The sequence below is a fragment of the Pleurodeles waltl genome, chromosome 4_1 (assembly GCF_031143425.1).
Source record: "Pleurodeles waltl isolate 20211129_DDA chromosome 4_1, aPleWal1.hap1.20221129, whole genome shotgun sequence".
Lineage (NCBI taxonomy): Eukaryota > Metazoa > Chordata > Amphibia > Caudata > Salamandridae > Pleurodeles > Pleurodeles waltl.
The window spans coordinates 606,873,130-608,026,562 of NC_090442.1; the positions used below are offsets into that span (position 1 = coordinate 606,873,130).

At 46.3% G+C, this 1,153,433-nt stretch overlaps 1 protein-coding gene across 1 annotated transcript; it reads right to left on the minus strand.

The window, feature by feature from the left end:
* Positions 1–5,856: 5,856 nt before the first annotated feature.
* On the minus strand, positions 5,857–972,091 carry UTP20 (UTP20 small subunit processome component). Its single transcript, XM_069229033.1, has 62 exons — positions 971,902–972,091; positions 965,383–965,463; positions 943,660–943,726; positions 929,860–929,992; positions 905,246–905,434; positions 895,172–895,253; positions 888,064–888,201; positions 884,065–884,220; positions 862,852–862,998; positions 852,790–852,924; positions 850,481–850,558; positions 840,615–840,793; positions 838,283–838,438; positions 833,714–833,802; positions 812,584–812,689; positions 812,060–812,210; positions 809,814–809,876; positions 807,945–808,103; positions 772,769–772,845; positions 771,343–771,422; positions 769,499–769,742; positions 737,552–737,755; positions 670,809–670,899; positions 622,424–622,509; positions 621,947–622,072; positions 620,936–621,102; positions 616,854–617,062; positions 563,321–563,464; positions 535,545–535,624; positions 533,630–533,856; positions 504,545–504,689; positions 477,817–477,904; positions 466,400–466,543; positions 465,579–465,632; positions 455,534–455,686; positions 425,403–425,558; positions 424,980–425,120; positions 396,806–396,943; positions 361,122–361,261; positions 360,043–360,125; positions 352,903–353,201; positions 350,002–350,141; positions 335,723–335,879; positions 305,008–305,106; positions 290,452–290,619; positions 271,087–271,253; positions 227,203–227,350; positions 219,586–219,702; positions 205,141–205,311; positions 168,587–168,718; positions 155,046–155,156; positions 143,100–143,179; positions 111,868–111,937; positions 95,250–95,432; positions 79,873–80,004; positions 77,932–78,064; positions 65,318–65,514; positions 40,483–40,554; positions 38,332–38,604; positions 30,686–30,812; positions 10,843–10,988; positions 5,857–6,222 (listed from the first exon to the last, which is right to left on the minus strand). Exons 1-62 carry the CDS (start codon positions 971,944–971,946, stop codon positions 6,067–6,069), a joined length of 8,409 nt encoding a protein of 2,802 aa, XP_069085134.1. The 5' UTR covers positions 971,947–972,091; the 3' UTR covers positions 5,857–6,066.
* Between the last annotated feature and the right edge of the window lie 181,342 nt (positions 972,092–1,153,433).

Consider the following 1,153,433-nt stretch of genomic DNA (forward strand, 5'->3'; position numbering starts at 1 on the left):
AATGCAGCACCTGCTCCTTCTTACCAGCACGCCAGGGATTTTCAACGCATTGTCCCTGGGCATCAAAATATCCCTGCATTGCAGGGAGGAACCATGGCTGCGCTCCTGAAAAGCAATGCATCTCCATGCAGCGTGGAAATAAACGATGCATCGTCTGTGCTGCACCGGAAAATCTGTCGCAGTGCCTTTTTTTTTTTAAATGTATCTCCTCCTCTGGAACCCTGTGCATCGTTATTTTTAACGCATCCCAGGCACTCTGTGTTAAAAGGATACAACCACTGATTCATAAGGATTGAGACTCATTTAAACCTTTTAAAAGTGATATCTTGACTTGTGCATATTGAATTTTTGTCGTTTTGGTCTTATTTTATTCAGATAAATATCTATTTTCCTAAACTGGTGTTGAGTGTTTTTCGTAGTGTTTTCACTGTGTTACTGTATGAGTTATTGCACAAATACTTTACATATTGCCTTCTAAATTAAGCCGGCCTGCTCTGTGCCAAGCTACCAGAGGGTGAGCACAGGATAAACTGAATTGTGTTGTGACTTACCCTGACTAGGACTGTGGTCCCTACTTGGACAGGGTATATACCTCTGCCAACTAGAGATCCAATTTCTAACAAAAGGCATCTGCTTTCTCGCGAGGGGGCACCTATAACAAAGTTTTCAGTATTAGGATTTACATATGCAGAGTACAAATGCAATATCTGTGCTGAAAAGGCTTCCCTGAATTAAGTAAGAGCTTGTTGAGCCCTTTGACCTGTACATCCACGTGAAATCTGGTACATTTAGCTATATCTGCCATTTCATCACCTGACTATGGCACATAAAGTGGAAACCTGTGTCCTGCCCTCCTTGTACTGAAGGAGGCTACTCCGAGACCAGGTTCAGGAATGACTCATGGTGTGCAAAGTACCACTGTGTTTGGCTCTGCTATCAAACCCATTGATTTAAGCAGTAGGACCTTGCCCTTCTTTTGAAGGGACTCATCTATTGACTGAGGGAGAAATGCTGCCACCTGCTTGAAAAATAGGAAATCTCTTTGTTCAACCTCTGCCTGCATAGAAGGTCTGAACTCCTCAGAGATCCCCTCATACGTGACATGTGGGTCACTGAGTCCTCTGAAGGGGAGTGACAAGGAGGAATTGGTGCCTCAATGTGAATCCAACTTATTGAAGAACACTTCTGGAACTTGTCATCATAATTACCTTTTTCAGAGAAATATTCCTTATAGCATACAAGTGTTGCATTCTAGGTTCTAATCACCCTCTTGCCATGGCTCCTCTAAATACTTTTAACTTGGAGGGTTTACCTGCTGGTGTGGGAGGGACTACAATGCTAGGGAGGCCACAGCAGTTTCAGCACCTTCTTTATTTCCTGCTCCTTGAAAACTATCTTAGAAGAGTCAATACTTACCTTTGGCGTATGAAGGGCATCCTATGGCAGTTTAGCTCTCATTTGTCTCTCTAAAGCCTCCTTGCAATGGATACTGGAGGGTACTGAACTCTGGAGAGTGGGTATCCTTATAAGTAATGAAAAGATTCACCTGAGGTGTGCCCCACAGGTCAAGGATGTTCTGTAGCATCGCCCGGGAAAGACGTAATTTGTGGTCAACATGATGACACCAACTGCAACTGGTGGCGCTGACGTTCAATAAGCCAGCCAGATGGTTCTTAACTAGCCATATTTTACATTGGTGTACCCACGCCCACACCCTCAAAGAGAAGATGATACCCTACTCCCTGTTTGTTGATATATCACATTGCGACCGTACTGTCCCTCAAGAATTGGATGGACTGACCACGAAGGGAAGCAAGGAAGGCTTTCAGGGCTAGGTGAATTCCCCACAGTATATGCAGAATGATGTAAAAAAAATCTGCTTCTCTGGAGACCAAAGGCCACTAATCTTCAGTTCCTCCAGGTGTGCACCTACTTGACAGTGGAGGTATGCGTCATCCCTGTGGTCACCGCTGGAGAAGGGTGAAAGAACATCCCTTGAGTAAGGTGCTTCTCTACCGACCACCAGCCCAGGACCATCTCAGCGTTCTGAGAGATCATGGTGGTGTCTGCCAGATGTCCCTTATGCTGGTACCATGAGAGAGACCTTGTGCCAACATACTTTCCTAACCAGGAGGCTGCAGGAAACCTGCAGATCTAGCAGGCAAAGAACCATTAGAACTGGATATGAGCTCCCTCCCAAAACATCAAAATCATATCTCGAATGTCCCGGATCCTCTGAGAAGGAGAGAAGGCATGCAGAGATGTTATGTCTAGTACTGCCTCTATAAACATGAGCCATTGAGCAGGCTATGGATCACTCTTGGGCACGTTGATGGAAAAGAAGTGCAGGAAAGCTGTGGCCTGAAGATAATGAGACATTATGTGTGGTGAGCGGGCCTCGACAGCCAGTCATCTACGAAGATAAGTATGGAAATCTTTGACATTCTCAGATGAGCAGCAACCATCGCCATCACCTTAGGGAAGAGTTGAGCTGCTGATATGAGCCTGAACAGGTAGACTGCAAACTGGTAATGAGTTGATCCGATCATGAAACTCAGGTAACCCCTTTGCTACTGAAGGATCAGTATGTGAAAATATGCATCCTACAAGTGAAGGGGCACCTTCAGTCTGCCTCTTCAAGTGCCAGAAGAACCCGAGCAAGGAACAGCATCTTCAGCCTTTCCTTTTAAAGGTAAAAGTTCAAGAGCTTGAGGTTTGTCATACTTTTTGGAAACTAGGAAGTGGCAAGGGTAGCACCCTCGTTCAATCTCCTGCTCAAGGACCGACTCAACTACTCCTTTCTGCAGCAGTGCTGTCACCTCCTGCTGCAGGAGATGCAGGATATCTTCTAATTAACCCCTCCAAGGCCAAATCAGCGTTGTCCCCAAACAGGCAAGGCTCATTGAATGGCATGTCCATGAGGTTCCCTTGCACATCACTGAAGAAATCTGTGGATCGGAGCCAAGCTTACCTCAGGGCTGCCAATGGCCCCATTGCCCTGGCCACAGAGTTTACTGTTTCCAGGACTACCTGGATGATCTGGAACAAAGCGTCTTGGCCATTACCCACTATCAAACCAAAGTTCATGTTTGGGTGAGCAAACGTAATGCTAATAATAAGCAGTTTAAAGCCCTGTGCGGCATGCCAGCATATTAATGAGTCAAGATCAGTTTGCCTGTGGGAGATTAGTGAGTCAACTTCTTTTTGTCAGGGCTCAGAATATAGTTGGGGTTGTCAAACAGTCATTCACACGAAGAAAAATAAGGGTAGGTCACGACGTCTGATTGTAATGGCTGGGGTTGAAACACAACTCTGTCATGCAACAAATGTGGACTCCTTCCCCACCAGAACCATCAAAGAGCGCAAGACTAAATCTTTTATGGCCAGTTCTTGACAGCTCAATGCCTGTCATGCTCAATGTCTGGTATCCTGTGAAGTCACACTCCTTTCCCTTGTCAGTGTCATCCAGCAAAAAGAATATTAAACACAACAAAAACCTGCCTAAACGCAGGTCCAAGTCAAAAGGTATAGCATATGCCCCAGTACTCATTCCAGACCCTTTACCACTCTCAGTGTTGATGCAGAGTTCCAGGCACCAGGACCTGATCCGACTCAGTTTCTCAGCACTACTATGACACTTTGCAGGCTGCCTGCATTCCTATCTAGTGTGCTTTAGACTCCATAGGTCTGTTTGGCACGTCATATGGATTTTCACCAGTGGGTTCACCTTTCCCACCATACGCCATTAAGGTTTCCCCTACAGGGCCCTCTAGGGATGTATCCACAGGCTCTGGTGCCAGTGCCTGCCCCAGTGCCAATACTAGCACCACTATTGAGACGACACCGCCTTTAGGGTCTTTTGCAATGGCTCCATTATAGGACCTGCCTAAAACCAAGGCCATCCTTCTTAGTTCGAGGAGGGAAGCCCAGAGGCTAGCAGAGAAGTCCAGCCTGAGCTTCTGTAACACCAACACTAATAAAAAATTATGGAAGTGTTGTTAAGGTCAGACTCTGTCTTCATACTGAGGCAGACCCTATAGCATATTACTAGGACGACAGCAGTGATGTGGCAAACTTGCTACACCTATCATCTACGGACACTGATGAATATCTGGCTCTTCAAAATAGCAGCAGGTAGGACATGTCACCAGAGACTGAAATAGAGTGCCCTGTTGGCCCATCTCCTTCAGAGATCACATCATTTCATGCAGTGTTGAGAGAGGGAACCAAGGTTTTAGAGCTTCCACTGCGCACAGTGGTAGCATAGGCAAATCTTAACAAAGGTCCTTCAGCCAGCCTCCACAACATCAGAGCCTTTGCTGCCACTCAATGACGCCTTGAGCCTCCACAATATCAGAGCCTTTGCTGCCACTCAGTGACGCCTTGTTTAAGCCCTTCAAGGCTGCATAGGACAAGCTCTTGTCGACTCTGCCAGTGAATAGGCTGATTACTGAAAGGTACCGGCCCATACCAGGATAACTTGTTTTACTTTAATTCCACCCCTTCCCAGAGAACCTGGTGGTGTAGCCTTCATCCTGCAAAAAGCAGAATCCAGGCACGTTCTCTATGGTTCTTCCAAATAGGGAATCCTAAAAACTGGAGGCAGTCAGTAAAAGGTATTTTTGCCCAGTAGCTTGTCGCTTAGGTCTATCAATGCAACTTTTGTGTTCTCACCAGGTATACTCACACATTGTGGGAAATGACTTGTGGATGATTGGGGACTGTCAGGAACAGAACTCACCCTGATACTCAGACAAAAAGTAAAACATGCAAAAATAAGATTAGTAAATGGTCTGGGCTAGAAAAAAAGTCGGAATCACCAATCACTACTTCAGTGCTCAAATCAGAAGCAGTAGAGAAGTGGTGAAGTGCAATTCTACGTATGTGGATTGATTGGTACGACCATGCTAGTGATTATGCAAAAATTAAAAATGCCTACAGCACGCACTTCCCTCTAGAGTGCAACATGTTCAAAGGATGAAAACCTTAATGACTGCATGTTGTGTCGGGAAGGTTTCCAGAGATCAGGGGAGAAAGTAATATTTCAAGACAAAAAAACTCCTCAACATTATAGTATTTGTGAGAAATGGAGAACTAAGGTGAGTTGCAGCAGTTATACTGAGGACACCAACACTGAAGAATAAGCAGCAGTTATACTGAGGACGGCAGCACAGAAGAATAAATTGTCAATGGTCGCTGCAAGGATAATCCAACTCTCGGGAGAACAGTCCCCTCATGCATGTCCAGAAAACCTAACAACCAATCATCACTGATACTTACATTAGCTAAAAACATACCCAATATGCTGCCAATATATTACAAATCTTGAGTGGGATAAAACACCACAACTTTTCAGGCTGCTAAAAGATCTTCCAGGCATGCTTGATTATTACGCACCAACATAAAAATAGCAAACAATGTAGCTCTCCATAAAATCTTAGTAAATTATTTTAACAGCACCGTCAACTAAACCTCCAACGCAATGCTCAGTGGGCCACTGTCCATCTGCATGAAGCCACATTCGGTAATCCCTGTAAACTCTGTTAAGTGTGAACATCATGGAAGATATGTTCCCCCATTAGTTAATATATAGACCACAGAAATCGCTGAGAGCTGACAATTAACGTCATGTCTAGCACTATAAAAGCCCAAATAAACTATTAAATAAAACAAATGTCTAGGGCTGTAACAATGGACCTGCCCAAAGACATGGCTTCAAAAATAGAAGCAGTTAAAAGGTGGAAATGTGAAGCAAATTTCTAAGTTGGCTGGCCAAGGCTGATAACTCTTGTCTCGGTCTGCTATCTTTTAAAAACAATTGGAGCAAAAGTCACAAACAAACAAAACACACACCGATGGCTGTGTAAAGATGTTCTTTATGCATAATTAATTTAAAAAATACATATTGGTACTATAAACTGTACAATAATTAATACGTTCGAACTATTCTTCCACAGGTCGAAGGCTGAACACTAAAAATCCACATTTTTGAAGTCCAGTATTTACAGAAGCTTGTTGATTTATCCATCATTTCAGTGAGGAAACGCACGTTTCAACAGAAACCCTTCATTCAACCATTGCTAGATCCTTAAGTGTATTACTCCGTGATTTCTTGGCCTTGTAGCCTGGTCGCAAAAACTCAATTTTCCTCTTTTTAGCCTCCAATTTATTCTTGTGTTTCTTTAACTTCCTCTTTGCAGCAATGTCAGGATTTGCCACGGCCTGCAGGAAGAAATGCTAAGTTAATTTCCAGTGGTAACATTTTTTTCTCATAGGTGGTTTACGGGCGAATTCCTAATTTTGACTTTTTCTCTAGGAAGCACATTTGATCCAAACATTTTAAAACAGATGTGTAGTTAGTGCTGCAGTGATGCCATTCAGCATAATAAGGTGGTAGGTGATTTTGAACAGCAATGGGGTGTCATTGATTTAATTTTTCCCAAATTTTCAATACCCAGAAAGACTAAGACAAAAAAAGTCAATAGACAACAACTTGATGAACAGGAGACATAACATACCCTTCAATGAGAGGAGGTGGAAGGTGAGGGTGACTGTGGGGGACAATAGCGCATCTACCATAACTAATGTTTCTGTAGAAAAGTAACTAGCTCTTCTAATTGATACTCCCTCCCCCATCTTCCTCATCTTGAAAGGTTGCCATAGACACAACAATCATAAAAAGGGGAGGGTCTGCCAGGTACACGTTTGTTCCTTATGTAGACTAAAATAGACCGCAAAACTGTTCTTTCAAACAGAACATAGCCCCAAATCAAGAATATAATGTTTGCTGAACAAATGTGGTGGACATCCAAGTTGCAGTAAGACACATTTCTGTGCTATCTCTTATAGAGCAGGCCTGATCTTTTTAAGCCAAAGTGCTGCATAACTTATTACACAGCAAAAGATATCTAGAAATTAAATTGTCTGGTTAGTCACTGTTTTGTCCTTCTTAGCAAAGCATACACTATGAATAATTGGTCACAAGTTCAGATTTCTTTTGAGCTCCATTTATGGAAAGAAAAACTATTTTTTGTGTCAGGTTGATAAAAATAGTCTTCCCCATTACTAAAAGCTGGCAGTGGATAAAACTCAGATGGAGTGAACTGATCAACCTAGAAATTACCTTTGGAAGCGTTCAGAGTAGTATACATTGAAACACATTTTGAGTTATTTGCCCCTAATTCCAAAGCTTCGACAGCAGGTACTAACTGTGAAGTTTCCAAAGCACCTGCACATGTTCCAGCCAAAGCTTCATTAAATGGCAAGAGAGGTTTGAATTTTTCGGATAATTCTGGTGAACAAACTGGATATGATCACTATAAACGGTAAGGGTGACTACAATGACTTTGGTGCTAATCAAGCCACTGATGTAGTAGTAGTAGTTGACCTTGTTGGCATTCAGCAAATCGAAGAGAAGAACAATTGTAAGGTGGCTCTGGTGGCAGAAGATTATCAGCAATACTTATCCTCATGCTTATCAGATCAAGGTCACAAAAAAACAAGGCATCAAAGTCTGATTCGAGAATGACATATCTAGTCAAAGTCTCTAGACAAATAACCTTTTCAACTGGGTTATGCTCACCTGAAAAGGGCGCAAAAAACTTGCTTCACTTTAAAAAAAAAAATTACATCTGTGCGAGAGAAAGGAGTTACATCTAACATGGGATCCTTTAGCGCTGCTCTCAAACCCGCCAGCACTGAACCCAACAGCACTGTTATCGAATATGATGTTGTTGTCCTTCTGAATGAACCAGAGAGTGGCATAAATTTGTCACCTTGAAGGTAGCAGCTCTGCCACCATTGTCGGCACAGTATGGGCAGGCGAAAGCCAAGGACAAACCCACTACTGAAACTGCTAGAATGATAACAGTTCCTGATAGTAACTTAGGAGTTCATGGCATTGCCTGTAGGTCAAAAAGTTACTTCATTGGCTGATTAAAGCCACTGTTTGTTTGGTCTTTGTTTCTGAGGAAGGCTTAAGTATCTGCTGAGATTGGATCTTCAGAAGAATTGAAAAATAGAGAATGGATCGAGATGGCCCACTTCTCTTCTGGTTTATAATGATGCTATCCCTGTGTGATCACCAATACGTGCAGGAATAGGAACATTTTGTGTTTAGGGTCACAATGACAGCAACTATTCTCTGAAAAGGAGTACAGCCCTGAGGGGGTGAAGGCCAACCCCAGAAATGAGGAGAGATTTTGACCCCCTTCATGTTTGTGAGAAACCATAAAGAGCTTCACCTTCCCTCTCCCTGACAGCTGCCAGATTCATGAGTGTGACAAGACTACAAGGGTTTGCATCATGCTTAGTATCCAGATACCAAATAAACCTAGATGAGAAAAAGCCTTTAACTCCCACACTCAGAGCACAATTTAAAAGCTGATGATTTAGGAACAGACACGGATGGTTTAATTTTCAATACTTGAAAAAAGGAGTAAAAAGTACATCAATCTATTAATGGCCAGCACATGTTCTGAATCCAGACACGTATAGTACCCAACAAAACAAACTTGTATAGCCACAGCTGAAGTTTTTTAAGGCCCTCTGCACTTATTTGTGTGGAGATGCCTCAACAATACTTTAGGGGTGAATTGCTTTACAATTTCATGATCCATTCTGCTGCCTGGAGAGCCTCCACAAATCAAGATGAACAATCTACAGGAAGAAGTATCCACGATAAACCGAAATATGAGTGTAAAATGAGTGTCAAACTAACACCATCTATTAATCATAGATGAAAAAAGTACAGAGCCTAGGCTGTGAGGAAAGAGTGAGAGAACAATAAAACAAACCAACTAGGGAGCAAGAACAGAAAAAACAACTTATAGGTTAGGTGACTTAACAGGTGAGAGTTAAGTGTGAGTTAAGAGGATTGTTGGTAAGTGCGAGAGTTTAAGTTGGCAAGGTGTATATAATGTATACATATATGATATATATAATGATACCGAACGGCTCTGCGGACCGGACTATCCAGGCAGTAACATTTAGTGAATGTATGCAAGGATGCCCACGTCGCTGCCTGGCAGATATCCAGGGCTAGAACACCAAGTGCTAAAGCTATGGTTGCAGCAGTTGCTCTGGCAGAATGAACATGCAAATCCTCAGGGGGTTGCTTTTTCGCCAAAGCGTAGCACATTTTGATGCAGAGGACAATCCATCGCAAGATGGTCCTTTTCTGCACTGCCCTTCCTTTCTTTGGACCCACATAACTCACAAAGAGTTGATCGTCTACCAGGTAACCTCTGGTACGATTTAGGTAGAAAGCCAACACTCTTTGGATCCAAGCGGTGGAGTCTCTCCTCCTCATGAGAGGGATGTGAGGGTGCATAAAAAGTAGGCAAGGTGCTTGATTGACCTACATGAAAAGGTGTCACCACTTTGGGAAGGAAGGAAGCCCTGGTACGAAGCACCACCTCTACAGGATGGATAGCAAGAAATGGTGACTTCGTAGAAAGAGCCTGGAGCTCACTCAATCTTCGAGCAGAGGTTATGGCAATCAAGAAGGCAGTTTTAAGAGTCAAGAGTCACAGGGGACAGTTGTGGAGCTGCTCGGAAGGAGCACACCTGAGATATGAGGACCAAGTTCAAATCTTATAGGGGCATTATGAACGGGGTTGGAGGGAACATATGGATGAATTCTTTAAGAAACCTCCCAACAATGGGAGATTTGAACAGAAAAGGTTTGTCTGGCGGCCTTAGAAAGGCAGAGGTGGCAGACAACCCTTAAGGGTGCCCATAGCAGAACCCTGCTGGGCAAGAGAAAGAATGAAGAGGAGAACCTTCAAGAGAGGTGCAGAAAGGGGATCAACAAACCTGTTGATACACCATGCCACAAATCTGTTCCAACTACAGGCGTACACCGCTTTGGTGGACGGCTGCCGGGCTGCCAAGATAACGTCACTCTCTTGAAGAATTGAGTGATGGAGAAGAGTGAAAGTGTGACCACGATTTGGACGAAGAACACTGTCAAGTCCAACTGTGGCCATCTCAGGAGTGGTCCATAACAGCATGTTTCACACTCCTTAAGAAGCATCATGCCTGGAGCACAGGCACAATAGACACTATTCATGTGAGTCTGTGATGGACATTTGTTTGTTGGTGGTCCAACAGTAGTGGTGGGGAGACATCACTGCATTAGAGATTCATAACAAAACTCTTTAAAAAAACTATCAGAAGAAACCTCTAACAAGAGCTCCGAATCCCCATCAAACAGCACAGAAAAAAAGTAAGTGATGCCAGGGTGTTAAGGTTGGCATTATATGCCCACAACCCCGATTTCAGCATCATGATGAAGCTGGCACTACCTACAATAAATATGGAAACACTACACTGTGTTTTGTTAGCAGAAGTCTGCTTCATTGCTTGTTAGAGAAGTGTTAAAAAGTGGTGGTAAAGGTACATAGTGGTGTTAGCAGTGCTGTGTTACGTAGTAGAAGCACAGTGGAGGATGGCAGTACATACATGGGATATGATATTACAGTGGTGGGGTTGAGATCATTCTAATATAAAAACCACAATTAATAAACCCCCCTGAAGCCCCTGTGCCTGACACTAACAGGACTGTGATGGATGAACTTATGGTGCAATAATCTACTCAATAAGTCAGAAAAAAACGAGTCATGGATCACTGAAATGCCTTCTACACTTCCATTTAACAAGCTGAATGTTCCAGTTCACTACAGTGGAGAAGAAAAAGAACGATTGGTGCTATAAGTAGTTAATACGTCAATTGGTGGGGAGATGGGTATGTGAAGGTGAAAACAAGGAGTAATAGAGCTCAGGATATGCAGAGTTAGGTAATATCCCTCCACAAACAGAACTTTATCAGATCATGCTTACCTGCAGGGCCTTTTCTTTTTTTCTAGTAACTCTTTTCTGATTAGCCTGTTTCTGAACTGCAGCAAAAGCGATAGAGAAAGTCTCCAGCCCAACTAATCTCTTTAGCAGCTCAATAACCTCCTGAGAAAGGTTCTTTAAGGTTGAATCTAACAAATTGAAAACAGAATACATGCATTACTTCACAAAAATGTAACAAATAAGTAAATAGTCATAATGCTAAAGAGAGAAATTTAAGCAAAACAATTCAAAATAATATTTATTTCACTAGGGGATCACAAAATCACCACCATTATTATACAGCTGGTAAAAAAGCTATAAGGATCACCAAGATTGTCTTAATCCTAATTGTCTGAAAATGCCTAATTTCTTAGAAGTGGGATTGCGGAAAAAAATCTGTATCCGAGCCTCAGCCATGTTTTTTTTTAAATGTATTCAATACAATACCTATTTTGGCAGTGTTCAGCTCAGCCTCTAATACCTTTATTTTCAAAATGGCAAAGTCCATTCTAACTTATGCATTCACATGGTCCAACAGGCAATCCCATCACAACTTTTTGCTGCCCCACTGGATTCTGATTCCAGAGACTTCAGAAATCCTCTACTAAGCAAAACTAAAAAAAAGAGAAATCCTGTGAGGCTTCAAAAAGTTATATGTCAGATCAGTACTCACTAATTATCTGTAATCGGCAAATAACTTAACTGTTGGGAAAATTGTTTCTATTGTCTCTTTCACCACCATCCTTCATATTTTCCATGCATAGGTTCTTCACATACTAATTATTTTCCATTTCCTTTAATCTTAGAACTATTATTTTAACATCATTAACAATATAAATCGAAGGATAGAAAGAGAGTCACTGCATCTCCATTCTACCCTAGAGGAATAGTGAAAACTGAAGTGATTCGCAAGGGTATGGAATTAATTCCATATTGATGGCCTTCAGAGCTCTGTTACTGGAAACCCTCAAAGGTGAACAGCCACGGTCGTGGAAAACCTAATTCTACAACAAAGGGGAACTGAGAATTCACTGCAGTGTGCACCTTCATTTTGAAAACACCACAACAGCCAACACTGAGTTAACAACCTGTCCATCTTGGTAACGGCAAAGGGTCCTTTTGGACTCAAGGTGATGCAACCATTCATTTGCCTTATACAACGGACGTTAAAAATTATTTTAACGTTTATAAATATTTTTAATCCAGCACAACCTTGAGTTGAAAGTATGGTTTAATTCGGGCAACACTATTCTAATATAAAACTTTGCTTGTCAAGTAAGCCACAAAAGCATTTTTTCTAATTCCATCACAAAATGTATCGTCTACAAAAAAAACTGTTTTGAAGAAAGACAGTTCAATTCCCATCCACGCATGGGCTTGTATATTGTTGCCACCAGCAGACTGAGGTTACTGGAGGCTGAAGTGTAATTTTTTATAGCTGTTTTATTCTTCAGTTATTGTGAAAAAAACAACTATGAATTAATGTTAAAAAAAAATTAACCATCACATTGAGTTGACGATTGAAGCTTGACAACTTTTTTCTGTGTTTTTGCTGAGCTTCAGCTTTCAAATTATAAACCAAGTATGGGGTAAAATCAACAAACAAGACAAAAGCATTAAATCTAGTGGTAGAGTCCGGCCCAGCCTACTGCAGCAAGGACAAACCACACAGATATAATACTTCAGAACATCGCAAAAATCTTCCACCTGCTGATTCACAAACAGATTCTGACTGCCTAAAGCAGGCAGTTAATACACCGCTTGTGACAACTGACAAGGAGGCCTGGCCCAGCTATATGTCAATCTATAACCTTTATCATAAATGCACAATCCTCAAAAAGAAAGTTGGAAGACAATTAGAAACAGAGTCAGCACACAGTATCACTGTGCATCAAGTTTCAGACCCATGATCGGATTAGAAATCAAACTAACAAATGTCACTATTTACTTCATTGTCATTCTAAATTGAAATTATTCAGCCCTGATTTTTAGAGATTTATCATTCCTCTCTAATCAACGTCATAGGAAAATAAAACCTTCTAGTGAATCCTTAGAAGGTAGAATAGGTCCAACACACCACAGTGGTCAGCCCCATCACTGATGCTTTCGAAGTGAAACATGACCACAAACCAAGGTTAATGAAAAACAACTACAGGTAGATAGAGTCTGTCCCAGAAAGAGCATTACCGAAGGTAAGTAACATTCTTTCGATAGAGACTTCTAACCACAGATTCCTCACCTTGGAATAGATATCGAAGCAGTACCTCCCAAGTCCTGTGGGACCGAGCTGGCAACATGCCCATCTAGATGGACCTGGCTATCCAGACAGTGGTGCTTCATGAAAGTATGAAAAGATGCTCACTTAGTTACGGGGCAAATGTACAGGACAGGCACTAAATATGCCAATGCAGTGAGTGATAGCAGCCTTGGCTCGGGTGAAATGAGCCTGCAAACCTTCTGAAGGCTGCTTCTAAGCCGGTGCTTAGCCGACCTTAATGCAGAACACAATGCCATGGGGGTGGTCTTTTTCTGCATTGCCTTGCCTTTCTGTGCTACTGTGAAACCAATAAACTGCAGATCGTCCACTAGGTGCTCTCTGGTATGATTAATGTAAAAGCTGAGAGCTCTTTTAGGATCCAGGTAATGTAATCTTTCCTCCTCCTTAGAGGGATGATGTAGCAAAAAATATCGGGAGGGTGATAGTTTGCCCAGAGGAAAAAAGGTGTAACTACCTTTGGCAAAAAGCAGGCATGTGTCCGGAGAAGAAATCTGTTAGTTATTTGAAACTCTAGTTCTCCAAAATTATCTTTTAAATATTCACATGCTTGAATCATTCAGAGTCGTCAGGCTGGGAATCCCTAGTACATTAAAAAAGCAGCATACAGTGCAAACATACAGTAAACAACTGAATAAAGGTAATAGGTCTGAAACAATAATGCACATTTTGTAGTACATCCACTTCATTTGAAAGCACCCAAACATCAGCAAATGAGGTGGAATCTTGAGCTCTCTTCCTCCTGATAGGACCACCATAGCTCAGATTTTAAAGCACAAGTGTGGAAATAATAACATATGGGCCTCTGACCGAGGAGGAGGGAGAGTCATATGTGAATATATTAAATATATAAATGATAATATTGTCGACTTTGTCACTCTGTATTGCATATTATATTAATATATGTTTCAACAATGGTTGGTCTTTGTATCTCTTTACAGACTGCCAATAAAGATATTTAAAAAAAAAAAGTTATGGTCTTTGATATTGTCCTATGTCAGCCCCCACATTTTGGTAGAGATGCATAATTTTTTGGAACAGTGTCTTAATGTGTTTTAAGCAAAAACAAAACTAAGTGTTTCTTTTCATGTTTAAAGTAAAAAGAATGTAACTATTTTCTCCAGTAAAAAAAAGATAAATAAAAGATATCAATGTTGGAGAACTGGAGTTACAGGTTACTCATTTCTTCTACAACATTGTATTTTTATATATTCACATGCTTGAATCAGAAATTGCAAGCAGTATACATTATAAACATAATAAAAGTACAGAAACAGGTTTCTCAGGATTGCCTGACCCACTGTTGCATCAGCCTCTGCGCCCGCGTGTAGGCACTTTGTAATCGTGTGCTGGCTATTCCAGATAGCTGCAAGGCATGTGTTAATGCCATGCTCCTGGTAGTATGTGCCCTCAGTCTTCTGTGGAGTGGGCTCTTGGCCCTGGCATGACAGAAGGAAATAAAGGCTGAAAGACAGCAAGATAAGCTATCCCCTGCTCAGATGGCTGTCAAAAAGACACAACCAACTGGTCTGACGTATGTCTGTTCTTCGTTTTGTCCATGCAGAAGCTGAGGCATCTATGCAAATCCAGTAAATGTAACAACCTTTCTGTTGCTATTGATGGATTTGGGAGGAAAAAACGAAGAATGACAGGTTAATTCAAAAGAAAGCCAGTAGTAACCTTAGGCGTAAACTTAGGATTGGTTCTTTATATTACTTTGTCCTTTGCAAACTAAAGGAAAGGTTTCTTGATGGTGAATGCATTAATCTCTCCCACGCTTCTTGCAGATGACAAAAATAGAAGAAGCACTTTTTTCTATGAACCAAATATCAAACGTGCCTTATGTATTGGTTCGAAAGGAGGCAGTATCAACTGACTGAGGACAGTATTAAGCTCCAATGGATGACGAAGTGGTGGAAATGCTCTACAGAGCCTTTTCAACTGTTTTATGACTCTTTAGGGGCAATACAGAAGATGAGGATTCCTAAATCTGGAAATTGCAGCCAAAGTGGACCCTGACTGAAAAATATTTAAGCCAAGAGTTTGCTAGTCTCAACAAATACGGAAGGATTTGATGAGGTTTTATTCGTCATAGATGATGATCATTATCCCTGCACCTTAAACAGACACACTTTCACTTGGCATTGTAGGTGTTTGTGGTCACTGGAGCTCGGGCTGTGCCAAAATATTTCTACATTCTTGTGGAAGATCCAAAAGACCAAACTCTAGGTGGTCAGGTACCATGCTGTCAAATTCAGTGATTTGAGATTGTATCAGAGAATAGCTCCATGATGTCTGGAAATAATCCTAGTATGTACTTTCAGAGGGATGGCTGGACATATTGATAACTGCAGTAGCTCGCTGTACCAATATTGGCGCTGCCACGGTAGAGCTATGAGGCTCAGAGTACAGTGATCTCTCTTCACCTTCTTCAACACCCTAGGAGTTACTGGAAAAGGAGGAAAAATGTCAGTAAAGATATTGAACCAAGTGATCGAAAGGGAATTGCTAATCGTTCCTGGATGCCAAAACCTGCTGCTGAAAAACTTGCATTTGCTGTTGTCCAGAGTGGTGAACAGATCAATTGTGGGGTGACACCACTGACTGAATTTGTTCATCCACCTGGTCATGGGCTAGTTCCCACTCATGACAATTCGAAAGCTGATGACCGAGTGCATCTGTCTGGCTGTTTTGGCAGCCTGGTAGATGTTCCACGGCTATGCTGATTTGTGAGAAATGGCCCAATTCCACTAGAGGGATCGGGCCGTATTCATCCTTGTTTGACAATGTAAAACATAGACTTTGTGTGGTCCGCTGTAGAACCCCTTCTCTCTTTCTCTGATGGTGTTTGAATAGCGATTTCTTTTCTCCTTCAGTCATTGTGACAATTGACTGTCAAATATAAAAATCTCCCTGGCCCAGATATAAAAATCTCCATGGCCCAGTAATTAATTCAATATTAGAGGCATTCTTTTTGTGGGGACAGGTAAGGTTTCCAGTTTGGTGTCCAAGAGCCTTTGCTGTCATGACACCAAGCATTTTTGGAATCCTGGTTTTTACCTTTGTGCCCACCCATGGATTGGGAAGAGTCTCTGGCCCACCCTCCTGAGAAGATTTTTGGGGGCCTTTAGAAGATTCTTTGTTTTTATCCTTTGCCTGGTCACGATCTTTCCCTTGTGAGGGCTTTTTGGCTTATTTCTGATAAACCCCCCCCCCCCCACCCCCATAGTGTTAGTTTTGACCAAGTGGTCTGCCTTTTTCCCCCAACTCTTGAGGTGAAAGTGGACCTAGGGCTACCAGCTAATGAATTAACTTCTCTTGAACACAATTACTTAACAGATGCACTTTCACAATTAAATTATAAATTCCTTTGTTAGAAATGGGGTCCCTAGTCAGGGTAAATCACACACAATCTAAATTATCCTGTGCCCACCCTCTGGTAGCTTGGTATTAAGCACTCAGGCTTATTTTAGAAAACAATGTGTAAAGTATTTGTGTAATAAACCATGTAATAACTCAGTGAAAACACCACAAAAATACACCACACAGGTTTAGAAAAATATGAGATTTAAATTAAGGTCAAAATGATAAAGATTCAATAAGCACAGGTTGAAATATCACTTTTGCAATGTTAAGAAAAGTCTTAAATCTTAAAAATCAACAGTTATCTTTTGTGTGCACAAAGTACCTGGTTTGCGTCAAAATTACATGCACAGAGACCGCAGAGGAGATGCGTGGAAAAAAAAGTTGTGCGTCAGATTTTTCGATGCGGCACAGACGATGCGCTGTTTCTTTCCACGCTGCAGGAGGCTTTGTATCGATTTCCGGCATGCAGTCTTGGGTCCTCAGTGCGATGCAGGGTTCTGTGGGCCCCCAGGGACGACGCATGGAAATCCTGGGCATGCAGAACGAAGTCACAGGCGTTGCATCGATCCAGTAGATGGTGTGTCGAATTTTCTGTCACACGGCACGCTCTGCGTCGATACTTCACTTCATTCTTTTCTCGTCGCAAGGCAGGCTGTGCATCGATTTTCAGCGCATAAGGAGTTTCCTTGAAGAGATGGAAGTCTTTTTGGCCCTGAGACTTCAGAAAATAGGAGGCAAGTGCAATTCAAGTCCTTGGAGAGCACTTATCAGCAAAGTCAGAGGGCAGCAAGGCAGCAGGACAACAGCAGGGCAGCAGTCCTTCTCAGCAAAGCAGTCTAGATGAGTCCTTTAGGGCAGCCAGGCAGTTCCTCTTGACAGGCTGCAGGTTAGGGTCCAGAAGTGTGTGAATTGGTGGGGTCTGAGACCCAGTTCATATACCCAAAATGCCTCTGAAGTGGGGGAGCCTTCAGAGAGTGGTTTTGAAGTGGACAAGGTCCCCTTTCAGTACAGGTCTGTCTGCCTGGGTCCCAGTACGGGGTGTGGCAGTCCATTGTGTGAGGGCAGCCACTATCCTTTGAAATGTAAGTGTTAGGCCCCTCCACCCTTCCAGCCCAGGAAGCCCCATTAAGCATGCATATGAGTGCAGGTGTGACTGAGTATCCTGTGTTTGTGGTTGTCTGGGTGAAATGCACAAGAAAGCTGTCAACCGGCCCAGCCCAGACGTTGACTGGAGACAGGCTTTAAGGCACAGATGGATTTTAAGTGCGGAGAAATGCTCACTTTCTAAAAGTGGCAATGCTAAAATAGTAATATAAAAACTAACCTCACCAATAAGCAGGATTTCCTATTACCAATCTGGCCATACTAAACATGACCTGTTTACCCCTTTCTGATCAGAATCTACCACTCAAACAGTATATGAGGACAGCCCTACTGCTAGGCCATGAAAGGAGCAGGCCTCACAGTAGTGGAAAACAAATTTGGGAGTTTTCCATGGCCAGGACATATAAAACACACAGGTATATGTCCTGCCGTTTATCTACATAGCACTCTGCCCTATGAGTTACCTAGGGTCTACCGTAGGGGTGACTTAAATGTACATAAAGGGGAGTTTAAGGCATAGCGAGTACTTTTAAATGCCAAGTGGAAGGGACAGTGAAACTGCACACACAGGCCTTGCAACGACAGGCCTAAGACATGGTATGGGGCTACTTATGTGGGTGGCACAATCAGTGCTGCAAGCACACTAGCACTTAATTTACAGGCACTGGGCATATATATAGTGCACTTTACTAGGGACTAACAAGGAAATTAAATATGCCAATCGAGTATGAGCCAATGTTACCATGTTTAAGGGAGAGAGTGTAAGGAAATGCCTCCTTGGCATGGTTACCCCCTGACTTTTTGCCTTTGCTGATGCTATGTTTTGAATTGAAAGTGTGCTGAGGCCTGCTAACCAGGCCCCAGCACCAGTGTTCTTTCCCTAACCTGTACTTTTGATTCCAAAATTGGCACACCCTGGCATCCAGGTAAGTCCCTTGTAACTGGTAGCCCTGGTACCAAGGGCCCTGATGCCGGGGAAGGTCTCTAAGGGCTGCAGCATATCTTATGCCACCCTGGGGACCCCTCACTCAGCACAGACACACTGCTTGTCAGCTTGTGTGTGCTGGTGAGAACAAAAACGAGTAAGTCGACATGGCACTCCCCTCAGGGTGCCATGCCAACCTCACACTGCCTATGCAGTATAGATAAGTCACCCCTCTAGTAGGCCTTGCAGCCCTAAGGCAGGGTGCACTATACCATAGGTGAGGGCATCAGTACATGAGTACTGTGCCCCTACAGTGTCTAAGCCAAACCTTAGACATTGTAAGTGCAGGGTAGCCATAAGAGTATATGGTCTGGGAGTCTGTCAAACACGGACTCCACAGCACCATAATGGCTACACTGAAAACTGGGAAGTTTGGTATCAAACTTCTCAGCACAATAAATGCACACTGATGCCAGTGTACATTTTATTGTGAAATACACCCCAGAGGGCACCTTAGAGGTGCCCCCTGAAACCTTAACCGACTATCTGTGTAGGCTGACTGGTTCCAGCAGCCTGCCACAACCGAGACATGTTGCTGGCCCCATGGGGAGAGTGCCTTTGTCACTCTGAGGCCAGTAACAAAGCCTGCACTGGGTGGAGATGCTAACACCTCCCCCAGGCAGGAGCTGTCACACCTGGCGGTGAGCCTCAAAGGCTCACCCCTTTGTGCCAGCACCGCAGGACACTCCAGCTAGTGGAGTTGCCCGCCCCCTCCGGCCACGGCCCCCACTTTTGGCGGCAAGGCCGGAGGAAATAATGAGAAAAACAAGGAGGAGTCACTGGCCAGTCAGGACAGCCCCTAAGGTGTCCTGAGCTGAAGTAACTCTAACTTTTAGAAATCCTCCATCTTGCAGATGGAGGATTCCCCAATAGGATTAGGGATGTGACCCCCTCCCCTTGGGAGGAGGCACAAAGAGGGTGTACCCACCCTCAGGGCTAGTAGCCATTGGCTACTAACCCCCCAGACCTAAACACGCCCTTAAATTTAGTATTTAAGGGCTCCCCTGAACCTAAGAATTTAGATTCCTGAAACCTACAAGAAGAAGAAGACTGCTGAGCTGAAAAACCCCTGCAGAGGAAGAACAGAAGACACCAACTGCTTTGGCCCCAGTCCTACCGGCCTGTCTCCTGGCCTTCCAAAGAACCCTGCTCCAGCAACGCTTTCCAAGGGACCAGCGACCTCTGAATCCTCTGAGGACTGCCCTGCTTCAAGAAAGACAAGAAACTCCTGAGGATAGCGGCACTGCTCCAAAAGAACTGCAACTTTGTTTCAAGGAGCAGACTTAAAGACCCCTGCAACTCCCCGCAAGAAACGTGAGACTTGCAACACTGCACCCGGCGACCCCGACTCGACTGGTGGAGAACCAACACCGCAGGGAGGACCCTCCGGCGACTCCGAGACCGTGAGTAACCAAAGTTGTCCCCCCTGAGCCCCCACAGCGACGCCTGCAGAGGGAATCCCGAGGCTCCCCCTGACCGCGACTGCCTGAACTCCATTTCCCGACGGCTGGAAAAGACCCTGCACCCGCTGCCCCCAGCACCTAAAGGAACGGAACTCCTGTGCAGGAGTGACCCCCAGGAGGCCCTCTCCCTTGCCTAGGTGGTGGCTACCCCGAGGAGCCCCCCCCCCCTTGCCTGCCTGCGACGCTGAAGAGATCCCTTGATCTCTCATTGAAAACCATTGAAAACCCGACGCGTGTTTGCACACTGCACCCGGCCGCCCCCGCGCTGCTGAGGGTGTACTTTCTGTGTGGACTTGTGTCCCCCCCGGTGCCCTACAAAACCCCCCTGGTCTGCCCTCCGAAGACGCGGGTACTTACCTGCTGGCAGACCGGAACCGGGGCACCCCCTTCTCTTCATTGAAGCCTATGCGTTTTGGGCACCTCTTTGACCTCTGCACCAGACCGGCCCTGTGCTGCTGGTGTGGTAACTTTGGGGTTGCTCTGAACCCCCAACGGTGGGCTACCTTGGACCCAAACCTGAGACTTGTAAGTGATTTACTTACCTGACAAAACTAACAAAAACTTACCTCCCCCAGGAACTGTGAAAATTGCACTGTGTCCACTTTTAAAACAGCTTATTGTGTTTTATGTAAAAAGTATACATGCTAATGTAATGATTTAAAGTTCCCGAAGTACTTACCTGCAATACCTTTCAAATGAGATATTACATGTAGAATTTGAACCTGTGGTTCTTAAAATAAACTAAGAAAAGATATTTTTCTATAACAAAACATATTGGCCTGGATTTGTCTCTGAGTGTGTGTTCCTCATTTATTGCCTGTGTGTATGTACAACAAATGCTTAACACTACTCCTTTGATAAGCATACTGCTCGACCACACTACCACAAAATAGAGCATTAGTATTATCTCTTTTTGCAACTATCATACCTCTAAGGGGAACCCCTGGACTCTGTGCATACTATTCCTTACTTTGAAATAGTGCATACAGAGCCAACTTCCTACATTGGTGGATCAGCGGTGGGGTACAAGACTTTGCATTTGCTGGACTACTCAGCCAATACCTGATCACACGACAAATTCCAAAAATTGTCATTAGAAATTGTTTTTGCAATTTGAAATTTTTCTAAATTCTTAAAAGTCCTGCTAGGGCCTTGTGTTAGTCCCTGTTAGCATTTCCTTTTAGAGTTTAAAAGTTTGGTAAAAGTTTGAATTAGAACCTAGAACTAGTTTTAGATTCTTAAAAAGTATTCCAACTTTTAGAAGCATAATGTCTAGTACAGAGATGAATGTGGTGGAACTCGACACCACACCTTACCTCCATCTTAAGATGAGGGAGCTAAGGTCACTCTGTACACTAAATAAAATAGTAATGGGCCCCAGACCTTCCAAACTACAGCTCCAGGAGCTTTTGGCAGAGTTTGAAAGAGCCAACCCCTCTGAGGATGGCAACACAGAGGATGATGATAGTGACTTGGAGGGTGATTTCCCCCTACCAGTCCTATCTAGGGAAGACAGGGCCTCTCAAGCCCTGACTCCACAAATCATAGTCAGAGATGCTGGTTCCCTCACAGGAGGGACCAACCTCTCTGAAATCACTGAGGATAACTCCAGTGAAGAGGACATCCAGTTAGCCAGGATGGCCAAAAGATTGGCTTTGGAAAGACCGATCCTAGCCATAGAAAGGGAAAGAAAAAAGATGGGCCTAGGACCCATCAATGGTGGCAGCAACATAAATAGGGTCAGAGATTCTCCTGACATGTTGAAAATCCCTAAAGGGATTGTAACTAAATATGAAGATGGTGATGACATCACCAAATGGTTCACAGCTTTTGAGAGGGCTTGTGTAACCAGAAAAGTGAACAAATCTCACTGGGGTGCTCTCCTTTGGGAAATGTTCACAGGAAAGTGTAGGGATAGACTCCTCACACTCTCTGGAAAAGATGCAGAATCTTATGACCTCATGAAAGGTACCCTGATTGAGGGCTTTGGATTCTCCACTGAGGAGTATAGGATTAGATTCAGGGGGGCTCAAAAATCCTCGAGCCAGACCTGGGTTGACTTTGTAGACTACTCAGTAAAAACACTAGATGGTTGGATTCAAGGCAGTGGTGTAAGTAATTATGATGGGCTGTACAATTTATTTGTGAAAGAACACCTATTAAGTAATTGTTTCAATGATAAACTGCATCAGCATCTGGTAGACCTAGGACCAATTTCTCCCCAAGAATTGGGAAAGAAGGCGGACCATTGGGTCAAGACTAGGGTGTCCAAAACTTCCACAGGGGGTGACCCAAAGAAAGGGGTCACAAAACCTCCCCAGGGGAAAGGTGGTGAGACAGCCAAAAACAAAAATAGTAAAGAGTCTTCTACAGGCCCCCAAAAACCTGCACAGGAGGGTGGGCCCAGAGCCTCTTCACAAAACAATTCTGGGTACAAGGGTAAAAACTTTGATCCCAAAAAGGCCTGGTGTCGTAGCTGTAGTCAGTCTGGACACCAAACTGGAGACAAGGCCTGTCCCAAGAAAGATACCACTTCTAACTCCACTCCAGCTAAAACTGGAATGGCCAGTCTCCAAGTGGGATCAACAGTGTGCCCAGAGCAAATCAGGTGTCACACTGAAGCTACATTAGTCTCTGAGGGTGGGGTGGATTTAGCCACACTGGCTGCCTGGCCCCCTCACATGCAAAAATACAGGCAACAGCTCTTAATTAATGGGACAAGTGTAGAGGGCCTGAGGGATACAGGTGCCAGTGTCACTATGGTGACAGAGAAACTGGTTTCCCCTGGCCAATACCTGGCTGGACAAACTTATCCAGTCACCAACGCTGACAATCAGACTAAAGTACATCCCATGGCTATGGTAACTTTAGAGTGGGGAGGGGTCAATGGCCTGAAACAGGTGGTGGTCTCCTCAAATATCCCAGTAGACTGTTTGCTTGGAAATGACCTGGAGTCCTCAGCATGGGCTGAGGTAGAACTGAAAACCCATGCAGCCATGCTGGGTATCCCTGAACTGGTGTGTGTCAAGACAAGGGCACAGTGCAAGGCACAGGGTGAAAAAGTACAGCTGGAGTCTGGAAGAAAGGCCCAGCCTACCAAGAGAAAAGGAAAGTCAGCTGGGAAACCAGCTGCAACACAACAAGAAAAAGAGAGCCTCTCTTCTCAGGAAGAAGTTCTGCCCTCTGAGGGAACTGAGCCTATGGAGCTGGAACCTTATCAGGTTGAGCTCTTGGGCCCAGGGGGACCCTCAAGGGAAGAGTTGTGTAAGGGACAAGAAACCTGTCCCTCTCTTGAAGGCCTTAGGCAGCAAGCTGCTGAAGAGTCCAAAGGCAAGAAAAATGGAACACATAGGGTCTATTGGGAAGATGGACTCCTGTACACTGAGGCAAGAGATCCCAAACCTGGTGCCACTAGGAGAGTGGTAGTGCCTCAGGGGTTCAGAGAGTTTATTCTGACCTTAGCCCATGATATTCCCCTTGCTGGGCATTTGGGACAAACCAAGACGTGGGAGAGGTTAGTCAACCACTTCTACTGGCCCAACATGTCCCAGAAGGTTAAGGAGTTTTGCACCTCCTGTCCCACCTGTCAAGCCAGTGGTAAGACAGGTGGACTTTCAAAGGCCCCCCTCATTCCACTTCCAGTGGTGGGGGTCCCCTTTGAAAGAGTGGGTGTGGACATAGTGGGTCCACTTGAACCTCCCACAGCCTCAGGAAATATGTACATCCTAGTAGTAGTTGATCATGCTACTAGGTATCCTGAAGCTATTCCCCTTAGGTCGACTACTGCCCCTGCAGTAGCCAAGGTCCTCATTGGTATCTTTACCAGAGTGGGCTTCCCTAAGGAGGTGGTGTCTGACAGAGGTACCAACTTCATGTCAGCATACCTAAAACACATGTGGAATGAATGTGGAGTGACTTATAAATTCACTACACCATATCATCCACAAACTAATGGCCTTGTTGAGAGATTCAACAAGACATTAAAGGGCATGATCATGGGGCTCCCAGAAAAACTCAAAAGGAGATGGGATGTCCTCTTGCCATGTCTGCTTTTCGCTTACAGAGAGGTGCCTCAGAAGGGAGTAGGGTTCTCACCCTTTAAACTTCTGTTTGGCCACCCTGTAAGTGGACCACTAGCTCTTGTGAAAGAAGGCTGGGAGAGACCTCTCCATGAGCCTAAGCAAGACATAGTGGACTATGTACTTGGCCTTCGCTCAAGGATGGCAGAGTACATGGAAAAGGCAAACAAAAACCTTGAGGCCAGCCAACAGCTCCAGAAGTGTTGGTATGACCAAAAGGCTGCACTGGTTGAATTTCAACCAGGGCAGAAAGTCTGGGTTTTGGAGCCTGTGGCTCCCAGGGCACTTCAGGACAAATGGAGTGGCCCTTACCCAGTGCTAGAGAGGAAGAGTCAGGTCACCTATCTGGTAGACCTGGGCACAAGCAGGAGCCCCAAGAGGGTGATCCATGTGAACCGCCTTAAGCTCTTCCATGACAGGGCTGATGTAAATCTGTTAATGGTAACAGATGAGGATCAGGAAGCTGAGAGTGAGCCTCTCCCTGATCTTCTGTCATCAGACCCTAAAGATGGCTCAGTAGATGGAGTGATCTATTCAGACACCCTCTCTGGCCAACAGCAAGCTGACTGTAGGAATGTCCTGCAACAATTTGCTGAGCTCTTTTCCCTAACCCCTGGTCAGACACACCTGTGTACCCATGATGTGGACACAGGAGACAGCATGCCTGTCAAAAACAAAATATTCCGACAGTCTGATCAAGTTAAGGAAAGCATCAAGGTGGAAGTCCACAAGATGCTGGAATTGGGAGTAATTGAGTACTCTGACAGCCCCTGGGCTAGCCCAGTGGTCTTAGTCCCCAAACCTCACATCCAAGAAGGAAAGAGAGAGATGAGGTTTTGTGTGGACTACAGAGGACTTAACTCTGTCACCAAGACAGATGCCCATCCCATTCCTAGAGCTGATGAGCTGATTGATAAATTAGGGGCTGCCAAATTCTTAAGTACCTTTGACTTAACAGCAGGGTACTGGCAAATCAAAATGGCCCCTGGAGCAAAAGAAAAGACAGCATTCTCCACACCTGATGGGCATTATCAGTTCACTGTTATGCCCTTTGGTTTAAAGAATGCCCCTGCCACCTTCCAAAGGTTGGTGAATCAAGTCCTTGCTGGCTTGGAGTCCTTCAGTGCAGCTTATCTCGACGATATTGCTGTCTTTAGCTCCAACTGGCAGGATCACCTGGTCCCCCTGAAGAAGGTTTTGAAGGCTCTGCAATCTGCAGGCCTCTCCATCAAGGCATCCAAATGCCAGATAGGGCAGGGAACTGTGGTTTACTTGGGACACCTTGTGAGTGGAGGCCAAGTTCAGCCACTCCAGCCTAAGATCCAGACTATTCTGGACTGGGCAGCTCCAAAAACCCAGACTCAAGTCAGGGCATTCCTTGGCTTGACTGGGTACTATAGGAGGTTTGTGAAGGGATATGGATCCATTGTGACAGCCCTCACAGAACTCACCTCCAAGAAAATGCCCAAGAAAGTAAACTGGACTGTAGAATGCCAACAGGCCTTTGACACCCTGAAACAAGCTATGTGCACAGCACCAGTTCTAAAAGCTCCAGATTACTCCAAGCAGTTCATTGTGCAGACAGATGCCTCTGAACATGGGATAGGGGCAGTTTTGCCCAAACAAATGATGATGGCCTTGACCAGCCTGTTGCTTTCATTAGCAGGAGGTTACTCCCCAGGGAGCAGCGTTGGAGTGCCATTGAGAGGGAGGCCTTTGCTGTGGTTTGGTCCCTGAAGAAGCTGAGACCATACCTCTTTGGTACTCACTTCCTAGTTCAGACTGACCACGGACCTCTCAGATGGCTGATGCAAATGAAAGGTGAAAATCCAAAACTGTTGAGGTGGTCCATCTCCCTACAGGGAATGGACTTTATAGTGGAACACAGACCTGGGACTGCCCATGCCAATGCAGATGGCCTTTCCAGGTTCTTCCACTTAGAAAATGAAGACTCTCTTGGGAAAGGTTAGTCTCATCCTCTTTCGTTTGGGGGGGGGGGGGGGGGGGGGGTTGTGTAAGGAAATGCCTCCTTGGCATGGTTACCCCCTGACTTTTTGCCTTTGCTGATGCTATGTTTTGAATTGAAAGTGTGCTGAGGCCTGCTAACCAGGCCCCAGCACCAGTGTTCTTTCCCTAATCTGTACTTTTGATTCCACAATTGGCACACCCTGGCATCCAGGTAAGTCCCTTGTAACTGGTACCCCTGGTACCAAGGGCCCTGATGCCGGGGAAGGTCTCTAAGGGCTGCAGCATATCTTATGCCACCCTGGGGACCCCTGACTCAGCACAGACACACTGCTTGTCAGCTTGTGTGTGCTGGTGAGAACAAAAACGAGTAAGTCGACATGGCACTCCCCTCAGGGTGCCATGCCAACCTCACACTGCCTATGCAGTATAGATAAGTCACCCCTCTAGTAGGCCTTGCAGCCCTAAGGCAGGGTGCACTATACCATAGGTGAGGGCACCAGTGCATGAGTACTGTGCCCCTACAGTGTCTAAGCCAAACCTTAGACATTGTAAGTGCAGGGTAGCCATAAGAGTATATGGTCTGGGAGTCTGTCAAACACGGACTCCACAGCACCATAATGGCTACACTGAAAACTGGGAAGTTTGGTATCAAACTTCTCAGCACAATAAATGCACACTGATGCCAGTGTACATTTTATTGTGAAATACACCCCAGAGGGCACCTTAGAGGTGCCCCCTGAAACCTTAACCGACTATCTGTGTAGGCTGACTGGTTCCAGCAGCCTGCCACAACCGAGACATGTTGCTGGCCCCATGGGGAGAGTGCCTTTGTCACTCTGAGGCCAGTAACAAAGCCTGCACTGGGTGGAGATGCTAACACCTCCCCCAGGCAGGAGCTGTCACACCTGGCGGTGAGCCTCAAAGGCTCACCCCTTTGTGCCAGCACCGCAGGACACTCCAGCTAGTGGAGTTGCCCGCCCCCTCCGGCCACGGCCCCCACTTTTGGCGGCAAGGCCGGAGGAAATAATGAGAAAAACAAGGAGGAGTCACTGGCCAGTCAGGACAGCCCCTAAGGTGTCCTGAGCTGAAGTAACTCTAACTTTTAGAAATCCTCCATCTTGCAGATGGAGGATTCCCCAATAGGATTAGGGATGTGACCCCCTCCCCTTGGGAGGAGGCACAAAGAGGGTGTACCCACCCTCAGGGCTAGTAGCCATTGGCTACTAACCCCCCAGACCTAAACACGCCCTTAAATTTAGTATTTAAGGGCTCCCCTGAACCTAAGAATTTAGATTCCTGAAACCTACAAGAAGAAGAAGACTGCTGAGCTGAAAACCCCCTGCAGAGGAAGAACAGAAGACACCAACTGCTTTGGCCCCAGTCCTACCGGCCTGTCTCCTGCCTTCCAAAGAACCCTGCTCCAGCGACGCTCCAGAGGAGTTAAGGTGAGTTGTGGGAAAGGTCCAAGGCAACACCAGCTGGACAACACCAGCGGCACAACACCAGCGGCACAGGTGCGGCCGGGTGCAGAGCACAAAATAACGTTGGGTACCCAATGCCTTTCAATGGAGATCAGTCACTGCAGAAAGAGGCTGCAAGCTCTGGCCAGGCCAATCGGGCTGAACCAACAGCAGAGATCAGGTCTCACGATGCTCAGACACAGGTAGGAGGCTCCTCTTCTCCACAGCTCAGGGGCGATGGGTGCAGGGGTGCCCGGTTTTCTTTACCAGAGCAGTCACGGTAGAGGAGGTGCTGCGTGCAGAGCCTGCAGGCATTGGCGTGGAGTCCAGAAGGGGTGAAACCATGAGGGACTTGTGCTCTAAAGGGCTGGGGACCCTTGTCGGGGGTCGGAGATGGTGGGTGCAGTGGTGACTTCAAGTGTCGGGTTTTGGCCGTTCTAGAGGCTTCAGAGTCCCTTCGTTTGAAGTTTGCTAGAGAACAGGCCTGCTGTTCAGGGGAGGTCTTGAGTCTTTATTGAAGGCAGGCAGTCCCCCCGGGTGTCTGGAGTCATAGCTGAAGGACGAGTCGAATTTGATGCAGATTTCGACAATGGATGCAGACAGGCCAGTGTGGTTGGTACCAGGTCAGCTGTTTTTTTCTCCTCTTCTGCTTTCACAGCACTTCTGTGTCCTTGGTCCTCTTCGGTCATCAGGATCTGTTTCTCTGGTGCCAGGGGGTCCCCTAAATACAGAAATTAGAGGCATTAGGGTGTGAAGGGTAGTAGCCAATGGGCTACTGACCATTGGGGGTCACTATGCCCCCTATATGACCACTTCCTGTGGAAAGTGGGCATAACTCTGTCCCAGTATCCTATGTATGCCATCTCGAAGACGGCTATCTCTGAAAATTAATATTCACCTCGGCTTAGCCCACTTTAGGGGTGGCACTAGACTAGAGGTGGCACGCCTACGTTGACTAGCTATTTTTTCTGCCTGCCCAGGTGCCCTTTGGGCTCTGGACAAGGGGGGTGCTTCCTCTCCTGTGAGGGGAGCCAGATTCACATTTCAAAGGAGGGCAGCTCTTTGAGGCTTGCTGCCACAGGAAGGCTAATCAGCAGGTCATTCTATGGGAGGGGGTGTTACACCCTCTTCCTGGACTGACATTTGTTCTGGGCCTCCTGAGAGCAGAAGGCTCTCACCCTAGGGGGCCAGAACCATGTCTCAGGTGGCAGAAACCAGTCAGCAACCACACCAGAGGATGGTAGGGGTTCAGGGGGCACCTCCAAGGTGTCCCCTGGGTGGATGTTTTGGTAAATCCAACATTGGCATCAGTGGGGTTCACAAATACGAGATGTTTGATACCAAATATCCCTATCTTCATTGAAGCCATCATGTAGCTGGGGAACTCGTACTGACCAGTGTCCAGCACATGCATTTAAAATGGAATCCCTGGCCACTTACTATGTCTGAAAATTGACAAAGACATAGCAGGGGAATATCTGCTCTTGCACATATGACCTCATATGTAATATAATGCCCCTGCCTTAGGGCTGTAAGGCCTGGGTAGGGGTGACTTACATGTATTGCATGCAGTGTTAGGGGACATGGAACGAAGGCTGTGTGCCATGTCGTTGTATTTTCACTTTTGTCTGCACCAAGACAGGCAGCCTGCAATGGCAGCCTGTCATGTGCTTTTTGAGGGGTCCCTTAGGGTGGTACAATTCGTGTTTCAGCCCCTGTGGACCCTCTTTAGCACCTCAGGCCCTAGGTACCAGGGGTACAATATAATAGGGACTTACAGAAGGTGCGAAAGAATTTGGCAATTGTGGAAACAAATGAACAGTTTAGGGAAGGAGATTTGGTACTGGAGACTGGTTAGCAGGAACCAAGTGTACTTACAGCCCAAATCACATTAGATACCAGGCAAAAAGTGGGCAGTAACCATGGCAAAAAGAGGCACTTTCCTATACCGGGACAAACAGTGGACCAGCAACGGAGTAAGATTGATGCAAAAGCTGCAACTTCTTCATACAGCTTCGCCTTCCAGTCTAGATTTGCCTTCAGTCGCATGAAGGGGCACTTACCAGATGACTTTCAATAGTGTCCTGATCCCAAGTTTCAAAGGCACCTCTTGCGCAGGACATCTTGCAGTCACGGCATGGCTTGAATCATATAATTTTTGGTGGGGATATCGTTCCCTAGCACACTGAGGAAATGTTTTGGAGTCACTGGAAAACCAACAAAGTTGGAAGCAGAGCTCCGGATCCAGAGTGGAAAGCATCAAAAAGGAAACAAATGACATCAGCGTGTAGAGGGTAGTATTTATGTGTGGCGCTAGTCAGTTACGTCTGGGGCAGTATAGGTCAGCACTGAACTACACAGCACCACTTAGTGGCTCAGAGGAGCACTGCTATGAAAGAAATCTCAGGATTCAGTCTGGTACCTGGAGGTTATTCTAAGGTTAAGAGTCTGCAGTTAGATGTATCCATCAGAAAACAGAGTACAGTTTTTCATCACAGGATATTTGAGTATGGACCTGTGAATGTAACAGAAGAGAGGCGCGTCTTGGGTTATTTCCATCACTTTCAAAAGAAAAGGTCTGACTTGAAGAACAGGCTCCTTCTTATATGCCTCAACTAAGCAAAAAATGATTTCTAAATATTTTCGAAGGGTTGTTTGTATTTTGGAACCAGCCACCTACACCTTGATGGGGACTGACAAAAGTGGAACATGTGTCGTTGGTGTAGACATAGTATGGCAGAAGTGTTAACTGGTACAGGCATTGAAAAAACAGAAACCACTGGGAAGCCCTTAACTTTTTTTAGCTGGTGCTGAAGCAGAACCCAAGTTAGTGTATGGCATGAATACTCATTCTAAGAGGGGACAGAAAACTGTAGTCCTACTCTGTTCGTAGATACCAATGAAAGGTGTGAAGTCAAGAGTGTGAATCCACACATTCAGAGGCGCAGCTATTAATAATGCAGTAGGCAAAGCTGCACCAACACTCAGAGGCTTAAGGGGCCCACAGCACAGTAATTATTACTGTTTTTATTACTAAAATTGGGAAGAAGGGGGGTACATTTTCCACATGCTTGCTACACCACATGCAGTATAAGCGAAAAAGTATTAATATAAACGCACTTTGTAAATACTAGCAGATTATTTACCTTGTTCTGCATATGTGCTGTTGAGTTCTCTGAAGAGGGGTGCAATGATTACTGGAAGATAGGGATTCACTCTATCTTTTCCAAGATCTACAGCAATGGCACCAAGAAACTTGAAAATGCATTTTCTCTGAAAAGATAATCAAATGGCATTAAGTAATAAATCTGAAAATATACATAAACAAGTAAAATAATTATACATGTGGCATATCACACTCATAGGTTCATATGATTTAAATAGAGAAGGTCCATTTTATTTGAATACAGAAAGTAGAACCTGATTAGTTCTTCAAACAATACAAAGCGGAATCATTTTGCAAATGAACATTTTCTGCCTTATGAAATAATCATTATTTTGTTCTTTTTCCATATCTAAGGAAAACGAGCTTAATCTTTTAATCTAGCAGCGCCCGAGCACAGAGTCAGAAATCTTCTCCTCACTTACTCAACTGCTTTTTCTAATTAGTAGGGAAGGAATATGCCAGCACTTCAGCCTGCAAATTTTCCTATACAAATATTATTTTTCTATTTTCTTGCTGAACATACAAATAGAAATACAGTTCCTGATGAAAAGGCACTTGATTCCCATTTCTGCTGGTATTGTTCGAAGTTCCTCTTCTGCTCTCTTTTCCAGGCATGTAAATGAAACAGCCTTGGGCTATGGCTGGGATTCCCTGTGTGATTTAATAAAAATATTTGGAAAACACTTTACATATTTTCAAACCGAACTTACTTACCTTTGGTAACGCTCTTTATGGTGGTAACTCTGTCTAACTGTAAATTCCTCACCTAATGAATACTCCCAGACGCCTGACAGGACACAGCGTTTTTTCTCAACACTGCTCCCATGTACCAGCAGGTGGTATATCAAAACCGCATATAAACGCTACCTCTGCACACTGACATTGGTTTCTTCCTTGACTCTGTCAGCCTTGTCGGTGGCAGAGTCCAATAATTGAACAGATGAAACAGTGTGCAGATCTCTAATTTGAGACCTTTTTAGAAACATGAGAAGGGTGCTGCAGTTATACAGTGTATCCACTAAAAGAACGTTAACAAAGGTAAGTAACATGTTCTTCTAATGGATACTTTTTTTTGGTTTTTTTTTTTGCAATCTTTATTTAACCTTTTTTTCCTAAAACAACCTGTACGCATTCTCAATCTTATACAGCAAACATATACTTAATGAGGAGCGCAACACTCCGTATACCCCAAAGTCGTATACAGTAATGCATTTCCCAGAAAATGTGTCCAGCCAAGCACCAGCCCGTGACACAAAGTACAACAAGCAATGAACGATAATAAACGAGAAACAATCAGGCAACAAATCGTAAGCTAGCCCCTCCCACTTCTATTTCATTCCCATGTTGTAGGTAAAATAACAAGTTTCACCATCCAAACTCACTTTGGTATGCCTGCATTAACAATGCAGACCCCCTTCATTGAATGTTTTTGTGGACTCTGCTAAGGTAATTTTGGCGAGAACTCTGGAGACCAAGCTTCAGCACCTAGAGAGCTCCCTCAAGTCCAGCCGCATCTCTACTGTTTCGACTAAACCCTGGATGAGTCAAGCGGTTCCCAGATCTCACTGTAAAACTCCATCTGTTAACTCATCTTATAAATGATTTTCTCACATTCAACTATAATGGACATCTCTGACAACCAGAGTACCCTATCTGGGGCCACAGGTTTCCTCTGGAACCTCAAGATACCTCCTGCCAATCCTGTCATCACCCACCTTTTCGTATGTTTAGATGGAAACACACTATCTGACATCATGGAGCAGGGCCAATCTAATGGAGAGCAGTAATGTGACGCTGTCCAATTACACGCGACAAATACTTCTAAACGTAGATTCTTCACCTTGTGAACAGATATCAAAGCAGTACCTCTCAAGGTTGTGGATCTGTGGAATGGCTCGTACTAAAATGTCTTGCAGGACCAAACCAGCAATGAGCCCATCCTTCCGGACCAGAATATCAAACAAACGTATAGGAGTAATGCCCAAGTCACACCCTGACAGAGGTCCAGAGTAGGCGCTCCATGTGCAAATGCAGTGGTAACAGCCTTCACGCTGGTGGAAGGAACTCCTAGTTTAATCAAGGCTGCTTCCTGCCCAATGCGTAGCAGATTTAAATTCAAAGGAATATTGAACTTTTTATGGTCCTTTTCTGCTCTGCCTCACCTTTCACTGACCTAGAAAACACCATAAAGCTGATTGTCCACCCAATGGTCCTTGGCACAACTGATGTTAAAGCTCAAGCTCTTCTGGAGTCCAAACAATGCAGTCTCTTCTCTTTCGAGGGGTGAGATGGAGCACATTTCGGTTTTCTGGCATGAAAAGAAGGCACAGCTTTTGGCACAAATGGGGCTCTGATCACCACCAGCAGTTTGACTGGGGAAAACGGTGGTGTATGGAGGTTGAATGGACGGAGTTTGAAGTAGTTTACTCACAGGACAGGCTGAAGATATTACAATAAAAATGACTGTTTTGAGTCAGGAGTTGCAAATATGAGAGGTACACATAAGGATTTCGAGAACCAAATTAAAATCATACTGCGATATCACAAAAGGCTCGGGTGGAAACCTATGAACAAGACCTTTAAGAAAATGGATCACAACACGTGATTTAAACAAGGTCTGTTGGTGAAACAAATTTAAAAAGACCGAAGGGGCCAACGAAAAACCTTTAACAGTGCAAAAAGGGAGTCCTTACGGGGCTAAAGACAGAACAAAAGTACAAAACATCCAACAACTTTGGTTGTACTGGGTCTGTAAGGTGGGAACTAAACCAGGCTACAAATTTATACCAGTGCTCGGAGTAAACAGATTTTGCATCTAGACGCCTGGCTAGAATGATATCCACAACTACGGCAAGGAGGTCAAAAGCAGTCAGCTGTCGCTGTTAATCTCCATGCATGAAGATGTAGGATGTGCAGGCATGGGTGCAGGACCATGCCCTGCTGCTGCGACAGGAGATCCTCTCGAAGTGGCAGTTTGATCAGAGAACAGAAGCTCCAGGTAACACACTATTCCTCCCCAAGCTTGGCTTCTAACATGGTTTGGGCCCAGTCGTTCCTGATCTTCTTCAGAACTCAAGGCAGATGAGGTAGACACGGGCGGCATACAGAAAACTCAAGCTCCACACTAGGTGGAATAAGTCTCCAGTAAAGAGACGTCTTGGGAACTTCCATGCATGAAATTGTTGATATTGCAAGTTCGCATGGGTGGAGAAGAGCTTGAGCCATGGCTCCTCCTACTGCTGGAAGACGTTCTGACCACCCTGGGGTTTAAGTGCTATATATGATCCTCTAGGTGTCGCAAGTTGAGTTCTTGTGCTGTGAATTTAAATGACCCCACCAAGTGGTTTACTACCAGGGAAATGTCCTCATAGTTCAGCCAGTTACAGAGCCTCCTGTCACAGGACCCTGCTCAACCTCTTTGTTGTAGTAAAGCAGGGGGGTAATGTTGTCTGTGACAACCTGAAGCAGCCTGCCCTTTGTTGGTCGGCAGGAAGGCCTTCCACGCCAAGCGAATAGCATGCAGCTCCAACAGGTTGATGTGAAGCCTGGTCTCTGCCGAAAACCAGAGGCCTCTGATCTCTACCTCTCCTATGTGGCCTCTTCACCCCAGCAGTGATGCATCAGTCACCTCTGTCAGCTCCCGGTGGGTTAAGGAGAGGGGTCTACCACTGGGGCTAACTCCAGGTGACCAGCTACAACTGCAGATCCTGTGCAGTCACCTCCAAAACGAGGATGACATCTGACAGGTTCCCTATGGGCTCAGCTCACTGAGACGTCAGATCCCACTGTAGAGCCTGCACATGCCATCTGGTGTAGTCCACTAGCAGGATGCAAGAGGCCAAGAAGTCTCAGTCCCACTCTCAAGGAGAGCCAGGATTGAAGCTGAAACATCAGGATCATAGCCCTAATGCCCTGGATTTGCTGAACCTGAGGTCACGATTCAAAAGTGCACCATATCCAGAATGGCTCAGTTGAATAGTAGCCTCTGTGAAGGAGCTAGGTGTTACTTTGGCACATTGATCAAGAATCCAAACAAACTAAAAGATCATCCATCATCTACAGGTGCTCTAAAACTGACTGGTGAATATGCCTTCAACCGTCAGTCATTGAGATAGGTGAAGACTTGTATGCCAGACCTCTGAAGGAGTGCAGTGCTCACCGCCATCAGTTTAGTGAACACTGGAGGAGCACTGGTGAAGTTTAAGGGGAACAAGGGAAACAGAAATAGATTTTGGGCCACCTTAAACTGCAGGAAACTCCCAACGGGGCATGCAAATAGGCATTCTGCAGGTTCAGTGCTTCCATCCAGTCTCCTGCATCCAGGGCAGAGAGAATCTGGCCCAACAAAAGCATCTTGAATTTGTCCTTTTTAGGAAGCAGTTACCAGGGTGAAGCTCTAAAATAGGACAAAGAACTTCGCCCTTTTTATGCACCAAAATTACAGATGTGACATCCTGTCCCTATTTCAGATGCCGGATCCCGTTCTATGACTCCTTTGACCACAGAATGGGCAAATGGTCTTCCCAAAGCTGCTCTGAGGTGGGTCGGATATGTGCTGGGTTAGGCAGAAGAGAGGTCGTATTCTTTCTGAACTATTTTGAACCCTCATTTGTCAGATGTAATGCTCTGCCATCCACCAAAGTGGCAACTTATCTTGCCTCAAACAGGGAGGCCATATGCAGCCAAGGGCAAACTATAGTGGCTTGGAAGCCACTATAGCGGGATAGGAATGAGCAGTATGTTGCTCCTGAGGGCCTGGTTGCTGACGACTATTTCCAGGACCAAACCTCGAAAGGACTGGGGGATCTGTTGCTGGGGTGGGGGGCCTTGGCATTGTCTAGAGGCAAAGCACTGAAAGAGGCGACATTGCTGAGGATACTGTTGAACAGGCTCAGAGAGGCTGAGGGAGTTCGCTGTGGCCCTGCTTTCATTGACGCACCCTAATACAGAGGTCTGCTTTGTCTCCTAAAAGCTGGGTGCATTTAAACGTCATATCCATTAATGACACTGGGACATCACACAAAAATCCCAAAGATCTCATTCAGGCATGGGACCAAAGCATCACACTGGTACAGACTGCCCTGCCTAAGCAATCCATGTCCAGCCCAGAGTAGATGATGCATTTAGTCCATCTTGGGTGATCTGCGCTAGGCTAGAGAGAAATTTATCAGGGATTGTTGGCAAGTTCTTGCTGACCATGCCCTACGGTGCATATGAGTATCATCCAAGGAGGTAGGAGGCATTGACAATGATAAACCAGGCTAGCTGAGAAGAACCATATGTTTCAAATTCCTATCAGGAGTTGTCATATGGAATGAGTTCAGGTCTAACCTACCTCTGTAAGCCTGGGCCACTATGATCTCAGGAATGAGATGCTGTGTGAGAAAGGCAGGGTCACCAGGTGCAGATCTATAGCATCTACCCACTTGCCTATTTTCCAGCAGGCAAAAACAAGGTTTTTAGTGACTGTATGACAACGTGTCAGTCAGGGGCTCACTCAAAGGAAGACGTGGTTGTGTGAAGTTCTGTCCAGGCTGCAGAACCACAGTCAGCACATTAGTTTGGATCCCTATACATGAAAGCTGCAAAATAAGAACTTCAGCTGCACGTCGGATGACTACAACGAAAGAGGAAGTGTCTTCTGTTGAGGGGCCCTGGGGAGGAGGGGGGGATAGATTGGAGGGAGCTCAATCCAGTGTCAGGCGAGGAGTCCAAACCATTTGTCTTTTGTAGGTCCATGAGACGATTGTTGTCGTCATAGCAGTGGGAAGAGCCATCTCTATTATCTATAATCAGGATCACCTAGACCATGTTACCTATGCTCTGAAACAAAGTCAAAATTATTTTGGAGTTCTTGAGGGGGACTCCTACGCAGTGGTAATCTTCTGTCTAAATCTGAATGAGGCTGGAGCAGTTGTGTCGGAATAGGTATAGGAACAACTTTGTTCGACGTCATAGCATCTCATCTTGCTTCATTTCAAAGTCAGAAAATCAACTGGATCCTCCTCTGGTGTTGGCAACATCAAATCTGGCATTGAAGGGGCAGGAACCAGCGCAGGCTGTGGTACCAGGCATCGGTGCTGTAGTCGAGATGGCCCCCACAGGAGAGTCAAAAGGCACAGGTGGCGTAGAGGACAGATAGGCTGATGGTAACCTGACTGGAGGTCTACTCTGATCCATAGGCCCCAAAGGCACGCCTAAAGGGAGCCGAAAGGCTGCAAAGATCCGCAACATCTTTGAAAGCCTTTGTGGAGTCAGTTCCTCTGTAGGAGACTGAGATCAAGATCGAAAATCACCTTGAATCCCATGCGACGTCTCTGAGTGAGAGTAGCATGATGGAGAAGAATCTCAGTTCATTTTCTTGTGTTTCATTTTGGACTTCAACCTACCTGATGATATCAAATGTGAGGAAGATGTTTTGCAGAAACTACCTCAAGAGTGAGACTTCTCCCTCGACTTCGAGCCTTTCTTCGATGTTTGGTGATGTAGAGTTTGGCTTTGTAAACCAAGATCACCTTGGGGTACCTCCTGGTGCAGTCATCGCAGGTCCTGGAGGCTTTCAACGACCCTAGACACCTGAGACATACCTGGTGCTGGATCTGACACAGATATCAGTCTGTGACATACCCTACAATGCATAAACCCTGTAGTTTATGAGGGTACATGTCCCAAGCAAAGTGGAAAAGGAATTTTGAAACAAAAAGTTCAGAGCAGTGGTAAAAGCTTGGGAGCGAGCTCTGCATCCAAAAGTGCGAAAAAAAGGAACTGATGTTAGCGTGCAGAGGTGGCGCTTACACATGGTTCTAATTTTACTTCCAAGGGGTGGGGCGTGATGAAGCAGACGCAGAGCCGCACACCACCAACTGATGTTGATGTTAGAGAAATGCTGAGAAAAATCTCACGATCCAGTCTGAAGGCTGGGGGTATTAATAGGGAAGGGAATCTGTAATCAGATGTATTTAACTGCCTAAAATATCGTTGTAGCTAAGAATGGATGGAGAGCATGCAGAGGAAACATTTAGAAGGAGAGGGCACAGGAAGTAGGCAGGTTAAGAAATCGCTAAAGATTGCTATGATTAGTGAGCAGAGGGCAGTGCAGTATTATTTTAAATGGCAGAAACAGATGACTTATTTACACTGGCCTGATAACATTTGTGTTCAGTGTAAGTTCACTACACTTAGGTCCTTTAGAACCAACTTATTTTGCTTGCAGAACCTATGCTTATTTATTTGTAAACGACCAAATCATTTTAATCATTTGGTTTCAGTAAATTGCATGTAGCACATTTATTTTTCAATCTATTATACAAAATGTATCACATCATCTCATCTCATATGTTGATAGTGAAATGGACTACCCATTAAAAATAAAACACAAATGGATGACTGCTTGATGAGTACTGAGGCAATTTCCTGTTTTAACTGCAAGTGGGACACAATATATCCAGGACCTCAGGTCCTGTCTACTTTTCTTCATTCCCATCTTTGGACACAATATACACTATGACAAAAAGTCAAAATCCCAAAAGGGCTCAGGACATGAGCAAAAGAAACATGTTTAAAAGTAAATAAAAGTGGTCGGCCTTCGTTCTTTTTAGATGAAGACAAATATGAGATCCGGCTAACCTTTAATGTGCTTTTTGGTGAGTAAGCAGCATCTCTTTTGGCCATAAATGACAGTTTTTTGATTAACCATAATAAAGTGGCTTGTTTTTTGTCCTCCTCCGGTTTTTCGTCATGCTTATTCTCTTCCTGATATCCCCCCAGTTCACTGTCATCTGCTGAGATTTCTTTATGATCTGTTTCAAAGTCGATGTCTTTGTTGTCATCTTGTTTGTCTTCCTCTTCTGCCATCAAAAGATACACTACTTTGGACACAAATAGTAAATTCTTTATAACCTGAAAGAATGAGACAAAAACAATGCAATAATTAACTTTTCCCTTGTGATGACAAAGTAAGACAAGTGTGACTCCTTTTTCTTGAATGTGCATTACTGGGATTTGAGGTAGGGATGCCTGAGGGGCAATGCTGAATTACAAGACCTATTCGCAATATCTCTACCAACATCATCATGAACTTAGGCAAGCCTAATACGTTTGTGTGTGCCAAGGTTTAATATAGTAACAGTCACATTTGTACACTAAGAGTGTGGCACAATACCTACTGAAGCAAAATATTTACTACAACAGAATGCGTCTCTATATCCTTCTGGACAACTTATGCTGGGATTCTCCCCTAATTCTGATGTTCTTGCCACTTGGGACCAAAAAAGTCCAACCTTTTTTTAATCATAAAAACCTGAAACTAGAGTCACATGTTTACAGTTTCTTCAGCAATAGATTTAATGGATCTAGTTATCAGGGCTATTACCTTCGTTATCAAATATTTCTTTGTAGTCTCATTTGTTATTAACTCACAACTTTACAGTGTTATTTCCATCATAAACAGTTATATAATTAAACTGATTGATTCCATTTACTGAGCCACTAAAGAAACATACACCTATGTGGGTGCACATAAAAAAACTACATTAGGTAATAAAGGGGTCACACACACACACACACACCCAATTTATCCAAATTCATGCAAACCTTTATTTTTAATGAGACCCTGATTCTAGGACTTGGCAATTTTGCTAAAAGTTTGAAAAGTTTAAATCTGCTAAACTATTTTTCATATCTTATAGTGTAATGAACTTTGCAGGCTCAGCCAATTGCTAATTCCACTAAAAACATATGGGTATGGTCAGAGAAAGTTTGAAGCCCAGGACAGGCATTGTAGATTCTTTGCCAGGCAGGAGGGATCACTAATCCATCTCCCATGTGTATGTGAGAAGCTGATCCCACTTAAGAGTATTTTGACTTCGACCAATATGGCGAGCTCTACATATTTGTACTTGCAGCGCGGTCGTCGTAGCATGCTTGAAAAGTGAGTGTTCAGAGTTGGCAGCCAGATTTATAAAGTTCCTGAGAACGGCCAGATCCCTATCACTGAATGCATCAGACATTATATCCTGCACCTCTGATTAGAACTTTGCTTGCTCCGGGGATTCTATAGAGGCCTTGAGCTCAGTCTGAGATCAGTTTGACCCCCTACTTAGGGCATTAATACTGCACTTCAGACTTTTCTGTTATTAACTTTAGCTTTTAATTGCTAAGCACTTTTAAAGCCATTTTGTTTACCACAATTAGGTGGCTTAAGTAAGTTTTTTTTTAGTGGGCTCAAAATAAGAAAGTTATTAAGGTATGTTTTATTGTAATGATTTTAAATAATTGCACAATAAAGAACTAAACAAAAAAAACAGGGGAGGCTTCCTGAAACTGTGCCCAGGTGGCATGTGGACTGATTATAACAAAATTAAATATAAATAAATACATTAATGGGGAGAACAGGATTGGGACCACTGTCCACCTGTGAAATAGTGATGCCTGGCAGGGTTCCTGAGCATTATGATAAAGTTCAGACTGAGAGATGCTTAAATAAAACCATGTTATTCCATTCAACATTAGCCAGTTATTCTAATGTACAATATGTTTCTATAAATTTGTTATTATAGTCTTAAATACAGTGCACAGTTAAGGTATCACCTGTTACATATGTACACTTTCGATGAAGTGAAAGTGAGTAGAGTGCTTTTTTTTTTTTTAAGTTTGAAAGTGAGTGATATGATTTATGTCTCATACAAAACATTTTTTGAAAGTTTAGCATTAAATCATCTTCTTTTTTATAAGTGGTGTTATCCAGAACACATCAAGTAGATATTTTAGCACTCTCACCTGCTCTCCAAGTGTCTCATCAAGATATTTAGACTGCAGTTGGTGGCAGAACACCATTGCAAGTTCTTTCATCTGTGAAGATCAAAACAATGAGTTAGAACCAAACCGAATGCAGCAAGGAAGGTTACATACTGCTGATTGCCATTTTTTTTAAAGATCTCTTAGATTGTCAAGAAGACATGTTAACAATAACACCCTGCATGTGAGGTTGTTGGTGAGAATGTAGGGTGCAACCCTTAGTCTAAAATCTCTCCTTCCTTTTTACTGACTAACAAGTTACTTACATTTGGTAACAAATTATCTGATAGAGACTTATTCTAGTTCCAGATTTCTTACCTTAGAATTTCCCCCAGGCATCTATCCGGATCCGGAGATTTTTCTACGAGCAGTACCACTGTGTGCTGTTAGATGGCATTGGTCAACTCCGCGTCTGAAGTTGGCGTCGTAGTTGCTGGATATGATATTGGGGTCATATATGGGCGCCACCCCGGTGTACTGACGTCAGCTTCTTTTCACGATTTTCCACGCCAGAAGCGTGGAGCCATGAAGAACACTGATTCTGGTGTGCCTGAACGAGGTCCCTGAAAGGGAAGACCCTGTCCCCAGAAATTAGTTTGCAGGAGCAGAGAGGACAGGTAGGTCAGTAAGGAGTCTGCAACTAGAACATGTCTCTACCAGAAAATTTGTTAACGAAAGTAAATAACTTGTTACCTGACAGAGACTTCTAGTTGCAGATTCCCTACCTTAGAATAGATTCCTAAGCAATGCCATCTGCAGAGGAGGGTCTGTGAACCACGATCATCCTGGGAAGTCCTGCAGGACCAAACTGGCAAAGTACCCATCCCTTCGGAACTCACTGTCTAGGCATTAGTGTTTGGTAAACGTATGTAAGGACGCCCACGCTGCTGCCTGGCAGATGTCCAGGACTGGAACTCCGCGTGCCAATGCAGTGGTTGCAGCTGTTGCTTTAGTAGAGTGAGCCAATGTGTAGCACATTTTAATGCAAAGAACAAACCATCTAGAGATGGATCTTTTCTGCACAGCCTGATCTTTCTTTGCACCCACATAACCCACAAAGAGTTCATCATCCACCCGGAGCTCTTTGGTACAATCAAGATAGAATGCCAATGCTCTTTTTGGGTCCAGACGGTGGAGTCTCTCCTCTTGCTTAGAAGGATGTGGAGATGTGTAAAAAGTAGGCAAAGTGATAGATTAGCCTACATGAAAGGGCATGACCACCTTAGGTAGAAAGGAGGCCCTGGTTGTAGGAAGCTGGTCTGGTGTGTGATGAGCACCAAAGGTGTTATCACCTTATACCAGGTCCAGGTAACCCTGTTAGTGAAGTGTAGGCAGTGTCTAGGAAACCAGGACATTCTAGAAATAGCTGTGGATGAGCAGCCAAGACTTATCTAGGAGACATGGAAAGCTTATGCAAAACCACTATAGTCACACAGCACTAGCACAGATGAAAGGACCACACAGTGTAACAAAAATCAAGGAACTTTATTAGAGTAACACAAGTACTATAATACTAATAGGCGGTCCCCCAACTGGAGGTAAGTAAACACACTATTATATACGCATTAGCAATCAGTAAAGGGCATAAAAAAACAATAAGCATTGGCAGAAGTAATATGAAACAGTGAAGGTCCTAGGGGAGGACGAAACCTTATAATAAGAAAGTGGAATGCAAGATACAGTCCCCCACCCAAGGTTGTGGAGTCGGTAGAGGGGAGCTGGAGGAACTAGGAACCCCAAGAGGGTAGTACCAGAGTGACCCCCAGCGACTAGGAGGGCAGAGATAAGTACTTAGTTTTTCCCAAACCCACCAGGAGGACATTGGACAAGGATTGAGCAAGACCCAAACAAGACCCAAAGTTGGTTTCCGGAAGAAGAAGACCTGCAAAGGAAGAGGACCAAGTCCAGTTTGTGTTGGAGTGTCCGGTTGTGGCAGGAGTCACTACCCACCCTTCTGAGGATGTAGGACCAGGTCGACGGGGATGAAGAAGACCAGTTGTGCGGCCCAGAAGCTGAAGAGGCGTCCCTGAAGCGATGCAGTTGGTGTCCCACATCCGCTGTCGGGTTGCAGTGGGTCAGTGGTATAGGAAGACCACCAACAAGCATTGGCAAATGCAAAAGAAGGAAAAGAAATGTTGCAAGGCAGAAGAGGACCAGCATGGCCCAGGGGACTCGACCCAGGGAGGGGAATCCGGGGTGACCCTCAGGAGTCGGAAGAGTCACCAGAAGAGGAGGCAGCCCTCACAGGCAACCCACTGACAGCAGGCACAGCAAGTCACAGTGAGGCTCACTCAGCACAGCTGAAGAGGAGTCCCACGTCACTGGAGCAGTAGAGAGGAGGCTGTGCCTGACAGAAAGATGTGCTGGGGGCCGGAGCTACATGAAGCCTGAAGATCCCTGGGAGAAGGAGCCAACAAGGCTTTGTAGCTGCAAGAATCACGGTGCACAGGGGTACTGTCCTTCAGGGAGGGGCAAAGGCTTACCGTGTCCCAAGTCGGACAGCTGGCAGAGAGGACCAAGGGGACACCAGTATGCCAATTTTAGGGTGTGCAAAGCCCTAGGCAAACATATTTAGAGGAAGAGAGCACAATCACTGGGGTCCAGGTTAGCAGGATCCCACTGAAAACAGTCAAAGCAGTGGGGTGTAATCATGTCAAAGAGGGGGTACTTTTTACACAACCCCCCCACCCTGCCAAACGAACGACAATAAGACTAACCTTGGCCAGATGAGTCCTTATTGTCTAAGTGGAATTATCTGGAGAGTCCATCTGCATTGGAGTGGGTTTACACTGTATGGTCCATTCCCAGTGGGGAGAAGGCCCCACCCTATCAGTTTGAGATTTACTCCTATAATATGTGTAAACTGCGGGCCCTTTGGTTCTTGAGTTGCTGATTGTGGATTCAAGTGTATTAGAGCAGGACAGGATTGCTGTCCCTGTGAATCTATAGTAGGGCAGGGTTGCTGGCCTATGGGTGTAGAGCAGGACAGGGTTGCTGTCCTACGTTTTGTGGGGTGGAGCAGTGTTGCTGCCCGAAAGTTTCCATGGAAGGACAGGGTGGCTGTTCAAAGTTTTCTAAAGTAGGACAGGTTTGCTGTTCTACCCTAGGTTCCTTCCAGATGGATTCTTTTACCCCCAGAAGTTCAGTTGCTATAGCCTTAAGTTCCTGTGGTGTAGGTTTCACCCAGGGAATGGGTTCCTCCCTCAGAGGACTGGGATCCTCAGTGGGAGTCTGGATAGGAGGTAACTCTTTATCCTGCCTGTCTCTGTTGTTAGGAGTGTCCTGGGCCATTATTTCAGGCTCCAAGGCTCCTTGCTCTCCTTGTTCCTAAGCCTGTGTTGTGGTTCAGGCAAGGAGGTGTTTATGGATGCCCAGCATGGCTGCATAGGCTTGAAACTCAACTTCAGCCCAAGCTGAGGTCTCTAAGTTGTTACCTAAGAGGCACTCTACAGGTAGGTTAGAGGACGCTACAACCTTTTTGGGGCCAGTAAACCTGCCCCCCCCCCCCCCCCCAGCTAAAGTCTACCATAGCTATGGGGAAGCACTGAGTGGAGTTATTCACTCAGTGACTTGGTACCTGTGACCAAGTAGGTGTTGTTCAGGTGACGCTAGTTTTTCAGTTACTACAGTAACACTGGCACATGTGTCCCTGTAGGCCTCAGCTTCAACACCATTTATCAAGGAATGCTGCTTGTACTTATCCATAGTAAGGGGACAAGCAGCTGGGTGGCAAGGCCACTGCCACCCTTAGAGACGAGAACTGTCTCAGGGGTTTCTATACCTACCCCAGGACCCACTACAGTCCCAAAGGTGAACCCAGCTACACTCTTGGGCTCATTACGCTACCACAACTGTTGCTACTGCTAGGGGTGCTAGGGGTACTAGTGGTAGTAGCAGGCTTGGGGCTACTTTTAGGACAAGTGCTGTCACCTACCCTATGGCCTGGTTGCCTACAGAGGACTTAGATCCACCCCCAGAAGTGTTTTGTGGGCCTGATCAGAAGTCTTATTCTTTGTTTTTGTCCCCACACTTGTCCTGATTCTTACTTCAATCATTCTTCTTGTGCTCCCCCCCTGTGGGAACTTTCCTACCCACCCTGGTGCGGACCCATTTGCCTGCCTTCTTTCCCAATTCTTGGGGTGAGGTCAAATCAGAGTCCACCAGGTACTGATGCAGCTGATCAGAAATGCAGTTATTAAGAAAATGCTCTCTCAGAATCAGATTATACAAGCCCTGGTAATCACCTACTTTGCTCTCATGCAACCAGCCTTCCAGAGCTTTAGCAGAGCAGTCCACAAAATCTATCCAATCCTGGGAGGACTCCTTTTTGGTCTCCCTGAATTTGACCCTATATTGTTCAGTGGTTAGCCCAAATCCATCTAAGAGTACATTCTTGAGTGCTGAGTAATCACCTGCATCTTCTCTGACAGTGAGAGGTTTATCTCTGCCTTTGTCAGAGAAGGAGAGCCACAAGATTGCTGTCCACTGTCTCTGAGGAATTCTTTGTACTTTACAGGCCCTCTCCAAGGCAGTGAACCATTTGTGAATATCATTTCCCACCTTGTAAGGTGAGACTATCTTGCTTAGGTTCCCAGATTCACAGGAGTCCTCCCTGACCCTGGTGTCCCTACAGTAAGATTGCTGCCACCATGGGGTGCTAACCCCAAACCCTGTCTCTCCCCCTCTACTGCCAAGGACTCCCTATCTAGAGCTAGTTGCTGCTGCAGTCCTAGCCTAGCCTCCTCTAGACTCCGCTTCATAAGTTCCCTATCTAAGTAATCTTCCCCTAAGTTGGAGCAGTGGGTCACCTCAGATGCTGAGGAGACATGGGTGTCGACAGAGGAGGACCTATCCCTATACTTGTCTGTTCACCATACCACAAATTTGTTCCACCTACAGGCGTATACTATTTTGGTGGAGGGACACCTGGCTGCCAAGATAACATTGCAGACTTCAGGCGGAAGGTCAAAAGCTGTCAACTGCTGCTGCTCAATCTCCACGCAAAATGGGGGAGACCGGACAGGTTCAGGCGGAGAACTGTACCCCACTGCTGTGACAGAAGATCCTTCCGAAGTGGCAGTTTAATCAGGGGATCAATGACTGTAAGGAAATGCCTCCTTGGCATGGTTACCCGCTGACTTTTTGACCTTTGCTGATTCCAGTTATGATTGAAAGTGTGCTGGGATCCTGCTAACCAGGCCCCAACACCAGTGTTCTTTCCCTAAACTGTACCTTTGCACGGCCCTGGCACTCAGATAAGTCCCTTGTAAATGGTACCCCTGGTACCAAGGGCCCTGATGCCAGGCAGGGTCTCTAAGGGCTGCTGCATGTCTTATGCCACCCTGGGGACCCCTCACTCAGCACATGCGCACTGCCTCAGAGCTTGTGTGTGCTGGTGGGGAGAAAATGACTAAGTCGACAAGGCACTCCCCACAGAGTGCCATGCCAACCTCACACTGCCTGTGGCATAGTTAAGTCACCCCTCTAGCGGGCCTTACAGCCCTAAGGCAGGGTGCATTATACCACAGGTGAGGGCATTTGTGCATGAGCACTATGCCCCTACTGTGACTAAGCAAAACCTCAGACATTGTAAGTGAAGGGTAGCCATAAAGAGTATATGGTCTGGGAGTTTGTCAAACACAAATTCCACAGTTCCATAATGTCTACACGGTATCAAGCTTCTCAGCACAATAAATGCACACTGATGCCAGTGTGTGATTTATTGTAAAATGCACCCAGAGGGCATCTTAGAGATGCCCCCTGAATACCAGTCCGACTCCTAGTGCTAGGCTGACCAGTTTCTGCCAACCTGCCACAACCAGACGAGTTGCTGGCCACATGGGGAGAGTGCCTTTGTCACTCTGTGGCCACGAACAAAGCCTGTACTGGATGGAGGTGCTTCTCACCTCCCCCTGCAGGAACTGTAACACCTGGCGGTGAGCCTCAAAGGCTCATGCCTTTTGTTACAGCACACAAGGGCATTCCAGCTAGTGGAGATATGCCCGCCCCTCTGGCCACTGCTCCCACTTCTGGCGGCAAGGCTAGAGGAGATAATGAGAAAAACAAAGAGGAGTCACCCACCAGTCAGGACAGCCCCTTAGGTGTCCTGAGCTGAGGTGACCCCTGCCTTTAGAAACCCTCCATCTTAAGTTTGGAGGATTACCCGAATAGGATTAGGGATGTGCCCACCTCCACTCAGGGAGGAGACACAAATAGGGTGAAGCCACCCTCTGGGACAGTAGCCATTGGATACTGCCCTCCTGACCTAAACACACCCCTAAATGCAGTATTTAGGGGCACCCCAGAACCCAGGAAAACTGATTCCTGTAACCTGAAACAAGAAGGACTGCTGACCTGAAAGCCCTGCAGAGACGACGGAGACAACAACTGCTTTGGCCCCAGCCCTACCGGCCTGTCTCCTGACTCAAAGAAAACTGCAACAGCGACGCATCCAACAGGGACCATCAACCTCTGAAGCCTCAGAGGACTGCCCTTAAACCCGAAGGACCAAGAAACTCCAGGTAACAGCAGCACTTTGCAACAAAGAAGCAACTTTTAAAGAACTCACTCTTCCTGCCGGAAGCGTGAGACTTCACCATCTGCACTCGACGCCCCCGGCTCGAGCTCCAGAGAACCAACACTACAGGGAGGATTCCCAGGCGACTGCGACCTCGTGAGTAACCCAAGGCGACCCCCCTGAACCCCTACAGCGACGCATGCAGAGAGAATCCAGAGGCTCCCCCTGACCGCGACTGCCTGTAACAAGGAACCCGAAGCCTGGACCAAGCACTATACCCGCAGCCCTCAGGACCAGAAGGAACCGAACTTCAGTGCAGGAGTGACCACCAGGCGACCCTCTGCCAAGCCCAGTCGGTGGCTGACCCGAGAAGCCCCTCTGTGCCCTGCCTGCGCCGCTAAAATGACCCCCAGGTACCTCCATTGATTCCTATACAAAACCTGACGCCTGCTTTGCACATTGCACCCGGCCGCCACTGTGCCGCTGAGGGTGTGTTTTGTGTGCCTACTTATGTCCCCCCCCAGTGCTCTACAAAACCCCCCTGGTCTGCCCTCCGAAGATGCAGGTACTAACCTGTAGGCAGACTGGAACTGGAGCACCCCTGTCCTTCATAGGCGCATATGTGTTTTGGGCCCTCCTTTGACCTCTGCACCTGACCGGCCCTGTGTTGCTGGTGCAGTAACTTTGGGGTTGCCTTGAACCCCCAACGGTGGGCTGCCTTTGCCTAGGAACTTGTAAGTGCTTTACTTACCTGACAAACTAACAATTACATACCTCCCCAAGAAACTGTTGTTTTTGCACAGTGTCCACTTTTAAAATAGCATATTGCCATTTTAACAACAACTGTGTATGTTACTGCTTTAATTCAAAGTTCCTAACTTACCTGTGTGGAGTACCTTCTATTTTATGTATTTACTTCAAATCTTGAACTTGTGGTTCTTAAAACAAACTAAGAAAATGTATTTTTCTATATAAAAACGATTGGCCTGGAGTTGAGTCTTTGAGTGTGTGTTCCTCATTTATTGCCTGTGTGTGTACAACAAATGCTTAACACTACCTTCTGATAAGCCTACTGCTTGACCACACTACCACAAAAAAAGAGCATTAGAATTATCTAATTTTGCCACTATCTTACCTCTAAGGGGAACCCTTGGACTCTGTGCACACTATCTCTTACTTTGAGATAGTATATACAGAGCCATCTTCCGACAATGACCATGCTCGAGATACCATACTCTTCGTGCCCAGTCCGGAGTCACAAGAATGACTTGGGCCCGGTCGTTCTTGATCTTCTTGAGAACTCTGGGCAGAAGTTATATTGGCGGAAAGGCATAAAGGAGGCCTGAGACGAAAAGCATCACCGAGCGAGTGTGGCCTTGGAAAATCCAGCATGAAAAACAGCCGCATAGGCGCTTTCTGCGTAGGCGAACAGATCTAACCAAGGCTCTCCCCACTACTAAAAGAGACCTTGTGCCACCTCTGGATGGAGATGTCATTCGTGATCGACCAGGCATTGACAGCTGAGTTCGTAAGCTCTGGCCATCAGAGAACATGCCAGATGTTGAACCACCAGGATATGCCCTGATGTTCCAGCCTTGCACAGAGCCTCCTGACAAAGGGTCCACGGCTCCATTATGCCATGCTTGTTGCAGTACCACATGGCGGTGATGTTGTCCCCTTGAGAGAGGGAATGGTTTCAACGCCAGACTGATTGCCCTGAGCTCCACAAGACTGACCTGGACACCTCTGATCTCCGTATCTCCCATGTGGCCGCCCCATCCCAGGAGTGACACATCTGTCACTACTGTCAAATCTGGTTGGGGAAGAGAGATGGATCCTCCTCTGACCCAATTGCGGTTCAAAAGCCACCACTGCAGATCTTGTGCAGTCCCCTCTGAGATCTGAACCATGCTGCAGAGATTCCCCTGATGGTGCTCCCACTGGAACTTCAGGTGCCACTGCAGAGCCCGCATATGCCATCTGGCATGCGTCACCAGCAAGATGCAGGAGGCCATGAGGCCCAGCAGCGTCAGAGTCCTTCTCACCCAAATCCAGGATAGAGGCTGAAACATCGGTATCATAGCCTGAATATCCTGGAGTTGCCATTCGGGAGGATAGGCCCGAAACTTCACTGTGTCCAGAACAGCTCAGATGAAAAGGAGAGTCTGAGAGGGAGTCAGATGTGACTTTGAAATGTTTATAGTGAACCCCAGCGAATGCAGGAAGTCCTTAATAGTCCGAAGGTGGAACAGCTAGTTGTCGAGGTAGGGGGAAGACTGAAACCGCTAACCTGTGCAGATGAGCTGTGACAACCTCCATCACTTTTGTGAACACCTGAGGGGCGCATGTAAGGCCAAAGGGGAGCACAGTAAATTAAAAAAGCTTGTGGCCTACCGTGAACAGCAAGTAACGTCTGTAGGCAGGCAGGACGGGAACATGCAAATGTGCGTCCTGCAAGTCCAACGCTGCCATCCAGTCTCCTGGGTCCAGGGCAGATAGGACCTGAGCCAGAGTGAGCATTTATAACTTCTCCTTCCTGAGAAAGAGACTGAGGGACTGAAGGTCTAGTATAGGGCAGAGGCCCTTGTCATTTTTAGGCACCAGAAAGTAACAGGAATAACAACGACAACCTACTACTGACAGAGGGACCCTCTATGGCTGCCATGGCCAAGAGAGCTGTAACCTCCTCGCGGAGAAGGGTCAGGTGATCCTCCGTCATCCGATCTTAGGATGGTGGCATGGATGGAGGGGCAGTCTTGAAGGGGAGGGAGCAGCCCCTTATGACTATTTCCAAAACCCACCTGTCTGACATGATGGTGTTCCAGCAGGCCAGATGATGGTGAATCCTGCCGGCGACTGGTCCCTGATGGCGAAATGTCAGACTATGACGGTTTGGAGGGTGGGGGGGGGAGTGGAAGGGGAGATTGGCTAAACCGATGGCTCACTGATCCACGCAGCTACTGGATCCCACGTCCCTGGCCACGCAGAGGCTGAGCAGCATGACCAGCACGGTGGCTGGTGGGGAAAGGACATGGATGGGAATCCCTTCCGTAGCCACGAAAGGGGCAAAAAGCAGACTGAGGTGGGCGTGTGGCAGCAGCAAGACCAAGGGACTGGGCTGTAGCTTGGACTCCTGAAAAGGCCTTAAGCACCAAGTCCGCTTTTCTCCGAAGAGATGGGTGCCATCAAAGTGCATGTCCATCAGAGTGGATTGGACCTCCCCTGAAACGTCAGATGTCCTTAACCAGGCGTGGCGCCTCAAGGTCACCGTCGAAGCAACCAATCTGCCAAGAGAGTCGGTCACATCCAGCCCACATCTGTTCCTGAGCTTAGGTGCATCTCTCCCATCAGCAATAGCTTTGGAGAGAATGGCCTGGGCCTCCTCCGGGACCTGTGGCAGCATTTGCGTCTTTGTGTCACATAAAGTATGGGTGTAACAGCCCAAAAGGCATGTGGTGTTCACAGACCACAATGCCAGGCTAGAGGAAGAAAACAACTTCTTTCCAAGCTGATCCATCCTTTTGGATTCCCTATCCAGGACAGCGGAAGGAAACGTGCCATAGGATGTTGAGGCTTGGATGACCAAGCTCTCAGGGTGGGGTTTTGGGTCAAGAAAGCTGGGTCATCAGGTGCAGGCCTACGGCCACAGGCAATTGTCCTATTAACAGGAGCCCCTGTGCTGGGTTTGGACCAGGTCCCCAGCAGGACATCAGTGAGGGCTTTGGTTAAAGGGCAAAAGGGGATCGGACGTGGAATCCCCAGGCTGAAGCACCTCAGTCAGGAGATTAGTCTTGACAGCCACCAAAGGGAGCTTGAGGCCGAGACCTTAGCCGCTCTCCGCACCACCATGGATAAAGAAGCCTCATCCTCCGTAGCCACAGTAGAGGGAGAAAGCATTCAGGCATCAGGGGAGGTATTCAGACCGCTGCCTTCACCCAGCTCCTGAGCCCAGTCGATAGGGTCTTCTAGCTGGGAGTCTGAAGGGTCCAGCGACCCCTCCCTACTCTCACCAAACTCGTACCCATAAGAAAAATGGTCTGGAGCCGACCGAGGGACCAAGGCCCTTGCCGAAGCCGGAATCGGCTCTGTGTCAGAGTCGGCAATGCGTATATGATTGATGTCGCCCACGAGCCGCGTCAGGAGAGTCAACGCCAAAACAGTCACCGGGGAAGGTTGTTATGGTATGAACTATGCCGTTTCAGATCCGGAAGCAGATCCTTGGGTGCTCCTCGGAGCCGAGGCCAGAGCCAAAGCCGCCGGTTGGGGAACCCAAAAGGGCCCCTGCAAACCCTGCAGGGATCGAAGGCTCTCCCTCAGGGCCGGACTGCTCAAAGATCAAGTGCATGGCCTCATAAAATTCCTTGAGTTGGGCAGGGGTGGATCTGGTCCCCGGAAAATCCGGGAGAAGCAGAGCTGACCCAGAAGTAGGCTCTGAAGACGGAGGCCTAGACTGAGGATGCTCCTTCTCCTGCGTTGTCATTTGACCGACGGGGTGAAGTCAAAACCTCTTGTGCTTCTTTGACTTCTTGTGCTTACTCAAGTGTGCTGACGATTTCGAAAGGGATAACCACAAGTCGTGGTCGACCGAGAATGGGAATGATGAGGAACCGATTGCCGGGCTTCGAGTAGCTTTAGGGACCACACTCTCAAAGTTTTCGGGTTCATGGCCTGGCAGTCAGAGCCCAACTTCAGAACGTGTTCCTGCTCCAAACATCACAGGCAGACAAGGTGCGTATCCATCACCAACATCATACAGTGACAGGAGCCGCAGGGCTTGAAGCCTGTCTTCCATGACGATATCCTCGACGCACCAAGAAGTCAAAAACTTCAACAAAAAGTCAAAAGGCCATTCAAAAAGCAGCTGTAGGGGTTGCTCTCTTTGGATCTGCGCATAGGCTGGTGTGGAAAGAAAAGAACTGACGTCAGCGTGTCAGGGTAGACGACCCGTGACGTCATATCAGGCAACTACGACACTAACAACAGACACAGAGTCAACTGACCCCACCTAACGATGTGCGGGATACTGCTTGAAGAAAAATCTCCTTATCCACACTGAAACCTGGGGGATATTCTAAGGTAAGGAATCAGCAATTAGGAGTCTCTATCAGATAGAAGTATTTTTCTTATTCACGTCTTGGTAAGATAAAGTACAACTTCTCCAAAGGCAAAAGACATGGTGCTAGAATGCCTCTGATTACGGAACTAAATAAACTGTAACATGAAAAGTAAAAATTGGGGTTGAAAGAATGTATATCACACATAAACCATGTCAAACACTGTTGCTGCTGAAGTCGCTCATGTGAAGGAGTGATACTTTTAAAAGCCATACTTTTTTTGCCCAGAATGATGCGACAGTGAGCAGGGGTTCCTGAATCTTAATCTATAATACTGTAACATTAGCTTTAATACTATTCACACTTGTCAAATAAAACCCACAACTGGTTGTATGGAACTTTGTTAGTCGACGTGAAGAGGAGCCTAGGAGCTAGCATTTAAACAAATATCATAAACAGTGAAACCATTAGACTCCACAGGAAATGATAAGAAGTTAAATACATTCAAAAACAACATTTTAATTAAAGCAATGACATTCAAGCATTATTAGTTATATGTTTAAATGGTCCAAGATCCCATATTTTAGGATAAGGAAACATAGAACTAAAACGAGAATTACATAAAGAATACAGCATATCCAGAAAGTGTGTATCACAAAGGAACTACTTAATCTAAACTAACTAGTATGGTTTGAGGAAAGGGCATCCAGTTTAGGTAAATTAAGTAAGGTGCCAGCCACAGAAAACCGAATAAACGTCACTGAACAAGAGACTAAGAATGCTTACACATACAGCCTTTGCACTCAGAGGTGAGAAGGGTCTTCTCAGTTCGAAGTCAGCAAGTGTTTTTTTCTAGTGTGTGAGAGCCCTAGTCTACGGAACACACAATATTAGATGTCTAACAAAACACTAATTGCAACATTTCAGCTTGTTCCTATTCTCAAGAGCCAACTGCTTCTCTCCACACTCTGGGAACAGGTATACTTCCCACTTTCTCATGTCTAAGCAATGATCCATGCATGGCTATGTCTTTGAAGTTTTGCACCGGACAGACTGTTGCACACACTGACATCTTTAGTGGTAAACTCAGTATCAGTTGTCTTATACATAACAAACAACTATTCACTAAGTAACAAAAGGCATCTAGAAAAAACAGCTTTTGCAATGGAACAACACATAGCGTGCAAAACAAGTATGAAATGTGCAGGCTTTCAGGTGTAGAAGTCGACATGCAAAATGACATTATTATTAGGCTAACTTAAGTTATACAATATGTTAACTCAGGTACTGCTCATAATGGCTAAGTGCAGTCCCCTACTACAGATTATGTGATTAATATGCACACATTGTTTAGCAATGTAAAGTACTATTTTACTTACAAATGCATTAATTATGCAATTGAAAAATTCTCTCTCCCAACAGTGTTACAGTTAGGAAACAATCACAGCGGAACTAGTAAGGTTGGGAAAAATGCTAATTGCACTTACTCTAGACTACAGAGTGGTAAAACATATGCTCCCACAACCCTGTGAGATATGAATAACAGTGAAAGGCTCCACGAGCTACAGAATAGATGTGTGCAGTGAATGTGACAGCAATGGAATACATTGATTATAAGTTGGAATGGACAATCATTGATAATGAACCTTAATAACGTGTGTAAGGAAATGCCTCCTTGGCATGGTTGCCCCCTGACTTTTTGCCTTTGCTGATGCTATGTTTACAATTGAAAGTGTGCTGAGGCCTGCTAACCAGGCCCCAGCACCAGTGTTCTTTCCCTAAACCTGTACTTTTGTATCCACAATTGGCAGACCCTGGCATCCAGATAAGTCCCTTGTAACTGGTACTTCTAGTACCAAGGGCCCTGATGCCAAGGAAGGTCTCTAAGGGCTGCAGCATGTCTTATGCCACCCTGGAGACCTCTCACTCAGCACAGACACACTGCTTGCCAGCTTGTGTGTGCTAGTGAGGACAAAACGAGTAAGTCGACATGGCACTCCCCTCAGGGTGCCATGCCAGTCTCTCACTGCCTATGCAGTATAGGTAAGACACCCCTCTAGCAGGCCTTACAGCCCTAAGGCAGGGTGCACTATACCATAGGTGAGGGTACCAGTGCATGAGCATGGTACCCCTACAGTGTCTAAACAAAACCTTAGACATTGTAAGTGCAGGGTAGCCATAAGAGTATATGGTCTGGGAGTTTGTCAAACACGAACTCCACAGCACCATAAGGGCTACACTGAAAACTGGAAAGTTTGGTATCAAACTTCTCAGCACAATAAATGCACACTGATGCCAGTGTACATTTTATTGCAAAATACACCCCAGAGGGCACCTTAGAGGTGCCCCCTGAAACTTAACCGACTATCTGTGTAGGCTGACTAGTTCCAGCAGCCTGCCACACTAGAGACATGTTGCTGGCCCCATGGGGAGAGTGCCTTTGTCACTCTGAGGCCAGTAACAAAGCCTGCACTGGGTGGAGATGCTAACACCTCCCCCAGGCAGGAGCTGTAACACCTGGCGGTGAGCCTCAAAGGCTCACCCCTTTGTCACAGCACCGCAGGACACTCCAGCTAGTGGAGTTGCCCGCCCCCTCCGGCCCGGCCCCCACTTTTGGCAGCAAGGCCGGAGAAAATAATGAGAATAACAAGGAGGAGTCACTGGCCAGTCAGGACAGCCCCTAAGGTGTCCTGAGCTGAGGTGACTCTAACTTTTAGAAATCCTCCATCTTGCAGATGGAGGATTCCCCCAATAGGGTTAGGATTGTGACCCCCTCCCCTTGGGAGGAGGCACAAAGAGGGTGTACCCACCCTCAGGGCTAGTAGCCATTGGCTACTAACCCCCCAGACCTAAACACGCCCTTAAATTTAGTATTTAAGGGCTACCCTGAACCCTAGAAAATTAGATTCCTGCAACTACAAGAAGAAGGACTGCCTAGCTGAAAACCCCTGCAGAGGAAGACCAGAAGACGACAACTGCCTTGGCTCCAGAAACTCACCGGCCTGTCTCCTGCCTTCCAAAGATCCTGCTCCAGCGACGCCTTCCAAAGGGACCAGCGACCTCGACATCCTCTGAGGACTGCCCCTGCTTCGAAAAGACAAGAAACTCCCGAGGACAGCGGACCTGCTCCAAGAAAGGCTGCAACTTTGTTTCCAGCAGCCTTGAAAGAACCCTGCAAGCTCCCCGCAAGAAGCGTGAGACTTGCAACACTGCACCCGGCGACCCCGACTCGGCTGGTGGAGACCCAACACCTCAGGAGGGACCCCAGGACTACTCTGATACTGTGAGTACCAAAACCTGTCCCCCCTGAGCCCCCACAGCGCCGCCTGAAGAGGGAATCCCGAGGCTTCCCCTGACCGCGACTCTTTGAATCCTAAGTCCCGACGCCTGGGAGAGACCCTGCACCCGCAGCCCCCAGGACCTGAAGGACCGGACTTTCACTGGAGAAGTGACCCCCAGGAGTCCCTCTCCCTTGCCCAAGTGGAGGTTTCCCCGAGGAACCCCCCCCTTGCCTGCCTGCAGCGCTGAAGAGATCCCGAGATCTCTCATAGACTAACATTGCGAACCCGACGCTTGTTTCTACACTGCACCCGGCCGCCCCCGCGCCGCTGAGGGTGAAATTTCTGTGTGGGCTTGTGTCCCCCCCGGTGCCCTACAAAACCCCCCTGGTCTGCCCTCCGAAGACGCGGGTACTTACCTGCAAGCAGACCGGAACCGGGGCACCCCCTTCTCTCCATTCTAGCCTATGTGTTTTGGGCACCACTTTGAACTCTGCACCTGACCGGCCCTGAGCTGCTGGTGTGGTGACTTTGGGGTTGCTCTGAACCTCCAACGGTGGGCTACCTTGGACCAAGAACTGAACCCTGTAAGTGTCTTACTTACCTGGTAAAACTAACAAAAACTTACCTCCCCCAGGAACTGTGAAAATTGCACTAAGTGTCCACTTTTAAAACAGCTATTTGTCAATAACTTGTAAAGTATACATGCAATTCTTATGATTTAAAGTTCCTAAAGTACTTACCTGCAATACCTTTCAAATGAGATATTACATGTAGAATTGGAACCTGTGGTTCTTAAAATAAACTAAGAAAAGATATTTTTCTATAACAAAACCTATTGGCTGGATTTGTCTCTGAGTGTGTGTACCTCATTTATTGTCTATGTGTATGTACAACAAATGCTTAACACTACTCCTTGGATAAGCCTACTGCTCGACCACACTACCACAAAATAGAGCATTAGTATTATCTCTTTTTACCACTATTTTACCTCTAAGGGGAACCCTTGGACTCTGTGCATGCTATTCCTTAATTTGAAATAGCACATACAGAGCCAACTTCCTACATTGGTGGATCAGCGGTGGGGTACAAGACTTTGCATTTGCTGGACTACTCAGCCAATACCTGATCACACGACAAATTCCAAAATTGTCATTAGAAATTGATTTTTGCAATTTGAAAAGTTTTCTAAATTCTTAAAAGACCTGCTAGGGCCTTGTGTTAGATCCTGTTTAGCATTTCTTTTAGAGTTTAAAAGTTTGTAAAAGTTTGAATTAGATTCTAGAACCAGTTGTAGATTCTTAAAAAGTATTCCAACTTTTAGAAGCAAAATGTCTAGCACAGATGTGACTGTGGTGGAACTCGACACCACACCTTACCTCCATCTTAAGATGAGGGAGCTAAGGTCACTCTGTAAAATAAAGAAAATAACAATGGGCCCCAAACCTACCAAAATACAGCTCCAGGAGCTTTTGGCAGAGTTTGAAAAGGCCAACCCCTCTGAGGGTGGCAACTCAGAGGAAGAGGATAGTGACTTGGAGGAAAATTCCCCCCTACCAGTCCTATCTAGGGAGAACAGGGTCCCTCAAACCCTGACTCCAAAAATAATAGTCAGAGATGCTGGTTCCCTCACAGGAGAGACCAACACCTCTGAAATCACTGAGGATAACCCCAGTGAAGAGGAGATCCAGTTAGCCAGGATGGCCAAAAGATTGGCTTTGGAAAGACAGATCCTAGCCATAGAGAGGGAAAGACAAGAGATGGGCCTAGGACCCATCAATGGTGGCAGCAACATAAATAGGGTCAGAGATTCTCCTGACATGTTGAAAATCCCTAAAGGGATTGTAACTAAATATGAAGATGGTGATGACATCACCAAATGGTTCACAGCTTTTGAGAGGGCTTGTGTAACCAGAAAAGTGAACAGATCTCACTGGGGTGCTCTCCTTTGGGAAATGTTCACAGGAAAGTGTAGGGATAGACTCCTCACACTCTCTGGACAAGATGCAGAATCTTATGACCTCATGAAGGGTACCCTGATTGAGGGCTTTGGATTCTCCACTGAGGAGTATAGGATTAGATTCAGGGGGGCTCAAAAATCCTCGAGCCAGACCTGGGTTGACTTTGTAGACTACTCAGTAAAAACACTAGATGGTTGGATTCAAGGCAGTGGTGTAAGTAATTATGATGGGCTGTACAATTTATTTGTGAAAGAACACCTATTGAGTAATTGTTTCAATGATAAACTGCATCAGCATCTGGTAGACCTAGGACCAATTTCTCCCCAAGAATTGGGAAAGAAGGCGGACCATTGGGTCAAGACAAGGGTGTCCAAGACTTCAACAGGGGGTGACCAAAAGAAAGGGGTCACAAAGACTCCCCAGGGGAAGGGTGATGAGACAACCAAAACTAAAAATAGTAAAGAGTCTTCTACAGGCCCCCAAAAACCTGCACAGGAGGGTGGGCCCAGAGCCTCTTCACAAAACAATGGGTACAAGGGTAAAAACTTTGATCCCAAAAAGGCCTGGTGTCATAGCTGTAAACAGCATGGACACCAAACTGGAGACAAGGCCTGTCCCAAGAAAGGTTCCACTCCAAACCCCCATCCAGGTAACACTGGTATGGCTAGTCTCCAAGTGGGATCAACAGTGTGCCCAGAGCAAATCAGGGTCCACACTGAAGCTACTCTAGTTTCTGAGGGTGGGGTGGATTTAGCCACACTAGCTGTCTGGCCGCCTAACATGCAAAAATACAGACAGCAACTCTTAATTAATGGGACTAGAATAGAGGGCCTGAGGGATACAGGTGCCAGTGTCACCATGGTGACAGAGAAACTGGTTTCCCCTGGCCAATACCTGACTGGAAAAACGTACACAGTCACCAACGCTGACAATCAGAGAAAAGTACATCCCATGGCAATGGTTACTTTAGAATGGGGAGGGGTCAATGGCCTGAAACAGGTGGTGGTCTCCTCAAATATCCCAGTGGACTGTCTGCTTGGAAATGACCTGGAGTCCTCAGCATGGGCTGAGGTAGAACTAAAAACCCATGCAGCAATGCTGGGTATCCCTGAACTGGTGTGTGTGAAAACAAGAGCACAGTGCAAGGCACAGGGTGAACAAGTAGAGCTGGAGTCTGGAAGAATGGCCCAGCCTACCAAGAGGAAAGGAAGGTCAGTTGGGAAACCAACTGCAACACAGCAAAAGAAAGGGAACCTCTCTTCTCAGGAAGAAGTTCTGCCCTCTGAGGGAACTGAGCCTTTGGAGCTTGAACCTTATCAGGTTGAGCTCTTAGGCCCAGGGGGACCCTCAAGGGAGGAGCTGTGTAAGGGACAAGAAACCTGTCCCTCTCTTGAAGGCCTTAGGCAGCAAGCTGCTGAAGAGTCCAAGGGCAAGAAAAATGGAACACATAGGGTCTATTGGGAAGATGGACTCCTGTACAATGAGGCCAGAGACCCCAAACCTGGTGCCACTAGGAGAGTGGTAGTGCCTCAGCTGTTCAGAGAGTTCATCCTAACATTGGCCCATGACATTCCCCTTGCTGGACATTTGGGACAAACCAAGACGTGGGAGAGGCTAGTCAACCACTTCTACTGGCCCAATATGTCCAACATGGTTAAGGAGTTTTGCCTCTCCTGCCCCACCTGTCAAGCCAGTGGTAAGACAGGTGGGCACCCAAAGGCCCCCCTCATTCCACTTCCAGTGGTGGGGGTCCCCTTTGAAAGAGTGGGTGTGGACATAGTTGGTCCACTGGAACCTCCCACAGCCTCAGGAAATATGTATATCCTGGTAGTAGTGGATCATGCTACCAGGTATCCTGAAGCTATTCCCCTTAGGTCGACTACTGCCCCTGCAGTAGCCAAGGCCCTCATTGGTATCTTTACCAGAGTGGGTTTCCCTAAGGAGGTGGTGTCTGACAGAGGTACCAACTTCATGTCAGCATACCTAAAACACATGTGGAATGAGTGTGGAGTGACTTACAAATTCACTACACCATACCATCCACAAACTAATGGCTTAGTTGAGAGATTCAACAAGACATTAAAAGGCATGATCATGGGGCTCCCAGAAAAGCTCAAAAGGAGATGGGATGTCCTCTTGCCATGTCTGCTTTTCGCTTACAGAGAGGTGCCACAGAAGGGAGTAGGATTCTCACCCTTTGAACTTCTGTTTGGTCATCCTGTAAGGGGACCACTTGCTCTTGTTAAAGAAGGCTGGGAGAGACCTCTTCATGAGCCTAAACAAGACATAGTGGACTATGTACTTGGCCTTCGCTCTAGAATGGCAGAGTACATGGAAAAGGCAACCAAAAACCTTGAGGCCAGCCAACAGCTCCAGAAGTTTTGGTATGACCAAAAGGCTGCACTGGTTGAGTTCCAACCAGGACAGAAAGTCTGGGTTCTGGAGCCTGTGGCTCCCAGGGCACTCCAGGACAAATGGAGTGGCCCTTACCCAGTGCTAGAAAGGAAGAGTCAGGTCACCTACCTGGTGGACCTGGGCACAAGCAGGAGCCCCAAGAGGGTGATCCATGTGAACCGCCTTAAGCTCTTCCATGACAGGGCTGATGTAAATCTGTTGATGGTAACAGATGAGGATCAGGAGGCAGAGAGTGAACCTCTCCCTGATCTTCTGTCATCAGACCCAAAAGATGGCTCAGTAGATGGAGTGATCTACTCAGACACCCTCTCTGGCCAACAGCAAGCTGATTGTAGGAGAGTCCTACAACAGTTTCCTGAACTCTTCTCCTTAACCCCTGGTCAGACACACCTGTGTACCCATGATGTGGACACAGGAGACAGCATGCCTGTCAAGAACAAAATCTTTAGACAATCTGACCATGTTAAGGAAAGCATCAAGGTGGAAGTCCACAAGATGCTGGAATTGGGAGTAATTGAGCGCTCTGACAGCCCCTGGGCTAGCCCAGTGGTCTTAGTCCCCAAACCTCACACCAAAGATGGAAAGAAAGAGATGAGGTTTTGTGTGGACTACAGGGGGCTCAATTCTGTCACCAAGACAGATGCTCATCCAATTCCTAGAGCTGATGAGCTCATAGATAAATTAGGTGCTGCCAAATTCTTAAGTACCTTTGACTTGACAGCAGGGTACTGGCAAATAAAAATGGCACCTGGAGCAAAAGAGAAAACAGCATTCTCCACACCTGATGGGCATTATCAGTTTACTGTTATGCCCTTTGGTTTAAAGAATGCCCCTGCCACCTTCCAAAGGTTGGTGAATCAAGTCCTTGCTGGCTTGGAGTCCTTTAGCACAGCTTATCTTGATGATATTGCTGTCTTTAGCTCCACCTGGCAGGATCACCTGGTCCACCTGAAGAAGGTTTTGAAGGCTCTGCAATCTGCAGGCCTCTCTATCAAGGCATCCAAATGCCAGATAGGGCAGGGAACTGTGGTTTACTTGGGCCACCTTGTAGGTGGAGGCCAAGTTCAGCCACTCCAACCCAAGATCCAGACTATTCTGGACTGGGTAGCTCCAAAAACCCAGACTCAAGTCATGGCATTCCTTGGCTTGACTGGGTATTACAGGAGGTTTGTGGAGGGATATGGATCCATTGTGACAGCCCTCACTGAACTCACCTCCAAGAAAATGCCCAAGAAAGTGAACTGGACTGTGGAATGCCAACAGGCCTTTGACACCCTGAAACAAGCAATGTGCTCAGCACCAGTTCTAAAAGCTCCAGATTATTCTAAGCAGTTCATTGTGCAGACTGATGCCTCTGAACATGGGATAGGGGCAGTTCTGTCCCAAACAAATGATGATGGCCTTGACCAGCCTGTTGCTTTCATTAGCAGGAGGTTACTCCCCAGGGAGCAGCGTTGGAGTGCCATTGAGAGGGAGGCCTTTGCTGTGGTTTGGTCCCTGAAGAAGCTGAGACCATACCTCTTTGGGACTCACTTCCTAGTTCAAACTGACCACAGACCTCTCAAATGGCTGATGCAAATGAAAGGTGAAAATCCTAAACTGTTGAGGTGGTCCATCTCCCTACAGGGAATGGACTTTATAGTGGAACACAGACCTGGGACTGCCCATATGCCAATGCAGATGGCCTTTCCAGGTTCTTCCACTTAGAAAATGAAGACTCTCTTGGGAAAGGTTAGTCTCATCCTCTTTCGTTTGGGGGGGGGGTTGTGTAAGGAAATGCCTCCTTGGCATGGTTGCCCCCTGACTTTTTGCCTTTGCTGATGCTATGTTTACAATTGAAAGTGTGCTGAGGCCTGCTAACCAGGCCCCAGCACCAGTGTTCTTTCCCTAAACCTGTACTTTTGTATCCACAATTGGCAGACCCTGGCATCCAGATAAGTCCCTTGTAACTGGTACTTCTAGTACCAAGGGCCCTGATGCCAAGGAAGGTCTCTAAGGGCTGCAGCATGTCTTATGCCACCCTGGAGACCTCTCACTCAGCACAGACACACTGCTTGCCAGCTTGTGTGTGCTAGTGAGGACAAAACGAGTAAGTCGACATGGCACTCCCCTCAGGGTGCCATGCCAGTCTCTCACTGCCTATGCAGTATAGGTAAGACACCCCTCTAGCAGGCCTTACAGCCCTAAGGCAGGGTGCACTATACCATAGGTGAGGGTACCAGTGCATGAGCATGGTACCCCTACAGTGTCTAAACAAAACCTTAGACATTGTAAGTGCAGGGTAGCCATAAGAGTATATGGTCTGGGAGTTTGTCAAACACGAACTCCACAGCACCATAAGGGCTACACTGAAAACTGGAAAGTTTGGTATCAAACTTCTCAGCACAATAAATGCACACTGATGCCAGTGTACATTTTATTGCAAAATACACCCCAGAGGGCACCTTAGAGGTGCCCCCTGAAACTTAACCGACTATCTGTGTAGGCTGACTAGTTCCAGCAGCCTGCCACACTAGAGACATGTTGCTGGCCCCATGGGGAGAGTGCCTTTGTCACTCTGAGGCCAGTAACAAAGCCTGCACTGGGTGGAGATGCTAACACCTCCCCCAGGCAGGAGCTGTAACACCTGGCGGTGAGCCTCAAAGGCTCACCCCTTTGTCACAGCACCGCAGGACACTCCAGCTAGTGGAGTTGCCCGCCCCCTCCGGCCCGGCCCCCACTTTTGGCGGCAAGGCCGGAGAAAATAATGAGAATAACAAGGAGGAGTCACTGGCCAGTCAGGACAGCCCCTAAGGTGTCCTGAGCTGAGGTGACTCTAACTTTTAGAAATCCTCCATCTTGCAGATGGAGGATTCCCCCAATAGGGTTAGGATTGTGACCCCCTCCCCTTGGGAGGAGGCACAAAGAGGGTGTACCCACCCTCAGGGCTAGTAGCCATTGGCTACTAACCCCCCAGACCTAAACACGCCCTTAAATTTAGTATTTAAGGGCTACCCTGAACCCTAGAAAATTAGATTCCTGCAACTACAAGAAGAAGGACTGCCTAGCTGAAAACCCCTGCAGAGGAAGACCAGAAGACGACAACTGCCTTGGCTCCAGAAACTCACCGGCCTGTCTCCTGCCTTCCAAAGATCCTGCTCCAGCGACGCCTTCCAAAGGGACCAGCGACCTCGACATCCTCTGAGGACTGCCCCTGCTTCGAAAAGACAAGAAACTCCCGAGGACAGCGGACCTGCTCCAAGAAAGGCTGCAACTTTGTTTCCAGCAGCCTTGAAAGAACCCTGCAAGCTCCCCGCAAGAAGCGTGAGACTTGCAACACTGCACCCGGCGACCCCGACTCGGCTGGTGGAGACCCAACACCTCAGGAGGGACCCCAGGACTACTCTGATACTGTGAGTACCAAAACCTGTCCCCCCTGAGCCCCCACAGCGCCGCCTGAAGAGGGAATCCCGAGGCTTCCCCTGACCGCGACTCTTTGAATCCTAAGTCCCGACGCCTGGGAGAGACCCTGCACCCGCAGCCCCCAGGACCTGAAGGACCGGACTTTCACTGGAGAAGTGACCCCCAGGAGTCCCTCTCCCTTGCCCAAGTGGAGGTTTCCCCGAGGAACCCCCCCCTTGCCTGCCTGCAGCGCTGAAGAGATCCCGAGATCTCTCATAGACTAACATTGCGAACCCGACGCTTGTTTCTACACTGCACCCGGCCGCCCCCGCGCCGCTGAGGGTGAAATTTCTGTGTGGGCTTGTGTCCCCCCCGGTGCCCTACAAAACCCCCCTGGTCTGCCCTCCGAAGACGCGGGTACTTACCTGCAAGCAGACCGGAACCGGGGCACCCCCTTCTCTCCATTCTAGCCTATGTGTTTTGGGCACCACTTTGAACTCTGCACCTGACCGGCCCTGAGCTGCTGGTGTGGTGACTTTGGGGTTGCTCTGAACCTCCAACGGTGGGCTACCTTGGACCAAGAACTGAACCCTGTAAGTGTCTTACTTACCTGGTAAAACTAACAAAAACTTACCTCCCCCAGGAACTGTGAAAATTGCACTAAGTGTCCACTTTTAAAACAGCTATTTGTCAATAACTTGTAAAGTATACATGCAATTCTTATGATTTAAAGTTCCTAAAGTACTTACCTGCAATACCTTTCAAATGAGATATTACATGTAGAATTGGAACCTGTGGTTCTTAAAATAAACTAAGAAAAGATATTTTTCTATAACAAAACCTATTGGCTGGATTTGTCTCTGAGTGTGTGTACCTCATTTATTGTCTATGTGTATGTACAACAAATGCTTAACACTACTCCTTGGATAAGCCTACTGCTCGACCACACTACCACAAAATAGAGCATTAGTATTATCTCTTTTTACCACTATTTTACCTCTAAGGGGAACCCTTGGACTCTGTGCATGCTATTCCTTACTTTGAAATAGCACATACAGAGCCAACTTCCTACAACGTGCAAGTGTAAACTGTCACCTAAAAGAGGGAGGTTCTTTTACAAAAAAATACAAAAAAAAACTTCTGGTGACAAACATCATTGTAAATTCAGTAAACAGGGAGAAAATATAAATTTAATTTGAAGATTTAATCTGAATCTTTTCTCTGATGAGACATGGGACCATTGAACTGGCATACACATACAGACGAAGCACCATACACAAAGACATCAACGCAGTACTGTAATAGCATGCCATAAGGTACTCCTTTAGAGACAAACAACGGACTTAATTTGCTTTATAACTGGAAATCTACTTGGGAACTGAGGAGGGGGCTGAAAACTAAAGCTCTATTTTTTTTAGAAAGCATCCACAGTATAGGCTTAATGAAAGGATACCGCAATCTCGCATTCAGTGCTTTAAATTGAAAAATAGAAGTGTAGGTACTCTGTAATAGAGTACCTGATTGTTTCTGAGAAGTGCCGGTACTCTCCAATTAAATGTATTACGTTTTTCTGGAGATATGCTGGTACTCTCCCTCTCAAAATAAAAAAGTGCCGGTACTCAGTACCGGAGAGTACCGGCTCATTTAAAGCACTGCTCTCATTAATAACAAAAATATTTTATATTACAAACAAAGAAATGATGGCCCCCGTGCATCTTCTTGGCTTAAAAAACACACATATCCTTTATTTTCTGATGGCTACCTTTAACAGTGGTCAAGACATAGGCAGCAGCATAGCCTACTGCATCATAAGCTATTCTGGGAGCAGCAACTCAAAGTCCAAGATGTTTTTTTTTGATTTTTTTAAGTAAACATGAGAGCTGTCGTCACCAACTGTTAATCCAAAATGATTATTTATTATAGACACTGTTGCATGGAATTCGGTGTAGTTGATTGCAGTGCTCAGCACACTCCAATTAGTATTCGGGGCTAATTTTCGGAACAGTCTTAATAGCAAACAAATAATGTAGCATGTATGGGACTAGACTGGAAAAACAGAGGAGCAGTTGAACCAGAACACGTGTTAAAATAGGTCCTATCTTCCCAATTAGCTGAAGTGAAACACCAGTCTAAAACACAAATCTAATACGAACATAAGGGCTGAATTCCAGGAACGGACAAACACAATACGCACAAAAAATTCAATTATACCTTTTTGTCTAGGTTGTCTGCTAAGAATGAAGCTGCAGACGAATCGGACTGCTCTATCTTGATCTTGGAAGCACTTTGGGTTTGCCATTTACAAACAAGCTCTTCTGGTTTCTGACATGCAAACAACAAACCAAATATCTGGGTTGCGGTTAGCCACACCCAGCTGTGAGGATGCCACAAATGGGATTGGACATGACCTGTAATGACGAGAAAAACACTTTATGTGATGATTTTTGTTGAGCTCATCCACTTACAAATCAAACACTTAAACAGCAGTGTATCAACCACATAGCAAGTATATGAAATACTGCAAAAAGTTCCATTTACAGTGCTTGAGATTTAATTAAAAACATACTGCAAGATGCATTATCTCTTCTCGAAGCTACAATAAACAACGATGATCTTATGGCATACACTAGGTTAAAAAAAGGGGTGATATAAATCAGTTGTGGAAATGCGGCTCAACTCATTGGTGACTGAGGGGATTGCATTTATGTAGCATGGAAAAGGAAAGTCACAACCTATTCACGCTTCCTTATCAAATATGGCATAAAGCCCCCTGAAGAATGACAATGAATGCTTTGGTTATTTGTGGCTATCAAAATTGTCCTGGTATTTAAAATTCTGTAGTGAAAGCTGTGTCATGTTCGAATACCATTCGAATTAGTTCTATATTATAAAAAGATAATTTCAATCTCATGTTCCTTTGCCCCAACTATGGAGAAACATGATGGAGTGCTGAAGGTTTTTTTTTTTTTAAATAACCTTTTTCTTTATTAGGTTTTTTAAGATAACAACAATTAAAAATTGTGTACACTTCCTGATTCTATGAAATGCAGATGATGTTTAAATGTGCAACTTTAGGCCTATTATAACAATGAAAACAAATACAACAAATTACATCATCGGTAATAACCGTTAAGGATGAAACAGTTAACAATACTTTTATTTCTTTCACCTCTAGCTTTTTATAGGTCTACCGTGTCCCAAGCGGTTGGGTTTCATCTGGACAAGCTTTATTCCAGGCATTCGTGTTTAATGTGTTGTGTTGGAAACAACCTCTTTCTACTATATAAGGATTAGGATGTGCAAAGTTATTTTTAAGGCATACATTTTCCTGCTTTCCCTTCATCAATGTTACGTTTTTTTGTGCACTTCGAGACCAGAAAAGCTGTGTTTACACAGAATAGGGCTTGTCACGTTGATCAAAAGCCGCCCCTCCAGTTTCACCTTTTTCTTAGTAATAGCAGCGAGGAAATGTCAGCCATAACGACAAAATTTTGCCCCATGTAAAACTCCACGTCTGTCAAACTCTTTAGCTAACGCTTTTCCGGTTAAGAACCATCTTCAGAATTTATTCTCTTCCAGCTACTGAGAACTGCAGCCTAATCGACTTCCCTACTTGTGCAACCACATTCATCAACTTTTTTTTTTTTACTAGTTCTTCCCTTGGGCACCTTAGAGATGTTGGGGGCCCTGTGCCAAACATATTTTGGGGGCTCCTGTTCGTAACAGATCTGAATTTATGATCCAGTTCCTTCTCAATCTAGTTGGCCAGGTCACTGACAATGCACAGGCACACCTGCTCAACTTCTTATTTTGTTTCCATCTAATATTCATGTATAGTGATGTGTGCTTTCAATACTTGTAACACAGCAAATAACCTCTGACACACTCTCCCATTTCTCAATTGTGAGCTACTGTTTTGGTCTTAAAGAACCTTTTTTATGGATGCTGCATGAAACAAACCCAACTTTTCTCTGAAAATGTCAGCAACAGTCACTCACACATCACCCACAATAAAAAATAAATAACAAGAAAATTGTACTAAAACAATATAAGAAATGTTCAAGGTTATCAGGGCAAGACTCTCTGCAGTAAAAGGAAGTGCTTTAATTATATGCAGGGCCACTGGAGTTATGTGGCAGAGATGACCAACTTATGTGGCAAAAAAAAGTCCACTTATGCATTCACAACACTAATACCTCTAACTCAAGCAAATGTGAGGCCTACTGCAAGGAAAATATTTGTTTAGGGTTGAGTGCATAAGCGCTCCGTCCCAGTTGTAATCTCTCTTTGAGTTTTTAACTACGCCCATGTCACTTTCATTGATTTGTGGGCTTGCCTTTTAAAATCCGCTTCATTTAATTAGTGAAAGGCATGCATATGTCAAGCCTTTTCCGGTGTTTAGCCCTCCTTAAGTGCACAGGCCAACTACTGAAAACATACGAGGCTCCATGTTTTCAGCATGGTTTCCGGTCTACTTTTTAATTTTATTTTAACACGCAGTGCGATTGTGCTGGGTTTCACATAGCGCAACCACGCTAGTTTTTTTGGTTTTCAATTTCAGCGCGATCACGCTGCGTTTTACATAGCGCAATCGTGCTTGGTTTTTTTTTCCTTGTGATTTGTATGGCAAGTAAAGTCCAGTTTGGAGTTTACAACGCTAATAGCTCTAACTTCAGCAAATGCGAGACCTGTTGCATTGCAAATGCTTGTTTTTGGTACTGTAATCATTTGCAAATGATGGCATTCCTTCATCAGCTGTACTCTTTGCATTTATGTCCTTTCTCCATGCCTGCTGCCTCCTTCTGAGAGCGAGTAGGTGGTGACAAGTGCTGGTGACTTTGCAGCATGTTTGTCACTGTTCATTTGCACCTGTTGGTGTGGTTACAAAGGCTTATCAACAGACAGACAATGCAGATTACCAATTTTAAATCTTGCTTTTAGTGGCCTAGACACTCTTGAAAATCAGGATATTTCACCAACAGGCTGGTGGTGCTGAAACCGGGACAGTAGCACGTTTGATGCACAGTGCTTCATTGCCAACATATGCCTGTCACTGTTGCCATAAGTTCCTTGTCACTGTACGTGAACATCCATAGTACTGTGCTGGCATGTCGAAGCCACTGTGCTGGAATATCTGTGCATTGTACCTGAATGCCTCTGTGCCCTACTATAGTCGCCATAGTACATTGTTTTCCACCCAGAGTGCCAAAAGGCCAATATTTCTTCTTCACTGTACAGTAATATTCTGCTTTTCTGCTACTATGTACCTACTATGCCAGAATGTTTGCTCTGTGCTGGGATAAGAGAATCACTCTGACCCAATATTAACTTATTGCACAACGATTTACCAGGTGCTTATATTAAGGAGTTGTGTCCTTAAGGAACATCTTTTTTTACATTTACATCTGTGTTTTTCCATATTTATTTTTCCTTGTATTATTCGCAAATAAGCAAATTAACTTTTTGTCCAGTGGAAAAAATGAAGCTCCTATTAGTATATTTCCACATCTAATTAACTTATTAAGGTACACACACACACTTGGAGTCTGTATGGGCTTAGTGCGAGAAGTAACCATGGATAGTACCTTCATCCAAAAACATTAACATCGTAATATAGTCATGTGTATTTCTGCAGCTTTTTAAGATTCAAATGGAAATCACATCCCTTTCTCTTCTCTCCCTGTGCTGTCAGTGTGCACAACTTTTTACCATGGACAGACACTCCAAAGAGGATAAACTTTCTGTTTAAAAAAAATGTAAACAGCCTTTCCTACTACGATCTGCCTAGTCCCTTCCTACAGACTTCTCCCTCCTCCATCTCTCCTATTACTCAACCCATACCTCATCTTAACTCTAGGATCTCCCAATTTAACACTTTCTAGATTCTTTCCTCTTCTACCCATCCATTATTCTATTCAATCCAACTAACAGACTCAAATGTCTGTGTAGGAAGTTGGCTCTGTATGCACTATTTCAAAGTAAGGAATAGTATGCACAGAGTCCAAGGGTTCTTCTTAGAGCTAAGATAGTGGCAAAAAGAGATAATACTAATGCTCTATTTTGTGGTAGTGTGGTCGAGCAGTAGGCTTATTAAAGGAGTAGTGTTAAGCATTTGTTGTACATACACACAGGCAATAAATGAGGAACACACACTCAGAGACAATTCCAGGCCAATAGGTTTTTGTATAGAAAAATATATTTTCTTAGTTTATTTTAAGAACCAAAGGTTCAAATTCTACATGTAATATCTCATTTGAAAGGTATTGCAGGTAAGTACTTTAGGAACTTTGAATAATCACAATAGCATGTATACTTTTTACATAAAACACATATAGCTATTTCAAAAGTGGACACAGTGCAATTTTCAACAGTTCCTGGGGGAGGTAGGTTATTGTTAGTTCTTGCAGGTAAGTAAATCACCTACGGGGTTCAAATTGGGGTCCAAGGTAGCCCACCGTTGGGGGTTCAGAGCAACCCCAAAGTCACCACACCAGCAGCTCAGGGTCGGTCAGGTGCAGAGTTCAAAGTGGTGCCCAAAACACATAGGCTTCAATGGAGAAGGGGGTGCCCCGGTTCCAGTCTGCCAGCAGGTAAGTAGCCGCGTCTGGGCAGACCAGGGGGGTTTTGTAGGGCACCGGGGGGGACACAAGTCAGCACAAAAAGTACACCCTCAGCAGCACGGGGGCGGCCGGGTGCAGTGTGCAAACATACGTCGGGTTTTCAATAGGTTTCAATGAGAGACCAAGGGGTCTCTTCAGCGATGCAGGCAGGCAAGGGGGGGGCTCCTCGGGGTAGCCACCACCTGGGCAAGGAAGAGGGCCTCCTGGGGGTCACTCCTGCACTGGAGTTCCGATCCTTCAGGTCCTGGTGGCTGCGGGTGCAGGGTCTTTTCCAGGCGTCGGGATTTTAGAGTCAGGCAGTCGTGGTCAGGGGGAGCCTCGGGATTCCCTCTGCAGGCGTCGCTGTTGGGGCTCAGGGGGGACAACTCTGGTTACTCACAGTCTCGGAGTCGCCGGGGGGTCCTCCCTGTAGCGTTGTTTCTCCACCAGTCGAGTCGGGGTCGCCGGGTGCAGTGTTGCAAGTCTCACGCTTCTTGCGGGGATTGCAGGGGTCTTTAAATCTGCTCCTCTGGAAACAAAGTTGCAGTCTTTGTTGAACAGGGCCGCTGTTCTCGGGAGTTTCTTGGTCTTTTGGAAGCAGGGCAGTCCTCTGAGGATTCAGAGGTCGCTGGTCCTGGGGAAAGCGTCGCTGGAGCAGTTTTCTTCTGAAGGAGGGAGACAGGCCGGTAGGGCTGGGGCCAAAGCAGTTGGTGTCTCCGTCTTCTCTGCAGGGTTTTTCAGCTCAGCAGTCCTCTTCTTCGTAAGTTGCAGGAATCTGATTTCCTAGGTTCAGGGGAGCCCCTAAATACAGGATTTAGGGGTGTGTTTAGGTCAGGGAGGGCAGTAGCCAATGGCTACTAGCCCTGAGGGTGGCTACACCCTCTTTGTGCCTCCTCCCAAGGGGAGGGGGTCACATTCCTATCCCTATTGGGGGGATCCTCCATCTGCAAGATGGAGGATTCCTAAAAGTCAGAGTCACTTCAGCTCAGGTTGCCTTAGGGGCTGTCCTGACTGGCCAGTGACTCTTCCTTGTTTTTCTCATTATCTCCTCCGGCCTTGCCGCCAAAAGTGGGGCCGTGGCCGGAGGGGGCAGGCAACTCCACTAGCTGGAATGCCCTGTGGTGCTGGAACAAAGGGGGTGAGCCTTTGAGGCTCACCGCCAGGTGTTACAGCTCCTGCCTGGGGGAGGTGATAGCATCTCCACCCAGTGCAGGCTTTGTAACTAGCCACAGAGTGACAAAGGCACTCTCCCCATGTGGCCAGCAACATGTCTCGAGTGTGGCAGGCTGCTAAAACCAGTCAGCCTACACAGGTAGTTGGTTAAGGTTTCAGGGGGCACCTCTAAGGTGCCCTCTGGGGTGTATTTCACAATAAAATGTACACTGGCATCAGTGTGCATTTATTGTGCTGAGAAGTTTGATACCAAACTTCCCGGTTTTCAGTGCAGCCATTATGGTGCTGTGGAGTTCGTGTTTGACAGACTCCCAGACCATATACTCTTATGGCTACCCTGCACTTACAATGTCTAAGGTTTGGCTTAGACACTGTAGGGGCACAGTGCTCATGCACTGGTGCCCTCACCTATGGTATAGTGCACCCTGCCTTAGGGCTGTAAGGCCTGCTAGAGGGGTGACTTATCTATACTGCATAGGCAGTGTGAGGTTGGCATGGCACCCTGAGGGCAGTGCCATGTCGACTTACTCGTTTTGTCCTTACCAGCACACACAAGCTGGCAAGCAGTGTGTCTGTGCTGAGTGAGGGGTCCCCAGGGTGGCATAATATATGCTGCAGCCCTTAGAGACCTTCCCTGGCATCAGGGCCCTTGGTACCAGGGGTACCAGTTACAAGGGACTTACCTGGATGCCAGGGTGTGCCAATTGTGAAAACAAAAGTGCAGGTTAGGGAAAGAACACTGGTGCTGGGGCCTGGTTAGCAGGCCTCAGCACACTTTCAATTCAAAACATAGCATCAGCAAAGGCAAAAAGTCAGGGGGTAACCATGCCAGGGAGGCATTTCCTTACAGTCTGCCATTAAAATTAACTCATATGTCCCTATACTAATACCCCACTAATCCTTTTGGGTTCCGGAGTAGTGTCCTACTCGCCGAAAAGCACTTGGACGCCTCATCAGGAGCGGTAAGCGCTATATAAATACAATTATATTTTATGTATATAGAGAGGCTATTAATTTGAGGATAGTCACAATCCTTCACAAATCTCCACTTTCATAAAGTTCAGTGGCCATTATTGACAGCGGAGAAACACTGTCATTTTTAGTTGAATATATATTGCATTTATCTCAATTTCCTTCAGTACCAGGGAGATTAGATTTTGGTTTCTGAGACTTTCATTTATAAACACACTTCAGTCCTCTGTCAATCACATCTGCTCTGATATCATGAGTTATGATGATTATGATGTCACATCATACAGCAATACCTTCACTGGGTGAATATTCGTCAAATGACTATAAAGATGCATTTAAATTAAATCAGGGAACTGATGGAATATTGGTGAACCAAGTTTGCATTAGGTATTTACATTTCTGCAAAGTACTTTACTGGAGGTTTAAAGAGGCTTTAATTGAAACAGTGTAAGAGGAGATTCATTTCGTAGTAAGACATATTTCAAATGGCTATTGTCCAGGAACTTGGTAACATATTTGTACAACTAAAAACACACCAGTTTTTAGGTCGAGCATAAGCGTATGACCTCTTGTATACTTTTAAGTATACTTCTTCTGTGGACTTCCAGCTATTTCAATTGTTAGTTTCAGTGTCATTTAAAAATCCTTGCTTGCTAGTGGTCAGTCATGCCCCTTCGTTCCTCCTTCTGTGTGGGAGTACGGAGCAACTACTGTATAAATATGCTTTGTCCTGATTATCTGGTCTGTAGGGCAATTATTTTTTTTTTTTTTTAAACTTTGTTTCCTGTCCAGGGAAGCTTCCCTTTTCATTTGCAGAGCATTCTTCCTCTGAGCTTAGCTGTAAATAAGGCTATAAATCAGCTGTTATCTTGGTCACGTTCGGTCTTTGAGGGCTCTGCGCACCCTCTCTCAGCTGCCCGGCTCCCGCCCTTACGTGGTTTGGATTTTCTTTACCGAGTGTGCCTGCCTGTGTGCTGAGAGCAAGGGAGGAGGATTGCTTGTAATTGCTTATAGCCTAGGCACCCAGCTCTACCAGGGGCTCTGCAATCTTTAGAGACAGTGGCCACTTTTGCTCCATACTGGGACCCCACTCACAGCGCCATCAGTGCACCGCAGTTCACACACTCCAAGCTCTCAGCCGTGCCAGTACCAGGAACCCCACACACGCCGTCTGTCAGAGCACCTCAGTTCTTGCAGTCAGTACACTCTGCTGCTCCAGTACTGCGGCCTCGGACACAGCTCCATCACTGCACTGCAGATCACACACTCCAAGCCCTTAGCTGTGCCAGGAACCCCACATAAGCTGCCTGCCACAGCACCTCAGTTCTTGCAATCAGTGCACTCTGCTGCTCCAGTACTGGGACCCCCAGGTGCAGCTCCATCAGTGCACCGCAGTTCACACACTCAAAGGCCTCAGCAGTGCCAGTGCCAGGAACCCTATGCACGCCGTCTGCCAGAGCACCTCAGTTCTTGCAGTCAGTACAATCTTCTGCTCTAGTACTGGGACCTCGGGCGCGGCTCCATCAGTGCACCTCAGTTCTACCATGGAGAGCACCTCAGTCCACATACTCCAAGCCCTCAGCCGTGCCCATGCCAGAACTGCATACACGCTGTCTGCCAGAGCACCTTAGTTCTTACAGTCAGTACACTCTCCTGTTCCAGTACTAGGAACTCGGGTGCAGCTCCATCAGTGCACCTCAGTTCTACCCTGGAGAGGTCACTTCCTTTCTTATACTGGGACCCCACTCACATACAATTCCGTTACAGCAGCTCAATTCTAATAGTTAGTCTCACTGCCAAACCAATACTGGACCCAAAAGAGCAAAAAACAGCTCAGCCAGTGCACCTCATCTAACATTCAACGCCACTGTTGATGGGAACCACCACAGCTCTGCCAGAATCCAGCAATTCTAATATTCAGTGCACATTGCTTCTCAATACTAAGGCTCACACACATGCCCTTCAGGGCACCTCCCTTCTATGGTTGAGGCAAGTCCACTCCCATACTGGGCCCGACTCGCAGCTTCACCAAGGCACCTCCAGGCTAACACTCATCAACGCTGGCACACCAATACTAGGTTCCACATGTAGCTCCATTAACATACCTCACTTCTGACCTTGTGTGCCCATTACTATTCCAGTACTGCAGCCCACATACAACTCTGTCAGTGCACCTCAACCCTAACCTGCAGCGCCCCATTACTGCAATACCAGGAATTACACGGCACTCCGTTTCTTATTCCTCACCTGCTGCCTTTCTGTTATTCCAGCACTGGACCGGGACACAGCTCTGTCTATACTACCAATCCTGATCTGAACCACCCCAATACTGCTGTATTGGGATTCACAAGTAACTCCTCTAATGCACCTCCTTCTGTTCTGCAGTGCCCTCTGCTGTTACGCACTCTGACTTCTGTTTGAGCACGTGGGGGGAGCTTATTAAATTAAATTTTTGCTGCCATCTTTATTTGGGAGGGTCTGTTTCACCTATCTCAGTCCGTTCTTTCCTTTACTCTCAATGTTTTCTTTCTCCCCACTTGTTTCTTTCCAGCTGTTAAAATCCAAACGTTAACAGTTTTGGTCTTTCTTTCAACTGTTTATTTCTACTCCTCTTCCTTTTTTTAATTTCTCTCTTCCTCTTGCTACCTCCTCTTTCAAATTCGCAAAAACTTGGTTATTTATTTCCTTGTTTCGCTCCTCCCTTTTTTCTTCATCAGATGTTGATTCTGTCACTATTTTTTTTCTCTTCCCTTCATTCTTTCTTTGTCTTTTTTGCTGTTTCCCTTGACTCAGTATGCATCCTTTCACTTTTTTTTAATTTTTTTTTATGTCTTTCTTCCTCTCTCTGGCGTTTTTATTATCTTTATTTGTCAATTCACGTTTTACTATAAATCCCTCTTTTCCCCTCTGTATGTGGAAGCCACAAGTTAATTATCGGGACCCGAAGTGTCAAAGTGGTTTTCCAATTCTGTGTCTGTCGGAAATATGTCAGTACATACATGCCCTGGTTCTTCCGCTGCTGGTTTCTCTCACAATCTCTCTTTTTTTCTCTAATGTAAATTTTTCTTGATTTTCACATTTCTTTCATTATTTTTTCCTCTTTATCTTTCGTTTGCTAGCTTCTGTCCCTTTTTTCTTTTGTCTCACACATTTGCTCTATTTCTTCTTAGATGTGTTTTCATTTTCTCATTCTTTCTTTCCCTTCTTTCTTTCATTTCTTTGCAACCCCTTCTATTTCTTCCTTTTGTGTGTTGTACTTCTTTTGCTTCTCTTTTTATGTCCCATCCACTTTCTCTCCTGAGGCCTAGCTATCAATGGAGCAACAGGTGCAGTGGCACCAGGGCCAAGAGACCTATGGACCTCATTCAACTCTAATTACTGCTGTAATTTCCTACCGCAATTGCAGTCAACCATTTTCCTTTCTTACTGCAGGGCCCATGATACTGTTACTTCGCCACTTGTCCTCTCCATCCTTAGTCCCGATTTCCTCTTTCCTTTCACCCTTCAATCCGTCCCAAATGGTATTTTTGTTAAGGTGTTTTGAGCACTACACTCTTTCAAAAGTTTATTTCTGATAAAGGTTTCTATGATAATTGTATATGTTTTAAGAAAGAGGAAGAAGGTAAATGGAAACGGTTTAGGTAAATGCTGGGCCACTGGAATTATATGGCAGGATCTACGAAATTATGAGGCAGGGTTGACCAATTTATGTGGCAAGAAAAGTCCAGTTATTAATATACAATGCCAATAGTTCTAATGAAAGAAAATGCGAGGCCAAATGTACTGCATTATGCTTGTTGTATTTGTTCATTCTCTCTTACTATTTCAAAATGTGTTCTATCATTTTGTTCCCTCTTTTTTTGGAACCCAATACCTATTTTATGAACTTGTCTGAATGTTGAGAATTATTGAACCACACCTTATGTGGCAGCAGTCAGGTGTTTGGGGATTAAAAGGACAAAAATGTTTCTATCACATGACTAAAAGCACCTGATGCTGTAGACAAAGTCATGTTAATGGGACTGTCTAGGAGGAAGGTCACTTAATTCTGCGGAAACATTAGTCAAATAGAGAGCTGGTGCACATTTATATATGCAACAGGGTCACATGCCAGTATACTTTTAAAATACTGTCACCTTAATTTTAAACAATTAAACAGTTGTTTGTTTGTTCATTGTGAATACAGTTTCACATCATTACAGCACCAATCAGGCTTCCTGTTTGTTTTGTCACAAACTCTCCCACTTCCTGTGTCTGGTTCATTGCACCTATGTATTCAGTACATACGATACACATTTTATAAGTTTGCTTATGTTTAAACCACACCTTAGCAGTTCAAATGTCTTTTTCATTTAACAAAATTCTCACCTGATCACGTTGAATATCAACATTCTTTAAAGTGCACTATAAAGTGTGTCACAAAACTCTCTCCTCGTGGTCCTTTCTTTTGAAACATTAAATAGCACAAAGTGTTTTCCCAGGATTCACTTGTATCCAAGTGTCAACTTGTTCATACATATTTACCATATTCACCAAAACTAAAATCACTTATATAAAATAAACACATAATCCTTAGTGGACCTGGAAGGTTCTCACTGCTATGCACCAATGTCTGGCTTCAACAACAAAGTTTTCTTTCGTACTACACCCAGGTAACAGTGTTCAAATTGGATCTAACCGAAGACAAAATTCTGCTCCATGGCAATGAAGCTAGGTTATGCATTTATTCATTTAGGTTTTGGTTGGTCCATTGCTAGCTGAGTTGAAAATGTGTTTCTTTATGCTTCTATCGTGTTAATAGACCAAAAGTACCCATGAACAATAAAGTTGGAGGCATGCGGTTTCAAGTTGGACTGGAGAGCAGTGCTATGCTGAATGTGTTGGGAAAGAGATTGTAGCATATGTACAGCATGTTGATGCATTTTGATTGATGATAGCCAGGTAGAGGACTACATTAATCATCGCACTGTCCAGTAGACAGCATTTCTTCTAATGATGCAAACAGCAATCACATAATTAGATTATGCTTTTGCTGTTTGTAAGACACTGATCAGGGGCCTACCACAATTCTGGACTAGATGAAACCACTCTTTTTGGGCACTGCAAAGGGAATATGCAGACTGCAAAATGATGTTTGTTAATAAGTGAACAGCTGAGGAGCAAATACGACAGGTTTCAGTACAGCTGCTGCAAGAAAGCCTCTTTTAAACAGCAGTGCATTTGGAGTTTACTCCCGAGTCATCAGTGAGTTAGGTGGACAGTCTTTGTCACATCAATAGCAGCCTCTAAATATGAATCCGAGGGGAATTGAAAGGTGCCTTTACTTTCACATGAAGATAGTCATTGTGAGGCTTTACTCTTGATTGTAGGGCCAGAAGCCTTGTTGCTGGGTACCAGGTGTTTAAATAGGGGGCACTGTGCAGCACGAAGTACATCTGACAAATTAAGGGAGATCTGAAGAATAAGTGAAGGAATTATTATATTCTATTGAAGGGCCATAAGGAGTGACTAGTACACGTTATGCCCAGACCTCTGAGCAAACGCAAAATTGAACTTACCAAACATGTCATTTTCACACTGGAACTGGGACACTACAACTTTCTGTGCAGGTAGGCAATGGAGTGGACGGCGCTACGCTGTTTTAAGGTCAATGACCTTCAGCTAAACAAGTAGGGGTCAATGCCATGTCTTTTCGAATGTCTAAAGAGTGCAGTAGGTGAAAATGCAACTATTGCTGCATGCCAATTGACAGTTGTGAAATAAACAACACAGCCAAATTCATGGCACAACTTGGCATCCAAATCTAACCACCGCTGTTGTGATTACACTTTCAATAATGTTTGATTGCCCACTGATTCATTTGTTTTAGAACAGGGGCCTTAACACTTTAATTTCAAGGCCAGAGGTTCAGACTCTACTATATTTGCTTTGTAGAGTAGCAGATCGCTTAAAGTATTTGGTAAATTCTAGCCTTACAAGAATGTCCACAATTCTTTAAAAACACGGACAGGTGTACATTTACACATTTGGATAAAAAACAAAACAAAAAAACTGCACAAAGGAAACATTACAGGTACTTACACCATATCTTTTTCATGACTTCATGATGCTTGGATAATTGAGTAATGTTACAATCCTTTATAAGTTTGGTGATCAAAGTAAGGAAAGTAAAGAGCAGTCTGTCAGCAGCCTTCTCCTTGGTTTCTTTCTTTATCTGGAAATATAACAAGCAGGTAATTTCTGTTTCTACATATTGTGCATAGTTTCCTTTATCTTCACAGATTATCTCTACGTGAGTTCAGCAGTAGATAGCGAGTCTTTGTTGAACCTTAACGTCACAAGTACACAACCTGGCAGAGCTGACTCACCTTCTATCTTTCAATGGTCATAAAAGTGAGTTGGGAAACACTGTATAATACAAGGAATTCTGCAATCACTGTATAAATGCATATTTTAAATTTTCTTATTACAGGCGACTTCTGACATCTGCAGTCACCTTTAATAAAGAAATGACGTAGCTGTTCAACTTTAATAACTTATTACATTTAAGTTCTGATGTCACAATGCCTGCTGCAGTTACAGTTTAAAAAAAGAAATCTGGCTTTTTATTAATCTGCTGGTTTTCTACTTAAGCAGTAATAAGCTGAATTAGGTATTTAAGGCAACATGTTTATTTTTTGCACACTTTAGGAAAACATAGGAACAACTTCCTGATTGTTTCTACACACTCTGAACTACAGTGTTTTTTTTTAAGTCATCACCATTTTTTATGAGTATATTATTCTTTGGAGGGCCTGATCTTTTTTCCTTCCCTCTTCCAGCTCTCATCACATTACCTTTGGCAGGTGAAATGCAGCAACTATTTCCCATCTCAGCTCCCTCAACACTGAATTATAATTAGCACATACTTTGTTGTATTAAAATTGTAGGGCATACTGATAGCTACGATCAACCAGGAAAACCTGAAGTTATTTCTTGGGATCCAGATCTGACCTCTTCTACCTACCATTTCACGTTCAAGCCTAGGTTCACGCAATGAAAGTTTGATTTAAGAAAATACCTTATATGCTGGCCATTTCTATGCTGCCTTCTAACATGTAACTACCGAACAGAATGCAGTAGAACACTTACATTTGTATCAGAAATAAATGTAAGTCTCATGTGAGCTTTAGGTTCTGTATTGGCACCTGATGACAAACAGCATTAAGCTACAAATCTTTACAACACTAAACACCTGCATTCATCTAACACCCCCTTACCCCGACCTATAAAATCTGTGTTCGTGTTCATTTTGGGTCATGCTTTGCCTACCTAAATCTCAATATGTAGTTTTTATGGTCAACTCCCATTGCAGCAGCAAGGAAGGTTATTCCTTCAGTATTTATTAACCTAAGCTCAGGAACTCCCAAAACCTCAATAATATTATATTGCTTTCCTTCTACTATGTACCATCCGGAATCCCAATAACAGCTTAAATGCATCAAGAGACAGCAGACAAACACTGCAACAAGTGCTATAATCTAATTGCTGACTCACAACCAGGTCTATTTAAAACTACTTCACAACAATCAAGCATTAACATAAGTCAAATTCACTATATGCCGTTTCCAGGAGTCAAGTTCAAATGAGAAAAAAAAGCTGCAGGTTGGCACATAGACATCAGCCTGCTCTCTAAAACTGGGCCTCAAAGAGTGGACATGTGTATGCAATACTGTATGCTACAACAGTAAGCTGTTGGAGATTTCTCTCAACGTGCAAGGAGCAATAGAACTCTTAACATGGTAAATCATCCTCTTATTCTGCTGAATGCTAATGATTATACATTTTAATGCTAGTAACATAATGGTTCAAAAGCAAAGTTTAATTATAATGTACCATCATCAAAAAATATTTATAGAATTCCATAAGTTTAGATGTGGCAGCATAAAACTGCACCCATATCACTTTCCCAAATCCTTTGTCCATTCATTTGTGTTCTTCTAGATTACCCCTTAACATAGTTTACATGGAAACACTACTTACATTTTCAAATTTTGACGGATTAATTTCTTTTTCAATAAGTGAAAGAACAGCTCCAAGTCTTCTCTCAAATGCCACTCCTTCAGCTTCAACAAATAAACCACATGTCTGGGCCGCCAATCTTCTATGTGAGGGCTGTTGGTAAACATTATGAACACAATATAATGCTAGTACTTAATGCACAGTGAAATTAACTTTAAAAAGTTGATGATAGTGGTGTCGTTTATTGGTCAGAGCCATGTACTGTTGCTTGAACAGAGCTAAACATGGGCACAATTATGCAGTTCCTTTTGTTAAAGCTAATAGTTGAACAATAGGCCTTAATGTTCTACGGCACCAATGTTAACCGAATACTCTCTAGATCCTCAAACTAACCAATGTGGTTTAAAACAACAGACGGTCAACTTGTCTAAACCCTCAGTGAACCTTTCACACTAAAGAAACTAAACCAAGCTTTTTAGTGGCCGACATAGATCAGACATTCAAAATGGCCTAAAGGATTTATTTTAAAAGCGTGCCCTTTTAGTTACACATTTCTCAGAGTGACCTGTGTGTTTTAAATCTTTTGAGAGCTTCATTATTTAGAATTTCAAATAGACTAAAATGTAAGGCACCCACTGAGTGGCTTACAGGAGGATGTCTTATAAGGTGTTTATGGAGTTTCAAACCTCAGAGTATTTTAGTGCTAGATCTATATAGTAATCTGAGAGCCTTGAAACCTGTTATGTGCTAGTTTTCAAGTAGCCTACATTATCTCAACTCCAACAAGTGCCTTCAGGAGCATACTTACAGATGCACATTTCCATAGGCATTCAAAACACTCCGGAATAAGTGAGTTGCTTACAAGATCTTGCCCCTTAGAGTTGCCTAAGTGATGTTGATCCCTGCAGAACCCTAGACAAGATCTGCCCATCTGTTTATTTTATTTCAGAACAACAGTGCTGAAAATTTAGAAAAATCATTCTAGAAATTCAGTGTTAGAGGAAGGGGAGATGGGCATAGGGGCAGAGCGAACAGTGTTTTGCAGCTCTAATTTTATTTGTAGCTATCTATTTCACGAACCTCTCTCACCAATGCTTTCAGAAATGGCACATCAGAACATATCAGCAGGGTTAATTTGATAGTAATGTACAGTACCAGTAGCTATCTACAAAGGCCTGCCCATAATTTTAAAGGGTCTTTAAAATCACCTCTCTATAGGTATTCCATACGCACACAAAGGCATTGTCAATATGTTTTTGTAGGAAGGAGAAATTTTGTAAATAATTAAGTGCTCTGATTAGGAAAGTGCCCCCTTTTGACATGGTCACCCACACTTTGGTTAGGCAGCAAGCACTTCACAAAACAGCCAGCATCGTCCGAGGAGTGGTTCACCGAACTGCTGACCCCATGCCCCAACAATGCAGCAGCCACCAAGGAGGAGTTGCTCCATGCTCTCAGAAGTCAGCCCCATCTACCCAGCGAGTAACGAGACGCCAGACCCTCCAGGAGCACCACAGTACCAATACCAGGGGTACCGGACCCCTGGCAGCAGTCAACGTGTGTCCAGCCCACAACGGATTGTGAACTTTGCTGCATCTCTCTCATCATTCACAGCTTGGGAGATGATAGCACAGACCTCCTCCAGTATCGGCTGCAGGACTTGCGCAACCTTCTCCTACAAAGAGTGGGTATAGCGGCCCAAAAGACTTGAAGTGTTCACAGACCGCAGCAAGAGACTGGAGGAGGAAAATAACTTATTGCCAAACTGTTCCAGCCTTTTGGATTCCCTGTCCGGGGGTGTGGAAGAGAATGCACTTGAAGAAAATGAAGCCTGGATAACAAGACTCTCAGACGTGGGATGTTGGGACAGGAATTTAGGGCCGTTCAGAGCGGGCCAATGACGGCATGCAATAGTCCTATTCACAGGAGCCCCTGTGTTGGGTTTGGACCAGGTACCCAAAAGGACATCAGTGAGGGCTTCATTAAATGGCAAACGGGGTTCTGAAGTAGAAGCCCCAGGCTGAAGCACCTCCGTCAGGAAATCAGACCTGACCTCAACAGTGGGAAGCTCAAGACCAAGGCCCTTAGCTGCCCTACTGACCACCATACCATAAGTCGCTCCCTCCGCCTTAGCCACGGTAGGAGGAGACAGCATGCCTGCATCAGGTGAAGTATCCAGACCACTGGTGTTGCACAATTCCTGAGCCCAGTCCATGGAAAGGTCCTCCTGATATATAAGGGTCCAGGGACCCCTCCAATCCCTCCCCCTATTCGTACCCATAAGAAAAAGGGTTCAAATCCGACGCCGCTCCGACTCAGAGACGTCGGGGATAACAATTGGGACGACGTCGGTAGTGGCCACTACCGACGTCGGGAGCATCAACAATCAACCCAGCGCTGGGGAAGGTCTCAAGGGTGCCACCGATGACCTTGGTGGCTGGAGCCTAAGTTGCCGGAGCGCAGACTCGAAGGCCCCTCATCCGAACCCCTTGGGCCCGAAGTCGCCGTATCTGGGTCGGACCGCCCAAAGATGAGGCGCATGGCCTCATAAAACTCTTTAAGCTGGGCGGGGGTCGCTTCGGCTCCAGGAAACACGGGGAAGTGCGGAGCCGACCCAGAAGCAGGCTCCGAGGATGGAGGCCTTGTGCGTGGAAGCTCCTCCTGCGTCACGTCAGCCGAGTGACGGGGCGAAGTCGGAGAGCGATGGGATCTCGTCGACTTCTTCTTTTTACCTTGACCCGAGGATTTGGAAGAAGAAGAGTGGTGATGGCTCTGCGACCGGTCACGAGACCTTCCTCTCCAGCGAGACCAGGACCTGCGCAAAGTCGAGTGCCGGGACACCATGAGCTTTAGGGACCCCTCCCTCAAAGCCTTAAGGTGCATGGCCCGGCACTTGGAGCACAACTTCGGGTCGTGGTCGCGCTCGAGACACCGCAGACAAACCCGATGAGGATCCGTCACCGACATCATACGATGACAGTCCTCGCAAGGCTTGAAACTGGTCTTCGGGGACATCCTCGACACACCAAATTTCTCACAAAAACTCGACAAAACGGTCGAAGTCGGTCAAAAATAGACCAGGGTAGCTCTTCTCCAGATCAGCACGTGGCGCGGAAAGAAAATAACTGACGTTACTGCGCGAAGGCGGCGTCTATATACTACTCCCGACGTCATCACAGCGATGACGCCACCTGTAAGGAAATGCCTCCTTGGCATGGTTGCCCCCTGACTTTTTGCCTTTGCTGATGCTATGTTTACAATTGAAAGTGTGCTGAGGCCTGCTAACCAGGCCCCAGCACCAGTGTTCTTTCCCTAACCTGTACTTTTGTATCCACAATTGGCAGACCCTGGCATCCAGATAAGTCCCTTGTAACTGGTACTTCTAGTACCAAGGGCCCTGATGCCAAGGAAGGTCTCTAAGGGCTGCAGCATGTCTTATGCCACCCTGGAGACCTCTCACTCAGCACAGACACACTGCTTGCCAGCTTGTGTGTGCTAGTGAGGACAAAACGAGTAAGTCGACATGGCACTCCCCTCAGGGTGCCATGCCAGCCTCTCACTGCCTATGCCAGTATAGGTCAGTCACCCCTCTAGCAGGCCTTACAGCCCTAAGGCAGGGTGCACTATACCATAGGTGAGGGTACCAGTGCATGAGCACTGTGCCCCTACAGTGTCTAAGCAAAACCTTAGACATTGTAAGTGCAGGGTAGCCATAAGAGTATTTGGTCTGGGAGTCTGTTTTGCACGAACTCCACAGCACCATAATGGCTACACTGAAAACTGGGAAGTTTGGTATCAAACTTCTCAGCACAATAAATGCACACTGATGCCAGTGTACATTTTATTGCAAAATACACCCCAGAGGGCACCTTAGAGGTGCCCCCTGAAACTTAACCGACTGTCTGTGTAGGCTGACTAGTTCCAGCAGCCTGCCACACTAGAGACATGTTGCTGGCCCCATGGGGAGAGTGCCTTTGTCACTCTGAGGCCAGTAACAAAGCCTGCACTGGGTGGAGATGCTAACACCTCCCCCAGGCAGGAGCTGTAACACCTGGCGGTGAGCCTCAAAGGCTCACCCCTTTGTCACAGCACCGCAGGACACTCCCGCTAGTGGAGTTGCCCGCCCCCTCCGGCCCCGGCCCCCACTTTTGGCGGCAAGGCCGGAGAAAATAATGAGAATAACAAGGAGGAGTCACTGGCCAGTCAGGACAGCCCCTAAGGTGTCCTGAGCTGAGGTGACTAACTTTTAGAAATCCTCCATCTTGCAGATGGAGGATTCCCCCAATAGGGTTAGGATTGTGACCCCCTCCCCTTGGGAGGAGGCACAAAGAGGGTGTACCCACCCTCAGGGCTAGTAGCCATTGGCTACTAACCCCCCAGACCTAAACACGCCCTTAAATTTAGTATTTAAGGGCTACCCTGAACCCTAGAAAATTAGATTCCTGCAACAACAAGAAGAAGGACTGCCTAGCTGAAAACCCCTGCAGAGGAAGACCAGAAGACAACTACTGCCTTGGCTCCAGAAACTCACCGGCCTGTCTCCTGCCTTCCAAAGAACTCTGCTCCAGCGACGCCTTCCAAAGGGACCAGCGACCTCTGAATCCTCTGAGGACTGCCCTGCTTCGACGACGACAAGAAACTCCAGAGGACAGCGGACCTGCTCCAAAAAGACTGCAACTTTATCCAAAGGAGCAGCTTCAAAGAACCCTGCAATCTCCCCGCAAGAAGCGTGAGACTTGCAACACTGCACCCGGCGACCCCGACTCGGCTGGTGGAGAACCAACACCTCAGGGAGGACCCCCGGACTACTCTACGACTGTGAGTACCAAAACCTGCCCCCCCTGAGTCCCCACAGCGCCGCCTGCAGAGGGAATCCCGAGGCTTCCCCTGACCGCGACTCTCTGAAACCTAAGTCCCGACGCCTGGAAAAGACCCTGCACCCGCAGCCCCCAGGACCTGAAGGACCGGACTTTCACTGCAGAAGTGACCCCCAGGAGTCCCTCTCCCTTGCCCAAGTGGAGGTTTCCCCGAGGAAGCCCCCCTTGCCTGCCTGCAGCGCTGAAGAGATCCCTTGATCTCTCATTGACTTCCATTGCGAACCCGATGCTTGTTCTAACACTGCACCCGGCCGCCCCCGCGCCGCTGAGGGTGAAATTTCTGTGTGGGCTTGTGTCCCCCCCCGGTGCCCTACAAAACCCCCCTGGTCTGCCCTCCGAAGACGCGGGTACTTACCTGCAAGCAGACCGGAACCGGGGCACCCCCCTCTCTCCATTGAAGCCTATGCGTTTTGGGCACCACTTTGAACTCTGCACCTGACCGGCCCTGAGCTGCTGGTGTGGTAACTTTGGGGTTGCTCTGAACCCCCAACGGTGGGCTACCTTGGACCAAGAACTGAACCCTGTAAGTGTCGTACTTACCTGGTAAAACTAACAAAAACTTACCTCCCCCAGGAACTGTGAAAATTGCACTAAGTGTCCACTTTTGAAATAGCTATTTGTGAATAACTTGAAAAGTATACATGCAATTGAAATGATTCAAAGTTCCTAATGTACTTACCTGCAATACCTTTCAAACAAGATATTACATGTTAAATTTGAACCTGTGGTTCTTAAAATAAACTAAGAAAATATATTTTTCTATACAAAACCTATTGGCTGGATTTGTCTCTGAGTGTGTGTACCTCATTTATTGTCTATGTGTATGTACAACAAATGCTTAACACTACTCCTTGAATAAGCCTACTGCTCGACCACACTACCACAAAATAGAGCATTAGTATTATCTATTTTTACCACTATTTTACCTCTAAGGGGAACCCTTGGACTCTGTGCATGCTATTCCTTACTTTGAAATAGCACATACAGAGCCAACTTCCTACACCACCGCCGCCCGCGGAATCGACTGTTGCAACCTACCGACGCGCAAGGGTATTGCTCGAAGAAAAATCTCCGGATCCAGTCTGACACTTGGGGGAAATTCTAAGGTAAGGAATCTGCAACTAGAAGTCTCTATCAGATAAATAGTTCAATACTGTTTTTTCCCTTACGTCCTTAAGCCCTTTTTTATACACCACTGTGAGCATCTCTTCTATTTGTTCCCGTAACATTTTGTTGTAGTTGGTCTGCTTGCTTCTCTTATTTTCCGCAGCCTCAAATAACCAAATTCTAAGTCTTTGGGAGCCATGCTGTTAAGTTTAAAGCTTCAGGTTCTGGGAAAATTACTTTATCCTTTTCCAATGAAAACATGTTCTGTATCCTTGATAACTTTAGATAGTTTCCATGTGCTAATTCTACTACATCCGAGAACCATGTTTCTTCTGCCCACTGTGAAGCAATTAAGATTAGAGTTATCAGACCCCTTCTGCATTTGCTGATTACTGTATGTAACAGAGGAATATGGGGAAAAGCGTATGCAAATGCCCCTGAACAATCTATCGAAAGTACATTGTCCAAGATTGGCCTTGTGGTTGGCTGGAGGTGAAGCCTTGGCATTTTCCATTCTTTTGAGTCGCAAACAGATCTATTGTCAGCCTTCCCCATTTGTGAAAGATATTTTGTACAACCTTCTGGTTCAGTTCCCATTTGTGAGAGCGTGAGGCTTGTCTGCTCAGTCTGTCCGCTTCGATACTGATCTTCCCTGGGAGATGTATGGCTTGCAAAATTATTTTCCTCTGTATAGCCCATTTTCATATTTGATGAGCTATATTTGGTAAGGGTGGCGACTGAATCCCTCCCTGTTTATGTAAAACATTCCTGTTGTATTGTTTGTTTGAATTAATATTGTTTTCCACACAAGTTTTGTAAGGAAATGCCTCCTTGGCATGGTTACCCCCTGACTTTTTGCCTTTGCTGATGCTAAGTTTTGATTTGAAAGTGTGCTGAGGCCTGCTAACCAGGCCCCAGCACCAGTGTTCTTTCCCTAACCTGTACTTTTGTTTCCACAACTGGCACACCCTGGCATCCAGGTAAGTCCCTTGTAACTGGTACCCCTGGTACCAAGGGCCCTGATGCCAGGGAAGGTCTCTAAGGGATGCAGCATATCTTATGCCACCCTGGGGACCCCTCACTCAGCACAGACACACTGCTTGCCAGCTTGTGTGTGCTGGTGAGGACAAAACGAGTAAGTCGACATGGCACTCCCCTCAGGGTGCCATGCCAACCTCACACTGCCTATGCAGTATAAGTCATCCCTCTAGCAGGCCTTACAGCCCTAAAGCAGGGTGCACTATACTATAGGTGAGGGCACCTGTGCATGAGCACTGTGCCCCTACAGTGTCTAAGCAAAACCTTAGACATTGTAAGTGCAGGGTAGCCATAAGAGTATATGGTCTGGGAGTCTGTCATGCACGAACTCCACAGCACCATAATGGCTACACTGAAAACTGTGAAGTTTGGTATCAAACTTCTCAGCACAATAAATGCACACTGATGCCAGTGTACATTTTATTGTAACATACACCCCAGAGGGCACCTTAGAGGTGCCCCCTGAAACCTTAACCGACTACCGGTGTAGGCTGACTCGTTTTAGCAGCTTGCCACACTCCAGACTTGTTGCTGGCCACATGGGGAGAGTGTCTTTGTCACTCTGTGTCTAGTAACAAAGCCTGTACTGGGTGGATTGGCTTATCAGCTCCCCCTGCAGGAACTGTAACAACTGGCGGAGAGCCTCAAAGGCTCTCCCCCTTTGTTACAGCACCCCAGGGCACTCCAGCTAGTGGAGTTGCCCGCCCCCTCCGGCCACGGCCCCACTTTTGGCAGCAAGGCCGGAGGAGATAATGAGAAAAACAAGGAGGAGTCACTGGCCAGTCAGGACAGCCCCAAAGGTGTCCTGAGCTGAGGTGACTCTGACTTTTAGAAATCCTCCATCTTGCAGATGGAGGATTCCCCCAATAGGGATAGGAATGTGCCCCCCTCCCCTTGGGAGGAGGCACAAATAGGGTGTACTCACCCTCAGGGCTAGTAGCCATTGGCTACTAACCCCCAGACCTAAACACGCCCTTAAATTTAGTATTTAAGGGCTCCCCAGAACCTACGAACTCAGATTCCTGCAACCTAAGAAGAAGAGGACTGCTAAGCTGAGAAACCCTGCAGAGAAGACGGAGACACCAACTGCTTTGGCCCCAGCTCTACCGGCCTGTCTCCCCACTTCTAAAGACACTGCTCCAGCTACGCTCTCCCCAGGGACCAGCGACCTCTGAAGCCTCAGAGGACTGCCCTGCATCTAGAAGGACCACGAACTCCCGAGGACAGCGGCTCTGTTCACCCAAGACTGCAACTTTGTAACAAAGGAGCAACTTTAAAACAACTTGCGTTTCCCGCCGGAAGCGTGAGACATGACACTCTGCACCCGACGCCCCCGGCTCGACTTGTGGAGAACAATCACTTCAGGGAGGACACCCCAGTGACTGCGAGACCGTGAGTAGCCAGAGTTGCCCCCCCTGAGCCCCCACAGCGACGCCTGCAGAGGGAATCCCGAGGCTCCCCCTGACCGTGACTGCCTGCTTCTCAGAACCCGACGCCTGGCAGGGACACTGCACCTGCAGCCCCCAGGACCTGAAGGATCCGAACTCCAGTGCAGGAGTGACCCCCCAGGAGGCCCTCTCCCTTGCCCAGGTGGTGGCTACCCCGAGGAGCCCCCCCCCTTGCCTGCATCGCTGAAGAGACCCCTTGGTCTCCCATTGAAACCTATTGAAAACCCGACGCGTGTTTGCACACTGCACCCGGCTGCCCCCATGCTGCTGAGGGTGTACTTTCTGTGTGGACTTGTGTCCGCCCCGGTGCCCTACTAAACCCCCCTGGTCTGCCCTCCGAAGACACGGGTACTTACCTGCTGGCAGACTGGAACCGGGGCACCCCCTTCTCCATTGAAGCCTATGCGTTTTGGGCACCACTTTCACCTCTGCACCTAACCGGCCCTGAGCTGCTGGTGTGGTAACTTTGGGGTTGCTCTGAACCCCCAACGGTGGGCTACCTTGGACCCAAACTTGAACCCCGTAGGTGGTTTACTTACCTGCAAAAACTAACAAACTCTTACTCCCCCCAGGAACTGTTGAAAATTGCACTGTCTAGTTTTAAAATAGCTATATGTGATTTATGTGACAACTGTATATGCTATTTTGCTAATTCAAAGTTCCTAAGGTACCTACCTGCAATACCTTTCATTTGAAGTATTACATGTAAATCTTGAACCTGTGGTTCTTAAAATAAACTAAGAAAATATTTTTTTCTATACAAAAACCTATAGGCCTGGAATTGTCTCTGAGTGTGTGTTCCTCATTTATTGCTTGTGTGTGTGCAACAAATGCTTAACACTATTCCTTTGATAAGCCTACTGCTCGACCACACTACCACAAAATAGAACATTAGTATGATCTCTTTTTGCCACTATCTTACCTCTAAGGGGAACCCTTGGACTCTGTGCATACTATTCCTTACTTTGAAATAGTGCATACAGAGCCAACTTCCTACAAGTTGTCAATGAAAAGAGTTCAGAGCTAGAAAGACTGTCTTCAGCTCCATTATGTTGATGTGTTGCACTGCATGCTGTTCCTTCCATATCCCTCGAACATTGAGTGAGCCTATGCAAGCTCCACAGCCTATATGTGAGGCGTCTGTGGTTATCGTCACAGCTGGAGATGGCTGTGCAAAAGTTCTTCCATGTGTAATATTTGTTCTGTTCAAACACTATTTCCTATTCTACTCTCTGCGTGACAATCACTAGACATTTTTAACTCCCGGATGCCTGTGACCATTTTGAAGCCATTCCTGGATTGGTCTCAAGTGAAAAGTTGCATATGGAATTAGAGGGATGCATGATGCCATTTTCCCCAGTATTTTCCCTACTGTCCACGCTGTCAGAGCTTGTCCCTTCTGGTAGCAGTGTATTCTGTTAGTAATGATTGAATTCTCTTCTAGCTGGGGTATACCTTGCCCTGCTTGGTGTTGATTCTTGCTCCCAAGGACACTCTCTCTTGTTCTGGTACCGGTGAGGTCTTTTCTATATTAAATGTGAAATCTAGTGTGTAAAGAGTCCCTCCATTACTTCATGGATGTCCTGTTTGAATTTATTGTAAGAGTTTGCTCTTACTAACTGGTCGTCGAGGTATGGGTATATGCGTATACCCCTCTTTCTCAAGTGAGCTGCTAGTGCCGCCAGACATTCTGTAAACATTCTAGGTGCTGATTTTATCCCAAACGCCAGAACTGTGATCTGGTATTGTGTGTTGTTTACCACAAACGTTAGGTATTCTTGTGCTTTCCATTCACTGGAAAATGCAAGTAGGCATCTTTTAGGACTATTGTTGCCTTTTAATCTCTTTGCTGTAGCTGGGGTATGACTTTCAGAAAGGTTGTCATTTTGATTTTTTGAGTTTTTCTAAACTTGTTGATGAACCAAAATTAGACTTAATGTACCGTCCACCTTTCGGATTAAGAAATATGTTGAATAGTTTCCGTTGTTGATTTCTGGCTTTGTGACCTGTTTGATTGCTTGCATGCCCAGTTATTCCTTTTTTTGAGGAAAAGAGTTGCTTTTTCCCTGGAATTGACTTTTGTCCTTGGTCCTTTTGTTGGTGGAAATTTAGTTAGCTCTATGCAATAACCAAATTGGATTCTGCTTAGTATCCATTTTCTGAAGTTATCTTTCTCCACTTGTCAAGAACGTTTTTTTTTTATCCACCCACAGGTGTTTTGTATTGGGATTTGTAGTGTTTGTTAACGAGTCACGAATTTAAGGGGGTAGAACCTCTGTGTTGTTTCACTCTTCCTCTAAAGGGCCGATGTCCTTGCGGCTATTAACAGCCTTGTTGAGACGATGCAGATTGGTTGCTGCTTTGGAAGGTTTGGTGTGAACTTCCCACCTGGAAACTCCCTCTATAAGATTGTTTCCTTGGTGGAAATGTGCGTATTTGCATGGCATCACGGAATTGGAGAGGCCCCATAGACTTTGCTGTTTTATTGTCTTTTTTCAACTGATTAAGACTTTCATTTACGGTGCTCCCAAATAACTGCTCTCAGTTGAAGGAGGTGTTTAGGATGTTTGCCTGGACGTCCTCTTTAAATACCAAACTTCTTAGCCATGACTGAAGTCTTAAGGTTACTCCCATCATCATTTGTCTACTTGATGTATCTGCTGCATCTAAGGCTGGTTTTAAGCATGAGTTCGTGTTGCTTTTATCGCTTTCAGCCATGTGGGCAGCCCTCTTCTTATGCTGCACGGGGAGGTGTTTTATGAGTTCCCCCATTACTTCCCTGTGCTGGTGTGTGTGTCTATAGTAGCGCAATGGAGTTTGCAATCCTCCAATGGTTTGCAGCCCTGCGTTCTACTCTGCAGCCCATGAGCTCCATTCTTTTGCTCTCCTTGTCTGGTGGAGGGCCCAACGTTAAGGGAATGTGTTACATTAGTCCGGAGGCAGTACAGGTTGAAGAGGTATACCAAATTTGTATTTATTAGCTTTAATAAGTTACATCACTGTAGACATCTCAGCCATCCTCTCAACCCAGCACATCCCCTTTGAATACTAACATTCTTAATGGAACTCAGCCGGACCTGAGTTCCACTGTAGAGTTTTAAAATTCCCCAACATGTTTCTATTTAAAGTGTGTTAACATGTATATATAACACAATGTTTGCTCTCTTTCTGGCTGAAGATGTTATTATTGAATCTGCAGGGACCGTTTCCTTGATGTAAGCGGGAACTTTTAATGAGTAAGTATTTGTACTTTTTCCAACTCTTGGAGTGACAGCTCTGCATGTGGCTTGGACTAGGGGGTCATGGTTTCTGCAACAGGTATTTTTTGATAATTCACCTGTGAAACAGGATGTTGGCTGGAAAAAGAGCATACACCTGCTTTTGCTGGCTAAACGTATTGTGGCTGTTGGACAAAAAGTTTGTTGACTGAGAACTGAAAAACAAACAAACTTTCAAACGAGTAACAGGCCAGCCTCCTCAACATGCACAATATGGGAAGCATTTAAAGTGGTGGTTAAGGAGCAGAGCCAATGTCTATCTCCACACAAAAGAGAACAAGGGGAAAAGGTAGTATTGCCAGAGAAAAGAATACTTGAGCTCAACAAAAATGTATATAGTCAGTGGAGGTAACATGACCTTGCAGTAGCTTGGGATGAACAAAACCTTAGGGAACTTGCAGTAGATTGAGCTACAATAACTTGGATGGTATCCTACAGGAGAGTGTACAAACTTGGTTATAAACCTGGTAAGTTCCTAGGACTGGCTAACATGAAGGCCAAACCTAGAACCATGCCAGGCACCCAAAATGACACTAGAACATTTAAAACAGCCAAGTGGGATTGCAGAGGTATTTGTAGGTTATGGTCTCCCTCCAAGGCTTGCTTTCTGCCAGAGAAGGAATGATTGTCCCCACTGGTGAGGGTTCTCCGGTTCCCTCACCAACGCAGATTGCAATAAAGCGTAAAGGAAGGCTCTGCATAGGATTGGTTGGGAAGGCTGGCTGACACAGGAAATATCATTGTGGTATGGTTTATATTTGTTGCACACACCAAGGTTGGAGGAATTCAGGAAGTACGATCTCACAGGGATCACCCACCTAGGCAACATCTGGGAAGGAAATGCCATAAAATCCTTTGCCACATTACAGAAAGAGTATGATCGACACAGAACACAATTTTTGAAATACAATAAGTTGAAGTACGCCTTTGAGACCTACAAACATAAATTGGCAGAATCCCCAGAATTTAGCATTGAAGTTCATTTAACTGCTGCAACTGTGGTCCCGAGTGGCATATCCAGGTTATATCGTTCTCTTATAGCTAATTCCACATATAACGGATTATAATTAAAAGCAAAATGGGAGCAACACTTGGGCTCTTTGGATGAGGCAGACTGGAGGGATGCACTATTGGTGTTCCATGAATTGCAAAGCTCAGCTAGCAGGAGTCAGTTTATATACCTGCATAGAACTTACCTTACACCCCTGTACTCTGGAAGATGGGTCAGGTGCACTTGCCAAGCTGCACTAGATGTGTGGTACACACTGGGGATTTTACTCATATGCTTTGGTAATGCCCACAGACTGAAAATAAAGGGGCAGAGGTATTATTCACACACAATCTACCATTCTAAATAACCTGTGTCATTCTCATATAAAATGATACTGTTTGGAGGGAAGGAGGAAGTGGGAGGGTCAAGGGGTGAGCAGTCCCTGGTGTGCACGGACACACCTCTCGCTAAAAGAGATATTGCGTATTCTGGAGGTCAGAGACAGCCCCAGCACAATCTGCCTGTAAGAGGGAGACTGACTGGTGTTGCAAATTAAAAGAACCAATTTACCAGTACAGAGGATGTCCAAGTAAGTACAAAACAAACGCGAGGCATGGTGGGATCACTTTTAATTGAACATAATTTAATGTATGGCTACAGCTTTAAATTTCTTTGGAGTTATTTGTGTTACAATAACTGTTTAACATTAAAAAATTGTAGTTTTTGTGTAAGATGTTACACTGTGCTTTTGTTTGTTGCTGTTGTCCAAATTTAATCAAACGAATTCAGCAACAAAAAAAATAATCAAGCCACCCCTAGCATAATAATGGCACTCCCTGGTACACAGTTGCCTATTCATGGCATACTGTTGGCTTCATTGCCATTATGGTGCCTAGCAAACAAAATGGGATTGTGGCATAGTAGTAGCCATCCATTGTATACTGTAGGCATCCTTGGTATCATAATGGCTAATTCTGCATGTAATGGTGCTGCATGTGGAAGAGAGATAGACAAAGTCCTTGTGAGGCAGTTGCACATGTAAGTAATTGATACAAATGACAAGCTGATGTATACGGACCAAAATCAAAAGCAAGCTTGGTTTGTGTGAATTTATGGGTATACTTAAAAAAAGCATGTATTTGACAGCAAACCGTGTTTGGTTTTAGAAAAAGATGAGCTGATACTTGTAGAAAAGTCAAATTTCCAATGTATAGTTATTAATGCTGAATGATAATTTTTAAAATGTTGGGGAGACATAGAACATTGTATATTATTGGTTCCAGAGTAACTTGCAGCTATGGCTGTTATTTCTTTACTCAGATTGGAGATTTGCATAGTTCTAAAGTTTCCCTAGCATTACTGATGATAACCCTGGCTGATACACAGGTGTGGTTACTACTGGTAATCTTGCTTAGGCTGGTCATAATGTAATATTCCCAGATGTGCTCACTACTGTAACACAAATAACATTAGTGGATAGTAATACGAGGTGGTTTACATTTATTAGATGTATCATTTTGTGGAGAAAAGGGTGGAGACCCTGCTCTAGATACATTGTTGAGTTTAGTCTAAAATACAGCCATTAAGTGTCTTTATGCCCCAAATGATCTACTGGACAGTATCTGCTTCAGAACAGCGCACTGAAGGGGTCATTTTGATATACTGAATTAGCAAAAGGAGTTGCTGTTGAAGGAGTAGCAGCCCTTTGCAGACACCACTGCATGCCTGCATCTTCCTCATAACGTCTGCACCACGACACTGTCAAGAACATCTGATTTCACTGACCTTACGTCTATGTGCAGGCACAGTATTACTGTTGGAATATGGTCACATTAAACATGCAAAAAGTGATGGGAGGATTCTTGCAGTAAGTCTAACCACTGGCAATTGCTTAGGGTAGCATTCCAACTGATCATTTTTTTGCCAACCATGCCACCTCAGATTAGACCCAGACATCTGCAAATCATTCTTGACCCTGCTCCGAACTGCCAGGCTCTCTCCTAACCAGAACACAAGCAACCCAAGGCCGGTTTTCCCTGATTGGGGCTTCTCAGTCAGGTGTAGCTTGATTCCAGTGGCATAGTAAGCAAGGTACCCACATCTGGATATACCCTTAGGGTGGTAAATAAAACACACAAAAGGTGACCCACAGGTAAGCACTGGCAATCACTCGGGGAAGCATTCTAATGCACCACTCTTTTGCCCACCATGTCACCTCAGATTAGACCCAGCCATATGCAAATTAGTCTGAACTACCAAGCCAGGTCCTCTCCAAACCGGAAGACAGCAACCCAAGACTGGTTTTTCCCTGATTGTGACTCTTCAGTTTTGTGTAGCCTGGTTCTAGTGGCTGGACTGTTCCCATGTGAAGGATAGTCAAGGCTGATTTCCATACGGCTGGGTCCAAACTGAGGTGGCATGATGAGCAACACAATGATGGGTTGGGATGCTACCCAAAGCGATTGCTAGTGGTTAGGCAAAGTGCAAGCATCCCTCTCATCAACATTTGAGTGCTTGAATATGGTCACAGTCAGGTGCCAGCAATGAAAGCCTGAAAATGACTGGAGCAACAAACATAGGTTTATCCAAACAGCAAACTAATTAAAATAGAATTATGCCATCATGCATATCACTTGCTTGATTCCTAGGCATAGTGTACCTTTTTATTACTGAACCAGGTTGTAACTAGAGAGAACATCAAGTCTTGATTTTCTGTGTTGATTTTGCAGAGTAAAGATTTGATTGCCAGGGATGCCATTTTCTTGCACTTAGCAGAGTCATCGTTTATCATCATTAGTGCAAGGGGAACAAAAAACACTCCACAGTACTGGTGAAGAAGATGCTGAAAATAGAAAACAGACAATAGGACTTTAAAAACAACATAACTATACATGGAAAGATAGACAGATAAACTAAGAGTGCTTGTGAAAGCACTACAGATGTATTTTTTTTATGCTCGGAGGTAGCACTAATACATACATTTTACACCTGAAAGTAGATTATAGTTTGAATATACACAAGACAAACCAGGTGAGGTTAGAATATCACCATCATTATAGCAGGAATTTATTAAGGGATATATTTTTTCTTTTATTAATTCCTAGTTAATTGGAGGATAACACTACTAATAAAATTACTAAAAGGGGAAGGTTCACCTAAAATAATAAAAAGGCAACCTGGTGCCAGCCTCAATGCAGTAGCCACATTCCTACCGATGTTGAAGTCTACAGGGGCTCTCAAAGAGGCATATTTTTTTAAACCTGGCAGACTCCACCAACTGTAGCCACATTTTTGTTAAACATGTTTTAAAAATAGGCATAACCATCTACTGTCTTGCATATGCCATACAGTATCCACGTCATACTTAGGAATCCTGTAGATCCTGTTTTTCTTTCCTCCCTCCCTCCCCAACTTTTCTTCCTGTGTCTGGTTCATTGACAATGGCGCTATTTTGTTCTTGTGGTTCTGTCGTGTCCGTGGCTATATTTTGGAGGGTCCCCATCTGAGCCACATTTTCTTCCATTTTTTAGGGCATACCAATTCCTTAGCAGGAATTCACGAGTCCATATCTTTTTTCCAGGCTTCAACCTCCAGCATCCTCCTCATCCCCCAGAGTCGAACAATATTCTGTTTCACTACGCTCTGTTCCAAAACTGTTCATATCTTCTGGTTCTGCAGGGTCTCCATCCTCACCCCATATTCATCGTTTCACTTCTGTAGTTAAGCTGGTCCCTCCCGCTTGATTCATATGGTGTAATTTCTTGTCAGTATCATTAAATTATTGTACAGGCCCATACTATATGACAGAATATACCCTCTTGTCCGCATCCTTGCATACATAGGCTAGAAGAGGCCCTTCCCATTGTTATTAGTGTTATCTTTAGAGTAATTAGAAAAATGTAGTATTCTAAGCTGAAACAGGTGGAAACCAGATTTAATAGCAGCTTCCTTCAGGCCCCCAAGTGCCTATTCCCATTCCTCATCTTCAATGGTCCCTGTGTTGCTTTGCAATTTGGACCTTAGCTCAGAGTTGTTTTTTATTTTTCTATACTTCAAGGACGTGGCTTTCCTGGACATGGGATCTCCCAGTACTCTGTCTTCCAGAGAGGTGGATTCCGCTAGTATTGTATCTCGTGTTATGAGGGCTAGCAAGGCGTGCCAAACCTGTAAGCAAAGGAATGTCTCTCTAGGTGCCATTCAATATGGCGCGGGACTACAATACCACATAGCACACATGGGAATCAGCCCGTTCGATTTGCTAGAATCTGTTTCGATTATCTCTAATGATACTAATCATGGATTCTTGCTGATGATTAGCATTAGCCTTGAAAAAGCCCCAGGTGAACCAACCACTAGAGGGCGAAACACGCGTCGGCTGTCCAGTCATCAACTTATATCTTCAACTTTCAAGGCCTAAAAGAGTACCAATAAATATACCGGGATATATTTTTCTGACTTGGAGCATTAATTTCACATTATAACCAGATTAAAATACTTGAATCTTGACAATTAAGTGGGTTCTCAACCTTTATTACTATATAGTCCTTCTCTAAGTCTGCTAAAGGCACCTCCCCCTTTCCATGGTTCTCCAGGTGTGGAAATACCCACCAAATCCCACGCAATGAATTCCTGCAACCCTTTCAAGGATCCCAAGACTGCAGCATCCCATAGCGGGAGTCATCTGTGTGAGGGTATCTCGCCATCCGAGGTAATGTGTCCCTCTTTCCATAGCTTAATAACCGTGCATGTGTGAGTGGTAGAGTAGGCGGAGTTTGTCTCCCTTATAGTGCAGCCGAATATCCTGTGTGCCCCAGCACAAATCTGTCCATTTGTAACACCGGCCCTCCTGGGCCGCGAAGGCCCAGTTGTTCACTGTCACGAGTTGTGCTGCCCAGTAATATTTCTGGATATCCGACAAGGCAACATTGCCATCCCACCAGCTGATACTTAACTTGGACATAGTGATTCGTGCTGTGCACTGTGCCACAGTAAAGTTCGAATTTCCACCTCTAACTTCACTAATATGTGAGCGTTGCGGATTCCGTCCTTTATTGGAGAGGAGTCAGCCATTTGTTACAGCCTGGCGCATGTCTCTGGTTAACTGCTGCGCTCTTTGGCCGCTCACAAATTAAATATCTTTTTATTATTAAGTCAATCTGTTCTGGACATTCTTTCTTCTCCATATGTGTTTCAAGCTCCTCCTTCCGGTTACTGTATTGCAAGGCTAGATTGGTCTCGGTAAGAGTGTGGGGGGATCGCTGTCATATATAGAGACACCATGAAGGGTACATTTTCTCCCTATGAGGTTGCATATTGAGAAAGCGTTTTTTATGTTGACTCTCACTCATACCTTTCCTTTTTCAGGCATCCTATAGTATAGGGTGCTGGGACCATACACTTAATTTTTTCAGACCTTTCTGGATATGGCTGCTGACTTAGCTGTAAATAGGGCCAATTTTACTATACTTAGGGACATTAATATACATTTTAAAGCAAACAACAATGCAGCCTCTGAGAAGTTGTCATTGGATTTAAAGTCCTTGCAATTAAAGCAATTAGTAAAGGGACCTACCCATAAAAAAAGGCCACACTCTTGACTTAGTGTTCAGTAATACAGACTTCTTCCAGGTGCAGACTCCCATTGCCTTAACCTGGTCAGACCATTTTTTGCTCAGACAGTTGAACCAGCTCTTTTAATCTTGCCTCTGTGTACTAGGTAGGAACGTTGTTGGTCTAAGTTAAATTTTGAAAACTGGTCAGCTGTCTTACAGAATACAAAACCTGATTTAACTGACACAGTCACTTAATGCACTCTTTGTTTTACTGAATGGATCACAATATTATGGGACCAGGTCCTTCCCATTACGAGCTATTAGACCACGGTAGGAAAATGGCCCTTGCTGCAGTTACCCCTCCCCGCCCGCACACACAATTTTTGCCTGATATTGATGCTGACTTGACAGTGTGTGCTGGGACCCTGCTAACCAGGCCCCAGCACCAGTGTTCTTTCACAAAAAATGTACCATTGTTTCCACAATTGGCACACCCCTGGCACACAGATAAGTCCTTTGTAAAAGGTACCAGTGGTACCAAGGGCCCTGTGACCAGGGAAGGTCCCTAAGGGCTGCAGCATGTGTTGTACCACCCAAAGGGACCGCTCAACTATCACATGCACACTTCCATTACAGGTTGTGTGTGTTGGTGGAGAGAAAAAGGCAAAGTCGACATGGCATCAGCCTCAAGATGCCATGCACACAAAACACTGCCTGTAGCATAGGTAAGTCACCCCTCTAGCAGGCCTTAAAGCCCAAAGTCAGGGTGCACTCTAAAAGAGGTGAGGGGTTAGCTGCATGAGCAATATGCCCCTACAGTGTCTAAGTCCATTTGTAGACATTGTAAGTACAGTGTGGCCACATCAGGTATATTGTCTGGGAGTTTGTCAAAACGAACTCCACACTTCCATAATGGCTACACTGAATACTGGGAAGTTTGGTATCATACTTCTCAGAATAATAAACCCACACTGATGCCAGTGTTGGATTTATTTAAAAATGCACACAGAGGGCATCTTAGATATGCCTCCTGTATCTTACCCAACCCTTCAGTGCAGGACTGAAAAGTCTGTGCCAGCCTGCCACTGAGACACGAGTTTCTGACCCCATGGGGTGAGAGCCTTTGTGCTCTCTGGGACCAGAAACAAAGCCTGCACTGGGTGGAGGTGCTTCACACCTCCTCCCTGCAGGAACACCTAGTGTTGAGCATCAAAGGCTCAGGCTTCGTGTTACAATACCCCAGGGCACTCCAGCTAGTGGAGATGCCCAGCCCCTGGACAAAGCCCCACTTTTGTCGGAAAGTCCAAATATAATTAGGAAAAACAAGGAGGAGTCACCACCTCACCCAGGACCGCCGCTAAGGTGTCCAGAGCTGAAGTGACCCAGTAGAGAAGAGAGGGAGACAACAACTGACTCGGTCCCAGCCCTAATGGCCCGTCTCTGGCTTCAAAAAGCTGTAAAAGAAGAAGCAAGGCGTTCTACAGGGCCAGTGACCCCTGAAAAGCCTACAGGGACTGCCTGTATCACAGAGGACCAAGAAACGCCAGTGGACAGCAGACCTGTCCAACAAGAAGAAAAATAAACCATCTTTAAAGGGACTCCCACCTCACTCCAGAAGCGTGAGTCCAAACTACTCTGCACCCAACACCCATGGCTCGTCCCCAGAGGAACCAACCAGCCAGAGAGGGCCCCCAAGCGATTCTGACTATTTGTTGAGCCTGTGAGAGGGAGCTCTTAGGTTTAATTTCTATATGAATAACCACATTTGGGGCTAATTTTGAGACCACGGCTTAATATAGGTTCCATGGCTTTTCTGGCTTGTAAGCTGCAAATTGCCGCCTCTATTTCAGACATGTCTATGTCTGCGTTTAGGTAAATCCTGTCTTCTCTTGAGAGTAGGGGGCAGGTATACATCCCGGAGGAACTCCCCCACCTCTGTGTCCATCGTGGCCACCACAGGCAAATAGACTCAGGCATAACATAAGGCAAATACTTCAGCAATGTTATTGCTCCCTCTAATAAGTTTACCCTCTGCATTTCTGATCTCTAGGACACAAGACTGTGCCTGACCCCGTTTGTCTAACCAAGGCACCAGTTTCCCAGCCTTGTTTACTAACACCCATCAAGTTGCGTTTTTTGGACTGCAATCGCTGCACCTGTTGCAAGATCTTTACGTTTCTGTTGTGTGAGGTGCAACCTATGTAATAGTGTCATCTGCTCCTGTATATAGTTGTAGCTCCATCTCCTGGATCTCTCTCTCTAAATAGTTCATCTTTCTCTGCTCCTCACTTTTTTCTACCGCCACCAAGGATATCGCCCGTCCCCTGATCACCGCTTTATAGGCTTCCCATATTGTGAGCGCAGAGGTTACTGAAAAAAGTCACTATCTGTGAATTATTGATCAGTATATTGCCAGAGTTTCTCTACAATTCTGGGGAATTTAAGGTGCCACGGATTGAAGGGCCACACCCTCTCTTGATTAGCTGACCTCTTGCAGAGTACCAGCGACATTGGTGAGTGATCCAAAATACCCCTAAGCCAAGTGACGTACTTCCTCATAGAAATGGTCCTGTGTGTGTCAGGCAAAGAGGTAGTCTATGAATGAGAAACTTCTGTGAGACCCAGATTAGTAGGTGTATAGCATACTGTGAGGATGCGAGTCCTCCACAGGTCCGCCAATCCACATGTAGTTAAAAATTCCTGAAGAGGGCGAGCGCTGTCCAACTCTCCTTTATTTGGTGGTCCATCCCATTCTGCCAGCAGAGTCAGGATAAAATCACTGCCCAAGATCCAGGTGCCCCCCAGGAGCTGCAGTAACACAGCACTTACGTCCTGTACGACCAGCGCGTGGAATTTAGGTGGATATATACAGAGCAGAGGTTGAGTGTGAGGCCCTCTCAGTGCCACAAACTATGGGGTATCTGCTGAGGAATAATGGAAGCTGTTTTCCCAATAAGTATACATACATCTCTCGATCCAGTTATGTAGCTGGCATCATGTGGAAACCCCCTCTATCCAGTGCTCTACAGTTTTTCCCCATCAGGTGTGTCTCTTGGAGCAGCACCATGTCAGCAGACTGGCATTTCAGGTATTGCAACATCACCCCCTCTTTTAATTTTACTACACAAGCCCATTGACGTTCCAGGTTAGGAACGTCAGTGACTTGCAGTCTGCCATTAGTGGTTGCGGCTGTGCAGTGTATTTCCCCCTCAGCATCCAGCGTGATGATTAGCACAGAACTGGGCCTCTCCTCATGTATGTGGTTCAAGAGAGTGAAAACACCCAACAGTAAAAGTTGAGCAAACAACACAACGTCCCAAAACAAAGCACCAAGCCTGCATCCCTGAACAGTGAGCTGAGTCCCCCCTCCCCTCCCCAAACTTTGCAGAGCGTTTGTCCCCTTAAAACTAGTGCAATCCAAACAAGGTAGCTTGGGCAGTGTTGTTATATTAGCTCAGTACAATTGTCCCCCATTTCAACCACTCTATATAGTACCAATATTCATGGCACGGCAGTCAAAAGCAATAAGAGAGCAGGTTGTCTGTCGTAGGTCCATGTCTGAATGAGTGTGCGGGGGGGGGGGGAAACTGAGGATAGGGAGGGATCAGGTGGGAGGCAGTGCCCGCCTCCCTGCACATCCACGAATATTGCTCTCTGGAGCACTTGGGGCCCCCCTCAGGACAGTTCAACTGGGCTGCTCTGGATGCCCGTCTCTCTATGAGGTCTATCAATGTCCACAGGTTCTTGTTGTTGCCCTGCTTTTGTCAGGGTCTCCCCCCCTCTCTCCCTGGTGGCACTATGGCATGTAATTTGTGTTTCAGTCTGTTGTTACCAGATATCTACCTGAGAGCCAGCCCCACGCCGCAGCGGAGCCATGTTTTCCTGTCTGCTACTACTTTAAGTTTTACGGGGAACAGCATCATATATTTAAGATATTTCTGCATCAGTATCCTTTTCACTTCAGCAAAACTGCACCTTAGCTTCTGCACACGCAGCGTGGACCAGGATAAATGTTTATGGTCGCATTTTCATATTTCAAGGGCAGGCTCTGCCCGGTGGCCTGCAGGATCACATCTTGATCTCAGTAATTAAAGAGATGGGCAGTTATAGTCTGCTAGGCGCCCCATGTTGGGGCGGAGGTCAGGGTAATCAGGACCCTATGTGCCCGCTCCACAGAAAAGAACTTAGAGAGTCCCTTGGGTTTTAGGGTTATCCGGATAAACTTCTCCAAGAATAGATACACACTGGACCCCAACCACCCTGATATTATTCATTGAGCATCCCTCAAAATCTTCCCACTTGACTCCCATTATAATCCTGACCCCCTTATATACCTCCCAAAAAATTGCTGTCCATTTTTGATTTGTGTTTTTGGATTTTTAAAGAAGTAGTTTAGCTTGGGTAGACATTGCTGATCCAGGCAGAATTTTTCTGGACCACATTTTTTAAAAAGGCGGATGTGTTGCAGTGATGATGTAATATTTCAGGAATCATGAGACCTATATACTTAATTTTGGTGTCAAAACATAGGTTTTGGGTGTACCGTAGTCTTATAGAGACAGAAAATAACTCCTCAGAACAACCCTTCCACCATTTACCAAACTGGCGGCTATTATAGGGGAAGAAGAGACATATATAGAAAAGAAACACATAATAATGGTATTTAATCCTTTTATGTATACACCAAACAATGTTTATGATCTGAATATGAAAAAAATAATGTTTATCACTCCTGTTTTAGACTCATTTTCATAGTTCACTTAGTTTATTTCTTTCAGCAATCACTTGTGGTACATTCGCAGAATGTTGAACATTTGAGAAGAGCATATCAACAGGGACATCTTTTTGTAGCACAGGTTTTGCAAGTACATGTATGTACTTGTAAGTTCTGTGGGTCGAGACTTTAGAAATTTCGTAGGTTTTAGCAACCCGTCAATATGTTGCCACCCAGATTCACATGGATCTTTTTCGAAATATGCATGATCCAAACCATTTACACATCTTCTGATCAAGTAGAGCGCTCTTTTAATGTGTCCACACTCAGAATATGATGTCAATGGAAGGTCACTTAACAGGACTGATCTCTTGAACTCACTGTACCGAAGATAGTCAAATGTGTGACAGTCAGAACTCATTTTCCACACGTGCAAAAGGTATTTTTCCAAGTCTTTAAAGTCAAATTCTCCTCTCTCTGAAAATACTTTTAGAAACTTCATAGGTTCAGCAGTTAACGCTCCAAGCTTTGTTCCAAATTTGCTCATAGTTTCATCACCCGTAAGAACATGTGCCTTGAGAAGAACTGATGGCATCACTGGGTGCTGTTTCTTGTACAGAATATGAAGCAGGATTAAGTGTCTTTTCTCACCTGTCCCATAACGTATCCATAACTCAGACAAACCTTGACTTTTGAACATTGCAAGAAATCCAAGTAGCACAATAACAACATCTGTCTCATTTGACAGTACCATGACTCGATTGGAACCATTTCGAAAAGACCACTAAACATGTGGTACAACACCAATATCAGCTTCCACCAATTTGCTGTTAATTTCTTGAACATTATGGCCTGTAGCTTTTGAACAGACCTCTGCAGGTACCAACTCCTCATTGACAATAATTCCACTTGCAATAATTGGAAATTCAATGTTCACTGAAGCATCAGCAATGTTGTGGCGAGTTAACATCTCCAAGTTCATCTTGTTCGATGTTGATGATCAGAATTTATCAAGTTGCACTGATACAGGGGTACATTTTTTGATGCAGACAAGGTCAGTTGTTCCACTTGTAGACATTCGTCTGAGTCTCTCACATTCTTTGGCAGAGAGTTCAAGATAACTGTCAAAGACAATGTGCAGTTCTTGCAAGGTGAACACTGACTTTGATATCTGTAGAACAGTCTGAATGACCTCTGTGAAGTTTTGCACGGATGAAACCTTGACCATTCACAATTGTGCCATATAGTCCACAACAACAGCAGTTTTCAATGAGGACATATTTTCGAATTTAAATTCTTAAGGTGAAAGTTTTTTTTTCCCGAGCTCTTTTATGACTTTGTGCTTCACTGGTTTGGTTGCAACATCTCCATCAAATAAGGCGTTTGTTGGAAGAAGCTCATGCAACAGAATGTCCTTGATAAATTCACCCCTTTCCTTTGCTACATCCATCTCTCTACGTGCTTGCGAAAGTTGTTTTTTTGTAGCCCGTTTTTTAGTGGATGGTTGGACGAAGCTCTTACTAGGGCAATTAAATTGTGGAAGTTTAGCTTTAGTGTTTGTGTCAAACAGCTTTTTCTCTTTCAATACAAATCTCTCCTGCTTCAGTTCTGTGTATAGTTTTGATTCTTGTTCCAGGACATCTAGTAGACAAGTCTTTATGTCGTTATCTCCATACTGCTTGGTCACAAAGCTGTGTAGTTGCACAGGTTCTGCCATTTCAAAGGGGTGAGCTTGCCTCTGCTTGAAATAAAGAAGGCTATCAACATTTTTAGTGAAACGTACCCCTCTTGTTCTCACAAATTCGTGGTGAGGTACAGTTTCACAATGGTCCATTAATTTAGAATTTGTTATCACTCTGAAAACATTGCAAATAGAAAGGACTTCATGGTAAACTATCTGCCATTGAGCAACATATTCACGTTTACGAGTTTGACCAACAATTCCCTTGGAGCTTTTTTGTGATCTCTGGATTGTCTGTTCCAGTTTCATATTTGGAGCTGCAGCATTGAACCTTCCCTCTCTGTCTTTCACCACAAAATCTCTTTGGATGAATCTTCTGTAGAGGTATGGTTTCTCCACCTCTAACTTCTTCTCTCTTTCCAAATACCAGAACCCATATCTCAGGCAGTTTATGCAATCGAATTCGTAGAACACAGTAATTAGTGACCCCACAGTCTTCACGGGCAGCTCCTAATCACCTTCCTGATCACCATGTAGCAAGTTTTTCACAAGAGCTATCATGTGTAAAACATTTCCCCAGCCTTTGCAAAGTTCAGAATTTTTGTCACAATCTTTAACAAAGAATAAAAGCTTGGATTTCTGATTTTGAACTGAGTGTACTGAACATTGCCTGGCTTTGCACTGTCTTTTGAACGGCGTGCACCCTGTGCCTTGTTCACTTTTGAGCTAAGATATGGAAAACCTAATTTGTCATTCCTCTTCCAGAAAGCATTCCAATGCAATGTTTCAATTGCCTCAGATATGATGAGTATACCTTGTAACAAACAAACATAATGAGTTCCGCTCAATACTGACTGGACAGTTTTGCTTCTAAAGAGTTCAGCCTCAGAAGTGCATTATCTATGGCACATCCACTGTGATAGCTTCATGCACAATGCACCACAACTTTTGTCATGTGGAAAACGCCCATCACTTGATAAAGATAATCAAATTCGACTGGATTGGTCATAAAACTGTCAATAGGGAAAACACCTTAGTCTCAGAAAATTAGCAGGATAGGCTGGTCTTCAATCTGAGGATGCACAATTTGGAATTTTTTTAGAGTTGTGTATACTGTTGAGTAGTTTGTGACAGGAGTTGGTATTACTAGTAAAACCCAACATTCTTCAGTGGGACTGTATTTTGGGAGCATGAATTCCAGCCTACAGAGGAACTAGCTCTTCTTCATCCTTCAGTCCGCACAAATATGCAACATGATAAATTCAGTTAAATCACCTTTGCGGACTGCAGCATCAGGCATGATCTATGTCATCAGGCACTTTGAAGCTTTCTGGCAGACTGGGACATGTTGATGGCTTGTACTGAATTTCCACACATTGGCAAGGAAGTTGGGTTATAAGTTTGCAGCTTTGTTTGTTTATGCCTACCGCTGACACAGCTTGTTTTCAAGCAGCTACTTCATTAGTACAGTATTGAAAAAAGCACCATGGCGGTATTATGTGTGCTGGATGTCCCTGTTATCAAAATCAAAATTATAAAGAGAAGCAAATTTAAATCCTTTCCTGGTAAAGTGACTTGGAAGTGGTGTACTGTCAGATTCACAAGATTTTACAGCATGAGGTTCCTGCTCCGTACTTTGTCATCATACCTTGTTGATACACCACTCCTATTCATTGAAGTAATTGGCTCTCTAGTTTTTCACTTGTCTTAGATTCCATGGGCAGTCATCATGTGTAGTGGAGTTTTATTTTTGCCATGATTGTAATTCATAAAACATGATTTGGAAAAGACAGTACATTTGCACAGCATACGCCTGTCGGCTCATGGTATTGTCTTCCACTTATTTGCTTATATTTTCAGAGCTGTCATCAATGTTGTCGGCTTCTGTTCCAAGCTCAAGAACTTTAGTTTGTAACAGTTTTGCTTTGCTGTCTTGGGTTGGACCATGTTTTAATCATCCCACGACTCTCTTATACTGGTATGTCCTTTAGTAGTTTAATGTAGCTGTCCTCCAAGAACCCCTTCAAACCTTGACCCTTGATAAACGCCGTATCAAGACATGCTTTTTTAATCATAGGCATGATAGTAGAATGTGTGCTGAGTTAAGGAAGTCAATTGTGGTCTAATACATGTCAGCTGGCCTAAAGGAGGGTTGTAAATGTTACTTATCCTGTGTGACTAATATTCAGCACAGTTTTGTGCTGTCGAAATTTCGTGCTGGCAGAGCTCATCATCTTGTTGAATTCCCAGCAATGAGGGTACGCCCTCAGGCACAATGCTTTGTCCTTGTTATGGGCGCACAAAGCAAAGCACTCAGCACTTTATGCTTTTCTGTGGTTTCTACAAACATCTGAGGAGATTCAACTTTAAACCAATCTTCCTGGCACAGAGTATTAGAGACCATTAATCTGCATTAAGCTACCTGTTTGCACTTGAACCTGTTTCTGTGCTTAAATGTTGCTCTTTTTATTATGAAGGCAATACAACTTAGGAAAAGGATGGCTTGAGATGAGGTTGTTTTAATTACAGTTTTAATATATTTGTGTATTTTCACCTGCATTCACCTTATTATGAAGGTATTATAACTCAAAAAAGGAGGGTCTGAAATGAGGTTGTTTTAAACAACATTTTAATACGTTTGTGTATTTTTATGTCTACATATTCTTACTTGCTGAAATTATGTTTGCACTTTTATGGCTGTTCTTAGTCTGCTGAGTAAAGTTCTTAACCTGCAAAAACCTGCTATGCTGATATTAACCAATGATGTAAAAATTGTTAAGACAACATCAGGCATTCTTGTTGACTTCCATGATTTGCGGTGGTCTGGGGCATCACAAAATTTGTCGTTAAGTCCAAAATCAAAATCTTTCAGGACGTTTCTTAAAATGGTTCCTGCTGAATTCACTGCATTATTTGATCTTATTTTGGCAGCAAGAACTCCATGAGTCAAATCAGCTGAAAACACCATAAGTGGCTCATTCTTTTTGTTAGACTGACAAAAACGAATTCTGTCATTGTACATTCTCGCCAGAAAAATCTAAATTTCTTTATTATGAATCAATACCGTTTCATCAATATTGACCATTATTTCTCTGATCCCACAGAGTGTGAACCTGTAGCCAGCACGCAAGACTGGCTTTAAAAGTTAATTTGCTTTTCAAACTGAAGGCTGGCAGTTACGTTGCTGCTGGGAGCTCACTGTACATTCATATTTTCGAATGTATGCACGCATAAAGTTGGGTGGGCATACAAATCTGATGCAAATACAATCACATCACTGTTTAAATCAGCTACTCGGCTGAAAACTTCATCTTAGAAGAAACTAGCTGCAGAAAAAAACATGCTTGCCCTCTAAGACTCACATACTCTGTACTTTGTTCTTTTGTCAATCCCTTTGGCCCTGGTTCTGGCTAAACCACTGATAACTCATTGAAGATTCTCTGCTTTCTCATCAGTTGTTCGAGGTGGACGAGCGTTAGTCACAGATCTTCAAAGTGGACAGGCACAGATTTTGGTGGTTATTGCTTTCTCAGAAGGCTCCGATTCTAGTGGTGATTCACTGGTTTGTACTATTTTTAAAGATTTTATTCCAGGTTTTTTAGGGTTGAGTCTGCGTTGCTAGCGAGACACTTTAGGTATTAGAAAAGGGCTCGGAGCCCTGTCGACTTCACGTCAGTGTCTTTCATTGGCAAGTTGGCTTGCCTGTTAGAATCCGCTTCTTTTGATTAGTGGAAGGCATGCATACGTCATGCCTTTTCCGGTGGTTAGCCCTCCTCGAGCGCAGCGACAAAGTACAGAAAACATGCAAGGCTCGCTGGGTTTGTGGACTACTTTTTCTCTATTTTCACAGTGCGATCTCGCTGGGCAGAAGTTGAGCGCTTCGCATACTATCGAACTTGTTACACAGTTAATTGCACTTTTGCCGGTTACGTTCATAATTGCACTTTTGCCGATAGGTATTATTATGTGTGAACTGTAGCAGCGTGATTGCGCTGTTTTTTTCTTTTAATGGAAGAAAAATCCAGTTGGGAGTTTACAACTGTGAACAGCTGTAACTCTGACAAATACGAGACCCTAGTGCATTACAAATGCTTGTTTTCATTGTATACAAAGTGTAGCACTTGTTGTTACAATATCTGATCCTCTTCACCCACTAGTTTCAAACTTTTGTGAACTTTGTCTTGATGTATTTCTGTAGCATCTTGAACTCTATTGTGTGCAGCCGCAGTTGCAAACTTTTCTTTTGGATTGGTCTGGCATATGACACATTTTTGTTGTTGAAGGAATCCTCAGATTTTGTAGTTCGCAACACTCTGTCAGGAGGTAAAGATCCTCTGCTACCACCTGCTTTGTTCATGTTTACGAATTTGAATCAACGGAAATAAAAACAAAATTAAAATAAATTACCAATATGATAGTCAAAACGCATCATTATAAGACTACTTGAGCCCCAAAACCTATGTTTTGACACCAAAAGGAAATATTTAGGTCTCATGCTCCCTGAAATGTTACATCATCACTGCAACGCATCTGCCATTTTAAAAAATGTCGCCCAGAAGAAATCGGCCCAGATTAGCAATGTCTATCCAAGCTAAATTACGTCTCTAATGACACAAAACACAAATCAAAAATCAAAATCTCTGGACACATTTTTTTTTAAGGTAGTATTTCAAAGGCCAGAACATTTATGTCCGCCCTCGTCCATAGTCGATTTACCTGCTCCCTAATAGTTTTAGCTTCAGTACAGAGTGTTGACAGTGCAGCTTCATTATCAGCTATCCTTTTGCCTGTTTTGCAGCTATCAGCTGTGAGTACTGACTTCAGTAGTCCCTGAGTAAATTTTGGGCTCCAGAGCGCCCGCATTTCTTGAGTTACCTCCAATATATAGTTTCAGGCAGGGTTCTGTAATTTATACGTCGTGGTCCTCAGGCAGAGCCTGTCCTTCTGCATGTGTCATGGTGTCCAACGGCAGTTTAGCGCTGGCATTTTTAACTAGTCTGGATTGTTGCGGCCCTTTTGTGTCCTTGCCACCGGTCATAACTGTATGAACTCATGGGCAGAGTTAGGGGGAACCTATACGGAACAAACCACCTCTTGTCAAGGCCTCTCACACTCCGTCCTTTCACTGGCCTTATCTCTTTTCTGTTGTACCACTACATCGTATGGGATTTAAGTTGCTGGCGTGCCGCCCTGTATTGTAGCACCATTCTCCCCAGGGTATACTGGGCCATCACCACCAGAAGTGGTACTCACAGCCTCAGCCGGGGGACTCTGCCCCTGCAGCTTCTCTACCCCTGCAGTTTCTCTGCTTTCCCTTAGAAAGGAAACTCCTCTGCAGCAGGCTGCTGATCTCAATGGCTAGATTTCCACTGGTGTCTGGCAGCCAAAGTCAGGCCAGTCCCTGAAGCCTCACACAGCCCCCTTTGCACATCAGCTGCCTCTCTTCTGTGCGTCGACAGGCAGGGCTCCCTTCCTTCAGTCTGGCCTGGTTCACCTCATGCAGCCACTGGAGGTTAAAGCAGGTGCAGTATTGGGATAACTGTCCAGCCGAGGAGCAACAGGTGACCAACAACTTCCCAGTTATGGTGTACGCCACCGACCGTAAGGGGATATCCCCTGTCAGTTTCCCCAGTGATCTCTCAGGCTGCAGTACAAGGGCTGAGCTGGAACATCTCCACCGCCAGCCATCCGTTCGCTCACACATTCATCCTCTCAACACTCTGCCTCTCAGAGGCTGCCTCACAGTAGACACCCCTCATCTTATTCACCCGCAGCCTGACTCAACTTTGCAAGGCCAGTGCTGCCTCGTGCTCGGAGGCCCCCAGCTCTGCTCTCTCCCTCCATAGCTGTTGCTGCCAGTTGCCACGGTTATACAGCTTTCCTGAACCTTCCCACTACAGAATTAGTTTGGGAGCAGAATGGAGGACGATGCACTGACAGACGATAGGTGGATTATATTGAAGCTCTATTGGAGCAGCTTCAAAAAGCACCCATTTTCCTCAGCAGATGGCCATGTCCCCTTCACAGCCACATATAAATCACACCCTGCTTCTGTTTGACCCAGACTCACTAACGTTGCAAGTACTCATCTGCCTTGACCATTCAAAATATTTTATAAAGGAAGCAAAAAGGGGCGCACAGTCACTGCCACATGAGACCAGTTAGTGGCAGCTTAGAAATGCCATTCAAAACCAACTTAAAAACCATTTATATCTTCACCCACAACCTCAGCTCCAAATGTTACAAAAAAAATGGCCTCACTGAAGACATGGATGGGAACTGACAGGATCTTGTTTATACATGGGTGAGGTCAACTATTTTCTTTGGCTTATTAGATGAGAACATACAAGCACACCATAGGACAAACAAATCCAGCATTTGTGATCATATTCCATATTTTACATGCCACATCAGTCGCATGTCACATCAGTTGAAGCTGAATTCTGACACAACTGAAATTGGGATGATTAAAAACAAACAGCATAGTTGGAAGCCCTCCTTCTGGCCATTGTACATGGGTGCTTCTCCTATTTCTAAAAAAAGTGGTTAAAATTCGTGGGATCCTTCTTGACAAAGACCTTTCTATGAAGCCTCAGATAGGACAAGTGACTTCTTCTTGCTCCTTTCAGCTCCGTAAAATAAAAGAAATCTGGAAATATTTCACCTTTGAGGCTATCATTCAGATTATAATTGCCCTAGACATGTCCCAGATTGATTATGTTAACTCTCTCTATCTGGGACTCTCAAAAGGACTGAGTCAGAGTCTTCAGCTGGTTCAAAATCGGGCAGCTAGGCTGGTGTGGTGGCAGCCCAGACACTGCCACATCAAACCTTTGATGGGAAAACTGCACTGGCTTCCAGTCGCTGAGAGGACCCTTTTTAAAACTGGGTGTACCATCTTCAAATCTTGCAACGGCAAAAGCCCAACTTTTGTGTCCTCTAGAATCCGGAATTATATCACTAAACGTAATCTCAGACCAGCCCATCACAATCTGTTAGAGGTTCCCAAATTTAACAGGAAGAGATTTTCCATGATTGCTTCATATATGTATGGAATTCCTTCCCCCCCAGACATCTCAGCCACAACTTCCTCTGCGCGCTTCAGGACCCTGTTAAAAACTTGGCTCTTCAGACAGGCATATGCCTGTGAGGTTCTTCTCCCTCTGTGCATTTCACACCTTGAAACCATTTTGGTGGATGCTTGATAAATATGGTCTAACATAACATGTCTTCCTATATATTTGCTTATAGCAAAACTTGGTGCTGACAAAATTGGAACCAATTGCTAATTAACATTACATAGTAACATGCAATCAGTAGAAAGGCTCACCTGTGGGAATGTTTGGAAGAGGTAAGCAAACATTTCTAAAGCGGATTGTCTTCCAGTCTCATATTCATAACTGCAACATAAAACAAGCAAAGAATAAAGTACACTCAGACTGATATTAGCTACAGGCTCTACAAAAGGCATTTCTTCAGAACTTCCACTGACTATGCAGCCCTCTACCTGTGTATTCCATATTTACTTTGTTGGCTTGATAACTGAGATCACTTTATTTCCTTATTTAATCCACAAATAATGTTGCTCTTTCCTCAGTTTATAAACAGAATAACATTTTGAACCCTCAACCAATATTTTCATTTTCTCACAGAACAAGTTACTTACTTTCAGAAGCAATCTTTCTGGTGTATACTCTAACCCAAGATTTCTTACCTTGTGAATAATTCCCAGGCGTCAAACTGGATCTGGAAACTTTTAGAGAAATGTCCTGTGTGCTGCTGGGTGGTGGTGTGTGGCTCTGTGCTGACATTGTAATGCTCCAAAAGGGATGAGCACAGTCGCATTTACAAGCTGATATGAGTTGCTTTCTAGGATGTCTGCGCCCTGATACGCAGAGCCCATCAAGCAAATTGGTATGCCCAATGTGCAGATCTCTAGATTGGGATCTTTTTAGATGGAAGAGAATCAATTTCATAAAACGGGGAAGTTCAAGGGTCGGTGAGGAACCTGCGGTTAGATACAGGATTCACCAGAAAGATTTCTTTAACAAAAGTTGTTCTTATGACGAATACTGCTATCTACAGAATCCTTGCCTAGATACCATAGCAGTACCTCCCAAGGTGGCGGGTCTGTGAACTGGCTCAGACCAAAAGGTCCTGTAGGACCAAGTGGGCAAAAGGCCCCTCTTGATGGACCTGACTGTCGAGGCAGTAGTGCTACATTAATGTGTTTACCGGAGCCCACATAGGCACCTGACAGGTGCCCAGGAAAGGCGCACCGTGTACTAATGTAGTGCTAACAGCTTTGGGCAACGTGGAATGAGCCCTCAAACCTTCTGGGGGCTGTTTTTTTTCACAGTGCCTTTGTACATCGCTATGTAGAGAACAATCCATCCAAAGATGATCCGTTTTTGTACAGCTTTATTATTCTTAGCTCCAAAAAAATGCACAAAGAGCTGTATGTCTACTCAATGTTCCTTGGTGCGATCAATATAGAAACTCAATGCTCTTATAAGATCCAAACAATGGAATCTCCCTTCCGCTTTAAAGGAAAGGGGTGCGGGAAAGAATGCCACAAGTGTGATATCCTGACTAACATGAAAAGAAGTGACTACTTTGAGTAGAAAAGAAGTCCAGGTCCTCAGAACAAACTCAGGAAAGAATTTGGTTTACGGTGGATTCACACATACAGCCTAAAGTTTGCTCGCAAGTCTAGACGATTTTAAAGTGTTAAAAAAAGACTCTTTAAGGATAAGTGTCTTAAGGGACAACTGTGCAATGGCTCAAAAGGGCTACACATCAAGAAAAAAGTGACTAAGATCAAGTCCCACTGGGCCACAAGACAAGGTTTCATGGAAACAAATGTTTTAAACTTGTGAAATACCTCATGACAATGGGTGATTTGAATAATGAAGGCTGATAAAATGGCCATAAGAGCCGGTAAGTAGACCTTAACACTTACCAAAGCAAGTCTTTGTTGAGCTACAGACAGAAATAATAAAACTTTAGACAACTTTGTCTCTAAAGAATAATTTACTTGAGTGCCACACCAATCCATACATTTTTCTCAGTGGCTAGCATACACTGATCTGATTTTGTGGAGGGATGCCTTGTTGCCAAGAATACATCAATGTCCTCTGAGTGCAGGTCATAGAGGCCAACTGTTGCTGTTCAATCTTCAAGCATGCAGATGCACAGTGAGCAGATCCGGTTGCAACACCCTGCTTTGTTGCAGCAGCAGTAGTTCTTCAAAGAGCAGCAGCTAGTAAAGAGGATATGCGCTGGTGTCCATGAATTCCAGGTACCACAATCTCCTGGCCCAATCAGGTGTGCCTAAGATGATTTGGGTCTTGTTGTTCCTGATCTTGTTCAATAATCAGGGCAGGAGAAGCAGAGACAGTAAGGCATTCAGGAGTCCTGAGCTTAACTCTAGATGGAAGGTGTCTCAGAGTGAGAGCTGCTTTGAAAACTCCAACATGGAGAAGCGCTGACATTGTATATTCTCTGGAGTGGCGAAAATATTGTGCTAGGGCTCATCTAATTGCTTGAGGGTAGCCTGTACCACCTCTGTGTGAAACTGCCTTTCATAATGAGCTAGGCACCTATGGTTGAGTTAGTCCACCCTGGTGTTTAAAGACACTGCCAGGTGGTTAAACACCAGACAACCACCTCTAGCTTTCCAGCCATTTCCAGAGGTGCACTGCATTTTGATGCAGGACCCCTGACTCCGCTTGATGCAGTACACATGGTGGTGGTGTTGCCCATGAGCATCAGCCTTCCTATGAAGGTGGGCAGAAAGGCCTTGAACACCAAGCAAATTGCCCTCAACTCCAACAAACTTATGTGGAGTTGAGTCACCAGAAACCAGAGACCTCTGATCTACACCTCTACCATATGACCTACTCTACCCAGCATCCATGACCAACATCAGCTCTGGGAGGGGCGGGGAGAGGGTTCTGTCTCTGACCCAATCACACGCTAGTAGCCACCACTGCAGATCTTTTGCAGTCTCCTCCAAAATGGCTCTGATGAAAGTAAGAGTTTGTGAAGCAGTCAGGTGTGACTTCAGCATGTTCATAATGAATCCCGAAGAAGTGAGGAGGTTCACCGTCATCTGGAGGTGGCGGATGACTGCCTTCAGCAGCCTGTCGTCGATACAGGGGAAGATTGCTACTCCCGACCTCTGAATGTATGCTGCCACCACCGTAACGTCTGAACACCAGAAGGGCACTGGAAAGGCAAAAAGGAAGCACTGCACACTCGAAATGCTCTTGGCCTACCATGAACTGCAGGCAGCGCCTGTGGGCCTGCAGGAAGGGGATTTGAAAATAAGCATGTGCTAGGTCCAATACCACCATCAAGTCTCCAGGGTCTGAGACAGGTAGGACCTGGACTAGGGTGAGCACAGTAAACTTGTCCTTCCGCAGGAAGGCAGTGAGAGAGCAAAGATCTAAAATAGGATGTAGGCCTTCATCCTTCGGCACAAGGAATTAATGGGAGTAACACTCAGTTTCGAATTCGGAGGACGGAACCCTCTCTATGGCCATTTTGGCAGAAGTACCTGAGCTTCCTGCCGTAAGACAGAAAGATGGTCCCCTGTCAGCTACCCTGCAGTCGGGGTGGAAAGGAAGGGTATAGCCCTAGTGGACAATTTGGAGCACTCACCTGTCTGTCATGGTGGCCTTCCACACGTGAAGGCAATATCTGATTCTGCCTCTGACAGAGTGACTGTGTGCTGTAAAGGACACACCAAAGCGATTTTGCTTTTGTAGCCTCTGAAGAGGTGGGGGGACTGAGCCGAGCGTTGTCCCTGCTCTGACCACTGGTGAGGGCATAATGACAGCAACAAAGTAACTCTTATTGAAATCAGCATACAAAGAAGCATTAGCAAAGCCAATAGGTTTCACCTCTACGAAATCTATTGGTTTTGTCAATGTTTTTTTAGACATGTCACACAGCAGCGCAAGCAGGTCAGCATGTGCAGCATGTCTTAAAGTTTAAAAAAGAAAACACTATAACGTGGCCAGCACTGACTGCACTAAAGTTTAGTAGTGACCATGTCATAGCGTTTTTTTTAAACTTTAAGACATGGAGCACAGCAGCTTTCGCTGCTGTCACATGTCTACACAAACATTGACAAAACCAATAGATTTTGTAGAGATGAAACATACTGGTTTTGCCAATGCTTGTTTTTGATTGTACTACAGACCATGGCACCCTTGTAATACCACTGTTTCTGTGATGAAGAAGTGAAGGTGTAATATCCACTACCTTCAAAACTGAACTGCTGGGGTCTAACTCAGCCTTGAGAATCACGGAATACATTGTGGAGGTGTGCAAATGTTAATTTATTCCCATCCTTTACCAATTTTCAAATTTTTTTTCTTTCGCCATTCACAAAGTTCGCCACGTTTCTCATTTTAATTTGGCATTCGCCAGTGCAAAGATTTTCTGCATTTTACAAGACATGTTTTTTAAAACTAGGAAAACCAACGGCAGAAAATAAGGCTCGATTCTCTGCAAGACGCAAACTGGAAATATAAAGTTGAAACTCCGAGTGAAGGGCTCAAATTGTTAGAAGTGTTCCTGCGCTGGTTACAGATAAAGTATGTGTGCAGGAGACAGCTCTGCATATAGAGCCCTGGCATAGTCCAAATCCATCAATACAGATATATTACCCTATTCAAATGCACAATAAAAGATGATGAAGTACCGGGAAGCAGAAAATAAAACCTGGTATGAAACAGTGAGATGCGATGTACTGGTCCTTTGGGGAGACGCAGACCTGTAAATGGTGACAGCAACAAACATCGCAGTGCAGACATTCTCACTTATAAGCATTAGCACCAAGGTTAGGGTAGGTCAAGATTAGGCCCCAGGTCCATGACCGTCTCACCTGGAACACGGCTGTAGAGTAGCTTTTGAGTGGAAGCAATGTCATGGTAGTTTTTTTTTTTTTCGTTTTTTTTTTAAAAGCACTTCGTGAGGTTGGCAATCTAAATGTAGGAAAGCATGTTTTAGGGAGAAGTGAGAAAGATCTTAAACCTGTGGTAGCTATCACATGGGATAGAGAGGAAAACAGTTGAAGATGCTAAAATTTAGAGAATACGATCACAAAATGAATGAAGTAGCCTTCAAGTATGGCTAACCGGTGTGAACTCTGGGACCCTGCAATGTAATAAGTGGCCAGCGAAGATAACATATATTTTGGTCCTTTGCTAAGAAGCGCTAACAAATCACAGAAAAAGCCAAATCACAATTCTGGACATCTTCGTGAAAAGATGGAGGACGCCTTCGGTCTCACTAGAAAAGGACAGATGAAAGAGTTAGAAGAGGAAGAGGATTGTTTAGAGACTATTTAAGAGGAAAGAGGAAATGGTGGTTAGAAAGCAGAATAAAACATGGCAATAAAGGTCCACAAAAAAGGTCCAACTGAACAGATAGAGGAACTCTGTGGTTTAGTGACAATTAAACTCAAGGAAGACAGAGAAGAACAACTATGGTGATTCCCATAAAGACACTTTTGAGTGAGAGGCTGAGCGTCTGAAAAGAAACTCAGTTGGACACACAGAGAGACATTCTGGGAAGGATTTTATTTGACGAGGTTGTTTCATGGGGGTTGCAGTCACAGGTTCATTGAAATGAGCAGTCTTTAACATAATGTGAGGCATAGTAGCATTTTTAGATCCAATGAAGAAAAGAAATGGGAAGTTTCTCCTAGTCTTTCTTATCCCACCCAGCCCCAAAGAAGCAAAATAAAGAATAAGACAATGTATGGAATAAAAAACGAATCGTTTTTGCAGATGCATATATGTGAGCAGTTGCGAGAGAAACTGTTGCTGATATTAAGAGAAAATAAATGTGTATTTGTGCTTCTCTGTTTTGAGTGCTGCTTAAAAAACATGATTACATACACAACAAACAAGTTATTTACCTTCCCTAACACCTTTTCTTGGCAGAGATTCTACCTATCTACAGATTTCTCAAATTGTGAATATCTCCAAGCGTCAGACTGCATCTGGAAACATTCATTCAATTACCTCACCTGTCGGTAGGTGACGATGTGCAGCACCACAACAACTCTGTCCCACCCCAGATATGGCATTGGGATCCCTAAATACGTGCCACTTTGACGCAAGTTTCTTTCTGTACTCCGTTCGGACTAAAGGACATGAATAATATAATTTAAGATCTGTCTGTGCAGAAGTCTTTAATAGATGGAACCTTATTAATGGACATTATGAGTCCATTCCATAGAACGGGAAGGAGGGGTATGTCAGTGAGGAATCTGAAGTTAAATAGAGTCTCCACCAGAAAAGGGTAGGTAAGTAACTTGTTCTTCTGCTAGAGACATATAACTACAGATTCCTCACCTTGTGAATGGATCCGAAAGCAGAACCTCTTAGAGGGGAGGGTCTGTGGAATGGCTCAGACCAGGAAATCATGCAGGACAGATCAGGCAAAATGCCCATCCCACACTCTGGATATCCAGGCAGTAATGCATGGTAAATGTGTGGAGGATCACATACGTAGCAGCCTGGAATATGTCCAAGACTTGTACACTGTAGAAGTCTTTGATCTGTTGGAAAAGGGCCTGTAAACCTTCCTGGAGGTTACTTTTTGGCCAGCCCATTGCAGATCTTAATGCACTGAACAATCCACCAGGAGAGGGTTCTCTTATGCACTGTTTTACCTTTCTTAGTTCCACAGAAGCAGACTTGCTGGTATTCCAGTGAATGATCAATTTAAGAGCTAAACACTCTTTTTGGGTCACGAAAGTGAAGCTGTTCTTCTTCCTTGGAGGGATGAGGCTGTGCATAAATAGCCAGCTAAGTGACGTATAGCCCTATGTAAAAGGGTGTGACTACCATGGGCAGGAATGCTGCTATTGTCTGGAGGACCAGTTTGTCTAGGAAGAATGAAGTGTAAGGAGGTACCACAGACAATACCTGCAGTACACTTACTCGCATGGTCAATGTAATGGTGAGAAGGAAAACCGTCTTAATGGTTACAAGACAAAGAGGGTAACTGTGCGTGGGCTTGAAAGAAGTGAATATGAGGTAGGTGAGAACCAAATTAGGGTTCTACTGCAACATCAGAAACGGTGTTCATGAAAATGTGCATCAACCCCTTCAAAAAAGCTAATTAAAACTGAATTTGATCAGATTCAGGTGATCTGTAGAGGAAAGGTTGATACAGTAAATGTAGAAATGCAGACATAACTGATAAATGACCTTTAACTGGGGCCACAGAAAGGCCTTGCTGAGCCAATAAAAAGCAAAAGAATGTCGAATAAACTTGCTTGCTAGGGCTGAACATGACATGAAGAACACACAATAACAAACCTCTCCCAGCATTCAGCATACAGTTTTGTTCCTAGCCTAGCTGCTAGAACACCACTAACCAATTTGGGAGGGAGACTGAAAGCCATCAACTGTTGTTTCTCAATCTCCATGCATGGAGGGATAGGTTGTGCAAGCTTGGGAGGAGGCCCTGGCCTTGCTGATGAGACACAAGGTTCTCCTGAAGAGCAAGCCAGATCAGCAGACAAATGCTCATGCCCAGAAGGTCTGGGTACCACTCTCTTCTTGCCCAGTGTGGGGCCACAAAGATGACATGGTCTGGCTTCTGGATATTCTTCAGTACTTCGGGCAGAAGTGGGTGCTCAGACAGGTGTACAGAAGTCCTGAGGCCTAGTGCAGGCAAAAGGAGTCTCTTGGAGAAGACTTCCTTGGGAACTCCAATGCATTTAAGGTTTGACACGGCACATTCTCTGCAATGGCAAATAGATCGAGCCAGGGTTCACCTCCTCGCTGGAAGACACCATGTCACCTGAGTGTAATTGCCATTCGTGATTTGCTAGGCTGAGCTCATGTGCCTGAGAGTTCAAAGATTCTGCCTGCTCTTGGGCGGTCAGGGGGAATTCCTTGGGCACACAGCAACTTCCAGGCACTTAGCACCTCCTGTCACAGTACCCACAACCCCACACCAACCTGTCTGTTGCAGTACCACATGGAAGTTATCTTGCCTGTAAGCACATATATCCATTCCCCATTGACGGTTGACAGGAAGGCCTTCAGGGCCAAGCAAATTGTTTGCAAATAGATCAAGTTGATGTAGAAGCGGCATTTCACCAGAGACCAGTTTGCTCTTATCTCCAGCTTCACCAGATGGGAACCCCAACTAGACAACAATGCATCCCTCACAACCATTAGTTCGGGGTCGGTAAGCGTGAGAGGGCTCAGCTACTGGTCTATTGCAGTTGAGAAACTTCCACTGCAGCTCTTTTGCAGCCTCTGGACGTACGTCCTTAAGGCATGACATCTTGAGCAGGCTGACACTCCATTGTCTCTATTTTTGCATGATTATTAATATTTCTGTCTCTGACACAGATGTTGTTTTTCGCCTGAACCCATGAAAGTGTCAACTCATTCAAACAATGATGAGACAACTGATGCACAGACAATGAACTTGATAAGACACCTGAACAAATGCCTTCTTAGCTCTATCTTAAGGCCAGATAATAAATAACAACAACAAAAATAGTGTAGTCTGAATTAACTTTTTTTTTTTTAACCCTATTTGTTCATAAGACTGTGTCTAGGACTAGCGTATTGATGCACGCAGGTAATGTCAGACATTCCTAAGGATATGTCAGAAATTCCAAACTCAGATAAGATATACTATAAAAGCCCTCCCAACTGACCAATTGTCAGGAGAGGTCCTTCGCCCCAGATTATCACACAAGGTACTGCCAGAAGATCTTCAGAGAGTTGTGATGCTGCTGCATCTCGTTCTGCACTGAAAGCTGATACTGAACCAAGTCTGAGAGGAGAACAACTGATGCAGATGTGTGTTTTCCTTTCGAGGAACACTTACTTCAAACTGCTGATAACTACAGTGATGTGCAGTGCACTGATTTCCCTAAGAAACTCTAGATGCAAGTTACACTACTTCATGCTCTCATAGTATAGCACACAGAAGTAGGTTTAAGTATGTTAGGATGATAGATTACATCTTAATGGTAGACATGTTCACTGTTTTCTTGTTTGCAGCATGCTTTAGTGCTGTGTTAGTATTTTGTGTGATTATTCTAAGTGTAGTGTGTATTTCGATATTGTAAAGAACGAAACTGTTTTTTTTTTCTCCCTACATTTGTACTGCATTCCTGAATCCTTGTTTAGGGATTGTTAATAACCCATAAGCAGGGACATCGTCTCAACTATGTATTGAATGGGGTTGTTTGGGGCTATACCAACCAGTGAATTTAATTTAATTGCCAGTGAATTGAACTAGGTTCACTCCTGACACCCATGGGTGTGAAGGCAAACCTTGTAGAGATAGGCCGGGAGTTCCAGTTTACGCAACACTACTTCGAAACTTGGATAGGGCTGACAGATTGCTATGGTGCTGAGCCCACTTAGACTTCGAATCCAACAGTTGAACCTGCATGAGCAACCTGGTGTGTTCACAAGCAGAATGTAGGAGGCAAAGAAGCCTCAGTGCTGATCTCGCTAAGACTCAAGCTGAGGTTCCAACATCGGGATCGAAGCCTGAATATCCTGGACTCACTGTGGCACTGGGAAGGGTTGGACAAACACTGTATCCAAGTTGGCTCCAATGAAGAAAACCCATTGTGAAGAAGTCAGGTATTACTTCGGCACATTGACGGAAAAACTCAATAAAGTCAACAGGTCAGCTGTCGCCTGGAGGTGGCTTATAGCTGCCTGAGGCAAGTCGCCTTCAGCAACCAGCTGTCAAGGTATGGGAAGACTGGTATACCTAATCTCCATAGATGAGTTGTGGCCACCGCCATCACTTTTGTGAATACCCAAGGTGCACTCATCAGGACAAAAGGAAACACGGAGAACAGGAAGTTATTGTGGCCTACCTGAAACTGCAGGTACAGTCTTGCAGGACAAGGATGTGCAGGACTGCTGGATGAGAATGTGAAAGTAAGCATCCTGCAAGTCGAGCACTACCATCCAATCTACTGGGTCCATGGCAGAAAGAACTTGGGCCAGGGTGAGCATTCTGAACATTTCCTTCCAAGGAAGTTCAGAGAGCGGAGATGTAGGCTGGGAAGGAGGCCTCCATTATATTTTGGCACCAGAAAATAACGAAAGCAATAACCAGTCCCAATCTGTGATGGTGGTCTCTCTACATCTCCCTTCGCCAAGGGAGCCAGAACCTCTCTTTGGAGTATGCCCAAGTGATCCTCTTCAAGATGTTGCGGTGTGGGTGACATGTCTGATGGAGCAGACAGAAAGGTTAGAGAAGAGCCACATTTTGGAGATCTGAAACATCCATTGGTAGGACATGATGCTCCACAAACCAGGGAGGTGAACAGTGACTTGACCTCCTACTGGGTGATTGTGTGCCACTGAGGGGAAACAAAAGTGGTTTTGTGGCCTCTCGGGGGGTTTGGGTACAGCATTGTCCTGGGGGGGTTGGGGGGAGGGGGGGGGGAGAGTGAGTGCTGATGGCCTGTTCCTCTGCCTGTACTTTGATTGGCAGGCTTGCTGCTGAGGTCCATATTGGTGCATCAGCTGGTAACTGAAACACACAAAAGGTGATGGGAGGGATGCTTGCAATTTGTCTAACCACAAGCAAATACTCCGGTAGCATCTCTTCTAATTGTGTTTTTGCTCACCATGCCACTTCAGTTTGGACCCAGCCACGTACAAATCAGTCTTCATTCTGCTCCTCATGGGAACAGTCCAGCCTGAACTGCCTGGCCTGAAATGGAACAGAAGCAACCCAAGACTGGTATTGCAACAGTTGTGGGCTCATCAACTGGGTACAGCTTGAGTCCAGTGACATAGTGAGCATGGGACCCACGTCGGGGCATATTCATGCCACTTAGAGCAGTACATGAAACACATAAAAGGTGATGGGAGGAATGCTCCATCCAAAGCCTTAAAAGGGGTGAGTGGTGGGGGGAAATTGTGTGCAAGCTGAGCTGGATCTAAAAAGCAGACTGCGATCTTTCTATATTTGAAGCGTTCTAAAGCCGCCCAACTTTTGCCCCAAACAGGTGACTACTGTCGAATGAGGTATTGTTGGACATCTGAAGGTAAGCTTGTGCAGCGTATCCAAGCGTTGTGACTTAGCACCACACTGGTGCCAACTACCCAAGATGAGTCATTGCCATGAGGCTCGTACATCAACCAAGACAGTTGGCAAAACCACTACCACTTTGCCTTGCACTGCATGCGAATATCTGACTAGGAGACATGAGAGATTCAATGTTCTTAGAGCAAGGTTGGCAGACAAAAACATGTGTTTTGCAAATGTTCCAGTTTTTTTTTACTCTCTATCATGGCGAGCTGCTGGAAAGACATTTGTGTTTAGTTGACTGGTGGATGCCTGCACTACTAAACTCTCCAAGTTGGGATGTTGTAGTAAACAATCTGGGTCCCCAGCAGCAGGCCTATGCCTCCTTGCCACTTGCTCACTGAACAGTGGGGCAAGAACCTGGCTTTACCCAGGTTCCCACAATGCCCCATTGACAGACTTAAGAGGTTCCTGACTTGTTTGTGCAGGGGTGAAGACTTAGGCGAGCTTTTGACCTTTGAAAAGATAAATTTTCAAAAATGAAAAATCTTGTGACCTCTGCAGTTGGTAGGATGAGGTCTAAGACTTCCACTGCTCTACTAACCACTGTCAACAATGAGTCTTCTTTTGCCATAGCCAGGTTATGTGAAGACAGGCCAATGTCTGTGGAGGTATCCAGTCCTCTGGTATATTGTAGGTCTTCAAAAATCATGCTTGAAAAGTTCCAATTCCTTGAGACAAATGTACTGCCCTTCCTATTACTATACTCCTTATTAAAACGTGTATGTTCTGTTGCCTGAAATAAAGATCTTTTAACCAGAATAACACTCTGTGCACCATTTCTTCCAGTTTTCCTATGCCTTCCAAACTTCCATCACCATAGCTACTACTGAATACCTTCTGCACAATGATTCTTTTTCTTTTAGCTCTGTTTGGGTTTATGCTATCTCCCTTTGTGACATATACTTCTCTATGCACACAATATCTGGTACTTGCAGTTCTTTTTTTTAAAGGTCACCGTCTTCCAAATGTGGGATATACTCATTACAGATCTTTGAATTTGGCTAAGTTGCTATATCTCACGAGGTACAGCGGTACAGTTCAAACGGACTGCATGCTAAAATAAAAACAGAATTGTTTGTGATTTCACCAAGATAACACGATAAAGACAATTACACAAGCAAAGGCGTGGACTCCTATCGCAAATCATACTCTAAAAGCGTGAGAAATATCACACCCAGTAACTTACAATATCAATGAGTATCTTTTGTGTCATTATGTATTTGCACTGCAACACTGATTGTGGGAAATACTGCATGCATCAAAATGCAATTGTATGTTATTTTCCACATTCACTAAACAGTGAATGCAATAACTGAGAAGCAAGCAAATATCTAAAGGAAGTGGCCATTTTATGACACACTGATCTTAGGAGAGTTGCCCATGATAAGATACATTTTCAAAAATGAAAAATCTTTGATTTGGAGCTGCATTTTTGTTCAAAGGGCTGAACAAATCTAAACTGGACAGAAGACTGTAGAAAGGAGGCAGCAATTATGTTTTCAGCTTAAATAATACTAATGTGGAGTTACAATCCACAGCTGCCCCTCTCCCCTTCCAGGATTCATCAGTTGTTGCCATACAGGACATATATAAACAGAACTGACACCAGCAGGCAAAATAAACTGTCAGATCCAGAACTTAAACGACATGCACATGCTGTTGTGAAGCACCATGATCAAATTGTGGGGCATTTACTGCTAAAACACATCTCAAGACCCACCTGTAACTTGGTGGAAAGGGAACACTGAGCAACTGAATGCAGCATCATCATTTATCCATTAGGAGGAGAAAGTAAAGAAATGTTACCAAGACCTCAAGAAGTAGGTACATGAAATTGTGGCAAGGAAGAAGAACTCCAGAGCAACTAGTAGGGTTCATCCATTACAATACCCTTTAAAGTTTTGGGAGGATAATGTACTTTCAACAATGGAGTTAGAAGGGATAGAAGAACCAGTGGTAGATTAGATGTTGAAGGCTATGCAGATACAACAGTAAAGGTAACGCATTTTAATAATGTTTATCTGCACTGAAAAATGCATGGCAACCATTAGGTACCCAAAGTCTCTTTGTGGATTGTTCACGGTGTAATATTCAGACAATGCAATGTATTCTACTCAATATTTTCTGCACTGTATAGGCCATATGTAAAAAAACAACCAGTAATCATGCAGACAGTTTAACACCTGCCATTTACACTGATACATGAGTATTTTTGATTCCGCAATACTATGAAGTGCACATAATATACAACAACTCTGTTTGCATGTCTTTCAACAAGCCCCCCCCGCTCAGTAACTGAGCCACTGACAATGATCAATGTGAGGAAATGGGGTGCATTATATTGTGTGTTTGTGCAAGCTCACTGTGCAATACACGAACCAACCCCTTTAGGATCAGTAGGTTTTGTTTGTTAAACCCTAGCTCAATCCTTTTTAGGTGTGGCACTAAGCAGCAAGACTTACACAAAGGAACATGTGTAATGCATTTAAACAGCACCAAAATGCTTGAGGAAGAAATGACTAAGTTACTTACCATCCGTAAAGCTTATCTGATAGAGACTATATAGAGCTGCAGCATCCTTACTTTACAATTATCTCCAGGTGTCAGAATGAATACAAAGATTTTTTGTGAGCTATACCCCTTCACGCTGGCAGGTGGCATTGTTCGGCTCTGTGTGGATTCCACGTCCTCCACGCCAGTAGTGATGTTTGTGGTGCCTAATAGGTGCCACCTAGGCATTCTGACATCAGTTACTTTTCATGACTTTCCACACCAGAAGCTCGTAGCCATGAAGAACACTGACCACTGGTGTGGAAAGATAGGGCCCTGAAAGGAAACAGCCCTGTCCCTAGAAATCCGTTGGGAGAGAAGAAAGGGTAGGTGGGCCGTAAGGAATCTGAGGCTAGATCAAGGGTTTCATTTAGATTGTGACAGTATTACAGCCAATTCGCAGCAAAGGCGTGCCAGATTACGCCGTTAAGTAGACAGTGTGCAGATTGCCATATTTAGATGTTTTGCAGATGAGCTGACGACCGCTAGAATGGAGTGCTCTTCCTAGCCGTCAGGCTTGTGGGCTCCTGCCGACCAAATTTAGATGCCAGAGTTCTGCAGGCAGTGTACTGTCGGCGGGAGAACATTGCGGGAGCCACTGGACATTGTACAATAGCAGTGGCTATCGCAAAGAGGTAAGTGACACACACACTACATTAGCCATATGCGTCCACCTGCAAAATACATTGCACACTATCATCCCTTGCCATTCCACCACAACACGACATCTACGTGCTGACCACACATTGCCATACATCTATTACACAACACACACACACACTATTGACACTAGAGCCACATACAAAACGACACATTCATCTACAGAACACAGACAAAACCACTATTGCACACATCACGATGACCACCATACAACACACACCTGAATGTTGCACACAGCACCACAATCCAACATTCACAAAAGACATCAAACCTACAAGCACGGGGCACACATACTGACAAAACCACATCATCCCCTCCAGTTCGACCAGCTAATCCAGTCGCTCATCCACATACTGACTCACATGCAAATGAAGACACAATATGAGAGGTACAGGTTCCCTTGCAATGTGCACACACACAGACATGGAGACAAGTGTGATGCCACTGGTATTGTGATGCCAGCATTCATTCGTCAATGCATACAGACAACACAATAATAACTGTGCATGTGTGCAATATGTGCCTTGTGCTAGTGTGTCCCCATCAATATCTGACACACGTTGTAGGAAGCTGGCTCTGTATATACTATATCAAATTGAGATATAGAGTGCACAGAGTCCAGGGGTTCCCCAAGAGGCTTGACCGAGGCAATAATAGATAATACTAATGCTCTATTTGTGTTAGTGTGGTGGAGCAGTTAGGCTTATCAGAGGGTAGTGTTAAGCATTTGTTGTACACACACAAGCAATAGAAGAAACACACACTCAATGACTTAACTCTAGACCAATTGGATTATATACAGAAAAATATATTTTTGTTACTTTATTACTAGAACCAGAAGACTTAGTTCAGAAGTAAATACAGTTGCAGGTAAGTACTTATCATAGACATCAATGTAACTTTGTTTCACTTTAGTCAAGTAAACAGTTTTTACGAAAACAGAGAATATCTATTTTAAAAGTGGACACAGTGCATTTTCAGAACAGTTCCTGGGTACAGTTTTACAGGTAAGTACACGACTTACAGTTTCAGTCTCCGGGTTATAGTTAGTACACCGTTGGGGGTTCAAGTCAACCCCAAACACCGACCACCAGCAACACGGGCCGGCCAGATGCAGAGGCCAAAGTTGAGCACTTTTAACGTAGGCTCCTACAGAGACGGGGGTACTCGGAATTCAGTCTGCCAGCAGGTAAGTACCCGCAGCTCGGAGGGCAGACAAGAGGGGAATAGAGGAGCACTGGAGGGGCCCCAAGTAGGCACCAGTCCCACACCCTCAGCGGCACTGGGATGACCGGGTGCAGGGTGCAAACAGGGCATCGGGTTTCCAATGACACTCTATGATGGGACCCCGGGGGGTTACCTCGGACACATCACTGGTCGGACAGGGAAGAGGGTCACCTGTTGATCGTCGCTGCACTTGGTGTCGATTTCCCCAAGACCTGGGGGCTGCTGGTGCAATGGGTCCTTTGGCGTCGGTTATCTTCGTCCAGGGCAGTTGCTGTCAGGGGGATCCTTGGGATTCCCTCTGCAGGCGGCATCGTGGAGGGGTGAAGAGGTCAACCCAGGGTGGGCTTTATTGCCGTCGCCTTGGGGTCCTCTGGTCGGTTGGGCCACCTTGTCTCAGACCGTGGGGGTCGGGTGCAGAGTGGTTACGACTCACGCTTCTGGAGAGGTTTCTTCTTCTTTTCTTTCCGCTGTCCATGGCAATTCTCGATCCTCTGTGATACAGGCAGTCCCCTGGAGGTTTATCAGAGGTAGCTGAAACTGCAGGACGTGTCGCTCTTCTTCTGCAGGTTCTGTGAAGCAGGAGACAGACCCGTAGAACTGGGGCCAAGTCAGTTGTCTCCTTTCCTTCTCTGCTGAGGTTTCAGATAAGCAGTCCTTCTTCTTGTGAGGTCGTCAGGAATCTGACTAGCTTGGTTCAGGGACCTCTTAAATACAAGATTTATGGGCATTTTGGGGGTCAGAGGGCAGTAGCCAATGGCTACTGTCCCTGAGGGTGGTTACACCCTCCTGATGCTCCCTCCCTTTGGGGAAGGGAGCACATTCCTATCCCTATTGGCCCTGATCCTCCAAACCAAGATGGAGGATTCTGCAAGGAAGGTTCGCTTCAGCTCTAGACACATTAGAGGTGGTCCTGGCTGAGGTAGTGACTCCTCCTGTTTTTCCTAATTATCCCTCTAGATTTGCTGCCAAAAGTGGGGGCTTTGTCCGTGGGCTGGGCATCTCCACTGGCTGGAGTGCCTTGGGGCATTCTAACACGAAGCCTGAGCCTTTGAGGCTCACCACTCGGTGTTACAGTTCCTGCAGGGGGGGGAGGTGTGAAGCACCTCCAACCAGTGCAGAAATTGTTTCTGGCCTCAGAAAGCACAAAGGCTCTCACCCCATGGGGTCAAAAACTCGTCTCTCAGTGGCAGACTGGCACAGACCAGTCAGTCCTTCACTGAAGGATTAGTTAAAATACAGGGGGCATCTCTAATATACCCTCTGTGTGCATTTTTTAATAAATCCAACACTGGCATCGGTGTGGGTTTATTATTCTGAGAAGTGAGATACCAAACTTCCCAGTATTCAGTGTAGCCATTATGTGACTGTGGGGTTCGTTTTGACAAACTCCCAGACCATATTCTTAATATGGCCACACTGTACTTACAATGTCTTAGACACTGTAGGGGCATATTGCTCATGCAGCTATGCCCTCACCTGTGATATAGTGCATCCTGCCTTAGGGCTTTAAGGCCTGCTAGAGGGGTGACTTATCCATGCCACAGGCAGTGTTTTGTGTGCATAGCTCCCTGAGGGAGATGTCATGTTGACTTTGCCTTTTTCTCCCCACCAACACACACAATCTGCAGTGGGAGTGTGCATCTGTTAGGTGAGGGGTTCCTTAGAATGGCACAACACATGCTGCAGCCCTTTGGGGCCGTTCCCTGGTCTCAGGGCCCTTGGTACCACTGGTATCTTTTACAAGGGACTTACCTGTGTGCCAGAGGTGTGCCAATTTAGGGAAAGAACACTAGTGCTGGGGCCTGGTTAGCAGGTTCCCAGCACACTCTCAATTAAGTCAGCATCAATATCAGGCAAAAAGTGTGTGGGGGGTGGTAACTGCAACAAGGGCCGTTTTCCTACACACGTGTTCCCAACATAGGCATGTCACAGGTATTTTAAGAAAATACCTGTGACATGTATATTGCTACAGAGGTCCCGAGCTCATGTGCAGTGACCACACAATGTAAACAGTACATGCAGTATTCTTACCTTGGAGTCCAGGGATGAGAGGGTGTGTGCCCTCTGTGATGCAGTGGCAGCGACCGCAGTTGATATCCAGTTGGGTCCAGTCCAAAACGGAAGCGGACACGTGGAAAAAGGTAAGCTTTATGCGCCTTCCCTTTTCAATCTGCCAACTTAGGCGTGGAGGTAACACAGCCACAGTCGGCTTAGCAGGAAGGCACGTCCAAATCTGCTCAGCAGGAAAGACGGTTGGAGTCCCGCTGCCAACCCTTATCTCCAATCCCGCTATCAATGTGGCTGGAGATTCCTGGCAGAGTCGGCGGGACTCGGATGGTCTTTCGTCTATGGTCCCGCCAACATTTAAATCAGGTGAGTGGACCACCAAGGTGGGGGGACGGGTTTCTGGAAAGAAAACCGGTGGCAGGACCATTACCGCAACATGTAAATCAGGCCCATAGTCTCTACCAGATTAGGTATTACCAAAGGTGAAGTAGACTTCTAGACGCATATTTCTTACTTCAGAATAGATGCCCAAGCAATACCATCCCTGAAGGTGGGTCTGCAGACCAGTTTCACAATAGGAAATATTGCAGGACCAAACGGGTGCAGTGCCTGTTTCAACAGACCTGACTATTCAGGCAGTAATGCTTTGTCAACCTTTGCAAGGAAGCCCACACTGCTGCTTGGAAGATGTCCAGGACCAGAACTCCACATGCTAACACAGTGGTCGCAGCTTTAGTTCTAGTGGAATGAGCTTGCTAGCCCTCATGAGGCTGGTTTTTGGCCAGTGCGTAGCAGATTTTAATACAGAGTACAACCCATTTGGAGATGGCCCCCTTCTGCAGAGCCAATTTTTTCTTCGCTCCAACATATCCTACGAAGAGTTGGTCATCCACCCGGAATTCTTTTGTTCAATCAAAGTAGAACAACAATGCTCTTTTATTAGGTCCAGGCGGGGGAGTCGCTCCTCTTCTTTGGAGAGATGTGAAGGAGTGTAAAAAGTTGGCAAAGTGATAGATTGGCCTACAGGTAATGGAGTAATCACTTTCAGGAGAAAGAAGGTCCGGGTGCAAAGCACCAGTTTGTCAGGACGGATGGAAAGGTATGGAGGCTTAGATGATAAAGACTGAAGCTCACTTACCCTTCAGGCAGATGAGATGGCCACCAGGAAGGCTGGTTTGATTGTAAGTAGTTTAAGGGGACAATCAGAAAGTGGCCTGAAAGGGGGCACACGTCAAAAAAGTTAAAACAAGATTAAGGCCTCACTGAGGCATGATAAGTGGTGAAGGAGCAAAAAGATAAACCACACCTTTTAGAAACATATGTACGATAGGAGAGTTAAAGAAGGATGGCTGGTCAGGCAACCACAAAAAAGCAGAGATAGCAGAGATATAGCCTTGAAGAGTGCTCAGAGCATAGCCCTGCTGGGCAGGAAAGAAAATGAAAAGCAAAACTTGAGAAAGGGGGGCAGAAAGGGTATCAATTTGTTTTACTGCTTACCATGCCACACGTTTTTCCAATGGCAGGTGTATATCGTCTTGGTGGAGGGACGTCTGGCTGCCAACATGACATCACAGACTTCGGGAGGAAGGTCGAAAGCCATCAACTGTCACCGTCCAATCTTCGCACAAGAAGGCGTAGACTGGACAGGTTTGGGTGGAGAACCCTCCCTTGCTGCTGCGACAGAAGATTCCTCCCGAATGGGCAGCCTGTTTGGAGGATCGATGGCCATGCACAAGAGCTCAGGATACCAGACTCTCTGTGCCTAGACTAAAGCCACAAGGATGACTTGGGCCCAGTCGTTCTTGACCCTTCTTGCAAACTCTGGACAGGAGTAGTGTTGGCAGAAAGGCATCAGGGAGACCTGAGCTCCACTCAAGTTGAAAAGCGTCTCCTAGCGAGAACCACCTTGGAAACTCCAGTGTGCAAAACTGCCAACATTGCGCATTCTCTGCAGTGGTGAACAGAACTAACCAATGCTCTCCCCACTGCTGAACGGGACCTTGTGCCACCTACAGATGCAGGCACCATTTGTGATCCGCAAGGCATCGACAGCTGAGTTTGTCTGCCCTGGCATTCAGAGAGGCTGCCAAGTGTTGAACTACCAGGGATACACCCTGATGTTCCAGCCATGTCCAGGGGCGCAGGGTCTCTTGACAAAGGGTCCAAGCGGGTGATGGTGTCCGTGGACACCTGCATTATCCTTCCCTTATGGACAGTAAAAAGGCTGTCAATGCCAATTGGATCACCTGGAGCACCAAGATGTTGATGTGGAGTGCGGATGCCGGTGGAGACCAGAGTCCTCTTATCTCCACCTCTCCCAAATGGCCGCCCCATCCCAGGAGTGACGCATCTGTCACTTCTGTCGGATCTGGTTGGGGAAGGGAGAGGGGTCTGCTGCAGACCCAATCGTGGTTCTTTAGTCACCACAGCAGACCTGTTAGAGTTCCCTCTAAGAGCTAGACTATATCAGAGATTCCAATGATCTGTGCCCACTGAAACTTCAGGTTCAGCTGCAGAGCCGACATATCCTAACATGCCTGTGTCACCAGCAGGATGCAAGAGGCCATGAGTCCCAACATCTTCAAGGTCTTCCTCACCGAAATTGAGGAAACATTTGTATCAGCCTGAATCTCCTTGACTCGCGGTTCAGGAAGATATGCCCGAAACTGCACGATGTTCAGAACATCTCCTCTGAGATGGAGTCAGGTGTAGTTTTGGGATGTTGACAGTTTACCCCAGCGAATGCAAGAGGTCCTCTATAGTCTGGAGGTGGGAGAAGACTGCCTGGGTCGAGCTTGTCGTCAAGAAAGGGGAAGATTGGCACCGCTCCTCTCCACACAAGCTGCAATCACTGCCATCACCTTTGTGATGCTGTTGGCCTACCATGAACCGGAGGTAACACCTGTGGGCAGGCAGGACGGGAATGTGGAGTTAGCCATCCTGCATGTCCAATGCTACAATCCAATGTCCTGGGTCCAGGGACGGCTAGACCTCAGCTAATGTAAGCATAGTGAACTTCTCCTTGAGGAATTGGTTGAGGTGTCTTAGGTCTAGGATAGGATGAAGGCCCCTATCCTTTTATGGCACCAGAAAGTAGCAGGAATAGCAACTATGGCCCACTTCTGGCACCGGTACCCTCTCAATGGCTCGCTTAGCCAAGAGAGCTAAGAATTCCTGGTGGAGAAGGGATACGTGATCCTTTGTCAGCCTGTCGTAAGATGGTGGCATGGGCAGGGGGGGGGGGGTGGTTACAAAGGGGTGGGAGTAGCCCCTTCGGATGATCTACAAAACCCACCTGTCCATTGTTATGGACTGCCAGTGGGGCAGGGGATGGTGAATCCTGCCGCCAACGGGATGCCCATGATGCTATGAGGGCAAATTAGGAGGGTTTGGAGGACCACAATTGCCAAGGGGTGGGGGTTGGACTGACCCGATGTCTAGCTGCCTGACCCTTGAGGTCTTTGGGTACGGCACCCTCGGGCAAGTAGAGGCTAGGGAGCATGTGTGGCACAGTGGCTAGGAGGGTAAAGGTGTGGCTGGAAGTCCCTTATGTGCCCATAAAAGGAGCCAAAGGCAGATTGAGGGTGACAAGGGGCCATAGAAAGGCCCAAGGACTTGGCAATAGCCAGAATATCTTTAAAGTGATCCAGCGCCGAATCCACTTCATCTCCAAAGATGCGGGAGCCACCAAAGGGTATGTTCATCAGAGATGATTGGACATCCTCAGAAAAGCCAGTCATCCTCAACGAAGTGTGGCGCCTGAAGGCCACTGTCGATGAAATCACTCTGCCCAGTGAGTCGGTCATATCAAGTCCACAATGTATTGTGGATCTTGCTTTATCTCTCCACTTGGAGACAGCTCAATAGAGTCTGGCCCAGGCTTTCTCCGGAACCGTTGGCAGCACCTAAGCAATCATGTCTCACAAGGGGTGGGAGGTAGCAGTCCAAAAAGCATGCAGTGTTCATGGACTGCAATGCCAGACTGGTGGAAGAAAACATCTTCTTCCCCAAAGTGTCCAACTTCTTAGATTCCCTGTCCGGGGTGCGGTACGAAATGCACTAGAGTTTACATGGGATGTAGAAATTCAGTCCACCAAGCTCTCTGGGGTAGGCTACTGGGTTATGAAGTTTGGGTCCCCTGGAGCGCAGCGGTGACAACAGGCAATCATCCTATTCACAGGAGCTACTGTGCTGGGTTTGGATCATGTTACCAGTAGGACGTCAGTGAGGCCTTCGTTGAATGGGACTAGAGGTTCTGAAGGGGAGATTCCCAGCTGCGCCACCTCTGTCAAGACGTTAGCCTTGACTGCCACCGAGGCTAGGCTAAGGTCTAGGACCTCAGCTACCCTCCCCACCACCATCGCAAAAGACGCTCCCTCATCCATAGCCATGGTAAAAGTAGAAAGCATACTAGTATCTGGAGAAGTATCCAGTCCTCGGGCTTCACCTAGCTCCTTGCACCAGTCCATGTTAGGGCTTCTTTCATAGTGCTGGTTTTCTCCAGGGTCCAGCAACCCCTCCCATTCCACCCAGAGTCCTAGCCCATAGGAATATGACTCAGGCTCTGACCTAGAAGGCACGGCTCCTGACGGCGCCGGATATGGTATCCAGCGACACAGTGAGTGAAGCACTGGCAGTGTCTGCATAGGGAGTGGCACTGGGGAAGGTTGGGGAGGTACGACCAGCACCAGTTTGGATTCAGAAACAGATCCTTGGGGCCCTACTGGAGCCAGGGCTAGGGCAGAGCCGGTGGGGAGGGGCTGCCAACCCCATGGGGCCCAAAGACACCCCAGAGGGTTTAGGCCACCCAAAAATGAGGTGCAGGGCCTCATAGAATTCTTTAAGATGGGCAGGGGTCGCTCCGGCTCACAGAAAATCAGGGAGGAGCAAAGACAGCCCAGGATGAGACTCTATTGCAGAGCCAGTCCTTGAATGCGGATGCTCACGCTTCTCATCGGCCGATAAATGTGGATACCTCTTCTACTTTCTCTTCTTCTTGTAGCTGGACTTACCAGAGTGGTAGATGACTTGGATTGCAACAAAGACCTCAGACTCCGCGACCACTCCCCAGACCTTCCCCTCAACTGGGACTTTGATTGTCGGGGTATTGCACGGCGAGCTGCCAGGAGCGTCAGGGATCTCTGCCCTACGGCCTTTGTGTTCATGGTGCAGCTGTCGACACAGGCCCTGGTGTCACACTTGTGCTTGAGGCACCAAAGACATACAAGATGCAGGCGTTGCAGGGCTAGAAGCTGACCCTCTTCGATGACATTCCGGCCACACCAGGAGAAAAACCTCAAAATGAACTTGACAAAACGTCAGAAACGTTAGTCAAATATTGACTAGGGGTGGCTCTTCTTCAGATCTGCACCAGCTGGCGTGGAACGAAAAGAAGAGATGTCAGTGCACATGGGTGGCACTTTCTACAGGGAGTGCAGAATTATTAGGCAAGTTGTATTTTTGAGGATTAATTTTATTATTGAACAACAACCATGTTCTCAATGAAGCCAAAAAACTCATTAATATCAAAGCTGAATATTTTTGGAAGTAGTTTTTAGTTTGTTTTTAGTTTTAGCTATGTTAGGGGGATATCTGTGTGTGCAGGTGACTATTACTGTGCATAATTATTAGGCAACTTAACAAAAAAAAATATATACCCATTTCAATTATTTATTATTACCAGTGAAACCAATATAACATCTCAACATTCACAAATATACATTTCTGACATTCAAAAACAAAACAAAAACAAATCAGTGACCAATATAGCCACCTTTCTTTGCAAGGACACTCAAAAGCCTGCCATCCATGGATTCTGTCAGTGTTTTGATCTGTTCACCATCAACATTGCGTGCAGCAGCAACCACAGCCTCCCAGACACTGTTCAGAGAGGTGTACTGTTTTCCCTCCTTGTAAATCTCACATTTGATGATGGACCACAGGTTCTCAATGGGGTTCAGATCAGGTGAACAAGGAGGCCATGTCATTAGATTTCCTTCTTTTATACCCTTTCTTGCCAGCCACGCTGTGGAGTACTTGGACGCGTGTGATGGAGCATTGTCCTGCATGAAAATCATGTTTTTCTTGAAGGATGCAGACTTCTTCCTGTACCACTGCTTGAAGAAGGTGTCTTCCAGGAACTGGCAGTAGGACTGGGAGTTGAGCTTGACTCCATCCTCAACCCGAAAAGGCCCCACAAGCTCATCTTTGATGATACCAGCCCAAACCAGTACTCCACCTCCACCTTGCTGGCGTCTGAGTCGGACTGGAGCTCTCTGCCCTTTACCAATCCAGTCACGGGCCCATCCAGACTCACTCTCAATTCATCAGTCCATAAAACCTTAGAAAAATCAGTCTTGAGATATTTCTTGGCCCAGTCTTGACGTTTCAGCTTGTGTGTCTTGTTCAGTGGTGGTCGTCTTTCAGCCTTTCTTACCTTGGCCATGTCTCTGAGTATTGCACACCTTGTGCTTTTGGGCACTCCAGTGATGTTGCAGCTCTGAAATATGGCCAAACTGGTGGCAAGTGGCATCGTGGCAGCTGCACGCTTGACTTTTCTCAGTTCATGGGCAGTTATTTTGCGCCTTGGTTTTTCCACACGCTTCTTGCGACCCTGTTGACTATTTTGAATGAAACGCTTGATTGTTCGATGATCACGCTTCAGAAGCTTTGCAATTTTAAGAGTGCTGCATCCCTCTGCAAGATATCTCACTATTTTTTACTTTTCTGAGCCTGTCAAGTCCTTCTTTTGACCCATTTTGCCAAAGGAAAGGAAGTTGCCTAATAATTATGCACACCTGATATAGGGTGTTGATGTCATTAGACCACACCCCTTCTCATTACAGAGATGCACATCACCTAATATGCTTAATTGGTAGTAGGCTTTCGAGCCTATACAGCTTGGAGTAAGACAACATGCATAAAGAGGATGATGTGGTCAAAATACTAATTTGCCTAATAATTCTGCACTCCCTGTATAGGTACTGTGAACGTCACTTTTCCGGCACAGACGATGCCACACACAGACGAACACCACCACCTACCACCAAGCAGGGGAACTGCTCATGAAAAATTTTCCGGATCCAGTGTGAGGCCTGAGGATAATTCTAAGGTAAGTAATCTGTGGCTAGAAGTATCCGATACGCAAGACACTAAAAAACACATTCAGACAAAAAAAATCAGATACAAAAATAGACTGTATTTTTTATGTATTTTTAGACACCAAAATGTAAAGTTCCATCTGAGGGTTACGGAGATACAGCATTCACAAACTACAGCAAATGTGCACTTTCTACTTAACCGTGAACAAGCACTGGCAAATTCAACAAATTTGACACACAGAAACTTTATCAGGAAAAACTAGAGTAAGTAACAATGCAGCTATCTGTAAGTTTTTTCGGGCGATCAGCTCCAGCGGGGAGCCAGTCCGGGGGATCAGTAAGGTCCCCAGAAACATTTACCTCGTAGGAAGAAACCAAATTCAGCAAGTTCCAGGCACTTTCATATCCTTGCCAGAGACTTCTTTGGAAGGATGCTGAAGATGCTCAAGGAAGCTGTGGATGTGATGCAGTCGATGGGGGCTCTTCTTGCGGCTATTCCTCGGTCCACAAGCTTGGTCAGGCGATTGTGGCACCAGGGATCCCTTTATGTCCTCTGAGTTAAGTTGCCCAGTATTGTGGTTAAAGCCAACTCCTTTTTTGGGTGATAACTTGTGTTCTAGCTGACCAAGCTGTACTCTGATGACTCCCCTAGGTCCAGCAGACTTGGTGCAACTTTGAGTATTGGGTCTGGTCTCTGGTACTGCATGGTGATGAGAAAAGGCATATTGAAGATCTGGGCTAGTAAATCACACCAGGAGACTTCTTCAGCTGTTGTGGCCCTCTACTGCGAACAGGAAGTCAGCAAACTGACCATAGGAGTCTCTTGCTCCTGCTGGGATCCCAAGAGTTCCACGAGCAGCACACAGTAGATACAGTCCCTTATTCTTTGCTAGCCACCATGTTCAGAACTGAGGTCTTGATACCAGGGGGATCGAAGGAAATGGGCCACCAAGTTCTCTACCTCCTGATGACCACTTCTGGCCAACCCAGGATGCACCATTCTTCCCACTACCAAAATGGCAGAACCTCCTTCTTGGCGGCCAGAGCGCCCTAGCCCAACCCAGAGGTGTGGCTACCAAGGGGACTACACACACACACACCAGGAAAAGCGATTTGGCATCTGGTTTACACTTTCCTTCTAGAGTGCCAGCCTGTCTGCCTCAACAATAGAGCAGCCTCTCTCCCAAGTGTTTCCCATTTGATTGTCAAATGCGGCTTCACCTTTGAAGTGCACCTTCTGGGACAACGCCTCTCTATGGGGCAGGCTGCTATTGTCTTCTTTCCTGGGAGTCGCTTGCACGTCTCCCCAGGAGGGCAGAAAGCTGTCTTAAGCCGTAACCCCATATGCAGTCTGAGATAGGCACAGGGGATTTAGGGCAACAAAGTGGAAAGCTAAAGACCGCAACAAGTTACATTAATTTCAACTTGGTCATCAAGTCAGGCTCAGTGTAACAAGTTGTTTGCTAACTTACAGCATCAACTTTAGTAGTCCAAGTCAGAAGCTAGAAGGGCTGCTGTGTGAGCCTGCTACTCTGCACTTACCTCAGAGGTGACTTATGTATATTAAAAAAAGGGAAGACTGAAGCAGTGCGGACGCGCAGCAGAAACATGTGAGATGAAAGCTGCTCACATTGTTACTGTTTTATTTTGCACCTTTATTTTGTGCCTAACAGCCTTGACAGCATATACACTTTAGATGCATTTTTAAACCTGTTTCATGTTGTTTTAAAACTGTCCATGTGTTCTAAATTTGTTTGACCTAGCACATGTGGGGGAGGGTGGGCGTGGGGCAATCTGAAAGCTACTTAGTATGTGGGGGGAAACAATCAGAACACTGTCTTGTGATTGTGTGGGCGGAGCTACCAGAGGTCTTGGCCACAAATGACTGAAGCAGCACGGACGTGCAGCGAAAACAAGCTGTTTGCACTGTCACTGCTTTATTTTGCACCTAACAGCCTTGATAGCATATGCACTTTAGAAGTGTTTTTTAAACCCGTTTTATGGTGTTTTAAAACTGTGTGTTCTAAATTTGTACCAGCACCTGGGGGGGAACCAATCAGAAAGCTACATAGTGTCTAGGAGAACCAATCAGGACACTGTCTTGCAACTGTGTCGGAGGAGCTACTAGAGCTCTTGGCCACAAATGACCGAAGCAGCGCAGATGTGCAGCGGAAACAAGTGAGCTGAAAGCTGATCACATTGTTACTGCTTTATTTTGCACCTAACAGCCTTGATAACATATGAACTTTAGAAGCTTTCTGAAAACCCGTTTGCAGTTATTTTAAAACTGTCCATGTATTCTAAATATGTTTGTACTAGCACCTGGGGGGGGGATCCAATCAGAAAGCTACTTGGTGTCTAGGGGGAACCAGGAGGACACTGTCATGCGATTGTGTGGGCGGAACAACTAGAGGTCTCAGCGACAAATTATCAAAGCAGTGTGGATACGCAGTGGACACAAGTCAGGTGAAAGTTGCTTACATTGTTAATGCTTTATTTTGCATCTAACAGCCTTGATAGCATATGCACTTTAGAAGCTTTTTTAAAACCCGTTTTATGTTGTTTTAAAACTGTCTGTGTGTTCTAAAGTTGTTTGTACTAGCCCCTGAGGGGAACAAATCTGAAAGCTACTTAGATGGGAGGGGGAGGTATGGCCAGGGAAGCCAATCAGGAAACTGTTGTGGTAGTGTGAGGACTGAAAGGAATTCTGTGCATGGGACTGATGTCATATCTGATGTCAGATCAGAGTGTTGGGGTGAGAGGATTCTGAGAGTGGAGTAGAGCTGTTGATGGGAGGCTGACTTGCTGTTTCGTGGATAAGGTACTTCAAATAAAGAACCTACTTCTCAAACAACTGGATTACTTCTTTATTACATTTGGCGACAAAGGTGGCCTGTATTGGAGTACCTTAACACCAGGATTGAAGAGGACCCTTCTCTACAAATCCTACTTCAACTACATTATATGGCTTCCTCGTTTTTCATTCTACAAATTGTATTCTGGTTGCTGTCATAGTGGTGAGCTCTACAATTGACATCTATTTCCTGGTTTCCGTTTGGCATCCAAGTAAACATTTTTTTTTTTTTTCCACTTACATGTTTTTTGAGGAACAATCCTAAACTGTACTGTGTACTTTTGAAATTAACATTCCAAACGTGTGCAGCATCACGCGGGCATTCTTTCTCCCAACACGCGCGGCAGCAGGGTGAAGCACTAAGTAAACAAATAGGATTGCGCGCCCGTTCTACCAAATTTCGGTGTCTTGTTAAAGCTGAAAAGAAATCTATATTTAGCGTTGTGCGGAAAGCAAATGAAGACACAGCGTGAAGTACAAAGTAAATAAACAAGATTGCGCATCGACTCTGCCAATTTCCGGCGTCTCACTAAAGAGGAAAGGGAATCTATATTTAGCATTGTGCGCGGAGCAAACCAAGCCTCATCACATATTCGTGTGCGCGTTTTGGATAAGAAAAATCAGCAATAATTTGTTAACTGCATTACAAACAACAAAAGTATGTCTTACCTGTGGTGGCCTTGGTGCTGTTCTATTGCAGGAAACAGAAGAGGGTGTACTCAAACCCATTGTATATTGTTCAAGAACATTATAAGGAGCGGAAATCAACTACTCCACGATTGAGAAGGAAGCTTTGAGTGTTCATTGGGCAATTAACAAACTAAAAAAATTTGTATGGGGAAAGAACTTTCAAATATTTACCGATCATAAACCTCTAGTGGAAGTGTTCACGAACAAGGGTCTTGACACTATTTCCAGCAGGATTAGTAGGTGGGTTGTTGGTTTGCAAGATTTTGCTTTCAAAGTGTGTTATGTTCCGGGTTTGACTAACAGGATGGCTGATTGTCAAGACTCAGTACAGAAACAGAAGAGTGAGGGAAAAGTTCTGGATGATGTTGTGAGCGTATGTAGTATAACTGAAGGAATTGTAGGACGAGAGGAGTGGGTGAAAGCGACTGAAGAGGATTCTGTGTTACAGAGCGTGTGCTGTAGTCTGTGTGATGGTTGGAGCATGAATGTAAAGCGTAAGGGGGAGTTACAAAGTTATTAGAAAATAAAAGAAGAACTTTCGGTTGAGGGAGGAGTGCTGTTGCGTGGCTCAAGATTGGTGATTCCAGCAATTTTGAGGGAGAGAATAATGCAGTTGGGACATGAAGGACACCAAGGAATGAGCAAAACGAAAGCGAGGATTCACCTCAATTATTGGTGGCCAGGGATGGACATCATGATTGAAAGGAAAATCAGAGACTGTGTTGATTGTTGCAACATTGACAAGGTATACAAAGTCAGAGTACCTCCTATGGGTATTAGAGAAGTGTCACACAAACCTTGGGATATTATAGCGGTAGATGTGGTTGGACCCATTCATACGAGAGGTGGGTGTAGTTATATTCTAGTGTTGATAGATCAATTTTCTATGTGGGCTGAAGTGTGTGTCAGTAACAGTATGGAGACCCAGAAAATATTAGACTTTTTGAGTGAGATCTTTGGTTGTGAATGGTATCCTAATGCCACTGTGACTGACAATGGTCCTCAATTTGTGTCAAGAGAAATGGAAAATTATCTTAAGGAAAGGGGAATTGAGCACAAGAAGTGTTCTTTATATCATCCTCATGGAAATGACACAGTGGAGAGGTTTAACAAATGTGTGAAGGAGTGCATACAGTTGGAGGTTGCTGAAAATAGGAATTGGAAGGAAGGTCTTACAATTTTTTTACATGCGTATAGGGTATCTCCCCACACTACCACAGGTAAAGTTCCTTTTGAACTGTTTAGAGGACGGAAAGCTAACACATTATTAGCACCAAGTTGGGGAAAAAATGATGGAGTATCCTGGAGTGACATGAGAGAGAAGGATGAGCAGGAACAGAAATGTGTTCAAAGAAGAAAAGAATACTTTGATAATAAGAAGAACACATGTGTAATTGATGTGATAGTGGGGGATGAAATTTTGGTTAAACAAACTGTGCTGTGTAAAAGTGGAAGCAAATTTTTGGGTACATTTGAAGTTATAAAGTTGTTTAGGAATGCTGTGAAAATCAAAGATGGGAGAGTATGGAATCTCAATCGTGTGGTAGTTTCAAAGAAATGTTCATGAGTTTAAATTGTAGCTTACATTGAGGTTTCTATGCTTATTATTATATTTTCTTTTGTTATGTCTGGTCATATGTAGTAATTTCTTTGTTTTCTTATTCAGTTTTCTTTAGGGGGAAGGTGTGTGGTAGTTTGAGGACTGAAAGGAATACTGTGCATGGGACTGATATCATATCTGATGTCAGATCAGAGTGTTGGGGAGAGAGGATTCTGAGAGTGGAGTAGAGTTGTTGATGGGAGGCTGTCTTGCTGTGTCGTGGATAAGGTACTTCAAATAAAGAACCTACTTCTCAAACAACTGGATTACTTATTTATTACAACTGTCTTGCAATTGTGTGGGTGGAGCTACTAGAGTTCTTGGCCACAAATGACCGAAGTAGCGTAGATGTGATGCTGAGGTGTCAAAGGTAAGCTTGTCTGCACCCATTCACTTACAGCCAGGGCCAATCACTATGCCCAGAGATCAGATCAGCCACGTTACAAAAAAATCAGAAAACTGCTAAAAACCTGGTTATGCAGTCAAGTATACAATTAAATCTTCGCCAACAGTATTTTCACCTCACTGCTCCATTCCAGCGCCAAAAAACTGACTGGTGTACATGCTTTTTATAAGATGCGTTAACATTACAAGACTTGGCTTTGCCATCAGTTTAAATGGCAAAGTTGAATTAACAGTTCAAAACTGTCCTTCCAATCTGCAGTGGCAGACTAAGAGCCATGTTGTACTTCGGTCACACACAGAGTGAAGCAGTCCCTGGGGTGATCCTTCATTCTTAGGTACCATATGCTAGGGACTTAGAAGTAAGCTAGCCTATGTCAACTGGGTATAAGCCAATCAAACAAATGCAGGTTAAGGTCAGGTCACAGGCACTGAGATCTGGTTAGCAGGCCTCAGTGCACCCTCAGAGTCGAAAAAACAGCAGTATTAGTCCAAAACTTTGGGGGTGACCATACAGAAAAAAGGCATTTCATTCCTCTTAGTATCATTATGTTCATCACTTGCAAGTCAGGTACTTAAATACACAGACTCATCATTAAGCATTAAAAGCACATTATATTGACATGTCAGTCCTCAATACCGCTATAAATGTGTTTCAGTATATTTTATTACTAGTGGGACAGTGCTGACACCATAGCAATAATGTGTCAAGTCATAATGGGTATTGCCCTGCTTGAATGCATAATTGGTTTATCAGTTGCAGTGATTAAAGCAATCATTTAACACTCCCCGCCCAATGAGAAATAAATAAGTATCATAGCTGAGAGTGCTCATCTCTCTTTTTAACTTACATCACAGTCCTAAACTAGCATCATTTACCAGGTTACATTAAGGCCACTGCTTAACATGTGGGAATTATATATTACTTGGATTGGACATGTTCCATAAATAATCTGTGAATCAGCATTTCAGCCAATCTGTATGTACGAAACACAAAACCCCAAACGTTTTACATAATGTTTTGGGCCAGCACACTGGTTGAGAAAAACACAAAGAAATGGTCAAGGATCTTATTTTAGCATGGCTATTCGACCAGGTAGAGTAATTGTCCATGTGGCAAAACTCTTCCTGCCCCTATATTCCCCTTCATTTTAGTTCAGTGTGGAGCATTGCGGAGGCAGTTTTCCCGCTTATGATTTGCATCTCATGTCCAAATTTTAATGATTAATATAACTAAACTGGACCATGATATAAAAAGATCAAGACAACTCCTTTCAAACCTTCTCAAAAAGACAGTAATTTAGACTCAACGGAAAACTGTTAAACAGGGATAATTAACTAAAAAGGCTTACTTAAGTTGGGCAATGATGAATTCCAGGTTGCCTTTGAGCTGCGCACCAAGGGGGTAGTCAAGAAGGTATTTCAGGAAAATCTGCAATGTTAATAGTGATTGTGTTATTCTCATCCCCTCAGTTAATAAACTTCAAGGAGAATCATTTACTTACCTTCTGTAATGCTTTTTCTGGTATAGACTAACTAGCTGCAGATTCCCCACCTTTCGAATAGCCCACAAGCGGCAGACTGGGTCAGGAAACTTTTCAGCAATGCTTCTGTGTGCCGGCTCCACACTGACGCCACTCTGCTCCAGAAATGACATGTGGGGCCTAAAAAGGGGCCACTCCTGTATGCTGATGCCAGTTGCTTTCAAGATAGTTTGCGCCCCCAGCTGTGAAACTTCAAAAACGAATTGGTAGACAGTGTGCAGATTCTTAGATTTGAGATCTATTTATTGGCTAGAGTCCAAACACCGAATGGGGAGGATGAGTGTTGGTGAGGAATCTGCAGCTAGATAGTCTCTTCCAAAAAGAACATTACAGAAGATAAGCACAGCCACAGATTCCTCACCTTTTGAATATATACCAAAGCAGTACCTAATGGGAGGACAGCTATGGATAGACTCAAACCAGAAAGTCCTGCAAAACCAAGTGAACAAAATGCCCTCCACAGGGGACATGACTGTCCACCAGACAATAGTGCTTTGTGAAAGTACAAAGGGACGCCCATGTAGCTGCCTGGCAGATATCTAGGACCAGGACTCCGTGTGATAACACAGTGGTAACAGTTCTGGGTCTGATTGAATGGACTTGCAGTCCTTTTGGAGGCAGTTTCTTTGTCAATGCATAGTAGATCTTAATGCAGAGCACAATCCACCGGGGTGGTATACTTCTTAGAAAAATGGTCGTGAAGACCAAAATGCTCAACTGTGTGCAACCTCAAACAGGGAACACATCAAAAGTACTATATTAGGCTCCCACTGAAGCATGATCAAGCCTTGAAAAATCTTAAGAATGTTACCAGACCTGCAGGTATAGTAACTTGAATAATCTACTTGACTTTACTGTAAAGCTATTGACCCATACATTGGTTTGGAATTGTTTGATCCTAAGAAAATATTTTATTTCACTGATCCTCCTTTTTCTTCATTATCACATATGAGAGCACCTTCAAATATGTGAGTTCAGCATGTGTGCTGTACCAAAAATTACTCGTTTGATTTACTAGTCTAAACTTTTGCTCCATGAATCATATAAATCTAGCCCACACACGATTGACTTGCCTCTTAGTTCACTGATAGCATCGTCATCAGGAAGGGGGCTGAAATATTTCTCATCTCACCTTTAATAAATTCTCTCTACGTAGTAATACAACAAATGTGCTGACATGAAACGCATTTGCGTGTTAAAAAACACTTTTCAAAAATGTTTAAAGACACTGTATTATATTCCAACATGATAATTGGTGCCTGATCTACATGCCAAAAATGTTTTAAGACTCGTTCATACAGATGCTCTAAGAGACATAGCCGACTCTTGGCTCAGCGCTCTCTGTCAATTTGTTGGCCCGCCCACCTCCGCAGAGCAGAAGGTGGGTGAGATGAATAAAATACCACAACCAAGGATGCCAGTTTGGGGAGACTTGAAAGAAAAATCTTGCTTATATGAACTCATGGGAACCAAAAACGACTGCATCAAGTTGTTAAGACACACAAAACAGATGTGTAGCATTGTGTCACTGCAAATAACAGATCTTACTTTATCTTATCTAACACAGAGGCATTCATTGTACCCACTTCAGAAAGATTAGTGGCTAAGCAGGCCAACCAATATTAAGACTTGCTACCTGAAGATTTCATACTCGTCTAAAGTCAGCAACCAAGTTCTTAGCTTCAGCTAATGTTACTGATCTATTTTTGTATGGTTCATGATCTTAGTGTTGCACCTGTCTTTTAAATGTGCTCGATGCTGTACCCGATTTTAGAATTAGAACCAATCTCCTGGAAGTGTCCACAGTTAGCAAGATTATTTTTGGATGGCCTGCATAATTGCACTGCCATGCCTGCACTTACCGTCACACTTAACCAGAACATACATCTCCTGTTATCTCAGTGCTGTAAATAATCTAAATTTTGTACCTGGTCTGGGCTCGATGATATATATACATATATACTGCCCTTGTACTTCAGGATATTTTCCTGTCTCTCGTAGACAAGGTCACAGTACAGTATCAGTTTAAGGCATTACGCTTCTGGTTTTCACAATATGCATCACAGCTGGACCTTCTTCACCAACGCATTCTCCTCCTCCTCCCCGCACTCCTTCCCTCCCCCATCCGACCCCAAAATCTGTCACCAGCTATGGAATACCCACTGGTGTCTGTGTTCCTAAGCTGTGGGCAGGGCTGTCAGGGTTTTTGGAGATCCTGAACCGATTCAGTAGGATCCTGGCTTTTGGTCAACACGTGACGTTCAGTTACCTTGAGGGGACACAGATGAAAGGCCACGAGAAAGCTAGGGAGCCATAGCAGGCAAACTATTTGGGAGCTTGAGGAACATTGCAAATTGCACTACTTAAGTTGCATTGTTAGAAAATAAAGCAAAGCGAAACTGCTCAGCTTCCCTGTGCATCTGTTTTACTTGTTACTTCTCAGGAAGCTTATGCTGTCCTCTAGAAGGCATGAATCCAATAAAAGGATGAGAGGCACCCCTAGTATAGGACCCATTAACGACAAAGAATCCACCGGAGGCCTGCAACTGACAATCAGCATGAGGTACCAGGTCAGGAGAGCGAGTGTAGGACGTTGGCTCTGTATATATTGTTTCAAAGTAAGAAATAGTGTGCACAGAGTCCAAGGGTTCCCCTTAGAGGTAAGATGGTGGCAAAAGTAGATAATTCTAATGCTCTATTTTTGTGGTAGTGTGGTCGAGCAGTAGGCTTATCAGAGGGTAGTGTTAAGCAATTGTTGTACACACACAGGCAATAAATGAGGAACACACACTCAAAGACTTACTCCAGGCCAATAGGTTTTTATATAGAAAAATCTTTTCTTAATTTAAGAACCACAGGTTCAAGATTTACATTAAACACTTTAAATGTAAGGTACTTCCCTTAGATACTTTAGGAACTTTGAATAAAAGTAATATCACATACAGTCTTTATAAAAATGGCAATAAGCTATTTTCAAAGTGGACACAATGCAAAAATCAACAGTTCCTGGGGGAGGTAAGTAAAGGTTAGATTAGGAGGTAAGTAAAACACTAACAAGTCTCAGTCCTGGGGCATAGGCAGCCCACCGTTGGGGGTTCAAGGCAACCCCAAAGTTACCACACCAGCAGCTCAGGGCCGGTCAGGTGTAGAGGTCAAAGAGGTGCCCAAAACACATAGGGGTGCTCCGGTTCCAGTCTGCCAGCAGGTAAGTACCTGCGTCCTCAGGGGCAGACCAGGGGGGTTTGTAGAGCACTGGGGGGGGGACAAGTAGGCACACAACACACCCTCAGCGGCACAGGCGCGGCCGGGTGCAGTGTGCAAAGCAGGCATCAGGTTTCAGGTAGGAAACAATGGAGGGACCCGGGGGTCACTCTAGCTGTGCAGGCAGGCACAGGGGGGGCTTCTCGGGACAGCCACCACCTGGGCAAGGTAGAGGGTTGCCTGGGGGTCACTCCTGCGCTGAGGTTCGGTTCCTTCAGGTCCTGGGGGCTGCGGGTGCAGTGTTGGTTCCAGGTGTCGGGTCCCTTGTTACAGGCAGTCGCGGTCAGGGAGAACCTCTGGATTCTCTCTGCAGGCGTCGCTGTGGGGGCTCAGGAGGGTAGTCTTTGGTTACTCACGGGCTCGCAGTCACAGGGGAGTCCTCCCTGAGGTGTTTGTTCTCTGGATCTCGAGCTGGGGGCGTCGGGTGCAGAGTGTGAAGTCTCACGCTTCCGGCAGGAACCGTGCAGTCTTTGAAAGTTGCTTTTTTGTTGCAAAGAAGTAGCTGGTTTTGAACAGGGCCCCTGTTCACGGGAGTTTATTGGTCCTTTAGTCCAGGGCAGTCCTCTGAGGCTTCAGAGGTCGCTGGTCCCTGTCGGATGCGTTGCTGGAGCAGGTTTTCGAAGTTGGAGACAGGCCGGTAGTGCTGGGGCCAAAGCAGTTGTCGTCTTCCTCCTTCTCTGCAGGCTTGTAGGTCAGCAGTCCTTGTTTATTCAGGTTGCAGGATTCTAGTTTCCTAGGTTCTGGGGAGCCCCTAAATACTGAATTTAGGGGTGCGTTTAGGTCAGGGAGGGCAGTAGCCAATGGCTACTGTCCTTGAGGGTGGCTACACCCTGTTTGTGCCTCCTCCCTGTGGGGGAGGGGGGGCACATCCCTAATCCTATTGGGGGAATCCTCCAAACTCAAGATGGAGGATTTCTCAAGGCAGGGGTCACCTCAGCTCAGGACACATTAGGGGCTGTCCTGACTGGTGGGTGACTCCTTGTTTTTCTCATTATCTCCTCCAGCCTTGCCGCCAAAAATGGGGGCAGTGGCCAGAGGGGCGGGCATCTCCAATAGCTGGGATGCCCTGGGGCGCTGTAACAAAAGGGGTGAGCCTTTGAGGCTCACCGCCAGGTGTTACAGTCCCTGCAGGGGGAGGTAAGAACCAGCTCCACCCAGTACAGGCTTTGTTCCTGGCCACAGAGTGACAAAGGCACTCTCCCCATGTGGCAAGCAATATGTCTGGTGTGTGGTAGGCTGGCAGAAACTGGTCAGCCTACACTAGAAGTTGAATTGGTATTCAGGGGGCATCTCTAAGATGCCCTCTGGGTGTATGTTACAATAAATTGCACACTGGCATCAGTGTGTATTTATTGTGCTGAAAAGTTTGATACCAAACTTCCCAGTTTTCAGTGTGGCCATTATGGAACTGTGGAGTTCGTGTTTGACATACTCCCAGACCATATACTCTTATGGCTACCCTGCACTTACAATGTCTAAGGTTTTGCTTAGACACTGTAGGGGCATAGTGCTCCTGCACATATGCCCTCACCTGTGGTATAGTGTACCCTGCATTAGGGCTGTAAGGCCTGCTGGAGGGGTGACTTACCTATGCCACAGGCAGTGTGAGGTTGGCATGGCACTCTGAGGGGAGTGCAATGTCGACTTAGTCATTTTCTAACCCACCAGCCCACACAAGCTGTGAGGCAGTGTGCATGTGCTGAGTGAGGTGTCCCAAGGGTGCCAAAAGACATGCTGCAGCCCTTAGAGACCTTCCCTGGCATCAGGGCCCTTGGTACCAGTTACAAGGGACTTACCTGAGTGCCAGGGTTGTGCCAATTGTGGAGACAAAGGTACAGTTTAGGGAAATAACACTGGTGCTGGGACATGGTTAGCAGGGTCCCAGCACACTTTCAAATCATAGCTTAGCATCAGCAAAGGCAAAAGGTTATGCCAAGGAGCCATTTCCATCTACCAAGAAATTGCAGAACCATCCAGTCTAGAACAAATGCATGAGTGTGAAATTTCTGAATGGCACCCCAGGCATGTGCAGGAGGAAATGTCTTCAAAAGTCACAGCATCCAGGAAAGAGCAATGTAAATGGAATTGTCTGCAAAGGCTTTCAGGAAGCTGGCTCTGTACATACTATATCAAAATGAGATATAGTGTGCACAGAGTCCAGGGGTTCCCCAAGAGGCTTGACAGAGGCAATAACAGATAATACTAAAGCTCTATTTGTGGTAGTGTGGTTGAGCAGTTAGGCTTATCAGAGGGTAGGGTTAAGCATTTGTTTTACACACACAAGCAATAAGAGAAAACACACACTCAATGACTAAACTCCAGGCCAATAGGTTTTTATAATGAAACATATTCTTTTGTTAATTTATTTCTAGAACCACAAGATTCATTTAGCAGGTAAGTACATCAAACGAAAGGTATTTTGCATGGTAATAGTTAGGACTTTGAATAGAATCAATATTGTACACAGTTTTCTTTAAAATGGTAAAAAGCTATTTTAAACAGTTCCTGGGGGAGGTAAGTAAAGTACAGTTCTTGAGGTAAGTACCACATTTACGGGTTCAGTCTCCGGGGCATAAGTAACCCACTGTTGGCGGTTCAAGGTAACCCTAAACACCCAGCCCCAGCAATACAGGGCTGGTCAGGTGATGAGGTAAAAAAGGAGCCAAAATAACGTGGGCGCCTATGGAGACAGGGGGTACACCTGTTCCAGTCTGCTTGCAGGTAAGTACCCGCGTTATCAGAGGGCAGACCAGAGGGGTTTGGAGGAGTACTGGAGGGGCCCCAAGTAGGCACAAAACCCACACCCTCAGCGGCATAGGGATGGCCGGGTGCAGTGTGCAAACAGGGCGTTGGGTTCTCAATAGAATTCTAAGAGGGACCCGGGGTCACTTAGGCGCTGCAGGCAGGGCATAGGGGGGACTCGCGGGCAAGCCACCGACTGGGCAAGGGTGAGGGCTGCCTGCTGGTCATTGCTGCACCGGTGGTCGGTTTCTCTTGGGCCTGGGGGCTGCGGGTGCAGTGCTTCTGCAGGCATCGGATATCTTCGTCCCAGGCAGCCGCGGTCAGGGGGGTCCTCGGGATTACCTCTGCAGGCATCATCACAGGGGTGCAGAGTGGTAAGCCCGGGGTGGACACGTCGTCAAGAGTCACCTGGGGTCCTCTCTGGATAGTTGATTTCTCTGAACATGGGCCGAGGGCGTTGGGTGCAGAGTAGCTAGACTCACGCTTCTGGACTGAGGTGAGAGTCCCTTTAAAGTTGGTTTCTTGATCTTCTTTTTGGGCAGGTCTGCTGTCCACAGGAGTTTCTTCTTTTCTTGCAGCTTTTCGAAGTAGGAGACTGGCCGGTAGGGCTGGGGCCAAGTCAACAGTTGTTTCCTTCTCTTCTCTGTGAGGTTTCCAGCTCAGCAGTCCTCCTCCTTTCTTGAGGTTGTCAAGAAACTGAAGAGCTGGGTTCAGGGTCGCCCCTAAATACTAAATTCAGGGGTGTGTCAGGGCCAGAGGGCTGCAGTCATTGGCTACTGTCCCGGAGGGTGGCTACACCCTCCTTGTGCCCTCTTCCTCTGGGGAGGGGGGCAGATCCCTAACCCTATTTGTCCTAATCCTCCAAAGCAAGATAGAGGATTTCTCAAGGAGGGGGTCACTTGAGCTCTGGACACTTTAGGGGTGGTCCTTGCTGAGGGGGTGACTCCTCCTTGTTTTTCTCATTATTCCTCTGGACTTGCCGCCAAAAGTGGGGGCTCGTGCGGGGGTGGGCATCTCCACTAGCTGGAGTGCCCTGGGGCACTGTAACACCAGGCTTGAGCCTTTGAGGCTCACCACCAGGTGTTACAGTTCCTGCAGGGGGAGGTGTGAAGCACCTCCACCCAGGACAGGCTCTGTTTCTGACCACCGAGGCACTCACCCCATGTGGTCAGAAACTCATCTGGAAGTGTCAAGCTGGCACAGAGTGGTCAGCCTTGCACTAGCAGTTGGACTAACATACAGGGGGCATCTCTAAGATAACCTGTGTGTGCATTTTTCAATAAATCCCACACTGGCATCAGTGTGGGTTTATTGTGCTGAGAGGTTTGATACCAAACTTCCCAGTATTCAGTGTAGCCATTATGGTGCTATGGAGTTCGTAATGACAGACTCCCAGACCATATACTCAGTATAGCTACCCTGCACTTACAATGTCTAAGAATTGACTTAGACACTGTAGGGGCATAGTGGTCATGTAGCTATGCCCTCGCCAGTGGTATAGTGCACCCTACCTTAGTGCTGTAAGGCCTGCTAGAGGGGTGACTTACCTATGCCACAGGCAGTGGTTTGTGGGCATGGCACTCTGAGGGGAGTGCCATGTCAACTTTGTCTTTTCTCCCCACTAGCACACACAAGCTGCTAAGCAGTGTGCATGTACTGAGTGAGGGTTCCTAGAGGGTGGCATAATACATGCTGCATCCCTTAGGGTCCTTCCCTGGCCACAGGGCCCTTGGTACCCAGGGGTACCTTTTACGAGGGACATAATTGTGTGCCAGGGCTCTGCCAATTGTGGAAACAAAGGTACATTCTTAGGGTAAGAACAATGGTGCTGGGGCCTGGTTAGCAGGGTCCCAGCACACTTGCAATCAAAGCTGGCATCAACACTAGGCAAAAAGTGGGGGGTGACCATGCCAACAGTGGCATTTTCCTACAAGGGTGAAAATGTGATTTTAGCCAGGTGATGGAGAAACCCAAGAAGGACAGTAATGAAAATCTGATTTTCAAGTGGATAGAGACCGACATCAAGGTACAGAAATACATGGATTCCCAACTGCAAAGATGAACCGCAACCACTGGCTTCCTTTTGAGAACACCCCGGGGACCAACGTAAGGCTAAAGGGCATGATAGTGTACTGGCGGTACTCCAAACCCACAACAATCTGGAGGAAATGCCTGAGGGATTACAGGATTGGCACATGAAAGTATGTGGTCTGCTGTCCAAGGACACTATCACCAGGATTCAAGGCTGCCAGGATCTTAGTCAACATCATCCTCTTGAATTTGTCCTTCCTAAGGAAGTTGTTCAGAAGGATGAGATCCAACATCGGCCTCAAACTCTATCCTTGAAAGCCAATAAGTGGCGAGATTAACATCACGTGCCTCTCTCTGTTTAGCCACAAATTGATGCAACATGTGGAAGGGTGGCCAAAAAGGGGATGGCCTAACCAATATGAATCATCTGAAGGACCCACTCCTGCTAAGTAACAGCATGCCAGCCAGGTAGGCAAAGTAAGATTCTGCTCCCTATCAGTCCCATATGATCATAGGAGGGGGAATTAAAACTGCTTGGTAGCAGTTGCCACTGATAATGAAGAGAATGAGGACTGCTTAATCTGCTGGTATCTACTACCTCTCTGTCTGGAGCTACAATACCACTGCACAGGCTATGTAAACTCTGCTGTGTAGACACAATAGATGTTCCTACCGAAGCAGTGGCCTGATTGAAAGAATGATACCCAGGTGTTCTGGGTACCATAATTTCTTGACCCAATCTGAAGCCACTGGGGTGACTTGGACCCAGTCGTTCCTGACCTTCAGAATTTGGGGCAGAATAGGCAGAGGCGGAAAGAAGTCCTGTGCTGGAATGTTCTTCCCAGAGAGTTTTTTGGGAACTCCAATGTGCAAATGTTTTGACACTGATACGGTGGCAAAAACATCCAACCAGGGTTCTCTCCACTGTTGAAAGATGCACTATGCCATCTAAGTGCAACCTCCATGTGTAATCCGCTAGATGCCATAGTCTGAGCTCATCCGCTCTGGTGTTTAAAGATCCCACCAAATGGTTCATGATCAAGGAGAAGCCCTGACGACCTAGCCAATGTCAGATACACAGAGCCTCTCGGCACAGTATTGAGGATAAGGCTTGTTGCAGTACCATATGGCAGTGGTGTTGTCCATGAGAACCTGTACCTCCCCTCTACAGATGTTAGGAAGGCATTCAATGCCAGGAGAATGGCTCTTAAATCCAACAGACTGACGTAGAGAAAGGTTTCTGCCAGATACTGGGGACCTGCACTCTCCACCTCTCCCAGATTACCTCATCAACCCAACAGCGACAAACCTGTCACCACATTCAGCTCTCAGCTCTGGGTGGGGCAGGGGGCGGGGTCTGCCGCTGGTTCAATTGCAATTGAGCAGACACGACTGAAGATCTCTTGCAGTCTCCTCCAAAACCTTGGTGGAATTCAACCAGTCTCCTTGATGTTAGGCCCACTAAGACATTGGACTCCACTACAGAGCCTGAACATGTCACCTGGCACAGTTGTCAAGGAGGATGAAGAAAACCAATTGGTCAGGAAGAGTCAAGGCTACTTTTTCGGCAGGGCCAATGATGAAACATTGAGATATTAGTCCAGATGCCCTGGACTCCATGTTACAGAGGGAAGGCCTTGTACTGCACTGTACCATGAAAACTCATATGAAAGGAAGCCTCTGCAAAAGTGTCAAGTGTGTCTTGGGCATGTTGATCGAGGAATCCATCGGTCAGGGGATGTTCATCATCGTCTCAAGGTGGTCCTCGACTTACTGTGGCGAGCACGCGTTCAACAGCCAGCCATTCAGACAAGAAAAACTGGTACCTCTAACCCCCATGGGAGGCGACTACCAACCATCACTTTTGGAAACACCAGAGAGGCACAGGAGAGGCTGAAAGTGAGTAGATAGCAGGCAAAATGCACTCACAGACCTCAATGTCAAGCTGGGTGAATAAAACATTTGTTTTCTGAATGCCTCAATCCTCTTTGTCTACCTGTCCAGATGGATCATGGGAATGAATTTGGGTTTACCTGGAAGCTGGGGACCACCAGACTCAGGAGTTGGAGTCTGTGTCAGAAATTTAGGGTTGACTGGTGTCAGTCTGTGGCATCTGGCCACCTGCTTGCCCACTGGAAGGCAAGTGTAAAATTTAGACCAGGTGCCCAACAGATTATCAATTAGGGCTTAACAGAATGGAAGCAAGTGTGCAGAGGATGCAGGCTCAGGGCTGCAGGACTTCTGCGAGGAGTTTTAAGTCGATGACCTCAGCGGCACGTCAAATTTCCACAGCAAAAGAAACACTTGTGTCTGTTGGAGCACAATGGGGTAGAACAACCTTGTATCAAGGGAAGTATCAAGCTGTCCGGCATTCTGCAGGTCCATTTATAAACTGTCACCATCATAATATTGGGGTAAATTATTCGCAACATTGTCATCTACAGGAGGTAAACTCTTGTCCGAACTGAATCAAAAAGGCAACTGAGGACTGCTCCTGGGAGTGGCTGTATATTGTCAGAATGAGGTAGCACATGAACCAGGTGTGCTACAGTGGATTCAAACCACAACCTCAGTCGGGAATGAGATGGATTTGGTTGGGGTTCATCAGAGTTGGCACTGAATCCCCCTTCGGCACCACTGACGTTTGTATCCACAATGATGAAAGAGGGGCCTGTACAAGTATTTGAGCCCGAATGGAAACCAGCGCCAGAGTCAGGGCAGAACCTGAGATGGGTCTCAGACAATGCAGAGGACAGATTTGCTCTGGTAAAAAATACGGCAGCCCCTGCAGATCCTGAAGATGTGGACAGGGGGAGGCAGAAGAGTGCCAAAAATATGCAGCATGGCCTCCTGAAAGGCCTCTTAAACCTGTTGTGTTGCCAGTGATTGTGGAACATGGGCATATCAGGATCAACTGAGGAATCTGTTCCTTCATCAGGGATGAGAAAAAGGACTGATTGGCACTTTGGTGCCCTCAAGCCTTATCTTTCGAAAGAGAGTGTTTGGATGGGGTCCGATTATCTTACTGTGTTTCCTCCATGATTTGAACTTCGACTTACCTGATGATTTTGACCATGAGGAGGATCCCTCTAGGAACTGTCCAAGAGAGGGGCCAGGTCCGGGACATCAAATTGGAGTGGGACAGTGGCTTACATGAGGTCTGTGACTTACTTTGATGTTCCGTAATGTACAGCTCCACTTCACAGCACATCCATTGCACGACTTAGCACTGTTCCCTGAACCCTGAACCCTGACACCAAATGCATACCTCATGCAGCTCTGAGATCTGTTTAACAGTTAAGTCAAGGTTTGGACCTTATAGTATTAGGTAGGGAAATTATTCTCTTGCACACTGGATTTGTAAAAAAACATTGAAAACTGACGAAATGGGAGCAGAAGTTTGGGCCAACACTCTAAGGCATGGAAAGAAACCAACGTTGGCGCAGACCAGTGACACTTATATGTGGCGCTAATCCATCACACCTCGGGCGGCACACAGCCAACATGGGCTGCACGTCACCACCTGGAGCCTCGCAGGAGCATTTCTCAGAAAATTCCCAGATCCAGTCTGGTACCTGGGGATATTTTAAATGTGAGGAATCTGTGGTCAGAAGTAGCCATCAGAAAACCTTTTACTGTATCTCATTACTATTATAAGTGCATTCATGAAATAATGTGTGAGATTTGATAAGAAAGTAATAGCAAGAAATCTCAACCAACCTGTCTGCATTGGACCCGGACAGGCTCGCTCTGTCCAGTAATGGCAAACTTCGCAACTTTCTGCATCACGGCATCCATTTCAGGAACTATTAGCTTTCTTGATAGGATGGCCTGAAAACAATGATTAAAGACTTGCTTACAATTGTTGCAAATGAATACAACATCAAATTCACTGCAAATTTTATTATTAACTTGGGAACATAAATTCAGAATTACAACTCCAAGCAAGAGGTCTTTCTTTGTAAAACAGGTAGAACACAAACTCAGTGCAATGTCCTGTTAAACTAAGAATACTACAAATAAATTAATTCAAATCATTTAATTTCCAATAAAAAAAATAAAACTACAGACACACAAAAATACATGCTACTTTGTCACAGAACATGAATAAATACTTTAGAATGTAATAATGAAAACAATCTGATTAATGTGCAGCAGTACCAATTTTTACCCTAAAGTCATATTTTAGCTTAGCACTAGTCACTAACAAAGTGCAGGTGAAATGAATATTGTACAATTTGAAGTGAAGAAGACTTGACTGCACCTGCTAAAAGACTTCAGGCTGTCAAAGCTTATCAATATTAGGTTTTAGAATTAAATCTTCCCTTGATCTTCTCTAGGTATTTTCTGTACGGGAACCACCAAATAAGCTGGTTAGACCATTAAGGACGGTCAGGGGACCACCACTGGCAAGATCAAATAAGGGCTTTTTGAAGTAAAGTTGAGTCTATCCAAAGAATCAATCGATCATCCACAAGGCCCTACATCTAAGGACCATTAAACAAATGGTGGACATCTTTTACTTGGTTACCTGGAAAACAAATGGACTCCTCAAAGGCCCATGATTGAAACATAGCTGTGACAACTTTTTACCTTGCCACCGTTTTGTCCTCTCGCCTTGGCATCCGGCTCGAAAGTCCACTGTGGTGGTCATTTCGGGAACCATGTTCAGAGAGACTCTCGTCTATGACTTCTGCCACAGAGGTTTTGAGAGTTCCTTGACAGGAGGTGCTTTTTTGTTCCTGTTTGTTGATGTAGGACAAAACATACCTCAACCTCCCCTTACAGTGAAAGATGAGCGGAAGGGTATTGTGCAGGTGATTTCATGTTTATTATTAAATGCCCGGTCCCCAATCAAGAATTAGTATGAGTTTGCTGACAGCATGCTCTAGACTTCATATTTGTTATAGGGACCGGGGCTGATATTATTTCAGACCTTGACCTTAAAATTGTCATCTCTGTTTTAGTTTGAAAAGAGTGGACCGACAAGGAAAGAGGGGTGGTGGCATTGCAATAGTGTATCGCAAGTTTATAAAGGCAGCCTTTCAGCCTACCACACAGCTCGACTGTAATGCCCTCATCTTTAACTTGACATTTAATAATATGAATTCCTTTCAGGGCCTTTATATATCGTCCACTTGGTCCTAAGGGCAAATCTATTCAGACTGTGCGGGACTTCATGGATTCTTGCACTGATCTCCCTAATTTCACCATTATGGGTGATTTTAATTATCCCTTTAGATTGTCTTTACAATTCAGGTACTGAACATCTTGAAGACAATCTTAATGGTTTTGATCTTACTCAGATCATAAATGTATCTAGCCATTAGGCAAATCATACCCTAGATGGAGTATTCACTAATAACCCGGACCAAAGTCTGGAAAAAGTTCTGTCTCTAGTATGGACAGATCATAAGGCCATTTTTTTCCACACAAAGTTTCCTCTCATAACAGTCCCAGTTCCAACCTTTCCAGTATGTTTATAATCCACTCTTGGAAAAAAAACAATTCTGAGGTGCCGAATGAAACTCTTTCAAACTCTAGTCCTGCCTTAGACAATAACAGTGAAACTGCAGCAGTGACTTATGTAAATTGGATAGACTCAGCAGTATCATTGCTAGTCCCTGAAAAACAGTAACTAATCACAGGAAGAGGCTCTCAACCCCCAGGAATCTACAGGAACTAAAATAATTAAAACAGAATTGTAGATATCAAGAATGCAGGTGGAGGAAAGAATATCTTTCTGAAGAAAGGATTAAGTATAAATAATTTCTTAATGAGTACAAGATGCTAATTATTGTAGCAAAATCTCAGTACTCCACTGAAAAAATAAGCTTGGCCAAAGCCTCCACTAGAGGGCTATGTATAACAGTCAAATCTTTGTCTAACTTTAGTAAAGGCAGCAGCTTTAATCCTGATCAATCCATCTGCAACAAATTGGCAGAGGTTTTTCACGCCAAAGGGAATCTTATTTTTCAGGATGTCACCTCTAATCACCATTTGTGCTGATGGAACATCTCCACATCCACCGCTGTAGACATTCAGGAAACCAGCACTGGTACTGATCAAAATAGGTTTGATAAATTTACTCTTCTTTCCTTGGAGAAAGTAATCAACCTCATTAACTCCACCCCTGCTCTACTGATGTTTTACATGAGGTTTTTAGGACAGAGTCTGTTTATCTTAAGGGACTACAAATAACATTTTGACTGCAGGACAGTTTCCAGTTCTCTGGGGAAAAAAAGCTTTAATATTCCCTTTCATTAAAAAAAGCCCCCTCTGGACCCCCAGGATGTGAAAAACGATAAGCCTATATCGCACCTGCCCTTACTTGCTAAGATATTGGAAAGGACTATGAATGAGAAAACCCTATCTTTCTTGGGCTCATACCATCTTCTTGATTCCTCGCAGTATGGCTTCAGAGCAAATTCAGCTTATGGAGTCAGCCTTATTGGCAGCCACTGAAGAACTAAGAATGGTGGTTGGCAAGGGTGGAAGGCCGTGCTGATATTATTAGATCTTTCTGCACCTTTCGACACTGTCAACCACTCACTTCTAATTAACAGGTTCAAGGCAATAGGTTTTAGGAACTCAGCATTGGCCTTGCTTAGCTCGTTTTTGTGTGATAGGGGAGCAGGTGGTGGTGCTTGGAGTCTTCCTCTCCGATCCATTCTTCCTTCCGTGTAGGGTGCCCCGGGCCCTCCCTTGGCCTCACACATTTTAACATCTATGTCACCACCCTTGCTAATCATATCTGCAGCTATGGTTTTGCAGTAATGTCTTGCTCTGACGACACACAAATTGTGGTGTCCATACCCTTTGAGGCTGAAGAGGTGGCTAAAAACTTTTGTAACTGCATGGCTCACATTGTCACCTGGATGCAAAGAAACGGTCTAAAACTAAACCCAGATAAAACTGAGGTATTACTCTTTGGGAATGACTCCACCTTCTAGAATTCTTTGTGGTGGCCATCTAAACTTGACTCGCAGTCATCTAAACTTGGTTCGCTTTCCTCTTCAGTTCAAAAAGCAAAAAATCTGGGAGTCGTATTTGACACTAAATTATGTTTTCAGACCGAATAAATCAAACCACCTTCTTTCATTTCTTCCTGCTTAGGACTCTAAAGAAGATATTTACCTTCATTCCTTTAGAATTACAAAAACGGTCATTGTGGCACTTGTTATCGCAAGGATCTAATATTGTAATGCCTTGTATATGGGAACCCAGAAGTATTTGGTAAAAAACCTCAAGCTCTTCAAACTGCAGCTGCCAGGCTGCTTTTGAAAGTTCCTAAATTTGTTGCCATTTCTCAATCCTTGCAGATCCTTCACTGGTTACTAGTCAGGGAAAGGATTGATTTCAAAACACTATCTCTGGTGCACAAAGCCCTTCACCAGACAGGACCAGAATACTTTCAAAAAATATATTTTGGCACTCACCTGGCCATTGGCTTAGATAAAGTTCTGCTAGAGTAATGGCTGTCCCCAGAATAAATAAAGCAAGATTGGGTGGCAGGAGTTTTTCCTCTGGTGCTAGCAAACTTTGGACAACTCTGCCGCTGAACTTAAGATCTCAATCAAATTTGCTGCAGTTTAGGAAAATGCTAAAAACCGAACTTTTCTCACAGACTTAGAAATAATATTATTAAGCTCTGATTTAGGCTCTTGTAAGTTCTTTCTTTGGAAACTTAGCGCCAAGACACCCTCGGGTAATCACGTGCTATATAAGTTTATTTACATTACGGAGCATCACTTTCATGATAGATGTCTGAGCTGGCATGGCCTTCATAACATTCGCTCATATTATTCACCTTATGAATCAGCAGCTTTGGCAGTACTTTATCTTTCGTGTGCTGACAATCTCATCCTGTGAAGCCTATTGTCATTTACTGTTTATTTCTGACACTCCTGTAGTGATCTCATTATCAATCTAATACTCTGAAACAGAGAATTGCAGGAAACCACTTTTCCTAGCACTATCTGAATCATCCCAGACTGCCTCTGAGACATAGATGAGCTTTCTGAACCAGGGAAGAAAATGTTTCCTTTGAAAAAACAATTTTAATGCCTCTGATCATGAAGGGGTTTGGGGCATATATTGAACCATACACTGAAAGATCTAAACACTACACTGGGGATGTTACTTGTATGGATTATATTGTTCACTCCAATGTACTTAATTTTATCATCAAACAGCTGACAAAACAACAAACAAAAAAGCCTGGTTTTCTGAGATGGACAGCTGTCATCACTATGCAATTGGAAAACACTCAAGGTTGACTTTACATAGAAGCTTAAGACTTTGAGAGGAAAAGGCAGAATCGCTAGACGAAACCCGAGGCAAGAGGTTTTGGAATGGTATTGTCGCGTAGGCTCTCATTATTCTAATGAGACTACTGGATTTCGAGTTGCAGAATCACCTGCGGTGTGGGAGACTGAGTCTAACCCACTAGAGGTGACACCTGTTGCTCCAAGCCGGGTTCTGCTCCAGCTAACTAGCAGTGCCTCATCTCTACCCCAGGGCAGGGATGATTAGGCAGCCAGTCACCAGAGATGTAGAAAAAACACAAATAGTGATTCTGTGCACATGCAACACTACCACTGCTTAATACTTTGCAAACAACTTTGAAGCGGTTGTGACACCAAATGGTAGTACTTTGAATTGGTATTGTTATCTAATTACCACAAAGCACAGGTATCGGTGGTGGGCTGGGTGTATGGGGGTTTGAAGGAGGCACCCTTGAAGTTGAAGGCCGCCATGAAATCCGCAGTTTGGAGCAAAGAAATGTTTTGCAAGGTGGTCCTGTGGAAGTGCTCCATTAGAATACAGTGATTAAAGGTCCAAGATCCTGGACTGGAAGTAATGCTCTGTTGTATTGGGGATTAAAAAGTACATGGAGCACATTTCCTGACTGCAATAATATGGGTTCACCAGCTCGATGGCAACTTAGGCTAGGAGCACCTGTACTCCCTCCTTCCACAGGCAGAGATGCTCGTAACTGAGGAAAAGGTCACCAAGAGCACCTATTGGCAGAATGCTATCTCTTACCATTGAGGAAAAAATCGTTAGTCTTCCCACATCAAGTGTCGCATGAATAGATGGAATCACAGGAGAGTCACTGTTTTGAGGCAGAGGTGCTCCTGTTTGACCCACCTCTCCTTTTACTTTTGCCACTGCCCCTCTGTCCACCGTTGCAAAAGGATTTAGATGGCTGTGTCCTGAAAGCCTTGCTGCTGTTGCTAACCTCACCCCTTTGGGAACGCTTATGAAAGTTATATCTAGGCATAAAGGTCTGTACAGCACCTCATCCCTTTGGCTTTTTGGTGTCCTCTCTTTTTTCGTCAAGACTGGCACTGACCTAAACGTCGTAGAGATGCTCTCCATTCCAGGGTACGTTTAATAGGTATTTTTGAACTTCTGGCGGAAGCCATAAATTCTCATCCAAGTCTGGCGCAATCGAAGTACACTTGTACTGATTTCCTGGGACGCAGGGTCTGCAGCATCCAACACACATCTAAATATTTGCATTAGAAATTACTTTCACTCGTGGCTACTAGTTCATGGCCCCTCATGGCCCCTCTTCTGATGGGTCTCAGGGAGGTACTTAATTAGCTCTTCCATTTTTACCCAGTGGTGGCTGTTGCGAAGTGACTCCTTTTAGGGTGGTCAACCCAGTTTCACATTTGTGTTTGGACTAACCTGTAACTGATACATAGGAAAAGTCAAATCACAGATTATAACCTTTAATGCACTTTAATCTATATTTTTGTCCTGTACCAACTACAGACACCATTCAAAGACTCATTGTATATTTAATACAAGTACAGTCTAATGATAATGTTGGATGTTTATTAAATATAAGAGACATGTAACTTGTATTACTGACTAAAGATTCTGGAGGCTAATTTGCATTTGCTCGCCAGCAACTTCAAAATCTGTACTTAGCCTGAATCGGGCGTGAAAACCACTCCCAGAGCAGTAACAATGGCCTGGGGTTAGGGCAGCATTTTTCTCCTTTAGCAGGAAGACTAGCTGGGTAAGCCCAGGAACCTAATTTACTTCAAAGATACCTGCCCTGTCACAAGTAAATGCTAGGTGATACCTGGAAAGACCCCAGCTGTTGTTCCCCTAATCAAACCACACTGGCACCAGGAGGAAAAAAGGAGGAGGAGGAAAACTGCCATTAGAAGCAGTTCTGAGCTACCACACGTTATTACCACGGACACACCCCTGGGTGGGCACACAAGCGCTTCACAAAGGGAGACAGATTTCCCAATCTTGAATTTGAGAGCCAGGTGTACTGTTGGACTGCTTGTGGGAAGTCGAAATGACTACCAATGACTTCCTGCAATGTAGAGGTGAAATACCGTTTTGTGAGGTCTAAAGGGGCAGCAGCTGATTGTCTGGACAGGGTTTATTACTACTTGTTAAAAAAACGAATACATTTCACCTATATACAACCTAACATAGCTCACTAGATAACAAGTTATTAACCCCAATCAATATTTGTATCCGTGGTCTTTTTCTACACATTTGTATCTTTGGCCTCTCTTCTTCAATCCAGAATGTTTAGCATCTGTCCAACATTTGTGTCAATCCACAATCTCATGATCTTATAAAGCTGTGAGCTCTGCTAAACCTCTGGAGCTTTAATCTGTTTAACACTAATTGAATATGGGACCTCGATCTGGCACCCACACAGCTCTACTCTGTTTGTATGTTCCTACTTTCCTATCTTGCCCACCAACAGTTTGGGTCAAAGCATACGTGCCAGGAAACATTTAAAAATTATGTCTGTAAAAGATGTGTTCTTGTTGTAATACTAGAAATGTTAACATTTCAAAATATTAACCTTGTGATTTCACCGTATTTTGGATTTTGCATTTATTCAATTCCACTGCTAATTCAAGATGCAAGCTTCCTTTCAATTTCCTCAGCTTTACCACAGCCCTCAAATGAATCACCTTTTTTCTCACCGGAAGAACACAGAAAGCCTACCTCCCACCTTCAACTTCCGAACCCAAAGAATTCATCTGTGGAGTACCCCAAGGCTTTTCTATTAGCCCCACCCTCTTCAACACTTACATGACTGGACAGATAACAGCTCTGTGTTGATTAGCACTGACCTAAAAGGGTAACATACTGATACTGGCTATGTAAAATATGTGTAGGAACTGCAGGGGCCAGGAAGTTCGAGTAGCATTTTATGGAGAGAAGTTGACCATTAGGAAAGGGGTATGTTGCGCAATCAGTGCTGCTGCTGTATTATTGAGCTACTGTGTTTTAGTTTAAAAATCAATAAAACCTTTTCAAAAAACAAAATGACCCCACTGGCCGACATTGTCAGATTAATATGGGTTCAACATCATCTTTTATGCGAATGACACACAGCTCATCCTCTCTCTCTTCGAGGACTCCAACACCACTAGGACCAACTTCCACACATGCATGACCAGCATTGCCAACTGGATGAGGAACAACTGTCTAAAGCTCAACTTGGATTAAACCAAAGTACTGATCTTCAGGAACAACTGCCCCCCCACCCACCCCACCCACTCAACCCTGCCCCCAAACCCCCCCTCAACCACCACCGGTATAGCTTGTGGTGGCCCAAGGAACTGGGCCTAGCACCTCTGACGTTCAATCATGCCAGAAACCTCAGCATCATACTGGACAGCAAGCTAACCTTGTCATCCCAGGTCAACGCTGTATCCTCCTCCTGATTCTTCATTCTACCCCTGCTTTGTAAAATCTTCAAATGTCTTCCACAGAGCTCAAGCTGCACCATCACTCAAGCCCTCATCACCAGCCGACTGGACTATAGCAACACCCTGTACTCCGGAATCGCACAACCACCTCCTCCATAGACCTTAGGTCATATAGAAAGCAGCCACCAGACTTGTCCTCAACCTCCCTTGACAAACGCACATCACGCCTCACCCCAAGGAACTCCACTGGCTTACAATACAAAAGAGGTGCCAGTTCAAGCTACTAACCCACGCATACAAAGCCCTTCACAACTCTGGACCTACCTACATCAACCATCACCTGAACTTCCACCAGCCCACTAGACACCTCCGCTCCACCTCCTTTGTACTAGCTACCACCCCCTGTATTTGATGATGTTGAAGAGGTGGACGCTCCTACTACATCGCAGCAAAGGGTAAGACCCCTCCCAGGTAACAAGCAGCATTCTAGAAATAGAATGATTGCTTCCTCCACTTTATTGGGTTTAGCTTTTTCTTTATTGCTTGGTTGGTTACAAATTAACAACAAAGGAAATTCATATAATGTGTGTATCTGCCGGTCAGTTGTGATTGACAGCACCTAGAAAAGATCAGGTTTGCAAAGTCACTATATAAACTCTCCCAAGTGCTATAACATACCGCAGATTAAACGAAAAGGAAGACAAGCCAGGGGAAATGGTATGTTTTATATCTTAAATTAAAATACTGCAAACCGTTTACATATTAAACACTCCATAGAACTGCAAGAGGCTGAGGTCTGTACATAAAAAATATGCTTGTGCCAGTCTGCATTAATCATGCCTGTTTCGCAGATAGATTCAACTGGAAATAGCTGATATGTGTTTTTCCTTGAATTAGAATACACACTCCCTGCAGTGAGGACAGCACAAAAGGCAGGTACCAAGCCGCCAGGGAGAGGCTTTGGGGGTAGATGGCATCAATCTCTGGAAAATACAGGAATAAAAGCTTGGGTGTCCAACAACAGCCCACAGGGAGGTGTGCAGGGAAGAAAACACCAAATCCTGCAGATGGGAAAAAGTGAAGACCCTCAAGGGGCAGGCACCAGCCTGTGGGAAGATAATGTTGAACACAGAAGACCATCATGTCACCTCTCTTCCCTGAGTGCAAGTGTGGAGGGTAACATCCTCATTAGGAAGTTAAGCCAGCCAAAAGAAAGAGATGTCTTCATGCTTGGGATTGTGGCCAGGCAGAGCAGTAAACTTAACCTGCGTAAAGTCAGAAATACCTAATGTCTGGCTATTTAAAGCAATTATTTTCAAAATCAAGAAAGGTTTGCAAAAAAAAAAAACAAAGGGTGCGCATTATATGAATCGTGCTCCCCGGCTAAAAAAAAGTCCTGCTAGGCAAAAATAAGTGGCAGTACTACTGGAGTAATGTGAGGAAAAAGTTACATAGCCCTCTAAGTTTAAATAATGTGCAAGCAGAAAGATTGCAAAAGCTTTTCTGCAAGACAGCAGAGAGAAGTGGGAGCTGGTATATGAAATATGGAAATGTTGTTTCAGAGTCCGAGGCCTGTATACAAAATGTCTTGTCGTCTAAACTGACATATTGAGACTAAGAATATCAAGTAGGAAAAGGTTAGTGAAGGAGAGGGATCTTGTCGGGCATAGTAAGAGGCCTTCCCCAGAAGATGACAGTAGCCACTAGACATTCAAAGTTCAATAGGTCAACCCTCGTACGTATAGCTCTCTCAACGTAGTTAATGATGTTGCTGGAAAACAGATCTGACGAGGTCTCTCTGAGAGCTCAAAAGACACTACACTTTGAGCTTCTTGTAGTAAGTTTAGTTGGTACTTGGGTATGCCTGTGTAAACAGAGTTGGGATAGTTCATTTGTGACCTTACAACTGTGCTTGTCAGAAGGGTGTTGTAGGAAGTTGGCTCTGTATGCACTATTTCAAAGTAAGGAATAGTATGCACAGAGTCCAAGGGTTCCCCTTAGAGGTAAGATAGTGGCAAAAAGAGATAATACTAATGCTCTATTTTGAGGTAGTGTGGTCGAGCAGTAGGCTTATCAAAGGAGTAGTGTTAAGCATTTGTTGTACATACACACAGGCAATAAATGAGGAACACACACTCAGAGACAAATCCAGGCCAATAGGTTTTGTTATAGAAAAATATCTTTTCTTAGTTTATTTTAAGAACCACAGGTTCAAATTCTACATGTAATATCTCATTTGAAAGGTATTGCAGGTAAGTACTTTAGGAACTTTAAATAATCACAATAGCATATATACTTTTTACATAAAACACATTTAGCTGTTTTAAAAGTGGACACAGTGCAATTTTCACAGTTCCTAGGGGAGGTAAAGTAATGTTAGTTCTTGCAGGTAAGTTAACCACCTACGGGGTTCAAATTGGGGTCCAAGGTAGCCCACCGTTGGGGGTTCAGAGCAACCCCAAAGTCACCACACCAGCAGCTCAGGGCTGGTCAGGTGCAGAGTTCAAAGTGGTGCCCAAAACGCATAGGCTTCAATGGAGAGAAGGGGGTGCCCCGGTTCCAGTCTGCCAGCAGGTAAGTACCCGCGTCTTCGGAGGGCAGACCAGGGGGGTTTTGTAGGGCACCGGGGGGGACACAAGCTCACACAAAAAGTACACCCTCAGCGGCACTGGGGCGGCCGGGTGCAGTGTGCAAACACGCGTCGGGTTTCCAATGTAAATCAATGGGAGACCAAGGGGTCTCTTCAGCGATGCAGGCAGGCAAGGGGGGGGCTCCTCGGGGTAGCCACCACCTGGGCAAGGGAGAGGGCCTCCTGGGGGTCACTCCTGCACTGAAGTTCCGATCCTTCAGGTGCTGGAGGCTGCGGGTGCAGGGTCTTTTCCAGGCGTCGGGATTTTAGAGCCAGACAGTCGCGGTCAGGGGGAGCCTGGGGATTCCCTCTGCAGGCGTCGCTGTGGGGGCTCAGGGGGGACAACTTTGGTTACTCACAGTCTCGGAGTCGCCGGAGGGTCCTCCCTGAGGTGTTAGTTCTCCACCAGTCGAGTCGGGGTCGCCGGGTGCAGTGTTGCAAGTCTCACGCTTCTTGCGGGGATTGCAGGGGTCTTTAAATCTGCTCCTCTGTAACAAAGTTGCAGTCTTTTTGGAGCAGGTCCGCTGTCCTCAGGAGTTTCTTGTTCCTCTTGAAGCAGGGCAGTCCACTGAGGATTCAGAGGTCGCTGGTCCTGGAGAAAGCGTCGCTGGAGCAGGTTTCTTTAGAAGGCAGGAGACAGGCCGGTAGGACTGGGGCCAAAGCAGTTGGTGTCTTCTTTCTTCTTCTGCAGAGGTTTTCAGCTCAGCAGTCTTCTTCTTCGGTAAGTTGCAGGAATCTAAATTCTTAGGTTCAGGGGAGCCCCTAAATACTGAATTTAGGGGTGTGTTTAGGTCTGGGAGGGCAGTAGCCAATGGCTACTGTCCTTGAGGGTGGGTACACCCTCTTTGTGCCTCCTCCCTGAGGGGAGGGGGGCACATCCCTATTCCTATTGGGGGAATCCTCCTTCTACAAGATGGAGGATTTCTAAAAGTCAGAGTCACCTCAGCTCAGGACACCTTAGGGGCTGTCCTGACTGGTCAGTGACTCCTCCTTGTTTTTCTCATTATCTCTCCTGGACTTGCCGCCAAAAGTGGGGTCTGGGTCCAGGGGGCGGGCATCTCCACTAGCTGGAGTGCCCTGGGGCATTGTAACACGAAGCTTGAGCCTTTGAAGCTCACTGCTAGGTGTTACAGTTCCTGCAGGGGGGAGGTGTGAAGCACCTCCACCCAGAGCAGGCTTTGTTTCTGTCCTCAGAGAGCACAAAGGCTCTCACCGCATGGGGTCAGAAACTCGTCTCTCAGCAGCAGGCTGGCACAGACCAGTCAGTCCTGCACTGAACAATTGGGTAAAATACAGGGGGTATCTCTAAGATGCCCTCTGTGTGCATTTTTTAATAAATCCAACACTGGCATCAGTGTGGGTTTATTATTCTGAGATGTTTGATACTAAACTTCCCAGTATTCAGTGTAGCCATTATGGAGCTGTGGAGTTCGTTTTTGACAGACTCCCAGACCATATAGTCTTATGGCTACCCTGCACTTACAATGTCTAAGGTTTTGCTTAGACACTGTAGGGGCATAGTGCTCATGCACCTATGCCCTCACCTGTGGTATAGTGCACCCTGCCTTAGGGCTGTAAGGCCTGCAAGAGGGGTGACATACCTATGCCTCAGGCAGTGTGAGGCTGGAATGGCACCCTGAGGGGAGTGCCATGTCGACTTAGTAATTTTCTCCCCACCAGCACACACAAGCTGGCAAGGAGTGTGTCTGTGCTGAGTGAGGGGTCCCCAGGGTGGCATAAGACATGCTGCAGCCCTTAGAGACCTTCCCTGGCATCAGGGCCCTTGGTACCAGGGGTACCAGTTACAAGGGACTTACCTGGGTGCCAGGGTTGTGCCAATTGTGGAGACAATGGTACATTTTAGGTGAAAGAACACTGGTGCTGGGGCCTGGTTAGCAGGGTCCCAGCACACTTCTCAGTCAAGTCAGCATCAGTATCAGGCAAAAAGTGGGGGGTAACTGCAACAGGGAGCCATTTCTTTACAGGTGTGAAATCCAGCTCAGTGCAATGAATTGTCTAAACCGCTAGAAGGTGCTCCTCAACATATAGCGGACTGATGAGTTGACACTTAGTAGATACCAGGCATGAGATGATTGAATAGAGAATTGTTCTAAGAAATCTTCTCACACAACTCCTGTGTTACCAAAGACAACACTAAGAAAAAGTCATAGCCCTAGACCCAAAGTGTCTTGTGCAATAACTTAAAAGTATGTTTAGGTGTTTGTTATGAGATTGGAATTCCATGAAAAAGTATGAATGGCTACATAATGAAAGGGTTCATGAAAATGTCAGCCTGTGTTCCGCAAAAAAGCCAAAACATCTTGCAGAAATTCCAACACTACACACACTCTATTGCTTGTAATTAATATATCATAAGCAGATGTGTCTTTTAAAACTGCCTTCAAGTAAATGACCAATATCATGGGAGTATAATGTGGGACTAGTGCTGTGATATAACGTGTAATGCACAAGCCTGCCACCACAATAACTTCTTGAAGCTGAAAGATTTTGCTTCTGGCATTCAATTGCACTAGCTTAATTTTCCTTCTCTACCACTCTTAGCTTTACTGGGGCTAGTAATACGTTATCCATCTGGTGGAAACTCAAATGAAGGGTCATCTCTAGGATGGTGAAAAAGGACAAGTACTAAAACTGCACTGCTGGTATGCCTAATGACTGCCATTCATGCAACACTTTGTGGATTCCAATGACTGCCTTCTGCTGTGCAGAATGAAAGAAAATGGTGCAACAAAAAACCTTTACAAATAAGAAAGGTGGACAATGAGAAACAAAACTGCTGTTCATAAAACACAGAGCTTTCAAATGGACTGTAAAGCATTTCATAAAAATTCCTGTGAACCTCGTTGCCTTATCTGCACTTTTCTGTAATGGACAACTTCGCAGGGCACTATACATTTTGTTACCTTCAAAAGGCCAAAGGCCGTCGCTTGTCTTGATGAGTCGTAAATGTCCTCTTCTGCATATCCGAGCAACACCTGTAGCTGTTTGTCTGTTATGGCACAGTTTGTCATGTTCCTCACAAGGATTGTGACTGCCTGAAAATTAAGAACACATTGATTAAAATAGAAACTTAGACTTTATGTATTTGGCCACTCCAACTTGTAACACTTTTTACTTCCTTACAAAGGCTGCATGTTGCAATATTAGGGCAGGAGTAAATTCAGTCATGAGTCAATAACATTTTATGTGACTGACATTTAGTACAAAAGTATAGTGTACCCTTCTTTGTATATTACATCAGAAGAAGTAATCTGTAAGTTGCTGATTTAGTCAATCAAATAAAAGTTATCAAAATATACAAAATACAGAATACTTTTTGAATCCTTTACTGTGGGGTATGTGCACACATGCCAGAGTTTGCATTTATAACCTGGCTGAGGGGTGACAATACTTTGGGACCTTAATGTGGAAGTGAAACCCCTTCTTCTCCTAGAGCAAAATCCACTTGTTGGATATGTAGGTATGACCACAGCACACCAATAGGGTTAAAATGAGAACCAGAGACACACAAATGATATAGAAACCGGCAGCAAATGTTCTGCCAAAGTTCTAAGGTAAGGGGATAACTTTGATGCAATGATGAACTACCCAGTGTTCTGCTGTACACACAAAATCCAATGGGGCAGAAAGAACTGAAGCATTTCAAGAACTGTAGTAATACCAAATTCCCCAAATTCCACATAACTGACTAAGCCATAATGCCACTGCAGATAAATCTTGAGGAACAAATTTACGCCCATTTACTTTGTACGTCATTGTATGCTTTTTTATATCTAATTTTATTGAATTAGCCACTACAAAACCATTGTAACAATAATAAAGAATATATGTGCTTTTCTAATTAGACATATTAGTATACACACAGATATGCATACATAATGATCTTCAGATGGACACTGTTTCATTGCCCACAGCTATGTCATCGAATTCTGCTTTCCATCCTACCGTAAATTCCAAGATGCATGTAGCTTGAAGTATCTGAAAATCCGAGCTTAATGCTGTTTGCTTTGTTGTCATGACTGATGTTAGCAATGATGCAGTTTCACTCAATCATTAATAAAGTGAAGGCTATCCGGTTCCCATCTGTATCATGTGGCTGCTGTCAATGGGGGCCTGGTGGATAGAAGGGTCATGTACGCAGCAACACCTATGTACTTAGTCAAACTAAAGACGTTCCCTTCAAGGAGGTCTGATAAATCTTTTTAAAGATAATTTCAATAAGATCTTTTCCCATGCCATTATTGGGGTTTGGCTACTCCTGGGTTACTCCTCAGGTTATAACTTCCTCTAAGCCTTGGGCAGTCTCACTAGTTCGCTCTGTCTGTTTATCGCTTGTAGCGCCTGTTCGCTCTTCTAACACCTCACTATTTGTCTTTTTGCCAAGAGGAATGAGAGTTCTACAAGCTTGTACGCTGTTTTACTGTTCTTTGTTTTTAGATCTTTTCATGAGTCCAAAAACACAAGATCACGGGGTCACATTTAATTTAGATCTAGTTATCTCTACTGCGTGAGGCAGTACCTCAGTCCAGTACTCATGTATCATAGGGCAATGCCTGAACATGTGCAAGAGAGCAGATCCCTCAGTTCATCATCTCAGGCATGTGCAGTATATGCCTTGTGTTAGGTAGGTGTGATGTGGTATGCAATATTGTATTATGTAGTGTCAGTTTTAACTATGTAAATATAGAGATGGCCTTGGGACACTCCACAACTGCTCTGCAATCTTTGTTTGACAATTCTCTCCCAATGTCCTTTGTATAACCTTGATTGCAAAGCTGTTAATTCTGCCTAAGTCATGTCCACTAGTGCTCTTGTGCATATTAATACTAGCATCAAGTATTAGTAGTGCAGTCATAACCTTGTGAGATGTTGGTAGCTCGTAATCTATGTTTTATGTCCGTTTAAATGTACTGATTAGTCAAATGTATGCAAAGAACTGTCTTTCAGGTTCTGGAATGCTTGTAGTCTTTCACTGGCTACAAGATCCCTAAGTGTTCCTATACTAGTGTGTCCACCGTTCTGTAAATGTTCTCTAAATCTGCATGTCAGGGGAGTAAACCATTGTTATGTCAGTGCATCTCAGAGTTCTGCATCAACAGCATGTAGCTACCTTCAATACTCTTGAAAGGTTTTATCTATTATGTCAAGGCTCAAAGAATGTTGTCAGTATCAATACAGCAGTTGTCCTATTGTCCATGGGCTGAGTTTCTAATGTGTTGTGTCCACTATTCAATAAAGTTTGTCTATAAATTAATGTCGTTCTTGAACGGGGGCATTTAGCCCTCTCTTTAAGGTAGGTGGGCTGTAGTGCAAGTAGGAATGTCTTATGTATATTCTTTGACCCAGATGAGTTCAGCTATCACACTACTGGTTTGTTTGAAAATAATCTCTGGCAGACATAATGGAAGAACAGAGATGTAATAAATCAGGCATGATCTTGATAATCATCTTGGTAAAGGCCATCTTCCCCAGGGCAGAAAATGCTCCCAGTATCCAGAGGACTACCAGATAATTGCTGTTGTTTCACTCAGGTTTACAGACAAGAGGTCTGCTTTTGGGTGGTACATGTTGACACTCAGGTACCTGAATGGCACGGTTTCCATTCTAGGAGGAGTACAGGTTGTCTTGAAGCAGTTTTGGTCTTAACTGGAAGAGAGAGGACTTAAATTTGTTTACTTTCAGATCGAGGCTTCTTCCCTGAACCTCTGCAGAATTTGCATTACCTTATCTAATTCTCTGCTCTGACCACATACTGCAAGTACCACAGAACATCATATGCATATAAAAAAATCTCACATTTGTATTGTTCCTGAGCCAAAGTCCCCAATTATTAGCTTAAAATCGGAATGCTGGCAGTGGATCCATGGCCAGGGCAAATAAAAGTGGACAGAGATGGTGGCACTGCCTCAGGTCATGAATTGACATTTTTCTCCCAGGCTGAGTATAATAATTTGATTCACATGATGATCCCCCTTCTAAATTCCATTTCTTGCACAACAAGAAAGAGGTACTCTTAATCCAAGGTGTCAAAAGACTTCTCTGTGTCAATTGCAATAAACGCTGCATCCCCATGTTTGACAGATACTTTCCTAAAACATGAATGAGACTATCCATAGCTGTATTCCTTGATGGAATGAAAACTATTTGGTCTGTACGAACCAGCTGTGGAAATAGTAAAGGAGGTTCTATTAGCTAGCGTTTTGCCCAAATTTTACAATCCAGATTGACTACATAGAGGAATCGATTTAAGCCAAACAAACTATCTGGGTGTGGCTGGTTATGTCTTCAGTATAGGGAAAACTACTGTCAGTCAATCTGTAAGCAGCTCCCTCAGTGTTCAGGGATGCTTCGACCACTGGCTCTTCTAGATTATTTTTTTTTTCTTTTCCGCACTGTTATGTGTTTCATAGGTGTGGCATGGATCCCATGTGTGGTCGACACTCATATGCCTTGTTAATATCCCGTTATGGTGTTACATTCAAGGAGACAATTGCATGTTTACACCATAATGGCCTCAAAGTATTAAACTGTGTACCTCTGTGGTGTTCACAAATGGTTGATTTCAAAAGTGCACTGTTTGCAGTCTACACAAAAACATCTGCATGCTCCATTTTGGGTGAACCATCATGGGGTACTGATCAGAGAGTGTTGTGCTAAGTATTCAAGGAATGCAGCGTGAATCAATCATAAGTGCAGATATAGAAAGGTGTCAAGTCTGGAATGTAGATTATACCCAGTGGAGTCATGTGTTGGGTTTAATTATACCATGAATCAGCAAGCTGCAACTGTCACGTCCAACCTGCAAATGCAGAGGACGCAGACAAATTGCTAGCCTTAGACAATGGAGGGAATAATCTTTTTTCTGCATTCAACACAGCTGAAACTGTTCACCAAATACATGGAGTCTGTAAGTTTGAAAAACATTTTATGAGAACACAAAGAAGTCAGTTTGGGAGCAAAAATGCAGGATTTCACAAGTGGCTTACAATCTCAACCACAAATCTAATCTGGGGGTCTAATAAATTCAGGTTGCTTCAATGGTGAGCCCAGGTCTTATCTATATCAGTGTACCACTTGCGTTTGCTGAATAGGTGGTTTAGAATAACTGTCCTCTTGTTTGCATAAATGAGTTTCTTGCAGAAATCTGCGTATGTTAAATGACTAGATTTCCAAGTCAAGAACGTACTGCAAGCATGAGGCAAGTGTACTTCAATTCTATGTAGCCAAGAGATACAGCCTGTAACAAGGGGGGTGTTCAGTGTAGCATTTGATGCCTCTGTCGGTGTAAGGTTATGTGATCAGGCTCTGTCTTAAGAACAATCCCACATCAAGTAAGAAAATAACCCCACAACTTTCAAAGACCTCACCCTCCCAGGACATACAGTATCTCACAAAAAACAATGGTAACTAAATCTTCAAACAACTAGAACCTTCAGACCACAAGAGGGACTTTACGTGCATGAGGGGCATCTAATTCTTACAGCAAAGTTCTTACTCCCACCTACAGTTACTTTACCAGCTGCTGGGGAACCAATGACCATATCTGGATCTGTCCACGGTGAAGCAGCCTGTACACAACCAGTTCAAGCAAGGGACAATGAGGCAGGGCTGCCCCCTCACTCGGTTTCACATCCAAACACTGTGATTTACAGTATATATTCGGATGCAATTGGTATGATAACTAGAGCAGCAAGGGTCTTGGAGACTTTTCCCTCTTTGTCAGTAGAGTGGCTTAGTTCCGTTATCCCTGCATCCATGAGTTCTCTCCTGCATCACTTTTCTATTGAGTTCTCCATCGCAACATATTTTTCACCATTCTTGTCTGGTCAACATGGGATTGTTTGTTCCACTGTCAGCCAATGTATAGTCCTTGTCCTTTGCCTTTGCCCTTGTCCTCTCCATGTTTGCTGGGTCTAATTGTGCATAAACCACATCTTGCGCTCTAATCCCCACTTCTCCGCTCACTTCTTTGAAGCCCCAAGGATCAATAAAAATGTGAGATTCATATCTGTTTACATTTTCAGATTTTCTGGAAAAAGCAGAATGAACTCCTAGAGCTCTGTACAAATTTTCCAAATCTCTTGAACTGATGGGAGGGGGGAAGCAATTGTAGATTGAGTTTCCATAAGAGATTACACCACAGAGACCCTTGCAGCACTGCAAGAAGAGGATCATGCCCCTTTCAAAAACACAAGTCTTTTGTCAGGAATTTGTGGTGGCACTATATCTCATACTGGCATGGCCCTTACTGTTTTGTCTCTATGTTGTGTTGGGGCTGTGCTTTTGATAGTGTCATTGCTCACACTGCATCAACCCAGAAATAGTGCTGATTGAGATGCAGCTAATTATTAGATATTTACAAGGAGATGAATATGCTTAAACAATTTGTTTTCTCTTGCAGGGTATCTGTTTGGATCACAGTGCTCAAACCATGCTGGAGCTTTGATAAGAATGCCCTGTTTTCAGCATCAGATTCACAAACTGTTTGAGATTTTTGTCAGAAATGGGCCGTTTCAGAAGCCGTCCCTAGATTGTGGTGCTCTCCCTGTGGGAGCTGACGGGGCCCATGCTGAGCCCTATGCTGCCCCACAGGCCTCTTCACCCCTGCAGTGGAGTGTAACACTGCATTCTTCACTGGTCAGGCCAGACCTGATGTGTATTTTTGTACCTTGGCCATCGGGGCAACGACAGGACAGGGCAGGATGTTGCTTTTTAGCTTGGGAGCCCAGGCAGTGTGCAACTACTCCACCACAGTGCTGCCGTATGCCTCCCTTCTTTTTATGCCTACACGAGAACCCAAAACATTGCATACGCTGAGCGTAATAAAACATTTGTTGTTATGCATGAAAATTAACTCTCCTATAAACAGGAATAGCATACCCAAACACATTTGTAAACTAAGATAAAATAAATTAAGAATCTAACTAATGGTGGTATCTGGAAAGTCTTCTAAACTAGCTGGTAACAAAGGGGGCAATATTAGTGAGGATCAAAACATAATTTGAATTATATATTTAAAATATTGTTAATGTTTTATTCACTTTTTAATTTGCCAGCCTGGGCCATAGTATTGGATCAAATACACAAAGATACAATCCAAAATACCCAAAGTAGTCTGTGAAATAATTTATTGTAGCTTGAAGAAATTCTATATTTCCCCCAATGAAACAGTGAGATCTTCTTGGCATTTTCCAGGCTGTCCAGATAAAGAAAACCCCTGTCTTTTGGAATCAAGAGAGGCCTGTTTTGCAATCAAAGGGTTATGGCCTGTTTATACATTTGAATACCACATTTTCGGATTACAACAATACGTTTTGTACTCTGCAAGGTTTGTGGTAAAAAGACAAAATAAAAAGGTATCTGGTTTTACATTTCTGGTTTTACATTTCTGGTTTGTATGCTACAGTATGTTTTACATATGGCTTTTTTTTTTTTTTTTACCACAGGCAAACATTTTGGTCTCACTTTTGTTGAACGGAAGTCTTTTAGATTTGTTATGTTTTGAAACACACTCCAAAATTGGACACATACAAAATTCTGTTAGTCATAATAATGACATGGTCTTCAAATAGGAGGAGAAATGAATACACTATTCATTCCCAGCGGTATTCAGCTGAGGACAATTCAGTTAATTTAGATATCATTCCGGAAAACAAGTTTAGGACATCAACACAGGTTTTCTTACAAAAGAATGTTTGGAAAATGCATGTGTCTGTTCCCCTCACTTAACAAAACAGAAGCATTTCTATTTATTTGTTGCTATCTATTAAGCAGAACAGGGCCCTTGACCAAAGCTCTATTCCTTACAGACATCCATCAACGGTTATACTCAACTAAGTCAAAGGCCACCTTCAATAAAAAAGGTGATAAAAACATGGCTTTTCACAGAAGTATTTTAGCACAGATAAAATAGAAATAAAACAATGTTGTGGTGCTCAAGCGCCGTCTACATCCATTTTACATCTTGCTTAATATTGGTGTTCGTCAAACTAGGGTTAAATAATAAGTTGTCCCCATACTGCTCTTTTGCATACCCTTTAGAAAGGGGTATTTTTTTGGGGAAATATCTAATTACCTTTCTTACAGCAATGCATCATTTCTGTAATAGCAGCAAGGGCAGTCCAATAGTTGCTTGAGCCTGGGGCACTACAACCAGCAAACATACCATCATGATATGTATAGAGTGCATTTGAAATGCAATCGATGTGACCAGTAATACAAATCAATTTCAAGCTTTAGTATAATCATAAGCCAACCAATTAAACATAGCAATCAGCGTAAAATAATTAATTTAATTTAGTTTCACATAAAGAAATAAAAAGTGCTCAAGTAATCACACATGAAAAAGTTTGAGGACAAGATGTGGTATACAGAACATGGCGATGGCCAATATAGACTCAAAGTATAACCAATATAACTCCAGAAAAATCATGTGTCATGGATCCATTGGCAACTGCATAGGCGGCATTTCGGTCTGTGTTTCTTTAAAGGTGATCATCAGAATAATTGGTTTATTTAGCATAACCCGAGCTCAGTGAATAACGGATAAATGGAATAATTATTAATATTGAAAAAATCTAAATCCTTGGCTAGAATGTCTAGCCAACATTTGTTTCAGATAGTGTGCCAGTCTCCAATCTGGGACTTTATTACAAGTTAAATAGAGACCACTCCATTGAACGGGGATGTAGTACAGCAGTGAAGAATCTGTGGTTAGACAGAGTATTCATCAAAAAGAGTGTTACAGAAGGTAAATAACTGGTTGTTTTGAAGGATGATTCTGACTGCAGATTTATTACCTTGAGAACAGACACCAAAGTAGAGCACTCCAACAGTGGCATGAGCATAGAGTGTACTCAAACCAGAAAGTCCTTCAGAATTGAGCCAATAAAGCTTTCTTTCCACTGGACCTGGCTGTCAAAGCAGTAATGCTTTGTGAACGTATGACCTGATGCCCATGACACCCCCTGATAGATAACAAGAACAGGGATTCCTAGCACCAACGCATTCGTAGCAGACTTGGCCTGGGTGGTATGGCAGGGGCTGTTAAATGGGTAGTATATAGCAAATCTTGATATAGAGGACAATCCACCTCAATAGGCTACCTTTCTGCCAAATCTGGTGTGATTCCGTCCAGCGGCTCGAGCTGTAGTCATGTCTAAATCCCCATGGGAAAATGCATGGGGAAAACTGATTTTGGCACACACTCTTTTTCTCAAGCTGTGTATGACAAATCACCCCGAAACTTTCAAAACAGCAGCCGAAGTGAGTGGTAAACTAGCTTTGAAAACTCTGTAAAGATTCGCCAAAGTTATTGGCACAACAAAAAATGCTATTCCTATGGAAACTTGGTCCTAACTATAACTACCTACTGGCAAGCGCCAGTAGACACAAGACCAAGTTATGGGCATTCTGGGGCCTGAGGCATCACAAACGATTTGGGAAGGAACATGCATGCCATAAATTTAAGGAACAACATCGTAACTTGTGATTTAATCAAGGACAGTTGGTCCAACAAATGTAGAACGGATGAAAAGGTCTACAAATAACTGTTTACAGTGCTCATTGCAAGGCTTTGCTGAGCTTAAGGCTGATCAAACAAAAGGATGTCATATAGTTTCCCAAGCACCAAACCAAGTTACAAACTTGTCCCATAGCCATGCATAGATATTATGGAAAGGTGTCTGGCAGCGAGGATGACACCCCAGACTGCAAGGCAGAAAGAGTCAAATGACGCCCCTAAATCTCCATGCATGGAGGTGTCACTGCAGGAGTTTGGATGAAGGACCCTGGCATGTTGCCGAGACAGGAGGTCCTCTTAAAGTGGTAGCCTGATAGGAGGACAGATACTCATGCTCAGGAGTTCCGGGTTCCACATTATCCTAGCTCAATTTAAAGCAATTAAAATGACTTGGACCTGCTCATTCTTGATCTTCATAACTCTTTACAGGAGAGTTAGCAGAGGGAAGGCATACAAGAGTCCATTGTCACTGCATGTTCAATGGTGAATAGATCTAGCCAAGGCTCTCGCCACTGATCAATAAGCCCTGCGCCACCTAAGGGATGTAGCAGCCACTCCTGGTCTGGCAGGAAAAATCTACTAAAATCGGCAGCTGTGAAACTCAGGGACTCTACAAGGTGCTTCAAGACTAGAAAAATGTTCTACTGTTTGAGGATTAAGTACCCCACTTTCCCCTACTTTTGCAGTAGCAAATGGCAGTATGGGATCCTGCACCAGCTTGCCTTGAGGACATAACAAATGGCCCATTATTATAGTTGGCGGATGTGGAACTGGCTCTCCAATTGAGCCCAGATGTCTCTGATATACACCTCCACTATATAACCCCCCTTCACCAAAACCCATTAGCAATGTATCTGTCAACACCACCAGTCTGCCAAGGACAAATTATGATCAGTCGGCCACCACTGCAAAGCTTGGGCTGTCTTCTTCGAGATCTAGATGGGGCAGAAAGGCAGCCTTGATGCTAGGCCCACTGGGATGCCAGCTTCAATTAAGGGGCAAGCATGTCCCACTTAGTGTACACTGCTCAAAGCAGAGGCCAAAAAGCCTCATAGCAACCCTCACCGGCATCCAGGATCAAGCCAGAAATATTAGGATCAAACCAGAAACATCGGTATCAAAGCCTAAATATCCTGGATTTGCTGTGGTCAAGGAAAAGCCTTCACCTTCACTGTATCTAGGATTGATCAAATGACTAGAAGCAGGAGGGATTTTGGCTCATTTGAGGCTGCCTGGAGGTGGTCTATGACTAATTATGGAGAGCCAGCTTTGAGACGCCATTCGCTGAGGTACAGGAATACTCCCAATCTCTGAAGATGGCATGCAAACAGTACCATCACTTTTGTGAAGATTCAACGGGCAGAGTTGAGGTCGAAGGGAAGCAAAAAAAAATTAAAATGCTTCTGGCCCACCTTGAACCCAGGTTAAAACTTGTGGGACTCGAAGGCGGCTATATGAAAATACACGCCCTGCAAGTCCAAGGACAGCATTCAATCTTCCAGCTCCAGGGCAAAGATGCAATCAAGGGTTGACGACAGAGCTGCGAGGCCCGTCCTACTTCTGGATGTGGAGCAGTGTGAATAAAAAACCTCACTTTTCTCTAAGTCCTGTTCTCATTTGATGGCACCGTTGAGGAGTAGGAGGTACACCTCCTGCCGAAGGACAGACAGATACTCCTCTGAAGTCATTTTATTAGGTTTGCATGTAGGCTGGGGAAGAAATGTAAGGTAGGGCATAGCCCCTTGGATTAACCGGTAAGACCTATCAAATGAAGTGTTGGAAATCAGCTTATTGTCAGCTGTAGCAGGGGGAGAGAAGTTGGGGGACTGGTGCCACAGCTGGACTTTGCAATGTCTACTGGTCTCCAAAAGAACATTTGTCTTGGTCTTAATGGAGGACAGCTGTAAATCTAGAAGCCCACCTGCCCTCTTAACCACAAATGCAAATAAGGTGTTTTCTTCCGTTGGTGCCTCATGTGTTGAGTCATGCACTGCTCAAGTTTCAAGCCCACTGGAGTTTTGTAATTCAAGGTACAATTCATCATCAACATGATAAAGGGGAAGCAACCCACCCCCTCACTATCTTCAGTAGCCTGGAGTACACACTTTTCTATCACAGACTCGAGTCAGAGCCAAAAAACGGAATGGAATGTCTGTTGATAATTGCATCACAGTAGATTCACAGGGTAAAAGTCAGGCTGCATAACAACCAATTGACCTTTAGTTATTTTGTAGCACATTTGTAAACTCGGGGCAACTTTGGGTTGAGGTCCAACATTGGTGTCGGCACCAGGATGTCAATCATGCAGGTGGAGTCAGTATCAGAGACGAGAACAAACAGATCTTGAGGCGGACACAGAAGTCTGCAACGGAGTTGGTGTAGGTGTTGTAACAGGTCCCACAGTGAAAGATAGCATTTGACAGGTTCGCTGGAGGTAACTCGACTAGAGTCCCCTTCAGATTTGTTGGGCTTATTGTCAGCTGTAGCAAGGAAGAGAAGTTGAAGGACTGGTGCCACAGCTGGACTGCAAAATGTCTACTGGTGTGACATCCCCAACAGGACTGGCCTGTCTGCTGAACCACCTGCTGGGATAGTTACCATTGCCTTTAGGCTAACCCCTGATATTGTGTCTAAATTTGCAGAACTGACAGGTAATTGCTTTGAAGAAGCCAAAAACCCCCAGGATCGGGTTGTGGACCTACTATCTTTAAACCTGTCCAACATAGTGTCCACCTTCTCTCTGAAGAGTTGAGACCTATCAAAAGGCATGTACATCAGCGAGGCCTGCACAACGCCTGGAAAATCTGGTTGACCTCATCGAGGCCTGTCTGAGGTGAACATCAATGGTACTAACTGCTCTGCCAGTGAAATGAAAATGTCACTTACCCAGTGTACATCTGTTCGTGGCATTAGTCGCTGCAGATTCACATGTTTAGCACAGTCCGCTGCCTGGTGTTGGGCTCGGAGTATTACAAGTTGTTTTTCTTCGAAGAAGTCTTTTTTGGTCACGGGACCGAAGGACTCCTCCCCCTTCGGCTCCATTGCGCATGGGCGTCGACTCCATCTTAGATTGTTTTCCCCGCAGAGGGTGAGGCTGGAGTTGTTTGCTATAAATAGTGCCCATGCAATGGAGTGAATACGTATGTACATAAAAAGTTTATAATAATTATTTACAAATGTACAAATGTTTAAGATTTACTTCTAAACGGCTACAGGCTTCCCGGGGGGGCGGGAGGGCACATGTGAATCTGCAGCGACTAATGCCACGAACAGATGTACACTGGGTAAGTGACATTTTCAGTTCGATGGCATATGTCGCTGCAGATACACATGTTTAGCATAGACTATAAAGCAGTTACCTCCCCTAAAAGCGGTGGTTTAGCCTGTAGGAGTTGAAGTAGTTTGGAATAATGTTCTTAGTACAGCTTGGCCCACTGTAGCTTGTTGTGCATTTAGTACATCTACACAGTAGTGTTTAGTAAATGTATGAGGCGTAGACCAGGTTGCAGCCTTACATATTTCGCTCATAGGAATGTTTCCTAGAAAGGCCATTGTAGCACCTTTCTTTCTGGTTGAGTGTGCCTTTGGTGTAATAGGCAATTCTCTCTTGGCTTTAAGATAGCATGTTTGAATACATCTGACTATCCATCTAGCAATGCCTTGTTTAGAGATTGGATTTCCTATGTGTGGTTTTTGAAAAGCTATGAACAGTTGTTTTGTTTTCCTGATTAGCTTTGTTCTGTCAATGTAGTACATTAGTGCTCTTTTGATGTCTAATGTATGTAGTGCCCTTTCAGCCACGGAATCTGGCTGTGGGAAGAACACTGGTAATTCTACTGTTTGATTTAAATGGAATGGTGAGATTACTTTTGGTAGAAATTTTGGATTTGTTCTTAGAACTATTTTATTTTTGTGTATTTGAATAAATGGTTCTTGTATGGTAAATGCCTGTATTTCACTTACTCTTCTGAGGGATGTGATTGCAATGAGAAATGCGACTTTCCACGTTAGATATTGCATTTCACAGGAATGCATGGGTTCAAAAGGTGGACCCATGAGTCTTGTTAAGACGATGTTAAGGTTCCATGAAGGAACTGGTGGTGTTCTTGGTGGTATAATTCTTTTTAGCCCTTCCATGAATGCTTTAATAACTGGTATTCTAAATAGAGACGATGAATGAGTAGTTTGTAGGTAAGCAGATATTGCTGCGAGGTGTATTTTTATAGATGAAAAAGCGAGGTTTGCTTTTTGCAAATGTAGTAAGTATCCCACTATGTCCTTTGTAGAGGCATGCAATGGTTGGATTTGATTGGTATGGCAGTAGCAAACAAATCTTTTCCACTTAGATGCATAGCAGTGTCTAGTGGAAGCTTTTCTAGCTTGTTTTATGACCTCCATACATTCTTGTGTGAGGTCTAAGTGTCCGAATTCTAGGATTTCAGGAGCCAAATTGCTAGATTCAATGATGCTGGGTTTGGATGCCTGATCTGTTGTTTGTGTTGTGTTAACAGATCCGGTCTGTTGGGTAGTTTGACATGCGGTACTAGTGAAAGGTCTAGTAGAGTTGTATACCAAGGTTGTCTTGCCCATGTGGGTGCTATCAGTATGAGTTTGAGTTGGTTTTGACTCAATTTGTTTACTAGATATGGAAGGAGAGGGAGAGGGGGAAAAGCGTATGCAAATATCCCTGACCAACTCATCCATAGAGCATTGCCTTGTGATTCGCGGTGTGGGTACCTGGATGCGAAGTTTTGGCATTTTGCGTTTTCTTTTGTTGCGAATAAATCTATCTGGGGTGTTCCCCAAATTTGAAAGTAATTCTTCAGAACTTGGGGGTGAATTTCCCATTCGTGGACTTGTTGGTGATCTCGCGAAAGGTTGTCTGCTAGTTGGTTTTGGATCCCTGGAATAAATTGTGCTATTAGGCGAATGTGGTTGTGAATCGCCCACTGCCATATTTTTTGTGTTAGGAGACACAATTTTGTTGAGTGTGTTCCTCCTTGTTTGTTTAAATAATACATTGTTGTCATGTTGTCTGTTTTGACAAGAATGTATTTGTGTGTTATTATGGGTTGAAAGGCTTTTAACGCTAGAAATACTGCTAACAGTTCTAGGTAATTTATATGAAATTTTGTTTGGTGTACGTCCCATTGTCCTTGAATGCTGTGGTGATTGAGGTGTGCTCCCCACCCTGTCATGGAAGCATCTGTTGTTATAACGTATTGAGGCACTGGGTCCTGAAATGTCCGCCCTTTGTTTAAATTGTTGCTGTTCCACCATAGAAGCGAGAGGTATGTTTGGCGGTCTACCAACACCAGATCTAGAAGATGACCCTGTGCTTGTGACCATTGCGATGCTAGGCACTGTTGTAAGGGTCGCATGTGTAGTCTTGCGTTTGGGACAATGGCTATGCATGATGACATCATGCCTAGAAGTTTTAGCACAAATTTTGCTTGTATCTTTTGGTTTGGAAACATAGCACTTATTACCTTGTGGAATGCTTGAACTCTTTGTGGACTTGGAGTGGCAATTCCTTTTGATGTGTTGATGGTTGCCCCTAGATATTGTTGTGTCTGACAAGGTTCGAGGTGTGACTTTGCATAATTGATGGAGAAACCCAGTTTGTGAAGGGTTTGTATGACATATGTGGTGTTGTTTGTGCACTTTCTTACTGTGTTGGTCTTGATTAGCCAATTGTCTAGGTAAGGAAACACATGTATTTGTTGTCTCCTGATATGTGCTGCTACTACTGCTAGACATTTTGTGAATACTCTTGGTGCAGTTGTTATTCCGAATGGCAACACCTTGAATTGGTAATGTATTCCTTTGAATACGAACCTTAGGTACTTTCTGTGAGAAGGGTGTATCGGTATATGAAAGTACGCATCTTTTAGGTCTAATGTGGTCATGTAATCTTGCTGTTTGAGCAGTGGAATGATGTCTTGTAGTGTGACCATGTGAAAGTGGTCCGATATGATGTAGGTATTTAGTGTCCTGAGATCTAATATTGGTCTTAATGTTTTGTCTTTTTTTGGAATTAGAAAGTACAGGGAGTAAACTCCTGTGTTTTTTTGTTGTACTGGTACTAACTCTATTGCATCCTTTTGCAGTAGTGCTTGAACTTCTAGTCCTAAAAGTTCTAAATGTTGTGGTGACATTTTGCGTGTTTTTGGAGGGATGTTTGGTGGGAATTTGTGGAATTCTATGCAATAGCCATGTTGGATTATTGCTAATACCCAATTGTCTGTTGTAATCTGCTGCCAAGATTGGTAGAATTGGCCTAGTCTTCCCCCCACTGGTGTTGAGTGAAGGGGTTGTGGGACTTGAAAGTCACTGTTTAGGTGGAGGTGTTTTTGGAGTCTGGAATCTTCCCCTACTCCTTGGGAATTGACCCCCTCTATATCCCCTGAAACTTCCCCTTTGGAATGAACCCTGATATGGTGTGGTTCTTGTTTGTTGGCTGGTGGTGTCTGTGGGTTGGCCACGAAACCCCCCTCTAAATGGAGTTTTTCTAAAAGAGCCTCTGCTCTGCGGGGAGTAGAGTGCGCCCATGGCTTTGGCCGTGTCTGTGTCCTTTTTAAGTTTTTCAATGGCTGTGTCCACTTCAGGGCCAAAAAGTTGTTTCTCGTTGAAGGGCATATTAAGGACAGCCTGCTGGATTTCAGGTTTGAACCCTGAAGTGCGGAGCCAAGCGTGTCTCCTTATGGTGACAGCAGTGTTGACTGTTCTCGCTGCAGTATCGGCTGCGTCCAGTGAAGAGCGGATTTGATTGTTTGAGATCGTTTGTCCCTCTTCAACTATTTGCTGCGCCCTTTTTTGGTATTCCTGGGGAAGATGGTCTATGAGAAGTTGCATCTCATCCCAGTCTGCGCGGTCATATCGGGCTAGCAGCGCTTGAGAATTTGCGATGCGCCACTGGTTGGCTGCCTGTGATGCTACTCTTTTTCCTGCCGCATCAAATTTTCGGCTTTCTTTGTCCGGAGGTGGGGCGTCGCCAGATGTATGGGAATTTGCTCTTTTGCGAGCTGCCCCTACTACTACGGAGTCAGGTGGTAACTGCGAGGTAATAAACACTGGGTCTGTGGGTGGTGGTTTGTATTTTTTATCCACCCTTGGGGTGATGGCTCTTGATTTTACGGGCTCTTCAAAAATTTGTTTTGCGTGCCGTAACATCCCTGGTAGCATTGGGAGACATTGATATTGGCTATGTGTAGCCGAGAGGGTGTTAAATAAAAAATCATCCTCTATAGGATCGGAATGCAGTTGGACATTGTGGAATTCTGCTGCCCTAGCCACCAGTTGCGAGTATGAGGTACTGTCCTCTGGCGGTGACGGCTTTGTGGGGTATGAATCGGGATCATTGTCCGGCACTGGGGTGTCGTATAGGTCCCAAGCGTCTTGATCCTGATTATCTTGACTTATAGTAGTTTGCGCTGGTGAGTGCATTTGTGGCGGAGTTTGTGCCGGCGATGCCTGTTGTGGTGGAGAGGGCGGAGGCGTGACTTTTTTAACCACTTTGGCTTGTGGTTGTGCGTCATCCTTGAGAAATCCAATCCTTCTTTTTCTCATTATTGGGGGAAGGGTTGATATCTTCCCTGTGTCTTGTTGGATGTACAGTCTCTTTTGTGTGTAGTCTGATTCTACACTTTGGAGCTCTTGTCCAAATCTGTGCATCTGGCCACTTATTCCTTGTTCCTCTGTGTAGGAAGGAGGTGTGGAACTTTTCGGCGCCGAGAGAGAATCTTTTTTCGGCTTCGGTACCGACTGAATTTTTGTGGCTTTCGGCAGTGTGTCTCGGTGCCGATGTTTTTCAGTGCCGGCATCTTGTTTTTGCTTCTCGGAGCCGCTATCTCGGCTCCGAGGTTGCTCCATGGCGGTTCCTCGACCGGAGTCGGGTGTCTTCGCTATGGGCGTGCCCTTTTTCGGCGCCTTCGATGGCTCGCCGGTTTTATGGGTCGAGCCATGGCCTATTGGCAGTGGCGTCCCCTGGGCTTTTGTTTTTTCGATGGTTTTTGTTTTCGACGTCTTACTCACTGTTTGTTGTTGTTGTTCGACGTCGGAGTCTCCGGATTCTGAGTCCGGAACCGAGAATGTTTCCTCTTCGTCGTCGAAACGTTGTGTTGTCGGCGTGGACGCCATTTGTAGACGCCTGGCTCTTCGGTCCCGGAGTGTTTTTCTGGACCGGAAGGCTCGACAGGCCTCACAGGTATCCTCCTTGTGCTCGGGGGACAAGCACAAGTTACAGACCAAGTGCTGATCTGTATAAGGATACTTACTGTGACATTTTGGGCAGAAACGGAACGGGGTCCGTTCCATCGGCTTCGATGTCGCACGCGGTCGGGCCGACCAGGCCCCGATGGGGGATCGAAGCTACCCCAAAGTCTTCCGATGATCGGTGTCGATGTACCTAACTATCCCGATACCGAACGGAACAATACCGACGCTTTCTTCCGAGATTCTGACTAACTTTCCGAACCGAAACACGGAGCGAAAAGGAATACGTCCGAACCCGACAGCGGAAAAAAACAATCTAAGATGGAGTCGACGCCCATGCGCAATGGAGCCGAAGAGGGAGGAGTCCTTCGGTCCCGTGACCAAAAAAGACTTCTTCGAAGAAAAACAACTTGTAATACTCCGAGCCCAACACCAGGCAGCGGACTGTACTAAACATGTGTATCTGCAGCGACATATGCCATCGAACATCATGTTATCTAAGCCTGCAAGGATGCTGCATTTCGCTCCATCCTGCCCACCCTAGATCATCTGGCCAAGAAGTGCCTAAGGTTTTCCAGGACTGCTGGCAAGGCCTTGCTGGTCAAGCTCCATAAGGCATGTGTAGAGCAACCAGACAGACAGGCTGCAATTATGGACCACAGTGCCAGGCTGGAAGAAGAAAACATTCACTTGCCAAAAGCATCAATCCTTTTGGATTTTCAATCACAAGAGGTGGTCGGGACAGTCTTGCTAGTTGAAACCTGTATAAAGGGACTTTCAAGAGTAAGATGCTTGGTGAAAAAATCTGGATCACAGGGCACAAACGTGTGTCACATGGCCACTTGCCATAAAGGTGTTACTGAATGGAGTAAGGGCACTGATGTCACTTGGTGAAGTTTAAGAATCTCCAAAAGAACATCTGTCTTAGTCTCAATGGAGGACAGCTGTAAATCTTGTACCTCAGCTGCCCTCCTTAACCACTACTGCAAATAAGCTGTTTTCTTCCAGTGATGCCCCATGTGTTGAGTCATGCACTGCTCAAGTTTCAAGCCCAGTGGCGTTTAGTAATTCAAGGTACAATTCATCATCAATATGATAAAGGGGAAGCAGTCCACCCCCTTACTATCATCGGTATCCTGGAGTACACAGGACCTGCAGTACCTTTCTAGCACAGGCTTGAGTCAAGAGTAGAAAAAACGTAATGAAATGTTCTCTGATACTTGCATCACAGTAGATTCACAGGGTAAATATCAGGCTGCATAGCAAACCAATGGGCCTTCAGTTATTTTGTAGCACATTTGAAATCTCAGGGCAACTTTGGGTTAAGGTCCAACATTGGTGTCGGCCGAGGACATCAATCACGCAGGTCGAGTTAGTATCGGCTAAGAGAACAAACACAGATCTTGAGGCTGGCATGAAAGTCTGCACCGGAGTTGGTATAGGTGTCGTAACAGGTCCCACAGTGACAGATTTCATTTGACAGGCTCGCTGCATATAAGTCGACTTGAGTCCCCTTCATATTTTGTGGGCACACCAGAGGAAGACCAGAGCACACTAAAGATTTACAGCATGGTGTGGAGGGATGGACAGAAAGGCGGCTTTGGGTTTTTTTCTGATTGCTTGGTTTTATTGGCACACAAAATACCCCAAATCTGAACAAGAACAAAAACAATATGTTAAGGGAATGTACCCTAAGTTTAGAAAATGTCTATATGTTTTCTACCTCTCCAAATGATGTCCAGAGGGTGTTCACTCTTGGTATTAAATAGTCATTCTCTTCCTTTCAGGTCTACTGGGATGATGGCACCAACGACAGCAGGAGAAAGAAGCCAAAACAAACCCAGGTAAGTATATCTATCTCTTTGGGTAGAAGGCTTTGCTCCTGGCTTTCTCTACAACCTGTCACCACTCGCATGTGGGGAAACCCTGGGGGGGATCATGACCACACTGGTGTAATCTTTTTAAGGGCCTACTCCCCTTTCCATATTTGGAACTTTCCCGATTACTAAGGGGCCTGGTTCTTGGCTGGTTCAATAAGACTTTAAGTGAGGGGTATCTACTTACAAACACAAGAAAAACCGTTTCTCCCTCCCACCCCCTCCTTTCTGTGCCGGGTTAGCAGGCACTCAGTCAGCCACAACTCTCCTGAGCTATGGCGGGCTGCTGCGCTGTTGCTGGTGACATTCACCTGTCTTCTGACCAGCCCTCCACCTCAGTGTCGTCTGTTTCGGCCGTGACCTCTGCCCCTTTGTGATCCTCCATAAATACAAAACTACATTGCCCACTTGGGAACCAAATTAAATAACACATACATCCATAAAAATCACATGCAGCATTGATATATAATCATTTAGAAAACCTCCTTTATTCTACATATATAAAATTAAACATATTTTATTTATAAAAAGTCCTATCTAATATCCCCCTATCAAACCACCAAAGTAGAAGGACATAAAGAAGTGCAAAAAGATCAAGTGCTCGTGATAAAAGGAAAAATGGAAAAAGAGCATGAATCACAAACCTATCAAACCAAAAAAGAAACAATTTTCAACAATTTCCTGCTGGTTGATCCTTTTACGCATTGAATAATTCCTAGTTTATAAAAGTATCAAATCCCCAATAGAGTCCTTCAATCCTATATATATGTAAAAAACACACCCAGGCATAACTATCATCGTCGATGTTTCGACCCCCTCTGGCTCTCGGGCTGATTTCAGGCTCACATATGGGTCTTCTTCAGGACTAGCAATGATAGGGGACCTGCTTAATACACATCTTGCCTCTGATAACAATCTTAATCAAATACCACATCACACCGCCTCCAATCCCAAAGAGTTATGAATCTCCTCCTTCAGACATGGGCTTACATTTAACCAATGCTGTTCCATGATGTATATCTGCAAATGCCACTTTTTCCTTTAGATTGCCATCAGCTGCTTCGTTTGTCTTCCACGGCTTCACTCCCCTCGTAGCATCTCCAGCATCTTGGCGGTCCTATCTCCTGTTCGACTTCCTCTGCTTCCTTAGTGCAGTCTCGGCATCCCTCGCATGGCTGGTGTTTTTAACTCCTTTCCTCGATGTGCCACCCCTGCCTCACCTTCCTTCTTCCCACTTCTTGCGCCTTCTGCTTCTTTTTTATCTAAGGATACACCCTCCTCCTCCAACTGTGAGTCCGTCATTACTTTCCCTTATACACAGCTTTGCAGACAGTCACAAACAGCCTTCCAGTGCACTAAGGTGCATTGTTTGCACAAACTAAAGTTGTAGCAGTGGCAGGCAGCACAGGAACATCTTGCATAGGTTTATGACCAACATCTGGTTCCTGTAGTCTTAGCACAGCTTGAATCCTGTTGTTTTTCTCTAGAATCATAATTTCTTATCACAATGAGAAGAGTATCTGGAGTCGCAGGAAGACGAACAAACTAGGGAGCATAGCTCTGGCTCTGTGTTGGAATCATCGAAAGAAAGGAACCGGTATCAGCATGCACAGGTGGCATGTAATTGCGGCGCTACTCAGTCACGTACAGGGCGGTATGAAGTCAATACCAAGTTGCACGGTGCCACCTACAAGTGCATGTAGGCATTTCTGGAAAACTCTCCAGATTTAGTACGGAACCTGGGGGATAGTCTGAAGGCGAGGAATCTGCAGTTAGAAGTATGTATGCAAAATACACACAACTTTATTCACGTTTGATCACTTGAACACAGACATTTTAGTTTTTTATGTGAAGCAAGGAAATTAAATAAAACATTATTTGTCTCAAATTGATGTGTTTGTATGGCCTAGGATTATATTCCAATTTGAAATTAATTTTATATTATTTGTCACACTGACTGAATTTCCCATGCATTCCATAAGTATCATGGAATTCATAATCTGGAACGGTACTGTACCCAGATCAATGGATCTGCTTAAAAAAAAAAATCAACCATATTCAATCTGGTCCAGGAGCTTCAATCAATTTTTGGTAATTCAGAACTATTTCTGATTCCTCTTCGTAAAAAAAGTAGTAAAGCAAGTAGGTCAGAATTCACTGATTGATAAATATTGCCAGAAAACTAAACAGAGTGACAAACTGGGAAATCCAAGTGTTTGTACTAACACAAGAACCAACTCTAGTGCTAGAGTTGGTGCACATATTAGTATAAACTCAGAGTCTTGTTTTACATTCTCACAGCTAGCTGCTTATAGCTGACCTGCCAGAACCTTTTTGGTAGTACATTTTTTGTATATGAATAGCCAGAGTTTCCAGTCAACACCATGCATTCATCCAAATACTTTTACTTTGTAACAATGTAATGTTAATACAGCCTTCAACCTAGGGAGGATGGCATGCATAATTGTCAGAAATAATGGTGGTGTATCCTGCAGCACTTAAGGCAACCCTCTTTCCTACCCTCTCGAATTGGCTAAGGTTGCGCAATATGAGCGAATAACATACAAAATCAGTCACCAAGTGGGAGTGTTTGAGGCCATATGGAAACCTTTCCTCCGCCCATCCCCACAACTGGACGGAGATTCATAGTACTATGTTAAGGGGCCTAAATGGCAGGCAATGTATCCTATCCCCCTCTCTGGCTATTCAATCCCTGCCACTTAGCAAGAATATTAACCATCCCTCCTGGAAGTGGGAGATGTAAAGTTATCCTCATTGGTATTTGGCTGACAGTCTCGACTATGGCGGAGATGTTCCATCCTTCAGGCACTGTTCAATGAGGTTTCAGGGGGATTTGTTTTCTCAGACAGTACACAGATGGATTGCTGATGTACCCTTGGAGGGATAATTGTTTGTAATGTGCAGGTTGAATAAAGTAATCAGTTCCTTAATGATGATTCAACCACCCCTTATTGGAGGACGTTATTGACCAGTTTTATTATCAATGGTTGTAGGAAGTTGGCTCTGTATGCACTATTTCAAAGTAAGGAATAGTATGCACAGAGTCCAAGGGTTCCCCTTAGAGGTAAGATAGTGGCAAAAAGAGATAATACTAATGCTCTATTTTGTGGTAGTGTGGTCGAGCAGTAGGCTTATCCAAGGAGTAGTGTTAAGCATTTGTTGTACATACACACAGGCAATAAATGAGGAACACACACTCAGAAACAATTCCAGGCCAATAGGTTTTTGTTATAGAAAAATATATTTTCTTAGTTTATTTTAAGAACCACAGGTTCAAATTCCACATGTAATATCTCATTTGAAAGGTATTGCAGGTAAGTACTTTAGGAACTTGGAATAATCACAGTAGCATATATACTTTTTACATAAAACACATTTAGCTGTTTTAAAAGTGGACACAGTGCAATGTTCACAGTTCCTGGGGGAGGTAAAGTAATGTTAGTTCTTGCAGGTAAGTAAACCACCTATGGGGTTCAAATTGGGGTCCAAGGTAGCCCACCGTTGGGGGTTCAGAGCAACCCCAAAGTTACCACACCAGCAGCTCAGGGCCGGTCAGGTGCAGAGTTCAAAGTGGTGCCCAAAACGCATAGGCTTCAATGGAGAGAAGGGGGTGCCCCGGTTCCAGTCTGCCAGCAGGTAAGTACCTGCGTCTTCGGAGGGCAGACCAGGGGGATTTTGTAGGGCACCGGAGGGGACACAAGTCCACACAAAAAGTACACCCTCAGCAGCGCGGGGGCGGCCGGGTGCAGTGTGCAAACAAGCGTCGGGTTCGTAATAGGTTTCAATGGGAGACGAAGGGGTCTCTTCAGCGGTGCAGGCAAGGGGGGGGCTCCTCGGGGTAGCCACCACCTGGGCAAGGGAGAGGGCCTCCTGGGGGTCACTCCTGCACTGGAGTTCCGATCCTTCAGGTCCTGGGGGCTGCGGGTGCAGGGTCTTTTCCAGGCGTCGGGATCTTGGAGTCAGGCAGTCGCGGTCAGGGGGAGCCTCGGGATTCCCTCTGCAGGTGTCGCTGTGGGGGCTCAGGGGGGACAACTTTGGTTACTCACGGTCTCGGAGTCGCCGGAGGGTCCTCCCTGAGGTGATGGTTCTCCACCAGTCGGGTCGGGGTCGCGGGTGCAGTGTTGCAAGTCTCACGCTTCTTGCGGGGATTGCAGGGGTCTTTAAATCTGCTCCTCTGGATACAAAGTTGCAGTCTTTGTTGAACAGGGCCGCTGTTCTCGGGAGTTTCTTGGTCTTTTGGAAGCAGGGCAGTCCTCTTAGGATTCAGAGGTCGCTGGTCCTGGGGAAAGCGTCACTGGATCAGTTTTCTTCTGAAGGAGGGAGACAGGCCGGTAGGGCTGGGGCCAAAGCAGATTGGTGTCTTCTTCTTCTCTGCAGGGTTTTTCAGCTCAGTAGTCCTCTTCTTCTTTAAGTTGCAGGAATCTAAATTCTTAGGTTCAGGGAAGCCCTTAAATACAAAATTTAAGGGCGTGTTTAGGTCTGGGGGGTTAGTAGCCAATGGCTACTAGCCCTGAGGGTGGGTACACCCTCTTTGTGCCTCCTCCCAAGGGGAGGGGGTCACATTCCTATCCCTATTGGGGTAATCCTCCATCTGCAAGATGGAGGATTTCTAAAAGTTAGAGTCACTTCAGCTCAGGACACCTTAGGGGCTGTCCTGACTGGCCAGTGACTCCTCCTTGTTTTTCTCATTATCTCTCCTGGACTTGCCGCCAAAAGTGGGGGCTGTGTCCAGGGGGCGGGCATCTCCACTAGCTGGAGTGCCCTGGGGCATTGTAACACGAAGCTTGAGCCTTTGAAGCTCACTGCTAGGTGTTACAGTTCCTGCAGGGAGGAGGTGGGAAGCACTTCCACCCAGAGCAGGCTTTGTTTCTGTCCTCAGAGAGCACAAAGGCTCTCACCGCATGGGGTCAGAAACTCGTCTCTCAGCAGCAGGCTGGCACAGACCAGTCAGTCCTGCACTGAACAATTGGGTAAAATACAGGGGGCATCTCTAAGATGCCCTCTGTGTGCATTTTTTTATAAATCCAACACTGGCATCAGTGTGGGTTTATTATTCTGAGAAGTTTGATACCAAACTTCCCAGTATTCAGTGTAGCCATTATGGAGCTGTGGAGTTCGTTTTTGACAGACTCCCAGACCATATTCTCTTATGGCTACCCTGCACTTACAATGTCTAAGGTTTTGCTTAGACACTGTAGGGGCATAGTGCTCATGCACCTATGCCATCACCTGTGGTATAGTGCACCCTGCCTTAGGGCTGTAAGGCCTGCTAGAGGGGTGACTTACCTATGCCACAGGCAGTGTGAGGTTGGCATGGCACCCTGAGGGGAGTGCCATGTCGACTTAGTCATTTTCTCCCCACCAGCACACACAAGCTGGCAAGCAGTGTGTCTGTGCTGAGTGAGGGGTCCCTAGGGTGGCATAAGACATGCTGCAGCCCTTAGGGACCTTCCCTGGCATCAGGGCCCTTGGTACCAGGGGTACCAGTTACAAGGGACTTACCTGGTTGCCAGGGTTGTGCCAATTGTGGAGACAATGGTACATTTTAGGTGAAAGAACACTGGTGCTGGGGCCTGGTTAGCAGGGTCCCAGCACACTTCTCAGTCAAGTCAGCATCAGTATCAGGCAAAAAGTGGGGGGTAACTGCAACAGGGAGCCATTTCTTTACAATGGTTCTTTAATATCATCTTTCATGCTTCATGCTGCTGCCTACATCTTCGAGTATGTATGGACCTCATGGTATGGAATGAAAATTTCAATAAAAATACATCCAAAAAATAAATAAGTGTGGCCAATAAATGTGAGACTACTTTCAGAAGTGCAAGTAACTGTGGTAAAGCATGATAGGGCCTGCAAAGAGCTCCCATTTTAGATTGCACATTTTAACCTTTAATTCTGATGGTGGGTTTTTGTTTTTTCACTCGTGATAATGTAATGAGAAAACAGTGCACATGCAGCCTGTTCCTAGTAAGGGGCTTTGCCATGCAGTCTATACACTACGTCCAAGGATATGCACATAGAATGCGATGCCCTCATATGATGATTGTCCACTGGCTCCTTCCATGCAGACATATAATTGCATCAACGCTTTCTGACACAGTGCAATATGAATGGTGCTTTATGATAACTGCCTCTGTGCCACATTCAGCAGAGGAGCACTTCTGCTGGGATCATCCTGGAATCACTTTGACTGAGATGCAGCCCTGCCCTGCTGACTCTGGCCTCCATCCTACACGGGACAGAAGTCTGAACTACACCAGACTTCCCAGTAAATCTTACCCACGTATTTACCCAGGTATGATGTGCTTACAGTAGGAATCTGGCTATCTATGCAGTGTACTGAATATAAGGGCACACTATGCAGATAGTCCAGATGACCTTTATTGGTTTACAGGGGTTAAAATTATAACCCCAAATGCTCTCTTTTGAGGTAGTGTGGGCGATCACTTTAGGCTTATCATAAGGTAGTGCTAAGCATTTGTCACAGAGTCAATAAATGAGATACACACACTCATGAAGAAACTCAAGACCAATGTTTAAAAAAATACAATCACATTTATATAATGTTTCAACAGCAGAAAAATCTTCAAAAGAAGATAAGTACTGTTGCAAAGAATTCTTCACAGTGGGGCAAGTAAATAGAACAATGCGCTTTTAAGCGGAAAGGAACTTTGACAGTATAGGGGTCTTTGCAGATAAATCTTGGGGGTCCCTCTTTAGGTTGAAGAGTCCTAGGGGTGCAAGGTCACAAGAAACACTAGCAGTTCAGGTTTACCGGCCCTGGGGCGTCGGGGTGCAAAGGTGCTGGAGAGGTCAGGTGTCTCGTGCACTGTAGGGTTGGCGAAGAAGGGGGGCACCTAAAAGCAGGCTGCAGACAAGGGACTTGGGAACAAGTATGGGAGCTTCCAACCGTAGGCTCAGTCTGTGGGGGTCCTGGGAGCAGGGGAGCATGGTCGGTTGTAGTGGACCTTGGCCAGGAAGCTCAGGTACAAAGGGTTTTGGTCAGCGGGTGCTCCTGCATCAAAGGAGCCCATGGTTCTCGGGTGTACCTGCAAAAGGTGGACAAAATAGGACAGTTGGGCCACTCTTGGCCACTCTCTGTGCTGGCCTCTGCAATGCTGAAGTCCCTCGTCAGCTGGTCAGTCTTTGCGGCATTGGGTGTGACTCAAACAAGCTTTGGTTGGAGCAAGGGGTCCAGTGCCCCAGTTATCAGTGCAGGACAACTCCGGTGGGTCCTGGCGTCTTCTCACTTGGGTGGGTGAGGGAACGATCTGACCTCCTGGAGCATGGTGACCTCCTCCTGGATAGTTGCTGCATCAATGGACCTGGTGGTCAGCAGAACAGTGATCCTGACACTGCAGTTGGTGCCTGTAGTCAAGTGGTTCCTCCCCTCCAAGGTAGATGCTGATGGCTAGGCAAGTGCTGGAGGCCCTCCGAGGCTTATGGAGGATTCACAGCTGCAGGATGAGTAGGGTTGTCATCATTCTCAGGACTGGAGTAGGTAGGCAGGCAGTGTTTTGCGCCAGAGCCCACCAGTGATCTGCAGTTCTCACTTCTTCAGCTCTTCTTTGTCCTCTTCTTTCTTCAGTCAGTCAAATCTGTTAATCAGGTGTGAGGGGGCCAACTAAATACTCAATTTAGGGGTGTTAAGGGGAGGGCATGGCAGTAGCCAATGAGCTACTTACCCCTGGAGTGACTACATGACAACTTTCTGTAGGGAGTGGACATAAAATATTCCCAGAATTCCAATTCCAACAAAAATAAGATGATGGAACCCTACTGTCGTGGAGCACATCAGGGTGCCCCTCTCAGGGGTGTGACTAACCTGGTAGTGCAACAAGCCTACTTCCATAGCCAATTTCCAGCCTGTCCTGGTGCCAAATGTGCCTCAAGGCAGGAGGTAGCAACTGGGGGGGGGGGGGGTCGAATATTAAAGGCGGCAGGGACTTCAAATTCCCTGGCCTTCTTATGCAGATTTACTAGCCATTCTACTGGAGGAGGTGATAACACACTCATCAAGAGCAGGCATTGTTTCTGGGCTCTGAAAGTGTGGGCTCTCACCTCCAGGGGGTCAGAAACATGTCTGTTGTGGCAGGCTGGTTGATACCAGTCAGCCAGCACACTAGATGACTAGTAGGTTTCACAGGGCACCTCTATGGTCATAGGAAATCCAATACTGGCATCAGTATTGATGTATTAAGGTGAGGTGTTTAGCATCAAACACCATGGGTTTCAGTGAAGCTGTTATGTAGCTGGGTACCTCGGAATGACCAGTGCCCAGTACATACCTTAAAATGGCTTTCCTGTTCACTTGCAATATCTAGTAACCAAACTAGACATCACAGGGGCCTATCTACTCATGCAGATATGTCCTCACATAAAATATAATCTACCGTACCTTCTGGTTGTAAGGCCTGCTGTAGGGGTGACTTACATATTTGAAATGCAGTGTTTTGGGGCATGGCACACAATAAGTGTGCCATGTTGTGTTTCCATTCATGGCTTGAGCCATGACATGCAGTCAGCAGTGGCTAGCTGTGTGCAATTTTTAGGGGGGTCCCCTAGGGTGGCACAATACATGCTGCAGCCCTTATGGCCCTTTCCAGTACCCAGCCCTTACATACTAGGGGTACCATTTACTAGGGTCTTAAAGAGGTACTAGAGCGGGTGCAAACTGTACACTATTAGGCCTTTTACCTTGTTTTAGGTAAAGAGCACTGGGGGACCTGTTTAGCCGAAACCAAGGGCACCTTCAGTCAAAAACCCTCAGTACTAGTTGCAACAAAGTGGAGGCGACCATGTCAAAAGGGGCACTTGCCTACAGTTAGGCTATCCCAATTGATCTGGCTGAGGGTACTCCCACTCTGCTCTCAATGGTATAGGTAGTAACAGATAAGAGTGTGCCAACAAAGTAACATTATGATGGTTGAACTGTTTATCTTTTTCATCATTTTCGTCATGGTGGTTACCATACTTTGTTTTAGCTGCCTAATAATCGCAGTTCATGCTTTTTATACAATAATAAGATTGTGGCAATAAATCTTTGAAAATACATTTTCATGTATATCTTGTGTCTCATCTTGGGTACGCAGAGCGGCAAGGAAAGGGTAGATCTGTTTCCATGATTTCCTTGGGAATTTAAGTAGTCATATTCGGGGGTTCCGATGGGGCACTGTGACCTAGCTAGGAATCGTGTCAGCATTTTCTGATAGTATAAATGGAGTGAGTACCTATATCCTGACATTTATGTTGACCTGATATACAGTCCTACTTAATTCATAGGAACCATATAACATTATTAGCAGGTTCCAAATTAACAGTTGACATAGCGTTACTTCTGCCATAAGAGGGATGGATGTCAAAATGGATAATCAAAAGATAAATTCTGTATAAGGGTGTAAGGCTAAAAAAATCTTGTCTTATATAAGACAAACTCTTTTGTGAAGAATGTTTTAGACATCACTATGTAGTCTCTTCTAATGATATGTCTAGGTCAAAGAATGCTTCAACATTTGATACTTTAGAAAAGAAATCCCATGTGAACATTTAGCTACTGTAATGATCTGCTTAAAAGAATCATTCCTCCTTAACATCTGCACATCTCATCATATAAAGAAGGCATAAGCAAAGTGAATATGTCATTTACTCTATCTTACCACACATTCTTCACCTTTAGAATATTCCCAGACATCAGACTGGATCCAGAAATATTTTCTGAAATATCTCACGTGCTGGTAGGTGGTGCCATAGGGCTCAGTGATTACTTCATACTACCCGAGAGAAGAGATGCATATAGGACCCAACCATTCATTCTGGTATCAGCTTCTTAATCTTTCTCCATCCATACTCTAAGACGTGGAGCACGTCGAATCAAATCAAATCATATCAAATCATTAACATTTATAAAGCGCGCTACTCACCCGTGCGGGTCTCAAGGCGCTAGGGGGGAAAAGGGGGGGTTATCGCTGCTCGAACAGCCAAGTCTTTAGGAGTCTCCGGAAAGCGGAGTGGTCCTGGGTGGTCCTGAGGCTGGTGGGGAGGGAGTTCCAGGTCTTGGCCGCCAGGAAGGAGAAAGATCTCCCACCCGCCGTGGAGCGGCGGGTGCGAGGGACGGCAGCAAGTGCGAGGCCAGCGGAGCGGAGGGGGCGGGTGGGGACGTAGAAGCTGAGGCGTCTGTTGAGGTATTCCGGTCCCTTGTTGTGGAGGGCTTTGTGTGCGTGGGTGAGAAGACGGAAGGTGATCCTTTTGCTGACTGGGAGCCAATGCAGGTGTCTCAGGTGTGCGGAGATGTGGCTGTTGCGGGGTACGTCGAGGATGAGGCGGGCCGAGGCGTTTTGGATGCGTTGCAGGCGGTTTTGGAGTTTGGCTGTGGTCCCGGCGTAGAGGGTGTTGCCGTAGTCCAGGCGGCTCGTGACGAGGGCGTGGGTCACGGTTTTTCTGGTGTCGGCGGGGATCCAGCGGAAGATCTTACGGAGCATGCGGAGAGTGAGGAAGCAGGCGGAGGACACGGCGTTGACTTGCTTGGTCATGGTGAGAAGAGGGTCCAAGATGAAGCCGAGGTTGCGGGCGTGGTCTGCGGGGGTCGGTGCGGTGCCGAGGGCCGTGGGCCACCAGGAGTCGTCCCAGGCGGACGGGGTGTTGCCGAGGATGAGGACTTCCGTTTTTTCAGAGTTCAGCTTTAGGCGGCTGAGCCTCATCCAATCTGCGACGTCCTTCATACCCTCTTGTAGGTTGGTCTTGGCGCTGGCGGGGTCCTTGGTGAGGGAGAGTACAAGTTGGGTGTCGTCGGCGTAGGAAGTGATGATGATGTCGTGCTTGCGTACGATGTCGGCGAGGGGGCTCATGTAGACATTGAAGAGTGTCGGGCTGAGCGATGAGCCTTGAGGTACGCCGCAGATGATCTTGGTGGGTTCTGAGCGAAACGGAGGGAGGTAAACTCTTTGGGAGCGGTTAGCGAGGAAGGAGGCGATCCAGTCCAGGGCCTGGCCTTGGATCCCGGTGGAGCGTAGGCGGGTGATTAGGGTGCGGTGACAGACGGTGTCAAAGGCAGCCGAGAGGTCGAGGAGAATGAGGGCGACTGTTTCACCGTTGTCCATCAGGGTTCTGATGTCGTCTGTGACTGAGATGAGGGCGGTTTCCGTGCTGTGGTTGGTTCGGAATCCGGTTTGTGAAGGGTCGAGCAGGTTGTTGTCTTCCAGGAAGGTGCTCAGCTGTTTGTTGACGGTCTTTTCTATTACCTTGGCTGGGAAAGGTAGAAGAGAGATGGGGCGGAAGTTTTTCAGGTCGCTTGGGTCAGCCGTAGGTTTCTTTAGTAGGGCGTTGACTTCAGCGTGCTTCCAGCATTCGGGGAAGGTAGCAGAAGAAAAAGAAGAGTTGATGACGGTCTGGAGGTGCGGGGCGATGATGTCGTCGGCTTTGTTAAAGATGAAGTGCGGGCAGGGGTCCGAAGGGGCGCCGGAGTGGATAGAGTTCATGATGGATTTGGTTTCTTCCGTGTTGATGTGGGTCCAGTTGTTGAGGGTGATGTCCGGGGAAGCGGGTTCAGTGGTGTATGGTTGGGTCTGGTGTCCGAAGCTGTCGTGGAGGTCGCTGATCTTGCGATGGAAGAAAGTGGCGAGGGATTCGCACAAATCCTGTGAGGGCGTGACGGCGTTGGCGCTGGCGCTGGGGTTGGAGAACTCTTTGACGATGCTGAAGAGTTCTCTGCTGTTGTGGCTGTTTTTGTCTAGTCTGTCGGTGAAAAAGTTCCTTTGGCATGCGCCAGTGCGGCAAAATTAAACTTGGGACCTAATAAGAATGTTCAGGAGTCCACTCCACAGAAAGGGTAGGTAGGAGGGCAGTGAGGAATCTGGGATTAGTTAGAATATCCATTAGAAAGAGTGTTAGTGAAGGTAAGTAACTTGTTTGTCTCATGCACACTTCTAACTGCAGATTCCCCACCTTTACAATAGATACCATACCAGTACCTACCAAAGATGTACTCAAAAAACAGCCCTCACAAGGGACCCAATAGTCAAGGCAGTAGTGTTTTGTGAACAAGTGCAATGGTGTATTCTGGCAGCTGGCAAATGTCCAGAACCACACCTCCCTTGCAAATGTTGTTGTAGCAGCCTTGGCCTTGCTGGAAACAGCCTGCATGCCTTGTGGGGGTTCCTTCTGGGGCAGCGCATAGCAGATGTTAATGCAGAGGCATATACACATCCAGAAAGTCCTGATTCGTGCCACCTTGCTCTTCTTGGTCTCAACAAACTCCACAAAGAGCTGATCATCCAGGAAGAACTGATGTAGGAAGCTGGGTTCTGGTTGTAGTAACCCCCTCCCCCCCAAAACTTTAAGCCTGGTGTTTGATGCAAGGTTGACTGTTCCTTCCCCAAAACAAGACACCTGGTCAGTTGATCCAAAGTGGCCAGGCCCTTTAGCACCTCTGTAAGTTCCTAGTAAATGGTACCGCTAATACCTGGGCATGGGTACTGGAGAAGGCCCCTATGAGCTGCAGCACAACTTGTGCCACGTTCAGGGACCCAGAACCACCATCATGCAGACTGCCATTGCAGACTGTGTGACAAAGTGCTCTTAAAAAAAAAACACAACCTGGCAACAGCCTGTGTGCCATGTCCCCTAAAACACTGCAGGTAATGACTATAAGTCACCCTTACAGCCCTAAGACAGGATGCATTACATTACATGTGTGGACATATCTGCAAAGCAGATATGCCCCTGCTATATCTTTGTCGATTCTTAGACATAGTAAGTCACTGAAACTAGATACTGTTTGGTATCAAAAATATTGTATTAATAAATTCCAATGATACATGTATTAATACATGCACCTAGAGGGCACCTTAGACGTGCCCTCTGAAAACTGACCAACCGCTGGTGGGCTTATGGGATAGTTCTAGCCAGCCTGCCACCAACAGATGAAATTCTGACCCCCAAGGATGAGAGCTTTTGCTCTCTGGAAATGTGGAAGTGAGAGACAAAGCCTGTTTTGGGAGAGGTGTTTAGACACCCCTCCCAACAGGATGACCTGCAAATCTGCATTCCAAGGCAGTATGGAGAACTGGCCTTCCTCAGAGGAGGATACCAACTCCCCTGCCCCAGGACCCATCTGGTACCTGGACAGGCGAAAAAATTAACTATGAAGGAGGTGTGTTGCATTTCCAGGCTGGACACACCCCTAGGGTAAATGAACACAGCCTCAGGAATTCCACCATCTTTTGTGTGGTCGAATTAAGAAATTTTGGACAGGGTAATGCCCACTCCCCATAAGAAATGGTCATCTAGCAGGATGTTTGGACCTCAGGGGTAAATAGTCCAATAACTAATATCCTTCACTCCCCTTAATGCTCTCTAAACTGAGTATTTAGGAAAGTTCAGATCTTCGCTGGACACAAAAGAAGGAATGGACAAGAAGCCTGCTGAACTCAAGAACCGAGGAATACAGCGGACTTGGCGCCACCCCTGCTAGCCTGCCTGCTGAACCCAAACCTAGAGGAGCAACTGACCTGTCCTGCAGCCTCCAAGAAACCAGGACAGCTGCCAGTGCTTCGCAAACAGCCAAAAAGAACTCCCTTGGAGCAAAGGAGCTGCTTCCCTGCATCTGCAGGCAAAAAAAAAAAAAAAAAGAACTGTGAGGACTAGGACTGCCAAAAACCCAACGCCGGACAGCACCACTGCTCCCGAGCCGCCCAGCCTGAGCTGAAGTGGGTGAAAGGAGCCAGCTTGGTCCCTAGGCCCCCCAGAGGAAAAGCCCACTTCAAGCTTGCCTTCTGTGGACTTCCTGACGGCTTATGCAGCCTGATACTGTAGACCCCCCCCTTCACAGCGACCACCTCTGTTGACGAAATGAAGACCCAATGGTCCACTGTACCCAGACACCCCGGACCAAGGAGAACAGGGCCACTTGTGTCCCTATATCCCCCAGGCTTGTTAGACCCGAGCCCACTTGTTGGTTCAGCCAGACTGGCCCCCCAATCCACAACTGCAGCCTATTTCTGTGGGCCCCTCCACCACAACTGCCCCCTGGTGATGGTAAGTCTGATGGTTCAAACCACCTCTACACCCGGACACCCCTGACTGAGGAGAACAGAACCACTGGTGTCCCTGTGTCCCCAAGCACTGCAAGAACTGAACCCCCTCGATGGTTCACCCAGACTGGACTCTCCGTCCCTCCCTGCAGCAACTTTGTGACTGGGAGATCCTCATAGTCTTACACAGGGGGAACCGATGCTGAACTGTACCACTGCACCCAGCCGCCCAAATGCTGCCGGGGGTGACCTGTTAGTGTGGCCTTGGACCTTGCCCCATACTTACCTTAAGTCCAGGAGAGTGGTCCGTACGTTGTTGTACTATACCTGTATAAAGTGCTTGTTCTTCATCGATAGGATAACATTACCCCATCTGAAAAATGTAACTTTTGCAAACTTTAAAAAATCATAACTCGAAAAGTACTCACCTGATTCCAGGAGAGCTTGGTAGCAAAGGTTCATATGAAAGTACATGTTATTTTTGTAACTATGTTTCAGATTTCTTTATTGAGTGTCTCTCCCACTTACTGTATGAGTGTGTGCCTTACATGCTTAGCACTACCCCCTGAAATGCCTAACTACTCAACCACACTACCCCAAAAAAGAACATTTGGAATGTCATTTGTGCCTCTTTGATACCTGTGGGGATTACTTGGACTCTTTGTACAGTGTACATCATTTTCATCCACTATATAAAGCTTCCTACAGATGATCATCCACCTGAAAGTCCCACATGGTCAAAGGGTCAAGCTGATGGCACCTCTTCACCATGGAGGGGTGTAATATAGCGAAAAATGCCAGCAAGATGACTGATTGGCCAAGTAGTAAGTGGTGTAGGGAGGATGCACTCAGAGTGCCTTTAGTTCACACATGTGGTGCACAAAAGTGATGGGAACAAAGACTGTCTTGTTTGTCAGAAACCACAGTCGGCAACTGTTCATTGGCTCTTAGGGCACGCACATAGGAAATATCAGGACCAGATTTAGAACCCACTGATTAAGGACGAATCACGTGACACAGGCCCTTCAGGAAACATATTACAAAAGGTGAATTAAAAAGGGAGGGTTGATCAGGCAAATAAAATAAGGCCGAAAGAGCAGACAAGTAATCTTTAACTGTGCCCACTGCAAGGCCTTGCTGGGTCAATCACAAAACAAACAATACATGCAAATGATTAGTCTGCAGAGGGTCGACATGACAAACCAGACACAAGGCCATAAACGGGGAGGAGAGGTAGCAGTGGGAACATGTAAAGGAGGTCTATGTCCAATCGCAGACAAACTGGTCTCCTAATGACTTTTTTGGAGGAAACTCTAGTATGCAAAGGCTGTGATATTGTACTTTCCCACCAGTGGTAACAGACCAAGTCAGGGCAGGCCCCAATGAACTAAGATGCCCTATGCCAAATCAGTATGGAGATGCCACTTGTGGTCCACCAGCTGACGCATGTTCAACTCATCTGTGCTGCCCATTCAGGGACCTATGTTTTTAGCTACCAGAAAGATCTACCAATGGTCAAGCCACTTCCAGAGGTGAAGAGCTTCCTGAAGCTCTGCTTGTTGCAGTACCATCTAGTGGACATGTTATTTGTAAGGTCCTGCACCAAATTTCCCTTTACAAACCACGGAAACATATCGAGAGAAGCTCCAGAAGGCTGATGGAGAACTGGCTCTCTACTGGAGACCAGGGGCCTTTGGTCTCTACCTCCCAAAACCAGTAATGACGCTTTTGTTGCCACTGTGACATCTGGGTGGGGAACAGAGAGCTGCCTGCAAATTGTCAGGTTGTCAGATTGGTGCACATCTTCCATCACAAGAGGTCCTGAGCCATTCCTAAGTGAGATCTGAAAAAGGTCAGAGAGGATCCTCTAGAGTTGTGTCTACTGAAAACATGGATTCCGTTGTATCTGGCATACAGATGTAGAAGGACACAGAAGGCCAAGAGCCCAAGAAGTCTCAGAGCTAGCTTCACTGAGAGACAGGATTGAGTCTGAAACATAAAGGATCATACCTTGAATGTTACAGACTCGTTGCGTGGCGAAAGGGTCTTCAACACTACCATGTGCATGACAGCTCCTTTGAAAGGAATCCTTGGCTTAGGGTTCAGGTTGACTTCGGCTCATTGATAGAGAACCACAAGGAAATCAAAAGCTTGTCTAAAGGAAGTCTGCGACTGACTGTGGTAAGCCAATCTTGAGCAGCCAGTCACTATGGAATGGAATTAAGGTATCCCCGACCTCCGAAAAGGAGCTGTGACTGCTGCAATCATTATTGTGAACCCAAAAAGGGGTGTAGGTGAGCCCAAAGGACAGCACAGCAAATTGGAAGTGGCCTGGCTTCATTGTGAACCACAGGAATTATCTCAGAACAGCTATATAAAAATACCCTAAGCACACAAAAGGTGATGGAAGGTATGCTTTCAATTTGTCTAATCACTGGCATTCGCTTGAGGTAGCATTTCAACCCATTGTTCTCTTGCTCACAATGCTACATCATATTAGAACCAGCCATATACAAAACAGTATTGGTCCTGCTCCAAAGGAAACAGGCAAGTCGGAACTACAAAGCAAGGTCCTTAAGAGTCTAATGGTATGAATAGATGTGGGTCTCGGCCTCACTGTGTCACTGTAATGAAGTTATTCTCTACAGAAGATCAGGCAAAACCAGTCTTGGGATGCTTGTGTTCTTGTTCAGGGAGGACCTGGTGTGGCAACTGGAAACATGGTGGGCTAAAGAGCGATGGGTTGGAATGCTACCCAAGCAATTGCCAGTGGTTAAACAAATTGCAAGCATTCCTCCCATCACCTTTTGTCTATTTTTTATATGAAAATATGCACCAAGAAAGGCCAGGGATACCATCCAGTGTTCTGAACACAAAGCAGAGAAGACATAAAACAACTTTAGCATTTTGATTTGTCCTTTCTCAGAAAGGATTCAATGGCCGGGTATTCAGTAAAGGCCTGAGACCTGTGTCATCCTTTGGCATCCTTTGGCATGAGTAAATGGCATCACTAGCATCCCTTGCCCGATTCTAAGCCAGGTACCTGTTTTAAGAATGCCTCTGGCCAGCAAGACATTAACTTCTTTCATCAAGATACAGGCGTGGTCTTCCGAAAATCACTCTATGTGTGGGGGGAATAGGGGATAAAAGGAGGGGGACGAAATAAAGGGCAGGGTATAGTCCTTTGGAATAATTTTTAAGATTCATCAGTTTCTCATTATGGATTTCCACCCGGGAGGAAAATGCAGTACTCTGCTTCCTACCGGCAATGCAGAGGGCGACTATGGGCCTGTTGATGTGAATGTCTTTGGCGGCCACAACATCCTCTACCCCAAAACAGTTGAGTTTCAGCTGGACCGCCTGGCAAGGCTGGCGCTACTGTTAAGCTAGACCTCTGGAATAGCCCCTAATCGTTTTTGCATAACTGGTGGATTAGCATGGTTGGGGACAATAACGTCAAAGATCAAACTGCGGCATGACTACCTCTCAATCACTTGTGGGCAGTCTTCCTTTTCTCTGAAAAGTCTAGATCCATCAAAGGGCATGTGCTTAAGTTACAGTTCATTCCCACAGTTCAATTTCCAAATAAACCAAGCACTAGTGTGGGGCTACAAGAAGACAGCAAAGGGCTATAAATACAACAAAGAAAAAAAAGACCCCGGTTGTAAAAGGCAGCATAGATGGTTTGCAGAGTTTGTGACACAGATACATAGGTTGCTAGGAATCACCTATCTTGGGAGGGCCATTCTACAGTTTTGTTTCTGTTGGTGGCACAGTTAAAATAAAAAAAAACTTACTTTGAAACAATTGACAACAAGATGGAAATTCTGCCCTTTTCCTGCTCCAGCCTTCGCATAATCCTTCAGCAGGAGAAAAAGCTGTTTTGTCAACTGCTCTGTATTCTTTTCAACAGACGGCAGAGGAAATTTTAACATCGACACCAGGGACTGTAGAGAACCAGTGATTACCTAGAAAAAAACATAGTATCAGTTTTTTTTTCAAATAAACAATATTGTACATAAATTATGAAACATAAACATATAGTACATTTTAAAAAAAATACAATTAATGGGGATTACCCTTTTCCTAAAAACAAAATGACTGTTATAATCTTTTAGGTTATTTGACTTTGTTTTAATTACAGTTTCTGCTAGCAGTTCATTTTGAAATGTCATGCATGCTGACCCTTCCTCCTATCATTCAAACCATAACCAAGGAATAAATTAAGAGCAGTCTTAACGATAGGTCTACTGGCTGGGCATTGATATTTCAAGAACACCATCACCATTAACTTATTTGGCTCAAGGTGTTTTATGACAATATGACCACACGGATAGTAGAAGAGCTGTGTTTGCAGCTGCTTTCACCCAAGGGGTGATTTGACAGTGGTATGAAACAGCCTCTGCTTTGAAGTTAAGCTACTCACTCAACGCTGGGGCTTTGGCCAAAGCGTGATAATGTTCTAAGACTTTCTAGTGGCTTCTACCTTGGCTTGTGCATTCTCGACGACTTGGAAGGGGCATTTTTGTATTATCCAATGTGAGTTAAAACCAGTTAATTCATTTGCATCTTTAGTTTAGGAGGTGCAAACTAAATAACTTGGTCTTCCGAGAGACAGGACGTTTCAGGCCTTGGAGAAGAAAGACAAAATGGAGGAGTGAACTAATGCCTGTTTTTGAGGTCGATTGTCATTGCTGACTTTAATCATATACCCCTAATCCTAGTTGCTTTTTCAAGAATATAAATTAAGTAGAAAACAGGAAAAGTCACATCCATAAAAAGGAGCCCAAAAGCTGTAAATAGAACACCTACCCATATGGCTTTGTCTGAAAGGCAGTGAGATTGTCGGTGTTCAGTGCTTTTCTTTAGAAGTATTCTTATAAGAGAAAATAGCCCCCTGCTCTCTAGAGCATATCCCATGTTCAAGAAAATGTATAGCTGTCATGAACTACAGTCAGTGGGTGGTTTGCAGAGTGGAAAGAATCGCTCCCCTCAATCACAGGTAAGCATTAAAATAAGTGAGCAACCCAATTGCCGAACCATCAACAAGACTAGAACAAAGTTGGTTTGCCAGTTTGAACAGGCCTGTGTAGTTAAGTACTCAGAAACTCGATTACTTTAGATTTTTTACTTTAGATTATTCAACAATAAAAACAAGTTTCAAACACTACTCATATATTTACAAACAGACAAAGAAGTGGCTTACACTCAAGAAAATGAATAAAAGAGAAACCATATTATTAAATTACGTTACAGGAGGTAGCTACCACAGCACTGAACTGTTGTTATCAAACATGTTGGGTGAGAAATTGGGAATGTGTTGCAACGAGTGTGTAGATCACAGTTTTAAAAAAATGAGAATATCAAGGATGTTCGTATTTATGTAATAACAGTGAGTTCTTTAGAAAGAAGTGTTGTGTCATTGATTTGGTATTGCTTGTTTTAGTTTGATAGTGCTGAAATAGATTCCTAGTATACATGAGCAGTAACAATGTGTTATTTGTTTGACATTAAATAAATTTCACAAAAAGGTTTTAAAATGAAGTGTGTAAAATATTCATACGCATTTCAACCCTGTGGATCAATTTTTTGTTGACCCTTCCTCAGAATCCTAGATCATCCTTCAAGGTATTGATGTATTCTCATTAATATGGTTGAACCTGATTTGTTAACACAGAGGTGATTAGATGGTTACAATGGCAACAGTTTGGAAGTAGTTCTAATACGAAAAGAAACCTGTTCCTCTTGACAGCTTCATAAACCGATCATCACATGATGCATGGTGTGCAGCAGAACAGAAGAGAGCCAACCACCATTGTAGGAAGTTGTCTCTGTATATACTATCTCAAAGTGAGAGATAATGTGCACAGAGTCCAAGGGTTCCCCTTAGAGGTTGATAGTGGCAAAATTAGATAATACTAATGCTCTATTTTGTGGCACTGTGGTTGAGAGGGAGACTTATCAGAGGGTAGTGTTAAGCATTTGTTGTACACACACAGGCAATAAATGAGGACACACACTCAAAGACTTAACTCCAGGACAATAGGTTTTTATATAGAAAACTATATCTTCTTAATTTATTTTTAGAACTACAAGATTCAAATTGTAGGTGAGTACATAAATTGCAAGGTACTTCACACAGGTAAGTATAGAACTTTGATTTAAAACAGTAGTAAACACAGTTTTGGTTAAAATGGCAATAAGCTATTTTGAAAGTGGACACTGCAAAAATCAACAGTTCCTGGAGAAGGTAAGTAATAGTTAGTTTTTCAGGTAAGTAAAGCACTTACACAATCAGTCTCCTGGGCATAGGCAGTCCACCGTTTGGAGTTCAAGGCAACCCCAAAGCCAACGCACCAGCAACAAAGGGATGGTCAGGTGCTGAGGTCAAAGGAGGGCCCAAAACATAGGCACCCATGGAGAACAGGGTTGCTTCGGTTCCAGTATACTAGCAGGTTAAGTACCTGTGTCCTCGGGGAGCAGACCAGGGGGGTTTTGTAGAGCACTGGGGGGATACACAGAAGCACACAAAACACACCCTCAGCAGCCCAGGGGCGGCTCGGTGCAGTGTGCAAAGTAGGCATCGGATTTTGAATTGAAAACAATGGAGGGACCCAGGGGTCACTCTGGCAATGCAGGCAGGGCACAGGGGGGCTTCTCGGGCCAGCCACCAACGAGGCTAGGATGAGGACTGCCTGCTGGTCACTCCTGCACTGGTAGGTGGTTCCTCTCGGTTCTGGGGGCTGCGGGTGAAATGCTTGGTCCAGGCGTCAGGTTCTTTTGTTACCAGGCAGTCGCGGTCAGGGGGAGCCTCTGGATCCTCTCTGCAGACGTCGCTGTGGGGGTGCAGGGAGGTCGACTCAGGGTGTCCACATCGTTGGAGTCGCCTGGGATTCCTCTCTGTAGTGTTTGCTGTCCTGAACTCGAGCCGGGGGAGTCGGGTGCAGTGTGTGAAGACTTGCGCTTCTGGCGGGAAGTTGGAGTCTCTTTAAAGTTGCTTGCTTTGTTGTTGTTTCTGGACAGAGCCGCTGTCTTTGGGAGGTTCTTGGTCCTTTAGGTGCAGGTCAGTCCTCTGAGTCCTCAGAGGTCGCTGGTCCCGCTGGATGCGTCACTGTGCAGGTTCTTCGAGACCTGGAGCCAAGTCAGTTGTCGTCTCCGTCGTCTCTGCTGGGCTTTCAGGTCAGCAGTCCTTCTTCTTGTTGTAGGTTGCAGGAATCTGATTTCCTGGGTTCAGGGTCACCCTAAATACTCAATTTAGGAGTGTGTTTAGGTCTGGGGAACGGTAGCCAATGGCTACTGTCCTGGATGGTGGCTACACCCTCTTTGTTCCTCCTCCCTGAGGGGAGGGGGGCACATCCCTATTCCTATTGGGGGAATCCTCCAAAACCAAGATGGAGGATTTCCTAAGGCAGGGGTCACCTCAGCTCAGGACACCTTAGGGGCTGTCCTGACTGGTGGGTGACTCCTCCTTGTTTTACTCATTATCTCCTCCGGACTTGCCGCCAAAAGTGGGAGCTGAGTCCGGAGGGGCGGGCATCTCCAGTAGCTGGGATGCCCTGGGGCGCTGTAACAACAGGCTTGAGCCTTTGAGGCTCACCGCCAGGTGTTACAGTTCCTGCAGGGGGGAGGTGAGAAGCACCTCCACCAAGTGCAGGCTTTGTTCCTGGCCACAGAGTGACAAAGGCACTCACCCCATGTGGCCAGAAACCCACCTGGTTCTGGCAGGAACTGGTCTGCCTAACACTAGGAATTGGACTGGTATACAGGGGGCATCTCTAAGATGCCCTCTTTGTGCATTTTTCAATAAATCCCACACTTTCATCAGTGTGAAGTTATTGTACTGAAATGTTTGATACCAAACTTCCCAGATTTCAGTGTAGCCATTATGGAACTGTGGAGTTCGTAACTGACAGACTCCCAGACCATATACTCTTATGGCTACCCTGCACTTACAATGTCTAAGATTTGGCTTAGACACTGTAGGGGCATAGTGCTCATGCAACTATGCCCTCACCCGTCGTATAGTGCACCCTGCCTTAGGGCTGTAAGGCCTGCTAGAGGGGTGACTTACCTATGCCACAGGCAGTGGGTTGTGGACATGGCACTCTGGGGGGAGTGCCATGTCGACTTAGTAATTTTCTCCCCACCAGCATACACAAGCTGTGAGGCAGTGTGCATGTGCTGAATGAGGGGTCCCCAGGGTGGCATAATACATGCTGCAGCCCTTAGATACCTTCCCTGCCACAGGGACCGTGGTACCAGGGGTACCAGTTACAAGGGACTTACCTGTGTGCCAGGGCTGTGCCAATTGTGGGAACAAAAGTACAGTTTAGGGAAAGAACACTGGTGCTGGGGCCTGGTTAGCAGGACCCCAGCACACTTTCAATTATAACTAGCATCAACAAAAGGCAAAATGTTGAGCCACCCTCAAGGACAGTAGCCATTGTCTACTGCCCTCCCAGACATAAACACACCCCTAAATTCAGTATTTAGGGGCTCCCCAGACGCCAGTAAATCAGATTCCTGCAACCTGAAGAAAGAAGAGGGACTGCTGACCTACAAGCCTGCACAGAAGGAGGAAGACGACAACTGATTTAGCCCCAGCCCTACCGGCCTGTCTCCAACTTTGAAAACCTGCTCCAGCGACGCATCCGACAGGGACCAGTAACCTCTGAAGCCTCAGTGGACTGCCCTGGACTACAGGACCAAGAAACTCCTGTGAACAGCGGCCCTGTTCAAAACCAGCTACTTCTCTGCAACAAAGAAGCAACTTTCAAAGACTGCACGTTTCTCGCCAGAAGCGTGAGACTTCACACTCTGCACCCGACGCATAACAGCTTATTGCTATTTTTACAAAGACTGTATGTGATATTGCTTTCACTCAATGTTCCTAAAGTATCTAAGTGAAGTACCTCACATTTAAAGTATTAACTCTAAATCTTGAACATTTGGTTCTTAAAATAAACTAAGAAAATATATTTTTCAATATTAAAACCTATTGGCCTGGAGTAAGTCTGAGTGTGTGTTCCTCATTTATTGCCTGTGTGTGTACAACAAATGCTTAACACTACTCTCTGATAAGCCTACTGCTCGACCACACTATCACAGAATAAAGCATTAGAATTATCTACTTTTGCCACTATCTTACCTCTAAGGGGAACCCTTGGACTCTGTGCACACTATTTCCTACTTTGAAATAGTATATACAGAGCCAGCTTCCTACAAACAGCCATTTAGAAACATATCCAGAGAAAAAATAACTTTACCACAAACACCCGGGAAGCATGAAATAACATCACTCACTCAGGTAACAGATGTCCATAAGAAGTCCTCTGCCTCTTTCTTCGCTGCTCAAGCAGCCTCAGATGAGTGCCCTTTGTACAATATTTTGTGCAAATTGCCTGCTGTTACTGTGTTTTTACAGAGTTTCATGTGTCATTAACCTGTTTCTTTGTGTTTGAGTCGCAGGACCGCAATTCGTCCTCTTTACGCAGCCTAGGTAGTTTTCCAGTGTGCTCTGGGCTCTTTCTTTTCTCACGACTTGCATCTTTCAATCAAGAAAGCAAGATTGAAGTTGCATGCCGCTGCATCCTCTGGGGGAATTCTGGCCCACCTACCTGGGGACAGGCGCTCCTTTGTGATGGGTCGGTAATACTCACTGTGCCATTTCAACGAGGGCCTTGGGGTCTATATTCTATCTATATGATGCCCCATCAGGCCTGTGTTTGTTTGAGTGGCTGTGTACGCCTACAGGTGGGACTCGGTCCCAGGCAGTTACCATTCAGATCTATTGGGTGTTGTGTCCCAGGGCCTGGGCAGTCGCGGCTCGTGGGGATTCCTGGGGGCGGGGCGACGAGCAGGGTGGAAGGAGGAGGTTATGGGGGTCGCATAATAATTAAAAATACATAAATTATTTTTTAAAACTTACCTCAGCTGCGCTGCTCTTCGCTCCTCTGAAGGCTGCAGGCACAGGCTCCCAGCCTGCCCTGTGCCCAATCCTGACGCTGCTTTGGCTGGGAGTGCACTGGCTGGGTGCTCCCAGGCAGACTGGGAGCCTGTGCAGGCTCTGAAAACAGCCTACTGCAGAGACGGACGGCTAAACATACATGCGCAGTGAGGGGAGTGCACAGTGCATTCCCCTCTACTTGTCACCCCGAGGCCCCACCCCTTTCACAAGGAAGGGATGATAAACACCGTTTATTATCTCTTCCTTGTGAAAGGATTTGCAGCGGTTGCTGCTGCTGGGGGCGGGGGTGACGCTCCTCCGCCCATATGGAGGAGCCGCTCCTCGGCCTGGTTCATACAAATTGGGATGCCCAGTCTCCCAGTACCAACAGGTCAGCTGAGTGACCCCGGTTTCCCTGAGAAACCGATTATGTCATGCGCTCGGCTGCCCAGTCATCCCTGTCCATAGGTGGAGATGAGGCACTGCTAGTTGGCCGGAGCAAAACCTAGATTGGAGCGACAGGCGTCACCTGCAGTGGGTCAGACTCAGTCTCCCACGCTGCGGGCAATTCTGCCGCTTAGAATCCAGTAGTCTCATTAGAATAATGAGAGCCTACGTGACAATCCCTTCATTAAGGAGTTAAAGAAGTACATGGCAACTCACCTCTCTAGACAAGGCTCAGGCCTCAATTAAGAGGATTTTCACACCTACGTTTTTCCAAGAGGCTGGCTATGGCAGGTGCTGCTTGGCCAGCTGCTTCTCCTCTCAACTCCCCCCATCGATTTGGCACCATCTTCCCCTCGAGACGCCAGAGGTCCCATTGAAGAGGAGGATCCAGGGGTCATGCAGTCCAAGGTTCCTCTAACAGAAAGTCCACTCTTCCCATCAAAAAGAAGGGGGCCATCTGGCGAATTTTTTCCACTCCTTGTTAGAGATCACATTGGACGCATGGGTCCAGCAAATGGTGTTGGGGTTCCAAATAGAATTCTGTGGATTCCCACACCAAGTGAAACGCCCTCAGCGTGTATGCTGATAGATGTGGAGGTGTCAGCCCTCCTGGACAAGCAAAGTCCAATGCCCAACCGTGTTCCATCTCAACAGTTGAATCAGCAACCTATTTCTTGTCAACAAGAGCGATGGCAGGCAACGCCCGATTATCAACCTACAGGGGTTCAACGAGTGATTGGTGTAGTGTCACTTAAAGTGGGAGGGAATACATCTCTTCAGGGATGTCTTACGGCCCTAGGACTAGATGGCATGCCTGGGTCTGAAAGACGCATATCTGAGGGTGCCTATTTTTCCTCTGCATCAGCGGTTCCTACAGTTTGTTTGGCATTTACAGGCCTTCAAATTCACCACACTCCTTGTCTTCCTCGAGGTGTTTCATGAAGATCCTCAAGCCTGTGGTGGAGAACCTACAGGTTTGTCTGGTAATCTTTCTCTCATCTTCCATCCAAACAATCTTTCAGGGAACATTATCAGGTGCTGCAGCACCTACAAGTGCACCACCTCCGCAAGGGATGACCTACACTCAGCTGGTTCCCCTGTCAGATTAAGCAAAGGAAGAAATAATTTGGTAGCTTTTCCATATGGAAGCATGGAACAGCAGACCTATTTTTGGTTCAACCCGAAACTAATCTTCAAATCTGACACCAGCAAGCTAGGCTGGAGTGCCCGTTGTGTAGAACTATCAAACAGGTGGAAAATGGTCCAAATACAAACAAAGATTACACATCAATTGCTTTGAACTCCTCACCGGATCATTTTTAGTTTGATGCTGGACCAGGGACAGAGTTCAATCCTGTGTTCTTTTGAAAATGGCCAACATCTCTGGAGTCCGGTATGTTAAGGGGTACAAGGTCCAAAGCCCTCTCAGATATGGCTCAGACCTTCACGGCGGAATGCCTTCCCAGGCAGGCGAATCAAGTAGCGGATTGGCACTCTTATGATTTCCCAGTCATGTGCTTGTGGAGGCTGGAAAAGCCAGGTATTCACTAGGATCTCAAACAGATGTGGTCTGTTTTCGGTGGACCTGTTTTCCTCATGTTTGGATCATTAATGGACAAGTTCTTCAACAGGAGACCAGATCTGTTGGCAGCAGCAATCAATGCATTTCTTCAGGATTGGATCAGGGAGAGGGGCTATGCTTTTCGCCCGTTCTCTATGATACAAGGGTGTTGGCCCTGGTGAGGAGACAACAAGGGGATGTGGTCATGGTGATAATGCTGTGGAGAAAATGTGGTTTCCAGTTCTGATGGAATTTTCTTGAGATTCTCCAATCATTCAGTCCCTGTCTCCAACTCTTCACCTGGATTCAGCCCAGTCCCCACATCGGATGGTCCTGGACAGCTTGTTACACCTCATAGCATGGCGGATTACATGGAACACTGGAAAAAACGAGGGCTTTTGAGACACACTTAGGTCCTCCTCTCTTAGGCCCAGGCAGAAAGTATGGTCAAGAGGTATAAGTCAGCCTGGGCAAGATGGATGAGTTCGTGCCTGCAACGGTGTGTGAATCCCATGGTCTTAGACAGTTCAGGTTCTCAATTTGTTGTCCAGCCTGGCAGTGGATGGGATGGCTTACAGGTTTGTAAACTCCTTCCATTCAGCTATCTCAGCGAGGCATTCATGGTGCACCGATGGGGGAACACTCCTTTGTGAGAAGGCTACTTTGAGGGATTTGTCCCTCGCTGCCCCTGGAACCCATGAACTCTGCTCTCTAGGATGTTAACCAGGTCCTTAATCTCTTTTTAAATCCCGACAACCCAACAGGTTGTCATGTAAGGAGCTTTCGGCAGAATTGATCATGCTTTTGTGCCTGTTGTCCCGCAGGAGGGTGTCAGACGTGCAAGCTTTCGACATTACAAGTACAGTATTTCCAATGGATTGGGTCGCCTTCACAATGACTAGATGTACTTAATCCAATTCCAGGATAATCTTGAATCCGACCTTAGCCAACTCTCCTTAATGGTGTGTAGTAAAATGTTTGAAGGCATATGAAAACATGATGGAGTATGTACGTCCTCCGGGGCAACATCATCTCCTCATTGCATTACGTAAACTGTACCAAGTGGTCTCCTCTCCCACTATAGCCTGTTGGGTGAGATGGGTGATGCAGGAGGCCGGCAATGACACAAACAGTTTTGGGGCACATTCAACTAGGCGGACAATGGCACGGAAGGCATTCTCCTTAGGTGCCTGTCCAGAAGATATCATTAATGTAGTGGATTGGCCCTCTGACTCAATGTTCAAGAGGTTTTACTTCAAGCCGGTAGTGGATATTATTCAGTTGGTGGGGAACAAGCTTTAAACTAGCGTAATCTTCGTGTCCCGTTCTGAAACAGAATATGAAATTTCCTGGATTTTGTAACGGAAAGATTAAATTCTATTAAGGAGACAGAGGCAAGGATTATCCCACCTGATGAGGTACCTCTGAGTTCCATCCCATTACCAGTAAGTACATTGTTTTTGGTATTAAGGTGAGGAAACTGCTTGTTGCCTTATGTTATTTCTTGAGTTTTGACAAGGTGTGGATGCTTTATACCATGTCCTAGTTCATATGATGTAAATGTATCCATCTTGCTAGTGTGTGACTCACAGATGTGTTCATTTTAGAAGTTAGATTTTGACTCTCTTCCTCAATAGGGTGCCAGGGTTCCAAACAGCAATAAAGACATTTTCCAGGGAATGATTTGTGCACACAAAGAGGGTACATATAAAGAGGCAGAGGTCTTCATATGGACATTTTTTACCTGATTGGATGATGTTATGTTCATACTTTCCAGCTGTTATCTGGGAAAGTTAGTTTTCTGTGATAAGTTTTTAAATGGCTGCTGTTTGGAAAAATGTACTTTATAGAATTGAACTTTGTTAAAGAAAGCTAGAAAATGTTATATTATGCTGAACAGAGTGGCAGATGACGGGCCTGCTCTGAGAATCAACATTTATGACATCTATGTTTCCATTTGTTTTAACAAATGTTTAAAGTTACTTGTTAAAGATGGATGTATTCATTTCATCTTCTTTAACACTGGGGTTTTGTTCACATTAATTTAGTATTACTTACATGCAATATGTTGTTCTTCAGCATGCTCTTTTTTAATCCACCATGTACCAGCACTCCCTTGTCCAAGACAACACTCTACTCTAATCATCCCCAATTTGCCATCACATGATCAAGTCCTGTTTTTTTTTTTTTTAACAACCAAAGAATGTGTGTTTTTGTTGAAATCCACTCACTTTTTTTTAAATGGTTACCATTTATAATTTGAAACTTTATGAATCAATGTGCCTATTTTTTGCTGACTGCTATTTGTCTTATGAAATTTGCAGGTGACCTTGGCTTTGTCCACTCAGAAGATCTTCTTGACAAAATTATATGTTTTCAATTTAGCTAAGAAGAGGGTCACACAAAAATAATGAGGAACACAGTTATCATCCATGATGTTCATGTCATCTCTTTGATTTACTTTATATTTTCTCTCCCTTCTGTCAATTCAAAATTCTTTCTCTGACCTGATCCATTTCATCAACAATATACGGATAATATGCAGAGTATGCCTTCAAGTCTTAAATGTAGCTGCTCAAGGTGTGTGCTTTAGAGGGACAAATAATTTAGCCAGTTCATTACATTTAGAGGCCAATCAATATGTTTCTTTGCCTGCTTCCAATATTCCTAGTCTGTTGTGTGATACTGAAATCTACAGTGCCCATTGAACTTTTGAAATTAAACACTTGCAATCTTTACAAATTATATTCACCTGAATAAGTCAAAGAAAAACAAAACAAATATAAAGTACTCTGTCACATTAGGGTCTGAAAAAAACAGTTTCAGCAACCTACAGAAAACCTTAAAGCTAGCATATACCACTCAAAGAACTAACATTGAAATGAGGAATACCCAACCTTTTAATTTAATAAAGTGTAGCCTGACATTGTTCATTAAGTCCTACGAATAATGCTTGCTAGGTGTTTGATCTATGATATTCAGCAGGCACTGCTCCAAACCCTACAAAATGATGATTTTTAGGATCTGTCTTAAAGTGGCTTACCACATAAAGTGAGCTGCAAAGATTTGTATTTTGAGCCATAACACTCTCAATATTTGCCAACAAATAGATCATGCTGTAAGCTAACAAAGTATCTTTAAATGAAAACAAGTTTGAAAGCCAATGTAAGAAGCTGGGTTATTGATTGAGAGGGGTAAGTACCCAACTCAAGTAGTAATTACAATACTTGTCAGGGTGAACAACTAAAGTCACTAAAATAATTGAGCTCAACCCCATGATAGCTATGGCACAAAGCGACAGGCTTAACTTGGAGCCAATGTGTAAAGTATTTAGTAAGTACTAAAACTGTAATAAAGTCAAAATACAAAACAATAAAAATCCCAAAAGGAAGTAGAAAAATAGAGTAAAATTTATTAAACCACTTAACACCAAAATGACAAAAGTCCAATGAGGGGAACCGGAGATTAAAATATTTAACACTGTAAGCAGGAATGGCATCAAGAAGCACAAATTTCGAATGATAGTCAATGGTCACGGTAGAACATGACCCATGAGCAATTTGATGCTGATGCAATGGAGTGCAGGTTAAGTATACTATCAAGATTCATCTTGGTCCAAGATTTTATCTTCTGACTTTAGCCCTTTAATTCACACATCACCAAACAAGTACACTCCTAAAGCCCCCTAGGATGTCAGGGGAAGCACTTAAGAGACTACAGGGTGGCAGAACAGAAGGATCGTCCAATTTGGGTTCATTTGCCACTGATGGGCAGCTGGGCAGTTGCATGAAAAAGCCTCTTGTAGCTTGTGTGTTACTGTAGCTTTAACAGGAGGTTAGCCTTATGACCCTTGAAGTCCACTTTGTTCCCTTGGGTAGAAGGAGAGCAGGTAGTGTCCTGAAGGGCTCATCTCAGATCTCAGACAGCAGGTTAGGTCCTATGCTGATCTTCCACAGGTCCTGGAGTGTTCTAGTGCCTGGTGGTGCCACTTTTATGCTTCACACACGTTACTGGGTGTTAATGACCCCTGGGGATGCCGTAACCAATGGGGCAAAAGTGTCCGGGGCTAACTCTACCCACTTAGAACATTTTCATGATGACCAAAGTCTTCAGCCACACTAAACTTCGCCTCTTAGGGCTAGAGCTGTGCATATGGAGTGTACTATGGAAATCGAGTTTTAAGCAGTCCATGTACCCCCCAAGGAAATCAGTGACAGAAGTCTGGTAGAACAAAATTGAGCTTTCAGCAATCAGACAATGGATACACAAAAACTGTTTTGCCATTCTGTTTCCTCCTTTGTATGCACTTAAATATTATATCTAAGCTCAGCAGACCCAACAGTCTGTGACATTGTAATGTAAAAAAGCGAGACCAACTGTGATTGGGGCCTGAACAGATGGAGTGTGGGAGAGCAAAAGAATAGCCATGTCTAAGTATCAATCAACATTGCCTATGACAGGGGATACTTATTTCAAGTATGCCCCAAGTGTCATGTGCAATACCACAGCAAACATGTCGAGCAGGTCTTCAGTCAAGTTGGACCTGATACTGTGATGTCAACAAGATGCCCATTGTGATGGAGCCCAATTTGGCTGGTGAAGGGGAGGCTATGAGGAGAGGCAAGGACACAAGAAGGGTGCATGCCTGGGTGTTAGCTATATCTACTTGCAGGGGTAGGCCTCGTAGACGTTAATCAAGTCCTTGGACCCAGTCTACAAGCCATCCCGACAAGGGCATAGCAAAAACTCCCCCACAACCAAGGTCTTTTATCCCAGTCCAGGGAAGAAGTTCACACCTCATTTATGCATACTGAAATGCTAATTATGGGCTTGCAGAGTTGGGAGAAGAGTTGAGAGAACAAATGCAGATTTAGATTCCATGGACTTCAAGCAAGGCAAAGTTAACTTTTTAAAGTCTTCTTTCCAAAATATTTATTACGAATGTGACTTTTCCAGTAAATTGGGCTTGGAATAAATATTTCAAAAAGTCCACAAATTAAATGAATAGCTGTTTCCTAGATGGAGATAACAGTGGCTAAAGTTAATATTACATTCTAACACTTTTCTATGGAACAGTCATCCCAGCTACAATGAAAATAGTTTTAGGGCATTTTCACTGTAAAGACATGTTTAACATTCACATTTGGTATATCCTACTATTAGATACCATAACCCTGCCTTGTGAGCAATAAAACCTACTTATGGGTGACCTAGTAATACTTATAAGTAAGGTGTAAGCCTGTCAAAAAGGGATTATTTTGACAGGTCATATTCCAGTTTTATAACTGTACAGGCTGGCAACAATGGTAGACCTGGAGACATGCTTTACAGGGCCACCGCAGTGGATCGTACAATGAGTGCTGCCATCCACTGGTAGATTTTACCCTGGGTCCACTTGGTACCATAAACTAGAGACTTAGAGGAAAATGAAATAAACCAAACCTGTTTAAAGGGGGAGAATGGGCACTTGGTTTGCAAGAGGTAAAGTGCACAGAGTTCTAAGGCCAACACAAACAGTCAAGGCAAAAATCTTGGGGGGACTACCATGCAAAAAGATGGTCATTTCCAACATCTGGCTTTATCTTTTTGGTTCTATACCATTCAAGTCAATCTCTTATTGACTGCTGTGCAACCTCTGTGAAATGAGGTTAGTGAGCTAGGTCTATCTCCTGAATTATCCACTAAATTCCATATCAGTTCATGTAGGTATGGTGATCAGAGGGGACCAATGTTAGGACTGTCCCAACTTTGCTCGCCTTTAGGAAAGGCACACCTCTTTAAAGAACATTACATCATGATGAAGTAACATCCCACCTCCACTCTCCAAACCTAGGTTCCTCTCAAATCACCCACTGATTATCTTTGCTTATTACACTAAACAGTGTTCAGCAAGCGTTAGGCTAGATTTTCACTATACAAATACAATATACGTACATACATGTTGTCATCAGTATCAGTTCCCATGCTCACACGTGTATCTGGATCGTAATCTAATCTTCCGTGCATTTTCATGTGCCAAAAAACAAAAGCAATGGTTTTCTTAAAAAAAAAAAGAAATCCTTGATCTTAAGTCCAATAAAGTTCCACATTGTATTTCAGAAGAATTGTGGCATATAGGCTAAATTAGGAAAAACTCCAGCTGTTAGGCTAATATATAACTTTAAAACAGATATGACCCAAAAGGAGAAAACAAATACTCAAATAACTAGATTATCTGACATACAAAAGGTAAAGGATGCACAGGGAAAGAGAAGTAAAAGTGAAGAAACATAACTATTCACATCTTACCTTCACATCCATAGATTGCAAGCACTCTATGAGCAGCTGGACAAAGGGATCTAACATTTCCAAAATTTCTTCATCTGAGGAGTTGATTTTGGATTTCTTGAGGCTCATGTGAAGCAGCTGGAAAAATTGAAACATGAGCTTTTCACACTTCAAAACGGCATCGATCAAATTGGTTATATCAGATATGCGAAGAAAGATGGATTAGCTCTGTGTGGCTGGTGAAGGTAAAAATACTTAGAGAGGGAACTAAAATTAAAGGAACCCTTCCATCACTGTGTTGTTTGTTGCAGTAAAAATATAGAAAGCAAACAGGATTGTCCCCACTGAGGCAGAGTCAAGACTGATTTGCATATGGTCTCGGTATGTAATAACACAGTAATCATAACCAATAGAATGTAATGTTCCTCAGAGTAATTGGCAGAAGCTGAGTTAATTTAAGCACCGCATTCGTCACAGTTTTGGTTTTCTTAGACTTTCTCCAAAGTCAGCACTGATCAGATACAGTTCTTAAACACTGAAATGTGCAAACAAGACAACAACTCTCCTTTCATGGAAATTCTAGTGCTAGGACAATCTGCTAACAAGAGCAAAAATCTCAAACAGTAAGTAGAACCCTGAAACGATTAGGCACACAAAATAGTGAAAGAATCAGAGGCACACTAAAAGATACAAGAAAATGTTTTTTAACAATGAATGGAACCAGGCCTTAACTCCCATCCTTACACACATCATATTAAAACATTCTTCAGACAGGAAACAGTGCCTACGGTGATTTGTCCTACCCTCAATCAATAATTGGCAAATGGAACCAATTATGAACCATCATTCACCCCCTATTCTTGCAAACAAATAGAAAAAACTGAAAGAAAATAGAGTGAAGTCACAATTCAAAACCACAACATTTACAGAAGGGTGAAGTTTTAGAATATAAGTACTAGAGGTGTTCAAGAAGCTTCATGGAATTCATTGGTGAATTTGCAAGAATAACCAATGTTCACGGACCAAGAACATTGCTAGACATGTCTGACATCAGCTATATGGATCAGGTGTTGTTTAAAATTTGGCTCTTACACCCCGGGTCCTGGCTTGGAACTGGTATTCACTCTCTGACAGACTAGCCTAAAAAAGTCTAAAATCAGATTTAGCCTTCATGATGCCCTGCAAGACTCAAACCTATCCTCCAGCTGAATTCAAACCCCCAAAACCCCTACCCCCACGCCAAAGGTCATTGTTCAGAGCCATGGATTATTATTTTAAAATATGTATAACCCTAGATTTGGCAAACACCAATAATTCCTAAATTACATAATAGAACACCTTTTCCAGATGCATAGTTAGAGGCTATCAATCAGACTTAGCTTAAAAGCAGACAAACTGCAGGCCCTAATAGTCCTACTCTGTCTTGCCAAAGGTCACTGCACCCAGCCACTCAATGTTCACCATCCCAGAAACCAGTAGAAAATCCATCAACAATGCCATATGCACAGCACTGCTTTTCAAGTCAACACTAAAGTTTTACCCACAAATTAACTCAATCTGCAAAACTCCAACATAAATCCTTCCCACTGAATTCCTCTTACAAAAGATTAGAACATTTTGCTATTTATGTGTTTTAGTACATCTCACTGTTCACCAATTACCTGCCCTTTGGGTGCTTCAAGTAGCAGATTTAGGGCCTGATTTAAAACAAAGGTGACAGATATCTCATCTGCTGAAATCTGAATCCCATTATGTCGTATGGGATTTAGATTTTGGCAGAGAGGATATCCATCAATGTTGTGATGGAGTACGCGGTTCGCCGAGTTCGAAATCAGGCCCTTAGACCTGCAGTTGTGGGTTTACCAACAGATAGCTTCTGTTGTGGGTGGTCAGTCAACCATGCCCTTCCTGAGTATAAGCAGTGCTGTGCATATGGCATTGTTGATGGATTTTCTACTGGTTTCTGGGATGGTGAACATTGAGTGGCTGGGTGCAGTGACCTTTGGCAAGACAGAGTAGGACTATTGGAAGAGCATTATCCTGTGAAAAAAAAAACCTGAAAGAAGCAGAAATGCTTACATCTCACTCTGTTGCGCAGTGGAGGGTGTGGTGCAACCTAAAGACCAACTTCCAAGCAAGGAACCTCAAAGAACAGGAATGTAACTTATTTGGGAATCTCAAAAACATTGAAACAATTTCAAAACAATGCTTCATCTGCTCTAAAATACACATTGAGGTGGGCCCTAAGTATCACTTCATATGCCAGTGTCAGGGCCTTTCACTTCTAATAAAACAAAATGAAGTATCAGCACCGTTAATGCCTGTGGTGGGCCCTCAGATTTACTGTGGAGACAGCCTCAAAATCTGACTAATGAATTGCCCTAGTGGATCAAGACATCCATAACAACAGGAGGTAATTAATAAACTGACATTATTAATTTCTCACATTCAAGGCGTGTAGGTCTCATATTAATAGTCTGGAGTATAACATTTGCACTTCGCTCTTGTAAGTTATCCACCAGAGGCCATGTCAATTGGGGCACAGGGATCAGCAGTAGCCTATCAGCTTACCAGAGATGCCTGGCCCTAATGGAGACAATCATTTTCTGCAGAAGGGCAACTGGATGAGGGCCAGAGTTGATCTGCAGCATCCAATATTAACAGCAGGCATTTCTCAATGATCCCATAAGGGGAAATTCCAGCATATCAAAGACAGGGCAGTACAAATAGATTAATCTCCGGAACTCCCTAGAGCTGAAATATCTGCCACCTTTCACAAACGTTCTGACTTGTAAGACAAAAACAGCCTGCTGTTGAGATCTAACATTGTAGTCTACTTCTTCAACACCTAAGTTGCTAGCATAGCAACTTCTTTGTCTATGACATAGTACAACATCTCCATTGTCTGTATGCAAAGCAGTTTTGATCGCACTTCCACCTGGTGGTTCACTTAAACCACAGTTATGGTACTGGGATCAGGACCTGAACCCATGTGCCTTGCAAGGGCACTCACAAATTACAAAATATAATAAGCTCTTCCACATGGGAACTATAAGATACTGAATGTAAGATCCTGAAGGTGAACTTTACAGCCATGCAGAGATGAATGCAGGACACCATCTGCTGCCACCACGGTGGTTCAACGACTTGCTACTTTTTCTAAAAACATCGCTCAGATGTTGGCTGGTAGTTCCTACGGGCGGAAGGCCTTCTTGCTGGCAGGTGTCTAGAAATCTATGTGGTACGTATATATTTATCTGGTATTTGTGCAGTGTGACCACAGCCAAAGGCAGCTGAACAATGTAGAAGGTAAAAGGCAAATGAACATTTAACTAGGCAACTAGCAATAGAAGCAGCTGGTTTTTGCACAGTTAATACATTGTGATATAGCGCTCTTTAAAGAGGTGCATCTTCAACCCTCTCCTAAAATGAAACAGTGCTGGAGCTGTCCTGATGGATACAAGAACCTTATTGTAGATCTCTGGTTCAAATATGGAAATGGCCTGCTGCCTTACATTTTTCTTTTTTACGCTTCTTAGTCTACAATCTGCTGGTAACCTGACTGCGGAAGTGGCGTGAACCAGCAGAGATGGTGAGCTTGTTTGCAAGCAAACTGGCAGAGCAGTTGTGCACTGCAGCCCGACTTTGCCATTGAAAGCAATGACAAAGCCCCCACTTTCCTGGGACGTGTGTGTAAGTCACCCCTCTGACATGCCTACCGAGCCCTAAAGGCAGGGTGCAACATATGACAGAGCAGGACAAGTAGTTTACTTGTCCTGACAGTAAAACATGCAAAACAACTGTTTCTACTGTGGAAATACCCGATCAGGGTTACACACTAACCCCTCAGCTGTGCCAACTCTTGAACAGTGTGACTAAAGTAGCCACTTCAAGGTATCAAACTACTTGTTACACCAAGCCCGACTTGTATCTCAAGTCAAAATTGATGTAGCTTGTTGCAGTATGTAGCTTTAGCAAATTTGCCACTGTTGAATTTAAATCTCCTGGGCCTTCCTGGGTACACATGGAGCCTGCTCCACAAGACAGCTTTCTGCCCTTCTGGAGAGCCATGAAAACCACTCACAGGAAGGAGAACAATGAGGGATTGCAGGCCGGGGAGATTTTGCCGCCCTCCTGCAGGAAGCCACTTGGTTGTTAGCCCCAAAAGGCAGACTTCAAAAGTGAAGTTGCCTTTGAGGGGCAAGAGTGCAACACCAGGGGAAAGGGCTACCCCAATGTTGAGGCACACCGGCTGACACAGGAGCATGTAAGCCTGATGTAGCCACACCCCTGAGGTGGGCTAAGGAAGTCTGAACACCAAGAGAGGGGTCTTGTCATTTTGGGAGTGGGAAGAATGGTGCGTCCTGTGATAACGAGCAGGAAGTGGTTACCAGGTGTGAGGAAACCTGGTAGCCCATTGGCTACCAACCGCATCCTACCCTAATCCTACCCTAAGGGCGGTTTCCGAGCATAAAAGGGGCATCCCTGGCACCCACATATCAAATCTTGACCAATTTAGAAGAAGGATTGCCCTGCTGCAACGAAGGACCAGCAAAGAGAGATTGCACCAACGAAGGCTGCACCTCGTGGCTAGTGAATAGAGGGACTGTGTCTGCAGTGTCCTGCTTAGGAGGGAGGTGTCTCCAGAGCCCAGTCAAGCCAAGAGAACTCCAAGGGTCAGCTTACTGGCCTCCTGTTTGCAGCACAGGGACACAGAACTGAATTTGTCTGCTGGGACAACTTGGTAACCCCAAAGTCTTAAAGCTGCTACTACCCCCGTCATCAGCACCAAGGACCAAGACTCTGCAGAATTGCTGAGCCCAGGAGTGCTGTCAGAGAGTTGCTGGGATCCTAAGAAAGGAAGTTGTTGACCCAGGAAGGATCAGCCTGTGACCGTGACAATGGGCGACCGGTAGTCTAGTGGCGACTGGACTTCAGCCAGACAGGACTTCGTAGGAGGTCGAACCTGCAACCAGGGCCCCCTCAAAATCTTTGTGGACTGAGGAATCCATGCCCGAATAACTCCATCAACTGCATCGCATCCACAGCATCCTCAGAGCATCTTCAGCATCCTTCATGCCTTTCATCAGGACAACTCCATAGGAATCCATTCCAAAGTGGATAAATGGCTTGGAACTGCTGAAGGATTGATTATTCTGTGAAGGTAGCTTTTTGGGGACCTTGCCGGTCCCCCTGACTAGCTCTCTGTCGGCGCTGGAATTCCCAAGTACTTCTAACCAACAGTATTGACACTTACCTAAGTTTTCTTTGAAAAAGTTTTTAAGTGTCCAATTTGTTGACTTTTCCAAAACTTGTTCGCTATTGAGTGACATAGGTTTGATTTATTACTGCTTGTAAAATCTATATCCGTGGAACCATCCGGGGGACCTTTTTCATTCTAATGTTTAAACCAGTGGTTCCCAAACTGTGCGCCATGGCGCCCAGGTGCGCCATCTAAACAAGACAGGGGCGCCATGAGCTGCATCATTACCGATGGCAGTGAGCTAATTCTGCAGCTGCATTTTAGAACTTAGATAATCCCCTCCATTAAAAAAAGTCAGAAGCCGTTTTCCTTGTTTAGAGTGCACAGCTCGTGATTGTGGAATTTCTAGTGAGAAATTGAAATACAGCAAGGAAGGGCCTTGAAGTTTAATCCTCAAACACCTTCTAGTGGTAGTAATTATAGTACACACTAGTTCTATTCACAAAAACCTGCAGGCTCAAGTTTACTAAGATTTCACACAATGTGATGAAACTTCATATTTTGCTGTGCATTGTTGCATTAAAGAGAAAACAGAGTGCAGCACCATATATGCAAAACTTTGCATGCTGCTGGTGTCACTCCCTGATCTAGCAAACAAATAGGCTGCTTTGTGCGACGCACAGTCAAACACCATAGTGCAGAGGAGAGCATATGCTGTCTAGCATAGGATTAGTACTGGAGACATTCCCCTCAGTACAGATTTCTAAGCATAGTTTATATTGTTTCTGACTTAACCAATTATATATTTTTTTTAATTAAACAACTGTTATATTTTTATGTTGTTACATCTATGATTACAATACCTTCATTGGCTTTATCCCAATTATTTTCAGCGTGAAAAATGTAAGTGCTCTTGAGGCCCGGCTCACATCCCCCCACCAGCCCCCCAAAAACAATAGCATAATGGGGAGCCGTGGCCAATAGGTCAAGGGAGGCGCGGGTCAAAAAAGTTTGGGAACCACTGGTCTAAACGCTTATAAAAATAGTCTATTTTTCTAAACTGGAGACGGATTTCTTCAGTGCCATGTCAATTTCTTCTTCAATTATTTTGGTGCTGTTTAAATGCTTAGCACTTGTTCATCTGTGTAAGCATTGCTGCTCACTGTCACAGCTACCCAGCATAAAGCCGAAGGTTTTACAGACTAAACCTACTGGACCTAAAGAGGGTGGTAATTGTATCACACGGTGAGCTCACACAAGCACAACATATAAAACACACCATTTCCTCACAACTGTGCTGCTGAAATACTGTTAAATCAAATTAGGCACCCTGTTTGTGAATCTGGGGCTTAGGGCACTTCTTTAAAGGTCATCATTTTGAGTTTCTTCTTCTTGAGTAACCTGCAGAAATCATAAGATTGTACCTGGGCAGTTCTTCGTCTATCAGGGGCAATAGGTAGTCCCCGTAGTACCCAGAACAATTTCCCTTCCCTCTATCAGAGGAAAGGAATAGCTCTACTGCTTCCTTGGTCAAGAGCACAATCTCTTTCATCAAGATGTTTCTGTGGGAGAAGCGGAATTGGCTGGGGGGAAGTGGTGGTTGATGGAGGCCTCTTAAAGAAGGGGAGAACACAGAATAAAGACACAATCTTTAGGACCACCTGGTTCGAAGATATTCCCTGTCACCTCTGAAGGAAGGTAACAACAGTCACCACAGCAGTGGGATCTTATTTGCAGAATACGGCAAGTACTCAGAGACCTTTTGCAATTGTTAGGATGAACCAAAATGAAGAAGACTGGTGGTACCGCTACCAGCACACCTGTCATTGTAGGGATCAAAAAGCTTTTTATGAGGAATATGTTGCTTTGCCACTTTCGTCTCTTACACTGGTGATCGTCCCTTTGAATTTGTGATATTGCCGTAGAAAGAATTTAGCATGAAGCCAAATCCAGCAACCTGGGAGCTGCACGGCTCAGTTTGAACCGTTCTAGGGACTCAGCTGGTTTGGTACCAAAAAGGTGTTAGACATCAAATTTTATATTGAGCACTATGTGGATGTCAACAAAGAACTCTCAGTAAAAGATCCCAAAAAATTGGAAAATATTGAAGAAATCTGGAACCAGCATCTGTGGAGTGAAAAACGAACTGTTGTTCCTGATACTGACCCGCTTACATCTGGCGCTAGTAACTCAACACTGCTGTAAAAAAAAATCTAGATTCCATTCGGCACCTGAAAAGGTTTTTTTTGTAAGGAACCTACAGAAGCAAGTATCCATTAAATACAAAAAACAAAGAAAGGAATGTTTGGATGTTTTGTGTCTGCCCTGTCAATTCCACAAGCATTACGACATTTTAGGTACATACAGTGGAGTGAGAAATCAATCAAACAGCCAAAAAAACAAAACCATTTTTAGAAATACAGAATACTACTCACCCGGAGTCCAGACTCAACTAAGATGTACATATTCGTTCTGCTGCTAACAGGGGCTTTTTGACCCCCTCTGACTGGAGCAGGGGGAATGAACAGGCAGCTCTGTGGTCGCAGACGTGGGTCTGGAGGAAGGTGAGCTGACTTTTGACTTCTAAAAATATGAATTGAAAAAGAAATGATTTATGTCAATTGACATACAAAACGTCAAACAATATGAGTTTTTTTCCACTCTGAGCTGGTACTTTTTAAATATGAGATGCTGCTGTACCAGCAGGTCCAGGGGAAAGAAGACCAAACCAGAGCCAGATTTACCATTCGATGGAATAAGGTTTTGTGAAATGGATCTATACTATTAACTAGAGGGAGTTTAAGAGTTAGGAAAGGGGTGCTTTAACAATTGTGTATACAATATCACGTGAAAAACAGAGGATGCCTGCCCAGGTAAGATGACTTTTGTGTGATTGAAGTTTCTTAATGTAAGGTGCTATCGGGTACAATAAAGACAAGAACCAATTAATTACCTTTGGTAACGCTCCTTGTGATGGCTATTCAAAACTCTTTTTGGGTGGTCACCACCAGTTTTTCATTTCTTTGGTACTCAACTGCTGGTAATTCTGAACACTAACACTGCAACACTGCTATCCCGTGTCCAGTGCATGTTGTTTGGCCATTAAAAATGGAAACTGGCTACAAACTGCATTTGGCATATTGTGTGTGTTGTTCAAACGAAATGGAAACTTACCTGTAGGAGTTGTTTTGAGCCTGAAGAGATTTCTGGATTATCAAAAAAAACAACACAGGAGGGGCAAGAAAAATGGGATATTCGGAGAATAACTCCTGGTCCCGTGTGTAAGGTTCCCAATAGATAAGAAATCAAAAAAGGTTACACACGGTTCCACCTAATGCTAAAGGGTTTCTTTCAAGGAAATAGTTCAGCGAGTCATTGAAAGGCGAACTTTATCGAAGCAAAAGCCCTCACTCACCATCCGGTGACATGCTTCATCATAGGGCCAGCTCCTCGTCAGGCCGGCACTGCAATGCCTGACGGGCCCCACAGGGGGGCTCTTTGCCGGAGATCTTTTTTAGAAAACTCGTTTCTGGCCGGTTGAGAAAAGGAATAAAGTGAAGGATTGGTAAATAGGAAAAAAAAAATTAAAAAATATCTAGAGGTAGAATCTAATAATTTTAATGCTCATGACTCAACCTCTGACAAGATTAAAATCAAATAAAGTTGGGAATTGGTGGAGTAATGACCACAATTACCATGAAAGCCAGGTAGGTATAAACCTCAAAAGACAGAGTACACAGGATCCCCTGTGTCACTCTATATGATTGGTCAACATGTTTCTCGCTTGTTATCAAGGAATTACCTTATGCGATTCGTCAGGACCCAATAATATACCTAATCCTTTGAATTGCGAAGTTTATCACATATAAAAGTCAAAAACCTAAGGAAATATAAAAAGCAGAGAACCTCAATTAGCATTAAACACAAAACAATATATATACTGTGCAACCCCAAGATTGAAGTGCAAATTCACTCTAGTGCCAAGTGGTATATGAGTGACTAGGAAAAAATAATAATAAATAAGAGTGCACAAGCCAATTTAGGAATGTAAATATTCACAATAGCTTACCCTCCAAAAATTAATGGTAGGGCCACATCGGGGAAGTCCAGGCTAGAAAAGTCAATTCTGATCTATACATATATAAATAGATAAGGGGACATAAGATATCATTAGCGTGACTCTCATAACACTAATTAGAATAATTCAATTGAGAGCCCATGATGTCATAATAGATCATAGAGCCTGCAAAGGAAAAAAAACTAATTATGATATGGCCATGAGTTAATAGGTGAATGCGCAGTCAAAGGTATGTCAAGACTCTTGCGAAGAAATGCCACCACGGGACCCAGCACGTGTGTTAAAATTATTGAAAAAGAAGATACGTGTCTAGAGATTACACGTGTATCCCTGTACTGCCGAAATGGCAGGGGCATCCATTTCTTACGTGTCGCTCTAGGAATAGCTATACACTCGGGGTAGAGAGACTAATACGGGTCAGGACAGCAAGGTGCATCAAATCGAAGGCGCGCGTTATTATTGGCAAAGATATGCCGAAATACAGGGAACGCGCATGAACATCAAGTCGTTCTTAAATGTGTAAGCGTGCGAGGGCTGAGGAATAGGAATTAATCCCAGAGCCCAGCGTCACGCGTGACTCCGTAGGTAGCTGAATAAATAAAGCGGGCAATAGCAACGCTGAGGCCGCAGTAATGCGTCGAATCAAAAACATACATAGTGGACCTGTTAGTTGCTTACTTTAAAATATGGATGGGCATCGTATAAATGAAAGCGCAAATCACATACGGCAATGATGTGCCGAAATCAATAAAGCGCGCACGGACACCGAGTCAATCCTAAAAGTGTCAGCGTGCGCGAGCCGAGGAAAGGGATTAGCCTCAGAGCTCAGCGTCACGAATAACTACATAAATATGTAAGTTGCTGGGTAAACAAAAAAAGGGCAGTAGCGAAGTTGAGGTCGCGGTGATGCCGTCAAATCAAACACATACCCAGTGAACCTGTAAGACGACACTTACTTTCAGTATGTATGGGCATTGCCAGTAAACCTGCGTCTGGATCTGCAACCCGGGATCACAAAGTTTCTGTAACCATGGAGTTTATAAGCAGACACTGGGAGTAGTGGAAAGTGAAAAGGGACTGGTCTGGAGCTATGGGAAGGAACAATGGCAGCCATTATGGCATCCAAAAACATGTAAATCGAGAGCTAAAAGTGTCGGCCATTTTAGAGTATGTCAAGCACCAGGAAAACTGATCTAGGCTCTCCAGTAAGAGTTCAAGAAAATTTGTTTGAAATAAAAAGAAGAAAAGGAAACATGTCAATATATATATATTTTGGAATATGTATATATATAATCGCGGGCAATATCACAGGTAAGCATGGGAAAGAGAAATTCAGTATGATCAAGAAGGGTCTCCCACGTAATTGAGCATATCCTATTCAATTCAAGGTAAGGTTAGGATATAGAAAAGAAGGGTTTTAGTGAATGAAGTTAACCCATTGAATATCATCGTTTAGGCCAACTATGTGTGTCTTAAGTCTAAAGACCCACCGTTGTTCCTTTTCGAAAAGTTTCTTTGTGATATCAATGTTGTCTCTCATAGTTTCCAAAACAAACCATTTGATATCGTTTGGGGTGTGCTGTTTTTCGATAAAGTGGTTGGTCAATTTTGTGGACGATCTCTTGCACCTAATGGTGCTCCGGTGTTCATTAATACGGATCTTAACCATTCTTGTCGTCATGCCAATGTATTTTAGATCACATGGACAAGTGATCATGTAAATGCAGTTCTTAGTCCGACAATTGGTATGAGATCTTAATTGCCAAGTTTTTTGTTCCCCTATGTCCACTTCTTGGATGTTACGAGTCAGGGGGCACACATTGCAAGAGCCACAGGGATAATGTCCTTTAACTCTAAGCCATTGACTCGGTCCCAGGTGGTCAGGGGGCCGAACTACTGTGGGTCTAGTGTGAACCACCAAATCTTTGATGTTAGGCGTTCTTTTGAAGGCAAATAGAGGACGTTCTAGTGTAGCACCTGCACTGGTGAGAATGGGCCAGAGCCTACGGACAATACCCTTTATTCGATTACTGAGAGGAGTGAATGTGGTAACACAAGTTAATCTGTTCTGTTGTGACCGGGTGTTGTTAATCAATAGCGTGTCTCTGGGGATATTGCCAGCCCTCTTTTTTGCTCGTCGAATATTCAATGGGGGATAGTCCCGGTCATTCAGTTTACGACATAGAGTGTCGGCTTGTGTATGAAAGTCATTCTTGTCAGAGCAGTTACGTCGTATCCTCAAAAATTGGCCAAAAGGTAAATTATCTCGTAGGGCTTTGGGATGATGGCTGCTGTAAAGTAAAAGGCTATTGCGGTCCGTAGGTTTGTGGTATACAGATGAATTAAGGAAACCATCCTTAAGGGTAATTTGTAAGTCCAAAAAGGAAACTTCCTTGTTAGAGACAGTAGAGCTAAAGCGCAGATGGGTATCTAACGTATTGACCCAATGGGTAAAGGCTATTGCATGTTCCATCTCGCCCTTCCAAATTACCAAGATATCATCTATATATCTACGCCATAATTTAATATTGGAAAAGAATGGTTGCTCAGGAGTCAAAATGTGGCGTTGTTCAAAGGTAAACATGTAAAGACATGCCAGACTAGGCGCAAATGTGCTGCCCATCGATGTACCTTGTATCTGATGGAAGAGACTATTCTCAAATTGAAAAAAGTTCTCTTGGAGGGCCACGGCCGCACATTGCATGATGAAGCTCACTGGCGTGTTGTAGGTCCAGTTATCAGTCAGAAGTATTTCCTCTACAGCAGCAAGGGTGGCCTCTTGTGGAATGTTGGTGTAGAGAGCCTCTACATCCAAACATATCAGTATATCAGTTGCACCTGCCTCATTTATGTCGTTCAATAGAACAAGAGTATCTTTCGTGTCATTTAAAAAGGTGGATGTTTTCTGGACGATAGGTTGTAAAAAGAAGTCACAGAATTTGGATAGCGGCTCCAATAGTGAGCCAATGCCGGATACTATGGGACGTCCAGGGGGAGGGAGACCTTTATGGATTTTTGGGAGACAGTAGAAGTATGGAATTCTGGGGTTCTTAGTGTCAAGAAACTCCGCTTCTTGTTGAGTAATCCAACCAGATGCTACTGCTTCCATAATCATGCCGCGAATTTTACGTTGTAAACGTGAGGTGGGATCGGTGGAAATGGGACGGTAGTAAGATGTATCACTAAGTAATCTTCTACATTCCTGTTGGTAATAGGTAGTGTCCATAACCACAATGGCTCCACCTTTGTCTGCAGGTTTCAGGACGATATCTGAGTTGGAAGACAGAGAGTTAATAGCCACCCGTTCCAATTTAGAGATGTTCTGAAAAACTTTAGGGGAGTTAAGCTGTTGAATTTCATGACTAACCGCCTTTTCAAAGGTGAGTACTTCCAGTGGGACCGAGGTGGTTGGAGGCATGAAATTTGAGGGATTCCTTAAATTGGTGTTGCCCCTAGTCTCCACACCTTGACAGTCTTTAAAGAAGAAATGGAGTCTGCTTTTGCGGAACAAGGCTGCCATCTCGCAATTTAATCTGAATTGATCCTCCCTTGGAGTGGGCACAAAGCCTAAGCCTTTTTCTAGGACTGTCAATTCTGATGAGGTCAGGACGGAATTCGAAAGGTTGACCACTAGGGTCTCTTTTGACCCGTCGCACTGCGGCTTCTGGTGATCATCTGGGGCTCTTCTTGAGCCCAATGAACATTTCTGCCTCTCCTTCTGTTTCTTCCTCTGCCTCTGCCCCGGCCTCTTCCTAAAAAAGGATTAAAGTTGTATTGGGGCTGTGGTTGAAAGTATGGCATAGGCATAGGTTGCCAATGTGGTATTGGTTGATTAGGAAAGGGAGAGTTGAACTGGGCAGGTGGAATATAACGGTTCCGATTCGGTCTCTGTCCCTCATCTCCGCTCCAGTCATCCGAGCTGGAGCTGTTCTGTGGAAAGCGGGGTCTCCGTTGCGAGGCGTCTGAATCATCCGAGATCTCAGAAGAACCTTCACATTGATAGTCGTCTTTAGTATAAGGATATATTCTCTCTCTGCTAAATCGTTTGATGTCTTTCTGTAATTTGTTAACTTTCTGGCGTGTAAGATATTCCTTGGATTCATTAAGTTCCAGGTTAATCTCGGCTAAGCGAGATTTAAATTGCGCAAGTTGGACTGTCGTTTTCATGGCTGCTTCAGTAATGGAGATCTGGATGGTAATGGAGTCTGCCAAACGTTTGGAAGTGTTGATGATAAGAATTAACCAATCACGAGTGCATTTCCACGATATCTGTGACCAGTCAAGGCGAAAAGATCTCCGGCAAAGAGCCCCCCTGTGGGGCCCGTCAGGCATTGCAGTGCCGGCCTGACGAGGAGCTGGCCCTATGATGAAGCATGTCACCGGATGGTGAGTGAGGGCTTTTGCTTCGATAAAGTTCGCCTTTCAATGACTCGCTGAACTATTTCCTTGAAAGAAACCCTTTAGCATTAGGTGGAACCGTGTGTAACCTTTTTTGATTTCTTATCTATTGGGAACCTTACACACGGGACCAGGAGTTATTCTCCGAATATCCCATTTTTCTTGCCCCTCCTGTGTTGTTTTTTTTGATGATTTAGAGTAGCCTTTGGCTACGGGGCTTCTTCATTTTTTCCTTTCTTTTTCCTCAACACCCAGATAAACTATATCTGTTGGTGTAATATGGCGGACCTACAGGGTCTTAGCTTTGATGATAGCATGGTCCAGGCTATCCTACAAACCCCCTCTATCCTAGGGGACAACATCAGTGGTCCTAAGAGTGGTAACAAAGAAGACTGGAGCAAATTATCAGCTCTTAAGAAGGAACTCATTAAGACTATTTTACACGGCACCATTATGACTGAATATCTCAGGGCCAACATATCTCCTAATGGCCTTATTGTCACCAATGTGCCTAGGATCTTTCTCCAAGATCTTCAGTTTCGCCTTGACTGGTCACAGATATCGTGGAAATGCACTCGTGATTGGTTAATTCTTATCATCAACACTTCCAAACGTTTGGCAGACTCCATTACCATCCAGATCTCCATTACTGAAGCAGCCATGAAAACGACAGTCCAACTTGCGCAATTTAAATCTCGCTTAGCCGAGATTAACCTGGAACTTAATGAATCCAAGGAATATCTTACACGCCAGAAAGTTAACAAATTACAGAAAGACATCAAACGATTTAGCAGAGAGAGAATATATCCTTATACTAAAGACGACTATCAATGTGAAGGTTCTTCTGAGATCTCGGATGATTCAGACGCCTCGCAACGGAGACCCCGCTTTCCACAGAACAGCTCCAGCTCGGATGACTGGAGCGGAGATGAGGGACAGAGACCGAATCGGAACCGTTATATTCCACCTGCCCAGTTCAACTCTCCCTTTCCTTATCAACCAATACCACATTGGCAACCTATGCCTATGCCATACTTTCAACCACAGCCCCAATACAACTTTAATCCTTTTTTAGGAAGAGGCCGGGGCAGAGGCAGAGGAAGAAACAGAAGGAGAGGCAGAAATGTTCATTGGGCTCAAGAAGAGCCCCAGATGATCACCAGAAGCCGCAGTGCGACGGGTCAAAAGAGACCCTAGTGGTCAACCTTTCGAATTCCGTCCTGACCTCATCAGAATTGACAGTCCTAGAAAAAGGCTTAGGCTTTGTGCCCACTCCAAGGGAGGATCAATTCAGATTAAATTGCGAGATGGCAGCCTTGTTCCGCAAAAGCAGACTCCATTTCTTCTTTAAAGACCGTCAAGGTGTGGAGACTAGGGGCGACACCAATTTAAGGAATCCCTCAAATTTCATGCCTCCAACCACCTCGGTCCCACTGGAAGTACTCACCTTTGAAAAGGCGGTTAGTCATGAAATTCAACAGCTTAACTCCCCTAAAGTTTTTCAGAACATCTCTAAATTGGAACGGGTGGCTATTAACTCTCTGTCTTCCAACCCAGATATCGTCCTGAAACCTGCAGACAAAGGTGGAGCCATTGTGGTTATGGACACTACCTATTACCAACAGGAATGTAGAAGATTACTTAGTGATACATCTTACTACCGTCCCATTTCCACCGATCCCACCTCACGTTTACAACGTAAAATTCGCGGCATGATTATGGAAGCAGTAGCATCTGGTTGGATTACTCAACAAGAAGCGGAGTTTCTTGACACTAAGAACCCCAGAATTCCATACTTCTACTGTCTCCCAAAAATCCATAAAGGTCTCCCTCCCCCTGGACGTCCCATAGTATCCGGCATTGGCTCACTATTGGAGCCGCTATCCAAATTCTGTGACTTCTTTTTACAACCTATCGTCCAGAAAACATCCACCTTTTTAAAGGACACGAAAGATACTCTTGTTCTATTGAACGACATAAATGAGGCAGGTGCAACTGATATACTGATATGTTTGGATGTAGAGGCTCTCTACACCAACATTCCACAAGAGGCCACCCTTGCTGCTGTAGAGGAAATACTTCTGACTGATAACTGGACCTACAACACGCCAGTGAGCTTCATCATGCAATGTGCGGCCGTGGCCCTCCAAGAGAACTTTTTTCAATTTGAGAATAGTCTCTTCCATCAGATACAAGGTACATCGATGGGCAGCACATTTGCGCCTAGTCTGGCATGTCTTTACATGTTTACCTTTGAACAACGCCACATTTTGACTCCTGAGCAACCATTCTTTTCCAATATTAAATTATGGCGTAGATATATAGATGATATCTTGGTAATTTGGAAGGGCGAGATGGAACATGCAATAGCCTTTACCCATTGGGTCAATACGTTAGATACCCATCTGCGCTTTAGCTCTACTGTCTCTAACAAGGAAGTTTCCTTTTTGGACTTACAAATTACCCTTAAGGATGGTTTCCTTAATTCATCTGTATACCACAAACCTACGGACCGCAATAGCCTTTTACTTTACAGCAGCCATCATCCCAAAGCCCTACGAGATAATTTACCTTTTGGCCAATTTTTGAGGATACGACGTAACTGCTCTGACAAGAATGACTTTCATACACAAGCCGACACTCTATGTCGTAAACTGAATGACCGGGACTATCCCCCATTGAATATTCGACGAGCAAAAAAGAGGGCTGGCAATATCCCCAGAGACACGCTATTGATTAACAACACCCGGTCACAACAGAACAGATTAACTTGTGTTACCACATTCACTCCTCTCAGTAATCGAATAAAGGGTATTGTCCGTAGGCTCTGGCCCATTCTCACCAGTGCAGGTGCTACACTAGAACGTCCTCTATTTGCCTTCAAAAGAACGCCTAACATCAAAGATTTGGTGGTTCACACTAGACCCACAGTAGTTCGGCCCCCTGACCACCTGGGACCGAGTCAATGGCTTAGAGTTAAAGGACATTATCCCTGTGGCTCTTGCAATGTGTGCCCCCTGACTCGTAACATCCAAGAAGTGGACATAGGGGAACAAAAAACTTGGCAATTAAGATCTCATACCAATTGTCGGACTAAGAACTGCATTTACATGATCACTTGTCCATGTGATCTAAAATACATTGGCATGACGACAAGAATGGTTAAGATCCGTATTAATGAACACCGGAGCACCATTAGGTGCAAGAGATCGTCCACAAAATTGACCAACCACTTTATCGAAAAACAGCACACCCCAAACGATATCAAATGGTTTGTTTTGGAAACTATGAGAGACAACATTGATATCACAAAGAAACTTTTCGAAAAGGAACAACGGTGGGTCTTTAGACTTAAGACACACATAGTTGGCCTAAACGATGATATTCAATGGGTTAACTTCATTCACTAAAACCCTTCTTTTCTATATCCTAACCTTACCTTGAATTGAATAGGATATGCTCAATTACGTGGGAGACCCTTCTTGATCATACTGAATTTCTCTTTCCCATGCTTACCTGTGATATTGCCCGCGATTATATATATACATATTCCAAAATATATATATATTGACATGTTTCCTTTTCTTCTTTTTATTTCAAACAAATTTTCTTGAACTCTTACTGGAGAGCCTAGATCAGTTTTCCTGGTGCTTGACATACTCTAAAATGGCCGACACTTTTAGCTCTCGATTTACATGTTTTTGGATGCCATAATGGCTGCCATTGTTCCTTCCCATAGCTCCAGACCAGTCCCTTTTCACTTTCCACTACTCCCAGTGTCTGCTTATAAACTCCATGGTTACAGAAACTTTGTGATCCCGGGTTGCAGATCCAGACGCAGGTTTACTGGCAATGCCCATACATACTGAAAGTAAGTGTCGTCTTACAGGTTCACTGGGTATGTGTTTGATTTGACGGCATCACCGCGACCTCAACTTCGCTACTGCCCTTTTTTTGTTTACCCAGCAACTTACATATTTATGTAGTTATTCGTGACGCTGAGCTCTGAGGCTAATCCCTTTCCTCGGCTCGCGCACGCTGACACTTTTAGGATTGACTCGGTGTCCGTGCGCGCTTTATTGATTTCGGCACATCATTGCCGTATGTGATTTGCGCTTTCATTTATACGATGCCCATCCATATTTTAAAGTAAGCAACTAACAGGTCCACTATGTATGTTTTTGATTCGACGCATTACTGCGGCCTCAGCGTTGCTATTGCCCGCTTTATTTATTCAGCTACCTACGGAGTCACGCGTGACGCTGGGCTCTGGGATTAATTCCTATTCCTCAGCCCTCGCACGCTTACACATTTAAGAACGACTTGATGTTCATGCGCGTTCCCTGTATTTCGGCATATCTTTGCCAATAATAACGCACGCCTTCGATTTGATGCACCTTGCTGTCCTGACCCGTATTAGTCTCTCTACCCCGAGTGTATAGCTATTCCTAGAGCGACACGTAAGAAATGGATGCCCCTGCCATTTCGGCAGTACAGGGATACACGTGTAATCTCTAGACACGTATCTTCTTTTTCAATAATTTTAACACACGTGCTGGGTCCCGTGGTGGCATTTCTTCGCAAGAGTCTTGACATACCTTTGACTGCGCATTCACCTATTAACTCATGGCCATATCATAATTAGTTTTTTTTCCTTTGCAGGCTCTATGATCTATTATGACATCATGGGCTCTCAATTGAATTATTCTAATTAGTGTTATGAGAGTCACGCTAATGATATCTTATGTCCCCTTATCTATTTATATATGTATAGATCAGAATTGACTTTTCTAGCCTGGACTTCCCCGATGTGGCCCTACCATTAATTTTTGGAGGGTAAGCTATTGTGAATATTTACATTCCTAAATTGGCTTGTGCACTCTTATTTATTATTATTTTTTCCTAGTCACTCATATACCACTTGGCACTAGAGTGAATTTGCACTTCAATCTTGGGGTTGCACAGTATATATATTGTTTTGTGTTTAATGCTAATTGAGGTTCTCTGCTTTTTATATTTCCTTAGGTTTTTGACTTTTATATGTGATAAACTTCGCAATTCAAAGGATTAGGTATATTATTGGGTCCTGACGAATCGCATAAGGTAATTCCTTGATAACAAGCGAGAAACATGTTGACCAATCATATAGAGTGACACAGGGGATCCTGTGTACTCTGTCTTTTGAGGTTTATACCTACCTGGCTTTCATGGTAATTGTGGTCATTACTCCACCAATTCCCAACTTTATTTGATTTTAATCTTGTCAGAGGTTGAGTCATGAGCATTAAAATTATTAGATTCTACCTCTAGATATTTTTTAATTTTTTTTTTCCTATTTACCAATCCTTCACTTTATTCCTTTTCTCAACCGGCCAGAAACGAGTTTTCTAAAAAAGATCTCCGGCAAAGAGCCCCCCTGTGGGGCCCGTCAGGCATTGCAGTGCCGGCCTGACGAGGAGCTGGCCCTATGATGAAGCATGTCACCGGATGGTGAGTGAGGGCTTTTGCTTCGATAAAGTTCGCCTTTCAATGACTCGCTGAACTATTTCCTTGAAAGAAACCCTTTAGCATTAGGTGGAACCGTGTGTAACCTTTTTTGATTTCTTATCTATTGGGAACCTTACACACGGGACCAGGAGTTATTCTCCGAATATCCCATTTTTCTTGCCCCTCCTGTGTTGTTTTTTTTGATGATTTAGAGTAGCCTTTGGCTACGGGGCTTCTTCATTTTTTCCTTTCTTTTTCCTCAACACCCAGATAAACTATATCTGTTGGTGTAATATGGCGGACCTACAGGGTCTTAGCTTTGATGATAGCATGGTCCAGGCTATCCTACAAACCCCCTCTATCCTAGGGGACAACATCAGTGGTCCTAAGAGTGGTAACAAAGAAGACTGGAGCAAATTATCAGCTCTTAAGAAGGAACTCATTAAGACTATTTTACACGGCACCATTATGACTGAATATCTCAGGGCCAACATATCTCCTAATGGCCTTATTGTCACCAATGTGCCTAGGATCTTTCTCCAAGATCTTCAGTTTCGCCTTGACTGGTCACAGATATCGTGGAAATGCACTCGTGATTGGTTAATTCTTATCATCAACACTTCCAAACGTTTGGCAGACTCCATTACCATCCAGATCTCCATTACTGAAGCAGCCATGAAAACGACAGTCCAACTTGCGCAATTTAAATCTCGCTTAGCCGAGATTAACCTGGAACTTAATGAATCCAAGGAATATCTTACACGCCAGAAAGTTAACAAATTACAGAAAGACATCAAACGATTTAGCAGAGAGAGAATATATCCTTATACTAAAGACGACTATCAATGTGAAGGTTCTTCTGAGATCTCGGATGATTCAGACGCCTCGCAACGGAGACCCCGCTTTCCACAGAACAGCTCCAGCTCGGATGACTGGAGCGGAGATGAGGGACAGAGACCGAATCGGAACCGTTATATTCCACCTGCCCAGTTCAACTCTCCCTTTCCTTATCAACCAATACCACATTGGCAACCTATGCCTATGCCATACTTTCAACCACAGCCCCAATACAACTTTAATCCTTTTTTAGGAAGAGGCCGGGGCAGAGGCAGAGGAAGAAACAGAAGGAGAGGCAGAAATGTTCATTGGGCTCAAGAAGAGCCCCAGATGATCACCAGAAGCCGCAGTGCGACGGGTCAAAAGAGACCCTAGTGGTCAACCTTTCGAATTCCGTCCTGACCTCATCAGAATTGACAGTCCTAGAAAAAGGCTTAGGCTTTGTGCCCACTCCAAGGGAGGATCAATTCAGATTAAATTGCGAGATGGCAGCCTTGTTCCGCAAAAGCAGACTCCATTTCTTCTTTAAAGACCGTCAAGGTGTGGAGACTAGGGGCGACACCAATTTAAGGAATCCCTCAAATTTCATGCCTCCAACCACCTCGGTCCCACTGGAAGTACTCACCTTTGAAAAGGCGGTTAGTCATGAAATTCAACAGCTTAACTCCCCTAAAGTTTTTCAGAACATCTCTAAATTGGAACGGGTGGCTATTAACTCTCTGTCTTCCAACCCAGATATCGTCCTGAAACCTGCAGACAAAGGTGGAGCCATTGTGGTTATGGACACTACCTATTACCAACAGGAATGTAGAAGATTACTTAGTGATACATCTTACTACCGTCCCATTTCCACCGATCCCACCTCACGTTTACAACGTAAAATTCGCGGCATGATTATGGAAGCAGTAGCATCTGGTTGGATTACTCAACAAGAAGCGGAGTTTCTTGACACTAAGAACCCCAGAATTCCATAGTTCTACTGTCTCCCAAAAATCCATAAAGGTCTCCCTCCCCCTGGACGTCCCATAGTATCCGGCATTGGCTCACTATTGGAGCCGCTATCCAAATTCTGTGACTTCTTTTTACAACCTATCGTCCAGAAAACATCCACCTTTTTAAAGGACACGAAAGATACTCTTGTTCTATTGAACGACATAAATGAGGCAGGTGCAACTGATATACTGATATGTTTGGATGTAGAGGCTCTCTACACCAACATTCCACAAGAGGCCACCCTTGCTGCTGTAGAGGAAATACTTCTGACTGATAACTGGACCTACAACACGCCAGTGAGCTTCATCATGCAATGTGCGGCCGTGGCCCTCCAAGAGAACTTTTTTCAATTTGAGAATAGTCTCTTCCATCAGATACAAGGTACATCGATGGGCAGCACATTTGCGCCTAGTCTGGCATGTCTTTACATGTTTACCTTTGAACAACGCCACATTTTGACTCCTGAGCAACCATTCTTTTCCAATATTAAATTATGGCGTAGATATATAGATGATATCTTGGTAATTTGGAAGGGCGAGATGGAACATGCAATAGCCTTTACCCATTGGGTCAATACGTTAGATACCCATCTGCGCTTTAGCTCTACTGTCTCTAACAAGGAAGTTTCCTTTTTGGACTTACAAATTACCCTTAAGGATGGTTTCCTTAATTCATCTGTATACCACAAACCTACGGACCGCAATAGCCTTTTACTTTACAGCAGCCATCATCCCAAAGCCCTACGAGATAATTTACCTTTTGGCCAATTTTTGAGGATACGACGTAACTGCTCTGACAAGAATGACTTTCATACACAAGCCGACACTCTATGTCGTAAACTGAATGACCGGGACTATCCCCCATTGAATATTCGACGAGCAAAAAAGAGGGCTGGCAATATCCCCAGAGACACGCTATTGATTAACAACACCCGGTCACAACAGAACAGATTAACTTGTGTTACCACATTCACTCCTCTCAGTAATCGAATAAAGGGTATTGTCCGTAGGCTCTGGCCCATTCTCACCAGTGCAGGTGCTACACTAGAACGTCCTCTATTTGCCTTCAAAAGAACGCCTAACATCAAAGATTTGGTGGTTCACACTAGACCCACAGTAGTTCGGCCCCCTGACCACCTGGGACCGAGTCAATGGCTTAGAGTTAAAGGACATTATCCCTGTGGCTCTTGCAATGTGTGCCCCCTGACTCGTAACATCCAAGAAGTGGACATAGGGGAACAAAAAACTTGGCAATTAAGATCTCATACCAATTGTCGGACTAAGAACTGCATTTACATGATCACTTGTCCATGTGATCTAAAATACATTGGCATGACGACAAGAATGGTTAAGATCCGTATTAATGAACACCGGAGCACCATTAGGTGCAAGAGATCGTCCACAAAATTGACCAACCACTTTATCGAAAAACAGCACACCCCAAACGATATCAAATGGTTTGTTTTGGAAACTATGAGAGACAACATTGATATCACAAAGAAACTTTTCGAAAAGGAACAACGGTGGGTCTTTAGACTTAAGACACACATAGTTGGCCTAAACGATGATATTCAATGGGTTAACTTCATTCACTAAAACCCTTCTTTTCTATATCCTAACCTTACCTTGAATTGAATAGGATATGCTCAATTACGTGGGAGACCCTTCTTGATCATACTGAATTTCTCTTTCCCATGCTTACCTGTGATATTGCCCGCGATTATATATATACATATTCCAAAATATATATATATTGACATGTTTCCTTTTCTTCTTTTTATTTCAAACAAATTTTCTTGAACTCTTACTGGAGAGCCTAGATCAGTTTTCCTGGTGCTTGACATACTCTAAAATGGCCGACACTTTTAGCTCTCGATTTACATGTTTTTGGATGCCATAATGGCTGCCATTGTTCCTTCCCATAGCTCCAGACCAGTCCCTTTTCACTTTCCACTACTCCCAGTGTCTGCTTATAAACTCCATGGTTACAGAAACTTTGTGATCCCGGGTTGCAGATCCAGACGCAGGTTTACTGGCAATGCCCATACATACTGAAAGTAAGTGTCGTCTTACAGGTTCACTGGGTATGTGTTTGATTTGACGGCATCACCGCGACCTCAACTTCGCTACTGCCCTTTTTTTGTTTACCCAGCAACTTACATATTTATGTAGTTATTCGTGACGCTGAGCTCTGAGGCTAATCCCTTTCCTCGGCTCGCGCACGCTGACACTTTTAGGATTGACTCGGTGTCCGTGCGCGCTTTATTGATTTCGGCACATCATTGCCGTATGTGATTTGCGCTTTCATTTATACGATGCCCATCCATATTTTAAAGTAAGCAACTAACAGGTCCACTATGTATGTTTTTGATTCGACGCATTACTGCGGCCTCAGCGTTGCTATTGCCCGCTTTATTTATTCAGCTACCTACGGAGTCACGCGTGACGCTGGGCTCTGGGATTAATTCCTATTCCTCAGCCCTCGCACGCTTACACATTTAAGAACGACTTGATGTTCATGCGCGTTCCCTGTATTTCGGCATATCTTTGCCAATAATAACGCGCGCCTTCGATTTGATGCACCTTGCTGTCCTGACCCGTATCAGTCTCTCTACCACGAGTGTATAGCTATTCCTAGAGCGACACGTAAGAAATGGATGCCCCTGCCATTTCGGCAGTACAGGGATACACGTGTAATCTCTAGACACGTATCTTCTTTTTCAATAATTTTAACACACGTGCTGGGTCCCGTGGTGGCATTTCTTCGCAAGAGTCTTGACATACCTTTGACTGCGCATTCACCTATTAACTCATGGCCATATCATAATTAGTTTTTTTTCCTTTGCAGGCTCTATGATCTATTATGACATCATGGGCTCTCAATTGAATTATTCTAATTAGTGTTATGAGAGTCACGCTAATGATATCTTATGTCCCCTTATCTATTTATATATGTATAGATCAGAATTGACTTTTCTAGCCTGTACTTCCCCGATGTGGCCCTACCATTAATTTTGGAGGGTAAGCTATTGTGAATATTTACATTCCTAAATTGGCTTGTGCACTCTTATTTATTATTATTTTTTCCTAGTCACTCATATACCACTTGGCACTAGAGTGAATTTGCACTTCAATCTTGGGGTTGCACAGTATATATATTGTTTTGTGTTTAATGCTAATTGAGGTTCTCTGCTTTTTATATTTCCTTAGGTTTTTGACTTTTATATGTGATAAACTTCGCAATTCAAAGGATTAGGTATATTATTGGGTCCTGACGAATCGCATAAGGTAATTCCTTGATAACAAGCGAGAAACATGTTGACCAATCATATAGAGTGACACAGGGGATCCTGTGTACTCTGTCTTTTGAGGTTTATACCTACCTGGCTTTCATGGTAATTGTGGTCATTACTCCACCAATTCCCAACTTTATTTGATTTTAATCTTGTCAGAGGTTGAGTCATGAGCATTAAAATTATTAGATTCTACCTCTAGATATTTTTTAAATTTTTTTTTCCTATTTACCAATCCTTCACTTTATTCCTTTTCTCAACCGGCCAGAAACGAGTTTTCTAAAAAAGATCTCCGGCAAAGAGCCCCCCTGTGGGGCCCGTCAGGCATTGCAGTGCCGGCCTGACGAGGAGCTGGCCCTATGATGAAGCATGTCACCGGATGGTGAGTGAGGGCTTTTGCTTCGATAAAGTTCGCCTTTCAATGACTCGCTGAACTATTTCCTTGAAAGAAACCCTTTAGCATTAGGTGGAACCGTGTGTAACCTTTTTTGATTTCTTGAGATTTCTGGATTCTCATGCTTTGCAATTTTATACCATCTAGTGGTTGGGTCCAGAATAGCCTTTTTTTTATGGGGGTCGTAGACCACCATTTGGTGGTATGCCCATCCCAAGTTCGATGTCAGACGGGGCCTCAGATGTTCCTGTGCTTAGTGGCCATCTTTGGATTCTTTTTCATGTATCTTGGAATCTTCCTTTTCCTCTTTTCCTTTTCGATCATTTTTACCTTCCCCACTTGGTTGCAGCATTATCTCTCATTTCTGGGGAGGTGGGTGGGTTGCATGTCAATATACAAAACTCTTCAGGGTGCAAAACTACTCGTACTGGTAAGTAACCATTTTGTTTTGTAGTATGAATCCTTTTTTGGGTTCACATGTTTTGCTTTAGATTATGTAGCAGTATCCCCTTCCCTTGGGGTGGTTAGGGTGAAATGAGGCAGATTTTGCAAACAGATGCTATAGTACTTTTGACCCGCTTGTGCCTTCTTGGTCATTTGAATGTTCACACAGTAATGTTTTGGGAATTTGTGAGGGCTTTCCCATGTTACTGCTGCACAGATTGTCTCCATGGATGCGTTTGCTAGGAAGGCTAACATTGCACCCTTTTACTTGTTAAGTGTGTCCTTGGGTGTGTGGGTAGCGTTATTTCTGCCCCTGAGTAGCATGTTTGTATTATTTCTACAATCCATCTTGAGATTGTTCAATTTGACGAAAATAACTGGCTTTCCTTATGAAACGCTCTAGTTTCCTGCAGGTAGTAAATTAAGGCTCTTCTTACATCCAATGTGTGTAGAGCTCTTTCCACTTGTGATTGAGGTTTCGGGAAGAACACTGGTAGCTGTATGCTTTGACATGAAAACCGCTGACTATCTTAGGTAGGAATTCAGGATTGGTCCTGAGAACCACTTTGTCCTTCTGTATTTGTAGGTATGGTTCCAGTGTTGTTAAAGCTTGCAGTTCGCTCACTCTCTTCAGTAAAGTGACAGCGATTAAGAATGCAGTTTTGAGTGCGAGTGAGTTAAGCTCTGCCTTTTGCATAGCTTCAAATGGTGTTGTTATTATTTGTGTTAATACTGGCTTAAGGTCCACATTGGTGCAGGAACTGATATTGGTGGAGCAATTCTCTTTTATCCCTCTAAAAACCTCTTCACTACTGGTGATGGGAAGAAACTATCACACGAGGTGCCCATGGTGTATTCTATTGCTGCCAGGTGTACCTTTAATGATTAATAGGTTAAGCCACTGTCCAACAGATGAGTGAGATTTGTTAGTACTGTCTCCAGTTTTGTATTTGTTTCCATTCTCTTGTTGTCTGTGCACCAGTGGATGTTTTTTTTCTACTTTGCTGCGTAACATGCTCTTGTGGTAGGTCTGCTTTTTCCTTAAGGATATCCATTGTTCTGGGAATTAGGGCAAACTTTATGTATTCAGGCACTGTGCTGCGAGGCTGAATGTTGCTGGTTCCAGGTGATACACTTTCTCTTTTGTATTATCATTTGACCCCTGGAGAACTTGAATAGTTCTGAGTGCCAAGACTGTCTGGCTCATTAAGGGGCTATCAGGATAAGATTCATGGCTTTTTCCAAAACCTTGCATATTAAGGGGATGGGCGGAAAAGTATAAGCTACTCTCCCTGACCAGTTTAGTGAGAGGGAACTCCCTTCAGACTGCTGGTACAGAAACCTGGAAGCCAGGTTTGGGCATTTTGTGTTTTCTACTGTCGCAAACAGATCTACTGTCGATCCTTCCCAGACCTATCCTCTCCAATTTCTTTTGCTTCAGCTCCCATTTGTGTGAGCTGTTTTCCTGTCTGCTTAGTCTTTCTGCCTCCGTGTTTCACTTCCCTGATCCATGGACAGGGAAGAGATTCACCCTCTTTGAAATTGCACACTGCCATTTCTCTTGCACTAGTTTGTTCAATCTGTATGACTTTGTGCCTCCCTATTTGTTCAGGTTGTATTATCTGTTTGCATTAGCACTGTTTTACACATGTTGTGCATGAAGGATGTGAGGGCTAGAAAAACTGTCTTCATCTCCAGGAAGTTGATGCGTTTCAACGCATCTGCGTTACTCCATTGTCCCCGTATTTTCACGTTCCACGAGTGTGCACCCCACCTCTTGTGAGATGCATCTGTTATAATGGTTACTGCTGAAGTTTGTGTATTGAATGGTCTAACTAGGGTCACCTGTTTTGATTTCCACCATTGTGCTTCTTTCTGTATCCTTGCTGTGACAACCACTAGATCCTCCCAACTCCTGGTGGCTTGTGACCATTTGTTACAGATCTGTTGTTGGAAAGTTTGCATCTGTAATCTCACATGTGATATGAGTGGTATGCATAATGCAATCAGACCCATTAGCTTCATGACTGCCCTCACTGCCAGACACTGCCCCTTCTGGTATAGGCAAACATATTCTTTCATTGCCTCTATCTTCTGTAGAGCAGTCTTGCTGTCCTTGAGTTTAGGGTCGATCCCAGGAACACCTTTTCCTGTTCCAGTTGAGGCAAGGATTTCTTGTGGTTTATGGAAAACCCCATCTGTTCTAGAGTTGTGATTACTGTTTGAATGTCTCTGATATTTCTGTTTTGTCCTTGCTTTTACTAGCCAGTCGTCTAAGTATAGGTATACATGTATTCCTTCCCTTCTTAGATATGCTACTGCACAGCAAGGCACTTTGTAAAGACACGTGGTGCTGACTTTATGCAGAAAGGTAGCACTGTGAACTGGTAGTGTATTCTAATATGAATCTGAGGTAATTACTGTGTGTCTTCGATTCATAGGGGGGTGTAGGTAGACGTCCCTGAGATCTAGGATGGTCATGTAGTTTACTTGTCGTAGAAGAGGAATGACGTCTTGGAGTGCTGTCATTTGAAATACTGAGTGTGAATGAATTTGTTTAGGAACCTGAGACCAAAGTTTTGGAACCGGAAAGTAAGGAAAATAATTTCCTTTGTTTCTTTCCCTCAAAGGAACTCTCTCAATAGCGTTTGTTTGTACGAGCTCTTTTACTTCCTCTCTTGAGTTCCTCTACTCGAAATGTCTATAGTTTTGACAGTGTTTGAGGTGGTTCCTTGGTTAATTCAATGCAGAATCCATGATGTATCATGTTTATGATCCACTTGTTTAACATAATTTCTTACCACTCTCCTGGGAAATGTCTTATTCTGTTTCCCTGGCCTTGTGCCTGTTGCTGTTGGCCATGTGGAAATGGTGTTCAGACTGTTGGCCTTCTTGTTGTGCTGCCTCCCCTTTGGAACGAGTTCCTGAACTGTAGGGCTCCCATGGCCTTGGCTGTTTCATTGTACTTCTTAATTTGTTATACGGACTCATCAACTGCTTGGCCGAGTAGGGTGTTTGGTGAATGGCATGTTAGTTATGGATGCCTCACCTCTGGTTTAAACCCAGACACTTAGCCAGGAAAGCCTTCTTAGTGTGGTGCTGGTATACATCTGCCTACTGCCAGTACCACTGCATCTAGGACTGACGTCAGGCATGTATTTGCTACATTTCGTCCCTCCTGCATTATTGCTTTGGCTCTCTTCTTGTATCCTTCTGGAAAGTGTTACTTGAGGGACTCCATTTCATCCCACTGCTGATGGCCGTATCGAGTTAGTGGTGCATTTGAGTTCGCAATTCGCCACTGAGTTGTTGTCTCTCTCTCCATCTTCCTACCATGTCGAGTAGTTTGCTCTCCTTTTCGGGTGGAGGCTGAGTTGATGTGGGAGCTTTTGTGTGCTTTCTTGCAGTGGAAACAATCATTGAGTTTGCTGGTGCATTCCCCTGTATAGATTGTGGGTATTGTGTTGAGGGTTTTTGTTTCTCCTCAACTCTTGGCATAACTGCCTTTGCAGTGGCAGGTTCTCTAAATGCCTCCTTACCCTTACTCCTTACCCTGATCCAGGATGATGGGCTGAGTTGGAAGGTACAGGTTCCCCTTGTGAGGGGGCATTACAATTTCCAGAAAGAACCAAGAGTCTCCCTTTTCCTCCTCCAGTTGCACACCATAGTTATCAGCAGCCCAGCTGACAAGGCTATTGTACATGAAGAGGTCAGCGGTGGTGAAAGCCTCGAGGGGGTGGATGTCCACGCCTTCCTCGGGGGGATCTGCTTCCATTTTGTTCCATGACTGTTGTTCAACGCCTCTTGCTCCTTCAGTGTCCTCTGTGTCATAGAACTCCTACTTGGGCTCTTCCTCTTGTGGCTTCGGTGTTTCAGAAGCTAAGGCAGATTGATCCTCTTCAACATCGTAGGTCGTTGAGGGTTTAGTCAGGATTCGAAATTCCCAAGGAGTCATTGAATTATCTTTTTCCTTGCAGGAGTGCCAACATTTCGTCCTGCAGTTTTCTATTTTTCTTGTTGACCCTCTATGCCTTCTTTTCGGCATCAAATGCCCCCGATGGTCTTTTCTTTGGGGTCAACGGGTTGACATTGAGGGTTTTGTGCCCTCCTTCGATCTCTCTCGTGCTGGTGCTTATGTCGAGGGTTTCAACTAAGTCCTGACTGTCTCAATATCCCCTGCACGGAATCCATAAGCCTCTTTGCTGTTTGGCTGACCCCGAGTCGACCTTTTTGACACAAGGCTGCCTTTTACGACTTTTTGTCTGAGAACTTAGAATGTTTGCTTGTGCATTTCAGCGGCTTTGAAACCCTTTGAGCTTTCTTTTCAGTGCCCATCGCTGCTTTCTTGTCCACCTGTTTTCTCTTGGCATTTGTGGCATATGTTTCGATGTCCTAAGTCCTTTAAAGATACCTGTGCTCTTTGGGTGGCCATGGTGTTTTGTTTTAGCCTTTATCTGCGACACACCCTCAAGGTGTTCTGCATGAATGCAGCGCAAGCCTCACAGTCCTCGTCCGGGTCATTCTTCGAGAGACAGAAATTACAGACTTTGTGGGGGTCTCTCTGTGTGAACGTGTGGTAGCAGTTGGGGCAAAATTTAAAGGGGGTATTTTTATGCCCACTCCCTGCCCTCATTCTCCGACCACATGACTGGCTCCGGCGAGATCCAGTGTCGGAAAACACATGGAGAGAAGGGTTCCCCCTTCTCTCTCGTCGTCCTCTTTGCGTTTGTTGGCGAGACTGTAGATTTTCTCGAAAAAACTAAGGCCCTCATTCTGACCTTGGCGGGCGGCGGAGGCCGCCCGCCAAAGTCCCGCCGTCAGGTTACCGTTCCGCGGTCGAAAGACCGCGGCGGTAATTCTGACATTCCCGCTGGGCTGGCGGGCGGCCGCCTTCAGGCCGCCCGCCAGCCCAGCGGGAAAGAGGCTTCCACGATGAAGCCGGCTCGGAATCGAGCCGGCGGAGTGGAAGCTGTGCGACGGGTGCAGTTGCACCCGTCGCGTATTTCACTGTCTGCGCAGTGGCATGGGCACTGCAGGGGCCCCCAGGGGCCCCGCGACCCCCCCTACCGCCATCCAGTTCCCGGCGGGCGGACCGCCGGGAACTGGATGGCGGTAGGGGGGGGGTCGGAATCCCCTCGGCGGCGCAGCTAGCTGCGCCGCCTTGGAGGATTCCAATGGGCGGCGGTACACTGGCGGGAGACCGCCAGTGTTGCCGGTCCGACCGCGGCTTTACCGCCGCGGTCGGAATGCCCATTGGAGCACCGCCGGCCTGTCGGCGGTGCTCCCGCGGTCCTCCAACCCGGCGGTCATGGACCGCCAGGGTTGGAATGACCCCCTATATATTTATCGAACAACTTTGGGAGCTCCTCGGTTGTTTCCAGACCCAATGGTGGGAAAAAGAATCTGAAGATGGCCACTACGCACATGAACATCTGGGGCACTGTCTGACATCATACATGGGATGGGCATACCATCAAATGGTGGTCGATGACGCCCACAAAAAACAAACAAGAAGGAAGAAGGACCATGCCGAACCCAACCACTAGATGGCAGAATAATGCAAAGCATGGGAATCCAAAAAATGATTCATGATGCAAAACTACACATATGGTATATAAAATTAAATGTCACATGTAAACTGAAACACTATACTGTGCCGTCCACTTAGTGAACTTGAAAACATAACACAGGCCTAAACTCAGGTCTAGTCCCCTGTAGCCTGCAATCTCCAATGGTTGCAGACAGACCAGTACAAATAAACTCTTTTACAGGCCTAAATAAATCTCCAAAAGCTATGTTGACTGTACTGAGTTTAGCAGTCCCTATAGTGCCACAGGAAATACTTGTAAAGCAGATTAAATCACTATTCCGCCATTATCCAGTGTGAAACAGCTACATAGAAAGTTAAAGACCTTTTCCTAACTATTTTTTAAACTCAAGTTGATTGGTAAAGTCAGATTAATTCTAATGATGTAGGAAATACAACTTTCAGAAAACACGCCTTTGCAAGTGTAGGCTAATTAGCCTTAGTCTGTAGTTGCTGCCCAGCCTGTAAATGTGTGTGAAATTCCTTCCAGAAGCTACACAACTGACCACTTTGATTGACAAGTCCACCTGAATGGGCTGGTATGACCTATCCGAGCTCAGCTGAATGTTCAGGGTGCGGGCTGCTGCGACTCCTGTTGGAACATACGGCCATATGTACCAACACATTTTCCCATAGACACAGAATGGACAAAACTGCTTGCTACATCTGGCCCATAGTGTCAAATCCTGCACAACAGGCTTGTCAGGGTCACATGTAAAACTTGTGGACTTTTTAAAGGGATCAGACGAGCCAAGATCACAATTCTTGTGTATTCTTGTCTGGATAGTGAAGGACCCTGCTTCGTCTCACTAGACTGCTGTTTCATTTTATGTGGCAAGTCCAGGGTATGCATGGAATTAGATTTTGGTGTTAGCTGAGGGAGAACATTAGGTGTTTCCATAGTACACTCTTCTACAGAATCCCAGCTCTTAGAGCCCAAGTTTAATGTGATTGAAGACTTTGGCAATCTTGGATTTGCCCTGATACATTGAGTTGTGGGCCTGTTTGTAGTAAGGCATACAGGAACTACTGAAAAAGTTTGTAGAAGGTCTAGGTTTGTCTTATGGTGTCCCTACGTACAAGCTGGTTGTAAGGAAATGCCTCCTTGGCATGGTTGCCCCCTGACTTTTTGCCTTTGCTGATGCTATGTTTACAATTGAAAGTGTGCTGAGGCCTGCTAACCAGGCCCCATTACCAGTGTTCTTTCCCTAACCTGTACTTTTGTATCCACAATTGGCAGACCCTGGCATCCAGATAAGTCCCTTGTAACTGGTACTTCTAGTACCAAGGGCCCTGATGCCCAGGAAGGTCTCTAAGGGCTGCAGCATGTCTTATGCCACCCTGGAGACCTCTCACTCAGCACAGACACACTGCTTGCCAGCTTGTGTGTGCTAGTGAGAACAAAACGAGTAAGTCGACATGGCACTCCCCTCAGGGTGCCATGCCAGCCTCTCACTGCCTATGCAGTATAGGTAAGACACCCCTCTAGCACGCCTTACAGCCCTAAGGCAGGGTGCACTATACCATAGGTGAGGGTACCAGTGCATGAGCACTGTACCCCTACAGTGTCTAAGCAAAACCTTAGACATTGTAAGTGCAGGGTAGCCATAAGAGTATATGGTCTGGGAGAACTCTGCTCCAGCGACGCCTTCCAAAGGGACCAGCGACCTCTGAATCCTCTGAGGACTGCCCTGCTTCAACGACGACAAGAAACTCCCGAGGACAGTGGACCTGCTCCAAAAAGACTGCGACTTTGTTTCAAGAAGCAGCTTTAAAGAACCCTGCAACTCCCCGCAAGAAGCGTGAGACTTGCAACACTGCACCCGGCGACCCCGACTCGGCTGGTGGAGAACCAACACCTCAGGGAGGACCCCCGGACTACTCTACGACTGTGAGTACCAAAACCTGTCCCCCCCTGAGCCCCCACAGCGCCGCCTGCAGAGGGAATCCCGAGGCTTCCCCTGACCGCGACTCTCTGAAACCTAAGTCCCGACGCCTGGAAAAGACCCTGCACCCGCAGCCCCCAGGACCTGAAGGACCGGACTTTCACTGCAGAAGTGACCCCCAGGAGTCCCTCTCCCTTGCCCAAGTGGAGGTTTCCCCGAGGAAGCCCCCCCTTGCCTGCCTGCAGCGCTGAAGAGATCCCTTGATCCCTCATTGACTAACATTGCGAACCCGACGCTTGTTTCTACACGGCACCCGGCCGCCCCCGCGCTGCTGAGGGTGAAATTTCTGTGTGGGCTTGTGTCCCCCCCGGTGCCCTACAAAACCCCCCTGGTCTGCCCTCCGAAGACGCGGGTACTTACCTACAAGCAGACCGGAACCGGGGCACCCCCTTCTCTCCATTCTAGCCTATGCGTTTTGGGCACCACTTTGGACTCTGCACCTGACCGGCCCTGAGCTGCTGGTGTGGTGACTTTGGGGTTGCTCTGAACCCCCAACGGTGGGCTACCTTGGACCAAGAACTGAACCCTGTAAGTGTCTTACTTACCTGGTAAAACTAACAAAAACTTACCTCCCCCAGGAACTGTGAAAATTGCACTGTGTCCACTTTTGAAATAGCTATTTGTGAATAACTTGAAAAGTATACATGCAATTGAAATGATTCAAAGTTCCTAATGTACTTACCTGCAATACCTTTCAAACAAGATATTACATGTTAAATTTGAACCTGTGGTTCTTAAAATAAACTAAGAAAAGATATTTTTCTATAACAAAACCTATTGGCTGGATTTGTCTCTGAGTGTGTGTACCTCATTTATTGTCTATGTGTATGTACAACAAATGCTTAACACTACTCCTTGGATAAGCCTACTGCTCGACCACACTACCACAAAATAGAGCATTAGTATTATCTCTTTTTACCACTATTTTACCTCTAAGGGGAACCCTTGGACTCTGTGCATGCTATTCCTTGCTTTGAAATAGCACATACAGAGCCAACTTCCTACATTGGTGGATCAGCGGTGGGGTACAAGACTTTGCATTTGCTGGACTACTCAGCCAATACCTGATCACACGACAAATTCCAAAATTGTCATTAGAAATTGATTTTTGCAATTTGAAAAGTTTTCTAAATTCTTAAAAGACCTGCTAGGGCCTTGTGTTAGATCCTGTTTAGCATTTCTTTTAGAGTTTAAAAGTTTGTAAAAGTTTGAATTAGATTCTAGAACCAGTTTTAGATTCATAAAAAGTATTCCAACTTTTAGAAGCAAAATGTCTAGCACAGATGTGGCTGTGGTGGAACTCGACACCACACCTTACCTCCATCTACAGATGAGAGAGCTAAGGTCACTCTGTAAACTAAAGAAAATAACAATGGGCCCCAAACCTACCAAAATACAGCTCCAGGAGCTCTTGGCAGAGTTTGAAAAGGCCAATCCCTCTGAGGGTGGCAACTCAGAGGAAGATGATAGTGAATTGGAGGAAGATTCCCCCCTACCAGTCCTATCTAGGGAGGACAGGGCCTCTCAAGCCCTGACTCCAAAAATACTAGTCAGAGATGCTGGCTCCCTCACAGGAGGGACCAGCACCTCTGAAATCACTGAGGATAACTCCAGTGAAGAGGACATCCAGTTAGCCAGGATGGCCAAAAGATTGGCTTTGGAAAGACAGATCCTAGCCATAGAGAGGGAAAGACAAGAGATGGGCCTAGGACCCATCAATGGTGGCAGCAACATAAATAGGGTCAGAGATTCTCCTGACATGTTGAAAATCCCTAAAGGGATTGTAACTAAATATGAAGATGGTGATGACATCACCAAATGGTTCACAGCTTTTGAGAGGGCTTGTGAAACCAGAAAAGTGAACAAATCTCACTGGGGTGCTCTCCTTTGGGAAATGTTCACAGGAAAGTGTAGGGATAGACTCCTCACACTCTCTGGAAAAGATGCAGAATCTTATGACCTCATGAAGGGTACCCTGATTGAGGGCTTTGGATTCTCCACTGAGGAGTATAGGATTAGATTCAGGGGGGCTCAAAAATCCTCGAGCCAGACCTGGGTTGACTTTGTAGACTACTCAGTGAAAACACTAGATGGTTGGATTCAAGGCAGTGGTGTAAGTAATTATGATGGGCTGTACAATTTATTTGTGAAAGAACACCTGTTAAGTAATTGTTTCAATGATAAACTGCATCAGCATCTGGTAGACCTAGGACCAATTTCTCCCCAAGAATTGCCACCTTCCAAAGGTTGGTGAATCAAGTCCTTGCTGGCTTGGAGTCCTTTAGCACAGCTTATCTTGATGATATTGCTGTCTTTAGCTCCACCTGGCAGGATCACCTGGTCCACCTGAAGAAGGTTTTGAAGGCTCTGCAATCTGCAGGCCTCTCTATCAAGGCATCCAAATGCCAGATAGGGCAGGGAACTGTGGTTTACTTGGGCCACCTTGTAGGTGGAGGCCAAGTTCAGCCACTCCAACCCAAGATCCAGACTATTCTGGACTGGGTAGCTCCAAAAACCCAGACCCAAGTCAGGGCATTCCTTGGCTTGACTGGGTATTACAGGAGGTTTGTGAAGGGATATGGATCCATTGTGACAGCCCTCACTGAACTCACCTCCAAGAAAATGCCCAAGAAAGTGAACTGGACTGTGGAATGCCAACAGGCCTTTGACACCCTGAAACAAGCAATGTGCTCAGCACCAGTTCTAAAAGCTCCAGATTATTCTAAGCAGTTCATTGTGCAGACAGATGCCTCTGAACATGGGATAGGTGCAGTTTTGTCCCAAACAAATGATGATGGCCTTGACCAGCCTGTTGCTTTCATTAGCAGGAGGTTACTCCCCAGGGAGCAGCGTTGGAGTGCCATTGAGAGGGAGGCCTTTGCTGTGGTTTGGTCCCTGAAGAAGCTGAGACCATACCTCTTTGGGACTCACTTCCTAGTTCAAACTGACCACAGACCTCTCAAATGGCTGATGCAAATGAAAGGTGAAAATCCTAAACTGTTGAGGTGGTCCATCTCCCTACAGGGAATGGACTTTATAGTGGAACACAGACCTGGGACTGCCCATGCCAATGCAGATGGCCTTTCCAGGTTCTTCCACTTAGAAAATGAAGACTCTCTTGGGAAAGGTTAGTCTCATCCTCTTTCGTTTGGGGGGGGGGGGTTGTGTAAGGAAATGCCTCCTTGGCATGGTTGCCCCCTGACTTTTTGCCTTTGCTGATGCTATGTTTACAATTGAAAGTGTGCTGAGGCCTGCTAACCAGGCCCCAGCACCAGTGTTCTTTCCCTAACCTGTACTTTTGTATCCACAATTGGCAGACCCTGGCATCCAGATAAGTCCCTTGTAACTGGTACTTCTAGTACCAAGGGCCCTGATGCCCAGGAAGGTCTCTAAGGGCTGCAGCATGTCTTATGCCACCCTGGAGACCTCTCACTCAGCACAGACACACTGCTTGCCAGCTTGTGTGTGCTAGTGAGAACAAAACGAGTAAGTCGACATGGCACTCCCCTCAGGGTGCCATGCCAGCCTCTCACTGCCTATGCAGTATAGGTAAGACACCCCTCTAGCAGGCCTTACAGCCCTAAGGCAGGGTGCACTATACCATAGGTGAGGGTACCAGTGCATGAGCACTGTACCCCTACAGTGTCTAAGCAAAACCTTAGACATTGTAAGTGCAGGGTAGCCATAAGAGTATATGGTCTGGGAGTTTGTCAAACACGAACTCCACAGCACCATAATGGCTACACTGAAAACTGGGAAGTTTGGTATCAAACTTCTCAGCACAATAAATGCACACTGATGCCAGTGTACATTTTATTGCAAAATACACCCCAGAGGGCACCTTAGAGGTGCCCCCTGAAACTTAACCGACTATCTGTGTAGGCTGACTAGTTCCAGCAGCCTGCCACACTAGAGACATGTTGCTGGCCCCATGGGGAGAGTGCCTTTGTCACTCTGAGGCCAGTAACAAAGCCTGCACTGGGTGGAGATGCTAACACCTCCCCCAGGCAGGAGCTGTAACACCTGGCGGTAAGCCTCAAAGGCTCACCCCTTTGTCACAGCACCGCAGGACACTCCAGCTAGTGGAGTTGCCCGCCCCCTCCGGCCCCGGCCCCCACTTTTGGCGGCAAGGCCGGAGAAAATAATGAGAATAACAAGGAGGAGTCACTGGCCAGTCAGGACAGCCCCTAAGGTGTCCTGAGCTGAGGTGACTCTAACTTTTACAAATCCTCCATCTTGCAGATGGAGGATTCCCCCAATAGGGTTAGGATTGTGACCCCCTCCCCTTGGGAGGAGGCACAAAGAGGGTGTACCCACCCTCAGGGCTAGTAGCCATTGGCTACTAACCCCCCAGACCTAAACACGCCCTTAAATTTAGTATTTAAGGGCTACCCTGAACCCTAGAAAATTAGATTCCTGCAACAACAACAAGAAGGACTGCCCAGCTGAAAACCCCTGCAGAGGAAGACCAGAAGACAACAACTGCCTTGGCTCCAGAAACTCACCGGCCTGTCTCCTGCCTTCCAAAGAACTCTGCTCCAGCGACGCCTTCCAAAGGGACCAGCGACCTCTGAATCCTCTGAGGACTGCCCTGCTTCAACGACGACAAGAAACTCCCGAGGACAGCGGACCTGCTCCAAAAAGACTGCGACTTTGTTTCAAGAAGCAGCTTTAAAGAACCCTGCAACTCCCCGCAAGAAGCGTGAGACTTGCAACACTGCACCCGGCGACCCCGACTCGGCTGGTGGAGAACCAACACCTCAGGGAGGACCCCCGGACTACTCTACGACTGTGAGTACCAAAACCTGTCCCCCCTGAGCCCCCACAGCGCCGCCTGCAGAGGGAATCCCGAGGCTTCCCCTGACCGCGACTCTCTGAAACCTAAGTCCCGACGCCTGGAAAAGACCCTGCACCCGCAGCCCCCAGGACCTGAAGGACCGGACTTTCACTGCAGAAGTGACCCCCAGGAGTCCCTCTCCCTTGCCCAAGTGGAGGTTTCCCCGAGGAAGCCCCCCCTTGCCTGCCTGCAGCGCTGAAGAGATCCCTTGATCCCTCATTGACTAACATTGCGAACCCGACGCTTGTTTCTACACGGCACCCGGCCGCCCCGCGCTGCTGAGGGTGAAATTTCTGTGTGGGCTTGTGTCCCCCCCGGTGCCCTACAAAACCCCCCTGGTCTGCCCTCCGAAGACGCGGGTACTTACCTACAAGCAGACCGGAACCGGGGCACCCCCTTCTCTCCATTCTAGCCTATGCGTTTTGGGCACCACTTTGGACTCTGCACCTGACCGGCCCTGAGCTGCTGGTGTGGTGACTTTGGGGTTGCTCTGAACCCCCAACGGTGGGCTACCTTGGACCAAGAACTGAACCCTGTAAGTGTCTTACTTACCTGGTAAAACTAACAAAAACTTACCTCCCCCAGGAACTGTGAAAATTGCACTAAGTGTCCACTTTTGAAATAGCTATTTGTGAATAACTTGAAAAGTATACATGCAATTGAAATGATTCAAAGTTCCTAATGTACTTACCTGCAATACCTTTCAAACAAGATATTACATGTTAAATTTGAACCTGTGGTTCTTAAAATAAACTAAGAAAAGATATTTTTCTATAACAAAACCTATTGGCTGGATTTGTCTCTGAGTGTGTGTACCTCATTTATTGTCTATGTGTATGTACAACAAATGCTTAACACTACTCCTTGGATAAGCCTACTGCTCGACCACACTACCACAAAATAGAGCATTAGTATTATCTCTTTTTACCACTATTTTACCTCTAAGGGGAACCCTTGGACTCTGTGCATGCTATTCCTTGCTTTGAAATAGCACATACAGAGCCAACTTCCTACACTGGTGCACCGTACAATGCTGGCCCCTCACTACATCTAGATTTAAAAGGATACCACGCAGACTTAAGCAGTTGCACTTGGTACCTAGGAGAAGGAGGTTGGCCTCCATTCACTTGAAAGTTTTTTTGAAAAAAACAACAAAAAAGAGTAAACAAAAAAAAAAAAACTGACCACGATTTCCACAGTGTTCGTTTGGATTTCAATTTCATCCCACGTGTAGCTCTCCGCACCTCCAGAAAACTACCAAGACCCATTCTGAGATGTGACTTAAACCTAAAATGCTTTGGATCGCCGGCAGGACTAACCTACTTGAGATATTTGGTCTTTGGTTCCATGGTGGTTGCTACAGTTTCAGCGGTGTCCGAAGTGGAAAGGTTTTTTTTTCCCCTCAAAAAGCAACATGCCCCTTTCTAAAATGGGACCTAAAAACTATTTTTAAACTTCTTCACTTTAAAACTTTCAACAGGACCAATCCGCTTGGTGTATTTGACATGGGCTCCATTGCAGCAGGCCTGAAATTACACCTTGGCCTGGTCGACCTTTGTTAGCACTGACTTACATTAGGCAATTTATTTTTCTGGTGATTTTTAATTTTAACTCTTTAAAAATTCATATCTCCGAATCTCCTTATTCGATTTTGGTTGTTTTGGTCTTATTTTGCTAATACAATGATTATATTTACTTTAAATTGACTGTGGAGTTTTATTCTTTTGTGTGTAACTTTTTCTACTGTTTATGCACTGCTTAAAAACTTTACACATTCACTTTGATTTAAGCCTGAATGCTGCACATTACCAGGGATTGAGTATCGGTTTACTTAATTTGAGTGACAGCTAGCAGGTGATAGTGCTTTGAGGTGGACAAGTACTACTTACTACGAAATGCAATTAACAAAACCTGAGTGTAAATCTCCACTTCTTCTATCTTTTCTAGTCAGAGATCTTCACACATTTAATTGTACTACTTACTAGTAAACTTTGGAAAGACCTGGGTAAGTGACTTGAAATGGGGCAGGTTAACTACTAAATGGGAGTGGTTGAAGAAGGACTAAAATGAAGTTTAGGGAGCAAAGAAGCCCTCTGCTGTTCACAAACTAAACTTCTAAAGTAACTGCAGCCAAAAAGGACTCAAAGCAATAGTAAATGTACTCCAGCTCAGACTTGGAATAAGTCCATCACCACATATGGCAATCAGTGGTATTCCAAGGAATGTTAAAATAAATTAATATATTTCAACTGAATGCTAAAAAAAAATGAATACAAATTAAACATTTTATGACAAAATAAAAGTAACTTTATAAAAACAATGACCTTCATTTTCATTATTTAATAAACATTTTACTCTATGTGGGATTTTCTAAGGCCAAACTCACACAACAAACCCAACTCTGGCACGGAGCTTGGCTCAGAGAGGTCAGCACACTTCAGGGATTCAAGACATGGGATCTTATCAGCATTTCACATCTGGGAGAGGATCACATATCCACTCCTTCCAAGACCTTCAGGAGGCATATTCTCTTAATCGTACACAATTCTATAAATACTTACAATTAAGGGATGCTTTCTTAGTTCACATCCCCACAACTGAAAAAATCAGCCCTCCTGAGGCACAACTTCTTGTGGGGAGATTAGGCCGAGGTGGCATCTCACAAATATACCACTCATTAGTGAACCACAGGTCAGGGACACTAGATCACGTCAAACTCCTCTGGGAAGGATGGATAGGACCTATAGAGGAGACACCATGATGGCTCCTTGAGAGCTCACGATCTCGTCAAAACTGTGCTTAACCCAAACATATCACTAATACACTGCATACCTTGCACCGACTTGACTGCAGGACTACACACAGATTCCTACTGCCCCCGATGTGAACAAAGATGGGCAGACTATTACCACATAGTGTGAACATGCAAGCCAACTGCGATATATTGGGCCTGAGTGACTAGAGAACTGACAGATGTCCTGGGTTGGGAGGTCCCTTGTTCCCCACTAATGATCCTCCTTGGGGTGACGGAAGGCTTAGAGGGGATGATGACTGAATAAACATTTCTAACTACTACTTTGTTGGTTGCAAAGCGGGATACTGCTAAGTGGTGGATGTCCCCTACCTACCATCATTAACAATATGGCGCCGGGGAGTGGACTGGTGAACCCAAGAAGAACGAGTAGTTTATAAGGCAGGAGGTTGCCCATGTAAACACTGAAGAATATGGCGCAAATGGTTGGATCATGGGGGATGATGTCAACAGCATGTATTGTTTGTGGATCAACTATTCATTGTTGGTTCTATAATGATGTCTTTGTGTCGGAAGATTTTATTCGGCATCTTTTTCTTTATCCCCTCACTATGACAAAATGAAATTGTGTCAAATGTTATCACCAGTTCAAAGTGCAATACAACTTGTTTATAAAAAAATAATAATGTAATTTAATATAGTTAAATTAATTCAATATTAAATGTAAAATTAAGTTAATAGTGCCACAGCTGTTTTATGTTGTTATACATTTGAAATAAATATATACGGTTCATTTACATTAAAATTTGAAATTAATATATATATATATTTTTTAAATGTTCCTTATAGTTTACCATGGGAGATCTCGCTACTCACAAGTGTAAGTTACCTTTGTGAATAGCCCCGTACATGCTCTGCCACTGCAGTGTTTATACTTTGCGAGACAAGCAGGATATGTTCCTTTCATTCCAATTATCATCAAAAACTTTAAGCTCCTGGTCTTACGATAACTAATTGGTGCCACTAGAACACATAGGTTATTTCTGCTGACAGAAGAGAGTTTAAAGGTCACCTCCCTTCTTTGTGGAGGCTGTGCAGAAACACGAACAGGGCCAAGGATGTTCCAGCCCCTGCATGGCTGTCCTGGAGAAGATCAACAGCACTGATCCTTACTCACTAGGCCACTAGACAAACTGTTTGTTAGGAGAGGCGAGAAGGTGAGTTGCTACTTGGCTGCTGAACCAAATTAAGCAACCCAGGGCATGGGCACAGGAAGGATTTAGCTGCAACATGCAGGCATCAGATCTGGATGACTGGTAGCGTAGCTGGTTGTCATTTTGTCCTATTCTCCACTATTGGTTGCAGTATTTAAAACAGCAACACTGCTTCCAACCTTTCCCTACTAGTGCTGCTTCAGGGATAAGGAGTCCAAGGGGAGAATTATTTTAATCTGTTGAAACGGGAAAGCCTAGCAATGATTTCTATTCAAAGTTGTGTTGTTGCTTAGTGGTTAGAGCTGTTGTGAACAACAAGATAACTGCCCAAAAGGCATACCGCTGTTGATAAATCTTTGAAGTGACTTATACCGGACAGTGCCACGATTCCATCTGTGGGGAGTATAGGAAGTTGTCGGACCCTGTTTGGGGAAGAGGAGTTCGTAAGGCAGACAGGGGCTACTGGGCTTCAATTGCGGCAGCTGAGATTGTTTACCACTGGTGTCTTGTTGTCCATCCTACCATAGCTCTGCAAACTGGGACAAGTACAACCCTACAGAGTAGTGTAGGCCTCTAAGAGAGGTACTGCTGGGGGGAGGAAGGGACAAGCTCAGTACTCATCAGCCAACCAAAAGATACAATAACTTTAATGTCCAACACAATACTCACCTTTTGGGGAAAAAAGCACTTCAATTACACAGCAGCATTTAATACCACACAATTCAAATAGAAATAAAATGTGATTCTCTTGTAGGTGTTACACCTTCCCTTCCACCCCATGTTCTCTCCCTCCAACTGTTTCCAGAAAGCTTTGGTAGAAGCACGAGTAAGCATGAGGTGCAAATTACACTTTCTGACAAATCACATACGCAAACAGTTCACTTAGGCCCTCATTCCAACATTGACGGGCGGCGGAGGCCGCCCGTCAATGTTGCGCGTCAGGAATACCGCTCTGCGGTCCAGAGACCGCGGAGGGTATTCCAAGTTTTCCCCTGGGCTGGCGGGCGGCCGCCGAAAGGCCGCCCGCCAGCCCAGGGGAAAACGACCTTCCCACCATGAAGCCGGCTCGTAATCGAGCCGGCGGAGTGGGAAGGTGCGACGGGTGCTACTGCACCCGTCGCGTATTTCACTGTCTGCTATGCAGACAGTGAAATACATTTTGGGGCCCCCAGGGGCCCCGCGACTCCCCCTCCCGCCATCCGGTTCCCGGCGGGAGAACCGCCAGGAACTGGATGGCGGGAGGGGGAGTCGGAATCCCCAAGCCAGCGCGGATTCCTTGGGGGCAGCGGGAAACCGGCGGGAGACCGCCGGTTTCCCTTCTCTGACCGCGGCTAAGCCGCCGCGGTCAGAATGCCCCGCGGGGCACCGCCGGCCTGTCGGCGGTGCCACCGCGTCCCGCGGCCCTGGCGGAAGTAATCCGCCAGGGTCGTAATGACCACCTTAGTCTTTAATCATCATGCTCACCTCATGTTCAGTGCCTCAGTGCTACATCAAGCAGGCGCCTGTAGGTGAGAGTGTTTAAATAAAAAACAGTTGCCTGATAATTACTATGTCTGTGGCCGTCTATAACAACCTAAAAATTATATGACTTGGTATATGTTTTAAAGGGGCAAGAAACCATTCATAGTGCCTTTAGTTAACTTTAATTCTTGCTTCTTTTTTTCAGGGACGGACCAATGATATCTCCATTCAGGTGGCGTCCCCCAGGAAGGACAAAAACCTCAGGTAAACAGACGTATACCCCATATATAAAAAGAAATAAAAATAAAGCTCTTTGCTGGCACCTGGTCTTTATTTCTTTAGGGTTTCTTATCTTTGTAAAGGTATCCTTTCCTTGCCCATGATCTACCTCCACCCTGCGGAAGTGTGGGGAGACAACAACCATAAACAAAGATCACAAAGAAACTCAATATCCTCCTATTCTGGGCAGGAACTGTTATAGGCAGGTTATCGAGGTGCTTCGGTGTAACCACCCCTCAACATTGTATGCATTTATTACTCCTTCTGGGGTATGGCAAGCTCTGTCGCTTCAGTAGACTCTGGAGACCACTACTGTTCTGACCATGTCTAGCTCCTCTTCCAAATCTTTTCCTGCTGGGTCACCCTCTTCTTCCATCTCCTCTATGGACTTCCAGGTGTCACAGTCCTCCATACGGTCTTTTCTCCTCCTGGCTGGCTGTGTTTTTTCTGAATTCGCTCTCCTTCCACGCTCTCCATTGTTCTATGTGTCAGTTTTTCCTTTTTCTTTGAGATCCTTTCTCTACCCCCTTTTATGCCCCTTCCTGTGTAAAGGGTACATTATTTTAGTCTTTCTTCTCTGCACATCTTTTCCTCTTCACCTTTTCCCTTAGCCCATCGTCTCTCCCTACGGGTCTCTGACCATCTGTAGGGAAATGCCTCTTTTTGTATGGTCACCCCCAGGTTTTTGGACTGATGATGCTGGTTTTTCGACTGAGTGCACTGAGGCCTGCTAACCAGACGTCAGTGCCTATGCCCTTAAACTGGTGTGTCGAACTGGCTTTCACCCAATAGGCTAAACTCCCCTGTAAGTCCCTAGTAAATGGTACCCCGGGACTGTAAGTTAGAGGGTCCCCCAGGGATTTCAGCATTGGGTGTACCACCCTAGGGGTGACACGATTAAAACAAGACACCCAGCCTGCTATTTCGCAGGCTGGAAGAGCAGTGTAAACTGTTAGCCCGACTTTGCCATTTAAAGTAATGGTCAAGTCGGATCTCCCCTGATATATGTGAAACTCACCCCTATGGTAGGCCTACTGAGCCCTAAGGCAGGATGCAACATATCCCATCGGCAGAACATGTAATTTTGCATGTTCTGATATTAAAACATGAAGTTGTTATTTTTAATGTGGAAACATTTGGTTGCCTAATGGTTAGTACAGAGTTACATGCTGACACCATCAGCTGTGCTAACTCTGGAATGGTGCAATCAAAGCAGGCCATCTGACGTATCAAATAACTCGCTACTTTAAGCCCGATTTGATTCTCAGGTCGAAATGAATGTAATAAGTTGCAGTGTGCAAATTTAGCAAAATTGCCACTTTGCTGCCTTTGGTCCGCTGTGTACATTCAAGTTGCACATTGGGTCCAGTCGCCTAAACGTTTTTCTACCCTTCTGTGGAGATATGCTAAAGACTCCCAGGAAAGGATACAATAGGGACCTAAGCTGGAAGGAGGTGTCACCTCCCTCTTGCAGGAAGCCAGCAGGTGTTGGCCCAAAATGCGTGCTTCGAAGGAGAAGCCACCATTTAAAGACATATAGGTAACACTTGAGAGAGAGGCTGGATCCACTGTTCAGGCAGACAGGCTGGAACTAGGGACAGGAGACAAGAAAACTAGTTGCCAAATCGGTTTTCCAGGGACATGTAGACCCCTGGGTGGCTACACCGCTGGGTTGGGGTAGAGAGCTCCACATGCCACGAGAGGCATCCTGTCATATTAGAAGTGGGCAGAATGATGTATCCTGGGATGCCGAAATGCCACACTTCGTAGGAAGTGGTCAGGAACCTAGCAGCCCTTCGGACACCGACTGCATCCTGCCCTGAGGGCATTTTCTGAGAATAAGCGGGGCACACCGAATGAAAGAAGGAAAGAAGAAGGACTGCCCTAATGCACTGTGGAACTGGCAAAGAGAGGCTGCACCATTGTGGACTGCACCTGCTGGTTAGCAAATAAGAGGGACTGTACCTGTAGTGTCCCGCTCAGGGGGAAGCTGTCTCCAAAGTCCAGTCACTCCAAGAGAACTCCAAGGGCCAGCTGACTGACCGCATGTACTCAGCACAGAGACACAACAGCTGATGAAGCCTGCTGGAGCAAGTTTGTAGCCCAAAGTCTTCTAACTGTCGCCTTGTGGTACCAAGGACACAGACCAGACGTGCAGTGTTGCAACAGAGTTTGACAAACCCAGGAGTGCTGTTGAAGTGAAGCTGGGATCCCCAGTGGACAATTCATCGACCCAGGAAGGATTTGTCTGCAACCGCAATACTGGGCGACTGGTAGACCAGTGGCAAATGGACTTCTGCCACCACCAAAAGGGCTTTGATGAATGTTGACTCTGAGACCAGGACCACCTCACCCCCTCCATGGACTGAGGAGTCTTATCAGCAAGACCCCTGTCAACTGCATTGCATCCACATCATCCTTTGAACATCTTCAGCCTCCTTCATCATGACCACTTCCATAGGAAAGCCTAGCAAAAGATATGGTATGCATTATTGTTATGCAACCAAATTCCGGTCTCAAAATAGTAATATTTGACCACAAGCTTTAAAGCGGAGGTAACCCCCTTGAAACCCCTTCCTCTTTGAGAATGTTAAAACATTTTTTGAGAGCAGGCAGTGATCCCACAAACCACTGCCTACGCCTGAAAAAATGAAACTTCAAAGATTCTTTTTTTCTTCTTAACACATCCTGTTTTCCTTTAAAGAAACTGGACTGCATTTTTTAAACTGCTTTATTAAAAAGCAATCACAGGTATGTTAGCCTGCTGATCTCATAATTTGCGACCTCTCTCATTAAAGTTCATGAGGTAGGTTGATTTGCGACCAACTAGGAATCACAACTTACTTACAAAAGTACTTCATACATTAGGGATACTGATTTACTAATTGTGATTCGGAGATAATCATAATTAGGAAATCAGTATTCCTAATGTTTGTCCATCTTGTTTAAGTATCAAATTTGGTGAATTTGCCAATGTCTGTTTGTGGTTCAGTAAAATGTTTTGATTTATCATATCTTGCAAATTCTATATCTCCGGAGCCCTTCAGTGGATCCTTTTCATTGTGGGTCCTAAAAATACATAAAATACAGTCTATATTTATAAATTGGTGGTGGGTTTCTTTGGCGTCTTGTCGAAGTCTTATTCAATTGTTTTGTTGCTGTTTAAATCATTCACACTTGTTCCTTTATGTAAGCCCTGCTGCCCAGAGCCACAGCTACACAGGGCTGAGCTGAAGGTTTGACCAAGAAACCTAAGGGTCCTAAAGGGGTTGGTCAGTGTAATACACGGTGAGGCCACACAACCACACCATATTATACACCACATACCCTAACACCATCCATTCTCTCCTCTCATTTTAGGTGTTCACCCCGCCTTGGCTACTGCTCTTGCCTTGGTGGACTCCCTCCTCTTTGTATTTTGCTTTTCTATTCACCTCCTCACAGGGCCTGTGGCAATGTCGTATGGACTCAACAGCAGCCACTGGAGAGGTCAGGTGCAGGTTGTATCTTCTCTAAGCATGGCTGCCCTGAAGTGATGAATGCCACACAAGGGCTTGAGTGAGGGTGTACAGGCACCCTCAGGAGTGGTAGACCACAAACACACAGCCAGGCAGCAACAATCTGAACCAGGCCTATGCACATGACTAAACATTGTCAGGTAGTTGCAGGGTGCCAATGGCCAGAATACATTCAATCACTGGCAACACACCCTAGGCTGATACACAGAATGAGGCAGTTGCAGCCCGCCATGGGCCAATACACGCAATACAGCAGTTGCAGCACTGACCTGGGCCAATACACATGGAAATGCAGATGCAGCCCCAACCCGGGTTGACAAATACTGCGAGGCGAAAGCAGCCCAACCTGCGTGGATACACACTGAAAGTCAGATGCAGCCTGCTTTGGGTCAATAAGGAAGGTATAATATTTTTCTACCCATGACAAGTATGTTATTGGCAGAAAGAGGAATACGTTTACGGTGGCAAGCATCCTGCATTTTGCAGGTGTGTCATGAAGTTTGGGAGGCAAATTGTCCTGCATTCTGGGTGTCACTACATGTACCCTTCTCAAAGGGCAAGCAACTCTCAATCTTTATGAGTTGTCAAAGAGGAACCTGTTGGTGCCTAGGAGGGAGGAGGTCCTGCACAAAGCAGCGTCAGCTATTGAGAATCACATCCAGCCACGTGCCGAGAAACATCCCTAAATGTGTGAATGAAAACCATGCTTCCCACTTTTCCTGGGAGCATCTCCTTGGTGTTTGTTTCTTCCATTAAGTTTGTTTTAAAGTGCTGACACTGTCAGATTAGTTGACTGAAACACAGGGACGGAAAGAGTTTTCCCAGTGTAAAACAGTTTGTGAAATTAGCAAACCTGGGAATGTGGTACACTGCTGTGCACTGCAAAGACTGTAAACTTGCCACAATACTGGATTTTGGTGCATACACTAGTAGACTGAAAAAACTTCACTGCTCCAGGAAATACTGCGTTCTTTTTTAACCACACGCTTACCACCAGATTTTACATTGATTCTAAATTCTCTCTCTTGCAAACAAGGAGGGCGGGGACACAGTTCACAAAGTGGTTGCCCAAGGGCACACAATTTGGCCAAATGGGATGCCAGGATTTAAAAAACACGTCTCCTGGTACAACACTAACAAGTCCACTAGAACACAACTGGGGTGGCAATGATTCTGATGGCAAGGCCAAGAGGCTTTACTTCTCAGGAAAATGTCACAGCGTCATAACCCTAGTAAGGTTTAGAATAGTGTTTATTTCCAGCATATTTAGGTGAAGAGGTGAAAATGAGATAGGATATCAAGTATCCTAGTTCCAAGGATAAAAAACTCTCACAGAATGAGGAACTATAGTAGAAGTGGGTACTGGGCAGTTTGCGTGATAGACGCTAATATTTACCTTTGGGGGTTTCAAAGCTCAAAACTATCTTCTTCCCTTAGGATACCAGAGTTGTCAATTTTTCTAAACTTGTCTTTCAAAAGGTGCAACGGCACATAGTGTAGGAAGTTGGCTCTATATATACTATCTCAAAGTGAGAGATAGTGTGCACAGAGTCCAAGGGTTCCCCTTAGAGGTTGATAGTGGCAAAATAAGATAATACAAATTGCTCTATTTTGTGGTAGTGTGGTCGAGCAGTAGGCTTATTAGAGGGTAGAGTTAAGCATTTGTTGTACACACACAGGCAATAAATGAGAACACATACTCAAAGTCTTAACTCCAGGCCAATAGGTTTTTATATAGAAAAATATTATTTTCTTAATTTATTTTAGAACCACAAGATTCAGAATTCAAGTAAGTACATACATTGTAAGGTACTTGGCACAGGTAAATATGGAACTTTGAATTAAAACAGTAATGTACACAGCGCAAAAATCAACAGTTGCTGGGGGAGGAAAGCATTGGTTTGTTTTTCAAGTAAGTAAAGCACTTACAAGTTCAGTCTCCGGGGCATAGGCAGCCCACCGTTAGGGGTTCAAGGCAACCCCAAACACCCAGCAACACAGGGCTGGTCAGGTGCAGAGGTCAAAGTAGGGACCAAAACACATAGGCACCTATGGAGACAGGGGTGCTCTGCTTCCAGTCTGCTGGCAGGTAAGTACCTGCATCCTCGGGGAGCAGACCAGATGAATTTAGTGGAGCACTGGGGGGGGTTCCAAGTAGGAACACCAAACACTTCCTCAGCGGCACCGGGACGGCTGGGTGCAATGGGCAAACAAGACGTCGGGTTTGTAAGTGAAATCAATGGGGAGACCCGGGGGTCACTCGGGCAATGTAGGCAGGACACAGGGGGCTTCTCGGGCCAGCCACCGACTGGGTACGGATGTGGGCAGCCTGCTGGTTACTCCTGCACCAAAAGTTGGTTTCTCTCGGGCCTGGGGGTGCAGTGCTTCTTCCAGGTGTCGGGTTCCTTTGTTACTGGGCAGTTGCGGTCAGGGGTAGCCTCTAGATCCTCTCTGCAGGCGTCGCTGTGGGGGTGCAGGGAGGTCGTCTCAGGTGTCTATGTTGTTGGAGTCGCCTAGGGGTGTTTTCTGCAATGTTGGTTTTTCTGGACACGAGTCGGGGGCATCGGGTGCAGGGTGTTGGGGACTCACGCTTCCGGAGTGAGGTTGAAGTCCCTTTAAAGATGGTTTCTTTGTTGCTGTCTGGACAGAGCCGCTGTCCACTGGAGTTTCTTAGTCCTTTGGGTGCAGATCAGTCCTCTGAGTCCTCCGAGATCGCTGGTCCCACTGGATGCGTCGCTGTGCAGGTTCTTTAAGTCTGGGGACAGGCCGGTAGGGCTGGGGCCAGGTCAGCTGTCATCTCCGTCGTCTCTGCGGGGCTTTCAGGTCAGCAGTCCTCCTTCTTGTTTCAGGTCATCAGGAATCTGGGTTCAGGGTAACCCCATAATACTCAATTTAGGGGTGTGTTTAGGTCTGGGGGGGCAGTAGCCAATGGCTACTGTCCTTGAGGGTGGCTACACCCTCTTTGTGCCTCCTTCCTGTGGAGAGGGGGGCACATCCCAAATACCTTTGGAGGGAATCCTTCAAAACAAGATGGATGATTTCCTAAGGCAGGGGGTCACCACAGCTCAGGACACCTTAGGGGCTGTCCTGGCTGGAGGGCGACTCCTCCTTGTTCTTCTCATTATCTCCTCAGGACTTGCCGTCAAAAGTGGGGGCTGTGTCCGGGGGGCAGGCATCTCCACTAGCTGGAGTGCCCTGGGGCTCTGTAACACCAGGCTTGAGACTTTGAGGCTCACCACCAAGTGTTACAGTTCCTGCAGGGGGAGGTGTGAAGCACCTCCACCCAGTACAGGCTTTGTTCCTCGTCACAGAGTGACAAAGGCACTCAACCCCATATGGCCAGAAACCCATCTGGATGTGGCAGACTGGCAGAAACTGGTCAGCCTAGCACTAATAGTTTGACTGGTATACAAGGGGCATCTCTAAGATGCCCTCTGTGTGCATTTCTCAATGAATCCGCCACTGGCATCACTGTGGACTTATTGTGCTGGGAAGTTTGATACCAAACTTCCCAGTATTCAGTGTAGCCATTATGGAACTGTGGAGTTCGTGTTTGACAAACTCCCAGACCATATACTCTTTATGGCTACCCTGCACTTTCAATGTCTAAAAATTGGCTTAGACACTGTATGGGTATAGTGCTCATGCACATATGCCCTCACCTGTGGTATAGTGCACCCTGCCTTAGGGCTGTAAGGCCTGCCAGAGGGGTGACTTACCTATGCCACAGGCAGTGTGGGGTTGGCATGGCACTCTGAGGGGAGTGCCATGTCGACTTAGTCTTTTTCTCCCCACCAGCACACAGAAGCTGTAAGGCAGTGTGCATGTGCTGAGTGAAAGGTCCCCAGGGTGGCATAATACATGCTGCAGCCCATAGAGATCTTCCCTGGCCACAGGGCCCTTGGTACCAGGGGTACCAATTACAAGGGACTTATCTGTGTGCCAGGGCTGTGCCCAGCTGGTGCTGAGGCCTGGTTTGCAGGATACCTGCACACTTTCAATCATAACTAGCATCAACAAAAGGCTGGGGGGGGGGGGGTGTGAGGGGGTAACCATGACAAGAGAGGCATTTTCCTACAAGCAGTCAAGGCTTACTGCATGAGCTGGTAATGGGATTCAATTTCAAACATAGAATGAAAAGTATGAAAAGTAATCACACTCGATAAATAATCTCCGGTTGAGTTATATCTTTTAAAATGGCCTGATTTTGTGGAGAGAGATTTAAAATGAAACACCAAAAAACATGCTATGCAACTTTTAGTCCCTGACTAACCAATAAATGTCTTCTGATATCTCCCCAAGAGCACAGTACCTCCATGTGCAGAATGTGTCTCTACATGTGCAAAGTGCCCTGTGAATTGGTAACGGAAAGATAGTCACCCTAGGTAACTTACTACTTTGAAGGTAGAGAGGTCTTTGCATGGGCTCTTTTGGTCTTACTGCAGCTGTTCCCTGGTTGTCTGCCTTGGACTAGGGATTGGAACTTATCTTTCCTTGAAGGACTGCTGCTGCTGAAGGTAGAGCACTGCCATGGGGACTGCAGCTTTTGCTCCTCCTCTTCCCTGCTAGGACCAAAAAGGTGTTCTCTATTGAAAGGAACACTTGGAATGGGAAATCAAAATACAAAGGTTTGAGAAAGCTGCATAGTATTTTTTTTACATCGATTATAATTGTTCCAGCAACATTTGACCTTAAAATATTTTCTGCGTAAAACTTCGAAAAGCGCAACATGTCAGCAAACAACAAGATCAGTTAAGCAATAACATTACAATATCGTAAAAGGTCTGCGATGTGCAACTCACTTTGCTTTCTCTGTGATCAGTGGCAGATTTTCACTAATTAAGCCATGGCTCAGAAGCAGGATAGATTTTGCAGTCATTTCTTTGTTTGCTATCAGTCCAAACATGATGCGACGTAAAGTTTCATGCACCTTACGAGACAGCTTCAGGCTGTTTGTGTTTTCTAGAATCTAGAGATCATGAAAAACAATAATGAGGATGATAATACCAAATTATGAAATTTACCATCTGACCATTTAGCTAGATATTTTTTACTCATTTCAGTTTCTTCATGTCCTTGCTGTATTTAAACACAATAAATTATATTTAAATGGTATATTATGCCACAGACAAAAATGTAGGCGTGTTCCATTTCTTCTGTCACTCTAAACACATTTTCAAATGATACCTATATTACTAACTAATAATATTTCTTCATCGCCATATCATGTAACACCAAGCAATTCCAGATTTTTCAGTATGTTATACGCCTCTCTTTCAATAAATACAGTGCTGTTTTCCAGTAATCCACATTGTAATTGTAGTGTAATAGTTATACAGAGCTTACCACCCCTGACAAGGCATCAAAACGCTTTTCAGCGAGTAGCACGCTACTCCGGAACCCAAAAGGATTAGTGGTGGATTTGCGTAGGGAAATATAAGTATAGTATTAGTTTTAGTATTGGAATAATATGAGTTAATGTGAGTGGTGGACATGTGAGGCTGTTAGTTGGACTGAATAGAATAATGGAGAGATAGAAGAGGGAAGAATCCAGAAAGTTTTAATTGGGAGATTGTTGTAGTAAGGTGAGGTCTGGCATGAGTAAAGTAGAGTTGGGGGATGGAAGGGTCTCTAGACAGGGATTAGGGAGCTCTTGGTAATAAAATGAGATTTGGGATGAGTTAAATGAGAGATACAAGAGGGAAAATTTAGTAGAGCTGTTTGGGAGATCATAGTAGTAAACTGAGTTTGGGGTAAGCCAGGAGGGATAGAGGAGGGAAGAGTGTAGGAGGGATTACTTTGAAGATCATGGTAGTAGAATGAGGTTTGGGATGAGTCAGAGAGTGGAGATAGAGGATATACTGAGAGAGATTTAGGGTGAGACAGAAGTACATTGGAGAGAGTTTTCTTTTATTTTTGACAGTAAGTAGGGCTAAAGTAATAAATATTAGCAACCGGATTACATACAAAGGGAATATATGTATAAAGGAAGATATCTAAAGATAATGTATAAAGCACCGAATTATACAATGTTAAACCTGAAAATAAGGGATCAATCCTGGCATCACCACTCAACCAAACTGTGTGATCCTAAGCAAATATTTGATTTGATTGAGCCTTGCTTTTTTCAGCATCATATCTGAGAGCATCTTTAAATACGCAAATTTAGGATTTGTGCTTTACAAAAGCTTTGTGGTTGTTTTTTTTTTTTTTTTAACATGCCCATCTTTGTGCCCTATCACCACAACTGCTGAACTTACCAGAAGATGACAAAGGAAAAAATACACAGTACCTTGCCAAATGTACAAGTTATATACCTTTGGTAACGAAGTATCTGGTAAAGACATATTCAAGCTGCAGGTTCCTTGCCTCAGAATTTCCCCCAGGCGTCAGACTGGATCAGGAGATTTTTGTTCGAGCAATACCCTTGCATGTTGGTAGCTGGCGTTGGTCGACTCCACAGGCGGCGTCGCTGTGATGACATCGGGAGTAGTACATAGACGCCGCCTCAGTGCAGTGATGTCAGTTTCTTTTAATGACTTTCCACGCCAAAGAGCAGAGCCTCTAAGAACACTGCGATTGGTGCGCCAGAGCTAAGGACCCGAAGGGGGAATCCATGTCCCTAGAAATCAGTTCGCAAACGGGGAGGATGGGTGGGTCAGTAAGAAATCTGCAACTAGAATATGTCTCTACCAGATGTTTTGTTACCGAAGGTAAGTAACTTGTACATCTGATAGAGACTTCTAGTTACAGATTCCTTACCTTAGAATAGACACCCAAGCAATGCCATCCTCGGTGGTGGGCTGTGAACCAAGCTCATACTAGGAAGTCCTGCAGGACCGAACAACCAAAGTAGCCGTCCGTACAGACCTAACTGTCCAGGCAGTAGTGTTTAGCAAATGTGTGCCAGGATGCCCCCCTAGCTGCCTGGCAGATATCCAGGACAGGAACTACGTGTGCCAATGCAGTGGAAGCAGCAGTTGCTCTGGTGGAATGAGCATGCAAGCCCTCAGGGGGTTGCTTCTTGGCCAAAGCATAGCACATCTTGATGCAAAGAAGTACCCATCGAGAGATGGTACGTTTTTGCACCGCCTTCCCTTTTTTCGCACCCACATACCCGACAGAGTTGATCGTCCACCTGGCAACCTTTAGTACGATAAAGATAGAACGAAAATGCTCTTTTTGGGTCCAGACGGTGGAGTATCTCCTCCTCATGGGAAGTATGTGGGGGTGCGTAGAAAGTAGGCAGAGTGATGGACTGGCCTACATGAAAAGGTGTAACCACTTTTGGAAGGAAGGAAGCCTTAGTGCGCAACACCACTTTGTCAGGGTGCACTGACAAGTATGGTGGTTTGGACGAAAGGGCCTGAAGCTCACTTACCCTGCGAGCAGAGGTGATGGCAACAAGAAAGACAGTTTTGAAGGTGAGGAGCCATAAGGGACAATTGTGCATCAGCTCAAAGGGAGTACACATTAAATAAGTAAGGACAAGATTGAGGTCCCACTGAGGCATGATAAATGGAGTGGGAGGAAATAAATGGGTGAGATCTTTTAGGAACCTACTCACAATAGGAGATTTAAAGAGTGAGGGCTAACCAGGTAACCTAAGAAAGGCCGAAATGGCAGATAAATACCCTTTAAGGGTGCACAAAGCAGAGTCCTGGTGGGCCAAAGTAAGAATGAATAAAAGAACCTCAGATAGAGGGGCAGAGAGGGGGATCAACAGTTTTGTTGGTGCACCATGCCACAAATTTTTTTGCCAACGACAGGCATATACAGTTTTGGCCGAGGGATGCCTAGCTGCCAAGATAACATCACAGACTTAGGGTGGAAGATCAAAAGTTGTCAACTGTTGCCGCTCAATCTCCACGCATGAAGACGGAGATTGGACAAGCTCGGGGGGAGAACCGTCCCCTGTTGCTGCGACAGAAGATCCGCCAGAAGAGTCAGTCTGAGTGGAGGATCGATGGCCGTACTCAACAGCTCTGGATACCATACTCTCCGTGCCCAGTCCAGAGCCACCTAGATTACTTGGGCCCAGTCGTTCCTGATCTTCTTGAGAACTCTGGGCATTTGAAGTGGTATAGGCGTAAAGGAGGCTGGAGTTCCACTCAAGATGAAAATCGTCTCCAAGCGAGTGCCGCCTTGGATACTCCAACGCGCAAAACAGCTGACATTGCGTGTTCTCTGCAGTGGCGAACAGATCTAACCAGGGCTCTCCCCACTGCTGAAAGAGACCTTGCACCACCTCCAGATGGAAACACCATTCGTGATCGGCTATGCATCGACAGCTGATTTCGTCCGCTCTGGCGTTGAGAGAACCCGCCAGATGTTGAGCCACCAGGGTAATGCCTTGATGTTCCAGCCATGTCCAGAGACATAGGGCCTCTTGACAAAGGGTCCAGGACCTTACTCCGCCTTGTTTATTGCAGTACCACATGGCGGTAGTATTGTCCGTGAACACTTGCACTACTTTCCCTGAGAGAGTGAAGAAATACTTGATCGCCTGGAGCTCCAGAAGATTGATATGGAGCCCAGACTCTGCTGGAGACCAGAGGTCTCTGATCTCAGCCTCTCCCATGTGGCTGCTCAAACCCAGAAGTGACGCATCTGTCACTATAGATAGATCTGGTTGGGAAAAAGAGAGGGATCTGCTGTGGACCCAATATGGATTTGAAAGCCACTACTGCAGGTCTTTCACAGTCCCTCCGAGATCTGGACAATGTTGGAGAGATTCCCCTGATACTGCACCCACTGGAACTCCAAGTCCCACTGCAGAGCCCGCATATGCCATCTGGCATGTGTCACTAGCAGAATGCAGAAGGCAGTCTCACCGAAACCCAAGACAGAGGCTGAAAGATCAGAATCATAGCCTGAATATCTTGGACTCACTTTTCAGGAGGATAACCCCAAAACTGCACTGTGTCCAGAGCAGCTCCGATGAAAGGAAACGTCTGAGAGGGAGTCATGTGTGACTTTGGCACGTTTATAGTGAACCCCAGCATGTGCAGGAGGTTCACCATAGTCTGAAGGTGGGAGATGACTTTCTGGGGGCAAGTCCGCTATCAGCAGCCAGTTGTTGAGGTAGGGGAAGACTGAGACCCCTAACCTGCACAGATGAGCTTGTTACCTACCACGAATTGTAGTTAATGTAGTTAATGTCTGTGGGCAGGCAGGATGGGGATGTGGAAATAAGCGTCCTGCAACTCCAACTCCAACGCTACCATTCAGTCTCCTGGGTCTAAGGCAGACAGAACCTGAGCCAGGGTGAGCATTTTGAATTTCTTCTTCTTGAGGAAGTAGTTTAGGTCCCAAAGGTCTATGATAGGACGTGAGCCCGTGTCCTTTTTCGGCACCAAAAAGTAGTGGGAATAACAACCACAACCTACTTCGGGCACAGGGACCTTCTCTATAGCTCTCTTGGCCAAGACAGCCACGACTTCCTGGCGAAGAAGTGCCAAATGATCCTCTGGGAGTTGGCTGAGTGATGGAGGAATGGCTGGTGCGGCAAATTCGAAAGGTAGGGAGTAGCCCTTTCGAATGATCTGCAAAACCGACCTGTCCGGAGGGATGGATTCCCAGTGGGGGAGGTGATGGTGAATCCTGCCGCCAACTGGATGGGAGTGAGGGGATGGACTAGGAGGGTTTGGAGGCTTCAGCGGGGGCAGAGGTTGACTGGGTAGACCTCTGGTTCCCTGTCCCACGACCACGTGGAGTTCCACATCCCCGGCCGCGCAGTGGCTGAACAGCATGGGTGGCACAGCGACTGGGCGGGGGACGCGACAGGGAGTCCCTCCGGTAGCCACAGAAGGGGCAAAAAGCAGACTGCGGGGCGAGGGGCAGAGGAAAGACCAAGGGACTGAAAGAGTGGGTATAGCGGCCTAAAAGGCAAGTGGAGTTCACAGACCGCAGCACAAGACTGGAGGAAGAAATCAATTTCTTCCCAAATTGTTCCAGCATTTTTTATTCCCTTTCCGGGGGTGCAGAAGGGACTGCGCCTGAAGAAGGGGAAGCTTGGATGACCAGACTCTCGGGCGTGGGGCGCTGGAACAGGAATTTAGGGTCATTCAGAGTGGGCCGATGGCGGCGTGCGATAGTCCTATTCACAGGAGCCCCTGTGTTGGGTTTGGACCAAGTACCAAAAAAGGACATTGGTGAGGACTTCATTGAACAGTCTAAAGGGGCTCAGATGTGGAAGCCCCTAGCTGAAGCACCTTTGTCAGGAGGTTGGACCTGTCCTCTACAGTAGGACGCTCAAGGCCAAGGACCTCGGCCGCCCTACTGACCACCATACCATAAGTCGTTCCCTCCGCCGTAGCCACGGTAAGAGGAGACAGCATGCCAGCGTCTGGAGAAGTGTCCAGTCCACTGGTGTTGCCCAATTGCTGTGCCCAGTTCACAGCACAGGAGACTCACTGAATGACACTTCAGTTGAAGCATTTAAACTATCGGAATCAACCGTCACGGGACGGTTGTCTTTTAACAAAAAGCAGGGGAACTGCTTTTCGTAAATCAAACAAAAACTGGAGAGGGCCCTTTGCAGAGTACATGGAAGGATCCCCCTCCTCACAAGCCCATCACGGACCTGTTTTGCTGAGGGTGCCCCTTGGAGTTCAGGTGCTGCAGGGGCTTTTGTTATGCAACTGGTCGTGCCCCTCTGATCACGCCTACTTCAATCTCTGAATGTATACCACCCCCTCTATAATCCACAACTAAAGATGGCATCAGGAAAGTGTCATGTTTAACCACTATGACACAGAATAAATGTATCTGAATGCAGCAATTTAATCTGAAGTACTAATGTGACAAGCTTCCGTGTGTTAAAAAAAATAAACTATTGAATTTTGAAATAGTTTTACATGTGGGCTGCATGACTTGAATAGCAAATACTTTCTTGGCTTGTGCTTTTTCAAGGGTCTAGAATTCCTTAGAGAGAGAGACATATTTTTAGGCAATGCATCCATTTTCCAAATCTGTTTACTCAGCCTACCAATCTTCTGTTGCTTAACAGTTCCCTAATATTAAAATATAAACATTTTGGTAAACAAATTGTGCGTAGGTGTGGATGGTGGTGTGGGTGTTAGTGAATAGTTAGGTCAGATTTTCCACAGGAAGAGTGTTTTTTTTTCTAATAACTTTGGCACCGTTTGACAAATCTTCACAAAACTTGTACAAAAAAAGAAGCCCATTTGCTTTGGTTTCTTCCTGGAAAGGTTTAGGGTGATCTCTTAAGAGGGAGATGTGTGTTTTGTGGGATGGGGGCATAATTCATTTTACCCATGCAATTTTCCAGAGGAAATGTAAACAGTGTTTTAGAAAACAAAAAATGCTAAACAGAATGACATTAAATTTACTTAGTCCTAAAAATGAATAGATGAAAAAAATATATATAAGGGGAAACGGTGAGCACACCCCAACCCCAAAGGGCCTTTTTTTTGGAGGGCCAATAGATGCAACCTGCTACCAGGTCGCTCTTTGTTATATAAAACAAGTATTTGCAAAACCAAAAGGTCACAGATCTAACAAATCACAAGAGCACAACCACACCTAAAACGTGCTGTATGTATATTACATATGTTACCTAGTGGTGGTCGCCATTAGGTAGTTATAGTTAGGACCTACTTTCTATAGAAAAAGCCTTTTTTGTTTTGCTAATAACTTTGGCACCGTTTGATGAATCTTCACAAAATATTCCAAGAAAATTTCTGATTTAGGAACAGTGCACTTTCTATATGGCCACTCCTTCAAAATACAATTTCCCAGCTAAGTTTATTTATCATGCTTGCGGTCTTCGCAGCGTTTACTTTAACCATGTTGATAGTGAATGCTGTGGTACACAAAAGATGCTACATCTTCCTGACCTGAAGTTTTTTTTAATGTTAATCTGTGGCACTTAACTCCTGAAAAAAACCTATACAGGTAGCAAGCTATACAGCGTACAAACAAAGCAGTAAATCCCAACATAGTCTTGTAGGAAGCAGGGTTCTGTTTGCAGTGCCCCAATCCCACGTTTTGTCTGGTTTTTGATGCAACTTTGACTGAAGTGCACTGGGTTCCTGCTAACCAGGTCCCCAGTGCTCCTTCCCCAAACCAAGACACCTGGCTAGTTGATTCCCAAAGTGGCAAGGCCCTTTAGCACCCTTGTAAGTCCCTAGTAAATGGTACCTCTGGTACCTAGGGCATAGGTACTAAAGAGCTGTGGCATAACTCTCAGGGACCCAGCACCAACCTCATGCAGACTGCCATTGCAAGCTGCGCAACAAGGTGCTCCTAAAAGTCAAAACTCAACATGGCACACATCCTGCACCCTATGTCCCCTAAAACACTGCAAATAAAATGTGTAAGTCACTCCTACAGCAGGCCTTACAGTCCTAAGGCAATGTCATTATATTACATGTGGAGGCATCTCTGCAAGCCTCACTTATTGTTTGTGTGTGTACAACAAATGCTTAACACTACCCTCTGATAAGCCTAACTGCTCGACCACACTACCACAAATAGAGCATTAGTATGATCTATTATTGCCTCTGCCAAGCCTTCTGGGGCACACATGGACTGTGCACACTATATCTCATATTGATATAGTATATACAGAGCCAGCTTCCTACAGTGTTACACCCTCTTCCCGGACAGGGTTTTGTTCTGACAGCAGAAGGCTCTCACCCTAGGGGGACAGAGCAGTGTCTTGAGTGGCAAGATGGCAGCACACCCGAGGCTGCTAGAGTTTCAGGGGGCACCTTTAAGATGCCTCCTCTGTGCATGCATTGGTAAATCCAACATTGGCATCAGCGTGGGTTCACCAATTTAAGATGCTTGATATCAAACATCCCTATTGAAAAGAAATGGCTCCCTGTTGCAGTTACCCCCCACTTTTTGCCTGATACTGATGCTGACTTGACTGAGAAGAGTGCTGGGACCCTGCTAACCAGGCCCCAGCACCAGTGTTCTTTCACCTAAAATGTACAGTTGTTTCCACAATTGGCACAATCCTGGCACCCAGGTAAGTCCCTTGTAACTGGTACCCCTGGTACCAAAGGCCCTGATGCCAGGGAAGGTCTCTAAGGGCTGCAGCATGTCTTATGCCACCCTAGGGACCCCTCACTCAGCACAGACACACTGCTTGCCAGCTTGTGTGTGCTGGTGAGGACAAAACGAGTAAGTCGACATGGCACTCCCCTCAAGGTGCCATGCCAACCTCACACTGCCTGTGGCATAGGTAAGTCACCCCTCTAGCAGGCCTTACAGCCCTAAGGCAGGGTGCACTATACCACAGGTGAGGGCATAGGTGCATGAGCACTATGCCCCTACAGTGTCTAAGCAAAACCTTAGACATTGTAAGTGCAGGGTAGCCATAAGAATATATGGTCTGGGAGTCTGTCAAAAACGAACTCCACAGCTCCATAATGGCTACACTGAATACTGGGAAGTTTAGTATCAAACTTCTCAGAATAATAAACCCACACTGATGCCAGTGTTGGATTTATTAAAAAATGCACACAGAGGGCATCTTAGAGATGCCCCCTGTATTTTACCCAATTGTTCAGTGTAGGCTGACTTGTTCCAGCAGCCTGCCACAACCGAGACATGTTGCTGGCCCCATGGGGAGAGTGCCTTTGTCACTCTGAGGCCAGTAACAAAGCCTGCACTGGGTGGAGATGCTATCACCTCCCCCAGGCAGGAGCTGTAACACCTGGCGGTGAGCCTCAAAGGCTTACCCCCTTTGTTCCAGCACCGCAGGGCACTCCAGCTAGTGGAGTTGCCCGCCCCCTCCGGCCACGGCCCCACTTTTGGCGGCAAGGCCGGAGGAGATAATGAGAATAACAAGGAGGAGTCACTGGCCAGTCAGGACAGCCCCTAAGGTGTCCTGAGCTGAAGTGACTCTAACTTTTAGAAATCCTCCATCTTGCTGATGGAGGATTCCCCCAATAGGGATAGGAATGTGACCCCCTCCCCTTGGGAGGAGGCACAAAGAGGGTGTACCCACCCTCAGGGCTACTAGTCATTGGCTACTAACCCCCCAGACCTAAACACGCCCTTAAATTTAGTATTTAAGGGCTTCCCTGAACCTAAAGAATTAGATTCCTGAAACTACAAGAAGAAGAAGACTGCTGAGCTGAAAAACCCCTGCAGAGGAAGAACAGAAGACACCAACTGCTTTGGCCCCAGACTTACCGGCCTGTCTCCTGCCTTCCAAAGAAACCTGCTCCAGCGACGCTTTCCAAGGGACCAGCGACCTCTGAATCCTCTGAGGACTGCCCTGCTTCAAGAAAGACAAGAAACTCCAGAGGACAGCGGCACTGCTCCAAAAGAACTGCAACTTTGTTACAGAGGAGCAGATTTAAAGACCCCTGCAACTCCCCGCAAGAAGCGTGAGACTTGCAACACTGCACCCGGCGACCCCGACTCGACTGGTGGAGAACCAACACCTCAGGGAGGACCCTCCGGCGACTCCAAGACCGTGAGTAACCAAAGTTGTCCCCCCTGAGCCCCCACAGCGACGCCTGCAGAGGGAATCCCGAGGCTCCCCCTGACCGCGACTGCCTGAACCTAAAATCCCGACGGCTGGAAAAGACCCTGCACCCGCAGCCCCCAGCACCTGAAGGAACGGAACTTCAGTGCAGGAGTGACCCCCAGGAGGCCCTCTCCCGTGCCCAGGTGGTGGCTACCCCGAGGATCCCCCCCCTTGCCTGCCTGCACCGCTGAAGAGATCCCTTGGTCTCTCATTGAACATCATTGAAAACCTGACGCGTGTTTGCACACTGCACCCGGCCGCCCCCGCGCTGCTGAGGGTGTACTTTTTGTGCTAACTTGTGTCCCCCCCGGTGCCCTACAAAACCCCCCTGGTCTGCCCTCCGAAGACGCGGGTACCTACCTGCTGGCAGACCGGAACTGGGGCACCCCCTTCTCTCCATTGAAGCCTATGTGTTTTGGGCACCTCTTTGACCTCTGCACCTGACCGGCCCTGAGCTGCTGGTGTGGTAACTTTGGGGTTGCTCTGAACCCCCAACGGTGGGCTACCTTGGACCCAAACCTGAGACTTGTAAGTGATTTACTTACCTGCTAAAAATAACAATACTTTACCTCCCCCAGGAACTGTGAAAATTGCACTGTGTCCACTTTTAAAACAGCTTATTGTGTTTTATGTAAAAAGTATATATGCTACTGTGATTATTCAAAGTTCCTAAAGTACTTACCTGCAATACCTTTCAAATGAGATATTACATGTAGAATTTGAACCTGTGGTTCTTAAAATAAACTAAGAAAATATATTTTTCTATAACAAAACCTATTGGCTGGATTTGTCTCTGAGTGTGTGTTCCTCATTTATTGCCTGTGTGTATGTACAACAAATGCTTAACACTACTCCTTTGATAAGCCTACTGATCGACCACACTACCACAAAATAGAGCATTAGTATTATCTCTTTTTGCCACTATCTTACCTCTAAGGGGAACCCTCGGACTCTGTGCATACTATTCCTTACTTTGAAATAGTGCATACAGAGCCAACTTCCTACACCTATCTTCAGTGAAGCCATCATGTAGCGGGGGAACTCATGAGTGTCTAGCTGAAGCATTCACAGTGGCTTCTCTGTCCAATTACTATGTCAGAGAATTGACAAAGACATAGCAGGGGCATACAGAGGGTGCTAAAGGATTTGCCAATTGGGGGAAACAAGTGTGCAGGTTAGGGAAAGAGATCTGGCACTGAGGATCTGGTTAGCAAGAACCCAGTGCACTTTCAGTCAAATCACGTCAGATACCAGGCGAAAATAGTGTGAGTGTGTGTGTGTGTGTGTGAGAGTGTGTGAGTGTGTGTGTGTGTGAGAGTGTGTGTGTGTGTGTGTGTGTGTGTGTGTGTGTGTGTGTGTGTGTGTGAGAGTGTGAGTGTGTGTGTGTGTGAGTGGGTGTGTGTGTGTGTGTGTGAGTGGGTGTGTGTGTGTGTGTGTGTGTGTGTGTGAGTGAGTGGGTGTGTGTGTGAGTGGGTGTGTGTGAGTGGGTGTGTGTGTGAGTGGGTGTGTGTGGGAGTGTGTGTGTGGGAGTGTGTGTGTGTGTGTGGGAGTGTGTGTGTGGGAGTGTGTGTGTGGGAGTGTGTGTGTGTGGGAGTGTGTGGGAGTGTGGGAGAGTGTGTGTGTGTGTGGGAGAGTGTGTGTGTGTGTGGGAGTGTGTGTGTGTGTGGGAGTGTGTGTGTGTGTGTCTCTCTCTCCCCATCCGGTGGGTGGGAGGGGGGCTTTAATCATGTCAAAAAGAGGCACTTTCCTACACTCCCAAAGTGACCTGTTGGTGCTGCTTTGGACTACGTCCCATACTTACCTTAACTCCAAAAGAACAGTCCTGTAGGTAGTTGTTAAGTGCCCGAATGCAAGATATTCATCTTTTTTCACAGGATAACACATTAAGGGACCCAATGTTGAAAGTACCTCTGCCCCCGGACGCCTCAGTGACTCATAAGTGACCTGTTGGTGCTGCCTTGGACCTTGCCTCATACTTCTAACTTCAGAAGATGGGTCCTGTAAGACTCCGTTAAGTACCCATATGCAGCATATTTGTTTACCGCTCCGAAAATTGCACTGTCAACTTTTGAAAACAGTAAAAATTCATAACTCGACAAGTACTCTCCCGATTTTGCTAAAGGTACGTGCTTGTTTTACAAATGCTAAGTTCTGCTTGGAAAGACAACAGTCAGAAACAACCAACACCCATTGGAAATTTATTTAGCAGTTCCTAATAATTTTACTACACAAAAGGTGGAATCAACTTGCTTCACAAAGAACACAGAAAATGCTTGTTGAGAGAGGGAGTTTCAAACATATATGCAGAAAAGTAGCCTCTTTTTAGCATGGTTACCCCCACTTTTTGCCTGTTTGGCAGTGTATTTGACTGTGTTAACTGGGATCCTGCTAACCAGGTCACTACCTATGTCCAGCTACATAATGGTATCTGCGAACCTAGGCATGTTTGGTATGAAACATGTCAGAATAATACCCCAATACTGTTGCCAGTATTGGAAGTATGATTCCATGCACTCTGGGTGCTCCTTAGAGGACCCCCAGCATTACTCCTACCAACCATCTGGAGTTTTCCGGGCAGCCCAAGCTGCTGCCACCCCTCAGACAGGTTTCTGCCCTCCTGCTGCTTGAACAGCTTTAGCCCAGGAAGGCAGAACAAAGAATTTCCCATGGGATAGGGGGTAACACCCTCTCCCTTTGGAAATAGGTGTTACATGGCTTGGGGGAGGGGGGGCAGCCTCCACAAGCCACTGGTATGCTTTGAAGGGCACATTTGATGCCCTCTGTGCATAAACCAGTCTACACTGGTTCAGGGACCCCCAGTCCCTGCTCTGGCATGAAACTGGACAATGGAAAGGGGTGTGACGACTCCCCTCTCCATCACCACCCCAGGGGTGGTGCCCAGAGTTCTTCCAGAGGGTTCCTGGGTTCTGCCATCTTGAATCCAAGGTGGGCAGGGACCTCTGGGAGCATCTGAGTGGCCAGGTCAGGCAGGTGACATCAGAGCCCCTTACTGATAGGTGGTCACCTAGCTCAGTGATCAATCCCCCTTTCAGGGCTATTTAGGGTCTCTTTCTTGGGTGGGTCCTCAGATTTGCCTTGCAAGATTCCAGCCCAGCAGGACTCCTCTGCAACCTCTAATTCGACTTCTAGCCACTGGAACCGTGACTGGACCCTCCAGGAACCAACAATCTGCATCCACGATGAAGACTCTGTTTGCAACATTGTTTCCATTGCTCCTTCCACAACATTTCCCCAGCTGTGCATCCTTTGAGGGTGGCAAGTCTTCAGTCTGCACGAGAAGGAAGAAGGAATCTCTCTTGGAGTGAAGGATTCACTCCCCTGCATCCACAGACACTAACTGCAACGACGCCCGGCTGCGTGGATCTCCTCTCATCCTGAGCTGCATGGATCCTGCATCACAGGTGGTGGTCAAGAGTAGTCCTATTGGTCCACTATGCCAGCTGTCCAACTTTGGTCCCATGCAGGATAGAACCTCTGTGCACCACATCCCTTGCAGCTACCAAGGCTTGTTGGCATCTCCTCCAAGGGATCTTCAGGCTCCGTGTAGCCACAGCCACCTGCACTCCTTCCTGCAATGCACAGCTCTCTGTATGCTTCTCCTGCTTCTCTATTGTGCTGCGTGGCACAATTGTCCTGGTTCCTCGTCCAGTGGGTCTCCTGTGGGGGCTGCCACCTCGTCTTTGGACACTACCTTGCTGAGGGTCCCCCTTGGGCTCCCTCCATGGGCCGAGCCCCCCTGGACCTTGTAGGTCCCTGGCAGCTCCACTTTGCTCCATCGCGACTTCTGACTTTGTCAAGGCTTGTTGGTGGCTTTTCTACACCACTGACCGACTGCAATCATCCATCCGGTGTGGGACGTCGACTGCATCCTCCAGGAACTCTTCACCTGTTCCAGGGCTGCATTCCTGACAGTGTTCGTCCTACCGTCGACCAACTCCTGCAACCACAGCTGGGTGGGTAGTAGCTCCTGCTCCCCCTGGACTTGGTCCCTTCTTACACAGGTCTTTCTCTTCAGGAATCCACTGCTAGTTTCTTGCAGTCTTGTCTGGGTGTTGCATTTTCTTCTTTTCCTTCCTTTTTGGCGGTTTGGGGAAACCAGCAATTTACTCCTTTCTTCCTGGTTGCTAGGGGGCACAGAGGTACTTACCGTTGGGGTTACCTATTATCTCCAGCTACCCTCTATGCATTCCACTTACCTAGGTGGGGGTCCTGTGTTCGCATTCCATTTGTTTAGTACATGGTTTGGGCTCCCCCTAGGGTCACTATTGTCTATTGCAATTTGCACTGCTTTATAACACTTTCTATGCCTATTGCTGATTACTAGTATACATATCTAGTGTGTTACTTACCTTCTATTGAAGGATTGCCTCTAGCACTTTTTGGTAATTGTGTAACTGTAAGGAAATGCCTCCTTGGCATGGTTACCCCCTGACCTTTTGCCTTTGCTGATGCCAAGTTATGATTTGAAAGTGTGCTGAGGCCTGCTAACCAGGCCCCAGCACCAGTGTTCTTTCCCTAAAACTGTACCTTTGTTTCCACAATTGGCACACCCTGGCATCCAGGTAAGTCCCTTGTAACTGGTACCCCTGGTACCAAGGGCCCTGATGCCAGGGAAGGTCTCTAAGGCCACCCTGGGGACCCCTCACTCAGCACAGACACACTGCTTGCCAGCTTGTGTGTGCTGGTGGGGAGAAAATGACTAAGTCGACATGGCACTCCCCTCAGGGTGCCATGCCAACCTCACACTGCCTATGGCATAGATAAGTCACCCCACTAGCAGGCCTTACAGCCCTAAGGCAGGGTGCACTATACCTTAGGTGAGGGCATAGGTGCATGAGCACTATGCCCCTACAGTGTCTAAGCAAAACCTTAGACATTGTAAGTGCAGGGTAGCCATAAGAGTATATGGTCTGGGAGTCTATCATACACGAACTCCACAGCACCATAATGGCTACACTGAAAACCGGGAAGTTTGGTATCAAACTTCTCAGCACAATAAATGCACTGATGCCAGTGTACATTTTATTGTGAAATACACCCCAGAGGGCATCTTAGAGATGCCCCCTGAAAACATACCCGACTTCCAGTGTGGGCTAGTTTTGCCAGACTGCCACACACCAGACATATTGCTGGCCACATGGGGAGAGTGCTTTTATCACTCTTCGGCTAGTAACAAAGCCTGTACTGGGTGGAGGTGCTTCTCACCTCCCCCTGCAGGAACTGTAACACCTGGTGGTGAGCCTCAAAGGCTCAGCCCCTTTGTTACAGCGCCACAGGGCATTCCAGCTAGTGGAAATGCCCGCCTCCTCCGGCCACGGCCCCACTTTTGGCGGCAAGGCCGGAGGAGATAATGAGAAAAACAAGGAGTCACTGGCCAGTCAGGGCAACCCCTAAGGTGTCCTGAGCTGAGGTGACTCTGACTTTTAGAAATCCTCCATCTTGCAGATGGAGGATTCCCCCAATAGGATTAGGGATGTGCTCCCCTCCCCTCAGGGAGGAGGCACAAAGAGGGTGTAGCCACCCTCAGGGCTAGTAGCCATTGGCTACTAACCCCCCAGACCTAAACACACCCCTAAATTGAGTATTTAGGGGCCCCCAGAACCAAGTAAGATAGATTCCTGCAACCTGAAGACGAAGAAGGACTGCTGACCTGAAAGCCCTGCAGAGAAGACGGAGACACCAACTGCTTTGGCCCCAGCCCTACCGACCTGTCTCCCCACTTCAAGAAAAACTGCAACAGCGACGCGCTCCCCAGGGTCTAGCGACCTCTGAAGCCTCAGAGGACTACCCTGCATCTAAAAGGACCAAGAACTCCCGAGGACAGCGGCTCTGCTCCAAAGAAGTAACAACTTTGCAACAAAGAAACAACTTTTAAAGGACTGCACATTTCCCGCCGGAAGCGTGAGACTTTCCACCCGGCACCCGACGCCCCCGGCTCGACCTGCGGAGAACCAACACTACAGGGAGGACTCCCCGGCGACTGCGACCCTGTGAGTAGCCATAGTTGACCCCCCTGAGTCCCCCCAGCGACGCCTGCAGAGGAAATCCAGAGGCTCCCCCTGACTGCGACTGCCTGCTTCTAAGAACCCGACGCCTGGTAAAGACACTGCACCCGCAGCCCCCAGGACCTGAAGGATCCGACCTCCAGTGCAGAAACGACCCCCAGGTGGCCCTCTCCCTTGCCCAGGTGGTGGCTACCCTGAGGAGCACTCCCCTTGCCTGCCACTTTGCTGAAGAGACCCCTGGGTCTCCCATTAAACTCCATTGCAAACCTGACGCCTGTTTGCACTCTGCACCCGGCCGCCCCCGTGCCGCTGAGGGTGTACCTTTTGTGCTAACTTGTGTCCCCCCCGGTGCCCTACAAAACCCCCCTGGTCTGCCCTCTGAAGTCGCGGGTACCTACCTGCTGGCAGACTGGAACCGGGGCACCCCCTTCTCCATTGAAGCCTATGTGTTTTGGGCACCACTTTGACCTCTGCACCTGACCGGCCCTGAGCTGCTGGTGTGGTAACTTTGGGGTTGCCCTGAACCCCCAACGGTGGGCTACCTTGGACCCAACTTTGAACCCTGTAGGTGGTTTACCTGCAAAACTAACAAATACTTACCTCCCCCAGGAACTGTTGAAATTTGCACTGTGTCTAGTTTTAAAATAGCTTATTGCCATGTTTGCCAAAACTGTACATGCTATTTTGCTGATTCAAAGTTCCTATGATACCTAAGTGAAGTACCTTTCATTTGAAGTATTGATTGTAAATCTTGAACCTGTGGTTCTTAAAATAAACTAAGAAAATATTTTTTTCTGTATAAAAACCTATTGGCCTGGAATTGTCTTTGAGTGTGTGTTCCTCATTTATTGCCTGTGTGTGTACAACAAATGCTTAACACTACCCTCTGATAAGCCTACTGATCGACCACACTACCACAAAATAGAGCATTAGAATTATCTCTTTTTGCCACTATCTTACCTCTAAGGTGAACCCTTGGACTCAGTGCATGCTATTTCTTACTTTGAAATAGTACATACAGAGCCAACTTCCTACAGTAACTAAAAATAAAGTACCTTTATTTTTGTAACACTGAGTGTTTTCTTTCATGTGTCTGAGTGTTGCGTGACTACAATGGTATTGCATGAGCTTTGCATGTCTCCTAGAAAAGCCTTAGCTGCTTATCCACAGCTACCTCTAGAGAGCCTGGCTTCTAGGCACTGCCTACACTACACTACTAATAGGGGACACCTGGACCTGGTATAAGGTGTAAATACCTCAGGTACCCACAACATACCAGGACAGGACAGCTTCCTACATCATACCAAACATGAAATTAGATACGGTTGAGGTGAATCGGTCAGATGTTTGTTGCTGGTCCTATTGAAAAAAGGTTCTCTGCTCCGAGGTCAAGCAGGCCACCAGATATATTTGGACATGTACAGCTGCTTCTTTTGATGGGTTGCTTAACATGTGAGGCAGTATGAATTGAATTTACAGATAGCAATCTTGGCAAGCCAGTGCAGTTGATCCGTTATTGTGGAAATATAGTCTTAATTGCTTGTGGATGGATTTAGTATAGCCAGTGAGTGGAGAAAGGTATACTTGGGGCACTCCTACTTCAATGCCTTAATGAAAACTAGCCATTAGATGATTAGCCTATGAACTGCTTATTTAACTTGGGTGGGCGATAACAAAAGTGTGATGTTCTTTAAAGTGTGGAGATCAATATGAATTCTGCCAGATATGCAAACTGAACCCATTGAGAGCTGCCAACCCCAAATACAAAAGTAGAGCTAGAAGGAAAGAAAAAGCATGGGGCCTTTAAAAAAAGTTACTTACCTTCAGTAACACTAATTTTAGTGAATACTCTAACTAGACTTATCTCATTTTAGAATACTCTGCAGGTGCCAGACTGGATCTAGGAATTATTTTCCAGCAATGTACCTGTGTGCCACTAGATGGCGCTGTGAAGCTGTGTGTTAGCTCTGTACCCCAGAAATGATGGAGCGGAGCCATACATCAGCGCAAGCACTGCACGGTGACCTCAGTTTCTCATTTATCCTTTTCTGCGACATCAGATGTGCAGGGTGAACAAATATTGGTATCAGTGAGCTGAATTTTAATTTGGGACTTTTTAAGCTACGAAAAAGAGGCCACTCTAAAAAATCAGGGAGGAGTAGGGCACAGTGCAGAATCTGCAGTTAGATAAAGTATCCACCAGAAAAGGTATTACCAGAGGTAAGTAACTTGTTCATCTGATGGATACTTCTAATTACAGAGTCACCACCATCGAATAGACACCAAAGCAGTACCTTCCAAGATGTCGGGTCTGTGGAGTAGACTCAAAACGAAGTGTCCTGCAGGACCGAACAGTCAAAATTTCCTACCTGCCACAGCTGGCTGTCAAAGGAGAAGTGCTTTGTGAAAGTATGCACTGATGCCTGCTTAGCAGCCTGACAGATATCCAGGACAGACACTACGCAGGCCAACACAGTGGTAGCAGCACTGACCATTGTGAATGGTTTGGGCCAAGGAAGCCCGCAAATCTTCTGGAACTGCGGGTAAAGTCTCACCAGCCATGTCCCAAAGTGCATGGTTGTAACATCAAAGAGGCAGCTGACACACATCTTGTAGGTCTTTATACTAATTGCCTTCATTACAAGGTGAGGCAAACTCTTCCTGCGCCCTCTTTTGTGGTCTCCATATGGCTGGCTCCAGTTGGAGTCTGAATTTAAAAAAATTGTGTAGTGTCTGTGTGCAACTGCAGAGTAATGGGATAGTGTCTGAATCTGAGGGATTAAGCACTGGTTGCACCACATCAGGATCGGGGCTTTGCCTCAGTCGAGGTCTAGAAGGATTTGGCTCAGGGCTGGATACTATGATACATTATGGCTACCCCACTAAAGTAGTCAATGGCAGCATTGACGTCCAAGGGACTTTTGCTGATCGCAGGACCCGAAGTGGGCAAGGATGCCAGTGCAGAACCCCAAGTGTGTTCAAGGAGCACCGATGGCACTGAGGATGGATCCAACATCTGTGCTCCTTGAACCTACTTCAGCAGTTTCCTAAAAGGGAGCAGTGGAAGAATACAAGTCAGTGAATCAAAAAGATGGCAAAGAGGCTATGCTCAAGGGGAGGGACAAATATAAGAAGAGGAAGGGAAGCCATTCAATAGGAAGCATGCAAATGAGAGTGACAATATAGCAGACCAATGGTAAGCAATGAGCTGGCTCTAAGCCCACTAGTTTTGAATTTTTTGGCTAAGTGTAGTTTGGGAATTGCTACATTTCAATAATGTGCACACTTCATTAGAAGGTAATAAGATTATTATTTGTATTCCACCTTTTGAAAAAGAGACAGGTGTAATGAGTAATGATGGTTCACTTACGTACACACACTTATTACTCTGTTGTTCCATGAACAAATCTGTGTCAGACATCAGACAGCTCTCCCAAGCAATAGCAGAGCTCTTTGTATCAATAGCCGATCTCTCTGAAACTTGGTCTTGTCAAATGTGAATGCTGTTTCAAGGTTGATTTCCAATGATTTGACAAATAAATGCTCACAATACTATGTAGCAAATTCATAACCTCGTTATCCAAAACCTCAGAGGGCAGGGGAGAAATGTGATGTTTTATAACACTTACCTCTTTCAGGGGAAGAATGAGTTTTATTACATGCTCCTTCCCCACAAACTGTGCCAGGAGTTCATATGAATCATAACTCTTGCTGGTGCGTGCCTCCATGACTTTGGACACAATTCCTTTAACCTCCTTTTCCTCTGCCACATCTCCAAATAACTCATGATTAAAAATCTTTGAAAACAAAAGAAACATTGTAAAATGTCAACCAAAGTAGAGTTTAAAAAGTGGATACAAGTATGAGTGGCCGAGTGTCTTTAACTATCAGGACGTTGACCGCTGTAAGTATCATAAGGCTGATGCGGTCAGCATAACAGAATACTTTCGGGCAGTATGCTTTAGCCTTGAGGAAGTGAGTAGCCTCATAATGTCAAGTGGCTTCTAAGAATGCATTCTGTACAGTATGAGGGTCTGTTATCACTCCATTACAGGCATGAAAACCCCGAAAGAGATTCTGTACTCCTGAGTCACTGGAAAGTCTATCTCCTACTTGAGAATAAGAGGAAGACATTAAATACACACATGTAGTTGATATAATGGGAACTCTGCAGAAGTGATGTTAGAAGTGTCTGTTGTATTTCATAAAAGTGAATTTAGTTCCATAACTGCTCTTAGTACAACCATTCAAAACACCAGCAATTATTGCTCAATTAACCATTACACTAAAATCTCAATGTGAGAATCAAACATGCTTACCTCAACCTCAAATGTGTCTGCGTTTCTAATATATGTTTCATTACTGCTTTCACTGACAGACTCCTCTTAAAGCATCAGTTTGTATTAGCGGCTGGAATGCTGATGTGTGCTACCAGTTCTTTTTTCAAACTTTGAAATGTTTAAACTATTTCTGGATTGCATTTTCAAGGCTAATACCTAAAACTTATCATTTGATATTCTCACACAGTTCTTGCTCAATGTATGCCTTGGTGATGACTAACTGAGGAGAGTTTATGGTATCAACACAAGAGGCATGTAATGGTAGTGGAGTTTGGTAGGATACACGAGTACCAATGCACGAAAGAAGAAAGCATCTTAGCTGGAAATGGAGTCAATGTACCTATTGAAGTTTATCACCATCTGCCCCTCTTGCGTCACTCCCTCCCAGTGAAATTATGCTTTTGGCTATTAAATATTTTACTGAATTCTCGCCTTTCAATTGCTGCTCATCTAAAACAAAGTTGAACATTTTTTAGTCATGAAGCTGTTGGAAATGTGTCATAAGATTTTGCATTTATTGGATAGTCATGTAACCTTTAAAAGTAACCCTTGGTAGCAAGGCAGTAGTATTGGTTATGCTGATCCTACTCCTTGTAAGTATTTGACTGTGACACCTATTAAATCAACAAAAATACTACAATATTATCATCTGTGACAAGGAAAACGTATAACAGATGATGTAAACAATAACTATGACACAATTAGATGAACTCTCTACAGTCCAGGGAACAAATAAACGAATAAGTTACTTACCTTCAGTAACGATGTATCTGGTAGAGACAGGATATAGATGCAGATTCCTTAATGTAGAATCTTCCCTAGTTGCCAGTCTGGATCCGGAAACCTTTTTCCCCTTAGTACGTCTGGGCGTCGGCAAAGGGCATTGTGTGACTTCATAATGATGATGTCTGCCGGATGTGACGTCAAAGGAGTCCATATAATTCCCCCGCCGACGCAATGGCAGTTCAATCCGTGACTTTTTTTCCGCGCTCAGAACGTGAAGCCACAATATAAACTGGCAATGGAAACAGTGTGCTGACATAAAGACACCTTGTGTCAATTATCACCTAAGTCCTAAGCCCAGGCGTAGACTACTAAAATGAAATCTATGGAGGCCACAGATGAACTTGGCTCACACAGCAGGGAGGAAGGCAGGGTCGCTAATGACTCTGCTGCTAAATCCTGTCTCTACACCACAAGCATTGTCAGCAAAGGTAAGTAACTTGTTCATCGGATAGAGACATACAGCCCCAGAATCCTTAAACTAGAATCAGATACCAAAGCATAAAAACCCTGGAGGAGGGGCTGTAAACTAAGGCCGTCGAAAGTTGCCACGTGCCATTAAACCGGTTGAGAACCAGAGTAAAGACTGAAGAAGAAGAAAAAATAAAAACATATTATATAACATCTCAACCTGTGGAAGTAAGCACAGGTGAATAACACCATAAACAGGAGAGCACAGAAAGAAGCTCATCCATGTTAGAGCAGAGAATAAACTCATCCACGTTAGCATGACAATCGTGTCAGAAGCGACAACCACAATGGAAGGCTTTTATCCAGAAGGAAAGCTGATTTAGTACTACAGAAAAAGACTAAGTACTCAAACAAATTACATATGAGGAAGAACATCCTCATTAGGAAAAGAACTGGTGAAAAGACAGCTGTAGGAAAAGGGATACAAAATCAGGAAGACCATGGGAAAAGCTCATCCATGACCGCACAATAAAAAGTATGTTCGATACACAGAAAATTATGCTCGGAGAAGAGGAGCAGTCCACAAAAAGGAGAAAAGACTGACCTACAAAAGAAGGTATGTGAGCCTTAACATACTGCACCACCAAGCCACAGAGAAACCACTGAATAGGAGTCAGGAACCATAAAGAAAACATGGAATGAAGATGCCATGTGAACATAAGCAATCAGTGGTAAAGGTGAACAGAAGTACCGAAGATAAGCTACATGCGCCTTAGAAGGAATGAAACCCCATGTACTAACAGTTCAGCAAGAGTGCGGAATGACCACATCATCTAGAACAAAAGACAAGAAAATGTGGATAACAAAGACTACCCATGATCGCATGATAGTTGCAGAAAAAGAGTAGAGGACATACATATATCCATTTCTAGATGTAGACTGAAAGTGAAGATCTATGCTGTTGCCAGGCCCCAGCACCAGTGATCTTTCTCTAAACTGTACTTTTATTCCCACAATTGGCACAGCCCTGGCACACAGATAAGTCACTTGTAACTGGTACCCCCTGGTATCAAGGGCCCTGTGGCCAGGGAAGGTTTTTAAGGGCTGCAGCATGTATTATGCCACCCTGGGGACCCCTCACTCAGCACATGGACACTGCCTCACAGCTTCTGTGTGCTGGTGGGGAGAAAATGACTACGTCGACATGGCACTACCCTCAGAGTGCCATGCCCACATCCCACTGCCTGTGGCATAGGTAAGTCACCCCTCTAGCCAGCCTTACAGCCCTAAGGCAGGGTGCACTATACCACAGGTGAGGGCATAAGTGCATGAGCACTATGCCCCTACAGTGTCTAAGCCAAACCTTAGACATTGTAAGTGCAGGGTAGCCATAAAGAGTATATGATCTGGGAGATTGTCAAACACGAACTCCACAGTTCCATAATGGCTACACTGAAATCTGGGAAGTTTTGGTATCAAACTTCTCAGTACAATAAATCCACACTGATGCCAGTATGGGATTTATTGAAAAATACACACAGAGGGCATCTTAGAGATGCCCCTGAATACCAGTTCGACTCCTAGTGCTAGGCTGACCAGTTTCTGGCCACATGGGGTGAGGTTCCTCAAACACAAACTCCACAGTTCCATGATGGCTACTCTGAATACTGGGACGTTTTGAATCAAACTTCTCAGCACAATAAATCCACACTGATGCCAGTGTGGAATTCATTGAGCAATGCACACTGAGGACATCGTAGTAATGCCCCCTGTATACCAGTCCAACTACTAGTGGTAGACTGACCAGTTTCTGCCAGGTTGCCACATCCAGACGGGTTTCTGACCACATGGGGTGAGTGCCTTTGTCACTCTGTGGCCAGGAAAAGGCCTGCACTGGGTGGAGGTGCTTCACACCTCCCAATGCAGGAACTGTAACACCTGGCGGTGAGCCTCAAAGGCTCAAGCCTGGTGTTACAGACCCCATGGCACTCCAGCTAGTGGAGATGCCCGCCCCTCCGGAGAGAGCCCCCACTTTTGGCAGCAAGTCCGGAGGAGATAATGAGAAAAACAAGGAGTCACCCACCAGTCAGGACAGCCCCTAAGGTGTCCCGAGCTGAGGTTACCCCTGCCTTAGGAAATCCTCCATATTGTTTTGGAGGATTCCCCCCAATAGGATTAGGGATGTATCCCCCTCCCCTCAGGGAGGAGGCATAAAGAGGGTGTAGCCACCCTCCAGGACAGTAGCCATTGGCTACTGCCCTCCCAGACCTAAACACCCCCCTAAATTTAGTATTTAGGGGCGACCCAAAACCCAGGAAATCAGATTCCTGCAACCTGGGGAAAGAAGAAGGACTGCTGACTTGAAAGCCCCGCAGAGACGACAACTGATTTGGCCCCTACCCTACCGGCCTGTCTCCAGACTCAGAGGACCTGCACAGCGACGCATCCAGTGGGACCAGTGACCTCTGAGGACTCAGAGGACTGACCTGCACCTAAAGGACCCAGAAACTCCAGAGGACAGCGGCTCTGTCCAAAACTGCATCAAAGAAGCTATCTCCAAAGAAGACTCCAGCCTCACTCCGGAAGCGTGAGTCTTCACACTCTGCACCCAACGCCCCCAGCTCGTGTCGAGTAGAACCAACACCGCAGAAAGGACCCCCAGGTTACTCCAACACAGTGGACACCCTGAGTCGACCTCCCTGCACACCCACAGCGACGCCTGCAGAAAGGATCCAGAGGCTCCCTCTGACCGCGACTGCAGGGTAACAAAGGAACCCGACACCTGGACCAAGCACTGCACCTGCAGCCTCCAGGATCGAAAGGAACCAACCACCGGTGCAGGAGTGACCAGCAGATGGACCTCATCCTGGCCCAGTCGGTGGCTGGCCCAAGAAGCCCCCCATGACCTGCCTGCATCGCCAGAGTGACCCCCGGGTCCCTCCATTGATTTCAACACAAAACCTGATGCCTTGTTCACACACTGCACCCAGCCGCCCCTGTGCCACTGAGGGTCTATTTTGTGTGTCTGTTTGTGACCCTCCCCCCCAGTGCTCTACAAAACCCCCCTTTGGTCTGCTCCCTGAGGACACAGGTACTTATATGCTAGCAGACTGGAACCGGAGCACCCCTGTTCTCCATAGGCGCATATGTTATCTGGGCCCTACTTTGACCTCTGCACCTGAGTTGCTGGTGCTGGGTGTTTGGGGTTGATGTGAACCACCAACAGTGGGCTGCCTATGCCCAGGAGACTGAACTTGTAAGTGCTTTACTTACCTGAGAAACTAACCAATACTTACCTCCCCCAGGAACTGTTGATTTTTGCAATGTGTCCACTTTGAAAAGAGCTTGTTGCCATTTTTGCCAAAACTGTGTACATTACTGTTTTAATTCAAAGTGCCATACTTACCTGTGTGAAGTACCTTACAATTTATGTACTTACCTAAATTCTGAATCTTGTGGTTCTAAAATAAATTAGGAAAATAATATTTTTCTATATAAAAATCTGTTGGTCTGGAGTTAAGTCATTGAGTGTGTGTTTTAACTTATTGCTTGTGTGTGTACAACAAATGCTTAACACTATCCTCTGATAAGCCTACTGCTCGACCACACTACCACAAATAGAGCATTAGTATTATCTATTATTGCCTCTGTCAAGCCGCTAGGGGAACCCCTGGACTCTGTGCACACTATATCTCATTTTGATATAGTATATACAGAGCCAGCTTCCTACACAATGCAAAAGTAAATGATCAATTTAGCTGCATTATGCCCACCCTGAATTATAGGAGTAAAAATACTCCTGACCTCATCTGGAAACGAGGGCAAGTTGTTCGCTAAAGAGTCCCATAAGGAATGAGAGAAACATCCAAGAACAAAAGACGTGTTCACAGAACATAGAGCAGAACCTGTGAAGGAAAAAAGATGCCTGCCACATACATCTAGGGCTCTAAGCTCTCTATCAGGAGGAGCATGGGGAAGGTATTCCATATCAGGAAAATGTAAAGCCGCCAGTGCCACAAAACTGCAAACAGGATGTCCGATCAAACAATGTGGATCACCAGGGGCAGGACAATGTCTGTGGGAGATATCCCGGCTAACCAGAGACCCAGGAGCAGTCTTAGAATAAGCTCCTAACAATTTATGATGTAATGCCTTGCTATAAAGAAGCATCGGCTCAATCCAGGTTTGACTATGGTGGAGTATACCAATTAAAGGATCGGAAGCCAACTTCATTAAGGGAAGGGTAAGATCTAACATGTTCACAATCTTCTTTAACATATCGGCACAGGAAGAATTCGCATCCCTAGCAAGGCCAGGAGGGGACAGATGGCCGGAGAAGTATCCAAGCCGCTAGCGGTAGCCAGATCTGATAACCAGCTGTCCTCTCAAGGGGGCCCAAACTCTAAAACCACCTCACAATCACCCCAGGCAGCAGGAGCAAGAGGAACAGATTCTTGCAGAGGAAGAACTCACACCATACCTGACGTCGCCCGGCTTCAAGAAGGCAAAGCTGTGACGCCATCACTACTGTCAGACGAAGAGGGGGAATCGACTTTGATCGGCACCTCCAGCGAAGTCACCGGAGTCAGCTGGTCGGATGTCGGCACAAAAGGTGGGAACCCAGGAGGGCTGTGCACCAGCACTGCAGTAGGCATGTCAGAGGACTTTGCAGGCCTAACTGAAGCCAAAGGCAAACCCGCCAGCATGGCCACAGTCAAGGCACTGTGCACTTCCTTCGAGCCAACAGGCACTCCACAGGAAGGCAGCTGATCAAATATGGCGTGCAGGGAAGAATAATATGCAACACATCTGGTCTAGAGTCGCCCCATCTCCCGAAAAGGGAGGAAGGTGCAGTGCATACCCTGACCTCGTCTACTCAGGCAAGGAATGATGGGAGGTCGAGTGCAGTGAGGTCAGTAAATGCTGAGACCTCAACCAAACTTACCTGTGGATGTAGAAGGAGATCGGCGTCCATGAAAGTGACTTCTCGAATGGCTCCGGGACTAAACATTAGACCAAGAGGGAGATTTCCTGTGACGGGAAGACCTAGACTCCGCCATCCGCGCCACCACAAGCTTCATCCTATGATTCCGAAGAGCCTTCGGCCGAAGTTGATAACAGGAACCGCAGTCTTTAGCCTTATGGTGCTCACCCAGGCACCACATGCACACCGAACAGGGATCCATAGCAGACATCTGCCATCCACAGGACCCACATCCCGACGACATAGTACACTGTTTCCAAAGACGATGAAAGCGTTGAAGGAGGACGAAACGGCCAGAATAACCATCTCCGGATCCACGCTGCAAGTGCGGGAAAGGAGGAACTGGCATCAACAGGTGAGTTATATAGATTCCGTTGACGGCACATCTGGCAGAGAACATCATTACTGAGTCACACAATGCCTTCTGCCGATGCCCAGAAGCACTAAGAGGAAACAATGTTTCCGGATCAAGGTTGGCGCCTGGGAAAGATTCTTTGTTTAAGGAATCTGTGGCTAGATGTCTCTGTCAGATAATGCCTTCTTAATACTGTATCTTGGATTTATGAATGGTCAACAAGATTTATTTTGGACATGTACATCTATAAACAGAAATTATGACCTCTAGTTTGAAAAAATAATAAAAAGATAATAAGCTAAAATAAAATGCAGACTCTGTTAAGCCAATGAGTGTGTGCTTGATTCAATATTTTATATCCTATTGTTTATGCAATGCATCTCATGGGCATTTTTGTGGTTGTTTTTAATCTAATTCCAGCATCAAGCTTGTAAAATCATGCTTCGGTGTTTATTTTTTATTTTGTTAACAACACAGATCATTATAATGCCCCTTGAGAGGAAAGATCGCCTAATGACAATCAATAGTAATTTCACCTTTGGGATGGCTTTTCACTAACAGAAGGACTAGTCAGAATGAACAAACTACTTACTTTCGGTAACGCTCTTTCTGGTGAAGACTATCTACCCACAGACTCCTTGCCTTTTGAGTATCCCTCAGGTGTCAGACTGGATCTGCCCCAGGTGCTGATTTCTCCCACCACCCTTGAATTATCACAGTCTTGACAATTATTTCTTGCATTCCCTTTTAGAGACTGTGACCCAGGTGATGGGTTTACTCAGCTGTATAAAGATGACTTGGAGGAAGCTAGCGACATTGATCCCTTCATCACAGACAGGACTTTTTACTCCCACCCCTGGTCCAGCCACAGTAGAATCTGCCTCTGATGCCATGGTAATGCATATGGCATCCATAGACCTCCAGCTTCCCCACCATGGAGGTGAAAACTAATGTCTTCATGGAAGTCCTGCAACTGGGTCAAATATCTTCTAAGCCCCTTCTTTACTTTAACAATGCACTGACTGATACCTTTTTTGGGGGTTTGGGCCAAACATTGCTGTTGTCCCCAGTCAGTAGAGATATTGGTAGATGCCACTGTCCTGCTCCTTGTGACACAACCTTTTCTTTTGCAGCACACATTGCCAGAAACCCTAGCAGCTCAACCTTCCACTAACCGCTTTAATCCCAACATATTTCCCCCCACTCCACTGATAGGTAATCTAAGAAAGTGGAGACATTGGGCAGAAGTGTCTTATCTTCTACCTTCTTGGCCCTCTGAGCTGTTTATTGGGACACTACTCACATGCCCTTTGGTATTCGGTGGCACAAGTCCTCCCTGGTGTGCACAAAGACTGCCCACCCTCAAACGATTCAGAATGGTTCTGATGCTATAAAGTTCCCAATTCTTTGTGACTTGGACACAATTGATTCCTTTGGATAGGCCATAGGCACACGCTTTGCCATTCACTGCCATGCATGGCTATGATCGACTGGGCTCTCAGGTTATGTCCAATCTTCCTTGATGGAAATCCCCTTTGATGGGACTCACCTGCTTGGAAGAAAGCTGATGTCGCTTTCGACCACTTTAAGGAGAGCAGGGTCACTGCTCACTCTAGGGGGCTTCTGCCCTGTCTCCTGACCCTCAGCAGTTTCACTGTTCTATTTACAGATTTGGCTCAGCATCCAGCTCCACAGGGAACACAAGAGTTTGCAGTAAAGTCTGTGGTACCCACTGCCCCTGCTAACAAGGTCAGTGCGCCGCAAAGGCTACTGCACCTCCACCCTGGTCCCACCTTTCAAACCTCATTAGCTTGCCCTTGCAGGGGTACACCCACCCGGAATTAGGCAGAATCCACTGATTCTTACCGGGCTGGGAAGCAATCACATCAGAAAGGTGGGTCCTGGGTCCTACAGATTGTTCTTTGCCGCTGCACCTTCCATCATCTCATCTGAGACTGACGGAGGACCACCTCTCCATTTTGCAGCAGGAAGTGCAGGCACTTTTTTACCAAAGAGTCTGTTGCTAGAATTAGGCTGTGGTTGTTATTCTTGTTACTTTCTGTGTCCAAGAAGGACAGAGGTCTTTGGCATTTTATAGATCTGCGTCCTCTCAATGCCTTCCTTTCGAGGATGAAATTCAGAATACCCTTCCTGGCCCAGATCTTGCCTGCCCTCAACCCTGGAGGCTTGATGGTAGCATTGGACCTGCAGACTGCCTATTTTATAATCGAGTCCTGCTGGCCTATCGGCGTTACCTGCAGTTTGTAGGGGGAAAGGGTTGTTTTCAGTTTGCTGTGCTCCTGTTAGGTATCCACGCCCCCCTCGGGTGTTCTTGAAAGTGATAGTGGTGGTGGCAGCACAGCTTCAAAGGTCAGAAGGTGCTAGTCTTCCCTTACCTCGAGGACTGACTGTTGAAGACAGGCTCGCCCTAGGCAGTTGTCAGACACCTCCAGATTACAAAATACCTCCTGTCATCATTGTGGTTCACTCTTGCCATGCTGAAGACACATCTGATTCCTTTTCAGATGCTCCCCTTTATCAGAGCTATTCTGGACACGGTTAGGCTTTGTGCCTTCCCCCGGGAAAGAGTATGCAGGACATTCAAGCTATGGTCTAAATCTTTCAGCCTTGGTCCTAGATTTCAGTGAGGTTGACTTTGAGGCTGCTGGAGCTAGTGGCCTCCTGCATGTCTAGCACACCAAGTGGCTCACGCGGGATCTGCAGTAGAATCTGAATTTCCAGTGGTTCCAATATGAAGGGGACCTCTCTGACCAAGGTCAGATTTTGGAGGAGACTGCAATAGATCTGAAGTGGTGGTAACTAAACACCATTGGGTCAGTGGCAGACCCATCTCCCTTCCCTACCCAGAGTTGACAATGAGTGGTAACCAATGCATCGCTTCTGGGTTAGGGCAGCCATCTGGGAGAGGTGGAGATCAGAGGCCTCTGGTGTCAGACAGACTCCCAGCTCCACTTCAGCTTTCTAAAGATGAGGGCCATCCACTTGGCACTGAAAGCATTCCTGACGTCTTTCAAGAGGTGATAGAGAAAAGAAGGGGGTGCTCTTTATTCACTGCTGCTCTAGGGCTAACATAATAACCATAGAAAATGGGGAACACAGGAACCAAAAATATACTATAAGTCAATCTATGCCAAACAAATATTTGTTTGGACAGCCCAATAATCAGTTGTGGCAAACTGAGTTACAATGACTTAATGGAACCATCATTGTCCTTCACAGAGTAAATATTCCACCGAGAAGTAGCCAGGGGAAACAACAAACAGCTTCTTTTTGGTGCCAAATTATGTGCTTCCTCAAAATTTGTCGTCAGTTGGCTCCTCCAAAGAATAGTTGGTTCCTTGGAGGAGACAACTAAGGTTGAATTTTGACAATCTGTCATGTCTGGCTACCTCTCTGTGGATTATATACGCTTTGAAGGACAATTATAATCACCAAATATTATTGTTTCAAAAGGTGTGGCAGGGACAGGCCAGAAATGGCCACAGGATGTGTTTGTTTTTTGTAATTAGATGAGAGTTTTGTTGTATGTATCTGTTATGTATTTATTTGTATTCAACTGATACACCTTGAACCCAATATAAAGAAAAAAGAAAAATAAATTGCTCCAAAGATTGAGCAAAAAGATGAATGGTTCTTCAAAAGGAACTGGTACAGGTGCTCATGTCAATGTCACCATCATGTGGTACCTCATGTTCTTCCAGAAACAGGGGAGGGTGAGATCACGGATCTGTACTACCAAGGCATTTTTCTGATTCCTGATGGTGAACTATCTGGCAAGATCATGCCAGGGTGGATGATCTCAGCCATTGTCCTCTTCCATGAATCGGGAGAACCTTGGCTCAATCTTTTCACCACCTCCGACAGCTCACAATGTCAGCACTTCTGTGTGCTGGAGGCTGCAAGGCTTCTCTCGCTCAGTGACTGCCTCGAGTGCAACTGTATGCCTTTTTGCTGATGGACCAGGCCCAAGTCATCCTAGTGGCTCCAGATGGGGCATGGATACTATGGTATCCAGAACTCCTGGGTTTGAGCATCTGTTCTCTGATCAGGCTACCCCTCCAAGAGGACCTCCTGTCACAGCAACAGGGCAGGGTTGTGCACCCAGGCCTTCGCACTCTTCACCTTCATGCATGGGGATTGAGCGCTAAAGGTTGAACACCTTTGACCTTTTTCCAGAGGTGGTTGATGTCATCTTGGCAGCTAGGCATCCCTCTACCAAAAGTAATAGTCTGTCGTTCAGACAAGTTTGTGGTTTGGTGAGGCACACGCTAGATTGACCCCCTCCAAGCCAAGTTATCTGACTCTGTTGTTTTTTCCACCTCTTGCCCAACAAGCCCTTGCTTTGGGCATGGTTAAAGTTTTTGTCTGGGTATTTTCGGTCTCTTTGTGGGTGCCAGATCAACCCTCGTAGTTTACATCACTGGTTGAGAGGCGAGTTTTTAAAAGGCTGCCACACATTTCCCCCTTCTTCTTTTGTCAGCCTCCCTTGGGCCCTTAATCTCGTCCTGAATGATCTTATGTGCACTCCGTTTCAGCTGCTTTACAGCTGTCCTTTATGGCTCCTTACTGTCAAAACTGTGTTCCTCATTGTCGTCACCCCGCCATGCTGTGTGGGTGAGCTTCAAGCTCTTTATGACAGGTCAGACCGGTATTGACTTGACAGTGGAGTGGATGCTCTGAGACAGTTTCTTCAGGTGGCAAAGTCTGCATTGGCATTGATGTGCCGGGAGCCAGCATGAGTCGGTCACATGGGCAACAAAGTCAAGGTAAGTGAGGAGGGTCCAGCTGATACCAAGGGCAAACCTGCTAGTGGTAATCCAGTTGGAAGGCCTCTTGGTTCTTGGGGCCAGAATGCAATCAGAAGGAGACGAAACATGGCTACACGGACTATTTCATCTGACAAGACGTGGTGGAGGACTACAGAAACTCAGGCTGTGCGGGGACCAGCTGTGGAATCAGGACTGCTGGCGCTGCCCAGGTGCTTCGTCAGGTGAATGGAAATGATGAGAAGAGGCAGAACCCTGCTTCGACATCTAATGTTTTTTGTGCTTACCGGAGGATGTGAAGTGCAAAGAAGACTGGCACCTATTGACAGGAAAGGGACACAGCCTTGGCCTTGGCCCAGTCCCAGCACAGTGTCTTTTGCCTGGCTATAAAGTTTTGCCTTGCACTTGCTGATGGAATTCAGGTTCATCAACATACAGTCTCAGCAGCTCTTAAGAGTCATGACCCGACCCCAGACACAACTGGCAAACCTGATAGAGATCAGTCGCAGAGATTTGTCAGCTGTTTGCAACAGAGCCTACAGGGCTTGAAACCTTTATTTTAGGAGATGACATCCCTTGCACACTGTAAAAAGTTTGATAAAATATCGAGGTAAGTGTCTCAGAGAGACAAAAGGCCCCAGAAACTTGGGCTGTGCCAGAACCAGCTGCGGGATTGACTTTAAAGTCAGCCAACCTCTGAGCAGGATCAAGAGTGGTGCCGTCCTCATTCTTGCTCAAGTGAACGTGAGCGGCATGAGGGAGTAGAACCCCACTTCAATGTCTTGTGTTTCTTACGCCCATCTAAGGACTTAGAGTGTAACAAAGCCCGACTACTGGAGCAGCTCTGTTGACTCCAGGAATAGTAATGGGACGAGAGCAAGCTTTGGATACCGAGGTGGACTTGGAACAGTTCCAATGCAGAGTCATCTTATTTGTGGCAATGGAAAATTTAGCATCATGTTACCTGATGCTCTTCGGGTTCAGTGACGCGCACGCGCTGCAGGCCTTGCGAGTCGTGGCTCGACCACAGGAACACCAGATATGAATCTATCACAGATATTTGTGTGCAACAATACCTTCAAACCTGTCATTTTAGGGATTGGCATCCCTTGCACGCTGTAGAAATTTGATAAACTATCCAGGAAAGTGACGCAGCTCCAGGTGTGGGGGTGCAGCAGAGAAAGGAACTGGTATCAGCCCACGGATGTGGTGCCTATATAGGACCCACCCATCATTTCTAGAGCAGAACAGCATCAGTACGGAGCTGCAAGGCACCACCTTCCTGCACACAGAGCTACTGCTGAAAAGTTTTCAGATCCAGTCTGATGCCTGGGGAATATTAAGAGGATGAAGCATCTGTGTCTATTGTTTACAATACTAATATAACACATACCACATCAGAACCTTCTTAGCCACTGATGGACTTCACATATGAATTCTTATGAGGCATGGATTTTCAAACAAAATGAGCAAGCATGCATATTTGTTTATTTTCCTACAAATATTGTATTGTGTAGTTATATGAAAATTTACGTGTTCTGTGCTGTTCAGTGCATTTTCCTATACATTTTCTTTCCGTAACCATAAGTGTTCTGGTGCTGAATACTGTTTAGGGCACTTTTTAGAGGATGTTGTGTTTTTGTTTAAAATGGGCTCTAAGACTGGCACAGTTCCTGACAGAGGAACATTAGACTATGGAAGTGACAGAGGAGACAGATGTCCATCACATCTGGTACTGCACATTCTAAAATTCCAAGCTGTGCAAGGTTCCTACTCAATAATAGCCTCTCATGGGTAGAAAAAAAAAAAAATTCACACTTAACATATACTGATTTAAACAATAGCTAGTATGGTTTATCACTGAAAGCAGATAATCCCTATATGATCCCCAACCATTCACTAAACACAGCCAAGGAAAAATACTATGTAACAAAGTTTACTGAGACTCAGACAATTTCTACTCTGTCTGTACAAGCATGGTGCTCTCAGGCATCATTTTAGTGCAATGCAAAAATGAAATAACTAAATAACCAAACATACCCTGACAAGCAAAGGAGAGTTTGCACTATGCTGAATGAACATGACAATTTTGATCCAGCTTTTAAAGCTTCCAGGCACAACGCTGACAGGATTTTGACCTGAATGTCCACCATATGTTATTCTCTTTATCTATTCTTCTGAAGAAGTTTTTTTAAACCTGCAGGTGTTGCTGTAGATTATACTGGTGACATATATGAGAGCACTTTATATGTATTTTCCTTTTGCCAGCTATTGAAAGCATATCTTTTATTGCTGTAAAAGCTTTCTTATCAGTACTGTGAACAATCTTCGAATTGTAAACAAAATATATAGCAAAAGAGTTGACTTCTAACGACTAATGCCCACACACTGCAAAAGAGCACAAGGCTTTATATGGTTACAAGCGGATGTCTGTGATAATGGATGAAATAAAAATCTTTGTACGGAAATCATAGAAAGTACAACCCTGGCTTAATTCATGGTTGTCACCAATAAAATGTAATTACCTCAATCATAATGTCCAAACAAGTATCCAAATCTCCACTCTTTAGTCTACTGCTCAGTCCTTTCATCAGCAAGTTAACAGTGAACGACAGCACATGAACCTAAATAAAAAGGAGAAAAGAAATCATTAATGAGGTACACAATCCAAAAATCAAGCAACTTGCAAAATATTTCCCTTTTGAACACCCCGACAAACTGCAATGTAAAACCTAGGGTGGGAAGGGCTTTGATGAAGGAAGCTGTATCTGAACAGAATTAGTGCTGGGAATTGAGCAGAAAGCACCAAGCCAGTAAGATAAAAAAATAAGGTCATTACGTAAATAAAAACAAGCATTTGCAATGCAATAGGTGTCCCATTTTCTTGAGTTAGAGTTATTGGCATTGTAAATTCAGAACTGGACTTTTCTTGCCATATAAATTGCCCAAACCTGCCTTATAATTTAATCTTTTCCTGCTATGTTTTGGGGGCCACTGGCGGCTATTGTTAACAGAATGAAAAGTCTTGCAAGCATTTTTGCCTCGCATTTCACCAAAGCTCTAATGAAGTTGACAATTTGCAGAGCAGCCTGAGACAATATATGGCCTAAATGTACAAGTTACTTACCTTCGGTAACAAAATACCTGGTAAAGACATATTCTAGTTGCAGATTCCTTACCTTACAATTTTCCCCTAGGCATCACACTGGATACATAGATTTTTTCACAAGCAATACACCTGCGCCTCAGTAGGTGGCGTCAGTCGACTCCGCGGGCGTCGTAGTCACAGTGATGACGTCAGGAGTAGTACATCGACACCACATCAGCACAGTGACGTCAGTTTCTTTTAACAACTTTCTAAGCCAAAGCAGTGGAAGCAGCAGTTGCTCTGGTGGAATGAGCAAGTAAGCCCTCAGGGGTTGCTTCTTGGCCAAAGGGTAGCACATCTTGATGCAAAGAAGTACGCATTGAGAGATGGTATGTTTTTGCACCCCCTTCCCTTTCTTCGCACCCTCATACCCGTCAAAGAGTTGATCGTCCACCCAGAAATCTTTAGTACGATTTAGATAGAACGCCAACACTCTTTATGGGTCCTGACGGAGGAGTCTCTTCTCCTCATGAGAAGGATGTGGGGGTACGACAAAAAGTAGGCAAGGTGATGGACTGGCCTACATGAAAAGTTGTAACAACCTTGGGAAGGAAGGAAGCCTTAGTGCGCAACACCACTTTGCCAGGGTGCCCAGACAAGAATTAAGGCTTTGAAGAAAGAGTTTGAAGCTCGCTCACTCTGCGAGCAGAAGTTATGGCAACAAGAAAGACAGTTTTGAAAGTGACGAGCCGTAAAGGGCAATTGCGCATCGGCTCAAAGGGAGTACACATTAAGTAAGTAAGGACACGATTGAGGTCCCACTGAGGCATGGTAAATGGAGTGGGAGGAAATAAATGAGTGAGACCTATAAGGAATCGACTGACAATAGGAGATTTAAAGAGTGAGGGCTGATCAGGCAGCCTCAGAAAGGCCGATTAATACCCTTTAAGGGTGCCCAATGCAGAGCCCTGCTGGGCCAAAGAAAGAATGAACAAAAGAACCTGGGATAGAGGAGCAGAGAGGGGATCAACAAATTTGTTGGTACAAAATGCCACAAATTTATGACAACGACAGGCGTATACCATTTTGGTAAAGGGACGCTGTAAGGAAATGCCTCCTTGGCATGGTTACCCCCTGACTTTTTGCCTTTGCTGATGCTAAGTTATGACTTGAAAGTGTGCTGGGCCCCTGCTAACCAGGCCCCAGCACCAGTGTTCTTTCCCTAAACTGTACCTTTGTCTCCACAATTGGCACAACCCTGGCACCCAGGTAAGTCCCTTTTAACTGGTACCCCTGGTACCAAGGGCTCTGATGCCAGGGGAGGTCTTAAAGGGCTGCAGCATGTCTTATGCCACCCTAGAGACCCCTCACTCAGCACATGCACACTGCTTCATAGTTTGTGTGTGCTGGTGGGGAGAAAAAGACTAAGTCAACATGGCACTCCCCTCAGAGTGCAATGCCAACCTCACACTGCCTGTGGCATAGGTAAGTCACCCCTCTAGCAGGCCTTACAGCCCTTAGGCAGGGTGCACTATACCACAGGTGAGGGCATATGTGCATGAGCACTATGCCCCTACAGTGTCTAAGCAAAACCTTAGACATTGTAAGTGCAGGGTAGCCATAAGAGTATATGGTCTGGGAGTTTGTCAAACATGATCTCCACAGTTCCATAATGGCTACACTGAAAACTGGGAAGTTTGGTATCAAACGTCTCAGCACAATAAATGCACACTGATGCCAGTGTGCAATTTATTGTAAAATACACCCAGAGGACATCTTAGAGATGCCCCCTGAAAAAATACCCGACTTCCAGTGTAGGCTGACTAGTTTCTGCCAGCCTGCCACACACCAGACATGTTGCTGGCCACATGGGGAGAGTGCCTTTGTCGCTCTGTGGCCAGGAACAAAGCCTGTACTGGGTGGAGGTGCTTCTCACCTCCCCCTGCAGGAACTGTAACACCTGGCGGTGAGCCTCAAAGGCTCACCCCCTATGTTACAGCACCACAGGGCATCCCAGCTAGTGGAGATGCCCGCCCCTCTGGCCACTGCCCCCACTTTTGGCGGTAAGGCTGGAGGAGATAATTAGAAAAACAAGGAGGAGTCACCCACCAGTCAGGAAAGTCCCTAAGGTGTCCCGAGCTGAGGTGACCCTTACTTTTAGAAAACCTCCATCTTGTGGATGGAGGATTCCCCCAATAGGATTAGGGATGTGCCCCCCTCCCCACATGGAGGAGGCACAAAGAGGGTGTAGCCACCCTCAAGGACAGTAGCCATTGGCTACTGCCCTCCCAGACCTAAACACACCCCTAAATTCAGTATTTAGGGCCCCCCAGAACCTAGGAAACTAGATTTCTGCAACCTTAACAAGAAGAAGGACTGCTGACCTGAAGCCCTGCAGAGAAGATGGAGACAACAACTGCTTTGGCCCCAGCCCTACCGGTCTGTCTCCCTAATTCGAAGAAAACTGCAACAGCGACGCATCCAACAGGGACCAGCGACCTCTGAAGCCTCAGAGGACTGCCCTGCAACCAAGGACCAAGAAACCCCTGTGAACAGCGGCCCTGTTCAACAATCTGCAACTTTCTTGCAACAAAGAAACAACTTCAAGGACATCACGTTTCCCGCCGGAAGCGTGAGACTTTCCACTCTGCACCCGACGCCCCCGGCTCGACCTGCGGAAAACCAACACTACAGGGAGGACTACCTGGCCACTGTGAGCCCGTAAGTAGCCAGAGTCGACCCCCCTGAACCCCCACAGCGACGCCTGCAGAGGAAATCCAGAGGCTCCCCTGACCGCGACTGCCTGTAACAAGGGACCCGACGCCTGGAACCAACACTGCACCCGCAGTCCACAGGACCTGAAGGAACCGAACTCCAGTGCAGGAGCGACCCCCAGGCGACCCTCTGCCCAGCCCAGCCCAGCCCAGCCCAGCCCAGGTGATCGCTACCCCGAGGAGCCCCCTCCTGTGCCTGCCTGCATTGTTGAAGAGACTCCCGGGTCTCCCCATTACTTCCTATACAAAACCCGACGCCTGTTTGCACTCTGCACCCGGCCGCCCCTGTGCCGCTGAGGGTGTACTTTCTGTGCCTGCTTGTGTCCCCCCCGGTGCCCTACAAAACCCCCCTGGTCTGCCCCCGAGGACGCGGGCACTTACCTGCTGGCAGACTGGAATCGGGGCACCCCTGTTCTCCATTGAAGCCTATGTGTTTTGGGCACCTCTTTGACCTCTGCACCTGACCGGCCCTAAGCTGCTAGTGTGGTAACTTTGGGGTTACCTTGAACCCCCAACGGTGGGCTACCTTGGACCCAACTTTGAGACTTTTAAGTGTTTTACTTACCTGTGAACTTAACCTTTACTTACCTCCCCCCAGGAACTGTTGATTTTTGCACTGTGTCCACTTTTAAAATAGCTTATTGCCATTTTTGCCAAAACTGTACATGATTTTGTTATTATTCAAAGTTCCTAGAATACCTGAGTGAAATACCTTTCATTTGAAGTATTACTTGTAAATCTTGAACCTGTGGTTCTTAAAATAAACTAAGAAAATATATTTTTCTATATAAAAACCTATTGGCCTGGAGTAAGTATTTGAGTGTGTGTGTTCCTCATGTATTGCCTGTGTGTGTACAGCAAATGCTTAACACTACCTCTGATAAGCCTACTGCTCGACCACGCTACCACAAAATAGAGCATTAGAAATATCTCTTTTTGTCACTGGACTTCCTACAGACGCCTGGCTGCCAAGTTAACATCACAGACTTCGGGTGGAAGATCAAAAGTCGTCAACTGCTGTCGCTCAATCTTCATGCATGAAGGCGGAGGTTGGACAGGTTCGGGTGGCGATCCATCCCCTGTTGCTGCAACAGGAGATCCGCCCGAAGAGGCAGTCTGAGTGGAGGATCAGTGGCTGTGCTCAATAACTCTGGATACCATACTCTCCGTGCCCAGTCCGGAGCCACCAAGATAACTTGGGCCCGGTCGTTCCTGATGATCTTGAGAACTCTAGGCAAAAGTGGTATAGGCTGAAAGGAGGCCGGAGTTCCACTGAAGACAACAAGTGTCTCCAAGCGAGTGCCGTCTTGGAAACTCCAACGTGCAAAACAGTTGACATTGCACGTTCTCTGAGGAGGCAAACAGATCTAACCAAGGCTCTCCGCACTGCTGAAAGAGACTGTAAGGAAATGCCTCCTTGGCATGGTTGCCCCCTGACTTTTTGCCTTTGCTGATGCTATGTTTACCATTGAAAGTGTGCTGAGGCCTGCTAACCAGGCCCCAGCACCAGTGTTCTTTCCCTAACCTGTACTTTTGTATCCACAATTGGCAGACCCTGGCATCCAGATAAGTCCCTTGTAACTGGTACTTCTAGTACCAAGGGCCCTGATGCCAAGGAAGGTCTCTAAGGGCTGCAGCATGTCTTATGCCACCCTGGAGACCTCTCACTCAGCACAGACACACTGCTTGCCAGCTTGTGTGTGCTAGTGAGGACAAAACGAGTAAGTCGACATGGCACTCCCCTCAGGGTGCCATGCCTGCCTCTCACTGCCTATGCAGTATAGGTAAGCCACCCCTCTAGCAGGCCTTACAGCCCTAAGGCAGGGTGCACTATACCATAGGTGAGGGTACCAGTGCATGAGCATGGTACCCCTACAGTGTCTAAACAAAACCTTAGACATTGTAAGTGCAGGGTAGCCATAAGAGTATATGGTCTGGGAGTCTGTCAAACACGAACTCCACAGCACCATAATGGCTACACTGAAAACTGGGAAGTTTGGTATCAAACTTCTCAGCACAATAAATGCACACTGATGCCAGTGTAAATTTTATTGTAAAATACACCACAGAGGGCACCTTAGAGGTGCCCCCTGAAACTTAACCGACTGTCTGTGTAGGCTGACTAGTTCCAGCAGCCTGCCACACCAGAGACATGTTGCTGGCCCCATGGGGAGAGTGCCTTTGTCACTCTGAGGCCAGTAACAAAGCCTGCACTGGGTGGAGATGCTAACACCTCCCCCAGGCAGGAGCTGTAACACCTGGCGGTGAGCCTCAAAGGCTCACCCCTTTGTCACAGCCCAGCAGGGCACTCCAGCTTAGTGGAGTTGCCCGCCCCCTCCGGCCACGGCCCCCACTTTTGGCGGCAAGGCTGGAGGGAACAAAGAAAGCAACAAGGAGGAGTCACTGGCCAGTCAGGACAGCCCCTAAGGTGTCCTGAGCTGAGGTGACTCTGACTTTTAGAAATCCTCCATCTTGCAGATGGAGGATTCCCCCAATAGGGTTAGGATTGTGACCCCCTCCCCTTGGGAGGAGGCACAAAGAGGGTGTACCCACCCTCAGGGCTAGTAGCCATTGGCTACTAACCCCCCAGACCTAAACACGCCCTTAAATTTAGTATTTAAGGGCTACCCTGAACCCTAGAAAATCAGATTCCTGCAACTACAAGAAGAAGGACTGCCTAGCTGAAAACCCCTGCAGAGGAAGACCAGAAGACGACAACTGCCTTGGCTCCAGAAACTCACCGGCCTGTCTCCTGCCTTCCAAAGATCCTGCTCCAGCGACGCCTTCCAAAGGGACCAGCGACCTCGACATCCTCTGAGGACTGCCCCTGCTTCGAAAAGACAAGAAACTCCCGAGGACAGCGGACCTGCTCCAAGAAAAGCTGCAACTTTGTTTCCAGCAGCTTTAAAGAACCCTGCAAGCTCCCCGCAAGAAGCGTGAGACTTGCAACACTGCACCCGGCGACCCCGACTCGGCTGGTGGCGATCCAACACCTCAGGAGGGACCCCAGGATTACTCTAAGACTGTGAGTACAAAAACCTGTCCCCCCTGAGCCCCCACAGCGCCGCCTGCAGAGGGAATCCCGAGGCTTCCCCTGACCGTGACTCTTTGAATCCTAAGTCCCGACACCTGGGAGAGACCCTGCACCCGCAGCCCCCAGGACCTGAAGGACCGGACTTTCACTGGAGGAGTGACCCCCAGGAGTCCCTCTCCCTTGACCAAGTGGAGGTTTCCCCGAGGAACCCCCCCCTTGCCTGCCTGCAGCGCTGAAGAGATCCCTAGATCTCCCATTGACTTCCATTACCAACCCGACGCTTGTTTCTACACTGCACCCGGCCGCCCCCGCGCTGCTGAGGGTGAAATTTCTGTGTGGGCTTGTGTCCCCCCCGGTGCCCTACAAAACCCCCCTGGTCTGCCCTCCGAAGACGCGGGTACTTACCTGCAAGCAGACCGGAACCGGGGCACCCCCTTCTCTCCATTCTAGCCTATGTGTTTTGGGCACCACTTTGAACTCTGCACCTGACCGGCCCTGAGCTGCTGGTGTGGTGACTTTGGGGTTGCTCTGAACCCCCAACGGTGGGCTACCTTGGACCAAGAACTGAACCCTGTAAGTGTCTTACTTACCTGGTAAAACTAACCAAAACTTAACTCCCCTAGGAACTGTGAAAATTGCACTGTGTCCACTTTTAAAACAGCTATTTGTCAATAACTTGAAAAGTATACATGCAATTTTTATGATTTAAAGTTCCTAAAGTACTTACCTGCAATACCTTTCAAATGAGATATTACATGTAGAATTTGAACCTGTGGTTCTTAAAATAAACTAAGAAAAGATATTTTTCTATACAAAAACCTATTGGCTGGATTTGTCTCTGAGTGTGTGTACCTCATTTATTGTCTATGTGTATGTACAACAAATGCTTAACACTACTCCTTGGATAAGCCTACTGCTCGACCACACTACCACAAAATAGAGCATTAGTATTATCTCTTTTTGCCACTATCTTACCTCTAAGGGGAACCCTTGGACTCTGTGCATGCTATTCCTTACTTTGAAATAGTACATACAGAGACAACTTCCTACAGAGACCTTACGCCACCTCCGGATGGAGACACTATTAGTGATCGGCTGTGCATCGATGGCTGAGTTTGTCTGCTCTGGCGTTCAGAGAGTCCACCACATGTTGAACCACCCGGGTAATGCTCTCATGTTCCAGCCATGGCCAGAATCTTAGTGCCTCCGGGCAAAAGGTCCAGGACCCTACCGCATCCTGTTTGTTGCAGTACCACATGGCGGTAGTATTGTCCGTGAACCCCTGCACTACTTTCCCTTTGAGAGAGGGAAGAAATGTTTTTAACGCAAGCCTGATCGCCCGGGGCTCTAGAAGATTGAAATGGAGCCCAGACTCCGCCTGTCCCATGCTGCCGCCCCTACCCAGAAGTGACGCATTTGTCACTATGGATAGATCTGGCTGGGGAAGAGAGAGGGATCTGCCGTGGACCCAATGCAGATCTGAAAGCCATCACTGCAGGTCTTTCGCAGTCCTATCTGAGATCGGGACAATGTCGGAGAGATTTCCCTGATGCTGTGCCCACTGGAACTTCAAATCCTACTGCAGAGTCTGCATATGCCATCTGGCACGTATTACTAGCAGGATGCAGGAGGCAGTCTCACTGAAACCCAAGACAGAGGCTGAAAGATCAGAATCATAGCCCGAATATCTTGGACTCGCTTTTTGGGAGGATAAGCCAGAAACTGCACTGTGTCCAGAACAGCTCCAATGAAAGGGAGAGTCTGAGAGGGAGCCAGGTGTGCCTTTGGCACATTGATAGTGAACCCCAGCATGTGCAGGAGGCTTGCCGTAGCCTGAAGGTGGGAAGACGACTTTCTGGGGCGAGTCCACCTTCAACAGCCAGTCGTCGAGGTAGGGGAAAGACTGAGACCCCTAAACTGCACAGATGAGCTGCAACCACCGCCATCACTTTCATGAACACCCAAGGGGTGCTGGTAAGGCCGAAGGGGAGCACAGTAAACTGATAGTGCTCATGACCTACCACGAATCACAGGTAGCGTCTGTGGGCAGACAGGATGGGAATGTGGAAATAAGCATCCTGCAAGTCCAGCGCTACCATCCAGTCTCCTGGGTCTAAGGCAGACAGGACCTGAGCCAGGGTGAGCATTTTGAATTTCTCCTTCTTGAAGAAGTAATTGAAGATCAAGGATAGGACGTAAGCCTGTGTCCTTTTTCGGCACCAGAAAGTAGTGGGAATAACAACCACAACCTACTCCTGGCACAGGGACCTTCTCTATGGCTCCCTTGGCCAAGACAGCCACGACTTCCTGGCAGAAAAGTGCCAAATGATCCTCCGGAAGATGGCTGACTGATGGAGGCATGGCTGGTGGGGCAGATTCAAAGGGGAGGGAATAGCCCTTTCGAACGATCTGCTGATCCTGCCTGTCCGTAGTGATGGATTCCCAGTGGGGCAGGTGATGGCATATCCTGCCGCCAACTGGATCGGAGTGAGGGGACGGACTAGGAAGGTTTGGAAGCAGGGTTGGACTTGGCAGACCTCTGGCTCCCTGTCCCGCGCCCACGTGGGATTCCGCGTCCCCAGCCACACAGCGGCTGAACATCATGGTTGGCACGGTGGCTGGGTTGGGGACGCGACAGGGAGCCCCTTCCGTGGCCATGAAAGGGGCAAAAGGCTGACTGTTGGGGGCGAGGGGCAGCAGAAAGGCGAAGTGACCGAGCTGTTGCCTGGGAGTCCTTGAATCTCTCCAAGGCCGAGTCCGCCTTGTCTCCAAAGAGATGGGAGCCATCAAAGGGCATGTCCACAAGAGACTGTTGGACATCCACCGAAAAACCAGACGTGGCATCTCAAGGCTACCATCGTAGCAAAAGATCTGCCCAGAGAGTCTGTAGTGTCCAGCCCACATCGGCTTGTGAACTTCACTGCATCTCTCCCATCGGTGACCTCTTGGGAGACGACAGCATGGGCCTCCTCCGGTATCTGCGGTAGAACTTGCGCGACCATATCCTACATAGAGTGGGTATAGTGGCCCAAAAGGCAAGCGGTGTTCACGGACCGCAGTGCGAGACTAGAGGAAGAAAACATCTTCTTCCCAAATTGTTCCAGCCTTTTTGATTCCCTATCCGGGGGTGCGGAAAGGAATGCACCTGAGGAAGAGGAAGCCTGGATGACCAGACTCTCAGGCGTGGGGTGTTGGGACAGGAATTTAGGGTCGCTCTGGCGGGCTGAAGCACCTCCATCAGGAGATTTAACCTGACCTGTACAGTAGGCAGGTCAAGGCCAAGAACCTCAGCCGCCCTACTAACCACTATAGAGTAAGTCACTCCCTCCGCAGTAGCCACGGTAGGAGACAGCATGCCAGCGTCTGGAGAACTGTCCAGGTCACAAGCGTCGCCCAACTCCTGTGCCAAGTGCAAAGTAGGGTCATCCTGGTATTCATAAAGGTCCAGGGACCCCTCCAATCTTTCTCCGAATTCGTACCCATTTGGAAAAAGGTCAAAATCTAACCGGGGGTGAGTTGGCCCTCATGGAACACAGAGGCAGTGTCGGCCGAAGCCGTTCCGACTCAGAGTCGTCGGGATGAGGATCATGTCGACGACAATGGTGGGCACCACCGATGTCAGGAGCGGTGTCAATCGAACTGGCACCGGGGAAGGTCTCAGTGGTACGACCGGCGTTGGTGTGGATCCGGAGGGGACATCGGTGGCTGGAGCCAAAGCCGTGGAACCCGAAGGCCCCCCAACCAAACACTTTGGGCCCAAAGTCACATATCGGGGTCAGCCTGCCCAAAAATGAGGCGTGTGGTCTCATAAAAATCCTTTAATTGTTCTGCGGTGCTCCAGCTCCCCGGAAGTTCAGGGGAGTGCGGAGCGGACCCAGAAGTAGGCTCCGACGACTGAGGCTTTGAGTGTCGACACGTCGCATCAGCCGAGCGACGGGGTGAAGTCAAAGGGTGACAGGACCACTTCGACATATTCTTCTTCTTACCTTTGCCCGAAGACTTTGAGAAAGAAGAATGGTGGTGGCTCCACGAGCAGTCTCAAGACCTTCCCCTCGAGCAAGTCTGGGACCTACACGGAGTCGAGTGCCGGGCCGCCATGAGCTTGAGGGACCGCTCCCTCAAGGCCTTTGGGTGCATAGCCCAGCACTCGGAGCACAACTTCGGGTCGTGGTCGTACTCCAAGCACCACAAACAGACTCGATGCAGACCCGTCACTGACATCATGTGGTGACAGTCCTCACATGGATTGAAACAGGTCTTCGGGAACATCTCGACGCATCAAAAACTCAACAAAAACTCAACAAAACTGATGAACTCGGTCAAAAAGAGACCAAGGTAGCTCTCTCAGGATCAGTGAAAGGCGCAGAAAGAAAAGAACTGACGTCACTGCACTGAGGCAGCGTCTATGTACTACTCCCGACGTCATCACGGCGACTATGACGCCAACGACACCCGCGGAGTTGACCGACTGCCGAGCAAGGGTATTGCTCGTGAAAAAATCTTCGGATCCAGTCTGACGCCTGTGGGAAAATTCTAAGGTAAGGAATCTGCAACTAGAAGTCTCTATCAGATAAAGGAGATAAGCAATGCCCTGTGTGCGGATGTCTCTGAGGGCTGACATGGAGGGGGCTGGAAAGAGACTCCAGATGATGCTCTGCAAGTTTCACATCATTGCTTCTAGGTTCAGCTACATTCTACCAGAAAGGGCATATTGTGGCTTTCGTGAACAGCTGTAGGAAAGTACAATCTTGCCTGGCATGTTACCCCCATTTTTCACTGTATATATGTTGTTTTAGTTGTATGTGTCACTGGGAACCTGCCAGCCAGGGCCCCAGTGCTCATAAGTGTGCCTGAATGTGTTACCTGTGTTATGACTAACTGTCTCACTCAGGCTCTGCTAATCAGAACCTCAGTGGTTATGCTCTCTCATTTCTTTCAAATTGTCACTAACAGGCTAGTGACCAATTTTACCAATTTATATTGGCTTACTGGAACACCCTTATAATTCCCTAGTATATGGTACTGAGGTACCCAGGGTATTGGGGTTCCAGGAGATCCCTATGGGCTGCAGCATTTATTTTGCCACCCATAGGGAGCTCTGACAATTCTTACACAGGCCTGCCACTGCAGCCTGAGTGAAATAACATCCACGTTATTTCACAGCCATTTTACACTGCACTTAAGTAACTTATAAGTCATCTATATGTCTAACCTTTACCTGGTAAAGGTTAGGTGCAAAGTTACTTAGTGTGAGGGCACCCTGGCACTAGCCAAGGTGCCCCCACATTGTTCAGGGCCAATTCCCCAGACTTTGTGAGTGCGGGACACCATTACACGCGTGCACTACATATAGGTCACTACCTATATGTAGCTTCACAATGGTAACTCCTAATATGGCCATGTAACATGTCTATGATCATGGAATTGCCCCCTCTATGCCATCCTGGCATAGTTGGCACAATCCCATGATCCCAGTGGTCTGTAGCACAGACCCTGGTACTGCCTTTCCCGGGGTTTCACTGCAGCTGCTGCTGCTGCCAACCCCTCAGACAGGCTTCTGCCCTCCTGGGGTCCAGCCAGGCCTGTCCCAGGATGGCAGAACAAAGGACTTCCTCTGAGAGAGGGTGTTACACCCTCTCCCTTTGGAAAATGGTGTGAAGGCAGGGGAGGAGTAGCCTCCCCAAGCCTCTGGAAATGCTTTCATGGGCACACATGGTGCCCATTTCTGCATAAACCAGTCTACACCGGTTCAGGGACCCCTTAGCCCTGCTCTGGCGCGAAACTGGACAAAGGAAAGGGGAGTGACCACTCCCCTGACCTGCACCTCCCCTGGGAGGTGCCCAGAGCTCCTCCAGTGTGCTCCAGACCTCTGCCATCTTGGAAACAGAGGTGCTGCTGGCACACTGGACTGCTCTGAGTGGCCAGGGCCAGCAGGTGACGTCAGAGACTCCTTCTGATAGGCTCCTTCAGGTGTTGCTAGCCTATCTTCTCTCCTAAGTAGCCAAACCCTCTTTTCTGGCTATTTAGGGTCTCTGCTTTGGGGATTTCCTTAGATAACGAATGCAAGAGCTCATCCGAGTTCCTCTGCATCTCTCTCTTCACCTTCTGCCAAGGAATCGACTGCTGACCGTGCTGGAAGCCTGCAAAACTGCAACAAAGTAGCGAAGATGACTACTGCAACTCTGTAACGCTGATCCTGCCGCCTTCTCGACTGTTTTCCTGGTGGTGCATGCTGTGGGGGTAGTCTGCCTCCTCTCTGCACTAGAAGCTCCGAAGAAATCTCCCGTGGGTCGACGGAATCGTCCCCCTGCAACCGCAGGCACCAAAGAACTGCATCACCGGTACCCTGGGTCTCCTCTCAGCACGACGAGCGAGGTCCCTTGAATCCAGCAACCCTGTCCAAGTGACTCCCACAGTCCAGTGACTCTTCAGTCCAAGTTTGGTGGAGGTAAGTCCTTGCCTCCCCACGCCAGACTGCATTGTTGGGAACCGCGACTTTTGCAGCTACTCCGGCCTCCGTGCACTTCCGGCGGAAATCCTTTGTGCACAGTCCAGCCTGGGTCCACGGCACTCTAACCTGCATTGCACGACCTCCTAAGTTGTCCTCCGGCGACGTGGGACTCCTTTGTGCGACTTCGGGTGAGCACCGTTTCTTTCCACTTCGTAGTGCCTGTTCTGGCACTTCTGCGGGTGCTGCCTGCTTCTGAGAGGGCTCCTTGTCTTGCTTGACGCCCCCTCTGTCCCCAGATGCAATTGGCGACATCCTAGTCCCTCCTGGGCCACAGCAGCATCCAAAAACCCTAACAGCACGATTTGCAGCTAGCAAGGCTTGTTGGCGGTCTTTCTTCAGGAAAACACTTCTGCACGACTCTCCACGGCGTGGGGGAATCCGTCCTCCAAAGGGGAAGTTCCTAGCCCTTGTCGTTCCTGCAGAATCTTCAGCTTCTACTGTCCAGTAGCAGCTTCTTTGCACCCACAGCTGGCATTTCCTGGGCATCTGCCCATCTCCGACTTGCTTGTGACTTTTGGACTTGGTCCCCTTGTTCCACAGGTACCCTCGACTGGAAATCCATCGTTGTTGCATTGCTGGTTTGTGTCTTTCCTGCAGAATTACCCTATCACGACTTCTATGTCCTTTGGGGAACTTTAGTGCACTTTGCACTCACTTTTCAGGGTCTTGGGGTGGGCTATTTTTCTAACCCTAACTGTTTTCTTACAGTCCCAGCGACCCTCTACAAGGTCACATAGGTTTGGGGTCCATTCGTGGTTCGCATTCCACTTTTGGAGTATATGGTTTGTGTTGCCCCTATCCCTATGTGTCCCCATTGCATCCTATTGTAACTATACATTGTTTGCACTGTTTTCTAGGACTATTACTGCATATTTTGGTATTGTGTACATATATCTTGTGTATATTTGCTATCCTCATACTGAGGGTACTCACTGAGATACTTTTGACATATTGTCATAAAAGGAAAATGTCACTTACCCAGTGTACATTTGTTCGTGGCATTAGTCGCTGCAGATTCACATGCTGTGCACATCCCGCCATCTGGTGTTGGGCTCGGAGTGTTACAAGTTGTTTTTCTTCGAAGAAGTCTTTTCGAGTCACGAGACCGAGGGACTCCTCCCATTTCGACTCCATTGCGCATGGGCGTCGACTCCATCTTAGATTGTTTTCCCCGCAGAGGGTGAGGTAGGAGTTGTGTATGCTAGTAATAGTGCCCATGCAATGGAGTGAATGCGTATGTACATAATAAAGTTTCAAGTAATTTATTTACAAATGTACAAATGTTTAAGATCTACTTCTAAACGGCTACAGGCTCCCGGGGAGGCGGGTGGGCGCATGTGAAGCTTCAGCGACTAATGCCACGAACAGATGTACACTGGGTAAGTGACATTTTCCGTTCGATGGCATGTGTAGCTGCAGATACACATGCTGTGCATAGACTAGTAAGCAGTTATCTCCCCAAAAGCGGTGGTTCAGCCTGTAGGAGTTGAAGTAGTTTGGAATAATGTTCTTAGTACAGCTTGACCTACTGTTGCTTGTTGTGCAGCTAGCACATCTACACAGTAGTGCTTGGTAAATGTATGAGGCGTAGACCATGTCGCTGCCTTACATATTTCGTTCATTGGAATATTTCCTAGAAAGGCCATGGTAGCACCTTTTTTTCTGGTTGAGTGTGCCTTTGGTGTAATAGGCAGTTCTCTATTAGCTTTAAGATAGCAGGTTTGAATGCACCTAACTATCCATCTAGCAATGCCTTGTTTTGAAATTGGATTTCCTGTATGAGGTTTTTGAAAGGCGATAAATAGTTGTTTTGTCTTTCGAATTAGTTTTGTTCTGTCAATGTAGTACATTAGTGCTCTTTTGATGTCTAATATATGTAGTGCTCTTTCAGCTACAGAATCTGGCTGTGGGAAGAACACTGGTAATTCTACCGTTTGATTCAAGTGGAACGGTGAGATTACTTTTGGTAAAAATTTGGGATTTGTTCTTAGAACAACTTTATTTTTGTGTATTTGAATAAATGGTTCTTGAATGGTAAACGCTTGAATTTCACTCACTCTTCTTAGAGATGTGATGGCAATTAAAAATGCAACTTTCCACGTTAAGTATTGCATTTCACAAGAGTGCATGGGCTCAAAAGGTGGGCCCATGAGTCGTGTTAAGACAATGTTGAGGTTCCATGAAGGAACTGGTGGCGTTCTTGGTGGTATAATTCTCTTTAGGCCTTCCATAAACGCTTTTATGACTGGTATCCTAAATAATGAAGTTGAGTGCGTAATTTGCAGGTAAGCTGAAATTGCAGCAAGATGTATTTTTATGGAAGAGAAAGCTAGTTTTGCTTTTTGCAGATGTAGTAAGTATCTCACTACATCTTTTGTAGATGCGTGTAAGGGTTGAATTTGATTATTATGGCAGTAATAGACAAATCTTTTCCATTTATTTGCATAGCAGTGTCTAGAGGTAGGCTTTCTAGCCTGTTTTAGGACCTCCATACATTCTTGTGTGAGGTCTAAATGTCCGAATTCTAGGATTTCAGGAGCCAAATTGTTAGATTCAGCGATGCTGGATTTGGATGCCTGATCTGTTGTTTGTGTTGTGTTAACAGATCTGGTCTGTTTGGTAGTTTGACATGAGGTACTACTGACAGGTCCAGTAGTGTTGTGTACCAAGGTTGCCTTGCCCATGTTGGTGCTATTAGTATGAGTTTGAGTTTGTTTTGACTCAACTTGTTTACTATATATGGAAGGAGAGGGGGGAAAAGCGTAAGCAAATATCCCTGACCAGTTCATCCATAGCGCATTGCCCTGAGACTGATGTTGTGGGTACCTGGATGCAAAGTTTTGGCATTTTGAGTTTTCCTTCGTTGCAAATAGATCTATTTGTGGTGTTCCCCAAATTTGGAAGTAAGTGTTCAGTATTTGGGGGTGAATCTCCCATTCGTGGATCTGTTGGTGATCCCGTGAGAGATTGTCTGCTAACTGATTCTGAATTCCTGGAATAAATTGTGCTATTAGGCGAATGTGGTTGTGAATCGCCCAATGCCATATGTTCTGTGTTAGGAGACACAATTGTGTTGAGTGTGTCCCTCCTTGTTTGTTTAGGTAGTACATTGTTGTCATGTTGTCTGTTTTGACAAGAATGTATTTGTGGGTTATCATGGGTTGAAAGGCTTTCAGCGCTAGAAATACCGCTAACAGTTCTAGGTGATTTATGTGTAACTGTTTTTGCTGTATGTTCCATTGTCCTTGGATGCTGTGTTGATTGAGGTGTGCTCCCCACCCTGTCATGGAAGCATCTGTTGTTATCACGTATTGTGGCACTGGGTCTTGGAAAGGCCGCCCTTGGTTTAAATTTATACTGTTCCACCATTGAAGCGAGATGTATGTTTGGCGGTCTATCAACACCAGATCTAGAAGCTAACCCTGTGCTTGTGACCATTGTGATGCTAGGCACTGTTGTAAGGGCCGCATGTGTAACCTTGCATTTGGGACAATGGCTATGCATGAGGACATCATGCCTAGTAGTTTCAGTATTATTTTTACTTGTACTTTTTGTTTTGGATACAATGTTTGTATTACATTGTGAAATGTTTGTACTCTTTGTGGACTTGGAGTAGCAATCCCTTTTGCTGTGTTGATTGTTGCTCCCAAGTATTGCTGTGTTTGGCACGGCTGCAGGTGTGACTTTGCGTAGTTGATTGAGAAACCTAGTTTGTGTAGGGTTTCTATGACATATTTTGTGTGTTGTGAACACCGTTTTAGCGTATTGGTTTTGATTAACCAATCGTCTAGGTATGGGAACACATGTATTTGCTGCCTTCTGATATGTGCAGCTACTACTGCCAGGCATTTTGTAAAAACCCTTGGCGCAGTTGTTATTCCGAATGGCAACACTTTGAATTGGTAATGTATCCCTTGGAATACAAACCTTAGGTACTTTCTGTGTGAAGGATGTATTGGTATATGGAAATATGCATCCTTTAGGTCTAGTGTTGTCATGTAGTCTTGTTGTTTGAGCAGTGGGGTTACGTCTTGTAGAGTAACCATGTGAAAATGGTCTGATTTGATGTAGGTATTTAATGTTCTGAGATCTAGTATCGGTCTCAGGCTCTTGTCCTTTTTGGGTATCAGGAAGTACAGTGAGTAAACTCTTGTGTTTAATTGATCTTTTGGTACTAATTCTATTGCTTCTTTCTGTAGCAATGACTGAACTTCTAGTCCTAGAAGATCTATATGTTGTTTTGACATATTGTGTGTTTTCGGTGGGACGTTTGGAGGGAATTTGAGAAATTCTATGCAATAACCATGCTGGATAATTGCTAAGACCCAAGTGTCTGTTGTTATTTCCTCCCAATGTGTGTAAAACTTGGTTAGTCTCCCCCCCACAGGTGTTATGTGTTGGGGATTTGTGACCTTGAAGTCACTGTTTGTTTTGAGGAGTTTTGGGACTTTGGAACTTTCCTCTGTTTCTTTGAAACTGTCCTCCTCTATATTGTCCCCGAAAACCTCCCCGCTGATACTGGCTCTGGTAAGTGGGCTTTGTTTGTGAGGTTGTGGCTTCTGTGGTTTGCCCTCGAAACCCCCATCGAAATTGTGTTTTTCGAAATGTGCCTCTGCTCTGCGGGGAGTAGAGCGCACCCATGGCTTTGGCCGTGTCAGTGTCTTTTTTACGTTTTTCAATTGCAGTGTCCACCTCCGGCCCAAACAACTGCTGTCCGTTAATTGGCATATTCAGCACAGCTTGCTGTATCTCTGGTTTAAATCCTGATGTACGCAGCCATGCATGCTTCCTTATCGTTACTGCTGTGTTGACAGTTCTAGCAGCTGTGTCTGCAGCATCCATTGCTGATCGAATTTGATTATTGGAGATATTTTGTCCCTCTTCGACCACTTGCTGCGCTCTTTTTTGAAACTCCTTTGGCAAGTGTTCAATAAGGTGTTGCATCTCGTCCCAATGGGCCCTATCATATCTGGCTAGCAAAGCTTGCGAATTTGCAATACGCCACTGGTTTGCTGCCTGTGCCGCCACCCTTTTGCCTGCCGCGTCGAATTTTCTACTTTCTTTATCTGGAGGTGGTGCGTCTCCTGAAGTATGAGAGTTGGCTCCTTTGCGCGCTGCTCCAACTACAACAGAGTCTGGTGATAGCTGTTGTGTGATGTACACTGGGTCTGTTGGTGGCGGTTTATATTTTTTATCTACTCTTGGAGTAATGGCTCTCCCTTTGACAGGCTCTTCAAACACCTGTTTGGAGTGTTTTAGCATTCCGGGCAACATTGGCAGACTTTGATATTGACTGTGCGTAGACGACAGTGTATTAAAAAGGAAGTCATCTTCAATGGGTTCTGAGTGAAGGCTGACATTGTGAAATGCTGCTGCCCTTGATACCACTTGAATGTAGCCTGTACTATCCTCAGGTGGCGAGGGTCTTGCTGGATAGCATTGAGGACTATTGTCTGACACTGGTGCGTCGTAAAGGTCCCATGCATCAGGGTCATCTTGACTCATCCCCGTATGTGTTGGGGATTGCATCATTGGTGGAGTGGCTACCGGTGATAGTTGTGGAGAGTGATGTGGGGATGGTGGTGGTGTTATTTGTTTAGCCACTTTTGCTTGTGGCTTTTTGTCCTTGTCTTGGAAGGCAAGTTTTCGTTTCATTCTGATTGAGGGAAGAGTGCTGATCTTCCCTGTATCTTTCTGTATAAAGAGCCGCCTTTGCGTGTGATCTGGCTCTATTGTCTGTAATTCCTCTTCAAATCTGTGTGTCTTCATTTGAGAGGACAGTCCTTGTTCCTCTGAATAGGAACTAATTTTCGGTTCGGATGCCGGATGTTTTGGCACCGAAACCTTTTCTGCTGCTTTTTTTGGCTCCGACAAAATCTTTTTGCTTTTCGGCGTAGTGCCCTCTCGGTGCCGACCAATTTCGGTGCCGCTGTCTCGGTGCCGAATCTTTTCGGAGCCACTCTCTCGGGCCTGAGATTGCTGCGTGCCTGTATCTCGACCGGAGTCGGATGACTTCGACACCAGCTCGCCCTTTTTCGGTGCCCATGGACGGTCACCTATTTTTTGGGTTAAGCCATGGCCTGTTGGCGGTGGCGTCCCCTGGGCTTTGGCAGTCTTTTCGTGAGTTTTTTGTTTCAACGTCTTACTCACGGTTTTTTGGGCGTTTCTTCGGGATCGACCTCCTCAGAGTCCGAATCCTGGATGGAGAATGTTTCTTCCTCCTCCTCGAAACACCCTTGTCCTGTCGGCGCCGACGCCATTTGCAGTCTTCTTGCTCTTCGGTCCCTGAGTGTCTTCCTCGACCGAAACGCTCGACAGGCCTCACAAGTATCCTCCCTGTGTTCTGGTGACAAACACAAGTTACAGACCAGGTGTTGATCTGTATATGGATACTTGTTATGGCATTTTGGACAGAAGCGGAATGGGGTCCGTTCCATCAGCCTTGAAGAGACACGTGGCCGGGCCGACCAGGCCCCGACGGGAATCGAAAAACCCCGACGGGCCACCGGAGCTCTTCTCAATTCGGTATCGATCTGTTGTAACTAACCCGATACCGAACGCAAACAATACCGACGATTTTTCCGAGATTCTAACTAACTTTCCGACCCGAAACACGGAGCGAAAAGGAACACGTCCGAACCCGATGGCGGAAAAAAAACAATCTAAGATGGAGTCGACGCCCATGCGCAATGGAGTCGAAATGGGAGGAGTCCCTCGGTCTTGTGACTCGAAAAGACTTCTTCGAAGAAAAACAACTTGTAACACTCCGAGCCCAACACCAGATGGCGGGATGTGCACAGCATGTGTATCTGCAGCTACACATGCCATTGAACATAAAGTACCTTTATTTTTAGTATATCTGTGTATTGTGTTTTCTTATGATATTGTGCATATGACACTAGTGGTACTGTAGGAGCTTCACTCGTCTCCTAGTTCAGCCTAAGCTGCTCTGCTAAGCTACCATTATCTATCAGCCTATGCTGCTAGACACCCTATACACTAATAAGGGATAACTGGGCCTGGTGCAAGGTGTAAGTACCCCTAGGTATTCACTACAAGCCAGTCCAGCCTCCTACAGCAGCGAGCTAAATGTTTAGACACCAGGTGTTTCTTTTGTAAATTAGGCTTATTTTAGGAGTCAGACGTAAACGAGGACTGCACTGGAATAAAGTCAAAACAAATGTTTGTGACATGGGACAAGGTGGGAGGAACGGAATGTTGCAACACAACACAGGCAGCTACCAGCCTAAACACCCACAGTGAAAAGTGAGCAAACAAGAAATTACAAAAGTAGTCTGTCACAGCAACAGATAAAGAAACCAAAGTGGAATAACACAGTAGTTGGTCACTGCCTATGAAACAGAAAAAAGAGGGAGAAAAAGGCAGAACTGGCCACTAGCAAGCAAAGACTTTTTAAAGGACACTGCATCCAACATGCTTTAAGCCATAAGAAGTATATTAAAAGTATCCACGAGGTCAAACGCTTCGGCTCAACCTAACAAGTGGGTCAATTTATCAATCTATGATGGAATCAGAATTCAACCAATCATTCTTGCAAGATGTGATTGCAGATTAACTACTGTAGGAAGTTGTCTCTGTATATACTATTTCAAAGTAAGAAATAGTGTGCACAGAGTCCAAGAGTTCCCCTTAAAGGTAAGATAGTGGCAAAAGTAGATAATTCTAATGCTCTATTTTGTGGTAGTGTGGTCGAGCAATAGGCTTATCAGAGGATAGTGTTAAGCATTTGTTGTACACACACAGGCAATAAATGAGGAACACACACTCAAAGACTTACTCCAGGCCAATAGGTTTTTATATTGAAAAATATCTTTTCTTAGTTTATTTTAAGAACCACAGGCTCAAGATTTACATTAAACACTTTAAATGTAAGGTACTTCACTTAGATACTTTAGGAACTTTGAATGAAAACAATATCATGTACAGTCTTTGTAAAAATGGCAATAAGCTATTTTCAAAGTGGAAACAGTGCAAATATCAACAGTTCCTGGGGGAGGTAAGTAAAGGTTAGATTAGGAGGTAAGTAAAACACTTACAAGTCTCAGTCCTGGGGCATAGGCAGCCCACCGTTGGGTGTTCAGGGCAACCTCAAAGTTACCACACCAGCAGCTCAGGGCCGGTCAGGTGCAGAGGTCAAAGAGGTGCCCAAAACACATAGGCGCCTAAGGAGAACAGGCGTGCTCCGGTTCCAGTCTGACAGCAGGTAAGTACCTGTGTCCTCGGGGGGCAGACCACAGGGGTTTTGTAGAGCACCGGAGGGACAAGAGAAGGCACACAAAGTACACCCTCAGCAGCACAGGGGCGGCCGGGTGCAGTGAGCAAAGCAGGCGTCGGGTTTCAGGTAGGAATCAATGGAGGGACCCGGGGGTCACTCTAGCGGTGCAGGCAAGCACAGGAGGCTTCTCGGGACAGCCACCACCTGGGCTAGGCAGAGGGTCGCCTGGGGGTCACTCCTGCGTTGAAGTTCGGTTCCTTTAGGTCCTGGGGGCTGCGGGTGCAGTGTTGGTTCCAGGCATCGGGTCCCTTGTTACAGGCAGACGCGGTCAGGGGGAGCCTCTGGATTCTCTCCGCAGGAGTGAGCGCTGTGGGGGCTCAGGGGGGTCATCTCTGGTAACTCACGGGCTTGCAGTCGCCGGGGAGTCCTCCCTGAGGTGTTGGTTTTCTGCAGGTCGAGCCGGGGGCGTCGGGTGCAGAGTGTGAAGTCTCACGCTTCCGGCGGGAAACGTGAAGTCCTTGGAAGTTTCTTCTTTGTTGCAAAGAAGTAGCTGGTTTTGAACAGGGCAGCTGTTCACAGGAGTTTCTTGGTCCTGTAGTCCAGGGCAGTCTTCTGAGGCTTCAGAGGTCGCTGGTCCCTGTCAGATGCGTCACAGGAGCAGGTTTTCGAAGTTGGAGACAGGCCGGTAGGGCTGGGGCCAAATCAGTTGTCGTCTTCCTCCTTTTTGCAGGCTTGTAGGTCAGCAGTCCTTCTTTCTTCAGGTTGCAGGAATCTGATTTCCTGGGATCTGGGGAGCCCTAAATACTGAATTTAGGGGTGTTTTTAGGTCTGGGAGGGCAGTAGCCAATGGCTACTGTCCTTAAGGGTGGCTACACCCTCTTTGTGCCTCCTCCCTGTGGGGAGTGGGGCACATCCCTAATCCTATTGAGGGAATCCTCCAAACTCAAGATGGAGGATTTCTCAAGGCATGGGTCACCTCAGCTCAGGACACCTTGGTGGGTGACTCCTCCTTGTTTTTCTCATTATCTCCTCCAGCCTTGCCGCCAAAAGTGGGGGCAGTGGCCGGAGGGGTGGGCATCTCCACTAGCTGGGATGCCCTTGGGCACTGTAACAAAAGGGGTGAGCCTTTGAGGCTCACCGCCAGGTGTTACAGTTCCTGCAGGGGGAGGTGAGAAACACCTCCACCCAGTACAGGCTTTGACAAAGACACTCTCCCCATGTGGCCAGCATCATGTCTGGTGTGTGGCAGGCTGGCAGGAACTGGTCAGCCTACACTAGAAGTCGGGCATGTACTCAGGGGGCATCTCTAAGATGCCCTCTGGGTGTATCTTACAATAAACTGCACACTGGCATCAGTGTGCATTTATTGTGTTGAGAAGTTTGATACCAAACTTCCTAGTTTTCAGTGTAGCCATTATGGAACTGTGGAGTTCGAGTTTAACAAAGTCCCAGCCCATATACTCTTATGGCTACCCTGCACTTACAATGTCTAAGGTTTTGCTTAGGCACTGTAGGGGCATAGTGCTCATGCACTTATGCCCTCACCTGTCAACTTAGTCATTTTCTCCCCACCAGCACACACAAGCTGTGAGGCAGTGTGCATGTACTGAGTGAGGGGTCCCTAGGGTGGCATAAGACTTGCTGCATCCCTTGGAGACCTTCCCTGGCATCAGGGCCCTTGGTACCAGGGGTACCAGTTACAAGGGACTTACCTGAGAGCCAGGCTTGTGCCAATTGTGGAGACAAAGGTACAGTTTAGGGAAAGAACACTGGTGCTGGGGCCCGGTTCGCAATCTTTGGAAGGTGGCAGGGGCATTCTTTAAGCCAAAGGGCATCACAGTAAACTGGTAGTGCCCATCAGGTGTAGAGAATGCTGTTTTCTCTTTTGCTCCTGGTGCCATTCTTATTTGCCAGTACCCTGCTGTCAAGTCAAAGGTACTCAAGTATTTGGCAGCACCCAATTTATCAATCAGCTCATCTGACCTTGGAATGGGGTGAACATCTGTCTTGGTGACAGAATTAAGCCCTCTGTAGTCCACACAGAACCTCATCCCTCTCTTGCCATCTTTTGTGTGAGGTTTGGGGACCAAGCCCACTGGGCTAGCCCGGGGACTGTCAGAGTGCTCAATCACTCCCAACTCCAGCATCTTGTGGACTTCCACTCTGATGCTTTCCTTAACTTAGTCAGACTGTCTGAATATTTTGTTTTTGACAGGCATGCTGTCTCCTGTGTCCACATCATCATCTGACCAGGGGTTAGGGAAAATAGCTCAGCAAACTGCTGGAGGACTTGCCTGCAGTCAGCTTGCTGTTGGCCAGAGAGGGTGTCTGAGTAGATCACTCCATCTACTGTGCCATCTTTAGGGTCAGTGGAGAGGAAATCAGGGAGAGGTTCACGCTCTGCTTCCTGGTCCTCATCTGTAACCATCAACATGTTTACATCTGCCCTGTCATGGAAGAGTTTTAGGCGGTTAACATGGATCACCCTCTTGGGGGTCCTGCTAGTGCCTAGGTCCACCAGGTGGGTGACCTCACTCTTGTTCTCTAGCACTGGGAAAGGGCCACTCCATTGGTCCTGAAAAGCCCTGGGAGCCACGGCTGAAACTCAACCATAGCAGCCTTTTGGTCATACCACATCTTCTGGAGCTGTTGGCTGGCCTCAAGGTTTTTACTTGCCTTTTCCATGTACTCTGCCATCCTGGAACGTAGGCCTAGTACATAGTCCACTATATCTTGCTTATGCTCATGGAGAGGTCTCTCCCAGCCTTCTTTCACAAGAGCTAGTGGTCCCCTAACAGGATGGCCAAACAAAAGTTCAAAGGGGGAAAACCCTACTCCCTTCTGAGGCACCTCTCAGTAGGCGAAAAGCAGTCATGGCGAGAGGACATCCCATCTCCTTTTGAGTTTTTCAGGGAGCCCCATGATCATGCCCTTCAATGTCTTGTTAAATCTCTCAACAAGACCACTGGTTTGTGGATGGTATGGTGTGGTGAATTTGTAAGTCACCCCACACTCATTCCACATGTGTTTTAGGTAAGCTGACATGAAGTTGGTACCTCTGGCAGAAACCACCTCCTTAGGAAATCCCACTCTGGTAAAAATACCAATGAGTGCTTTGGCTACTGAAGGGGCAGTAGTGGACCTAAGGGGAATTGCTTCAGGGTATCTAGTAGCATGATCCACTACTACTAGGATATAATGATTTCCTGATGCTGTGGGAGGTTCAAGTGGGCCCACTATATCAACTCCCACTCTTTCAAAGGGGACCCCCACCACTGGAAGTGGAATGAGGGGGGCCTTTGGATGGCCACTTGTCTTACCACTGGCTTGACAGGTGACACAGGAGGCACAAAACGCCTTTACTTTCTGGGACATGTTGGGCCAATAGAAATGGTTGACTAACCTCTCCCATGTCTTGGTTTGTCCCAAATGCCCAGCAAAGGGAAGGTCATGGGCTAAGGTCAGAAGGAACTCCCTAAACTCCTGAGGCACTACCACTCTCCTAGTGGCACCAGGTCTGAGATCCCTTGCCTCAGTGTAAAGGAGTCCATCTTCCCAATAGACCCTGTGTGTTCCACTGACATATCCTTTTTCTTGGTCAGCAGCTTGCTGCCTTAGGCCTTCAAGAGAGGGACAAGTTTCTTGCCCCTTGCACAGCTGTTGCCTTGAGGGTCCCCCTGGGCCCAAGAGCTCAACCTGATAAGGTTCTAACTCCATAGGCTCAGTTCCCTCAGGGGATAGGACTTCTTCCTGAGAAGAGAGGTTCTGTTTCTTTTTCCGTGCTGAAGCTGGTTCCCCAGTCTTCTTTACTATTCTCTTGGAGGGTTGAGCCATTATTCTAGACTCCAACACCTCTTTTTCACCCTGAGTTCTGCACTGTGCCCTAGTATTGACACACACCAGTTCAGGGATACCCAGCATGGCTGCATGGGTTTTGAGTTCTACCTCAGCCCATGCTGAGGACTTCAGATCATTTCCAAGCAGACATTCAAATGGTATAGCAGAAGAGACTACCACCTGTTTCAGGCCAGTGACCCCCAGTTACCATAGCCATGGGATATACTTTAGTCTGATTGTCAGCATTGGTGAGTGGATAAGTTTGTCCAGTCAGGTATTGTCCTGGGGAAACCAGTTTGTCTGTCACAATAGTGACACTGGCACCTGTTTACCTCAGGACCTCTACTCTAGTCCCATTAATAAAGAGCTGCCGCCTGTATTTTTGCATGTTAGGCGGCCAGGCAGCTAGTGTGGCAAAGTCCACCCCACCCTCAGAGACTAATGTAGCTTCAATGTGAACCCTGATTTGCTCTGGGCACTCTGTTGATCCCACCTGGAGACTGGCTATTCCAGTGCTAACTGGAGTAGTAGTTGAAGTGGAACCTTTCTTGGGACAGGCCTGGTCTCCAGTTTGATGTCCATGCTGACTACAGCTGCGACACCAGGCCTTTTTGGGATCAAAGTTTTAACCTTGTACCCAAAAGAGGATTGTGAAGAGGCTTTGGACCCACCCCCCTGTGCAGGTTTTTGGGGCCCTGTAGAAGAGACTTAACTTTTTCCCTTGGATGCCTCAACACTCTTCCCTTGGGGAGGCTTTGTTACCCCTTTCTTTTGGTCACCCCCGTGGAAGTTTTGGTCACCCTTGTCTTGACCCAGTGGTCTGCCTTCTTTCCCAATTCTTGGGGAGAAATTGGACCTAGATCTACCAGATGCTGATGCAGTTTATCATTGAAACAATTACTTAAAAGGTGTTCCTTCATAAACAAATTATACAGCCCTTCATAATCATTTACACCACTGCCATTAATCCAACCATCTAGTGTTTTGACTGAGAAGTCAACAAAATCAACCCAGGTCTGGCTCAAGGATTTTTTAGCCCCCCTGGACCTAATCCTGTACTCCTCAGTTGAAAATCCAAAGCCCTCAATCAGAGTAGCCTTCATGAGGTCATAGGATTCTGCATCTTTTCCAGAGAGTGTGAGGAGTCTATCCCTACACTTTCCAGTGAACATTTCCCAAAGGAGAGCACCCCAGTGAGATCTGTTTACTTTTCTGGTTGCACAAGCCCTCTCAAACGCTGTGAACCATTTGGTGATGTCATCACCATTTTCATATTTTGTTACAATCCCTTTGGGGATTTTTAGCATGTCAGTATTCTCTCTGACCCTATTTAAGTTGCTGCCACCATTGATGGGAGCTAAACCCATCTCTTGTCTTTCCCTCTCTATGGCTAGGAGCTGTCTCTCCAAAGCCAATCTTTTGGCCATCCTGGCTAACATCTTCATTTAGGCTGCCCTCAATGCTTCCAGAGTTGCTGGACTCCCCTGTGGGAGAAGCAGCATCTCTGACTATCACTTGTGGAGTCAGGGTTTCAAGGACCCTGGTCTCACTAACTAGGACAGGAGGGAGGGAGTTATCCTCCAGGTCACTAGTTTCCCCCTCTGTAAGGTTGTCTTCAGAGGGGTGGTCTCTAGCAAACTCTGCCAACAGCTCCTGGAGCTGTACTTTGGTAGGGTTTGATCAAGTTTTTATATTTTGTATTTTACAGAGAGTCCTTAACTCTGACATCCTTAGATGCAGGAAAGGGGTGAGGTTGAGTTCCACCACCATCTCTTCTGTGCTAGACATTATTTTTCTAAAAGTTGGGATACTATTTAAGAATCTAAAATTATCTCTAGAACGTAATCCAAACTTTTACAAACTTTTAAACGCTAAAAGAAATGCTAACAGGGACTTACACAAGGCCCTAGCAGGACTTTTTAAAAATTTAGAAAAATAGCTCAAATTTCAAAAATCAGTTTCTAATGACAATTTTGGGAATTAAGTTGTGTGATCAGGTATTGGCTGAGTAGTCCAGCAAATGCAAAGTCTTAGACCCCACCGCTGATCCACCAATGTAGGAAGGTGGCTCTGTATATACTATTTCAAAGTAAGAAATAGTGTGCACAGAGTCCAAGAGTTCCCCTTAGAGGTAAGATAGTGGCAAAAGTAGATAATTCTAATGCTCTATTTTGTGGTAGTGTGGTCGAGCAGTAGGCTTATCAGAGGGTAGTGTTAAGCATTTGTAGTACACACACAGGCAATAAATGAGGAACACACACTCAAAGACTTACTCCAGGCCAATAGGTTTTTATATTGAAAAATATATTTTCTTAGTTTATTTTAAGAACCACAGGTTCAAGATTTACATTAAACACTTTAAATGTAAGGTACTTCACTTAGATACTTTAGGAACTTTGAATGAAAACAATATCATGTACAGTCTTTGTAAAAATGGCAATAAGCTATTTTCAAAGTGGAAACTGCAAAAATCAACAGTTCCTGGGGGAGGTAAGTAAAGGTTAGGTTAGGAGGTAAGTAAAACACTTACAAGTCTCAGTCCTGGGGCATAGGCAGCCCACCGTTGGGTGTTCAGGGCAAAACCAAAGTTACCACACCAGCAGCTCAGGGTGCATCAGTGTGCATTTATTGTGATGAGAAGTTTGATACCAAACTTCCCAGTTTTCAGTGTAGCCATTATGGAACTGTGGAGTTTGTGTTTGACAAACTCCCAGACCATATACTCTTATGGCTACCCTGAACTTACAATGTCTAAGGTTTTGCTTAGGCACAGTAGGGGCATAGTGCTCATGCACTTATGCCCTCACCAATGGTATAGTGCACCCTGCCTTAGGGCTGTAAGGCCTGCTAGAGGGGTGACTTACCTATGCCACAGGCAGTGTGGGGTTGGCATGGCACCCTGAGGGGAGTGCCATGTCGACTTAGTCATTTTCTCCTCACCAGCACACACAAGCTGTGAGGCAGTGTGCATGTGTTGAGTGAGGGGTCCCTAGGGTGGCATAAGACATGCTGCATCCCTTAGAGACCTTCCCTGGCATCAGGGCCCTTGGTACCAGGGGTACCAGTTATAAGGGACTTACCTGAGTGCCAGGGTTGTGCCAATTGTGGAGACGAAGGTACACTTTAGGGAAAGAACACTGGTGCTGGGGCCTGGTTAGCTGGGTCCCAGCACACTTTCAATCATAACTTAGCATCAGCAAAGGCAAAACGTTAGGGGGTAACCATGCCAAGGAAGCATTTCCTTACAACTACCAAGTATCCACTTTGAAGATTTCATTTTTTGAAAGTTGCTCTCTATCCATTTTTTGGAGGAAATAATGGAAATGGGACACTGGTCTTTTTATAATAAAACTCAACAAATCATGGCATTCACCTGGAGAAACATTGATTAAATAGAGGTTGCCCTTTAGCAAAATTAGCACAATGATCAATTGCCTCGGAGTGCGACTGACAAAGTGACTCCCTTCTGTGTGCTCCTTGGAGTTGGAGTGGTGGAATGGGCTTATGTCCTGCTTCTCTTTTTTATGCTTGTGTTGGACTTTCAAAAATAATTTTGAAATAGAATGAAATGCTATGGGACCCAAGATGGTGGAAGGAAGCAGGATGAATCAGCTATGATCAGTAAAAGATGATGCATTAATTAACACAGAGAATAGAAACAAATCTTAACACATAGGTTGTGGCCATCTAAACACAAGGACTAAATGACATAAGGAGAGTGCGGTGCACCCAAGGCTTTGTGGAAACGTTTTAGGAGAGAACTTTGGAACCCATGGATCAAGTAGAAAACCCTGAGTTTAAAACTACGGCATGGCACACAGATAATTCCAGATTAGAATTTGAACACATCTTCACTAGTGAAACTACTACAATAAACTCACAAAGATACTGAATATATTACAGTCTATACTACATACTATGTTTAAGGACTATAACTGCTAAAGAGATGGAACTGGAAAATATAAATAGGGTATAGTTGTTCGAAAGCATTTAAGAGTAGCGGGCAGGATACAGAAGTATGAAGTTCATGTTGTAAAGTGTTGAGAAGTGGCAATGGGTATCCACACAACAAAATAAGAGTAAACTACCTGTACTTAAGTATTTTATCATATTAAAGATTGGATTTAGTAGGAAAAATTGTACAATGGATAGGTGTTTGATTATGAAACTCTTTGTGGAAAAGTAACTCATTTTCACAGTAGTCCCCTGAGATGTTGCTTACTTTGATTTGTCCACAGCGTTAGATTTAGCTGATAAAAATATTTTATGGAACAAGAAGCAAGCACCAGGATTATCAAGTCACTGCTAAATTTAATAACTGAGCTGCATAAAGTTTATTTAACTAGAATATAGCTAAGTAAGAATGTGTGTTTGCGGCCAAAAAAATAAATACACCAAATGGGCAACAGGAAAGTTATATGTTAGCCCAGAGAGAATACTTAATATAAATCGCTGACACACTTAAGGCTCTTAAGCATTATGCTTCCTACCTAAATTGCATCAGAAGCTAACTATGTTTTCTTCAGATGACACCATCTTGTTTGATTTGACTCCAATAGGCTTGCAACATGCACTAGACATGTTTGCTCAGTATTGTAAATGGAAATTAACAAAGATAAAAGCAACGTTATGGTATCTGTCAGAAAACAAAACAGAGTGAATTTAAAAAGAAGCTAGATAGTAACTTTGTTTTGAAGAACAAAGTTACTAAGTATTGCTATTTAAGATTACCTTTTTCTAATAATTTATCGTTTTGAAACCACATCAAATTAACTGTAAGTTGAGCTAATATGGTGGCTGATGCTCTGGGAAAGTTTTATAGGGATATGGGGCACAAATCAATTGAGGTCACAACTGATAAAAATATCTATTTTGTAGCTCTGGCTGAGGTTGGCTCAAAGTACACTAGTAAGTGCAATACTATTTGAATTGGATCAGAATATTAGTCAATAGTATGCTTGATTGAACATTCACTAAATACTGCTAGTGAAGTAACAGTTTGGTGTAGGGGAAATTTACAATCAATCTTTCTAAAGCTAACGCTGAATATAGAAGAAGGGGGTACCAAAGGGTGAATAGTGATAGAAAAATATTAAAAATAGTAATTATAGTAATTAGAGAGTCAGATTTATGATCAAAAAGTAATTAAAAAGGGAATAGATATGTGGAGATATGCAATACAACTAGAATGCTGTTTCCACAATCTTATCTAATTAAAAACTAGTCAACTGAAATTAGGAGATGGATGCTAAAATTTAGATTAGGCCAATTTCTAAATAAGGAGGTAAGAGGGTGTTGGGCAAAACACTGTATTAGATACTAAATCTCCACTGTGCAATTTTGGACCACAAACTTTAACCTTTACATTGCTATTTTACGATGCATTAGGATTTTGTTAGAGAAGTCAGAGCCTCAATACCATCACGGGTGACAAAAAGCGCTCTACAAATCTTCTCATTGATTGAGAAGTAGGCTACTATCTATTATTACAAAGAGGACGTTTCAGAAAATAAGACATTTAAATAAATATTTAATGTGTTGAGGGCATGCAAATATGACAAGCTGGAAAAGGTTTCTACGATGTTTGAAAAACTGATGCAAAAAGGTGAATTCTTATAAGATGTCTTTTAACTGAATAATGACTTGTGATTTTATCATGTTTGTATTATGTATTTAGGCAGAAACCAAAATTGAACATGGGGTTGTAATGACCCTCTTCTTAAGAACAGCAAATGTCAAATACAAAAGATGAAATTTTACCTGATATCCTTTAACAAGTACAGTCTGCATCTCTTTTAGAACATACTGCAGGTAGACTGGGCCCAACGTCTCCATTATTTTGATTAGAGTGTTCCTTGCAATGTCACGAATCTCCTGCAGCCTGCTCCTCAGCAGCATGCATACTTTGAGCAAAATACTGGAATTAGTAAAAGAGAAATATACAGTGAGATGACAGCTCCAAAATCAGCAGCTTGCTGCAGCAAACAAAAGGTGCAGATTCCGATCCACAACCTAGCAACCGAGACTATGCAAAACCTCCCATCCAACTCAAAATAAAAGCTACTTAGTAACATGAAAGCAAAGAACAGTTTACTTGCATTCCGTAACATTCGTTTTGGTGGAAACATTACCTAATCACAGATAGCACACCTTATGAACTCCCCCAGAAGCCAGAATGGATACAGATGTTTTTATGCAATAGATCCACATGCTAGTAGGTGGTGCCTTTGAATGGTACAGGACTTTCACACTTCCTCCAAAAAGGATGGTGCAGAGCTGTCGACAAAGGCCATTCCTGCATGCTTATGTCAGTTTTTAAAGGTAACTTCCACGAGTCCATGTGCAGAGCAAAAGATGAGTCAGAAAATAGACAGTGAGTTAAATTTAAAATAAGATCTTATGACTGCCCCTATAAGTCCACTCCACAGAACAGGGAAAAGCGTGATTAGGCAGGTTAGCAGAGGGATAGCTATAGTATGCATCACATAGAGCATTACCAAAGGTAAGTAACTTGTCCTTGTGATGGATACTTTTAAATGCAGATTCTTCACCTTTTGAATAGATACAAATGCAATATTCTCCAAAAGATGGTGAGTTGAGGAGTGGACTTTGTATTAGGGAGCCTTTCAGAACCTAATGAGCAGGATGGCCCTCCCTAATTACATCAGTCTCAATACAATAGTGTCTGGTGAAGATGTGGACAGACATCCATGTAGCAACCTGGCAGTTGTCCCTCACTGAATACTCCTGGCCAAATATGTACTTGTGATCTTGGCACTTGTGGAAATGGGTGGGAGGCTCCTTATTGGCCTTCTTAACTGCCATTCTCTTCTTTGCACTAGTGAATCCAGTAAGTAATCTACTCTGTGCTTCCTAGTTCAATTCATATAGAAACTTTGCAGATATATCTGAGTAAGTATTTTTTCTTCCTTAGATAGAAGTGGCACAGAGAATAAGGGACAAATGTAATGGACTATGCCACATGGAAGGGCAACGCCAATTTCAGGAGAAAGAATGCCCGAGTTCTGAATACTAATCTGTCATGGAAGAAAGTGGTATACGGCAGCTGCAGTGACAGCAACTGCAGGTCACTGATGCAGCATGCAAAAGTGATTGCTATGAGGAAAAAGCCTTAATGGTCTGCTATCTCTAAGAACAATGCTGCATGAGAACAGAGGAAGTGCACATAAAGACTAAGTATAAAACTAAGAAACACTGAGGCACAAGAAAAAGCATTGGAGGAAATATTTAAATAAGATTATTAAAAAAAACATCACAATTGGTGACTTAAGGGGAAGCTAATATGGCAAGTACAAAAAAGGCTGAAATATAATCTTTAATGGTGCCCATGGCAAGGCCTTGCCAGACCAAAAGCAAATAGGAGAAGATCAGAAAGTTTAGCTTGAAGCAAAACGACCTGACAGTTCTCCTGCTAGGTCTCCAGCTTTACCCCGTAGTAAGTGCGGGAAGCCATTGTACCCCTGTACTGGACATAGGTCACTACCTATGTCAAGCTACATAACGGTAACTCCGAACCTGGCATCTTTTGTATCAAACATGTCAGTATCACACCCCAATACTGTTGCCAGTATTGGTTGTATCATTCCATGCACTCTGGGGGCTCCTTAGAGGATCCCCAGCATTGCTCCTACCAGTCTTCTGGGGTTTTCAGACAGCCAGTGCTGCTGCCACCTCTCAGATAGGTTTTTGCATTCTTTCTGCTTGACCAGCTCAGACAGAGGAGGGCACAACAAAGGATTTCCTGAGGGAGAGGGAGGTAATACCCTCTTCCTTGGAAATAGGTGTTGCAGGGGTTGGGAGGGGGTAGCTTCCCCAAGCCAATGGCATACTTTGAAGGAAACATTTAGTGTCCTCCTTCCATAAATCGGTTTGCACCAATCCAGGGACCCCCGGTCCCTGCTCTAGTGCGAAACTGGACATAGGAAAGGGGAGTGACCACTCCACTGTCCTTCACCACCCTAGGGGTGGTACCCAGAGCTCCTCTAGTCGGCCACTTGATTCTGACATCTTGAATCCAAGGTGAGCAGAGGCCCCTGGGAGCATCTGAGTGGCCAGGTCACGTAGGTGACATCACAGCCTCCTTCTGATAGGTGGTCACCCTGCTTGGTGACCAATTCCCCTTCAGGGGCTATTTAGGGACTCCCTCTTGGATGGGTCCTCAGATTCAATGTGAAGATTCCAGCAGGACTCCTCTGCATCGTTTACTTCATCTTCTGGCCACTGGGACAGCAACTGGACCCTCCAGGAACTGGCAATCTGCAACTTCAGCGATGACTCTGCTCTGCAACACTGTTTCTCTGGCTCCTTCCAGCAACTGCAACATTTCCCCCGCTGTGCATCCTCTGAGGGCAGTGAGTCTTTAGCTTGCAAAAGAAGTAAGAAGGAATCTCTCTTGGAGTGAAGGAGTCACTCCCCTGCATCTGCAGGCACCAACTGCAACGACGACCGACTGAGTTGATCTTCTCCTCCAGAGCTGCATGAATCATGCATCACAGGTGGTGGGCTGGAGTGATCCCCTTGATCCTCTCTACCAGCTGTTCAACTTGGTAGACGGTAAGCCCTTGCCTCTCCTTGCAGGACAGTACCCCTGTGCACCACAACTCTTTCAGCTACCAAGGCTTGATTGCTCCTCCTCCAAGGGAACTTCAGACTCTGTGTAGCCCCAGCCCCCAGCACTCCTTCCTGCAAATCACACTCTCCTGCCTGCTGCCCCAGCGATGTGGGACGCCTCTTCAGGTGTGATGCATGGGCCTCAATGCGACTTCTGTGCTTGCTGCCAGTATGTTGCCTGTGGGGACTCCCTCCTCTTCATGTGACTCTCCCAGCTGCTGAGGGTCACCCCGGACTCCCATCCTTGGGTCGAGTCCCCTGTACCTTGCTAATCCTCTTCAGCCTTGCAAACCATCTTTTCTGTCTCTTCCATTTGCCAAGGCTTCTTGGTGGTTGTCCAGCACCACTAACCAACTGCATCTCAACTGCTAACGTGGGACATCACTTGCATTACTCCGGGGACTTCTCTTCATCTCCTGTGTTGCGCTGCTGACCTTCTTCTTCCACCGTGGACGTGGTCCTGCATCCACAGAAGGGTGGGTAGTGGCTCCTGCCACAACCAGAAACTCCATCACAAACTGGACTTGGTCCTCTTCCTTTGCAGGTCCTCTTCCGTCAGGATCCACCTTTGAGTTCTTCCAGTCTTGGTTGGGTCTTGCATAATCCTTTTCCAAAGTCCCCCTGTTGGTTTTAGGGAAAACCAGGTACTTACCTCTGCTCTCCTGGTCCCTGGGGGCCATACTGGTTCTCACTTCTTGGGTTTCCTAGTTCCTCCACCTCCTTTCTACTGCTTCTACTTCCTTGGGTGGGGCACTGCCTTTCACATAACACTTTTTTAGTATATGGCTTGGCCCTTCCCTTGGGCCCTCACTATTTACTTTTGCTTTACAAATGCTTATTGATTCCTATGCTATTTACTGATTGCTAATGTGCATATAATAGTGTGTTTATTTGTAAGTATTTGCGTTACCCAAATAAAGTGCCTTTATTTTTGTAACACTGTTTAGTTATTTAATGTGTTTAAGTGCTGTGTGACTAAAGTGGTATTGCATAAGCTTTGCATGTCTCCTAGATAAGTCTTGGCTGCTCATCCACAGCTATCTCTAGGGATCCGTGGCTTCTTCCTAGACACTTCACTAATAGGGATACCCAGACCTGGTATAAGGTGAATACACCACAGGTGCTCACCACACACCAGGCCAGCTTCCTACAAGCAGCAACACATTGAATGACTCTGACCATCAGACCTAGGACCTGCACCCACTCCCTCCGACCATGCCAGAATCCTCGTAACCATCATTGACAACAAACTCACCATGAAATCACAGATCAACGCTGACTCCTCTGCCAGCTTCTTCACTTTGCGCATGCTACGTAAGATCTTTACACAGCTTCACACGAGATGCACTGTGACACAGGTCCTCATCACCAGCCGCCTCGACTACGGCAACGCCCTCTACGTAGGAATTGCAGCTTACAGAGACTTCAGAACATACAGAACGCCACAGCCAGGCTCATCCTCTGCCTTCCCAGATGAACCCACATCACACCCCACCTCAGGCAAATTGACTGGCTCCCCATACAGAAGAGATGCCAATTCAAGCTGCTGACCCACGCACACAAGGCTCTACACAACCAAGAATCTGTGTAAATTAACCACTGTCTGAACTTCCACCAACCGTTGAGAAGACTACACTCGGCCTTACTTTCACTTGCCCGTACACCCCACATCTACCAAAACAGAAGTGGAGGACGCAGCTCCTCTCACACCACAGGAAAAACATGGAACAGCCTCCCCACGCACCTCCAGGCCATCACCCCACTTCCATAATTCCAAATGGCCCTCAAGACCTGGCTGTTCGAATAAACATCCAGGACCTGCAAACTGCTAGAGTCGTGCATTATATATCCTGACCGATTGATTGAAGGACTCACTAAAGGGCCTCAACATTTCAGAGGTTGAAGAATCTGGTTGCAAAATGTCTGAGAAAATAAATTTGCCTTCAATTCTACAGCTTGGCAGCTGTAATTCTAGCATCTGAGTGCCTCTGTAATCTACCACTGTGAAAACGGCGCTCTCTTATAGGGTGTCAAATGACAAGTTGTAACCAGTCTCAAGGGAAGTGTCATGGGCACTTACATTTTGCAGGCCTTGATACAGATCAGCACTAATGCATTGAGGGGAGAAGAAATATTCCACCTTTTCTTCATCATCATCATCATGAGAAACATACTGAAAAACCTGTAGTGTCAGAATTAGATCCAATGATAGCTTTTTATAATAAAAGCACAGAGGAAAGGGCATTGTGGAGGGGGGTGGTTAATTGCCAAGATCTAGCTGAACTTGGCTGTGGATTCAAAACTGGCATTGGGGTCGGCTCCAGAACGAGGTTGAACAGATGTGGACTTCAGGCAAATGAGTGAAGTGGCCTAGTGCAGACACTGTGCTGGGCAATGACTGGAGCTAGGGCAGGCTGAATCACCAGTAGTCCAACTGTTGGTCATGGCACCTGAGGTTTGGATAATGGAAATAAACTGGTATTTATATGGCTTAATATATATGAAAATGTGAACTCACATTTGGCAAGAACCAAGGGTTGTTCTCATTACCATCCTGTCTCTGAATTTTCAAATGAAGTTCTTGTGCAGTGAGGGCCTTGAGTTTACGCACCTCCTGTAAAGATGTGACTCGATTAAGAAGCCTGTTTTGAGTGTTAAGTACTTGAGTGCTTAAAGGTTAGCATGATGAGCTGGTTTAGCACTAGGTTTAGGTTACACATTGGTGTGGGGGCTGACCGTGGTTTGCCTCATCTAGGAATCTCTTGGTCACTGGTGTTCACAAGAAACTGAGTCCAAGATGCTGGTGTTCACAAGACACTGAGTCCAAGATGCCCCTTGTGTAAGCCACTATGGCTGGCAGGTGCACCTCCAGCATAGAAGAGTCCTTCATTGAGCGAGTGAGGTATTTGAGGGTGGTAGTGTCCTGAGTCCAGTCTCTCCCAGGTCATTTCCTGTTACACCAGTGCCTTTACCTGTTCCATTTTGCGGTGCAGCACTTTCTAGTGTTAGATCCTCTTGCCTCTTTGAGCACCTCCACGGGCATTTTAAGGTAGATTTAGGTGGTTGAACTCTGCCGCTGAGTGTGACTGGTTCAGGTGGTATATTTGACCACACCTGTAATGTTAACAGATCCTGATGTGCTGTCAGTCTCATAACTGTGCCTTGCACAATTTCCAACAGGACAGAGAACCAAGTACGGCTAGACACTGTGGTGCTATCAGGATTATGGTCACAGGTGCTTTCTTGCATCTCTCCAATACCGGTGGTTTGAGTGGGACAGAGGTAAAAGTGTATGCAAATTTCCCTGACCATTCTACTGACAGGGTTTTTACTAGTGTAGGAAAGTGTCTCTTTCTGACCCGGTTACCCCGCACTTTGTGCCTGGTATCTGATGTGATTTTGACTGTAAGTGCATTGAGTTCTTGCTAATCAGGTCCCCAGTGCCAGATCTCTTTCCCAAAACTGCACAGTTGTTTAACAAATTGGCAAAACCTTTAGCACTCTCTGTAAGTCCCAGGTAAATGGCTCCCCTGGTACATAGGGCCTGAGGTACTAGAGAGGGTCCCCAAGGGCTGCAGCATGAATTGTGCCACCCTAAGGGACCTCTCACAAAGCACATGACAGGCTTCCATTGCAAGCTGCATGTCTTGGTGCAGACAAAAGTGAAAATACCCCATGGCACACAGCCTGTGTGCAATGCCCCCTAACACTGCATGCAATATTTGTAAATCACCCCTCTAGCAGGCTTTAAAGCCCTAAGGCAGGGATCATTATATTACACGCAAGGGCATATCTGCACAAGCAGATATGCCCCTGCTATGTCTTTGTCAATTCTCAGACATAGTAAGTGACCAGAAAAGCCATCTTAAATGCATGTGCTGGACATTGGTCAACAAGAGTTCCTCAGCTACATGATGCTTCACTGAAGATAGGGATGTTTGCTATCAAACATCTCATATTGGTGAACCCACATTGCCAGTGTTAGATTTACCAATGAATGCACCCAGAGGGCACCTTAGAGGTACTCCCTGAAGCCCTACCAGCCTCTGGTGTCCTGGCTGACCTGCTCCTGCCACCAGAGACACTGTTCTGGACCCCTAGTTTGAGAGCCTTCTGCTCTTAGGAGGCCCAGGACAAAAAAACTGTCCTGGAAGAGGGTGTAACATCCCCTCCCACACGATGACCTGCTTATTAACCTTCCTAAGGTGGCAAGCCTCAAAAGGCTGCCGCATTTGAAATGCGAATCTGGCTCCCCTCACAGGAGAGGAAGCCACCCCCCCCCCCCCACTCCCCCCCAGTCCAGAGCCCATTTGGCACCTGGACAGGTGGAAAAATTAGCTAGTCAGGTAAGCGTGCCACTCCCAGGCTAGTACCACCCCTAGGGTGGGCTACTGCCAGGTTGACCCGAATTTTCAGAAGTAGTGATCTTTGTGATGGCATACTTAGGAATTCTGGGATAGGGTTATGCCCACTTCTCACAGGAAGTGGTCATATAGGGGACATAGGGTTCCCCAAGGGTCAGTAGTCCATTGGCTACTACCCTACACAGCCCAAACACCTTTAAAGTCAGTATTTAGGGTAGCCCCTGGTACCAGAGAACAAGATCCTGATTACTTAAGAAGACGAAGGACAAAGAACAATGAAAGCAGAAGAGCAGAAAAGAAGCAGCTGACCTGGGACCAACCCCACTGGCCTGTCTGCATCCGTCGTCAAAATCTGCACTAAAAGTTGACTCGTCCTGCAACTGTGACTCCAGAAACCCAGTAGGATTGCCTGCCTTTGAAAAAGACTCAATATCTCCTATGTAAAGCGTACCTGTTCTCCAGCAATTCCAAAAGAAGGGACTCTGAAGCCTCTGGAACCGGCAAAACCCAACACCTTAAGTCACCAATGCACCCTTTGCCTAAAACCCAAGTTGAAGTGGACCACCGGTGCCAACAAAGTTCCCCAGCCCTCCAGAGTCCGAGTCCATCATGGATTCACCATCCAGCCTCTGTGTGCAGCCCCTCTCTACTACGACTGCTCCAATCAAGAAAACCCGAATTCTAAGGACACCTTAGGTTCAGCCTGACCGGCCACCTGATAAAAGCCGGCAGCCTCTTTCTACAGTGACCGATTTCCTTAGAAATGCTTTGGGCACCCTATGCTGTTTTGCACTCTGCACCCGACCGGCCCAGTCCTGCTGAGGGTGTACTCTGGGTGCTGCCTTGCACCTTGCCCACTACTCACTTTAACCGCAAGAGATTGGTCTTCTAAGTTGCTGTACTCTACCTGTTTGCAGAACTTGTTTTTCCTCCCATAGGATATGTAGGAAGTTGGCTCTGTATATACTATCTCAAAGTGAAAGATAGTAGGCACAGAGTCCAAGGGTTCACCTTAGAGGTAGATAGTGGCAACATTAGATAATACTAATGCTCTATTTTGTGGTAGAGTGGTCGAGCAGTAGACTTATTAGAGGGCAGTGTTAAGCATTTGTTGTATACACACAGGCAATAAATGAGGAACACACACTCAAAGACTTAACTCCAGGCCAATAGGTTTCTATATAGAAAAATATTATTTTCTTTATTTTAGAACCACAAGATTCAGAATTTAGGTAAGTACATAAATTGTAAGGTACTTCACACAGGTAAGTATGGAACTTTGCATTAAAACAGTAATGCACACAGTTTTGACAAAAATTGCAATAAGCTTTTTTAAAAGTCGACTGCAAAATTCAACAGTTCCTGGGAGAGGTACGTACAGGTTCATTTTTGAGGTAAGTAACGCACTTACAAGTTCAGTCTCCGGGGCATAGGCAGCCCACCGTTGGGGGTTCAAGTGAACCCCAAACACCTAGCACCAGCAACACAGGTCCGGTCAGGTGCAGAGGTCTAAGTAGGGCCCAAACAACATAGGCGCCTATGGAGAACAGGGGTGCTCCGGTTCCAGTCTGCTAGCAGGTAAGTACCTGCGTCCTCGGGGAGCAGACCAGGGGGATTTTGTAGAGCACTGGGAGGGTCCCAAACAGGCACACCAAATACACCCTCAGCGGCACAGGGGCGGCCAGGAGCAGTGTGTGAACAAGGCATGGGGTTGTAGATAGGAAACAATGGAGGGACCCGGGGGTCACTCTGGTGATGCAGGCAGGGCTCAGGGGCTTCTCGGGCCAGCCAACGACTGGGCTAGGATGAGGGCCGCCTGCTGGTCACTCCTGCACCGGTGGTTGGTTCTTCTTGGTCCTGGAGGCTGTGGGTGCAGTGCTTTGTCCAGGCATCGGGTTCCTTTGTTACCGGGCAGTCGTGGTCACGGGGAGCCTCTGGATACTCTCTGCAGGTGTCACTTTGGGGGTGCAGGGAGGTCGACTCAGGGTGTCCACGTCGTTGAGTCGCCAGAGGGTCCTACCTGCTGTGTTGGGTTCTCTGGACACGGGCAGGGTGCATCGGGTGCAGAGTGTGAAGACCCACTACTATCAGATATTTTGTGAAAACCTTAGATGCAGATTTTATCCAAAGGGGCAGTACTCTGAACTGGAAATGTATCTCATTCACAATGAACCTCAGGACTTGTATTTGCAGGCACATGTAGGTACACGCTTTTCAGGTCTATAATAGCCATACATTCTCTCTTGAGCAGACATGGAATGACCTACTGCACATTGTTATCCTGAACCTTTGCATCTTGATGAATTTATTCAACATATGTAAGTCTAGTATACGTCTGAGTGTCTTGTTCAGTTTCAGTACTAGAAAATAAAACAGTGTAGACCTCCTGTTTCTTCTCTGATGTTTGTACCTCCTCTACGGCATTTCTCTGTAGCAAGTCTGCAACCTACGGTTGAAGACGGGTGGAGTCTTGCTTGCTGCAGGTCTTTACTTTTGGGATGATCGTTGCTTGTTGGGCCCGGTCCGCAAGGAGAGGGTCTTCTTCCTCCAGCCCTCAAGCAAAAAAAGGGTTGTCTAAGGATGCTGGCATGTTGCCACCTTGGAGCTGGCAATTGCGCACAGGCCTGTGTTGTGATGTTGGCTTGAGGGGTGGTAGGATGGCTCCTCCCATTAATGGAATCCTTTTCCAAAGTGCAAAATTGAAGGGTTCCCATGGACTTAGCTGTGTCCTTCTCATTTTTTTATTCTCTGCAGAGAAGTGTCCACTGCGTTAAAAAAAAAGGTTACCTCCATCAATGGCATGTTGACTACTGCAGCCTAGACTTCTTGCTTGAACACAGACACCCTTAGCCAAGCGTGTCTTCTCAAGGTGATGTCTGAGCACAACTGTCTGCTGGCCATGTCAGCTGCAACCAGTGCTGACTTGAGGCATGTGCTGGCAATGGTTTTTCCCTTGTTAATAACTGCCCTTGCCATCTTTTCATAGCTCTCTAAAAGGTGCAGCACGAGGTCTTCCGTACCCTCCTACTGCTGGTGTTCACACCTATTGAAGGGTGCATTAACGTTGGCGATGCCCCTTTGGATGGCCGCTGACATCTGCATCTTCCTTCCAACCAACCCAACTCTTTTGCTCTCCTATGTTGGGGGCACCACTGGGCAGGTGTGTTAGCCCTCTTCCTTGCTGTAGTGACAATGATGGAGTCAGCAGTAACATGCCATTGATGGAGGATGGGTCCTGGGTGGTATGTATGTACTTTTTTTCCATCCTGATGGTGATTGCCTTGGCACCCGCAAGTCCTCTAAGATTTTCTTGTCCTTGATCGAGCACACTGATCAGCATAAGAAACATGTAGGAAAGTGGCCCTTTTGACATGGTCACCCAAACGTATTGCCACTGATAATGATGTTTTTTGATTGAAGGTGCACTGGGTTCCTGCTAACCAGGTCCAGCCAGTGTTCTTTCCCTAAAATGAGGTAACAGTTCTAATTATGTACAATTGGCACACATTTTGGCACCCCTGTAAGTCCCTAGTAAATGGTACCCCTGGTACAGAGGGCATGGGTACTACAGAGACCTAAGGGCTGCAGCAAGTATTTTGCCACCCTAAGTGACATCCTCTACAAACTGCATGCAGCCTGCCATTGCAGACTGCATGTCATGGTGCAAACCGTGAGTGAAAACACGACAGCACGCACACTGTGTGCCATGCCAAAATCACTGGAGATAATATATTTAAGTCAACCATACAGCAGGTCTTAGAGCCCTAAGGCAGGATGCATTATATTTTATGTGAGGGCATATCTCCACGACTAGATATGTCCCTGTGATGTCTAGTTCTATTACTAGACATTGCAAGTGACCATGGAAGCCATCTTAAGGTATGTGCTGGGCACTGGTCATTACAAGTTATCCAGCTACATAATGGCTTCACTGAAACCTTTGGTATTTGTTATCAAACAGCTCATCTTAGCGAAACCGAGGCCTTTATTGGGTTTAATATGACATGCACCCAGAGGGTACCTTAGAGGTGCCCCCTAAAAACCTACTAGTCCTCTTGTGTGCTGGCTGACTGGTATTGACCGACTAAGACCATAGATGAGTTTCTGACCCTCTTGAGGTGAAAGCCTTTGCTCTCAGAGGTCAGAAACAATGCTTGCTCCAGGGTACGGTGTTATCACCTCTGACAGCAGGATGGCTAGTAAATCGGCATATCTGGGTTGGAAGCTTCAAAGCCTCTGCTGCCCTTTGATATGTGACCCTGGCTTCCTCCAGACCTGGGGAATGCCACCTCTTGCCATATGGGCCTCCTGAGCTGTAAAGAGGAAAACAGACTGAGTGCTCAACATGTGAAAGATTCCCCCCAAGTATTTCCTTTTTAGCTAATATTTGTGTGAAGTGCTCATTGGTTGCAAACTGCGTGGCAATCTTTCTCTGTGCCACTTTAATGCCACTTCATTCTCAAACTCACGTGGTTGAATCTTCTAAGGGAAAAAAACTCCTACTTAGGTGTTCTTCAGTAGGTTTGTGGTATTCCTTGAAGTCAGATCATAGCTGTGCGGTCGCCTTCTGAGTTTTTTCAACATTTTCCTAAAGGGATACTTCTTTTTCTTCCTCTTGCACTACAAACGTCTTGGCTGTGCTTCCAGCCCCAACAACTAAACAAGAATTTGAACATGGTGTCCATGCTATGGGATTTCCAGGGCATACGTCTGACATCTTCCAAGGAGGGAAGTAGCACCAAATGGTTAAAGACTCAATGACACCCATCAGAGAAGGAAAACAAAGTACAAAAGACAATTCTGGTCTCAAACACTAGAAAGAACATGCAAAATAAATAGTAAGTGGTCTGTACTAGGATACTTTGTCTAGTGTGCTTGAAAATAATATAGTTTGATTCATATGTAGATCACTCATGTACAAACATCCAGTCTCAATAACCCAAGTATTCTATTTTCAAACACCCCATGAGACTTAGTACCTCGGCAAATTTGCTTCCATAACTGTACGTTATGTATTGTATGTGGTAATACTGTTTTTTATTTTTGAGAACATCTTAGTTTTTGCATCATGATTTTGTCTGTAAATTATAACTACACGATTCACGTGATTTATAATGTTAGATTGTTCAGTCTATCTATATGGGACTAGCATGATTGTTTTGAGTGACCATCTTACTGACATGATTTTGTGATAACATTATTTCCGTTTAGTGATTTCAGACACCGGGTGATGGGTATACATGACACACCGGTGTCAATATTGCCTTTAATAGCTCTCAACTCACTTGTGTAACAATTTAATCACCTGCTGTTTTGTACAAGAAGGGATGGTACTCTTGGGCGACGGGCCTCACACATTCGTGAAATACTGATAATGAGTTTTCTAGTCATGGTTCTCAAAGATATGGTTATTAAAGTCTGGCTATCTAAGTTTCTATCCTCATTTGTGTTGAGTCATTTGTAGACACACTTGGTTGCTTGTGCTACGGCTTGATCCGGCCAGGACATGTTTCACATGGAAATAGGCAAGACTTGCACCATGATTATTTCCCTAATGAGATATTTCTGGGGGTAAGGTATAGTTTACACAGATTTACTATATCTACCAATATGGCGCCCTAATTACAGTACGGGAGTCACCAGTCACTGGTATTATATGTTGTGGATTAATCAGTATCAGTCATAAATAATTTCACGTTAGCACTTAGCTGTAGGAAAATATGGATTTAGCATAAGAAAATATGGAGGAATATAAAATATGGGCAATTTGGACACTAGTATGACACAGTGATTCCACTATCTCTACCGAGATGGTGCCCATAATGAGAGTTTGGTAGTCCTCTCTCACTTTTTACTTATGAAGATACAGTTTTTACCATCTCTTCCAAGATTGCGCCCATTAACAGGGATGTTAGTCCTTTTTCACTTTTCACACCCAACATCTTAAATGCATGTATCAACAGGAGTTTGTGTTCGTTTGCTTTCGCGTACACGCCAGCAATGGAGAGAAGTTAAAACTCCCGTTTGATAGTCTCCGTTTCTTCACGGTAAGTGTTATCTTAGAATTACATGCTATGACCGTTAATAATAGGTTATGTCTGGATGACAGTGATTGTGCTATCATTCTAGACGATCGTAAAGAAATCGCTTGTGAAGATCGGACGGAGTACGTTTATTATTTGGCTCGGACCAATATCGTTCCGGAAGGCTGTTACTTTTTTGACCACTTAATTGGGAACAATCCCATTTAATAACTCATTAAGGTATGCATCAGAGCACGTACACTCTAACTTGATGGGGTCACTTTTCATAATTCTTTTTGGTGATAACTTTGGAGTTTTAGGCATCTAGGTTTTCTGGTGTTTAGGTGGGTTAGTTTTTTCATTTTTCTTGGTATTTCTTTCACGAGTGTGTATTTTGGCAGACTGTCGCACTGAGAATATCCCTCTTCTCTGTTATATTAAGCTAATGGATAGTCACAGCATATATTAAAGAGAATGTTTGTTTCTACTTAAGGGCGATATGTTCCAATATAAGGATGTTTTTTGAATATTTTAGATTTGAGTTCATCCGTAATTATTCCAACACTTTTTGGTGATGGTGAAGGATTAAAACCATCTATCCTGTCAATTGACAGATTGTTTTTAAATTCATGTTTGTAAATACGGAAAATTATATCCTTTACAGCCATGAGGAAGTCGGTGCGATTATCCTCTCGCATGACGAAACACCTGTTGGCTGTTGTTTGTCGATTATTGAAATTGGGAACAATTAAACAATAAACAGAAGTTTGGATTCAAGTTGCTGACTGTTGATTACATGTATGATGTTACAATCCAATGACAAGAAGAAGATGATTTCAGATACAAGACGTGGACACTAATGATTTGTTATTTACACGAGTGCCTTGGATCTCTCTTTTGTACTTCGTCTAGTGTGCTTGAAAATAATATAGTTTGATTCACATGTAGATCACTCATGTACATACACCCAGTCCCAATAACCCAAGTATTCTATTTTCAAACACCCCATGAGACTTAGTACCTTGGCAAATTTGCTTCCATAACTGGCTGAGGAAGAGACTGCATGAGTTTGACTAAAGCAAAAGCTAATGGAACTCTCACTATTTCATCCTCGTTTACAGCCTTGGATTTTGTCAGTTTATGCTCCTCATCCCTCTTTACCTGTAACAGTAACAAAAACAACAACAGGAAAGTCATATCTTTGCAAGGTACAAGTGACATTTGCAGCATGAAATTACAGCAAACACTATAGTTTAACAGTAAAACTATTGGCTAAGTAAAGTAAAATACAAATAAATATCTATAATAAATGTGTTTTAAAGAGCATGTGTAGCCTCTATAGTATTCGCCCCAGTCATACAACATGACAGGAGATATAGATCTCAGATACAACGTGGGCCAAGTAACAACACAAGACAAAGAAACAAAGATAGTTAGAAAAAACAGAAGACTGCAATGATGTCAATGACACTTTAGTGTTCTTTTTTTTTTTTTTTACAGACAAATTGGTCTAAGCTCCAGCTGTGATGCAATTGCCATGCATCTCAAAAACCTGGAGTAAACACAATTCGTCTGAAACAATCTTCATCCAAGAAATGATCATTTCAGGGACTCTATCCAGTAACAAGGCAGTTCATGGTACACATGGGAGATAATGTCTTGCTCGATAACTGTAAAAGAAGACACTGATACTTAAGGCTTGTCACCAAAGAAACCATATAAACAAATCAACAATTCAAATGCCAGGGCTTTGGACATACAACCCAACCATGCAAAACCCCAGTAGGTTTAACTGGATCTACCCACAGTGCTTAACATATAACAAAATCTCAAAATCATACTTCTACATGCAACAGTAACAGCTTACGAACTAGCAGTCAATCTTCAAGTCTCTCAAAGGGAGTAAACCTTCTGTACGATATAACTCAACAGTCTGTGCGTTACTCAAATTAAAAGTCCATAAAATCAAAAAAAATGGTGTATCCAAGAACAGCAACTTTTCTTGACTGCTGACGAAACAGAATAGGAGATGGCCCAATCTTGATAGCACACTATAAATAGTACATTTGTGGGCAATCTGTTCTAGAACTCCTAAAACTTCTACCAAAGTGTTTGAATGATCTAATGTACCGTGCCATATTTATTTGATTTTAAAAGATAACACAAAAATTCTTCAATGGACCTCTATGATAATAAAATACTTATGGCACGTGACAATGATTGTACATTACAAAACTGCCATCTCTATTGTAGTCTCTGCTCTCTTCCTATTACCAATCCATATGAAATACCTAAGGAGGTCAGGCACACCATTGTTTTCGACCAAAAGGTCAATTTTGGTGGCATAGAATATCATAAAAATCCACCTTTAGTATTGGAGGTTGTACTTGTGAAACGAATTAAATGGCAAGCATCAATGTTTTGCCTGTGTTCATACTCTATGGTTATTAATTACAAACCTGAATTATTGTCAGATTCTACTTATATTGCTGATGGTCAATAAGAGATTGTGTCATGTCACATTATAGACACATGGTTCACTTAGAGAGTGTGACAAGATCACCATGTGATATATAAAGATGAGTACAACAAAATGTATAGGCCTTAGGTTTCCTTTACTAAGCACAGTAAGCACTGTGATTACATCTTCATTTAGGTGGTCATGCCCCACAAACCTGCTTTAGAACTTTGGCTGTTCTGAAAATGCTTAAGACCAGTATTACATAAAATCCTTTTTTTCTCAAAATAGGTGGATGTTATGCACTACTTTCTGATAAGTGGGAAACATTTAAATCAAAGTTTCAAGGTTTCGCCATTTTGGACGATATAAACGTTAAGGATGCATTTTCAACAATGTTAGTGATGTTCCACAAGCTTGCAGCTGCGACAGTTAGATTTGACAGAGCAAGATCTGATTGACTCAGAAGCCAGGGGCAGACAAATCTTGGGGTAAAGTTTTTTCGAGTAAATGCTATGCTGTCACAAACTTTGACGTTATACTGGTCTTGAAGCAGTAAAAAGAAGTACAAAGAAAGTGAGGCGTAAAAGCTCTTCTTCAGTAGAACCATGGCAGCTAATAAAACAACTGAAGTATGAGTGAGGCCAGCAAGCAAACTGTCCACGTTTATGCAAAGATTTCCACCAGACCTGGCTTTGAACCATACCTAATGTGGGTAGGGAATCAATTTCACAGGTTCCTGCTGGTTATGCTTAGGCTATGCACAGTGCACTTTCTTGTGGCTTTCCTTGTCCAGAGTTCCAATTTTAAGATTTACCTGTTTGCATCTGTCATGGCTGTTCCACACAAAGCACTTTGGATTTTACGGTTTTTCATAAGTTTTATACACAACCGAGAAAATATTATTGTTTACCCTTTTAAAAAAAAGGCAACCTACGATTTCCCAGAGCAGCCTTTAAGCACCTACAGGGCATTGCCAAACCCGGGGATTTGTCATCTAACCACAGTTTACATTCAACGTGCAATTAGGTGGAGGGCCTTTATGATTATGTAACAATTATGAATGTATGTCTTTCTTACCCCATTCGCACTGCTGTGGTTTGTGAAAAGCTTTTATCATTATGTATAGTTTTTATGTTTTTTTAATGCATGTTTTTAATCATTATCTTTGTTTCTTTTATGATCATGATTCTGGTCAAAGAGTAACAGAATCTGAACTGAAGTGTGCCGGACTTGCAGTGGCTCCTTAAAGCACATCACTACATCAGAACTCAATCAACTGTATAAAAAGATAAAATGAAGCACAAAGTGGAGGACACATAGAGCTACGTTCAAGTGTTTAAAGATCACCGACAATATATGAATTCAAGCTTGCAATGGCAAGCATAATTCTGAGAGAAACAAGAATTATGATAAAGATATCAATAAAACAACATAACCTATAGCCCCTTGGATGGCACCCACCTTAGCAGTGAGACACTTCTGTAACTTTGGTAAGATGTTGCCAGTAACCGTTTCTTGTATGTGTTGAATCAGACACTCCAGCTCCTCTTTATTTCTTGGAAGAAATGGAATCTGTTTTTTAACTTGTGTTCCCTTAGACACCTCCCCAGCTTCATCTTGTTCTGTCTGAGTCACTGTTCTCTCAGTTCTCTCTTCAAGTGGGCTTCCAGGATGTCCACTTTCATCTTCCATTTCCTCATCATGTTCAACTTCTAATTCCATAACTTGGTCCTCAGTATCTTGATTAATTTCCATGACACCTGTAAAAAAGAAATAAATAAAAAAGAAAATAGTGGTAAAACTACAGAGATGTTGTTGTTGCTGCCCGTGGGTGTTTACTCTCACAGATTAACATTTTTAAATGTCAATAATCAAGCTGCTCTTGTAAAAAAAAAAAAAAAAACATCCAGATCTGCCACTAAACATAATATTTAGATACATTAACTGGTGGCAATCTGTCCGTTTTGCAAAGGAATTTAACCAACAAACCAATAAGAAATCTCTAGGAGTGAAATGGAGAGACAATACAATGGTAGAAGCTGTTAAGGTACAAGAACAGTTCGCTGTGAAACTAAATATTGCTTTTGAAGGACTTCATCACATTAAATGAAACTGTCAATTGATTCTCCAAGCAGTTCTTTATTGAACTGGCAATGGATGTCCTTTAAGGGATTTCAGTAAAAGAAGGGAGAGGTAATGCAGACATCAACCATCTGGTTGTGCAATAAGTTATTTTAGGAAAATGGGAAAATGGTAGTAATAGTTTCTACCTAACAAAGAAAGACTCATCAAAAACAACACCATCAATTCTAGAATATAAAATCATAATGGGTCCTTAAGACCTAGGAAATGTAGCATCTACATCTCCTTGGGAAAAACAAGGAAAGAGAGGAGAACAGGGCTAAGACATATTGCATTCTTGATTCACATGAGTAGTAAAACCTTTGTTATGACTAACAGATAACTCAATTTTTAAGAATTACTGAGAAGGAAAGGTCTGCTACTATATTGTGTGACTTATTACATCAGTGTGGTTGCATCACTGCTACAGGGTATCATAACCGTGTAGTCCTCGTGCAATGTCTTATCATGTGAGCTAAAAGCAAGTCAGAATTCAACTCAGTGGGATAAAAGAAGAGAAAGAGCCCTATTGTTGGTTCCCCAAAACGTCCAGTACTATTGGCATAACAGAACACTATTGCTGTTCTCAGTATTTTATGTTTTGCTGGTGAGAAATAATTTCCATTTGTTACAAGGTCTGCATGGGCAGGGAAGAGAGGAGGAAATTAGAATGATAACTGACAGCTTATTCGTGTGGGCTGAGTAGCTCACAGGTCCTGCAGGAGCTAACAGTTAATTTTCCAAAAAGTATGAAGAAATGGTAAGTTGGTGCTAGCCCTCATCACTAAGTCCTGTGTTGTGGCTCTACCCCCAGAGGTATCCTCAGGAACAGAAAGAAGAGTAGGGGGGTGATACTACTCAAACATACTTGTCTGGCATCACAGTATGCTCCCACAGGTGTCTGAATAGTAATGGGAGCGAGAAGAGCAGCAACCAGGTTTGGCGAGCCTGTGCAACCCTATACCATGCATCTTAGTATCTAAAATGAAATATAAAAGGACCTTGGTCTCTACGAAGAATTTGCACAGAGCCCAGTTACTAAACATGATGGTTGTGCAATCAGCTCAGATACATGTTATAGGAACAGACAGGAATTCGACCTAAAGTATATTTCTCGAAGTAGCATTTGGAGTAGACCACCAAAGAACCTAAAAGTCACTAAAGAAAGAAAATAGCAAGAGAGGGGTGGCAAATTATTAGAAACAGAGGCACTGTATAAGTAGAACAGATATGAGCTAGGTATGGTAGAGACTTTAAATGGCACCCACAATAAGTTTTAACAAATGACACACAGCATAGAAATCAATGTGCCCTCAAATGAGTACACGGTGAGGCTAAGTCTACCAAAATAGTGCAATTTGAGAGAAACATTTAGGGGGAAATAAACAAAATGGATGATCTCAACATGAAAATGGGTGTGGCTTTGCTGAAGCTTTGGTTGATTAAATGAGGTTATACAAATGGAGTAAGCACAGAAAACTGTAAAGATCCTGCGAGCCTCCAAATTAAATGAGGGAGGTATCTACGATGTGGTGTTCAATTTCTTTTAAGAACCTAGTATACTCTCTTCCTAAGAAAGAATATTTAGTGCACGTTCCATATCCGACAAGGGCTACACAAGGATGTACCACTTGGGCTTCACTCAAAGTAACAGGCAGGTGGTCATCCATCTCTGGAATTTGTTTCCCTTGATGGTGTTCACAACAAAAACATAACTTGGCAGATACATTATGGTTTCAGGCTTGTTGAGGGACATCCCCGAGCACTGATTACTGTATATATGCCCTCTTTCTGAACAGGGAGCACTCTGAAAACGCTCTCTACAGTATTAGCAAAGTCAGCCATAGGAATGGCATTAAAAAGGGGCGTCTCAAATGCCCTAATGTACTACAACTTGACACAAGCAACCCTACACCTTCGAATACATCCTTGGCCCTCCATTACATGGCCAAATCTCTGAGGCACTGACACATGGCAGAAACATCATGAGGGGTTGAAGTAATTCATATACTAATTTCCACCCCACTGCACCCACTCTCAAATAGACTATCTCTGTGTTGTGGTGACAGAAGCAGCAGGGACCAAGTACACCTGCATCTTACCTTACCAAAGGCAAAGTGGTTGTCGAACTATTCACCAACAGAACTTGTGCTTTGTCGTCTGGCCAAAAACTCAAATGGCATAGAATGATTGAATGCACTGAGGTTAAATGGTGATGATGTGACAGACCCCTTTGGGATAACATTAAGGTATATTTTGAATCTAAAGAACACTCTGCCTCCTCCTGAATACACTCTCCGAAGCCATAATAGTCTGGACATTCTCATTGGTTAAGGTCAAGAGGAAAGACATGGAAAGCGCAATAACAGAACTTGAAGAGCACATTTCCATTCTTTAACAGCAGCTTGTGGCCCTGCCTGAAGATAATACACTCACAGAACTCAATTTAACTAGGGCTGTACTGAAACAAAAATTACTGAATATGGCACAGCACAGTGGGGTTCAGTTCTCAGCACAGGTTGTATTAAATGGATGACAGGCAAGGGAGCTGCTGTATTAGTTCACCAATACCAAAAGGGAAGCCTGATCTGTAACATCTATTGTAAATCAAGATGGAAAACAGATGCCGGCACGAAGATTGCACACACTTTGACCGTTTCGTTAGCACAGCTACATTAAAAAAAAAAAAGAAGCACAGCTGTAGGAAGCTGGGTCTATATAAACTGTATCAAAATGCACAAAGTCCAGGGGTTCCCCAGAGGCTTAAAAGAGGCTAAAGTCGATAATACTAATGCTCTCATTTGTGGTAGTGTGGTCGAGCAGTTAGGCTTATCAGAGGGTAGTGCAAAGCATTTGTTGTACACACACAAGCAATAGAAGTACACTCAATGACTTAACTCCACACCAATAGTTTTTATATAGCAAAAATATATTTTCTTAATTTAATTCTAGAACCACAAGATTCAAGTTGCAGGTAAGTGCTTCAATAGATTTGCATTTCACATATATATTAATAGTACTTTGTTTGAAATTGATAAGTTATGCAGCTTTTGAAATATTGGCAATTATCTGTTTTAAAAGTTGACAGTGCAATTTTCAGAAACAGTTCCTGGGGGGAAAGAAAAGTTAGTACGGTTTACAGGTAAGTACTTGAATTGCAGTTCCACTCTCCGGGGTTTAGGAAGTCCACAGGTTGGGGTTCAAGTTAACCCCAAACACCCACCACCAGCAACACGGGGCCAGCTGGGTGCAGAGGTCAAAGTTGAGACAAAGTTAACGTGGGCTCCTATGGAGAGTGGGGGCATCCGGAATCAGGCCAGCCTGCAGCTAACTACCTGTGGCTTTGGAGGGAAGACTGGGGGGTTAGAGTAGCACTGGGGGTCCACAAGTAGGCACTAAACATACACCCTCAGCGGCACTGGGAAGGCCGGGTGCATGGTGCAAATAAGGCGTTGGGTTTCCAATGCTGGTCTATGAGGGGACCTCGGGGTCACTCAGATGCTGCAGGCGAGGTCCAGGGGGTTGGCTTGGACACACCACTGGCTGGACAGGGAGGAGGGCTGCCTTCTGAATATAGCTGCACTGGAGGTTGGTTTCTCCAAGGCCTGGGGGTTGCGGGTGCAGTGGTCTTTTAGGCATCCGATATCTTCGTAAGGAGTTATCACGGTCAAGGAGGTCCTCGGGATTCCCTCTGCAGGCGTCATTGTAGAGGGTTGGAAAGGTCAACCCAGGGTGGGCCCTTGCTCACAATCGCCTGGGGACTCTCTCTAGCTGGTTGGGCCACTTGGTCACGGGCCAAAGTTGCAGGGTGGTCAGGACTCACGGATCTGGGGAGGCTCTGGAGTCGCTTGGTTGTTGATTGTTTGTGGAGAGGGCTGCTGTCCTCAGGAGTTCTCAAGCCTCTGCAGTGCAGGGCGGTCCTCTGGAGCTTGGCAGAGTTCACTGGTCCCCGCTGGATGCATCGCTTTCCTTGTGCAGGTTCTCTGAAGCAGGAGACAGGCCAGTAGGGCTGGGGCCAAGTCAGTTTGTGTTGTCCTTCTCTGCAGGGGTTTCAGCTATGCAGTCCTTCTTGTGAGGTCGCTAGGAATCTGACGACTTAGGTTCAGGGGAGCCCTTAAATCCTGGATTTAGGGGTGTTACAGGGGTCAGAGGGCAGTAGTCAATGGCTACTGTCCCTGAGGGTGGTTACACCCTTCTTGTGTCCGCTCCCTTTGGGGAGGGGGACACAAACCTAACCCTATTGGTCCTTGTCCTCCAAACCAAGATGGTGGATTCTGCAGGGAGGGGATCATCTCAGCTCTGGACACCTTAGGGGTGGTCCCAGCTGGGGTGGTCACTCCTCCCTGTTTTCCTGCTGATCTTGCCGCCAAAAGTGGGGCTTTTCTCGCTGAACTTGCTGCCAAAAGTGGGGCTTTGTTTGGGGACGGGAAATTCCACCAGCTGGAGTGCCCTGGGGCACTGTAACCTGAGGTTTGAGCCTTTGAGGCTCACCGCCAGGTATTACAGGTCCTGCACAGGGGTGATGTGAAGCAGCTCGACCAAGGACAGGCTTTGTTTCTGGCCACAGAGAGCACAAAAGCTCTCACCCCATGTGGTCAGAAACTTGTCTAAAAGTGGCAGGCTGGCACACACTGGTCAGTCCTGCACTAGCTGTTTGGCTAACATACAGGGGGCACTGGGGACCTGCTTAACAGGAACCAAGTACACTTTCAGTCAAAATTGCATCAATTATAATGCAAAAAGTGGGGGTGGCCATGTCAAAAGGGTGCACTTTGCCAAATGATTATTGCGAATATGAATGTCAGTCTTGACAAACACAATGAGAAGGGATGCTATGCTCATAATGGACGGTCTTGCTGGGGTCAAAATATTAGAGATTTATTTGAATGCAAAGAATAGGTTGCTCTGTATTCAAGATCACAGAACCATACTTCCACAAGTTTTTGGATAGAATCAGAATTTCAAAAGAGCTTGGACGCCAGCAATAATGAGGTATGCCCATATCTTTCCTTCCAAGATAAACCTACCATATCAGTGGGGGGAGGGCTCAGCTCTCCAAAATTATTTGGAAAGATTTCTTTAAATGTTTAGCCTCACACTCAGGGAGTCCTTTAACCTCAAATAATTAATTTACTGATCTGGCTTAGAATGGTGGCAACACTAAATATGAAAAAGGGAATGTTGGCAGGAATGTTAGAACCATGTGTGTTACCTCTGAGAACAATTTAGTTGTTTCTTAACATGTTGATCATTTAGACAGGGAAGAAGTACAGGGTTTAAATAAGTAACACTTTTGATGTAAGATCTACTTTAGAATATCACATTTGCATAAAAATTGCTTTTGTCAGATTGTTTCTAAAACCAGGCCTTGAAGTACCAGGATATTCCTAAAGAATGCAGCGCCAATAACAACCATGATTGGCACTTTAATCTGTAACGGGGGATATTTCATACGGCAATGGTTCAGGTAGAGTGTAAAAGGTTCACTAGTAATTTACATCAATCTTTGCGCAGATCAAGCCTCTCCTTGAATTAATATATACACAAGATGTGGAAATGGACTGGGAGACGTCAACAAACAATCAGGCAATTCTTGAAGCTTGGTGTATATAAGAAGAGTCAAATGTTTCTATTAAACCAATAAAATGAAAAAAATATATGTAGTAAGGACCACAAGTTAGTCACTCCAAAATTGCCAAATATAGAAGTATTCTTTCTGTTAAATGTTTGCAAAAAGTACCATTAGGCAAATAACTAGATATATATGATCATAACATAAGATTCTTATATCCTGCGTTAACTGGAGTAAAAGCAGATAAAGTTTCAATGAGCGCCCTGTGTAGATTCATAGTAGGGATGCATGACCTATAACGCTGAAGTAAATATTTAATTGATTTTGCTAAATTAAGTATTAGAATGGAGTTATATAGGCTGCTATTCTATAACATATATTGAATATTCTTGAGTTCAGAAGAAAACGGCAGGCATCCTAAAAGGTATATTAAAACAGGCCTTATTATATGGACCATAAATAATTATTTCACATTATATGATTTTTACTGTTCCACTGTGTCCACTCCCAGCATGCTTCAGTTAGATGGTTTAAGCCTTGACCCTGTATTTCAGCCACTGCTTTACATTATGTGCTAAACATAGGCTTGCAATAATATAGTAGAGACGATGTTTTTTTAATTCTTTAGTAGTACAGGCTCCCCTGTAGGAAAGAATACTCCATTACAGAGAGTTGAGAATCACCAGCAGTAGTGCAACACTTCCTAAAGGTGCAAAGGGAACTAGTACATGTGGTGGTGAAAGTTGTCGGATAGCTGCAGATCTCGGCTCCCAGTGCCACATAAGTGCATAGTTAAAAAACAGTGAATAAGACGATTAATTCACACAATTGTGCTAAAGCAGCATTGCCAGCCTTTGAACTTCCTGCTAGCAAACCATGTAACAATTTTTGAGACAACATAGACTTACTTTCATTATTTTTAAACACTTCCAGTTGTTGTTCAAGAGTTGTATGGTCAAAATGGAAAGCTTCCAGCACAGTCACCAACAAGCTGTCAGACAAATAAAAGTTTGCTTATATATGACAATTCATGAATTGAGAGGCATTATTTAAGCACACAATATCTATTTTTCCAAGTCACGTTTAGGTCTGTGCATACCTGCTCTATAGGAGGGACGTGCAAAGGATAAGGAATGTCAAGAGGGCATCCTCAGGGAAAACAGACAGATACCTTCAGATGTAGTTTTAGTAAACTTAAGACACAGATGAGGATCACGAGAGAGCGTAGTTTAACAAGAGCATGGGAAAGTGAGTGCCCATAATTACATTACGTTTCAGGTTTTAATGTTTCCTTCTATAAACACCTGCAATGTAATGAAATTAAAATGCTAAGATCCTTAACTTTGCCAAATGCACTGCTCACGATCTTATACGGGTCCTCGGAGACTATGTAACTGCTGCCTACTGTCATGATGCCCTGCAATGGAGTTTGAAGCAGAATGCTCGCTGGAACTGGTCAGTAAGAAGTCCAGTGCTAGAGGGCAGAGAAAAGAAGGATAGCGCTCAGTGTCAAGTGACGTTCCTTTTGGAGAGAGGGAGATTTGCTGCATGGGAGAGATTGTAAAGCTTATTCACAGCTGCAATGACGTGCACCTATCTGCATCAATTTATGGATGTTTTCACAGAATAAGGATACCTGAGAGAAGATCAACAATGCGACCACGGGACCTTCAAAGAAAGTATAGGGGGGAGGAGTGGGAGAGAGAGAGAGCGTGGGAGAGAGAGAGAGATCTAGAAAGGGAAAGGGAAAGGGGGAGAGAGAGGGAGAGAGAGAGAGCGAGAGAGATCGAGCGCGCACTATGTATTCTGGACATTTTGCCTTCGCCCTGCCATACTAAAATATGTTTTCTCTAGGCATGTCTTACTTATGTTACTCACACATCTAGGGTTAAAGCAAGGGCATCATCCATTAAAGAATCCACTCACAAGGATAGAAATCAAGTCTTTGAATACATGCTCAATTAATGATCCAAATAAAATGTCTTACCTGACACCTAATTTCTGGTTGATTTGTCCTGTTTGCAGAACATGGATAAAATGTTTTAAGTGGTACATGTACGCTGACCATGACAGATGTTTACACACCGCTCCCACGATCTCCACTGAGGCACTGATCATATTTTCATACTGAAAAAAAGTAACAGCTTAATTTGCACCAGTAACAGTTTACATTTATGACAGACATAACTGATAGGGCATCAATCAGATTTATCATGAAATGTAATTGTGAAGCATAATAAATACTGTTTTAACTCATGCATTAAGATTAAACAAACTAGCTGTGTACCTTGCCCCAATGTACTGCACCTATCGCTCAGGTTTACCAAATATGGCCAGCGGCCTACACCTGTGGTCTATCTTTAAGATGTGTGATTGGTACACGATGTGTAGCATTCAGATATACCCATGCCAGCTCATTTGCTTCTATTATGCTCCAGTAACCAGTGTGCGAGCATAGGAATGTCTGATTGTGTAAGAGACTGTGGTGTTTAACTTTGGTGACTAATTCTGCCTTGCAAACCTTTCTCAATTTCAATAGAAGTCTTTCAGGAATTTTTAATTTGCTTGGCACGTGTTCTATATTCTCGTTCCAAGTCTATTTGCAGATTCAACTAATTCTTAGCTTAATTCTCAGTCGTTTTTGTGAACCTCCGAAGGATCTGCAACCCCGTTTGTTCTGTATTCTCATTATGCGCGAGTTAGAAGATTTAACTAATTAGATAATGACTTTAGATGGGAGTCACAAATCCAGGCATGAACCACACATGCCACATCTGTAAAAATGAGAAACGAAAAACATTGTCACTTGTTTCCAATGCTCTTTCACACCTTAGGGCCGGAACATGACAACTTTGTTCCCACGATATCGTACATTTATTCATATAATATTAACTGAACCGGTCACAGACAAGGGAATCCAAAATGGGGGACATCACGAAATGCTCAAGCACCTCCAGAAAATCAAATTTTGCACTTGGGTTCAGGATTAAGAATTATATCAGGTAAACGTATTATACCTTGAAGAAAATACCTCTATTGAAAATGATCCCGAACAGTTATGTGTTGGTGGTGGGATAAATGATGGCGGCGTTTGTGTATGCATGTTTTTCACTCTTAACTGATACCAAAGCTCGAGGCCTATGATGCCGGCACTTGAAAGTGTCAGGTAAAAGTGCACAAAGGAGGAAAAAGCAGAGCAAAATGGAGATAGCACTGTCGTGATTTACCGGGTGATGCGATTAAGCCCTACTCACCCTAAAAGAGGGCCTTTCATCCCTCCTTTGCCCATCTTTTAAGCCTTCCATCAATCTATTCATTCATCTATTCATCTTTTCAAACTTCCATCTATCCTTTTTTCACCATTCTATCCATACACCCATTTATCATTAAACTTCATCCATCCTTCCACCCATACTTCCTATCATCCAATTCACACATCCTTTTACCCACCTATACATTCTTTTGCATCCATCCATCCATCTAATATTTTACACTCCTTATATCGGTCCACCCATCCATTCCACCTTTCATCAATCCTTCCATTGTGGCTTTTGCCTCTCTCATCTCTGTCAAGGGTTTCCCTGACTTTGTTTTTTAAGACATGTTTCCTGCAGAGCCGCAGACGGAACAGGTTCATAAATAATTGTTGTTTAACGTGTCAACATTATCTCCCCTTAAACTGCTAAAGAGGGAGGTTCATGACATCACTGAAGGGAGGAATCTAACATAGGTGAACTTCAAGAAATGCTTAGTAAGCTCCAGCAAATCACATTTTGTATTTAGAAGTAAAATTAAAAATTAGATAAGGTAAACGTATTACACCTTGCTGAAAAGGCCTCAATTTGAAAATGAGCCCTGGCAGTTGTGTTGGTTGTGGTGGGAGCAATGGAGGTGGTGAGTGTGCATGTGTGTTTTTTCACACTTTACTGATAACAAAGCCTGAGCCTTTTATGGCAAAGCTTGATGGTGCCAGAAGAGAGGACGTGAGTGGATAAAGCAGAGCAAAATGGAGATGGGACCACTGTGGATTAATGGATGATGATACCTCATGCTTAGGGCAAACGAGCATTATTAGAATGCCAATGTTAGTTCATGCGTGGAATAACTGTGGATTATTGCCACAGAGCGGCAGTCAGACTACTGTCCATGCCCGGAGTGTCTGAATATACTGCAATGCAAATGGTACTTTCAATACTTAGTTCATGTGGATTACTGGCATGGAGGTGATAGTGCATGTTGGTGACAAATGTAAATTACAAGATCAGTGATGGTAATTTATATGCACAGGGATATTGTGGGTACTGGAATTGTGATGGTGCTCTACAAGGTGGACGAGATGTGCATTCCTGCCTTCGCAAACCCACCTTACATGCTGGGGAATCCTCAGACTACCTTCACTTGTACACCAAGCTGGACAAAAAGTTTAATATATATTTATATATGTTAACTGATTGTTTTTTGTCCGTACTTTAAAAAGTGCAAAATATTGCTATAGCATGAGAAAGAGAATGACGTGTATATATATTAACCAACTGTTTTATATAAGTTAAAACAAAATAAACATTTAAGAAATGTGTTAGTGTAGACAACTTTAAGATTTTATACTGCAGAACTTACATTCGTAGGCGGAAACAATAAATACAATTTATAAATGTACAAAATTAACTGAAATGCTGCTTTGCCGTCGGTAGGCTTTACGGATTCCTGGCATGAATGTGCTTTACATTTATTTATTCGTTAATTTACTTAGACAATACACATTCCACAGGGAACCCTCGCACTAAGAAGATTCACAATCACTGCCAGACCCGAGCCTAAGAAGGCACACTGATGTAGAGCTCCCGCCGATAAAGGTGAAACCTCCGATCCTGCCATAATCCTGCTGGAGGGGTAGGCTGATACGTTGGTGTTGGCCACGGATCATTTGCGGTGCCCCAAGTAGGAGCTAAATCTCCTGCAGGCCCACTGCGGGCCCCTACATAGAGATGGGCGGGAGCCGCCTGTGACAGGTGGCGTGACTGGAGGGCGATGCCTGGCAGCGGCCCACGCGTGGGAGGCTGATCCAGGACAGAACTTGCGAACAGGCGGAGGTGAGGACTTGGAGGCCAGTGAAGCCGTAGAGCCGCCGAGGAGCTGAACCATAATGAGAGCCTGACGCCAGCTGTGGAGCAAACGAGCCCCAGAGTGGAGACGAGTGAGGAGGGGCTGGCGAGTTAAGGCGTTGTGGCAGCAAGAGAGCCCCCTGCCTAAGGAACTGGGGGCACTGCCTGAGCTCGCGTGGGGAGCCTGGGCCCTGGGGCTTTACCAGGGCAGGAGGATGACGAGGACAGCCTCTGATTTATGGGGCCTGTTTGGCTGTTTCCCTTCCTGCACTGAGAGCAAATCATACCTGAGACGGGCTGGAGCTGAGTGCCCAAAAGGCTGGACGCTAAGGTTGACTGTTGAGGGCTGAGATGGGCCCGTACTGCAACAGGGAGGAGGGAGGCTGATTGAGGCCGGAGCCCTTGGGTGCGGCCTGGTGGAGAACTCCCATGCAGTGAGCGTAATGCCCTCTGGGACCTTTGGGCATTGCGGAAGTTTGAGCGGAAGACTGTCATGGTTGAAGACAAGGGTTCTAAGCGCCTTCGGCCCAGGGACTCGAAAAATATGACTTCCGCGCGCAGGAGCAGAGAAACGAACAAGGGCCCCAGCCAATCATGAATAATGCACAGGAGCATTCCAATGAAAGAAATCCTGCAAGCTGTGCAAGAGAGTAAAACCGCGCTGGAGCAAAAATTAGACACTGTTGCCCTACACATTAAGCTCCTACGTAAAGACTTTCAAAAAGTCTCGGTCAGAATGGATAGTGCAAAATCCACACTGGAAGAACACAAGAGGACTATTAAACGACTATAAGCTGAGGTCCCCATCTCAGTGATTCTACAACCCACCTACATGCACGGGCAGAGGATGCTGACGGGAGATGCTGGAGGAACAATGTTCATTTAGTGGGCATTCTAGAGAAGCTGGAGGGCAGAAATGGCAAGCAATATGTGGAGAACATGCTCAAATCAATCTTGCAACTGCAGCAGATATATTACATGGTGCCAGGTAGACTTCAAGCACCACACACCCACAAGAGGGACTACAGCTTGCAATCAGTACTGTCAGTAGTTCTAAAGTAGTTTAACAGTTAATGGGGCAAGGGCAACAGGCGCCTTAATTTGGGTGGTGGCAAGTTCAGAACCCATTGCATAAGGCAGTAGGAAGGGAGGAGTTGGGGAGGGAAAAGTGATTATAATGGCATACAGAGGGGATACTGCTGAGAGCTAGACAGGCCTGTGCCCCCATCACCTAGTGACTTTTAGCCTACTTAGCTTGCTCTGTCTTAGCCTATTTAATTGCTTCTTTTAAAATGGCTGCTATGTTTATAGTTAGTGAAATGTTTTGATTTTACATTATCAGTGCCACTCCGTAAAGGTGTCACTATCAGCGTCAAAGTTAACTGAGATACATAGGTATTCACATCATGTCCCTTTCCCACTTACGTATGACAGGAACATAGTGTACATTTGGTGGAATTGTTTATATAATTGCTGCCCCTTATCTACTGTTTAGGAACATATCTAAGTCAGGGGTCCTACAAACTCTGTATAAATACACCTCATGCAGACAAGGTTTTCAGAGGGATTCCTACCAGATGCTACGCATCCTATGCTGTACGTCACCTTGATGTAGATCCAGCCTTCGTGTCACCATGAAGTCTGACCAAGAGACCTCATTCCAAGGTAACAAATGTTGGGGGGCGCTTCTCATGGACCTGGTACTGGCAGATTAGGTTATGCCACCTAGCTCTCTTTAGGTTAGAGAATAGGTTCTCCATGCTAGGGTTTTAGTGCCATTTTACATTTCATGTTTATTGCAAGATGGTGGGTGTCTTTGTATTCACGACTATCATCTTTACAATTCTCTTTCTTGCATGTTTTTTTATTCTAATCATTGCAGCTTATGCATTTTACAGTAGATTTCAGTCTTTTTAATAAACCAATTGAAAACGTTCCTGCATCTCCTTTATTGACCATAGAGTCCTTGCATAAACGCTGCCAGAAATCACCTTTTACTGTTTGGGTTTTTGGTGAGGTACCACTTGTGAGCCGTGAGGGTTGGGCCGACAGTTGTGACTAGTTGTAGGATTGGCCTAGTCACCTACAAAAAAGTGCTGTCATCCTTAAACCTGCAGTATCGCCTAGGAGCAAGAGTCCAACTACGACACTCAACACTCACTTGGTTGTAGCCAAATACAGAGGAGTGCTATGTGGCTCCATTATGGGTTTGGAATCAGGGACCAGGTTTTGATTGTCTCCTTGTTTGTCTCACTGGGACTACAAACATTAGCCCTAGACCATATGGGGAAGCAGCTGACACGAGCCCCGGAGGAAACACTGTTGCTGGGCCGAGACCTTAATCTCACAATGTGCCCAGAATTGGACAAATGGACCCTGATGGGCACTGAAGGAAGGGTGGACCATAGATTGACGGACTCAGTGAGGGGTCTTCATGATTTATGGGGGATAGAAAACTCAGGTAGAAAGTAATTTTCACATGTGTCTTTCTCCATGTAGGCTGGGGCACACTTAGACTACTTGCTGGTGGCATTGACGTCTGGGTATGGATATAGACATATTACCTTCCTTTTATGGGGATCTCCGATCACTCAACTCTTACTGTGGATAAAGAGGCCACAGTGACAGCTGGACCCCTGGAATATTGGGGACTGGGAAAACAATAAACTTCTTAAGCAGGCCACAACGGACTACAAGGTCAGTAGATTCCAAATTAACTATATGGGAGGGCTACAAGGTGGTGTTAAGAGGCGGTCTAATATCCATCATTTCAGGTAAGCGTAACAAAATGGACGAGCTAGAGACACGTCGAATGCAATGGGAAGGTGATTATCTGACTACCCCGACACTGGCACATCGAATAGCTCTGTCAGGGGAAGACTATAAACAACTGATCTTCCATCAGTGGGGGGTGCAGAAAAAACTCAGGACCTCGCAGCACAGGCTATATGAGGTGGGGAATAAGGCAGGGAAACTTATTGTATGGCTGGCCCACCGTGAGGAGGGCTAAAGAGGAGTATGAGAGATTGGAGATGAGAAGGGGAGGATGGTGGATACTACCCTGGAGATGGCATCAGCCTTTGTGACTTATTTAGAAGCACTATACCTGCAGGAGGTGTAGTTAGACCTGCAGGGCTTCCTAAGGGATACCCCCACACAGCTTGATTCTCCCCCTCCCAAACAAAGCTTGACCGCGAGACTGGCAGCTACAGAGTGGTAAGACCCCAGGTCCGAATGGGTACCTTAAGGAGTTTTTAACTTAGGTTGGGGGGTTGGGGGGGGGGGGGGGGATGTAGGGAGCTTGGGAGCAGGGGGCAATTGGTGGGTTGGTTAGTGGTTCCCTGACTTAGGATTTATCAGGGTGATTGGACAGGAGGCTGTCAGCCCAGGGATATCAGAACATCCACTATTGCCCTCATTCATAAACCGGGGAAAGCAACCAGAAATGTGTGTCCCTTAGAGGCTAATCTCACTTCTAAACTTAGAGGCGAAGATACTGGCAAAAGTACTGGTAAACCACTTGTATGATGTGGTGGACAGCCTGACTCAGGCAGACCAATCTGGGTTTATGCGACAAAGGGCATGGAACGAAATATCAGACGCTTGCATGGAATCCTGGCACGCAGTGCATCCCTCCGGGAGCCGGCGGTGATACTTTCCCCAGATGCCAAAAAGGCATTTCATTTGCTTGAATGGCCTTATTTGTGGGCGCAGCTTGACCGGATGGGCTTTAGTCCAGCATTTCTTTCATGGGTTTGACTGTTATGTACGGCTCCCCTGGCCAGAGTATGTGTAAATGGGGCACTGTCTCGAGAATTCGAGCTGGGGAGGGGCACTCAACAGGGATGCCCACTTTCCCATCTGCTGTTCACCCTCCCCATCGTCAAAATGGGTGAGGAAAGACACCTTACAGTGGGGCTTAAGGTAGGATTAGGACTGGGAGGATACAATCTCACTTTACATCAATGATAAACATCTTTATTTAGTAGACTCCTTGTAGGAAGTTGGCTCTGTATGTGCTATTTCAAAGTAAGGAATAGCATGCACAGAGTCCAAGGGTTCCCCTTAGAGGTAAAATAGTGGTAAAAATAGATAATACTAATGCTCTATTTTGTGGTAGTGTGGTCGAGCAATAGGCTTATCCAAGGAGTAGTGTTAAGCATTTGTTGCACATACACATAGACAATAAATGAGGTACACACACTCAGAGACAAATCCAGCCAATAGGTTTTTGTATAGAAAAATATCTTTTCTTAGTTTATTTTAAGAACCACAGGTTCAAATTTAACATGTAATATCTTGTTCGAAAGGTATTGCAGGTAAGTACTTTAGGAACTTCAAATCATAAAAATTGCATGTATACTTTTCAAGTTATTGACAAATAGCTGTTTTAAAAGTGGACACTTAGTGCAATTTTCACAGTTCCTGGGGGAGGTAAGTTTTTGTTAGCTTTACCAGGTAAGTAGGACACTTACAGGGTTCAGTTCTTGGTCCAAGGTAGCCCACCGTTGGGGGTTCAGAGCAACCCCAAAGTCACCACACCAGCAGCTCAGGGCCGGTCAGGTGCAGAGTTCAAAGTGGTGCCCAAAACACATAGGCTAGAACGGAGAGAAGGGGGTGCCCCGGTTCCGGTCTGCTGGCAGGTAAGTACCCGCGTCTTCGGAGGGCAGACCAGAGGGGTTTTGTAGGGCACCGGGGGGGACACAAGCCCACACAGAAATCTCACCCTCAGCAGCACGGGGGCGGCCGGGTGTAGTGTAGAAACAAGCGTCGGGTTCGCAATGTTAGTCTATGAGAGATCTCGGGATCTCTTCAGCGCTGCAGGCAGGCAAGGGGGGGATTCCTCGGGGAAACCTCCACTTGGGCAAGGGAGAGGGACTCCTGGGGGTCACTTCTCCAGTGAAAGTCCGGTCCTTCAGGTCCTGGGGGCTGCGGGTGCAGGGTCTCTCCCAGGCGTCGGGACTTTGGATTCAAAGAGTCGCGGTCAGGGGAAGCCTCGGGATTCCCTCTGCAGGCGGCGCTGTGGGGGCTCAGGGGGGACAGGTTTTGGTACTCACAGTATCAGAGTAGTCCTGGGGTCCCTCCTGAGGTGTTGGATCTCCACCAGCCGAGTCGGGGTCGCCGGGTGCAGTGTTGCAAGTCTCACGCTTCTTGCGGGGAGCTTGCAGGGTTCTTTCAAGGCTGCTGGAAACAAAGTTGCAGCCTTTCTTGGAGCAGGTCCGCTGTCCTCGGGAGTTTCTTGTCTTTTCGAAGCAGGGGCAGTCCTCAGAGGATGTCGAGGTCGCTGGTCCCTTTGGAAGGCGTCGCTGGAGCAGGATCTTTGGAAGGCAGGAGACAGGCCGGTGAGTTTCTGGAGCCAAGGCAGTTGTCGTCTTCTGGTCTTCCTCTGCAGGGGTTTTCAGCTAGGCAGTCCTTCTTCTTGTAGTTGCAGGAATCTAATTTTCTAGGGTTCAGGGTAGCCCTTAAATACTAAATTTAAGGGCGTGTTTAGGTCTGGGGGGTTAGTAGCCAATGGCTACTAGCCCTGAGGGTGGGTACACCCTCTTTGTCCCTCCTCCCAAGGGGAGGGGGTCACAATCCTAACCCTATTGGGGGAATCCTCCATCTGCAAGATGGAGGATTTCTAAAAGTAAGAGTCACTTCAGCTCAGGGCACCTTAGGGGCTGTCCTGACTGGCCAGTGACTCCTCCTTGTTGCTTTCTTTGTTCCCTCCAGCCTTGCCGCCAAAAGTGGGGGCCGTGGCCGGAGGGGGCGGGCAACTCCACTAAGCTGGAGTGCCCTGCTGGGCTGTGACAAAGGGGTGAGCCTTTGAGGCTCACCGCCAGGTGTTACAGCTCCTGCCTTGGGGGAGGTGTTAGCATCTCCACCCAGTGCAGGCTTTGTTACTGGCCTCAGAGTGACAAAGGCACTCTCCCCATGGGGCCAGCAACATGTCTCTAGTGTGGCAGGCTGCTGGAACCAGTCAGCCTACACAGATAGTTGGTTAAGTTTCAGGGGGCACCTCTAAGGTGCCCTCTGTGGTGTATTTTACAATAAAATGTACACTGGCATCAGTGTGCATTTATTGTGCTGAGAAGTTTGATACCAAACTTCCCAGTTTTCAGTGTAGCCATTATGGTGCTGTGGAGTTCGTGTAAAACAGACTCCCAGACCATATACTCTTATGGCTATCCTGCACTTACAATGTCTAAGGTTTTGCTTAGACACTGTAGGGGCACAGTGCTCATGCACTGGTACCCTCACCTATGGTATAGTGCACCCTGCCTTAGGGCTGTAAGGCCTGCTAGAGGGGTGTCTTATCTATACTGCATAGGCAGTGAGAGGCTGGCATGGCACCCTGAGGGGAGTGCCATGTCGACTTACTCATTTTGTTCTCACTAGCACACACAGGCTTGTAAGCAGTGTGGCTGTGCTGAGTGAGGGGTCTCTAGGGTGGCATAATGCATGCTGCAGCCCTTAGAGACCTTCCCTGGCATCAGGGCCCTTGGTACCAGAGGTACCAGTTACAAGGGACTTATCTGGATGCCAGGGTGTGCCAATTGTGGGATCAATGGTACATTTTAGGTGAAAGAACACTGGTGCTGGGGCCTGGTTAGCAGGGTCCCAGCACACTTCTCAGTCAAGTCAGCATCAGTATCAGGCAAAAAGTGGGGGGTAACTGCAACAGGGAGCCATTTCTTTACACAAGCCCCCCCCAGCCCACAGGCCAGGAGACTCAGCCAACGCTGGAAGAGTCTTCCTAGTCTGTCAGGCGAGGAAGAGTAGAGGAAATGGCTGGTTTGTTGCAGGGCCTACTCTGCCTTACATCCTCCTGTTCAGGTCATTCCCTCTGGGGAACTGACCCACTTCCACAGTGATAGGACCTAGTCTGAACTGCCTCTTGTCTGCCTCTTCAATGTCTCCACCCATTCTTTCTATTTTGGTCTTAGAGGTATCCACCTCTGCTAACCTTATCTTGGCCAGGGTTACCCCTAGCTTACCCAAAGAGGTTACCCAGAGCTGGAGTAACCCCACCATGACCAATAGGGTCAGGGGGCCTAACTTGCTATTTGGCATGGGGTCAGACCACCATGCTAAGGATAGTGCAGCCATAAAGGCTAACACCCAGCAGAGGCCACTGACAGCTGTCAGTGCCCAGAACCACACCTTTAGCTCTTCACCTAAAAGGGAAGGGGCTAAGTTACAGGCTTCTTTGGGTTCAGGTTGCCTGTCTGCTGTATTAGAGTGGGGGGTTACCACATCTTGTAGTAAACACCCTTCTTCCACTCTTTCTTCTGTTAGCTGAGGAGCCACCCACTCAGGCTTAACAGTTGCCTGACTAGCCAGGACTTCTTGTGGGTCAGGTTGGACTTTATCAGGGCCATTTTTGGAGTTCTCCCCTACTGGAGCAGAATCTCCTTGGCTTGCTGTAACCTTGGCTAAAGGTTGTCCACCCTTCCTACTCTGTTTTCTTTTCTTCTTCTTCTGGGGCCTGCTTGCATTTACTGCAGAGGCAGGACTTCCAGAATCCTTGGGAGAGAACTGGCACTGGACCAGTTCCTCTCTTGGGCTCTGACTAACCTCTGGGTAGTCATTTCCAAGGAGACAATCAAGGGGGAGGTCTGTACTGACTACTACCCTTCTCCAGCTAAGAGTGCCACCCACTTCTATGGGTACTAAAGCCACAGGCCTCTTAGTGACCCTGTCTAGGCTAACTCTTACCCTGGCAGTCTCACCTGGGATGTACTGGTTTGAGAGCACCAGCCTGTCATGCACAATAGTGTGACTGGCACAAGTGTCTCTCAGGGCAGTGGTTGGGATTCCATTCACCAGGAGGTGGTGGAAGTGTCTACTTCCCTCTGGAATCTCCAACTCACCTGTTGGGCCCTGTTTCCAGTTGAAGGCTATGAAGACCTCCTCATCTGAGGAGTCATCTCCCATGGCTACACTGGTTACCCCTGGAATTTTGTTCTGGGGTTTGTTTTTGGGACAAGAAGTGTCCTTGGTGTGGTGCCCAGACTGTTTACAGTTGTGGCACCATGCCTTAGTGGCATCCCAGTTCTTACCCTGGTACCCACCTTTGTTTTGGGTTGTGTCTTGGAGCCCACCCACCTGTTCTGGTTTTTGGGGGCCTACAGAGGACTCTTTTTCTTTGTTTCTAGTGTCACCCACTTTCTCCTGGGGAGTTTTTGTAACCCCTTTCTTTTGGTCACCCCCAGTGGAAGTTTTGGTTACCCTAGTCTTGACCCAGTGGTCTGCCTTCTTTCCCAATTCTTGGGGAGAAATTGGACCTAGGTCTACCAGATACTGATGCAACTTTTCATTGAAGCAGTTACTTAAAATGTGTTCTTTCATAAACAAATTATAAAGCCCAACATAGTCACACACTTCATTTCCAGTTAACCAACCATCTAGTGTTTTTACTGAGTAGTCTACAAAATCAACCCAGGTCTGGCTCGAGGATTTTTGAGCCCCCCTGAATCTAATTCTATACTCCTCAGTGGAGAATCCAAAGCCCTCAATCAGGGTACCCTTCATGAGGTCATAAGATTCTGCATCTTTTCCAGAGAGTGTGAGGAGTCTATCCCTACACTTTCCAGTGAACATTTCCCAAAGGAGAGCACCCCAGTGAGATCTGTTTACTTTTCTGGTTACACAAGCCCTCTCAAAAGCTGTGAACCATTTGGTGATGTCATCCCCATCTTCATATTTTGTTACAATCCCTTTGGGGATTTTTAGGATGTCAGGAGAATCTCTGACCCTATTTAAGTTGCTGCCACCATCGATGGGACCTAGGCCCATCTCTTTTCTTTCCCTTTCTATGGCTAGGAGCTGCTTTTCCAAAGCCAATCTTTTGACCATCCTGGCTAACAGGGGGTCATCTTCACTGGAGTTATCCTCAGTGATTTCAGAGGTGTTGGTCTCTCCTGTGAGGGAACCAGCATCTCTGACTATTATTTTTGGAGTCAGGGTTTGAGGGACCCTGTTCTCCCTCGATAGGACTGGTAGGGGGGAATTTTCCTCCAAGTCACTATCCTCTTCCTCTGAGTTGCCACCCTCAGAGGGGTTGGCCTTTTCAAACTCTGCCAAAAGCTCCTGGAGCTGTATTTTGGTAGGTTTGGGGCCCATTGTTATTTTCTTTATTTTACAGAGTGACCTTAGCTCCCTCATCTTAAGATGGAGGTAAGGTGTGGTGTCGAGTTCCACCACAGTCACATCTGTGCTAGACATTTTGCTTCTAAAAGTTGGAATACTTTTTAAGAATCTACAACTGGTTCTAGAATCTAATTCAAACTTTTACAAACTTTTAAACTCTAAAAGAAATGCTAAACAGGATCTAACACAAGGCCCTAGCAGGTCTTTTAAGAATTTAGAAAACTTTTCAAATTGCAAAAATCAATTTCTAATGACAATTTTGGAATTTGTCGTGTGATCAGGTATTGGCTGAGTAGTCCAGCAAATGCAAAGTCTTGTACCCCACCGCTGATCCACCAATGTAGGAAGTTGGCTCTGTATGTGCTATTTCAAAGTAAGGAATAGCATGCACAGAGTCCAAGGGTTCCCCTTAGAGGTAAAATAGTGGTAAAAATAGATAATACTAATGCTCTATTTTGTGGTAGTGTGGTCGAGCAATAGGCTTATCCAAGGAGTAGTGTTAAGCATTTGTTGCACATACACATAGACAATAAATGAGGTACACACACTCAGAGACAAATCCAGCCAATAGGTTTTTGTATAGAAAAATATCTTTTCTTAGTTTATTTTAAGAACCACAGGTTCAAATTTAACATGTAATATCTTGTTCGAAAGGTATTGCAGGTAAGTACTTTAGGAACTTGAAATCATAAAAATTGCATGTATACTTTTCAAGTTATTGACAAATAGCTGTTTTAAAAGTGGACACTTAGTGCAATTTTCACAGTTCCTGGGGGAGGTAAGTTTTTGTTAGCTTTACCAGGTAAGTAGGACACTTACAGGGTTCAGTTCTTGGTCCAAGGTAGCCCACCGTTGGGGGTTCAGAGCAACCCCAAAGTCACCACACCAGCAGCTCAGGGCCGGTCAGGTGCAGAGTTCAAAGTGGTGCCCAAAACACATAGGCTAGAACGGAGAGAAGGGGGTGCCCCGGTTCCGGTCTGCTGGCAGGTAAGTACCCGCGTCTTCGGAGGGCAGACCAGAGGGGTTTTGTAGGGCACCGGGGGGGACACAAGCCCACACAGAAATCTCACCCTCAGCAGCACGGGGGCGGCCGGGTGCAGTGTAGAAACAAGCGTCGGGTTCGCAATGTTAGTCTATGAGAGATCTCGGGATCTCTTCAGCGCTGCAGGCAGGCAAGGGGGGGATTCCTCGGGGAAACCTCCACTTGGGCAAGGGAGAGGGACTCCTGGGGGTCACTTCTCCAGTGAAAGTCCGGTCCTTCAGGTCCTGGGGGCTGCGGGTGCAGGGTCTCTCCCAGGCGTCGGGACTTTGGATTCAAAGAGTCGCGGTCAGGGGAAGCCTCGGGATTCCCTCTGCAGGCGGCGCTGTGGGGGCTCAGGGGGGACAGGTTTTGGTACTCACAGTATCAGAGTAGTCCTGGGGTCCCTCCTGAGGTGTTGGATCTCCACCAGCCGAGTCGGGGTCGCCGGGTGCAGTGTTGCAAGTCTCACGCTTCTTGCGGGGAGCTTGCAGGGTTCTTTCAAGGCTGCTGGAAACAAAGTTGCAGCCTTTCTTGGAGCAGGTCCGCTGTCCTCGGGAGTTTCTTGTCTTTTCGAAGCAGGGGCAGTCCTCAGAGGATGTCGAGGTCGCTGGTCCCTTTGGAAGGCGTCGCTGGAGCAGGATCTTTGGAAGGCAGGAGACAGGCCGGTGAGTTTCTGGAGCCAAGGCAGTTGTCGTCTTCTGGTCTTCCTCTGCAGGGGTTTTCAGCTAGGCAGTCCTTCTTCTTGTAGTTGCAGGAATCTAATTTTCTAGGGTTCAGGGTAGCCCTTAAATACTAAATTTAAGGGCGTGTTTAGGTCTGGGGGGTTAGTAGCCAATGGCTACTAGCCCTGAGGGTGGGTACACCCTCTTTGTGCCTCCTCCCAAGGGGAGGGGGTCACAATCCTAACCCTATTGGGGGAATCCTCCATCTGCAAGATGGAGGATTTCTAAAAGTAAGAGTCACTTCAGCTCAGGGCACCTTAGGGGCTGTCCTGACTGGCCAGTGACTCCTCCTTGTTGCTTTCTTTGTTCCCTCCAGCCTTGCCGCCAAAAGTGGGGGCCGTGGCCGGAGGGGGCGGGCAACTCCACTAAGCTGGAGTGCCCTGCTGGGCTGTGACAAAGGGGTGAGCCTTTGAGGCTCACCGCCAGGTGTTACAGCTCCTGCCTTGGGGGAGGTGTTAGCATCTCCACCCAGTGCAGGCTTTGTTACTGGCCTCAGAGTGACAAAGGCACTCTCCCCATGGGGCCAGCAACATGTCTCTAGTGTGGCAGGCTGCTGGAACCAGTCAGCCTACACAGATAGTTGGTTAAGTTTCAGGGGGCACCTCTAAGGTGCCCTCTGTGGTGTATTTTACAATAAAATGTACACTGGCATCAGTGTGCATTTATTGTGCTGAGAAGTTTGATACCAAACTTCCCAGTTTTCAGTGTAGCCATTATGGTGCTGTGGAGTTCGTGTAAAACAGACTCCCAGACCATATACTCTTATGGCTATCCTGCACTTACAATGTCTAAGGTTTTGCTTAGACACTGTAGGGGCACAGTGCTCATGCACTGGTACCCTCACCTATGGTATAGTGCACCCTGCCTTAGGGCTGTAAGGCCTGCTAGAGGGGTGTCTTATCTATACTGCATAGGCAGTGAGAGGCTGGCATGGCACCCTGAGGGGAGTGCCATGTCGACTTACTCATTTTGTTCTCACTAGCACACACAGGCTTGTAAGCAGTGTGGCTGTGCTGAGTGAGGGGTCTCTAGGGTGGCATAATGCATGCTGCAGCCCTTAGAGACCTTCCCTGGCATCAGGGCCCTTGGTACCAGAGGTACCAGTTACAAGGGACTTATCTGGATGCCAGGGTGTGCCAATTGTGGGATCAATGGTACATTTTAGGTGAAAGAACACTGGTGCTGGGGCCTGGTTAGCAGGGTCCCAGCACACTTCTCAGTCAAGTCAGCATCAGTATCAGGCAAAAAGTGGGGGGTAACTGCAACAGGGAGCCATTTCTTTACACTCCTTACATTTGATTCCGAGCATACTGGAGATAATAAATACATTCTCCATTTACTCAGGGATTAGAATAATCTGACATAAATAAATAGTTTACTCATCTACGGGTTAGGATCCTCCGAAGGACTGGGATTGCCCACTAGAAGGATCTAGGTTGGGCTTCCAATACTTGAGTATTGCTATCACCATGACCCCAACAGATGTTATACACAAAAAATTGAAGAGACTCCTCACTCAATATAAAACTGATGTGGCCCTTTGGAGAAAGTTGCAGCTGTCCTTGTTGGGGAGGGCTGAGCTGTATAAAATTATATACTTGCCTAGGTTTCTTTTGTGTTACAAAACACACCACATTCAATCCCAGACTCCTTTTTCAGGGCAGTGACGGAGACAACCTGAGTACTACTGTGGGATGGAAGTATGTCTAGAATTGCTCTCTCTGGTCTAATGCAGAATCAATTTGAGGGGGACTGTGATTCCCAACCTCAAATTGTGCTATTGGGCAGCGCAACTGACAGCGATTAATGACTGGGCCTTTGTTTAACAAGGAGATACTGCTCTGATGGCAAACAGACGAACTCTGCCATGAAGAAGATATCCCGGGGCACTTTATGGGAAAGATGCCCCCAAAGACACCACAGAACCCCACAGCTGCAGTGGTCCAGATGTGGAAGTATGCAACAAAAGAAATTGGCTGGACACGGAAGATTACCAGGGAGACGCCATTGTGGGACACTGGTATGTTGGCAGTCCTGAAAAGCCTACCAGGATTCCATCCCTGGCATATGATAGGCATATCTAAGATAGGAAACCTGTGGGGCCTGACATGATATTAACATCTGAATAGCTATGTGAGCAATTTGGCCTAGAAGACACTCAGAGATTTGGGTATCTCCAGGTGAAACATGCCCTGGCCAAATACACATCACATATGGTGGAGTTTCCCAATGAAACCCTGCTGGAATACAAGATCTTAATGTCCCCTCTGCATAGATGTAAGGAAATGCCCCCTTGGCACGGTTACCCCCTGACTTTTTGCCTTTGCTGAAGCTAAGTTTTGATTTGAAAGTGTGCTGAGGCCTGCTAACCAGGCCCCAGCACCAGTGTTCTTTCCCTAACCTGTACTTTTGTTTCCACAATTGGCACACCCTGGCAGCCAGGTAAGTCCCTTGTAACTCGTACCCCTGGTACCAAGGGCCCTGATGCCAGGGAAGGTCTCTAAGGGCTGCAGCATGTCTTATGCCACCCTGGGGACCCCTCACTCAGTACAGACACACTGCTTGCCAGCTTGTGTGTGCTGGTGAGGACAAAACGAGTATGTCGACATAGGGTGCCCTCAGGGTGCCATGCCAACCTCACACTGCCTATGCAGTATAGATAAGTCACCCTTATAGCAGGCCTTACAGCCCTAAGGCAGGGTGCACTATACCATAGGTGAGGGCATAAGTGCATGAGCACTATGCCCCTACAGTGGCTAAGCAAAACCTTAGACATTGTGAGTGCAGGGTAGCCATAAGAGTATATGGTCTGGGAGTCTGTCATGCACGAACTCCACAGCACCATAATGGCTACACGGCCCCACTTTTGGCGGCAAGACCAGAGGAGATAATGAGAAAAACAAGGAGGAGTCACTGGCCAGTCAGGACAGCCCCTAAGGTGTCCTGAGCTGAGGTGACTCTGACTTTTAGAAATCCTCCATCTTGCAGATGGAGGATTCCCCCAATAGGGATAGGAATGTGCCCCCCTCCCCTCGGGAGGAGGCACAAAGAGGGTGTACCCACCCTCAGGGCTAGTAGCCATTGGCTACTAACCCCCAAGACCTAAACACACCCTTAAATTTAGTATTTAAGGGCTCCCCAGAACCTAGGAACTCAGATTCCTGCAACCTAAGAAGAAGAGGACTGCTAAGCTGAAAAACCCTGCAGAGAAGACGAAGACACCAACTGCTTTGGGCCCCAGCTCTACCGGCCTGTCTCCCCACCCCCCTTCTAAAGACACTGCTCCAGCGACGCTTTCCCCAGGGACCAGCGACCTCTGAATCCTCAGAGGACTGCCCTGCTCTAGAAGGACCAAGAACTCCCGAGGACAGCGGCTCTGTTCACCCAAGACTGCAACTTTGTAACAAAGGAGCAACTTTAAAACAACTTGCGTTTCCGGCCGGAAGCGTGAGACTTGACACACTGCACCCGATGCCCCCGGCTCGACTTGTGGAGAACAATCACTTAAAGGAGGACTCCCCGGCGACTGCGAGACCGTGAGAAGCCAGAGTTGCCCCCCCTGAGCCCCACAGCGACGCCTGCAGAGGGAATCCAGAGGCTCCCCCTGACCGTGACTGCCTGCTCCTCAGATCCCGACGCCTGGTAAAGACTCTGCACCCGTAGCCCCCAGGACCTGAAGGATCCGAACTACAGCGCATGAGTGACCCCCAGGAGGCCCTCTCCCTTGCCCAGGGGGTGGCTACCCCGAGGAGCCCCCCCCCCCCCCCTTGCCTGCCTGCATCGCTGAAGAGACCCCTTGGTCTCCCATTGATTTCAATTACAAACCTGACGCTTGTTGGCACACTGCACCCGGCCGCCCCGTGCCGCTGAGGGTGTACTTTCTGTGTGGACTTGTGTCCCCCCCGGTGCCCTACAAAACCCCCATAGTCTGCCCTCCGAAGACGCAGGTACTTACCTGCTGGCAGACTGGAACCGGGGCACCCCCTTCTCCATTGAAGCCTAAGCGTTTTGGGCACCACTTTGACCTCTGCACCTGACCGGCCCTGAGCTGCTGGTGTGGTAACTTTGGGGTTGCTCTGAACCCCCAACGGTGGGCTACCTTGGACCCAAACTTGAACCCCGTAGGTGGTTTACTCACCTGCAAAAACTAATAAACTCTTACTCCCCCTATGAACTGTTGAAAATTGCACTGTGTCTAGTTTTAAAATAGCTATATGTGATTTATGTGAAAAGTGTATATGCTATTTTGCTAATTCAAAGTTCCTAAAGTACCTACCTGCAATACCTTTCATTTAAAGTATTTCATGTAAATGTGGTTCTTAAAATAAACTAAGAAAATATATTTTTCTATACAAAAACCTATTGGCCTGGAATTGTCTCCGAGTGTGTGTTCCTCATTTATTGCTTGTGTGTGTACAACAAATGCTTAACACTACTCCTTTGATAAGCATACTGCTCGACCACACTACCACAAAATAGAGCATTAGTATTATCTCTTTTTGCCACTATCTTACCTCTATGGGGAACCCTTGGACTCTGCATACTATTCCTTACTTTGAAATAGTGCATACAGAGCCAACTTCCTACATTGGTGGATCAGCGGTGGGGTACAAGACTTTGCATTTGCTGGACTACTCAGCCAATACCTGATCACACAACTAAATTCCAAAAATTGTCATTAGAAACTGATTTTTGCAATTTGAGCTATTTTTCTAAATTTTTAAAAGTCCTGCTAGGGCCTTGTGTTAATCCCTGTTAGCATTTCTTTTAGAGTTTAAAAGTTTTGTGAAAGTTTGAATTAAGTTCTAGAGATAGTTTTAGATTCTTAAAAAGTATTCCAACTTTTAGAAACAATGTCTAATGCAGAAGAGAATGTAAAGGAACTCGACATCACCCCTTACCTCCATCTTAAAATGAGGGAGCTAAGGTCTCTCTGCAAAATAAAGAAAATACAAGTTGGCATAAGCCCTTCCAAAGCACAGCTCCAGGAGCTGCTGGCAGAATTTGACAAAGCCAACCCCTCTGAGGATGACCTCCCAGAGGATGAAGATAGTGACTTGGAGGAGAATTTCCCCCCTCCAGTCCTAGTTAGGGAGAACAGGGTCCCTCAAACCCTGACTCCAGCTGTGATAGTCAGAGATGCTGCTTCCCTCACAGGAGGGTCCAGCACCTCTGTAATCACTGAGGATAGCCTCAGTGAAGATGACCTCCTGCTAGCCAGGATGGCCAAAAGATTGGCTTTAGAGAGACAGCTCCTAGCCATAGAAAGGGAAAGACAAGAGATGGGTTTTGGTCCCATCCATGGTGGCAGCAACATAAATAGGGTCAGAGATTCTCCTGACATGTTGAAAATCCCAAAAGGGATTGTAACTAAATATGAAAATGGTGATGACATCACCAAATGGTTCACAGCTTTTGAGAGGGTGTAGGAAGGTGGCTCTGTATGTGCTATTTCAAAGTAAGGAATAGCATGCACAGAGTCCAAGGGTTCCCCTTAGAGGTAAGATAGTGGCAAAAAGAGATAATACTAATGCTCTATTTTGTGGTAGTGTGGTCGAGCAGTAGGCTTATCAAAGGAGTAGTGTTAAGCATTTGTTGTACATACACACAGGCAATAAATGAGGAACACACACTCAGAGACAATTCCAGCCAATAGGTTTTTGTATAGAAAAATATCTTTTCTTAGTTTATTTTAAGAACCACAGGTTCAAATTCTACATGTAATATCTCATTTGAAAGGTATTGCAGGTAAGTACTTTAGGAACTTTGAATAATTACAGTAGCATATATACTTTTCACATAAACCACAAATAGCTGTTTTAAAAGTGGACAGTGCAATTTTCACAGTTCCTGGGGGAGGTAAAGGATTGTTAGTTTTTGCAGGCAAGTAACCCACCTACAGGGTTCAGTTTTGGGTCCAAGGTAGCCCACCGTTGGGGGTTCAGAGCAACCCCAAAGTTACCACACCAGCAGCTCAGGGCCAGTCAGGTGCAGAGGTCAAAGAGGTGCCCAAAGCACATAGGCTTCAATGGAGAGAAGGGGGTGCCCCGGTTCCAGTCTGCCAGCAGGTAAGTACCCGCGTCTTCGGAGGGCAGACCAGGGGGGTTTTGTAGGGCACCGGGGGGGGGGGGGACACAAGCCCACACAAAAAGTACACCCTCAGCAGCGCGGGGGCGGCCGGGTGCAGTGTGTAAACTGGCGTCGGGTTTCCAATGGGAGTCAATGGGAGACCAAGGGGTCTCTTCAGCGGTGCAGGCAGGCAAGGGGGGGGGGGCTCCTCGGGGTAGCCACCACCTAGGCAAGGGAGAGGGCCTCCTGGGGGTCACTCCTGCACTGAAGTTCCGTTCCTTCAGGTGCTGGGGGCTGCGGGTGCAGGGTCTTTTCCAGCCGTCGGGTTTTTAGAGTCAGGCAGTCGCGGTCAGGGGGAGCCTCGGGATTCCCTCTGCAGGCGTCGCTGTGTGGGCTCAGGGGGGACAACTTTGGTTACTCACGGTCTCGGAGTCGCCGGAGGGTCCTCCCTGAGGTGTTGGTTCTCCACCAGTCGAGTCGGGGTCGCCGGGTGCAGTGTTGCAAGTCTCACGCTTCTTGCGGGGATTTGCAGGGGTCTTTAAATCTGCTCCTCTGTAACAAAGTTGCAGTCTTTTTGGAGCAGTGCCACTGTCCTCAGGAGTTTCTTGTCTTTCTTGAAGCAGGGCAGTCCTCTGAGGATTCAGAGGTCGCTGGTCCTGGTGAAAGCGTCGCTGGAGCAGGTTTCTTTGGAAGGCAGGAGACAGGCTGGTAGGACTGGGGCCAAAGCAGTTGGTGTCTTCTTTCTTCTTCTGAAGGGGTTTTCAGCTCAGCAGTCCTCTTCTTCTTGTAAGTTGCAGGAATCTAAATTCTTAGGTTCAGGGGAGCCCTTAAATACTAAATTTAAGGGCGTGTTTAGGTCTGGGGGTTAGTAGCCAATGGCTACTAGCCCTGAGGGTGGGTACACCCTCTTTGTGCCTCCTCCCTGAGGGGAGGGGGGCACATCCCTATTCCTATTGGGGGAATCCTCCTTCCACAAGATGGGGGATTTCTAAAAGTCAGAGTCACCTCAGCTCAGGACACCTTAGGGGCTGTCCTGACTGGCCAGTGACTCCTCCTTGTTTTTCTCATTATCTCTCCTGGACTTGCCGCCAAAAGTGGGGGCTGGGTCCAGGGGCGGGCATCTCCACTAGCTGGAGTGCCCTGGGGCATTGTAACACGAAGCTTGAGCCTTTGAAGCTCACTGCTAGGTGTTACAGTTCCTGCAGGGGGGAGGTGTGAAGCACCTCCACCCAGAGCAGGCTTTGTTTCTGTCCTCAAAGAGCACAAAGGCTCTCACCGCATGGGGTCAGAAACTCGTCTCTCAGCAGCAGGCTGGCAGAGACCAGTCAGTCCTGCACTGAACAATTGGGTAAAATACGGGGGGGCATCTCTAAGATGCCCTCTGTGTGCATTTTTTAATACATCCACCACTGGCATCAGTGTGGGTTTATTATTCTGAGAAGTTTGATACCAAACTTCCCAGTTTTCAGTGTAGCCATTATGGAGCTGTGGAGTTCGTTTTTGACAGACTCCCAGCCCATATACTCTTATGGCTACCCTGCACTTACAATGTCTAAGGTTTTGCTTAGACACTGTAGGGGCATAGTGCTCATGCACATATGTCCTCACCTGTGGTATAGTGCACCCTGCCTTAGGGCTGTAAGGCCTGCTAGAGGGGTGACTTACCTATGCCACAGGCAGTGTGAGGTTGGCATGGCACCCTGAGGGGAGTGCCATGTCGACTTAGTCATTTTCTCCCCACCAGCACACACAAGCTGGGAAGCAGTGTGTCTGTGCTGAGTGAGGGGTCCCTAGGGTGGCATAAGACATGCTGCAGCCCTTAGAGACCTTCCCTGGCATCAGGGCCCTTGGTACCAAGGGTACCAGTTACAAGGGACTTACCTAGGTGCCAGGGTTGTGCCAATTGTGGAAACAATGGTACATTTTAGGTGAAAGAACACTGGTGCTGGGGCCTGGTTAGCAGGGTCCCAGCACACTTCTCAGTCAAGTCAGCATCAGTATCAGGCAAAAAGTGGGGGGTAACTGCAACAGGGAGCCATTTCTTTACACAAGCCCCCCCCAGCCCACAGGCCAGGAGACTCAGCCAAAGCTGGGAGAGTCTTCCTAGTCTGTCAGGCGAGGAAGAGTAGAGGAAATAGGCTGGTTTGTTGCAGGGCCTACTCTGCCTTACATCCTTCTGTTCAGGTCATTCCCTCTGGGGTACTGACCCACTTCCACAGTGATAGGACCTAGTCTGAATTGCCTCTTGTCTGTATCTTTAATGTCTCCACCCATTCTCTCTATTTTGGGGTTAGAGGTATCCACCTCTGCTAATCTTAACTTAGCCAGGGTCACCCCTAGCTTACCCAAAGAGGTTACCCAGAGCTGGAGTAACCCCACCATGACCAACAGGGTCAGGGGGCCTAACTTGCTATTTGGCATGGGGTCAGACCACCATGCCAAGGATAGTGCAGCCATAAAGGCTAACACCCAGCAGAGGCCACTGACAGCTGTCAGTGCCCAGATCCACACCTTTAGCTCTTCACCTACAAGGGAAGGGGCTAAGTTACAGGCTTCTTTGGGTTCAGGGTGCCTGTCTGCTGTATTAGAGTTGGGGGTTACCACATCTTGTAGTAAACACCCTTCTTACACTCTTTCTTCTGTTAGCTGAGGAGCCACCCACTCAGGCTTAACAGTTGCCTGACTAGCCAGGACTTCTTGTGGGACAGGTTGGACTTTACCAGAGCCACTTTTGGAGTTCTCCCCTACTGGAGCAGAATCTCCTTGGCTGGCTGGAACCTTGGCTAAAGGTTGTTCACCCTTCCTACACTGTTTTCTTTTCTTTTTCTTCTGGGGCCTACTTGCAGTTACTGCAGGGGTAGCACCTCCAGAATCCTTGGGAGAGGACTGGCACTGGACCAGTTCCTCTCTTGGGCTCTGACTAACCTCTGGGTAGTCGTTTCCAAGGAGACAATCAAGGGGGAGGTCTGTACTGACTACCACCCTTCTCCAGCTAAAAGTCCCACCCACTTCTATGGGCACAAATGCCACAGGCCTATCAGTGACCCTGTCTGGGCTAACTCTTACTCTGGCAGTCTAACCTGGGATGTACTGGTTTGAGAACACCAGCCTGTCATGCACAATAGTGTGACTGGCACAAGTGTCTCTCAGGGCAGTGGCTGGGATTCCATTCACCAGTAGGTGGTGGAAGTGTCTGCTTCCCTCTGGAATCTCCAACTCACCTGTTGGGCCCTTTTTCCAGTTGAAGGCTATGAAGACCTCCTCATCTGAGGAGTCATCCCCAATGGCTACACTGGTCACCCCTGGGATTTTGCTAGGGGGTTTGTTTTTGGGACAAGAAGTGTCTTTGGTGTGGTGCCCTGTCTGTTTACAGTTATGGCACCATGCCTTAGTGGCATCCCAGTTCTTACCCACCTTTGTTTTGGGTTGTGTCTTGGGGCCCACCCACCTGTTCTGGTTTTTGGGGGCCTACAGAGGACTCTTTTTCTTTGTTTCTAGTGTCACCCACTTTCTCCTGGGGAGGCTTTGTAACCCCTTTCTTTTGGTCACCCCCAGTGGAAGTTTTGGTTACCCTAGTCTTGACCCAGTGGTCTGCCTTCTTTCCCAATTCTTGGGGAGAAATTGGACCTAGGTCTACCAGATACTGATGCAACTTTTCATTGAAGCAGTTACTTAAAATGTGTTCTTTCATAAACAAATTATAAAGCCCAACATAGTCATGCACTTCATTTCCAGTTACCCAACCATCCAGTGTTTTCACTGAGTAGTCCACAAAATCAACCCAGGTCTGGCTCAAGGATATTTGAGCCCCCCTGAATCTAATTCTATACTCCTCAGTGGAGAATCCAAAGCCCTCAATCAGGGTTCCCTTCATGAGGTCATAAGATTCTGCATCTTTTCCACAGAGTGTGAGGAGTCTATCCCTACACTTTCCAGTGAACATTTCCCAAAGGAGAGCACCCCAGTGAGATCTGCTTACTTTTCTGGTTACACAAGCCCTCTCAAAAGCTGTGAACCATTTGGTGATGTCATCACCATCTTCATATTTAGTTACAATCCCTTTAGGGATTTTCAACATGTCAGGAGAATCTCTGACCCTATTTATGTTGCTGCCACCATTGATGGGACCTAGGCCCATCTCTTGTCTTTCCCTTTCTATGGCTAGGATCTGCTTTTCCAAAGCCAATCTTTTGGCCATCCTGGCTAACTGGATGTCCTCTTCACTGGGATTATCCTCAGTGATTTCAGAGAGGTTGGTCCCTCCTGTGAGGGAAACAGCATCTCTGACTATTATGTTTGGAGACAGGGCTTGAGAGGCCCTGTTCTCCCTAAATAGGACTGGTAGGTGGGAATTTTCCTCCAAGTCACTATCTTCATCCTCTGTGTTGCCATCCTCAGAGGGGTTGGCTCTTTCAAACTCTGCCAAAAGCTCCTGGAGCTGTAGTTTGGAAGGTCTGGGGCCCATTGTTATTTTCTTTAATTTACAGAGTGACCTTAGCTCCCTCATCTTAAGATGGAGGTAAGGGGTGGTGTCGAGTTCCACCACATTCACATCTGTACTAGACATTATGCTTCTAAAAGTTGGAATGCTTTTTAAGAATCTAAAACTAGTTCTAGGTTCTAATTCAAACTTTCACAAACTTTTAAACTCTAAAAGAAATGCTAACAGGGACTAACACAAGGCCCTAGCAGGACTTTTAAAAATTTAGAAAAATAGTTCAAATTGCAAAAATCAATTTCTAATGACAATTTTTGGAATTTGTCGTGTGATCAGGTATTGGCTGAGTAGTCCAGCAAATGCAAAGTCTTGTACCCCACCGCTGATCCACCAATGTAGGAAGTTGGCTCTGTATGTGCTATTTCAAAGTAAGGAATAGCATGCACAGAGTCCAAGGGTTCCCCTTAGAGGTAAGATAGTGGCAAAAAGAGATAATACTAATGCTCTATTTTGTGGTAGTGTGGTCGAGCAGTAGGCTTATCAAAGGAGTAGTGTTAAGCATTTGTTGTACATACACACAGGCAATAAATGAGGAACACACACTCAGAGACAAATCCAGCCAATAGGTTTTTGTATAGAAAAATATATTTTCTTAGTTTATTTTAAGAACCACAGGTTCAAATTCTACACGTAATATCTCATTTGAAAGGTATTGCAGGTAAGTACTTTAGGAACTTTGAATAATTACAGTAGCATATATACTTTTCACATAAACCACAAATAGCTGTTTTAAAAGTGGACACTGCAATTTTCACAGTTCCTGAGGGAGGTAAACGATTGTTAGTTTTTGCAGGCAAGTAACCCACCTACAGGGTTCAGTTTTGGGTCCAAGGTAGCCCACCATTGGGGGTTCAGAGCAACCCCAAAGTTACCACACCAGCAGCTCAGGGCCGGTCAGGTGCAGATGTCAAAGAGGTGCCCAAAACACATAGGCTTCAATGGAGAGAAGGGGGTGCCCCAGTTCCAGTCTGTCAGCAGGTAAGTACCCGCGTCTTCGGAGGGCAGACCAGGGGGGTTTTGTAGGGCACCGGGAGGGACACAAGTCCACACAAAAAGTACACCCTCAGCAGCGCGGGGGCGGCCGGGTGCAGTGTGTAAACTGGCGTCGGGTTTCCAATGGGAGACCAAGGGGTCTCTTCAGCGGTGCAGGCAGGCAAGGGGGGGGGGCTCCTCGGGGTAGCCACCACCTAGGCAAGGGAGAGGGCCTCCTGGGGGTCACTCCTGCACTGAAGTTCCGTTCCTTCAGGTGCTGGGGGCTGCAGGTGCAGGGTCTTTTCCAGCCGTCGGGTTTTTAGAGTCAGGCAGTCGCGGTCAGGGGGAGCCTCGGGATTCCCTCTGCAGGCGTCGCTGTGGGGGCTCAAGGGGGACAACTTTGGTTACTCACGGTCTCGGAGTCGCCGGAGGGTCCTCCCTGAGGTGTTGGTTCTCCACCAGTCGAGTCGGGGTCGCCGGGTGCAGTGTTGCAAGTCTCACGCTTCTTGCGGGGATTTGCAGTGGTCTTTAAATCTGCTCCTCTGTAACAAAGTTGCAGTCTTTTTGGAGCAGTGCCGCTGTCCTCGGGAGTTTCTTGTCTTTCTTGAAGCAGGGCAGTCCTCTGAGGATTCAGAGGTCGCTGGTCCTGGGGAAAGCGTCGCTGGAGCAGGTTTCTTTGGAAGGCAGGAGACAGGCCGGTAGGACTGGGGCCAAAGCAGTTGGTGTCTTCTTTCTTCTTCTGCAGGGGTTTTCAGCTCAGCAGTCCTCTTCTTCTTGTAAGTTGCAGGAATCTAAATTCTTAGGTTCAGGGGAGCCCTTAAATACTAAATTTAAGGGCGTGTTTAGGTCTGGGGGGTTAGTAGCCAATGGCTACTAGCCCTGAGGGTGGGTACACCCTCTTTGTGCCTCCTCCCTGAGGGGAGGGGGGCACATCCCTATTCCTATTGGGGGAATCCTCCTTCCACAAGATGCAGGATTTCTAAAAGTCAGAGTCACCTCAGCTCAGGACACCTTAGGGGCTGTCCTGACTGGCCAGTGACTCCTCCTTGTTTTTCTCATTATCTCTCCTGGACTTGCCGCCAAAAGTGGGGGCTGGGTCCAGGGGGCGGGCATCTCCACTAGCTGGAGTGCCCTGGGGCATTGTAACACGAAGCTTGAGCCTTTGAAGCTCACTGCTAGGTGTTACAGTTCCTGCAGGGGGGAGGTGTGAAGCACCTCCACCCAGAGCAGGCTTTGTTTCTGTCCTCAGAGAGCACAAAGGCTCTCACCGCATGGGGTCAGAAACTCGTCTCTCAGCAGCAGGCTGGCAGAGACCAGTCAGTCCTGCACTGAACAATTGGGTAAAATACAGGGGGCATCTCTAAGATGCCCTCTGTGTGCATTATTGAATAAATACACCACTGGCATCAGTGTGGGTTTATTATTCTGAGAAGTTTGATACCAAACTTCCCAGTTTTCAGTGTAGCCATTATGGAGCTGTGGAGTTCCTTTTTTGACAGACTCCCAGCCCATATACTCTTATGGCTACCCTGCACTTACAATGTCTAAGGTTTTACTTAGACACTGTAGGGGCATAGTGCTCATGCACATATGTCCTCACCTGTGGTATAGTGCACCCTGCCTTAGGGCTGTAAGGCCTGCTAGAGGGGTGACTTACCTATGCCACAGGCAGTGTGAGGTTGGCATGGCACCCTGAGGGGAGTGCCATGTCGATTTAGTCATTTTCTCCCCACCAGCACACACAAGCTGGCAAGCAGTGTGTCTGTGCTGAGTGAGGAGTCCCTAGGGTGGCATAAGACATGCTGCAGCCCTTAGAGACCTTCCCTGGCAACAGGGCCCTTGGTACCAGGGGTACCAGTTACAAGGGACTTACCTAGGTGCCAGGGTTGTGCCAATTGTGGAAACAATGGTACATTTTTGGTGAAAGAACACTGGTGCTGGGGCCTGGTTAGCAGGGTCCCAGCACACTTCTCAGTCAAGTCAGCATCAGTATCAGGCAAAAAGTGGGGGGTAACTGCAACAGGGAGCCATTTCTTGGCTTGTGCAACCAGAAAAGTAAACAGATCTCACTGGGGTGCTCTCCTTTGGGAAATGTTCACTGGAAACTGTAGGGATAGACTCCTCACACTCTCTGGTAAAGATGCAGAATCCTATGACCTCATGAAGGGTACCCTGATTGAGGGCTTTGGATTCTCCACTGAGGAGTATAGAATTAGGTTCAGGGGGGCTCAAAAATCCTCGAGCCAGACCTGGGTTGATTTTGTGGACTACTCAGTGAAAACACTGGATGGCTGGATTCAAGGCAGTTGTGTAAATGATTATGATGGGCTGTACAATTTATTTGTGAAAGAACACCTATTGAGTAATTGCTCAAATGATAAACTGCATCAGCATCTGGTATACCTAGGATCAATTTCTCCCCAAGAATTGGGAAAGAAGGCGGACCATTGGGTCAAGACTAGGGTGACCACGACTTCCACAGGGGTGACCAAAAGAAAGGGGTCACAAAGCCTCCCCAGGGGAAGAGTGTTGAGACATCCAAAGGTAAAAATAGCAAAGAGTCTTCTTCAGGCCCCCAAAACCTGCACAGGAGGGTGGGCCCAGAGCCTCTTCACAAACCAATTTTGGGTACAAGGGTAAAAACTTTGATCCCAAAAAGGCCTGGTGTCGTAGCTGTAATCAGCCTGGACACCAAACTGGAGACAAGGCCTGTCCCAAGAAAAGTACCACTTCTAACTCCACTCCAGCTAACCCTGGAATGGCCAGTCTCCAAGTGGGATCAACAGTGTGCCCAGAGCAAATCAGGTGTCACACTGAAGCTACATTAGTCTCTGAGGGTGGGGTGGATTTAGCCACACTGGCTGCCCGGCCTCCTAACATGCAAAAATACAGGCAGCAGCTCTTAATTAATGGGACAAGTGTAGAAGGCCTGAGGGATAGAGGTGCCAGTGTCACCATGGTGACAGAGAAACTGGTTTTCCCTGGTCAATACCTGGCTGGACAAACTTATCCAGTCACCAACGCTGACAATCAAACTAAAGTACATCCCATGGCTATGGTAACTTTAGAGTGGGGAGGGGTCAATGGCCTGAAACAGGTGGTGGTCTCCTCAAATATCCCAGTAGACTGTTTGCTTGGAAATTACCTGGAGTGCTCAGCATGGGCTGAGGTAGAATTGAAAACCCATGCAGCCATGCTGGGTATACCTGAACTGGTGTGTGTCAAGACAAGGGCACAGTGCAAGGCTCAGGGTGAAAAAGTAGAGTTGGAGCCTGGAAAAAGGGCCCAGCCTACCAAGAGAAAAGGAAAGACAACTGGGAAACCAGCTGAAACACAACAACAAAAAGAGAACTCTCTTTCCAGGAAGAAGGTCTGCCCTCTGAGGGAACTGAGCCTCTGGAGTTAGAACCTTATCAGGTTGAGCTCTTAGGCCCAGGGGGACCCTCAAGGGAGCAGTTGTGTAAGGGGCAAGAAACCTGTCCCTCTCTTGAAGGCCTTAGGCAGCAAGCTGCTGAAGAGTCCAATGGAAAGAAAACAGGAACACATAGGGTCTACTGGGAAGAAGGACTCCTTTACACTGAGGCAAGAGATCCCAAACCTGGTGCCACTAGGAGAGTGGTAGTGCCTCAGGAGTTTAGGGAGTTCATTCTGACCTTAGCCCATGATATTCCTCTTGCTGGGCATTTGGGACAGACCAAGACGGCCCAACATGTCCCAGAAGTTCAAGGAGTTTTGTGTCTCCTGTGCCACCTGTCAAGCCAGTGTTAAGACAGGTGGACACCCAAAGGCCCCCCTCATTCCACTTCCAGTGGTGGGGGTCCCCTTTGAAAGAGTGGGAGTGGACATAGTGGGTCCACTTGAACCTCCCACAGCCTCAGGGAACATGTACATACTAATAGTAGTGGATCATGCTACTAGATACCCTGAAGCAATTCCCCTTAGGTCGACTACTGCCCCTGCAGTAGCCAAAGCACTCATTGGTATTTTTACCAGAGTGGGTTTTCCTAAGGAGGTGGTGTCTGACAGAGGTACCAACTTCATGTCAGCATACCTGAAACACATGTGGAATGAGTGTGGAGTGACTTACAAATTCACTACACCATACCATCCACAAACTAATGGCCTTTTTGAGAGATTCAACAAGACGTTAAAAGGCATGATCATGGGGCTCCCTGAAAAACTCAAAAGGAGATGGGATGTCCTCTTGCCATGTCTGCTTTTCGCTTACAGAGAGGTGCCTCAGAAGGGAGTAGGGTTCTCACCCTTTGAACTTCTGTTTGGCCACCCTGTAAGGGGACCACTAGCTCCTGTGAAAGAAGGCTGGGAGAGACCTCTTCATGAGCCTAAGCAAGATATAGTGGACTATGTACTTGGCCTACGTTCAAGGATGGCAGAGTACATGGAAAAGGCAAGCAAAAACCTTGAGGCCAGCCAACAGCTCCAGAAGTTTTGGTATGACCAAAAGGCTGCAATGGCTGAATTTCAACCAGGGCAGAAAGTCTGGGTTTTGGAGCCTGAGGCTCCCAGGGCACTCCAGGACAGATGGAGTGGCCCTTACCCAGTGCTAGAAAAGAAGAGTCAGGTCACCTACCTGGTGGACCTAGGCACTAGCAGGAGCCCCAAGAGGGTGATCCATGTGAACCGCCTTAAGCTCTTCCATGACAGGGCTGATGTGAATCTGTTGATGGTAACAGATGAGGACCAGGAAGCTGAGAGTGAACCTCTCCCTGATCTCCTTTCCACAAACCCTAAAGATGGCTCAGTTGATGGAGTGATCTACTCAGACACCCTCTCTGGCCAACAGCAATCTGATTGTAGGAAGGTCCTGCAACAGTTTGCTGAGCTCTTTTCCCTAACCCCTGGTCAGACACACCTGTGTACCCATGATGTGGACACAGGAGCATGCCTGTCAAAAACAATTTTTTCAGACAGTCTGACCAAGTTAAGGAAAGCATCAAAGTGGAAGTCCACAAGATGCTGGAATTGGAAGTCATTGAGCACTCTGACAGCCCCTTGGCTAGCCCAGTGGTCTTAGTCCCCAAACCTCACACCAAAGATGGAAAGAGAGAGATGGGGTTTTGTGTGGACTACAGAGGACTTAATTCTGTCACCAAGACAGATGCCCATCCCATTCCAAGGGCTGATGAACTGATTGACAAATTGGGTGCTGCCAAATTCTTAAGTACCTTTGACTTAACAGGAGGGTACTGGCAAATAAAAATGGCACCAGGAGCAAAAGAAAAGACAGCATTCTCCACACATGATGGGCATTATCAGTTTATTGTTATGCCCTTTGGTTTAAAGAATGCCCCTGCCACCAAAGGTTGGTGAATCAAGTCCTTGCTGGCTTGGAGTCCTTTAGTGCAGCTTATCTTGATGATGTTGCTGTCTTTAGCTCCAGCTGGCAGGATCACCTGGTCCACCTGAAGAAGGTTTTGAAGGCTCTGCAATCAGCAGGCCTCTCTATCAATGCATCCAAATGCCAGATAGGGCAGGGAACTGTGGTTTACTTGGGACACCTTGTAGGTGGAGGCCAAGTTCAACCACTCCAGCCTAAGATCCAGACTATTCTGGACTGGGCAGCTCCAAAAACCCAGACTCAAGTCAGGGCATTCCTTGGCTTGACTGGGTACTACAGGAGGTTTGTGAAGGGATATGGATCCATAGTGACAGCCCTCACAGAACTTACCTCCAAGAAAATGCCCAAGAAAGTAAACTGGACTGTAGAATGCCAACAGGCCTTTGACACCCTGAAACAAGCAATGTGCACAGCACCAGGTCTAAAAGCTCCAGATTACTCCAAGCAGTTCATTGTGCAGACAGATGCCTCTAAACATGGGATAGGGGCAGTTTTGTCCCAAACAAATGAAGATGGCCTTGACCAGCCTGTTGCTTTCATTAGCAGGAGGTTACTCCCCAGGGAGCAGCGTTGGAGTGCCACTGAGAGGGAGGCCTTAGGTGTGGTTTGGTCCCTGAAGAAGCTGAGACCATACCTCTTTGGTACTCACTTTGTAGTTCAAACTGACCACAGACCTCTCAGATGGCTGATGCAAATGAAAGATGAAAATCCAAAACTGTTGAGGTGGTCCATCTCCCTACAGGGAATGGACTTTATAGTGGAACACAGACCTGGGACTGCCCATGCCAATGCAGACGGCCTTTCCAGGTTCTTCCACTTAGAAAATGAAGACTCTCTTGGGAAAGGTTAGTCTCATCCTCTTTCGTTTGGGGGGGGGGGGGGGGGGGGGGGGGGTTGTGTAAGGAAATGCCTCCTTGGCATGGTTACCCCCTGACTTTTTGCCTTTGCTGATGCTAAGTTTTGATTTGAAAGTGTGCTGAGGCCTGCTAACCAGGCCCCAGCACCAGTGTTCTTTCCCTAACCTGTACTTTTGTTTCCACAATTGGCACACCCTGGCAGCCATGTAAGTCCCTTGTAACTGGTACCCCTGGTACCAAGGGCCCCGATGCCAGGGAAGGTCTCTAAGGGCTGCAGCATGTCTTATGCCACCCTGGGGACCCCTCACTCAGCACAGACACAGTGCTTGCCAGCTTGTGTGTGCTGGTGAGGACTAAACGAGTACGTCGACATGGCACTCCCCTCAGGGTGCCGTGCCAACCTCACACTGCCTATGCAGTATATTTAAGTCACCCCTCTAGCAGGCCTTACAGCCCTAAGGCTGGGTGCACTATACCATAGGTGAGGGCATAAGTGCATGAGCACTATGCCCCTACAGTGGCTAAGCAAAACCTTAGACATTTTAAGTGCAGGGTAGCCATAAGAGTATATGGTCTGGGAGTCTGTCATGCACGAACTCCATAGCACCATAATGGCTACACTGAAAACTGGGAAGTTTGGTATCAAACTTCTCAGCACAATAAACGCACACTGATGCCAGTTTACATTTTATTGTAACATACACTCCAGAGGGCACCTTAGAGGTGCCCCCTGAAGCCTTAACCGACTATCCGTGTAGGCTGACTAGTTCTAGCAGCCTGCCACACACCAGACATGTTGCTGACCACATGGGGAGAGTGCCTTTGTCACTCTGAGGCTAGTAACAAAGCCTGTACTGGGTGGAGATGCTTATCACCTCCCCCTGCAGGAACTGTAACACCTGGCGGTGAGCCTCAAAGGCTCACCCCCTTTGTTACAGCACCACAGGGCACTCCAGCTAGTGGAGTTGCCTGCCCCCTCCGGCCACGGCCCCACTTTTGGCGGCAAGGCCGGAGGAGATAATGAGAAAAACAAGGAGGAGTCACTGGCCAGTCAGGACAGTCCCTAAGGTGTCCTGAGCTGAGGTGACTCTGACTTTTAGAAATCCTCCATCTTGCAGATGGAGGATTCCCCCAATAGGGATAGGAATGTGCCCCCCTCCCCTCGGGAGGAGGCACAAAGAGGGTGTACCCACCCTCAGGGCTAAACACCATTGGCTACTAAACCCCTAGACCTAAACACGCCCTTAAATTTAGTATTTAAGGGCTCCCCAGAACCTAGGAACTCAGATTCCTGCAACCTAAGAAGAAGAGGACTGCTAAGCTGAAAAACCCTGCAGAGAAGACGGAGACACCAACTGCTTTGGCCCCGGCTCTACTGGCCTGTCTCCCCACTTCTAAAGACACTGCTCCAGCGACGCTTTCCCCAGGGACCAGCGACCTCTGAATCCTCAGAGGACTGCCCTGCTCTAGAAGGACCAAGAACTCCCGAGGACAGCGGCTCTAATCACCCAAGACTGCAACTTTGTAACAAAGGAGCAACTTTAAAACAACTTGCGTTTCCCACCGGAAGCGTGAGACTTGACACACTGCACCAGACGCCCCCGGCTCGACTTGGGGAGAACAATCACTTCAGGGAGGACTCCCCGGCGACTGCGAGACCGTGAGGAGCCAGAGTTGCCCCCCCTGAGCCCCCACAGCGACGCCTGCAGAGGGAATCCCGAGGCTCCCCTTGACTGCGACTGCCTGCTCCTCAGATCCCAACGCCTGGTAAAGACTCTGCACCCGCAGCCCCCAGGACCTGAAGGATCCGAACTCCAGTGCAGGAGTGACCCCTAGAAGGTCCTCTCCCTTGCCCAGGTGGTGGCTACCCCGAGGAGCCCCCCTTGCCTGCCTGCATCGCTGAAGAGACCCCTTGGTCTACCATTGATTTCAATCACAAACCAGACGCTTGTTGGCACACTGCACCCGGCCGCTGAGGGTGTACTTTCTGTGTGGACTTGTGCCCCCCCCCCACCCCCCGGTGCCCTACAAAAAGCCCTGGTCTGCCCTCCGAAGACGCGGGTACTTACCTGCTGGCAGACTGGAACCGGGGCACCCCCTTCTCCATTGAAGCCTATACGTTTTGGGCACCACTTTGACCTCTGCACCTGACCGGCCCTGAGCTGCTGGTGTGGTAACTTTGGGGTTGCTCTGAACCCCCAACTGTGGGCTACCTTGGACTCAAACTTGAACCCCGTAGGTGGTTTACTTACCTGCAAAAACTAACAAACTCTTACTCCCCCTAGGAACTGTTGAAAATTGCACTAAGTATCTAGTTTTAAAATAGCTATATGTGAGTTATGTGAAAAATGTATATGCTATTTTGCTAAAGTTCCTAAAGTACCTACCTGCAATACCTTTCATTTAAAGTATTACATGTAAATCTTGAACCTGTGGTTCTTAAAATAAACTAAGAAAATATATTTTTCTATACAAAAACCTATTGGGGTGGAATTGTCTCTGAGTGTGTGTTCCTCATTTATTGCTTGTGTATGTACAACAAATGCTTAACACTACTCCTTTGATAAGCCTACTGCTCGACCACACTACCACAAAATAGAGCATTAGTATTATCTATTTTGGCCACTATCATACCTCTAAGGGGAACCCTTGGACTCTGTGCATACTATTCCTTACTTTGAAATAGTGCATACTGAGCCAACTTCCTACAATAGACAAGTAATATCTCAGATCTTTGCCAACGTTGCCCAGAACAGTACCCAACCCCTGGACAATTTGAAGGGTAGGTGGGAACATGGCATAAGGGTCACTGAGGATTCAGACTGGGAGGCAGCATGCAGATTCCCAAGACAGTTGGCAACCCAAGCAGGTTTCAGGCTCACTCAGCTTAAAATTTTGCACCAGGCATATTTCATATGAACTACATTATAGAAAATGAGTAAGATCTCTACAGATGGATGCCTTAGAGGTTGCAATCACAGAGGCATGCTAGTCTATACTTTGTGGGAATACCCAAAACTGCAGACTTACTGGCAAGACATGCAAGGCTACATGGAACGGGTTACAGGGCAGCAGGCTGATCTAACTGTGCAAGTAGTGTGTCTGGGTTTGTGGGGAGAACAGAAAATTCCCTCATATTTTGTGATCTAGTGTTGATGGTGGCCAGGAGGGATATTATACAGTTGTGAGGCAATGGGACACTCCCCCATACAGAACAATGGCTCTGCAATATGGACTGTTATTTTGGCTACAGGTTTGACTTAGGCCTGATGCACAATTGTATGCTATCAGTGTGGTATTAACAGACAAACATTAATTTCACTATTGCTACTGGGGTCACACAACAAACTCGGTCTCATGTTTAATGAGCTATCATCATCTCCAAAACACTTATGTAATTTAAAGTAGGTTGCACTAATGTTATAACATGGAGTAAAGTGGTATTAACCATCCACTGAGCTCACTAAAGCACCCCATGTATCTCAAACAGATCCCAAAATACAATTACTTTAGTACTCAGTACCTAAAACAGTACCAAACTCAACCTCCTCTACTCACCTCTACAACTCTGACATCTCTGACATCTACTACTACAAAGACCGACATCACAGAGTATACTGACTTCGCTGATAACATGCAAGCATCTTAGAGTCTAGAAATAGCTTTCATGCAGTGATTAGACAAACTAGAAGATCATACCTGATAGAAAGTTCCTGAGTTGTATTGTGTCAACCAAATAATGCACAAAATGCTCATATTTTAGTGTAAATGATTTTCTTGCATTATTTGGGACCATTTCTGCACGTATCAGCAGAAAGGAATGCTCATCAGTTGTACCAACGGTACAGCCATAACTGTTTTCCAAAAAAAAAAAACACATACTAAATTCATATGAAGAGGATATCCAGACAAGAATCGAAAGCATACATAACATACCTTGTGCATTTTCTCATCAAAGATGGCAGTGGTTGCATATGGCATGATATAATTTTGCAACGATTTAGAGCTCAGGACGAGTTTTTCTTCAACAAGTTGCTTTGCAATTTTCCTCAAGGCACGTGCTCTTCTGTGAATCTGAGGACATTGAAAGGTATGAAAATAAGTATTCCTTTAGGGAATTTGTGTTTTTAGAAACATTTTAATCCCAAGGCAATGGTGCAACTCATACAGTGATAGCCAAAACACAGCAAGCAGAGCATATACGAGTCCAGCAACATTTCATGGCTTCCCAAGAAAATTGTCCTATTTGTGGTTGCCACATGTAAATACAAACACAACATAAAAAAGTCTTGTGAGATATGCATCTATGGGCAGACGCTTTTCCTTTTGAAGTAAATATTCTAAACAAGATTACAAAACGTAAAATGTTTCTGCATACACTCATACACAATGGGTTCCGTTTTCCATGGAGAAAAGAGTGTGTCACTACCTCTTGTATGGTATGTCTCAAATGTAAATATTACTCACTCCTTTTATGATTTTTTTTTTAGCTGAACGTTTCTTGAAACTTTGCATTTTTCCGTTAAGTAGCTTTGGAGGATTAAATATCTTGTCAGAACTTTCAGCGAGCATGGTGGACCCTACAATCTGTTTAGCTGAGGTCGGAACCATGTTTAAAGTTTGCATACGAGGACCACTTTTCTGCACGAAGAGCAACTGTAAGCAAGTTTAAAATGTTTGGTTTTCAAGTGTTTTCTCAACTCCCTGTAGGTTAGCATTCGGGGCATTCCATCATCTGTTGTCCAGCCCTCTCAAACATCTGTCTCTGTGTTCAAATTGTGTAACTGTTTATTAGTTGATAAAATGTGTAAATGCGGATTATAGATTTCTGGGTAGTTCACAATCATGGACCAGTGACCACAAGTGTCTTTTGAGTTTGATCAGACATATAATTTACAATTCAAAGCAACAAATAGGTTCTCCCGTAGTCCCATGTTTTGCCAAAATCTTCATGGCCGTATTCGAACATGGTTACATACTGCACAATCACAGCTGGAAAGAAGGAATATAATTGTGCAAGAGATTTGCTGATGATATAGTCATTATTTGGTTAGGTCTCAAAGAAAGGGCCTGATCAGCAACATCAATGAACTCCAAACAAGAATTTCCAGAATGTAGTTCAGCTCCAATATGAATGAATGACATCGGGAGACCGTCCGCTTTGGTAACTGATTTAAGTTACATATCAACTGGGCTAAGTCGGAACTATTTTCCCTCACCGAGGCGACGGCTCCAATACGCTGTGAGGTTTCCCTAACATGGTGGGCTAACGATGTCACACATCTGGGAATCCATGTTCACTGGGACAGGGAGCAGGTAATCAGATTGCACTACGGCCCCACTACTGACAAACTGAACACTCTGACTGACTGTTGGATATGCCTTCATCTATTCTTGGCAGGCCACAGCGCCATCAATAAGATGGTAGTTCTGCCACGTTTCTTGTATCTCTTCGTAAATATACCGATCCCACTGATCAGCTCATTTTTCAGGACTCTTAGGAGTTCGCTGCTGCGGCTTGTGTGGGTGGGAAAGCTCCCCCATATTTGTTGGGAGGTCTTGACTCTCTCACAGGAGCGTAGTGGGTTCAGTGTCCCTCATTTTCAGCTCTATTATCTGGCGGCACAGTGCTACTCACACTCCGCTGCAAGCTCTACTCCTGGCTGGTCAACCTCTGGACTCGACAGACATACAAACACTTTCCACTACCGTTTACTAACTGGCAGCGTGTTATACTCCCTCGCTATCCCCTCAACAGATAACCTGCCCCTCCCGATTACACGGGAGAAGTTGCTTAAACGCACGCAGACCGCACTGGATTTCCATACTTTCGGAGACCTTTTCCCAGACAGCCATGTGTTTTCCAGAACAGAGGACGAAAGTTACCTAACCGCTAGATGATTATTTTATACTTTTCCAGTGTGCGCTGCGGGTCCTGATCTCCATATATCAGCTGGCAGCGTAGGAATTCCCACCTCTCACCCTGATTATTACTAATGACGTGGGTACTGGGTGGATATCTACATTTTACCACACTTGCCTGGGCCTCTTGCTGGTCCATGATCGGAAAGAGCGAGATGCCTGGGAGTCGGATTTGGGCTACCCTCTCTCAGACAAAGTCTGGAATGCCTGCTGCGCTCAAACATGCTTGGTTCCCCTCAACCCACCATCATAAATTAATACACTATAAATTCATATGCAGAGCTTATATGACATCTGTTGCCATTGCCAAACTCAACACCTCATGAACTGTGACGCTATAGCATTCTATTGGAGGGATGTTTTTTGTCGATTTACCGTGATGTTGGGCACCCCCCTTACACATAATCCCCTAATTACTACTGGGCCATGTGGAAGACACTCCTAAACCGACAAGATGATTCACAGCTACAGCTTTACTGTTGGCTAAATCGGAGACTGCTCTCCATTGGGGCACTAGGACACTACCCACAACAAAAGCCTGGCCAAAAAGTCTCACATACTGTGAGCGTACTAGTAAACTGTAAGCCACCCCTCAATCACCCCATGTCTCGGCCAAAGGATATTTCGCAACCACTGAAAGACTACCTTCTGACCCTGGACTCCCTGGAACTTGATGTATTATCCTAAAGGGCGGTTAGGTAATTGTCTTCTCTACACGTGATGCCTACATGCAATTTTTTCCAGGCTTTTGGTATAAGATCTTTACATTGACATGTAGTTGATTCATGACGTCACCACATTTTGTATTTGTTCATAAGTGCTACACCAAACTGTTTTATGTGTGATACGCTCCTTTCGTACATGCTTCAAGTCGATCCAGAATATTGGGAGTCTGTTGATGTCTATGTATGGGTTGTACAACGATACCTTATAAAAATAATTTGAAAAAGAATGATCTTCCAGTAAACCTACTTATGAGGGTCAAGAGGTTTACAGCAGACAACAGGAATATGGTATAACATTGGGAATGTTGATGGCTACATTTTGCAAAAGAGGGCACCCCGAAGAAATACTCAAGAAGGAGAAACAAGGAGTTGATGACTTCAATAGAGAAACATGACTACACCAACAGAAAACTGAGCAGGATAGTATTTGAATCTAAATTCTCGATGTCTATCTACAGGATAAAAAAAAAACATTAAAAAACATTGGCATCTCTTGAACTCCTGTAAAATCTAAACTAAACAAAAATTAGGATCTTAATGCATAAGAGCGACATTTAGTACAACAAAACAAAATCTTTAGGGGCCAAGAATTTTTCAGAGTATAAACATAATATGTGTCTGTTAAGGTTTCAGGTGATAGAGAAAGTGAAGAAGAATTAGGATGGGGACAGTAAAAAATGTTTACTACAAAGGGTAATATATTGAATTAGATGATTTAACAGTCCATCAGCGAACATGGCAGTGCATTCCGTGACACACCGGTGATTGTGTTTGTGCTACTCGTATGTGGCAGCCTAGCATATGTCCAGCACCAGAGCACCACCAGCCATAGTGGCAGCCTTGCTAAAGTTGGAATTGCCTGAAGGCACTCAGGAAGCTCCTTCTTGGCACATATTGTTATAGGGGATAATCTCTCTCAATAAGGTGTGTGGGAAGCTGGCCTGGTGTTTGGTGGACACCTATGGCGTTGGCACCTTATACCAGGTCCAGGCAACCCCTATTAGTGTAAGTAGGTAGTGTCTAGGAAGCCAGGGCTCTCTAGAGTTAGCTGTGGATGAGCGGCCAAGACTTATCACTATTCACACAGTAACTTATCACATATGAAAGAACCACACCATGTTACAAAAATAAAGGTACTTTACTGTAGTAACACAACATTAGAAGACTCAAAGGTAGTAGGCAAGTACACGCTATATATACATAATAATAATCAGAACTTAGCATAGACGCAACAAGCATTGGCAAGAATTGTAGAAAACAGTGAGGGGCCTAGGAGACGGCCAAACCATATACTAAGAAAGTAGTATGCAAAGTGAAGTCTCCCGCCCAAGGATATGGAGTTGTTAGAGGGGAGATGGAAGAAGTAGGATCCCCAAGAGATGAGTATCCCCCCAGTGACCAGGACAGCAGAGGTAAGTACCTGGTCTTCCCAAGGACTAACAGGAGCACTTTGGAAAAAAAATTGTACAAGAAAAGGATTAGACTAGAAGAAACCAAAGATGGATTCCGGCAGAAGAGGAAAAAGAAGAGGACAGAGTCCTGTCCATGATGGAGTGTCCAGTGTGGGCAGGAGCTACTACCCACCCTTTTGTGGATGAAGATCCGGGTTGACAGGGGAAGAAGTAGACCAGTTGTCGAGCCCAGGAGCTGCAGATGAGTCTTTGGAGTGGTCCAGATGGTGTCCCATGGCGGTCATCAGGACGCAGATGGTCAGTGGTGTAGGAGAACCACCAACAAGCATTGGCAAATGCAAGAGGAACAAATGAAGAGCTGCAAGGCTGAAGAGGACCAGCAAGGTCCAGGGGACTCGACCCTTGGAGGGGAGTCCTGGCTGACCCTCAGCAGTCGGGAGAGCCAACAGAAGCAGTAAAAGCCCCCATCAGCAACCCACTGGCACAGGCACAGTAAGTCGCAGTGAGTCCCAATCAGTACACCTGGAGAGGTCTCCCACAACCCTGGAGCAGCAGAGAGGAGACTGTGCTTAGCAGAAAGAAGTGCTGGGGAACGGGGCTACTCGGAGCCCGAAGATTCCGTGGAGCAGGAGACAACAAGCCTTGGTAGCTGCAAGAGCTGCAGTGCACAGGGATACTGTCCTGCAAGGAGAAGCAAGGGCTCACCATCTCCCAACTTGGATAGCTGGCAGTGAGGACCAAGGGGACTATTCCAGACCACCACCTGTGATGCAGGATCCACGCAGTTCCAGAGGGGGACAGATCCATGCAGCCGGATGTCGCTGCTGTAGGTATCTGCAGATGCAGGGGAGTGACTCCTTTACTCCAAGCGAGATTCTTTCTTGCTTCTTGGTGCAGGCTGAAGTCTCACTGACCCCAGATGATGCCCAGCCGGGAAAATGTGGCAGCTTCTGGAAGGAGCTGGAGAAACAAAGTTGTCGCAGAAGTTGCAGACGTGTTGGTTCCTCAAGAGTCCAGTTGCGGTTCCAGTGGCCAGAAATGGAAGTAAATGATGCAGAAGAGTCCTAGTGGAGTCGAATCTGGGGACCCACCTGCAAGGAAGTCCCTAAATAGCCCATTAAGGGGGTTTGGTCACCTAGCAAGGTGACCACCTATCAGGAGGGGTCTCTGACGTCACCTGCCTGACCTTGCCACTCAGATGCTCCCAGGGGCATCTGCACATCTTGGTTTCAAGATGGCAGAATGAGTGGCCACCTGAAGGAGCTCTGGGCACCACCCCTGGGTGTGGTGATGGACAGGGGAGCAGTCACTCCCCTTTCCTTTGTCCAGTTTTGCGCCAGAGCAGGGACTGGAGGTCCCTGGGCTGGTGCAAACCAGTTTATGCAAGGAGGGCACCAAATGCTGCCTTCAAAGCAAACCGGTGGCTTTGGGAGGCTACCCCTTCTAAGCCCTGTAATACCTATTTCCAAGGGCGAGGGTGTTGCCTCACTGTCCCACAGGAAATCCTTTGTTCTGACTTCCCCTGCTTGAGGTGGTCAAGCACCAGTAGGGCAGAAACCTGTGTGAGAGGAGGCAGCAGTGCTGGCTGCCCTGAAAACCCTAGAAGACTGGTAGGAGCAACACTGGGGGGGTGGTGGTCAAAGAGTGCATGGAATCATAACACCTATCCTGGCAACAGTATTGGGGTATGATTACGACTTGTATGATACCAAACATGCCCAGGTTCGGTGTAACCATTATGTAGCTGGACATAGGTCCAGTTCACAGGTAATATTGCTTCCCCGCCCTTACAAAGTCCTGGTTAATAGAACTGGAGTTCGCAGGTGCAACTCTGCTCATGCAGGGGTGCCATCACACACAGGGACGTGCACCCTGCCCTCTGGGCTAGGAAGGCCTACCATAGGGGTGACTTACAGTGACCTGTAGTGAAAGGGTGCATGCACCGTTTCAGGCAGGCTGCAATAGCAGGCCTGCAGACACATTTTGCATGGGCTTCCATGGGTGGCACAATACATGCTGCAGCCCATGGGGAGCCTCTGGTGCCCTATTCCCTGGGTACCCAAGTAATATGTACTAGGGACTTATAAGGGGGCACCAGTATGCCAACTGTGGAGTGTACAAAAGTCCTAGACAACCAAATTTAGATGGAGAGAGCACAATCACTGGGGTTCTGGTTAGCAGGATCTCACTGAAAACAGTTTAAGCACACTGATAGCAGGCAAAAAGTGGGGGTAACCATGCCAAAAGAGGGAACTTACCTACAAGGTTCATATCAGATCTACTCATAGCTCTAGTCCAAGCTATAAAGAACTTAAGGGCTCTCATCAGATCCAGCAGATGAAAAGCCTCTCCTCACCCTTAGGTGGATGTTGCAGAGAAAAGAAAATGGTGATAGTTAAGGAATGTCCCACATAGAAGGGCTTCAAACAATGGATGCCAGAGTACTAAATACCAACTTTTAAGGAAAGAAGGTAGTTTATGGCAGCTGCACTGACAGCTGGGTCCTGATAACGGACGGCTCATGTGGCTGTGATTGCTATGAGGAAAACAGTCTTAAGGGTCAGTAAATTCAAAGAACTGTGCATGGATTAAAACGAATTGCACAAATATAATTTAATTACCAATGTAAATTCTCACTGCAGAATAAGAAAAGCAGCCTGGAGAAACATAAGCCCTCCGAAAAAATGCATCATGACAGGTGACATAAACAAGAAGGACTTATCAGGCAAACCAACGAAGGCAGAAAATGGCAAGATTGACCTGCCGAACAAGTTATTTACCTTCAATATTGCAGTATATGGTAAAGACAATATCTATATCTTTATCAATATCAATATCTTTAACTTTGAATTTCACAGGGGTCACACTGGATCTGGAAACGTTTGTGTGAGCAGCACCCCTGCACAACATCAGTTGGCTTAGTTCGGTTCCACGCATCGTTGTCGGCGTCGTTGGTGCTGGAAGTGACATTGCGGTCATGTATATAGGCGCCACCCAGGTGTGCGGATGTCAGTTACTTTTCACGAATTTCAACACTGGGAGAGCAGAGCCATTAAGTGAAATGATGGGTGTATTTCCAAAATAGGGCCCTGAAAGGGTAACAACCTTAGCCCTAGAAATTTCTCTGTGGAGCTGGGAGGCATAGGTGGGTCTCTAAGGAATCTGCAGCTAGATATTGTCTCTACCAGATAATGCGTTACCGACGGTATGTAACTTGTTCATCTGATAGAAACTTCTACCTGCAGATTCCTTACCTTAGAATAGATACTCAAGCCATACCATCCTGGTGGTGAACTGTGAACAAATGTAAGTAGACTAAAACAATTCCTGCAGGAACGAACGGGTGAAATGCCTATCCCTGAGAACCAGACTGTCCAGGCACTAGTGTTTGGCAAACGTGAGTAGAGACCCACATTGCTGCTTGGCAGGTGTTCAGGACTGGAACTCTACAAGCTAATGCTGTGGTCGCAGCTTTTCCACTGCTGGAATGGGCCCTTAAGCCCTTAGGAGGCTGCGTTTTTACCAGGGCGTAGCTGATCTTGATACAGAGAATGAGCAAGCGTGAAATGGTTTACTGCCCAACCTTTTTTAGCTCCTATATAGCCCACGAAGAGCTGGTCGTCCACCTGGAACTATTTTGTGTGGTCAAGGTAGAATTACTATACCCTTTTTGTGTCCAGACGGTGGAGTCGCCCCTCTTCTTTAGAGGGATGTGAAGGGAAAGAAAGGCAGGGTGGACAGACTACCCAAATGGAATGGGGTCACCTTTTTCGGGAGGAAAGAGGCCCTGGTGCAAAGCAACACCTTGTCCGGAACACAGTAAGTTAGGTGGCCTTCAATGATAAAGCCTGCAGCTCGCTCACTCACTCTCCGGCGAGAGATTATCGCTACTAAGACAGCTGCCTTGATGGTAAGCAGCCGGAGGGGACAACTGTGTAGTGGCTCAAACAGATCAGGTACATGAGGGCCAGGTTCAGGTCTGACTAAGGCACGATGAAGGGTGCAATTTCAGAAAACTATTTACAACAGTGGACTTAAAAAATAAAAGAGGATTGGTCAGGCAGCCACAGAAAGGCGGACAAAGGAGAAAGATAACCCTTAAGGGTGCCAAGAGCAGGGCCCTCCTAGGCAAGGGTAAGAATGAAGAGAAGAAAATCAGAAAAAGAGGCGATAGACCTTTCTGTACAATATTTTACAAATTTTTGCTACTGACAGGTGTATACCGTTTTGGTGGAGGGCTGCCTGGCTGCCGAGATAACTTTATAGACTTCGGAAGGAAGGTCAAAAGCTATCAACTGCCACCGCACAAGGAGATGGAGAGTTGACAGGTTCGGGTGGAGGACCCTACCCTGCTGCTGCGGCAGAAGATCCTCCTGAAGGGGCAGCGATCCGAGGATTGATACTCATTTTCAAAAGCTCAGGACACCTATCTCTCCGTGCTCAGTCCGGAGCCACAAGAATGACTTAGGATTGGTCCTTCCTGGTCTTCTAGAGAACTCAGGGCAGAAGTGGTATGGGTGGAAAGGCAGTAACGAAAATAAATTGTCCCAAGGACGCCCTGGGTACCACACAGAATCCCAAGGGTCCCTAAGGAGAAGAGATCTCAAGAAGACTAGACACAAACCCAGAAAGGATAAAGAAAACATGTATATAAACAGATACAGTGCAAAATGTATTTCATTATAAACATCATTACAATTATATTATAACGCAATACTTTAAACTGATATATATACATATAACCAATACAGAATGTGCACCCTGGAAAAAACAAGTTATATAAAAAAACTAGAAAGTCTCAATCACACCTCTTCATTCACACAATTTAAAAAAAAGTGAAGTTTCAAATAGATGCCTGTGATGCTATTAATATTGGGTTTGACCAATGACTTTGTGTTTCACCACTGCGCATATTAGTTGCTCAATGTTCACCAGTAGCACATTATATGTTTTGTTCAGCCTAGCCGCCTATTGGCTTTGAAAGGGCATTAGCCATTACCTTCTGTATCCAGTTTAGCCGCCTATTGGCTTTGACATTGCATTAGAGCCATTACATTCTGTATTCTGCCTATTGGCTTTGACATGCTGTATTCAGTTTAGCTGCCTATTGGCTTTGACATGATATTAGACATTACATTTTGTATTCAGCTCAGCTGCCTATTGGCTTTGACATGACACTAGACATTATATTTGATATTTAGGTTAGCTGCCTATTGCCTTTAACCTGGAGTTAGACATTGCAGTTGAGAATCCAAGCTGTATTTTTCCAAGCTGTGTTTTTCCACAAGATGAACCAAGCTGTTTTCTTCACACAGTAGACTAGACCTGATAAGAGAGGGTACATTTGGTGTTTTCCTTCTTGCTCGGGCTTGGGAGGAGGAGGAGTCTAGGAGATCTGGCCAGTCTCCAAAGGCTTGCGTAGTCTTCCCAGGTCTGAGAGGAGGGGGCACACTTTTGTAACGGATGACTCGGGCTTCAGAGAATTAGATCGAATCTGCCTGACTTCAGACTGGAACTTGGTGCCAGTTGCCAGTCTCCCGTGTGGGTAGATAATCTCTTTCTCGCAGTTGACCGGAGTCATCAACTTGCAGACCCCAGAAAGATGAAGCTGTAAATAGTTTCTCACACGGTGAAGTATTTGTTTTGCTTTGCATTCAATATCTTATAAATATAACCTGCTGTGTACATTGCAACTGAAATATATTTTGTTTTAATGCTGTGACTACTTTTGTGCTTGAAATCTATTAATTCGTCTCTCACGAACTTGTGGGTGGGGAAGAATTAACAACAATAAATGTCTTTTTTGAACTCAGAAGTGCAGTCTTGATATGTTCTGTAAGCTCTTATTACGAGATAAGTAGGAAAGCAGAACAATGCCTTGAAACCAATACATAGTCAATGCAGGACTACAAGATGTAATGTACAATCATGGGTGGAAAGACATACATGAGGCATTAACTCCACTTGAGATGAAGAGTATCAGAGCGGTAGCTGCTTCGAAAAATCCAACATGCAAAATGGCGGACATTGCGCGTTCTCTTCAGAGGGGAAGAGATCTAACCAAGGCTCTCCCCACGGCTAAAAGAATCCTTGTGCCACCTCAAAATAGAGACGCCACTCAAGATTTGCTAGGCATCGACAGCGGAGTTTGTCTGCCCTGGTGTTCAGAGAACCTGCCAGGTGCTGAACCACCAGGGTTATGCCCTGCTGTTCCAGCCATGTCCACAGACATCTTGAAGTGTACACGACCCAACCCCACCCCACCCTGCTTTTTGCAGTACCACATGGCAGTGTGTGTTGTTCGTGAACATCAGCACTAACTTCCCCTTGACAAAGGGACAAATGCTTGCAATGTAGCCAGACACACATAAAGCTCCAACAAGTTGATGTGGAGCCTGGATTCCGCTGGAGACAAAAGTCCTCTGACCTCCACCTCTCCCAGATGGCTGCCCCATCCCATGAATGACATCTGTCATTATTGTCAGATCTGTTTGGGGAAGGGAGTCTGCCTTTGACCCAATTGTGATTTGTATGCCACCCCTGCAGGCCCTTTGCAGTTCCCTCCGAGATCTGAACCATGTCACAGAGATTCCCCTGATGCTGCACCCACAGGAGCTTTAGGTCCCACTGCAGAGCCTACATATGTCATCTAGCATGATTCACCATCAGGATGCAGGAGGCTATGAGACACAGCAGTCTCAGAGGAAAGCTCACCAAAATCCAGGAGAGAGGCTGAAAGATCAGTATCATAACCTAATTATCCTGGACTTGTTGCTTAGGAGGATAAACCCAAAACGGCACTGTGTCCAGAACAGCTCTAATGGAAGGGAGCGCCAGAGAAGGAGTCAGGTGTGAATATGGCATGTTTATAGTGAACCCCAGCGAATGCAGGAGGTATGTCGTAGTCTGAAGGTGGAAGGCGACAGTCTGGGGTGACGCCACCTTCAACAGCCAGATGGCAAGGTAGGGGAAGACTAAAACCCCTTACCTGCGCAGATGAGCCATCACCTTGGTGAACACCTGAGGGCTTCTGGTAAGGCCAAATGGTAGCTCGGTGAACGGAAAGTGCTTGTGGCCAACCTTGAACCTGAGGTAACACCTGCGGGCAGGCAGGATGGGGATGTGAAAATATGCATTTCTGCAAGTCCAAAACTACTAGCCAGAGTCCTTGGTCTAGGGCAGGCAAGGCCTCAGACAAATTAAGCATCTTGAATTTCTCCTTTTTAAGGAAGAGATTGATGTTTCAGAGTTCTAGAAGAGGTTGAAGACCCTTGTTTTTTGTGGGTATCAGAAAGAAGCAGCAATAACAACCTCTGCCTACTTCTGATATCAGACCCCTTTCTATTGTCCCTTTGGCCTGGAGAGCCAAAGAGGACAGCTTCCTCTTGGAGCAAGATCAGATGATCCACCGTCAGCCGTTCTTGATGGAGGAAAGGGGAGGGAAAGACTGGAAAAGGAGGGAGTCCCTCTGAATGATCTGCAAAACCCATTAGTCTGATGTAATGGACTTCTAGTGGAGGAGATGATGTTGGATTCTCCCTCCAACTGGGCACCCATGGTCTTGCAGAAGCAAAGTAGGAGGGCTCAAAGGCAGCAGCTTCCAGGGGGTTGGTGGCAGACAACTTCTGGCTACCAGAACCACAGAGTCGGAATGAAAGGCAGACTGGGGCAAGGTGTCATGGGCCCAGGGCTTACCCATAACCCGTGCATGCTTGTAGCGATCCAGCGCAGAGTCTGCCTTCTCTCCAAAGAGATAAGTTCCATAGAAGGGCATGTCCATGAGGCTTGCCTGGACATCCCCTGAAAATCCAGATGTTCTCTGCCAAGTGTGGTGCTGTAAGGCCACCATCAGAAAAACTGCTCTGGCCAGCAAGGTCTGCAGCTAGAAGCCTCTATCAGATATTCAATGCACTCGGCCACAAACCTTGCTCAGTGGCCAGAACAGTCTGAATAGGTGGACACGAGACACATGGCCAAAATCACATCCTCCTCTTCTGCAGGCAGGTCAAAACACCTCAGCCGATTATATTCAATGCATAGAAGTGTAAGTTGTGGAGGTTTGGGCTCAGATCTACGCTCTACTGGGATAGTAGGTCCTCCCAAAAAGGTAGGCACAGTGGTTATCAGATACCACTCCATGGCAATCATGACAAGCCGAGTAAACTCTGATGCCCTCCAGAACTCAGGGAAGCAGTGACACAGAAGGTGGAACTCACCTCCCAAGAAGCCCAGAGAATGGAACTACAGGGCACAAAAGGCATAACACTGACTATTCTCAGCACCAGCAAAAAGATCTACTCAACACACACCACATGTGGTTAATACACCTTGTATCACCTTTGTGTACAAGAGCCATTCGTGGTCATCTAGATAACAAACCATCTGCTTGCCCACAATGGCACTGAGGTAGCTTGCCAGGTGGGAGCCCGTCAGGCCAATATGCATTGAACCACCTCCTGGTGCGATCAGATAGCATCTTCTGATTTTTTTCAGCTAACCATCAGGGGAATCCCTTGAAAGACCACCCACTGGCATAGACTAAGCACCATCTAGCACATGCGCTTCCCTCTCCACCCTGCAGATTTAATGAGCAAATTTGCCTTACTCTAAACAGTTGGAAACTGAAGCTCTCGCACCTCTGCAAACAGGTGTGTCCAATTCAGTAGCAGTGAAAGCGTCAGGAGCACTAGCACTTTGCATGTCCAAATAAAGACCAGCATTAGTTTAGGGGAAATAAAGAGGAAATTGTCCGCATCCTTGTCATCATCTTCATCAAGAGGAATAAGAATCAAACTCAAAAAAGGATCCAGCCATCTGTCAGACTGGAGTTGAAGCAAGTGACACTATATGGAGTCCTCCAACGCTAGGAGTTGTGTCTGGTGATTTTGTAACATGACACCGGCCAAGATCTAGGAGATCTAGCAGATCCTGTATGGTTCCAAAATTAGAGTGTGGGTCAAATCCGGAAGCTGTGCCTCTAGATACAAGGCCAGTGCCTAGCCATACAGAACCCAGCAAAGATGTGGAGTCTTGGTGTTCTGTCAGAAGGGGCCAGAAAATGGGCTATAGGAACAGTCAGCACCAGTGCTGGTCCCGTGGGCAGAGGTCTGGATCTCCAACAATGACATCAGCTAACAGGAGTGGTGCCTATATACACACATCTGTGTTGACATTTTCTGTAGGTGGAAGGAGGCACCACCTAATTGTATGTAAGATTTGTTGCAGCAAAGTTTCCAGATCTAGTCTGGCCCAGGTGAAAATTCAAAAGTGAGGAACCTGTGTCTAGATGTCTTGTTCAGTAATATAGTCTACTGCCTTGAACCATCTTACAAAATCTCTGATCTAATGTGAGTGTGACTGAACTAAGTGAGGGGTGCTTTCTCTAAGCATCTGTTGGCCCTAGCCTCTACTGTCCTTCCCAAACAATCCTTTTTATTGTCTAGAGCCACATAACTATCAAGGAGAGAACACTTTGTCCCCCGCTTCATTTTATGCATGGGAAACTATGAAATGAAATATGATCAGTTATCTAAACACCTGATATTTTTTGGTATTCTCTTAAGACTCATAGCTGATGGTCAGTTCTAAAAAACTGAAATCCATTCATTATCCTGTCTGGATGAGATAAGGGATCCAGACTAATAACATAAAAACTATGGTTATAGTAGGAAAGCACCCTTTTTGGTACGGCTAGCCCCCACTTTTGCCGGGTATCTGATGTGACTTTGGCTGAAATAGCACTGGGTCCCTGCTCACCAGCTCCCCAGTGGCAGACTTCTTTACCAAAATTGCAGTTATTCTCTGGCACTGGTACACTCTTTAGCACCCTCTGTAGGTCCCTAGTAAATGGTACCCATGGCGCCTAGGGTACTACGGAAGGTCCCTGAGGGCTGCAGCCCCAGTTGTGCCACCCCCAGGGACCCTCACCAAAGCCACACAGTGCTGCTAACGCAGACTACTTGTGTTGGAGCATGTAAAGTTGAAAACATGACCTGTCACACACCCCTGTTTACTAGGTCCCCTACCACTGCATGTGCCAGGTGTAAATCCCCCCTATGGCAGGGTGCATCAGGACAAATGTGAGGGCATTAATGCAGGAGCAGATATGCCACTGCTATGTCTCTGTCCATTCTTAGACATAGTATGTGAACAGGGAAGCCATTTTAAATACATGTGATTGACACTGGTCACTACAAGTTTCCCAGCCACATGATGGCTCCTCTGAACCCAGGGATGTCTGGTATCAAACATCTCAGATTAATGAACCCTCACTGATTCCAGTGAGAGATTTATTAATAAATGCACCCGGAGGGCACCTTAGAGGTGCCTCCTGAAAACCTACCAGCTACTAGTGTGTTGACTGCCTGCTCCTGACCAGCTGAGCCACCTTAAACAAGTTTCTATCCCCCAAAGGTGAGAGCCAGCACTCTTGAGGGCCAGAGACAAAAGCCTGCACTGGGCAGAAGTGTTAGCACCACACCCAGCCAGGATGGACATTCCAGGGCAGGAAGCTTTAAAGGCCTAGCCGCCTTTGTAATGAGACCTAGGTCTCTCCAGATGGTGGAGATGACCAACCCCCCCTGTCCTGACCCCACTCTTGGTGGCAGAACAGGTGGGAACATTACGCAGATTAGAAGGTGTGCCTACTTCCTGCCAGTCCCAGCCCAAAGGTGGACAAGCTGAAGTGGACACTACTTTTTAAATTCCTCCATCTTTGGAAGCAATTAGACTTCTAGGGTTAGGGTTATGCCCTCTTCCCTGTTGAAGTGGTCATAGAAAGTGTGTTGTCACCCTAAAGATGGTAAGCCCAGTGGCTACCACCTGGCACTCCCTGTAAGGCCCCAAAATTGAGTATTTACTTGGCACCCCTGAAACTGTAGAACTCAGATTCTGGGGAAAAGGACAGAGAAGGGACGCACCCACAGAAGAGGAGAGGAAGCAGCCGACCTGGTACCAACAGCGCCAGCCTGCTTGCACTTCTTGACGGACTCTGCACCAAAAAGACCCCTTGTCCTGCAGCTGAACTTCCAGAAAACTGTGAAGACTGCCTGCTTTAAAAAAAGACTCGAGTCTCCTGTGAGCTGCTCTACAATCAACTCCAAAGAAAGGATTTAGAAGCCTCTGGAACGGCAAAGACCAGACACCTGAAGTCATCACCCCACTCGCCATCACCAACCCCGGTGGGAGTGCACCATCAGTGCTAACAAGCTCCCTCAGCTATCCAGAGTCCGAGTCCATCGGGGTTTCACCCCCCTCCTGGACTCCCTGAAGTCGCCTGCAGCCTCTGCATGCAGACCCCCCTCTCCTGCAGCTGCTACAGTGAGAGACCTGACACCTGAAGCAACCACAGCACTTGTCACCGCAAGCCTAAGTTGAAGTGGACCCCTGGTGTCAGCCACGTCATGCGGCTCCCTTGAGCACAAATCCACTATGGATTCATCCCTCCTGGACTCCACGAGCATGCCTGCTGCCTCAGACCACCGGACCTAACAACCGCAAGTGTTCCAGGACAAGGAAACCGGACACTAAAGGACATCCTTGCATCCGTCGCCACCCCCCGGCCCGGGTGAATAGGACCAAGGATGCTCCTACATCCCGAGCATCCCACGTTTGTGACCTACCAGTTGGTTGTCCCTGACTGCATCCTCCCCTCCCACCAAACCTCCGCCAGAGCCTGCACCCTAAATCCACGGAGACCAATTCCTATTGAAATACAATGGCCACCCAACACATACTGCACCAAGCCACCCTAGTCCTGCCCAGAGTGGCCTGTTGGTGTGGTCCTGACCCTTGCCCAGTACTTACCGCAAGTCTACCAGATTGGTCCTGTGAGTCATCAATAAGTGCTTGATTGCTGAATGTGTTTTCATCCCATAGGTGAACACTGAAGAACTCTGAAATTGCAGTAAGTGACGATTTTTGAAACATAAAAGTATTTATACTTGAAAACGTACTTACCTTATTACGAAGTTCTTCAGTTTAAAGTATATATAGATCGAAGTGTTATTTTTTAAAACTGGTCTCAAATTTATTCTTTGAGTGTGTCTCATTTATTGCCTATGTGAGTATAACAAATGCTTAACACTAGCCTCTGATAAACCTAACTGTTTGCCTACAATACCAGAAAATAGATCATTAGTCCTACCTACGTTTGCCTCTGCAAAACTACTGGGGATCCCCTGGACTCTCTGCACAGTGTACTTCTTTTTAGTGCACCATACAGAAAGCCAGCTTCCTACAGTTATCTAAAACATCTTTGACTAATCCAGTTCTTTCCCTTTTCAAATATCAATTTGATTCTCATGGGTGCCAGTTTCCAGTGAGTAGTGGATCACCTGCGGTTAAATACTGAACCAGAGCACCCCATACCTACAAACCAAAGGCCTAACACCAGCCTATTATCTGTACCTATAACAGAATGAATGGTAGCTTACCATAAATCTGTTTAAGCAATCATTCCTGAAAAGAACAGTTGGTTTGTCTGAGAGTACTTCTCAAACAAACAAATGGGGGCTTCGAGGGGAGAGGGATTTTTTGAACTACCAAGCACATGTACTCCCCAGACGTATAGAAATAAAAAATGAGTATGCTGTTCACTAATCAACTAAATCTCAATTAGAGAGTTTAGGAATTACACAGTGATTGGTGCCATTCTATTTAGGATGCACGCAGCCTCACTCACCAAAGCGCAATGCTTCATCATCAGTAAGCGCTCATTTCTGTGTGGGGGCTACAACACCCAGCAGGCCTCACAAGGGGCTCTTTGCCGAAGATATTATGATCTCGGAGCCGGACGTTTGCCACAGCATAAAATGGTGCCTAAAATAGTGAAGGCAGTGTGGTAGATTAGGAAGATTTTATTTTTCATTTTTACTGAGTGTCCATGGCAAGATTAAAAATACATATGAAACAGCTGGCAGGAATGAGGATCTCTTGGTTCCAGATAGTGGTTAACATGTTTCATGTCTTACTAACCTGTAATGGGTCTGCAACAATTCTTCAGGCCCAGATGATAGTTACCCTGATCTACTGTTATGTGTTTCAATGCAATGTGTTTGGATGTTCAGTGATGTCCAGATGACACATCTATAAAACATAGAATATTTACATCTCATGTTGGAGTTCTCAGTGCCCCTGTAACCCTAAGAGAGAATTTTTTGGCAAAACAACCTGTAAGATACATCCATCCGAAATGGTGGAGGTCATTTATACCGCCATTGATTCTAATTCTTAAAACCACAAGCATTTGATAATTGTGATCACAGAACACAAATTCAGTGGTAGTTTTTAAAGACATGCTTTTTAATACGCACATAATTATTGGGTTGTCTTTCATGGACTTCATAGAGTAAATCGGAGCTGCTTCTCATCTGACAGCAACTTACAGGAAAAAGCAATTACTGCAGAAATGGTTGGGGTAGGGTAGAACTTAAATGTAGGCTGTCAAGAGTGCTTTGCCATAAAAAGAACTACATACTTCAGTTTCAGAGACGAGTAGTGGAATCCTACCAGCTTCCGAGCTCCCTGAGGAGTCAGAGATCGGAGTCTAGGGGTTTTACTTGAACTTTCCTTTGGGCTGAGTCATCCTGCAGATGATGTCAGGTGATGTGGGAGCATCCCTCTTGGAGTGGAATCTCGCACTGATGATTACAGTATTTTAAAATCTCCTGTGGTGCTGTAGAGTACATACCAGGCTACGTTGTAGACATTGTAAACGGAAAACACTCTGAAACATTATTATTGCATTACAAATGCTACCCACTGGGTGGTATATATGTTTTTGTAAATATGAAGATTTATCGGGCCAATATTTGAACTGGTTCTTTTCCTGTAACCATTATATTGCTGTGATATTGGGAGTAATAAAGGTGCTCAATGAGTCCCTACAGATGGTGGTTGATGAAAACCTCACCTTGGGGTATTCCCGACACTGTAATGTTGTTAATTCGATAGACTAGAGGTGGAATGCAAAGAGTCTCTTCTATGGAAGAACAGATTCACTTATGCGGAACAGGCTAGTACTATCTGTGCTAGATACTTTCCAAAAAGATGGTTGTCATTGGTTACTTTCAGACAGGTACTTATTAATATACTAATGCCAGTTAATGTGTAATTCCTGAAATTCTCATATGTATAATGAGATGTCTGTTAGATTAAGATATACCTCATGTGTTGATATTCATATATAACTTTATGGTTAGTGGTTAAGTAGTCGTACAGTATCAGAGGTAGTGACCAGTATTTTGTTATGGTCACCATAATGTCCTTGAAACTAGATTGGCAGTATACAAATTTTCATTGTCAGGTGCTCAATCAAGTCATTTCCCTGACAATAGAGGACTAGGGTGTCTTATCATTCAAACCCTTTTCATCTGTATGTAACCTGAACACCCAAAGTTGTTCCTCGTTCAGGAGTCTCTCTTGGAAGATTGGTCCTTACAGTAGTTTTTCAAAAATCAGCCATTTCAAATTATTAGGAGTGTGATTTGTTTCAATGTAATTATTTGTCAATTTTGTCGCAGTCTGGAGGCATGTTATTGTGCTTCTATGTTAGTTGACTCTGGAATTAACCAATGTTGTTATTGTGCATATGTACTACAGAACGCACGGGTACTGAACTAGATATACACAATTATCTGCATTTCAATTTGGATGCCTCTTATGTTGTCATTTATGTGGCAAACCCAGGTCAATTTCATTTGTTGGTTCAGTTAGATGACAAATTTTACAGTTGCCCCATGGGTAATGTCCACTTACTACTATAGGGCCTGTAGGAAGTTGGCTCTGTATGTGCTATTTCAAAGTAAGGAATAGCATGCACAGAGTCCAAGGGTTCCCCTTAGAGGTAAGATAGGGGCAAAAAGAGATAATACTAATGCTCTAATTTGTGGTAGTGTGGTCGAGCAGTAGGCTTATCTAAGGAGTAGTGTTAAGCATTTGTTGTACATACACACAGGCAATAAATGAGGAACACACACTCAGAGACAAATCCAGCCAATAGGTTTTGTTATAGAAAAATATATTTTCTTAGTTTATTTTAAGAACCACAGGTTCAAATTCTACAGGTAATATTTGAAAGGTATTGCAGGTAAGTACTTTAGGAACTTTGAATCATTACATTAGCATGTATACTTTTTACATAAAACACAATAAGCTGTTTTAAAAGTGGACACAGTGCAATTTTCACAGTTCCTGGGGGAGGTAAAGTATGGTTATTTTTAACAGGTAAGTAAGGCACTTACAGGTTTCAGTTTTTGGTCCAGGCTAGCCCACCGTTGGGGGTTCAGAGCAACCCCAAAGTTATCACTCCAGCAGCTCAGGGCCGGTCAGGTGCAAAGGTCAAAGAGGTGCCCAAAACACATAGGCTTCAATGGAGAGAAGGGGGTGCCCCGGTTCCAGTCTGCCAGCAGGTAAGTACCCGCGTCTTCGGAGGGCAGACCAGGGGGGTTTTGTAGGGCACCGGGGGGGGACACAAGTCAGCACAAAAAGTACACCCTCAGCAGCGCGGGGGCGGCCGGGTGCAGTGTGCAAACACGCGTCGGGTTTGTAATGGTTTTCAATGAGAGACCAAGGGGTCTCTTCAGCGGTGCAGGCAGGCAAGGGGGGGGGGGGGCTCCTCGGGGTAGCCACCACCTGGGCAAGGGAGAGGGCCTCCTGGGGGTCACTCCTGCTTAGGAGTTCCGTTCCTTTAGGTGCTGGGGGCTGCGGGTGCAGGGTCTTTTCCAGCCGTCGGGAAATGGAGTTCAGGCAGTCGCGGTCAGGGGGAGCCTCGGGATTCCCTCTGCAGGCGTCGCTGTGGGGGCTCAGGGGGGACAACTTTGGGTACTCACAGTCTTGGAGTCGCCGAAGGGTCCTCCCTGAGGTGTTGGTTCTCCACCAGTCGAGTCGGGGTCGCCGGGTGCAGTGTTGCAAGTCTCACGCTTCTTGCAGGGAGTTGCAGGGGTCTTTAAATCTGCTACTTGAAACAAAATTGCAGTTCTTTTGGAGCAGGGCCGCTGTCCTCGGGAGTTTCTTGTCTTTCTCGAAGCAGGGCAGTCCTCAGAGGATTCAGAGGTCGCTGGTCCCTTGGAAAGCGTCGCTGGAGCAGGTTTCTTTTGGAAGGCAGGAGACAGGCCGGTAAGTCTGGGGCCAAGGCAGTTGGTGTCTTCTGTTCTTCCTCTGCAGGGGTTTTTCAGCTCAGCAGTCCTTCTTCTTGTAGTTGCAGGAATCTGTTTTCCTAGGTTCAGGGGAGCCCTTAAATACTAAATTTAAGGGCGTGTTTAGGTCTGGGGGGTTAGTAGCCAATGGCTACTAGCACTGAGGGTGAGTACACCCTCTTTGTGCCTCCTCCCAAGGGGAGGGGGTCACATCCCTAATCCTATTGGGGGAATCCTCCATCTGCAAGATGGAGGATTTCTAAAAGTTAGGGTCACTTCAGCTCAGGACACCTTAGGGGCTGTCCTGACTGGCCAGTGACTCCTCCTTGTTGTTTTCTTTGTTTCCTCCGGCCTTGCCGCCAAAAGTGGGGGCCGTGGCCGGAGGGGGCGGGCAACTCCACTAACTGGAGTGTCCTGTGGTGCTGTGACAAAGGGGTGAGCCTTTGAGGCTCACCGCCAGGTGTTACAGCTCCTGCCTGGGGGAGGTGTTAGCATCTCCACCCAGTGCAGGCTTTGTTACTGGCCTCAGAGTGACAAAGGCACTCTCCCCATGGGGCCAGCAACATGTCTCTAGTGTGGCAGGCTGCTGGAACCAGTCAGCCTACACAGGTAGTTGGATACAGTTTCAGGGGGCACCTCTAAGGTGCCCTCTGGGGTGTGTTTTACAATAAAATGTACACTGGCATCAGTGTGCATTTATTGTGCTGAGAAGTTTGATACCAAACTTCCCAGTTTTCAGTGTAGCCATTATGGTGCTGTGGAGTTCGTGTTTGACAGACTCCCAGACCATATACTCTTATGGCTACCCTGCACTTACAATGTCTAAGGTTTGTCTTAGACACTGTAGGGGCACAGTGCTCATGCACTGGTGCCCTCACCTATGGTATAGTGCACCCTGCCTTAGGGCTGTAAGGCCTGCTAGAGGGGTGTCTTACCTATACTGCATAGGCAGTGAGAGGCTGGCATGGCACCCTGAGGGGAGTGCCATGTCGACTTACTCATTTTGTTCTCACTAGCACACACAAGCTGGTAAGCAGTGTGTCTGTGCTGAGTGAGGGGTCTCCAGGTTGGCATAAGACATGCTGCAGCCCTTAGAGACCTTCCCTGGCATCAGGGCCCTTGGTACCAGTTACAAGGGACTTATCTGGATGCCAGGGTGTGCCAATTGTGGATACAAAAGTACAGGTTAGGGAAAGAACACTGGTGCTGGGGCCTGGTTAGCAGGCCTCAGCACACTTTCAATTCAAAACATAGCATCAGCAAAGGCAAAACGTCAGGGGGTAACCATGCCAAGGAGGCATTTCCTTACAGGGCCCCATAGTAGAGTTACTGTTTCTACCTCTGTATGTTTCTGCAGTCTGATGTGGATTAGTTCACCTTGCAAATTTCTAGATCTCTTAAAGTAGAACAGGAATTTAGGTAAGTTTAGGTTACCTGAATTGAGGATACTCATTTTCTTATTTATGATTTTCTTTACATTGTTGGAGAGGGGTATGTAGGTTGTAACACATTTTTTCAGAGGACACTTTTGGTATGGTCTTTAGTAGAGTTTATCTGTTGTTGTTTCTAGCCCATTGTTTTGCTTTGCATATTATCCTGAGTGGGCAGCTCTTGGTCCACAGTTTTGTTGGATAGGATTTTGCTCAGCTCTCATAATCCTCTATCCTGTTAAAATTCCTGTATAATGACAGAAATTGTCTGTGTGGCAGGTTTGTACATAAAGATCTTGGGTAATAGTGGCCATAACTTAGGAGACTATTAGGATTTGTTTTTTTGTGAACTGTGTTGGTTCTAAAGGTGCCCTCTTTGATGTTGATGGTTAGATCTAGAAGGAGATCTCATTTTTTGACACTGTGTGGGTGAATTTGAGATACCGGTCCTAAACACTGATCCATGCTAAGACCTCTTCTGCTTTAGATATTTTCCCTTTCCATATCACCAGAATGTCATTGAAGAATCTTTGCCATAGTACAATTTCCTATTTGAATGGACCTTGGTCATTCTAGATTAAATTCTCTTTGTAATTGTGCATGCAGAGACAGGCGAAATTTGGAGCAAAAGTGCTCCCATCAATGTCCCATCTGCACTAAATTTAAAGATTTTTTATTTTAATGCCATTTTAGTACACTTCAGGATGAAATTGATTGGTGTTATTGATGTCCACAGACATGCCCTTCATAGTTCCTCAATGACTGTCCAAGTTGTGTCCTGGGAGATGCTTGTCTATAGAACTTCCACATTGAGCAATAGGAAGACAATTCGTATCTTCCAATTTTCCTTATCTGGGAGGTTTAGGAGATCATGTGTGTCTAAGAAAGGATGGCATTTTTTCTACCATAGGGGTGAGAAAGGTGTCACAGAAGATGAAGAGTGGTTATAAAATTGAATTCATGCTGGACACAATTGATCTTCCAGGTGGTGGTACTTTCTCTTTGTGAATTTTTGGAATCATGCAAAAATAATGGTGGGATTCTGTTTTTAAAGAAATTCTGCCTCTTTGATAGTGATTGTAAGAGATTCGGTTATTGGTTGGTGGAAGGTCCACTTGGCAGCAACCACAATCCTTATCAGGGTGAACCAAAAAAGTCACTAAATTAACCTGTGCTTAACCTTCTGGTAGCTTGGCACAAGTGAGTCAGGCTTAACGTAGATGCAACGTGTAACGTATTTATGCAGAACACAAACAACAATAAAGTGAAAACACAACAGAAGAAAAATCCCAATCAAACGTAGAAAAATAGAATACATTTTAATAGCTAAAATTATACCAGCACAACAAATATCAATCAATACAACCAGAGATATTACATTTGAAGGTTTTGATAACTATAGCGCCTGTAAGCACAGCACACCACTTGTGGCCATTTGGTCATGGTAAACCAGATAAAGTCACAAGTTCAGGCTGACCGTGGGCTAGATAAAGGGACCAGGTTAGTCCTGCTAATAAAGAGCCTTATCAAAGTCTGGCAGAAAGAGTTCTGCATGGTGGTGAAGGCCACAAGGGTCATGGAAGGTACAGAGCAGTGTTTCCCAACCTTTTGACTCCGGAGGACCCCCACTGAATTACTACTGGAAGCCGGGGACCCCCAAGAAATTTTTACGATTTAAATTTCAAACATTAAAACAGTAATTAGCAAAAAATACACAAACAAGTACACGCCGAACAAATACTCAAATTAGTAAACATATCATTATTTTATATTGGAAAAAATAGCAAAAATTGGAATCTTTAATGGGAAAATTGGTGCTGCATCTTGGCGACTAACTTTTCAATGTTTTGTTTTATTTAGGAAAGTTGAATCCCTCAAGTCACATTCTACATTTCCCAAGCGATTTTTGTTTTTATTTTTTTGATACATAAACTTTTTAATTTAATGTGTGGTGAGCAAAGGAAGAAAAAACATAAAGGCCTCTCATCTCTCCATTGCCTCTCTGTCACATGTATTTAATTTGATTTATAGCACCTCTCATACCAGTGTAGGGTGTCAAAACACTTTACAGGGGACTACAAGGTGTAGGATTCACCTCATCCATACTGTTAGGCATTTTCTAAGAGCGCTTGGTCTGGAGAAACACAAACTCAGGATTCAGAACATAACACAGTGGCTAGCCTTGGTTTTAATAATAGCGTACTCCTATGCAAGCAAACCATTTTGTTTTAGCAGTAATGAAAGAATTGGAATAAATGAAATTTTGTAATTTGTTCAATGTAGTTCTTTGTTGGCAGTTCATAACTCACTGTGCTAGATTATGATTGTGACTTTTGAACTGCACAATAACAAAAGAATCTCTGTGACAAAAGTGGTAACCCACTGTGCTATGCACATAAAATGTGGATCACTGCATAATACATGTTCTTTGCATCTGGCATATTAACCATCTGCACTACCTCCAATAAGTCAAATCTGCCAATAGACAAACTCCCATCTCTCCAGCAGGTACATTAATCACCAGAGTTGACACTTTTATTTTTGTCCGAAAGCTTACAATTAACTTTGCAGTGCTTTTAAAGCTGCCGCACAAATGAATAACCCAATGAAAAAATACACACATTTTTCTGCAGAGGGCTCAGATTGAGAAGTGCCTTCATGCTGGTCCAGGCCTGCGGACCCCCTGGGAATGTGTCACGAACCCCTGGGGGTCTGCGGACCATAGGTTGGGAAACGCTGGTATAGAGGATAGTCATTAGTGTATTGCACAAAGAAGCGGCATGGTATTGCTGGGCATTGCTAGTAGTCGCTACACCGCAAACAGTCAAGTTCACCGGAGCTTCGCATTGATGGTCCTCACGAGTGACAGAATCTCGGACACCACAAACAGCTGAAAACTTCAGGATTTCTCCTTTTCTTGAAGATAAGCGCACTCTGAAGCCAGCCAAGAGTCCAAAACCTGGGGAGGCACCTCCCAGGGATCAAGGACTCACTGTGGTAGAGCCCAGTAGGGTTCAGGCAGGTCCATTATGACAGGTCAGCAGGGTAGTTGCAAGGATAAACTTAGAACTTGTTGTGTCCCTCTACCTCAGATAGAAGGTTAGCCAACTGAACCATGGAGACAGTTAGGTAGCCTGGGATGAAGTGAGCATTTCAGTCTTACTTCTCAGAGATCAGGACAGACCTCAAGCAGCAGGGCAGCCCTCGGGTGTCAAGGCAATCCTCAAGCAGCAGGGGAGTCCTCTACTGAACAAGGGAGGTGACAAACAGGAGGAGGAGTCCTCTGGGGAACAAGGTAGTCCTTTTTCTGCAATGTCCACAGGCCCAGTATTTACACCAGATGCTAGCCTTTGAAGTAGGGAGAATTCCCTATACTACCCCCACATCTAGTTCTGGTGGAACAATCTTTCCTTCCCCTGTCAAGGATCAAAGAAGTCTGAGGTAACAAAAGACTAGTGTCAGGTTTCTTTGTGCGCGCAGGAGGCAAGCCCTTTGAAGAGTAAGTGGGGCAAGGAACAGCCCTGCCCTTAACCATCCCAGCATGATGCCCAATCCTACCAACACCCAGTCCTCTTTGTCTCACTATCGGAGTGTAAACACCATATCTCCATCTGTTCCCATAGTCAATGGGAAATATATGGGCCTTACAGTAGTGAAAAACGACTATAGCAATATTTCACTACCAGGACATGTAAAACTTAACCCCACATGTCCTACTTTCTAAATCAAAGTTACCCAGACCTTAGGGGTGAGTTATATGTATTAAAAAGGAAAGAACCAAGCTGCTTCTGACGGCCAGGCCACAATCAGGGTGAAACCAACCTTTGGTTGCTTGCCTTCAGGTTCAGAGAGGGTCTGGCTTGGTAGTTTGCGCTGGACTGTTCCTAATGGAGCACAGCCAAGAATGATTTGCATACAGCTGGGTCTAGTCAGAGGTGGCATGGTGACTAAATTAATGAAAGACTCGGATTCAGCCCCAAGAAATTACCAGTGGCTCAAATTAATAAATTAATTCAAGCATTTCACCCACTGCTGTTTTGTTTAGTTCATAAATTAGCAAGGGTGTTTTAGAGTTTCTTTCTATCCCTACAAGAAAACAGCTGACTACAAACTGAAAAGATCTGTGATGTCCTCTACAAATTGCAGGGTCAGGTAATAGACTGTTTTAGATCATGAAGACAAGCCAGTGCAATTGCAAGATCCGCAAAAGGACCAATTTCTGGCCCATCTCGATTTTGTTAGACCTACAGGCACACTGTATCAAATCTACTGTGTCAGTGCTCCTCTGTACATTAAAATCTTTTGAGCAAGTTCAAGCAATCTAATAATGCCACAACTCAGATTACAAATCTACCCTCTAACCAAAAACGGACCAACCCTTTCTTACTCCACACTATGCATCACCTAACAGATATATTTATTCCGAAGGTTTCTAAACAATCTAATCGTCACAAAAATGAATTACACCAGAGAACATTTGAACAGATGCTGTGCTGGAGTAAATAGTAAATTCTTACTATTTTGTTTTTATTTTTGTTAGTGCTCTACATGTACAACCGTTATGTGGCAAACATTATTGAACTATAAATATCTACTATTTTAATGTTTATCTCTTTAAAAAAAAAAGTATAAATGAATGTATGTATACAAATAGTACTATTTACTAAGCATCTTTAAGTCACATACAAGAGTTTGAGTAATCGTCAAGAGGTTAAAAAACCCTAAAAGAATCAGTCAGGTTGATAAAAAAGTAAGCATTCCAGGTCTTTGTTTTTAATTTCTCAATTCCTTTTGTGACCAAAAGTGCCCTAAATATTTGTATGCCCTGTCAGAACTCTTTTCAAAGGTCCACATGGCAAGCAGGAGTGCTCAAATGTGAGGGTTGAAGCCTTTTACTCCTGATGTCCAGGCTATGACCTGCTATGAATTCTGAGCAAGTGGGCCTAATACCCCTTTAGCACTTGACTCTCAGGGGTACGGTGGTCCGAGCACAGCTCATGGCTCCCTTGGCTGGCTCAACATACATGTAGAAGCAGCAATGAATTACTGTCCAGACAAATATTCACTTTAATAGTACAAGAAGTGTTTTATTTTACCATTTACAATACAAAGGTAAGTACAACTTTCACACACAACTACACAGTCCCCTCAGGGGGAGGGTAGGGGGGTTTGGAGTGGGGTGAGAGGTGGTGCAAAGATCCTAGTGTGAATCCTTCCCTTAAGTGCAGGTGCGGAGGGGTTCCCACAGTGACCTCAGTTCTCTAACAATGACTCAAACCAGCTCACACATCTTGCAGGTCTCAGTAACATCTTCTGGCTTACTGTGCCACCTTAGCCTCACTATGCATGGGCCCCCTCCTGATTGCCACAGCAATGCATGCTGCTCACTAAACACAAATAAAATTATTTTAATTAAGGGGCAATATCTTCACAATCCAGACTTAGACAAAGTTATTAGAAAATGAAAGCTGAGGCAGGATTTAATATATTAATCTGAATTTAGATTGTATGCCTTCTCCCAATCTCGTCAGACTTATCAGACAGAAAAACCTACTGGAGGGAAATGCTGTTACAGCAAAAGGCATGTGGTTTCAGTTTTACCAAACACTAAAACTGCATGTGATTCCTCTTTCCAACAGGTTTCCCAGTGTATATTACTCCAGGGAACACTAGGAAGTGCATGTGATAAGAACATGACAACCTGCAATTTGCACCCTCAATTGGAACGTGAACTTGGACGCAAATTGCATTTGTGGTCTAATTAGGATAATGTGGAATGAGCTAATTAATGTCAAATGACAATAAATACAATCAATATTAGGCCTGTATAACTTTTTCACTGTAGGCTTCTCACAGCACTGTTCCATCATAAGGTTTATGGTAATGGAAATCTTAAACATGCTTTCAAATTATTATTATAGATAAACTATGTACAATTGATTTAACTTTGCTAATTTGCAATAGGAAAACCTAAACCCTGCACACTTTTCTATCTCTTTTCATATAAGTGTACTTTTATGAGTTTTAAATATTGCGAATAATCAAGTGTTAGCTTGTTACGAAGAGTTCTCAATTCTCACATGTGTGTCCTAACACGTGGGAAACATTTTTGGTAGCTGGATAATGTTGGGTAAGAATTTGTGTGTGTATCCAGGGTCTACGTTGTGAAGGCAGCCACTGGTAGTTGACATCTCAGCTGGTTGTATAAAGACATTCCAATAACAATCCATGTTTCAGAAAACCTAGTTAACTGGTTAGTGTATTAATTTATTGAAAGATTGGAATCAGTTTATGTTTGTGTTAAAAACTGCAGCTCCATACCCAAGTGAAAATAACAAAGAATATTAAGAAGCAGGAGGTGAAATAATAGTTTTTTGCTTCACATTGGTCATCAGTCATACAATTTCCTGAACACATGCTAAACAAACAACCTTACACTGGATCTGGTTTCTAGAAAATGTGAATTGTTAAACAAGTATTCATACCTGAATATGCTTCATATTCTCAAAGAAGTCCATCTCTGGATCAGTGTAGTCAGTGAGCTGTACCAAATCTTTAAACTCTGGGTGATTTGGGAAGGTGCGAATTAAGCAGGACAGTAATGTTGTGTAATCTTGTTGGATGTTCTGCAAAAATTAAGTCAAGGGTGAAATGTATACTTATATGTATGTATATATTTTTCAGTATAAAACTGGTCAAAACTAAATCCTCAGGCTGTACAAGACAATTTAACAAACAGTGAGGTGTAACGTCAGGAAATAATGAGTACGCTATGCACATTAAAGACATTGTTCCATGGTTTAGAAGCCACAACAGGACAATAATGTAATAGGTTTGTAAGCTAAGGTGAACATAGGAATATTCAGTTGGCCCCTAAGGCACTAACTGCTCATTTTGTACACACTTACCTCAGCCTTGCTCTTCAGCCCCCTACGGATACTCTCCAGAAGAGTTTGCTGAATAATTTCACGGTACTCCTCCTCTTTACAACCTAGTTTGGCTAGCTGACCAATGATGCTCATCAAACAAAGGCTGGCATTATCGCTTAAAGTCATCTCACCCAACTGAAAAATAAATATATGGAGTTGGTACTTTAACAACCTGTCTGCTGAATAGAGTAGATAGCACACAAAACACTACCCAGTCATGTGTCTACACATTCAAATGGGGCTAAATTTACCGTTCATTGCTTAAGTTCAACAATACCTCTCAGTTCCCCAAATGTTTTTGTTTGGATTTTATACACATATTGCGTTCAAATGGTCTCTTTCTCCCACAAACAGGACATTTGGTACGTGTGGACCACTGATACAATGCATTTTCAAGTGGTCTGATCTTCAATGACTTCTACTTTGTGGAAGCAGTCACCTGACATCAAAGTACATACAAAACAATACAAATATAATTGGTTGCACATTTAAGATATTCAAGTTGACATCTACAGAGAGATTCAGCCTTTTAAAACAATTCATATTACAAGACTGCCTTAAAATGGTCTGTCAAAGCTTGCTTGACATCTTAGTTAAGGAAAATACCTTTTCTTTTTACTCACTACACCTAAATTTGGCAGCTGCCCCACTGATAAACAAAGTACATGGCAGTATTCTCATTATTTTATGAGATTTGCAGAAATCACACCCTCAGTTGATATTTAACACAGTATGCTCCAGCAAGAGACCTCAATTCAAACTAGGTCTTGTGAAATAATTTGTGATCTGGACTGTTCTCAGTTCTGTAGTTAGATACAGGACCCTGGCAAATGTAATTACTCTCCTTATAAAGGACTAACACTGGATTTAACAAAGGTATAGGATTGGGCAGAGGTACAGAATAGACTAAGTAAAGTCAAATGCACCATTATTATTGCCACAACCTACTGCTATGTGGTTTGCTTTACCCTAGCTTCCTAAAAACACCTGCCTGGAGAATATACAGTCAAGGTAACACATATTACAAAAGCAGTAATTGAATACATTACTAATAAAGAATGTTTCTATTACCAGCTTAGATTATTTCCATAAATTATGAAACATTAACAAGAACAGAGAGGAAACTCGGACACTCACAAACAATAACAGAACCAATATCTATACTTCGTGGCAATAAGACGAATGCAGAGTCCCCCTAGATTATTAGACACACCCTCGGGCCAATTCAAGGGACAAACATGGATAGTCTCTATGTAGAGGACATTCCCATAAAAGAAGTGCAAGCACTCCAACATAAGGAAAGCTGGAAAGGACTTAAGACATGGGAAGAGAGAGGGGTAATTCAGATGTAAGACCTCTATGGAGGATGAATACTTTTGATTTTTAGTGCTCTAGTTGATGAATATGTAGCACTGGAGAGGCATTTTTTTTTATGTATGGAGTGGTAACAGCTGCGATGCAGCAAACATAAAATGAGGGAGGTTCAGAGCCACCCATGCACAATGCTATACAAACAATCTGCATGGACATAGTGAAGGCAATAACAACACTTTCCAGAGACAACACAATAACAGGTGAAAGGAACTGTAAATGACCTGAAAAAAACATAAGGCACAGATACTGGTAAACCGAGATGAGACAAACTAGGAAGACATACTGATCATTGCACCACAGACCTCTACAGATGCCACATTCAAGATAATTCATTTCAATTATTTATATAGGACTTATAGAACACTCAAGAGGACCAAAAAGGGACATACCAAGGAGCAGGGCTTCTGCCCTAGATGTATGGACGTAGAAGCAAACTTATGGCATGGAACTGTCCAAACATCAGAACATATTGTAAAACACATACGCCATGTGAGGAAATGGTGTGGTAGTGCAACCTCACAGTGTAATACACTTACCAACCTCTTTGGAACCCTTGCGTTTCGTCTGTAAAACCAACAGCTCAATCCTGGGTCACTGTGGCACGGAGCAGCAATGCTTACACAAGTGTTAAGCATTTAAACAGCACCAAACCAATTCAAGTAGAAACCGGTACGTAACTCAAGAAATCTGTCACCAATTTATAAAAATAGGTTGTATTTTTAAAAGAATTTAGACATTAGATAGAAGAAGATCTTCTGGAGGTTTCCAGAAATAGAGATTTTACAATGAATAATACATTGGAGCAATTTCACTCAACTGCAAACAAGCCGTGGCAAGGTCAATGAACTGGACACTTAGAACTCTTTCAAGGAAAACAGCTAAATGTCAATGTGGCTGGACAGAAGTACTTGGAGGTGACCAACTCTGGCAGGGAGCTAATCAGAGGGCCCAGTAGGGTCCATAAGAACAGGTACATTCCCAGCAAAGCAGTTCTTCCCAGCACTTTATCCGTGTTGTAACAGATTCCTATGAAGTGGTCCTGATGCAAGGGTGAAGGATGCTGAAGATGCTCAACGGATGCTGTGGATGTGACGTGGTTGACGAGAGACTCCTTGGTCCACAAAGATGGTGAGGGGTTCCTGGTTGCAGGGTCTATATCCAACAAATTCCTCTCCAGTCTAGCCGAAGTCCAGTTGCTACTGGAATACCAGTTGTCCGCTATCACGGTCCCAAATCAATCCTTCCTGGGTTGATGACCCACATTCTGAGGGTCCAAGCAATACTCCGACAGCACTCCTAGATTTAGCGAACTCTGGTGTAAATCTGTGCATCGAGTCTTGGTCCTCAGTGCTGCACGGTGGTGGTGGTACTGGCTGGAAGTCTTTGGCCTACCAACTTGCCCCAGTAGGCTCCTTCAGCTTTTGTGTACCTGTGCTGTGAACAGAGGCTGGTCAGCTGGCTCTTACATGTTCTAGGTTTGACGGGGCTCTAGCTTCTTCCTGAGCAGGGCACAGCAAGCACAATCCATCTCTTTGCTAGCCACGAGGTGTAGTCCTCGCAGGTGCACCCTCTTCTTTGCTAGTCCCTTGGTGCAGCAAGGCAGTCTTTCTTTGGTCCTTCTTCCAAGTCGATTGGGATTTCTATTTTGGGTGTCAGGGGTAGTGCTCTTATGCTTGGAAAATGCCCTCACAGCTGGATGTGGTTGGTAACCAATGGACTTTCAGGTTCCCTCCCACCTAGTGACTACCTCCTGCGGCATCTGGCTATCCCAAGATGCACCACTCTGGCCACTACCAAGTTGGGGAGACCCCTCTCTTGGGGCTCAGACCTCCCTAGTCGAACCCTTAGGTGTGGCTACTTCAGGGCTACATACACCCTTGGGGAAACTGGTATGGGAACTAGTTTCTCCTCTCTAATCCCTGTGCCAGCCTGTCTTTCTCAAAAATGGAGCTGTCTTCCCTTCTGGTGTCTCACATCAGCTTTTCAAAGGCGGCTTCACATTTGAAACCTGCCTTTTGGGGCTAACACCTAAGTGGCTTCCTGCAAGAGAGAGATGACATCTCCCTTGCCTGTAATCCTTTATTTGCCTCCTTCCTGAGAGTCATTGGCACATCTCTCTAGGAGGGCAGAAAACTCTCTTGTGGAGCAGGCTCGACATGTGCCCAGTGTTAGACTTGGCATCATTGGTGTGGTTTCCCCTGTCTTTTTGCCTCTACTTCTTATATTTTTGACTGTGTGGTGGATTTCGTTTTTGCTGGTTTTGGTACTCGGGGCACTTTACCACTGATGACCAGTGCTAAAGTGCACCATGTGTTCCCCGGACCTGTAAATCAAATATTACTAGTGGACCTGTAGCACTGATTGTGCCACCCACGAGTAGTTCTGTAAATATGTCTCAGTCCTGTTATTCCAGTGTTTGTGTGTGCAGTTTTAAACGGTCATGTCAACCTGGAAAGTTCCTTTTAGTACATGTACAGCACCCCTAAGGTAGGCCCTAGGTAGCCCCATAGGCAGGGTGCATTGTATTTAAAAGGTAGGACATGTACTGGTGTGTTTTAAATGTCCAGATAGCAAAACACTGCCAAATTCGGTTTTCCACTATTGCAAGGCCCATTTCTCCTGTAGATTAACGTGGGGATTGCTATTAAGTACCTGTTAAGTCTAATTTCCCAGTGGGAGCAGAAAGAGATATGGAGTTTGGGAACTCACAATCTAAAAATACAAAAATGCCACTTTTAGAAAGTGGGCATTTTCTTGCTTAGCCATTCTGCTCCTCTGCTTGGCTTCTGAATCCACGTCTGGCTCAGACTGACAGTTGGGCTGTTTGGGCATTCACCCTAGACAGTAAAACAAAGCGAGCTGAGGTGTGTCCTGCATGTCCTGATGGGTCTTCCTGGGCTTGAGTGGGAGAGAGGAGCTGACACCTGCACTTGAAAGGGCTGTGCCTGACTTCACACAATACAGTCTCCAACCTACTAGAGTGTGGCTGGGCAAGAAAGAGCCACGGTCTTGTGCACCTCAAAGACTTTCCTTTAAGGTTTGCCTACTTCAAAGGCAGAAATGAATGTAAGTATTGGACTGCTGAACACTTCTGGACCAAGAGGAACCTCTGCCAAGGAGAAAAGCTGAAGAGCTATGAGGAGGAGTACTGCACCTTTGCTGTGCATGCTTTGCTGGGTTGGCCTGTAGTTGCAGCTTCTGCACTGCCTTAGAGAGGACAAAGACTGGACTTTGCTGTGTATCCTGCTTGTGAAGTTTCTAGAAGGGCTTGGACTGAGATTGCCTCCTGTTAAGGATTCTCAGGGACATCAAAGACATCATCTGCCAGCACTTGGGCTCTCTAGCTGAGATCCCCGATTTTCCAGGTGGTGTCAACTCCAGTCCCTGGGCCCTTGGAAGGAGAAGCTGGTAAAACCAGAGTGAAAATCCACACACCGGAGCCGAGCTGCAGAAACATTGACGCAGCGCCCGCACTGCACCGGTAAAATCGATGCAGCACCAGCCTCGTAGTTGTAAAATCGCCTCAGCACCTGCCTCGTGACGGCAGAAATCGACGCTTCGCCAGCTCAGCACGGATCCATCGATACAATGTGTCCGGATTATTCATCTATTGGACCTGGCACCAAAACTCCAACATCACCGCACAGACCCGAGGCTGCCTGTCTGGAAATCGACACATCCCTTCCCTGCAAGGAAAGAATCAACACATCGCTTACCCAGCGTGGAAAGAACCAAAGCACGGCCTTGCTAGTAAGGATTCAACACATTGCTTGCTTTTCTGCGGATTTATTTTTGACACATACCAGGTACCTTGTGCTAAAACAACACATCCATTGATTCTTATGGATTAAGACTCTTTTTTAACTTTAAAATGTGATATCTTTACTTGTGTATTTTGGATTTTTTATGTTTTGGGCTTGTTTGATTTAGATAAATATTGGCTATCTTTCTAAACCGATGTGGAGTTCTTTTGTGGTGGTTTCACTGTATTACTGTATGTGTTTGTGCAAATACTTTACACATTGCCTCTGAGATAAGCCTGACTGCTGGTGCCAAGCTACCAAGGGTGTGAGCAGGGGTTATCGGAGCTGTGTATCTCCCTTACCCTGACTAGAGTGGGGGTCCCTACCTGGACAGGGTGTAAACTGACCACCAACTAGAAACCCCATTTCTAACACCCTGGAAGGCACAGGAGTTTCAGAGGCAACAAAGTGGAAGCTTTGCTAATGCAGCATACTACAACAAATTACATTAATGTTGACTTGGGACACAGGTTGGCTTAATGAACAAATTACTTACCTTTGGTAAAGCCTTACCTGGTACAGAGACCGACTAGCCGCAGATTCCTTATCTTAGAATTCTCGCCTAGGAGTCAGACTGGATCTGGAAAACTTTTCTTCAGCTGTACCTCTGTGCATCGGTAGAGGACACTGGGCGATTCTGTAGCGATGTCATCCCAGGATATGAGGTCAACTAAGTTCATATATTCCACAGCACTAAATGCCACAAACATATGTCTACTGGGTAAGTAACAATTTCAGTTCGATGGCATGTGCAGCTGTAGATGCACATGCTTTGCATAGACTGTAAAGCAGTCACCTCCAAGTAAGCGGTGGCTAACCCTTAGGAGTTGGAGTAGCTTGCAAAAGTGTCCCAAGGACTGCTTGGCCAACATTTGCTTGCTGACGAGCTAAAACATCTACACAATAGTGTTTAGTAATGTGTGTGGTGTAGACCAAGTAGCAGCTTTACGAATATCTGCTATTGGAAGGTTTCCTAAAAAGGCCATTGAAGCAGCTTTTTTCCTGGTATAGTGTGCTTTAGGAACCACTGGCAGTTGTCCTTTAGCTTTAAGATAACAAGTTTGAATATATTTGACTATCCATCTAGCTAGTCCATTCTTTGACATTGAATTTCCCTTGTGAGGCACTGAAAAGGCTACCAACCGTTGTTCTGACTTTTTGTCCGGTCAATGTAATACATAAGAGCTGTTTTAACATCCAGTGTGTAGAGAACTCTTTCAGCAAGAATCTGGCTGTGGGAAAAAGACTGGAAACTCCACAGAGTGATTAATGTGAAATGGTGAAACTACTTTAGGTAGGAATTTAGGAATTGTCCTAAGGACCATTTTATCTTTATGTACTTGGAAAAAAGTTTCCTCCAAAGTGAACAGTTCTATTTTACTGACTCTTCTTAGAGAAGTTATAGCTACCAAAAAAACAACCTTCCATGAAAGAAGGTGCAAGGAACAGGAGTGCACATGTTCAAACGATGGACCCATAACTTTGGTAAGTACAATGTTAAGGTTCAATATAGGAGCTGGAGGAACTCTGGGTGGAATAACTTTTAAACCCTTCCATAAATGCCTAAATAACAGGGATTCTAAATAAAGAATCGTCTGTTTTGTAGGTAAGCGGCTATGGCTGCTAAGTGAAGTCTAATGGATGAGTATGCTAAATTTGTCTTTTGTAAATGTAGAAAATAACATACAATGTCTTGTACAGAGGCTTTACGTGGAACAAACATTTACATTTAGCAGCATAACACTGTCTAGTTGTAGGTCTGCGTGTTTCTTTAAGAATGTCTATACATTCAGAAGGAAGTTGTAAATACTCAAGCTCTTTGACTTCAGGAGCCATATCGCAAGATTGAGTGTTTTGGGGTTTGGATGTCTGATTTGACCTCTCTTTTGAGTCAAAAGATCTGGTCTTTTTAGAAGTTGTGATGTGAAACCACAGACAGATCCAACAGCGTTATGTACCAAGGCTGACGTGCCCATGTCGGGCCTACAAGAATCATGGTGATTGATGTCTGTTTCAATTTGTGTATTAGAAATGGAATGAGTGGGAGATGCGGAAAAGCGTAAGCACATATCCCTGACCAATTCATCCATAGAGCATTGTCCTTGGACTGAGGGTGTGGGTATCTGGATGCAAAGTTTTGGCATTTTGAGTTTTCTGCGATGGCGAAGAGATCTATCTCTGGTGTTTCCCATAAGTGAAAGTAATGGTGAAGTACTTGTGGGTGAATTTCCCATTTGTGGACTTTTTGCTGCATTCTGCTTAACAGGTCCACTAACTAACTGTCCATTCCTGGGAGATATTCTGCCAGAAATTAAATATTACTGTAAATCACCCATTTCCAAATTGTCTGAGCTAGAAGGGACAATAGAAATGAGTGTGCCCCTCCCCCAGTTTTTGCAGATAATATATTATCATATTGTCTGTACGGACTAACACTACCTTGTGTGAGATTTGTGTAAGGAATGCCTTGAGTGCTAGAAAGACTGCTAGCAATTCCAAATAATTGATGTGATATGTTTATTGAACTGGAGTCCATTTCCCTTGTATGGTGAGGTTGTTGAGGTGAGCTCCCCAACCTATTTGTGATGCATCTGTTGCGAGAGTGAAGTGTTGCATAGGGTCCTGAAAGGGCCGCTCTTTTGAAAGGTTGGTGGGATTCCTCCATTGCAGAGAGCAGTGAGTAGGGGGTTCCAACAACACTAGACCCTGAAGATGATCCTATGACTGAGACCACTGACGACAAAAGAACTGCTGCAGTGGGTGCATGTGTAGCCTTGCATGGGGAATGATGTCTAGGCAAGAAGCCATTATCCCAAACAGCTGCGTCACTAGCTTTACTATGTAAGTATGATTCTTTTGTAATTGAGAGATGACATTTTGAAGAGCTTGAATCCTTACTAGGTTAGGCTATGATAATGCTGTCTCAGTGTTCAGAATCGCTCCCAGATAAGGCTGTATTTGTGAGAGCTGAAGATGGGGTTTGAGGTAATTTATTATGAATCCCAAATTGTGTACAAGATTTACTGTTTACTGAGTGTGTTGCTGGCATGTTTTAATGGTATTGGATTTATGAGCCAATCATCCAGATATGGGAAACGTGCACGTGCTGTCTTCTGAGGAATGCTGCTACTACCGCCAAGCATTTTGTGAATACTCTTGGGGCAGTTGTTACCCCAAATGGTAGTACTTTGAATTGGTAATGCCTTTCTGCAATGACAAATCATAGATATTTGTGGTGTGCTGGATGTATGGAAATATGGAAATAAGCATCTTTGAGCTCTAATGCTGTTATGTAATTTCGTTGCTGTAGTAGAGGAATAACGTCTTGCAGAGTGACCAGCATCCTTTTTGGGTGTAAGAAAGTACAGTGAATATACTCCTAACCCTTGTTGGGATAGAGGAACTGGTTCTATAGCCCCTTTGAGAAGAAGGGACTGTACCTCCTCTTTTAGTAGAACAAGCTGGTCGTGAGAGAGTTTGTGGAATGAGGAGGAATGTTTGGTGGAAGTGAGTTCTAGACAGTAGCCAAGTTGGATAATTGATAGAACCCACTGGTCTGTGGTAATGTTGTACCACTGTGGATAAACATTTACCAGTCATCCTCCCACAGGAGATGTATGAGGTGTGGGGATTTGTAAAAAAAATAAGTCACTGTTTTGTGGTAGAGGAAGAACCTCTAGACGCAGATGTTTTACCTCTTCCTCTGTTGTTTGATCCTCTATATGATCCTCTAAAGGAACCTCTATTATAGAGATATGTTCCCTGTTTTTGATGTGTGGTGGAAGGCCCTGTGGTTGATGTTTTGAAACCACGTCTAAATTGTGGCCAACGAAAAGTACCCTAGTAGGTGTGGTGTATAACACACCCATGGCTTTAGCTGTTTCAGTTTCCTTTGTAAGTTTTTTTTACAATATTGTCCACCTCTGGGCCAAATAAATCCTTTTTATCAAAAGGCATGTTCAATACCGCTTGTTGTATTTCACATTTAAAACCTGAGCCACTTAACCATGCATGCCTTCTTATAATCACACAAGGGTTAATCCCACGCGCTGCTCTGTTGGCTGCATCAGTGGCACACCTGACTGAATTATTTGAAATGGCCTGTTTCTCTGCTACTATGTCCTTTCCTCATTTGATGTTCTTGTTCTTCCATTTCGTCCGAGTAGGCCCTGTCATACCTCGCCAGGAGTCCTTGAGAATTTGCAACTCTCCAATCATTAGCAGCTTGAGCAGCCACTCTTTTGCCCACTGCGGCTAGTTTTTTACTCTCCTTATCTAGAGGAGGAGCATCCCCTGTGCATTGAATATTAGCACATTTTCATGCCACACTTACAACTATGGAGTCAGGTGGTAGTTGTGTTTTTATAAACGTTGGATCAAAGGGTGCAGCTTTATACTATTTATCTACCCTTGGTATGATAATCCTTGATCTAACAGGTTTTTTAAATATGTCATTGGCATGTTTAAGCATGCCGGGAAGCATAGGTAGACATTGGGACTCTTTGTGTGTACTTGTTAAAGTGTTGAATAAATAAGTCCTTTTCAATTTGGTCTGTATGTAGCTGCACATTATGATACAGAGCTGCTCTAGCTATGACTTGGCTGTAAGCATTGGTATCTTCAGAAGGAGAAGGTCTTGCTGAATATAAGTCAGGGTCATTAGATAAAATGGGATCAGGATCATATAGATCCCCTGGGACTGCATCCTGCTGAACATCACTTAAGTCATCCCTATGAGGTGATGCTGATGATGCTTGTGGAGAGAACTGCGCATGAATAGAATGTGGTGGTGGTGGGTGGAGTATAAGGAAGTAAAGGAGGATGAGGTGGTGAAGGCAGAGGTTGTTCTGGAGCTTTGTCATTTTTCTTTGGAGACTTTTTTAGGGGGAGGCCGAGCATCCTAAGTCTCTTGAAATGTGAGTCTCCTTTTATATGGAACAGTAGGAGAAGCTATAATCCTTCCTGTCCCTTTTAGTATTTGAAGCATGCACTGTTTTGAGTCCATTACTTCAAGTATAGGCTCTATAGAAAATAACTCCTCTGTTGTAGCTGTAAAAGGTTTAGTCACTACAGTTTTTGGTTCCAAACGCATCAATAATGAATGTTTTACTTGAACCAAAAATATTGTCTCAGAAATGGCTGGTAATTTTTTCAGCTCTGAAGTGGAAATCTCCGATTTTCGGCTCTATACCAAAACAGATTGGGATGTCTGTTTGATCTGTGCCGAATGCATTTTGATCTTTTGTATTTTCGGAGCCGAACCGGAAGGTGGGGCATCGGAATGTGTTTTTCAGCTCCTACCATGGCCCGTGGGCAGTGGGGGACTGATGACCGATGCAGGAGTCTTTTTGAAAGACTTTATTTGGTACGATGATGCTGATGTACTCACGTACTGCACCGGTGGGATGGATTGGCTCTCGACATCCGAATCTTGATCCGAATCGAAGTCCTAAATGGAGAAGGCTTAGTGGTGTCCTATTTCTTCCTGTGCGTGCTCTTCTCCAAAGATGTCGGGTGTGTCTTCTGTTGCTTTTGACGCCATTTCTAGTCGACCCGCTCTTCGATCCTGGAGAATCTTCTTGGACCGAAAAGATCTAGAGGCGTCACAGGTCTCTTATTTGTGTTCCGGAGACAGACACAAATTACACATAAAGTGTTAACTTGTGTAGGGAAACTTGGAAAGACACAGAGGACAGAACCGAAACAGAGTTTGTTCCCTCAGACTATCATTCTCCGACTACAATTGTCAAAGTAGGCCCATAGAGGGCGTGGACGCCCCTGAGGGTGTTAAAATGACACTACCAATAAAAACTGGATTGACTATTAAGAGTATAGAATACACAATCGTAAACTATACCGACGTTGATAGAAAGGTGGAATGAAAATGTCACTTACCCAGTGTACATCTGTTCGTGGCATCAGTCGCTGTAGATTCGCATGTTTTGCATAGCTCGCCATCTGGTGTTGGGCCGGAGTGTTACAAGTTGTTTTTCTTCGAAGAAGTCTTTCGAGTCACGGGACCGAGTGACTCCTCCTTTTGTCTCCATTGCGCATGGGCGTCGACTCCATCTTCGATTGTTTTTCCCCGCAGAGGGTGAGGTAGGAGTTGAATTGTAGTAATAGTGCCCATGCAATGGAGTGACTAAGTATGTACCTATTTAAGGTTGAGATGATACATATACAAATAGTTGAAGGTAACTTCCAAACTGCTACAGGCTCCCGGGGAGGCAGGTGGGCACATGCGAATCTACAGCGACTGATGCCACGAACAGATGTACACTGGGTAAGTGACATTTTCAGTTCGATGGCATCTGTCGCTGTAGATAAGCATGTTTTGCATAGACTAGTAAGCAGTTATCTCCCCAAAAGCGGTGGCTCAGCCTGTAGGAGTGGAAGTAGTTTGAAATAATGTTCTTAATACGGCTTGACCTACTGTGGCTTGGTGTGCGGATAACACGTCTACACAGTAGTGCTTGGTGAATGTGTGAGGCGTAGACCATGTGGCTGCCTTACATATTTCTTGCATTGGGATGTTTCCTAGAAAGGCCATGGTAGCACCTTTCTTTCTGGTTGAGTGTGCCCTTGGTGTAATGGGCAGCTGTCGTTTAGCTTTAAGGTAGCAGATTTGGATGCATTTAACTATCCATCTGGCTATACCTTGTTTTGATATTGGGTTTCCTGCATGAGGTTTTTGAAATGCAATAAATAGTTGTTTAGTCTTTCTGATGTTCTTTGTTCTGTCAATGTAATACATTAATGCTCTTTTGACATCTAATGTATGTAGTGCCCTTTCAGCTACGGTATCTGGTTGTGGAAAGAACACTGGAAGTTCCACTGTTTAATATAGATGGAACGGTGAAATAACCTTTGGCAAAAATTTAGGATTAGTCCTTAGGACAACCTTATTCTTGTGTAGTTGTATAAAAGGTTCTTGTATTGTAAACGCCTGAATCTCGCTTACTCTTCTTAGGGAAGTAATGGCGATGAGAAATGCAACCTTTCAGGTTAGGAACTGTATTTCGCAGGAGTGCATGGGTTCAAAAGGTGGACCCATAAGTCTAGTTAGGACAACATTTAGGTTCCATGAAGGAACAGGTGGTGTTCTTGGTGGTATAATTCTCCTAAGGCCCTCCATGAATGCTTTAATGACGGGTATCTTATATAGGGAAGTTGAATAGGTAGTCTGCAGGTATGCAGATATTGCTGCAAGGTGTATTTTAATGGAAGAGAAAGCCAGGTTAGATTTTTGTAAGTGAAGCAAGTAACCCACTACATGTTCTGGAGTTGTGTGTAATGGTTGTATTTGATTAATATGGCAGAGTAAACAAACCTCTTCCATTTACTTGCATAGCAGTGCCTGGTGGATGGCCTTCTGGCTTGCTTTATGACTTCCATACATTCTTGGGTAAGTTGTAAGTGCCCGAATTCTAGGATTTCAGGAGCCAGATTGCTAGATTCAGCGATGCTGGATCTGGGTGTCTGATCTTTTGGTTGTGTTGTGTCAACAGATCTGGCCTGTTGGGCAATTTGATGTGGGGTACTACTGATAGGTCTAGCAGCGTTGTGTACCAAGGTTGCCTTGCCCAAGTTGGTGCTATTAATATGAGTTTGAGTTTGTTTTGACTGAGTTTGTTTACCAGGTAAGGAAGGAGAGGGAGAGGAGGAAAAGCGTAAGCAAATATCCCTGACCAGTTCATCCATAGGGCATTGCCTTGGGACTGTTTGTGTGGGTATCTGGATGCGAAGTTTTGGCATTTTGCGTTCTCCTTCGTCGCAAACAAGTCTATTTGAGGTGTTCCCCAGAGTTTGAAATAGGTGTTCAGAATTTGGGGGTGAATTTCCCATTCGTGGACCTGTTGGTGATCTCGAGAGAGATTGTCTGTGAGTTGATTTTGGATCCCTGGTATAAATTGTGCTATTAGGCGAATTTGGTTGTGAATTGCCCAACGCCAAATTTTTTGTGCTAGCAGGCTTAACTGCGTGGAGTGCGTCCCCCCTTGCTTGTTTAGATAATACATTGTTGTCATGTTGTCTGTCTTGACGAGAATGTATTTGTGAACTATTATTGGTTGGAAAGCTTTTAGTGCTTGAAAAACTGCTAGAAGTTCTAGGTGATTTATATGCAGTTTTGTTTGATGTACGTTCCATTGTCCTTGTATGCTGTGTTGATCGAGGTGTGCTCCCCACCCTGTCATGGAAGCATCTGTTGTTATTACGTATTGTGGCACTGGGTCTTGGAAAGGCCGCCCTTTGTTTAAATTTATGTTGTTCCACCACAGAAGAGAGAGGTAAGTTTGGCGGTCTATTAACACCAGATCTAGAAGATGACCCTGTGCTTGAGACCACTGTGATGCTAGGCACTGTTGTAAGGGCCTCATGTGCAGTCTTGCGTTTGGGACAATGGCTATGCATGAAGACATCATGCCTAGGAGTTGTAATATCATCTTTGCTTGTATCTTTTGTGTTGGATACATGCGTTGTATGATGGTGTTGAAATTTTGAATTCTTTGGGGACTTGGAGTGGCTACTCCTTTTGTTGTGTCTATTATGGCTCCTAGGTATTGTTGTACCTTGCACGGCAGAATGTTGGATTTCGTGAAGTTGACGGTGAACCCTAGTTTGAAGAGGGTTTGTATGATCTGATTTGTGTGATTTGAGCACTCTATTAACGAATGGGCCTTGATTAGCCAGTCATCTAGATATGGGAACACATGTATTTGCTGCCTTCTGATGTGTGCAGCGACTACCGCTAGACATTTGGTAAAGACTCTTGGTGCGGTTGTTAATCCGAAAGGCAGTACCTTGAATTGGTAATGTATTCCTTTGAATACAAACCTTAGGTATTTCCTGTGCGATGGGTGTATTGGTATATGGAAATACGCGTCCTTGAGGTCTAAAGTTGTCATGTAGTCGTGTAGTTTTAGCAATGGTAATACTTCTTGTAGTGTGACCATGTGAAAGTGGTCTGATTTGATGAATGTGTTCACTATTCTGAGGTCTAGGATTGGTCTCAGCGTTTTGTCCTTCTTTGGTATCAGAAAGTACAGTGAGTAAACTCCTGTGTTTATTTGTGTGTTTGGCACTAATTCGATTGCATTCTTTTGCAATAGTGCCTGCACTTCTATCTCCAGGAGATTGGAATGATGTTTTGTCAAATTTTGTGCTTTTGGTGGTATGTTTGGAGGGAATTGTAGAAATTCTATGCAATAACCATGTTGGATAATTGCTAGAACCCAAGTGTCTGTAGTGATTTCCTCCCATGCTTTGTAATAATGACTTATTCTTCCCCCCACTGGTGTTGTGTGGAGGGGGTGAGTGACATGTGAGTCACTGCTTAGTAGTAGGGGTTTTGGGGCTTTGAAATTTTCCTCTATTCCTAGGGAATTGCTGTAAAGAAATGGCTCCCTGTTGCAGTTACCCCCCACTTTTTGCCTGATACTGATGCTGACTTGACTGAGAAGTGTGCTGGGACCCTGCTAACCAGGCCCCAGCACCAGTGTTCTTTCACCTAAAATGTACCATTGATTCCACAATTGGCACACCCTGGCATCCAGATAAGTCCCTTGTAACTGGTACCTCTGGTACCAAGGGCCCTGATGCCAGGGAAGGTCTCTAAGGGCTGCAGCATGTATTATGCCACCCTAGAGACCCCTCACTCAGCACAGACCCACTGCTTACCAGCTTGTGTGTGCTAGTGAGAACAAAATGAGTAAGTCGACATGGCACTCCCCTCAGGGTGCCATGCCAGCCTCTCACTGCCTATGCAGTATAGATAAGACACCCCTCTAGCAGGCCTTACAGCCCTAAGGCAGGGTGCACTATACCATAGGTGAGGGTACCAGTGCATGAGCACTGTACCCCTACAGTGTCTAAGCAAAACCTTAGACATTGTAAGTGCAGGGTAGCCATAAGAGTATATGGTCTGAGAGTCTGTTTTACACGAACTCCACAGCACCATAACGGCTACACTGAAAACTGTGAAGTTTGGTATCAAACTTCTCAGCACAATAAATGCACACTGATGCCAGTGTACATTTTATTGTAAAATACACCACAGAGGGCACCTTAGAGGTGCCCCCTGAAACTTAACCGACTATCTGTGTAGGCTGACTGGTTCCAGCAGCCTGCCACACTAGGGACATGTTGCTGGCCCCATGGGGAGAGTGCCTTTGTCACTCTGAGGCCAGTAACAAAGCCTGCACTGGGTGGAGATGCTAACACCTCCCCCAGGCAGGAGCTGTAACACCTGGCGGTGAGCCTCAAAGGGTCACCCCTTTGTCACAGCCCAGCAGGGCACTCCAGCTTAGTGGAGTTGCCCGCCCCCTCCGGCCACGGCCCCCACTTTTGGCGGCAAGGCTGGAGGGAACAAAGAAAGCAACAAGGAGGAGTCACTGGCCGGTCAGGACAGCCCCTAAGGTGTCCTGAGCTGAAGTGACTCTAACTTGTAGAAATCCTACATCTTGCAGATGGAGGATTCCCCCAATAGGATTAGGGATGTGACCCCCTCCCCTTGGGAGGAGGCACAAAGAGGGTGTACTCACCCTCCGGGCTAGTAGCCATTGGCTACTAACCCCCCAGACCTAAACACGCCCTTAAATTTAGTATTTAAGGGCTACCCTGAACCCTAGAAAATTAGATTCCTGCAACAACAAGAAGGACTGCCTAGCTGAAAACCCCTGCAGAGGAAGACCAGAAGACAACAACTGCCTTGGCTCCAGAAACTCACCGGCCTGTCTCCTGCCTTCCAAAGAACTCTGCTCCAGCGACGCCTTCCAAAGGGACCAGCGACCTCTGAATCCTCTGAGGACTGCCCTGCTTCGACGACGACAAGAAACTCCCGAGGACAGCGGACCTGCTCCAAAAAGACTGCAACTTTATCCAAAGAAGCAGCTTTAAAGAACCCTGCAATCTCCCCGCAAGAAGCGTGAGACTTGCAACACTGCACCCGGCGACCCCGACTCGGCTGGTGGAGAACCAACACCTCAGGGAGGACCCCCGGACTACTCTACGACTGTGAGTACCAAAACCTGTCCCCCCTGAGTCCCCACAGCGCCGCCTGCAGAGGGAATCCCGAGGCTTCCCCTGACCGCGACTCTCTGAAACCTAAGTCCCGACGCCTGGAAAAGACCCTGCACCCGCAGCCCCCAGGACCTGAAGGACCGGACTTTCACTGCAGAAGTGACCCCCAGGAGTCCCTCTCCCTTGCCCAAGTGGAGGTTTCCCCGAGGAAGCCCCCCCTTGCCTGCCTGCAGCGCTGAAGAGATCCCTTGATCTCTCATTGACTTCCATTGCGAACCCGACGCTTGTTCTAACACTGCACCCGGCCGCCCCCGCGCCGCTGAGGGTGAAATTTCTGTGTGGGCTTGTGTCCCCCCCGGTGCCCTACAAAACCCCCCTGGTCTGCCCTCCGAAGACACGGGTACTTACCTGCTGGCAGACTGGAACCGGGGCACCCCCTTCTCTCCATTGAAGCCTATGCGTTTTGGGCACCACTTTGAACTCTGCACCTGACCGGCCCTGAGCTACTGGTGTGGTAACTTTGGGGTTGCTCTGAACCCCCAACGGTGGGCTACCTTGGACCAAGAACTGAGCCCTGTAAGTGTCTTACTTACCTGGTAAAACTAACAAAAACTTACCTCCCCCAGGAACTGTGAAAATTGCACTAAGTGTCCACTTTTGAAATGGCTATTTGTGAATAACTTGAAAAGTATACATGCAATTGAAATGATTCAAAGTTCCTAATGTACTTACCTGCAATACCTTTCAAACAAGATATTACATGTTAAATTTGAACCTGTGGTTCTTAAAATAAACTAAGAAAATATATTTTTCTATACAAAACCTATTGGCTGGATTTGTCTCTGAGTGTGTGTCCCTCATTTATTGTCTATGTGTATGTACAACAAATGCTTAACACTACTCCCTGGATAAGCCTACTGCTCGACCACACTACCACAAAATAGAGCATTAGTATTATCTATTTTTACCACTATTTTACCTCTAAGGGGAACCCTCGGACTCTGTGCATGCTATTCCTTACTTTGAAATAGCACATACAGAGCCAACTTCCTACAATTGCCCTCCTCTATATTGTCCCCGAAAACCTCCTCTGTACTGTCCCTGGTAACTGGACGGTGTTGCCTGTGAGGTGCTGGCTTGTGTGCTCTGACCCCGAAACCCCCCTCTAAAGGGTGTTTTACGGAATGTGCTGTAATTCCCTCTGCTCTGCGGGGAGTAGAGTGCGCCCATGGTTTTAGCAGTGTCAGTGTCTTTTTTGAGTTTCTCAATCGCTGTGTCCACTTCTGGACCGAACAGTTCTTTTTCGTTAAAAGGCATATTGAGAACTGCTTGCTGAATCTCTGGTTTAAATCCAGACGTTCGGAGCCATGCATGCCTTCTGATAGTTACAGATGTATTAATTGTCAGTGCAGCTGTATCTGCAGCGTCCATGGAGGAGCGGATTTGGTTGTTGGAAATGGTCTGTCCCTCCTCAACCACTTGTTTTGCCCTATTTTGTAGGTCCTTGGGCAGATGGTCAATGAGATGTTGCATCTCATCCCAATGGGCTCTGTCATAGCGCGCAAGTAGTGCCTGGGAGTTAGCGATGCGCCACTGGTTTGCAGCTTGTGCTGCGACTCTCTTACCAGCTGCATCGAACTTGCGGCTTTCTTTATCTGGGGGTGGTGCATCTCCAGATGTGTGGGAGTTGGCCCTTTTCCTAGCTGCTCCTACAACGACAGAGTCTGGTGGCAGCTGTGTAGTGATGAAAACCGGGTCTGTAGGAGGCGCCTTATACTTTTTTTCCACTCTTGGTGTGATTGCCCTACTTTTGACCGGCTCCTTAAAGATTTCTTTTGCGTGCCGGAGCATACCAGGGAGCATAGGCAGGCTTTGGTAGGAGCTGTGGGTGGAGGAGAGTGTGTTGAATAAAAAGTCATCCTCGACCTGTTCTGAGTGGAGGCTTACATTGTGAAATTGTGCTGCTCTAGCCACCACTTGAGAATACGCAGTGCTGTCCTCTGGTGGAGATGGCTTCGTAGGGTATGCCTCCGGACTGTTATCTGACACTGGGGCGTCGTATAAGTCCCATGCGTCTTGATCTTGGTCACCCTGGCTCATGGTGGTGTGAGCTGGGGAATGTGATGGAGTTTGAGCTGGTGAGACGTTAATCACAGGTGGAGGAGAGGGTGGTGGGGTAACTTTTTTCACCACTTTTGTTTGTGGTGTTTGTTCAGTTTGGAACTCCAATCTTCTCTTTCTTCTAATAGGGGGAAGGGTGCTTATTTTTCCTGTCCCCTGCTGTATGAAAATACGCTTTTGCGTATGGTCTACATCAGTTGAGTGTAGCTCTTCCTCAAACCTATGCTTTTGCATTTGGGAGGTTAGCGAGTGCTCTTCTGTATAAGAGCCTGAAACTGGGTCGGTTGCAGTTTGTTTTGGCACCGAAACCCTGTCTGCATCTTTTTTCGGCTCCGAGGTGACTTTTTTCTTTTTCGTGGCCGAAACCTCTCGGCGTCGATCTTCTTCGGTGCCGCTGTCTCGGCGTCGAGCCGTGTCTACACCGGCATCTCGGTGTCGATGCTTGTCTCCAGCACTTTCTCGGTCCCGAGAAGGCTGCATGCCGGTGTCTCGACCGGAGTCGGACGATCTCGGCACTGTTTGGGCCTTTTTCGGTGCCGACGGTCGGTCACCGAATTTATGGGTCGAGCCATGGCCTGGTGGCAGTGGCGTCCCCTGGGCCTTGTAAATCTTCTTCTGAGTGGTTTTCGACGTCTTACTCACGGTTTGTGTATCGTCGAATCCTTCGGAGTCCGATTCTTGGATCGAAAAGGTTCCCTCCTCTTCTTGTTCCTCGAACTCCCGGTGGGCTGTCGGCGCGGACGCCATCTGAAGTCTTCTGGCTCGACGGTCTCGGAGTGTTTTTCGGGACCGGAACGCACGACAGGCCTCGCAGGTGTCTTCACTGTGCTCAGGTGACAGGCACAGGTTGCAGACCAAGTGTTGGTCTGTATAGGGGTATTTATTGTGGCATTTGGGACAGAAACGGAACGGGGTCCGTTCCATCGGCGTTCTTCTTCACGCGGTCGGGCCGACCAGGCCCCGACGGGGGATCGAAAAAATTACCCCGAAGGGCACCGGAGCTCTTCGATCTTAGACGCGGTGTTGAATCTAACTACGCCGATCCCGAACGCAACAATACCGACGAAAATCTTCCGAAATTAGCTATCTTTCCGTTCCGAAACTCGGAGCGACAGGAACACGTCCGAACCCGATGGCGGAAAAAAAACAATCGAAGATGGAGTCGACGCCCATGCGCAATGGAGACAAAAGGAGGAGTCACTCGGTCCCGTGACTCGAAAGACTTCTTCGAAGAAAAACAACTTGTAACACTCCGGCCCAACACCAGATGGCGAGCTATGCAAAACATGCGTATCTACAGCGACAGATGCCATCGAACATAAAGTTCAGAAGATACCGAATCGAGATTCACCGGAGTGAGAGGAAACACATCTGAACCCGACACCGGAAAGAAAACAATCTAACAAAGGACTCAATGCCCATGCACAGTATCGCCGAGAGGAGGAGTCACACGATCTCGTGAGTCGAACAAATTATTCTAAGAAAAACAACTTGTAACACACCAAGCCCAACTCTAGATGCCGGTCTTCTGCAAAGAATGTGTATCCACAGCTACACATGCCATTGAACATGATGTTACAACCGCTAACTTGAAAAGCATAGCAAAAGAATGCCCCAAAGTGAAACTGAAGTCAGATAACACAGTTTACAAAGCGGGGAGGATGGGGGTGGTGGGGGTGGGGTCGATAAGGAATCTGTGGATAGTCTGTGTCTCTACCAGATAAGGGGTTAACGAAGGTGAGTAACTTGTTCATCTAATAGAGACAACTAGTCGCAGATTCCTTATCTTAGAATTAGATACCAAAACAAAATCACCCCAGGAGAAGGGCTGCAAACCTATCCCAACCAAGTCTCACAATAAACAACAGGTCAACTAAAGGAGTAGCAGGCCAGACATGAGATAGACAAGGGTGAGAAGAAGTATGCAGCTCACTCAAAAAAGAGTGGCCGTCCCACAGTATTTCACAATAAAGCATAAGTCATGGGGGTCATAAAACAGATGGTAATGAAAATGAATCTGTTGGAAGAGAAGCACAACAGGTAAGAACATGAATTGTCGAAGGAATGAGGTGCAAAAGCGTCCCAATAGTGGCTGCGATTGAAGGAACGGAACATCCATCAAGGGGTAACCCCAAAGGGAAAGAAAGAAGGGAAGCTACGCATATAAGCTGCTTGCACCAAGATGTATAGTGATAACCTGCAAGAAGCGTCACGCTGGAAGGGAGCAACAGGATGTAGGTGTTCAGGAACACCCAAGAGGGAAGTATGCGTAGACACGAAACATAACTGTGGGGCACATAAAGACAGTTGACAGACGACACAAAGGGTTAGCCAATGGCATGTTATAAATGGGTAAAGTTGGAGGACTGGAAAAAACAGCGGAGGGACCCATACAGAGGGATAGACATGTTACGACATGGATTTGTCCATACAGAAATTGAGACGTGTATAGGACCAGGGCAACACAGATGTCATAACCTAAGGAACCAGAACAACATAGGAAGGATCTGAACCCTTGATCTGCAGGTGGCAGTGACACCAAAGGCTAAAGACCTGAACATTGAGCAACCGTTCCTGGTCCAAGATAAATAGAAAGGAAAAGGGCTGCGCAAGAGCAACAACACGGGAGGAACAGAAAGAGGGGAAAGAGAGAGAACACCCGTCAAGAAAGAAAATATCATGCAAAGATGAACACCAAGGGCAGTGTACCAAAGTAAGTAGAGGGTGGTAGATCCACCTGCCAATAGGAACCGACAGAAAACGTGCGGTACAAGAAAACAGAAACACGAGGTAGAGAAATACCCCTTGAGGAGATTCCAAGCACAGAAAGGGCATAAGCAACAAACATTGAAATCCATTGAAAGGAGAATGGAAGCAAAAGTGGTAAATCCTGGAGCGACAACCAGCGTAGAAGAAAGCGATCCAAGTGTGGATCAACAATCAATACTGCGAAAAGGAGTATATAAACATCGATCCCTAGAATGGACACCAGACCTTAGAAGCCAGCAAGGCCAAAAGGGAATAACCAGATCCGTTGAAAACAGACCAAACACAAAAATAACATGTGAAGAAAACAGGAAAACCTCTGAACCAGGAAAGATGAAGGAAGTCTAGGAGTAGAAGCCTGCAATGAAAATGCCTGCATTAGGCGACAAAAGATGATCAAGACATACACAGAAAGAGAAATAAACCCCCAAATGAGACGTGAACCGAAGGACAGGAACCCATGCACAAGTGGATGAAGCCCAACTTACCAGAGTGGGGCGGGGAGACAATAACAGGGACAATAACAGTATGAAACAAGAGGTTTAAAGTACACCCCATGAGCATGCTACACACATCTCTCATGCAAGGAGTGGCGATAATGGGCAAGATCCACTTCATGAACCAACTGTAGGATACAATCATCGCCCTGCCCACAATGGACTAATCATCAGGAAACATGTCTACTGAATAGGTGGTCCATGCCCGAAAGGATGAAGGACATACTCAAAAGGAAAAATAGAAATAGATAAATAAAATATACCTACATAAATAAAAACAGAGCAAAAAAGGGACTACCGTCATGACCATCCCAAAAGGTCAGAAGGACAGTGAACGTAGGGCCCTCTAAGGGCAACAGATGGGGCCCCTGACTTGGAGGAAAAAACAACCAGAAAAGAGGATCTGGAGTATAAGTAGTACCCACATGTCCAACGGAAGCAGACCACGGAAAATTTATAGAAAAAAAACCCCTCCCATAGTACCAATGGAAAAGGACACATGGAAAAAACAGTAGAAATCCTAGTGACATAAGGAACCAAACTGCTTCCATAGGAGCACTGAGAAAGTTTCCAATAAGATCCAAATAAGCAGGAGAAAGTAGCTAAAAGCATACACCAATTGCTCTGAAGAGATGGGGCTGAGAAGGAGTCTCTGTAGAGAGCAGATACATTGTAGGCGACCCACCTATAAGCAGAATACAACAGAAAACACATGCAGAGAAATGAGACCCAGACCTGTTCCAAAATTTTAACAAAAACTGACCACCATAGGGGAATAACAGCGTATAATGAACGTAAAGGGCATAGGCTGGATTGAAACCACAAACAAGAGTGGCATGCTCCACTAGTGGCACTTAAGCGTTTCACCAAGCAATATCTACTCAAGAAATGAAAAGACCAAAGGAACCTGCAAGGAGCAGGAATCTCTCAGTGGTTGTCAGCTGACAACAAGAACACACACATGTAGCAAGAAAACAAGTCAGAAAAAGACTCTAGGGTATGAAGAGGACCTGAAACTAAGTCCCACCATGAGCATCTCTGAAGCGGCACTAGGCCGAATCGGCATGTGCGCTAAAAAGGGACATGCCATCAAAGGGTATATGAAGCAACAAATCTTCTACAGCTTCTGAGAAATTGGAAGAACGTAGCCATGCCCTTTGCCTAGGCACTACTGAAGAAGCTATAATCCCAACTGGTTGAATCCATACCACATCGAACACTAAGCTTGGAAGCCTGCTGACCATCCGGTACAAAGTGCGTGAAAGCAGTTCTAGCCTCGTCAGGCAGAGAAGTCAAAATAAGCTCCACTGAGTCCCATAGAACATGGGAGAAGCGAGCAAGGACACAAGAAGTGTTAATGGAATGCAAGGCCTAACTAGATGAGGTGAAAATCCTCCTACCAGAAGCATCCAGCTGCCTGGCTTCTCACTCTGGCAGAACAGGAGTGATCCACGTAAGAGTGTGTGCAGCCAAAGCAGTTTGCACCACAAACTTTTTAGTAGTTGGATGCCGGCAAAGGCATGACGGATCCGCCGGGAATGGCCTGTGTGAGATAAAATGCTCCACAGGGGGACCAAAAACTGTCTGCGTCCAAACTCTCAAGAGGATATCATAAAGAGCCTCATAATAAGGAAGGACCGGCTCCAAGACTGGTCAGGATGTAACACATCCAGGAAAGAATCTGTGGATAACTGCACAGTAGGAAGCTATAAATGCAACACTTCCGATACACATTTTAACATGTCTGCAATAGCAGAACTAGCCTCTGTAGCCAACCCAGAAGATGATAGGGAGGCTGAATGCTGGCGAGGAATCAAGACTGCTCGCATTGGCCAAACCAAGCAACCACTCCGATTGGGAAAGTGGAATGGTGCCGGAATGAGGAGGCTGAGAATGAAATCCAGGCCGTTCCGATGGAAGAACAAAAAGTGTGAGGCTCAGCTAACGCCAACTGAGGAACATCTGACCCCAACGGCACCGCTCTCGGTGTCCGAGTCGAAGTTGAGATGGAGAGACCTCGACCTTGGAAGGAGAGTTGTCCAACTTCAAAGAGACAATGGGGGCGCTGAGCAAAATCCCATGGACAACCACTGCCAAAGTTGGCGTCAGTAGTGAGGAACCAAGCGCGGACTATGGGAGCCATGGAAGGCTGTGCATCAGTGCCGATCTGACTCCGGAGTCAAAGTCGAGGGGCCGAGGATAAAGCCGCTGGTAAAGACCACGCCGGGGCAACCGCCACCTCCTTAGGGCCCGAAGGTGCTAAAGAGGGAGGAGGAGAGCCAAAAACAGCAAGCACGGATTAAAAATATTCACGCAACTGGGCCAGAGTCGCCCCGGTGCCAGGATAAGGTGGAAAAGGATGGTGTTGACTCCTGCGCAGACTCGTCCTCAGAAGATCTGGTGGAGTTGCGTGGGGGCAGTGAAGTCGGAGGAGGATGCAACTTCGACCGTGGACAACGCTTACCTTGATAGGGTCGCAGGAACCGGAGACGTCGAGGGAGCCGTATGCGATCGACTCCTAGCACGGTCTCTGGTATAAGAAGTAGAAGATGAAGGACTATGACAACTATGAGAGTCCTGCAAAGACACAGAAATATGTGCAGCCAGGAGCTTCATCCTCCACTCTCGCAACGTCTTAGGCCTCAGCTGTTGGCAGGTGTCGCAGTTGTCCGTATCATAGTGGGAGTCGAAGCACCACATACAAACAGAGAGGGTGTCTGTGACTGACATCTGTCGAGCAAAGGACCCACAAGGCTCAAAGCCACTAGGCTAATAACACTGTTCAAAAACAAAAAAAACATCAAAGTGAAGGCCAAAAATGGCCAGAGGAAACTGCTTCTCCGGATCCGTAATGCTGCACGAAAAAGTAGAAACTGACATCAGCGCATCAGGGGAGGGACTAAATGGACGTCATATCCGGGGACGATGTTGATATGGAGTCGCACGCCACCCTCTACCGACACACAGAGGTACTACTGAAGAAAAGTTAGGGCTGGGGCCAAAGCAGTGGTCATTCATGGTGACACAATCAGAGAGAGAAGGAATGCAAGAGGGTGGAGATGGTAGGCTAAAAAGTTGAAAGGGGGGCTCAGACACACTGGAGGATCACAAACTCAAACCCGCTCCTAAACTGCTATGCTCACAACAATTGGGAGGAGGTTGGAGAACTCCTGAAATACCTTCCTGAACAGTATCTAAAGTGCTGTGCTGGTAGAAGACGGTAAAGAAATAGTCAACACATGCCTGCAACTGGCTTTGGATGCGATAGGTACCACCAGTAGGCAACTGGACCATCTATGAGGAGGCATGCCTGGCAGTGGGTGTCTGGATTTAGATCAGGGGAACATCATAAACAAAGCCTTTTCAGGGTACGCCCAGTTTGGATCCACTGTGGACAACAGATTACAGCAAATAAAGAAGCATAATGACACCACACAGGCTAACGGGGCTTTGCAGTTCCTTGGACAGCCAAGAGGGGAACAACACCAGTGACAAGACATAAACACCCCGATACACGGGAATACTCATTCTACTCTCATGTCCAAGCATCCTATTCACGCACTGATCATGTCTTTCTCACTCGCTCCCTCCTATAAGACCTGGAAGTGGCATCTATCTCGGATAGCACCCTCTCTGATCACCACATGCAGAACTGGCCTGGTCCACTGCCACTGTATCCACATGGCAATTACCCCAGAGGTTCCTTTGGGAACCAGTAGATGTGGATGAGATCCGCAAAGGCATTATTAAATATGTTGAACTGAACGCTCTGCCTGACACCCTGCTCATACTTTTTGGGAGGGATTTAAGGTTACAATCAGGGGGACAATCTCCAGACTAGCTATTGCAAAAGGGAGGGAAATGCGCTTGGTGGGAAGAGAACCTGGCGGGCGAGACTAAAGCCCTAGAAAGGTAGGACTAGCTTGCTACCAATCGGCGTAACAATCGACAAATAGCTATACTCCGCAGTTAAATGAGGGCTCATAGAACTAATAGTGCTTAATGTTCCCTTTTAAAGCAGAAATATTACAAGGGAGGGAACAAGGTGGGCTTGGAAACTCAGACAAGCACAGGCCAGCGCACATATTGTCAGAATTTAGATGCAGGATGGGCAGTCTCTGAGCATTTTATGAGTATTACCAGAACCTCCTTGCCTGTGAAGAAGTACCCCCTCTGTTAAAAGAGAAATATCTGAATGCCTATGATTGATTAGGAACCCTTTCACCCCCAACAAGTAGAGCTCCTTGAAGCCCCTATCACCCTGGAGGAGCCCCTTAGCGCCATCCAAGCTCTGCCCCTTGGTAAAACACCTGGCCCAATGGGCTGCCTGTCCTCTTCTACAGGCTACTGCTACCCAGTCTGAAGGAACATTTGCTTAAGCTGTTTAACTCCTACACACAGGACATGGGTCTTAGGCCTACTATGGCAGTTGGGGAGCTATCCCTTACATCTAAGCCAGGGAGAGAACCCACCCACTGTTCCTCTTACCACTCTACAGTCCTTCTCAATACAGATGCAAAACTTTTTTAAAAATAGTTTTTATTTTAAGAACCAAATAGCAGGCATACAATGCAATCATGGTGCAGAAATCGACTGTCACGCTTCATTATTCATGCTTTAAAAACTATACAAATAGGTTTTAACTTGTCATTGCAACAAAGTGGGTTTCCAGTGAGTAGGTGAAAACAGACACTGAAATAATGTTATTACTCTGATAGCATGCTGATCGCGTAAGGGGGAGTTGTAACTGGGTGACTCAGTCTTGCAGGGTGTAGGTGGGTGGTGTGGCATGGAGCACTTGTGATTACAAGTGTGTGGTTAGAAAATTAGGTTGGCAGAAACCAAGTGATCTAGTCAGCGGGTCCATGGGAGAGTGAAGGGGGTTGTGGAACAGGTGTCTGCTTGGGTGGCTCTGATGGGACCCTATCCTTGTCAGGGAGTGACTTTGCCGACGGGAAGAGCAGGGTTACTAGCAATTGTGTAACATGCAGTGAGTTAGGGTTGCAAGGTATCGTGGCGTGTGTATTGCTGGAAATGCGTGAAAGGATCACTGCCCGGTGATTGGAGAGTGAGTGGCACTGGAGGCAGCGGAATTCTTCATTGTAAAGCGCTTCCTCTTCTGCCCAACCCCATATGCTCAGGACTCCTTTCCAAGCTTCTACTGGAGGTGGGGAGCCGGAGTGCCAGTGTGAGGTAAGTGCGTGAACAGCTGATTGGAGCACTAATGCTTCAAAGCGGGTGTGCACTCTGTGAGTCTTTATGCCCAGTGCACAGGCTTCCCATGTCTGGAGATCTGGTATTTCTACGGAATCGGAACTCTATGAAAATACTGGCTACCAGGCTGGAACACAATCTCCCAAGACTCATTGATCCTGATCAGGTGGGGGTTTATTAGTACTGGGCAGAGGGCAGATAATGTGCGCCGGATAGTACACCTGGTTGAAAAGATCAACCACCATAATATACCCGCGTGCCTTCTATTGTTTGATGTAAAGAAGGTCTTTGATAGGGTAAATTGGTCCTTCATCAGAGCGTTTTTGGTCAAAGTGTGCTTGAGACCGGGAATAATAGCCAGGATTAGGGCCTCTTATGTTGCTCCAATAGCTACATTCGAGTCAATGGGCGACCTAGGGAACCTATTGGTATCCTTAGTGGCACATGATGGTGGTGCCCACTGTCACCCATGTTGTTTGCCCTTGTAGTGAAACCCCTGGACATTATCATCCACCATAATGGGGATGTTGTGGGCATCCCTTATGGGGGCCGGGAACATATGCTTAGCTTGTTTGTAGATAATCTCTTGCTCTTTCTCAACCTGGACATTCTCGGCCACTCATCGTCTACTTGGCTACCCTCACCAAAACAGTGCTAGAAATATGGCACAAGCTGGAAACCAGAGGGGGCTTACCACCTCCCCCTCACCCAACACATCTACTGCGCATAACCCTCACTTTACCCCCTTCTCTACTACCTCACTCCTATCCCAGCTGGAAGGTGGGGAAATGAATGACGTTGCTGGACCTTTTTACGGGTTTCTCTATCAAACCCTTTGAACAATGCAAAACTGATTACCACCTTCCTGAAACGGCTGGACTGCAGTATTGTCAATTGCAGTCCTGGGCGTTACATCTCTCCATCTATTTGGGCGCGATTAGGCCCTACATCCCCTTTGAAAAGCTGGTGATGGTGCAAAGATGGTTCCCGGGGGCTCATATCTAACATTTACTGCACGCTGGAGCATTCTACGCCCTTTTATACACATCCCTATCAAGCGACCTGGCAAACTATCACTACAGAGGGCATCTTCGCTAAGCAATGGGTTACTCTTTGGCAAGACATGCCCAAAACCTATCGAAGCCTGTCTCTTAAGGAGACAGCGTATAAGCTCATGTTCCAAAACAATATCACAATTTTGTGGGGGGGTATTATTCCCCCATTAGAGAAACAGCACTGGTAAACTACAGAGATTTGTTACATGCCTTGAAAGCAGAATTGCAAATTTAGCACATTAAAGGTTTCTAATGGTTGGGACGAATGGCAACTATCAAACTGACAGGCTTAACTAGATTCCTGGACTTATCATAGACTATTCCACAACTGTCACCGTTGGGAATGGTGAAAGAAATTCAGAAGGCCTGCAAAAAGTTTGTATGTGGTGGGAAGAAACCCAAGATGGCTATCAACACTATGCCATCACACCAAGGGAGGAGGGCCATGGATATACTGTAGACTATTATTAAGCAGTGTGATTCGAATATGTACTTGAGTAGAATAGGGAACTAAGTGAGAAACACTGGTTTCCTGGACCTAGGAGTGGCAAAGGAACACATTTTGAAATCCAATGTGGTCTCCTAAAAGGCTGAGACCTTGGTATTCACATTCATTGCTAAAAACACAAACTGTATTGGGTAATGGGATGCAGTCATGCAGAAGAAAGAGCTTGCCCCTTCATTTCTCACTCTAATCATGGGCAATTTAGAATTCACACCTGCGTTGGAAAAAGGCTGAAGTATGGCAAAGAGCAGGATGCAATCCCTGTGATACCTTGACAGAGCGTTTATTTCTAAATACGGCACTAGTGCCCCCAGGGGGAGGTTAAGGATAAAGAAGGGAGACAGACGACCCTATTTGAAAGAGAGGACTATTAGAAAAAGACAATGAGAAATGGGTCCTGTCCAACACAAACAAATGTCTTAGAAAAGAGATATCATCTTACAAGACAGCAGGCAGAAACGCTGGGAAGTGGAACTGGGGCAACAGCTTCTGACAGAGAACTGAAGGACAGCTTTGCCAGGTCAGGGATTAGCTCCTCCAGCTCAACAGTTAAGGAAACACTTAGAACGACGATAGTCTATTAATACTATACTCCGGCTTAGATTCATCACTGGAACAGGGGGAGAAGGGCTAATTGTTTGAGGGGATGTGGGGGTGGACACAGGTTCCATTCTCCATTTGTTATGGAACTGTCAGAAGCTAGGAAGATACTTTACAGAAGTAATAGATGTTATGTTTAACACACTGCTTAGATTACCAGCCTACATCATCTTGGGGAGTATAACCAATTATGATACCCAGTCCAATCACCAAGAGGACGCCTGATTACTCTTCTCATTTGTGCACCTGAACAGGGTATGTGGGGTCAGGTAAAGGTACACGGTTAGAGGGAATGGCACTACAAGATCTGGGAGCTTATAGGAATGGAGAAAATATCCATGTCAATAGAAGAGAAACGAGAACAATTTACAAAAGTTTGTATGAGCATCTTGGCAGCAGAATTTAAGGAGATTACCTCCTCCATTTACTTAAGGGTACTTAGAATCACTGGACCAGAGCAAACAAAATGAGTATCTTAATCCCAAGTACATGAAATGTGTAAGTGAGTGCACAAAGGACACATTGGAAGGCAAACATATGCCTCAAATGGAATAAGAGCACTCAATGATACTTATGGGGATGGCAACAGGATGTGGGAGGGTAAATTGTGGTTTTATTGTTATTTGGTGGTATGATGACAATGGCTAAAGTGCATGGAATTGACTAATTCATCGGCCTTTGGTGGTGATTGTATATTAAAAAATGACGATAAAAAGATCTGATCCATAAAATGGTTACATTGAAACAAAACAGCTTAATTTGGCTATAAATAGTGTTGCACAGACTATTCATTTGTACAAAATGTAAAATCTGAGATCCTAAATTAATTGTTTTAAGCATAATTTCGAAAAGTAAAAAACCTTTTCAGTCTATCTGCTCTTCTCTATTTGTATTTTAGTTTAAGATGTGTACGATTTCACAGGCCATTGTAATATTTTGTCACACTGTTGTTCACAGCCTGTTTAGCGATTTTCACTAAGTACCCACAACTGGAAACAGATGAGCGAGAGAGAGAGACATGCAGTTAAGGCAAGTCAAGCTGAAATACAAAGAGACTCTTGTGGTACCAAAAGCACAGGGAGGATACAGTCACTATCACTGAAAACCTTCAACAGCATTTTTCAGAAGTAAATAAGAGAGTCGAAAAAAACCTGACCTCTATGGTGTAGAAACAATTGTACATGATTGGGACTATGAAGTTCATATCCATGGTTTGCATCACTTTGATGTGTGAAGTTGCATTTTGGAATGCTGTGAGGCGGACGTCAAAATGGATTTCATCAAGATGTCTTCGGTCAAAGGCATTCAACTAATAAAAACGCAAAGTAGAAACAATATTAGTTAACACCACGGGATGAGGCTCAAATACACTGTGTTGTAGTGATCTAATATGACATTATAAAAAACAATGTCTCAGCCTTGCAGGAATAGGTAATTATGCAAATTTCCTACCATGTGACAAAACAGTCCATCATCGAAATGCTACCTACCTTAAGTAACAAGATTTCCGGTTGATACATAATGTTTCCGAGTGGTCAAGAAAACTTTGTTTCTCAGAACTGATTCTCCAGCATCACCAGGTGGCACCACACAGTTTCACACATGACTGTCTCTGGACATGATGTCACCAGAGTATATTGGAGGCCAAATTATATGATTGCATCAGCTCTTCATATTAATTCCGTGCTGCCTTAGGGGTATGCAGAAAGACATCCTCAGAGCCACACCAGCGACAAATAAAGCACATAATATTTTTGCATACCTTGTTGTCTTATACAAAGCACTCAACGGGGAGCAGGGAGAGCAGAATGGAATATGTGGGAAGACTATGAATCCACTATAAACATAATTATTGAATGCAATAAAGTACCTGTGACTGTATGAGTGAGACAGCAATGCTTTGCAAATGTATGTAATGATGACCACGTAGCTGTACAGCAGATGGCAGCTATTGGTACCTCTGGAAAGAGCTATAGAAGCAGCAATGGCTCCAGACTGCAAATAAATGCCCACCACAGGGGCTTTCTTGGCCAGGGCCTAGCTTAACTTTCATGTCTTGATACAAAGCAAAATGCTTTGTAAAGTCGAAGTCTTTCCCTATTTAGCTACAGCGAAGCCCATAACAATCTGTTGATCAACGATATCCTGTTGGGGACCTTTGTAGATCTTCATTGCTTAGATGCGGAAGAGAGAGCAAAGAAGGAAGAGCAATAGTAACAATCAGGTGGAATGCAGGTATCACTTTGTGTAAGAAGGAAAGGCAGGTGCAAAGAACCAACTTACCTAGGTAGAAAACTGAAGGGTGACTGAATTGATAGGGACTGAAGTTCTTCAACACTTCAAGCAGAAGTAATCTCCACCAAGACATTTTTTTCAGAGTAAGTAGTTGAAGTGGGCAACCGTGAATCAACTTGAAGAACAAATTACTTACCTTTGGTAACGCCTTATCTGGTAGACATATTCTAGTTGCAGATTCCTTACCTTAGAATTTTCTACAGGTGTCTGTCCGGATCCGGAGATTTTTCTTGAGTAGTAACCCTACTCGCCAAGTGGCATCCATCGGCTCCATGCCCGCTGTCAGCATTATGATAGATGGAAATGACATCACGAGACCTATATAGGTGCCCACAACAGCACGATGTCAGTCTTTTCAAGCGCCGAGTCATGAAGAACACTAACCACTGGTGCGCGAAACCTAGGGCCCTGAAAGGGAGGTCCCTGTCCCTAGAAATCAGTACACAGAGCGGGAAGGATAGGTGGGTTGGTAATGAATATGCAACTAGAATACTCCTTTACCAAATAAGTCGTCACCAAAGGTAAGTAACTTGTTCATCTGATAGAGACTTCTAGTTGTAGATTCCTTACCTTAGAGTAGATAGCCAAGTAATACCAACCCCGGGGGAGGGTGTGCGAACCAAGACCATACAAGGAAGTCCTTCTGGACCGAATGGGCAAAGTACCTGTCCCTTCAGACCTGACAGCCCACGCAGCAGTGTTTAGTGAGCGTGTGCAAGGAAGCCCATGTTGCCACCTGACAGATGTCCAAGACTGGACCTCTGCGTGATAATGCAGTGGTAATAGCTGTGCTCTGGTAGAGTAAGTGTGCAAATACCCCATGGGTTGGTTTATAGCCAATGCGTGGCACATTTTAATGCACAGAACGACCCAACTAGAGATGGTTCTCTTCTGCACTGCCCAATCTTTCTTCGCACCCACATACCCAACAAAGAGTTGATCATCCACCCGGAACGCTGCCATACAATCGAGGTAGAACACCAACACTCTTTTTGGGTCCAGGTGGTGGAGTCTCTCCTCTTCCTTAGGAGGATGTGGGGGTGCATAAAAGGTAGGCAAGGTAAGGGACTGGCTTACATTGAAGGGCCTAACCACTTTTGTAAGAAAAGAGGCCCATGTGCGAAGAACCAATTTGTCAGATAGAAAGATAGGGTGGCTAAGATGACAATGCCTGCAGGTCTCTCACCCTGTGGGAAGATGCAGTGGCCACAAGGAAGGCTGTTTTCAATGTTAGAAGCTTGAGAAGACAATTTTGAAGAGGCTCAAAAGGAACACACATGAGAAAAGTCAGAACCAAATTCAAATCCCATTGGGGCATGATGAATGGTGATGGAAGGATCATGTGGGTAAGATCCTTAAGGAACCTACTAACTATAGGAGACTTAAACAAAGAGGGTTGGTCTGGTAATCTCAGAAATGCGGAGGTAGCAGACAAACAACCTTTGAGAGTGCCTGAAGCAGAGCCCTGCTGGGCCAAAGAAAGTATAAACAAGAGGACCTCGGAAAGAGGGGGAGAGAGAGGGCCAACAGACTTGTCTGTGCAACATGCCACAAATTTTTTCCATCAACAGCGTATACCGTTTTGGTAGAGGGACGCCTGGCTGCCAAGATAACATTACAGACTTCAGGCAGAAGCTGTCAATTGTCATCACAATCTCCATGCAAGAAGGTGGAGACTGGACAGGTTTGGGTGGAGAACCTTCTGCTGCAACAGAAGATCCTCCTGAAGGAACAGCCTGATCGGAGGATTGATGACCATGCTCTATAGCTGTGGATACTAGACTTCATGCCCAGTCCGGAGCCACAAGGCCACAAGTATGAGCTGCACTCGAGACATAAAATGTTGCTGAGCAAGTGCTACCTTGGAAACTCCAACATGCAAATCTGCTGACATTGTGCGTCCTCTGCAGAGGCAGACAGATCTAACCATGGCTCTCCCCATTGGTAAAAAGAGAGATCTTGCGCCACCTGTGGATGAAGACACCATTCATGACACCAGGCATTGTCGGCTGAGTTTGTCTGCTCTGGCATTCATAGAGCCTGCCAGGAAAATGCCCTGATGTTCCAGCCATGTCCAGAGTCTTCGAGTCTTCTAAGAAAGAGTCCACGATCCCACCCTGCCCTGCTTCTTGCAGTACCACATTGTGGTAGTCTAGTCCGTGAACACCTGCACTACTTTCCCTCTGAGAGAGGGAAGGAATGCTTTCAATGCCAGTCTGATCTCCCAGAGCTCCAAAGATTGAAGTGGAACCCACACTCTGCCAGAGACCAGATGCCTCTGATTTCCACCTCTCCCATGAGGCCGCCCCATCCCAGGAGTTGATGCATATGTCACTATTATCAGATCTGGTTGGGGAAGGGAGAGGGATCTGCCTCTGACCCAATCATGGTTCAAGAGCCACCATCACAGAACTTGTGCAGTTCCCTCTGAGATCAGGAGCATATCAGTTCCCCAGAAAATGCGCCCATTGGAACTTCAGGTCCCAAAGCAGAGCCTGCATGTGCCATCTGGCAAGTGTCACCAGCAGGATGCAGGAGGCCATGAAGTTGAGCAACCTCAGAGGCATTCTCACCTAAATCCAGGATAGCGGCTGAAACATCACAGTATCATAGCCTGAATATCCTGGACTTGCCGCTCAGCAGGATAAGCTTGAAACTGCACCGTGTCCAGAACAGCTCTGATGAAAAGGAGCATCTGAGAGGGAGTCAGGTGTGACTTCAGCATGTTTATCATCAACCCCAGCGAATGCAGGAGGTCTGCCATAGTCTGGAGGCGGGAGACGACTGCCTGGGGTGAGTCTGTCTTCAACAGCCAGTCGTCGAGGTAGGGGAAGACAAACTCTGATCTGCACATATGAGCTTCGACCACTGCCATCACCTTGGTGAACACACAAAGGCACTGGTAAGGCCAAAGGGGAGCACAGTGATATGAAAATGTTCGTGGCTTACCGTGAACTGCAAGTAACGTCTGTGGACAGACAGGACAGATTATGAAAAAGGCATCCTGCAACTTCAACACTGGAAGAGATTAACGGACCAAAGGTCGAGTATAGGTCAGAGGCCCTTTTCCATTTAGGGCACCAGAAAGTAGCAGGAATGACAACCACGACCTACTTCTGGCACAGGTCTCTTTCTATGGCTCCCTTGGCCAAGAAAGCCCTTAACCACCTCATGGAGAAGTGGCAGGTGATCCTCCATCATCCAATCGTAAGATGGTGGCATGGATGGAGGGGTAGTCTAGAAGGGGAGGGCGAGTAGCCCCTTAAGACTAGTTGCAAAAGCCACCTGTCTAACATGATGGACTGCCAGCGGGGGCAGGTGATAGCGAATCCTGCCCCCGACTGAGGAAGCATCAGACTAGGAAGGTATGTAACATGCTGCAGAGGGAGCGTTGGGCTTCAAGGACAGATGCAAGGAACTATGATGCTCCTTTTCCCTTGTCCCATCAGCCGACGGGCGGGGTGAAGTTGAAGAACGCTTGTTCTTCTTCAGCTTCTTTTTGTGTCTCAACTTACCTAATCGTGCCGAGGACTTGGAGTGGGACGATGAAGAATAGAACCTAACTCTCGACCAAGATCAGGAGTGACATGCAGCCGAGCACTGGGCCGCAATGTGTTTTAGGGACTGCTCCCTCAAAGCTTTCTGATTCATCGCCGGGCAATCGGAGCACGACTTCGGCACCATAAGCACACAAGGTACAGATCCGTCACAGACATCACCCAATGGACAGGATCCACAGGGCTTAAATCCAGTCTTATGTGACATCTTGATGCGCCAATCGTCAACACTCAAAAAGCTGAAAAAGACAGGTCAAAAAGCAACTAAGGTGTAGCTCTTCTTCGGACCAGTGCTAGCTGGCGCGGAAAGAAAAGAACTGCACTGGTGTTACGCCTATATAGGTCCTGTAACATCTTATCTGGTGTGCATGATGTTGAGGTATCCTGAGTCTGTGGAGGACTGAATGGGTGATCCCTTAGAAGGTTAGAGGGATCAATCCACCAGTGCGGCTTCTGATGCACTGACTGGAATATATGCAGGAACAGACTTCATTGTGTTGAATCCACTGCTTTCTCAAATACCAAAGGTGGGCTATGATCTGTCATCTGATGAGGGACAGCAACATGAGGTCATGAGGCCTAACAGTCAAAAGAACTGCATGACAGGTGTTAAACCTGGCATCCTTGGCGTAGTCTCCCCTGTCTTTTTCACCTCTGCTTACCGTGTTTTGATTGTGTGCTGGACTTTGTTTTTGCTGGTTTTGGTACTCTGGGCACCTTACCACCGCCGACCAGTGCTATAGTGCAGGTGCTGCCTGTGTAAATTGTATGTGTAATTGGCTTTTTCATGATTGGCATATTTGATTTACTAATAGGTCTCTAGTAAAGTGCACACTAGAGTTGCCCGGGGCTTGTCGATCAAATGCTACTATTGGGCCTGCAGCACTGATTTTGCCACCCACATGAGTAGCTCTGTAAACATAGCTCAGACCTGCCACTGCAGTGTCTGTATGTGCAGTTTTAAACAGCCGATTCGACCTTGTAAGTGTACCCAACTTTCCAGGCCCGAATCCTTCCCTCTTCATACATGTACGGGAACCCCTAAGGTAGGCACTAGTTTGCCCCATGGGAAGGGTGCAGTGTATTTTAAAGGTAGGACATGTGCTAGTATGTTTTGCATTTCCTAACAGTGAAATACTGCCAAATTAAGTTTTCACTGTGGCAAGGCCTATCTCTTTCAAAGGTTAACACAGTGGCTGCCTTTAAATAACTTTTAAGTGCAGTTTCCCTTTGGGAGCAGATAGAGATTATGGAGTTTGTGTTCCTGAACTCAGATTTAAAAAAATACATCTTTTGGTAAAGTTGATTTAATTGTCAGTTTGAAAATGCCACTTTTAGAAAGTGGGAATTTTCTTGCTTAAACCATTGTGTGACTCTGCCTGCTTGTGTATTCCCTGTCTGGGTCAGACTGACAGTTGGGCTGTTTTTAAATCTCCACCAGACAGTGGCACGCAGGTAGCTTGGGTGTAGCCTCCATATCCTGATGGGTCATCTGCACTAGAGTGGAGGGAGGAGCTGACACCAGGACTGGGCAACGCAGAATCTTGTGAACAACAGAGACTTTCCTTTGACGTTTACGTACTTCAAAGGCAGAAAGGAGTCTAAGTAGTGGACCCAAAACCCCAGACATTTAGATTACTTCTGGACTCAAGAGGAACCTCTGCCAAGGAGAAGAGCTGAAGAGCTGGAGGAGGAGTACTGCCCCTTTGCGGGTGACTGTGCTTTGCTGGGTTGGTCTGCAGTTGCTGCTTCTGTCTGAAACATGACGAAGACCAGACTTTGTGGTATATTCCTGCTTGTGAAGTGTGTCCAATGAAGGGCTTGGACTGAGCTTGACTCCTGTTTTGAAGTCTCAGGGCCATCAAAGACTTCCTCTGCCAGCACCTGGACTCTTTGCTGAGACTCCTACCCTGCCAAGTGGTGTTAATTCCAGTCCCTGGGCCCTTCAAAGGTGAAGCTGGTGGAACCAAGGTGGAAATCCACACACAGGAGCAGTGCAGGGAAAAATTTGACGCACCATCTGCAACAGGGCTGTAAAAGTGATGCACCACCTGCATAGCAGTTGAGAAATCAATGCATCACCTGCATCGCGGCTGGAGAAAAGACGCAACACCAGCTTGCGGCTGCTGACAACGATGCAAACCCCATGCAGCTCAGATTCTCGTCATCGTGTGGACAAATTTCACATGCAACATCGCTGGGCATCAAAATCAACGTGAAGCTGCCCGGACCAGAGATGCCCTTCTGGAAATAGACTCGTCGCTGTCTTGCGGGAGAGAAAAACTAGGCACTGCCTACCCGATCGGAGAAGAAACGACACACGGCCTCACTTGCGAGTAAGGATTTGATGCATCGCTAACTTTTCGGACGCACGCTTGCCAGTGCAGCTTTATTTTTTTTTACACAAACCAGGTGTCTTGTTTGATTTAGATAAATATTGGCTATTTTTCTAAACTCGTGTGGTGTCCATTTTGTAGTGTTTTCACTGTATTACTGTGTGTTGGTACAAATAGTTTACACATTGCCTTTGAGATAAGCCTGACTGCTTGTGCCAAGCTACCAAGGGGGTGAGCAGGGGTTACCTTAAGTGGCTATCTCTACTGCCCTGGCTAGAGTGAGGGTCCCTTGCTTGGACAGAGTGCAAACTGACTGCCAACCAGAGATCCCATTTCTAACAACAGGGACTAACAACAGCTTGACTCAAACCTTCACCCAATTATACATGATCCTCTGAGAAGGACAGAAGGCTTTCAGGAGGGTTGAGCTGCCGACCACCCCAACAAGTCAGTCTATAACAGAGTTAAGTGAAGCTTCTAGATGCTGATGGTAAAGTACAGGTAGTAGAAAAGTGCTGCTGTTTGTCTGAGATATTCCTAGACCCGAGTTGAGGACTCCGCTTTCCCAGGCAGTTAACAAAGCATAGAAACAGACCTCCACAACAAAGCCGTAAAGATATGTGGTACTATTTTCAGTCCAAACAGGAGGACGGCAAACTGATAGTGTTGGGATCCCACCATGAACCTCAAACAGCTTGTGTGGGTGGGGAGAATCATAAGCTAGAAGTAGGTATCATGGAGGCTAACGTCAACCAGTCTCCTATGTTCAAGGCCAACAAGACCTGGCTCAGGGACAGCACCACAAACTTGTTCTCTCAGATGAACATGCACAGAAGGCAGACATCCAAGATATGTCTGAGGGTGTTATTCTTTGAGGGGACAAAGAAGTAAACCTAGTACAAATGTGTGTCCCTCTTCTGATGACAATCTCTATATCCATTTTTTTGCTGACAATGTTACGACTTCTGCTACTAGGATCAAGAAATGAGCTGGCAAGCATGCTCCATAGGAAATTCTTTCTTCCTCCTTTTGTAGTCTTCTTGCGCGTCGATCTCTCAAGGTTTTCTTCGATCGAAACGCTCGGCAAGCTTCACAGGTTACAGACTCAGTGCTGGTCTGTATAAGGATACTTGGCGTGACACTTAGGACAGAAACAGAAGGGGGTCCAGTCCATTAGTGTTGGACGACGGGTGTGGTGTGGTCGGGCCTACCAGGCCTCGATGAAGAGTGGAAGCCCCGAAGGGCTGCCAAAGCAGTCTTGATGTTGGTGCCGATACACTAAAACTAACCCGGTACCGAACGAGAACAATACCGACGAATTTTCGATACTTAGCTAACTTTCCCGATTCGAAATACAGAGCGAAGAGGAACACGTCCGAACCCGATGGAAGAAAACAATCTAAGATAGAGTTGACGCCCATGCGCAATGGAGCCGAAAGGGAGGAGTCACTCGGTGACGTGACTCGAAAAGACTTCTTCGAAGAAAAACAACTTGTAACACTCCGAGCCCAACACTAGATGGCAGGAACAGTGCACAGCATGTGTATCTGCAGCTACACATGATTATATACATATATATATATAAATATACATATATATCTATATCTATCTCCAAGACCAGTCTGAAGCCTGGAAGGAGTATTCATAATGAGAGGAAACTGCTGGAAGATACATCCATCAGAACTCCAATAAACATTCTTACAATCTTCATTTTATGTTTTTCAAATTTCCACACAAATACTAATTTGACACGAAAGCAGACAGACGTAACGTCCTAATGCTGGCAGTACATCGAGATTAAACTTGTCCGTGTACTTAAGAGGCTGACACTTGGATCCATATCTGGCCAAAAGCAGAAAACAAGTGGAGTTAAATATGGTCACATACCAACTGGCCAAGTTTTACTTTAATATGAACTATGAAAGAGAAACCTTAGCTGTATTACAAAAAATTAGGTTCATAAACAGTGTGTTGGTTGTAGAGTTTACTACCTAATTTCTGCAATGGATACAGCCTAATTGCAAGTGTAGTGGGGATTAATGTTGTTGGGAAAGTATATTCTCGTCCCCCCAAAGGCTACAATGAAAGCACACCAACATTCTTAACTAGTAGAGTAATATTAAAGTAATGTAGCACAGAGTTGTCAAGTATGAATGTGTATTGTTGTGTCTACATATTGTTGGTGGTGAGCATGTGATTCAGAATAAGTACTCCCTAAGTATAGCTTCTTTTATGGGGGAGTCACATTTCAAGCTTCACTGACCACTGTGAATTTTCTCTGGTCACTGTACAATTGTACATTCATACCAACAAATGTAGGCATGTTATAGATAGTGTGCATGTGAAATTAATATTCAACCTGAAAGAATCTTGCGGATAATTTACCTAGTATGTATTTGCTGACTGCTGTGAATGTGATCTTAAGTGAATCCTGTTGCAAGTTGTATTTGTTTCAGTAAATGTAATTTAATTGAGGCAACAGTAGATTGACAGAACCATGTCTGGAGAGACATCACTGAGGCAGAGGCTAAATAAATGGTGGTGGCATCAATGGATTACCACTACATTCAGGGGAAACATCTACAATCTTCTAGGACAAAACAAACTTAGAGACAGAGAGAGATTTTCTCTTTAACAGAAGTTCCATTTATTTTCTGAATAAATGTACCATTTGAAAATCTTAAGAGACATTTCAAATGTACCTCTTTCTTTTGAATATTCCATGTGGACCCCTGCAAAACTAACAGAGAGTATAATGACACCTATTCATGCATATAGAAAATGCACACACATCTAACTGGTAAACCCAAAATATTAGTGTCAACAACAATGGAATGGTTCTCGAAATTAAGAGCATTTGAAATAAAGCTAAGCATGCATCAATACTAATTCAAGCAAGTGAAGGTTAATGATCCTCATATATTAAAGAACATGGTTTTGGCAGACTGTATCCATTGGACATATGCCCTGAAATTAAAACACAGTAGACAAAAGTACAAATGCTGTTACATACCTTAACAACAGTGTCTGTTGTGTACTTTAATTCACTATGTAATTCAGATAAAACCTGGAGAAAAAACGAAGAGGGTTAAATAAATGGACAAGGTTACACAACATAAATTCTAAGTTATTGTACCATAATGTTTTGTTAATTGTACTGATGATCCTGCTTTGGCAGTCTGTAGAGCAAAATGTGGGTATCTCAAGATATATAAAGCATGGCATATGGCACCAAGGTGGCATTAGGTTGATACACCTAAATTTATTTGAGCAGTTGAATTTCTCCATTGGGCTAGTCAAACCAAATATAGGAATAGAGAGGTACCTGTATCTCGTAATGGAAGTAGTAGGTTCAACAGATAAACAAATGGTAGTTTTTGAAAAAATCACTACTTTCCACTGTGGTGCAGAATGTGGGTTGGACACAGCCAATATCAAAGGCAGAGATAATACATAATTCATGAATTTATGATTTGACACTAAAGACCACTATCAAGCACTTTTACGTTTGAAGCAATTTTGTGCAATCATTTTAGCAATCTTTTAGAATCATATCTGTTCTTGAACCAACAAATACCACCACCCTCACTGGGTGAAGATCCTTTACATTTAAATGCATAACTGAACAAAAGGGGTCACTTTAAAATGTATAACTAAACCTCTAGAAAGGAGGTATGTTCGAAATCTACAGTGCATTAAAGCCAAGATAGCTGTATTTAGGTTACAAATTACATAATATATTTTGCATAGCAACAAGGCCTACAAATTGTTACACATGACTTGTAATTCAAGCCCAACCTTCATAGACGTTTCTGATGACAGATGGGTTCCTACCTGGAAAGTTGAACAGAGCGTCTCCCGAGAAAGCTTGTTCTGGACAACAGCAAAGAGTTTGCCCAGCGGTTTGAGGAAGTTGGTTGGATTAACACAATGCCTCATCAAGTTTTGTATAGTCTCCAAGATGTCAATCTCCGTGTCCTGTAAAATTCAAAATCATGTTTCTGATGTGATGCACAATTTATATTTAAAGGTAGCACAAACATCTAACTTGCCCAACTTTAGTTTTCGAATAGCTTTCTATAAGTTACAGTGGCATTCATTTACATTTTAATTAACGTCTTGTTAAAGTGTCACGGTATGCAGTATTTATTATTCGTAGCTACCTGGCAACTCTTAAAGCACAGAAGCAACAACTTTATTAGCAAAACCCAGTTTATTGTTGATTAGCTGTCTCCTTCCTGAAATTGACTGTGCTACAATAGAAATTATGGGGTAAAATACATTTTTCTGATTATTTTTCAAAAATCTCCCACTTTTCTTGCGTAAAACGTTGGCATATACGTTATCTCTGCAGCCACCATGTACCAGTTTCATGCTCCCTAAGTTACCCTTTTCCAGTGTTACCCTCCCTCCCCTTGATAATATAAAGAGAAAGGAATTGGGCTAATTTTCAAGAAGGCCATGGCTCTTCTATTCAAGCGATTTTCTGGCAAACATTTCTATAGGCAAATGCTGCTTCACAACTCCCCCCTGCAGGAACTGTAACACCTGGAGGTAAGCCTCAAAGTATCAAGCCTCCAGTTACCGTTTCCCAGGACACTCCAGCTAGTGGAGATGCCCGCCCCCCCGGAGAAGCCCCCACTTTTGGTGGCAAGTCCAGAGGGATAATTAGGAAAAACAAAGAGCAGCCAACCTCAGGGACAGTGGCCATTGGCTACTGCCCTCTGACCCCTAAAAACGCCCCTAAAACTTGCATTTAAGAGCTAAATGAACAAAGCTACTCAGATTCCTGACGACCTCACAAGAAGAAGGAATGCTGAGCTGAAAACCCCACAGAGAAGAGACAACAACTGACTTAGCCCCAGCCCTACTGGGAGAACCTACAGAGAACCCCCCTGACCGCGGCTGCCCATGACAAAGATTTCTGATGCCTGGAAAAGCACTGCACCCGCAGCCCCCAGACTCGAGAGAAACTGACCACCGGTGCAGCAGTGACCAGCAGGCGGTCCCTCCTGCCTATCCAGTCTGTGGCTTGCCCGAGAAGCCCCCCTGTTGCTTGCCTGCAGCGCTTAAGTGACTCCCGGGGTCCCCCATAGAGTTCTATTGGGAACCCGACGTCCTGTTTGCACCCTGCACCCGGCTGCCCTTGTGCCGCTGAGGGTGCGTGGTCGGTGCGCACTTGAGGCCCCCCTCAGTGCTCCTCTAAACGCCCCTGGTCTGCCCTCCGACAACGTGGGTACTTACCTGCAAGCAGACTGGAACCAGAGTACCCCCTATCTCCATAGGGGCCCACGTTATTTTGGCTCCTGTATGACCTCTGTGCCTAACTGGCCCTGTGTTGCTGGTGCTGGGTGTTTGGGGTTATCTTGAACCCCCAACAATGGGCTACCTACACCGCAGAGACTGAATCTGTAAGTCGGTTACTTACCTCCAAAACTGTGCTGTACTTTCTTACCCCAGCAACCGTGAAAATTGTAGTGTGCCCACTTTTAAAATAGCTTTTTGCCATTTTTAAGAAAACTGTATGTATTGTCGATTTGATTCAAAGTCCTGAGCTTACCTATGCAAAGTACCTTTCATTTTATGTACTACCTGCAAACTGAATCTTGTGGTTCTAGAAATAAATTAACAAAAGATGTTTTTCTATATAAAAACCTATTGGCCTGGAGTTGTCATTGAGTGTATTGCTTGTGTGTGTACAACAAATGCTTAACACTACCCTCTGATAAGCCTAACTGCTCGACCACACTACCACAAACAGAGCATTAGTATTATCTATTATTGCCTCTGTCAAGCCTGTTGGGGAACCCCTGAATTCTGTGCAGACTATATCTCATTTTGATATAGTATATACAGGGCCAGTTTCCCTCAGCCACCAAAAAGTGTCAACCGTTTTTTAGACTCAGCAGACACCAATCAGCAGAGTAAAAAGAATTGACTTGGAGAATAAACACTGAACCATGGGATTCTTGATGATGCTCAGAGCCCATTGGTCTTAACTGGTGTTACATATGAATGAGAGGAGTTACGGGTAAGGAGCTCTTTTTACATTGTGTTTTTTGATAATTTTGTTTTATGATACTGTGTTTTGATAATTGTTAGCAATAATTGTACATTTTTGTGCAACACTCATTGTCAAACAAGATTTATGTTTGATGTACAAGTTACTTACCTTCGGCAACAAAATATCTTGGAGATATATACATATTCTAGTTGCAGATTCCTTACCTTAGAATTTCCCCCAAGCGTCAGACTGGATCCGGAGATTTTTCTTCGAGCAATACCCTTGCACGTCGGTAGGTGGCATCAGTCGACTCTGCGGGCGTTGTTGGCGTCGTAGTCGCCGTGATGACGTCCGGAGTAGTACATAGACGCCACCTCAGCGCAGTGATGTCAGTTTCTGAGATTGGTGCACCAGTGCTGAGGATCTGAATGGGGAATCCCTGTCCCTAGAAATCAGTTCGCAAGCAGGGAGGATGGGTGGGTCAGTAAGGAATCTGCAACTAGAATATGTCTCTACCAGATATTTTGTTGCCGAAGGTAAGTAACTTGTACATCTGATATAGACTTCTAGTTGCAGATTCCTTAACTTAGAATAGATACCCAAGCAATGCCATCTTCGGAGGTGGGCTGCGAACCAAGATCATACTAGGAAGTCCTGCAGGACCGAATGACCAAAGTATCTGTCCCGCCGGAACTGTCTAGGTAGTAGTGTTTAGCAAACGTGTGTAGGGATGCCCACGTAGCTGCCTAGCAGATATCCAGGACAGGAACTCTGCATGCTAACGCAGTGGAAGCAGCAGTTGCTCTGGTGGAATTAGTGCACAAGCCCTCAAAGGGTTGCTTCTTGGCCAAAGCGCAGCACATCTTGATGCAAAGAATTAGCCATCGAGAGATGGTATGTTTTTGTACCGCCTTCCCTTTCCTCGCACCCAAACACCCGACAAAGAGTTGATAGCCCACCCGGAAAACCTTAGTACTATTAAAATAGAACGCCAATGCTCTTTCTGGGTCCAGATGGTGGAGTCTCTCCTCCTCATGGGAGGGACGTCAGGGTGTGTAAAAAGTAAGCAAGGTGATGGACTGGCCTACATGAAAAGGCGTAACAACTTTGTGAAGGAAGGAAGCCTTAGTGCGCAACACCACTTTGTCAGGGTGCACAGAAAAGAATGGAGGCTTGGAAGAAAGGGCTTGAAGCTCACTCACTCTGTGAGCAGAAGTGATGGCAACAAGAAAGACAGTCTTGAAAGTGAGGAGCCGTAAAGGGCAATTGTGCATCGGTTCAAAGGGAGTACACATTAAGTAAGTAAGGACAAGACTGAGGTCCCACTGAGGCATGATAAATGGAGTGTGAGGAAATAAATGGGTGAGACCTTTAAGGAATCTATTCACAATAGGAGATTTAAAGAATGAGGGCTGGTGAGGTAGCCTAATGGCAGATAAATCCCTTTAAGGGGGCCCAAAGCAGAGCCCTGTTGGGCCAGAGAAAGAATGAACAAAAGAACCTCACATAGAGGGGAAGAGAGGGGATCAACAGATTTGTTGGTGCACCATTCCACAAATTTATGCAGACAGGTGGTGTAAGGAAATGCCTTCCTTGGCATGGTTTACCCCCTAACTGGCATCAACAAAAAGCAAAAAGGTATGATTGAAAGTGTGCTGGGATCTTGATAACCAGACACCAGCATTCTTACCCTAAACTGCACTTTTGTTCCCACAACTGGCACAGCCCTGACACACAGATAAACTCCTTGTAAATGGTACCCCTGTTACCAAGGGCCCTGTGGCCAGGGAAGGTCTCTAGGGGCTGCAGCACGTATTATGCCACCCTGGGGAACCCTCACTCAGCACATGCACACTGCCTCCCAGCTTGTGCGTGCTGGTGGGGAGAAAAAGACTAAGTCAACATGGCACTCCCCTCAGGGTGCCATGCCTACATCCCACTGCCTGTGGCATAGGTAAGTCACCCCTCTAGCAGGACTTACAGCCCTAAGGCAGGGTGGACTATACCACAGGTGAGGGCATAGTTGCATGAGCAATATGCCCCTACAGTGTCTAAGCCAAACCTTAGACATTGTAAGTGCAGGGTAGCCATAAAGAGTATATGGTCTGGGAGTCTGTCAATTACGAACTCAACAGTTCCATAATGGCTACACTGAAATCTGGGAAGTTTGGCATCAAACTCCTCAGCAAAATAAATCCACACTGATGCCAGTAAGGGATTTATTGAAAAATGCACACAGAGGGCATCTTAGAGATGCCCCCTGTATGCCAGTCTGACTCCTAGGGTTAGGCTGACCAGTTCCTGCCAGCCTGCCACAACCAGACAAGTTTCTGGCCACATGCGGTGAGTGCCTTTGTCACTCTGTGGCCAGGAACAAAGCCTGCACTGGGTGGAGGTGCTTCTCACCTCCCCCTGCAGGAACTGTAACACCTGGCGGTTAGCCTCAAAGGCTCATGCTTGTTGTTACAGTGCCCCAGGGCATCCCAGCTAGTGGAGATGCCACCCCCTCCGGACAGGGCCCCCACTTTTGGTGGCAAGTCCGGAGAAGATAATGAGAAAAACAAGGAGTCACCCACCAGTCAGGACAGCCTCTAAGGTATCCTGAGCTGAGGTAACCCGTGCCTTAAGAAATCCTTCATCTTAGTTTTGGAGGATTCCCCAAATAGGAATAGGGATGTGCCCACCTCAGGGAGGAGGCACAAGGAGGGTGTAGCCACCCTCAAGGACAGTAGCCATTGGCTACTGCCCCCCAGACCTAAACACACCCCTAAATTGAGTATTTAGGGGCGACCCTGAACCCAGGAAATCAGATTCTTGCAACCTACAACAAGAAGAAGGACTGCTGACCTAAAAGCCCCGCAGAGATGACAGAGACAACAACTGACTTGGCCCCAGCCCTACCAGCCTCTCTCCAGACTCAAAGAGCCTGCACAGTGACGCATCGAGTGGGACCAGCGACCTCTGAGGCCTCAGAGGACTGACCTGCACCTAAAGGACCAAGAACCTCCCGAGGACAGCAGCTCTGTCCAGAAACAACAACCAAACAAGCAACTTTAAAGAGACTCCACTTCCCGGCAGAAGCGTGAGTCTTCACACTCTGCACCAGACGCCCCCCGGCTCGAGTCCAGGACAACCAACACCGCAGAGAGGACTCCCAGGCGACTCCAATGAGGTGGACACCCTGAGTCGACCTCCCTGCACCCCCACAGCAACGCCTGCATAGACGATCCAGAGGCTCCCCCTGATCGCTACTGCCTGGTAACAAAGGAACCAGACGCCTTGACCAGCACTGCACCCGCAGCCCCTAGGACCAAGAGGGACCACCTACCAGTGCAGGAGTGACCAGGAGGTGTCCCTCATCCTAGGCCAGCCAGTGGCTGGCCCGAGAAGCCCCCTGTGCCCTGCCTCGATCGCCAGAGTGACCTCCGGACCCCTCCATTGGTTTCTACAGCAAACCCGACACCTACTTTGCACACTGCACCCGGCAGCTCCTGTGCCGCTGAGGGTGTGTTTTGTGGGCTTGTGTGTGTCCCCCCCAGTGCTCTTCAAAACCCCACTGGTCTGCTCCCCGAGGACGCAGGTACTTACCTGCTAGCAGACTGGAACTGTAGCCCCCCTGTTCTCCATAGGTGCCTATGTGTTTTGAGCCCTCCTTTGATCTCTGCAACTGACTGGCCCTGTGTTGTTGGTGCTGTGGCTTTGTGGTTGCCTGAACCCCCAACGGTGGGCTGCCTATGCCCAGGAGACTGACTGTGTGAGTGCTTTACTTACCTGAGAAACTAACCAAAACTTACCTCTCCCCAGGATCTGTTGTTCTTTGCACTGTGTCCACTTTTGAAATAGCTTATTGCCATTTTAACCAAAACTGTGTGCACTACTGTTTTAAATCAAAGTTCTATACTTACCTGTGTGAAGTATCTTACAATTTATGTACTTACCTAAAATAAATTAAGAAAATATATTTTTCTATGTAAAAACCTATTGGCCTGGAGTTAACTCTTATAGCGCGTGTTCTCATTTATTGCCTGTGTGTGTACAACAAATGCTGAACATTACCCTCTGATAAGCCTACTGCTCGAACACACTACCACAAAAGAGAACATTAGTATTATCTAATTTTGCCACTATCAACCTCTAAGGGGAACCCTTGGACTCTGTGCACACTATCTCTCACTTTGAGATAGTATACAAAGCCAACATCCTACAGGCGTATACCATTTTGGTGGAGAGACGCCTGGCTGCCAAGATAACATCACAGACTTCGGGTGGAAGATCAAAAGTCGTCCACTGTTGCCGCTCAATTTCCAAGCATGAAGGCGGAGATCGGACAGGTTCGGGTGGAGAACCGCTCCCTGTTGCTGCGACAGAAGATCTGCCCGAGGAGGCAGTCTGAGTGGAAGATCGGCAGCCATACCCAATAGCTCTGGATACCATACTCTCCGATCCCAAACCGGAGGCACCAAGATGACTTCAGCCGTTGTTCCTGATCTTCTTGAGAACTCTGGGCAGAAGGTGTATAGGTGGAAAGGAAGCCAGAGTTTCACTTGAGATGAAAAGCATCTCCGAGCGAGTGCCACCTTGGAAACTCCAATGTGCAGAACAGCTGACACTGCGCGATCTCTGCGTAGGCGAACAGATCTAATCAAGGCATTCCCAACTGCTGAAAGAGACCTTGCGCCACCTCCGGATGGAGATGCCATTCGTTATCAGATGAGTTTGTCCGCTCTGGTGTTGAGAGAACCCGCCAGATGTTGAACCAGCAGGGTAATGCCCTCATGTTCCAGGACGTAGTGCCTCTTGACAAAGGGTCCAGGACCCTACTCCGCCCTGTTTGTTGCAGTACTACATGGCGGTAGTATTGTCTGTGAACACTTGCTCTACTTTCCCTATGAGAGAGGGAAGAAATGCCTTCAATGCAAGCCTGATCGCCCGGAGCTCCAGAAGACTGATACGGAACCCAGACTCCGCCGGAGACCAGAGGCCTCTGATCTCTGCCTCTCCCATGTGGCCGCCCCAACCCAAAAGTGGCACATCTGTCATTATGGATAGATCTGGCTGGGGAAGGGAGAGGGATCTGCTGTGGACCCAATGAGGATTTGAAAGCCACCACTGCAGGTCTTTCGCAGTCCCCTCCGAGAACTGGACGATGTCGGAGAGATTTCCCTGATGCTGCACCCACTGGAACTTTAAGTCCCACTGCAGAGCTCGCATATGCCATCTGACATGTGTCACTAGCAGGATGCAGGAGGCCATGAGGCCTAGCAACCTCAGAGTCAGTCTCACCGAAACCAAAGACAGAGGCTGAAAGATCAGAATCATGGCCTGAATATCCTGGACTCGCCCGAAACTGCACTGTGTCCAGAACAGCTCCAATGAAAGGGAGCTTCTGAGAGGGAGTCAGGTGAGACTTCGGCACGTTGACAGTGAACCCCAGCATGTGCAGGAGGCTCGCCATAGTCTGAAGGTGGAAGACGAATTTCTGGGGTGAGTCTGTCTTTAACAGCCAGTCTTTGAGGTAGGGAAAGACTGAGACTCCTAACCTGCGCCGATAAGCTACAACCACCACCATCACTTTTGTGAACACCGAGGGGCACTAGTAAGGCCGAAGGGAAGCCCGGTAAATTGATAGTGCTCATGATCTACCACGAATCATAGTTAACGTCTGTGGGCAAGAAGGATGGGAATGTGGAAATAAGCATCCTGCAAGTCCAATGCTACCATCCAGTCTCCTGGGTCTAAGGCAGACAGGACCTAAGCCAGGGTGAGCATTCTGAATTCCTCCTTCTTGAGGAAGTAGTTGAGGTCTCGAAGGTTTAGGATAGGACTTAAGCCCTTGTCCTTTTTCGGCACCGGAAAGTGGCGTTAATAACAACCACAACCTACTTCTGGCACAGGGACCTTCTCTACAGCTCCCTTGGAGAGAGCCGCAACTTCCTGGCGGAGAAGTGCCAAATGATCCTCTGGAAGTTGCCTGATTGATGGAGGCATGGCTGGTGGGGCAGATTCGAAAGGGAGGGAATAGCCCTTTCAAACTATCTGTAAAACCCACCTGTCCGTAGTGATGGATTCCCAGTGGGGCAGGTGATGGCGAATCCTGCCGCTAACTGGATCGGAGTGAGGGGGACAGACTAGTAGGGAGTGGAGGCTGCAGCAGGGGCAGGGGTGGACTGGGCAGACCTTTGGTTCCGCATCCCCGGCCATGCAGCGGCTGAACAGCATGGGTGGCAAGGTGGCTGGGTGGTGGACGCAACAGGGAGCCCCTTCTGTGGTCACGAAAGTGGTGAAAGGTGGACTGTTGGGGTGCGAGGGGCAGTGGAAAGACCAAGGGACCGAGCTGTAGCCCGGGAGCCAAAGAGACTGGAGCCATCAAAGGGCCTGCTTCATTAGAGACTGCTGGACATCCCCCGAAAAACCAGAAGTACGCAACCAGGCGTGGCGTCTCAAGGCCACGTCGTAGTAACCGATCTGCAGAGAGAGATGGTCGTGTCCGGCCCATATTGGATCGTGGAGTTCGCTGCATCTCTCCATCATTGACATAGCATGGGCCTCCTCCGGTATCTGCGGCAGAACTTGCGCGACCGTATCCCACAGAGAGTGGGTATAGTACCCCAAAAGGCATGCAGTGTTCATGGACCGCACCTTGAGACTGGAGGAAGGAAACATCTTCTTCCCAAATTGTTCCAGCCTTTTTAATTCCCTATCCTGGGGTGCAGAAGGGAATGCGCCCATAGAAAAGGAAGCCTAGATGACAAGACTCTCAGGCGAGGGTGTTGAGACAGGAATTTAGGGTCGTTTGGTGCGGGCCGATGGCAGCATGCAATAGTTCTATTCACAGGACCCCCTGTGTTGGGTTTAGACCAAGTACCCAAAAGGACATCGGTGAAGGCTTCATTGAATGGCAAAAGGCGCTCAGATGTGGAAGCCCCTGGCTGAAGCACCGTCATCAGGAGATTGGACCTGACCTCTACAGTAGGACGCTCAAGGCCAAGGACCTCAGCCGCCCTACTGACCACCATTGTATAAATCGCTCCCTGCACCGTAGCCACGGTACGAGGAGACAGCATGCCAGCGCCTGGAGAAGTGTCCAGTCCACTGGCCTCGCCCAATTTCTGTGCCCAGTCCACAGGTGGGTCATCCTGGTATTCATAAGGGTCCAGGAACCCCTCCAATCCTTCCCCGAATTCGTACCCTTAAGGAAAAGGGTCCAAATTCGACCTGGGGTGAACAGGCCCCATCGAAGACAGAGGCGGCGGCGGCTCCGACTCTGAGTCGTTGGGAATAAGGATTGGGTTGACGTTGAGTGTGGGCACTACCGACGTCGGGAGCGTCGACAACCAACTGGCTCCGGGGAAGGTCTCAGTGGTATGACCGGCATCGGTGCATATCCGCAAGCGTATCCCAAGGGGACCTCGTGGCTGGAGCCGAAGCCATCGGCGCGGAACCCGAAGGCCCCTCGTCCGAACCCCTTGGGCCCGAAGGTGCCATATCGGGGTCGGTCTGCCCAAAAATAAGGCGCATGGCCTCAGAAAACTCCTTTAATTGGGCGGGGGTCGCTACGGCTCCCGAAAATTCGGTGTAGTGTGGAGCAGACTCAGAAGCAGGCTCCGAAGACAGACGCCTTATGTGTTGACGATCCTCCTGCGTCGCATCAGCTGAGTGACGGGGCGAAGTCAAAGGGTGGTGGGACCTCTTTGATGATGACAACTTCTTACATAGGCCCAAAGACTTGTAGGAAGAAGAATGGTGGTGGCTCCGTGAACCATCTCGTGATCTTCCTCTCAGGCGAGACCTTGATCTAGGAGGAGTCGAGCGCCGGTCAGCCATGAGCTTGAGGGACCGCTCCCTCAAGGCCTTTGGGTGAATGGCCTGGTGCTTGGAGCACAACTCCAGGTTGTGGTTGCGCTCTAAGCACCACAAACAAACCCAATGCAGATCCGTCACCAACATTATGCGGTGACAATCCTTGCACGGCTTCAAACTGGTCTTCAGGGACATCCTCGACGCACCAAAAGCCACACCAAAAACTCAACAAAAGAGTCAAAGTCGGTCAAAAAGAGACCAGTGTAGCTCTCGCCGGATTAGTGCGTGGCGCAGAAAGAAAAGAACTGACGTCACTGCGCTGAGGTGGCGTCTATGTACTACTCCTGATATCATCACGGCTACTTCAATGCCAACGGAGTCGACTGACTCCACCTACTGACGCGCAAGGGTATAGCTCGAAGAAAAATCTCCGGATCCAGTCTGACGCCTGGGGGAAAGTCTAAGTTAAGGAATCTGCAACTAGAAGTCTCTATCAGATATGGAAGTATTTATCGAGTATCAATCAGTTGTGATTGTAAAGGTGTTACATCTAGAATGAGATGATGTATCTTTTTAGTTTGTGTGATGATATAAAAAAGCAATGTAGGCTTATCAGGAGTACTCTTTTTTTGGTGCACTATTTGTTACTTATTCTGGGTGGAAGGGAACAATATACAGAAACCACAGACAGGAAATTTATCGAGGTATAGTAAAGGCTTCTGTATGACTCAAGAAAATGATTGCTGAGAGGGCAGGTTGGATATTATAGTTTTGTTATTATGCAGCCATTTTGGTATTTATTTGAGTGACTGGACTTCGTGAGACTTTGGTAATACTTTGCTACATTATCTGAATATACAAAGAAAAGGCAATTACTTATAAAACACAAACCAGGTGTGTCTGCTGATTACAGGATTCATGGTGCTCCAGGACTATTGTGATTACATTAGAAGAGTGGTTTTTTCAGGGCCACCGTCATTACCTTTACTAGTTAAACCCGCTTCTTGCAACAATGCTTTGCCACTAATAATCCTGTCACAGGCTCTGCTAACAAAAAAGTGCTACCAGCCAAGAAGGCTTTTAATACCTGGATTAATCAAGATGCAGCTACAAATTCACCATAATGCACATTCTGTGCTTCTGCTATCTGTTCCTACTCTACCACTGTAGTACTCCCAGGTCCCAAAAATACATTATTTCAGTCATTTATTACAACATAATATTCACAGATTTCATAAAATGTTGAGAAATGTGCCTAAATGATTGTTATGCTTACTGGGAATAACAAATTGGATATGAACCTATGTAAAGCAAGCCCATTCCAGATTTGATGTTAGCTGACTAGTTCCCGCCAACCAGATGACAAACACTTCTAAACCTATGAATCTCAGCAATGCAGTATATGTTCACATCAGTATATATAAGGAAATATAAAGAACCATAATACCTGTGCTATGTTACTCTTGTGGAGATAAGACATCAGAAGGCTAATCAGTATAGAACTTTGCTCTTTGTCGTGCATGAACTTGCTGATCCTGGAAAAAATAAAGTTAATATATTTAACACACTTATGCACTGTGGATCAACATCTGTATTAACTGGCATAAAATCAGAAGAGACTGCTGCTAGGGTCAATAAACTCTGTCCAGTAACAATGCTATGTTTACAGCATTTACTAAACAAAGTCATTAATTACTTTAGTTTAAATTACAATACATCGGAATGTTATTTTAATTAAAGCAAAAAAATATATTACTTTAGTAATGCTCTTTCTAGAGGATACTCCATCTAACGGCTGATTCCCTAATTTGGAATGTCTCCACTTTCAACAATGAATCTGGCAAAGACGAAGGAATGGGATAGCCACCGACCTCTGTTGCTACTCAGTTCCGTCTCCAGATACGATGATTTGAGGTGAAGTGGAGATTTGGGGTGAGCTGAGCATGCATTGAGGAACCTGAATTTAGATAGAGTATTGACCAGACAGAGCATTACCTACGATATGCTCTTGCCATTTAGTGTTGAGCTTGAGTGGATGCACGTTGTTTTTCTTTAAATACATTTTTCCAGTCACAATATAGTCTTTGACTCCTCGCTTAGTGAGCAATACACACTGGCACTGACTCCATCAACTACTGTTTTTGGCACTGAGGGTGAGAATGTGTATGGGGTGCTGCATGATGGTAGCATGGTGCACTACACAGTGTGCGGTGTCAGCAAGGTAATAAGAAAAGAGATATGAAATCAACACAAGCTTCCGGGAAAGAGGATGAATGCATGTGACTGTACAGCACTATAAGTTACAAACAGATGCTTAGAGGGTAACATTTTCTGTTTGTAGTTTGTGTGGCTGTAAATACACATGATTGCATGGACTGTAAAAAGCTGTACCCTCCAACACCAAAGCAGTACCCTTGACAAAGGTGGTAGGTCTGAGGAATGGACTTTACAACAGTAAGTTGTGCAGGACTGAGTGAATAAAATGATTCTCTCTGCAGACTTGTGAATCAACGCAGTAGAGCCTGCTTAAAGTTAGGATAGATGCCTACACGGCTGCCTAGCAGAAGTCCTAAACCAGAAAGCCCTGATCTAAAGCAATAGTTACAGCATTTGCTTTGGCGGAATGAGTGAGAAGGCTGCCTAGAAGATCCTTTTTACCCAGGCTACAACACAGTTTGATACACAGGACAATCCAATGGGTCAAGATCTGTTTCTGTACCTCTTTTACTTTCTTCATGCCAACAAACCTAGCAAACAGTCAATCATTCAAAAAGTACTCCTTTTTTCTATCAATGTAGAACGATGGTCCCAATCGGTGTAGCTTCTCCTATTCATATGGATGTGGAGAAAAAACATAGGAAGCGCGATGGACTATCACAAATTGAAAGATGACCCACCTTTTATGCAAAAGGATGAGGGTGTTCTAAGCACAACTGTCAGGAAAAAGGTAGCATAAGGAAGCCAAACTGACTAGTCTTGCAGCTACCTAATGCAACATGCAGAAGTGATGACAATACGAAACATAGTCTTTAGATTCTAGAGTCTCAGAGTACAACTGTGAGAGGTTCAAAAGGAGCACACATCAAGAATGTTAGAAGCAAACTAAAGTCCAGTGCAGCTTAATGAAGGGGGCAGCTTGTGACACTCATGTAAAAACTTATAGAAAACACATCTGTCAGAACCCGTTCGAGGCGCAGAAAATGGCTACTGGTGTGAACCATGGGGGTTTTGTCATCACATCAAACACACAAAAGGTGATAGGAGGGATGCCTGCAAAAAATGAACCACAAGCAAAAGCTCTGGGTAGAATTCCAACTGTTGGACCTGGCCCTTTTTGCAGGGTCATTCCTGCAGGAAGTTGGCTCTGTATATACTATCTCAAAGTGAGAGAGGTTGTGCACAGAGTCCAAGGGTTTCCCTTAGAGGTTGATAATGGCAAAATTAGATCATTCTAATGCTCTATTTTGTGGTAGTGTGGTCGAGCAGTAGGCTTATCAGAGGGCAGTGTTAAGCATTTGTTGTACACACACAGGGAATAAATGGGGAACACACACTCAAAGACTTGACTCCAGGCCAATAGTTTTTATATAGAAAAATATATTTTCTTTATTGATTTTAGAACCACAAGATTCAAGAATTGAAGTAATTACATAAAATGCAAGGTACTCCACACAGGTAAGTAAGGAACTTTGAATTAAAGCAGTAGTACACACAGTATAGGTACAAATGGCAATAAGCTATTTTAAAAGTGGACACACTGCAAAAATTAACAGTTCCTATGGGATGTAAGTATGGTTAGGTTTCTGAGGTTAGTAAGGCATTTACAAGCTCAGTTTCCTGGGCATAGGCAGCCCACCGTTGGGGGTTAAAGGCAACCCCAAAGTCACCGCACCAGCAACATAGGGCTGATCAGATGCAGAGGTCAAAGGAGGGCCCAAAACAAAGAGGGGCCTATGGAGAGCAGGGGTGCTCCAGTTCCAGTCTGCTGGCAGTTAAGTACCCGCGTCCTCGGGGAGCAGGCATGGGTTTTTTTTGTAGAGCACTGGGGGGGGGTGACACAAACAGGCACACAAAAAACACCCTCAGCAGCACAGGGGCTGCCGGGTGCAGTGTGCAAACTTGCCGGCGGGTTTGCTATTGAAAGCAATGGAGGGACCCGGGGGGTCACCTAGGCGATGCAGGCAGGGCACAGGGGGGCTTCTCGGGCCAGCCACTGACTGGGCTAGGAAGAGGGCCACCTGCTGGTCACTCCTGCACTGGAGGTTGGTTCCATTCGGGCCTGTGGGCTGCGGGTGCAGTGCTTGGTTCAGGCATCGGATTCTTTGTTCCAGGCAGTCGTGGTCAGGGGAAGCCTCTGGATCCCCTCTGCAGGTGTCACTGTGGGGGTGCAGGAGGATCGTCTCAGGTTACTCAGGAGGTCGGTGTCGCCTGAGAGTCCTCCCTGCAGTGTTGGTTCTCTGCAGCTTGCGCCAGGGGCGTCAGGTGCAGAGGGTGAAGTCTCACGGTTCCGGCGGGATGAGTGAGTTCTTTAGAAGTTGTTTCAAAGTTGCAAAAATGTTGCTGTTGGTGAACAGTGGCGCTGTTCTCTGGTGTTTCTTGGTCCTTCAGTTCAGGGCAGTCCTCCGAGTCCTCAGAGGTCGCTGGTCCCTGTCGGATGCGTTGCTGTGCAGGTTCTTTGAGTCTGGAGACAGGCCGGTAGGGCTGGGGCCAAGTCAGTTGTTGTCTCTGTCGCCTCAGCAGGGCTTTTAGGTCAGCAGTCCTTCTTTGTAGTTCAGGTTGCAGGAGTCGGATTTCCTGGGTCGTCCCTAAATACTGAATTTAGGGGTGTGTTTAGGTCAGGAGGTAAGTAGCCTATGGCTACTGTCCTGGAGATTGGCTACACCCTCTTTGTGCCTCCTCCCAAGGGGAGGGGGTCACAATCCTATCCCTATTGGGGGAATCCTCCATCTGCAAGATGGAGGATTTCTAAAAGTTAGAGTCACTTCAGCTCAGGACACCTTAGGGGCTGTCCTGACTGGCCAGTGACTCCTCCTTGTTATTCTCATTATTTCCCCCGGCCTTGCCGCCAAAAGTGGGGCCGTGGCCGGAGGGGACGGGCAACTCCACTAGCTGGAGTGCCCTGTGGTGTTGGAACAAAGGGGGTGAGCCTTTGAGGCTCACCGCCAGGTGTTACAGCTCCTGCCTGGGGGAGGTGTTAGCATCTCCACCCAGTGCAGGCTTTGTTACTGGCCTCAGAGTGACAAAGGCACTCTCCCCATGGGGCCAGCAACATGTCTCGGTTGTGGCAGGCTGCTGGAACCAGTCAGCCTACACAGATAGTCGGTTAAGGTTTCAGGGGGCACCTCTAAGGTGCCCTCTGGGGTGTATTTCACAATAAAATGTACACTGGCATCAGTGTGCATTTATTGTGCTGAGAAGTTTGATACCAAACTTCCCAGTTTTCAGTGTAGCCATTATGGTGCTGTGGAGTTCGTGTTTGACAGACTCTCAGACCATATACTCTTATGGCTACCCTGCACTTACAATGTCTAAGGTTTGGCTTAGACACTGTAGGGGCACAGTGCTCATACACTGGTGCCTTCACCTATGGTATAGTGCACCCTGCCTTAGGGCTGTAAGGCCTGCTAGAGGGGTGACTTATCTATACTGCATAGGCAGTGTGAGGTTGGAATGGCACCCTGAGGGGAGTGCCATGTCGACTCGTTTTGTCCTCACCAGCACACACAAGCTGGCAAGCAGTGTGTCTGTGCTGAGTGAGGGGTCCCCAGGGTGGCATAAGATATGCTGCAGCCCTTAGAGACCTTCCCTGGCATCAGGGCCCTTGGTACCAGGGGTACCAGTTACTAGGGACTTACCTGGATGCCAGGGTGTGCCAATTGTGGATACAAAAGTACAGGTTAGGGAAAGAACACTGGTGCTGGGGCCTGGTTAGCAGGCCTCAGCACACTTTCAATTCAAAACATAGCATCAGCAAAGGCAAAAAGTCAGGGGGTAACCATGCCAAAGAGGCATTTCCTTACACAACCCCCCCCCCCCCCCAAACGAAAGAGGATGAGACTAACCTTTCCCAAGAGAGTCTTCATTTTCTAAGTGGAAGAACCTGGAAAGGCCATCTGCATTGGCATGGGCAGTCCCAGGTCTGTGTTCCACTATAAAGTCCATTCCCTGTAGGGAGATGGACCACCTCAACAGTTTTGGATTTTCACCTTTCATTTGCATCAGCCATCTGAGAGGTCTGTGGTCAGTTTGAACTACAAAGTGAGTACCAAAGAGGTATGGTCTCAGCTTCTTCAGGGACCAAACCACAGCAAAGGCCTCCCTCTCAATGGCACTCCAACGCTGCTCCCTGGGGAGTAACCTCCTGCTAATGAAAGCAACAGGCTGGTCAAGGCCATCATCATTTGTTTGGGACAAAACTGCCCCTATCCCATGTTCAGAGGCATCTGTCTGCACAATGAACTGCTTGGAGTAATCTGGAGCTTTTAGAACTGGTGCTGTGCACATTGCTTGTTTCAGGGTGTCAAAGGCCTGTTGGCATTCTACAGTCCAGTTTACCTTCTTGGGCATTTTCTTGGAAGTGAGTTCTGTGAGGGCTGTCACAGTGGATCCATATCCCTTCAGAAACCTCCTATAGTACCCAGTCAAGCCAAGGAATGCCCTGACTTGAGTCTGGGTTTTTGGAGCTGCCCAGTCCAGAATAGTCTGGATCTTAGGCTGGAGTGGCTGAACTTGGCCTCCACCTACAAGGTGTCCCAAGTAAACCACAGTTCCGTGCCCTATCTGGCATTTGGATGCCTTGATAGAGAGGCCTGCTGATTGCAGAGCCTTCAAAACCTTCTTCAGGTGGACCAGGTGATCCTGCCAGTTGGAGCTAAAGACAGCAATATCGTCAAGATAAGCTGCACTAAAGGACTCCAAGCCAGCAAGGACTTGATTCACCAACCTTTGGAAGGTGGCAGGGGTATTCTTTAAAGCAAAGGGCATAACAGTGAACTGATAATGTCCATCAGGTGTGGAGAATGCTGTCTTTTCTTTTGCTCCAGGGGCCATTTTGATTTGCCAGTACCCTGCTGTTAAGTCAAAGGTACTTAAGAATTTGGCAGCCCCTAATTTATCAATCAGCTCATCAGCTCTAGGAATGGGATGGGCATCTGTCTTGGTGACAGAATTAAGTCCTCTGTAGTCCACACAAAACCTCATCTCTCTTTCCATCTTTGGTGTGAGGTTTGGGGACTAAGACCACTGGGCTAGCCCAGGGGCTGTCAGAGTGCTCAATTACTCCCAATTCCAGCATCTTGTGGACTTCCACCTTGATGCTTTCCTTACCTTGGTCAGACTGTTTGAATATTTTGTTTTTGACAGGCATGCTGTCCCCTGTGTCCACATCATGGGTACACAGGTGTGTCTGACCAGGGGTTAGGGAAAAGAGCTCAGCAAACTGCTGCAGGACCTTCCTACAGTCAGATTGCTGTTGGCTAGAGAGGGTGTCTGAATAGATCACTCCGTCCACTGAGCCATCTTTAGGGTCTGATGAGAGGAGATCAGGGAGAGGCTCACTCTCAGCTTCCTGGTCCTCATCTGTTTCCATCAACAGATTTACATCAGCCCTGTCGTGGAAGAGCTTTAGGCGGTTCACCTGGATCACCCTCTTGGGGCTCCTGCTAGTGCCTAGGTCCACCAGGTAGGTGACCTGACTCTTCTTCTCTAGGATTGGGTAAGGGCCACTCCATCTGTCCTGAAGTGCCCTGTGAGCCACAGGCTCCAAAACCCAGACTTTCTGCCCTGGTTGAAATTCAACCATTGCAGCCTTTTGGTCATACCAAAACTTCTGGAGCTGTTGGCTGGCCTCAAGGTTTTTACTTGCCTTTTCCATGTACTCCGCCATTCTTGAGCGGAGGCCAAGTACACAGTCCACTATGTCCTGTTTAGGCTCATGAAGAGGTCTCTCCCAGCCTTCTTTAACAAGAGCAAGTGGTCCCCTTACAGGGTGGCCAAACAGAAGTTCAAAGGGTGAGAACCCTACTCCCTTCTGAGGCACCTCTCTGTAAGCGAAAAGCAGACATGGCAAGAGGACATCCCATCTCCTTTTGAGTTTTTCTGGGAGCCCCATGATCATGCCCTTTAATGTCTTGTTGAATCTCTCAACAAGGCCATTAGTTTGTGGATGATATGGTGTAGTGAACTTATAAGTCACTCCACACGTGTTTTAGGTATGCTGACATGAAGTTGGTACCTCTGTCAGACACCACCTCCTTAGGGAAGCCCACTCTGGTAAAGATACCAATGAGGGCCTTGGCTACTGCAGGGGCAGTAGTCGACCTAAGGGGAATAGCTTCAGGATACCTAGTAGCATGATCCACTACTACTAGGATGTACATATTTCCTGAGGCTGTGGGAGGTTCAAGTGGACCCACTATGTCCACACCCACTCTTTCAAAGGGGACCCCTGCCACTGGAAGTGGAATGAGGGGGGCCTTTGGATGTCCACCTGTCTTACCACTGGCTTGACAGGTGGTACAGGAGACACAAAACTCCTTAACTTTCTGGGACATGTTGGGCCAGTAGAAGTGGTTGACTAACCTCTCCCACGTCTTGGTTTGTCCCAAATGCCCAGCAAGGGGAATATCATGGGCTAAGGTCAGAATAAACTCTCTGAACTCCTGAGGCACTACCACTCTCCTAGTGGCACCAGGTTTGGGATCTCTTGCCTCAGTGTACAGGAGTCCATCTTCCCAATAGACCCTATGTGTTCCAGTTTTCTTGCCATTGGACTCTTCAGCAGCTTGCTGCCTAAGGCCTTCAAGAGAGGGACAGGTTTCTTGTCCCTTACACAACTGTTCCCTTGAGGGTCCCCCTGGGCCTAAGAGCTCAACCTGATAAGGTTCCAACTCCATAGGCTCAGTTCCCTCAGAGGGCAGAACTTCTTCCTGAGAAGAGGTGTTCTCTTTTTCTTGTTGTGTTGCAGCTGGTTTCCCAGCTGTCTTTCCTTTCCTCTTGGTAGGCTGGGCCATTTTTCCAGACTCCAGCTCTACTTTTTCACCCTGTGCCTTGCACTGTGCCCTTGTCTTGATACACACCAGTTCAGGGATACCCAGCATGGCTGCATGGGTTTTCAGTTCTACCTCAGCCCATGCTGAGGACTCCAGGTCATTTCCAAGCAAACAGTCTACTGGGATATTTGAGGAGACCACCACCTGTTTCAGGCCATTGACCCCTCCCCACTCTAAAGTTACCATTGCCATGGGATGTACTTTAGTTTGATTGTCAGCATTGGTGACTGGATAAGTTTGTCCAGTCAGGTATTGACCAGGGGAAACCAGTTTCTCTGTCACCATAGTGACACTGGCACCTGTATCCCTCAGGCCTTCTACACTTGTCCCATTAATTAAGAGCTGCTGCCTGTATTTTTGCATGTTAGGGGACCAGGCAGCCAGTGTGGCTAAGTCCACCCCACCCTCAGAGACTAATGTAGCTTCAGTGTGACACCTGATTTGCTCTGGGCACACTGTTGATCCCACTTGGAGACTAGCCATTCCAGTGTTAGCTGGAGTGGAGTTAGAAGTGGTTGTTTTCTTGGGACAGGCCTTGTCTCCAGTTTGGTGTCCAGGCTGATTACAGCTACGACACCAGGCCTTTTTGGGATCAAAGTTTTTACCCTTGTACCCAAAATTGTTTTGTGAAGAGGCTCTGGGCCCACCCTCCTGTGCAGGTTTTTGGGGGCCTGTAGAGGACTCTTTACTATTTTTGTTTTTGGCTGTCTCACCACCCTTCCCCTGGGGAGGTTTTGTGACCCCTTTCTTTTGGTCACCCCCTGTGGAAGTCTTGGACACCCTAGTCTTGACCCAATGGTCCGCCTTCTTTCCCAATTCTTGTGTAGAAATTGGTCCTAGGTCTACCAGATGCTGATGCAGTTTATCATTGAAACAATTACTTAATAGGGGTTCTTTCACAAATAAATTGTACAGCCCATCATAATTACTTACACTGCCTTGAATCCAACCATCTAGTGTTTTTACTGAGTAGTCTACAAAGTCAACCCAGGTCTGGCTCAAGGATTTTTGAGCCCCCCAGAATCTAATCCTATACTCCTCAGTGGAGAATCCAAAGCCCTCAATCAGGGTACTCTTCATGAGGTCATAAGATTCTGCATCTTTTCCAGAGAGTGTGAGGAGTCTATCCCTACACTTTCCTGTGAACATTTCCCAAAGGAGAGCACCCCAGTGAGATTTGTTCACTTTTCTGGTTACACAAGCCCTCTCAAAAGCTGTGAACCATTTGGTGATGTCATCACCATCTTCATATTTAATTACAATCCCTTTAGGGATTTTCAACATGTCAGGAGAATCTCTGACCCTATTTAAGTTGCTGCCACCATTGATGGGTCCTAGGCCCATCTCTTGTCTTTCCCTTTCTATGGCTAGGATCTGTCTTTCCAAAGCCAAACTTTTGGCCATCCTGGCTAACTGGATGTCCTCTTCACTGGAGTTATCCTCAGTGACTTCAAAGAGGTTGGTCCCTCCTGTGAGGGAGCCAGCATCTCTGACTATTATGTTTGGAGTCAGGGCTTGAGAGGCCCTGTTCTCCCTAAATAGGACTGGTAGGGGGGAATTTTCCTCCAAGTCACTATCTTCATCCTCTGTGTTGCCATCCTCAGAGGGGTTGGCCTTTTCAAACTCTGCCAACAGCTCCTGGAGCTGTAGTTTGGAAGGTCTGGGTCCCATTATTATTTTCTTTATTTTACAGAGAGACCTTAGCTCCCTCATCTTAAGATGGAGGTAAGGTGTGGTGTCAAGTTCCACCACATTCACATCTGTACTAGACATTATGCTTCTAAAAGTTGGAATACTTTTTAAGAATCTAAAAACTAGTTCTAGAATCTAATTCAAACGTTTAAACACTAAAAGAAATGCTAAACAGGGACTAAAACAAGGCCCTAGCAGGACTTTAAAGAATTTAGAAAATTTTCACATTGCAAAAATCTATTTCTGATGACAATTTTTGGAATTTGTCGTGTGATCAGGTATTGGCTGAGTAGTCCAGCAAATGCAAAGTCTTGTACCCCACCGCTGATCCACCAATGTAGGAAGTTGGCTCTGTATGCACTATTTCAAAGTAAGGAATAGTATGCACAGAGTCCAAGGGTTCCCCTTAGAGGTAAGATAGTGGCAAAAAGAGATAATACTAATGCTCTATTTTGTGGTAGTGTGGTCGAGCAGTAGGCTTATCAAAGGAGTAGTGTTAAGCATTTGTTGTACATACACAAAGGCAATAAATGAGGAACACACACTCAGAGACAATTCCAGCCAATAGGTTTTTGTATAGAAAAATATATTTTCTTAGTTTATTTTATGAACCACAGGTTCAAATTCTACATGTAATATCTCATTTGAAAGGTATTGCAGGTAAGTACTTTAGGAACTTTGAATAATTACAGTAGCATATATACTTTTCACATAAAACACAAATAGCTGTTTTAAAAGTGGACACAGTGCAATTTTCACAGTTCCTCGGGGAGGTAAAGTATTGTTAGGTTTTGCAGGTAAGTACACCACCTACGGGGTTAAGATTGGGGTCCAAGGTAGCCCACCGTTGGGGGTTCAGAGCAACCCCAAAGTCACCACACCAGCAGCTCAGGGCCGGTCAGGTGCAGAGTTCAAAGTGGTGCCCAAAACGCATAGGCTACAATGGAGAGAAGAGGGTGCCCCGGTTCCGGTCTGCCAGCAGGTAAGTACCCGCGTCTTCGGAGGGCAGACCAGGGGGGTTTTGTAGGGCACCGGGGGGGACACAAGTCCACACAAAAAGTACACCCTCAGCAGCGCGGGGGCGGCCGGGTGCAGTGTGTAAACTAGCGTCGGGTTTCCAATGGGAGTCTATGGGAGACTAAGGGGTCTCTTTAGCGGTGCAGGCAGGCAAGGGGGGTGCTCCTCGTGGTAGCCACCACCTGGGCCAGGGAGAGGGCCTCCTGGGGGTCACTCCTGCACTGGAGCTCCGATCCTTCAGGTGCTGGGGGCTGCGGGTGCAGGGTCTTTTCCAGCCGTCGGGATTTCAGAGTCAGGCAGTCGCGGTCAGGGGGAGCCTCGGGATTCCCTCTGCAGGCGTCGCTGTGGAGGCTCAGGGGGTACAACTTTGGTTAATCACAGTCTTGGAGTCGCCGGAGAGTCCTCCCTGAAGCGTTGTTTCTTCACCAGTCAAGTCGGGGTCGCCGGGTGCAGTGTTGCAAGTCTCACGCTTCTTGCGGGGATTTGCAGGGGTCTTTAAATCTGCTCCTCTGTAACAAAGTTGCAGTCTTTGTGGAACAGGGCCGCTGTCCTCGGGAGTTTCTTGTCTTTCTTGAAGCAGGGCAGTCCTCTGAGGATTCAGAGGTCGCTGGTCCTGGGGAAAGCGTCGCTGGAGCAGGTTTCTTTAGAAGGCAGGAGACAGGCCGGTAGGACTGGGGCCAAAGCAGTTGGTGTCTTCTTTTCTTCTTCAGCAGGGGTCTTTCAGCGCAGCAGTCCTCTTCTTCTTGTAGTTGCAGGAATCTAAATCTTTAGGTTCAGGGAAGCCCTTAAATACTAAATTTAAGGGCGTGTTTAGGTCTGGGGGGTTAGTAGCCAATGGCTACTAGCCCTGAGGGTGGGTACACCCTCTTTGTGGCTCCTCCCAAGGGGAGGGGGTCACAATCCTATCCCTATTGGGGGAATCCTCCATCTGCAAGACGGAGGATTTCTAAAAGTTAGAGTCACTTCAGCTCAGGACACCTTAGGGGCTGTCCTGACTGGCCAGTGACTCCTCCTTGTTATTCTCATTATTTCCCCCGGCCTTGCCGCCAAAAGTGGGGCCGTGGCCGGAGGGGGCGGGCAACTCCACTAGCTGGAGTGCCCTGTGGTGTTGGAACAAAGGGGGTGAGCCTTTGAGGCTCACCGCCAGGTGTTACAGCTCCTGCCTGGGGGAGGTGTTAGCATCTCCACCCAGTGCAGGCTTTGTTACTGGCCTCAGAGTGACAAAGGCACTCTCCCCATGGGGCCAGCAACATGTCTCGGTTGTGGCAGGCTGCTGGAACCAGTCAGCCTACACAGATAGTCGGTTAAGGTTTCAGGGGGCACCTCTAAGGTGCCCTCTGGGGTGTATTTCACAATAAAATGTACACTGGCATCAGTGTGCATTTATTGTGCTGAGAAGTTTGATACCAAACTTCCCAGTTTTCAGTGTACCATTATGGTGCTGTGGAGTTCGTGTCTGACAGACTCTCAGACCATATACTCTTATGGCTACCCTGCACTTACAATGTCTAAGGTTTGGCTTAGACACTGTAGGGGCACACTGCTCATGCACTGGTGCCTTCACCTATGGTATAGTGCACCCTGCCTTAGGGCTGTAAGGCCTGCTAGAGGGGTGACTTATCTATACTGCATAGGCAGTGTGAGGTTGGCATGGCACCCTGAGGGGAGTGCCATGTCGACTTACTCGTTTTGTCCTCACCAGCACACACAAGCTGGCAAGCAGTGTGTCTGTGCTGAGTGAGGGGTCCCCAGGGTGGCATAAGATATGCTGCAGCCCTTAGAGACCTTCCCTGGCATCAGGGCCCTTGGTACCAGGGGTACCAGTTACTAGGGACTTACCTGGACGCAAGGGTGTGCCAATTGTGGATACAAAAGTACAGGTTAGGGAAAGAACACTGGTGCTGGGGCCTGGTTAGCAGGCCTCAGCACACTTTCAATTCAAAACATAGCATCAGCAAAGGCAAAAAGTCAGGGGGTAACCATGCCAAGGAGGCATTTCCTTACACTTGTCAATCAGGTCTAGCCTGATTCAATTGAGTACGGTTCCTGTAGGACAATGGCAACCTGTTGCAGTTAACCCCACCTTTTGCCTGATATTGATGCTGACTTGTCTGAGAAGTATGCTGGGACCCTGCTAACCAGGCCCCAGCACCAGTGTTCTTTCACTTAAAAATGGACCATTGTTCCACAATTGGCACATCCCTGGCACACAGATAAGTCCCTTGTAAAAGGTACCAGTGGTACCAAGGGCCCGGTGACCAGGGAAGGTCTCTAAGGGCTGCAGCATGTGTTGTGACACCCTTAAGGACCCCTCACCTAACACATGAACACTGCCATTGCAGATTGTGTGTGTTGGTGGGGAGACAAAGGCGAAGTCGACACGGCATCCCCGTCAGGATGCCATGCCCACCAAATACTGCCTGTGGCATAGGTAAGTCACCCCTCTAGCAGGCCTTAAAGCCCTACGGCAGGGTGCAGTATACCACAGGTGAGGGGATAGCTGCATGAGCAATATGCCCCTACAGTGTCTAAGTCTATTCTTAGACATTGTAAGTACAGTGTGGCCATATTAAGTATATGGTCTGGGAGTTTGTCGAAACAAACTTCACAGCTCCATAATGGCTACACTGAATACTGGGAAGTTTGGTATCAAACTTCTCAGAATAATAAACCCACACTGATGCCAGTGATGGATTTATTATAAAATGCACACAGAGGGCATCTTAGAAGACGCTCCCTGTATTTCACCCAATACTTCAGTGCAGAAATTACTGGTCTCTGCCTGCCTGCCACAACCAGACGGGTTTCTGGCCACATGGGGTGAGTGCCTTTGTCACTCTGTGGTCAGGAACAAAGCCTGTACTGGGTGGAGGTGCTTCTCACCTCCACCTGCAGGAACTGAAACACCTGGCGGAGAGCCTCAAAGGCTCATGCCTTTTGATACAGCACCCCAGGGCATCCCGGCTAGTAGAGATGCCCACCCTTTCAGCCACTGCCTCCACTTTTGGCGGCAAGGAAGGAGAGGATAATAAGAAAAACAAGGAGTCGTCATCCACCAGTCAGGACAGCCCGTAAGGTGTCCTAAACTGAGCTGACCCCTGCCTTTAGAAATCCTCCATCTTGAGATTGGAGGATTCCCCAATAGGATTAGGGATGTGCCCTCCTCCCCTCAGGGAGGAGGTACAAAGAGGGTGTAGCCACATTCCAGGACAGTAGTCATTGGCTACTGGCCCCCAGACCTAAACACACCCCTAAATTTGGCGACCCAGAACCCAGGAAATCAGATTCCTGCAACCTACACAAAGAGAAGGACTGCTGACCTGAAAAACCCTGCAGAGGCGACAGAGACGACACCCTACCGGCCTGTCTCCAGACTCAAGGAACCTGCACAGCGATGCATCCAACAGGGACCAGCGACCTCTGAGGACTACCCTGAACCGGAGGACCAAGAAACTCCTGAGAACAGCGGTACTGTTCGCCAACAGCAACATTTTTGCAACAAAGAAACAACTTTCAAAGAACTCTCCCTTCCCGCCGGAAGCGCAAGACTTCTCACTCTGCACCCGACGCCCCCGGCACGAGCTCCAGAGAACAAACACTGCATTAGAGGACTCCCAGGTGACTGCAACAACGTGAGTAACCTGAGTGGACCCCCTGCACCCCTACAGCGACGCCTGCAGAGAGTATCTAGAGGCTCCCCCTGACCGGGACTGCCTGGTAACAAGGAACCCGGTGCCTGGACCAAGCACTGCACCCGCAGTCCCCAGGACCGAGAGGAACCAACCTCCAGTGCAGGAGTGACTAGCAGGCGGCCCTCTTCCTAGCCCAGTCGGTGGCTGGCCCGAGAAGCACCCTTGTGACCTGCCTGCATCGCCTAAGTGACCCCCGGATCCCATAGCATACCCAATGCCAACTTTGCACACTGCACCCGGCCGCCCCTGTGCCGCCCCTGTGCCGCTGAGGGTGTGTTTTGTGTGCCTGTTTGTGTCCACCCCCTGCACCCTCCCCCACCCCCCCATCCCCCCCTCCTTGAGTGCTCTACAAACCCCCCCCTGGTCTGCTCCCCGAGGACGCGGGTACTTACCTGCCAGCAGCCCGGAACCGGAGTACCCCTGTTCTCCATAGGCACTTATGTGTTTTGGGCCCTCCTTTGACCTCTGCACCTGACTGGCCCTGTGTTGCTGGTGTGATGACTTTGGGGTTGCCTTGAACCCCCAACGGTGGGCTGCCTATGCCCAGGAGACTGACTGTGTAAGTGCTTTACTTACCTGCAAAACCTAACCATATTTACCTCCCCCAGGAACTGTTGATTGTTGCAGTGTCCACTTTTAAAATAGCTTATTGCCATTTTAACCTATACTGTGTGTACTACTGCTTTAATTAAAAGTTCCTTACTTACTTTATGTGACGTACCTTGCATTTTATGTATTTACTTCAAATTGTGAAACTTGTGGTTCTAAAATAAATTAAGAAAAAATATTTTTCTATATAACAACTATTGGCCTGGAGTTAAGTCTTTGAGTGTGTGTTCTTCATTTATTGCCTGAGTGTGTACAACAAGTGCTTAACACTACCCTCTGATAAGCCTACTGCTCGACCACACTACCACAAAATAGAGCATTAGAATAATCTAATGTTGCCACTATCAACCTCTAAGGGGAACCCTTGGACTGTGTGCACACTATCTCTCACTTTGAGATAGTATATACAGAGCCAACTGCCTACAGTTCCCACATCATGGTATGCCGTTGTTACTTAGGGCATTACATCGAAACATGCAAAAGATGATGATTCCTATGTACTGCTCACTTCTTCTTGAAAATAAAGGAATTTGGAACTGGAACCATGTGGGTGTTTTGGGTCCCATTTTTCTACACGCCTCTTTACATGGGGTGTGAATCCACTGTTTCATACTCATCATGCTGCTCTGAAGACACAGCCTTTTTGCAGTGTGTGGCTTCTCACAATAGACAGCACTGGGACTGCATTCAACCTGGGGCTCCCACAAACCAGGCAAAAAAGTGTGACGTTTCTGCACCTGGCTCCATCAACCCAAACGAAGGAGTAATTAATCATGGACAGACAAAAAGATGCAGAACCTACCAAGACACTTACTTGCCTATAAAGAACAGTGTCTACAGTATCACCCCTGATCACTTAAGTCCACAAAATGGTTTTGCTCCTTGATAAAAGATCACATTGAATTTATAAAGGTAAAATCAGCAGGTCATTGACAATAAGAGGCCTCTTGGAATTTCTGAAGGTAGGCCTGTATCCAGCTTCTTTATGTTTGTGTCTTTTCTATGACTCCTCCTTTCAGCTACAGTAATACCGACAATACACATACACTGTCTGAGAGCACAAACCTCACACTCCATTGTGTGCTAGGCCCGAGGCAAACAAAATGGACCCTACCCTTAGTGACATACATAAAAAGATCAAATTTGCTGCCTAAACTGCTTTACTCTGAGGGCAGGGAAAGTATTCCACTGCCCACAATGAAGGTACGCTTGGTGCACCCCTCCATGTCACAGGACAGGTCAAGGACCTTAAATAGGCAAGGGCAGGTCTGGGACTGCCAGGTCCAGTTCTTCACGTTTAGATTAGCAGGCACCACAACCAAAATAATAGTCAGCATACCAGCTATGCATAGAGTTGGGCTCCCAGGGTAGGGTATGTGCCCATATATCATTCAGGGGTCATTCCCATCGCAACTGAACCATAACAAGCAATTTGAATAATGAACGCTGATTAGGCAAACAAGGGAAGGTCAAAAGGGTTGATGAGTAACCCTTAACAGTGCTCACAGCAAAGCTTTGTTGGACCAAATATAACACAAATAAAAGTATACCAGACAATCTACTGTCCGTCACTGCAGGTTAAAAACTTGGACCAGTGGCCCGATCAAGCTGATTTTGCAGAGAGCAGCAAAGATGACATTAAAGACCTAAGATGGTATATCAAACTTATTCCCTCCAATAATCATGGATAATGGTGGAGACTGTGGAGATTCAGCTGTAGAACTGTGTCTTTCTGATGGGACAGCAGGTCCTTCCAAAGAGAAAGCTGAAGTGGAGGACAGATGCTCAGGGTCAGCAGTTTGGATATTAGGCTATCCGGGCCTAACCAGGAGCCACCAGAATCAGCTGTGCTTGGTCCTAACCTCCAAAACTGTGCCGCATCCACCACCATGACCTTCCTAAAGAATCCACAGGCCGATGTAAGTTTAGAGGGCAATAGAGAAATTTGGAAGTAGTCCAACCCCCCACATATCAAGTGAAGGAACTTGAAAGTACACATCCTGCAGGCCCAGGGACACCATCCAGTCCTCAGGATCCAAAGTCGGCAGAACCTGAGCTTGTGTTGTTATTTTGAACTTCTCTGTTACAGTCTGAAATCTAAAATCAATCCTAGCCCACCATCCTTCATGAGAAATAGTAACGGGATGACACCTCAGTCTCTGGTATCAAATTGATTGCCCCTTGGGCGACCAACATCTACACCAATTTTGGCAATATAGAGGCATGATCCACCAGCATCTCAGGGTGGAATGCGGAGAGGTGCGTTCAGAAATGGAGAGGCGTGATAAACTATGATAATTTGAAGGATACACAGGTTTGTTGTAATAGAGTACCAGTAACACAGGCAATGTTGGATTCTGTCACCCACTTGTCTCACAGTTAGATTAGAGGGAAACTCCAGAAGTTTGCCAATGGAGTCAGGCGAAGAGGAGGACAAGGAGTGTTGATGCTGCCGATGGCCTTGTCCACTGGATTCTCCCCTACCTGTGCCACCATGAAAATTCTGTGTGGGTTGCGGTACAAGGGGAGAGGGTTGTAACCGGTGGTACGTAACATCCTTCTTATGGCTAAAGAACTTCATCTACTGTTTATGGTACTAGTGGACAGAGAAAAGTTACTCCAGTGATCAGGCCTTAACTCTGCTTTTGCCATAGCAGCCTTCTCACATAAGAAACTTTACATTTCATGTGTCTTAGGGAAGCCTAGTTGTTCCCTAGGAATTCAGTAGAACACACCTAGACATGTTATCTAAGGATACCGGTTGAGCCTACAGCACAGGCACCGGAATCCGTAATGTCCTCTTCTATAGAACATAAACATACGTTGCAGCATCCATATCATCATTTACTCTCTGAAAAAGGGCACAGTGGATTTCCACTGGCAAATCTGGCAACACCGTATTTGCCAGATCCCAAAAAGCAGAGTGTAATGAATGAGGAGCCAAAATGCCGTAAAGACAATCTGACAGAAGAAAATACTTTCTTGCCCTTAGTGTCATGTTTTAGGAATATTCTGCCTGGTGGAGAAGTAGGGAAATAATTGAAGCTTACCAGGCTTGTTGAGGCCTACGCTACAAGGCTCTCGAGGGTTTAATGTGAAGTTAAGATTTTAGCATCACCTGGCACTAGTCTATGCTGCCTTGGAATGATGCGACTCAAGGAGATGGGGCTGAAAGTGGCTTACACCAAGCACCCAGGTCCGAGTCAGCTAACTCTGAAAGCAACTAGAGTTCATAGATCGATGGCCCATGTTGCAAAATTTCCACAAGAAGCTTAGCCTTAGTGTGTTCAATAGGGAAAGGCAAATCTAGGACTTTTGGATCCATCCAAATTACAATCACAAAGAGGGCCCTTGCTGCCCTAGTAAGCCCTAACAGAGAATCCAAGCCAGTCTCCGGTGATCTATCCAAAGTACTGCCATATATTTCAAGTCAAGACATAGACCTGCATCTCAATAATTAATTGGAAGCAAATGATCTGCCTCCTCCACACATGTGCAACATATTGGGTGGCCTTCAAAAGCATCCACATCTGACAAAAATATGTCATCCATTTTTCAGAAGTTTTGTTGTCAAGGTGGGGCTACTGGAAGAGGCCCCTTATCCACTCCAGCACGAGCATTTTGTAATCATGTACCTTAAAACTGGAGCAGTCTGAACTGGAACAAGTGTAGGAGGAAGGCCACAAGGTGGGATCTGCAGCACACAGCAGAGCTGGCTGACTGACATGGGTCAGCTCGTTCAGTGGGACAGTTAGTTAGCATAAGTCAGAATGCATGCACCAAGAGCTCCATGGGACTAGTAGGCATATCATAAGGACCTGGAAGTAGAATAAATATCTTCATTATGGGCTCCTTGAACGTCATAATCTGTTGCAGAGTTGATGATAACCCAGGGAACTCGAGGTGTATCAGTTCCAAAGACTCAGACTGGAGTTGGACACAGACGTTAGGGTTGGGTCTTGTGGCTGCTAACTGTGCAATCGTACTTTGGAACAGAAGTGCATGGACGTTGAGGTGCTTCGGTCATGCTTCTTGCCTTGGGTTCACAACTTGAATTTGGTCTCGTCTTTCAACTTAGGCCTACATTGACAAGGACAATTTTAAAAGATGACCAGCCTCACTTCTAGTGTTCCGTGGCAAAAAAGATTGTTTATCTGTCCCAAAGGTCTCTGGTGCAACAAGAAGCACTTGTTGCACGAGATGGTGTTAAGCTTCATCCCAAGACATCTTAAGCAGGCATCTTGTGGGTCATTGTAGACATCTGCTTCTGTCAAATGCATGCCACAACATGACACCTGTCATCTTCAGGGCAGCAACCCTGCAAAGTTTGCTGCACAATTTACTAAAAACATAAACTGGTGCCTAGGAAAAGACAGGAAAGAACACTGGTACACAAGGGTGGTGCCTTTACGCACCTCCATGTCATGATGTCCGGAGGCCAAATGGAGGTGCGACAGAGCTCAAAGCATCATCTGTTGACACATAGGAGATACTGCAAGAGTTTCTGCATCCAGTCTGGCACCTGGGGAGATTCACTTGGTGAGGAATCCATGTTTAGCAGTGTCCACCAGAAAATAGACTAATAAAAATGTTTTAAGAAAGGTCACAGTGTGCTGGACCTCAAGGCTTCAAAAGCTGATCTCACTTCAGGGTAGGGCAATTACTGCTGGGCATTCCGCCTTAATTACAATGATTGTGTAAGCCACTTTCAGCCCTTTTCATGCCTTGATGGTGCCTATTCAGACACACTGAAACAATATTTAGGTATGAGCAATAGAGCATGACAGGCACACTCAGTAGTTGCTGCAGAAATCCAAATAAAATAAAAGCAAACAACCTTCAGTGAGGCAATTGCACAGGAGGCACCGGTATAGAAAAAGAAGGCTGATGGGGCAACCGTACCATTCACCCTCCTGCTAACACTGCTTTCTGAACTTGTAGAAAGTCACATTTAGGATACACACATCACTATAGCTAAAGACACACTGCACATACTCACAATCCACACAACAAAGCTAATACCAGAGAAACAACATATGTCCAATACCCTTAAACCAGAGTTTCACTGGAATTGCAACAGCACTCCTCACTGAAGTATATTACCATGTACCTTCATTCCTCAAACATATAAACCTTCAAAAAGAATTCAAACAGCACACCTTAGACAGAACCGTAACGCATTCATGCACAGAACACAGCAACTTGGCCATATAGTTAGCTAAATTCAGCCAAACCAGCAGATACTACACACCGCATTAACATACAACATATAAGCACTCCAATAAATCTAAAATAATAACATCATAAGGCCGACCTGTAGTGCAATACTTAAACATAGAACACTTTAGCTAATGCAGAAAAAAGTGGAAGCCCTTTAGCGCACCAATTCATTAACATTTGACTCTGTTAAAAATTCTCACAGCAGAACTCAATATAACCCACACTCTCCACTAATAATGTAAATGCTAATTAGTGTCCACTAAGCTACTATAATCAAAATACTAAGCCACATCAGACAATTGAATGTCTTTCCACTTTCCCATGAAAGGCCGCTGTAGGAAGTTGGCTCTGTATATACTATTTCAAAGTAAGAAATAGTGTGCAGAGTCCAAGGGTTCCCCTTAGAGGTAAGATAGTGGCAAAAGTAGGTCATTTGAATGCTCTATTTTGTGGTAGTGTGGTCAAGCAGTAGGCTTATCAGAGGGTAGTGTTAAGCATTTGTTGTACACAAACAGGCAATAAATGAGGAACACACACTCAAAGACTTACTTCAGGCCAATAGGTTTTTATATTGAAAAATATATTTTCTTAGTTCATTTTAAGAACCACAGGTTCAGAATTTACACCAAACACTTTAAATGTAAGGTACTTCACTTAGATACTTTAGGAACTTTGAATGAAAACAATATCATGTACAGTCTTTGTAAAAATGGCAGTAAGCTATTTTCAAAGTGGACACAGCGCAAAAATCAACAGTTCCTGGGGGAGGTAAGTAAAGGTTAGATTAGGAGGTAAGTAAAACACTTACAAGTCTCAGTCCTGGGGCATAGGCAGCCCACCGTTGGGGGTTCAAAGTAACCCCCAAGTTACCACACCAGCAGTCAGGGGTAGAGATCAAAGAGGTGTCCAAAACACATAGGCGCCTATGGAGAACAGGGGTGCTCCGGTTCCAGTCTGCCAGTAAGTACCTGTGTCCTCGGGGGGCAGACCAGGGGGGTTTTGTAGAGCACTGGGGGGGACACAAGTAGGCACACAAAATACACCCTCAGCAGCACAGGGGCGGCCGATTGCAGTGTGCAAAGCAGGCGTCAGGTTTCAGATAGAAAACAATGGAGGGACCCAGGGGTCACTGTAGCGGTGCAGGCAGGCACGGGGGCTTCTCGGGACAGCCACCCCCTGGGCAAGGCAGAGGGTCGCCTGGGGTCACTCCTTAGCTGAGGTTCGGTTCCTTCAGGTCCTGGGGGCTGCGGGTGGAGTGTTGGTTCCAGGCACCAGGTCCCTTGTTACAGGTAGTCGCGGTCAGGGGAAGCCTCTGGATTCTCTCTGCAGGTGTCGCTGTGGGGGCTCAGGGGGGTCGTCTCTGGTTACTCACGGGCTTGCAGTCGCCGGGGAGTCCTCCCTGAGGTGTTTGTTCTCTGGATCGCAAGCCTGGGGCGTCGGGTGCAAAGTGGGAAGTCTCTTGCTTATTTGTTGCAAAGAAGTAGCTAGTTTTGAACAGGGCCGCTGTTCACAGGAGTTTCTTGGTCCTGTAGTCTAAGCCAGTCCGCTGAGGCTTCAGGGGTCGGTAGAGCAGGTTTTCGAAGTTGGAGACAGGCCGGTAGGGCTGGGGCCAAAGCAGTTGTTGTCTTCCTCCTTCTCTGCAGGCTTGTAGGTCAGCAGTCCTTCTTCTTTCTTCAGGTTGCAGGAATCTGATTTCCTGGGATCTTGGGAGCCCCTAAATACTGAATCTTGTGCCTTGGTTCCTCCCCTTCATTTGCAAACTAGATGGGGTTAATTTTGGGTTCTTTTCAGTATTAAATTGATATAATTTGGTTGTGAAAACGGAATTTCAGATCTGATTGCAAAAGCGTGAATTATATAATAATGGGTTTTCTCTTTAGTTGTGTTATGTTGATTTAAGTAAGTCTTGTGTGTCATGTTCAGTGTATGTACTGATTGTTGTCTATATATTATATATGTATCTTATGACTGATATTCTTTGCAGCCTTGAAAAAGTCACAGGAGCATTCACTCCCATGATGAAACACGTGTTGGCTGTTCTGTGTCTCATTAAAGATGGATTCTTCACTCAAAAGGATTCCACTGGATTTCTGTTCACTTGCATGTCTCATGTGAATTGGATCATTGAATTATGAATTTGAAAGTTTTGAACTATTGACCCTACAGCTATAAATTCACTTATGAGTGCCTAGGTCCATGTTATAATGGATTTAGGGGTGTGTTTACAGGGAGTGCAGAATTATTAGGCAAATGAGTATTTTGACCACATCATCTTCTTTATGCATGTTGTCTTACTCCAAGCTGTATAGGCTCGAAAGCCTACTACCAATTAAGCATATTAGGTGATGTGCATCTCTGTAATGAGAAGGGGTGTGGTCTAATGACATCAACACCCTATATCAGGTGTGCATAATTATTAGGCAACTTCCTTTCCTTTGGCAAAATGAGTCAAAAGAAGGACTTGACAGGCTCAGAAAAGTCAAAAATAGTGAGATATCTTGCAGAGGGATGCAGCACTCTTAAAATTGAAAAGCTTCTGAAGCGTGATCATCGAACAATCAAGCGTTTCATTCAAAATAGTCAACAGGGTCGAAAGAAGCGTGTGGAAAAACCAAGGCGCAAAATAACTGCCCATGAACTGAGAAAAGTCAAGCGTGCAGCTGCCACGATGCCACTTGCCACCAGTTTGGCCATATTTCAGAGCTGCAACATCACTGGAGTGCCCAAAAGCACAAGGTGTGCAATACTCAGAGACATGGCCAAGGTAAGAAAGGCTGAAAGACGACCACCACTGAACAAGACACACAAGCTGAAACGTCAAGACTGGGCCAAGAAATATCTCAAGACTGATTTTTCTAAGGTTTTATGGACTGATGAAATGAGAGTGAGTCTTGATGGGCCAGATGGATGGGCCCGTGGCTGGATTGGTAAAGGGCAGAGAGCTCCAGTCCGACTCAGACGCCAGCAAGGTGGAGGTGGAGTACTGGTTTGGGCTGGTATCATCAAAGATGAGCTTGTGGGGCCTTTTCGGGTTGAGGATGGAGTCAAGCTCAACTCCCAGTCCTACTGCCAGTTCCTGGAAGACACCTTCTTCAAGCAGTGGTACAGGAAGAAGTCTGCATCCTTCAAGAAAAACATGATTTTCATGCAGGACAATGCTCCATCACACGCGTCCAAGTACTCCACAGCGTGGCTGGCAAGAAAGGGTATAAAAGAAGGAAATCTAATGACATGGCCTCCTTGTTCACCTGATCTGAACCCCATTGAGAACCTGTGGTCCATCATCAAATGTGAGATTTACAAGGAGGGAAAACAGTACACCTCTCTGAACAGTGTCTGGGAGGCTGTGGTTGCTGCTGCACGCAATGTTGATGGTGAACAGATCAAAACACTGACAGAATCCATGGATGGCAGGCTTTTGAGTGTCCTTGCAAAGAAAGGTGGCTATATTGGTCACTGATTTGTTTTTGTTTTGTTTTTGAATGTCAGAAATGTATATTTGTGAATGTTGAGATGTTATATTGGTTTCACTGGTAATGAATAATAATTGAAATGGGTATATATATTTTTTTGTTAAGTTGCCTAATAATTATGCACAGTGATAGTCACCTGCACACACAGATATCCCCCTAACATAGCTAAAACTAAAAACAAACTAAAAACTGCTTCCAAAAATATTCAGTTTTGATATTAATGAGTTTTTTGGGTTCATTGAGAACATGGTTGTTGTTCAATAATAAAATTAATCCTCAAAAATACAACTTGCCTAATAATTCTGCACTCCCTGTAGGTCTGGGAGGGCAGTAGCCAATGGCTACTGTCCTTGAGGGTGGCTACACCCTCTTTGTACCTCCTCCCTGTGGAGAGGGGGGCACAACCCTAATCCTATTGGGGGAATCTTCCAACTCAAGATGGAGGTTTTCTCAAGGCAGGGGGCACCTCAAGTCAGGACACCTTAGGGGTTGTCCTGACTGGTGGGTGACTCCTCCTTGTTTTTCTCATTATCGACTCCAGCTTCGCCGCCAAAAGTGAGGGCAGTGGCCGGAGGGGCGGGCATCTCCATTAGCTGGGATGCCCTGGGGCGCTGTAACAAAAGGGGTGACAGTTCCTGCAGGTGGAGGTGAGAAGCACCTCCACCCAGTACAGGCTTTGTTCCTGGCCACAGAGTGACAAAGGCACTCTCAACCATGTGGCCAGCAACATGTCTGGTGTGTGGCAGGCTGGCAGAAACTGGTCAGCCTACACTAGAAGTCGGGTAGGTATTCAGGGGGCATCTCTAAGATGCCCTCTGGGTGTATGTCACAATACATTGCACACTGGCATCAGTGTGCATTTATTGTGCTGAGAAATTTGAGCCTTTGAGGCTCACCGCCAGGTGTTAGAGTTCCTGCAGGGGGAGGTGAGAAGCACCTCCACCTAGTACAGGCTTTGTTCCTGGCCACAGAGTGACAAAGGCACTCTCCCCATGTGGCCAGCAACATGTCTGGTGTGTGGCAGGCTGGCAGGAACTTGTCAGCCTTCACTAGAAGTCGGGCAGTTATTCAGGGGGCATCTCTAAGATGCCCTCTGGGTGTATGTTACAATACATTGCACATTGGCATCAGTGGACATTTATTGTGCTGAGAAGTTTGATACCAAAGTTTTCAGTGTAGCCATTATGGAACTGTGGAGCTTGTGTTTGACAAACTCCCAGACCATATACTCTTATGGCTACCCTGCACTTACAATGTCTAAGGTTTCGCTTAGACACTGTAGGGGCACAGTGCTCATGCACATATGCCCTCACCTGTGGTATAGTGCACCCTGCCTTAGGGCTGTAAGGCCTGCTAGAGGGGTGACTTACCTATGCCACAGGCAGTGTGAGGTTGGCATGGCACTCTGAGGGGAGTGCCATGTCGACTTCGTCATTTTCTCCCCACCAGCACACACAAGCTGTGAGGCAGTGTGCATGTGCTGAGTGAGGGGTCCCCAGGGTGGCATAAGACATGCTGCAGCCCTTCCAGACCTTCCCTGGCATCAGGGCCCTTGGTACCAGGGTTACCAGTTACAAGGGACTTACCTGAGTGCCAGGGTTGTGCCAATTGTAGAGACAAAGGTACAGTTTAGGGAAAGAACACTGTTGCTGGGGCCTGGTTAGCAGGGTCCCAGCACACTTTCAAATCATAACTTAGCATCAGCAAAGGCAAAAAGTTAGGGCGTAACCATGCCAAGGAGGCATATATAAGTGACAAAAATCACCATGGAAAAATGACAAAATGGAAACTCGTATTAAACCATTTAAAAAAAAAAAAGGCTGTATGTTAAATAACCTGAAGCAAAGAATATAGGCTAATAATGTAAAAACTGACCAACATCTTCAATTAGCTAAAAAGTGAGAGTGCTGAAAAGGAGACTCAATCTCTTCTTTCTCACAATAAGTAACTGAAATTGATGGGTTTTGTTTGTGATGAAGCAACATGGGCTTTGGAGGGAAGTCATCAAACAATTATACAAAAATATATGAGCTCGAAAAATGCTGTACACTGAATCAAATCCCTTTTCCCACAGCTTCTACTGCAGACTTGAGACTACAGCCTTCAAACATAATCTGACCTTATTCTCTAGGAGAGTTCCACTGTTAACTTTACACACTGTACTAGCACAGGGGGCCAGTAGAAGGCAACCTGCAAGAAATTATCACAGGAAACGAGGACCAACAGTAATATTTTGTAGACAGAGGCGGTGGTAATGAGCAAGAGATAGGCAGCAGCACTTTGAAGAAGCCAACCACACGCATTACAATGGAGGAGATGCTAAGCAGACAACCTACTCCACTATCTGCTGTTTCTCATAACCTGGACACTGTGAAGTGGATCTACTTGTCTAACCAAGCCCATGAGAGAGGAGAGAAAAATATCAGTAGCAAGTGAATGGGGGGCAAAATAGCTAAAACATACATAAAATGGGAATCCGCAGATTAATGTTCGGTCTTTTTTTACCCTCTAGTGAGGGCTACACAGCTAGCTTATACAGAAAAGCCATTCTCCCTAGCTGAGCCCCTCAACTGCCACACCCGCTATTGGAAGAAGACTGGGAAAGCGATCAAACTGATAGCTTTCGGTTTATTTTGGTCTCTGGGAATTTAAAATAAAAATTTGGCATTGTGGTTGGTAAGTGGCATCATCTGCCTCAAAAAGAACTCTTTACAATGAGCAACAGCGGTACTTAGTTTTTCACCCCAAACTTTGAAGACCAGTAGCCATGTACAGAGATCATGGGAACTGCGGTAGCCCTTGTACATGTGACCTGAAGCAGGACAATTCACTTTCATGATAGTTACTTCAGAGCATGTAGGTTTTATCTTAAGCAATCCGTTGGCAGTAAATGCATTCAAAATAAGTTGTTCCTTCTCTACCTTAGGACTCTGCTTCAGGTTCCTTAGTTCCTCAAGTTATCTAGATTCCGGGTTTTAGACTTCTACCTGAATTTCAATTCTAAACTTCACTGCTACAACATTGCTGACCTAACTTGCCTTGCTTACAGATTTCTAGGATTGACACGGTTGTGTGGCGTAGGCCTCTTGTTTCTGCTTTGTGTTGGACAGTTGTTGAAATAACATGTTATGACAAATACGGCCATTATGGAATAATTGCCACTGTTTCCAGTCAGCATTTGTCCTCATTATTGCAGTATACTGAACATATTAGTGCACATCAGGTCTACAGTCCTGCCAAATGGTGAGGTTGTATAATTACAAATGGCTAACCTGGCAGCCCTCCCTCCACAATACCTAATTTCCATTGTTATTTAACCTTGCAACAATGTTTCCCATAAATGTAAAATGATGAATGTTAGACACATAAATCTGAAATGAATATACAAAGAAATATGAAATAAATCTAAAGCCAACACTTACTTTGATAGGATGTTTAGCTCCTTGGTAACTTGCGCTTTAAATTTTTTCTTTTTCATCTTTTCAGCATTTAACATGCTTCTGCTGAGGTACTGCAGGACAACGGGGATGTGGGGCAACAGTAACCTCTCACCTGTGCTCAGTGTCTCTGAAATACACAGATTGGTTACAACTTGAGGAACCCCAACATTTTCAATTACCATTCACATGCACACACTGTAGGGTAATTTGTGTAAATATTTTCACTTACAAGTTCATATGTATGCACATAATGATTTCTGGTTTAGTGAACTATCAGTAAAGGTACACACTGATCATTTATAATATTTAGATAGCATACACTAGTGTTGAGGGCACTGAGGTGCAGCAACAGCCAGAGAAGAGGGGGCAGCTTCCCCTTTTCAGGCCAAAGGAACTGGCTAAAGAAAAACAGCAAATCATAACATAAGGTGTACTTATAAAGCGCATGTTAGCTCCTTGGGGAAACTTGGTAGTGAATAACAGATCTTCACTTTCATATGGAGATAAAAAATACTTCATGAAATGGGCTCAGAAAAAGTAGTGGTCTCTCTGTCACATAGAGCTGTGAGCGAAACAAACAGCAACGATTTTGACTGAATCATATATTTCCAATACTTAGAAGACAAACTCAGAATGAACAGAACTGAAATTTATCCTACCTACTTCTTTATTAATTTTCTTTTTTGAATTAAGTGCAAACAATTTCTGATGGAGCTTTTATAGTTAATGGCATTATGGTACAGTGCAAGTGTGGTATTTAATATTGATTGATTCATGACAGTATGTGGGATGAGCTGAAAAAATATGAATGACAGTAAACACGAGGGACCACATGGAGCTCCTGTTATATTCCGTGGTTGTTATGTGGCTTTTTTTTTTTTTGCTGAAGAGCAGGAGATATGGATCCATAGGGAGGTCTTTTGGACTTTTTAGCTTGGATTCCATTAGGCTCATATTTTAGAGCACCTCAGCCCCCCTGCTCATCTGTTGCCTAGCCCATGGCCGCAGGTTCTGGGTGCCATGGTAAGGTACTCCAGGTTTACTGGGGGGGAGGGGAAGAGGGTGGGTGGAGAGCAAGGGCATGCGGTGGGGGGGGGGGGGTCTCACTGTAGGGGGAGGGCTCCTATGCCGGGTGGCGATCCTAAAGAAACAGTGGGAAGGGCGTTTCGGGGGTCACTTTTGGGTGTGGCGTGGGTTAAATAAAAAAAATAAGGTAGAAATGACAAGCCAGGGAAGAATAGCGAGAAGGGAACATTGAGAAGAGAGTCGATACAGAAGTTTCCCCACACATGTCAAATGGGATGAATACTCAATCAATTAAGATCACCTCCTGCAATATTAATGGGGTGAATAGTAAGAAAGTTTCAGGCTGTACTGCTGTGGCTTGAGGGGCTAGGTTGCAAATTATATTTCTACAAGAGACTCACCTCAAGGCACACATTAAAGAGCCAAAACTACCTAGTTTTCTCTCCCATACGTACTATTCCTACGCCGCAATATGCGGTGTGGATGTCTTGCTCGCAAACCGGGTAGGGCAACAGGTACTAAATGTAATTTGCAACAGTAAACAAGATGGATATTAGTTAGTTTAGGCGTTGATAATCAATTAATACATTTAATTAGTTTTTATGGGCCAACTGAAGATGATGTAACTTCTCTAAACGAAATTTACAATATTCTGTCAAGATTAGAAGACTTTATTGTAAAATGGGGGGATTTCAATATCTTGCAGAATGTTAGAAATTACTGCTCTTGGAAGAACAAGGCTCAAAACAAGCCCAAGGCAGCATGTTTCCTAACCCAAATGATACAGGATTTTGCATAGGTAGATCCATGGCAACAGGAGTATCACTCCATACGGGAATTTATGTGTTTTTCTAAACAATTCAACTCAGCATCTCGGATAGACTTTTTCTTGGTATCTTCACAATTGAGGAAAAGAAGATCAATGATACTCACCAGCCCGTTTTCTGACCATTCGGTCCCTATACTTGAGATAAAAGTTGGTGCAAGGGAACGAGATAGGTCATGGGGGTCACTTAACAAAACATTATTAGTCGATCCGAGCTGGTTGGAAATTATGTATTCTTTGTTACAAGACTTCTTGATAGAAATCAAGGTTCCGCCTCCCTCTTCGTTATATGCGGGGGGCTGTAAGGTGTTTATTTGGGGGGAAAGCTATTGCATAACAGGCTAAAACTCACAAAGTTAGAAAGGAACAGACAGAAACCCTACAACAAGAATGAGATACAGAGGTTGCCAAACATTTGATATTTCCGTCGCCTATGTCAAGGGCTAGGCTAACCCAGGCGCGACAAGCACTACAAGAATATTATACATCACACGAGTTGATAGATCATAATACATGCTTTCGAAAGTTCTATGACAAAAGTCAACATGTGGGAAGGATTCTAGCATGGCTGGTTAAAAAACCCTGTAAAAATGCAATGGTGAAATCAATATATGATGAGGTAGGGCACCGGGCAGTGACTCAACCTGTGGAAATTAGTAAGGTTTTTCTAGAGCGTTATACAAATGTATATACCTCCGTAAGTCAGACCTCTCTTGAACAAGTAAGAGAATATCTGGATTTAATCAGATTACCAATGGTCGGTGATTAACCTTCCACCATAGCAACAGCACCTATTAGCCTATAGGAAGTTCAGGAGGTAATTCAAGCATTTCCTAAGGGAAAAGCTTGAGTGCGTGATGGGCTCCATACTGAACTATATAAAGTTTTCATGGCTCAAACAGCGAAATTCTTGGTATTACTCTTTAATGAAATCATTGAAGGAGCCGCCATGCCATGTTCCTTTCCAGAGGCCATAATAGTGAGCTTAAAAAAAAAAAGCAAACAGGTAGATACGCCAGGGCCATACTGCCCTATTAGTTTATTGAACAGTGACTACAAAATCTTCACAAAAGTTATAGCATCCAGATTCATTCCCCTTGCTCAAACGGTGGTCCAACCGGATCAAGCAGGCTTCCTTCCAGGAAGGAATATAACATTGTAGGAAAATGGCCCTTGTTGCAGTTTCCCCCCCGCACACACACACACACTTTTTGCCTGATATTGATGTCGACTTGACTGAGAGTGTGCTGGGACCCTGCTAACCAGGCCCCAGCACCAATGTTCTTTCACTAAAAATGTACCATTGTTTCCACAATTGGCACACCCCTGGCACACAGATAAGTCCCTTGTAAAAGGTACCAGCGGTACCAAGGGCCCTAAGGACTGCAGCATGTGTTGTGCCACACTAAGGAACCCCTCACCTAACACATGCACACTGCCATTGCAGATTGTGTGTGTTTGTGGGGAGAAAAAGTTAAAGTCGACATGGCATCTCCCTCAGGGTGCCATGCACACAAAACACTACCTGTGGCATAGGTAAGTCACCCCTCTAGCAGGCCTTAAAGCCCTAAGGCATGCCCCTACAGTGTCTAAATCCATTCTTAGACATTGTAAGTACAGTGTGGCCATATTAAGTACATGGTCTGAGAGTTTGTCAAAACGAACTCCACAGTTCCATAATGGCTACTCTGAGTACTGGGAAGTTTGGTATCAAACTTCTCAGAATAATAAACCCACACTGATGCCAGTGTTTGATTTATTAAAAATGCACACAGAGGGCATATTAGAGATGTCCCCTGTATTTTACCAAATCCTTCAGTGCAGGACTGACTGGTATGCTCCAGCCTGCCGCTGAAAGACGGTTTTCTGACCCCCTGGGGTGAGAGTCTTTGTGATCTCTGAGGCCAGAAATAAAGCCTGCACTGGGTGGAGGTGCTTCATACCTCCCCCCTGCAGGAACTATAACACCTAGCGGTGAGCCTCAAAGGCTCAGGCTTCGTGTTACAATGCCCCAGGGCACTCCAGTTAGTGGAGATGCCCAGCCCCCAGACAAAGCCCCACTTTTGGCGGCAAGTCCAGAGGGATAATTAGGAAACACAAGGAGGAGTCACCACCTCAGCCAGGACCACCCCTAAGGTGTCCAGAGCTGAAGTGCCCCCTCATTGCAGAATCCTCCATCTTGGTTTGGGGGGTCAGGGCCAATAGGGATAGGAATGTGCCCCCCTCCCCAAAGGGAATGGGCACCAGGAGGGTGTAGCCTCCCACATGGACAATAGCCATTGGCTACTGCCCTCTAACCCTAAAAACACCCCTAAATCTTGTATGTAAAGGGCTCCCTGAACCCAGAGAGTTCAGATTCCTGACGATCTCAAAAGAAAAAGAAGGACTGCTTAGTGGAAACCCCAGCAGAGAAGGAAAAGAGACAACAACTGACTTGGCCCCAGGCCTACTGGCCTGGCCCCTGCTTCAAAGAACCTGCAGAAGAAAAGTGACGCGTCCTGCAGGCGCAGCGACCTCTGAAAAACCTCCAGAGGACTGCCTGCATCACAGAGGATCAAGAACTCCTGTGGACAGCGACCCTGTTGAAAGAAGAACAGGAGAAGAAACCTCTTCTGAAGGACTCCCACCTCACTCCAGAAGCGTGAGTTATAACCACTCTGCACCTAACGTCCACGGCCCGAGTCCAGGTGGCCCAACCGACAAGAGAGGACCCCTAGGCAACAGCAACCAAGTGCCCACCCTGGGTTGACCTCTCCACTCCTCCACAACAATGTCTGCAGAGGGAATCCCGAGGACCTCCCTGACTGCGACTGCCCTGGACGAAGATAACTGACGCCAAGGGACCCACTGCACTCGCAGCCCCCAGGCCTTGGAGAAATTGACACCCAGTGCAGCGACGATCAACAGGCGACTCTCTTCCCTGTCCAACCAGTGGTTTGGCATGAGACACCCTCCCCCTGGGACCTTGCCTGCAGCGCCTGAGTGATCCCCGGGGTCCCCTCACAGTTTCATTGGAAACCCGATGCCCTGTTTGCACCCTGCACCCGGCTGCCCCAGTGCCATTGAGGGAGTCGGACTGGTGCCTACTTGGGGCCCTTCCAGTGCTCCTCTAATCCCCCTAGTCTGCCCTCCGAGCCGTGGGTACTTACCTGCTCGCAGACCGAATTCCGAGTACCCCCTGTCTCCATAGGAGCCTGTGTTAAAATTGCTCAACTTTGACCTCTGCACCCGGCCGGCCCCATGTTGCTGGTTGTTTGGGGTAGACTTGAACCCCCAACAGTGGACTACCTGTAACCCGGAGACCGGAACTGTAAGTCGTGTACTTACCTCTAAAACTGTACTTTATTTTCTTCCCCCAGGAATTGTTCTGAAAACGCACTAAGTATCCAATTTTAAAATACATATTCTCTGTTTTCTTAAAAAACTGTTTACTTGACTAAAGTGAAAGAAAGTTACATTGATGTCTATACTAAGTACTTACCTGCAACAGTATGTACGCCTGAACTTGTGGTTTGAGTAATAAAGTAACAAAAATATATTTTTCTATATAAAAACCTATTGGTCTGGAGTGAGGTCATTGAGTGTGTTTTTTCACTTATTGCTTGTGTGTGAACAACAAATGCTCAACACTACCCTCTAATAAACCTAACTTCTCGACCACACTACCAGAAATAGAGAATTAGTATTACCTATTATTGCCTATGTCAAACCTCTTGGGGAACCCCTAGACTCTGTGCACGTTATATCTCATTTTTATATAGTATATACAGATCCAGCTTCCTACAAACATCTAATACAAACTGCCTACTTCACTCAATTGATTTCTTTTCCAATAATACGGTAAAGGAAGTCATTAATATGCTTGACGCCGAAAAAGCTTTTGACTTGATACAAAGATAAGAACTCTTCGCTATCCTAGGTCGCTTTAACTTTCCTCCAAAATTGATGTATCTCTTGAATATTCGATATAGCTGTGCGGCAGCTGGGGTGGTGGTCAATGGGCAGAAGATTGGGAGCATAACAATCCAAAGAAATACGCGGCAAGGCTGCCCTATATCCCCAGTCTTGTTTGCATTGTTCATCGAACCTCTGGCTGCCACATTACGACAAGACAACCTCCTCAACGCTCCTATGAAGAACGCACCTAAGGCAAAGTTATTTACGGACGACTTGGTACTACACCTAATGGCAGAAGAGCAAAACACAACTAGCGCGTTTGCCGCAATCCAAATGTTTACGGATCAGAGAAGGGCATTTCTCTTTAATAGTTCAATATCAGTGCTTCCAAGGGGTATGCAGCCCAACTATTTTGCTTCACATGTAATTGGATATTTGGGTATATTCGTTAAACATAATCCCTCAGAGATCTTCCAGCTTAATTATGAAAAGATGCTTTGTAAGGCACAGGGACTCCTTAAAGAGTGGCAAGAACAACCCTTGCCAATAATGGAGCAAACTGCATTAGTCAAAATGATGATCCTTTCGCTATTCTTGTTTATCATCACCAATTTCCATGTTCCCCAGAAATATTTTAAGGAAATCAATCAGTCTCTGAACCACTTCATATGACAAGTGAGGAAGAAGGCTCAAACCAAACTCGAGATATTGCACATGAGTATAGAAGGAGGGTTAGCATTACCTTACTTTAAAAATGTTACCAGGCAGCACTCCTCGATTTTATGAGTCAAGCATCCAGATCTTCTGATTTCTCTCACTCTTTATATTTGCAAAAAATGCTCCTAGAGAATAATGTTCAACTCTCCACCTTTTTAAAGATCCCCATACTGCCGAAACACACTAGGTATAAGCTCCCTAATACAATTAAGCTTTGATATAATCAACTCAAGGAAGAGTATTACCTACCCCAATTTCATCCCTCTATGCTATTAAAGGAATCAGGGGCACCAGGTCTTCAATAAGAACCAAAGACTTCAATGGAAAAAGGCTGGAATAAATAGTAAGGAGTGTGAAAACCTGGGAACAGTTGTTGGAAACAGGTACCAGGATCAAGTAGTCAATGCTTTTCTCGTACCTTCACATTAAGCATTTTATTGAAAGCATTCGTTCGGAGAACAATGCTATTGCCATTATCATGGCTCAAGCATTTCTTTGTTTTTTTTTTATATAAGCAGGCTAACTGGCATGGGTAATTGGTATCTTATACTACTTCTATAAATCTCCCAAGTCCAAATTCCAGTAGCACTGGCACGAATCGAAGATGCTTCAGGCTGTAAAATCAAACTTCACACATGGTGCCATTACTATTTTCTTGCTCATAAAGCCGTTAGGGGAGCTAATTTTGAAGAATTGCATTTTTTCTAAATGGATGATTTATTACACTATTGCATAAATGGTTTTCATTTACATCGGTGGGATACTTTAGATGCAGGGGTGCTAAAGGGGATTGGCTCCATATTTGTTTCACATGCTGTGTTTTGGGGGAATTTTGGTCCAAAATCTATCAATAGATTAGTGGGAAGATGCAAGAAACTATAATTCCTGATGTATGTAGGGCATTGTTTGGGACACCGACAATTCAATCTCATAACTGCGCAACATCAGAAATTCTTTTTCATTGCTTCTCTGGTGGCAACATTTCTGCCTCTCCAGAACTGGAAATCGGTGGAGGTACTCTCATTTGAATACTAGTTGCAAATTATGGCCAAAGTCAAAATTAGGAAAAAATTATACGCCCAAAGAGGTGGGGCCATAAAGAAATATCAATCTATCTGGAAATGGAAGCCAAGGTCTGCTAGTTGAAGTAATGTTGCACAAAGGGAAGAATAGTAAGAGAAGGAATATTTTGATAAACTTTAATTGAGAATATACTAAATGCTTTTTTTATGTGATTTTTTTTTTTCATGTTGTATGGTGAAGATCCTTTCTACCTGAAGGATATAATATAAATATATATATATATATATATATAAATGGAAAATGTCACTTACCCAGTGTACATCTGTTCGTGGCATTAGTCGCGGCAGATTCACATGCTGTGCCCATCCCGCCATCTAGTGTTGGGCTCGGAGTGTTACAAGTTGTTTTTCTTCGAAGAAGTCTTTTCGAGTCACGAGATCGAGGGACTCCTCCCATTTCGGCTCCATTGCGCATGGGCGTCGACTCCATCTTAGATTGTTTTCCCCGCAGAGGGTGAGGTAGGAGTTGTGTGTTATAGTAATAGTGCCCATGCAATGGAGTGAATACGTATGTACATAATGTAGTTTAAAGTGATATATTTACAAATTTACAAATGTTCAAGATCAACTTCTAAACGGCTACAGGCTCCCGGGGAGGCGGGTGGGCGCATGTGAATCTGCAGCGACTAATGCCATGAACAGATGTACACTGGGTAAGTGACATTTTCCGTTCGATGGCATGTGTAGCTGCAGATACACATGCTGTGCATAGACTAGTAAGCAGTTATCTCCCCAAAAGCGGTGGTTCAGCCTGTAGGAGTTGAAGTTGTTTGAAACAATGTTCGTAGTACTGCTTGGCCTACTGTGGCTTGTTGTACTGTTAACACATTTACACAGTAGTGTTTGGTAAATGTATGAGGCGTAGACCATGTGGCTGCCTTACATAATTCAGTCATTGGAATATTTCCTAGAAAGGCCATGGTAGCACCTTTCTTTCTAGTCGAGTGTGCCTTTGGTGTAATAGGCAGTTCTCTTTTTGCTTTAAGATAACAAGTTTGAATGCACTTAACTATCCATCTAGCAATGCCTTGTTTAGAAATTGGATTTCCTGTATGGGTTTTTGGAAAGCAATAAATAATTGTTTTGTCTTCCGAATTAGTTTTGTTCTGTCAATGTAGTACATTAACGCTCTTTTGATGTCCAATGTATGTAGTGCTCTTTCAGCTACAGAATCTGGCTGTGGAAAGAACACTGGAAGTTCTACTGTTTGATTCAAGTGGAACGGTGATATGACTCTTGGTAAGAATTTAGGATTTGTTTGTAAGACTACCTTATGCTTATGTATCTGAATAAATGGTTCTTGTATGGTAAATGCTTGTAGCTCACTTACTCTTCTTAGATATGTGATAGCAATTAGAAATGCAACTTTCCATGTTAAATATTGCATTTCACATGAGTGCATAGGTTCGAAAGGTGGACCCATGAGGCGAGTTAAGACAATATTGAGGTTCCATGAAGGAACTGGTGGTGTTCTTGGTGGTATAATTCTCTTCAGCCCTTCCATAAACGCTTTAATGACTGGTATCCTGAATAAAGAAGTTGAGTGTGTAATTTGCAGATAAGCTGAAATTGCGGTACGATGTATTTTAATGGATGAAAAAGTTAGCTTTGACTTTTGCAAATGTAGTAAGTAGCTTACAATGTCTTTAGCAGATGCGTGTAATGGTTGGATTTGGTTATTGTGGCAATAATAAACAAATCTTTTCCACGTATTTGCATAGCAATGTCTAGTGGTTGGTTTCCTAGCTTGTTTTATGACCTCCATACATTCTTGTGTAAGGTCTAAGTGTCCGAATTCTAAGATTTCAGGGGCCAAATTGCTAGATTCAGCGATGCTGGATTTGGGTGTCTGATCTGCTGTTTGTGTTGAGTTAACAGATCTGGTTTGTTTGGTAGTTTGACATGAGGCACCACTGAGAGGTCTAATAGTGTTGTGTACCAAGGTTGTCTTGCCCAAGTTGGTGCTATTAGTATGAGTTTGAGTTTGCTTTGACTCAATTTGTTTACTAGATATGGAAGGAGTGGGAGAGGGGGAAAAGCGTATACAAATATCCCTGACCAACTCATCCATAATGCATTGCCCTGAGATTGATCTTGTGGGTATCTGGATGCGAAGTTTTGGCATTTAGCGTTTTCTTTTGTTGCAAACAGGTCTATTTGTGGTGTTCCCCATCTCTGGAAGTAAGTGTTTAGTATTTCGGGGTGAATCTCCCATTCGTGGATCTGTTGGTGATCCCGAGAAAGATTGTCTGCTAACTGATTCTGAATCCCCGGAATAAATTGTGCTATTAGGCGAATGTGGTTGTGAATCGCCCAATGCCATATTCTTTGTGCTAGGAGGCATAACTGAGTTGAGTGTGTTCCTCCCTGTTTGTTCAGATAATACATCGTTGTCATGCTGTCTGTTTTGACAAGGATGTGTTTGTGTCTTATTATGGGTTGAAATGCTTTTAGCGCTAGAAATACTGCCAGTAGTTCTAAGTGATTTATGTGAAATTGTCTTTGCTGAGTGTCCCATTGTCCCAGGATGCTGTGTTGATTGAGATGAGCTCCCCACCCTATCATGGAGGCATCTGTAGTTATTACGTATTGAGGCACTGGGTCTTGGAAAGGCCGCCCTTGGTTTAAATTTATGCTGTTCCACCATAGAAGCGAGGTGTATGTTTGGCGGTCTATCAACACTAGATCTAGAAGTTGACCCTGTGCCTGTGACCATTGTGATGCTAGGCACTGTTGTAAGGGCCGCATGTACAATCTGGCATTTGGGACAATGGCTATGCATGAGGACATCATGCCTAGTAGTTTCATTACCATCTTGACCTATATTCTTTGTTTTGGATACATGACCTGTATTACGTTGTGAAATGCTTGTACTCTTTGTGGACTTGGAGTGGCAACCCCTTTTGTCGTGTCGATTGTCGCCCCTAAATACTGCTGTGTTTGGCACGGCTGAATGTGCGACTTTGTGTAGTTGAGTGAGAAACCTAGTTTGTGGAGGGTCTCAATAACGTACCTTGTGTGTTGTGAACACCGTTTTTTCCTGTTGGTTTTGATTAACCAATCGTCTAGGTACGGGAAGACGTGTATTTGCTGTCTTCTGATATGCGCAGCTACCACTGCCAGACATTTTGTGAAAACTCTTGCCGCAGTTGTTATCCCAAATGGCAACACCTTGAACTGGTAATGTACCCCTTGGAATACAAACCTTAGGTACTTTCTGTGTGAAGGATGTATCGGTATATGGAAGTATGCATCCTTTAGGTCTAGTGTTGTCATGTAGTCTTGCTGTTTGAGCAATGGGATTACGTCCTGTAACGTCACCATGTGAAAATGATCCGATTTGATGTAGGTATTTAACGTTCTGAGATCTAATATAGGTCTTAGAGTTTTGTCCTTTTTGGGTATGAGAAAGTACAGAGAGTAAACTCCTGTTCCTTTCTGATGAATTGGTACTAATTCTATTGCTAGTTTTTGTAACAACGCTTGGACTTCTAGTTGTAGAAGATCCATGTGATGCTTTGACATATTGTGTGTTTTCGGTGGGACATTTGGTGGGAAATTGAGAAATTCTATGCAATAACCATGCTGGATAATTGCTAAGATTCAAGTATCTGTTGTTATCTCCTCCCATTGTTTGTAGAACTTGGTTAGTCTCCCCCCCACAGGTGTTATGTGTTGGGGATTTGTGACTTGTAAGTCACTGCTTGCTTTGTGGAGTTTTGGGACTTTGGAATTTTCCTCTACTTTTCTGGAACTGTCCCCCTCTATATTGTCCCCGAAAACTTCCCCGCTGATATTGGCTTTGATAAGTTGGCCTTGTTTGTCAGGTTGTGGGTTCTGTGCTTTGTCCTCGAAACCCCCCTCGAAACTGTGTCTTTCGAAATGTGCCTCTGCTCTGTGGGGAGTAGAGTGCGCTCATGGCTTTGGCCGTATCTGTGTCTTTTTTAAGCTTTTCGATGGCAGTGTCCACCTCCGGCCCAAACAACTGCTGTCCGTTAAATGGCATATTCAGCACGGCTTGTTGTATTTCCGGCTTGAATCCTGATGTACGCAGCCATGCATGTCTCCTTATTGTCACTGCTGTGTTTACAGTTCTAGCAGCTGTGTCTGCTGCGTCTATTGCTGACCGTATCTGATTGTTTGAGATACTCTGTCTGTAGGAAGTTGGCTCTGTATGTGCTATTTCAAAGTAAGGAATAGCATGCACAGAGTCCAAGGGTTCCCCTTAGAGGTAAAATAGTGGTAAAAGAGATAATACTAATGCTTTATTTTGTGGTAGTGTGGTCGAGCAGTAGGCTTATCCAAGGAGTAGTGTTAAGCATTTGTTGTACATACACATAGACAATAAATGAGGTACACACACTCAGAGACAAATCCAGCCAATAGGTTTTGTTATAGAAAAATATCTTTTCTTAGTTTATTTTAAGAACCACAGGTTCAAATTTTACATGTAATAGCTCATTTGAAAGGTATTGCAGGTAAGTACTCTAGGAACTTTGAATCATTACTTTAGCATGTATACTTTTTACATAAAACACAATAAGCTGTTTTAAAAGTGGACACTGCAATTTTCACAGTTCCTGGGGGAGGTAAGTTATTGTTAGTTTTCACAGGTAAGTAAGTCACTTACAGTTTTCAGTTTTTGGTCCAAGGTAGCCCACCGTTGGGGGTTCAGAGCAACCCCAAAGTTATCACACCAGTAGCTCAGGGCCGGTCAGGTGCAAAGGTCAAAGAGGTGCCCAAAACACATAGGCTTCAATGGAGAGAAGGGGGTGCCCCGGTTCCAGTCTGCCAGCAGGTAAGTACCCGCGTCTTCGGAGGGCAGACCAGGGGGGTTTTGTAGGGCACCGGGGGGGACACAAGTCAGCACAAAAAGTACACCCTCAGCAGCGCGGGGGCGGCCGGGTGCAGTGTGCAAACACGCGTCGGGTTTACAATGGTTTTCAATGAGAGATCAAGGGATCTCTTCAGCGTCGCAGGCAGGCAAGGGGGGGCTCCTCGGGGTAGCCACCACCTGGGCAAGGGAGAGGGCTTCCTGGGGGTCACTCCTGCACAGAAGTTCCGATCCTTCAGGTGCTGGGGGCTGCGGGTGCAGGGTCTTTTCCAGCCGTCGGGAAATGGAGTTCAGACAGTCGCGTTCAGGGGGAGCCTGGGGATTCCCTCTGCAGGCGTCGCTGTGGGGGCTCAGGGGGGACAACTTTGGTTACTCACAGTCGTAGAGTCGCCGGAGGGTCCTCCCTGAAGCGTTGTTTCTCCACCAGTCGAGTCGGGGTCGCCGGGTGCAGTGTTGCAAGTCTCACGCTTCTTGCGGGGAGTTGCAGGGGTCTTTAAATCTGCTACTTGAAACAAAGTTGCAGTTCTTTTGGAGCAGTGCCGCTGTCCTCGGGAGTTTCTTGTCTTTTTCGAAGCAGGGCAGTCCTCAGAGGATTCAGAGGTCGCTGGTCCCTTGGAAAGCGTCGCTGGAGCAGGGTTCTTTGGAAGGCAGGAGACAGGCCGGTAAGTCTGGGGCCAAGGCAGTTGGTGTCTTCTGTTCTTCCTCTGCAGGGGTTTGTCAGCTCAGCAGTCCTTCTTCTTGTAGTTGCAGGAATCTAATTTCTAGGTTCAGGGAGAGCCCTTAAATACTAAATTTAAGGGCGTGTTTAGGTCTGGGGGGGTTAGTAGCCAATGGCTACTAGCCCTGAGGGTGAGTACACCCTCTTTGTGCCTCCTCCCAAGGGGAGGGGGTCACATCCCTAATCCTATTGGGGGAATCCTTCATCTGCAAGATGGAGGATTTCTAAAAGTTAGAGTCACTTCAGCTCAGGACACCTTAGGGGCTGTCCTGACTGGCCAGTGACTCCTCCTTGTTGCTTTCTTTGTTTCCTCCAGCCTTGCCGCCAAAAGTGGGGGCCGTGGCCGGAGGGGGCGGGCAACTCCACTAAGCTGGAGTGCCCTGCTGTGCTGTGACAAAGGGGTGAGCCTTTGAGGCTCACCGCCAGGTGTTACAGCTCCTGCCTGGGGGAGGTGTTAGCATCTCCACCCAGTGCAGGCTTTGTTACTGGCCTCAGAGTGACAAAGGCACTCTCCCCATGGGGCCAGCAACATGTCTCTAGTGTGGCAGGCTGCTGGAACCAGTCAGCCTACACAGATAGTCGGTTAAGTTTCAGGGGGAACCTCTAAGGTGCCCTCTGTGGTGTATTTTACAATAAAATGTACACTGGCATCAGTGTGCATTTATTGTGCTGAGAAGTTTGATACCAAACTTCCCAGTTTTCAGTGTAGCCATTATGGTGCTGTGGAGTTCGTGTAAAACAGACTCCCAGACCATATACTCTTATGGCTACCCTGCACTTACAATGTCTAAGGTTTTGCTTAGACACTGTAGGGGCACAGTGCTCATGCACTGGTACCCTCACCTATGGTATAGTGCACCCTGCCTTAGGGCTGTAAGGCCTGCTAGAGGGGTGTCTTACCTATACTGCATAGGCAGTGAGAGGCTGGCATGGCACCCGGAGGGGAGTGCCATGTCGACTTACTCATTTTGTTCTCACTAGCACACACAAGCTGGTAAGCAGTGTGTCTGTGCTGAGTGAGGGGTCTCCAGGGTGGCATAAGACATGCTGCAGCCCTTAGAGACCTTCCCTGGCATCAGGGCCCTTGGTACCAGAGGTACCAGTTACAAGGGACTTATCTGGATGCCAGGGTGTGCCAATTGTGGACTCAAAAGTACAGGTTAGGGAAAGAACACTGGTGCTGGGGCCTGGTTAGCAGGCCTCAGCACACTTTCAATTCAAAACATAGCATCAGCAAAGGCAAAAAGTCAGGGGGTAACCATGCCAAGGAGGCATTTCCTTACACTGTCCTTCCTCCACTACTTGCTGTGCTCTCTTTTGGAACTCCTTGGGCAAATGTTCAATAAAGTGTTGCATTTCGTCCCAATGAGCTCTATCGTATCTGGCCAACAAAGCCTGTGAGTTTGCAATACGCCACTGGTTTGCTGCCTGTGCCGCCACTCTTTTTCCTGCTGCGTCGAATTTACGACTCTCTTTATCTGGAGGTGGTGCATCTCCTGAAGTGTGTGAGTTCTCCCTCTTGCGAGCTGCCCCTACTACTACTGAGTCCGGTGTTAGCTGTTGTGTGATGTACACGGGGTCAGTTGGTGGAGGTTTATATTTTTTCTCCACTCTTGGAGTAATGGCCCTTCCTTTTACAGGCTCCTCAAACACTTGTTTGGTGTGCTTTAGCATTCCAGGTAGCATGGGGAGACTCTGGTACTGGCTGTGTGTGGACGACAGTGTATTGAATAGAAAGTTGTCTTCAATTGGCTCTGAATGTAGGCTGACATTATGAAACGCCGCTGCCCTAGACACCACCTGCGCGTAAGCTGTAGTATCTTCTGGTGGTGACGGTCTAGTTGGATAACAGTCAGGACTATTATCTGACACTGGCGCATCATAAAGATCCCACGCGTCTGGATCGTCCTGACTCATCCCTGTATAAGTCGGGGATTGCATCATTGGTGGAGTGGCTACTGGTGATGGTTGCGGAGAGCGTTGTGGGGACGGTGGCGGGCTTACTTGTTTAGCCACCTTTGCCTGTGGCTGCTTGTCTTTCTCCTGGAAGGCAAGTTTGCGTTTCATTCTAATAGGAGGGAGAGTGCTGATCTTCCCGTTTCTTTTTGGATGTGGAGCCTTCTTTGGGTATAGTCTGGCTCCATTGTCTCTAGTTCCTGTCCAAATCTATGTGTTTTCATTTGTGAGGACAGTCCTTTTTCCTCTGTGTAGGAACTTGATTTCGGTTCCGAGGCCGGATGTTTCAGTATCGAAACCTTTTCGGCTGCTTTTTTCGGTTCCGACGAAACTTTTTTTATTTTCGGCGTCGTGGTCTCTCGGTGCCGACTTATTTCAGTTCCGCTGTCCCGGTGCCGAGCTTGCTCGGATCCGCTGTCTCGGGCTCGAGATTGCTGAGTGGCGGTATCTCGACCGGAGTCGGATGACTTCGACACCAGCGTGCCCTTTTTCGGTACCGATGATCGGTCACCTATTTTTCAGGTTAAGCCATGACCTGTTGGCGGTGGCGTCCCCTGGGCTTTTGTGGTCTTCTCGTGAGTTTTATGTATCGACATCTTACTCACGGTTTTTGGCGTTTGTTCTGGATCGAGCTCGTCCGAGTCCGATTCCTGGATGGAGAAAGTTTCTTCTTCCTCCTCGAAACGCCCTTGTCCTGTCGGCGCCGACGCCATCTGCAGTCTTCTGGCTCTTCGGTCCCTTAACATCTTTCTGGACTGAAACGCTCGACAGCCTTCACAAGTATCTTCCTTGTGCTCTGGAGACAAACACAAGTTACAGACCAGATGATGATCTGTATACGGATACTTGTTGTGACATTTTGGGCAGAACCGGAATGGGGTCCGTTCCATCAGCCTTGAAGAGACACGTGGCCGGGCCGACCAGGCCCCGACGGGGGATTGAAAAAACCCCAAAGGGCCCTCGGAGCTCTTCAAAAATCGGTGTTGATCTGTTATAACTAACCCGATACCGAACGCAAACAATACCGATTATTTTTCCGAGATTCTAACTAACTTTCCGACCCGAAACACGGAGCAAAAAGGAACACGTCCGAACCTGATGGTGGAAAAAAAACAATCTAAGATGGAGTCGACGCCCATGCGCAATGGAGCCGAAATGGGAGGAGTCCCTCGATCTCGTGACTCGAAAAAACTTCTTGTAACACTCCGAGCCCAACACTAGATGGCGGGATGTGCACAGCATGTGTATCTGCAGCTACACATGCCATCGAACATATATATATATATATATATATATATATATATATATATATATATATATATATATATATATATATATATATATATATATTGACTTTAAAAAAGAATATGACTGAAAACACCGAGTGCTTAGGGTAGCTTGAGTGAGTAGGGTGTGACAGAAATGTGAAATTTGAAGAGGATGTGTTCAGTGTAGTGTCTGGGCATGGTGGACGTCCCCATCTTTGGGTTTCACTCTTCATTCCCTTAGTGTTTTGCTAGGCTGCTTCAGTTTAGTAATTATTTTGTGCTGTGTTTCAGCATAAGCTATTGCAATGGCGGTCATGTTATCCAGGACCTACAATAAAGTAAGTTGTTGTTTGCTTTCAAGATGCATTAGTATGATCTGGTGCTAGAGGATGTGGTGAGATGGGATTAATGCTGTGAGATGGCATAGTGTGTAGTAGTATGGGGTAGTCTGCTGTCAAATGGTCTGGTGTGATGCTTCTTTGTGTGGTTAGTGTCATATGGATTAATTTGATGTGTGTGGTGGTATGGTGTAGCGTGGTGTGAGATGTTAAAGTGAGGACAGGTATTGAAGTTAGGAGCATTGTGTGGCTTGATGTGAAGACAATTTTGGAGGTTTATTACAGCTTCATTTGGGAATGCTTTGCATGGAGTGGTACAGTTGATGTGAGGTGGACTGTGTGTGGTGTGAAGAAAGGATGATGTGTGGAGGAAGGATGATGTGTGGTATAGCAGAAGACCTTGTGGTATGATGTGCTGTGAGGTGATGTGGTATGGCATACGCTCTTCATGGATGACAGAGTGATATGGTCAGAATGGTTATGTACAGTTTGAGGTGAGTAAAACAAATAAACGACGCAGTGGGATGAGGTGTGTTATGGTCTGAGGAAGTGTTACACTCTTTGGTGCTCATATGGGGTCAGATGGATTGATAGATTGGTGTGGTACATAATGTGGGAAAGCGTGATGGAAGGTTAGGTCTAAGGAGGTACGTTTGGTATAGTGTGCTGTGTTCTATGGTGTGTTTTTAATATATGTATCTGGTGAATGTGGGATAGTGTGATGTAATGTGAAAAGATGCAATGTTGTGTAGTTTGTTTGCTCACAACATATGCCACGTGGTTTGGTATGGATGACAAGGAGCTGGAGAGTCTGGAATGGTGTCAGTAGGTACTGAACTGTTAATAGAACATGGGAAGTTGTAACTGAACATCCCAAGTGTGCTGCTTTGTGGTTAGCTAACCCTGTGCATCAGGTTTTTGATTACTCCAGGCGCAGCACGGATATAGTGCAGTTTGAAAGTATTTGGGCACTGGATGGTTTGGTAGCCTAACAGGATTTAAGAGGGTCAGACAAGATTTTCAAACCTGGCTTGACTGGCCCTACCTATACAGAGATTGAGTTATGTGGCCCTGCTTGACCAATGATGGAGCTTAGGTGGTAAGGGAAGCTGTCCAAACAAGAAGATAAATAACAGAGTGACAGACCCGAGGTCCCTCGCAAAAGAGAGAGGGTCAGGTTTGACATAGGGCTATATGTTCATCCTTGAATCAACTGGGGCTCACAGACTTTTTTTTTTTTTTTAATAAGTTATGATATAGCACTTTGAGAATAAAGGGGAAAGAGAGTTTCTCCTCAGCAGTGGAAAGAATATGTAAAGGGGGAAGGCTCTGTTGTTCTCTTTAAAGTTTCAGCTCAACTCTTAATTAAGGTGCCAGGAAAATGACCAAGGAATGAACTATGGGCATTGGACAGGTGGAGTAGTAGATGTATGCCATTGGGAGTCAAATTAGTCCTTTCACACTGCTCATCTCATCATCCCAAAATGATAAATATCTTACTTTCCATTAAAAAAAAATTCACTGAAAAAATAAAGGTTAAAGGGGCATAACAGGTGAAAATGTCAGGTAAGACATACCATTTAAAACCAACAAAAGCATAGGCAAAGCCAATAGGTCTCACCTAGGCAAGACCTATTGGCTTTGCCAATATGTTTTACATATGTGCTCTAGTGTGGCTGCTGTTCAGCATGGCTAATAGTTTGTGGCATAGAGGAGAGTGGCACAAAGTGGTGTGGAGTGGCGTAGTTTTGTTGCATAGAGTGGCGTGGAGTGTCAGTGGAGTGTGGCAGTGTCAGAGAATGCAATGAGGCAATTTAGAATGTTGCAGAGTAAACTAGAGGGGCATAGAGTGCAGTAGTGGAGTGGAGTAGAGTGGTGTAGACTGGAGAGGAGTAAAGTGGCGTAAAGTGCTGTGGCGCACAGTAGGATGGCATTGAGTTCAATGGCATAACAGTGCAGTGGCATAGAGTGGTGCAGATTAGTGTTGCTTACAATGTAGTGTGGTGTAGAGTAGAGTCATGCCAAGTACAGCAGAGAACAGTGGTGTACAATGTAGAGCTGCAGAGTACGGTGGCTTAGTGTATCATGGTGCTGAGTACATTAGAGTCCAGTGGGGTAGAATTGAGTGCTACAGAGCAGAGTAGCATAGAGTAGCATAGAGTGCTGTGGCATAGATTGCAGTGGTGCGGAGTAGAGTGGTGTAGATTGCAGTGGTGCAGCATAAAGTAGCAGAGAGTTCAGAGGTGGAGAGTGCAGTGTTGCTGGGTAGAGTTTGGTAGAGTGCAGTAATGTAGACTAGAATGGCATACAGTGTATGGGAGTAGAGTGGCGTAGAAAGCAGTGTGTAGAGTACAGTTCTGCTGAGTAAAACAGAGTGGGGTAGAGTGCAGTGGTGCAGAACAGAATGGCATAGATTGCAGTGGCTTAGAGTAGAGTGATGTAGAGTGCAGTGGCGTAGAGTGCAGTACTGCAGCGTAGACTAGTGTAGAGAGCATTGGCATAGAGTGCAGTGGTTTAGAGGAGAGTGGTTTAGAGTAGATTGGGGTAGAGTGCAGTGGCATAGAGTGGAGTGTGCAGCATAGATGCAGTGGTGTAGAGTGGAGTTATACAGACTGGAGTGGTACATAGTGAAGCAGTGCAGAGTGGAGATGCGCAGAGTTGAGTGGCTTGGAGTAGATTGTTTCAGAGTAGAGTGAAGTGGCTTAGAATGGACTGGTAAAAGGTAGAGAGGAGTGGTGCAGGGTAGAGTGCAGTCGTGTAGAATAGAGTGACAGAGTGGGGTAAAGTAGCATAAAGTGGGCTGCCATAGCGCAGATTTGAGTGGAGTGGTGCAGAGTGCAGTGGCATAGAGTGCAATGCTGCAGAGTAGAGTCGTGTAGAGGCTTGGAGTAGCGCAGCACAGACTGCAGTGGTGTAAAGTGGAGTGGTATAGAATGGAGTGGAGTGGTGCAGTGTAGACTGCAGTGGAGCAAAGTGCAGAGTAAAGTGGAGTGGTGTAGAGTGCAGTGCCGTGGAGTGGTGTAGAGTGCAGTGCCATGGAGTGACGCAGCATAGACTGCAGTGGTGTAGAGTACTGCGGCATGGAGTGGCAGAGTGGAGTGACGCAGACAGAAGAAGAATAGCGTAGAGTGCAGTGGCATAGAGTAGATTGTTTCAGAAAAGTGTGAAGTGGCGGAGAGTGAAACAACATAGCGTGGAGTGGTGCAGGACAGAGAGAAGTGGATTAGAGTGGATTGGCAGAGTGCACAGGTGTGAAGGGAGTGGTGTAGATATTAGAGCAGATTGGGAAAGAGTACAGTGCCAATAGAGTGCAGTGTTGCAAAGTAGACTGACAAACAGTGTAGTGATGCAGAGTAGAGTGCAGTGGCGTAGAGTGCAGTAGTGCTGAGTAGAGGCATAGAGTGCATTGGCATAAAAGTAGAGTGGTGCACAGTAAAGTAGAGAGGCCTACAGTGCAGTGGTATAAGTGATGTAGAGTATAGTGGCGTGGAGTGGTGCAGAGGTAGAGTGGCGTGGACTGGTGCAGAGTGGAGTGGTGTAAAATAGAGTATGCATGATGTGGCAGCCCACTAACATTACAGACGACACATTTTCAATTGAAATAACAATCACATTTGCACAGACATACAGTTTAACTAATAAAAGTATACAACAAACACATTATAATGTATGGAATCTGGTGGTGGCACTCTCAGTTTCCCTGTGGGATCGCCCCACAGACCTAGGGAGGCAGGGTATCCCTAGCTTGCCAATATCGAACATATATATATATTGTAAGGAAATGCCTCCTTGGCATGGTTACCCCCTGACTTTTTGCCTTTGCTGATGCTATGTTTTGAATTGAAAGTGTGCTGAGGCCTGCTAACCAGGCCCCAGCACCAGTGTTCTTTCCCTAACCTGTACTTTTGTATCCACCATTGGCACACCCTGGCATCCAGATAAGTCCCTTGTAAGTGGTACCCCTGGTACCAAGGGCCCTGATGCCAAGGAAGGTCTCTAAGGGCTGCAGCATGTCTTATGCCACCCTGGAGACCCCTCACTCAGCACAGACACACTGCTTGCCAGCTTGTGTGTGCTGGTGAGAACAAAACCAGTAAGTCGACATGGCACTCCCCTCAGGGTGCCATGCCAGCCTCTCACTGCCTATGCAGGTATAGATAAGTCACCCCTCTAGTAGGCCTTACAGCACTAAGGCAGGGTGCACTATACCATAGGTGAGGGCACCAGTGCATGAGCACTGTGCCCCTACAGTGTCTAAGCAATACCTTAAACATTGTAAGTGCAGGGTAGCCATAAGAGTATATGGTCTGGGAGTCTGTTTTACACGAACTCCACAGCACCAGAATGGCTACACTGAAAACTGGGAAGTTTGGTATCAAACTTCTCAGCACAATAAATGCACACTGATGCCAGTGTACATTTTATTGTAAACTACACCCCAGAGGGCACCTTAGAGGTGCCCCCTGAAACCTTAACCGACTATCTGTGTAGGCTGACTGGTTCCAGCAGCCTGCCACAACCGAGACATGTTGCTGGCCCCATGGGGAGAGTGCCTTTGTCACTCTGAGGCCAGTAACAAAGCCTGCACTGGGTGGAGATGCTAACACAGGCAGGAGCTGTCACACCTGGCGGTGAGCCTCAAAGGCTCACCCCTTTGTGCCAGCACCGCAGGAAGCTCCAGCTAGTGGAGTTGCCCGCCCCCTCCGGCCATGGCCCCCACTTTTGGCGGCAAAGCCGGAGAAAATAATGAGAATAACAAGGAGGAGTCACTGGCCAGTCAGGACAGCCCCTAAGGTGTCCTGAGCTGAAGTGACTCTAACTTTTAGAAATCCTCCATCTTGCAGATGGAGGATTCCCCAATAGGATTAGGGATGTGACCCCCTCCCCTTGGGAGGAGGCACAAGGAGGGTGTACCCACCCTCAGGGCTAGTAGCCATTGGCTACTAACCCCCCAGACCTAAACACGCCCTTAAATTTAGTATTTAAGGGCTTCCCTGAACCTAAAACTTTAGATTCCTGAAACTACAAGAAGAAGAGGACTGCTGAGCTGAAAAACCCCTGCAGAGGAAGAACAGAAGACACCAACTGCTTTGGCCCCAGACTTACCGGCCTGTCTCCTGCCTTCCAAAGAAACCTGCTCCAGCGACGCTTTCCAAGGGACCAGCGACCTCTGAATCCTCTGAGGACTGCCCTGCTTCAAGAAAGACAAGAAACTCCCGAGGACAGCGGCACTGCTCCAAAAGAACTGCAACTTTGTTTTAAGGAGCAGATTTAAAGACCCCTGCAACTCCCCGCAAGAAGCGTGAGACTTGCAACACTGCACCCGGCGACCCCGACTCGACTGGTGGAGAACCAACACCTCAGGGAGGACCCTCCGGCGACTCCAAGACCGTGAGTAACCAAAGTTGTCCCCCCTGAGCCCCCACAGCGACGCCTGCAGAGGGAATCCCGAGGCTCCCCCTGACCGCGACTGCCTGAACTCCATTTCCCGACGGCTGGAAAAGACCCTGCACCCGCAGCCCCCAGCACCTAAAGGAACGGAACTCCTGTGCAGGAGTGACCCCCAGGAGGCCCTCTCCCTTGCCCAGGTGGTGGCTACCCCGAGGAGCCCCCCCCCTTGCCTGCCTGCAACGCTGAAGAGATCCCTTGATCTCTCATTGAAAACCATTGTAAACCCGACGCGTGTTTGCACACTGCACCCGGCCGCCCCCGCGCTGCTGAGGGTGTACTTTTTGTGCTGACTTGTGTCCCCCCCGGTGCCCTACAAAACCCCCCTGGTCTGCCCTCCGAAGATGCGGGTACTTACCTGCTGGCAGACTGGAACCGGGGCACCCCCTTCTCTCCATTGAAGCCTATGTGTTTTGGGCACCTCTTTGACCTCTGCACCCGACCGGCCCTGAGCTGCTGGTGTGGTGACTTTGGGGTTGCTCTGAACCCCCAACGGTGGGCTACCTTGGACCAAGAACTGAATCCTGTAAGTGACTTACTTACCTGTGAAACCTAACAATACTTTACCTCTCCCATGAACTGTCAAAATTGCACTAAGTGTCCACTTTTAAAACAGCTTATTGTGTTTTATGTAAAAAGTATACATGCTAATGTAATGATTTAAAGTCCCTAAAGTACTTACCTGCAATACCTTTCAAATGAGATATTACATGTAGAATTTGAACCTGTGGTTCTTAAAATAAACTCAGAAAATATATTTTTCTATAACAAAACCTATTGGCTGGATTTGTCTCTGAGTGTGTGTACCTCATTTATTGTCTATGTGTATGTACAACAAATGCTTAACACTACTCCTTTGATAAGCCTACTGCTCGACCACACTACCACCAAATAGAGCATTAGTATTATCTCTTTTTGCCACTATCTTACCTCTAAGGGGAACCCTTGGACTCTGTGCATGCTATTCCTTACTTTGAAATAGCACATACAGAGCCAACTTCCTACATATATAAATTTTATTTTTATTTATTTTATTTCAGGACAGGTGTAGGAAGCTGGCTCTGTATATACTATTTCAAAATGATTTATAGTGTGCACAGAGTACAGGGTTCCTCAGAGGCTTGACAGAGGCAATAATAGTGAATACTAATGCCCTATTTGTGGTAGTATGGTCGAGCAGTTAGGCTTATAAGAGGGTAGTGTTAAGCATTTGTTGTACACAAACAAGCAATAGAAGAAACACACACTCAATTACTTAACTCCAGACCAATAGATTTTTATATAGAAAAATATATTTTGTTCATTTATTTCTAGAACCACAAGATTCGGTTTGCAGGTAAGCACATAAAATGAAAGGTACTTTGCATAGGAATACTTGGAACTCTGAATGGAATCAACAATGTATACAGTTTTCTTTAAAATGGCAAAAACCTATTTTAAAAGTAGAAAGTGCAATTTTCAACAGTTCCTGGGGGAAGAAAAGATTTAACAGTTTAACAGGTAAGTACATGACTTACAGTTCCTATCTCTGTGTTTTAGGTAGTCCGACCTAGGGGGTTCAAGTTAACCTCAAACACCCACCACCAGCAACATGGGGCCTGTTGGGTGCAGAGTTCAAAGAGGAACCAAATTAACGTTGGCTCCTATGGAGACAGGGTGGTACTAGGATCTTGGTCAGCCAGCAGGTAAGTACCCGCAACTCGGAGGGCAGACCAGGGGTGATTGAAAGTGCATTGGAGGTGCTCCAAGTAGGCACCAAACACAAACCCTCAGTGGCACAGGGGCGGCTGGTTGTAGGGTGCAAACAGGACATCAGGTTTGCAATGTAGATCTATGGGAGACCCCGGGGGTCACTCAGATGCGGCAGGCGAGGTCCGGGGTGGTGTCTCGGGCACACCATTGGTCGGACAGGGAAGAGGGCCGCCTGTTGATCGTCGCTGCACCGGGTGTCGATTTCTCCAAGGCCTGGGGGCTGCAGGTGCAGTGCGTCCTGTAGGCTTCGGATATCTTCGTCCAGAGCTCACGGTCGTGGGGGAGGTCCTCTGGATTATCTCAGCAGGCGTCGTCATGGGGGTTTGGAGGGGTCAACCCAGGGTGGGCTCTTGTTCCCAATTGCCTGGCAACCCTTTCTTGCTGGGTGGACCACCTGGACACAGGCCGTGGGCGTCGGGTGCACAGGGGTCAGGACTCACACATCTTGAGTGAGGTGGGAGTCCTGGGTAGAAAGTTTCTTTGGGACAGAGCCACGGTCAACTGGAGTTCTTGGTCCTGTTGGGGTGCAGGAAAGTCCTCTGGAGTTGTCAGAGGTCGCTGTGCCCACAGGATGTGTCGCTGTTCTTTTTGCAGGTTCTCTGAAACCAGAAACAGGCCGGTAGGGCTGGGGCCAAAGCAGTTGTCGCCTTCCTTCTTCTCTGCAGGGGTTTCAGCTCAGCAGTCCTTCTTCTTTGTAGGTCCGCAGGAATTTGGTGAGCTGGGTTCAGGGAGGCTCTTAAATTCTAGATTTAGAGGCGTATTGGGGTCAGGGGACAGTAGGCAATGGCTACTGTTCCTGAGGGTAGCTACACCCTCCTTGTGCCCATGCCCTTTGTGGCGGGGAGGCGGGGGGGGCAAATTCCTATCCTATTGGTCCCTGTCCTCCAAACCAAGATGGAGGATTTTACGGGAAGGGGGTCACCTCAGCTCTGGACACCTAAGGGGTGGTCACTCTTCCCTGTTTTCCTGATTTTCCCACCAGACTTGCTGCCAAAAGTGGGGCTGTGTCTGGGGGGCGGGCATCTCCACTAGCTAGAGTGCCCTAAGGGCACTGTAACCCGAGGCTTGAGCCTTTAAGGCTCACCGCCAGGTGTTACATTTCCAGCAGGGGGAGGTGTGAAGCACTCCCGGGTTTTATTATTCTGAGAAGTTTGATACTATACTTCCCAGTATTCAGTGTAGCCATTATGGAACTGTGGAGTTCGTTTTGACAGACTCCCAGACCATATACCTAGTATGCCCACACTGGACTTATAATGTCTACGAAAGGACTTAGACACTGTAGGGGCATAGTGCTCATGCAGTTATGCCCTCACCTGTTGTATAGTGCACCCTGCCTTAGGGCTTTAAGGCCTGCTAAAGGGGTGACTTACTTATGCCACAGGCAGTGTTTTGTGTACAAGGTACCCTGAGGGGGTCGCCATGTCGACTTCGCCTTTTTCTTCCCACCAATATACACTATCTGCAATGGCAGTGTGCATGTGTTAGGTGAGGGGTCCCGTAGGGTGGCACAACACATGCTGCAGCCCTTAGGGATGTTCTCTGGTTACAGGGCCCTTGATACCTGTGTGCCAGAGGTGTGGCAATGTGGGAACAATGGTACATTTTTAGTGAAAGAACACTGGTGCTGGGGCCTAGTTAGCAGGATCCTAGCACACTCTCAGTCCAGTCCGCATCAATATCAGGCAAAAGGTGTGTGTGTGGGGGGCGGGTGTAACTGCAGGAAGGGCCATTTTCCTACAATGACATACTGACAAAGTCCTGAGTGGAGGAAAATCTAGAAAGCCAAATTCTAGAAAACATATCAGGAAAAAGGAATGATAGTTAGGAAAGTGCCCCTTTCTGTCATGGTCAACCTCACTTTTACCTGGTATTTGATGCAATTTTGACAGAAGTGCACTAGGCTCCTGCTAAGCCGCCACCCCCCCCCCCCCCCCCCCCAAGTATCAGATCTCTTCCTGTAAAACCGTGCAATTGTTCCCAAATTGCCAATACCTTTAGCACCTCTGTGAGTCCCAAGTAAATGGTACACCAGGTACCTAGGGCCTGGGTTTAAGGAGGGTCACTAAGGACTGCAGCATGTATTGTATTGTGCCACCTTGAGGGTACTCTCCCCACACTAATGCAGACTGCCATTGCAGGCTGTATGACAGGGTGCAGACAAAAGTGAAAATTAGACATCCTGTGTGCCATGCCTACAGAAACTGCAGGCCTTACAGCTCTAAGGCAGGGTGTATTATACTACATGTGTGGACATATCTGCATGAGCAGATATGCCCCTGCGATGTCCAAGTCACTCCTTAGACATTACAAGGGAACAGGGAAGGCAGGTATATACTGGACACTGGTCAAAACTAGTTTCCCAGCTACATAATGGCTTCAGTGAAACTTATTGTGTTTGGTATCAAACATCTCGTATTAATGAACCCACACTGGTTCCAGCGATGTATTTATTAATATATGAAGCCAGAGGGTACCCTAGAGGTACCCCCTGAAACCTACTTGTCATCTAGTTTGCTGGCTGACAGGAACCGAACAGTCTGCCAGTACAGACTCACTTCTGACCCCGTAGGAGGTGAGAGACCGGCTCACAGCAGTCTGGAACAATGCTTGATCTGGCAGGAGGTGTCTACACCTCCTAGAAATAGGATGGCTAGCAATTATCATACCAAGGTCGGAGGCTTCAAAGCCTCTGCTGCCTTTGATAAGCGACCTGTCACCCTCCACACCTAGGAGATGCCAACCCTTGCCCTGAGGCCTATTTGGAACCAGGACAGGTGGTAAATTAATATGCGAGTAGGTGTGGAACACACCTAAGCCAGACACAACCCTATGTCGAGCTGCCCTGTGTATACCACTCTAGGTAAGTTCCTCCATCTTGGATGATGGCAGATTTTCGAAAACTAGGACAGAGTTATGGCCACTTCCCACAGGAAGTGGTTCTACAGGAGGTGTAGTGACCCTGAGGGTAGGCCACCCATTGGCTACTACTCCTCACTCCCCTAACGCTCCAAAATGTAGTATTTAGGGGGCCCCCTGAATCCAGAACTTCAGGTTTGTCTGCCTGAAGAAGAAAGGACAAAGAAGAGCCAAAGATGTGAGAACTGAGGAGCAGCAACTGACTTGGCACCAACCCTGCCAGCCTGCCTGCCTGCTGCCCCTGACAAATGCATTGACTCGGCTCATCCAGAAAGTGGTGTCAACTCCCAAAACTGTGGAGGAGTGACCCACAACTTCAACCGGCCAGCATCATCTCCCTTGGAGCAGAGGAGATGCTTTCCTGCACTTATGCAGGCACAAAAAAGACCAACACGAGAGCCTCTGCAGCGCTGCCCTGCCGGACAAAGCTGCACTGCACCCAAGCCCTCCAGCCTAAGTTGCGGTGAACCGACAGTGCATGTGAGGCACAGAGACTTTCAAGAGCTGAGCCCCACCTTGGGGTTCAGCCAGACTGCCCCCCTATCCCCTGGCGGCAGTCTCTTTCTGGACAGCAGGAACTGAGAGAGCCTCTGGACCGCAGCGATGCAACACCTCAAAGCACCACTGCACCAGAGTCCCACAGCCCGAGGAGAAGTTGACCAACGGTGCCCACAGGGTCCGGAGTCCTTCAGAGCTGAACCCCCATTTGGGTTTGTCAGCACTGGTCCCCCCAGTCCCTGCCTGCAGCCTGTTTTTGCAGGTACCCGAAAACTGCAAGTGCCTCCCACAGCACGACCCCACCGGATAAAGCAGCACTGCACATGAGCCCTCCAGCCCACTTTCCAGTGGTCCAACTGTTTCTCTGAGTGCCCAAGAACCCCCTGTGGGCTCACCCCCCCCGCCCTCCAGTCCTTACATGCAGCCTCTTTTGAACCAGACTGTTCCCCATTGATTTAATTGGGCACCCAACACAGAAAATCACCTCTGCACCCGGACACCTCAGGACCAACTGAGGAGACCTGTTGGTGCTGCCTTGGACCTTGCCTCAAACTTACCTTACATTCAGAAGAACAGTGCTGTAAGTCACTGCTAAGTAGCCATACGCAGTATATGTTTCTTTCCCATAGGATAACATTACCGCTTTAAAGATACTAATCCAAATGTATTTCTGTTTACTTACAAAACAATAATTTCTCAAAACAAACTACTTACCTATTTACACAGTTCCTGGTTTCAAAATATATATATGAAAATAAGTGTTATTTTTCTAAATTGGTGTGGATCTCTTTCTTGAGTGTGTGCATCATTTATTGACTCTGTGTATGCAACACTAATAAGCCTAAGGCTGCCCGAATACACTTACCAAGATAGAGCACCTTGGGATAGCTAGAGCAAGCCTCTGTCCAGTTAGAAGGGACTTAATCACTCAAGTATGTGGTACCAGGCTAAATCCTTCTAGACAGGTTTGGCAATCCCTGATTAGGCTGGGTTCATCATGTTTCACAAAGTTTGCACATTCTCTTTGCCTTGATTCACCAGCTCCACCCAGAGTTGGGCATCTGAAGTAATCTTCCTGCATACAGAGAAAGCCTTCAGTTCACTGCTATAGGTATTTCTATGGGTGTGTTGCACAGGGTTAGAGTTTCTTCTATCACTGACAGCACTACTGTACAAGCTGACCCATCACAAGAGTGCGTCTGAAGGGGCATATTTCTGAACCACCACCAACAATAATCAAAGATAAAAAGCAGAGCTGGCCGCTAGCATGCATGCTTCTGAATCAAATTGCTCACAAAGGTAATGCATTCAGCACTCTAGGAATTCTGCTATCACTCTGATATCCTGGTGGGAGCGACCAAGTTTAAAAAAAAAAAAAGCATTTTGGAACTATGCAGTCACAGTGCATCGTGGCCTTATGGGGGGATTCGTGAGTTGCAACACTTATATGTGATTCTATCAGTTTCATGGGTGGCTGATATTGAATGTCCAGGCTTTAAAACACACTGTATAACAAATGTAAGTGAACGAAATACTGTGAGCTGTCATTTAAACCTTTGTAGCTGTATTAATTTGAATATAGATAAGGTTTTAAAAATTGTCCTGAACTTTGGCCTGTCAGGATGGAGGTAGTAAAAATCTCTAGATATTCAGAAAAAAATTATGCAGCTCATTAGGTTTTTCTGTACGTAGGTGCTAATGAGTGGGTGGCAGTCTTTTGGGGATAGATACGCAGTATAGATAAAGTGGATTTTAGTTTCAAACAGAATGATAAAGTTTTCCTCCTACCTTCAGTTTTGCTTTTGATATTCAGATGGTCACATTCAACCAAGGGTAAACTGGTAACACCTTCTGTGGGCTCAAAATCTGGGCTGTTAAGGAGATTGTCAGCAATATCCATTACAATGGTGGCTGTTTCCACAGATAAATTTTTGGTAGGGAGTAATGCAAACACGTTTGTAAGTATGTCACATTCTGCGTATCCAGGTTTCTGCTTGCCGAGCAAAAGGAAGTATCTGGTAATAAAACAGAGAATACAAGAGCACTGAGTGCTGAATTCACGTTTCCTTCCAACTGCTTTATTTTATGTATTTTCAATCTCACATTTTAGAATTACATTTAATGTTTTCTTACTGACACACACAAGTATTACACATCTATTTAGACATATGGAAAGCAGATTGTATTCTCTCTATTCATCTAGTTTTATTAATATCATTTCAGAGTGATGAGTTGTCCAGTGGTTTAATATGACAGAAAATGAGATGACATGTCTTGTGTTCTTAAACCACTACCCTTGCATAAGAAAGGCATCAATCGAAGATCTGCTTTCAGGGCTTCAGTCTGGTCAGTACAGGCATCCCCGTGAATAATCATAGAAGTCTGCAATCACACATCAATCCAGCTGAAGCCTTACAGGTAGAATCTGTCTGAACCTCTCTTATGAGATACTTCAACCACATTTTATTCAGGTTTTTCTCACGTTATGCCACATGACAAGATATCTTGCTGTTCAGAATGCATGAAACCCCCACAATTGGAAGGACATTTCACATATTCAAAAATGTACTTGTATATCATAATACATTATTTGAAGAGAAACAGAAACAACAGATAAGGTTGGTTCCAGAGTAAAGTAATAGGGGATAAATACAAAAAGTAGCCCAAGGTTTTATGAGGCATACGTGTTATCTAGTAAGGCCTTCATTTCCTGCTTACAAAAAGCCACACAGGAGACGTGGTGAAGCTCAGGGAGAAAGTAATTCCAGACATTAAGGGCCATCCAGTGTAAGAATCAGAGAGCGATCTTTGACTGTTAAAGCAGGGGGGTTTCACAGAAAAGTAATCCTTGCTGTGCAGAATGTGTTCTCCAATTAAACTGGCCACTTTATGCGGGTTATTTTCGGGGAACCTATGTGGATGGCTTTGTAGCAGACTTTCTAGAACACAGACCTGCCATCAATCAGGTCACAGCTTAGTGAGCATAGGTCGGGAGTGATGTAGTTATATCCGCAGAAACCATACACTATAGCCTCATTTATTTATATTTTGCTAACAGATCTTTATCTCTTACAAGGGAAAATCAAGTACGGTCGTATGTTTTCAGCTCAGCAGCAGCTAGTTTGCTCATCAAGCTTGCATCAGTTATTGCCCAAAACCCGAGACAAAATGGACTTAAGCACTTTATAACAAGATCTAACAATGGCACTGTCTGCAGGTCACTCTCTAGGTCCTTCAGCACACCAAACCACATTTACTTAATTGCTTCAATTGCACAATTCCAGGAAACGAGCCTTCGTGGAAATCTTTATATCGCTGGCAGACTTTATACTCTATCCTTTTGAATATTCTTTCCAGCAAAACCTGTTCTCTTCTAACAGCTAATATTGGGAAATTGCTTCTGAAGAAAATAATTTTGTAACCAGGAGAAGAAGAGGGTGAAGATCCTCTCTCTTGAATTCCAGTCTCAAAACAAGTAATATTTTATGACACAATCCAATAACATCTTATATGCTGGCTTAACTGGCTTGATACATTTCACATATGTTATGACATGTTAATCATACCATTTCCATATTATTACAATCATTCATTATGTCGTTTCTATCTTTAGAAATACAAATAAGGAGCGGACTAGTGTAAATTGGATTAAAATTGTTTCCATTTACATTGTCACCCAGTCACCTAAGCAATAAAATATTACCTTGCATTTTTGCTCCAAATGTGAATCAGTTTCAGCACAAGTGTGGGAGAATACTGGCTTTCTGCAGCAAGCTTGCTGATCTAAACAAAATAAAATTGAGGTGAACCATACATTTTCCAGAACAACATTAGGTAGATCAAAATGCAATGCAATACAAAATAAAAGTACTTCAATCTGTGTACCAAAGCACAGTCAGTAGGGTAAACTCTAAAGAGCAATTTTTTTTTTTTTTTTACATTGATCATAAACTCAGCACAAGGTGCAGAACATCGAGGTGGTCTATAAACATTAAGTGTATTGCAACTTATTTTCCCTGATGTTCATTGTAAAGGAACTCTTTCAGGAAGGTGGCTCAGTCTCCTAAAGACTGATAACACATATGATTTGCAAAAAGAAATAAACAAATGTTATTGAATAAAATGTTGTACGCTGTCGTCTAAACCTTTGTTGCTGTATTAATTTAAATGTTAATAAGGTCTTAAAATTGCCCTGAATTTTGGCCTATCAGGAAGCTCAGGATGGAGCTATCAAAAATCTCCAGATAATCAGAAACGAATTATGGAGCTCATTAGGCTCTTCTGTGCATGGGTGCTAATTAGTGGGAGCAGCCTTTTGGGGATAGATATGCCAGCAATGGATAAAATGGATTTTAGCTAGTCACAGACAAAACTTCAAACAGAATTACATGGAATGTTCCTTCTACCTTCAGTTTTGCCTTTGAATAATTCATTCAATCAAGGGCAAACTGGCAATACCTTCTGTGTGCTCAAAATATGGGCTGTTGAGGAGATTGTCAGCAATTTCCATTACAATGTTGGCTTTTTCCACAGATAACTTTTTGGAAGGGAGTAAGACAAATACAATTGTAAGCATGTCACAATCTGGTGTATCAATGTTCTTTCTTTCAGTTTCCAGCAGCTGATAATCTTTCAAAGGAACAATAGGCTATAGATAGCTAGAATGCCACCTCAGGGTCACCTGGGATTGTTGGTTTCTACAAAGGACCGAGAATAACAAAAACATCCAATATGTGTATTTATTTCTTCATTAGGATAAAGATATTGTCCTGCCATGCCCGACCCCTCACGTAGGATTGTCTTCTTTAAGGTGTTAACCAGTGGTTTGGTGGAGAAGACAGTCTCAATGAAATGACAATACCATTTTCCTTTGAGATGTTGGCATACTCAGACGCAGGGTGACAGTGAGCACTGGTGATGTCTTGCATTTATGAAAATACTAACAGCTCCAACTCCCAAAACCCTTCCCCCAGGCAGCACCCCTGACGTAAGCAGTCCAACTAAAACCGGTTACGTTCCTACCTCTAACCAATGGCACAAAGTCATCTACACTACATTTGCAAAAGCTGCTGCTCATCCCCTGGTTGCTTTCAATACGTTTGACAAGACGTGGATAGGGCACCTCTGTGCTGGCCGAGAAGAAAAGGAAGGCCAACCCTCAGAACCAGGGGAGCAATATGCTAGTAAAGGCATTAATAAGAAAAGATGTGAAAATCTATGCCATTATATAAAACAAATTGTAAACAATGTCTACTGGGGTGGGAGGGTGTCAAATGAATTCAAAACAGCGTCATAAGTAATATTATGCATAAGAATTCTAATTTCAGATGTTGTAACTCAACTGAAAAGCAGCATACCAAATAACAATGGGCGTCTGAAATTCCATTAGTAGCAAACAAACAATTCAAAGTTGTCTTCCCCACCGCCTATTAGTGAATCTTCAACCAGTAACTATTACTAAATGTGCAAACAAAACTTAACCAGCTATGATTATATATTTCCTTGAAGGACAAGATTTAAACGAAGCCAAATTAGCTGCCTTTTTGCAGTGTGCACTTTTCTGGACAGGTGGCATTTTGCTACCTTGTAAATAACTGAGGAGTGCCATCCATCGACAGTCTGGAAAAACCCACCTAGCATCATTTCCTTTTTATATAAGTTGCTTTTTGGGTTAAGTCTGTTTGCTGAAATGCACCAGTGCTTGTCTAATATCAAAATATGCAAAGCTCACTCTGATGGTGATATTCAAGAGGAAACAAGATAGCTGAATACCGTGATTTACATATACAGGTGAAACAAGCCTGGGTATGAAATATATAGGAGATCAAAACACCACCTTGTCACACTGCACATATAAACATCACTGATTCTCATTTGTAATGTGAATTTCACTTACCATGCTTATGAGATTAATGCATTCTGTGATCTCCAAGTGAGCAGATAACACTGTACAGTTTACACAAATGGCTGAGTAACTCAACTTTAGCTTCAAATAAATGACATAAGTAGTGTAACACATAGCAAACAGAAAGTGGTAAAACCTGTAGTTGGTTTTGATGATTTCATGTTCCGTATCCTTTACATTTTGAGACAAAATATGTGTCACAGGATCGAATGGCTCTCTATGTATGTGTATACATCTTTCTGGAAGATTTAAGTAAATTAATTGGAAGATTTCAGGGACATGGTTGCCAAAATCAGTGATCTGGGATCTGTATGCCTGAAATGATGTATTGCAATCACTGAGCTGCAGGTGGCAATTTCTTGCACTGTACCACTGGTATTTGCATCAGATGGGAAAATCATGGAAAATGCACATAGGTCACTACACACAGTACGTAATTTGTAAAATTGTAAGCAACTGAGCCACTGCCATGACAATCAAACATCACCACATATGAAGGACAACGTCTTTGATACTGGCACTGCCCATTCACTTTAGAACTAGCTCAACCCTTGCATGTAAGTGGTGCGGGTGAGGGGAAGAGTAAAGGCTGGGGTTAGTATATGGAAAACATCTGCCAACTAACCTTATCATTTTACTGATGAGATATACTGTGTCTTAGCTGTCATTTCAGATATTGTAGTCTTCTATTGGATTGTCTCTATTCTAACCTTGAGATTATCACGTGCCAGTTGATATTTATAGGCAGAGCACAAGAGATCAAGCTAAAGATGAGGGTCATTGCAACATCCAATGTTACCTGGGTTTGCAAATAAAAGTAAATGGCGTAAAACTTGCAGACATTTCTTAAGGCTTCAAGTAGTTTCATCATTCTTGGCTGGTGAGCATAAATGATTCCTATGCAACTCATAGGGGTTACATTGCTGCCCCATAGCAAAAGGAGCCTCTTGATTGCTGAGTACCAATTGCCAGAGCAGTTTTGGTGCTCTTTTTCATGCGCTCCACTGCCTCATCAACCATGGCAACAAAAAAGGTGTTCACCACCAAAAGCATTGCTTATTATATCGCTATGGACTTATGATCCAAAGCAGAAATTGTGATCCATGAATGATGTACTCCAGAGCATGCGGCAAGCTGTTTATTGTACTGCCAGTGTCAGACACGTTTAGACTGATCAAATGTCTTGGGAATCAACATGGCCTGGAGTCTCCTGACCCCTCCAGCTCCATGTTCTGGGTTCCTTTTGGTACCAAACAAATGAATATATATCAAATATTTGCTAAGCATTGTAGAGATGATGTAAAGATCAACATATTGGCAAACACAAGGAAAGCTGGGTCTTTTGACACAGTGATAGGATGCATAACAAAATGAGAATCCAAACGTTTTTGAAAGTATGTACTGAAAAACGACCCCTTTTGCAGGTGCAGCAAAAACAAACCTATAATATAACAAGCATCTGCAATGCAATGTGTCTTGCGTTTGCTCGAGTTGGAGCAATTTGCGTTGAAAATTACTAACTGGACTTTTCTTGCCACACAAACTGAAAATAAAAAGTAAAACAGTTGACATAAGCACGCCATTTCAAAGCGTCGCCGTAAGCGTGAAGGAGACACACAACAGGAAAGTTAGCTCGCAGTCGAAGTTATTGGAAAAAGTGCAATTATCCATGTAACAGGGTCGATGGCCAAGGCGGTAACAAAACCACCCTAAGGATGGACAAATGTAAAGCAGTTACCAACGAAAAGATGGGATTTTTTAAAGGCAAGCCCACGAACGAGTGATAGCGGTGGGTGTGGTTAAAAGCCCAGATACATACCAACACGTCAGAAAAGCAGCGCTTGCGCCCTGCTATACTCAACCTAAAAATGACATTTAGAATTCATTGTGTTAAGTAAACAAAAAACAGTTTACACACCCGACACAGTTATTAATAAAAAATAAAAATAAAGAGATTAGGACATTTAACTGTAAGAAATTGGATTATTAGTTACATAAGTCGTCCTCAAGTAATAAATCTGAAACCAACCAACAGCTGGGAACCAACTAATCTGTCATAGTTCTTGACTGTCTCATAGTAGCAAGGCAGTATAGCCCAAGGCCTACTCCGGGGACGTGGTGAGGGCTAGTATTCCCATCCACAGGTATGCACCGACAGTTAATAAAGCGATTTTACTTATACAAGTCAGTGTGTTTGCTTAGAAAAAGTAAACTTATTACATACACACTACTCAATGCTACACATTCATTTATATAGATACAAGGGCAGGTGGAAATGCTTATGATGAGACCTACTAAGAGTTCACACCTTTAGCAATTCCTGGACCCTATAAACAGAATACTTCCCAGATATACTAGACACAATGTAACGGGAGGTAGCTATTAAAAGGCCAACCTACTGGCTTTGTCAGGGTGTCATTAATAAAAGTAGAAATATGTCATACTAGACCAATGAAAATACCATTAAAATCATAGCATAATAGATTGAAAATCATGTAGTGACGGTAGGAAGGTGGCTATCTATGTAGTGTGGCAATAAAGGGGCACAGTATGCAGATAGTACAGACGACCCTTGATGGTAGATAGAGGCTTTACGTAATAACCCTGAATGCTCTCTTTTGTGGAAATGTGGGTGAGCAGTTTAGGCTTATCAGAGAGTAGTGGTAAACATTTTCTGAACACACTGAGGCAATAAATCAGACACACACTCAAGAAGAAAGTCAAGTCCAATTTAGAAAAATAACACTTATTTTTATATACTTAGTTTTCAAGTTAGTGATTTTACAAGAAATAGAAGACGCACTGTATTTGCAGAGTAACACAGTAATGTAATCCTATGGAGAAAAACATATACTGCATACAGTCACTTGCCAACGAATTACAGGACTGTCCTTCTGGTCTTAAGATAAGTGGTGGTCAAGGTCCAAAGCAGCACCGACAGGTCGGCTCTGGGGCGTCCAGGTGCAGAGGTGCGTTTCAGTGTTGGGTGCCCCACTCAAGTCAATGGGAAACTGTCCTGAAAGGAAGAGGCTCCAAGGAGGGATTTTGGGGGCTGGTCCGATTGAACCCACAGGACAGCTCAGGTCTTGAGAGCCTCTGGCACTCAGGGACATTGTTAGTTAACTGGTACCCAGGCTTCACAGCTCGTGTGCAGTGGTGCTTCGTCTGGAGGGGTCGCTCTGCAAGAGGCTCTTGCGGTTCTTAGCGTACTGCAGAACGAAGCTGCAGGCAGGGACTGGGGGACTAGTCTTGTCAAACCAAAGGGTGGTCTCAGTTTTAGAGGGTCTCTGGACCTCGTTGGCACCGCTGGTTCACTTGGACTCGGCCTGTGGGGCTCAGGTGCTTTTCGGTGTTGGGTTGCGGTGGTCAGAGGACCACTTTCTGTATTGGTGACCTTGTGGAGAGGGGAAAACAAGGCAGCAGGGACACTTGATGCTGGCCTTATGGATCCTGACGTCCCTCAACTGGAGGCCTGTCTTTGTGCTGTTGGGCGTCCAGAATGGGCCACAAACAAGCCTTAGTTGTTGCAAGGGGTACCCTGGATATAGTTGCACGGAGGCTCTGGGAGAGGTTAGCGTCTCAGAACTTCGAGGCTGAGCTGCAAGCAATTTACTCCTGGCTCATTGTTCCATCAGTAGGCCCGACAGCCAACAGGACAGAGTACCAGAATTTGTGAGTGGTGTCTGCAGAAGCAAGGAAGCAGCTCCTCTGCTCCAAGGGAGATCTTTCCCAGTTGTTGAGGTGCTGTGCAGTCCATCAAGGGGTTCAGGAGGTTTTCCAGCTCTATGCGAAGTTGGTCCTAGCAACTATCAAAATGCAAGCAGCCGGGCAAGGTTTGGAGCCAATCTCTGGTGCAAGTCTCCGGTTCTAGCTCTCTTGGTCCTTCTTTCTTCCTTGGTTCCCAGTAATCAAGTCTTGTGCTGATCTGTTTTCCTTGTGTCAGGGGGCCACCCAAATACTAACTAATGGTGTTAAGGGAAGTGTAAGGTAGTAGCCAATGGGCTGCTTACCTCTGGGGTCACTACACGCCCTATATGACCACTTCCTGGAAGGAGTTGATATAAGCCTATCCCAGAGTTCTTAATTACACCACACACAAGATGGTGGAATTCTTTCCTCTGTATTCACTTTTGGGAGTCCACCCAAAGGGTGTGGCTAGCCTCATACTGTACCATGCCTCCTGACTTTCTAATTCCCACCTAACTTGGTGCCAAATGGGCCTTACGGCAGGTGGTGGCATTTCTAAGTCTGGAGGAAGCCGGGATTGTATACCAAAGGCAGCAGGGACTTTGATGTCCCTGGTCTTGTTATGCAGATTTACTAGCAATCCTGCTGAATGAGGTGATACCACCTTCCTCCGGACCAGGGACTGTTTTTGACCGCTGAGAGTGCGGTCTCTCACCTCTATGGGGTCAGAAACTCATCTGTGGCGGCAGGCTGGTTGATACCAGTCAGACAGCACACTAGAGGCCTAGCAGAGTTTCAGGGGGCACCTCTAAGGTGCACTCTGGGTACATGTCATAAATCCAATATTAGCATCAGTATGGATTTATTAAGACCAGGTGTTTGATACCAAACACAATAGGCTTAAGTAAAGCTGTTATGTAGCTGGGTAACTTTTTTGATCAGTGCACAGTACATACCTTAAGATGGCTTCCTTGATCATTTGTAATATCTTACAATGGTACCAGACATTAAAGTGGCATATCTGCTTAAGCAGATAATTCCTCACATGTGCTACACCCTGCCTTAGGACTCAAAGGTCTGCTGTAGGAGTGATTTACATATAGCCCATGCAGTGTCTTTCAAACATGGTTTGCACAATGCCAGGCAGCCTGCAATGACAGTCCGAGTGTAATTTCTGTGCGGGTCCCTTAGGATAGCATAAGTCATGCTGCAGCCCTAGGTCTCTCTTTAGTACCTATGCCCTAGGTACCAAGGGGTACCATTTACTAGGGACTTACGGGCGTGCTAAAGTCTATGCCAATTGGGTTATAATTAGACGTTGCTTATTTTATGGGAAAGAGCACTGTTACTGAGGTCTTATTAGCAGCTCTCAGTGCACTGCCAACGTTGAAACTAGCATCTAGTAACTCTAAAGGCGGCAAAAAGTGTGTGTGTGTGGGGGGGGGGGGGAGCTTTGCGGGGATGGAGGGCAAGCATATACAAATTATTCTTCATTCCTAAAGTGATTCACAGTTAACTTTGTGATAGTCAATAACACATTTTGAAGCATTTCAATGACCTTCATTAATACATGTAATGCGTCTGGTATAGTTGTGATTGACTGTAATAATTTCCATGACCTTCAGTAATGTATACAATGATTCACAGTTAACTGTCATTATAAAGAAAATGTCATTCTCAGTAACCTGTGTTCATGAGTCCTTGTTTGACTTCCACCATGCTACAGTGCAGCCTTAACACCCATCAACATGGGCCCCCGTGCTCTGAACCTACAGGCCCAAGCTCCAGGAGAACTGGAAATACTATTGCTGCTGCTATCCTATGACTTTGGAGACTTGAGAGGGCTTTTGGTGTTACACTCCTGGGGGCAGCTCCACGTCTGGCAACACCCACAGCACTCAATAATACTGTTGGTGGAGCCCCTGCCCTGTCTACGGGCACCAAAGAAACACAAAATGTACTTAGGGTTATGGACCCTACAGGATTCTGTGGTGCTCTTTTCCCTGAGGTTGGGCATATTTTATTTCTTCTCTTTCCTGTTTTGATCCCAGTCAGGCACCCGCTGGTTGACAGCCACAGGGGTGCCTCAGTGTGGCCTGCATGCCCAGCACTGGCCATGCCCCTTACAGGAGCAGGCTTGCTTTCATGCTTACCCACCAGCGATAAACAGGTACAGGTAGAAGCAGGCATACAGTGCTCTTATTCCTGCCGGTGGTCAGCGTTGGTGGGTGACTGTGTTGGGCACACCTAGACCCCGCCACGGTCACAGATCAAATTGTTTAGGAACCTTCCCTTGCCCTCTCAGTCCTTGCTTCTCAGTGCGATGAGCACCCTCGGAGACGGAAGAGGTTGGAGCGCCTTGTAGCTTGTCATGTTTTCTGATCTGTGCATCATTTAAGTACCAGGAGGGCAAAAAAGGGCGCATAAGCGGAGGGCCCCATGCATGCCCACTTCCAAATTCCAATATGCTTGTGATAATTCCATTCACCCTCCCGGGGGTATCCTAAAAACTGTAAGGGGGCTGCTTGTAGGAAAGTACCATCTTGCCTGGCATGTTACCCCCATTTTTCACTGTATATATGTTGTTTTAGTTGTATGTGTCACTGGGACCCTGGTAACCCAGGGCCCCAGTGCTCATAAGTGTGCCTGAATGTGTTACCTGTGTAGTGACTAACTGTCTCACTGAGGCTCTGCTAATCAGAACCTCAGTGGTTATGCTCTCTCATTTCTTTCCAAATTGTCACTAACAGGCTAGTGACCATTTTTACCAATTTACATTGGCTTACTGGAACACCCTTATAATTCCCTAGTATATGGTACTGAGGTACCCAGGGTATTGGGGTTCCAGGAGATCCCTATGGGCTGCAGCATTTCTTTTGCCACCCATAGGGAGCTCTGACAATTCTTACACAGGCCTGCCACTGCAGCCTGAGTGAAATAACGTCCACGTTATTTCACAGCCATTTTACACTGCACTTAAGTAACTTATAAGTCACCTATATGTCTAACCTTTACCTGGTAAAGGTTAGGTGCAAAGTTACTTAGTGTGAGGGCACCCTGGCACTAGCCAAGGTGCCCCCACATTGTTCAGAGCCAATTCCCTGAACTTTGTGAGTGCGGGGACACCATTACACGCGTGCACTACATATAGGTCACTACCTATATGTAGCTTCACAATGGTAACTCCGAATATGGCCATGTAACATGTCTATGATCATGGAATTGCCCCCTCTATGCCATCCTGGCATAGTTGGCACAATCCCATGATCCCAGTGGTCTGTAGCACAGACCCTGGTACTGCCAAACTGCCCTTCCTGGGGTTTCACTGCAGCTGCTGCTGCTGCCAACCCCTCAGACAGGCATCTGCCCTCCTGGGGTCCAGCCAGGCCTGGCCCAGGATGGCAGAACAAAGAACTTCCTCTGAGAGAGGGTGTGACACCCTCTCCCTTTGGAAAATGGTGTGAAGGCAGGGGAGGAGTAGCCTCCCCCAGCCTCTGGAAATGCTTTCTTGGGCACAGATGTGCCCAATTCTGCATAAGCCAGTCTACACCGGTTCAGGGACCCCTTAGCCCCTGCTCTGGCGTGAAACTGGACAAAGGAAGGGGGAGTGACCACTCCCCTGACCTGCACCTCCCCTGGGAGGTGTCCAGAGCTCCTCCAGTGTGCTCCAGACCTCTGCCATCTTGGAAACAGAGGTGCTGCTGGCACACTGGACTGCTCTGAGTGGCCAGTGCCACCAGGTGACGTCAGAGACTCCTGCTGAAAGGCTCCTTCAGGTGTTAGTAGCCTATCCTCTCTCCTAAGTAGCCAAACCCTCTTTTCTGGCTATTTAGGGTCTCTGTCTCTGGGGAAACTTTAGATAACGAATGCAAGAGCTCATCCGAGTTCCTCTGCATCTCCCTCTTCACCTTCTGATAAGGAATCGACTGCTGACCGCGCTGGAAGCCTGCAAACCTGCAACATAGTAGCAAAGACGACTACTGCAACTCTGTAACGCTGATCCTGCCGCCTTCTCGACTGTTTTCCTGCTTGTGCATGCTGTGGGGGTAGCCTGCCTCCTCTCTGCACCAGAAGCTCAGAAGAAACCTCCCGTGGGTCGACGGAATCTTCCCCCTGCAACCGCAGGCACCAAAAAGCTGCATTACCGGTCCCTTGGGTCTCCTCTCAGCACGACGAGCGAGGTCCCTCGAATCCAGCGACTCTGTCCAAGTGACCCCCACAGTCCAGTGACTCTTCAGTCCAAGTTTGGTGGAGGTAAGTCCTTGCCTCACCTCGCTGGGCTGCATTGCTGGGAACCGCGACTTTGCAGCTACTCCGGCCCCTGTGCACTTCCGGCGGAAATCCTTTGTGCACAGCCAAGCCTGGGTCCACGGCACTCTAACCTGCATTGCACGACTTTCTAAGTTGGTCTCCGGCGACGTGGGACTCCTTTGTGCAACTTCGCCGAGCACCGTTTCACGCATCCTCGTAGTGCCTGTTTCTGGCACTTCTCCGGGTGCTACCTGCTTCAGTGAGGGCTCTTTGTCTTGCTCGACGTCCCCTCTCTCTTCAGGTCCAATTTGCGACCTCCTGGTCCCTCCTGGGCCCCAGCAGCGTCCAAAAACGCCCAAACGCACGATTTGCGACTAGCAAGGCTTGTTGGCGTCCTTTCGGCGGGAAAACACTTCTGCACGACTCTCCAAGGCGAGAGGGATCCGTCCACCAAAGGGGAAGTCTCTAGCCCTTTTCGTTCCTGCAGAAACCTCAGCTTCTTCTGTCCAGTAGAAGCTTCTTTGCACCCGCAGCTGGCATTTCCTGGGCATCTGCCCATCTCCGACTTGCTTGTGACTTTTGGACTTGGTCCCCTTGTTCCACAGGTACCCTAGATTGGAAATCCACAGTTGTTGCATTGCTGGTTTGTGTCTTTCCTGCATTATTCCTCTAACACGACTTCTTTGTCCTTAGGGGAACTTTAGTGCACTTTGCACTCACTTTTCAGGGTCTTGGGGAGGGTTATTTTTCTAACTCTCACTATTTTCTAATAGTCCCAGCGACCCTCTACAAGGTTTGGGGTCCATTCGTGGTTCGCATTCCACTTTTGGAGTATATGGTTTGTGTTGCCCCTATCCCTATGTTTCCCCATTGCATCCTATTGTAACTATACATTGTTTGCACTGTTTTCTAAGACTATACTGCATATTTTTGCTATTGTGTATATATATCTTGTGTATATTTCCTATCCTCTCACTGAGGGTACACTCTAAGATACTTTGGCATATTGTCATAAAAATAAAGTACCTTTATTTTTAGTATAACTGTGTATTGTGTTTTCTTATGATATTGTGCATATGACACTAAGTGGTACTGTAGTAGCTTCACATGTCTCCTAGTTCAGCCTGAGCTGCTCTGCTAAGCTACCATTATCTATCAGCCTAAGCTGCTAGACACCCTATACACTAATAAGGGATAACTGGGCCTGGTGCAAGGTGCAAGTACCCCTTGGTACTCACTACAAGCCAGTCCAGCCTCCTACACTGCTGTAGGAAGCTGGCTTTTTATAAAGTGGACCAAAATGAGTTAAACTGTGCAAAGTATCCAAGCAATCCCCACTGGTATCACATAGGCACAAATGACATCCCAAACGCTCTCTTTTTGAGTAGTGTGGTCAAGCAGTTAGGCATATCAGAGAGTACTACTAAGTATGTAAGGCACACGCTCGTACAGTGAGTGAGACACACTCAAAGAAATCAGACACCAATTTATAAAAATAACAAATACTTTTATACAACTTATGATACCAAGATCACCCAGATTTTTTAAAAGTCGACAGTGCATTTTTCAGATGCGGTAATGTTATCCTATGGAGAAACAACAAGCACTGCATACAGGTATAGTAGTAGTACAGTGTCTTACGGGACCAATATCCTGGACTTAAGGTAAGTACAGTAAAGGGTCCAAGGCCACACCAGTAGGTCTCAGTTTCTGAGGTAAGTACCGCACTTATGGGTTTAGTCTCCAGGGCACAGGTAGCCCACCGTTGGGGGTTCAAGATAAGCCAAAACACCCAGCACCAAGGGCCAGTTAGGTGCAGAGGTCAAACAGGAGCCAAAATAACATGGGCCCCTATGGAGACAGGGGGTACTCTGGTTCTGGTCTGATTGCAGGTAAGTACCCACATTGTCAGAGGGCAGACCAGGGGGGTTTGGAGGAGTACTGGAGGAGCCCCAAGTAGGCACAAAAACCACACCATCAGCGCCACAGGGACGGCCAGGTGCAGTGTGCAAACAGGGCGTCGGGTTCTCAATAGAACTCTATGGAGGTATCCGGGGGTCACTTAGGTGCTGCAGGCAAGACACAGGGGGGTCTCTCGGGCAAGCCGCCAACTGGACAAGGGTGAGGGCCGCCTGCTGGTCGTTGCTGTACCAGTGTTCGGTTTCTCTCAGGCCTGGTGGCTGCGGGTGCAGTGCTTCTCCAGGCGATGGATATCTTCGTCCCAGGCAGTCGTGGTCAGGGGAGGGGGACCTTGGGAATCCCGCTGCAGGCATTGTTGTGGGGGTGTAAAGAGGTAAGCCCAGAGTGGACACGTCGACGTAGTCGCATGGGGATCCTCGCTGGCTAGATGGTTTCTCTGGACAAGGGCCGGGGGCGTCGGGTGCAGAGTAGTTTGACTCACGCTTCTGGAGTGAGGTTAGAGTCCCTTTAAAGATGGTTTCTTTGTCTTTTTTTTGGACAGGTCCGCTGTCCACGGAGGTTTCTTGGTCCTCAGTGATTCAGGCAGCCCTCAGGAGGCTTTTCAGGGGACTGCCCGCATCAGGTCCTACAGAACGCATTGCTTTTTTTCTTCCAGCTTTTTGAAACAGGAGACGGGCCAGTAGGGCTGGGGCAGAGTCAGCTGTTGTCTCCTCCTCTTCTCTGTGGGGATTTCAGCTCAGCAGTCCTCCTTTCTTGAGGTCATCAGGAAATCTGAAGAGCTGGGTTCAGGGTTGCCCCTAAATACTACATTTAGGGGTGTGTTAAGTTCCAGGGGCAGTAGCCAATGGCTCCTGGCCCTGAGGGTGGCTGCACCCTCCTTGTGCCCACTCCCTCTGGGGAGGGGGGCACATCCCTATCCCAATTGGTCCTAATCCTCCAAAGCAAGATGGAGGATTTCTCAAGGAGGGGGTCACTTCAGCTCTGGACACCTTAGGGGTGGTCCTGGCTGAGGGGGTGACAACTCCTTATTTTTCTCATTATCCCTCTGGACTTGCCGTCAAAAGTGAGGGCTCATCCGGGGGGCAGGCATCTCCACTGGCTGGAGTGCCCTGGGGCACTGTAACACCAGGCGTGAGCCTTTGAAGCTCACTGCCAGGTGTTACAGTTCCTGCAGGGGGAGGTGTGAAGCACCTCCACCCAGGACAGGCTTTGTATCTGACCACAGAGTGCACAAAGGCACTCACCCCTTGTGGTCAGAATCTCGTCTGGAAGTGGCAGGCTGGCATAGACCGGTCAGCCTTACACTAGCAGTTGGGCTAACATACAGGGGGCATCTCTAAGATGCCCTCTGTGTGCATTTTCCAATAAATCCCACACTGCCATCAGTGTGGGTTTATTGTGCTGCTTGACCCAAACTTCCCAGTGTTCAGTGTAACCATTATGGTGCTGTGGAGTTCGTAATGACAAACTCCCAGACCACAAACTCGGTATGGATAGCCTGCACTTAAAATGTCTAAGAATTGGCTTAGACACGGTAGAGGCATATTGATCATGCAGCTATGCCCTCACCTGTGGTGTAGTGCACCCTGCCCTAGGGCTGTAAGGCCTGCTAGAAAGGTGACTTACCTATGCCACAGGCAGTGGTTGGTGGACATGGCACTCTGAGGGGAGTGCCACGTCAACTTCGTCTTTTCTCCCCACTAGTGTGTATGTACTGAGTGGTTGCAGCATAATACATGCTGCAACCCTTAGGGACCTTCCCTGGTCACATGGCCCTTGGAACCAGGGGTACCTTTTACAAGGGACTCAACTGTGGGCCAGGGCTGTACCAATTGTGGAAACAAATGTACAGTTTTAGGGAGAGAGCACTGGTGGTGGGGCCTGGTTAGCAGGGTCCCAGCACACTTCCACTCAACGCTGGCACCAACGCAAGCCACAAAGTGGGGGTGACCATGCCAACAATGGCATTTTCCTACAGCTACTTACCCTTGGAATAACTACACCCCCTTGGTGGCCACTTCCTGTGGGGAGTGGGCATCACCCTGTCCAGAGGTCCTAAATTCCACCACATCCAAGATTGCAGAATTTCCTAGGCATTGTCCACTTCAGGCTGGCCACCCTAGGAGTGTAAACAGTCTGGAAATGCAACATGCCTCCTGCATAGCTAATTTTTCCACCTCTCCAGGTACCAGATATGCCATGGGAGGATGGGGTAGGTCGACATCTCCCTCTGAGGAAAACCAGTTCTGCATACCAAAGGAGGTGGGCTTCTTTGATGCTCATGCCTTGGAATGCAGGTCATCCTGTGGGGAGGGGTGTGTAACACCCCTACCCGAGCAGGCTTTGTTTATGACCTCCACAGAGCAAAGGATCTCTCCCTTGGGGTCAAGTTCTCATCTGTTGGTGGCAGACAGGTTAGAACTTGTCAGTAAGCTCACCAGCAGTTGGTAGGTTTTCAGGGTGGCATCTCTAAGGCGCCCTCTGGGTGCATGTATTAATAAATCTGTCACTGGAATCACTGAAGGATTATTATTATGAAATGTTTGAAATCAAACATCCTTATTTTCAGTGCAGTCATCGAGTAGCTGGGGAACTCGTATTGACCAGTGCCCAGCACATGTATTTAAAATAGTCTTAATGTTCACATACTGTGAATAAAAATGGACAAAGACAAGGCAGGGGAATATATGTTCTTGCTGATATGCCCACACATGCAATATAATGCACCCTGTCTTAGGGTTGTAACGCAGACTGCAATAGCAGTCTGCATGAGGTTGATGCTGGCTCCCTTAGAGTGGCATACGTGCTGCTGCAGCTCTTAGGGCCCCTCCTCAGTACCCATGCCCTAGGTACCAGGGTTTACCATTTACTAGAGACTTACAGAGGTGCTAAAGGGCTTCACCACTTTGGATCAAGTGTCTAGGCAAACCGTGTGTGGGTGGTACTGCAACCAGAACCTAACTTCCTACATCTGCTACTCAGGTTTTTTTGGGCTCCTTTGGGATGACTTAAGGGATTTTTATTGCCGTTCTACTCCAGGGGGCTAGCTCTAGCCCCCAGGACTGTTGCTTTTCGCCCTCTTGGCCTTATTTACAACCCTGGAAATCTGGCTATTTCTGCACTCCCTCCTTGCGAAAGACGTGTTTCCTGTCAGGGGTGCCTGGCACCTCTCCTGGGCCCAGGGCCCTCATCAGCAGCAGTCCAAGGTGCCAAAGCAGGGTGCCTCCCTGTCTATCCCCCCAGGTCCCACGGCCTATTTTGGCCATTTGCAGAGCATCTGGGTAACCAGAAATCAGAGTCTCCCTCATTCTCTAGGTCACACTCCTGTAGGAAGATCCACAAGAGCACTAGACAGTCGCTCCAAGCTTGCCCAACCCTCCACTGTACCCCTCAGAATTTACAGGCTCCAGCACCACTGACACTGGATAAATAATTTTGAATCCATGCATGCAAACAGAAGTCAGATGTACTTCAAATCATCCTTGCAGCAGTGCTCAAATGTTTTCTTTTTTTCCAGCTGACCATTCCTCCATCATTTGTTAACCACAAGTTCTCAAAAGTCTCACCCTTGTGCAGTGATTTTTAAGTAGGGGTTTCACATCCTCAAGCCACCCCTACCTTCACTCTCCCACATAACATTTTGTTAACTTCCACGATGATGCGGTCTACTGAAAGCCCTTCCCTAAGAATCTAAATCCCTCCTTAAGAGCCACAGTTACCTGGTCCCTTTGCTCCAAATTTTCAAAGGACAGCCCCTCCTGTGACTGGCTCCAGGGGCCTGGCTGTCCTCCTTTGCTTTTGTGGGGCATAGGCTTCCCAGGCCAAATGCAGTGTGAAAAGTAATCAGTAACCTAGGAGAAGGACTAATTACTGACTGCAGGAAGCTGGATCGTTAGAAAGTATATCAAGATGAAATACACTGTGCAAAGAATCCAGGGGTTAACGTACTAGTGGACAGGAGATTGCTCTAGCAATCCCAAGGTGCTGTATTAGAAGGTTGTATAATCAAGCAGCCTTAGGCTTATCAGAGAGGAGTGCTAGACATCTGCAAATACACACAGAGTCAATAATTGATGCACACAACTCTATAAGGAGATCCACAACAATGTATGAAAAATAATCTATCTTTATATATATTTAGGCAACAGAATCAATACGAACAGGTAAGTATGTTTTGCAAAAGAAATACTTTTAGGTTTAGGCGGCAATTTTAGCCTATAATGGATGAAAAACAAATACTGCATACAGGTATAGTACAGCGACTTACAGGACCAATCTCCTGGACTAAAGGTAGGTATGGGGCAAGGTCCAAGGCAACCATTGTCTCTGGAGGGCCGGGGGACCACTGGCCCACTTCTGCTCGAGCTAGGCGGCACGGATGCAGTGGTACATTTTTGGTGTCAGGTTTTGGTAGCCCTGAGTCCTCTCCTGTCTCTTGGGTGTGCCTGCAGGATGCTGGGAAGCAGCTCCGCTGCTCCACTGGAGTTCCTGGGCCTTCCGGACAGGCAGGAGGGGTGAGCCGGGAAACTTGCTTGGCTGAGGCACAGTGCCCTGTGGGGAAACAAAGCTGGCTGGAGCCACCCCGCTCTTCCCTTGTATGCGGCAAAGTTGGTGTGTGTGGTATATCCCCCCCAACAATCAGGAAGGGGGGAGACCTTAACTTTGGGAAGATTAGCCCCTGAGGTGGGTTTGTTTTCTTGAGCAGTATATTATGGCTGGCAAGAGGGGAAGAGAACGTCAACGGAGGTTCCGTGCCTGCCCAGCCACCTTCACCTACCACATTACCCCTGATGAGAGCCCCTGAGCTCCTGGCCTCAACGTGGTGGGCAGTGCCCCAACAATATCAAGGAGACACAAAGGTCTTCATGTAGAGGACTTTGCGGGAGATCACCACGTAGGCTAAGGTCTTCCACTGTCTGCCCTCAATGATTCCCCTGCCTTTCCAGGACTGGTGGACTGAGTATAGGGATGTTTATGGCGGGCATATCCCTCACTATGTGTAGTCATGATAGTGTCTTGGCATTTCTGATAATTTGGTCATTCTGACGTGCATTTTTGGTACCTGACATGAGCCTGATAGAAATGTTCTATTCTATGTGCATTTATGATGAGGTCTTGCCTCATCAGGTTGCATTTGTAGTGATAATGATGACCTGAATAGACTACTGCTTGTGTTGCAGAATAGTAGTGACCTATGTGTTTACCTCACTACTAAATTTCGCAGACTACTAGTAACTGGTGTAAAGGTCTGACAACTGCTCGTGTATCAGGGTATTACTGATACATGTTGGGCTTGGTCTAATGATTTATGTGCAATACAGTTTATTTGTATATAACTTGTTTTAGCATTTCCTTTCTGGTGTATTTATAGTGTCACGTGGGTTGTGTGTGTTGTGCAAACGCTTTACACATTACCTCTGGGATAAGTCTGACTGCTCGTGCCAAGCTACGAAGGGGAGGAGCAGGGGTTATCTTGGGTGTGTAGCTCCCTTGCTCTGACTAGCATTGTGGGTTCTGCTTGGCTTAGATGCCTACCCTAGCCAACCAGAAACTCCATTTCCAGCACCCACGCACGTATCCGGACACACACTGGACGGCATCTTCACTTCTAGCGACAGAATCAATTTCACCCAAGAGACTGTACTCACCTGGACCAACCACATCATCGTGCACTTTACCATCTCCAATTCACAGCACACCACCTCCTAGCACCTCAGCACCCCCCACCAAATTTAGGACAAGTTAACTGAGACCCTATAGGCACAGACCCTAGACACCGCACAACCCGAGCCCACAGCAGTCCTCAAACTCAACCATTGCGTCCAAAACTTTACTACCTGGATCACCAAATCTGTGACAGTCTGTAGGAAGTTGGCTCTGTATGCACTATTTCAAAGTAAGGAATAGTATGCACAGAGTCCAAGGGTTCCCCTTAGAGGTATGATAGTGGCAAAAAGAGATAATACTAATGCTCTATTTTGTGGTAGTGTGGTCGAGCAGTAGGCTTATCAAAGGAGTAGTGTTAAGCATTTGTTGTACATACACACAGGCAATAAATGAGGAACACATACTCAGAGACAATTCCAGGCCAATAGGTTTTTGTATAGAAAAATATATTTTCCTAGTTTATTTTAAGAACCACAGGTTCAAATTCTACATGTAATACTTTGCATGAAAGGTATTGCAGGTACGTACTTTAGGAACTTTGAATAATCACAATAGCATATATACTTTTCAAATAAAACACATATAGCTATTTTAAAACTAGACAGTGCAATTTTCACAGTTCCTAGGGGAGGTAAGTTATTGTTAGTTCTTGCAGGTAAGTAAACCACATACGGGGTTCAGAGTTAGGTCCAAGGTAGCCCACCGTTGGGGGTTCAGAGCAACCCCAAAGTTACCACACCAGCAGCTCAGGGCCGGTCAGGTGCAGAGTTCAAAGTGGTGCCCAAAACACATAGGCCTCAATGGAGAAGGGGGTGCCCCGGTTCCAGTCTGCCAGCAGGTAAGTACCCGCGTCTTCGGAGGGCAGACCAGGGGGGTTTTGTAGGGCACCGGGGGGGACACCAGTCCACACAGAAAGTACACCCTCAGCAGCGCGGGGGCGGCCGGGTGCAGTGTGCAAACAAACGTCGGGTTTGTAATAGGAATCAATAGGAGACCAAGGGGTCTCTTCAGCGATGCAGGCAGGCAAGGGGGGGGCTCCTCGGGGTAGCCACCACCTGGGCAAGGGAGAGGGCCTCCTGGGGGTCACTCCTGCACTGGAGTTCCGATCCCTCAGGTCCTGGGGGCTGCGGGTGCAGGGTCTTTTCCAGGCATCGGGATCTGGGAATCAGACAGTCGCGGTCAGGGGGAGCCTCGGGATTCCCTCTGCAGGCGTCACTGTGGGGGCTCAGGGGGGACAACTTTGGTTACCCACAGTCTCGGAGTCGCCGGGGAGTCCTCCCTGAAGTGTTGGTTCTCCACAAGTCGAGCCAGGGGCGTCGGCTGCAGAGTTGCAAGTCTCACGCTTCTGGCGGGAAATGCTGTTGTCTTTAAGTTGCTCCTTTGGAAACAAAGTTGCAGACTTGGGTGAACAGGGCCGCTGTTCTCTGTAGTTTCTTGGTCCTTTTAGAGCAGGGCAGTCCTCTGAGGATTCAGAGGTCGCTGGTCCTGGGGAAAGCGTCCCTGGAGCAGTTGTCTTCCGAAGGGGGGAGACAGGCCGGTAGAGCTGGGGCCAAGGCAGTTGGTGTCTCCGTCTTCTCTGCAGGGTTTTTCAGCTCAGCAGTCCTCTTCTTCTTAGGTTGCAGGAATCTGAGTTCCTTGGTTCTGGGGAGCCCTTAAATACTAAATTTAAGGGCGTGTTTAGTCTGGGGGGTTAGAAACCAATGACTACTAGCACTGAGGGTGGGTACACCCTCTTTGTGCCTCCTCCCAAGGGGAGGGGGTCACATTCCTATCCCTATTGGGGGGATCCTCCATCTGCAAGATGGAGGATTCCTAAAAGTCAGAGTAACTTCAGCTCAGGTTGCCTTAGGGGCTGTCCTGACTGGTCAGTGACTCCTCCTTGTTTTTCTCATTATCTCCTCCGGCCTTGCCACCAAAAGTGGGGCCGTGGCTGGAGGGGGCGGGCAACTCCACTAGATGGAATGCCCTGTGGTGCTGGAACAAAGGGGGTGAGCCTTTGAGGCTCACGCCAGGTGTTACAGCTCCTGCCTGGGGGAGGTGATAGCATCTCCACCCAGTGCAGGCTTTGTTACAAGCCACAGAGTGACAAAGGCACTCTCCCCATGTGGCCAGAAACATGTCTTGAGTGTGGCAGGCTGCTAGAACCAGTCAGCCTACACAGGTAGTCGGATAAGGTTTCAGGGGGCACCTCTAAGGTGCCCTCTGGGGTGTATTTTACAATAAAATGTACACTGGCATCAGTGAGCATTTACTGTGCTGAGAAGTTTGATACCAAACTTCCCAGTTTTCAGTGTAGCCATTATGGTGATGTGGAGTTCGTGTTTGACAGACTCCCAGACCATATACTCTTATGGCTACCCTGCACTTACAATGTCTAAGGTTTGGCTTAGACACTGTAGGGGCACAGTGCTCATGCACTGGTGCCCTCACCTATGGTATAGTGCGCCCTGCCTTAGGACTGTAAGGCCTGCTAGAGGGGTGACTTATCTATACTGCATAGGCAGTGTGAGGTTGGCATGGCACCCTGAGGGGAGTGCCATGTCGACTTACTCGTTTTGTCCTCACCAGCACACACAAGCTGGCAAGCAGTGTGTCTGTGCTGAGTGAGGGGTCCCCAGGGTGGCATAAGATATGCTGCAGCCCTTAGGGACCTTCCCTGGCATCAGGGCCCTTGGTACCAGGGGTACCAGTTACCAAGGACTTACCTGGATGCCAGGGTGTGCCAATTGTGAAAACAAAAGTACAGGTTAAGGAAAGAACACTGGTGCTGGGGCCTGGTTAGCAGGCCTCAGCACACTTTCAATTCAAAACATAGCATCAGCAAAGGCAAAAAGTCAGGGGGTAACCATGCCAAGGAGGTATTTCCTTACACAGTCACCCTGCTGAAACCAGCTAAAACCAACAACACATCCAAACCTCAGAAACTCCTAACACGACTTGAGGAACAATGGCTCTTGACCAAGGAACCCTCTGACAGAGCTGCCTATAAGGCAGCCCTCAACAACTACCACCACCACATCAACAGAGTAATTACTGACCACATTGACACCGCAGACAACCACAGGAAAGAACTCTTTAGAATAATCAAGGAATTCTCTAACCTGCTAGCCACAGAGACCATCATCCACCTATCCCAGGAACCCTGCAACACCCTCACAGGCTATTTCCACAGCAAGATCACTACCATATGCAACAATTTCGACCCCAATCCTCCACCTCAAGCCTAGACAACATCTTTCAAGCAGCGAACACCTGCCACACAATAAATCCTGGTCACCGATTACCACACAGAACACTGCAGCCATCATGTCATCCATCCACTCCGGGGCACCCACTAACCCTTGCTTTTCAACCTCGGAGCCAACACTATTAGTATGAAACTAACCCACATCCTCAACACCTCCATCTCCATCTCCATCTCCAAGGCAACCTTCCCGGATGAATGGAAGCATGCAGAGGTCAGACCTCTCCTAAAGAAATCCTCCGCCGACCCCAGCGACCTCAAGAACTACAGACCAACCTTCCTGCTCCCCTTCTGGGCCAAAGTGCTCCAAAAAAACCATCAACCAACAGCTCACCCACTACCTCAAGAACTACAGATCGATCTCCCTGCTCCCCTTCTGGGCCAAAGTGTTCGAAAAATACCATCAACCAACAGCTCACCCACTACCTCGAACGAAACCACCTTCTCGACACCTCACAATCAGGATTGCGGGCCAATCACAGCACAGAGACTGCACTGATCACCGCCACAAACTACAGCAGGAAGAGAGTTGGAAGCACTGATCCTTCTGGACCTTTCCACAACGTTCAATACAGTCTTCCATCACACTCCTCAACAGACTCCACAAAATAGGCATTCAATAAAGCCCCCCTCAGTGGGTCGCCTCTTTCCTCAGGCCATACGCAGCCTCCCTCCCTTCACTTCTACTAACAAGAACATCAACTGTGGTGTACCCCAAGGATCCTCCCTCCGCCCAACCCTGTTCAACATCTACATGAACCCCCTCGCAGACATCACCAGATCCTAGGTACTCAATATGGTCTCCTACACCGACAACACTCAACTGATCCTCTCACTCACCGAAGACCTTCACAATGCCAAAGCCAACTTCTACAACATCATGATTAATGTGCAAAATGGATGAAAAACAGCTTCCTAAAACGAAACACTGACAAAACGGAAGTCCTGATCTTCAGGAAGGATACCGCCGTATGGGACCAAAGCTGGTTGCCAGCAGAACTCAGACTAACACCTTCTCCATCAGACCAAGCATGAAATCTTGGCATCATCCTCAACTGCAAACTATCCATAAATTGACAAGTAAACACAGTCGCCTCCTCCTGCTTCTACATCCTCGGTATGCTCCAACGAATTTTCAAATGGATCCCTACGACACCAGAAAAACAAACAGTCATGCACACCCTGGTCACCAGCCGCCTGTACTATGGCAACACTGTCTACACCGCAGTGTCCTCCCAGCAACTTAAAATACTCCAGACTCTGCAGAACACCACAGTCAGACTCACATCCTTAGCCACCTCGCTAAACCTTGCACCACCTCCCATGCATCCATCGCAGCCTCAGCACAGGCCGCTCCTTCTCCCACACAGCAGCCAAGTCCTGGAACAGCCTGCCCCTCCACCTTGGAACAGCTCCCTCTCTGGCAGACTTCAGAAAGAGACTCAAGATGTGACTTTTCGACAGAGACACAGCACCCTCAGCGCCCAGATACTCTTAGGGGTGATAATGTTGTGCTTTACAAACGCTATGATTGATTGATTAATTGACTGAAGGACTACGTTGTCAGTGGGTACCTTAAAGAACCGTTCTTCTAGCATGAAAGTTTGAATCTCGCTGACCCATCTGAGGGAAGTAATTGCAACTAAAAATGCGACCTTCCGAACAAAAACTGAGGCGGGCAAGTGTAGAGGGGCTCAAAAGAGGGTCCCATGATCCTAGTAAGGATGACATTAGGGTTGCAGGAGGGGTCTGGGGATAAACAGAGGAGAGGCTGGGGGTCAACAGTGGGCAAGGCGTAGGCTGAATAACTCAAGTCCTTCCATAAGGGATTTAATATCTGGGACTTTGAATAATGAAGTGTTCCCTGTTCCGTAGGTATGCTGCTACCGCAGCCAAATGTAAGTGAGTGGAAGTGTACGCATGGCCTGAGCACATTAAATGAAGTAGGTAGCAGACAATGTGTTGCACTGCAGCCTTGTGTGGACTACTTGTTTGGAGACGCAATAGTATCAAACCTTTTCCACTTTGTTGCATAACAGGCTCGGGTAGTGGGATGGTCAGCCTCTTTGAGGACATGCACTGAACAGGTAAACTGAGATACCCAAACTCTAGGCCCTCTGGAGCTAGATCACTACGTTCCTAGTCCCATCACTACTGCCTGGGACTAGGAAGCCGGACTGTGCCCTGTTGGTGGGTGAGAAGGTTCGGCTTGTTGGGGAGCTTCTCATGAAGGAACACGGACAACACGGGAAGCGTTGTGAATCATGGCTGCATGGCCCATGTGGGAGCCACAAGGACGAGGCTGCGGAAGGACTGCTGGCCCCTCCCACTCTGAACCATGTATCGAAGTAGTGGGAGAGGCAGAAAAGCATACACAAATATCCTTGACCAGTTCATCCCAGGTGCACTGCCCACCCATGGGCAGTGGGTGTGGAACCTGAAGGTGAAGCTTGGGCATTTTCGGCAGATGTGAACAGATCTAGGACAGAAAACCCACAATATAGGAAGTACAGAGCAGGACTTGGAGGTGAAGTTCTCATGCTGCTGAGCAGGTCTGTCGTCGCCTGCTCTCAGAAGGGACTTCGCTAGCAGATGTACTCTGTGGTGGATCTCCCAACGCCAAATGCTCGGCACCAACACCGAGAGCTAAGGGGAATGTATGCCCCTGTTTTTGCAGGTAATACACAGCAGTCAAGTTGTCTGTTTTAATCGAGACTGTTTAGAGTTGTACATGGCAGGAAAATGCCTTCAGAGCCAATGGCACTGCCAATAACTTCAGACTGTGGATGTAAAATGTCAGTTGAAGGAGTTTCCTCCGACCCTGAAAATTCATGTCCTGTAGATACGCTCTCCACCCTGTGAGAGAGGCGTCCTTGGTGATGGAACACCTGGAGGACTGGGTCTTGGAAAGGCCTGCCCTGCCACAGATTGTTGCTGTTCCACCACTGCACAGAGTGATGGGTGCTCACCCAAATCAACACTAGATCCACCATAGATCCTCCACTTGTGACTAATGTACCCCCCAGGTACTCCTGGGGCGGACGCATGGGTAATCGGACAGGGAGAACAATGGCAATGCAAGAGGCCATGAATCCAAGAAGGCACATTGCTATTCTCACTGTTAGCTGGTGATTTGGCTGAAAAAGAGGCAGCAGGAGCTGGAAGGCTTGGACCCGTGAAGGGCTGGGATAAGCTTTCCCGGTGACTAACTTTTGAATTGCTCCTAGGAAGGGCTTTATTTGTAAGGGGTTAAAGGTGGGACTTGCCCATCAAGAGATGGTGACACTTAGATCATGGAGATCATCCTAGTAGATCTGATTGTGGATTGAACACTGCTGATTGTCTGCACTCTTTATTAGCCAACCATTGAGGTAGAGGAAAACGTGGACACTGCTAGTCCGGAGATGAGCGTCTACCACTGCAAGGCACTTGGAGTCATGGTTATCCCCAACGGCAAAACTCTGAATTGAAAATAGGCATCCTTCAGGCCGAGGTCATGAAGCAGGCCTTGTTGCAATAGTGGAATTATGTCCTACAGCAGGGCCATTTGGAAATGCTCCAATAGGATGTACTTGTTGAGGAGCCTGAGGTCCAATAAGAGACTGAAGGATCTGTACTTCTTGGGGATTAGAAAGCAAAGCCCCCTTTACCATGTTGTTCTGACGGCACTATGGCGGCCTTTATGGCCTTCTTGAGTAAGAGTATGTCTACTTCTTCCTGGATGAGGCGCTGTATTCTGGTGAGAGGGACTGTTTGCGGGAGGAAGGGATGTTTGGTGGTGGTGCAGCGATTTCCAGGCAGTAACCCTGCTATTCAATAGACTGAACCCATCGGTCTGGAGTGATGTTTTGCATTGCGCAAGGAACCCCTGCAGGCGGCCCCCAACAGGTGCTGTGTGATCAAGTGGAAGAAAGAGGTAGTCACTGCTTTGCGGGTGCAGCTTCCTTAGCTGCTCCAACTCTACCTCTACCCTTGGAATCATTCCGCTTGAATAACCCCGGGAGGCTTGTGGCTGTTGCTGCTGCCTCTGGTAGAAGGTGGAGGCCTGCTGTTTATACTGTTCCAGGAGGTGCTGGATCAGGTCCCTCATCTCATCCAATCGGGCTCTGTCGTACCTGAATAATAACCCCACAGAGTTGGTGATCCGCCAATAGGTTGTTGATTGTGTTACAACTCGTTTCCCTGGCACATAATTTTTCTTTCTTTCTTTGTCTGGTGGCAGGGCATCCCCAGTATACTGTGCATAGACAGAGTCTGGTGTGAGTTGACCCCTAATGTAAGGCGGGTCCGAGGGGAAGGGCTTGCATTTTTTGTCAACCATCACAGTGACTATCTTAGCCCTGACTGGGTCTTAGGAAACATCCTACGTAAGGATTTAGCGTCCCCTTGAGCACGGGCAAATACTGTGTAGAACGCAGTGTGTGTGAGAGGGTTTCTACCTTGAAGTCATCCTCCTCTACAATGGCGTGCAGGTCTACCTTGTGGAGGGTGGCCACCCTGTTAAAGACCTTTTGATATGAGGTGGCATCATCTGGAGGGGAAGACTTGGTCTGGTAGTGGTCTGGGCAGTTGTCACCTAGAGGAATAATCCCATAATCTTCCCACGCATCACCCCGGGGCTTCAGGTCATATGGGTTATCAAAAGGGTCTTTGTGTTGAGGACTCCTCCTCCCCATAGGATGAATGTGTTGAGTCCTCCGAGGAAGAAGGCGGAAGCCCATGTGGTGGTGGAGGAGGAAGAGGAAAGCAAAGGACAGCAGACTGGTGCCAGTTTCTTGATGCTTTTTTTCAGCTTGGGAAGAGGAGTAGGCTCTAATGCCAGCTGCTCCTCAAAGGTATGCTTCTTCTTCTGAGGAAAGGTCTCCTGCACCTTTGGTGGTGGTTTTGCTGTCATTTTCCCCATGTGAGGGTGAATAAATAGTCTTTTTTGTCTCTTCAAGGGGTTGTAAAATCAGCAGTTCCTGATCCTCTGAATCTGCTGTGGATGACCAACTGGGCGTGAAGACTGTTTCATATTAGGAGCCAGTTTCAACATTGATTGTTGTTTCCGCTCCAAAGAGCTTGCTGTGCCAGAACAGAGACTTGAGAGGCTTCTGAGGGAGCTGTTGGTGCTGAGGCGGGATGGGCCTTGAGCGTTTTGCCGAACTTCAGAGATGGAGTTGGTTCTGAAGCCTTAGGGTGGTACCAGCCATGGCTGGGATGCAGTGGCAGACCGGAAAGCTGTATTCTCAATTGCGGGCTCGATGCTCGACCCCTGGAGGGGCAGCGGGGGACCCATGGTGGAAGTTGGTACTCAGTGTTGAAGTCTTCGGAGACGTTGGTCCGGTGTGGGCTGGGTCTCTGCTGCCTCAGAGTCCAAGGCCGAATCGGGTTCCAGGCTGAAGGCTGCAGCCTGTTCAACATCTGCCTCTGCTTCCACTTTGTCTATGACATCTTCCCCAAAGATGTCAGGGGTATCCTTATCTTGCTGCTGTTTCATTGCACGTCGAACAAGCCAACGATCCAGACGGTTCCGGATGGTCTTTTTGGAACGGAAGGCAAGGGAAGTGGAGCAGAACGACTCGTTATTCTCCGCCAATGAGCAGAGGTTGTATGTTGATCTGCCCACGAGTACTTAGCGCGGCTCTGTGGGCAGTAAAGAAAGGGTGTTGTGTTTTTTTGTTTTTGTTTTATCACAAGGGTGCGAAGCCTGATGAAACAGGCCAGAGAGCGGCACGGCCACGAATGGGGCTTCAACAAACCCGACGACGCAGATCAGGTGAAAGGACCACAATAAAGGCAAAAGAAAAACGATGTAGAAACGATTGACTGAATTTTTCAGGAGCTGAAGACTAGAGAGACCCCGATGAAAAGCGTCATGCGGCGGTGATTCAGAATCCCAGCGATTAATGTCCGACCCCGATGGTGCAAGAAAATAAACTAACAATGGAACAGATGCCCATAAACATTACCAGTCAAAGGAGTCACTTTACCTCGAGACTAAGACTTATCTGAAGAAAAACAAGTTGTACACATCCAAGCCCAACACTAGATGGCAGAAGTACACAGTGAGTGTGTATCTGCAGCTGCACATGGCAAGAACACATCTTTTTAGACATAGCTATGGATCGTGCCAATAGGTACAAAAGGTGATACTTAAGGTGAAATAACAATCAGGGACATAAACAATGGGTAACAAAGATCTTATAATGGGCTGACATTGACGGAGAGATCCTTTGACAAGACAGGTGTAGAGGAAAAGGTGACACAGTGTTTGTGTGAGAACAAGATGGGACAGGACTACAGCATGAGATGAGATCTATGGTACTGGGGTACAGAGAACGACCAATCCATTCCCGCCCCCCAAATGATAAATGCAGCTATTTTATGAGTGATAAATAAGTCAACTGTACTTGTAACAAAGCATTTGCTCGGAATAGTTGTTAAACTGCAGATGTTTTAAAATGTCTGATCTTAAAATGATAATAAAACAATTTGTCAAAAAAACAACTAGTGAAGAGGACTGATTAAATTGTTTTGGCTCAGTAAAGAAAAGTTATTACAGTTTCCAAATTCACTAAGTGGATATGGTTTAGTAGCATAATGCATGCCATCTGTCTGCAGAAACCTTTCAATTGTGAATTACATAATAATACTATTACTCTTAAGGCGAAATGTAAGCAATGTGCAAGTGAAGATAGTCTTAGCTGAAAAACGAAATGAATAAAAAATAGCACTCCTGCTGCTTGCACAGACTGAGACAAGGAACACAATACATTAAGTAAACAGTCATATTAACTAGATGACATAATGGTATTCACTATACCTGTGGCCATATCACAGCATGGAAGACTGCATCAATTTCTTCAGCAGTAAAGCTGTAGCTCTCAAAATCAGAGAAAAACTCATTAATTCGCTTAATTCCAAGGCGTCGCAAATTTTTCAATGGGTTAATAAACCTTAGCTGTATCTGTAAAAGCAAGGAAAATATGGTTTATCTAATACTGAATCAACCTATCCAATAAATGCCAACTGCAAAATGTAACTTCATGAACCTATTGTAGGTAAGCAACTAAGCCATAATATGCAAAATCAGGTAGGAGACCTATTTATAAGAATCTGACGTGAAGAGGTATGTCAACAGAGTTTGTTGCCGGAGGCTTTTAAAGGATAACCTCATGGAAAACACACATTTCCAAGATAATGAATGTGCTAAAAAGTAGGTAATTAAACTGAGCATTCCCTTTCACCAATCATCTCAAAGTTCATCATAGAAAGCAAACTCAATCAGGCACAATTATGTTCTAGAAACACTGACTAAATAAAGCCTAGTCTCCGGCCTCCCCTCCATAGTCAGAACTGTGAAGTACTGACCACAGGCCTCTGTCTACTTAGAAGAGAACAAACTCCTCAGTAACTTCCAGTTCAGGCTATAGCCAAGCAGGACTAAAACCTGTCCTAACCCGATCCACTTGAATAACTGTGTGCCACCAAAGTACGAATCATGCATCCAGAGCAACTGTATCTTTGGCGCTCCCATGTGAGACAATGGTGTGATTCAGACCATAATATTTAAAGATCCTATTGGGTTTTGTCTATTATTCAAAGATACCCCAACCTTATTGATAAAAGGTATGTAATTAAATCGGCTTCACCTAAATGCATCACACATGGAGGCACTGCAGTTGGGACTCATCTATGCCACCTCACTTTTCTTTAAGTAGCCTTCTGCCTTAACCATCCCAAACTCATGCCCCTGATTCTCTGTCAAGAGATCCCAAATCTGAGAGTCACATTGAGTGCTGTTAACCTCTTTGAAATTAAGTCAACAGTGTTACCAAAACATCTTCCATTAAACAGGATTCAGGCTTTGTTGCTTCTTCCTGAACAAATTTAAACAGCAATAGGAGACGCTCTCTTATGGATCGCCTATGGTAGTACCAGCTATGGAGGTCTTACATCCAAGGCAATGGCCAAGTTTCAACATGAGAAAATCAAACGTTCCAATAAGCATGTGATCATTTGGCCCACCTTATCCTTGGTCTGAAACACAAGGGCAATATAATATCTGCATTCAAAACACTTGCCTTGTTCACAAAGCACTGTGAGATCACACACAAGGCTACTACCATGCTGACCCATATTTCTTTTTAACAGTCCATGTAGAAGAAATGAAGCCAGGTGAAGAATAGGCTAAATACTCTCTGCGAACTTGATCCTGCCTGGCTGTGTATCAGTCTGGGAGTATACTCTGTAACAGCCAATATGTACTGCTGGCAGTGAGTACTGATATGCCACTCTGATTTTCTCCATTCTCTGTACGCCAAGATAAGATAAACATCATAAAACCTAGATTCTGAATATTTCATTAATGAAGCTATTGCCCACAGGCTTATGGCAGAACTCAGTGGCAAACCCATTTGCCCTCTAATAGACGCTTTTGGGCACAATGGAGTGAGAATAACAAGTTACTTACCTTTGGTAACCCTCTTTCTGGTGGAAACTCTGTCTAACCACAGATTCCTCACCTTTAGAATATTTCAGGTGCCAGCCTGGATCTGGAAAACTATTCAAGCAATGACTCTTGTGAGCTGACATATAGGCACCACCACTATGTACTTATGTCATTTTATCAACCTTACTCCTTCCGCAAGGATTTGTGTCCTGCCATTCACTAGACTGTAAAAGGAAACATGGGTTCAGGCCTACCTATGTAGGCCGAATCCTGTAGCTTTTTTATCCTGCAGGTAAACCTGTCAAAATAACCCTTTGTGACAGAAAGCTTTCATGTCATCCTAATTAGGCCATCTAGTCTACAAGGCAGTAAGCCTACCATTTAAAAGTAGGCTACTTCGTATTAGCCTGCTGGCAGATGCCCCTCCTAGTGCTTCCACTTAATGTTGTGTGATAACCACTCCGGGGCAGGAACAACCTCTTAGGCCTTTTCACAGGAAGGCCTGGGTGTGAGGTATGTGACAAATATCTGCTCAGGAAGAACTGCTCGAGAGGGCTGAGAAACTACAATAACATGTAAGGGACCGAGGTAGGGCCTGACCATTCACAGCTAAGTGTAAAGAAAAACCCAGGGAAGAAAAACCTATTGTTCCATAGGACCTTTGTTGCTAGATTGGCACCAGCCCGGTGGCAGGGGGAGATGGCCCCAAAATCAGTTTGGTGTAGCTAAAGAGAAGGGGACGGCTCATTTCTCTAAACAAACCTCTTGAAGGAACATAACCTCTCTTCAGCAAGATTCTGTCATGCTAGATTTGCCTCAGAATAGTGCACTGTGGGACTGTATGCGGTAAGGCAAATAGGGTGTGCTCCAAAAGTGGAAAGGGTTGCCCCAGGGAAGATTTTTCTCACTGGTTTGTGAGTGTCTAGGAGTCACCCCCAATTGAAAACTAGTAAAATCTACAGAGCTGGCACTGCACTCACAGCTCATCAGAATACTCTCTAAATAGGCAGAAGAGGACCGGACCTTCTGTCTGTGGCCCGCGAGGAGTTCCAAAGGATTGGGCCTGCTTCCTCTTGTACCCAGGACAAAGTAGGTCAGTAAAGTGGGTCAGTTGACTGGCCTCATGTGTGGCTACAGGGACTCAACAAGGTAGAAGAGGACCTTTTTCTAAAGTGACTAGTTGACCAGAACCAACTAGACTTGTAGAGGACCTTGCTGATGGTCTCTGCTGGAGTGAGTCCTGCTGCCAACATGCTGTCCATGAGGTCCTTGGAGCCTTACAAGTGATGCTGAGGAGCAGCTCCAAAAACTTTGAAAAGGTGAGACTTAAAACATTTTTGGACTTCTAAGACCTCTAGAACTGTCAGGAGTACTTTGCGGCAAAGGTATCTGATTTTGATGCATCTTCCTCAGATACAGCTTCAGGCCTTGCTCTGCTAGAAGATTTTGTTTATTCAATTTTACTCTTATTTTTCAAAATTTTTTTTTCATTGGTTGGTGTTTTGACTTTATTACTGTTTTGGTATTGCATAAGTTAAGCCTATATTCTCTGTTCAGTAGCTACCAAGGGGTTGAGCTCTGCTTAATTTAGTGGCTTTGGGCTTTGCCCTGACAAGTAAGTGTCCTTGAAGCGGGTGACCATCCACACCGATAATAATCCACTTTCTTACAGTACAGGGATCCCATGTCCCCTCTTAGGTGGAATGAGTCTCCCAGTGACTTTGCTGGAGGGACCTCTAAAGGACAGAAGTTTTGTTACTGCCCTTTCTCAGTGTTAGCAAAGAAATCTAACCAGGGCATGACCCACCATTCAAAGGATCTCTGGTCTATCTCAGAGTGCAGAAGCTACTTGAGGTCCGTCAACCAACACTTGCGCAGCCTTGTCAGCTCTGGTGTTAAATGATCTCATTGAGTGATTGATCACCAGAAGATCAGCTATTGGTACAACCACCTCCAAAGGCACAAGGCATCCAGGCACTGGATCCAGGACCCCCCCTCCCCCCAACTACTCTTGCAGTATCACATGGCTGTTGTGTTGTCTGTGAGGACCTGCCCAAGTCTCTCGCTAATGGTCGGTAGAAAGCATTTTATAGCCACGTGGTTTGCACAAAGCTGGAGGCATCCACTGGAGGCCTCTGATCTCTACCTCTTCTAGATGACCACCTCTCCTCTCCCCCAACGCAGGACTGATGTGGCTGTCACAACTGTGAAGTTTGGATGGGGGAAGGAAAAGTGGCATGCCGTGGGTCATGTTGGTGTTTTTATGTCTATAAAGAAGATCCTGAGCAGTGTCCTGAGAAAACTGGAAGGAGTCAAAGTGCCTCAGTGCTGGGCCCACTAAAAACTGAAGTGTCCCTGTGGGGCCTGCAAGTACAGGACAAGGGGGATGCACAAAGCCAGGAGTGCAAGAAGCCTCAGAGCCAGCCTCATCGAGACCCAGGACTGATTTTGAAACTCTGAGGTCATATCCTGAATGTCATAGACTTGCTGCAGTGGTGGTAGGACTTCGAAAGTCACTGTGTCAAAGACAGTCCCATATGAATGGAATCCTCTCTACAGGACTCAGGTGGGACAAGGAGTCACTGATTAAAAACCCCAAGAGGGTGGCTGTTGTCTGGGGGTGGTCTGTGACTGACTGTGACATCCCCATCTTGAACAACCAGTTGACAAGGTATGGAAATACTTGTAGCCCTGAACTCCAAAAATGGGCTGCAGACACTTTTATGAACACCAGAGGGGCCAAAGTGTGGAATGGCCAACTGGAACTGTTCTTACCACACTGTGTCATCTGCGAAATTGCAGGAAGGCTACATAAAAATAGCATCATGTAAGGGACACTATCCAGTTTTCAGGGTTCAAAGCAGAGAGGATCTGAGCCAGTAGGGACATCCTGAATCTGTCCTTTCTCAGGATGGCATTCAAAGGCAAGAGATCCAGTAAAGGAATGAAGCCCATCCACCTTCGTCACATGGAAATGTCAAGAGTAGCATCATTCACCCCTCTATGGGTTTAGTATCTGTTAGAAGGCACCCTTAAACAGTATGAAGATTATTTTCAGCGTTAAGATTGAGGTATGGTCTGCTGAGATTTTTGCTTTGGCAAGGAAGAAACTAAAAGTAGGAGCAGGCCTTCAGGACAATCTGCAAATTCCATTTCTCTGATGTGATGGACTTCCAGCCAGGGAGGAAACGTTGTATCCAGGATAGCTGTAGGTCTGCGAGGGAAAATTAAAGACACTTGGAGCTGCTCTAGCAGGGGAGGAGAAGTAGATGATCAATTCCCCTGCTTTTGCTGAAAGATTTTTTGGAGTTGTCGGAAGACAGACTAAGTTGGGAGAAGAACTTCGGATCCGCATTGAAGTGCGCAGAAAGCAATCAAGTGACAGATGAGTGCAGACATGGTATCAATACACAGCTCCAATTTGTCACTTCTGTGCCATTATGAGGTCACTGCAGAGCCACACGGGGAGAATTCTAAATGCAGTCTGGCCGCTGGGATATTCTAATGGTAAGGAATGAGAGTTTACAAGTATCCACCAAAAGGTTATATTCACTTAGTATGCTGTCTTGTAGGTGTGGAGTGTTTTCTTCTGAAGTGAGATACCACTAAATACTGGTGTCAATCCTTCTGAACTGGTTGAGAGTAACGGGAAATGCTTGATGTTTGAAGAAACTATTTATAGAGCTTTGGGTTCTCCCCAAAAGCATGCAAAGCTCTGTGGTCAATAGTGGAAACATTTTGTGACATCTTACATTGTATCATCATTTCACGGAGACCACACATTCTTTGTTCTGTATTCTTTCTCTTCATAAACTGCAGGGTAAGTCAATGCATCATCCAAACGTCGGTTACAGCAGTAACTTGAGACTGCAAAACAGGAAGTACGCTGGTTGATGAGCTCCATAACAAAAAGACTTGAAAGTACTTAAAAAAGATTATCCTTCACAACATTTACCTCGCATTATTGGATGGTCTCATATCTACATATCAGGGATGAGTGGAGAGAACTCAGCAAATGTATTCAAATTTTGTGCGGAAGCCACCAACAGCTTGTTTGGGGGCACCTTGTTTGGCTGTATGCAGTCTAAAGCTTCCTGTTGTGAGGAGATCATCTTCTGATCATTTTCTGGATTTGGATTTCGCCGTGCGGCTGAATGATCTTGATTGGCCTTATTTTCATCATTGAGCTCAATTCGGAGGTACAGTGTGACGTCGTTGAGGAAGCACTGCCAGTTGCTAGACATTATTTAAATGTAGTGCCCATGTATGGGCACTGCAGAAGTATATAATTTGCCTAGCAACCAATCTGGCATATGCACTCTGATTCACAAATGACTTACGCGTGCTGTATATTGCCTAGTAATCCTCTTGCCAGGAAGTTATTAGCCATTGAGCAGTGCAGGCGCACTGAAACTGACATTGCACTGAGCTGCATGTGCTCTGAAACAGACGTTGTGGGCAACCAACCTTGTTGGAGCATTTCCTTAGCTGGTTAACCAAGCGGCGTGGTGCAGACTCTGCAACCAAATTTGCTTTCATCTATAATCGCAGTATTTGTCATAGCTGTTTTAACTCTTTATTACCAGCGGATGTCACAGCGTGCTTGTGCTGATATAAGTGCATTGCTGACAGTATGTGATCATCAAAATAACTGCTTTGCAGCTAAGTATTTAGTTTTGTTGAGCTTCTGGATGTACAGCAAGTACATTCTGAGTATTTTGCGTTTCTTTTCGACATATTACACTGTGGCAGTCATTTTATTTTGTTATTTTTCTAATTAAAATATCCTATACTGTCATGTCTGGAGGGGCAATGTTCAACAGCCTCATCACTTCCTAGTGGAACCTGGAAAATTTAAATTAGAATGGAAGCACTGGGTAAGAGAATTTAAAAACTATTTTGTGGCCATAGATGGAAACAATTTCAGTGCACCCAGCAAATTAGCCATTCTTTATAACAGTCTGAAGGACAGAAATTTTGTGACAACTTACCAGAAATTTCTTCTCCTAAAGGGGTATCTGGGGATGCACGAATTGGAACGTGTTTATAGAAGCTGAAAAAAGATTGGCTTTATACTTTTCAGAGGAACTTAGCATTGTATGAGAAAGGTTAAATTTGTATTCTCGAAAGCAAGCAGTTGGTGAATCTATAGATCAATGTATAGCTGCTCCTAGAATTCTTGCTACAAGTTGTAAATTCGAGAATGCTAAATATCAGTATCCCAGAGGTCAGACTGTCCTGAATTGTAATTCAAAGAAAGTTCAAGAGCACCTTTCATGTTGCACCAACCCCTTCCTTGGAGAAACTGTAAAAATGGCTATGGGGTTGAACGCTCCTTAGAGTCTGTAAAGATTTTGTCTGGTGCATCAGGGCAGTTTGGAAAATGATAAGTCTGAATGTAGTGAGAAAAGTACAGGATGGTCACAAATCCAACAGAATTATCAAATCATTTGCACATTATAGGTGTGGCTCTCATAGTAATTTGGGTAATAATATCAATTGCCCAGATCAAGGAAAAACATGCAATAAATGTAAAAAAGTAGTTCATTGTATGAAACACGCAAGAGAGGTACAACTGTTAAGATAGTAGAACAGCATATTATGCAGCTGGAGGAAGAAATTTATACCATGACAATATTAACAGTAGACACTAGCAAACAGGATGCGAACAATCAATTGAATGCAAGCACACCTGAAAGCGATGATGTTGGCTTAGATGCTAGAAAGAATGGTTTGTCTTGCAATGTCAAAATTAGAAATGTAGAATTACGAGTCAAGGTAGACTATGAGTCAACTGTTACCATGTTATCTGAAAGTTCATTCAAACTTCATTGGTGTAACAAATTACTCACAAAAACAGATGTATTGGCTACTGCTTATGGAAAGTTTAAGATTGAAACAATTGGGTTTTTTGAAGATGTGCTACAATGTTTAGGCAAAGTATTTACTACACTTTATGTGGCTGTTTACAGGAGGAACATTATGAGGTGGATTGATCAAGGAAGACTTGGGATAGACTTTAGACCTGGTACTAAGGTCTACATCACGACAATTGATTCCAAAGAAAATAATATAAATCAAATTATATCTAAGTATCCTAGTGTTTTACTGATGGCAATGGCACACTTTGTGGGGTTTGAACATGAGATAATTTTAAAACAGCATGCCATATCAGCCAAACAAAGTTACGGATGTTCCAATATCTGCAAAGGGTGAATTGGGAAAACATCCTGATCAACTATGCAACAACAAGGTCATTGAACAAGTCAATGCAGCTAAGTGGATCACTGCAGTTACAGCTATAAAAAAAAGTAAAATAAAAAACAAATGAAATTGGCAGTTACATCTGAGTGCTCACTAGCAACTACTCACCAAAACTTTCACAGTGGATTGTTATCAACTGGCTAAAATTTATGGATTACTATCTATACCTACAATTACTGAATTACTATCTACCTTAGAAGGTAAAAAAGTTTTAACAACACTGATCTTAAAGCTGCATAACATCAAGCACCTCTCAAGCAGAGTCTCAACTTCTCACATCATTTATCACCCTGTTTGAAGCCTACAATTTTTTATGCTTGCAGTTTGGTTTAGCATCAGTAGTAAGCGTATTTCAAAAACGAATGTTTACCCTGTTTAAGGATGTGACTGTTGTATTAGCCTTTCAATACGATATACCCATTTTTACTAAAACTGTTTCCGAACATAATTATATCTTAGACAAAGTACTTAACATCCTGAGCAAGCATAGAATAACTGTGTCAAAGGACAAATGCAAATCTCTCACCAACAAATGCAGAATATCCTAGTCACTGCATAACATCAGAAGTAGTCAAACCTACGGAGGACCTTGTGGCAGTGGTCCGACCGCCACCGTGAGTATGGCGGTCAGTAAATTTCCAGACTCGTATTGATGCCCATATTGCCTAAAGTTCCTGCATTAAATTCTTATATCAGCGGTCAGAAATGCATAAAAACAGTTGATGCAAGTGCAGTGCTCTTTGGTGCCGTTTTATGTCAGTGTATAGACAACAACAAAGTCACCATTGTCTTTGCGTCCAGGATGTTGTCTGATAAAGAGCGAAAGTAGAGCACCATTGAGAGAGAATCACTTCCCTGTGTATGAGCAATTGATACATTTAAAGCTTAATTGTGGGGTATGCAATTTATATTATGTGCAGATCACAAACAATTTATTTATTTACTGTGAGACAAAGGTACATCTTCAGGATCGTCAAGGCTACTACAAATTTTGTCAAAGCTGCAGGAGTACGATTTTCCTATTCAAGAGAAAGAGAGGCACACTAATGAATATTTGCACAATGTGTATATGGTAGTCAGCATGGGTGTGGTAGATAGTTGTCAAGGCAAAAAGTCAGAGCAAGAATGGAAAAAAGCATGTGAGGAAAATGACATTTCACTTAAAGTTAAGCACTCTGTCCAACAAAGACGGACTCATATCAAGCAACTGAAAGGAGATGTTAAAATCAGTTATCTGCCCAGTTCCCTGTGGAGATTGGCATTTTGCTACAAGCCAGTAAATTTATTGTATCTAAAACATTAAAAATTGAAAGATATTCCTCTTATTCCCACTGCATTGCCTCAAGGACAATGGTCCAAATTAGCACTTGATTTGGTAGGACCACTGGGGTTCTACATGACAGGTCCAAATATTTTAAAGTGCCTACAGACTACTTCCCCAAATGGACGTTGTAGGAAGTTGGCTCTGTATGCACTATTTCAAAGTAAGGAATAGTATGCACAGAGTCCAAGGGTTCCCCTTAGAGGTAAGATAGTGGCAAAAAGAGAGAATACTAATGCTCTATTTTGTGGTAGTGTGGTCGAGCAGCAGGCTTATCAAGGGAGTAGTGTTAAGCATTTGTTGTACACACACAGGCAATAAATGAGGAACACACACTCAAAGACAATTCCAGGCCAATAGGTTATTGTATAGAAAAATATATTTTCTTAGTTTATTTTAAGAACCACAGGTTCAAATTTTACATGTAATACTTCAAATGAAAGGTATTGCAGGTAGGTACTTTAGGAACTTTGAATAATCAAAATAGCATATATACTTTTCACATAAATCACATATAGCTATTTTAAAACTAGACACTTAGTGCAATTTTCACAGTTCCTAGGGGGAGTAAGAGTTTGTTAGTTCTTGCAGGTAAGTAAACCACCTACAGGGTTCAAGTTTGGGTCCAAAGTAGCCCACCGTAGGGGGTTCAGAGCAACCCCAAAGTTACCACACCAGCAGCTCAGGGCCGGTCAGGTGCAGAGGTCAAAGTGGTGCCCAAAACGCCTAGGCTTCAATGGAGAAGGGGGTGCCCCGGTTCCAGTCTGCCAGCAGGTAAGTACCCACTTCTTCGGATGGCAGACCAGGGGGGTTTTGTAGGGCACCAGGGGGACACAAGTTAGCACAGAAAGTACACCCTCAGTGGCACATGGGCGGCCGGGTGCAGTGTGTAAACAAGTGTTGGGTTTGTAATAGGAATCAATGGGAGACCAAGGGGTCTCTTCAGCGATGCAGGCAAGGGGGGGGGGCTCCTCGGGGTAGCCACCACCTGGGCAAGGGAGAGGGCCTCCTGGGGGTCACTCCTGCACTGGAGTTCCGATCTTTCAGGTCCTGGGGGCTGCGGGTGCAGAGTCTTTACCAGGCGTCGGGATCTGGAAGACAGGCAGTCGCGGTCAGGGGGATCCTCGGGATTCCCTCTGCAGGCGTCGCTGTGGGAGCTCAGGGGGGGCAACTCTGGCTATTCACGGTCTTGCAGTCGCCGGGAAGTCCTCCCTGAAGTGTTGTTTCTCCACAAGTCGAGCCGGGGGTGTCGGGTGCAGAGTAGCAAGTCTCACGCTTCCGACGGGAAACGCAGTCGTTTTAAAGTTGCTCCTTTGAAACAAAGTTGCAGTCTTGGGTGAACAGGGCTGCTGTCCTCAGGAGTTTCTTGGTCCTTCTAGAGCAGGGCAGTCCTCTGAGGATTCAGAGGTCGCTGGTCCTGGGGAAAGCGTCGCTGGAGCAGTGTCTTTTAGAAGTGGGGAGACTGGCCGGTAGAGCTGGGGCCGAAGCAGTTGGTGTCTCCGTCTTCTCTGCAGGGTTTTTCAGCTTAGCAGTCCTCTTCTTCTTAGGTTGCAGGAATCTGAGTTCCTAGGTTCAGGGGAGCCCCTAAATACAGAATTTAGGGGTGTGTTTAGGTCAGGGAGGGCAGTAGCCAATGGCTACTAGCCCGGAGGGTGGCTACACCCTCTTTGTGCCTCCTCCCAAGGGGAGGAGGTCCCATTCCTATCCCTATTGGGGGGATCCTCCATCTGCAAGATGGAGGATTCCTAAAAGTCAGAGTCACTTCAGCTCAGGTTGCCTTAGGGGCTGTCCTGACTGGCCAGTGACTCCTCCTTGTTTTTCTCATTATCTCCTCCGGCCTTGCCGCCAAAAGTGGGGCCGTGGCCGGAGGGGGCGGGCAACTCCACTAACTGGAATGCCCTGTGGTGCTGTAACAAAGGGGGTGAGCCTTTGAGGCTCACACCAGGTATTACAGCTCCTGCAAGGGGGAGGTGATAAGCATCTCCACCCAGTGCAGGCTTTGTTACTAGCCACAGAGTGACAAAGGCACTCTCCCCATGTGGCCAGCAACATGTCTCGAGTGTGGCAGGCTGCTAAAACCAGTCAGCCTACACGGGTAGTTGGTTAAGGTTTCAGGGGGCACCTCTAAGGTGCCTTCTGGGGTGTATGTTACAATAAAATGTACACTGGAATCAGTGTGCATTTATTGTGCTGAGAAGTTTGATACCAAACTTCCCAGTTTTCAGTGTAGCCATTATGGTGCTGTGGAGTTCGTGTATGACAGACTCCCAGACCATATACTCTTATGGCTACCCTGCACTTACATTGTCTAAGGATTTGCTTAGACACTGTAGGGGCACAGTGCTCATGCACTGGTGCCCTCACCTATGGTATAGTGCACCCTGCCTTAGGGCTGTAAGGCCTGCTAGAGGGGTGACTTACCTATACTGCATAGGCAGTGTGAGGTTGGCATGGCACCCTGAGGGGAGTGCCATGTCGACTTACTCGTTTTGTCCTCACTAGCACACACAAGCTGGCAAGCAGTGTGTCTGTGCTGAGTGAGGGGTCCCTAGGGTGGCATAAGATATGCTGCAGCCCTTAGAGACCTTCCCTGGCATCAGGGCCCTTGGTACCAGTTACAAGGGACCTACCTGGATGCCAGGGTGTGCCAATTGGGAAAACAAAAGTACAGGTTAGGGAAAGAACACTGGTGCTGGGGCCTGGTTAGCAGGCCTCAGCACACTTTCAAATCAAAACTTAGCATCAGCAAAGGCAAAAAGTCAGGGGGTAACCATACCAAGGAGGCATTTCCTTACAGATGTATTATGACTTTGTAGCTGAAATAACCACTCAAGTTGCTATTTAATTTTTAGAAAACTTTCCCAGAGTTCCTAAATCTGCCAACACCAAGATGGCAGATTTCTAAATGTTGTGTCCACACCAGGCAGCTAAACTTAGGGGTGGGATGGGCCTGAAGGATGGACACACCTCTCTGCATACTAAAAGTATCTGTCCAGATGCCAAATGTGCCCTGGGGCAGGGTGGGTTGGCATCTCTCCTTTGAGTAAAGCCAGATATGCATACCAAGGGCTGTGGGTTTCTTTGAAGCACTCTGTATTGGAAAGCAGATTCCCAGGCCATCCTGTTGGGAGGCGTGGGCTACCACCCCTGCCACAGCAGGCTTTGTTTCTGGCTGTCTGAGAGCAAGACCCTAACCCTTGGGGGTCAGAAACATGTCTGATGGTGGCAGGCAGGCTAAAACTAGTCAGTCAGCACACAAGTAAATGGCAGGTTTTCCGGGGGCACTTCTAAGGTATGCATGAATTAATAAATCCATCACTTGCATCAGCAAGGGTTTATTAATACGAGATGTTTGATACCAAACATCCCTATTTTTAGTGAAGCCATCATGTAACTAGGGAACTCATATTGACCAGTGTCCAACACATGTACTTAAAATGGCTTCCCTGTTCACTCACTATATCTAGGAATTGACAGAGATGTAGCAGGGGCGTATCTGCTTATACTGATATGCCCTCACATGTAATATAATGCAACCAACCTTAGGGCTGTAAGGTTCCGGAGATGGACCGTCTACACTACATGGAGATCCAACTCTGGCTCACCAACCCCATTATCTGAGCCCCAACGGGTCATCCCTTGATGGTATCTGAGCAGTGGCTTGTGATGAAATCTAATGACAAGCGACTAATAACAGAACTTTATGGCATTCTGCTACACTCTACCCCAGCCCCCAAAATCCGTAGCCAAATCCGATGGTAACAAGAAATTGGCAGGCAGTTCTCACTCAAGGAGTCGAATGTGATCTATTATCGGGTGCAGCATACATACAAACTGGTATCTCAAACCTGTCTGAATGCACAGGGGTAACACCACACGTGAGCCACTGTTGGTGTCATTGTGGCAAACCGGGCACCTTACTGCACATACTTTGGGAATGTCCTACACTAGACCGCTTTTGGGACTTGGTAATAAATGACATAGATGAATGCCTCCACACCACGCTACCCCTCCTAACAGCCTATACGGTCTTAGGCCTTCCAAACGCCCTCACGTTCTCACTCAAAACCCGCAGAGGCAGGCAAATGAGCATAGCCTTGGGAGCAGCTCACCAGACTATCTTGGCTCACTGGGGGACGGATAGAATCCCAACGCACTCATTATGGCTCCAACGCCTTTGGCATGTTCTGGGACAGTACTTGGAGTTGGCTTCCCAAGGAGACTCATACCGGGACCTGTGGAAACCTTACGTAACACTTATCGAAAGACTTCAGTGAATTGACCTGCCCCAAATACCTGCGATTCCTCTGCCTTGTGAAGGAGTGATTTGGCACCCTGTTAGAGCAGCGGTTTAGTTGCCACACCACATTTTAGGCTGATGTTCATTGACAGCGGGAGAACTTGGGGTAGGAGGAGAGGAGGAGATGTTGGGAGGGAGGATTCTACGGGGTGTTAAATGTGTTCTGATACTCCAATGTTAGAACCTGTTTTTCCTCCCTTAGTGTCAACTTTTAAAAGTGAAAACAATTCCTATTTAAAAACTTCATCACCAGCCAATTTTTCTCTGATGCCTAAACATAAGGGCCAGCGGGCATCTACTGTACCATTTGGTGGATAAGTGATTCCACAGAGGAATCCAAAAATTGTCTCTAGGTACTAAAATATTTTTTTCAAATTTTTGAATTTTTCTAAATTGTTTTAAAATAGCTGTAGAGCCTTGGTTAAATCCCTTTGCAAAACTGTTTATAATTTGAAATAGTAAAGTAAGTTAGATCCTTTAGAAAAGTAGTTAGCATTTTTGTACGTCCTTTAAAAAGTTCCCAACTACTCTGAACACTATGTCTGAGCAAGGGCCTTCTCAGGAACTCAGCCTGGCACCCTATCAACACCTTAAGGTACTCCAACTTAAGGAGCTCTGAAAAGCATGGAAACTTGCCATGGGTTCTAAACCCACAAAAGCCCACCTGCAGCAGTTGCTAGCAGAAAATGTTAGGGCCATGGCAGAAAAAGAAGCTTCCATTCGCGAAGGAAAGGACGTTGAGGAAACTTATGATTCACTCAGCACTCTCTCTAATAGTAATACAACTGGAGGCACTTCTGATAGTACATCAGGGGATGGAGACAGTAGAGATGCTGAACTTCAAAAACTAGCTAGGAAGACAGAATTAGAAGCTAAACTCCTAGCTGTATAAAAAAGAAAGAATTCAGATGGCTTTAGAGCCTATCTCTGGTGGCAGCAATACTTTAAATAGGGGAAAAAAGGGTAGCTTTTCACCCTAAAATCCCCATGGGGATTGTAGCAAAATACTCAGAGGGTGATGATAATACCACATGGTTTACAGTGTTTGTGAGAGCCTGTAGACCCAGGAAGGTCAGCCAAAAGTACTGGGACTCTCTCCTTTGGGAACTTTTCCCAGGCAAGTGCAGGAATAGACTCCTGACACTTGGAGAGACAGATGGTGAGTACTATGATCTCATGAAAGATACCCTACCCTAACTGAGGGCTTTGGACTCATCACTGAGGAATACAGAATTAAGTTCAGAGAGACTCCGAAAATCCAGTCAGTCCTGGGTAGATTTTGCAGATTTTGCAGTAAAAACACTAGGTGGTTGGTTGAAGGGAAGTAAGGTGAATGATTATGATGGGCTTTATAATTTGCTTATGAAGGAGCATCTATTAGGTAATGGTAGTTCCGAAAACGTGCATCGGTACCTGGTGGACCTGGATCCAGTCTTTCCCCAAGTGTTGGGGAAGCCGGCTGATCACTGGGTAACTGTCAGAGGGTCCAACACTAAACATAAAAGGGGATGACCAGAAGAAGGAGGCAAAAAAAAAAACTCCCAAGAGAAACAAGTTGCCCACTCTGGAGGTAAGGAGAAAAGTAAGGAGTTCTCTCTGTAGGCCCCTAAAAATCTGTCTAGGAGGGTGGTCCCTGAGGCACCTCACAAAACAAAAGTGGGTACCAGGGTAAAAACTGAGATGCCACAAAGGCTTGGTGCTTTGACTGTAAACAGACAGGGCACTGAACCAAGGACACTTCCTGTTCTAAAATCAAACTCAGTAGTGTTCCCCCAGCGGTTGCCAGTGTAGCCTTTAAGGGTGACACCTCAGATGAGGTCCTAGACTTTAAATGGAAAGTGGACCACAAGATGAGATAGAGATTCCAGAAGGGAGTAGACACCTTCCACCACCTACTGGTGAATGGAATCCCAGCAGCTGTTCTAACAGATACCAGTGCCAGTCACACTGTTGTCCATGACAGGCTAGTACTCTCAAACCAGTATATCCCAAGTGGGACTAGAAGAGCAAGCCTAGGAGAAGTTACTGTAGGCCTGTGGCTTTAGTAACCCTAGAAGTACAGACCCCCACCTTGACTGTCTCTTTGGAAATGGCCACCCAGAGGTTGGTCTGAGCCAAAGTGTGGCACTGGTCCAGTGCCAGTCCTCACTCAAGGATTCTGGGACTGCTGATCCTGCAGTTAGTGCAAGTAAGCCCCAGAAGAAGAAGAAGAAAACAAAAAAGACAATGCGTAGGAATGGTGGGCAACTTTTAGCCAAAGTTCCAGTCAGCCAAGGCGATCCTACCCCAGTAGAGGAGGACTCCAAAGTTGGTACTGGTGGAGCCCCACCTGAGCCACAAGAAGTCCTGACTAGTCAGGCAACTTCTACGCCTGAGAATGTGGCTCCTGAGCTTACAGAAGAGAAAATGGAAGAAGGGTGCCTACTACAGGATGTAGTACCCCCCACTCTAAAACAGCATAAAGGCAACCTGAACCCAAAGAAGTCTGTATGCTATCACCTTCACCTGTCAGTGAATAGCTAAAGGTGTGGTTCTGGGCACTGACAGCTGTCAGTGGCCTCTGCTGGGTGCTAGCCTTTATGACTGCACTGTCCATGCATAGTGGTCTGACTCTCTGTCAAATACCAAGCTAGGGCCCCTGACCTTGCTGGTCATGGTGGGGTTACTCAAGCTGTGGGTAACCTCTTTGGGTAAGCTGGGGGTTGCCCTGGATAAGATAAGGTTAGCAGATGTGGACACCTCTGATCCCAAGACAAAAAGAATGGGGAAGACACTAAACAAGCAGACCTCACTGCTGAGATAGGTCAGTTTCCCTAAGGGAATGACCTAGACAGGAGGATGTTTAAGGCAGAGTACGCCTTGCAACAATCCAGCCTGGTCCCTTACTCTTCCTCGCCTGACAGACTAGGTAGACTCCCCCAGGTTTGGCTATCTCTTCTGGCCTGTGGGTGGTTTGTGTAGGTAAATGGGTTCTTTGTTGCAGTACCCCCGCTTCTTGCCTGTATTTGATGCAACTTTGACTGAAGTGCACTGGAACCCTGCCAACCAGGGCACCACTGTTCTTTCCCCCCACAAGTGTACAATTGGAAAACCTTTACCACCCTCTTTAAGGGCCAGATGTTCGAAGCAGTTTTCAAGTCGCAAATCTTAGAGATGCCCCCTGTATTTTACCCAATTGTTCAGTGCAGGACTGACTGGTCTCTGCCAGCCTGCTGCTGAGAGACGAGTTTCTGACCCCATGCGGTGAGAGCCTTTGTGCTCTCTGAGGACAGAAACAAAGCCTGCTCTGGGTGGAGGTGCTTCACACCTCCCCCCTGCAGGAACTGTAACACCTAGCAGTGAGCTTCAAAGGCTCAAGCTTCGTGTTACAATGCCCCAGGGCACTCCAGCTAGTGGAGATGCCCGCCCCCTGGACACAGCCCCCACTTTTGGCGGCAAGTCCAGGAGAGATAATGAGAAAAACAAGGAGGAGTCACTGGCCAGTCAGGACAGCCCCCAAGGTGTCCTGAGCTGAGGTGACTCTGACTTTTAGAAATCCTCCATCTTGTAGAAGGAGGATTCCCCCAATAGGATTAGGGATGTGCCCCCCTCCCCTCAGGGAGGAGGCACAAAGAGGGTGTACCCACCCTCAGGGCTAGTAGCCATTGGCTACTAACCCCCCAGACCTAAACATGCCCTTAAATTTAGTATTTAAGGGCTCCCCTGAACCTAAGAATTTAGATTCCTGAAACTACAAGAAGAAGAGGACTGCTGAGCTGAAAACCCCTGCAGAAGAAGAAAGAAGACACCAACTGCTTTGGCCCCAGTCCTACCGGCCTGTCTCCTGCCTTCCAAAGAAACCTGCTCCAGCGACGCTTTCCCCAGGACCAGCGACCTCTGAATCCTCAGAGGACTGCCCTGCTTCAAGAAAGACAAGAAACTCCCGAGGACAGCGGCACTGCTCCAAAAAGACTGCAACTTTGTTACAGAGGAGCAGATTTAAAGACCACTGCAAATCCCCGCAAGAAGTGCGAGACTTGCAACACTGCACCCGGCGACCCCGACTCGACTGGTGGAGAACCAACACCTCAGGGAGGACCCTCCGGCGACTCCGAGACCGTGAGTAACCAAAGTTGTCCCCCCTGAGCCCCCACAGCGACGCCTGCAGAGGGAATCCCGAGGTTCCCCCTGACCGCGACTGCCTGACTCTAAAAACCCGACGGCTGGAAAAGACCCTGCACCTGCAGCCCCCAGCACCTGAAGGAACGGAACTTCAGTGCAGGAGTGACCCCCAGGAGGCCCTCTCCCTTGCCTAGGTGGTGGCTACCCCGAGGAGCCCCCCCCCCTTGCCTGCCTGCACCGCTGAAGAGACCCCTTGGTCTCCCATTGGAAACCCGACGCCAGTTTACACACTGCACCCGGCCGCCCCCGCGCTGCTGAGGGTGTACTTTTTGTGTGGACTTGTGTCCCCCCCGGTGCCCTACAAAACCCCCCTGGTCTGCCCTCCGAAGACGCGGGTACTTACCTGCTGGCAGACTGGAACTGGGGCACCCCCTTCTCTCCATTGAAGCCTATGTGTTTTGGGCACCTCTTTGACATCTGCACCTGACCGGCCCTGAGCTGCTGGTGTGGTAACTTTGGGGTTGCTCTGAACCCCCAATGGTGGGCTACCTTGGACCCAAAACTGAACCCTGTAGGTGGGTTACTTGCCTGCAAAAACTAACAATCGTTTACCTCCCTCAGGAACTGTGAAAATTGCACTGTGTCCACTTTTAAAACAGCTATTTGTGGTTTATGTGAAAAGTATATATGCTACTGTAATTATTCAAAGTTCCTAAAGTACTTACCTGCAATACCTTTCAAATGAGATATTACATGTAGAATTTGAACCTGTGGTTCTTAAAATAAACTAAGAAAATATATTTTTCTATACAAAAACCTATTGGCTGGAATTGTCTCTGAGTGTGTGTTCCTCATTTATTGCCTGTGTGTATGTACAACAAATGCTTAACACTACTCCTTTGATAAGCCTACTGCTCGACCACACTACCACAAAATAGAGCATTAGTATTATCTCTTTTTGCCACTATCTTACCTCTAAGGGGAACCCTTGGACTCTGTGCATGCTATTCCTTACTTTGAAATAGCACATACAGAGCCAACTTCGCAAATTGAGAGTCGCTCTGACTCGCAATTTGCGAGTTGCAAAACCTGATTTTTGTATATGTGGCCCTATGTCCTTAGTAAATGGTATCCCTATACCTAGTGTAGGAAAGGGCCCCTTTTGGCATGGTTACACCCACACGTTTTGCCTGGTATTGATGATAACTTGATTGAGTGTGCTCTGGGATCCAGCTAACCAGGCCCCGGAATCAGTGATCTTTCCCTAACCTGTACCATTGTTTCTACAATTGGGACATAGCTGGCTCACAGCTATGCCCGTTAAAAAAGGAACCAGTGGTACCAAGGGCTCTGTGACCAGGGAGGGTCCCTAAGGGCTACAGCATGTATTGTGCCACCCTAAGGAACCCCTCACCAAGCACCTGCACACTGCTCTTGCAGATTGTGTGGCCTGGTGGGGAGAAAAAGGTAAGGTCAACAATGAATCCCTTCCACGGTGCAATGCCCACAAACCATTGCCTGTGGCATAGGTAAGTCGCCCCTCTAGCAGGCCTTAAATCCCTAAGACAGAGTGCACTATACTACACGTGAGGGCATAGCTGCATGAGCAATATGCCCCTACAGTGTCTAAGTCCAATCCTAGACATTGTAAGTGCAGTGTGGTCATATTAAGTACATGGGCGGGGAGTTTGTCATTACGAACTCCACAGCTCCATGATGGCTTCACTAAAGGCTGGGAAGTTTGATAGCAAACGTCTCAGCACAATAAACCCACACTGATGCCAGTGTTAGATTTATTGTACAATGCACACAGAGGCCATCTTAGATATACCCCCTGCATTTTACCCAACCCTTTAGTGTAAGGCTGACCAGTCTGCGCCAGCCTGCCACTAACAGACACGTTTCTGACCCCATGGGGTGAGAGCCTTTGTGCTCTCTGGTGTCAGGAACAAAGCCTGCTCTGGGTGGAGGTACTTCACACCTCCCCTCTGCAGGAACTGTTGCACTTGCCAGTGAACCTTAAAGGCTCAGGCCTCCTGTCACAGTGCCCCAGGGCACTCCAGCTAGTGGAGATGCCCAACCCCCGGACCAAGCCCCACTTTTGGCGGACCCACAGGGTTAAGGATGTGCCTCCCCTCCCAAAAGGGAGTGGACACAAGAAGGGTGTAGCCACCCACAGGTATAGTAGCCATTGGCTACTACCCTCTGACCACTGTAGTCCCCATAATCTAGTATTTCGGGGCAACCCGTGAACCTCACTCACCAGATTCCTGGCGACCTCAGAAGAAAGAAGAAGTACTGCTAAGCTGACCCTAGCAGTGAAGACTCCAGACGACAACTGACTTGGCCCAAGCCCTACCAGCCTGTCTGCAGCTTCAAAGACCCCTACTCCAAGAAGGCGACGCATCCTGCAGGACCAGTGACCTCTACAAACCTCCGGAGGAACGCCTGACCAGCAGAGGACCAAGAGATCCAGAGGACAGTGGCCATGTCCAGAAGAAATCACCAAAAAGATTCAAGAACCACCCAGGATCCGTGGACCCTGCCCCCTCTGCACCCAGGCCTACAAGCCAGAGTCCAGGTGGCCCACCAGTCCAGAGAAGGTCCCCGGACGATGCCAATCTCCAGTCCATCCTGGGTTGACCCCTCCTGGCCCACACAATGGCGCCTGCAGCCTGAATCCAGAGGACCCCCTGACAGCAACCGAATCAGACTAAGATTCCCAAAGCCCAAGGACAGCCCTGCACCCGCAGCCCCCTGGCCTTAGGGAATCTGAACATCAGTCTAGCAACGTCCAACCGGTGCCTCCCCTACCTGTCCAGCCTTTGGTTTCCCGGAACCGACCACCTGGAACCAGCCTGCAGCATCTTTTGTGCCCCCCCCCATTGCTCAGCTCTGTGTTTGCACCTTGTACCTGGCCATCCCTGTCCCGCTGAGGGTGTGTGTTTGGTGTAGACCTCTGGCCCCCCGATGCTCCTCTAAACCCCCCATGTCTGCTTCCAGAGGACGCGGGTACTTACCTGCCGGCAGATGTTCTTTGAGTGCCCCTAGTCTCCACAGAATCCCATTCTAAACCCGACATCAACTTTGACATCTGCACCCGGCCGGCACTGTGTTGCTGGTGGTGTATGTTTAATATCAAGGTAAACTTTGACCTGTGGACATCCTAACTCCCAGAGACTCAAACTGTAAGTTAAGTACTTACCTTCAAGGCATACAAATACTTTTCCTCCCCTAGGACTGCATTGGTTCCAATGGAAAATTGCACCAAGGGTCACCTTTTGAAATAGAAAGTTGCTACTTACTTGTAAACTGCTTCATCTGCTAAAACCAAACAAAGTACATTTGATACATATGATTGGTACCTACTTACAACTGTACTTACCTGCAACAAAGTTCTTCTGGTTCTAGTAATAAAGTAACAAAATATATTTTTGCTATATAAAAACAATTGGCCTGGAGTTAGTCATTGAGCGCGTGCCTCATTTTTTGACTGTGCGTGTACAACAAATGCTTTGCACTACCCTCTGATAAACTTAACTGCTCAACCACACTACCACGAAAGAGAGCATTGGTATTATCAACTTGAGCCCCTGTTAAGCCTCCGGGGAACCCCTGGACTCTGTGCATACTATACGTCATTTTGGTACACTATATTCAGAGCCAGCTTCCTACACCTAGGGCCTGAGGTGCTAAAGAGGGTATATAAAGGCTGCAGCACAAAGTGTGCCACCCTAAGGGACTCCTCAACAAGCACAACAAGCTCCCAAGGCGGGCTGCTTGTCTTGGTGCAGACAAAACTGAAAACACGACATGACACACAGCCTGTGTACCATGCAACCTAACACTGCATGCATTATAGGTAAGTCACCCCTACAGTAGGCCTTATAGCACCAAGGCAGGGTGCATTAGATTACATGTGAGGGCATATCTGCAAGAGCCAATATACCCCTGCTATGTCTTTGTCAATTCTCAGACATAGTAAGTGCATGTGCTGGACACTGGTCAATACGAGTTCCCCATCTATATGATGTAATTACTGAAGATTAGGGTGTTTGCTATCAAACATTTTGTATTAGTGAACTCACACTGATGCCAGTGTTGGATTTACTAAAACATGCACCCAGAGGTCACGTCAGAGGTGCCCCCTGAAAACCTACCGTCCCCTGGTGTGCTTGCTGACTAGTTTCTGCCAGCCTGTCACCCAAGACACTGGTCTCACCCCCTAGGGTGAGAGCCCTCTGCTCTCTGGAGGTCCAGAACAAAAGCATGTCCAGGAAAAGGGTGTAACACCCCCTTCTCACACGATGACCTTCTGATTAGCCTTCCTATGGAAGCAAGGCTCAAAGGAATGCTGCTATTGAAATTAAAATCTAGCTCCTCTCACGATGGGTACCATTATGGAAGGGCGGATGCCACTGGCATGCTGGTGCTCCTTGGAAGACACATCCCCCTATTCAGAGCCCGCTTGGCACCTGGATAGGTGGGAAATTATCTAGTCAGGTAGGCACGCCACCTCCAGGCTAGTACCACCCCTAAGGTGGGCTATGCCAAGGTGAACACTATTTTTCAGAGGTAGCCATCTTTGAGATGGCATACGTAGGAATTCTGGGACAGGGCTATGCTCACTTCCCACAGGAACTGGTCCTATAATGGGTGTAGTGACCCCAAGGCTCAGTAGCCCATTGGCTACTACCCTACACACCCCTAACACTCATAAATCCAACATTTAGGGGAGACCCTGGCACCAAAGAAGCAGATCCTGACATCCTAAGAAGACCAAGGACACAGAAGAGCCACAAACGTAGAAGAGGAGAAAAGAAACAGCTGACCTGGTACCAACCCTGTCGGCATCCTTCATCGAAATTGCACCAAAGTTGAATGGTCCTCCAGCTGTGACTTCAGAAACCCAGGAGCACTACCCGCCTTCAAGAAAGACTCAAGGCCTCTCATGAACAGCGGACCTGCTCCCCAACAAACTCCAAAAGAAGGGACTCTGGAGCCTCCGGAATCGCCAAAACCTGACACCTGAAGTCACCACTGCATCCAGCCCTCCAGAATCCGAGTCCATCGTGGTTTCACCCATCGTGGACTCCCAGACAATGCCTGCAGCCTCTGCACACAGCCCCCCCCTCTATTGAGACAGCTCCGGTATCGAAAAACCGATGCCTAAGGACAGCTCTGCAAACATCGTCCCTGAGAAGAGGACCAAAAGTGTGCAAGCATCGTGAGGCCGGCTATTGGTTCAGCCCTACTGGCCTCCAGGCCAGAAACTGCAGCCTTTTTTTGCAGCACCCAAGCTCCACTGAAACTCATTGGGCACCTAATGCTGTTTTGTACCCTGCACCCGGCCGCCATATGCCGCTAGTGGTGTACTGCTGGTGCAACCATGGACCTTGCCCACTACTCACCTTAACTCCTGGAGGCTGGCCTTGTAAGTCGCTGTACTCTACCTGTTCGAAGAACTTGTTTTTTCTCCCATTGTAGAACACTGAAGAGAAAAGAATTCCTATTTGAAAACGTATTTACCTGAAAAAAAAATCTCTGATGCCTAAACATACATAAAGATACGTTGTATTTGTATAAATTGGTGTGGATGTCCTTTTTGAGTCGTGTGTCTCATTTATTGGCTAGTGTGTATTTGTAGATGTCCTGCAGCTGTGTGATATTTGTTGGGGAAAGGTCTATAGATTTACCCGACTGCTCATAGTGAAAGAAATATCTTGTTGGGTGTTTCAAGGAGTAAACATCAGCAATGTGTTTATAGCCTCAGCAGTTAGGTGTATAAGGTCAGGTCTTTTTTGTCTGTAAAAATGGTCATTACTGTCTTGTCTATTAAGACAGATAGATGCCTTCAGTGGATATCAAGTATCTAATAAACTCCCAGGGAAAAATCTCATCAAGATTCCTGTGGAAGGGCAGCTCTTGTGGGTGGCGGGTTACTAAGGTTACAGGATTAACCAGATCTAGAAACCTAAGTGACAACTTCACACAGCAAACAACCACTCACATCGAAATGCAGCTAAGAAGGATACACTTCACCAAAATAACTCTATATCCACTTCCGCAAAGAAAGCACAGTCATGAGCTTAACACTAAATGTAGGGAAATGATAGATTCTAGTTGCCAAGGATTACTAACCAGAATGACAGCAAGCCAAAACGTCCAAATGAAGGACAATGGTAGGGGCAATAGGCAAAGCAAAACACAGTACTCCAGCCAAAGCTCTCTTCACAAAGCTGCCACAGTGGAGAACCTCAACCCTTCAGAAGCGTTATTTCTACAGGTGCACAAGTCTATGTTGCTCGTCAGACCACTACAGCTGAATTGCTCTACTTGCTTCTCATTAGTGCCCCCAAAGACAGCAACCCTGCCTGCTGCAGGTAAGCCCCCAATCAATCAGTCGTGGCACTGTGAACATTAGATGTCCAACGATGGGTACCATTATGGAAGGGCGGATGCCACTGGCATGCTGGTGCTCCTTGGAAGACACACCTACCGCTGACCAGCCACAGTAGCTATGCACTCAGAACGTCACAGATCAGTCCAAACAGGCATTCGGAATGTCCCCTCTTATCACACTGACAACCATTAGACAGTCCCCTGTGCCTAGCTAGCTTCGCACAGCAGAAAGGGAGGTAAACACTTCGTCCTCAGGACATTTTGATAAGCGGCATCCAAGGTGGCATCACTTCATTCCTTGTACGCATAGATTTAAAATTAGAATGAGCTCTTTTGCAAGGGGAAGAGGGCCCCCGCTGCTAGCAGCTTCGCCGTGGTGAAGCTCTTACTCAGCAGCAACCACCCAAATCACGTACCGGGACACGTTTATGCCCCCAGATGATAATCTCTTCCGTTACTGAACAAAAAGTGTAACCAGGATTTTTGAAGATGATGCCATCGTGTTTCAAATAATTTCTGCCACTATCGCGAACTCTCTGCTCTAATTGTACTTAAAAACACCGACCTGCGGCTTACTCGATTTTGAACTGTTTACCAAGAACTCAGCACTGTTAAAGGGCTCTGAACTTTTAACACCTCGCTAGCTAATGATGTGTTAAAATAACTTCGAGGAAATGAGTGACTGACCTTGTAACACGTCCAAGAGTTACTGATTCACAATACATGGAATGCAAACAGGCACCTTGTAACAGCTAAGTGGGGAAATGATTGCTCAGGAGGCGATGTAAATCCACTGAGAATAATGTATCCACAGATATACTGCATGTAACTGCGTGGAATACTGTATCATGTAACTACGTGGAATACTGTATCATGTAACTACGTGGAATACTGTATCATGTAACTACGTGGAATACTGTATCATGTAACTACGTGGAATACTGTATCATGTAACTACGTGGAATACTGCTCTACAAAAAACAGAAAAGGAATTCCTTCACTAACCCATTCTCATTCCTGCTGCATGCAACCATAATTAAAATTGCCACATGCGTTATACAATCGAAACACTTACAAAGAGACCGAAAATGTCAGGGACCTATTTGGGATACAGATTCTTCCTTGAGAGATTTCCCTATCTGAACACGTATTCATTACAAGAGATCTTGCGTTATTTTTTTGCCAATTTCAGAGCAGCACATATAAATCTGCATTCCACATAACAAAGTGCTCACAGGGGTTAAAGTGGAACATCACACATTTGCCTTGCAAACAAATCCATTTTCTCTGTAAGTAAATGGGCAGCAGATACTCGCTTCCCAATGCAAAGTGTTCATTACATTCACTTCACTAAGCACGGTTGTGAATTGCTGCAAAAAAACGTGCGCAAATTAAGATAGGGGCATGTTTTTTTTCCAATAAATACTATATAGGTTAGGTATGAAACAGGTGCACAACGACTAGCACGCTTAAGGAAGATTTTGAAATTGCACAATGTGTTCTTGTGAAAAGAGTGCACCGGCACCCTCAAATTCATTGTGGACACAGGTGAAAACGTAACCAAATTCACTATCCTTTAGTCTAAATAGTATTCCTAATATCGACCAGTTCACTACTGGATTAACTCTACTGTGCTGATGTCTTGTCTGCTTCCTATTCCAAATCATGTGGGTACCCTTCCACATTGCAGCATGACAAACAAGCATTAAATAAAAGAAAGCTAGCTTTAAAAACACCCAAATTACACTTCAAATCCCAATTTGAAGGTGGCGGACAGGGACCCGTTAAGTCAGGCCATATGGTGGTATGTGTCTTTGGTCAATGTTTGATACTTAAATATTCTGTGTTAAAGGCATTTTCTTTTAGAATTTTTATCATCCTCTGCTGATCGCTGGATATGGTGGAAGACTAGATAAAACAAGGAGTCTGGCTGTGATGGAGTTGTCCTGCTGGGAGCAATATTCAATGTCTGATGCAGATCAGAAAAAATCTATGTATCATCTCCATAAAGGAAAAATTAACTCCATTGCCATGAAGCAATCTTAACAGAGGTGCTACCTAGATATTATATGAAAGGGGGGACTGAATGCAGTACACCATATTTCATGTTTTTTAGCCTCAAAATGAAAAAGTGGGATCGTCACAGTTTGGAAACAATGTGTGACAATGTATTTAAAGCATTTAAAGAATTTATGACTACATCACAGGTCTTCAAGATGAGAGACCAGCAGAGTACAGTCAATGGTATCAAATGCTGAAGAGAGATCTAAAATCACAAGGGCGACAGGCTTGCCCTGATCTGCCTTACACCTTAGATCTTCCAGCACTGAGACAACTACCATCTCTGAAGCCCCCGTGCTGACAATGGAGAATAGTTTTAGATTCCACAAAAGTTTGAAATTGATTGCAAAAAATTTCTTATGGTATTTTAGCCAACAAAGTGGAAGTTACATTGGCCTTTTGTTGATAGCATCTGATGCAGAAAGCATAGGTTTGTTTAACAGAGGCTTCACCAAGGCAGATTTCCATATAGTAGGTACTATGCCTTGCGTGGGTGACTGACTGACTGAACAGGAAGGTAATCTTTGCTTTCATGAAAGGAGCTGTTTGTTTAATAACTGCTGCCAGCTGGGGGTCGTTGGGAGAGCCTGCAGCTTTTGCTTTGTCAGTTGCTGTTAAGATTGCAAGTGGGTGTCAGATCCTTGAATGAGTAGGGGGCAGTATTAGAATTTGAATTTTTCTAAGAGACAGAAACCGTTTCCAGATCAGAATGACTGACTGTTTTGTCCGCAGTGACTGGCTCTCTAATTTTCTCTATCTTTTCACAGAAAATAATTGATAGAATATTACAAAATGTCTGAGAATGAAGGGCCATATTCCCAAATTTTAGATAAAAATACATAGGGATAGCTGGAGATATGTAGAGACAGAAAGTAATAGAGAAAGGGTCAAAGCCAGATATAGAGACAGATGCATATAGTAACAAAGTGACAGTTACACAGAGAAAGACAGAGACATACTCACAAGGCACCTGATAGGGTCAGAGAAAGATAGAGACAACTACATATAGAGACAGATAGAGAAGGAGAAGGATAGAGGCAGCGACTGTAAGAGAGAGACAAATAGATAACGACTGAAAATGGGAGAGACAGACAGATATACAGAGAAACCTACAGGAAGAAACTTCTATAGAGATAGTAATTAATCGCGACAGATTGGTAGAGCACCAGACATAAGCATATACAGATGTAAGCAGAGTTTGATACAGATAAAGACAGACGGATAGAGGCAGATAAAGTGAAATAGCGACAAACAGAGAAAGACTAAGAGAGGATATAGTGAGATGGTGACAGTGAGAAACAGCAACAGAAAGAGATAGATACATTCTGAGACAGAGACAGATAGAAATGGACACAAGCTCAGACAGAGAAATATAGATAGTGAGACAGTAACAGACAGAAAAAGTAAGACGGAGAGAAATAGTGAAGGAGACAGCTAAAGATAGAGGCAGATAAAAATCAATAGGAACAGAAAGAGATGTAGCTAGAGATGCAGACAGAGCTGGAAACATACAGACAGATATATGTTTAGACAGGTAAGACATACAGACAGGCAGAGACAGATAAGCACATAGAAATAGATAAAGGCAGATAGAGTTGAATAGACACAGATATACAGAGGCAGAGACTGACAGAGACCAGCAGATAGAGAAGAAAATAGTAGAAAGATAGCAACAGATAGAGAAAGAGGCAGAAACATACAAACAAAGATTTAGAGACAAGCGCAGATAGAAAAAGTAATAGAGATAAAAATAAACGTAGACTACTAGAGATAAAAGAAAACAGAGTTAAAGACAGTCTGACAGAGGTAGGCAAATTGAAACATCTGAAGATTCAGAAAGATAGAGATGAAAACAGATATAAATAGAGTCAGAGACAGATTGAAATAGAGACAGAGAAAGATAGAGACAGCTAAGAACAGACAGACACCAATATATAGAGACAGATCAAAAGTGACAGAAAGAGGCAAATGGAGATATAGATAGAGACAGAGACAGATAGGCATAGGGAAAGACCGAGAAAGATCAACAAACACAGATAGATGGAGATAGAAAGACAAACCAACATAGAGATGAATATATAAAGATAAAGACAGTGAGAGGTAAGAACAGATAGCGGAAGGGACTTGTGGATATGGACTGAGATAGGGATAGACAGACATTGGAATCGTTACATAATTTGTTTGGTTGTAGTTGGGATCATGATTCTACTTCGGGTTTGCATATGAGTAACGGCTAGAGTTAAATGTAGACAGAGACACAAAAAGATAATTTGAAAACCGGGTACAAGAGACAAGAAATAGTTGAACGCAGGCCTAACTACCAAATTCTACTTAAAATGACAAATAAGAACTCCGACACAGAAAGTGGGCTGAGTTCACAGAGACAGCCAGCATCAAATGCAGCAAATGGTACAGGTTAATGATCACAAAAGCCACTGCAAACCACTACGAAACTGAATATGTGATGGCATGCCAGCCAGATATCTTCTGGGATGATAAACTCTATGCCAAGAAAGGGATTGCAAGAACAGTGGCCAATTGTTACCTCACATGAAGATGGAGAACAACACACTGAGGACTGGTTTACCAACCTTAACATTAAAAGAGTGATTAACTGACAGCCAATCACAAAACCAAAAACCCTAATATGATTCCACCTGAATGTTTCCATCCCTTAGTAAAATGAAGGATTCCAGTCTACCGGACAATATTTAAATCATTTACCAAAATGCATGTATTTCCAACTACTTGGAAACAAAGTGGAGTTGTACCAATCTACAATAACGAGGAAAAATGTCATCAAAGTGCATACCATCCAATCACTTTTGCGTTACAAAATATACACTAAAGGTATCCTTTGTAGGGCGAATTCAAGAAAAGGCCTACCACACTTTACCAGGTACTGGCACTGCTCAACCTAGTAGAAATCTGCAGTACTAAAAAGGAGTGCCACTGTATCTGGTCTTCATTGACTAGGGTGGAGCACTTGGCGAAAAGGCAGGATTGCCTTATTTCCAACTGGGATCATCAGTCTGTCAAGCTCCCAAGAGAAACCAGCAAAACATATAAAAGTAAGTGATGGACGAGTGTAACTGCTTTGAAATGCTCTACTAATATCAGTGTTTTAACCATAGCATTGTACTGTCAGGACAGCCAAAAAGTTTGCATTGTGCTGTCTCTGAATGGCTCCTCAAAGTGTGTTTTTTGACATTTGGATTCTGAAAAAAGGTGTCAAAAGCATTAGTTAAAAACCTGAAAATAAAAGAGAGACATAGCGCCATAAAGATACATATAGAGATTGACAGAAAGAGATAGAGGCGCTTGGCTAGCGACAACTAGAGACATATGTAGAAACAGATAGAGGTATATAAAGAAAGACATACGGAGACCGGCCAATAGGGAGAGGTACATGGAGATACACAGAACCAACCACAGACATATGTAGATAGGGCCAGACTGGCCCACTGGACAATTAGGCTGGTCCAACAGATCAGTTCGTGGGTCTGTTTTATGGCCAGGTGGGCCAGTTTTTATTGTTGATTTTCCTGATATTAATATTCACATAGTCTGAAGCAAACACAGATGTATGTAGTCCCCCATACCTTGCAAAATACCCATAATACGCATCTTTACAAGTTCAAAATTAGCCCAGTATGCAAATTTAGGCCCCTTTTTCGGTTATCTGGTGCGCACTTTTATTTTGACGCTGGGCTGAGTTTGGTTTCAGCCCGACCCTGTTTAAAGAGAGAGATGAAGGAATATAACACAGACGGGGGCTGGCAGACAGGGACAGGTAGATAGAGACCGATGCAAAGACAGACCGAGGCACACACATTGAAAGTGACAGAGAAAGGGAGAGACAGATAGAGAAACTAAAACATACAGCAGCTTACAAAGCAAGTCGAGGTAAGGTGCACATTTAAAGAGGATTTCTTTTTTTTTTTTTTTTAATTACTGGGAAAGAACAGAGCACTTTAGGCTCGATCTAATAAAACAAAAACTCGCGAACCCCATGATTTGCAAAATAACGGGTTTTTAAGGCCAAAGTGTTATATGCAATATATTAAACTCATTGTGCAAGTAGCAAAAGTATTTCTGACTCGCAAAAAAGGTTGTGTGATTCTTCCTGAACGGAAACTGGGAGTGGCCATGAACAAGACGACCCCTCCTAATTGCTAAAATTATCAATGGTATAAAATCGCATTTGATGTTGTAAATCACTGATCACTTCTCAAAGGAGGTGGGTAACTGATTTGGAAACAGGAAAGTATCCCCTTTCCCTTTCTGAACTATATCACGCAACCTATACTCCAACTCTTTCCCAAACTCAAAAGATTGTTTTCAGAGCGGAACTGGTTCCTTTAACCCCTTCGTTGCCAGGCCTTTCCCCATCAGGTGCCATGCGTTTTTTTTTAGCTATTTGGGGCAGTTCGCACTTAGGCCCTCGTAACTTTTTGTCCACATAAGCTACCCACACAAAATTTGCATCCTTTTTTCCCCAACATCCTAGGGTTTCTACAGGTACCCAAAGTTTTTGGGTTCCCCTGAAGGTGACTAAGAAATTAGCCAAAATGCAGCAATTTATTATTTTTGTTTTTGCTTTTTAAAGGGGAAAAAGGGATGCAGGAGAAGGCTTGTGGTTTTTTTTTCTCTGAAAATGGCTTCAACAAAGGGTTTGCGGTGCTAAAATCGCCATCTTCCCAGCTTTCAGGAACAGGCAGACTTGAATCAGAAAACCCAATTTTTCAACACAATTTTGGCATTTTACTGGGACATACCCCATTTTTACGATTTTTTAATGCTTTCTGCCTCCTTCCAGTTAGTGACAGAAATGGGTATGAAACCAATGCTGGATCCTGGAAAGCTAAACATTTCTGAAAAGTAGACAAAATTCAGAATTCATAAATGGGGTCATTTGTGTAGATCCTACACGGGTTTCCTACGGAAAATAACAGCTAAAATAAAAAAATATTGAAATTGAGGTGAAAAACCAGTCCTTTTTCTCCACGTTTTACTCTGAAAGGTTTTCCTGCGATGTCAGATTTTTTTTAAAGCAATATACAGTTACGGCTGCTGGACTCTTCTGGCTGCGGAGATATATAAGGCTTGTAGGTTCATCAAGAACCCTAGGTACCCAGAGCCAATAAATGAGCTGCACCTTGCAATGAGTTTTCATTCTTTACGGGTATACAGCAATTCATTTGCTGAAATATAAAGAGTGAAAAATAGGTATCAAGAAAACCTTTGTATTTCCAAAATGGGCACAAGATAAGGTGTTGAGAAGCAGTGGTTATCTGCAGATCTCTGAGTTCCGGGATGCCCACACTAGCATGTGAATTACAGGCCATTTCTCAAATAGACATCGTTTTTTACACACTTTCTTACATTTGGAAGGAACAAATGTAGAGAAAGACAGGGTAATAACAGTTGTTTTGCTATTCCGTGTTCCACCAAGTCTCCCGATAAAAACTGTACCTCACTTGCATGGGTAAGCCTAATGCTCGCGGCAGGAAACGCAACATGGACACATCACATTTTTACACTGAAATCTGAAGTGTTTTTTGCAAAGTGCTTAGCTGTAGGTTTTGGCCTCTAGCTCAGCCGGCACCTAGGGAAACCTACCAAACCTACATGTTTTTGAAAACTAGACACCTAGGGGAATCCAAGATGGGGTGACTTGTGGGGCTCTCACCAGGTTCTGTTACCCAGAATACTTTGCAAACCTCAAAAGTTGGCAAAAAACACTTTTTCCTCTCATTTCAGTGACTGAAAGTTCTGGAATCTGAGAGGAGCCACAAATTTCCTTCCACCAAGCGTTCCCCCAAGTCTCCCAATAAAAATGGTACCTCACTTGTGTGGGTAGGCCTAGTGCTCGTGACAGGAAACGCCCCAAAACACTCATGAGCCTGGTAAGGATAACATTAAGGATCTAGGCCGGAGCAGGTGCCATCCTGGGTGGGATCATTCTTTTAAGGCATTTCTTGAAGTTTGTGATAAAAGGGATTTTGAAAAGTTAAGGCATTTCTTGAAGTTTGTGATAAAAGGGATTTTGAAAAGTTAAGATTGACAACTTGTGGTATCTTGGTGGAATGTTTGGAGGAGTGGGTATCAATTCTAGGCAATGGCCATTGCGGATAATTGATAATACCCAGTTGTCTGTGGTGATATTTGGCCAATGAGAGGGGAACTGCTGTAGTCTTCCCCCAAAAGGAGATGTGTGGAGTGGCAGGGAGGGAAGGAAGTCACTGTTTAGGTTATGTTTGTTTGTTTGTTTGTTTATTTATTTAGAGGTTTGGAATTTACCTCTATTCCTGAAGTATTGACCTCTATAGGATCCTCTAAAACCACCTCGTTGATACTGGGTTTGTTGTGGTTGCTTTGTTTGGGAGGTGGAAGCCTCTGAGGATTGTGGTATAAAATCTCCTTGAAACTGTGGCCTGCGAAATGAACCTCTATATGGGGTGGTGGTTAAAGCACCCATTGCTTTTGCAGTATCTGAGTCCTTCCTCAGTTTTTCGATAGTAGTGTCCACTTCTGGGCCAAAGAGGTGCTTTTTATCAAAAGGCATGTTAAGTACAGCCTGTTGAATTTCTGGCTTAAAAATCAGAGGAGCGCATTTATGCATGTCTTCTGAGTGTGATGGCAGTGTTTACGCTCCTTGCAGGTGTATCAGCAGCATCAAGGGCAGATCTTATCTGATTATTGCTAATCACTTGCCCCTCTTCTACTACTTGCTGTGCCCTCTTCTGGTGCTCTTTTGGGAGATGCTGTATAATATCCTGAATTTCATCCCAATGGGCCCCATCATACCGGGCTAGAAATGCCTGAGAATCTGCAATTCTCCACTGATTTGCTGCCTTTGTAGCAACTCTTTTCCCTGCTGCGTCAAATTTTCAGCTCTCCTTATCAGGAGGTGGTGCATCTCCCGAAGACTGGCTATTTGCCCTCTTTCTTGCTGCACTGACTACCACTGAGTCTGGAGGGACCTGGTAAGTAATGTAATCTTGGTCAGAGGGTGCAGGCTTATACTTTTTATTGATTCTAGGTATAATAATCATAGATTTTACATGCTCGCTAAAAATTTGGTCCGCATGTTTAACCATGCCTGGTAACATTGGGAGACAGTGGTACATGGAATGTGTAGAAGATAGTGTTTTAAATAAGAAATCTTCTTCCAATGGCTCTGAATGCATGGTTACCCCATGATAAACTGCTGCCCTGAATATGCCTTGGTTGTATGCAGTGGTATCTTCTAGTGAAGAAGGTTTTGATGGGTAAGTTTCTGGGTCATTACCTGGGATGGGATTAGGGTCATAAAGATCCCATGGGTCTGTTGTATCTCATTGTGAATATAACAAATGTGTTGGGGAAGGCATTGGTGGTGGGCTGTTGTGAGGTGAGACAGATAATTGTGGAGAATGAGGAGAAGTATGAAAAGGTAGTGGCTTCTCATTTTGTTTTTGCACCTTTGCTGGTGGCTGTACAGAGTCCAGTTCCTCTTGGAAAGCCAGCTTTCTTTTTGTTTTTAAAGGAGGTGCAGTGACAATTCTTCCTATCTCTTTATGGATGTGTATTCTGGATTGTCTCTCATCCATGATTTGTAAAATCGTCTCAATGTCGGGCTCTTCCTCAGAGGTTTTATGGGATTCTCTAAATTTTACTTGTTCCTCTGTATATGTGGATTTTTTCGGCTCCGAAGTTTGTTGTTTTTTTGGTCCCGAAAAGGTAGTGGAAGGTCTTGGCTCCAAAGCCGATAGACGCATTTTCGGCTCCGAAGAATGGGCTTCTTTTTTTTACTCGAGTCCGAAACGGGGCCTTTAACGGATTTACTCGACTCCGAAGTAGATGGAGGAGTGGCCTTTTTCGGCGTCGATCCCGAAGGACGGTCGCCAACAGTCTTTTTTCAGGTTGAACCATAGCCTTCCGGCAGTGGTGTACCCAAGTGTAGGAAGTTGGCTCTGTAAATACTATTTCTAAGTAAGAAATAGTGTGAACAGAGTCCAAGGGTTCCCCTTATAGGTAAGATAGTGGCAAAAGAAGATTCTAATGCTCTATAATGTGGTAGTGTGGTCGAGCAGTAGGCTTATCAGAGGGTAGTGTTAAGCATTTGTTGTACACACAGGGCAATAAATGAGGGACACACACTCAAAGACTTCCTCCAGGCCAACAGGTTTTTATATTGAAAAATATATTTTCTTAGTTTATTTTAAGAACCACAGGTTCAAGATTTACAGTAAACACTTTAAATGTAGGGTACTTCACTTAGATACTTTAGGAACTTTGAATGGAAACAATATCATGTACAGTCTTTGTAAAAATGGCAAAATGCTACTTTCAAAGTGGATACTTAGGGCAAAAATCAACAGTTCCTGGGGAGGTAAGTAAAGGTTAGATTAGGAGGTAAGTAAAACACTTACAAGTCTCAGTTCTGGGGCATAGGCAGCCCACTGTTGGGGGTTCAAGGCAACCCCAAAGTTACCACACCAGCAGCTCAGGGCCGGTCAGGTGCAGAGGTCAAAGAGGTGCCCAAAACACAGAGGCGCCTATGGAGAACAGGGGTGCTCTTGTTCCAGTCTGCCAGCAGGTAAGTACCTGCGTCCTGGGGGGGGCAGACCAGGGGGGGGGTTTGTACAGTACTGGGGGGGACACAAGAAGGCACCCAAAACACACCCTCAGCGGCACAGGGGTGGCCGGGTGCAGTGTGCAAAGCAGGCGTCGGGTTTCAGGTAGGAAACAATAGAGGGACCCGGGGGTCACTCTAGCGGTGCAGGCAGGCACAGGGGGGGCTTCTCGGGACAGCCACCACCTGGGCTAGGCAGAGGGTCGCCTGGGGGTCACTCCTGCGTTGAAGTTCGGTTCCCTCAGGTCCTGGGGGCTGCGGGTGCAGTGTTGGTTCCAGGCGTCGGGTACCTTGTTACAGGCAGTCGCGGTCACGGGGAGCCTCTGGATTCTCTCTGCAGGTGTCGCTGTGTGGGATCAGGGGGTCATCTCTGGTTCCTTACTGGCTCGTAGTTGCCGAGGAGTCCTCCCTGAGGTGTTTGTTCTCTGGATCTTGAGCCGGGGCGTCGGGTGCAGAGTGTGAAGTCTCACACTTCCGGCGGGAAACGTGCAGTCTTTGGAAGTTGCTTCTTTGTTGCAAAGAAGTAGCTGGTTTTGAACAGGACTGCTGTTCACTGGAGTTTCTTGGTCCTTTAGTCCATGGCATTCCTCTGAGGCTTCAGAGGTCACTGGTCCCTGTCGGATGTGTCGCTGGAGCAGGTTTTCGAAGTTGGAGACAGGCCGGTAGGGCTGGGGCCAAAGCAGTTGTAGTCTTCCTCCTTCTCTGCAGGCTTGTAGGTCAGCAGTCCTTCTTGTTTCTTCAGGTTGCAGGAATCCGATTTCCTGGGATCTGTGGAGCCCCTAAATACTGAATTTAGGGGTGTGTTTAGGTCTGGGAGGGCAGTAGCCAATGGCTACTGTCCTGGAGGGGGGCTACACCCTCTTTGTGCCTCCTCCCTGTGGGGAGGTGGGCACATCCCTAATCCTATTGGGGGAATCCTCCAAACTCAAGATGGAGGATTTCTCAAGGCAGGGGCCACCTCAGCTCAAGACTCCATAGGGGCTGTCCTGACTGGTGGGTGACTTCTCCTTGTTTTTCTCATTATCTCCTCCAGCCTTGCCGCCAAAAGTGGGGGCATTGGCCGTAGGGGCGGGCATCTCCACTAGCTTGGATGTCCTGGGGCGCTGTCACAAAAGGGGTGAGCCTTTGAGGCTCACCGCCAGGTGTTACAGTTCCTGCAGGGGGAGGTGAGAAGCACCTCCACCCAGTACAAGCTTTGTTCCTGGCCACAGAGTGACAAAGGCACTCTCCCCATGTGGCCAGCAACATGTCTGGTGTGTGGCAGGCTGGCAGGAACGTGTCAGCCTTCACTAGAAGTCGGGTAGGTATTCAGGGGGCATCTCTAAGATGCCCTCTGGGTGTATGTTACAATAAATTGCACATTGGCATCAGTGGACATTTATTGTGCTGAGAAGTTTGATACCAAAGTTTTCAGTGTAGCCATTATGGAACCGTGGAGTTTGTGTTTGACAAACTCCCAGACCATATACTCTTATGGCTACCCTGCACTTACAATGTCTAAGGTTTTGCTTAGACACTGTAGGGGCATAGTGCTCATGCACATGTGCCCTCACCTGTGGTATAGTACACCCTGCCTTAGGCTGTAAGGCCTGCTAGAGGGGTGACTTACCTATGCCACAGGCAGTGTGAGGTTGGCATGGCACTCTGAAGGGAGTGCCATGTCGACTTAGTCATTATTTCCCCACCAACACACACAAGCTGAGAGGCAGTGTGCATGTGCTGAGTGAGGGGTCCCCAGGGTGGCATAGGACATGCTGCACCCCTTGGAGACATTCCCTGGCATCAGGGCCCTTGGTACCAGGGGCACAAGTTACAAGGGACTTAACTGAGTGCCAGGGTTGTGCCAATTGTGGAGACAAAGGTACAGCTTAGGGAAAGAACACTGGTGCTGGGGCCTGGTTAGCAGGGTCCCAGCACACTTTCAAATCATAACTTAGCATCAGCAAAGGCAGAAAGTTAGGGGGTAACCATGCCAAGGAGGCATTTCCTTACACAAGGCCTTTTAATGTCTTTTGTGCAGGGGTGTAGGGTCAGACGTACTCACATACTGTCCAGCTGTGATGGGTCTGTCGTCATCAGACTCTTATTCGGAATCTGTGTCTCGGATGGAGACTGCTGACTGCGCCTGCTCTTCTTCAGCGACGTCGAGATGTTCACTGCTTTTCGAGGCCATTTCGAGTCTTCTAGCTCTCCGACCTGTGAGGGTCTTCTTTGATCGAAATGATCGACAGGCCTCACAATCTTCCTCCCAATGGTCTGGAGAAAGGCACAAATTACAAACCAAGTGCTGGTCTGTATAGGCGTACTTCGTGTGGCACCGAGAGCAGAATCAGAATGGAGTCCGATCCATAAGGCTTTTGACGCGGTAGGCCTGAATAGGCCCGAGTTGCGCGCACACGCCCTGAAAGGGCGAAAAAGAAGGTTCCGACGGTACTACGGTTCGATGCTAGATGTGAAAAACGGTTGAAACAATACAGACGAATAAGAAGGTTTTCTGAGGTTATCCGAATCGAAATCTTGGAGCGAGAGGAAACACGTCTGAACCCAACCGTGGAAAGAAAACAATCTAACAATGGAGTCGATGCCCATGCGCAATGGAACCAAGAGGAGGAGTCACTTGAACCCGTGACTCCGAAAAGACTTCTTCGAAGAAAAACAACTTGTAACACTCCGAGCCCAACACTAGATGTCGGAAGGGAAATGCATAGCATGTGTATCTGCAGCTACACATCCCATCGAACAAATATATATATATATATATATATATATATATATATATATGAAAGAAAAGATGTCCTGATCTGCGTGTTACGGCGCACTTAATTCTCCGGTGGTGCTGGTTTGAGGCAGGACAACCATATTTTCAAAAAACAAGATTCTCTTTCTGTTTTAGCAAGAGAAAACCGCACTCTGTCGTTGTGCCAAAAATACCTTAACTTTTAATACATTAGTGAGATCATAAACAAACAAACAGGAATCCCCTGACGCGTTTCGGTCTCACCAGACCTTGTTCACAGGTGTTTCCTGTGTGCTAATTTCGGCGCTTAAAATAAAGTACTCCAAAGTAACAGAAAAAATACTCAAGTTACACCACTTATCAAGAGTTACTCCATAACATCACTAAATATATATACTTTAACAAAGAAAAATTAAACGTTTTTCTATATACATATTTACCAAATTGTAACAGTGTTTTGACTACAATCCAAGGTGTTTTTCACTGAGTTCACTGAGTTATTTGTACACCTATAAGAGTTGTCATAGCTCATAAGATGTTGCCATTCATTTATTTTATGTCATTTCCACCAATTGATAAGATGCTTTCTTTCCCGTTGTCATTTGTCAGATAGACATACAATTTTGGTGCTATCAATATAAATTGACTGAAGGAATAATACCCAAACATTAATTTTCTTCCATGAGAGGTGCAGGATTTAGCGAGGGCCTTGTTTAAAAGAAACTTTGGGGATTGTGCTATTGTAGGTAACATGCAATACATGAATATGAATCCAATGTGAATATAAATTAAAAACTAATGAGGGCCCCTATATTTTGTTAACACACCTCAGAAATTGATTTGAAGTCTCCATTAGTCGCTGAAACAAGATTTTATGACATATATTTAAAAATAATTTGATTTAATGAAATGCTATAAACTACATATACCAGAATGCAATGTGGAACTCAGTGAAAAACACCTTGGATTGTAGTCAAAACACTGTTACAATTTGGTAAATATGTATATAGAAAAACGTTTAATTTTTCTTTGTTAAAGTATATATATTTAGTGATGTTATGGAGTAACTCTTGATAAGTGGTGTAACTTGAGTATTTTTTCTGTTACTTTGGAGTACTTTATTTTAAGCGCCGAAATTAGCACACAGGAAACACCTGTGAACAAGGTCTGGTGAGACCGAAACGCGTCAGGGGATTCCTGTTTGTTTGTTTATGATCTCACTAATGTATTAAAAGTTAAGGTATTTTTGGCACAACAACAGAGTGCGGTTTTCTCTTGCTAAAACAGAAAGAGAATCTTGTTTTATATATATATATATATATATATATATATATATATATACAATACAACAAACTTCCACTGGAAGGACGCACACTCAGGAATTCACAAAAAAAGTGAGTTTATTAACACAACACAACGCGTTTCAGCTGTCAAGCAGCCTTGATCACGTATATAATTCCACCAGTGTACACTTAGTTAAATACCCCCTAGATGTAGACATAAAAATAGGACTACCTGTTGTAATAACTTTCAAAAGTAAAAAACAAACATAAAAATAGAAATAGGACTACCTGTTGTATTACCTTACAAGAGTAAGAATAAAGAATATGTACAATTGAAAGCAACAAATCTATAAGGAATTACAAAATACAATTCATTCACAATAATAGATAAATAAATAACTGGGTTAATACTATTCCATATATTCAAGAACATAATACTTCTTATAAATATCCAATTTCAGGATTGTATTATCATAAACACCCAATTAAACATGATAAAATTTGTTGACTGGTTGTATTATAAAATATATAAAAATGTATAATTATAAAACCTTAATGCCAATTATACTCATTCATTTAATGAATTAAATATTCTTTATAACAAATATAAATATGCAAAAAAGTTCAATAATATATAGATATATAAATATATAAATACAGAAACATACCTGTGACCAGTCTTTCAATTATAAAATTCAAATTATTAAAATTTAAATTTTAAATTTTAAGAATTGTAATTGTAAATTTAATTTCTCTTATTTGAAACATCAAAATTCATTTAGTCACTATATTTCCTATATTTTATCATATACTTTCAAAATTTATGTTCTAATATCCATGTATTTTCACCTAAAACAAATGTGAGACTCAATCCCCTCAAAATCTATACAACAGCACCAAATCCTACACAATTTGTAAGTATCCGGTACCCTTGACGCCCCAAGAGACAACGGACAATTGTGTATTCTGGACTCAGGAATCCATCCGGACTCCTCAATTCTGAAAAAAATATATAAAAATAACTTTATTAAAACCACACAATAGCTTTAAGACACCAGTACTCAATACCATAGAGCAATATTGTCTAATACATCAAAATTTAATATTCGAGATTTCATGACTATTATCATCTGCCCCATACTATAATCATCCAAATAAGTGGGTATTGAGTTCCTCACTCATATTCAATCCTCCTGGTGTCTTAGTTTCTAAATCAACAATAAATTTGGATTCTTTAATGCGTAAAGCCAACTCTCTGTTGCCTCCTCTATGATGTAGAGGTACATGTTCAATGCCAAAATACGATAGTAGAGTGGCATCTGAGTTATGATAATCCTGAAAGTGTCTTGCTACCGGATAGTGGGGGTCTCTGGTTGTGACAGCTCGCATATGTTCAAGAATGCGTTTCTTTACTGCATGTTTAGTACTTCCCACATACCACAAGTGACACGGACATTCAAGTACATAGACAGTAAAAGGAGTACTACATGTTAAAAACTGCTTAATGGGTCTAATATTTCCTCGTTTTTTAGTGGGATACTCTTTCCTTGCCACACTGTTACGACAAGCTTTGCAGTGACCACAAGGAAAAAAGCCCTGTAGATTATGCTCCTTAACCTGGGAAGATGGAGAAATATCATTAGATCGCAACATATCATGGAGATTACGACCTCTTCTGTATGTAATCGAGGGCCATCTCTGAATCTCTTTACCTATAACAAGATCACTCTTCAAAATATTCCAATGTTTTGAGACAATCTTTTTAATCTGTGTAGTGTCCTCATTAAAGGTTAAAATTAGTCGAGTATCTTCATTAGTCTCTTTTTCTATTATAGTCGTATTATCAAAAAGGGTCTGAATTCTCTCCACCTTTTAAATTTTTTCTATAGCCTTTTTGGTTACCCAATCCGGGTAACCCCTTTGTTTGAATCTTCTAACCATTTCTTCCTGTTCTCGTTCAAACAACTCATCTGTGTTACTTATTCTTTTAGCCCTCAATAATTCTCCATATGGAATACTCCATTTCAATTTATCTGGATGTCCACTAGTGGCATGCAGTAGACTATTTCCTGCTGTCTTTTTACGAAAGAGTTCAGTATGGATCATTCTGTCTTTAATCCCAATTTTTGTATCTAAAAATTCTATAGACACTTTGCTAATATTGTATGTTAATCTAATATTAAGTTCATTTTCATTAAGTTTCTTAATAAACTTTATGGCCTCCTTCTCAGATCCTTTCCAGATTATAAACAAATGATCAATATACTTGAGCCACAATATGGCTTGATTGATTTCAGGATATTTCTCTTCATCTTTAAAAATATCTTCTTCCCAAAGACCCAAGAATAAACAGGCAAAACTTGGAGCAAAGCAAGTTCCCATAGCAGTCCCAAGAACCTGTTTATATAGCTGACCATTAAATAAAAAGATATTATTGGTCAAACAGTAGGTTATCATTTCGATAATCATGTCTGTATGTGCTAGATATTGAAAATGTCACTTACCCAGTGTACATCTGTTCGTGGCATCAGTCGCTGTAGATTCGCATGTTTTGCATAGCTCGCCATCTGGTGTTGGGCCGGAGTGTTACAAGTTGTTTTTCTTCGAAGAAGTCTTTCGAGTCACAGGACCGAGTGACTCCTCCTTTTGTCTCCATTGCGCATGGGCGTCGACTCCATCTTCGATTGTTTTTCCCCGCAGAGGGTGAGGTAGGAGTTGAATTGTAGTAATAGTGCCCATGCAATGGAGTGACTAAGTATGTACCTATTTAAGGTTGAGATGATACATATACAAATAGTTGAAGGTAACTTCCAAACTGCTAAAGGCTCCCGGGGAGGCGGGTGGGCACATGCGAATCTACAGCTACTGATGCCACGAACAGATGTACACTGGGTAAGTGACATTTTCAGTTCGATGGCATCTGTTGCTGCAGATACGCATGTTTTGCATAGACTAGTAAGCAGTTATCTCCCCAAAAGCGGTGGCTCAGCCTGTAGGAGTGGAAGTAGTTTGAAATAATGTTCTTAATACGGCTTGACCTACTGTGGCTTGTTGTGCGGATAACACGTCTACACAGTAGTGCTTGGTGAATGTGTGAGGCGTAGACCATGTGGCTGCCTTACATATTTCTTGCATTGGGATGTTTCCTAGAAAGGCCATGGTAGCACCTTTCTTTCTGGTTGAGTGTGCCCTTGGTGTAATGGGCAGCTGTCGTTTAGCTTTAAGGTAGCAGATTTGGATGCATTTAACTATCCATCTGGCTATACCTTGTTTTGATATTGGGTTTCCTGCATGAGGTTTTTGAAATGCAATAAATAGTTGTTTAGTCTTTCTGATGTTCTTTGTTCTGTCAATGTAATACATTAATGCTCTTTTGACATCTAATGTATGTAGTGCCCTTTCAGCTACGGTATCTGGTTGTGGAAAGAACACTGGAAGTTCCACTGTTTGATTTAGATGGAACGGTGAAATAACCTTTGGCAAAAATTTAGGATTAGTCCTTAGGACGACCTTATTCTTGTGTAGTTGTATAAAAGGTTCTTGTATTGTAAACGCCTGAATCTCGCTTACTCTTCTTAGGGAAGTAATGGCGATGAGAAATGCAACCTTCCAGGTTAGGAACTGTATTTCGCAGGAGTGCATGGGTTCAAAAGGTGGACCCATAAGTCTAGTTAGGACAACATTTAGGTTCCATGAAGGAACAGGTGGTGTTCTTGGTGGTATAATTCTCCTAAGGCCCTCCATGAATGCTTTAATGACTGGTATCTTATATAGGGAAGTTGAATAGGTAGTCTGCAGGTATGCAGATATTGCTGCAAGGTGTATTTTAATGGAAGAGAAAGCCAGGTTAGATTTTTGTAAGTGAAGCAAGTAACCCACTACATGTTCTGGAGTTGTGTGTAATGGTTGTATTTGATTAATATGGCAGTAGCAAACAAACCTCTTCCATTTACTTGCATAGCAGTGCCTGGTGGATGGCCTTCTGGCTTGCTTTATGACTTCCATACATTCTTGGGTAAGTTGTAAGTGCCCGAATTCTAGGATTTCAGGAGCCAGATTGCTAGATTCAGCGATGCTGGATCTGGGTGTCTGATCTTTTGGTTGTGTTGTGTCAACAGATCTGGCCTGTTGGGCAATTTGATGTGGGGTACTACTGATAGGTCTAGCAGCGTTGTGTACCAAGGTTGCCTTGCCCAAGTTGGTGCTATTAATATGAGTTTGAGTTTGTTTTGACTGAGTTTGTTTACCAGGTAAGGAAGGAGAGGGAGAGGAGGAAAAGCGTAAGCAAATATCCCTGACCAGTTCATCCATAGGGCATTGCCTTGGGACTGTTTGTGTGGGTATCTGGATGCGAAGTTTTGGCATTTTGCGTTCTCCTTCGTCGCAAACAAGTCTATTTGAGGTGTTCCCCAGAGTTTGAAATAGGTGTTCAGAATTTGGGGGTGAATTTCCCATTCGTGGACCTGTTGGTGATCTTGAGAGAGCTTGTCTGCGAGTTGATTTTGGATCCCTGGTATAAATTGTGCTATTAGGCGAATTTGGTTGTGAATTGCCCAACGCCAAATTTTTTGTGCTAGCAGGCTTAACTGCGTGGAGTGCGTCCCCCCTTGCTTGTTTAGATAATACATTGTTGTCATGTTGTCTGTCTTGACGAGAATGTATTTGTGAACTATTATTGGTTGGAAAGCTTTTAGTGCTTGAAAAACTGCTAGAAGTTCTAGGTGATTTATATGCAGTTTTGTTTGATGTACGTTCCATTGTCCTTGTATGCTGTGTTGATCGAGGTGTGCTCCCCACCCTGTCATGGAAGCATCTGTTGTTATTACGTATTGTGGCACTGGGTCTTGGAAAGGCCGCCGCCCTTTGTTTAAATTTATGATGTTCCACCACAGAAGCGAGAGGTAAGTTTGGCGGTCTATTAACACCAGATCTAGAAGATGACCCTGTGCTTGAGACCACTGTGATGCTAGGCACTGTTGTAAGGGCCTCATGTGCAGTCTTGCGTTTGGGACAAGGCTATGCATGAAGACATCATGCCTAGGAGTTGTAATATCATCTTTGCTTGTATCTTTTGTGTTGGATACATGCGTTGTATGATGGTGTTGAAATTTTGAATTCTTTGGGGACTTGGAGTGGCTACTCCTTTTGTTGTGTCTATTATGGCTCCTAGGTATTGTTGTACCTTGCACGGCAGAATGTTGGATTTCGTGAAGTTGACGGTGAACCCTAGTTTGAAGAGGGTTTGTATGATCTGATTTGTGTGATTTGAGCACTCTATTAACGAATGGGCCTTGATTAGCCAGTCGTCTAGATATGGGAACACATGTATTTGCTGCCTTCTGATGTGTGCAGCGACTACCACTAGACATTTGGTAAAGACTCTTGGTGCGGTTGTTAATCCGAAAGGCAGTACCTTGAATTGGTAATGTATTCCTTTGAATACAAACCTTAGGTATTTCCTGTGCGATGGGTGTATTGGTATATGGAAATACGCGTCCTTGAGGTCTAAAGTTGTCATGTAGTCGTGTAGTTTTAGCAATGGTAATACTTCTTGTAGTGTGACCATGTGAAAGTGGTCTGATTTGATGAATGTGTTCACTATTCTGAGGTCTAGGATTGGTCTCAGCGTTTTGACCTTCTTTGGTATCAGAAAGTACAGTGAGTAAACTCCTGTGTTTATTTGTGTGTTTGGCACTAATTTGATTGCATTCTTTTGCAATAGTGCCTGCACTTCTATCTCCAGGAGATTGGAATGATGTTTTGTCAAATTTTGTGCTTTTGGTGGTATGTTTGGAGGGAATTGTAGAAATTCTATGCAATAACCATGTTGGATAATTGCTAGAACCCAAGTGTCTGTAGTGATTTCCTCCCATGCTTTGTAATAATGACTTATTCTTCCCCCCACTGGTGTTGTGTGGAGGGGGTGAGTGACATGTGAGTCACTGCTTAGTAGTAGGGGTTTTGGGGCTTTGAAATTTTCCTCTATTCCTAGGGAATTGCCCTCCTCTATATTGTCCCCGAAAACCTCCTCTGTACTGTCCCTGGTAACTGGACGGTGTTGCCTGTGAGGTGCTGGCTTGTGTGCTCTGACCCCGAAACCCCCCTCTAAAGGGTGTTTTACGGAATGTGCTGTAATTCCCTCTGCTCTGCGGGGAGTAGAGTGCGCCCATGGCTTTAGCAGTGTCCGTGTCTTTTTTGAGTTTCTCAATCGCTGTGTCCACTTCTGGACCGAACAGTTCTTTTTCGTTAAAAGGCATATTGAGAACTGCTTGCTGAATCTCTGGTTTAAATCCAGACGTTCGGAGCCATGCATGCCTTCTGATAGTTACAGATGTATTAATTGTCCGTGCAGCTGTATCTGCAGCGTCCATGGAGGAGCGGATTTGGTTGTTGGAAATGGTCTGTCCCTCCTCAACCACTTGTTTTGCCCTATTTTGTAGGTCCTTGGGCAGATGGTCAATGAGATGTTGCATCTCATCCCAATGGGCTCTGTCATAGCGCGCAAGTAGTGCCTGGGAGTTAGCGATGCGCCACTGGTTTGCAGCTTGTGCTGCGACTCTCTTACCAGCTGCATCGAACTTGCGGCTTTCTTTATCTGGGGGTGGTGCATCTCCAGATGTGTGGGAGTTGGCCCTTTTCCTAGCTGCTCCTACAACGACAGAGTCTGGTGGCAGCTGTGTAGTGATGAAAACCGGGTCTGTAGGAGGCGCCTTATACTTTTTTTCCACTCTTGGTGTGATTGCCCTACTTTTGACCGGCTCCTTAAAGATTTCTTTTGCGTGCCGGAGCATACCAGGGAGCATAGGCAGGCTTTGGTAGGAGCTGTGGGTGGAGGAGAGTGTGTTGAATAAAAAGTCATCCTCGACCTGTTCTGAGTGGAGGCTTACATTGTGAAATTGTGCTGCTCTAGCCACCACTTGAGAATACGCAGTGCTGTCCTCTGGTGGAGATGGCTTCGTAGGGTATGCCTCCGGACTGTTATCTGACACTGGGGCGTCGTATAAGTCCCATGCGTCTTGATCTTGGTCACCCTGGCTCATGGTGGTGTGAGCTGGGGAATGTGATGGAGTTTGTGCTGGTGAGACGTTAATCACAGATGGAGGAGAGGGTGGTGGGGTAACTTTTTTCACCACTTTTGTTTGTGGTGTTTGTTCAGTTTGGAACTCCAATCTTCTCTTTCTTCTAATAGGGGGAAGGGTGCTTATTTTTCCTGTCCCCTGCTGTATGAAAATACGCTTTTGCGTATGGTCTACATCAGTTGAGTGTAGCTCTTCCTCAAACCTATGCTTTTGCATTTGGGAGGTTAGCGAGTGCTCTTCTGTATAAGAGCCTGAAACTGGGTCGGTTGCAGTTTGTTTTGGCACCGAAACCCTGTCTGCATCTTTTTTCGGCTCCGAGGTGGCTTTTTTCTTTTTCGGGGCCGAAACCTCTCGGCGTCGATCTTCTTCGGTGCCGCTGTCTCGGCGTCGAGCCGTATCTACACCGGCATCTCGGTGTCGATGCTTGTCTCCAGCACTTTCTCGGTCCCGAGAAGGCTGCGTGCCGGTGTCTCGACCGGAGTCGGACGATCTCGGCACTGTTTGGGCCTTTTTCGGTGCCGACGGTCGGTCACCGAATTTATGGGTCGAGCCATGGCCTGGTGGCAGTGGCGTCCCCTGGGCCTTGTAAATCTTCTTCTGAGTGGTTTTCGACGTCTTACTCACGGTTTGTGTATCGTCGAATCCTTCGGAGTCCGATTCTTGGATCGAAAAGGTTCCCTCCTCTTCTTGTTCCTCGAACTCCCGGTGGGCTGTCGGCGCGGACGCCATCTGAAGTCTTCTGGCTCGACGGTCTCGGAGTGTTTTTCGGGACCGGAACGCACGACAGGCCTCGCAGGTGTCTTCACTGTGCTCAGGTGACAGGCACAGGTTGCAGACCAAGTGTTGGTCTGTATAGGGGTATTTATTGTGGCATTTGGGACAGAAACGGAACGGGGTCTGTTCCATCGGCGTTCTTCTGCACGCGGTCGGGCCGACCAGGCCCCGACGGGGGATCGAAAAAATTACCCCGAAGGGCACCGGAGCTCTTCGATCTTAGACGCGGTGTTGAATCTAACTAAGCCGATCCCGAACGCAACAATACCGACGAAAATCTTCCGAAATTAGCTATCTTTCCGTTCCGAAACTCGGAGCGACAGGAACAAGTCCTAACCCGATGGCGGAAAAAAAACAATCGAAGATGGAGTCGACGCCCATGCGCAATGGAGACAAAAGGAGGAGTCACTCGGTCCCGTGACTTGAAAGAATTCTTCGAAGAAAAACAACTTGTAACACTCCGGCCCAACACCAGATGGCGAGCTATGCAAAACATGCGTATCTACATCTAGGGGGTATTTAACTAAGTGTACACTGGTGGAATTATACACGTGATCAAGGCTGCTTGACAGCCGAAACGCGTTGTGTTGTGTTAATAAACTCACTTTTTTTGTGAATTCCTGAGTGTGCGTCCTTCCAGTGGAAGTTTGTTGTATTGTTTATATTTTTAACCGGAGTGCTCTGCCGGTTTATGACGCACCACCCCTCTGGGGCCTTTAGGAGCCTGGCAGTGAGCACTTTTGGCAGTTCATGTAATTGTTTGGGGCTCCGCTTGGCCGGCCGGTTACCTGGCGAAGATCATTTATTTCTATTATTTTTTATGATGCATACAAGCATTTGTTAGTATTCGAAGGATTTCGTTGAGTCCTGGATTTTTGGCGGTGTGGATTGTAGCGATTTTTCTAACATTCGGCGAGTTGACTTTACCGATTTTTCATTGGTGCCGCGCCGCTTTTGAAGCACGTACAACCCAGCTGCACCCGGAGTTGGCCATCCTTGATGGTGCGAGCACAGCGGAGCGTCTTTGATTATGACGTTCCACTAAACAACAGCACATTCTGCTGGCGGCTGATCGGCAAGACTCTGCTTACACTTCATCTTAACGCTTGAGCTGCCTTCAAATGGAAAATCGAGAGGAATAACTTCGTGACCGGGGTGACGGCAAGTAGAATCTTCTGCCGCCGTGTTGCCATTCATACTATTGCAATTATAACGGGAGGCTTAATTAACAACGTTTTTTTTGTGAACGGTTTGTTTGAATGGATTTATTTGATGGTCACGGACTAATGTGAAATGGTGTTCCGATTTTCTACTCTATACTCTTCCTGACTAGGCGTGTTTGAAGCCGGTGAACCCTGATAGCTATGAGATGTTAAAGGGCTGTTATTGAGAGACCTCTATGTGCGCGACGATTGTTTTTTGTTTACCGGGCATCCGCATTTTTGTGGAATTGTCCTCTAAAAAAAAGCCCAGTATTGGAAATCTAACATCAGAAGCGTATTTTGGAAATACAAATAAATCATTTTTTCAGTTGTGAATATTTGAATCTGTACATGCTGATATCCGGAGTTACAACTAAAGCTCACATATCGTGAGTTTTTTTCTTTTTTTTCTTTTTGCAAAATTGCTGTGATTTTTGAAAAATGCTGTAATTTCAAAGGCTTTTGAATTACATTATTGTGGCATCTAATATAATAAGATATTTTTGGTCTTTTGCACTTGCAAAAGCTATTTGAACTTTGTAGTAGTGAGGTTCCGGCAAGGGGAACTGGTATTTTTCCAGGGGTTTTTCACATTTTTGAGAGTGTTTATATTTCACAGTAGAGACGTATAGTTCCTTTTAATTTTTAAATATTGAAGTCAACAATATGGATGATGATATTGATAATGAAAGAAAAATGGCTGCTCAGGTACTATTTGCGAAAACTGCCATAAGAGGTAACCACTTGGGATGGATTTGGGCTGCAACAATGATTTGAATACATCTTTACATAAGTTGGAAAAACTGTGCAAACAAGAAATGTCTAAATGGTGGGAAGCCACGTCCCTACAGAATTATATTGATCAAAATATGGTCCCAAGAGGACTAAGAATTTTTTTACACCAGTGTATGAGTCTCCGAATCCTGAAATGTTAAAAGAATGGGCGGATAATTCTGCAATCAGTTCTAAACATATGTTAGAAATTTTGGTTAAATATGCTTGGCGTGACCGCGAGATCCTGTTATCAGATATTAAAAAAATAAAAGAGGATTTTGCTAGCAGGTCTGAAAAAGAAAAAGAAATTATTTCTCGTTTTCTAGAAACCATGAAGGTTAAACTGAAGAAATATGAAGACGATATAAAAATTAAAAAACAACAAAAACTCCATAGAGATATTGGAGATTATGAAAGCGGAAGGATCCTAACTTTCAGCAGAAAATATGATCATCTGTATAAATCTGGCCCCAATACTCTCATGCCTATGGTTCAGCCCTCAACCTCTGAAAGTGAACTTGAAAGTGCACAAGAGATTGATTCTTTAAGTTCAACGGATAGTGAAATGTCTAGTGTCGAAGTTACCAACAAGCCGGCTACTTTTTTTGACGAATATCGCCTGCTGCGTCGTGGCAGGCAAGTACCATACAAACAGAAAGGAGAGGGACAAAATCACAGGGGCAGACCAACAGGACGAAGAGGAAGACGAGCCGGAGTCAGAAGAGGAGAGAGAGAATTCGAAACCGCACCAAGAAAAGACCAAAATTTGGAGCAATTGGTAAAAACAACAAGTGGCTCCAACACAGTGACTTAATGGATACAGAAACGGTGAATAAGACGATTATTAATTTATCAGACCATATTTTAACTGAGGATGATAAAAGAACATAAAGTTTGGGTCTTTCTTTTTGTCCAATTACGCGTTTTAATTATACTGAAACTCGTATTGACTTGTTTAAGTTCATTAGAAAATTGAAATTAAAAAAATGGTTCAAAATGAAAGGTAATACTGATAACAGTTCAGAATCTCTTAAGAGTATTGATGATAATGAACATGTTTTAGCTATTAGTGATGTGGATACCCTGTTAACCCTGCATGAGTTAGAACAGGACCATACAGTAAGGGGCTATGAGAAAAATTTATATCAGAGTCTGGATGAATTGGGTATTGTATATGATTGAGTAGTCCCTTCTGGTTTTAAACCTAAATCAACATTTTTTCCAAATATGAATCATGACAATATTGACACTTTTTATGATATGATAGTTCGTGATCTGATACATTTTCGACATCGAACATGGTTCAGATCAAGAAGTAATAACAATATGACATTTAACCAGAGGGAAACTATCAGATTATTGGCAGAAGATGGTGATACTATTATCTGTCCAGCAGATAAAGGAGGTAATATAGTACTTTGGAAGAGGCAAAAATATATTGATGAGGTTATGCGCCAACTGAGTAATACACAATTTTATAAAGTTGTGACTAAAGATGTAAATGCTAGTAGCATTACTGGGATATGGCATCTCCTAACAGAGTGGAAGGATAAAGGCCTACTAGTATGGGAAGAATTCTGTTTTTTGAAAAAGGATTTTCCAAAGTTACCTATATTTTATATTCTCCCTAAAATCCATAAGGACAGGATCAATCCCCCTGGGAGACCAATAGTATCCTCTTGTGGTAATGCACTAGAAAATGTATCCAAATATGTGGATTTTTTCCTAAGAGATTTTGTCATGAATTTACCTTCGTATGTACAAGACACCAAGGATTTTTTAGGTAAATTGGAGGGCATCATTTGGGAAGAAGATTTTTTACTCATATCTCTAGACGTCAATTCTCTATATACCATCATTGACCATGAGAAGGGTATACAAGCATGCAGACATTTTTTACATACTAGATCCCTAAAATATCTAGCACATACAGACATGATTATCGAAATGATAACCTACTGTTTGACCAATAATATCTTTTTATTTAATGGTCAGCTATATAAACAGGTTCTTGGGACTGCTATGGGAACTTGCTTTGCTCCAAGTTTTGCCTGTTTATTCTTGGGTCTTTGGGAAGAAGATATTTTTAAAGATGAAGAGAAATATCCTGAAATCAATCAAGCCATATTGTGGCTCAGGTATATTGATGATTTGTTTATAATCTGGAAAGGATCTGAGAAGGAGGCCATAAAGTTTATTAAGAAACTTAATGAAAATGAACTTAATATTAGATTAACGTACAATATTAGCAAAGTGTCTATAGAATTTTTAGATACAAAAATTGAGATTAAAGACAGAATGATCCATACTGAACTCTTTCGTAAAAAGACAGCAGGAAATAGTCTACTGCATGCCACTAGTGGACATCCAGATAAATTGAAATGGAGTATTCCATATGGAGAATTATTGAGGGCTAAAAGAATAAGTAACACAGATGAGTTGTTTGAACGAGAACAGGAAGAAATGGTTAGAAGATTCAAACAAAGGGGTTACCCGGATTGGGTAACCAAAAAGGCTATAGAAAAAATTTAAAAGGTGGAGAGAATTCAGACCCTTTTTGATAATACGACTATAATAGAAAAAGAGACTAATGAAGATACTCGACTAATTTTAACCTTTAATGAGGACACTACACAGATTAAAAAGATTGTCTCAAAACATTGGAATATTTTGAAGAGTGATCCTGTTATAGGTAAAGAGATTCAGAGATGGCCCTCGATTACATACAGAAGAGGTCGTAATCTCCATGATATGTTGCGATCTAATGATATTTCTCCATCTTCCCAGGTTAAGGAGCATAACCTACAGGGCTTTTTTCCTTGTGGTCACTGCAAAGCTTGTCGTAACAGTGTGGCAAGGAAAGAGAATCCCACTAAAAAAACAGGAAATATTAGATCCATTAAGCAGTTTTTAACATGTAGTACTCCTTTTACTGTCTATGTACTTGAATGTCCGTGTCACTTGTGGTATGTGGGAAGTACTAAACATGCAGTAAAGAAACGCATTCTTGAACATATGCGAGCTGTCACAACCACTATCCGGTAGCAAGACACTTTCAGGATTATCATAACTCAGATGCCACTCTACTATCGTATTTTGGCATTGAACATGTACCTCTACATCATAGAGGAGGCAACAGAGAGTTGGCTTTACGCATTAAAGAATCCAAATTTATTGTTGATTTAGAAACTAAGACACCAGGAGGATTGAATATGAGTGAGGAACTCAATACCCACTTATTTGGATGATTATAGTATGGGGAGATGATAATAGTCATGAAATCTCGAATATTAAATTTTGATGTATTAGACAATATTGCTCTATGGTATTGAGTACTGGTGTCTTAAAGCTATTGTGTGGTTTTAATAAAGTTATTTTTATATATTTTTTTCAGAATTGAGGAGTCCGGATGGATTCCTGAGTCCAGAATACACAATTGTCCGTTGTCTCTTGGGGCGTCAAGGGTACCGGATACTTACAAATTGTGTAGGATTTGGTGCTGTTGTATAGATTTTGAGGGGATTGAGTCTCACAGTTGTTTTAGGTGAAAATACATGGATATTAGAACATAAATTTTGAAAGTATATGATAAAATATAGGAAATATAGTGACTAAATGAATTTTGATGTTTCAAATAAGAGAAATTAAATTTACAATTACAATTCTTAAAATTTAAATTTTAATAATTTGAATTTTATAATTGAAAGACTGGTCACAGGTATGTTTCTGTATTTATATATTTATATATCTATATATTATTGAACTTTTTTGCATATTTATATTTGTTATAAAGAATATTTAATTCATTAAATGAATGAGTATAATTGGCATTAAGGTTTTATAATTATACATTTTTATATATTTTATAATACAACCAGTCAACAAATTTTATCATGTTTAATTGGGTGTTTATGATAATACAATCCTGAAATTGGATATTTATAAGAAGTATTATGTTCTTGAATATATGGAATAGTATTAACCCAGTTATTTATTTATCTATTATTGTGAATGAATTGTACTTTGTAATTCCTTATAGATTTGTTGCTTTCAATTGTACATATTCTTTATTCTTACTCTTGTAAGGTAATACAACAGGTAGTCCTATTTCTATTTTTATGTTTGTTTTTTACTTTTGAAAGTTATTAAAACAGGTAGTCCTATTTTTATGTCTACATCTAGGGGGTATTTAACTAAGTGTACACTGGTGGAATTATACACGTGATCAAGGCTGCTTGACAGCCGAAACGCGTTGTGTTGTGTTAATAAACTCACTTTTTTTGTGAATTCCTGAGTGTGCGTCCTTCCAGTGGAAGTTTGTTGTATTGTTTATATTTTTAACCGGAGTCCTCTGCCGGTTTATGACGCACCACCCCTCTGGGGCCTTTAGGAGCCTGGCAGTGAGCACTTTTGGCAGTTCACACACACACACACACACACACACACACACACACACACACACACACACACACCTAACCTTTGCAGTTAAAAAAGAAAATAGTGCAAACAAATTAACAACCAACATTAATTACTCAATTTATATTTGTTTGATCTCTTTGATCATCTTAAAATAAGATAGTCTTATCCTCCTTGTGGGAAGTGCCCACTTTGCATTTACATGCCAGAGGGGGCTGTCTTTTGAGTTTACCCTAAATGGTGAACCACAGAGTAGGCTTACTAAGGCCTGAAATATTAAAGGGGGAAGACTTTTGGGGTTCTCACTGTTGAATGTTGGGTACTGTTTGTTTTACAATGTTAAAGCTCCCAAAAACTATGTGTTAAACCTATGCATTAAAGAATTAAACATTAAATTAAATTTGACCGTATACAAAAAGGAATAGTGAAATGGAAATGAAGAGAGTTTTCCCAAATAGTACACAGGCTCCAATGGCAAGTGAATGTACAATGGATTTAATGAACTATTGATTTTATAACTGGTATCATTTAACCAGCCCCCACTTTGCAATTGTATGAAATATCACTTACCTTTTCTCTTTGATCAAGCAGATGGGACACTGATGCTACCATACAGAGCAATATTTGCAAAAACTCAGGTAGATACTGGCTAATCAGGTGACCCAAGTTTTTCAGTATAGCCTCAAAACTATTGAATAGACTGTGCTGACGCCCAAGGGGAAGGGTCTTGGACAAATCTGCTTCTTCTACCGCTTTAAGAACTGCAGCACAGCAATGGCCTGAAATGCAAAATCAGAGGAAAATTACCAAAAGAGTATTGATGAGAACACAAAAGCAGTATATGACCAGGTATGTTAACAATCCTTATATTCAGATTCCCTTCTGGTAAATAAAGTTCTTAGAAGCAGGGATGTTTTATTTTTTATTTTTAAAAAAGTTGTTTTTATTTGTATATTCAGTTTTCAAAATTGTTAGTTTTTCAAGGCACAACATCCAAAAGCTCAAAAAGTGCATTTTCGGTGATAACATTTATTTCTTCAGATATAAAACAAGGAATTGTATGATTGGAAAGTACTAGGATAATCATTAATGGGTACAGAAATGGCAAGATAACTTCAGAAGAAAGCTTTCTCCGTGGAGAGGGAGTGTAACAGTTTATAGAGGCTAGCACCAAAAAAGATAGTCTAGTCAGAACATGTCTAAAATAACTTCCAAATGGGAAAGGCAGCAAGACAACTGTGCTTTTTGGAAGTAGCCCCAAACAGCTAACAGTGTAATAGCTAAAACAAGATAATGCAATGCAACTGATGTTTCTTAATATAAGAAACAAATATCAATCAAAACAAGAGTACCATTTAAACTCTTGAATGGTTTTCATGAAAATGCAGTGCCTCCAAACACTTTATTTACTAGAAAACATTACATAAGGGCATAAATTATCTAATAGAGGTCACCATGCACTGGGCCAATGTAGGAAGTTGGCTCTGTATGCACTATTTCAAAGTAAGGAATAGTATGCACAGAGTCCAAGGGTTCCCCTTAGAGGTAAGATAGTGGCAAAAAGAGATAATACTAATGCTCTATTTTGTGGTAGTGTGGTCGAGCAGTAGGCTTATCCAAGGAGTAGTGTTAAGCATTTGTTGTACATACACATAGACAATAAATGAGGTACACACACTCAGAGACAAATCCAGCCAATAGGTTTTTATATAGAAAAATATCTTTTCTTAGTTTATTTTAAGAACCACAGGTTCAAATTCTACATGTAATATCTCATTCGAAAGGTATTGCAGGTAAGTACTTTAGGAACTTCAAATCATCAAAATTGCATGTATTCTTTTCAAGTTATTCACAAATAGCTGTTTTAAAAGTGGACACTTAGAGCAATTTTCACAGTTCCTAGGGGAGGTAAGTCTTTGTTAGGTTAACCAGGTAAGTAAGACACTTACAGGGCTTAGTTCTTGGTCCAAGGTAGCCCACCGTTGGGGGTTCAGAGCAACCCCAAAGTCACCACACCAGCAGCTCAGGGCCGGTCAGGTGCAGAGTTCAAAGTGGTGCCCAAAACACATAGGCTAGAATGGAGAGAAGGGGGTGCCCCGGTTCCGGTCTGCTTGCAGGTAAGTACCCGCGTCTTCGGAGGGCAGACCAGGGGGGTTTTGTAGGGCACCGGGGGGGACACAAGCCCACACAGAAATTTCACCCTCAGCAGCGCGGGGGCGGCCGGGTGCAGTGTAGAAGCAAGCGTCGGGTTCGCAATGTTAGTCTATGAGAGATCTCGGGATCTCTTCAGCGCTGCAGGCAGGCAAGGGGGGGGTTCCTCGGGGAAACCTCCACTTGGGCAAGGGAGAGGGACTCCTGGGGGTCACTTCTCCAGTGAAAGTCCGGTCCTTCAGGTCCTGGGGGCTGCGGGTGCAAGGTCTCTCCCAGGCGTCGGGACTTTAGGTTCAAAGAGTCGCGGTCAGGGGAAGCCTCGGGATTCCCTCTGCAGGCGGCGCTGTGGGGGCTCAGGGGGGACAGGTTTTGGTACTCACAGTATCAGAGTAGTCCTGGGGTCCCTCCTGAGGTATTGGATCGCCACCAGCCGAGTCGGGGTCGCCGGGTGCAGTGTTGCAAGTCTCACGCTTCTTGCGGGGAGCTTGCAGGGTTCTTTAAAGCTGCTGGAAACAAAGTTGCAGCTTTTCTTGGAGCAGGTCCGCTGTCCTCGGGAGTTTCTTGTCTTTTCGAAGCAGGGGCAGTCCTCAGAGGATGTCGAGGTCGCTGGTCCCTTTGGAAGGCGTCGCTGGAGCAGGATCTTTGGAAGGCAGGAGACAGGCCGGTGAGTTTCTGGAGCCAAGGCAGTTGTCGTCTTCTGGTCTTCCTCTGCAGGGGTTTTTCAGCTAGGCAGTCCTTCTTCTTGTAGTTGCAGGAATCTAATTTTCTAGGGTTCAGGGTAGCCCTTAAATACTAAATTTAAGGGCGTGTTTAGGTCTGGGGGGTTAGTAGCCAATGGCTACTAGCCCTGAGGGTGGGTACACCCTTTTTGTGCCTCCTCCCAAGGGGAGGGGGTCACAATCCTAACCCTATTGGGGGAATCCTCCATCTGCAAGATGGAGGATTTCTAAAAGTAAGAGTCACTTCAGCTCAGGACACCTTAGGGGCTGTCCTGACTGGCCAGTGACTCCTCCTTGTTGCTTTCTTTGTTCCCTCCAGCCTTGCCGCCAAAAGTGGGGGCCGTGGCCGGAGGGGGCGGGCAACTCCACTAAGCTGGAGTGCCCTGCTGGGCTGTGACAAAGGGGTGAGCCTTTGAGGCTCACCGCCAGGTGTTACAGCTCCTGCCTGGGGGAGGTGTTAGCATCTCCACCCAGTGCAGGCTTTGTTACTGGCCTCAGAGTGACAAAGGCACTCTCCCCATGGGGCCAGCAACATGTCTCTAGTGTGGCAGGCTGCTGGAACCAGTCAGCCTACACAGCTAGTTGGTTAAGTTTCAGGGGGCACCTCTAAGGTGCCCTCTGTGGTGTATTTTACAATAAAATGTACACTGGCATCAGTGTGCATTTATTGTGCTGAGAAGTTTGATACCAAACTTCCCAGTTTTCAGTGTAGCCATTATGGTGCTGTGGAGTTCGTGTTTGACAGACTCCCAGACCATATACTCTTATGGCTACCCTGCACTTACAATGTCTAAGGTTTTGTTTAGACACTGTAGGGGTACCATGCTCATGCACTGGTACCCTCACCTATGGTATAGTGCACCCTGCCTTAGGGCTGTAAGGCCTGCTAGAGGGGTGTCTTACCTATACTGCATAGGCAGTGAGAGGCTGGCATGGCACCCTGAGGGGAGTGCCATGTCGACTTACTCATTTTGTTCTCACTAGCACACACAGGCTTGTAAGCAGTGTGTCTGTGCTGAGTGAGGGGTCTCTAGGGTGGCATAAGACATGCTGCAGCCCTTAGAGACCTTCCTTGGCATCAGGGCCCTTGGTACTAGAAGTACCAGTTACAATGGACTTATCTGAATGCCAGGGTGTGCCAATTGTGGACACAATGGTACATTTTAGGTGAAGGAACACTGGTGCTGGGGCCTGGTTAGCAGGGTCCCAGCACACTTCTCAGTCAAGTCAGCATCAGTATCAGGCAAAAAGTGGGGGGTAACTGCAACAGGGAGCCATTTCTTTACAGCCAATCAGACAATTCATTCCACATTCTGATTGTTTAATAAGCCTCTGCAATGACAGTGTGTCCCTGTAAGTTTTGAAATGGGATGAAATGTCCAAATAGGTAATAAACACTTATTATGGTCTCATGTTTGATTACTCATAAAATGATCATTACCGGCCAAGTAAAATGTTACATATTAGCACATGAAACTAACAGCATTATCATCACCCTCTCTGCAAACCCCTTCTTAGATCTCCCCAAACAAAAAATAATTTACTACTTATTGGAAGCGTTTAAAATGACAACTGTTATTTTAGAAGTCTTCATGCACCCTACATGCACTTTAGAAAGATTTAATTGCTATAAAGGCAAACACAGGATAATGTAATTGAGTTTAAGGCAAGAAATGCTCCTACGTCGTTGACAACTCCAAAAATCATTTTTTTTTTTTTTTTTTTACACATTTAGAAACTTGTACGGAATACAATAAAGAATTAAACAGTACAGAAGCATACCTTTACTGTGGTGTTGCACTGGTTCATACAATAGATCTAAGAACATCCTTATCTCCTCGGGCAAAGATCCAGCCAGGAATCTCAAAACGATTGACATGCGGGTCCCTGCGGAAGACTTGCCTTGTGTTTTGCCTCCAGTTTTACTTCTCATTCGCCCATACAGTATCCTTTAATACAAAATCACATGCCAGAGTTTTAGCTTAACTCCTAGGTCAGTTAAAATAAATTAACTATATAGAGATACAGAAGGTTATCCATTTTAGAACTAAAAAAGCACACATTTTCTGAACTATAGCCAAACATTTCCTGAACTATAGCCAAAGCCTTGGAGAAGCCCAGTGGATGAAATATGTGTCAGTTGAAAAACAAAGACTAAACTAATAATACACTGTGTATTAAGGCATTCAGGGTGCAAGAATAATTGGTCATATTAAGGAAATGAGATTATAATGTTAACACAGATTTTTGTGGAGAAACTCATTAAAATAATTCTTATGATTTTACTAAAAAGGAAATGTATCTAGTAACTTATTGAGGTGTGTGAGTCTTTATAATAACTTGTTTAGTAGGAATACTGGTTATAAGTATCATGGCTCCCATCTTTAGGCATAAGATGTAGGATTGCACTATTTTCTCAATATGAGAGCCACTTATTAAAGGTGTGTAGTTGACTTTCTCACAGTTGCCATTTTATATAATGAAGTGATTTATTTCCAATACATCATTTTTCCTGAATACCAAGCCCTAGTCAGGGAACAATTATGGCCACGCTGACCTCTTGTTTACAACTCAATAAATTAAAAAAATGAAGGGAAACATTCTTAATTCTAAATCTAGTGGGATACGTCGTAATTTGCAGCCATTGCTTTACAGCTGTCTTGTTAAACTTAACTATTCCTTTATTAAATATGTGCCCTGGGGCTGTTTTAGTAAAGTACGTTATGTTCATTGAGATAATCTCATGAATTAGATTCCAATATAATTAGGACAATTTCATATGACAATGCAAACCTCATTAGCACAGGAATTAATTCTGGCCGATGGTCATCTTTTACTATCGTACTCTCTTCGGAGATGCTAAAATGCACAATTTCTTCCTTAAAGCTTTTGTCTTCTAGTAAGCGTTGCAAGTTCTCCCTGTGGGTAACAAATTCAGGGAAGAGTGTTATCTGTGAAATGCAGCAAAAACACAAAGTATGCACATTTCACCACAAACATTATTCATCGTCAAAGTTGAATCTGTAATAAACTACTACCGAAATAAAAGAAAAATATATATGTTCTAAGGTGGAATAAAGAGTTGAAGAAATGTATATATTAGTCCCAAAAAATGTATATAAATTATTTTGTAGATGCATCACTGGACAACATTCTATACTGGTAGAATCTCATCAGTATCGAATGGGACGTTTATGGTGTAGAAAAGAATAAAAAGACAAAAGAAACATATACATGCTCCGAAGATTCCAAAAGGTATGGCTTTGCTACCTGTATGGCATCAGATGTTGATGTCTGTAACTCATTATGCAATCCAAGGCAACTTTTTGTACATTCTGATCTTGATGGCAGAGTAACTACAAAAAACAAAAGAATCAAAAACATCAACGAAAAACGAGGTAACATCTTGCAACTAGCAAGCCTCACATTTCAGTGTTTATATGGTGCAGGAAGAATGATAGCTAAAATGGAAGACAAACCCAGGAGGAAACAGAATATGGGGGAAATGCAAAGTGTCAAATGTTATAAGTATTAAACAATGGGATGTATTCATATAGCTTTTGAGAATTTTGTATTGACTGAGATTTGAATGGGAGAGGTCTACGGAATTCCATAAAACAGTACTTTATAGGGTGATAAACTGTCTCTCTCTGTGTTTTGCGAGGCCAAACCCTTACACCAGTACACTGAATGAAGGGCATACCTTGATTTGAGAGCTTTGTTAGTTGTATAATGGTTCTTTTGAATGAAGGTCGGTAGTGTGAATTAAAAGTGTGCTGTGAGAGAGAGTGCTTCATGGTGAGATAGAGAGAGAGTCATGGTAAAATAGAGAGAGAATTCTGGGACAGAAAGTATTATTTCACAGTTACTAATTACTGTCTATTATTAACCAAATATTTTGTGATCTAGATGACTCTAATACTCAATAGTTACTAATCCTTTAATTAAAGTTTAGCAATATCTTGATGCAGGGTCGGACTGGCAAACAAAGCAATCAGGCAATGCCCGATGGTCTGGTCTGACAGATCAGTGTGTGGGCTGAATTTTTAGCAGTTGTGGGCCGGTATTCATTGTTGATTTCTCTCATATCACCAATTTTTTGCTATATGTTTTGCTATTGGGGGCCACTTTTATTTCAGTGCACAGGCACATTTTTTGTTCAGTCTGACCCTGTCCTGAGGTGCCACCAACTACCCAATATCAAGAAAATTTTCATACATTTTGATTAGGCTTGTTCATTTAAAACCCCCAATAACTTGGTTGTGCATCATATACATGAACCTCAGCCATTGTCGTCACAAGTTCTCTAACCTCTTTCCAGAACAATTTATTTTTCAGACATAGGCAAAACAGGAAGACTGTGCCTTCCTGCACAGCCTCTGCCATTTGCTTTCCTCTGCCTAAATAATATATTTTCAAGAGACAAAGGAAAGAGAAAGGCAGATGCTGTGTATTAGGGCATTGAAATGTTGAGAGCAGCAGGCCTTTATGATATAGGCCGCTGCTGCTCCATTTTCTACAATGGAGCTCTCAACATTCTAGTGTTCTAATATAGCCTTATATCCCGCCATAGTGGGCTATACCAGCCATTAAAGGCCTGCTCCAGCATTAAAGGCCCAAGCCAAAGCTGGGACTTTAATGCCGGTATAGCCCAACTATGGAGGGCTACAAGGTTATTAGAACATTCTGCTAAAACAAAGGCCTCACGGAGCCGAGGGGACTAAAATCCCCTCAGCTCCATGAGGCCTTTGTTCACAGCAACAGCTGTGAATAAAAACATTGGAATGTTGGGGTTCCGGGCTTCTACCAGCCATTAAAAGCCAGGAGCACTCCTTTGTTTTCGATGGAGCTTCCAATATACCAATCTTCTAATATAGCCTTAGAACCAGCCGTAGCGGGCTCTACCAGCTATTAAAGGCCCGCTCCCACGTTAAAGGCCCGAGCCGAAGGCAAGGCCCTTTAACAAGGGAGAGGGCCTTTAATAGCCGCTAGAGCCCGCTACGGCGGGTTCTAAGGCTATTAGAACATTCTGCCATTAGAAAGCAGAATGTTCTCCTAAATAAAACAAAGGCTTCACGGAACTGGAGAGAATTACAATCCCCTCAGGCTCGTGAGGCTTTGTTCACAGCTGCTGCTGTGAACAAAGAAGATTGGAATGTTGGCGCTGTGGGCTTTTACCGGCCAGTAAAAGCCCGGAGCACTCCATTGTTTTCAATGGAGCTGCCAACATTCCAATGTTCTAATATGAAGGGGACTATTCTTCATCAGAATCTCAGTCAACCGCTTGCTTTCTACTTAAGAGTACTGTTAAACTCGTCCATCTTGTAGGACATGCCCTGTTTTCTCTACCATAAATAACCCTATTAAAAGTAGCTAGTGTGAGTATCACAGGTCCCCACCCCACAAAAGTGCATGGATAGTTGAAACCATACTTGTAAGGAAATGCCTCCTTGGCATGGTTACCCCTTAACATTTTGCCTTTGCTGATGGTATGTTTTGATTTGAAAGTGTGCTGAGGCCTGGTAACCAGGCCCCAGCACCAGTGTTCTTTCCCTAACCTGTACTTTTGTTGACACAATTGGCACACCCTGGCATCCAGGCAAATCCCTTGTAACTGGTACCCCTGGTACCAAGGGCCCTGATGCCAGGGAAGGTCTCTAAGGGCTGCAGCATATCTTATGCCACCCTGGAGACCCCTCACTCAGCACAGGCACACTGCTTGCCAGCTTGTGTGTGCTAGTGAGGACAAAACAAGTAAGTCGACATGGCACTCCCCTCAGGGTGCCATGCCAACCTCACACTGCCTATGCAGTATAGATAAGTCACCCCTCTAGCAGGCCTTACAGCCCTAAGGCAGGGTGCACTATACCATAGGTGAGGGCACCAGTGCATGAGCACTGTGCCCCTACAGTGTCTAGGCAAAACCTTAGACATTGTAAGTGCAGGGTAGCCATAAGAGTATATGGTCTGGGAGTCTGTCAAACACGAACTCCACAGCACCATAACGGCTACACTGAAAACTGGGAAGTTTGGTATCAAACTTCTCAGCACAATAAATGCACACTGATGCCAGTGTACATTTTATTGTAACATACACCCCAGAGGGCACCTTAGAGACATGTTGCTGGCCACATGGGGAGAGTGCCTTTGTCACTCTGTGGCTAGTAACAATGCCTGCACTGGGTGGAGATGCTTATCACCTTCCCCTTGCAGGAGCTGTAACACCTGGCGGTGAGCCTCAAAGGCTCACCCCCTTTGTTACAGCGCCACAGGGCATTCCAGCTAGTGGAGTTGCCCGCCCCCTCCGGCCACAGCCCCACTTTTGGCGGCAAGGCCGGAGGAGATAATGAGAAAAACAAGGAGGAGTCACTGACCAGTCAGGACAGTCCCTAAGGCAACCTGAGCTGAAGTGACTCTGACTTTTAGAAATCCTCCATCTTGCAGATGGAGGATCCCCTCAATAGGGATAGGAATGTGACCCCCTCCCCTTGGTAGGAGGCAGAAAGAGGGTGTAGCCACCCTCAGGGCTAGTAGCCATTGGCTACTGCCCTCCCAGACCTAAACACACCCCTAAATTCAATATTTAGGGGCTCCCCAGAACCAGGGAAAACAGATTCCTGCAACCTAAGAAGAAGAGGACTGCTAAGCTGAAAAACCCTGCAGAGAAGACAGAGACACCAACTGCTTTTGCCCCAGCTATACCGGCCTGTCTCCCTCCCTTCTAAAAGACACTGCTCCAGCGATGCTTTCCCCAGGACCAGCGAGCTCTGAATCCTCAGAGGACTGCCCTGCCCTAGAAGGACCAAGAAACTCCCGAGGACAGCGGCCTTGTTCATCCAAGACTGCAACTTTGTTTCCAAAGAAGCAACTTCAAGACAACTGCGTTTCCCGCCGGAAGCGTGAGACTTGCTACTCTGCACCCGATGCCCTCGGCTCGACTTGTGGAGAACAAACACTTCAGGGAGGACTCCCCGGCGACTACGAGACCGTGAGTAGCCAGAGTTGCCCCCCCTGAGCCCCCACAGCGACGCCTGCAGAGGGAATCCCGAGGCTCCCCCTGACCGCGACTGACTGACTCCCAGATCCCGACGCCTGGAAAAGACCCTGCACCCGCAGCCCCCAGGACCTGAAAGATCGGAACTCCAGTGCAGGAGTGACCCCCAGGAGGCCCTCTCCCTTGCCCAGGTGGTGGCTACCCCGAGGAGCCCCCCCCTTGCCTGCATCGCTGAAGAGACCCCTTGGTCTCCTATTGATTCCAATTGAAAACCCGACGCATGTTTGCACACTGCACCCGGCTGCCCCCATGCTGCTGAGGGTGTACTTTCTGTGCTGACTTGTGTCCCCCCCGGTGCCCTACAAAACCCCCCTGGTCTGCCCTCCGAAGACGCGGGTACTTACCTGCTGGCAGACTGGAACCGGGACACCCCCTTCGCCATTGAAGCCTATGCGTTTTGGGCACCTCTTTGACCTCTGCGCACCTGACTGGCCCTGAGCTGCTGGTGTGGTAACTTTGGGGTTGCTCTGAACCCCCAACGGTGGGCTACCTTGGACCCAAACTTGAACCACGTAGGTGGTTTACTTACCTGCAAGAACTAACAAATACTTACCTCCCCAGGAACTCTTGAAAATTGCACTGTCTAGTTTTAAAATAGCTATATGTGTTTTATTTGAAAAGTATATATGCTATTGTGATTATTCAAAGTTCCTAAAGTACTTATCTGCAATACCTTTCATTTGAGATATTACATGTAAAATTTGAACCTGTGGTTCTTAAAATAAACTAAGAAAAGATATTTTTCTATACAAAAACCTATTGGCCTGGAATTGTCTCTGAGTGTGTGTTCCTCATTTATTGCCTGGGTGTGTACAACAAATGCTTAACACTACTCCTTTGATAAGCCTACTGCTCGACCACACTACCACAAAATAGAGCATTAGTATTATCTCTTTTCACCACTACCTTACCTCTAAGGGGAACCCTTGGACTCTGTGCATACTATTCCTTACTTTGAAATAGAGCATACAGAGCCAACTTCCTACAATACTTTAAAAAAATAAAAAAATAATCTTGGATATGTTAGAGTGTATTCTGGAGAGAATAGTAGCGCTTGGGAAGGACTTTCATCTTATAAAACATTACAAGGCTGAAAAGGAAAAGTGGAAAATATTACTAGTGGTAGACAAACTCTATGAATGTTCTGATGGTATTAAACTAGATAAGTGTGCAGGCTTATGGCATTATTTCAGCCTGCCTGTGGGTGCAAAATAAGGTGTTTGGTTAACAAAAGTGTTAAGTTTTAGTGGGTTAAAGTTAGAAATAAGTGACAGATATGAATTTGAAATAATAAAATGTCTAGATAATTTTGAGATTTTGTTTTGTAGGTCATTCAACGGCCAAAATAGGTTGATTTCTTTATTAAGATTTTTGCAAAGAAAGAGCAAAACTGATAAAAAACACAAGCAATACATACAATGCAGTAGTGATACACCACTGAAGGAACTATAATGCAGAATACATCTATTTGGTCAACACCTCAATTAGGTAAGACAGTCCATAGCATGATCACAATTTACCAAATGTAAACACAGCAGGTCAAGGTTACACATTAGGTAATGGCATTAGTCGCTGCAGATTCACATGCTGTGCACAGTCCGCCGTCTGGTGTTGGGCTCGGAGTGTTACAAGTTGTTTTTCTTCGAAGAAGTCTTTTTGAGTCACGAGACCGAGGGACTCCTCCCACTTCGGTTCCATTGCGCATGGGCGTCGACTCCATCTTAGATTGTTTTCCCCGCAGAGGGTGAGGTAGGAGTTGTGTATGCTAATAATAGTGCCCATGCAATGGAATAAATACGTATGTACAAAATGAAGGTTTAATGTAATATATTTACAAATGTACAAATGTTCAAGATCTACTTCTAAACGGCTACAGGCTCCCGGGGAGGAGGGTGGGCGCATGTGAATCTGCAGCGACTAATGCCACGAACAGATGCACACTGGGTAAGTGACATTTTCCGTTCGGTGGCATGTGCAGCTGCAGATACACATGCTGTGCATAGACTAGTAAGCAGTTATCTCCCCAAAAGCGGTGGTTCAGCCTGTAGGAGTGGAAGTAGTTTGAAATAAAGTTCTTAGTACGGCTTGACCTACTGTAGCCTGTTGTGCAGATAACACATCTACACAGTAGTGTTTAGTAAATGTATGAGGCGTAGACCATGTTGCTGCCTTACATATTTCGTTCATTGGAATATTTCCTAGAAAGGCCATAGTAGCACCTTTCTTTCTGGTTGAGTGTGCCTTTGGTGTAATAGGCAGTTCTCTCTTTGCTTTAAGATAGCAGGTTTGGATGCACCTTACTATCCATCTGGCAATACCTTGTTTTGAAATTGGATTTCCTGTATGAGGTTTTTGGAAGGCAATAAATAGTTGTTTTGTCTTCCTAATTTCTTTTGTCCTGTCAATGTAGTACATTAGCGCTCTCTTGATGTCTAATGTATGTAGTGCTCTTTCAGCTATTGAATCTGGCTGTGGGAAGAACACTGGTAATTCCACTGTTTGGTTTAAGTGGAACGGTGAGATAACCTTTGGTAAGAATTTTGGATTTGTTCTTAGAACGACCTTATTTTTGTGTATTTGAATAAATGGTTCTTGTATGGTAAACGCCTGTATTTCACTTACTCTTCTTAGAGATGTAACGGCAATGAGAAATGCAACTTTCCACGTTAAGTATTGCATTTCACAAGAATGCATGGGTTCGAAAGGTGGACCCATGAGCCTTGTTAAGACAATGTTGAGGTTCCATGAAGGAACAGGTGGTGTCCTTGGTGGTATAATTCTCTTTAGGCCCTCCATAAACGCTTTAATGACAGGTATTCTAAATAGGGAAGTTGAATGAGTAATCTGCAGGTAAGCAGATATTGCTGCGAGATGTATTTTTATGGAAGAGAAAGCTAGATTTGATTTTTGTAAATGTAGTAAATATCCTACTACATCTTTCGGAGATGCATGCAATGGTTGAATTTGATTATTATGACAGTAACAAACAAATCTTTTCCATTTACTTGCATAGCAGTGTCCAGTGGAAGGTTTTCTAGCTTGTTTTATGACCTCCATACACTCTTGAGTGAGGCCTAAGTGTCCAAATTCTAGGATTTCAGGAGCCAAATTGCTAGATTCAGCGATGCAGGGTTTAGATGCCTGATCTGTTGTTTGTGTTGTGTTAACAGATCTGGCCTGTTGGGTAGTTTGACATGAGGTACTACTGACAGGTCTAGTAGCGTCGTATACCAAGGTTGTCTTGCCCATGTTGGTGCTATTAGTATGAGTTTGAGTTTGTTTTGACTCAATCTGTTTACTAGATATGGAAGGAGAGGGAGAGGGGGAAAAGCGTACGCAAATATCCCTGACCAATTCATCCATAGAGCATTGCCTTGGGATTGCCGGTGTGGGTACCTGGATGCGAAGTTTTGGCATTTTGCATTTTCTTTTGTTGCAAATAGACCTATTTGAGGTGTTCCCCAAATTTGGAAGTAAGTGTTCAGGATTTGGGGGTGAATTTCTGTAGGAAGTTGGCTCTGTATGTGCTATTTCAAAGTAAGGAATAGCATGCACAGAGTCCAAGGGTTCCCCTTAGAGGTAAAATAGTGGTAAAAAGAGATAATACTAATGCTCTATTTTGTGGTAGTGTGGTCGAGCAGTAGGCTTATCCAAGGAGTAGTGTTAAGCATTTGTTGTACATACACATAGACAATAAATGAGGTACACACACTCAGAGACAAATCCAGCCAATAGGTTTTGTATGGAAAAATATCTTTTCTTAGTTTATTTTAAGAACCACAGGTTCAAATTTAACATGTAATATCTTGTTTGAAAGGTATTGCAGATAAGTACATTAGGAACTTTGAATCATTTCAATTGCATGTATACTTTTCAAGTTATTCACAAATAGCTATTTTAAAAGTGGACACAGTGCAATTTTCACAGTTCCTGGGGGAGGTAAGTTTTTGTTAGTTTTACCAGGTAAGTAAGACACTTACAGGGTTCAGTTCTTGGTCCAAGGTAGCCCACCGTTGGGGGTTCAGAGCAACCCCAAAGTTACCACACCAGCAGCTCAGGGCCGGTCAGGTGCAGAGTTCAAAGTGGTGCCCAAAACGCATAGGCTTCAATGGAGAGAAGGGGGTGCCCCGGTTCCGGTCTGCTTGCAGGTAAGTACCCGCGACTTCGGAGGGCAGACCAGGGGGGTTTTGTAGGGCACCGGGGGGGACACAAGCCCACACAGAAATTTCACCCTCAGCGGCGCGGGGGCGGCCGGGTGCAGTGTTAGAACAAGCGTCGGGTTCGCAATGGAAGTCAATGAGAGATCAAGGGATCTCTTCAGCGCTGCAGGCAGGCAAGGGGGGGCTTCCTCGGGGAAACCTCCACTTGGGCAAGGGAGAGGGACTCCTGGGGGTCACTTCTGCAGTGAAAGTCAAGTCCTTCAGGTCCTGGGGGCTGCGGGTGCAGGGTCTTTTCCAGGCGTCGGGACTTAGGTTTCAGAGAGTCGCCGTCAGGGGAAGCAGCGGGATTCCGTCTGCAGGCGGCGCTGTGGGGGCTCAGGGGGGACAGGTTTTGGTACTCACAGTCGTAGAGTAGTCCGGGGGTCCTCCCTGAGGTGTTGGGTCTCCACCAGCCGAGTCGGGGTCGCCGGGTGCAGTGTTGCAAGTCTCACGCTTCTTGCGGGGAGATTGCAGGGTTCTTTAAAGCTGCTCCTTTGGATAAAGTTGCAGTCTTTTTGGAGCAGGTCTGCTGTCCTCTGGAGTTTCTTGTCGTCGTCGAAGCAGGGCAGTCCTCAGAGGATTCAGAGGTCGCTGGTCCCTTTGGAAGGCGTCGCTGGAGCAGAGTTCTTTGGAAGGCAGGAGACAGGCCGGTGAGTTTCTGGAGCCAAGGCAGTTGTTGTCTTCTGGTCTTCCTCTGCAGGGGTTTTCAGCTAGGCAGTCTTTCTTCTTGTAGTTGCAGGAATCTAATTTTTCTAGGGTTCAGGGTAGCCCTTAAATACTAAATTTAAGGGCGTGTTTAGGTCTGGGGGGTTAGTAGCCAATGGCTACTAGCCCTGAGGGTGGGTACACCCTCTTTGTGCCTCCTCCCAAGGGGAGGGGGTCACAATCCTAACCCTATTGGGGGAATCCTCCATCTGCAAGATGGAGGATTTCTAAGAGTTAGAGTCACCTCAGCTCAGGACACCTTAGGGGCTGTCCTGACTGGCCAGTGACTCCTCCTTGTTATTCTCATTATTTTCTCCGGCCTTGCCGCCAAAAGTGGGGGCCGGGGCCGGAGGGGGCGGGCAACTCCACTAGCTGGAGTGTCCTGCGGTGCTGTGACAAAGGGGTGAGCCTTTGAGGCTCACCGCCAGGTGTTACAGCTCCTGCCTGGGGGAGGTGTTAGCATCTCCACCCAGTGCAGGCTTTGTTACTGGCCTCAGAGTGACAAAGGCACTCTCCCCATGGGGCCAGCAACATGTCTCTTGTGTGGCAGGCTGCTGGAACCAGTCAGCCTACACAGATAGTCGGTTAAGTTTCAGGGGGCACCTCTAAGGTGCCCTCTGTGGTGTATTTTACAATAAAACGTACACTGGCATCAGTGTGCATTTATTGTGCTGAGAAGTTTGATACCAAACTTCCCAGTTTTCAGTGTAGCCATTATGGTGCTGTGGAGTTCGTGTAAAACAGACTCCCAGACCATATACTCTTATGGCTACCCTGCACTTACAATGTCTAAGGTTTTGCTTAGACACTGTAGGGGTACAGTGCTCATGCACTGGTACCCTCACCTATGGTATAGTGCACCCTGCCTTAGGGCTGTAAGGCCTGCTAGAGGGGTGTCTTACCTATACTGCCTAGGCAGTGAGAGGCTGGCATGGCACCCTGAGGGGAGTGCCATGTCGACTTACTCATTTTGTTCTTACTAGCACACACAAGCTGGTAAGCAGTGTGTCTGTGCTGAGTGAGGGGTCTCTAGGATGGCATAATACATGCTGCAGCCCTTAGAGACCTTCCCTGGCATCAGGGCCCTTGGTACTAGAGGTACCAGTTACAAGGGACTTATCTGGATGCCAGGGTGTGCCAATTGTGGAATCAAAAGTACAGGTTAGGGAAAGAACACTGGTGCTGGGGCCTGGTTAGCAGGCCTCAGCACACTTTCAATTCAAAACATAGCATCAGCAAAGGCAAAAAGTCAGGGGGTAACCATGCCAAGGAGGCATTTCCTTACACAACCCCCCCCCAAACGAAAGAGGATGAGACTAACCTTTCCCAAGAGAGTCTTCATTTTTTAAGTGGAAGAACCTGGAAAGGCCATCTGCATTGGCATGGGCAGTCCCAGGTCTGTGTTCCACTATAAAGTCCATTCCCTGTAGGGAGATGGACCACCTCAACAGTTTTGGATTTTCACCTTTCATTTGCATCAGCCATTTGAGAGGTCTGTGGTCAGTTTGAACTAGGAAGTGAGTCCCAAAGAGGAATGGTCTCAGCTTCTTCAGGGACCAAACCACAGCAAAGGCCTCCCTCTCAATGGCACTCCAACGCTGCTCCCTGGGGAGTAACCTCCTGCTAATGAAAGCAACAGGCTGGTCAAGGCCATCATCATTTGTTTGGGACAAAACTGCCCCTATCCCATGTTCAGAGGCATCTGTCTGCACAATGAACTGCTTAGAATAATCTGGAGCTTTTAGAACTGGTGCTGAGCACATTGCTTGTTTCAGGGTGTCAAAGGCCTGTTGGCATTCCACAGTCCAGTTCAGTTTCTTGGGCATTTTCTTGGAGGTGAGTTCAGTGAGGGCTGTCACAATGGATCCATATCCCTTCACAAACCTCCTGTAATACCCAGTCAAGCCAAGGAATGCCCTGACTTGAGTCTGGGTTTTTGGAGCTACCCAGTCCAGAATAGTCTGGATCTTGGGTTGGAGTGGCTGAACTTGGCCTCCACCTACAAGGTGGCCCAAGTAAACCACAGTTCCCTGCCCTATCTGGCATTTGGATGCCTTGATAGAGAGGCCTGCAGATTGCAGAGCCTTCAAAACCTTCTTCAGGTGGACCAGGTGATCCTGCCAGGTGGAGCTAAAGACAGCAATATCATCAAGATAAGCTGTGCTAAAGGACTCCAAACCAGCAAGGACTTGATTCACCAACCTTTGGAAGGTGGCAGGGGCATTCTTTAAACCAAAGGGCATGACAGTAAACTGATAATGCCCATCAGGTGTGGAGAATGCTGTTTTCTCTTTTGCTCCAGGTGCCATTTTTATTTGCCAGTACCCTGCTGTCAAGTCAAAGGTACTTAAGAATTTGGCAGCACCTAATTTGTCTATGAGCTCATCAGCTCTAGGAATTGGATGGGCGTCTGTCTTGGTGACAGAGTTGAGCCCCCTGTAGTCCACACAAAACCTCATCTCTTTCTTTCCATCTTTGGTGTGAGGTTTGGGGACTAAGACCACTGGGCTAGCCCAGGGGCTGTCAGAGCGCTCAATTACTCCCAATTCCAGCATCTTGTGGACTTCCACCTTGATGCTTTCCTTAACATGGTCAGACTGTCTAAAGATTTTGTTTTTGACAGGCATGCTGTCTCCTGTGTCCACATCATGGGTACACAGGTGTGTCTGACCAGGGGTTAGGGAGAAGAGTTCAGGAAACTGTTGTAGGACTCTCCTACAATCAGCTTGCTGTTGGCCAGAGAGGGTGTCTGAGTAGATCACTCCATCTACTGAGCCATCTTTTGGGTCTGATGACAGAAGATCAGGGAGAGGTTCACTCTCTGCCTCCTGATCTTCATCTGTTACCATCAACAGATTTACATCAGCCCTGTCATGGAAGAGCTTAAGGCGGTTCACATGGATCACCCTCTTGGGGCTCCTGCTTGTGCCCAGGTCCACCAGGTAGGTGACCTGACTCTTCCTTTCTAGCACTGGGTAAGGGCCACTCCATTTGTCCTGAAGTGCCCTGGGAGCCACAGGCTCCAGAACCCAGACTTTCTGCCCTGGTTGGAACTCAACCATTGCAGCCTTTTGGTCATACCAAAACTTCTGGAGCTGTTGGCTGGCCTCAAGGTTTTTGCTTGCCTTTTCCATGTACTCTGCCATTCTAGAGCGAAGGCCAAGTACATAGTCCACTATGTCCTGTTTACGCTCATGAAGAGGTCTCTCCCAGCCTTCTTTAACAAGAGCAAGTGGTCCCCTTACAGGGTGGCCAAACAGAAGTTCAAAGGGTGAGAATCCTACTCCCTTCTGTGGCACCTCTCTGTAAGCGAAAAGCAGACATGGCAAGAGGACATCCCATCTCCTTTTGAGCTTTTCTGGGAGCCCCATGATCATGCCTTTTAATGTCTTGTTGAATCTCTCAACTAAGCCATTAGTTTGTGGATGGTATGGTGTAGTGAATTTGTAAGTCACCCCACACTCATTCCACATGTGTTTTAGGTATGCTGACATGAAGTTGGTACCTCTGTCAGACACCACCTCCTTAGGGAAACCCACTCTGGTAAAGATACCAATGAGGGCCTTGGCTACTGCAGGGGCAGTAGTCGACCTAAGGGGAATAGCTTCAGGATACCTAGTAGCATGATCCACTACTACTAGGATATACATATTTCCTGAGGCTGTGGGAGGTTCTAGTGGACCAACTATGTCCACACCAACTCTTTGAAAGGGGACTCCCACCACTGGAAGTGGAATGAGGGGGGCCTTTGGATGCCCACCTGTCTTACCACTGGCTTGACAGGTGGGGCAGGAGAGGCAAAACTCCTTAACCTTGTGGGACATATTGGGCCAGTAGAAGTGGTTGACTAACCTCTCCCACGTCTTGGTTTGTCCCAAATGCCCAGCAAGGGGAATATCATGGGCTAAGGTCAGAATAAACTCTCTGAACGACTGAGGCACTACCACTCTCCTAGTGGCACCAGGTTTGGGGTCTCTGGCCTCAGTGTACAGGAGTCCATCTTCCCAATAGACCCTATGTGTTCCTTTTTTCTTGCCCTTGGACTCTTCAGCAGCTTGCTGCCTAAGGCCTTCAAGAGAGGGACAGGTTTCTTGTCCCTTTCACAGCTCCTCCCTTGAGGGTCCCCCTGGGCCTAAGAGCTCAACCTGATAAGGTTCAAGCACCAAAGGCTCAGTTCCCTCAGAGGGCAGAACTTCTTCCTGAGAAGAGAGGTTCTCTTTTTCTGACTGTGTTGCAGTTGGTTTCCCAACTGACTTTCCTTTTCTCTTGGTAGGCTGGGCCTTTCTTCCAGACTCCAGCTCTACTTTTTCACCCTGTGCCTTGCATTGTGCTCTTGTTTTTACACACACCAGTTCAGGGATACCCAGCATGGCTACATGGGTTTTTAGTTCTACCTCAGCCCATGCTGAGGACTCCAGGTCATTTCCAAGCAGACAGTCTACTGGGATGTTTGAGGAGACCACCACCTGTTTCAGGCCATTGACCCCTCCCCATTCTAAAGTTACCATTGCCATGGGATGTGCTTTAGTCTGATTGTCAGCGTTGGTGACTGTATAGGTTTTTCCAGTCAGGTATTGGCCAGGGGAAACCAGTTTCTCTGTCACCATGGTGACACTGGCACCTGTATCCCTCAGGCCCTCTACACTTGTCCCATTAATAAAGAGCTGCTGCCTGTATTTTTGCATGTTAGGCGGCCAGGCAGCTAGTGTGGCTAAATCCACCCCACCCTCAGAGACTAGAGTAGCTTCAGTGTGGACCCTGATTTGCTCTGGGCACACTGTTGATCCCACTTGGAGACTAGCCATTCCAGTGTTACCTGGATTGGAGTTTGGAGTGGAACCTTTCTTGGGACAGGCCTTGTCTCCAGTTTGGTGTCCAGGCTGATTACAGCTACGACACCAGGCCTTTTTGGGATCAAAGTTTTTACCCTTGTACCCAGGATTGTTTTGTGAAGAGGCTCTGGGCCCACCCTCCTGTGCAGGTTTTTGGGGGCCTGTAGAAGACTCTTTACTATTTTTATTTTTGGCTGTCTCACCACCTTTCCCCTGGGGAGGTTTTGTGACCCCTTTCTTTTGGTCACCCCCTGTGGAAGTTTTGGACACCCTAGTCTTGACCCAATGGTCCGCCTTCTTTCCCAATTCTTGGGGAGAAATTGGTCCTAGGTCTACCAGATGCTGATGCAGTTTGTCATTGAAACAATTACTTAACAGGTGTTCTTTCACAAATAAATTGTACAGCCCATCATAATTACTTACACCACTGCCTTGAATCCAACCATCTAGTGTTTTTACTGAGTAGTCTACAAAGTCAACCCAGGTCTGGCTCGAGGATTTTTGAGCCCCCCTGAATCTAATCCTATACTCCTCAGTGGAGAATCCAAAGCCCTCAATCAGGGTACCCTTCATGAGGTCATAAGATTCTGCATCTTTTCCAGAGAGTGTGAGGAGTCTATCCCTACACTTTCCTGTGAACATTTCCCAAAGGAGAGCACCCCAGTGAGATCTGTTCACTTTTCTGGTTAAACAAGCCCTCTCAAAAGCTGTGAACCATTTGGTGATGTCATCACCATCTTCATATTTAGTTACAATCCCTTTAGGGATTTTCAACATGTCAGGAGAATCTCTGACCCTATTTATGTTGCTGCCACCATTGATGGGTCCTAGGCCCATCTCTTGTCTTTCCCTTTCTATGGCTAGGATCTGTCTTTCCAAAGCCAATCTTTTGGCCATCCTGGCTAACTGGATGTCCTCTTCACTGGAGTTATCCTCAGTGATTTCAGAGTTGTTGGCCCCTCCTGTGAGGGAACCAGCATCTCTGACTATTATTTGTGGAGTCAGGGCTTGAGAGGCCCTGTTCTCCCTAAATAGGACTGGTAGGGGGGAATTTTCCTCCAAGTCACTATCTTCATCCTCTGTGTTGCCATCCTCAGAGGGGTTGGCCTTTTCAAACTCTGCCAACAGCTCCTGGAGCTGTAGTTTGGAAGGTCTGGGGCCCATTACTATTTTCTTTATTTTACAGAGTGACCTTAGCTCCCTCATCTTAAGATGGAGGTAAGGTGTGGTGTCGAGTTCCACCACATTCATCTCTGCACTAGACATTATGCTTCTAAAAGTTGGAATACTTTTTAAGAATCTAAAACTAGTTCTAGGTTCTAATTCAAACTTTAAAACTCTAAAAGAAATGCTAACAGGGACTAACCCAAGGCCCTAGCAGGACTTTAAAGAATTTAGAAAACTTTTCAAATTGCAAAAAATCAATTTCTAATGACAATTTTGGAATTTGTCGTGTGATCAGGTATTGGCTGAGTAGTCCAGCAAATGCAAAGTCTTGTATCCCACCGCTGATCCACCAATGTAGGAAGTTGGCTCTGTATGTGCTATTTCAAAGTAAGGAATAGCATGCACAGAGTCCAAGGGTTCCCCTTAGAGGTAAAATAGTGGTAAAAAGAGATAATACTAATGCTCTATTTTGTGGTAGTGTGGTCGAGCAGTAGGCTTATCCAAGGAGTAGTGTTAAGCATTTGTTGTACATACACATAGACAAAAAATGAGGTACACACACTCAGAGACAAATCCAGCCAATAGGTTTTGTATGGAAAAATATATTTTCTTAGTTTATTTTAAGAACCACAGGTTCAAATTTAACATGTAATATCTTGTTTGAAAGGTATTGCAGGTAAGTACATTAGGAACTTTGAATCATTTCAATTGCATGTATACTTTTCAAGTTATTCACAAATAGCTATTTTAAAAGTGGACACAGTGCAATTTTCACAGTTCCTGGGGGAGGTAAGTTTTTGTTAGTTTTACCAGGTAAGTAAGACACTTACAGGGTTCAGTTCTTGGTCCAAGGTAGCCCACCGTTGGGGGTTCAGAGCAACCCCAAAGTTACCACACCAGCAGCTCAGGGCCGGTCAGGTGCAGAGTTCAAAGTGGTGCCCAAAACGCATAGGCTTCAATGGAGAGAAGGGGGTGCCCCGGTTCCGGTCTGCTTGCAGGTAAGTACCCGCGACTTCGGAGGGCAGACCAGGGGGGTTTTGTAGGGCACCGGGGAGGACACAAGCCCACACAGAAATTTCACCCTCAGCGGCGCGGGGGCGGCCGGGTGCAGTGTTAGAACAAGCGTCGGGTTCGCAATGGAAGTCAATGGATCAAGGGATCTCTTCAGCGCTGCAGGCAGGCAAGGGGGGGCTTCCTCGGGGAAACCTCCACTTGGGCAAGGGAGAGGGACTCCTGGGGGTCACTTCTGCAGTGAAAGTCCAGTCCTTCAGGTCCTGGGGGCTGCGGGTGCAGGGTCTTTTCCAGGCGTCGGGACTTAGGTTTCAGAGAGTCGCGGTCAGGGGAAGCCTCGGGATTCCCTCTGCAGGCGGCGCTGTGGGGGCTCAGGGGGGACAGGTTTTGGTACTCACAGTCGTAGAGTAGTCCGGGGGTCCTCCCTGAGGTGTTGGGTCTCCACCAGCCGAGTCGGGGTCGCCGGGTGCAGTGTTGCAAGTCTCACGCTTCTTGCGGGGAGATTGCAGGGTTCTTTAAAGCTGCTCCTTTGGATAAAGTTGCAGTCTTTTTGGAGCAGGTCCGCTGTCCTCGGGAGTTTCTTGTCGTCGTCGAAGCAGGGCAGTCCTCAGAGGATTCAGAGGTCGCTGGTCCCTTTGGAAGGCGTCGCTGGAGCAGAGTTCTTTGGAAGGCAGGAGACAGGCCGGTGAGTTTCTGGAGCCAAGGCAGTTGTTGTCTTCTGGTCTTCCTCTGCAGGGGTTTTCAGCTAGGCAGTCTTTCTTGTTGTTGTTGCAGGAATCTAATTTTTCTAGGGTTCAGGGTAGCCCTTAAATACTAAATTTAAGGGCGTGTTTAGGTCTGGGGGGTTAGTAGCCAATGGCTACTAGCCCTGAGGGTGGGTACACCCTCTTTGTGCCTCCTCCCAAGGGGAGGGGGTCACAATCCTAACCCTATTGGGGGAATCCTCCATCTGCAAGATGGAGGATTTCTAAGAGTTAGAGTCACCTCAGCTCAGGACACCTTAGGGGCTGTCCTGACTGGCCAGTGACTCCTCCTTGTTATTCTCATTATTTTCTCCGGCCTTGCCGCCAAAAGTGGGGGCCGGGGCCGGAGGGGGCGGGCAACTCTACTAGCTGGAGTGTCCTGCGGTGCTGTGACAAAGGGGTGAGCCTTTGAGGCTCACCGCCAGGTGTTACAGCTCCTGCCTGGGGGAGGTGTTAGCATCTCCACCCAGTGCAGGCTTTGTTACTGGCCTCAGAGTGACAAAGGCACTCTCCCCATGGGGCCAGCAACATGTCTCTAGTGTGGCAGGCTGCTGGAACCAGTCAGCCTACACAGATAGTCGGTTAAGTTTCAGGGGGCACCTCTAAGGTGCCCTCTGTGGTGTATTTTACAATAAAATGTACACTGGCATCAGTGTGCATTTATTGTGCTGAGAAGTTTGATACCAAACTTCCCAGTTTTCAGTGTAGCCATTATGGTGCTGTGGAGTTCGTGTAAAACAGACTCCCAGGCCATATACTCTTATGGCTACCCTGCACTTACAATGTCTAAGGTTTTGCTTAGACACTGTAGGGGTACAGTGCTCATGCACTGGTACCCTCACCTATGGTATAGTGCACCCTGCCTTAGGGCTGTAAGGCCTGCTAGAGGGGTGTCTTACCTATACTGCCTAGGCAGTGAGAGGCTGGCATGGCACCCTGAGGGGAGTGCCATGTCGACTTACTCATTTTGTTCTTACTAGCACACACAAGCTGGTAAGCAGTGTGTCTGTGCTGAGTGAGGGGTCTCTAGGGTGGCATAATACATGCTGCAGCCCTTAGAGACCTTCCCTGGCATCAGGGCCCTTGGTACTAGAGGTACCAGTTACAAGGGACTTATCTGGATGCCAGGGTGTGCCAATTGTGGAATCAAAAGTACAGGTTAGGGAAAGAACACTGGTGCTGGGGCCTGGTTAGCAGGCCTCAGCACACTTTCAATTCAAAACATAGCATCAGCAAAGGCAAAAAGTCAGGGGGTAACCATGCCAAGGAGGCATTTCCTTACAATTTCCCATTCGTGGACCTGTTGGTGATGCCGAGAGAGATTGTCTGCTAGCTGGTTCTGGATCCCTGGAATAAACTGTGCTATTAGGCGAATGTGGTTGTGAATTGCCCAATGCCATATTTTTTGTGTTAGGAGACACAACTGTGTCGAATGTGTGTCCCCCTGTTTGTTTAAATAATACATTGTCGTCATGTTGTCTGTTTTGACAAGAATGTATTTGTGGGTTATCATGGGTTGGAATGCTTTCAACGCTAGAAATACTGCTAACAGTTCTAGGTGATTTATATGAAACTTTCTTTTATGTACGTTCCATTGTCCTTGGATGCTGTGTTGATTGAGGTGTGCTCCCCACCCTGTCATGGAAGCATCTGTTGTTATCACGTATTGTGGCACTGGGTCTTGGAAAGGCCGCCCTTTGTTTAAATTTGTACTGTTCCACCATAGAAGCGAGATGTATGTTTGGCGGTCTATCAACACCAGATCTAGAAGTTGACCCTGTGCATGTGACCATTGTGATGCTAGGCACTGTTGTAAGGGCCGCATGTGCAATCTTGCGTTTGGGACAATGGCTATCCATGAGGACATCATGCCTAGGAGTTTTAATACCATCTTTGCATGTATCTTTTGTGTTGGATACATGGCTTGAATCACCTTGTGAAACGTTTGAACCCTTGGTGGACTTGGAGTGGCTATCCCTTCTGTTGTGTTGATTGTCGCTCTTAAGTATTGCTGTGTTTGACACGGCAAAAGGTGTGACTTTGCATAGTTGATGGAGAAACCCAGCTTGTAAAGGGTTTGTATAACATAATCTGTGTGGTGTGAACACTTTGTTAGCGAGTTGGTCTTGATTAACCAATCGTCTAGGTACGGGAACACGTGTATTTGCTGCCTCCTGATATGTGCAGCTACTACTGCTAGACATTTTGTAAAGACTCTTGGCGCTGTTATTCCGAATGGCAACACTTTGAATTGGTAATGTATTCCTTTGAATACGAACCTTAGGTATTTCCTGTGCAAGGGATGTATCGGTATATGGAAATACGCGTCTTTTAGATCTAACGTTGTCATGTAGTCTTGCTGTTTCAGCAGTGGTATTAAGTCTTGTAACGTGACCATGTGAAAGTGGTCTGATTTGATGTAGGTGTTTAGTGTTCTGAGATCTAATATTGGTCTCAGACTTTTGTCCTTTTTTGGTATTAGAAAGTACAGTGAGTAAACTCCTGTGTTTTTTTGTGGACTTGGTACTAATTCTATTGCTTCTTTTTGCAGTAATGCTTGAACTTCTAGTCCTAGAAGGTCTATATGTTGTTTTGACATATTGTGTGTTTTCGGTGGGACGTTTGGAGGGAGTTGGAGAAATTCTATGCAATAACCATGTTGGATAATTGCTAAGACCCAAGTGTCTGTTGTTATTTCCTCCCAAGATTTGTAGAACTGGCTTAGTCTTCCCCCCACTGGTGTTGTGTGAAGGGGTTGTGTGACCTGTGAGTCACTGTTTATTTTGAGGGGTTTTGGGACCTTGAAATTTTCCCCGGTTTCTTGGGAATTGGCCCCCTCTGTATTGGCCCCGAAAGCCTCCCCTTTGATATTGTCCCTGGTAGGTAGGTGGTCTTGTTTGTGAGGTGCTGGCTTCTGTGGCTTGACCTCGAAACCCTCCTCGGAAAGTTGTTTTGCGAAATGTGCCAAATGTGCCTCTGCCCTGCGGGGAATAGAGTGTGCCCATGGCTTTGGCTGTGTCGGTGTCCTTCTTTAATTTTTCAATTGCAGTGTCCACTTCCGGCCCAAACAATTGCTGTTCATTAAACGGCATATTGAGCACTGCCTGTTGTATCTCAGGTTTGAAGCCAGATGTGCGCAGCCATGCGTGCCTCCTTATCGTCACAGCAGTATTTATTGTTCTTGCAGCTGTATCTGCTGCATCCATAGAAGAACGTATCTGGTTGTTGGAGATATTTTGTCCCTCTTCAACCACTTGTTGCGCTCATTTCTGGAATTCTTTGGGGAGGTGCTCGATGAAATGCTGCATCTCGTCCCAATGGGCCCTGTCGTATCGCGCTAGGAGTGCTTGCGAGTTGGCGATTTGCCACTGATTTGCAGCTTGTGCTGCAACCCTTTTCCCAGCTGCATCAAACTTGCGGCTCTCCTTGTCCGGAGGTGGTGCGTTACCTGATGTATGCGAGTTGGCTCTTTTACGAGCTGCTCCTACGACTACTGAATCTGGTGTCAGTTGTGATGTAATAAAAGCAGGGTCTGTGGGCGGTGCCTTGTATTTTTTCTCCACCCTTGGAGTTATTGCTCTGCTTTTAACTGGCTCCTTAAAAATCTGTTTAGCGTGCCTTAGCATTCCCGGGAGCATAGGAAGGCTTTGATAATGGCTATGGGTGGAGGACAGGGTGTTAAAGAGGAAGTCATCCTCGATAGGCTCCGAATGTAGCAATACATTATGAAATTGGGCTGCCCTAGCTACCACCTGTGCATATGCTGTACTCAGGTGGTGAGGGTTTAGTTGGGTACGACTCTGGGCTATTGTCCGATACTGGAGCGTCATAGAGGTCCCATGCATCGTGATCATCTTGGCTCATGGTGGTATGAGCTGGTGATTGTGGTGGAGTCTGTGCCGGTGATACATGAGTTGACGGTGGTGGAGAGGGTGGTGGAGTTACCTTCTTTACCACCTTTGCTTGTGGTGGCTTGTCTTGTTGCTGGAAGTCAAGTTTCCTTTTCCTTCTGATTGGGGGAAGAGTGCTGATCTTCCCTGTACCCCTTTGGATAAAGATCCGCTTTTGCGTGTGATCTACTTCTGTTGTTTGTAATTCCTCCTCAAATCTGTGTCTTTTTAGTTGGGAGGACAGTGATTGTTCCTCTGAGTAGGAACTGGTTTTCGGTTCGGTTGCCGGGTGTTTTGGCACCGAAACCGTGTCTTTAGTATTTTTCGGCTCAGAGGAGATCTTTCTTTTTTTTGGTGTCGTGCCCTCTCGGTGCCGACCATCTTTGGTGCCGCTGTCTCTGTGCCGAGCAGTTTCGGTGCCACTGTCTCTGTGCCGAGCAGCTTTGGTGCCGCTATCTCGGTGTCGACCCTTTTCTGCACCACTCTCTCGGTCCCGAGATTGCTGCGTGCCTGTGTCTCGACCTGAGTCGGACGACTTCGGCACCAGCTCGCCCTTTTTCGGTGCCGATGGACGGTCACCTACTTTATGGGTTAAGCCATGGCCTGTTGGCAGTGGCGTCCCCTGGGCTTTGTCTGTTTTTTCGTGTGATCTTTGTTTCGACGTCTTACTCACGGTTGGTTGCTCTTCAACGTCGAATTCTTCGGAATCCGACTCGTGGATGGAGAAAGTTTCTTCTTCTTCCTCCTCCTCGAACCTTTGTTGTCCTGTCAGCGTGGACACCATCTGCAACCTCCTGGCTCTTCGGTCTCTGAGCGTTTTTCTCGACCGAAACGTGCGACAGGCCTCACACGTCTCCTCCTTGTGCTCGGGGGAAAAGGCACATGTTACAGACCAAATGTTGGTCTGTATAAGGATATTTATTGTGGCATTTAGGACAGAATCGGAACGGGGTCCGTTCCATCAGTCTCGATGTTGCACGCGGTCGGGCCGACCAGGCCCCGACGGGGGATCGAAAATACCCCGAAGGGCTACCGGAGCTCTTTAAGGTTCGGTGTAGATTTGCCCTAACTATCCCGATACCGAACGAAACAATACCGACGAATTTTCCAGAGATTCTGACTAACTTTCCGACCCGAAACACGGAGCGAAAAGGAACACGTCCGAACCCGATGGCGGAAAAAAAACAATCTAAGATGGAGTCGACGCCCATGCGCAATGGAACCGAAGTGGGAGGAGTCTCTCGGTCTCGTGACTTGAAAAGACTTCTTCTAAGAAAAACAACTTGTAACACTCCGAGCCCAACACCAGACGGCGGACTGTGCACAGCATGTGTATCTGCAGCTACACATGCCACCAAAGGTATACTTACCTCAGATGTGTAAATTGCCGATAGAGCAGTCCTGTATCACCAATGTAAACCTACAATTGAACATATAAAGCTGCAAGTCTAGCTATGCAGGAGTGGATGGGGTATTTCCAAGTTGAAGATCTTCTGTAAGTACAGGGGGCTCTCGTACCACACTCGGCATCAGGTAGTTGATGAAAAGACTCCTGATATTCTTAGTGTGGGATTTAATGGGCCAATATCCCTCAAACTGCTCCTGGCAATACACAAAATCCTGTATCCAGCACTTTATCCGAAGGAAAAAACGGTGGCCCCAGTCCATCACCGTCCTATGCTTTGCTAATAAACATCAGGGCCGTGAGGTGTCTGGTATCAATGGGGACATCCCACAAATAACAGTGCACCTAATGGGGTTGTATGAGGTCAGAAATTAATTTAATTGTGTCAAATACAGGTAACCAGAATTTAGCTATCAAAGGGCACCAGTAACAATTTTTTTAAATCAGCACTGCAGCATCACATTGGGCACTGTATAAGTTAATGAAATGCATTATATATAGTGAAGTGGGCATGCGGTACATTGTATGAAGACATTTAACATTAATTAAATCTAGTTTTCAACTTGGTGAGTGTGCAACCATTTGGGAACAACTATAGTGGCATTGTTCCTCCGTAGAGGAGAGATCCAGGTCAGAAAGCCACATGGATCGCACCCTGGGGGCACATACAGTGGCCTTATCTTTCATGGTTGTGCATAGGAGCGCAACCAATTTTCTTTTTTTTTCTTTTTTCGGAAGAGGAGGATCCCACCACTACTCACAATGAATGTACTTTGTATTTTTGTTGATAACCATGAGACAAGGGAACATTATCATGTCCAGTTAAATAGAGAAAAATGAAAGCTTAAGATTTTGAATACATGAATTTGAAGATCAGCAGATATATTGTGGAGTCGGGTAGTGAAAAAATTTCAATAGTGAACTTAGTCCGTCCTCTGGTGGGAAAGCTACATGTGCATGTCAGTCAAATGAAGTTTTATTTATCAGACAATAAATAGACAACAGTCCAGGAATTCTTTCAGGTAATGAAGGGGGAGGAGGTGGATAAAGGAGATAAAGTGTACTGGAATCTTTTAAGAATCTCACATTCCTGGACAGAAGAGTATGGCATCAGTCACTACAGTCAGGAACTTATATTTCCTTCTAACTATCTTAACTAGCCAGAGCTCTGTTGATTGGGGCTGATCCTAAAATGTGCTTCCTTCAGGGGGCATCTTCTTCCAGAAATTTTAAGCAAGAGATGGGTACTACCTATGGTCTAAGAGAAGGAGCTAAATTGGACGTGGATTTCACTATCAAAGCCATTATCATGCATTGATTCATGACTTTCACTTTCTCTATCAGTTGAGATTGAGGAACGAGAAGTGGGCAATTTTTAACTGCCCTGGTTCTTGGTTTCTGACAGACGTTCAGTTAGCTCTGGCATACCCATATGCACAGGAGGTCACCTTTTTCAGTAAAAGGAGAGGTGATGCCATTATGGAGGTCCTAGATTCACTACCTTGGAACGAAGTGAACAACAAGAACATCATATGGAGTTTCTTTCCTGCAGTCATAGGATATTGCCTTGATTCTACACCACTACCATCTGCAATCGCTGCTACACCAAAGACTATAAAAGCAGATAATAGCCGCATATCCACAATGATGGCTGTCAAAGGCAAGTACATTTGGAAATGGCACACTATTCCAGAGGGTTGCCCCATGAGACTCTAAAGTGCCATCTCTGTGATGAATCTGAGAGCACAAGTTGAGTTTGGGTTCGCCATCAGGGTTAACTATTGTATGTAAGTGCAACTTTTGAAATGGTCACCCCCACTTGTGTCGGTGTTTTTCGAATGAAGGTTGTAAAGAAATGGCTCCCTGTTGCAGTTACCCCCCACTTTTTGCCTGATACTGATGCTGACTTGACTGAGAAGTGTGCTGGGACCCTGCTAACCAGGCCCCAGCACCAGTGTTCCTTCACCTAAAATGTACCATTGTATCCACAATGGGCACACCCTGGCATTCAGATAAGTCCCTTGTAACTGGTACTTCTAGTACCAAGGGCCCTGATACCAAGGAAGGTCTCTAAGGGCTGCAGCATGTCTTATGCCACCCTAGAGACCCCTCACTCAGCACAGACACACTGCTTACAAGCCTGTGTGTGCTAGTGAGAACAAAATGAGTAAGTCGACATGGCACTCCCCTCAGGGTGCCATGCCAGCCTCTCACTGCCTATGCAGTATAGGTAAGACACCCCTCTAGCAGGCCTTACAGCCCTAAGGCAGGGTGCACTATACCATAGGTGAGGGTACCAGTGCATGAGCACTGTGCCCCTACAGTGTCTAAACAAAACCTTAGACATTGTAAGTGCAGGGTAGCCATAAGAGTATATGGTCTGGGAGTTTGTCAAACACGAACTCCACAGCACCATAATGGCTACACTGAAAACTGGGAAGTTTGGTATCAAACTTCTCAGCACAATAAATGCACACTGATGCCAGTGTACATTTTATTGTAAAACACACCACAGAGGGCACCTTAGAGGTGCCCCCTGAAACCTAACCGACTATCTGTGTAGGCTGACTAGTTTTAGCAGCCTGCCACAAACCGAGACATGTTGCTGGCCCCATGGGGAGAGTGCCTTTGTCACTCTGAGGCCAGTAACAAAGCCTGCACTGGGTGGAGATGCTAACACCTCTCCCAGGCAGGAATTGTCACACCTGGCGGTGAGCCTCAAAGGCTCACCTCCTTTGTGCCAACCCAGCAGGACACTCCAGTTAGTGGAGTTGCCCGCCCCCTCCGGCCACGGCCCCCACTTTTGGCGGCAAGGCTGGAGGGAACAAAGAAAGCTACAAGGAGGAGTCACTGGCCAGTCAGGACAGCCCCTAAGGTGTCCTGAGCTGAGGTGACTCTGACTTTTAGAAATCCTCCATCTTGCAGATGGAGGATTCCCCCAATAGGGTTAGGATTGTGACCCCCTCCCCTTGGGAGGAGGCACAAAGAGGGTGTACCCACCCTCAGGGCTAGTAGCCATTGGCTACTAACCCCCCAGACCTAAACACGCCCTTAAATTTAGTATTTAAGGGCTACCCTGAACCCTAGAAAATTAGATTCCTGCAACTACAAGAAGAAGGACTGCCTAGCTGAAAACCCCTGCAGCGGAAGACCAGAAGACGACAACTGCCTTGGCTCCAGAAACTCACCGGCCTGTCTCCTGCCTTCCAAAGATCCTGCTCCAGCGACGCCTTCCGAAGGGACCAGCGACCTCGACATCCTCTGAGGACTGCCCCTGCTTCGAAAAGACAAGAAACTCCCGAGGACAGCGGACCTGCTCCAAGAAAGGCTGCAACTTTGTTTCCAGCAGCTTTAAAGAACCCTGCAAGCTCCCCGCAAGAAGCGTGAGACTTGCAACACTGCACCCGGCGACCCCGACTCGGCTGGTGGAGATCCGACACCTCAGGAGGGACCCCAGGACTACTCTGATACTGTGAGTACCAAAACCTGTCCCCCCTGAGCCCCCACAGCGCCGCCTGCAGAGGGAATCCCGAGGCTTCCCCTGACCGCGACTCTTTGAACCTAAAGTCCCGACGCCTGGGAGAGACCCTGCACCCGCAGCCCCCAGGACCTGAAGGACCGGACTTTCACTGGAGAAGTGACCCCCAGGAGTCCCTCTCCCTTGTCCAAGTGGAGGTTTCCCCGAGGAATCCCCCCCTTGCCTGCCTGCAGCGCTGAAGAGATCCCGAGATCTCTCATAGACTAACATTGCGAACCCGACGCTTGTTTCTACACTGCACCCGGCCGCCCCCGCGCCGCTGAGGGTGCAATTTCTGTGTGGGCTTGTGTCCCCCCCGGTGCCCTACAAAACCCCCCTGGTCTGCCCTCCGAAGACGCGGGTACTTACCTGCAAGCAGACCGGAACCGGGGCACCCCCTTCTCTCCATTCTAGCCTATGTGTTTTGGGCACCACTTTGAACTCTGCACCTGACCGGCCCTGAACTGCTGGTGTTGTGACTTTGGGGTTGCTCTGAACCCCCAACGGTGGGCTACCTTGGACCAAGAACTAAGCCCTGTAAGTGTCTTACTTACCTGGTTAACCTAACAAATACTTACCTCCCCTAGGAACTGTGAAAATTGCACTAAGTGTCCACTTTTAAAACAGCTATTTGCGAATAACTTGAAAAGTATACATGCAATTTTGATGATTTGAAGTTCCTAAAGTACTTACCTGCAATACCTTTCGAATGAGATATTACATGTAGAATTTGAACCTGTGGTTCCTAAAATAAACTAAGAAAAGATATTTTTCTATATAAAAACCTATTGGCTGGATTTGTCTCTGAGTGTGTGTACCTCATTTATTGTCTATGTGTATGTACAACAAATGCTTAACACTACTCCTTGGATAAGCCTACTGCTCGACCACACTACCACGAAATAGAGCATTAGTATTATCTATTTTTACCACTATTTTACCTCTAAGGGGAACCCTTGGACTCTGTGCATGCTATTCCTTACTTTGAAATAGCACATACAGAGCCAACTTCCTACATTGGTGGATCAGCGGTGGGGTACAAGACTTTGCATTTGCTGGACTACTCAGCCAATACCTGATCACACGACAAATTCCAAAATTGTCATTAGAAATTGATTTTTGCAATTTGAAAAGTTTTCTAAATTCTTAAAAGACCTGCTAGGGCCTTGTGTTAGATCCTGTTTAGCATTTCTTTTAGAGTTTAAAAGTTTGAATTAGAACCTAGAACTAGTTGTAGATTCTTAAAAAGTATTCCAACTTTTAGAAGCAAAATGTCTAGCACAGATGTGACTGTGGTGGAACTCGACACCACACCTTACCTCCATCTTAAGATGAGGGAGCTAAGGTCACTCTGTAAAATAAAGAAAATAACAATGGGCCCCAAACCTACCAAAATACAGCTCCAGGAGCTTTTGGCAGAGTTTGAAAAGGCCAACCCCTCTGAGGGTGGCAACTCAGAGGAAGAGGATAGTGACTTGGAGGAAAATTCCCCCCTACCAGTCCTATCTAGGGAGAACAGGGTCCCTCAAACCCTGACTCCAAAAATAATAGTCAGAGATGCTGGTTCCCTCACAGGAGAGACCAACACCTCTGAAATCACTGAGGATAACTCCAGTGAAGATGACCCCCTGTTAGCCAGGATGGTCAAAAGATTGGCTTTGGAAAAGCAGCTCCTAGCCATAGAAAGGGAAAGAAAAGAGATGGGCCTAGGTCCCATCGATGGTGGCAGCAACTTAAATAGGGTCAGAGATTCTCCTGACATCCTAAAAATCCCCAAAGGGATTGTAACAAAATATGAAGATGGTGATGACATCACCAAATGGTTCACAGCTTTTGAGAGGGCTTGTGAACCAGAAAAGTAAACAGATCTCACTGGGGTGCTCTCCTTTGGGAAATGTTCACTGGAAAGTGTAGGGATAGACTCCTCACACTCTCTGGAAAAGATGCAGAATCTTATGACCTCATGAAGGGTACCCTGATTGAGGGCTTTGGATTCTCCACTGAGGAGTATAGAATTAGATTCAGGGGGACTCAAAAATCCTCGAGCCAGACCTGGGTTGATTTTGTAGACTACTCAGTAAAAACACTAGATGGTTGGTTAACTGGAAATGAAGTGTGTGACTATGTTGGTGTAAAGAAATGGCTCCCTGTTGCAGTTACCCCCCCACTTTTTGCCTGATACTGATGCTGACTTGACGGAGAAGTGTGCTGGGACCCTGCTAACCAGGCCCCAGCACCAGTGTTCCTTCACCTAAAATGTACCATTGTATCCACAATTGGCACACCCTGGCATTCAGATAAGTCCCTTGTAAACTGGTACTTCTAGTACCAAGGGCCCTGATGCCAAGGAAAGGTCTCTAAGGGCTGCAGCATGTCTTATGCCACCCTAGAGACCCCTCACTCAGCACAGACACACTGCTTACAAGCCTGTGTGTGCTAGTGAGAACAAAATGAGTAAGTCGACATGGCACTCCCCTCAGGGTGCCATGCCAGCCTCTCACTGCCTATGCAGTATAGGTAAGACACCCCTCTAGCAGGCCTTACAGCCCTAAGGCAGGGTGCACTATACCATAGGTGAGGGTACCAGTGCATGAGCATGGTACCCCTACAGTGTCTAAACAAAACCTTAGACATTGTAAGTGCAGGGTAGCCATAAGAGTATATGGTCTGGGAGTCTGTCAAACACGAACTCCACAGCACCATAATGGCTACACTGAAAACTGGGAAGTTTGGTATCAAACTTCTCAGCACAATAAATGCACACTGATGCCAGTGTACATTTTATTGTAAAATACACCCCAGAGGGCACCTTAGAGGTGCCCCCTGAAACTTAACCGACTATCTGTGTAGGCTGACTAGTTCTAGCAGCCTGCCACAAACCGAGACATGTTGCTGGCCCCATGGGGAGAGTGCCTTTGTCACTCTGAGGCCAGTAACAAAGCCTGCACTGGGTGGAGATGCTAACACCTCCCCCAGGCAGGAATTGTCACACCTGGCGGTGAGCCTCAAAGGCTCACCTCCTTTGTGCCAACCCAGCAGGACACTCCAGCTAGTGGAGTTGCCCGCCCCCTCCGGCCAGGCCCCACTTTTGGCGGCAAGGCCAGAGAAAATAATGAGAATAACAAGGAGGAGTCACTGGCCAGTCAGGACAGCCCCTAAGGTGTCCTGAGCTGAGGTGACTCTAACTTTTAGAAATCCTCCATCTTGCAGATGGAGGATTCCCCCAATAGGGTTAGGATTGTGACCCCCTCCCCTTGGGAGGAGGCACAAAGAGGGTGTACCCACCCTCAGGGCTAGTAGCCATTGGCTACTAACCCCCCAGACCTAAACACGCCCTTAAATTTAGTATTTAAGGGCTACCCTGAACCCTAGAAAATTAGATTCCTGCAAACTACAAGAAGAAGGACTGCCTAGCTGAAAACCCCTGCAGAGGAAGACCAGAAGACGACAACTGCCTTGGCTCCAGAAACTCACCGGCCTGTCTCCTGCCTTCCAAAGATCCTGCTCCAGCGACGCCTTCCAAAGGGACCAGCGACCTCGACATCCTCTGAGGACTGCCCCTGCTTCGAAAAGACAAGAAACTCCCGAGGACAGCGGACCTGCTCCAAGAAAGGCTGCAACTTTGTTTCCAGCAGCCTTGAAAGAACCCTGCAAGCTCCCCGCAAGAAGCGTGAGACTTGCAACACTGCACCCGGCGACCCCGACTCGGCTGGTGGAGATCCGACGCCTCAGGAGGGACCCCAGGACTACTCTGATACTGTGAGTACCAAAACCTGTCCCCCCTGAGCCCCCACAGCGCCGCCTGCAGAGGGAATCCCGAGGCTTCCCCTGACCGCGACTCTTTGAATCCAAAGTCCCGACGCCTGGGAGAGACCCTGCACCCGCAGCCCCCAGGACCTGAAGGACCGGACTTTCACTGGAGAAGTGACCCCCAGGAGTCCCTCTCCCTTGCCCAAGTGGAGGTTTCCCCGAGGAATCCCCCCCTTGCCTGCCTGCAGCGCTGAAGAGATCCCGAGATCTCTCATAGACTAACATTGCGAACCCGACGCTTGTTTCTACACTGCACCCGGCCGCCCCCGCGCCGCTGAGGGTGAAATTTCTGTGTGGACTTGTGTCCCCCCCGGTGCCCTACAAAACCCCCCTGGTCTGCCCTCCGAAGACGCGGGTACTTACCTGCAAGCAGACCGGAACCGGGGCACCCCCTTCTCTCCATTCTAGCCTATGTGTTTTGGGCACCACTTTGGACTCTGCACCTGACCGGCCCTGAGCTGCTGGTGTGGTGACTTTGGGGTTGCTCTGAACCCCCAACGGTGGGCTACCTTGGACCAAGAACTGAGCCCTGTAAGTGTCTTACTTACCTGGTTAATCTAACAAATACTTACCTCCCCTAGGAACTGTGAAAATTGCACTAAGTGTCCACTTTTAAAACAGCTATTTGTCAATAACTTGAAAAGTATACATGCAATTTTGATGATTTGAAGTTCCTAAAGTACTTACCTGCAATACCTTTCGAATGAGATATTACATGTAGAATTCGAACCTGTGGTTCTTAAAATAAACTAAGAAAAGATATTTTTCTATATAAAAACCTATTGGCTGGATTTGTCTCTGAGTGTGTGTACCTCATTTATTGTCTTGTGTATGTACAACAAATGCTTAACACTACTCCTTGGATAAGCCTACTGCTCGACCACACTACCACAAAATAGAGCATTAGTATTATCTATTTTTACCACTATTTTACCTCTAAGGGGAACCCTTGGACTCTGTGCATGCTATTCCTTACTTTGAAATAGCACATACAGAGCCAACTTCCTACATTGGTGGATCAGCGGTGGGGTACAAGACTTTGCATTTGCTGGACTACTCAGCCAATACCTGATCACACGACAAATTCCAAAATTGTCATTAGAAATTGATTTTTGCAATTTGAAAAGTTTTCTAAATTCTTAAAAGTCCTGCTAGGGCCTTGTGTGTTAAGTCCCTGTTTAGCATTTCTTTTAGAGTTTAAAAGTTTGTAAAAGTTTGAATTAGATTCTAGAACCAGTTGTAGATTCTTAAAAAGTATTCCAACTTTTAGAAGCAAAATGTCTAGCACAGATGTGACTGTGGTGGAACTCGACACCACACCTTACCTCCATCTTAAGATGAGGGAGCTAAGGTCACTCTGTAAAATAAAGAAAATAACAATGGGCCCCAAACCTACCAAAATACAGCTCCAGGAGCTTTTGGCAGAGTTTGAAAAGGCCAACCCCTCTGAGGGTGGCAACTCAGAGGAAGAGGATAGTGACTTGGAGGAAAATTCCCCCCTACCAGTCCTATCTAGGGAGGACAGGGTCCCTCAAACCCTGACTCCTAAAATAATAGTCAGAGATGCTGGTTCCCTCACAGGAGAGACCAACACCTCTGAAATCACTGAGGATAGCCCCAGTGAAGAGGACATCCAGTTAGCCAGGATGGCCAAAAGATTGGCTTTGGAAAAACAGATCCTAGCCATAGAGAGGGAAAGAAAAGAGATGGGCCTAGGTCCCATCAATGGTGGCAGCAACTTAAATAGGGTCAGAGATTCTCCTGACATCCTAAAAATCCCCAAAGGGATTGTAACAAAATATGAAGATGGTGATGACATCACCAAATGGTTCACAGCTTTTGAGAGGGCTTGTGTAACCAGAAAAGTGAACAGATCTCACTGGGGTGCTCTCCTTTGGGAAATGTTCACTGGAAAGTGTAGGGATAGACTCCTCACACTCTCTGGAAAAGATGCAGAATCTTATGACCTCATGAAGGGTACCCTGATTGAGGGCTTTGGATTCTCCACTGAGGAGTATAGAATTAGATTCAGGGGGGCTCAAAAATCCTCAAGCCAGACCTGGGTTGATTTTGTAGACTACTCAGTAAAAACACTGGATGGTTGGTTAACTGGAAATGAAGTGTGTGACTATGTTGGGCTTTATAATTTGTTTATGAAAGAACACATTTTAAGTAACTGCTTCAATGAAAAGTTGCATCAGTATCTGGTAGACCTAGGTCCAATTTCTCCCCAAGAATTGGGAAAGAAGGCAGACCACTGGGTCAAGACTAGGGTAACCAAAACTTCCACTGGGGGTGACCAAAAGAAAGGGGTTACAAAAACTCCCCAGGAGAAAGTGGGTGACCCTAGAAACAAAGAAAAAGAGTCCTCTGTAGGCCCCCAAAAACCCGAACAGGTGGGTGGGCCCCAAGACACAACCCAAAACAAAGGTGGGTACCAGGGTAAGAACTGGGATGCCACTAAGGCCTGGTGCCACAACTGTAAACAGTCTGGGCACCACACCAAGGACACTTCTTGTCCCAAAAACAAACCCCAGAATAAAATTCCAGGGGTAACCAGTGTAGCCATGGGAGAGGACTCCTCAGATGAGGAGGTCTTCCTAGCCTTCAACTGGAAACAGGGCCCAACAGGTGAGTTGGAGATTCCAGAGGGAAGTAGACACTTCCACCACCTACTGGTGAATGGAATCCCAACCACTGCCCTGAGAGACACTTGTGCCAGTCACACTATTGTGCATGACAGGCTGGTGCTCTCGAACCAGTACATCCCAGGTGAGACTGCCAGGGTAAGAGTTAGCCTAGACAGGGTCACTAAGAGGCCTATGGCTTTAGTACCCATAGAAGTGGGTGGCACTCTTAGCTGGAGAAGGGTAGTAGTCAGTACAGACCTCCCCCTTGATTGTCTCCTTGGAAATGACTACCCAGAGGTTAGTCAGAGCCCAAGAGAGGAACTGGTCCAGTGCCAGTCCTCTCCCAAGGATTCTGGAAGTCCTGCCTCTGCAGTAAATGCAAGCAGGCCCCAGAAGAAGAAGAAAAGAAAACAGAGTAGGAAGGGTGGACAACCTTTAGCCAAGGTTACAGCAAGCCAAGGAGATTCTGCTCCAGTAGGGGAGAACTCCAAAAATGGCCCTAATAAAGTCCAACCTGACCCACAAGAAGTCCTGGCTAGTCAGGCAACTGTTAAACCTGAGTGGGTGGCTCCTCAGCTAACAGAAGAAAGAGTGGAAGAAGGGTGCTTACTACAAAAAGTGGTAACCCCCCACTCCAATACAGCAGACAGGCAACCTGAACCCAAAGAAGCCTGTAACTTAGCCCCTTCCCTTTTAGGTGAAGAGCTAAAGGTGTGGTTCTGGGCACTGACAGCTGTCAGTGGCCTCTGCTGGGTGTTAGCCTTTATGGCTGCACTATCCTTAGCATGGTGGTCTGACCCCATGCCAAATAGCAAGTTAGGCCCCCTGACCCTATTGGTCATGGTGGGGTTACTCCAGCTCTGGGTAACCTCTCTGGGTAAGCTAGGGGTGACCCTGGCCAAGATAAGGTTAGCAGAGGTGGACACCTCTAAGACCAAAATAGAAAGAATGGGTGGAGACATTGAAGAGGCAGACAAGAGGCAATTCAGACTAGGTCCTATCACTGTGGAAGTGGGTCAGTTCCCCAAAGGGAATGACCTGAACAGAAGGATGTAAGGCAGAGTAGGCCCTGCAACTAACCAGCCTATTTCTCCTACTCTTCCTCGCCTGACAGACTAGGAAGACTCTCCCAGCTTGGGCTGAGTCTCCTGGCCTGTAGGCTGGGGGGGGCTTGTGTAAAGAAATGGCTCCCTGTTGCAGTTACCCCCCCACTTTTTGCCTGATACTGATGCTGACTTGACGGAGAAGTGTGCTGGGACCCTGCTAACCAGGCCCCAGCACCAGTGTTCCTTCACCTAAAATGTACCATTGTATCCACAATTGGCACACCCTGGCATTCAGATAAGTCCCTTGTAAACTGGTACTTCTAGTACCAAGGGCCCTGATGCCAAGGAAAGGTCTCTAAGGGCTGCAGCATGTCTTATGCCACCCTAGAGACCCCTCACTCAGCACAGACACACTGCTTACAAGCCTGTGTGTGCTAGTGAGAACAAAATGAGTAAGTCGACATGGCACTCCCCTCAGGGTGCCATGCCAGCCTCTCACTGCCTATGCAGTATAGGTAAGACACCCCTCTAGCAGGCCTTACAGCCCTAAGGCAGGGTGCACTATACCATAGGTGAGGGTACCAGTGCATGAGCATGGTACCCCTACAGTGTCTAAACAAAACCTTAGACATTGTAAGTGCAGGGTAGCCATAAGAGTATATGGTCTGGGAGTCTGTCAAACACGAACTCCACAGCACCATAATGGCTACACTGAAAACTGGGAAGTTTGGTATCAAACTTCTCAGCACAATAAATGCACACTGATGCCAGTGTACATTTTATTGTAAAATACACCCCAGAGGGCACCTTAGAGGTGCCCCCTGAAACTTAACCGACTATCTGTGTAGGCTGACTAGTTCTAGCAGCCTGCCACAAACCGAGACATGTTGCTGGCCCCATGGGGAGAGTGCCTTTGTCACTCTGAGGCCAGTAACAAAGCCTGCACTGGGTGGAGATGCTAACACCTCCCCCAGGCAGGAATTGTCACACCTGGCGGTGAGCCTCAAAGGCTCACCTCCTTTGTGCCAACCCAGCAGGACACTCCAGCTAGTGGAGTTGCCCGCCCCCTCCGGCCAGGCCCCACTTTTGGCGGCAAGGCCAGAGAAAATAATGAGAATAACAAGGAGGAGTCACTGGCCAGTCAGGACAGCCCCTAAGGTGTCCTGAGCTGAGGTGACTCTAACTTTTAGAAATCCTCCATCTTGCAGATGGAGGATTCCCCCAATAGGGTTAGGATTGTGACCCCCTCCCCTTGGGAGGAGGCACAAAGAGGGTGTACCCACCCTCAGGGCTAGTAGCCATTGGCTACTAACCCCCCAGACCTAAACACGCCCTTAAATTTAGTATTTAAGGGCTACCCTGAACCCTAGAAAATTAGATTCCTGCAAACTACAAGAAGAAGGACTGCCTAGCTGAAAACCCCTGCAGAGGAAGACCAGAAGACGACAACTGCCTTGGCTCCAGAAACTCACCGGCCTGTCTCCTGCCTTCCAAAGATCCTGCTCCAGCGACGCCTTCCAAAGGGACCAGCGACCTCGACATCCTCTGAGGACTGCCCCTGCTTCGAAAAGACAAGAAACTCCCGAGGACAGCGGACCTGCTCCAAGAAAGGCTGCAACTTTGTTTCCAGCAGCCTTGAAAGAACCCTGCAAGCTCCCCGCAAGAAGCGTGAGACTTGCAACACTGCACCCGGCGACCCCGACTCGGCTGGTGGAGATCCGACGCCTCAGGAGGGACCCCAGGACTACTCTGATACTGTGAGTACCAAAACCTGTCCCCCCTGAGCCCCCACAGCGCCGCCTGCAGAGGGAATCCCGAGGCTTCCCCTGACCGCGACTCTTTGAATCCAAAGTCCCGACGCCTGGGAGAGACCCTGCACCCGCAGCCCCCAGGACCTGAAGGACCGGACTTTCACTGGAGAAGTGACCCCCAGGAGTCCCTCTCCCTTGCCCAAGTGGAGGTTTCCCCGAGGAATCCCCCCCTTGCCTGCCTGCAGCGCTGAAGAGATCCCGAGATCTCTCATAGACTAACATTGCGAACCCGACGCTTGTTTCTACACTGCACCCGGCCGCCCCCGCGCCGCTGAGGGTGAAATTTCTGTGTGGACTTGTGTCCCCCCCGGTGCCCTACAAAACCCCCCTGGTCTGCCCTCCGAAGACGCGGGTACTTACCTGCAAGCAGACCGGAACCGGGGCACCCCCTTCTCTCCATTCTAGCCTATGTGTTTTGGGCACCACTTTGGACTCTGCACCTGACCGGCCCTGAGCTGCTGGTGTGGTGACTTTGGGGTTGCTCTGAACCCCCAACGGTGGGCTACCTTGGACCAAGAACTGAGCCCTGTAAGTGTCTTACTTACCTGGTTAATCTAACAAATACTTACCTCCCCTAGGAACTGTGAAAATTGCACTAAGTGTCCACTTTTAAAACAGCTATTTGTCAATAACTTGAAAAGTATACATGCAATTTTGATGATTTGAAGTTCCTAAAGTACTTACCTGCAATACCTTTCGAATGAGATATTACATGTAGAATTCGAACCTGTGGTTCTTAAAATAAACTAAGAAAAGATATTTTTCTATATAAAAACCTATTGGCTGGATTTGTCTCTGAGTGTGTGTACCTCATTTATTGTCTTGTGTATGTACAACAAATGCTTAACACTACTCCTTGGATAAGCCTACTGCTCGACCACACTACCACAAAATAGAGCATTAGTATTATCTATTTTTACCACTATTTTACCTCTAAGGGGAACCCTTGGACTCTGTGCATGCTATTCCTTACTTTGAAATAGCACATACAGAGCCAACTTCCTACAGTTGGGCTTTATAATTTGTTTATGAAAGAACACATTTTAAGTAACTGCTTCAATGAAAAGTTGCATCAGTATCTGGTAGACCTAGGTCCAATTTCTCCCCAAGAATTGGGAAAGAAGGCAGACCACTGGGTCAAGACTAGGGTAACCAAAACTTTCACTGGGGGTGACCAAAAGAAAGGGGTTACAAAAACTCCCCAGGAGAAAGTGGGTAACACTAGAAACCAAGAAAAAGAGTCCTCTGTAGGCCCCCAAAAACCAGAACAGGTGGGTGGGCCCCAAGACACAACCCAAAACAAAGGTGGGTACCAGGGTAAGAACTGGGATGCCACTAAGGCCTGGTGCCACAACTGTAAACAGTCTGGGCACCACACCAAGGACACTTCTTGTCCCAAAAACAAACCCCAGAACAAAATTCCTGGGGTAACCAGTGTAGCCATGGGAGATGACTCCTCAGATGAGGAGGTCTTCCTAGCCTTCAACTGGAAACAGGGCCCAACAGGTGAGTTGGAGATTCCAGAGGGAAGTAGACACTTCCACCACCTACTGGTGAATGGGATCCCAACCACTGCCCTGAGAGACACTTGTGCCAGTCACACTATTGTGCATGACAGGCTGGTGCTCTCAAACCAGTACATCCCAGGTGAGACTGCCAGGGTAAGAGTTAGCCTAGACAGGGTCACTAAGAGGCCTGTGGCTTTAGTGCCCATAGAAGTGGGTGGCACTCTTAGCTGGAGAAGGGTAGTAGTCAGTACAGACCTCCCCCTTGATTGTCTCCTTGGAAATGACTACCCAGAGGTTAGTCAGAGCCCAAGAGAGGAACTGGTCCAGTGCCAGTCCTCTCCCAAGGATTCTGGAAGTCCTGCCTCTGCAGTAAATGCAAGCAGGCCCCAGAAAAAGAAGAAAAGAAAACAGAGTAGGAGGGGTGGACAACCTTTAGCCAAGGTTACAGCAAGCCAAGGAGATTCTGCTCCAGTAGGGGAGAACTCCAAAAATGGCCCTGATAAAGTCCAACCTGACCCACAAGAAGTCCTGGCTAGTCAGGCAACTGTTAAACCTGAGTGGGTGGCTCCTCAGCTAACAGAAGAAAGAGTGGAAGAAGGGTGTTTACTACAAGATGTGGTAACCCCCCACTCCAATACAGCAGACAGGCAACCTGAACCCAAAGAAGCCTGTAACTTAGCCCCTTCCCTTTTAGGTGAAGAGCTAAAGGTGTGGTTCTGGGCACTGACAGCTGTCAGTGGCCTCTGCTGGGTGTTAGCCTTTATGGCTGCACTATCCTTAGCATGGTGGTCTGACCCCATGCCAAATAGCAAGTTAGGCCCCCTGACCCTATTGGTCATGGTGGGGTTACTCCAGCTCTGGGTAACCTCTATGGGTAAGCTAGGGGTAACCCTGGCCAAGATAAGATTAGCAGAGGTGGATACCTCTAAACCCAAAATAAAAAGAATGGGTGGAGACATTGAAGAGGCAGACAAGAGGCAATTCAGACTAGGTCCTATCACTGTGGAAGTGGGTCAGTTCCCCAAAGGGAATGACCTGAACAGAAGGATGTAAGGCAGAGTAGGCCCTGCAACTAACCAGCCTATTTCTCCTACTCTTCCTCGCCTGACAGACTAGGAAGACTCTCCCAGCTTGGGCTGAGTCTCCTGGCCTGTAGGCTGGGGGGGGCTTGTGTAAAGAAATGGCTCCCTGTTGCAGTTACCCCCCACTTTTTGCCTGATACTGATGCTGACTTGACTGAGAAGTGTGCTGGGACCCTGCTAACCAGGCCCCAGCACCAGTGTTCCTTCACCTAAAATGTACCATTGTATCCACAATTGGCACACCCTGGCATTCAGATAAGTCCCTTGTAACTGGTACTTCTAGTACCAAGGGTCCTGATACCAAGGAAGGTCTCTAAGGGCTGCAGCATGTCTTATGCCACCCTAGAGACCCCTCACTCAGCACAGACACACTGCTTACAAGCCTGTGTGTGCTAGTGAGAACAAAATGAGTAAGTCGACATGGCACTCCCCTCAGGGTGCCATGCCAGCCTCTCACTGCCTATGCAGTATAGGTAAGACACCCCTCTAGCAGGCCTTACAGCCCTAAGGCAGGGTGCACTATACCATAGGTGAGGGTACCAGTGCATGAGCACTGTGCCCCTACAGTGTCTAAACAAAACCTTAGACATTGTAAGTGCAGGGTAGCCATAAGAGTATATGGTCTGGGAGTTTGTCAAACACGAACTCCACGGCACCATAATGGCTACACTGAAAACTGGGAAGTTTGGTATCAAACTTCTCAGCACAATAAATGCACACTGATGCCAGTGTACATTTTATTGTAAAACACACCACAGAGGGCACCTTAGAGGTGCCCCCTGAAACCTAACCGACTATCTGTGTAGGCTGACTAGTTTTAGCAGCCTGCCACAAACCGAGACATGTTGCTGGCCCCATGGGGAGAGTGCCTTTGTCACTCTGAGGCCAGTAACAAAGCCTGCACTGGGTGGAGATGCTAACACCTCTCCCAGGCAGGAATTGTCACACCTGGCGGTGAGCCTCAAAGGCTCACCTCCTTTGTGCCAACCCAGCAGGACACTCCAGTTAGTGGAGTTGCCCGCCCCCTCCGGCCACGGCCCCCACTTTTGGCGGCAAGGCTGGAGGGAACAAAGAAAGCTACAAGGAGGAGTCACTGGCCAGTCAGGACAGCCCCTAAGGTGTCCTGAGCTGAGGTGACTCTGACTTTTAGAAATCCTCCATCTTGCAGATGGAGGATTCCCCCAATAGGGTTAGGATTGTGACCCCCTCCCCTTGGGAGGAGGCACAAAGAGGGTGTACCCACCCTCAGGGCTAGTAGCCATTGGCTACTAACCCCCCAGACCTAAACACGCCCTTAAATTTAGTATTTAAGGGCTACCCTGAACCCTAGAAAATTAGATTCCTGCAACTACAAGAAGAAGGACTGCCTAGCTGAAAACCCCTGCAGCGGAAGACCAGAAGACGACAACTGCCTTGGCTCCAGAAACTCACCGGCCTGTCTCCTGCCTTCCAAAGATCCTGCTCCAGCGACGCCTTCCGAAGGGACCAGCGACCTCGACATCCTCTGAGGACTGCCCCTGCTTCGAAAAGACAAGAAACTCCCGAGGACAGCGGACCTGCTCCAAGAAAGGCTGCAACTTTGTTTCCAGCAGCTTTAAAGAACCCTGCAAGCTCCCCGCAAGAAGCGTGAGACTTGCAACACTGCACCCGGCGACCCCGACTCGGCTGGTGGAGATCCGACACCTCAGGAGGGACCCCAGGACTACTCTGATACTGTGAGTACCAAAACCTGTCCCCCCTGAGCCCCCACAGCGCCGCCTGCAGAGGGAATCCCGAGGCTTCCCCTGACCGCGACTCTTTGAACCTAAAGTCCCGACGCCTGGGAGAGACCCTGCACCCGCAGCCCCCAGGACCTGAAGGACCGGACTTTCACTGGAGAAGTGACCCCCAGGAGTCCCTCTCCCTTGTCCAAGTGGAGGTTTCCCCGAGGAATCCCCCCCTTGCCTGCCTGCAGCGCTGAAGAGATCCCGAGATCTCTCATAGACTAACATTGCGAACCCGACGCTTGTTTCTACACTGCACCCGGCCGCCCCCGCGCCGCTGAGGGTGCAATTTCTGTGTGGGCTTGTGTCCCCCCCGGTGCCCTACAAAACCCCCCTGGTCTGCCCTCCGAAGACGCGGGTACTTACCTGCAAGCAGACCGGAACCGGGGCACCCCCTTCTCTCCATTCTAGCCTATGTGTTTTGGGCACCACTTTGAACTCTGCACCTGACCGGCCCTGAACTGCTGGTGTGGTGACTTTGGGGTTGCTCTGAACCCCCAACGGTGGGCTACCTTGGACCAAGAACTAAGCCCTGTAAGTGTCTTACTTACCTGGTTAACCTAACAAATACTTACCTCCCCTAGGAACTGTGAAAATTGCACTGTGTCCACTTTTAAAACAGCTATTTGCGAATAACTTGAAAAGTATACATGCAATTTTGATGATTTGAAGTTCCTAAAGTACTTACCTGCAATACCTTTCGAATGAGATATTACATGTAGAATTCGAACCTGTGGTTCTTAAAATAAACTAAGAAAAGATATTTTTCTATATAAAAACCTATTGGCTGGATTTGTCTCTGAGTGTGTGTACCTCATTTATTGTCTATGTGTATGTACAACAAATGCTTAACACTACTCCTTGGATAAGCCTACTGCTCGACCACACTACCACGAAATAGAGCATTAGTATTATCTATTTTTACCACTATTTTACCTCTAAGGGGAACCCTTGGACTCTGTGCATGCTATTCCTTACTTTGAAATAGCACATACAGAGCCAACTTCCTACAAAGGTGTACTGGGTTTCAGATACCCAATGCCAGTGCTCTTTCCCGAAAACAAGGTAAACAGTCTAATTGTGTACAACTGGCACACAATAGTAAATGGTACCCTGACAATCAGGGCCTGGGAACTAAAGAGGGTCCTTACGGGTTGCAGCATGTATTATGCCACAAAAGGACCCTCTGCAAATTGGATGCAGCCTGCCATTGCAGACTGCGTTTCATTGTGCAAACCATGAGTGAAAACACAACATAACACTCATTGTGTGCCATGCCAAAATCACTGCATATAATATGTGTAAGTCACCCCTACAGCAGGCCTTAAAGCCCTTAGGCAGGTTTGCATCATTTTGTGTGAGTACATATCTGCATGAGCAGATATGCCACTGTGATGTCTAGTTCTATGAATAGATATTGCAAGTTAACAGTGAAGCCATCTTAATGTATGTACTGGGCACTGATCATTACAACTTACCCAGCTACATAATTGCTTCACTGAAACCTACGGCGTTTGGTAACAAACTCCTCATCTTAATAAATTCACACTGATACCAGTATTGAATTTATTATGACATGCACCAGGAGGGAACCTTAGAGGTACCCTCGGTATCCTACTAGTCCTGTAGTGTGCTGGCTAACTGGTATCGACCACCCTGCCACTAGGGATGGGTTTCTGACCTCCTGGAGGTGAAACCTCACACTCTGAGGCCAGAAACAATGCATGCTCCGGAGGAAGGCCTTATCACCTCCTCCAGCAGCATGCCTAGTGAATCTGCATACCAAGGCCAGGGATTTCAAAGTCCCTTCCGCCTTTAAAGTGCGGCCCGGCTTCTCCCTGACATGAGAGATGCCACCCCCTGCCCTGAGGCCCAATTGGCAGCAGGACAGGCAGGAAATTAGCTACGTAGGTAGGGTGTGACTAGTCACACCCCTAAGGTTGGCTGCCTGATGTGCTCCACGTAGGAAGGGTTCCACCATCTTGTTTTTGGTGTAACTAGGAACTGAGGGTCAGGGTTATGTCCACTCCCCACAGGAAGTGGTTACATAGGGGGTGTAATCACTCCAGGGTTAAGTATCCCATTGACTACTGCCCAACACCCACCTAAACACCCCTACATTGAGTATTTAGATGGCCCCCTGACACAAGGAACTCCGATTTGTCTGACTAAACAAAGTAGAAGGACAAAGAAGAGCCAACCAGAGTGAGAACTATGGACCAGCTTGGACTTTTTGCTGCTGCCCTGACAATTGCCCGGACCCAACTCGCCATGCAGCTGTGCATCTCACAAAAACCTCAGAGGGTTGCCAGCATTTTGCCAAACCAGCCAGCATCTCCCTTGGAGTGGAGAAGCCACTTCCGTACAACCTGCAGGCATCTAGCAAGATGTGCAGTACACTGATCTGCTGACCACCGGGTCCATTGATGTAGCAGTCACCTAGGATGAGGTCACCGTGCTCCAGGAGGACAGACCGTCCCCCCACCAAGTTTGGAGACGGCAAGCCAACCAAGAGTCACCGTGCACCAATATCCAGGGCACCGGAGCAGGTGCAAGCAATAAGACTTGTTTGCATCTGGACCAGACACCACCGCCACTAAAGATGACCTGACCACTGAGAGACAACAGAACAAAGGAGGCTGACAACAAGAGTGGCCCTGTTGTTTGTTTTTCATCCTCCTCTGCAGGTCTAGCCAAGACCAGTAAGCGCCTTCGACAAACAGGACCAGCCAACCTAAATCCTCTGCACCCAAGCTCCCCGGTCGAGGTCCACGACTATCAACTGTGCCCCCTTGCACTAAGGACTCTCACAAACTGAGCCCCCCCCAGTGAGAGCTACTGGACTTGTCTCCAAGTACCCCTTTGCAGTCTGTTTCTAGATGCCACCTCTTCGCCAACCATGCAGTGAGCAAGGTACCCAACTCATCCAGCACCTTTTCACCCAGACACTTCAGGGCTAGTAAAACCAAACTGCTGGTGGTTCTCATGACCTTGACAGACCTTCACCCCCCCAATCACCCTAAGACCTAAAGAGGACCCCCTGATATATCTATCCAAACACCCATATGCAGTACTTTTTGTTTTGGTCACTGAAAGCATAACCACAAATAAAGCACCTTCATTTGATTTACTTACCTCTCTGTGCTAAGAAATATTTTGAACAGTATTTACCTATTTCTGAAGATTTTTGTTATCTAAAATAATATTCAATTTTTTTTTATTTTTCTAACCTTGGTCTCAAGTTTCTTCTTGAGTGTGTGTCTCATTTATTGACTTTCTGTGTTAAACAAATGCTTAGCACTGCCCTCTGATACGCCTAAACTGCTCGCCCACACTACCACAAAAGAGAGCATTTAGGGTTATTACTTTAATCTTTGTCAGCCAATAAGGGTTGCCTGTGCTTTCTGCATACTGTACTCTTACATTGGTACACTGCATAGAAGACCAGCTTCCTCCAATTGATAATTTCAAATACTATTTGGAAGGTAAAGGAAGAGTGACCATGTGTGCAGAAGCTTAATGGAAACCAGGAATTACCTATGGAAACCCAATGGATGAGGGGTTCAGGAGGTGATCAGAAGACTGTAATGGTATGGTCTGTGTAAAATGGTGGTGAAAAATGTACAACACCCCAGTGCAACGCTTCACAAAGTATATTAAACAGCTGCAAAAGATAAGTGATGAACTGCACACTCAATTTAACTGTCTTAATTTAAACCTAGACAAGGATGTCAACGTCCTACTTCCATTCACACAGGCAGCCTTCAGCCCCCATTTCACACACCAAGGTCTCCTTCCGTGCAGAAAACGAGGACAAGAGGCCATTACAAAATAAAGGACCAAAAGCTATATGTTTCCGTTATCAGTCAAAACACCCAGGTACACCATACGGCAAACAGATGACAGAATAAACAAATATGCACACAAAAGAAAATAACTGAAGCTAATAAGAAACCCAAACTTTCAGGATCATTCTCATCAATAGCAAATCCACGCACTGGACTAGATTCAAGCCCAGTACCATCAAAGACATCTGAACTCACACCATCAGCTTCCTAACAAGATCCAACAAAACATTATTCTCAGTGTTTAAGTTACCTTGACTTTAAATTTCATCTAGAAATGTAGAAACTCTTCTTAAATTCCAGACTCTTGCATCTTCCAATCTCAGTGTATTGCACAAAACACCAATTACATTAAAAGGATTATTAATAAGAACCCAGAGATCAATTATAACAGTGTTTCTATGTGTGTTGTTCTCGAAGATAGGCATGCCTCTTCTCTGGTTCATAAACTTTAATTTCTTCTTATGGGATTTATCCCATTTTTCAACAGTGTCACTCACTTTGCTCAAACCCAATCATCGGACAATTCCTTTCAGGTGCCTGGTACAAGGACAATGTTTGGTTGCTGGTAGCCGGACAAGCAATACATCAAAATTCTGAATTCTCAGTCAACAAATAAAGACCTAATATGTAATCCAGTAAGGTTTACTGCAAGGAATTAAAGCAACATGAGTTGTATTTGATGGCAAGCAGAAATTAGTCTCTCACACTGTGGTTCAATCAATAAACTTGACCATTCGGTTTTGGATAGTAAAATGATACCCTCTGGAGCTTTATTCTTGGTTTCTCCCACACTCACTCATCTTTACAGATAGCAATAGTACCACACTGTCCAAAAATAAGTCCTAAGGAACACCCTCTCTACAACCACACCTCATACTAACTCAATAGCCGCAGCATCAGTAACACTGCTTGAAAGCCTAACCTTAGGCCACTTGGAATAATAATAAATTAGTACAATCTAATTGGTATGGGCGATAGCTGACAGCCTGGGACAGCTGTGGAAAACCCCAGCCTCTGAGAAAGGTGTGGGAGTATGGTGAGACAAAGTGCTGAAGATGGTGGAGAGGTCCAGAAGAAAGAGGGTCACACTGCCTCTGAGACGTTTATTTATAACCTACTGTGCTTTATTTACCTTCTACAGGCACATTCGGATGTCGGAACGTGCCTGTAATAAGAATATAAGGTCACTAGTTGCTTGTTTATTACAAGCGAGTAGTGATGTCACAATGACCCATCCTTCAGGGCATTACAGAGTGGGAGACCAATCTAAGTAAGAAACTGTGAGAGAAGAAGCAGCACTCTTCCTGAACTCATACTTCCAATGAAAGCAAAATGAGAAATAAAAACTCTCACTCTGTACTCCAGCTTGCTCGTAACCTGTGAGGGAAGTTGGTGTATATTTCTGGTACCTCTACTACACTGCAGTAACTCTGCAACTTTGACTGTCAGTACAGACATCTGTTCAAAAAAGGCAGTGTCATATGACAAAAGAACTGCCTCAAAGAACAGACCCAAGCAGCAGCCTGAGCTGAACGTGTAAGCACTAGGTCGAGCTTCAGTTTTTAGGGGATTCTTTAAAAAAAAAAAAAAAAAAAAAAAAAAAAAAAAAAGGACGAGGAAGGCAACACAAAGCAATTGCAGGATCCGGTCTCAAATGGATAGTTACTTATTTTTCACTTTTGTCAGCGTGATCTTTGTTTACATCACCAAGAGAGACTTTTCTTTCTGCTTCTGTTCCATAATTGTCAGGAGGCACATGTCAGAGGTGACACAGTCAGCCAAACCTGGCTTTTTAGAAAACATGCTGCATCCATAAAACCTGTAGTTTATGACACCCGAGAGCCTGTAGTAATTGACACATTGTGGGCTGAAGGTGTCAATGAAAAAATGGCAGCTGGGGGAGTCTGAGTTAACAGACTGCTCACCAACAGATTGGGCCTAAAAGCCACATGAGGATGACTGAAGGTCAGTGAAAGCTAGGTGCCAGCTCAGGGTTTCCGATGGTCGATTCTTGGGCCCTGAAAACTGTATAAAGGATAGTGAATCTGCCTTAGAAGTGGCAGACTGTCCCTGAGAGCAGGTGAGGTTGGCTGAGGGTTTTTAGGGACTGGCTGAAGGTGTAGGATGGCTGGCCAGTTGAGAGTCTGGGTGAGCTGGGTAATGTGATGGCCAGCTAAGAGTCCCTGACAGCCAACAAACAATATCTGATAGCACACTGAGGACCCTCTAAACAGTTGGTTGACCATATTGGGTGAAGAAGAGAGACTCCTGGGGGCATAAAGAAACTGAAAGGGGCCCGTAAGGAAATGGCTCCCTGTTGCAGTTACCCCCCAGGTTTTGCCCAATACTGATTCTGACTTGACTGAGAAGAGTGCTGGGACCCTGCTAACCAGGCCCCAGCACCAGTGTTCTTTCACCTAAAATGTACCATTGTTTCCACAATTGGCACACCTCTGGCACACAGATAAGTCCCTTGTAAAGGGTACCAGTGGTACCAAGGGCCCTGTGACCAGGGAAGGTCCCTAAGGGCTGCAGCATATTTTGTGCCACCCTAAGGGACCCCTCACCTAATACATGCACACTGCCATTGCAGATTGTGTGTGTTGGTGGGGAGAAAAAGGCAAATTCGACATGGCAGCCCCCTCAGGGTGCCATGCACACGAAATACTGCCTGTGGCATAGGTAAGTCACCCCTCTAGCAGGCCTTACAGCCCTAAGGCAGGGTGCACTATACCACAAGTGAGGGCATAGCTGCATGAGCAATATGCCCCTACAGTGTCTAAGTCTATTCTTAGACACTGAAAGTACAGTGTGGCCATATTAAGTATATGGTCTGGGAGTTTGTCAAAAAACGAACTCCACAGCTCCATAATGGCTACACTGAATACTGGGAAGTTTGGTATCAAACTTCTCAGAATAATAAACCCACACTGATGCCAGTGCTGGATTTATTTAAAAAAATGCACACAGAGGGCATCTTAGAGACGCCCCCTGTATTTTACCCACTCCTTCAGTGCAGGACTGACTGGTCTGTGCCAGCCTGCTGCTGAGAGATGAGTTTCTGACCCATGTGGTGAGGGCCTTTGTGCTCTCTGAGGACAGAAACAAAAGCCTGCTCTGGGTGGAGGTGCTTCACACCTCCCCCCTGCAGGAACTGTAACACCTAGCAGTGAGCCTCAAAGGCTCAGGCTTCGTGTTACAATGCCCCAGGGCACTCCAGCTAGTAGAGATGCCCCCCCCCCCTGGACACAGCCCCCACTTTTGGCGGCAAGTCCAGGGGAGATAATGAGAAAAACAAGGAGTCACCACCCACCAGTCAGGCCGGCTCAACCTGCGGAGAAACAACACTACAGGGAGGACTCCCCGGCGACTGCGAGCCCGTGAGTAGCCAGAGTTGACCCCCCTGAGCCCTCACAGCAACGCCTGCAGAGGGAATCCAGAGGCTCCCCCTGACCGCGACTGCCTGCTTCAAAGAACCCGACGCCTGGTAAGGACACTGCACCCGCACCCCCCAGGACCTGAAGGGTCCAACCCCCAGTGCAGAAGCGAACCCCAGGTGGCCCTCTCCCTTGCCCAGGTGGTGGCTACCCTGAGGAGTCCCCCCCCCCCCCCGCCTGCCTGCTTCGCTGAAGAGACCCCTGGGTCTCCCAGTGAAACCAACTGTAAACCCGGCCCCTGTGCCGCTGCGGATGTACTTTTTGTGTTGACTTGTGTCCCCCCCGGTGCCCTACAAAACACCCCTGGTCTGCCCTCCGAAGTCGCAGGTGCTTACCTGCTGGCAGACTGGAACCTGGGCACCCCCTTCTCCATTGAAGCCTATGCGTTTTGGGCACCACTTTGACCTCTGCACCTGACCGGCCCTGACCTGCTGGTGTGGTAACTTTGGGGTTGCCCTGAACCCCCAAAGGTGGGCTACCTTGGACCCAACTTTGAACCCTGTAGGTGTTTTACTTACCTGCAAAACTAACCAAAACTTACCTCCTCCAGGAACTGTTGAAAATTGCACTGTCTAGTTTTAAAATCGCTTTTTGCCATTTTTGCTCAAACTGTACATGGTATTGTGTTGATTCAAAGTTCCTAAGATACCTGAGTGAAATACCTTTCATTTGAAGTATTACTTGTAAATCTTGAACCGGTGGTTCTTAAAATAAACTAAGAAAATATATTTTTCTATATAAAAACCTACTGGCCTGGAATTATCTTTGAGTGTGTGTGTTCCTCATTTATTGCCTGTGTGTGTACAACAAATGCTTAACACTACCCTCTGATAAGCCTACTGCTCGACCACACTACCACAAAATAGAGCATTAGAATTATCTCTTTTTGCCACTATCTTACTTCTAAGGGGAACCCTTGGACTCTGTGCATGCTATTTCTTACTTTGAAATAGTACATACAGAGCCAACTTCCTACAGGGCCTAATGCATTGAAGAAGGGCTATGAGGATGAAAGATAAGTTGGATGAAGGAAGACAGAGTAGACACTTGCTCCTACCATCTCTCTGGCACACACTGTTATGAACAGAAGGGATCAATAGCAGACCCTGCCTGCCTGCAATATTGGGATCAGAAGACCCCAGAGTATAGCCTGCTCTCGGGCCTAGCTTTCTGCTGCCCACACTTCTAGCTGTTCCGCCTGAGAAGTACAGAGATCCTGCTGTTGCCCACACTGTATCGGTTCTCTGAAGGGAAATGCTTCCAATGCTTATACCTCTCCTGTACCTGCTTTTGTATTGAGAGAAAGCTTCCCTAGTTGTTGTCTGTGCTGTAGCCATGCATTGTTTGGAAGTTTACATCACTCCTGCCAGTGCTTTGCATGTTCAATGTGTGTAAGAGAAGCTGGCTGTGACAGTACACCCTCTGCTGTAAAAATTAATGTTTGGAGGATATGCACCACTGAATATATTCACTTTTATATATTTGTTTTAATATATCACTTAACCTTTACCTGCTAAGACAGCAGTAGTCAGCATTTAGCATAATGTTTGGCAGGACCTCACTCTGGAGCACCTAACAAAACTAGTATTATATATTTATTTTCATATAAAGGAGGCTTGCATAAAATGTTTGAAAGTTCTTGCTGTATTCTAACTACCCAACCAAAAATACCAGTCTTGTGATTGACTGCTGCCAAGTGCTACCCGCAAAAGGACTGGTATTTGTGACATGTGCCAAGTGGAAGTCATTGAAAAATAAAGCATGAACTAATTTAAAAATCTTCATACATACAAACAATACGGAAATACCTTACCTGCATGTCTTGGCTCTAGACCGTCCTATTAAAGTAAACATGTTAATATTTAATTTAAAAAGAAGATTTCACTTTCACAAGACCCGCAATTATCATGACGCTCAAACCGATCATGTTGATTGCTAAAGCAATGATATGAGCGAAAACAAAATCTGCAAGGCACAAACAGAAAACAATAAAATTTACAATTGTTCATAAGAGGCATATTCAGTAAAGTGGAAAGCTAGAACGTGAAAATATTATGAAGTTAAACCCCACATCTATTTACACTAACAATAATCGACCAATCCCTGAAGGTCATTGTACAGTGAACTCACATACAACATCCTACAAAACACAATCAAGTTTTATCAATAGACAAAGAATACTAATTGAACGGGTTACCTGGGTATAAAGTTCATATAACTTTGATTCCAAAAACAGAGAACGTGGATTTGAAAATCTCGAAAAAACCTTCAAATGTGCAATAAGCTGCCTAGAAAAAAAAATCAATAGAATGTGTTCAATTATGTTTGCTCAGCACTTGCCTTACTCATATGTTAATAAACGAATATAACATTTAAGATTGCAACGTATACCAATTAGAGCAACAGTTGCTACATTTCCTTCTTCATGCTGCTGTGGCCTCTCAGCTTTTTCAATTACAACATTTTCAATGATCTTTAGTAGAAATACTCAAACATATGTTGCACAACTGCGGTGTAGCAAAAGACAGGATGTCAAAGTCTTACCTCCATGCTCTGTTTCCGTTTATTTTCGAAAAGTGAGAAGTTAGGTAAAACAATTACACTGATAACAAAATAAGAGAATTCAGTGGACAATAAAATACAGTCTCCAAAAAAGCTTATCATTAGCATTGTATCATTTCACACTCATTTCATTAAAGAAGACAAAGTAGGGATTAAAGTGCTAAAGTGCCATACAAGGATAACATTCACTGTGCAATTGTGCACATTTATCATGCTCCATTTTCTCAAAACAAGCTTGTCATTACTTAGCGAATTCTCAAATTCTTCCCATTAACAAAAGCCTTAAGGTGGAGAGGTCTATATATTTGTGTTCCTCATCTGACTGAATATGTTGTTGATAACCGTTGTTAGTAAGTTGTTAAAAACCATTGCATACTTTAACTTATATAAAAACTGAGAAGGTGGGTGACAACAGTCTGGGGTGAAGGAGCCTTCAACAGCCGGTCATCAAGGTAGGGGAAGACTGAAACCCCTAACCTGCGCAGATGAGCTGCTACCACTGCGATCACTTTGGTGAAAACCCGAGGGGCACTGGTGAGACAGACGGGGAGCCCAGTAAACTGAAAGTGCACGTGGCCCAACTTGAACCGCAAGTAACGCCTATAGGTAGGCAGGATAGGAATATGAAAATACGCATCCTGCAAGTCCAACGCTACCATTCAGTCTCCTTGGTCTAAGGCAGACAAGACCTGAGCCAGAGTGAGCATTTTGAATTTCTTCTTTTTTAAGGAAGACTTTGACTTCCCCTAAATCTAGAATAGGCTAAACACCCTTGTTCTTTTTGGGTATCAGAAAGTAGTGGGATTAGCAACCACTGCATACTCCTGACGTCAGGAGCCTTTCTACGGCTCCCTTGGGCAAGAGAACCAAAACTTGCTCGCGGAGCAAGACTATGTGATTCTCCATCAACCATTCTTTTAACGTAAAGGCTGGAAGAGGAAGGAATAGCCCATCTGTATGATCTGCAAGACTCATTTGTCAGGTTGCCTGGACATCCCACGAAAAGCCTGATGTACGACGGCAGGTGTGGTGACAAAGGGCCACAGTTGACGAAATCGATCTACCCAGCAAGTCAAACGTGTCCAAACCACACCTGATAGTAAACTTGGCTGCATCTCTCCCATCTTTGACTGCTTGTGAGAGAGTGTCCCGCACGTCCCCCGGGACCTGAGGCAGCATGAGAAATACAGCCCAATAGGCATGAGGTGTTTCCTGACCTCAATGCCAGGCTGGAGGAAGAAAACATCATCTTCCCAAGCTGGTCCAGCCTCTTGGATTCCCTTTCCGGGGGAGCTGAAGGGAAGGCGCCGTGGGAAGTGGAGGCATGGACCACCAAGCTCTCCGGGGTGGGGTGTTGTGTGAGGAAGCTAGGATCACTTGGAGGTGGGCGATGGTCAATTGTCCTATTTACAGGTGCATCTATAGGAAAGTGCCCTCGTTGGCATGGTTACCCCCCCCCACACACACACACACACCTTTTGCCTGATATTAATGTCAGCTTCGATTGAGAGCATGCTGGGACCTTGCTAACCAGGCTCCAACACCAGTGTTCTTTCCCAAAATCTGTACCTTTTTTTTCACTATTGGCACACCCCTGGTACCCAGATATGTCCCTTGTAAATGGTACCTATGGTACCAAGGGCTCTGTGGCTAGGAATGGGGTCCCTAAGGGCTGCAGCATGTATTATGCCACCCTAGGGGACCCCTCACCAAGCACATACATAATGCTTTGCAGCTTGTGTGTGCTGGTGGGGAGAAAAAGGCAAAGTCAACATGGTACCCCTCTCAGGGTGCCATGCCTACAAACCACTGCCTGTGGCACAGGTAAGTCACGCCTCTAACAGGCCTTACAGCCCTAAGGCAGGGTGCACTATACCAGAGGTGAGGGCATAGCTGCATGAGCAATATGCCCCTACACTGTCAAAGTCAATTGTTAGACATTGTAAGGGCAGTGTAGCCATACTGAGTATATGGTCTGGGAGTTTGTCATTACGAACTCCACAGCTCCATAATGGCTTCACTGAATCTTGAGAAGTTTGGCATCAAGGTTTTTAGCACAATAAACCCATACCGATGTCAGTGTTGGATTTATTGAACAATGCACCCAGAGGTCATCTTATAAATGCCCCCTGTATTTTACCCAACCCTTTAGTGCAGGACTGACTGGTCTGTGCCAGCCTGCCACTAAGAGACGGGTTTCTGACCACATGGGGTGAGAGCTTTTGTGCTCTTGGTGGTCAGAAACAAAGCCTGCACTTAGTCGAGGTGCTTCACACCTCCCCTCTGCAGGAACTGTAACACCTGGCGATGAGCTTCAAAGGCTCAGACCTCTTGTTACAGTGCCCCAGGGCACTCCAGCTAGTGGAGTTGCCCGCCCCCAGGACAAAGCGTGAAGTCCGGTGGGAAAATTAGGGAAAGCAGGAAAGAGTGACCCTGCCAGCTAGGAACACCCCTAAGGTTTCCAGAGCTGAGGTGACCCTCTCCCTGCCGAATCCTCCATCTTAGTTTGGAGGAGACGGCCCAAAAGGGTTAGGTTTGTGCCCACTTCCCCAAAGGGACTGGACACAAAAAGGGTGTAGCCACCCTCAGGGTCAGCAGCCATTGGCTACTCACCTCTGACCCCGGTGGTAATGCCCCTAAATCCCGGATTTAAGAGCTCCCCTGAACCCAGGTTGTCAGATTCCTGGCGACCTCACAAGAAGAGCAAAGAAAGAAGAAGGACTACTAAGCTGAAACCCCAGCAGAGAAGAAGGAAGATACAAACTGACTTGGCCCAGCCCTACTGGCCTGTCCCCTGCATCAGAGAACCTGCAACAAGAAAGCGACACATTCTGCAGGACCAGTGACCTCTGCCAAACTCCAGAGGACTGCTCTGCATCACAGAGGACCAAGAACTCCCATGGACAGTGGCCCTGTCCAAGAATAAACTACATCCAAAGACTCCAGAGCCTCCCAGATTAGCGAGTCTGGACCACTCTGTAACCGACGCACATGGCCCAAGTCCAGGTGGCCCAATTAGCTGGAGAGGACCCCCCAGGCGATTCCTAGCAATTGCCCACCCTGGGTTGACCTCTCCGGTCCTTCACGACGACGCCTGCAGTGTGCATCCACAGGACCCCCACTGACCGCAAAAGCTCCGGACGAAGATATCCAACCCCTAAAGGTACACTGCACTTGCAGCCCCCAGACCTTGTAGAACCCAACCTCTGGTGCAGCAATGTTCAGCAGGTGGCCCTCCTACTTGTCCAGCATGTGGTTTTCTAGAACCGACCCCACTGGACCCAACCTGCAGCATTTAAAACACCCCCGGGGTCCCTTCAAAGAAAAGCATTGGGAGCCCAACACTCTGTTTGCAGCCTGCACCCGGCCGCGCCTGCACCACTGAGGGTGTGACTTTGGTCCCTACTTATGGCCCCCCCGGTGGCTCCTCTAAACCTCCTAGGTCTGCCCTCCAAAGACACGGGTACTACCCTGACAGCAGATCTGAAAAAGAGTGCCCCCAGTCTCCATGTTAAATTTGCCTCAAAATTGACCTCTGCACCCGGCTGGGCTTGTGTTGCTGGGGGTGGGTGTTTGGGGTTAACTTGAACCCCCATCTGTGGACTTCTTTACTCCCCCTAGACTGGAACTGTAAGTGTTCTACTTACCTGCAAAATGTATTAATGTTTCTTTCCCCCAGGAACTGTTCTGAAAATTGCAGTGCGCACTTTTAAAACAGATTACTGCCAAATATTCAAAAACTGTACAACTTACCAACTCCCAAAAAAATGATACTGATACATATGTGAAATACTTATTAATTTACGTACTTACTTGCAACTTGAATCTTGTGGTTCTAGAAATAATTTAAGAAAATATATATCTGCTATATAAAAAACACTAGTCTGGAGTTAAGTTATTGAGTGTGTGCTTCTTCTATTGTCTGTGTGTGTACAACAAATACTTTGCACTACCCTCTGACAAACCTAACTGCTCGACCACACTCTCACAAACAAGAGCATTAGTATTATCTACTTTAAACTCTGTTAAGCCTCTGGGGAACCCCTGGACTCTGTGCACACTATCTCATTTTGATATAGTATATACAGAGCCAGCTTCCTATAACATCAGTGAGGGCTTTATTAAGGAAACATTGGTTCCGATTTTGAAACCACTGGCTGAAGCACCTCAGTCAGGAGGCTAGTCCTGACCGGCACCGCAGGCAGATCCAGGTCCATGACTTCAGCTGCTCTACGTACCACCATAACATACAATGCTCCCTCTTCCGTAGCCACCGTAGGTGAGAGCATGCCAGCATCTGGAGAGGAGTCCAGTCCACTGGCTTCTCTTAACTCCACTTACCAGTCCTTTTGCTCCAACTGAGATTCCAGAGAGTCCTGAGATTCCTCCCATTCCTCACCAATGCTGGACTGATCATAGAAAGGCTCAGTGAATGATCTGGCACCTGTTGGCACCGTCAGCACCAGAATCGGCGTCGTACACTGACGTTATGGCTCATCGGGTATTAGAATGCTACAGGTGGGTGCTGGTGGCGTAGGAAGAGTTGATATCAGGAGGGATACTGGAGGAGGCCAAAGCTGCAGGCGTGAAACCTGATGGGGCCCCTGCTGACCCTGCGGGACCAAAGGTGCATCGGCGGGGCAGGCCCCCTCAAACAGAGTTGAGCGGGGGTCACTCCGGCTCCCGGAAAGGGGATGGGGGCGTGGGAGGCAGGGGGGCATTTGGAATTCGAAGTCGGCCTTGGCAATGGCTCAGCAGAACCATGCCTGGAACGTCGACGTTCCTGACTCGCCTCGTCAGCCGACGGCAACTTCCTTCTTCTTGTGTCTCTTCCCAGAGTGCCGGGAGGACCTCGAGTGGGACGAAGAGCACTTGGAGCTCCTGCAGCGGTCCCACGACCTCATCCTCGACTGGGACAGTGACCTCTGAGGAGTCGCGCCAGCCGACGTCGACTCCAGGGCAGCCATGAGCTTCAGGGACTGCTTCCTTAAAGCTTTCGGATCCACGGCCCGGCAGTCATAACACGAGAGTCGTGGTCTCGGTCTAAATTCCGGAGAAATACCTTATGGTGTCCATCACCGACATGGCAAGGTGGCAGGTGCCGCGCAGCTTGAACCCAGTCTTCGTGGATGTCATCTCATACAGAATGAAAAAAATACATTTTTGACAAAAAGGTCGAAAAAGGGTTTAAAAAAAAAGAAGAAAAAAAAAACAGAGGATAGCGTGACTCAGGATTTCCCCTTTAACTGGTGCGGAAGGAAAAGAACTGACGTACACGTGCCTGGATGGTGCCTTTATAGGTGACTGTGACATCACAGATGGCTCCAGCGGCGCCGACGCAGCCACGTGAATCCGAATGACGCCACCCAATGGCTCATGCAAGTGTATTGCTAAGCAAAACTTCAGGATTCCAAGCTGACGCCAGGAAATTCTAAGGTACGGAATCTGCAGCTAGAAGTCACTATCAGATATTCCTGGACAACAAGGAGCCGCCCCCAATTCGCACTCTTATCCAGGTGTCTGAATATATCAGTAGTACTGCTTTTAGACAAAGTGTGGGGATGCCCAGGAATCCGTTTTTTGCCAAAACAGTGTTGCACTGTACGTAGTCAAATGCAGACTTAAAATCCACAAAACAAAGGTAAAGATGTTGCCTTTTCATTTTTTACTTTTCCATAATTACCAACAAAGATAAAATGCTGGCTGCCGTACAAGCCCCTTATGTGAACCCGGACTGGTTAGGAGAAATGATGTGCTTTTCTTGTGCCAAACGCAGGAGCTTCATTAGAAGAAGACCTGCAAAATGGTTTGCCTCAGTATCTGTTGGCATGATAAGTTGATAGTTTTCCGGGAACGGTCTACCCCTTTAAAAACGGGGGTGATTATACATCCTTTTCACAAGGCCGGGATAGACTCTAACTGGAGGGCACTGTTAAACACTACCGCCAGTCTATCTGTCCAAAAGGATGGCTTGGTTTTGTACAGTGCATTTGGTATTCCATTCGCACCAGGGGCCCTATCTGGTCTCTTCTTTCGGATGGACTTACAGATTTGTTCTTCAGAAAAACTGAGCATGGAGTAATCTCGGTTTGTGAGAAGTTCTATAGGAGTCTTACTCCCACTCATATAGCTTTGGGGCACTGTGTCCTCTGAGGATTGACTACAGTACTTGGTAAGGATGTCAACCCAACCTTCTTCTGCTATGCTGGACCTCTTAATTGTTGTTGGAGCCCTGTTAAAGTTGTTAACCATTTCCCAGAAACCCCTCAAGTTTTTATTTTTTCAAAAATATAGTGCTCTACCCCTGAGGTTGTGTTTCTTTGCTATTTTCTCTCACGAAACTGCTCTCCAGTATATTTTGTATTTTACCCCCATGCTCTGCAAAATGAGGTATGGTGAAAGGTGAGTATCACAGAGCTCAAGTCTGTAATGGAATGGCGTGATGGTGCTCTCTTCCAGATCTATTGGGACAAACTCCTAAACCATTTGTCGCTCTGTTTTAGGATTTGTGTCGATGGTGTCACACAGTGGCACCTAAAAGCATATCTACTGTGGCTGTATCATCAAAAGTACACCTGGCACGTCATCCACAGAAAAAAAAACTACTTTGATATTACGCAGGTGGAAGCAACCTTTCACCTGCTCAGAAAAAAGCCTTTATATTGAGGAAAAAAGCTTTTTCCATCACAAATGTTCCTCCCACTTGCCCCTATTGCCTCCCCCATGCAACCTGCATAATATGCTGGACCTAGCATTATTGTGGATTAAGGACTTACTGTGAGTAAGCGCGGCATGGTGGTGACAACTTTGCCATAACGATGGTCCTTACCTAATAGTGGGAACTTCTTGCACATTATAGGCACCCAAAGTAAGATGGTGCAAAGGCATTAATGTAGGTAATTTTGAATACATTAAATTAAAAAAAAAAGAGAGGTGAAGAGCCAGTTCAAGTGATTTACATAACATACACTAATCTACCAGCTTAGCAACCCCACTCACAAAAACCTAGGGACGAGGTGTACTGCCTAAGGAACAATTTACTTACCTTTGGGAATACTCTTTGTTCCGGATAGTCAACGAGCATTACCAAAAGTATGTAACCTGTTTCTCTGATGGGTAGCACTAACTACAGATTCTTCATCCTTTGAATACAAACAAAAGCAGTACTTCACAGATGTGGATGGCCTTCAGAAAACGCAAACCAGGAAGTCCTGCAGATTCATGTAAAAAAAAGTGACTTACTCATCGCACCTGCTGTGAGTCATGAACATATGTACCAACACCCATGTGGCAGTCTGGCAGCTATCAAGAAATGGTCAAGTCTGTGCCACTGCCATCACACAAGCCTTTCGCTTTGGTGGAATGGGCTTCAGGCCCTCAGAGGACTGCTTCATGGCCAGTGAGTAGTAGATTTTAAAGGTGGGAATTAGGCACCTTGAAAGGGTCCTCTTTCGCACACACTGCCATTCTTTGCACCTTGGAAGCTGACCATTTAACTGATGACCGCTCATCGGGTCAATTTAAAAACTCTAAGAGTTCTTTGGATCAAGGTGATGAGCTGCATTTCAAGGAATGATTAGGAACGCAGAATGCAGGCAAGGTGACTGACTGACAAATATGGAAGTGAGAAAAGTCACCCTCGATCTCAATACACTCTGTCCAGTTGTGTAGTTATACCAACAGTGTATGCAGCTCAATCACATGCCGTGCCAGTGTCATGGTGATAAAAGGGAGACTGTCTTCTGCGTCAGGAGCCTTAAGAAGCAGCTGCGTCTAGGCTCGGCATAAGGAATGTCAAGACCAGATTAAGGTCCCACTGGGGCATCACAAATGGTTTGGGAGGAATTATGTGTGTCAAACGTTTTATGAAACTAATCACAACCGGTGACTATAATAAGGAAGGTTGGTCCAGTAAACATAAAAATGTTGAAAGGGCTGACAAGTAACCGTTCACTTTGCCCACTGCAAGGGCTTGTTGGGTTAAGAAGAGAATAAACAAAAGAATTTCAGAAAGTCTGACCTGTATAGGAGAGGCGTCTCGGTCACTACACCAGGCAACAAATTTGTCCCACCATGGATGGAATTTGTGCAAGGATAACATCCTCCACCTAGGACAGCAATTCATGCTCCTTCAACTGCTGCCTTTCAATCTCCACACAAAGAGATCTAAGTTGTGAACATATAGATAAAGGAACTTGCCTTGCTTTTGAGACAGGATATCCTTCTGAATAGGAAGCCTGAAAAGAGGGCAAACACTCAGGCTCAGAAGCACTGGGTGGCACACTCTACTGGCCCAGTCCGGGGCACTCTAAATGACTTGGGCCTAGACTTTCCTGATCATCTGCATAATCAGAGGACGGAAAGGTTTCAGCAAGAAAGTTTACAGAAGTCTCTTGGAGGAAACTCCAGTGAAAAAAATGCTGACACACCATGATCCCTAAGGTTGTAAATAGATCTAGCCAGGGCTCCCTCAGTGTTTGAAGATTCCCTGCACCACCTAAGGATCGAGATGCCAATCATAGTCTCTCAAACTACATCTGGTCAGTCCATCAGACATGGTGTTCAGGGACTCTGCCAGCTGGTTGGTGACCAAGAAGATGTTCTGTTGTTTAAGTCACCTCCAGAGGTGCAGAACCTCTTGCCACGGGAAGCATGACACCACCTCACCCTGCTTGCTGGAATACCAAATGGAGGTAGTGTTGCCTGTAAGGATTTGCAGCAGCCTTCCTTTGATGGTTGGAAGAAAGGATTTTAGAGCCAGATTAACTTGAAAAGACAGATATGGATTTTCTCTGGAGACCTCAGATTTCCACCTCCCTTATGTGACCCCCACTCAAACCAGCAGCAACACGTCTGTTGTAACTGTGAACTCTGAGTAGGGAAGGAAGAGTGGCCTGCTGCTGTTCAGACCAGCATCTGACAGCCACCACTGCAGATGATCCTCAGTGGTTTCCCTTTAAGCCTCAATGGAATCAGCGAGGCAGCCCTAATGCTGAGCTCACTGGAATGTGAGGTATCATTGCATGGCTCACATGTGCCACTTGACACTGTGAAGGAGAAGGATGCATGAGGCCAAATGGCCAAGATGAAATCCATCCTCAAAGAGATGCAGGAATGATCCTGAAATATTGGGATCATACCCTGAATTTTCTGGATTTTCTGCGGTGGGGGAAAGGGTTTAAACACCACTGTGTTCTGAAGGTCCAAATGACTGAAAGTCTGTCTGTGTGGGGTGGGGGTCAGGCAGGATTTTGGTTTGTTGATGGTGTAGCCTAATATTGTCAACATCATCCGGAGGTGGTCCACAACTGAATACAGTGAGAAAGTCTTTAGAAGTCAATCTTCGGGCATGGCAATCTATGTACTCTCAACCTGTGAAGATGGGCCATAACCACTGCCATCGCTTTCTTGAGTGCCCAAAGGGTCAAGATTAAGAAGAAGTGGGGAATGGCAAATTGTACCTGGCCCACCGTGAACTGCAGATAATGCCTGTGGGACTGCAGGACAGCCATATGGCATTTCGATCCCTGCAAGTCCAGGATACCATCAAGGACACCATAAAGCCTCCCAGGTCTAGGATAGATAGGCTAGTGGTCAGCTTGACCATTTTGAATTTGCCCTTCAAGAGAAAGGAATTCTACAGGTAAAGATAGAGGATAGGCCACAAGCCCCTGTTCTATTTTGCATCTCACTTCCCTTGTCCAATCACCATTAACTGGTACTTTTTGCCACTCTGAAATTTATTGTGGTATGGAAGGTGAGAAGTGGAGATGGCATGAAGGGTAGGGCAATGCATCTTTGAATAAATTGTAAGACCCATTTGTCTCATGTGACAGATCTCCACCTAGGGACGAAATGCTGAATCCTGTCTCCCACATGCCTCACATGAGTCATTGAGGACAAACTAAAGTGGCTGGGTTAGTCGCTGCAGTGGAGGGGAAAGGAACTGGAGGACTATTGACTCTCCTGCACTGTGCAGTGTCTGCCGGTGACACTTCTACAGCCATGAAAGGATTGCTGGAGAAGGGTGACATGGCAAAAGGCTAGCCCCCTGGAATTGCCTCTGAATTTCCTGAATTGATGGGTAAAACGGTTTTGTTTGCATTGGTAACCCCAATCAGAGTGCTCTTTTTCCCCCCAAACAATCTGAACCCTTTAAAAGGCATATACAATAAGGATCCCTGCACACTGTCAGATAATCTGCATCCATGCACGTCTTCGAAGTACAACATAAGCACCAACAGCTCTGCCAATTAAATCTGTAGCATCAAGGTCTGCACAGATGACATACTTCTCTGTATCCTGTCCATCATTTATAGAAGGTCTGGGAGAGCGGAGCCCAGGGGCATGGGGGTGGGGGTTGTTGGAGAGGGCTGGGCCTTGGGTAATAAAGCTTACCCTCCTCCTCATCATTACTGCCCTGGAATACCCTATGAGATTCTTGTATAGGATAAGAGTCAGAACCAAAAACTAAAATAAGGGCCTCTTCTGATAACGGAATAACAGTAGAGGCACTGATTATAGTCTGATTGTATAACTGGTTGATTTTTTGCGCTCTTGATATCGATCGAGCTCAGTCCAATGTTGGCTAGGTGCTCGACATGGGCACTGGGGAAGTCAGTATGAGCATTGGTGCAATAGGAACCTGAGCAAACCTTGAGGCTGGTGTGAACTCTGTACCAGAGTCTGTACCAGCTCAGTAATGCATGTCCAGGGAACACACTGGAACCGACTGGAGGCCCTTATGGCTCTTTGGGGCCTGGAGGCAGGCAAGAAGGTGTCCGAATCAACTAAAGATATGCAGCATGACTTCCTTGAAGGTCACTGCCTGCTGTAGGGTTCACAACAGGCCTAGGAACTCGGGATGAAGACTATCTAAGCAATCAATTCTGAAACAGGGGACTTCAAAGAAGTATGATGCTTATATACATGACCTCACACCTTCTCTTTCAAGCTAGAGTGGCGAGATGCAGTAGAGGCCTGCTTCTTCTTTTTTGTGTTTGGACTTCAACTTACCCAAACACTGCTGTCATTAAGTAGGTTGTTTGCAGTAATGGGCTCGTCACTGGGCCAGTGACCTGGGTTGGGAACTAGACCTGTGCCTCCACCACTTCCTCTTGTGTTTGCAATGTAGTTTTGCCTCCTGCTCCTGTATTGCCTTTGGGTGAATGAGGGCAAATGTGAAACGATTCAAGAGTTGTGATCAGAGCACAGGCACCAAAGAGACACCTCATGCAGGTTCTTCACAGACATCTGTTTCCTGCAGCATAGGCACCGCTTGAAACCTGAGGTTTTCATAGGGGACAGAATTCCCAAGAACACCGTTTTTGGAAGCCACTGGAAGAACACAAAGTTGGGATGAGAGCTAAGGATCCACGCTGGAATGAAAGGAAGTCAGTGAAAAAAAAGGTGATTATTTGTGGCTCTGCTCTAAAACTGCTGGGGTGGTATCTAATCAACATGGAGCAACAGGACACCACCTGTCATCTGAGAATATTAAAACAAATAATAAAGTTAGAAATTTGCAGTTAGAAGTATCCATCCAAAAAAAGGGGATTTTCAAGAGGTGTATACAGAATACATATAATGTAGTTTGGCTGAACAAGATCATATTTTCTTTGAACTTCTCTCCAAAACCTAAGAAACCTTCATTTACACCAAAACCCAGGTTTTGAAGAAAGGACTGAGAAAGACAAATCTGACTTTGTAAGGCAACCACGTTATTAGTTGTGAAGGATGTGAGGCCTGCATAAGTACTAATGCCACATTTATCCACTCACTGACAACCAATCACCTCATTGTAATGCTTGATTGTCTCAGGGTAACAAAGCAGAGCAGTTCAAGGCGTACTCAGGTAGGTGGAGTGGGCTAGTAATCACCATTTGCTGGCACGCAATATTAACACTCAAATGATTGTCCAGTTTGTCCTTTTTTTTTTTAGAAAAGGAAAAGTACATTTATTACATACACACTTACACCTACACAGTTATTATTAACAAATATATACATAAATTTGGTTGAAATATCTTTGGCGACATTCTAAATTCACATCTGACCACTAATGGATCATGACCCGCAAAAATCACAGTACTCCCTCCCGAACCCCCACCCCCCTCCCAAAACACGCAGCTAAAGAGTACATTACCATATAGTTGCAGGGTCACTTTTTAAAAAAACCAACAGGCTTACTGACTTTGTCACGGTTACCACATTAAAAGATGAAAAATTACGATCTAAACCATCTCACTGAAATCAGTAGCCATTTTTACATGCAATCATTATCTGCAATAACATTGTTTCTATCTTTCTGAACACACTTTAGGACACATAACCAGCAGCCACTGAACTATTCACTAGAGGTCCTGCCACTCCCAGGCTGTAGAACAAAGGTTTGATATTATATATATATATATATATATATATATATATATATATATATATATATATATTAGTAAATACTTGTTTTACATAGGTGACGAACTAACAGCTCCTGAAAATAGGTACCGACCACTTGTGTGTTGTGTGTCTTCATGCAAAAACCATTTACATACATAATAACTGACAAAGCCAAACGTTGGCAGCAAAGACCGATCTATTGGCATGCCAATGCTTGATTTATTTTTCAGATAAGCACGTATAATATCATTATTACTGTAAATCATGTGTGCGATGATCATTATTTCTAACCGTGCCTCACATGAGTGTTCCTGTTTTGGCTAAATATGTTTTTTTTTTTTTTTTTTTAAATAAGAAAACCTGGTTTGTTCATTATTTTACTGTCACTCTCAATTGAAGGGTAGTCATGGTAGCACATAATTTCTTTAATACTTAACCAAGCATGGCATAAGAGTGAAGGCCAAGGTGCACTATAAGTAGGCATAATAATCTAAAACAACAATAGGGTACCATGAAGGAACAGGACAGGGAGAATGGAACAGAATGCATTAACCTGCAATGTGAGGGGTCAGGCATCCTGCAAAAGAAGCTGTTTAGAGGGGCAAAACCCTTCCACTGGCTCCAAGAAAAAAAAACCATCATCATTGTAAGTACCCAAGCTCAACAGATAATAACTTGTAAAGGAAAGGAAGAGGGCCACAAAGCCATTTGACAGATGTTAGTGGTAGCCACCTATTTGAGAAGAGTCAAGGTTACAACTCTTTCCCTGCTGTATTAAGTTTAGAAACCTCCTGGGACATAATTATTGGCTAGTCCTTAGCATAATGGTTTGCAGAGGTCAATCTACAAAAAAAATAGTTTGCTTTCAAATTGTTTTGCCTTTCTTTGTAACTAAGAAATCAATAAGCAACTTTTCAATGTTACACAGTGACCACTCTTTGCATGGTTACCCCAGTTTGCAATATTTTTGGGACTTATCTGCTGGTAATCTTGAACTCTGGCACTGGGACACTGCAATCCAGTACCCAGTGTATGTGATGTGCCTGCCAAAATCTGTCGAAACTGGCTTAAATCCTGATTGGCACAAATAATTTTCTTAAAAGGACCCAGTATATGGTGTAGAACTACACCCATGGCATGAAATGTTAAATGCCAATTGTGACCTGTAGCATCTACTGTGTCATCCACTACAGTGACACTGAAAACATGGCACCAAGACTACCCTACATAGAGTGACTGGATTAGTGTAAAACATTAAGTGTGGTGTGTCAAAGAACAACCTTTTTAAGAGGTAAATGCCCGCCTTTTCAATATTAGTTACTAAGTCTTGTAGCCCACAAAGCAGGGTGCATGGTATGTAATAGTGGGCCATGTAAACAATTGATGTTCTTATGTCCCTACAAAGGTAAGACCTGTAGGAAGCCGGCCTGGTGTGTGGTTATCACCATATGCCAGGTCCAGGTATCCCCTATTAATGAGGTTTAGACAGTGTCTAGGAAACCAGGGCTCTCTAGAGGTAGCTGTGGGTGAGCAACCAAGACCTATCTAGGAGACATGCAAAGCTTATGCAGTACCACTATAGTCACACAGCACTTACACACATGAAAGAACCACATAGTGTTACAAAAAATAAAGGTACTTTATAGAAGTAACACAAATACTAAAATACTGTACAGGCAATACTCCACTAGGAGGCGAGTAAACACGCTATTATAAACACATTAGTAGTCTGTGATTAGCATGGAAAGCAATAGCAAATAGTAAAAACAATAGAAAATAATGAAGGCCCTAGGAGGAGACCAAATCATAGACTAAGTAAGTGGAATGTGAAAGGCAGTCCCCCAAGCCAAGAAGTGGAATCAGTAGAGGGGAGCTGGAGGAACTAGGAATCCTAAAAGGTAAGTACCAGGGTGGCCCCCAGTGACGTGGAGAGAGGAGGAAAGTACCTGTTTTTTCCCCAGCCCAAAGGTGAAATCTGGAAAAGGACTGTACAAGACCCAGAAAAGACTGGAAGAAATCAAAGGTGGATCCTGAAAGAAGAGGACCTGCACAAGAAGAGGGCCAAGTCCCATTTGAGTTGGCGTGTCAGCCTGTGGCAGGTGCCACTATCCACCCTTCTGTGGATGCAGAACCAGGTCGATGAAAAAAGTCACCAGTGCAGCACATGAGCAGAAGAAGAGTTCCAGAAGTGATGCAAGTAATGTTCAGATGTGTTGCAGTCAGTCAGTGGTGCTGGAAAACCACCAACAAGCTTTGGCAAATGCAAGAGTTGAAGACGAAGGTTTTGCAAGGCTGAAGAGGACCAACAAAGCCCAGGGGGGGTCGACCCAAGGAGGAGAGTCTGAGGTGACCTTCAGCAGCTGGACGACACACAAGAAGAGGAGGCAGTCTCCACAGGTGACCAACAGGCAGCAGGCACAGGAGTCGCAGTGAAGCCCAGTCAGCACACATGGAGAGGAGTCTCGCGTCACTGGAGTAGTAGGCAGAAGACTGCACTTTGCAGGGAAAAGTGCTAGGGGCCGGGCCTACACAGAGCCTTAAGATCCCTTGGAGGAGGAACAAACAAGCCGTGGTAGCTGCAAGAGTCACACTGCACAGGAGTACTGTCCTGCAAGGAGAGGAAAGGGCTTACCGTCTCCCAAGCTGGACAGCTGGTAGAGAGTACAAAGGGGACCACTCCAGACCACCACCTGTGATGCAGTATCCACGCAGTTCCGGAGGAGAGAGTATCCACGCAGCCAATCGTATTTGCAGTTGGTGCCTGCGGATGCAGGGGAGTGACTTCTTCACTCCAATGGAGAGAGATTACTTCTTGTGCAGGCTAAAGACTTGATGCACAGCCAGGGAAGTGTTGCAGTTGCTGGAAGGAGCTGGAGAAACAATGTTGCAGAGCGAAGTTGTCGCTGAATTTGCAGACTGTCGGTTCCTGGAGGGTCCAGTTGCAGTGTTGGGGGCCAGAAGATGTGGTAAACGATGCAGAGGAATCCTGCTGGAATCTTGCATGCCGAATCTGAAGAACCACCCAGGAGGGAGATCCTCCTTTCTGGGTAATTAAGGATTGGTCACCTAGCAGGGTGACCACCTATCAGGAGGAGGCTGTGACATCACCTGCCTGACCTGGCCACTTAGATGATCCCAGGTGCCTCTGCCCACCTTAGACTCAAGTGGCCACCTGGAGGGGCTCTGGGCACCACCTCTGGGATGGTGATGGGCAGGGGAGCGACCACTCCCCTTTCCATTGTCCAGTTTCATGCCAGAGCAGAAACCTGGGGTCCCTGGACTGATGAAAACCGATTTATGCAAGGAGGGCACCAAATGTGCCCTTCAAAAAATAAGGGTAGCTTGGGGAGGCTACCCCTCCCAAGCCATATAACAGCTATTTTCAAAGGGACAGGGTGTTGCCTCCCACTCCCAATGGAAATCCTTTGTTCTGTCTTCCTCTGCTTGAGATGGTCAGGCAGCAGGAGGGCCAAAACCTGTCTGAGGGATGGCAACAGCGCAGGATGCCCAGAAGACTGGTAGGAGCAATGCTGAGGGTCCTCTAAGGAGCTCCCAGAGTGCACAGGATCATACAAACAATACTGGCAACAGTATTGGGGTATGATTCCGACATGTTTGATACCAAACATGCCCAGTTTCGGAGTTCATCATCTTCATCATTTCATTTAAATCGATTTAACACAGTAAATCATAAAAGTATATAAATACCAATAACTAAGTAAAAACACATTAAAAACATTACATATCATATCATAGGGAGAATTAAGAACTCCCTGCTAAACACCAAAGTAAAATGCATTATGACTGGGTAAAAACTGAGATTACAATGAAACGAAAACCTTACATAAATTAATCTGCAGAAGCAGGGAATGTGTAAACATATGAGATAAGCTTGTACATTTGGAGCGAATAAACGAAACTGCAAATAAAGTGACCAGAGCAACCATCCTTTCGCATATTCGAACAGGAGTCTCCGAAAGTATGTGCCACCCAAATATAGACTAAAAAAGGCTACAGTGAAGGTAGGACTGGCTATGAAAGGGGAAACAAGAATGTCACGCTTTAAGGATAACTCTATTCTACGCAATGCTTTCACCATAACATGGTAGACAAAGACTTTCAGTCTGTAAGCTATAGCCCTTTTTTCTTATACCTTTGCATGAAGGTCTTCCTTAACCCACACATGGGTCATCTTTAGTTCAGTGCAGTACAATACATAAAAGGCACAGTCGTATAAAAATGTTTAGGGACAAGTTAGTTAAATAAATAAATTAAATTCTGACAGTGGAGTAGACGTAAAGATTTGCAGTGAGAAATCATTCATCAAGTTACAAACTTGTTACTTGACCGCTGTCTCTTGCAAGGCCATCTTACGTTAATTTAATCTCTTTCTAGCATTAATTACGGAATATAAGTAATTTGCGAGGCCACAACATATTTTAATGGTCGGGAGCATTTGGAGATATAAACACGCAGGGTGACACTGACATATGTGAAAAGATCTGAGTAATGGTCTTATATGTTGCCTTCTCTGTCTAACATAGCATTTACAAAACAGACCATGCATTATGGTTTGTGATGAGACCGAGTCACAGGGGCAGTTCAGTCATTCAGGATGGGAAAGCTGACCAGGCGATGGAACATATCTAATCTTAAACAGGTAAGAATGAAACAATGCTTTGTTTTTGTTACAAATGTTAAGTATTGCTGCATATTATCCTCAGTCAACATAAGCTGGTTCTTCAGGACAGTGTGTTTTTGCATTTCCACTGACCACCTCAAGTCTGTTAAGTGCTTAGGGCACATAGATCTCAAATCTTTTCTACTTAGAGAGGCCAGTAATTCTGGCTTCTCATAATAATTGTGTCCCAAATCATTGAAAAAATTCTTGATGTACTTCAGCCAGGTGATTCTCAAAGAGACTCTGGAAGTCAAATAATCCCTTAAATTTGCACGAGTTACCATTATGTAGCTGGACACAGGTCGTGACCTGTGTCCAGTACATGGGTAAAATGGTATCCCTGCACTTACGAAGTCCAGCGAAATGGAACTGGAATTCGTAGGGGCACTTCTGCTCATGCAGGGGTGCCCTCACACACAGGTACCTGCACCCTGCCCTCTGGGCTAGGAGGGCCTGCCACAGGATTGACTTACAGTGACCTAGTGCAGTGATCGGTAGTGAAATGGTGTATGCACCTTTTGATGCAGGCTGCCATGGCAGGCCTGCAGACACATTTTGCATGGGCTCCTATGGGTGGCACAATACAGGTTGTAGCCCATGGGCCACTGCCCCAATGCCCTCGGTACCTAAGTACTATATAGTAGGGACTTACATGGGGGCACCAGCATGCCAATTGTTGGGGGTGCTAAGTCCTAAGCAACCAAATTTAGAGGGAGAGAGCACAATCACTGGGATCCTGGTTAACAGGATTCCAGTCAACACGGTGAAAACATACTGAAAGCAGGCAAAAAGTGGGGGTAACCATGCCAAAAAGAGGTACTTTCTTACCCAAAGAATTTTTTACCGTGGCAGGCCTTGCTGTCCTGTGTAGAAAATTAGAAGGCATAGTAAATAGTAATACTGCTATGCCGGGAATGGGACAAGCTAGAAAACTAAGTGAACCACTAATTTTAATAGATAATAAAAATCCAATTCAATGATGAAGTTGGATTATTAAGTAATATAAAAGGAAAGTAACTTTCAGAAAGTTACCTTTTCCCTGACTGAGCCTTCAGGTGGCTAATTAGCATTAGCCGGTAAGAAGCAGGTAAGAAGCTGGTCAGCATGTAACTTGTCTGAAAAAGATGTGACTGAGGTGTGAACGTCCTTCCAGAAGCTACACAATAGGCCAGTTTGATTGACAGCCTGAACTGAAAAAGCTGGGTTGATTCCTCTAAGTTCAGCAGAATATTCATGGTAGGAACTGTGGCCACCCTTTTGGCACAACAGTGTTAAACAGAGCCTGACAGGCCTGTCTGGGGAACATGTTAAACCAGTGGTTCCCAACCTTCTGACTTCTGTGGACCCCCATTTTATGAACACCTGAACCCGGGGACACCCCACTAAGTCATTACTGAAAGCTGGGGACCCAATCTGTTAACATTGTTTAATTTTCTAAGCAGTCGCGGACCCCCTGAGGAGTCTTCGCGGACCCCCAAGGGTCCCGGACCAGAGGTTGGGAACCAGTGTGTTAAACTTTTGTGCTCTATAAGAACAAGTTGCTTACCTTCAGTTACATCTTATCTGGTAGAGACTATACATCGCTGCAGATTCCTTAACTTTGAATTCTCTCCATGCGTCAGACTGGATCTGGAAATATTTTTGTGAGCAGTACTCCAGCGCACCGGTAGGTGGCATCAATCAGCTCCGTGTCAGTCATCGACCACGTCCGCGCCAGAAATGACCATGGGTACCTATACAGGCACCATACTGGTGCACTGATGTCAGGGTTTTTTCACAACTTTCCACGCCAGAAGCATAGAGCCATGAAGAACCTCGACCACTGGTGTGTCAAAACTGAGGCCTTGAAAAGGTGATCCCTGCCTGAGAAATACATTTGCAGAGTGGGGAGGATGGTTGGGTCGGTAAGGGAATCTGCAGATAGATATAGTCTCTACCAGATAAGGCGTTACCGAAGGCAAGTAACTTGTTCATCTGATAGACTTCTAGCTGCAGATTCTTTACCTTTGAATAGAGCAATACCATCCCCGGAGGTGGATCTGCGAACCATTATCAAAGAACAAAGTCCTGCAGTGCCGAATGGGCAAAACACCAATCCCTACAGGAACCTGACTGTCCAAGCAGTAATGTTTAGTAAACGTGTGCAGAGAGTTCCACACTGCTGCCTGGCAGATGTCCAAGGCTGGAACTCTGTGTGCTAATGCAGTGGTAGCAGTTTTAGGTGTGGTGGAGTGGAGTGAGCTTGCAAGCCTGTAGGAAGTTGCTTTTTGGCCAGTGTGTAGCAGATCTTGATGCAGAGCACAATCCAATGAGAGACGGTTCTCTTCTGCACCGCCCAACCTTTCTTCATACCCATGTGCCCCTCGAAGAGTTAGTCATCCACCCAAAACTGACAAGTACAATCAAGTTTGACCACCCATCACACCTTTTAGGTCCAGGCGGTGGAGACTCTCCTTTTCTTTGGAAGGATGTGGGTGAGTGTAAAAAGTATACAGGGTGATTGGGTGACCACTTTTGGCAGAAAAGAGGCCCTTGTGCAAAGCACCACTTTATCAGGCTACACAGAGATGTAGGGCGGCTTAGATAAGGCCTGCAGCTCACTCACTCTGCGGGCCGATGTAATTGCCACAAGAAAGGTTGTTTGCAAAGTAAGAAGGCTGGTGGGACAACTGTGGAGGTGCTCGAAAAGAGCACTCATCAAAAATGTCAGAACCAAAAAAAGATCCTACTTGGCATAATGAATGGGTAAAGAGGGAACAGATGACTAAGACCTTTGAGAAACCTATATATAAGACTTTAACAAGGATGGTCGATCAGACAACCGCAAGTAAGCAAAAATGGCAGATAAATAGCCATTAAGCGTGTCTAAAGCAGAGCACTGTTGACAAAGGAAAGAATGAAAAGTAAAACCTCATTGAGAGGGGAAGAAAGGAATCAGACTTGTTTCTGCACTGTGCCACAAATATCTTCCAATGATAGGCGTATACCACTGCCAAGGTGACATTCAGACTTCGGGAGAAAGGTCAAAACACGTCAACTGCCGCCGCTCAATCTCTTTTGCAAGAAGGTGGAAAGTGGACAGGTTTGGGTGAAGAACCCTTCTCTGCTACTGCAACAGAAGATCTTTCCGAAGGGGCAGTCTAATCAGAGTATCAATGGACATGCTCAGTCGCTTGGGATACCAGACTTTTCGTGCCCAGTACAGAGCCACAAGAATAACTTGGGCCCGGTAATTCCTGATCTTTTTGAGAAATCTCAGCAGGGGTTCTTTTGATGGAAATGTGTACAGGAGGCCTGAATTCCACTCAAGATTAAAAGCTTCTCCGAGCCACTTTGGAAACTCCAGCAAGGAAAACTGCTGATATTGCGCATTCTCGGCAGAGGCAAACGGATCTCACCGAGGCTCTCCCCACTGCCGAAAGAGATATTGCACCACCTTGGGGTGGAGACGCCATTCATGTTCCACTAGGCATCTTCAGCTGAGTTGGTCAACTCTGGCCAGCCATACCCAGAGACGCAGAGCCTCTTGATAAAAGGTCCACAACTGTATGAAGCTGGATCTTTATAAAGTGGACCAAAAATAGGTACACTGTGAGAAGAGCCCAGGCAAAACCTACAGTTATCACAGAGGCAAATTGGCATCCCAAATGCTCTCTTTTGTGGTAGCGTGGGAGAACAGTTCGGCATATCAGAGGGTAGTGCTAAGCATGTAAGGTGCACATGTAGCCAGTAAGTGAAACACACACTCAAAGAAATCCGACACCAATTTCTAAAAATACACATACTTTTATATCAATTTAGATACCAAGATCACCTGAATCAGGAAAGTACTTTTCCAGATACAAATTATTTTAGTTTCTAAAAAGATGACTGTGCATTTGTCTGTAGCTGTAATGTTACTGTACGAAGATAAAACATACATGGCAAACAGGTACTTCACAGCAACCTACAGAACCAATCTTCTGGACTCAAGCTGAATACAGAGCAGGGCACTAGGCCACATCAACAGATCACTTCGGATGACAATGGGGCGGCCGTATGCAGTAGTGCAGTTCAGAATCGGGTGCCCATGTAAGTCTATGGGGAACAGTCCGGTCACAAAGATGCTGCAGGGGTAAACAGAGTCCAGTCCGGGTGATCCACTGAGGGGGTTCAGTTCTTGCAATGCTCAAGGACACAGGGATAACAGAGAACTTGTTCTCCTCAGTATAGGTGCAGAGGACGTTTAGACTGTCAGGTTTACAGTCACCGGGGACAGTCGCAGTAGAGGGCGCCCACAGAAGCAGGCTGCATGCGTGGACTCTGGGTCGAGTACTACCAAACCATCAAGCGGACTCAGGTCCCATAGGTCTGAGGGACAAAAGTGGTCCTCTTCTTCTTAGTCAAGGGCATCTGGGTGCAGAGGTGCAGTGGACAGTTAGGTCTCTGTCATCAGGGGCAGTTGCGGTGAAGTGGGGGACTCCAAAAAAGAGGCTGAAAATGCCGTTGGGAAGTCCACAGTGGGTTAACCATTGGCCCACTTCACCTCAGGCTAGGTGGCTCAAGTGCAGTGGTGATGTCCAGGGTCAGGTTTTTGGCGTTCCCGGTCCTCACTGTTATTTCTTGCCTGCAGGTACAGGAAGCAGCTCTTCTGCTCCAAGGGAGTTGATCTTGGCAATCTGAAAAGCACTGGCAGCTCTCCCAGTTTGTAGGATGTTGGAGTGGCAGGACAGGTCAGTTTCTCCTCAAGGGTTGGGTGCAGCAAGCATGCTGGCAGGGTTGGCGAAAGTCCGTTGTGCTACACAGTTCTCGTGTTAGCAGGCTTCTCGTCCACTCCTTTTGTGTCCAGCGAAGATCTGTTTTCCTGGCATCAGTCGGTCCCCTAAATACTCAATTTAAATGGCTTTAGAGAGATGGACTACTTACCATTAGGGTCACTACGTCCCCTAGATGATCACTTCCTTTGGGGAGTGGGCATAACCATGCCCCATAAGACCTAATGCCACCACACACCACACACAAGAATTCCCTAGAGGTGTGTCCAGCCTGGAAATGCAACACGTCTCCTGCATGGCTAATTTTCCCAACTGTCCTGGGGCCAAATGGGCTCTGAGGTGTGGGTGGGGGGGGGGGGGGGGAGTTGGCATCTCCCTCTGAGGAAGGTCAGATCTGCATACCAAAGGCAGTGGGCTTCTTTAAAGCCTCCTGCCTTGGAATGCAGATCTGCAGGTCATCCTGTTGGGAAGGTTGTGTGACACCCTTGTCAGAACAGGCCTTGTTTCTGACCTCCAGAGAGCAAAGGCTCTCAACCCTGGGGTTCAGAACTTCATCTGTTGGTGGCAGGCTGGCTAGAACTAGTCAGTTAGCAGGTTTTCAGGAGGTATCTCTAAGGTGTCCTCTGGGTGCATGTATAAATTAATCCGTCATTGGAATCAGTAAGGGTTTGCTAATACAAGATGTTTGACACCATAGCTTGGCTAATGAAAGGTGATAGACTGAAACCGGTCCCCTGGATGCTTGTTTCCTGTCTAGGGAGGACCTTGTCTGCCAGTTAGGGCTGGACTGCTCCCATGGGGAACAGGGTCAAGACTGATTTGAATATGGCTGGGTCCAAACTTGGGTTGAAATGGTGACCAAAAAAAGAACAATGGATTAAACCTAGATCTATGACTGGGGGTGAGTGTTTGAAAAATTTCAGCACTCAGTCCTTCATCCTTTTGTGTTGCTAAGATGGCCCTGGGAACTTCCCTTTGACAGGGACCTCGACCTGCACAGAGTTGCATACCGGCCATCATCAGCTTAAGAGACCACTTGCTCAGAGCCTTCAGATGCATGGTAGGGCACTCTGAGCACTCTTCGGTTCTTGGTCAGCTCCAAACACCACAAACAGATGAGGTGCGAATCCGTGACAAACATCACCAGGGACAGGATCTGCAGGGCTTAAACTCATTTTGTGTAACAACATCCTAGACACACCAGAATGTAAACCTAAAAAATGTTCAACAAAAAGTTGGGGGTAGCTCTTGTCTCGGATCAGTGCTGGCTGGCGCAGAATGAAAACAACTGAGGTCAGCACACTTGGGGGCAGCTATATATAGGTACCGCAAAGTCATTTCCAGCGCGGACGACGCTGTCGACCAACACAGAGCCAATCAATGCTAACTTCCGGCATGCATGGGTACTGCTCACAAAAAAAATTCTGGATCCTGTCTGATGTCTGTGGAGAATTCAAAGGTAAGGAATCTGCAGCTAGAAGTCTCTATCAGAGAGTGATAAAACAGGACCAGTTCACAATTATTGTCTCTCTCCTGTCTGCTCATTTAGGGATCCTTTTACTAGACTTCTGCATCCAGTGGGCCCAAGGCATGCATCAATCTGGATTTTGATGTTAGATGTGGAAGAACTTTGGTGACTTTCCTATGACACTCCTTTACACACCCCAGCACTGAGAGTCCATGCTCAGTGTGTTTAAAGACTTTGGCCATCTTCAATTTGCTCTGGCACATTACATTTTGGGATACAGTAAGGCAAACAAGGTAAGTAGGTCAGGGCCTGAGAACAATTATTCCACTGGTCAAAGAAGGACTAGGAATGTCTTGTGGGGAGGAGTCTCCAATCGACAAAGCTAGTGAGCGTGACAAAGTTGGACCTTCGCCCAGTCTTTATCAGAACACTTTTTGGACCAGCATAAGATCAGAAAAAGACTGTAACTTCCTGTCTGTCACCTAAGAGGAGCCCTGAATGAATGGACAAGTTGCATCTTGTATTTAGGACAAGAAAATGGACTCTTATGGTCAGCTGACTGACCATCTGTGCAGCTGCAGGGACACAACAAGCTGCAAGAGGTCTTTCTCTACAAAATGCTCAGCTGAATAGTAGCAACTGAGCCTAGGCTGGACTTTACTTTTGGACCCTGCCCGATACCCTGAGAATCTCTAAGTGCCCTTCCCTGGGAATGGCAGGTTCTCAGAAGTGCACTCCTGTGGTTGTTTGGGCACCAGAAGAAAGTCTGGACACTTCTAAAAACTTTTCCTCCAGAACGCTAGCCGATTTTGCAGGAATAAGTACCCGACTGGCTGTCCCGTGACATTAGACTGAAATTCAGCATTGTCCCAGTTAAGGCTGCCAGCACCTGCAAAAAAAAAAAGGATAAGTCCTGTTCTGCATGGAGGGGGGTGGGGGGGTGCAGTGGTTTAGGACAATTTCAGCAAGAACTCTCCAAAACTCCCAAGGGACCAAACTCCTTCAGATATCTGCACTTTGATTCGACAACATTAGCTACAATTTCCTGCCCGGCTAAATGAAGTTGCTTCTTCACAAAAAGTGAGAAAGTACCTTTATGCATTGGTATTTGGAAGCCTTTTAAAAGGTTATGACTACCAGACTTTTCACTAGGACCAATCCACTTGGTGTATCTGACCAGGGCTCCATCACAGTCACCCTCAAAACGCGCATCGGTCCCAGTCAACCATAACCAATGACTATCATTGGAGCTTTGCACTATTGGTGCTATTCTAGTTAAAAACAAACATTCATAGCTATTTATTTTATTTATTTATTGATTTTATATAGCGCACAGCTACCCGAAGGTTTCCCGGCGCTAAAGACAATGCAAGACAAAGGCAGGCTCGGGCGAGCAACTTAGGCAATTACTGGTTAAAGAGCCATGTCTTAAGCTCTTTTCGAAATCTAATGAACACCCTTTCATGACGCAAGTAAGAGGGAAGAGAATTCCAGAGAGAGGGAGCTAGGAAAGCAAAAGAGCGTCCCCCCATTTTGGCACGTCTGAATTTGGGCACCTGGAATTTTAGTTGATTAGAGGATCGAAGTGAACGAGAGGGCCGGTATTGTTGGACCAGGATATTAAGGTAGCTAGGCCCGTATTAATTTTATGCATGTAGCATAGGGCTTTAAATTTGATACGATTCTCAATTCTTAGCCAATGAAGTTCACGAAGTGCACCAGAAGTAGGAGTGATTCTGGGAAGTTGGCAAAGAAGCCTGGCCGCCGAGTTCTGAACAACTTGCAGTGGTTCCCCTTGTTGGATTTTTGTTGTTTTTGTAATATGTTGCTCGTAATACTTCTCTCTTTGTTTTAAAACTGGTCATGGAGCTTTTTGTGTGACATTTTCTACTGTGTATGCACTGCTTAGCTACTTTACATATTGCCTCCGATTTAAGACTGATTAGTGTCACAATATCACGGATTCATCACAGGTTTATTTTATTTGTCTGACATCTAGCTGGTGGTGGACACTTGTCCACCCCAAATATGAATTCACTTTCCTACAATCATCCAAATGATATTCCTTGTATGGTAAACATAGCACTAGAAGTCCACCTAGAGCCGAAATAGTGCAAACACTCTGGGCCTGATTTAGAACTCAGAGGACAGGTTACTCTTTCACAACGGGGACTGATATCCTGTCCACCGAAATCTAAATCCTATAGTAGTCAATGGGATTTAGATTTTGGCGGACGGGATATCCGTCACTGTTATGACTGAGTTACCCCTCCGCCAAACAATAAATCAGGCCCTCTCTGTTCATGTCGGACAAGGAGGGAAATCTTTGGCAACAGGTGAAATGCAAAAAATATCATCAAAAGCCACAAAAAACTAACTTACTAAATAACCCTGATGGGCAAGAAAAAGGTAAATCGAACACACGTATGTAACTTGGCAACTCTTTGAGCTAATGGGATGCAAACAACCATCACATTATTTAGGATTACAAGCTTCAATGAGAAACATTGCAAGGGCATCCATGATACAGAGAGCACCAAGTTGAGGCCTCTAAAAGAGTAAATATCTTTGGTGGGAAATGCATTTTAGGAGATCTTTCAAAAGCTGCAGGGCTAACAGAGAGTTAAAGTATAAACTATGCTCAGGGTGTATTAGATGGCTGAAGTGGCAGCTAACAAAACTTTCTCTATACACGCTTTGGGTTAGCCAAAAGAAGCAAAAATGTCCATAATAAGCATTACCCCACAAGAGAATGGATTCAAATCATGATGAGAAAACCAAAAGGAGATGTTTCTATAGGGGTATGTGTAAATATAATTAATAGCAGAATGGATAGCTGCAAGCTCCTTGTCAGTTACCTGGTTGGATAATTTATCCTTGAACAGGTAATGTTCACGTACTGCTCATCCAAGATAGGACAGAGTGACAGTCCTGTGGTAGTGCCTGCTAAATCAATTGCTTCAGGTACAAGGTTTGAGAACAAGTATCTAGAGGACATAAAGGTAGAAAGAGGTGAGGAGGGCTTCTTATAGGAACAAGTCAAATCAGTGGGCATCATGGCACTATGGAAAAAGGAAACAGAACATGTCATTGCAAAGCAAGGCCAACAAATCTGGATTTAGGGCAAAAGAGGGAGTCAGAATGAGCAACAGAGAGGGCTACAGATGTTAAATTACCCCTCATGCAGTTCAGTACAAGTACTTAAGTGGAGGTCGAAAGATACACTCAAACAGTGAATAGAAATAGGTAAGAGATTAATATGCCACTGGGTGATCTAATACCATAAAAGCGGTGGTTTGCCTGTAGGAGTTGAAGTTGTTTGAAATAATGTTCTGAGTACAGCTTGACCTAGTGTGGCATGTTGTCTTGCTAAAACATCTACACAGTAGTGTTTAGTGAATGTAAGTGGTGTTGACCGAGTAGCTGCTGTGCATATTTCACCTATTGGTATAGTTCCCAAAACAGCCATTGTATCACCTTTTTTTCTTGTAGAATGTGCTTTAGGAGTAACTAAGAGTTGTCTTTTGGCTTTAACGTAGCATGTTTGGGTGCATCTTACAATCTGTCTTGCCAGCTCTTGCTTTGATATGGGGTTACCTGCATGAGGTTTTTGGAAAGCTACAAACAGTTGTTCAGTCTTTCTGAATGGTTTTGTTCTGTATATATAGTACATTAGAGCTCTTTTAATGTCTAATGTATATAGAGCTCTTTCTGAAACAGAATCTGGCTGTGGGAAGAAGACTGGCAGTTCCACTGTTTGATTTATATGAAAAGGCGAGACAACCTTTGGCAAACATTTGGGGTTTGTTCTTAGTACACCTTTATGCTTGTGTACCTGGAAGAACGGTTCTTCAATAGTGAAGGTTTGTATTTCACTTACTCTTCGTAAAGACGTAATTGCAACTAGGAAGGCAACCTTCCATGTTAAGAATTGCATTTTACATGAGTGCATAGGTTCAAATAGTAGGTCCATAAGTCGTGTAAGCACTATGTTTAAATTCCAAGAGGGAACTGGAGATGTCCTGGGCGGAATGATGCGTTTTAAACCTTCCATGAAAGCTTTAATAACGGGAACTTTAAATAAAGAGTAATGCAGTAAGATGTATTTTTTATAGAAGAGAATGCTAAATTTGATTTTTTTAAATTAAGTAAATAGCATACAATGTCTTGTATTGATGCTGTAAGAGGGGCAATCTGTTTAGATTGACAGTATTATACACATCTTTTCCATTTGTTAGCATAGCACTGTCTAGTAGTGGGTTTTCTTGCTTGCTTAATAACCTCCATACATTCTGATGGAAGTTGTAAATATCTAAATTCTATGACCTCAGGAGCCAAATCGCTAGATTGAGTGTTTTGGGATTTGGGTGCCTGGTTTGTCCTTTGTTTTGAGTCAACAGATCTGGTGGGTCTGGGAGTTTGGAGTATGGTACTACTGACAGGTCTAACAATGTGTACCACGGTTGGCGGGCCCACATTGATGTTATGAATATCATATTGAGTGAGTTTTGACGCAACTTGTTGACTAGAAACGGAATGAGTGGGAGAGGGGGGAAAGTGTAAGCAAATATCCCTGACCAATTGATCCATAGAGCATTGCCCTTGGATAGAGGATGTGGATGTCTGGATGCAAAGTTTTGGCATTTTGCGTTTTCGCTTGTGGCGAACAGATCTAAGTTTGGTGTTCCCCACTGTTGAAAGTACTTGAGGGTGAATCTCCCATTCGTGTGTTTGTTGGTGATTTCTGCTGAAAACACCTGCCAATTGGTTGTGTATCCCTGGAATGTATTGTGCTAACAGGTGAATTTGGCTGTGTATTGCCCATTTACAAATTTGTTGGGCTAGAAGGGAGAGTTGGGACGAATGTGTCCCTCCTTGTTTGTTTAGGTAATACATGGTTGTCATGTTGTCTGTTTTGATAAGGACATTCTTCAGTGTGAGAAGAGGCTGAAAAGCTTTGAGTGCTCGGAAGACAGCTAACAACTTTAAGTGATTTATGTGTAGCTGTTTGTGTTTGGCGTCCCACTGTCCTTGAATGTTGTGATTGTTGAGGTGAGCTCCCCCACCAATCATTGATGCATCTGTTTTAAGTATGGTCTGAGGCACAGGGTCTTAAAATGGCCGCCCTTTGTTTAGATTTGTGGAATTCCACCACTGAAGGGACATGCATGTTTGGCGGTCTATCAACATTAGATCTTGAAGTTGACCGTGTGCCTGTGACCATTGTTGTGCAAGGCACTGTTGTAGGGGCTGCATGTTTAGTCTTGCATATGGAACAATTGCAATACATGATGTCATCATCCCTAAAATCTTCATGACAAATCTGACAGTGTACTGTTGATTTGTTTGTATCTGGGTGACTATATTTTGAAATGCCTGTATTCTTTGCGTATTTGGACATGCCAGCGCTTTTTGAGTATTTAGCATTGCACCCAAATACTGTTGTATTTGTGCTGGTTGTAGATGCGACTTTTGGTAATATATTGACAACCCTAACGTGTGCAAGGTTTGTATTACGTAATCCGTATGATTTTGACACTGCGTATGACTGTTTGATTTTATTATCAATACATTAAAGGTGTGGGGGGGTGTAACTGGTAGGAACTGGACTATTATGCCTAGTTCAAAAGGCGCCAATTAAGCACATATTTACCAGGTAGAGATGAGTGTAAGAAGTGGCTGTGTCTTTTTGAGGGAGTTCCCTTTACGGACGAGGTGGTCTCACACACATTATAGTGTCATGCTTCATCATTTGACCACCTAGCCCCACCCAGGTAAGATGATATTACCTGGGCGGACTCAACCTTGTTGTTAAAAGAACTCCCCTATATTTGCCCCTAAAACCACCTCGTTGGTATTGTGGTTGGTAGGTTGGCTTTGCCTGCGATGTGGATGCATCTGTTGTTTGGGGTCTAAATATACCTCGCAATTCAGGTTTCCAAAAGGATCCCCTGTATGGTGTGGAGTATAGTGCACCCATTGCTTTTGCGGTGTCTGAATCTTTGTGTACATTTTCAATGGCTGTGTCAACCTCTGGGCCAAAAAGTTGTTTCTTATCGAACGGCATATTTAACACAGCTTGCTGTATTTCGGGTTTAAAACCCGAAGACCTGAGCCATGCATGCCTACGTATTGTCACTGCAGTGTTGACACTTCTAGCAGCGGTGTCTGCTGCATCTAGGGCAGATCGAATTGGATTATTTGTAATGGTTTGCCCTTCTTCCACTACTTGTTGTGCCCTCTTCTGGTGTTCCTTGGGGAGGTGCTGAATTATGTCTTGCATCTCATCCCAATGGGCCCTGTCGTATCGACCTAACAGTGCTTCTGAGTTAGCTATCCTCCACTGATTTGCTGGCTGGGATGCAACTCTCTTCCCTGCCGCATCAAACATTCTGTTTTCTTTGTCCGGTGGGGGAGCATCTCCTGATGACTGGGAGTTTGCCCTTTTTCTGGCAGCACGGACCACTACCGAATCTGGAGGTACTTAGAGGTAATCAGGATCAGAGGGAGGAGGTTTGTACTTTTTCTCTATCCTGGTCGTAATTATACATGCCTTAACCGGCTCATTGAATATTTGATTGCGTGTTTTAACATGCCTGAGAGCATGGGGAGGCACTGGTATTTTGAATGTGTTGAGGATAGGGTATTAAACAAACAATCCTCTTCCAGTGGTTCAGTGTGCATGGTGACCCCATGGTATGCTGTAGCCCTAGCTAAAACCTGATTGTACACAGTACTATCCTCAGGTGGTGAAGGCTTAGAGAGATAGCTGTCTGGGTCATTGCTAGGAATGGGATCTGGATCATATAGATCCCATGGATCTACATTGTCCTGTTGAGAATCAAAATAGTGTGTGGGTGACTGCACTGGTGTAGGACTAGGAGAAGGAGAGGTATGCAGGTGTGGAGAGTGAGGAGGAGAATGAGGAGGAGAAAATTGAGGAGCTGGAGGCTGCATAGTGTACAATTCCTCCTGAAAGTCTAGCTTTCTCTTTGGCTTTAGAGGTGCTGTTAGGATCCTGCCTGTTTCTTTATGGATATGAATCCTAGCTTGCCTTTCGTCCATAACTTCAAGTATTGGCTGGACGTGATACTCCTCTTCAGAGGTTTTGTGGCTTTCTTTTAGTCTCTTTGAAAGTCCATGCTCCTCTGTATATGCTGGCCTTTTCGGCTCCGAAGCAGGCTTTTTCGGGATCGAAAAAGAAGATGCGGAGGACGATCTCGGCTCCAAAAGGGATTTCCGAATCTTCGACTCCGAAAAATGGTGTTTGCTCAAGTCGGACACGGAGCCTTTTATTGCCTCTGATGGTTTAGGCGGTGTGGCCTTTTTCGGTGCCGAACTGGTAGTTTGGTCACTCAGTCTTTTTTTCAGGCTGACCCATGGCCTTCCCGCAGTGGCGTACCCAGGGCCTTACGTTTTTGTTTTTGTGAGGGTACGGGGCAGGCGTACTCACATGCTGTCCCGTCGTGACCGGTCTGTCTTCCTCGGATTCCGGATCAGAGTCAGAACCTCGAACAGAGACTGCTCTCTGCATGATTTCTTCCTCCTCCATGAGGAGATGTTCGGTGCTTCTGGACGCCATCTCGAGTCTTCGTGCCCTCCTGTCTCGAAGAGTCTTTTTGGAACGGAAGGATCAACTGGCCTCAACAATTTTCTTCCCCATGATCTGGGGAAAGGCAAAGATTACAGACGAGATGTTGGTCTGTATAAAGATATTTCGTGTGGCACCGAGGACAGAATCGGAATGGAGTCTAATCCATGAGGCTTCCATGCGGTCGGCCCGACTAGGCCAGAGTTGGGCACGCGTGCTCCGAAGGGCAAGTAGAGTTGTCTTCTCCGACGGTACCGATGGAAGATATAAACCCGATCAATACAATACGAAGAAAAGAAAGCGTTTTCAAAGTTTTCCGAATCTAAATCTCAGAGCGAGAGGAAACACGCCCGAACCCGACGGCAGAAAGAAAGCAATCTAACATGTAGTCAACACCCATGCGCAATGGAAGAGACGTAGAGGAGTCACTCGATCCTGTGACTCGAAAACACTTCTTCGAAGAAAAACAACTTGTAACACTACGAGCCCAACACTAGATTGGAGAAGTATAATGCACAGCATGTGTATCTGCAGCTACACATGCCACTGAACATACATATACATATATATATATATATATATATATATATATATATATATATATTTTTTTTTTTTATGAAACGCACCAATACCCAGGGTTGTCTCGGCCCTGCCCACAGCCCGGAAGGGGCTTGCAGAGAAAGAGAAAAAAGCCAAGTTTTGAACTGTTTCCTGAAAATCAGGAGACTGAGCTGATTTCTAAGATGGCATGGCATCTGGTTCCAGAGACAGCAGGTTGTGTAGGAAAATCGTTTGCCACCCAATGAGGCTTTCCAAATCTCTGGAATGGACAGTTTCTTGACTGAAGCAGAACGTAGGTTGAAATGATGGGTATGCCATGAAATTCTATTTTTTAGTGGGAGAGGGCCCGAGAGGAAGAGGGTTTTATGTATTGTATTGTATTGTATTGTAATCGTATTTATATAGCGCTTACTACCCCTGACGAGGCGTCGAAGCGCTTAATGTGCTATGCATAGAGTTTTGAAAGCTACTCTTTGATTTATAGGAAGCCAGTGAAGTTCTGCTCTCGCTTTGGCGACCAAGTCAAATTTTCTAAGGCTCGTTCAAATGCGAGCAGCCACATTTTGAAGTCTTTGAAGTTTGATTAGGACACCTACCTGGGCCCCAGCATATAAAGCATTACAAAAGTTCAACTTAGAGTGCCACAGAGATGTGATCACTGTTTTTTGCATCTCTCTGGTTATGAAGGGAAGGACTTTATCATTTTAATGATCAGAAGCAAAATGATGTCAGATGATTCCACTGTTCGGAAAAGGAAAGATTAGAGTCAAACAAGATACCCAGATTCCTCACCTTAGGCACAGGAATATATGGAGAACCAAGAGACTGTGGCAACCAAGAGACTGTGACCACCAAGAGGAGATCCAAAAAGATGTATCACAACCGAATAGGAGCACTTCTGTCTTTTCCGAGTTAAGCATCAGACAGTGTGAACTCATCTAGGGGACTATAAGACATGCATGTCTTAAACCGAGGAGCCACCTCTTCTACATCATTAAATACGGGTACCACAATGTGGGTATCATTTGCATAAGAAACTGTTTTAAACCCAAAAGATCTTATCAAATTCAACAGAGGTGTCACATAGATATTTAACAATGGAGGGCTCAATGAGGATCCTCATGGAACACTGCAGGGAAGTGAGAAGGGATTGGAAGAAAAGTCACCCATAGACACGGATTGTACCCTTTCGTCCCCAGAAATAAACAGAGCACGTACAAGGCACCACCTCAGATACCAATCTCTTCTACCTGCCATTTTAGGATTGCATGGTTCACTGTATTGAAGGCTGCAGACAGGTCCAAAAGGACCACCGCAGCCTTCCCACCCTTATAAAGAATGTCCCGAACCGCCTTGGTGACTGCCAGCAGGGCTGTCTTTGTGCTATGGGCCTTCCGGAATATATTTTTAAAAATAAATCTATTATGTTTGAAGGCTGTGGTGTGACAATCCACAACTAAATAGGTAATAGGCACCAGAATCAAAGAGAAAAAAAATATTTTAATTAATTTACAAAAAAATCAGGTGACTTATTTCGGACCAACGGGCAACTGACTTCCACATCACGTGGGTTTGAACATATCCATTTTCATAAGGAGTTGAGAATGAGGACAAACAGACCTCTTGGGTACACAAGAATAACATTGACCTTCATTGGCTCATGGTCATTAAAGTCTCGATGAACAACGCACAGTCCTTTAATCTGAATCCATTTTTCAATGGGAAGCCAGTAGAGAGGTTTTTTCATATGTTGGAAAAAAACGTTGTCACAGGAGTCCAGTTTTTCAGAGTGCCTGAGAGTAAGCGGCATAGCTTAAGGGGGGTGTTTAGGGTGTATTTTCTGGAACACAGTTGAGTGCAGGGGCTTTCAGTCTGGTATGGTGAGGTGTCTGTTGCATTTCAACCCCGACTTTTTACATACACACAGAATAAAAGGCACACACTAATTTTCTCTCTGTATGTTTTGAAAGTCTTTAAAAAGATGTTGGTCATTTTACAAATTGTGGTTTCTCTCACTTCGTACCCCTACCAATCTGCATTTGTGTCCCTTTTCACTGACACTTAAGGCCCTCTTCTGCACCATGTGTGTGGTATAATATATTTTAACAGGATATTGTTGGAAAATATTAAGGACAGCCCCCAATCTCACTGACCAAGCTACTCCCAGCTGAGAGTACTGAATTAAGAATGTTCAGCTTAGTTTTAACCAAAGAGGACCAGGTCTGTTCAGTGTGAAGTGATCACATACCGTGCTTCCTGGTAAAATGTACACTACTTTGCATACTTCACACTATCCAAATGAGCACAAATAACATTTGCAACATCAAGGCTATGTTCCATCTCCAAACTGAAGATTTGTGATAAATCACTAACTGTTAGAAATTACTGCTGAGACATCACATCTTTCAACTAATTAACCAAAAATACCCTGAAATGACAAAACACCACCTGCCTGCAGTTAGAACTAAGTAAGGACAAAAGGTCAAGAGGAAAGTGTTTTACCGTGACAACTTAACACCTTGACAAGTAAATCTTTCACTTGTGGATTCTTGACGTAAGTTAAGTAAATTCCTAAAATGACCAGACCGCTTTAAAGCCTAACTTAGTGATAGCCATCATCGTGTAGTATCCATTAATGGAGTGAATCAATGAGTAAACCGGAGCATGGAAAATAACTTGAAAGATGAAAAGGAAAAAATAACTTTGCAGTAACTTGGTTCAGTTAGGCAAGCTGATCTGCTCAGTGGATGAACACAGTTAAATAAATGGTAAATGCCACCTTCTAAATGTAGTTGAGTGTCTGTAGTTTGATTATTACATTTACCTAGTTTTCTCATTACTTATTTTGGAGGGCATTACTTTTAGCAGACTGAACAAGAATAACTCAAATTAATTATCAACCTGTACAGCTAATGTCAGGTGGCCAATCAGTGAATAATGTATAAATATTACAAACTAATCTATCAGACAAATATCTGCCTGCTCTGCCACTTATAAAATTACCAAGAAAGCAGCAATCCCCTGAAATAAAATTGACCAATGTAATAACATTTTTGTTTCAACCTACAAAGCCCGTATGTGGACTAATATATGTCTCTCTACAAATCTCCATAATGTACATTTTCATGTTATTTGAACATTATTGTCTGCTGTAAAATGTCCAGTCTTGCATCTGGGGCCCGATCTAAAATTGTGAGTGCATTTTCAGCAGTTACCTTTCAGGAGCAGAGTTCAGTAGGGCTAACAGCACTCCATAATCTGCTGCACTGCTCTGTGCTCTCTCCTTGCGTTCACCAAGCTCTTCCTACCTGGACACATGCTTCCTCCTTGTCCCGTACAAGTGCAGAATGCACTCTGACACAGTGGTGCCTTTAGAAGGTAAATTTGCAGATGGGGGAACTATTAGTTCACTTATATATTAGGAAAACAACTAAGGTCAATCCTAAGGGGGTGTGGGTGGAGGTGTGCGTGTGCATATATACATATGGGGAATTCTACGTAGCCAATAGGCATTTGTTAGTAGTGTGTAACGCTGGAGATTCAAATGCTTTGAATACTCCTATCACCTAGCTTGGATGTTTGCAAATTGCTTTTCTTCAAGTTGAGTCGCAAGATGCAGTGTGACTACCCCATTCAAAGTATACTGCACATGGGCATCTAACTCTACGTTAGATTTTTTTCCACACAGCAGATGTAAATCTGATTGGAGCATGAACAGAGGATATGGTACATTATTGCAAAATGTAGCATGAAAAATTGTACTGTAGAAATCTGAACCACTACAAGTGCATCTGGGGAGGAGGGTGGGTGCTCGTCAAGCCACAGCACTACACATTACGAACATAAACCTACAGGGTAGGTAACCTGTTCTGTTCCTAGCATAAGTAGCTGTAGATACCAATGCTTAGCACAGACTAAAAAGCAGTATCCTCCTGGTTGGGACAGGTATCGTGTGGATTCAACTGAATACTGACTGACCACTTAAGGCTTGTTGGTGGGTTTATATGTCAACACAATGATGCTTAGTGTATGTGTGAGCCTTGTTGGCCATGCAGCTGCTTTACGAATGTCAGATATAGGGATGTTGCAGAGGAAGGCAAAAGCAGCCCTTTTTTACGAGTTGAGTACATCCCAGGGAACATGGAGTACTCTTTTGGCTTTGAGGTAGAAACAATGTATGCATTTGGCAATCCATCTGGCTATGCCACCTTCGGATATGGCTTAAGCCTCGGGATTGTAATGGCGATTAGAAAGACTGCCCTTCAGGAAAGTAATTGAGGCTGGAATTAGGTACTGGAGTTCAAAAAGTGGTCCGGTAAGGACTACATTATGGTTCACATTGGGGAAGGAGCAGCTTGAAGGTGTATTGCGCCCTTTACTTCCCCCATAAAGGCTTTCATTACTCGCATTCTGAGGATCACAGTATGCTGTCTTGTTTTTGCATAATAAGTGTGACTAAAGTTAGGTGAAGGCAGATAGATGAGTAAAGTAACCCTGACTTTTGCAGTTGGAGGATGTAAGTAACTATCTACTGTACATAAGAGTTTAAAGTGTCACATTTATTGGTAATGCAGTAAAGGACTGTCTCACATTTTGCTGCAGATCAAGCACAAGCTGTAGGGTACCTGGACTTTTTAAGGATGGACATGCATTCTTGGGGGAGATGCAGGCATCTGAACTCTAAGAACTTAGGTGCCAAATCGCAAGACTGAGCTGTTCTGTGTCTGTGTTCTGATCTGTCAGTGTCTCGGAATGAGGAGGCCTGGTTTGAGAGGAAGGAGTTGGAGGTATTCTCTTGAGAGTGAATTGTATAGCTAGGAGTTCTAGAGAACTGTTTTGGCAACCGGGTATTGGGAGGGCCACTGCCCCTGTATTGTGGGGAGCTGTGAGTGACCCATCCTAGAAGAGAGGCATCCGGAATGGTCACATGCAAGATTGGGGTGCAAAAGGTCTGCCTTGCACCATGTTCTGGTTGTCAATCATTGCAACGAATGGTGCACTCTGGCCTGAACCATCACTTAATCTTCCTGCTGACCCTGAGCTTGCGACCATTGGACTGCCAGACACTCTTGCAAGGGTCTCATGTGCAACCTGGCATATAGAACCATTGCAATAACATATGTCATAATTACCAGGATACATATGGTTTGGTTGAAAAAAAAGAGGCATTAGTTGCAATAAGTCGGCCACCCTTTGTCTGCTGGAATATGCCTTGAAAGTGAGGGTGTCAAGTAGGAAGCCAAGGAAGAGCTGCAATTAGTAGAAGATGGAATAGTGTGAAGTTGATGGTAAACCATATTGTGTGAAGGAGAGAGACTGTTGCCTGTGTGTGCACTAGGCACTGTATTTTGCTGCTTCTCTTAATCAATCAGTCATCCAGATATGGGAATACATTAATTCCTTGGTTGCGAAAATGTGTCACAACAACTGCCCTGCTTTTTTTGAGACCCATGGCCTCTCGTTATACCCCTTGTAGGTTCCCTCAGATCAGTGATGGCCTCTTTGATGAAGATCCCTTTGGTTAAGAGAGCTCAATGGGGCGGTAGATCTATGGCTCATAATGCAGCCAAACCTTGGAACTCCCTCCCTTTGGAGCTTTGTCAAATCAGTCATGAAGTTTCCTTTCGCAAGAATCTGAAAACCTGGCTGATCAGGGTTTAATCATGTGTCCTGCAGTCTGCTCTGTTCCATTCTAGCGATGGGAGGCCCTTGGGTAGCCATGCGCTTTATAAATCTACTAAACTAAACTGCCTGTCATTTTCACACCACCAGGGCAGTGGTGACCCCGAAAGGTGATACCTTGAACTGGTAATGTCCACTTACCACAAAGTGAAGGTACTTGTGATGTGCAGAGTGGATAGGAATGTGGAAATAAGAGTTTTAAAAATTTGGGGTCCACCATGAATTCTCCCTCTTGCAATAGGATGCCCTCTTGCAGACTGGTCATTTGGAAGTGTTCTGACATTACAGTAGAGGGGCCCGAGACTAGGACTGGCCTGAGGGATCCTACCTTTTTAGAGATGAGGAAATGCACTGACCTATCCTATGTACCCTGGTTTAGTGGGAGTACGGACTCTATGGCCTCCTTTTGTAAGAGTGAACGCACCCCTTCTTGGAGGAGGTGGATGTGCTCAGCATTGAGCCTTTGAATGTTGGGGGGATACTGGGAGGTGTGGCATTCAGTTCGAGACAATAACCATGCTCTATAATGCCTAACACCCATTTTGTGGAGTGATTTATTGTGACTGGATGGGGAAATGGCTTAGTCTCACCCGGACAAGTGTTATCGGGAGAGAGGGGAGGTTTGTGGGCTGTCACTGTTTAGTAGGGGTTGGCCCTTTGCTAGAGCCTCCTCTGCCTTGAACTTCGTGATTTCCCCTGTAAGCCCCTCTATTATACCTACTATTACTCCCTCTGTCGGCCTGGTGCTGGCAGGACTGATGTTGCTTCTAACAGGAATGACCTTGTTCAGAGGATGTAGACTTTGGTCCACCACAGAATGGGATTTGCAAAAGTATCCTCAATATGTAGTGTACCATATGGCAGCCACTGACTTTGCAGTCTCTATGCTATTTTATTTTTAATCAACATCTCATCAACCTTCAGCCTGAAGACATGTTCTCCACTGAATGGGAGGTTAATGAGATGTTATTGCACTATAAGTTTAAAACCTGAGATAGGAAGCCAGATGTGGCATCAGAAGATGATGCTTCTATTCACATCTCTAGTGGAAATGTCAGCAGCATCTAATGCATAGCATATATTCACATTAGAAATCCCCTTGCATACTGACACGATTTCCCCCATCCCTCTTAAAGTATGACTCAGTGAGGTGTTTGAGGAGATCTTCTATCTCCACCCACTGTGCTCTATCATTTCCAGATAAGAACTACTGAATTCGAAATACACAAGTGTAAGGAAATGCCTCCTTGGCATGGTTGCCCCCTGACTTTTTGCCTTTGCTGATGCTATGTTTACAATTGAAAGTGTGCTGAGGCCTGCTAACCAGGCCCCAGCACCAGTGTTCTTTCCCTAACCTGTACTTTTGTATCCACAATTGGCAGACCCTGGCATCCAGATAAGTCCCTTGTAACTGGTACTTCTAGTACCAAGGGCCCTGATGCCAGGGAAGGTCTCTAAGGGCTGCAGCATGTCTTATGCCACCCTGGAGACCTCTCACTCAGCACAGACACACTGCTTACCAGCTTGTGTGTGCTAGTGAGGACAAAACGAGTAAGTCGACATGGCACTCCCCTCAGGGTGCCATGCCAGCCTCTCACTGCCTATGCAGTATAGGTAAGCCACCCCTCTAGCAGGCCTTACAGCCCTAAGGCAGGGTGCACTATACCATAGGTGAGGGTACCAGTGCATGAGCATGGTACCCCTACAGTGTCTAAACAAAACCTTAGACATTGTAAGTGCAGGGTAGCCATAAGAGTATATGGTCTGGGAGTCTGTCAAACACGAACTCCACAGCACCATAATGGCTACACTGAAAACTGGGAAGTTTGGTATCAAACTTCTCAGCACAATAAATGCACACTGATGCCAGTGTACATTTTATTGTAAAATACACCCCAGAGGGCACCTTAGAGGTGCCCCCCTGAAACCTATCCGACTATCTGTGTAGGCTGACTGGTTCCAGCAGCCTGCCACACTAGAGACATGTTGCTGGCCCCATGGGGAGAGTGCCTTTGTCACTCTGAGGCCAGTAACAAAGCCTGCACTGGGTGGAGATGCTAACACCTCCCCCAGGCAGGAGCTGTAACACCTGGCGGTGAGCCTCAAAGGCTCACCCCTTTGTCACAGCCCAGCAGGGCACTCCAGCTTAGTGGAGTTGCCCGCCCCCTCCGGCCACGGCCCCCACTTTTGGCGGCAAGGCTGGAGGGAACAAAGAAAGCAACAAGGAGGAGTCACTGGCCAGTCAGGACAGCCCCTAAGGTGTCCTGAGCTGAAGTGACTCTGACTTGTAGAAATCCTCCATCTTGCAGATGGAGGATTCCCCCAATAGGGTTAGGATTGTGACCCCCTCCCCTTGGGAGGGGGCACAAAGAGGGTGTACCCACCCTCAGGGCTAGTAGCCATTGGCTACTAACCCCCCAGACCTAAACACGCCCTTAAATTTAGTATTTAAGGGCTACCCTGAACCCTAGAAAATTAGATTCCTGCAACAAGAAGAAGGACTGCCCAGCTGAAAACCCCTGCAGCGGAAGACCAGAAGACGACAACTGCCTTGGCTCCAGAAACTCACCGGCCTGTCTCCTGCCTTCCAAAGATCCTGCTCCAGCGACGCCTTCCGAAGGGACCAGCGACCTCGACATCCTCTGAGGACTGCCCCTGCTTCGAAAAGACAAGAAACTCCCGAGGACAGCGGACCTGCTCCAAGAAAAGCTGCAACTTTGTTTCCAGCAACTTTAAAGATCCCTGCAAGCTCCCCGCAAGAAGCGTGAGACTTGCAACACTGCACCCGGCGACCCCGACTCGACTGGTGGCGATCCAACGCCTCAGGAGGGACCCCAGGACTACTCTGATACTGTGAGTACCAAAACCTGTCCCCCCTGAGCCCCCACAGCGCCGCCTGCAGAGGGAATCCCGAGGCTTCCCCTGACCGCGACTCTTTTGAACCTCAAGTCCCGACACCTGGGAGAGACCCTGCACCCGCAGCCCCCAGGACCTGAAGGACCGGACTTTCACTGGAGAAGTGACCCCCAGGAGTCCCTCTCCCGTGCCCAAGTGGAGGTTTCCCCGAGGAATCCCCCCCTTGCCTGCCTGCAGCGCTGAAGAGATCCCGAGATCTCTCATAGACTAACATTGCGAACCCGACGCTTGTTTCTACACTGCACCCGGCCGCCCCCGCGCTGCTGAGGGTGAAATTTCTGTGTGGACTTGTGTCCCCCCCGGTGCCCTACAAAACCCCCCTGGTCTGCCCTCCGAAGACGCGGGTACTTACCTGCAAGCAGACCGGAACCGGGGCACCCCCTTCTCTCCATTCTAGCCTATGTGTTTTGGGCACCACTTTGGACTCTGCACCTGACCGGCCCTGAGCTGCTGGTGTGGTGACTTTGGGGTTGCTCCGAACCCCCAACGGTGGGCTACCTTGGACCAAGAACTGAGCCCTGTAAGTGTCTTACTTACCTGGTTAATCTAACAAATACTTACCTCCCCTAGGAACTGTGAAAATTGCACTAAGTGTCCACTTTTAAAACAGCTATTTGTCAATAACTTGAAAAGTATACATGCAATTTTGATGATTTGAAGTTCCTAAAGTACTTACCTGCAATACCTTTCGAATGAGCTATTACATGTAGAATTTGAACCTGTGGTTCTTAAAATAAACTAAGAAAAGATATTTTTCTATATAAAAACCTATTGGCTGGCTTTGTCTCTGAGTGTGTGTACCTCATTTATTGTCTATGTGTATGTACAACAAATGCTTAACACTACTCCTTGGATAAGCCTACTGCTCGACCACACTACCACAAAATAGAGCATTAGTATTATCTCTTTTTACCACTATTTTACCTCTAAGGGGAACCCTTGGACTCTGTGCATGCTATTCCTTACTTTGAAATAGCACATACAGAGCCAACTTCCTACATTGGTGGATCAGCGGTGGGGTACAAGACTTTGCATTTGCTGGACTACTCAGCCAATACCTGATCACACGACAAATTCCAAAATTGTCATTAGAAATTGATTTTTGCAATTTGAAAAGTTTTCTAAATTCTTAAAAGACCTGCTAGGGCCTTGTGTTAGATCCTGTTTAGCATTTCTTTTAGAGTTTAAAAGTTTGTAAAAGTTTGAATTAGATTCTAGAACCAGTTTTAGTTTCTTAAAAAGTATTCCAACTTTTAGAAGCATAATGTCTAGCACAGATGTGAATGTGGTGGAACTCGACACCACACCTTACCTCCATCTACAGATGAGAGAGCTAAGGTCACTCTGTAAACTAAAGAAAATAGCAATGGGCCCCAAACCTACCAAAGTACAGCTCCAGGAGCTTTTGGCAGAGTTTGAAAAGGCCAACCCCTCTGAGGATGGCAACTCAGAGGATGAAGATAGTGACTTGGAGGGAAATTCCCCCCCTCCAGTCCTACTTAGGGAGAGCAGGGCTTCTCAAGCCCTGACTCCACAAATAATAGTCAGAGATGCTGGTTCCCTCACAGGAGGGACCAACAACTCTGAAATCACTGAGGATAACTCCAGTGAAGAGGACATCCAGTTAGCCAGGATGGCCAAAAGATTGGCTTTGGAAAGACAGATCCTAGCCATAGAGAGGGAAAGACAAGAGATGGGCCTAGGACCCATCAATGGTGGCAGCAATATAAATAGGGTCAGAGATTCTCCTGACATGTTGAAAATCCCCAAAGGGATTGTAACTAAATATGAAGATGGTGATGACATCACCAAATGGTTCACAGCTTTTGAGAGGGCTTGTGTAACCAGAAAAGTGAACAAATCTCACTGGGGTGCTCTCCTTTGGGAAATGTTCACAGGAAAGTGTAGGGATAGACTCCTCACACTCTCTGGACAAGATGCAGAATCTTATGACCTCATGAAGGGTACCCTGATTGAGGGCTTTGGATTCTCCACTGAGGAGTACAGGATTAGGTTCAGGGGGGCTCAAAAATCCTCGAGCCAGACCTGGGTTGACTTTGTTGACTACTCAGTGAAAACACTAGATGGTTGGATTCAAGGCAGTGGTGTAAGTAATTATGATGGGCTGTACAATTTATTTGTGAAAGAACACCTGTTAAGTAATTGTTTCAATGATAAACTGCATCAGCATCTGGTAGACCTAGGACCAATTTCTCCCCAAGAATTGGGAAAGAAGGCGGACCATTGGGTCAAGACAAGGGTGTCCAAGACTTCAACAGGGGGTGACCAAAAGAAAGGGGTCACAAAGACTCCCCAGCAGAAGGGTGATGAGACAACCAAAACTAAAAATAGTAAAGAGTCTTCTACAGGCCCCCAAAAACCTGCACAGGAGGGTGGGCCCAGAGCCTCTTCACAAAACAATGGGTACAAGGGTAAAAACTTTGATCCCAAAAAGGCCTGGTGTCATAGCTGTAAACAGCATGGACACCAAACTGGAGACAAGGCCTGTCCCAAGAAAGGTTCCACTCCAAACTCCCATCCAGGTAACACTGGTATGGCTAGTCTCCAAGTGGGATCAACAGTGTGCCCAGAGCAAATCAGGGTCCACACTGAAGCTACTCTAGTTTCTGAGGGTGGGGTGGATTTAGCCACACTAGCTGTCTGGCCGCCTAACATGCAAAAATACAGACAGCAACTCTTAATTAATGGGACTAGAATAGAGGGCCTGAGGGATACAGGTGCCAGTGTCACCATGGTGACAGAGAAACTGGTTTCCCCTGGCCAATACCTGACTGGAAAAACTTACACAGTCACCAACGCTGACAATCAGAGAAAAGTACATCCCATGGCAATGGTTACTTTAGAATGGGGAGGGGTCAATGGCCTGAAACAGGTGGTGGTCTCCTCAAATATCCCAGTGGACTGTCTGCTTGGAAATGACCTGGAGTCCTCAGCATGGGCTGAGGTAGAGCTAAAAACCCATGCAGCAATGCTGGGTATCCCTGAACTGGTGTGTGTGAAAACCAGAGCACAATGCAAGGCACAGGGTGAACAAGTAGAGCTGGAGTCTGGAAGAATGGCCCAGCCTACCAAGAGAAAAGGAAAGTCAGTTGGGAAACCAACTGCAACACAGCAAAAGAAAGGGAACCTCTCTTCTCAGGAAGAAGTTCTGCCCTCTGAGGGAACTGAGCCTTTGGAGCTTGAACCTTATCAGGTTGAGCTCTTAGGCCCAGGGGGACCCTCCAGGGAAGAGCTGTGTAAGGGACAAGAAACCTGTCCCTCTCTTGAAGGCCTTAGGCAGCAAGCTGCTGAAGAGTCCAAAGGCAAGAAAAATGGAACACATAGGGTCTATTGGGAAGATGGACTCCTGTACTCTGAGGCCAGAGACCCCAAACCTGGTGCCACTAGGAGAGTGGTAGTGCCTCAGCTGTTCAGGAAGTTCATCCTAACATTGGCCCATGACATTCCCCTTGCTGGACATTTGGGACAAACCAAGACGTGGGAGAGGTTAGTCAACCACTTCTACTGGCCCAATATGTCCAACATGGTTAAAGAGTTTTGCCTCTCCTGCCCCACCTGTCAAGCCAGTGGTAAGACAGGTGGGCATCCAAAGGCCCCCCTCATTCCACTTCCAGTGGTGGGGGTACCCTTTGAAAGAGTGGGTGTGGACATAGTTGGTCCACTAGAACCTCCCACAGCCTCAGGAAATATGTATATCCTGGTAGTAGTGGATCATGCTACCAGGTATCCTGAAGCTATTCCCCTTAGGTCGACTACTGCCCCTGCAGTAGCCAAGGCCCTCATTGGTATCTTTACCAGAGTGGGTTTCCCTAAGGAGGTGGTGTCTGACAGAGGTACCAACTTCATGTCAGCATACCTAAAGCACATGTGGAATGAGTGTGGAGTGACTTATAAATTCACTACACCTTACCATCCACAAACTAATGGCTTAGTTGAGAGATTCAACAAGACATTAAAAGGCATGATCATGGGGCTCCCAGAAAAACTCAAAAGGAGATGGGATGTCCTCCTGCCATGTCTGCTTTTCGCTTACAGGGAGGTACCACAGAAGGGAGTAGGGTTCTCACCCTTTGAACTTCTGTTTGGTCATCCTGTAAGGGGACCACTTGCCCTTGTTAAAGAAGGCTGGGAGAGACCTCTCCATGAGCCTAAACAGGACATAGTGGACTATGTACTTGGCCTTCGCTCTAGAATGGCAGAGTACATGGAAAAGGCAACCAAAAACCTTGAGGCCAGCCAACAGCTCCAGAAGTTTTGGTATGACCAAAAGGCTGCACTGGTTGAGTTCCAACCAGGGCAGAAAGTCTGGGTTCTGGAGCCTGTGGCTCCCAGGGCACTCCAGGACAAATGGAGTGGCCCTTACCCAGTACTAGAGAGGAAGAGTCAGGTCACCTACTTGGTGGACCTGGGCACAAGCAGGAGCCCCAAAAGGGTGATCCATGTAAACCGCCTTAAGCTCTTCCACGACAGGGCTGATGTCAATCTGTTGATGGTAACAGATGAGGATCAGGAGGCAGAGAGTGAACCTCTCCCTGATCTTCTGTCATCAGACCCAAAAGATGGTACAGTAGATGGAGTGATCTACTCAGACACCCTCTCTGGCCAACAGCAAGCTGATTGTAGGAGAGTCCTACAACAGTTTCCTGAACTCTTCTCCTTAACCCCTGGTCAGACACACCTGTGTACCCATGATGTGGACACAGGAGACAGCATGCCTGTCAAGAACAAAATCTTTAGACAGTCTGACCATGTTAAGGAAAGCATCAAGGTGGAAGTCCACAAGATGCTGGAATTGGGAGTCATTGAGCGCTCTGACAGCCCCTGGGCTAGCCCAGTGGTCTTAGTCCCCAAACCTCACACCACAGATGGAAAGAAAGAGATGAGGTTTTGTGTGGACTACAGAGGGCTCAATTCTGTCACCAAGACAGATGCTCATCCAATTCCAAGAGCTGATGAGCTCATTGATAAATTAGGTGCTGCCAAATTTCTAAGTACCTTTGACTTGACAGCAGGGTACTGGCAAATAAAAATGGCACCTGGAGCAAAAGAAAAGACAGCATTCTCCACACCTGATGGGCATTATCAGTTTACTGTTATGCCCTTTGGTTTAAAGAATGCCCCTGCCACCTTCCAAAGGTTGGTGAATCAAGTCCTTGCTGGCTTGGAGTCCTTTAGCACAGCTTATCTTGATGATATTGCTGTCTTTAGCTCCACCTGGCAGGATCACCTGGTCCACCTGAGGAAGGTTTTGAAGGCTCTGCAATCTGCAGGCCTCTCTATCAAGGCATCCAAATGCCAGATAGGGCAGGGAACTGTGGTTTACTTGGGACACCTTGTAGGTGGAGGCCAAGTTCAGCCACTCCAACCCAAGATCCAGACTATTCTGGACTGGGTAGCTCCAAAAACCCAGACTCAAGTCAGGGCATTCCTTGGCTTGACTGGGTACTACAGGAGGTTTGTGAAGGGATATGGATCCATTGTGACAGCCCTCACTGAACTCACCTCCAAGAAAATGCCCAAGAAAGTGAACTGGACTGTGGACTGCCAACAGGCCTTTGACACCCTGAAACAAGCCATGTGCTCAGCACCAGTTCTCAAAGCTCCAGATTATTCTAAGCAGTTCATTGTGCAGACTGATGCCTCTGAACATGGGATAGGGGCAGTTTTGTCCCAAACAAATGATGATGGCCTTGACCAGCCTGTTGCTTTCATTAGCAGGAGGTTACTCCCCAGGGAGCAGCGTTGGAGTGCCATTGAGAGGGAGGCCTTTGCTGTGGTCTGGTCCCTGAAGAAGCTGAGACCATACCTCTTTGGGACTCACTTCCTAGTTCAAACTGACCACAGACCTCTCAAATGGCTGATGCAAATGAAAGGTGAAAATCCTAAACTGTTGAGGTGGTCCATCTCCCTACAGGGAATGGACTTTATAGTGGAACACAGACCTGGGACTGCCCATGCCAATGCAGATGGCCTTTCCAGGTTCTTCCACTTAGAAAATGAAGACTCTCTTGGGAAAGGTTAGTCTCATCCTCTTTCGTTTGGGGGGGGGGTTGTGTAAGGAAATGCCTCCTTGGCATGGTTGCCCCCTGACTTTTTGCCTTTGCTGATGCTATGTTTACAATTGAAAGTGTGCTGAGGCCTGCTAACCAGGCCCCAGCACCAGTGTTCTTTCCCTAACCTGTACTTTTGTATCCACAATTGGCAGACCCTGGCATCCAGATAAGTCCCTTGTAACTGGTACTTCTAGTACCAAGGGCCCTGATGCCAGGGAAGGTCTCTAAGGGCTGCAGCATGTCTTATGCCACCCTGGAGACCTCTCACTCAGCACAGACACACTGCTTACCAGCTTGTGTGTGCTAGTGAGGACAAAACGAGTAAGTCGACATGGCACTCCCCTCAGGGTGCCATGCCAGCCTCTCACTGCCTATGCAGTATAGGTAAGCCACCCCTCTAGCAGGCCTTACAGCCCTAAGGCAGGGTGCACTATACCATAGGTGAGGGTACCAGTGCATGAGCATGGTACCCCTACAGTGTCTAAACAAAACCTTAGACATTGTAAGTGCAGGGTAGCCATAAGAGTATATGGTCTGGGAGTCTGTCAAACACGAACTCCACAGCACCATAATGGCTACACTGAAAACTGGGAAGTTTGGTATCAAACTTCTCAGCACAATAAATGCACACTGATGCCAGTGTACATTTTATTGTAAAATACACCCCAGAGGGCACCTTAGAGGTGCCCCCCTGAAACCTATCCGACTATCTGTGTAGGCTGACTGGTTCCAGCAGCCTGCCACACTAGAGACATGTTGCTGGCCCCATGGGGAGAGTGCCTTTGTCACTCTGAGGCCAGTAACAAAGCCTGCACTGGGTGGAGATGCTAACACCTCCCCCAGGCAGGAGCTGTAACACCTGGCGGTGAGCCTCAAAGGCTCACCCCTTTGTCACAGCCCAGCAGGGCACTCCAGCTTAGTGGAGTTGCCCGCCCCCTCCGGCCACGGCCCCCACTTTTGGCGGCAAGGCTGGAGGGAACAAAGAAAGCAACAAGGAGGAGTCACTGGCCAGTCAGGACAGCCCCTAAGGTGTCCTGAGCTGAAGTGACTCTGACTTGTAGAAATCCTCCATCTTGCAGATGGAGGATTCCCCCAATAGGGTTAGGATTGTGACCCCCTCCCCTTGGGAGGGGGCACAAAGAGGGTGTACCCACCCTCAGGGCTAGTAGCCATTGGCTACTAACCCCCCAGACCTAAACACGCCCTTAAATTTAGTATTTAAGGGCTACCCTGAACCCTAGAAAATTAGATTCCTGCAACAAGAAGAAGGACTGCCCAGCTGAAAACCCCTGCAGCGGAAGACCAGAAGACGACAACTGCCTTGGCTCCAGAAACTCACCGGCCTGTCTCCTGCCTTCCAAAGATCCTGCTCCAGCGACGCCTTCCGAAGGGACCAGCGACCTCGACATCCTCTGAGGACTGCCCCTGCTTCGAAAAGACAAGAAACTCCCGAGGACAGCGGACCTGCTCCAAGAAAAGCTGCAACTTTGTTTCCAGCAACTTTAAAGATCCCTGCAAGCTCCCCGCAAGAAGCGTGAGACTTGCAACACTGCACCCGGCGACCCCGACTCGACTGGTGGCGATCCAACGCCTCAGGAGGGACCCCAGGACTACTCTGATACTGTGAGTACCAAAACCTGTCCCCCCTGAGCCCCCACAGCGCCGCCTGCAGAGGGAATCCCGAGGCTTCCCCTGACCGCGACTCTTTTGAACCTCAAGTCCCGACACCTGGGAGAGACCCTGCACCCGCAGCCCCCAGGACCTGAAGGACCGGACTTTCACTGGAGAAGTGACCCCCAGGAGTCCCTCTCCCGTGCCCAAGTGGAGGTTTCCCCGAGGAATCCCCCCCTTGCCTGCCTGCAGCGCTGAAGAGATCCCGAGATCTCTCATAGACTAACATTGCGAACCCGACGCTTGTTTCTACACTGCACCCGGCCGCCCCCGCGCTGCTGAGGGTGAAATTTCTGTGTGGACTTGTGTCCCCCCCGGTGCCCTACAAAACCCCCCTGGTCTGCCCTCCGAAGACGCGGGTACTTACCTGCAAGCAGACCGGAACCGGGGCACCCCCTTCTCTCCATTCTAGCCTATGTGTTTTGGGCACCACTTTGGACTCTGCACCTGACCGGCCCTGAGCTGCTGGTGTGGTGACTTTGGGGTTGCTCCGAACCCCCAACGGTGGGCTACCTTGGACCAAGAACTGAGCCCTGTAAGTGTCTTACTTACCTGGTTAATCTAACAAATACTTACCTCCCCTAGGAACTGTGAAAATTGCACTAAGTGTCCACTTTTAAAACAGCTATTTGTCAATAACTTGAAAAGTATACATGCAATTTTGATGATTTGAAGTTCCTAAAGTACTTACCTGCAATACCTTTCGAATGAGCTATTACATGTAGAATTTGAACCTGTGGTTCTTAAAATAAACTAAGAAAAGATATTTTTCTATATAAAAACCTATTGGCTGGCTTTGTCTCTGAGTGTGTGTACCTCATTTATTGTCTATGTGTATGTACAACAAATGCTTAACACTACTCCTTGGATAAGCCTACTGCTCGACCACACTACCACAAAATAGAGCATTAGTATTATCTCTTTTTACCACTATTTTACCTCTAAGGGGAACCCTTGGACTCTGTGCATGCTATTCCTTACTTTGAAATAGCACATACAGAGCCAACTTCCTACAACAAGGGAGGAGCTGATCCCTTCGCAACCCTCTTGCACACCATGTCTATTGTTTTACTCTCCTTATCCGGAAGAGAAGCACTGTCTGTGCATTGGGTGGAGTACGCATGCAGACGATATGTGCCACAAGGGAATATGGAGGAACTTGTCCCTTGATGTATTAGGGGTTGATGGAGGATAGTTCAAACGTTTTTTCACATCCATGAGGTGGCCACTCTAGTTTTAACAGGATCTTTAGAGTTTTCTGGGGCAGATTGTTTTCTGGGGCAGATTTGAGCAACTCTTTAAGCACTGAAAGGAACTGGACAGACCTCTCCAATTTTGGAGAGTTAATTGATAAGGAAGTATTCTTCTTCCTGCACCATATTTGTTCTATTTAACGGTGCACCGATGACCTGATAACATGAGGAAGTATCTGCTTGAGCTGCTAAAGGATAGAGGCCTTGGCATCCTCTTCTGACTGAGATGGTTTAGGCTTGCATGGCTTGTTTTTTTTTTGCGCTTCTGAGCGAGAACGGCTCAGCTCAAAGTCTGGTCTCTGTGCAGGATGCGTCTTGGAGGGTGGTTTGGGCGTTGACAACTGCTTTGGAGCAGATTGGCCATTCTAAGCTGAGGGAGTAGTGGCTGGCTTCACAGCAAATAAGGGTCTTGGCGTCGAATCTGGAACACAAGCTCCAGATGCTCTTGAAGCCAATGAGGACTTTGGCATTAGAGCCAAAGAGTGGGTGTGGCCTACTTAGGTGGGAAGCTTGAGACACTCTGTTGGCTTATATCAGTACTGACCAAACCCTCCAAAGGGCGGTGGACCTTGAACAGTCTTATGTCTACCAATATACTTGGGGCTCAAAGCCCTACTCCCTTGGCAGTGGTGTATTACCTAGTGTAGGAAGTTGGCTCTGTATGTGCTATTTCAAAGTAAGGAATAGCATGCACAGAGTCCAAGGGTTCCCCTTAGAGGTAAAATAGTGGTAAAAAGAGATAATACTAATGCTCTATTTTGTGGTAGTGTGGTCGAGCAGTAGGCTTATCCAAGGAGTAGTGTTAAGCATTTGTTGTACATACACATAGACAAAAATGAGGTACACACACTCAGAGACAAATCCAGCCAATAGGTTTTGTATAGAAAAATATCTTTTCTTAGTTTATTTTAAGAACCACAGGTTCAAATTTAACATGTAATATCTTGTTTGAAAGGTATTGCAGGTAAGTACATTAGGAACTTTGAATCATTTCAATTGCATGTATACTTTTCAAGTTATTCACAAATAGCTATTTTAAAAGTGGACACTTAGTGCAATTTTCACAGTTCCTGGGGGAGGTAAGTTTTTGTTAGTTTTACCAGGTAAGTAAGACACTTACAGGGTACAGTTCTTGGTCCAAGGTAGCCCACCGTTGGGGGTTCAGAGCAACCCCAAAGTTACCACACCAGCAGCTCAGGGCCGGTCAGGTGCAGAGTTCAAAGTGGTGCCCAAAACGCATAGGCTTCAATGGAGAGAAGGGGGTGCCCCGGTTCCAGTCTGCCAGCAGGTAAGTACCCGCGTCTTCGGAGTGCAGACCAGGGGGGTTTTGTAGGGCACCGGGGGGGACACAAGCCCACACAGAAATTTCACCCTCAGCGGCGCGGGGGCGGCCGGGTGCAGTGTTAGAACAAGCGTCGGGTTCGCAATGGAAGTCAATGAGAGATCAAGGGATCTCTTCAGCGCTGCAGGCAGGCAAGGGGGGGCTTCCTCGGGGAAACCTCCACTTGGGCAAGGGAGAGGGACTCCTGGGGGTCACTTCTGCAGTGAAAGTCCGGTCCTTCAGGTCCTGGGGGCTGCGGGTGCAGGGTCTTTTCCAGGCGTCGGGACTTAGGTTTCAGAGAGTCGCGGCCAGGGGAAGCCTCGGGATTCCCTCTGCAGGCGGCGCTGTGAGGGCTCAGGGGGGACAGGTTTTGGTACTCACAGTCGTAGAGTAGTCCGGGGGTCCTCCCTGAGGTGTTGGTTCTCCACCAGCCGAGTCGGGGTCGCCGGGTGCAGTGTTGCAAGTCTCACGCTTCTTGCGGGGAGATTGCAGGGTTCTTTAAAGCTGCTCCTTTGGATAAAGTTGCAGTCTTTTTGGAGCAGGTCCGCTGTCCTCGGGAGTTTCTTGTCGTCGTCGAAGCAGGGCAGTCCTCAGAGGATTCAGAGGTCGCTGGTCCCTTTGGAAGGCGTCGCTGGAGCAGAGTTCTTTGGAAGGCAGGAGACAGGCCGGTGAGTTTCTGGAGCCAAGGCAGTTGTTGTCTTCTGGTCTTCCTCTGCAGGGGTTTTCAGCTAGGCAGTCCTTCTTCTTGTTGTTGCAGGAATCTAATTTCTAGGTTCAGGGAGAGCCCTTAAATACTAAATTTAAGGGCGTGTTTAGGTCTGGGGGGTTAGTAGCCAATGGCTACTAGCCCTGAGGGTGAGTACACCCTCTTTGTGCCTCCTCCCAAGGGGAGGGGGTCACATCCCTAATCCTATTGGGGGAATCCTCCATCTGCAAGATGGAGGATTTCTAAAAGTTAGAGTCACCTCAGCTCAGGACACCTTAGGGGCTGTCCTGACTGGCCAGTGACTCCTCCTTGTTATTCTCATTATTTTCTCCGGCCTTGCCGCCAAAAGTGGGGTCCGGGGCCGGAGGGGGCGGGCAGCTCCACTAGCTGGAGTGTCCTGCGGTGCTGTGACAAAGGGGTGAGCCTTTGAGGCTCACCGCCAGGTGTTACAGCTCCTGCCTGGGGGAGGTGTTAGCATCTCCACCCAGTGCAGGCTTTGTTACTGGCCTCAGAGTGACAAAGGCACTCTCCCCATGGGGCCAGCAACATGTCTCTAGTGTGGCAGGCTGCTGGGACCAGTCAGCCTACACAGATAGTCGGTTAAGTTTCAGGGGGCACCTCTAAGGTGCCCTCTGTGGTGTATTTTACAATAAAGTGTACACTGGCATCAGTGTGCATTTATTGTGCTGAGAAGTTTGATACCAAACTTCCCAGTTTTCAGTGTAGCCATTATGGTGCTGTGGAGTTCGTGTAAAACAGACTCCCAGACCATATACTCTTATGGCTACCCTGCACTTACAATGTCTAAGGTTTTGCTTAGACACTGTAGGGGCACAGTGCTCATGCACTGGTACCCTCACCTATGGTATAGTGCACCCTGCCTTAGGGCTGTAAGGCCTGCTAGAGGGGTGTCTTACCTATACTGCATAGGCAGTGAGAGGCTAGCATGGCACCCTGAGGGGAGTGCCATGTCGACTTACTCATTTTGTTCTCACTAGCACACACAAGCTGGTAAGCAGTGTGTCTGTGCTGAGTGAGGGGTCTCTAGGGTGGCATAATACATGCTGCAGCCCTTAGAGACCTTCCCTGGCATCAGGGCCCTTGGTACCAGAGGTACCAGTTACAAGGGACTTATCTGGATGCCAGGGTGTGCCAATTGTGGAATCAAAAGTACAGGTTAGGGAAAGAACACTGGTGCTGGGGCCTGGTTAGCAGGCCTCAGCACACTTTCAATTCAAAACATAGCATCAGCAAAGGCAAAAAGTCAGGGGGTAACCATGCCAAGGAGGCATTTCCTTACACCTACGCAAAGGAAGATTTCTTGTGATTTTAATGCACTGTGCACACGGTTCGTGGATCTGTTTTCATTCAAGGATTGGGCTTCAAGCTTGGAGCCATCCCCTGCTTGTTGTTGCATCTGCTGAACTGTGGATGTGTTTGTCTTTGTGTGAGGGTGAGGCATGACAGTCAAGCTTCCTCCTCTTCATGGGAGCGAAAGGTGACTTTTTCTTCCCAGGATAGACAAGATGTTTTCTATCTGCTGTGTCCACCAACACTCGATCTGAAGGCTAGGCACGCCGGGCAGCTTGTATCATCACTGTCGGATGATAAGCACAGATTGCAGACCTGGTAGTTATCGGTCCACGGTTACTTAACATGAAGCAGAGGGCAGTATTGGGACAATGAGTGTTCATTAACCCATGCTCATTCTTGGAGGGGACACCACAAGAAGGAAAATTTTCAGCCCCTGGTGCCGGTTAACTGGGACCCAGAAGCAAGGCTTCGACGTCTACCATTGATGCAATAGTAGCAGTTGAAATTTATAAAGAAAGGACACCACAAGGATCCTCTAAAACATGTGAGGAGCATAACAAAACGCATAAGAAGCATACTGATACTCAGAGCCTACTAGGTGCACATTCGCATCCAACAGAGGAAAAAAACAATCTAACAAGGACAGTGCTCATTGGCAACGTCCATCGAAAGTAGGACACTGCAGCTAGTGACTCAAGAACTTTCTTTGATATATGTATATCCAGTTGAAGGCGTTTGCCGAAATGCGTTGACATTTAGCCGGGACATTGTGTTTCCGAACTATTATTATTATTTTTGTTTTTCGATTTTCATATATTTACATACGCTTTTCTAATATATTTTTCAATAAAAGAGTCGACAAATTCCATTACACAAACACACAAAAACAAAGATTAAAGGGACGTTATGCACAGGTAAAAAAATGTCAGAACCTGCAGTTTTCAATGTACAGAACCACTGAAATCCTGAGGTAAGCATAATTAGCATTCCTGCCATTCACAGTTTTTTCATCAATGTTATCATTGAAAATGTTGCAGTGATATTAATGAGATCATAGAATATGTCAGTGTAATGTAATATGTGGTGTAATTAGCAGCGAATGGTGAGGGTGTGACTTATAGCTACCTTAGGGCAGGAGTTCTAGTTACTTGAAGTGAATTTCAGTGGTTTAGTACATTTAAAACAGCTTGTTTTAACTGACATTTTCACCCAACTATAACATCCCTGTAACTTTTGTTTTTTTCACTGAGTTTTAGGATTTTTTTTAACATTAAGTAATATTTAATTCCCTTACATTAATCCAACCCTTGCCGCGCACAGACCTGCATCAAATCCTCCTGTGCATCCGACCCCGTGTCCATCCCCGCTTTCAGCCATTCGTAGCAGGGGTTGGCCCCTGCCACGCATCCAACCATGCGCCATACAAACCCCACACCACATAAATTGCAGAGAAAACACCCTGGTTTTGCCAATAAGTAGGGAGGATGTGTCCTGCACAAAAGCAGAGCTTTAAAAGAGGCACCTTCTATGTTTACATTTGTAAGTGCTTCCCGTTGAGGTTTAATTTCTGTGAAATGAGCATTGGTGCCAAAAGGAATCCTCGCCTGTTACTTATCCAAAATGAGTCCACAGTTTTGCAGAAAAGGTACACCCAACTGGAGTACTTTCTACTGGCTCTATAGTAAGTGCTACCTGGTTGGGACATCTACACTGCCTTTGCATAAAACACTACAAGGTAATGCCTCCAGTGACCATGTCAGGTGTAATTTTGGCAATATGATTAGTTGATCAGCTCTTGCATTGATTTGGTGAGGGAGGGGCCTCAATTCTCCGGTCGTCTCATTGCTCCTGAATGCAGGAGCAGCAAGAAATCTGTTTTCCTGAACAGATGAAATCCGCTCCCAGCGAGCAGGAGCAGATTTCCTCCTCCTGCCCTCTGCGGGCGGACTTAGTTTGCTCTCACTTGGCGTGAGCTGTGATAGCTCCCAAGTGACTGCAAAGTATTATGTACCGATGGTGGGCACCTCAGGACATAGGCAGGCGGGTCCCCACGGCCATTAACGGCTCCAAAATAGGGGCAGTGCAGTCCCCCTCCTTTCTTTAAGTAGGGCCAGCCACGGGGAGGTGGTGGTGGTTCCGTTGGGTCAAATATGGCCCAGGAGGTGGGCTGTGTGGCCCCTCCCCCCCTTTAAAGAATTCCCTTAGCCTCAGGGAGGTGGAGGTCCCCAGGGCAATTTATCACTACAGGAGGGGGGTCCAATCGTCCCCACTCTTTTATTAAGGCAAAGCTAAGGGAGGTGATGGTCCTTTAAAGGCATACAAATGCCCCTCTCCTCTAAATTAATTGGTCTGGTCCTGTGTAAGTGGCTGTCACCGGGGCCCATATCAGCCATGCGTCCTATCCTCATAAAATATATTCGATTGTTTTACTTGGGATGGCCCATCCAGGGGATGAAATACAAACAAGCGTGCAAGACCTTGTTCTTTTTTTAAAAAATGTGTAGAGATTTGCGGATCCTCCACAACTTTTGCTGCGAAAATTAAACAAATAAATTAGCTTTTTTGCCCAGGTGGGGTTACTGGAGGACCCCAGCACCAGGCCTAGGGGGTCAGGGTATTTCTATCCTGCTGCTTTTATATATTTGTAACTTTTTTTTTTTAGGGACGCGTCTGAGTCAGAGTCCCAAAATGGCTGCCAACACTTCCTGGTTGAAGTGCTGGCAGGCAATCAGATCTCAGCAATCTGTCAGATACGCAGAGAAACTATGTTACTAGATAGCTATTTTTTTTTGGGCTTTAATAGCTCCAAAACTACTGGTCAGATTTACACCAAAATACAAAAAGGACTCTTTCTGGACAAAGATCTATACTTCTATCAAATTTGGTGTAATTCCATCCAGCCTTTCTTGTCTAAAAATCCCTATGGAAATTGCATGGAAACAATAGTTTTTTGGACTCCCCCTTGACGAAGTACCCAAAACTTTTAAGACAGCAGCTGAAGTGAGTGGCAAGCTAGTATCGAAAATATCGTGACGATTTGTCAAACAGCACTAAAGTTATTTAGAAAATAAAAAATGCTGTTGCACTTTCTGGCGATCACCACTAAGTAGGTAGGGGTTTAATATGGTATTTATTAGGGACTGTATCTCAGCTGATGACCTCGCTAACTGGAGATCATACGTCTCTGTTGCTGATGTCAAAGTTACTTGATTTTGGAACAATAGCGCTTTTAGTCTGCTCAGCTTATCAAAATTGACATTCAAAGTCTCAGAGAGAGAAAGAGCGAGTGCGTGTGCGTGTGTTGGGGACATAAGGAATTCCGGGCTTCATGCCGAGCAGCTTTCTTCGTTCAGAATCAGATAACTTCCATTTGAAAGAATCAGAAATACTGGACGAATCAAAGGGATTGACGAATCATTCAGATGGCATGCCAAATTGGCGCCCTCCGCATTGAAAGGTCGTGCAAGGTCACCTGCTTACAAATCATACAAGGACACAATAGCCTCACATTCGCTTCCGCTAAGAAAGACCTTGGTTTCCCCATTCAGGCAATTGTAATCGAAAGGCAACTCCCACACTTTGTGTATGTGACTATTTCGTAGCCTCTCATATCTGCCTAAAGCAAAATGTTTCAAACAGTTTGTGAAACGAATGATGGAAATAGGAAGATTTATAACCCCATATATCAACCATACTGCTGAGGAAATTTCTGCCACAGTAAAAGGCAACTTTTCTAACTTTTCAATGTTCAGCATGGTGTAACTAGCTTCTTTTTGAGTCATCGTCTGTTGCTAACAGGTCGCTACTATTTATGTATTTTCAAGGAACATGGCCATGTTTCAGGATTTGCAACCTCCAACCTAGCTGTATGATGAAATGCAGTTGACTTTGCTCATGTTGTAGAAAGGATGTCATTCTGAATGATGTCAACTGCAGATGACACTATATTATTCAGGGTGTATATTCTGTCATACCATTTTTATAGAACAGCAGGAGCTATTTCCATATTTTCCTTATCTATCTCCCTTAAACGTGCAGCAGCTTCCATTTGGGAACGTTTCCAGATCTCATTATATATGGCATACAGGAAACGTTTTGAGTGTGGCTTTCTAGGTCCTATCAAGAAATCTTATAAGTCAATCTCCTCAGAAAGAAGACTAAGATGTTGTTTCACTGCTGCTAAGATGGAAGAACGTAACCACTGTTCGCACAGTTCACCCACACTGTATGTAATAACAATACCTGAGTGTTCCCCCAAGACATAGCAAGGGTCCGGCCGGGTTGCTCTAAAACCCCCTGAGGAATTAACAAAACGTACCTGGCAACCCATGTGCATCCTTTGGCCACAATACCCACCTACCAGGACTTAAAAGTGAGGAATTAAAGGTAACATTCTGAACCCAAGCTGTTAGTTCATCTTCAGTAACGTTTAAAAGTGTTTGACAATTGTGAAATTTAGCAGGTGCAGGGATCCTGGGCGAGATCATCTCTTATTTTTGCTAACCCCAAGCATGATGTTTGTCGAACTGTTTAATTTAAAAATATAATTTTTAAAGGCTTAAGGTATGCTTTAAACAAAGCTTCTCTACCCTGTATTTGCCAATCTCTTGTTCCCCATACACTTTTCACATCAATATTGTTCTTCCAAAACTCAATGCCTTCAACAGCAAGACGGGAAACAAAGGGGGTCCAAATAAAACAGTTTTGTATTGGTTATCAATATTTTCCTCATTCTGGACAGTGGTAATTTAAAATAACCTGACTCAGTCTTTCTCGGTCATTCCCCTAAAATATGCAAACTTTTCTGCACATTTTTCGGAACTTCCTGCAGGTGGAGTCTGTCAAACTTTCTTCTGTGTATAACTGAAAACTGGTCTGGGTCAACTGGCTCGGTGCAGAAAGTAATGTCCCCAATGATTGTAACAGAACATTACCCCATAATACGCTGTGCTCCTATGCACATCTTCACTTTCGAAAACAGTGTAGTGGTCTACCTTGGTAAGCAAAGAATCAACTGTTAACATCCTAGCCATTTGAGACAACACCAGGTGTAATAACATCAGTCATTGATATCTTAAACACATAAGGAATTTGAATGGCCTCAGTAGGGTCGTTTTGTCAAAGGGCAATTTAGCCCAAACAATCCCATCAAGAATTGGAACTGCTGAACTGATCTCTAAGGACAGGTCTCTTCAAATTTTATAAGGAGAAAGGTAAGGTGTTAAAACCTCATCCACCCGCTCAACTGCAGGGCGTTCAGGAAGGTAATGCCCATTTATCAAGAGAAAGAAAACAGTGAGAAAGCCAATCCATAGCAGAAAGGCAATCAATGCCAACAGTATCCAGAAATAATGCCATGGATAATCTAAATAGTTATTTTCAAGCCATATGTACAGCTTGCTGTCTTTGATACAGTTTCTGTTGTAGAATCAGAAGAAAAGTCATCAATGTGTACGAAGTAACCATAAGCAGTCCGTGCAAATACAAGAGCCGGTGCAGAGCTGATGGATGGATCCACTTGCTATGGCAGTTCATAGTGGACGATGCAGTCTGTCTGTGTGGAATTGGAGTTGTATAGCCCCACATCTGATTTGTCATGTCTGTGAAGTGATGACTGGAATCAGTAGAAGCTCATTCTCCACTAACCCACCCCCAAATGCTCGAGGAGGCAATTGTTTCATTGTTATAACAATTGGTGCTTGCAGAAACATTGTTTATCGCTTGTAGAGGTATATCCTGTTGGGTAGTGAGAAGGGAGTGGGTACTACCCAAGGGAAATCATGGTCTACTGAGCAGGATTGGCCACATTGTGCAAGATTATTTAATGCTCTCCAGACCCCATATAAGTGATGAAGCCAACTACGACCTGAACCTAATACTCTTGCAGATAAGGATTGCTTCTAATCTTAATTACTCCTCTCCACAACCAAATTACCCTTGGAATGGTATGGGGAAGAGTAATGAAGTTCAACATCCATCATTCTCATTGTGTCCCTGAATGCCCTAAAGGCAAAAGCAGGGCCCTGGTCCAAGTGGAATGCTGCAACCGCCTATGTACTGATGAAGACTGCCAAATCTTTAACAATAGTTCGAGCGTCAGCCGACCGCTGTGGCCATACCTACAGGAATCTAGAACAGCAATCAATAGTGACTAAGATGTATTTGTATGTACCACCAAGCTATAGGGGACCACAATAGTCTAGGTACACACATTATAGTGGTCTGTTTGACACCAAGCGGGGTGTCTGCGGTGGGCGCTTAATGTTAGAACCGTTTATGTGTTGTCAAATGTCACAACAAAGGACATATTGCTTGGTCTGTTTCTATAGAACTGGCCACTAAAAGCGTTTCTGTAGAAGAGAAATGGTGGCTGCCACCCCTGCAAGAGCAGAAGTGACACCTTCATGTCCTGTTTTGATAAGAAATGGTCTCTGATCTTCGTTGGGGATCAAACCATCTCCTAACCCTGGATTGGTTGCAAATACAACATTCTGAGAACTAATACAATATGTATATCTTGCAGGGTATGCTTTTGGCAGAGACTAGCCGTCAGCCGAAGCTTTCAGGGCAGCCAGTGTCTCATTATCAACCCTCGCATAACAGCAAGTCACAGCTACTGCGGATTTGGTAGCTTCATCAGTCAGAGTATTCCCTACAAAGTGCTACATGAGCATCTGGTAGCCTGTCCTTAAGGTCAGCTACCCTCCCCCTCAACATTCTGTGCTCTATGGTGTTCCCCTTGGAATCTCTGAACCTGTTCAAAAGCCAGTGATTGAGATAATCATAGTAGGACTGGATGCAGTAATTCTTATCACACACAATTAGTGTGGGTGTGCTGGAGCTGTATGTTCCAGTGCCAGCATTGGAGCCTTAAGCTCTGCCAGCTGTGCCACGCAGTCCCCTAGGGTCTCTGCCTGTAGGTATTCTGAGAGTGAAATACATCATCCCTCATCACATCGCTTACAGCTACATAGGTGGCTCAGTATTGGCATTTAGTACCTATAGCTGGTTGTGCCAATCCATCAGTGTAAATGATAGTGTGATAATCAAGTGGTAGTATATTGGAAGGTGTGGAGTACTCCTGTTCATATTGAAAAAATTATTGTGTTTGCAATTTTGGGTCAAACATGTAATCAACATCAGTTGCAGTTTGAGAAGTTGCCCGTTGTATACAGCGTGGATGTAATGCTTTAGCGTTAGGGATGCTTGCCTTGGTAACAGCCTCTAAAGCTGGCACCGGGGTAGCAACAATAATGCATTTCCCTTGGGCAATTAGCCTCTCTTAAATGACATCCATCTGTACAGCTGTCAGTATCTTTCCTGTAGGTGCAAAACGTTGTTCCGCATTTGAACACAAATGGGACTTGTATGCTATGGGTACTGTGTCACCCTCATTGAAAGTAACATAGATGAACCTGATGTCACCAGCGATTATTCTGATGACCAAGTTTGTTTTGTTGTTACGTGTGTGTGTAAATGTTTTGCTTCAAGCATGTCCTGCTGAAGGTCTCTCAGAATGTGTATATGTTCAAGTGTCCAATGTTTGTATGAGAAATCTGGACAAATTAAGTCATAAAGAGGTTTTATGCGTTGTGCATAATCAAGTTTGTATGTTCTGCCAAAGTTAAAGAAACTTAACAATGACTGTAGTTTCTTGATGGTATTTGGTTGAAGTTGTGCCATTTTTCTAGAAAGTGCAGGGCCAGGCTCTTGCCTTCATCTGATAACTTGTATCCTAGGAATAGGACACTGAGAAAGGCAAATTTTATTTCCTTAAAATTTAATTTATAGCCCTGGGTGGTGAATCCAAGAATGATCCGATCAACCCTGGCAATATGAATGTTGAGGTTGTCATCTGTGAGATAAATATCATCCATTTAGGACAAGGCCTCGGGGTCAATATCATGTAATATTGATGTTATATGGGGCTGAAAACAACCCTAGGCTGTTCTTATACCCTTGAGGCAAATGGCAAAAGTGTCACTGTGAGTCTAATGCACTGAAGGTGCTATGATCCCAAACTTCAGGCAGTAGATTCTGACAGAAAAAAATAAACTGGAAACGTCCAAGGTTGCTTTATATTTTTTATGCACTATGTTGTTAATCAGTGTTGTGCTGTGTGCATTGTGTATAGCATATGTGCATGTGTAACTGTTTAAATGTCTGTAATCTAAGACTATTCTATATGAATGGTCTGCTCTTGCAACACGGAATAACAGGTTATTCATTGCAGAGACACAGGGTTCAATACTCCAAGGTACTTGAGTTGGGCAAGAATCTCTCTCACTGGAGCTTTAGCCTTGTGCTTAATGGGATACTGTGGATGAGGCTGTGGTGTGGACCTAACTGGTATTACATGGTTGGGAGATTCCTTATCCCATCCCACGTGGTTGTGGTACAGCACAGGAGCCTGCACTAAAGCCCAGTCAGCTGCATTGGCTTCCTTCACCACGACTGGAACTAGGACTGAGAAAGAAGGCAGAATTACATGTTCCTCATGTGTGAGCTTGCAGACAAATTTAGGTAGCCAGACTTTCTCTGCCAATAAAATATCCCAGTTAAGTGCTTCCCAGAAGGTGACTTCAATAGTTCAATCTATGTCCCCTTCAATTAGAATTTTTAACTCATAAACCCTGTCAGGTAGGGAAACACGCCTGTCCGCTGTCTCTATGACGAGAAAGTCATTAGTTGCTGTCACATCCAGATGACCTATAAGACTGGCGACAAATCGTGACTTCTGCCGCGCTGTCCAGCAGAGTCACTACCTACGTCCAGTTCTTCAGCAATGTTCTCAAGACTGCTGGCAGGTTTAATGGAAATTGCTGCCACTTTTTCTTTTTAAATTGTGGCTTCTGTTGGGGAGATTTATCCTCCTTTTTAACATAAGCTTCTGAGGAACGTTGTAAGTCCTTCTGTTTCGTGTAATCAGTGCAGTGTTCAGACCAGCCCACTCTCTAACTCTGTTTATCTGGGGGAGTCCTGAAAGGGATGAGAGGGACGTATTTTAGTCTATTGATATCTATGAGGTATTTTATAGTTTCTTTATTTCGGAGATTATGGGGGTCATTCAGACCTTGGCGGACGGCCTCGCCGACAAATGACCGCACCGCGGTCAAAAGACTGCGGCGGCCATTGAAACATTTCCGCTGGGCCGGCGGGCGCTCTCCAAAAGAGCGCCCGCCGGCCCAGCGGAAATGCCCCTGCAACGAGGTAGTTGCAGGGGTGCGACGGGTGCAGTTGCACCCGTCGCGTATTTCAGTGTCTGCAAAGCAGACACTGAAATACTTTGTGGGGCCCTCTTACGGGGGCCCCTGCAGTGCCCATGCCATTGGCACTGCAGGGGCCCCCAGGGGCCCCGCGGCACCCCCTACCGCCATCCTGTTCATGGCGGGTTTCCCACCATGAACAGGATGGCGGTAGGGGGTGTCTGAATCCCCATGGCGGCGGAGCGCGCTCCGCCGCCATGGAGGATTCAATGGGGCAGCGGTAAACCGGCGGGAGACCGCCGGTTTACCCTTTCTGACCGCGGCTGAACCGCCGCGGTCAGAATGCCCTTGGGAGCACCGCCAGCCTGTTGGCGGTGCTCCCGTGGTCGGTGACCCTGGCGGTCACCGGCCGCCAGGGTCAGAATGACCCCCTATATCTCCTTTCAGAGGTGTCCGGGTGCAGAGAGTCTGCTCTTTGACTTCTTTTGTCTATTTATCCCAGCGTTTTTTTATAACCTTCTTGTGCTTATTTACTACCTTCCTTAGGAGTGGCGCTCTGAATTTGCGGTTTAGTTGGTCTGGGCCCCAGATTATCCCCCCCACCTATACTAGTATAGGTTTTGGTGATAATCTTTGGTAGCTCGGGCTCCTGGTTCCATTGAGGAACTTCTCTGAGCCATTGGTGAATGGCTAATGCCACTGCTTCCCCTTTAATATTGCTTAAAACAATTGAAGAGACTGTATTCAAAGTTATGCATCAGTTTCATCCCAAAGTCCAGGGCCGGGGCTGCCCTGTGTTCATTTTGAATTTGCTTTAACACTTCCGGCAAGAGTTGGGATACCATATGTGGTTGTGTACACCATGTGGCCCAGTCCTTTTCTGATGCAACCATTCCGAATGGTAAGTACACAGAGAGGATTCTATGTTTATCTTGCGCTCTCGTATGGAGAAACACTGCTTCCAGTTGATTAGTTTTTTTGTGCCACCCAGAACGGAATCTGTTCCCGTTCCGTGGGTACTTTGCCCATCATTGAATGTACAGTTTGAGGATTAAGACCTGTAACTGCCAATTGATGCATAGCTGGAGCAGCCCTCACTGCGTGTTCAAAGTCTGCATTACGAACTGAATTAGTTATCAATATATTGCTATTAGCTCATTATAAAGTGTGCGTACATCTGCTACTTTCATAGTCTGCACATCAGGATGTGGAGTGTACATTGAAAACGTTAGCCATGTTGGTCCGTCATTGATTAAAGGACCTAATCTCATGGGTTGTATTACATGTGGAAGGGCTCTACTGAACCAGATTTGAGGTTCTTGATAAGAAAGTGGTATTCTAAATGTTGATAAGCTTGGTACCGCTGTGGTACATTTGCTATTCTCTAAGTGTGAAATGTGAGTGAATTGTCATACAGATCAGGAAAGGTGACCCAAGAGTAAAATGTTTCTGTTTGGTATGCTTCATGAGCTTCCACAACGAATGTGGCTTCTCGCCCTAATCTGTTAAGCCACTGGCTATAAGAAACTGCGTAAACGCGTGTCTGCAGTTCTCTGGAAAGTTGATGGTGTTTGCCAGGTCAAGGAGGTATCCGAGTATGGAACACCGACGCTCCCTATTTAACTGAGGAGGTTTATTCCTAAAACCACGGACATCTACGTATAATGGTACTTAGCGTACCTTTAGTGTGTGTGAGATAGAGATACTCAGAAGACTTGTAAATCAGTGCCTACACCATCAGTGGTGGTGCCACGTCGTAAGGACCCTTGTATCTCCACAAGACTGCTGGATTAGGGGCAGCAGCACCTCTAATTGTAGGCGACTGAGTCACTCCAGAAACAGTTGCCAACTGTTAGCCCAACCCTCCTGGCTCTCTAGCAGCACCTCGCCCAAAAACAGGAACAGTAAAGGTGATTTCTGGCAGCGTATGGACTCAGAAATCCTCTCAGGGATTAGCAGTGCAATAAGTCTTATACTTTCCTCTCGTTGGAAATGAGTCTCTTATACATACACACACACACACACACAGTCAAAGAAGAAGATGCAGGAACATTTTCAATATATGTGTTGAAAAGACTGCAATCTACTGTAAAATTCATGAGCTGCAATGATTAGAATAATGACAGACAAAAAATCAGGATTGTGAAAATAAGTGATGTGAATATGAACAATCCTAACATTTTGCAACAAAGATGAATACACAAACTCCCCCCTAAAGCTTACTGTCTACCCTAAAGAGAGCAAGGTACGATAAACCTAATCTACCCAAAACATGTCCATGAGAAGCACCCCAGCCCCAGTTACCTTGGAACAAGGTCGGCCTCCAGTCCCCAAATCAAGCTATGTAGACACGCAAAGGCCGAAGTCTGCTGCAAAATAATACGCAGAGTAGATGATGATCCTGGGTGGAACCCCGTCTAATGACCTTGGTCTCACAGAATGTTTATATAAGGCCCATGTTATTGTTCGTGCAGACATCCTAATGTGGGTATGTACCGAGATTGTCTGCGCAAACATGGATCATCAATATCATAGGAAAAATGCCTGACCTGTTCATACTCTGTGAAGCAGAGGGACACAATGACAATTCAATACGTACTGATAATGACGCTTTCATGGAATGGCAACTGATTATAACAAAAACATTTCTTATAAAACACAGGAACTGCAAGTGCTGTTGAAATGAATAAATGATAAATAATAAAACAGAGCATGTTTATCTAGGTTAAAAAGGCACATGCCTGGAAGTCGAGGCTAAGCTACCTGAATAAAGGTGCAGCCTCTACTGTGCGCAGCTGAGCTCCGGCCATAAGTGGTTGCTGGAATGGTGGATGGAGGGCCACGTGCCAGTCCTTCCGGGGCTGTGTGCGCCATCCGCCTGCCGTGCCTTTGGTAGACGGCATTTATGGATGGCCCCGCTCTTCAGCATTGGCTGAGTCTCCCACAGATGCAATTTGAGATCCGCATTTTGCGCATGGGGCCCACCCACTGTGCTGCGGGCTTGAACTAGGAGACATTTGCTGCCCTTCCCGGGCCCCCAGACTGGAGGACATCATTAGGGGCCCCATGCCCACAGCTGTTCAGGATCGGTGTGGTGGATTGCGAGATCCCGGCCAGTCGCTAGAGACATACATCGCAGTCTTTAGCCCGTGATAATGGTGAGTGAGGCCGCTCTGGGCATTGCCAACATACCTGGTGGGGTGCTGCATCACTTGTGGCCGGAATCCCAATCAGGCTGCTACATTAATTTGGCTGCAAGGCGCCAGGTCCTGTGGGAAACCTGGAAGGGCTGTGCCGGCTGCATGGCCGTCCACTGTGTGCCACAGGCCTGTACTGCCAATCGCTCCCCCAGCCACCCAGAGCCAATGTAAATACACCTGGGGCATGAGTGTCCACACACCTGTGACCGGATGAGCGAGGGGTGTAGGAGCCCTGTTGCTGGCCCGAGACTGGCTGCACGTGCAGAGAGCGCATCCACAGCTCTTCAAGCATGCAGTTGCTCACATTATGCCCACCTGATCCAATCTGCTTCCCCACAACTACAGTTATGCAGGATGGGCGCCTCTCTCATTTACATTAAGACACATTCTTTAGTGAGTTACAGGGGCAGCCTGCACCACTGCTGGGGACGTGCCTGGTGTTACATCCTTGTAGATTCAGATCGCGAGGGGTCCCCCGGCTGTGATTGGGGCCAGGGCCTGCTCGTGCCCCCTGGCTGGAAGGGAGTTACAGGGCATTACGGGGACCAAAGGACACTGTAGCACCTATCATTGGCCATAACCTCCCCAGTCTCTGGCTCTCGGACCAAATGGCTTGCTTAGTTCTTTTTTGGTGGCCTATTTGGGGCGACCTCATCAACTGTCGCACCACCTGATCATTGGCAAACATGATGCCAAAGAATCCAAGCTCCTATTCGAGAGCAGGCGCTTCACCTGGCAAGTGGGCCACAAGATGCACTCTGAGGCCTCCCTAGAACGCTCAGGGTAGGATCATCACGACAACAATGATATAAAAGAGTTTCTAGCTAGACATCCTCACTAACCGCCTGGATCCTGTCGAAGTGTGGACAATCATGAAGATACCCTGGACATCTGGAAAATCATGTGTCAGATGTGGACGACGCAAAATCAGACCCCAAAGAGCAACTATTGAGGATGAACAGGTTGCTTGAACTCAAAGGCAAAAAACAACGTTCTTGAAGCGTGCTCCTAAGCACAACAACCTGAGGATCACAGGTATCCCTGAGCCCACCGCTCTCACCAAAATAGAAGACTTCGTAGAGACCATACTGCGTGAGACTTTTGGGGAAGGCCTGTCCACAGTCTTCATTGTTAAACGTGTACATGTAAGCAAGAAATAATTTAGTTTGGCCTGATTTTTAAGTCATTACACTGGCATGCAGAAAGGGCAAACAATGATAGTCTGTAAAGGGATACAGATGAATTCATATTCCCTATGTATTAAGTCACGGTAGGTCCATTAGAAAAAGACATTGTGGCTGGAAGACAGCCAAATCCTAGTTTTTGTTTACATTAAAGAAAATAAACAGTCTATAACTGCACTTTCAACTGCTCTGAGTGGTATTTGGAGGACAGACCATTTCCGAAAGACAGGGTTTGAAGGCTGAAAGGGTCAGTTAATAAATACAAGACATAGCCTATTAATCATGACCAATATGAAAAAAATGAGATATCTAACAGAAAACAAAACTCTGTTTTGAGGGTATCATTGACGATTGATAAAACAACAATTTTACCAACTTTGATGTGTCAAAATTCACATACTTTCCAGCAGCTCTTCTTGTTTTCTTTTTCTGTGGCACCTCATACTTTAGATCAATCTCCATGCCGTCATCCTCATTCTCAACTGTTTCTGTTTCTTTACCACTATTCTCTTCTGGTGCAGTTAAAGAGGTCAAGCGATCTTTACGCTTCTTTCTCAAATCCTGGGTTGGAGCTACCAACAAATCTGCAGGATAATATTCATTGCTAGAAAGTAAAAAGCAAGTTGATAAACAAAACAATCCATCTTCATACACTTCGAAATTATATGCAGACATACAACATGTTTGGCTGTCATACACAGTTTGCTATGTTGTCGTAGGACTCCCATTGTTAGAACGAGATTGCTGGATTAGGGATAGCAGCACCATCATTTGTGGATGACCGAGTCAATCCCACACTGTCTTGACAGCTGTCCATCCAACCATTACAGCAAGCTAGCAGCAACTCACCCAAACCTGGAAGAAAAGGTGATTTGGGACAGCCTGAAACATGACACTTTGTGGTTTCTGAGGGTAAGTCATGGTAAACAAATCTCACCCTTTTCTCTCATTAGTAAAAGGTTTCATACACACACTTAGGCCAACGAAAGAGATGCAGAAAGGTTTTCAATATTTTTTTTTTAAAGACTGCAATCTACAATAAAATATATGAGCTGCAACTATTAGGGCACTGAGACATAACAGGATTAGAATTGTGGTGACCAGAGAGAAGAAAAACAGTCCCAACATATTGAAATAACATACATAAATGTATTCTACCTAACCCCTAACTCCTATGAGAGAGCACAGCAGTGATAGCCCAATCTGTCCATACTTAGTCCATGAGAGGAGCACCCAACGCCCATTACCTGAATAAGGGGTCTGCCTGCCGTCTACTTGGTTGGCTGTAGAGAAATGGCTGAAGTGAGCAATGAAAGGGATGCAGTTTAAATGGAACTCTGGCTGGAATTACCTCCCTGTCGTCCCTGGGCCTGTACAATGTTTTTATGAGAAACCTATTTCTGTTCCATGGAAAGGCCCGACATGGGCATGTGCCTAAGTGTCAGACTGTTTATATACTCTTGTGCCGACAATTGCTAGATGGATAATTGTGTACTGTTCTTGTCAGCCTTGGACAGAAGTAGATGGTGAAATGTCAAGCACAGAATAATAACAGCGCTTTCACCGAATCACAGATTAACAGCTGGTCAGAAAACAAAAAAATCCCCACTGAATAAAAATGAATACATGAAATCAGAGCACATATGTAGGTGAAAGTGCACAGGATTCAGGCCTAAGCTAAGCTAAAATATGTGTTCCCAAGCAGAGTGCAAAATGAACCCACGACAATATCTTGTTCCAGAACGTTTACAAATCAAGTCTATACATATTTTAATGACTCCCAGACCATCCTAAATGTTCAAGGTCCTTGTATTGTGAGGGCAGAACTACAGAATAAACTTTCAGCATTGAAATGACCACACAACTCATATTACATAACAAAAAAAAAGATTGTGTTCAACAAGAGATGATGGAGTAACTGGAGTCTGAGCTTCTGGCATTCTAATGTGGGCACTTGTTTTCCAAGGTTAGGATTTTAGCTACTAGGTTTTAAGATCAATAGATCAATCATGATATTTATCCTACCTTTCAGCTTAAAACCCAGAATCTGTCTCTTTGTCTGCTTTCCAACTTTCATGTCCTTTGCTCCATTATTTCAGATTGTTTCGCAATGACATTGCTCAGTTGTTACTAGGATCACTCGAGTCAGGCTCCTTTATGGCAAGCTCCTTTGCATCACTGAATCTCACTCCGAGAGGATTCGAGTGGTGCAGAACGTGTAGACCAGTCTATTTCGCAAAGCATGTAAGCTTTACTCTGCTCACCTCTTCCGATTTCTCTGTGCCTGGCTCACAGTGGTCTTTACAGCCCAATTTGAAGCACTCTGAATAGCAAAATGTGCTTACCTTCTATTGTGTAAGGCAGCCTTTTGAATAAGACGTCTCTTATTTAGGCTACTTGCTCCATGCAGCAAAAGACTTTATGGTTTCTTTGAACTTAGAACATCAAAATGACCAGATTAGAAGAATGTATCTTTTATGTCCTGGTCTCTACTTTGTGTAAAAGCCTTCAGATTTCTCTTCTTTCTTTCTGTAGTTTGTTGACATTTTCAAGCGTGTGAAAAACATTTTTTTCACCACAGGTTTCTCCTGTGACTTTTGTTAGTCTTTGGTCTCTAGCTCCGTTGAGCTTGCTTTTTGTTAGAGCCAGATACCTTTGCGGAATCAGAGTTACAAAATGCCAAATATAACACACAAATCTAAAAAAGTAGTTGTACAGCCAAAGTGCTGTAATGACAGCAAGTATTGCCAGGTAGGTTGTGGGATAGTTTATTTGGATAACTTACTATTCAATAGTAACAAATACTTATGTCCTCTTCCATTATGAACTTTATAGAAAACCTCACCTGTGACTGACACTAAGTGGCATGACCAGATAGTGAGCCCCAAGGAGAAACAGAGCATATAATCTCTGGTGTGTAAATATGCAGCATTTCAGATGCTTTGCTAGGCCATGAATTTCTAGTTTAGCTGTTGTTTGTCAAAATGAGTAAGCTATATAAGCAATGGAGATTTGTGAGGCAAAGCTTTTTATTCAGCTACGAACAAAATTCAGCAGTATGTTTGACTGGGTTACATTATTGTCTTAAGCACCAGAACTGTTGCTACAGAAGTAAACATGATGAGAACTTTGTGTTGTTAGTAGGCAATGCTTGTTACAATCTACATCAATAAGTAATAATAATTTGTTTCCAAGCATTATATACAGTAGATGTCACTATTTACCAAATTAAAGGCACTACATTTACTAACCTCTAAAGGGTGACGCCTCACTCAGAATTGCAGGGATTCAATTTTGTGAGCTGCAGAGAACGTGTCAGAGGCATGAGTTAACTTATTGGGCCATATTATGGGGGTACACACATAAGAATATCTGATCATGTCCATTTTGGTTCACGGACTGTTCAACGGATGATATAGTGTCTGTAAGGAAACGCCTCCTTGGCATGGTTACCCCCTGACTTTTTGCCTTTGCTGATGCTATGTTTTGAATTGAAAGTGTGCTGAGACCTGCTAACCAGGCCCCAGCACCAGTGTTCTTTCCCTAACCTGTACTTTTGTTTTACACAATTGGCACACCCTGGCATCCAGGTGAGTCGCTTGTAACTGGTACCCCTGGTACCAAGGGCCCTGATGCCAGGGAAGGTCTCTAAGGGCTGCAGCATGTATTATGCCACCCTGGAGACCCCTCACTCAGCACAGACACACTGCTTGCCAGCTTGTGTGTGCTGGTGAGAACAAAACGAGTAAGTCGACATGGCACTCCCCTCAGGGTGCCATGCCAACCTCACACTGCCTATGCAGTATAGATAAGTCACCCCTCTAGCAGGCCTTACAGCCCTAAGGCAGGGTGCACTATACCATAGGTGAGGGCACCAGTGGATGAGCACTGTGCCCCTACAGTGTCTAAGCAAAACCTTAGACATTGTAAGTGCAGGGTAGCCATAAGAGTATATGGTCTGGGAGTCTGTTTAACACGAACTCCACAGCACCATAATGGCTACACTGAAAACTGGGAAGTTTGGTATCAAACTTCTCAGCACAATAAATGCACACTGATGCCAGTGTACATTTTATTGTGAAATACACCCCAGAGGGCACCTTAGAGGTGCCCCCTGAAACCTTAACCGACTATCTGTGTAGGCTGACTGGTTCCAGCAGCCTGCCACAACCGAGACATGTTGCTGGCCCCAAGGGGAGAGTGCCTTTGTCACTCTGAGGCCAGTAACAAAGCCTGCACTGGGTGGAGATGCTAACACCTCCCCCAGGCAGGAGCTGTAACACCTGCCGGTGAGCCTCAAAGGCTCACCCCCTTTGTTCCAGCACCGCAGGGCACTCCAGCTAGTGGAGTTGCCCGCCCCCTCCGGCCACGGCCCCACTTTTGGCAGCAAGGCCGGAGGAAATAATGAGAATAACAAGGAGGAGCCACTGGCCAGTCAGGACAGCCCCTAAGGTGTCCTGAGCTGAAGTGACTAACTTTTAGAAATCCTCCATCTTGCAGATGGAGGATTCCCCCAATAGGGATAGGATTGTGACCCCCTCCCCTTGGGAGGAGGCACAAAGAGCGTGTACCCACCCTCAGGGCTAGTAGCCATTGGCTACTAACCCCCCAGACCTAAACACGCCCTTAAATTTAGTATTTAAGGGCTCCCCTGAACCTAAGAATTTAGATTCCTGCAACTACAAGAAGAAGAGGACTGCTGAGCTGAAAGACCCCTGCAGAACAAGAAAAGAAGACACCAACTGCTTTGGCCCCAGACCTACCGGCCTGTCTCCTGCCTTCTAAAGAAACCTGCTCCAGCGACGCTTTCCCCAGGACCAGCGACCTCTGAATCCTCAGAGGACTGCCCTGCTTCAGGAAAGACAAGAAACTCCTGAGGACAGCGGCCCTGCTCCAAAAAGACTGCAACTTTGTTACAGAGGAGCAGATTTAAAGACCCCTGCAAATCCCCGCAAGAAGCGTGAGACTTGCAACACTGCACCCGGCGACCCGACTCGACTGGTGGAGAACCAACACCTCAGGGAGGACCCTCCGGCGACTCCAAGACCGTGAGTAACCAAAGTTGTCCCCCCTGAGCCCCCACAGCGACGCCTGCAGAGGGAATCCCGAGGCTCCCCCTGACCGCGAATGCCTGACTCTAAAATCCCGACGGCTGGAAAAGACCCTGCACCCGCAGCCCCCAGCACCTGAAGGAACGGAACTTCAGTGCAGGAGTGACCCCCAGGAGGCCCTCTCCCTTGCCTAGGTGGTGGCTACCCCGAGGAGCCCCCCCCCCCCCTTTGCCTGCCTGCACCGCTGAAGAGACCCCTTGGTCCCCCATTGACTCTCATTGGAAACCCGACGCTAGTTTGCACACTGCACCCGGCCGCCCCGCGCTGCTGAGGGTGTACTTTCTGTGTGGACTTATGTCCCCCCCCCCGGTGCCCTACAAAACCCCCCTGGTCTGCCCTCCGAAGACACGGGTACTTACCTGCTGGCAGACTGGAACCGGGGCACCCCCTTCTCTCCATTGAAGCCTATGTGTTTTGGGCACCTCTTTGACCTCTGCACCTGACCGGCCCTGAGCTGCTGGTGTGGTAACTTTGGGGTTGCTCTGAACCCCAACGGTGGGCTACCTTGGACCCAAACTTGAACTCCGTAGGTGGTTTACTTACCTGCAAAAACTAACAAACTCTTACTTTCCCCAGGAACTGTTGAAAATTGCACTGTCTAGTTTTAAAATAGCTATATGTCATTTATGTGAAAACTGTATATGCTATTTTGCTAATTCAAAGTTCCTAAAGTACCTACCTGCAATACCTTTCATTTGAAGTATTACATGTAAATCTTGAACCTGTGGTTCTTAAAATATATTTTTCTATACAAAAACCTATTGGCCTGGTATTGTCTTTGAGTGTGTGTTCCTCACTTATTGCCTGTGTGTGTACAACAAATGCTCAACACTACTCCTTTGATAAGCCTACTGCTCGACCACACTACCACAAAATAGAGCATTAGTATTATCTCTTTTTGCCACTATCTTACCTCTAAGGGGAACCCTTGGACTCTGTGCATACTATTCCTTACTTTGAAATAGTGCATACAGAGCCAACTTCCTACACACAGGAGTTCATTAAGTGTAGAAGTTTTAGAATCACCTGAGCACTCTGAGTGGAAGCAATAAGACACCACTGCTTAAATATGGCTAAAATATTCTGAAGGTGGAAAAGTCGTCACCTGGCCAGTGTCGCCATATAAACTGAATCAAAAGTTTGGGTTCAAATAAGAAATCTCTCAATTGATGGAGACACCTAATTAATGCCAAAATGTGATTCGGTTAGCCAAGTTTGTTTAGATCCTGAGGAGTATCCATAATCAGTAAACACTCAACCAACTAAGGGTACATTAGGACTGTTATTCAAGCCAGAAATACAGCCAGAATGTTTATGAACATCCTTGGCATGAACTGTCAGTCCAAATGGTGTGACTATGAACTGTTAATAGAGGTCACTGGCATCAGAGAGAAGGTTCTGCCTGCGCTGGGGAAGAATAGTAATCTGAACGTATGTATCCTATTCCTGAGTGCCCAAAAAATTGAAGCAGATTTACCAGATTGATTTTTATTCCCTGAGGAATTTGTACAGGCAACCTAGGTCTAGGATAAGTTCGGACCACCTCTCCTTTTAGGGAACTAGAAAATACCACAAGTAACAACAGGGGACTGAATAGGCAACTGGGAACAATCCTACTGCACCTTTGACTAGGAGGGATAGCACCTATTAGATTAAGAGGTTTGTGTTGAGGGAAGCTGATGTATTTGAGGGAGTTTTATCACAAAGAGTAACTGTACTTTATCAGTTGTAACACACAACTATCCAAGGTAGCTTCCTGCAATTTTGGAAGAAAATTAGATAGACACCTGTGACAATGAAGAACTCGAAGGTTGTCTGCCTTCACTGGGACCTTCGCTCCTGTATTGCCTGTAAGACAACAGCTGTTACATAGAGACTTTGATTTGCTGTCTGTCAAAGGGGTGATTGAAACCCATTAATAGTCTGCACTGATGATGGAAGCACCTAGGTGGTGTGCTAAACCTAAAGCACATGCTGTAGCCTTACTCTGTTTGTCTCTAAGGAATCATCAGGTTTTCTTTCAAAGTAGCAAGACCCATCAAAATTTATATCCAACAACCTGGACTGCACATTGTAGGAAAGTGCTCCTTTTGGCATGATAACCCCAACTTTTATGCCACTGGTACTGATGTTTTACTGCTGGAGGTGCACTGGCTTCCTGCTAACCAGGTCCCCAGTGCAAGTGCTCTTTCCCTAAAAGGAAGTTAAACATCTAACTGTGTACAACTGGCATACACTTTGCCAGCCCTGTAAGTCCCTAGTAAATGGTAGCCCTGATACATGGGGCCTTGGTATGGAAGAGGGTCCCCAAGACGCTGCAGCATGTATTATGCCACCCTAAGAGACCCCCCTACAAGTTGCATGCAGCCTGCCATTGCAGATTGTGTGTCATGGTGCAAGCCATGAGTGAAAATACGACATGGAATACTCAATAAGTGCCATGCCAAAATCACTGCATATAATATATTTAAGTCCCTTGTATAGCCTTAAGGCCCTAAGGCTGGGTGCATTATATTATATGTGAAGTCATATCTGCATGAGCAGATTCGCCCCTGTGATGTCTAGTTCAATTGCTAGACATAGCAAGTGAACAGGGAAGCCATCTTAAGGTATGTACTGGGCACAGGTCATTACAAGTCACCCAGCTACATAATGACTTCACCGAAACCTATGGTGATTGGTATCAAACACCACAATTTAATAAATCCATACTTGTGCCAGTATTGGATTTATTATGACAAACACCCAGAGGGCACCTTAGAGGTGCCCACCGAAACCTCGTATTCTTCTCTGTTGGTTGACTGGTACCGACCAGCCTGCCACCACAGAAGAGTTTCTGACCCCCTGGAGGTGATAACCTGCGTTCTCAGAGGCCAGAAAGAGTACCTGATCCAGAGGAAGGTGGTGTTACCTTCTCCAGCAGGATGGCTACTGAATCTGCATACCAAGGCCAGGGACTTTAAAGTCCCTGTCACATTTATGCAACCCCAGCTTTGCCCAGACCTGGGAGAGGCCACCCCTGCCATGATGCACATTTGACACCAGGACAGGAGAGAAATTAACTATGCAAGGAGGTGTGTTGCACTACCGGGCTAGTCACACTTCTAAAGTGGGCCGCTTGATGTGCTTCACAAAGGAAGGGTTCCTCCATCTTGCTTTTGGTGAAATTAGAAATTCTGGGACAGGGTTATGCCCACTCACCACAAGAAGTGGTCATATAAGAGGTGTCATCACTCCAGGGATACGTAGCCCATTGGCGGCTACCCGATACTCACTTAAATGCCCCTAAATTGAGTATTTAGGTGGCCCACTTGCACCAGGAACTTAGATTTCTCAGAGTGAAGAAAGAAGAGGACAAAGAAGAGCTGAAGTGAAAACTGCAGACTGCTGGAGGACTTTGGCTGCAAACACTGCCTGTCTACCTGCTCCTGTCCTGACAATCACGTCCTGCAGCTTTGCATCATCAAAAGCCTCTGAGGCCTCCAGCACTTCGCCAAGCTGTCAGCATTTCCCTTCAAGTGGAGGAGCCACTTCCATGCAACTAGCATGCACCGACCGCAACATTTCGTTCACTGTTCTGCTGTCTACTGGGTTCAACCACAGAGTAGCTGCCCAGTAGGAGGACACAAGTCTCCAAGGGGTGAGAGTCAATCTTCCCACCTAGTGAGAAGACGCCAGGTCAGGACCAGCTGAAGCCACCCTGCACCAATACCTGGACCGGACCCCTTGAAGCAACCAACCTTGTTTGAGTCCAACACCACAAAGATCAACCAGCAGACGAGGGACTTCAGCACCAGAGGCCAGCATTGAAAGTGGCCCAACTATCCTTTTTTGTCCCCCCCTTTCAGGTCTAACTGAGAACTGTGGGAACCTTTGACACACGGGCACCAGCTGACCAAAACCCTCTGCACCCAGGCTCCTTGGCTTGAGTCCACGGCAACCCTTGCTGGGAGCTTCAGGACCTGAGCCCAAGTCTTCCTCCGCAGCCTGTTTCTGGGCTGCCCCTCTCTATTCCTACGGTGTAGCGTATAATGCTAAAAACCTGTCCAGCACCTCCGCAACCTGACACTCCAGGGCAGGTAAACCTGAACTGCTGGTGGCACCCTGGATCTCAGCCCCCTAGTCCCTTGAGGGGACCCTCAAAAATCATTTGAAAATACCTGTATGGAGTTTTTTTCTCCACAGGAAAGCAATGCTGCGTAAAACGCGTCTGAGAGACATTTTTACTTACCTGCAAAAGGTGATAAACTGGACCAGTACTTACCCAGTTATGAAGTACCTGAAATTTTTCTAAATTGGCCTTGAGCTTCTTCTTGAGTGTATGTCTCATTTACTGACTGTGTGTTCAACAAATGCTTAGCACTACCCTCTGATAAGCCTAAACTGCTCAGATATTGATGCAGGGACACCCCGGGCATACTCACCGTCTCAAAAACAGGCTAGGTCGACAGGACTAAACCACTGAGTACTTGTCATCCTCTTCCTGTTGAGATGGTCCCCCAGTGGACCAGATGGTCAGCAAAATGGAAAACCCGACAATTGCAGTTGATGCCTGCTGGTGCAGTGAAGTGGCCTCCCCACTCCAAGGGAGATGCTGACTAGGGGGGTGCAAAGGATGCACAGCTGCAGGCCGAGTCAACTCTTTGGAATTGTTGGGACAGGAGCAGATAGGCAGTGTTTTGCGCCAAGTCCACAGCCAATTCTCAGTTCTTGCGTCATCTGCTATTCTTTGTCTTTGTTCTTTTTGTATTAAGGCTCATCTAAATTCTTGGTGTCGGGGTCACCTAAACACTGAACCTAGTTGTGTTTAGGGAGGGTGGGATAGTAGCCAAAGGGCTACTTATCCCTGGGTTGTCTACACCCACTATATGACCACTTACTGTAGTGAGTGGGCATAACCTTGTCCCAGAGTTCCTAGTGCCACCAAAATCAAGATGGTGGAACCCTTCCTTTGTGGTGCACATCAGGCAGTCCACTTTAGGGGAATGACTAGCTTGGTAGTACCACACGCCTACCTGCACAACTAATTTCCCTCCTGTCCTTATGCCAAATGGGCCTCAGGGTAGGGAGGTGACATTACCCAGGGCTGGGGGAAGCCATGGTCACATATCAAAGGCAACAGAGTCTTTGAAGCCTCTGGTCTTGGGATGCTGATTTACTAGCCATTCTGCTGGATAAGGTGATAACACCTTTGTAGGAAGTTGGCTCTGTATGTGCTATTTCAAAGTAAGGAATAGCATGCACAGAGTCCAAGGGTTCCCCTTAGAGGTAAAATAGTGGTAAAAATAGATAATACTAATGCTCTATTTTGTGGTAGTGTGGTCGAGCAGTAGGCTTATCCAAGGAGTAGTGTTAAGCATTTGTTGTACATACACATAGACAATAAATGAGGTACACACACTCAGAGACAAATCCAGCCAATAGGTTTTTATATAGAAAAAAATATCTTTCCTTAGTTTATTTTAAGAACCACAGGTTCAAATTCTACATGTAATATCTCATTCGAAAGGTATTGCAGGTAAGTACTTTAGGAACTTTAAAGCATAAAAATTGCATGTATACTTTACAAGTTATTGACAAATAGCTGTTTTAAAAGTGGACACTTAGTGCAATTTTTCACAGTTCCTAGGGGAGGTAAGTATTTGTTAGGTTAACCAGGTAAGTAAGACACTTACAGGGCTTAGTTCTTGGTCCAAGGTAGCCCACCGTTGGGGGTTCAGAGCAACCCCAAAGTCACCACACCAGCAGCTCAGGGCCGGTCAGGTGCAGAGTTCAAAGTGGTGCCCAAAACACATAGGCTAGAATGGAGAGAAGGGGGTGCCCCGGTTCCGGTCTGCTTGCAGGTAAGTACCCGCGTCTTCGGAGGGCAGACCAGGGGGGTTTTGTAGGGCACCGGGGGGGGGACACAAGTCCACACAGAAATTTCACCCTCAGCGGCGCGGGGGCGGCCGGGTGCAGTGTAGGAACAAGCGTCGGGTTTGTAAGGGAAGTCAATGGGAGATCTAGGGATCTCTTCAGTGCTGCAGGCAGGCAAGGGGGGGGGTTCCTCGGGGAAACCTCCACTTGGTCAAGGGAGAGGGGCTCCTGGGGGTCACTCCTCCAGTGAAAGTCCGGTCCTTCAGGTCCTGGGGGCTGCGGATGCAGGGTCTCTCCCAGGTGTCGGGGCTTTGGATTCAAGGAGTCGCGGTCAGGGGAAGCCTCGGGATTCCCTCTGCAGGCGGCGCTGTGGGGGCTCAGGGGGGACAGGTTTTGGTACTCACAGTATCAGAGTAGTCCTGGGGTCCCTCCTGAGGCGTCGGATCTCCACCAGCCGAGTCGGGGTCGCCGGGTGCAGTGTTGCAAGTCTCACGCTTCTTGCGGGGAGCTTGCAGGGTTCTTTAAAGCTGCTGGAAACAAAGTTGCAGCTTTTCTTGGAGCAGGTCCGCTGTCCTCGGGAGTTTCTTGTCTTTTCGAAGCAGGGGCAGTCCTCAGAGGATGTCGAGGTCGCTGGTCCCTTCGGAAGGCGTCGCTGGAGCAGGATCTTTGGAAGGCAGGAGACAGGCCGGTGAGTTTCTGGAGCCAAGGCAGTTGTCGTCTTCTGGTCTTCCTCTGCAGGGGTTTTCAGCTAGGCAGTCCTTCTTCTTGTAGTTGCAGGAATCTAATTTTCTAGGGTTCAGGGTAGCCCTTAAATACTAAATTTAAGGGCGTGTTTAGGTCTGGGGGGTTAGTAGCCAATGGCTACTAGCCCTGAGGGTGGGTACACCCTCTTTGTGCCTCCTCCCAAGGGGAGGGGGTCACAATCCTAACCCTATTGGGGGAATCCTCCATCTGCAAGATGGAGGATTTCTAAAAGTTAGAGTCACCTCAGCTCAGGACACCTTAGGGGCTGTCCTGACTGGCCAGTGACTCCTCCTTGTTATTCTCATTATTTTCTCCGGCCTTGCCGCCAAAAGTGGGGCCTGGCCGGAGGGGGCGGGCAACTCCACTAGCTGGAGTGTCCTGCTGGGTTGGCACAAAGGAGGTGAGCCTTTGAGGCTCACCGCCAGGTGTGACAATTCCTGCCTGGGAGAGGTGTTAGCATCTCCACCCAGTGCAGGCTTTGTTACTGGCCTCAGAGTGACAAAGGCACTCTCCCCATGGGGCCAGCAACATGTCTCGGTTTGTGGCAGGCTGCTAAAACTAGTCAGCCTACACAGATAGTCGGTTAAGTTTCAGGGGGCACCTCTAAGGTGCCCTCTGGGGTGTATTTTACAATCAAATGTACACTGGCATCAGTGTGCATTTATTGTGCTGAGAAGTTTGATACCAAACTTCCCAGTTTTCAGTGTAGCCATTATGGTGCTGTGGAGTTCGTGTGTGACAGACTCCCAGACCATATACTCTTATGGCTACCCTGCACTTACAATGTCTAAGGTTTTGTTTAGACACTGTAGGGGTACCATGCTCATGCACTGGTACCCTCACCTATGGTATAGTGCACCCTGCCTTAGGGCTGTAAGGCCTGCTAGAGGGGTGTCTTACCTATACTGCATAGGCAGTGAGAGGCTGGCATGGCACCCTGAGGGGAGTGCCATGTCGACTTACTCGTTTTGTCCTCACTAGCACACACAAGCTGGCAAGCAGTGTGTCTGTGCTGAGTGAGAGGTCTCCAGGGTGGCATAAGACATGCTGCAGCCCTTAGAGACCTTCCTTGGCATCAGGGCCCTTGGTACTAGAAGTACCAGTTACAAGGGACTTATCTGGATGCCAGGGTCTGCCAATTGTGGATACAAAAGTACAGGTTAGGGAAAGAACACTGGTGCTGGGGCCTGGTTAGCAGGCCTCAGCACACTTTCAATTGTAAACATAGCATCAGCAAAGGCAAAAAGTCAGGGGGCAACCATGCCAAGGAGGCATTTCCTTACACAACCCCCCCCCAAACGAAAGAGGATGAGACTAACCTTTCCCAAGAGAGTCTTCATTTTCTAAGTGGAAGAACCTGGAAAGGCCATCTGCATTGGCATGGGCAGTCCCAGGTCTGTGTTCCACTATAAAGTCCATTCCCTGTAGGGAGATGGACCACCTCAACAGTTTAGGATTTTCACCTTTCATTTGCATCAGCCATTTGAGAGGTCTGTGGTCAGTTTGAACTAGGAAGTGAGTCCCAAAGAGGTATGGTCTCAGCTTCTTCAGGGACCAAACCACAGCAAAGGCCTCCCTCTCAATGGCACTCCAACGCTGCTCCCTGGGGAGTAACCTCCTGCTAATGAAAGCAACAGGCTGGTCAAGGCCATCATCATTTGTTTGGGACAAAACTGCCCCTATCCCATGTTCAGAGGCATCAGTCTGCACAATGAACTGCTTAGAATAATCTGGAGCTTTGAGAACTGGTGCTGAGCACATTGCCTGTTTCAGGGTGTCAAAGGCCTGTTGGCAGTCCACAGTCCAGTTTACTTTCTTGGGCATTTTCTTGGAGGTGAGTTCAGTGAGGGCTGTCACAATGGATCCATATCCCTTCACAAACCTCCTGTAATACCCAGTCAAGCCAAGGAATGCCCTGACTTGAGTCTGGGTTTTTGGAGCTACCCAGTCCAGAATAGTCTGGATCTTGGGTTGGAGTGGCTGAACTTGGCCTCCACCTACAAGGTGTCCCAAGTAAACCACAGTTCCCTGCCCTATCTGGCATTTGGATGCCTTGATAGAGAGGCCTGCAGATTGCAGAGCCTTCAAAACCTTCCTCAGGTGGACCAGGTGATCCTGCCAGGTGGAGCTAAAGACAGCAATATCATCAAGATAAGCTGTGCTAAAGGACTCCAAGCCAGCAAGGACTTGATTCACCAACCTTTGGAAGGTGGCAGGGGCATTCTTTAAACCAAAGGGCATAACAGTAAACTGATAATGCCCATCAGGTGTGGAGAATGCTGTCTTTTCTTTTGCTCCAGGTGCCATTTTTATTTGCCAGTACCCTGCTGTCAAGTCAAAGGTACTTAGAAATTTGGCAGCACCTAATTTATCAATGAGCTCATCAGCTCTTGGAATTGGATGGGCATCTGTCTTGGTGACAGAATTGAGCCCTCTGTAGTCCACACAAAACCTCATCTCTTTCTTTCCATCTTTGGTGTGAGGTTTGGGGACTAAGACCACTGGGCTAGCCCAGGGGCTGTCAGAGCGCTCAATCACTCCCAATTCCAGCATCTTGTGGACTTCCACCTTGATGCTTTCCTTAACATGGTCAGACTGTCTGAAGATTTTGTTCTTGACAGGCATGCTGTCTCCTGTGTCCACATCATGGGTACACAGGTGGGTCTGACCAGGGGTTAGGGAGAAAAGCTCAGGAAACTGTTGTAGGACTCTCCTACAATCAGCCTGCTGTTGGTCAGAGAGGGTGTCTGAGTAGATCACTCCATCTACTGTGCCATCTTTTGGGTCTGATGACAGAAGATCAGGGAGAGGTTCACTCTCTGCCTCCTGATCCTCATCTGTTACCATTAACAGATTCACATCAGCCCTGTCATGGAAGAGCTTAAGGCGGTTCACATGGATCACCCTCTTGGGGCTCCTGCTTGTGCCCAGGTCCACCAGGTAGGTGACCTGACTCTTCCTCTCTAGCACTGGGTAAGGGCCACTCCATTTGTCCTGGAGTGCCCTGGGAGCCACAGGCTCCAGAACCCAGACTTTCTGCCCTGGTTGGAACTCAACCAGTGCAGCCTTTTGGTCATACCAAAACTTCTGGAGTTGTTGGCTGGCCTCAAGGTTTTTGGTTGCCTTTTCCATGTACTCTGCCATTCTAGAGCGAAGGCCAAGTACATAGTCCACTATGTCCTGTTTAGGCTCATGGAGAGGTCTCTCCCAGCCTTCTTTAACAAGGGCAAGTGGTCCCCTTACAGGATGACCAAACAGAAGTTCAAAGGGTGAGAACCCTACTCCCTTCTGTGGTACCTCCCTGTAAGCGAAAAGCAGACATGGCAGGAGGACATCCCATCTCCTTTTGAGTTTTTCTGGGAGCCCCATGATCATGCCCTTTAATGTCTTGTTGAATCTCTCAACTAAGCCATTAGTTTGTGGATGGTAAGGTGTAGTGAATTTATAAGTCACTCCACACTCATTCCACATGTGCTTTAGGTATGCTGACATGAAGTTGGTACCTCTGTCAGACACCACCTCCTTAGGGAAACCCACTCTGGTAAAGATACCAATGAGGGCCTTGGCTACTGCAGGGGCAGTAGTCGACCTAAGGGGAATAGCTTCAGGATACCTGGTAGCATGATCCACTACTACCAGGATATACATATTTCCTGAGGCTGTGGGAGGTTCCAGTGGACCAACTATGTCCACACCCACTCTTTCAAAGGGCACCCCCACCACTGGAAGTGGAATGAGGGGGGCCTTTGGATGCCCACCTGTCTTACCACTGGCTTGACAGGTGGGGCAGGAGAGGCAAAACTCCTTAACCATGTTGGACATATTGGGCCAGTAGAAGTGGTTGACTAACCTCTCCCACGTCTTGGTTTGTCCCAAATGTCCAGCAAGGGGAATGTCATGGGCCAATGTTAGGATGAACCCTCTGAACAGCTGAGGCACTACCACTCTCCTAGTGGCACCAGGTTTGGGGTCTCTGGCCTCAGTGTACAGGAGCCCATCTTCCCAATAGACCCTATGTGTTCCATTTTTCTTGCCTTTGGACTCTTCAGCAGCTTGCTGCCTAAGGCCTTCAAGAGAGGGACAGGTTTCTTGTCCCTTACACAGCTCTTCCCTTGAGGGTCCCCCTGGGCCTAAGAGCTCAACCTGATAAGGTTCAAGCTCCAAAGGCTCAGTTCCCTCAGAGGGCAGAACTTCTTCCTGAGAAGAGAGGTTCCCTTTCTTTGGCTGTGTTGCAGTTGGTTTCCCAACTGACTTTCCTGTTCTCTTGGTAGGCTGGGCCATTTTTCCAGACTCCAGCTCTACTTTTTCACCCTGTGCCTTGCATTGTGCTCTTGTTTTCACACACACCAGTTCAGGGATACCCAGCATTGCTGCATGGGTTTTTAGCTCTACCTCAGCCCATGCTGAGGACTCCAGGTCATTTCCAAGCAGACAGTCCACTGGGATATTTGAGGAGACCACCACCTGTTTCAGGCCATTGACCCCTCCCCATTCTAAAGTAACCATTGCCATGGGATGTACTTTTCTCTGATTGTCAGCGTTGGTGACTGTGTAAGTTTTTCCAGTCAGGTATTGGCCAGGGGAAACCAGTTTCTCTGTCACCATGGTGACACTGGCACCTGTATCCCTCAGGCCCTCTATTCTAGTCCCATTAATTAAGAGTTGCTGTCTGTATTTTTGCATGTTAGGCGGCCAGACAGCTAGTGTGGCTAAATCCACCCCACCCTCAGAAACTAGAGTAGCTTCAGTGTGGACCCTGATTTGCTCTGGGCACACTGTTGATCCCACTTGGAGACTAGCCATACCAGTGTTACCTGGATGGGAGTTTGGAGTGGAACCTTTCTTGGGACAGGCCTTGTCTCCAGTTTGGTGTCCATGCTGTTTACAGCTATGACACCAGGCCTTTTTGGGATCAAAGTTTTTACCCTTGTACCCATTGTTTTGTGAAGAGGCTCTGGGCCCACCCTCCTGTGCAGGTTTTTGGGGGCCTGTAGAAGACTCTTTACTATTTTTAGTTTTGGTTGTCTCATCACCCTTCTGCCGGGGAGTCTTTGTGACCCCTTTCTTTTGGTCACCCCCTGTTGAAGTCTTGGACACCCTTGTCTTGACCCAATGGTCCGCCTTCTTTCCCAATTCTTGGGGAGAAATTGGTCCTAGGTCTACCAGATGCTGATGCAGTTTATCATTGAAACAATTACTTAACAGGTGTTCTTTCACAAATAAATTGTACAGCCCATCATAATTACTTACACCACTGCCTTGAATCCAACCATCTAGTGTTTTCACTGAGTAGTCAACAAAGTCAACCCAGGTCTGGCTCGAGGATTTTTGAGCCCCCCTGAACCTAATCCTGTACTCCTCAGTGGAGAATCCAAAGCCCTCAATCAGGGTACCCTTCATGAGGTCATAAGATTCTGCATCTTGTCCAGAGAGTGTGAGGAGTCTATCCCTACACTTTCCTGTGAACATTTCCCAAAGGAGAGCACCCCAGTGAGATTTGTTCACTTTTCTGGTTACACAAGCCCTCTCAAAAGCTGTGAACCATTTGGTGATGTCATCACCATCTTCATATTTAGTTACAATCCCTTTGGGGATTTTCAACATGTCAGGAGAATCTCTGACCCTATTTATATTGCTGCCACCATTGATGGGTCCTAGGCCCATCTCTTGTCTTTCCCTCTCTATGGCTAGGATCTGTCTTTCCAAAGCCAATCTTTTGGCCATCCTGGCTAACTGGATGTCCTCTTCACTGGAGTTATCCTCAGTGATTTCAGAGTTGTTGGTCCCTCCTGTGAGGGAACCAGCATCTCTGACTATTATTTGTGGAGTCAGGGCTTGAGAAGCCCTGCTCTCCCTAAGTAGGACTGGAGGGGGGGAATTTCCCTCCAAGTCACTATCTTCATCCTCTGAGTTGCCATCCTCAGAGGGGTTGGCCTTTTCAAACTCTGCCAAAAGCTCCTGGAGCTGTACTTTGGTAGGTTTGGGGCCCATTGCTATTTTCTTTAGTTTACAGAGTGACCTTAGCTCTCTCATCTGTAGATGGAGGTAAGGTGTGGAGTCGAGTTCCACCACATTCACATCTGTGCTAGACATTATGCTTCTAAAAGTTGGAATACTTTTTAAGAAACTAAAACTGGTTCTAGAATCTAATTCAAACTTTTAACAAACTTTTAAACTCTAAAAGAAATGCTAAACAGGATCTAACACAAGGCCCTAGCAGGTCTTTTAAGAATTTAGAAAACTTTTCAAATTGCAAAAATCAATTTCTAATGACAATTTTGGAATTTGTCGTGTGATCAGGTATTGGCTGAGTAGTCCAGCAAATGCAAAGTCTTGTACCCCACCGCTGATCCACCAATGTAGGAAGTTGGCTCTGTATGTGCTATTTCAAAGTAAGGAATAGCATGCACAGAGTCCAAGGGTTCCCCTTAGAGGTAAAATAGTGGTAAAAATAGATAATACTAATGCTCTATTTTGTGGTAGTGTGGTCGAGCAGTAGGCTTATCCAAGGAGTAGTGTTAAGCATTTGTTGTACATACACATAGACAATAAATGAGGTACACACACTCAGAGACAAATCCAGCCAATAGGTTTTTATATAGAAAAAAATATCTTTCCTTAGTTTATTTTAAGAACCACAGGTTCAAATTCTACATGTAATATCTCATTCGAAAGGTATTGCAGGTAAGTACTTTAGGAACTTTAAAGCATAAAAATTGCATGTATACTTTACAAGTTATTGACAAATAGCTGTTTTAAAAGTGGACACTTAGTGCAATTTTTCACAGTTCCTAGGGGAGGTAAGTATTTGTTAGGTTAACCAGGTAAGTAAGACACTTACAGGGCTTAGTTCTTGGTCCAAGGTAGCCCACCGTTGGGGGTTCAGAGCAACCCCAAAGTCACCACACCAGCAGCTCAGGGCCGGTCAGGTGCAGAGTTCAAAGTGGTGCCCAAAACACATAGGCTAGAATGGAGAGAAGGGGGTGCCCCGGTTCCGGTCTGCTTGCAGGTAAGTACCCGCGTCTTCGGAGGGCAGACCAGGGGGGTTTTGTAGGGCACCGGGGGGGGGACACAAGTCCACACAGAAATTTCACCCTCAGCGGCGCGGGGGCGGCCGGGTGCAGTGTAGGAACAAGCGTCGGGTTTGTAAGGGAAGTCAATGGGAGATCTAGGGATCTCTTCAGTGCTGCAGGCAGGCAAGGGGGGGGGTTCCTCGGGGAAACCTCCACTTGGTCAAGGGAGAGGGGCTCCTGGGGGTCACTCCTCCAGTGAAAGTCCGGTCCTTCAGGTCCTGGGGGCTGCGGATGCAGGGTCTCTCCCAGGTGTCGGGGCTTTGGATTCAAGGAGTCGCGGTCAGGGGAAGCCTCGGGATTCCCTCTGCAGGCGGCGCTGTGGGGGCTCAGGGGGGACAGGTTTTGGTACTCACAGTATCAGAGTAGTCCTGGGGTCCCTCCTGAGGCGTCGGATCTCCACCAGCCGAGTCGGGGTCGCCGGGTGCAGTGTTGCAAGTCTCACGCTTCTTGCGGGGAGCTTGCAGGGTTCTTTAAAGCTGCTGGAAACAAAGTTGCAGCTTTTCTTGGAGCAGGTCCGCTGTCCTCGGGAGTTTCTTGTCTTTTCGAAGCAGGGGCAGTCCTCAGAGGATGTCGAGGTCGCTGGTCCCTTCGGAAGGCGTCGCTGGAGCAGGATCTTTGGAAGGCAGGAGACAGGCCGGTGAGTTTCTGGAGCCAAGGCAGTTGTCGTCTTCTGGTCTTCCTCTGCAGGGGTTTTCAGCTAGGCAGTCCTTCTTCTTGTAGTTGCAGGAATCTAATTTTCTAGGGTTCAGGGTAGCCCTTAAATACTAAATTTAAGGGCGTGTTTAGGTCTGGGGGGTTAGTAGCCAATGGCTACTAGCCCTGAGGGTGGGTACACCCTCTTTGTGCCTCCTCCCAAGGGGAGGGGGTCACAATCCTAACCCTATTGGGGGAATCCTCCATCTGCAAGATGGAGGATTTCTAAAAGTTAGAGTCACCTCAGCTCAGGACACCTTAGGGGCTGTCCTGACTGGCCAGTGACTCCTCCTTGTTATTCTCATTATTTTCTCCGGCCTTGCCGCCAAAAGTGGGGCCTGGCCGGAGGGGGCGGGCAACTCCACTAGCTGGAGTGTCCTGCTGGGTTGGCACAAAGGAGGTGAGCCTTTGAGGCTCACCGCCAGGTGTGACAATTCCTGCCTGGGAGAGGTGTTAGCATCTCCACCCAGTGCAGGCTTTGTTACTGGCCTCAGAGTGACAAAGGCACTCTCCCCATGGGGCCAGCAACATGTCTCGGTTTGTGGCAGGCTGCTAAAACTAGTCAGCCTACACAGATAGTCGGTTAAGTTTCAGGGGGCACCTCTAAGGTGCCCTCTGGGGTGTATTTTACAATCAAATGTACACTGGCATCAGTGTGCATTTATTGTGCTGAGAAGTTTGATACCAAACTTCCCAGTTTTCAGTGTAGCCATTATGGTGCTGTGGAGTTCGTGTGTGACAGACTCCCAGACCATATACTCTTATGGCTACCCTGCACTTACAATGTCTAAGGTTTTGTTTAGACACTGTAGGGGTACCATGCTCATGCACTGGTACCCTCACCTATGGTATAGTGCACCCTGCCTTAGGGCTGTAAGGCCTGCTAGAGGGGTGTCTTACCTATACTGCATAGGCAGTGAGAGGCTGGCATGGCACCCTGAGGGGAGTGCCATGTCGACTTACTCGTTTTGTCCTCACTAGCACACACAAGCTGGCAAGCAGTGTGTCTGTGCTGAGTGAGAGGTCTCCAGGGTGGCATAAGACATGCTGCAGCCCTTAGAGACCTTCCTTGGCATCAGGGCCCTTGGTACTAGAAGTACCAGTTACAAGGGACTTATCTGGATGCCAGGGTCTGCCAATTGTGGATACAAAAGTACAGGTTAGGGAAAGAACACTGGTGCTGGGGCCTGGTTAGCAGGCCTCAGCACACTTTCAATTGTAAACATAGCATCAGCAAAGGCAAAAAGTCAGGGGGCAACCATGCCAAGGAGGCATTTCCTTACAACCTTCCTCCAGTGTATGCACGTTTTCTGACCTCTGAAAACAGGAGCTCTCACCTCCAGGTGTGTCAGAAACTCATCTATGGTGGCAGGCTGGTCGGTACGAGTCAGCCAGCACACTAAAAGACTAGTAGGTTTCACAGGGCACCTCTTGGGTCCATGTCATAAATCCAATACTGACGTCAGTATGGATTAATTAAGATGAACTGTTTGATACCATAGGTTAACTCGTGATGACCAGTGACCAGTGCCCAGTACAAACCTTAAGATGGCTTCCTTGTTCACTTGTAGTATCTCACGCGGATATGCCCGGCCATGTATTAAAACGCATTCACGCTTAGGGTTCTTGAGGCATGCTGTACGGGTGACTTACATATAATTCATGAGTGTATTTGGACACTGAATATGGTATGGGTGCAATGTTGTGTTTTCACAGTGGTTTGCACTATTTCACGCGTTCTGCGATGGCAGACAGCATTTGGCTTTATGTGGGTCCCTTAGGGTGGCACAATACATGCTGCAGCCCATAGGGACCCTCCGTAGTCCCCTGCCCTAGGTACCAGGTGACCCATTCACTAGGGGCTTACAGGGATGCTAAAGTACTGACCTTTTTTAGGGAAAGAATGCTGGCACTGGAGCCTGGTTTGCGGGCTTCAATGCACTCTCAGAGTAGAAGATCAGCATCCAGTAGTTCAAATGGGGAAGGTAGTAGGGGGACATCTGCAAACAGAATCCCAGTTTCCTACAGAAGTCAGCAGTACAGAGGAATAGCTTAATATGTTCTGTACACAGTGTATCACTGGTGCAAGTGTTCATCTAAGGAACCTGAGAGAACAAGTATCCATTGAAACAATAACCTTGCTAAATTTTTCTTGATACACAGTAGTTATTCACATTTGAACGCTATGTGCCCTTCATGATATAGGACATGGACATGGTTCTGAACATGGCGCACGTCTAATTATCTCACTCCGGAGGGGCCGGCAGCAAAAATCCTGAAGAACATGCCAGCCCGGGCCGTTCCTCCTCGGAGCACGGGTGCTGGATTGCGGACCGGTTGCCGGCGTGGCTGAGCCTCCGCTGCGGGCCCGTGGTGAGCAGGGGACGGAGACAGGGCCTTCTAGCCGGATTGAGGGCCCCCGGAGTGCCTGGCAAGGGCTGGGGGCCCTGGGGGGTCTCCGCCCCAACGGACACATTACACTTGGAGACGGTGAGGCGGACACGGCCCTGGTTTTCCGGGCCCGATCCGTGTATGCTGCGCCGATCCCGCGCGGGGCACTGGGAGCTAAGTTGGAGTCGCGACGCCCCGGCTTCCACGGAGGGTCGCCTGAGAAGTTGCTGGAGGGGGGGCACGGGACCCCATGAGTCACGCCCTGGAAGAAGCTCATGCAGCAAGGTAAAGGAGATCAGCTGCCCGGCATGAGAGATTAATAAAACTGCTGGACGTCCTGGAGCACCATCGACCCCTGAATGGGGTCACTGGGCACGACCAAACGAGAGGCCTCGGAAGAAGCGCTGTGGAGTTGGTGGGTGCCCCGCATGGGGAGACAACCGAGCCGTGGTCGCTGAGTATGCCCGATCCTGGTCGCTGAGGAGAGGCCTGGTAAGAGTAGCGAGCGAGGGAGCTAGCACTGAATCGGGTGGCAACCGGCCACGGTCGACTAACGTAGAGCCCCCTGCGCCTGGATGCTGGTGTCAGCTGGCAGGGCACTTGGAGCCCGGCCTAAGTCTATCCGGGAGCAGAAGCTAAACTTTCGGAGACCAAAACGGGGGGACAAGTCAGAAGCAGAACATACGAAAACGCCCGGGCCAATTGCTGTACCTGCCGGGGTATACCCCCTTGCCTGACCGATGCCCCCCAAGGGCCGACACAAGAACAGAGCCATGGACCACGTGGCGCCACCTGGGGAGGAGGACTCACAGAACCATTCACAAGCCAAAGTGCAAGACACCCTAGACAAGATACTTGGGGCAATAGAGGACACAAAGTTAACATTGCAGCACGACATCAACCAAGTCGCGATTGAGGTGGGTCTCCTGAGGGCTGATCATCATAAGCTGGTTGACAGAGTCAAAGCAACGGAAACCTCGCTGGCCGACATCGTGCCAAGACAGAGAGACACGACGGCGGAGGTAACCTCTCTGGCCGGCAGAGTGGCAAGACTTGAACAGCGGGCCGAAGACGCAGAGGGAAGAAACAGGAGGAACAATGTGTGCGTGGTGGGTCTCCCCGAGGGGACCGAGGGGTCAAACATGGTGGAATTCCTGGAGAAATGGCTAAGCACAGTGGTCGCACCGGGATGCCTGACCCCCTTCTACACGCTGGAGCGGGCGTACCGTGTGCCATCGAGACTTCTTGCCCCTGGCAGACCGCCCGTGCAGTAATCGCTAAGCTGCTGCACTACAGAGACAGGGACATCCTTCTACAGAAAGCCAGAGAGATGGGCCCGTTTAAAGTGGCAAACGGAGAGGTGACACTATTCCCAGACTTTACTCTAGACGTTCAGAACAAGCGAGCCTCATTCTTAGCGGTTAAAAGAGCCTTGCGAGACGAAGGGATCCAGTACTCGCTGCTATTTCCAGCAAGACTAAGAGTGATTGTGGATGGGAAGTCCACATTCTTCCAATCCCCGGAAGAGGCATGGGAATGGCTCGAGAGGCATGGGTCCCAAACGGCGCAGCCCGCGCGTGAGAACCCTGGTGCAGGCAGGACTCGCAGAGCCCCGAGGGGGAGGAGATCCAGGGATCGCCCACGGCTGGCACCAATGCAAACGCAGAGAGAAACTGGCAGGAGAGCAGCCCTTGAGGCGGCGGCCCGAGTGGGTGGAGAGGTGTCCCCCCAGGATGGTTCTGAAGAAGAGTCCGACAACACAATGGTGTCCTCCGCCGGGGATTCGGGGAGTTTGTCTCGTGCCCCGAAGGTGACTCCTCAAACATCCGACGAACTCGGATAGCCCGGGCCTGCAGTAGTGCCCGGAGACATGGCACGCTGTGTGTGAACGTGTGGCCCCTCCGGACCTGGCCACCCCCCTTGACTTGTCTTTCGCCTGCCAGACTTGGCTGGCGAATACTGCAGTTATGTATTTGAACAAGTTGCACTGTTGCACAGTTTTCTAGGCCACCTACAGTTCCGGAGGCGCCCTGGGGATGGGGAGTTGGGGTTTGCAGTTATGAGTTCAACCGGCAGAGTGGGTGGAGATGACCGACCACTGTAAAGGTATGGGCATGCAGGGGGTTTGGTTAGTGCCCCGGGTGCGCCAGGCCCGCTTTTACCAGGCTATAAGATCAAGATGGCAGACTACAATTTCATAACCTGGAATGTCAGGGGGATGGGCACTCCGGCCAAAAGACATAGAATTCTTTCCTACCTAAAGAGAAGGGGGTGCAGATAGCAATGCTACAGGAGACCCATCTGGCACCGGGAGAGGGAGAGAAATTAAGACACAGGTGGAGGGGGCAGGTGTTTGCTACAGAATACTCAGCTTATGCAAGAGGCATACTGGTTTGGATTAGAGCGGGTGTCCCCCTAACGATTGATTCTTCCAACATAGACAAAGAGGGCAGGTTCGGGATATTGGAGGGGAAGCTACATGGGACCCCATTGGTGTTAAGTTGCATCTATGCCCCTAATCAAGAACAGGTCTCATTCATGACAGGCCTATCAAGACACCTCACCCGCAAACGCACTGGGGAAGTACAAATAGGAAGGGACTTCAACGCAGTATTAGATATAAACATGGACAGGTCCACCCCACCGCTACAAGGGGCGACGTCAATTAAGATAGCTCAAAGACTGGTTGAATGGATGGGCACTTGGGGTTTGGTAGATGTCTGGCGGGTGCGGCACCCGGTCGTTAGGAACTACTCGTTTTATTCGGGCCTCCACCGGGTGCATACCAGAATTGATAGGGTGGTCTGCACTGCGGGGCTGGCTCGTGGTGTGACCCACTCTGAATACCTGGCCTGCACAATATTGGATCATAATCCACTACTGTTAACGCTGAGGGTATCGCAGGACAGGCCTCCCCCATACCGTCGTGGAGACTGGCCCCCGCGGCACTCGAGGGTCAGGCGTACAGGGAGGCACTACGCTGCCATCTGACAGAACACATTGAGACTAACAAGGGATCCACTTCTCTCAGAGCTGTGGAATGGGAGACGCTCAAGGTGGTGACGAGGGGTTTCTGTCTTGGGCAGTCGGCGGGGTGAGGCATACGCTAGAGAGGGAACTAACTGCCATAGAAAAGGTCATGCCCGAAGGTGGGAACTGAGACAGGGTCTAGAAACACAAGGTGATGAAAAATATGACTGCGTCTGCAGATAACACTCTCCAAGCTGAGGAACAGCTCAGATGCCATGATATGCAAAGATACCTAGCATCCCTACAGTCAGAGGAGGGCAGGTCGGGTAAGCTACTGGCATGGCTGGTGCGCCCGAGTGGGGATAGCGAACCCATCACAAATGTATTGGACAGAGCGGGAAATCGTAGACTTAGCCCAGGTCCCATTAATGATGCATTTAGGGATTATTATATGCACCTTGTAAGGAAATGCCTCCTTGGCATGGTTACCCCCTGACTTTTTGCCTTTGCTGATGCTATGTTTTGAATTGAAAGTGTGCTGAGGCCTGCTAACCAGGCCCCAGCACCAGTGTTCTTTCCCTAACCTGTACTTTTGTATCCACAATTGGCACACCCTGGCATCCAGGTAAGTCCCTTGTAACTGGTACCTCTGGTACCAAGGGCCCTGATGCCAGGGAAGGTCTCTAAGGGCTGCAGCATGTCTTATGCCACCCTGGAGACCCCTCACTCAGCACCGACACACTGCTTACCAGCTTGTGTGTGCTAGTGAGAACAAAATGAGTAAGTCGACATGGCACTCACCTCAGGGTGCCATGCCAGCCTCTCACTGCCTATGCAGTATAGGTAAGACACCCGTCTAGCAGGCCTTACAGCCCTAAGGCAGGGTGCACTATACCATAGGTGAGGGCACCAGTGCATGAGCACTGTGCCCCTACAGTGTCTAAGCCAAACCTTAGACATTGTAAGTGCAGGGTAGCCATAAGAGTATATGGTCTGGGAGTCTGTCAAACACGAACTCCACAGCACCATAATGGCTACACTGAAAACTGGGAAGTTTGGTATCAAACTTCTCAGCACAATAAATGCACACTGATGCCAGTGTACATTTTATTGTGAAACACACCCCAGAGGGCACCTTAGAGGTGCCCCCTGAAACTGTATCCAACTATCTGTGTAGGCTGACTAGTTCCAGCAGCCTGCCACACTAGAGACATGTTGCTGGCCCCATGGGGAGAGTGCCTTTGTCACTCTGAGGCCAGTAACAAAGCCTGCACTGGGTGGAGATGCTAACACCTCCCCCAGGCAGGAGCTGTAACACCTGGCGGTGAGCCTCAAAGGCTCACCCCTTTGTTCCAGCACAGCAGGACACTCCAGCTAGTGGAGTTGCCCGCCCCCTCCAGCCACGGCCCCCACTTTTGGCGGCAAGGCCGGAGGAAATAATGAGAAAAACAAGGAGGAGTCACTGGCCAGTCAGGACAGCCCCTAAGGTGTCCTGAGCTGAAGTGACTCTGATTCCCCCAATAGGATTAGGGATGTGACCCCCCTCCCCTTGGGAAGAGGCACAAAGAGGGTGTACTCACCCTCAGGGCTAGTAGCCATTGGCTACTAACCCCCCAGACCTAAACACGCCCTTAAATTTAGTATTTAAGGGCTTCCCTGAACCTAAGAATTTAGATTCCTGAAACTACAAGAAGAAGAGGACTGCTGAGCTGAAAAACCCCTGCAGAGGAAGAACAGAAGACACCAACTGCTTTGGCCCCAGACTTACCGGCCTGTCTCCTGCCTTCCAAAAGAAACCTGCTCCAGCGACGCTTTCCAAGGGACCAGCGACCTCTGAATCCTCTGAGGACTGCCCTGCTTCAAGAAAGACAAGAAACTCCCGAGGACAGCGGCACTGCTCCAAAAGAACTGAAACTTTGTTTCAAGGAGCAGATTTAAAGACCCCTGCAACTCCCCGCAAGAAGCGTGAGACTTGCAACACTGCACCCGGCGACCCCGACTCGACTGGTGGAGAACCAACACCTCAGGGAGGACCCTCCGGCGACTCCAAGACTGTGAGTAACCAAAGTTGTCCCCCCTGAACCCCCACAGCGACGCCTGCAGAGGGAATCCCGAGGCTCCCCCTGACCGTGACTGCCTGAACTCTCCTTTCCCGACGGCTGGAAAAGACCCTGCACCCGCAGCCCCCAGCACCTAAAGGAACAGAACTCCTGTGCAGGAGTGACCCCAAGGAGGCCCTCTCCCTTGCCCAGGTGGTGGCTACCCCGAGGAGCCCCCCCCCCTTGCCTGCATCGCTGAAGAGACCCCTTGGTCTCCCATAGGAAACTATTGGAAACCCGACGCGTGTTTACACACTGCACCCGGCCGCCCCCGCGCTGCTGAGGGTGTACTTTTTGTGCTGACTCGTGTCCCCCCCGGTGCCCTACAAAACCCCCCTGGTCTGCCCTCCGAAGACGCGGGTACTTACCTGCTGGCAGACTGGAACAGGGGCACCCCCTTCTCTCCATTGAAGCCTATGTGTTTTGGGCACCTCTTGGACCTCTGCACCTAACCGGCCCTGAGCTGCCCGTGTGGTGACTTTGGGGTTGCTCTGAACCCCCAACGGTGGGCTACCGTGGACCAAAAACTGAAACCTGTAAGTGACTTACTTACCTGTGAAAACTAACAATAATTTACCTCCCCCAGGAACTGTGAAAATTGCACTGTGTGCACTTTTAAAACAGCTATTTGTGTTTTATGTAAAAAGTATAAATGCTAATGTAATGATTCAAAGTTCCTAAAGTACTTACCTGCAATACCTTTCAAATGAGATATTACATGTAAAATTTGAACCTGTGGTTCTTAAAATAAACTAAGAAAATATATTTTTCAATAACAAAACCTATTGGCTGGATTTGTCTCTGAGTGTGTGTTCCTCATTTATTGCCTGTGTGTATGTACAACAAATGCTTAACACTACTCCTTTGATAAGCCTACTGCTCGACCACACTACCACAAAATAGAGCATTAGTATTATCTCTTTTTGCCACTATCTTACCTCTAAGGGGAACCCTTGGACTCTGTGCATGCTATTCCTTACTTTGAAATAGCACATACAGAGCCAACTTCCTACACACCTGTATAGGAGACCTAGCAATCTGGAGACAGGGACTTTTGACAATTTCTTAATGCAGATCCCCCTGCCGATGCTGAGTCCAGAAGATAGGGACAGCCTTGGGGGGCCGGTGACTATAGAAGAGATAAATGATGCCATAGCACAGCTAGCCCCTGGGAAGACCCCTGGTACGGACGGTCTTCCTATGGATTTTTACAAAAAATATAAATCCTTACTGGTTCCCAGGTTGGCGGATATGTATGCGGAGGCGATGTATTGTGGAGAACTGCCTGGCACGCGCTGGTGAGGCGCTGGTAGTGCCACTCTCCAAGACCAACAATAGGGAAGCATCGGTGGCCGACTTCCGTCCATTATCGATGCTAAACAGTGACTTTAAGATCCTTAGCAAAATCATGGCCAGCCGACTGCTCCCCCTCATGACCACATTGATACACGCTGACCAGAATGGTTTTATCCCTGGACGCAGCACCTCCCTGAACCTTAGGCGGCTTTTCTCTATCTTGCACATGCCCGACGAATTGAAACCACCAGCGGGGACCTTGCTGGCAGTGGATTTCGAGAAGGCTTTCGACTCGATTAGGTGGGATTATCTGAGGGCAGCGATGTTAAGAATGGGCCTTGTGGAGAACTGGGTTAGATGGGTGGACCTGTTGTACTAGTCTCCATTGGCCAGAGTGAGGACGGGCAGAACAATCTCTGATGCGTACCCGGTGTTTCGTGGAACCAGACAGGGGTGCCCTCTGTCCCCGCAGCTGTTTGCCCTGGCGATTGAACCTTTGGCGGCCCAGCTGCGGGGGAGGGCGTGGGTAGGGGGATCGAATGGGGGCCAACCGAGCACGTTGTCTCCCTGTATGCGGACAATATTCTAATCTACCTCAGGGATGGAGCTAGTGGTCTCCTCTGGGCCCTAGGGGTTTTGGAGGACTTCGGGGAGGTGTCGGCACTATGCCTTAACCGCGGCAAGACATATGTGTTTCCCATGACGCAGGGTTGCGCGCGCCCAGGAGAATGTCCGATAGACGTGAACTGGGCCCCACGGACCTTCAAGTACCTGGGCATTCAAATATTTCACGAGATGGGCGATCTAAGAGACGGTAATCTTGGAAGAGTGCTTAGATCCTTGCGGTCCACGGTTGGGTTTTGGCACTCGCTAAAACTATCAGTGATGGCCAGAGCGGCGCTGTCCAAAATGATTATGCTTCCCCGACTCATCTATTACTTCGCCAACTTGCCATTACTGATCCCCCCCCGGCATGGTTTCGCGACTTGAACGCGTTATTCAGAGAGCTAATATGGGACGATGGACGCAGACGCACTGCATTGACGACCATCTGTAGACCGTCCCGTATGGGTGGTCTGGGCGCCCCTGACTTCGAGGCATACTATCTGGCAGCCCAACTACAGTGGGTATCCGGCTGGCTGGTGGGCAGAGGACACCTAGACCTGTGTACTGCCCAGGGAGTATTAGATAAGGCATTGATTGCGGCAAGTATGGCAGGCAGGAAAATAGCCCTTCCTGAGAACAACATAATGATAAAAGTCGCGTTGACATGCTGGAAAAGGTGTACGAAAAGGGCAGGAGTGGGCCCACCATATTCTCCGGCTTTACCGCTGGCGGCACTGGCGTTGGGGTCCGGGGGAAGGGCAAGGGAGATCTGGGGCTTGGTCCTTGGACTAGTGCGGGGATTGAGACAGTGGGAGGGCTCTTTGAGGAGGGTGTGCTGAAGGGATTTGCTGACTTATCGATGGGGGGTGTTCCCTGGTGTCAGTTTTTACTCTTCGGTAGACTAATGCACACCCTGAAAGACCACTGGGACACGATAAACGCGGAACCCACTACCCACGGGGTGCTGCACCTACTGCTGACATCAGGGGCGGAGCCTCATATGGTCGCCAAGATATACCGGGCTCAAGTAGAGGCCATGCTAGATCCTTTACATTCCTTGAGAGAAAGATGGGGGGGAACACGATCGGGCGGGACTTGTCTGACTCAGAATGGAACAAAACATTGGCTTACCCCCGGGTTATTTCGCGTAACACACGGTTAAGGTACATCCAATACAATGACCTACACATAGGACATACCGGACACCTCACCGGCTATTCCGTATATACGGAGGGACCCCTGAGACATGCCCGAGATGTCAGGGGGAAATGCAGACTTTGACCATATGGTGTGGGGGTGCCCGGAGCTTCAATTTGGTTGGAGGGAGATGACGTCTATCCTATCTCAGCTACTAGGGATAGAACTGCTGCCCACCCCTGATCTGTGCTTACTGGGTCTCAGGGCAGCTGCTTTACGAGGGAGGGGGAGAGGGAGATTCCTGGACCTGTCCCTGGCCCTTTATAAAAGAATAGTCTCAAAGGGCTGGAAGGCCTCAAGCCGCCCCTCACTGACTGACTGGAGAGGTGATGTTTTGAGATGGTCTAGGGCTGAACTGCAGGTCCTGGAGGCTGAGGATGCCAGGGGAATTCGACAGGTTCCTATCGCCCAAGAATGGGAAGACCTAGTGTCGAGCTGGGAAGGTCTATTCAAGAGTTCAGCAGGCCCCGAAGTTGTAATAGGAGATGAGTAGCACACTCTATGAGGTTGACCCAGAGGGGAAGGTTCCCAAATAGGGGCCCGAATGTGACCAAACTTATAAATAGATCACACCGATTGACGTAGTATGGAGACGTACGACTAGCAATTTGCTACACCACCAATAGAGTGGAGGGGTGGAGAGTGGTTGACCGCCCCCCTGTGCGCTGGTGCGCCCTGGGCATGACCCTTCTTCCCATGTTCCTATGCTTCTGTGCCTTTTTATATCATCAGATACAAGTCCCACCCACACAAAGCCGTTATGTTGACCACTTGTTTCTTGGTCCATTCACTTTCTTTGTCTTACTCCTTTTTCTTTCCCTCTTTTAAGTTTCTTCCTCAAGCTATAGATTAGAACGGAATTAAGTTGGTTGCTTACTCACATGATTCAAAATGATAATGTAGAACAGCGAGAAACACAGCGCAGAATGTAAATGTGATCAGCTTACTAGAGTCAGGGACCAATGAAAACATAAAGTAAGCTTACAATACCTAGGAGTTGAGCAACGAATCACGAGTAATATATATCATAAATGCAGATTGTTTGATAGACAAGTATAATGAGTAAGAAATGTTACAACGAGAGAATATACAAATGTAAGACAACAAAATGTTAATAAAATATATATTTTTTTAAAAAAAAATATATATAGGACATGGACTGTGGTGTCTACTGTGAACTCTCCCCTCATTCCCCCACCCCCAACACATGGGGCTGCGAGGTGGAGAATATCTACAAACTGCCACAGTATTATATGCTTGGAATTTAGAAATTACTCATTCATGATCATACAGTGCAGTGATGGTAACTAGTCTGGACCGGCATGTAGGTGTACTTTGAAGGAACTTTGACAATACAGTTGGTCTAACAGTTTATCTGCCCCAAGAAAGTTTGGTAGAACAAAACATGTGGGCTGTGCTTTATGTCACATAATAAGTGGATAACTATTTGGAGCTCAATAAGAAGAAATAAGAAACAATTTGCTAGGACTGGACATTTTAATTGTTACTTAAGGAATTAGTTGTACCCTGTTTCTTTATTATGTTGTTTCTGTATTGCAGTGGTACTATTAGCAGCTGGCACTGCACAGAGTGTGCACAAAGTTGGTGTTAAGGGACAGTCTGGATATGCTATTCCTTGAACCTAGCTGCCTTGTTAATTTTTTGACAGTGTCAGGTTGGGCAAAGCATACTTGGTCCTTTAGGTTTGGTATTAAGAGAGGATTAAAAGACCTCCTTACACCAAGAATTCCAAGAATTACAAAGACTGTTATTAAAGAAGCGTATGGTGAAGGCATCATGGGAAGACTTGCACTGAACAGGACTTTAACAGCTAAGGCAGTGACAACAGCATTACATAAACATAGGGGTTTGAAGCCTGATCTATGTCCCCTGCACAGGAGTTGTGTAGACCAATGCTAAGTGCAAGGGCTTATTTCAGTACAGAGAGGTGCTGTTGGGGAAGCCCAGTCTACCGTCCTAGGAACTTAAGCTGAAGCAGAGAAGGTGACCAGGAATCCAGATAAGGAATGGGGCAAGGTAGTCTATTTAATGACCTTAGTATAATAGAACAAAAACAGAGATTATTTATTTAGTAAAGTAGAAATTAATTGACAAGGAACATTTAAAACTTGATATCTCTACTCTTGGTTAATCACTGCAAGTGAGGTAAAACCTGCCAGCTTCTAATACCTCTTTCTGAGTTGGGAATCTTGCCTCTGTTATAAATGCCAATCATGCATAGAAGCAAGTGGACTGAGAGATAAGGTAAAAAGTTACAGAATTGTCTTCTTAAGTTGGAAATGCAACTTACCTAATAAACCTTAGCAGAAGAGGGGACAGTTCCCTTGATCGAGGCTCAACCCTTTCTGGGAATTCTGCCATTGCCTTCCAGAGAAGAAATCGGAAATTTGTGTAATCTGTCCTGTCATCTGTTTCAGTTTGAAGCTTCAGTTGTTTCAGATACAAGAATCCCACACCGCCTTCTTCAACAGTCTTACCATCGTCATCTTCACTAAAATTTTGCTCATCTTTCAGTTCATCTTGAAGCTCTTTCTCTGCAAATTAAAAATAAAGCTGATATTTGAATTCAATTTAGCAATGATGCACCTCAATCCGCATGTCATTCCTGCAATGTTTTTAGGAAAACTGAGCAATTTTAGTTTGTTAATGCCAGACCTGGAACAATCTGGTGCAAAGTGGCAGAGAAGCCACCTGCTTTGACCTGTTGGACAGGAATAATGGATCTCAGGCGGGAAGGTGCTCCGAATGACTCGCAGGAAGCAGCAATTGCAAAAAAGTTGTGGAAACCTACAATACTTCAATTTTTAAATCACAGAAAGTGTAGTTTCCGACTGCACACCAATTCTGAAAATGGGCAACTTGTGAATTCACTGCCGTCTCCAGTACACCCTGGTACATTTGTCTCAGTTGTTAAAGACTAGAAAATGCTCTACCCCACCCGGTGATTGATGTGATTTTCTGTAGTACAGCAATGTGTATAATAGTACAACTTAATATGTAAGAAGTACATGTAGCAAAAACAAAGACTCATGTTGAAACGTCTAAAACAACCAGAACCACCCCACTCATGCGTCTACATCACATCTCACCAGTACATTTTCAATACCTCTTGCAATATAAAAGCCGAATTGAGTTAATGCATGTGGATCACAGTGAACGGTACATAAGTATATAAATTACTAGAAGTAGTAAGATTCTTACTTCTAAGGTCAGATGCCTCTATTCTCAGGATATGAAGAAATTAGACAGAAAGATACGAGGCAGGGCTAGGCAGTTGTGATAAGCCTCAAGGATCGGGCAAAAGTGCATGACCAGGAAAACACTCCGCATTGACTCTTGGATTTGCAAAGCACTGCTTCCAAAAAGAATGTGGGCTTGATGTCTTCAACATTTTTTGGCTAGCTCTGTAGCAACCTGAGAGTACTATGTAGGTTCAGATACACAACTAATGATAAACAGTCATGATCTTCTAGTCATGTATGGTAAAGATACCTTCCACGGGTAAGCACCTTATACAACACAAACCTCTTGATTTCGGTCACAAAGAGAAATGGATATCTCTGAATTCATATCTTCAGCTGGAATTCTCTTCAGAAGTAAGAATAAGACTCATTTTCAAGTGTGAAACATAAATTAAAATGCCAAAATCTTTACAACACCTAAATTATGAAGAACATATTTTGGGTTGCAACTGAAGATTATGGCGACGAAGTTAAATTAAGGACAAATGATAATCTACAGATCTAGGTGTGATGGCAGAAAGCACTCTCAGTATATGAGGAAAAAATTGTGCATGACTCTCACACAGTACCAATGCAAACATACTTGGCCACCTCATTTCCCCTTCCAATATTTACAGATACTGGTGTGTTACAACGAATCGTGGTTCCTGCTAAAACTAACAAAATATTGAGGCTGGATTAGATTATGCTGCTATAATTTAGGTCACTGGGTTGGTGAAAACATAAATGATAGGATTATTTCTGAATGTATGGCATTGAGAAATTTCAGTATGAGTAGTTGGTTAAGAAAGAAAAAATAAGGTTCTTTCAAAAAGCAATTTCAAGAAAGGAACAAAGTGCAAGATCTTTTGAAAAATCATCATGCCCTTGTAACCACATAAATAAAACGTACCTGAATGAAGTGAAGACTTGTCCAAGTGTTCATAATATATCTTCCAGAAAACCTTGTTTTCCATTCCATTAGCATGAGAACTAAAACAATACTAAAATGATTAAACTGCAAATTAAAGTCAGAAAACTATGTTTAACACTTGGATGGACCAATGCTGGTAACCCACAATGCCTGTTTGCTTGTTATAAAGAGATAAAGACACCAAATTAAGCCTAATTACCTCAAGTATGTGATGTATTAAACTATGACACAAGCTTGCAAGCACAATCTGCAGTCCACAGTGTTGTGATCCACAAAAATCAGTGATGCACAAGGTTCCAGAACAGCAGCCAAATCAATGGTACGCAGGGCAGCCACAGAAACTACAGAGCATGATGTAATTTTCAAACATCCTTTAATGGACTGGGGAGAGTATATGAAAAGCACCTCTAAGGCCTCAATTCCGAGTGTCCTATATATTCAGATGAGCCTGTTGACCAGAGTTACTGGACCCTTTGGAATTAGGAGTTGAGGATTAGCACACAGAGATTGTCTGCAGAAAGCAATCTGAAATTTCGGTGTGAAACTACAGGGAAAACATGAGAATCATCTGAATTACACCAATTCCTACGTTATTCCCCAAAAACTTGCATCAAGGTTATTTTCTCACCCCTGGAATTAAAGGGACTCCCTCAGCAAAAGCAACTGCGGGGCAGAAATTGCAGGGATAACTGTAGGACACTCCTAATTGAGGCCACACTGTTAGATTATCGGCAAAAACAACAGATTTGTTTTCCTTATTTGGATTCACTTCTTAAAAAAATCTCTAAGGATTTCATTTCTAATTTCACCCAGATTAGCATTCTGAGATCTGAAATCTCAGTACAAAGGCCCAATTATGCACCAGTGCCTGTTAATGTTTTCTAGTTTCGAGGTTCATGTCAATTAGATCAACTGTTGAGGCAAGAGGTAGCATGTTTGTTTTGCAAGCACTAAAGTGAGAAATGTATCAGTTAAAAGAGACACATTTGCCCCACGTTGCTCAGCACGTTATACTTTTTACTAAATATAAATGCTCCTTCAAATAATAGAGGGTTATGCTACCCAACAACGGCCCCAGAAATGTGAGGAAAATTCTCAGGTTTGTTCACTGGGTGTCCAGGTCAGCAAAAGGACTCACTAACAATATTTAAGGAATCTGAGACCCACACAGCGCAACAATAACAAGAAAGGCCCTTTCATTCTTAGATATAATTTGCTAGTGACTGTCTATTCAGAAAGCAGCATTCCCAGCTGTGTCTATTCAGAAAATAACACCATCCCAACCGGTGGTGTATATAAAATACAAAACTACGTTATGAAACAGCATTCAAGTTTTTGTCATATTTGCTACTTTTAACTACAAGTGTGAACACAGAGCACAATTTTCTTGTTTTCCCATACTCACGTTATAAGTTCAATAGCTGGATCCCAAAGAGGACTGAAGTTAATGTATAGCATCGCAAGTAAGTATCGTATTGGTACCTGTTGTGAAATTTAATAGGGATGAATTTAATTTTTTGCAAATTTTATCTTAAAATGATTTCCAAATTCATAAGCTCCCTAGATCTAATGCATTTATCACTATTTATTCCCTAGAGAAAGCCACTTCAAAAACCTAGAAGGCCAAAGGTAGTTGGGGGTAGCTGAATGGGGTGAAGTAGGTGAAAAGGAAAGTTGAGACAGTTAAAGATGAGAAAACACACTTGAAATGCTAATATGGAAAATGAAAATTAGGAACAAAAAAATCCATCATTGCTAGTCAAAATCTGGCCACAACCAGGAACTCAATATAAAAAAGGATCCTGGCCAGTAGCTACTGGTTTAAATGGTTCACAGCTTTCAGTATCCTTTCTTGTTTATTAATGACCACAATATCACATTACGTATTGTAGATTAAAAGAAAAAAAACTAGTGGCTTATTTATCTTCTATTACTATGATCACTTTAATTACCTTCCATGCCCTTTGCAACCATTCAGTTTTGCTCAAAGCTGTTAATAAGGTAATCAAACAGCAGAATAATTAAGACTTCTTATGTTTCAAATGTTTATTTTCTGAAGGTTAAAGTGTGAAAATAATTTTGCTTTCTGAGCCATGAAAAAAGAAACTAATGTCACACAAGGAAACAGACGAAATACTCAATACATTTGTCTAATCTATAAAACTCAAAACTCTTCAATCTTCTATAAAATCCATTGTACGCACCCTCCTTCCCCCATCTCCAAGACAAGTAGACAGATCATTATCTACAGAAGTCAAATGCTTGCATCAATGCTATTATGTGCTAATTGAGAAAACCAAGCATTTAAAAGTGAGACATTTTCTTTGAAACAATGAAAGAACCCAAACTCTTTTGATAGTGATAAGTCTTGTTGTAAAGAAATGGCTCCCTGTTGCAGTTACCCCCCACTTTTTGCCTGATACTGATGCTGACTTGACTGAGAAGTGTGCTGGGACCCTGCTAACCAGGCCCCAGCACCAGTGTTCTTTCACCTAAAATGTACCATTGTCTCCACAATTGGCACAACCCTGGCACCCAGGTAAGTCCCTTGTAACTGGTACCCATGGTACCAAGAGCCCTGATGCCAGGGAAGGTCTCTAAGGGCTGCAGCATGACTTATGCCACCCTAGGGACCCCTCACTCAGCACAGACACACTGCTTTCCAGCTTGTGTGTGCTGGTGGGGAGAAAATGACTAAGTCGACATGGCACTCCCCTCAGGGTGCCATGCCAACCTCACACTGTCTGTGGCATAGGTAAGTCACCCCTCTAGCAGGCCTTACAGCCCTAAGGCAGGGTGCACTATACCACAGGTGAGGGCATGTGTGCATGAGCACTATGCCTCTACAGTGTCTAAGCAAAACCTTAGACATTGTAAGTGCAGGGTAGCCATAAGAGTGTATGGTCTGGGAGTCTGTCAAAAACGAACTCCACAGCTCCATAATGGCTACACTGAATACTGGGAAGTTTAGTATCAAACTTCTCAGAATAATAAACCCACACTGAGGCCAGTGTTGGATTTATTAAAAAATGCACACAGAGGGCATCTTAGAGATACCCCCTGTATTTTACCCAATTGTTCAGTGCAGGACTGACTGGTCTCTGCCAGCCTGCTGCTGAGAGACGAGTTTCTGACCCCATGCGGTGAGAGCCTTTGTGCTCTCTGAGGACAGAAACAAAGCCTGCTCTGGGTGGAGGTGCTTCAGGAACTGTAACACCTAGCAGTGAGCTTCAAAGGCTCAAGCTTCGTGTTACAATGCCCCAGGGCACTCCAGCTAGTGGAGATGCCCGCCCCCTGGACCCAGCCCCCACTTTTGGCGGCAAGTCCAGGAGAGATAATGAGAAAAACAAGGAGGAGTCACTGGCCAGTCAGGACAGCCCCTAAGGTGTCCTGAGCTGAGGTGACTCTGACTTTTACAAATCCTCCATCTTGTAGAAGGAGGATTCCCCCAATAGGGACAGGATTGTGACCCCCTCCCTTTGGGAGGAGGCACAAAGAGGGTGTACCCACCCTCAGGGCTAGTAGCCATTGGCTACTAACCCCCCAGACCTAAACACGCCCTTACATTTAGTATTTAAGGGCTCCCCTGAACCTAAGAATTTAGATTCCTGAAACTACAAGAAGAAGAGGACTGCTGAGCTGAAAAACCCCTGCAGAGGAAGAACAGAAGACACCAACTGCTTTGGCCCCAGACTTACCGGCCTGTCTCCTGCCTTCCAAAGAAACCTGCTCCAGCGACGCTTTCCAAGGGACCAGCAACCTCTGAATCCTCTAAGGACTGCCCTGCTTCAAGAAAGACAAGAAACTCCTGAGGACAGCGGCACTGCTCCAAAAGAACTGCAACTTTGTTACAGAGGAGCAGATTTAAAGACCCCTGCAAATCCCTGCAAGAAGCGTGAGACTTGCAACACTGCACCCGGCAACCCCGACTCGACTGGTGGAGAACCAACACCTCAGGGAGGACCCTCAGGCGACTCCGAGACCGTGAGTAACCAAAGTTGTCCCCCCTGACATTTTGACATTGGAGTAAGTTGGCTATTTTGGTCTCGGGCGTCTCCTTTTCACAATTTCTGCCAATTTATCTTAGGTGTCAATGCTCAACGAGGCTTTCCTCTCCAACGTGGAAGAATCCTTTAACGTTTCTGTCATCGAGCTTCTGTGCTCCTCCCGAGCCCTCTCCTTTTTTGATGTTGTCTTTTCCTCGACCTTCCTTTGACGACTGGGATTTCACAGTTTTATCTCCAGTGGTGTCAATTTTGAGGAATCTGTGGGGTACTCAGCCTCAGGGCCTGTCTTCCGTTGGCAAGTGTTTTGATGCTGAGGCTACCTCTGAATGTTTAGAGTAAGATTTTTGTGAGTCAGACCCTTTTTATGGTGTTTCTCTTATCTCCTGCTTTTTTTTGCTTGGCGATTCTCAAGTGGGCATCCGATGTTTCTGCCTCAGCTCCTTCTGTGACATTTTGCTCCTCATCGCAAAACAATACCAGGTCTCTCAGGAATAAAGTGGTACTATGGCCCTGCCGTGAATGGTGTGCTCATCTTTGCTTTTGCCTCAGTCTCAGCGTATTCGATGTGAATACCACAAGGCATTGCAGTACTCACTCCTATGTTCAAGAGGCAGGCAAAGGTTGCACACTGGGTGTTGATCCTTTTGCGCAAATTTGTGATGGCAATTTGGGCAGAACTGGAATAGGGTCTTCTACATCTAGGCCATCCAGGGGGGACCATGACCTGGTTTCCCTCAAAAACGTTCCCTCCTGGGAATTCAGCTTCTTCTCTATTCATTCAGTATTTCTTCTCCAGTGTTCTTCTTCAGATCCTGTAGATCTTTCAACAAAGTTCTTGAAAGTTTTCCTTCCTCATGTTGGAGAGCATTCAGCCAAGCATCCCGACCCAACAGCAGAAAATAAAATCTGAAAATGGAGACCAAACGTAGGAGCGTCCAGTGGAGGAGACACAATGTCACAGGAAGCACCAAATGTTGAGATCCGTCAATGCCCATCAACAAAAAAAAACAAAGGACTAAAAAAGGGTTAAAATTGGAGAATTCTGGACCCAACGACTTGATGGTGGAGTAATGCACAGCATGTGAATCCAGAAAAGATTCATGCTGCAAAATATTTGCTTGCTCATTCTAAATTCCCAAATAGTGAACAGCTGTGCTGGAGATGTTCCTGGCCATAAGCTAATACCCAAGAGACGGTCCTATATCTCTTCCTGCTCGTTCAGATAGTAATTAGTTATGTTATGTGTTAAAATAAACATTTATGAGCTACAACTTAATGTTCAGGCAACAACACTTTAACTTCAATATTTGAAAAGTGTACTCCATTGATAGAATGTGTGTGTGGGGGGTGGGGGGTGGGGGGGGGATATTTTACTGTGAACCTGGTAGAACCGAACTCCTTTAACCATATCCTCATCCTTTGCTCAGTACAGGAATGACTGTCAGGCTGCCACAATAACAAGAAGTCGTTGTCCCTGTACCCATAATTATTTGGTTCTATAAGCTGCAGTATTTTATACAATCTAGTCGTCTTTTTGAATATACAAGAAGCTAGTGGGACAAAAACAAACAACATCCAATGAGCTGCTGGATGACGGGAAGGAAGGCAGGCACACAGTAAAAGTAAAGGGGCATAAACACAGACCAAAATTGCATCAATCAACCCTAACTGCTTCCAATCGGCTCTGGCTTCCCATTACCCCTTCACATGGTGCATTTTAGACCTTAAAGAGTAAAAAAGATGCTGAAGGGGGATGCATGAACTATTTAAGCAATTGTATAATGTGCCAAGCAAGATTGGCCCTTCCTAGGAAACATTTGTGAAAAAACATTACATTTAGTGGCACAATTTCCCAAAACAATGTCTTCCAATCAGTGTTTTACAACATCATGGTAGTAATGGGCACATTAAAGTGACAAATGGGTACTGTTATGCATGTATAGATCCCATAACCACAAAGATGCTTGCAACATGTAAACAAGCATTGGCAAAGCCAATACGTCTCACCCATACAAGATCTATTGGCTTTGGCAATGTGTTTTGCCATGTTTTACACCAGTGTGGCTGCTGTTCAGCACGGCTAAAAGGTAGTGCCATGGAGTCTCACAGTGGAGTGGGAGAGTAGTGTGTTGTAGAGTTGATTTGTTGGGATATTGTAGAGTTGAGTAGGAGAATAAGAGTGTCGAAGAGTTGAGTAGATTTCAGTGGTTTTTAGTATTTCAGTGGCAGTGTGTGTTGTGGAGTGAGGTGGAATAGGGTGGAGTGGGTAGGAGTAGTCTGAGGCAGTAGGGTGGATTGGACTGGGGTAGAGTGGGGTGGATTGAGTGGAATGGGTGGGGTTGGCTGGATTGAATTGGGGTGGATGTGATTGGGACTGTGTGGATAGATTGGAGTAGAGTCCGGTGGACTAGAGTGAGTGGGGTGTACTGGAGTGTGTGGGGTGGATAGGCGCGAGTGTGTGTGGACTGGAGCGAGCATCTAGACTGAAATGGGGTGGGGTGGATTAAAATGGGTTGGGGTGGATTGGGGTGTGGTGTGCTGCAGTGGGATGGATTGGGTTAGATTGGGGCGGGTTGGATTGGGTAGTTTGGGGTTGGGTGTGCTGGATTGGATTTAAGTGGACTGGAATGGGGTGGACTGCATTGAGGTGGGGTGCACTGGAGTACAGTGGGGTGGATGGATTGGAGTGGGGTGGACTGAACTGGGAAGGTGTGGGGTGGTTTGGGTTGGAGTGTAGTGGGGTGGATTGGAGTGGAGTATGCTGGTGGATTGGATCACACTACGGTGCACTGAACTGGGATGGGTCGGATGGATTGGGGTAGAGTGGGGTGGATTAGAGTGGAGTGGGGTAGACTGAAATGGGAAGGGGTGGACTGAAATGGGAAGGGGTGGACTGAAATGGAAAGGGGTGGACTGAGGTAGGGTGGACTGAATTGGGGTGTGATGGAGTGCACTGGGGTGGGATGGGTTGGGGTGTCGGTTGGACCTGGAGTGGGGTGGATTGGAGTGGGGTGGATTGGACTGGTGTGGATTACACTGAGTTAGGTGGTGTGAATTGGATTGTGGTGGACTGGAGTTTGGTGGACTTGATTGGGGTGGTTCAGAATGGGGTGTATTGAACTGTGGTGGAGTGGATTGGACTGGATTAAAGTGGATTGTATTGGAGTGGGATGGACTGGGGTGGGGTTGTGTGGGTGGATTGGATTGGACTGGAGTGAAGTGGACCGGTAGCAGTGGACTTGACTGAAGTTGGGTGGGTTTAACTGAAGTAGGGTGGGTTGGATGGGATGGATTGAAGTCAGGTAGGTTGTAATGTGTAGTAAGCTACAGGGCTTCCCTTACTAGTGGACAGGGGATTGTTCTAGCAATCCCAAGGTGCTCTTTTTAGGGGGTAGTGTAATCGAGCAGCCTTAGGCTTATCAGAGAGGAGTGTGAGGCACCTGCAAATACACACAGAGTCAATAAATGGGACACACTCTCAAGAATGAGATCTAAACCAATTTACAAAAATAACAAGTATTTTAATATATGTTTAGGCACCAGAATTAATTCATTCAAGTGAGTAAGTTTTGCAAGAAAAATCTTTACAGTTTTGAAAAGTCGAAAGTGCAATTTTTCGAAGCTTCAATTTTATCCTATGGAGAGAAAAAACAAATACAGCAAACAGGTACAGTACAGCGACCTACAGGACCAATCTTCTGGACTTAAGTTAAGTAGTGGGCAAGGGTCAGGGCCACATCAACAGGTCACACCAGGTAGCCGGGTGCAGTGGTGAAGTACGTTGTGTGGTGCCCAATGTTAGTCAATAGGTTCAAGACTTGAGATGCTCAGGGCGGAGGGACACCTTTGATCCTCTTCTCCAGGGGCCAGGGGCGACGGGTTCAGAGGTGTCCTGAGGCATCAGGTTTTCTCCACTGGAGAACTCCCGGTTGAGGGGGTGTAGGAAGTTGGCTCTGTATGTGCTATTTCAAAGTAAGGAGTAGCATGCACAGAGTCCAAGGGTTCCCCTTAGAGGTAAAATAGTGGTAAAAATAGATAATACTAATGCTCTATTTTGTGGTAGTGTGGTCGAGCAGTAGGCTTATCCAAGGAGTAGTGTTAAGCATTTGTTGTACATACACATAGACAATAAATGAGGTACACACACTCAGAGACAAATCCAGCCAATAGGTTTTTGTATAGAAAAATATCTTTTCTTAGTTTATTTTAAGAACCACAGGTTCAAATTCTACATGTAATATCTCATTCGAAAGGTATTGCAGGCAAGTACTTTAGGAACTTCAAATCATCAAAATTGCATGTATACTTTTCAAGTTATTCACAAATAGCTGTTTTAAAAGTGGACACTTAGTGCAATTTTCACAGTTCCTAGGAGAGGTAAGTATTTGTTAGATTAGCCAGGTAAGTAAGACACTTACAGGGCTTAGTTCTTGGTCCAAGGTAGCCCACCGTTGGGGGTTCAGAGCAACCCCAAAGTCACCACACCAGCAGCTCAGGGCCGGTCAGGTGCAGAGTTCAAAGTGGTGCCCAAAACACATAGGCTAGAATGGAGAGAAGGGGGTGCCCCGGTTCCGGTCTGCTTGCAGGTAAGTACCCGCGTCTTCGGAGGGCAGACCAGGGGGGTTTTGTAGGGCACCGGGGGGGACACAAGCCCACACAGAAATTTCACCCTCAGCAGCGCGGGGGCGGCCGGGTGCAGTGTAGGAACAAGCGTCGGGTTCGCAATGTTAGTCTATGAGAGATCTCGGGATCTCTTCAGCGCTGCAGGCAGGCAAGGGGGGGATTCCTCGGGGAAACCTCCACTTGGGCAAGGGAGAGGGACTCCTGGGGGTCACTTCTCCAGTGAAAGTCCGGTCCTTCAGGTCCTGGGGGCTGCGGGTGCAGGGTCTCTCCCAGGCGTCGGGACTTTAGGTTCAAAGAGTCGCGGTCAGGGGAAGCCTCGGGATTCCCTCTGCAGGCGGCGCTGTGGGGGCTCAGGGGGGACAGGTTTTGGTACTCACAGTATCAGAGTAGTCCTGGGGTCCCTCCTGAGGTGTTGGATCGCCACCAGCCGAGTCGGGGTCGCCGGGTGCAGTGTTGCAAGTCTCACGCTTCTTGCGGGGAGCTTGCAGGGTTCTTTAAAGCTGCTGGAAACAAAGTTGCAGCTTTTCTTGGAGCAGGTCCGCTGTCCTCGGGAGTTTCTTGTCTTTTCGAAGCAGGGGCAGTCCTCAGAGGATGTCGAGGTCGCTGGTCCCTTTGGAAGGCGTCGCTGGAGCAGGATCTTTGGAAGGCAGGAGACAGGCCGGTGAGTTTCTGGAGCCAAGGCAGTTGTCGTCTTCTTGTCTTCCTCTGCAGGGGTTTTTCAGCTAGGCAGTCCTTCTTCTTGTAGTTGCAGGAATCTAATTTTCTAGGGTTCAGGGTAGCCCTTAAATACTAAATTTAAGGGCGTGTTTTAGGTCTGGGGGGTTAGTAGCCAATGGCTACTAGCCCTGAGGGTGGGTACACCCTCTTTGTGCCTCCTCCCAAGGGGAGGGGGTCACAATCCTAACCCTATTGGGGGAATCCTCCATCTGCAAGATGGAGGATTTCTAAAAGTCAGAGTCACCTCAGCTCAGGACACCTTAGGGGCTGTCCTGACTGGCCAGTGACTCCTCCTTGTTGCTTTCTTTGTTCCCTCCAACCTTGCCGCCAAAAGTGGGGGCCGTGGCCGGAGGGGGCGGGCAACTCCACTAAGCTGGAGTGCCCTGCTGGGCTGTGACAAAGGGGTGAGCCTTTGAGGCTCACCGCCAGGTGTTACAGCTCCTGCCTGGGGGAGGTGTTAGCATCTCCACCCAGTGCAGGCTTTGTTACTGGCCTCAGAGTGACAAAGGCACTCTCCCCATGGGGCCAGCAACATGTCTCTAGTGTGGCAGGCTGCTGGAACCAGTCAGCCTACACAGATAGTTGGTTAAGTTTCAGGGGGCACCTCTAAGGTGTCCTCTGTGGTGTATTTTACAATAAAATGTACACTGGCATCAGTGTGCATTTATTGTGCTGAGAAGTTTGATACCAAACTTCCCAGTTTTCAGTGTAGCCATTATGGTGCTGTGGAGTTCGTGTTTGACAGACTCCCAGACCATATACTCTTATGGCTACCCTGCACTTACAATGTCTAAGGTTTTGTTTAGACACTGTAGGGGTACCATGCTCATGCACTGGTACCCTCACCTATGGTATAGTGCACCCTGCCTTAGGGCTGTAAGGCCTGCTAGAGGGGTGTCTTACCTATACTGCATAGGCAGTGAGAGGCTGGCATGGCACCCTGAGGGGAGTCCCATGTCGACTTACTCGTTTTGTCCTCACTAGCACACACAAGCTGGCAAGCAGTGTGTCTGTGCTGAGTGAGAGGTCTCCAGGGTGGCATAAGACATGCTGCAGCCCTTAGAGACCTTCCTTGGCATCAGGGCCCTTGGTACTAGAAGTACCAGTTACAAGGGACTTATCTGGATGCCAGGGTCTGCCAATTGTGGATACAAAAGTACAGGTTAGGGAAAGAACACTGGTGCTGGGGCCTGGTTAGCAGGCCTCAGCACACTTTCAATTGTAAACATAGCATCAGCAAAGGCAAAAAGTCAGGGGGCAACCATGCCAAGGAGGCATTTCCTTACACAACCCCCCCCCCAAACGAAAGAGGATGAGACTAACCTTTCCCAAGAGAGTCTTCATTTTCTAAGTGGAAGAACCTGGAAAGGCCATCTGCATTGGCATGGGCAGTCCCAGGTCTGTGTTCCACTATAAAGTCCATTCCCTGTAGGGAGATGGACCACCTCAACAGTTTAGGATTTTCACCTTTCATTTGCATCAGCCATTTGAGAGGTCTGTGGTCAGTTTGAACTAGGAAGTGAGTCCCAAAGAGGTATGGTCTCAGCTTCTTCAGGGACCAAACCACAGCAAAGGCCTCCCTCTCAATGGCACTCCAACGCTGCTCCCTGGGGAGTAACCTCCTGCTAATGAAAGCAACAGGCTGGTCAAGGCCATCATCATTTGTTTGGGACAAAACTGCCCCTATCCCATGTTCAGAGGCATCAGTCTGCACAATGAACTGCTTAGAATAATCTGGAGCTTTTAGAACTGGTGCTGAGCACATTGCTTGTTTCAGGGTGTCAAAGGCCTGTTGGCATTCCACAGTCCAGTTCACTTTCTTGGGCATTTTCTTGGAGGTGAGTTCAGTGAGGGCTGTCACAATGGATCCATATCCCTTCACAAACCTCCTGTAATACCCAGTCAAGCCAAGGAATGCCCTGACTTGAGTCTGGGTTTTTGGAGCTACCCAGTCCAGAATAGTCTGGATCTTGGGTTGGAGTGGCTGAACTTGGCCTCCACCTACAAGGTGGCCCAAGTAAACCACAGTTCCCTGCCCTATCTGGCATTTGGATGCCTTGATAGAGAGGCCTGCAGATTGCAGAGCCTTCAAAACCTTCTCCAGGTGGACCAGGTGATCCTGCCAGGTGGAGCTAAAGACAGCAATATCATCAAGATAAGCTGTGCTAAAGGACTCCAAACCAGCAAGGACTTGATTCACCAACCTTTGGAAGGTGGCAGGGGCATTCTTTAAACCAAAGGGCATAACAGTAAACTGATAATGCCCATCAGGTGTGGAGAATGCTGTTTTCTCTTTTGCTCCAGGTGCCATTTTTATTTGCCAGTACCCTGCTGTCAAGTCAAAGGTACTTAAGAATTTGGCAGCACCTAATTTATCTATGAGCTCATCAGCTCTTGGAATTGGATGAGCATCTGTCTTGGTGACAGAATTGAGCCCTCTGTAGTCCACACAAAACCTCATCTCTTTCTTTCCATCTTTGGTGTGAGGTTTGGGGACTAAGACCACTGGGCTAGCCCAGGGGCTGTCAGAGCGCTCAATTACTCCCAATTCCAGCATCTTGTGGACTTCCACCTTGATGCTTTCCTTAACATGGTCAGATTGTCTAAAGATTTTGTTCTTGACAGGCATGCTGTCTCCTGTGTCCACATCATGGGTACACAGGTGTGTCTGACCAGGGGTTAAGGAGAAGAGTTCAGGAAACTGTTGTAGGACTCTCCTACAATCAGCTTGCTGTTGGCCAGAGAGGGTGTCTGAGTAGATCACTCCATCTACTGTGCCATCTTTTGGGTCTGATGACAGAAGATCAGGGAGAGGTTCACTCTCTGCCTCCTGATCCTCATCTGTTACCATCAACAGATTGACATCAGCCCTGTCGTGGAAGAGCTTAAGGCGGTTTACATGGATCACCCTCTTGGGGCTCCTGCTTGTGCCCAGGTCCACCAGGTAGGTGACCTGACTCTTCCTTTCTAGTACTGGGTAAGGGCCACTCCATTTGTCCTGGAGTGCCCTGGGAGCCACAGGCTCCAGAACCCAGACTTTCTGCCCTGGTTGGAACTCAACCAGTGCAGCCTTTTGGTCATACCAAAACTTCTGGAGCTGTTGGCTGGCCTCAAGGTTTTTGGTTGCCTTTTCCATGTACTCTGCCATTCTAGAGCGAAGGCCAAGTACATAGTCCACTATGTCCTGTTTAGGCTCATGGAGAGGTCTCTCCCAGCCTTCTTTAACAAGGGCAAGTGGTCCCCTTACAGGATGACCAAACAGAAGTTCAAAGGGTGAGAATCCTACTCCCTTCTGTGGCACCTCTCTGTAAGCGAAAAGCAGGCATGGCAAGAGGACATCCCATCTCCTTTTGAGTTTTTCTGGGAGCCCCATGATCATGCCCTTTAATGTCTTGTTGAATCTCTCAACTAAGCCATTAGTTTGTGGATGGTAAGGTGTAGTGAATTTATAAGTCACTCCACACTCATTCCACATATGTTTCAGGTATGCTGACATGAAGTTGGTACCTCTGTCAGACACCACCTCCTTAGGGAAACCCACTCTGGTAAAGATACCAATGAGGGCCTTGGCTACTGCAGGGGCAGTAGTCGACCTAAGGGGAATAGCTTCAGGATACCTGGTAGCATGATCCACTACTACCAGGATATACATATTTCCTGAGGCTGTGGGAGGTTCTAGTGGACCAACTATGTCCACACCCACTCTTTCAAAGGGCACCCCCACCACTGGAAGTGGAATGAGGGGGGCCTTTGGATGCCCACCTGTCTTACCACTGGCTTGACAGGTGGGGCAGGAGAGGCAAAACTCCTTAACCATGTTGGACATATTGGGCCAGTAGAAGTGGTTGACTAACCTCTCCCACGTCTTGGTTTGTCCCAAATGTCCAGCAAGGGGAATGTCATGGGCCAATGTTAGGATGAACTTCCTGAACAGCTGAGGCACTACCACTCTCCTAGTGGCACCAGGTTTGGGGTCTCTGGCCTCAGTGTACAGGAGTCCATCTTCCCAATAGACCCTATGCGTTCCATTTTTCTTGCCTTTGGACTCTTCAGCAGCTTGCTGCCTAAGGCCTTCAAGAGAGGGACAGGTTTCTTGTCCCTTACACAGCTCCTCCCTTGAGGGTCCCCCTGGGCCTAAGAGCTCAACCTGATAAGGTTCAAGCTCCAAAGGCTCAGTTCCCTCAGAGGGCAGAACTTCTTCCTGAGAAGAGAGGTTCCCTTTCTTTTGCTGTGTTGCAGTTGGTTTCCCAACTGACTTTCCTGTTCTCTTGGTAGGCTGGGCCATTCTTCCAGACTCCAGCTCTACTTGTTCACCCTGTGCCTTGCACTGTGCTCTTGTTTTCACACACACCAGTTCAGGGATACCCAGCATTGCTGCATGGGTTTTTAGTTCTACCTCAGCCCATGCTGAGGACTCCAGGTCATTTCCAAGCAGACAGTCCACTGGGATATTTGAGGAGACCACCACCTGTTTCAGGCCATTGACCCCTCCCCATTCTAAAGTAACCATTGCCATGGGATGTACTTTTCTCTGATTGTCAGCGTTGGTGACTGTGTAAGTTTTTCCAGTCAGGTATTGGCCAGGGGAAACCAGTTTCTCTGTCACCATGGTGACACTGGCACCTGTATCCCTCAGGCCCTCTATTCTAGTCCCATTAATTAAGAGTTGCTGTCTGTATTTTTGCATGTTAGGCGGCCAGACAGCTAGTGTGGCTAAATCCACCCCACCCTCAGAAACTAGAGTAGCTTCAGTGTGGACCCTGATTTGCTCTGGGCACACTGTTGATCCCACTTGGAGACTAGCCATACCAGTGTTACCTGGATGGGAGTTTGGAGTGGAACCTTTCTTGGGACAGGCCTTGTCTCCAGTTTGGTGTCCATGCTGTTTACAGCTATGACACCAGGCCTTTTTGGGATCAAAGTTTTTACCCTTGTACCCATTGTTTTGTGAAGAGGCTCTGGGCCCACCCTCCTGTGCAGGTTTTTGGGGGCCTGTAGAAGACTCTTTACTATTTTTATTTTTGGTTGTCTCATCACCCTTCCCCTGGGGAGTCTTTGTGACCCCTTTCTTTTGGTCACCCCCTGTTGAAGTCTTGGACACCCTTGTCTTGACCCAATGGTCCGCCTTCTTTCCCAATTCTTGGGGAGAAATTGGTCCTAGGTCTACCAGATGCTGATGCAGTTTATCATTGAAACAATTACTTAACAGGTGTTCTTTCACAAATAAATTGTACAGCCCATCATAATTACTTACACCACTGCCTTGAATCCAACCATCTAGTGTTTTCACTGAGTAGTCAACAAAGTCAACCCAGGTCTGGCTCGAGGATTTTTGAGCCCCCCTGAACCTAATCCTGTACTCCTCAGTGGAGAATCCAAAGCCCTCAATCAGGGTACCCTTCATGAGGTCATAAGATTCTGCATCTTGTCCAGAGAGTGTGAGGAGTCTATCCCTACACTTTCCTGTGAACATTTCCCAAAGGAGAGCACCCCAGTGAGATCTGTTCACTTTTCTGGTTACACAAGCCCTCTCAAAAGCTGTGAACCATTTGGTGATGTCATCACCATCTTCATATTTAGTTACAATCCCTTTAGGGATTTTCAACATGTCAGGAGAATCTCTGACCCTATTTATGTTGCTGCCACCATTGATGGGTCCTAGGCCCATCTCTTGTCTTTCCCTCTCTATGGCTAGGATCTGTCTTTCCAAAGCCAATCTTTTGGCCATCCTGGCTAACTGGATGTCCTCTTCACTGGGGCTATCCTCAGTGATTTCAGAGGTGTTGGTCTCTCCTGTGAGGGAACCAGCATCTCTGACTATTATTTTAGGAGTCAGGGTTTGAGGGACCCTGTCCTCCCTAGATAGGACTGGTAGGGGGGAATTTTCCTCCAAGTCACTATCCTCTTCCTCTGAGTTGCCACCCTCAGAGGGGTTGGCCTTTTCAAACTCTGCCAAAAGCTCCTGGAGCTGTATTTTGGTAGGTTTGGGGCCCATTGTTATTTTCTTTATTTTACAGAGTGACCTTAGCTCCCTCATCTTAAGATGGAGGTAAGGTGTGGTGTCGAGTTCCACCACAGTCACATCTGTGCTAGACATTTTGCTTCTAAAAGTTGGAATACTTTTTAAGAATCTACAACTGGTTCTAGAATCTAATTCAAACTTTTACAAACTTTTAAACTCTAAAAGAAATGCTAAACAGGATCTAACACAAGGCCCTAGCAGGTCTTTTAAGAATTTAGAAAACTTTTCAAATTGCAAAAATCAATTTCTAATGACAATTTTGGAATTTGTCGTGTGATCAGGTATTGGCTGAGTAGTCCAGCAAATGCAAAGTCTTGTACCCCACCGCTGATCCACCAATGTAGGAAGTTGGCTCTGTATGTGCTATTTCAAAGTAAGGAGTAGCATGCACAGAGTCCAAGGGTTCCCCTTAGAGGTAAAATAGTGGTAAAAATAGATAATACTAATGCTCTATTTTGTGGTAGTGTGGTCGAGCAGTAGGCTTATCCAAGGAGTAGTGTTAAGCATTTGTTGTACATACACATAGACAATAAATGAGGTACACACACTCAGAGACAAATCCAGCCAATAGGTTTTTGTATAGAAAAATATCTTTTCTTAGTTTATTTTAAGAACCACAGGTTCAAATTCTACATGTAATATCTCATTCGAAAGGTATTGCAGGTAAGTACTTTAGGAACTTCAAATCATCAAAATTGCATGTATACTTTCCAAGTTATTCACAAATAGCTGTTTTAAAAGTGGACACTTAGTGCAATTTTCACAGTTCCTAGGAGAGGTAAGTATTTGTTAGATTAGCCAGGTAAGTAAGACACTTACAGGGCTTAGTTCTTGGTCCAAGGTAGCCCACCGTTGGGGGTTCAGAGCAACCCCAAAGTCACCACACCAGCAGCTCAGGGCCGGTCAGGTGCAGAGTTCAAAGTGGTGCCCAAAACACATAGGCTAGAATGGAGAGAAGGGGGTGCCCCGGTTCCGGTCTGCTTGCAGGTAAGTACCCGCGTCTTCGGAGGGCAGACCAGGGGGGTTTTGTAGGGCACCGGGGGGGACACAAGCCCACACAGAAATTTCACCCTCAGCAGCGCGGGGGCGGCCGGGTGCAGTGTAGGAACAAGCGTCGGGTTCGCAATGTTAGTCTATGAGAGATCTCGGGATCTCTTCAGCGCTGCAGGCAGGCAAGGGGGGGATTCCTCGGGGAAACCTCCACTTGGGCAAGGGAGAGGGACTCCTGGGGGTCACTTCTCCAGTGAAAGTCCGGTCCTTCAGGTCCGGGGGGCTGCGGGTGCAGGGTCTCTCCCAGGCGTCGGGACTTTAGGTTCAAAGAGTCGCGGTCAGGGGAAGCCTCGGGATTCCCTCTGCAGGCGGCGCTGTGGGGGCTCAGGGGGGACAGGTTTTGGTACTCACAGTATCAGAGTAGTCCTGGGGTCCCTCCTGAGGTGTTGGATCGCCACCAGCCGAGTCGGGGTCGCCGGGTGCAGTGTTGCAAGTCTCACGCTTCTTGCGGGGAGCTTGCAGGGTTCTTTAAAGCTGCTGGAAACAAAGTTGCAGCTTTTCTTGGAGCAGGTCCGCTGTCCTCGGGAGTTTCTTGTCTTTTCGAAGCAGGGGCAGTCCTCAGAGGATGTCGAGGTCGCTGGTCCCTTTGGAAGGCGTCGCTGGAGCAGGATCTTTGGAAGGCAGGAGACAGGCCGGTGAGTTTCTGGAGCCAAGGCAGTTGTCGTCTTCTTGTCTTCCTCTGCAGGGGTTTTTCAGCTAGGCAGTCCTTCTTCTTGTAGTTGCAGGAATCTAATTTTCTAGGGTTCAGGGTAGCCCTTAAATACTAAATTTAAGGGCGTGTTTTAGGTCTGGGGGGTTAGTAGCCAATGGCTACTAGCCCTGAGGGTGGGTACACCCTCTTTGTGCCTCCTCCCAAGGGGAGGGGGTCACAATCCTAACCCTATTGGGGGAATCCTCCATCTGCAAGATGGAGGATTTCTAAAAGTCAGAGTCACCTCAGCTCAGGACACCTTAGGGGCTGTCCTGACTGGCCAGTGACTCCTCCTTGTTGCTTTCTTTGTTCCCTCCAACCTTGCCGCCAAAAGTGGGGGCCGTGGCCGGAGGGGGCGGGCAACTCCACTAAGCTGGAGTGCCCTGCTGGGCTGTGACAAAGGGGTGAGCCTTTGAGGCTCACCGCCAGGTGTTACAGCTCCTGCCTGGGGGAGGTGTTAGCATCTCCACCCAGTGCAGGCTTTGTTACTGGCCTCAGAGTGACAAAGGCACTCTCCCCATGGGGCCAGCAACATGTCTCTAGTGTGGCAGGCTGCTGGAACCAGTCAGCCTACACAGATAGTTGGTTAAGTTTCAGGGGGCACCTCTAAGGTGCCCTCTGTGGTGTATTTTACAATAAAATGTACACTGGCATCAGTGTGCATTTATTGTGCTGAGAAGTTTGATACCAAACTTCCCAGTTTTCAGTGTAGCCATTATGGTGCTGTGGAGTTCGTGTTTGACAGACTCCCAGACCATATACTCTTATGGCTACCCTGCACTTACAATGTCTAAGGTTTTGTTTAGACACTGTAGGGGTACCATGCTCATGCACTGGTACCCTCACCTATGGTATAGTGCACCCTGCCTTAGGGCTGTAAGGCCTGCTAGAGGGGTGTCTTACCTATACTGCATAGGCAGTGAGAGGCTGGCATGGCACCCTGAGGGGAGTGCCATGTCGACTTACTCGTTTTGTCCTCACTAGCACACACAAGCTGGCAAGCAGTGTGTCTGTGCTGAGTGAGAGGTCTCCAGGGTGGCATAAGACATGCTGCAGCCCTTAGAGACCTTCCTTGGCATCAGGGCCCTTGGTACTAGAAGTACCAGTTACAAGGGACTTATCTGGATGCCAGGGTCTGCCAATTGTGGATACAAAAGTACAGGTTAGGGAAAGAACACTGGTGCTGGGGCCTGGTTAGCAGGCCTCAGCACACTTTCAATTGTAAACATAGCATCAGCAAAGGCAAAAAGTCAGGGGGCAACCATGCCAAGGAGGCATTTCCTTACAGGGGGCATGCATGCAAATGTTGCAGGTGAGGTTGGAGGTTCAACAGTGGGCAAGTCCAAGGTCGGCTTTGTCTTTGGAAGGCTGGGTAACCAGGCTGGCACCTGTTAGAAATAGAGTTTCTGCTTGGCTGGGGTAGGCACCTCCGCCAGGCATAACCCTCCACTCTAGTCAGGGTAAGGGAATTACATACTCAGGATAACCCTTTCTCACCCCCATTGTAGCTTGGCCAGAGCAGCCAGGCTTATCCCATTGGCAATGTGTAAAGCGTTTGCACAACACACACACCCAAGTGACAACAAATACACCACAAAAGAGACTCTACACAGTGGGCATAACCCTGTCCCAGAGTTCCTAATCCAGGCAACACCAAGATGGCAGATTTCTAAATGTTGTGTCCACATCAGGCAGCTCATCTTACGGGTGGGACTCACCTGATGGGTGGACACACCTTTCTCCTGTCCTAGTGCCAAATGGTCCCTGGGCCACGGGGGCACCTCTCTCCTTTGAGTGAACCCAAATCTGCATACTTAGGGCGGTGGGCTTCTTGAAGCCCCTGGCCTTGGAATGCAGATTTGCGGGTCACCCTGCTGGGTGGGGTATGTAAACACCTCATCTAGAGTAGGCTTGGTCTCTGACGGCCCAAGAGCAAAGGCTCTCAACCTAGGTGGCTAGAGTATTGTCTGGTGGTGACAGGCTGGCTAAAATTAGTCAGCCCCCACAAGGATAGTTGGTAGGTTTTCAGGAGGCACCTCTAAGGTGCCCTCTGGGTGCATGTATTAATACATTCACCACTGGCATCATTGAGGGTTTATTATTACAAGATTTTTGATACCAAACATCCATATGTTCAGTGAAGCCATCATGTGGTTTGGGAACTCGTACTGACCAGTGTCCAGCACATGTACTTAAAATGGCTTCCCTGCTCACTCACTAGGACTAAGAATCGAGAAAGACATAGCAGGGGCATATCTGCTCTTGCAGATATGCCTTCACATGTAATATAATGCACCCTGCCTTAATGGTTGTAAGGCCTGCTGTAGGGGTGACTTACATATATTGAAAGCAGTGGTAGGGGACAGGGCACACAGGATGCGTCATGTCGTGTTTTCACTTTTAGCTGCACCAAGACATGGAGCCTGAAATGGCAGTGCTAGGTGAGGGGTCCCTGAGGGTGGCATAATGCGTGCTGCAGCTCTTGGGGACCCTCAGGGGTACCATTTATTAGGGGTCTACTTTGAGGGCAAAGTGTAGGAAGTTGGCTCTGTATGTGCTATTTCAAAGTAAGGAATAGCATGCACAGAGTCCAAGGGTTCCCCTTAGAGGTAAAATAGTGGTAAAAAGAGATAATACTAATGCTCTATTTTGTGGTAGTGTGGTCGAGCAGTATCCAAGGAGTAGTGTTAAGCATTTGTTGTACATACACATAGACAATAAATGAGGTACACACACTCAGAGACAAATCCAGCCAATAGGTTTTGTATAGAAAAATATCTTTTCTTAGTTTATTTTAAGAACCACAGGTTCAAATTTAACATGTAATATCTTGTTTGAAAGGTATTGCAGGTAAGTACATTAGGAACTTTGAATCATTTCAATTGCATGTATACTTTTCAAGTTATTCACAAATAGCTATTTTAAAAGTGGACACAGTGCAATTTTCACAGTTCCTGGGGGAGGTAAGTTTTTGTTAGTTTTACCAGGTAAGTAAGACACTTACAGGGTTCAGTTCTTGGTCCACAGTAGCCCACCGTTGGGGGTTCAGAGCAACCCCAAAGTTACCACACCAGCAGCTCAGGGCCGGTCAGGTGCAGAGTTCAAAGTGGTGCCCAAAACGCATAGGCTCCAATGGAGAGAAGGGGGTGCCCCGGTTCCAGTCTGCCAGCAGGTAAGTACCCGCGTCTTCGGAGGGCAGACCAGGGGGGTTTTGTAGGGCACCGGGGGGGACACAAGCCCACACAGAAATTTCACCCTCAGCGGCGCGGGGGCGGCCGGGTGCAGTGTTAGAACAAGCGTCGGGTTCGCAATGGAAGTCAATGAGAGATCAAGGGATCTCTTCAGCGCTGCAGGCAGGCAAGGGGGGGCTTCCTCGGGGAAACCTCCACTTGGGCAAGGGAGAGGGACTCCTGGGGGTCACTTCTGCAGTGAAAGTCCGGTCCTTCAGGTCCTGGGGGCTGCGGGTGCAGGGTCTTTCCCAGGCGTCGGGACTTAGGTTTCAGAGAGTCGCGGTCAGGGGAAGCCTCGGGATTCCCTCTGCAGGCGGCGCTGTGGGGGCTCAGGGGGGACAGGTTTTGGTACTCACAGTCGTAGAGTAGTCCGGGGGTCCTCCCTGAGGTGTTGGTTCTCCACCAGCCGAGTCGGGGTCGCCGGGTGCAGTGTTGCAAGTCTCACGCTTCTTGCGGGGAGATTGCAGGGGTCTTTAAAGCTGCTCCTTTGGATAAAGTTGCAGTCTTTTTGGAGCAGGTCCGCTGTCCTCGGGAGTTTCTTGTCGTCGTCGAAGCAGGGCAGTCCTCAGAGGATTCAGAGGTCGCTGGTCCCTTTGGAAGGCGTCGCTGGAGCAGAGTTCTTTGGAAGGCAGGAGACAGGCCGGTGAGTTTCTGGAGCCAAGGCAGTTGTTGTCTTCTGGTCTTCCTCTGCAGGGGTTTTCAGCTAGGCAGTCCTTCTTCTTCTTGTTGCAGGAATCTAATTTCAAGGTTCAGGGAGAGCCCTTAAATACAAAATTTAAGGGCGTGTTTAGGTCTGGGGGGTTAGTAGCCAATGGCTACTAGCCCTGAGGGTGAGTACACCCTCTTTGTGCCTCCTCCCAAGGGGAGGGGGTCACATCCCTAATCCTATTGGGGGAATCCTCCATCTGCAAGATGGAGGATTTCTAAAAGTTAGAGTCACCTCAGCTCAGAACACCTTAGGGGCTGTCCTGACTGGCCATTGACTCCTCCTTGTTATTCTCATTATTTTCTCCGACCTTGCCGCCAAAAGTGGGGGCCGGGGCCGGAGGGGGCGGGCAACTCCACTAGCTGGAGTGTCCTGCGGTGCTGTGACAAAGGGGTGAGCCTTTGAGGCTCACCGCCAGGTGTTACAGCTCCTGCCTGGGGGAGGTGTTAGCATCTCCACCCAGTGCCGGCTTTGTTACTGGCCTCAGAGTGACAAAGGCACTCTCCCCATGGGGCCAGCAACATGTCTCTAGTGTGGCAGGCTGCTGGAACCAGTCAGCCTACACAGATAGTCGGTTAAGTTTCAGGGGGCACCTCTAAGGTGCCCTCTGTGGTGTATTTTACAATAAAATGTACACTGGCATCAGTGTGCATTTATTGTGCTGAGAAGTTTGATACCAAACTTCCCAGTTTTCAGTGTAGCCATTATGGTGCTGTGGAGTTCGTGTAAAACAGACTCCCAGACCATATACTCTTATGGCTACCCTGCACTTACAATGTCTAAGGTTTTGCTTAGACACTGTAGGGGCACAGTGCTCATGCACTGGTACCCTCACCTATGGTATAGTGCACCCTGCCTTAGGGCTGTAAGGCCTGCTAGAGGGGTGTCTTACCTATACTGCATAGGCAGTGAGAGGCTGGCATGGCACCCTGAGGGGAGTGCCATGTCGACTTACTCATTTTGTTCTCACTAGCACACACAAGCTGGTAAGCAGTGTGTCTGTGCTGAGTGAGGGGTCTCTTAGGGTGGCATAATACATGCTGCAGCCCTTAGAGACCTTCCCTGGCATCAGGGCCCTTGGTACCAGAGGTACCAGTTACAAGGGACTTATCTGGATGCCAGGGTGGGCCAATTGTGGAATCAAAAGTACAGGTTAGGGAAAGAACACTGGTGCTGGGGCCTGGTTAGCAGGCCTCAGCACACTTTCAATTCAAAACATAGCATCAGCAAAGGCAAAAAGTCAGGGGGTAACCATGCCAAGGAGGCATTTCCTTACACAACCCCCCCCCCCAAACGAAAGAGGATGAGACTAACCTTTCCCAAGAGAGTCTTCATTTTCTAAGTGGAAGAACCTGGAAAGGCCATCTGCATTGGCATGGGCAGTCCCAGGTCTGTGTTCCACTATAAAGTCCATTCCCTGTAGGGAGATGGACCACCTCAACAGTTTTGGATTTTCACCTTTCATTTGCATCAGCCATCTGAGAGGTCTGTGGTCAGTCTGAACTAGGAAGTGAGTACCAAAGAGGTATGGTCTCAGCTTCTTCAGGGACCAAACCACAGCAAAGGCCTCCCTCTCAATGGCACTCCAACGCTGCTCCCTGGGGAGTAACCTCCTGCTAATGAAAGCAACAGGCTGGTCAAGGCCATCATCATTTGTTTGGGACAAAACTGCCCCTATCCCATGTTCAGAGGCATCTGTTTGCACAATGAACTGCTTGGAGTAATCTGGAGCTTTTAGAACTGGTGCTGTGCACATAGCTTGTTTCAGGGTGTCAAAGGCCTGTTGGCATTCTACAGTCCAGTTTACTTTCTTGGGCATCTTCTTGGAGGTGAGTTCTGTGAGGGCTGTCACAATGGATCCATATCCCTTCACAAACCTCCTGTAGTACCCAGTCAAGCCAAGGAATGCCCTGACTTGAGTCTGGGTTTTTGGAGCTGCCCAGTCCAGAATAGTCTGGATCTTGGGTTGGAGTGGCTGAACTTGGCCTCCACCTACAAGGTGTCCCAAGTAAACCACAGTTCCCTGCCCTATCTGGCATTTGGATGCCTTGATAGAGAGGCCTGCAGATTGCAGAGCCTTCAAAACCTTCTTCAGGTGGACCAGGTGATCCTGCCAGGTGGAGCTGAAGACCGCAATATCATCAAGATAAGCTGCACTAAAGGATTCCAGCCCAGCAAGGACTTGATTCACCAACCTTTGGAAGGTGGCAGGGGCATTCTTTAAACAAAAGGGCATAACAGTGAACTGATAATGCCCATCAGGTGTGGAGAATGCTGTCTTTTCTTTTGCTCCAGGGGCCATTTTGATCTGCTAGTACCCTGCTGTTAAGTCAAAGGTACTTAAGAATTTGGCAGCCCCTAATTTGTCTATTAGCTCATCAGCTCTAGGAATGGGATGAGCATCTGTCTTGGTGACAGAGTTGAGACCTCTGTAGTCCACACAAAACCTCATCTCTCTCTTTCCTTCTTTGGTGTGAGGTTTGGGGACTAAGACCACTGGGCTAGCCCAGGGGCTGTCAGAGCGCTCAATTACTCCCAATTCCAGCATCTTGTGGACCTCCACCTTGATGCTTTCCTTAACTTGGTCAGACTGTCTAAAGATTTTGTTTTTGACAGGCATGCTGTCTCCTGTGTCCACATCATGGGTACACAGGTGTGCCTGACCAGGGGTTAGGGAAAAGAGTTCAGCAAACTGCTGCAGGACCTTCCTACAGTCAGACTGCTGTTGGCTAGAGAGGGTGTCTGAGTAGATCACTCCATCTACAGAGCCATCTTTAGGGTCTGATGAGAGGAGATCAGGGAGAGGTTCACTCTCAGCTTCCTGGTCCTCATCTGTCACCATCAACAGATTTACATCAGCCCTGTCATGGAAGAGCTTAAGGCGGTTCACATGGATCACCCTCTTGGGGCTCCTGCTTGTGCCCAGGTCCACCAGGTAGGTGACCTGACTCTTCCTCTCTAGTACTGGGTAAGGGCCACTCCATTTGTCCTGGAGTGCCCTGGGAGCCACAGGCTCCAGAACCCAGACTTTCTGCCCTGGTTGAAATTCAACCAGTGCAGCCTTTTGGTCATACCACAACTTCTGGAGTTGTTGGCTGGCCTCAAGGTTTTTACTTGCCTTTTCCATGTACTCTGCCATCCTTGAGCGAAGGCCAAGTACATAGTCCACTATGTCTTGTTTAGGCTCATGAAGAGGTCTCTCCCAGCCTTCTTTAACAAGAGCAAGTGGTCCCCTTACAGGGTGGCCAAACAGAAGTTCAAAGGGTGAGAATCCTACTCCCTTCTGAGGCACCTCTCTGTAAGCGAAAAGCAGACATGGCAGGAGGACATCCCATCTCCTTTTGAGTTTTTCTGGGAGCCCCATGATCATGCCTTTTAATGTCTTGTTGAATCTCTCAACAAGGCCATTAGTTTGTGGATGATATGGTGTAGTGAATTTGTAAGTCACTCCACACTCATTCCACATGTGTTTTAGGTATGCTGACATGAAGTTGGTACCTCTGTCAGACACCACCTCCTTAGGGAAACCCACTCTGGTAAAGATACCAATGAGGGCCTTGGCTACTGCAGGGGCAGTAGTCGACCTAAGGGGAATAGCTTCAGGATACCTAGTAGCATGATCCACTACTACTAGGATGTACATATTTCCTGAGGCTGTGGGAGGTTCTAGTGGACCAACTATGTCCACACCCACTCTTTCAAAGGGGACCCCCACCACTGGAAGTGGAATGAGGGGGGCCTTTGGGTGCCCACCTGTCTTACCACTGGATTGACAGGTGGGGCAGGAGAGGCAAAACTCCTTAACCTTCTGGGACATATTGGGCCAGTAGAAGTGGTTGACTAACCTCTCCCACGTCTTGGTTTGTCCCAAATGCCCAGCAAGGGGAATATCATGGGCTAAGGTCAGAATAAACTCTCGGAAACCCTGAGGCACTACCACTCTCCTAGTGGCACCAGGTTTTGGATCTCTTGCCTCAGTGTACAGGAGTCCATCTTCCCAATAGACCCTATGTGTTCCATTTTTCTTGCCTTTGGACTCTTCAGCAGCTTGCTGCCTAAGGCCTTCAAGAGAGGGACAGGTTTCTTGTCCCTTACACAACTCTTCCCTTGAGGGTCCCCCTGGGCCCAAGAGCTCAACCTGATAAGGTTCCAGCTCCATAGGCTCAGTTCCCTCAGAGGGCAGAACTTCTTCCTGAGAAGAGAGGTTCTCTTTTTCGTGTTGTTTTGCAGCTGGTTTCCCAGCTGACTTTCCTTTTCTCTTGGTAGGCTGGGCCATTTTTCCAGACTCCAGCTCTACTTTTTCACCCTGTGCCTTGCACTGTGCCCTAGTCTTGACACACACCAGTTCAGGGATACCCAGCATGGCTGCATGGGTTTTCAGTTCTACCTCAGCCCATGCTGAGGACTCCAGGTCATTTCCAAGCAAACAGTCTACTGGGATATTTGAGGAGACCACCACCTGTTTCAGGCCATTGACCCCTCCCCACTCTAAAGTTACCATTGCCATGGGATGTACTTTAGTCTGATTGTCAGCATTGGTGACTGGATAGGTTTGTCCAGTCAGGTATTGGCCAGGGGAAACCAGTTTCTCTGTCACCATGGTGACACTGGCACCTGTATCCCTCAGGCCCTCTACACTTGTCCCATTAATTAAGAGCTGCTGCCTGTATTTTTGCATGTTAGGGGGCCAGGCAGCCAGTGTGGCTAAATCCACCCCACCCTCAGAGACTAATGTAGCTTCAGTGTGACACCTGATTTGCTCTGGGAACACTGTTGATCCCACTTGGAGACTGGCCATTCCAGTTTTAGCTGGATCGGAGTTAGAAGTGGTATCTTTCTTGGGACAGGCCTTATCTCCAGTTTGGTGTCCAGACTGACTACAGTTTCGACACCAGGCCTTTTTGGGATCAAAGTTTTTACCCTTGTACCCAGGATTGTTTTGTGAAGAGGCTCTGGGCCCACCCTCCTGTGCAGGTTTTTGGGGGCCTGTAGAAGACTCTTTACTATTTTTATTTTTGGCTGTCTCACCACCTTTCCCCTGGGGAGGTTTTGTGACCCCTTTCTTTTGGTCACCCCCTGTGGAAGTTTTGGACACCCTAGTCTTGACCCAATGGTCCGCCTTCTTTCCCAATTCTTGGGGAGAAATTGTTCCTAGGTCCACCAGATGCTGATGCAGTTTATCATTGAAACAATTACTTAATAGGTGTTCTTTCACAAATAAATTGTACAGCCCATCATAATCATTTACACCATTTCCTTGAATCCAACCATCTAGTGTTTTTACTGAGTAGTCTACAAAGTCAACCCAGGTCTGGCTCGAGGATTTTTGAGCCCCCCTGAATCTAATCCTATACTCCTCAGTGGAGAATCCAAAGCCCTCAATCAGGGTACCCTTCATGAGGTCATAAGATTCTGCATCTTTTTTAGAGAGTGTGAGGAGTCTATCCCTACACTTTCCTGTGAACATTTCCCAAAGGAGAGCACCCCAGTGAGATCTGTTCACTTTTCTGGTTACACAAGCCCTCTCAAAAGCTGTGAACCATTTGGTGATGTCATCACCATCTTCATATTTAGTTACAATCCCTTTGGGGATTTTCAACATGTCAGGAGAATCTCTGACCCTAGTTATGTTGCTGCCACCATTGATGGGTCCTAGGCCCATCTCTTGTCTTTCCCTTTCTATGGCTAGGATCTGTCTTTCCAAAGTCAATCTTTTGGCCATCCTGGCTAACTGGATGTCCTCTTCACTGGAGTTATCCTCAGTGATTTCAGAGGTGTTGGTCTCTCCTGTGAGGGAACAAGCATCTCTGACTATTATTTTTCTCCCTAGATAGGACTGGTGGGGGGGAATCACCCTCCAAGTCACTATCATCTTCATCTGTGTTGCCATCCACAGAGGGGTTGGCTCTGTCATACTCTGCCAACAGCTCCTGGAGCTGTAGTTTGGTAGGTTTGGAGCCCATTGCTATTTTCTTTAGTTTACAGAGTGACCTTAGCTCTCTCATCTGTAGATGGAGGTAAGGTGTGGTGTCGAGTTCCACCACATTCACATCTGTATTAGACATTATGCTTCTAAAAGTTGGAATACTTTTTAAGAAACTAAAACTAGTTCTAGAATCTAATTCAAACTTTGAACAAACTTTTAAACTCTAAAAGAAATGCTAACAGGGACTAACACAAGGCCCTAGCAGGACTTTAAAGAATTTAGAAAACTTTTCAAATTGCAAAAATCAATTTCTAATGACAATTTTGGAATTTGTCGTGTGATCAGGTATTGGCTGAGTAGTCCAGCAAATGCAAAGTCTTGTACCCCACCGCTGATCCACCAATGTAGGAAGTTGGCTCTGTATGTGCTATTTCAAAGTAAGGAATAGCATGCACAGAGTCCAAGGGTTCCCCTTAGAGGTAAAATAGTGGTAAAAAGAGATAATACTAATGCTCTATTTTGTGGTAGTGTGGTCGAGCAGTAGGCTTATCCAAGGAGTAGTGTTAAGCATTTGTTGTACATACACATAGACAATAAATGAGGTACACACACTCAGAGAAAAATCCAGCCAATAGGTTTTGTATAGAAAAATATATTTTCTTAGTTTATTTTAAGAACCACAGGTTCAAATTTAACATGTAATATCTTGTTTGAAAGGTATTGCAGGTAAGTACATTAGGAACTTTGAATCATTTCAATTGCATGTATACTTTTCAAGTTATTCACAAATAGCTATTTTAAAAGTGGACACAGTGCAATTTTCACAGTTCCTGGGGGAGGTATGTTTTTGTTAGTTTTACCCGGTAAGTAAGACACTTACAGTGTTCAGTTCTTGGTCCACAGTAGCCCACCGTTGGGGGTTCAGAGCAACCCCAAAGTTACCACACCAGCAGCTCAGGGCCGGTCAGGTGCAGAGTTCAAAGTGGTGCCCAAAACGCATAGGCTCCAATGGAGAGAAGGGGGTGCCCCGGTTCCAGTCTGCCAGCAGGTAAGTACCCGCGTCTTCGGAGGGCAGACCAGGAGGGTTTTGTAGGGCACCGGGGGGGACACAAGCCCACACAGAAATTTCACCCTCAGCGGCGCGGGGGCGGCCGGGTGCAGTGTTAGAACAAGCGTCGGGTTCGCAATGGAAGTCAATGAGAGATCAAGGGATCTCTTCAGCGCTGCAGGCAGGCAAGGGGGGGCTTCCTCGGGGAAACCTCCACTTGGGCAAGGGAGAGGGACTCCTGGGGGTCACTTCTGCAGTGAAAATCCGGTCCTTCAGGTCCTGGGGGCTGCGGGTGCAGGGTCTTTCCCAGGCGTCGGGACTTAGGTTTCAGAGAGTCGCGGTCAGGGGAAGCCTCGGGATTCCCTCTGCAGGCGGCGCTGTGGGGGCTCAGGGGGGACAGGTTTTGGTACTCACAGTCGTAGAGTAGTCCGGGGGTCCTCCCTGAGGTGTTGGTTCTCCACCAGCCGAGTCGGGGTCGCCGGGTGCAGTGTTGCAAGTCTCACGCTTCTTGCGGGGAGATTGCAGGGGTCTTTAAAGCTGCTCCTTTGGATAAAGTTGCAGTCTTTTTGGAGCAGGTCCGCTGTCCTCGGGAGTTTCTTGTCGTCGTCGAAGCAGGGCAGTCCTCAGAGGATTCAGAGGTCGCTGGTCCCTTTGGAAGGCGTCGCTGGAGCAGAGTTCTTTGGAAGGCAGGAGACAGGCCGGTGAGTTTCTGGAGCCAAGGCAGTTGTTGTCTTCTGGTCTTCCTCTGCAGGGGTTTTCAGCTAGGCAGTCCTTCTTCTTGTTGTTGCAGGAATCTAATTTCTAGGTTCAGGGAGAGCCCTTAAATACTAAATTTAAGGGCGTGTTTAGGTCTGGGGGGTTAGTAGCCAATGGCTACTAGCCCTGAGGGTGAGTACACCCTCTTTGTGCCTCCTCCCAAGGGGAGGGGGTCACATCCCTAATCCTATTGGGGGAATCCTCCATCTGCAAGATGGAGGATTTCTAAAAGTTAGAGTCACCTCAGCTCAGGACACCTTAGGGGCTGTCCTGACTGGCCAGTGACTCCTCCTTGTTATTCTCATTATTTTCTCCGGCCTTGCCGCCAAAAGTGGGGGCCGGGGCCGGAGGGGGCGGGCAACTCCACTAGCTGGAGTGTCCTACGGTGCTGTGACAAAGGGGTGAGCCTTTGAGGCTCACCGCCAGGTGTTACAGCTCCTGCCTGGGGGAGGTGTTAGCATCTCCACCCAGTGCAGGCTTTGTTACTGGCCTCAGAGTGACAAAGGCACTCTCCCCATGGGGCCAGCAACATGTCTCTAGTGTGGCAGGCTGCTGGAACCAGTCAGCCTACACAGATAGTCGGTTAAGTTTCAGGGGGCACCTCTAAGGTGCCCTCTGTGGTGTATTTTACAATAAAATGTACACTGGCATCAGTGTGCATTTATTGTGCTGAGAAGTTTGATACCAAACTTCCCAGTTTTCAGTGTAGCCATTATGGTGCTGTGGAGTTCGTGTAAAACAGACTCCCAGACCATATACTCTTATGGCTACCGTGCACTTACAATGTCTAAGGTTTTGCTTAGACACTGTAGGGGCACAGTGCACCCTGCCTTAGGGCTGTAAGGCCTGCTAGAGGGGTGTCTTACCTATACTGCATAGGCAGTGAGAGGCTGGCATGGCACCCTGAGGGGAGTGCCATGTCGACTTACTCATTTTGTTCTCACTAGCACACACAAGCTGGTAAGCAGTGTGTCTGTGCTGAGTGAGGGGTCTCTTAGGGTGGCATAATACATGCTGCAGCCCTTAGAGACCTTCCCTGGCATCAGGGCCCTTGGTACCAGAGGTACCAGTTACAAGGGACTTATCTGGATGCCAGGGTGGGCCAATTGTGGAATCAAAAGTACAGGTTAGGGAAAGAACACTGGTGCTGGGGCCTGGTTAGCAGGCCTCAGCACACTTTCAATTCAAAACATAGCATCAGCAAAGGCAAAAAGTCAGGGGGTAACCATGCCAAGGAGGCATTTCCTTACACAAAGGTATTGCCAATTTGGGAACATGTGAACAGTTTTAGGGAAAGAGATCTGGCACTGGGGATATGGTTAGCATTTTCAGTCAGGATTCCATAAATTACCAGGCAAAAAGTGAGGGAGACCATGTCAAAAAGGGTCACTTTCCTACAGACTGGAGTGGGGCCTACTGGACCGAAGTGTGGCGGATCGGACTGGAGTGAGCTGGATCAGACTGGAGTGAGCTGGATCAGACTGGAGTGAGCTGGATCAGACTGGAGTGAGCTGGATCAGACTGGAGTGAGCTGGATCAGACTGGAGTGAGCTGGATCAGACTGGAGTGAGCTGGATCAGACTGGAGTGAGCTGGATCAGACTGGAGTGAGCTGGATCAGACTGGAGTGAGCTGGATCAGACTGGAGTGAGCTGGAGCAGACTGGGGTGAGCTGGAGCAGACTGGGGTGAGCTGGAGCAGACTGGGGTGAGCTGGAGCAGACTGGGGTGAGCTGGAGCAGACTGGAGTGAGCTGGAGCAGACTGGAGTGAGCTGGAGCAGACTGGAGTGAGCTGGAGCAGACTGGAGTGAGCTGGAGCAGACTGGAGTGAGCTGGAACAGACTGGAGTGAGCTGGAACAGACTGGAGTGAGCTGGATCAGACTGGAGTGAGCTGTATTGGACTGGATTGGGGTGAGGTGTATTGGATTTGAGTGCGGTATATTGGACTGGGCTGGATTGGGGTGGATTGGATTGGTGAGGGGTGAACTGGATTGGAGTGGGGTGGGTTGTGTACCTACCTTTAGGGGGTCTTAGTTTCTCCAGCTCCTCTCTACTGATGCCACGTCCTTGGGCGGGGGACTGCCTTTCACATTCTACTTAGCATATGGTTTGGTCTCCCCCTAGGGCCTCACTATTTTCTAATGTTAGGGTTGAGCACGCAAACGCTCTAGCCTGTTGCAATCTCTCTGTGGCCTTTTAACCAAGCCTATCAGTTTCGTTGGGTCGTGGGCTTGCCTTAAAATTCACTTGATTTCATTAGTGAAAGGCATGCATATGTCATTCCCTTTCCGGTGTTTTTCCCTCCTTGAGTGGACTGACCAACTACTGAAAACATAAGAGGCTCTATGTTTTCCGCATGGCTTCTAGACTACTTTTTCTTTTCATTTCCTATGCAGCGCAAGCTAGCTAGGCAGTAGTCGAGCGCTTTGCATGACATCAACCTTGTTACATGGATACCTGCAGAACTGCTGATAGGTTTGACTGCGAGCGAACTTCTGTTTCCTTTTCTGTCTCCGCTTCACGCTCATGCCATGGCGCTTTGAATTGGCTCACTTATGAGAAACTGTTTTACTTTTCATTTTCAATTTTTTGTGGCAAGAAAAGTCTGGTTAGGACTTTACAACGCTAATAGTTCTAAGTCGAACAAATGCGAGACCCATTACATTACAAAAGCTTGTTTTGACTATTTGCCATTGCTTTCTATGCTAATCACGGACTTTTAATGTGTACAAATTAGTGTGTTTACTTACCTTGCCTATTCAGTATTTTAGTATTTGTGTTACCATAATAAAGTACCTTTATTTTTGTAACACTGTGCAATTCTTTCATGTGTGTACGTGCTGTGTGACTAGTGGTATTGCATAAGCCTTGCGTGTCTCCTAGATAAGTCCTGGCTGCTCATCAACAACTAACTCTAGAGAGCCCTGGCTTCCCAGACACTGACTACATCTCACTAATAGAGGATACCTGTACCTGGTATAAGGTGACAACACCATAGGTGCTCACCACGGGCCAGCTTCCTATACAGACCACCATAGCCTACAAGGACAGCGCAGCCATAGAGGTTAATACCCAACTAAGGCTACTGACAGCTGTCAGTACCGCGAACAACACCTTAAGCTCACCGCTGACGGTGGTTGGGCTAGGGAGTAGGCTTCTTTGGGTTCAAGAGGTCCTTCTGCTGTTTCTGAGTGGGGGTTACTACCTGTTGTAGCAAACAACTGTCTTCTACTCTTCTGTTGGCTGGAGTGCTACAACCGCCTGCTTAACAGCTGCCTGACTAGTCAGGACTTCTTGTGGAGCAGGTAAGGCGTTACCATTGCCAAATTTGAAGTTCTTCCTCACTAGAGCAGAATTGCCTTGGTTTATTGGAACTTTTTCTAAAAGTTGTTAACCGTTCCTATAGTTCTTTTTCTGGGGCCTACATTTAGTATCTGCAGGTTCAGCATCTGCAAAATCTTTCGGAGGGGTATGACCCTGGGTTAGTACCTCCTTTGGGCTCGGAACAACCTGTGGGATGTAATTTCCCAGAAGACAGTCAAGGGGGAGGTCTGGACTGACTATCACCATCTGCCAACTAGATGTCCCAGCTATCTCCAAGTGTACTAAAGCCACAGGCCTAATAGTACTCTCACAATAGACAACCCTTACTCTTCTAGTCTACCCTGGTAAATGCTGGTCTGGGGATCCAACCTGTCATGCACAATGGCGTCACTGGCACAAGTATCCCTTAGGGCAGTGACTGGGATTCCATTCACCTGGATGTGATTGAAGTGTCTGCTTCCTCCTGTAATCACAAACTCACATTCTAGCTCTACTTCCCAGTTAAAGGATAAAAGGATGTACTCAACTGAGAAGCAATCCTCAAAGGCTACACTGACAACCCATTACCTACCGTTTTCTTGGGACAAGCTGGGTCCCCTCTGTAGTGCCCAACCTGCTGCCAGTCTAAGCAGGCCTACCTTCTAGGGTCTTTTTAAGCTTAGGGCCCTCCATACTCGGTTTACTACTAGAGTTGGGGTGGAATGTATATCTTCTTTATTTAGGGCCTGGGTCCTCGAAGGAAATGCTTTGGAGGACTTACCACCTCCTCCTTTCCCTTTTGTGGGACTTACCTCCCTTTCTTGGAATATCCCTCCTGATGTTTTTTCGAGAATCCTAGTCTTACCATGTTCATCAGCTTTCTCAGCCAGCTCTCTGGGACTTGAAAGTGAGGTATCTATTAGATGTTCATTTAACTTTTCTGAGGTAAAGTTTGACAAAATGTGCTGCTTCATAATAAATTTGCAGAGCTCTTCAGTCCTTCACCTTGGAACTCTTAAACCAGCAACCTAGTGTCTTGACTAAGAAGTCAATAGAATCTACCCAGGTCTGACTTGAGGTTTTGCAAGTCTCCTTGAACGTAATCCTGTACTCCTCAGTGGTGAGTGCAAAGCCCTCAATCAGGGTCTCCTTCATGAGGCTAAAGGACTCAGCATCTTCTTCACTCAGTGTCAGGAGCCTATCTCTGCACTTAGCTCAGAAAGCTCCCAGAGTAGAGAGCCCTAGTGTTTCTGGGGTGACCTGCTCATTCTACTTGCCCTCTCAAAGGCAGTGAACCACTTGGTTATGTTATCACCCTCAACATATTTGGGAACAATCCCTTTGGGGATTTTAGGGTTGAAAGTTTCCTCTCTTTCCCTATTTGTATTGTTGCTGCCACCATCCATGGGTGCTAGAACCATCTCAGCCCTTTCTCCTCCTACGGCCAACAGTTTGACCCCGAGGGCTATCTATCCTTTTGGCTCATCTCTCCAGCTCAAAGTCCGGATCCTCTTGTACTTCTTGGGCATGGAGGATTGTCATTTTAAGGCCTAACTAGCTAAAATACTTTTTACATTTCTAAATCAGTTGAACTTAACACAAGTCCTAACAGTTCAGATTTGAAATTTTGAGGAATTTGAAAAATTGAAAATCAAAACATATTTCTGTCAATTAAAGTCAATTGGAGATTCTTCAGTGGAATCACCTATTTACAGAGTGATACAGCAAATGCCTTGTATCCCACTGCTGTGCCACCAATGTAGGAAGCTGGCTATCTATGTAGAGTACCAATGTAAGGGGAGACTATGCAGAAAGTTCAGGGTGACCCTATTGGCTGGCAGGGGTTAAAATAACCTAAAAGCTCTCTTTTGTGGTAGTGTGGGTGAGCAGATACGCTTATGAGAGTATAGTGTTATGCATTTATTAAAAACATTTATTAAACACAAAGAGACAGTAAGCGAGAAACACACTCCCTTAAGAAATCCAACACCAATTTATAAAAATAACAAAGATTTTTATATTAATTTAGACAATAAGATCACCGTAAACAGGTAAGTAATTCACAAGTTATCAATTTTTATATCACAGTAAAATACACATACTGTGGGCTTCAAGCAGTAATGTTATCCTATAGGGAATAAACATTTATTGAATATGGTCACTTGGCAAAGACTTACAGCACCAAGAAGTCACCCTCAGTCGTCTCTGTGGTGTTCAGGTGCAGAGGTGCTTTTCGGCGTGCCCGTTAAAGTCAATGGGAAGCGGTACTGTTGAAAGTAGGCAACGGGGGGTGAGGGGGTACTGGGAGTCAGTCCGGGTGAACTCAAAGGTGGGGGGGCCTAAGGTCTTGAAGGTCATGAGCACGCAGGGACACCGTTGGTCCACTTGAACTCAGGTTAGGGGGCTCGTGTGCAGTGGTGCTTTGTCCGCCAGGGTTGTGCTGTGGAAGATTCTCACAGTACTTGGTTCCTGCAGACAGAGGCTGCTGGCGGTGACTGGGGGACCAGCCCAGCCAAACCCAAGAGTGGCACCGTCACCTCCCTCAAACTCTGGATGCAAGGTTTGGCTGCAGTAACACTTTGAGGCGTTGGGTTGCGGCGGTCAGAGACTCGGTCTGGGTTTAGCAAAAGGGGTGCAAACAGGACAGCTGGGCTACTCTCGATGTGGGTATCACTGTCCCTGAAGTCCCTCGACGTGCTGGTAAGTTTTCCTCGGCGAGGTGCCCAAATTGGAAAAAACAAGCCTTGGTTGTTGCAACTGCTCGGGTACTCAGGGTTTGGTCCTGTGGAGCTCCTGGGGGGGGTCAGCATCTCAACTCGCTGGGGAGATGGGGCTGACATCTTAGAGCCTCAGTGACCTCTTCCTGGCAGGTTGTTCCCTTGATGGATCCAATGGTCAGCAACACGGTGGACTGGACAACTGCTTTTGGTGCTTGCAGTTGCAGGGGAGTAGCTCACCTACTCCAAGGGAGATCTTTCCCAGTTGATGAGGTGCTGGGCAGTCCTCCAAGGGTTTTGGTGTGGTGAGGGTATCCTGCTCTTTGCAAAGTCGCCCCAGTGACTGTCAAAGTGTTAGCTGCCTGGCAGGGTTTTGTGCCACTCTTTGGTGCAGGTCTTCAGTTCTCGCGCTCTTCGGTCCACCTTCTTTTTTCCTTGGTTCCCAGTAGTTGAGTTTTGACTTGATCTGCTTTCCTGGTGTCAGGGGGCCCTCTAAATACTCAATTTGGGGGCATTAAGGGAAGTGAAGAGCAGTAGCATATGGGCTACCTACCATTGGGGTCACTACACCCCCTAGATAAAGACTTCCTGTGGGAAGTGTGCATCAACCTGTCCCTGGCCTTGGGATGCAGATTCACTAGCCATCCTGCTTGAGGAGTTGATAACACCTCCTGTCAGAACAGGCATTGTTCCTGATTTCGGAGAGCGGGGCTTTGTGGTGGTAGGCTGGTCAATATCAGTCATCCAGCACACAAAAGGGCTAGTAATCTTCAGGGGGCACCTCCAATGTGCTCTCTGGGTGCATGTCATAAATCCAATAATGGCAGCTGTATTGATTTATTAAGATGAGGTTTTTAAAATCCAAAAAGATTATTTTCTGTGCAGCCATCATGTGGCGAGGTCACTTGTGATGACCAGTGTCCAGTAAATGTTCTAAGATGGTTGGCCAGTCAATGATAATATCTAGAACTAGACATCACAGGGGCCTATCTGCTCATGCAAACATGCATTATAATGCACCCTGCCTTAGAGCTCTTAATGCTTTCTGTAGGGGTAACTTACAAATAATACATGCAGTCTGTGATGTCAGGCTGTGTGCAGTTTGTATGTGGGTCCCTCTGGGTGGCATAATATATGCTGCAGCCCTTGGGGACCCTCTTTAGTACCGATGCTCTAGGTACTGGGGTACTATTAACTAGGAACTGACAGGGGTGCTAAAGTCCTGTGCCAAAAGTCTAACAACGAGACATACCTTGCCTTAAAGGAAAGAGTACTGTCACTGAGGTCTGATTAGCAGGCTTTGATGCACTGGCAGAGTCGAAAACCAGCATCTAGTAGTTCTAGAGGGGTCAAAAGTGGCGAGACATCTGCAAAGAAGTCAGTTTTCCTACAGAATGGAAATCATCAACAGACCCAAGGAGTAAAAGAAATGTCTCAAGGCCGAATACCCTTTATTTAGTACTTCTCAGGTTTAGCCTACTGTGTGGCAAACAATTAGCAAGCTGTGGAGTACCCACATCGTTCAGGAAGTTCAGTGTTTTTGTGGTTTCAGAGCAGCAGGGCTGGTGCATGCAGCAATTTACGACAGGTGTTTCCCTCCCAGGCGTATCACATCTGGCACAGCATTCTCTCACACTGACCACATTTACACCAACTTTGGATTTGATCTTTGTACATCCCAGGAGGCAACGATACCAGAGTCTTACAGACAATACAAACTGAATTTATGAGTTCTGTTAAAGTAACAACATGCATACTGAAACTTCATGTACATGAAATCCCTACCTCCTGGAAAGGACCGTTTGACACCGAAGAAGACACCAAATCATGACGCAGTCTTCTCAGGTGTAGAAGTTTCTCTCTGTAGTCATGGACAGTTGCAGGGACAAGCTCTGCTTGCAGCAATATTGCAAATACGGACTGATGCTCCTCTGCCCCCGCACTCTTAAAAACACAAGAGAGTTCTGTCAAATGCAGCACCTGTATAAATACAATGTCTAAGATCGACGTACAAACCCTAGTATCTGTATCATGATGGATATAAAAAGCTACTCAAATGAAACTTACAATATGTACCTCACTCTCAAGATTCACAAGGACCATAAAAAAGTCCCAATTGCTTTGTATGTCAGAGACAACTTTACCTTCCTTGGAATTCTGTCCCAGGAATGCTAAGAAATGGGCAGAGGATAGGAGCGTACAGGAGCAAATGGCAGAATATGGGAACTATTATTGACCAAATATTTCACATTTGTGAACGATTTTCAAGGTAGCATGTCACTTGATCGAATCCTGGAGCCAATGTTTACACAACAATAACAAAAGCAATGAAGATACTGCAAAAATATGAAATAGAACTCCACTGGACTCTTATTTCGAGCACCTTGCTCTTAGCAACATGGGCAGCACTTGAACCTGGGCAGGCTTGGTGGCTGCTTCTTGGAAGGAATTCTGGCTTAGCAAAGGGGAAAACCGTATGTCTGTAAACCTGCATCCTACTTCTTTCTCTCCCAAGAACATAAATAAGAACCTCTAACCTATCCTAAGCAAAATGCTGTACAACAAAGTTAACATGCTTGTGTATTGGTCTTGTGTAAACAGTTCTGAAGCCCATTGAGCTCTGTCTCTGCTACATAAAACTGTAACATAAACAGGTGTTTTATAATCTTAAATACAAATAAATGAGTATGCTTTTCAGAAAACATACTACTGACCCTCATACCCAAGAGGATGTGCAGTTGGTTTCACAATGCAAACAAGGAAACTTCATAACTGCCCTGCAAAGTCCAGGTCCCATAAATAAAAAAAAAAATAAAAAAAAAAAACAACTGTTCCCTTCTCACTCAATCCCATTATATTCATTGAACTAAATATACTAGTCTCGAAAAGAAAGCAAGTTTATATCTTTTCAAGTTGTAGGATATATTCAGTTGGGGGTTATTTCATAGTTACGAAAAATATTAGCGAAATCCCCAGCTTTGACTTTTAGCTTGCTTTTTCACTTTAAGTGATTTATCAGCCAAAGCAGTTCTAGAGGGATTCAAAACAAAACTACTGATGTAATTATTGCTCTATATATGATGAGCAGGTATTTACCTAGCCATCCACTTTTTACTTCATTTGCACAGATTAATGTGCAAGACAGCATTTAGCAAGTCACAATAAAACACTGATATCCATGACATAACTTCTAAATCTTACAAATAATTTAAGTTCCTACTCTTTCAAGCAACCAGTGGAATTTCCCCATTCAACATCTCTGTAGATAGACTGTAGAAACTCTTCACACTGACTGATTACAGGACTAGTTGCTTTCACCTGCCAGCTGCTGGGGTGTCAGACTATTATACTTAACATGGAGATGCAGACTTCTTCCTTGAATGTATGTAGGACACCTGTTAATCACGTATATAGTACCATGACAAAACTATTAATAGCTATATAAACAAACACACAAGGGAAAATCACAGAGGAGTCGCCATAACACGTTTCACTGGCTTGTTATGTGGGACTCAAAAATGTTCTTCCCAGTGCTGATGCAGCATTTATTTCATTGCAGAAATGGCACATAATAAGATTAGGAAAGACTGCAGACAATAAGAAATTGTTATCAAGCATCATGCCTGTGGTAGATTATCATATAATGCAACAAACCTCTGGATTTGCACGTAGTTGAGTTTCAAAATGGTTTAGAATCCTTATGGTTAGAAGCCGAACCTGTAAAAGAAAAAAAATGAAAGAAAATTCAGTGAATTGTGATTACAAAGCAACAACAGGCTGCACATTCAGTAGTTTCCCCCCGTCTGTTAAATTGAAATGTCACTGCAGTTCCCTTTTTTCAAGAATCCTTCTACAAACGAATAGTTTACTGATGCTGTACTAACCTCAGTTGTACTGATTAGTCTCTGGCTTTCTATTATGTGTATTATGATTGTGCATGTTTCGTATGACTCAATGTTTATTCAAATGCTAAGTGGGGCAGCATTTTCTCTAAAATGTTATATACACCTTTGTACCCAGATTATCATCAACACTTGTGGTAATTGTAACAGAGGATTTTTCCACCTCATGTGATTTGGTATGCAAAAAAATCTTTTGGAACTAGTTTTACTTACTTCTCTTTATCTACATCTTTCCATGCTATATCTAGACACCACTTCTACCTTTTTACTGAAAAATTATGAGTGTGCCAGCATGTATCTTTCTTCGAAAGGGATAGTATTTATACTCTTAATTCATTGTTTCTAAAAGAACCCACCTCTAGTTTATATCTCTGTGTTAATTATTGTTCTTCTTGTAAATATATTTACCTACAATGCACATTTTCTCAATTTTTTCCACTTTTCTCAGACTAATAAATTCGAAGACGAGGGCTTCTTTAGTCTCTGAATTCTATTAAGTGTTTTCCTTTGCGACTAGTACTTTTTCTCCACTATATGGGGAGCACTATAGGTGAGGCTTTTAGGGGTTTTCAGCGTGTGCCTATACTACTCACGTTTTCTGGTAGCACCGTTGATCACGTTCGCTCTACTCAGTATTTCATTATACTTTCGAATGTATATTTTTTACAGCCTTGAAAAAGCCCTGGCGTACATGCAACAAAGGGCGAAACACGTGTCGGCTGATACTTCAATGAACTTTGAATCAAAGACTATACTACGATTCGTGTGTTTATCCTACAGCCTTTTATTTCACAAATAAAGGCTGACATTTCAATAACTTTGAATCCAAGACTATACTACGATTCGTGTGTTTACTCTACAGCCTTTTATTTCACAAATAAACAACTTGATGAACTTGCATTCTGACATTGTTTAAGTGGGATCTCACTAACTTCTAGTACTGCATATTCAGTAGGAATGTGTTAATTTACATTAGCACAGACTAGCAGAACCAGAGTTCTTCTTAAATACTTGACCTATTAAGACAGTGAATCATATGAAAATGGAAACTGCTTGTGTCAGTACAGGTCTCAGGTGAAAAGGTAGCAAAAGAAACTAAAGTAATATTCACTCTCAAGCTTGTTTTTGTTAGGTTCACATGGCTTCACTTCACTAGTATTCAGAAAATACTAGGAGGAGTTCCTAATGGTTGCTTTAAATATCTTGAAACTAGTGTATGTTTTAGAAAACATGCCCATTTTCTGGCAGAATGGGTTTACTATCCTTTGTAAAGCATCACCCTAATGTCACTATTGGAAACTTAACTCCAACAATGAATTGCACAACATGCTGTCAAAGAGTGGTTCCAGTTTGTGTGTTTGGTTTCAAACATAAAATGACACTATCCTTTATATCTTCAGTTCAGTTTCATATCTAGTAAACCATTAGAAATGCTCACAATACTGCTCCCTAAGGCAGCTAAATATATAAAGCCTAACAATGGGGAAAGTTTGAAAGACAAAACAGTTCATATGACTGTATAGGAGTGTCTGACCTTCCACTTTTAACAGTAAAGGGACTGTGAGACTGCCAATACAAGAAAAGCTTCAGATGTATATAGACATATCTACAATTTTCTGTATCCCATGCACCATTTTTTTCTGCCAATATAGCCTTTCTGATTCTATTTCGCTCAGCTTTATTCCCTCCCCGCCCCTCCCTTCCCCACTGTCCAGTTAAACGTTTGGTCTGAGTTTAGAGAGTTAATACACTTCAGTATATTTTGCTTCAGGCTGCTTAGATGGTTAAACAAACTGCAACTGAACACTGAAAACGTTATGCAATATCACAGACTACATTGCCAGGATCTCTGTACCAATATTTTATCTTTATAACGTTGATAAGCTTTTAAGGTTCAATTTGCAAACTTGAACTGTGTAAAAAAATGTAAATGTATTCCTGTATTAATGTCCCAATTAGAATTATAACTTCAACAGTAGCAAAAATAAATCATCTCACCTTTGATAAATTGCTTGAGATATTTGGCTGCAGTGAGGGGAATATTTCCATTAGGTTTGCTTGGGACAGTGGCTTATGGCAGCCACAAAAAACTAATCTTGTGTAATAGAGATCAGCCATCAGCAGGACAGAGGGCTCTGAAGGAAAACGCCTGTAACCAAATGATCAATTATGGTAACCGTCATATGAAAAGTCATCACAAACACATTAATTCTCAATTGTGTTTCAAAAGAATGGGCTTATGCTCTTTGCACAGCAGAGAGTCAAAGAAAATTAGCTGAATTCAGACATATGTGGGAACATTTGTAATATAGCTTGTTTTCTTTTATATTGTACTTCACTTGAACACAGCCCTAAGAACATATTAAGTTGATTCAGTTGTTAATAATAGGTGATGTGGTAAGAGATTGATACTGTACGGATGTCAGTATGACAAACAGGCCTGGGAATGGCTGAGGTAAAGGGAAGGGAGAAAATCAAACATAAATCTTGTGGCACAAAAAGGTTTGGTAGAGTTTACTTACATTAACAAGCTCTTAACATGTTCTGAAGGTACTAACTGAAGAACTTCTGAAGATTCTTCTAAACTAAGAAGGGTGTTCATTGCCTGGCAGGCCACAAACAAGCTACCTATAAGATATAAAAACAGGAAACATTACAGCACTGAAAACAGATCTTGCTACAGCTTGCTTTGAAATGAGCATTTCAATGAAAACTATTTGGATGAAAAATGTTTCATTTAAAATTCTTCCTTCTTCAGGCAATATTTTAAGTTTTTTTTCTAAAATGATTGTTATAACTACTTTGAAACCAAAAACGAATCTTTAGAATAATCTCTCATCCTATCTCAAACTCTAGCCCTAACATAACCATGTCTATTACACTTAACACATCACTACCATCATCTTATCAGCCATATCTTGTTTTTAAACAAATGATGCTTCAAAGAAAATATATTAACTGAAATGTTTTATGAAATGTACTGTGACGAAATTACTATTTCATTATATTTTGCTTAGCTGCAGAGACTGGGCTAGGGCCACGATGCCCTACTCACTGATTTAATACAGAAATGTACATGCACACAAAAAGTAATAACCTTGTTTGACATAGTTTGACTATGAGCAGATGGGAGAACTTCACAAATAACAATTCCTACTTGGATGGAATTCTGAAGCTGTTTCTCTACCAATCATCCTTCAGCATAATGTTTGCGATGCTATTTCAGTTTCTTGAAACACATATACTATGCCCAGTTTGAAAATAAAGCTCTCAAAGTCGGGAATAAGCAGATGGGTTATCATGTAAAAGAAGTTAGTACGAGGCTGGGGAATCAGATGGAGAGAAGCATGGTGATTAACGGCTGGCAATTCATAGCCTCAAGCAGTGAGATCTGTAGCTTCTGTTCTGTAAGCATTTTTAAAGTGAATGCTACTAAGCGGAATAAAGTAAAACCATGTGAAGAACAGGGAGTGCCTGACCACAGTAATGAATGTATTGTTATTTGAGGCTTCTAAAATAATGGAAGTATGTACACCCGAATACACAAAACTCAATGCAGACAAAACATGTAGCCAGCTTACTCAAAGCATGACTGCAGAACAGCCAGATCAAAGACACTAGAGAACTATCTTGGTGCTTAGTCTAGTTAAGAATTCCCATCACAACTCCTAAGCCACCACTTATACTGTATGGATTAATAATTCACTTTAGGTATTATCTTGATTTTCCAAGTCATCAATTGCACTTTTTTTAACACAAACATATATTGAACATGCACAAACAACCTGTGAGTCAGCTACATAATAGTTAGCAGGGCATGACATGTTTTCCTACAGCATGAGTTACACCCTTTTGTGATAACTGGGGTCACAATCTCCACTCTACTATGACTCCCCCGGTTCCGGCCTTAGCAATACCTCTTGCCTTCACTTAATCAGGTAAATTTTCAGAAAAGTATCCTACTGTACTGTAGCAATGAAACAAACAAATGGTAAACACTATTTACATTAATATTTCAAATTATTCGGAGAATGTACTCTTTAAATGAAAATGAGTGGAGGTCATGTCTAGATGCAGAAATCTACCAAGACAGATAAAAAGTTAACAGAGGCAGAGTACCAATTTGTCTCTGAAGGCATGTGCAACATTCCAAAAGCAACAATCTTGTAAGACAAGGAATCAACATACTCATGTGAAATATTTTTGGAACATGGCTTTTAAAGTCACAAAAATTAATTTTAACTCAGCACGGTAAACACCTAACCATTGAGAAAGAAGAACTTGTGTTTGGGCAAACGTCTTCTCAATCGCTTGAAAAATGTGTAAAGCCCTGCCCATAATGTTTCTGTGTACCAAGAGTTTTTCATCCTGTAGACTCTACTGTCATGCAACCCCACTAGAAATGCTACATTTCTTTTTAGGGAGTTGGTAAAATTGCAGAGCTATATTTGGATATCACAAGGACACCCAAAGTGTATTACCATTCTCAATTGCAGAGGCAATGCAACTTATGCAGAAAGCGGCAGTGGAGGCAGCAAAAGTATAGTTTCTAGGCATAGGTCTTTTTACGCTTACCTGTAGGAAAGTGCCTCCTTTTGACATGTTACCCCTCACCTTTTGCCTGGTACATGATATGATTTAGACTGAAAGTGCACTGATATACTGCAAACCAGGTCGCCAGCACTTCCCCAAAACTGCACAGTTGTTACTCCAATTGGCAAAACCTAGCATCCTCTGTAAGTCACTAGTAAATGGTACCCCTGGTTCCTAGGGCCTAGGATACTATAGGAGGTACCTAAGGCATGCAGCACAAATTGTGCCCCCCCTAGGGGACTCCTCATCAAGCACATGGCAGGCTGCCATTGCCGGCTGTGTTTCATGGTGCATATAAAAGTGAAAACACGACATGGCACAGCCCGTGTGCCATGTCCCCTGACACAGAATGCAATATATGTATGTCACCCCTCTAGCAGGCCTTACAGCTCTAAGGCAGGGTGCATTATATTACATGTGAGGGCATACCTGCACAAGCAGATATGCCCTTGCTATGTCTTTGTCAATTCTCAGACATAGTAAGTGACCAGGGAAGCCATTTTAAATGCATGCGCTAGACACTGGCCAATATGAGTTCCCCAGCTAGATGATGGCTGAAATGAAGATGTTTGGTATCAAAAATCTCGGATTGGTGAACCCGCACTGATGCCAGTAATGAATTTACCAATGCATGCACCCAAAGGGAACCTTAAAGGTACCCCCTGAAAAACTACCAGTCTCTGGTGTGCTCACAGTCTGGTATCTACCCGCCTACACCCCATTCTGAACCTCTAGGGCGAGAGCCTTCTGCTCTCAGGAAGCACAGAATAAAACCCTGTCCAGGAAGACGTTGTAACATTCCCCCCTCACAGGATGACCTGCTGATTATCCTTCCTAAGGCAGCAAGCCTCAAAGGGCTGCTGCCTTTGAAATGCAAGTCTGGCTCCCCTCACAGGAAAGGAATCCACCCCCCTGTCCAGAGCCCATATGGCACCTGGACAGGTAGGAAAATTAGCTAGTCAAGAAGGTGTGCCACCTCCAGGCTAGTACCACCCCTAAGGTGGGCAAGATTTTTAAGAAGTAGCCATCTTTGAGATGGCAAACATAGGAATTCTGGAACGGGGTATACCTATTTTCCACATGAAGTGGTCATAGTGACCCCAAGGGTCAGTAGCCCATTGGCTACTACCCTACACACCCCTAATGCTCCTAAAACCAGTACTTGGGGGAGTCCCTGGCATCAGAGAAGCAGATCCCGCTGACCTGAAGAAGGAGGACATCCCAAAGACACAAAAAAAGGGGAACTGAAGATGGGTGATGGACTCAAAGCCAACCCTGCCTGCATGCCAACTTCGACAATCGTGCCAAAGCTGCTTCGTTCTCCAGCTACTTACAGTTCCAAAAGCCAGGGAAGAATGTCAGCAACAGGGAACTCCCATGGAGCAGCGGAGATGCCACCCTGCATCTTTGAAGGAGCCCAAGAACCACTGAAGACGACTCTGGATCGCCAAAACTACCACCGAACAGCACCACTGCACCCTAGCCTTCTAGCCTGTGTTGAAGTGGGCCAACAGTGCCAACCTGGTCCCCAGCCTCTCCAGAGACCCCACTGCGACCTTCACTCCAATGCCTGCAGTCTTGGACCCCCAACAGTCCAGTACACCTCTGCACCCAGACGTACGGATTGAGAAGAAGAGGACCACTGGTGTCCAGGTTTGTGAGACTTCAGCCCACTTGTTGGATCACCTGGACTGGTCCTGCAGCCTGTTTCTGTGGGCCCCCCTCCAACACGACTGCCACCCGTGACTGACACCGGACAATCCAAGAACCCTCTGCACCCGGACCACGGACAGTGAGGACCACTGGTGTCCCTCAATCCCCACTTTATGGCTCAACCAAACAGCACACCTAGCCCACTCAGTGGCTCACTGTAGGAAGTTGGCTCTGTATGTGCTATTTCAAAGTAAGGAATAGCATGCACAGAGTCCAAGGGTTCCCCTTAGAGGTAAGATAGTTGCAAAAAGAGATAATACTAATGCTCTATTTTGTGGTAGTGTGGTCGAGCAGTAGGCTTATCCAAGGAGTAGTGTTAAGCATTTGTTGTACATACACACAGGCAATAAATGAGGAACACACACTCAGAGACAATTCCAGGCCAATAGGTTTTTGTATAGAAAAATATATTTTCTTAGTTTATTTTAAGAACCACAGGTTCATATTCTACATGTAATATCTCATTTGAAAGGTATTGCAGGTAAGTACTTTAGGAACTCTGAATAATCACAATAGCATATATACATTTTACATAAAACACATATAGCTATTTTAAAAGTGGACACTGTGCAATTTTCACAGTTCCTGGGGGAGGTAAGTTAATGTTAGTTCTTGCTGGTAAGTAAACCACCTACGGGGTTCAAATTGGGGTCCAAGGTAGCCCACCGTTGGGGGTTCAGAGCAACCCCAAAAGTCACCACACCAGCAGCTCAGGGCCGGTCAGGTGCAGAGGTCAAAGAGGTGGCCAAAACGCATAGGCTTCAATGGAGAAGGGGGTGCCCCGGTTCCAGTCTGCCAGCAGGTAAGTACCTGCGTCTTTGGAGGGCAGACCAGGGGGGTTTTGTAGGGCACTGGGGGGGGGGGGGAGGGGGGGGGGTACACAAGTCAGCACAAAAAGTACACCCTCAGCAGCGTGGGGGCGGCCGGGTGCAGTGTGCAAACACGCATCGGGTTTTCAATAGGTTTCAATGAGAGACCAAGGGGTCTCTTCAGCGTTGCAGGCAGGCAAGGCGGGGGGCTCCTCAGGGTAGCCACCACCTGGGCAAGGGAGAGGGCCTCCTGGGGGTCACTCCTGCACTGGAGTTCCGATCCTTCAGGTCCTGGGGGCTGCGGGTGCAGGGTCTTTTCCAGGTGTCGGGATTTCAGAGTCAGGCAGTCGCGGACAGGGGGGGGGAGCCTTGGGATTCCCTCTGCAGGCATCGCTGTGGGGGCTCAGGGGGGACAACTGTGGTTACTCACAGTCTTGGAGTCGCCGGGGGGTCCTCCCTGTAGCGTTGTTTCTCCACCAGTCGAGTCGGGGTCGCCGGGTGCAGTGTTGCAAGTCTCACGCTTCTTGCGGGGATTGCAGGGGTCTTTAAATCTGCTCCTCTGGATACAAAGTTGCAGTCTTTGTTGAACAGGGCCGCTGTTCTCGGGAGTTTCTTGGTCTTTTGGAAGCAGGGCAGTCCTCTGACGATTCAGAGGTCGCTGGTCCTGGGGAAAGCGTCGCTGGAGCAGTTTTCTTCTGAAGGAGGGAGACAGGCCGGTAGGACTGGGGCCAAAGCAGTTGGTGTCTCCGTCTTCTCTGCAGGGGTTTTGCAGCTCAGCACTTCTTCGTAAGTTGCAGGAATCTGATTTCCTAGGTTCTGGGGAGTCCTTAAATACTAAATTTAAGGGCGTGTTTAGGTCTGGGAGGGCAGTAGCCAATGGCTACTGTCCTTGAGGGTGGGTACACCCTCTTTGTGCCTCCTCCCTGAGGGGAGGGGGGCACATCCCAATTTCCTATTGGGGGAATCCTCCTTCTACAAGATGGAGGATTTCTAAAAGTCAGAGTCACCTCAGCTCAGGACACCTTAGGGGCTGTCCTGACTGGCCAGTGACTCCTCCTTGTTTTTCTCATTATCTCTCCTGGACTTGCCGCCAAAAGTGGGGGCTGGGTCCAGGGGGGTTGGGCATCTCCACTAGCTGGAGTGCCCTGGGGCATTGTAACACGAAGCTTGAGCCATTGAAGCTCACTGCTAGGTGTTACAGTTCCTGCAGGGGGGAGGTGTGAAGCACCTCCACCCAGAGCAGGCTTTGTTTCTGTCCTCAGAGAGCACAAAGACTCTCACCACATGGGGTCAGAAACTCGTCTCTCAGCAGCAGGCTGGCACAGACCAGTCAGTCCTGCACTGAACAATTGGGTAAAATACAGGGGGCATCTCTAAGGTGCCCTCTGTGTGCATTTTTTAATAAATCCAACACTGGCATCAGTGTGGGTTTATTATTCTGAGAAATTTGGTACCAAACTTCCCAGTATTCAGTGTAGCCATTATGGAGCTGTGGAGTTCGTTTTTGACAGACTCCCAGACCATATTCTCTTATGGCTACCCTGCACTTACAATGTCTAAGGTTTTGCTTAGACACTGTAGGGGCATAGTGCTCATGCACCTATGCCCTCACCAGTGGTATAGTGCACCCTGCCTTAGGGCTGTAAGGCCTGCTAGAGGGGTGACTTACCTATGCCACAGGCAGTGTGAGGTTGGCATGGCACCCTGAGGGGAGTGCCATGTCGACTCAGTCATTTTCTCACCACCAGCACACACAAGCTGGCAAGCAGTGTGTCTGTGCTGAATGAGGGGTCCCTAGGGTGGCATAAGACATGCTGCAGCCCTTAGAGACCTTCCCTGGCATCAGGGCCCTTGGTACCAGGGGTACCAGTTACAAGGGACTTACCTAGGTGTCAGGGTTGTGCCAATTGTGGAAACAATGGTACATTTTAGGTGAAAGAACACTGGTGCTGGGGCCTGGTTAGCAGGGTCCCAGCATACTTCTCAGTCAAGTCAGCATCAGTATCAGGCAAAAAGTGGGGGGTAACTGCAACAGGGAGCCATTTCTTTACACTCACCAAACACCACACCTAGTCCTAGCCTGCAGTCTCTTTTCGCAGTGACTGATCTCCACTGGAACAAACTGGGCACCCTATGCTGTTCTGCACTTTGCACCCATCCACCTCTGTCCCGCTGAGTGTGTACTGCTGGTGCTCCCTTGGACCTTGCCCACTACTCACCTTGACTCCTTGAAATTGTTTTTGTACGTTACCGTACTATACCTGTTTGCAGAACTTGGGTTTCCTCACATATAACATTACAGAGCTCAGAAACTTTGTGTCCACTTTTTAAAGCGAAAAGAATTTCTAATTAAAATTGTACTTACCTGAACGATTTTCCTCTCATGCCTAAACATATATGGTGTGGCTCTCTTCCTTGAGTTGTGTGTCTCATTTATTGATTATTGTGTGTATTTGTAGTTGTCTTGCACTCCTGTGTGTTAGCGTAATGCTGCTTGACCACACTACCCCTAAATAGAGCACTTTGGGATAGCATGCCAAGACCTATTAACTCACTGGGGAGCCTCTGGTCTCTACACAGTATTCACATACCACAAAGGGCCAGCTTCCTCCAGTATCCATGCAGGAAGACTGCCTACTAGTCGACCTCAGTAAAGGTCCTTCCAGTGCCATTGCTTTCATTCAGAATCATCGAAATCTAACTGGACACGACAGCAGAAGTGTATGACATCACTACATCCTGCTTCTACCCTGAAGATGCTGAAGAAGCTTTCCATATTGCTCCAGAGCAACACCACAAGAAAATGTCACTCGTGCCCTAGCCACTAGCAAGTCCATGGGAACATAATGTATGATGGGATCACAAAACAACTCACCAGAAAACTACAAAAAATCCAGAAATCAGCAGTCAGACATCCTCAACCTCCCACACAGAATTCACTTCACACCACACCTCGGGGAACAACACCAGCTCCCAATACTTAACATAGTCATTTTAAACTTCTCTCACACACATATTCAAGGCACTACAAAACCTAGGCATCCACCTACCTAAACAGTCAAATCTGCTTCCAACAAACACCCCAACACCTCTTCTATGTAGGACTCCTTGTCACACACCACACCCCATGCATATACAGAACCATATCAGGAGGACAGTCATTCTCTTAAATAGCTCCTACAGAGTGGAACGACCTCCCCCTCCACATTGGAGCCTTCTATTCTCTTCTTCAATTCTGCAAGAAGCTCAAGACCTGGCTTTTCAATTAACCTACTTACAATAGGCAGGGCTGGGAACACACTTGCTAAGCGCTAGGAGTTGATATTGCACTTTACACATATACGCTTAACATAACAATGTAGGCTTCCCGTGGATAAGTCTCACCATTCCATTTATGGCAAGAAAGAATGAGTTTGATTGGGGGCTTTGAGCTCAGAATCCCACAAAACCTAGTGAGCAACAATATAATGATGCTCCTCTATATTGGAGGAGAACACAAACATTCCAACGCTGCAGACCTTGAAGATGGCTCTGTTATCATACCTTGACCACTAGAGCCATTCCATTCCACTCTGCTCTATTACTGGCATTTCTAGAGAGCATGGCTAACCAATAGGCCTCAAAGCGCTAACAGATTACACCAATAGAAATATCATGATAGAGTTACATGAACAGGATTTTTTTAAACAACTTCCTAAAGCTTAGTTCGTCGTTTGCCTTCCGTAACTTAATAGGCAGTGAAAGCCATAGTTTGAGAACCAAGTAGGCAAAAGATCTGCTACCATTTCTTGACCTATTGACCTTAGGTAACTCTCAGTAGACAGAGGAGTAGATAGGAATGCTCTGTTGGAAATGTAGGGAAAGGCCAGATGTTGTAATAACTGTGGGCCCTAACTCTGTAGAACGCTGTAAGCTATGCACAGGACCTTGAACTGTATGCTCTTATGAACAGAAAGCCAGTGAAAGAAGAACAGTGCTGCTTAAGCAGAGACATGTTTAGGTAGTTTTAGCAAAGCACGGGCTGCAGCATTTTGCACCTTTTGAAGTCTGCTTACCTCATACTGGGGACTTCCAGAGTAAAGAGACGTGCCATAGTCTACATACAACAGGACTAATGTTTGCTCCACCAGTCTCCACGTGGCCAGAGGCAGAAATAATGACGTTATTCTAAGTGTCCTCAGCAGACCAAAGTGGCTGGCAGGTAAGCTTCCTTGCTTGTAACTCCAAGGTGAGCTTACTGTCAATCTATACTCCCAGACTTTTTACAGCTGATTTGGGGGTGGGGTGACTGCCTAAAAGTTCTGACTAGTGTAGCGCGGACTAACTATTAACATCACTGCCAACCACTATCACCTCAATTTTATCTCCATTAACCCCTTCACTGGTAAGCCATTTCCCCCTCCTGTGCTAAGCTTTTTTTTTTTTTTTTTAGCTATTTAGGGTAGTCTGCGCTTAGGCCCCCATATCTTTTGGTCTACATAAGCTATCCACACCAAATCTGTGTACTTTTTTCCCCACAATCCTGGGGATTCTAAAGGTACCCAGGGTTTGTGGATTCCCCTGGAGGGGACAAAAAAAAAGTGCTGCAGAAGAAAGTGTCTGCTTTATTTCTCTACAAACGGCATCAATGAAGGGTTTGTGGTGATAAAATTACTATTTTCCCCGCTTTCAGGTTCAGGCAGACTTGATATAGAAAAACACATTTTTCAACACAGTTTTAGCATTTTACTGGGACATACCCATTATTCCTATTTTTGTGCTTTCAACCTCCTACCAGTTAGTGACAGAAATGGGTGTGAAACCAATGGTGTATCCCGGAAAGCTATAAATTTCTGACTTCAGCAAGGGGTCATTTGAGTAAATTCTTCAAGGGTTTTCTATAGAAAGTAACAGTTGAAATAAAACAATTGAAATTCAGTTGACAAAAACAGCCATTGTGTCTGTTTTCATCTGTACCCTTTTTCAACAATGGACAAAAAGAAAAAAGGGAGCACACTGCCTCACACTCAAGCAAAAAGTTAGCCCCAATGCATCATGGTAAATGCAGTCACTTCGTTTTGTGCTGAAAAAATAATCAAAAGTCTTTCACCTAAGTAGGTGCAGCAAGTGCTGTGTATCTCTGGACACGTGTTTCTAGGTTTAGCCCGTCATCAGCAGAGAGCAGCCAAGTCTGTGGGGTTGCTTGAAATGCCGCCAAAAGTCTTCTCAGGTTTATGTACCACTCACTGGCGCACAGGTGCCTCTCCAGAGCTCGTCAGCTCGTTAGCTCAAGGGAGCAGTCATTGGACAAAAAGAAAAAAGGGAGCACACTGCCTCACACTCAAGCAAAAAGTTAGCCCCAATGCATCATGGTAAATGCAGTCACTTCGTTTTGTGCTGAAAAAATAATCAAAAGTCTTTCACCTAAGTAGGTGCAGCAAGTGCTGTGTATCTCTGGACACGTGTTTCTAGGTTTAGCCCGTCATCAGCAGAGAGCAGCCAAGTCTGTGGGGTTGCTTGAAATGCCGCCAAAAGTCTTCTCAGGTTTATGTACCACTCACTGGCGCACAGGTGCCTCTCCAGAGCTCGTCAGCTCGTTAGCTCAAGGGAGCAGTCATTGGACAAAAAGAAAAAAGGGAGCACACTGCCTCACACTCAAGCAAAAAGTTAGCCCCAATGCATCATGGTAAATGCAGTCACTTCGTTTTGTGCTGAAAAAATAATCAAAAGTCTTTCACCTAAGTAGGTGCAGCAAGTGCTGTGTATCTCTGGACACGTGTTTCTAGGTTTAGCCCGTCATCAGCAGAGAGCAGCCAAGTCTGTGGGGTTGCTTGAAATGCCGCCAAAAGTCTTCTCGGGTTTATGTACCACTCACTGGTGCACAGGTGCCTCTCCAGAGCTCGTCAGCTCGTTAGCTCAAGGGAGCAGTCAAAAGTCTTAGGTGAAAGACTTTTTATTACTTTTTCAGCACAAAACGAAGTGACTGCATTTACCATGATGCATTGGGGCTAACCTTTTGCTTGAGTGTGAGGCAGTGTGCTCCCTTTTTTCTTTTTGTCCAATGACTGCTCCCTTGAGCTAACGAGCTGACGAGCTCTGGAGAGGCACCTGTGCGCCAGTGAGTGGTACATAAACCCGAGAAGACTTTTGGCGGCATTTCAAGCAACCCCACAGACTTGGCTGCTCTCTGCTGATGACGGGCTAAACCTAGAAACACGTGTCCAGAGATACACAGCACTTGCTGCACCTACTTAGGTGAAAGACTTTTTATTACTTTTTCAGCACAAAACGAAGTGACTGCATTTACCATGATGCATTGGGGCTAACCTTTTGCTTGAGTGTGAGGCAGTGTGCTCCCTTTTTTCTTTTTGTCCAATCACTGCTCCCTTGAGCTAACGAGCTGACGAGCTCTGGAGAGGCACCTGTGCGCCAGTGAGTGGTACATAAACCCGAGAAGACTTTTGGCGGCATTTCAAGCAACCCCACAGACTTGGCTGCTCTCTGCTGATGACGGGCTAAACCTAGAAACACGTGTCCAGAGATACACAGCACTTGCTGCACCTACTTAGGTGAAAGACTTTTTATTACTTTTTCAGCACAAAACGAAGTGACTGCATTTACCATGATGCATTGGGGCTAACCTTTTGCTTGAGTGTGAGGCAGTGTGCTCCCTTTTTTCTTTTTGTCCAATGACTGCTCCCTTGAGCTAACGAGCTGACGAGCTCTGGAGAGGCACCTGTGCACCAGTGAGTGGTACATAAACCCGAGAAGACTTTTGGCGGCATTTCAAGCAACCCCACAGACTTGGCTGCTCTCTGCTGATGACGGGCTAAACCTAGAAACACGTGTCCAGAGATACACAGCACTTGCTGCACCTACTTAGGTGAAAGACTTTTTATTACTTTTTCAGCACAAAACGAAGTGACTGCATTTACCATGATGCATTGGGGCTAACCTTTTGCTTGAGTGTGAGGCAGTGTGCTCCCTTTTTTCTTTTTGTCCAATGACTGCTCCCTTGAGCTAACGAGCTGACGAGCTCTGGAGAGGCACCTGTGCGCCAGTGAGTGGTACATAAACCCGAGAAGACTTTTGGCGGCATTTCAAGCAACCCCACAGACTTGGCTGCTCTCTGCTGATGACGGGCTAAACCTAGAAACACGTGTCCAGAGATACACAGCACTTGCTGCACCTACTTAGGTGAAAGACTTTTTATTACTTTTTCAGCACAAAACGAAGTGACTGCATTTACCATGATGCATTGGGGCTAACCTTTTGCTTGAGTGTGAGGCAGTGTGCTCCCTTTTTTCTTTTTGTCCAATGACTGCTCCCTTGAGCTAACGAGCTGACGAGCTCTGGAGAGGCACCTGTGCGCCAGTGAGTGGTACATAAACCCGAGAAGACTTTTGGCGGCATTTCAAGCAACCCCACAGACTTGGCTGCTCTCTGCTGATGACGGGCTAAACCTAGAAACACGTGTCCAGAGATACACAGCACTTGCTGCACCTACTTAGGTGAAAGACTTTTTATTACTTTTTCAGCACAAAACGAAGTGACTGCATTTACCATGATGCATTGGGGCTAACCTTTTGCTTGAGTGTGAGGCAGTGTGCTCCCTTTTTTCTTTTTGTCCAATGACTGCTCCCTTGAGCTAACGAGCTGACGAGCTCTGGAGAGGCACCTGTGCGCCAGTGAGTGGTACATAAACCCGAGAAGACTTTTGGCGGCATTTCAAGCAACCCCACAGACTTGGCTGCTCTCTGCTGATGACGGGCTAAACCTAGAAACACGTGTCCAGAGATACACAGCACTTGCTGCACCTACTTAGGTGAAAGACTTTTTATTACTTTTTCAGCACAAAACGAAGTGACTGCATTTACCATGATGCATTGGGGCTAACCTTTTGCTTGAGTGTGAGGCAGTGTGCTCCCTTTTTTCTTTTTGTCCAATGACTGCTCCCTTGAGCTAACGAGCTGACGAGCTCTGGAGAGGCACCTGTGCGCCAGTGAGTGGTACATAAACCCGAGAAGACTTTTGGCGGCATTTCAAGCAACCCCACAGACTTGGCTGCTCTCTGCTGATGACGGGCTAAACCTAGAAACACGTGTTCAGAGATACACAGCACTTGCTGCACCTACTTAGGTGAAAGACTTTTTATTACTTTTTCAGCACAAAACGAAGTGACTGCATTTACCATGATGCATTGGGGCTAACCTTTTGCTTGAGTGTGAGGCAGTGTGCTCCCTTTTTACTTTTTGTCCAATGACTGCTCCCTTGAGCTAACGAGCTGACGAGCTCTGGAGAGGCACCTGTGCGCCAGTGAGTGGTACATAAACCCGAGAAGACTTTTGGCGGCATTTCAAGCAACCCCACAGACTTGGCTGCTCTCTGCTGATGACGGGCTAAACCTAGAAACACGTGTCCAGAGATACACAGCACTTGCTGCACCTACTTAGGTGAAAGACTTTTTATTACTTTTTCAGCACAAAACGAAGTGACTGCATTTACCATGATGCATTGGGGCTAACCTTTTGCTTGAGTGTGAGGCAGTGTGCTCCCTTTTTTCTTTTTGTCCAATGACTGCTCCCTTGAGCTAACGAGCTGACGAGCTCTGGAGAGGCACCTGTGCGCCAGTGAGTGGTACATAAACCCGAGAAGACTTTTGGCGGCATTTCAAGCAACCCCACAGACTTGGCTGCTCTCTGCTGATGACGGGCTAAACCTAGAAACACGTGTCCAGAGATACACAGCACTTGCTGCACCTACTTAGGTGAAAGACTTTTTATTACTTTTTCAGCACAAAACGAAGTGACTGCATTTACCATGATGCATTGGGGCTAACCTTTTGCTTGAGTGTGAGGCAGTGTGCTCCCTTTTTTCTTTTTGTCCTTTTTCAACAATGGCAGATTTTTGAACGCAATATATTGGTATGTCCTCTGGGCTTTTCTGGTTGCGGGGATATATAGGGCTTGTAGGATCACCAAGAACCCGAGGTACCCAGTGCCAATAACTGAGCTGCACCTTGCAATGGTTTTCAATTGTGTACCAGGCATACAGAAATTCATTTGGTAAAATGCAAGAGTGAAAACTAGGTATCAAGGAAACCTATGTGTTTCCAAAATGGGAGCAAAAAAATTAAGTTTAGAAGCAGTGGTTATTTACACATCTCTGAATTTGGGGGTAACCATACTACCACGTGAATTACATGGCATTTCTCAAAATGACTTCTTTCTTACACACTGTCTTACATTTGGAAGGCGCAAATGCAGAGAAAGACAATTTGGTAATAAATCTTGTTCTGCTGTTCTGTGTTCCCGTAAGTCTCCAGATAAAAATGGTGTGAGTAGACTTACGGCCAGTGACAAGAAATACCCCAAAACACAACATGGACACATTACACTTTTCCACTGAAAACTAACGTGTTCTTTGCAAAGTGTCTAGCTGTGGATTTTGGGCTCTAGCTCAGACAGCACATAGGGAAACCTAGAAAACTTGTACATGTTTTAGAACTAGACACTTAAGGGAATCCAAGATGGTATGACTTGTGGGGCTCGCTCCAGGTTCTGTCACCCAGAATCCTCTGCACACCTCAAAATTTGTCTAAAAAGCACATTTTCCTCACACGCAGGTGGTGCAAAGTTCTGGAATCTGAGGGGAGCCACAAACTTCCTTCCACTCAGCATTCCCCTAAGTCTCCGGATAAAAATGGCACCTCACCTCTGTGGGTAGGCCTAGTGCCAGCCACAAGAAATGCCCCAAAACACAATGGGGATACATCACATTTGTCTATGGAAAACTGATGTTTTAAAAAAAAAAAAAAATGTGTAGTTGTGGATTTTGGGCTCTTGCAGGTTCTGTGACCCAGAATATTTTACAAACCTCAATTTATCTATAATACACATTCTCCTCACATTTCGGTGCTGCAAAGTTCTGGAATCTGAGGGGAGTCACAAACGTCCTTGCACCCATCATTCCCCCCAAGTCTACCGATACAAATGGTACCTCACTTGAGTGGGTAAGATCAGTGCCAGCAACAGGAAATGCCTCAAAACACAAAATGGACACACACCATTTTTTCGACTGAAAACTGATGTGTTTTTGGGCATTAGCACAGCCAGCACCTAGGGAAACCTAGCAAACCTGTACATTTTTTAAAACTAGACACCAAGGGGAATCCAAGATGGGGTGACTCACCAGGTTCTGCCACCCAGAACCCTTTGGAAACCTCAAAATGTGTCTAAAAAAAGTTTTTGCCCACATCTCAATGATACAAAGTTTAGGAATCTCAGGGAACACACAAACTTCCTCACACTCAGCATTCTCCTCCCCACCCCCCACCTCAAAGTCTTCTGATAAAATATTGTCTCACTTGTGTGGGTAGGCCCTCTTCAAGGAAGGCCAAAAAACATGTAGAAATTGAGGGGGAGCCAAAGCTGGTCCAAAAGGGGAGTTTTTTTTTCTTCATACGTTTTTAGGCTGACTGCTTTGGGCACCCACACAAGTGGGGCAGAAATTTTATCGGTACAGATGGGCAATGTTAGGTGTTAAGAATTTTGCGGCTTCATGCGGATTCCAGAAGTTTCCATCAGAGAAATGTAGGGAAAATGCATGATTTCAAGCAAAGTAGGAGATTTGAAGGGCACTGTGGGTAAGAATCTGGTGTGGGGTGCATGCAAAGCACACCACCCTGGACCCCCCAGATGTTTCGTTTTCAGAAGTGTCTGAATCTCGTAGATTTTTCCAGGTGGCAGCGTACCCAAGTCCAAAAAGTGCAGCCGCTCACCACTGCATGTCGGATGATATGGGGAGTCAGCCAAGCTCTCTTGGTGCATATGTAAAATCAAAACCCAAAAGAGTCAAATGTCCTCTTGCTTGTCATAGGGATGAGATGCTTTAGTCTGGGGGAGGAAGACAGAACCATGCCCATGGTGGTGGCCAGCCCCTCTATTTTGTTTTGTAATTCCCTGGAATCTAATGGGTTGTCTACCCCTCCAGGAGGAGGAGGAGGAGGAGTAATTAACCCATCCCAAACTTCTGGGGGGCAGAAAGACTTTGGTCCCCATTGAGATGGGGCCGGGGCACCCCTCTTTTACAAAACAAAATCCCTTGTCTCTAGTGCTCTTTCTGCCCTGGGGAGGGAGGGAGGGAGGGAGGCTGGGGGGAGTTGGGTGGGTGGGGGAAGACTGTGTCGAATTTTGGGAGGGGTGGGAGCATTACAGTGAACATCTAGGACAGCCCCCACCCCTACATACATATGAAAAAAGTAATCACTGGCTTCTAGTGGGCTTTCTGCCCCCCTCCCCCTTTAGGGCAGATCGGGGGCTAGTGACATAAAGACTGAATATTGGCAAAACATAATGGGGGAACAAAAGCTCTTGCTGTCCAAGAGGCTGCTCCCCCTCCCTGGTGTCTAGTGGAGTGGATCCCTGCCAGGGATTCACTTGGGAGGGGTACCACTGGAAAGGGGAGGTTCTCCCCTTTCCAAACTATACCTCTCCCGCCTGCCTCAGTGCTCAGGGGTCTGAAATAGCCCTCTGAGGACCGAGACAGGGAAAGTGAAATGAGCTGATCGGCTCATTTAACTTTCGTCTTCAGTGAAATTACCTCAACGAAACATGCGCGCTGCTCATCATTTCACCGAAAACCAAAAACAGCCTTGGGAGGCGGGGAACTTGTTCCGCATCTCCTGAGGCTGTTTTTGCAGCAAGAAAATCCCTCTGGTGTCCGCACCAAAGGGATTTCCAGCTCATGTGCAGAGGTCGTCCGGGGGCCATCCTCAGCACATGAGCACCGTGACTGAGGATGGCCCCCAGCCATCTTCAGCACGGAAAGGATTAAGTTTCAGGCAACTGGCTGACATCCACTGTGTTACATCATTCATGCGCGAACGAAACCGACTAGAGTATGCATCTGAACCAGGGGTAAGAGAATTAATCTGCATGTCAACTCCATATGACAATCAGAAGACCATGTGATTGTAAAATCTCAACCAAGAGAGGAACATACAAATTCAGTAAAGTAGGGCTCAGTTAGGAGCCCTGAGGTACTCCACACTTCAGGGGATGGGATTTTGAGTATTAAGGTTCCTTGTAGACCTGGAAGCTCCGGCCATCCAAAAAGAGAGGCAGGACATTTCAAGACTAGGGCTAGGCTAGGCTAACCATTTCTGCCTGCTCCATTTGTGTAATAAAATAGAATGTGACACAGTACTGAAATCCGCACTGAGATCAAGTAATTTCACTGCAGTCCAGTAGAATTATTCTCAATACTTACGTAGCGGCTAGAAGTGCTGTCTCAGTACTGCACCCTGGACGAAAGACTGTTTGGGTAATGTGCAATATATCATGCTTTTCCAGAAATGAAGATAACTGTTGGTTGACAAATTTTTCAAAAACGTTACTTATATCCAGCAACAAGGATATTGGCCTATAGCTTTCAGCTGATGCAGAGTCCAATGACGGTTTCTTTAGTAATGGTCTCATTGCAGCATGTTTCCATGAAGACAGCACCATACTGTCCTGAAGCGAAAGAATGAAACGAACACAGGGTAGTTTACATTTTCCCTTTGTGCAAGTACAAAAAGTGGGACAGGGCACAAAGGGGAACCCAATTTAATTGTCTTCACCAGACCTTCCCACATCTTCCTTGATGGGAAAGCAGATAAAGTATCAATAGATGAGCTGCCAAGGTGGAACCGAAATCTCACAATATTGTGCTTTATCTGCAAAAGTAGCATAAATATTATTAACTTTATCAAGGAATAACTTTGCCAGCTTATTGCAACGACATCCGGATGGAGGGGGTTAAACACACATTTTGGAGGGATTTGTACAAGATATAGCTAATTTGAATGGCTCCTTAACAATGTTAGATGCATTATCAACCTGTGTATCCCAATATGTGGAGTGTGTGCCCATAATTAGCATGGTATTTTTTCACAGCTTTCTTACAGTTTAGTTTGCTATTTGGATCTTATGCTTTCCTCCACTTCCTCTCCATCCTTTTACTTTCTTTCTGAAACTACATTAAATGTGTATTGAACGACAGGGCCTGTCCCCCTGATTGCCCCTTTTTAATGGTCCTGAGTGGTATAAGCTTGTCCAACGAAGGCTTGATCTAATCATTAAAGAATGGAATTACCCCTGACATTTATCCTTCAAATTCAGGTGTGAAATTTAAAAGGGTATTTGCCCAATTGTCAGGGTCGAATTTTGACCACCCATCAACCAATATCAACGGGCTCAGGAGTGGAAGCACTGCATGATTGCCATACTCCCTCTCGAGCTGGGCCTAAGTCTTTGAAGCATGTGAAGACATCTTGATGATGTGACCTATGGAGAGCCTGCCTTCCTGCCGAGATACCGAACAATTCAACTTGACCCACACTAAGTCCTAGGTGACTGAGGGGCTTGTGTGAGGACACATTGAGAGTGAGGAGGTTCAGGTAACATGAGGTCATTAAAGTCCAACTACCAGATGACACAAAGCATCAGGAAGAGCATCATCTGCCACTCAACGACTTTCAGCCAGAGGGAAATGCAAGCCTGCAAAACCCCTAACTCATCCTGCACCTGTAACCCTTTTTCTCCAGATACAAAGGACCATAAGACAATCAGCCTTCGCACCACTACTGTAGGGTCCGGCAGGAGTGGGTTTATATTTGTAGTCACAGTCAGATTCCAATCTTAAACAACTAGGACCCATTTGGACAAGGACACCTCGTAGACTATCCCTAGGCCTTTGGGTATATTTGCCCCAGAAAAATCTGACCATGAAAGCCATTTTCAAGGACACAGGCTGCTAAAAAACACATTTAAGGAGCAGTTGCTTTGTTCTCACACAAGCACAGAGTGTGATAATTATGTGAATCCATACTCTGGACTCCATAAAGCAGATGGTGGCAAGGATCAAGTTGTACAATGGTTCAATTCCCAAACCTAATTGTGCAAACCTGTTCACCACACTGCAACAGATATGACTTTGGGTCACTCTGCTGACAGGAACCCATAGAAGTGATTCAAAAAACTGAAACAGGAAATACATCTTCTAACAGTTAACAAAAGTGATATGTCTTTAACTTCTTTTTGGAGGTGCAAACCAAATCAAATGAGAAGCATCAAACTCTGAAGGCATATTAATCTTTTTAAGCAGTTGTCCCCGACGTGTTTTGGTCCAGCTTTGCTGTCTGCCAGTTTCCCCTGCACAGAATTGTACTCAGTGGTCTAGTGACAACTGCCTGTCTGATATTTTGCAGAGATCCAGGGACGTTTAAATATACTTCTTGAGCATGTCATACATCAGGCGCACCAGTGACACACCAAAGGGAAGCCTGTCTGTGCCCAGAGATGCTGTCAGTTTCAAGATAAAGTATTTTTATTGATATGACTCAATGACGATTCCCTTATCTCATTTTAAATTCAGATACCATAAGAAGAATTTACTCGCACTAAATGATCGTGCTCCTCCTCCATCAATGGATGTGCTGACCATTTCCTCAACGTCATTTCTGGAAGCCAAGCACCACTGCTGCTCACATATGCTGAACACGGTGTAATGCATGTTATCTATCAAAACATACAAGTATAAGTTTACTAAGTAAATACAAATTGGAGATTTACAATTGGAGCCTGGCTTAAATCGTGGTCAGTGCCAGCTCTAATTAATGCCAGCCCTTCAGATTAGATGCATATTGGTACCAATCGCCCTGGCTGAAAACATGGTGGTGGTGTCACTTTTATTAAACTCAAGTATCCTTTAACATTTTACCTTTCACTTTGCTTAATGGGGCAGAAGTGATCTCAGAAAAGTTGTTGCCTCATGCTCAGCAAACATTTGCATTTACTCAGCTATATCAGACCCCGGGGCCTGCCAAATATTTTCGAACACTTGAAGCACTTTCTTTTCTCAAATGACGGCTCTAGGAGATCCTAATATCCATTTAGATACAGCAGATAACCTATACACAAAGGAGGGTTTGATTATTATCCACTTATGCTCTTTATAGAGCTTTATGGAAACTGCCATGTATGATGTCAGACATTTCTCAGATTTAATTGTAGGCACTACACTAACATTACATCACTAGAGATTTTTCTCTTGGGTTGGTTTGTCCACTCTATTACTGTCAATAAAATCCAGATCAAATCTAAGATTTAACATGATACAATCTTTTTAAGAGACTAGGAAAAAAATGACCCACACTAACTAGAACCACCTCTGGACTTCACATCCCAGGAAAAGCTAATAGGAATTCTACTTCTTCCTTTAATATGAATGTTTCTGTAACAGATGAACAGAGTGGGTGTGGCCAAAGAGGCTGGCTAGACTACTTTTTAGTGAGGGTTCATTAAAATGTATTTGCACTTAATGTCGCCTTCTGTAATGGCAGAAATGAGTTAAAAGAGATCAATTGGAACTCTAATCAAATGAATTGCCACTTGCTAAAGGTTAATACAAGCATTCCATTTACCTTAATTTCACTGCATCTTAATTAGTGCACGTAAAATGCCTAGATATGGGTCTCAGTAGTAAACGGACAAGTAAATCAGCTTCTGAAGCCCTCCCTTTTATAAAAAATCTCATCAAGTATCTACAGGTAAAGAGCTACACTGACCAAATATGTAGATGGTCAGTGCTTTCCTTAGAGGGTTGACTAAGAAATATAAGTAATGGGATAAGGAACAGAGTGTAGAAATTATGAGGTTACCAACAAGTAGTTTGTATTTGATACTCATTAAAATCCTCCCCCTCTCCTTGGTGGGATGGAAACCTAATGCTGACTATCCTAAGAAGTGTGCAGGGGGGAAAGGGGGACCAAGTGAGACAGTGTATTCCTGGTGCTTCAGTATAGCTTTGGCCTCCATCCTTCATTTGATGCCATGGCCTATTCCATTAAGTCCCTCTTCTGGATTACTACTTTCCCATTGAATAATTGGAATTACTATGGAACGGTCTACTTTTAAACTGGTGCGCAATGTAATGTATGTTAGAGTGCAGGATCAGGATTCAAAGCTTTCATGCAAAATCCATATTCCATGTAATATTTATATTTCATGTAAACTGGATGGTCAACATTTCCATTTACCTCCTGGTACCATTTTCAAAGGTCAGTAATAGTTTCTGCTGTTCACCTTAAGGACAGAGTGCAAACTCACTCTTTCATAAACAAACATGTAACTGGCTACATTTTATATCAGCCAGACCCAAACATCCAATCTTATGTATGGAAAGTTGAAAACATAGAATTGAAAATCAACAATTGGCAGAGAGGGTTACACAAAATAAGTCTACACTCGCCTCTAGAGCCTCAAAAACCTTGATATGCTTGATAACTCAAACAAAATTCATGGGGTCTATTGTAACCCTTACCGTGTGATAACACCTACCCACCATGATCATTCCTAGAAACACAAATGATCCCCCTGAATTTCAGTCATGTCACACAAGACAACATTGTCAAGTGCCCATCTGGTGATATGTATGTATGCTTTACACCACCTTCTGAATGCATAAGGATAGCCAAGTACCTTTATTCTTCAGAGAACTTTTGTGTCATTCTTACCATTTCTGAAGTTTCCTTGGTCAAAGGAGGCAAAAAGTGAATCTATGAAGCTTATCAGACGTGGTTGAAGGGTTTCCATTTGCAAAGGTCTGTAATTAACAGGAATAATTATGCTGATTAGCTGCACCATACAACTGTAAAGGTCTTTTACAATTCATTCAACAGCAATTCAATTGGTTGATAAATATTTTGTGACAACATTTTAAGACAAGCTACCTACGTAAAGGTCCAGTAGCTCCAAAATATCACTGAAACGCAAAATAATAAGTATTGCAGGTGTGTATTCTCTTTCAGCAAGCTTCTTTACATACATAAACCCACATAATTGTGATACTTTGGTCAATATATGCAACCTGAAAATAAAGAGAAGCCTATAAGGACTGCATGTACTTCTTCACTAATAAAAACGGACACAATAATTATTGGGTTCCATACATTATCGCTCAGTGAGTTACACAATCGGTGCTTTCATCAGTAGTCATTTACAGGTCACAACTTTGAGGTTGTGAAAATTCAACCAGCATCCAATTCCATTAGAGGTCAGTAAATTGAGTGCCATTGATGGAGGTAACATTAGCAGCTGTTATGCAATGAACTTAGAAACAGCAGAGATATGAAATGATGGACTATAGACAAAAATAATAAACCTTTAGGATCAGTAACAGAAATTTGGTTCGAAGAGAGCAAGGCATTTGCAAGTTTTTGAGGAAAACTGACCTTATTTTTAGGACACCTAATTTTAGACAGAAAACACATTACATTTCTATTAACTGGAATCAATTTGGTAGAGTGCTTGATTCTGTGGAAAAACTCTAGGTAGGGAGGGATGGTTGCTCCTAGGAAGGAAAGATTCTTTAGAGAGCACTCAGAGCACAATAAATGGAGCATGACTGAGAATGAGATAAAAGCGAGACATTCTCTTCCGCTATTCCCTGAGACCTCCCCGAAATCACCCTTGATCCTGCCCCTTGGTGGGCTGTCCCAATATTTGTTCTGCCTCCATTTCAGTGCTGCATTAAGAGTGGAGGAGCTGGGTCTGATTGGGACACTATAGCCCCCATGAGGGAATGAAGTAGGAAGCCAACTGTGCCTCTTGCAAGGGCACCAAGACAGCTGTGGTTTCCTGTTGAGAAGTAGTGGGAACCTGGAGCTGGGGAAAAGAATAGCTAAAGTGGAAGTGGGGCTGCCTCATTGTCTGGTGGGCGCTACCTGTGGATTCAGTTGGACAATATAGGAAGATGTAGGTGGATATGTGATCTGGAGCGCAGCGGAGCACAGTGGCAGCCTTTGGACGCAGGTGCATGTATACACTCCATAAGCAAACTGTGTAGTTTTGGCTCAAAATCACCAGACTGAGCACTGGCAGAAGGAAAGGCACTCATGCTCACAGGTGAAAAGAGATGAGCCTGCAGGGGCTCTGCATGCCTAGAACATGTTGGTACCAACGTGGCTTGCCTGGTGTTACAGTGAGTAAAAGTGAAGGCCCCGGGGTCAGGGACAAGCTACTTAGCCACAAGTGATTTAATATTAAAATTGTAATTGGAGTGGAGGGATTAGAGGCTGGCAAGTGTGGACCCCTACTTCCACCCCCTGTGACAACCCGGGCATGACCGGCACATGTGATTTTCGTGACACACCAAGGAATGCTTATGTAATTACAGGTAGGCTCAGAGTGAGCATTGGTGAGACAAGTACTGAGAGGCAGGGCACAACCTTTATGTCCCTTGTGGTGTGTGATGGGCCTTCAGGGTCGATGATTGATGACATCCCCACTCCCTAATTACCTCTCAGAATAGGGTGGGTGCAGACCCCAGAAGGCAACCAGGGGCCCATCACCCAAATACCACTGACTGACTTGGGCATGGCGACCTCAAATTGCAGTGCGGATTCTTGGAACAATGGTACACCCCAAAGGAGAAAATGGTCTGCCTGCAGAGATGCACATAGTGATGCACACTGGATCACAGACTGAGGACACACTAAAATCAGTGGAGATGATCCTAGTGAGCACAATCCAACGATACCCTGCAAAATCCAACCTTAAAAACCAAACCAAAGCTGTCACCATAGACATAAAACCTGCTCCTTCACTGACCATAGACGACTGGCACAGAGGGTAATGCAAAATAAATCTACACTGTCCTCAAGGAGCTGACGGTGTGGGACAGAGAGAGAGACATGGTAAAAGGTTCCATGCAGAGCGTTACTTGCCCAGGGTCACTTTGGGATCTGAAAGGCCATTGTTTTCTCCAGTGTCTATTTCATATGCTTGAGTGCACACTGGTTATAATTTTCTGACTTGGTAAGCTAGGAGGCTTGGGACACCGGCAAAATGAATGGGAGTAGTTCCTTGCTTAAAGTGCAGGTCTATACACTTTGCTTGTAATTCAGGAACCCCACCTGATTAAAAGGAGCTAGACAAAATGAGGTAACTAGAGGAGCCAAATGGTGGGTGCAACATACTCAAATATTTTATGAGGGACCATGGTCTGTATTGCCCCACTGGAGCCATACAAGTTGAACCGCACAATAGTGGAAGATGTTATTACGGAGGGGACAAAGGATAGGAGAGGAATGGTTTTGGCAAGTATTTACACACATAAAGAGATTCAAATTAAATTCCTTAACTCACTAGATGCAGACAAGCTTGATGAAGCATGTCTTCTGGGAGGGGAGTAAACAAATGGTGCTAGATGTTCTGAAGCACAGATCGGTGCTGCCTTTGGAGGTGCCCCATGCAGGTTGACCTCCAGGCAGTTTGCCTCTTCAATCTCACATTGGCACATTGGCAGTTAATTGAGGTTTGGAGGGAGTTGCATCCCCATAGATAGGATTTACACCAGCCTACACACACTAAGCACAAAGCTTCAATTGATGTTGCTGAGGTAGAATACCTGAGCATATAATCCCATTTGATTGCTGGTGGTGATCTCTGGACCCTGAGTGTCAATACCAACTTGGCAGCTTCCGGTTGACACACTCTCTGATGCCTCCTTAGGATGGAGGTGTGGGAGCACATCATTCAATATTTCACTAAAACAAAAAGACAGGTAGAGATAACACCCCAATCTCTCTTGGGGATCTCGTGCATGTGGAGAGCTGCCTCATAGCCCTGAAACCACCTGTGGATGTCATTCTCATGAGTGTACGCATTCCCTACACTCTTGGGAAGGTTCAATATCCTCTCAGAATGCACTGAAGAAACACTGCCACCATCTGTGCTGGACCTGCTCCTGCAGTCCAGCTCCTTCAAGCTCAGCTCCTGAGCTAAATGCATTTTCTCCTTCTCCATATCAATTAGCAATTTTGTCTTTCTCATTCTCCCGCCTCATCCTAGCCAGCTCCAGCTGAAGCTCCCTTTCATGCTGCAGCTTGAGCTTCTGCTGCATTTCCAAATGATGCCTCCTGGTTTCCAGCCTATCCTCCAGTTCCTCATGGGTCAAGCCTTTGGAAGAAACACTGCTGCCTGCCTTGGAGGTCCTCCCTCCAGGCATCCCTTTGTTATTCTACAAGACATGATGGATGCTTTGCACCTCCATATCCACAGCAACATTCTCCTCCTCGGTGGGCTATCAGCCTACGTTGCTGCCAGCCAGGCCTTCAGTGTCTTTTGCACCTTTTTAGTGAGGTTTTTAATAGGAAATTTGAACTCTTTGCAGAAGTTTTTGAGCTGAGGCACCGTATAGGTCTCCAAGCTCTCCAACTCAAACACTACTTCTGCAGCTCCAACTGATGGCTCACCAGACATGATTGTGACTAAGGTTTAACAAAGGTGCAGTGTTTCAGAAGGCAAGGAAAAAAGCAAAAATCTAAGAGAAAAAAACAGTATGTGGTTGTGTAATGGTCTGCCATAAAACAGTAGTGTACACCAATCACTATATGTCAAGTACAAATACAAGTCTTATCCTCAACTGCTGATCACCAGTGTTAGAAATGGGGTCTCTAGTTGGCAGTCAGTTTGCACCCTGTCCAAGTAGGGGAACCCTCAGTCTAGTCAAGATAAGGGAGATACACAGCTCAGATAACCCCTGTTCACCCCCTTGGTAGCTTGGCACAAGCAGTCAGGCTTATCTCAGAAGGAACGTGTAAAGTGTTTGTACAAACACACAGTTAAAATACCACAAAAGCACTGCACTCAACACCAGTTTAGACAAATAGCCAAAATGTATCTGAGTAAAACAAGACCAAAACGACAAAAATCCAACATACGCAAGCAAAGATAAGAATTTTGAAAGATTAAACTTCAATACAGCGCTTAGAAATCCAATAGCTCTAACTTGGGCTATCGCGACGTTGTTGACAGAGTCATTCTCAAGAATCCAACGCCACTCTCGAGGAGGGTGGCGCCGGTCCCTGATGCACACGGGACCCCCAGGTACTGTACCTTTGGTAAACAAGAAAATGTAATTTGAAAACCCTTTGCAGTCAAAGCGAGTTTACTTTTCAGAAAGCACAAATACTTAAAAAAAGGTAATAGATAAAACACGTTTGAATGAACTTCACAACATATATTTACCAATGCTGACTATGTGTCTTGACATAAGCCACAATCAAACAATAATTTTTTACCGAATGTGGGGAAGAACGATGAGGGCAGTCCATGGATGAGAAAGGTCAGCAACATCTTCGTGCTCTGGTAACTCAATCAAAGATAAAATGTAGTCTAGCACCGTTACTGGCCCTTTTTTCTGGCATGTCGCACTTTTTTGGAGTACTTTGCTGAACCTGAAAGGCAGCATAACATTTTTTGTTAATCTCTAAGGTGATCAAAAAATAATGACTGATTTCAAACAAACCTATAAACTGGAAGAATTTAGGTACGGTAAGTCTGAGCAAGAAAGCAACAGCCTGCATTAGATGGCAATGCAATCTATAAAAAATAATTTGAAGAAAAAAAAATAGGTCTTTCCGTTTGAACCTACAGGCTTCGCCAATTCCATTTGGTGATGCTATGCAGAAGGGAAAAAAGGGGCAATGTTATGACTGCTGTTGCCAGTCGCATCATTCTGTAGTTGTTTGCATGCCTCAGGATGCATGCATGCATCTAGAAAATTATGCAAGCTCCAGTTAAATTTTTTTACTTACCATTCCAAGGTGGTGGATGGCACGTGGATTGGCAAATAAAAAAAAATACATATTTTCAATGGAAAAGGGCAAAATAACAGGGGTTGGGGGGGAAAAAAAGGAGAAGCAGTGTGGGGAGAAGGGAAAAACAGGGATGAGAGAGAAAGAAGGGTGGAGAATAGAGAAGCACATGATGACGAGAACTACGAACAGCATGGGAATGTGGGGTGAAGAAGAGTACCTTAGAGAAAGACAGAATGCAACGCATGAAGGAGATAGCAGCGAGGGATGGAGAGAAGCATATGAGGGTGACAGCATCCTACAGCTTGGCGGGAGAGTTTGGGTTAGGAACACAAAAGATAGAGGAGCAAACAAGTGAGAGAGCAACACAGAGTTAAAGGGCAGATATTTAGAGGGTGGAAAAAAATACAAGGGGGGAAATGTAACAAAAACAAAATCCAACAAGCTTTCTGGATCGACCACAAGAATAGCAGAAGATACCTCAGCTTACGTAGTGTGTTTCGGGACACCTTATGTACCCATCCATGATCTATCCCAAGGTCTGGGTATTCTAGAGCAGTTTATTCTACTAGCAAGTACGGAGACATGGTCACTGCTACCACCAAATATGTGTTAGCCAAATTATTACTGAAGATCAGTCCTACAACAGAAAATTCTACATTTGAACATGTAGGCAAGCAACTTCTATATGTTCTGCATGTCATATGGCACAAGAAAATATACATTTGTGCTACAAAAGCAGTAAATCATAACACTGACGCAGCTATATGCAGTCACTTGATAGCAACTATAACAAGCATTTGCAATGCAACGGGTCTCGCGTTTGCTCATGTTAGAGCTGATCGCGTTGTAAACGCCTAACCTGACTTTTCACCTATCGGCAAAAGTGCTTTTATGTATGTAACCCGAAAAAGTGCAATTAACTGTGTAAAGCGCTCGACTTCTGCCTAACAAAATCGCGCTAGGAAAATAGAGAAAAAAAGTAGTCCACGAGCCGGACAGAAAACAGCGAGCTTCGCATGTTTTCTGTACTTGGTCGATGCGTTCGAGGAGGGCTAGCCACCGGAAAAGGCATGACGTATGCATGCCTTCGACTAATGAAAGCAAGCAGACTTTAATAGGCAAGCCCAGAAACCAATGAAAAACACTGACGTGACGTCGACAAGGCTCCGAGCCCTTTTTTAATACCTAAAGCGTCTCGCTGCGATACGCATGCGCGCGCATGCAACGCAGGCTCGACCCTAAAAAGCACAATTACACAACTTAGTTTGGAGGTGGCTGAAACAAGATGAGTTACTTCTGATAAAATCTTTTTTTTTTTTTTTCTACGAATGCTTCTTACGTTGTACTCCAGTTTGTCCATTTTCCTCAAATTGTTGCATTAACATGAATTGAGAGCCTGTCTACCTGCATCAGAGTAAATGAAATCAGAACTAGACACTAAAGCAAAATCACCTCAAGATGACAACCCATAAAAATTTAAAGCAAGCTTTCTTTGCAATTACACTTGTCAGAGATGTGGAAGGATGTCACAGAAAGTACCAGTGTAGTCTTTTCACACTGATCCACCATATGCCTTCAATCTGTGACCTTTAAGAAGCAAAGAAGCAAGTTAACTCTACAAAACCTATCTAGCATGTGGTATACCAAAAATGCCAAGACCTCTCAACCTGTGTGTTCAAGCATTAGTATGGTGGTGGCATGAGTAGCCTATACTAAAATTACTTTCGATTTTGCAAGTAAAACTGAACAAAACATGCACCAGTTTTCGCAAAGGGAATTTTCATTTTGAAGAAATTAGAAAGACCATACTTACAGCACTGTTTCCTTTGTGAAAAGCAGAGGGTATTTCTCAAACGCCATTGATGCCACACTAGGCGGTTCAGCTTTTTCTAGGATAAGTTTTGCCAAAAGCACCAGAGCCTCATCTTTGAAGACACATCCTTCTGACATGAAGCAAAGCTCAATATACTCAAGCAAACTAGGTAGGAAATACTGTAAAGCAATTTAAGGCTGACATTTAGTTTTAATGGATTTTTGGGCAAGTACAGAAGAGGACATCAAAATGTGAATTGAATTCTGTTGGCAAAATCCTGTAACAACACCCGAACCATATACTTCGTTTTTCATATAGCTTAAACAATTAAACTCCTTTAACAAAAGTAAATTCAATCTGCAAACAAAGATAAAGGCAAATGCTCTTTTGCTCTGGGTACACAAGATTTTGCTCTTCATACAATCATTTGCTATATCTATCTATATAGCTATACATACATAGATATCTATCTCAAAACAAAGGTAGTCTGTTGTTTGAGTGGCACACTCATCTGCTGGTGATTGTGACGATGGGGACCATCCATGGAAATATATAGATAACAAAGAATTTTCACAGCACTCCACAAGTCCAATTATTTCTCCTTTATTTCATTGCATAGCTGTAGCTATGCAATGAAATAAAGGAGAAATAATTGGACTTGTGGAGTGCTGTGAAAATTTGTTATCTACATATATATCTATATCTATAGTCACTTAAAAAAAACAAAGGTTACAGGGACGTTATAGTTAGGTTCACATTTTAAACGTACAAAACCAAAGACATTCACTAGTTATAGTAAGAGTTATCTGAAGTAACTATAACTTATGCCCAGCTATAACTCGCGCCCTCATCATGCACAGTTTGTTCGTCAAAAATGTTACTGTAAATATTACAGTGATATTATCAATGATGTTATCAAAGATGTCATGAGTGCCATAATTTGTGGAATAATCAGCAGTGCACAACGAGGGAGCGAGTTATAGTTACCTTAGGGCACAGGTTATAGCTACTTCAGATAGCTAACTATAACTGGTAAATTTAAATGGTTTTGAACATTTAAGATGTGAGCCTAGCTATAACGTGCCTGGAATCTTTGGACTTTAAGTGAATTAATATGTTTTTTTTATATAGTTTTTCCTAACTATAACGTCCCTGTAACCTTTGGTTTGGGTTTAGGTGCATGCAGGAGGATTGGCTGCATAGACCAGGCCTTGCGGCCAACCCCTGCCTTGCATTGCCTAAGGGCTTATGCGGCACTGGTATTATTTACATCTGTTAACCATAACTATAACTGCTGAATTTCTAAGGTATTGTGCGAGGAAATTCAGAACCTAACTACCAAGTTCCTGTAACCTTTGTTGTTTTCAGTGAATTATAAAACCTTAAAAATTAACTTTAAAAAAAAAGAAAGGTTATATAGACGTTTTAGTTAGGTTCAGTTTTACACACACAAAACCACAGAAATTCATCAGATATAGTTATTTCATCAAGTAACTTTAACTTGTGCCCTAAGGTAACTATAACGCGCGCCCCCGCCATGCACAGTTTTCTCATCAATAATTTCACTGCAAATGAAAAAGTTATTGTAAAGAAATGGCTCCCTGTTGCAGTTACTCCCCACTTTTTGCCTGATACTGATGCTGACTTGACTGAGAAGTGTGCTGGGACCCTGCTAACCAGGCCCCAGCACCAGTATTCTTTCACCTAAAAATGTACCATTGTCTCCACAATTGGCACAACCCTGGCACCCAGGTAAGTCCCTTGTAACTGGTACCCCTGGAACCAAGGGCCCTGATGCCAGGGAAGGTCTCTAAGGGCTGCAGCATGTCTTATGCCACCCTAGGGACCCCTCACTCAGCACAGACACACTGCTTGCCAGCTTGTGTGTGCTGGTGGGGAGAAAATGACTAAGTCGACATGGCACTCCCCTCAGGGTGCCATGCCAACCTCACACTGCCTGTGGCATAGGTAAGTCACCCCTCTAGCAGGTCTTACAGCCCTAAGGCCTAAGGCAGGGTGCACTATACCACAGGTGAGGGCATAGGTGCATGAGCACTATGCCCCTACAGTGTCTAAGCAAAACCTTAGACATTGTAAGTGCAGGGTAGCCATAAGAAAATATGGTCTGGGAGTCTGTCAAAAACGAACTCCACAGCTCCATAATGGCTACACTGAATACTGGGAAGTTTGGTACCAAACTTCTCAGAATAATAAACCCACACTGATTCCAGTGTTGGATTTATAAAAAAATGCACACAGAGGGCATCTTAGAGATACCCCCTGTATTTTACCCAATTGTTCAGTGCAGGACTGACTGGTCTGTGCCAGCCTGCTGCTGAGAGACGAGTTTCAGACCCCATGCGGTGAGAGCCTTTGTGCTCTCTGAGGACAGAAACAAAGCCTGCTCTGGGTGGAGGTGCTTCACACCTCCCCCCTGCAGGAACTGTAACACCTAGCAGTGAGCTTCAAAGGCTCAAGCTTCGTGTTACAATGCCCCAGCGCACTCCAGCTAGTGGAGATGCCCGCCCCCTGGACCCAGCCCCCACTTTTGGCGGCAAGTCCAGGAGAGATAATGAGAAAAACAAGGAGGAGTCACTGGCCAGTCAGGACAGCCCCTAAGGTGTCCTGAGCTGAGGTGACTCTGACTTTTAGAAATCCTCCATCTTGTAGAAGGAGGATTCCCCCAATAGGAATAAGGATGTGCCCCCCCACGCCACAGGGAGGAGGCACAAAGAGGGTGTACCCACCCTCAAGGACAGTAGCCATTGGCTACTGCCCTCCCAGACCTAAACACACCCCTAAATTCAGTATTTAGGGGCTCCCCAGAACCTAGGAAACGAGATTCCTGCAACTTACGAAGAAGAGGACTGCTGAGCTGAAAAACCCTGCAGAGAAGAAGAAGACACCAACTGCTTTTGCCCCAGTCCTACCGGCCGGTCTCCCTCCTTCGGAAGAAAACTGCTCCAGCGACGCTTTCCCCAGGACCAGCGACCTCTGAATCCTCAGAGGACTGCCCTGCTTCCAAAAGACCAAGAAACTCCAGAGAACAGCAGCCCTGTTCAACAAAGACTGCAACTTTGTATCCAGAGGAGCAGATTTAAAGACCCCTGCAATCCCCGCAAGAAGCGTGAGACTTGCAACACTGCACCCGGCGACCCCGACTCGACTGGTGAAGAAACAACGCTACAGGGAGGACCCTCCGGCGACTCCAAGACTATGAGTAACCAAAGTTGTCCCCCCTGAGCCCCCACAGCGACGCCTGCAGAGGGAATCCCGAGGCTCCCTGTAAAGAAATGGCTCCCTGTTGCAGTTACCCCCCACTTTTAGCCTGATACTGATTCTGACTTGACTGAGAAGTGTGCTGGGACCCTGCTAACCAGGTCCCAGCACCAGTGTTCTTTCACCTAAAATGTACCATTGTTTCCACAATTGGCACAACCCTGGCACCCAGGTAAGTCCCTTGTAACTGGTACCCCTAGTACCAAGGGCCCTGATGCCAGGGAAGGTCTCTAAGGGCTGCAGCATGTCTTATGCCACCCTAGGGACCCCTCACTCAGCACAGACACACTGCTTGCCAGCTTGTGTGTGCTGGTGGGGAGAAAATGACAGTCGACATGGCACTCCCCTCAGGGTGCCATGCCAGCCTCACACTGCCTGTGGCATAGGTAAGTCACCCCTCTAGCAGGCCTTGCAGCCCTAAGGCAGGGTGCACTATACCACAGGTGAGGGCATAGGTGCATGAGCACTATGCCCCTACAGTGTCTAAGCAAAACCTTAGACATTGTAAGTGCAGGGTAGCCATAAGAGTATATGGTCTGGGAGTCTGTCAAAAACGAACTCCACAGCTCCATAATGGCTACACTGAATACTGGGAAGTTTAGTATCAAACTTCTCAGAATAATAAACCCACACTGATGCCAGTGTTGGATTTATTAAAAAATGCACACAGAGGGCCTCTTAGAGATGCCCCCTGTATTTTACCCAATTGTTCAGTGCAGGACTGACTGGTCTCTGCCAGCCTGCTGCTGAGAGACGAGTTTCAGACCCCATGCGGTGAGAGCCTTTGTGCTCTCTGAGGACAGAAACAAAGCCTGCTCTGGGTGGAGGTGCTTCACACCTCCCCCCTGCAGGAACTGTAACACCTAGCAGTGAGCTTCAAAGGCTCAAGCTTCGTGTTACAATGCCCCAGCGCACTCCAGCTAGTGGAGATGCCCGCCCCCTGGACCCAGCCCCCACTTTTGGCGGCAAGTCCAGGAGAGATAATGAGAAAAACAAGGAGGAGTCACTGGCCAGTCAGGACAGCCCCTAAGGTGTCCTGAGCTGAGGTGACTCTGACTTTTAGAAATCCTCCATCTTGTAGAAGGAGGATTCCCCCAATAGGGATAGGATTGTGACCCCCTCCCCTTGGGAGGAGGCACAAAGAGGGTGTACCCACCCTCAGGGCTAGTAGCCATTGGCTACTAACCCCCCAGACCTAAACACGCCCTTAAATTTTGTATTTAAGGGCTTCCCTGAACCTAAGAATTTAGATTCCTGAAACTACAAGAAGAAGAGGACTGCTGAGCTGAAAAACCCCTGCAGAGGAAGAACAGAAGACACCAACTGCTTTGGCCCCAGACTTACCGGCCTGTCTCCTGCCTTCCAAAGAAACCTGCTCCAGCGACGCTTTCCAAGGGACCAGCGACCTCTGAATCCTCAGAGGACTGCCCTGCTTCAAGAAAGACAAGAAACTCCTGAGGACAGCGGCACTGCTCCAAAAGAACTGCAACTTTGTTACAGAGGAGCAGATTTAAAGACCCCTGCAAATCCCTGCAAGAAGCGTGAGACTTGCAACACTGCACCCAGCGACCCTGACTCGACTGGTGAAGAACCAACACCTCAGGGAGGACCCTCCAGCGACTCCAGGACCGTGAGTAACCAAAGTTGTCCCCCCTGAGCCCCCACAGCGACGCCTGCAGAGGGAATCACGAGGCTCCCCCTGACCGCGACTGCCTGAACTCTCCTTTCCCGACGGCTGGAAAAGACCCTGCACCCGCAGCCCCCAGCACCTGAAGGAGCGGAACTTCTGTGCAGGAGTGACCCCCAGGAGGCCCTCTCCCTTGCCCAGGTGGTGGCTACCCCGAGGAGCCCCCCCCTTGCCTGCATCGCTGAAGAGACCCCTTGGTCTCCCATAGGAAACTACTGGAAACCAGACGCGTGTTCCCACACTGCACCCGGCCGCCCCCGCGCTGCTGAGGGTGTACTTTTTGTGCTGACTCGTGTCCCCCCCGGTGCCCTACAAAAACCCCATGGTCTGCCCTCCGAAGACACGGGTACTTACCTGCTGGCAGACTGGAACCGGGGCACCCCCTTTTCTCCATTGAAGCCTATGTGTTTTGGGCACCTCTTTGACCTCTGCACCTGACCGGCCCTGAGCTGCTGGTGTGGTAACTTTGGGGTTGCTCTGAACCCCCAACGGTGGGCTACCTTGGACCAAAAACTGAGACCTGTAAGTGACTTACTTACCTGTTAAAAATAACAATACTTTACCTCCCCCAGGAACTGTGAAAATTGCAGTGTCCACTTTAAAAACAGCTATTTGTGTTTTATGTAAAAAGTATAAATGCTAATGTAATGATTCAAAGTTCCTAAAGTACTTACCTGCAATACCTTTCAAATGAGATATTACATGTAGAATTTGAACCTGTGGTTCTTAAAATAAACTAAGAAAATATATTTTTCTATAACAAAACCTATTGGCTGGATTTGTCTCTGAGTGTGTGTTCCTCATTTATTGCCTGTGTGTATGTACAACAAATGCTTAACACTACTCCTTTGATAAGCCTACTGCTCGACCACACTACCACAAAATAGAGCATTAGTATTATCTCTTTTTGCCACTATCTTACCTCTAAGGGGAACCCTTGGACTCTGTGCATGCTATTCCTTACTTTGAAATAGCACATACAGAGCCAACTTCCTACACTCCCCCTGACCGCGACTGCCTGACTCTGAAATCCCGATGCCTGGAAAAGACCCTGCACCCGCAGCCCCCAGGACCTGAAGGATCGGAACTCCAGTGCAGGAGTGACCCCCAGGAGGTCCTCTCCCTTGCCCAGGTGGTGGCTACCCCGAGGAGCCCCCCCCTTGCCTGCCTGCACCGCTGAAGAGACCCCTTGGTCTCCCATTGAAATCTACAGGAAACCTGACGCTTGTTTGCACCCTGCACCCGGCCGCCCCCGCGCTGCTGAGGGTATACTTTTTGTGTGGACTTGTGTCCCCCCCCGGTGCCCTACAAAACCCCCCTGGTCTGCCCTCCGAAGACGCGGGTACTTACCTGCTGGCAGACCGGAACCGGGGCACCCCCTTCTCTCCATTGAAGCCTATGTGTTTTGGGCACCTCTTTGACCTCCGCACCTGACCGGCCCTGAGCTGCTGGTGTGGTGACTTTGGGGTTGCTCTGAACCCCCAACGGTGGGCTACCTTGGACCCCAATCTTAACCCCGTAGGTGGTTTACTTACCTGCAAGAACTAACATTACTTTACCTCCCCCAGGAACTGTGAAAATTACAGTGTCCACTTTTAAAACAGCTAAATGTGTTTTGTGTAAAAGGTATATATGCTATTGTGATTATTCAAAGTTCCTAAAGTACTTACCTGCAATACCTTTCAAATGAGATATTACATGTAGAATTTGAACCTGGGGTTCTTAAAATAAACTAAGAAAATATATTTTTCTATACAAAAACCTATTGGTCTGGAATTGTCTCTGAGTGTGTGTTCCTAATTTATTGCCTGTGTGTATGTACAACAAATGTTTAACACTACTCCTTTGATAAGCCTACTGCTCGACCACACTACCACAAAATAGAGCATTAGTATTATCTCTTTTTGCCACTATCTTACCTCTAAGGGGAACCCTTGGACTCTGTGCATGCTATTCCTTACTTTGAAATAGCACATACAGAGCCAACTTCCTACAGTTATATTATCAATGATGTGATGGATGATGTCATGAGTGATGTAATGTGTGAGATAATTAACCTTGCCTTGAGAGGGCGCAAGTTCTAGTTACCTTAGGGCACAAGTTATAGTCATTTGAGATAACTATAACTATAACTAGTTAATTTCGGTGGTTTTGTGTATCAAAATGTGAACTATAACGTCCCTGCAACCTTTTTTTTTTCTTCAATGAATTTTAAAGGTCTTTTTAATTCCATTTCCTAACTTTAACTACTGTGGGTGGGTGTGTGAATGCATGTGTGAGTAGCTGTCTGGGTCTGTGAGTGGGCGTGTAAGTGGCTGTATGACAGTGGTTGTGCGGGTGTGTGAGGGTGTGTAAGTGGGCGTGTGAATGGGTGTGTGAGGGTAAGTGGGTGTGTGAGTTGCTGTGTGGGTCCGTGAGTGGCCGTATGTGCTTTTTTAAATTGAGGTCTGGACCACATTTCCACCACAAATCCATGTATTCTAGTGCGCAAAAAATGAACCGTTTTTGGGCAATTTCTTATCTATGAGGGATCCCTCAAAGACCCCTCCATGGGTTCAGGGCATCTCTACCCTGGCCCCTACCATCACTTTTACATTTTATTTTCCCTCTGGGAACAGAGTCCAGATGCACAAAATGGCAGTCACAACTTTCCTCTCCAATTTCTGCCAGTCAATCACAGCACTGCTGTTGGTGCATGGATCAGCGGATATACCCAGATCCACAGTGGATCTGCATTTCTAAATCTATATAAAACTTTTACTTTAATAACTTCAAAACTACTAAACAGTTGTACACCAAATTACAAAAAGCAAACTTTCTGGACCAAGATCTAGCTTTCTGCTAAATTTGGTGTAATTCGGTTTAGCGGTTCGTGCTGTAGTTGTGTCTAAAATCCCTATAGGAAATTGCATGGGGAAAACGTGTTTTGGGACACCCCCGCCCTTTTTCGCGGTCCTGCTTGAAGGATTACCCTAAATCTGTCCAGACAGCAGCTGCAGTGACTGGCAAGCTAGTTTTGAAAATTTCCTGAAGATTTGTCAAACGCCACCAAAGTTATTAGCAACACAAAAAACGCTCTTGCTACGGAAACTAGGTCCTAACTCAAACTACCTAAAGGTGACAGCCAGCAGGTAATAATTTATTTTATTTTTTAAATATGTGTATATATATATATACATATATATATCTCACATTGATAAGATTCGACAAATCACTCACTCAGCTGTATCCCCAGCATGAATCCACAGCATCATTTGTTTGGCATAAAGGCAGCCGCTGACCAAACGTTTGTTACGGTATTTCCTTTTTTATTTAATGTGCTACTCCTGAACAAACTTAATGTCAACGCGTTTCGGCTGACAGATTCTACTGGACACTCCCCAAATCCAAACAACAACTACCTCATATACATTGTTAGTTTTTCGTCTGTTATTGCAGCTACAGTGTTAGAAATATTGGTACTGCCATCTTGTAGTGTGAAAAGTGATACAGTTAACAATCCTATTGTTCCAAGTGTCTTGGTATTATTCATAATCCTATTATTCCAATTGTTTTAATGTTGTTCACATAATGCAATCCATTTTAAATCATACACATAGATTGGAATGATGGAACATATTTGATTCTTATGCACAAGATTGTAAAGATGTCCACTTAAACTGCCAATACTTAAAGTCTCTGCTATGCATATGAAGGTTAAATAAAGTGGCATGTGTATATACATATATATAACTAATTTGGAGTACAATAGCATAATAAATTAAAACCCAGGATAATAATGATGTCCATATAAGCAACCAATAAATAAGGTCTATAGAAATCACTCTCTCACCACACACACATATATATTTATATATATTAGTTATAGATCCATAAAGATATTTTTGCCTAACGCAAATTAAATTTGCAGGTATGCCCTCATCACTTTCAAAGAAATATATAAAATATATACGTACATTTCTATTAAGAGGTTATGAGGCATGATATGGAGTTTGTTCTCACTGGTAACAGATGAAAACAAAGCCACCATTCAAGAGGGCAACCGTAATGATTTATGCAACAGCAGCACCCGGACACATATTTACTAGAAAATAAAAAAAACAGAAGTTCTCTCATACTGCGTACATCAACACCCACCATAAAGACCCTACAGTGCACAAGACAGACAGTAAAAAGTGCTGTTTTGTTGGCCAACGTGAACTGACCACTCCGGTCTCTATCCACCACCACAATCTGTGTGGGGTCCGCCTGTTCTGCTCCCTCTCTGTCTTTTCCTCAAAATGTCCAGAATGAGGTACATGGTAGCTTTCTAATGAATTATTATTTTGCACCCAGGCAAAGCCATATAGAAGGGCTGAAGCAACTTAGCAAATGACGGAGCTGGTTGCAAATTGTCAGATTGAGGCTGTGCTCTACTATGGAGGAACTGAAATTAGGTCTGGAGGACAGAGGGTGAATTGCAGTGAGACTGAGATAGAGCTGAGGATGTGGAATGGTTCTGTTCTGATCGATGATTAGGGGAGGCCGAGTTGAAGTGACACTGAGGTGAAGAAGGGTGATGCTGAAGTTAGGTATGATTAGACTGAAATAAGGTAGAGTTGAAGTTTGAGTACCATGGGTTTAAAGTGCTGCTGAAGTGTGTGAGAGAGGTGAGGATAGGGTCCGATTGAGATGAGTAGAGGGTGAGTGGTATGTTGTGAATGTTATGGTGACGTAAGCATCAAAGTCATAATTTTGAAAGTACCTTCTTGTCTTGACAAGATAGTACCTTCCACTAAGGTGAGAACCCCTGGTTGAAAAATGAAATCACTATAAAGATGACTGAATCTGAACAGGGGGAAAAATAGTTAATCTAAAAGCAAATTCTTCTTTTCAAAGAAAATAACTTTAAATCACTTACTTTCTCAAATTGCTTCATGGAAAACATTTCTTCACAAAACTTCAAAATGAGGCTTCTTTCAAATCCACTCGTAAATACCTGTGAATGGAACAACTTTTAGAATTAGTAGGATTTGCATGTACAGACCCTGCATTTTAAAATGAGATTTAAAATGAGATGAAACACTGACAGATGATACAGTTCTAGAAAGAACAACCCACACCATGAAAGAATCTGATTCCAGTCCATGAAAAAGCAAGTGCTGTCTGACTGGTTCGCATTCTTGATTTGTCCCAGTCACGAAAGCCAAATAAAAGGCTCAAGCGTGCCAGGCAGAAAGTACGCTCTCTAATACTACCACACATTGCAACAGGACCAATAGGACTGGGTTTTACTGTGAAAAATATTAGTGTGAAGTTTTACGTTGGGGTTCAGCTTCTTTTGAAATAAACACCTCTCCTCTTCCTCTTGAAAGGGCGCCTGTCAAAGCAGGAGAGACTCACAGGTGCACAGTTCCAGAACACAGGCCATAAGAGAGATTTGAGTTCATAGCTGGATGCAAGCCACAGTCATATGAGCATGAAAAGGATGTCAGGCTTCCAGCCTTGCTTTTTATGATTCCCCTATCAGCCTCATCTTTTTCCTGAGGTGTTCAGGCCCCTTCCTTGTGATCTCTCACTGAATCAAAGAGCTCCCTTTGAAGTTTACAGGGGCAGTCCCTCTCTCTCTCCTTCTCCAGTGTGTCCCACCCAACTCACCGGGATGTAACAATACACATATCTGTCTTAGTGGATTTCTCTACCTCCTCATGTCATTACCAGGAAGGTCTAGGCTTCCCAAAATGGAACCCAGGGTCCTCCATGTAAAGAACCATTACAGGCACACTTGCACTCAGTGTGTGTCCACTGCACACACACTGTCCAGCACTGCTACTCCCATGCTGTGCGACCCCAGGAACACACACATTTAGCACTGCTCGGTACTGTAGATTTCCTGAATTGTGCCACTTGCAGGAACAGATATAGGCAGCACACACATTCACAATGCGCACACTTCACAACACTACACCCTTCGTGTATTGTATTTCTCGCAGGTACACATAAACCAAGTACATGTATTCAGCATGCACGCACTGCACAGCACTACATCTCTCATGTAATGTACTCCTTGCAGGTATACATACATTCAAGTACATGCAGTCCCCATGCACACCCTGCAGAGCCCTACATCTCTTGTGTAATGTACGCTTAGTAGCTATGCATACACCCAGTACACGCCTTCACCATGCAAGCTCCGCACAGCACTGCTCTATCCCTATACTGTACCCTTCCCGGGCACACATACAACCAGTGCAGTGTCACCACCACTGCGCAGCAATTTAAACCTAACTGATGTAGGCCAAGGGGTGAGTTACATACACAGTAGCAGAACTTTTTTTTAAAAGGTGAGTAAGCATTTACTATATACTATACTATAAAAACGAATTCTTATATCATTTGTGCGCACATCTGTATGATGACAGTTGACAAGTAAAAGCCCGGGAATTTCAGCGGAGCCCAAAGAGTGCATCTTTCCCACAAAAGACTGGGAAAACTGTATTGTATGCTCAGAAAATAACTACACCTTCAAGAACTCTCTGGAGTCATCCTCGATACAGAAATGACTGTTCTCCCTCAGAGTAACTCTGTGGTACAATCAGTCGACTAAGATATCTTCAACACCTTTCATTGCCACGTTCTCAGAGATGTCACTGCTGCAGTCAACACACAATTCTGCATCCAAAATAAATGTTCAGAAACACCTAACAAAAAAAATAAGATAGCATCTCTGGACTGTCCAGAGTCCTGTTGTCCATCATGCCTCTATTTGTCTCACAAAAAACACCCTGGTCCATTTAACAAACATCTCTACTTTCCCCTGTGCAGGGTGTACAATGTAGATCTTCTGATTTCTATGATAATATTTCTAAATACTGTTCCGGATTCTTCAAGCTTTACACCTCAACCTGGAGCAGAAATGGCATGTTAACCTCCTACTTTTTTTTTTTATCTACCCCAACATGTACCACCAAGCATAACGTCAAATAAGGATAACTGATAGACACTTTTGGCCGTGTCAATTAAGGACTATAAGATCGGTTACTAGTCACATCGTTCAGTAAGAGTACCTGAGTATCAAAAGCTATCCTGTGCAAGTGATCTGTGAGATACACAGACGTGTCAGTGCATGGAAACAGGTCACTGTACATTTGTAGTGGTAAAAGCCAAGACACTCCATTAAAAACAATCTTTCTATACGTTAATCAATATTTTATGAGAGATAGCCATTACCTTCTTAACGGTTTCCTCCATAATTGTACTTTGAAGGCAAACATGTTCATCAAGAAATAAAGTTCTAATAATGTCAAGAATACTCTCACAGCAGCTTTCCGATAAACTGGGTGCCTTGAGCATTTCAGTCATAGTCTACAACATAAATTGGACAAGAAGATGAATGTTTTATCATGCATTAAACCAATTAGCATCAATCACTTGTGCAATTCAACTGTACGTTTGTATATTCCTATTTTTTGCATTGAGGGACACCTAAAATATACATTCACAGGAAATATCTAATTTAGGTGGAGTAAATTCAGTGGTGCCACTTAAATCTTGTCTTAAAATTTTGCAACAATCAGCAGGTAACTGAATTACAAACTGGGTTTCCAGCTGCAGTGCCCAGAGCATGACACTGTGTTTAAATATTCATAATCATGCATATTTTATCTTATTATTCACCTTCTTTATCAAATAAAATTAATTATGCTAGTGAAAACATCAAACAGGCATCTTTTCTGCATTTTCTTTCAGGTACAATTGCCTGCATTCCTTTTAAATAACAAAAGCAACATTTTCGAAGATCTCCTCATGTAATCTCTTTCTCATGAGGTGCTGCGGGCTCTTCCAAACTACGGACTCTCACCTCTACAATTATACTGTATTGTGAATGACTGATAATGCCTTACGGTGCTGGAAAGCGTTCTGATACCCTTGGATCTATGCAGCACCATATAAAACTCTTTACATAAAAAATAAAAATGATGGTACATTGGTCTGTAAATTGACAGGGTTAATTTGCAGCAAAGGTTGGTACGTGTCCTACACATCAGACAGCAATCACTTTGTAGCCACACAATCCAGGTGGTGGTAGTAAGGGGCACATACAACAGAGGTGATAATCAAATTTAGCTCCTGAGCAGGGTAATTATACATAATGAAGCATTTATTCCACATCATTCTAAAGGAGACCACAGAGTTGTGCTAGTCTGAGAAACCATAAAAACATTCTGCATACAAAACTGACTGAAAAATACTGTGATTTTTAATCTATATTTGTATGTGCAAGATCATTGAAACTGCATAAGCGGTGAAGTGCGCAAATGGCTAAACCGTAAATAGTTCTGTATCTCTTCTACATTTAAAATGCATTTAATTAAATGCAGTGTGGATTCCAAAGAGTTTCTGTTTGAGGAAACAATACAGGAAAGAATACGTATTTGTGATTACAGACTGTTAAGAATCTTGTGAATGCTTGGTCTCTCACAATGAACAAGTTACTTTACTTTGGTAACAAACTGTCTGGTAGAGAGATAGTCTAGCTGCAGATTCCTTACCTTAGAATTTCCCCCAGGTGTCAGTCTGGATCCAGAGATTTTTCTTCGAGCAGTACCCTTGTGCGCTGTTAGGTGGCGTCAGTCGACTATGCATCAGTTATTTGCGTCATGGTTGCTGGATATGACATCACAGGTCCTATATATAGGTGCCACCCCGGTGCGCTGACGTCAGTTTCTTTCACAACTTTCCATGTCAGAAGCGCAGAACCATGAAGAACGCTGACCCTGGTGCGCCAAAACTTGGGCCCTGTAAGGGAATTTCCTGTCCCTAGAAATCAGTTCCCAGAGTGGGGAGGATGGGTGGGTCAGTAAGGAATCTGTAACTAGAATATGTCTTTACCAGATTATTCATTACCAGAGGTAAGTAATTTGTTAATCTCAGAGATTTCTGGTTCGAATGGATACCCAAGCAATACCATCCCCGGAGGTGGTTCTGCGAACCAAGATCTGAGGAAAGCCGAGATGGCAGACAAATAACCCTTGAGAGTGCCAAGAGAAGAGACCTGCTGGGCTAGAGAAAGAACAAACAAAAGAAGCTCAGAAAGAGGGGCAGAGAGGAGGGGGTCCACTGACTTGTCTGTACATCATGCCACAATTTATTTCCAATGACAGACGTATCTCATTTTGGTGGAGGGATGCCTAGCTGCCAAGATAATGTTACAGACTTTGGTAGGAAGGTCAAACGCTGTCAACTGCAGCCATTGGATCAAGGAGGAGCCTGGACAGGTTCAGATGGTGATTCCGTCCCCTGCTACTGCGACAGAAGATCCACCTGAAGAGGCAGTCTGATTGGAGGATCGATGGCCATGGTCAAGAGCGCAGAACAACAGACTCTTTTGCCCAGTCTGGAGCCACAAAAATGACTTGGGCCCGGTCGTTCTTGATCTTCTTGAGAACTCTGGGCAGAAATAGTATGGGCGTAAAGGAGGTCTAAGTTCCACTCGAGATGAAGAGTCGCCGAGAGAGTGCTGCCTTAGAAACTTCAACGCACAACACAGCTGACATTGCTCGTTCTCGGAGGCGAAGAGATCTAACCAAGGTTCTTCCCACTGCTGAAAGATACCTTGCACCACTTTCAAATGGAGAAGCCATTCATGATTGACTGGGCGTTGACGGCTGAGTTTGTCTGCTCTGGTGAACAGAGAGCCCACCAGATGTTGAACCACCAGTGATATGCCCTGATGTTCCAGCCATGTCCAGAGGTGTAGAGCCTCCCAACAAAGGGTCCACGACCCCACCCTGCCCTGCCTACCACATGGCGGGAGTGTTGTCTGTGAACACCTGTACCACTTACCCTTTGTGAGAGGGAATGAATGCTTTCAACTCAAGATTGATATGGAGCTCTGACTCCTGAGGCCTGTGATCACTGTCTCTCCAATATGGCCATCTCAACCCAGGAATGATGCATCTGTCACTATTGTCAGATCTGGTTGGGGAAGAGAGAGGGATCTCCTTCTGACCCAATTGCGGTTCAAAAGCCACCACTGCAGATCTTGCTCAGTTCCCTCCGAGATCTGGACCGTGTTGGAAAGATTCCTTTGATGCTGCACCCACTGAAACTTCAGGTCCCGCTGCAGAGCCCACATATGCCATCTGGCATGAGTCTTCAGCAGGATGCAGGAGGCCATGATGCCCATCAGCCTCTGAGTCATTCTCACCGAAATCCAGGATAGAGGCTGAAACATCAGTACCAGAGCCTGAATGTCCTGGGCTCGCCGCTCGAGAGGATAGGCCCGAAACTCCACTGTGTCCATAAAAAAAACTCTAATGAAAGGGAGAATCTGAGAGGGAGTCAGGTGAAACTTCGGCATGTTTATAGTGAATGCAGGAAGTCAGCCGTAGTCTGGAGGTGGGAGACAGCCTGGTGTGAGCCTTCCTTCAACAGCCAGTCATTGAGGTAAGGGAAGACTGAAACCCCTGACCTGCACAGATGAGCTGCAACCACTACCATCACTTTGGTGAACACCTGAGGGGTGCTGGTAAGCCCAGAGAGGAGCACAGTAAACTGAAAATGCTCAAGGCCTACTGTGAACCGCAAGTAATGTCTGTGGGCAGGCAAGACGGGAATATGGAAGTATTTCGACCTGGAAGTGCAACGCTACCATTTAGTCTCCTGGGTCCATGGCAGATAGGACTTGAGCCAGAGTGAGCATTTTGAATTTCTCCTTTTTGAGGCAGAGATTGAGGTACCTGAGGTCTAGGATAGGGTGTAGGCCCTTTTCCTTCTTTGGCACCAGAAAGTAGCGTGAATAACAACAACGGCCTAATTCTAGCACCGGGACCTTCTCTATGGCTCCCTTGGCCGAAACAGCCGTCATCTCCTCGCAGAGAAGTGCCAGGTGATCCTCTGACATCCGATTGTAGGATGGTGGTATGGGTGGAGCAGTAGTCTTGAAGGGGAGGGAGTAGCCCCTTTGAACTATTTGCATAACTGACCTGTCTGACATGATGGATTCCAAGCAGGGCAGATGAAGGCAAACCATGCCTCTTTCTGGCCCCTGAGGTGGAAGCGTCAGACTAGGAAGGTTTAAAGGCTAGAGCAGGAGGGGTGGTGGACTAGGCCGACTGCTGGCCCCCTGATCCACGAGGAAGTTGGATCCCACGTCCCTGGCAATGCAGAGGCTGGTAGCATGCGCAACATGATGGCTCGAGCCAGATGTCCTCAACCAAGCGTGGTGCCTCAAGGCCACTGTCAATGCAACCGATCTACCCTGTGAGTCGGTCCTATCCAGTCCGCATCGTATTGTGAACTTAGCTGCATCTCTCCCATCAGCAACAGCTTGAGAGAGAATGGCCAGAGCCTCCTCTGGGACCCGTGGCAGCACCTGCACAACTGTGTCCCATGCAGTGTTCACAGACCGCAATGCCAGTCTGTAGTAAGAGAACATTTTCTTTCCAATCTGATCCAGTCTTTTGCATTCCATATCCCAGGGCGTGGAAGGGAATGTGCCAGGGGAGGTAGAAGCCTGGATAACCAAGCTTTCAGAGGTGGGATGTTGGGTCAAGAATACTGGGTCATTAGGCACAGGCCTATGGCGACGGGCAATTGTCCTGTTAACAGGAGCCCCTGTGCTGGGTTTGGACCAAGTCCCTACAAGGACATCAGTGAGTGCCTCACTGAAGGGCAAGAGGGGTTCTAAAGAGGAAGCCATAGGCAGAAGCACCTCAGTCAGTAGGTTGGTCCTGACAGCCACAGAAGACAGCTCGGGCCCAGGACCTCAGCCGCTCTCCTCACCTCTGCTGAATATGACTCTACTTTCTCCGTAGCCACGGTACAGAGAGAAAGCATGCCAGCGTCGGGGAAAATGTCGAGACCACTGGATTCGCCCAGATCCAGAGCCCAGTCCATGGGGTCATCAAGCTGGTTTTCTAAAGGGTCCAGAGATCCCTCCATACTGTCACCATACCCGTAGCCATACGAATAAGGGTCAGGATCTGACCGAGGAAGCAAAGTCCCCATCGAAGTTAGAATTGGCGCAGAGCGACGTCGGTCCAGCTCTGTGTCAAAGTCGGCAATAAATAGGAAATTGACGCTGGCCGCTGGCCCGGGTTGTAATGGGACCGTCAACGTCTGTACTATAGTCGGGGAAGGTCACAGTGGCACGACCAAAGCCTGTGCAGATCTGGAAACTGATCCCTTGGTGCCCCCTGGAGCAAAGACCAAAGCCAGAACTACCGGCGTGGAACCTGAGGGTGCCCCTTCTGATCCTGCGGGGACCAAAGGTGCACCAACAGGGTCAGACTGCCCAGAAATGAGGCACATGGCCTCATAGACCTCGCAGAGGTGGAGCCGGCTCCTGGAAACTCGGAGAGGCATGGAGCAGACCCAGAAGCAGGCTCCGAGGACGGAGGCCTGGAGTGACAACGCTCCTTGTGCTGCGTCACGTCATCCGACCAACAGAGTGAAGTCAAAGAACGTTTGCTCTTCTTCTACATCTTCTTATGCTTACCTGAGCGTCCCGAAGATTTAGAATGGGATGATGAAGAGTGTGGGCTCCGCGAGCGGTCTCAGGACCTTCCTCTCGACTGAGAGCAACATGGAACTGAGCGCAGGGCTGCAAGAAGCTTTAGGGACAGCTGCCTCAAAGCCTTTCACGTCATGGCCCGGCACTCTGAGCACAACTTCGGGTCGCGTTCACGCTCCCAACACCAGAGACACACAAGGTGCAGATCCGTCACAGACATCATCTGTAGGAAGTTGGCTCTGTATGTGCTATTTCAAAGTAAGGAATAGCATGCACAGAGTCCAAGGGTTCCCCTTAGAGGTAAGATAGTGGCAAAAAAAGATAATACTAATGCTCTATTTTGTGGTAGTGTGGTCGAGCAGTAGGCTTATCAAAGGAGTAGTGTTAAGCATTTGTTGTATATACACACACAGGCAATAAATGAGGAACACACACTCAGAGAAAAATCCAGCCAATAGGTTTTGTTATAGAAAAATATATTTTCTTCGTTTATTTTAAGAACCACAGGTTCAAATTCTACATGTAATATCTCATTTGAAAGGTATTGCAGGTAAGTACTTTAGGAACTTTGAATACTTACAGTAGCATATATACTTTTCACATAAAACACAAATAGCTGTTTTAAAAGTGGACACAGTGCAATTTTCACAGTTCCTGGGGGAGGTAAAGTATTGTTAGTTTTAGCAGGTAAGTAAATTACCTACAGGGTTCAGTTTTGGGTCCAAGATAGCCCACCGTTGGGGGTTCAGAGCAACCCCAAAGTTACCACACCAGCAGCTCAGGGCCGGTCAGGTGCAGAGGTCAAAGAGGTGCCCAAAACACATAGGCTTCAATGGAGAGAAGGGGGTGCCCCGGTTCCAGTCTGCCAGCAGGTAAGTACCCGCGTCTTCGGAGGGCAGACCAGGGGGGTTTTGTAGGGCACCGGGGGGGGGGGACACAAGTCCACACAGAAAGTACACCCTCAGCAGCGCGGGGGCGGCCGGGTGCAGTGTGTAAACTGGCGTCGGGTTTCCAATGGGAGTCAATGGGAGACCAAGGGGTCTCTTCAGCGGTGCAGGCAGGCAAGGGGGGGGCTCCTTGGGGTAGCCACCACCTGGGCAAGGGAGAGGGCCTCCTGGGGGTCACTCCTGCACAGAAGTTCCGTTCCTTCAGGTGCTGGGGGCTGCGGGTGCAGGGTCTTTTCCAGCCGTCGGGACTTTAGGTTCAGGCAGTCGCGGTCAGGGGGAGCCTCGGGATTCCCTCTGCAGGCGTCGCTGTGGGGGCTCAGAGGGGGACAACTTTGGTTACTCACGGTCTCGGAGTCGCCGGAGGGTCCTCCCTGAGGTGTTGGTTCTCCACCAGTCGAGTCGGGGTCGCCGGGTGCAGTGTTGCAAGTCTCACGCTTCTTGCGGGGATTTGCAGGGGTCTTTAAATCTGCTCCTCTGTAACAAAGTTGCAGTTCTTTTGGAGCAGTGCCGCTGTCCTCGGAAGTTTCTTGTCTTTCTTGAAGCAGGGCAGTCCTCTGAGGATTCAGAGGTCGCTGGTCCTTTGGAAAGCGTCGCTGGAGCAGGTTTCTTTGGAAGGCAGGAGACAGGCCGGTAAGACTGGGGCCAAAGCAGTTGGTGTCTTCTGTTCTTCTTCTGCAGGGGTTTTTCAGTTCAGCAGTCCTCTTCTTCTTGTAGTTTCAGGAATCTAAATTCTTAGGTTCAGGGGAGCCCTTAAATACTAAATTTAAGGGCGTGTTTAGGTCTGGGGGGTTAGTAGCCAATGGCTACTAGCCCTGAGGGTGGGTACACCCTCTTTGTGCCTCCTCCCAAGGGGAGGGGGGTCACAATCCTATCCCTATTGGGGGAATCCTCCATCTGCAAGATGGAGGATTTCTAAAAGTTAGAGTCACTTCAGCTCAGGACACCTTAGGGGCTGTCCTGACTGGCCAGTGACTCCTCCTTGTTATTCTCATTATTTCCTCCGGCCTTGCCGCCAAAAGTGGGGGCCGTGGCCGGAGGGGGCGGGCAACTCCACTAGCTGGAGTGTCCTGCGGTGCTGGAACAAAGGGGTGAGCCTTTGAGGCTCACCGCCAGGTGTTACAGCTCCTGCCTGGGGGAGGTGTTAGCATCTCCACCCAGTGCAGGCTTTGTTACTGGCCTCAGAGTGACAAAGGCACTCTCTCCATGGGGCCAGCAACATGTCTCTAGTGTGGCAGGCTGCTGGAACCAGTCAGCCTACACAAATTGTTGGATACAGTTTCAGGGGGCACCTCTAAGGTGCCCTCTGGGGCGTGTTTCGCAATAAAATGTACACTGGCATCAGTGTGCATTTATTGTGCTGAGAAGTTTGATACCAAACTTCCCAGTTTTCAGTGTAGCCATTATGGTGCTGTGGAGTTCGTGTTTGACAGACTCACAGACCATATACTCTTATGGCTACCCTGCACTTACAATGTCTAAGGTTTGGCTTAGACACTGTAGGGGCACAGTGCTCATGCACTGGTGCCCTCACCTATGGTATAGTGCACCCTGCCTTAGGGCTGTAAGGCCTGCTAGAGGGGTGACTTATCTATACTTGCATAGGCAGTGAGAGGCAGGCATGGCACCCTGAGGGGAGTGCCATGTCGACTTACTCATTTTGTTCTCACCAGCACACACAAGCTGGCAAGCAGTGTGTCTGTGCTGAGTGAGGGGTCTCCAGGGTGGCATAAGACATGCTGCAGCCCTTAGAGACCTTCCCTGGCATCAGGGCCCTTGGTACCAGAGGTACCAGTTACAAGGGACTTACCTGGATGCCAGGGTGTGCCAATTGTTGATACAAAAGTACAGGTTAGGGAAAGAACACTGGTGCTGGGGCCTGGTTAGCAGGCCTCAGCACACTTTCAATTCAAAACATAGCATCAGCAAAGGCACAAAGTCATGGGGTAACCATGCCAAGGAGGCATTTCCTTACATCATCCAATGACAGGAATCTCAGGGCTTTAACCTGGTCTTTAGTGACGACACTGACACACCAGAAAGTCACAAAATCTTCAAAAAAGTCAAAAAGGCTAATTAAAAAGTGACTGATGGCTAGCTCTTCTTCAGATTTGCACATAGGGTGGTGTGGAAAGAAAAGTCAGCGTGCCGGGATGGTGCCTATATGCGAAATCATATCCAGAGACCAAGATGCCAATGACGAATGCAGAGTTGGCCAATGCCACCTACTGATATACAGGAGTACTGCTTGAAGAAAAATCTCCAGATCTACACTGATGCCTGGGGGAAATTCTAAAGTAAGGAATCTGCCACTAGAAGTCTCTATCAGATAGAAATATTACTCATTTTATTACAGTGGCTAGGGAATGTGTGTTGTAGTCGTTAGCTTTTTCGTAATCTTTCCCTTATGAATTTAGAACATCTGTACAGTTGGCTCTATGCAAGAACAGATAACAGGGGCTTCCAGATAAGAGAAGCTCATGGTAAAATGATCGGATTACAAAGACAACATTCCTTTTAATGATGTTGAGCCTAGCATTTGTCTTTTGTTCAATTTCAACAGAAAGGAGGACTGTTATAAATTATAACGGTATTAAAAAACAGGGAGAAGAAGGATTAGTTTCTGCTGACAAGCATTTACATTCCTAGCACAATAAAGGATAGTGGGTTAGCATGAAAGTAGGGCACAAGCTTTCAGATAGGCAGATTAACAGTATCGTAGAATTACGTATGGTATCAAGCTGTGATCTGGAGGCAAGCGGACTCTGTAAACATGACACTTACTCCACAGACTTATCAATATTGTTATTCGTCTTTGATCATGCGTCTAGTCTATTCAACTGAATTATTTGTTAAATACCTGCACATCCTGCTGCTGAGGGTCACAGGAGGATAGGATATACACAGGACTAAAATTAAAATAATACAATAATTTCCCATTTTCTTTCAATTACAAACATTCCTGTGTAAAACAAATTGCTAATTAGGCTATGCATTTCAATAAGGCAAAGAAACAGTGGCTATCCTTTACACATTCACCTATTTACAGAGACATAAAGGTTAGGACCTTAAAAAAGCTTACAAGATTGGAGTATTTATTTGAATTAAAGGCTTAATATAACATCCCATGTCAGCTCTATTACCAAGTGGATTTGTCTTTCATGTTTGTTTACTACACACCCTTCCTTTCACAACTAATAATCTGCCTGCAGATGGCCTACTGGCAATCCTTAGGCTTGAATATGAACTTTAATTCCATCAGACTTCTGAATACCAACTTGACCACTCGCTTTTTTTCCCCCTCAACCTCAGAAATTCCAACTAGAATCTAATCCATGCAGGAAATGGTTCAAAATTATTGCATTTTCTACAAATTACTCTTTCATCCACTTAACTCTGCAGCAAGATTTTTCCTCACAGTTATAAAAGAAACCTACTCTCTGCCTCATGTGAGCAAAGAGAGAATATATATTATGGTGTGACCCCAAAACTGTAATCTGCTTACTGTGTATATAATAACTCTTCCCTCTTCCTTTTAGCATTAGAAACCCAGAAAAGACTTCTCTTGTGTTAGTGTGTACATTCTCTTTCTCCGTGTACTCATTTAATAATGTGACTAGACTTTCACTGGTGTGTGCATTTGGCACTTAAGTAAGATAAAAATACCAGTAAATTTACCATACTTTTAAAAATAAATACCAACACATGCTAGATGCAGTACAACTGGGACATTCCTGGCAGCTTTTTATTTTGACGTCCATTTTATTCAGCCATAAATAAGTTGTGTCACAGTTATGTGTGCATTAGTATGCAAGCGCATCCATGACTCACCTGACAAACCTCTATTGGTTTTGGAATCTTGGACCCTTCTTCATGTTCCACAAGGAGGAGGTACACTTGTAAGACTCTTTCAATTTGATCAGAGCATTCTAAGTTGTTGCTTGGTGTAATTTTATCACAAAGTCTTAGAAGAGAATCCTAGAGGAAATAAAAGTGATTTGAAATGAGAGAATCAATGCACGTCTCAGATGAACAAATTGGAACAAGAAGTAGAGCTTTTGTGAATGTTACTTGCCGATTAGGTGGGAGTTGTATTAAGGCTACACCTGTGTGGCTGAGACAATGGCCTTTTATTATTTCTTCTGTCCTTAGCAAATGGAGGTTAGGTATGCTTTACATTCGTGATAGAGTCTTCTCAATTCAGTGCACAAACGCAGAACAATATTTTTAGCTACCTTGAGTTTATCCAACAGGTTTTTTCATAATGCCTAGCTAGAAGGTGTAGGAAAGTGCCCTTTTGGCATCGTTGCCCCCGACTTTTTGCCTGATATTGGTGCTGACCTGACAGAGTGTGCTAGGATCCCGCTAACCAGGCCCTAGTACCAGTGTTCTTTCCCAAAACGATAACATTGACTCCCCAATTGGCACACCCCTGGCACACAGCTAAGTCACTTGTAAAAGGTACCCAGGATACCAACTGCTCTGTGGCCAAAGAAGGTCCCCAAGGGCTGCAGCATGTATGATACCACCCTAGGAGACCTTTCACCAGACATATGTGTGTGCTAGTGGGGAGAAAATGACAAAGTCGACATGGCATCCCCCTCAGGGTGCCATGCCCACAAACCACTGCCTGTGGCATAGGTAAGTCACTCCTCTAGCAGGCTTTCCTGTCCTAAGGCAGGGTGCACTATACCACAGGTGAGGGCACAGCTGCATGAGCAATATGCCCCTACAGTGTCTAGGTCCATTATTAGAATTGTAAGTGCAGTGCGGCCATATTGAGTACATTGGCTGGAAGTTCATTATTACGAACTCCACAGCTCCATGATGGCTTTACTGAAGTCTAGGAAGTTTAGTATCAAACTTCCTCAACCCAATAAACCCACACTGATGCCAGTGTTGGATTAATTGAAAAATGTATCTATAGGGCATCTTAGAGATGCTCCCTTGATTTTAGCCAAACTTCTAGTGCAGGACTGAATGGTTTGTGCCAGCCTGCCACTTCCAGACAAGTTTCTGACCTCATGGGGTGAGAGCCTTTGTGCTCTCTGAGGCCAGAGACAAAGCCTGCACTGGGTGGAGGTGCTTCACATCTCCCCACCTGCAAGAAATGTAACACCTGGTGGTGAGCCTAAAAGGCCCAGGCTTCCTGTTACCGTGCCCCCAGGGCAGTATAGCTAGTGGAGATGCCCGCCCACTGGACAAAGCCCCACTTGTGGCAGCAAGTCCAGTGGGAAAATTAGGAAAAACAGGAAGGAGTGACCAATTCTGCTGGGGCCACCCCCTAAGGTGTCCAGAGCTGAGGTAACCCCCCCCACCCCCCACCCTCCCTCTGCAGAATCCTCCATCTTGGTTTGGAGGACAGGGACCAACAGGATTAGGTCTGTGTCCCTTTCCCCAAAGGGATTGGGCACTGGAATGGTGTAGTCACCCTCAGGGACAGTAGCCATTGGCTACTGGCCTCTGACCCCTGTAAAACCCCTAAAATCAGGATTTAAGGACTCCCCTGAACCTAGCTCATCAGATTCCTGGTGACCTCAAGAAGACAACAAGAAGAAGGACTGCTAAGCTGACCCCCAGAAAAGAAGACTGCAGACACCCAATAATTTGCAATTTAGGCTTATCAGAGGGTAGTGCTTAACATTTGTAGAACAGAAAGTCAATCAATGAGACACACCCTCAAGAAGAAACCTGAGACAAATTTTAGAAAAATACAACACTTTTTATTATGTTTCAACACCAGAAAATCTTCAACAGAAGATAAATACTGTTGCGAAGAATTTCTTTACAGTGAGGTAAGTAAATACATCAGCCTCGTCGGTTGGTCGGTCTTTGCGGCGTTGGGTCCCAGATTGGACTCAAACACTCTTTGGTTGCTGCAAGGGGACGGGTACCAAGGGTGTCAGTGCAGGACGGCTCTGGTGGGTCCTAGAGTGTTCTCACTTGGTAGGGAGACAAGTCTGACCTTCTGCAGCAGGGTGACTTCTCCCTGGGTGACTGCTGCGTTGGCGGACCTGGTGGTCAGCAGAACAGTGGGCCAGACACTGCGGTTGGTGGCTGCAGGGAACTGGCTCCACCTCTCCAAGGGAGATGCTGGTGTCTTGGAGAAGTGCTGGAGGCCGTCTGAGGCTTTTAAACGATGGACAGCTTTAAGACGAGTCGGGTTGTCATTATTGTCAGGGAAGAAGCAGGTAGGCAGGGTTTTGTGCCGAAAGTGCACCAGCAGTCCTCAGTTCATGCTTCTTCGGCTCTTCTTTGTCCTCTTCTTTCTTCGGTCAGTCGAATCTGTTCTTCTGGTGTTAGGGGGCCACCTAAATACTCACTTTGGGGCATTAGGGGAGTAGCCAATGGACTACGTACTCCAGGGGTGACTACATCCCCTATAGGACCACTTTCTGTGGAGAATGGGCATACCCTGTCCCAGAATTCCTACTTCCACCAAAAGCCAGATGGTGGAACTCTTCTTTCGTGGAGCACGTCAGGCTGCCCACCTTAAGGGTGTGACTAGGTTGGTAGTGCAACACGCCTACTCGCTTAGCTAATTTCCGGCCTGTCTTGGTGCCAAATGGGTCTCAGGCCAGGGGGTGGCAACTCCCATGTCAGGGGGAAGCTGAGGTCGCATATCAAAGGCAGCAGGGACTTTGAAGTCCCTGGCCTTGGTATGCAGGTTAAACTAGCCATCCTGCTGCAGATAACAGCTTCCCCTGGAGCAGGTACTGACTCTGGCCTCTGAGAGCGTGTGCTCTCACCTCGAGGGAGTCAGAAACATGTCTGGTGGCAGGCTGGTCGATACCAGTCAACCATAACACTAAAAGTCTGGTCAGTTTCAGGGGTCACCTTGAAGGTGCCCTTTGGGTGGATGCCCTGATAAATTCAATCAGGCATCAGTCTGGGTTTATTAAGATGAGGTGTTTGATACCAAACATCATAGGTTTCAGTGAATCCATTATGTAGCTGGGTAACTCTTAACAATGAGTGTCCAGTACATACCTTAAGATTGCTTTCCATCTTCCCTTGTAACATCCAGCAATGAAACTAGACATCACAGGGGCATATTTCCTCATGCAGATATGTCCTCACATCAAATATGGTTGCACCCTCTCTTAAGGCTCCAAGACTTGCTGTAGGGGTGACATATACATAAAGATGTAGTGAATTGGGGCACGACACATGAGCGTGCCATGTCGTGTTTTCACTCATGGCTTGCACCATGACACGCAGTCTGTGATGGCAGGCTGCGTGCAATTTTTAGGTGGTCCCTTAGGATGGCACAACACATGTTGCAGCCCATAGGGAACCTCTCTAGTACACAGGCCCCAGGAGTCCTATTTACTAGGGACTTACAGTGGTACTAAAGTATGTGCCAACTGTACACAATTAGACCTTAGGGAAAGAGCACTGGAGACCTGTTTAGCAGCAGCTCAGTGCCCCTTCAGTCGAAAAACCTCAATACCAGTGGCAAAAAAGTGGAGGTGACTTTGTCAAAAGAGGTACATTCCTACACCAGTCAATTATTCTGAGGCAATAATGGGATTGAATTCTGATTGGATCATGTGAATTTTTTTCTTTCAATTGAAAGGATGATAAAATATGTTTTCTAATATAATAAACCTGATTAATCATGGATACAAGATTATCCACATACATACAGGTATTTCTCACTTGGTTGGTTGTCACTTGTCTGGCTCTCAATAAGGGAGGGTTATGTTCCACTAGAAAGGAATATTAAATCCTTGCCTTGGTGGAGACTTCAAGTTTTTACAGTATTGTTCTAAATAGCTCTGTACTAACTGTTGCACTTTTAAAGGAATATGAAGTAGAAATTTTGAAAAGCCTAGGAATTACCAATACAGAGTTTTAAAATTCTACATAGACAATCATAAGATTATAAAACCTCAGAAAGTAAATATATAGAGTCACTGAAAAAAACATAGGCTAAAGTGATGTTATAATTATGCATGATAAATATATCGTACTTTGCATTAAATAAAACATTAGAAACTCACTGAAAAAAATCAGAGGTAAAAAAAATTGTTTATTTCAGTGAAAATGTCAATTAAAACATGCTGCTTTAAACGAACAAAAGCACTGAAAAGCACCAGTTATAGTTATCTCAAGTAATTATAACTCATGTCCTAAGGTAATTATAGTTTGCGGCGACCCATGCACAGTTTTGTCATCAATTATATCACTGCATATGTTGAAGAGGTAATACCAATGATGTCACAGAACGGCATGAGTGATGTAATATATGTATTAAATAACAGTTCATGGAGAGGGCACGAGCTGTAGTCACCTTAGGTCACGAGTTATAGTTACTTGAACTAACTGTAACTGGTGAACTTCTGTGTTTTTTTTATTTTAAATGGTGTATTTAGCTGAACTTTTACTATATCTAGAACATCCCTTTAACCTTTGTTTTATTCAGTGAATTTCTAAGTTTTTTAAAATGCAAAGTAAAATATAATTAGCATACTTAACTACAACATCACCCTAACCTTTGCATTTTTCAGTGAATTTCATTTTTTTTTTTTTTTTTCAAAAAGTAAAGTACTGTTTTATTACCATACGTAAGGACAACCCCACCCGGGCATGGTCAAAGGCTGTGCACGGTGGATATGGGGTGAGGAGGCATGGTCATTGGGCATCCAACAACTGTGCGCAGTCACCCATCCTGCGCACAGCTTTTGGCCATGTGCACTGTGGTTTGTTCGCAGGGCCTGCAGCCAAACCAAACCACCCCCCTTGATCTGACCCTCCCCACCCAACTCTCTATATAAAAAGCAGATCTATAATCCTTCCCCAAAAATCACCAATAATGTCATTGAAATATATATTTCAATAATAAACCCAATTAAATGCCTATTATACACACACACACACACACACACACACATATATCTGTATGTATACACACATAAAAAACATTAATGATTGCTAAAAATATTTAATAAAGTTTTATTAAACTATACATTTTTTGACACTCTTCTCACACAGATTTTATTAATACATTTTGTGGGTGAATAACGTGAAAATAAATGGAGACATATTGTTTTTTAAGTGTATCTGAATTTTTCTTTTAACATTTTTCAGCTCATAAAATACAGTCATAAAAAAAACGCAGGAGGGCCTTGTATTTTTGTTAATACACCTTCAGGTCACATAAAATGCATCCACAGTATCAGCCCATAGAGGGTGCCGCACTCCGAGCTGTAGAGCACGCGCTCCAGCCTGGGAATTATTAAAAAAAGAATTATGATAAGGGTTCCAGGAGTCATAGTTTCAATGACCTGGGAGGCTTATTGTTTTCCTTCCCTAATGTTGCTGGGGGCTGCAGAAATCTATTGGTGTCCTTGCCCTTTTTAGGGACATCACCAGAAAAATATAAATAGCCCTTGTGGGGCATTATGGTGAGCTTCTTGAAGGAGCTGTGAAAAATAAATGAGGGGCTATGGCCTGCTAATTTATTATTCACTTTATAACTTATTTAAAAAAAAATGTATGGGTGTTCTGATCTCACCCAGGACACCCACTGTATTTATTTTTATTATAGAGGGAACAGGGCATCCGTGGCCCTGTCCGCTTCCTGAACGCATCCCTATTTCTCAGGGCCATGGAGAAGCCTGCATTTTATTTTTATTTAAGGGGTGACCTGGTGTTGTCCATCTGGGGAACCACATACCATTATTCTTCTTTTGGGCAACTGGGGGAGCCCCAGGGCCCTGACACTCCCTGCAGGAGCCAGCCTCATTTTTTTAAATTTTTTTTTAAAGCAGGGTGGCCCACAGCCGTGCAGGCAGACCTGCCTGCACCCTTATGGGTGCTGTGCGAGCCAGATTAGTTCCATCCCCTAGGAGAAGCTTTTACATTGCTCTGTAGAGTGCGAGCAATTCACTGCATTTCCCTGCCTGATAGTGTGGGCAGGGAAAGGTTTTGTGCTCCTGCCTGGTGGATGAACATTTCACTTTCCTTGCCTGTACTCTTGGGGAGGAAAACAGATGGTGCCCTGGGGATTGGAGATCCCGGGACACCATTCCTGAGCCAGCCCACAGGGGAAAGGGTCACAGGGCTATAGTATGGCTCCCGGAGGAGGGTTGCATGGCCCCCATTCCCATGTAGTGATTTAAGGCCCCAGACCCTGCTGCCCTTCAAATAAGATATTGCCCTGGGTAGGGCCTCTTAAAGGGTTGTGGAGGGGACGAGGCCTAAGTAACTATAACTTGCATCCCGCCATGCACAGTTTTTTCTTCAATAATTTGACTTCTGTTTCACTGATATTTTTATTTTTATAGTTGTCATGAGTGCTGTAATATCGGGGTAAGTAGCAGTGCATGGCGAGGGCGCGAGTTATAGTTACCTTAGGCCGTGAGTTATAGTTACTTGAAATAGCTCTAACTATAACTGCTGAATTTCTCTGGTTTTGTACAAGTAAATTCAGAACCTATGTTCCCTGTAACCTTTGGTTTTTAAGTGGATTTCTATGTTCTTTTTTTAACATAAAGTAATTTTCATTACTATACGTTAATCCAACTACTGCTGCGCACGGCCAAAGGCCATGTGCCGTCAGGGTTGGCCGCACGGAAGGCCTGCAGCCAGTCCCTGCGGCAGCCACCCTACTAGAGATAATGCATTTTGCCCCAAGGAGCAGGGCAGTGTAGGCCCACCATACTACTGAATTAAAACCCCGGGGAGGTGGCGGTCGTCAGGGCGTAAATAAGCCCAGGAGGGGAGTCCAGTGCGCCCCCTCCTTTATTTTTTACATGCCCCCAGGACCTGGTCCACCTGGGGGCTTTATTAAAACAAGCGCAGGAGACAGCACTAGCTTTTTTTTTTTAAAGTGTTGCTGCAAATTTGTGACGTTGTTGCAAATTCACAGCAATATTCTTTTTTTTTATTAAAGTGCATTTTTGCTTTGGCACGGTCCCTCTGGTACCCCAGAGCTAAAGGGTCAGGGTGTCCCTACCCTAGCCTTGTTTCTTTTTTTAAAATCTTTTTTTCAGGTGCTGAAGCAGAGTCTCAAGACTGCAGCCAACACTTCGTGGTTGAAGTGTTACCAGCCGATCAGAGCTCTGAAGATCTCTCAACGAGCTTGTTATTATTTGCAAAGTCATCCGGGAGGATCCATGGCCCTAAAAATACAACTTTTGATTACCTTTTATTCGTCTTAAACTACTGAACGGATTTACACCAAATAACACATAGTTTAATCTGCATAGCGAAAGCCAACATTCTGCCAAATTTGGTAATTCCATCCAGCAGTTCGAGCTGCAGTCGTGTTCTTAACTCCTATGAGAATTTAGATGGGAAACTCATGCTTTTTTAAACTCCCCCCTCCCTCAATTTCTCAACTGCCGCTTGATAGAACACCCCAAAACTTTCTGTGCACAACAACAATCACTGACACACTTATTTTGGAAAAGTTTGGGAAGAATCGTCAAATGGTGGCAAACATATAGGCAAGTCAAAAATGCTTTTTCTATGGAAACATGGTCCTAAGTAGAACTACCTACTGGCGACCGCCGGATGGATGGATATATATATATATATATATATATATATATATATATATATATATATATATATATATATAAAATCGGCAGTCACCTAAAGTGGACAAGTAGGTGACTGCTTTAAAATAAAATAGCACACATTAAATTAGAGATCAAATATGTTTGTATAGATGTTAGTGACATTAGGTTCTTATTAAATTGGCTGTTCAAGGCCATAAGAAATTGTATGGAACATAAGTATATGATTGAGCACCAAAGTAGGAAAATATGATAATACAATGAGGGGAAATCACTTGTAGAGGTTCCTCCATGCAGCCGTTAGGAAAGAAGTCCTACTGCTTTTGGAAGGTTAATAGCGGAAGTAACTTAGTACAGGAACATGCATTGTATTCAATAGCATCGATATCACACACTAATGTAAATTAATTTGATATGTGAGCTTCCAACAGTGAAATAAGCAATTCATCTAAATAACAATTAAAGGAGGGCATAGGAGGAACCTTAAATTCAAAAGTTAGATTAAGTTTGTTATAGGTTCAGTTACTTTGGGCAGATGGCACTCAGCTTTCATGAAAATGGGCAGGCGTTTTTAAAAATAAACCAAATGAAAACCACAGGTAGACCAACTGCAAATATATAAAAAAAATAATAATAATATCAACAGAGAGCCATTGGTTTGAGACCTCGTGAATCATACCCTTGCTCATCTCAGAGCAGCGTTCATCTCTCACCTAATGCTACTGGCTATTTAGATACATCGTTCCACCTCCTTTGCAGGTCTAGCATTACACTGTATTGGGGACTATTTTTCACCTTAGGATTACAATCATCACATTATTAGTACAATAACAGCATTTTTTTCCATATCATAGTATGTTATAAATGCAGGCCATTATCTCCACTACACATGCCCACCCCACACAGAGTTAAACTACATGGATGCAATCAAAGGATATAAAGAGCAGTGCCAGGGGGGCTCTCCAATGCAGCATACCACTTAGCATCTACATGCTCACGCTCTACTTTCCAGGCCTCAGAACTGCTTTGTTTCTCACACATGTTGAATCTATCCGTCCAGTGACCATGGTGCAATCGTGGAGTGTATTTGTAGGAACTATTTTGTGCATGCTTGCTGTAGGGACCTTGTTGGCTCCTCCTCTCCTTGTAAGCATAGCAAATCTTGTCATACTGTGCTGCGTGGATGCTCTTGGTGTCTTAAAATCTTTTTAACATCAAGTATTTTAAGAAGTTTGCGTCCGGCATGCACTGTAGAATGTGCTATAGGTATACTGGGATGGTACATGAATGATGTACCCTGCATCATGGTTCTTATACAAGCATACCTTGAGAGTGTTCATAGATCTGTATTGTCTTATTGTACAAGAAGAACTTCTAGTGGACACTTTACGGTGTGACTCGAGGGCTCTGGATTGTTTAAAAATTACAACTAGTCTTGTTCCAAAATGAAAATGTCACTTACCCAGTGTACATCTGTTCGTGGCATTAGTCGCTGCAGATTCACATGTTTGGCACAGTCCGCTGCCTGGTGTTGGGCTCGGAGTATTACAAGTTGTTTTTCTTCGAAGAAGTCTTTTTGGTCACGGGACCAAAGGACTCCTCCCTCCTCGGCTCCATTGCGCATGGGCGTCGACTCCATCTTAGATTGTTTTCCCCGCAGAGGGTGAGGATGGAGTTGTTTGGTATAAATAGTGCCCATGCAATGGAGTGAATATGTATGTACGTTAAGAGTTTCTAATAATTATTTACAAATGTTCAGATGTTTAAGATTTATGATCTACTTCTAAACGGCTACAGGCTTCCCGGGGAGGTGGGAGGGTACATGTGAATCTGCAGCGACTAATGCCACGAACAGATGTACACTGGGTAAGTGACATTTTCAGTTCGATGGCATATGTTGCTGCAGATACACATGTTTGGCATAGACTATAAAGCAGTTACCTCCCCTAAAAGCGGTGGTTTAGCCTGTAGGAGTTGAAGTAGTTTGGAATAATGTTCTTAGTACAGCTTGGCCCACTGTAGCTTGTTGTGCATTTAGTACGTCTACACAGTAGTGTTTAGTAAACGTATGAGGCGTAGACCAGGTTGCAGCCTTACATATTTTGCTCATAGGAATGTTACCTAGAAAGGCCATTGTAGCACCTTTCTTTCTGGTTGAGTGTGCCTTTGGTGTAATAGGCAATTCTCTTTTGGCTTTAAGATAGCATGTTTGAATGCATCTGACTATCCATCTAGCAATGCCTCGTTTAGAGATTGGATTTCCTATGTGTGGTTTTTGAAAAGCTATGAACAGTTGTTTTGTTTTCCTGATTAGCTTTGTTCTGTCAATGTAATACATTAGTGCTCTTTTGATGTCTAATGTATGTAGTGCCCTTTCAGCCACAGAATGTGGTTGTGGGAAGAACACTGGCAATTCTACTGTTTGATTTAAATGGAATGGTGAGATTACTTTTGGCAGAAATTTTGGATTTGTTCTTAGAACTATTTTATTGTTGTGTATTTGAATAAATGGTTCTTGTATGGTAAATGCCTGTATTTCACTTACTCTTCTGAGGGATGTGATTGCAATGAGAAATGCGACCTTCCAGGTTAGATATTGCATTTCACAGGAATGCATGGGTTCGAAAGGTGGACCCATGAGTCTTGTTAAGACGATGTTAAGATTCCATGAAGGAACTGGTGGTGTTCTTGGTGGTATAATTCTTTTTAGCCCTTCCATGAATGCTTTAATAACTGGTATTCTAAATAGAGACGATGAATGAGTAGTTTGTAGGTAAGCAGATATTGCTGCGAGGTGTATTTTTATAGATGAAAAAGCGAGATTTGCTTTTTGCAAATGTAGTAAGTATCCTACTATGTCTTTAGTAGAGGCATGTAATGGTTGTATTTGATTGGCATGGCAGTAGTAAACAAATATTTTCCACTTAGATGCATAGCAGTGTCTAGTGGAAGGTTTTCTAGCTTGTTTTATGACCTCCATGCATTCTTGTGTGAGGTCTAAGTGTCCGAATTCTAGGATTTCAGGAGCCAAATTGCCAGATTCAATGATGCTGGGTTTGGATGCCTGATCTGTTGTTTGTGTTGTGTTAACAGATCTGGCCTGTTGGGTAGTTTGACATGCGGTACTAGTGAAAGGTCTAGTAGAGTTGTATACCAAGGTTGTCTTGCCCATGTGGGTGCTATCAGTATGAGTTTGAGTTGGTTTTGACTCAACTTGTTTACTAGATATGGAAGGAGAGGGAGAGGGGGAAAAGCGTACGCAAATATCCCTGACCAACTCATCCATAGAGCATTGCCTTGTGATTCGCGGTGTGGGTACCTGGATGCGAAGTTTTGGCATTTTGAGTTTTCTTTTGTTGCGAACAAATCTATCTGGGGTGTTCCCCAAATTTGAAAGTACTTGTTCAGAACTTGGGGGTGAATTTCCCATTCGTGGACTTGTTGGTGGTCTCGCGAAAGGTTGTCTGCTAGTTGGTTTTGTATTCCTGGAATAAATTGTGCTATTAGGCGAATGTTGTTGTGAATCGCCCACTGCCAAATTTTTTGTGTTAGGAGGCACAATTTTGTTGAGTGTGTTCCTCCTTGTTTGTTTAAATAATACATTGTTGTCATGTTGTCTGTTTTGACAAGAATGTATTTGTGTGTTATTATGGGTTGGAAGGCTTTTAACGCTAGAAATACTGCTAACAGTTCTAGGTAATTGATATGAAATTTTGTTTCGTGTATATCCCATTGTCCTTGAATGCTGTGGTGATTGAGGTGTGCTCCCCCACCCTGTCATGGAAGCATCTGTTGTTATAACGTATTGAGGCACTGGGTCCTGAAATGTCCGCCCTTTGTTTAAATTTTTGCTGTTCCACCATAGAAGCGAGAGGTATGTTTGGCGGTATACCAACACCAGATTTTGAAGTTGACCCTGTGCTTGTGACCATTGTGATGCTAGACACTGTTGTAAGGGTCGCATGTGTAGTCTTGCGTTTGGGACAATGGCTATGCATGATGACATCATGCCTAGAAGTTTGAGCACAAATTTTGCTTGTATCTTTTGGTTTGGAAACATAGCACTTATTACCTTGTGGAATGCCTGCACTCGTTGTGGACTTGGAGTGGCAATTCCTTTTGATGTGTTGATGGTTGCTCCTAGATATTGTTGTGTTTGACACGGTTCTAGGTGTGATTTTGTATAGTTGATGGAAAACCCCAGTTTGTGAAGGGTTTGTATGACAAACGTGGTGTCGTTTGCGCATTTTTTTACTGTGTTGGTCTTGATTAGCCAATCGTCTAGGTAAGGGAACACATGTATCTGTTGTCTCCTGATGTGTGCTGCTACTACTGCTAGACATTTTGTGAACACTCTTGGTGCAGTTGTTATTCCGAATGGCAACACCTTGAATTGGTAATGTATTCCTTTGAATACGAACCGTAGGTACTTTCTGTGAGAAGGGTGTATTGGTATATGAAAGTACGCATCCTTTAGGTCTAATGTGGTCATGTAATCTTGCTGTTTGAGCAGTGGAATGATGTCTTGTAGTGTGACCATGTGAAAATGGTCCGATATGATGTAGGTATTTAGTGTCCTGAGATCTAATATTGGTCTTAATGTTTTGTCTTTTTTTGGAATTAGAAAGTACAGGGAGTAAACTCCTGTGTTTTTTTGTTGTACTGGTACTAACTCTATTGCATCCTTTTGCAGTAGTGCTTGAACTTCTAGTCCTAAAAGTTCTAAATGTTGTGGTGACATTTTGCGTGTTTTGGGGGGGGATGTTTGGTGGGAAGTTGTGGAATTCTATGCAATAGCCATGTTGGATTATTGCTAATACCCAATTGTCTGTTGTAATCTGTTGCCAAGATTGGTAGAATTGGCTTAGTCTTCCCCCCACTGGTGTTGAGTGAAGGGGTTGCGTGACTTGAAAGTCACTGTTTAGGTGGAGGTGTTTTTGGAGTCTGGAATCTTCCCCTACTCCTTGGGAATTGACCCCCCCGATATCCCCTGAAACCTCCCCTTTGGAAGGAACCCTGATATGGTGTGGTTCTTGTTTGTTGGCTGGTGGTGTCTGTGGGTTGGCCACGAAACCCCCCTCTAAATGGAGTTTTTCTGAAAGAGCCTCTGCTCTACGGGGAGTAGAGTGCGCCCATGGCCTTGGCCGTGTCTGTGTCCTTTTTAAGTTTTTCAATGGCTGTATCCACTTCAGAGCCAAAAAGTTGTTTCTCGTTGAAGGGCATATTAAGGACAGCCTGCTGGATTTCAGGTTTGAAGCCTGAAGTGCGTAGCCAAGCGTGTCTCCTTATGGTGACAGCAGTGTTGACTGTTCTTGCTGCAGTATCGGCTGCGTCTAGTGAAGAGCGGATTTGATTGTTTGAGATCGTTTGTCCCTCTTCCACTATTTGCTGCGCCCTTTTTTGGTATTCCTGGGGAAGATGGTCTACGAGAAGTTGCATCTCGTCCCAGTGTGCGCGGTCATATCTGGCCAGCAGCGCTTGTGAATTTGCGATGCGCCACTGGTTGGCTGCCTGTGATGCTACTCTTTTCCCTGCCGCATCAAATTTTCGGCTTTCTTTGTCCGGAGGTGGGGCGTCGCCAGATGTATGTGAATTTGCTCTCTTGCGAGCTGCCCCTACTACCACGGAGTCAGGTGGTAACTGCGAAGTGATAAACACTGGGTCTGTGGGTGGTGGTTTGTATTTCTTATCCACCCTTGGGGTGATGGCTCTTGATTTTACGGGCTCTTCAAAAATTTGTTTTGCGTGCCGTAACATCCCTGGTAGCATTGGGAGACATTGATATTGGCTGTGTGTAGCCAAGAGGGTGTTAAATAAAAAATCATCCTCTATAGGATCGGAATGCAGTTGGACATTGTGGAATTCTGCTGCCCTAGCCACCAGTTGCGAGTATGAGGTACTGTCCTCTGGCGGTGACGGCTTTGTGGGGTATGACTCGGGATCATTGTCCGGCACTGGGGTGTCATACAGGTCCCAAGCGTCTTGATCCTGATCGTCATGACTTATGGTAGTTTGCGCTGGTGAGTGCATTTGTGGCGGTGTTTGTGCCGGCGATGCCTGTGGTGGAGAGGGCGGAGGCGTGACTTTTTTAACCACTTTGGCTTGTGGTTGTGCGTCATCCTTTGGAAGTCCGATCCTTCTTTTCCTCATGATTGGGGGAAGGGTTGATATCTTCCCTGTGTCGTGCTGGATGTACAGTCTCTTTTGTGTGTAGTCCGATTCTACACTTTGGAGCTCTTGACCAAATTTGTGCATTTGGCCACTTATTCCTTGTTCCTCTGTGTAGGATGAAGGTGTGGTATTTTTCGGCGCCGAGAGAGAATCTTTTTTCGGTTTCGGCACCGACAGAATTTTTGTTCCTTTCGGCATGGATTCTCGGTGCCGATGTTTTTCGGTGCCGGTATCTTGTTTTTGTCTCTCGGTGCCGCTTTCTCGGCTCCGAGGTTGCTCCATGGCGGTCCCTCGACCGGAGTCGGGTGTCTTCGCTATGGGCGTGCCCTTTTTCGGCGCCTTCGACGGGTCGCCTGTTTTATGGGTCGAGCCATGGCCTGTTGGCAGTGGCGTCCCCTGGGCTTTCGGTTTGTCGATGGATTTACTTTTCGACGTCTTACTCACAGTTTGTTGCTGTTGTTCGACGTCGGAGTCTCCGGATTCTGATTCCGGAACCAAGAATGTTTCCTCTTCCTCGTCGAAACGTTGTTTTGTCGACGTGGATGCCATTTGTTGACGCCTGGCTCTTCGGTCCCGGAGTGTTTTTCTGGACCGGAAGGCTCGACAGGCTTCACAGGTATCCTCCTTGTGCTCGGGGGACAAGCACAAGTTACAGACCAAGTGCTGATCTGTATAAGGATACTTACTGTGACATTTTGGGCAGAAACGAAACGGGGTCCGTTCCATCGGCTTCGATGTCGCACGCGGTCGGGCCGACCAGGCCCCGATGGGGGATCGAAACTACCCCAAAGTCTTCCGATGATCGGTGTCGATGTACCTAACTATCCCGATACCGAACGGAACAATACCGACGCTTTCTTCCGAGATTCTGACTAACTTTCCGAACCGAAACACGGAGCGAAAAGGAATACGTCCGAACCCGACAGCGGAAAAAAACAATCTAAGATGGAGTCGACGCCCATGCGCAATGGAGCCGAGGAGGGAGGAGTCCTTCGGTCCCGTGACCAAAAAGACTTCTTCGAAGAAAAACAACTTGTAATACTCCGAGCCCAACACCAGGCAGCGGACTGTGCCAAACATGTGTATCTGCAGCAACATATGCCATCGAACATGAATGAATCACAGATTGATTAAAAAATACAACTAGTCTTGTCTCGAAAGTGAATGAATCACATATGTAGTTGCCTACGGTGAAGTGCAGGGGCACAGCAGCCTTGGTATTTGATGAGCCCACAGCATCAGAATGATGCTTGTTTTGTATGATACAACCAATTAATGTGAAGTCATTCTGACAGGCCTGCATTAGTGTTTATGTCACCTTTGCTACACCACTGTATTGAATGCTGCATTGGTGTACATTAACTTTTTCAATTTGATATATTTTATTTTTTTCTTTTAAAATACACTATGGACATGCAGGAGCAATAAGTAAAGCTCTCAAACTGAGACTATTACTTGGAGCTTAAAGCAGAAGGGAAGCTCCTTTTTTTAGAGGTACTAATCCCTGTCAGCTGTTATGTGACTGCAGGAGGGCCTCAGAGCAGGTGGCTGCATCCAACACAGTTATTTTTGAGGATGTTCCTAACTATTTACTCTCAATCACACTTACATTTAGCAGAACTTTTTGGGGTTTGGATTTTGTGCTAAATTTCACTAAATTAAAAAGTGTTTATTTTCCACCCCCAAGATCGGTTGGTACTCAAACAACGCTCCTTCTATCTTCAGTTAAACAGCATTGTGTAAAATGAGACACAGATTCTAGGACGGCTGTAGTAGATCTTCTAATGAAACATTCAACTTGGACAGACTCCAAATCTTCACTCATCAGAAGAGAAAAAATACCGGAGGTCTGTTCAAGAATGAATCTCCATGGGCAATAAATTCCAGTAATATGGGGCCAAATAAGCGATGGGAACATTCTCTAGTTAAGGAAGTAGAAAAAATATACTATATTGCATAACAGAATGTCCTCATTGCTGTTGAGCCACTCAATGAGTGTATACTGGGATAATCATTTCACAATTAAGCAAGAACAGTATTTTCAACAGCATACAACATTGGATGCTGGTAAGTGGTGCTTATGAATGAAGTGGAAGAAAGTAGCAAGAGAAAAAGGTACACAAACAGACTTGCATCTCATCATAGAAAGGACAAAGGTTATGATTCTTGTTTGGGATTGAGCTGTAGGGGAGCAAATCTCAGGCACACAATAAATTAGTGGCAGGCATGGCAAATTCTTTTTTGAGACCACCAAAAGCATGCAATGGCTACTGACAGCTATGACAAAAGATCTAATACGTCCATTTCGAAGTGACAGAAGATCCAGAGGTAGAGACTGCAATTTCTCTAGATAGTCTGTCCAAAGGTGACAAAGGGAAGCACAGAGTCAAACGCTGGATATGTTGTGTTTTACAGACTTGTAGAGCACACTATCAACCACAAGGGTATCTTGGTGCTCAGCAAATGTGAGTCTAGCCAAACTCTGCTGGACTCTACTAAAGCAAGGTCTCCAACTTCTTGTGGAAGTCAAGAAGTGAGGCAGAGGCTCCTAAATATAGCAACAGGTCATTCCATGATTTAGGAGAAATGTAGGAGAAGGTTCAATCACCAGCTTTGGGTTTCCATATGCGGAGGATGTGTCCACGTAGGAGTCCAGGTGAGCGGAGGTGTCTGGAAGGTTTGCGAAAGCAGATGAAATTATAAAGGTATATTAGGCCAGTGTTGTTAAGTGCACTTAAAGTGTGGGTAAGGAGTCTGATTACTGCTTGTATGTGTATGACAAAGGTGTAGGGTAATGTAAGGTGTGACGTTATGCAACATGGGAGGCTGAGAGGGATTCTGGCCATTCAGTTCTCAATGGTTTCCAGCCTTTCGTGAGTTTTTTTGTTGATCCCGGCACATATGGTGTCCAGTAGTCCAGCTTGCTTGTGACAAGGGTGTGACAGTTTTCTGGGTGCCGATTAGGAACCATTTGCAAATTGTCATGCCCAGTTTGCTGTTGATTAAAGTCCCAAGGTTATTAGTGTGGGTGGGTGTCAGCCCTCGCTCTGTTGGCCACTAAGTGGAATCCTATGGTGAAGAGCTCTTCACGAAGATCAAAATTTTGTTCTTGTCAATGTTCAGCTTCAGAGAGCCCAATGAGCGTTTTTAGTCATCTAGGCATTGAACTTTATCTAGGTACTGGGCGTCTAGTCCATAAGGGATAGACTGAGCGGAGTGTAGTTAGTGTAGGCCAGGACACTGATATTGTGAGGGCACATGATGCTGGAGAGATCATGTGTGCGTTGAAGAGGGTTGGGATCAGGTAGATGAGGTAGCAGGTATCCGAGGTTATGGTTCCTAGCTAACTGACTGGCTATTTCCAGTCAAGAAGAAGCAAATCCATTGGAGTGCGTGTCCTAGCATTCCGATGTTGCAGAGGTGTTGGATTCATATGGGTGGGAGACCAGATCAACTGCTGCAGAAAGGTCCAGAAGGATGAGGGCAATCATGTGTACTCTGCCCAGAGTCATGCTCATGTCATCTGTGGTGGTGATCAAGGCAGTTTCCATGTTGAGGTTGGGTCTAAAACAAGACTGGGTGGCATTGAGGAGTTGGTGGTCATTGAGGTATTTAGTGAGGCATCTGTTGATGACTGTTATCTACAACCCGAGAATGGTAGCAGAGAAACCAATCTGTAGTTGGTGTGCGCTAAAGTGCCCAGGGAGAGGACAGTTGTGTGTTTCCATGCATCTGAGAATGTCGCGTAATAGGTTGGATGCATTCAGAATGGGTGTGAGCATGGTGCTAATGGATTGCAAGCCTCTAGAGTAGGTGTGAATGGGGCGTGAATGGGCAGGGGTCCAATAGGGCCCCTGAATGTGTGGACATCATTATGGCAGTGGTTTCCTCTAGAGTGATGACGGATCATGTGGTTAGCTTCAGTTCTTTGGATCAGATCGGGGTGCGTTTGGCAAGGTCTGTTGCATTCTGTTGCGTATTGAAGTTGCTGTAAATCCTGGACATTTTGCAGCTGAAGAATTGAGAGAGGTTGTTGTCGAGGGGTTGTGAGGGCTAATCTAGTCGGAGGCAGCAGCAGGTGAGGTGAAATCCTTCACAATGGTAAAGATTTCTTTGCTTCTGTCGGTGCTAGCATCAACGAGGTCCACCAGAGCTGCATATTTGGTGGTGGGAGCATCTCAAGGTGGATTTGAAAATGCATCTGCCTGCATTGTCCTGGCTCCATCTCCAAAGTCAACATAGGATAAAGGCAACAATAGCAAATGATCAGACGGGTATACTGAGGCGTGAGAAAGTAGCAAATCACAAGCATGCACTGGATACAGCCATGTTTAGAGACCCAAATTGTTTAACCAGGTATAAAACAACAATGGTAAATGCCATTTTGAGCCCACCAAGAAGCCACACAGGGAACCACCGGACATACACTGCATATAGGCAGCCATGGTACATGTTCTATGTGTGACTGAGGGAATGCACTGTATACAGGTGGTCCTGACAAATGATCTATATAGTCCATCTAGGAGAAAAAGCAAGTAATCCACTGGCAAGCACTGGATAATGGATAATTACTCGCATGGAGAATGATCTAAAGAGTCTAGAAGCAAAAGAGGGTGAACCCTTAGGCATTCCCAAAAGAGAGTGCATAGCCTCAGTAATTGCTCTCTAGGAAAAAGGTGGAAGAGAGAGATCAGGGACCCACTTGCGTGGTCTGGTTAAAGGCAGACATAGCCCGCTGTCACAATAAAGTGAGCAGGCATTCCAAATTCAACTGGGTAACCTGCAAGACACAAACCAAGAAGGCTAAGGCCTAATGCTTTACTCTTCCAGGATACATTCAGTCTTTTATCATCAGGAGTTAGCAGTGCCTAGCAGAGTTTAGTGTGTGCTTGCAGGAGAAAGTGTTCAATCCAATCTATCCAGGGGTGGCAGCGGAGCAACTTACAGGCTTCTACCGGATACAGTCGGCCATGGTTAACAGCCAGAAGAGGAATCCAGTGGCATGCACTGGTTTGAGGCAGTAACTGTAATTGTATTGAAAATGCTCTGCAGATGTCACCCCAGAGGATCAGAGGAGCAACCCACAGAAGTGACAGAGGAAAATCCCATGTGTAGGAACTGAAAATATGCAGTCCGTTGGTTGTCTACCATTCTTCAGAGATATGTTCTTGAGCTTCCATAGGAATTACTAAGTCATTTTATTTTTTACTTCTTGAGGGTCAGTGCAATTCAGGAAACAATGCTCATTAATAAAAAAATTGGGTTTTTTCTCACATGCATTTTAGCTGGTCAACTAAACAAAACATATCCATGCAAGAAAGGAAGAAAGGAGTGATAATATGTATGGTCTGATAAAGAGACCACGATTTCTGTTAGTGAAAACAGCAATTTTCCTATTTCAAGGACATTTGCAGCTTTTTAGAGGGCATGTGAGGAAATGCTACTTAGTAATGCAAGCATTCATCACTGGAAGTCAAACAGAGAATAGTGTATGGCATTCTGGAGCACTCTGAATAAGACGGTAGATCTCCTTGGAATAACCTTTCTTTACTGTGCCTACATGAAGGCAATATAAATATAATTTCTTTTGTTTTGTCTTCTGAAAAAACAAGTACTATTGTAAGTATATTTAGGACATTAGGAAGTTACAGATACTGAAAAAAGGAAAACCTAAAAGGAAAGTTTAACTGAAATAAATATGAATGGACTGATACAGTAGCAGTTTCCAAAAGCCGTAAACTTTATACTAAAGACTTAATGGAGGAAACACAACCACTACCCCATTCGACACCACATGGAAGCTGCCCCATTGGTTCTTTTTTCCAGTTGTCTGTCTGTGGAATGTTCTACTACTCATTTGAACATGTCCTCACCTTTTGTGAGGTGTCTTTCCTGCAACAAGAAGCGGACACTTACGCATGAGCATGCCTCTAGATTAATAGGGTGTGACCATCCACTGTTTATGACTTCAATAAAGATCTCTTAACGCAGAACTATTACTATATTCCCAGGCTTAGCAGCTCTGAATTAACACTCGACATTCACCAAAATAGTTTTCCAAGACCAACAAACATTTCTCAATCACTTATGCATAGGTAAGAGACGCGTAAACACTACAGACAACTACTTTAGGGAAATTAAAATATAGGGGAATAAAGAGAGTGAACTAAAAGGCAAAGCCTTTTTATGGTTGAGGTAGATCAAGAAAGCAGGCTTGTTTGTTAATACAGCGTAAGTCAGTACTCAATAATATCTACAAAGATTAACAAAATACACAAAAAGAAAAGAAGAAAACTTGACTAAGACTTAATGGAAAGGTACACATTAGTAGTGTATTGAAAATAGGCATGTTTGACCACTGACTTTGTGTTTCTGTGCATATTAGTTGTGCAATGTTCACCAGTTGCAGATGACATTTTGTATTCAGTTTAGCTGCCTATTGGCTTTATCGTGGCATTAGACATTGCAGTTGAGACATTGCAGATGAGCTGTGTTTTTCCACATGGTAAACTAAGCTTGTGTTTTTCGTATTTTCTCTTACCGAACACAGTAGCATAAGAAAGCACATTTTTTTTGTTTTCTCCAGTGCAGGGAAAGGTGTGGCCTTGGAAGGAGAACCTTGAAAGGCTGGCCAGTTTTCAACGTTTGTCTTCCAACTCTGAACTACAGTAGCCAGCATGTTTGAATATTTCCATCTGAGCGGGGAAGGTCTTTCAGAAGGCTCTTTCCATGATTGTTTAAACTATAAAAGAGGTGGCCCTGCTCAGTAGCAAGGAAATTTCCGAGACCTCGGTCAGGATTGGACGTCAAATGCCTGACATTTTCCCGTGAGGATCTCTTTCTCGCTGTTGAACAGGGGTCACCTTCTTCCTGGCATGAGAATGATGAAGAGCTTGGCAGGCCCTACGGTGATGAATTTATACTTTATCCTTTGCTTTGCAATTATGCTATAATATAATCACATATATTTGCTGTGCACATTGCAGTTGAGAATCATTTTGATATATTTTCCTTTCATTGCTGTGACTATTTTTAAACGTGTGCCTTCAACCTACTAATCTCCTTCATTTTTTTTAGGAACCTGGTAGTGGAATAATAATACATTTCTTCTTTAAACTAAGAAGTGCATTCCAGAGATTTTTGTCAGCTCGGTCATTAGTGAAAGCAAAACAGTGAGTGAGAGCGTGTTTGTTCTCTGCCTACAGCTCACATTCAGTAGGTGAATATGCAATACAACTTATATTTGTTAAGAATAAACGTTAATTGTACAATATGACAGTACCTTGCTTGATGAAAACAGACAAAATAAATTTTCTTCAGTTCTCACTCTATAAGGAAAACATACTTGCAAACATCTGAAGAGAACATCAAAATGTTCCCTGTGGATATACGATGCAGCTGATTCAACCATGTGTTTGAAGACCTCTCCAACTGTACTCCATGGTAACTTCACTTCAGTCTCTGTAATGGGTCCAAGTTTCTGAACGATCAAATTTATAGCCTGCAAACACATCAATCAAACATTTTCGTCAAGCGAAAAACTGGATTAGTATATGACTCACTCACAGCTTTTAACGAAGTTGACAGAAACAAAAGAGTTCAATGTGAAAGAATGGGGTGTTTTTATCAGCAAGTAATTTTCTTCCACATGAAATATATGCTCAGTCACTAACCTATATGAATACTATTTATATTAATTCACCAACATTAAAAACACTACTTCTGAAGAACAAACAAGGCATTTTGATTTTTAAGTAATTTAAACAGGAGAATCTTTGTGGCCTCTAAACAAGGTTCTATACATGTACTAACATTGTCAAGATTCATGGTATAATTTTCTTGAATCTGTTTAGTATGTTCACGTCAAATCATTTTAATTATACAATTGAGAATCTTTTATTTTAGTTTTTTAGAATTAGACCACATAAACCTAGATTTACATTTTATCTAGAATTCAAACATAGTATATGGCATTGGAGGAATATCGCTGGAGACCGTGATAAGACCTACACCATAATCACTGGAAATTGAAACAAATATATGTAATGGCTAGTACTAAATGTCTGAAGGGTGACCTCCAAAGTCCAATTCTTCCACTCCCTTCATCAAAATTGCTTATGCGGGCAGGGAAGAGGGGAATAACGTAACATGCATGACCAACAAATTGATTGTTTCAGAAAATTACAAGTTTAATAATTATAGAAACACTCAACTACACTGGGCAAATCCCTGTGCTTCCAAAACAAAAACAGGAAACATTATTTTGTACATTTGTTCTTTCCCTCAAAATGCTCTTTTTTATGTCAATATGAATAACTAAACTTGTGTGCAACTTGGAATACTCTTAAACTCCAAATAAGAGAGAAAGCAAGGAGGCTGCAACTTCAAAACTACCAACAGAAGGCTTCAAAATCTTTAAAATACCACAGGCTATGTGTGCAGCATGTTCTTATGCCTGGGTTTTAAACAATGGAGGCGATGAAGGGGTCTTAAATCGTGAAAACAAACTGTAGAAGTTTGTCCAGGATGCAGTGAAAGGCCACCTCTTTGGTTCCTTAGTTTAGCATTAGTTTGGCATTGTGCAAAACACTTAGAAGATAAAGTGCTTTCCGAGATATTTTAACAAAGTCCAACTACTGAAAACATACGCCCATTGTGGCAAACTGGTTCTGAACGCACTACAGTCTGCTGATAACAGGCTGGGGAAGTTCAATCTAGACTTCTCCATAGCAGTTTAAGCTACCATTATCAGGTTTCTTGGTTGCTCCCACTGAAGAGGTGGTCTGAAAGGGGAAGGAAGGTTGCAAAGTGTGAATGGCTGGAAATGTATGACTAGAAAATGAAACCGATTTCAAAACGTTCCCTATACTTTGGGCCTCATTACGAGTGTGCCGATCCAAGAACCGCCACACTAGTGTTGATGGTCAGACCGCCACACACCGGACGTTCCGACCATCCAATTACATCCGTGGGCAGACTTACCAGGGGAACGCCGTCCACGCCAGGAACATTGTTCCTGACGGGCTGAGGTGGTCTTGGTTGTAGTCAGCCAGGGCAGAGCTGAGCTGAGCGACGCCTGACTGATTATAGCCTTGTTCCCCGCTAGCCTTTTCATGGCGGTTTCCCCAACATGAAAAAGCTGGCAGAGAACAAGTGTAGGCCTCCTCTCCCCCACCCAACACCGTCGGATTGCGCACGGTCTGCTTTCCATGGTGGTGGCATCCTCCCTGCGAGTTTCGCCATCCACGGTGGGACCACCAAACTCATAATGAGGGTGTTTATCATAAAGAGATCTCTGTAGTCGGGTGAAGATCTCCACCGCATTAGCAGATATCTCCTTATGGTGAAGTACATGGAACAATTTAAATGTTTATTAAGCTTAGAAAAAGTGAGGGAATATATTTTTATCTTAAATATTAGTGTAAACTAATTGTATATATATTTTAAATGTACAACATAAGAAAAAACTGCAACAACATTATTAACTTATTTTTTAAATAAATCTTGAATTTAAATGCAAATTAAATTCAAGTTGTTTAGCTGAAGTTTAAAGAAAAAAAAATTCTGATCAATTAAACTTTTTTATTATTAAAAGTGATGTACAGAGGTAATTGAAAATAATTTTTATACATGCTATTAAAATGTAATGTTACAATATTTTTTATTTAAAAACAGTTACAATATTTTATAACAGAATTACATATGTAATATTGTTTTAGAGGTTTCAACATGAAATTAAAAGAAATTATATTTTTAACTATTTTAAATAATTTAACTATACTTTTCTATGGGGTTTTCTTTCTAGTCCCTATCTCCACTATGAGAAGGATGTTGCAGTATCAGTGGCTGGTCAAGTGTGATGCTGGACTTACTATTGTTTCTTTCTGGCAATAGTAATTTACACTCCTAAATGTGGCTCCATCTGCTTTTTTAGGGGGTAGAGACATGTGAGTGTATGCTTTTGAGTAACTTGACCTTCACATTTTGTGAATAGCCCAAAGCAGTCAAGTTACTCAGAAGTGTAAGAGTAAATTAAATGTGTAAATCAGTTTAGACTCTTATGGAGCTAGCACAAAAAAACTCTAAAATAAAATGCCATTGTCATACAACAACCTTACTTTATCATTATTGTTACAAATTAGTGAGCTCAGGTGCCTGTGTCAATCTCAATTATTCACTCCTTAATAAGAATAGGTGAATTTTCTAACACAAATATACTCGAAGAGAGATTGTTATAGGGTAAAGAAGGACAAAAGATTGCAAATGAAAGTACGCCCAATACTAATAAAATTCCACTGCAGAATTAGGATGCCCATTCTGAAGCTGAAGTCTTAACTTGTAGATATTTTGAAACATCTACATGGACACTACATCCCCGACAATTGTTAATGTATTCTTAATTTCATTATTAGCCTATGCCATGAGTCACAAATCATTATCCCAAATAACTCTTAAACAATACCATAATGATCCAGACACTGATCCAGTGGATTTATGAAAATTAGCCAGTGGAACCTCTTTATAATTATTCATTTGACTATTTTGCTAACACAGGATGCCGTCTTGCAATGGGTAGTATTTCTTGAAACAATAAAAGGGAGCACCTGTCACACTCCATTAATTGAATGTACAGCCTAGAAGAGTGGACTGAGATGAGTGATTTCTTAATAATTCAGTTTTGAAAAGTTAATCCAGTAAAAATCATAGTAAAACCATAGACTTCCAAAGGGCTGCAATTCTTTCTAGTAATTTACCCTTAAAATATTTTAATTAATCAGAATAGTGAGACTGTTACAGCACTATATTCCAAGGTACCTAGAATCGCAGACCAAAGGCTCTTAACATGAAACTCATTAACATGTTCTTTAGTTTCAGTAAATATTAATACCTCATTGAGCTGAGTAGTGCATTTACAAAGAAAGAAGATAAACTTCTAAGGACAAAAAATGTTTAAGTGCTAAGGACAAAATGGCCTCATCCTCAGTGCAGTCAGCCCCAATGATGCATCACGTCCTTAGCACTGAAAGGGTCAACAATACTTTTGCTACTCCCAATTGCACAGGTATCCAGTCCTGACACGGTCATGATGTTTGGCTGTCAATAACGACTATATTTCTATTTTGATCACAATAATTTTAGTTGCCTCTAAATTCAAAGATGAGGCAAGAAAAAAAGTATGAGTCACACTTTAATTTACATTTATCAGAACGAATACAATGCAAATAAGCTTAAGACAAATGAAGAAAAATCTCCTGGATTTTAGTTCTGAAGGCAAACCAATGCAGTGAAATAACTTACAATATAAATAGTCCAACACATGAATCTTTGTGTGTGCACATATTACCTTAGTGGCTGTTGAGTGGAACATATTTCGGACACCCTTACACATTTCAAACAGTAACTGTCCGACACCTTCTGTCTTCTCTGGGTTCTTTTCAAGGTCATTAAATATCAAATTAAAAAGTGCATTCTGCTCAGGGACCTGAAAAATGAAAAAAGAATAAAATGAAATGGTTTCTTGATTTAACTTATGGCAGTTTTGGTGAAAAGAGAGGAATAAATAAAACTGAAATGCACACCACAGCACATTTTAATACTCATTCCAGTCACAGCGATGTGCCCTATGTGCCATTGGTCTAATTACAGACCTTAAAAAAATCAGAGAAAAGGTTACTTGACCTAACTGTAACGAGCTTGAGACATAAACTTGTCTCTAATTGTGTGATGCAGGGCAAATATTCAATTTCACCAAGTCGCCTTTTTCTTCATTATCACATACGAGAGCACCTTCAATGATGTGAGTTCAGAGTGTCTGATGTATAAAAACTCTTTGGTTTAATAGGCTAGTATTTTGCTCCATGTATGATAAAAATGTAGCGCACTTACATGGTTCACATGAGCTCTGACTTGCCTATTTCACAAACAGCACTGACATCAGGGAGGGGGAAGGAATGTTTCTCAGTTTATATTTAACGACTCTCACTATTAATAAATATATTACTAAAGCATGATGTGGTAGCACACTGACATTTACAGACTAATATTGTCCATTGCAATACAATTTTACTCATAAACCTATATAGAGTAGAAATCATGTGTGCAAATTGGGTTCCAGCAAATACTTATCATTAAAACATCACGAAGTATTCTGATTTGATTTTATCCAATTAAAATATTTATTTCTATCTCATTTAAGAACTACAAAAAAATTATTTCCTTGCAACTGAAATATATTTCATACAATTTGTGTACAAGCGAAAAGTGAACACCAATCTCCAGGATACAATAAGCAGTGACTTATAAGACAAAGCTGACATCTGGTCTCCGTCTCGGCACACACAGCAAATTTGACAAGATAAAAGCAAGATTTAAAGGCATCGTCAATGCTCATTCACTTTCAGAATGATCAGAACGTCTGTTCTTTTGCTAGCTCCAGCTCTCTCGCCTTACTGGGCCAGTAGGCCTTAAAAATAGCTTGCTCTTCTAAAATCTGACTTGTCATAGCTCAACAAAAAATAAGTATCAGTGGAGCTGATTTCTAGGGATGAGATGGTGCCTTTCCAGGACATCTACCAATATAGTAGAGACCAGTGACATTTTTATCTAGTCAAAAACGTCCAGCCGTTAGCTTCTGCTAATAGAAAATAGACCACTAATCACTTGCTCTTCCTTATAGCAATGGTATTTAATAAGTAGCTTAAAGGAGGAAGCTAAAACGCACAGCAGTGTGCAATCTTGACCAGGAACTACATCAGCACCCAGTTAAAGTAGTTAAGTAGAATATAAGCAATGAGGGTCCAAAAGACTTATATGAATTAGTATTATGTGAAGGACCTAACAGCAAGCACATTTTATTGCCATATTTTTTCTTCACACTTAATTTATACATTTCAGAGAATTGCTACAGGCTGGAAAGGACCATCCTGAATGAGAAAAATCTCAAATGACAGGTGGAGTCACACTTCAATACTTATCACATTATTATAACACTTTTTGCTTATAGCAGTCTCAGTCAGGGTTGAATAATATTAACTATAATTCATCTTCCTAAATGGTCTGTCTAAAAAAGTTCTATTATCAGATTTCTTGTTTTTTAAAGAAGCATAGCACGTCTAACTGGGTTCATCTTAGAACACTTCCTATTCAGGAACATATATAAATACTAATTTTAAATATTGTAGGAAGTTGGCTCTGTATGTGCTATTTCAAAGTAAGGAATAGCATGCACAGAGTCCAAGGGTTCCCCTTAGAGGTAAAATAGTGGTAAAAAGAGATAATACTAATGCTCTATTTTGTGGTAGTGTGGTCGAGCAGTAGGCTTATCCAAGGAGTAGTGTTAAGCATTTGTTGTACATACACATAGACAATAAATGAGGTACACACACTCAGAGACAAATCCAGCCAATAGGTTTTGTTATAGAAAAATATCTTTTCTTAGTTTATTTTAAGAACCACAGGTTCAAATTTTACATGTAATAGCTCTTTTGAAAGGTATTGCAGGTAAGTACTCTAGGAACTTTGAATCATTACTGTAGCATGTATACTTTTCACATAAAACACAATAAGCTGTTTTAAAAGTGGACACAGTGCAATTTTCACAGTTCCTGGGGGGGGTAAGTTATTGTTAGTTTCAACAGGTAAGTAAGGCACTTACAGGTTTCAGTTTTTGGTCCAAGGTAGCCCACCGTTGGGGGTTCAGAGCAACCCCAAAGTTATCACACCAGCAGCTCAGGGCCGGTCAGGTGCAAAGGTCAAAGAGGTGCCCAAAACACATAGGCTATAATGGAGAGAAGGGGGTGCCCCGGTTCCAGTCTGCCAGCAGGTAAGTACCCGCGTCTTCGGAGGGCAGACCAGGGGGGTTTTGTAGGGCACCGGGGGGGACACAAAGTAGCACAGAAAGTACACCCTCAGCAGCGCGGGGGCGGCCAGGTGCAGTGTGCAAACATGCGTCGGGTTTCCTTCAGTTTTCAATGGGAGACCAAGGGGTCTCTTCAGCGATGCAGGCAGGCAAGGGGGGGGCTCCTCGGGGTAGCCACCACCTGGGCAAGGGAGAGGGCCTCCTGGGGGTCACTCCTGCACAGAAGTTCCGTTTCTTTAGGGGCTGGGGGCTGCGGGTGCAGGGTCTTTTCCAGCCGTCGGGAAATGGAGTTCAGACAGTCGCGGTCAGGGTGAGCCTGGGGATTCCCTCTGCAGGCGTCGCTGTGGGGGCTCAGGGGGGACAACTTTGGTTACTCACAGTCGTAGAGTCGCCGGAGGGTCCTCCCTGAGTTGGTTGTTCTCCACCAGTCGAGTCGGGGTCGCCGGGTGCAGTGTTGCAAGTCTCACGCTTCTTGCGGGAATTGCAGGGGTCTTTAAATCTGCTCCTTGTAACAAAGTTGCAGTTCTTTTGGAGCAGTGCCGCTGTCCTCAGGAGTTTCTTGTCTTTTTCGAAGCAGGGCAGTCCTCAGAGGATTCAGAGGTCGCTGGTCCCTTGGAAAGCATCGCTGGAGCAGGTTTCTTTGGAAGGCAGGAGACAGGCCGGTAAGTCTGGGGCCAAGGCAGTTGGTGTCTTCTGTTCTTCCTCTGCAGGGGTTTGTCAGCTCGGCAGTCCTTCTTCTTGTAGTTGCAGGAATCTAACTCTTTAGGTTCAGGGAAGTCCTTAAATACTAAATTTAAGGGCGTGTTTAGGTCTGGGGGGTTAGTAGCCAATGGCTACTAGCCCTGAGGGTGGGTACACCCTGTTTGTGCCTCCTCCCAAGGGGAGGGGATCACATCCCTAATCCTATTGGGGGAATCCTCCATCTGCAAGATGGAGGATTTCTAAAAGTTAGAGTCACCTCAGCTCAGGACACCTTAGGGGCTGTCCTGACTGGCCAGTGACTCCTCCTTGTTATTCTCATTATTTTCTCCGGCCTTGCCGCCAAAAGTGGGGGCGGGGCCGGAGGGGGCGTGCAACTCCACTAGCTGGAGTGTCCTGCAGGGCTGTGACAAAGGGGTGAGCCTTTGAGGCTCACCGCCAGGTGTTACAGCTCCTGCCTGGGGGAGGTGTTAGCATCTCCACCCAGTGCAGGCTTTGTTACTGGCCTCAGAGTGACAAAGGCACTCTCCCCATGGGGCCAGCAACATGTCTCTAGTGTGGCAGGCTGCTGGAACCAGTCAGCCTACACAGATAGTCGGTTAAGTTTCAGGGGGCACCTCTAAGGTGCCCTCTGTGGTGTATTTTACAATAAAATGTACACTGGCATCAGTGTGCATTTACTGTGCTGAGAAGTTTGATACCAAACTTCCCAGTTTTCAGTGTAGCCATTATGGTGCTGTGGAGTTCGTGTAAAACAGACTCCCAGACCATATACTCTTATGGCTACCCTGCACTTACAATGTCTAAGGTTTTGCTTAGACACTGTAGGGGCACAGTGCTCATGCACTGGTACCCTCACCTATGGTATAGTGCACCCTGCCTTAGGGCTGTAAGGCCTGCTAGAGGGGTGTCTTACCTATACTGCATAGGCAGTGAGAGGCTGGCATGGCACCCTGAGGGGAGTGCCATGTCGACTTACTCATTTTGTTCTCACTAGCACACACAAGCTGGTAAGCAGTGTGTCTGTGCTGAGTGAGGGGTCTCTTAGGGTGGCATAATACATGCTGCAGCCCTTAGAGACCTTCCCTGGCATCAGGGCCCTTGGTACCAGAGGTACCAGTTACAAGGGACTTATCTGGATGCCAGGGTGTGCCAATTGTGGAATCAAAAGTACAGGTTAGGGAAAGAACACTGGTGCTGGGGCCTTGTTAGCAGGCCTCAGCACACTTTCAATTCAAAACATAGCATCAGCACAGGCAAAAAGTCAGGGGGTAACCATGCCAAGGAGGCATTTCCTTACAAATATATACTGTTATTTATGGCTTCCAGGAAAGAAGTCATTATGGTGTCCTCTATTTGGGCTATTAAATTAATGAGAGTCTACAATAAACCTGTTTTTGCAAAGTTTGGCAAAATAAGAGATATTATCTGGATATCTGAACTATGTATAGATAATAACACTGTTTCTTTTTAGGATCCTAAGAATAATTTTAACAATAATATAAATTCCCTAACTCCTTTTATGTACAATAAATGAGGATTATAACTCATATTCTACTAATGAAGAGTATGATCAACTATCTTCCTGGTGTCAAGATATTCCTTGCAAGCAAACATATTCAAAAGAGCCGAGTCATTTTAATGTGTAACGCTCTCAATATCAGAAACATATTGTCTACTGAATTACACTTAAAAAATGTATATACATGACATGGCGAGGGTGTCAAATCTTTGTAAGTAGGGGTCAGGCTGCAATTTGGTTTCCAGAAACTGAGGCAGTAGGGCTTACTGGATGAAATTACAAAATAGTAATTTCATGGCCACTGATACTGAATGCATAAGAGGACGTGATGCTCCAGCAAGCAATGCTACAGAGCAAAACAGATGAAAAGCAAAGCAATATTCATGACAATATGAGAAAGAAAAAGAATGCATGAAAAACCTTACTGGGAACACATACTGGTTAGGTGCTATGCCCCTGCATGATACAAAAAATGCTGTTGATAAAAGCTTAGTATTAATCATGCAACTTATTTTTAGGTAGGTCTGATCAGCAAGCTTTGCTTGTGCTTACATATTTGGAAGTAAAGTCTTTAGCATGACCTAATGTGAGTTAATTAAAATCGACCAAAAATGCAGCATACACATTTCTGCAGCATTCAGTGCATTACAGTAGTATAATGACAAGTATTGTGTCTTTGTATGCATAATGTAACATTCATCAATGGTATATCTTATAAAATATTATATATCAGACTAAGTAACACATACACATCTGAGCTAAATAAACAAAAAATGTTTGTACAGTATCATACATAAACATTACTCAAAAGAGAAAAATAAAGTTAAAACATCCGTAATAATTTAGTATTAGAAATGGGTTCTCTCCACCAGTACCTTTGAAACATTTTCAAATAATATTCACGTTTTTCAAACTATCCCATATCTTTTTCTTTTGTTCTCACATTTAGACAAAACATGCAGCATGTACAATTAATTGCTTTTCATGATAGCTCATCTTTCAAGCTTCAGTTTGCTAATGTGCATGTGCTGTAAAAGGGACTTTTGACAGAAGCTTGGTGCTTGTTTTAGAAACAAACTTCCAGTTTCAGTGTCAGTCGTACAGTTCAAGGTGCATAGTGACTCTCAATGTCTGAATGCAAAGCAGTGTTGTTTGTGCTCTGGAGTTGCAATTGCACTTAAGGCATTTGAACAGATGCAAGAAGTTAATTCTAGATTTGCCATTTTCTTCATCAACCAGAAGTAAAACAACTTAAAAAATAAATGATTGTGCCTCTCTCTATCGTCAGAGAGCCATTGTGGCACTGCATAATGAACCTGTTTATGTCAGCCACCTGGCGGATCTACCAAATATCTATGTGCTATGGGGCATTGACTCTAAAAGCAGAGGTAAACCCCTGCGTTCTATAAACTCAGTAGTGCCTGCCAGGCAAGACAAATAGCAATACATATGCAACACCTCATAACTCTGAAATCTGATACACAACACAGGCATTGAAGTCAGAGCAGAGCTAATGAGACTAGAGTGGACAGCTATCTTAGCAGCCAATGTCTTCCTGAAATTCTGGTAGCGGACTTACTACGGCAGAAATCTATCTGTGCTTGAAGGGAAATTACCAAAGTGGACCACATGGGCCCTGAATTACCAAATAGTAAAAAGAAGCACCACAAACACTATGTTTTCATCAAATGTCTTTGGAAATATATTACAAATTTGAGTAAGGGTAAAAGTACAAAATTCAAAGAGCCATGATAAGTAGTGGTGCGAGCAGTGTAAAAATAATATTTAAAGGTACATAAGTTATGGCAGTTAAAACAAAGATGAACACAAAACCCCAAAAGGTGCTAGTACTTGCTGGGGAAGGTATAAAACATAAAAACGTATAATGTGTTTTATTAACAACAGAAGGTCCAAGGCCAATGTTAACTCATCGAAACACTTTTAAACTGGTCTGCTAAACTAAAGGCAATGGCTTTAAGTGTTACACTATAATGTTTCTTTACCAATCTCAGTCAAAGGGCAAGAAAGGCCAAACAGAAAGATACAATGTATCCAGTTGTATATGACGTATCTGTCTGAAATGCAATTTAGGAACGCTTCAAATATCTGTAATATGTTCTGAAGTCCACAAGAAACTAAATACATTTAAAGAATACATTGTTTATGTTACAGTCACAGGAGTTATTTAAAAAGGTTTCAGCACTGCCAGTATAAGCACAGCAGAAACACCAAACAGCAATACATTTGCAGAAACCAATGGCAGCTTGCACTAGTTTACAGCATTTATAAGAGATACAATACTAAACATTGTAGCTCTTTTTAATGCCGTCTCCAGTGAGATGCCCACTGGATGCAATGCTACAATATACTCACTTTTCTCATCAAGAAAGCAAAACTTTCTGCTGCAAAGTTCCTGATGTGAGTTTTTTTGTGGGCAAGAAGTGTACTGTACAACCTGTGAATAAAAAATATGTTGACAAAATAAGAAACATTGGATATAAAACCAATACTGACTAGTTTCAATATCCTTGGACTTTGCACCTTGTTTAAGCGTGGCATGCAACAAAGAATTTTTGCTGTGGATGTAGTGAGCAAAATTCCTAACAAGCACTTTTTCAAGTCGTGTCATCTTTGTGAAAGTCCTTAGAAAGTTACCTTAAGGGGATAACTGTGGAGTATAACAACATGATAAGAAGCCGCTACAGACCAGAGTTCACATGTGCTCTTTATTGTGTGCATACTTTACAGACAAAAATATTCCACCACAAAGAAATTGAATACTGTTTCACAAAAAAAAACTTTAGGACTGCTTGCTACCCACTGCATACACTTGGACACTTTCAAATTTACTTTTGATATTAATACAGAGTATAGGAAGCTGGCGCCTTATATAATATACTAAAAAGAGGTATGCTGTGTAAATGAGTCCATGTATCCACTTAAAAAATTCCCAAGCGCTCTATTTGTGGTAGGGTGGTCAAGCAGCTTAGGCTAATCAAACGGGAGTGTTAGAACATTTGCTGCATACACAGTCAATAAAAGACACGGATACACACACACACACACACACACACACACAAAGGAGATCCACTCCTACTTAGAAAAATATTGAAAATGTCACTTACCCAGTGTACATCTGTTCGTGGCATTAGTCGCTGCAGATTCACATGTTGTGCATAGCCCGCCATCTGGTGTTGGGTCGGAGTGTTACAAGTTGTTTTTCTTCGAAGAAGTCTTTCGAGTCACGAGACCGAGGGACTCCTCCTCTTTTGCTTCCATTGCGCATGGGCGTCGACTCCATCTTCGATTGTTTTCCCCGCAGAGGGTGAGGTAGGAGTTGTGTGTGTTAGTAATAGTGCCCATGCAATGGAGTGAATAAATATGTACCAATTAAGGTTTAAATAATATATTTACAAATGTACAAAGTTGAAGCTAACTTCCAAACGGCTACAGGCTCCCGGGGAGGCGGGTGGGCACATGTGAATCTGCAGCGACTAATGCCACGAACAGATGTACACTGGGTAAGTGACATTTTCAGTTCGATGGCATGTGTAGCTGCAGATACACATGTTGTGCATAGACTAGTAAGCAGTTATCTCCCCAAAAGCGGTGGCTCAGCCTGTAGGAGTGGAAGTAGTCTGAAATAAAGTTCTTAGTACGGCTTGAGCTACTGTGGCTTGTTGTGCGGACAGCACGTCTACACAGTAGTGCTTAGTAAATGTGTGAGGCGTAGACCATGTGGCTGCCTTACATATCTCGTGCATTGGAATATTCCCTAGGAAGGCCATGCTAGCGCCTTTCTTTCGGGTTGAGTGTGCCCTTGGTGTAATGGGCAGCTCCCTTTTTGCTTTAAGGTAGCAGATTTGGATGCACTTAACTATCCATCTGGCTATACCCTGTTTTGATATTGGGTTTCCTGTATGAGGTTTTTGGAATGCAATAAACAGTTGTTTAGTTTTTCTGATGTCTTTTGTTCTGTCAATGTAGTACATTAGTGCTCTTCTGATGTCTAATGTATGTAGTGCCCTTTCAGCTACCGAGTCTGGCTGTGGGAAGAACACTGGTAGTTTTACCGTTTGATTTAAGTGGAACGGTGAAATAACCTTTGGTAGAAATTTAGGATTGGTTCTTAGGACTACCTTATTTTTGTGTATTTGGATAAAAGGTTCTTGTATCGTAAACGCCTGAATTTCACTTACTCTTCTTAGAGATGTGATGGCGATGAGAAATGCAACTTTCCAGGTTAGGAATTGTATTTCGCAAGAATGCATGGGTTCAAAAGGTGGACCCATGAGTCTTGTTAAGACGATGTTGAGGTTCCATGAAGGAACGGGTGGTGTCCTTGGTGGTATAATTCTTTTGAGGCCTTCCATAAACGCTTTAAGGACAGGTATCCTAAATAGTGAAGTTGAATGGGTAATCTGCAGGTATGCAGATATTGCTGCGAGGTGTATTTTAATGGAAGAGAAGGCCAGGTTCGATTTTTGTAAGTGTAGTAAGTAACCCACTACATCCTTTGGAGATGCGTGTAATGGTTGAATTTGATTATGATGGCAGTAGCAAACAAACCTTTTCCATTTGCTTGCATAGCAGTGTCTAGTGGATGGTCTTCTAGCTTGCTTTATGACTTCCATACATTCTTGTGTGAGGTTTAAGTGTCCGAATTCTAGGATTTCAGGAGCCAGATTGCTAGATTCAGCGATGCTGGGTTTGGATGCCTGATCTGTTGTTTGTGTTGTGTTAACAGATCTGGCCTGTTGGGCAACTTGACGTGGGGTACTACTGATAGGTCTAGCAGTGTTGTGTACCAAGGTTGCCTTGCCCATGTTGGTGCTATCAGTATGAGTTTGAGTTTGTTTTGACTCAATTTGTTTACTAGATATGGAAGGAGAGGGAGAGGGGGAAAAGCGTACGCAAATATCCCTGACCAGTTCATCCATAGGGCATTGCCTTGAGACTGCCTGTGTGGGTATCTGGATGCGAAGTTTTGGCATTTTGCGTTCTCCTTTGTTGCAAATAAGTCTATTTGAGGTGTTCCCCAAAGTTTGAAGTAAGTGTTTAGAATTTGGGGGTGAATTTCCCATTCGTGGACCTGTTGGTGATCTCGAGAGAGATTGTCTGCAAGTTGATTCTGGATCCCTGGAATAAACTGTGCTATTAGGCGAATGTGATTGTGAATTGCCCATTGCCATATTTTTGGTGCCGGAAGGCACAGCTGTGTCGAGTGTGTCCCCCCCTGTTTGTTTAGATAATACATTGTTGTCATGTTGTCTGTTTTGACAAGAATGTACTTGTGGGTTACGATGGGTTGGAATGCTTTTAACGCTAGGAAAACTGCTAGCAGTTCGAGGTGATTTATATGCAGCTTTGTTTAATGTACGTCCCATTGTCCTTGGATGCTGTGTTGATGGAGGTGTGCTCCCCACCCTGTCATGGAAGCATCTGTTGTTATCACGTATTGTGGCACTGGGTCTTGGAAAGGCCGCCCTTTGTTTAAATTTATACTGTTCCACCATAAAAGCGAGATGTATGTTTGGCGGTCTATCAACACCAGATCTAGAAGGTGACCCTGTGCTTGTGACCATTGTGATGCTAGGCACTGTTGTAAGGGCCTCATGTGCAGTCTTGCGTTCGGGACAATGGCTATGCATGAGGACATCATGCCTAGGAGTTGTAATACCATCTTTGCCTGTATTTTTTGTGTTGGATACATGGTTTGTATAACTTTTAGGAAATTTTTAACCCTTTGTGGACTTGGAGTGGCTATTCCCCTTGTTGTGTCTATTGTTGCTCCTAGGTATTGCTGTACTTTGCACGGCAGAATGTGTGATTTTGCATAGTTGACGGAGAAACCAAGTTTGTAGAGGGTTTGTATGACCTGATCTGTGTGGTGTGAACACTTTGTCAGTGAGTTGGTCTTGATTAGCCAATCGTCTAGATACGGGAATACGTGTATTTGCTGCCTTCTGATGTGTGCAGCTACTACTGCTAGGCATTTTGTAAAGACTCTTGGTGCGGTTGTTATACCGAACGGCAATACTTTGAATTGGTAATGTATTCCTTTGAATACGAACCTTAGGTATTTCCTGTGCGAGGGATGTACCGGTATGTGGAAATACGCGTCTTTGAGATCTAAGGTTGTCATGTAGTCTTGTTGCTTTGGCAATGGTAACACTTCTTGTAGCGTGACCATGTGAAAGTGTTCTGATTTGATGTAGGTGTTTAGTGTTCTGAGATCTAGGATTGGTCTCAGTGTTTTGTCCTTTTTTGGTATTAGAAAGTACAGTGAGTAAACTCCTGTGTTTATTTGTGTGCCTGGTACCAGTTCTATTGCGTTCTTTTGCAGTAATGCTTGAACTTCTATTTCCAGAAGGTCTGAATGCTGTTTTGATATATTCTGTGTTTTTGGTAGTATTTTTGGAGGGATTTTGAGAAATTCTATGCAATAACCATGTTGGATAATTGCTAAGACCCAAGTGTCTGTTGTTATTTCCTCCCAAGATTGGTAATACTGACTTATTCTTCCCCCCCACTGGTGTTGTGTGGAGGGGATGAGTGACCTGTGAGTCACTGTTTGGTTGCAGGTGTTTTTGGGCTTTGAAACTTTCCCCTGTTTCTAGGGAATTGTCCTCCTCTGTACTGGCCCCGAAAACCTCCCCTTTGGTACTGTCCCTGGTAGGTAGACGGTGTTGAATGTGATGTACTGGCTTGTGTGGCCTGACCCCGAAACCCCCCTCTGAAGGTTGTTTTGCGGAAGGTGCCGAAAGTCCCTCTGCCCTGCGGGGAATAGAGTGCGCCCATGGCCTTGGCAGTGTCAGTGTCCTTTTTTAGCTTCTCAATTGCCGTGTCCACTTCAGGTCCGAACAATTGTTGCTCATTGAATGGCATATTGAGCACCGCTTGCTGTATCTCCGGTTTAAAGCCAGATGTTCGTAGCCACGCGTGCCTTCTTATGGTTACTGCTGTGTTAATTGTCCTTGCAGCTGTGTCCGCTGCATCCATAGAGGAGCGTATTTGGTTATTGGAGATGTTTTGTCCCTCCTCAACCACCTGTTTCGCCCTTTTTTGTAAATCTTTGGGTAGATGCTCGATGAGGTGCTGCATCTCGTCCCAATGGGCTCCGTCATATCGCGCTAGGAGCGCTTGAGAGTTAGCGATGCGCCACTGGTTTGCAGCTTGTACTGCGACCCTTTTTCCGGCTGCGTCGAACTTGCGGCTTTCTTTATCCGGGGGTGGTGCATCGCCTGATGTGTGAGAGTTGGCTCTCTTGCGAGCTGCCCCTACTACAACTGAATCTGGTGGCAGTTGTGAGGTGATGAAAGCAGGGTCTGTGGGCGGTGCTTTATATTTCTTTTCCACCCTTGGTGTTATTGCTCTACTCTTGACAGGCTCTTTGAAGATTTGCTTTGCGTGCCTTAGCATTCCTGGGAGCATAGGCAGGCTCTGGTAGGTGCTATGGGTGGAGGAGAGGGTGTTGAAAAGGAAGTCATCCTCGACAGGTTCCAAGTGTAGCGACACGTTATGGAACTCTGCTGCCCTAGCTACCACCTGTGAATACGCTGTGCTGTCCTCTGGTGGTGAGGGCTTGGTAGGATACGCCTCCGGACTGTTGTCCGACACTGGGGTGTCGTATAGGTCCCAAGCGTCCTGGTCATCTTGGCTCATGGTGGTGTGAGCCGGTGAGTGTGACGGAGTCTGTGCCGGTGATATGTGAGTTAGAGGTGGAGGAGAGGGTGGCGGAGTTACCTTCTTCACCACTTTTGTTTGTGGTGCATGTTCCTGTGTTTGGAACTCAAGTCTCCTTTTTCTCCTAATAGGGGGAAGGGTGCTGATCTTCCCTGTTCCACTCTGTATGAAGATCCGCTTTTGAGTGTGGTCCACTTCAGTGGATTGTAACTCGTCCTCGAATCTATGTCTGCGCAATTGAGAGGACAGTGATTGCTCCTCTGAATAGGAGCTGGTAGTTGGCTCGGTTGCCGGTCGTTTCGGCACCGAAACTATGTCCTTACTCGTTTTCGGCTCCGAGGCGACTTTTCTCTTTTTTGGAGTCGAAACTTCTCGGCGTCGATCCTCCTCGGTGCCGCTGTCTCTGCGTCGAGCAGCTTCGGCTCCGCTGTCTCGGCGTCGATCTTTGTCGGCAGCACTTTCTCGGTCCCGAGATTGCTGCGTGCCTGTGTCTCGACCAGAGTCGGACGATCTCGGCACTAGTTCGGCCTTTTTCGGTGCCGATGGGCGGTCACCGACTTTATGGGTTGAGCCATGGCCTGTTGGCAGTGGCGTCCCCTGGGCCTTGTCTGTTTTCTTGTGTGCTGGCTTCGATGTCTTACTCACTGTTTCGTGGACGTCGAATTCCTCCGAGTCCGATTCATGGATAGAGAAGGCTTCCTCTTCTTCTCCTTGTTCCTCGAGCTCTCGGTGTCCTGTCGGCGTGGACGCCATCTGTAATCTTCTGGCTCGCCGGTCACGGAGCGTTTTTCGGGATCGAAACGCACGACAGGCCTCACAAGTTTCTTCCTTGTGTGGGCGACAGGCACAGGTTACAGACCAAATGTTGGTCTGTATATGGGTATTTGTTGTGGCATTTAGGACAGAATCGGAACGGGGTCCGTTCCATCAGCCTCGATGTTACACGCGGTCGGGCCGACCAGGCCCCGACGGGGGATCGAAATTACCCCGAAGGGCTACCGGAGCTCTTCACGATTCGATTCGGTGTCGATTCTATCTAACCCGATCCCGAACGCAACAATACCGACGTAATTTTCCGAATTTTTAACTATCTTTCCGTTCCGAAACCCGGAGCGAAAAGGAACACGTCCGAACCCGATGGCGGAAAGAAAACAATCGAAGATGGAGTCGACGCCCATGCGCAATGGAAGCAAAAGAGGAGGAGTCCCTCGGTCTCGTGACTCGAAAGACTTCTTCGAAGAAAAACAACTTGTAACACTCCGTCCCAACACCAGATGGCGGGCTATGCACAACATGTGTATCTGCAGCTACACATGCCATCGAACACATATTTATATATTTTTAACACCAAAAACTAGGCTACTGGATAAGTACTTTTTAAGTCAGCAGTTTTAAAGTATCCAGCAAATCCACTTGCATTGACTTTAATGTGGTAATACTATCCTATGGGAAAAGAAGCATATACTGCAAATGGGTACTTGGCAAAGACTTACAGGACTGTTCTTCTGGAGTTAAGGTAAGTATGGGGCAAAGTCCAAGGTAGCACCAATATGTCATTTCAGGAGGCGCAGGGGCATCCAGGTGCCAAGGTGCTTTCCAGCATCAGTTGTCGCATTCACTTTATGGGGAATGGTCCTGGGGAAATAGGCTGCAAGGGGGACTGGGTGATCCTAAAGGGGGGTTCAAGTTTTTAGGGTCTTGGGCATACAGACACACCACTGGTCCATGGCATCTTGGGCTGGGAGGCGCATTTGCAGTGGGTCCTCGTCTGGCATGGTTGAGTTGTTGTAGAAACTTGCAGTTCTCGGCCGTCTGCGAAAACAGGCTGCAGGCAGGACTGGAGGACTACTCCAGGTAAACCCAAGTGGGGCTAAGTCCTCAAGCGTCTTGGGACCTCGTAGGCACCACTGGCACACTTGGACTCGGACTGGTGGGTTTGGGTGCAGTGGTGCTTTCAGGTGTTGGGTTTTAGCATTTCAAGGCTTTTGCGGTTTCGATGTCCTGCACTAAGAGGCTGTGGGCAGGGACTGGGGGTCCAATCCGGACAAACCCAAAGAGGGGCTCAGCTTTGGAGGGTATCTGGATCTCATAGACACTGTCAGTGCACTCCTGCTCAGGCTGAGGGCTCGGTGCAGTGTTGCTTTGTCTGGCAGGGTCACGCTGGCACGCTGACTCTCAAGTCAGACTCTGATGCCTACAAATGAGCAGGCAAGATGCAAGTACAGGCAGCCTTCCCAGGCTTTTTGATGCTGATCAGCTGCAGTACGAGTTCTTTTTATAGCAATTGTTGAGGACAGCAGGCAGGCAGGCCGGGTTGGTGCCAAGTCATTTGCTGCCCCTTGGTTCTAGCGGCTCTTCGATGTCCTTCTTCTTCCGTCTGAGTTCCTGGTGTCAGGGGGGCACATAAAAACTGAATTCAGGGGTGTTAAGGGGAAAACAGGGTAGTAGCCAATGGGCTACTTACACTTGGGGTCACTACCCCCTCCTATTTGACCACTTCCAGTGTGGAGTGAGCCTAACCCTTTTCCAGAGTTCCTAATTTCACCACACACTTAATAGTGGAATTTCTCTTTTTGTGTTCACTTCAGGTAGCCCAACCTATGGGTGAGACTAGCCTGACAGTGTAATACGCCTTATGACTATCTAATTTCCTTCTTGTCCTGGTGCCAAATGGGTCTCAGGGAAGGGGGTTGCCTCTCACAGGTCTGGCGGAAGCCAGGGTCGAATATCAAAGGAGGCAGGGACTTTGAAGTCCCTGGCTTTGGGATGCAGATGTACTAACCATCCTGCTGAGTAGGTGATGACACTTCCAGCCAGAGCAGGTACTGTTTCTGACCTCAGAGAGCTTGGGTTCTCATCTCCAGGGTGTCACAAATTCATCTGTGGTGACACACTTGACCAGACCAGTCAGCCAGCACACTAGTGGGCTTCTAGGGTTTCAGGGGGCACCTCTAAGGAAGGAGCACTGTCACTGAGGTCTGATTAGTAGGCCTCAGTGCACTATCCGAGTGAAAGACCAGCATCTAGTAGTACTAAAGGGGGGAAAAATGTGGGGACATCTGTAAAGAAGTCCAGTTACCTACAGAGAGCATATCTTACAGTATTACACAAAGCGTTATTATGGGGCCCTCTTTCAAACAATGACAATTTAGTGGGAGAATAAAACTACACATGAAATAACCCTACAAATGTGACCAAATTAACTGGCTAATAGGAGGGGACTCCAGAATTATATACCAGGTCAGTAATAATTTCTGTTGAAAGTGTATGTTTTTGACAAATTATGCTGTACTTTCTTGGCAGTCTGTGCATGATTCTTAATGCTTATTATTTATTTACTTCGTTATTTTGGGGTTTTGTTGATGGTCTCAAAACAACTGAAGGGTGGGAGCGAAGTAAGTGTGTGTGAATGCACCAGGTATTTAAGTGAATACCATTTACGGATTAGGTAAAAGCTACAATATGCTGCTCCTCGGACAGCAGGATTATCTTAATTCCAGATTGAAAAATATGCATCTTCAGGAATTTTCTAAATTTGACGTTGTAATTTTCAAGTCTCAGGTGGTTCGATAGCAAGTTCCAGATGGAGGCACCAAAGTAAAGGAAGCAGCTGTTGTACCTTTTATACTTAAATTAGTGAGGTGACAACTTTATTATAAGGTTAGTATAAGGTAAATCAAAGTTTATTCATTAGCCTAATATGCAAATTATTTTATATATGATTTCATTTGGTTTGTGTCAGTATCTCACGCCTGGATGATAGGAATATCTTTTGCTTTTATGTATTTACTTATTCAATCAATACAGCAGGAGAAGGAATCAGGTATGCTCTCTGATTCATAGAATACTAGCAAAGTGAAAGGATATCAATAGTGTAATGCTCTTATGATCACAGCCTTAAATGCTACCATTGCATTGTTACCACCTCTAAACATTTGGAAGTATGAAAACTAATGTTGCACCGACTCCTATATTTATTAACCACATTCACATCCTATTGATGTCTATCCTGCCTTCTGCGTTATAAAAAGAGAATCAAATTGTTGCCCGCATTCAAGTTAGAGTCTTGTATTGTGCTGCAAACTGCCATTCTTTATGTAGCCTTCAGTTGCTTCGTATGAAAGCAGATCAGAACTACAGACGATGACACCAAACAATTGTTTTCTCGTGTGAGAAAACAGAGAAACCTACCATAAACAAAATATTGGCTTAAGGCTACATTGAATTCAATTATAATAATGTAAAAACAAAAAAAAATAATGTTGAGACAAATGATGTTTGAAGAGTCTCAAAATAGATCGAAGCCTTTTCAAGACAGCAAATACATGAATTGTTGCACTAATCTTAACACCACAAAAACCCTGCGCTGAGCATGATACAAGTGGATTTTGAGCAACTTGTAAAGCCAAGAAGAAAGGCTCTTTGTTACCTGGTTAAGAGTTATACACTCAGGAGTGGTACTAATGTTACAGCAGATGCTGAATAGAGTGCCGAACAGGCTCTGGATCAGTTACATGTTCCAAAAGAGAATTACATTTAATCAATGGCTGTGTGAAACACTTTCATTTTACACACTCAATTAGTATAATTGAATTAGTGGGGCTCCTGGGTCTGTTACTTATTTCCAAAAGTGAACTGAATGTAATCCGTGACTGTGTGAAATATTTCATTTTACACATTCAATGAGCATAACTGTATTAGTACATAAGATACAATACAAAATTGATTTAATTTGCCATTTTACTGCACAGAATACTCCACCTGTATATACTTGGCATATCCTTCACCATTAGCCTCCACAGGTATTTGTAAAGATAGGAAAGAGTTGTGAACACCCATTCCAGCAGCTCTGTATCCTTGGAATCCAGTAAAGAGGTGGCTGTAAAAAAGAAGTCTTGAAAATGGGGATAAAAGTCTGTTTGGAGGTCTCGGGCTAACTGCACCACAAGCCTAAGAAAAAAAGACAAAACAAATTACAGAAAAACCAACACTATTAATTAAATCTACTACCATGGATAAAACAATTCACACAGTAGGTTACTGAATTATTATCAAGTAACTGTTTGCACAAAAGACAGCGGAAGCAGAGAAGGAAGACACTTCTACAGGGTGTAATATACACACACACACACACTTACACATACCGGTTTCATCCTCCACGCAAACCCCAGTATGAGTGTGTAGGAAGTTGGCTCTGTATGTGCTATTTCAAAGTAAGGAATAGCATGCACAGTGTCCAAGGGTTCCCCTTAGAGGTAAAATAGTGGTAAAAAGAGATAATACTAATGCTCTATTTTGTGGTAGTGTGGTCGAGCAGTAGGCTTATCCAAGGAGTAGTGTTAAGCATTTGTTGTACATACACATAGACAATAAATGAGGTACACACACTCAGAGACAAATCCAGCCAATAGGTTTTGTTATAGAAAAATATCTTTTCTTAGTTTATTTTAAGAACCACAGGTTCAAATTTAACATGTAATATCTTGTTTGAAAGGTATTGCAGGTAAGTACATTAGGAACTTTGAATCATTTCAATTGCATGTATACTTTTCAAGTTATTCACAAATAGCTATTTCAAAAGTGGACACTTAGTGCAATTTTCACAGTTCCTGGGGGAGGTAAGTTTTTGTTAGTTTTACCAGGTAAGTAAGACACTTACAGGGTTCAGTTCTTGGTCCAAGGTAGCCCACCGTTGGGGGTTCAGAGCAACCCCAAAGTCACCACACCAGCAGCTCAGGGCCGGTCAGGTGCAGAGTTCAAAGTGGTGCCCAAAACACATAGGCTAGAATGGAGAGAAGGGGGTGCCCCGGTTCCGGTCTGCTTGCAGGTAAGTACCCGCGTCTTCGGAGGGCAGACCAGGGGGGTTTTGTAGGGCACCGGGGGGGACACAAGCCCACACAGAAATTTCACCCTCAGCGGCGCGGGGGCGGCCGGGTGCAGTGTTAGAACAAGCGTCGGGTTCGCAATGTAAGTCAATGAGAGATCAAGGGATCTCTTCAGCGCTGCAGGCAGGCAAGGGGGGGCTTCCTCGGGGAAACCTCCACTTGGGCAAGGGAGAGGGACTCCTGGGGGTCACTTCTGCAGTGAAAGTCCGGTCCTTCAGGTCCTGGGGGCTGCGGGTGCAGGGTCTTTTCCAGGCGTCGGGACTTAGGTTTCAGAGAGTCGCGGTCAGGGGAAGCCTCGGGATTCCCTCTGCAGGCGGCGCTGTGGGGGCTCAGGGGGGACAGATTTTGGTACTCACAGTCGTAGAGTAGTCCGGGGGTCCTCCCTGAGGTGTTGGTTCTCCACCAGCCGAGTCGGGTCGCCGGGTGCAGTGTTGCAAGTCTCACGCTTCTTGCGGGGAGTTGCAGGGTTCTTTAAAGCTGCTTCTTGAAACAAAGTTGCAGTCTTTTTGGAGCAGGTCCGCTGTCCTCGGGAGTTTCTTGTCTTTTTCGAAGCAGGGCAGTCCTCAGAGGATTCAGAGGTCGCTGGTCCCTTTGGAAGGCGTCGCTGGAGCAGAGTTCTTTGGAAGGCAGGAGACAGGCCGGTGAGTTTCTGGAGCCAAGGCAGTTGTTGTCTTCTGGTCTTCCTCTGCAGGGGTTTTCAGCTAGGCAGTCCTTCTTGTTGTTGCAGGAATCTAATTTTCTAGGGTTCAGGGTAGCCCTTAAATACTAAATTTAAGGGCGTGTTTAGGTCTGGGGGGTTAGTAGCCAATGGCTACTAGCCCTGAGGGTGGGTACACCCTCTTTGTGCCTCCTCCCAAGGGGAGGGGGTCACAATCCTAACCCTATTGGGGGAATCCTCCATCTGCAAGATGGAGGATTTCTAAAAGTCAGAGTCACCTCAGCTCAGGACACCTTAGGGGCTGTCCTGACTGGCCAGTGACTCCTCCTTGTTTCTTTCTTTGTTCCCTCCAGCCTTGCCGCCAAAAGTGGGGGCCGTGGCCGGAGGGGGCGGGCAACTCCACTAAGCTGGAGTGCCCTGCTGGGCTGTGACAAAGGGGTGAGCCTTTGAGGCTCACCGCCAGGTGTCACAGCTCCTGCCTGGGGGAGGTGTTAGCATCTCCACCCAGTGCAGGCTTTGTTACTGGCCTCAGAGTGACAAAGGCACTCTCCCCATGGGGCCAGCAACATGTCTCTGGTGTGGCAGGCTGCTGGAACTAGTCAGCCTACACAGACAGTCGGTTAAGTTTCAGGGGGCACCTCTAAGGTGCCCTCTGTGGTGTATTTTACAATAAAATGTACACTGGCATCAGTGTGCATTTATTGTGCTGAGAAGTTTGATACCAAACTTCCCAGTTTTCAGTGTAGCCATTATGGTGCTGTGGAGTTCGTATTTGACAGACTCCCAGACCATATACTCTTATGGCTACCCTGCACTTACAATGTCTAAGGTTTTGTTTAGACACTGTAGGGGTACCATGCTCATGCACTGGTACCCTCACCTATGGTATAGTGCACCCTGCCTTAGGGCTGTAAGGCCTGCTAGAGGGGTGTCTTACCTATACTGCATAGGCAGTGAGAGGCTGGCATGGCACCCTGAGGGGAGTGCCATGTCGACTTACTCGTTTTGTCCTCACTAGCACACACAAGCTGGCAAGCAGTGTGTCTGTGCTGAGTGAGAGGTCTCCAGGGTGGCATAAGACATGCTGCAGCCCTTAGAGACCTTCCTTGGCATCAGGGCCCTTGGTACTAGAAGTACCAGTTACAAGGGACTTATCTGGATGCCAGGGTCTGCCAATTGTGGATACAAAAGTACAGGTTAGGGAAAGAACACTGGTGCTGGGGCCTGGTTAGCAGGCCTCAGCACACTTTCAATTGTAAACATAGCATCAGCAAAGGCAAAAAGTCAGGGGGCAACCATGCCAAGGAGGCATTTCCTTACACAACCCCCCCCAAACGAAAGAGGATGAGACTAACCTTTCCCAAGAGAGTCTTCATTTTCTAAGTGGAAGAACCTGGAAAGGCCATCTGCATTGGCATGGGCAGTCCCAGGTCTGTGTTCCACTATAAAGTCCATTCCCTGTAGGGAGATGGACCACCTCAACAGTTTAGGATTTTCACCTTTCATTTGCATCAGCCATTTGAGAGGTCTGTGGTCAGTTTGAACTAGGAAGTGAGTCCCAAAGAGGTATGGTCTCAGCTTCTTCAGGGACCAAACCACAGCAAAGGCCTCCCTCTCAATGGCACTCCAACGCTGCTCCCTGGGGAGTAACCTCCTGCTAATGAAAGCAACAGGCTGGTCAAGGCCATCATCATTTGTTTGGGACAAAACTGCCCCTATCCCATGTTCAGAGGCATCAGTCTGCACAATGAACTGCTTAGAATAATCTGGAGCTTTGAGAACTGGTGCTGAGCACATTGCTTGTTTCAGGGTGTCAAAGGCCTGTTGGCATTCCACAGTCCAGTCCACTTTCTTGGGCATTTTCTTGGAGGTGAGTTCAGTGAGGGCTGTCACAATGGATCCATATCCCTTCACAAACCTCCTGTAATACCCAGTCAAGCCAAGGAATGCCCTGACTTGAGTCTGGGTTTTTGGAGCTACCCAGTCCAGAATAGTCTGGATCTTGGGTTGGAGTGGCTGAACTTGGCCTCCACCTACAAGGTGGCCCAAGTAAACCACAGTTCCCTGCCCTATCTGGCATTTGGATGCCTTGATAGAGAGACCTGCAGATTGCAGAGCCTTCAAAACCTTCTTCAGGTGGACCAGGTGATCCTGCCAGGTGGAGCTAAAGACAGCAATATCATCAAGATAAGCTGTGCTAAAGGACTCCAAGCCAGCAAGGACTTGATTCACCAACCTTTGGAAGGTGGCAGGGGCATTCTTTAAACCAAAGGGCATAACAGTAAACTGATAATGCCCATCAGGTGTGGAGAATGCTGTTTTCTCTTTTGCTCCAGGTGCCATTTTTATTTGCCAGTACCCTGCTGTCAAGTCAAAGGTACTTAAGAATTTGGCAGCACCTAATTTATCTATGAGCTCATCAGCTCTTGGAATTGGATGAGCATCTGTCTTGGTGACAGAATTGAGCCCTCTGTAGTCCACACAAAACCTCATCTCTTTCTTTCCATCTTTGGTGTGAGGTTTGGGGACTAAGACCACTGGGCTAGCCCAGGGGCTGTCAGAGCGCTCAATTACTCCCAATTCCAGCATCTTGTGGACTTCCACCTTGATGCTTTCCTTAACATGGTCAGATTGTCTAAAGATTTTGTTCTTGACAGGCATGCTGTCTCCTGTGTCCACATCATGGGTACACAGGTGTGTCTGACCAGGGGTTAAGGAGAAGAGTTCAGGAAACTGTTGTAGGACTCTCCTACAATCAGCTTGCTGTTGGCCAGAGAGGGTGTCTGAGTAGATCACTCCATCTACTGTGCCATCTTTTGGGTCTGATGACAGAAGATCAGGGAGAGGTTCACTCTCTGCCTCCTGATCCTCATCTGTTACCATCAACAGATTCACATCAGCCCTGTCATGGAAGAGCTTAAGGCGGTTCACATGGATCACCCTCTTGGGGCTCCTGCTTGTGCCCAGGTCCACCAGGTAGGTGACCTGACTCTTCCTTTCTAGTACTGGGTAAGGGCCACTCCATTTGTCCTGGAGTGCCCTGGGAGCCACAGGCTCCAGAACCCAGACTTTCTGCCCTGGTTGGAACTCAACCAGTGCAGCCTTTTGGTCATACCAAAACTTTTGGAGCTGTTGGCTGGCCTCAAGGTTTTTGGTTGCCTTTTCCATGTACTCTGCCATTCTAGAGCGAAGGCCAAGTACATAGTCCACTATGTCTTGTTTAGGCTCATGGAGAGGTCTCTCCCAGCCTTCTTTAACAAGAGCAAGTGGTCCCCTTACAGGATGACCAAACAGAAGTTCAAAGGGTGAGAATCCTACTCCCTTCTGTGGCACCTCTCTGTAAGCGAAAAGCAGACATGGCAAGAGGACATCCCATCTCCTTTTGAGTTTTTCTGGGAGCCCCATGATCATGCCTTTTAATGTCTTGTTGAATCTCTCAACCAAGCCATTAGTTTGTGGATGGTAAGGTGTAGTGAATTTATAAGTCACCCCACACTCATTCCACATATGTTTCAGGTATGCTGACATGAAGTTGGTACCTCTGTCAGACACCACCTCCTTAAAGAAACCCACTCTGGTAAAGATACCAATGAGGGCCTTGGCTACTGCAGGGGCAGTAGTCGACCTAAGGGGAATAGCTTCAGGATACCTGGTAGCATGATCCACTACTACCAGGATATACATATTTCCTGAGGCTGTGGGAGGTTCCAGTGGACCAACTATGTCCACACCCACTCTTTCAAAGGGGACCCCCACCACTGGAAGTGGAATGAGGGGGGCCTTTGGGTGCCCACCTGTCTTACCACTGGCTTGACAGGTGGGGCAGGAGAGGCAAAACTCCTTAACCATGTTGGACATATTGGGCCAGTAGAAGTGGTTGACTAACCTCTCCCACGTCTTGGTTTGTCCCAAATGTCCAGCAAGGGGAATGTCATGGGCCAATGTTAGGATGAACCCTCTGAACAGCTGAGGCACTACCACTCTCCTAGTGGCACCAGGTTTGGGGTCTCTGGCCTCAGTGTACAGGAGTCCATCTTCCCAATAGACCCTATGTGTTCCATTTTTCTTGCCCTTGGACTCTTCAGCAGCTTGCTGCCTAAGGCCTTCAAGAGAGGGACAGGTTTCTTGTCCCTTACACAGCTCCTCCCTTGAGGGTCCCCCTGGGCCTAAGAGCTCAACCTGATAAGGTTCAAGCCCCAAAGGCTCAGTTCCCTCAGAGGGCAGAAATTCTTCCTGAGAAGAGAGGTTCCCTTTCTTTTGCTGTGTTGCAGTTGGTTTCCCAACTGACTTTCCTGTTCTCTTGGTAGGCTGGGCCATTCTTCCAGACTCCAGCTCTACTTGTTCACCCTGTGCCTTGCACTGTGCTCTTGTTTTCACACACACCAGTTCAGGGATACCCAGCATTGCTGCATGGGTTTTTAGTTCTACCTCAGCCCATGCTGAGGACTCCAGGTCATTTCCAAGCAGACAGTCCACTGGGATATTTGAGGAGACCACCACCTGTTTCAGGCCATTGACCCCTCCCCATTCTAAAGTAACCATTGCCATGGGATGTACTTTTCTCTGATTGTCAGCGTTGGTGACTGTGTAAGTTTTTCCAGTCAGGTATTGGCCAGGGGAAACCAGTTTCTCTGTCACCATGGTGACACTGGCACCTGTATCCCTCAGGCCCTCTATTCTAGTCCCATTAATTAAGAGTTGCTGTCTGTATTTTTGCATGTTAGGCGGCCAGACAGCTAGTGTGGCTAAATCCACCCCACCCTCAGAAACTAGAGTAGCTTCAGTGTGGACCCTGATTTGCTCTGGGCACACTGTTGATCCCACTTGGAGACTAGCCATACCAGTGTTACCTGGATGGGAGTTTGGAGTGGAACCTTTCTTGGGACAGGCCTTGTCTCCAGTTTGGTGTCCATGCTGTTTACAGCTATGACACCAGGCCTTTTTGGGATCAAAGTTTTTACCCTTGTACCCATTGTTTTGTGAAGAGGCTCTGGGCCCACCCTCCTGTGCAGGTTTTTGGGGGCCTGTAGAAGACTCTTTACTATTTTTAGTTTTGGCTGTCTCATCACCCTTCCCCTGGGGAGTCTTTGTGACCCCTTTCTTTTGGTCACCCCCTGTTGAAGTCTTGGACACCCTTGTCTTGACCCAATGGTCCGCCTTCTTTCCCAATTCTTGGGGAGAAATTGGTCCTAGGTCTACCAGATGCTGATGCAGTTTATCATTGAAACAATTACTCAATAGGTGTTCCTTCACAAATAAATTGTACAGCCCATCATGATTACTTACACCACTGCCTTGAATCCAACCATCTAGTGTTTTCACTGAGTAGTCTACAAAGTCAACCCAGGTCTGGCTCGAGGATTTTTGAGCCCCCCTGAATCTAATCCTATACTCCTCAGTGGAGAATCCAAAGCCCTCAATCAGGGTACCCTTCATGAGGTCATAAGATTCTGCATCTTGTCCAGAGAGTGTGAGGAGTCTATCCCTACACTTTCCTGTGAACATTTCCCAAAGGAGAGCACCCCAGTGAGATCTGTTCACTTTTCTGGTTACACAAGCCCTCTCAAAAGCTGTGAACCATTTGGTGATGTCATCACCATCTTCATATTTAGTTACAATCCCTTTAGGGATTTTCAACATGTCAGGAGAATCTCTGACCCTATTTATGTTGCTGCCACCATTGATGGGTCCTAGGCCCATCTCTTGTCTTTCCCTCTCTATGGCTAGGATCTGTCTTTCCAAAGCCAATCTTTTGGCCATCCTGGCTAACTGGATGTCCTCTTCACTGGGGTTATCCTCCGTGATTTCAGAGGTGTTGGTCTCTCCTGTGAGGGAACCAGCATCTCTGACTATTATTTTTGGAGTCAGGGTTTGAGGGACCCTGTTCTCCCTAGATAGGACTGGTAGGGGGGAATTTTCCTCCAAGTCACTATCCTCTTCCTCTGAGTTGCCACCCTCAGAGGGGTTGGCCTTTTCAAACTCTGCCAAAAGCTCCTGGAGCTGTATTTTGGTAGGTTTGGGGCCCATTGTTATTTTCTTTATTTTACAGAGTGACCTTAGCTCCCTCATCTTAAGATGGAGGTAAGGTGTGGTGTCGAGTTCCACCACAGTCACATCTGTGCTAGACATTTTGCTTCTAAAAGTTGGAATACTTTTTAAGAATCTACAACTGGTTCTAGAATCTAATTCAAACTTTTACAAACTTTTAAACTCTAAAAGAAATGCTAAACAGGATCTAACACAAGGCCCTAGCAGGTCTTTTAAGAATTTAGAAAACTTTTCAAATTGCAAAAATCAATTTCTAATGACAATTTTGGAATTTGTCGTGTGATCAGGTATTGGCTGAGTAGTCCAGCAAATGCAAAGTCTTGTATCCCACCGCTGCCACCAATGTAGGAAGTTGGCTCTGTATGTGCTATTTCAAAGTAAGGAATAGCATGCACAGAGTCCAAGGGTTCCCCTTAGAGGTAAAATAGTGGTAAAAAGAGATAATACTAATGCTCTATTTTGTGGTAGTGTGGTCGAGCAGTAGGCTTATCCAAGGAGTAGTGTTAAGCATTTGTTGTACATACACATAGACAATAAATGAGGTACACACACTCAGAGACAAATCCAGCCAATAGGTTTTGTTATAGAAAAATATATTTTCTTAGTTTATTTTAAGAACCACAGGTTCAAATTTAACATGTAATATCTTGTTTGAAAGGTATTGCAGGTAAGTACATTAGGAACTTTGAATCATTTCAATTGCATGTATACTTTTCAAGTTATTCACAAATAGCTATTTCAAAAGTGGACACTTAGTGCAATTTTCACAGTTCCTGGGGGAGGTAAGTTTTTGTTAGTTTTACCAGGTAAGTAAGACACTTACAGGGTTCAGTTCTTGGTCCAAGGTAGCTCACCGTTGGGGGTTCAGAGCAACCCCAAAGTCACCACACCAGCAGCTCAGGGCCGGTCAGGTGCAGAGTTCAAAGTGGTGCCCAAAACACATAGGCTAGAATGGAGAGAAGGGGGTGCCCCGGTTCCGGTCTGCTTGCAGGTAAGTACCCACGTCTTCGGAGGGCAGACCAGGGGGGTTTTGTAGGGCACCGGGGGGGACACAAGCCCACACAGAAATTTCACCCTCAGCGGCGCGGGGGCGGCCGGGTGCAGTGTTAGAACAAGCGTCGGGTTCGCAATGTAAGTCAATGAGAGATCAAGGGATCTCTTCAGCGCTGCAGGCAGGCAAGGGGGGGCTTCCTCGGGGAAACCTCCACTTGGGCAAGGGAGAGGGACTCCTGGGGGTCACTTCTGCAGTGAAAGTCCGGTCCTTCAGGTCCTGGGGGCTGCGGGTGCAGGGTCTTTTCCAGGCGTCGGGACTTAGGTTTCAGAGAGTCGCGGTCAGGGGAAGCCTCGGGATTCCCTCTGCAGGCGGCGCTGTGGGGGCTCAGGGGGGACAGATTTTGGTACTCACAGTCGTAGAGTAGTCCGGGGGTCCTCCCTGAGGTGTTGGTTCTCCACCAGCCGAGTCGGGTCGGCGGGTGCAGTGTTGCAAGTCTCACGCTTCTTGCGGGGAGTTGCAGGGTTCTTTAAAGCTGCTTCTTGAAACAAAGTTGCAGTCTTTTTGGAGCAGGTCCGCTGTCCTCGGGAGTTTCTTGTCTTTTTCGAAGCAGGGCAGTCCTCAGAGGATTCAGAGGTCGCTGGTCCCTTTGGAAGGCGTCGCTGGAGCAGAGTTCTTTGGAAGGCAGGAGACAGGCCGGTGAGTTTCTGGAGCCAAGGCAGTTGTTGTCTTCTGGTCTTCCTCTGCAGGGGTTTTCAGCTAGGCAGTCCTTCTTGTTGTTGCAGGAATCTAATTTTCTAGGGTTCAGGGTAGCCCTTAAATACTAAATTTAAGGGCGTGTTTAGGTCTGGGGGGTTAGTAGCCAATGGCTACTAGCCCTGAGGGTGGGTACACCCTCTTTGTGCCTCCTCCCAAGGGGAGGGGGTCACAATCCTAACCCTATTGGGGGAATCCTCCATCTGCAAGATGGAGGATTTCTAAAAGTCAGAGTCACCTCAGCTCAGGACACCTTAGGGGCTGTCCTGACTGGCCAGTGACTCCTCCTTGTTTCTTTCTTTGTTCCCTCCAGCCTTGCCGCCAAAAGTGGGGGCCGTGGCCGGAGGGGGCGGGCAACTCCACTAAGCTGGAGTGCCCTGCTGGGCTGTGACAAAGGGGTGAGCCTTTGAGGCTCACCGCCAGGTGTCACAGCTCCTGCCTGGGGGAGGTGTTAGCATCTCCACCCAGTGCAGGCTTTGTTACTGGCCTCAGAGTGACAAAGGCACTCTCCCCATGGGGCCAGCAACATGTCTCTGGTGTGGCAGGCTGCTGGAACTAGTCAGCCTACACAGACAGTCGGTTAAGTTTCAGGGGGCACCTCTAAGGTGCCCTCTGTGGTGTATTTTACAATAAAATGTACACTGGCATCAGTGTGCATTTATTGTGCTGAGAAGTTTGATACCAAACTTCCCAGTTTTCAGTGTAGCCATTATGGTGCTGTGGAGTTCGTGTTTGACAGACTCCCAGACCATATACTCTTATGGCTACCCTGCACTTACAATGTCTAAGGTTTTGTTTAGACACTGTAGGGGTACCATGCTCATGCACTGGTACCCTCACCTATGGTATAGTGCACCCTGCCTTAGGGCTGTAAGGCCTGCTAGAGGGGTGTCTTACCTATACTGCATAGGCAGTGAGAGGCTGGCATGGCACCCTGAGGGGACTGCCATGTCGACTTACTCGTTTTGTCCTCACTAGCACACACAAGCTGGCAAGCAGTGTGTCTGTGCTGAGTGAGAGGTCTCCAGGGTGGCATAAGACATGCTGCAGCCCTTAGAGACCTTCCTTGGCATCAGGGCCCTTGGTACTAGAAGTACCAGTTACAAGGGACTTATCTGGATGCCAGGGTCTGCCAATTGTGGATACAAAAGTACAGGTTAGGGAAAGAACACTGGTGCTGGGGCCTGGTTAGCAGGCCTCAGCACACTTTCAATTGTAAACATAGCATCAGCAAAGGCAAAAAGTCAGGGGGCAACCATGCCAAGGAGGCATTTCCTTACAGAGTGCGTTTTTTTAATGCAGGGCTCATTCAGACCAAGTTTCTGCTCTTTCTTACTGTTGACCTAACCTTTGTCGGACACCAATACAAAAGCAGACAAACAGCATTTCATATTTTAAAAAGCATGAGTACCAGGCTTGAAAGAAATTCTTGTTTCTACTCCCATTAAAAGAGCAGTACAACAGAATTTCGCCTACAAGCAGATAGTGTAGCATCAAGACATTTAGGGGTCGAATACGACTACGGCGGACTGAAAAGGAGTCCGCTGAAATCCAGACGGTCAGGTTGTTTCCAGTGTGGCCACCTTCCCGCGGGCCCCATCAAGAGTTCCCCGGGGGGTCGCTGGCCCAGCCAGAAAAGGCCTACATCACTGACACCAGGTCATAATAGAGCTGGCGGAAATGCTGTAGTACTTTAGGGCGCACCAGCACCCGTTGCGATGTTCACTGTCTGCAAAGCAGGCAGTGAAAATTGCGACAGGGCTGGCCAGGGGGACCTCTGCACTGCCCATGCCAAGTGCACTGGCAGTGCAGAGGTCCCCCTGGGACCACCTGCACCCCGTCTCCGCCAGCAGTTACATAGCGGTGCTACCGCCATGTAACAGCCGGCTGAGAAAGGACTTGTAATCCCCAGGGCAGCACAGCATGTATCGCTGCCCTTGCGCATTAGGACCGCCAGTCCTGCCTGTGAAGGAAAACTGGCGGTGCGATTGTGGCGCTACCGCCAGAATCATAATGCGGCTGTTGGACCGCCACTGCGGCTCTGGCAGTCTCAAGATTGCCAGGGTCATAATGACCCCCTTAGTATTAGATTTTGTGATAAGGAGTACAAGTTATGCCCTTGCAAATTTGAACTGAAAAGGCAGATTTTGGCCCAGTGGGTTTTACAGGTAGGAACTAAAGTCCCTGCAATGTCTTACTGACAATATCTACAGTACAAACGTATGTTGCGAGTTATTGTTCAAATGCAGTTCAGTCAATTATGACCTCACTTTCTTTTATTAGAGCATTATAGACACCAAATACAAATCAAGAAAAGTACACTGTTCCAGTTAGGGAGAAAGACAGTAACTATGGGAGGGTCCTATTTAAGGAGCAAAAACCTCACACACCCAAATAGGTGTCATGCTTCATCATTGGAGTTGCTCCTCGTCAGACTGGCGCTGCAATGTCTGACGGGCTCCACCCCAGATGGGGGGGCTCTTTGCCGGAGTTCTTGTCTGAGATGATGCCAAGACCCTAAGTGTATGCATAAAGAAAGGAGATCAAGAAAAAGGAATCTAAAATTGACTCACTGAACCATAAAGAAGAATCTATTTAATCAGAATATATAGGTCAGAGGCCAAGGTTAAAACTAATCATAAGAGTGAAACAGAGTTAATGGTCAATCACTCTAGAACGGGGGTGGGGAATTTCCACGACATCCCCCATTAAGGTCAACGTGTTTCGCGTCTCACAGAGGCCCAAACGGGTCCAGTGACGCTTCTTCAGGACCAAAAATAGACTTGATGTATCTCCTATTTGTGTAAAGTACTAAAAAACTTATACCTGAAATTGTCAGGACAAACTGTATCCAGTCATTCACACTAATATGGAATTGCTAATCCTGTCTGTCGCCCTCTGAAATGAGATAAACATAATTAAGCAATGGTATGTAATATTGACATAAATACCCATAATGACACATTCTTCAACATGGGAGAGGGAAATGGTGATGTCAAACAAAGAGGTGATGCTCAGTGAGAGTGTCAAACAAGTGACCCCAAAAAAAGGTGTAAAAACATCTAGAAAGGGCTTACCGTCCCCATTACGGAGCGGGCTACATGGGACAGAGCGGACCAATGGTCAGGTCTATATATCTCCTCTGGAGTGGGAGAGTAATGTTACACAAATTGTTAATATAATAAATGAGGATGTGCTTATATTGAGCGAAGCGAGTTTGTAAAACATTATGAAAGGCACAATGCTACAACACTATTTTCAATGTAGTAAGAAGACGTCCCAAACAAAACACATCAAAGCAGAATCAACTCATTGGTAGTAAAACGAAAATTATTGATATTCAAATCGTCATTATAAATGCAGTGGTTTTAATATACCTTATCCAATTAATAGAAGCCAATGAATAGTAATAGTGAGTGAGGCAGTGTGCAGAAAAATGAAATGTACAGGAACATATAATCTGAGAGAAATGAGATGTTATCTCACAACCTGACATATCATACAAAAAAGGAGAGAAATAAAGCGCCATAGTGGTTGTCAATGAAAACCATAGTAGGCCGTACTAGACCCTCCTGCGATCTAAAGCGCACAATACACAAAATGAGATCCTCGTAATGAGGGTCCGATTAGTGTCTTAAAAGTAATGCTGATAATCTCGAAGTGCCTGCGGAGCCCCGTAGGGTCCCGGACAGATGCTTCATCCGAAGCACCTAACGGTTGCAAAATTCAGCGTAGAAAAAAGTAACAGTGACTTACTGATTTAGGCACAACCTGCCGGCGGGTAACCTACCCGGGTCTGCGTCTCCCGAATGAATGGAGGGACACGGAGGGACCGGAACTACTCTGGTTACGACGTCCGATCAGGGAGGTCATGAAAAGTGAAGAAGGACTCCCAGATTGCGGGCCCAACACAGCAAACATAAAAAAGGGACTAGTAATAGTGAAAGAACTTCGAAAAATAAAATAGAAGTAGAGCGGCTGCAATCTAAGGTTCTATAGGGAGTCCTTCTTCACTTTTCATGACCTCCCTGATCGGACGTCGTAACCATAGTAGTTCCGGTTTAGAATGGCGGTAACTTCCGCATCAAACTACTCTTTTACCGGGTCCCTCCGTGTCCCTCCATTCATTCGGGAGACGCGGACCCGGGTAGGTTACCCGCCGGCAGGTTGTGCCTAAATCAGTAAGTCACTGTTACTTTTTTCTACGCTGATTTTTGCAACCGTTAGGTGCTTCGGATGAAGCATCTGTCCGGGACCCTACGGGGGTCCGCAGGCACTTCGAGATTATCAGCATTACTTTTAAGACACTAATCGGACCCTCATTACGAGGATCTCATTTTGTGTATTGTGCGCTTTAGATCGCAGGAGGGTCTAGTACGGCCTACTATGGTTTTCATTGACAACCACTATGGCGCTTTATTTCTCTCCTTTTTTGTATGATATGTCAGGTTGTGAGATAACATCTCATTTCTCTCAGATTATATGTTCCTGTACATTTCATTTTTCTGCACACTGCCTCACTCACTATTACTATTCATTGGCTTCTATTAATTGGATGAGTTATATTAAAACCACTGCATTTATAATGACGATTTGAATATCAATAATTTTCGTTTTACTACCAATGAGTTGATTCTGCTTTGATGTGTTTTGTTTGGGACGTCTTCTTACTACATTGAAAATAGTGTTGTAGCATTGTGCCTTTCATAATGTTTTACAAACTCGCTTCGCTCAATATAAGCACATCCTCATTTATTATATTAACAATTTGTGTAACATTACTCTCCCACTCCAGAGGAGATATATAGACCTGACCATTGGTCCGCTCTGTCCCATGTAGCCCGCTCCGTAATGGGGACGGTAAGCCCTTTCTAGATGTTTTTACACCTTTTTTTGGGGTCACTTGTTTGACACTCTCACTGAGCATCACCTCTTTGTTTGACATCACCATCTCCCTCTCGCATGTTGAAGAATGTGTCATTATGGGTATTTATGTCAATATTACATACCATTGCTTAATTATGTTTATCTCATTTCAGAGGGCGACAGACAGGATTAGCAATTCCATATTAGTGTGAATGACTGGATACAGTTTGTCCTGACAATTTCAGGTATAAGTTTTTTAGTACTTTACACAAATAGGAGATACATCAAGTCTATTTTTGGTCCTGAAGAAGCGTCACTGGACCCGTTTGGGCCTCTGTGAGACGCGAAACATGTTCACCTTAATGGGGGATGTCGTGGAAATTCCCCACCCCCGTTCTAGAGTGATTGACCATTAACTCTGTTTCACTCTTATGATTAGTTTTAACCTTGGCCTCTGACCTATATATTCTGATTAAATAGATTCTTCTTTATGGTTCAGTGAGTCAATTTTAGATTCCTTTTTCTTGATCTCCTTTCTTTATGCATACACTTAGGGTCTTGGCATCATCTCAGACAAGAACTCTGGCAAAGAGCCCCCCCATCTGGGGTGGAGCCCGTCAGACATTGCAGCGCCAGTCTGACGAGGAGCAACTACGATGATGATGTATGACACCTATTTGGGTGTGTGAGGTTTTTGCTCCTAAAATAGGACCCTCCCATAGTTACTGTCTTTCTCCCTAACTGGAACAGTGTACTTTTCTTGATTTGCATACCTCTAGGGAGGCTGTACACTGGACCAATATTCCTCCCTATCCCTCTGTTTATTAGTACCAAATACAAATCAACATGTTCATAAAATTTCTTGGGAACTAAGAAAAGTCAGTGGAGAATTAGAACAATGGTATATGAGAGATACTGTGATTCTATTATACATTAACTAGAATATTATGAAAAAGGAGCTAAAGCAAATACAGTCTTAGCATGTAAACTCAGGCAAAAGCGAAATCAAGTACGTAAAAAAGGAAAAAAAATACAATGAATGTAAAGTACATGTCAAATGTCCTTTCAGTAATTAGCTGCTGGGGGGGGGGGGGGGGGGGGGGGGGGGGGGTCTGAAAGCCCCCCCCAACATTATTGGCCAGGCCCCAGGGGACGAGGTTGCTAGAACTGATATCGGCCTAGGGAGAGGTCTACGTGCCCCCCTCCCCATTTCAAAAAGTGGAGAGCCCCTAGGTGTTTTGGTCCTGGGGCCAATTTGGCCCAGGGAAAGGGGTTGCATGCCGCCCCCCCCCCCCTTTTTAAGCTGGCCAGGCCCTGGGAGATGGGGTCCCTGGGGCCAGACATTGGCCTGGGGAGGGAAGTTGTGTGACACTCCCCCCCCACCCCCCATTTACAATATGGCCAGGCCCCCAGGAGAAGGGTGCCTAAGGGCTAAATTCGGCCTGGGGAAGAGAGATGTGTGCCCGTCCCAAACCAGGGGCGAGTGCTGGGTGATGGGTTCCTAGGGGCCAAACCCGGCCTGGGAGAGGGGCCATATATTCTACCCCCCATAAATAAAATGTGGCGTGCTTCGGGGGGATGTGGCTCCTGGGGACGAAATCGCCCCAGGGGAAGAGGGGTGGTGGTTTTGTGTTGGGGGCTGGCGCTGCATGCCCCTGTAGGAAAGTAGCCTCTTTCTAGCTTGGTTACCCCCCCCACACATGTAGCCAGTTTGTCAGTGTTTTTGAATGATTTCACTGGGATCCTGCTAACCAGGACCCCAGTACCTGTGCTCTCTCCTCTAAATTTGGTTGCTGGTAACTTTTTATTCACACAATTGGCATACTCATGCCCCTATGTAAGACCCTAGTATATGGTACCTACGTACCCAGGGCATTGGGGTTATAGGGGATCCCTATGGGCTGCAGCAGTTATTCTGCCACCCATAGGGAGCCCATGCAAAGGGTTCAGCAGGCCTGCCATTGCAGTATGCGTGAACCGGGTGCACGCACCCGGTTTCGCTACAGGTCACTGCACCGGGTTACTGTAAGTCACCCCTATGGTAGGTCCTCTCAGACCAGAGGGCAGGGTGCAGGTACCTGTGTGTGAGGGTGCCCCTGCACTGGCAGAGGTGCCCCCACAAACTCCAGCCACATTTTACTGGACTTCGTGAGTGCGGGGACCCCATTTTATGTGTGTGTACTGGACATAAGTCACTACCTACGTCCAGCTACATAATGGTAACTCCGAACCTGGACATGTTTGGTATCAAACATCTCAGAATCACACCCCAGTACTGTTGTAAGTATTGGAAGTATGATCCCATGCACTCTGGGGGCACCTTAGAGAACTTCCAGCGTAGCTACAACTAGACTTACATGGTTTCCTGGGCAGCCCAGCTGCGGCCAACCCTTAGACAGGTTTCTGCCCTCCTGCTGCTTGATCTGATCAAGCCCAGGAAGGCAAAACAAAGGATTTCCTTTGGGAGAGGCAGGTAACACCCTCTCCCTTTGGAAATAGGTGTGACTGGCTTGGGAGGAGTAGCCTCCCCAAGCCACTGGCTTGCTTTGAAGGGCACATTTGGTGCCATCCGTGCATAAACCAGTTCACACGGGTTCAGGGACCTCCACCCCAATCCCTCCTTTGGCGCAAAACTGGACAATGGAAAGGGGAGTGACCACTTTCCTGTCCATCACCACCCCAGGAGTGGTGCCCAGTGGTCCTCCAGAGGGTCCCTGGGTTCTGCCATCTTGAGTCTGAGGTTGGCAGGGAACTCTGGGAGCATATGAGTGGGCAGGCCAGGCAGGTGACGTCAGAACCCCCTCCTGATATGTGCTTACCTGGCTAGGCGACAAATCTCCCTTTCAGGGCTACTTAGGATCTCTCTCTCTTGGGTGGGTCCTCAGATTCGGCTTGCAAGATTCCAGCAGGACTCCTCTGCAAACTTTACTTCGACTTCTGGCCTCAGTAACCGTAACTGGACCCTCCAGGAACCTACAAGCTGCAGAGCCACGAGGAAGAGTCTTCTGCAACACTGTATCCAGAGTTCCTGCCAGCTTTGCAACAGTTTCCTCGTTCTGCATCCTCGCAAGACTGCAACTATTCTTCCTGCACAAGAAGAAAAAGTAATCTCCCTTGGAGCGAAGAAGTCACTTCCCTGCAACTGCAGGCACCTACAATAAGCGACAACCAGCTGCGTGGATCCCCTTTCCTGCAGAGCTGCATGGATCCAGTCATCATGCGTGGTGTTCCAGAGTAATCCTCTTGGTCCTCTCTGCCAGCTGTCCAACTTTTTGCCTTTTGTTGATGCCAGTTATGATTGAAAGTGTACTGGGACCCTGCTAACCAGGCCCCGGCACCAGTGTTCTTTCCCTAAACTGTACCTCTGTTCCCACAATTGGCACAGCCCTGGCACACAGTTAAGTCCCTGGTACCAAGGGCACTGTTGCCAGGGAAGGTCTCTAAGGACTGCAGCATGTCTTATGCCAACCTGGAGACCCCTCACACAGCACATGCACACTGCCACACAGCTCGTGTGTGCTGGTGGGAGAAAATGACTAAGTCGACATTGCACTCAGAGTGCCATGCCCACCTGTCACTGCCTGTGGCATAGGTAAGTCACCCCTCTAGCGGGCCTTACAGCCCTAAGGCGGGGTGTACTAAACCACAACCGCAAGGCTGGAGGAGATAATGAGGAAAACAAGGAGGAGCCACCCACCAGTCAGGACAGCCCCTAAGGTGCCCTGAGCTGAGGTGACTCCTGCCTTTAGAAATCCTCCATCTTAAGATTGGAGGATTCCCCCAATAGGAATAGGGATGTGCCCCCCTCTCCTCAGGGAGGAGGCACAAAGAGGGTGTAGCCACCCTCCAGGACAGTAGCCATTGGCTACTGCCCTCCCAGACCTAAACACACCCCTAAATTCAGTATTTAGGGGCTCCCCTGAACCTAGGAACTCAGATTTCTGCAACCTACAACAAGAAGGAGGACTGCTGACCTGAAAGCCCAGCAGAAACGACAGAGACGACAACTGACTTGGCCCCAGCCCTACCGGCCTGTCTCCAGACTCAAAGAACCTGCACAGCGGCGCATCCGACAGGGATCAGCGATCTCTGAGGACTCAGAGGACAGCCCTGAACCCGAAGGACCAAGAAAGTCCAGAGAACAGCGGCACTGTTCAAAAACTGCAACAACTTTGCAATTTTAAAGCTACTTTCAAAAAACTCTCTCTTCCTGCTGGAAGCATGAGACTTCACACCCTGCACCCGACGCCCCCCTGCTCGAGCGCCAGAGAACTAACACAGCAGAGAGGACTCCCAGGGGACTACGACGACATGAGTACCCAGAGTCGACCCCCCCTGCACCCTCACAGTCAGTCTCCTGGGCATAGGCAACCCTCCGTTGGGGGTTCAAGGCAACCCCAAAGTTACCACACCAGCAGCTCAGGGCCGGTCAGGTGCAGAGGTCAAAGAGGTGCCCAAAACGCATAGGCTTCAATGGAGAACCGGGGTGCCGCGGTTCCAGTCTGCCAGCAGGTAAGTCCCCGTGTCCTCGGAGGGCAGACCAGGGGGGTTTTGTAGGGCACCGGGGAGGACACAAGCAGGCACAGAAAGTATACCCTCAGCGGCACAGGGGCGGCCAGGTGCAGAGTGCAAACAGGCGTCAGGTTTTGTATTGAAAGCAATGGGGAGACCCGGGGGTCTCTTCAACGATGCAGGCAGGCACAGGGGGGGGGGGGCTCCTCTGGGAAGCTACCACCGGGGCTAGGCAGAGGGTCGCCGGGGGGTCGCTCCTGCACTGGAGTTCGATTCCTTCAGGTCCTGGGGGCTGCGGGTGCAGTGTTGGTTCCAGGCGTCGGGTCCCTTGTTACAGGCAGTCGCAGTCAGGGGGAGCCTCTGGATTTCCTCTGCAGGCATCGCAGTGGGGGATCAGGGGGTCGTCTCTGGCTACTCACGGGCTTGTAGTCGCCGGGGAGTCCTCCCTGTAGTGTCGGTTTTCCGCAGGTTGAGCCGGGGGCGTCGGGTGCAGAGTGGAAAGTCTCATGCTTCCGGTGGGAAATGTGAAGTCCTTAGAGTTGTTTCTTTGTTGTAAGAAAGTTGCAGATTGTTGAACAGGGCCGCTGTTCACTGGAGTTTCTTGGTCCTTAGTTGCAGGGCAGTCCTCTGAGGCGTCAGAGGTCGCTGGTCCCTGTTGGATGCGTCGCTGTTGCAGTTTTCTTCGAAGTTGGGAGACAGGCCGGTAAGGCTGGGGCCAAAGCAGTTGTCGTCTCCGTCTCAACTGCAGGGCTTCAGGTCAGCGGTCCTTCTTCTGGTTAAGGTTGCAGGAATCTGATTTCCTGGGTGCTGGGGAGCCCCTCAATACTGAATTTAGGGGTGTGTTTAGGTCTGAGAGGGCAGTAGCCAATGGCTACTGTCCTTGAGGGTGGCTACACCCTCTTTGTGCCTCCTCCCTGTAGGGAGGGGGGCACATCCCTAATCCTATTGGGGGAATCCTCCAAAATCAAGATGGAGGATTTCTAAAGGCAGGGGTCACCTCAGCTCAGGACACCTTAGGGGCTGTCCTGACTGGTGGGTGACTCCTCCTTGTTTTTCCTATTACCTCCCCTGAACTTGTCGCCAAAAGTGGGGGCTGTGTCCAGGGGGCGGGCACCTCCACTAGCTGGAGTGCCATGGGGCATTGTAACACGAAGCTTGAGTCTTTGAGGCTCACTGCTAGGTGTTACAGTTCCTGCAGGGGGAAGGTGTTAAGCATCTCCACCCAGTGCAGGCTTTGTTTCTGGCCTCAGAGCGCAGAAAGGCTCTCGCCCCAGGGGGTCTGAAACTTGTCTCTCAGCAGCAGGCTGGCACAGACCAGTCAGTCCTGCACTGAACGATTGGATAAAATACAGGGGGCATCTCTAAGATGCCCTCTGTGTGCATTTTTTAATAAATCCAACACTGGTATCAGTGTGGGTTTATTATTCTGAGAAGTTTGATACCAAACTTCCCAGTATTCAGTGTAGCCATTATGGAGCTGTGGAGTTCGTTTTTGAATAACTCCCAGACCATATACTTAATATGGCCACACTGTACTTACAATGTCTAAGAATAAACTTAGACACTGTAGGGACATATTGCTCATGCAGCTATGCCCTCACCTGTGGTGTAGTGCACCCTGCCTTAGGGCTGTAAGGCCTGCTAGAGGGGTGACTTACCTATGCCACAGGCAGTATTTTGTGTGCATGGCATCCTGAGGGGGATGCCATGTCGACTCTGCTTTTTTCTCCCCGCCAACACACACAATCTGCAATGGCAGTGGGCATGTGTTAAGTGAGGGGTCCCTTGGGGTGGCACAACATATGCTGCAGCCCTTAGGGACCTTCCCTGGTCACAGGGCCCTTGGTACCACTGGTACCTTTTACAAGGGACTTATCTGTGTGCCGGGGTGTGCCAATTGTGGAAACAATGGTACATTTTAGGTGAAAGAACACTGGTGCTGAGGCCTGGTTAGCAGGGTCCCAGAACACTTCTCAGTCAAGTCAGCATCAGTATCAGGTAAAAAGTGGGGGGTAACTGCAACAGGGAGCCATTTCCTTACAAGCTGGAAGAGAGTATTTTCAGTCAATACACAACATTAAGCAACCTAGCGCCTAATGTTCCACACTTGTACATGTTAAAAGTCCAGACGATCCTTATTGGCTTGCAGGGCTTAAGTTAATAATCCCAAATTCTCTCTTTGTGGTTGTGTGGGCGGGCAGTTTAGGCTGATCAGAGGGTAGTGTTAAGCATCTGTTGTAAACAGAGTCAATAAATGAGACGCACACTCAAGAAGAAACCTAAGACCAATTAAAAAAAAATAACAGATTTTTATAGTAATTTAGAACCAAGATCTTCGGGATCAGGTAAGTACTTTTCTAGTTAGTGACACGGCTGACCTGCACTCTCAGTGACCTCCTCCTGGCTGCTGCTGCTGCTGCGTCGGTGGACCCAATAGTCAGCAGATCGCTCAACCAGACTGTGCGGTAGGTGCCTGCAGGCAAGTCACTACTCAACTTCAAGGGAGTTGCTGGCAGTTTGGCGAAGTGCTGGCAGTCCTGCAAGGCTTGGGGGAGGAAGTACAGCTGCAGGACGAATCAGGTCTTTGCGACTGTTGGGACAGGAGCAGGCAGGGTTTGGTGCCAAGTCTTTAGCTAACCATAGTTTTTCAGTCTTTGACTCTTCTTGGTCCTTCTTCTTGTGGTCAGGCGAATTTGAGTTCCTGGTGTCGGGGAGACACCTGAATACTGAATTTAAGGGTGTTAAGGGAAGTGTAGGGTAGTAGCCAATGGGCTACCTACCCTTGGCGTCATTAACCCCCCTTTATCACCAATTCCTGTGAGGAGTGGGCATGACCCTGTCCAAGAGTTCCTAACTCCACCAAAAACAAGATGGTGGAACCCTTATTTCATGTAGTACGTCAGGTGCCCCACCTTAGGGGTGTGACCAGCATGTGGGGGGTAGGGGACAACACGCCTACTGCATAGGTAAGTTCCCACATGTCCTAGTGCCAAATGGGCCTCAGGGCAGGCGGTGTGGCATCTCCCAGGTCTGGGGGAAGTTGGGGGTTGCATAGGAGACAGGGGGTTTGAAGCCCCTGGTCCTGATATGCTAAATCACTAGCCATTCTTCTGGAGGAGGACTGAACATCTTCATCCGCAGCAGGCATTGTCTCTGACCTGAGAGAGCGTAGGCGCTTATCTGCATGTAGTCGGAAACTTGTCTGTGGTGGCAGTTAAATGCATTTATTTTGAAAATTCCTCAATTGTTCTACAAACGTCAGCTTATTAGTTCTGGAAATACACACATTTACATCTCAAAAATAGGCTTTTCAAAATTAGGATATGAATATTAATTCAATAAAGCAAAGCTTCTCATTTAGTAGAGTAGATGCACACAGGAGAGATACATATAGGTAGCTGGACACCTACCAGTAGCTCAAAAACTACTTCTTATAGAAGCCTGCTCTAGGTGTAGTATTGCACCCATATGGCAAGCCACCGTTATAGGCAAACCACCCCCCCCATCCCCCAATAAGCTGGAGTGACCACAAGATCATAGTTGTCAGGATCTACACACTTTTCAATAACAACACTTCAAAGACAACAAATACCGACAACAACAAATGCTGTTACAGGCAATGAAAAACTAGATATCCACCAACAAAAAACACATCCAGGGCTGACCACAAACAAGACCACCACATAGGTGAATGACAACATCAAAAGAACGAAAACACAATTCAAGACACAACAAAACAAATGGAGAAAATCAGGAGATGACAAAAAGCACAGTACAGCAATACAACAGAGCCTGCAAAAGAGCACCATAACCACAAAAAGACACCACTACTTCATGTGCATAACTGAAGTAGAAAGTCCTTCTAAAGAACTCCAGAAAATTCGAACAGATTTCCAAACCAAACAGTGCCTAAACACAAAAACAGCACGATCAAAAGACTTCTGTTCAAGAGTGCCAACAAACTGATCTAAAATATTACAGATATTGAAAATTACCTTAATGAGCATGCTAACAACAACACTTTCCCTAACCACACACAGAATGAGAAAACAATAATCATCCATTACTACATACCTTCAATAACCTGTCACCAAACGATTTCCTTGATATTATCAATGCAGCCAGACCATCGGGATCAGCCTCAGAACCATAATCGCCAAAAATCTTTAAAGATAATGTGCACTCACCGGGTGCGGGGGAGGTAGCCAGATGCCTACTCAGCGATTCCCTGGGATCCATCATATCCCCACTATTATTCATCATGTACCACAACCCATGACCAAATCTAATTAAATCGTACAAACTCACCTGTTACAACTATGCAGATTACACCCAAATCATTTGAAAAATGTATAGCTCAGCAGACCTTTATAGTCACAACTGAATGACTGCCTTCATGCCATAAAAACATGGATGATGAATAACCATCTAATGCTCAATACCACAAATACAGTGAATATGACCTGCAGACAATGGCTTAAGGTACTCCAGCCCCTCAAACAAAGAAGCACTAGAAACTTGGGCGTAACCATGGATTCAGATCTTCCCATGCCTTGCACACCAACATAAACTGCATGCTATTTTCACAATGGTAATCTCCAAGTCTGGCCATGCCACAACACCCACTATGCACAAAATACAGTTCAACCAAAATGGTGCTGCAAGGATTCTTCTACATCTTAACCCAATAGAATGCGAGACTCCAAATCCTGCACTTGCTACTTATAGCTAGAATGGCAATGTTCAAGGTACTCTGCATTGTCTGCAGAGCTTCCCAAGTTAAATTCAAGCAATACAAACCAAACAGAACACTGAGCTGCAGGCTTGCACTGTTTCATGCCACCTTACGTAAGAAACTTGCAGAAGGCATTGCTTTCTCAGCTCAGCCTGCCTGCTTTGGAACTCATTACAGGCCAATACTAGAAGTACCCAGGAGCATGTACACGTATGACAGTTGAAAAAATGGGCACCTTCCAGATAACTGTGACACCCAAATTCCAGTAGCCGAGCTCAGAAAAGTCATTACAAACCAAAACACCTGAAATCATCAAATAAACAGGCATGGAATAGCTCACAATATTTTACACATTGCTGGACAATTCAGAAGACTTTAATACAGTCTACCACTGAAGGTGCAAACATCTACACAATCTAACAGCATCTCTCAAAGACACTCAGATATGGGATGATAATCAAAATGCCCATCCAAACAGATTTCTCCACTTAGCTCTCCCTCCAACCATGCCTGCTCAAGGTCACAACGGTACACAAAATCTCAGACTGGACAACCCAGTGCAGTAACCAGCAAATCAGACTATATCATATGAAATACCATAATGGGACTTGCAGAGCTCTTCAAAGCTACCAGCATATTGAAAATCATAAATCTGTGCCTTTGTCTCTCATACTTTATAATCCAACAAACTGCTACGTGCTGCGTCCCATAACATGATAACCACAACTCAGTGGTCATAATGCACAACATGGAAACGCTTCCCACATAGGATCAAAAGAAAGGCAACATTCTTTCAAACAAACATACCGATGTGGGTAAGCTCTTCAGCACTCCACACAGGGGTAGTAAGTATTATATAAAAACTGCAATACAATGAAATGTTAATAGAACCTTGTGAAAAAGAAACAATATTTCTTTACTTACTCCAGCAGTGGCTGATAAGCGAGGCTGTTTTTCACTTGCAGGTGAGTTTTCAAGCTCTGAACAATCATGTCCTGATGATGCACCAGCTGGTTAAATGACTGACATTTGGTGCATACCTCCCGGTAGAAAGTCACTGTCCAGAAACAGAAGACTATGATTATCTTCAAATGAACTGACACAAAAAGATCACTTTGAATCAATATAAGGTTGAGCTATTCTTTAGTGGGAAAGCTTCAACTATACTCAGATTACTTGGAGAAACAAAAGGCCCACAGCTTCATAAATAAAAGGAAATCACATACATTTAAAACTCAAACTTCTAACATGTTTACCCAAACAATACACAATAGTACTCTGAAAGAAACATGGACAAAAGCAAGTCGTCTCAGCTCATTAATAGGACTAGCAGTAAGTGGTGGTTTTTCAATGCTGCATCTTTCAGACCATTTGGAGTCGGGCTTTCCATGCAATGCAGATGTTGAACTTTTCCACTCCAGGCCTTGTCGGGTAAACCCTGGAAGAGAATTTGATCTCAAATTCAATTATCAATAGGAACATGTGAGGGGGGATTTGGGGGAGCTTTCCAGACAGTGGCTAGCTGAGGAATCCAGACAGTTATTTCACATTATGAATTCACAGGAAGCAGCAGCCATGCTTCTCCAAGCCTTGATACCAAGGCTAGGAGACAACACAGTTTGACAACATATAGCACAGGTAGCCTCTTAAGTGGTCAAACAAACATGAATACGCCTTGTCGAAAACATAGCATTTATTGGATTTAAAAACACCATGTAAAGTAGGAACAGAAGGTGGAAGAAAGGATAAAGGAGAATTTGTAAATGGAGAATAGTTTAATGAAGCAATGAATGAGACATTTAAAAAGGCTTATTGCAAAGAAACGCTAGATTCAATGTAGGGGGACTAACAAATTGATCAGAACATATGCTCTTTCCATCCTTGGGTATTGCTGTGCCCTAGACCCATATTGCTGTGCCCTAGACCCATTCACTTCCTAATTACCAAATTAAAAAAACTTCAAACTTGTCAAGCTTGTTGCCTGGATATTATTTGGCCTGAGCGTATCTGCCCACACCAGAATCCCTTTCCCGTCATTACATTCGGTTTGCACTTACCAGTAGCCTGCAAACTGGTATACTATACAAAAATTATCCTCACTATTTACATTAACTGCTCCACAGGCAAACCTTGGAAAGGAACCTCAGATCTGGCTTAGGTTCTGTCTCTAACAATCTAGACACAAAAGCAAATTCCAGACTTGTACACACATTGGCTACTCATTGTTCTCAGTAACACCGGCTCACCTCATCATCGCCTTCCTTCAATTTTCACAACATCTAAAAAGACAACAACTACACTAAATGTTCCACAAACAACTTCAGTGCCTCCTTTCATCCCCAGACTGAGTGCTTAATTGACAAAGAGTCTCCTTTTGGTGCAATCTTGGCATGATACTATTAATACACTTATGGTGAAAAATAATGTAAGGAGAAATACATGACCATGCCTTGTGAAAATCAATGTTTCAATCCCTGAGAAGCTGGAATTATTATGTTTTGTAGTTTTAATTAAAAAAACGAATTAGCTTTCAAAGATGGAAAAAGCTCAGAAACCACTGTTATGTGTGGATAGCCAATGCACAATGTTGCATAGCAAAGTGAAAAACAAGCATTGGCAAAGCCAATAGGTCTCGAAGTTGTGAGAGCTATTAGTTCTGTCAATTTTAATAACTTTTTTTCCATGTTGCCCAAGAGCACAGAATTTAAGCAGGGAAGCAGTGATTTGTCCTCGTTTTTTGGTCTCATTTTGTAGAAATCAGCCAGGAAATAAGAATCTATTTGTCGTTCGACAGAAGGCAGAGCGCTTTAGATAAGCACTAATTGCATTGCACAAGCTCACATGCATTGTTTATAGGTCATGGAACACTAAGTGATGTGCTCAAAATAACGGGATGTTGAGTCTACGACCAGAACTTAGCTTCCTAGCTCTACAGTCGAAAGCTATAATCGTAACACCAGACCATGGGTAGAGGTGTACAGTGCTTGCTTTTCAGACATATTTGCAAGAAATGGTGACCCTGAACAGAGAGGAAGTACATAGTGTAAAGTTGTAGCATACACAAAGTCAGTTGGCTTGGCGGTGCCTTTATTTCTGTTATGTTTACTTAGATGAAACAACTCGCTATTTCTTGGGCAGTTCTCTGTGGTAAAATCAGGTCTCAGCTCACTACAGAACCCTGGAAAGATTTGTGATAGATGAAGGCAAAGCCCAAACTTGCAGCCGGGGGCAGATTGTGTAGAACTTTCCAGCGCAAGCTGAAATTTACCTGATCAGAGAGAAACAGAAAATGTGAGGAGAAAGTGGGGCATGGCTGTTTGTAATAGCTGACACAGAGCCATCTGACACAAACCTGTGGCGGCGTGAGATCTCGGATCCCTGCCACCACCCTGGCTCAAATTAAATTCAGATTCCTGCAGAAGATCTGATGTTTAAATGTTCTCAGCATCACAGGAAGAAGACGGCTAAAAACTAGAGCAGCGTCTCACGGTCAGCAACATAGCAAAGGGACTGTAGGAAAATGGCTCCTTGTTGCAGTTACCCCCCACTTTTTGCCTGATATTAATGCTGACTTGACTGAGAGTGTGCAGGGACCACGCTAACCAGGCCCCAGCACCAGTATTATTTCACAAAAAATGTACCATTGTCTCCACAATTGGCACAACCCTGGCACACAGATAAGTCCCTTGTAAAAGGTACAAGTGATACAAAGTGCCCTGTGACCAGAGAAGGTCCATAAGGGCTGCTGAATGTGTTGTGCCATCCTAAGGGAACCCTCACCTAACACATGCACACTGCCATTGCAGACTGTGTGTGTTGGTGGTGAGAAAAAAGGCAAAGTCGACATGGCATCCCCCTCAGGATGCCATGCACACAAAATACTTCCTGTGGCATAGGTAAGTCACCCCTCTAGCAGGCCTTAAAGCCCTAAGGCAGGGTGCACTATACCACAGGTGAGGGCATAGCTGCAGCAGCAATATGCCCCTACAGTGCCTAAGTCCATTCTTAGACATTGTAAGTACAGTGTAAGTACAGTGTGGCCATATTAAGTATATGGTCTGGGAGTTTGTCAAAACGAACTCCACAGTTCTATAATGGCTACACTGAACACTGGGAGGTTTGGTATCAACCTTCTCAGAATAATAAACCCACACCGATGCCAGTGTTGGATTTATTTTTAAAAAATGCACACAGAGGGCATCTTAGAGATGCCCCCTGTATTGTACCAAATCCTTCAGTGCAGGACTGACTGGTTGTGCCAGCCTGCCACTGAGTGACATTTTTCTGATCTCCTGGGGTGAGAGCCTTTGTGGTCTCTGGGGCCAGGAACAAAGCCTGCTCTGGGTGGAGGTGCTTCACACCTCCCCGATACAGGAACTGTAACACCTAGCATTGAGCCTCAAAGGCTCAGACTTCCTATTACAATGCCCCATGGCACTCCAGCTAGTGGAGATGCCCGCTCCCCGGACAAGCCCCCACTTTTGGCGGCAGGTCCAGGGGCGATAATGAGAAAAAAACAAGAAGGAGTCAGCCCTCAGCCAGGACCACCCCTAGGGTGTCCAGAGTTGAAGTGACCCCCTCCTTGAGAAATCATCCATCTTGTTTTGGAGGATTTAGCCCAATAGGGATAGGGATGTGCCACCCTTCCCAAAGGGAGGAGGCACAATGAGGGTGTAGCCACCCTCAGGGACAGCAGCCATTGGCTACTGCCCTCCAGCCCTAACACACCCCTACATTTAGTATTTAGGGGTGAACCTGAACCCAGGAAAGCTGAAAAACACCACAGGGAAGAAGGAAGACAACTGCTTTGGCCCCAGCCCTACCGGCCTGTCTCCTGATTCAAAGAACCTGCACCAGCTACGCGTTCTACAGGACCAGCGAGCTCTGCCGACTCAGAGAACTGCCCTGCACCTAAGAAGGATCAAGATCTCCCGTGGACAGCGGACCTGTCCGACAAAGAAAGAAGAAACCATCATTAAAGGGGCTCCCACCACTCTGCACCCGATGCCCCTGGCTCGTGTCTAGAGAAACCAACGACCCAGAGAGGATCCCCAGGCGACTCTGACAATGTGTTCACCCTGGGCTAACCTCTCTGCACCCTCATGACGACACCTGCAAAGGGAATCCGGAGGACCCCCTGATCGCGACTTCTCGGAACGAAGAAATCCGACACCTGGAAGAAGCACTGCACCCGCTGCCCCCAGGCCCCTGAAGAACAGATCACTGGTGCAGCAGTGACCAGCAGGCGGCCTTCACCCTTGCCAAGTCGATGGCTGGCCTAGGAAGCCCCCATGCCCTAATGCAACGTCTGAGTGATTCCCGGTCCCTCCACTGATTTCAATTGCTAACTCGACGCCCTTGTTTGCCCACTGCACCCGTCCGCCTCTGTGCCGCTGAGGGTGTGCGTTGTGTGTCTACTTGGGACCACCCCAGTGCTCTACTAAACCCCCCTGGTGTGCTCCCCGAGGACGCAGGTAGTTACCTGCCAGCAGACTAGAACCGGAGCACCCCCTGTCTCCATAGGCGCCCATGTTATTTGGGCTACTCTTTGACCTCTGCACCTGACCGGCCCTGTGTAGCTGGTGCTGGGTGTTTGGGGTTGACTTGTACCCCCAACGGTGGGGTGCCTATTCCCCTGAGACTCAACTTGTAAGTGCTTTACTTACCTCAAAAACTAACTTGTACTTACCTCACCCAGGAACTGTTGAATTTTGCAGTGTCCACTTTTAAAATAGCTTATTGCCATTTTATGCCAAACTGTGTACATTACAGTTCTATCTATACCTATGCAAAGTACCTTACATTTAATGTACTTACCTGCCATTTGACTCTTGTGGTTCTGAAATAAATGAAGAAAAGAATACTTTTCTATAAAAAAATCTATTGGCCTGGAGTTAAGTCACTGAGTGTGTGTTTTCACTTATTGCTTGTGTGTGTACAACAAATGCTTACCACTACCCTCTGATAAGCCTAACTGAACTGCTCAACCACACTACCACAAATAGAGCATTCGTATTTTCTATTATTGCCTCTGTCAAGCCTCTTGGGGAACCCCTGGACTCTGTGCACATTATCTCTCATTTTGAGATAGTATATACAGAGCCAGCTTCCTACAGGGACAAACAGACAACTCAAAGGCAGGTATGAGGATGAAGGTGGTTCTTTATCACAAAGATCATTTTAAAAGCGGAGCATTTTTACAGGTATTCTAAATTGAGCTGCTACTGTCATGTTCCAAGATAAGTGGCTTTTGTAGGGTCCTTTTTCAGTTGTTCCACTTTAAGCCAATCGAGGAGTACAAACAAAAGCGGCGAGCGGGAGGAGGGTAGACGAAACCTCCAATGAGGGCACGCATGCCTTCTGTCAACCGAGCACAGTAATCAGTTTATGACTGTTTACCTCTCATGTTAACATTAGCAGTTTTGTAATCATGAACCTTAAATACAGAGTTGGAGTACGTTTGGACGTAGGGGCAATCCAGCTTGGGTTGGGATGGGAGGGGGTGGGGTGGTGTAGGAAAAGAGGCAAAATGGATGGAAGGCGGGTGGAAGAAGACTGAGAAAGGAACAAGTGAAAACATGAGCATTTATGTGGAGTGCTCAAAGAAAAGAAAAAAGTAGCTCCTAAAACTGGAGTACTTCATCCATGCTCTGGGGGGAGGGCTAAACACAAAAAGAAACATGACACATTCATGCCATGGACAAATGGGATTGAAGGATACAACAGCAACGTTGTAGAGTACAAATGGTAAGCCTATGTGTGAGCTACAGCCAACTGATTGTAAACAACCAGTGATAGAATGGTCAATCTTCCTCAGTATATTGAAGAATTCCCAATTACAGTCTTGTAGAAGGAACTATGAAGAGGAAGCATGGCTTTGACCATATTAGAGGCATCCCTAATGAACAACATGTCTGGTTTTAGTGTGGTACTACATATAAAGACAGGCATGCATGAATAGGCAAACTAAATTTTGTTTTTTCATGTATTTTTTTTTTTTTTTTAAAGCACCAGCATGATAAAGCCTGGAGCATTTACTTTTGTAGTCTTCAAGCCTACATATTGCAGTTGCAAATCTGTAATTAGGGTTAACACCTCATTCCGTATGAAATGCAATTTTTGACCTTCCTTGACTAACTTACATCATAGTTGGAGGCAGCTGAGTTTAGTATGATATTTAAGAGTGTGCCACAAATGGGGCAAGTCAGTGAAGCGATTCAAAAATGGGAGTCCCAAATAATGTATGTGGTCAAATATATGATCTTCTATACAGGGAGTGCAGAATTATTAGGCAAATGAGTATTTTGACCACATCATCCTCTTTATGCATGTTGTCTTACTCCAAGCTGTATAGGCTCGAAAGCCTACTACCAATTAAGCATATTAGGTGATGTGCATCTCTGTAATGAGAAGGGGTGTGGTCTAATGACATCAACACCCTATATCAGGTGTGCATAATTATTAGGCAACTTCCTTTCCTTTGGCAAAATGGGTCAAAAGAAGGACTTGACAGGCTCAGAAAAGTCAAAAATAGTGAGATATCTTGCAGAGGGATGCAGCACTCTTAAAATTGCAAAGCTTCTGAAGCGTGATCATCGAACAATCAAGCGTTTCATTCAAAATAGTCAACAGGGTCGCAAGAAGCGTGTGGAAAAACCAAGGCGCAAAATAACTGCCCATGAACTGAGAAAAGTCAAGCGTGCAGCTGCCACGATGCCACTTGCCACCAGTTTGGCCATATTTCAGAGCTGCAACATCACTGGAGTGCCCAAAAGCACAAGGTGTGCAATACTCAGAGACATGGCCAAGGTAAGAAAGGCTGAAAGACGACCACCACTGAACAAGACACACAAGCTGAAACGTCAAGACTGGGCCAAGAAATATCTCAAGACTGATTTTCTAAGGTTTTATGGACTGATGAAATGAGAGTGAGTCTTGATGGGCCAGATGGATGGGCCCGTGGCTGGATTGGTAAAGGGCAGAGAGCTCCAGTCCGACTCAGATGCCAGCAAGGTGGAGGTGGAGTACTGGTTTGGGCTGGTATCATCAAAGATGAGCTTGTGGGGCCTTTTCAGGTTGAGGATGGAGTCAAGCTCAACTCCCAGTCCTACTGCCAGTTCCTGGTAGACACCTTCTTCAAGCAGTGGTACAGGAAGAAGTCTGCATCCTTCAAGAAAAACATGATTTTCATGCAGGACAATGCTCCATCACACGCGTCCAAGTACTCCACAGCGTGGCTGGCAAGAAAGGGTATAAAAGAAGGAAATCTAATGACATGGCCTCCTTGTTCACCTGATCTGAACCCCATTGAGAACCTGTGGTCCATCATCAAATGTGAGATTTACAAGGAGGGAAAACAGTACACCTCTCTGAACAGTGTCTGGGAGGCTGTGGTTGCTGCTGCACGCAATGTTGATGGTGAACAGATCAAAACACTGACAGAATCCATGGATGGCAGGCTTTTGAGTGTCCTTGCAAAGAAAGGTGGCTATATTGGTCACTGATTTGTTTTTGTTTTGTTTTTGAATGTCAGAAATGTATATTTGTGAATGTTGAGATGTTATATTGGTTTCACTGGTAATGATAAATAATTGAAATGGGTATATATTTTTTTTTGTTAAGTTGCCTAATAATTATGCACAGTGATATTCACCTGCACACACAGATATCCCCCTAACATAGCTAAAACTAAAACTACTTCCAAAAATATTCAGTTTTGATATTAATGAGTTTTTTGGGTTCATTGAGAACATGGTTGTTGTTCAATAATAAAATTAATCCTCAAAAATACAACTTGCCTAATAATTCTGCACTCCCTGTAGGTAATTTTCTGCCTCTGAAACCACTAAGCACCTGCTCCTGGAACTGCTAAAGAATAGCATTTCCAATATCTTTGATTTTTTTTTTGTTTCGTGAAAAATTGTTAAGTCGTTTTGGTGACATAAGGCATAACAGAAGTATTCAATGTGAATGTCAAATCATGCATATTTTTAAGACTCAAAATAATCAACTGCCGTTACATGCCAAGAGACTAGTCAAAGAAAACATCCCACCAATATACGTAAACATACCAAAGTCAAAGCTCTAGTCATATCACACAACCAAAATCATGCACAAACAAACCCACCATAATATGCTGACACATCCAACATGATATGCCAACACACCCACCACGATATGCCAACACACCCAATAAGCCAGCCCCATGCGACATGAACCCCATGATATGCCAACACTATCCCATGATATGCCAAAAGACTGCCGTGATACTCAAACATACCTACCATGATGCCAATATAATACATTTTCATATGCAATTGCACAAAATGCCCCCCAAAAATCCCTAAAACACTTAATTCGAAAATGAGTCAACGTTCACAAATTTGTTAAGAGTACCTTCATCATAATAACGAAAAGTTTATGAAAATCAGGATATAAGTTGCTATCTTCATCTTAAGTCCGCTCTCCACTACATTAGTCAACCGTACACACATGCAGTCAAAGGCAAACACACTTATCATCAGGGACAACACACTGATGTCAATGCCCTCACCATCGTATTTCCACACAACCAACATCATTCATAAACACCCCCATCATGATACACCAACACACTTACCAGGATACATCAATACACCAATTTTCATATGCCAATACAAAAAGGCCCAAAAAAATTAAATTCTCCAAAACACTAAAGTCAAACAGGAGTTAGAGTTCACAAATTTATTACTAATGGCTTTGTCATAATAACAAAAAAGTCATGAAAATCATAACAAAAGGTGTCTTTACCTCCCTGTATTAAGTCAGCCGTAACTCCCACTTCTAATATTCTTCAAGAAAGCCTAAGCTGAAGTGTGCTTCAATGCTTCAAAGTTTGCACTGAAGTTTACCAACTTTTTAGATCATAGCCTACCAGACAGCACAGCTGTCAGGTATGCTAAAGACACCTTGGAGACATTTGAAGTGACCTAGGAATGCATTCCACTTCTTGATTACCAGTGCCTTTGTGGTTTGTTACTCTCACTTTCTGTCTTTACATTTGCTGGCTTTAGCCGCTTTAGGATGTCCAGGTTCAGTTCGTGCCTCCCATTTCCTAAGCCGTGTTTTCTGTATCCTTCTACGAACTCATTTTCTGTTATCAGGCCTTTAAATATCGGCCTTATCTTGTCACATTTGATGTGAATTCAAAGACCAAGGTCAAATGTCAGGCGCTGTCTACTAATGGCGCTTGTTTACTCTTCTTTCTCCGACTTCAAAGTGATAGGATTTATGTGACAATCTTGCTGATGATACTGGAAAGTAGGAAAGAGTTTTTTTTTCCTAGCACACATTGTTTAAATGAACTGTGTAAGTATTTCAGTTTATATCAGAATTATGAACCCACAAATGAAGCATGTTTTTTGTTATTTATGAAGTGTGCTGGAAACAAATACTTTAATATGGTGAAAACAAATCATTAAATGATGCAATGTCCACACATTTTTGTCTATGCACTGTACAGATTTAGTAGTAAAACTGTATGTTTGTGAAAAAGCAATAGCAATTTCAATTGAAAATGTGTTGTATATAATGGCAGTGTGCTACCACACCATGAATACCCCACTCAAATCTGCACCACTCCATGCCACTGTGCTCTGTACCACTCCACACTGCGCCACTCTACTCTACCCTGTACCACACTACTCAATGTTAATGCACTCTTCGGCACACTACACTACACCACATCACTGCGCTCTGCAACACTCAAGTCTAGGCCACACCAATCTACTGACCACAACTCTATGCCACTGTACACTACAGCACTCTGCAACACGTCACTCTATGCCCCTGCACTCTATGCTAATGCACTTTATTCTGTAACGTTCAACTCTATACTCCTGCACTCTAAACCACTTTAATCTATTCCATTACACTAAATGCCACTACGCAACTGCACTCTACGCCACTCTACTCGTAACAACTGCACTCTACTCTGCATCACTGTACTCTACGCCACTGCTCTCTATGCCACTTTACACCACTGCATTCCGACACACTACTCTGCAACACTGCACTCTCCGCCACTGAAGCCTACGCCACTCTACTCCACTGATTATGGCAGTATACTCTACTCAGCACCAATCTATTCTACGCTGCACCACTGCACTCTATGCGACTAAACTCTACTCTGAATTCTGTTACTGCACTCTATGCCACGCTGCGCCACTCCACTCTACTATTCACCACCCTAATCTATGCCACTGCACTGTACGTTCTGCAAAACTCCATGCCAATGCATTCTACATCAGTCCACTATCCATGCCACTCTACACGACTCCACAATGTGCCACTCCAATACATCCAATACACAACACTGTCACTACACAACACTCCAATGCACACCATTCCACCCCTCTCTCCTGTATGCCACTAACTTTCAGCCACGCTGAATGTAAAGAAATGGCTCCCTGTTGCAGTTACCCCTCCACTTTTTGCCTGATACTGACTTGATTGAGAAGTGTGCTGGGACCCTGCTAACCAGGCCCCAGCACCAGTGTCCTTTCACCTAAAATGTACCATTGTCTCCACAATTGGCACAATCCTGGCACCCAGGTAAGTCCCTTGTAACTGGTACCCCTGGTACCAAGGGCCCTGGTGCCAGGGAAGGTCTCTAAGGGCTGCAGCATGTCTTATGCCACCCTAGGGACCCCTCACTCAGCACAGACACACTGCTTGCCAGCTTGTGTGTGCTGGTGGGGAGAAAATGACTAAGTCGACATGGCACTCCCCTCAGGGTGCCATGCCAACCTCACACTGCCTGTGGCATAGGTAAGTCACCCCTCTAGCAGGCCTTACAGCCCTAAGGCAGGGTGCACTATACCACAGGTGAGGGCATATGTGCATGAGCACTATGCCCCTACAGTGTCTAAGCAAAACCTTAGACATTGTAAGTGCAGGGTAGCCATAAGAATATATGGTCTGGGAGTCTGCCAAAAACGAACTCCACAGCTCCATAATGGCTACACTGAATACTGGGAAGTTTAGTATCAAACTTCTCAGAATAATAAACCCACACTGATGCCAGTGTTGGATTTATTAAAAAATGCACACAGAGGGCATCTTGGAGCTACCCCCTGTATTTTACCCAATTGTTCAGTGCAGGACTGACTGGTCTCTGCCAGCCTGCTCCTGAGAAACGTGTTTCTGACCCCATGCGGTGAGAGCCTTTGTGCTCTCTGAGGACAGAAACAAAGCCTGCTCTGGGTGGAGGTGCTTCACACCTCCCCCTGAAGGAACTGTAACACCTAGCAGTGAGCTTCAAAGGCTCAAGCTTCGTGTTACAATGCCCCAGGGCACTCCAGCTAGTGGAGATGCCCGCCTCCTGGACCCAGCCCCCACTTTTGGCAGCAAGTCCAGGAGAGATAATGAGAAAAACAAGGAGGAGTCACTGGCCAGTCAGGACAGCCCCTAAGGTGTCCTGAGCTGAGGTGACTCTGACTTTTAGAAATCCTCCATCTTGTAGAAGGAGGATTCCCCCAATAGGGATAGGAATGTGACCCCCTCCCCTTGGGAGGAGGCACAAAGAGGGTGTACCCACCCTCAGGGCTAGTAGCCATTGGCTACTAACCCCCCAGACCTAAACACGCCCTTAAATTTAGTATTTAAGGGCTTCCCTGAACCTAAAGTTTTAGATTCCTGCAACTACAAGAAGAAGAGGACTGCTGAGCTGAAAAACCCCTGCAGAAGAAGAAAGAAGACACCAACTGCTTTGGCCCCAGTCCTACCGGCCTGTCTTCTGCCTTCTAAAGAAACCTGCTCCAGCGACGCTTTCCCCAGGACCAGCGACCTCTGAATCCTCAGAGGACTGCCCTGCTTCAAGAAAGACAAGAAACTCCCGAGGACAGCGGCCCTGTTCCAAAAAGACTGCAACTTTGTTACAGAGGAGCAGATTTAAAGACCCCTGCAAATCCCCGCAAGAAGCGTGAGACTTGTAACACTGCACCCGGCGACCCCGACTCGACTGGTGGAGAACCAACACCTCAGGGAGGACCCTCCGGCGACTCCAAGACTGTGAGTAACCAAAGTTGTCCCCCCTGAGCCCCCACAGCAACGCCTGCAGAGGGAATCCCGAGGCTCCCCCTGACCACGACTGCCTGCCTCTAAAATCCCGACGGCTGGAAAAGACCCTGCACCCGCAGCCCCCAGCACCTAAAGGATCGGAACTCCAGCGCAGGAGTGACCCCCAGGAGGCCCTCTCCCTTGCCCAGGTGGTGGCTACCCCGAGGAGCCCCCCCTTGCCTGCCTGCACCGCTGAAGAGACCCCTTGGTCTCCCATTGAAAACCATTACAAACCCGACGCATGTTTACACACTGCACCCGGCCGCCCCCGCGCTGCTGAGGGTGTACTTTTTGTGTGGACTTGTGTCCACCCCGGTGCCCTACAAAACCCCCCTGGTCTGCCCTCCGAAGACGCGGGTACTTACCTTCTGGCAGACTGGAACCGGGGCACCCCCTTCTCTCCATTGAAGCCTATGTGTTTTGGGCACCTCTTTGACCTCTGCACCTGACCGGCCCTGAGCTGCTGGTGTGGTAACTTTGGGGTTGCTCTGAACCCCCAACGGTGGGCTACCTTGGACCCAAATCTGAACCCTGTAGGTGGGTTACTTACCTGCAAAAACTAACAATACTTTACCTCCCCCAGGAACTGTGAAAATTGCACTGTGTCCACTTTTAAAACAGCTATTTGTGTTGTATGTGAAAAGTATATATACTACTGTAATTATTCAAAGTTCCTAAAGTACTTACCCGCAATGCCTTTCAAATGAGATATTACATGTAGAATTTGAACCTGTGGTTCTTAAAATAAACTAAGAAAATATATTTTTCTATAACAAAAAGCTATTGGCTTGGAATTGTCTCTGAGTGTGTGTTCCTCATTTATTGCCTGTGTGTATGTACAACAAATGCTTAACACTACTCCTTTGATAAGCCTACTGCTCGACCACACTACCACAAAATAGAGCATTAGTATTATCTCTTTTTGCCACTATCTTACCTCTAAGGGGAACCCTTGGACTCTGTGCATGCTATTCCTTACTTTGAAATAGCACATACAAAGCCAACTTCCTACACTGAACATAAGCCACGCTGGTGAACAACGTGGCTAAAACACATTGGCACAGCTAATAGCTCTTGCATAGGCGAGATCTATTGGCTTTGACAATGCTTGTTATTCCTAGCACCTCTCTGTACAGCAATACATTGGTCATCTTTAGAGCCCTTTCCGTCAGACACTGTTCAACAGCATAAACTGTGATGGCATCTGGCAAGTACAGAAGTTGGTGTACTAAGATGATAGTAAGGTTTGCAGCTCATAGCTATCCTTCAACTGCAAAGCTCTTATCCCTGGGACTATACAAGAACATTACAAATGTTCTTAGAGACATCAGGCAAATTGGAAGAGTGATTGGATTTTTTTAGTGTTGATAAGTGCACCTAGATAAGATACTACACTGACACCAGAGCAAGGTCCTCAATTTACACTCTATGTGTTGGACAACTACACCCACCCAACTCACTGTTTTGTTTTTCTCAACACAAAAGGGCACCTAAGAAACATGGGTTACATAGAAAACGAAAGATTTTGCATTTAATGAAGAAAGCAGTTTGCCAGCTGAAGAACACAAATGTATATAAACAAGCTTCGGTCTTGTACAGATTGCATTGTAAGATAAAAACACATACCAAAATGCTGTGTTTGGTTCAAGTCTCTCCATTTCTGTAATCCTTCATAGAAATATGTCTCAACTTCCTGCAGAAATAAAAACATTTATCAGTGAAAGATCAAACATGCAAAATAGTGTGTCACAAATTCAAAGAATAGATTATGACCACACACAGATCACAAACTAATTTATTAACTGGTTCTCCAACAAAACTCACAATGCCTTTTCTGAACCATCTATCATTGTTCAAATTTCAGTTTGAGTTTCTGGCACTCAGTTTATGTCATAAAGCAAATGGTAGGATTAGTTGGGAACTTTGAGACACTGTAAGCAAACCACAGTGGACATTGTCCACCCACTTCTATACAGTCAATTTAACATTACATTACTTTCTTCACATGACATTTATAAGAACAACATTCCACTGAGACCTTGTTTATAGGCCAAAATTCTGTTCCCTGCACAGGGATGGTGATTCCAAATTGTACGCCATTCCCAGCATGAAGTACCTTCTGGGGGAATAATTATCACACCAACACCATTTTTCATAAGTCAAACATGCCCACATTTACTGAGGGTAAAATGTCTGATAATTGCTGAGACAGGCAGAATTTGGTGGGGTAGGCACAAATTACTCATGATGTGCCCCGTTTTCGATTAAAAATTCTGAATAGGAGGCATTTACAAGACCTGGTAAATGCCTGTCCATCTACTAATGTGTGATCCTGTATTGGTAAACAGTGTAGTATTTACTTGGCTCATGTCGCCAATTTCCTCCAGTAATGGCTATATGTGTGCAGAGCCCTTTGGGAACCATTTCTCTACAATACAATATAAAGCAGCTTTTGGTAATTCAGAAACCTATTCACAAGAGGCACTCATATAAAGAAAGCAGGCACATAGGAATAATTTCACAAGCAAACCTTGAAGATACGCTATGTGGTTTTCTAGTCTACCATACAAGCTAGGCTCCAAGCCAGGTTTCAAGCCCCAGATTCCTACAAACAAATTATTATGCCTTTCTTGGTGAATTGTTCAAACATGAAAAGCTCAGAGGACATCACACTTACCGCCATATTTAATCGTTACAGTGATGATTCTGCAATGAGTATACGGCATGACTCAACAGAAAAAGTTGTTGCTTTACTTTTTCTGCTTTCCGAGTGTTAACCATGGTGCTGCAGTCTTTGATGATGTCTGTGGTAGCTTGGCCAAGTGAGAGGTTGGTTAAGTGAGAAGGCACTTTCCCTCAATCCTTCCTTCACTCTCCTCCTCAACAGTCAGAGAAACCGTGATGGTGACTGGCAGAGACTCTGAGAATATATGGCTACATGGCAGAGGGAGGAGGAGTGTCTTAGAGCTACTTTGCAGAAAATTTAGTGATCGGTGGACCCCATGGTAAACCAAGACAGCAGGTCTCTCACCAGTACAGAATGATCTTATGAAAGTATGAGAAGGAAGACTAAGGGATGGGTCTGGCCTGTGGTTGTTGACAGAGTGTGTAAATGAGCCAGTTGAGTTATGGAGAAAGTGATGTTGAGCACCCAAACCACTCACTCCATAAGAATCCTTCTGGGTAACCACCTCTCACAAAAATCAATCATGCTCTGCCATGTACCACAAAGCTCTGCTCTCTACCATCTATGCTCCTGGACAGGCCGACTCGATTTTTAGCCATACCGTTTTTTACATATGCTCATGACATCCAGTTGCTGTTTGGATTTAACAGGTCTCTTCATTCACCCCAAGATTTTTACTCTTGCTTGGTACATATAAAACGTAGGATTTATAGAAACTGACTAATACTCATCTTCTGATGAAACACAGACACTGGTGGTCAGAGACAATTCCTCACTATGGACCAACAACTATTTACCCCTGGAATTAGCACATGCTCCTATTCCAGCAATCACTGTCAAGAGCCTGGGAATTACCCTTGATGCCAAACTGATTATTTTAGAATAAGTAGCATCTATGGCCTCAGTCTACAATTTACATCTGTGAAAACTCCATAAAACCAACCCTCTTCTTTCACTGGAGGGGCAACGAACACCACTTAAACCACACATTAGGTCTACTGTAACTCATTAGCTCAACAAATCTCTTTTATATAGTCTACAGTGTATCCAGAATCAAGTCACCAAGTTAATTCTCTCACCTCCCCATTTTTCATTACCTCTCCTCTTCTTTATATTAGTAGTGTCTTGAATTTCTTTCAAAGATAAGTGCACTGTACACTGTACTATTCACTCCCCCTTTCCACACTTTCTACATAATTATATTATCCTTCATAATAATGGCTGACACTTGCATTCATCCACAACAAGTGTGCTGAAAGTCCCTTGCATCTATAAAATAAAGGATTTCAGTCTATCCTTTTATTACCTGGCCTCCAGTCTGGAATTCACGCTCACTCTCAGTTTGAGACAGATGATCCCTCAGTAGCATGCAATCTGTAATAGTTGCTAAGCAGTCTACTGGCTGCCTCGTTCAGGCCTACAGTCTTTTCCCCACCTCTCCCACAGTGCAAATGCAGAGTAACACACCACGCGGAGTTGGGGAAATTAAAAACATACACAGGCAAAGCCAATAGCACCTATTGGCCTTGTCAATACATTTTGGCCATGCTGCATAACATTGATGCTATGCATAGAGGCTAAAGAAAAAAAAGAAGAAAAAAAAAAAAAGGTGTATGCAGACAACATTCTGCTTTATAAACGCATTCCAGAACATAACTTTGCGCTGGTACTACATGAGGTGGTATTGTTCAGGGGACATTCCGGGCTTTGCATAAACTGGGATAAGTCTATTATATTCCCGCTCACTCCTGCCACAACGCTGCTGCAGATAGACTACCTACTGCAGTGGACGATGGATTCACTGCGCTACTTGGGGATGCGGGTACATACGGACCTGGCAGTTCTGATGCTAGACAACTACGGTAGGGCAGAGCAGAGGCTCTTGGGGGGCGGGGGGGGCGCTGGGTTAGACTGCTGCTGTTGCTTCCTGGGCGTGTATCTATCATGCTAACGGTGGTGTTACCTCAATTTTTATTACTGTTCATGAATATTCCAATGCTATTACCCCGATCAGTGTTTGCTGAACTCCAGGCCCTTAGGGTTCGACTGTATGGGAGGTGAAACAGCCGTGAGTGTACTGGGAAAACATGACTTTACCCTATGACATGTGGGGCTCAATGCCCCTGATTCAGAAACCTACTACAGGGCGGCGCAGTGCATGTTCACTCATTACTGGGTTAATGGTTCACGGGACCTACCACATTTGTGGCTGGAACAGTATGCTGCAACCCCACACATGTTGTCCGAAACACCATTTGGGAAACCGATAAGGCACTATAACGTGTTTGACTCCATGAACACAATGAATTGTTCCTGGAAGCACTTCCTGGAGCGACAGGCTGGGTCACTGCTTTACTCGCTGCATGTGCCCTTGACTTGGTCCCTATGGTTCTCTATGGGGCAACAGCAGGGAGCTATGAATGCGCTGAGGGAGCAGGGTATACAGACCAAGTGGGACTTCTTCATCAAAGGCACAATGTACAGCTGAGATGTGGTCCAGGAGCGTAATGCAGAACCCACCGTCCTAACTCAATTTCATTATTACAGTGTGCGCCATACATTAGAGACTATTAGGAGAAGAAGCCCTGGAACCTCTGGAAATGTCCGTGCTGATCTCTCTTCTACAAAACAGTAGGCCTCTGCCAAACAGTGGCGAGATTCTATGCATTTGCGCAGGAGGTGCGAAGGCCTGGAGTCTCAAAGGTTAGGTTCGAATGTCAGAGGGATCTAGGGATTGTTATTAGTGATAAGCAATGGCAGTATTGCCGCTCAGCATTTCAAATATGTAGTGCACCCCGTTGACATATCTGCCTGTCCGTTTAGATTTGGGCTGCCCGTGCTCTGATGAGGAAGAGGCGGATTGTGCCCTGCAGTGCAGAGGTTTTGGCAAGCCATGTTAAGGGAACTAAAGGCAATCACTGGTAAATAGGTGGAGCAAGCACCTCTACTGGGTATGCTGGGGTACGATAGAGAGGTGCAGGGCACCGTTGGACAACTGGTGGCCATCAGCTTATTGCTTGCAAGGCACAGGCTAGCAGTGCGCTGGGCCCATGGTCTGCTTCAGACCGCTGAAGGACTGGCACGTGGATATGGCCTACTGTAACACACAGTCTGATACCTACTGGGAACTGCTCCCAATCAGTAGTGGTCCAATTAAAATCTGACAACTTCATCAGGCTTACTTGTCCAGGATCAAAACAGAAGAGCTACCTCAGGAGGAAGCGGAGGTCATGACTGATGGGTAGACAAGATCCAATGGGCCACAGACTATGCATGGATCCTTTTTTGAAAGGGGACACCTGTGATTTGATAAGCTCCAGAGATGACTAACATACATGCTATATCTGCTATTGTAATTTACGGATGTATAGACTAGATCCTCCTTGTGCCCACAAGGACACATACTATTCTGATCCTGAATAATGAGCTGTGGGATTTATATTGAAACTGTGTTGTATACTCGGAGTCCGGTCACCCTGACTGTAAGTGTCTTCTCTTTCATTATCCACTCTTGGTACAACCTGTGTATCGATACTTGCAACCAAGCCAATGTACTGTATTGCCATTAGTTCTGAACCTTTTCACTTCTGTGGACCCCTACTGTATCAATAATGGAACCCGGGGACCCCGCTGAGTCTTTACTGGAAGCCGGAGACCTAAACATTGTTGATGATTTGAACAGCAAACAATACACACAAGTTACAGATGTACACAAATGATTGCTCATTTCAAACAAATATGAATAAATAAAAAAAATGTTAATAGGAAGGTTTGAGCTTTTCTAAATTAAAATGAAGCCGCAAATGGCCCATGCTATATTCTGTCTGATGCACCTGCACTGCTCCTACGTATCAAGCGGAGGATACTAATGTAATTTTTAGCCTCAAATTTAAAATTCCCTGGCATTTACAGTATGTTTTAAAATGTTCAATTGTACCTTTAGCCACTTTATTTATGTATACACACTTCAATAATCTGTTAATATTATTGAATTTTAGAAGCAGTCATGCTTGACCCCGTGAGAAGGCTTTGCGGAACCCCATGGGTCCCCGGACCACAGATATATCTCAATCTAAACATGCTCATTGTGTGAAACAAAGTCTCTGGTAGACCATGTACGGCATCAGAAGCCCTGAATTATAAATTCCAATAAATGACAGCAATTGCAGCCACTGAATGCAACTTTCACTATCTCATATGTTTGCAGTATGCCAAACACACGATAAATCAGGGTTCACCTAGGATCTTTAGAATCAATCAATGCCGCACACTGGAAGGAGTTTGATCAGGAGAATAAAAAGATACTCAGTAAAACTCACTGGGACACGCTGTACATTTGAGACTCTGCCTCAGCATCTCATGAGTGTCTCGTTGTCCCAGAATTACCTGTGCACCGAGGAGGAGGAGGCATGCACAGGCGTCTGTGCTGCCGAGCTACATAGCGCCTAGGTCTCTCCCGCAGCACGGGATGCGCCCAGGTCTCTCCTGCAACATGGGACGCAACCGGGAGAAGACCAGGCGAACAGCAGTCTATGCCCGTTTGCAGCCAGACAAGGCTGGGCCACCCCACTAACATCTTTCTTGGATTGCAAGACTGCCTTTATCCATCTGTTCCAAGCGGTTTGATATTTTCCTGCACTGGAATTACCTTTGTGCTATGAAGCACTGCACTGTTAGAGGTCATTATTATCATGTCTGGGCAACACAGGCGATATTTCTTAGAGGGGACCTTACTTATATTCAGCCCCTACAGACTCTGACCCCAAGGTAGGAAAAGTCCCCCAAAGCTCCCAAATTGTTTGAGCTCACTATGCCCTTACAGATTTGGCCATATGGCTGAGCGAAAATGAAAATGAAAACGTGCCCACGCATCCCCTTCCCCCCCCCAACCCTCAACGGAACTCGATTGATTGGATGTTGTAGAGGGGAATGGGTGTGATCTAAACTGAGACTAAGTTGACAGAAAGAAGTTTGTCCCTGAGCCCAGGTCTGCCTATGCATGCACCAATCAGTCATTCTGATGTTGTAATAGCGCTCAGCACTTCCAATATTGCTGCAAATGGTGTAGAGGGGGGGGGGGGGGAGCAAGACCATCTGACTCGAACATCTATTGCATCATCTATGCCTGACGCCGGCTATGAGGACCAACATCTTATTCAGGCACTAGTTAAGAACTCTAAGAGAATGGCTCAGAACAAGTATATTGAGGCTGGCACTCTAGTGGACTCTTACCTGCCCCCCCAATGGATGCACTGCTGCCTAGCAATGGAACTGGAAGGGGCTCAGTGAGTCACCCCTAATGGATGGCCCAACCAGTGGAGGAATTTGTTTTAAAAGTCAAGGACATTTTGTGTTTGGAACTAACATGTATCACAGCACGTCTTCCTGCAATAGAACAAATTCTTAATAATAATTTTAGAACACGGACTTAGCCCCTACAGGCAAATGAGAAAGTCCCTTGGGGTGGGACAAGTCACTCAGACATTGAGGGCCACACTAAGGTTGCTCCACCCACTAGTTCTGCCAAGACCGGTGACCATAAAGGCCCCACCATTGTTCCCCACCTCAATATAGAGATGTTTTCCTCCAGCAGTCGATCCCAGCAAAGAGAGCAACTTAGGGGAAGTGCTAAGGCAAAGGGCGAAGTAAAAATGGGCCTATTGGGCATGGTGGCCCTTCCTGAAGTCACAAGCTACCCATGATTAACATACCCCCTGCTTTGTGCCCCTACATGGCAATTTTGTCTGGGGTACCACCGCTGCAAAAGGAACACAAAGAACCACAAGCAGAACTCGCAAATACATCATTAAATTGGCTTTTCCGCAAAAAGAACTTCCCCCTTTCATTGGCAAATGCTTTACTCCAAGTGTGGGGTTGATTGGGCCAGGACCCCTAGATCGACCAGGGGACTGCGTGATTATCAATTTTAGAGACCCACAACTGGTATTAGGTTTTCTGATCATGCGAGTAATCCAGATTGGAGGGGGGGGTCAAGTATTTCCCTTCTGCCTCTGGGGTATTCTCACAAACCCAGCCTTGCTGCTGAGCACAACCGCCAAATGCCAATGTTCCATAGCCCTCCTGCCACATTCACTGTTGGCACTGGATCCCATTTCAATAATGTGGTGTATAGTGTTCCCATTTCAAACCATTTTGACCGGTTAGATGGGGTTGATTCACTCAATGATAAAGGGGATATTGAACGTAATCCCCACTCTGTGGTAGTTAGGAAAAGGCGCTGTAAATCTTGGCTCTGCCAGGAGGGAGGAGAGAGGGAGGTCCACCTCGAACACCAGGTTATTAGAGCAGGGTCTCAACAAAGGAGTGACAATAGTGCTGACAGAGTTTGCTCCGTTACTCCAGAAGGTACAGCGATTTTTTAGGGGGAACCATTAAGGAAACCTTGGGATAGACGCTCCCCATATCAATCACCATCAACTCCAAGTGTCCCTAGACAATCGAGCAGGCCTAATCTCAATTGTCCCTTTTTGGAAAAGATTTATTTTCTTTTTTAGTGACCATCACCCACTCTAGTAGTGGCATGCTTCATCATCAGGTCCAATCCAGCCCTTAACAGCCAAGGTGGGAGCTACCAACTTGCAGGAGCTCTTACAAATATCCTGCTGGGGAGCTAAAGATTAAAAATACCTTACTGTACACAAGGTATTTCATTACTCTGGTGACAGTAGGTATGGTTGAAAACAAAAACGTGATAGGGGTACTCTAAGATATTATGGTCCTATGACCCTCAAGCTACTGCGTCGACATGTTTCAGTCCCTACGATGGCCTGTAAGGTCCAGGGCTTTCATCAGGACGTCTAACTTAATATATTCCAGGTAGGCCCTAAATGCCCACAGAGCAAAGTGTAGAGTATTTAAAAAGTAGGGCATGTGTACTTAAGTTGCATATGTTCTGGCAGTGAAAATCATTTTTTCACTGTGGCTCTGGCATAGAAAAGCACTGGGTTACATTATAACATCCTATAATCCAGTGGTCTTAAAACTTTTAATGCCGCGCCCCCCTTGTAAAAATAAAAATCATTCAGCCCCCCTCAGAATTTTTCACAAATATTTTATAAAGACGGCAATGTTTAAATATGTCTAGTCGTATTTAAGCACTGCAGTTAAGTACTTTTACCTTTTTAAAAATGCAATCACATGTTTCTGTTTAAAACAAAACGCTGTTATCTGTGTAACGCCCCCTGGCCCAGATCACCTGAGGCCCTCTAGGGGGGCTCACGCCCCAGTTTGAAGACCCCTGCTATAAATCCAATTCTAATGGTCAAGTCGGATTTCAGATCAGTTTTTTTTAAATGCCTCTTTTAGAAAGTTGGCATTTTCTTACCAAAAGCCTCTAGTGACCTTGTCAGATTTAAACTTTAACTGACACCCACAGCCTGCTGAGAGGTGTGAATGGCCCCGGTGTGAATGGACCCGAGGACAGGGAACAAAAGGGTCTTGGCTGGGAGGGGTATGACCTCCCCTGGAAGGATGGCCTGCTGAGGTATGTGCACACCAAATGCACACGCTTCAAAGGGGCATCCGCTGTCACAGGCAGACTTAAATGTCACCTAGGTCTGCCACTGTTCAAGTAGGCAGAGTGGCGCCACTCCCAGTGGAGAAGTTTGTGTGTGTGTGTGTGTGTGTGTGTGGGGGGGGGGGGGGGGGGTGACAGGGCTGTTCCAGAGCTGGTCAGCAGGGAGAGTTCCTCATTTCCTTAGGACACACCTCTAGGAGTATGCCCAGAGTTCTGCACAAGGGAAGAAAGGCTTTGCTATATTCGTTTTCTGTAGAGAGGTCCTCAGTGGGATAGTTTACAGTAAAACACACAGACATGGCTGCAAAAGTGGGCAGGTGCACCCTCAGAACGTTTGCCCCATTAGTTAGGAAGTGGTCAGGATTCTACCCCACCGACAGACTGGCACTAGACATGAATGTGGCATCTTCAGTACCCCATTCATAACATCTCTGTATTTGTGAAAGCCAGAGGAAGGACTGTACATGCTGGTGAAACTATGTAAAGAACCCTGAAGGGCTGGGCCTGCTCCCCACTTTTACCTAGGACAGAATAGTGGGCTCAATTGGCAAGCCTCCTGTTCAAGCCTAAGAACACACAAGCTGCATGAAGCTCACAACTGCAAGAGCTCTGCTGACCAGTTCCAACTGTTTTTCCACCCAATTCTGCTGGTGGCTTCTGGGAGATTGAGTCCTAACAGCCAAGTGGTGCCCTAAAGGTATTTTCCAAACTTTTTGCAGACAGAACCGGAGGCTACCAACAGACTGCTGCAGAGCCGCCTAACTGCTGGTCGGACTCAACATGGTGCTTTGCCTGCTGAATTTATCATATCTCAAAAAATAGTCACACGTCCACATGTAGAGGCCTTTACTGGAACCAACGCTGAAGAGCACCCCAAATACAGCGACATCTTTCTGGGCCTCGACAACAGACTTCACCTACTTGGAGTTTTCCAGAAGTCAAGAGCCTCGACCTTTCTGCCAGAGCTGAAGTTTCTACCAAGATCCAGCGCTCTACCCGACCATTGCTGATGAGTCCTTCTTCAGATCCAGCTGGCACCACAACCTGCCACCAACCTAGTCCATGAGGCCTTTACTCCAGAAAACGATTAAGAAGGTAAACTTTCCACCGGGAAAAATCTGGCCCCTGTATCCATCCTACGCTCCATCTCGGTCAACTATAACGTTTGACTTTGATTGATTTTGTTTTTTTGAAACGCGCAGCTACCCTTTCAGGGTTTCCTAGCGCTAATCCAAAAAGAAAATAGCAGAACAACCCTAAGACTAATAAAGCCATGTCTTCAGATTCTTATGAAGACCGAAAGAGTACAGCAGTTCCTCAAAGGAAGTGGAACAGAGTTCCAAAGTTTTGAGCCCAGAACGGAAAAGGTCCGGCCTCCCATGTGTTGAGATATCAGGGAGCGTGTTGTACGAGAAGGTCGAATAAGCTTCTGAATGTAGCACAGGCCAACTTGAGCTGTAGTCTTAAACACATTGCACAGTGTCTTAAACTGTATACGTTTTGGAATTGTAAGCCAATGAAGCTCTCAGACAAGCTGGGAGGCTGGGGCGAACCTCAGGAGGCAAAACAGAAGATGAGCTGCTGCATTCTGAAATGTCTGTAGACTATGAATAGAAGTCTGGACTTTGACTCGGTCTAAAATGACCACATAGCCAAGATTGGCGCTTTGTGCTTTTTGGAGCTAGAAAACCCTAACACTTTGTAAAATCATATCTCTGGTTCTCTACCTCAGATTTTTGTCATTTTTATGTTTATTTGTCTAGGGACAAATTGTCGTCTGGTGTCTATTTGAACATGAAAATGTTCACTATTTTAATAAATTGGAGTGGTACTGTTACTGTGTGACATTTCTCCTATGGTAAGCCCATATGATCTGTGCTATAGCTACCAAAGGTTGAACTTAGGTTTAAATTATGGATCCCTAACTGTACTAGTAACTTGAAGAGAACTACCACCCACTTCAACTATTAATCCACTTTCTCACACAACCATATATGGGAGGGCATAGAAAGTAGATGAATATGATATTACGGAGAGGCTCATTTATTGCACTGATCTTGTCAAAAGCTCACTTTTGGCCCCTATAGAGTCACTGCCCCATGCTGAACAAGCAGTGACGTTCTGGGTTAACATGGGTACCTCCCCACCCCACTTTTTGCCTAGTGTTGATGCCAACGTTGATTGAAAGTATGCTGGGACCCTGCTATCTAGGCCCCAGCACCAGTGTTCTTTCCCTAAAACTGTACCTTTGTTTCCACAATTGGCACAGCCCTGGCACACAGTTAAATCCCTTGTAAAAGGTACCCATGGTACCATGGGCCCTGTGGCCTGGGAAAGTCTCTAAGGGAGCAGCATGTATTATGCTACCCTGTGATCTCTCACTCAGCACATGCACACTGCCTTGCAGCTTGTGTGTGCTGGTGGGGAGAAAAAGGCTACATCGACATGGCACTCCTCTAAGGGCGCCATGCCCACAAACCACTACCTGTGGCATAGGTAAGTCACCCCTCAAGCAGGCCTTACAGCCCTAACGCAGGGTGCACTATACCACAGATGAGGGCATAGCTGCATCAGCAATATGCCCCTACAGTGTGTAAGCCCATTCATTGTAAGAGCAGTGGCCATATTAGGTATATGTCTGGGAGTTTGTCATTACGAACTCCACAGCATCATAATGGCGTCACTGAATACTGGGAAGTTTGGTATCAAACTTCTCAGCACAATAAACCCACACTGCTGCCAGTGTGGGATTTAATGAAAGATGCACACAGAGGGCATCTTAGAGATGCCCCCTCTATGTTAGCCCAACTGCTAGTGTAAGACTGACTGGTCTGTGCCAGCCTGCCACTTTCAGACAAGTTTCTGACCACATGTGGTGAGTGTCTTTGTGCACTCTGTGTCAGAAACCAAGCCTGTCCTGGGTGGAGGTGCTTCACACCTCCCCCTGCAGGAACTGTAACACCTAGCGGTGAGTCTCAAAGGCTCAAGCCTCGGATTACAGTGGCCCAGGGCACTCCAGTTAGTGGAGATGCCCCACTTTTGGTGCCAAGTACAGAGGGAAAAGTAGGAAAAGCAAGGAGGAGTCAAACCCCTCAGCCAGGACCACCACTAAGGTGACCAGAGCTGAAGTGACCTCCTCATTGAGAAATCCTCCATCCTGCTTTGGGGGATTAGGATCAATAGGGATAGTAATGTGCCCTGGTTCCCAAAGTGAGTGGGCACAAGGAGGGTGTAGCCACCCACAGAGACAGTAACCACTGGCTAATGCCCCCTCACCCTAACACCCCTAAATTTAGAATTTAAGGGCCCCCCTGAACTCATCTCACCAGATTCCTGACGATCTCGCAAGAAGAAGGACTGCTGAGCTGAAAACCCTACAGAGAAGAGGAGACAACAACTGACTCGGCTCCAGCCCTACTGTCCCAACTCCTGCTTCAAAAAGCTGCAAAAGAAGAGCAACACGTTCTATAGGTCCAGCAACCCCTGAAAAGCCTCCATGGCGCTACCTGCATCACAGAGGACCAAGAAACTCCTGTGGACAGTGGACCTGTCCAAGAAGAAGGAAGAAGAAACTGCTTCCAAAGGACTTCCACCTCACTCCAGAAGCCTGAGTCCTAAACCACTCTGCACCAGACGCCCACGGCCTTGTCCAGGAGACACAACTAGGGAGGATCCCCAGGCGATTCCAACCAAGTCCGACCAAGTGTCCACCCTCGGTTGACCTCTCCACCCCACCACAATGACGCCTGCAGCACCGGGCCCCCGATAGAGTTCCATTGGAAACCTGACGCCCTGTTTGCACTATGCACCCGGCTTCCCCTGTGCCGCTGAGGGTATGGGATTGGTACCTACTTGGGGGCCCTCCAGTGCTCCTCTAAACCCCCCAGGTCTGCCCTCTGACAGCGCAGGTACCTACCTGCAAGCAGACCGGAACCGGAGTACCCCGTCTCCATAGGGGCCCATGTTATTTTGCCTCTTGTTTCACCTCTGCACCTAACCGGCCCCGTGCTGCTGGGTGCTTGGGGTTATCTTGAACCCCCAACGGTGGGCTACCTATGCCCCAGAGATCAAACCTGTAAGTTTGTTACTTATCCCAGAAACGGTACTTTACTTACCTCACCCAGGAACTGTTTAAAATTGCAGTGTCCAATTTTAAAATAGCTTTTTGCCATTTCTAAGAAAACTGTATGCATTGTTGATTTCATGTAAAATGCTGATCTTACCTATGCAAAGTACCTTACATTTGATGTACTTACCTGCAAACTGAATCTTGTGGTTCTAGAAATAAATTAACAAAAGATATTTTTCTATATAAAAACCTATTGGTCTGGAGTTACGTCATTGAGTGTGTGTTTCTTCTATTGCTTGTGTGTGTACAACAAATGCTTAAACCTACCCTCTGATAAGCCTAACTGCTTGACCACACTACCACAAATAGAGCATTAGTGTTATCTATTATTGCCTCTGTCAAGCCTCTGGGGATTCCATGGACTCTGCGCAAACTATATCTCATTTTGATATAGTATATACATAGCCAGTTTCCTACAATACATAACTTATTTAGGCTGACACTACTTCCCACTCACAACTTTGAGGAGTGACATCAAAGACTAACTCCAAAATACACATAATGGCTGGGGAGGATTACCTTCAAGGTAAATATTCTTGCCAGGGTTTTCTATCTCTTTTGGGTTCACATTTCAAATGTATTTAACAATTTCAGCCATTGGCCTTTTGTGATAATAACAGGAACTCCTTTACTATGACGGAGTAGGGGGTGCAATATTGTTACAGATATATTTGAAAAGAGAACTATACAATCATTTATCCAATGTAAATGACATATTGAGGTGGGAGATAAGGACAGATTATATCATGTCCAGATTTGGCTGCCAGGGTTCAGAATAGACATGATTACTGCCTCATGAAACGTAAAGAGGTAAAGGGGGGGCAGTGTCCCCACACACAGCAATTTCTTATAAACTGTTAGTAAATGAGGGACTAGGAGCTGTGCATATTCTTCATAGAAGGCTGAAAGGCCATCCAGTCCTGGAGCTTTGTCCCCACACATAACCTGTATCATCTACACAATATCGTCAACGGAGAAGGGAACATTGATATGCTGTCTACAGGAGTTATCAAGCCAAAAGGAGCTGAATGGAATAAAGTAGCTCATAGAGTCAGTCAGGAGTCTGTGTGGAGCTGTAGAGTTTACTATAGAAACTTGTTATGGTGTGCCTGCAGGATATTTGTGCTGATCATCTACTAGTTCTGTGACATGATCGCTGGCCTAGGGTTTTCGCATGCAAGCAAGCATATATCCCACGATGTCCTCCTCATCATAGTGCCTTGCAGTCGCCTCCCTCCCTAGGCAGTGTGTCTTATGATCAGCCTCCTAATTATATTTACTGTTTTTTTGTCTAATAGAGGTGAGGATATTAGCTAGAAGCATAAAAAGTCAATTCAAGTGAGTGGATCTCAGCTTAAAGTTTTGCAAGCTGTGTGCGAATAGCGCACAGTACTCCAGTGTGTGTAGCTATACATGCACCCCATTTTACTGCCTTAAATGCCTCCCAGAGAGTGGGAGCCGAACTCACAGATTGGGTACTGTGTGTAGGAAAGTACCATCTTGCCTGGCATGTTACTCCCATTTTTACATGTATGTAAGTTTGTTTTTGCCTGTCTCGCTGGGATCCTGCTAGCCAGGACCCCAGTGCTCATAGTTTGTGGCCTAAATGTGGGCACCTGTGTAGTGACTGTGCCACTGAGGCTCTGCTAACCAGAACCTCAGTGCTTATGCTCTCTCTGCCTTTACATTTGTCACTATAGACTAGTGACCACTTTTACCAATTTCAATTGGCACACTGGAATACCCTTATAATTCCCTAGTATGTGGTACCTAGGTACCCAGGGTATTGGGGTTCCAGGAGATCCCTATGGGCTGCAGCATTTCTTTTGCCCACCCATAGGGAGCTCAGACTATGTTGGAGTTTTGCAGGCATCCTGGAGCAGTCAGCGGTCGATCCTTGGCAGAAGTCGACTAGAGAGGTGCAGAGTAACTCTGGTGAATTCTTGCAAGTCGTTATCTGAGGAAAGGCCCACTGGAGAGACCCTAAATAGCCCTCAGAGGAGGATTGGCCACTTAGTCAAGTAAGCACCTACCAAGAGGGGTCTCTGACGTCACCTGCTGGCACTGGCCACTCAGATGCCTCCAGAGTGCCCTCACACCTCTGGATCCAAGATGGCAGAAGTCTGGGACACACTGGAGGAGCTCTGGGCACCACCCCTGGGGTGGTGATGGACAGGGGAGTGGTCACTCCCCTTTCCTTTGTCCAGTATCGCGCCCGAGCAAGGGCTTGGGGGTTCCCTAAACCGGTGTAGACTGGCTTATGCAAGGAGGGCACCATCTGTGTCCTTCAAAGCATTTCCAGAGGCTGGGAGAGGCTACTCCTCCCCAGCTCTTAACACCTATTTCCAAAGGGAGAGGGTGTAACACCCTCTCTCAGAGGAAATTCTTTCTTCTGCCTTCCTGGGACTGGGCTGCACAGACCCCAGGAGGGCAAAACCCTGTCTGTGGGGTGGCAGCAGCGGTAGCTGCAGAGAAAAACCCCAGAGAGCTGGTTTGGCAGTACCCGGGGTCCATAGTGGAGCCCCGGGGATGCATGGGATTGGCACCCCAATACCATATTTGGCATGGGGGGACAATTCCATGATCTTAGACATGTTACATGGCCATATTTGGAGTTACCATTATGAAGCTACATATAGGTATTGACCTATATGTAGTGCACGCGTGTAATGGTGTCTCTGCACTCACACAGTCTGGGGAAATGGCCACGAACTATGTGGGGGCATCTTTGCTAGTGCAAGGGTGCCCTCACACTTAGTAACTTTGCACCTAACCTTCAGCAAGGGAAGGTTAGACATATAGGTGACTTATAAGTTACTTAAGTGCAGTGATAGTGGCTGTGAAATAAGGTGTGCTTTATTTCACTCAGGCTGCAGTGGCAGTCCTGTGTAAACGTTTGTGTTGCCCCTAGGCCTACTGCATCCTATTGTATTCTACAGTGTTTGCACTATTTTCTAACTGTTTTACTTACCTGATTTTGGTTTGTGTGTATATTTTGTATATTTTACGTACCTCCTAAGGGAGTATATCCACTGAGATATTTTTGGCACATTGACACTAAAATAAAGTACCTTTATTTTTAGTAATCCTGAGTATTGTGTTTCTTATGATATAGTACCTATAAGTGGTATAGTAGGAGCTTTGCATGTCTCCTAGTTCAGTCTAAGCCGCTCTGCTATAGCTACCTCTATCAGCCTAAGCTGCTAGAACACTAATAATCTACTAATAAGGGATAAATGGACCTGGGACAAGGTGTGAGTACCATCAGGTACTCACTATAAGCCAGGCCAACCCCTACACTGTGGTAGAAGTATTCTATAATATTAAACCAAATCTCATCTTGGAAAAGCGAGTCCCAAAGGGCATGTGCAGGGAGGCGCAAAGTGTGTGCTCGGCTCCATGAGGTCGTGAAAGCAATTTCCAAGAGAACTGGTGCATGACTAAAGGTTCTGGGGAGGAGGTCAAGCACTACGATCAGAGGGACTGCGTCTTTTGTGACCAGCCAGTAATTAATTCTAGACCAAGTGTTATGGGAAATGCCAACACAAGTACACTCTTGTGCTTGGGGGTGTATCAGCCACCACACATCTTCCTGCCCATAGACTCTTTTAAAAAGATGGAGTCAGTCAGTAGCTCCTGGGTGTGAGCATCTTTTGTCGCTGGACCGGTCCAAGTGATTATTTTGTGAAAAATTAAAATTGCCACCTCACAGCATTGCAGCAGGCCCCGCCCTGTGTATCTGGTGCCATAGTTCCATAAAAAGATCAGGGCCAACAATATTTGGTCCAAACGTATGCCAGAGTGAATGGTCAGCCCTGCAGTGTGCCATTGAGAATGACATACCTGCCCTGGGTCTTACATATAACATGAATGTGTGCCTCTAAATAACTTCACGGATAAGTATTTCCACCCCTCATGTATAACTGCATGTATTCCTGCGGGCCATCTGGTGCATAATTGAGGATGGGCTGCACTGGATGAATTGAGTTCCTGTAGGTAACAGATGTCAATTTGGTGTCTGCAGAGATAAGCGAAGTCCATGGGGGCCTTGCGTTTGTCATTCAACCCAAAAGATATTCCAAGTGAGGCATCTTAGGGTGTTCATCACGAGAAATGGTATTGCATGGACTGCCAGTAGCCTACAAAGGTGGTGTACTGTGTGAGTAGGGCAGGGCAACTGGAATTATGTGACCACAGTGATTTTTGCCTAAGCATAGACTTTCTGCTTTTGCCACAGAATCCATCAGCAGCAGCGTCATCAGCAGATTTTAACAACAAAATGTTGTCTCTAGCTCAAATGATTTAAAAGTTACTAAAAATGAAGCAACACGTGTTGCCACCCAGTGGAAGGCCCTTTCCAAAGATGGACCTGTCACCTGTCTGTTGCTTTCTGCTATAGCTAAGTGTTAACCTGTTACTAAGGAAGGTTAACCAATGCTCATACAGCATTACCAAGTTTAAAAATGTTGAAATAATGAAGTATACTATAACAAAATGTGCTACATTATGCCACATAATTTGCCTTTCCTTGCCACATAATATACTCAACCCTGCTGCATAGTTTGAGATTCACTTTCCATATAATTTCAGTACATCTGGCACAAATAGCCACTGATATGCATGGCAAGAAAAACACTCTGCAGCAACATAACAAGAGGAAACCAACAACAAAGTCCCCCACCCACTTCAACCCTCCCTACTAGTTGAACAATCCAAAACCCATCCCACCTTCCTCTTCTACATATACCGAGCCGTATCAGATGAATACATCCATCGGGGCATCAGTAGGCCTTGCGAACAGCCCAGCGGTGGCAGGCTGGGTGGTGGAGTGTGAAGGCTGTTGCATGTCTGGATAGCGTAGCCCCAAATTGTCTAATGCTGTAAGTCCAGGCCGGTACCGGTTGTACCCTGAGGGGCTCACACCGCCCACACAGGGCTAGATTTGGGAAGATAAAAATTTCACCAGGGTCCCGTAGCAAGACCAACCTAGCCACATAGCAGTACCTGCCATATGTACCACAGCTGTCAGAAAAGCAATGCACGAGTACAGTCATTCAATCCCGTCAAGGTCATGCTCCAGAGCAGTCTCTAGAGGGGTCAAGGGTCCCTCCACCCACCCCCAGCCCGGGGAGGCAGCAAACCTGCAGGATTACTTCAAAGCAACCTTGGGAGCAGTGAACAGATTAAGGGCCAGATGTATGAAAAAGGCCTTTTGCGAATCGGAAATAGCGATTTTTAAGAAATCGCTATTTCTGATTCGCAAAATGCAATGTATCACATTTGCAATTCAGTAATAGCGTTTTCTTAAAAATCGCAAATGCTATTACCGAATCGCAAATTGCGATACCGCCCCCATTCGCATCTATCGGCCTGTCAGCCCATATTTGCGATTTTTTTGCATTTCCAAAATTTCGAATTCCTAACTGGAATTCGCAATTTTTGGACATGCAAAGTCCAGGGTGCTGGGGGCCTTAGGCCCCCTCTGCTGCACCCCAAAATATTTTTTTACAACATGTAAGGTGCACACATGCCAAAATGGCATGTGTGCTTTACATGTAAATTTTAAAAATGCATTTTAAATGCATTATTAAAATTTGCACATGGTTACCACCAAGTTCAACTTGGTGGTAAATAGCGATTCCTTAATGCCCAATTCGCATTAAGGAACTGCTTGTTACATGTGCTTTAGAAATCGCAAATAACGATTCCTTATTTGCGATTTCTTATTTAGAGAGTCGCAAATTGCGACTCTCTAAACAGGGTCGCAATTTTAAGGAATCGCTATTTTAGCGATTTCTTAAAATTGCATTCAGAATGCCTTTGATACATTCTGAAATGGCTTTTTGCATTCGCTTTGATACATCTGGCCCTAAGTCTGCCATTCAGAGGAAAATGAACCTTAGGGAGTACAATATCTCAGTCTTTCCGGAGAAGTAGCTTCACAGGCAGGAACTCTTGGCGAGTGTTCAATTCAGTTTGTGTAAAATCCAGGGACAGAGAGAACACATTTCCATTCTATTTTTCAAGTTCTGGCAGTACAGTTTGCTATTGCGCACCACTAGAAAGATCAAGCTGGACCAGATGAATCAATCAAGGATTAATAAAGTGCGGCAATTCAGTCAAGCGGGTCTCAAGGCGCTGGCACACAAAAAATGGGGGTAGGGGTAAGCAAGGAACAAGCAGTGAAAATGGAGGAAAAGCAAGGGGGGGGCTCATAAAAAAACTGGGGAAAAGCAAGGAGAAATCTGTGAAAACGAGGGAAAAGTAAGGAGAAGGCACCCACAAAAATGTGGGAAAAGCAAGGAGAAGGCACACAAAAAGCAGGGGGAAAGCAAGGAGAAAGCAGTGAGAACAAGGGAAAAGCAAGGAGAAGACTGGAGCAAGAGGGATGGAGCAACACAGGGAGAGCTGGGCCTTGGAACAGATGTGCAACAATGGGTAGCTGAAATGCTGGATACATATGTCTATGAACTGCAAATGAAACAAATTCACCCCAAAAAAATATTTATTCAAATGTGGGATTTGTTTAATCCAATGGCATTTGTCCCAAGCCCAAATATCTGTTGTGTACGCACACACAGAAAAGTACGTCAAGGAATGAGACAACCAAACAACATGCAATGGCAAAGTCAACAGGTCTCGCCTGGCGATATGAACTTTTTTTTATTTTTTATTATAGATTCCTGTTGTGTAACTGTACTGCCTTTATCAATGATTGTACAAATGGGGTGTAAGCAAGGGAATATGGTCTCTTTGATACAATAACAGTTATAATTCAGACCTATTGTTGGTAAACAGCAACATATACAATTTGTCATGATGAAAGAAAGACCTACAAGTTCATAATTTGTGCATACCTACTTTTGGCATGCATGATGATATTGTTATTGGAATAATGTGTTATACAAAAACAGAAGTCATAAGTGTATATCATGTCTGAATTAGACTATCTCACAAAAGTCCATCTTAATTTAATTTATGTTTCATATGGGGGGCATCCTTTATCACATTACTACACTATTTAACGCTTGAGGAAATTGATTTATAAGCCATTTAAATATGTTTGCTTTGAGCAAGGTTTACCACCATTCATGAACTTGCAAAGGAAGAGTTTGTGTAGGTGTGAAGTAACATTTACATTTAAAGGAAGGAACAAGTCTGACAGCAGACAAAAATGTTGCTTTGCACCTATTTATGTTGTTGTCAGCTAAGGAAATCCCAAACATTGGGCCTGATCTAGAGTTTGGTGGAGGGGGTTACTCTGCCCAAACGTGACGGATATCTGGTCTGCCGTATTATGATTCCATTATGTTCTATGGACATTGTAATACAGCGGACAGGATATCTATCAAGTTTGTGACAGAGTAACCCATCCACCACACTCTAAATCAGGCACTAGGTTTTTAAATACCAGAAAAGCAGGGATTTCTTCCTCTTTAATATTGGTGTCATCACATTTCACACTTCACTTGTTTTAAGGGTCAGACACTAGTTTGTTAGTTTTCCATATGTATCACTATGACAAGTAAAGTTTAGTACTATCGTGACCTTGCATGTGAAGACTTTGCTTACGTTTGTGCTTAACTTCATAGGAATCAACAAGTTAGAGTTTAACAAATTGGGGCTTTACATGGCTGTTTTGAAAGCCTGCTACTAACTACAAACAAATCTTCTAATACTGCATTATCAAGTCATTTTCTATTAAAATTCTTTGTAGAGAATAACCTCCAAAATAATGGCCTGCTTAACTCTCAATAGTAAAAGGTATAGTCACCACTGTACTGTGTTCAACCATTCTTAAGTGCCAAAACACAAGTTTAGAACAAAATAGTTAATTGGGTGTTACAAATAAACACTGTGATAGTACATAAGCATCAAATCGAGAGTAGTTTATAGCCTTTAATATATTACTTTGCTCTGTTCTAGGTTTGCCACCATTCAAGGCACTGCAGAACAAGATATACAAGACCAGCCATGCATGAAGTACAATGGTGTGGAAAAAGAAACAAAGTGAGTGCAGCAGGTTGAAAATAAACAAAACCTTAGCCATCAGGTCAGGTGTAAAATAGGATTAAACAGCATCACTACGAAGTTAATAAACAATATCAAAGAATAGGAGAACTGGGGGTGAAAACGTTTTGAACATTAAATCTTTAAAAAAAATAATTAAAAAAATACATACACTCTACCCTGAACTGTTGAAAGATCAAGAAAAACAGTCCACTGAATGTAAAAAATGGAAGCATACCAATCACCCAATCAACAGGACGGTAAAGAAGCTATGATCCAGGCGAGGAACAAAAATGAGGACAAAAAGCAAGCCATCACATAAGGAGCAAGCAAATGAGACAGACAACAATGTCACCAATCTTGATCATAGGGCTTACCCAAAGCTCACTTTAGGTACTGCTATTGTACACAATCAACCTTGTGACAAAATGCAGCTAAACGCTGTGTCTAGGCGAGATCAAATGAACAGTTCCCCTTACCTTGCAAGGCCATTCTGGGATTTATATTTATTTTAATTAGGTTCCACCAAGGGTTAAAAAAAAAGTAATCTCAAATAGGCAATGCATTTCTACAAATAGAGGGAGTATAAATGCCTTAAAGAAAACAGTATTTAACTGTCAACTTGTCTACATTTAAGTGATTCATGTGGTAAGAACAAAAAATATAGACACGAAGAGAGGGGAAAAAAAAAAAAACGTAAATAACAAAAATTAGATTTACAAAAATAAAGGAAAACAGTGCTTTTAAAGGCAGCCTCAAAGATAACATATCTTTGTTTATAATTTAAAGATAGTTCCAAGAAAAAACATTTCTGGGAACAAACAAACCTTTCTGTTACAATAAACACAAAAATTACTCTGATTAGGATAATATATGTTATATATGGTATAACTCATCATGATGAGGTACAACATCAAAAAGCAGCCAATTGACATTTTACAAGTACCTTGAGAAAAAGTAATTATGAAAAGTCTGCATACAGCTCACCTCCAAATTGCTTCCAGTTCTGTTTATCCGATGAATGATATCTATGTTAACATTTGCAAGTCGTTCAGAGAATGTGAGAAACTGGAAAATAAAAATATATATATATTAAAGTCCTGTTGCAAAAGCTTTTCAAAGATTATTAGTTTAATTAATAGCTGGAAATCAATCTAGAAATGCAAAATTGACCATCTGTACAAGAGTGACTGCAAACGCCAGTCCATCCCATTTGATTACCAATTATTCCCATACAAAAAACGAATATAAGGCACTCTCACAAGTGATGCAGATTAGTAGGTTAAAGCAGTAGTAGAGGCAAACATGAACAGTTGACACAACCATGACCAAACAAGAGATGAACTTTAATCTGTCCTATATTGCTTTTAATTTCGACCACAATGGGTTGTGACCTATGTCCCTTCTCTCACACAAGTGTGTGACTATAGGAAAGGTTTCTCCCCTGTGCGACTTCATGGTATAACACCAGAGTAATTTAGGGTAAGTGACCGCATTACCAGTGCGTGACTCGCCAAGTTTGTTCTACACGTACGTTTGAGCATGCTGTGAATTCATGAGTGTATCACAATGGCTGCATGTAGATGCAATACAAAACGCAATATTGATAGGCTTAACAAAAAAGTATAGATATATACAATGGTTGGGTACTTCCTTGCAATTTCTCTTAAAAAATAAAAAACTAATGGAGTATTATGATTTTTACCATGTTTTTATCCTCAGGTGAAGATGGAGGACTGGCAGGTAAGACTTACTCTTACCAGCATGCACTGGACTGGAGCATGAATGACTGACTACTGAGGTGCCTTGATTGCCCTGAGGAAGGCCCTAAACCCTCCAATGAGGGATCTGTTTAAGGCTGAAATATGTAGGCAATGACAAGTTGATGTGATGCTCGAGACATAGGTTCCCAGTAGCATCCTCATGTTTAATTTTTAAACCAGCTAAGTGTACCCAAAAATAAAGGACATTCCTGGGTCTACACTTAAGTTTTTTGGTATAAGATGCTGACCCCACTTATGACCATATCACAAATCTGCTGATCTCTCTCCCCTATCGAGGTTAGGACCACCATGTTAGTATTATCTCAACATGGTGGGTCAGACTGGCTGGTAATGAAGCATGCCACAAAAGAAAGGGTAAGGAAAGGGTAAAATACAGGAATATTATTCTTGCCATACTAGTTTTGTAATAGGTTTTTATGTGTGGATGATCTATGGCAGGCAGACCTCTATCTCCCTCTTGGTGTGATTCAGTTCCAAGCAGAAGTAGCCACAACATGGGAACAATGAAGTGCGAGATATCATCATTTGGCTCTCATCAGTCTTCTTGAAGGAGCAGGCAGGTTCCCAACATGGCCTAGAAACTTTATCATGTTGAACAACAGAAATGGAAATCTCACCTCACACCCACACTATCCACCAAATGTCAGTAATCAGGAGGAAATGACCAGCAGCCCTAGCTAACAAAGGTATTTATAGAATTTCCAAAAGAACCTCTGTCTCCATCCTCATCACTTCAATGTCTGTGTTTTCACCCTTCAGTCACAGAAACACAGGCGATATACGTCCACTGACTCTGGAAGCTATCCTCACCCTCCATCTTGTCCCATGGTAAACCAAGGGCATCCAAAAATCGATCTCAATGGCTCCAGAACTGAAAATCACAGACACAAAGTCCCACTACACGGAATCCTACTATCATATATGTGTCACATACTATCAATGGAATGTCAGTACCAGGTTTTCAGTAATACTGTTGTGTAGCCATTTTAGTTATAGCTCCATGCACGGTAGTTTAACACACTAGGCCGCTGTGCACTTTGACCTAGATATATTTTATTCGGCTTCGCAATGTTATTTTTACAATAACCAGTTTTACGGTCTTGTTTTATTTTCATCTATCTAACTGTTTTTGCTTAGCCCAGCACTGTGTTCTCAAACAAGACATTCTTGATCACTTTGTGCTTCAGTCAAGGCTACAGTTTGGTACATTGCCGGTGAACGTGGTAGAAGTTTAGTCTCCAAGATTTGTAGAAAATACACATCCTTACGTAGGGACATTTTCTTAGAACATCAGCTGAGTTATTATAAAAACACTTCTTAGTCCCATTACATGTTAAGAGGGAGATTCCAGCCAAGGAACCAAGACTGAAGGCTTTGCTGCAGATGCTAACGCAGACTACAGGCCTTTGCTCAGGTATGAGGGTTGATGTACTGCCGGGGGAACCTGAAAGGCAGAATTAGAGCTTAACATGCTGTGCTCAGATTATGACTTAGATAGGAAATAGTCCATAAATTCTAGTGGCAATATGATACCATTATTCTTATGCTTCACTCTCCTCATCACCATTTTAATATTGTCATGTTGTGTCGTCCTGGTTATTGCAGCTCATGCTTTGCTATCTAAAATGCAGTCGTTTTATTAAACCAGTCATTAAAACTCATGCTTCTTATTGTCATTTATATATGAGACCAAATTGTGAATGAGAGAACCGGATGTGACCTGAGTGACCACAACTTCCCTGAGAAGTATAATATGTCATGCGTTCGGCAGCCCAATCATCCCTATCTCTTGGTAGAGATGAGACACTGCTAGTTAGCCGGAGCAAAACCCGGATTTAGAGCGACAGGTGTCACCCGCAGTGGGTCAGACTCAGTCTCTCACACCGTGGACGATCTTGCTGCTCAAAATCCAGTAGTCTCATTAGAATAATGAGAGCCTACGTGACAACACAAAACAGCTGAACTTTACAGTAGCCCGCACTCTTTCTGACACAAGCTATTCTCTTAGTTAATTCCAAGGGTCAAGAGTTTGTCTAGCGGCAATCAGACAGTTTGCGAGCTTCTAATGCATAGCAACAGTACTTACTATATCACTATTTGCCATGTAAAGGATATTGTTTATTTCTACAGTTTTTAATCCTGAGAATACATGCTCTATGTTTTTTAAAACCCTGCATAAAAAATTGACTGACTAAAAACGACTGAGTATTGCCACCCCTTTACTTTCAAATGACATTCTTCTTACTCTCCATCCTTGGCATACCTCTTCTCTCAAAGGGCAAACTACTCTAAATCACATGTATATTTGTCTTATTGTGCATTACTACATATATTTTTTTAACTGCCCACACCAAATTCCACAGCCAACAACCGGTCCTTCTTTAAAACCATTTTAGTGTAATATAACAACAACAGCTCATCTCCTCTAGCCTGTAACTCACAACATTTATTTGCATGAACTCACACAGCCCCCACTAATGAGCACATATAATGTTATCAATTTAATCCAACCTTGAGAAATTGGAATAAAAGTATGGAATGGTCTCCATGAGATCACAAGAATAATCCCAAAAATACAGCAGTAACCAGTATCCACTTGAATGACCACTAGCCTTGGGTTCCGGAGCAGCGTACTGCCGGCCCCAAAGTGCTAAACAGCTCAAGAAGAGTAAGCACTATATAAATATAATTAAAGTGCAATACACTACAAACACCTTGTGAGAAGTGACAATTTTTCAGATTCTACAACTTCATTCCTAATATGTAAAACCAAGCTAGCATTTTGAGCAATGTGATTCCAATACACTTAAGTTTTGAAATGGAAACTAGAATTGTGCTTAAAATGTTACTTAAAGTTTATGCTTGTGTTGCTTTGAGAGGTGTATTTTCGAGTACACTTAGGCTACTACTGGTCCATACTGGGCCTACTGTTTTAGAACGTAGGACTTTGGAGTAGGGTGGCAAACCATCCTGCATTTTTGCAGGTTTGTTCTGCAATCATGGCTCATGTGTCGCTGCCTGCACAGAGGCAGTGTGTGGTGCCAATTGTTCCGCATTTTAGCTACTTTCCAATTTTACTCTCACTCTTTCAGTCCTTTATGAACTGTGAAAGAGATACCTATCGGTGGCTAGAAGGGAGCAACTGCAGCACAGGAGATGTCTTGTACAATGCAGCTTCTGATGCACATTTGTATATTAAAAGGCAAATCCAGCCACTTGAGGATGTACCTGTCCTAGGAGTATTCCCTTGGTAATTATGTATTATTGCATTACACATGCTTCACAGTGCTGAGATATTGTCAGATCAGTGGACAGAAGCACACGAAGAGTATGATTTGCCCAAGGTCGAAAAGTTTGTTAAAGTAGTAGACCTGAGACTGCACTTCAGTGCTATTTTCTGCAAAGGCTATACACTATACCACCACGTTGTATTCTGGTGAATATACCATGAGAAGTGCCACTTCCCCACACCCATCAGGTACTACTGAGTCCACTTTTTTATCACAGCTTTTGCACGAATTCTAAATGCTCACAATCGGGCCAAACAAGGAACAGAGAAATAAGTTCAAAAAGTGACTGCCCAGGAGCACACAATTTGGCCAAATGGAAGGCTGGAATTATAAAACTAATTTCTTGGTTCCGCATTTCCAACAGGCCACAACTGGGATGGCAGTAATTCTGATGGCAAGGCCAAGAAGCTTTAGCACTACAAAAGGATAATGGACGGAGTGTTGAAACTTTTCAAACACTCACCCTCAGTCACAGATCTGGGTTTAATCCATTGTTCTTTTGCTCACCATGCCACCCCAGGTTGGACCCAGCCATATGTAAATCAGTCTTGACCCTGTTCCCTTTGGAACAGTCCAGCCCGAACTGCTAGGCCAGGTCCTCCCTAGACCGGAAACAAGCATCCTGGGACCAGTTTCCGTGTATCACCCTTCATCAGCCAGACAAGGTTGAATCCAGTGGCACAGTGAGCAAGGGACCCACGTCTGGGCATACCATTCCCACCTAAGGCAACTTTGGCAACACGAAAGGATGATGGACAGCGTAGTTGAAACTTTTCAAACACTCACCCCCAGTCACAGATATAGGTTTAATCCTCGTTCTTTTGCCAAGAAGCTGCCCTTCTCATGAAAAATTAAATGTGTTGGGGGCCCTGCCCAGCTTCAGAATACAGTAGTTCCTGCATATTTAAGTGAAACGGTAAAGCCGATATCCTGTGGTCATGTTTGAAAATACAGTGCTATTGGAATAAGACTGAGGAACGCATAGGCGAGGAATAGGAGGTATAGGTTTGAAATTTCAACTAAGTGATTTGTGCTCACATATTGAGAGAGGGGAATGCCCCAAAATACTTGAAGCAGTGGATGACCTTGGGCTTAAAAACATTGCAATAGAGGTACCAGTCCTCAGGGAATTGAAGACAGATGTGGGGTGGTCTATGTTCGTAGAAAAAGTGGTACACATAGGGAGGGATGCTGTAAGAAGTTGGGGAAAATGTGAGATGCATGGAGATCCTTCTGGGAGCTATGAGTATTTGCATATGGAGAGACAATGCAAATGAATAAACCTAAGCACAGCCATGCAAGTAATCGAGGGGTGGATGGGAGGAAATACATGGACATCTCACTGTACTCTAAAAACGGGTTGAGTACTATAAAGTATTTGAAGTGCATGGTTGATGGTTACGAACGTTTATTTTTATATTCGATTTCTAAAAATAATTATAAGAATTAAAAAAAGATTAAAGGTCAAATGTCTTAGTTCTATAGTTACAGTCAAATATCTTAGTTACATAGCAAAATTATCCACTGGACCAGACTGTGCGAGAGGAAGTGGTTATCAGAATATGTGCATTAGATACTGCTACTTACCACTGGTGTTACAGACCCTAAAACTATTTCAGTCAATTTGGATACCAGTAAGGTTCATTTTCTAAACTCTTCTCTCAAAAGGTGCAATAACGAGCAGTTAATGCTTACAGAAGCTGGAAAAGGGTTAGACCTGAAATACACTATAAAAGGTAATCATATTCGATAAGCGTGTTCTTCGGTCAAGTTATATCTTTTAAGATGGCCTCATTTAGAGGAGAGAGTTTCAAAATACGCTAGTTCATCCCGCCTCCCCAACAAATATCTTCTGATGTCTACGAATGTGTAAAGCGTCCTGCATAGTTATAACGGCAACATTGTGAACTGGAGTGTTTCTATGGAAAGGTGTCTGTAATCTGCAGATGGCTCATGTAGAAAAGAATTCCTCCAGCTTGCGACGGGCTTTTCTACAGGTAGGGCACGTCAGAACTAGAAACTAAAAGTACTGTATCCATCTGACACCATGCAGAGCACCCAAGTAACACAGTTCCAAGCGGGAGTATGTAATCCAAGCCACATTTTTTCGTTAGATGTTGGGAAGTGTAGTCATGTTTAAAGCATTATCAGACCAGGACAACAAGTGACAGAATTCAAAGACGATTTCTGGACTTGAGTTTCTCACGCTTATAAAGGAAAAACTTGACAGCTCTGTACCAAGGTGCCTATCTTCAACGTATAATATTACCGGTGCAAATGATCTGCCAGTTGCACTCTGGCCACAAAGACATTCATGCAACTGACATCTGTTTTCTGGAATTTCGAGTAAGCACTGTTTACATGCCGTTTTCTCCCAGCATGTGAATTTACCCTCACGCTCTACGTTTCATTCGGATCTAGCCCTCTCCTACCTTAAATGTATTCTCGCTCTTGTGGTGGGAGGATTTGCTCTTCATGATGTTGCCACGTGGTGCGATTCAGCGCAACTATGGTCCAGTTCAATAATGCGCTCAAATAATAAGTATATGGGTACAAAACCAAGACCATTAATTATCAAAACACACGCCGCGCACAAATGGGAGCCGCCATATGCACCGATGTATGCCGGGAAAACAGGGACCGCTACACCCAATAGACCGGAGGCGGAATGGATGTTAATAGGGCGGCCATCTTAAAGTTGTTAAAATCTTGTTTCATTCAGTAAATTGAGTAGGGAAACAGGACCATAAGTATTATAATTTAGTTATAATCGGCAATAATTACACGTAGCTTCGTTTAAACAGGCAATCCAAACGAAGAATAAATAGTATAATTCTGTTTTTCAAAATACTTTACGAAATGTGCAATTACAGAATATTTTGTTTTATTGACGGTAATCGGAGCTGCCCTTCTGGGTTTCTTGCATTAAAGATGTCTTGCTAGTTCATTTCTTTTGTAATGCAAACTTGGGAAGCTAGAACGGGGAAAGTCACTCAGCGTTTCAGTGTGACAATAATATTCAAGACATACAAGAGAGTCTACAAATTGATAGCACCTTAGCTAAATCATTTTTCATAGTTGCCAAGTTTCTTAGGTCCGTGCGTGATGTGCTGCTCCTGTTCAGACGTTTTCCTTTGAATTCTGTGATTTAAAGTCCGGTTTATAACTGAATAAACAAGACGACAAGTCTTAGAATTGAAAGAAAATACCTGAACTGGAGAAGAACATCGCGTATCTAGACCTGGACTACTTGGCAGGGCTGTGTTCTGCAGTTTCATAGCTCGTGGATTTTCTTTTACTAAATATTTTTTTCACGTTTGTTCAACTGCGCAGCTGAAAGTTGTGAGGGTATGGGTTTACTATATCATATGGCTGGGTAGCCTTATCGTGCAGTAGAGACTCACCAGCCCTGCCAGGTGCCACGCATCAGGGGTTAATATTTAACGCATTTCAGTGTTGGTGTCGGCATCACTGCACTGAAATGTAAAGTCACACAAATCAAGATCCTCTTGTCTGTTCCTTATTTCGCCAGGCACTCTGCTCACTAATACTGGAGCTTGTCAGCCTGCATTGAAGATACTTGGCCAGGGGTCGCCTAGAGATGAGGTTGCCATGGGTACAGCTCAGCCAGAGCCTGAAGGGTTAGTGAAGCTCCTACTTTGTTTTATTAGCACATTACCACATGTGTTCTGTGCTGAGAGGCTCCGCTATCTGCACACAGCAGAGCCGAGCGGCTGGGAAAAAGGCAGGAGCACTCACACTTGGAAACAGTACAAGGATCCAGGCTAAGTAATGATCACTGCTCTCCTTCTTGCGTTGGCTCCCTTGTGCGCCTGAGGCAGATCCATTGAAATGTCACGCATAAGAACACTAAAAACATGTAAATACATGTGCAAGCCAAAAACTTGGCAGCTATGTCTGAAATACCGTCTTGGGTCCAGTCAGATGCGTACGTACACTTAACCTTAAGCTCAACCCTGGGTAGCTCTTGCTGCAAGCAGTAAGACTTAGCAAAGGAACAATGGCCCTCATTACAACCCTGGCGGTCTGTGTTAAAGCGGTGGTAATACCACCAACAGGCCGGCGTGAAAAAAAATGGAATCACGACCGTGGCGGAAACCGCCAACATAGACAGCCACTTTAACACTCCGACTGCCACAGCGGTACAAACAAACAGCGCGGCGGTCACCGCCACAGACAGGCGGAAGACAATGTACCGCCCACACTATTATGAGAGACCAATCTGCCACCTTTTCCGGGGCGGAACCAACGCGAACAAAAACACGGCGGAAACAGGACTTGGAAGGGAAAACACTCACCTCTCCACACCCCACGAGGAACCAGGACGCCATGGAGCCAGAACTCCAAATACTCCCTGCAATGGTATTCCTGCTCCTCTATCAGAAGCAACAAAGACGGCGGCGACGACCACGATGAATACTGCACCTACAACACAGGGGAGGGGGGAGGGAAAAGAGAGTGACACACACACGCAACACCCCCACCCCCACCCTCACCCAAAACACCATACACACAAATACATGCTGCAACATTACATTAACACCCTTTCCACCCCCCTTTCAAGAACGCAAGGACAAAAGGAAATGAGTTGAACAATTGTAATCAAGAAAAAAACAGTAGTCAAAACTCGAAATACAGTATATACAATTATGTACACCAACTACACAAGTCCGGATAGTGCACCAATAATTGTCCGTGGATCACTGGGCCCAAAATGCATGGGCGAGGTCCACACTCGATACCAGACATCAAACGGAGAGAACACCGCAGGGGCATCAGATCGAAATGAAACAGGCCCCTCAGGGGGAATGGAAGGGGGGGCACCTCAGCCGGATGAGTGCACGACGCCACTGCTCCACGAGGGGGCTCCATGCCCACTGCTGTATCCTGGGGAGTGCAAAGCCACAGTCTCTCAAGTCTCTCCAGTGGGTGGTTTGCCCACTGCATTATCCTGGGGAGTGCAAAGCCACAGTCTCTCAAGTCTCTCCAGTGGGTGGTTTGCCCACTGCTGCATCCTGGGGAGTGCAAATCCACAGTCTCTCAAGTGGATAACAGTCTCCACTGGTTCTGGAGGGGGCTTTGTGCCCAGAGTGCTTCATCCTGCCAAGGACAGAGGTAGTGGATGCCTTTCTCCACTGGTCCTGGAGGGGGCTTAGTGCCCAGAGTGCTTCACCCTGCCAAGGACTGAGGTAGTGGATGTGATACTCCACTGGTTCTGGAGGGGGCTTTGTGCCCAGAGTGCTTCATCCTGCCAAGGACTGAGGTAGTGGATGCCTTTCTCCACTGGTTCTGGAGGGGGCTTTGTGCCCAGAGTGCTTCATCCTGCCAAGGACTGAGGTAGTGGATGTGATACTCCACTGGTTCTGGAGGGGGCTTTGTGCCCAGAGTGCTTGATCCTGCCCAGGACAGAGTTAGTGGATGTGATACTCCACTGGTTCTGGAGGGGGCTTTGTGCCCAGAGTGCTTCATCCTGCCAAGGACAGAGATAGTGGATGCCTTTGTCCATTGAAGGTGTTGCATCATGGAAGCTGCCCAGGCTCCGGGAACTGACCACCAGGCTCGGTCGACTGACCGCTGGGGATGGCAGCCATGTCTGCGGTGGTGCCACTGGCTCAGGACATAGCGGGGCCGCTGGCAGTGCTTGCAGCGGTGTCAGTGGCAGCGGTGCTTGCGGCGGCCTCTGTAGCATCGGTGCTGGCGGCAGACTCTGTGGCAGCGGTGCTTGCGGCAGCCTCTGTGGCATCGGTGCTGGCGGCGGGCTCTGTGGTGGCGGACTCTGTGGTGGCGGTGCTGGTGGCGGGCTCTATGGTGGAGGTGCTGGTGGCGGGCTCAGTGGCTTCGATGCTGGTGGCGGGCTCAGTGACTGCGGTGCTGATGGTGGGCTCAGTGACTGCGGTGCTGGTGGCGGGCTCAGGGACTGCGGTGCTGGTGGGGGGCTCAGGGACTGCAGTGCTGGTGGCGGTGCAGGTGGCGGTCTTCTCCGCTGTACCGTTTGGCGTCAACGTGGACAGAAGGTGTGACACTGGTCCCATAGTCGGTGCCACCATGCCCTCTCCTGACCTGCCCTTGATTTTCTGGCCCTTCTCCACCTTGGATGGGGGTGCAGCTTTCTTGCCACTATCCCCTTTTGTTTTCCCTGAGCCCTTGGTGGCAGGTGTTTTCGCCTTCTCCCTCTGGGATGTGGGCAACTTTTTTACTTTCTCAGGTGGCGGAATGTCCTTGCCCTCGCTCCGTGGCACACTGGCTGCCCTGATGTTTGGCGCACTCCAAAAGCCCGCTGTTGCTGGGACCAGTGTGCCCGGGGATGTGGTGGCTGAGGTGCTGGGTTGGGACCTGAAAAGCCTGGCCCTAGGTGATGGACGGGGGGGGGAGGTGTAGGGAAAAGGTCAATGATAGCCAGGAGAAAAGTTTTTACACACAGTGGGACGGGTAGATGGAGAGGGTTTGGGAGTGGAGGAAGAGGTAGTGGTTGTAGGATGTGTACGATTGCTGAATTTGGGTGAAGGTGCATGGGCTGGAGGCTGTTGTGAGGTGGATGGCTGTTGGGTGGGTGTGTGCCTGCGTTTGTGTACTTTGGGAGGAGGGCTTACAGACAAACTGGTAGAGGACACAGGGGATGTGTGAATGGTAGTGGGGGTGGTGAGTGCACGTGAGCGGTGTGTGGTGATGGGTGTGCTGGTGATGGAGGTAGTGGCTGAAGATGTTGTGCATGCAGGTGTGAGTGGAGATGAGACAAGGAGGGAGGAGGACGATGTGGAGGAGGGGGACACAGTGGAGGCAGTGGATGTTGGTATGTCTGCATGGGAATAATGCTTGTGTGAGTGCCTGTGGGATGTGTGGTGCTTATGTTTGCCAGAGCCACCCTTGTGTGATGAGGTGTGTGCATGCTGGTCTGATGGTGTGCTTGGGATAGGCTGAGGTACAGGGGATTGGGTCTGGGTGGAGGAAGTTGGAGGGGGGAGGCTGGTCACGGGGACAATGGCTGCCATCAGTGCTGAGGCCAGAGCCTGAAATGCTCTCTGTTGGGCTGCCTGGCCAGAATGAATGCCCTCCAGGTATGCATTTGTTTGTTGCAAATGCCTCTCAACACCCTGGATGGCAGTCACAATGGTAGATTGCCCAACAGTGAGGGATCTCAGGAGGTCAATAGCCTCCTCAATGAGGGCAGCAGGGCTGACTGGGGCAGGGCCTGAGGTGCCTCTTGGGTGAGCGGCCACGGGACACACGCTGCGGGGCTGCTGGGAAGGCGGTGCTGGTGGGGGGGTGGTGGCCCGCCACCACAAGGGAGCTCCCATCAGAGGAGGAGTCGCTGTCGCTGATGCCACCTCCTGCCACCTCCTGTCCCCGCCGTGGAGCTCCCCTCGCCCTCCATCCCACTGGTGGCTTCAGACTCCGTTGTCTCACCCTCCAGGGCCAAGTGGGGTGCAGCTCCCTCCGGCTCAGGTGCCACTGCTCCTCCACCTGATTATGCTATTGCACACAAGAACAGGGAGACCACAAAAAGGGTAGGGGAAAGACAGAAGAAAGACATGTTCAGTGCATGCAATACCACTACCGTTGGTGGACACTACAGACACAGCAGCCCTCTGCACTACGTCTAGTTCCTAGATTAATCACATGCCCATGGGGTACAAGGCCTATGCCCGATTGCTGCACACATGGAAGTCACAGGAGCCTGACTAGGTGTAGATGGCTCTTACCACTGGTGGGTGTGGGGTGCCACATAGCCTGCCTCACAAAGGGCCCTTGCCTACAAAGCTCGCCCTGGCCTAGGGTAACCCACCGACCACCTCCCCCACCCAGACACCTTGTAATGCGCGCAGAGTCAGATGGATGTGACGTACTCACCCCCTTGTGGCTGCTGTGATGCCCTCAAGCGCCCATCCAACTCCGGATACGCTACTGCCAGGATCCTGAACATCATGGGGGTCATGGAGCGACGGGCACCCCTCCCACGTTGGGAGGCCATCCCCAGCTGGGCCTCCGCCGTCTTCTTGCTCCAGCAGCGAATGTCCTCCCATCTTTTACAGCAGTGGGTGCTCCATCTGTGGTGGACCCCCAGGGTCCGGACGTCCTTGGTGATGGCACGCCAAATATCCTTCTTCTGGTGGGCGCTGACCCAGAGGAATAGTACAGGGGAAAAAAAAAAACATCAACCGTCCGGACCGTCACAGTCATTGGCCCACGTTCCCACCCTTGCCCTGATGCACATACACTCACCGTCCGCACATGCAGGCCTCAGTCCCCCCCCATGTATCTTCCATCCACACCACTCCAAACAGGCATTGCCCATTCAGCATGCTGACAATGTACTCACCTGTTTGTCTGGAGGACCGTAGAGTAGCGTGTACTGGGGGAGGACCCCATCCACTAACTTCTCCAACTCCTCCGAAGTGAAGGCAGGGGCCCTTTCCCCAAACACATGAGCCATCGTCGCTTCCAGACTTAGGTCACAGCAGCACTTGCAGTGTAGGTCCTCTCCTGTCGAAGGTCAGGTATCAAGTGAGTGAACAGACAGAAAATGGCGGTCACGTCCGCGGCGGTGCGTACCGTCACTGCCGGCGTACATCATCATTGGCTCCTGGGACCCATAGGGTCCAATGTTAACCAATGCAGGATTGCGCTGCGGTCTTCGACCGCCTACCGCGACGGTGTAGAACGCCAGCGCAGTTACCTCATATCCCCTTGTCCCACCTTACAGTTCAGGCAGCCGCCATTTCAGGGGGCCACATGGCATTAATATTAACTGCGTCACACCTATCTAGGCCTTGCATACACACAGTAACAGGCACATTGCGAATTTACAAATGTTTGCTAATGACATATAGGCCCTCATTCTGACCTCGGCGGTAAAAGGCGCCTACCGCCGGTCAGAAATCCTCCATAATCCCGCCACGGTCGCGGAAACCCGCCACGGTCATTCTGACCCGCAGAAGGCAAACCTCCGAAAATCCGACCGCCACAACAGACCGCCAGACCAGCGGTCGGCGGAAAGGTGGAGGTGACCAAACCTCCACCGCCACGCCAACAGAAATACGCCCATGCCATTACGACCCACGAATCCACGCGGCGGTCATTCAAACGCGGTATTCCATTGGCGGGACACACCGGCGCGGTCAGAATACACACAAACGAACAAAACTCAGCCACATTGGACGATTTGAATCCCACACACCTGATACACATACACACACCACTCCCACACACACAATACGATATAAAACACACACCCACATCACCCACAAACCCCTACGCTTAAAAATTCGTAAAGAAGACAAGAGCGAGACACCAGCATCCAAAACATAACAGCCACAGCCACTCAACACCATCACCCACACACTATCCACACACAAAACAACACACACCACCACACTCAACTCACTTAAATACACATACTCCACCCCACACATCATACACACCACCCCATGGCACCCCAAAGACAACCCCGCTTCACAGACGAAGAACTCAGGGTCATGGTGGAGGAAATCGTTCGGGTAGAGCCCCAGCTGTTCGGCACACAGATACAATACACCAGTATTGCCCGGAGGACGGAGCTATGGCAGAGGATTGTCGACAGGGTGAACGCAGTGGGACAGCACCCCAGAAATCGGGAAGACATCAGGAAGCGATGGAACGACCTACGGGGGAAGGTGCGTTCCATGGTATCCAGGCACAACATCGCCGTGCAGAAGACTGGCGGAGGACCCCCACCTCAACCCCCACAATTCACATCATGGGAGGAGGAAGTCTTGAACATCCTGCATCCTGACGGCCTCGCAGGAGTCGGCGGAGGAATGGATACTGGTAAGTTGAAGCTTCAATACTGCTTCCCCCCCACCTGCATGCCAAATCAGACCCCAACCCTCACCCCCATCCTCGAACCCCACCCTCACCCCCACCCCCATCCTCACCCCCACCCTCACCCCCACCACCATCCTCACCCCCACCACCATCCTCACCCCCACCACCATCCTCACCCCCACCCCCAGCACACCTATTCCCCGCCAATGTCTCACCATCACAACCCACACATCCCAAAACCTAGGCCTGCATGCGTCCACTAAGCATGGACACCCATCACCAAAGCATGCCCAATGCATATACACATCCCACCCACAAGCCACCCTCACCAAAGCCCCCACACACGAATGCCAGCACTTGGGGACACGAGAACCCACAGATACACCCATATGCCACACATTGAAACTATAACCATACCTCTATACCCCTGCAGGACCCGACCGTCAACACACCGCGGCGGAGGGGCCAGAATTATCCACACCCCCCACCCAAGAGGCCGTCAGCGATGACAGCAGCTCTGTCGATCTGGACACCGATGACCAGCCCGGACCATCGGGGACCTCTGGACAGTCGGTTCCCCTCACACAGGCACAGGCCACTACAGACCCTAACCCCTCTGGGAACACCAGCACAGCTCCCACCCAGCGGGCCCATGCCTCTGTCTCCAGGGCGCGTCAATCTGCGGTGTGTCTACCACTACAGGGCACCCAGGATAACCCACCACCCCAACAACAACAGGGACCTGGGGGCAGTGGTAGTGGGCACACCGGCCAGGGGGCAGAGGCCCAGGGAAACAGGGCAACTCGGCGGGCAGCTGTGCGACAGGGGGGGGAGGAGAGGCCCAGGGAACCCACTCTCCACGAGGTCCTCACCACCATCATGGGAGCATACAACCGCTCCCAGGAGACGATGGCGACGGTACTGGCCCGGTTCCAGGAGATCCAGGTGCTGCAGGAGGAACACTATCGGGGGTACAGGGAGGACATCAGAGCCATCAACACCACCCTGGTTACCATGGTAGGGCTGCTGCAGGACCTCGTAAACAGCAGGGCGGACACTGAACAACACCCAAGGGCCCCTGCCACTAGCCTGGACCAAGAACAGCCATCCACCTCCGCCGGCGCTAGTGGACAGGAGGCCCCCGCACAGCAGCAGCCCACCAGACCCCCACCTCCTGCAGGAGAAGAACCACCCCGCAAGAGGGCCCTGAGATCTCGCAAGAAGACAGAGTAGGATGTCAAGACCCCCGCCAGCAATGGATACCACCTGATGTCATCCCACTGTCCCACATTGTCACCCTGTCCATCCTTGAACTGCCCATGCTCCATCTCTCCACAGGCCTCTGGACAATGCACCTGTGTGACTGTTACTCTGGACTCTGCCATGGACATTCCTTCACCATAGCCCCCACCCACTTGAAACCACCCATCCCATTTTGAGCACTTCAATAAACACCTATTTTGCACCAAAATATCAGGAGTCTGGCTGTGATTTCAATAGATTGTAATTGACATGACAGTGCAAATATGTCCTTGTACATGGTGAAGTCAACAAACAGCTGCCACAAAGCTGTAGTCCATGGGGAAACGAAGCACAGGACTCGTAGTGGGGACCCCAGATCTGAAATAGGGAGGGAAAAGCCAAAACTCAGTCATCATACACTGGGGCAAATAGACAGGCAGCAGAGATGCTGCAGAGTAGTTAACATTTACTAAATTATCTTTGAAATGTTACCTGTGTCCTATTGGAAGTACTGTTCAATGATTCTGTCCCTGTTGTCTGTTTCAGCCCCGTCGTCTTCCTCCTCGTCACTCTCCTCAGGTTCCACCGCTGCCACAACACCACCGTCTCGACCATCCTCCTGCAGGAAAGGCACCTGGCGGCGCAAAGCCAGGTTGTGAAGCATGCAGCAGGCCACGATGATGTGACACACCTTCTTAGGTGAGTACATTAGGGATCCACCGGTCATATGCAGGCAGCGAAACCTGGCCTTTAGGAGGCCAAAGGTGCGTTCGATCACCCTCCTAGTACGCCCATGGGCCTCATTGTACCGTTCCTCTGCCCTGGTCCGGGGATTCCTTACTGGGGTCAGTAGCCACGACAGGTTGGGGTACCCAGAGTCCCCCACTAGCCATACACGGTGTCTCTGTAGCTGTTCCATCACGTAAGGGATGCTGCTATTCCTGAGGATGTAGGCGTCATGCACTGACCCTGGGAATTTGGCATTTACATGCGAGATGTACTGGTCAGCCAAACACACCACCTGGATGTTCATTGAATGGTAATTTTTCCTGTTCCTGTACACCTGCTCCCTGTCTCTTGGGGGAACCAAAGCCACATGGGTCCCATCAATGGCACCAATTACGTTGGGAATATGTCCAAGGGCGTAGAAATCACCCTTCACTGTAGCCAATTCGCCCACCTCAGGGAAAATGATGTAGTTCCTCACGGATTTCATCAGGGCAGACAACACTCTGGATAACACCTTCGAAAACATGGGCTGAGACATCCCGGAAGCAATTCCCACGGTTGTCTGAAATGACCCACTTGCCAAGAAATGTAGTACTGACATGACCTGCACCAGAGGGGGAATCCCTGTGGGTTGGCGGATGGGGGACATCAGGTCGGGCTCCAGCCGGGCACACAGTTCATGGATAGTGGCACGGTTAAGACGGTAGGTCAGGATAATGTGGCGTTCTTCCATTGTCGACAGGTCCACCAGCGGTCGGTACACGGGAGGATTCATCCGTCTCCTCGCCCAACCCAGCGGACGGTGCCTAGGAAGGACAACATGGAGCACACAGTCAAGCAACCCACAGGTACGTACTCACAGCTAGCACAGTATACGATTCTCTATGCAGTGAATGGCGTGTCTGAGTGGCTATGCAAGGCCTAGGCCTGTGTGACGCAGTTGAAATTGAGCCATGTGGGCCCTGGAAATGGCGGCTGCCTGACCTGTGAAGTGTGACAATGGGATGTGAGGTCAATGCGCTGACGTGGCACACTGCGGCGGGCGGCGGGCGAAGACCGCGGCGCCAAGCCGCATTGGTTAACATTGAAGCCTATGGGTTTCAGGAGCCAATGGCGAAGGGCGCCGGCGGTGGCGGGACGCACCGCCGCGGTACGCACCGCCGCGGACGTGACCGCCATTTTCTATCTACTTATCCACTTGCGACTTGAACTTTCACAGGAGAGGACCTATACTGCAAGTGTTGCTGTGACCTCGGTCTGGAAGGGACAATGGCTGCTGCGACTGGGGAAAGGGCCCCTGCCTTCACTGGAGAGGAGTTGGAGAAACTTGTGGATGGGGTCCTCCCCCAGTATGCGCTACTCTACGGTCCTCCAGACCAACAAGTGAGTTTAATTCAATATGGATTTGGGGCCACTGGCTGGCTTGGGGGCCTGGCGGGGATGGGGGGCATGTTGGGGCTGGCGGGGGGCCTGGCGGGGGGCCTGGCGGGGATGGGGGGCATGTTGGGCATGGCGGGGGGCATGGCGGGGGGCCTGGCGGGGATGGGGGGCATGTTGGGCATGGCGGGGGGCATGGCGGGGGGCCTGGCGGGGATGGGGGGCATGTTGGGCATGGCGGGGGGCCTGGCAGGGGGCCTGGCGGGGATGGGGGGCATGTTGGGCATGGCGGGGGGCATGGCGTGGGGCCTGGCGGGGATGGGGGGCATGTTGGGCATGGCGGGGGGCCTGGCGGGGGGCCTGGCGGGGATGGGGGGCATGTTGGGCATGGCGGGGGGCCTGGCGGGGATGGGGGGCATGTTGGGCATGGCGGGGGGCCTGGCGGGGGGCCTGGCGGGGATGGGGGGCATGTTGGGCATGGCGGGGGGCATGGCGGGGGGCCTGGCGGGGATGGGGGGCATGTTGGGCATGGCGGGGGGCCTGGTGGGGGGCCTGGCGGGGATGGGGGGCATGTTGGGCATGGCGGGGGGCATGGCGGGGGGCCTGGCGGGGATGGGGGGCGTTGGGCCACTGGAAAGGAAAATGCTGAGAAACTTGAACGTGGTATTTCTCCCTCCCTGTACGTGTCACATAGGTCCGCGCCCATGAGAAGATCGGGATTTGGCGTGCCATCGCCAAGGAAGTCCGGGCCCTGGGGGTCCACCATCGACGGGGCACCCACTGCCGCAAGAGGTGGGAGGACATCCGCCGCGGGACCAAGAAGACCGCCGAGTCTCTGCTGGGGATGGCCTCCCAACGTAGGCGGGGTGCCTGCCGTCAACTGAGCCCCCTGATGTTCCGGATCCTGGCGGTGGCCTACCCTGAATTGGATGGGCGCGTGAGGGCAGCACAGCAGACACAAGGGGGTGAGTACAAGCATTATCTACTCTGTTGTCGCGCAGTGGAGGTGTCTGGGTGGGGGAGGAGGGCTGTGGGTCCCCCTAGGCCAGGGCGATATCTGTAGGCTGGGCACCCCCGTAAGCCCCTGTGTCCCCAGCCACCACCCTCAGTAGTTTGTCAGTACAGCCATCCCTGGGCCGTGTCATCCATGGGTGCAGTTGTCAACTCTAGGCGTGTAGGCCATGTTCCACGGAATGCGTAGCGTACCCCAAGTGCGCAACTTAGTGCAGGGGGCATCTGTGTCTGTCATGTCCGCTAACTGTACCGGAGATCCATGTACTCAATATCCCTTTATTTCTCTCTCCCCCCCCCTTTTTGTTTGTCTTTCTGTGCTTGTGTGCATCAGCATCATCAGGCAGAGGAGAAGTGGCATCGGGGCAGGAGGGAGCTGCATCTCACATGGCCCAGGAGGGCCATGCCACAGAGTCAGACTGGACCAGTGAGACGGAGGGCGAGGGGAGCTCCACGACGGGGACGACTGGAGCCTGCAGCGACACGGACACGTCCTCGGAAGGGGGCTCCCTTGCGGGGGTGGCACCATCCGTGCCCCCCGCCATTACAGGTACAGCCGCCACCCAGCGCACCATCTCCGCCCTCCCAGCAGCCCCTCCGCGTTCGCCCCGTGCCCACTCTGCCAGGAAGCCGGGCATCTCCTTCGCCCCAGGCACCTCAGGCCCTGCCCCTGTTACCCCCGCTGCCCTCAGTGAGGAGGTCATTGACCTCCTCCGAACGCTCATTGTTGGGCAGACTACCCTTTTGAATGCCATCCAGGGGGTGGAGAGGGAGGTTCATCGCAGCAATGCGTACCTGGAGGGCATTCATTCGGGTCAGGCTGCCCATCAGCGATCATTCCAGGCTCTGGCCTCAGCACTGACGGCAGCCATTGTCCCTGTCTCCTGCCTGCCTCTACTAACTCCCTCCTCCCAGTCTCCTGTTCCTCTGCCTGTCCCACCCACACCATCAGACCAGCCTGCACACACCTCAACACCCAAGAGAAGCTCATCCAAACATAAGCACCACAGATCACGCAGACATTCACACACGCAACATTCCGATGCAGACATGCCAACAGTCACTACCACCTCTGTGACCCCCACCTCCTCGTCTCCCTCCTCCCTCCCTGTGACGTCTACACTCACACCTCCATTCACCTCACCATCAGCCAGTGTTTCCATCACCAGCACACCCTCCACTCCAGTCCGCACACGTGCAGTCACCACCCCCACTGCCATTTACACGTCCCCTGTGTCCTCTCCCACTGTGTCTGTCACCCCCTCTTCCACACCACACAAACGCAGCCACCCACCCACCCAATAGCCATCCACCTCACGACAGCCTATCCCTCCTGCACCTGCACCCAAAGACAGCAAACGTGACTCACCTACAACCACATCCTCTCCCTCCACTCCCATTCCCACTGTACCTACCACTCTCCATTGTCCCAAGAAGCTCTTCCTCGCCACTACTAACTTCTTTCCTGACCCTGAGCCCCCCCCTCCTTCTCGTCGGGGTAAGAAGAGCACCTCAGCCACCACCAGCCCTGCAGCCCCCTTGACAAGGGTGCAGGGGTATTGGAGCCCGCCAGCCCGCATGTCTGGATCTTCGCCCAGCAGCAAGGGGACAGCCAGCCCACCCCCTGGGAAGAGGAGCAGAAGGCGGAAGGGGCGCCGCAGGAGCCCGCCTTCTACATCCCCCCCGGACACCACCCAGAGACAGTCACCAGCCACAGCTCCAAAGGGAGGAAAGGGCCACAGGCCGACGACTAAGGAGGGCAAGGGCAGCAAGTTAGAGAGGTCAGGCAGCAGGCCTGCTGCCCAGGAGGAGCCCACAACCCCCATAGCCGCTGCCCCGGGAGGAACCGGCACAGCTGCCCCGGGAGAGCCCACCACCCCCATAGCCGCTGCCCAGGGAGGACCCAGCCCAGCTGGCCAGGAGGGCCCCACCACCCACAGCCCAGGTGGGCAGTGAAGGAGCACCATCCCCGCTGCCCAGGAGGGCACCACCAGGCAATTAGCAGTTGGCCATAGACCGTCCGCCGTCTCAAGAAGCGCTGAACTGGGCCCCGCCGTCTCAAGAACCGCTGAACTGGGCCCTTCAAGGCAAGAAGCGCTGAACTGGGCCCCGCCGTCTCAAGAACCGCTGAACTGGGCCCCGCCGTCTCAAGAACCGCTGAACTGGGCCCTTCAAGGCAAGAACCGCTGAACTGGGCCCCGCCGTCTCAAGAACCGCTGAACTGGGCCCCGCCGTCTCAAGAACCGCTGAACTGGGCCCTTCAAGGCAAGAAGCGCTGAACTGGGCCCCGCCGTCTCAAGAACCGCTGAACTGGGCCCTTCAAGGCAAGAACCGCTGAACTGGGCCCCGCCGTCTCAAGAACCGCTGAACTGGGCCCCGCCGTCTCAAGAACCGCTGAACTGGGCCCCGCCGTCTCAAGAACCGCTGAACTGGGCCCTTCAAGGCAAGAAGCGCTGAACTGGGCCCCGCCGTCTCAAGAACCGCTGAACTGGGCCCCGCCGTCTCAAGAACCGCTGAACTGGGCCCTTCAAGGCAAGAAGCGCTGAACTGGGCCCCGCCGTCTCAAGAACCGCTGAACTGGGCCCCGCCGTCTCAAGAACCGCTGAACTGGGCCCTTCAAGGCAAGAAGCGCTGAACTGGGCCCCGCCGTCTCAAGAACCGCTGAACTGGGCCCCGCCGTCTCAAGAACCGCTGAACTGGGCCCTTCAAGGCAAGAACCGCTGAACTGGGCCCCGCCGTCTCAAGAACCGCTGAACTGGGCCCCGCCGTCTCAAGAACCGCTGAACTGGGCCCTTCAAGGCAAGAAGCGCTGAACTGGGCCCCGCCGTCTCAAGAACCGCTGAACTGGGCCCCGCCGTCTCAAGAACCGCTGAACTGGGCCCTTCAAGGCAAGAAGCGCTGAACTGGGCCCCGCCGTCTCAAGAACCGCTGAACTGGGCCCCGCCGTCTCAAGAACCGCTGAACTAGGCCCTTCAAGGCAAGAACCGCTGAACTGGGCCCCGCCGTCTCAAGAACCGCTGAACTGGGCCCCGCCGTCTCAAGAACCGCTGAACTGGGCCCTTCAAGGCAAGAACCGCTGAACTGGGCCCCGCCGTCTCAAGAACCGCTGAACTGGGCCCCGCCGTCTCAAGAACCGCTGAACTGGGCCCTTCAAGGCAAGAACCGCTGAACTGGGCCCCGCCGTCTCAAGAACCGCTGAACTGGGCCCCGCCGTCTCAAGAACCGCTGAACTGGGCCCTTCAAGGCAAGAAGCGCTGAACAGGGCCCCGCCGTCTCAAGAACCGCTGAACTGGGCCCCGCCGTCTCAAGAACCGCTGAACTGGGCCCTTCAAGGCAAGGAGCGCTGAACTGGGCCCCGCCGTCTCAAGAACCGCTGAACTGGGCCCTTCAGGGCAAGAACCGCTGGCCCTTTGGCAGACGTGGCAGGGCAGGATCTATCTCGGGCAGGGCTGCAGGATGTCCTCTGGCCAACTTGCCTCCTCCAGTGGCAGTGGGGTCTGTTATGGACTGTATGGACTGTGGCTTTGCTCTCCCCAGGATGGCCCAGTGGGCAGGCCACCCACTGTATGGACTGTATGGACTGTGGCTTTGCTCTCCCCAGGATGGCCCAGTGGGCAGGCCACCCACTGTATGGACTGTTTGGACTGTGGCTTTGCTCTCCCCAGGATGGCCCAGTGGGCAGGCCACCCACTGTATGGACTGTATGGACTGTGGCTTTGCTCTCCCCAGGATGGCCCAGTGGGCAGGCCACCCACTGTATGGACTGTTTGGACTGTGGCTTTGCTCTCCCCAGGATGGCCCAGTGGGCAGGCCACCCACTGTATGGACTGTATGGACTGTGGCTTTGCTCTCCCCAGGATGGCCCAGTGGGCAGGCCACCCACTGTATGGACTGTATGGACTGTGGCTTTGCTCTCCCCAGGATGGCCCAGTGGGCAGGCCACCCACTGTATGGACTGTTTGGACTGTGGCTTTGCTCTCCCCAGGATGGCCCAGTGGGCAGGCCACCCACTGTATGGACTGTATGGACTGTGGCTTTGCTCTCCCCAGGATGGCCCAGTGGGCAGGCCACCCACTGTATGGACTGTATGGACTGTGGCTTTGCTCTCCCCAGGATGGCCCAGTGGGCAGGCCACCCACTGTATGGACTGTTTGGACTGTGGCTTTGCTCTCCCCAGGATGGGCCAGTGGTCATGGAGTCCCCTCGTGGATCTGGCGTCGTGTACTCAAGTGGCTGAGGTGCCCCCCCTTCCCTTCCCCCTGAGGTGCCTGTCCTATTTTCTTTCTGATGCCCCTGCAGTGTTCTCTCCGTGGAGTTCTTGTCGTGGGACTGGGCCTTGCCCCTTTGCACAGGACCCCTGTGATCCACGGACAGTGGTTGGACTACATTTAGTAGCTGTATATATTTTGTACATAGTTTATTTATTTATTGGGATTAATGGTGTACATATTTCAATATATCTGCCCGTTTATGATCTCTTCTTTTGGTCTTTGCATTATTTCGGAGGGGGGTGGTTTGTGGGTTGTGACAGTGATCTGTGGGAATGCATTGATGTGTGTGTTGTAGTGGGTGTGGGTGGGTGGGTGTGTGCCGGTAATCTTTTCCCTCCCCTGTGTCGTAGGTGCCGTACTCACCGATGTCTTCCGCGCCGCCGGGCGTGCTCCTGGTATATGAGGAGGAATAGGAGTGCGGGGATGACCTGCAACTCTGGCTCCATACTGCCGGAATCTCGCGTGGAGTGCGTAGAGGTGAGCGTTTTCCCGTTCGTAGTCTGTTTCCGCCGTGTTCTTATCGGCGGTGCTCCCGCCCCGGAAAAGGTGGCAGATTGGTGGGTCGTAATAGGGTGGGCGGTACTTTGTCTGCCGCCGGGCTGTTGGCGGGAACCGCCGCGCTGTTTGTTTGTACCGCTGTGGCGGGCGGAGTGTTAAGTTGGCGGGCTGTGTTGGCGGTTCCCGCCAGGGTCAGAATTGCATATTTTAGACCGCCGGCCTGTTGGCGGCTTGGCCGCCGCTTTATCACCGACTGCCAGGGTCAGAATGAGGGCCATAGTGATACCTCAGTATTGGCTGACTCTCTGCTCTGTGTTTTCCTCCATAGGGCACATCTGCTGGGGTAGGTGGTGAGATGGCGGCATCCTCCGGTGTACAGACCGCTGGTGGACCTGTCGACAATGGAAGAGAGACACGTAATAGTCACCTACAGACATGATCGTGCAACAATCCATGAACTGTGTACCCAGTTGGAGCCAGACCTGATGTCAGCAATCCGCCATCCCACAGGAATCCCCCCTCTAGTGCAGGTCTTCCAGTGAGACACAGATAAGAAGATGTTACTGCCTCACACCTCTCATACAATTGTTAGACCCATCATATGTCTGTCACTTTCACCCAGTGTATGGACCTTGACTTTTCACTTTGCCTTTCCATTTCACAGATGTGGGTCCCACTGTGTGACCTCTGCTATATTACCTCATGGACTAGAGCTGTTTACATCGGTATGTTGACAATACAATCGACATTGCTATATTCCATAGTTATTGCAAATACACATTTGTGAAAGCACAGACTGACTCCAGCTTGTTTTGTGATTCGAGGGTGTTTATTTCAGTGCAAAATAGTGGAGGGGGTTGTAAAATGGGCAGGGGTGATGGTGGAGGATTGTCCAGGGCAGAGTCCAGTCTATTTGTTTCACAGGTGTACTGTCCAAAGGGGCATAGGAAGTGGAGCTAGGGCAGTTGATGGATGGACAGGGTGACGAAGTGGGACAGAAGGATGACATTCAGGGGGGTCTCATTTCCTGGCAGGGGTTTTGGCATTGTTCTCTGTCTTTGTCCTGGATCTCAGGGACCGTTTGCGGGGTGGTTCTCCATCTGCAGGGGGTGGGGTGCTGGTGTCGTGGTCCTGTGGCGGTGCCTCCTGTCCACTATCGCCGGCAGAGGTGGTGGGCTGTTCATCATCCAGACTAGTGTCAGGGGCCCCTTGTTGTGCCACAGTATCCCTCCTGGTGTTCACAAGGTCCTCCAGCACCCCTACAATGGTGACCAGGGTGGTGTTGATGGACTTAAGTTCCTCCCTGAACCCCAGATACTGTTCCTCCTGCAGCCACTGGGTCTCCTGAAACTTTGCCAGTACCGTTGCCATCGTCTCCTGGGAATGATGGTACGCTCCCATGATGTTGGAGAGGGCCTCATGGAGAGTGGGTTCCCTGGGCCTGTCCTTCCCCTGTCGCACAGCAGTCCTCCAAGTTCCCCTGTTTTCCTGTGCCTCTGTCCCTGGGACCGTGTGCCCACTGCCACTTCCCCCAGGTCCCTGATTTTTTTGGGGTGGTGGGTTTGCCTGGGTTCCCTGTAGTGGTGGACACACTGCTGCTTGACGTGTCCTGGGGACAGACGGATGGGCCCGCTAGGTGGATGCTGTGCTGGTGTTTCCTGAGAGGGGAGGCTCTGTGGTGGCTTGTGCCAGTGTCAGGGGAACCGACTGTCCCGAGGTCCCAGATGGGCCAGGCTGGTCATCTTGATCCAGTTGGACAGAGCTGCTGTCATCACCGTGGGCCTCTTCTGTGGGGGGAGTTGACATGTCTGGAACCTCCTGTCCGGTGACATTGGGTAGGGGTCCTGCAGGGGTGTAAAGGCATGATTAGTGCATCTGTGTGTGCCATTGTGTGCAATGGTTGGGTGACCCTGTACTCCAGTGCTTGCATTCTTGTGTAGGACCTTGTGTGATAATTGGTTTGGGGATCTGTGTGGGTATCTGTAGTGGACATGCTTTGGTGATGGGTGTCCATGCTTTGGTGTTGCATGCAGGGCTTGGTGTTGGTATGTGTGGGTTGTGATAGTGGGACATTTGTGAGGTGTTGGAGTGATGGGGGTGAGGGTGGGATATGTGATGACATGCAGGTAGGGTGTTGGATGTAATAGTTAAAATTTGACTTACCAGAGTCCATTCCTCCTGATACTCCTGTGAGGGCCTCAGGTTGCAATTTCATGGCAGTCTCTAAGAATACTACTTGCACCCGACCATCAGAACATTGCAATGAACTAGCAAGGTTTTTTTGAGGAAAAAGTTAATAATATCCATTAAACTCTGGTACGGAATAGCGGGGCCATACAAACGGATCAGCCAGCTCAAGGTACATTGTGCGCTTTCCCAGAGATGACGCTTGAGGATACCATAGAGATTCTTCCATCCCTCAGATGAGATTCACCTATTCACCCGGCCCCTCAAGATATTCTGTTGAAGGGGTTGAACCAATCACATTTACGCTCACCAATATTTTAACTTCTCCCCTAATTCAGGCACTGTACCTGCAGCATGGAAACATACAATAGTAAAGCCTTTATTAAAAAAGGCACATGCTAATCATCTGGTATGTGAAAATTATTGCTTACTATCCCTCCTGCTAGGGTCAAAAACAATCCTAGACAAAATCCTGTCATGCTACCTAGAGGAAAATTATATTCTACACCCCTCCCAAACTGGTTTTAGAGCTGAGAACAGTACTGAGACAGCCCTTTTAGTTGCGTCTGATGAGGTAAGGGCTATGCTACACAATCAGTGATCTGCAGCCCTCATCCTCTCGAATTTGAGTGCTTATTTTGATACAGTATCCCATCCTAAACCTATTAAAAGAATGGTGGAAGCAGGAATTTCTGGAATAGGGCTAATGTGGCTAGCTCCCTTCTTTCAAAACAGAACCTTTCAAGTTTGTGAAGGAGATAAACAATCTAAGGTCTTCTCCTAGGACTCTGGTGTACCACAAGGGTCTTCTCATAGCCGAACACTTTTTTTTTTTTTACAAAGTATCTCTTTTTACAGTTCTGAAGAAAAGACACATAAACAAATGCCTTAATGCTGTAAAGATGGCAAGGCTACAGTGGTTCAGTATAGTATTTGGATAATCTCCTCAGCCGTTGAGACAAATTTACAAATTAAACACTCTACAACATTGAGACTAGGTAGCCTGGGCATTGCGAATGAGTACCAGAATGTCAACAGTAATGAAGTTTGGAAACCTTTGAAGAGTTTAAGCAGTTAGTTCTACTCCGGCATAAGTTGGGCGACCAGACATCTAATGTGCCACAATGGACACTTTGGACAGTTACCTGGCCACCAGAGTGTTTTTAAAGCAAGATCCAAACTTCACAGGATGACTGCCGAAGACGACAATGGAGTAGTCTTGATGCTGAGCACTGCAGGCTTAAAGATACTCAAGGATACACCTGATGCTGTGCGGTCCATGGGGTTGAAGTCAGGTCGAGTCCTCGGTCCACCGGTGAGTAAGGGCAATTCTGTCCATGGATCTCGGGGTCCCATGAAATCTTCTTTGCAGGGTTCCAGGGACTGCTGACGCACACCTTGCGCTTTTGCAACACAGCAGTCACAATGCAAATCTTTGATGGAGGCTAATGTCCGCCTTGGGTGAAGAATCGGTCACAACCAACACTCACAAGTCTGGCAGACACAGGTGCACCTTTTGGCTAGATCCGAATTGTCCTTTGGGGTGCTCTTGTATTCGGTAGCTGCAAAACGTCTGCGGTGGCTACCAGAGATGCGACTTGGGCCCCCAGCTTTAATGTCCTCAGTGCCGTCTGGTGGGCTAGCTATCTGATCCTCGGAGTCTCTGCTTTGGATTGGGGTTGGAAATCAACTTTTCCCAAACCAGGCACGCAGAACAGGGTTCAAAATTGCTAGTCCAAAGTGCAGCAGGTGCAGTCGCTCCAGCAGCACAGCCTCTGTTTGTGCACTTCTAACGGGTGCAAAGTGGTCTTCTTCTTGTCCTCCTTCCAAGTACAGTGAATACTGAGAGTCAATGTGCCAGTGGTGCCTCCCAAGAGAGTGCTCCAAGGGGATCATACGGTTATTAGCCAATGGGGTACTGGGTCCTCTCCTACCTAATGATGAAGTTCCTGTGATGTGTGACCTCTGGCTATCCTTGAATGCCACATTCTTGCCCCTTTCAAGATGGTACAACATCCTCAGTTATGAGGAGCAAGGTAACTCAATCTAGAAGTGTGGCTACCTGAGGGCAACACACCCATGGTAAAACCGGTTTGGGAGCGAGATTCCCCTTTCTGGTCCTGTCTCCATGCTGTCTACAGGAACAAAAAGCATCCTGCTCGGGGTGTTGGGCCAGGCAGCCCATCAAAAGTAGCTTCCCCTTGGAAGATCACCTCTGGGGTAACCCCGTGAGTGGCCCCGCTGGCAGAGGAGGTGACATCGTGTTGCTGCTGCACTGCCCTTTGTTCCTGAGCCTGGGAGTCATTCACACTTCTACACAGGCAATCAGAAACCTGTCTGAGTTTTTATTCCGTTATGAGGCTGCTGGGCAAGCAGAGCACAGAGGGGCAACTTTCTAAAAGCTGCCCACCATTAATAGTGACATTAATTTCGACCGGGCATCAGTTTGCATTTAATGCCATGGTTAATTTGATACCTCAAATGAACCACTTTGGTAGCCCCAGTCAAAAGTTAGCCGGGTGGGGATGCCAGGTGGTAAACCTATTCTAGCCAATGGGGCTACCAACTTTACCCACAGCAAAACAACAATCTGGAAGTGCTGCTGTTAAGACATATTGTAAAACATGTCTTACTTAGCAAAACATTGCTCCCTGCCATAGGACTCAATAGGTCTTCCTTAGGAGAGACCTTCATATAATGCTAAGGAATAGAGTGGCTTTGCTATAGATTTAAATGGCAAAGACAGACTGGGAATGCAAGCACGGCCCTTCCAGTCTGCAGAGATTTGCTGGGAGCCATTTTGTACATTGTCACACGAAGGTTTGCCCAAACAGTGCTTCAGCCTCTCTCTTACATTCCCTGGGTGCTGCATTTGAGGGACTTATAAATAAGTCAGGCCTTGCCAATTGGGTGTATCCAATTCGACATGTAATTTGTATTGGGTTAAGACACTGGCACTGAGGTCTGGTAAGCAGGTCTCAGTGCACTCTCAAAGTTGAAAAAACAGCTGTATCCGTCCAAAAATGGGGGGGTGGTGGTACATGCAAAAAGAGGTATTTCCTCACAAAAGTCAACTATGTCAATAATTCTCATAATGTGTTTTTGTTAAGAGGAAACCTGGGATTGGCAGAGGTCTCAAGTTATCGCTTGCCCCATTGCCTGCTTTTGTCATGGGCTAGCTGGACTTTGACTGCTGTAAGCTGTGCAGGGGCGAGTGGTTGCACTAGGCAGCACAGAGTATCGCCCAGGCATAGAAGACACAGAAATCATGTACTATGTTCCAAAGAGTGACCCCGAGTGGTAGCTCCTACATTTATTTATGCCCTCTGGGAGCGACCGGCCCTCCAAATGTGCATATTGAAACAAAAGGCCTGATTCTAACTTTGGAGGACGGTGTTAAACCGTCCCAAAAGTGGCGGATATACCACCTACCGTATTACGAGTCCATTATATCCTATGGAACTCGTAATACGGTAGGTGGTATATCCGCCACTTTTGGGACGGTTTAACACCTATGGAACTCGTAATACGGTAGGTGGTATATCCGCCACTTTTGGGACGGTTTAACACCGTCCTCCAAAGTTAGAATCAGGCCCAAAGTATCTTAGAGGCTGGGTGGCACTCTACATCCCTCCATAGCTGCAAGTTTTCAGATTGCTTACATTCCCATGCCTATGCGTGACACTTCAAGGGACACCTTATCACCAGGAAACTCAAGCAAAGCTATGAAATGAGATAAATATCAAAAACTACCCTGAACAGTGCAGAGAGAAGTTCTAGAAGTTGCATTGTAACTGCTGTGTTGGCCACAACATCCTTTTGGATGGTCATTAATGAAGCTTTTGGGTTAAAAAATTTGAGCACTATGAGTCAAGCAACATTTTGTCATCGTAGCTGGCATTTTAAATGCTGTGCAGCGTAGATACAAATGTCCAGTTCTACGAAAAAGTCAAGAAACTTTTAAATGAGTGAGTGAAGGATATGTACGCAGAACAAAAACCAATTGCATTTGATTGAAAAGACTATGGCCCTCATTACGACCCTGGCGGTGGGTGATAAAGTGGCTGTAATACCACCAACAGGCTGGCGGTAAGCACCTGCCAAATTATGACCATGGCGGTGATAACTCCCACAGACAGCCAATGTACCACACCAACCGCCATGGCGGAAACAATAGCTTCCACAGCGGTAGCTGCCAACAGCCAGGTGGAAGACAAAGTACTGCCCACCATATTATGACATAGCACACTGCCACCTTTTCCTGGGCGGTACCAACGCCAACAAAACCCTGGTGGAAACAGAGCTCAGAAGTGAATGGAGTCACCATTGGAGACACGTAGAAGAACCATGCCGCCATAGAACGCAAACTGCAAGTTTTCCCGATGATCTTATATGTTATGCTCCACCTGGAACACCAACGAAGACGACAACGGTGAGTACAGCTGCCTAGCACACAAGGGAGTGAGAGAGGAAAACGAAAGTGACACACACACGCACAACACACACCCGACACACACACACCGTACACACAATCAGCTGCACATGTAAACCAATCGCACAAGACACATGACAGAATAATACACGGACCATAATGCTGGAGTAACAACAATGTATTAGCATAGCAAAATCCACCCCACAAACCAAATATATACAAATGTCCATAAAGGGCCAATGACCAGGCAAAATTCATGAGGTCACACAAGGCCACAGGGCACATTTCAAAGCCCAACAGGTTCCCTGACACAGCCGGAGAGAACACTGCAGGGGCATCATTTTGCAAGTGGGAAGGCACCTCAGGAGGAAGCGGGGGCACCTCAGCCGAATGCAGGAATGTTCCCACTGGTTCTGGATGGGGCAGCATGCTCATTGCTTTGTCCTGGGGAGTGCAAGGCCACAGTCTCTCAAATGGGTGACTCCCCCACTGGTTCTGGAGGGGGCAACATGCCCATTGCTTTGTCCTGGGGAGTGCAAGGCCACAGTCTCTCAAGTGGGTGACTCCCCCACTGGTTCTGGAGAGGGCAACATGTCCATTGCTTTGTCCTGGAGAGTGCAAGGCCACAGTTTCTCAAGTGGGTGACTCGCCCACTAGTTCTGGAGAGGGCAACATCCCCATTACTTTGTCCTGGGGAGTGCAAGGCCACAGTTTCTCAAGTGGGTGACTTGCTCACTGGTCCTGGAGGGGGCAACATGCCCATTGCGTTGTCCTGGGGAGTGCAAGGCCACAGTCTCTCAAGTAGGTGACTTGCCCACTGGTTCTGGAGGGGGCAACATGCCCATTGCTTTGTCATGGGGAGTGCAAGGCCACCGTCTCTCAAGTGGGTGACTCCCCCACTGGTTCTGGGGGGCAACATGCCCATTGCTTTGTCCTGGGAAGTGCAAGGCCCCAGTCTCTCAAGTGGGTGGCTTGCCCAGCAGTTCTGGAGGGGGCAGCCCGCCCAGTAGCCCCTGGTGGGTGGCCTACACAGGGTCCGCCGGCAGTGACAGCTGCACTGTAGTGGTGGTTGGAGGAGTTTCCTGGGCAGCTCCGCACTCACTGATGGCTGCATTGTGGTGGTGGTTGGAGGAGTCTCCTAGGCAGCCCCTGCACTCACTGATGGCTGCATTGTGGTGGTGGTTGGAGGAGGCTCCTGGGCAGCCCCTGCACTCCCTGATAGCTGCATTGTGGTGGTGGTTGGAGGAGGCTCCTGGGCAGCCCCTGAACTCACTGATGGCTGTACATACACAGCTGGCGGAGGGGGGCCCATGACAGCTGGTGGTGGTGGCGGTGTTAGCCTGACAACTTCCACTAGCGTAGAGTGTCTCGTCTCCTCCTGTCCCTGGGTCAGGGATCCCTTACCCTTCCTGTCAGGGGTGGATGGGCTCTTCCCCTCTCTGCCTGGTGGTGCAGGCTCCTTCCCCTTCTTCACAGCTGGTGCAGGCTACTTCCCCTTCTTCACAGCTGGTGCAGGCTTTTAAATTGTGACAGCCTACTCACTCTTGTGTCCCTTAGATACCTACCGCTACATATGAATAGGAGAGGGAGACTTACCTCTGTGTACAGACCCCTGGTGGACTTAACTACACTGGAGGACAGGCACATACTACTCACCTATAGATTGGACAGGGCCACAATCACAGAGTTGTGTGCCCAGTTGGAGCCTGACCTGATCTCAGCTATCCGTCATCCGACTGGGATCCCCCCTCTTGTGCAGGTTCTATCAGTGCCCCATTTCCTGGCAACAGGTTCTTTCCAAGTGACAGTGGGCTTGGCAGCAGGAATGTCACAGCCAATGTTCTCAATTGTGCTGGCAAGAGTCTTATCTGCCCTGGTGAAACACATGTACAGCTACATAGCTTTCCCCCTGGTGGAACATTTGGACACAGTGAAGGCCGGATTCTATGCAATGGGACATCTCCTCAAAATTATTGGTGCGATTGACGGAACACATTTTGCGTTTTTCCTCCCCCCGGCAGAATGAACAGGTGTACAGGAATCGTAAGAGTTTCCACTCCATGAATGTGCCGATGGTGTGCCTGGTGGACTGGTAAACTCCCATGTCAATGCTAAATATTCTGGGTCAGTGCACAATGCCTTTGTTCAGAGGAAAAGCAGCATCCAAAAAGTGATGGGCCAACTACAGAGGCACAGGGTGTGGGTCATAGGTGAGCCTTGGTTCCCACCCAGTGTGTGTTCGTGCATGCCTCTGCTGTTAGCCAAATAGGACAGTGTGTGGCTAAATGTTGTGCCTCAATACTTTCAAGTGACTCTGGCGACCAAAACCTAACGTGGCTGCTGACCCGTGAGGAATGACAGGACAAGGGCTGAAGAACGTTATAATGAGGCACATGGGCAAACCAGAAGGATCATTGAGGGGACCTTTGACTTCCTGAAGGCCAGGTTCAAGTACCTCCATCTGACAGGTGGATCCCTGTGCTACTCACCCGGGAAAGGTCTGCCATATAGTAGTGACATGCTGCATGTTGCACAACCTGGCCCTCAGATGCCATGTATCTTTTCTGCAGGAGGAGGAGACTGGAGATGCCCCTGTGGCAGCAGTGGACCCTGAGGACAGTGAGGATGAGGAGACAGAGGATGAGGATGTGGACAACAGAACATTGGTGATCCGTCAGTACTTCCAATAACACACAGGTGAGACAGTGCAACTTCACATTTCTATGACGGTTGTTGTATTCTGTGTGGCAGTGGCATGCTGGCATTACCCACTTGTTACCTCTACTTACTGTCACCTATGGATTATCATTTTACATATGTTGGTGATATGACAACAATGTCCTGATGTGATTACTACAGCTAGCAACAGGTCATTCATTCTATGCTCTCACTATGTACAGTTCATTTGCAATGGATGTAGCTGTTTCAATCAATACACATTTGCTATACATGAAATACTATGAGAGTAAAGTGCAATGGAATGGGGTGATGATGGAGGAAAGGCCAGGGTATTGTTCCAGTCTGTTTGTGGCACAGGTGCATTGTCCATGGGGACATAGGAAGGAGAATAATGTCAGTTCAAGGTGGACTAGGTGACTGAGTGGGACACAAGGGGGACAATCAGGAGAGTCTCATTTCCTGGTGGTGGTCTTGGCAATTGTCTCTGGCTTCTGTCTGGGTCGCACTGGATGTTTGCAGGGTGGTTCACCTTCTGCAGGTGGAGGGTTGCTGGTGGCCTGTGGGTCCTGTGGCGGGGCCTCCTGGCCACTAGCTGCAGCAAAAGTGGAGGGCTGTTCAGTTGACTGGCTAGTGGTAGGGGCTCGCTGGTGTGCTTTTGCCTCCCTCATGATGTTGGCCATGTCTGCCGGCACCCCTGCTATGGAGATCAGGGTGTTGTGAATGGCCTCCAAGTCCTCCCTGATCCCCTGATACTGTCCTTCCAGCAGCCACCTGTTCTCCTGCACGTTGTCTAGGATCTGGCCCATCGTATCCTGGGAATGTTGGTAGGCTCCCAGGATCTCAGAGAGTGCCTCCTGCGAGTCACTTCCCTGCTCCTGTCCTCCCCGTGGTGCACAGCAGTCCATCCAGTGTTCCCATTGGGCTGTGCCTCTGTCCTCTGAACGGCGTGCCAACTGCCACTAACCCCAGGTCCCTGATTGTCTTGGGGGCGAGGTGTGGGCTGTGGTCCCTGTACAGGTGGGCACACTGATGATCGACGTGTCCCGGGGACAGAAATGTGGGTATACTGGGTGAGTGCTGTGGTGTTGGTTCCTGATGGGGGAGGCTCTGTGGTGGTCTGTGAGTGGGCTTGGGTGACCGGCTGTCCAGTGGTCCCTGATGGGCCAGGTAGGCTCTCCAGATCCTGAAGTCCAGAGTTACTGTCATCACTGGGGGCATCTTCTGTTGGGGGACTGGATAGTGGTGACACCTCCTCTCCACTGACGTTGGCTGGGGTACTTGTAGGGATGTAAATGATGTATTATGCTTCAAGTGTCTGACATTTGTACTTCCCTAGCTTCCCCTCCATGGTTGGTGTTGACCTGCCAGCTTTTGCTTGTGTATGGTGATGTATTGTGGTTATGTTAGTTTCCCTATGTTGTGCATGCTTTAGTGATGGGTGTCCATGCAGGGCTGGGAGGGGTTTCCAGGCATTGGTATGACATGCAGGGCTTGACATTGGGATTAGTGAGATGTGTAGGTGCGGTGTGTGGGATGGAGTGGAGTGATGGGAGTGAGGGTGTGGGTGTGAGATGGCATGCAGGTATTGGGGGGGGGTGATAGGTAGTAAATGTTGACTTGCCAGTGTCCAGTCCTCCGGCAACTCCAGCAAGTCCCTCAGGGTGCAGTATTGCCAGTATCTGCTCCTCCCATGCTGTGAGCTGTGGGGGAGGAGGTGGGGGTCCACCGCCATTCCTCTGCATGGCTAGCTGGTGTCTTGCTGCTATGGAACGTACCTTCCCCTGTAGGTCGTTCCACCTCTTCCTGATGTCGTCCCTTGTTCTTGGGTGCTGTCCCACGGAGTTGACCCTGCCCACGATTCTCCGTCATAGCTCCATCTTCCTTGCTATAGATATCTGCTGCACCTGTGCTCCAAAGAGTAATGGCTCTACCATGACAATTTCCTCCACCATGACCCTTAACTCTTCCTCAGTGAAACGGGGGTGCCTTTGTGGTGCCATGGGTGTTTTGTGATGTGTGTTGGTGAGGGTGTGTTGGGTAATGCGATGGGACGTGTGATTTGGAGTGCGTGAGGGATCTATGGGAGTAAGTGATGTGTGTGTCTAGTTGTCTCTGTGCTCTTCTTCTCAGTCGCTTGGTGGCAATTGTTGTTGGTAAAGGGTTGTGGGTAATGTGGGTGGGTGTTTTATAGTGGTGTGGGTGTGGTGTGTGCATGAGTGTCAGGTGTGTGTTTTTAGTATTTGCCAATGTGGTGTTGTTTTGTATGTTGGAGTCCATTCTGAGCGCGGCGGTATGTCCCGGCAATGGTTTACCTCCGTTGAATGTCCGCCGTGGTGATTCGTGGGTCATAATGTGATGGGCGTTGTTTTGTTGGTGTAATGGTATGGGTTTTTGGACCTCCAGTTTATCACAGACCTTTGGGCTGGCGGATTTGTGTATGTGGCTGTATTCTGTCGGATTGGTGTGTGTCATAATATGGTGAACAGACATCTGCCACTGCAGCAGTATGTTGGCGGCCGTCAGCATGGCGGTGTAATAATGAGGGCCTATATTGTTGTGCCATATAAAGAATGTAGACCACCACACATAGTACGCATGACAACTGACTAACCTCTTAGTTTACTTATGACATTGTCGTCACAACTGGAGGTAGGAATGTTTCTAAGTAAATGTTCCTCACCCCAGTGATCAATCTTATGTACTAAATTGAAAGAAACAATTTCATATGTTAAAGAAATATAATTTTTTTTTAAAAAATACACATTTTTGAAGTCTGAACAAAGTAGACTCTCGGATCTTTACATCAGGTTTGGTGCATGATTAAAATGGCAGATATTTTCAGGATGAGCTCCTGCCCAGGATCTTAACTCGACTCTCCTTGTTAATTTGTTGGTTGACCCATATCTTCTCCTTCACCGCATGAAGCCTGGTGGGTCTCTGTGAGGTCATTGTCAGTATATCGTGCATTGGCTTGCCACAACATTACCTTTAAAGTGAGTCAGGTTGCTGAAACATTTGTGCTACTTCCCAGGCTAGTGGTGTTATTTAATTCTGCAGAGGGCAAGGGCAGCCCATCTCCCTGCAAGTGCCCAGGCCCTGGAGTCTCTGCCTAACCTTGAAAACCCTGACTTCTCCTTAACCCTGGTCATCCAGTCTCGTTGCAGGCAAAGCCACCAGCTAAATGCTGAGTGTCATACAATTGTCTTTACACATAATGGAATATAGAGAATAAATGAGAATATAGAGAGAATATAGAGAACAAATGATGCTGACAACTAAAGAGAGCTCTCAGAATTGTGTTACAATGTGGTGCCAGTGCGGGAATGTGGGAATGACCAACGATTTGCGTTAGTCGGACCTGTGGTGCATGGCACTTTGCAAGGCTGTCCCTCCCAACTTTTTTAAAATGAAACATTCAACTCCTACCCAGTGCACACATAGGCCCTCATTATGAACATGGTGGTCCGTTCCGCTCCACCGGCGGTGGCGGAAGAAACCGCCAACAGAGGAGCGGGCCGGACCATCAAATAATGAACTTAACGAAACTAGGCATCCTGCGAACCACCAGCCGCCAGGGGAGGAGTGCCGATGACGACGGCAGAGTCCGCCCACAGGCCGTTGGAAAGGCCCAACCCGCCCATCAAATAATGAACCACCATTCCGCCGCCAGTTCCGGGGTGGGAACCACCGCCACACAAAGCCAGGTGGAAATGAACCAAATATAAGGAACCACGCACCAGAGTCCCACAGAATGCGCTGCAGCAGCCATGGATAGAGAGCTGAAGATCATGCCAGCCCTGCTCCTTGCCATATACCTCCACGACCGAGACTGCCGACAAAGACGAAAATGGTAAGTACTGCAACCTACGAAACAAGAGAGGAAAGGGCACAGTTACATACCCACCCACTCCACCCACCCTGCTACGCCCCCCCAACCCTTCACAGCAGCACAAGTCATACATCCCACAGCAAGAGGTACTTACCCGACACAAGGCACATCCAACTTGACCATAGTACATTCAAATGCCCCACACCCCTAAAAAATGAAACAAAAGACAGGGTTCTACGGCGTGCAGCCCAAACACAGGCCACACAGAAACTTTAATCAGAAGCTCACAGGGTGAGCCTTTGACTTTCGTTGGGAAGGTAGAGGGGGGTGGGCTTCTCCTTTAAAAGGGGTGGGGGCTGTTTGGATCGGGTGGAGCTGGATGGCCTAGGCTCTGTCTGGGCCTTTTTCTTATCTGGGGAAGGAGCATGGGAATCTGAAGGGCGGTGGGGGGGCTGTGATGTGGAAGGAGCGGAAAGGGCAAGGAGGTGAGCACATTTGGGGATAAGACGGGTGGGTCAGTGGGTTGGAAGAGGTCAGCACAGGAGAGGAAAAGTTTCTTTGGAGCAATTGAGGTGGGCGTGGATGAGGGCATGGGAGTGGAGGCAGAGGGTGTGGAGGTATGTGGTGTAGGTTTGTGTGTAGTGGGCTCAGTATGCTGTGGTGTGGTGGATCTCTGATGGGTGGTGTCTTGGTGCGTTTGTGTGTTTTGGGAGGTAGGGGGTGGACACAGTGGGAGAAGACAGACAGCTAGTGTGGATGTATGTTGTGTGGGTGTCTGCAAGTCTGGTGAGTGTGCTGCATGTGTCAACTACAGTAGAGGTGGTGAGTGCAGGTGTGGTGTATGGGGTGCATGTATGGATGTCTGCTATTGTGGTGAGTACAGGAAGAGGCGCAGCAACAGTGACTGAAGGTGCAGTGCATGAGGGTGTGGATGTAGAAGGGACAGACAGGGAGGCGGAAGAGGTGGGCATACTGGGGGAAGTGGACGTTGTTGTGTGAGCAGGTGTCTGTTGGCTGTGTGAATGCTTGTGGTGGTAGGTGTGGTGCTTGTGTTTCGAAGAGTGTCGTCCTTGTGTGTTGATGTGCTTGACTGCATGTCTGAATGTGTGCCTTGGACGGGTGAAGGGAGTGGGGTGCTGGAAGGGGTAGAGGATGTTGGAGGGTGCCGGAATGGCCAGGGAAACTGGCTGCCGTCCAAGAGGAGGCCAGAGCCTGAAAAGATCTCTGTAGGGCAGACATGGCACTGTGAATGCCATCCAGATAGGCATTTGTCTGCTGCGCCTCTGATGCTAGCCTTTGATGGCACTGACAATGGTTTTCTGCCCTACAGAGATGGTTCTCAGGAGGTCAATAGCCTCCTCTGTGAGGGCAGCAGGGCTAACTGGGGCGGGGGAGGAGGTGCCTGGGGCGAAGGAGATGCCCACTTTTCAGGCCAACTCGGTGGGGAGCAGAAGGGAGGGCGGTGATGAAATGGGGGGTGGCGAAAGATGTCACGGTAGTGGTGTGTGCACTAGGGTCCGCCACCGCCGGAGAGCCCCCATCGGTGGAGGTCTCCTGTGGTAGTATCCTCCCCCGTGGAAGTGTCCTCACCCTCCCACCCACTGGTCCCCTGGGCGTCGGTTGTCTCTGCCTCGGAGGATCCGTGGGCCGCTGCCTCCCCACTTGCCGGTGCCTCAGCTCCCTCACCTGATGTTGATGCGGTACTAAACCAACACAAGAGAACAGGGATGGGGAGACAAAACAGGAAAGACACTTGTAAATAGCTGAATGCAGGTACATAATGGCCAGACATACACCCACCCAGAAGACACACCCAACAGGCAGCACTGTTCACTATGCACATGGCCATGCCCCTGACTACCGACCAGAATACTGCTCTACGCCCATCCCCTGAAATACCTAAGGAGCAGAAGTAGGTGAAACCTGACAGCGAGACCCCTACACCCTTTGGGGCCATAAAGTAGATGGACACCAGTCAAATTCCCTGCCTCTAAGCAGCATGAACCCTGTTGCACACCCAGACATCCTTCCAGACTGAAGTATGGTAAATGAGTACTCACCCCCTTGTGACTGCTGTGCAGCCTTCAAGCGCCCATCCAGTTCCGGGTACGCCACCGCCAGGATCCATTGCATGAGGGGGGGGTCAGTGCCCGACGGACACCCCTTCCACGTTGGGAGGACTTCCCCAGCTGGGCTTCACTGATCTTTCGCGCCCAGCGCTGCAGGTCCTCGCACCTCTTTCTACAGTGGGTGCTTCGCCGGTTGTAGACCCACAATGTCCGTACCTCCTTGGCGATGGCATGCCAATGTGCCCTCTTCTGGTGGGCACTGACCTAAAAGGACGACACAGAAATGGAACACAGAGGTCAGGCACTTGCACGATGGCTATTCGTCCACTATGGGACGGACAGTACTCTAAAACATACAGGACAGTCGCACGCAGCATGCCATGCACCATGGCCCATGCTGACTCAGAGGTGCAAATATATGTGTAATCAACACCAACAGACAGTGACCCCGAAACCCAGACTCCCCTGTACCTCTGGCCGTCCGTACAGTTTTGCGTACAGGGGCAGAACCCGGTCCACTAGCTTCTCCAGTTCTTCCTGGGTGAAGGCCCGGGCCCTTTCCCCTGCAACACGTGACACATCCATAGCCAGAGGCAGGCCACAGCAGTACACAGAGTGGAGTACCTGTCCGCATGAGATCAGGGAGTCAAGTGATCAAACGATTACGAACGCACGTACGTTCCACGGCGGTGTGCACCATCCCTGCCGCCGGCAGTCATGATATGCCAGGATTCCCCATTGGCATCCATGTTAACCAATGAGGATGCGAACAGTGGTAAACACCGCCTTATGCTGTGATGTCAACCGCTAGCGGTATGAGGTCACTTCCACAACGAAAGGGCAGAATACCAGTGGGCAGACATTTTGCTATCACCTACGCATCTATAATTAATTAATACTCACAGTGCAGGCCCTACTAGCCACATGAAGCACCTAGGCCTCTCTACATTCAGTATTGTAGCACACATGAAATACTCTGTTCCCTCATTGTGAAGTACATGTATATTTTTCAGGTAGCAGTTATTGAAGAGACACAACAATGAACAATGCAGTGCACAAATGATGACAAGTGTGCCTATGTATGTGTCTTCATCACTCCTTTTTGTAACCCCTCGTAGGTACAGACCCTTGTGGCGCGGAAAGGCACCATCGTGTACAGACCACTTGTGGATCTGGGGAGCATGGTGGAGCGTCAGATCATAATCACTTACAGACTCACACTTGCAACTATTCAGGACCTTTGTGCATTACTGGATCCTGCACTAACTCCGGAAAAACGTAATCATCGTGTCATTCCAACTGAAGTGCAGGTGCTCTCCGCACTCCATTTCCTGGCCACGGGCTCATTTCAAGTGACAGTGGGCATGGGTGCTGGTTTTTCACAGCCAATGTTTAGCATGATACTGACAAGATTTCTGGAAGCATTTGTACAACATCTGCAGCCCTATGTGAGGTTTTCCCAAAGTACTGACCTCCCTGCCATCAAGTCTGACTTCTATGCCTTTGCCAACATTCCCCATGTCATAGGTGCCATCGATGGCACACACATAGCTATCATCCCCCCAAGAGTGAGTGAACAGGTGTGCAGAAACAGGAAGAACTTTCACTCCATGAACATCCAATTGGTATGTACTGCAGACCAGTACATTTCACATGTGAATGCCATGTTTCCAGGTTCAGTCCATGATTCCTTTGTGTTGAGGAATAGTAGTGTGCCACAGAAGATGGAACAACTACAAGAGGATAGAGGGTGGATCATAGGTAAGTTTACCTGTCAGTAACTGACACATTGCAGAAAACCAGCCTGCCTGACTAAGGGTCATACCAATGACGAGTCTGTATTGCACCATTTTGTAGGTGATTCTGGCTATCCAAACTTGCGTTGGCTCCTGACACCAGTGAGGAATCCCAGGTCGGATGCAGAGAGGAATTACAATGAGGCCCATGGACGTACTAGGAGAGTAATATAGCGAACTATAGGTCTCCTGAAGGCTAGATTCCGGTGTCCACATACCTCTGGGGGTTCCCTGGCCTATGGGCCTGATAAGGTGTGTAGAATAGTGGTGCCCTGCTGCATGCTGCACAACGTGACAGTGAGACATTCTATCCCCTTCTTGGAGGTGGAGGGTGCTATAGGTCCTGATCAGCTACCTCAGAGAGGTGAGGAGAGTGATGGTGATGATGAGGAAGGGGAAGATGTCAATTCCAGGAACCAACTGATACAACTCTACTTCCAATAAATGTGTGGGACTTAAGCCTGTCATTGGGGTTAGTGACTAATACTGTCGGTGTGCTCTGTCATATAGGGGGGTTTGGTCATGATAGGCGATACATGGCCCACTTCTGCATGGTACTGACTGAAAATATATGCATTTCCTCCTTGTCACCATTTGGCCACACAGGACTACCATCATGCACAGAATCGACAATAAAGTTGTTCTCTGCCAGTTGCATCCATACTCCACTTTGTTCACAATTTACGACAGGGGACAGTGTTACAGGTGTGAAAAGTGTTTTATTGGTAGAAGTGAGTGAATTGTGCTATTTACAGTGATGGGAAGTTGTAACGGTGGGTCGTCCTCAAGACCAACATGGTGGCAGCCTTGTTGGTAGTATTGATGGGCCCATCTTGTCTCACAGTACTTCAATTTGCCTCTTAGCTAAGTGTTGTTGGTAAATGGGTGGGATGGTTGCTTTGCATTTTTTGCTGAGTCAGTTGTTGGAGGGGGCCTTGTTCTTAGCTGGGTTTTCAGTGCCATATCTTGGCCGTAGAGTCCGTTTGGGCGCCTGCTCTGGAGCTTCATGGAATGACATGGTAGGCCGTTGGGTTTCGTGGTAGGGTAGTTCCTGGGATGTTTCTGCTGCTGGGGTCATCTGATGCTGGTTGTCCGGGGCTGTTGTGGGGGCCTCTTGTCCGGTGTGGGTGTCAGACTGGTTTTTGACCAACTGCAGCAGTGCTCCTGCTATGGTGGCCATTGTGGCATTGTGCTCTTTCCACTGCTCCATGGCCTGTTGGTGTTGTTCCTGCTGCATCCTCTGACTGTGCTCCAGGGTGGACACAATCTGTGCCAACCTATCTTGGGTATGTTGGTAGGCCCCCAATACCTCAGTTATCACGTCCTGGGGTGCTGCATCCATCCTGTGGCCTCCCCCCTGGCCCACTGCAACCCTTGCACTTGTCCTAGCCTCCTGTGCCTGTGTCCCCGGCGCAGGTCTGGCAGTACCACTTGTACTGGGGCCCTTGCATTCTTGCATGTTGGGAGTGGGAGACTGTGGCCTCTGTACCTGTGTTCCACCAGTCTGTGGCCTGGGTACACTGGTGTGGGTACACCTGCCCTGGGCTGCTGGTCTTGACTGGGTGGTAGGGGTGACAGTGGTTTCCTGGGTGGGGCTGCTGCATGGTGAGAATCCAGGACTGCGTGAGGGGCCTGCCTGCTCATCAGTATCCAGGGATCCTTCACCAGTGTCCTGTGAGGTGCCTCTGTCTCCCTGGAGGGCAGTGGTACTCCTTGTCCCGTCCGTTAGGGTTGCATAGGTGGTGGTGCCTGTTAGGGGACATAGATATGTCTGTTATATATGTATGAACGTTTGAGGTGAACAGGACTGTGCTATTTTGTGCTGGCGTTACTTTCAGTGGTCTTCCTGGGTGCCTTGTGAGGTTGACATTGCATTTAGCGCCAGTGTGGGGTTGCATTGTGGTGGGGGGTGTTGTTCCATTGTGGGTACGTGCACGGGTGAGTGACTGTGCACAGCGGGAGTGATGTGGGCCTGTTAGTGGGTTTGTGGTCATGCAGGGGGGTGGATGCAGTGGCTGATGGCTGGGTGGGGTGCAGGTCCTGGTAGGTGTGGGTGGGTTGGGGTGGTGTATGCATTGCAGGTGTGGTGGACATGGGGTAATTGTAGATGACTTACCCGAGTCCATTTCTCCAGTGAGTCCAGTGAGTCCCTCTGGGTGCAGGATGGCCAGTACCTTTTCCTCTCAGTCAGTCTGGTCGGGTAGTGTTGGTGGCGGTCCTCCTCCAGTCTTCTGCACTGCGATGTGGTGCCTGGATGCCATGCCCCGGACCTTCCCCCGCAGGTCGTTCCATCTCTTCCGGATGTCGTCCCTGGTGTGTGGATGGTGCCCCACTGCATTGACCCTGTTCACAATGGTCTGCCACAGTTTTCCTGGCGATGGGTGTGTGCTGCACCTCGGCCCCGAATATTTGTGGCTCCACCTTCAAGATCTCGTCCACCATGGTCCTTAACTCCCTTTTGGTGAAGCGTGGATGTTTGGAGGGGGGCATGGTGAGTGTGGTGAATGGTGTCGGGACTGGGAACAGGGTAAGGGTGCTCTTCTGTGGGTCAGTGTGCGTCTCCTGTATGCTGGCGTTCGCTGTCTGCCTTCTTGTCCTGCTTTCGTTGCAAGGGATTGTGGGGGGTGTCTGGGGGTGTTTTATGGGGTTCTGGATGTGTGTCAGGCATGTGGGTCATACGCCTATCCAATGTGTGCTCTTCTTGCTGTTGAGTCCACTTGCCACCTGTGGCGGTTGCAGCCGCCAATGGTCGTCCGGCCTCCACTGTCCGCCTAGGTGATTTGTGCATCATTATTTGGAGGGCAGGATGTGGGTGTGCTTGGCGGTGGCGGGGTGGGGTGGGGAGGTGTGGGATTCCCACCGACAGAGTCATGGCGGGGAGTGGTGGTCTGGGGATTTTTGGCGGGGTTGGGTTTTTCGTTCATTATGTGGTGGGTTTCCATTCACTCCCAGCGGCGAGATTCTGTTCACCGCCGACACAGTGGTCGGCAGTGTTTCCCGCCATGTTCATAATGACCTCCATAGTCTCTCGGCCTCAGACCTAGCATCAGGTTCAGATGCCCATACTTCTAGCATGCACCTGTCCTGGGCACTGGCCCTGTAGGTAGACAGGTACGGTCTCAGGTGTCCTCCCAGTAGTGGCCTGGTACATCTTCATCAAGATCAATGTCAGCTTCTGCCCCCGTCTCTCATCCCTGGCCCAGGGCTGCACTAGTTTAAAGCAGAATACATTGCGAGCTGTAGTGGTTTGCCCCTGTTGCACAGTGACCATCGTTCCTTGGATGCTCACAATCTTCCACACTTCTTTTTCAAGGGCATCAGGAACTTCCATCCTGGGTGACGGTCGCACATTATGACCCGGCCGTCCACCGACAGGCCAAATGTTGCCGCTGGCCTTGTTGTTCATGCGTCTCCTGCTCTCTTGATTGTCACTGATATTCAGGACCCCACCATGCCAGAGAGAGTTTTGTGGATTCTATTTTGAAACAACTCTGCTGCTGATGGTATTCATAAGTTCCATCTCCAGTAACATTGGAGGCTCACATGGGTTGAGAAAGCTGTGATATAACGACTTCATCTGATGGTAGCCAGCATTTAAGTCTAGTTTAGAAAACTAATGGCCCTGTTTAGATCTGCCATAGTGTCATCCACTGTGGGGGTAATATGTTGCTTCCTCCAGATGGCCTCACTCAGTAGCCCCATGTCTACGCACAATTTGATTGACCCAGATTGTTTGGGTTTTGGGGCAATCACTAGCGGCGAGACCCATGGGGTTGGGCTGGTAACCTTCTAAATCACCCCTTGTTGTTTGAGGTCCTACAGATCATTTTCCACCAGTGGTTGCAGGTGGAATGGGACACTTCGGTGTCGAAGTGCTGTGGGTCTCATAGAATCATAGATGTGTAAGTGAGCTTTGCTGCCTCTCAGGCATCCCAAGCATCAAACAGCTGAGGGTATTCCAACATTGTGGCAGCAGCCTTTGTTTCATGGACTTGCCAGACGAAGAAGACAAGATCCAAATTTTCTGCTGTGCACAAAACCGAAAACCTAGCGTGAAGGTGTTTTCTTCTGTGATGTGGAATTGGGCCTGTGTTTTTCTGCCTTTGCTCACCACCGTGACTTCCTCAGCCCCCTTCAGAGACAGTGGCTTTGTGTCGCCATACTTGTAGATCCAAACTTTTGTTGGCGCTGACCTGATGCAAGGTACCAGTCTGTCAAATTGTGACAAGTTCATGGCATTTACAGAGGTCAATCAGTGCTCTCATAAAGATGTCAGCAATCTCTACCATGCACATTGACGACGTCCTTATTACGGTTGCCTTCTCCCTAAGCAAACAGTGAATACTTTATTGTTGTCCTCATCATCGACTTCGTACGCTCTCTGGCCACAGCTCTCCTTGGGTCCTCAATTCGACCCTCTTCAATTGTCAGCTGTTGCAGGGTGGACACTGCTTTGCCCTTGGTCCCATTCCAAGGCCCTTGCCCGCTGCTGTGGCATACCTTGGCAAAGTTGTTCGTGCGCCCACACTTGGAGCAGGATCAGCCTTGTACTGGACATGTGTTCGGTGCTCAGTGCTCTAACCCATAGTTGCCACACCATCCGTCTCGTGGTACCATCCCACTGGGCATACAGGGTCAAGCAGGCTGTCTCTGTATGGTGTCTACTTGCTCTTTCTTCACCTTGATGGTGCAGGTTGTGCTTGTTTGGGCTGTTTTCTTCACCAGGGCAACCTCCACCTCATCGGCCAATTCATGCGACCTCACCAACACCAGTATTGTCTCTAAGGTGATTCCAGGTTGTTGCAAGATTAACCATCAGAGTGCTGCCGACTTGCAGCCTTGTATGAACTAGGCCCTAATCGCCTCTGGTTGGTGAGTATCCGTGCTCGCTAGCTTCCAGAGCTGTGCATAGAACACATCTATGGACTTATCCTCCTGCTGCCTGGCCTGACGCAGTTTGAAATGTTCATAGTCGGGGTTGATTTGTGGATCAAAATGCCTGTTTAAAGCAGTCATTGCATCGTCAAAGTCTGCATCACCCCCTTTGTTAGGTAGGGTCTCAAATAGGTCGCAAAGCTCTTCCCCACAGAAATGAAGGAAGAGTGACCTCTTTACTGTTCCATCTGTTTCATAGGTGGCGCGGAAGTAGTGTTGCAGGCCGCCAACCCACTGTCTTCAGCAGTGTACAGTGGTTGCGGGGTCTGCAAGCCTGCTGTCAGCCTGCTGAAGGGTGGCAGTGCTGTGACAGACGAGTGAGTGGCCAGTGGTGGTGGTGTTTGTTGCTGTTGTTGCACAGACATGGCAGGGTCAGCGTCGTTGTGCACTTGTGAGACTGACTTTTCTTATTTGGTGTTACTTACTGCTAAACAGTTTTTTTTTTGCTTCTGTGCTCTGTGTCTGTGTTTCCTGTGTTTTGTTTGTCTTTGTCTGTCTGGTTTATTCCTCCTTTTCACCCTGTTTGTTACCTTTCTTTCTTTCCTTTCTTTCTTCTCGTTTTTTTTTTCTGGCCTTAGTCCTGTCCCCCAGCAGCAGGTCCCAATGCACAGTCTCACTCAGACAATACAAATAGGAAAGTAAAATCTCTCACAAGCCTCAATGAGCATGCGGTGAAAATGTTGCAGCTTGGGCAACCACATGGCGCTCACCTTCCTCCAGGGCCCTCTTGCTTGGTGCTGAGCATGTGGTACGGTGCACCCCTGTGACCATCAAGTGGTGCTGTAGCCACGTCTTCACCTCCGCTGGGCTGCTGCAGGCTTCGACCCAACCTGCTGTCTAGCCAACTTGCACATGCTTAGGGTGATCCTCACGGGCCATTGAACCAGAGAGGTACTAGTGGCGGGGCTGCAGAGGGGCATGGAGACCCTTTTCGTTGTGCTGCAATGCTCAACCTGGATCTACTCCAGCCACCTTTGATACCTTCGTGAGTGCTGCTGGCAGGGTCACGTGTATTCTGCCCACAGATGTGCGACCGTCGTCGTTGCCACTGTAAGCTGCTCGAGGGGGAGTTGTTGCACTAGGCCACACAGAGTATCGCGCTGGCATAGAGGACACAGAGATCATGTACTATGTTCCAAGCAGTAGCCCGGAGTGGTTGCTTCTCTGCTTATTTATGCTCACGAACCGCCCCTGGCCTTCCCTGGCCTTCGAGATGTGCATATTGAAACTAAGTATTGTAGAGGCCGGGTTGCACTCTACCACTGCCAATTTTCAGAAGGCCATCTGTATTAGGGTCATGCAAACACAGTTTCACTGTCGCTTTGCTCCAGTGACACAGTTCAAACTGCTTTTAATCACTGTTTAACATGTTGCAGGTGCCGTTTTCAACACATCATCAGTCCCCTTCTTTATCCTTCCTCACCCCTGCCACCACACACCATCCATGGTGTTCCAAACAAACAACTTACCACAAGCTCATCAGTGAGTGATTTTTAGTTAAGCTGGAAAGGTAAGGAGATGTAGGGGGTCATTATGAACACGGCGGTTTACACCACGTGTTCATGCTGGCGGTCTTTCCAGTAATTCGTAATTGGGGCAGTGACCTGCGCAACATGGCACTGCCCATGGGCCCCGGAGCACCCCTCCCGCCAGCCTTTCCCTGGCAGGCAAGCCCGCAAGGGAAAGCCTGGGGGAATTGGGATCATTATCCGCTGCCCTGTCAGATAATGATGCCGTCCACCACCAGGCTGCCTGTCGGAGGTAGCCTGGCGGTGGGTGAGGTCCGTCCGTCCTCATTATGTGGCGGTGTGGGCCTCCATGCCGGATGGCGGGATTTCCTGCCGCTGCCGGCATGGCGGCCCACACCGCCACGTTCATAATGAGGGCCGTAGTGTTCAGAGACCATTCACTGATCATAGATTTGGGCAAACCAACAAATTAAAGGGTGAGCCAAATCAGATCCGAGCCAAGGGTCTGGCTCGGCTCTTAGAGAACCCGCACAAGCAGAGCCCTTAAAATGTTTGCCATGTAAAATATGATAAAGCTGCATTAAAATTCAAGGAGGTGTATTTCCTTAACTTTATAGCAATGTACCAATAAGTACGTATTAAAAGTGGCAGTTTTTAAACAAGAATCATTAGTGCACTAAGAGGCAAAACAATTATCATGTAAATACTGTACGTGCCCCAGATGATTAGAGAGCAACATTATAGTGTATTAAGTCAAGCACAATAGGCTTTTTTACAATAGGTATTCTGAACTCACGTATTTGAAAGTGCGTTCATATGTGTTAATAAATTTATTCTGGTTTTCTGGTTTCACTTTGTGCAAGTCAGCCAGGAAATGGATATCTATTTGTCTTTCCTTATGACAAGACTTTGTTTCTATTTCTTTGTGCATTTTTCTGCACTTTTTATATAGGGAGAGCCTTACATGAGCGTTAGTTACATGACACAAGTACACATTCATAGCTTATAGTCAGTGGAAGACTGCGTGATTTGCTTAGAACAGCAGGATGTTTAGCCAACACCAAGACTCTAAACTGGTTGGCAGATCTGTCCGTAACACCACATCCTGGTTAAAGGGAGACTGACATACAGAAGGACGCATGAAAGCTCGGCTCGTTATTTACTTGGGGATCCAGCAAGACCTTGAGCTGAGCTTGAGCCAGGTTTCAGGCACCATCTTTCAGTGGCAAACCTACCTCTAACTGATCTGATGTAATCAGCAATGGGCTGGCCTGGAAACACAAACAGGCTGTCTTGCTGCTTCATTTTATTCACCAAAGTATAAAAAAGTGATGGAAGGAATGCTTGAACTAATCTCAGCCACTTATAGTTACTTGTGGCCACATCCTAGTCAATTGATATTTTGCACACCCTGCCACCTCAGTTTACAAATTAGTCTTGACCCTGCTCCCATGGAAACAGTCTAGTCCACACTGGCAGGACAGGGTATCCCCGAACAGGAACACAAGCAACCTAGGACTGGTTTTTGCCCTGATACATATATGCCAATCAAGTATATTAAGATGAGAGACACAATTTTTTAAGTAAAAAATGGCTTTATTTTGGCTGTCTCCCATATAAAATTGTCTCTGTTTCAATAGACGTCAATGGGGGAAATACATTCTCCCAATTATATTTTTAAAAATCTCTCACTGTGCTCTTCTAAAACATTGTCATGTATGCTGATTAGGGTTCATCAACCAGGTATTGCTTTGTGCCTGTGACATAGTGTGCACGAGACCCAAGTCTAGGCGTACCCATCCCACTTAAAGTGACACACGCAAGTATACAAAAAGTGATAGATGATGCTTGAATTAATCTCGGCCACTTGTAATAAATTTGTGTATACTTTAGTGCAGGGCCTGCGTTAGGCATGGACAGTGTGGGCAGCTGCCTAGGGCTTTGTAGCTGATCACATCTAGTGATTTAATGCTGCGAAGGCCCTGGGGAGGGAGAGAGGGAGACCTTCTCCAGGTCCTCCCAGCCATGGTCTGTAAGGGCTTCAGAAATGTAATTGCTGCATTTGCATGATAACAGCAATTAGATGGGTGCTTAAAGGGCCCTTAGGTGTGAAGTAAGCCCTGCCCATGCATGAATGAAAAGCAGGGTAACCTGCAGGCTGCAGGGCTTCCAAAAAAGAATTGAGTTCCATCACCAATGGGCATTAGGCACTGAGGATGGAAGAAAGGAGCAGTTTGCAATTTTGTAATCCATGAAATACAAGTGCAAAGAAGGCAATAATTAATATACTGGTCACAAATATACCATGGATCCCTCTCAGCTCCATGGTACTCAGAGGAACCTAAAAATTTACAGAGACTATATCGTAGTCAGGAACGTAGATGGCAGTCTAACAAGACAGTGACAGAGAGAGGAAAACTCAGGGTTTCCCTTGAGAAATACAAATTAGCTATTAAAAAAGCTAAAATAGAATACTTCTCTCGTATTATCAGAGAACCACAGAGTGTACCAGAGAAACTCTTTAAAGTGGTCTGAACTCTTACCCTTCAACCGCCCCCCCTGGTCTGGAGAATTCCCCCACCTTCTGCCAAAGAGCTGCTGACTTTTTTAAGAACAAAATTGTCCAGCTGCATGCAAATTTTGTACAACTCCCCCCGGAAAGGGATGGAGGCGTGTTGGAGAGAATCCCGCTCTCTGATTCCAATCCTAAACTGACTAGATTTTCTCCCTTATCGGCCAAAAGGATTACCGAACTATTGGCGAGAGTCAAGTCCGGCTTACCGAACGACCCTTGTCCCCCATGGATATTAAAGTTAGTACCAGACTTGATTTTGGCGGCCCTGGAACCAGTGTGTGCAAACATCCTGAGGGAAGGGAGCATTCCTGCTACCTGGAAGGAATCCATTGTGATCCCTCTTACTAAGAAACCTGGCAAGGAATCTAACGATTTAAAAAAAACTACGACCAAACTCCCTCTTACCCACCACAGCCTAGATCCTGGAAAGACATCTCAATATTGCATTAGCTGATTTTCTATAGACCAATGGAGGCTTTGATCCTTCTCAACACGGGTTCCGACAAGCTCATAGCACGGAATCCGCTCTGATATCTTCAGCTGATATTATTTGCAGAAGAGTGGATCGGGGGAGGGCGCCAACCTTGTCTTACTGGATCTTTCCGTGGCATTCAACACCATATCCCCGCAACAGCTGATTTGGCGTTTGCATCATGCAGGAGTTAGAGATTGTGCACTTGAAATTCTAATTTTTTTTATTACAAATAGATCAATCACAGTATCCTTTGGGGATTACGGGGTTATTCCATTTCAATTGCTGTGTGGGGTACCATTGGGGTCCTCGCTCAGCCCTACTCTGTTTAATCTTTACGTGGCGCCACTGGCCAGACTAGTGCGTTAATTCGGTTTTCAGATAGTGTTGTATGCAGACAATACTCAGCTGATTATTCTGGTCTCTCACAGTTGGGAGGAGGTGGCTGATCGATTCTATCAATGCATGAGAGAGATCAGCAGCTGGATGAGCAGCAAATGGCTCAAACTCAGTGGGGAAAAGACTGAAATCATTTTCTTCGGATTAGATACTAAGTTATGGAGCCCCGATGGTGGCCAGAGCCCTGTAGTGAGTGCCCAGCCTCGCGCTCCTCAGCCAGAAACTTGGGCATTGTATTTGATAGATCCCTCTCATTTGAGCAACAAGTTAACCAGACGGTTAAATGTTGTTACTGGGCATTAAGAATGCTTAAGAACATGTTTCCCTTTCTTCAGGGAGACCTGAAAATTGTGGTGGTCCTGGCGCTGGTGATGTCTGAATTGGATTACTCCAATGCCTTAATGTTAAACCTTAGCAAGTCCGCACTCCATAGACTACAACTTATTCAGAATGCGGCAGCCCATTTGGTCTTAGACCTACCACGCTCCGCATCAGCTAGTAGGAGTCTTAGACAACTCCACTGGCTTCCGGTGGAAAAATGGATTAAGTTTAAGACTCTCTGGTTAACCTATAAGGCCCACCATCAAGATGGCTGCGATTATCTTAAATCGGCTTTGCAGCCCTACCAGCCGGCTCGGCTGCTTAGATCTTCATCTCAGCAGCTTATCTCGGTGCCTCGCTGACATATGGTGAGATGGGGGGTTAAAGCCTTTTCGGTGGGGGCAGTCAGTCTCTGGAATGCCCTCCCTCAGGATATTAGGCAGGTAGAGTCATACGCTTGTTTAAAAAAGAAATTGAAAACTTGGCTGTTCTCCCATTAGATAGGCGGTGACCATGGAATGGCCACGGTGTTGGATCCCTTTCTGTTTTTGTACTCTTACGACTCACCAGTTCTCTTCAGTGCTTCCATGCTACGGCCAGAATGCGATTTACAAATAGTATACAAATACAAACACAAATACAAAATACAAAAAAAGAAAATGTAGTCTCTCAGCAATGAAAGCAAAACGTTTCAGTCTCTCAGAGAGATTTATTTACTTGAGTTTGCTAAATGGTTCTTACGGAATTACCTACCATGGTACAGCCGCGAATATTAGCTGCTTCCTTTTGCAGTTGAGCCGAGCAGAAAATAAGGAGCATGACAAGAGGCCTAATAACAGGCAGAGGTTTGGAGAGGTTGCCCTCAGTTGATAAGGTTGAGTGGGTCAGCACTAATGTCAGTATGGTGCTGAGGAGGAAACTGCACATTACTTAACATGTGATTGCTTTGACATTAATACTTCATATTATAGCAACGCACTAAAAAGTATTTATAATAACTAATAGTTTTTAAACATGAATTTAGAACTATTCCTACCCCCCACCATGGTGACAGTGCCATGAGTGAACTAAGTGGCAAGGTAGTTGTCAGGTGAACCCTTTACGTGGCCAAAGATTCTTTTAGACAGAGCAATGTTATATGTCTATTAAATCAACTCTGTAGGTTTTGGTACAGCTGGTATTCTGAACACATGTATTGGAAGGGCTTTGATGTAGAGTAGTGCAGAAAAGGGAAGACTGATATAATAAAATATTTGCTTAAGGTCACACAATTTGGTTAAGTGAGGAAGCCATGTTTGATTCAGGTATTTTGGTTTTCCCTTGTTCAAACCAGCTACTCTTTTTTTATCTGAAATGTTAATGTTTTATTTTTATCCCTTGATGTATGGGGCAAGGGTGGTAGGCTGAAGCCATATGAAATCACAACTTGTTATGGGCTCATGGTACAATAGGACTGAGAGCTGAGCCAAAGATAGTCTTCAGACTCAAGCCACTGGCTTGTAGATATCACTAAATTGTGGGAGAGAATGTGTAGCCGACGCAGGAAATGAGTGACCAATACAAGGGATACTGCACTGATGCCTTTCCTCCTGCAGGGAGGGCTATGACATGTGTTGGGAGTAGAGCGAGGGATGCAGGGAGTGTGTGAGTGCACCTTTATTTCGGCTCATGGAAGGGCTAGTGTGAAGAATGCAGTGAGATCCTACAGGGAGGGATGCTAAGAGTGCAGGAAAGTGAATGATGGTTGTTTGGTGCTTCTGCAGGGAGTGTAATAGGTTACATTGAATTTATGCATGGAGGAGAGTAAGGGCTGTAAGGAACTCCTGTAGTGAGTGTTGTGAGGGGTGCAGAGAGCTCCTGCAGGGAGGAGAAGCAGGAGTGCATAGCACTTCTGCAGTGAGGTCCCTGAAGGTTACAGGGAGCACCTGCAAGATGGAGGAGAGGTTCAGAGTGCTCTTTGTGGGAGGTGAGAGGGTGGTGCAAGAAGCTCCTGTAGTGAGAGCTGTGAGAACTGCAGGGACCTCATGCAGTGATGGAGTGTTGTGAGGACTCATTAAGTTTGAGCAGGGAGGAGAGTGAGGGGTGCAGTTATTTGCTGTAAAGAGTGAGGGGTGTTGTGAGATCTTGCAAAGAATGTTGTGAAGCAGTGACCCTCAGGAAGTGTTGCTAGGATTTTGTTTTGGGCCTGGGATAAAAAGGTAACACAAACCAGATGTGAAACCTTTGTAGATCTAGGCCTATATGTTTTATCACTCAGTAACTTGAAGAATTAAGCTCTTGCGTCTTTCTTTTTAGGATAAATAGCATGGTATGAGTTTGAATCCTGCCAGAATCAGTTCAGGCTTCAGCCCTTCTGATGCCAACAAACTATATGGCAATAGCAAACAAACACCTTGAAATATCTTAAGCACACCTACGCCAAGGTAGTTTGCATTAATTGAAGGCTGAAAAGCAATGATTGCAAGTAAAATAAAGAGGCACTATAATGCTATAGAAAGTGCAATTGTGTGCTGCAAAATGTACGTTTTTGTCCTGCAAGATGTGTTAATCTATGTCGCAAAATCCTCGTCGGTCTGAGAAATGGAGATGGTGTTATCAAAATTAAAAAAACATAGGGGGTCTTTGAACAAGACTGCCGAGGGACCTCCGTGCTGAAGACCGCCAGTGGTGGTGGTTTTCCGCTAGGCGTATTATGACTGCTGGCAGCTGTCCGTCCTTTTTTGGACGGAGAGCCGCCAGCAGCCATACTGGCGGGCGGCGGGGAAGTGGAGGTTGCTCAACCTCCACCACCATGTCAACAGAACACTGCCCACCGAATCACGTCCTGTGATTCGGCGTGGCGGTGTTCTGTTGACGGTGTGGTGGCGGCGGAGCAGCCCCCATGGATCCCGTCCCCTCCCGGAAGGATCAACGGACCAGGTAAGTTGATCGTCCGTTAGGGGAGGGGGGTGGGGGGGTGTTGTGTGTTGTGTGCGTGCATGGGGGTGTGCGTCTGTGTATGTAGAGGGGGTGTGTGAGTGCGTGTATGATTGCAGGGGTGTTGTGTGTTTAGAAATGAGTGCGTGTCTGTATGGATGTGTGCGTGTATGTCTGAATGTGGGTGTGTGCGTATGACTGTGTGGGTGGCAGTTGGCATGTATGTTGGTGTGTGTGCGTGTATGTGTGTTGGTGGTTCCTGCCTGCGTGTCGGGTGTGTATGTGTAATGTAATGTTGGGGGTAGGGGTGGGGAGGGGGGTCCTGCCACCTTTGGGGGTGGCAGGGGTGGTGGGGGGTGTAGGGGAAGGACTCGGGTGGGGGTGGGGGAGACCCCTCTCAGTGCCAGGGAAGGAATTCCCTGGCACTGATAGTGCTTACCGCCATGGATTTCATGGCGGTTCCAAACCCCATGAAATCCTTGGCGGTCAGCCGGGTCATGATACCGCCGGTGGTATTGTGACGACCGCCGGCCTGGAGACCCAGGTCTCCAGCCCAGCGGGCGGATCGGAGAAGTGGCAGATGACTATGGCGGTAACCGCCATGGTCATAAATCCAAAATTATTTGCTTCTCCGCCGACCGCCAGGGTTGTAATGACCCCCATATTTCTTTAACACACATAAGTGTTTTACCTTTTGTACATCAGAGTATATAACTTCTTTGAGATGTATTAAGTAAAAGTGTGAGTTATTGAACATGAACTGAGAAACATTCTTGCCTCAGTCCGTGATGATAATAGTATTACTGAAGTTAGAGCATAGCCACTAGAATGTGTCAGGAAAAGTCCAAATTAGGCAGCAGGGTTTAATAACTTATGCAGGAAGAAAAGGCAAATTGTATGGCATAACCCTGCCCATTTTGTGATAATAATAACACAGTAAAAATAACTAAATAATGAGGTAATACTATCTGGGCAAGAGTTTCATCTCATTAGCTCCTGTCTGACACCCAAGTACAACAATAAGCAGACAGATGACCGGTCAACCTTTTGTGATGGACTTACCACAGTGCAACAAGTGTTGCTACATTTTTAGTAACTTTTAGATCCATTTGAGCTATTAACAAAATTACTTTTGTTAAATGCTGCAGATTACGCAGCTGATGGTTTATGCAGCAAATCCATAATTATGCTGAAAACTCACAACTACAAAATCACGTAATTTCAGTGGCCCTGACTAAGTGACATGTCATGATTTATGTGCACCGTATATGTGGTCTAGATTGTTATTTAATATGCAGAAAAAGTGCAGTCTATTACATCGAAAACAAGGGGTGTTGTGCAGCACACACCCTGACTGCACATATTTGAACGAACTCTAATGTGTGATAATGACTGAAATGGAGATTGATGAATTAAAATATTTGCCTAGTATTTGTTCAAGTAGGAAAACAGTAAATTGATCCTAGTTTCTCACTGTGAAATTCAGTTACTACATAAGACATTAAAGCTTAATTCTTTGTCTTTAATTGTTGGAGTATGAGACAGGCACGGTCCACATTGTATTTTTGGCAGTTTTAGATAGCATGAATGGTGGCCCTGGACATAAGAGAGATTTACAATTGACCAACTATGTTAATTTTTTCAGCCTAGAGATTTGCCTGGATTCACAGGATGCTAAGCCGAGACTGGGTTTCAATACATGGTGGGCAGCTGTAGCCACTAGTCTACATTGCCTCCTGTGAAAGCTCGGCTCATTTTGTGCTCAAAGTTCCAAGAGGACTTTGAGCTGAGCCAGGCCTCTGACCCAAAGTTTTAGGGACTTGCCCACCTAAAACAACATGCAAAATTGATTAATGTAAGGAGGGGAAGAATCCATGCAAAACATGTAAATAAACGTTTGGAGAGTGAGACAGCTGAAGGGGAGAGATGGATGTAAATGAGTAGAACAACTGATACAAGGTAAAAGGCTAGGGGTAGAATGGTGATAAAGAGTAGCGTATTGAAGGAAGATGTGGATGTAAGTGGAGCAGAACCAGAAAGAAGAGGCCGGGGTAATGGGAGAGGTTTATGTACATGGGGCAGAACCAGTGCAAGAAGCTGAGGCAAGAGAAAGTTACAGGCTGGGTGGAGAGATTAGAGGAAAGGTATAGAGCTTTGAGGGGTAAGATGGATGTAGGAGTGCAAAATCAGAAAGAGAAGGTAAAATGATTAGGGAAAGATAGAGGTAGACATAAGTGCGCAGAATCAGATCAGCAAAAATAGTAAGAGGCTGGAGAAGAGGTAAAAATGGTATTGAACTAGTATGTTCTGCTACCTCCATTGAGCCTTCTACCGAAGTTTGCAATCCCCTATGTCTTTATTTCCCATGTAAAACATTGCCTCAGTTGTAAGATGCATGTAATATCCTTCACAAAGGTTGTAATCTTAAACCATCCTCAGTGTTTCTACTGAATTTCAGCCTGCTGTGTGTGTACTCTAACACTCCTCTTGACCTTTATATAAAATCTCACTCCCACTCCCAGTGGGACCCTTTCCTGCACATGTCCTAACCAAAGATCTAGAAACCATTGCTCCTGCCATGAACTCCTGTTGTAATATCTTGCTTGCCTCGTCACAAGTTTCTACCAATGTAAAAACAAAAAAAAAACAGTGTTTGTTTTTCTTTTCCAAAAATATTCAGCAGGCTGAAAACTTCTCTGCATCTTCTGACATTTCTTTGCTACCATTTTCTCGAATGCCCCACAATTTTGTTCTGTAAAAGTTAAAAAGGAGAATTATATTGTGAGACCTTTCCTTTGGGTGAGAGAGAATAGGTGATTAACCAGCAACATCTGTGAAGGATACCATTGTTTATGATTGCTGTTTCACAACTGACTATTTCATTTAATTTGCATAACAGTTATTCCTTTTAGAAACTTGTCTCTCCAAAGGTGGCAATAGCGACCGTTCAAAGCTTATCCCAGAAGGTCCTAGATGTATTGGAACTCAAACACAGTATGTCATATTAATCATACCAGATTAAGGGATGATGGTTACGGAGTATAAAACCAAGAATACGTTCTGTAACTAGTAGTCCCCCAATATCCAACAAACATCTTACAATATTGTATGTGTGCAAAGTGTCCTACAAAGTAATAATGGACTGTAGTCTACCCTGCAAGATATAAGTGCTACGAAGCCCAAGAAAAGGGCTAGATTCAGGTAGGAAAGGTGACAAATCCACAGTTGACTGACAGGCTTATGGCCAGGCCACTTGGTGAAAAGATTTTTTTTATTATCATGGATAAACTGGACTCATTGCTTGGACTGGCTTGGAAGTTGGTGCATAACCCAAAAGGCTGCTGCAACCTTAAGGTCAGTGTGCCCAGAGTTGGTCTGATTGTGCTCTCAAAGCCAGTCAGCGCATTGTCATGTGCAGGATCACAGTGGGCTGTCCTGGCACACAGTATGAAGTGTGCTTCTTCCAACAACATATAATCTCAAACCTTAGAAAGTGACAATGAGGCCTGGGGAAATGCCTGTTTTTCAGGAGCAGTTAGAATTGGTCTCCTGTGGAAAGTGGGGGGAAGAAGGGAGTGTACAGGAGATGGGTTTCCTGAAAGAGGAGGGCAGCTGAGAAGTGAGGGGGCGTTCCATAAAGAACCTAAATGCACATGTAGTGATCTGCCAAACACTGAGCCTATTCAGGTAGGCAGATCTTGCATTAAAGGTTGGAAGACCAAAAGTGTTTGATTAGATACCTGGGGAGGGACTGTAGTGACCTGTGGACGGTGGAAATGATCATGCTTTCAATTATCTCATTAACCAAGATCCAGTGAATTTAACTGAGGGCAAGCAAAGTATGGCTACTACATGTTACTCTAAATAAGAGTTGAATTGCATGGTTCTGCTTTTTTTTTGCAATTTGGCAAGTGTCTTTTCAGATCTTAGGGACATGTGACTTAGAAGATATGTTTAAAGTATAGGTCATTTCTATTACTTTGATGTTATTTTGAAAGTCACTGACAACCTCCCTCAACCTGCAGATTATGCACTGTTACATTTCTTTTTCATATAACTGTAACCTGCACAGAGTCTACATTAGTAAGCACATTTTTTGTTTTTTGCTTTAATGTATCTTTTTAGTGACTGGCTCCCAGCAAAACATTGGCAGTCTTTTTTGTTTTCCCTGTTAACAAACTATTTCCTTTTTTAGTCATCTCTTCTGTATCTCTTTAAGGTAGTTCTGCTCCTTGCATCTCTCAAAAATGGTGTTTGAAAGTAATTGCTGTGTTTAGGTACTCAGTGTGCAGCCTTTGTTGCTTCTGCCTATCAATATATTAGCCACCCTACCCGTGTATAACATCAGTGCTGTTTCATCTTCTTATCTTTTAGAATCTGTGCTACTGTGTGCTGCAACTCATATAGATCAATGACCTGACCTAACATATATCTCTTGTGTTGATCATCCATGCCTGGTGAAAACCAAGGGCCACATGTACGAAGCATTTTTGTGGTCTGAAACTGCTGATTAAGCTGCTTCTGACTGTAAAAATGCTTTTAGGTATGTACACAACACAAATTGCGATTCAGTAACATGCTACTGAATCGCAATTTTATGTGTGCGATTTGGTATTTGAAAGGGGCGTGTTTAGGGAGCCCTTCCAAATACCTAACCTGAATGGGATATATGAATGTTTTGCAACTGAACTACAGTCCCAAACATTCATATTTTACCAATTCCTTGAATGAGGCGGTAACCCTTCCGCAAATGGGAAGGAGTCCCCATGGTACCACTTCCCCTTTGAGAATGGAAAACAAATATTTTGTAACTGCAAAGTTTAATTTTTTTCTCATTGAAGGCATCCCATTTCCCTTTAATCCCTTCGCTGCCAGCCCTTTTCCCCCTCAGGTGCCAGGCCTTTTTTTGGCTATTTGGGGCAGTTCGCTCTTAGGCCCTCAAAACCTTTGGTCCACATAAGCTACCCACGCCAAATTTGCGTCCTTTATTGCAAACATCATAGGGATTCTAGAGGTACCCAGAGTTTGTGTGTTCCCGTGCAGGAGACCAAGCAATTAGCCAAAATACAGCTAACATTTTGTTTTTTAAAAATAATGGGAAAAAGGGCTGCAGAAGAAGGCTTGTGTTTTTTCCCCCTGAAAATGGCATTAACAAAGGGTTTGTGGTGCTAAAATCACCATCTTCCCAGATTTAAGGAACAGGCAGACTTAAATCAGAAAACCACATTTTTCAACACAATTTTGATATTTTACTAGGACATACCCCATTTTTACTATTTTTTGTGCTTTTAGCCTCCTTCCAGTTAGTGACAGAAATGGGTATGAAACCAATACTGGATCCCAGAAAGCTAAACATTTCTGAAAAGTAGATACAATTCTGAATTCACCAAGTGGTCATTTGTGTAGATCCTGCAAGGTTTTCCTGCAGAAAATAACAGCTAAAATAAAAAAATATTGAAATTGAGGTAAAAAAACAGCCATTTTTCTCCACGTTTTACTCTGTAACTTTTTCCTGCAATGTCATTTTAAAAAAGTGATTTTTAAAAGCAATATACAGTTACGAATGTTGAACTCTGCTGGTTGCAGGGATATATAGGGCTTGTAGGTTCATCAAGATCCCTAGGTACCCAGAGCCAATAAATGAGCTGCACCATTGCAATGAGTTTACATTCTATACCCGGTATACAGCAATTAATTTGCTGAAATATAAAGAGTGAAAAATAGGTTATCAAGGGAACCTTTGTATTTACAAAATGGGCACAAGATAAGGTGTTGAGAAGCAGTGGTTATTTGCACATCTATGAATTCCGAGGTCCCCATACTTGCATGTAAATTACAGGGCATTTTTCAAATAGACGTCTTTTTTACACACACTTACATTTGGAAGGAAAAATGCAGAGAAAGACAAGGGACAATAACATTTGTTCTGCTATTCTGTGTTCCCCCAAGTCTCCCAATAAAAATGGTACCTCACTTGTGTGGGTAGGCCTAATGCCTGCGATAGGAAACGCAACATGTATATATTTACATTGAAAACTGACATGTTTTTTGGAAAGTGCCTAGCTGTGGATTTTGGCCTCTAGCTCAGCCGGCACCTAGGGAAACCTACCAAACCTGTGCATTTTTAAAAACTAGACACCTCAGAGAATCCAAGATGGGGTGACTTGTGGGACTCTCACCAGGTTCTGTTACCCAGAATCCTTTGCAAACCTCAACATTTGGCTAAAAACACTTTTTCCTCACATTTCGGTAACAGAAAGTTCTGGAATCTGAGAGGAGCCACAAATTTCCTTCCACCCTGTGTTTCCTCAAGTCTCTTGATAAAAATGGTACCTCACTTGTGTGGGCAGGCCTAGTGCCCGTGACAGGAAATGCCTCAAACCACAACATGGGCACATCACATTTTTCCAAAGAAAACAGAGCAGTTTAGCAGTTTTTTTGCAAAGTACCTAGCTGCGGATTTTGGCCTCTAGCTCAGCCGGCACCAAGGGAAACCTACAAAACCTCTGCACTTTTGGAAACTAGACACCTAGGGGAATCCAAGATGGGGTGACTTGTGGGCCTCTCACCAGGTTTTGTTACCCAGAATCCTTTTCAAACCTCAAAATGTGGCTAAAAAACACTTTTTCCTCACATTTCGGTGACAGAAGGTTCTGGAATCTGAGAGGAGCCTTGAATTTCCTTGCATCCAGCGTTCCCCCAAGTCTCTCAATAAAAATTGTACCTCACTTGTGTGGGTGGCCCAGGTGCCTGCAACAGAAAAAGGCCAAAAACCTGTAGAGATTGAGGGGATAGCACAAGGAGATGATAAACCCATATTTTTCTTTCATACATCTTTGGGCTGACTTTGCTTTGGGGACCCACACAAGTGAGGTATCATTTTACTGGGGAGACTGAGGGTAGCGCTGGGTGGTAGGAAATTTGGGCCGGAGTGGTGAGCCTACAAAGTAAATGGAGGAAAATATTCTTTTTGTAAGCAAATTTTGAGGTTTGCAGAGGAGTCTGGGTAAGAAAATGTTGGGGGATCCACGCAAGCCACACCTTCCTGGACTTGGGGTGTCTAGTTTTAAAAAATGTTTGGGTTTGGTAGGTTTCCCCAGATAAAGGCCGCACCCGGGACCAAAAACATAGGTGCTCCCCCCAAACACAGGTAGTTTTGTAATAGATCATTTTGATGTGTCCACGTACTTCTGTGATGTTCCAAACACTAAAATTGTGAAAGAAACACACTTAGGTTATGCTAAAAAGTCCCCTCACCCACCAACCAAGTTGGTGGCATGCTTCGTCATCGGGGTCCCACCCGAGACACCTTGAGTGTCACAGTTGTTTTGCGACGCCTGATTACAGCAAAGCAGGTTTTGTAATTTTTACCACACATACTGGTTGGATTTTGCACGAGGGTGAGTGATGGTTCAGTAGATAAACTTTTATTAACAATAAATTTCACAAAAATGAAATGGACTGTTAATAACTGAAAGGCCACAAAACTGAACCAATGACTCACAACTCGTGAGGTGTAAAGCTATGACAAGGCACCAACCACTTTACAGTTCATGCACACACCTTTCATACATGACATGCACAAGACCATTCACTCTGCCAGGTGATTCTTCTTTTGCACCTTCATCCGGGTTTGCAGGGGCTCCTGTTCCTCCCAGACTCTTCTGTGCTTCTTGCACTTGGTCCCCTTTTTCCAGAGGTCCGCTGGTCCAGAAATCCCCTGTTGGTGTCTTGCAGTCTCTTCTGGTTCTTGCATAATTCCTCTTTTAGTTTCTGTGTGTGTTCTGGGAAAGGTACTGTGATTTACACCTGCTTTCCTGGTCACTGGGGTGGGTTACCTTTGGGGGTTTCTAGTACTCCCAGCTCCCCTCTACACACTACATTTGCCTAGGTGGGAGAAGAACTTTCGCATTCCACTTTCTTAGTATATGGTTTGTGCTCCCCCTAGGCCCATTTTTAACTATTGTCATTTTCACTATTTACTCTGTTTTCTAACTGTTTTCTACCTGTTTCTGCCTACTAGTGTATATAATTTGTGAATTACTTACTTAAGGGAGTATTGCCTCTATGGTGAAACTGAACATATGAAAATATAAAACAGGCAGTTTAATCTCACAGTATTTCCCATAATTGTTTTTTGGTGTGGTAGCTCCTGAAACAGCCAGCCGCACATAGCCCAAGCTTTGAAGGGCAATCGGGCAGTACATCCGGCTCTCCCTCCGGATACCTCTTTGGGCACAGACTCTACATTTCTTAGTGGGCAAGTCTTTTTTGGGAGTGGGAGGAATGTGATCAGGAAAGTGGCAATCTTGCAACTTAGCCATATCCTCCACCACTGCTACTCTAGGAACTCTTGCCTGTTCCACCACAATGAGGCTCTCTATCACTGACTCCTGAAATTTAACAAATTTCATCCTTGACTCAGGTGAACAATCCTTGAACACAATAAAAGCATTAAAAGTTGCCAAATGAAATAAATGGATGGCCAACTTTTTATACCACACGTAAGACTTATGAAGAGCAGTGTAAGGTTCCAACCTCTGAGCTACGCTATCAACACTGCCAATGTACTTATTGTAGTCCAAAATGGAAGCAGGTTTGCGCACTTCCGCAACCTGACCCCAAAAAGTCACAGGGGAAGTACTCTAATCATGGATGGTAGTTAGCATGTACACATCCCTCCTGTCTGAAAAGTTCAGAGCTAGCAGCTCATCATTCCGCAAGGCACAGCACTGCTCCCTCTCAAGTTTTTTTACAGACAAGCTCCCTCGGATAGCCTTTCAGGTTAGAACAGATTGTGCCACCAGCAGCAGTGTCCACTCTGAACAATTCCTTGAAGAACTGCACTCCAGTATAGAAGTTATCTACTTACAAATGGTGACCTTTGTTAAACGGTCATCTACCAAGTTCCCACACAATTTTCAATAACTCCAAAAGTGGGCGGACAACCAGGGGGGTCAATACTGGAATTCCTACCAGTGTAGAGCTGGAAATTATACACATATCCTGTACTACTTTCTGACAGCATATACAATTTAATTCCATACTGTGCCCTCTTACTAGGAATGTATTGCTTAAAAACCAAACGCCCATGGAACAGGACCAAAGACTCGTCCACACTTATTTCTTTGCCTGGAACATACACCTCTGAAAACCGATCTACAAAATGATCAAGGACAGGCCTAATCTTAGAAAGATGGTCACAATCAGGGTGATCTGTGGCAAGGCTAAAGCATTGTCAACAAAATACAGCATCCGAAGAAGAAGCAAATACCGATTACGAGTCATGGTTGCACGAAATATAGCTGTTGCTATGAAGCGACTAGTAGACCAATAAGAAGCCAGTGACAGCTTCCTTATCAGCCCCATCAAAAAAGTCAAACCCAAGAACTTTTTCATCTCTTCCAGATTTGTGGGAAAACACTGGGTAGCTCTAGACTGAGGCCTAAGTCTGGCAGCGTTGTCCCTCAAATACTGCTCCGCATACAATTAAGTCTGCTCAACAATCTCTTCCAAAAATACATTGTCCATAAACAACTCAAAGAAAATGACAGGCAAAACGCTTTCCGTATTTACTCTACACCCTGGGAGACCAGTAAAGGGAGACAACTGTGGCTGCTCCATGTTTGGGGCAACCCAGGTGTCAGGTCCTCCAATGGGAAACCTTTCAGCCCCAGGCTGCTGCACAATTGGCACATCAGTGCCCTCCTCTAAAACAGGCCCTTCGTCTGCACTCAGAGTGACCTCCTCATCAGAAGATTCCTCTCAGACAGAACACTCACTGCCAGAATCTCTCACTTCTTCCTCTGCCTCAGATGCAGAGTCAGTCTCATAATCATGGTCAGAAGACGACTCAAAAAGCATGTCAACAACCTGGTGAGTGGTCACTCTGAGGCTAGCCATGATCCTTTCTAACAACAAATGGATTGCCAACAACAACCAGCACTGTCTAAAATAAGTAATAATCAAAGTGTGGCTTTATCACAAAGAGTTATGTACTAAAAAATGATACCAATCACTTGCCTGGAAAGGCTACTCACCCGCAACTACTTTGCACAGACACAGCAAATAACCAATGATATCCCACTAAAAAGAAAAAAAGAAAAGCAAATTAGATATAAGACAACACAAATATCATTGTGCACAAATCTAAGGACAATTTCACACACAATCCTGCATTAAGTACACCACCTACAAACATGTCATTCATGCATGTCAACAATACTCCTTTAGAGTAAATTGCTATTACTTACCTAAAACATGCAACTACGCAAACCGCAGGTCAACCATTGCCAAACAAAGAAATAGACCGATCTGCCAAGGGGGGCAGAAATGGCCATCAGTAATGTGCCCCCTTTGGGGGGGTGACCCTTGCCAAAGGGGCTGCCCCCCATACAAAAGCCACACACACAAGATCCCTGGTGCCTAAGTGGATTCTGCCCCCTTGGCGGCAGATGGGCCTAAAAAATAGGCTGATCTGCCCCCAAGGGGGGCAGAAATGGCCAACAGTTCTGTGACCCCTTTGGGGGGCAACCCTTACCAATGGGGCACCCCCCAGCACAATAAAAACAAAGGGAAACAAAAAGATTTAGGCCCTAATTCTGAGTCTGACGGGCGGCGGAGGCCGCCCGCCAGACTTCCCCCCTCCGAAATACCGCTCCGCGGTCGAAAGACCGCGGAGGGTATTCCGAGTTTTCCCCTGGGCTGGCGGGCGGTCTTCGCAAGACCGCCCGCCAGCCCAGGGGAAAACTCCCTTCCCACGATGACGCCGGCTCGTAATAGAGCCGGCGGAGTGGGAAGGTGCGACGGGTGCAGTTGCACCCGTCGCGTATTTCAGTGTCTGCTTTGCAGACACTGAAATACTTTTAGGGGCCCTCTTACGGGGGCCCCTGCCGTGCCCATGCCATAGGCATGGGCACGGCAGGGGCCCCCAGGGGCCCCGTGACTCCCCCTCCCGCCATCCGGTTCCCGGCGGGAGAACCGCCAGGAACTGGATGGCGGGAGGGGGAGTCGGAATCCTCCATGGCTGCGGAGCGCGCTCCGCAGCCATGGAGGATTCCTACGAGCGGCGGAAAGTCAGCGGGAGACCGCTGGCTTTCCGCGTCTGACCGCGGCTAAACCGCCGCGGTCAGAATGCTCGTAGGAGCACCGCCAGCCTGTTGGCGGTGCTCCCGTGGTCGGTGGCCCTGGCGGCCACCGACCGCCAGGGTCGGAATGACCCGCTTAATTCCCTGGCGTCTTGGTGGCTTCTTTAAAATAGGCCGATCTTCCCCCAAGAGGTGCAGAAATGGCCAACACTAACGCCCCCCCTTGGGGGGGGCGACCCTTGCCCAAGGGGTGCCCCAAGACACAAAAAACACACACACACAACACAATCCCTGGGGCCTAGTGGGTTTCGACCCCCTCCCAGGGGCGGGATCGGACGGAAACTTAGCCGATCTAGCCCAAGGGTCGCTCCCCAAAATAAACAAAAAACAATCCCTGGTGTCTAGTGGGTAGATTCCTGCTCCACGATTGCTGGGCTCGCCCGCGATCGTGGAGCACGAATCCACTCAAAACAGGCACGGGGGAAAAGAAAAACTCTTTCCTTTCCCCTGTGTCTGTTTTTCTCCCTAAAATTCCCCAGGAGAAGGACTCATCTCAAAAGAGTCCTCTCCGATGGACGCGCTGGAAGCAAATGGCTTCCAGCGTGTCCCGGCAGCATTTGATGACGTTGGCGCGCTGTGAGCACGCTGATGTCATCAGATTGCCGAGCGGGGTGGAAGGGGAAGTGATTCCCTTCCATCCCCGAGGGGGGGGTGTGGGAGGGAGGCCCAAGGGGGGGAGCGCTTGCGCTCCCCCCCGGGGCCTGGTGCAGGATGAGCTGGTCTTGTCCCTGGTACACAGGAACCGTGTGCGAGGACGAGGCCACCTCGCCCCAGGCACCGTACCGGTTAAGGAAAACAGACTGCATTAAAAAAAAAAAAAAGATTGCTTTATTAAAAAGCAATCACAGACATGATGGTCTGCTGACCTCAGCAGGCCACCATTCCTGTGATGGCTGCGATTCCTAATGAGTCGCAAATTGCGACCTACCTCATTAATTACCTTCATGAGGTAGGTCTATTTGCATCCCACTAAGAATGGCTAATGAAACTCAAAAGAGTTTCATACATTAGGAATACTGATTTCCTAATTACGATTAGGAGAGAATCGCAGTTGGGAAATCGGTATTCCTAATGTTAGTTTATATGGCCTTCATGGGAGGGCTGGGAAGTCACTTGAAGTCCCACTGTATAGTTCTGGGACAATCTGACTTGGAATTTTAATCATGCCTTAATCTGGAAACTTTTAGTGAATATCGTAGAAATGATATACGTTTTGGAAAAACGTAGGCCTCGTTTTTTTCAACCACATTTTGCAGCTTTAAAATATATGTACTTATTTTATCTGGATTATTATTTATATGTTTAGCCCTTTTACTGATATCCACACTAGGTACTTAGGGCCTGATTCCAACTTTGGAGGACGGTGTTAAACCGTCCCAAAAGTGGCGGATATACCACCTACCGTATTACGAGTTCCATAGGATATAATGGACTCGTAATACGGTAGGTGGTATATCCGCCACTTTTGGGACGGTTTAACACCGTCCTCCAAAGTTGGAATCAGGCCCTTAGGTGGTCATTCTGACCCTGGCGGTCTTTGACCGCCAGGGCGGAGGACCGCGGGAGCACCGCCGACAGGCCGGCGGTGCTCCAATGGGGATTCCGACCGCGGCGGTAAAGCCGCGGTCGGACCGGCACCACTGGCGGGCTCCCGCCAGTGTACCGCCGCCCCATTGAATCCTCCACGGCGGCGCAGCTTGCTGCACCGCCGCGGGGATTCCGACCCCCCCTACCGCCATCCAGATCCCGGCGGTCCGACCGCCGGGATCCGGATGGCGGTAGGGGGGGTTGCGGGGCCCCTGGGGGCCCCTGCAGTGCCCATGCCACTGGCATGGGCATTGCAGGGGCCCCCGTAAGAGGGCCCCTACATGTATTTCACTGTCTGCTGCGCAGACAGTGAAATACGCGACGGGTGCAACTGCACCCGTCGCACAGCTTCCACTCCGCCGGCTCGATTCCGAGCCGGCTTCATCGTGGAAGCCTCTTTCCCGCTGGGCTGGTGGGCGGTCTGAAGGCGACCGCCCGCCAGCCCAGCGGGAAAGTCAGAATTACCGCCGCGGTCTTTCGACCGCGGAACGGTAATCTGACGGCGGGACTTTGGCGGGCGGCCTCCGCCGCCCGCCAAGGTCAGAATGAGGGCCTTAGGCCCTCATTCCGAGCCTGGCGGGCGGCGGAGGCCGCCCGCCAGGCTTCCCCCCTCCGAAATACCGCTCCGCGGTCGTAAGACCGCGGAGGGTATTCCGAGTTTTCCCCTGGGCTGGCGGGCGGTCTTCACAAGACCGCCCGCCAGCCCAGGGGAAAACTCCCTTCCCACGATGACGCCGGCTCGTAATAGAGCCGGCGGAGTGGGAAGGTGCGACGGGTGCAGTTGCACCCGTCGCGTATTTCAGTGTCTGCTTTGCAGACTCTGAAATACTTTTAGGGGCCCTCTTACGGGGGCCCCTGCCGTGCCCATGCCATAGGCATGGGCACGGCAGGGGCCCCCAGGGGCCCCGCGACTCCCCCTCCCGCCATCCGGTTCCCGGCGGGAGAACCGCCAGGAACTGGATGGCGGGAGGGGGAGTCGGAATCCCCATGCCGGCGCAGCATGCTGCGCCGGCTTGGAGGATTCCTTTGGGGCAGCGGGAAACCGGCGGGAGACCGCCGGTTTCCCTTCTCTGACCGCGGCTGAGCCGCCGCGGTCAGAATGCCCCGCGGGGCACCGCCGGCCTGTCGGCGGTGCCACCGCGTCCCACGGCCCTGGCGGACTTGTTCCGCCAGGGTCGTAATGACCCCCTTAGTGTTTTGCAAAGCTGCATCAACAATGGCGAGAAATTAATGTTCAATTGATGTCACTTCCTGTGATGTACCTTCCTGTTATGTTACATCTAGAGGGGCCCACATGTTTGTATTCTGCCTGGGGCCACATAACCCATAGGACTGGCCCTACCTTAGTATGGCATTTTTTTTACCACAGCAGCCGCCAAGACACCAGATTTCCTTCTGCCTAGGGTGCTGTCTGAGCAAGGACCTGCTCTGCTCATCCCAGTCATTACCAATGAGATGACGTCCCCTCAGGAAAAGAACAAAGCAGGAGGATCCTAAAAGAAAGCCGCACCCCACCAACAGTGTGTTTTCTTGAACGAGGAACACAGGAGCTCTCTGTCGGGCTTAGACTAATAAATGAGGCTTCGTTACCTCCCTTGCTGGGCCTGGGAGTCATCTGGCCTCTGTTGTGGGATTCCTTGGCAGAAAGAAGCCTGTATTTAGATTCCTGTCACTATTTAGCTTTCCATTTTATTTCAGGGGATATTAGCTACCTTAGTTTAGTCTGTGCAGCGTATGGGTAGACCTCTGGAGGGAAACGTCTGATGCCCGCACATGCGCATTGGGAGTGCAGTCACACATGATCAGTACAACAGGTTCTGACCACACATATGTTGTCTTACATTTCAGCTGTGCTTTGATATCACCTGTCTTTTACACTTTAAAAGGCATCCAAGTAAGTGTTTTGTTATGAATAGTCGTTTTTTGAAGCTGGCAATATTAATTTCTCATTACTGTAAAATGGATTAGCACGCAATAAGAGGAGACATGTCTCCCTTCACCCTTTCTGCCTTTTCCCTCATCCCTGATCTTTCTCCTCCTCAAAAGGCCACTGTGAGTGGAGGGAGGATGAGGAGGAGAGGATTTGCAGGACTTTGCTTCAAACCTTGGAAGCATTTAAAGTGGATGTGACTGGCAGTCATCTGCATGACATTTTACAATGTCATATTCATAAATGCTATTCGTGTTTTCATTATCCTCTTGGGGTACTAAGTGGAAGCTAGGGATGAACCTTTATTATTGATTAGATGATGAATAATATACATACAAATAGTTATTGTTGAACCTGGCCCTTTTTGAAGGATTATCTACAAACTTTTTGCTGCCTACCTCCTATTTTTTTCTGACCTGTTTTGTTGGCTTTCGGACTGTGGGCACTTTACGACTGCTAACCAGTGCTAAAGTGCATAGGCTCTCTGTCAAAAATGTATTAGCGACTGGTTTCTCCATGATTGGCATAGTTGATTCACTGTATGTCCCTAATAAAGTGCACTATGTGTGCCCAGGGCCTGTAAATCAAATGCTACTAGTGTGCCTGCAGCACTGATTGTGCCTCCCACATGAGTAGCCTTGTAAACTTGTTTTAGACTTGGCACTGCAGTGTCTGTTTGTGTGGTTTTAAACTACCATTTCGGCATGTCAAGGAAGCCACTTGCCAGACCCAAACCTTCCCTTTTATTACATGTAAGTCACCCCTAAAGTCGTCCCAAGTCAGCTCTATGGGTAGGGTGCAGTGTATTTAATAGGTAGGCCTTGTACTGGTGTGGTTTACATGTCCTGATAGTGAAACGCTGCTAAATTAGTTATTTATTATTGCAAGGTCTGTCTCTCGCATAGAGTAACATGGGGATTGCCATGAAATATCTTTTAAGTGTAATTTCCCATTGGGAGCAGATAGAGATTTGGAGTTTGGGGTCTATGAACTCACAATTCAAAAAGACATCTTTTGGTGAAGTTGTTTTTTGAATGTAAGTTTGAAAATGCCACTTTCAGAAAGTGGCCATTTTCTTGCTTAACTGTTCTGTGCCTCTGCTTGGCTGTGGCATACACTTCTGGGTCAGGATGACAGTTGGGCTGTTTGTGAATTCATTCTAGACAGTCACACAAAGGGAGATGAGGTGTACCCTGCATATCCTGATGGGTCTTCCTGAGCTAGAGTGGTGGGTGTAGGAAAGTACCCTCTTTCTTGGCATGGTTACCACCATTTTCTGCCTGATGTCAGTGTGCTTGACTGGGTTCACTGGGATCCTGCGAACCAGGACTCCAGTGATTATGCTCTCTCTCCTCTAAATTTGGTTGTTACTTACTGTTAACACAGTATTTCACCCACAATTGCTATATTGGTGCCCCCTTAGAAGTCCCTAGTATATGGTACCTAGGTACCCGTGGGCATTGGTGTTCGAGGGGATCCCAATGGGCTGCAGCATATATTTTGCCACCCATAGGGATCCCATGCAAAGGCTTCGGCAGGACTGCCATTTCAGCCTGCGTAAAAAGGTGCAAGCACCCGTTCACTGCCATTTACACGGCACCAGGTCACTTATAAGTCACCCCTATTGCAGGACCTCCAGCAATAGAACATGTGTGTGAGGGCACCCCTGCATTAGCAGAGATGTCCCCATGTCCCCATGACCTCAAGGACCATTTTCCCAGACTTCGTGAGTGCGGGGACCCCATTTTACATGTGTACTGGACATAGGTCACTACCCATGTCCAGCTACAAAATGGTAACTCTTAATATAGGCATGTTTGGTATCAAACATGTTGGAATCATAACCCAAGGCGTTTGCAAGCATTGGTTGTATGATTCCATGCACTCTGGACCCCAAGTATTGCCATTGCAGCCTTCTGAGGTTTTCCAGGCAGTTCCAGCTGCTGCCACCTCACAGGCAGGTTTCTACCCTCCTGTTGCTTGAAAAGCATGAGCCCTGGAAGGCAGAACAAAGAATTTCCTTTTGGAGAGGGGTGTTTCACCCTGTCCCTTTGGAAATAGGTGTTACAGGCTTGGGAGGGGTAGCCTCCACAAGCCACTGGAAATGCTTTGAAGGGCACATTTGGTTCCCTCCTTGCATAAACCAGTCTACACCAGTTCAGGGACCCCCAGTCCCTGCTCTGGCGTGAAACTGGACAAAGGAAAGGGGAGTGACCACTCCCCTATCCATCACCATCCCAGGGGTGGTGCTCAGAGCCCCTCCAGAGGGTCCCTAGGTTTTGCCTTCTTGGATTCAAGGTTGGCAGGGAACTCTGGGAGCATCTGAGTGGCCGGTGCCAGCAGGTGACGTCAGAGCCCTCCCCTGATAGGTGCTTACCTGGTTAGGTGACCAATCCCCCCTTTCAGGGCTGTTTATCAGATTTGGTTTGCAAGACTCCAGCAGGAATCCTCTGCATCCTCCATTTTTATTTCTCAGTGAAGAAAATGCATCTGGACCTTCCAGGAACTCTACCAGCTGCAACAAAGAAGCAAGACGCCTTCGGCAACATTGTATCTCCGGCTCCTGCCAGCAACTGCAACTGTTTCCCGGTCGTGCATCCTTTGAGGATAGGCCGTCTTCAGCAAGCACCAGGAGAGAGAAGGAATCTCCCTTGGGGTGAAGGAGTCACTCCCCTGCTTCAGCAGGCACCAACTGCAACGACGACCAGCTGCGTGGATCCCCTCTCCTGAAGAGCTGAGTGGATCCTGCATCACAGGTTGTGGACTCTAGTGGTCCCGACGTTCCTCACGTCCCACTGTCCAACTTTGGTGGAGGTAAGAGCTTGCCTCCCATGCAAGACATTACCCCGTGCACTACGTGTTTGGCAGCTGCCAAGGCTTGTTGGCATCCTTCCTCCACGTTCTTTGTGCATCTTGCAGCTTAAGCCTTCAGCACTCTATCCTGCCACGCACAGCTTCCTGAGTGGTTCTCTGGCGACGTGGGAGCCTTTGTCATAGTGCTGCATGGGCCTCTTCTGCAACTTCTTTGTCCCCGTGCTGTGAGATTCCTGTGTATGCTGCCTGGTCTTCCACGGTCTCCCTGAGTTGCTAAAGGCCCCCTTTTAGTACCCCTCCTTGGTAGAGTCCACCTGGTCTCAGGAAGCACCATTTTGCACTAACCACAAGCTTTGTATGTGCCAAGGCTTGTTGGCAGACTCCAGTGACGCAAACCAGACTGCAATCCTCCATCCGGCGTGGGAGATCACTTGCATCCTGCAGGAACCCGATTCCATCTTCCGGGATGCAGTGCTTACTGTTCTTCTTCAGCGGTGATTCTTCTTTTGCACCTTCATCTGGGTTTGCAGGTGCTCATGTTCCTCCCAGACTCTTCTGTGCTTCTTGCACTTGGTCCCCTTTTTCCAGAGGTCCTCTGGTCCAGGAATCCCCTGTTGGTGTCTTGCAGTCTCTTCTGGTTCTTGCATAATTCTTCTTTTAGTTTCTGTGTGTGTTCTGGGAAAGGTACTGTGATTTACACCTGCTTTCCTGGGTGGGAGAAGAACTTTCACATTCCACTTTCTTAGTATATGGTTTGTGCTCCCCCTAGGCCCATTTTTAACTATTGTCATTTTCACTATTTGCTCTGTTTTCTAACTGTTTTATACCTGTTTCTGCCTACTAGTATATATAATTTGTGAATTACTTACTTAAGGGAGTATAGCCTCTATGGTATTTTTGGTATTTGTGTCACCAAAATAAAGTACCTTTATTTTTGTAACACTGAGGTGTTCATTATGAACATGGCGGGAAACACCGATGAACAGAAGACCGCCATTGGCTGTGAACAGCACACCGCCATATAATGATGCCAAAAACAGAATCCTCCAAAAATTCTGCTACCTCCAGCCACCTCCAGAGCCCTTGATGGCAGAAAGGCTGCACACCCCACCCCACCACCACCAAGCAGACAAATCCCCGCCCTTCAAATAATGATGCACAAATCACTGCGCCGGATAGTGGATGTCAAACGACCATTGGCGGTATGGACCGCCACGGTCACAAGTGGACCCAACAGCAAAAAATGCACACATTGGCAAGTTTGAAACCGACACACATGACACACATCCACAACACTATAGAACACTCACATACACACCCCACAATCCTTTGCATCGTCAATAGGACAACTGAGATTGACAACACAGCACGCATACACTGAATGCAACATCATACAAGTCACACACCCAACGACACAACAGCACCCTCACCAATAATCCTACAACACACCACCCACAACACACACCATCGCACCCCCTAAGCACCCCCGCTTTACAGATAGGGAGCTAGGAACAATGGTGGACGAAATACTGAAGGTCGAGCCACAAATCTTTGGGGCACAGGTCCAGCACACACCCATCGCCAGGAAGATGGAGTTATGGCAGACTATAGTAAACAAGGTCAACGCTTTTGGAAACCATCCACACATAAGGGCCAACATCCGCAAGAGATGGAATGACCTGTGGGGGAAGGTGAGGTCAATGGCATCCAGGCACAACATTGCGGTCCAGAAGATTGGTGGAGGACCCCCATCTACACCCCCCGAATACACCAACTGGGAGGAGAAGGTACTGGCCATCCTGCACCCGGAGGGCCTCACTGGACTCACTGGAGGGCTGGACTCGGGTAAGTCATCTACAATTACTTCATATCCATTACACCTGTACTGCATGTAGCACCCCACCCCTCCAACTACCACCAGGACCTCTACCCCACCCAGGCCGCAGCCACTACATCCAGTCACCCTGCATTCCCACAAACCCACTAACAGGCCCACATCCCTCCCCCCTGTGCACAGCACCTACCTCTGCAAGGAATCACAATGGCACCACTGCCCCCACAATGCACCTCGACATCCCATGCAAAATGTTAGGACAACCCCACAATAGGTGCCTGCATGGCCCGACAGGGGAATAAACAGCACAAAATAGGTCTGAGCTGTGCATCCTCATTCGAATTAGTACATGTAACATACATGTCCATTCCCCCCCACAGGCACCACCACCCATGCCACCCTGATGGAAAGGCCAAGGAGTGCCAGCGCCCCACATGGAGACAGAGGCCCCACTCAGGAGACTGGAGAGGGAAGTATGGACAGTGAGGATTACCCTGGCCCGTCACACAGTCCTAGACTGTCACCCTCCAGCAGCCCCACCCAGGATACCACTGATACCCTTACCACCAAGTCACCAACATCAGCTCTGGCCAAACGACCCCACACCAATGTCTCCAGGAAACAGACTGGTGGACCACAAGTACAGAGGCCAGAGTCACCACCTACTAACAGGCAGGATGATGGTGGCCCCAGTACAAGTGGGACTGCCAGACCTGTGCAGGGGACACAGGCCCAGTGGGCTAGGCCCAGTGGGAGGGCATCAGTGGCCCAGTGGGGAGGCCAAAGGATAGATGCTGCAGCACAGGAAGCGATCTCTGAGGTCCTGGGAGTATACCACCATCCTCAAGACAGGATGGGCCAGATCCTGGCCACCCTTGAACAGAGTCAAAGGCTGCAGATAGCCCAACATCAGGAGCCCATGGAGCAGTGGAAACAGCTCAATGCCACCATGGCCACTATTGCAGGGGTGCTGCAGCACCACTACCAAATCCAGCCTGAGACCCCCACAAATCTGGAAGCCTCTACCACTGGCCAAGACACAGACCAGCCCTCTACATCTGCAGCAGCAGCTGTACTGGTGGCACTGGTAGAGGACACACAAGAGACCAGACACTCAAACGGGCCCTCAGACCAAGATATGGCACTGGAACACCTGCCAAGACCAAGGCCCCCGACAAAGAAGTGACATTGACCTGAACTGTCTCCCAAGTGTGGCACTGTGCTGACATCCTCACCCGCCAATAGCAACTTAACAACTTGAAAGGGACATATGGACCTATACCCACTGCCACCAATTGCTGAGCCCATGTACCTAGTATGAACATCCTCCATTAGCCCACTCCCTATCACTGTACAGCGCACCAATGCATTTGTATTACCAAATAAAAACACATTTACACCAATTTGTATGTCCTCTGTCATTATGTAGATTCTATGGTAAATGTGAATGCATTTGCCAGTCAATCTCATAATCATACCTTTATTGCAGGAATGGTAGCCCACGCACAATATCGTCTGGAGTAAACCAAAATGTACACCATGTTTGTTTCCATGGCACATGCCACCCTATTCTTCAGGCAACAGTGTCAATGACTACAGACCCCACATCCCCAAACAAATGAGTCAGACAAACATTATGCAGTGCAGACAACAAACACAGTGAACAGTACCTCATAGTCACTGGAAGTATAGTTGGATCAGCTGGTTCCTGGAGTGGACAGCTTCCCCCCTCTTCATCCTCACCCTCACTCTCATCCCCTCTCAGAGGTAGCAGGTCTGGATGTACAGCCCAGCCATGTTGTGCAGCATGCAGCAGGCTGCCACTATTTTACACACCTTCTCAGGGCCACAGCACAGGGATCCCCCAGAGAGATGGAGGCAACAAAATCTAGACTTCAGGAGACCTTTAGTGCGCTCATTCACCCTCCTAGTATGTCCATGGGCCTCATTATAATTCCTCTCTGCATTTGTCCTGGGATTTCTCACAGGTGTCAGGAGCCATTGCGTGTTGGGGTAGCCAGAATCACCTCCAAAAGTGGGCGAAACAGGACTGTAACAAAGTGCCATTACTTGCAGACAGCCTGGCTGTCAGCTATGTACTGATCCAGTGTCATACATACTCACCTATAAGCCATCATCTGTCCCCTTGTAGTTGTTCAATCATGTGTGGCACACTGCTGTTCCTCAGGACAAAAGGAATCATGAACTGATCCTAGAAACCTGAAATGTACTGGTCAGCAGTACACAGCAATTATATATTCATTGTGTGGAAGTTCTTCCTGTTCCTGTACACCTGGTCATTCACTCTTGGGGGGATGAGAGCTATGTGGGTGCCATCGATGGCGCCTATCACACGGGGAATGTTAGCAAAGGCATAAAATTCAGACTTGATACCAGGGAGTTCAGCCATTGGTGGAAACTTGACATATGTATTCAGGTGTTGTACAAATGCATCCAGGAATTTGAACAGGACAAGGCTAAACATTGGCTGTGAGAACCCTGCACCCATGCCCACTGTCGCCTGAAATGAGCCTGTAGCCAAGAAATGGAGTACAGAGATCACTTGCACTTCAGTAGGGATGGCATGCTGATTTCTATTAGCCGGTCTCAGTACAGGATCCAGTAAAGCACATAGGTCATGGATTGTTGCACAATTGAGTCTGGAAGTGACAAAGATGTGACGTTCCATGTTTTCCAAATCAACAAGAGGTCTTTACACAGATGGGGTCCTCCCTCGCCACATGGGTCTGTACCTATGGGGAGGAAAAAACACACATGAGGGACACACATACACATTCCAAACATGTGTATGAATAACTGCTGTACAATACGTTCGTTACACACACAAGCGATGGATGATGTACAATATCTGGAACATGTATGCAATGATACCTCTGGACTGATGTGAGGAACAGACATTCATGTGGGCAGGCAACAAAGGGCTGGGACCTGAAGGCACTGAATGTGGCCCCTGACAAGAAAATATGTTCATGGTGCTAGCAAAATGGCAGCCTCCTGCCATCCAGAGATGAAGGGGTGGAAGTGACCTCATTCCGCTGGTCGTAGTTGTCAAGGGGTAAGGCGATGTTCACCGCTGTGCACCCATTAATTGGTTTACATGGTTGTCAGTGCAGAACTTGGGCCTATCATGATCACCGCCGGCGGTGACGGTGCACACCATTGCGGAGCGTACCCCATGTTGTCACCCCAATTTCACTTGACTCCCGGATCCCATGCATGCAAATACTCCACTGAGTGTGCTACTGTGTCCTGACTCTGGTTACTCCAATGGCACGAGTCACAGGGGAATTGGCCTTCACCACGGAGGAGCTGGAAAAGCTGGTGGATGGGGTCCCTGTATTCCAAGTTATATGGGTGACCAGAGGAGCAGGTGAGTAGGCAGTTGCCTTGCATGGATGTGTGTGATTGTGGCGGAATGCCTGTATGCATGTATGGTTGATGTGGAACTGCACAGGCGTTGCATGGCAAGTACTCTGAGTGAGGTGGTGAAATGATCCTGTGAAGTGTCCATCCCATAGGGGACGTATTTTCAGCTGTATCAGATGGCCATATCCTGACCTCTGTTTTTCTTCTCTGTGTGTCCCATACAGGTCAACACCCATCAGCAGGCCATCACCAGGGAGGTGCGGAACCTGGGGGGCTACAACTGGCAGTGCACCCACTGCAGAAAGCGGTGGGAGGACTTGTGGCGCTGGGCCAGGAAGACCTGCGAGGCCCAGCTGGGGAAGGCCTCCCAATGAGGAGGGGGCGTGCCCGTTGGACCCTGACCCCTCTAATGTGCTGCATTCTGGCGGTGGCATATCCAGATTTGGATGGTCGCTTGAAGGAAGCACAGCAGCCACAAGAGGCTGAGTACCAACACTGTTTCATACCACTTTGACAGATGTTCTTGGGTGCTGTAGTATGTTTGCTGTCTAGTGCCAGGCACTCTGACAGGTATCTTCCAGCTGTCCTGCCCCCCATGGGCACGGAAATTATTAGGGGCCGGTCTCACAGTTCATCAGGTCCGTGTGTCTTGTGGGAAATGAGTGTTATGCTGGGATAGTGGCCACTAGTCAGGGGCATAGTCATGACTATTGTTGTAGGTGCTGCATGTGGGTGTGTAAGCTGGATGGGAGTGTGTGTGCACCAAGTATGTACATCCACTCAGGTATTTACAGATTTCTCTCATGTTTTGTCTCCCCACCCCTGTGCTCTTGTGTTCTTTGTGTACATTAGCATCATCTGACGAGGGAGCAGTGGCACCGGTGAGTGGGGATGCAGCGGCTCACAGTTCCAAGGAGGCAGAGTCGACCAACACCAAGGGGACCAGTGGGTTGGAGGCCAAGGGGAGTACCGGGGGGAGGCAACTACCACTGATGGTAGTGACTCTGATACCTCCTCCGATGGGAGCTCCCTGGTGGTGGCAGACCCTAGTGGGCCCACATATTCTGTGTCATCTTCCGCCACCCCGATCCCATCACCACCCTCCTAGTTGCTCCCCACCCAGTTGCCTGTTCCCGCTCACCCAGAAGGGTGGGCGTCTCTTTCCCCCCAGGCACCTCATCCCCTTTCCCAGTCAGCCCTGCTGCCCTCGGGGAGGAGGCTATTGACCTCCTGAGTACCATCTCTGTAGGGCAGACAACCATCGTGAATGCCATCCAGGGGCTAGCATCCAAGATACAGCAAAGCAATGCCTACTTGGAAGGCATTCACAGTGTCATGTCTGGCCTACAGAGATCTTGTCAGGCTCTGGCCTCCTCTTTGACGGCAGCTAGTGTCCCTGGTTTTTCCGTCCCCCCTCCAACCACCTCTACCCCTTCCAGCACTCCACTCCCTTCACCCATCCCAAGCACACGTCCAGGCAGACATGCACACACCTTAACACACAAGAAGCACAGAGAGAAACACAAGCACCACACTTCCCACCACAAGCATACACACAGCCAACATACAAAGGCACACACGACAACATCCACTTCCCCCAGTGTGTCCCCCTCTGCCGCCTCCCTGTCTGTCACCTCAACATGCACAAGCACTGCACCCTCAGTCACTGCTGCTGGCCCCATTCTTGCGGTCACCACAACATCAGACTTCCAGTCATCACCCCAGACACCACACCTGCATTCACCACAACAACATTGACTGACACATGCAGCACACTCACCAGACCTGCAAACACCCAGACAACATCCATGTACACTGGCACCTTGTCTTGTCCCACTGTGTCCACCCCTCTCCTTCCAAGACACTCAAACGTTCCCAGACACCCACTCAACACAAATCCACCACACCTCAGCATACTGTATAGGCACCTGCATCCATGCCCAGCACACCTACACCAGTTACAAGCACTCCCTCTACCTCCACTCCCACACTTTCCTCCATGTCCACCCCAACTGCACCTAAAAAAACTTTTCCTGTCCCATGTTGACCTGTTCGAACCCACTGGCCCCCGTCTTGTACCTAAACTTGCATATCTCCTTCCTCGTCTAAGTCTGCCCCAGTCCACCCTTCCCATTCCAGTGCCCCTTCCCCAGAGAGGGAGAAGCCCCATGCTGCCCCTGGTCCATCTGCCACCCCCCGGTCCAAGCCCGCTCCCCACCTTCCAAGAGCCAACCCAAACCCCCTCCACCTCTCAAACGTAAGCCCAAGCCCCCCAAGACGTATGTCCCAGCCCCCCCATCCCCTGCCCTGTTCCCTGAGGTGCCTGGCTGACCCATTAATGTCCCTTTATGGCGGAGTACCATGTGCACATGTGGAAGTCAAGTTCGGGCCATTTGGCCCCTTCAGCCTGTTTATCATGGACTGGCCAGTGGCCTTATTTGGACATTCATATTTTATTTTGTATTAAAGTTTGTATGCCCAGTGGTGCTGTTGGCACAACATGGAGACGTGGTTCATCGTTTTATTGTGGGGGGGGGTGGTGTGCACATGTGTGTACTTTGGGCAGGTTTTATTTGCCTTGTGTTGGGTAAGTACCTCTTATTCTGGTGTGTATGGCCGATGATGGTGTGAGGGGTTGGGAGTGCATTGCAGGGTGGGTGGGTGTGTAACTGTTCCCTTTCTTCCTTTGTTTACTAGGTTGCAGTACTTACCGTTGCCATCTTCGTCGGCGGTCACGGTTGTGGAGGTATATCGCAAGGAGCAGGACTGGCATTATTTGCAAATCCCTCTCCATGTCTGCTTCGGCGTGTTGTGTGTGCCTACGATGAGTGTCTCCTTTTATTTGGTTAGTTTCTGCCATGCTGACGGCGGGTGGGGCCTTTCCGTTGGCCTGTGGGCGGCCTCTTCCATCGTTGTTGGCACTCCAATGCTGGCAGTGTGTGGATTTCCCGCTGGCTGTTTCTCATGTTTGGCAGTCCAGACCACCAGCCTGTAGGCGGGAGTTACTGCCACCGCCGGCGGAGTGGTGATTGCCGCCATGTCCATAATGAGGGCCTGAGTGTTTGATTTCATGTTTGTGAGTACCGTGTGACTACAGTGGAATTGCATGAGCTTTGCATATCTCCTAGATAAGCCTTGGCTGCTCATCCACAGCTACCTCTAGAGAGCCTGGTTTCTAGACACTGCCTACATTTCACTAATAAGGGATAACTGGACCTTGTATAAGGTGTAAGTACCACAGGTACCCACTACAAACCAGGCCAGCCTCCTACAGTGGGGGGAGCTGACACTTGCACCTGAATAGGGCTATGTCTATCCCTACACAAGGCAGTCTCCAATCCCCTGGAGTGTGTCTGGGGCCAGGGCAGGAGAGACATGGTCTTGTGCACTACAAAGACTTCTCTTTGACGTTTGCCTACTTCAAAGGCAGAAATTAATGTTAGTACGGTTCTATGATCACCACAAAGTTAGAACACTTATGGACTGAGGATATTCTGCCAGGAAGAAGAGCTAGATTCTGTAGGAGGGACTGCCACTCTGCCTGTTGCTTTGTTGTGCTGGCCTGCTAACCTGCTGCTTACTGCTTCTGTCCTGGTAGTCAAAGGACTGGACTTTGCTTTCTAAATCCTGCTTACCAAGTTTCTCCAAGGGCTTGAACTGAGCTTGCCTTGTGTTAAGAAGTCTCAGGGACATCAAGGACTTCATCTGCCAGTGCCTGGGCTCTTCTGCTGAGAGTCCTGACTTGCCAAGTGGTGCCAACTCCAGTCTCTGGGCCATTGGATGTGTGAGTTGGTGACTTGAAAGATGAAAATCCACGCACCGGCGTGCAGTGGCAGAAAAAATTGATGCAGCGCCTGTCCAACGGTTTAAGAATCGGCGCCTGTCTTGCAGCTGCAGGAGCAACACTGTGCCTGTTTCCCCACTGATCCCTTAATACATCGTGTCTGGATTTTCCCCGCACCACAGTAAGGAACCAAGGCTGTGGGTCCCAGATAAACACATCGCCTTTCCTGCAAGGAAAGAATTTATGCATCACCTCCTCTGCCAGTATGGAACTGATGCATCACCTCCCTCACACAGTGAGGAACTGAAGCATTGCTTTGCTTTTCGGCGCCTCACCTTCCCTACAGGCTAGCATAGTCTTTTTTTTGGTGAATCCCGGGTACTTTGTGCTAAACAGATACAACCATTGATTCCTATTGATTAAGACTCATTAGAACCTTTAAAAAGTGATATCATGACGTGTATGGTGGATTTTTGTGGTTTGGTCTTGTTTTACTCAGATAAATATTGGTTAGTTTTCTAAAATGGTGTGGAGTAAGTTTTTGGTGTTTTCACTGTGTTACTGTGTGTGTGTGTGTGTGTATGTGTGTGCAAATACTTTATACATTGCATCTGAGATAAACTTGACTGCTCATGCCAAGCTACCAAGGTTGTGAGCAGGGGTTATCTTAGCTGCATGGCTCCCTTACCAGAGTGAGGGTCCCTACTCAGACAGTGGGCAAAATCACTGCCAACTAGAAACCCCATTTCTAACAGTTATCAATATATAGAGAAGAATTAATATGTTAAAAGAAGCAAGTGGTATTTTATTTATTCTCATTCCCATCTGCCATAAATTCCCTGCAACCATGACCATATTTGTTTGCCATCTCTGCTAAATCGATCAGTTATTTTACCTAGTTCTTGAAACTTTCTCAAATGTGATCTATTTGCGCATGAACACTATGGGAAATATTTGGTGTATATAAACAGCATTCAGCACCAGCAGTGGCACACACTTCACAATTGGCAGCCTGGACAAAACTCAGAGCCAATCGATTTTGCAAAACAATACTGCTTATTGGGCTTCCGACAAGCATGAAATAAATCATATGACCATGGTGGTATCATTTGCCACTTCTTTCATTGTTCTAGTGCCAGTTTTGAATTCAAGAATGATGACTCCCATTACACACACAGTAAATACCATGGCAAAATAACTAGCAGTTTCTGAGATCTACCTAGCAATTCTAACTCGAGGATGTGTTTCAGGAAGCATATGGTAAATAACTGAAGCTATTGAGGCTGGGTAGTAAAATCTGGAGCAGTCAATAGGCAGCTGAAGCTAAGACCTTGTGTCACAAACATAGTATGTTCCAGTTTGTCCATCTAATTTAATAAACACCATTGTGTGCATCAGTGGCCAAATGAGTCCAATGACTGCAATAAGAAATTTTCCGATCATAGCACTTCCATTACCAAGTGCAGGAAGGCGTTTTCACAGAAAATTGAATATTGATTATGCACGTAGGCGACAGTGTGATTAGGGCACTGACCAATTTTTTTCTTCGAACATAGCACCATACTATGGCAAAAACAATAGATGAACAAAGCAGGCCAAACCCATCGAGGGAAGGCTGGAAACATCGTTGGCACTGCTAGCGGTGAGGAGGGGCTTCACTCAAAAGTGGGATGAGGTCAAAGAGGCCAGCAGCAGGAGCCCCTCCAAGTAACCTCAGTGAATGTTGGCTCACTGGAGCACAGCTAGAAGCATGAGGTGGAGCTCAGATTAAATTGTTGCAGGAGGGCTGGAGTTCTGAGGCTCCGTCGTCCTTTTGCAGTGAGAATTGTGCACCCAAGTGGGGATCCCACAGCACTTCACAGCAGTGTTCGCAGTGAGCAAAACTTGTTAGCGTACCATTCATCTGAGTTAAAGAGCTGACTTCATTGACAGACTTTGCTATGGATTTAATCCCTGGGCTACAGGTCATGGCAGACTTCACTTTAATAGTCTGTGTAGGGTGGACCTGAGAGCAGAAACTGCAAGAGACAGCGAATCAATTGCCTGCAATCAAGGACTGTGATCCAGGCAGTCCTTTGGAAGCTTGGCAGAGGTCGCTGGACCCGCAGGATGCGTCACTTTCTTTTGCAGGGCTTTTGAAGCTGGAGACAGGCCGGTAGGGCTGGGGCCAAGTCAGTTTTCGTCTTCTGTCTTCTCTGCTGGGGTTTCAGCTAAGCAGTCCATCTTCATTCTTCTTGTGAGGTCACCAGGAATCTGATGAACTGGGTTCAGCGGAACCCTTAAATCGTGGATTTAGGGGCGTTACAGGGGTCAGAGGTAGTAGCCAATGGCTACTGTCCTTGAGGGTGACTACACCCTTCCCGTGTCCACTCCCTTTGGGGAGTGGGGCTCAAACCTAACCCGATTGGTCCCTATCCTCCAAACTAAGATGGAGGATTTTACAAGGAGGTGGTCACCTCAGCCCTGGACACCTTAGGAGTGGTCCCAGCTGAGGTAGTCACTCCTCCTTGTTTTTCCTATGTTTCCCACCGAACTTGCCACCAAAAGTGGGGCTTTGTCTGGGGGCGGGCATCTCCACTAGCCGGAGTGCCCTGGGGCACTGTAACAAGAGGCCTAAGCCGTTGAGGCTCACCTCCAGGTGTTACAGTTCCTATAGAAGGAGGTGTGAAGCACCTCCACCCAGGACAGACTTTGGCCCTCATTCTGACCCTGGCGGTCGGTGATAAAGCGGCGGCCAAGCCGCCAACAGGCCGGCGGTCTAAAATATGCAATTCTGACCCTGGCGGGAACCGCCAACACAGCCCGCCAACTTAACACTCCGACCGCCACAGCGGTACAAACAAACAGCGCGGCGGTTCCCGCCAACAGCCCGGCGGCAGACAAAGTACCGCCCACCCTATTACGACCCACCAATCTGCCACCTTTTCCGGGGCGGGAGCACCGCCGATAAGAACACGGCGGAAACAGACTACGAACGGGAAAACGCTCACCTCTACGCACTCCACGCGAGATTCCGGCAGTATGGAGCCAGAGTTACAGGTCATCCCCGCACTCCTATTCCTCCTCATATACCAGGAGCACGCCCGGCGGCGCGGAAGACATCGGTGAGTACTGCACCTACGACACAGGGGAGGGAAAAGATTACCGGCACACACCCACCCACCCACACCCACTACAACACACACATCAATGCATTCCCACAGATCACTGTCACAACCCACAAACCACCCCCCTCCGAAATAATGCAAAGACCAAAAGAAGAGATCATAAACGGGCAGATATATTGAAATATGTACGCCATTAATCCCAAAAAATAAATAAACTATGTACAAAATATATACAGCTACTAAATGTAGTCCAACCACTGTCCGTGGATCACAGGGGTCCTGTGCAAAGGGGCAAGGCCCAGTCCCACGACAAGAACTCCACGGAGAGAACACTGCAGGGGCATCAGAAAGAAAATAGGACAGGCACCTCAGGGGGAAGGGAAGGGGGGGCACCTCAGCCACTTGAGTACACGACGCCAGATCCACGAGGGGACTCCATGACCACTGGGCCATCCTGGGGAGAGCAAAGCCACAGTCCATACAGTCCATACAGTGGGTGGCCTGCCCACTGGGCCATCCTGGGGAGAGCAAAGCCACAGTCCATACAGTCCATACAGTGGGTGGCCTGCCCACTGGGCCATCCTGGGGAGAGCAAAGCCACAGTCCATACAGTCCATACAGTGGGTGGCCTGCCCACTGGGCCATCCTGGGGAGAGCAAAGCCACAGTCCATACAGTCCATACAGTGGGTGGCCTGCCCACTGGGCCATCCTGGGGAGAGCAAAGCCACAGTCCATACAGTCCATACAGTGGGTGGCCTGCCCACTGGGCCATCCTGGGGAGAGCAAAGCCACAGTCCAAACAGTCCATACAGTGGGTGGCCTGCCCACTGGGCCATCCTGGGGAGAGCAAAGCCACAGTCCATACAGTCCATAACAGACCCCACTGCCACTGGAGGAGGCAAGTTGGCCAGAGGACATCCTGCAGCCCTGCCCGAGATAGATCCTGCCCTGCCACGTCTGCCAAAGGGCCAGCGGTTCTTGCCCTGAAGGGCCCAGTTCAGCGGTTCTTGAGACGGCGGGGCCCAGTTCAGCGGTTCTTGCCTTGAAGGGCCCAGTTCAGCGGTTCTTGCCTTGAAGGGCCCAGTTCAGCGGTTCTTGCCTTGAAGGGCCCAGTTCAGCGGTTCTTGAGACGGCGGGGCCCAGTTCAGCGGTTCTTGAGACGGCGGGGCACAGTTCAGCGGTTCTTGAGACGGCGGGGCCCAGTTCAGCGGTTCTTGCCTTGAAGGGCCCAGTTCAACGGTTCTTGAGACGGCGGGGCCCAGTTCAGCGGTTCTTGAGACGGCGGGGCCCAGTTCAGCGGTTCTTGCCTTGAAGGGCCCAGTTCAGCGGTTCTTGAGACGGCGGGGCCCAGTTCAGCGGTTCTTGCCTTGAAGGGCCCAGTTCAGCGGTTCTTGCCTTGAAGGGCCCAGTTCAGCGGTTCTTGAGACGGCGGGGCCCAGTTCAGCGGTTCTTGAGACGGCGGGGCCCAGTTCAGCGGTTCTTGCCTTGAAGGGCCCAGTTCAGCGGTTCTTGAGACGGCGGGGCCCAGTTCAGCGGTTCTTGCCTTGAAGGGCCCAGTTCAGCGGTTCTTGCCTTGAAGGGCCCAGTTCAGCGGTTCTTGAGACGGCGGGGCCCAGTTCAGCGGTTCTTGAGACGGCGGGGCCCAGTTCAGCGGTTCTTGAGACGGCGGGGCACAGTTCAGCGGTTCTTGAGACGGCGGGGCCCAGTTCAGCGGTTCTTGCCTTGAAGGGCCCAGTTCAGCGGTTCTTGAGACGGCGGGGCCCAGTTCAGCGGTTCTTGAGACGGCGGGGCCCAGTTCAGCGGTTCTTGCCTTGAAGGGCCCAGTTCAGTGGTTCTTGAGACGGCGGGGCCCAGTTCAGCGGTTCTTGCCTTGAAGGGCCCAGTTCAGCGGTTCTTGCCTTGAAGGGCCCAGTTCAGCGGTTCTTGCCTTGAAGGGCCCAGTTCAGCGGTTCTTGAGACGGCGGGGCCCAGTTCAGCGGTTCTTGCCTTGAAGGGCCCAGTTCAGCGGTTCTTGAGACGGCGGACGGTCTATGGCCAACTGCTAAATGCCTGGTGGTGCCCTCCTGGGCAGCGGGGATGGTGCTCCTTCACTGCCCACCTGGGCTGTGGGTGGTGGGGCCCTCCTGGCCAGCTGGGCTGGGTCCTCCCTGGGCAGCGGCTATGGGGCTGGTGGGCTCTCCCGGGGCAGCTGTGCCGGTTCCTCCCGGGGCAGCGGCTATGGGTGTTGTGGGCTCCTCCTGGGCAGCAGGCCTGCTGCCTGACCTCTCCAACTTGCTGCCCTTGCCCTCCTTAGTCGTCGGCCTGTGGCCCTTTCCTCCCTTTGGAGCTGTGGCTGGTGACTGTCTCTGGGTGGTGTCCGGGGGGGATGTAGAAGGCGGGCTCCTGCGGCGCCCCTTCCGCCTTCTGCTCCTCTTCCCAGGGGGTGGGCTGGCTGTCCCCTTGCTGCTGGGCGAAGATCCAGACATGCGGGCTGGTGGGCTCCAATACCCCAGCACCCTTGTCAAGGGGGCTGCAGGGCTGGTGGTGGCTGAGGTGCTCTTCTTACCCCGACGAGAAGGAGGGGGGGGCTCAGGGTCAGGAAAGAAGTTAGTAGTGGCGAGGAAGAGCTTCTTGGGACAATGGAGAGTGGTAGGTACAGTGGGAATGGGAGTGGAGGGAGAGGATGTGGTTGTAGGTGAGTCACGTTTGCTGTCTTTGGGTGCAGGTGCAGGAGGGATAGGCTGTCGTGAGGTGGATGGCTGTTGGGTGGGTGGGTGGCTGCGTTTGTGTGGTGTGGAAGAGGGGGTGACAGACACAGTGGGAGAGGACACAGGGGACGTGTAAATGGCAGTGGGGGTGGTGACTGCACGTGTGCGGACTGGAGTGGAGGGTGTGCTGGTGATGGAAACACTGGCTGATGGTGAGGTGAATGGAGGTGTGAGTGTAGACGTCACAGGGAGGGAGGAGGGAGACGAGGAGGTGGGGGTCACAGAGGTGGTAGTGACTGTTGGCATGTCTGCATCGGAATGTTGCGTGTGTGAATGTCTGCGTGATCTGTGGTGCTTATGTTTGGATGAGCTTCTCTTGGGTGTTGAGGTGTGTGCAGGCTGGTCTGATGGTGTGGGTGGGACAGGCAGAGGAACAGGAGACTGGGAGGAGGGAGTTAGTAGAGGCAGGCAGGAGACAGGGACAATGGCTGCCGTCAGTGCTGAGGCCAGAGCCTGGAACGATCGCTGATGGGCAGCCTGACCCGAATGAATGCCCTCCAGGTACGCATTGCTGCGATGAACCTCCCTCTCCACCCCCTGGATGGCATTCAAAAGGGTAGTCTGCCCAACAATGAGCGTTCGGAGGAGGTCAATGACCTCCTCACTGAGGGCAGCGGGGGTAACAGGGGCAGGGCCTGAGGTGCCTGGGGCGAAGGAGATGCCCGGCTTCCTGGCAGAGCGGGCACAGGGCGAACGCGGAGGGGCTGCTGGGAGGGCGGAGATGGTGCGCTGGGTGGCGGCTGTACCTGTAATGGCGGGGGGCACGGATGGTGCCACCCCCGCAAGGGAGCCCCCTTCCGAGGACGTGTCCGTGTCGCTGCAGGCTCCAGTCGTCCCCGTCGTGGAGCTCCCCTCGCCCTCCGTCTCACTGGTCCAGTCTGACTCTGTGGCATGGCCCTCCTGGGCCATGTGAGATGCAGCTCCCTCCTGCCCCGATGCCACTTCTCCTCCGCCTGATGATGCTGATGCACACAAGCACAGAAAGACAAACAAAAAGGGGGGGGGAGAGAGAAATAAAGAGATATTGAGTACATGGATCTCCGGTACAGTTAGCGGACATGACAGACACAGATGCCCCCTGCACTAAGTTGCGCACTTGGGGTCCGCTACGCATTCCGTGGAACATGCCCTACACGCCTAGAGTTGACAACTGCACCCATGGATGACACGGCCCAGGGATGGCTGTACTGACAAACTACTGAGGGTGGTGGCTGGGGACACAGGGGCTTACGGGGGTGCCCAGCCTACAGATATCGCCCTGGCCTAGGGGGACCCACAGCCCTCCTCCCCCACCCAGACACCTCCACTGCGCGACAACAGAGTAGATAATGCTTGGACTCACCCCCTTGTGTCTGCTGTGCTGCCCTCACGCGCCCATCCAAATCAGGGTAGGCCACCGCCAGGATCCGGAACATCAGGGGGCTCAGTTGACGGCAGGCACCCCGCCTACGTTGGGAGGCCATCCCCAGCAGAGACTCGGCGGTCTTCTTGGTCCCGCGGCGGATGTCCTCCCACCTCTTGCGGCAGTGGGTGCCCCGTCGATGGTGGACCCCCAGGGCCCGGACTTCCTTGGCGATGGCACGCCAAATCCCGATCTTCTCATGGGCGCGGACCTATGTGACACGTACAGGGAGGGAGAAATACCACGTTCAAGTTACTCAGCATTTTCCTTTCCAGAGGCCCAACATGCCCCCCATCCCCGCCAGGCCCCCCGCCAGGCCCCCCGCCAGCCCCAACATGCCCCCCATCCCCGCCAGGCCCCCCGCCAGGCCCCCCGCCAGCCCCAACATGCCCCCCATCCCCGCCAGGCCCCCAAGCCAGCCAGTGGCCCCAAATCCATATTGAATTAAACTCACTTGTTGGTCTGGAGGACCGTAGAGTAGCGCATACTGGGGGAGGACCCCATCCACAAGTTTCTCCAACTCCTCTCCAGTGAAGGCAGGGGCCCTTTCCCCAGTCGCAGCAGCCATTGTCCCTTCCAGACCGAGGTCACAGCAACACTTGCAGTATAGGTCCTCTCCTGTGAAAGTTCAAGTCGCAAGTGGATAAGTAGATAGAAAATGGCGGTCACGTCCGCGGCGGTGCGTACCGCGGCGGTGCGTCCCGCCACCGCCGGCGCCCTTCGCCATTGGCTCCTGAAACCCATAGGCTTCAATGTTAACCAATGCGGCTTCGCGCCGCGGTCTTCGCCCGCCGCCCGCCGCGGTGTGCCACGCCAGCGCATTGACCTCACATCCCATTGTCACACTTCACAGGTCAGGCAGCCGCCATTTCCAGGGCCCACATGGCTCAATTTCAACTGCGTCACACAGGCCTAGGCCTTGCATAGCCACTCAGACACGCCATTCACTGCATAGAGAATCGTATACTGTGCTAGCTGTGAGTACGTACCTGTGGGTTGCCTGACTGTGTGCTCCATGTTGTCCTTCCTAGGCACCGTCCGCTGGGTTGGGCGAGGAGACGGATGAATCCTCCCGTGTACCGACCGCTGGTGGACCTGTCGACAATGGAAGAACGCCACATTATCCTGACCTACCGTCTTAACCGTGCCACTATCCATGAACTGTGTGCCCGGCTGGAGCCCGACCTGATGTCCCCCATCCGCCAACCCACAGGGATTCCCCCTCTGGTGCAGGTCATGTCAGTACTACATTTCTTGGCAAGTGGGTCATTTCAGACAACAGTGGGAATTGCTTCCGGGATGTCTCAGCCCATGTTTTCAAAGGTGTTATCCAGAGTGTTGTCTGCCCTGATGAAATCCGTGAGGAACTACATCATTTTCCCTGAGGTGGGCGAATTGGCTACAGTGAAGGGTGATTTCTACGCCCTTGGACATATTCCCAACGTAATTGGTGCCATTGATGGGACCCATGTGGCTTTGGTTCCCCCAAGAGACAGGGAGCAGGTGTACAGGAACAGAAAAAGTTACCATTCAATGAACATCCAGGTGGTGTGTTTGGCTGACCAGTACATCTCGCATGTAAATGCCAAATTCCCAGGGTCAGTGCATGACGCCTACATCCTCAGGAATAGCAGCATCCCTTACGTGATGGAACAGCTACAGAGACACCGTGTATGGCTAGTGGGGGACTCTGGGTACCCCAACCTGTCGTGGCTACTGACCCCAGTAAGGAATCCCCGGACCAGGGCAGAGGAACGGTACAATGAGGCCCATGGGCGTACTAGGAGGGTGATCGAACGCACCTTTGGCCTCCTAAAGGCCAGGTTTCGCTGCCTGCATATGACCGGTGGATCCCTAATGTACTCACCTAAGAAGGTGTGTCACATCATCGTGGCCTGCTGCATGCTTCATAACCTGGCTTTGCGCCGCCAGGTGCCTTTCCTGCAGGAGGATGGTCGAGACGGTGGTGTTGTGGCAGCGGTGGAACCTGAGGAGAGTGACGAGGAGGAAGACGACGGGGCTGAAACAGACAACAGGGACAGAATCATTGAACAGTACTTCCAATAGGACACAGGTAACATTTCAAAGATAATTTAGTAAATGTTAACTACTCTGCAGCATCTCTGCTGCCTGTCTATTTGCCCCAGTGTATGATGACTGAGTTGTGGCTTTTCCCTCCCTATTTCAGATCTGGGGTCCCCACTACGAGTCCTGTGCTTCGTTTCCCCATGGACTACAGCTTTGTGGCAGCTGTTTGTTGACTTCACCATGTACAAGGACATATTTGCACAGTCATGTCAATTACAATCTATTGAAATCACAGCCAGACTCCTGATATTTTGGTGCAAAATAGGTGTTTATTGAAGTGCTCAAAATGGGATGGGTGGTTTCAAGTGGGTGGGGGCTATGGTGAAGGAATGTCCATGGCAGAGTCCAGAGTAACAGTCACACAGGTGCATTGTCCAGAGGCCTGTGGAGAGATGGAGCATGGGCAGTTCGAGGATGGACAGGGTGACAATGTGGGACAGTGGGATGACATCAGGTGGTATCCATTGCTGGCGGGGGTCTTGACATCCTACTCTGTCTTGCGAGATCTCAGGGCCCTCTTGCGGGGTGGTTCTTCTCCTGCAGGAGGTGGGGGTCTGGTGGGCTGCTGCTGTGCGGGGGCCTCCTGTCCACTAGCGCCGGCGGAGGTGGATGGCTGTTCTTGGTCCAGGCTAGTGGCAGGGGCCCTTGGGTGTTGTTCAGTGTCCGCCCTGCTGTTTACGAGGTCCTGCAGCAGCCCTACCATGGTAACCAGGGTGGTGTTGATGGCTCTGATGTCCTCCCTGTACCCCCGATAGTGTTCCTCCTGCAGCACCTGGATCTCCTGGAACCGGGCCAGTACCGTCGCCATCGTCTCCTGGGAGCGGTTGTATGCTCCCATGATGGTGGTGAGGACCTCGTGGAGAGTGGGTTCCCTGGGCCTCTCCTCCCCCCCCTGTCGCACAGCTGCCCGCCGAGTTGCCCTGTTTCCCTGGGCCTCTGCCCCCTGGCCGGTGTGCCCACTACCACTGCCCCCAGGTCCCTGTTGTTGTTGGGGTGGTGGGTTATCCTGGGTGCCCTGTAGTGGTAGACACACCGCAGATTGACGCGCCCTGGAGACAGAGGCATGGGCCCGCTGGGTGGGAGCTGTGCTGGTGTTCCCAGAGGGGTTAGGGTCTATAGTGGCCTGTGCCTGTGTGAGGGGAACCGACTGTCCAGAGGTCCCCGATGGTCCGGGCTGGTCATCGGTGTCCAGATCGACAGAGCTGCTGTCATCGCTGACGGCCTCTTGGGTGGGGGGTGTGGATAATTCTGGCCCCTCCGCCGCGGTGTGTTGACGGTCGGGTCCTGCAGGGGTATAGAGGTATGGTTATAGTTTCAATGTGTGGCATATGGGTGTATCTGTGGGTTCCCGTGTCCCCAAGTGCTGGCATTCGTGTGTGGGGGCTTTGGTGAGGGTGGCTTGTGGGGGGGATGTGTATATGCATTGGGCATGCTTTGGTGATGGGTGTCCATGCTTAGTGGACGCATGCAGGCCTAGGTTTTGGGATGTGTGGGTTGTGATGGTGAGACATTGGCGGGGAATAGGTGTGCTGGGGGTGGGGGTGAGGATGGTGGTGGGGGTGAGGATGGTGGTGGGGGTGAGGGTGGGGGTGAGGATGGGGGTGGGGGTGAGGGTGGGGTTCGAGGATGGGGGTGAGGGTTGGGGTCTGATTTGGCATGCAGGTGGGGGGGAGGCAGTATTGAAGCTTCAACTTACCAGTATCCATTCCTCCGCCGACTCCTGCGAGGCCGTCAGGATGCAGGATGTTCAAGACTTCCTCCTCCCATGATGTGAATTGTGGGGGTTGAGGTGGGGGTCCTCCGCCAGTCTTCTGCACGGCGATGTTGTGCCTGGATACCATGGAACGCACCTTCCCCCGTAGGTCGTTCCATCGCTTCCTGATGTCTTCCCGATTTCTGGGGTGCTGTCCCACTGCGTTCACCCTGTCGACAATCCTCTGCCATAGCTCCGTCCTCCGGGCAATGCTGGTGTATTGTATCTGTGTGCCGAACAGCTGGGGCTCTACACGAACGATTTCCTCCACCATAACCCTGAGTTCTTCGTCTGTGAAGCGGGGTTGTCTTTGGGGTGCCATGGGGTGGTGTGTATGATGTGTGGGGTGGAGTATGTGTATTTAAGTGAGTTGAGTGTGGTGGTGTGTGTTGTTTTGTGTGTGGATAGTGTGTGGGTGATGGTGTTGAGTGGCTGTGGCTGTTATGTTTTGGATGCTGGTGTCTCGCTCTTGTCTTCTTTACGAATTTTTAAGCGTAGGGGTTTGTGGGTGATGTGGGTGGGTGTTTTATATTGTATTGTGTGTGTGGGAGTGGTGTGTGTATGTGTATCAGGTGTGTGGGATTCAAATCGTCCAATGTGGGTGAGTTTTGTTCGTTTGTGTGTATTCTGACCGCGCCGGTGTGTCCCGCCAATGGAATACCGCGTTTGAATGACCGCCGCGTGGATTCGTGGGTCGTAATGGCATGGGCGTATTTCTGTTGGCGTGGCGGTGGAGGTTTGGTCACCTCCACCTTTCCGCCGACCGCTGGTCTGGCGGTCTGTTGTGGCGGTCGGATTTTCGGAGGTTTGCCTTCTGCGGGTCAGAATGACCGTGGCGGGTTTCCGCGACCGCGGCGGGATTATGGAGGATTTCTGACCGGCGGTAGGCGCCTTTTACCGCCGAGGTCAGAATGACCAACTTTGTTTCTGGCCACTGAGAGCACAAAGGCTCTCACCCCATGTGGTCAGAAATGTGTCTGAAAGTGGCAGGCTGCACAGACTGGTTAGTCCTGCACTAGCAGTTTAGCCAACATACAGGGGGCATCTCTAAGATGCCCTCTGGGTGCATTTTTCAATAAATCCCACACTGGAATCAGTGTGAGTGTATTTTATGAAATGTTTGATACTAAACAATATACTCATTATGGCTACCCTGCACTCACAATGTCTAAGAATTGACTTAGACACTGTAGGGGCGTGTTGCTCATGCAGCTATGCCCTCACCTGTGGTATAGTGCACTCTGCCTTAGGGCTGTGAGGCCTGCTAGAGGGGTGACTTACCTATGCCACAGGCAGTGGTTTGTGGGCCTGGAACCCTGAAAGGGGTGCCATGTCAACTATGCCTTTTTCTCCCCACCAGCGCACACATGCTGCAAAGACAGTGTGCATGTGCTTGGTGAGGGGTCCCCCAGGGTGGCATAATATATGCTACAGCCTTTGGGTACCTTCCTTGGCTGCAGGGCCCTTAGTACTATGGGTACCTTTAACAAGAGACTTAACTGTGTGCCAGGGGTGTGCCAATTGTGTAAACAACGGTACAGATTTGGGGAGAGAACACTGATGCTGGGGCCTGGTTAACAGGATCCCAGCACACTCTCAGTGAAAATTGGCATCAATATCAGGCAAAACGTGGGGTGGTAACCGTGCTAACAAGGGCTCTTTCCTTCAGATCCCTCTTATGATTCTCCTGGTTCAGCCTTGTTTTTCACTGTCCGATGTCTGCTCATGCAGTACAGACAGATATTTCAGTGTTGGAACAGGGAATCCATCAGTTTGTATAACATATACCACTCTTTCACAATTTGGGGATAAAGCAGTTTCTTGGCCGCTTGGTCCTGATCATTTCCTCAAGGCACTTCATCTTGCATAGACTGTTCAGTAGCACATTTAGCAAAAGTAGCTTTGCAGGGCAACATGAGAGCATCTAGCAGGTTTGTTTACATATACGCCATTTTTATGGGTATCCATGCTGGAGTGAGAAACTGTTTGCATCCATAAGAGCCATTAACGTGACCCATTCAAACAAATCATACATTTGATTAGTAAACACAGTAACAATCTTTTTCATAGCTATTAAACATGCTCTGGTAATAATAATGAGCTTTGCTACTTGAGGAGAATTGGCTTGGTGTAAATGGCGACTTTCAACCTCATTTAATGTGCCCAGAGTATATCTGCCTACAAGATCCCCAACATCGTTCATTTTGTAATCTTTACTTATATTCACTTAATCACAGGTGACAATCGTGTTCATGGGTAAATACGTCAATGTATAATTGTGCCCTTCACGGGCTCTGTGTAAGGACGCAATACATTACAGCATAAAATGTTGCAAATGGCAGGGGTGATAGGCGGGCAGTGGCAGTAGGGAGTGGGAAAATGGTGGAGTAGCTCTTATTTCAGACAAAAATAATTCACTTCACAAACAACTTGACAGTATCAAAATATGAGAAAAGTGGTGACATGAAACTTTACGGATACAAATAATACCGAGTAGCTATATATGAGTACAAGTAATTATGCACCATCTCAACCATTTTAGGGCGCTGACAGGATTGATACTGTATTGTCACCTACGGTTGTTTCTTTCACTGCAGCACAGAAAGTCATATCAGCTTCTAGATGGGTTCCCAAGGAACTGGTCTTATGAAGTTATGTCATCATGGAAAGGTTCACATTCAAGCTTGCCGTGCGATTACCACCACACAGACAACCATAGATACCTGCAGCATAACGCAGTGGAAACGTGTCTCTTACTTTACATAATGAATGATGACGACTGCGTGATAATTCCAAACAGATTCAACGGAACTTAAAACATGAGGCTAAAAATTCCATCTCCATGAAGGTAGACCGAAGCGGGGCCGGGGTATGGAGAACATTCGCAATATGATTGAGGTGGGGGGAACACTCAATCCCTGGAAAGAAAACTGCGGGTCAGGTAACCCCAGAGTGCTTCGCACATGCTCCACCCCTCCAGTCCCTGTGGAGGGTGGGGAGATGTGGGGGGCAAGAGGGGGCCATGGAGAGGGAAGGAGGCAAGGGAAAAGGGGACAGATCAGGAACTCCCAGAAAAACACTGCTCTTGTAGAACACATTGCAGCATGTTAAGTTGAGCTGTCAACACTGTCAGCGGCCCCCTGCACCGAGTGGAGTCATCCCAAGCAGCCGCAATGAGTCTCCTCCTTAATCCATGCACCTCCTCTCGTCGTAGTGCTGTAGTCTCTGTCTCTCCCCATTTAATGATAATGGCCTACCAAGGCACTGTGCTCAAAAGCAGCGTGGTCTTCCACTGCATTGTTGTCAGACGATGGACTAGCTGTAGGATTAGATCAATGAATCGATTTATGTCACCACCAGCCTTTCCATGCCTGTAAAGGCCCAGCAGACAACTAGCCAACTCGTCCAAAACCGAACGACCAGTAACCCAAGCTAGAATTGTGCAAACCTCTGCCATAACGCATGAGTGTGCAGGCATGCGCAAGAACATGTACAACATGCCCACCATGGAGGCATGGCAGCGAGGGCAATCAGGAGACACTTCGGTGGGGTGAGATAATCTCTATGTAAAATGTTGTATTGTATGAGTTGAAAGGGTGTGTTGCGGGAAACCTTTAGCTGGTAAGGTAATGTTCTATCCCATTCCTTTTAGGACATTCCAGTCAAATCCTCTTGTAGAGGAGATCTTGTACATCTTAGTCAACCATTCAGTATTTGTCTCTAAGGATAACCAGTACCGTAAGTGCAAGCAGGTTTGGACAGTAGTGTAGAATGTGTACAGGGGCACAATGAGGTTGATCACCAACACGTGCAGTAAACCCATTCTCCACAGCGTCTCAGGGGTTAAATACTGTTAGACCTGTCAGCCTTAGGGTGGTTTCCCCCAAAACTTTTTGCCTGCTTACCTCCTCTTTTTGCTGTATCGTTTTGTTGGCCTTAGGACTCTGAGCACGTTTACACTGCTGACCAGTGCTAAAGTGCATGTGCTTCTCTCCTAAACAAGGTAACATTGGTGTATATACAATTAGTATATTTAGTTTACCTGTAAGTCCCTTGTAACAAGGTATAACATGTACCCAGGTTTGTAACCTAAATGCTTCTAGTGGGCCTGCATCACTGATTGTGCACCCACACAAGTAGCCTTTCAAACTTGCTTCAGTCCTGCAATTGCAGGGCCTGTGTCTGCAGTTTACTGCCACTTGGCATTTAACCACTTGCCAAGCCTTAAACTCCATTTTTTATTACACATACGTCATACCTACGATAGGCCCTAGGTCGCCCAAAGTGCAGGGTGTTGTGTAAGTAAAAGGTAGGACTTGTACTTTTAAGTTTTACGTGTCCTGGTACTGAAAAACTCCCAAAGTCCTTTTTCACTACTGTGAGGCCTACTCCTCTCATAGGCTAGCATTGGGAATTCCTTAATACACTTTTAGGTTGTAATGCCTGATTGGAAAGGAGTAGCTGCATCATGTTTCATATCTTTGGAATGGGAATGATAAATCCTCTTTAATGGTAAAGTTAGATTTAGCATTACTATTTTAGAAATGCCACTTTTAGAAAGTAGGCATTTCTCTGTCTTATTGCTCTTTGTGCCTTACAGTCTGTCTCCAAGACATACCTGGGCAAGGTGACAGCTACACTTTGCGCATTCCCTCTAGACAGCCACAAACACAGGGAGGCTGTGTGTGACAAGAAATACATCTGCATTCTGTTACCTCTTCCCAGGCAGGAAAAGGGAGGAGGAGCTGACACACCTGAATAGGGAGTGCCTGAACCACATGAAGGGCTGATTACCCCCCACTGACCTCAGTGCACTTCAAGGACCCTTCTTTGAAGTCACCCCCACTTCAAAAGCACTTTGGGTATAAGTACTGAGCCTCTCACCCTGCCAAGAGAGTACACTACTGGACCTGTGAAGAACTCTGCCAGGAGTAAGGACTGCTGTGCTACAAGGATTGCCACTCTGCTGGACTGCTGCCCTGGAAGGACTGCTTTCTGCTTTGACGAGTTGCTCTGCTGCCTACTGAGCTCTGCTCTGCTGAGGACAAGGACTGGACCCATCTCACCTGAACCCAGAGTGACTCCAAAGGCTTGTTGGCTTGCCACCTGATCTTCTGCAGTCTCAGGTACATCAAAGACCGTGTGCAACATACAACTAGCACCTGGACTCTGTCTGCTGTTAGTCCTGCTCTACCAAATGTTGCCATCCAGCCCTGGGCCCTTGGAAGTGAGTATATGTGCTGCAACCCAAGAAAATGAACGCTTCAACCATGTTTTGCTGATTGGAACTGGCGCATTTCTACTCAACACCAATGCATGGCTGCTGCTGCTCGAGCCGTGAACCCCACATTGCTGACTTCATGACTCATCATCCCTGGATTCCGACGCATCTTTGACTGTTTGCTGCTCGATGTCGATGCATCATCTCGATGCCCATCGCTGCTTGACTTTGACGCTTCCACATCGCTGGGCAGCTCAGAACCGACACATCGCCTACATCTCCAAGATCTACAGTGGCGCATCTCCTCCTCTGCTCTGTGCATTGAGTCCTTGACGCTTCTTCCATCCAAGGTACTTTTTCAGTGGGCGCTGAGTGGGCCCTGTAGCTGGCCTGCCCTCCTTAGCGGTTGTCATGAACTTTGGACTTATCCTGGTCGAGTGCGACCTCAAGTAACCGCAAAGCGTTATTGACTTCTAAGCACTAATTGTTTGGTTTATTGTTTAAAAATTCATATCTCTACTTCTACTGATTAAATTCTTGTTGTTTTGGTCTATATTTACTCTTAAAATTATTGTCTATTTGTATAAACCCGTGTGGAGCCTTTTTCTGGTGTTTTTATTGTGTTATTGTGTGTGTGTTGCACAAATACATTACACATCGTCTCTTTAGATAAGTCTGATTAATCTGTGCCAAGTTACCAGAGGTTGAGCACAGTTTATCTCTATGTGTGTTTCTAACATAGCCTGACTAGAGTGCTGGTTCCTGCTTGTGCAGGGTGCATACTCTGACAACCAGAAACCCTAGTTCTAACAAATACCGATCGTGAATTGACTTGAAGATATAATTTAATCTGAGATTCTCTTACACCTGATCACATTTTTCAAGAATCTCTTTCTAAACCTCTTCTGAGTAAACCATGTGTATCTTTTCTTTCCACCTATCGTAAAGCCTTGCTATTTGAGGTTCGGAATGGTGATGTTATACTAATAGATTATATATGCCTGACTTTATTCCCTCATGCTGTCCCCAGGGTTGAAAATATGACACAAATAGCAATGGATGTTATTCCCATGTTGGCACACTTAGTCTACAGAATAGACAGTGCAAAGTTGGGTTTATTTCCAGTGCTGGTGGGTTGGTAGGTGTTATTCCTCTTTGAGCATTTCAGAAGTCTTAAGATTGCCCTGTGTAAGAAGCTGGTCAATAGTCAGGATACTTACCTATTGCCATAGCTCCCACAGTCCTCTAATAGTAATTTATGCATTATGCCATTTTGGTCTTCTTTATGTATGTGGGTGTCTGTTGTGAGCCATCTGTGAGTCTGGGGCCAAAGCTTTATCATTGCTCGAATAGTATTCACATAATAAACAAATTTGCTATGAGGTATCGGTGCATTAGACTAATCAATTCTTGTCTTGGTCAAATCTGCTGTATCAAGCAAACAATGACGTGGGTCAACTTCTTGCGAGACAGGTATTAAGGAAGCTGGGTTCAGTGCGGGGCAGTGGAGTATATTGACATGAGAGGCATGTAGCAGCAATATATCATAATGAGATATTTTGACTTTGAAGCGGTGCTGAGTGTTTGAGGTGAGCAAAAGGGCAGCTACAGAATGAGGTGCTGCCGCAATGAGAGCGGAGCCTAAAACAATATTCTCAGAGGCTTCCACGAGGTGGGTTTCAGAGCAACAAACAAGAGCATACCCAGTTTGTTTGTGGAAGTACAAAGTAAAAAGCCTGCTCTGCCTCCTCAGTCTACTGCAAGTGCTTTGGGTTGTCCTTTTTAACATGTTCTTGACGAGGTCTTACCCTGAAAGCAAATCCCATTACCCACTGTCTATAATAGCCCGCCATTTCTAAGAAGGTGCATAACCTTGGTGACTGTGACCGGACAAGGTAACTTGCGGATGGCTTCTATATGTAGACAGATGTCATTCTCCAGAGATGTCATGCCTTAAATAGCAAACACCGGCAAGACAAAATAGTAATTTCACTCTCGAAGCATTATACCCTTAGCCAATTCGATGAGCATATTTTGCAAGCCAGCAGTGCATCGGTCCTGAGTGGCAAAAGCAAGTAACAAACCATCTTCATATTGCACTAATGTGGAGCCTTCGTGGAAAACGAATGTATTGGGTTATCTCTTTAAGGCTAGGGCATAGTTGGAGACTTTGTAAAGCCCTAAGAAAGCCTCTGCCATGCTAGCTGGCCTCTGCAACATTAGAACAGAAATTAGCTCTCCTTATGTATGGGGATAGAAAAGAAAGTAGATCATAGATCTACAAATGTAAACCACTTGGCAGTAGCCCTGTACCCGAAAATGTAGTGGGGTTGGACACCACTGGGAATAACAACACTGTTAATCTGTTAATCACTCAGAGATCTTATACAGCATAGGTAGGGAGTACAGGGATATCTGAGACTCCTACACCCTGCTTTATCAAACCTGCAATGAAAGGTCGAATTCCAGCTTTGGCGTCGTGATAGACTCAGCAGAGAAGACACAACCAACATCATATTCATGTTCAGTCGACAGAGTGGAACTTGTTTAGGCCATGCCTTAGATAATTTGATCATCTGTTTTTCAGGTTTACCATTCTGCTTATCAGATTCACATAAAAACAACTAAAACTTCATTAGCGTTATTCTTAGGCACATTAATATACACACCATCATTTGTACACTAAACTGTGCAATTAAGCTTACTCAACAAATATCTTCTCAACAAATTGCCAGGTGAAGTAGAGCTCAACAAAAAAGCACGTCGAGCAGACATAGCACCTAAAGTAATAGAAAAGGATCAGTGATATGACGAGGAACTCGGATATTGGAAATGCTAATTGCATCAATGGAGTCCAAGAGATGTGAAGAGCAAAATTCTAATGTTTTAAAGCAGATTGGCTAGTGATATAAGTATACCATTAATCATACAATTTACATAAAGACCATTTTGATCGACTGGAATTAAAGTATTCACTGCACAGTTCTCACCTCTCAGTCTGTCCTAATATTTTGAGTACTTACTCTGTGTCAAAAGTAAAAGAGGCCACACAGGCTTTCAGAGGGCCACAGGGCACACAGGAGCTACTGGGCCCAAACCGTAGGGGTTGAGGTCTTTCCCTCCTGATATCCCGGGGACCGTCCTCCTATGGATTCTGGGGGGAGGTTCTTTAGCACAGCGGCCTTTAGCACAGCGGCCCCTCCTGGCATATGGGTCAGCGCAACATTACCACTCAAGGCTTCAGCCCTTATGGCACAGCAGCCCTTTCCGCTACTATCTTCACAGAGGCCCTTTCCTAACATATAGGCATCTCTGATTCAGCCCTATACACGGGCAATGACTCGATCGTGCAGAAGCTGTTTCCACACACCTTGCACAGGGAGTAAACTCAGCAGGGTTCTCCACTGGACCTTGCTCCCTCCAACGCTCTCCTCTTCCGAAAAGAGCACTCTGGTCTTTGCAAGCAGGCAGGCACTGGTGCTCCAGGTTCCAGTGCAGGTGGTTTTGGATTCCTAGGTGATGTGCCCTCACCCAGCAGGGAGACTAGCAGACTTGGCCCCCAGTTCTGGTCACAGGCAAAGGTCTTACAGAGCTTTCCCTCCTCAAAGAGCCTGTCTAGCTGCTTGACAGATGACAATTGTTAGGGTCTCAACTTAGTCAATTTCCAGACACCAAATGTGATTTAGGGTCTGTGTCTTTGAGGTTTTATGTTAGGGTTCTTCTTCTTTTAAAGTATCTACTTCTCTGTTCCCTCTTCCTCTTGAAAAGCAGTCTGTTACAGCAGGAGTGTCTCCGAATCTGGTAGTCACACTACACATGCCATGGAAGTGACTAGAATTCACACCCCAATGTCAGCCACAGTGATTTGTTCATCAAACGCTTAGTTCAGGGCTCCCAGCCCTACTCATTATGATTCATTTATCAGCCCCATCTCCTTCCTGATTTGTGCCCATGCCCCTTTCTCGTGACCTCCCACTGAATCAAAGAGTACCATTTGAAGTGTACAGAAGAGGCATGGTCATCCCCTTCCCACAGTGTGTCCCACACAGCTCCCAGACATGCAGCAATGCACACAACTAGCTTGAGGGATCTCTCTTCCTCCTCTTCATGTTTCACCATGCAGGCCTGGGTCTACCAAAATGGAACCCATGGTCTGCCAGATATTGCATGATCCTCAGGCACACAACCACCCAGTGCATGTATGAAACATACACACACCACACAGTACCATATTCTCCATGTACTTTACCACTCACAGGCACATGTACATCTAGCATAGACATTTAGCATTCACACACTGCACCCTTCATGTATTGCATCACTCACAGATACACATATATCCATCATGTGCATCTAACATGCAAGCACTGTCTCCTTAATATATTGTACTACTCACAGGTACACATATACCTAGCACATGCACTTATCCTGCATGCACTGCACAGAGCTACATCCTTCAGGTACTGGACCACACATAGGCATATGCACCTCCAGCACATGCATACACCATGTGTGCACTACTCAATAAAGCATTATCCCTGTATGGCACTGTCCCCAGACACACATACACCCAGTGCAGGTATACCACTTCTGGGCAGCACTTCAGACCAACCTGATGTAGGCCAAGAATGAGTTAAGCACAGAGCAGCAGAACTTTAACAAGTAAGTGAGCCTCGCTCCATAGACAAAGGTTGGAAAGGAACTGTTCACTCCTACAATAAGCTGCCACCACTGTGCTTATGCTGCTTAACTCCTGGTGAAGGTAGTAACCTTCCACAACTGTGAGGGTAGCACTTTGGGCACCCCTTTTGGTCCAACAACACCACAACCTTTGAGACAGGCCTATGTAATGGCACACATGCATGATCCATGTTTGCCTATGATAACAAAAAACAGCATTAGGGATCCAGACATAAAATCAGTTGGGCACTAAGGGCAGGGGTGCTGCTCCATTACCAAGAAGAGTACTTTTCCGTCATTATTTGGGTGACTTCAGAAGACAGGGATTGTGTGCAGCTTGTTAAATTCAGGCAGTGGCTTCCAGTGCCCCTACTAACTATAATTGAAGCATGATTCTCCTGTAGGTGCTTTTTCAACCTTCACCTTCCCTTGATTTGACCTGCCCTTCTTCTTTCCTGTTCACATCTTTCCTCCCCTTACCTCCCTTTTACTGTCTAGTGGATTGATTGCATTAGCAAAGCCATCCTTTTAGATTTGGTTGATTCCATTTTCCGTTTTTGCACCACTTTGCGTAGTTGGCAACCATGATTAATTCAGCAAGTCCCTTAATTTGCCGGCCAATGCAAATAGTATGCAATTGTTCCTGCACTTTAGGCAACAATCCCTAGACAACAGCAACACCCACAGTTGCTTGAGCATTTCCTGTAGGCTGGGAGATACCTGCATATCTCTCAAAAACCTCCTTTAATTTGTCTAAGTAATATGCTGGAGACTTTCCCTTATTTTGTTTACAGCCCAGAATCTTCCTGCAATCTGTAGTGACTGGGCAGATGTCTTAGTTGTCGCCAATCATCATCATCTACAGAGTCCAGCCGTGGCCAACCACTCTACTCCACCAACTTGCTTCTCACTTCACTCGATATCATCAACATGAATAACTGTTCACATCCACCCAATTCCGGGTTATACCATTCAAACAAAATCTTCAACTCCACAGGGAACCTTAATGGTTCTTTTATAGTGGGCAATTGTTTCTTAATGTTGACCAAATACATTAGGGACCTAGAGACATAAATGGTTACCCTTTATCTGGGTAATCTCTTAACATGGAAAGTGTGTCTGCGGAGTCTTGTCGGGGCTCATCTTTATCTTCTTCTCGTCACTGAAGGGCAAGGTACGCTTTATGCCACAGGGATTATATTCTGGTTCTCTAGCCACACAACAGACAGGCAGGCAGTAGTAAACCCAATGAGACCAGTGCCTTGCAGGAGCCAAAGTAACACGAGGTCTAGAGGGAGAGTGTTGGTTGGTAGAGTCAGCCTTTCATTGTCAGCTCTGCTCATCATCCTCTAGCATCTTGCTTCTTGGTACTTGTCTCACTATGCCAACTTGTACATTATGCCTCTGTGCTCCTATCACCGGTACACCCCATAAGAAATAATGTTAATATAAATTCATTTTGTCTGTTTAAAATGGATGTAAACATAAATTAACGTGATTAAAATATAATTTTATTGTAAGGTGTTTTAATTGGCTTTGAATACATGTAACTATGGGCTTGATTTAGAGTTTGACGGATGAGTTATTTCGTCACAAACGTGAGGAATATCCCGCCCGCCACAATACAATTTCCATAGGATATTATGAAATTGTAATAGAGCGGACAAGATATCGGTCACATTTGTGACAGAGTAACCCATCCACTAAACTCTAAATCTGGCCCTTTGCTTGTTAAATACTTAAATTAATTTAAATTAGTTCTATTCATAACATTTTGTTATTTTACTGTTTTAACACATAAGACCACCTTTTAGAACAAAATACTTTCACAACCCACCTACCTTTAAAGGACATGAGTTTGGGCTATTTTTTAATGTAACTAAAGCATTATGTGGTAGCGCATTGTCATTTACATACAGCACATTCTACATTGAAATGGCCCTAAATTTGCACAGACATACAGCTTTGTTTGGTAAAACTTTATAGCACATAAATCATAATGTGTGGAAACACGGGTTCTGTGAATATTTATCATTTGCACATTACCAAGAAAGTATCTTGATTTGTGTTGATCCTAATCAAATGCTTGTTTCCAGCATACTTTAGAATTACAAAAAAAGTGCTTCATTTTAGCGTTCCTAACTGCACGATGCATTCAGTTCATTTACAGGAATTTACATTATGTTACGTATTGCAAAAATAATCTTACATTGTTACATAATTCACTTTAAACCTCCTCTCGCTTTGCAGTCAGAGAAAGAAAAGAAAACACCAAGTTCCATATAAAAAGAATGAAGCAGCCTGACATCTGATCTCTATCTTAGAATCACCAGCAAATATGACAAGTTGAACACACAATTTAAAGGCATTTTTAGTTATCACTATGACTTTTGCAGCCCACCAAAAATCAGCTTGCGACCCACAGTTTGGGAAACACTGCCCTAGCACAGACTTTGAAAGGGGCAGAAAGATGTTGGTAGGAAAATTACCAAGACAAAATATCTTGAGACACATGCCACTATTGTTTTTAACCCTGCCCGATGCACCCACCTAAAAAGAGATTCTATTTGGGTTTACACCAAGACAGTTTTAGTGTACTATCTGGATCCCGTACTATCCAGGCAAAAATGGACAGTCTTCCTCCAACTTAAGGTTCAGACCACCGCGGTGCTAATACATTACCAAGTTGGGATGAAATTGCCTAGGATGAAGCATGTCATGATTCTGTGAGTCAATCAATATTGTCTTGCTAGTACACTGGCACTATTCAAGTAGTTATAGTGCTTCATCTACTACCATATTTTGTTGTGCATTATCACAGTTTTCCTATCTCTGGCATTGTAGATGCCGATGCACATTATGTTGACTCACAAAGAATGTAGTGCGGCTACTGCGGTATTAAGATTTTCACTTTGACTGAGCAAGGTAAAATGTAATCTTTTAATAAAACAGATATGGGTGGTCATTCTGACCTCGGCGGTAAAAGGCGCCTACCGCCGGTCAGAAATCCTCCATAATCCCGCCGCGGTCGCGGAAACCCGCCACGGTCATTCTGACCCGCAGAAGGCAAACCTCCGAAAATCCGACCGCCACAACAGACCGCCAGACCAGCGGTCGGCGGAAAGGTGGAGGTGACCAAACCTCCACCGCCACGCCAACAGAAATACGCCCATCCCATTACGACCCACGAATCCACGCGGCGGTCATTCAAACGCGGTATTCCATTGGCGGGACACACCGGCGCGGTCAGAATACACACCAACGAACAAAACTCACCCACATTGGACGATTTGAATCCCACACACCTGATACACATACACACACCACTCCCACACACACAATACAATATAAAACACCCACCCACATCACCCACAAACCCCTACGCTTACAAAATCGTAAAGAAGGCAAGAGAGAGACACCAGGATCCAAAACATAACAGCCACAGCCACTCAACACCATCACCCACACACTATCCACACACAAAACAACACACACCACCACACTCAACTCACTTAAATACACATACTCCACCCCACACATCATACACACCACCCCATGGCACCCCAAAGACAACCCCGCTTCACAGACGAAGAACTCAGGGTTATGGTGGAGGAAATCGTTCGTGTAGAGCCCCAGCTGTTCGGCACACAGGTCCAATACACCAGCATTGCCCGGAGGACGGAGCTATGGCAGAGGATTGTCGACAGGGTGAACGCAGTGGGACAGCACCCCAGAAATCGGGAAGACATCAGGAAGCGATGGAACGACCTACGGGGGAAGGTGCGTTCCATGGTATCCAGGCACAACATCGCCGTGCAGAAGACTGGCGGAGGACCCCCACCTCAACCCCCACAATTCACATCATGGGAGGAGGAAGTCTTGAACATCCTGCATCCTGACGGCCTCGCAGGAGTCGGCGGAGGAATGGATACTGGTAAGTTGAAGCTTCAATACTGCTTCCCCCCCACCTGCATGCCAAATCAGACCCCAACCCTCACCCCCATCCTCGAACCCCACCCTCACCCCCACCCCCATCCTCACCCCCACCCTCACCCCCACCACCATCCTCACCCCCACCACCATCCTCACCCCCACCCCCAGCACACCTATTCCCCGCCAATGTCTCACCATCACAACCCACACATCCCAAAACCTAGGCCTGCATGCGTCCACTAAGCATGGACACCCATCACCAAAGCATGCCCAATGCATATACACATCCCCCCCACAAGCCACCCTCACCAAAGCCCCCACACACGAATGCCAGCACTTGGGGACACGGGAACCCACAGATACACCCATATGCCACACATTGAAACTATAACCATACCTCTATACCCCTGCAGGACCCGACCGTCAACACACCGCGGCGGAGGGGCCAGAATTATCCACACCCCCCACCCAAGAGGCCGTCAGCGATGACAGCAGCTCTGTCGATCTGGACACCGATGACCAGCCCGGACCATCGGGGACCTCTGGACAGTCGGTTCCCCTCACACAGGCACAGGCCACTATAGACCCTAACCCCTCTGGGAACACCAGCACAGCTCCCACCCAGCGGGCCCATGCCTCTGTCTCCAGGGCGCGTCAATCTGCGGTGTGTCTACCACTACAGGGCACCCAGGATAACCCACCACCCCAACAACAACAGGGACCTGGGGGCAGTGGTAGTGGGCACACCGGCCAGGGGGCAGAGGCCCAGGGAAACAGGCCAACTCGGCGGGCAGCTGTGCGACAGGGGGGGGAGGAGAGGCCCAGGGAACCCACTCTCCACGAGGTCCTCACCACCATCATGGGAGCATACAACCGCTCCCAGGAGACGATGGCGACGGTACTGGCCCGGTTCCAGGAGATCCAGGTGCTGCAGGAGGAACACTATCGGGGGTACAGGGAGGACATCCGAGCCATCAACACCACCCTGGTTACCATGGTAGGGCTGCTGCAGGACCTCGTAAACAGCAGGGCGGACACTGAACAACACCCAAGGGCCCCTGCCACTAGCCGGGACCAAGAACAGCCATCCACCTCCGCCGGCGCTAGTGGACAGGAGGCCCCCGCACAGCAGCAGCCCACCAGACCCCCACCTCCTGCAGGAGAAGAACCACCCCGCAAGAGGGCCCTGAGATCTCGCAAGACAGAGTAGGATGTCAAGACCCCCGCCAGCAATGGATACCACCTGATGTCATCCCACTGTCCCACATTGTCACCCTGTCCATCCTCGAACTGCCCATGCTCCATCTCTCCACAGGCCTCTGGACAATGCACCTGTGTGACTGTTACTCTGGACTCTGCCATGGACATTCCTTCACCATAGCCCCCACCCACTTGAAACCACCCATCCCATTTTGAGCACCTCAATAAACACCTATTTTGCACCAAAATATCAGGAGTCTGGCTGTGATTTCAATAGATTGTAATTGACATGACAGTGCAAATATGTCCTTGTACATGGTGAAGTCAACAAACAGCTGCCACAAAGCTGTAGTCCATGGGGAAACGAAGCACAGGACTCGTAGTGGGGACCCCAGATCTGAAATAGGGAGGGAAAAGCCAAAACTCAGTCATCATACACTGGGGCAAATAGACAGGCAGCAGAGATGCTGCAGAGTAGTTAACTTTTACTAAATTATCTTTGAAATGTTACCTGTGTCCTATTGGAAGTACTGTTCAATGATTCTGTCCCTGTTGTCTGTTTCAGCCCCGTCGTCTTCCTCCTCGTCACTCTCCTCAGGTTCCACCGCTGCCACAACACCACCGTCTCGACCATCCTCCTGCAGGAAAGGCACCTGGCGGCGCAAAGCCAGGTTGTGAAGCATGCAGCAGGCCACGATGATGTGACACACCTTCTTAGGTGAGTACATTAGGGATCCCCCGGTCATATGCAGGCAGCGAAACCTGGCCTTTAGGAGGCCAAAGGTGCGTTCGATCACCCTCCTAGTACGCCCATGGGCCTCATTGTACCGTTCCTCTGCCCTGGTCCGGGGATTCCTTACTGGGGTCAGTAGCCACGACAGGTTGGGGTACCCAGAGTCCCCCACTAGCCATACACGGTGTCTCTGTAGCTGTTCCATCACGTAAGGGATGCTGCTATTCCGCATGATGTAGGCGTCATGCACTGACCCTGGGAATTTGGCATTTACATGCGAGATGTACTGGTCAGCCAAACACACCACCTGGATGTTCATTGAATGGTAACTTTTTCTGTTCCTGTACACCTGCTCCCTGTCTCTTGGGGGAACCAAAGCCACATGGGTCCCATCAATGGCACCAATTACGTTGGGAATATGTCCAAGGGCGTAGAAATCACCCTTCACTGTAGCCAGTTCGCCCACCTCAGGGAAAATGATGTAGTTCCTCACGGATTTCATCAGGGCAGACAACACTCTGGATAACACCTTTGAAAACATGGGCTGAGACATCCCAGAAGCAATTCCCACTGTTGTCTGAAATGACCCACTTGCCAAGAAATGGAGTACTGACATGACCTGCACCAGAGGGGGAATCCCTGTGGGTTGGCGGATGGGGGACATCAGGTCGGGCTCCAGCCGGGCACACAGTTCATGGATAGTGGCACGGTTAAGACGGTAGGTCAGGATAATGTGGCGTTCTTCCATTGTCGACAGGTCCACCAGCGGTCGGTACACGGGAGGATTCATCCGTCTCCTCGCCCAACCCAGCGGACGGTGCCTAGGAAGGACAACATGGAGCACACAGTCAGGCAACCCACAGGTACGTACTCACAGCTAGCACAGTATACGATTCTCTATGCAGTGAATGGCGTGTATGAGTGGCTATGCAAGGCCTAGGCCTGTGTGACGCAGTTGAAATTGAGCCATGTGGGCCCTGGAAATGGCGGCTGCCTGACCTGTGAAGTGTGACAATGGGATGTGAGGTCAATGCGCTGGCGTGGCACACCGCGGCGGGCGGCGGGCCAAGACCGCGGCGCGAAGCCGCATTGGTTAACATTGAAGCCTATGGGATTCAGGAGCCAATGGCGAAGGGCGCCGGCGGTGGCGGGACGCACCGCCGCGGTACGCACCGCCGCGGACGTGACCGCCATTTTCTATCTACTTATCCACTTGCGACTTGAACTTTCACAGGAGAGGACCTATACTGCAAGTGTTGCTGTGACCTCGGTCTGGAAGGGACAATGGCTGCTGCGACTGGGGAAAGGGCCCCTGCCTTCACTGGCGAGGAGTTGGAGAAACTTGTGGATGGGGTCCTCCCCCAGTATGCGCTACTCTACGGTCCTCCAGACCAACAAGTGAGTGTAATTCTATCTGGATTTGGGGCCACTGGCTGGCTTGGGGGCCTGGCGGGGATGGGGTGCATGTTGGGCCTGGCGGGGATGGGGTGCAAGTTGGGCATGGCGGGGGGCCTGGCGGGGATGGGGGGCATGTTGGGCATGGCGGGGGGCCTGGCGGGGGGCCTGGCGGGGATGGGGGGCATGTTGGGCATGGCGGGGGGCCTGGCGGGGGCCTGGCGGGGATGGGGGGCATGTTGGGCATGGCGGGGGGCCTGGCGGGGGGCCTGGCGGGGATGGGGGGCATGTTGGGCATGGCGGGGGGCCTGGCGGGGGGCCTGGCGGGGATGGGGTGCATGTTGGGCCTGGCGGGGGGCCTGGCGGGGATGGGGGGCATGTTGGGCATGGCGGGGGGCCTGGCGGGGGCCTGGCGGGGATGGGGGGCATGTTGGGCATGGCGGGGGGCCTGGCGGGGGGCCTGGCGGGGATGGGGTGCATGTTGGGCCTGGCGGGGGGCCTGGCGGGGATGGGGGGCATGTTGGGCATGGCGGGGGGCCTGGCGGGGGGCCTGGCGGGGATGGGGGGCATGTTGGGCATGGCGGGGGGCCTGGCGGGGGGCCTGGCGGGGATGGGGGGCATGTTGGGCATGGCGGGGGGCCTGGCGGGGGGCCTGGCGGGGATGGGGTGCATGTTGGGCCTGGCGGGGGGCCTGGCGGGGATGGGGGGCATGTTGGGCATGGCGGGGGGCCTGGCGGGGGCCTGGCGGGGATGGGGGGCATGTTGGGCATGGCGGGGGGCCTGGCGGGGGGCCTGGCGGGGATGGGGTGCATGTTGGGCCTGGCGGGGGGCCTGGCGGGGATGGGGGGCATGTTGGGCATGGCGGGGGGCCTGGCGGGGGGCCTGGCGGGGATGGGGGGCATGTTGGGCATGGCGGGGGGCCTGGCGGGGGGCCTGGCGGGGATGGGGTGCATGTTGGGCCTGGCGGGGGGCCTGGCGGGGATGGGGGGCATGTTGGGCATGGCGGGGGGCCTGGCGGGGGGCCTGGCGGGGATGGGGGTCATGTTGGGCATGGCGGGGGGCCTGGCGGGGGGCCTGGCGGGGATGGGGTGCATGTTGGGCCTGGCGGGGGGCCTGGCGGGGATGGGGGGCATGTTGGGCATGGCGGGGGGCCTGGCGGGGGCCTGGCGGGGATGGGGGGCATGTTGGGCATGGCGGGGGGCCTGGCGGGGGGCCTGGCGGGGATGGGGTGCATGTTGGGCCTGGCGGGGGGCCTGGCGGGGATGGGGGGCATGTTGGGCATGGCGGGGGGCCTGGCGGGGGGCCTGGCGGGGATGGGGGGCATGTTGGGCATGGCGGGGGGCCTGGCGGGGGGCCTGGCGGGGATGGGGTGCATGTTGGGCCTGGCGGGGGGCCTGGCGGGGATGGGGGGCATGTTGGGCATGGCGGGGGGCCTGGCGGGGGGCCTGGCGGGGATGGGGGGCATGTTGGGCATGGCGGGGGGCCTGGCGGGGGCCTGGCGGGGATGGGGGGCATGTTGGGCCTGGCGGGGGGCCTGGCGGGGATGGGGGGCGTTGGGCCACTGGAAAGGAAAATGCTGAGTAACTTGAACGTGGTATTTCTCCCTCCCTGTACGTGTCACATAGGTCCGCGCCCATGAGAAGATTGGGATTTGGCGTGCCATCGCCAAGGAAGTCCGGGGCCTGGGGGTCCACCATCGACGGGGCACCCACTGCCGCAAGAGGTGGGAGGACATCCGCCGCGGGACAAAGAAGACCGCCGAGTCTCTGCTGGGGATGGCCTCCCAACGTAGGCGGGGTGCCTGCCGTCAACTGAGCCCCCTGATGTTCCGGATCCTGGCGGTGGCCTACCCTGATTTGGATGGGCGCGTGAGGGCAGCACAGCAGACACAAGGGGGTGAGTAGAAGCATCATCTACTCTGTTGTCGTGCAGTGGAGGTGTCTGGGTGGGGGAGGAGGGCTGTGGGTCCCCCTAGGCCAGGGCGATATCTGTAGGCTGGGCACCCCCGTAAGCCCCTGTGTCCCCAGCCACCACCCTCAGTAGTGTGTCAGTACAGCCATCCCTGGGCCGTGTCATCCATGGGTGCAGTTGACAACTCTAGGCGTGTAGGGCATGTTCCACGGAATGCGTAGCGGACCACAAGTGCGCAACTTAGTGCAGGGGGCATCTGTGTCTGTCATGTCCGCTAACTGTACCGGAGATCCATGTACTCAATATCCCTTTATTTCTCTCTCCCCCCCCCTTTTTGTTTGTCTTTCTGTGCTTGTGTGCATCAGCATCATCAGGCGGAGGAGAAGTGGCATCGGGGCAGGAGGGAGCTGCATCTCACATGGCCCAGGAGGGCCATGCCACAGAGTCAGACTGGACCAGTGAGACGGAGGGCGAGGGGAGCTCCACGACGGGGACGACTGGAGCCTGCAGCGACACGGACACGTCCTCGGAAGGGGGCTCCCTTGCGGGGGTGGCACCATCCGTGCCCCCCGCCATTACAGGTACAGCCGCCACCCAGCGCACCATCTCCGCCCTCCCAGCAGCCCCTCCGCGTTCGCCCCGTGCCCGCTCTGCCAGGAAGCCGGGCATCTCCTTCGCCCCAGGCACCTCAGGCCCTGCCCCTGTTACCCCCGCTGCCCTCAGTGAGGAGGTCATTGACCTCCTCCGAACGCTCATTGTTGGGCAGACTACCCTTTTGAATGCCATCCAGGGGGTGGAGAGGGAGGTTCATCGCAGCAATGCGTACCTGGAGGGCATTCATTCGGGTCAGGCTGCCCATCAGCGATCGTTCCAGGCTCTGGCCTCAGCACTGACGGCAGCCATTGTCCCTGTCTCCTGCCTGCCTCTACTAACTCCCTCCTCCCAGTCTCCTGTTCCTCTGCCTGTCCCACCCACACCATCAGACCAGCCTGCACACACCTCAACACCCAAGAGAAGCTCATCCAAACATAAGCAGCACAGATCACGCAGACATTCACACACGCAACATTCCGATGCAGACATGCCAACAGTCACTACCACCTCTGTGACCCCCACCTCCTCGTCTCCCTCCTCCCTCCCTGTGACGTCTACACTCACACCTCCATTCACCTCACCATCAGCCAGTGTTTCCATCACCAGCACACCCTCCACTCCAGTCCGCACACGTGCAGTCACCACCCCCACTGCCATTTACACGTCCCCTGTGTCCTCTCCCACTGTGTCTGTCACCCCCTCTTCCACACCACACAAACGCAGCCACCCACCCACCCAACAGCCATCCACCTCACGACAGCCTATCCCTCCTGCACCTGCACCCAAAGACAGCAAACGTGACTCACCTACAACCACATCCTCTCCCTCCACTCCCATTCCCACTGTACCTACCACTCTCCATTGTCCCAAGAAGCTCTTCCTCGCCACTACTAACTTCTTTCCTGACCCTGAGCCCCCCCCTCCTTCTCGTCGGGGTAAGAAGAGCACCTCAGCCACCACCAGCCCTGCAGCCCCCTTGACAAGGGTGCAGGGGTATTGGAGCCCGCCAGCCCGCATGTCTGGATCTTCACCCAGCAGCAAGGGGACAGCCAGCCCACCCCCTGGGAAGAGGAGCAGAAGGCGGAAGGGGCGCCGCAGGAGCCCGCCTTCTACATCCCCCCCGGACACCACCCAGAGACAGTCACCAGCCACAGCTCCAAAGGGAGGCAAGGGCCACAGGCCGACGACTAAGGAGGGCAAGGGCAGCAAGTTGGAGAGGTCAGGCAGCAGGCCTGCTGCCCAGGAGGAGCACACAACCCCCATAGCCGCTGCCCCGGGAGAGCCCACCACCCCCATAGCCGCTGCCCAGGGAGGACCCAGCCCAGCTGGCCAGGAGGGCCCCACCACCCACAGCCCAGGTGGGCAGTGAAGGAGCACCATCCCCGCTGCCCAGGAGGGCACCACCATGCAATTAGCAGTTGGCCATAGACCGTCCGCCGTCTCAAGAACCGCTGAACTGGGCCCCGCCGTCTCAAGAACCGCTGACCTGGGCCCTTCAAGGCAAGAACCGCTGAACTGGGCCCTTCAAGGCAAGAACCGCTGAACTGGGCCCCGCCGTCTCAGGAACCGCTGAACTGGGCCCTTCAAGGCAAGAACCGCTGAACTGGGCCCCGCCGTCTCAAGAACCGCTGAACTGGGCCCTTCAAGGCAAGAACCGCTGAACTGGGCCCCGCCGTCTCAAGAACCGCTGAACTGGGCCCTTCAAGGCAAGAACCGCTGAACTGGGCCCTTCAAGGCAAGAACCGCTGAACTGGGCCCCGCCGTCTCAAGAACCGCTGAACTGGGCCCTTCAAGGCAAGAACCGCTGAACTGGGCCCTTCAAGGCAAGAACCGCTGAACTGGGCCCTTCAAGGCAAGAACCGCTGAACTGGGCCCCGCCGTCTCAAGAACCGCTGACCTGGGCCCTTCAAGGCAAGAACCGCTGACCTGGGCCCTTCAAGGCAAGAACCGCTGAACTGGGCCCTTCAAGGCAAGAACCGCTGAACTGGGCCCCGCCGTCTGAAGAACCGCTGAACTGGGCCCTTCAAGGCAAGAACCGCTGAACTGGGCCCCGCCGTCTCAAGAACCGCTGAACTGGGCCCTTCAAGGCAAGAACCGCTGAACTGGGCCCCGCCGTCTCAAGAACCGCTGACCTGGGCCCTTCAAGGCAAGAACCGCTGAACTGGGCCCTTCAAGGCAAGAACCGCTGAACTGGGCCCCGCCGTCTCAAGAACCGCTGACCTGGGCCCTTCAAGGCAAGAACCGCTGAACTGGGCCCTTCAAGGCAAGAACCGCTGAACTGGGCCCTTCAAGGCAAGAACCGCTGAACTGGGCCCCGCCGTCTCAAGAACCGCTGACCTGGGCCCTTCAAGGCAAGAACCGCTGACCTGGGCCCTTCAAGGCAAGAACCGCTGAACTGGGCCCTTCAAGGCAAGAACCGCTGAACTGGGCCCCGCCGTCTGAAGAACCGCTGAACTGGGCCCTTCAAGGCAAGAACCGCTGAACTGGGCCCCGCCGTCTCAAGAACCGCTGAACTGGGCCCTTCAAGGCAAGAACCGCTGAACTGGGCCCCGCCGTCTCAAGAACCGCTGACCTGGGCCCTTCAAGGCAAGAACCGCTGAACTGGGCCCTTCAAGGCAAGAACCGCTGAACTGGGCCCCGCCGTCTCAAGAACCGCTGAACTGGGCCCTTCAAGGCAAGAACCGCTGAACTGGGCCCCGCCGTCTCAAGAACCGCTGGACTGGGCCCTTCAAGGCAAGAACCGCTGGCCCTTTGGCAGACGTGGCAGGGCAGGATCTATCTTGCGCAGGGCTGCAGGATGTCCTCTGGCCAACTTGCCTCCTCCAGTGGCAGTGGGGTCTGTTATGGACTGTTTGGACTGTGGCTTTGCTCTCCCCAGGATGGCCCAGTGGGCAGGCCACCCACTGTATGGACTGTTTGGACTGTGGCTTTGCTCTCCCCAGGATGGCCCAGTGGGCAGGCCACCCACTGTATGGACTGTTTGGACTGTGGCTTTGCTCTCCCCAGGATGGCCCAGTGGGCAGGCCACCCACTGTATGGACTGTTTGGACTGTGGCTTTGCTCTCCCCAGGATGGCCCAGTGGGCAGGCCACCCACTGTATGGACTGTTTGGACTGTGGCTTTGCTCTCCCCAGGATGGCCCAGTGGGCAGGCCACCCACTGTATGGACTGTTTGGACTGTGGCTTTGCTCTCCCCAGGATGGCCCAGTGGGCAGGCCACCCACTGTATGGACTGTTTGGACTGTGGCTTTGCTCTCCCCAGGATGGCCCAGTGGGCAGGCCACCCACTGTATGGACTGTTTGGACTGTGGCTTTGCTCTCCCCAGGATGGCCCAGTGGTCATGGAGTCCCCTCGTGGATCTGGCGTCGTGTACTCAAGTGGCTGAGGTGCCCCCCCTTCCCTTCCCCCTGAGGTGCCTGTCCTATTTTCTTTCTGATGCCCCTGCAGTGTTCTCTCCGTGGAGTTCTTGTCGTGGGACTGGGCCTTGCCCCTTTGCACAGGACCCCTGTGATCCACGGACAGTGGTTGGACTACATTTAGTAGCTGTATATATTTTGTACATAGTTTATTTCAATATATCTGCCCGTTTCTGATCTCTTCTTTTGGTCTTTGCATTATTTCGGAGGGGGGTGGTTTGTGGGTTGTGACAGTGATCTGTGGGAATGCATTGATGTGTGTGTTGTAGTGGGTGTGGGTGGGTGGGTGTGTGCCGGTAATCTTTTCCCTCCCCTGTGTCGTAGGTGCAGTACTCACCGATGTCTTCCGCGCCGCCGGGCGTGCTCCTGGTATATGAGGAGGAATAGGAGTGCGGGGATGACCTGCAACTCTGGCTCCATACTGCCGGAATCTCCCGTGGAGTGCGTAGAGGTGAGCGTTTTCCCGTTCGTAGTCTGTTTCCGCCGTGTTCTTATCGGCGGTGCTCCCGCCCCGGAAAAGGTGGCAGATTGGTGGGTCGTAATAGGGTGGGCGGTACTTTGTCTGCCGCCGGGCTGTTGGCGGGAACCGCCGCGCTGTTTGTTTGTACCGCTGTGGCGGTCGGAGTGTTAAGTTGGCGGGCTGTGTTGGCGGTTCCCGCCAGGGTCAGAATGCCATTTTTAATACCGCCGGTCTGTTCGCGGTCCGACCGCCGTCTCTCCGCCGACCGCCAGGGTCAGAATGAGGGCCATGGTCATTTGGGCTTTAGCAGTACAAACATTCAGATCCCTTTTGTGCGCCTAAAATATACACCCAAACAAATCATAAACATCTTGTGTACATTTTGGGAGGATACTGTCCTTTCGATAAAATTTATAACAAATGTTGCACTCCAGGTTTAATGGTAAGCATATTCTAGGAAGGAAAAATGAAGAAGCCAATTGGTTGTCTTGGTTACTGCTATTGATGGAATTTTCTGAGAACAATCAGGAATGTATGGAATGTTTGGTAGCAGAACTAGTTGTTGAGAAAAAATAATTGTGTCATCAAACTACACTGTAGGCTGGGATTGAATGTTGATCAGGAATGCAGAAAATTCTGACAGTTGTGAGATTAGGATGGTAAAAAAATATTGACAGGGAATATGGTAATGCTAAGGTAGCATCACAGCTCTCTATAGAGAAGGGCATACTGTTAAGAGGTGAGAAATTAAACCCATCCTTAGTTTTTAGGGGCAAACACATAGGCCCTCATTACGACTTCGGCGGTCTTTTCGTAAGATTGCCGAGGTTGCGGCTGCCGAAAGACCGCCAGTGCTGGCGGTTTTAAGACTGCCCTACTACGACTGATCTCGGAATTCTGCCTGAAATAGATTGGCATTCCGACACTAGTCGTGCTGGCAGTCGGTGGTGAAGAGACGATTCCACCGCCATGCCAAAAGTATGCTGCATGCCGTATTACGACCCATAATACAGCGTGGCGGTGTTCTGATGACGGGGCGCTGCCGGCAGTGGAAGCACCGGAACCCATCCCCTCCCCGACAACCTCCTTGACGGACAAGGTAAGTGGATCGTCCAACAGGGGGAGGGGCTGTGTGTGTGCGTGAGTGTGTGACTGTGTGTGTGAATGTCGTGAATGCAGAAAGAAGGGGGTGTTTGTGGGTGCGTGTCTGTGTGTGTGAGTGATTGTGGGCAGGGTTACGGGTTGTGTGAGTGTCTGTGGATGGCCAGTCGGGGCGTGTGTGTAAATGTATTGGGGTGAGTGTTTGTGGATGGGGAGGAAGGTGAGCGCGTGAGTGCATGTGTGCAGGTATGAGCGATTGAGTGCATGAGTGCGATTGAGTGCATGAGTGCGATTGAGAGGATGGAAGGGGTGAGTGCATGTATGCGTGTGTATGTAAGTGAAAGGGGAGCGGGTGAGTGTTTGTGTGAGTGAACGGCGAGAGTGTGTGCATGTGTGTCAGTGGACCGGGAGAGCGCATGTATGCGGTGCAGGGAGGTGTATGTATGCACTGCAGGAGGGGAGGGTGGCACGAATGGATGCATGCGGAGTAAGAGGGCATGAATGTGGGTATGTGCTTGAGGGGGAGGGAGAGAGGGGAAGTGAATGCGTGCCTGTCAGCAGTGTTTGTGTATGTATGTCAGTGTGAAAGGGTGTGTATGTCATGTTTGCCTGGTTGAGTGGGGTGTGTTTGTGTGTAAAAGTGTGTGAGTGCATGCGTGCAGGTATGTGGATTTGTGTGCGAGTGTATCCTAGCAACAGGAATTCTTATTCCTGTCACCAGGATGCAAGACCACCAGCTTTTTCTGGCCGTGCCACTGCCAGAAAAATGCTGGCAGTCTCCTGTGTCGTAATACCGCTAGTGGTATTACGGCATCCATTGTGCTGAAGGTGCTTACCTCAAGCCCGGTGGACTGCAGAAAAGCGGCAGGACGGACGGAGTATCAGCAGTTGGCAAACTTGTAATTTGGCATTCTTCACCGGCGGTGAGACTGCCACTGCAGCCCTGGTGGACTTCGTAATGAGGGTTTTAGATTTATTGCATGTTTGACACCTTGAGTGATTTCAAACAAGAAAATTCTACATGAAATGCATTGGTGGGCAGGTAGGAAAATGGATGTGGAATGTAAGGTGTGTAGCTTTTCAGACAGCAGTCTTCTCACAAGGACATCTCTAACTTGGACATTGTGAATTTACCAGAAAAGATTGGCAAGAGAGATTTTTGGGTATATTTTCAGGGACTGCAGTACAGTGCACGATTTTCACTTGTTCTGGTGGGCTACAAATTGAAACTGAAAGAAGTAAAGTTTATGAGAAATCCTGACATTAAGAGCATTGCTAAGTATCAGAAGCATAGTTGTTCACCAGAGGGTTTATACCCAAAAGCCTGGTGCCAGACAGTGGTGTCCACATTACATCTTGTGAGATGCAACATTTCCTAATTCAATTGGAACTTAGCATAAACCTGGAGTTTATATCTCAGCCAAGAAGGTGGATTGGTGGAAAGGGCCAACACAATGGTGAGGGAGTGTACTCGACTGGCTGCAGCAACTCTTTTTCCTGTGTGGAGCTGCTAACTGAATTGTTACAGGTCTATCAATCTATGCCTCATTCCACAACCTGAGTGCCACTGTTTCAGGCATTAAGGGAACATAGGAGTACCACACTTATAGTTCCTCTGTGGTTATCTTAAAAGGAGGATACTGTGACTCTTGTAAGGATTGTTGGATAAAAGGTAAAGTGAGACATAAGCACTTGGGAAATAAACTATAAGTATGATTGTTTGCATGATTTGAATCAGAGTGTTATCGATCCAGAGAATCACCACACTCACACTGATTTAGTCTCATGTGGTATGCAATATTGTAGGTCCCTAAATCTCAATTCCGGACTCCGATGGTATTCCTTCTTCTTCTACAGTTCTGGTCTCTTCTTGATCTTACTGTTGCTTTCTAGGAACTCAGACATGAAGGAGGTCTGTGTTCCTCAAACTGAACCACAAAAGGAACAACCGGAAGTGACCCACTCACCAATTTCCCCTCAATGGGCCACATTCTTCCCTGACCTTGTGCCACCACTTTGATATCTGAAACAAATGAGCAAAGGGCACTTGGCTGCAGCCATGACCCTTTTGCTGCAGGGTTGTGGAAGTTGGGATCTTCATGTCCTCCTCTTTATGACAGCCTAGTCTGTTTTTGACTTGCTTGGGGTCTCCATGGTCTCTACCACCAATTGCTGCGTTTGCTGAGCTAATGAAACTTTGTTCCAAACTCCCGGTGTTCCAGGAATCATCACCAGACTCACTGTGTTCTCCTCCTTCCCCTGTGGCATTTATTGTACTGCTTCCATCTTCTTCCAGACCCTCAGCATTCGTGGAGCTGTCACCACTCTTGCAGTTGCGCTTTTCTCCTCCACTTGCGGTTTCTCCCCAACTGATTTCACGTCACTTCGTTTTTCCTCTGATATTCTCCTTTCCTCTTTCTGCTGTCTGCCACTCTCATTCCTTGCCTCCCCTCTTTATGTCATAGGCGTCCTTCCATTTTGCTCTGCCACCACAACTAGTGCGCTGCCTCCATTTTCACACGGTCTCACACTGGTGGCTATTTTGGATTCCCAACTCTGATCTTGAGGTCCAGCACAGTACTTCCCCTAAAGAAATGGCCAGTGGGGCCATTCAGAAACAGGGTGGTGGGACAGAAAGTGCACATTTGTTTATTTGGAGTTTCTCGGTCTTGTGAAAGGCTGAAAGGACAAGGGTTGAAATGCCAAAAAACATCTCATCATTCAAAGTCCTTCTTGCATGCTAACCATACCAGCGAGGCGTGAGTTTCTCGGGCTGTGAAAGGATGAAAGGACAAGGGTTGTAATGCCAAAAAACATCTCATCATTCAAAGTCCTTATTGCATGCTAACTATACCAGCGGGTGTGATCAGTTAATAGGATAAAGGGGCAACCCAATAGATAATACGGAAAAGCCTCCATGGCCCATCTGATGGCCAAACACTCCTTTTCAATAGTTGAATAGTGGGTCTCCCTGAGGAAGAGCTTACGGATGATATATAATACAGTGTGAACCCGTCCTTCATCATCAGGCTGTGACAGGAGCACCACTAGGCTCTGACCTGAAGCATCGGTCTGTAGAGCAACATTTTGTAGGATGTCAGGACACTAGAGAACGGGGTCACTGCATATGGCCTGTTTCAACTCTGGAAACTGTTGATATGGGGTTCCGTCTAGTGAATCAAGCATGAGGGATGCTTGTTGGACAGTAGGTCAGTGAGTCAACTAGCTAGTTCTGAGAATTGGGGAATACACAATCGGTAGTACCTTACCAATCCCAAGAAGGAGCCTATGTCTGTCTTAGTAGTGGGTTGTGGTATCTTCTGTATTGATTATGTTTTGTCAACCTGGGGTCAAATGGTTCCATAGTGGACAGATCTAGATGTTCTAGCTGGGTTTCCCATGCAAAGGCTAAAGATTACAATACTCTCCAAATACTCTGCTGCTTAAGCCCAGTGAGGTTTCAGCAAAGAGTTCATGAGTCTTTGAAATGTAGCAAGGGCCCCATGGAGTTGGAATGGGAAGACTATAAACTGATATAGATCGGAAGAAGTTGAGAAAGTGGTCTTCTCTCTGGTTTCAGAAGCCAATGGTATATGCCACTACCCTTTTGTCAGATCGATGGTGGACATTACTGGGGCCCCTTACAATCTTTCATTCAACTCATCTACTCTGGGCATGGGAGACATATCAAATTTTCCCCTATAGGAACCAATACTAATGGGGGACACCAAGTGTTATGAGATGCTTCTATAAAGTCTGCTTTGAGCATGGGTTCTACTTCTTGTTCTACCAGTCTCCTTCTAGCTTTGGGTATCCTGTAAGGCTTTTGTTTTACTATGGTTGTGCTGGTAGTGACAATACTATGAGTAGCAAGTGGGGTCGTTCCTGGATCCCCAGAGAGAAGAATAGAATACTTCCCTAACAGATTAAAGAACTGTTGTTTTTCATTGTCATTGTGATTAATCTTGCAATTGTGTTGTTTAACTCTTGCTTCCACAGGTCTCCTTTCCCGCTGTTACCAACCCAAAACCCATTCCCCCACTTGGCCATTCTTTAACTCTGTGCTATATAACTAGTGGAGTTTGGAGCTGCCAAGAGGTGGACATGTTGGGAACATGCGCAAGCCCCTAGGATCTGGACTCCTTGACAGAATAGTGAGCCCACAAATGTTTAATCCTCCTGGTTTGAGCTAGGTTCTCAATATGGCCACATTGGATGAGTTAGTTAAAGTTATCACGCAGCTCCAATCGGATGTGGTAGCATCCAAAGACATAGCAACCAGTTTAGCTGAGAGAGTGAGTCAGTTACAAGACCGAGTAGAAAAGAAGGAACAAGGTCCTCTGGGTGCGGGTTGGTTTGGTACTCCTCCTCAAAGCTCAGGAGGTAATCCTCCAACTAACATTTCCCTCAAAGTTCCCTCAGCTACTCATCTGGCTCCTCCAGACCGGTTTACAGGTGATCCTCTGAAAGCGCAATCCTTTTTGACTCAAGTAGAATTACATTTTACCTGTCGACCACACACTTTCCCTGACGCCCAATCCAGAGTGGCCTTCTTGCTATCTTACCTGACTGGAGACGCGGCAACTTGGGCAATTCCTCTTGTGCGTAAAGACAGTCCCCTGCTTTACAATTGGAGAAACTTTGTCCGTGAATTTGAAAGAGTGTTTGATCGAAGAACAGTGACTCTATCAGCAGACCGAGAACTGTAAGAATTGCAACAAGGCAATAAAGATTTAGTTTCCTACTTGACTAGTTTTAATCGGCTGATAGCAGAGACATCCTGGCCTGAAGAAAAGCAAGCAGCCCTGTTCTATCAAGGACTCAGAGGAGAGCTAAAAAACATTCTTGCCCAGATCGCTCCTCAACTTACAGATTGTCAAGATCTGTTAAACCTTGTTTTAAGAATAGATCATCGTCTTGCAGAACGACAAGGAACACACAAAAAGACTGAGAAATATTCCTGGTGTGTTCACGAACGTAGGGAATCAAGAACACCGAAAGAGAGTAGTCATGAACCAATGGAAATTGGAACTATCAGACGGCCTTTGACAAAAGACAAAAAAGACCTACGTAGAAAGAACGGACAATGGTGGTCATTCTGACCCTGGCGGTCTTTGACCGCCAGGGCGGAGGACCGCGGGAGCACCGCCGACAGGCCGGCGGTGCTCCAATGGGGATTCCGACCGCGGCGGTAAAGCCGCAGTCGGACCGGCACCACTGGCGGGGTCCCGCCAGTGTACCGCCGCCCCATTGAATCCTCCGCGGCGGCGCAGCTTGCTCCACCGCCGCGGGGATTCCGACCCCCCCTACCGCCATCCAGATCCCGGCGGTCGGACCGCCGTAATCCGGATGGCGGTAGGGGGGGTCGCGGGCCCCTGGGGGCCCCTGCAGTGCCCATGCCACTGGCATGGGCATTGCAGGGGCCCCCGTAAGAGGGCCCCTACATGTATTTCACTGTCTGCTGCGCAGACAGTGAAATACGCGACGGGTGCAACTGCACCCGTCGCACAGCTTCCACTCCGCCGGCTCGATTCCGAGCCGGCTTCATCGTGGAAGCCTCTTTCCCGCTGGGCTGGCGGGCGGTCTGAAGGCGACCGCCCGCCAGCCCAGCGGGAAAGTCAGAATTACCGCGCGGTCTTTCGACCGCGGAACGGTAATCTGACGGCGGGACTTTGGCGGGCGGCCTCCGCCGCCCGCCAAGGTCAGAATGAGGGCCAATGTCTTTACTGTGGGCGCAAGGGCCACTTCGCCAAAGAGTGTCCAATAAAACCGAAAAGTAAACAAGGTCCAATCAAGAAAATTGCAGCAAATGCACAAACCGAGCAGGAAAACTAGATCACCCAAGATGTAAAGAAGGGTTGCTCTTGGGTGTCACCATGGGCCCTTCACATTCAAGGCATCTAAAGTTAGACATCAAAGTACAAGTAAAAAAGAAGAAATATCTTAAGAAAGCCTTACTGGATTCTGGGGCTACTGGTAACTTTGAGGATGCACAATTGGTTCAAACATGGGGGATCCCATGCACCAAGAAGAAAACCCCAGAAATCATACAAGCCGTAGATTGAAAACTCTTAACTGGAGGCCCAGTGACTCGGCAGACTGTCCCCTCCTCGGTGACCTGTAAAAGGGGAGATCAGAATATCAAACATGAAGAAAAAATCATCTTTGACGTCATCCATGCTCCTCAGTATGTGTCAGAGTCACCAGATCCTCGGGTCTGTGCATGTTCCCAACACGTCCACCACAAGACAGCTCCAATACTCTGATTAGAATGTCACAGAGTCTAAGAGAGTCCAAGTGGGGAAAAGTGGATTAGGTAGGGAACAGCTGGGAAGGAGACCTACAGGAAGCAAAAAGGTTAAAACACACAATATCAAGATTATATCATATTAATCATTACTAGGCTATGACTCTAAGTATTGTCATACTGGAAACATAGATAACTTAAGCATGGACTTAAATAACTAGGCCTCAAGATGTCTGGATACCTGTGAGGGAATCAAGAAGATTAATACAACTTTCCAATGAACCACTCAATGAAATGTTACACATGGATTAGAAACATCAGAACCTTCTAGAATTACGGTTTCAAATTCAAGCATAGTCTTTTGCATGAGGACCAGGAAATAATCTGAATGATTTCTATAACACCATATGAACTGTACTTGATGGACTTATTATGCACATACAATATAACATCTAGAATTCGAACACTTTAGTTTTCTTAAAATGCCGGAACATGAATTGCGCACATTGCAGATTTCCACAAAAGTTTGTAAATGCCATGAAATGATTGTGCACAAGAAATAACATGAGTTAGACATGAGAGCTGAATTGCGAGTCTTGCCAATTCAAAGGCCACCAAGTAAATGCCATGAAGTGGTAGCGCACAATGAACATCGTGATTTAAGCACAAGAAATGAATTGCGCGTCTTGCTGATTCGAATACCACCACGTGAATGCCATGAAATGATAGCGCACGATGAGTAACATGAGTTTAGCACAAGAATGAATCGCGCATTCTGCCGATTCGAATGTCACCACGTAAATGCCATGAAATGGTAACACACAGTGAATTTCATGAATTAAACACAAGAAATGAATCGTGCGTCTTGCCGATTCGAAGGCCACCATGTGAATGCCAAGGAATGGTAGCGCACACTGAAAATCATAAACTACGCACAAGAAATGAATCGCGCGTCTTGCCGATTCGAAGGCCACCATGTGAATGCCAAGAAATGGTAGCGCACACTGAATATCATGAATTACGCACAAGAAATGAATTGCGCATCTTGCCGATTCGAAGGCCACCATGTGAATGCCAAGAAATGGTAGCGCACACTGAATATCATGAATTTAGCACAAGAAATGAATCGTGTGTCTTGCTGATTCGAAGGCCACCATGTGAATGTCAAGAAATGGTAGCGCACAATGAATAACATGAATTAAGCACAGGAAATGAATCGCGCGTCTTGCCGATTCGAATACTACCTTGTAAATGCCATAAAATGGTAGTGCACAATGAATATCAAGAATTAAGCACAAGAAATGAATTGTGCGTCTTGCCGATTCGAATACTACCATATGAATGCCAAGAAATGGTAGCGTACAATGAATAACTTGAATTAAGCACAGGAAATGAATCGTGCGTCTTGCTGATTCGAATACCACCATAGGAATGCCAAGAAATTGTAGCGTACAATGATTAAGCACAGGAAATGAACCGCACGTCTTGGCGTTTCGAATGCTACCTTGTAAATGACATAAAATGGTAGCGCACAATGAATATCAAGATTTGTACACGAGTAAAGAATCGCGCATCTTGCCGATTCGAGTGTCAGCATGTAAATGCCATAAAACATCAAGCGCACATTCGCACGCACAAGAGCAAAATTGTTTTATCATGCTAATTAGGCCCAAGAACTTGAAAACCTTCGAGAACGGGATTGGGGGCCCAGCCCGACCTCCGTCTTACCGCCCTGATCAAGAATCACCGACAAAGTGAAAGGGCAAGGCCTGGAAGATCAAAGTAGGCCTCCGGAACAGGAGCTCAGGAAGTTGCTACTGCTCTGCACCGGGACCTCTGAATAGTGAGCATGTGGAGCTGGGCTGGCTCCCTTATATAGAGTCTTGGCCCAGCCCACAAACCACACCCAGGCATGCTGCAGGGAAAGCTTCTAGAAGGCCCTGGAAAGGGACCACACCCTGACACACTCTGAAAGCCTGCAGCAGTACATTGCAAATAAACAGTATTTAAATGCACCTTGAACATAAGCCTTCAGGATTAAACTCTGAAATGCAAAAGGTTAAACAACAGTATATCAGCACAATGCATAAATTATGTTATCTTGAGAGTGCTGGGTTTTTGCATTCTAGTCGCCCGTAGAGCGCGCACTGCCCTTATGTTGACAGTACTCCCCTCTCCCAGACGCACTCTAGGGCCTGGTTTGTCTGGATTGAGACGATGAAAACGACTCACAAGTACTGGAGCATGAATATCGGATGCAGAAACCCATGAGTTACTTTCAGGGCCATAACTTTTCCATGAGATTAAGTACCATAGATTACGCCCTCTCGGTTTGGAATCCAACACCTTCTTGACTTCGTATTCTATTTCCCCCTGTACTAGAACTGGAGCTGGATGAGGGCGGACCTTCTGGACTGCCTTTTTCAAGAGGGAAATGTGGAACACTGGATGAATCCGTAATGATCTTGGCAATTGCAGTTTATAGGTCACAGGATTGATTTGCTGAAGGACAGTGTAAGGACCTATGAATTTAGGGTTGAACATGTGCTTCTTCTTGAAGTCTATATGTTTTGTAGAAAGCCAAACTTTATGACCTAGTTGATACTGCGGTCCCTCACAATGTTTCTTGTCATAATGCTTTTTGTATTTTTGTTTGGCCTTTTCTAAATGCTGTTGAATCAATTTCTGGGTTTGATAAAGATGTTGAATGGTTTCTGACACAGCTGGTGTAAGAGAACTTTCTTGAGGGATCGTGACGGGCAAGGTGTCAGGATGACAGCCAAACAAGCCAAAAAAGGGTGTAACTCCAGTAGAAGTGTGGCATGAGTTATTGTAGGCTAACTCAGCTAACCAGATGTCCAAGAATGAAGTGCTTTTTCAGCGTAAGCACGCAGGTATTGCTTCAAAGTCTGATTTAGGTGGTCATTCTGACCCTGGCGGTCTTTGACCGCCAGGGCGGAGGACCGCGGGAGCACCGCCGACAGGCCGGCGGTGCTCCAATGGGGATTCCGACCGCGGCGGTAAAGCCGCGGTCGGACCGGCACCACTGGCGGGCTCCCGCCAGTGTACCGCCGCCCCATTGAATCCTCCACGGCGGCGCAGCTTGCTGCACCGCCGCGGGGATTCCGACCCCCCCTACCGCCATCCAGATCCCGGCGGTCCGACCGCCGGGATCCGGATGGCGGTAGGGGGGGTCGCAGGGCCCCTGGGGGCCCCTGCAGTGCCCATGCCAAAGGCATGGGCATTGCAGGGGCCCCCGTAAGAGGGCCCCTACATGTATTTCACTGTCTGCTGCGCAGACAGTGAAATACGCGACGGGTGCAACTGCACCCGTCGCACAGCTTCCACTCCGCCGGCTCGATTCCGAGCCGGCTTCATCGTGGAAGCCTCTTTCCCGCTGGGCTGGCGGGCGGTCTGAAGGCGACCGCCCGCCAGCCCAGCGGGAAAGTCAGAATTACCGCCGCGGTCTTTCGACCGCGGAACGGTAATCTGACGGCGGGACTTTGGCGGGCGGCCTCCGCCGCCCGCCAAGGTCAGAATGAGGGCCTTAGTCTCTCAGTTTGACCATCTGTTTGAGGATGATGGCTAGTAGATAGTATGGATGTCACTTGGAGTGTTTTGCACCATGTCTTCCAGAAATTGGAGGCAAATTGCGACCCTCGATCGGAGAGGATAATTTTCGGCAGTCCATGATAATGAACCACTCTATTCAGTAAAATAGTTGCCAGTTCACTGGAGGTGTGCAATATTTTACAGGCAATGAAATATCCATATTTTGTGAGACTATCTACTACCACCAGGATTACTGAATGTTTTTGAACCACTGGTAGACCTGTAATAAAGTCTAAAGAAATGTGCTCCCAAGAACGACTTGGAGTTGGGAGTGGATGCAACAACCCTTTCGGTTTTGAATGACTTGTTTTAATGCGAGCACAGACTTCGCAGTTGTTTACCATTGCTTTTACGTCTTTCGTCAGAGTGGACCACCAAAAGTAGCGTTGAATTAATTCAAGAGTTTTAGGAGTTCCTGGATGGCCTGCTGTAGGTATAACATGCAACCAATGAAATACTATCTTGCAAAGCTTTGTAGTGGGCAGAAACAAACGAGCGCCATGGAAAGGTAATCCTTGCTTGATTGACCTTTTGGAATCTGCTTGGGCCCATGTCTGCCATTTCTCAATCGTGAAAGAATTACGGATGTCTTCAAAGAAATCTTCAGTTTTTATGATGCATAGGACTCTGGAGCAATGATAGCTCTGGAGGTTTGAACTGCAGGCAACGTGGTAGACTCTTAGTGGGACAAGGCGTCAGCTTTGCGATTGTCTGTACCAGGATGGAAAGTTACCACAAAATCAAATTCGGCAAAAAACAGCATCCAGCGTAATTGCCGAGGAGTCAAAAGTCTGGCGGAACTCATGAACTAGAGATTTTGATGATCAGTATATACTGTGAAAGTGTATTTGGCACCCAGCAAAGGATGTCTCCATTCTTTAAATGCGTCACGAATCGCCAGAAGCTCTTTTTCAGCAATGACATAGTTCTGTTTGGCTTCGTTCAGTTTCCAAGACATGTAAGCTACAGGATGAAGTTGGCCAGTGTCTTTGTTTCGTTGTGACAAGACTGCACCTATTGCCACATCTGAAGCATCAGCTTCCACTATAAAGGGACGGTCCGCATTAGGGTGAGTCAAGACTGGGGCAGTAGAAAAAGCCTCCTTCAAAGTTGAAAAGGCTTGGTCAGCTTCTGGGGACCATACAAATTTTTCTTTCTTTCTTAATAGCTTAGTGATTGGGGCCATTGTCTGGGAGAAATGATTTATGAACCTCCGGTAAAAATTTGCAAACCCCAGGAAACATTGTACATCACGAACAGTCTTTGGGGTGGGCCAATCAGATACGGCTTTTACTTTCTTTTCTGCCATCACCATACCTGGAGGGGTAGGATAACCCCTAAAAACTCAACTGTGGTAACATGAAGCTCACACTTGGTTAGTTTACAATATAAATGGTGCTTTCGAAGGGCTGCAAGAATTTTCTTGACATGTTGTACATGTTCATTTTCATTGTCAGAGTAGATCAAAATGTCATCGATGTAGACTATGGCAAATATGTCAAGATACTCTTGAAGAACGTCATTCAAAAAAAGTTGAAATGATGCTGGAGCATTACACAGACCAAAAGGCATGACGGTGTATTAAAAGAGGCCATATCTTGTCTTGAATGCTGTTTTCCATTCGTCGCCCTCTCTCATTCCGGGATTAGGGGCAAGGGATATTCATTCTTGATGGTGACTTTGTTCAAACCCCTATAGTCGATACAAGCTCGAAGATCTCCATTCGCCTTCAGAACGAAAAACAAAGGAGAAGCTGCAGAAGACTTAGAAAGGCGAATGAAATCATTCTCCAAGAACTGATCCATATACTTACGTAAATGTTGATTTTCATGTTCTGACAGGGCGTATACACAACAGTTGGGGAGTATCGCACCTGGGACTAGATCAATTTGACAGTCATAAGGTCTATGAGGAAGCAAGTTTTCTGCTTCTTTTTCATCTAATACATCTTCATAGGATGAATACTGTTTGGGCAATGTAACTTCTTTCTCCGCGGCAGTGGCTATGTAAGAGTTGTTAACTTCTGGTACTTGAGACTTTTGGAGGCATTGTTCTTTACATAGCGCTGATGAGAACATGACCTTTCGTTCTGCCCAATTAATCTCAGGATTGTGATGAGTTAACCAGGGTAAGCCAAGGATAATTCCATACTGGGGAGCATGGATCACGTCAAGGATGAGTTTCTCTTTATGCTTATTTCTTTGGTCCTTACCCTCACAGATCACCAACAAGGGGACAGTCTGAAGAGTTACCAGACCTCCAGTCAAGAGTTTTCCATTTACTGCCAGTATGATTTCTGGAGTCTTCTTCTCAACACATGGGATCCCCCATGCGTGAACCAATTGGGCGTCAACAAAGTTCCCGGTAGCCCCAGAATCTACTAGGGCCTTCTTGAAATAGGTCTTTTTCTTTACTTGAACTTTTATGCCCAGCTTGAGATGTCTAGATTGTGAAGGGTCCATGGTGACACCCAAGAGCAACCCTTCTTTACATCTTGGGTGATTTGAGTTTTCCAGCTTGACTTGTGCATTGGCTGCAAGTTTCTTGACAGGACCTCGTTTGATCTTTGTTTTGATTGGACATTCTTTGGCAAAATGACCCTTGCGTCCACAATAAAGACACAGTCCATTCTTTTTATGTAGGTCTTTTTCGTCTTGGGTCAGAGGTCTCTGGATTGTTCCAATTTCCATAGGTTCTGACGTCCTTTCTTTCTGAGTTCTTGAGTCTCTATTATTGTGAACATGCCAGGAATATTTTTCAGTCTTTTTGCGTGTTCCCCTTCGTTCTTGCTAAACGATGATCCAGTCTCAAAACAAGGTTTATCAGGTCTTGACAGTCTGTAGGCTGCGGGTCTTTTTGAGCTAGAATATCTTTTAGCTCCTCTTTGAGTCCCTTGTAGAACAAGGCTGCTTGCTTTTCTTCAGGCCAGGATGTCTCAGCTACCAGCCGGTTAAAGTTGGCTAAACATTACACTAAATATGAGTAACATGAGTTTAGCACAAGAAATGAATCGGGCGGTCTGCCGATTCGAATTGAGCACATTGCAGATTTCCACAAAAGTTTGTAAATGCCATTAAATGATTGTGCACAAGGAATACCATGGGCTAGACACGAGAGATGAATTGCGCGTCTTACCGATTCAAAGCCACCAAGTAAATGCCATGAAGTGGTAGCGCACAATTAACGTCGTGATTTAAGCAGTGAATTCCATGAAATGATAGCGCACGATGAGTAACATGAGTTTAGCACAAGAAATGAATCGCGCGTTCTGCCGATTTGAATGTCACCACGTAAATGCCATGAAATGGTAACACACAATGAATATTATGAATTAAACACTAAAAATAAATTGCGCATCTTGCCGATTCGAAGGCCACCATGTGAATGCCAAGGAATGGTAGCGCACACTGAATATCATAAACTACGCACAAGAAATTAATTGCGCATCTTGCCGATTCAAAGCCCACTATGTGAATGCCAAGAAATGGTAGCGCACACTGAATATCATGAACTACGCACAAGAAATTAATTGCGCATCTTGCCGATCCGAAGGCCACCATGTGAATGTCAAGAAATGGTAGCGCACACTGAATATCATCAATTAAGCACAAGAAATTAATCGTGTGTCTTGCCGATTCGAATACCACCATATGAATGCCAAGAAATGGTAGCGTACAATGAATAACATGAATTAAGCACAGAAAATGAATCGTACGTCTTGCCGATTCTAATGCTACCTTGTAAATGCCATAAAATGGTAGCGCACAATGAATATCAAGATTTGTACATCAGTAAAGAATGGCACGTCTTGCCGATTTGAGTGTCAGCATGTAGATGCCATAAAACATCAAGCGTACATTCACACGTACAAGAGGAAAATTGTTTTATCATGCTAATTAGGCCCAAGAACTCGAAAACCTTTGAGAACGGGATCGGGGGCCCAGCCCGACCTCCATCTTACCGCCCTGATCAAGAATCACTGACAAAGTGAAAGGGAAAGGCCTGGAAGATCAAAGTAGACCTCTGGCAGAGGAGCTCAGGAAGTTGCTGCTGCTCTGCACCGGACCTCTGAATAGAGTCTTGGCCCAGCCCACAAACCACACCCAGGCATGCTGCAGTGAAAGCTTTTAGAAGGCCCTGGAAAGGGACCACACCCTGACACACTCTGAAAGCCTGCAGCAGTACATTGCAAATGAACAGTATTTATATGCACCTTGAACATAAGTCTTCAGGATTAAACTCTGCAATGCAAAAGTTTAAACAACAGTATATCAGCACAATGCATAAATTACGTTATCTTGAGAGTGCTGGGTTTTTGCATTCTAGTCGCCCGTAGAGCACGCACTGCACTGATGTTGACAGTATGGAATCATTCTTGTACTGCCATGGTTAAGTTATCATAACCCTGAAATCAACTGGACAGAACGAAAAATCGTATTCTCCTCCATCTTGTGTAATGAAAAATGTCTCCAGACATCAAGAGTCAAAAAACCTTGTAAAGCTCATGTAGCAACAGCTGCTGAAAAAGATGTAATGCTGCCCTGGCAGTACTCGTCCTATCTAGATGTTTTTGATGAAAGAGAAGCAGAAACATTGCCACCTCACAGACCATATGACTGCCAAATTGATCTAACTCCGGGTGCTATACTCCCTAGTTGTCATGTGTACGCCTTGTCAGAAAACGAAAATCAACACCTAAGAAAATACTTCGATCAATTTCTAGCTAATGGCTTTATTCGTCCTTCCAAATCTCCTGCAGCGCCTCCTCTTTTTTTTTGTCCCCAAGGCTAATGGGGATCTTCGAACTTGCATAGACTATAGAGGTTTGAACAAGATCACAGTCAGGAACAAGTACCCATTACCTCTGATTCCTGTCTTGTTGGATCAAGTTAAAAAAGCAAAAATCTACACTAAGTTAGACTTGAGAGGTGCTTACCATTTAGTCAGAATGAGAGAAGGCGATGAATGGAAAACTGCCTTTAAAACCCAATATGGTCTGTATGAATGCCCTCACACAGTCATGCCCTTTGGACTTTGTAACGCTCCAGCAGCATTTCAATTCTTTCTGAATGACGTTCTTAGAGAGTTTCTAGACCTATTTGCAATAGTCTACATCGACGATATCTTAATCTATTCAGATAATGAAGTCGAACATGTACAAGAAAATTCTCACAGCCCTTCGAAAGCAGAAACTGTATTGCAAATTAACCAAATGTGAATTCCATGTTACCACCGTCGAGTTCTTAGGAGTCATCCTTATCCCTCAAGGTATGGTCATGGCAGAAAGAAAAGTACAAGCAGTATCTGATTGGCCCACTCCAAAGACTGTTCGAGATGTCCAGTGCTTCTTAGGTTTTGCAAACTTCTATCGCAGGTTCATAGATCATTTCTCTCAGACAGTGGCGCCAATCACCAAGTTTTTGAGAAAGAAAGAACCATTTGTGTGGTCCCCTGAAGCTGACAGAGCCTTTTCAACCTTAAAGGAATCTATCTCTACAGCCCCAGTCTTGACTCATCCGGACGTTGAACGTCCATTCATAGTGGAAGCAGATGCTTCAGATTTAGCCATTGGTGCAGTGTTATCACAACGCAATAAAGATACTGGTCAACTACATCCTGTAGCCTACATGTCTTGGAAGCAGAACAAAATTATGTTACTGCTGAGAAAGAGCTTCTGGCAATTCGGGATGCCTTCAAAGAATGGAGACACCATTTGCTAGGCGCCAAATACACTATCACAGTTCATGAGTTCAGCTAGACTTTTGACTCCTCGGCAACTCCGATGGATGCTGTTTTTTGTCGAGTTTATTTTGTGGTATCCTTCCGCCCCGGAAAGGACAATCGCAAAGCAGATGCTTTGTCCCATCAAGATTCTACTATGTTACCCTCAATTTGGTCTCCTAGGTCTATCATTGCTCCAGATAAAGTTCTTTGCATCATAAAAACTAAAGACTTTTTTGAAGAAATCCGTAATTCCTCCACCATTGATAAAATGGCAAAAATGGGCTCAAGCAGATCCCAAAAGGTCAATCAAACAAGGACTACCTTTCCATGATGCCCGTTTATTTGTTCCAAACACCAAGTTGCGTAAGTTAGTATTTCATTGGTTGCATGTTATACCTACGGCAGGTCATCCAGGTATTCCTAAAACTCGTGAACTAGTTCAACGCCACTTTTGGTGGCCTACTTTGATAAAAGATGTCAACCAGATGGTAGCTAACTGTGAAGTTTGTGCTCGCATCAAGTCAAGTCATTCAAAGCCAAGAGGTTTGTTACATTCTCTCCCAACTCCACTTTGACCTTGGGAGCACATCTCATTAGACTTTATTACTGGTTTACCCATTGTTCAACATCACTCAGTAATCCTTGTGGTGGCAGATAGTCTCACGAAATATGCACATTTCAATGCTTGCAAGAAATTGCCAACCTCCAGTGAACTGGCAACAATCCTTTTAAATCCAGTGGTCCGATATCACGTATTACCAAAAATGATTCTCTCCGATGGAGGATCACAATTTGCCTCTAACTTCTGGAAAACGTGGTGCAAAACATTTCAAATCACTTTTACACTGTCTACCAGTCATCATCCTCAATCGGATGGCCAAACTGAGCGATTAAATCAAACATTGAAACAATACCTATGTGCTTATGCTGAGAAAGCCCTTCATTCTTGGACATCGATGTTTTGGCTAGCTGAACTAGCTGTCACCCCCTTTTTTGGTCTGTTTGGCTATCATCCTGCTACCCTGCCAATCACGATTCCACAAGAAAGTACATTTACACCAGCCGTGTCAGAGACAATTCAGCAACTTCACCAAACCCAGAGAGAAATCCAGCAACACCTAGATAAAGCCAAACAAACATGTAAAAAGCACTATGACAAGAAACATTGTGAAGGACCCCAAAATAACCCAGGTGATAGAGTGTGGCTTTCCACATGTCATATTGACTTAAATAAAAAGCATATGTTTAATCCCAAGTTCATAGGGCCTTACACGATTCTTCAACAAATTAATCCAGTGACCTATAAACTGCAGTTACCAAGGGTCTCCGCATCTGACATACATGCTCCACGACTTGTGAGGTGTTTTCATCGCCTACATCCAGACAAACCAGGCCCCAGAGCGCGTTTGGGAGGGGGGAGTACTGTCAACATTAGGACAGTGCACGCTCTACGGGCGACGTAAATGCAAAAACCCAGTCCTTATGCAGAGGCATATTTCATGCATTGTGTTTCTATGCAGTATGTTAACCTTTTGCATTGCAGAGCTTTCACCTTGAAAAGTCATTAATGCTGTTTGTAATTCATTGTTCATTTGCAAGGCTTGTTTGCAGGACTACAGGGTGTGGTCCTTTATTGTAAGACTTTCTAGAAGCCTGTCCTACAGCATGATTGGGTGTGGCTCGTGGGCGGGGCTTGGCTCTTTATAAGTGAGCCAGCCCAGCTCCGCGTGCTCACTATTCTGGGGTCCCGGAGCAGAGCAGCAGCATTTTTCAGAGCTCCTGTCCCGGAGGCCTATCCAGTCATTTCCAGGCCGGCACTCGTGTATTTGATGATTTTTAAGCAGGGAGGTAAGACGGATGTCGGGTTAGGCCCCCGACTCCATTTTCCAGTGATACTCGAGTTTTGGCCCTAACCTTGAAACCGCGTGTGCGATTGTTTTCATGGCATTTGCATCGTGAATTCCGAATCGGCAACAGTGTGCGCGATTCTTTCCAGGCATTTAATTCTTGGCATTCAGATCGGCAGTGTGCGCGATCATTTCATGGCATTTGCATCGTGAATTTCGAATCAGCAACAGTGTGCGTGATTCTTTCCAGGCATTTAATTCTTGGCATTCAGATCGTCAATGTGCGCAATCATTTCATGCCATTTACATTGTGAATTCCGAATCGGCAACTGTGTGCGCAATTCTTTCCAGGCATTTAACTCTTGGCATTAAGGTCGGCAGTGTGCACGATCATTTCATGGCATTTACATTCTGAATTCCGAATCGGCAAAAGTGTGCGCGATTCTTACCAGGCCTTTACTTCTTGGCATTCAGGTCGGCAGTGTGCGCGATCGTTGCATAGCATTTATATTGTGAATTCTGAATCGGCAACAGTGTGCGCGATTCTTTCCAGGCATTTAATTCTTGACATTCAGATCGGCAGTGTGCACGATCATTTCATGGCATTTACATTCTGAATTCCGAATCGGCAAAAGTGTGCGCGATTCTTACCAGGCCTTTACTTCTTGGCATTCAGGTCGGCAGTGTGCGCGATCGTTGCATAGCATTTATATTGTGAATTCTGAATCGGCAACAGTGTGCGCGATTCTTTCCAGGCATTTAATTCTTGACATTCAGATCGGCAGTGTGCGCGATCATTTTATGGCATTTGTATCGTGAATTCCGAATCAGCAACAGTGTGCGCGATTCTTTCCCAGAATTTAACTCTTGAATCATAGATCGGCATTTTGCGCAATCGTTTCATTGCATGTGAATCTAGATGTTCGAATCCCAGCAGAGTGCGCGATTCTTTCTTGGTATTTAACTTTTGAAATACAGATCGGCGGAGTGCGCGATCATTTCTAGACATTTAAACTTAGATGTGCAGTGTTGATTAAGGTGAATAATATTCCCTGAACATTTGAGTCTTGAAACTCTTAATCAGAGAGTGACGTAGCAGTGTTATTCATGGTACTTGTACAGTTCATTCATGCAGAGAAAAAAACATGTATTCTTTGATTCTTGCTAAAATGCTGAGATTGTTCTAAGAAGTATTTTGGAGAGAGTTTATTGTTCAAGATATAATGTGCTAATTCTGGAATGTTCATGATAAAACCTTGCAGAACCTTTCTTGATTTCCAGGTACCTAGATTTTTGAAGCCCAGTTATAGTGAAGCCTTAGGCCAGTCATGTTTTCCGCATAAGTGTTTATTTGAAACAAAACTTATTGAAAGTCATAGTGATTAATCTTGCAATTGTGTTGTTTAACTCTTGCTTCCATAGGTCTCCTTCCCCGCAGTTCCCAACCGAAAACCCATTCCCCCACTTGGCCATTCTTTAACTCTGTGCTTTATAACTAGTGGAGTTTAGAGCTGCCAAGAGGTGAACATGTTGGAAACATGCGCAAGCCCCGAGGATCTGGACTCCTTGACAAACAAGTAGCATAAAGCATAATCCACAATGACCAAAATATATTGATGTCTTCTTGTGGATGGTGTTAAGGACCCTACAATGCCCACTCTCTAGAAAGGAACCACAGTGATAGGGAGAAGATGTAAAGAAGCTCATGTCACATCTGGGGAATTCACTAATTGACACCCTATCCGGCCAAAGTACTGGAAAGGCCATCAATTCACAGCTGCGAAAATTCATTGAAGACAACAACTCTCTGATACCTCTTAGTCTGGCTTCCGCAGCAACCACAGCATGGAGACAGCTCTTATTGCAGCCACTGATGACATATGAATACTCCTCGACCGCGGCCACACTGCAGCACTCATACTCCTCAACCTCTCAGCAGCCTTGGACACGGTATCCCACAGCACCATATGTACCAGACTCCACGACGCTGGAATCCGCAGAAAAGCCCTGCAGTGGTTTCACTCCTTCCTCTCCGGAAGAACACAGAGAGTCAGGCTCCCACCCTTCATATCCAAACCAACAGAAGTCAGGTGCTGAGTTCCTCAAGGATCCTCCCTGAGCCCAACGCTCTTCAACATCTACATGGCCCCGCTTGCAGCCATCGTGAGAGGCCACGGAATGAACAGTGTGTCATACACCTATGACACACAACTCATCATATCCCTCACTGACGATCTGGACAAAGCTAAGAGGAACTTTCACACTTGAATAATAGCCGACACTGCCTGGATGAGGGAGAGCTGCCTCAAGCTCAACTCAGACAAGACCGAGTTCATCATCTTCGGAAACTCCACTTCCGCCTGGGATGACTCCTGGTGGCCCTCATCGTTCAGCACCCCACCTTCTCTGACTGACCAGGCTTGCAACTCTTCCCTATCAATGACCTGACAGGTAAACTGAGTCACCTCTTCCTGCTGGCACAACTTCTGCCAACTCTGCAAAATCTTCAAATGGATTCGGTCACCTGCCACAAGACAGTCACCAACACCTTAGTCACAAGCAAGCTCGACTACGGCAACGCACTCTATACCGGCACCACAACAAAGAACATCAAGAAACTACAACTTATCCAAAATGCTGCCACCAGACTCGTCCTGAACCTCCCCCACCAGGAACATATGTCCCAACACCTGAGGATCCTCCATTGGCTCTCAGTGGAGAAGCAAATCAACTTCAAACTAGTCACCCACACCTATAAAGCCCTTCACGACATTGGACCGGCCTACCTGAATCATAGCATCTCTTTCCATAACCCCTCCAGACCACCTCCGCTCCGCCCAGCTGGCACTAGCCACCATCCCACGCATCCAGAAAACCACCCCCAGAAGAAAATCTTTCACCTACCTCACAGCTAAGAGCTGGAACATCCTGCCCACGCACCTCAGACAAAGCACATCACTCGCCATCTTCGGGAAGAACCTCAAGGCATGGCTCTTCGAATGAGGCGCAGACCCACCACCAGCGCCTTGAGACCCTCACAGGTAAGTAGTCGTGCTTTATAAAAAACGATTGATTGATTGATTGACACTGGGTACAAGAGGCACAATATTTTGCTATATTGTTTTTTTTTTCTCTCCATATTCCTTTATTTGGATCTTAAGAAGACACGTCCATGTGTAAAATGATATATTAAAACAATTGTATAGCTGCAACACATCAATGCTTATACTGGGGAGTTGTCACATATTGCATTATACATGATATCCACTGTAATAAAGACATACATATCAACTTGACTAGTGTGTACCGATTGGATTCCTGCACTGGTATATATTTTAAAAGACACTGGATAACATATTTATTTCGTGTAATAACCAAAGAATAAAATAACCTAAAACATGACTGAACTGCGATTAGCTAGGTGTGTATTGGGGGGCGTGGAAGCACAAGAAGGAACATTCAGGGCTCAAGCCAGTCAGGCGGGTAGGAAACCCATCAGATTCCAACTTAGGTGGCAACAGGAGGGGAGGGGTGGGCAGTTCCCCGGTGGGGGGGAGCACAGAGGCAGGGAGAGAATTCTCCAGCTCAATCAACAGATTCCACAGCTGTCTGTGGACCAAGCAGACTCTCAACACCTTCCAGGAGTGCCGTCCAATCGGGGGGTCGTAAAGCAGGCTCACCCGACTATGGGATGATAATCATATGCGTTGTTCAACCAGTATTCCGTTGCGGAGATCACCAAGCCATCTAGACACCGGGGGAACAACGCAGACTTCCAGCACATAGCTAGGCATCTTTTTGCTAGTATGAGTGCTAAGGCCAATATTTTATTAATTGATTTGGTCTTAGAGGTTCTATGTGTTTCTCCTAGCATATAGTGTGCCATGTCGTGCCGCGCGTTTGTCTGTGTTAGTTTGTTTAGCGTCCCAGTTATCGCTTCCCAATATTCAACTGCGGGGGCAGGTCCACACCATGTGTAAGAAATTGGCATCGCCATTGTCATTGTGGCATCTCGGACATCTATCTGATGCGTATGTCATGAAAGTCCCCCGTGACACACCAAAATCATTCACTAGGTCGTCAAACGGGATCAGCATGTGCTCTTCAAACAGGTCTCCCCATTCCACTATTCTCGCCACCTCCTAGGCTCTCAAAGACAGATCACGCTGGGAAATAGTGCCTCCCGGCACAACCCGCAGCAACAGCTGTGGTGCATAAGGAAATTCCTGTCCCGGCCGACGTCCCGGCCGACGGCTCAGCAGAGTGCGGTGACACGCAGAGGATAGTTCCAACAGGTTGTGTCCCACCAACCAGCGCATAGGCCACTGCAATTGGCCCGCCATATAATAATGCTCGAAATTTGGGGGCCCCAGTCCACCCTCCAATGCAGGCGCATAAAGCTTGGGCAACGCTACCCAGCTTCTGCCTCTGCCCCATATCAGTGTATTGAGAAGCGAACGCATCTCCACAAACCACTTGCGTGGGAGGTAAACAGGAAGAGACGAGAAGGGGTACAACAGTTGCGGGAGAACCAGTATCTTAGCTATGGCTACTTTACCCATCGGCAAGAGCGGGAGGGAGTTCCAAAATTGTAACGACGATCTCTACCCCGCCAGTACCTTGCCTATATTGGCATCTAGTAAATCTTTTTCATCATGGAATATCCTAACTCCCAGGTATTTAATGGTGTCATATTCCCACAACAGTGAGGTGGTGGGCAATTGTACTCGTTGGGCAATGGTCAGGGATGCAAGATGGCACAAGCAGGACTTAGACCAGTTCACTTTAAGGCCAGATGCTCTGCCAAATTCTTGCAGTAACACCATCAGCAGAGGCAACACCGTGGCGGGTTCACAAAGGTACACAAGTGCATCATCCACGTAGAGCGAGACGACATGCCAATCCCCGTCCACACACAGAACCCACTCAGGAGCTCTCATACGTATGGCCTGCGCCAAGGTTTCCATTGCTAGTGTGAATAAAAGTGGGGACAGAGGGCAACCCTGATGAATTCCACATCCGATGACAAAAGGCTCTGAGATTCTACCACCAGTTTTCACCCAAGCTAACAGTGCCTGTTATAGTAGAGTTATCCATTTCATGAAGCTAGGACCAAAGCCCATTGTTTGTAGGACCTTCAGTAAATAGCCCCACCCCAAGGTGTCAAATGCTTTTTCGATGTCCAACGAGGCCACTACATTTTCCCCCCTCCCCGCACTTGCCCAGTCCATAATGGAAAACAATTGACAGAAGTTGAGGAAGGTGTTTCTGCCAGGGATGAATCCATTCTGGTCAGAGTGTACCATGCCAGATATTATGGGCGCAAGTCTTACTGCTAGTATACGACTTAAGATCTTGTAATCAGAGTTAAGCAATGATAGCGGACAATAGGATGCCAGTAGTAAAGGATCGCTGCCCGGCTTGGGGAGTACCACCAAGGTCGCCTCCCTCAAGGAAGCTGGGAGGATCCCGCCATCATACGCTGCAGTATACATTTTCAACAATTTAGGAGCCAACGTTACCTGATATGTGGCATAAAATTCAATTGGCCAACCATCCGTGCCGGGTGTCTTCCTCCGGGCCATGCCCTTGATGACCTCCCCAATTTCCGAAAGCTATAAGGGGGCCTCTAGTGCCTCCCTATCCTCAGGGGACACTCTTGGCATATGGAGGGGGCCCTGAAACTCTTCAGCCACTGCGCCTTCCCCTCCCATCTCCGAGGCTGTGTACAGAGCCAAATAATATTCGTAAAAAGCCCCATTGATGTCCACCTGTGTGTTCAATAATTGACTCTTCCCATCCCATAATGCCGTAATTGGTGTCTGGGTACGCTCCGAGCAAAGCAGCCATGCCAACAATTTGCCTACTTTGTCACCCTCCGCATGTTTGTGTGCCTGATATTCTCTGTAATTTAGCTGGGCCAATCTATCCAATGCAATCCGTACTCGCGTCAGGGTCGCTGCAACCCCCGGGGCCGTAGGTAAAAGCCGCTCATAATGTTTCAGCTCCGATTCTAAGTCTCGGAGCTCCCTACGCAACAGCAGCGCCGTCCCATAATTTGTTTTAATCGCATGGCCTCTCAATACCACCTTGAAGGCGTCCCACTCGATCCCTGCTTCTGACGCAGTATTCTCGTTAAATTCGTAATAAGTTTCAATGTGCCCTCTCAAGCTCACTCTGTAAGCGGTGTCTTGTAGCCCCATAACCGGCAGTCTCCAAGTTGGTATACTCAGAAGGCTGCTGCTCCATTGAATCCATACCTGCAGGGGTGAGTAATCAGATAAGGCCCGTCCAAGATATTCCGCACTTTAGACCTTTAACAACGCTTCCAGATTGCAATACACTAAATCAATCCTAGTGTGTAGAGCGTGAAGGCTTGAGTAAAATGAATATACCTGGTCAACAGGGTGGGGATTACGCCACGTGTCGTCCAATTGATTATGTGTGGCCCACAGTTGCAACTGCTGTGCAAGTGCTACCGACTGTGCTCCCCGCAGTGGAGGGCGAGAACTATCTAATTCAATGCAAGGTGTGCCATTAAAATCACCCCCCACTAATAACATAGTGTCGCCGAGTTATGGAGGAGGGACATGGACAAAGTCTGTAAAAATGAGGCCTTGTTAGCATTGGGGGCGTAAAATTAAACTAATGAAATCTGTGTACGATCTAGTGTCCCCTCTAAGATGACATAACGCCCATCTGGGTCTGTCTGAGTTCTTTGTATCACCAACGGTACTCCAGGGGCCACCCATATCAGGACACCCCTAGCATATCTGGAATATGTGGTCCCAACCAATGTCCCTCACCATCGCTTGCGCACCTGTCCCAGGTCCGGCGCCGTGAGATGTGTCTCCTGAAGAAATGCTACCTGTATCTTATGGCGGCGCAGGAATTTATAAACCTTATGATGCTTACCAAAGCCCACCAGTCCCCTAACATTCCATGTTATGAAAGAATATTGTGCCATACAAGCGGGAGGTAAATTTATGGGACAGAGCCGGGAGGTACGACCATGTAAACAAGCAACACTGGGCAACAAATACCACCCCGTCATACGCTGCCCCCGCCACATTCTCCCCCACCCAGCCCAGAGTCCACGCCACACACACATGCAATTCCAGCCAGAAATCCAACCAACAAACTCATGAACAAAAATATGCAGATAACATTAAACAACTCTTCCCTGACTGATCCAAAAACTGAAGGTCAGCCCATAGCACTGAAATGCTGCTACCCAACGAAAACATTATTGTTCACTTATGATTACACCGAGGTGTAAAAGGGGGGGGGAAGGAAGCACAGTCAGTACATGCACATCACCGTAACCTGTAGTGCTATTAATGAATAGGACCAGCAAAGTAACTTAATCCAGCCCTTAGTGAAGCTGACAGTGACAAGCCATTCAATTAAACTATGCGGGTTCATATCACGCCACTCGGGTGCCGCTCGTATTAGAGCACATCTTCTGCAGTCTGCAGTGTCACCCTTGGGCCCCCGCCCAAGGCCGCCCTGAGCTGTTCCTCGTCCAGACCCAGAGGGGTCTTATCCTGCTGCTCCACACTGTCCAACGATGACAATGACGCGGGGGAGCCCACTCTCAGTTCCACCTCTGTGCGCACCTGTCCTGTTCCATGGTAGCTTGTTTGATGGTAGAGGCCGTCTGAGTATGCCTGGCTCTCCCAGGAGGATTCCACCTTGACCTGCAACTCCGTGTACGAGGGGGTAATGAAGGTGCCAATGAAGCCATGCCACTGCTTTCTAACCATGCCTAGGCCTCCTCTGGCGTGGCACAGAATATAGTGTTAGTGTCAGTTATGATACGGAGAGTCGCTGGGAACTGCAGCGCGTATCTAATGTTGTGTTCTTGCAGCAAGCGCTTCACCGCAAGAAATGAGGAGCGTTTGCGTTGTACTTCAAGAGTATAGTCAGGATAAATGTGTACCTGTTCATTGTTGATTCTCCAGGGTCCTTTGTCGCGGGCTTTCTGCAGTATGTGGTCTCTGTCCTTATAGTGAAAGAGCCTAACCACCACCGGGCGGGGGGGCCCAGGCGGAGGGGGACTGCCAGGTACCCGATGCGCTCTCTCCACTGAGAAAAAGGTTGAATGTTTCCCTTGTAGGACTGATTGGGACAGCCACTGCTCCATGTATAAATCCATACTAGGGCCCCCCTCCTACTCCGGCAGGCCTACCACACGGATGTTGTTGCGCCGGGATTTGCCCTCCTGGTCCTCGAGCCATTGGCGCAAGTACAGAACAGCCTTCTGCAAGTCTTTGATATGTTTGGTGGCGGACTCCAGAGAGGGGAACAGCACCGATATTGTGCCTTCAGCAGAGGTGACTCGTTCTTTCAGTTTCTTGTGCTCCTCGCGCAAGTGTCCCACATTAATATGCAGGGCATCTATTTTAGTTCCAAAGTGGACTTTATGCTTTTGTACTGCAGTAAGTATGTCCTCAAATTTCTGCGTATGTGCCCCCAGGATAGCTGTCACCGAAGAATCCGGAGGGATCCCAAGGCCCCCCTGCACACGTGGATCCCGCCCCACCAGACGCGGGCTGAATTTATTGTGCCCCATCTCCGTGAACGGCGATGGTGATCCAGGTCACAGACCACAGTCGCTCCCCTCCACATCCTGCTCAGTCCCAACAATCCAAGCCATCTGGGGGAGGGTTTTGGGGGGGAGAGGCAGGGGGGAAGAGAGTGCTGCGAAGTCCTCAATACACCCTCCGCAGAGAGTGTGCCACTCCACGGTCGCCACGGTCGGTCGCCCACTAAGCCCGCGTTCCCCTCGCTGCAGGCCGCAACCATGGTGCGAGCCAGCTCCCAGGTAAGGCACCCCCGATGCGCCGCAGGCCGCGCGCTCGTAGGACGCCAGAACAGGCCACCGCCACCCAGGTCACCTCAGTAAGTTCCTCCGCCTTCAAGGGCCCCCGCAGACCCTCTTTTCACAGCCGGCTTCCTCCTCCAGGCTCCTCAGGGACCGGCATTCCAGCACACAAGGCCCGACCCTGCGCCGACGCGCAGGCCCTCCTCCGTTCACCGGTCCGGGTTCCCTTTGGCAGCAGCCGCACAGCTCAGTAGCCGCGGGGTGGAATACTAAGCCCCCGGAGACATGTGCTGTGTGGCTAAATAATCATGCTGTCATGATTTTTACAGGATAGTAATCGGGCCAGGCGCGGAGACGGATTAGACATCCGCTCTGTCCACCATCTTGGCCACCATATTTTCCTATATTGTTATATGCTCCTGGCCGGTAGAATTTCACTAGAAGGTATTTCTAGAAGGAATCATGCTAACATATGTTCTTTCCCTCATAGACACTAACCAGTGGGAAGAAACTTGAGTGTTTCATTGATGTTTAGATAATAGTTAGATGCATTGCTTTATTAGAATGTTCTTTGTTAATACTTACCATCTTGATGGAGCTACCCTGTTCACATGAAGACCTTGAGTGCTGATGGCTAGAATTGAAGCTTATCTACTTGCAATCTGTAATTTGTTGCTGTGTATAATTTTATAAAAATGTGTTCCCAGAACCAGACTAAGGGCCTCATTACGAGGTTTGCTGGTCTTTTGGGAAGACTGCCAGGTTGGCGGTAATCCGACCGCCGTAATAAGAGTTGCACTGTGAAGTCCACCAAAAACAGCCACATTTATGAAACTGACAGGACACTTGAGGACAGAAAGAGCCAGTCCTGCCACCAGCACCTCCAACCGACAAACATCCTCCCTTCAGATTACAATCCACAAATCATGACAGCAGTTCTTCCACGGCAGAAAACCATTGGCGGTGCAAACTGTGGCGGTCTCAACTCACATCACACTGAATACAACGGCACATTGGATAGTTTGAAAATCCCACACATGATACACATCCACACACTTGATACACCTACACACGCCACTATATAACACATCCCAACACAACCTACATTCCTTTGCAATCAAAACGCCACACACAGCCACAAAGGAGCAATAACCAACACAGATTTCCTAAAACAACTTCTGGCACCTAAACACATTTCACCAAGCATACATCACACACCTGCACAACCCACAATTTACATTTACACCCAACACACAACCGTCACTGTGGCGGGTTCTTTATCCCAAGTGAGAGAGATATTGGAATAATGCGACAGGTGCCAGATTTAAGGGGGTTAACTGATTTATTTGAGTCCTGTTTAGGGCGGACTGTTTTGATCTCTTGTTTCTTTCCACAAGGTTTGTCCTGTTACATTTACTCAAATCCCTTTTTCTCTTTCAGGGCTCTTTCTGTGGTCCCAGCGTGGTCTGGTCCAACCTCGGACAGGTCCGGTCTTCCCCTTGTATCAGCCGCCCAGGTTCCCCAGAAATGAAAAGAAGAACAAAAACAGGTAAGTGGGGCGTAAGGGAAAGTCTATATAGGGTTAGTAGGGTAGTGAGGGGATAGGTAGAAGGGAGGGGGGTTGTGATGGGATAACTTTTAATTGTCGGTGACCTTCACCCTTTTGTGTGATCCCAGGAACTCCCTTTCTTCCTGATAGTTTCTTGTTGCTGTGTCCCTACACGTGTAGTTAGGGATATCGAGGTTAGGGCTTCCCTTTTTGGTTAGAGGGTCTCCCCCTCTCTGTAGGACCTCCCGGTTTTCCTCACTTTATCCCCTCAAACCCCCCTTATTCCTGGCAGCCACTCTGTCAGGAAATCCCAGTTATGGTACAAACGTACCTGAGGAGGCCACGCCCCTCCGGGGATGTGGCCGGCTGTTTGGCGATCTCCCGGCTTCTCTTCAACAGGGACGGGAGGCGCCCTGGGCTTTTCTTCCTTTTCGTTGGGTTCCTTTCGTCCGGTCTCCGTCTCCTCGTCTTGCTTTTCCTTCTCTCGCGTTCGCCGAGCGTCTCCCGTCTCTCCACACACTCCTCTCTTGTGTCCGTCTTCTTTTTCTATCGTCCCGACGCCTTCTACGTCTGACGTCATACCCCCGATGCTCTCACGGGTGCCCCGGGGGTATGTTACTACGGCAAGCACTCTGGACCCGTTGTCGGCGACGGTCCCGTTACAGTCACCCACTTACATCACAGCACCTACACCACATCACTTATGTTTTATTCAGCCTTTTTCTTTTAACACTACCTCACCATCTTTCCCACCACCACTGTGTCCCCACAAAACACCCATGTTTCACTGATGATGAGTTGAGGGTCATGGTGGACGAAATTGTCAGGGTAGAGCCACACATGTTTGGAGCACAGGTCCAGCATGCATCAATAGCCCCGAAAATTGAGCTGTGGCAAAGAATAGTCGACAGGGTCAATGCTGTAGGCACCTATCCACGCACATGGGTCCTCCAGGGGAAGTGCATTCCATGGCATCCAGGCACCAGCTGGCGGTACTGAAGACTGGTGGTGGGCCCCCACCTCCTCCACCTACTTTCACATCTTGGGAGGAGAAAGTCTTGGACATAATGCATCCTGGGGGCCTCACTGGAATACATGGGGGAGTGGAGTCTGGTAAGTCCTTACACCATTCATGTCACCCAATTGTTTTGTCCTGTATGCTTCCTCACCACCTTACCTCACCCACCACTCCTCTGTCCAAATACCCCTCTCTGGCATGCCACATGTCCATTAAACTCAGCTGGCAACACAGCCCTTGGGAATGACATGTGAAGTACTGGGAACTGATAGTACTACAGTTCCCACAAGGCAATATCCCACCATTATGTAAACCTGGACAGTGCACCAAAAGTGAGATGTCAAGCATGTGAAACTAAGTACCAATCTAACCCATCATGAATGTCCAACTGTGAAACAGTTTATGGCAATGACAGGAATGCAAAGTCCCACTCCCACTATCATTAAAAGCAAAACACAGCTACAGCTGAGTGCCCCCTCAAAATGCCCTTAGAAGAAGCTCTCTAGGTTTGAAATTTACTCACCTGGGGTGGAAATCTAGATGCTAAAGTGGAAGCACATGCAGTATAACCAGATAGAGGTCAATGTCTACTGCTTACTCCCATACTGTGTCCCTACTCTGACATTATTGTGCATTGTCCAGTTTTTTTGTGCCATGTATCATGCCAGACACTTCACTAAGCAACAAAGGTGAACACCCATGTCAATAGTCAGACAACATAAGATGGTATCAGCAGTCTAATGACTATCAACATAGTTTAATATCTTTAAAGCATGGTGTATGGTATTGAAATTACAATCTCATGTTGTACTAAATAAGATTTTGAGCCGATTTTGTTGTCGTTTTCATTTCTGGGGATCATGTTAATGCACTGTGTGCATCTCACACAACATCACTAATACTCTAAATGAAACATCACTTGCTGTAACACTTACAGCAACTCTATGTTCCACTTCTCCCACAGGTAACCTTGCCATTGCCACCATGGAGATGATACCAGAGACTGCCATATCCCTTTGGATAAAGGCCCCAGTGAGGACAACACCCCTGGATGAGTGGACACTGAGGATGAAGCTAGCCCATCAGGGACACCTGGTTAGTCAACAACTGTCAGACTCACCATTCCCACATTGACTCCTTCCAGCCCTGTTGCATCAACATTACAGGCAATAAATTGCCCACAAATCTGTGTCCGAAGGACTGTTTCATCCATTGTGTGCCCCCCAGTACAGGTACCTGAGTCTCAGCTTGTCACCCCTGACAATGATGGTCCTTCCACCACTAGGAGTAGGCACACTGTGCCAAGGGCATAGGCACGTGGGGGTTGGATGCATGGGAGGGATGGTGTGGGCCAGAGGATGGGGGCTCCAAGCAACACAGCTGACCAGGACACTATGGCTCTCATTCTAAGTTTGGCGGGCACCGCCAGATGGCCGCTCCGCGGTCAAATGACCGCGGGGGCCATTCTGACTTTCCCGCTGGGCCGGCGGGCGCCCGCCAAGGGAGCACCCGCCGGCCCAGCGGGAAAGGGCCTGCAACACAGAAGCCGGCTCCGAATGGAGCCGGCGGTGTTGCAGGTGTGCGACGGGTGCAGTAGCACCCGTCGCGCTTTTCACTGTCTGCTAGGCAGACAGTGAAAAGCTTAATGGGGCCCTGTTAGGGGGCCCCTGCAATGCCCATGCCATTGGCATGGGCAGTGCAGGGGCCCCCAGGGGCCCCAGGACACCCGTTCCCGCCATCCTGTTTCTGGCGGTGAAAACCGCCAGAAACAGGCTGGCGGGAAGGGGGTCGGAATCCCCATGGCGGCGCTGCTTGCAGCGCCGCCATGGAGGATTGGGCCAACCGGGGTTAATCCGGCGGGAAACCGCCGGACCCGGTTTTCTGACCGCGGCTTTACCGCCGCAGTCAGAATGGCCCAGGAAGCACCGCCAGCCTGTTGGCGGTGCTTTCCGTGGGCCGCGGCCCTGGCGGATTTTACCGCCAGGGTCAGAATGAGGCCCTATATCCCAAGACTTGGGGGCATACCGACATTCCCAACACATGATGGGCCAGGTAGTCACCATGATGTGGGAAATCCAACAGCTGCAGAGGGACAACCACCAGGACGTTATGCAGCAGTGGCAAAAACAAAATGCCATCCTGACTTCCATTGCTGGGGTGCTGAGGGACATTAATACTACCCTGAGAAGGTCTGCCACACAGCATCAGGCCTCTTCCACTAGTAATGACTCTTCAGGCCCTTCAACATCTGCGGCTGCTAGTGGAATGGAGGCCCTGATAGGGGAAGGATATGCCTCAGACACCCCACCCTCTGTAGCGGAGGAACCCCCCGCAAACGTGGACGTCCACCCAGACATACAGGAGGAGCAGACAACAAGACCAAACCCACTGCCCGGAAGTAAAGCTCTCCTGACTTGTTCCCCCTGTGTGCCACAGATACACCCTGTTGACTGTCCTGAAACCTAACTCCATTTTCCTCAGGTGCAAGTACACTGGAATTATGATTCTGAATAGTGTAGCAACTACCCTGATAATTTCAGCCACCATGACTGAACTCTTCACTGTTTACTTAGTGTTTTTTGGTTACTAGTCACACATATTGTTTTTAACTCCCCAATAAATAACACTTTAACACAGGTCCTGTGTAAGTGTCATTTATCAACCATGTACAACTGTCCTGTATGCCAACTTTAGTATCAATATGTCCTTCTGTATTGTACAACCTTTGTTATGGACATCACACATGTACTCTTTCGCCAGGAGACTCATTACATTGGGATTTTAACACAGACAGAATCCAAAATAGCTGTATTCTACATCTCCACACATTTATTTCTAGATTTGCAGACAGTAGATAGATTAGCACTGCTAGTGACTTATAATAGTCAGCTTAGGTGTCATACACTACAAATCCACAGGATAGAGAAGTTAGGGACATGTCAGTCTTCCTACAATCCAGGAGGCATATAGATTGGTCCTTTATAAAACCATGTAAAGCATAAAGCTTATCACATACCCATACCTTAGCTTCCTAATAACCATACCCCATGATACAGACAGAGATCAGCACTGATGTCCCCAGTCCAGGAACCTTTCACTTACATTGCTCACGTACCTGAAGGCTTACCACTCACCTATGTCAGTCTACAGGGACATGCACAGTAGGAACACACTAACAGCTATGTCAACATTTTCACATGTCAGACACATATGGACACACATGACACCATTTGACCACCTCCAGTACCAAACAGATCTTCTTGGTGGGAAAACACACTTCCACCCCAGTGTCCTGACAGTCTGCCCATATTAATTACACTCCACATACTCATGTCAATCAGTACTTTGTTTCATCCATGCCCACTTCTCATGTCTCTCTGCAATTCCCATCTGCCTCTGACACTGTCTGTGACCTACCAATGATGAAGAGTCAAACAGAGACTCAGCAAATTTGTGATTGACAGAGATAAGGGATAAGACATAGCTGTAAAAATACTTTAATTCTGACAAGTCGCTTTCACAAGTGTGACTTTGCATGCGCAGTAACAAATCAGGAGACTGTATACCACTCAGTTCTGTACACAATACCAATTTACAAACTGCATACATAACTGACTCATTGGCAATGGAGCTACCTAAGACCTCATAGATGATGGTAAAAAGGAGGTGAAATGCCAGCCATCAATTCTAGGTTACAAAAGAAAGTCTTGACATTAAGAAGACATCATACACCTCGAGTAATTTGAAGTACTGATTGATGAGCTCTGCCCTGAAGTCTCCAGCGTCATCTTCATCTAGTTCATCATCACTTGGCAAGTCTGCATTCCCGCTTACAGGTTCTGCCTTCCCCTCATCTGGTATGAATGGCTTCTGACATCTCAGGGCAAGGTTGTGGAGCATACAGAAGGCAACAATTATTTGACATACCTTGTTGGGTGAGTAGAGGAGGGCTCCTCCAGGTATGTCCAAGCAGCGAAATCTTGCCTTCAGGAGCACAAAAGACCACTCAGGGTCATAACTTGTCCTTCCGTGGGCCTCATTGTAGTGGACATTGCCTGGCATGTTTGGGTACCTCACTGGTGTCAACAACCAAGGACGGTTTGGATAGCCTGAGACTCCTGTAAGGAATAGGTATAACAACACAAACATATATGTAGGACATGCACGTTTGTGATAGCAAACTTTGCAAACACATGTCAAATGTGATTTACCAACCAGCCAGGCCCTCTCTGTGTAGAGTCTTGTCATCAGCAGTGGAATTTTGCTGTTGCACATGACATGGATTGATCCTGGATACTTTGCACAGACTTATGAAATGTACTGGTGTGAGAAAGTAGCCTCTTTTTAGCCCTGTTACCCCCACTTTTGGCCTGTTTGTGAGTATATGTCAGGGTGTTTTCACTGTCTCACTGGGATCCTGCTAGCCAGGGCACAGTGCTCATAGTGAAAACCCTATGTTGTAAGTGTGGTTGCTATGTGTCACTGGGATCCTGCTAGCCAGGACCCCAGTGCACATAAGTTTGTGGCCTATATGTATGTGTTCCCTGTGTGATGCCTAACTGTCTCACTGAGGCTCTGCTAACCAGAACCTCAGTGGTTATGCTCTCTCTGCTTTCCAAATTTGTCACTAACAGGCTAGTGACTAAATTTACCATTTCACATTGGCATACTGGTACACCCATATAATTCCCTAGTATATGGTACTGAGCTACCCAGGGTATTGGGGTTCCAGGAGATCCCTATGGGCTGCAGCATTTCTTTTGCCACCCATAGGGAGCTCTAACAATTCTTACACAGGCCTGCCAGTGCAGCCTGAGTGAAATAACGTCCACGTTATTTCACAGCCATTTACCACTGCACTTAAGTAACTTATTAGTCACCTATATGTCTAACCTTCACCTGGTGAAGGTTGGGTGCAAAGTTACTTAGTGTGTGGGCACCCTGGCACTCGCCAAGGTGCCCCCACATCGTTCAGGGCAAATTCCCCGGACGTTGTGAGAGCGGGGACACCATTACACGCGTGCAATGTACATAGGTCACTACCTATGTACAGCCTCACAATGGTAACCCCGAATATGGCCATGTAACATGTCTAAGATCATGGAATTGTCACCCCAATGCCATTCTGGCATTGGGGTGACAATTCCATGATCCCCCGGGTCTCTAGCACAGAACCCGGGTACTGCCAAACTGCCTTTTCAGGGTTTGCACTGCAGCTGCTGCTGCTGCCAACCCCTCAGACAGGTTTCTGCCCCCCTGGGGTCCAGGTAGCCCTGGCCCAGGAAGGCAAAACAAAGGATTTCCTCTGAGAGAGGGTGTGACACCCTCTCCCTTTGGAAATAGGTGTGAAGGGTTGGGAGGAGTAGCCTCCCCCAGCCTCTGGAAATGCTTTGATGGGCACAGATGGTGCCCATCTCTGCATAAGCCAGTCTACACCGGTTTAGGGATCCCCCAGCCCTGCTCTGGTGCGAAACTGGACAAAGGAAAGGGGAGTGACCACTCCCCTGGCCTGCACCTCCCAGTGGAGGTGCCCAGAGCTCCTCCGGTGTGTCCCAGACCTCTGCCATCTTGGAAACAGAGGTGTTTGTGGCACACTGGACTGCTCTGAGTGGCCAGTGCCAGCAGGTGACGTCAGAGGCTCCTTCTGATAGGCACTTACCTCTCTTGGTAGCCAATCCTCCTTCCTAGATAGCCAAACCTCCTTTTCTGGCTATTTAGGGTCTCTGCTTTGGGGATCTCACCAGATAACGAATGCAAGAGCTCATTCAAGTTCCTCTGCATCTACCTCTTCACCTTCTGCCAAAGGATCGACCGCTGACTGCTCAGGACGCCTGCAAAACCGCAACAAAGTAGCAAGACGACTACTAGGAACCTTGTATTGCTTCATCCTGACGGCTTTCTCAACTGTTTCCTGGTGGTGCATGCTCTGGGGGTAGCCTGCCTCCTCTCTGCACCAGGAGCTCTGAAGAAATCTCCCGTGGGTCGACGGAATCTTCCCCCTGTAACTGCAGGCAACAAAAGGCTGCATCACTGGTCCTCTGGGTCCCCTCTCAGCATGACAAGCGTGGTCCCTGGAACTCAGCAACTCTGTCCAAGTGACTCCCACAGTCCAGTGACTCTTCAGTCCAAGTTTGGTGGCGGTAAGTCCTTGCCTCCCCATGCTAGACTGCATTGCTGGGTACAGCGTGATTTGCAGCTGCTCTGGCTCCTGTGCACTCTTCCAGGATTTCCTTTGTGAACAGCCAAGCCTGGGTCCCCAACACTCTAACCTGCAGTGCACAACCTTCTGAGTTGTCCTCCCGCGTCGTGGGACTCCTTTTTGTGACTTCGGGTGGACTGCGGTTCACTTTTCTTCTAAGTGCCTGTTCAGGTACTTCTGTGGGTGCTGCCTGCTTCTGTGGGGGCTCCCTGACTTGCTGGGCGCCCCCTCTGTCTCCTCATCTAAGTGGCGACATCCTGGTCCCTACTGGGCCACAGCAGCATCCAAAAACCCTAACCCCAACCCTTGCAGCTAGCAAGGCTTGTTTGCGGTCTTTCTGCATGGGAACACCTCTGCAAGCTTCTTCACGACGTGGGACATCCATCCTCCAAAGGGGAAGTTCCTAGTCCTCTTCGTTCTTGCAGAACACCAAGCTTTTTCCACCTGATGGCAGCTTCCTTGCACTCTCAGCTGGCATTTCCTGGGCTCCTGCCCACTCTCGACACTGTTGCGACTCTTGGACTTGGTCCCCTTGTCTTACAGGTACTCAGGTCCAGAAATCCACTGTTGTTGCATTGCTGGTGTTTGTTTTCCTTGCAGAATCCCCCTATCACGACTTCTGTGCTCTCTGGGGGTAGTAGGTGCACTTTACACCTACCTTTCAGGGTCTTGGGGTGGGCTATTTTTCTAACCCTCACTGTTTTCTTACAGTCCCAGCGACCCCCTACAAGCTCACATAGGTTTGGGGTCCATTCGTGGTTCGCATTCCACTTTTGGAGTATATGGTTTGTGTTGCCCCTATACCTATGTGCTCCTATTGCAATCTACTGTAGTTTTACATTGCTTGCATTACTTCCTTTTGCTATTACCTGCATAATTTTGGTTTGTGTACATATATCTTGTGTATATAACTTATCCTCATACTGAGGGTACTCACTGAGATACTTTTGGCATATTGTCGTAAAAAATAAAGTACCTTTATTTTTAGTATATCTGTGTATTGTGTTTTCTGATGATATTGTGCATATGACACCAGTGGTACAGTAGGAGCTTTACATGTCTCCTAGTTCAGCCTAAGCTGCTTTCCCATAGCTACCTTCTATCAGCCTAAGCTGCTAGAAACACCTCTTCTACACTAATAAGGGATAACTGGACCTGGCACAAGGTGTAAGTACCTCTGGTACCCACTACAAGCCAGGCCAGCCTCCTACAACTGGTTGCTAAACACACCACTTGGATGCTGATGGAGTGGTAGTTTTTCCTGTTCCTGTATACCTGTTAATTGGCAAGGGGGTAACCAAGGCAACATGGTGGCCATCTATGGCTTCAACCACACGTGGAATGTGTTCCATAGTATAAAGCTCTGCCTAAACATAGGCCAAATCCGAACGTTGGAGAAACCTTATCTAGCTGTACATCCTTCAAAACTAGACTGAGCATGGGCAGAGACATCCTTGCAGTTAGGACCACGGTATTCTGAAAGGACTCAGTGGCCAGTAAGTGTAGCACTGACATGACTTGAATGATGGGAGGCATGCTATTGGGATTGGGATTGCGAATGGCAGACATCAGATCTGGCTACAACTGATCACAAAGATCCATGAATGTCTGCCTATTCAGGCAATATATCTGTATTATATGTCGGTCCTCCATGGTGTGCAGGTCTACTAGTGGGCGGTACACTGGAGGTTGTCTTCCTCTTCTCATGCCAGGGTAACTATGTGGAAAAACAAATGGATTGTAGGTGACTTTTACAATGTACACATAATGAATATGTTAATTTACAAGTCAGACATATCTGCTGCTGATATCAGATACAACATATGACATCTAAAGTATAGCATCTTGGTATGCATTATGTGACATTCCCCTTGGTTCACATTCCCTGAATCCTCTAATGTACTATACGTGCATATTTTTCTGTGACTGTCAGTGTATGATACCCCTACTTAGTTTACATGTGAAACATATTGGTTTCACCTATGCTACATTATCCGGCGCAGATAGGATGTTGAGAAGAGGTGTACATTTCCATTACAACCAATCCATCTGTTACACAGCTTTTCCTATTCACATGCACAATTAGACTAAACATGTAGGCAGCACTAACTGATGTTTCGCACAATATAGGGATTCGTTAATGTTGCAGATTCCAATACTTTGCCATACATATAACTGCATCAAAATGGCAGCTTCCTGATCTAGTGTACTTGGCAAGAGGAAGTAACCTAACTCCGCCAGCGGATGTCGTCATGGCTGGTTACAACTGCGGTGGACATTGCCATTGGACCACATGGCTGCCTTTGGCGGCCTTGGGCCAATGGCAATGTCCGCCATGTATTTGACAGCCATGAGCGCCATCATCTGCAGTATTGCACATTTGACTCCCTGTTGCCAGAAAGACCTCCACTACGTGAGCTGCTGTGTACTGCCTCTCAGAGCTATCATGCCACGTTCTGCAGGTGATAGGGCCCCAGCCTTCATCCCAGAAGAGGTGGACAAGCTTCAGGAAGAGGTCCTACCCCTGTATGAACAACTATGAGGTGCACCAGAGGTGCATATGAATCCAATGGTATACCAATGGTGTACATCAAATGTGAAGTAGTGTAGGTTTCGCCACTCAGGTCTGAGTGTATCGAAATGTGTACATGTGCATAGGAAGACATACAGTAGTGTAACATTGTAGATAATGTGTAATCTAACTTCCTTCATACACAGCAAAGATTGCAGCATGGACAACAATGATAGGGTGTGAAATGTTTTTGTAGACACTCCATGTTGTGGACAATCATGTGGCCTGGTCATATGTGTGTAGTCAATACAAGATACTGATCATGCATGTTAAATGGGACACTCCACTTCACACATGGGCTGCCTGCAGATGCTAAATTGTGAAGGAGTTTGAACTTAGAGGATGGGAAAGTTTGCCTACTTGCTATGACTGAAGTGTTCTGACCACTTGTGTTGGTATGGTGTATGTGGTCATAACTTTCTCCTTTTGTCAGTGTCACCCGTGCAGGCCAACGCCCATCAAAAAAAGGGAATCTGGTGTGCCATCGCCAAGCAAGTGCGGACCCTCAGGTCCAGAGCTGGCAGAGCACCCACTGTAAGAAGGGGTGGGAGGACCCTGAGACACTGGGCCCGGAAGACTGCAGAGGCCTAGCTGGGGATCTCCTCCCAATGAGGGAGGGGTGCCCATCGGACCTTGACCCCCTCTAATGGCCTGCATTTTGGTGGTGGCCTACCCTGAGTTGGATGGGCTTTGAGGCCAGCACAGCAGCTATAAGGGGGTAAGTACTGACTACACACATTTAAGTCCCTCTGCCAGTTCAGTGTCTGGTGTGTAAGTATCTAAACTGTAGCAATGTGGTAAGTGGTAAAGGTAAAGAGAATCCTAGGAACACATAGAAGTACAGTTGCTACCATTGATACACAAGTGTGGACATGGTATTGTGTATAGGGAACTATTACTCACCTATGTTAAGCCTATTGTATAACATCATGTTGTGATGCACATGTGACATGTGACTGCGTTATATGTGTACCTCTACAACGCTATACATATGTGTAACCTGCTGTGCCATCCTTCCCACCTACTGATCCATAGTCCTGATAGCCTGTCGGTAAGTTGTCCAGCTCTTTGGTCTCAGTCCATTCCTATTCCACTGGCAATAGCTCTATGTGCAACATAGGGTCTCACAGGGGAGAAAGAGGTCAAATATTCTTGAGTTTTGAAATAGATGTAAACTTGATGTGAGGGTGTTATCTCATTCAGAAATTTCACATGGCATACTTGCTACACTTACTCAGAGGTGTGAGGAGGTGTCCCCATTGTTAAGTGTGGACTGTACATTGGCAAAGGTGAAGTTTGATCAGGGTAGAAATCCTACATGATGAAACGCATAGTGGTAATAATACATTCCTAGTGCAAGACGTACCATAGATGAGTGTGGGCCTGTGCAGTGTTTCTGTGCATGTGTGTGTGCATGTGTGTGTGAACGGTGGTCGTAGTGTGGTTGTTGTGTATATGCAAGTGTGTGTGTGGCTGTATATGAGTGAGTTAGTATGCTGTTACGTGCGAGTGTCACCCTGGCACCCCCTTCCCTAATGTATATTGTGTGAGTGTACAAAAAATCAACAGTAACAGGTAAGCGTGTGTGCTCACGGTTGCTGTCATCATCACCGCCGCAGATTCCGAAGTCTTTGGGCCTGCAGGAGCAGCGGGAAGACATCTAGTTGAGGTTCCATGGCAGCTCCAGATGAGTATTGCTTCCAAAAGGTGGGTGTCTCCTTTTATGCAGTTGGTTTCTTTCTGGGTTTCTGTGGTGGTGCGACCTCGTAATCTGTCCGGCACAAACATGGTCTTCGCTGGCCTACAGTCGTCCGTGGCGGCCAGACTTCAGTGGCGGTGCCGGCAATGCTTTAGCTGTCTTTTGTACTGAATTCCGCCAGTGTCCTAATTTGGTAGTCTTCTCTGGCAGCTTATTGGAGGTACAACTACCACCGCCAACATGGTGGTCCTGAGACCACCAAAGTCATAATGAGGCCCAAAGAGCCTGATTTAGAGTTTGGCGGATGTGTTACTCTGTCACAAGTGTGACAGGTATCCTGTATGCCGTATTATGATCCCCATAACCTATAAAGGGATTGGAATGCTGTGGATGGGATATCCTTCATGTTTGTGATGGAATAACCCCCTCTGCCAAACTCTAAATCAGGCTCTAAAATAGGAGAGAGAGACTCAAACACTTAGACCCTCAAAGAGATAGACAAAGAGACTCAGACTTCCCATGCTTGCCAGACTTCCTATTCAGAGAGCACTTTAACTCACACAATTTATCCTATTCTTTTTGCCGAGGTCTTGGACTCATTCTGAGACTGACTTCATACTGCTTGAACCTGTTACTGAGAGATTCTACTGAAATTCTCAGTGAGATACTCTATTAGAAATTGTATGCTCTCACATCTGAGATGAGAACTCTTTAAGGGTTCTGCTGAACTTTATTTTTTCTGAAACTATGTTATAGTAGGGACACACTACGGGGGTCATTCTGACCCTGGCGGTCATGGACTGCCAGGGCCAACGACCGCGAAAGCACCGCCAACAGGCTGGCGGTGCTTCAGGGGCCATTCTGACCGCGGCGGTAAAGCCGCGGTCAGAAAAGGGAAACTGGCGGTTTCCCGCCGGTTTTCCCCTGCCCCAGGGAATCCTCCACGGCGGCGCTGCAAACAGCGCCGCCATGGGGATTCCGATCCCCTTCCCGCCATCCTGTTTCTGGCGGTTTTCACCGCCAGAAACAGGATGGCGGGAACGGGTGTCGTGGGGCCCCTGGGGGCCCCATTAAGATTTTCAGTGTCTGCAAAGCAGACACTGAAAATCGCGACGGGTGCAACTGCACCCGTCGCACACCAGCAACTCCGCCGGCTCCTTTCGGAGCCGGCTTCATCGTTGCTGGGGCTTTCCCGCTGGGCTGGCGGGCAGCCTTTTGGCGGTCGCCCACCAGCCCAGCGGGAAAGTCAGAATGACCGCTGCGGTCTTTTGACCGCGGTACGGTCTTCTGGCAGTTCCCGCCAGGTGGGCGGCTTCCGCCGCCCGCGGGGATCAGAATGACCCCTTATATGCTTTGTTCTGTAATTTACACTAATTTTAATGGATTTGCTAATAAAGATATTGGTTAACTAATGATTTAATAAATTTTGATTTGCTAATAAAGATATTGATGAACTAATGATTAAATACATTTTAAAAAATAGAACCCAAAACTCTCATCATTGACTCTTAAAAAGAAAATGTCATTGATAAACTGAGAATATTTAATGTGTTTTGATTTGCAGTCCTTTCCCTTCTCTCTTGCCTCAAAGGTTCATTGCCTTGGGATCCAGTAATAAATGAAGATCTCAGGGCCAGATGTAGCAAAGCTTTAGCGAGTCGCAAACGGCGAAGGGGTGTTCCCTTCCTATTTGCGTCTCGCAATGGTATGCATTTTCATTTGCGACCGTGATTGCGGTCGCAAATGAAAGCGCAGTTACCATCCACTTGAAGTGGATGGTAACCCAGGCGCAAATGGGAAGGGGTCCCCATTGGACCCCTTCCCCTTTGTGTCTGGCCAAAAAAATAATTTTTCAGGGCAGGCAGTGGTCCAATGGACCACTACCTGCCCTGAAAAATACTGAAACTAAAGGTTTCGTTTTTTTTTTTCAAAGTGCAGCTCGTTTTCCTTTAAGGAAAACGGGTTGCACTTTGAAACAAAAAGACTGCTTTATTTAAAAGCAGTCACGGACATGGTGGTCTGCTGTTCCCAGCAGGCCACCATCCCTGTGAGTGCCCTGAATCGCTATGGGGTCGCAAATTGCGACCTACCTCATTAATATTAATGAGGTGGGTCTTTGCGACCCCATAGCGACTCGCAGAAGGTGTCTGAGACACCTTTCTGCATTCCAAATTGCGAGTTGCAATTTGCGAGTCGCTGGGACTCGCAAATTGCAACTCCCAATTTGGAACCTTGCTACATCTGGCCCTTAATGAGATAGAACAAAATTGAAAAAGTGTCCCAAGATAAATGCCCAATTGCCCAAAGCCTGAGTTCGAAGACTGACGGAGTGCAGTTCCTGAAGAGGTTGGCGGTAGAGGTTACAGATTGAAGATTGGTAAATTCCAGATTTTTGTGTGAGTATCAATAGGGTTATGCGTCGCAATTATGATGATTAATGTAATTTGGGAATTGTATATTATTTGAGAATTGCTTACTCATTGATCTTTTGAGTTGCACTGCGGATGCTTATGCACTTTTGTCAAAGAAGATAAAGAGGTTATCAAACTAAGAAGTAGCCTAAGATACCAGGACAGATAGATAAACAAGAGATGAGCTTATGGTATTCTTGTCCACTAATGAGTTCAAGTGCAGGTCGTGAGAAATTGTCAACTACATGGTTGAAATAGGGACAGTAATAACGTTTGTTGTGGTTGTACTAAGATTAATCAATGTTGGTGAAACGTGATGTTCAAAGATGACACTACATTGATTAGGTGATTGCCCACTGGTCGAGATCTCACCATTGTGGGTGTAAAACTCTTTTTGATCAAAAAGTCATAAGGTGTGAGAACCTTAAAATTCTGATTGTTGAATTGTTCTACTGGTTTTGTTTGGAGGAAGCAGGAAAAGACTGTTATTTTATGTAGCATAGAATTTAGAATTGAAGCATAGTGTGTGAACCCAGAAGTTGTAAAGGAGGGTCAGCTGCTTGAGGGACCGAGTTGTTACGTCATAGTGTGCTGTAATGGCATTGGTCGGTTGGTGTAAACACTGCGCTGTGACTGTTTGAGCTGTGTAGAAAGATACACAATCATTGGTTGATTTGATTACTGAGCCACGCTGAGATTGGAAGAAGGGCTTTTCTGAATCTGACGTGTATGGAACGAAATAAAAATATTGAAGCTGTATTTCAAATCTGATTGTCATTTGCTGACTTGAATTTGAAATCATGACTTTTTTCAAAGCTATTATTAGTTTGATAGGAGGTGATGTGACTATTGCTGTTCGGGAGGGTGAAGATGGCCTCCTGAGGATACGCAACCATTTCATATGAAGATTGAGGAAGGGTTACATACATGTGCATGGATTCCTCAGTGGTGCGAGATCACTAAAAAAGAGAGTCCATTAATTTTTCCTACATTCAGGTCATTTAATTTAAGTAATATAGACAGATTATGAGAAATTCTTTGCGAAATGAAACCACTTCCTGGACCCACACAATTTGAAGCCTTAAGCGCTTGGGGGAAGATGGCAAAAGAAAGGATTAAAAACAGGTATTTAAGACAAACAAAAAGAGGTATGCGAAAATATACAGATGCAATTTAGAATGAACATAAGCAAAGATGGAGGAAAACATGCAGTAGAGGTAACTAGATTATATCTTGCCATTACAAAGGAAAAAAATGAATAGTCAGAAAAACACAGGAAACATGAAAGGGGAACCAGAAACAAAAGTTGAACCAAAAACAGATTCTGAAACTGATTTGAGAGATGAAATTTTGGAAGAATTACTATCTGGACCTCTTCCATCATATATGTGTTAACGGCACACCGACAGCGACACAGCAAACTCCTCTGCTGGCTAACATTACTCCATCGCCTTCAGCTTGGCAGGATTGTGCCAAGCATATTTAGATTTCACAGTTGTGCTGACATTGTCCTAGCAGCAGGTTCCTTCAGTTGCAAGATGTATTCAACATTGTACTTTTTTGCACTGTGGCTTTTGGATGGATGCTGGCATCACACACCTGATGTATTTTGGCTAATTGTTGTCACCTGCATACCACACTATAAAACACACTCTATTTTAGACCATGATCCTTTGCTATTACACTCCAGCACACCATTTTCCAGCTGAATTTTTCACAGAGAAATCATGTATTTTTTTTCTCTCTCTGTTTCTTGTCAGTTTTTCTATTACTCTAGCTTGTGGGTTCCCAAATCAGTTTCATTTTCTTTTCCTATAATGGCAGGGAGGAGAAATTGTCATGTGATTTCTATTTTGGTAATAAACCTTTATGTTTTATGAGTGACTGTGTTGGTCCCACACCTTGGGGAAGCTGTCGGCCTGACTCTTGGCTAGCCCGCAGTGCCTCACCCACCCCAGAAAGGAAGAGGGTATTTGTGGCAACCTACACCTGACACTCTGGCTCCTTAGGGAAGTCGTGGTGAACAGATCATGCTCCTTTCACTCATTTGCTCAGAGATTTACACATGTCAAGGCAGAACAAGAGATGCAAAATGGATTTCAATGCATTTATTGAAACAGTTCCATCAAATAAAAAAAAAACATGGGCTGCGATAATTAGGCAGATGAAACATAAAACAGTCATCATGATTACAATCAGTGTGAAGAGGATAAACAACCCCACATACCTACAACTTATGTCTAAAATCTGAGAGCATAGCGGTGGTAAACCTTCTGCCTATCCAGGTTTAAGGAAGGGACCCTGACCCCATACCTGAAAAGGCTGGCAAGGGTCTGCCTGTTGTCTGGATGGCAATCCTTTCAGATAGTCGAAGAGTCAGCGCCAGGATCAGCAAAGTTGTCAATGGAAAGATGTGCATTCCAGGATGACTGGAATGCTCTCTGACCTCTCTCCCTTAGGCCTATATTGTGTTTATATAATACATCCTGATGTGATAATATGTCTAGGAATTGGGGACTGACTCCTGAGCTCCTCAAGTAGCAATACAAGTTAGAATGTAATATACAGAAAATGACAGCCTTGAACAGGGCACAAAGGGAAATGTGTACACAGGGCTGATAAAATATGCAGCGCAAACAACTATGGTCCTCATCACGACCTTGGCGGTCCGGATGCCGCCAGGGACGCTGTGGGGGTGTCACCTCTGAGAGGCCAGCAGTGAATACCACCAAATTAGGAGTTTGGCAGTTTGGCCGAAGCCAAACCGCTGAGCCTCCACCCATCCTGCCACATTACAGCGTTCTGCCAGGCTGGAGGTAAGCAGCGCCAGCACGGAGGATGGCGTGATACTGCTAGTGGTAGCATGAGGCAGGAGACCGCCAGCATTTTTCTGGGGGGTCGCACCGCTAGAAAAAGCTGGCGGTGTTGCACACTGGCGACAGCAATAAGCATTCCCGTCGCCAGGATACATTCTCACACACATCCACATACCTGCACACATGCATTTACACACTTCTACATACAAACACACCCCCCTCATCCACGCAAACGTGACATACACACCCATTCACACTGACAAACACCGCATACACGCACGCACTCACTTCCCCACCCCATGCTCATACATACATTCACACACACACCCCTGCACAGCATACCGCACTTACCTGCTCTTCCCCATCCACTCACACAAACACTCACCCCCTCCCCTGTCCACACTCAATCACTGACACACGCAGACACGCACCCACAAACACTCCCCCCTGCATTCACGACATTCACACACACACTCACACACACCTTCCCCTGTCGGACGATCCACTTACCTCGTTTGCCAAGGAGGTCGTCCGGGAGGGGACGGGTCCTGGAGCTTCCACTGCTGGCAGTGCCTCGCCATCTGTACACCGCCACACAATATTATGGGTTGTAATACTGTGTGCGGTCTCTTTTTGGCATGGCAGTACTGCCTCTGCACCGCCGACCACCAGCACGACTGGTCCCGGAATTCCTCCCAATTTCAGGCAGAAGTCAGATATCAGTCCTATTAGGGCAGTCTTAAGATCGCCAGCACTGGTGGCATTTCGGTGCCCATACTTCTGCGGTCTTTGGAGAATACCACTGAAGTCGTGATGTGGGCCTATGTCTTCTCAGAGTGAAGAAGCTGATTAAATTATAAAAGCAGCAAGCTAAAGGCTGGCTGTGCTAAAAAAAACATGAAATGAATGAAAACGTATCTGTGTAAAAGGTGCAGTCTACAGGGCTAATGCTAAAATAAGGGTGTCCAACCCAGGCACTAGGGAGAACCCACAACAAAATCCCTGTTTCACAGAAGTAGAATGGTCAGTCGTGGTGAGTGAAATTATTAGAGTAGAGCCACAGTTGTTTGGAGTCCAAGTACAAAATACAACTATAGCTCAGAAAAGGCAAATGTGGGCCAGAACAGTTGACAGTGAATGCTGTAGCAAACAACCAGTTCACACAGGAGGAAATAAGGACGAGATGGAACCACTTGCAGGAGAGAGTGCATTCCCTGGCCTCTAAGCATCACCTGGAGGCCCATAGGACTGGTGGCGGTTCTCCCAGCACTCCTTAGAACTTTATATCTGGAAGGGGAAGGTCTTGCAGATCCTACATCCTGAAGGCATGTCAAGAATCCCTGGAGGAGTGTAGACTGGTAAATTATACTTTTGAATGTGTCACAAAACCTAAATGTTAATTTTGCTTTTAATTTAGCTGTTGCTAATGTGGGTTGTACCTTTTTAGATATATAAATCCATATATATGTATTTATTTTTGTAAAGGAAATTTGTAGCATCATTGTTGTATCTCTCGTTATATTAATGGTCAATAGGTGCTGTCGATATGTGTGATTTTTTGCATGTTATCTGATGTATTTGCCTTGCCTGTTTGTTTGCTTGAATGTTATATTGTTGTATTTATGAATACAGGTTTTAGTCTCCATTTAAAGTCACATGAAGTTATGGTGCTTTTAAGTGTTGTTTCATCTAATGCCATATTACATATATGTGTTTTACATTGTAAATGTCTGTTCATTTCCATTGCATGTATTTTACTAGGTATGTTCAACTTACCATTTTGCAAGTGTTGTTACGTCAAACTGAAATAACTACAACTGCCCTGATACCTTTTTTTTCTTTTGAATATTGCAATGTGATGTTGGCCATTCTCTCTTTTCTCTTATATTTTCACATATGTTGAAGTGTTATGTATTTATCAATCTCTATTTTATGCTACATTTTCTAGTTTATTTTGCATGTTGTCACTTTCTTGTTATTGTGTTGAAAGGATGTAATTTGTTTCACAAATCAACGTATGTTGACTCAAAAATGTTAATGTATGTCATGTTGTATGTTCAATATAAGTTGTACTGATAGTAAATGTACTTTGCAAAGTGAATATGATGACTAATGCTATTTATCCTTTTAAGTTGTTCAATTTTCAGAATTTTTTCCTGCTGGGTCTTGGAATGGTTTATTTCACATGTCTTCTCTTCACTGTGTTGTGTTGAATGCTTGACTTATTGTATGTATACTTTCTAATCATGTTTTTAATTTCAGGACATATTTCTACCTGCTTATTTGAAGTAGTTTTGTGTGTAATGTAAACTGCTTGTGCAATTTAACAGAATACCACTGAAATGTATAATTATCTTATTCATTTTCTTTTTCCTTTTAAGTTGTTTCATTTTTTGCTTCAAACTCATGTAATGTATAATCCACACATTTTTACTATGTTTATTGTATATAATTTATAATAGGTGCAATACCCAGAGCACATGGACCTGCCACTACTACTGAGGATACCTGCATTCCAGACCAGGAATAAGCCTTCAGTGAGGACTCTATTCCTGCAAGTCCAGGTAATGAGAAGCTGCCTGGTCCATCTGATCTGCCTGAACAGACAGCCCCAGTGAGTCTCGCTCCGCCAACACCTACACCTCCCACCCAAGCTGTTACCATACCTGAGCCTTAGGATACCTCCACTTTGTATGACCAAAGGAACCTCACCTCAGTGTTGTGCCCCCAGTCCGGGCTGCTGTTGACCCAACACCGTCAATACCTCCAGTTCAGCCAGGGCCCAGTGGGATATGGTACACTGGGTCAAGGGCACAGGATAGTGGGTTGAGGGTTAGTGGGAGTGATTCTGTTGGCCAGCAAAGTGAGGCCACTGGGTTCATTGTCATCCAGTCCACCATCAACCAAGTTTTGGGATCAGTCCCAAGACTTGAAGAGCTAGGTCCTTACAGAGCTCCAGGAGATGAAGCAGTTGCAGAGGGAGCACAATGTACAGATGGAGAATCTAGACTCTAATGTGGGTTCCCTGACTGGGATACAGCATGATTGTTGTACCCAAGTGTGCAGGACTTTTCAAGCAACATTCCCCTTTCTGTGGTCCAACAACATCTGGGCCAACTACATCTGCCTCAGGCACAGAATGGGAGACCCTGTCACGAAAGGAAATACCTGCACCCACCTCATTCCCTGAAACTGTGGATCCACCAGTTCCCCTAAGGAGGGGCGTTCATCTGGACCACCAGGAGAGGATAGCAAGACCTCCACCACCCACAGCAGGAAATGCAAAGCCTAATTTGCTAAAGTATCTGACTACCATTCACTCTGTGGACTATTTTCTGAACAAATGACCTTTTTTGATACCAGTTGTGTTTTGTACATTGGATTTCAAACAATTTTAGCTCTTTAATAAAGGTTTCATTCACCATGATTACATTTGTATGTTCCCAAGAGGAACAGGTACATGTTTAAAATGAAAATATTATTCTGACTAACTTTTTTAAAATTTAAACACAAGCTAGAATGTCCATTTTAGTTCCTGAGTGAAGTGTAGTGATTGAAGTGAAGTTGCTGTTCTTTTTAAATTACAGAAAAGAGGTATGGTGTGTATTTTTAAACACATTATAATTAGACAACACCACATTAGTATTTGTTGTGTGTTTAATGCCCTATTTTCATGTGAGCAGTTCTACATATACATATGTATCATTAACTATTTCTTGTAAAATCTACAAAATTCACATTATGTTAATTAAGAAAATGTGTCATATATCTGATACTATTACATATATTTGATACAAGTTAACATATCACTGGGTTGGGGGCGTGGCTCGAGGCCGATGGAGCAGCACGCGTAAAGCAGAGCTCCAGGCAGCCACCGACCAAAGCACAATAACCCTGATGCCCCTGGCCCCGCAGCCTCCCAAAACAAACTAGGGAGATGGAGGGGAGCCTCTGGAGCTCCGAATAAATGAGAGTCTGAGGCGCTGCGGCTGTCCTTGGAGGAGTCCCAAAACCCAATGCTGAACTGGCGCAGCGAAACAAAATGGCGGCCCATACAAGGAATCGATAACGTTCCCTGAATACGAGCGGCGAGCAAAGGAGAAAACAAGCCCGGCGGCCGGGAAGGAAATACGCGGAGCGAAGCAGGGGCTCGGAACCAGGACCGACCCCCGGACTTAAAAACAAGTAAGCAGCGTGGGCGCGAGGGTGCCGGGACCGAAATGCACAGGGAAGGCACGCTGAGATCCGACAACATAGTTCGGGCCCTCTGCTCGAGAACCGAGAGAGGAAGTGAACTAGAGAAAACTGATAGGAAATACATACTGAGGCCAGAGGACGCTCTCGACCGTGGGGGAGGCGGCTGGCCGCGCTCCTACTCCGGGGGGCACAGGCCGGGCAACCCGCGGCGCGAAGCACCGAGCGAAAACTGAAAGAGTCAATTAGAGCGCCCGAACCGGACCCTTGCGCCGGCAGAAAAAAACTCAGAATAGCAGAAACGATGCCGGAAATAAAAGGATGAACATCAGCAAATCGGAGACGAAGGGGGGCACCATTGGGCAGACCAAATACCAAGCAGCTACAGGAAAGATCAGCATACAAAGGGACGGCAAAAGCAGAAAAGGCTGGCACAGGGTAGAACAAACAAGAAAAAACAAAAAAGGGGGTACCAAACTCCAGGGGAGAAGAGGAGGAGGAGGAAGGTAATAAAATAAAATAAATAGCAAAAAGAAGAAGGGAAGACAAGAGGAGACGGAACTGGAGAACAAGGATAACAACTAACTAATCACAAACAACTCCTTGACAATGGGCAAGCCCAAAAAAAGAGAAAGCCCAGGAGATGAGGCAGGCCTACAAAGAGAAGACACGCACAGAGAAACAGAAGAGAGCACTACATTAGACACCCTGTTACAAGCAATCCAGGCATCCAGAGAAGCCCTAGAGAACAAAATTGACACATTGCCTTCTGACCTAACCCTCCTCAGAGACAACCACAGAAAATTAGCCAACAGAGTGACAATAAATGAGAAAACAATAGCACAACTCACACCTGAAAACAAAACTCTTACTAAAACAGTGACCTTACTGACATCCAGGATACAACTACTTGAAACACGAGCTGAGGATGCCGAAAACAGGGCACGGAGATGCAACCTAAGGCTGGTGGGCGTCCCGGAGAGATCCGAACAGGAAGCACCAGACATGGAATCCTACTTGGAGCAATGGATACACAAAGAAATAGCACCAGAGGGCCTATTGTAATATTTCGCAATTGAGAGAGCCCACAGAGTACCAGCAAGACCCCCTCCCCCCGGTGCCAGACCACGCCCGATAGTAGCAAAACTCCTACATTTTAAAGACCGAGATTTCATTCTATCGCAAGCACGACGAAAGGGAGAAATTGTCATAGGGGGACAAAAAATAATGATCTTCCTGGACTTCACCAGGGACACCCAAAGACTAAGAGCCACCTTCCTGGAGGTCAAACGCCGCCTGAGAGAAAAAGGCATCAAATACGCCATGCTGTTCCAAGCAAAACTAAAGATTTTCACAGATAACAACACACTCTTTTTTACAACACCACAACAAGTGCAAGAATGGATGGAGGACTTAGCCCAGCAGAGAAACACGGCACAACAGAAAACAACAGGAAAAGACGAGGGCCAACACGGAAGAAAGAGAGATACACTGTGGACATAGCCCTGCTGCCTTCGCTGACACTTAAAGAAAAATAAGACGCTGTGAGAGCCGTGGCGGCCCTGGGACTTGGGGGGACTGCGGCTGCATCCCCACAACGATCTGAACCCTTCTCAGAGCAGGAACAGGATTCAGGACCAGATGAAATATCCTGCTCCTCGCAAGACACAACTGAAGGCCTTCTGAGGGTCACCCCAAGATCATCAGACGAGATCATTTGAGGTCCCGGAGTAACTGGATAAAAAACCACCCGGAGAACAGACGAGAAACGAGCTGAGGGTGAGCAATAACAGAAGACTAGACATAAGGGACATGGACAAGGTAGCCCAGACCAGAAAGACAATAAAGGGAAATGAAGCAACGGCAAGGCTCCATGATTGAATGATCAACCCAGAAGTAAACAGCAAAAAAAATAAATGAGGCTTAGGAGCTTAAGGGGCTCTATTACACAACAAGACAGACATGCGTTTACACTGGCCCTAAGGGCTTGGCACACGGTTCTAGAACAATCCCCCGCATACACGAAGGTTGTTAAATTGGGGAAGTTTGGGCGGGACAGTTGGGAAACCGGTCCTGGGGTCAGGGGTTTGTTTAATAGATAAGTTATTAAGTTAAAATATGGGGCAACGACCAGGGGGAATAGACTCACACAACAGGCAAATTAGACAGGACTCCGGGGTGCAGTCACTCGGGAAGCGGAGAGGTAGGCGTAAATACGACACAGATCTCTACATAAAGGATAACCACAGACAGACAGATCACTGGATTGCAAGATACTTACCTGGAACGTTAGGGGTCTAAACAGCCCAGGGAAAAGATATAAAGTGTACAATCAGATTAAACGGCGAGGAGTACAAATAGCGATTCTACATACGGGGTTAAGGAATCGATAGAAGGGGAACTGGAAAAGCAGGAAAAAGCCCTAAGATTAATGGAACGTAATAGACCAGATAACCCAGACTTGGCTCCTAGCATAACTAAGATTAAAAACGAAATAGCGAATACCCTTGAAAGACTCAGGAAGTTTGATTATAAAAAATACACCAACAGGCAACATAGGGAGGGGGACAAGGTGAGAGCATTGTTGGCCTGGCTGGCTTCCCCACCTAGGCAACAGTTGCTAGTGATGGAGATACAGAGCCAGTAAGGTGAGAGACTATATGGTCAGAAGGAGATTAATTCCAGCTTTGCAGATTACTACAAAGAGCTATACGCCCCCCCCCACTACACCCCTGGAGCCAGACCGGCTGGTAGGCTTGGAGAATATCTGGACTAAATAACTGGGAGAAGAAGAATAACAAACACTAGGGGGAGAGATAACAGCACAGGAGGTGACGGTGGCAGTGGAGGCAATGGCTAGAGGAAAGGTCCCGGGGGGAGATGGGCTTCCAGCAGAATTTTATAAAGAATATGCGGACATATTGGCACCAAAGCTCAGTGAAATGTACAAGGGGGCATTTGAGAGGGGCACTCTACCTAGAACCACGAGCGAAGCCATAGTAATTCCACTGCCGAAGCCAAATGGCCCGCTCACTGACGTGCAATCATACCGCTCGCTCTCCATGCTGAACATAGATTATAAAATATTGAGTAGTATCCTTGCAAATAGGTTGATGCCACATATGGAAAAATTGATTCACCCCGATCAGACAGGCTTCATCCCAAACCGTAATACAGCCATAAACATAAGAAGACTGATAGGAATAATACACTCGGCGTACCAGACCTTGCCACAGCAGCGGTACTGTACGTAGAGAAAGCGTTCAATAGCCTCAGATGGGATTACCTGCAAGTAGCAATGAAAGAGATGGGACTGGGCCCCGAATTCATGAGGTGGGCTAATCTGCTATGCGCCTCGCCCACGGCAAGGATACGTACAGGCCGAACTATTTTGAACTCCTATAACATAGGAAGAGGCACCAGGCAGGGATGCTCGCTATCTCCACTGCTATTTGCCATCGCAGTAGAACCACTAACACAGAGGGCCGGAACAGGTGAACACTACGAAGGGATAAACATAAGGGATAAATTACACCAAATAGCACTATACGCAGATGATGTGATACTATTCCTAAAAAATCCCCATAAGGACCTCCCCGGAGTCATAGCCCTGCTAGACTGGTTCGGAGACATATCAGGCCTCCGTATCAGCTGGCAGAAATCATTATTATTCCCGCTACAGAAGGGGACGCCCCAGATTACAACAGTCCAGAATCTGGGATGGTCGCCGACAATGTTCCGATACCTGGGGGTCAATATCTACCATGAACTAAAAGATCTATCAGATGGATCTACCATATGGCACTAAAAGCAACAACCCAATTCTGGCAAACACTGCCGCTTTCGGTAGCCGGACGAGTTGCCCTGATTAAAATGGTGGAATTGCCAAGGTTATTATACAGTTTCTCGAACCTGCCGGTACTAGTACCCGGTCGACTTTCAAAGAGATGAACTCCAACCTCACTAGTTTTATCTGGGGGACGGGACGCCATAGACTGGCACTGCATAAGGTCCAACGTCCCACAAGAGAGGGGGGGCTGGCAGCTCCAGACATGGAACTATACTACCTGGCAGGCCAGTTCCAGTGGCTGGCTAAGGAATGGCATGACGTAACATCCACAGAAATCGGGGACCCTGAGAAGGAAAGAGTAGCAACAACCCTCGCAGAGATATTATTAGCACAGGGAGGAAGGAAAAAACTAAGACACACGAACATCAGGTCATGGAAGCATGTTGGAAGCGTGCCTTACAGCGCACTCGGACAAGAACCCCATACAGCCCAGAGCTCCCCCTGAAATACCTGACCCTGCTTCCAGGTGGGAACCATATAAAAGGGATTCAAAAACTAGAAACCATGGGATCACAATGATAGGAGAGCTCTTCAGGGATGGAGAACTCATGACATATGCGGACTTAATAACAACATACGGAGCACCCCCTGGGTTGTTCCTCACACACAGATCCCTGATAGCATAATACAGAGACACTGGAAGTGGGGCTTACAAGAACCACCCACACACACCGGATGGCACATTATTAGCACGATAGGGGGAGATAAAAAAGTGGTTTCAAAGATATACCGAGTGTTGCAAACAGATACGCTCCAGCCGCTACAGACCCTTAGAACCCTGTGGCAAACTGACATTGGGGAAAATATAGATGATGAGCGATGGGGAAACAACACAGCCCGGATAAACAAGGTATCCAGGAATGCAAGGTTTAAACTGATAAACATCTACATATATCATAGAGCATATCTTGGCCCTGCGAAAATAGCATCAATATGCATTAACACAAACAGTGCACACCCTAGATGTGCGGAAATTGGGGCCGATTTGCTATACACGCTATGGACTTGCAGTGAATTGAAACAATACCGGGAAAATTTAACAAAGGACACCAAGAAAATCACAGGCAGAAAACTGGCAGCCGAACCGGCAGTTGCATTGCTGGGAAACTTTATCAGACCACATTCCCAAAAAATGTCCAGTAAATTCATAGACTTAGCATTGATCCTTGCAAAGAGAGAAATCACGATGTGATGGAAGGACCCTAGTGGTCCAAGAGTGCTTAACTGGAAGGACACATTGACCAAATGGACCGAAGTAGAGGGAGAAACACTACGCCAAGAGCTGGCCAAAGGAAAGGGGAGTGAGGAAGGAATACAGCAATGGGACACATTACTTGACCGCCTGAAACACCCAACCACAGGACCCCAGGAACAAACGGTAACAGAAGACGAACTGAACCCAGAAGACAATGATATTGTGAGCCGCCTCAGTGAATAGAACCATGCTGGGCACTTAGCAATAAATGACCGCTCCCCGGGTGGCAGGGCCTAGAGGAAGGAGCGACAAGCCCGAGTTATCAAGAAGAAGTGAGGAGAGGGAGGGGGGAGGGAGGGAAATAGGTAAATGTTTTCATGTTTGAAATGAAACTAATAAAAATATATTTAAAAAAAAAAGTTAACATATCACTGAAATGAGCTCTCCATTTCCCAAGACCACTTCGGAGAGGATTACGCAGACTGGAAGAGCAGCCAGTCAAAGGCTGAGGTGAATTAATAAAATACTTTTGCACCTTCAACTTGTGAGCGTGACTATCTGGTGGATTGCTCAAAAACGTCAAACACAATCCCCCAGATATTCACGCTCACAATTTGAAGGTGCAAAAGTATTTTATGAATTTCCACAGCCTAAGCCTGAGGCTGTGGTGAATTAATAAAATACTTCTGCACCTTCAACTTGTGAGCATGAATATCTGGTGGATTGCTTTTGAAGTTTTTTTCACTGCCTCCGGCTGTGATGAATTAATAAAATATGTTTGCACCTTCAACTTGTGAGCACAAATATCTGGTGGATTGCTTTTACAAATTAACATATATTTATATATATATATATATAAAAAAAAAAATATATATATATATATATATATATATATATATATATATATATATATATATATAAACGTTTATTTTTTTTACATGCCAAATAAAATGTTTTTTGCTATTTGTATTATCACACAAATAACTCAGCCTAGATGATGTCAGTGGCATGGATTAGTAAAACAATGACATGACAAGGGATTAGGGTACTCAAAAGGTTACTACAAATATATTACTCTTATTTTATGAAAATTAAAAAAAGTATGGTGGAGTAACTTTTTAAAAATGCTTGTAATTGATTTCACAAAATTGTGTCACATCAATTCAAACAAAGAAGAATTAACAAAACAATTTTTCCCCTTTTTTCTGCATCTGTACAGGTCATCACCCATCAAAAGAAGGACATCTGGAAGGCCATCATGTAGAAGGTACAGATCCTGGTGTCTATAAGCAGCACAGCATCCACTGCCGTAAGCGATGAGAAGACCTACGAAGCTGGACCAAGAAATCAGCAAAAGGCCCAGCCCGGCCAGTCCTCTCAACATGTCAAGTGGGTGCACCACACCCGGACCCCCCCAATGACCCACATACTGTGGCCTATCTCCAGCTTGATGGGCAGTTCACAGCCTGACAGCAGCAACATGGGGGTAAGTTCATTTTGGAGTTTTTTATGTTAAATAACTATTTTTAGTACAGCAACAAATAATGGCATCAACACAAAGGAATACACATGTCCAACGCACAAGAAGAGTTCTGGGAGGTGTAAGTTTTGCACAAGGTGTATGATGGTTTGTTTTGTATATGAATTTGTGGAAAATGATACCACTATATTTCATATTTCTGATCACTACCAGGACTGTTTTGAGCATACACAAGCCTGCCTAAAAAACAAATATACATTGTTCGATGTTATAGGGGACAGTTGTACCAAACAACCACAATTTATAATTGCGTCAGTTGTGATGCTCTGTCACAATTTTGAAGGATGTACACTAGCCCTATTACAGGTGATAAAGCGTGAAATGCACTTACGATTCAGTGGATCTTCCAAACATCACATTTGTGAGTTAGTATTATTAACAAACAATACTGAGCATTTGAGCCAAAATGACTAGAAACGTAAGTTTAAATAGCTACATTTTTTATTAAAACATATCACAAATATGTTTTAATCAAATACATTTTATTTTATGTTAAAAGTGACAAATTTGCATGATGTCTTACTCCATCACAAATGTGCATGTAAGCCAGACTGTTTTTGAAAACAGATTTGGACAGGCATATATTTTTGGAAAAAGCAGACAGGAATGTGAACACATTGGTGACACAGTAACACATACCCAAAACATGTTTTTAATGTCCTTTGTTATGTCCACATAATAAATCAATAATGAATAAAAATAGGATGTTTAAAGGGACTTTTGCTGATGGAATGTTCTGTCACATATCTATTGGTGTATTGCATCTGGAAAACTCAAAATCAGGCACAAAATATGACTCATTAGGAAATTTTTTAAATGGATCAAGGTTTAATCTGTTGCACAGTGTTATTTGCATTTTTATTTTTGATGTAAACGTTATATATGAATCAGTGTATTAAATATTTACAGAAATGTTTTGAATTTTTGTTACAATGGTAAAACAAACTATATATAACTTAGGATATTTTGTAGATACATTTACAAGTTACAAGTTTTCAGCTCTGTACTAAAGTGGATTAGTAATGTATCAAGCCCTACCTATTTACTTATGCTGTAGCAGTAATTTGAAAATCCCCCAAAAAGTATTTCTGAATTTGCTCAACAACATAAATAAATACATAGGGCATGACACATTAATAAGCAGCTTCAGTTCTAAATCCATAAAAACTATTTTAACATTTGAAAACTACTTAAGTTACTTGAAGTAAGTGTTACCATTGTGAAATGCCCAAAAAAACGAAAAAGGCTTTCTGTTTATACAAATATTGGTACAACATGGCAGGAAATATTAACACACATTGATTTATATTTAAATTTTTTAAAATGATAAGACATCAGATGTTTTGCCTTGAACACACAATGTACAAAGGAATTTTTGTTTTATATTACTTTTTGTGGCATAAGTTCATTATTCAAAACAGCAAATCAGAACTATTCAGAGGTGTTAAACAGTTCCTGAGGAGAATAAGAAATGGATAAGAGAAATGATAACAAATAATGTATAAGACACAATGGGAAATTACAAAAATGTGACCAAAAGGTTTCTCAAGATGTTCCCTACATGCATGAGATGATGGTAAAAGGTTGAAAGCGGTGTAGCACGTGAAATACGTAATTTTTAAAAATGTTTTGAGAAAAAGTTTATGATCAGTTATAATTACACAGATTCAATAAAATTGTTGTATGTGTCTTTACAGCAAAGGCAAAGGGGAAATTGGCCAAGGAGGTAAGGAAGCAGCTGGTCACTGTGTTTTTTGTGGTGAAACATCTGACACAGATGGACACAGTAGCATGGAGGGTGAGGGGTCTGGAACAGAGGCCATTACCTCGTCATCATCTTAAGAGGTCCCAACAAGCGACCAGCCCCTAGTGGTGGTGGACATTACAGGAACTGTACCAACATCATCCTTGTTCACCACCCAAGGACCCATCTCTACCCGCTCTCCTACTCCCCACAATCGGTCAAACCCAGCCCCCTGAAAGAGGTGGGGTCTCATTCACCACAAGCACCTCACCCCCGTCACACTGGTTGCACTGAGCCAGGTATTGACCTCTTATGCAGCATCGCTGTAGGTATACTGCAATAGTGAATGGCATTGTGGGCCTAAGTTACCAAATGCAACAAATGGTTTCATTTCGGGGTGTCATTCATAGTTAAATGTCTGGTATGCAGAGATCATGTACAAAAATAGCCTCCTCTGTCAAGCACTAACCTGTTTATCCCACAGAGACCCAACGTAGAACCAGACTGCTGATTCCCAACTCCACCTGGACATCAAGGTACAATCCACAAATTCTACATGGCTAACAGAGGGAAGCACTGGGGGAAAGGGGATTGGAGGAGAGAGAGAGAGAGAGAGAGAAAGAGAGAGAGAGAGAGAAAGATGATGTTCTGCAACAGATAGCCAATGGTGATCGTCAGGATATTTGTTGATGGTGGAACAATTCCTGTAATGAAAGCAGTTGTTACCAAACTCTACTCTGTTGCCAAACTTCACTATTGTTATTGGTTTACTCCTTAGAAATAAAGAGAGGTCCTATCCTGGGTACTTGTTGTTGTCCCATTTCCTGTTTTTGATGCTCCCTCTCGCTCTTGATGAGTTCCCATCTCTAGAAAGAACCCTGTAACAATGGAAACGTTAACTAACCATTTGTTCTTAAGTAATGCATTGTAACCCTTTTCTCCCCTTAGCACTAACACCTACCTGTAAGCTTATATGGACGGTGATCTTTGATGTCTTGAATGTGTGGTTAATTGGTCAATTCACAAGAAGGAGCTCAAGAGATGCACATGTCAACAAACACATGTTAAACTGTATACAACAAAGTGCTGCATTAATGTTCCAGACAATACAAAAAAATTAATTAGTAATTTAAGATAATCAGCACACCACATAGTTGTTGTTTACACTGACTAGTATTGCATTGTTAATGAGCACAACATTTAGTTATTCAGCATTAATAAGCACACTAAACAGTTGTTCAGTGTTAATAAGCACACCAAATAGTTGTATGACACATGCACAGGTGATTGTCAAGTGTAAGTATTCACAGTAGATTTTGTACCTCAAGCGCAATGCGCAATATCATTGGTCTATAGCAAGCATACAGTAATCATGGAAGTATGCGTAAAACACAACAGGAATTAGAATGAGTGCTGTTCACTAAGATCTTCTTGACAAAGAAAACAAATGTTGGCAATCGCAAGTGTGTAATAATCAGCTAAACGCTCTCAACACCAACGTCATGTAAAAAATGGCTGAGCAGGTACGTTTTGCTATAGGCAGGCGAGCGTGTTACTGCTGTAGAAATTGTTGGGTCTGCTCTGTTTTCTTTCTCGCAGGTGAGATGCTGCGGGAAGCGACTGGAAGCCAAGAAGAATCTGTAGTCAAGAACCGGCACTGTGGTTAGAGGATGCTAGGCTGGGTCACAGGAGCTAAGGGATTCGCTGTTGTCATTGAGTGAGTCTCAGATAGCAAGCTGTGTGTTCAAGAACAGGCGTGGTTTTTATAGTAACCACTTCCGGGAACGCCTATTAGAACCTTGTGAGACCTATCAGCCCTCCTACAGAAATTAAGCACAAGCAAAGTCAAGGCTCTGATTTCTAAGCATATGTGAATGTTTACCTGTGCAATAAAGCTTGGGCAATAAACATGGGACAATGCAAGTGTACGTAACCATCATCACAATGTATACAAACCCTGGGGCCAAAGGTAGTTTGAGCATAGTTATTCCTTGTGGGGGCATCTAGTATGCACACACAAATGTCTCTTAGTCACAAGGGGTTAAGCATCAACAGGTCTGCAGATTTGACATCCTCACTGACCGCAGCCTCCCAATCAGCCCGTTCTTCTCTCCCAACTCCGGTCCCTTTCTCAACCCAAATCCCAACTCCCACCCCAATCGCAAGCACACTCACCTCTGTGCAGGCACCCACTTCAACAGACACAAGCAGCACATTCACACACACACACATAAACAAAAACACACAAAGAAACAAATACAAACACAGAAACAACACCCACAAACTATTGCCACTACACCCACAGGAACCACAACCACCACCACACCCACAACCACCACCACAACAACCACCACCACACCCACAACCACTACAACCATCAGCACACCCACCACCAAACTCATAACCAACAGCACACCCACAACCACTAACACACCCACAGGTACCACAACTACCACCATATCCACAACCACCACCACACCCACATGCATGATAACCACACAAACCACCTCAACAGCACACTCATCCAAACCAACACACACACTGAAGCACACCTACACTCAAAATAATAACACCCAAACCCAAATGCTTACACACCCGAATGCCACACACCTGCAAGAAAAAACACACATCCAAACATACACCAGACCCAGATGCAACACCCAAATAAACAGATTCAGGGACATCACAGATGCCAGCTCCCCATACCTCCAAAACCCAAACCTCTCCCACCCTTCCTCTCTGTTCTTCCCTCCCGAATTCACATCTTATCCCTCCTTAACCCCTATCAAACCAAATCCCATCCCTCCCAAGAAAGATCCCTGAGGTGCCTGCTCTGTGCCCACTAGACCCCCCTTCCTGAAGAGGTTACCCCTTAGCAGTGTGTATAGGAGGCATGATAAGGGCAACATAACCACAGGATGTTATTTTAAAGCCTTTTGCTATCCTTTCATGTTTTGATTTTTAAAAACAAAATCATGAGAGAAGTATCTCAATTAATAAAAATAATTTAATTTGACAAAGTTTGTCTGAACAATTTTTTTCTTTTGCAATTCATTGATTCATAAAAATGTTTGTGATGAAACTGTGATTTACATATTTTTCCTTACAATTATGACAGGAAATACAACAGTTCTTTAAAATGACTTATTTGTAAAGTCCATACCAGTAAAAAAAGGAATGTGATGGACATAAACTTTTTGGTGCAAGCATTCATAATGTTAATGGACACTTAAAACCCAAAAAATTAAATTTTGTTTTTTAAGGTTTAATACAAGTGTGTTTATTTAAACTTAGGGCCTGATTTTTTACTTGGAGGACGGGTTACTCTGTCACAATGGTGACGGATGTCCCATTACTCAAAATCTAAATTCCTTTAAATATAATGTGATTTAGATTTTGGCAGACAGGACATCGGTCACCGTTGTGACGGAGTAGCCCGTCTGCCAAGTTCTAAATCTGGCCCTTAATTATTGAATAAATTAACACATCTGCATTATACTTTATTAAAAAAAAGTTAATTTAAGTTTAATCAAATACAGAAAATGCAGTAGACAAGGAGAAATATTACATTAATAAATAAATGATTTAAGGTTAGGACTAACATTGATTGCACTAACATTTTTAAAACAAAATATTTTACCTTGTCTAGTGCGATTACTAAATGATATTAAATTTAAATTTTTGAAACAATGTGTGAGGCACCTGTTTATAATTTGATAGCTTATGAAATATGAGGAAATAAACCTGTATTGATACATTTTGAGTTTTGTTTTCTGTCTTTTGTGTAAGTGTCCATTATCATGAAGGAAGCTTGAACCAAATTTGATATTTATGAAATTAATTTAATACAGGTGTGTTTCTTTAAATTTCTTAAACAACAACATTACACACAAAGGCATTACACAATTGTCATAAATTGCTTGTAAGTGAAATTTAAAAATGCACGAGTCCAGAGCTAATATAAACAGATAATTCAAACGGAAACAAGTTAAAAAAAATGTACCTTTGATTCCTGCAACAAGGTTGATTTGCCTTGCAGTCAAGTCACAGCAGCAAAGGAAGGACTTGGAAGGTCGGGTTCATAGTGGAAAATACGTGGAAAAAGTAAAAAAGGTAAGTTGCTACCTTATAGCCCTTTTAAACTGCCAACTCAGGTGCAGAGGTTTACCCTCCACAGTTACATCAACAGGAAGGCACACCATGATTGGTCCGGCGGGAATACTGTCTGGACATATCAGATCATAAAGTGGTTTTATGCATTGTGCATAATATGGAATGTAAGTTCTGCCAAAATTAAAAAGCCTAATAATGATTGTAGCTTTTTGATGGTGTTTGGTGGTTGTAATTGTGCACACTTTTCTAGAAAATGGGATGCTAGGCTCTTTCCTTCACCTGAAAACTCGTATCCCAAACACAGGACTCTGAGAAAAGCCATTTTGTTTTCTTGAAATTCAATTTGTAGCCTGTTTCAGTGAAACCCACCACAATGCAGTCCACCCGCCTTAGGTGTGTGACCAGGTCATCGTCTGTCAGGTAAATGCCATCTACACAGGACAATGCCTCAGGGTCCATGTCCTGTAGTATGGATGTGACACATCCAGGACTAATCTTATAGCCTTGTGGGAGTCGAGAACATTTCATCTGCAAGCCTAATGTGCTGAAGGTAGTCAAATCCCTGCTTTCAGTTGCAATATTTTGGCAGAACAAAACAGTTGGAAATGTCCAATGTTGTTTTGTATTTTTGATTAAAGAGTGCTGTGCTGTGTTCATTTAGTATAGCAAATGTGCATGTGTATTTCCCTCACTGGTGCTTTTATCTCATGTTTAATGGGGTATTGTGGTTGTGGAAGTGGAGTTGATCTAATGGTAGGAGGAGTCTTTGTCCTATCCTACATGGTTATGATTCAGTACTGGTGCTTGTGCCAGTACCCAATCCCTAGCGTAGGCTTCTCTTAATTCTTAAGGAACAAGGACTGAGAAAGATGCCATAATGACATCTTCTCCTAGTGGGAGATTATGGGAGATTTTGGACAAATTCCTGTGGCCAATCTTTTTCTGCCAATAAGATGTCATAACACAATGTTAGTTTTTCCCAGAATATAACTTTAATTGTGCGCTCTATGTTGCCCTCAATTTATATTTTTTATTTGTAAACCCTATCTGAGGGGGGACGCGTATGTTCACAGTTTCGACTTCTAAGAATTCTTTAGTTGCTATCACATCCAGAAGCTCTTGAAGATTCCGGTGACCTATGCCCTCTTCCTGTTCTTCAGTAAAGTTCTTATTATGTATGCCATTTCTAGCCGAAATTGCTGCCACTTTTTTCTTTTTGAATTGTGCTTTTTGTGAATCTTTTCTTGGTTTCACATATTCATTTAATTGTTTGAAACACCCACCTCTCTCACTGTGTTTATATGGTGAGTCCAGAGAGGAATGAGATTGGGGTGTATCAATATATTGGTTTCTATCAGGAGTTTTCAAACTATCTCTATTCTCACATTGTAGCATTTCCCAGAGGTCTCCAGTCACAGAGATTCTCCTCTCTGTTTTCTATTATCTTTATTTTGTTTTTGTTTTTCCCTGCATTTCATAGAACCCTCTGCTGTTTGCTTGGTAGAATCCTTATTGGATTTATCATATAGTTGTGGTTTTGTTGGTCTGGCTCCCAGACTATCCCGACCTATACTTGAATAGGTCTCAGAGATAATCTTTGGTAGCTCGTGCTCCTGATCCTGTACAGGAACATCCCAGATCCATTGACGCACTTCCAATGATGCGGCTTCCCCTTTAAGATTACTTATTATTATTGAGGATACTGTGGCAAAATTTCTTATTAATTGCATCACCAGAATTAGGGCTGGGGCAGCCCCATATTCATCCTGGATTTGTTTTAACACTTCCGGAAGATTCACAAGTTCCAGTGTACTGTGTGCGGTAGTGTAGAATGCAGCAAACACTGCACCCCAAGTGGAGCAGTTGTCCACTGAGGGAACCATTCCAAATGGCAAGCACATTGTCAGAATTCTATGTTTATCTTGGGGTCCCATTTCAGGAAACACTGCTTCCAAGGTGTTAATCTTTGTGCTACCCAAAATTGAATCTCTTCACATTTGGTGGGCGCTTTACCCATAACTGAATGCACAGTAGCAGGATTTATTCCAGAAGTGGCCATGTATAGTTGAGCCGGTATTTAAAGTCTGCATTACAAATTGTGTTAAGTGTCTATATATTCCTACTAAATTAGTGTATAGACAGTGTACGTCTCTGTATAAGGTAATTAAAGTGTCTTTTACATGTAGTGAGGCAGAAAAACGTGGGCGGTCCACAAAGTTAGTGCCTAACCAGCGTTAGTGGCACCATATCGCAGTCTCTCGCTTTGGTAATAAGATTGCTGGATTTTGGGCTGTATTACCACTGAGCGTGGGGGACTTAGTTTAATCCCACACCATGTGACAGCTGTCGGCCTAACCCTTTCTGGATAGCTTGCAGCAACTCACAAGTACCAGAGGGTAGATGTGGTTTGGGGCAGCCTATCTCATGACACTCAGGCTCCTCAGGGGAGTCATGGTGAAGTGGATCTCATCCCTTTCTCTCAGTTATACAAGTCTCATACATGCAAGGACAAAACAGGAGCAGGGTTTTGGTTCAATAGATTTTATTGAAGCAACTACATTCTATGTAGGAGGGCATGAATTGTGATAATAAGGATAATGAAACACAACTTTATGACAGCGGTAACCAAAAGAGTAAAACACAAGAAAAGTCCCACCATATTGTCATATTAGTGTGCCTACTATTCCTACCTACATTACTGCATTCTTACATGAGAGTAAGTGGCAGTGTTAGCCCTAATCCACCCTTCTGGTCCCGTAAGGGAAGCCCAACTCCCAAACCTGAGCTGAGGTTGAGAAGGGATCTGTTAGCCTGTCTGGAGTCCTCCCACATAGATGAAGAGGCGCAGCTCCCTTGTTTTATTTTGTCCCCACCCCAAAGTCCGCCTTTGCGACCTTTGGGGCAACAAAGTACAGTAGAGCCCGAGTGGCTCTCTACATCCCTCCAGGATTTTATTTCACAACACAACAACTTAGAGAAATACTTGCAACTACAACTGTCACATTTGTATCAACATAACCAATGAGATAGAGGAATAGGTTGAAACAGGCTATGGATAAGAGTGTAGGGAATAAGTAATAGACTGGGACAAGAAGGGGGGAAAAGTAGAAGAAGAGAGGAAAACCATAGAAAGGTGTAGCAAAAAGGGTAGAGAAAGAGAAGGACAGAAATGGACTGAGGTATGTCTACAAGATGGTAAATGTTCTGTGTGCATCTCGTATCTAGGCCATCACAATGGCTATTCACACTTCAGCTAACTCCTGTATGGACAATACAGTTCACCGACACTTAGTATATACAGTTACGAAGTCGCTGACTCGGAGCCGGGTTGGGCCGAAGATGATACCTCTCACTCCGACTGCTCAACCCCATTTCCTGATCTCCTATGGCGAGCTGAGGTGTCGCTTGGCTCGGCGCCGCTTGGTCTCTTGACTCCTCATTGACTCCCTCATTAGCTTCTTGAGCGGCATCTTCGTCTTCGGTCTCGGGATATTCTTCCGCAGGCACCCCCGCTCATTTGAAATGCGAGATGTTTCTTGTCACTTGTCTGTCTCCACGTCTAGCGGTTACCATAGATCCTCAGATTTGCACCACTCTCCACACCTCAGGTTCGAACGGAGTTAAGAACTTGCCTCCTAGTCGTCGGTTTCTCACCACAACTTTGTCACCCACCTGAAAGTTCCGGGACTGTGTTCATCTTCGAGCTGGGGCTCGGTCATTGGCTTGTTTCCGCCGTTGTTGTGTGGCGGCGACATCCAGTGCTATCGGTTCCCATCACGCTCCTGCAGGGATGCAGTCTTGCGGGTGACTTTGAAAAGCAGGGCAGCGGGGGCACACCCCTTGATGCTTTGTGGTGTTTGCCGATAGGCTTGCAGGAATTGTTGGAGACTACATTCTAGGCCATTGCCTCTTTCTACAGCAATTTTCAGTGCTCAATTTAATGTGCGCATGAACCTTTCCACATCACCATTGGCTTGTGGCCAGTATGGTTTTATTTTGCTATGGCATATGGCTAGTTCATCTAAGAAGGTCTTGAATTCTTGGCCTTGAAATGGGGGCTCATTATCAGTGCGGATTTCTTCCGGCAGGCCAAATGTGGTGAAGACTCTCTCTAGCACCGGCCTCAGGTTCTCGAAGGAGGTGGATGGCACCGTTTCTACTACTGGATATTTTGTGAATGAGTCGATCAATACCACCGTGAGCTTTCCATCTGGGAAACTTCCAAAATCCACGCTCACTTTTGACCAGGGGTGGCGAAATGGTGGTTCGGTAATCACTGGGTTGGCGGGAGGGTCAATAGATGTTATGATGCACGAGTGGCAGTTCCCTACGAAAGAGTCTATTTTTGTGTCTATGGCCGGGAACCATACTTTCGCTTGCAATATTGCTTTTGTTTTTGCTGCCCCTTGGTGGCCTTGATGAGCTAGTTTCACTACTCGGTCCCACAGACTGTGGGGGATTACTATCTTCTGGCCACATATGCAGGAGACCATTGCCTCCAACGGACAATTCTTCCTGGACTTTCCACAATCCTTGCATTGCCACCTTTTCTTCTGAATCGTACGTTTTCAATCCTTCGAGGAAATGCTTCCACCTGTTTTGTCTCATGGCCTCCTTCGTCCGGGTGATAACTCGGTCTTTGTTTGATTCCTCCGCCAGCTCTGCTATGGTCAAAGCTACTGGGCACGACGCCTGGATTAACAGGTTGACGAAGCATTACATTTTTTGTTCCTCTTCGTTATCCAGAATTTCCGTGGAGGTCGTCTGTGGATGCCTCGACAAATAATCTGTGGGGTTATTTGCTCCTGGGCGGTAGATGAAGGTGAAGTGGTACGGCTGTAATAAGACCGCTCACCTCTCTATTCGTGGGAGAGCCAATCTCATTGAGCTGGTAAACAAGGATACTAACGGTTTGTGATCAGTGATGACTTGGGACTCTTGTCCATACAGATATAAATGAAAGTGTTTGCTTGCCCATCTGATAGTCAGTGCTTCTTGTTCTATCTGGGCATACCGCATCTCTACCGCTGATAGAGCTCTGGTGGCGTATGCAACTGGGGTCCATTCTTGGGGGCTCCGTTCTTGCATAAGGACTGCGCCTAGCCCTACCGGGCTTGCGTCCACCACCACTTCTGTCCTTTTCTCCGGGTGGAAATACGCCATGGTTATGTTGTCTAGCAGCGCTCCTTTGATGTCTTGGAAGGGTCTGTCTGCGTTGCAGTCCATTCCCATCTGTGATTGACTTTTGTCAACCATCGTAGCGGCTCAGCCATTGTGGCCAGTTGGGGAATGAATTTGCCGCAGTAAGTGGCCATCCCTAGGAAACTCCTGACTTCCGTGGCATTTTGTGGAGTTGTTGCTTGGCAGATGGCTTCCAATTTCATTGGATCTACCTGTAGCCCATCTTTCGAGAAGATGTATCCGAAGATATCAATAGATGAGTGATAAAAGGCACACTTATTCTTGTGTAATGTTAGGCCTGCTTCCGAAAGCCATTGTAGGGTGGCTTTAAGGCAGAGGTGATGTTCTTCCTTCGTCTCTGAGTAGATCAGAATGTCATCACTTAGTCTGATGACTCCCGCTAATCTGGATAGCGTCTCTCGAATGGCATTCTGGAAGACATCAGCTGCGGATGAAGCTCCAAAATTGAGCCATTTTAACCGTCAGAGTCTGACGTGTGTGGAGAAGGTGGTGATGTTCCTGCTGGTGGGCTCGAGCTCTAGCTGGTGGTAGCCCGAATTAAGATCCAACTTCGAGAACCACCGGGCACTATTGAGGTCTGCGATGATGTCGTCCATTGTGGTGTGATGTGTCATTCTCGTCTGATCGCCCGATTAGGTAAGCGCATATCCACACAGAGGCAGATAGCTCCTGGTTGTTTTGGCTTCGGTGCAATCACCAACGGTGAGACCCAGGGTCTGGGCCCTTCTACTTTCTCAATCACACCTTGGTTCTCTAACATCAGTAGCTCTTTTTCCACAGCTGGGCGTAGATGAAAAGGCACTTTTCTGTGTCTCAGTGCTATCAGTGTCACAGTTTAGTCGATGCAGCTTCACCTGCTTGCCTCTGAGTTTTCCCAGCCCAGTGAGTAGCTGTGGAAAGTCCTGAAGGATAAAGTCAGCATATGACTCATATGCTTGTCGTGCAAAAAACACTAGCTCCAGGTCCTCTGCTGTATGGCACCCTAGCAAGGTGCCACAATCACCTTTCACCACATAGAATTTTGCCTGGATGCTGTGCCCTTCATTCGTGACTAGTACCTCTATCGTGCCCTGCAGTGGAAGGGGGTCTCGTCCTCCATAGGTGTATTTTTTGGTGTTACTGGGTGATAGTGGTGGTTTCGGAGACAGTTGTTGATATATCTTGTTGTCCATCACATTGACTGATGCCCCTGTGTCGATGAGTACAGTGGCCAGGGTGTTGTTGATCTTGACAATACTCATGGGGGTGGCCGTCGTTTACGCTGTCTTCCACCTGTGAATGATATGACAAACATGTCTTCCTCTTCTTGAGGCCTCTTAAAGTGACTACTATCAGAGCTTTAAATGGAAATGTGCAGGTAGGTACTCGTTATTTAGAATACCTGTTTGCGCCTAGGAAGTGTCTATTCTCCACCATTAAATATACTGCAGCAGTGCTGAGAAGTGCAGGTACACTCCCTTCCAAATTAAAAAAAAGTGCAGGTACTCAGTAACGGCCAGTACCTGCCCATTTAAAGCTCTGGACTACATCAGCTGGAACTGCTGCACAGTTCTTTGCGCACTGTGAGGGTGCAATGACCAGTGCATCAAGACTCCAGCTTTCGGGTGCCATTACTAGAAGATTACTCAGATTCATCACAAAAGCAATTTGTCTAGATCCTTAAGACAAAGGCACTCGGAAACTCGAGTAGTTTGTTTGGAAAGGTGGATGAGGAGTACACTGATTGCTATTGGGGTGGTTTCACTATTGCCACATAAGTTAGCCCATGGGACACCGAAGTTTGCAAATGGAGAAGGAAACTGCATTAAAGCCCAGGTACTGTCAATGTTAAACGTGCTTAAGAAAACAGTTTTCATTCCCTTTTGCTTGAAAAGATGATCAGTGACAATGCCACCTACTAGTATATGCCCACACTAACCGAGAGTGACGTGACAGGCACTCCAAAACAGAGGGAGGAATACATACGTCATTATTGACTGTAACAGTCATTGACACAATTTTATAGTTCGGAACTGGTACTTCCCAGCAGTGACGGGCACACATACCTATACAAGTTGTCCCCGTTCGGGAGAAGATGTAATTTATATACTTTCGTCAATATCCTTATTTACTTCCTAGTAAGCAAATAACTACCTTTAACCCCTTCGCTGCCAGGCCTTTTCCCTCTTAGGGGCCTTTTTGGCTATTTGGAGCAGTTCGCGCGTAGGCCCTCATAACTTTTTGTCCACATAAGTTACCCACGCAAAATTTGCGTCCTTTTTTTCCAACACCCTAGGGATTTTAGAGGTACCCAGACTTTGTGGGTTCTCCTGAAGGAGACCAAGAAAATAGCCGAAATACAGCGAACAATGTGTTTTTTTCCAAAAACTGGGAAAAAAAGGGCTGCCGAAGAAGGCTTGTGGTTTTTTCCCTGAAAATGGCATCAACAAAGGGTTTGCACTGCTAAAATCACCATCTCCCCAGCTTTCAGGAACAGGCAGACTGGAATCAGAAAACCCCATGTTTCAACATGATTTTGTCATTTTACTGGGACATTCCCCATTTTTACTATTTTTTGTGCTTTCAGCCTCCTTCCAGTTAGTGACAGGAATGGGTATGAAACCAGTGCTGGATCCCAGAAAGCTAAACATTTCTGAAAAGTAGACAAAATTCTGAATTCAGCTAGGGGTACTTGGTGTAGATCCTACAAGGTTTTCCTACAGAAAATAACAGCTGAAATAAAAATAAATATTGAAATTGAGGTAAACAGCCATTTTTCTCCACGTTTTACTCTAACAAAATGGTTCCTCACTTGCGGGGGTAGTTCTAATGCTCATGACAGGTAACGCAACATGGACAAATCACATTTTTACATTGAAATCTGACGTGTTTTCTTCAAAGTGCCTAGCTGTAAATTCTGGCCTCTAGCTCAGCCGGCACCTAGGGAAACCAACCAAACCTGTAAATTTTTTTAAACTAGACACCTAGGTGAATCCAGGATGGGGTGACTTGTGGGGCTCTCATCAGGTTCTGTTACCGAGAATCTTTTGCACACCTCAAAATTTGGCCAAAAAATCACTTTTTTGGTGACAGAAAGTACTGGAATCTGAGAGGAGCCACAAATGTCCTTCGACCCAGCGTTTCCTCAAGTCTCCCGGTAAAAATGGTACCTCACATGTGTGGGTAGGAGTAGGGCCTGCGACAGGAAATGCCCCAAAACACAACGTGGACAAATCACATTTTCCCAAAGAAAACAGAGCTGTTTTTTTGCAAAGTGCCAAGCTGTGGATTTTGGCCTCTAGCTCAGCCGGCACCTAGGGAAACCTACCAAACTTGTGCATTTTGTAAAACTAGACACCTAGGGGAATCCAAGATGGGGTGACTTGTGGGGCACTCACCAGGTTCTGTTACCCAGAATCCTTTGCAAACCTCAATATTTAGCCAAAAAAAACTTTTTTTCCTTATATTTTGGTGACAGAAATTTCTGGAATCTCAGAGGAGCCACAAATGTCCTTCCACCCAGCGTTCCCCCAAGTCTCCCAATAAAAATGGTACCTCACATGTGTGGGTAGGCCTAGCGCCTGCAACAGGAAATGCCCAAAAATACAACGTGGACAAATCGCATTTTTCCAAAGAAAACAGAGCTGTTTTTTGGAAAGTGCTGAGCTGTGGATTTTGGCCTCTAGCTCAGCCGGCACCTAAGGAACCCTACCAAACCTGTGCATTATTGAAAACTAGACACCTAGGTGAATCCAAGATGGTGTGACTTGTGGGGCTCTCACCAGGTTCTGTTACCCAGAATCCTTTGCAAACCTCAAAATTTGGCCAATAAAACTATTTTTCCTTATATTTTGGTGACAGAAATTTCTGGAATCTCAGAGGAGCCACAAATTTCCTTCCACCCAGCGTTCCCCCAAGTCTCCCGATAAAAATGGTACGTCACTTGTGCAGGTAGGCCTAGTGCTCGAGACAATAAATGCCCCAAAACACAACATGGACACATCACATTTTCCCAAAGAAAACAGAGCTGTTTTTTGCAAAGTGCTAAGCTGTGGATTTTGGCCTCTAGCTCAGCCGGCACCTACCAAACTTGTGCATTTTTTAAAACTAGACACCTAGGTGAATCCAGGATGGGGTGACTTATGGGGCTCTCACCAGGTTCTGTTACCCAGAATCCTTTGCAAACCTCAAAATTTGGCCAAAAAAGCACTTTTTCCTCACATTTCGGTGACAGAAAGTTCTGGAATGTGGGAGGAGCCATAAATTTCCTTCCACTGAGTGTTCCCCCAAGACTCCCGATAACAATGGTACCTCACTTGTGTCGGTATGTCTAGTGCCCACGAAAGGAAATACCCAAAAAACACCATCTAAACACATCAAAATTATCAAATACAAAACTACCTGTTTTTGCGGGGGGTTGCATTTTTGATCCTGGGCTCAGCAGCCATACAGGGAAACCTACCAAATGCAGACATTTCTGAAAACAAGACATCCAAGGGAGTCCAGGGAGGTGTGACTTCCGTGGATCCCCAGGTGTTTTCTTACCCAGAATTCTCAGCAAACATCAAAGTTAGCTAAAAAATCGAATTGTTTCCTAATTTCTGCATGGGATCCCTTCACCAGGACAAATTTCCTACTACCCAACGTTCCCCTCAGTCTCCCTGTAAAAATGATACCTCACTTGTCTAGGTGGGCCAAGTGCCTGTGACGGGGAAGAGCCAAAAACATGTCAAAATTGAGGGGAAACCAAAGCGGGTCCAAAAGGGCAGTTTGAAAAAAACAAATTTTACGCTGACAAGTGGGGCAGAATTTTTATCGGGATAGATGAGAGAATGCTGGGAGGTAGGAATTTTGTGGATTCCTGCAGATTCCAGAAGGTTCCATCACAAAAATGGGGAAAGGAAGTGTGATTTCCAGCAAAGTTGGAGGTTTGCAGGGCATTGTGGGTAAGAAAATGGTGCTGGGTGTATGTGAGGCATACCACCGTAGACTCAGCCAGATGTTAAGTTTTGAGATGTGTCTTGGTCTTGTGGATTTTTCTACATGGCAGCATCCCAAAGTCCAAAAAGTGCAGCCCTCGCCATTCCAAGTGAGTTGATTTTGAGAGTTAGCCAAACTCTCATGGCCCAAATGTAAAACCAAAACCCAAAATAATCAAATGTCCTCTTGCTTGCAGTGGGATAATATGTTTTAGTGTGCGGGGAGAGAGGTGAAAGATTGTTATCCCCTTCAGTTGGGGTGGGGGCATAACCATGCCCATACTGGTTGGTAGCCACCACCACACTATTTTTTTAATTTCCCTGGCACATAGTAGATTTTCTGCCCCACCAGGGTGTGGATTGGGGGTAACTGCCTCATCTGCCCACTGGTGGGCAGAACAACTTTGGACCCATTTATTTGGGGGTGAGGGTGTGGCCATACCCCCACCCTCTTATTTTGAAAACAAATCTTCCCTGGTCTCTGGTGGGCTTTCTGCCCTCATTGGGGGCAGATGGGCCTTCCAAAAATAGGGCGATCTACCCCCAAGGGGGGCAGATATGGCCAACAGTAATGTCCCCCCATGGGGAGTGAACCTTGCCCAAGGTGCTGCCCCCTCAAACAAAAAACACACCTGCACACACACCAATCCCTGGTCCCTAAGTGGTTTCGCCCCCCCCCCGCCCTTATCAATATAAGTTAAAAAAACATCCCTGGTGTCTAGTGACTTCTGCCGATCCCCTTCTTTTGTTTACCATCCTGGTGTCCAGTGGACACTGGGCCCAGAATGATGGTGAAACAATGAAAGAAGGCTGATTGTGTTCAAAGGGAAGTTCGATGCAGACGATGATTATGGTGATTGGACAACCGAGACGATTTGCTTAGTTCCCAGTGGGGCAGTGTCAGAAGATGCTTGGAAAGTAGAACTGGTAAACGGTGGGAGAGTGCTGGAAGCATTAAAATGCTGAAAGTGGGTTGGAATTGGGTATAATGGGATGAAGAGCAGTGTTAAAACATTGCACTGCTAAAGGGGATGTGACAGAGAAGGGGGAACTGTTATGAAAGGCACAAGATTATCACCCCCAATATTATTAAGGAAAAGGCTGATGGAATTAGCTCATGAAGGGCACTGGGGGGTTAGTAAAACCAAAGAGAGGATACATTTGGATTTCTGGTGGTTTAGATTAGATCTGGAGAATTAAAAGGTTATAATGGATTGTGCTGACTGATGCAATAATAAGATTAAGAGGGCTCGTATACCATCCATGCAGACTCACAAGTTTCCTAATAGACTGAGGGGGGGTGTGCTCTGTAACATCCAGAGATTATGTATGTCATTGGAAATTCAATCAGACTACTTAAGAGAGAATTGGAATAGAAAGAAGAAATAGGTT

Bases quoted from the DNA above. Each gene is read 5' to 3' on its own strand.
- UTP20 (XM_069229033.1), bottom strand. From the start codon at position 971,946: ATGAAGAGCAAATCCTCCCACCACAAGAGCGAGAATACATTTAAG. The intron at 622,510-670,808 runs GTAACCCGTTCA...TGTTTTTTGTAG, and splicing joins TATATGAACTTTATACCCAG to TTACTCTGCCATCAAGATCA. The intron at 168,719-205,140 runs GTAAGTTTTTTT...CTTAATTTTCAG, and splicing joins TTGTTGTCAATTGTTTCAAA to GCAGTCACAATCCTTGTGAG.